Genomic DNA, 1153433 nt, shown 5'->3' on the forward strand with positions numbered 1-1153433 from the left:
ATTGATTTTGAGCATTCTTCTTTATGGTCATTAATTTGCAATTTTGTTTTGAGGACTATTTGTTCATATCTTTTCACAACTGTGGAATTGAGTATCAATCTTAACATATTTTTGTTAGTTCCATATGTATCTTAGATCACAGACCCTTATTAGAGACATCTTGTGCAAAAATTTTTATTCCATGGACAACCTAGTTGATTTTTTTAAAAAACAAAAACATTTCAGTTCCATGAAATGTAAATTAACTATTTGATCTTTATGTGATCATTTCTTTTTGGTTTAAGATTCTTCTCCTAGCTATAAAAGGTACCTGATCTTTCTTTCTTTTTTTTAAATAATTTTTTTAAATGGCATTGTTTTGAATATGCATATCATTTATCCATTTTAAACATTATTTAAACTAATACCAAATAGTTTTGATGATTGGTTACTGACTTATAATTTAAGGTCTGGAAGTGATTTTGACTTTGTTTCTCCTTTTTTTTATTATTTCCCTTAAGATTTTTGATCATTTATGAATGAATTTTGTTAGTATTTTGTTTAGGTTTATAAGATACTCCTTTGCTACCTTGGTATGGCATTGAATCTGTAAATGAATTTAGGTAGAATCATACTTTTTGTTTTATTGGTGCAATCCAGTCAGAGATAACTAATATTCCTCTAATTATTTGTTATTATTTTTAAAGAATATATATAATTGTATTTATGTATCTTGAGTAGGTCTTGGTAGATAATTTCCAAATATTTGAAATATTTCAAAGTTATTTTGAATGAAGTTTTTTTTTTTTTTGGTTTTCGTTATTGCTGTGCAAAATGTTAATTATAGTAAAGTCAAAAAGCATTTATTAAGCTCCTACTATGTGCTAGGCATAGTTCTAAGTGTTGGGAATATTAAAAAAGGCAAAAAAAAATCTCTGCCCTCAAGGAACTCCTAACCTAATGGGGGAAACTACATGTAAACAACTAGGTACAAACAAGATATATACAAGATAAATTTGAGAAAATCTACTTTACTGAAGCTATTGCTTCATTTAGTTCCTTTGTTAATTCTCTGGGGTTTCCTCAGTATATTATGTTTTCTACAAACTGGGATAGTTTTTCTCTCCTCTTTTGTTATCTTTTATGCACTTAATTTCTTTTTCATGCTATTGAATTTTTAGAATTGTATCAATTTCAAAGTGGAGAGGGGGGCAATCTTGCTTTACTCTTGTACTTTGCAAAGCATCTAATTTGCAGATGTCAACTTTTTATATTGTGCTATTTTACTCTTTTCTTTGTATAATTAATTATGCTAATTGTTTTTCTAATGTTAAACCATTCTTGTATAACTAGTATAAATCCACCTTCATCACAGAAAAAAATTATTTGGATATGCTATTGTAGTTACTTTGAAAGGATTTTACTTAAAAATTTTTACATCAATATTCATTAATGATATTAAAATATATTTCTCTTCCTTTTTTAAATTCTCCCTGGTTATATATTAGGGTTATATTTGCTTCACAAAAGGAATTTCATAGAATGTTTTCTTTCTCACATTTTTAGAATATTTTATGTAACAATACTAATAATTATTCTTTAAATGTTTGATAGAATTCACCTGCAAACTCATTGGTAGTTTATTCATAGGCTAATCATTTTCTGTGATTGGGTTGTTAAGATAATTATTTTATGCTCTGTCCATTTGGGTATTTTATATTTTTGTAGGTTATCCATTTCTTTTACTTTATCTGTTTGGCTATACTGTATAGTAGGTTTTAGTAATTATTTTTATTCTGCTATGATTTCACTATTTTTCATTCTGTTAATTTGTTGTTTTTCTTTTTTTACAATTAGGTTGTTGATTTAATCTATTCAAAGAACTACTGATAGTTTTGTTTATCATTTCTATAGTCTTTCCTTTTTCAATGTAATTTCTCCTCTGATTTTCAAGATTTGTTTTTTGGTGCTTATTTTGGGGTTGTTAATTTGTTGATTCTCTGGCTTTGTAAATTGCATGCTCCATTCATTACTTGTATCTTTTTCTATATTAATGACACACATCTTAAGGGATGTATATTATTTCATTGTTATTTTCTTTCATCCAAATATTGATTGTAAGTATTTCTTTGGTTTGTTATTTAGCATGTCATTATTAAGTCTTCATTAAGATTTCTATCTTTCATGTTCCTTTCATCACTAATTTTGTTGCATTGTAACATAGAAATTATATGGCAAATATTTCTGTCTATTTACATTTATTTATATTTTTTTCCCTGTTCTCTAGCACAGAATCTCTTTTTAAAGGTACCTATTGATTCTGCAATTATGCATAGTCTCTAGTGTTTCCATTCAGAAGATGCCATATGTCTCTCATATCTAACTTTTCCAATATTTTGTTCACTTCTATATCATGCTTTTAATTTATCTTTGTTACATTTATCTACTTCTTGGAAAGGAACTTTTAAGTCTCCTAGAACTATTATGTTACTATTTATGTCTTATTGCAATTCAGTTAACTTCTTTATGAATTTGGATAACATGCCATTTGATGCATATATGTTTAGTTTTGAAGTTTCATTGTTTATGGCACCTTTAAACTTAATGTAGTTTCCCTCTTTAGTCTTGGCATCATGAATTTTTATTTTGTCTGATAACAATTGCTACTCATGATTCTGAAAAATCACTTGATGCATAGTAAATTTTGTTCCAGTTTCTGATTTTAAATCCCCATGTAATTAAGATTTTATATTTTTTTAATATACACACATCAGATGATTGGATTTTGTTGTCCTCTTTGTTTTATTAGATTACTTAATCTAGTCACATTTAAGATTATGATTGGGTTGTGTTATCCTCTATTATTTCTATTGTGTTGATTTTTGTCCCCTTCTTCTTTTAAGTTGGTCTCTTGTCCCAGCAATTAGTTTTACTTATTCACCTTTGATGCCAGTCTATTCCCACAGGGTCTCCCCACCTCCTTCAGTTTATCTGCCTAAGTTCCTAGAACTTATTCAAATTGCTAATTTCTCTTCCTTTCTTTTTTTATTTATTTGTTTGCCCTTCTCTTTTGAAACTTCCTTTTTCCTTTCTTGTCGGGTCTGCCAGCCATTCACAATCTTCCTTCTCTTCCTCCTTGACCACTTAGTTGAGGATAACTTTTTTTTTGTTTTTGCAGTGCCCTTGACATTTTCATTTACTTTGTCTTCTTTTTGCTGTTTCTATTATTTTAATTGATTCTGAATTGTTTTGTAGAATTCTTGGGCTGGGCCCCTTATTTATCTCTTCTTCTCTTTGTCCCTCCTGAGGGCAGAGTTTCTGGAGTACCAAATTTGAACTCCCACTTCTATCCTATTTTATGTTATTGTATTTGAAAATCTCATCTCATTCCTTCCTCCATTTTTTCTGCTGTGCGTCACTCTTAGATATATTAAATCATTAGGGGGTACAGTGTCAAATGAAAGCAGTGTTATATTATGGGAGTCACATTGTCTTAAGTCATGAGGCCAAGTTATATCCTCTGTCCTTATCATGATTTCTCACAGTGCTCAAGGTCAGGTTAACCTATCCATGACTCTCTATCTCCCCTACAACCCTGGACGCTTTGTTAGTCTTGGGGCCTCATAAATCCTTTTTCCTGGGGTAGGCTGACATCTAACCCTCTCATGGAGAAAGTTTTATTCTATTGTGCAAATTTGCCTATGATGAAACCGCTAAGTTTGCAAGTCCCTTGCCTCTTATTGCAGATACAAACCTTACTTCCCAGCTCCTTCACAGAAATGGGTTTTAGTAGTCCTCTTTCATTTTCCCTGAAGGGGGGAAGCCTACTCTTTAATGTGCACCCCATCCTACTTCTGAAGTGGGTGAGAGTACAGCTCCCCCTTCCTTTCTACCCAGTCATGTGACTTCCCACAAAATATATTTATTCACTTATAGGGGAGTGTGAGATTGAATCCCTGGAATACAGATTCAGCTCTTCATCCTTTCTTCCCCCCTTCTTCTGGTTCTTTAAGTGCCCTCAAATCTTTAGCCCCTTAGGTCATTTTTACCCTTTGCCCTTTGATGATCCCTCTTTGTTCTTTTGTGTACCTTTAAGTCTAATTTAAAAAAAAATAGCATACAAACCTGAGTCAAGTGATTTCATTAACGTTAACTTGATAATTGCACTTATTTATTTTTTCTTGTGTTTCCTTGTTTGGAGTATTTACAAGTTGACTTCTACTTACTCTTTTTTTTTTTAAAGGAATATCTCAAATACCTCTCTTTTGTTGAAGGTTTAGCTTTGCTTTTTTCATGGATGATTAGGCTTAGCTTTTCCGATGCTGTTATTTTTGGTTTCAGCTTGAGCTCTTTTGCCCTTTGGAACATCCTATTCCATCCTTTTCTCTGATTTCTGTAGAGTAATCCTTGGTAATTGGAATTGGCATTTGTTTATACCTGAAGGTCTTTGTCCTGGCTGCTCACAGAATTTGTTGTTTGTTATTGAAATTGTGAAACATAGCCACAAAAGTAGCCTTTGAGTTTCAAGTGTGTTTTCCCACCTCTGGCAACAATTTGTATATTTGATCAATATTTTGCTTTCTATATTCAAATGTTGATACAATTTCCTTGTATTTTGTTTGTTGCTGCATGATATTCAACTTTTTATTTATTATGTTCTTCCAAGAGTCCTTTGATACTCATGTTATTTTTGAGCACCCTGCTTTCCAGATTAGTCATTTTGGTTTGGATAGAATGTGTTCATTTATTGCTTATGTGCTCCTTTACTACTTTTCTTTTAAAATTTCTTCTTCACTGGAGAGATTCACCATAGTATTTTCTATGTTCTACTTTTCTTCTTTAATTCTGTATTGAGAGCTCAGATTTTTGGCCCAGTTTCCATCCTGATATCTTTCTTAAAAAGTTTTATCCCTTTTTTGAACCATCCTGGAGTTTCTTGTTGTTCTGTGATTTCAAGGTGTCCCTGGGATTCTATCCACCGGAGATTTATGTTTTATTTTCATTCACAATATTGTAAAGGCAGGAAGCATAGTGTAGTGGATAAAGCTAACCTTGGAGCCTGGAAGGCCTTACTTAGTTCATGGCCTGCCTCTGTTATATATTGGCTGTGTGACCCTGGGCAAGCCACTTAACCTCCCCATGTTCTCAGCAATTCTTTTAGACTGTAAATTTCCAGAGAAGGCACTGACCTTCATGGCAGAGGGAGTTTCCTCATCTTTGGGATCCCTATATCAATAAAACCACAAGCTTGGTCCTTATCCAAATATTATATCACGTGTTCAATGTGTTATGGCTTTTCTTTTTTCTCTTATTTTCCTTCTGTCTTTGAGTCTCTCTGTTGGTTTATCTGCTTTGGAGCTAGTTTTAGACTTCACTGAATTTTCTGCCTTTCAACTTTTCTTTTGCATTCTCAGGGAGCAGGACATTGACTTCCCACCCCTATCTTACACTTTCCCTCTATGTCACAGCTCTCCTGGGACTGGCCATCTTTAGACTCCTAATGATAAAATAACTTCATAGAGAGAGAACTCAGTGAAGAAGTGTTTCTAGTCCTTTTTCTCTTTGGCATAGAAATCCCTTTCCTTCTAGCTGGTTCCATGTTGTTGTTTTTCACTACTCTCCCCTACTCTACCCGTTCATTTTGTTCTCCTTTTTCTTCATGCAATTAGACATAACCATCATCTTCTATCCCTTGTGGGGTGATACAAGGTTCAAATTTAGTCATTGCCTCAATGGACTGTGCAGGGGCACTGTACTACTAGACCCTAAAGCACAAGCCTATGAGGTTGCTTGTGTTGGCTATCTTGGCAAGTTGAGTTTGTGGATGGTAACAATGATTAGAAGCTCAAAATATTTAAACTGTATATTATTTCATGAGGCTTTTACTTTGGACAGTGTTTCTGTCTTCTACTGTGAATTCAGTTTTACTTCCTCTATACCTATCACATTTTCCTCTTTTGATATTTTTAGGTTGCCAAGATTGGTAGAAAACAACTAATCTAGTACTTCGTTGCTCACATTTGGTATAATAATTTCAGATAGTTTCCTTTATTTCCTCTTAATTTGTTGCAAATTGATCCTTTTTTATTTTTGGAAATTTGATTTTCTTCTTCCCCTTCTCCCCACTCTTTAACATACCAAATTAATCAGTCGTGTGCTTATTTTATCGGTCTTGTTAAAGTAGTACATGTAACTTGTCATTTTTGTAGTTTTTTGTTTCCAATTTTGTTTTTCTGTTTTTTGATTCTCAGTATTTTCATTTTTGAGTTCATTTCCTTCTTCTGACTTTCTTTGTTCTATGTTCCATTCCAGAAATGACTTTTAATGTTCTTTGTTATTCTTCAATTCTGATATTCTGTATTATAATTTTTTTTTGACCAGACGTTCTCTGTTCTATGCTCTAAGATACCTAATGCTCTGTCATTGTTTTCCATGTTGTAAGATAACTTCTGATTCTGAATTCTAGGTTCGATGTCTTAAGGCTTTGTTTTCTAGCTCTTATATTCTATGTTCTTTAACCCTTCCTTGCTCTGAAATTTTCTGTTCTGGGGTTTCTCCTAGCTCCGCCATTTTCTATTCCATGTTTTGCAGTCCCTTTCAGCTTTGCTGTTTTATACCCTTCATTTTAAGGTCTCTCCCAGGTATCTAACATTCCCTCTTCTATTCTCCACAGGCTCTTGCAACTGTAAGGTCCCTTCCACTATTTACATTATATGTTCTGAATTTATTTTCATGTCTGCCATCTTAACTTCTAAGATGCCTTCTCCCTGTGACATGCTTCCTTTTAAGGTGACCTTCCTTTTATGTTCTTATATGATTTATTCTTATGTTTTAAAATCTAGTTTAGCTCAGAGTTTTCTGTGCTACATGAACTTTTACTGCTCTGAAATCTTTTCAAACCTCACATTGTATGGGTTGAAGTTCTTTCCAGGATTTCCACTGTATGCTTTGTGGTCACTTGTAGCTCTGGTGTCCTCTGGTCTATATTCTTAGGTTGTTTCCACATCTGACATCCTCAGGGGTGGGGGGAACCTGTGGTCCTCGGCTATGGCCTTTTGACTGAGTCCAGGTTTGACAGAGCAAATCTTTATAGTAAAGGGATTTGTTCTGTGAAATTTGGGTTCAGTTAAAAGGCCATCTGAGGACCTAGAAGGCCACCTATGGCCTTGAGGCTGCAGATCACCCCCCCCCCCCACCCTGTGCCCCAGTCTATCTGTGTTCTAATAGCTCTTCCAGCTATGACATTCAATGTTGAAAGTTCTTGGGTGGCTCCTAGCTCTGACATTGCCTGTTCTTCAAGCCTTGACATTATCTGCCCTATGTTTTAAAGTCCCTTCTAGTCTTGATATAGTTTTCTATATTCTGTAGTAACATCTATTTCTGAACTTTATGTTGTATTTTAAGATCACTTCCCAGCAATGGTGTTCTATATTTTCTGTTATACAGTCCTTCTTTGTTCTGAAATTGTTTTCTAAGATCTCTTTGGGTTCTAACATCTTAGGGAGCATGTTCTTTTTTCTAAGTTCCCTCCTAACTCAGGCACCTATTCTAAGAGTCCTTTTGGTTGTGAAGCACTATATTCTAAGGTCTTTGACATTTTAAGTTCTATGTTCTAAGGTTCCTTCAAGCTCTGAAGTTCTTTTTAATTGTTAATTTAAAGTTTCTCCAACTCTGCCATTCTCTGTTCTCTATTAAGATCTTTTCTAGTTCTGATGAGTCTATGTTTTATAGTCTTTTGAAGCTGAGGTATTGTGTCTTCTATGTTCTAAGGGTCCTTCTAGCTCTGAGATCTTTTTTGGTTCTGACATTTTTTGACCTACTTTCCAGGTACCTTCCAGCTTTGACATTTTACTGCCCAAATCCTAAGATGCCTCCCAGCACTGAGATCTCCTCCAGTTCTGTCATTCTATGTTCTGAAGTCAATTCCAGGTCAGTCATTCTTTGTTCTATGATCTAATATCCCTCACAGCTTTGATATTCTCTCTTCTGCATTCTAAACTCCCTGTCAGGCCTGTCATCTTTTATTCTACATTCTAAGCAAATTTCCAGCTCTGATTCTCTATAATCTGAGATCCTTTCTATCTATGGCATTCTACGTTCTAAGGTCCCTTCCATTTCTAACATCCTATGTCCTTCTTCATTTCATGTCCTAAGTTCCCACCCTGCACTTTACTCTTTATTTATTCTGCTTGATGTCCTTTTCTAGCTCTGATATTTTCTGTTCTAAGGTCCTTCCCAGCTCTGACATTCCCAGATGTAAAATTCTGACACTTTATGTTCCATGATTTTTTTTTTGAGGTAATCAAGGTTAAGTGACTTGCCCAGAGCCACACAGCTAGTAAGTGTCTGAGTCTGAATTTGAACTGGGGTCATCTTGACTCCAGGGTTGGTGTTTTATCCACTGTATCACCTACCTACCCCTTATCCCATTGTTCTTCACAGCTTTAACATTCACTATCCTTTTTCCCACTGTCCAGTTCGGGTCTGATATTCTTTTTATGGTTCCTTCCTATATTCTGAGGACCTTCCCAGCATTGATGGTCATCTCTGTTCTAATTAGGTCCTTCCCAGCATTAATGGTCTTTGTTTTAGGGTCACTCTCTACTCTGATATTCTGTTTCTTGTACCCTGTCCAGGCTGACATTTTCTGTGCCATGTTTAAAGCACTCTTCCAGCTCTGACATTCTCTATTTTAAGATCTCTTGAAGTGCCGGGATACCTCTTAGCTTTGACATTTTATGTTCTGAGGCCCCTTCCAGCTCTGACTTTGTACACACAAGTCCCTCTTGCATCTGCTGTTCTGAGTTCTAAAATCTCTCCCGTATCTGATCTTACATGTTCTATGTTCCGTCCTCAATTCTAAGGGCCCTTCTGGTCAGATAATAGAACGCTTGGAGGTCAGATAATCCATGGTCAGTGATTCCACCAAGAATTTCCCAAATATCCCTCTCCTCCGTTTTGTACTACAGAAGCTTATGTTTGCTTGACTACTGCCTTGAAAATGAGTTTTCTTGTGCAGTACATGCTAGATAAGTTCCTTGAAGGCAACAATTGTGCCTTAACTTCTCTGATAGCCCCCAATGACATTATTTGCAGACCACAGTGGGTCCCTAGTGCCTGTTGATGATGGAGTTCATTACTGCCAGGGAAAACATGGCGGTGAGAACAGCAGGCCTGCTTTGGTAGACACATTTCCTTGGGGTTAGGTTACAAGTCCTCATCTCATGGTAATTAAAGAGACAGCTGAATGCCCTTCTCAAATTGCCTGTGGCTGACTTCAGTCCTAAAAGAAGACAAGTCATTCAAAATGGTTTGCATTGAATGATTATTGTTTCTCAAATGGTTGCCTATGTTAACCAGTGTTAGTTTTAGTGTTAGATATTAAGACCTTTCAACAATCTGAAATAGATAATAGCTGAATAATATTTTATAATGATAGAATAACATTTAATAGAAACAAAATAGATCAAATACATTTTTAAGAGAGTGTAATTGAAGGAGCAAGTTTTCACTCTTGATGGCTCCTCTGGACACTGGACCCCGCTTCCTGTCTTTCCCCCTTTGACAGTTGGCTGCTTTAGCTCACAAAATGCCAAGGTTTATATGTGGTATTCACAAGGGATTTCTTTTAATTTTACCTGATTTTTCCGGAAAATACTTGAAGTCTTTGTTTTGGCTCAAAAATCAAAACTCATAGAGAATACTAAGTGCTTTGGACCAGTGTCACTCTCTTTCACTCTGCACCCCCTCCTTTCCCCCTCTTCTACCCAGAACTCTTTAAGCACCAGGTTACCTGTCACTCAGTGTCTTTTCTTTCTGTAGGTCTTGAATCTCCTTGTGCTGACCAAATGGTGTTTTAACACATCTTTAAAAGGTGCTTTAAACACTTTTTTCTTTCTTTAAAAAGAGGATAGCATGCTACATACTTTCCAGTGTCCCAGATTCCTATTTCTTGATTTAAAATACCTCTTCCCCTAAATCCTCAGCCACCCTATTCCATGAATCTTGTGTCTGCTCTCCCTTTATCCAAATAGCAACCTTTTCCATTGCTCTGGCATCTGCTAGCCATGCCAGTAGCTTTGGGGAAACTCCATACCTGTCTATTTTTAAGGAAATGTGCTTGAAGACAAAATGGTATTGGATCTCATCCTGGATTTTGGATGGTGTCCCGATTTTCCGAAAAGGGCAAAGGGTGGGTATGCAGCCTGGCCAGACTGGGCCCCTTCCCCCAGAGGGGGGAGGAGGAGGGGAATGTAGACGAGAGTGACTGATGAGTCTATAAGTGTAGCCCCCTGACACCAAAGGAATTCTAGCAACTCAACTCAATGTCCTTTTCTAGCCTAGGCATGATTGGTGTATTCAAAGGTCCCTGGGGTCTGCTTATCTTAGGGTGGTGCATTTTTAAAAGGCTCCAGTTCACTTTGCCCTCCTGTGTGTGAAATAATGTTAGCCTTTGACCATTCAGAATTAGCTTGTAGTCCTGGGCAGGGCTGGTTTCCTGGGGTGCAGTTAAGTAACTGTAGCTTCCCACCCCAGGACCAGAACAAGATTGTGACCTATGGTGGTGGTGAGGTGAGGTACCATGACGCCTTGTGTCATTTCTGCACGGGGCTGTTCTGCTAGAGTTGTAAATGCAAATAAACACTGTAGTTAAACTGGAGAAGTTTGTGGTTCAGCTTCTATTACTTGAGATCCCAAATTGGATTGGTATAAACGGAATCTATAAACCAGGGGTTAATAAGTATGACTTCAATTCCTAACAAAATCTTAGAATGATCTAAAGGGATGACTAGTCAACATTTAAAAAGGGAAGCGGTGATTATAGAGAGCTAGTATGGCATTATCAAAAACATGTGATGCCAGATTAACTTCATTTCTTTTTTTTTCAGGGTTATTAGACTGGTAGATCAGGGAAATGTGGAAGATTGTCCAATAATTTGTAAAGGTGTGATGAAAAGTGGGTTAGATAATTGTACAGTCTGAAGAGTTCAGAACTGGTTGAATGACTGGGTTCAAAGAGTGGCTATTAATGGGGTTGACATCTTCCTGGAAGGAGGTCTCTAGTAAAGTGCCCTAGGAATCTTTTCCCAAATGATAGTATGATCCTATGTATGACCTCAGGCAAATCATTCAACCTCTTTAGAATTTAACATCTTATTTTCTTATTTTGTCAATAGGAATAAATGGCATATAAACTACCTTTCTTCCTTCCCCCCCCCCCCCACTTCCCCCACCTAACTTCCAGCATTGGAATCGACATTGCCTAATCTCAGTTTTCAGGTTGGGTATGGAATCTTCCCACGACTGTTTCAATTTCTGATGCCTCCAAAGCCATATTGTATTGCTCACTTATCTCATAAGTCATTTTCATAAATCCTCCTTTTACCAAGAAAAAATGTGTGGTTGATTGACATGGGAACCAATTATCCAGATTGTAACTTGACCAATTACTTCCCCAGATTTTCCAGAACTGGAAGTAATTTTGTTTGTCATCTCTTTAAGGATTGTATCTTACAAAATCTCAGATGACAGTCAGATGTCCATTTGTCTTATGGAAATGAATCCACAGAGATACTGTTTATGGTGTTTCCTGAAAATTATGGAGAAGCCTTGTGTGTGTATGTGCACACACACATGTGCATACTTAATGCTGTGTTCAGATACCCGCTACTAGTGAAAAGATACGTTGTGGCCAGCCAGTTCCAATGGATACCCACATTTAATCATCATAAATCAAGGAAACAGAGAGACCTGCAATAGGTTTTCAGAAAAGGCATGCACACTACAGAACTAATAGTTTAAAAATATCACTGAACATCCTCTGTGGAGTAATCAGATTTAGAATCATGTGGAAGCAAAATAATGAAATCACAACTTGTCACTTCAAACATATGCAGCTCACTTCATGCAAATATTATTTTAGTTACACATTGCATTAACGAACATACCCAGTATAAACACAAAGTCTGTAACATGTAGAAAACAGAGTAGAGTTTGTCAATTTCTGTTTGGAAATACATACAGTTAGAATGGAGGCCAAAGTCACCGTTCTCAATAGAACGACTATATCTATGAAACACGTACATGTGGGAACTTAACTGAAGGAGTAAGCTTTTACCCCCACACTGACAACTAAGCTTCCACACACTACATTTGTGAATAAAGTGTTGACTGAATGACTATAGTTAATGGATACCTAGAACAAACCAATAGCTTACATTTGATCAAGAGAAGAGAATTAAGGAAACAACCAAAATCCATTGGCTGGTAGGTGGCTACACAAGCTTATCTCATCATTATGAGCACAATTAAAAGCACCAGACCAATCTGGAATTCTGTCGTACTGCTCATTGTTAGTACATCATTAATGTTCACTCATTCTGGTGCGCAGTTGTAATTGCCATCTGCAAAATGCCCACGTTGAGCTGGAATCAGGATAGACCCCCATGGGCAACTGTGAGTGGGGAGGGTAAAATATGATGAACTTCAAGAAGTAGTAATGCTCAATAGCCATTCAGACAGGGCCATTCCATCTATTGCAAAACCTGCAATTACTGAGAATTTGTAGAGTCTTGTATTTGGTGCTCTACATATACCCTGGTCTCTCTGTTTGAGGATTCCAGTCTCCCAAGTGGGCTGCTAGAAGGATCAAGAATTGGTATCCTCTGACAGAAGCCTTCTAAACCTCACCAGAATAGTCTGTTTCATTAGCTACATTCCTGACGATTTTCCTGGCAATTGCTGCCTTATGACTAAGAAACTTGAATCATCTGGTTCTTCATCTGTGAATAGTGCTGTGAATATTTCTTCTTTTTTGTTGGTGACATTCTCAGTCAAATGTGCATTTAAATGGAAACTCCATTGATGCTGAAAGAAATAGGAAGAAAATCCTATCAGTGTACAAATGTGACAACAGGTCAAAAGATCTTAATTAAAAAAAAAATCCAAATGTGAATTTGTTAGCAAATAAAAAAAAAATGTGTTCAAAACATTTTTAAAAAGGTCTTTCAAAAGTTGTAAAACAAGTAAGTTCCACAGGTTGTTGAAAATCAATCCAGGAGAGTAGACAGCAATCTCTCCCTTTGTTTAGCTGACTCCCAGCTTTTTCTAAAGATGTACTTGCTTAATAAAATGAAATGCTGTTGTCATGAGTTCTTGATCAATATTTGTAGTAGTTGTGAATAGTATTGATGTTCTCCCCAGTCTTCATGCAGTTTCCACCATCACTACCCTAGGTTCCTGCTCCCCAATTAGTTAGTTATTCCCCTAAAGACTTGTAACTGTAATGCAATGGGGGTACTCTGCCCTTTCCCTAAGGCAAATTCCTCATTCCTTCACACTGTATGAGTTGTTTCCTCCTTCAACTTAAGTTTAGAATTTCCAAACTGTAATCAAGTCTCTAGTTTTCTGTATTTGAAATTCTGAAATATGAGTCAGCTAGATCATCTGTGTGACATCATAAAATCTACTCTAAGATAATAGGAATTTCTTTTTAAGAAAACAAAATCAGAACTGGCTAGCTGAATTCAGTACCATGTAAAAGAAGGTTCTCCATGTGTTCACTTTTTTTCTCCAATAGTCCAGAACTGTAAACAAAAATATTTAAATACCAAAAAAGAAAAACTGTGCCATTTTGTCCATCACTTTTAAGCACTCTTTTTGTAGAATCTTAAACATTTAGTACAAAACCCAGGCCTTTGGGGATGCTGACTGAAGATTTCAGATCGTCTCTACCAAATATCGCTGGTGAAGCTAAGCTCCTTGGATGACAAAGGCAGCAGAGGGCTGTTCCTATGAAAATCAGGAGCATTCTTTGCGGCATTATTTAGAGGTAGTTGTCCGTTAAGCAGTGTCAAGGGTATGTTGCAGTATGTGTGGTGGTGGGACCCTAGAGAAGCCATCGGCAAAGATGACGTTGGCATCTCATAATTATAACTTCTGCAACAGTGTCTCATTGGCATTGAATCTGTTTGGTGGAAATCGCTCAGATCGGCCTGAGAGGCTACCAAAGCAGCGGAGGTGCTGGTGACGGCAATCGAGGGTGCGGCCTGCAGCTCTCCAAAAAGACCTTGTTCTGCCGAGTCCAGGACTTGGCGGCGGGACAGTGTCACCTTTTTCTTGATGGGCATCTCATACACCAAGTGCTTCCAAAACTTCGAATTCAGTTTGCTGCTCTGGGTGCCTTTCCACTTGACCAGTGACAGAAGCTTGATGTTTCTCTTCAGCAGTTCCACTTCACGGCAGTTCACTTTCTCTTTTAACTCAGTGCACTCAATCCAGATAACTTTGATTTCTCCACTGACTAGCATGCTATGGAGCCTGGTCTCCAGCTCAAAAATACTCCATCCTCTCCTGAGAACATAGTCTGGAGTGAGCACGATAATAAGTCTTCTGCTTTGTTCAACACATCTTGTGAGATCTTCAATATAGGCTACAAATCACAGAAAGAAAGAGAGAGAGAGGGTAAAATAGAAAGCTCTATAGTCTTAAAACACCAGGACTGCATGGTGGTTTAGCAAAGATTTTGTCATTTACTAAACTATATGGGTTTTCTGGCATATGGTACATTCAGAAAACCCATTGCCTTCATTAAAAAAAAAAAAAGGCCATTTCTCCCAGTTCCATTTTTCACTCAGCATCAATATCAAAGAGTGTTCTATAGACGAATATAAACTAACTTCTTTGGAGCTTGGGTATATTTCAATGATCTGTATTTATTTTAGCATTTACTCCAAAGCAGGGCCAACACTTTGCAAGGGAACAACCAACCAGTTGATTGATGCACAGAGACAGAGAGAACATAAACCAACACAGAGGTATGGGATTCATGAATTTGATCTGGGTATTTTTTTTCCTGGGTTCCACTCATAAACATGTCAGTTTCCAGATATGATCTATTTGCCACACAGTGGTATAGCAGAGGTATTGTGCATTGCGCTGTCTCTGCAATTGGTGCCTAGACTACCTTCTACTGTTCCCAACTTGACTTCTCTCCATTTGTCTCCTTGATAAGGAGGCAGGACTGGGATACTTGTAAAATCTGCTGATTGGATTTTTTTGGATTTGGGAGAAGAGGGAAGCAGTCTAGTTTGACTAGGAAATGTTGTATGACTTTGGAGCTTAGGTGAAATACATCCTAGCTAACAAGTTCTTCTTCCAATGGAGCAAGCACAGGGCAGCCCCCAAAGGAAACTCACACATGTTAACAAATTAAAACGTGGACACAGGTGCTTCATAGAGAACATGTCTTTACTCAGTGGAGCATAGGGCCATGTCTAATGCATGCTGACCTTGAGCAGAAGGCAGCAGTATTCATAGTCATGTCAACATTTGGTACTGCAGATCTGGGAACCAGTGGCCCCCTGCAGCAGGTACACCATGTAGGCTCACAGCCTTGGGGGAAGCAGGATCCTAAAAAAATAATCCAGTATCTCACAAAGATGTACTTTTTATGGAAAATCTCCCTTTCCCAGGTCTTTGCTTCATCACTTGGTAGCAAGGAAATGGATTTGTAAAGGGGAACAAAGCAATCCTTTTATATACCCTACATACAAAAAGGTGTTAAATATTGAATAGGGGCTCCTTCAGCAATGTGGTTTTAATGGTATCAAATTCATGGTTCCCCTCCCATGCATTGGTTACAACAACTATATACATTAAACACAAGATTACAGATGAAGAGCTGGAAGGGACCTTACAGGCCATTTATTCTAATTTAGTCATTTTACAGTTGAGGAAACTGAGGCCCAGAGAGAAGTGACTGGCCCATGGCCATAGATGGGATCATAGCTCTAGAGCTGAAAGGGACCTCTGAGGACATCTAATCATAGAATTATAGATTTAGAGATGAAAGTGACCTTTCAGGTAATCTAGTCCAATTCACTCATTTTACAGTTAAAGAAACTGAGAATTGGAGAAGTCAAGTGGCTTGGTCTAGGTTATACAGGTCGTGAGTACCAGAGCCAGGATCGGAGCCTGGGAATTCTGACTCCAAATCCAGAGCTCTTTCCGTAGCATCACAAAAGAAGGGGCTGAGGGGGAGACCATTTGGGATTTTTAAGTGCTTTATAGCAAGTGATAACATAGAGACAAAAAAAATATCAGCATTTCAATTGGTACAAAGGGACTCCATTGGGAGGAGAAACAGAGAAGTTATCACTTCGGCTTGGATCCCAATGGAAAGAAAAGTAACAAGACTAAATACAGTGCAAACATATTGTCTCAATGTATCAACAACCTGATTTTTCATTTTCTTCATTTCTTTCTGCTCTCCAAAAGAAAGAAGTTATATGGGAAGTGTCATCATTAGAAGGTAGAGCTGTAAGATACAGTACAATAGTCCATCATGCATCTTTGCTGCTTTTCTTTTCTTCTCTTCTCAAAACAAGTGAACCAACAAATTTTTAGAAAATCTCAGAATCCTGGTATGAGGTCAAGTGTATCTGATTTCAGGTAAATTTGTTTGCAGTAATCCAGATTAACTTTCAAACTGTGCAATTACTTATTTTATATCATCTTTTTGTGCTTCACCCAATAATCAAGAAGTGACTTTAATAGTGACCCATTCCATACATTTAAAACAGAATTTGGGGGGTGGAGCCAAGATGGCAGAGTAGAAAGACACACGTATGCTAGCTCTGAACCAACAGCCCATAAAATATCTGTAAAAAAGAACTCCCAACAAATTCTGGAGCAGCAGAAGCCACAGAACAATGGACCAGACGAGATTTCTGTTCCAGAGAGCCTGAAAACCTCTCGCAAAAGGTTCTTCGCGCTGAGGACCCAGAGCAGAGCCCAGCCCTGCCTTGGCAGAGCGACGCCAAGAGGAGCAGATCGAGTGGGCTTCAGGGATGGGATCTCCAGAAGCTGCGCTGGTCCCTCCACCCACAGGTGACAAGGGTCGGTGAGAGGGTCTCTTTGGCAGGTCGAGAGGGGAGTGGGGTGCCCCCATAACTCAGGCCCCCTCGGGAGGCAGCAGTGGAGGCGGGAGCAGACAGGGGCTCCCCAAGCAGGCAGGAGCTCGGATCCATTGTTGAAGGTCTCCACATAAACCCCCTGAGGGAACTAAGCCTGTGAGGCAGGCAGCCCTGCCCCCACCTGAGCACCTGAACTTAATCTCACACTGAATAGCAGCCCCACCCCCACCTAAGCCCTGAGGCTGGGAAGCAGCATTTGAAGCTCAGACCCCAAGCACTGGCTGGGCAGATCTGGAGTTGTGGTGGGTGTGAAGAGAATATTCAGAAGTCAAGTCACTGGCTGGGAAAATGCGCAGAAAAGGGAAAAAAAAATAAGACTACAGAAGGTTACTTTCTTGGTGAACAGGTATTTCCTCTCTTCCTTTCTGATGAGGAAGAACAATGCTTACCATCTGGGAAAGACACAGAAGTCAAGGCTTCTGTATCCCAGCCCACTCAATGGGCTCAGGCCATGGAAGAGCTCAAAAAGGATTTTGAAAATCAAGTTAGAGAGGTGGAGGAAAAACTGGGAAGAGAAATGTGCCAGGCCTAGAGGCCTGAGGGTTACCTGAGTCTTCTTACCTTACCTCTCGCAGGTCTTCGGCTGGCCAAACCGGATAGTCGTATGAGAGAAGAGACCTTCCAGAGTCAAACAAGGGTTAAGCTTTATTCAGGGTTCTGGTTACAAGTGCAGGGGAATTCTTCCTTAGGAGGGAGCAAGGAATCTCCCAAGGAGGCAAAGATCTTATATTAAGAGATTGGAAGCAGAAGTGTAAGTGGGGAGAGAGAGGGAGGGAAGAGCGAAGAGAGGGAAAGGGAGGAGAGGCCTTCTGTCTGTCAGGGCCCCTCCCGAGCTAAGAGCGCTTTCAGGCTTTCCTGATCCTAATTAAGCTCTCCAGCCGCATAGTTTGCACCTGAATACCGTGCCTGTTAGATAACAATAGGTGTGCCCAGATCCGGGACAATCTCGAGGGCAGGGAGAGCTCTCTCCCATCACGTTTCTCACAGGAAGAGGTGGAAATACACGAGATAGCTCGGTTCACCTCGATTCCCAGCCGTTTCCTGGGGGGCCTCGTGAGAACTCTAAGATTTAGAAGTTCCCACCTTTACCCGCCCGAGACTGTCCACATGGAATTGAGCTTCCATCCCCAGCAGAAATGAGAGACATGCAGTCAAAGCATGAACAGCAGGTCAGCTCCCTGCTAAAGGAGACCCAAAAAATGCTGAAGAAAATAACACCTTGAAAAATAGGCTAACTCAATTGGCAAAAGAGGTTCAAAAAGCCAATGAGGAGAAGAATGCTTTCAAAAGCAGAATTAGCCAAATGGAAAAGGAGGTTCAAAAGCTCACTGAAGAAAATAGTTCTTTCAAAATTAGAATGGAACAGATGGAGGCTAATGACTTTATGAGAAACCAAGAAATCACAAAACAAAACCAAAAGAATGAAAAAATGGAAGATAATGTGAAATATCTCACTGGAAAAACAACTGACCTGGAAAATAGATCCAGGAGAGACAATTTAAAAATTATGGGCCTACCTGAAAGCCATGATCAAAAAACGAGCCTAGACATCATCTTTCATGACATTATCAAGGAAAACTGCCCTAATATTCTAGAACCAGAGGGCAAAATAAGTATTCAAGGAATCCACAGATCACCGCCTGAAAGAGATCCAAAAAGAGAAACTCCTAGGAACATTGTGGCCAAATTCCAGAGTTCCCAGGTCAAGGAGAAAATATTGCAAGCAGCTAGAAAGAAACAATTCAAGTATTGTGGAAATACAATCAGGATAACGCAAGATCTAGCAGCTTCTACATTAAGGGATCGAAGGGCGTGGAATAGGATATTCCAGAAGTCAAAGGAACTAGGACTAAAACCAAGAATCGCCTACCCAGCAAAACTGAGTATAATACTTCAGGGGAAAAATTGGTCTTTCAATGAAATAGAGGTCTTTCAAGCATTCTTGATGAAAAGACCAGAGCTGAAAAGAAAATTTGACTTTCAAACACAAGAACGAAGAGAAGCATGAAAAGGTGAACAGCAAAGAGAAGTCATAAGGGACTTACTAAAGTTGAACTGTTTACATTTCTACATGGAAAGACAATATTTGTAACTCTTGAAACTATTCAGTATCTGGGTACTGGGTGGGATTACACACACACACATGCACACGCACACACACATAGAGACAGAGTGCACAGAGTGAATTGAAGAGGATGGGATCATATCTTAAAAAAATGAAATCAAGCAGTGAGAGAGAAATATATTGGGAAGAGAAAGAGAGAAATGGAATGGGGCAAATTATCTCTCATAAAAGAGGCAAGTAAAAGACTTTTTTAGTTTAGGGAAAAAGAGGGGAGGTGAGAGAAAAACATGAAGTTTACTCTCATCACATTCCACTAAAGGAAGGAATAAAATGCACACTCATTTTGGTATGAAAACCTATCTTACAATACAGGAAAGTGGGGGATAAGGGGATAAGCAGGGTGGGGGGGATGATGGAAGGGAGGGCATGGGGAGGAGGGAGCAATTTGAGGTCAACACTCATGGGGAGGGTCAGGATCAAAAGAGAGAATAGAAGTAATGGGGGACAGGATAGGATGGAGGGAAGTATAGTTAGTCTTACACAACACGACTATTATGGAAGTCATTTGCAAAACTACACAGATTTGGCCTATATTGAATTGCTTGCCTTCCAAAGGGAAGGGGTGGGGAGGAAGGGATGAAGAGAAGTTGGAACTCGAAGTTTTAGGAACAACTGTCGAGTACTGTTCTTGCCACTAGGAAATAAGAAATACAGGTAAAGGGGTATAGAAAATTATTTGGCCCTACAGGACAAAAGAGAAGATGGAGACAAGGGCAGAGAGGGATGATAGAAGAGAGAGCACATTGGTGATAGGGGCAATTAGAATGCTCGGTGTTTTGGGGTGGGGGGAGAGGACAAAAGGGGAGAAAATTTGGAACCCAAAATTTTGTGAAAATGAATGTTAAAAGTTAAATAAATAAATAAATGAAGATTAAAAAAAAACAAAAAACCAGAATTTGATTTAGTTAGAAACATTCACTTTATTTGATCTTTTTAAGCATGTGTAAAGTGAAATACATCTACCCTTCCCATGCAGTGGGATATAGTTTAAAATAGCTTTTTAAATATCCTTCAACATGATAGCTAAAGTCTTGCTAGTTCATGTTGGAAAAATTATATATGTGTGCGTGTGTGTGTGTGTGTGTGTGGTATATGAACATTTGTGTATGTATATGTACATATGGATGTATGCATATGTGTATGCATATATATGTGTGTGTACATATATGTATACACACATCCATACATCCATATCTAGTCCTTTTTTATTTAAAAAATACAACCCAGGCATCCATAGTTGTGAATAAATAGCATTATATACAGAAGAGCAACTTAATGAATGAACTATGAACTCACCAGATATGGTTCTGGCATCCCCTTAGTGAAGGAGGGAAAGGGCCAATTTTGCTTTCTTAAGTGAGATTCTCCCTCTGCTTGGACCTTCATGATCCAACCATTGGATAACGGGAAGATGGCAACATTTAGGACTCTTGGGTAGTGGAAGCTCTTGGGTGAGGCTTAGTTTATTTGGGCTGACTTCTGTCTTTCCTAGAGCTTGGCTGAGGCCATGTGCTCAATTGATTTTAACTGACAGTTGTTCCTCCCATGTCCCAAGATTAACAAACAGACTGGTCTATAAGCAGAAATCCAATGATCTAGTTAATTACGTGTATTCTTGCTGCTGATCTCTTGAAGGTTCTCTGTACTTCCCTTTGGCTCTCTGGCCTCCAACAATCCCTTTGCATATACCTTTGGTTAACTGGATTACAGATGTTCAATGGCCTTTGTGCCAAGTGAGCTTTGTTCTTTCAGGACCCATATGAGGACCTTAATTCTGATTTTTTGTGGGGCCTCATAGGGACGCTGAGATCATTTGCATTTCTGTGGGATGCAGCAGTGAGGAGCTTACTGTTTTTCCACTTCTCCTGAGAGCATGAAACCTGTTCTGGAATGCCTGTCATAGGTATTTTTGATAGGCACCAACCTTCATTCGTCTCCATCCTTACCTACCTTTTTTTCATCTTCCCCTCCTATCCAACTGTTTCCAGGTTTGTACCTTCCTCTCTCTTCTTCTCCAGCTTGATCTAGTTTTTCTCCTTCTCTTCTCTCATCTCTAGCTTGACCTGCCTTCTTCTCCTCCTCCTCTCCTTGGTTGTGGAATACTTGGAAGTAGACTGAAATAGTACAGACTGGTTTTGATTTCAGGTTTTGCTGTTGGCTACCTATGTGACTTTGGATGGGACATGTAATCTCTTCAACCCTAAGTTTCCTTATCTGTAAAAGAAGGGGACCAGGCTAGGTTATCTCTAAGCTGTTCCTTTTGATTCTAGATCCTAAGGAGGAGCCCAATGTCTTCCTCTCTCCTTCTACCTCAAGCTCTAGAAATTCAGACATCTTATTCTGGTCAAACACTGATAGCTTCACTGAACATTGGATGGCAGGGCTGGTTGTTGCTACGATACCTTTTCCTCTGGCTCCCTTGGTGCTTTCAAATTCCATCTTATTTTGTTAGCAAGTAGAAATATTTCTCTTTATCCTTGCGTAAGGGATCTCCTCTTCTGTCTTTTCAGCCATTCAAAATGTGTGTCTTCTGATCTTAATTTGACATTGTATATGCATTTTCCATTCTCAGAGTTTCCTGAACAATTTCCACTTATGAAATATGAGTTTCTGGGCAGAACTGAATCTTGCCCATCCATCTACTGCTGTGGTGAAGCTACCACATGAGTAGGATGGTGGATATAATAGGTCTTATTTCCCATTTCTTCACTCAATACGTTAAACATTTTTGGCCTTACACACCCCTCTTGCCTCCTGTTTTTTAGGTTCCCCAAAAAGTTTGCATTGTATCCCGAGGACGACTTCCTTGAACAGTGCCCAATCTGTCATGCTCAGAGAGACAATGCCATGTACACAAACGATCTTCGCATGCTTCACTTCAGCAGGAACTCTGGATTGTCTGACATGAATCAATAGAAAGACAATTAGGTGGTCTCTGCCAACTATGTAAATGTAATTTCAATAGATGTGGTTGCTAAACTCTTTCCAAGACACTCTTTTTATTATTTCACTGGCCTCATTCACCTGAGGTACATCTATTGGACTGTGTCTTTGGTTTATTTTTGTTGTTGCTAATTTCACTGTTATAGGAAACTCCCTGTGAGGAAACTCCTATCAATGCAGTTCTGAATCTTATAGGTTTAGATGATTGCCTGAGCGGGTATTGAGAGGTTAAGTGAATTGCCCAGGAATACGGAAACTGTATGCTATGCAGTATGTGGCAGCTATGTAGCTCAATGGATAGAGCCCTAGGCCTGGCGTCAGGAAGACCTGAGTTTAATCTAATCTGGCTCAGATGCTTAGCAGTTATATGAACCAGGGCAAGTCACTTAACTCCATTTGCCTCAGTTTCTTCATCTGTAAAATCAACCAGAGAAGGAAATGACAAACCACTCCAGTATTTTTGCCAAGAAACCCCCAACTGGGGTCACAAAGTCACAAAAAATTAAAACAAATGAACAATAACATGCTTTAGAGACTTGAATTCCGGTCTTTCTGACTCTGAGATTAGCTTTCTATCCACTATGCCCTGCTGTCTTTCACATTATTTTCTCACATGTTAAATCTCACATTTCCATGAGGGGACTTGGCTCATAAGCATTCCCTCCCCAATTTTTTGTGGATGGAAAAACTGAGAGAGAGGGCTGTAAAGGGTTAGCTCAAACTAACATTTTGGCTTAAGCCAGAAGTAGCCATATTTAAGCAGTCACGGTGATAGTGGGCTCACTTTCAATCTGTCTGCTTCCTTTCCCTTGAAGGCCAGCAGGAGTTCTGGGCCAAGTTTGATGGCCTCCTTATACTCCTGCTTACTTATACTCTTTTAGTTCCATGTGGTCAATTAGTGACCAGACCAATAGCCTCAGTGGTCCTGATTGCCCAAAGTCACCCTCCCTAGCAACTCATTTTCACATCTGGGTTCTGTTGAGTTCCTATTAGTTCCCCCCATATCAATTTATTCCACACAGATCTATAAGACCCCAAGAAAACAATGGGCTCTGTGTATAACACTTCACACCATAAATCCCAGCAGCTGTGGGGCTGAGAAAATCCCCACTTCTTATCTTAAGTTTGAATAGCTGGCTGTCTTTTGGTTGCCTGTCACATCTGCCTTTTAGATGCCTGTTGCCAGTAAACTTGGTGCTGCTACACAGCCAGTGACAGATGCTTCTAGCCTGGGGAGAGACAGACCAAACTTGTGGGAACTCTAACTGGCTTCAGAAAAAGACAATTAGAAAAGCGAGGTCAGTGAGTGGGAACTTGGGTTGGAAGGTAAAGATTTTCTCTCCCCAATCCCTCAGTAGAATGTAAGATCTTTGAGGTCAGGGGCTGTCATGATTTTTTTTTGTAACTGTAGAGCTTAACACAGTACTTTCCACATAATAAATTCTGTGTAGCTGTCTCTCTGAGTTTGTTTCTCTCATCTCTCTACTCTCTCTCTCTTTCTATTTCTCTCTTTCACTGGATCTGTCTCATACTTTCTATATCTCTCTGTCTGTCTCATTCATTGCTGTCTAGTACATGTTCCCAAAAGGCCATGAGATCGATTCTTACTAAGAGCACCTCGAATGGATTCCCTTTAATGTGGATTTACCACATAGAGCACCATGATTTCCCCAGTACCCAGGAAGTATGATGTCCATGGTGAGGGAAAATTAACCTCAATCATTGCAACCACCTCTCTAGGCATGACTCTTAGGTCTGTGTTCTCTGGAATTTTGTATTTGAAGATAATATTGGGCCTTACTTAATGATGAACAGTCTGTAAACAGGCCCTAAAATTTCCTAACCTTTTTTCTACTCCGTGTTTTGGCCAGCTTGGGCCAGTTTGGGGTCACAATGTCACTGGAAGAAAGGTGGCACAGAAGTCCTCAAGTGAAACTAGAGCCTTAGTTGATATGGTGATGTAAATCTTACCCCATCCATGTGTGACCATCCTGGCTGACTCTTGTTCTTGTTCTCTCATAAATGTATAACAGTGAGTCCACCTAACATGCTGGGGGGGCCTTTCTTGATTTCTTCTGGCATCAAAAGAATACCAATGGAATACACAGATTGTTCATTGGTTAATTCCCTTATCACTACATAGCTAGTAATTTTTGACAATACATTTCTTGATGACATCTTTTATTCTAGCTCTTCTTTGTAGGTCCTTTCTGATATGTTGTAGCCTGCTCACACCCACCATGTACCTCTTCATTACTTGGTACATGGCAGGAGTTTAATAAATGTTTCATTGAATTGAATCACCAGTGAAGTAATGCTGAGATCTGACAATTTTGGACTTTGTGGTCTAGGGAAATTGCTCAGGCAGATCTTATAAGTTCATCTCCAGCATCTTGTGGTAGAAAAAGTGAGTACTTTCACAGTGTGACCCATGGCCCAAGAACCTTTGGCTCTGGGCTCACACAGATCAGATTCAATCTTTAGGGTTACTGTGAAAAACCATAATCTTGGGCTTCTTATGCTCCCACTCAGAATTCACTCTGGGAAGTCTCCCCAAAGAGCTGATGTATATAGGTCTCTACATATATGAATAACAAGGACCCCAGCTGCCAAATAAATACTGAAGATAGTAAATGGTATCTGGTATAGGACAGCCTTCAGTACATCCCATGTAAAATGCACAAAATACAAAGGACTCTCTGTGAAACTCATAAATGTCAAAAACACATAAAGAAACTCTCAAAAATCGGTAAACAACACAATTCTCTCCCATTTTTTCCCATAGTATCCTAAAGTCCTCTAGACTCAGTGGCACACCATAGTCTCTTCAGAAGGGAAATGAATACGGGTTGCCAATACAACAATACCCTAACCTTCAGGCAAATTCCTCTGTGCCTGGGTGCTACACAACCCTTCCCAGACTTAGGAGTGTCATTCTGTGGTTTGGACTTAATTAGAAACAGAAAGACACTTTGGAGCTACCAGACTGGCAACTGTCTTCCCATAGAACCTTTACTTTCTGAATAACTCATTGTAATAGTATGGAGAAAAGGCAAGGCCTTCCTGATGTTCATGGCATGACTTTAGTTCCCTATTTCTCCTCTAATTTCAGGCCATATCAGCAATTCTCTTGTTAGAAGAGGCATATACTCAAGAACCCTTTCTCTCAAGTCTTGAACTTAAGGTTACTCCTACAGCAACCTCCCAGGCTTGTTATTACCCTCAAGTTTCCCATTTCTGGCCAGAAGGTTAGATTCTAGGATTATATTGCCTAGGAATTTCCTCCTCTTTATACTAGGAGGCAAGAGATCAGGAATGACATTGTTCATGCCATTCTCCCCACTTAAACCATGTGGGTTATCCATGATGGGAAAAGGTGAGGATCAGCTCAGGGTCCTTGATGAAGAATTGTTTTAGTTCATGGAAAGAGGTTGTTCCTCCTAGAAGTGTCTGCTCAGTCTCCCCCTCCCCCATCCAGGTTGAGCCAATTTACCTTAGCAACCCTAGTCAATGAAGATCTTGGCAACCTAGGAAATACAAAGAGGCCAAGTATTCTAGGTGCTCATGAAAAAATGGGACCTAGTAGAGAGAAAATAATATCATACTAATTATTTATGGGTTATTGAGATTTTTACATTCATTTTTGGGTGAGTCTTTGACATTTTGTTGATTTTATGTGGTATAAAAGGCTATCCTGCTCTGAATGCCATTTATTACATTAAATGCTTGTATGGGGGCTGGAAACCCTGTTACTCACATCTATGGGAACCTTGATCTAAGTTGTACATAGTTGCATTCAGAGTTTAACCAGAGTAAATTCTGGATGGGTTATACTGAGTCAGAGAAATGAACTTTTAGGGTAGCACCTAAGATTGAATCTAGCCTGTAGGAGCACAGAGCTAGGGGCCTAGGCCATGGGTTACCTGTGATACATATAGAGTGAGTGAGGAAGGAGGATCGAAGAAATGGATATTTCCATTACTTGTGGAAAAAGTACTATATTTCTAATTTTGGAAATTGAGCCTAATTTCATCTAACATTTCTGAGAGTCCTTGAGTTTGCAAAAATTGGCCTAAAGAGTGGCTCATTCATTCAAGAACTTTTAAAGATGATGCGTTGGTCAGATCTGTGCTCTGATGATGCTGAATTGGAATGCCATGAGAATAGGCTAATAAAAATTGTGGGGTAGAAGGAACTAAAGAGATGGGAAAGACAAAAACATGAAATAGGAAGAAGTTCATGGAGTAGTAGTGGTCCATTTAATTCCCACTATGTTTTTGTTATAGATTTGACAATATGATGTGAAATCCATTCATTTCTGTTTTTAAATGAATATAAGAATAAAGATCTAAGTATTTTCAATGAGATGTGAAGGGCACGGTTTCCAACAATATCATATAGGAATGTGTGCCTAAATTATATATCATCATAGCAGCATGGTGTAGTGGAAAGCACACTGGTATTAGAGTCTGAAGACCTGGGTTTGAGTCCTGCTGTTGCCACCACTTAATATTTGTTTGACTTTGGGCAAGTAAGTAGCTTCACCTCTCTGGGTCTCAGTTTCTTCATATGTAAAATGAGGGGGTGGGACTAAATGGTCTTCAAGGTCCCTTCTAGCTCTAAATCTAGGAGCCTATGGGTTACCTTGGCCAAGTTACTTCACCTCCTTGGGCCTCAGTTCCCCGTCTGCAAATGAGAGAGTTAAATTTAATGGATTCTGCTTTCCCTTCTAGCTCAAGAGCTGTGATCCCTTGAACTGTTAAACTTGTCCCCAATAGCTGCAAGTGTAAACCACAGAAGCTGACTTCATCACTCATATACATGAATTCCAAAATGTTTTATTCTGTCATTCATGTGGAAATCAAATATATTATTCATCGTTTTCATCAACTTCCTGAATGTGTTAAAAATGTTAAGGAAAAAACCATTAATCACAACATGGTGACTGCTCAAGTGAGTCTGAAAAATAATCCAAGGACCTTTGAAGAAACTCTGCCAGTAAAATTGGAATCTGGGTCAGATGAGTTGCCTCCTTCCAGAAGGCAAAATAAAGAGGAAACACCCTTTCATGGCTGGATCTGAAACCTGTGTCCTCACTCCTAACAGGGTGGTTTCTGGGACCTTACTAACGCCAGGTAGCCAAATTTCTGACAAGAGAATGAAAAGTAACTACATTCAATGTGCCACCTCTCCCAGTGACAATGAATGTCTCTCTGGCATCCCTTAGTGTTTTGGAAATCTCAGAATATTCTGCAGCTCCTTTATGCTGATTGTTATTAAAGAAGAAATGAAGATTTGTATGGAATCTACCATATGCCTCACATTTGCCCTTGGATATCATTAAAGCTGTCTATAGAACGCATGGAAACAACTGGCCTATTTAGTCAAACCAGACAATTATTAGATGGCTCGGGCAAAATCCACAACAATGTAAAGGACTACCCAGTTTGATTGTTGATATGGCTGACTGACAACCCGTCAATTTGGTCAAGAGTCTCTCTGTGGGAGAATGGGGGGAAAGTACATAAATACACAAGCTTCAAGGAATGATGTCTTTTTTTAAAGTTGCTTTATTGATGCTCTTTTCTTTTTTTCTGTGACTTATTTTCCAGTGACTACTGCCATGCCTGACAGAACCCAAAGTATGGGTAGGCAAAACAAATTGGCACATTCCATAATATATGGCTCATTGCACACCAACTGTCCAATATCTTTCTGACAAGAAGCATGCTTTACCCTAAGTCCTCTGAAGTCATCATCGGTTATTTCATTGAGCAGAGTTCTGAAGTTTTTAAAAGTTGTTTTCCTTTACATTTATTGGGGTCATCCAGTAAATTCTAATCCTGGTTCTGTTTACTTTGCTCTGTATCAGGGGACACAAGTCTTCACAAGTTTCTCTGAATTCTTCATACTGATTATATATTTTTTTGGTACAGCAAAATTCCATTGTATTCCTATACCATACTTTGTTCAGTCATTCACCCCTTTCTTTCCCAGCTCTTTGCTGCTTGGTACAAAAATACTATTATAAATATATGTGTATACATACACACATATATACACACAGGTATAAGCTTTGTCTGACTCACTTGAGAGTATGTGCTTAGTACTAGTATCAGTGGCTTAGAGTATGGGGATAATTTAGTAATTTGTTAATTTCAAATCATTTTCCATAATGGTTAGACCAATCCACAACCCCTCCAATATTTACCATTTTTGTCTTTTGTCAGTTGGTCAGTCTGGGTTTGAGGTAAAATTTCAGAGTAGTTTTAACTTGTACTTTTCTTATTAGTGAGTTGGAACATTCTTTCATATGGTTCTTGACAGCTTGCATTTATTTTTTTCTCTTTGAAAACTGCCTTTGGTCACTTATCTATTGAGCAATCTTGCATATTTGTATAAATTTTCTACGTATTGTGAACTGACAGTCCAGACCTTTTCCAGATGCTTTATGCCAAGATATCTCTCCTCTTCCAAATAACCATTTGATGTCTAACTCTAGTAGCATTCATTGATTTTGCTCCTGCAAAAGCTTGTTAGTTTTATATAGTCACAACTGTTTTATTTTTCATCTTTAGTTGTTCTCCCCTAGCAAAATTGTGTAAGACAGTTCCTGTTATTCTCCTCTAATTTATATATTTTTTAAATGAAGTGACCTTATGTTTGGAGGGCAGTTAGGTGCTAGGTGGTACAGTACAAAGTACTGAGCTTGGGATCAGGAAGACTCATCTTTCTGAGTTCAAATCCAGTCTTGGACACTTACTAGCTGTGTGACCCTGGGCAGGTCACTTAACCCTATTTGTATTGGTTTCCTCATCTGTAAAATGAGCTGGAGAAGGAAATGGAAAACCACCCCAGTATCTTTGCCAATAAAACCCCAAATGGGGTCATGAAGAGTCGGACACAACTGAAATGAGTCAAAAACAACAAAGTAATCCATTTGGAGCTTATTGTGTGGTATCTGTGCAAGGTGTGTGTCTAAATTTAATCTCTCCCACCTCATTTTGCAGTTTTCCCTGGAGTTTCTGGCAAATGCAGAGTCCTTAGTCCAATAGTTGGTATCCTTAAGTTTACTGAATGCTAGATAACTCTGTTGGATTGCTTCTGGGTCTTGCTTATCTAATCTGCTCCACTGATCAACTGTTTTATTGTTTAACTAGTGCCAAATAGTTTTTGGTGATCACTGTTTTATAGTATATTTTGAGACATAGCAATACTAGGTCCTTTCTAGGACTTTTATTATTCCAGATGAATTTTTTGTTACTTGGTCTAGTTCTATAAATTAACTCCTCAGCAGCTTGATTGGTATGCAACTAAATCTGCAAGTGAATTTAGGTAGTATTATTTTTATATTGGTGTGGCCCAACCATGAACAATGAATATCCTTCAAATTATTTGTCTTCCTTTATTTCTAAAGAGCATTTTGTAGTTGTAGTTTTGAATAGGTCTTGGTAAGCTGACTGCTATATTTTTTATGAGCTTTGGAATTATTTTTAATGGAATTTAAAAATGAACTCTTGCTGGGTTTTATGAGTTAACAAACAGACTGAAGATTTTTGTGGGTTTATTTGTATCCTGTTGCTTTATTGAAGTTAATAGTTTCATTTTTCTTCATTGAATCAGGCTTTCCTAAGCAAACCATCATCTCATCTGCAAATGGATAATTTTATTTCCTCTTTGCCTACATGCATTCCCTCATTTCCTCCCTCCCTCCCTCCTTTCCTTCCTCCCTTCCTTCCTTCCTTCCTTCCTTCCTTCCTGCCTTCCTTCCTTCCTTCCTTTTTCTGCTATTATTTAGCATTTCCATGACAATCAAATGATACCAGTTACACTGGGCATCTTTGCTCTCTGTCCATGTTTTATTGGAAAGATGATGAGTATTTCTCCAGCACAGATATTTAGATGAAAGTGTTCAGAGTCATATATTTTTCTCCAAGGACTGCTTTGACTGTGTCCCAAAAGGTTTGATTGGTATGTTATCACATTATTATCATTTCTTTGATTCAATTTGTTTTCTTTTTCTATGATTTGTTCTTTGACTTAAACTCATTCTTTAGGATTCTATTATTTCATCTCTATATCTACTCCTGTCTTTAAATTTTCTCTGTAGATTACAATTTTAATTGCATTCAGGCTTGTAAAATATGGGTTTCATATCACTACTTTATGGAATTAATGGGTTTTTTTAATGCACATGACTAGTTTTTGTAAAGGTGCCATGCCAAGCTGAAAAATATTTATACTTCTTATAATTCCTTCTTAGAAATCATAAGATTTCTATCATACCTAATTTTTCTAAAAAATTTGTTATGCCTTTAACTTTTTAGAAAACTTTGTTAGATTTATCTAGTTCTAAAAAGCAGCACGTGAAATTCATGAATTTTTGCTCTATAGTTTATTTCTATTAGTTTTTCCTTTAAGTTCTTAGATGATGTACTCTTTGGTGCATGTGTATTTATTATTGATATCATTCGATTATTTATTATGCATTTATTTATAATGTACATTCCTTCCTTATCTCTTAACTCTTTTGTTTTTTTATTGTTTATTTTTTAACTGTTGCCTTATCTGAGATCACGATTGCCACTTTCATCTACCCTTACTTTTTAGATTCAGCTTGAGACTTAAAATATTCTAGTTCAACCTCTCACTTGACTCTGTGTTAATCTTTGTGTTTCTTAGAAATATTTTGTTTGTTGGATTTTGCTTTCTGATCTATCCTCTCACCTTCCTCCAATTTGTGGTCAAATTTATCCCATTCTTATTAATTTTTGATTACTGATTTACTTTTTTTCCCTCCACCATTACATTTCCATTTTGCCTCCAACCTCCCTTCTTTTTAATGAAAAAGTTGAGAAACAAAAGGAAATAAAATCAGAACTAGTAATTTGTTATTGGGTCTCTCTGATCTCAACCTTCTTTCCCTACCTCTCTTCATCCAGACCAGATATGCCCTTTCTCTCTCTTTTTTCAATTCCCTGTTCATAACTTCCATAGCTGAAATTTGCTTTGAATGTTACTGTTCTGTTCCCATCTCTACCCTCTTTTTTGAACCTCCTTTTCCTTCTCGCTACTTAATGTATTTTTATACTATATTTTTTCTTACCAAATATTTACCTTGCCCGAGATGCTTACTCCCTCCACCTGTCTTCATGTTTGTATAATCTCCTGTCATACCACAGTTAGAAGAAACTTATTAGCTTTTCCTTCTTCTTCATCATTCCTTTCATAGAAAAGAAATATTTTCTTTTCCCTGTTAAAAAAAAAGTTAAATGCTCCCAGAACCTAAATGTGACTTTCTTTGTTTTCTCTTTGACTTTTGAAGATAGTTTTCTCCCCTTTTTTAGATGTAAGCACTTGGTCAATTCTTTGTCCTTTCAGGATATTCAAGCTTGATTTTTTTTTAGTTCCTCTCATCTCCTCCATTTGTACTTAAAGATTCTATCCTATCAGTAGGAATGCTTGGAAGTCATCAATTCTATTAAAGGTCTACCTTTTCCTCTTCTAGAATTATGTTCAGTGTTTGAGGATTTTGTCCTTTATTGTATGTCTTTTTTGTATATCATATTAAAACTTTTCTTTCTCATATTTAATATATAATATTGAGTGATTCTGACTATGGCTTCTTGGAATGTGATCTCTTTGTTTCTGGCTCCTTTGGTTTTTTTTCCTTTGACCTGGTAACTCTGGAGTTTGGCATTCACATTTCTGAGTGTGTTAAATTTGAGGTTTCTTTCTTGTGGATTTCGTTTATTTTTACTTTGCCTTCTGGGTCCAGTAGTCCCGAGTAATGTTACTATTTCTTGAAATAAGACAGCTAGGTTATTTTGCTTTGTAATGATTTTCAGGGACCCCAGTGAAGCTTCATTGGTTTTTATTAGTAGATATTTTATTGGTAAATATGTCACATGATCTGCCTTTTTGGTCTTTTGACTTTGTTCTAATATTGCTTGTTATATCACTGGATTTCTGAGTTCTGTTTGCTCCACTCTATTTTCAAGGTGCTCATAATGTGGATAGGGTTTTTCAGTTTCTGTTCTTAACTATATTCTGTTCCTAGTTTCTCCATAGGAGTTCTAATTTCATTGTTTATAGTTTCCTTCATTTATTTTGGTAGGGCTTTCATTTACCCTTGAAGTCTTTGTGTAAATCCATTCTTTCCTGAGATTTTACTTATAATTACTGTGACGTTATTTTCTTCTGGAATCTTATTTCAAGGTTATCTAAAGCAATCTTTTCTTCATGGTATTTAGGAGTTTGCATTCTGCCTTGTGTTTCTGGTGATGTGTCTCCTTGATGCTTCTTTCAAACTTTTCTTGGTTCTGTGGTAACTGGACTTATCGCGGATACTGTCAACACTGTCAACACACTCACTGCACTCTCAGGCCTTAGCCTGGAGTTGGGCAGGCAGCAAGGCTGGTTGATGGAAACTTCTTGGCACTGCCTTATCCTGCAGTCTTGGACAGTATGGAGGAGATGGGATCAAGGTCCCCTGAAAGGGGACTCTGAGGCAGGGATCCTGGTGTCTGTTTCTTGTTTCCTGTCACAGTTCTGAACTGGGCTATAGAGGGAATGCTTGAGCCCTTTAGGCACTAGATAAGTACTAGAAAATATATAATATGACTTTTGGGTTTTTTTGTGGGAATTACAAAAAAATCATAAATTTTGAGCTTAGAGGCAGTTAGGTAGCACAGTGAGTAGAGCAGTGGCCCTGGAGTAAGGAGGACCTGAGTTCAAATCTGACCTCAGACACTTGACACTTACTAGCTGTGTGACCTTGGGCAAGTCACTTAACCCCAATTGCCTTGCCTTCCCCCCTCTATAAAAAAAATTTTAAAAATGGAGCTTAAAGGGACCTGATCTATTGGATCTATTCCAACCCTCTCATTTTACAGAGGGGGAAACTGAGGTACAGGGAGGTAAAGAGACTTTCCCAGTGTCAAAGACAAGATTTTAGATCTAGAGCTGAAAGGGACCTCAGAGGCCACCATATCCAGTGCTATCATATTGTTGAGGAGAAAACTGAGGCTCAGGGAGGTAAAGGGACTAAGGATCAGAACCCAGATCTTCTGACTCCAGAGCCAGTGCTCTTTCCACTGTGCCACATTGCTTCAGTGAACATCTATTAAAACGAATAAGAGTGAAATGTGAACTGGGGAGTTTATTCTCAATATATAGTATAGTTTCAAACACATGTTCTAGTCCATAGGACCCCATGCTTCTTGAAGGCAATATCTGGCTCAACACCTTTCACCAATCTACTTTGTAAAGAGTCTACCCAACTCACTCCTCTCCCCAAAAGCTTTGCTTGCCATGCTCCATGTCTAAATCCAGAAATCCTGAATAAATTCTTTGAGAATGGAGATTCTGAAGCTATCCATTTGAAATGATCAATGGCAGTTGGAGGTATGTACATAAACATAAGGGTAAAGATGATGCCTCCTATGACTTGAAAGAAATAGATCAGAAGAGTCTTTAATATATTGGAAAAGGTTTCCCTCATTAGGATGATAAGCTGATCTCCATTTTGGAAAACCAGCATTCTTTTCCCAGAACAGAAGAGCAAATTAATAAACAGCCTGGTGAAGTGTCAGCTAGCATTTGCAAACCACATTCCCTATATGAATCCAAGAACCACTTAGCATCTGGGGAAGGTTAAGACATGGGAGTTGAGGAGGAAAGAGGGTCTTATAAAACCTCTGCTGAAAAGTAACTGTCTAAATGACAAATAGAGGAAGGCCTCAAAGAATCTATTGCCTTTGCCAGTAAAAAAGCATCTTCTAGGATCATAGATCTAGTGTTGGGACATTTAGCAGTTCTTTAGTTCAATCCCCTCATGTTGCAGAGGAAGAGGCATAGAGAGAAGGTAAGCTGTTGGTCAAGAGCGAGAGAAGTAAAGATTTAGAGCTGAAAGGGACTTTAGAGACCGTCTAGAACTGTCCATTCATTTTCTTCACATGAGGAAACTGAGGCAGAGAGAGATTAAGTGACTTATCTAACATCACACGTCAGATCAGCTAAAACTTGGAAGGAACTCAGAGGCTATTGAGTTCAACCCTCTTAATTTACAGAGGAGGAAAATGAGTTCCAGGGAGGGGAAAGGATTTGTCCAAGGTCACAAACATAAGATCATAAATTTAGAGGTAAAAATGATATCAGAGGTTATCAAATCTACCATCCTCATTTTTCAGATGAGCGTCTTCCTCATGGTCAGAGAACTAGTAAATGTCAGTGGAAGGATATGAACCCAGATCTTCTGGACTGTAAGTCCATTAGTCTATCTACAACACAACCATGTCTGTCTGGGGTTCTGAAGGTTTCAGCCTGATGCAACCTCTCTAGCTAGTTCTCCTGGATGTTTAAAAAATGAAAGAAGGACATTTGCCTTCTGTGAACAGTTTTACCAAAGAAGGAATTTGTAATTAATCAGCTCTATTATACAACACATAACGATCTCTTCAGAGAAATGAAATGGTTAGAGTTTAAAATTCAAAAGTACTTACTTCCACTGGGAATCAGGTCTCTATCTGGGATGAAGAGTTTATAGCCATAATGTTTTTCCAGGACATCTGGTAGTATTTCGAGAGCAAATTGTTCCTCCTCGTTGTTATCGCAATCTAAAGCATCAGGATCGACTTTTGTATAAGAGAGATAGGCGTCATACTCCTTGTTGTCTTAAAAAGAAGAAATAATAAGAGACTTAGAAATAGTCACAGCTAAATGTTTGTGAAAGGACCAAAAAAAAAGACATAACCAGCCAGAGATCAGAATCAGCAGGATTCTCTGTGGTTGTTATACATAATGGGAGTAAGCAAAGGACATGCCACACATCTAAAGAAGAGCCCAGTCCATTTCAAAGCATCTCATTTAAGGACATAAAAGGAATGCCCTGAAATGGGCCTCTGTGAACAGGAGAGAAAGAAAAAGGTCAAAGTCAAGGATCCACATCCAGTCGGGGCTTGTAGCTTTATCATCTTCCAGAGCGCAGAACGAACCCTATCTTATAAGAAAAGTGTTAAATCTTGATCCAGAGCTATGTGGACTGAATAGTATCAGCTGATAGCTCAGTGGCAAATCACAGTCAGGTAACATAACATGAGGGAGAGAGCACTAGAACCAGAGACTGAAATAATCAGTTTCAAATCCCATCTCTGAAACTTACCGTATGATGCTCAGTAAGTTACTTCTTCTCCTTGGTCTTCGATTTCTTCATTTGTAAAAATAAGGGGATTAAACTTGAGGACCTCCAAGATCATTTGTGGATCTAGATCAGAAGTGGCAAACCACCGGATTTGGTCAAAGGACTGCACTTGACCTAGCAGTGGACTCAAGGCTGCAGGGTTCCTCACCCGTGATCTAGATCTGTGAGCATATGGATGACCTTGGACAAGTTGTTTTCCCCCAATAAAATGACAAGGTTGGGCTAGATGGCCTCAAGGGTCCCTTCTGGCTCCAGATCTAGGACCCTATGACCTCCCTGGGCCTCAGTTTCCTCCTCGGAAAGTGAGACAGTTAGCTGAGATGGCTTCAAAGGTCTCTTCCTGCTCTACCTCTGAGATCCCATGCTTCCAATGGGTTGTATGTCCACAGTGCTTTCCCCCTTACTATTCATCTTCTCATAAGCAGTGATTTAGACCAGAGCTTCCAAAAGAAGGCTTTGTTTTAAAATGTACCCCCTGGCAGTATTGCCACTTGGAGTTTTTCCTCTTCACATGTAGTCAGGGAATTATTGTGTTTTGCATCATGCATTTTCTCCCCTTTGTGGTAGAGGCTAGGAGCCAACATGATCAAAGAGAAAATGGACTAGTATTCTTTTTGTGAAATGAAACATTTAACAAAGCCACAGCTAATCATGGCATGGTTCCCCATAGGATTTACAAGGGCCACACTGGAAAACTGTGAGCAATATTCACAAATTTAATTTCTCTATAGAAAATGAAGGGGAAAAATCAAGCAATTAATGCAGTGATGGCAGAATGATATGAAATGATGATACTTATTAAGCTTGAGTTCTCTATAAGTAAAAAAAATGGGTAATATCCCTGGACCTGTTTCCAAAATAAGGCATTTTAATTTTTTTATTAAAAAGAGAGAAACACATAATGAAAATATTGCTGAAACTCAACCCAAAGATAACTGGGAGAATGAAGTTCTTCTTCCCATATTTGGATGATGAGGTTGATTTCATTCCTCCTACTGAAAGGAGAACATAGGAATTATGGCCATATGAACATCTATTGAAAACTTGTAGGTTGTCCCTCCCAGATACCCCAGGGAATCCCCTAGTCATGTGGAGATAGTGGAGGTAGGATGATAGTATTCTAGCTCCCTTACTGTGCTGCTAGCCTACATCTCCATGTCTGCCTTGCAAAGGGGACATGAGTGAATGAAGATCTGGATCGTCATGCCAGGATGATTCCCAAAATTGAACAGTAGCCAGTATTTTCAATGTGTCTTCTGGCTGGGAAAGACTACTATATACCTTGTTGGAATTACCTGATTCCCTGAAGAATGCACATATTGGGGATCCTTTGGTTATGCAAGAGAAGGGCATCCTGCTTAAAGGGGCCTTCTGAGGTTCCTGGTCAGAATCCACGTGAGATCAGACTGGATGTTCCAATACTTGATACAGCCCCAAGTCAATGAGAGAGTGTGATATCGGCCTCTTTCTCTCTCTCTGGCTAAAGTGGCACACACCTCCCAGGGAAAAATAGTTCCCTGCCCTGAAGTCAGATTTTCCCTTGGTAGCCATGCTGGTTGGTGCTCTTGCCTGATACTCTCTGATCTGTCATCCTCTCTCCCCTTCCTTGGGCTGTCCAATCCCTCTGGCCCTGCCTCATTCTCTGGCTCCTCTGTGTACTTAGTGTACTAGGCCTACTCTTCCTCTGCACTATCTCTCACATATATATTCCCTTCTCTCTGCATGCAGCTACCACTGTAGTTCAGACCCTCATCACTTCTTGCTTGGACAACTGCAATCACCTCCTAACTGGTCTCCTGGTATCTAGGTCTCTTCCCTCTACTGTTCATTTTCCACACAGTTTACAAAGTCATTTTTCTTAAAGTGCAGGTCTGACCATGTTACTCCCTTGCTCAGTCAACTTCGATGGCTTTCTAGGATCTAATAGAAACTCCTCTGTTTAGCATGGAAAGTCATTTGTAACTTGGCTTCAACTTCTTTTTCAGAATCATAGATTTAGAACTGAAAAGGAGCCAAGAAGTCTTCTCATCTTTAATGTTCTCATTTTACAGATGAGGAAACTGTGGCTCAAAGATTATGACTCATCTTCCTGAGTTCAAATCTGGCCTCAGACATTGACTAGTCTGGAAGAGATGAGGAGGGAGTATTTTGGGGATGGAGGGACAGCCACTGGAAGAGTATGGAGATGGGAGCAAGACTGTCATGTGTAAAGACCAATCAGGCTGGATCATAGAGTATACAGAAAGGGACAATGTAAAATAAGGAAGCAGCTAGTGGCTGAAAACTGGCTTTGAAGTCAGAGCTACTTGTTCAGTCGTATCCAAGTGAGCCCATTTGGGTTTTTTTCAGCAAAGATCCTGGAGTGGTTTGCCATTTCCTTCCCCAGCTCATTTTACAGATCAGGAAACTGAAGAAAACAGGGTGAAGTGACTTGCATGGGGTCAAACAGGTAGCAAGTGTCTGAGGCCAGATTTGAACTTAGGTCTTCTTGACTCAAGGCCCAGTGTTTTATCATTCACTGTGCTGCCAGGGCTTTTCTACAGGCCATTCACTTCTCTTAGTCTCAGTTATCTCCTTTGTAAAATGAAGGGACTGGACTACTGGCCTCTAAGGTCCCTTTGAGATCTAGACCCATGAGCCTGTGGAGTAAAAATACCAACTCATGCCAGAGCAGGGCATTCTGGGATTCTTGTTCACTTGAGCCTTGGAGCACCTAAATGGGGTGGAAGATGCTCTCTACCCTTCCTTCTGGATATGGGTCCCGGTTTAGAGGCTATATAAAGCTTATATTTTAGTCACATCTTTTGGAGTTGAACAAAAGGTGACTGGATCATAGAGGAAAGCAGCCAGGTCAGCTGACCTACCCTAGAGGATGCCAGCTCCTAACCTATCAGTGGTACAGATGCCAGAGATAAAAAGGACACTTCCAGCCCATGGCAGCAGCCAAGAACAAGGCTTCAATAGCTGCAGCTGTTGCTCTCAAAGAGAATTAGGATGGATATAGCAAATAAGGTTAACAGCAAGGTCGAGAAAATTGTTTTAAAATCAAATGGTAATTTAAAGCAGCAGTATTGCCAGGCTAAGTTAATGAGCCTTTGTGCAAGAGGGCTCTGGACAGAACTCTTTCAAAGTGCTCCTCCTTCCCAATCATCTTTTTTTTCCCCATTGAGTGTTCAACTCCCCTACAAGGCATCCAAGTTCATAACCTTGGAGACATCCTTGACTCTTCCCCCATCATCAATGGCAAAGCTGTCACTGAGTCTACCTCACCAACACCTCTTGCATCCATACCCTTGTTTCCCCTTCACACAGTCACTGCCTTAGTTCAGGCCCTCATCCCCTTTCAGCTGAACTATTGGAAGAGCCTCCTAATTAACCTCCCTGGCCTCAATCTTTCTCTTCTCCAATGTATCTTCCACACAGCTTCCAGACGGCCATTCCAAAAGAGCAGATTCGACTATGTCATTCTCCAAATCAAAAAACTTACCTCTAGAATAAAATTCAAACCTGGCCCAACTGATATTGTCCTCCACGATCTGGATGCAACCTATGTTTTCCAGCTTTTTTTTCCTCCTTTAGGTCTGGACATATGATTTCACTGGAATAGGGACCTTCCAGTGAGGAAATTCCCTCTACCAAAGCTAGGTCAGCCTCTGCTCTGCAACTTAGAATCTTAGAAATCTGACTTTGTATAGCATGAAATAAAGGCTGGAGTGTTGAACTTGGAATCAAGAACATCTGGGCTCCAATCCTGACTCAGATACTTACTAGTTGTGTGACCCTGGGCAAGTGACTGGACCTCAGAGGGAGGGGGAGGGACTGGAAAGGCAAACTGGAGCCATATTGTAGAGGGCTTTAACTATGGGGCTGAATTTAAATTTTATCCTAGAGGCAACAGAGACTCAACAAAGGTTTTTGATCTGGGGAGTGGTGTGGCCAGATCTTTGGCAGCTGTTTGGAAAATCTATCAGACAGGGCCACTCTAGTTTTCAGGTTGACAGTCGAGTCAAATAACCTATATTGTTCCTCCTTGTTCTGGCTAAACTCCTTGAGAAGGCTTTCTACAATCTGTGCCTTCACTTCACCTTAATTCTTTTAATTCTCTTCAGTCTGATTTTCAACCTCTTCTTTCCACAGAGACTGCCTTTCCAAAGTTACCAGTGATCTCTTAGTCACTAAAACCAACGAACTTTTCATGATCCTCCTCTTCCTTGACCTCTCTGCAGCCTTTGATGCTGTTAGTTATCATCTTCTTGCTAGGTTTTTGCGACATTATTCTCTCCCAATACTCCTCCTATATCTATTGATTTCTTCTCAGTCTCCTTTGCTGGATCTTCATCTAGATTCTGCTTGATAACAGTGAGCATACCCCAAGACTCTGTCCTGAGACCTCTTCTCTTGTCCCTTAATACTCCTTTACCTGGATTTTATCAGCTCCCAGAGATTCAATGATTCCCAGAGCTATTTATTGAACAGTAGCCTCCCTCCTGAGTTCTGTTTTCCCATCTCAAACTAGGCATCCTATAGAGATCTTAAATTCAACATGTCCCAAAATGAACTCATTGTGTTCTCTCTACACCAACCCTCTCCTCTTCCCAGCTTCTCTATTGTTGTCAAGGGTACCACCACCCTCTCAGTTACCCACGCTGCAACTTAGGGGCCATCCATGATGGATTTTTCTCACCACCTTTGTCCAGCCAGTTGTCAAGTCCTGTTGTTTCTACATAACATCTCTTATAAATGCCCCCTTTCTTTTCTCTGATACTACCAACATTCTGGTGCAAGGATTCATCATCTCATGCCTGGACTATTTCAGATTTGTCCTCCACTCAGATGTCAAGCTGATCTTAACACAGATCTGACCATGTTACTCCTGTAGTCAAACTCTAGTAGTTCCCTATTACACCCCCCCCCCCATCAAATACAAAGTCATCTAGCTTTTAAAACCCTTCATCACCTGTCCCCTTCCTACCTTACCCATTTTCTTCCACCTCTCATGTTCTATGTGGTCCAGGGACAATGACCTCCTTGAGTTTTTTTAGCACATAACACTCCATCTCCTGACTTTGTGTCTTTCCTCTGCTCACCCCCATGCCTAGAATTCTCTCCCTTCTGGCTTCCATGAAGCCTCAGTTCAAATCCCACCTTCTACAGGAAGCCTTTCCCAGTCCTTCTTAATTCTAATGACTTCATCTGCTGGATGTTTCTAATTGATCCTTGTTTGTGTAAAGTTTGGAACTTGTTTCTTTGCATGCTGTCTCTCCCATTAGGCTGTTAGCTCTTTGAGAGCAAGGGCTGTCTTTTGTCTTTCTTTGTGTTTAGTACAGGGCATGGCACATAGTAGGCACTTAGCAAATGCTTGTTGACTGACTGGCTGTGAATGATGAGAAGAGAATCCCCAAACTAGCACTCTTTTGCTACTCTTTGTCCTCAGGGGTGGGGCCACTAAGGCTGAAGGGAGGGAGAGACAGAGACCTTTGCTATAGACTGCCTTAAGTCACCTGGGGCCTGTCCAACAACTATTTTCAGGTTGGTGCTAGTCTCCTAGACTAGCTACTCCCTATTGTCCACCAATCAGAGGACAGAGAATAATTGGGTCTCTGGGCCTCCATCCAATGAAATCGAGGTTTGGTGTCTCGCTCTGCTTATGGTACAGTTGTAACAGGATCCTTAAGCAGGGAGGGAAGGAGGGAAGAGTGGCCACCCCCTCCCCCATACAAATGGACAGGTGCTAACAAGTCGGTCCAATGGCCTCTTTTGGCAGCTGTGACACTGGGGCTCTGCCCAAGCCTTGTACCCCACTCTCCCAGATTCCTGGTTTCCCTTGAGCATTTGTCCTCGATCACCTTCATCTTAACGATAAAAAGGAATGTTAGATCACTGTTAGATCATAAGCACTTTTCACTACATTATCCTCCATGGTCCTTACAGGCTCCCTGTCAGTGAAGCACTATGGGTATTATAATCATACTGTCTCACAAATGAGGAAACTGGGAGCCAGAGTGAACTTGCCAAGGATTCCCAATCAGGTAGCGTCCTAAGTGGGATTCAAACCCAGATATTTCATGTCCGTTCAGTGTTCATTCAGCTTTGCTTGCTCCTCATCGTTTCCCCAGGTCAGAATCAATCAAGAAACATTGATTAAGTGGCTACATTTATTAATGAGGTGATATTTGAAAAGCTCTTTACAAGCCTTAAAGAGCCATATAATTGTAAGCTATTATTAGTGTTGTTACCATGGTTAAGTATCAGACACTGTACTAAGTTTCAGAGTGGGAAACTGGACATCTCATTACCCAGTCTCATTGCATCAGCACTTACCTTAATTTATTGGTCCATGAACTGCCTCTCAACATTTAACAACCTGTATAGTGTGTTGGCACTTGGACCCAGATTGGGAGGTGGCAGTCCCCTCTCCTTGGTCACGGTGACACTCCACTCCCTAGCTGGTCTTATTCTCTTACATCACTGTATAATCCAGGGCAGAATATTTTATTAGACTCATAGAATTATAGCCTTCATAGCTCTGAAGTTGGAAGAACCCTGAAAGGCTGTGCCACCCAATTCTTCTATGTTATAGATGAGGAAACTCAGGGCCTGGGAAGGTGAATGACTTGTCTAAGGTAGTTTGTAAGAGGCAGAATACAACGAAAGGGCTGTCCCTGGAGTAAGGGGACCTGGAATCAAATCTGGCCTCTAATGTTTAATACTTGGATAATTTTAGGCAAATCACTTGACTTCCCTAGACTTCAGTTGGCTCATCTGTAAAATGGGAGGGTTGGACAAGATGACTTCTGACAGCCCTTTGAGTTCTAGAGTTATGATCCTTCCTGTCACTCTGGGACTTGCTTGTAAGAGGGGCCATTGCAAAGCAGTGTTGAACAGGGCAGCTTTCTATTCAGAAAGAGGCTATGGAGAAGCGTTTGTTTGCCATGTCAGGCTGACTACTGGTAAGCAGTGAGTTCTTTCTATACTGTATTGATAACCTGATCCAAAACAGGCAGAAAGAGGCTTCCAAGTGGAACATTCTATCTTTGAGACTAGTGGCTTCTTTGTAATGAAGTTCAACTTCTTATAGGGTCCTAAACCTAGACCTTTGAGGGACCTCAGAGGTCTAGCTAGTCTGTCCTTTTATTTTACAAAGGGGAAAACTGAGACCCAGGAAAGTCAAGTGACTTGTCAAAGGTGGCACAAAGAATGCTAGACCTGGAGCTGGAAGGGGCCTCAGAGGCCAGAGGGGGAAACTGATGACCTGACAATTCAAGTGACTTGTCCAAAGGATCCTCTATCTACATCTGGAAAGGACCTTAGCATCCTGTGAGGCCAATCTCTTTGTTTTCTCATTTGTGATGAGAAAACAGAGGTCTCAAAGGTGAAAAGATTTGCCCAAAGTCACACATAGATCTTTTCTCCAATACACCCCAACCTTACCCTTTACATATGAGGAAACAAAGGTCTAAGCAGGTAAAATGACTTGAGATCACAGTCTAACCTCATTTTAAAGATGAGGAAATTGAGACTCAGGGAAATGAATCAATTTAACCAAGGTTACATGGGTAGTGCCAGAGGCAAGATTTGAACTCAGGTCCCCTGGCTCTTTCAACTATGCCACAAAACTTTATTTCATCAGATGAGTAGAGAAGCTGTTCTCAGTCCAGGGTTTTAAATGGCAGCAGCTAAAAATACATGATGCACTTGACTGTGCTTCCATACTTGGGATGTATATCTTAGTAGAAAGTATTACCTTAGTCTGACTAGTAAATGCCTGCTTTCCAAATGGGTCAGGTTGTGGAATTATTGATGCAATCAAGTCACACGCCTTTCTTTCTCCATGAAAGAAACCTCAGAAATTCAGGGTTGCCCCCAGCGCTCTGTCCTTCATGCACCAGGGCTCCTTGGAGGTCATATCATTAAAGATTCAACCTTTTCTTGACTGGAAACGGAGGGGGTTGGACTGGATGACCTTTAATTTCCCAATATCCTTTGCAGCTCAAAATCTCTAATCCTACTACCCACCTCCACACCCCCTACCTTGAGAAACTCAAGTGATCACTAAACATCACATTATTTTTTCTGGTTGAATTTTCTTTATATTGAAAACCAATATTCTGGATTTGTCTCTGCCTACTAAAGATTTCCATCAGCACTGGCTATTTGCTGCTCTTATAAAAGGCTTGAGGAGTAGGCACTAGAGAACAGGGACTTTCTTGTTGATGGAGTGACCTAGTCTGAATGTTAGTGTGCTTCAAGAATTCTAAGCCAAGGAGTGTCTTGGAAAGAACATTGGCTGGGCATGGTAGCACACATCTGCAATCCCTGCTTCCAGGGGGACAGAGACTTGTGGATCACTTGATCTCTGGGGTATAGCTGGAATAGGGTGAATGCAGACCAGGTGTCTATTCTAAATCTGACACTCATATGATAAGCCCCTGGGAACGGGGGCCATTAGACTGCTGAAGGAGGAGAAAACTGGTCCAGGTCAGAAAGAGAACAGGTCAGCAAAACTCCCATCTCAGTCGGCAGTGGGATGGGCCAGTGAATGGCCCTTGTAATTTTAGCCTGGAGGAGATAGGGAAACACTGTCTCAAAAAATAAAAAAAGAACACTGGCCTGGAATTTTGGGGAGACAATCTAGTTTTGGCTCTGCTGTGTGACCTTGGGCAAGTCTTCCTTCCTCTCTGGACCTGAGCTTTCTCATCTGTCAAAAAAAAAAAAAAAAGACTTTGGGGCTCAGCGATTTTTCAGGTCCTTTCTAGCTTTGACAGTCTAAGAATCTAATTGCAGAACCCTGTTTCAAAGACACTAAATAGTTTGTGGGAAAGGAATTAAGCAGAAGGGGCTGTGTGTCAGGAATTTTCATTCGTATTGATTTGGTCCAAGGCAATTTGCTCAGTGGAAAATAAGGCAGTCATTCTCGAATGTCAGAGGAGCAGAGCTCAGCTGAATGTCTTATTGAAGTCTGCAGTAGAGGCTTTTCTTGGGTCATTTCTGGGAAATGCATGAAAATTAGAGACCACATCCTGGATGCCTGTGCTCTGGGCTTCCTTGGAAAAGAGTGTGGTCCTTTTTGTATCCCCAGTACCTATCACAGTGCCGGGCACGTATTAAACGATTAAGAAATGCTTAGAGTCTTAAGAACCTAGATTTCAAGCTAGAAGGGACCTTCAAATCTAGTCCAATCTCCTTATTTTTGGGGGTAGGAAACTGAGGCCCATGGAGGAGAAGGGACTTGCTCAAGGTCATACCTAGGCTCCTAGCTCTAGAGTCTGGAAGGAACCTCAGAGGCCCTCTAGTCCAATCCCTTCATTTTACAGAGAAAGAAATTGAGGCATAACATGGTTAAATGACTTACCTAAGGTTACACATGTAATCATAAACGTAGAGCTGGAAGGGCCCTCAGAGGCCATCAATCTAATTCCATAATTTGACAGAGAAAGAAACTGAGGCCCAGCCAGGTGAAGTGGCTTGCCCGAAGTCACACAGGCAATAAGTGTAAGAGTCTGGATTTGAACTCAGGTCTCATGACTGCAAGTTGAGTGCTCTTTTCGTTACACCATGTTGACTGATCAATTGCATTTTCCTCGGAGAACTGATAGACGGGCCCTGATAGACTTTAGAATGAGCTACTGCAAACACATACTAAAATGTGTTTTTGATGCAACTGATCCTTGCATATGCTTATTGGAAGATGGGGGAAATGGAATCCATTCCAATTTGCTTCTCACAAAGGACATCCTTCCTTGGCCTCCTGATCAACTGGGGCCTTTGGAATGGAATTCAACACTTTGGTGGTCACTTACCATCTGCATCTTCATTGCTTCCAAAGTTCTGTCGGTAGAAAAGCAGCAACTCGATGTTGTAGCATTTATAGATGACAGTAAGCAGCACAAGAAGGAGGAGGATTGCTCCCAGGCCTCCCGCCAGCTCGATCTTGTAGATTAAATCTGGGACACAGAGAACAGAGAGGAAAGGGGAATGAATTCCAGGGCACTTGGGATGGCCCCAGAGTCCTGCCTGGTGTTGCCTTGCAAAGAACATTGGTCCTTGGGCCAATTTGATGGTGGCCAAATCCACCACAGATGTCAACTCTCTGCCTCATTCCCTCTACTTAGCTGCATCATTCCTTAGTAGTACACACTAAAACTAGCTGGGCTTGGGGGATATTTGGGGACATCAAAATCATGGACCATGCCTACTTTTTTCCTCTTTTACCCAAATTATGCATTCTTATCAATCAGTGTTGAGAAGACACAGTGATTTCATTTTTCATCACATTGAAAATTCTACCACTTCAGCTAACTGACTACATTCAAAGGTATGATGTACTGGCTAGCTAGGACACTGAACTTGGAGTTAGGAAGCCATGGGGGTTCAAAACCCACCTTAGACACATACAAGCTAGGTGACGTTGGGCAAGTCCTTTTCCCTCCTTGGGTCTCAGTTTCCTCTTCTGTAATGATGGGGTTAAGGGGACTAGGTAGTGCAACAGTGTTGTGATAGAGTGCCAGGTCTGGAGTCAGGAAGACTTATCTTTCCAAGTTCAAAACTGGCCTCAAACACTTCCTAGCGGTGTGACCTTGGACAAGTCACTTAACCCTGCTTGCCTCAGTTTCCTCATCTGTAAAATGGATGTAAAATGGGCTAGAGAAGAAAAGGACAAACCATTCCAATATTTCGGCCAAGACAACTCCAAATGGGGTCATGACAAGTCAGTTACAACTGAAAAACAACTTCACTACAGCAACAACAAAAGAGCAGATGATTCGAATGTGCCCATTTCTCTTGAAGTGTGATGAGAAGGGGCTTGGAGTATCTCTGGTTGACTATTTCAATTTGCCTAGCACCCCTGAGTCTTATCCTATCACAATTGAGCTCTGCCAAGCCCTCTCTATAGCTGTATATCTTATTTAGAAGTTCTGATCTGATAATGCTCAAGATACCACATGGTGATATGCATTCAGTTTCACGCATTGTACTCCCAGAGTGTCTACTTAAGATTCTTTGAATCTCACCCACTTCATTTATCCTTTGACTAAACATGCAGCAGGTTGTCAGCATTTTTTTTTACCAATTTCCACAAGCAGGGAAATAATTTGACTTCAACTAACAAAATCAATCAATGAACACATCTTGTGCACCTACTAAGTGTCAGATTCTTTATAGGGCCCTGGGCAATAGAGACAAAAGTGAGACAGTCTAGGCCTCCCGAGCATATTGAAAAGTAAAACTGGGCCAAGGCAATGATTTCTTTTTGCTTTAACAGTCACTTGGTAGATATGTAAATGTGATACTAAAAATAAATACCTTTTTTACGCAATAGAATGCTCGCGTGTTTTCGTCCATTTCTGTTTTCCACATGGCAGGTGTAATTAGCTAGATCTGCCTCAACCACGGCATCGAAGGTCAGGGTTAATTCCACTTCCTTTTCTCCAAGATGTTCTTTGAGAAGTCTAAAACAAAGATGGAATTCTTGGCTGCATCCATTGGTTAAGGTTCCAAGCCTAGCCTCTAAAGGATACAAACTGTTACCGGCACAGATAGCACATATGCATTCTTGGGGACCACCTACAGACCCCGTTTGGAATGGGTGTTGGGGCTTCAGCAGGGAAATATGGTAAAGTGCTCTTGATCTGAAACTCAGATTGGAAAGAAAGGATGTGAGAGATTCATATAGCAACAGGGTTGGTGCCAAATGAAGTGGGAAGGAGATGAGTCTGGACTCAACATTTTGAGTCAAGATTCTTTGGTAAAGTGAAAAAGGTGTTGGATTTAGAATCAAAACACCTGGATTTAAATCCTAGCTCTGTGACTTTAACCTCCCTGGGCATCAGTTTCCCCTTCTGTAAAATGAGTGCATTGGACTAGATGGCCTCTGAGGTTCCTCTCAGCTCTAGACCTGGGGTCCTATGTGGGACCTTGAGCAAGTCACTTCATTTCTCCCCCGGTCTCCGTTTCCTCCTCCACACAATGAGGGGGTTGAACTAGATGGCCTCTGAGGTCCTTTCCATGTTTAAATCTCTGATCCTATGATACTGCCATGGTACTTAGGAAGTGTTTGGAAAAGAATCCCAGAGGAGGTTAGACAGGGCCAATCATATGGGGGTGGGGGTACAAGACCCTTTCCTCTAAGAATCATCCCAACTAAATTTTCTTTAGTGCCTCAATTTTCTTCTATTTGACTCATTTCCTCAAGTTAATTTGTCTGGGCTCCAGGAATCTTTTGTTATAAAGCAAATGCCACCAGGAGACACATGAATCTGTTGTCAATTTAGCCACTTAACATGAATGAGCTTAGTAGCTTTTGAAAGGCAGAGAAAGCAGGGGGCCTAGCAAATCGGCCTATATTTAAATCCTGCCTCTGAAGTTTCCTACTCTTTGGGACCTTAGGCAAATCTTTTTGCTTCCCAGGGACTCAGTTTCCCCCTCTGTAAAATAAGCAGGTTGGACTAGGTGGGCCCCAGAGGTCCCTTTCAGCTCCTGATCTAGGATCCTTTGTGTAACCCTGAGCAAGTCAATTGACCTCTCTTGACCTCAGTTTCCCCCTCTTCCAGCTCTAGAGCTATGGAAGGGGAGGAAAGCAGGGCCATGGCAATACTGCCTGGAGAGGGCAAAGTGGTGGAGTTGGGAAGTCAAAAGACAACATGAGGTCACTGGACACCAAGGGGAAGACCTCTGGTGGGGTAAAGAGGCAGGCAAGGTATGAGAAACGGAACCTTTCCTGTTTGACACTTTTGTTTATGGTTAGTGGCACCTGTGGCTTTGGAAGGTTTATGTAATGAATTCAAATCTTCCAGTGATCAAGCTTTTATATTTGAACTGAACATGTGAGGTACCAAAGATACTTCCCATATTTATGTTACACACCTAGAGATGACTTCTGAGGATACTTCCAACACTCAGTGTCAGTTAGCATGAGGCCAGCCTAGTCAGAGGCAGAATGATATTGTAAGGTCTAGGTTTAAATCCTGCCTTTACCACTTACTGACTTTGTGATCCAGGACAAAGTGGGGGCAGGCAGGGGAAGGGGGAGTGGGGGAACTCCCTCACCATGAACACAGGCATCATAATACTTGGCAACTAAGACTGTAAGTTGCAGATCAAGTGTTGAAGGATTTCAGTGGAGGGGCTTTCCTTACCTGGGAGTTCCCTACATCAATGAAATCATAGGATTGATCCAATCCCTCCCTAAAAAAAACCCAAAACAAAACAACAACAACTTGTAGCACACCAATCTCATAAGGGGCTGTAGAAATAGGAATTATTGTTATTAGTGTAAACAACTCCAGGCTAAGAAACACCTAAGTTCTAGTCTTGGTTAACCCATTTAAAAGGTATGTAACCTTGGGCAAATCATTTGCCACATCTGTGCCTCTATAAAATGAGGAAAATAATAGCTCCTGTAGTGACCTGAGGGTTCCTGATGGAGTTAACTAGTTATTTCTTGATTATCTGTAGACAGATAATCCACCATTTGGTTTTCATAAACCAGTCTCGCTTTCCAGGGTATTGGTGCTTAGGCCTGCCCTATTTTCTTTCCCCCTACGGGTACAACCCTTGGCAATCCCAACACTCAGTTACCTTCTAGCCTTAGGGAAGCCTACAGAGGGCAAATCCTTTAAAGCTAGTTCTTTGTGCTGGACTGTCCCCAGTTTGGGGAAGGCAAGATGGAGGAAATGGATGGCTCCCCAACTCTGTCCTGACTCAGTTCTTGATTTTGTTGGTTATGAACTGCCAGGTTGTGGGATATGCCCATCTGAACCAAGGACCCATGCTGCAGTTTGGAGACGCCACTACCTTCTAAAGCAGAGGTTCTTATCCTGAGGTCCTGCCGTTAAAACAATATTTGATGACTATTTAAAAGTATTTTTGGGTAATTGTATGTGTTTTCTTTTTATGCATTTAAAAACATGATCCTGACAAGAGGGTCCATAGGCTTCACTAGATTGTCAAAGGGGTCCAGGACCCAGAAAATGTTAATGGGGGATTTTAAAGGCAAGTGGAAAAGATCTGAAGATCATTCATCTCTGTTCACTTCTAATATCATGGAAAATGGCAAGCTCCTGGTCTTTCTTTTCTCACCTCCTGCCTTCATGGAGTTCTCTGCTCATTCCCTCTGCTCTCCGATCAGCTCTGGAGAGATTGTCCCCATCCCCCGCTTCTATCTGAGGAACAACTCGAACTTTCTCCTGACCAAAGCTCTCCTCCGTAGCCTGCTGGCTGTTTCCTCCCCCTTTTCCCATTGCTTCTCTGTGGCCTCCTGCCTGGGCGGCTCCATCCACCTCCTGGGTATCCCTCTCAGGAATAGCAGTGTTTATTCACAGAAACTCCTCAGACCCCACAAACCCAGTTTGACTGGACGCTTCCCTCCCAGGGTGGCCTCTGCCTTCGCCAGGCACAGAGACACAAGGCTGCGGCCTGTCCCCCATACACAGGACTTCATTCTTCGTGTCTCAGGCTGTTTCCAAAATAGATCTTCAGAGGCTGCAGAGAGAATCTGGGGAGAGGATTTGAAAAATTGCCCTCGGCCCATCTATTAATATAGACGATGTGTATTAATAATCAGCTATGGAAAATTTGGAGGGAGGGAACCACTTACTCCTCTGGGAGTAAATAGTAAGGTGCCCTTTCTGGTTGTAAATCATTCTTCAGAAGAGGCAGACGACTGCCTAGCAAGTAAATATCAGCCAATCACAATATTTATATTTATACGTATGTATATATATGTATATATATATATGCATATATATTTAGAGAGAGACAGACAGACACCCCCTATTGTGTGGCCAGGCGCTATGGGGGATATATATAAAAGGAGAAGAAAGACGTGGGCAGTCGCCAGTCCCGAGAGATTTATAGCCTGGCTGGGGAACCAGATTGAACCTATATGGAAAATTTTGAGAGTAATATAGATAGTATAGAACCAAATGTTAGACAGGGTGGTACTGGAATGGGTGCAACATGAGTTCAGTGAAGGAAAGCGTGGAGGGAAGGGGCACTGTAGAAGGTAGGAACCAGATCTTGGACAAATATGGGTTGATGTAGATAGGCAAAGAGGGGTGGGAAGTGTGTTAGGCGGAGGGAGATTAGTATGGGTAAAGTCTCAGAGACAGGAATCAGGGAACCAGCTTGATAAACACGCAAGATTAGTATTGGGAAGTAGCAGGATAACACTTATAATGTCAGTTACTGGTGATTTCACTCCACAGACTAATGTCTGCAGTCAATAAGTTGGGCATACAACTGAACGTTGTCTAATTGAGATAAATTAAAATCATTAAATTAGATTAAAAAGTAGTACTCAGTATGGGATAATTATATTCATGGATGATAGGATATCTATATCTATCTAGATATGTATAAAAATATACACAATAAATATTATATATAATTACACACACACATATATATACATATACACATACGTATGTATCTATATAATCTCTAGACTTCTTCTCTCTTTAATAGAGGAACTCCAGAATGAGGAAAGTTCCTTTGCCAATGCAGGGTGGCATTTTTTCTGTAAGTTATACACTTGGAGCTGCCCAGAGCACTGAGAGATTAACCAGTTTGCCCAAGGTCACCCAGTCAGTAGATCTCAGAGGCTGGACTAGAATCCAGGTCTTATTGATGTAGAAATGGCCTTTTTATTCACTCTCCTTTCATACAAGGTCATTCTATACTATTCAATTTTACTTGATTTCCTGAAAATCTACTCTGTGCTTAGTATGGTGTTCATCAAACCAATTCTCTGTTCCAGCCTGTTTTCCCATCCCTCTGAATGAGCACTTTATTTTATTTAATGGTAGTCATGGAAGTAGATAGTGGAAAAGAAAATGTTTCATGAAGCGGACAACTCCCATCTGCTTTCAGGGCCCGCTGTAGGCACCTGGTTAACTGCCTCCTTGTGAGCTTGCAAAGGTGCTCTGGGATTGCTAGGAGGCCTAGTTTACAGAGCTGAGCAATTCCAATGGGGATAATTGGCAGCCCCAGCTTCTCTAATGCCTAAGCAATGTCCAGTAAGCAACATCCACCATTATCATCATCATCAAAAAGTCTTTGCTCCTGACCCTGTTTCTGAGTGCCAAGCATCGCACCAATAGTTCCCCAGATGGGCTCCCAGAGATTTAGAACCCGAGGCAGAGAGTGCTGAGGAGGACTATGTGAATGAGGAGCATTTTGTGCATGAGGGAATGCAAATACTAGAGGCAATGGGAACTTCCAAGGAATGGAATATCATGTTTCACTAAATAGAAAGCCTTTTCTGTTTCCTCCAATTGTTGAAACTTCTTCTAGCATTTGAGCCCCTGTTTCTGCCTCAGTTACTAGTCTAGTGAACAGAACTGAATTTGTGAAGCCTGAGCGTGGTGAAAAAAAAACCTGGGATTGAAATCAGGAGACCCAAGGTTGAGGCCTGGCTCTGCCACTGATTTGTTGAAGATGTTGGGTGAATCACTTCCTTTCACTGGGGCTCCATTTTCTTCTCTGCGCAATGTGGGGTTTGGGCCAGAGGGCTCTAACATTGTTTCAAGCAGTGATCAATGCCCCCGCCTGTGGGTACATAAGGAATGAGAGATTGGACTGAATGTGGATGGAACCCAAGATATCCCTTGGAAGTTTGCTTTTATTGTTGATTTTGTGGTGTTTCCCTCATTCTCCTAAAAGTGGCAGGAAGCAAAAGAAAGCAGCAGAGCATGGTGGGAAGGACAGTGAACTGGGAGATAGAAGCTCTGGAGATGAATCCCAGATCTGTTATCAAACCAACTGAGAGATAAGACCATTCTCCCTTTCTGGTTACTGGATAGAACATTGGACTTATCATCAGGAAGGCCTGAGTTCAAGGACTGGCTTGTCTCCTCCTAGCTGTGTGACCTAGGCTAAGTTATTTTTCCCTACCTGGATCTCCATTTCCCCCTCTGTAAAATGAGAGGGTTGGGTTAGATGACCTCTGTGGCTTCTTCCCTCTCTAGTTTTAGAATTCTACAATTTGGTAAATGTGTTCTGGAAAGAGAGATATGGTGAATTAGAGATTAAGTATGAGGCTGAGCACTGCTGACTATGGGGAGGGGGAGTTTGAGGCCTAAAGCCCACTCAGATGAAGCCATCAGCCTGGCCAGCTGGGAGAGAAAGAGAGCAGGAATGGAAAGTGTGGGTGACAAGACTGTGACAGTGACAACCACTTAGATGTGTTTGATGTGTCCTTGTCCTTTAGTACCTTACCACCTAAAAATGGGTAATGGCGGGAACGACCCTAGAAAGGAGTAAGAAGGGAAGGAAACAAGGCACTACACTAAGGGTTTTGTAAATATGGTCTCATTTGAACCTCACAACAGCTTTGGAAGGTAGGTACTATTATGGTTCCCATTTTATAGCTGAGGAAACTGAGGCAGACAGAGATTAAGTGACTTGTCCAGAGTCAAACAGCTACGCAAGAAGTGTCTGAGGCTAGATTTGAATTCGGGTCCTCCTGACTTCAGGCTCAGTATTCCATCTACTACACCACCTATCAGCCTCTGCCCTAGAGAGAACAGTCAGTGAATACATTTAGTGAAGTCCTATGAAATCCAAACACTTTGCAGTTTATCCTTAGAGCTTTGGCAAAACCTGCCAGTTCTGGTTCTCGATAGTGATTGGCTCCAAGACCAATCAGTGGGAAGGGGAATATACCCATTTTCCCAGATTGCCTTTGAGCCAAATTTTCACAGAGCTGAGTGGGCTATCCAGGACTTGAACCACATCCATTCAACTTGAAGATGTTTTATCCTCTTGACAGGGCCTTTGATTCTGGGGGTAGTACTCTCTATACTCTCCTCTATAGGCACAAACATCCTCTTGCGATGCTTCTGTCTCCCCTCCCCATACGTTGATTGAACAGATACGAAGCATTCTGGGTCTCTCTGACGGGCGGACCATTTCTATGGAGTGATCAAGTGATCATGGAATGATAGGAGTGACTTGGGCTACTGTAGATTTGAGTCACATATTTTTATGTAGTGGGTCAATAAAATAGGTAGATACACTGGCCAGAGGTGGGCTGTTCAGTTCAGTCCACTACAAGAGTAGGTTACCTCACCTCAACGGGGTTGGTAATCCTTATTTTTTCTTCCTTGATTGAATCCCTATTATACTGACTACAATAGGTATTCTCCCTCTCCTCCCTTATTCCATGCCTCAAAACTTTTTATATCATCACCTAATCTTGCCTTACCTGTCTCAGTGTCTGAGAATGATGTGACCTTTCTCTTTTCCTAGGTTGTGCCTTTGCTTGGTCCAATTCCCCCAACTCCCCCTTTGATCATTTCTGCTCACCCTTTAATCGTTAATCTTCAGTCTCACCTTTTTTCCTCCTCTGCTGCCTGCAAACTAACCCAAGTCTCCCCATTCCTTAAACAACATCGATGTGGCCTTTCTTTGCCCTTTGGCTATTGTGTTTGACTTATTGCATTACTCTCCTGCTTAAAAGTGCCTCACCTAGGACAAAATATAAACTCTTCAGTCTGGTTTTGAAATCATCAGTGTTTCCTTCTTGCCTAAAGGATAAAATACCAACTTCCCAGCTCGGCATTTAAAGTCTTTCATCATTTGGCTCCTGTTTACGTTTTCAGCTTCATTTCCCATTACTCCCTTTCACACATTTGGATCCACCCAAACTGGCCTACTCACTGTTCCTGGACTTGGCATTCTCCCTTTCTTGTACCTTGGCACAGGCACACATGTCTCAAATGTGCTTCCTCCTCAGTCTCTGAATTTTGAAATTCTAATTTTCCGTCAAAGCTAAACTCAGGTGTTACCTCCTACTGAAAACTCAGATCCCCTCAGTTGTTAGCGGTCTCTCCAGCCACAACTTAACCCATATTTACTTTCTATCTGTGTATGAATTGCATTCCCTCAGCAGATTGTAAGCTTGTTCAGGGCAGGGTCTGTTTCATTTTGGTCTTTGGATTCTCAGGAGCTAATACAGAACCTAGCACTTAATAAGTGTTGGTGGATTGTTTAATGCTATTACCCTTCTCTCCCCTCCCTCACACCCCCAAGAATGTTAGCTCCTTGAGGGCATGAAGTGTTTTTTGTCTTGGCATCCCAAGCGCCCACCATAGTGAACTGGATGTAACAGGTATTCAGCAAATACTGGCCAGTTGATTGGATGATCATTGTTGTTTGGTCATTTCAGTCGTGTCTGATTCTTTGTGACCCCATCTGGGGTTTTCTTGGCAAAGATCCTGGAGTGGTTTGCCATTTCCTTCTCTAGCTCATTTTACAGATGAGAAAACTGAGGCAGACAGAGATTAAAGTGACTTTCCCAGGCTCATATGCCTAGAAAGTGTCTGAGGCCAGATTTGAACTAAGAAAGATGAGTCTTCCTGACCCAGAACACTATCTGTTATGTCACTTAGCTGCCCAGATGATCATTAGTAGTGCTTAGTTCCCAAGAGACTTAATAATTATGATAGCCAGCATGTATATAACACTCACTATGGGCCAGGTTCTGTGTTAAGCACATTACAAATATTATCTCATTGGATCCTTACAACAGCCCAGGGAGGTAGGTGCTATTATTATCATTCTCATTTTACAGATGAGGAATCCTTTTGGAACAGGAGACACTGCCTAGAGAAGGCAGGAAAAGACAGACTAGGGAGGAGAGTACAGTGGAAGATCTTGGGCATTCAGGAAAGAGAGAGGATACATGAAAGAATGGGTGGGAACATGTCAAAAACAAAATTGGCAATTTCCTTTCCATCCTGACTTTTGTGGTTTCTTCAGACTGCAAGATGCAGTATAGTCCAGCAAAAAGAGCCCTGGTTCTAGATTCGGAGGATGTGGGTTTAAGTCTTGCCTTAGTCTTTTACTTCCTGTGTGACCCTGGATATGTCACAGCATCTCGAGGCTGCATCTGTAAAGTGAGGGGGTTAGACTAGATGGGCCTTCCCACCTCTCACTCCATGGACCCTTTCAGACATTTTTTTTGGAGAGGGGAGGGGGTGTTTACATGTAGCAGGTGACTCAGAATCTTCCTTTTAACTTAACTTTTCTTCTCATAGAATAAACTAGGTATGCCTGGATCATAGGACCATAGAAAGGATATTACTGGAAAGGGATGAAATAAATGTTCCCCATATTGATGGAAAATTGTCCTATTCCCAGTCTCTTGTGAGCCTAATATGAATCAAATTATTGGCATTTTAAGAGACTTTCCATAAAAACTTAAAGATACATTGAATAGGGCTTTCAGGTTAAGCGGCATAAAGGATTTGGTATATTACAGGCTGGCATCAGGAAGCCAGCCTGCCCTATTGATGGAGTGATTTGTGAAGGAGATTTTGAATAAAAAATGTCTCTTCTTGGCCAAAGTAGGTGCAGTGAAATTCACCAGGCTCCTTTGACAATCAGGTGTAATTCACAAGCCTGTAGACAGGCTTAAGGAACAGTATTGCTTCATATTCTTTCATAAGACTGACTTACTTTCTAGGACAATTTTATTAACACTACACAGCACTCAAACAGGCTTGGTTCCTGCCCGCCACCCCCCCACCCCAAGTTCTCCAGCCACTGGTTAGATGAGTGAAAAGGAAGCTGTGGCCAAGGAGTAGCACTGGGCTTCTCATCTTGGAGTGGCCCAGATTGGGACTGAGCTTCCATCAGAGGTACTCCCTGGCTTTGAGATGCGCCCTCCTTGGCTCCACCAAACTGCTCCTGTTAAGCTCTGGCACATATACAGTAGGAGAGAGTGCCCTCTTTGCTTGCCAGTATGCCCACTGAGTCCTCGCCAAATAGCAGTTTAACTTCCTGGCCTCAACAGACGGATGCTAATGGGCTCAGTGAAGCCAGCATGCTCACTAGATGGACCTATTCACAGCCTCTAAAGTAAGAGGCTGAACTGACAATCCTCAAAGCCCTAAATGGGAACTAGGAGAAACAATGGTCTTGGACACCAACTTTACTTGCTACCCATTTGTGGCACGTGGAAAGAATGGTGAATTTGGGACCTGAATTCGAATCATGATTCTGTCTCTTGTTACTTAGATGATCTGGGACAAGTGATTTCACCTCTCCTGGCCTCAATTTCCCCTTCTATAAAATGAGAGGGTTGGGCTAGGTAGCCCCTGAGGTCCCTTCCACCTGTAAATCTAGGATCCTATGTGTGACGTGGGGCAAGTCACTTCCCCTCCCTGGAGTTGTAGTTTTCTCTTCGGTAAAATGAGGGAGTTGGATTAGATGGCCCCTGAGGGCCTTTCCAGGTCAACATCCATGAAGCTATGTGTGACCTGGGACAAGTCATTTAATCTCCCTAGGCCTCAGTTTCCCCCTCTGTAAAATGAGGGGGTTTGACTACAAGAGACATTGCTAAAGTCTCTTCAAGTTGAATCTTTCCATTGACAGCAGCCAGGGTAAATAATGGGCAGGTTCTGATGCAATTACAAAGGCCAGTAGCCCGGTCACATAATCCCTTGTTTTCCACTTGGAGTTGTGTAGAAGGGATAGGTCCCTTTCTGCTTGAAATTATAAGATACTAGCCCAGAGCTTGTGAGCTTTGGCAACACAATGTGTGTTCAGGACATAACAGAGGGCAGCGTGGCCAGTGAGAGGCATATTGACATCATAGGGAAGCTACCAAAACTTGGCAGAGTTCTCATGCCATTTGCTGGGTGAGCTACAAGGTAATACCTGAATAGGGAGGGTGTGAGGAATCTCTACAGACCGTTATGTTATCCACTCAAACCTCCTTTCCCTAGGCAAACTGCCCTCAGTCTTTTTTTCTGGGGCAATAATATACAGAGTTAAAAATTGTGACATCTTATATTGCTTGAGAAAATAGAAGTCTCCTAGGTTTAGCTTGAGAGGAAGTATAGTATTGGGGCAAGTTTGCTTGCCATGAAGTAAAGGAGTCCAGAGTTTTAATTTTGCCTTAGATACATACTAGATGTATGGCCTAGGGCAAGTCAGTTAACCATTTTGGGCCTCAGTTTCCTCATATGTAGAATGAGGGGACTGTAGTCAGAGGTCTCTAAGATCCTTTGGAGCTCTAAATCTTTGGTCTTCTGAAATCCTACCACTGAAGGGAGGGATCCCATACACTTTCAGTTCTCGAGAACTATGGGGAGAGTATTTCTAGAAGCTTATGGACACTGGGTTGCCATGCCACCCTACTCTCTCAGTTTTCCAAAGGCCTGGGTCCTTGTCCATCTGTAATCCTAACAGTGCTAGTTTGTTCGGTCTTCCTATTTAAAAGAATTAACCAAGATGGAACTATTGACTGGTCCTGGTCAATGTCTCACATCCCAGAATGTCAAGTAGTCCCATGTGCCTTTTCTATTGTTTCGGTAATGTCCTATATGTCCAAGAACATTCATTGAATAAGAGCCATCAGCTGGAGTGAAGGTCTGTTAATGTGTAATTGGCTTAATGAAGACCATAGACAGAGTGATACTAGATTGAGCTACCTCTTAAAATGACAAAACAATAAGCTTATTCCTATTAGGCTCAGGAGAGGCTGTGATTAGAAGGGGGGAACTGATAGAGATGAGATTAGGTGATGAAAAGTCATTAGCATATTTGGTCATCTGAGTTCAAGAGTTTGAATTAAAAGACATAACAGCAAAATGAATAAATTGTTCCAGGTACTATGCCCAATTACAATGGGATATGGAGGGTGCTCTTTCTCATGGATGAAGATGGTGGTAGGGCCAAAATTTTGTGCTGCTTTTCCAATAGTGGAGCTGGGGTCACATTCTTTCCTCCATTTCCCCTCATGACACCTCATGTCTCCATCTGTTAGGTTGTTGGCCAGAGTCTGCACTGTAAGTGATTGGCCATTGACCAGAGAAATCACTCTATAACCTTTCCTGGTTTATACTGTGAAATTTAGAATGTCCTTTCAAGAATGGTCAAGATAAAAGGAAAGCTACATGAATAAAAGCTGATGAATGTGGTCACGGCTCCCTTATGGTTTGATGGGCGATTTCTTCTCTTTTCTCTATACATCATTTTCTCAGCCTTCAATCTCCTTGATATCTCTACAGTATTTAATAATCCTTAACCTTTCTCTGTCATTGATTTCTATTTTTTTCTCCTTTTGACCTAGAACTGTGGGCCTAGGCCTGGGCTCTCTTCTTGGTCTTGCTTGGGTGTGAAATTCAACAATAGTTAAAAATCAGACACCTCTTCCTCCCCAAATAGTTTTCCATTGTAACTTTCCTAGAGTCTTGTCATTCTACCAGTGACCTAGGCTCAAGACTTTGGAATTATCCCTGACTTATCCCTCTCCTTCACCCTTTGTAGCCAATTAATGACCACATCCTTTCAACTCTCTTGATCACTCCTATTGGGGTGAATGTGGTGGATATAGCACAGGGCCTGGGGCTGGGAAGACCCAAGTTCAAATCCAGTCTCAGATACTTACTAGCTGTCTGACCCAGGGCCAGTCTCTTCATCTTTGTGTGCCTTAGTTTCCCCGACTGTAAAAATGGTAGAATAATAATACTTTCCCTCCCAGGGCTGTTGTGAGGATCAAAGGAGACAAGATTTGTAACACACTTAGCACAGTGCCTGGCACATTATAGGCCCTTAATTAATGCTTGTTTCCCCTTTCCTCTTACCACCACTTTATTTTAGGCCTACCTAGATCAGTCCATTCATGGATTATTGCAATATTTCAGTCTTCAATCTGGTCTCTCTGCCTTCAGTCTTACCCTCTTCTAGGCCATTCTCTATTAGACCACAAGGTGACTCATCCTAAGACCTTGACTTTTGTCAACTCACTCTTCTGCTCAAAAACCTTCCACCACTCTTATGCTTATTGAATAAAACTCTACCCACTTGCTCTTGGCATTTAAGACCTTTCACAGTCTGACCTCTACCAGACTTTTTTTTCTCATGCCAACCATGCATCTCCCTACTTCCCCCCACCAGGAATGCCCTTCTCTCTCCCTTTTGCCTATTTAAATTCTATACATTTCTCAAACCTCTTGGTCATATTCTATCTCCTTCAATCTTTGATGATATCTTCCTCATTGAGTTACAACTACCATTACTAGTAGTAGTACCAATAATAGTAGTAGTAGTAGTAGTTGCAGTGGTGGTAGTAGTAGTAGTAAAACACATTCATATAGTATTTTAAGACCTGCAAAGTGCTTCACAAGTATTATCTCATTTGATTTCACAATAACCCTGGGAGGTAGGTGCTATTATTATTCCTGTTTTACAGATGAGGAAATTGAAGTTGAGAGAGGTTTAATGACTTGCCAGGGGTCATATAACCAGTAAGTCTCTGAGGCAGGCCTGGACTTCTTGGAGTTTTCCTGATTCCAAGTCCAGCGCTCTCACTAATGTGCCGCTAAACTGCTTTGACAAGTTGTTGATTTGTATGGGTGGTGGGAATTTCTACACATGGAGTTTTTCATGCTGATGAGACCTGTCCCCCTCGCCTTCCCAAATTATAACATAGAACTTGAGCTCTTTGCCTTCTCACCAGCCTAAATGGTACCAGGCCCAAAGGAATGAAATTTGTTGTGTTAAGAAATGCAAAATTAAGGATGACTTGATGAGTGTGTCCTTATGTAAGGGGAGGAAATAATACAGGTATGAAAGGAGAGTCTGGGTTGAGTTAGTAATGAAGGAAATAACTTCTCTGTGGACAAGTATTTTAAGTGGAACTTTGAAGGAGTCAAATATGTCAGCACTCTGCCTCATGGCATACATATTGGAAGGGGAGTTTAGGGCTTATGGGAAAGAAGGGTTCCGGTTTTGATAGATAAACAGGTTTATTTCTTTGGCATTATGACCTCTCAGGTAGGGGAACCATGAGAATTCCTTTTAAACCCAGTACAGCACTATTAAAGGACTCATAAGCTCCTTTATGACCTAGTATAGTACTACTGAAGGCCCAATAGGCTCCTGTGGGGAAGAGCACTGATGAGGATAAGTACCTTAATGTTATTACAACTGTTCCCCATCACCATCTTGAGGTCAAAGGACTCTCTACCAGACCAAGGGCCCAGTCTTTACCATGTCATTTAACACTGTGTACAGTCAAGTGGAAACTAAGTGGGCTTGGAAAAATAGTGATTCCTGCAGTGTGGTCCAGTGGAAAAAGTATTGGCTTTGGAGTCAGAGGACCCGAGTTTGAATTCTGTTTCTGGCATTTATTACCTGTGTAATAGGAGTTCCAAGTGTTCAAGAAGTAATTTGGACAAGTCACTTTTCTCTGAAATACAAGTGACCTTGTGCTAGTCTCTTTACTCTCTGGGCCTCAGTTTTGTCAACTGTAAGATGAGAGGGTTGGTCTAGGGCAGTGCTTCTTAAACTATTGGTTGTGAACCCCATATGGGGTTGTAAAAAATTTGGCAGAAGTAAAAGGTTTCTGAATGTGCAATCATCAAAAATGAATTCAAACGTGTAATGAATCCAAGGAGTTTCTGAGGGCCCTTGCTGGTGTTGCATCATGCAACTTCACTGCAGCCTTGGTTCTGAACACAAAGCCTGTGTGGTTTTTTGCACTGTGCATTCCCTCAGGCCATGCAATGCCAGTGAAGGCTGCCTACAATTGAAAATGGATCAGGAGTGGAAAAAGTTCAAGAAGCCCTGCTCTAGATGACGTCTGAGGTCCTACATGTGACCCTGTGATAATCTCTTTATTCTCTGGGACTCAGTTTCCTTAGCTGTAAAATATAGGCAATAGACTAGATAAGCTTGAAGGTCTGTTCTAAGTCAAAGATCTTATTAAGTTCCTGGGTATGGATAAGAGGGATTGTCTTTAAGAGGTGTGGGGAGAAAAGGAGAATTCTTGAAAATTCCACATTTAAAACCATCACTGGGTACTGGGGCAGGGAAGAAATACTTCCTATCAAGGGCTGCACTTATCAGCAGTTTTTTGGCAGAACATCAGACCTCTCCTAGCCTGTAGTACATATACTGGGAGCTTCCTTTGAGAAGTGACAGGGCACTGCCCCCCCTACCACCATGGAGAAACTTGGGCATTAAAGACTTGCCCTATGGCTGGAGGAGTAGCAATAGCAGAAACCCTTGGCAAGAGTCCAGCAATTTGGGCACCAAGGGATGCCAAGGACCTGCTGGGGCTGGCCCATCCTGGGGCTGGGCATCGATAACCATAGTACATGAGCCAACTCTTGGAGGCCATTGTCCTACGTGGAAGGGGTCCAGCTCACCAGGATCTGTCCCGCATTGTGTCAGTTTGTCCAGAGGACTTCATTCCCTTAATAACCCACATGGCACAGACACACAATTCCAGTCCAGTACCTGATTTCACCTTCTCTAATGTGGCCTGCTAGCTCTTCAATAAACTTCTCTCCTTTCATCCAGTAGATCATTGGTCCCGATTCACCACTGAATCCAAAGAAGGCTTTGCACGGGATGTTGAGAGGCTTACCTATGGGTGAGAGAGGGAGGGAGGAAACGAGAGAGGAAGGGAGAAATGGCTTTTGAGTATCGTTGACAGATAGACAGGAAAAGGCTGTTCCAATGAAAAGTCAAAATTGGATGTGACCCCATCTTCATTTGCTAAATGATGATTAGGCCTCTGGAAAAACCATTACAAATCTCAGTTATTTCTTACTCAATTCTTACAAGACCATAATTTCCTCTTTCTCTTTTGTCTGCAGCAGGGGTGGGGAACCTGCAGCCACAAGGCCACATGTGACCCTCTAGGTCCTCACATTCAGCCCTTTGACTGAATCCAAACTTCACCAAACAAATCCCCTTTATAAAAGGATTTGTTCTGTCAAACTTGGACTCAGTCCAAAGGCTGTACTCAATGACCCAGGAGGCCACATATAGCCCTGAGGTCAAAGTTTCCCCACCCCTGGCCTACAGGAAGGCACACCACGAGCTAGCTCCCCTCAGTCTCCCCTCCTCAGGATAGAGGAGAACCCTCTTCTTTAGTTCCTCTTGGATTGTGTCCTCTGCTTCTAGAGCACCTCCCATGTCCTGTGTGCCCAGCTCCATGCCATGCTGAGCACATAGGAAGTGCCGTGCCCAACACTCTTTTCAACAGATCTTTCCTCAATCTGGCTGTTATTCCTTCTACCTTGTTTTCAGTTGTTTATTGCTGACATTAAGGAATGGTTAATTACTAATGGTAGTTTTCCTTGACGTGGTACAAATGACAATTACTAATGGATCAACAAATATTTGTTAAGCACCTACTATGTGTCAGGAATACAAACATAAGTGAAGGATGGCCTGCCCTCAAGGAGCTCATATTCTACTGGGGATGGGGAATATACATAAGCATCTATCTAGGAGAGATGCCTCATTTCTATGGTAGGGTTGGCAGCCACCGCTGAAGAGGCAGCAGTGCAGTGGAAAGAACAGCAAAGCAGGAGGTGAAAGGCCTGTCTCTTGGCTTTGCCACCAACAGACTTTTGGACCCTGGCCTATCTTGGAACCTCAGTTTCCTCCTAAGCAAAAAAGGGTAATAATGATAGCAACCAGCATTTAGACAGCACTTTGAGCAAAGCACGTAACATGATCTGTTCCTCACAACAACTCTGTAAGGTGAGTATCACAGTTGTTGGACTCATTTTACAGATGAAGAAACTGAGGCAAAGAGATGAAGGAACTTGGCAGGATCAGAGAGCTAGTAAAAACAGCTAGCATGTCCATAGCATGCTAAGGCTTGTAAAGTACTTTTCACACAATTTCTCATTCGATCCCCACAACAACCCTGAAAGGGAGGTACTATTATTCCCATTTTATTAATGAGAAAACTCTATAGATGGAGGGTAACCTAAGAGGGGAAGATCTCCTCTGAGCCTCTGCTACTGGAACCTTTCCCTCTGATGTTATCCTCCATCTATTCTGTATGTATTACATGTATAATACAATGTATTAAAAAACTGATTTTATAATATTATAAAAATATTATGAATTGTACTAACATGTAAACTCTTTGAGAGAGGGCTCAACTCTCTTTAGTCCTAGTATCCTTCACAGGGCCAGGCACATGGTAAGCATACAATATATGCATTTGATTTATTGAGGTAGCATGGCATCATACTGGCCTTGGAGTCAGGAATTGACTTGGAGGCAGCTAGATGGCAAAGGAGAAAGAGTGTGGAACCTGGAGGCAGGCAAAACGGAGTTCAAATTTAACCTCAAATATTGTGTGACCCTGGGCAAGTCACCTAACCTCTCTGTGACATGTGAATATCCTTGTATTCAAGTGAATTTTTGTCCCCAAAGCAGAATAGGGATTCTACTCAAATTTCTTCTAAACCCATGGAACATCTTGTTTGTGACTCAGTCTCTTTTCTCTGGGCTGTGAGGATGTGTGTGTGTGTGCATACATATATATATATATATATATATATACACATAAATCTGTATACACACACACACATTATATATATATATCCATATACATGGTTGTATGTAATGTGTGTATATATGTGTATTAGTGTATGTGTGTATATATACATAAATATACATTCAACCAAGTATGATCTTATCCTCGAGTTTAAATAAATCCCATCTCTCACCAAACTGAATGATTGTTTTACCTCCCACAGATCAGATGTAAACTGTGTTTTGGGGAGGGTACTGGGTATGTGACCTCATTGGTGTTGGAAACCTTAAGAGAGGAAGTCCAGGTTGCTACCTGCTCTGGAACTTATAGTCTTAAAGAATTTCCTATATAAACCACTCTTAAATAATCATTCTCTCCACGGAAGAAGGAGCTGGTCCTCAATTTCTGGGATGGCTAACCCAACCAGGTATTCTCTCTCCTTTCCTGTCCTTATGCTTCTGGGGTTAGCTGACTCTCTAGGAGGGGAGACACCAGGAGAGAGAGAGAGAGAGGGCAGTGCTACTTGTCTTACAAAATGGAGGACAATCTTCTCAGGGTTGAATTACATTTCCATTTTACCCCATACTTCCTTGCCTGCTACTTTATCCCCCTGTTCTTCCTGGACCAGAGACCATGCTCTGAAGGATATGACCCTTGGAGCTTTAGGATTCCCCCCGGGGCCTACACTTCTCTTGAAGGGTGAGTGTTTCCCATGGCCTGCTCTAGCTGGCCCCAGCCATGCCTTACTTTACACCTTTCCCACCTTCTTGCCTTCCTCTCTGTTGCTAGGCACGTGCCCTTCCCTCTCTGCCTCCTTTTTCTCAGTTCTGGGACCAGAGTCAAAAAAATATAGCCACTGCTACTAGAAAGGGTAGATTGATCTTCCCCCCATGACTCTGCTTACCACTTCTGTGTTTTCCCCAAACTGAAACATCCCTTCTTGGCTACCACTCTCATATATAGCTTTATCTCCCCTCCTTAGAATACAAACTCCATGAAGACAAAGTTTTTCCACCTTTTCTGTTTCATTTCCCCCTTCTCCCCAGCATAGTCTTGGCATCCAGTAAGTACCTGATAAATGTGTTCATCCATTCATTAATTCGCTACCACTTTCAACGAATCAAATTTAAAGGCTTAAACAAAAGCTAAGGTTTATGCAAAACAGGAGAGGGTAAGGCAGTTGTAGAATCAACTTTTCAGAGGTTTAAACATTCTTTCAAAGAACTGACCATGCTATTAAGGTTTCCTGCCACCAACTGTTGACAGATGTCTTAGGTGCATGGTCCAGACCAGCGAGTTTAAATGAGAGGTCAGAACAGTGAACAGCACTGGCTCTGGGGTCAGAGGATCTGGATTCAAATGTGTTTCTTATATTTACTACCTGTGTGTGACTTTGGCAAGTCCCATCCCTTCCCTAGGCCTCAGTTTCCCCCCTGTAAAATGAGGGGCTTGGATTAGAGGGCCTCAGAAAGCCCTTCCAACTCTGGATCTGAGTCTATAAATGTCAGATCTAGAAGAGAGCTTGTAATCCAGCTCTCTTTTTACAGAGAAGGAAACCAAGACTCAGAGAGGGGAAGGAACTTGCCCAAGTTCACATAGGTCATCAGGAGGCCACCATTTGAACCCACAGTCTTAGACTTCAGAGCCAGTGCTTTTTTCAGTGCACCATAGGGTCTCTCAAGGGTAGTTTTCCTTGAGATGGGGCTAAGCATACATTCCTGTCTTTAAAAAAAAAGTAGGATAAAAGAAGTGATTGAAAGAATAGAATGGGGTTTCATCACAAGGTACTTGCTCTGGCTCTGTCTTTGTCTTTCCTTATACTTGTATCTAGTAGCCTCATGTGGCTGGTGCAGGATAGGAAACAACCCTGTTCTTTGAGCTTCCAATGGGGAGGAGAAAATCCTGATTGAAGAGATCTTGAAATAGGGTTATACCAAAATCAAGTGACTTCCCAAGGTTAAGCAAGCTACAGTGTATTAAAAAAAAGACTAAAAAAATCCACATCTTCTAATATTTGGTCATGTTCAATGCACTGGAAATATCACCTCTGAATTTCTACACATCAGGGAGACAAAAGAAGCCCTGTCACCAAAGATTGGTTTTTGTACAGCGTTCTCTCTTTTCTAAATAAAAGCTCTCTCCAAAAATTTTCTGAAATAAATGACATGACCTACAGAGGTAAATAATGAATTGGAGTTAAGAGCAAGCTACTAAGAAGCCAGATAAGGAAGAAAAAAATGGCCTGTAATAAGAATGGAAGAAAAATGAAAGTTGAGGAGATGAAGAAATATTGGCCAGTATCCCAGGGTTCAGGAACTTCCCCTAAATGGCATTTTCAAAGATTAGGCACAAGAGGAAGAAGAGTTCTTGAAGCTGGGTGAATTGTGAAGGAAGTCGATCGGGACCAGATTCTTGAGAGAACTTTAGGGTAGGATGTTTACTTGGAGATGGTTAAAAATGAAGTAGAGAGAACGCTCCCTCCCTTCCTCCAAAGAAAACACTTTCCCCTGCTTCTCCCCTTGCAGATGCAGATGGATGCAGAACTAGGGAAATTCTTGAAAAGATGCTGACAGTTATGCCTCTTTCTTTGCCCATGCAAGGCCTTAGGAAAGTCTCAAAATAAAGCAATGGGAGGTTTCCTATTAGGGGTGAGGTTTTTCTAACAAGAGATGTAACTCTAATTTTTCAAAAGGAAGAGGTAGAAAGAATGCTGTCTGAATAGCTACTAAGAGTACAGCTATAATGAAGACCAGCTGTCTGAGACACCCAGAAATTCACAGGAGACAAAAATCATGAAAGGCAACAGTAATTAAACCCCTGACCTTAGATGTCTATAAACAAATGCACAAGTTATGGCTCACGAGCAAGATGAACTAGAGACTGTAATGAGATGAGGCACACTTGACCTCTTAGGTATGGCTGACACTTTGTGGGATGAAACCTATGGCTTGAATAAGACTTGAGAGAATATAGCTTATTCAAAAGAAAGATAAAAGGGTGAAGGGGAGAAGGTAGCATTATATATTTAGGAGATCTATTCATTTGAAAAAAGCTGAGAATCAGAGGTGAATAAGAAGCATAGTAGAGGACACTGGGATCAATGGAAAAGGAAGAATGAATAATTTTATCACTGGAGGATGGTATTAAATTCAAATAGAAATGGGGCCAAGAACCTTATATGTAAGGATCCCTGCAGGCTGCATATTAATACAAAAAAATCACCTATTAACATTATCTGTGTTCTACTGTATTTTTATTTGTTTCACTATATATTTCCCAATTACATTTTAATCTGGTTTCTGCCACACTGGGAAGATTTGTTGCTACTTGTGGGGGCTGTGAATTTGACACTACCTGGGCTAGATTATTATCTATTAAATACTATTAATTAATATTATATTAAGTACTGTGAAGTAGATTCCAAATGTTTGGTAAGACCCAAGATGTATTGATACATTCAATGATCTAGATTCCATTTTGGCAGATGTTTTTAGTAGAATGATCTATTCCATGCTGTTTAACATTTTTAGCAATCACTTGGGAAAAGGTGATGGTGGTGTGCTCATCAAATTTGTAGATGACGAAAATTAGTTTGTATACTTAGTAAGAGTCATGGTTCAAAACTATCTTGACAATCTCAAAATTTACAAAGGACATAAGAAACCACTAGCATGGTGATGGCCTCAACTCTGTGTAATAGGACCGGCTGAAGGAACTAGGGATGTTTAGTCTGGAGAAGATTGGGGGTGGGGTGGGGTGTGATGTGATTACTCTCTTCCAGTGTTTGAAGGGCTATCACATGGAAGAGTCATTAGATGTGGTCTGTTGGATGCAGAGTCTGGACTGGGAGGAATGCATAGAAGTTACAAAGGTAAATTTTGGCTTGATTTCAGAGAAAAGTTCCTCACAATTAGGGCAAGTCAAAAATGGAATGGACCTCCTTCCTTGAGTATTTGAGCAAAGGCTGGATAATCACTTTTTGGATAGGTTGTAAGGAAAAGTCTTGATTTCAGTTTTGGGTTGGACTCCATGCCCACTGAGGTCTTCTCCAATCCTGGAGTCTGTGCTTCTGTGAAAGCAGGGTAATGAGATATCTTCTTTAGAAATCAAATCAAATCAAACCAAAGATAACCAATAGCTTTGGCAAATAAGCGAGAGGCAAAATATCTTCACAAAAATGATTAGCATTTTTCTCCAGTACTAACCCAAACCAAGAAGTAAAGACAGTAAGAGAAATTCCATTCACAATAACAGCAAAATGCATAAAATATTTGGGAGCTGACCCATCCATTCACAGGAAAAAGACCTATTTAAATACAAGCACAAAATACACAAATAAAAGGAAACAAATGATTAGAGGAATAGCAATTACTCCCAGTTAGATGGTGTCAATATAATAAATATGGCAATATTACTGAATTGTTATAAATTTAGTGTTACACCAATCAAATTATTGCAGGATACTTTATAGAATGAGGCAAAGTAACAATAAATCATTTGGAAGAACACAAAATTTAGGATCTCAAAGGAAATGATGGGAAAAATATGAATGAAAGGGGGAAAGCATTATCAAAATACAAACTATATTTTAAAACAGAAGCTATCAAAATTATTTGATTAAAACTTATGAAAGTGGATGTTGAAAACTAAATAATAAATCTATTAAAAAAAACTGTTTGATTAAAAACCAAAAAGTAGATCAGAGGACACAAGAAAGAAACAGAAGGAGTCTAAAACAACAACCCAGTGTCTGATAAACCCAAGAACATACATGGAAAAAACAATTGGGCAGCAATTAAGTTTAGATTGGTAACATACACCAAATATCACAAAAGGCTTCAAATGGATTCACTACCTGAAAATAAAAGTTCACAACATTAGAAAAAATTAAAGGCAAATGAGACTGGTTGGTTTTTTACAACCATGTTGAAGAGGAAAGATTCTTAACTAAACAAGGCTTTAGAGGAGATCATTAAAGATAAATCAGACTGTCTTGATTACATCAAATTTAAAAGCCTCTGCATGAATAAATTCAATGAAGGTAGAATTAGAAAAGAAATTGTAGAGTGGGAAGACATTTGCATAGAATATTACCAATGGAAAGTTGGGTAATTGAAGTATACGGGGAATTGAAAGAGAGAGCCATTCCCCAATAGCTAATTTGGTTAAAGGATAGGAACAGTCTTCATATTCTCTCCCAACTCTTTCCCCATCAATTAAAATGGATTGTGGGAACTTCTCCATTGGCCCCTGTCTGCTTTTCTTCACACTTGCAGTCTAATTTGTGGTCCTACTTGTCTCTGTCCAGTTCAGCCTAACCAAGGGAGTGTAAAAAGATCCCTGTGGGAAATGACAATGTCTTGGAATGTTAACATATCACGCCACTAAGTCAAATCACCTGCAGCAAATGAAAATGTTTGGCAGTCAAAGTAACTAAATCCTGAGCGAGCACACACATCCTCTCCTCCCCCCCACCCCATGTAGATTGATTCACAAATCAAATGCACATGATTTTTTATATTGCTATGGGATTGCTATGGGATTGCAAAAAACAGAGCCCTTGCATAAATGCTTTAAGATCGAACAGTGACTTCATTTAAAAAATTCCCTGACTGATTTAGAAATCTAGGTCTGCAGGGTGGCCGACAAATATAATCACTTCGGTCGAGTATGATTGCAAATCAAATCCAGAACTCAGGTTTTCCTTTTAGGTTATGCATTTGGTTTCGAAACCATTTGGGGTTTCTGAAGCAATTAAGGAATCTACAGCTGGGCTAAATTGATTATCACATAGGAGGATGCTCAGAACATGAGCTGTCCATTAATTCCTTTCTTTGAGTAGGGATCAACCCTGAAAGCCTTCAATAACAACCAGAAGGTCCCCTCCCCATTTTTCCACCAATCACAAGGGATTGTGGGAAACTCTCAGGTGATAAGATCACACCTGTTGGCACAAAGAATAGTAATAATTGATGTTTGTCTAGCACTTTATTACATTTGCAAGGCTCCTTACATACATTATCTCATTTAAGCCTCCCAGGGCAACAAACTGGTGAGGTCAGCACTAACTCCGTTTGCTATTTTACAGATGAGAAAACCTAGGCTCAGCAAGGTCACACCATTAGAGATGGAAATGGGACTCAGGTTTTCCTTACCTGAGGTGTAGCACTCTACCCACTAAATGACACTAACTCTAGTAAATTCTGCTGTCTAACTTAGGAGGAAAAGCCCCATAATGGAACCATACTGCAGTACTGCTCTGATAGCAGCTCCTCAGGTGTTCCCTGCAGTGGTCCTGCCCTATCAATTTTTGCCCATCATGCACCAGTCTTGATCATGACCTCCCATAAGTTTTCCACCTGGGATGGGGGCACCAAGAAGCTGGAACACTTCCTGGAAGAAGAACAGGAGTCAAAGTTGTTATTAAAGATTGTATGATAGAAAGAGAAGATGGGATAGTCATGTGAATGAGGCTGTGGGGGAGGCCAGGAGGAGGTAGGTGGACAGCCCAGGTCCCTAGTGCTCTCATTAATTCAACCACAGAAATGCTTAAAGTGGATGTGAATACTGAACGAGGTATTATATGGCAACACTGTGGAAAATACCTGTGGCATTTTAAAATGTGCTAGCTAACTTCAACAAAGGTGCTATTCACTTCTGAAAAATCATGCATTCATTTATTCATTGATTTGTTTATTTTTAATGTTTTATTGATACTTCTGAATTTTTTTTAAACATCATCCCTTCCCAATACTCCCTCCCCACCCTACAACCCACCTTTGTAACAAAGAAGTACATTTAAGGAAAACAATGTGGCACAGTGACCACATCTGACAATGTATGCCTTATTCCTCACCCATAGACCCCAAGCTCATTGCCAGGAGAAAGGACACCTATCACTGGCCTCTGGAGTTGACTGGTTATTGCTTTGAGATGAATTGTGATGTCTTTTAGTCTTCTTTTTCTTGAGACTGTGTCTGTGCTTTCTTGAGTCTCTTTACTTTTTTCTATAACAGTTCCAAGACATCTAACCCAGCTTCTGTGAATTCCTCAAAATCATTGTTTCTTACAGAACAATCCCATCACATTTATACTACATAATTTATCCAGCTACTCCCCAATCAATGGGTATTCATTTTCTTTTCATTTTTTTTCAGCATTTTTTTCAGCATAAAAATGTGTACATGTATATACAATACATACCATATATATTGTAAATATATATACACACTATATACTATATACAATATATAACATTGTATATATTATAATATATCACAAATATTTGCATATACAGGACCTATCTGACACTGTTGTTGGGTCACTATTGGACTAAAAGAGATGAACAGGTGAATGAATTAGCAGAGTTCCAAAGTTTTCTCTGGACCAATGCATGCTAGAAAGGCAGAGTGTTGGAGTAGAAGGATGAACTGACTATAGAATCAGGACACTTGGATTTAAATCTCAACTTGGATACTCAGCTAGTTGTACAGCCATTGAGTGGAGTCACTTTTCCCTTCTGAACCTTGGTGTCCTTTTCTATAAAACGGGGATTCTAATTCACATATTTACTGCACAGGTAGCCATGATAAGGTACTTCATTATGTAGCCAGGACACCAATACATTTGGAGTCAGGGGCCCTAGGTTAGAACCTCAGCTGTGTTACTTAGGCTCACCTAAGACATTTTGCCTCTCTGGGTCTCACTTTCTTCATCTGAAAAATGAGAGATTTGTATGAGATGGTCTCTCTGAGGGTCCCTTCCAGTCCTATATCTGACCTTGAGGAAGTAGTTTTCTCAAGAGGCTTCAGTTTCCTCTTGTGAAAAACAAAGGGATTGGATTTCTAAAAGCTCTTCTAGTGGTGGTTCTATGATCCCTAAAAATTGGGGACTAAGAAAAAAAGAATATGATTTATTACTATTAATGCTACCCTTTTTGTTGTCTAGACTAATGAAATATCTCTTATGGCTGGCATTTCAGGCTCAGTAGGAAGAGAGAGTAGCATGGCAGGCAGGGGTGGGTGTAGTTTTGGGTTTGCAGTATCCTTCGATTCATACCATATTGGTAGCCATTGATTTTGCCTATATGTAAGGAAAATTCTGGCTTGTACCATGCTGACAATCTTGGCAGGCCAAGGAAAAGATTTGTATGATAAGATCAAGGCCACTAAAACACCCAGTTGAGAGCTGATTCTCAAAGTCACCTCAGCTAGCCAGTGAAACACTCAACTACTGGAGAATTCCCTTAACCATTAGTTTGGCATCTGGCCCTGCTCATATTTTATGCACATACCAGCTCTCTGGCATACCTATATCCATGCCCATCTGTTTAGGTGGCTGCCCGCCCACTCACAAGGTGGTACGCCAGTTTCAACTGAGGAAAGGTACCCAAATGCTAGCTAGGGATAAGCTGAGGAAGTCAGTTTGCAGTGGGGAGAAAATAAGATGCTTGAAGGATCAGAGGCTTAATGGAATCCTGGAAAGGATCTCAGAGGCTATCTTGTCCAGCTGCTCATTTTACAGAGGAGGAAACTGAGGCCCAAGAAGCAGAACTGGCTTGCCCAAGGTCACACATAGGATCATAGTTTAAGAGGGGGAAGGAACTTCAGAGACTGCCTCTTCCAACTCTTTTCATTTTATGGAAGAGGAAACTGAGGCCTGGAGAAGTACAATGGGTTGCCTAAGGGACCTCATAAGTCATCTAGCGAAACCCCCTCTTTTAATAGAGGAGGAAATGAAGGATCATGGAAGTTCAGTGACTTGCTGAAGGACATATAGGAAATTCTTCAGGCCTGCAACGACAAAACAATTATATTCTCAACTAGGAAAAGCACATGTGTTACTGTTCCCTTCCCTGAACCTTTTCCTACATGTTATACTTCCTCTCTACCATCAGCACCCCAATTTCTACTGCTTTGTACTAGTTGCTGCAAATAGTTTTAAAGGATGATTAGGCGAGGGAATGGACTTAAAAACCGTGCTGTACAAAGATTAATTGAAAGAGCTGGGAATATTTAGCTTGGAAAAGGGAGGGCAGGCACGTACCTGTTTTCAAGGATTCTCATATGGATGGAGCATTGGATTTGTTCTTAGTTACTGAGTAAATGTTTCAGAGAGGAAGATTTGGGCTTGGCATAAGGGAGGTCTCTTAATAGATAAGTCATTTAAAAACCTGTTTTCCTGAGTTTCCTCAGCTGTAAAGTGAGGATAAAAATTATACCTATCTCCCCAGGTTGTTGTGAGGATCAAATGAGATAATACTATAAAGCACATAGCACAGTGCTTCACACATAGTAAATGCAACATAAATGCTATTATTATTATTATTGATAACAATGAACAATTGGAGCTGTCCAGCAATGAATTGGGACTATCTTAGGAGATAGTGAGTTTCCCATCCTTGAAGATGTTCAAGTAGAGAGGCTGAAGGTCTAGAATGTTACAGAGGAGATTCACACCTCAGGTAGAGCTTAAACTGTGTGAATTGCCCAAGGTTTCTTCCAGCCATGAGATTTGATAAACATATATGGGTCACTCATTTTCCTGTCTATGTTGTAAATTCCTTGAGGGCAAGGACTATGGTTAGCATAAGTAGACATACAGTAGACACTCAATAAAAAGCCTGTTGATGAGAGCCATTGGAATTAGAGAGTCAACTCTTTTACTAACTGTAACCCTGGGCAAGTCATTTCCTATAAGGAAGACATCTTGTCAGCTTGAAGGTGCAATAGATGTATTTCTCTTATTATTAGCCTTCTCGGCTTAAGGATGGAGAGAGATTCCATACAAATTAAAAACTTATAGTAATAATTTACATGTTTATGACTCCAAGTTTTGTATAACATTTGACTTACCACCACCCTGTGGGGTAGATAGCACAAATATTATCTCCATTTTACAGAAGAAGAAACTGAGGTTTAGAAAAGAGACCTGATCTTATGATCTCTTAGCTAGTGTTAGAGCCTGGTTCCTGAACCCAGGCCTACTGATTCCAGAGACATTGCTGTTTCCTCTCTACCATACTGCCTCTCTTTCTCCTCTATTATATCTCTCCCCTCACCCCGCCATGTACATTTGTCTCTTGACAAGATTATTGTGTTTTTATCATCGCTTGGTGTCTACGTATCCAAAGCAACCACAGCTGCACTGACCTCCTTTTGGCCATCTATTGTCAATTGCACTTCCTCTTAATTCCTCATTCCTAATATTTCCTTCAACCTTTCCTTTCCTATCATCAGAGGAAGGCTCCTTGCCCTCCCAAGCTCTGTGGATAACTTCCTTCCTTCATTTCTATTGTTACCTTGAAAATATTTATTTATATCCTGACACTGGGTCCCCACTGGACTAAAAGACCCTTTATGAGTTATTTCTTTCTGTCTTGTAGCCTTTCCTCAGGACACTCTTATTTCCTTGCTTTGTCCTTTCTAGTCCAGAGCTTTTCCAGTCCTGCCACATTCTTCCCCGATGGTGAGGACTAACTCTCCTTGCAGCATCCCAGATGCCATCTCTTTAGGGTCAGAATGACCAAGTCACGATCACCTGGCTTGGTGGTTGTAACCAATTTCTCCATGAAAACAAGGACAATGGATAGAGAAGTCGATGCACAGCCATTTTTTTCTTTTGTCCAGACCAGCAATTCTATTGGTGGGATGAATTCCCACCATGGAGAATCCTTTCTACCGATGCAGATTAGGATCTGCATGGCAATTTATATAGTCTGGAAGATTTTCCTGGGATCAAGAAGTAAAATGATTTGCCCAGAGTCATAGAGGTAGCAAATCTCAGGATGGCACTCTATCTGTTATGCCATGCTACCTCTCATTCCTAGTTGGAGTTAAATCTCATCTGATGTCTTGAAGCTGCCATCTATTCCTTATGAACCCTTTCATCTACGCATCATGGGGCAGGAAGTGAAAAGTCTACCTACCTTGCCCTTGTGAAAACAGGACCAGATAGGCCAAGGGGAGGGAAACAAGTTCTCTGGGCCTCCCCAACCACTGACCAGCTGTGAGGTGCCTCTAGATTGTCTAATATCACCTACCACCTGATTGATAAATGGTGGCCAAATTCAATTGAACTGAATTGGACAAAATGGTTTCCAGTATTTTAGTAGCAACTAGTTACATCCAAAAATGTAGCAGTTAATGAATTTTTATTTGCTAAAGCCCACAGGCCGATTCTGAACTGTATAAATTTATAATGGCCATAAAATTATCTCTTTCTGTGTCTCTCTCTGACTTCGCCCCATGCCTGGAATACCCTCCCTCCTCACCTTCCACTTCTTAGAACCCTTATTTCCTTCAAAGTTTAATTCAAAAGCCATCTTCTCCATAAAGCCTTTCTTGACCCTCTCAGCTGCTGGTGCCTCCCTGATGACTTTTATACTAATTTTGAACATACTTATAAGTGATTATGTCTCCCATTATAAAATATTTGCTCCTTTTAAGGCAGTGGCTGTTTTATTTTTGTCTTCAAGGAATCCTATGTATCTCTAGAGCCTAGCAATGTTTTGTATACAGTAGGAGCCCAATATATGAATGTTAAGATGTATGAGTTTAGATGTATGTTTGTATTTGTATATGTATAAATTTATCTACATGCAGATATATACATAAATATACACTATATATATATACACATGCGTGTATATGTATATATGTATGTGTCCATATATACACACACATGTCATAAAGACCTGAGTTCACATCTTATCTCTGACCCATGCTGGCTGCATGACCCTGGATAAGCAATTTAACATCTTAGTGCTCGAGGATCTCCCTAAGACTCTAGGTTGAAGAGACAGTGCTGAGGTACACTGATAGCAGGGGGGGTGTATTTGTAGAGGAGCTCCCTATATGAATGAAATAATAGGTCTAGTTGCTATCCCTATATATGCATATTCAGATTGTCCGGATAATCACAATAGTATAATCGCTATTCATTTGGATATGATGATTTCTTTACCTCCATGAATATATAACTCTCCAACCGAGAGAAGTAGCCTATAGGCAGGAGAAAATGGAGCATCTTTTCTTAATGTCATCTTCTTAAGCAGTGTGGTACAGTGGAAGGTGTTCTGGTTTTTGATTCAGAGGGTATGGGTTTGAATTCTGACTTGTACCGTTACTATGGATGGGGCCCATGCAGAGCAGTGTAGTGTAGTTGATAGAGCATGGGTCTTGGTGTCAGGAAGACTTGGGTTTCAATTTTGCCTCTGATACTTACTTGCCGAGTGACCCTGGGCAAGTCACTTCACCTCTCTGGGTTTCAATTTGCTCATCTGTGAAATGAGGGGATTGGACCACATGATTTGTAAGGTTGTTCCTTCCAGTTCCAGATGTAGAATCCTTCTCCACTTGGACACTCTGGTAACAGGATCTAGAGGCTTCAATAGTCATAAGAGTCATAGGATCCTATGGCCCCTTTCACCTCTCATTTACAGAGAAGAAAGCTTAAGCCCAGAGATGGAAAGTGATTTCCTGAAGGTCACACAGGTAGCAAGCATCAGAAGTGCAATGTGGCCCAAGGCCCTTTGACTTCAGGGTCATTGCTCTTCTCCTCCCCCCTGCCCCAGCTTGTCTGATTGGGTCAATAGGTCTGTCTGTCAGGTTTTCTTTTATGACCTAGGTCATAGGGATGAGGAACCTGTAGCCTCAAGGTCACATGTGGCCCTCTAGATCCTCAAATGTGGCCCTTTGACTGAATCCAAACTTCACATAAAAAAATCCCCTTAATAAAAGGATTTATTCTGTCAAACATGGACTCAGTCAAAAAGCTGCACCCAAGGACCTAGAAGGCCACAAGTGGCCTTGAGGTCACAGGTTCCCAACCACCCCACCCACTCCCTGCCCTTGGCATAGGACAAAGGCAGCACTCTTCCCCACCCTGACTTTTCTCAGGGGATCCAATTCAACCAACCACTTCATTTTAGAGACAATCAGAAGATATTCTTAGTCCTTTCCATGAGAAGTCAATGGGCATAGCCACACCTTCCATATGCAGATGCTCTCAAAGATCCAAAGACTCCGCACCAGGTAGCTTATCATATTGATCAGGGAATTCCCAAGACCAACCTCAAGACAGGCTGCTATGCCACTAAAGCAAAAGAAATATGGTCCTGCCCTCAATAGGGAGAGCAAGCAAAAAAGGGCTTTTATCAGCCTGGTCATTTGTTATGTGATAACAGAGTAAAATCTCATTAATTTGGGCTCTATTGATACGGGGATAGAGTTTGCTAAGCAAATAAGCAGAATAAACAAAATTGCCAAGAAGACATTTCAGTGTCTGTGATGTGTTTAAGAAAACAAAGTATTCCAAAGTACTTTAGGAACAACCATTTACAGAAAATAAAATGCTAATTACCAATCATTCTTATCCTTTTGTTGAGGTGCATATGTGAAAATAGTCCTATTTGCCAATTTGCAAGTACCTAAGTATGGAACAATTACAATGAAGTTTATACATTCCTAAACACCTTTATTGAGCTAACAAACAATTAAATTATTTTTAAACTTTCATTAAGTTAAGAAGCAAGGAATAAAGCTGCTTATTAACTTAATTGTGTTTGAACTCTCTTTTGCAATTCAACAGAAGTGTTTTTTAATTAACTTAATTATTTATTAGCCATGAAATCAAAGTTTTCGCTTTGTTTGGGCAGGTTCAGTCAGATAATTTGAAAACTGGCCATTCTGTACCTCAAAGGGCAATGATCAGATAGTGAAAGGGTTTGTTTCCACTTCTAGACCACAAGTTGAATGACATGATAGCCTCTCCATGCATTAGCACAGAGTAGATGCTCGATAAATATTTGTTGCTTGACTGAATGAAATCATAATGACTTCTAGACAAAACTTCATTATACCTTCTGTTCTTGAAAGCTCCAGAATAGAATCCCTCCATTTAAGAGAAAAGTGACCTTTTTATATTTGGCTTGTTTAATCATTTGGAATTTCGTAAATTGTGTGGTAGAAGATGTTTGTCTAAACTGATTTTTTGACAAAATGATTTCTAGTTTTCCAGCACTTCTTATTAAACAGAGAGTCCTTCCACAGGCACTTTATGATTTAAGGTGGATTGAGTTGAAGAATTTCCGATTCTTGCAAACCTAGTCTACTATTAGATTTTTCTATTTTTTAATCAGTACTAAATGGTTTTGATGACCATTGTTTTATGATATATTTTGAGGTTTCCTTTATTCCTCCTTTTAACATTATTTCCTTTGAGTTTCTTGGCCTTTTGTTTCTCCAAATGAATTAGTATTATTTTTTTTTAGCTTTGGTAGTTTGGTGTAGCACTAAATCAGTAATTTGAGTAGTATTATCATTTCTATTAAATTGTCACTATCCAGTCATAAGCAATAAATATTCTAATCATGTTGCGGTTTGTACTCCTGGAATACCCATCCAACGTGGTCGGAATGAATAATTTTGGCCATATTGCTGCAGTTTGTTTTTTTTTTGCTAGTGTTTTATTTGAAATGTTTACATCATATCTTATTTACGACAGTGGCCTAGAGTTGGTCATGTGACCATTAAGATGGATTCGCATGTTCACAATCTCTCAACCCTCTTCAAAATAGGAGTTATATAGAGCAGATGAAGCAATTTAAGCTGTCTCAACAGTTTAGGACACCAAGAACGCTAACAAGGTAACAATTCAATGAACTAACAGCAAAGAAAGCTAATCCTGAATATCTGATATGCTCACTCAGCACCACCCACCCTGCTCCAGCAGCAGGGGTGCATGAGCAGACTCATAGGCTTGTGACAGAACTCAATTTTATCCCTCCCCCTCCTGCCAGTGCTAAGGAAAACCAAAAAGCAGAAGCTTGTTCAGGCCAGGACAGAAGTGTGGCAACACTTTGGTGTTGCAATAGAGCTCAGCCAGAGAACCAAGGAACAGGGGGAATAGGGGAAGGACATATGTGACTATGTGGCACTCCACTAAGCCTGAGGGTAAGAACTCAGCATCCAGCGTGGGCCAGTTCTGTAGCCCCCAGAAGTCACTTGGGGCAGACTGGTGAAAGTTGAATTGCTCAGCATGGGAGGAAGCTGAGACAACTTTGAGGTGCTGCTTCCAGGAAACCCCCATAGAAAAGGAAGGAGTAGAAAGTGAGCCATAGGAGAATAAGGAGAAAAAAGACTGAAATGATCAAAGATTTCAGGGTGAAGAAAACGCAGTTAAAAAATTGGGCACAAGCAGATAAACCAACAGAGATTCTATAAATGTGTGTGTGTTCGTCCTTTGTTGCCAAAGAAGACCATGTCATCAGAAGAATAATGACATGACTTGCACTTGATTTTGTTTTGAGTGAGGGAGGGCTTTGCAAGTCACCAGCCTCACTTCTCCTCCAGAACCATCTGAATCCAGTGACCAGATATGCATCAGGATGACTGGAGATGACCCAGGATGAGGCAATTGGGGTTAAGTGACTTGCCCAAGGTCACACAGGTAGTGAGTGTAAAGTGTCTGAGGTGAGATTTGAACTCAGTTCCTCCTGACTTCTGCACTGGTGCTCTATCCACTGCACCACCTAGCTAGCCCAGATTATATAAATAACAAAAGGGAATATGATGTCCTGATCAGCTAAAAGAGTCCAGACATCTATGCTAAGACAAAAGAAAATTAATCAGCATCTGATGAGGCAGGGGACCTCAAGTGAATTCTCGAGAGAATGGAATCACAGCAGGATGTTCCTAAATGGTTTAAAAGAAGAATTTAAGAATTGCCCAAGAGAAATAATGGGCAGAGGAGAAAAATTTGAATGCATAGTGGCAAGTCTCAGCAAAGAAACAGGAGTGAATAACTTATTGGGAATGCAAATGTACAGCAGTAAAGGACAATCTGGAAGAAGAAAAGTAATCCTATTCTGCAGACTTCAAGACACATAATCACTATGTATCTTGTAATATGCAGCATGAGTTAAAAAAAAAGTGGGAGGCAATTTGGGCAAGTGACTTACCCAAGGTCACACAACTAGTAAGTGTCAAGTGACTGAGGCCAGATAAGAACTGAGGTCCTTCTGACTCCACTGTGCCACCAACCTGCCCCATGAATTTTTTCCCCTGGAGATATGTGGATTCTTTTGATTGGCAATGTGTTTTCTGTGTTCAGAAGTTCTGGGAAGTTTTCTTGTATGATTTCTTGCACTAATGGTGTTCAGGTTTTTTGACTTGTGTTCTTCTGGGAGATCTATACTCCTTAAATCATCTCTGTGCATCCTGTCTTCAAAATCACATTTTGTTTATATGGAGATCATATTTTCTTCCAATGTCATTGTTTGATTTTTTTTTTCCAGATCGTCCTTCAGTTCCAAGAAACAGACCTGAAACATCACACAATAAGCTTCCCAACACCTAGCCTACAGATGATTCATTCATTCATTCATTCATTTATTTATTTTGGTGAGAATAAATTACAGAATGGAAGGGTGCATAAAAGGGTAGGGGTGAGGGAGAAAGAAAATAGAGGAGAATGTGTGATGTACCTTAATTAAGTCAAAGGACAGGAAAATCATTTCTGTAGTCTCTTAATAAGGGAACCTACAGAAGAATGAGTGAGAAGGCAAAAGAAGGGACTGAAAGAAGGGTAAAGAAAGGGGCAGATCTTGTTTCATTCACCACTGATGAATGGGGAAAGAGAGATATTCTATAGGTATAATCTGCAGGCATTTAGTATTTAGAGAGACCACTTATCCTTCAGGAGAAAGGGAAGCAGAACTTCAGGGGCAAATGGCATCCAAAAGAGTGGGAGAACATGGACATTTGGAGATTTCATGACAAATGGGAAAAAAATGACTGGAGAGGGCAAAGGTTAATAATACAATCAGGAACATAGGAAAATTCCTGCCATGGGACAACATCCTATCACCTGTAGAACTGGTATTTTTAAGAGTGAGGTACTATAGACAAAGGTGACCAGGGAGTAAGATGTACAAGGCAATAACATAGAAACTGTTAAGAAGAGGAAACTTAAAATAGGTATCTTACCTTTAATTCCAAGAGGAATAAATACAGAGAATAAGAAGGTCTGAATAAATATAAAGGTCTACGAGAGAAAGGAAGGGAAGACATATGATAAAGAGACAGAGGAAAAGAAATCTTTTTAGAAAAAGGTATAGAAAATGAAATTTAAAAACTTAGCCAATAAATTTGCAGGAGAAGAAGGTGGATTTTATTTGACTACTGAGAAGAAAAAAAAGAGGGAATGGATACAACAATAAGTAATAAATCTATAAAATGATATAAAATAATAAATCTAACAAAATAGATACAGGGAAGAAACAAAAAGGAAAGAATAAGCAAAACTCCAAAACTAGGAAAGATGATGACAAAAGGAAGAGGGGATTATGGGGCTTGAGGGTGAAAGAAAGAGAGCCAATGGACTAAGGTTGTTTTAAAGTGGATTAAGCTAAAATAACTGAAGAGACAACGTACCACATTTGCAATGGAATAAGTGGTGCAGTAGATAAAGTGCCGGGACTGGAGTCAGGAGGATGAGTCTTCTGGAGTTCAAATCTGGCATGACACTAGCTCTGTGACCCTGAGCAAGTCACTTTACCCTGTTTGCTTCAGTTCCCTCATCTGTAAAATGAGCTGGAGAAGGAATTGGCAAAGTACTCCACTATCTTTCTAATGGTATCAAGAAGAGTTGGACACAATTGAAAAATGGTTGAATAACAAAATGGAAAAAATCCTAATTAGAAAAGAAAAACATTAAAGATAACTGGAGGAAAGTATAAGCCTATCATAACTTTAAATATGAATGCAATTCCACAAAATGAAGAGGAAGAGTCTGGATGAGGAAACAAAATCCTACAATCTGTTGCTTACCTAAAAATCAAACACATAAACAAAATGAAAACAAAGAGATTGGAAAAATTTTTACTATGCATCAGGTGAATTGCCAAAATCTGGAGTTTCAATAATGCTACCAGACAAAGATGCTGGTCTTTATTCTCTTTCTCTGCTTTATTACTTTCTGGGTTAGGTATCTGTTTCATAAAATGATTTTGGAAAGTGAGTGTGTGAGTGTGTGTGTGTGTGTGTGTGTGTGTGTGTAATCATTCATTTTTGTTAAGCTTAGTCATTTTTGATAAGTTCTTAGTCTTGCTAACATAAAACTCCATATAGTAGGTTCTGAAAATTCTTTTATTTTTTTTTTCTCTGTTATAGATTCATGTTGATCATAGAGGCAAGTAGGTTGAAAAAAGTAGACATAATTCTGGGTTTGAAATAAAGATGGTCTGAATTTAAATGCTGTCTCAGACACTAGCTGGGTGAGCCTGGAGAAGAAATAACTTCTCACTGCCTCAGTTTACTCATCTATAAATGAGGGAGCTGGACTTAACAGTCTTTAAGGTCTCTTCCAGCTCTAATTTTGTGATTTTTGCTTTATTTTTGATAATTTGTTCTTCTTTGCTCTGATTAGCTAAAGGTTAATCAATTTTGTTGGTCTTCAAATTGCTTCTCTTTTATATGTTATTTTCATTTTATCTAATTCTCAGATTTTCAAGACTTCTTTTTTAGCTTTTATTGATTTTCTGGTATTTTTTTTAGTGCATGTTCAGTTCCTTAATTCTCTCTTTTCAATTTTGTTAATGTATGTTTTTAAAGATAATTTTTCCTCTGAGGACTGCTTTAGCAGCATCCCTTAACTTGTGCTAAGTTGTATCTTTTTTATTATTTTCTTTTACACAGTTGGGAACTCAATGTTCTTTGACTCATTCATTATTCAGTGCTCTTTTAGGTCAGTACCTTTTGTTTGTGTCCCCTGAAATTATTTCATAATTCTGATGTTGTGTTTATTTACTACGTCTCTGTACCTTAATAGATGGTCAAATTTTTTTTGTAACAGTACTAAAACATGCTGAGAGATATGTATATTTTTAATGTTCCCATTCAGATGACAATATGTCTTTCAAATATCACTTCCCCATCAGTTTGTTTCAATTCTATATTCTCATTTTTAATTTTCTTTTTGTTTGATTTATCCAGTTCTGAGAGAGGAACATTAGTGTATCATACAATCAATGTGGTTCTATGTCTTTTTCTAATTCATTTAACTTCTATAAATTACACTGCTATGACATTTGATACATATGCTTAATAATTGATTCATCATTTATGGTACCTTTAAGCATAATACAGTTTTTCCATGTTTATTTTTCTTGACTTTGTGAATCTTTTTGGAATCACTTGATGGAAAGTAAATTTCGTTCCAGCTTCTCATTTTCACTCTGCATGGGGCTTTATTTTTAGATGTTTTTCTTTATACGTGGCAAATTATTGGAATTTGTTTTCTTATTCGTTCTGTTACTCTCATTTTAGTGGGCTGGTTAACACATTCACATTCAACGTTATGATTGTTAGGATTGTGTTTTTCTCCATTTATTCCTTTTATATTGATTTTCATCTTTTCCTTAGCATTTTGTCCCTGAAGTGAGTTTTCCTTACCTTAATTTGGTGCTAGTCTATTCCCAAAGGCTTTTCCCCCAGTCTCACTTATTTTCCCTATTCCAAATTCCATTAATTTACTTAAATTATTAGTTCTTTTTAGTTATTTTATATTCATTTGGTGGTTTCCTTCCTTCTTTTATACAGTTCCTCCACTGACAATGTCTTCATTTAAGTAACGTTTTTTTACAGTACCCTTTTCCAAGCAGTTTGAATCTCGATTGTCTCCCTCCTTATTTCTTTCCCCTTCTAGTCTATTCTGAATTGTATTCTCTCATTCATGGGTTATGCTTTTCCATGTTCTCTTTTTATTTGTTCCATCTTCCTCGTGAGAGGGAGAACTTCTGGAATACTTTATATGTGTTCCATTTTTATGTTAGTGCATTTGTAAATCGTCCCATGTTCTCTTCCCTTGGTGTTTTTCTCTTATTTCATTTCCTTTTGTCTTGGGTGGAGTCTTCTGCCATGCCTCACTCCCAGCAATGTGAATTCATGAAGAAATCTATTTTTATTCTGGCTTATGACACCTGGTCTTATTCCCAGTCTTTACCATTATCACTATTTATTCCTAAGACCCCTGTGTCCTGTCTCCCGCTCTATCTTTAAACTGAGATCTGACCATGCCACTCCCCTAGTCAATAAACTCCAGTGGCTTTCTCTGGCCTTTAGGAGAAAATATAAATGCCTCAGTGTTACTTTTAAAGTCCTTCATGACTTAGCCCCAACCTATCTTTCCAGCCTCACTCTATGGTATTCCCTTTCCCACACTGTACTGTCTAGTGAGATTGTTCTATTTCTTACCTCTCATGGAGTTTCTCCTTTCCTTCAAGACTCACCTCTTTGTATGGGAAGACTTTTCTGACCTCCTGTCCATTATTTTGTATTTATTTTGCATATGTTTACGTATGGCCATGTTGGTTTCCCTGATACATGTAAGCCTCTTGAGAGTAGGGCCTATCTCACTGTTGTCTTTGTATTTCTAGCACCCACCACAGTGTCCAGCCCATAGATAGTACTTAATGCTTGTTGATTGACTGGAGAACTGGCAAAGCAATCCTAAAGCCTGGATCCGGGAGTCTGCAAGGGCATTTCCTGGCCACCAAGAGGGGTACTGGCCTGGAGTTAAGGCTGTCAAAAATAGCTTCTGTTAGCTCTCATTTGGCAAGCCTTGAACCCAGCCTTTCCCTGGTAAAGTAGGGAGGAGGAAAAAAAGGAAAGGGAAGAGTGTGCCAGAATACCAGGATCAATAGTAAAATCAATCAGTTGATAAGTCTTTCTTATGTGCCAGCCATGGTATTAGGTGTGGGTTTACAACCACAGAAAACAAGTAGTTCCTGCCCTTGGGATTTACATTCTATTAGGGGTGGTGACATGTACAGATATGAGTACATGCAAACTATATTCAAAGGAAATGTGAGGTAATTTTGGAAGGGAGGAGCTAGAAGGGGAAGAGGTTAGAAAGTTTCATGGAGAAAGATATTTTTACCTTGAGTTTTAAAGGAAACTAGAGAATCTGAGAGATACAGCTAAGAAGCGAATAATTTAACCTATGTAAGCCTTGGGTTTCTCATCTGTAAAATGGACTAGATGGTATCTTAGGAGCCTTCCAGTTCTAGATTTATGATTCTGGGAGTGATCACGGACAAGTCACTTTGTCCCTCTCTGTGCCTCAGCTTCCTCTTCTGTAAAATGAAGGGGTTGGATTACATGACCTCTGAGGTCCCTTCTAGGTTGATTCTATGAGCCAGTGCAAAAGCTCTGAGATGAGTCACCTGAAGAGGCCTAAGAGGCAGAAACCAATTGTTCCACAGTCTTTTGCACCTAGCAGACAGGGAATGAATGACTCTCAGGTCCTTATTAGGGCATTGGTGCTAGGCAGTTCAGTCTCTCTCACCTGCTGTTAGCATTCATGGTTGCCTGAGGAGCCCAGATATCAAGGGAGGCACAAGCATGTTAGCTCAGCCCCCTTGGAATGATGCCCATCCATTTGTTTGGGCAGGCCGGCTACCAGGGCCAGCAAACTTCTGAAGCCATCATTATCTGTAGCCCCACACTGCAGCTGCCTCCAATCTCTGAATACTATGCCGGGATGGCAAGCATGGCATGCATCCCCCACTAGAGGTCACTCTTGTAATCTTAGAACATAATGTCTGGAGTGGCCCACCAGTGTGGAATAGAAGCAGTTGCTTTACTCCTGTGAAACCCAGAAGTGTGCTCCTCCAATGGTCAGATTAATTAGATGGGCAATCAGAGCTGACTACTGGAGAGGGCTGAAAGGAAAATAAGGAAGGAGAGACTTGAGGCAATTCCCCCAAGAATTAGGCAAAATTCATCTTCCTCATCGTCATCGAGATTAGAGATGAAAGGGGTCACTTGTGGGGTTATCTTCAGCCCTAGGTCTGGGTTGATCTGGTCTGTAAGAAGAAGAGCTGCTATTTATAGAGGACTTCACATCCAGGATCAATCAACAAGCACTTACTAAGCACATACTGTGAGTAAGACCCTGTGCTAAGTGTAAGAAATTGGAACTCAGATAAGGAAAGTGACTTGTAGGATTATAGCTTCGAGAGCTGGAAGGATCAACAGATCAAAAGAACTGAAAGAACCTCAGAGGTCCTTTGGTCCAACCCTCATTTGACAAAGGAGGAAACTGAGGCCCAAGGAAGGGACTTGTCCAAGGTCTCACAATTAGTAAGTGGCAGAGCTGGGATTTGAATTGAAGTCCTTTGACACAGAATCCACTACTCTTTCCACTATTTCCACTGCTAGCTGGTCGTGCAGAATCAGTCCTGTGTCTAGTATCAGGAAGACCTGAGTTCAAATCCTGCCTTAGACACTATCTCTGTGATTCTGGGGGAGTCACTTTAACCTCTCCCTGCTTCGGTTTCCTCATCTGTGAAATGCAAATAATAATAACACCTACCTCCCATGGTTGCTGTGAGGGATCAAATGAGATGCTATTTGTAAGGATCTTAGCACAGAATGCTTATTCCTTTCTCCTCCCCTTCCAGGTGTCCAGGATAACAGGGTTAGGAATTGTCAGAAGGAGGACTGGAGTGGAGTTATCGCCTGACTCCAAATCGACATTGTTCCCACTCAGATAAAAACATAGCTTAGGAGGCTTCACATCATGACTGCTTTGCTCTAAGTCATTCTCTGGCCTCATAACCAGTTCCTTGTGACCCAAGCGCTGACTCTCTCTGCCTCGGTCCCTTGTCTAGAAGGTTATTTCCTCTGCAAGTTCAACCTTGCCCCCTCCCACTGCCCTCCCAAGGGTCTGTTTGCTCCTTCTGAAGTGTGGTCCCCCAGCTACCTGCTGCAGACAATTAGTATTGCCAAAGCTGGGAGACGTGCATGTCTGCCTTTCCCATATTCGGCCAGTGATTCAAAACTTCACGGCAATGATCAGTTTGACACGGGTCTCACTTAGCAGACTCATATAACTCCAACGTTCTCCAGCAGCTGAGGGCTTTCGAAGCAGGGTTTTAGGGATCCAGAGTTGCAACAGACTGAAGAAATAGGATTCTCTTTCCCAGCATGTGAAGAGCTTGGTAGCTCTCACCTGCGGAAATTCATTTATTGAACAGATGTCAGTATCTAAGTGAGTGGGTTTAGTATCATCCTGAGAAGTGCCTCTGGGGCACGTAGGCAGAGTAGGTGGCTGGCTGTGTGGTCGGATTTGAGGAATGCCAGGAAGGCTTCTGAGGCCCCCAAGTTTCTCCCCCATTTGTCTGCCAGAGCAACTGAAAGTCTGTCATTAGACTTTTGTGACACGCAAGCTAGGCTAGTTTTTCCTTGAAAAGCAATGCCCACCAACCTCAGTGCTTGCTTGGTCTAGGGGATTAAGACTTGAACCACTAACCTCACTTCCTGGTTGCTTAAGGCATAAAAAGTATTCAGCTCACAAGGAGTGGGGTATATGGGAGGGTCCTCTTCCAGTTTGACTCATGCTGCTGACCAGTGCAGGGGAGCTGTGGTGAACTTCATCAGTGCCGTAGCTTTGTTGGATATTGTTTCCACACTATTATTACCTAATCCTTTTTGTTCAATGTTAGATGATCTGCTAGTATATCATTTCATTGTTCTCTTCAGTAGTGTCTGACTCTCTGTTACCTCAGTTGAGGTTTTCTTGGCAAAGATACTGGAGTGGCTTGCCATTTCCTTCCCCAGCTTATTTTACAGACAAGGAAACTGAGGCCAACAGTGACATGACTTGTCCAGGGGTCACATAGCTAATAAGTGTTTGAGACCAGATATGAACTTAGGGAGATGATTTCTCCTGACTTCAGACCCAGCACTCTATCCACTATGCCACCCAGCTGCCCCATTTCATTACTGAATCACTGGACTGGTTTGCATCTGGTCTGACCTAAAACAACTTCGAATTTCTAGGAGTGCTGCTGTGGGTAGAGGGATAAACAGAATGTAGGAGAGCAGACAGGCTGAAGAGTATTCACCACCACCACAAGTGTTAGGTTGGGTTTTGTTGGAGAGACTGGGAACCTTATTAACATTGGGAACTCTCTGGGGAGAAATTCCTTCTACTAATGTACATGGGCCACTTTTCTGCTGTGTGTGGGTTTAGAGAGTTGCCTTGGGGAGCAGTGGGAAGTTAGTTAAGCCATCAGTCAACAAGTAGGTATTAAGGGACTACTCTTTACTAGGCACTATGCTAAGCTCTGCAAATGCAAAGACTTGTCTTGGGCCACACAGCCAGTATGTGGTGAGGGTGGAAATGAATGTGGGTCTTTTTGATTCCAAGGCCATTTCTCTGTGTACTAAGAGAAAAATGCTGAAAGAAAGAGAGACAGACAGACAGACACACACAGGGAAAGGACCACTAGGAAGAAAAGAGAGACAGACAGAGAGATAGAGAGAGACAGAGAGAGGGGAGAGAGGAGAGAGGGGACAGGGGACAGGGGAGAGGGGAGAGGGGAGAGAGAAGAGAGACTACCTCTCTAATAAATTCAAACTCTCCGATGATTAAATTATTCCTAATTCATCTAGACACCACCCAACCTTGAGGGAATCTACTGTGCAGACTATTGGATTCTAGCCCACATGAACTGAAATATTTACTGGATAATTGTAAGGGAGGGTACAAAGCCATAGGCCTTTTGAATACCATGGAAGAAGCTGGACTGTTTATTCCTGGTATATGATAGAAGACTTGTGAAGAGGGCAGCAAGGGAGAATTCCTTCCAAGGTCAAACAGTTGAATTCAATTTATATATGAGTTGGCCAGTGGAGCTGAAGCACAGATTAAAGCTGGGTCATTAGGACCAAAGAATGGATTAAATCTGGCTCCATAGAGACAAGAGGAGCAGCAATTTTGCACAGGGGTGGGGAGTGGCTAAGCACTGTAGTGGAAAATAGCAAACCAGAAGTTAGAATAAGACAGAAGAATCCAAAAGGACAGGGTTGGAACATCTGGGTTGGGTAGCCAGGCCAGGGATGGCAAACAATGGAGTCTCTAATGCAGACTGGGTTCTCATACAGAAGCTGACGTGAAGACAGTGGCCAAGACAAGGATGAAATAGGATAAGACCTAGAAGTGGAACCAAGCAGATCAAGGACCAGTCAGGAAGCCAGTAAGAGAGAGGATTTTTAGTCAAATTAGCCAAGAAACAGTCTATGAAGGATGAGGGGAAGAAAGGAGGAAAGGAGAACAATTAGGAGGCTTTTATAACAAACCTAGTGAGAAGTGATGAAGGTTTGCCCTAAGATAAGGGTTGTAGGAACAAAGCTCGATGAATGAGTGAGATACCATGCAAATTTGTAAAATGATGGGACAGAACTTGAACCCAGACCTTTTAGATATGAGGACAGGCTCTCTATGAAACCAAGCTGCTATCAGGCTTATTATCATGGTAGCGTAGTTGTCAGCAAAGTGACAGTTGTAGGCAGGGCCATGGGAGTTAGTTTCTCCCATTTGCACCCTTTTCCTTTCTACCCCTAATGTTTATTTCTGGGTTGGGTTGGCACATGTCCTCGCCAGCACCCCTGTATCATTGATAAATGGAGTAAGAACCCTTTTCATAATATGGTCCCACCCTACCTGTCCACACCCCAGGAATCAGTCCATCAATAAGCATGCATCCAGCACCCACTGTAGTAGGCAAATGGAAGTAATAAGGAGCCATAGAGGTTTATTGAGGGTGAGGGTGAGGGTGAGGGTGAGGGTGTGTGTGTGTGTGTGTGTGTGTGTGTGTGTGTGAGAGAGAGAGAGAGAGAGAGAGAGAGAGAGAGAGAGAGAGAGAGAGAGAGAGAGACAGACAGACAGACAGACAGACAGACAGACAGACAGACAGACAGATAGACATAGTTAGACTTGTAATTTTGGAAGATGACTTTGGCAACAGAGTGAATGGTGGACTGGAATGAGGAGAGACCTGAACTAAGATAGACCACCTGGCAGGCTATTACAGTAGTTCAGACAAGAAGTGATGACATGGCAGCTCTGTAAGTAGAGAGATATTATAAAGATAGAAATGATAAGACTTGGGAACTGGTTGGTTGTGTGGGTCAAATGTGAATGAGGAGGCAATGATCGTACTGAGGCTGCAAGCCCAGATTACTAGGAGGATAGTATTACTCAAAAGTAATAGGGGAGATGAGAGGAAGGAAGTTATTTTGGACACACTTTGTTTGAGATGTCTACAAGGCACACAGTTGGAGATGTGAGACCAGAACTCAGGACTGGATATACAGATCTGGGAATCATCAGCATAGAAATGGTCACTGGGAGCTGATGAGATCATAAAGGGAGATATAGTATAGAGGAAGAAAAGAAAAGGGCATAGGCTAGACCCTTGATGGACACCCATAGTTAGTGGATATGACCTTGATGAAGATCTGGTAAAGAAGACTGAGGAAGCATGGTCAGGCAGGTAGGAGGAGAACAGGGAGAGAAAAGAGTTTCATGAAAAAATTAGAAAGGAGAGAGTATTCAGGGGAAGAGCAGTGTCAAAGGCTGCAGAGAAGTGAAGATGGATGAGAACTGAGAAGAGGCCATTGGTAACTTCAGAGAGAACACTTGAGTTGAATGTTGAGGTGGGTGTCCATTGTGAGGAAAAGGGTTGAGTATAGATGGCTTTCTCAAGGAGTTTTAGAAACAAAGGAGAGAAAAGATATAGTATGATAGCTAGTGGGGATGACTGCATCAAGTGAGGGTTTTTGAAGGATGGGGCCCTAAGAGATGGGTGGTTTTATAGACAGCGGGGAAGCAGTTATTACATAGACACTTAAGATTAGTGAGGAAGGGCTAGATAAGACAAGAACAGAATATACATGTGGAGGGGTTTGCATTAGCAAGAGGAGGGCCACCTCTTTCTGTGAGATGAGAATAGGGAAAGATCCGAATGATGTGAGATGAGGAGAGGAGTGTTAATGTCTTCGATCATTCTGTGTTCATCAGCTCCTTCCCCACTGTCTACACATATGCCCAGGTCTCCCTTGATGTGACCCGCCCCCCATCATCTTCTATCTCTTCTCCCATTCATAATCAAACCCTTAGAAAGGGTTACCTTACTTATCGACTTTTATTGGCTTCCTATTGCCTATAGCATAAAATGAAAAATTCCAGTCTGTTATTGAAAGCCTTCCACAAAAAGGCTCCCACCTGTCTTTATTTCATATTATTCTTCCTCAATCACTCTCTATTCCAGTCAAACTAAACTGATCTAACAGCTATTCAACTTTCACCGCCTTGATGAGATTTGAGGATTTCTCCGTCTTTACTTCTACCCCTTAGTTCTTAGCTTCTTCCAGATTATAAGCTCACATACTACCTCTGATGTAAGGTTTTTCCTTGTCCTTCTGGCTGTCTTGGTATGTTCTCCATTTTAAAATTACTCTTATAAGCTTTGCATCTACTTGTTCATGTATAGTATAATATAAGCTCCTTGAAGGCAGGAATTCTTTGATTTTTTTTTCAGTGTTTCTTCCATTGCCAGCATAAGATCTTGAACACAGATGGACCTTAATACATACTTACTGAATTGGGCTGCTTTGAATTGAATTTATTCCCTTGAAGTAGGCTAGATTTTGAAGCTGGGCTACACGATACTACATTAAAAACAAGTTGCCGTGATGGTTTGTCAGGCATCAGACCAAAGTCGGCAGTGTAAGCTCTTAATGTGAAATCAAAGTTTGAATATTTAGGAGAAATCTTTTGATACCTTTAGGAACAACATTACTTCCCATATTTCTCTTTGCAATTGTTAAGGTACTATGTCAAGAGATATATACATAGTTGCTAAGGAAACCAACTTCATGATATAATAGCTCTTAAGACATGAAAGTAACCTCTCTCAACTTTGGGTGTTTGTTGTTTCCCTGGGCTCACCAATGATTAACCAACCAGAGAGAATGACAATTCTCATTATAGAAAGAAGCAGCAGCCCTAGGAAGAAATTCTTTTTTTTTTTTCAATCCTTCACAGAGCTTGACCTTGAATGTCTATTTTTTAAAAATTTAGGTTCAGGTTGGTATTATTTGCTCCTAGTATGGTCATTAACAGGGGGCTGTGGAGGGGGCTCTAGGAGATGTCCGTTGAGTGACCTTGTTACATAAGCCCCCTCTTGGAATTAAATTTGATCTTATTAAGTGCTCTAGGAACCTTGCCAAAATGGCCCTCATCTTGAAACTATGCAGCTAGCCCCAACAATGACCACAGCTGTATCCAGGTGGTCAGGCTTGGCTTGGGGACAAGTAATGGAAATTTAGTAAAAAAAAAAAAAAAAAAGAATTCCCTCAAACGCTGTAGGAAGCCGTAAATAGTTTACCAGACTTGAGATCCCCACTTTGTGATGGCCATTGCATTGGGTTTCTGGTCACATGCATCTCTATGGGACTGAGAGAGAGAGAGGGAGTAAGACACACACACACACACACACACACACACACACACACAGAGAAAGAGACTCAGGAAGCTTCTGTGGGGACACTACTAACTCCTTCTTGCCATGAACACCCTTACTTTAATTGTGCACTCCTGGAATAAAAGTTAGCATTAGAAAGCAAAAGACTTGTGTTTCATTATTTCAATATTCCAAAAAAGACCCCAGCAAAATTGGTGGTAGCATTAGTAAACTGAAATGGTGACAAGCAGGGTTTTAGAAAAGGCAGAAGCCAGAGGAGAAGGAACCCTGAATAACAGGATGGTCAGACATGATCCCCTACTGCTTGGAGACTCAAGAGTGCTGCGGACTCATACAGGGCACATCTTTGAGATGTCTGATGTCTTGGTTCACTTGGTCAAAAAGATGTGAATGCTGTACTATGAATTAAAACATATACCCAAGAAATGAAATTGGGGTTGCTGAATATTCCCCTGTCTCTTTATGGGACTTTAGCCTGTTTTTATTGTTTTGTAGAGCTTAAGAGACAATGAAACTGTAAACTCTGCAATGAGTTTATAAGGAAAAAAAGTCAGCTCCATGGCCACTCCAGTCTGTTGAAGATAGAATTGAACTGTTTCTGTGTCAGTGATCACTTGAACAACCTCAATTTAGTGTTGAGAGTCTCCTAAGATCAAACTAGAATGCTAAGAAATTCAGAACGTAACATAACCTCTCTCTAAAAAAAGTTTTAAGACTTTGGATGGATCCCCAAATTTAGCTATTAGCATATTTATTATACTTTATGCAATATTATTATTATGGTATATCTATGTGAGGGTGGTATAGATGAATGATTAAGGGGAAAAGTGTCCATTTTTCTTGCAAATTATAACGGGAATGAGATTGCGATTTGATATGGTTGTTATACTGAACTGCATGGTGAAGTTTCTCTGGATGCCTTCACTACGGATTGTTTAATTGGAAATTGAAATTTTAAAAACTGGCTATTTTTGTTCCAAGAATGCATTTTATTGTGTTCCTCTTTCATCTGCCAACACCAGGAAGACCTATTATCATCAGGTTGGGGAATTGTGGAATACAGGAGTTCCTCCAAACCTCATCGTGATTTTGTTTATTTCCTTTGTAATAGACATGCTCATATCTTGACTGTATGTCCTTTTGAAAGAGCTGAGCCCCTAAGAAAGGGAAAGGTGTTTTTTTATTACTCTTTTCTCTCAGAACAGAACAATAGGATGTGTGATTATCAGAACCTTTTTAAGGAAAGCCCTTCACGTGAGTGATTATCCAACTGAACTCATTCTCTTTGTGCTGAAAAATGATTTTTATATTCTGTAAATTTTCACCCCTGGTTTTTAAAAGATAGATGTGTAATCGTAAATTCTTGAATACAATCTGCGGAGACACTATCAGCAAATTTCAAACACCCCAAATTTGAAACTTTTGGATGTTGTAGGAAATAAGCACGTGTCCATGTATTTTTTTCCTGAACAGTTCAGGTACTTAGATTCATTTACTATATTTTCATGTGTGATCTAGAAAATCATTTTGATGCTATTTGGGGGTGGTGGTGGTACATAAGCTATAGTTTTGATATTGGAAAGTGGTTTGAAAAAAAAAAACAGTTTGGGTCAGCATTGTCCTAATGTAGATTTTTTTAAAACTTGTGTTTTCAATTAATGAGCCCTTATTTTCTCTTGTCACCTTAACCTCTTTGGAAAAAAAAGAAAAACCAAACCATTGTTACAAATATGCAAAGTCAAGTAAAACAAATTCTTATTATACATGTTGACTCTATTACCTCTATATCAGGAGGACGGGCAGCATCTTTCACCATCTCCTAGTGTGTAAATGTAAAAATGAAAGCAAGAGACAATTTAAATATCTGAAAATGTAATTCCTATAACTATTAATGGTTTAGCCAGGTCTCAGGGTCTTAGAGAAGCTGGATGAATTGCTACCATACTTGGGTTATAGATTTATTGCTATAAAGGACCTTGGGGACCTTTGTATCGAACCCCCTCATTTTACATATAACCTGATCAGCCTGTACCCACTATTAGCATTTGTAGCCTATAGGAGTAGAGGTCATTGACAACCCCATCAGGACAGTCACTAGGCTAAGTTATGCTGTTACAGGTTACAAAACCTGTAGAAATGGTTACATACCTAAGCAGAATAACAGAAATTGCCTATGTGAAGTGTAACGTATATAAATGTATATGTTTATTTTTTTCACTTCTCACTTTACTTTTATTATTTTAAAAGTTTATTTATTTATTTTTAGTTTTCAACATTCACTTCTATAAGTTTTACATTTTCTCCCTCTCTTTCCCCTCCCTAAGACAGAATGCAATTTGATACAGGTTATACATATATTTCTATTAAACATATTTTCACATTAGTCATGTTGTATAGAAGAATTAGAATGAAAAGGAGGAACCATGAGAAAGAAAAACATAACAAAACAAAAAAGGAAAATAATCTGCTTCACTCCACATTCAGACTCCATAGTTTTTTCTATGGCTGTGGATGGCATTTTCCATCATGAGTTCTTTGGAATTGTTTTAGGTCCTTGCATTGCTGAGAAGGGCTAAGTCTATCAAAGTCAGTCATCGAACACCATGGCTGTTACTGTGTACAGTGTTCTCCTTGCTCTGCTCAGTTCACTCAGCATCAGTTCATATAAGTCTTCCCAGGTTTTTCCGAAACTATGGTGCTCGTCATTTCTTGTAGCACAATAGTATTCCATTACATTCATATACCACAACTTGTTCAGCCATTCTCCAATTGATGGACATCCCCTCAATTTCCACTTTGTGGCTACCACCAAAAGAGCTGCTATAAATACTTTTGTACACGTGGATCCTTTTCCCATTTTTATGATCTCTTTGGAATATAGTCCTAGAAGTGATATTGCTGTGTCAACAGGCATTGTATATGTTTATTGTTGCAAATAATACTGCATGTCTGAGTATATTTATTTTGCTCTTACGAGCATTTGACTATGTTTTTATGTTATAGTAAAGTCTTCTGTTAATTGTGTTGCTAATGATCATAATTAGGCTATATTTTTCCATACCTATTACCGTAGCTAGCTTGTTTGTTGTTTATACCTGACTTGTGTACTATGAAGATGCATGTTGCCTCCGCGGTACTCTGTATGGTGTCATGACTATCACACGTAATGTTTATGTGCATTAGTTTTATTTTGGTTCCATCAGTACCATAGATAGGTTGGTTACCTGGCATTGCAGGAGAAATGCCCTTATGTCAAAACGTGGAAATTTGTATTTATGATGTATGGATATAGGTTTAAAGACAGTCCCAGATGATTTTGCAATGAACTGAAAAAAGTTGACCCAGGGGAATTGTGTAACCTGACTCTTGACCAAACTGGGTAGGGGTGGGGCAGCCTTGTTCTACAGGTTGCCTGTTGAATATGACTCTGGATTGGTGGGGAGAACGAAGATGAGAACCTGTGTGATTATATGAGGGGCAGGATTGGTGTAAGAGCTTTGGAGAAGAGACATTATTGCCTGCTTTAAGAGTGCATGCATGGTTCTAGACTCTCTTGGGGACCAGTTTGAGACATGTGGAGAGGGAGACAGACTTTGGAAGGCAGACATATAGGAGAAGTAGGTTTCTCAAACTTTCTCTGATTTCTAGCTTGTCTCCTAGGACTTCAGGGAATTTCCCCTGGGGTAGGGAGAGATCAAGGCTTCTCTGTTAGTTGAGCTCATATCTCATCTCACTCCCATATAAAGAGCTCATTCACTACTCTTGTGTATTTTCTGGTGTGTTCTAAGCTATATAACTTTTATGATTTCTTTCGGCTGTTTACTTGGATAAATGGGCTTACTCATTACTCACTATTTGTGAAGGTCTTTTGTATAACTAGCATTTGGTGGGAAGAGGCCAAGCCAGTGGGTATAAGATTGGAGAAGTCTCCCCTGTAAGGGAAAGTGACCAGGGAAGCGAGTGTCTTTTGAACTTAACTGTGCCCCAGATGAGAAATATATAGAGAGGCAGAGAAATAAAATGGTAGTTCTCCTCTCTCTGAAAATAGAACAACCAGCTTGATGCTTCCTTCTCCCCTCAAGTCAAGAATCACAGGCACCTTTGGAGAAAGGGAAGGTAAGCAAGATTCTAGAATTAAGCCACCCATATATAGGCTTAGACATGTGGACATGCACACATCTTATATGGGGAGCACATACCTTACATACAGATGAGAAAACAGGCACAGAGCACTTAATTGACTTTTATAAGAGTCACCCAGCTAATAAGTATCTAAAGATTTGAAACCCACCTTTCAAAGCTCAAAGTCCAGATGAAGCCCAACATGGGGAGGACACCTCAGATGGGATGGAAATCTTGAACCTGGTGCAAAGTGTGGTAATTACAATGCATATATTTGACTACAATATTGCTGGAAATGTTTTTCCAATAATATAAGTTTTAGGCAGAAGTCTAGAGGATATAGGTATCAATTTGTCAAGCCTGAAAGGGGGCAAATAACACAGAGAAGAACCATAACCACACCTATTACAATGGCATGTCCTCTGTTTGTGATGATGTCAACCACATTGGGCCTTAACTCCCACCAGCTCTTTAACACACTTCTTGGCTTTGTTAAAAACAACTTTTTATAACCACAAATGGTTGCTTGGAGTTTTGTCAGGCTCAGAAAACAAATGTTTCCTTATTTTAAGCCTAAATCTGCCCCTTTGAAACATCTATCCATTGTTCCAAGTAAAGTCTTCTGGAGCCAAGTAGAACAGATCTAGTCCCCTTCTCCCACACAACAGCTCTTAAAACACTTGAAGGCACCTAGTACATTTCCCCCAATTCTTTGCTGACTGTTAGACATCCCTTATCCCTTAAATTGGCACTCCTTTGGTGTGATCTCTTAATTATCTGACCGCCCTCTGGTTTATTACCAATGCCTTTCCTAAAATGTATTGACAGTGGACCTCTCTAACCCTGGACAAGAAGGCATTCAATGCAACCTATGACCACTTGGACTTTCTTGTCTGCCATATTATCATCATTATAATTTTGAGGTCATTCCGTCGTTTCAGTCAGGTTAGACTCTGTGTGATCCCATTTGGGGCTTTCTTGGCAAAGATACTGAAGTGGTTTGCCATTTCCTTCTCCAGTTTATTTTACAGATGAGGAAACTGAGGCAAACAGGGTGAAGTGACTTGTCCAGGATCACACAGCTAGGAAGTGTCTGAAGTTGGATTTGAACTCAGGAAGATGAGTCTTCTTGATTCCAGGTCCTTCCCTCTCTGCACTATGGCGCCACCTAGCTGCCACCCTCATAATAGATATTATTTACATAGTGCCTTCTATGTGCCTGCCAGGCACTGTGCTATGTGCTTTGCAAATATTATCACATGTGATCCTCACAACAACCCTGCAAGGTAGGGGCTATTATAATACCTATTTACAGTTGAGGAAACTGAGGCAGAGGTTAAATGATTTGCCCAAGATCACACAGATTGGACAGGTCTGGGATCAAATTTGAACCCAGCATTCTAAGCACAGCACCATCTAGGTGCCTCTGCCACACTCTTGTCTACTGAGCTTGTAGTCTAATCAAACTCCTAGATCAGTGGTGGGGGAACCTGCAGCCTTGAGGTCACATGTGGCCTTCTAGGTCTTCAGGTGCAGCCTTTTGACTGAGTTCAAGTTTTACAGAATACAACCTTTTATTAAGGAGACTTGTTTGGTGAAGTTCAGATTCAAAGTGCCACACTTGAGGACCGAAGGGGGCCACATGTGGCCTCGAGGGCACAGGTTTCCCATCTCTATCCTAGATCATTTTTACACAAACTGTTTTCAAAGGGGAGGGAGAAGGAAGAAGGGAGCAAACATTTATTAGGTGCCAACTTTGTCCTAAATGCTTTATGTGCCAAATTTAGCTAAATGTGTTAAATGCTTTAAAATATTATATCATTTGATCCTCACAAAACTCTGGTAGATAGATGCTATTTTTATCCCCATTTTACAGTGAAGTAAAATGAGGCAGACAGAGGTTAAGTGACTTGCCTAGGGTCACACAGCTGGTAAGTGTCCGAGGCTGGATTTGAACTCAGGTACTCCTGACTCCTAGCCCAGTTCTCTATCCACTGTGCCACCTAGCTGCCCCTATTATCAAGCCATATTGTACTCAGGGAGATGATTTTCTTTTGAACCCACATGTAGGATTTTATACTTATCTTTATTAACTTTCATCATATTGATTTAGCTCATCATTCAGCCTAAGATCTTTCTATAGTCTGTCATCCAATATGTTAAATGTTTCATCTGCAAATAGGATAAGTAGGCAGAGAGCCTTTGGCCAAGTTACTGATAAAAATGTTAATCTAAAACGTTTGGCTCTGGGTCAAAGGAAGATCTATGGCCCACTCAAGTAAAGATATTTCTCCAAGTTGAAATGTAACCACTAATGATTCGTCTTTGGCTGTGGTCAAATCCAAGCAGCCAGGTTCAAATCCAACTAACTGTACTCTGGGCTAACACATATCTCTCATTGTTGTCGGCACGAATTACACGAGAGACTGTCAATTACCTGATATAAATCTTAACCTTTCATGTGTGTTCTGGACCCCCTCAGGCAGCCTGCTGAAGCCCATGGACCCCCTTCTCAGAATAAGATTTTTAAATACATAAAACACATGAGATTACAAAGGAAACGAATTATATCGAAATATTTTAAAAATATTTTTGTTTTCCCCCTACTTAATAACATTTTATTTTTTTCCAATTACATATATAGTTTTGAGCCTTCACTTTTATAAGATTTTGAATTCCAAATTTTGTTCTCCCTCCCTCTGCTCCCCCTTCCTTAAGACAACATGTAATCTGATATAGTCTGCACATGTACAATCATATTAAACACGAAATATTTTAAAAACACAAGTCTGCAGACCCCAGGTTAAGAACCTCTAAATGTAAGTAAATTATATAACTATATAAGCTAACAGTCTGGTAACCCTTTAAAGAAAAGACCAGGTTAATTTGGCATCTTTTTGTTCTTGATGAAGCAGTGCTGGCTTTTTGTAACTAGTGCATCCTTTTCTTTTTGAAAATTTAAATGTTTTATTAAAAGCTTATCGCTGCATATGAGCAAACACAACTAAAGTTGCTTTGTAACTGTTTAAATTAACTAATTTTAATGCATAAAGCATCACGACACTTAAGTTACTCCCTCTAATTCCCATCAGAAATTTTTTTTTGTCCATTCATTCTCTTTTTTCTTTCTCTCATATGATCGTAGTTAATGTGTGCTTTATTCTTTCTATTCTGCCTTGTTGGTCTTAGATTATTTTCTAAAGGTTTCTTTCGATTTCTTTGTATTCCTCATACTTTTCATTGTAACGTTGTAGTACATTCATGTCCCATGATTGATTTAACCATTTCCACATTGTGAAACATTTAGATTATTTCCAGGTTTTGAGTGTGAAACTAAAATGCTACCATAAAGATAGTTTTACAAATAATGCTTTAAAATAAATCAGAGTTTTGAAAACATTTCGACAATGACAGAAGGTACATTCGCTTTGGAGGATTTATGGAAAGAAGTGGACAAAGGTTGCCCACGATGAGAGGGCCTGAATAGGTTTTAATTTATTCTGGATAGCTAGGTGGCAAAAAGGATAACATTCCTAGAGTCAGGAAGACTCATCTTCCTGAGTTTAAATCCAACCTCAGATACTTCCTAGCTGTGTGACTCTGGGCAAGTCACTTAACCCTGCTTGCCTCAGTTTCCTCATTTGTAAAATGAGCTGGAGAAGGAAATGGCAAACCACTCCAGTATCTTTGCCAAGAAAACCTCAAATGGGGTTGCGAAGAGTCAGACATGACCGAATAACAACAGGGAACTCGGGGGTAATGGAATTTCTTCTTTCAATGTTGGTGGTCACCTTCTTTATCACTTAAGTGTCTTAAGAGAATTGTCTACACCAGTGGTGTCAAACTCACATAGAAACAAGGACCATTAAAGTGCACACAGTGAGACTTTGACTTTGTGTATTGACTTTGAAAACCACATATTAATATTATATGTTCTACTGTATTTTTATTTACTTTGTTAAATATTTGCCAGTTTCATTTTAATCTGGTTTGTGTTGTGGGTCAATGCAGTGGCTACCTGTTTGACACCTCTGGTCTACAGCAGGTCTCCTTAAACTTTTTCTACTTGTGTCGCCATGTCTGACCCGCAGTTTAAGAAGTGCTGGTCTAGGGCATCAAGAGATTGAATGACTTGACCTGGGGGCACATGTTCCATAAATGTCAGAGGAAGTACTTGACCCCAGGTCTTCTTGGCTCCTAGGCCAGATCTCTTCCCACTATGCAACACTACCCCTAAGCTCTTACAAGAGTTTACAAAACAAAACTCAGGAACCTATATATCAATTTTAGATAGCATTATATATCCATTATCTCACATGAGCTTTGCAACTGCATTTTGAAGTCTCTAGGGCAGGGATGATTATTGCTCCCATTTACCAGATGAGAAAACTGACCATCATAGATGGAAAATGACTTGTTCCAGGTCCCCTAGGGAGTAAACATCCAAGCCAAGGTTTCAATCCTAATATTGGTTCTAGATATAGATTATCTGGATTACAGGGGACTTGAATGTATTAAGGATAGTCAATCCCACTTTCCCACTCTGCCATTACTTATCCTGAGTATTACCTCTCCCCTCTTCCCTCCCCCAGATTGCACTATTTCCTCTATCCTAAATGCAAGTCCATGGATTCTGGGAGTCACAGTGTGTCACACTGCCACCCGTAGTGACAATCCATTATGCTTGCCAACTTGAGACATCAATACTCAATGAATGTGTCAGATTGAAAATGACCTTGGCTTCCTTTGACAGAGGTACTTAACCAGTGGTTCAACTACTCAAAACCTGTTAGTTATGGACTCTAGTTTGTTCCAAGGTCCTTGCTTTGCACTCAGCTGATAAAACTCAGGTTAGTCACACAATAAATGTAATTTTAACCACATGAGGGTCAATCTAGCTAGCTTTCAGTAAAATAGAAAAAGGGAGAATGTGATGGACCTGGAATTCAGATGCTATTATCCCTGGGAAATAAGACTGTAGTGCCACAATGCTCTGCCACCATCCCTACTGACGAATGGGGAAGTTCTTGGGACCTAGTCAAGAAGACTGGGGAAGGAGCTAGGACCCTGGGCATTCTGCCTGCTGCCGGTACGAAAATGGGAAAGGGGGAAAAAAGAATGAAGGAAAAACAGTAGTGATTGGGAGAAGGATAGAGGAAGCTTGCACAAGTAACAAGATGTGCTTTAAATCCAAGAATCAAATTGGGTAATGGACTAGCGATGGAATCGTCTGCCTTTGTCACAGGCTCTCAGCTAAAGCCTTTAATGGGCTGAAGCTGAGGGCTCTCCTCTGTGTCGATGAAGGTCAGTCAGCAGTAATGAGGCTGTCAGGAAATAAGAGGTTTCTGGGTAAAAGAACTATATCCTGATTAAGGAGCGGAAACAGAGGAATAGAGCATTTTAACATACATGCCAAGGGATTGCTCACATGAGCTGTGTGTGTCTGTGAGAAAGAGACAGAGGAGGGAAAGAGAGAGAGGGAGATGGGGGGGGAAGAGGGGGTGGAAGAGGGGAGAGAGGGGAAAGAGGGGAGAGGGAGAGGCAGAGGGAGAGGGAGAGGGAGAGGGAGAAGGAGAGAGGGAGGGAGAGAGGGAGGGAGAGAGGGAGGGAGAGAGGGAGGGAGAGAGGAAGGGAGAGAGATAGAGAGAGGGAGGAAGGGAGAGAGATAGAGAGAGGGAGGGAGGGAGGAGGGGAGGGGGAGAGGGAAGGCACCTTTTGAAAGAACTCTTTACATGAACTTAAGTTTTAAATTTTTTGGGGGGGAAGATGCTTAAAGTCCCTTCTAATGACTTTAAATCATATTAGCTAATATCTTTCTGAGGTTGTTCCTAAGCACTTATGAAGCTGGGGAAGAGGTTATTGTTTTATGAGCTTAGGTCAGGGGTGAGGAACATGCAGCCTTGAGGTCACATGTGGCCCTCTAGGTCCTCAAGTGTGGTTACAGTTTTGTTTTGTTTTTTTTTTGTAGAGAAGGGCACTGTGGGGCAATGGAAAGAGCACAGTCTCTGAACTGGGTTCAAATCCTCTTACTATCTATGTGACCTTTGACAAGTCATTTCATCTCTTTGAGACTCAGTTTCCTTCTGTGTAAAATGAGATTGATTTAGATGTCCTCTGAGATTCCTTCTAGCCCTGGAGGATCCATTTTTCTCAGTCTTCTTGACAATAAGTAACTCTGAAGAATGTAGACTCAGTTGTGCACTGTCCATTCCCTGGGTCACATGGGACCCATTTTATCTGCCGTTCTCACCTGCCAAGAAGTTCTAATCCATGTCAGCATCCGATTTCTCACAGCTAATATTGGCATGCAAACAGTCTAGTATAATAGCCACATCTCACCCACTGGTATCTCACAAACAGAAAACTGAGGTTGAATGAGAAGTTCCTTTAGTGTCCTTTAGTGTCTCACTTCATATAGTTTATTGGGCTATCTTTCTTATGATTATTTTTGTTGTACAGATGAGCTAGTAACAATAACATGTTTTTATATTCTTTACAGAGTTGAAAAAAGTGGTCAATCATCAAAACCACTTGGTACTGGGTAAGAAACAGAGGGATAGATCAGTGGAAAATGTTAGGTACTCAAGACAGTAGTCAATGAATATAGCAATCTACTGTTTGATAAACCCAAGGACCCCAGCTTCTGGGATAAGAGCTCACTGTCTGACAAAAAAAAAATTGCTGGGAAAACTGGATAACAGTGTGGTGGAAACTGGGCATAGACCAAGGTCTGACACAGTACACAAATTCTTGTGTCAAAATGAGTACATGATCTAGGTATAAAGATCCACACTATAAACAAATTAGGGGAGCAAGGAATAATGTATTTGTCAGATTTATGGAGAAGAGAGAAATTTTTGACCAAACAAGAGATATAGAACATTATGAAGTGTTAAATGGATGATTTTGATTACATTAAATTGAAATGTTTTTGCACAAACAAACCCAATGCAACCAAGATTAGGAGAGAAGCAGAAAACTGGGAAGGAATTTTGGCAACTAGTGTGTGTGATAAAGGCCTCATTCCTAAAATATAGAGAGAACTGAGTCAAATTTACAAGAATTCCCCAATTGATAAATAGTCAAAAGATAGGAACAGACAGTTTTCAGAGGAAGAAATTAAAGCTATCTATAGTCATATAAAAAATGCTCTAAATCACTGTTGATTAGAGAACTGCAAATCAAAACAACTCTGAGGTACCCACATCATACGTATCAGATTGGCTAACATGACAAAACAGGAAGATGATAAATGTTGGAGAAAATGTGGGAGAATTGGAACACTAATTCATTTTTGGTGGAGCTGTGAGCTGATTCAATCATTCTGGAGAGCAATTTGGAACTATCCCCAAAGGGTTACAAAAATGTGCCTACCCTTTGATCCAGAAATACCGCTTCTAGGACTATATCCCCCAAGAGATCATAAAAATGGGAAAGGGTCCCACATGTACAAAAAATATTTATAGCAGTTCTCTTTGTGGTGGCCAAAAACTGGAAATCAAGGGGATGTCCATCAATTAGGGAATGGCTGAACAAGTTGTGGTATATGAATGTAATGGACTACTATTGTGCTATAAGAAATGACGAACAGGAAGACTTTAGGGAGTCCTGGAAGGACCTCTGTGAACTGATGCTGAGTGAAAGGAGCAGAACCAGGAGAACTTTGTACACAGCAACAACCACAGTGTGCAAGGATTTTTTCTGGTAGACTTAGTCCTTCATAGCAACACAACAACCTAAAAAATTCCCAATGGAGTCTTGAGGCAAAACACCTTCCACATCCAGAGAAAGAACTATGGAACTGGATCACAGAATAAAGCAGACCATTTTCTTTTGTGTTATGTTTTGTTTTATGGTTTCTCCCATTCATTTTAATTCTTCTATACAACATGAGTAAGGTGAAAATGTATTTAATAGGAATGTATATGGAGAACCTATATAAGATTGCACACCATCTTGGGGAGGGAGTGGGGAGGAAAGGGAAAAAAATCTAAGATATATGGAAGTGATTGTAGAAAACTTAGAACAAATAAAATAATTTTTAAAAAGTGCTTGTCTCACTACAGCACTGTTAAGTCTATTATTATCTCTACATTTTACAGATACTCAGAAGTCAAGTGATTTGCCCATGATGACACATCCATGGATATAAATCTCCTGGGTTCAAGTCCAGTGCTTTATACATTAAGATAGGGGTGTGTGTGTGTGTGTGTGTGTGTGTGTGTGTGTGCGCGCGTGCGCGTGTGTGCGTGTGTGTGTGTATGTGTGTGTATTTACTTATGGGGAAAACTCAATTTCATCAATGCTGGGAATTCATGGACAAGGAAATTTCCCTTACCAATGCATGTTATCATTTTATAGTCTTAGAGAGCTGCCCAGAGTCACACACTCATAATATGACCACGACAGAATCTGAACCCAATTCTTCTTGATTTCAGAGTCGGCCCTGTATCCACTATGGCACCATACTTCTCTTTAATTTTATTTTTTTGTTAGAAATATCTTTCTTGGATCATTGCTGAGGTCATAGAGAGGGGGTAGCTGGTATATACAAACCGTGTTAGGCTTTGAGGAGAGAAAGACAAACGAAAACCGGTTCTTGACCTAAAGGAGTTTCCATTTTCCCAGGTGTGGATGAATACAAGCCATAAACAAATAGGAAATTATCAGATAATTTTGAGGAGGTAAAGAGTACTAATCAGTACAGGGGTGGGAAAAGCTCCTGGCAGGATCTAGGAGATGAGCTGAGCCTCAAAGAAACTTCACTTTTTCCTAAGAGGCAGTGATGATAAAAAATTATACAACAATCACAGGGAACAGCATTTTCAAAAACATGGAGGTGGGAGATCGAATGCTGAGTTGAAGAAAATAGCAAGCAGATCATTGAGGATGAAATGGAGAATGTGTGAGGGCAAGTAATGTAAAATAAGCTTGGAAAAATAGACTAGAGTCAAAGGTTTTAAATTTCAAGCTCAAGAAATTGTACGTAATTGGAGAGGCCATAGGGAGCTACTAAAAGCTCTTGAGCAAAGGGATGATGAGGATAGAGTACTGGGCTTAGAGTTCAAATCCACCTCAGACAGTTACTAGGTGTATGACACTGGGCAAGTCACTTAACCGATGTCTGCCTTAGTTTTCTCAATTGTAAAATGGGGATAATAACGGGACTGACTTCCCAGGGTGGTTGTGAGGATCACATAAGATAATATTTATCAAGGGTGTGGCACATAGTAGGAACTATCAATGCTTATTCACCCCACTTTAGGAATATCATTGGCAATTGTTTTGAGGATGGATTGAGGAGGGGAATTCATCTCTGCAGTCCAACTTCCCTGGTTTCCTTTAAACTTCAGCTTAAATCCCATCTCCTATAAGAAGCCCTTTTAAATTCCTATTAATGCTAGTTCCTTTCCTCTGTATATTATGTCCAATTTACCTTGTGTGTGTGTGTGTGTACACACACACACACACACACACACACACACACACACACACACACACCTTCTTGGCACATAGTTGTTTGCATGTTGTCTCCCTCAGCAGACAATTTTTTAATCCCCCAGGACTTAGCACACAGTGTCTGGCACATAGTAGGTACTTAATAAATGCATATTAACTAATTGGGAGGCTATTTCAGTAACCAAGTGAGAGGTGATGAGGGTCTTGATTGCAATGAGGGGGTAGAATGTAGATGGGAGGTGTTGTAGAAGTTTGGCAACTAACTGGTAACTGAGGTCAATGAGAGAGAGGAGTCAAAGATGGTTCCAAAATTGCAAACCTGGTTGACCAAAAGAAAAGCAGTACAATTCCCCAAGAGATGTGTAAGTAGAACTGATGAGTTTTGGCAACTAATTGGATGGGGCAGTGTGAGAGGGGAAAGAATTAAGCTAATCTCTAAAAATGCCATCTATATCATCGATACCAAAGATTGTGAGATTCCCAGTATTTAATGAAACCATTGCAAGTGCTAGGAGGAGGTCTGATAATGATGAGGATGACAAACTATTTTAAAACTATGCTCTTATCACTGAGCTACATGGAATTCATTCTGAGACATGGTGACAATACTCAGAAAGTTCATGTTCTAAGGAGAGAAGACAAATCAAAAGGATTCAACTAGAGGCGGGAGCAAGACAATTCTTTAGTATGGAGACAGAAAGGCTTAGAGGGGGCATGATGGTCATAAAATCATGAAAGTGACAGACACGATACTCATGCCAACCAAATCCCAGTGAGGTATAAACAGGGACTAAAGGTCCAACTTAACACAACAGGTGGTAAACACTGGAAACTCGCCACCCAAGAGGTGGCAGAGGAAACCTTAGAGAATCAGCAAAAACATCAAGGGAGATGATTAATAGCTTCAGTAAAGTAGTAGGACACAAAATAAATCCATGAAGATCATTAGCTTTTCTATGTAATAGTAACAAACAATCAGGCATAAAAGATAAGATGAATTTCCACTCCAAATAACAACCAAATGCAAAAAATGTCTAGGTTAAAACTACCAGGACATAGCGAGGATTTATGAAAAAATACATATGCAAAAGCGCTTAAAGAAAAAATTAAAATAAAGTACAGTTCAGACCATATCACTCTTTTCCTCAAGAAGCTTCAGTTGCTCCCTGTTTCCCATAGGATTAAAAAACCAAATCATACCCAACACTCCTCTATTGGGCATATTTCACATTATTCTCCCTCATATTTTTTTTCTAGCCAGACTGGCCTGTTTACTGGTCCTACCTTCCATACAGCTACCATGTCTACAGGCTATTCTTACATCCCTGGAATGTTTGCCCCCATACCTACTTTTGTGAATTCCTAGGTCCTTTGGAAGCTCATCTCAAATCCAATCTCTTTCCAAAGACCTTGCTGATGCCTTGTGTTTAGTGAATTACCTGCCTCCCCCCAGTCTCAACTATGACACTGTTTATTTGGTATATATATCTCATTGATTATTATTACTGCTGTTCAGTCATGTCCAACTCTTTGTGACCCCATTTGGGTTTTTCTTGGCAAAGATTCTGGAGTGGTTTGCTATTTCTTTCTCCAGATCATTTTATAGAAGAGGAAACTGAGGCAAACAGAGGTCAAGTGACTTGTCCAGGGTCACAAAGCTAGTAAGTATCTGAGGACAGATTTGAACTCAGGAAGATGACTGCTGTGCATTGTTTCTCTCCAGTAGAACATTCTTTCCTTTAGGGCAGGGACTATTTTTTTTTTTTGATCTTTGTATCACCAGAGCCTAGTAGGTAGTATGGCATATCAGAGGAGCTTAATGAATGTTTACTGAATTGTTAAATAGAATTAATGTGTTCCCTGTGTAGCCACATCAGTTTCTTCAGACATCTCACTTTCCTTCTGCCTGGAATTTGTTCTTTTTGCATCTTCAGAATTTGATCCCTGAGAGCTTAGCATACCTTCTGGCCAACTTTCTCCACAGATTTTTAGGCCACAGGATTCTAAATATCCTTTCTGTGAACCTTTTGAAATGTTTTCTCAAATTTTAAGGTGTATGTCACAGCAGGCCCAGCTTTCTACTCTTCCTTTACTACAATTAAGATGACATAAATTCTCAGTATTCTTGTCATTTCCTCTTCTTGATGAAAATCACTTCCAGAATTGGAATGAAGCAACTATCTGGGTAGATTGGAAATCCTACTATATTTGGAATGAAAGGGCCTAGATTTAAATTCTCATTGTTCTGCTTCCTAGCTGTGTGACCCTGGGTATGTCATTTCCCCTTCCTGGGCCTCAGTTTCTTCCTCTGTAAAAGGAGGAAGTTGAAGTAGAAGACTTGTATGCTCTCTTCCAGCTCTAGAGTTATGATCATAATCAGATTAATTAGTAAAGCAAATATCAGCAGGCATTTAAACACCTTCTCTGTGCCAGGTACCATGCTGGGGAATACATGAAAGGCAAAAAAAAAAATCCCTAGTCTCAAGGAACAATTTAACGAGGGAGACAACTTGAAAATAATTATGTACAGAGATGACGCATACAGGACAAATTGGAGATAATCTCAGAAGGAAGGCATTCACATTAAAGGGAACCATGAAAGATTTCTTGAAGGAATCCAGGAGGCAGACGTGAGAAGGGAGAATATTTCAGGCATGGGGGACAGTGAAAATGCTCACTAGCTGGATATGGAGCTTCTTTGGCAGGAAACAGCAAGGAGATCAATATCACTAGGTCATAGGGTACATGGAAAAAAATAAGATGTAGCAAGACTGAAAAAGTAAAAAGGAACCAGGTTCTAAAGGACTTTAAAAGGGAAAGGATTTAATATTTGATCCTGAATGTAATATGGAGCCACTGGAGTTTGCATAATTGGGAGTTGGGTTGATGTAGTCAGACCTGTACTTTAGGAAGAACAATTTGATAGCTGAGTGGAGGATTGACTGGAGAGAGGAAAGACTTGAGGCAAGAAAACCTACCAGAAGATACATGCAATAATCCAGGTATGAAGTAATGGAGGCCTCAACCAGAGAAGGAGAGATATAGATAGATAGATAGATAGATAGATAGATAGATACGTATATATAGAGAGTATATATATCTCTCTATATCTATATATGTATATGTATGTATACATATGTTTGTATATGTATGTATAAGTATGTGTGGGTATATAAATATATATACATGTATATAGAGACACACATATATGCACTTACATATGTACATATATATATGTGTATGCATGTGTATATGTATGGGTATGTAAGCATATATATATGCGTATATGCTTATTCCTGCATATATGCACGTATACATATACACATATATGCATAAGTGTATATGTATGTATGTATATACACATACATACACACACATATGGTGTTATGCAGGTAGAAATGACAGGACATAACAGACTGGATATAGAGGAAATGAGTCAAGAATGGTACCTAGGTTGGGAGTCTGGGTAATTGGGAGGATGATGGTACTCTAGAAAATAATATGGAAGTTAGGAAAAGGAAAGGGGTTTGGGTCAGGGAAGATAATGAGCTCAGTTTTGGATATGCTGAGTTTAAGATACCCAAGAAGCAGTGGGAGATGGAAACTTGAGGTTAGGAGAGAGGCTGGTTCTGGATAAGTAGGTCTGGGAATCAGGACAGAGATAATAACTGAATCCATGAGAGCTGATCACATCACAAAGTGAAGTAGTACACAAGGTAAGAGACAAGGCCCAGGACAGAGCCTTGGGGTCACCCATAGTTAGTAGGGATTGAATGTCTGGCTGAATGTCCACCAAGGAGAATTGGCTAAACAGGCAGGCAGAGAATAAGGAAAGAGTAATGAATCTCATGGAAATTGAGAGAGAAGAGAGTGTTTGCCAGTGTCAAAGATTGCAGAGAATGAGAAGGATGAGGATTGGAAAAAGGGTCATTAGATTTGAAAAATAAGAACTCACTGATAAGTTTGAAGAGAACAGTTTTAGTTGAATGGCAAGGTCAGAAGCCAGACTATGGAGAGTTAATAAGAGTGAGAAGAAAGGAAGCGGAGGAACTTAGCTACCAAAGGGAAAAGAGATATGGGATAGCTAGCAGGGATGAATTGGTCAAAGTGAGGGTTTTGGGAGGATAGAGGAGATATTGGCATGTTTGTAGAGAGTAGGGAAGGAGCCAGTAGTTCAGGAGAGAGATTGAAGATAAGTGAGAGCACACAGTGGGGATGATAGAGGGGTCAATATGCTGGGGAAGATGGGATGTAATGGGATCACTTGTGCACATAGAGGGATTTGCTTGCTTGGCAAGAAGAGCTGTGTCTTCCTGTGAGAAAGAGTTAAAGGAAGAAATAGTGGTACAAGGTATGAGAATGATGAGAGATAAGAATGAGAGAAGAGGAAGCTCTCAGTGCATGACCTCAATTTACTCAGTAAAATATGAGGGGGAGATTCTCAGTTAAAGGGTTGATAGGGAGCCATTGGAGGTTTGAGGAGGGATGAAGAACCTCTGTGGTGAGTGGCATAGCAACTTAATTAGGGAGACGTAGAAGGATTTTCTTGCAATAATGAAGACCCTCTTGAGGTTTTATGACATAAATTTGTAGTGGACCCAGTCAGCATAGTTTTATCACTTTCTCTAGCTTCATTCAGCAGCACATGTGTCAGATCAATGACAGGGGATGATGGGAAAGATCCAAGGCTGAGGCTTGATGGGGCAAACCTATGATCATGAGGCAAGGGACTGGAGAGAAGAGCATAGTGTAGAACTGAATTGGCTTGCTGAGGGATGGAGAAGGGAAGGAGAGTATAGCCAGTGCAGAGGTGATGTGTTGGGAAAGAAGTCAGGGGTCAGAGGTCATGATGAGAATGAAGCACATGTTTGGGGTCATAGGAGAGAGGTGGAATGACAAGTTGTGTTCAGATAATGGGACTTCTGTGTTTGTGAACACTGAAAGTGGTGCATTTGTGGGTGACGGTAATATCAAGTTTCTGGACCCTAATTCAAATAAGAGATTTGAACCCTAAGGGAAAACCAGGTGGAGGAGCAGATATCTTATAAGAATTAAAAAGAATTTTCTGACTATAACTCAAATAAGATGTTGGATGCAATTGGTTAGAATCTGGAAACACAAAAACTGAACTTGTTTTCTGAGACTATGAGTTAAAAAGTTTGCCAGACATATAAGCAAAGAGAAATTTATAGTCAATGTCTGTATGGAAGCAAGGAGTAGTGTTGGAAGTAGGGAGGTATTCCATCTAGGACCTCACTTTGGGAGTACGAATTATCCCAGCCACACACATTACCTACATATATTGTACCTCCCATTGGTGAGGTGACAACCTGTGGGAATTTGTTCCTGTGCACATAACAGGAACCTTTCTCATCACTTAATTCCTACTGTTTACATATATTTTAAACTATTGCATCTTCTGATGGACTGGTAAAACCAGCCCATTGGTGTAGATGTGTGAGCTATGGTTTTAAGTGGATACTTACCACTAATGTATTTTGGGGTAGGTTGCAGGGGATCCTAGATTGAGGAGGGAACTGGGTGCTGCATTTGTCTTAACTACTTCCTTCTCAAGTCCTTCTCTTCCTTTTCCTTTCTTTCCTTTTAGACTTTCTTTTGCTTATATTCCTATTTTATCTTCTCCTGCTAATATCTTTCTCATTGAAGTCTTCAGCTCAGACCCTTCTCTTTTACTCTTTCCTTCAACTTTTCAAGCTCTCCCAAATATTCCTTCCTTAAATTCAGTCTCTGGCCTTTGCAGTTCCAGAATCTTGCAATAGTAATCAAGCTAGAAGGGACTGGTTTAGGGATGGGGAACTCAAGGCCACGAGTCCACAAGGCTACTCTAAGTCCTCTGGTGTGAACTTTGAACTGATTCCAAGTTTGATAGAACAAATCCTTTTATTAAGAGGATTTGTTTTGTGAAGTTTGGGTTCAGTCAAAGGGCCACACTTGAGTACCTAGAGGGTCACATGTGACCTTCAAGGTCACAGATTCCCTACCCCTGGACTAGTCCAATGTCTTTATTTTATAGATGAGCAAAATGAGGCTCAGATTGATTAAGTGAGTTGACCAAGATCACATAGGTAGGAAGCAATCTCTAAGTCTCCTTCACAATTCCTTCTCTTTCTTCAGTACAGGTTCTTCTTATGATCTGTCTCCCACACAACATCCTCTAATAGAAGCTGAAAGAAGAGTTCTGTAGACCTTTTTAATAGATTAGGATGCACATGATCACCATGAATCTCCTCAAAAGGAGCCTGAGGCTCTCTCAACCACATCACCAGCCAATTTTTGTTCACCATGAGCAAATTTCACTACTCTTGTTTGTTTCCCCTTTGATCTTTGCCCAGGATGCTTTAGGGCCAAATTTTCATCTCTTTTTCTAGTCTTCAGTGTCTCCTCTTGGTATCATGTTTTGACTGCTTTGACTATGACTAGGATTATCTTTAGATCTGTCTCTCCCATGACCGCCACATCTCTTGGGATCTAGTAAACGTGACCCTTTGCTTTCAGTACCAACCCCAGGGGACTCATATTTAGGGCTAAAAGTCAATCCTATTCAACCGATGCTCCTTTCCCCAATGCCCATCTCATCAACAACTGCTGGCCATTTAAATGCCTAATCTTTCACTGCCCTCAAGCTAGGTGCTGAAAGTTTCCTCTTTACAATGGCATTCTCAATATTAGACAAATGCTGCTATCTTAATTGCACTGCATTTTGCAGGTGATGTACATTATCATGGACCTGTATTTTTATGGCATATTAGATGGATATAGTAGACTGTCCCTAGTGCACAATGATGGCTTAATGATAGTACATAAACAAAGATAAAAGAGGGAGGAGTAAGGTGAAACAACCTAATGCAAAACATGGTACGTTATAACAAAAACAGTTTGGTGGAGTCAAGAGAGGTATTAATTAAAATTAAATGAATAAATTAATTAAAATTAAAAAGCAAAAATTACGAGTTGTTTTTAGAACACAGATTTTGACAACTCTGAAGGGCCTCAGAGAACAGCCATTCCAACTCCTTTGCTTAACACATAACTGAGGTCCAGAGAGGGGAGTGATTTACTCAAAGCAGCAGAGCTAGTAAGTGGTAAAATTAATATTTCAACTTGGGACCCTTGTTCATAGTTTCCCATGTCTTCTATGACACCATCCTGATTTTTCACTGAGCCATGACCAAACTGGCAACTAAGAAAAACTTGCCCTAACACCAATTGGGGAAATGCCACATGAAAAGAAGAAATGAACTTCCTAAAATTGGCCTGTTTCTATTTAGCTACCCACTTTGGTTAGACTATTAAGCACTCAGTCTTCCCATTCCTATTCAGTAACAGAATACCAACTCAATCATTAGCGTAATTGCTTTCTCAGCTATATTTCTACTAGGCATAGCTCCTGGATGATGCAGGCCAAAGACCAGAAAAAATGTCCTCTGAGTCAATGTAAAAGAATTGGGTTAGATCAGGGGATACTTGAATAAAAAGCTGCTCTTTGGGGAAAAAAACCTATCAGACACTGAGCAAGAAAATCAAGATCCTGAAATTGGAGCCTTTCATTTTGCAGTATCATAGAAACCAATCGCTATTCAATTTATTCCAACTATTTTAATTATCTCTACTTGAAGAGCTAGTTTTAAGACTCAGTTTCATTTTAAAAGCTTTCCCCATTGATTAACATTATGCTTATTCCATGCCACTAGACTAACTACCAAAAGATGAGATCCCTTGAAATCGAGAGAAATGAACCTGAATTCAGAGCTAGCCTAGCTTTGTAGAGGACTGTGAGGTATAGCCTATGGATATCCCCATTTTTTTAATTAAAGGGGCCACCTCTTGAATCACTTTTTAAAAAAGAAACTAATGTTTATTTTCCATCAGCATTTTTTCCAACATTATTAGAGCATCTGGTTTAAAACTTAAGACTACTCTGTGGTAGTTAGTTCCTACCCACTCAGTGGCCTGAGTAGTAGGAGCCACAGACCAGTCCTCAGCTGGCTGAGCACTCCACTCTTTAGTAGGGAACTGCTGAAAGGGCACAGAATGGGCAACTTTACTCCCTCAGACCAATCAGCCACCTCTGGTTGAGTAGCAGTGAATTCTGGGGCAGGTGCAGTCCATTCCTCTTTTGCCTTCTCAGCTGAGACCTGCTCTTCTTTTTCAATCTCCTCTGGATCCCTGTAGAAGTAAAGATCAGCTCTATAACCTCCCATAGATGTTCCTGGGAGATGGTACCACACATACGTAGGACTTCATGGGCCAGCATGTACCACATCAGACCCACTGAGCGAGCTCTCTTATTGTTACATGGAGTGGCAATGTCCACATAGCGCAGTGGGGAGTCTGTGTTGCACAGTGCAATGGTTGGGAGGTTAACATAAGATGCTTCAGTCAGAGGCTGATGATCTGCCTAAGGATCAGTGACCACCAAGAGACAGGGCTCCCTCAAGCTGCCTGGATCTGGTTAGTGAAGGTACCCAGCGTGAAACATCCAGCAATAGGTGTGGCATCAGTGGCAGCAGTCAATTTCTGAACAGTCTGCTGGCCAGTGTTCCTGGATGAGATGACATTAACCTCAGCTGGGTTTTCAATGGCCACAATGACACGAACTGCCAGAAGATTTAACCAAGTTCTGTTGAAGTTAATGATGTAGATGTCATCACTCTTTCTTTTGTAGATATACTGTTCCATCTGGAAGTCCAAATTGGTGCCACCCAAATGGATTCCTGCAGCAAGGAATTTGAGGACATCCTCCTCCTTCATGTGCAAGACATATAGGGCTCAGGACATTGTGAAAGTTTTCCTTTAAAGTTACCATGGAAACTGAGAACAATGCCATATGGAACCTGCTTGGGGCAATGTGGCCAGGGCCTTTGACTTACTTCTTAAAGAGGCCTATCCACTGAGTGGGAATTGCCTCACACAAATTGAGAACCTGAAAAGACCTTAGTCTCAAAGGGCCAGGGTCTCCCATTGCATCCTGGGCCATCTCTAGTCGTCCTGATGAATATTTGGCCACTGAACTCAGATGGCTCTGGAGGAGAAAATGAGGCTGGTGCCCTTACACAGCCTTCTCTCCATCAAATCTAAGTCAATTGCAAATCATGTCATCATCTTTCTGATGTTATGACCCTCCTCGTGAACTAAGGACAAACCACCACAATCCCCAAAGCACCAAAACAATAAAAGAATTGTCCATGTCTTGAATGCCTTCTCAACTTGGCTCATCAGAACTCTTATCTTTCTATATGGATCAATCAATCAACCAGGGTCTGTGCCTTCCTTTCTTTTCTTCCATCTTCTCTCAAAGACCAACCCTTAAACCCTATTTCACTCTGGAGCTCACAAATTGGATCAGCAATCCTGAGGGTCTTCCCCTCTGAGCTTGATGTTTTTTTAATTAAAGGGGCCATCCCTTGACTTACTTCTTAAAGAGGCCTATTCACTGAACTGGTGCTACCTCACACTCAAAAGTGAGAACCTGAACAGGCTTTACTTAGTCTAAAAAGAACAGGGTCTCACATTGCATCCTCGGCCATCTCCAGTCACCTTGATGAATATCAGGCCACTGAACACAGATGGCTCTAGATGAAAAAGTGAGGCTGGTGACCTTGCACAGCCTTGCCTCACTCAAATCAAAGTCAACTGCAATTCATGTCATTTCCCTGATGTCATGGTCCTCTTTGAAAACAAAGGATGAATACAACCTGTGGTCTGTGCTAAGGGCTAGAGATGTAACACCTAAGATTAAAAAAAATTATCTATTCTCAAGGAGTTTACATTCTACCATCAGAGATAACATGTACCCATAAAAGTACATTAAGAATAAATACATGATGATTGTAGAGGGTGGGCAATAAGGGGATCAGGTGGTACTTAAGCTGAGTCTTGAAGGAATGTAGGGATTCTATGTGGTAGAGGTAAGAAGGGCATTCATTCCATGGATGGGGAAGAGCCAGTACAAAGCTGGTGATGGGGAAAATGGAGTGCCATATGTGAGGAATACAAAGTCCAGTTTGTCTGGAACACAGAAAGTAGAAAGGGGAATCACATGTAACCAGGCTGGAAAGATAGGATGGGTTGAGGTTGTGAAGGACTTTACAAGTCAAACCAAGAAGTTCATATTCTATCTTAGAGGCAATAGGGAGCCACTGGAGTTTACTGAGTAAGAAATGACACAGTCTGATATGGAGTAATGAAAAATCAAGTTATCAGCTGTATGAGTAAGGGACTGGAGTGGGGAGAGACTTGAGGCATGGAGGCCAATTAGGAATCAATTACATTAATGTAGGTGAGAACCTGAATGAAAGTGGTGACTATATGAGTAAAGAGAAAATGTTGTGGAGACAGAAATGACAAAATTTGGTTGGATATGTGGGGTGGTGAAAGGGAAAGAGTTGAGGATGATACTGAAGTTGTAAACTTGGGAAATTGGAAGAATCGTGTTGCTTTTGAAAGAACTACAGAAATCTGGAAGAGAACAAGGGTTTAGTGGGGAAAGATAGTGAGTTCTATTTTGGAACACTGATCTGTAGATATTCGTAGGACATCTAGTTGAAAATGTCCAACAGCAGTTGGTAAAACGTAAAGGAAGCTCAGGGAATCTACTTAGGCTGAATATAGAGATCTGGGAGTCAAGATAATAGAAGTGACTAAATTCATGGGGGCTGATAAGGTGACACAGGATAGAGCTTTGGGGAGCACCCACAATAAGGAGGCATTATATAAATGATGATCTAGGAAGGGATGATCTAGAGGGAGAACAAGGAGAGAACAGGGTCATAGGAACCCAGAGAAATTAGAGTACCCAGGAAAAGAGGGTTATCAAGAGAGTCAAATAAAGAAAAATCAAGAAGAATGAAGACAGATTAAAGATCAGACTTTGCAACTGAGTAACTTTAGAGAGAGGGGTTTCAATCCAGCGGTAAGTTTAGAATCCAGATTGCAAAGGGTTAATGAATGAGCAAGAGGAGAAGGGATAAAGAAAGCCAGTGTAGATAGCTTTTTCAGAGACTGTGAAAGAGAGAAGTGATAGAGGGTGATAATTTGGTGAGTTGATAGGGTTTAGTCAATGTTCTTTAAAGATGGGGGAGATGTGCATATCTGAAAGCAGCAGAGAAGGATTCAGTAGATAGTGAAGTTGAAGACTAGAGTGGGAGGGTGAATGATTTGAAGGGATGAGTTCAAAGGCACATGGAGAGGGGTTGGTCTTGGGAAGGAGGAAAGAGTGGAGGAGGATATTTAGGGATTTTGAGATGAAGAGAAGAGGGAGCTTATTTTCTCAATTCTCTCATTGAAGTAACAAGTCTTCACCTAGGAGGGTTGGGAAGGAAGATGTGGGGGGCTTAAGGAGAGAAGGTAAGATTTAGATTAGTGTCTTGGAGTATTGAGAAAAAGAGATCAAATTAGAGAAGAATAAATGGATTGTCTGTCTCCAGTGAGGGCTCTGTTGAGGCTGAATAGCATGAATTTGTAATGAACCTAGTCTACACAGTTGTGTGTCCCCTCCATCTATGTTAAAGCTGTTGTTGTGTTCATCTTTCATTTTTGAAGAGGACCATGACATCAGAGAAATGATGACATGACTTGCACTTGACTTTGTTTAGAGTGAGGGAGGACTGTGCAAATCACCATCCTCACTTTCTCCTCCAGAGCCATCTGGATCCAGTGACCAGATATTCATCAGCTTATGTTAAAGCAGTCTGTGACTAGGAGTAGAAGAAGCTAATACCAGGAGCAATCAAGGGCTGAGATATGGTAGATGAGATGCTACCTATTCCATGTGATCTCCCATGATTATACCCTTATTCCTCATTCTTTCTCTGCCAAGTTAAAAATGTTATATTCCCCTCCCTACAATATTCCTAGATTGTTTTCTTTGACTCTTTTTTGTCCTCATCAGTACTTACTTTGAACCATACTTATATTTGTACACATCAAAGGCTCCAGTAGAATGTAAAATTCCAGAGAGCAGGGAATTCTGTTGATTTTTAAAAATATTCCTAAAGGTTAGAAGATTCCCTCTGCTCATTGTAGGCACTTAATAAATGTTTGCTGACTTGAAAGGAACCAGAATGACAGTCACAAGAGATACATTAAAAAAAAAAAAAAGATTGATGAGGTTTGTATTCTTCATCACCTGGAGTGAGTACCATGGACAGCTACCGAACCACATTACCCTTTCTCCTCCTCAAACACAGTAACCTTCATAGATGTGAAGATAATAAAGATTTCCTCCTGGATTTGATTCATTTAACTGAATAAATGAGTATGAAGCACCAACTATGTGTCATTGTGCTGTGTTCATTACTGGGGGTGCAAAAATAAAAAAAAAAAAGAAACACTGAACATTCTCTGCCCTCGAGAAGTTCAACGTCTGTGGGGTCAGGGGGATAGAGAATGTACAGGAGTTCAAACAGAATGAATATTTGAGGAGGGAGATGTCATTCCTGGCTAGTGGGGATCCGGGATGGTATCACAAAAGGCATGAGCTTGGCCTTGAAGGAAGGGACAGAAGCACCCACAGAGACTCCAGCTCAGTATCATCCAGAAGACTTCTTATGATGGACTGACTGAAGTCGGACCATATGAGAGAAGAAGTTCTGAGTTCAGATTTTTCTTTGAATTTCCCAGGGCAGGTACTTCCAATGGGCAGAGTAATTCAGATAAGCTTTTCCTCCACTTCCATTGAACATGAGCAGGGCTTGACTCGAAGTGGTTTTTATCATCATATATCTCTGCCCTGATTTAAACAATAGATATTCCAGACCCAGAGAGGGAAAGGGACTTGTCCAAGGTCACATGAAAGATCCCAGATCTAGACCTGGAAGAGACCTCAGGGCCATCTAATTTCATACCCTGATTTTACATACTAGGAAATTGAGGCTTACAGAGATGGAGTGATTTACCCAAGTCATACTTTAGGTGTCAAAGCTAAGATTCCATCCTGGGTCTTTTAACCCTAAACCCAACAGCCAAGATGCCTGACTCCAAGGCATTTGGCAAACTTGACCAATGACCCAGCACCTTTCCAAGCTGATGGTTAGTACCAAGGGGACCTCTTCATTTCCAAATTCTGAGTAATGTTCTTGGACCTATTTTCCCTGGCTTTGGTCTGGATCCATTTTTGTGTTATTACGCACCCACCTTCCCCTGCAATGTGTGCACACACACAATCTTACGTCTAGATTCTGGTCCTGACAATTTCTCTCTATGCTTACTCTTTTCCTTTGGTGTCTACTAGAGACTCTAAACTGTGCCTACTCCACATTTATACTTCCCACCTGTCCAGGGCTCATGATGCTCAAGGATGCCACTGTGGGGATTAACTCCAGACTCAGGGCTCTCAGTCTCTCTGACAGCTGCATAGGCAGAGTTCACCTACCTCTAAAGCCACCTTGCTTCACGTTCACTGTTGTACTTCTGCAACTTCAAGCTCAATGTTCCAATCTAGGACTCTTCAAAGCGGCCACAGATCTAGGAGTTGACCCTGGATTCAGCCATTCACATACACTTCCATATTAATCTTTCAGGACACCTAAGAAATGAATACATTCTGTCCACCCCAAATGCACGCACTTATTATTTCAGAGTGGGAAACGTCCACTCACCATTCAAACCAGCCTTGCATCACCTTCTCTGTCTCTCTCTTTTTTCTCCCCTCCTTTCTCTCAGACCACAATCCTTCTTCTGTTCTTCTGTACTACTTGACTCGATCTTATCACTTCCCATAGATTTAATTACTGCCTATTAGCTGATGATTCTCAAATCTACCTGTGCTCCCCCAACCTCTCTGCTTACCTCCAATCTTGCATTTCCAGCTGCCTTTCAGATATCCCAAACTAGATTTCCAGTGGACATCAACATGTTCGAAACAGAACACATTATCTTTTCCCCTAAACTCTCATCACCTCCAGACTTCCTATTACGGTCGTGGGTCACACCATCCTCCTAGTTCCCCAGGCATACAACTGAGGCATCATCCTTGACTCTTCACTCCCTTTTCCCCCATATCCAATCTGTTTCCAAGGGTTGTAGGTTTCACCTTTACAACATCTCTTAAAGATTCCTCTTTTTCCTCTGACACTGCCATCATTGTAGTACAGGCCCTCATCATCTGAAATCTGGACTACTTCTGGGGGGAGGGGAGGCCCTATCTGCCTCAAGGAAGCTAGATGACACTACAGTGGATAAAGCACCAGCTGGAACCAATAAGACTCATCTTAAGTTCAAACCTGTCCTCAGACACTTAGGAGCTGTGTGATCCTGAGCAAATCACTTCACCCTGTTTGCCTCAGTTTCCTCATCTGTAAAATGAGCTGGAGAAGGAAATGACAAAACATTCTAGTATCTTGGCCAAGAAATCCCTCACTCTCTGAGGTCACAGAGAGTCAGTCATGGCTAAACAGCTACAGAACTGCCTGGTTCAAGCCTCTCCTCACTCCAATCATCCATTAAAGTGATTCTCCTAAAATGCAGATCTGAGCCTGTCATCTCCCTACTTAATAAACCCTAGGGACTCTTTATTGCCTCCAAATACAAAACCCTCCCTTAGATGTTCAAAGCCCTTCCTAAACTAGCCCCCTCCTACCTTTTCAGTCTTCTTACACCTTACTCCCTAACATATTCTTCAATTCACTGATCCTGGCCTCTTTACTGTTCCATGAACAAGACTCTCCATGTCTTGGCTCTGGGCATTTTCTCTGGCTGTCCCCTGTGCCTAGAATGCTATCCCTCCTCCATCTGACTACTGATCTCCCTGGTTTCCTTTAAGTCCCAGCTACAATCCTATCTTTACAGGAAGCCTTCCCCAACCCCTCTTCATTCCAGTGCCTTCCCTCTGTTCATTGCTTCTGATTTAATCCATATAATGCTTGTCTGTATAGACTTGTTTAATGTCTCCTCTATTAGATAGGGAGCTCTTTCAGGGAAGGGTCTTGTCTTTTTGCCTAGAACATTGTGGTTCAGTCATGTCTGACTCTTTTTGACCCTGTGGACCATACTGGGTTTTCTTGGCAAATGTACTTCCTTCTCTAGTGGATTAAAGGAAACAGAGAGGGACTTGCCCAGGGTCACACAGCTAGTAAGTGTCTGAGGCCAGATTTGAACTCAGTCTTCCTGACTCTATCCACTGAGCCACCTAGCTGTTTCTGCCTGGAACATAGTAGATGCTTACTAAACGTGTACTAATTGATTCAGATGTTCTCACTACAATACAGTGGCTGGCATTTTATACTGCTTTCCAGTTTGCAAAGCATGCTTTACATTTTGTCTCATTTGATCAACCCTGGGAGGCAGGCAATTTTGTTATCCCCATTTCATAGATAAGGAAATAGAGGCACAGAGAGATTAATCTCCAGTAAATTAAGGGACTTGCCCATGACCACACCACAAGGATGCATCTGAAGTAGGATTTGAACTCAGGTATTGAACGCTCATTTCATTTCTCTACCTGTCAATACCTAAGCTTCCAACCTTAAAATCTTTTCATTGTAATGCTGCTCACCACCTAAGGATGCTTTATCCTCACCTTCTTCCAGAACAAATCTTTGTATCAAGGGAAATAGCCTGACACATTTTGCTAGTCAACATCAGGAGCAGCTGGAAAGCTCCTTCAGCTCAGCCCACATCTGCCAATTCTTCACCTCTAAGACTCTGGTCCATTCAGCCCCATGACTGGCAAGTCTGGCTAACTCAGCTTGACTTCGACCAAAAGCTTGGCTTATCACCTGGCCCTTTCAGTCAGGGCCACGTATCTCTGACCCCTGACCTTTGCTTATTTATACAGGGCCCCACCCTCATGCACAGCCAGAGCTGAAATAACCCAGATGAATCATATCCTCCTGAGTGGCTATATACTGCCTGTCAGGTCCTGACCCTAGCTCTACATAGTGGAACAGGGACCCCTGGAGAGACCGAAGAGGGCAGGTGCAGGTGTTTAACATTTCAACAGAGGCTAAAGCTTTAAGCTAAAGGGATGGATATCTGCTGATAGAATTTCAGGTATTAGTCAATTCATGGAGAGGAATTCGGGGAGGGGCTAGGGAGTGGAGGAGGCATCAGGGTGGTCCCAGTACCCCTGAAAACACATGTAGGTGGTCGCCTTTTCTACCTATCCACAAGGCTGGCCCTTGTCAGCCAAGCTATTAAATTGAGGGGGTAAAAAGAGAGCCCAAAACAAATAAAGAACAAAGTTTGAAGCCATCATGCCTGACCCTCCCTCCCATTTACAATTCAAACAAACAAGGTAGGAAATTGCTCCTGAGTTTATATTAGCTAAAGATCAATAAAGCAGAAAAAACAATTAGTAGGCAATTAGCCAAACTCAAATAATATGCTAACTGGAGGTCATATTTCAGCTTATCATATGTCCTGAAAACAAATTACAGAGCAAAGAGCAATTATCATAGTCAATCTTAAATAAGGAACTATGCAAAGAAGTATTTGCTCACTGAATGAAACTCAGAAAATTCAGCATAAAGAGTCAGGAGACAGAGTTTTTCCTAAGGCACAGGTCTGATCATTTTCACCCTCCACTCCCCCCTCAACAAGTACCTATGGCTCCCTATGCTAAGGGCCCCCAGGTGGTCCAGTGGATAGAGCTCAGGACCTGCAGGCCAGAAGGTCTGAGTTCAAATTTAGCCTTGGACACTTATTAGCTATCACAGCCATTCTCTGAGTTTCCTCATCATGAGAATAATAACACCTACTTCCCAGGGTTATTATGAGGATAAAATGAGAGAATATTTTTCAAGTGTTTTGTAAATCTTAAAGCACCATATAAATGCTAGCTGTAAGAAAAAAAATATTAAATCGTCTGGCATCAAATCTTATATTCTCATCTTCACTATGCATTCCATGGGCCAGCCTGACTTCACATAGGATAGCCAATTTCCCACCTCCCTGTCTTTGCACTGGGTTACCCCCATACCTGGAATGTTCTCCCCACCTCAAGAAATCCTCCAGTTAATAACAACAGCATTTATATGAAACTCGAAGATCTGCAAAGTGCTTTACAAATATTTGATCCTCAGAGCAACCTTGGGAGGTAGGGAATATTATTATCCATATTTTATAGATGAGTAAACTGAGGCAGAGAGAGGTTAAGTGACTTGACCAGGTTCAAACAGCTAAGTAATTGTCTCATGGGTGATTTGAACTCAGGTCTTCCTGACTCACAGCTCCATATATCTGCCTCATTTAAGATATAGCTCAGGTACCACCTTCTGCAGGAATGAAGCCATCTAATCCAACCATTCATTTTTTCAGAGAAGGAAATTGATGCCCAGGAGCAGGAAGTAACTTACTTACAGTCAAATATATAATAGATTATGAGAACAAGGGAATTTCACAAGTCGTCTAGTCTAACCCCCTCATTCTACACATGAGGAAACTGAGTCATATAGTTGCAGTGACTTGCCTATAGTCACACATAAGTTCATAGGATCCTAGATTTAGAGTTAGCAGGGGACCTCAGACATCATCTAGTCTAACCCTCTTATTTTACCAGTTATGAAACTGAGCCCACAGTCCAGTGTCACCCTTGTAGAAAGTGGGAGAGCTAGGATTCAAACTCCTCTGCTCCCCACTCCTGTGACACAATGGGTCTTGGAAGCCACAAAGACTTGTGTTCCAGTCTCACCTCCCATACAGACTGGCTGTGTGACCCTCGGCAAATCTCTAAGACTAAATTGCAGACTAAGTGACCCCCTGTGTTGGTAAAGGGAGTTTCCTCACCCAGAGGTTCATTATATCCAAGAATCCTGAGGTCCAGTGCCCAGCTCTAACCCTAATCCTCTCCATTAGTGTCAATAATCTCTACCTTAACTTCCAGCATTTCAGAGAGCAGCTGGATTCAATTGCTTTGCCTTTCAGGTACACACTTGCACCCTGGATCCTGTTGCAAGCTGGTGATAACTACAGCACACACACAGAAAGCTGTTTCAAATGTCTCTTGATATGCTGTTACATCCTGAAGCAAGGAGGAAAAAAAACCTTCCCAGCTGTCAATTTGGGTTGCTTGGGCTCCATGGAGTCAGAGCTCACTGAAAGGCATTGTTCTACTTCTCAGGGGGAAAGGAAAGGAGTCTGGTGAGAAAACTCATGGGGGGCAGGGATTGGGGGGGGAGGGGGCAGACAATGCCTATGGAGTTTTCCACTTCCTCTGGAATGCTGCCAGGCCCTGCTGCTGTTTCCTTGTTGTGACATGGCCACTGGGAAGATTGCTGCTACCGACTCAAGGAAAGCAGGAAAGAGACCAAGAATAACCCCATCATTCTGTCTCTTCAGGAACACAGATGCCAAGGAGCCCTGGCAGGGATGCCTTTCAGGAAGGTATTGGCTGCCCCCTTGGTGGCCATTCCAAGGCCCCGAGTGTCTTACCTGACTACATGCCTGGCCAGAAAGGAAATGGGACCTTCACTCCATAGGTGCTGAGATACCACATTCAGCAGCCAAGCCTGTTGGAAAAGTCTGGCTTTTAGAGTTAGGAATTGATAGAATCTGATTTCTCCTTCTCTGTTGACTAATCTCTTTGCCCAATGAAAGTAAACAAGCTCTCATTTCACTTTTAAAAAGGTGGCACTGAGATGTCAAATATGCCCCCTTCTCAGAAAAGGCCAAAAGTTCACAAAGAAGCAGTAGACAAAATCAGCACCTTGGAAAACCCAGTGACTGAATTCAAACTTTACAGAGTAAATTCTCTTAATATAAAAGATTTGTTCTGTAAAACTTGAGCACAGTCAAAAGGCCACACTGAGGACCTAGAAGGACACATGTGGCCTTGAGGTCGAAGGTTCCCCATCCCTGTCCTGGACTATAAATTGCAGATCAGGTCCTTATCTGCACTGGTAGAACGAGCTTTCTCAGCAGGAATTCCCTATACCAATGGAATCACAAGTTTGCACTCTCCCACACCAAATCATTAAGTTCAAAACATCAACTGTACAAGTAAAGGATGGGGAGGAGAGGAAGGCATGGCTAAATAATTTGTTGGAAAAGATCTGGAGATGTTAGCGGACTGAAAGGTCAGTATAGGTCAACTTATATTATCATCAAGCAAAGGCTGGATGACCACCTGGCTGTGCTGCATTGGAGATTCTTGTTTAGTATCTTGTTCCACACCATTCCTGGTCACTCTTACATTGGCTATACTTTCTCCCATACCTAACCCTGATTGTTGGGAGTGAGGGACTCATAACATTCCTTACTTTCCATGAACACTTCCAGGCTCTTTCTCTACCACTATCACTCTGCAATCTCTCCTTTGAGGTTCATGCTATCCATTTTTTTTTTACTCATCCATTCAGATCCTAATGGCTGTTACCTATAGACCCTCCCAGGACAGTCTTTCTTCCTCAATGATTTCAATGCCAGGCTCATAGATTTTCCTACTCATCTCTTACCCTCATACCTGAGGACTTGAACATACATACTACTGATGGTCCCTCAGGTACCCTAATTTTCTAGTTCCTCAGTCTTCTAAGTTTCCATGACCTATACTGACTCCAGCTCTGCTACACAGAGATAGACATACCCTTGACCTTGCCATCACTCAAAATGCTCCAATTTCATGTTTATGAACTTCAATATCTCTTTACTTGGTCATAATCTTGTCATTCCATCTTTTTCCTATTCCTTCTTACTTTACCAGGTCATTATCCTTCCACCAACTACACTCTGTTTCCTTCTCTATCTAAAGCCCTTGGTGAACCATCTCTGTATATTAATTATCCTCTACTCTTAAAACCTTTGCTTCCTTATCCTATAACCAATAGTGATTTACCAAACCTTAAGTATGGATTTCTCCTGCCATCCACTTCCTCTACTCCCACTCACAAAGTAATCTATGCAACTGGAGTAATTCATGAAACTACTGATTGGGTCCATACAAATGTATGTTATTTAATCCTGGGCTGACTGTAGCAAGGTAATATTTCTACTTCTCCCTCACGAATTCTTTATTTCATTCATCACAACAGCTGTTCTAGACCTTTTCTTCTCTCCTCAAACCTCTCATACTACAACTTCCCTTACCCTCTCATTTAAGAATGTAGCAGCAAGCACCCTGGCACACCCAGGATGACTTGCTGGCACAAGTTCTTGGATCTGTTTTTCTTAAAGGAAAGCAACTTTTAAGGGGTCAACAATCTTCTTTAATTACATTCACTAGTTCATGGAAAAAGTCAGCACCCTAAATGTCATGGAAAATATAAGCAGAGAAAATACAAGCAGAGAAATTGAAACAAAAACCCACAGACAGGGCTCTGACTACCTGAATCAAAGCAATATTGCTATACACTTACATACACCACTGGATCAAGATAACCTTTACATCTGAGCAGTCGGGAGTCTCAACATGTGATCACTCAGAGTCTCAACCAGGGAATCAGATGGTCCTTCTCATAAACTAACCTCCAGAGTAAAATACCATGACTCGGTGCCTAATTAGAAATTCGCAAAAGGTGTGAAAGCCTTCCTACAAGAAAGCCTCCTCTATGCAAGCTTCCCTTAATGGGCTCCACATGAGGCCTATTAATGGGTGGGGAAGATCATATATCCCATTCACATTACAGAGGACCTTGCCCCATATTTCACACACACACACACACACACACACACACACACACACACACACACACACACGCACACACACACACACAAAATAGAGGCCAATCCTTAACTGCTTCATCTCCCTTCATATCCCTTCTTCACTTTCATCTCTGAAGTTACCCTTGTCCTTGCTAAGGCCAACTCCTCTACATTCATATAGGATCCAATACCATTTCATCTTCTCTGGAAGACTCCCCTCACTACCATCTCCACTCTCACTAATCTTTAATCTCCACCTACTGGCTCCTTCCCTGTTGCCTACAAACATTCATATCTCCTCGCTCCTTTAAAAAAAAAAAACCCTCACTTTGCCCAAAGAGTTATAAAACTGTGTATACCATTTGACCCAGTAATACCACTGTTTGATCTGTTTCCCAAGGTGATCAGGAAAAAAAAGAAAAGAACCTATATGTTCTACAATATTTATAGCAGTTCTCTTTGCTGTGCCAAAGAACTGGAAATTGAGGGGATACTCATTAATTGAGGAATGACTAAACAAGTTGTGGTATATGATTGTGATGTAATACTACTGTGCTATGAGAAATGATGAGCTGGTTGATTTTAGAAAAACATGGAAAGACTTACATGAAATAATGAAGAGTGAAATCAGAAGAACCAGGAGAATGTTAAATACAGTAACAGCAATATTATTCAAAGAACAGCTATGAATGACTAAGTTATTTAGTATTGTGACCCCCTGTCTGTGGGTTTTTGTTTCAATTTCTCTGCTTGTATTTTCTCTATTTTCTCTGCTTATATTTTCTGTGACATTTAGGGTGCTGACTTTTTCCATGAACTAGTATTTGAGTATTGTAAATACTCAAATCAACTACAAAGGACCTATGAAGGAAGACTATTCACTTACAGAGAAAGAACTGACCAATGGAAGTACATATAGTATGGCTTTACATATATGTATGTATGTACATATACACACACACACATATCTGCATCAAATGGTAGCCTTCTTTAGTGCAGTGTGTGGAGAGAGGGAGAAAAAAATCAAAATAGAAAGTGCACAACAGAGAACAAAAGAAAATTCAGAAGGAAGCAGAGAAAAATAGGGTAGATTTGAAAAGAATGGGTAGTATTTATTACATAGTTTTCCAAAAAAAGGGAAACTGTGAGATAGAGATTCATGGTTTCATACTGAACCCTCTTTTTGTTTTGCTTTGTGTACATGAAATTTTTTTTGGTATTTTGTATTTAAGTTCAAAATTAATAATTAAAAAAAAAACCCTCCTTGATCTACCATCCCTGTTAAGCTTTTGTCCTATAATCCCTCCCTTCCTTTCCCAGCTAAAATTCCAGGAAAAGTTTTTAATATTCAGCATCTCTACTTCTTTTTTTCACTCCTCTCCTAAACAGTCTGCATTCAACTAAAACTTCTCTCTCCAAAGTTCACAGTGATCTCCTAATGGCCAAATCTAATGGCCTTTTCTCAATCCTTATCCTTCTTGACCTCTCTGTAGTCTCAGACACTGTTGATCTCTGTCTTCTCCAGAATAGTCTCTCCTCACTTGGTTTATATGTTACCTCTCTCCTTATTCTCCTCCTGTCTATGATCCCTAAGGGGGCAGCTAGGTGGTGCAGTGGATAGAGCACCAGTGCAGGAGTCAGGAGGACCTGAGTTCAAATCTCACCTCAGACACTCAACACACACTAGCTATGTGACCTTGGGCAAGTCACTTAATCCCAATGGCCTCATCCTGGGTCCTCTCCAGTCACCCTAGTGAATATCTGGTCTCTGGATTCAGATGGCTCTGGAGGAGAAGTGAAGCTGGTGACCTGCACAGCCCTCCCTCACTCAAAAAACAAAAGTCAAGTGTAAGTCATGTCATTATTTCTCTGATGGCATGGTCTACTTTGGCAACAAAGGATGAACACACACACACACACACACACACACACACACACACACACACACACATGATCCCTAAGAATGGGTATGCCTGAAGGATCTATCCTGGGCTCCCTTTTCTCTCTCTAGGCCATGTTATCTCAATTAGTGATCTCATCAGCTCCCACTGGTTCAATTATCAAGTCTGTGTAGATGATTCATATACACAAACATATATTTCAAGCTCTAATCTTTATCCTGACTCCAGATCCGCATCATCTGCCTAGTAGGCACTGAACCCAAACTTCACAAAACAAATCCCTTAATGAAAGGATGTGTTTTGTAAAACTTGGACTCAGTCAAAAGGTCACACCCAAGGAGCTAAAAGGCCACATGAGGCTGCAGGTTCCCCATCCCTGATTGGACATTTTGAACTGGATATCCTATAGGCATCTCAAGCTCAATACATCCAAAACAACCCTACTTTGTTATATTCCAACTTCCCCAACTCCTCCATCTGTTTTCCTTATTACTATTAAGGGTATCACTGTCCTTCTACTCAGCCAGGTTCGCAACCTTGATATCATTTTCAATTCTTTACTCTCATTCCCCTTACATATCTAATCCAATGCCAGATGTTGCTATTTATACCTTTACAGCACTGCTCATGGATGTTGGTTTCTCTGTACTCACATAGCCACCACCTTGGTTCAGGCCCTCATCTCCCCTCCCCAACTGATTGCCATAGCTCTCTAATTGGTTCCCCTGCCTCAGGTCTCTGACTTCCAATCCATCCTTCATGCAACTTCCAAAGTAAATTTCCCTAAAACATGGATCTGACCATGTCATCCTGCCCTCAAGAAACACCATTGCATTTAGGATCCAAAACCCATCCTACCTTTCCAGTCTTCTTACACTTGAATCCCCTCTATGATCACCATATCAGCAGACTTGCTCTTCCTCAAACATTATCATTCCATTTCCAATCTCTATTTCTTGTACTCAATTATTCCCATGACTGGAATGGTGAGTCTGCTCGCATCTACCTCTGAATATCCCTGGATTCCTTATATACTCGGGGTTGGCTTTTTCTTGTTAATGGATCCCTTTGGCAGGCTGATCAAGTGATTAAAAAAGACATAGTTGAAAGAAATGCTATATTTCAGTTAGAAGTTAATGAAAATAAAGGAGTACTTTTTTCCTTCCAAGTTCATGAACCTCCTGAAATCTATACGTGGAACACTTGGGGATGTCTGGGCCCCAGATTCTAGACTTAGCTCAAACACCGCCTTCTGCAGGAAGCCTTTCCTTATTCCTCCAGCTGTTAAATTTCTTTTATCTGATGGGGGGGGGGGGGGGCGGGGAACCTGTGGCCTTGAGACCAGATTTGGCCCTCTAGGTCCTCAGGTGTGGCCCTTTGACTAAGTCCAAGTTTTATAGAACAAATCCCCCTTACCTGAGGACCTAGAGAGCCACATGTGGCCTCAAGGCTGTAGGTTCCACACCCCTAGTTTAGTCTTAGAGGCATCATGGCACAGTGGAAAGAGCACTGACTTTAGAGACAGGGCACAGGGGTTCAAATCCCATCTCTGATACTTCACATCTCTATGACCTTGGGTCACTTACATAATCTCCCTGGGACTCAGTTTCCTCCTTGTGCAAAATGAAGAGGTTGGAGTGGAAGGCCTCTGGGGGTCCTGCTAGCTCTAGATCTAGAATCCCAAGTGTGACCTTGGGCAAGTGACCTCTTTGGATCTCAGCTTCCTCAAATATAAAATGAAGACGTTAGAGTGGATGCCTTCTGGGGGCCTTTCCACAGCTGTAGGTGCATAAGAATAAGAAACTCATGGCTTGTGGAAGAGAGATTAGACTTATTCTGTTGAATCTCTGAAGGCAGAACTGAAAAAACTATGGGTGAGAGTTGCAGGTGAACAAGTTTTGGCTTAATACGAGGATGAGTTTACTAATCATTTCAGCTGCCCAAGAACAAAATGGGCTGCTTCATGAGAGAAGCAAATTCTTTATCACAGGAAACAATGAAATAGAGGCCGGGTGTTGTTGGGAATTACATGGAGCTATGCTACATCTAAGGCCCCTCTGAGCTTGAAACGAACCAGGGCACACCATTTCCCATATTCCAACCCAAAAGGACTTAAGTTCATCCTGGTTCTTGCAGTTTGAGCTGTATCCTAACATCTGCTTTGTGTTTGCCTGTGTACTTCCAATACACGGTGGGCTGCTGAGTTCAACTGGTATCTATGGAGATCCCAGGCAGCCCCAGGTGCTCTTAGGATTGTTATTTTTAAAAATGCAGTAACAAAAAAAATTGCAGCCAATGAAAATACATACGATTGACTTTGCTTGTTTATGATGCCGGCAGATTCCTTGGAGGATGTTTAACAATTTCTGAGTGCCAAAGCTATCGTTAAACTCAGTATATCTGGGACATAATTAATAAGCATAGAAGAACTGAAATGAATCAAGTGGAAGATTTTAATGATGAACCTTTCTCAATCGACATGATTTGGGGGACATTTTTACTTCCTTGATGACATGATGGCAGAGTAAATTCCAATGAAATGAGCCATCTTTACCTTCCAATCTAAGCACATGGTGAACATTGACAATCATTTGTTTTTGGTTGAGCACCGAGGCAACTGGATGTAGTGAACTGAGCAGAGGGCCTGCTTAATGTCTGTCATCAGTTCCAGAGAACAGGCAGGTGTGATGGTGAACGTGCATTTGTTTCTTTCAAGAGACACATACCATTAACCTTCACTCCATGCTTAGCAGTGCACTTTATTTTAAGATAGGCATCTATGCCACAGGCACGATCAGGCTGAATTTGTGAGAATCAAAGGGCAGAGAGACTTGGTGGGCCAGGATTTGAAAATTTCACATGGCATCCTCTTCTTTTTCAAATGGGAGAGACCTCCCTTTTTTGCCTCATTCCTTCCTAGGAAAGACAGAACTCACCACTGATCTTTAAGGGATGATTTTAGCTATCTCCAGAACTCCATGAAGGCTTCCCTCCAAATGTTCATGACCAATTTGGTATTATTGGAGAAACCTTTGGAGTACTTGGCAGATATTGTGGGCATCAACACGTGTGCTGAGCCTTGAATCACTCTCCAATGTATGTCTGAGGACCCATCCCTTGAGAATGGGAAGGGTCTATACAAGGGAAGCAGAGGCCTGTAGGTAATGTAGCACTGAGGACTGCTGCTTCTACATCAGGATCCTAGATATAGAATTGGAAGGACCCTTAGGGGCCATCTAATCTAATCCCCTCATCTTACAGAAAAGGAAACTGAGGCCCAGGGAAGGGAGAGAAAGCATGACCAAAGGCACACTAAGGGATAGTAGAGAATATCTAGTACAATCCCTTTTCATAGTTGAGGAAACTGGGGCCTAAGTGATGGAGTGACTTACCCAGATTTCACACATAGTGTCACATGTGGAATTTGAACCCACCTCCTTTGATTTAAGATCCAACACCCCTCCTGGCTTTGGTTGATGGTCTACACCAGGGGTTCTAATTTCTCTGTGTGTGCTGCGGACCCCTTTGGAAGTCCATTGAAATTGATAGATCCCTTCTTGGAATAAAGTTTTTAAATACATATTCAAATAAATAGGAAACCAATTATTTTGACATATAGCTATCAAAATAATAAAAAAATGTCACCAAGTTCATGGGCCCCTGGTCTATATAAATTCTAATCATAGAGTGGCAGATTTTCTCTCCCTTCCTCCCTCCCCAATCACCTCCACTAAATTTGGCCCAGATGTTGGTATTCGTAGTTACAGCTCAAGCTCAACTTCCCCAGACCCCCTGAAAAGTCTTCCTTTCCCTTAAAGTAGATGATTTTGTTAATGGCGATTAGCTAAATAGAGCATGTAATTTAAGCGCCTTAATGGATTTATTACGCATTACTCCCCTTCATGCTCTCTATGGTTCAGCCAAATTGGCCTTCTTGCTATTACACACACACACACACACACACACACACACACACGCACACACACCACACACACACACACCCATCATATCATCTCCCATCTCTATGTCTTTGTACAGGCTCTCCCTCCTCACCTCTGCCTTTTTGAATCCTTTCAAAGGTCAGCTAAAATGTCAGTCCTGCATGAGATTTGTCCTAATCTCCCCCAGCTACTATTCCCTCTCCCCTCAAATGACCTATAGTGTATGGATTCATAGGGAGGAACTGTTTCATCTTTGACTTTGTATCCCCAATACATAGCAGGTACTTAATGAATCTTGTTCATTGATATGTCTCCCCATAGAGAACATTGTCTCCTCTTATGAAACAAAAGCTATTGGAGGGGGCCTGTTTCCTATTGGTCTACTCAACACTTGGCACATAATGGGTGCTTAATAAGTGTGTGTTCATTGATCATAGAAACCACTGAAAGGAAACACTCACACAGGAATGTCAAAACAGAGACACATACAAAGAGCCTTTATATTTATAAGGCACTATACATGAATATCACTTTTGATAATGCTTTAAGGCCAGTGCTCAAAGTTTCTCCATATTTCACTAAACTTACGTTCATATGACAGGTGTTTAAATTAGTCCAATTCAACATCTCAAGAAATAGAAATAGAGCCTACCCTACTAAAAACTAGTTATATAATGTATAACTGTAACATAGTTATATATTTTAATGGCTTACAGGCCATCAACAGTACACACATAAAAGATGCAAAGGTATATGTGCCAGTTGGCTCTACTGGCCACCTAATTTATCAGCTGTCTCTTCTGATCTCTCCAAGGCAAAGCAAGGCACTATCTAAAAATGGAAGGGGTTGGCCTGGAAAAGTTGTAAGTTCCCTTTCATTGCAAGTCTTCAAACACAGGCTGGATGACCATTTACTGGATTTGTTGTATTGGAACTCTTTTTCGGCTGTGGGAAGGACCATCTGGTGGCTAAGGTCACTTCCAACTCTCAAGTTCTGTGACAATCAAGACTTCCATGCTGGGATCTGGGATCTGACTAACATGGAGATTCCCTCCATTGGTACATATCACAACTTATCCAAGCTTCGTTATCCTGACCCACTCCTGTCTCCATGGTGTATTAGCAGAAAGTCAAGCTATTCCCCTTAACCAGCAATTTCAAACTCAAATAGAAATGGAGACCATCAATCCATATACAAGTTTAGTTTTTAATATGTAATATTTTATTGACTTTTCATTTATTTTGTTCAGTATTTTCCAATTACATTTTAATCTGGGTTAGAGGCACTCCTGAAGAAATACTGCAGGCCCATATAAAAATCTGTCTGATCATTTTTGTTTTGAATGGCATCTTTAAAAAAAAGAGTCATGATCCAATATTAATATTGTAATGGGTTGGGGAGAGAGCTAGGAATAGAGAATAGAGAGCCATCCTCAAAACCAGGAAGACCTGGGTTCGAGTCCTCTCTCTGATACTGAACAGCTATGTGACTCTGGGCAAGTAAATTAACCTCTCGATGCTCTAGAGAACTTTGTAAGAATAGAAGTTGCAGAGAAAGGACTGACCTGCATTGGTAATAGAAGTTTCCTTCCTAGGAATGAATGAAATTATAGGTCCTATCCTTATCCCTATTTCTGTAGGGTAGTATGATTTTCAAGGTGCTTAAATGTATATTTAATGTATGTTAATGTGTGTTAAAAATGTATAGTTTAGGTCAGAGTGTCAAACATGCACCTACAACCAGATTAAAATGTAACTGGGAAATTTCAAAAAAAATAACTAAAAATACAATAATACATAGATAATATTCCATTTTAAAACTAAGCCTATATGTGATCTATAGGGATTTTTTATGTTCAGGATGGTGGCCATGTTTCTGTTGAGTTGGATACCACTACTTTAGGTTGCTTCTAATCCTGTCCTGATAATGCATTAAAAGGCTTTGCATTCTGGGATCCAGGGAAAAGTCAGCTCAGATACTATCTATATGACTTTTAGAAAATCACTTTCTCTCTTTGAACCTCAATTTCCTCTTCTATACAATGAGGAGTTGGCCTAGATGGCCCTTCTAGCTTTAGATCTAGTATCTTATGTGTGACCATAAGCAAGTCATGTCCCCTCCCTGGGCCTCAGTTTTCTCCTCTGTAAAATGAGGGAGTTTGGATAAGATGGTGTCTGAGATTACTTTCAGTTCTAAACTCATGCTTCTTATATTCCCATATTCAACAATATAGTCATCCCTTCCCCATTGAGACTTACCCCCATCACAGTTTTGATATATCATGGATCAGGATAAGAAGTGAAATAGGAATTTGAGAGGAGTTTTGTGGAAACCTCAGATGACATGTGAAGGTCCGCAGATGACAGAGTCTAGGACCAAATAGTTAACCCAAATTTTACAATAAGAGACTGTTAACACCCCATAAAAGAAAAAGAAAAAATCCAGACTTCTTCTCTGGCACAAAGGGAGGGTCAAAAAATTTTAGGTAGATTTTCCAAATTGGGGGGCACCACACCCCTAATCCTCACTACGTGGAAGAGATAACTGCCCTAAATATTTTGTTCTCATTCTCTCATTCTCTCTCTCTCCCTCTTACAAACACACACACACACACACACACACACACACACACACACACACACACACATGATAGTATTGGCAAATAAAACTTTCAAGTATTATTTCATGTGGGAACCCAAAGACCTGACAGTGAGTTTGAGATAGTGGTCAAATCTGGTTAATTAGTCAGCCTGTCATCTTGTCAGAAGCATTATATACAGTCGTAGGTAATAGCTCATTAGCAAGAAACAGCTATTGTTAATTATGACAAGGTCATGAAAGTATTATCATCTCAAGTTTGTGAGGGTATTCAAAATAATAAGGGAAATGTTTCGAGTAGAAGAAAAATTCAAAACAAAATCTAATTCTGAAGAGTTCAGAGTTGGAAGCTCAGTGGTTGACCAAGCTTTACATGATGTTCTAGGGTCAGCTGGAGAAAATGATAGTATTTGGAATAAGCAACTAGATAGTGAAATGGATAATATTGTACTTTTGTCTGAAAGACTTGAATTGTAAACTTGCCTCAGATACTAACTAGCTGTATGACCCTGGAAAAGTCACTTAACCTCTCTTAGTCTCAGTTTTCTTGCCTACAAAATGGGGATAATAGCACCCAACTTACAGAGTTGTGATGAGAACAATATGAGATAAAGTACTTTGCAAAGTGTAAAGCTCTATATAGAAATACTAGCTATTAGAAGTTTGGATTGCTACCCTTAGAAAGTCGTTGAGCATGAGCACTGTGATAGGGTAGCCAAAACAGTCAGTGCAAACTATAATGAGCCATAGCATCTAGGAATAGGGAGGTGACAGTCCCACTGTTCTATTCCCTGATCAACAAGTCCTGGAATACTGTGTCCAATTTCCTATGCTATATTCTAGGAAGCACCTTGCTAAACTGGATGGTGACCAGAGAAGAGCAGCCAAGATAGTCAATGAGGCCTTGAGTCCCTGCCATATGACGACTAGTTGAAAGAACTGAAGAAGATTAGGGTGGGGGGAGACATGACAATGGTCTTCAAGTATTAGAAGGGCTGTCCAGTGTGAAAGAAGTAGTTCTGCTTGGCCCCCAAAGGCAATGGGTAGAAGAAGCCAAGAGATAGATTTAGGCTTGATATCAGAACAACTTATTGAGAATTGGTTCTATCCAAACATAGAATGGCAACTTTAAGTGATAATGGGTTCCTGCCCATTGGTGGTCTTCAGGCAAACGTTGGCTGACCACTTGTTGGCCCTGTTGCTATGGGGATGCTTTTTTGGGTATGGGATAGAGAAGACTGCTAGTGAGGCCCCCTCCAGCTCAAAAATTCTGTGATAACCAAGCCTTCCAAACGCGAATGATTCGGATACCATATTGATGTAATTCTCTGCAAAGGGAATTATCCATGCCTCGTCATCCTGCAACACTTTTGTCCTCCTTTGGTGTTGACAGAAATATATTCTATTCCACATAACTGCCAGCATTCATTCACTGAGGTGGTCTCTGTAAGTACAGCAAGAACCCATCTTAGAATTAATGGGTTGCTAAGAAGGAACTGGTTGCCTAAAAGGGGGAAGTATGGAAAAAGAGTAAGGCTGAAGAAAGAGGGATGGAGGAATAAAAAAGAAAAGCATTCCTTGGTTCTTTGTGTTCTCCCTCTCCCTCTCCCTCTCTCTCTCTCCTTTGTCTCATCCCTCCCTCTTCTCTTCTGTCTGTCTCTGTCTTTCTCTCTATGATCTTGGACAATCATTTCCCCTCTCTGAGCCTCAGTTTCCTCTTCTGTAAAATGAAGAGACTGGATTAGAGGGCCAAGATGCCTTCCAGCTCTAGAACTAGACCTAATCCTACGTGATTTAATTTCTCTGTGCCTCAGTTTCCTCCTCTTTGAAATGAGTGGGTTGCAATAGATGGCCTCCAAAGTCCCTTCTATAGTTAAGATCCATAAGCCCATGATCATATCTAACCCTCTCTATTGTTCAACTCTGATCCCAACTTTATGCTTTAAAGATGAAATGATAAATCTGGATGGGGCTTTTTATGGAAGGAGGGGCCTGCCAGAGTGGATGGTAGATCTGGGAATGGGGTGAAAATGAATTGGTCCCTATGGAAGCTTCTTTTTACTAAATGACTGGCTCCTGGCTCTTCCAATCTGGCTGTCACCAGCTGTGCCCGACAGACTGTAACAAAGGCCCACTGGTGGCATTTCTAGAAGCTCACAGAGTTCCCCCAGGATCGTCTCTTGCTTTGTTTCATTAGCTCGACAAGCTTGTGCTTGCCTCCAATGACAGCAGATATTAACAAAGCCCCAATGCACTTCCTGCATCTTCCCCACCGCTTGGCTTCACACCCGATTTGGCAATTGCGTCTTCATTCTGGCACAACTCACAGGAGCGCTCTGCATGAAGCGCCGGTTGCCATCTGTCAGAGGGAGATGGAACAAACGCCATTGCTGGGATGGCATCGGTTGGAATTAGCCCTGTCACTAACAGGCTGACAGGTGAGTCTGCAAGAGGAGAATCACAACCCTGCTTGGATCTGAAGGCAATGCTGTCATTGGCCTTACTTAGGAGCAAGGGCACTAGAGCAGGTGCAGGGCTGTCTACTCATTGGAAATCCTGGGAATTACTGGGTGACTCAATCAACCAGCCAACATCTATTGACTTAGTACCCACTATCTGCTGTGAGAGTTACAAAACAACTAGAAGGCATGATGGTTGCTTCCAGGAAAGTCAGCCATGCTACATTTGACACTGCTGACCAGCCCTTCCTTGAAATTCTCATTTGTATTATTTTGATTCTTACTCTTACCTCTCTGACCAATTCTCTGTCATCTTTGTGACTTCTTTATCCTCTTGTCTCTCCTCCCCTATCCCACTGCATGCTTCAGCCATCTACTGGCACTCCAAAGGGCTCAATATTTGGCCTTCACAAAAATAAGACTTTCAGAGTTTGGCCATCTAATCCAGCTCTCTCATTTTACAAGGGACAACTCTGAGACCAAGGGAGGTGAAGTCTGTGCCTCAGTTTTCTTATCTGTAAAATTGAGGGTCTTGGATTAGGTCTTTGAGGACTCTGCCGACTCTATATCTGTATTCTTATGTGTGACCCTGGGCAAGTCACATCACTGAGCTTCATTTCCTCATCTGTAAAATGAGGGGATTAGATTACATGACTTCTAAGGTCATTTTCAGCCATACATCTAGGAACTTAAGAAATCTCGATGAGATGGGTATAGCCAATCCCTTTGTAGACTATCAGAAAATGTTTGGTTGAAAGAACTGAGAATGTTGATCCTGGAAAAGAAAAGATACAGGGGGGGTCTGATAGCCATCTTCAGGTATCTGAAGGGCTGTTATGGGGAGGACAGAACTAGGGAAAATGAATACATGTTATATAGATACAGATTTAGGATTAAAGAATGGGACAACATCTTAACAATGGGAGCTGTCCAGGAGTGGAAATGGCTGCTTCAGCAGGGTAAGATGTCTCTCATTGGTGGTCTTCTAGCAAAGACTGGATGACCACTTGCTGGTATGTTATAAGGGTTGTTTTTTCTTCAGATATGGGTGCAACTAGGATCACATAGCTAGACTGGACCTTAGATGGTATCTACTCTACCATTCTCTTGGTGTGGATAAGGAAATTGAGGCCCAGGGATGGAAAGCTACTTGTCCAAGGTCATGATAAATCTTAGCACTAGTGCTGGAGGAGATCTCAGAAGCCATCTAATCCAACTCCTCTGATTTTACAGATGAGGAAACTAAGGCAAAGAGAAGGGAAGGGACTTACTCAAACTCATACAATTGGTAAAAGAAAGAATAGGAATTTAAACTTAGGTCCTGTGAATTCAAGTTCAGTGCTCGTTCCTTTGTTTCCCCAGACAAGATGGCCTTTGAGTCTTCTAGTTTTGAGAGTTCTTTATTCAGTGACTGTCCTCAGCAAACCTAGGTGCCTTCTTCAAAATGGTGTATACCTTAAGATTCCAGACTCTGATATTCTCCTAAGGAAATCCTCATTAAGCTCATTCACAGGTTACAGAAGAAGGAAATCACATACATAATGACCTTTAGAAATAAACATAAATGATTTCTGTTATTTTGAAGCATCTGTCCACCTCAGCTCCACTGACATGGATAAATGAGAGGGTTAGCTATGGGTAAATTAGAGGTTATGCTGTTTATAAAAATTCCTTGTCTAAGTCATAAAGCTCTACAGAGTTAGTGGGATCAGGCCTAACATATTCCAGCCAGAATGTTCCATTTCAAAGGTATTTTATTTCTGCTTCTTTGATGGCATCCCATGTAACCCAGCTCTTTCTTTTCCCTTTTCCTTGGGCATCCTTCCCTAGAGGTACTTCAAGGTCTTGGCTTGACAATTTCCTCTCAACTTCTGTCCTGCTGCTGTTACACGAAACTACTGTCAATTCTCTTTGCCTCTGGCTCTCCCCAGGCTTTAGCCCTTAACTTATAACATTCAGCCACATTTTCCCCCCTCTTGTTGTCAAAGGTGCTGCTCTGACCAGAAGCATCCAGAGTTGACCCTAGGTGATCACTCTGGACCCTGACTGTTCTGCTGGTGCTTGGGCAGTAACTCATAGGTGGGGGGAGGGCTTAACCAGTGAGAGAAAAAAATAAACCTGAGGCTCCCAGTCACCAAGGCAAAAAAACCCCACGACTTCCTCTTCCTTTTTGTAGCTTCTTTCCCCTCTACAGTTGCTATTGATGTTCATTTCAAATGAAATTCACTCCAATACAAATGGTAGGGAGCAGGCCGAGAGAATGAGCTCCCTTCCAACCATCACCTTCCATTGTTCATCTTGGGGATGGCTCTGGGCCCTGAGAGTCCTAGTCTCAGAGTGCACATTTACAAGAGGAAAGGGGAAAGATCTTTGGGAGCAAACATGGCCATGAAACATCCCAAAGAATTGATTCTTCTTGGGATTTTTCCTCTCAGACCCTTACAGCCCTTTTCCACTTTAATTGGCAAGTTTTTGTTGACCTCCACTTGTCCTCTCTGGAGCTTTTGACACTGCATCATTCCCACTATCCCCTCCTATTGACCTCCTGTTACCCATGTGATCTTGGGACAATGAATTTACCCCTTGGTCCTCAGTTTCCCTTTTTCTACAATAAGGAGTTTGCACTAGATGGCCTCTGAAGTCCTTTCCAACTCTCAAGCTATGATCCCGTGGGTATCCTTGGACAATGCACTTCCCCTCCTTGGGCCTCAGTTTTCTCCTCTGTAAAATGGGACAAGTGTTTGAACTAAGCGGCCTCTGAGGGCCTAACCAACCCCATATCTAAGATCCTATGATCTTATGATCCTTCTTCTCACCAAGACTAACCCCAGTAACTTGTATCCTTTATCTCTACCTCATCTCTGATATTAGATTATTCCCATAACCATATCTTCTCTCACCTTGTATCCACTGGCTCCTTCCCTGCTGCTACAGACAAGCTCAGATCTTCACAATCCTTCACTAGACCTTGCCATCCCCTACAGATAGAATCCTGCATCTCTCCTCCTTCTCACAGTCATACTCAGTGAAAAAGCTGCCTCCACTTTCCCACTTCTCCCTCACTTCTCAAACCCCGAAGGCTCTGCTTCCAACACTGCCGCCCAACTGAAACTGCTGTCTGGAGGGGTCACTGGTTTTTTCAGCAGTAAATCCAATGGCTATTTCCCAGACTTTGTCCTACTGGTTTTCTATGCTGCTTTAGATCCTGTCAACCTCCTTTCCATTGCTTTTAAAAATCTAAATTGTTCATCGTACGCAGTAATAGCAACATTATGCTATGATCAGTTATGATCAACTATCGCTTCTCAGCAATACAATGATCCAAGACAATTCCAAAAGACTCATGAGGGAAAATGCTATCCGTATCCAGAGAAAGAATGATGGAGTCTGAATGCAGACCAAAGCAGACTATTTTCTTTTTTTCTTCATGGTTTTTCCCCTTTTGTTCTGTTTCTTCTTTCACAACATTGCTAATGAGGAAATATGTTTAACATCACTGCACATGTATAACCTATATCAGAATGCTTGCCATCGTGGGGAGGGGAGAGAGAGGGCAAAAAATCTGGAACTCAAAATCTTATAAAAATGAATGTTGAAAACTATCTTTACATGTAGTCGGAAAACATAAAATTCTATTTTAAAAAATCTAAGTTATTAAAATTATGTATACTGAAGCCTCATTCTACAGTGTCCTTAAGATCCAGGCTATGGGGTTGTCTCACCAGTGAGATCCACTTAGGACTGTGGCAGTGTCCTGGGATTCAGTTATTCAAGTGTCATAATACTCACCTCTGGGGAATTATGGGAAAGGGTCATTATACTATGTTTGAGAACCACTATGCTTTCTTCGTGGTCTTGTGGATGGACTTTCCATTGAAAAAAACATCCCTCTGCTTTGTGTCACTCTCTGTTTTAGCATCTGGGATTGTCAGTGCTATATTGAGAATAATACTGATATTTTTCAACCCACTGTCTTATCATACTAATGACTTGAGTGGTGCCTTCAGGGAAAAAATATGCAAACCCTGAGGTAATTTTTCAGCCCCCTAAAATGAGCTCATATAAAGAAGTATGTGATTTACATAGCTACCACTGCTAAAATAATAATAAAAAAAGTCACCCAGTCTCTCATCAATAAGAGTGCTGGGGACTGGACGATTTTACTTTGACTGCCCTGAGAGAAAGCCTGTCACACGGGTCTGCCTCCACCGAGACATCTGAGAAGCAGGATTCATTAAGGCAAGGATGTACCCAGAAATGTAGGAGAGACACCAGCTGGTCCTTCAGCCAGGAAGGGAGCTGGCAGGGTACAGAAGAAAGACAATTCATTAATGCAACCGGAGAAACATTTGTAGTGTGTCATTTTGACATCTCCAGGAAGAGGCAGACTAAAACACATCAGAGTGTCTAGAGGACAGCTGCAGGGCTGGGAGATGGTGAGAGCATGGGGACCAGCAAGGGGTTAGGCAGCTCTCAATGCCTGAGTCAGACAGAAGGCTGGAGCCCCTTACCCATCCTGTGGTCTTCCTGCTCATAATAGGGCATAATCTACTGTTCAGGGAAGAACACCCAGCCTGATCTCACAGAAACACAGAATATGAGAGTTAGAAGGGGTTTCCATGGCCATTCCAACCTATACACAAAAGAAATGGTCTTCTTCTAGTTCGTGGGTGGGAAACCCATGGCCTCGAGGCCACGTGTGGCCCTCTAGGTCTTCAAGTGTGGCCATATGACAGAATCTGAAAGAGCCACAGATGGTCTCAGGGCTGCAGGTCCCCCACCCATGGTCTAGTCTCTCATATCTTGTACTATATGCATGAGCACTCTACAGAGCTATGTATTGTTTATTCATAATTTCTCAGGATCTTAGATCTTGAGCCGGAAGAGATCTTGGGGGCCATCTAGTCCAACCCTCTCATTTTACAGGGGAAGAAACTGAGGCCCCGACCACATGGGTTGTAAATGGCAAGGCTGGGATTCCAACTCGAGATCATATGAACTGGTGCAACCAAGATAAGGGCCAGGTCAGAAGATATTAACCTTTGCTGTGTATCCTCAATCTCTTTGAAGCCTAATGGACTCCTCAGAATCACGTTTGTAAATATATAAAATAAAACATATAGGATGACAAAGGAAATCAATTATATTGAAATACAATCATCCAAATATATTTTTTAAAAGTTCATGGGTCCCCTGAAATCTCTAGTTTGTGCATCTCATGTTAAGGACCCCTGGACTGATAGGGGGCATTAGCGGCTGATAGTCTCTGTATTTGTACTTTGGGAGCAAAGACAGTGAAATGCATGAAAATTCATTCCCTCTAGCCAATTTGAACTCCTTCATAGCAGAGATTGTCTTTTGCCTTTCTTTGCATCCCCAGGGCTTAACACAATGCCTGGCACACAGTAAGCTCTTAATAAATGCTTGCTTGATTGATTTTTGGTCAAGTCCAATAGGCATCAATATTTAAAGTCTGTCGATCTTCACTGGCATACTAAAATTGTGGTATAGGGTACAGACGTTAGAACTGGACAGAACCCTCAGATTCATAATGTTGGCCCTGGAAGAGAGCTTAGACGTTATCTGGTTCAACTTTCCTTATTTTACAGCAGAGGAGTTGAAACAATGACTTGCCTGAGGTCCCACCGTAAATGGTAGAGCTCAGACTAGAACTTTGGGTTTCTAACACCCACATCTGTATTCTCTGGACTCAACCACTCCACTTCTTACTCTCCCCTGTGCTCCCAGTCATCTCAGTCTCCCTGAAGTTCTTAAAAATGTCTCCCAAAAATGCTAGTTAAAAACCAACCAAATCAAGCCCTGAATGGAAGAAGCCATCTGTCTCATGAAAACAAAATAAAGGTAGTGGGGTGATTCTAGCCCCAGAAAGCTAAGGGCCTGATAAGCATCTTCGAAGTATCATATAAGGCCCCTCTTTCATGTGGTGTCTGACTTCATATAAAATTCTCTACCCTGGCTGTTCTTTTTAAGATTTTTGCTTTTCCCCTCATTTTGACAGCTTAATTGTTTGATCCTACTTGAATGATAGTAATGTGTCCTGGGGCACATTTTGTAAAATCCAATAAATAAGTGAGCAAAAGAATGAAAGGAAGAAAAAGTAAGGCCATTAGGCCAGCTCTCTGAATTCCTTCCTTTTTAGGACTTTCTATTGCTTTGAAAAAAATCATTCTACAGCCCCTTGGATAAATGCCACAGGCAGCAAGTCTTTAGCAAAAACTCCCGGGTAGGGGGTGGGAATTGCATAGAATTTTGAAAGCATCCAAACTGGTAGTTTAACAAAGACTGCATAACTTCCTGGGGCCAGGAAAATCTTAGTGAGATTATTGGATAAGTGAGGCTCTGCCTAAACAAAGGCTGACAAGGGAGAAGGCCACAGTGCATCATATAATTGATGATGTCATTTTCCAGTGTAGTGGAATTGATGACTTCAATGTCTATGAGTTCTTGAATGGAAAGAGAAGACAGATGACCAATTTATCATTGAGAAGGTATTTCTACATAGCTGGAGAGCTGTCACCCATGTTCCCCTCCATCATTCTTTCCAAGTTTTCTCATTGGCAGCTGGATCCATTTCTAATCACAAGTCCTAATTGCTTTTGATTTGATATGAAAATCCTGCTTGAGCATTGTATGTGTATATGTGTGTGTGTACGTTGTATGTTTTATACACATATACATATACACAGATAAACACATATATACCATATATGTAAGTGAGAGAGAAAGAGGGAGAGAAAGAGAGGGAAAGAGAGACACAGAGAGAGAAGATATATGTGTTGTGGGCTCAGACCTATGTTAGGGCACAGATGGTTCCTGGAGTCGCTCATGTTCTCTTTTCAAAACTCCTGCTTTCTGTAATTCTAAGGAGTCATGTGCCAAGGCCTCTTGTCCCTTTCCCTTCCACTAACTTCGAAATTAATCAATCATCAAGCACTTAATAACACCTACTCTGGGTGATGCTTGGGATACAAAACCAAAAAAAAGTTTCTGTCCTTAATGAGTTTATAGTTTGGAGGAAGGGGAGACATATGCATGTGCATACATATAATATGTACAAATATATACATATATGTATATATACACATATACATACATACAGTATGTATAAATATATACATGTGTATATATATGTATATGAGTTTTCATATCTATATCTATAGTCTATCTCTCTATCTATCTATCTCTCTATCTATCTATCTATCTATCTAGGTTGCAAGCCCTGGAGGAAGGGTGCCCTCTACAGTAATAAGGAAGTTAGGAAGGGAGGAGTGTTTGAGGTGATGGCGGGGAGGGGGGGAGGGGAGATGGGGGAGAAGACAATGAGTTCACTTTTGAATATAAGATATTCAATTGAATATAAGAAATACACAGGTATTTTAATCATGGATGTCTTGCTGCTTTGAACTTCGAATCTGTTCACAGCTGTGATACATTCTGAATCAGATAGAACCCTGGTAGGTGCTGAGCCAATCAGGCACTGAGTCACATGGGCTGTGACGCTTTCTGGCTCTGAGCCTAGTAGTTGAAAATTATATATACTTCGAGGTTAGCATTTTTTGTTGGGGCTCACTCATGGGATACATGTCTTTATTATTTTCAGATGAGACTCTGGGTAGCTGTTGTTAAGAGGACCCTGGTTTTGGGAACTCAGATGTTGGTGCTCCCTGGTCTGGTGATACAACTTTGTTTAGACAGTTGGAGCCTTGTCTATCAGATTCTTTCTTGGATATTCTCTCCTCTCTACTTATATATATTTATCTTCCTGCATTGTTTAATTAAAATAAGATTTAATTAAAATAAAACAATTATTTTGCTATGTCTGAGAGGTTGGAGCTAGATAAGCATATCCGGAAATCATCAGTTTAGAGATGATAACTGAAATTATGGAAGCTGATGATATTGAACATGTGAAATAGGATAGAGAAATGAGAGAAGAGTGCTCAGCACAGAGCCTGGTGGGAGACCCACAGTTAGCTGGAATGATCTAAATGAATGTGCAGAAAAGAGATTAAGGAGTGCTCAGGTAGGTAGGCAGAAGACCAGGAGAGAGCAGCATCATGAGAGAGAAAAGAGTGTCAAGGAGAAGAGAGTGATCAATAGTGGCAAAGGCTGGAGAAAGGTCAAGAAGTATGAGGACTGAGCAAAAACCATTGGATCTGAAAACTAAGGGATCACTGATAACGCTGGAGAGAGCAATTGCAGTTGAATGATGAGGTCAGAAGCTGGAAAGAGTTAAGAATAGAGTGAGAAGAAAAGGAAGTGGAGGCACTAATTGTAGATGGTCTTCTTAAGCTTAGCCACAAAAAAGGAGAATAGATAGTAGGAATGGATGGTACAAGTGAGGGTGTTTTGAGGATGAGGTAGACATGAGCTACGTTTGAAGGCAGTAGGGAAGCAACCAGTAGACAGGGCAATTGAAAATTAGTGAAAGAGTATAGATATAGGAGGGAATGGAATGGCTTGTGCAAGCAGAGGGATTTGCCTAGGCAAGAAGAAAGGGCATCTCTTTGTATGAAAGAGAGATAAAGGAGAAATAGTGCAGAAAGCATCCAAGAGATGTGACATGAGGAAGAAGAGAGAAAAGGGAGCTCTCAACAAATGACCCCATTTTTTTTTCAGGGAAATATGAGGCAAAATTCTCAACTGAGAGGGTGAAGGGAAGGGAACTCTGGGGGATTTGAGGAGGAATGAAAAGGTTTGGAAAAGCTGCTGTGGTGAGTGGCATAGTAAATTGATTATGGAGGTGTAAAAGGATTGCCTTGCCACAGTGAGGGTCTAGTTGGGATTGGGTAACATCAATTTGTAGTGGATTCAGTCAGCATGGTTTCATGATTTTCTCTAGCCTCACTCAGCAGCACTTGAGTAGGAGTGAAGGCAGCAGATGGTGAGAGTAATCCAAGACTGAGGCTTTGCAGAGCAAGAATGGTGATAGGATAAGGAGCAAGAGACTCAAGAGAAGAAGACAGTGAAGAATTGAACTCTTTTACCAACAGAAGGAAGGGAGGAGAGTGTAGCCAGTGCATGAAGTGATAGTGTGGGAAATAACTAAGGGGTGGAAGGATTGGAGCTCATGGTGAGGACAAACAGCAGGATTTGGGGTTGTAAGGTCATGGGAGAAGGAGAATAATATAAGGTTATGATCAGATAAGAAAATTTCAAAGTTCATGAACCTGGCAATGGTGCATTTGTGGGTGATGATAAGATCAAGGGTATGACCATCTTTGTGTGCAGCTGTGTTGTGATGGAAATGAGTAAGTTGAGGAATTGGGAGTTTAGAGTGAGGGAGTATCAGTACGTATAGTGAAATCCCTTAGTATGAGGGCAGGATTTGGGAAGTAGAGGAAAACGGTGAGGTAGGTACTGAACTCATTAAGGAAAAAAAGAGTGTCCTGGGGCTCTGGGGTCTGTAGAAAATAGTCATCAGAATCTTAACTGAGGGGTAAATATGGATTGAGTGAACTGCAAAGGAGGAGAGATTAATGGAGATAGATGGAAAGCCTGGAAGTGGCAATGGGGAGTAAGGAGCACTTCAACCTCCGTCCATCTCTTCAACCAGTGAGTGAGGATGTGATATAAGTGAATTATATTATTATTACATGTAGAGTCAGCCAGGCAAATTGGATGGGGAGCTAGCCTTAGAGTCAAGGAGATCTCAGTTCAAATTCTTCCTCTGTGTGACCCTGGACAATTTACTTAACCTTTCAGAGCCTCCAGTAAACTTTCTAAGTTATATAACAGGTACCCATCCCATTTAATGGCAGGAATTCCTTATGGGAAGCTTCCTACAACTAGACCCTCTCCTACATATTTACATGTCTCCCCTTATTGGAATGTAAACTTCTTGAGGGCAGGGATGGTTTCCTTTTACTTTTGCAACCCCAGAATCTGGTACAGTGCCTGGCAAATAGTAGGAACTTAATACATGCTTGTTAAATAAATGATGGACAGCTCCACAGTCCTATGATTCACTGTGCCCTTTTCCTATTGTTTTTGAATTTGTAGCCCTAGGGCTTAGCACAGTGCCTGGTCCATAGAGTACACTTGATCATTAGCAAATGTTCTTTCATTCTAGAAGTCATCTTCTTATACTATTTGAAAACAACATAATCTGGGGCCAACCTTAAGCCTTACTTCATATTACTTCCCTTTAAGCCATTCTGGATGACAAGGGGGCTCTCAAGCTATAAAGACCAATTTCTTCTTCTATGCATTTTCACAATGACCCTGCTGCCTGGAATGCCCTCATTCCACATCTGTGTCTCTCAGAATCCTCATCTTCCTTTTAGGCTGGGTCTCTTGATTGCCTTGCTACAATACAAAGAGTGCAGAACTTGGAGTCAGATGACCTGAGTTCAAATTCTATCCCTGCCACTAACCTATTTCTCTTGTTGTTCATTCGTCTCTGCTGGACTCCTCCATGGCCCCATTTGGGATTTTCTTGGGAAAAATACTGGAATGGTTTGCCATTTCCTTCTGCAGTTCATTTTACAGAGGAGAAAACTGAGGCAAACAGGAGGAAGCGATTTGCACAGGTTCACATAGCTAATAAGTGTCTGGGGCTGCATTTGAACTCTGGAAGATGAATCTTCCTGACTCCAGGCCCAGCACTCTATCCACTGCAGCGCCACCTAGCTGTCCCTAACTACCTGTGTAACCTCAAGCAAATCACTTCATCTCTCTGAGCCTCAATTTCCACCTCTGTCAAGTGAAAGGGTTACACTAGATGACATCTGAGATCCCCTTAGTTCTAGACCTAGTATCATATGAATACTTTTCAAATTATCTTATATTTAAGATATTTAATAATCTGTGTATCTGGCATCAACTTGATTAAAATATCAAGGGCAGAGATGGTTTCATTTCTGTCCTTGGTAGCCTCAGGGCCTACACAGTGCCTGGCACATAGCAGGTGCTTAATATCTCCTTATTGTTTGATTAAGCATTCCCAGGGTTTTTAGCCCAGTATTTTTAGCTCACTGATCATCAAGAGATTTTTTTCTCCTGCCCAACAGGAATGCTTCCTGCTTAGTTCAAGCCTTTTTTTTCTTATGGCTTACTTCCCTGCCCCAGTGAGGCAGTCTTAACAGTCTATTCCTTCTATATATGCCATTGCACTGGAAAGTGAAACCAGGTTATCAGTCCCCAAGGGTGTATGGAGAACCTATTGGGTGCCAGTTCTTGCACTAGACACTGTGGATGCAAAGACAAATCAGTTTAGTCCTTGCCCACCAAGAGCTTGCATCCAACCTCCTCCTCAGCTCACTGCTTCCCAACAAGGCAAACACACTCTTCACTGTGTAATGAAGATAACCATGGGGTGTCAAGGTGCCCTGGGTCTGCTTCAAGACCTAGGTTAATTTCTCTAAGCCCAGATTCTAATAAGCAGGCTTGAGGGTGGATGGGATAGTTCCCATGGAAGAGGGGAGAGAGAAGATGGCCTCTGGCATGTGCATGTGTGTGTGTGTGTGTGTGTGTGTGTGTGTGTGTGCACATGCACATGTGCATACACTCTTACACCCTCAATTAATTTTCCCCTCTGCTACTACATCATGGTGTTGAGATGGCCCTCGGTTCTGACAGGCTATACCCTCTGATAGCAGGCTCTGATAGATGATATCAAGCTAGAAAATGCCATGAGTATGGGGCATTGAGTCCTAATGGACTCAAGGTCTAGCCAAGCTAGGTTTGGAAAAGCAGGTTTGCCAAAGGGCTGGAGATGGGGGAATACAAAACAGCAATTTTTCTGTTATAGCCATAGATCAAAAACCAAACTGTGACCTGGATCTCATCTACTTCAATAAAAAGTAGCTCCTTAAAATATTAAGATTATGCAGCTATAGATAATAACAACTCACTTTTATTTAGCACTTTAAGATTTACAATATGACTTACATACATTCATACATATAATAACTGGCATTTATATAGGTATATTTATATAATTTAATATAATTTATAAAAGAATATGTTTTATATTAATATATTTATATTAACATGCATCATATAATTTATAAAATATTGATAGATAGATAGATAGATAGATAGATAGATAGATAGATATACACACACACCTTTCATAAGATTTGCAAGGCACTTTACAAATATTTGATCCTCATAACAAACATGGGAGGTACGTGCTATTTTCCCTATTTTAACTCAGGCCTTTCTGAGTCCAAGTCCAGCATTCTAACCACTATACCACCTAGCTGCCCATAATTATACATGTAACTATATATATAAATATATATATGCTTATATATATTTATAACTATATATATACACATGTACATACAAGTATGTGTATATGTATTGTATATATTTTATACTGACATCCTTTACAAAGTCCTACTCGGACAATATCATACTAGAATGATTAATCTGTCATCTTTATGATCTTAAGATTTTGAAGATTATATCTAACTAGCGTCCATTAAGCATCAGCTATGTGCCAGGCCCTGTGATAGAAAAAGTGCCTGCCCTCAAAAAGCTGACATTCTATTGGGGAGATCAAACATGTACATAGATAGGTAAATATCTAATAATTTGATACATGATAATATGTAATAATTTTTCTTCGTGTATTAGGGAAGTAATTTAATGATTGTCATACCACAGAGTATTTGAAGTTATACTCCTGTTTTTAAAAAAAAAAACAGATGTTAAATGGTGCCAATTATACTACAATGATGAACATGAATTCATCAAATAGATTACATAAAAGCTCTGTTCTGACTTGGTTAGCTTACAGCTCTACCCATGGTACTTCAATGGCCCCTATTGAATCATGTAGAGCAATGGCATCTGGGGAATGAGGTGAAGCTTCCTAGAGTCTTAAATGAAGTGAGAGACACTAAGAGGTGTAGATGAAGAGGGACTGCATTCTGGCAATGGGGGACTGACATCCTGTACAAAGACATGGAACCAGGAGATGGAATACAGAGTTTGGGGAGTGACAAGTAGGCCACTTTGTGGAAGGGGGTTATAGAGTACTGGAAGAGGCATGGTGGTAGTCTAGAGCCTAATCGTGAAGGTTTTCAGATGCCAAGATGAGGTTTATATTTTTCTCATTTTTTTGATTGAATCAATAGGGAGACACTAGAGGGTTCTCTTGATCAGGGAGATGGCATGGTCAGATAGTGTTTTAAAAGAGAGTGAGTGGATTGGAAAGTGGAGAGCTTGGAAACTGGGATTGCAATTAGAAGTCTGTTTCCATAGCTCAGGCAAGAGCTGATGAGGACCTGAAATAACATGGTGGTTATGTGAGTGTAGAGAAAAGGTTGATGGGAGATACGTTGTCAAAGTAGAATTGGCAAGACTTTACAACTTAATGATTATGGGAGGGGAGGCAGAGGGAAAATTTGAGGAAGCAAACCAATGTAACAAGAAGGATAGTCATGCCCTCCATTGAAATAGGGAAATTTAGAAGAGGGGTAGGATTATGGGGAGCAATAATGGCTTTTGTTTTGGACAAATTAAGTTTGGGATTCAGTTAGAGATGAGGGTGGTGATTCAGGACTAGAGCGAGGAAGAGACAAAAAGCACAGCACGTGTAGACTTGGCAATTACCTGTGTAGAGGTGGCCACTGAACCTGTAGGAGATGATGGGATCACCAAAAGAGTGGTTGTGGAAAGAGAGGAAACAGAAGTCCAGGACCAAGCCTTGGGGGATGTCTATGGTTGGGAGCCAGTACGTGGACAATGACCCAGCAAAGGCAATTGAAAAGAACAATGTCATGCTGGCTAGATATCTGGGGAGGGTCTATATAGAAACAAATATGAATCACACAAGAGGAGAGGGTGTGAATAGGTTTTGAATTGTACCCATGCAAGGGATGTCTTCTTCAATGAAACTGTATCCATTGAAGTACTGATATATATCTATCTCTATATCTATATCTATATCTATATATCTTATATACCTAATATAAGCAGCTAAGTGGCACAGTGGATAGAACAGTCACTTAACCCTGTTTGCCTCAGTTTCCTCATCTGTAAAATGAGCTGGAGAAGGAAATGGCAAACTATTCCAGTATCTTTGCTAAAGCTGGAGAAGGAAATGGCAAACTATTCCAGTATCTTTGCTAAGAAAATGTCATGGGGCCATGAAGAGTCAGACATAACTGAAAATGGCCGAATAACACACACACACACACACACACACACACCCCTCTATATACACATGTAGATAATGTGTATATAAATATGTGAATATATTCACATATAAATATGTGAATACACGTGTGTATAGTGTTGAGGTATCAATGCATGATGGCTGAACCAGTGGAAGTCAGGAATGAGGAGATTGGGATACATAACACTAGTCCTCCTTCCTCCTCTTCCTCCCCTCCTTCTTCTTAGACATGTTTGTGTTTGATATTCTTCTATGACCCCTAAAGGCAACAATTCCCCCCTTCCCCCCTTGGTACTTCCATTCTCTCAAGATGCTTATTCTATGTGCCATTCCATATGGAGTCTAGCTTTAACTGCCTATAGCTAAGGTGTTAGCTGATAAGGCTTAATACCTTCCAGGGGTGTTTACATTTTAATGGAGAACATCTGAAAACTTGCAAAGCCTTTAAGACCTAAAGGAATTACACTGTGATGATGGGGGGTAGGGCTACAGGTTTGCTGTTTCAGGGCAAGGGTTACTAGGCTGCAATCCCATCCTCCTTGCCTCTTCCTACCTCTAATGGCGTCATGTAGGGCCACATGCCAGGCAAGGCCAGCTTTATGTCATAGCATCTTAATAGGTAGGGCAGAGAATGAAGAAGTTGGGAAAATGCCACATCTTCTCTACACAGGGTAAACCAGCCCTGTTTCTCCTATCTCCATGGCAGATTCATTTTGGACCGTGGATGTATGATCTACTCAAGGCTGGCGTCCTCTTTGCTTTCTTGTCCAGGGGGAGGGTGGGATGGAAGAAGCTGCTTCTCATGGCCTTCTTAGGGAAGGCCTGAAGAGCACTGGCTTTGACTCTGGGGCTTCAAATCCTGCCTGTGACTCTGGATCAGTCACTTCATCCCCTGGACTCAGTTTCTCCTTTGTAAAATGGAGAATTTGGACTAGCTCAGGAGTTACTACCTAGGGTCTATAGAACCCCAAAGGGTCTGCGGATAGATTTCAGGGGGGTTGTAAATTTGTTTTTTAAGAACATATTTTGTTAACTGTATTTCAATATAATGGTTTCTATTGTGGTCATATTTATTTTATTCATTAAAAACATTATTCTGAGAAGGGGTCCATAGGTTTCAAAAAACTGCCATAGAGGCCTGGGATGCCTATTGAACTATTCCATATGACCTTTTGTTAGACCTTGTCCTAATGAGTTTGTCCAAAATAATAACAGTAATAGTAGTAGCTAATGTTTGCGGAGAATGTAAGGCTTGCAAAGCACTTGGCATATATAGTAGCTCCTTTGACTGTCAGAGCAACTCTAGGAGATATGATTATTTCCATTTTATAGATGGAATTTTACAGAGGAAACTGAGGGCCAGAGCAGTTATGTGAATTGTCACACAGTTGGCACATGTCTAGAATAGAATTTGAACCCCATTTCTTTTGATTCTAAGGCCGGCTCTCTATCTGATATTCCACCTAAGAAAAGTATCGCTGCACTCACCAAGGCACCCTCAAAACAACATTCGCTAATTTTTTTCGTGTGACTGTGAATTTGTAATGAGTTTTAGTTTTCTTATTTTCTCAATGGGAAGGAGAGGCAAAAGGGAGGGGGAGAGTTCAGAACTAAAAATAAAATACAACTGAAGTTTTAAAAAACCTATGCATAGGACCATAGATTTGTTGTGGTGGTTTGTCTTTCATTCTCAAAGAGGACCATGACATCAGGAAGGTGATGCCATGACTTGCATGTGAATTGGATGTAAGTGACGCAGGGCTGTGCAAAATCACCAGACTCACTCTCTCCTCTGGAGCCATCTCAGTCCAGTGGCCAGATATTGATCAGGATGACTAGAGATGGCCCCCAGACCATAGATTTAGGTTTGGAAAGGACTTTAGAGGTCATCAAGTCCAAACCCCTCTTTTTGGAGATGAGGAAATAGGCGTTCATCAAGGTTAAGGGACTTGACTTGGCTCATAAAGCTAGCAAGTATCCGAGGAAGGATTCAAACCCAGGTCTTTCCAACTCCATGTTCAACACCCTACACCACACTACCTCTTAGCATCTTCTGCATCTTTTGGTCAACTGGGCAAATGAGTTGGAAGATGAATCTGCTGAATGTTATCCTCCTCCTCCTCCTCCCTCCCTCCCTCCTTCCTCAGGCCCCACTTAATCAACATTCCAAATTTACTGCACATTCGGAATGGTTTGTTCTATAACTTCCTTGGTAAATGGCTCAAGTGGAACTCCATTAGTATACTTATTTGCATTATAATACCTAACATTTATATAGTAGTACCATGTGCTTTCATTCACACACACAAACATATATATGTATGTATATATGTATGTATGTATGTACACATGGATGTATGAATATAGATAGTGGTACTGTGTCAAGTGCTTTTTAAAAATATTATCTCATTTGATCCTCATAACAACCCTGGGAGGTAGGTGCTATTATTATTCTTATTTTCCAGGAAAAGATTCTGAGGTGGAAAAAGATTAAGTGACTTGCCCAAGGTCTCATTGCTAATAAGAGTCTAAGGCCAAGTTCGAACTCAGGGCTTTCCAACTTCAGGGTGAACACTATTCACTGCAGTGCCACCTAGCTACAGAAAACGTGGGTCTGAGCTCCTCACTGGAAGCATCATTATTCCATTCAGGAACAGGTAGAAAACCTTAGTGAGTTGGTTCAGCCATACAAAAGTATTCTCTCACAACAATGTTTTGGGTTTTTAATTTTATTTTGCAAGGAAGGAAGGGGTAGCTTTTCAGAGTCCATAGAAGTCATCTAATAGGCACAATTTTTTTTTTCATGGATTTCTATAGGTTGTTAATTGTTTGGGGGCAGGGGAGGAATGATGTGCTAGAGTATATGGAGAAGGAGACTACAAGGAGACTCAAAGATGGACAGTGGTAAGCATAAAGAGGACAGGCTCTAGAGTCAGATCACCTGGTTCAAATTTCACCTCTGAGGCTTATCTCTCTCTCTCTCACACACACACACACACACACACACACACACACACACACACACACACGACCTTGGACAAGTCTCTCAGTTACCTACTCTAAAAAAAGTTGTTGGATTCCATGACCTCTGAAGTTCCTTCCATTTCTCAGTCTGGATATTTTGTGACCTTGGACAAGTCCCTTGCCTTTCCTGGGCCTCAAGTCCCTTCCAGCTCTTGCTCTATGGTCCCCACAACATGGCTGTTGTCTTAGAAAAGAAAAAGTCACAAGATAAGATAAAAGCACAGTGGAAAAATGGTTACACTTAGAGGCAAGAAGGCCAGAGCTTGAATCCTGTTCCAGATACTTACTCTGTTACTTTGGACATGTCACTTAATCTCTCTCAACTCTTCATAAAATGGAAAAAAAAAACAATCAATAATAGCCCCCCCCCCCCCCCGGCTGTTGTGCAGGTCAAATGAAATAAGTTTTGTAAAGTGCTTTGCCTATCTTAAAGTGCTATATAAATGTTGTTCTTGTTATTTTAATTAAGCTGAGAGCTACAAAACAAGATGGGGGGGGGGGGGTTCAATTTGAGCTACTGGGCTCCAAAGGTCCAGTTCTCATTATGCATTAGGCCATATTGAATACATTAGGCCTCCAATCTCAAGGGACCTCTGGCTTTCCAAACCCCCCTTTTGACTTATTGTTGTTCTTTTTCCTTCCCTTAAGTAACTGGCTCAAAGCCAGGATGACAGGAGCATAGAAGTGAGCCAAAAGAGACAAGAGAGCTCCAACCCCCTCATTTTATAGACGCAGAAACTGAGGTCCACAGCGGGGAAGTGAAGGTCACACATAGGGTCACAGGATCATAGCTCTCGGATTGGAAAAGAACTTAAAAGTCATCTAGTCAACCTCCCCTTCCTCTCGTTTCACACATAAGCAAACCGAGGCTCAGAGAAGCTAAATGACTTGTCCAATGTCTCGTGGGCATGGGCAGGGGCAAGATATGAGCCTGGGTCCTCAGACTTCCAATTCAGTGCTCTTTCCACTATATCACTCTGTTTTCCTTACCCATGCTAATTTATTGTCCATTATTTTTCCACACATAAATACTTGGCTTTGGTGAGAAACTTCATGCACTAGTCTTTGGCATCCTAGGCACAGAGAAGACTTTGAGAATCAGTCCAACATAGCAGCTATGCAGGGTAATTGATAACACAGAAGTTATTGTCTTGAGCCCTCTACTAGTACCCACCCTAAGTCCTGTTTCCATTTTCTTTCTCTGCCTCCCTTCTCAGCTCTCTCTCTCTCTCTCTCTCTCTCTCTCTCTCTCTCTCTCTCTCTCTCTCTCTCTCTCTCTCTCTCTCTCACACACACACACACACACACACACACACACAGTTCAGTTCTTCTGATGGCCCCCAGGGCTAATGAAGTCCCTAGTCTTATCTATCCTTTGGCAAGGAGCAGACTTAAACCATTCAGGCCTGAGGAAAATCCAAGTTAACTTATAAACATCTAAACTAAATTCCTTGTGCTACTTAGACATTTTCATGCTCTCCCTCAGTGTAGGTAGGGAACAGCTGCTCACCAACCTCTTTGGAAGAACTCTTCTAAGTCTCCAAGATCACTGTTATTTACCCTCTAGCCTTCCCTCCTACTGGCTAAACTGAATAATTCCAATTTCTTTAAACTTTCTGCATAGGATGTTTTATCCTCATGGTAGTTTCTTTCTGAATCCTAAGCCCTCCACATTCCTCTTTGGTGATAAAGCCCAGAACCAGATGCAATGGCCTAGAGAGAAAAAGGGCAGAGTTGAATATAATGAGGCAAGAGAGGATAAGTTCATCCTGGTTCCTTCATTTTCAAGTTATTTTCCTGCATCCTAGGATGACACCACCTTTTTCACAGAATCTTGAAGATGGAAGGGTCCTCAGCGACCAGCTAGTCTAACGCATACCTGACCGAGAATTCCCTTTACAACATCTATAAGGTTGGGCTTTTCTTTTTTTAAAGCAATACTAAAGAAAAGAGAAGGGACAAAGAAGGAATAAGGATGTGACCAGCTGGTTAAGGAGAAGGTGCATGAGAATGAGATTTGGATTGTCAGAACGAAGCTTAAAATATAAGAAGGACAGGCTCTTGACCAGGGAAAGAGTGTTGTTAAAGGATGATAAAAATATATTTGCCTGGAGTCCTGTGAATCTAATCAAAAGGTCTTTCAACTGAAAAGGAAGGAGAAAACTGCCTAAGCAGATCTACCAAGTGAAACACTAGAGAGAGTGACTTCAAGATTGGAAGAAGAAAGGAATAGAGATGCCCAGAAATTCAGAGGAGACAAAAATGCAAGGAAGTCAGCAATGAAAGCCATGGACTCTGGTGTCTACATATAAGCACCCAAGGTCTAGGTAACAAGTAAGTCAGATAAGAGGTATTGATGCAAGGAGGCAAATTTGAACTTGAGGATATCGCTGAGACTTGGTGAGATAGAACCCTTGAGGAGAATCTGGCTTCAAAAGGATCAGTGCAGGAGCAGTTTATATTAAGATGTAAGGCCATTTCAGAACCAAAGAAAGGAAGCGTGGTGGGGAACACTCTGATGAAGACCAATGGAGGCACAGAGAAACGATGTTGTCATGAGAGTCCACCACACGGACAGAAAGGGGCACGTGAAACAGATGGGGAGCTCCATACTAGAAGGCCAACTCATTATCAGCTTATTATCTACTGTGTTCTTGGGATCTTTTGGTATCTTTGTATAGAGCCAGGCATTCTTCATTTTGTATTTCTCCTGCTTTGTTTCATTCCTTGACTGTTTTGTTCTGTACTTGTTCATATGGAATTCTAATCGCTATTTTCTGTGCAAAACAGAAATGGGTGTTAAGTGATCTGTTGCTAGACCATGTCTTGATACTGACACCTGGGTTGTTGACAGATTAAAAATAACAATAGCTAGAATTCATACAGCTCTTTAAGGTTGGCAAAGCGCTTTACAAATATCTCATTTTATTCTTGCAACCATACTGGGAGAGAGGCGCTGATATTATTTCCATTCTTAACCTGGGCTCTGTGAACTTGGTGAGTTGTTTTTTAAGTATATAAAAGAAAGACAGTTTTCTAAACATTTTGAGATACCTCAACACAGTGTATTTTAGAGACCAAGGAGTAATTCATGTTAAATTCTTTTTTAGTATTTTGAGAGCAGTAGAAATGGTTTTCTTTGTAATCCTATGTATTTTATTATATGCATTTAAAAATATCATTTTGAGATAGGGTCCATAGGCTTTTAAGGACCTCTGAAAGAAATGGATGAAGCTCCAGTAGTGGTGGTCAGTTCTGCTGTTAGCAAATCAAATTCAAGATCATGTGAGCCTCCTCAGCGTCCCTCACCCTTTTGATAGGACACAGACTTCCAGTTGTTTCCCAAGGAGTGGGGATGGGGCTTTCTCTCAATCTCTCCAAACACTTTCTCCACCTTTCTCTTGGACTTAGAGGCAGGGGGTAGCCCATATCCATAGGAAAAGCTAAGCTGATTTACCCACGGATGCATTAAGCCCTGACCTTGACCAACTTCTATAACTGGCCAGGGTCCTGGGGAAAGTCAACAGTCTCAATAACATGATAAAGAGAAGTTAAGTTCTGAGTAAACAAGAGAAGAATTTCTGAGAAGATCAAATACAGATCAAAGTTTGCTTGAGGCTAGGATTTGAAAACTGTCCCCCAACAGCCAGCGGGAATAGAAGCAATGGAGGCCAACCTCCCAGGGAGCAGAGTGAATGAGGGCAGAGACTTCCTAAATCCATTTTCAGTGATGATGTGTTATTCTTCTTAGTAGCTGATTAGGCAGGAGCAGGTGTCACTAATACACAAATCTTATTACACATGGAAAATGGACTGGGGCACAGAAAAGGACCATGATGAGAGCATCTCTGAAAGGTCCTGCTAAACACTTCCTGCTTCATTTGCAGGGAAAATGAGATTTTTCCAGCCCGCAGTGCGCCGAGAAAGGTTGGATTTGAGGCTCTTTTTGCTTTGGAATTTAAATCAAAATTCAGTTCAATTTCTTTCCTTCAAAGGAATTAAAAACAAAACTGATTTTCTTCTGTCTTCCTAGCCCAACAGGCCCCATTTCATTGAGGCTAAGAGCAGCTAGGGTGCCAAAGATAAGAGAGAAAGGGACATAAAGCTATTGAAGAGGGAAGTGGTTAGGCCTGGGACAAATGCTGAATCAAAGATGGTCTGGAGGAGGGGAGCATTCAACCTTCAGCCTTTGCTGTTCATGATATACATATACCTTCACATACTCCAAGGAAGATGATTTGTTTGATGCTGGGGGAGACAGACAGCTGGGGTATTTGGAATCAATGGGTCTTATTTCTTTCACATTTTCAGGTTTCCAAAGCACTTTTCCCACAAATCAGTAAACTAGGTCATGCAAGAATTACCATCTCATTCACCTAAGGGGAGGATGGGGGGTAGCTTGGGCTCTAGAAATCAGTTTCCAAGTCAGGAAGACTTGGGTTTGAATCTCAACCTCTGACACATACTGGTTACGAGTGACCCAAGGAAAACCCTTTCATTTCTCAGTGTTCCAGACTAATAATGATGATGATAGCAATAACTAGGATTAATTAAGAGACTACTATGTGCCAGGCATTATAGCAAGCACTTTACAAATATCTCATATCCTTGCAATAACCAAGAGGTAGGTGACATTATCATGCCCATTTTATAGTCAAGAAAACTGAGGCAAACAGAGGTTATGACTTGTTCAAGGTCATATGGCTAGTAAGTTATCTGAGATTGGATTTGAACCCAAGTCTTCCCAACTGTAGGCCCAGCACTCTATTGATTGCCCTACCTAGCTGTTTCTGAGCCTCTAACTTGCAGGGTAGTCACTGACCTGCCTTGGCAAAGGGTGTTTCCTCAACAGAGTAACCGACACATGTCCTAACCAACATAAAATCAATGGAGAGACTTGGAGTGATATGGGTTGCATGCCACTAATCAAGGCTAGTACCAAGGCATTTTGAAACCAAGCCTGATGACCCCAGGTCCAAAGCTCTTTCCATTCATTCATATTAAAATGGGGATGGTTTCCAGAGAATAGATTATGTGCCTACTTACCGGCATAAGTGTTGTCCCCCTCCCTTCTCTCCCAGTAGAATGTAAGCTATTTGTTTGGTCTTTGTATTCCTGGCACCTGGCAGAGTGTCCCAAGCAAACCTCTGTTGAATGGAATTCTTATGCCCTCTCTTTTCTCCCTGCCTCTCATTTCCCCTTCCTCTTCCTCCAACTCATTGCTAGAGAAATATACCTCGAATTAGCTACAATCCAAAAGCTAAATGCTAAAAATTAAATGCCCCTGGCCAAAGCAGGAATAGCACCCAGGAGTTCAGAAGTGGTACCTGCTGTGGAAAACAAAGAGAGCCAGGGGGGCTCTAAGGCAGTGAGGGAGCATTGCCTAATGAGCCTTCTCTAATGCGATTAAAGGAGATGCCATTTGGAAGGGACAGGAATCGAGCCATTTGTTGCCTGAATCAAGTGGCTTTCAAAAAACAAAGAGGCAATTTCAGGGTAGTGGAATGAACGAATGAAAAAGAATAGATTAAGTACTTACTACGTGCCAGGCAAGGTGGCAGAGTAGATAGAAAGCTGGAAGACCAAGGTTCAAGTCTTATCTCTGACCATGGGCAAGTCACATGGGTAAGTCTCAGTGCCTTAGGTAGCTCTCTAAGAGTATAACTATAAATTATAGAGAAGTTGTGGACCTGCACTGGTGAAGGAAACTCTTCTTCAGGCACTCCTTACATCACCGAAATTATAGGTCTAGCGTCTCCCCTCTATGTTCCAGGCGCCCTGCTAAACGCTGAGAAAAGTGAGACAGTCCCTTCTCTCAAAGACCTCTCATGTTAATGAGAGGGAGACAACACTTACAGGAGGCAGCAGCCACAGGGCAGATGGAAAGGCCCAATGGTCCTTCCGGTGCAGAAGCAAAGTTAATAGTAATGCATTTTCTTTAATGTCATTTCCATTAATAAAACCAGACTTGCTACTGATATTGAACCATCTGACAATGCCAAGGACTTGGCGTCAAGAATTTTCTTCTCGAGGGGACAGGGCTAGAGGACAATCATGAGGCAGAGCTAGGGGACTCAAAATCATTGACATATAAGGCAGGGTAAAAGGAACTAGGGATGTTTAACTATATGACTAATTTCACTATCTCTGTTGCTGTTTCATCAGTCATCAGGCAACCTGAGCTCAAAGCATTTCTGTCTATTTTCCTGGTTTTTTCATCCCATTCTACTTCAGTGTTTTTTGGTTCTCACCCTCTGTTGCCAGGTCCATGTGCTCAGAACTCTGTTCCAACTTCCACATGCATGTAACACACACAGAGAAGGAACATGGCTGTGTCATCAGGAGATCTGAGTTTAAGATCTAACTGTCACAGAATGCCTATGTTACCTTATGCGAATCACCTCTATACTTCAGTTTTTTGCATCTGTCTGTCAAATGGGGGACATTCGAACCTGGTCTCCCTCACTACCAGGGCTTTTGGAAGGACCAAGTGAAATAAAACGTGAGAAAGCCCTCTTTACTCTGAGACACATGCATTCAGTTTTTTTTTTATCCTCACGAGAGACAAGTGATTTGTCCTAAAATAGGGGAGGGAGATAGGCCTGGGATCATGACACTTGTTTTCAGTAGCTGATAGAATGTAGTAAGATGTGGTAGGAAGGCCCAGTGGAAGGAACAATGGCTCTGGAGTAAAAAGATCTGGGTTCAAATCCCACTTCTGTGGGTCATCTATAAGACCTGAGGCAAATCATTTACTTACATAAGCTTTCATTTCCTTCTCTATAACATCAAAAAGTTGGACTAGATGGCCTTTGAGATCCCTTCCAGTTCTCTCTGGAGCTAGACTCCTGTCTGTGTCCTCGGGCATGTCACTTTTCCTCCATGAGCCTCAATTTCCTCTTCTGTAAAGTGTTGCTGTTATTGAGTCATTTCAGTTGTGTCCAACTCTTTGTGATCCCATTTGGGGTCCTCTTGGCAGATATACTGGAGTGGTTTACCATTGCCTTCTCTAGCCCATTTTACAAATGAGGAAACTGAGGTCAACAGGGCTAAGTGACTTGTCCAGGGTCACATAGCTAGTAAGCATCTGAGGCCACATTTGAACTCAGGTAGAGGAATCTTCCTGACTCCAGGCCTGACACTCTATCCGCAGCAGTGCCACCTAGCAGTACCTCTGTTATGCTGTACAAGCCAATCTCTTGGTGCCCCAGACAACTCCTTGAAGATTGTAACTTGTGGATAAATCATATCAGTACATTGGTAGAGGGGGTTTTCTCATTTGAGGTTTCTCCCACTGATGAAATCACAGGTCCAGACAAAACACAAAACTATAACAAATAGTAAATAAAGGAAGAAACCTTTTTTGGCAAAGGATGATGACCAAGCCAGAGAATACAGTCTTTCAAATTTAAAGAAAATTCTAGACTGTTACTTGGTGTCACACAGATAGAGAGAGAAGAGAAGGTGGCAGTGGAAGAGATCATCCCTGTGCCACTGAGGAAAAGACCCTTAGAAGAAAAGATGCAGCTAGATGCCATCCTGACTTGCTCTGGGTTCTAATTCAAATGCTGGCAAAATCTCAGAGTTGGAAGGGGATTTAGAAGTCATCCAGTTCAGTCAATACCATCCAGTCTACTATGTATATAGTAAGCACCTACCATGGTCAAAACAGCTGTGGTAAAGTGACTAGAGACTTACCTGGAGTTGCACAGACAGTATTGCCAGGGGCACAGCTTGAACCCAGTTCTTCCTCAGCTCTCTGTCCACTATACCATCTTGCCTCTGACTTTTCAGACTGATTTTTACATTACTCCCATTCATAGACTATATTTTAGCTAACATGGCCTTTTTGCTGTTCCCTATAAATGACATTTCATGCTTCAGCATGTCTCTCCATCCTTACCTCTGCTCCCTTCAAGTTGCTGTTTCCTTCAAGAAGCCTTTCCCTTCTCCATGTGGTTTCCTTCCATTTTCTATCATGTATGTGCATAGTTATTTGAATGGAGGTATCCAGATGGCACAATAGATATAGCACTAGATCTGGAGTCATGAAGACTCGAGTTCAAATTCAGCCTCAGACACTAGCTGTGTGATTCTGGGCAAGTCATAGAGCCTCTGTCTGCCTCATTTTCCTCATTTGTAAAATGGGGATAGTAATAGCAACTACCTTCCAGGATGGTTGCAAGGATAAAAATCTGTAAAGTGCTTTGTAAACCATAAGGTGCTATGCAAATACTAGATGATATTATTATTGTTACTAGCACTACAACTATTACTCTTATATTATTATTACTATTGCTATGTTCTTCTCTTAGAATGTGAGCTCCTTGAGGTTAGGGAATGTCTTTGTCTTTTTTTTTTTGTATCCCCAGCACTTAGCATAATGCCTAGTCCATAGTAAATGCTTAATAAATATTGACTGAGTGATGCCCCTTCTGTGAATGATTATCCTTCTCTTCCTTACCAAATTGTATCTGTTGCATCTTCCCAGTAGAGTGTAAGCTACTTGGGGGCAGAGACAGACTGATTCATTTCTTTCTTTCTATCAAGAATGCTTAGCATAGTACCCTGAACACAGTAAGCACTTAAAACATGCTAGTTGATTGGTTGTATCTATCCTTACCCCATAGAATGTTGTCACCCTTCTAGAAAATATAAGTTTCTGAAGGTCAGAAATAGTGTCATTCTTGTTTTTGCATCCCTATCATCTAGCACAAAGCCCAAGACACAGGAGGACCCTAATAAATATTCAGTTACTAAATTAAATTAAAATGAACTCATCTTATTGATGGGCAACATTTTTGAGCACAGACTTTTTTTAATTGCACCTTAAATGAAAGAAAGCTGAGTAATTAAGAAGAAGAAAAATTTTTGATTCTGTCCTTGCTGCATTGGGAAGATTTTTACTGGCAACTCAGCCCTGATGTACACATTACAGTGGTGAGATGTTCAATTATTTAACGTTTACAAATGCTCTATTCATGTGTGAGGGAAACATTGAAAATAAAGTAGTCATCCCAAGCTGGAAGACCAGGGAGTCTAGTCACCAGTGGGTAATCACCATTGGAAGGTACATGGATTCTACATCTTTCTTTCCATACTATTTATTCCTGTGGGTTCTGTACTAAAATGACTCCAGGCATCAAAGGGTCTGGCTCCTATTGCTAAATCTATAATGGATATTTTCTCCCTTCTTTATAGTTGATCTTTACTGGATGGGAGCCTAAAGCTGCTGGACCCTTTTGAATCCCTTCTATGTCTTTTGAGACAGGTAGGTGGTGCTGTAGTGGATAAGCATAGAGCCTAGAGTCAGGAAGATCTGAGTTCAAATGTGATCTCAGAGGCTTCCTGGCTGTGTGATTTTGGGCAAGTCAGTTAATCTCTGCCTGGCTTAGTTCCCTCAACTGAAAAATGAGGATAATGACAGTATCTACTTAGCAAGGTTGTTGAGAGGATCAAATGAGATATTTGTATAGCACTTAGCATAGTGCCTGGTGCTTAATCAATGCTTACTCCCTCACCCTTTTTTTTGCTATTGATAACCTTTGCTTGGCCTAGGCAAAGACTTAAGATATAGGTTGGGTTTTGTTCTCTTCTTAGTTGCTAATAACCAGCTAATTGTCTTGTCCCAAAGTCACATCTCAAGGCTCACTCTCTTTGCCCTAACCATAGCATCTGATACTGTTGTTCGCCTGTTTCCTGGAATCTCTTTCTTCCTTTGGCCTCTGGGACATCATACTCATAGTTCTCTTCCTGTTAGAAGATTCTTGTGATCGTTAATTGAAGTTGGAAAGGACATTAGAGGGCATTTAGTCCAACCCCTTCATTTTACATATGAACAAAGTGGGAGACACACTGGACTTGGACACAAAAGACTTGGGTTTGAATTCCAACTCTGCTACTTATTACTCGTGTGACCTTGGGGAAGTCATTTTACCCCTTTTGATCTGTTTTCTGGCCTGTAAAATAAGGGGGTTGGATTAGATGATGTATGAAGTTCCTTCTAGCTCTAAAATCTCTGATACTATGATCTATGAGCACTAGAGAAATGAAGTGATTTGTCCATGGACACATAAGTAAGTTTCAGAGGCAGGGTTTAGGCATAGGTCCTCTGACTCCAAACTCAATGTCCTTATTACTGTACTTAGTAAACAGAGCAGTAAATCCAGGGCCAGGCACACCCTGCACTCTGACAATTGTTTAAGCAAGGTTACTGTGGGAGCATTGGAAATTCGTATTACTAGTCTAGAGTTGGGCAGCTAGGTGGCGCTGCAGTGGATAGAGTTCCAGGCCTAAAGATGGGAAGACTCATCTCCCTGAGTTCAAATCCAGCCTCAGACATTTGCTATCTTTGTGACCTTGGGCAAGACACTTAAGCCTGTCTGCCTCAGTTCTTTCATCTGTAAAATAACCTTGAGGAAGAAATGGCAAACCACTCCACTATCTTTGCCAAGAAAATCCCAAATGAGGTCATGAAGAGTTGGACATGAATGAAAAATGACAGAACAGCAAAGTCTGGGGTTGCTTAAGGAAGATTTTGGTTGAATATGAGAAAATCTTAATAATAGAAGTGGTCCCAAGTGCTATGGGACTTTAAGCTTTAAGAGGTAGTGAGTTCTTGATCATGGCAGGTCATAAAACAGAGGCTGAATGATGACTTGTCAGGGATATCATGGAGACAATGCAAGTTCTAAATGGGTTGGACTAATTCTGAGACATTGGTGTTCTCTGATTCTATGTTTATGTCTCAGTTATCTTTGTATATCCATCAGTGTCTAATAAAGTGGAAGCACATGTATCTTGAAAACTCACTGAATAACTAAAGGGCACAAACATTTGTTAAGAGCCTACTATGTTCCAGGTATTGTGCTAAGAGCTTTACAAATAATATCTCATCTAATCCTTGCAAGAACCTTAAAAAGTAGGTGCTGTTATTATCCCCACTGAGGCAGAAAAAAGGTTAAATGACTTGCCCAGGATCACGTAGCTAGCAAGTACAAGAGACAATATTTGAATTCAGGTCTTCCTCTCAGTCTAACTATGCTGATTCAGTTCTATAAGTAGCTAGATCCAGACTCCCACCACTATGTTGTCTCAGGAGAATATTGATCCAGTCAAACCAATTCCCATTTCTTTTTGCTTCCAAAATGGTGCCTGTTCTTTGGCATCCTCCTACCGATTTCTAGATTTGGAGTATCTTTGGTCTTTTACTCTAGCAAGGATTCCACCCTGATTGGCAGCTAAGGAAATGCTTTCCCACCAAGGCAATGGGCACTTGAGTTCCTTCACACAGGTACATTCCATATAAAGTCACAATTCAATATTCCAAGGAAGGTACCTCCAGCAGACCTTATCTGTATATAATTGGTGTCATCCAGCTATTTTTCACACTTATTATTTGTTTTCTTCAGTGGTATTTTAACTGCAGAAGAACATGAAGGACTGTGAAATTTAAGAACAAATACTGTAGTCCCACTAACCTTGATGAAATCTTTGCAGATCTTTTCCATTTTCACACAATTTGTTGTCCCCTTTCCAGTTTCATTCTTAAATATACTCCTCCAGAGTTCTATTCTGATGTCTTACTTCAACATAGAAGTTAAAGTGGATTCTATAAAGGTCTATGTCAGCAGGGCATCAGTTCTGGAAGGTCCTATCATACCTGGAGAACATATCATACCTGGTAACAGACTGCTTTCTGGGGATCAGCCTAGCTAAAAACAGAGGCCTTCATTACCAAAAAACTGACTCATTATTGATTAATTCTTTGGCCATGGAAACAAGAATATAAAATGATCTTATGCCCCTTCTGCTTTTGCAGTGCCAATAGTAGAGTAGAGTAAGAGGGATCACAGGATCATAGAAGCATTAGTTCAGAGTTAGAAGGGACATCAGAAGCCATCTAAGTTCAAGTCCTGATTTTACAGAAGAGGAAACTGAGGACTAGAGAAATTGGTTGACTTGCTCAGTCACACAAATAGAAGCAGTGGAAGCAGATGCTCAGAATGTCAGTCTTGAGATCATCTGTAGACATTAGCTTAGATATTAGAGTTCTCAATGTGAGATACGCATCCAAAGGCCAATGAGTAGACACAGTAACAGGGGAACTGAATTGTATCAAGTCTTGACCTTCTCGATATAAACAAAACCAAAAGTCAGAAGGACAATGCAGCAAAATGGAATATGACTCAGGCTCTCCTTGGAGAGACAAAAAAGGAGTCGGTGGAATTGGTTTTACTGTGTGTCCAAAGGCAACAAGAAATGTCATTTCATGAGATATTTGTCCATTTCATATTGCATTACTCTTGGCAAATATTTGCCAAAAAGACTACCATGTAAAGAATTGTATCTTATGAGTAAGTAAGTCAACATAAATTTCAACATAAGAGACTAAAATGGCAGAGAAATTCTATGAAGAATTAAATCAATGTATATTTTGATGGTTAGTGACTTTGATACAAAAAAAAATATGTTGAGAAAATAGTTCAGGAGTAAGCAATGAGAAAAGTCAAAAAAAGCATGCACAGAAGGCTCACGCCCATACAATATGAATATTTTCCTTGAGAAAAGAATAGGTACATTCTGAACATGATGAGCACCGAATGACATTTTCCCAAATGAAACTAATGATATTGAAACCGACAGGAAATTACACATTATTGATGCAGTAGTTATTCCTAAATCAGTTGTTAATAATAGTGATGATGGTGATGATGATAACTTTTATATAATGCTGCAAGGTTTGCAAAGCACTTCCTAAATATTATCTTGTTTTATCCTTACAGCAACTCTGGTAGGTAGGTGATGCTTATCACTTCCATTTGAGGAAGTTGAGGAAACTGAGATAGAGGTTAAGAGACTTGTCCAGGGTTGTATACCCATTAAGTGACTGAGGGAAGATTTGAACTCAGGTTTTTTTAACTCTAGATCCAGTACTCTATCCCCTGAGCCACCTAGTTGCAGTGACTTGTTTGTGAACAAAAATTTTTTTAAAAAATAAAGAAAGAGTAAAAATGAGAAAATGAAATGATCTACATTAAAACAACTCTAGCCTGACTTATTTGAACATGTTATTGATGCAAAAAGCACCAACAAAATCAGGGTGGTATAACGGATAGAGCTTGCTTTAAAGTCAGAAAGAACTACGGTCAAGTCCTTGCCTCTGACATATACTGGCTGTTTGATGCTGGGAATGGTACTTGATCTCTCGAGGCCCCAGGAATCTCCCGAAGACAAGTTTCAGAGTTTGTTTTGATCTGCGTTAGTAAAGAAAGTTTTCTTACCTCAAATAAATCATAGATTTGGTCCAAATTAATTAAAAAGAAAAGAAAATGGATAAAGGAAAGGATACCAATACAGATTATGACAATTTCACATACTAGTTTAACCAATGTAAATCAGTTATTGTAACAAGGTAACAATTCCCATACAAACCTAAAATCTTCTCAGTCAGCAAATTGTTGGCCCACTTGCCAAGAGGAGAGAGAGGACAACCTAGGGCAAGGCTGGTTCAGAACATAATCATCTTTGTAAAATCTTATTAAGAAGGAAAGTAGAAGATGTTGAACAGAATTGCCTCACAGAACAGCAGGAAGCCATGGGGAGAGGGGAAGGAGAGGAAAATGAATTTGCCTAAAACTTGGTAAGATACCTAACTAAGTAAAGTCATTCCACATAACAAGTTATAATAGTATGCCATGCCTGGCAACAGCAAATGGAGTCACATTTCTGCCCACACCCTTGAAAAAATAAGTAGGCGTCCTCAACTCACAGGCAGACAGGGAAGGGTATGTGGCAGTGCAGGGCACCATAATCAGCTCTAGAACAGTGCTTCTTAAACTTTTTCCACTCACGACCCCTTCAGCACTTCTTAAACCACTGGTCATGAAGACATGGTTTAAGAAGCACTGCTCTAAAACACGGTTCTTTTTGGATTCCCTGGAGCCTCATGGATAGACTTTAGGAGGCCTGTGAACTTGAATGGGAAAAAATCATGTCTTTATCTTCACTAACTTCTTACCGAAATTCAGTCTTTCCTTTATTTAAAAACCCTGTTCTGAGAAGGGGTCCTTCCATAGGCTTTGCCAGACAGACAGCCAAAGGAATCTATTACACACACACACACACACACACACACACACACACACACACACACACACGGATAAGAACCCCTCCTCTCCATCTGAAGAAATATCACATCCACTGTTGTGTCATGGAAAAGAAGACAGACATATGACCTTGGGTCTAGTCCTAGCTCTGTCAGTTACTAATTAGCAAGATTCTCTGGGTCTCAGTTTCCCAATCTGTACAATAGGGATAATATTCCTGCCCATTTCACAAAGTGGGTGGGAGGGTCTACTCAGATCATGTATGAATTGTAATGGGCTAGATATGGCAGGTGTCCTTGTTTTTGAATTATAGGATAGTAGCTTGATACTTTAAAGGAGTTGGGGAAGCTAAACTTTTGAGAGTGTTATCTCTCCCTTATCCCGTACCCTGGGGCCAGGTTCTACTCTGCTTATCCAACAGATCTATATTCCATTTGGGAAAAGTCTCTCTAGGCCCCCACAGGAACACTTTTCTCATTATTGGGGTTGGATGTGTTGGAGCTTTTCATTTTGCAGACCCTGCGTGGGAGCTTGTGATGAGGCGAGAGGGGACATTCTGATGACTGCGGGGTAAAGAGCAGAGCTGGATGGATAGGCCTGTAAATAATAGCAAAGCTAGTGAAACGGCCAGGATGAGGCAGAAAGATTTATTTCAGTTTATCTGAACACTCCAGGGAGATAGACAATGGCATATAAGCCCGAGCATTCAATTTCATCCCTCTTTATGGAGTCGGGGAATGTTTAAAGAAATTTATGGAGCTGTTTGAAAGTCAGCATTTTTAATAAGTGGCAATCCAGGTGACAATTGGGGAAACTCGAGAGACATGAGTGAATTTCTTCCACTGGCTGAGACTGTTGTGAAGGACAAAGGCAGGGTGGGGGGAAAGTGCAGCTAAGTTTATATCCCTCTTCCTGGATACTTCAGTGGGGTCAACTTCTAGATTCCTGGATTGTCTTCAGATAGGAGGCTGAATGCTTCAGCATTTAATCTGGGTGGCTACCATCCTTGATAAGTCACAAGCACAGGGACCATGCTGATACCCAGAGCATCCCAGCAAAGTTGGACAACCCCCAAAGCATTTGGGTCCAGGAATGGGTCGAGTACTTTCCTAAGAGGAAAAAACCTCCTTAAGGACTTGGGGTGATCATGTAGAGAAAAGATGGCTGAGGGGGCATGCTCAAGAAACACCAATGGCTTTCCACTATCTCTATAATCAAATGCTAAATCGTCTTTTTGACATCTTTAACGTGGCTTCTACCTACCTTTCTAGCTCTATAGTTTATTGACCTTCCCATACCCCTTTTATTCTGCCAAATTGGCTCTTTTCCAGTTCCTCAAAAATGCCACCTTATTTCCCCTCTCCATGTCTTTGATAGATTCTCCCTCAACTCCCAGAAGGTACCACTTCACCTCCACACTATGGTCCCTGCTTTCCTTCCAAGCTCAGCTCAGATAATATCTCTTATATGAATATTTTTCTGACCCATCTCCTCCAGCTGCTAGTGCCTATATCTCCCTCCAGTAAATTATCTTGTTTTTATTCTGTCTGAATTTTATATATCTGAATGCCTATTCATGCTGTCTCCACTTAGAGAAAATAAGCCTCAAGAAGGCAGGGATTATTTCCTTATGCACCCCTAGTACCTGACACATGCATAAAAATGCTTAGAGATTGATCAGTTAATATAAGGACTGACTTCCAGATTTCAAGAGGTAAGGCTGGCTAATTCCATTATGAAATTTTTTTGGTTCAGGGATTTGTGTTTGCCACGATTTTAGGGAAATTGTAATTCTCAGTCTAAACACTGGAGCCATATCTGGGCTAGCAATATAACTGGTTGAGTGGTGTAACAAGTTGATTTACTAAAGGTTTGTTGTTCAGTCATTTCAGTCATTTCTGACTTTTTGTGAGCCCATCCGGGGTTTTCTTAACAAAGATACTGGAGAGGTTTGACATTTCCTTCTCCAACCCATTTTAAAGATGAGAATACTGAGGCAGACAAGGTGAAGTGACTTGCTCAGGGTCACACAGCTAGTAAGTCTGAGGCCAGATTTGACCTCAGGAAGATGAATCTTCCTGACTCCAGGCCTGGCACTCTATCCAATGCAGTGTCACCTAGCTGCCCCCTACTAAGGGTTTACTATAGTTAAAAGAAGGAACTGACTAAATCTCCATTTTCATAGTAGACCAGATGAGAAGAAATAAGTTTACATTATAGTAAAAAAGATTTAGGGAGAGGCTTACTGAGACTAAGCCTAATGCTTATTTCTTGTATGATTTAAGGTCATTCCCTTTCCCTCCCTGGGCTTCAGTTTCCTCCTATGCAAAATAAGGGTGTAGGACTAGAGAACCTCTGAGGTCTCTCCTAACTTTAGAGCTAGGATCCTATGGGTGACCTTAGGCAAGTCCTTTCCCCTCCCTGGGACTGAGTTTCTCACTATGTAAATAGCAGGGTTTGGACTAGAGGGTCTCTGTGGTCCCTTCCAGTTCTAGATACAGGAGCCTAAGTGTGGCCCTGGGCAAGTCCCTTCCTCTCTCTGGGCCTCAGTTTCCCCCTCTGTAAAATGAGGGGGGCTGTATGAGGTGGCCTCTGAGATTCTTACTAGCTCTTGATCTATATTCCTATGACACTATGACAGTGAGTGTAAATCACAGATAAGTCAAAGCAGGGGCAACATAGCATGGTGGCAAGAGAAACAGCCGTGAAGTCAGGAAGCCCTGAGTTCAAGTTTCACCTCTGACACATACTGGTAATGTGACCCTGGGCAAGTCATTTCACCTTTTATAGCTCTAGGCAGTTCTCTAAGAAAATAACATAAGCTGCAGAGCAAGAGCCAGTCTACATTAGTGGAGGAAATCTTGTCATTGGCATTTCCCTCTACCAGTGAAATTACAGATCTTGACCCTAATCCTACCTCTTGCAAAAAAAAAAAAAAAAGTTGCAAAAGGAGAAATCTAGGTCAAAACTCCACGTCTGGAGTTAACTTGTGAGTAGGTTTTGCTTTTTTCTGTCTTCATTCAGAAAGTCTCAGCATTTTCGGATGCAGCGCCTCTTATTGGCAATGGATAAAAAGCCTCTTTGAATTCAAAAGACACCATGGAGAATACTCATCAGTTCATTTGGATTTCCTCTGCAGGCTATAATTAAAGAAGCATTTCAGAATTAAACAAATGGAGTTCGAAGTGTGCTTAAAACTCACGATTTAAGATCCTTTCTTTACATACTTTCTAGCAAGCAAAAGAAAAATTTATGCAGAAATCTGTCTCCTGGCCTGCTCTTTGTCTCTCTATACTGGCTGCAGGAGCTATAACTCATCCATAAAAGACAACTGAAATATGCTCTGCTTCGAATTGTTTTAATATTGCGCACAAGGGACCAGAGGAGAGAATTAACGGCCATATGCTGTCTCATTCAAAGTATCAGATGGATAATAATAAAACAGAAAACATATAAAATCATTTAGATCCATTTTAAGACCATATGCTCAATTTCACCAACAATAATCAACTATAATATATGTTGAAGTCTGAAAGGAGGGAGAATTTACTTCCATTCATTAGAGGGGGAAGTCCGGGGCAATCGTCTGAAACTCTCTGGGCTCTTTCTATCAGTGACTGAGCTAGAGTTTATATAAATGCATGGATGGAGTTGGATAGAGATCAAGGAACACGGGCATGTGGGAGGGGCCTCCCTTTTCCTCTGCAGATTAACCAGAGAGTGGAGGACTAGCAGCTAGAAGGCCACATGCAGTTCCCCTGCCTAAACAACAGGGGCAACAGAGAGCCAACAACAAGCAAGAAAGGTCCTGTGGGAGGCTGCTCCCCAAATGCATGACCCACCACCAGGCTAAAGGTCTATGCTGGGGAAGAGGAACAGTCATGTGGTACAGGGTGGACTTGCAGATCAAGTCTATATTGATGGTGCTGGTATCTCCCTTTTTACAATCTCAGCTACCAGCCCCTGGACACTTCTGGCTACTTGGCCAAATCTTTGATGCACTGCCCTGGGTTGTGAACCAGACTCCCCACCTTCTTTCTCTCTTATATCTCCCCACAGTCCTTAGGACAAGACAGGGCTTAGGAAATAATCTTTGACTGGCACTGTGACTTTACTGGGAAATTTTGCTGGTGAGGCTGTTCCATGTTTGGATAGCAGATGAGATGGGGCAGCTAGGTGTTGCAGTGGATAGAGCACCAGAGCAGGAGTCAGGAGGACCTGAGTTCAAATCTCACCTCAGGCACTTGACATTCACTAGCTGTATGACCTTGGGCAAGTCACTTAACCCCAATTGCCTCATCCTGGGTCATTTCTAGTCATCCTGATGAATATCTGGTCACTGGATTCAGATGGCTCTGGAGGAGAAGTGAGGCAGGTGACCTGCACACAGCCCTCCCTCACAACAAAAGTCAAGTGCAAGTCATGTCATTATTTCCCTGATGGTATGGTCTTCTTCGGCAATGAAGGACGAACACACACACACGCAAATGAGAGCTGACGATAGGATTGGGGAGATTCACTGGACTTACCACAAAAGGCATTTTTTTCTTTACTGATGCCTAAAAGGATTATAGGCTCAGGTAGTAGGACCCTCAGAGACTATGTAGTTGAGTCCCCCCTATTTCACAGAAGAAGAAACCAAGGCTCAGAAAATGCAAGTGACTTGTCCAAAGTCACATACTAATAAATTTCTAAAACAGGATTTGAACCCAGGTCTCCCTGATTCCATAGTGGGAATCCACTATGCAAAGCTGCCTTTCAGAAAGAAGTTTCATCTTATGATGAAAAATACTATCCACCACCAAAGAAAGAAGTGATGGAGTCTAAATGCAGATTAAAGTATACTTTTTTATTCTTTATTTTTTGGGGGGCTGGGGAGTCTTTTTTTTGTAACGTGGATAATATAGAAATATGTTTGCATGACTGCACATGTATAATCTATATCAAATTGCTTGCCTTCTCAAGGAGGAGTGGGGGGGGGAGAAAATTTGGAACTCAACATTTTAAAAGCTGAATGTTAACAATTGTTTTTACATGTAATTGAGAAAAAACAAATTAAAAAAAGAAAAAAGAAAGAAAAAAGTTTCACTATGCTCTCAAGTGACCATGGTGACATAAGCAGATTCACTATTATATGAATTTCCTTAAAAAAAATAAAAGGTCAAGGGGATGTGGGAGATGGTTGAACTAAGCATCCCATACTGAGAAACCACAAACATTTCTTTACACTTTCCTATGTTCATTCAGTGTCATATGATTTTGGATTAGTTGACTATATATGTCATTTAAATATAGAGGGTCAGAATAAGCTAGGAAATTTCCCAAATTCTGGGTCAGAGCAGGGTTAGAAGTTTTCAATCAATCAATTAATCAATCAATAAACATTGATTAAGCACCTACTATTTGCCAGACACTGTGCTAAGTAGTGAAGATACAAAAGGAAGCAAAAGACAATTCCTGCCCTCAAGAGGCTTACAATCTAACTGATGAAACAACATCAAAAACAAATATATACAAAATTTAGAGTCATATTTCATATAACCTCTAGATCATTGTTTAACTTGGGTCACTAAGAATGTTGCCTTTTTGACCAGCTGTCTAACGTTGAGCAGTATGATGGAAAAAAGGCAGGTCATAGTGTATTGGAAAGGAACCTATGAACCAACAGGTAGGGAACATCTCTCTTGCTGGTCATTTAATCACAGAAACAAAGAATCTCAGAAGCTGAGAGTTATGAGAAACTTCAGAGGTATCATATGGTCCAACCTATGCTTTCAAGTAATCCCTACTATACCATACTTGATGAATGGCTGTCTAGACTCCACTTGAAGACCAGCAAAGGGAAACCCACCATAGCTTGAGACAATCCAATCTATTTTTGGACTCCTGTCATTGTCAGGAAGTCTTTCCTGACATCATTAGATTGACTTCTTTGGACTTTCCACACATTCTTCTTGGTCGTGCCCTCTGGTGTAAAAGAGAGCAAATGGGAACCCTTTTCATCAAGAGAGACCTTCAAATCCTTGAAGACAGCATCATACCCATTCTATCTTCTTCTTGCTAGACTAAACATACTCTGTGCTATCTCTCTGTAATTACGGTTTTCCTCTCCAGATATTTGCCACTCATTCCAGGAATTCAAAGGCAAGCTCCCTAGTCTATAGTCTAAAAGTTCTAATCTTTTTTTTTTTTTTTAAATTAGAGCATTTGTCCTTCTCCACTCTTGTGGAACCTCTCCTATTTTTCATGGTCCTTTTCAGTGACATTGTGCTTTTCTGTAGCCTTAAAGAGAGAGAGAATACTATATAAGCCAAATGTGAACTGCACTGCTAATATGCCTGAAGTGTCACCTGGGATATTCTGTCCCAGTGCACACCCAACCTTAATAGGGATTGTTTTATTCCATTGGGTGAAATCTTTATAGGAGCCTGAGCTAATCTTTCCAATACTGAGACAGATTATACATGTGTAGTCATGCCAAACATATTTCCATATTAGCCATGTTGCAAAAGAAAACACAGACCACAAAATCCCCTAGAAAAATAAAGAATTTTTTAAAAAGTGTGCTTCAATCTGCATTCAGATTCCATCAGTGGATTTGAGATTTGGGAATGATTTTCTTCAGACAGCACACAATGTGATCCAATCTGGTACTTCCTAAGAATAAATCCCTAATTGAATATGCTTTCTCCAACAAAGGAAATCCAAGGAAGACTCGTATTCATATGACATAAAAATTTGTAAAACAAAGCAAAGCAAAAACAAAAAAAATACAAAAAATACAAATACAGAACACCAAGAAAAGGAATAAAAAAAGAGCTTTGAGGGATGGAGAATAAAGCCATTGGTCACTGGGAAAATCAAAGAGGAGGTATGGTAGTCTTGGTTAATGAGATTTTCCTAGAATAATAAATTTTGACATTTTTTTGTCTAGATCTATAACTTTTTTGTGTTAGGGAAGCCTCTCCACCAATTCAGGATGTCAATTTCTCTGCAATTTCTAGTCTTTGATGGTGTCTTGTGCTATTGAGAGATTAAGTGACTTGAACTTATACCTGAAGTATAACAGGGCTGGTGAAAGGCATATATCCTTAATTTTAGAGAAGGGAAGAGATTAGAGTTTGCAAACTGTAGGCCAAGGAGCTTGACTTTGACTCCTGGGAAAAGTCTAGAATGGATCCTTAAAGAGATGGGTGAGTACCATCTAAAAAAGGAAGTATATATTGCAGAGTCCACACGGTTTCATCAAGAACTCATTTTGAATCAAGAACTCTGAAATCCCAATACGCAATTAAAATGTACTCTCGCTCTACCTCTTCCTATCTATTACTTCTCCTAAAAATGTTCATCCTTACTATCATCTTCAGTTGCTCCAGCTTCTCAGTTCTTTCCCAGGCAGTCACTCCTGATCTGGCTAGACTCCTCATTTCCCAATCTTGATGTCTTAATGAACTATTTCAACTCTACACTGAGATCTATTCTTGAATTTCTAATTCCCTTGTCTTATCACCACTCATGTATTACCAAGCCACCAAACCAGGATTATTCCCATCTTCTATCTCCTTCACTCCAACTCACATGCTGCTAAAGGGACCTAGATGAAGTCAGAAAACCTTGCTGTCTGGATCCGCTACAAATATACAATGTCTAATTTCATGGATGCCTTACTGCAGCAAGGTTATCCTACTTTTCAATAATGAATTCTCTATCCAACTTCTCACAATGGCTTCTCCTTCTCTTCCCTTCTTAAAGTTCCCTGTCCTCTTAGCTAAAAACTATCCTTATACTTCACCAAAAAAATTAAGACCAGTGGCCAAGAGCTCTTCTCCACTCCTCTTGCTCTCATGATACCTTAACATTATCTACCATTATTTCTTCCTTTACTCTAGTCTCAGATCAAGAACTGACCCTTCAAGACAAAGACAAACCCTCCTCCTACACTTTAGATCCCATCCCTTTCTGTCTGTTCCAGCTGATGTTTCCCATCATCTTTCCCTCTCTAATATTTAACCTCTTCCTATCTACTAGTTCTTTCCTCAGTGCTTACAAACACGTCCACTCAATCCCTGCCCTTAATTGCCTTCTGGATATCTCCAACTAGATAACCCATCAGCATCTCAAACTCAACATGTCCGAAACTGAAGTCAGTCCCTACCCCCAATCTATTCCTCTTTTGAACTTCCTCATTACTGTTGAGGATGTAACCCCCTTTGTAGTCACCTAGGCTCTAAAGCTGAGGGCCACTCCTGACTGACTCCTCACTCTCCCTCACCCTACTTATCAGTTGTCATTTCTACGAACCGATCCTCATCCATCAGACCATATCTGGAGTATTTTATTCCATCTGAGTGCTACAGTTTAGAAAGTACATTGATCAGCTGAAGGATGTTTAGAAAGGCACCCAAGACGGTAAAAGGCTTTGAGACATTATAATGAAAAGCAAAACAAAGGAGTTTTCTTCAAGTATCTAAAGGCCTGAATTGTGGAAGAGAGTTAAATGTGTTGTTTCTGGCTTCAAAGGACATAATCAGGATCAGGGGGGTAGCTGCAGAGAGGCTTATTTAAGTTTAATGGCAGGGAAATCTTTCTAGTGATCAGAACTGTATGAAACTAGAATAACCTGTCTTGGAGGTGATGGTTCCTCCCTGCCCCTGCCTAGGAGACAGAGGATGGACAAACACCTATCAAGGATAGTAGATGGAAGTGTCCTTTTTGAGTATGGGATAGCCTAGGAGATCACTGAAATCTCTTCTAATAATAAATTCCAAGGTTCTCTAAGTGATTTTCCCAGGATCCCACATCTAGTAAGAGTCATAGCAAAGACTTTTGGGTCTTTCTGATCCTTAATTTAGTCACCTATTCTCTATGCCCCCTCTATAAATGAGTTCCAGAAGCTCCTTTTCCATATCAGTCGATCAATTAACATTGACTCAGTGCCTACTACGTGCAACTCACTAGGGATGCAGAAGCACAGAATGAAACGATCCTGGGAGACTCCATTTGGATCAGAAAAAAATTAAAGATGAATTGTCATGAAAGTAGAGAGTCACTAAATTTTAAAGTCTGGATTTGTTCACAAGAGAAAGCACTCATCAGTCATATCCTGACTGGGAAGCAGGCGCTGAAACAGGTGGCCTATTACTAGATCCATTAAACAAGAGATTTATGCATTACGTATCCATCTTGAGGCAATTAGGCTGATCTTTTTTTTTCCTTTTTTTACAGCTTCATTGAAAACTTCTGGCAATAAAGTAATTATGAAGTAACTATTTAAGCCTTTACCTATGATAGCAAAGACAACACGGTCTCTTTAATTAGAAGCAAAGTAGTATCTTGCAATGCCTCCAGGAGGAGGGTGGTACTCTACACCTTTTACTCTTAGAATGGTTGGTTTCCAAGCCACAGTCACATACGGGCCAGATTGTCCTGTGTGGTTTAGACATTATCCATCGACTGCAAAATCATTGCTTGCTGTTTTTATGTGGGTCCCAAGTCCTCCCCTTCCCCATTTCCTCACCTGGGATTAGACCTCATTTGAAATGTAGGAGGCAGAGGTAGGAGGAAAGAAAACCTCACTGCACTAACAGAATGCAAAGACAGATGAGAGATAGGTGGTGAATATCCTCCATCAGTAAGTAGTGGTGAGATGGGCTGGACAAGGGAAACTCAGACCCAGCAGCCTGTGGGGTCAGGCAAAGGCAGAGGGTAAAATTTCAGGTTCAAAACCAGGGCAGGAGTTGGTTGAATGAAAGTCCAAAGTGGGCCAAAACCCAGGAGATGAATCTATGGGGAAAATTATGGGCAAGGGGCAGGTGCACGTAGCCAAAGGGGCAAAATAAATTTAGGTTCCAAGATGTGTCTATCAAAGGCTGATGCTGCAGGTGACTACAGGTGGGTAGTGGCACCTAACATGGTTTTAGCAGCAGCTATCAGGAAACTGGTCATCAGGAAAAAGGCAATCCTGAATTTCAAGAAATCTAGGTCCAGGGGGACTCACTGATAGGCACAAAGTAAGAACTCTGGTATTGGAGAATTGGGTAAGAAAAAATCAGAGTGATGCCAGTAACTGAAGAGATTGGGAGTTACTGCTACAGGGCTCCTTTTAGGGCTAGGATCAGTCCCAGGGATGACAGGGTCCAAGATTTAGAGCTGGAAGAGACCAGCTAGTTCAACCTGTCATTTTAAAGAGGAAGAAAGTGAGGCCCAGGGATGTGATGTAAACTCTCCCAGATCATATAGGAAGTGTCAGAGGTGGGATTTACTTGGGGCTAAAGCTAGAGCTTCATGTATAGGGTGAAACAGAGGGGTGGGGTGGCAGGGAGCCAAGTAGATAAATTATCCCATTTGACACACAGTTCAAACAATCCAATCATTGCATAGGAAAGACATCTGAACGACTGGCTAATATGTTCTACTTTTCATTCAGGTGTCTTGAAGTCATATAGACATCCATTAAACACAATAAGTTAAATATATGCATATTAACTAAGGGCCTCAAGACTTTGGGCTCACATAAACCAGCTCTGATCCTAGAGAACCTGATTCCAAGAGGATTAGTTTCTCTTTTTAACTCATTCTTCCCACCTAAACTTGCTCCAGGGGAATCTATGATACTCATGGTATAAGGCATGTCTAGGTTTCCCCAAATGAAGATGAGAAGACCTCCAGCTCCTGTATAAGCACTCAAGGTACAAATGTATATATGGTACAAGATGGCCTCTATTTCATCCCAGATCAAATGCAAAGGATCCCCAGGAGCCCATAACCAGAGTCAATGAAACTTATAAAGCACTCAAGTAGTTCATCAGCTACCCTCAGCAGGGAAATAAACTTGGAGATGGTATCAGAACAACTCTGACATTACAGTGAGTACTTCTTTTGCAGTCATACATAGCCTCCCCAAAACTTATAGTATTACCCTATGATTAAGATTCTTTTCCAAAAGGGAAACATTCTTTGGATGTTGTTGAATAAGCAATCATCTTTCCATAGACCTGCTCTGTCCAAGTTATTCACTGATTTTGTTCTGCAAATAGGAAGTTCTCTTTTTTCCAAGACCCATGCTACATCTCTCTCTAGAAGGTCTGTGGCCTAAATACTTGAGCTTTTGAACCTCTGACTTTGATGTTCCCCACAATGTAACTTCATAAAAGCTGCAACTCCCTCCTCCTGGGCCAAGTGAGCATGTACATGTCTACCTCTGCCATGTGCTTCTACAGGAAATCTTTGGTGTCTCTCCATTACTACTAGCTCTTGATCTGGGGGAAGTCTATTATTCAGTCTCTAGGGCTCAGAAAAGGAAACAAAAATATAGGAGGTGGTCGTGAACATGAAGTCCATGAATTCTCTCTCAGACAACCTGGGCAATCACATGCTGCTTGCCATGGACTTCTGCCAGGTACCAGGCATCCTTGGGTAAAGAAGTTGCTCATGGACATCTCCTATTCTGGTCATCTCCCATAATGCAGTTGTACACTGCTGTGTGCTGGGCTGTCTTCTCAAAATCCAAGAACAAAGGACTTGGAAAAGGAAGGATGAACTGGTCTCATGGCTCATTTATATATACTATGGGAAAGGGTTATCATCCTCTCATCAGAATCCACTCTCTTACTGACCAATCATCTTCAATTCTTTTTGTCTTGTCAGCAAGTTGGCATGCTCAATCCATATCCTGTTGGCCTCAGGCTATTCTCCCTCCTTACTCAAGTAATTTAGTGCTATGCTCATTTTTTTCCTTTCTACCTTAGGCCCTGCTTTTATACTGATGATTTATATATGTATGTATCTATGTATGTTTGTGTGTATGTATGTATAACATATTACATATGTATATTACATATGTATGCATATATAATAAATACGATAGATAACCAGGTTACATATGTATATATGAATACCATATATAAACATGCTATATTATATCATATGTAATATAAAAAGTTATATGGATATAACATATATGGATATAACTTGTCTATACAAGTTCTATATTATCTCTTCAAATACTCATTTCCTGATGTGTCCACTTAACTCCTACCATCTATAGCATGATTCCATTTCAGCCACAAGAGAGGAGGGTCATAACCTAATCTCATCATCATGAGTAATCCAGTGCTGCAATATACTATTCTGACTACAATCTCCCATCTTCCCATCTCTCCCTGTACCTCAACCTTCCTAAATCTATTTTCTATCCTTGGTGAAATCTCTAGTGGCAGCTAGACCACTGGATCTGAGGAAGACCTGAGCTCAATCTTGCCTCAGATACTTACTGGGGGGAATCAATTTCATTTCTGTCTACCTTAGTTTTCTCAGCCATAAAATGGGGATGATAACAGCACCTCTACCTCCCAGGATTGTTTTCTGAGGAACAAATAAGATAAGATATGGAAGATGCTTAGCACTACACCTGGTATATATTGGGAACTATATAAATGCTGTCCCCCTTCCCTTCTCTTTAGGTTCTCTACCCTTCCCTGTTTTGGGGGGTCATTAACCCCTCTTCTGGCCTCACTTTCCTCCCTTTGAACTCACAGTCCTTTTAGTTAACCAGTTACTTTCCATTGCCTCAAACCCTTGAATCCCAGATCCTCATCCCTTTTCTGAGTCTCACCCCTGGCTGACTCCTACCATCTACCTTTTCGGATTCTGCTTATATGCTCCTCAGCAACACTGCAGTTAAGCCACACAACAGTGCTGACTGGGTCCACTATAAATTTATATTTTCCTTTCTCACCTGGGCCCTCACTGCTGCATGCCAATCCTATTACACTTGGCTGATCGACTCTCTATTGCTTGTCCGCAGGGGTTGTTCCAAAGTTTTTATTTCCTTCTCAAGTCACCTGAATCACCATCTATTTCTTCCCTCTCAGCAGAGGACCTTACCTCATACTTTATTGAGAAAATAGAGGTCATCTGTCACAAAGCTTCCTCCATTTGCCAATTTTACACTTCAGATTGCTTAAGCATCAGCCCCCATCTTCACCGCTTTTCCTCTAGTCTCAGCAGCTGTTTTTTTTTTTTCCATCAAACCCAACCCCTCTACTTTGATCCCACACTCTCCAGTCTTCCCAAGCATCTTTTACTTTTAATCTTCCCTTCTTTCTCCCTAATTTTCATTCTCTTCTTATCCAACAACACTTCCCTGCTGCCTTCATGCAGGCCTAGATCTCCTATTTACTTAAAAGTCTCTGCTTGACCTTCCCATCCCTTCAAGCTGTCATCCTATATTTTTCTTCTCATAGTCAAATTCCTAGGAAAATAATCTGTACTCATTGTCTCCACCTTCTCACCTCCTACTCACTTCTCTTTCAATCTGGCTTATGTCTCCACCACTCAATTGCAATTACTCTCTCCAAGGTCACTGCACGATCTCTTTATTGGAAAGTCCAATGGTTTTTCCCAGCTATCACCTTTTTTGACCTCTCTGCAGCACTTGACACTGTGAGTAGCCCCTTCCTTCTGCATGCTCACATCCCCGAATTTTCATGACTATGCTCTGTTATCGTTTTCTTCCCACCTATTGGACAAAATCATTCTCAAGCTCCCTTTTAGAATCCTCCATGTCCTGCTACCTATGCATGGATATATTACAGGGCTATCTCTGGAGTCCTCCCAGACCCTTCTCTCACTGTGATCTCATCTTTCAAGGACTCATTTTCATGATTCACAAATCTACACATTCATCCTTCATCTCCCTCCTGCACTTACATCTTTGAATGCCCATTGGACAGCTCCATCTGGATGTCCTGTTGGCATCTCCAACTCATGCTGTTTTCCTTGGCTGGATCACCATCAGTATTCTAGCCCATAAATGAGCACACTCAAGGATTCTGTCCTGGGCCCTCTTCTCTTGCTACACTCTCTTGATGATCTCAAAAACTTCCATGGATTCATTTGTTATTGCTATACTGATGACTCTCAGTCTACAAATACAACCCTCGTCTCTCCTAAGCTCCACTCCTCCATCACTCAGACATTTCCACCTCCATGTCCCATATACATCTTAAATTCAACATACTCAAAAGATAATTCATTGATTTCCCCCCTTAACACATCCCTCCTAGCTTTCTTGCTTGGCACCATCATCATCATCCTTCCAGTCTCTCACATTTGCAACCTCAAGGTCATCCTTTCCCTTCATCCCCATATCCAATCACTTGCCATGTCTTATCAATTCTACCTCCCCAACAACTCTCAATCTTTCCACGTACAAAGCCACCACATTGGTTCAAGCCCTCATTAGCTTTCACCTCAACTACTGTAATACCTTCATAATTGCTCTTCCTGCTCCCATTTTTCTCCCTCTCTAGCCCATCTCCCACAGAGCTTGCCAAACAGATAGCACTAAAACACGGATCCATGTTGTCCTCCTTCCTCAAGAAGCTTCAGTGGCTCTCTATTGACTTTAAGATAAAATACAAACTCCTTTGGTATATAAAGCTCTTCTTAATCTGTCTCCAGCCTATCTTTCTGGGCTTATCATTAAGCCCATGTACTCTACATTCCAGCCAAAGTGGCTTCCTTGTTGATCTCCACACATAATGCTCCATCTCCTCATGCCTGCCTTTGCATAGTGGTCCCCCATGCCTAGAATGCTCTTCCTCCTCACTTCTGCCTCTCAGAACCCCAAACTCGTTGCAAGAACCAGCTCGAATGCCATCTCCTACAAGGCCTTCACTGAGGCTCCACTTTTTACTACTCTTCTCCTACCTCCCAATTCAGTTTGTATTTGCTTATCTATGTCTATTTTGTATCCTTCCAGTAGAATGCAAACTCCTTGAGGCAATGAATGAATGAATGAGAACAAAAGCTCTTATTAAGTATTTACCATAAGCCAAGCATGGTTTAAAGCACTGGTGATACTAATAGACAGGCAAGACAATCCCTGCTCTCAAGGAGCTCATTGTGAGAGGAGATGATCTATATAGAAGAGTTCAGCAAGGCAGACAGGGGTGGGTGGGGAGGTTCTCAGGATGCAGCAAAGCAGATGATAATGGATGGAAGGGTTTGTCAAAAAACTGATTTTGTTTTTTCTTTGTGTTCATAGTACCTAGCATGGGGCCTTTCATACAAGAGGTGCCTAAACAATGCTTGTGGAATTTTATGGACTTGAATTGAGATGGTTGGCCTAGAAACAATGAGTAGTGCCTACAGATGCTTTCCCATTTCCCTTCTCTCTCAATGGCCTTTTCCATCTTCCTCTTCAGCTTTTCTTTAGAGGAAGTGGGGTGGGGAGAGAGAAAGAGAGAGGAAGAGTGAGATAGAGAGACAGAGAGACAGAGAGAGATATTTTGCTGGGTTTAGGACAGCTACCAGTCCATGTCCACCATCTTTTCAGGAATGCTTATGATTCTGTTGTAAAGAATGTTCTCGCCTTCAAGATATTTTTCTTTTTTTTATTATTTTATTTTTTTTTAATGTTCTACAATCACTACCATAAAACTTAGATTTTTACCCCCCACACACCTACCCCTCACAACCCCCCTCCCTCCCCAAGATGGCATACAATTCTATATAGGATTTACATATACTTTCCTATTGAATACGTTATCACTATAGTCATGCTATGTAGACAAACTAAAATAAATGGAACAAATCATATAACAAATCAAAACATAATACACACACATACACACACACAAACATGATCTGCTACATTCTGTGAATGAATTCCATAGTTCTTTCTCTGAGTGTGCAAGGCATTTTGCCTTAGAAAACCACTGGGAATGTTTTTTTTTAAGTTCTTGCATTATTACGAAGTTCCAAGTCTACCAGAAAAAACTCTCACACACTGTGGTCGTTGCTGTGCACAAAGTTCTCCTGGTTCTGCTCCTTTCACTCAGCATCAGGTCATATAAGTCCTTCCAGGCCTCCCTGAAGTCTTCTTGATCATTATTTCTTATGGCGCAATAGTACTCCATTACATTCATATACCACAACTTATTCAGCCATTCCCCAACTGATGGGCATCCCCTTGATTTCCAGTTTTTGGCCACCACAAAGAGTGCTGCTATAAATATTTTTGTACATGTGGGACCCTTTCCCATTTTTATGATCTCTTGGGGATACAGTCCTAGGAGCCATATTGCTGGATCAAAGGGTATGCACATTTTTGTAGCCCTTTGGGCATAGTTCCAAATTGCTCTCCAGAATGGCTGGATGAGCTTACAACTCCACCAACAATGAATTGGTGTTCCAACTCTCCCACATCCTCTCCAACATTTATCATTTTCCTGTTCTGTCATGTTTGCCAATCTTATAGGTGTGATGTGGTACCTCAGAGTTGTTTTGATTTGCATCTCTCTAATCAAAAGTGATTTAGAGCATTTTTTCATATGATTATAGATATCTTTAATTTCTTCCTCTGAAAATTGCCTGTTCATATCCTTTGACCATTTATCAATTGGGGAATGACTTGTATAGTTGTACATTTGAGTCAGTTCTCTATATATTCTAGAAATGAGGCCTTTATCCCCGAGATTAGCTGTAAAAATTCTTTCCCAATTTACTACATCCCTCCAAATTTTGGTTGCATTGGCTTCAAGATATTTTTCATGAATCTGTATATTTGGACTGAACTAGAAATCTCCTTGAAAGTCCACAGGCTTGCTAGTCTTTATTATGTCTGTCTCTCACCCTAAATGGTTTATTTATTTAATGGTGTTCAGGTAGTTAACCTATTGACCAATACTGAAAAGTTCTCCTTAAAGAGCATTGGTGGAAATGGTGGGAATTAAGTTAGATGGTTACCATTAATAGTTGGGTCCACTATACTACAATGCTAGCTAACCTTTAAGATATCCATACACTGAATCATTAGTGCTGCAGGTGGGTAGACTAAGTTATGTAGCTGTCATCAATGTGTTTTGTTTTTGTTTTCACTCTACAGGGCCATTCAGTGGTGAGGTCTCAACACACTCCTGAAGCATCCTGATGGTTTTTATGTAAGGCAGAGCAAACATTTAGAGAACCAATGGAATTTATTACTTCTCTTCCAGGTTCCCCAGCATCACATGGATATATTCATAGAGTGGATATCTATAGCTGGGACAGATGGGTGCAGGACCAAGTCAGGCTAATCCACATTGCTTTAATTTTCCAAATTTTTTTCCTAATTCAAGGGTGGGGAACCTGCAACCTCAAGGGCACGTTCTAGGTTCTCAAGTGTGGCCCTTTGAATGAATCCAAACTTCATAGCCCTTTAAGGGCTGCACTTGAGGACTTGGAGGGTCATATGTGGTCTTGAATCTGCTGGTTTTCTATATCAAATTGTTTGCCTTCTCAGTGGGGGTGGGGTGGGGAGAATGGTAGGGAGGGAGAGAATTTGGAGCTCAAAATTTTAGAAAAAATGAACGTTAAAATTTTTTTCATGTAATTGGGGGGAAAATACTAAATCATTGGAAAAAATTTAAAAATTAAAAAAATCCCTAGGTTTTTGCAATGAGTAAATGTCTCCAACTATCACTCTCCCCCTTTCCTCCCTCTCTTCTTTCTCTCTCCTTTTTTCAATCCCTCTTTTCCCTTCTCTGGGCCAGATTTTCCTCATCTATAAAACCAAGAGATGAAAATAGGTGATACATAAAATCCCTTCTGGTTCTGGAATTCTGTGACTTAAAGCCCTTCTTTGGAAAAAGGTAGCAATCATAACTTTTAGTGTGAGTTTAAAGTGTGACCAAAAAGAAAACAAGAACCCAAACATCCCAATACAATTTAGAAAACTTTCAGATAATTTTCTTATGTTTGGAATGACTCCAAGGGTCTCCAGTGAGACCCCTGATCTCATTTCCATACATCAAATCTGAAAGATGATTAGTCTATAATAAAGAGTAACATGGCTTGAAAAACAGATTCAAAAAGTATATTAAAATGCAGCTGGGAAAGCAATATCCAAAAATCACTGAAAATTGTGTGTTTGAAAATGCAAATGATGACACCAACTCATTGCCAAATGAAGTGGAAGCAGCATGGGCACAGAGAAGGACTCTTCTGGTGCCAGATATAGATGGGGACATGTGAGGGGCTGACCCATTCCAGACTCTTGATTCTTGCAGCTCCAATAGATCCTTGGTCAAGGGTATCTGGGCAGTGCTCACCAGTGGAAAGCAACCCTTAGGAATCATAGATACACAGGAAGCCATTCATGTGATAGGGCTTCGGCCACATTGCAGGCTATGACCTTCTCTGGGTTGTCTCTGCTGGCCTGCCAGTCACAGGATCATAACTCTAGAGCTGGGGAGAAAGATCTCAGGGGTTATTCAGTATGACCCTGTTATTATACAGAAGAGGAGACAAATGTCCAGAGAAGTGAAATAATTTGGCTAAGTGATCGCAGCTAGTGTGAGATCACAGAGGTAAAATCTGAACATAGGGCCACTGACTAAAAAAAAAACCACACACAACAGAAAACCAATGTTCTCTCGACCATACCATGATTTGTAATTGAAATGCTATAGGTATATTCCATTGGGAAGCCTTGATGGGAACAGCTATAGCACACAGGAAATTGTTTACTAACTCTAGGGGAAAAAATACACACTCCTCAACTTTACATTGAAGGTATTTCGGAGTCTGGCTCTTACCTCCCTCAAATTGGACTACTATGACTTCCTTGAACTCAAGGACACAGTGTACAATAGTAGAAAGATCACTGACTCTGGAGTCTAAAGGACTACCTGATGCTTACTGCTTCTGTGAATCTGCATCTCAGTTTCCCCATCCACAACAAGAGGGGGCTGAATGCAATGGTCTTTGAGATCCCTTCCAGTCCTAGCTCTAGGATCCTATGTGGGACCTAGGAAAAGTCCCACATAGACCTCAGTTTCCTTCTCTGGAAAATGAGGGGGATGGACTAGATGGTCCATGAGGTCTCCTCCAGCCCTAAATCTAGGAACATATGTGTGATCTTGGACAAGTCCCTTCCCTTCCCGAGGCATCAGATTTCTTCTCTATAAAATGAGGATTGTTTAGAAGGCCTCTGAGGGTCCTTCTAGTTCTAGATTTAAGGCCCTGTGTGTATGACCTTGGGTAAATCATTTCCTTTCCTTGGGCCTCAGTTTCCTCCTTTGTAAAGAAAGGGGATGGACTAGAGGGTCTCTGAGGCCCCTTCCTGAACTGTGATCCTATGATCCTCATAGAGGGAGTGGAGGACTTAGAGCCAGGAAGATGTGAATTCACCACTTCAGAAACTTGGTAGCTATGTCACTTAAGCTCTCTTAGTTTTAGTTTCGTCTTTTGTAAAATGAGGGAAATTAACTTAATGGTCTCTGAAGTCCCTTCTGGCTCTAGATCGAGGATTCTATGTATGACCTTGGGCAAATCACTTTTCCTCCCTGGGCCTCAGTTTCCTCATCTATAAAAAAGAGTTAAAGTCTCTCCAATTCTAGATCTAGAGATTCTTTAGTGGCTGTATCTCATTGACGACTCATACTGAGTTCGCTATCTGTTTGCAGCTACAGATCTTTTTTTAGAAAAACTGATATCTAGCAATTCCTCACTTACGTTGTCTTTGGGAAACCAATGATGAAAATTCCGGTGTAGAACCTTGTATTTGTACATACATAATTCAGCCAATCACATTCAGCCCATCATCCTAACTTGTCAAACTTTGGGGCTCCTGACTCTGTCACCCAGTGTTTTTACTCTCCCTTCCAGCTTCATGTCACCATACATTTGACAGGTCTGCTATCTATGACTTCATTCAAGTTACTGACAAACATTTGTGCAAGAGTCTTACACCATCTGCTAACCCTGGAGCACTTTGCCTAGATTGTTCCTTTATCATATTATCTCTATATATTATTTCCTCTCTCATGGAATGTGTGAGGTAACATGCTGGGCACTGGGATGTAAAACATAGCAATGGAACGGTACCTAGGGAGTTTGGCCCTGAAGAGAAAATGAGAAAATATATCTCCCTCCCTTCCCTGTCTTAGCACAGAGTGAGGCACATAGTTTGGGTTTAAGAAATGCTCTAACTGTCCATCCTCTTTGCAGATGTGGGAAACATCGGAAGATGGACAACACTGTCAGATACACACATACATACATACCCTAATCAAATGCAAGTTTATTTTTTCAGGGTGTGTATGTGTGTGTGTGTATGTATGTTTACGTATACATACACACATATATATCCTAATGAAATGCAAGTTTATTATTTCAGGATGTGTGTATACACACATGCACACATACACGTATATGTATATATACAGGTAAAGTATGTATATAGATATATACACATGTGTACATATACATATATACATATATGTGTGTGTTCATATACACAGATATGAATACATACACATATAGGGGTTACAATATATATAGGGAAGAAATAATTTGAAAAAGTAATTTGAAAAAGGAACAAACACTAACTGAGCAGATGAGGGAGGGTATGGAGATGGCAGAAATGACAAGGGCATGGGGAATGGTTTGTGCAACAGTGTAGAGGTAGGAGATGACATATTAAGTTTGGGAAGAGTTAGTCTGACTTGCTTGGGCCTGTGTGAAGGAGCCATGTGTGAGATGAGAATGAAAAGGTAGGTTGGAGCCGAACTGCTGAGGGCAGAGGACTTGTATTTTATCATAGAGCCAACAAAGTTTTTGAGCAGGGGAGTGCCTAGGTTGGATCTAAACTGTTGTAAAATTTATTTTGGCAGTGGTATGGTATATGGATTGGGGAGGGGAAGAGATTGGTGGCAAGGAGCTACTGTAATAATCCCAATGAGGGTGTGAACTAGGACCTTAGGTAAGTGAAATGGAGAGAAAGGAAAAGAGATAAGAAATATTGTAGATGTAGAATCGAGCAACTTGGTAACTGATTGATAGTGGGGGTGGGGCAGCTGAAGACAGAAGAATCAAGGATGACACCATGGTTGGGAACGTTAGTGAGTGGGAGGACAATGGCACTTTCAACAGAAATAGCGAAGTTTGGAGGGTTTAAAGAGGTTGATGATGAGTTCTCTTTTGGTTGTGGTGATCTTGAGATACTTATGTGACATCTCAGTGGAAATCAAAGATCTAGGGCTGCAAGGGGCGTCCCAAGGCCATCTAGCTCAACCCTCTCATTTTTTAAAATTAAAAAGCATTTATTTTCTCTCCCTTCCACTCTCCAAACCTAGAGAAAAATAAAGGAAAGAAAACAAAATCCTAGTAACAAGTTTGCATAATGAAACAAAACAATTTGCCTCTAGATTAGCAGAAGGCAGGTATGATAAGGGAGGGATTTTGATGATGGGTAGGTTAAGTAATAGGAGGGCAAGGTAATGGGTAGAAGTAAAGTAGAGGAGTCAGGAAGGATATAGGAAATAAGAGATATGCACAAACAGAGTACAGATAAGGAATAGAATTTATTAGGAAAAAAAGCAGGGGTAGTGATCATGGTCTCAGACAAAGTCAAAGCTAAAATAGATTTAATCAAAAAAGAAAAATAGGGAAATTTCACTATATGTCAGCCATATTAATCAATATTGTTTTAGTTTACTTAAATAACTAGACAGCATAAGGTTGGAATATTGTTGTAGTGTAGGAAACGCTGAGTTGGTGGACTTACAAAAATATGGAAAGACTTGGACTTATGAAGGAAGATGTTATCCACCCTCAGAGAAACAGAAAACAAAGAAGCATAGTATGGTCTTATATCGACGCATATGAATGTGTGTGTATGTGTGTGTGTGAGTGTGTGTATGTATACATACATATGTATGACTATAAATATCTAAGTATATGTAAATGTATGTATACATGTGTATAGGTATGTATTTATATATTTGTGTGTATATGTATATATGTATGTGCATATGTGCATACACACATACATATGTAAATATCTGCACTTAAATGTAGCTTTCTTGGATGAGGGGTGGGGGAAGGAGGGAAAAAAAGAACAAAGTAAAAAGTGTACAGCAGAGAATAAAGAAAATTTACAAGGAAGCAAAGACGGACAGTTCTAAACACAATGTGTAATATTTGTTACATAAGCTTTCTTGAAATGGAAATTTATTGCTCTATATTTTGAATCCTCTCTTACATTCCACTGTGCACATGGCAATGTTTTTTTTCTTTTCTTATTTTGTATTTAAGTTTGAGTACTTAAGCTTATAGTGCTTATTTTTCTTTTCTTACTGTGTATTTAAGTTTTAAAAAAATGATAAAAGAAAAAACCAAAACCATTTGCCACATTGATTTGTCCAAAAATATGTGCTTCATTTTTCATCTTGAATCTATCACACCCCTGTTGGAGGGTGAGTACAATGCTTCCTCATCATTCCTCAGGAATCATGGTAATTACAATGATGAGACTTCTTAGGTGTTTCAAAGTCAATTGTCTTTACGATGTCATTATTTTATAAATTGTTCTGCTACCTTCACTCTGCATCAGTTTATACAAGTCTTCCCAAGATTATATGAAACTGACCTTTTTGTAAGGACACTTACAAGTGTCTTAAGGCACTTAATGATATTCATTCATATACCATACTTGTTTCAGCCATTCCCCAGTTGATGGGTACTCCAATAGTTTCTAGTTCTTTGCCACTACAGAAAGAGCTGCTCTAAATATTTGGGGGAAAACGGGTCTTCTTCTTTTCAATTCTTTGCGGTCAACCCCCTCCTTTACTTAAATGACTTGGTTATGGTCACATAGCTAGTAAGTATTAGAGGCAGAATTTGAAACCAGTTGGCAGTTAGAAATGTGAGACTGGAGAAAGAGATTAGAGCTGGATATGTATATTTGGGAAGCATGGAGATAAGGGGTATTCTGTTGTGAAGGATACAGAGCTGACCTTGAAATAGGAAAATAAGGGCTCAAGTCACCCACCTTCACCCCCCCAGTGTACCTTGAACAAGTCACTTAACATCTCTGTGACTTAAGAAACTCTCTAAGATAGCGCCAACCTACATACATATGGGGAGTCTCCTCACTTCAGAGTTCCCTACACCAATAAAAGCATAGGCCCAGTCTCTATCTCTATCCTACATAGAGGTACTGAGACCTGGGAAAGACCTTAGCTTAAAAAGGTCAAGGTCTATCACCGTATCTGGGGTCATCACAGTTGGCTTGACCTATGTCATGCCACTGGATTCAGATGGCTCAGGAGAAAAGAATGAAGCCGTTGATTTTGCATGGCCATGCCTCCCTTAAATCCAATTCATTTGTCAGTCAAGACATCACCTTCATGATGTCATTGGTCCTTTTTGAGAAGAAAGAGTAAACAACATAGAGGTAATACTCTTAAGTTCAGATTGGAGCCCCAGGTGCCTACTAATCAATCACCTCTGCTTTATCAGAACTAACCAGCCATTGTGGAATAAATGGAACAGGTTTTCTCCTTCTTCCATGAGACAGCCCTTCAAATATCTGTAGACAGCTATCATGTCCCCTCAGGCAAAACATCCTCAGCTCCTTCAACCATTTTCTCTGCTGAAGTTTCCAGGGTCCTTCTAGCTTGGTTGCCTGCAGTATAGGGGCCCCCGAGTCTTTGCTTACTGAGGGACTTATCAAACCTGAGCATCCATGGGGACCTGAAGGTCCTCCTCTCTCCCTTCTCCTGCCTCATCTCAGACAGTTGAGTGTGCACAGCTCCCCCTGCTAAAATACAATGATTCCATTCACAGCTGGCAATGGACCAGAGATCCCAAATCCAGAGGCTAGCCAAACAATTTCCAAAGCAGGTGTTTTCACTACCCCCCCAACCCCCACCTTCCAAGCAACCAGGTGTTTGGCATCATGGACACCTGACATCTGGGTGATTGACTGACTTTTCCTTCCAATGTTCCAATGTCGTCAAGGCCTGGGCAAAGCCTCCTCTGTGCTCCTGGGCTGCTGTCAAAGGCAACACCAAATAATTTCTTGTGACTTTTCAAAACAGGAAAGCAAGTTGAGAATGATGAATTAAATGGAAAATCTCAGCCCTCTGCACTGGGACTTGCAAACTGCCTTGCCAGATCACTGCTGTGCAAGGTTATTTGCTGTCTAGGTAAACAGCATGCACTCAGTGAGCCCAAACCATAGCTGGGGAGAACCATCTTTGCCAGCTGTCCCGAGAACTCAAATGACATAGACTGGAGACTTTCCTTAGGATTTATTCATCGGTACTACCCTCTCATGTCTTGTGGGCTTTGAACTTCTCTCAGAAACTAATTCCCATACCTTGCAAACCTTTCAATTCCACTGACAGGTCACTCAATTTTCACTGGCACAAAGAGCAGCTGCTAGGGTCACCTCCAGTGAAGTAGATCTTAAAGATAAAACCCTGTGGCTTCTGAGCCTAGTGTGGTCTTTTTATATTTACATCAAGCAAAGAAAGTAAATGCATGCTAAGGCTGGGTCATGAAGCCAAATTAATATAGCCTTAGGTCTCTATGGCTCCCTTCCTCTAGGGGACAGTGGAAAGAATACTGGCTTTTAAATTAAGAAGATTTGGGTTCAAACTTAACCCCCAATATTTATTAACCATGTGACCATGACCAACTCACTGCAACTACCCATAAGGTGCCTCAGTTTCTTCCTCTGTAAAATGAGGAGGTTGGACTATGGGCTCTGAGGACCCTTTCAGCACAAGATCTAGGATTCTCTTATCCTATGAATATGAAGGAAAGATCAGAATCCAATTGCTTTAATCCTTCAGGGTCTGGCACAGTGGAAAGAGGGATATATTTGAAGTCAAATGACCTAGGTTAAAAACCAACTCTCTGACTCACCATATGTGTGACCTTGGGGCAAGTCACCTCAACTCTCTGGGCTCCATGTACCTCACGTGAGGGCATTGGAATTGATGACCTTTAAGGTTCTTGCTAGTTCTAAATCAACCATCCCGTCATTCTTGGAACTGAGATAAGCAATCAATGAGAGAGAATTCATGACAGAGTCATTAGCAAGATAGCCCATCCATGTAGGTAGACAATCAAGTCATAGACCAGGGATAAGAAACCTGCGGCCTTGAAGACACCTCTAGGTCCTTGGGTGCGGTCCTTTGATTGAATCCAGACTTCACAGAACAAATTCCCTTAATAAACTGATTAGTTCTGTAAAACTTGGACACTCAAGGAACTAGAGGGTCACATGCGGCCTTGAGGCCGCACGTTCCCCACCCCTGTTCTAGATCATAATTGTCTTCCATTTCCCTCTCTGAATTGTATCCCCCCCTCCCATTAGAACATAAACTCCTTGAGCACAGGGAGTCTCTCACTTTTGTTTTTGTATCCTGGGCACCAGGACGGTGACTGGCAACCAGACAGTTGCAATTTTTAACAACTCATTTAATCAAAGTGGCATGTCAAAAATAACCGCAAGGTATTGATTATGTTATAATGATATTATTATTTATGATATAATAATATAATATTGTCAAATAACCATAAGGCGTTGGACCACTCCCTACTTAATCCCATGATAATAGCACTTTTATATAATATTCATTTCTATGTAATTAAATATAATTAAATGTAATTATATAATTAAATGTAAATTTATATGATTATGTTATAATGGCATTATTATTATTAATGATATAATAATATAATAGCACTTTTATATAGGACTTTAATGCTTGCAAAATGCTATATACACTCATATATATGCATACATATATGTGTGTATCTCTATCATTTGATTTGATTGTCCTTCCAACAACTCTGTGACTTAGGTTTTGTTAATATCTTCATTTTGCAGGTGAGAGAAATAGAGGTGAAGTGACTTGCCCAGGATCACATAGCTATTAAGGGTCTGAGGCTGGATTTGAACTCATGTCTTTTTGACTCCGAATACATCACATTCTCCACAGTGCCACCTAGGAAAAGAATTTGAAATGCTTCGGGTCCCTTGATCATCACATCTCTCCCAGCTACAGAAGTCTGCACAATGCCTAAGTATGTTTACAAAGCCTACTTCACCAAGGAGTTGAAAGGAGTGTGGAGCACAAGAAGAATGCAGAGTTGATGATACTGGAGAGGAATGGAAATCCCAGCATGCCCTTGCAACTAGTCCCAATGCAGGTCACCTAGATATTTAGGTTTCAACTGGAATATTAGGGAAGAAACTGACCTGGTGGGAGAACAATGCCTTGGGTATCCTTTGGGAAACTAGTTAAATCCAATGAGATTTTACCAGAAGGAAATTAAATTGTTCAAGGGTAGTTGGATTAGAGAGGCAGCTTGGTACAGCAGAAAGAGTTATGGATCTGGAGTCAGAGGATCTGGGTTCAAATCCTACCTTAGATTCTTGACCTTGGGTAAGGCATTTCAGTTGTGGGGCCTCAGTTTCCTCCTCTGTAAAATAAAGAGGGTTGAACTACATGACCTCTGAGGTCCCTTGTAGCTCTAGTGCTATATGAATCTATGAATTTTCCAAAATACAAGGGTGCCCGTGTGATACCCAAACAAACAACAGACCTGGTCAAGTCCTTTTGTTTTTTCATTAGTCAATTGGGCGAAAAAAAATGTGTAGCAAATCATATGCAGTCATGACTAGCGGCCAAGCTTCTTCCCTCCCAGTTTGGTATTTTGGCCTTCGTACTATGGAGCTGATAAGACTCTTACTGCCAAAAGAACAGGTAGAAGAGTGGAAAATGCAGTCATCTGGCTATGTTGTCTCTATATGGATATCACATAGACTAATGAACCTGGCATTATGGGAATTTCCCCAGCCTTCTTTGTGGTTATTATCTGATTAGAGTAACATTTGAAAGGCTGCACAGTATTGTGGAAAGAATAACGGAACAGGAGTCAGAGGATGACAAGATCATAGGTTTGGGCCTGTAAGATTAGAGATCATCTAGCCCAACTCCTTCTTTGTTATGATGAAGAAACTGAGATCCAGAGAAAGAAAAAGACAGTTCCAGGGTCACAAAGGTAGCAAATGGAAATGCTGGAATTTGAACTGGGGTCTCCCAATTCCAAGCTAGTACTGTACCATGCCTTGGTATGAATCCTGACTCTTGTCTTTGATGACTTTGGTGACCTTGGGCAAGTCACTTTCTCTAGCTTTTAGTTTCCCCAACTGCAACTTATACTAAGATGAGGGCAGTTGGATGAGATAATGTCTATGGTCCCTTCCAATTCTTTGGGACCTGTTTTGATAGACTTATCACTGGGCTTGGAAAGGATCATACATATGGCTTTGATAGAAATTACAGTACCCCCCCCTTTGTTCCCATGACACCAGTCTCAATTCAAGGAAGAGCTTCTTATTTCCAGGGAAATTCCATATATCTGATGCTCTGCTGCATGCCTTGGGGCGCTACTCAGGCCTGGAAAGAACCCTTCAGTCCTGGAACCCATCAATATATTCCCAAGCAGTTTTCATTGACCTGGGCCCAATTGGAAATCAGCGAGTGGAGGTGAAAGGCCCATGTCCAATTACAATATCTATCTTGAGAGCTGTTCACTTGGAACCAATTTAATAAGCCATGAAAACAGAGGCTGCCTGGGACAATTTTCCTCCCAGAAACACCATATGGCAACATTGGAATAAGGGAGAAAAGACACACAGAATTTGGACTTAGAGGAGCTTAGAAAAATTCGCATTCCCATAAAGTATTCGAAACTGGGCTTCCAGGAAATTGTTGGTAGCAATGTTAGCAAGTTCTATAACAGTCATAACAAGAAAGAAGTCCTTCTATGTGTTGCTGTTTCTGAGTTTAAAGCATCCTATAGAAGATCAAAAGACTATTTACATATACAGCCAAAGGAGTGTTTTGTTTTTGATATTTTACACTGAGTCTCCTTATCTGTCAGATAGTAAACACTTATTAAGAGCCTCCAGTGTATCAGACCAGGTGCTAAGTGCTAGGCTTATAAAGGAAGGCAAAAGCCAGGCCTTGCCCTCAAGGAGCTTAGAGTCTAAAGAAAGAAGGCTCAACAGGGATCTGGGGAGGGAAGGAAGTCACCCAACCCAGCGACATGAGGAAGTAGAGTAGGAAATGAGAAGATGATTGCCCAAGGCCCTCTTTAAATAGAGGATATGGGAGCAGTTCTCCAATGTCAACCTTGTACCTTTTCCAATGGGATGGAAGGCCTCTGGGATAAGGGAGCTGAGGAAGTGTGTTTCCTCAATTGAGATTATCTAAGTGCTCGGTGAACTGCAAATTAAAAGCATTATAGAAATATTATTCATGATGATTACTCAGAGGGAGACAGTATGGCTTAGTGGATGGAGAGCTGACCTCTGAACTAAGAAGACAGGTTCAAGTGTCACCTATGACACATACTGGTTGCATGACCCTGGGCAACTCACATCACCTCTCAATGTTCTACGTAACCCTCCAAAACTCTCAGATGCAGAGAATGGACTGATCTGCCTTGGAAGAGGAAATTTTCCTACCAGAAAGTTCCTTATACCAGGGAAACTATAGACATAGTGCCCCTCCCTAGTGTTCTGATACAACATAAACTCTTTGAGGGAAGAGACAGTTTCATTTTTTTTCCCCTTATTCTTCATTTTTGATCTCGATTCCCAGAATCTAGTACAGTGTCTGAAATTTTTTTTGGAGGGTATGGGGTGGAACAAGAGGGACCTGGTCTGTGATTGGTGCAGGAAACAGCCAGTAAAAAATCTCTTGTAAACACTTTCTCTGGTCTACATTTGTAGAGGAAAGGTTTAATATTGCACCAAGTGCTGAAGATATGAAGACAAAATGAAACTGTCCCTGACCTCAAGGGGCTTATACTCTATCCAAAGAAGCAATGTATATATACATTCAGGTAGTCAGAAGGGCAGCCAGCCAAGACAGTGATCCCCACCACCATCTTTGGACATGAGGGTCATTATATTAACAGTGCAGAGCAGAATCAGTAAAGAAAATATCTATGATACAGTAGAAAGTTCATAATAATGGCTGGCATTAATATAATGCTTTAAACTTCTCAATTCCCTTTCTCATCCATTATCTCATGACACAGTCACTTAAGAGCTAAGAGTGGGCAGCAAGGAAGGTCATTACTCAAATCCTAGAATTTCGAACTGGATGTGACTTTAGAACTCATTTAATTCAACCCCTTCATTTTGACAGATGGGGAAACTAAAACCTAGAGAGAAAGGAAGGGGGAGAGGGGAAGAGCAGGGGAATAAACATTTATTAAACTCCTACTATACACCAGGCACTGTGTTAAACACTTTACAGATATCTCATATGTATGATCCCCATAACAACTCTGGGAGGCAGATGCTATTTGACAGATGAGGAAAGTTAAGCAAATAAAGGTTAAGTGACTTGCTTAGGGTCACACAGCCAGTAAGTGTCTATACCACAGAGCTGCTTCAAAAAGGGATTTGCTGAAGGTGATCCAGGGAGTAAATAGTTGATTCAGGATTGAACTACAGATCCTCTGATTCCAAAAAAAGTCAATGCTCTCTCTACTACTCTAACATTCATAATTTACAGAAAAGGAAACTGGTTTTCAAGATGGTGTGACATACTCAGTTATTGTTGCCATTCAGTTTGTTTTTAATCAGTCTGACTCTCTGTGACCCCATTTGGGGTTTTCTTGGCAAAGATGCTGGAGTGGTTTGCTATTTCCTCCTCCAGTTCATTTTACAGATGAGGAAACTGAGGCAAACTGGGGGAAATGAATTGTTCAGGGATACACAGCTCAAATACGTATCTGAGATCAAATTTGAATTCAGGTCTTTTTGACATCGGGCTCAGCACTCTATCCATTGCAGTGCCACCTGGCTGCCCCATACTCATAGCTACTTAGACAGTGAGAGCTGATATAATCAACGTCTTCTGACTCCTTACCCAGTTTCAAAGTATTGAATTTTCTAGAACTGAGAATAGATGAGACTTGGAATTATCACAAGAGCTAATAATAATGATTAACTTTTTTTTTTTTTTTTGAGACTAGGTCTCCCCATCTTGACCAGGCTGGAAGGGCAGTGACTTGTGGGTCTGCTCCCACTACAGATGAGCATGGAAGTTTTAGTTCTCCTCTGTTTCTGATCTGGTCTGCTTCCCCTGTGCTTGAGCAGCCTGGTGGCCCCCTACTTCTAGGGGTTCACTTTATAGGTGTCAGACTTAGTATGGACATCTGGTCTACTTTAGCCTTCCTGTGGCTCAAAACTCTCCAGCTCAAGTGATCTACTAGCCTTTGCCTCCCCCATTAGCAGGAACTACTGGCATACATCATGATGTCCAACAAAAATTGACATTTCTATAATATTTAAAATTTGCCAAATGCATTCTAAATAGCATATCTTTTGAGCTTTATGACAACCCTGTCCAATTTTTGCCCCACATTTCCTAAATGAACAAACCAAGGCTCAGAAAATTTAAGTTACTTGCCCTTGGCCATGTATCTAATAAATACTGGACATAGATTTTTGAACCCAAATCTTCCTGACTCCAGCACAGTACCTGGCAAGCAATAGATATTTAATAAATAAATGTTTGTTGACTGATTCTCTCCCTTATGCCAAGCTGCTTCTCTATGTTTTATGGTTCTGTTCTGACCCCCTCTATCACTAGCACAGTGTCTGGCACACAGTACATGCTTCATAAATACTCAGTGACTGATTTCATAAAACCTCAGGACCAGGAACTTAGAGCGTTCCTCAGAAACCAGGTGCCAAGATTAGCAGAACTAAGGTATTTTTGAAATATCAGACAAATGGAATGCTAACCCTGAGCCACTGAGGGATGGAATGTGTTTCTTTAGTTTCCAAAGGCCAGGCTAATAATATTAGAATGAACTTGACTTTTCCCTTTTAATCAAAATTAATACAGGGGTCTGTATTTCAGTCTTGCCTCAATCTTGCTGCTTCTGAGTTGTAAGATTTACTTTAGTAGAAAAAGGCAACATGGTATAGAACACAGGAGTTCCTAACCTGGAAACCCACAGAACCCAAGGGAGCTGTGGGTAGATTTCAGGAGGTTCATAAACTTGAAAGGGGGAAAAATGACATCTTTATTTTCATTAAATTTCTAACTGAAATTGAGCATTTCCTTCATTTCCTTCCATTATGTAGAAAACTTTATCCTGAGAAGAGGTCTATACATTTTGTCAGACTGCCAAAGAGCTCTTTGGTACCAAAAAAAAGTTTTTAACTCCTGGAATGCTGGATAGAGAACCAGTCTCAGGAAGAGCTGGGTTCAAGTCTTGTCTCTGACAAGCCTGAACTTGGGGTAAGTCTCTTAAATCTAAAGTTCTACAGTTATCCCTTCCACATCATGAGGGTTTTTTATATCATAGGTTAGGATAAGAAATTAAATAGAAATTTTGGGGGAGTTTGGCAGAACCTGCAGACGACATGTGAAGGCAAGCACGTGACCTATGACCAAATACTGAACCCAAATTTTACCATAAGATATGGCTAGCATCCCATAAAAGAAAAAAACTTCAGATTTCATTTCTGGTATGAGAGGAGGGCCAAAAAACACTGACACAAATTTTTCAGATCAAAGAGGCTCCATGCCCCTGCAAATTTTCCAGATCACAGAAAGCACCACTCTCCCTTCCCCTCCCCCCATGCAGAAGGGATAATTGTATTATAGCACAGGTGTTGATACGTATTGAGAGGAGAGATTTCTCTGCACCAGTGAAATCATTACCACCTCAACAATAACCAAAAAAAAAAAACCCAACTGTTGAAAGCAGCTGAGGAAAGGATAGAGTTTTACCAATGTGCAACTTTTGATAAGTTTCCCATAGCCATTAATTGCTTGATGGTCAGACGAGACGTGGTTCTCATTTGATTATGACAACTTATGAAAACTTCCTTCTGCAACAAATAGAAATGGCAATATGCATCAGTGGAGGGGACCTCATCTCATAAACGAAATCGCTAAGTTTGGAAGGATTGGAGTATAAGCTATTATGTCGTTATCTTATTTCCTGTACATCACCCTGAACCACTCTCGTCCCTTTAAAAAAAAGTGTTGTAAAATCAAGTACATGGTCATTCGGTTTGTCAAGAGAATCTTTGGACAACTGAGACTCTCGGTCTCACAGAACCAGGGATTGTAATTATTGGTCTGTAACATGCTGATTGTTACATAAACTCATATGGCTTGTTGAACAAGAGTCCAGGGCTCAATAATTATGCTGTCCCTTTTCACCATCCACATCACTGTCACTGAAATCCCATTCGAATGGGATGGGGAGAGAGACGGACGAAAACAGCAGTGACTCATCCAGACTTTATTCGTTGCTTTGATAAATAGTCTCATGAACGTGTTCTTTCGACCTTCTTGGGATTGTATATTTTGATGTGTTGGCCATCCCACCTCTTCTCCACAGTTCAGTGAGGCTGTAAACAAGAGGAGACGTGTGATGGCCTTCCCCGAAAATTATACATTGTTGAAAAGGTCAGAATTGTACAGCTGAATGTTACTATTTGTAATTTACAGAATATATGGGACATTCAAATTCTCATAACTCATTCTCTTGACAGATGGAGAAGAGCATAACATGGCAGAACATGAGTCTATTGAATGAACAGGCAGGGGAAACAAAACAATCTCAGGATGTTTCCTATGTGGTACCCAGCCTGTTCATTTATCAGGAGACCAGAGACACATGAGGTTCCCTGCAAATGACATGTGATCCATTTAAATACTGACCTGTAAATATGGTAGCCAGGATAAACAAGGTCAAGAATGAGCACCACTATTCTGCCCACCCCGCAGAGATCAAACAATCTTCATTTGTTCTAAATGTTTATTTGGACAAGGCATTCTGTGTAACTCATATGCTACAGGACCATTTGCAGAGATTCTTCTTGTCAACATAAAACATGGAATGGGAATGGAAAAATGAAATGGATAGGTAGGAAATGTGGTACAGTGGATAGTATATCAGACAGAGTCGAGAAGAACTGCATTTGAATTCTACCGCTGCTACTTACTGATGCTGGAACAAGATACCTGATCTCTCTGAACCTTTGTTTCCTCATTTGTAAAATAAGAGGGTTGGCTTCAATGATCTCCAGAGCCCTTTCCAATTCTAGATCTATGATCCTATGATTTTATTCTCATGACTTCAATCTAATCGGATTCAATTCAACCAGTATTCACCAGGTAAGTAGCATGTGCAAAGCCTCAAGGAATATTTATAATACAAGGTAGTGAGGATGCAAAGCTAAATGGACAAAGGCCTCTTCCTGAAAGGGCTATGGTCAGAGTATAACATGGAAATGTATATTGTAGGAGGGGAGAGAGTATAGACACCTAAGGAGATCAGAAAAGGTAGCCAAGAGAAGATAGCACTTGAGCCTTGACTTGAAGGGGGTTGGAGATTCAAAGAGGTAGAGGTGAAGAGGGAAAGAATTCCAGGTGCAGACATGGGGGACCATTTGTGCAAAGGTACAAAGGTGGGAGATTCTCATTCAATACTGAGGAGTATGTATTTTAGCCTAGAGGAGGGAGTGACTAATGACTCAAGAACAGGGGAGTGATATGATTAGAGATGCTTTCAGAAGATTATTTTGATAGCTATGTAGAGGAAGGATTGGAGTGGGGAGAGAATGGGTGTGGTGAGACTGATTTGGAGACCGCTGGGATAATCCAAGTGAAAGGTGGTGAAGGCCTGAACTAGGGTGGTAGCCATGGGAAGATGTGAGAGATGTTGTGGAGGTAAAATAATCAAGACTTGGAACTTGGCTATGGGATGAGGGATGAAGACTCAAAAAAGATAGATTCATAACTTGGATGATAGAAGATATGATGGGTCCTTTGCAGAAATAAGAAAGCATGGAATTATGGTGAGTTTCAAACATATCGAGTTTGAAATGCCTATGAGACAGTCAGCTGGAGATGTCCAACAGATCCACCCAATCCTCGGGTGATTTAGGATACAAGTTCAGTAGAGAAACTAGGGTTGAATACGTAGATTTGGGCATCATCTGTAGATAAATAACAACGGAAACCATAGGAACTGCTGAGATCACCAACAAAGAGGTAGAAAGGAAAAAAGTCCCAGGACAGAGGCTTGGGTAACATCCACATGAACGTGATATGGATGAAGATCCCACAAAGGAGAATGAGGAGCATTCAGACAGGTAGGAAGAGAGCTGGAGAGAACAAAGTCAGAATTCTAAGGGATCAGAGAGTATTCAGAAGGAGAAGGAGAACAGTGGTGTCAGAACTTGCTCTAAAATAACACTTCACTCACTTTTGAATGGAAGAGGGATATCATCAGACCTGTGACTTAGCACTATCACTTGGGCAGCAATGTGGTACATAGATTAGGGAGGGGACAAACTGGATGTAGGTGGGGAAATTTAGGGATTGACTGTGATAGCCTGGGTGGGAAGTGACAAGTGTCTGAACTAGAGTGACTATGGCATGAAGAGAGAAGGGGATGGATGAAAGATGTTGAGTTATGGTCAATAGGATATGGCTATTAATTAGCTATGAAGTGTTTCTAAGAAAGGAGTCATGGATGACTCCAACATTGTAAGCCTAGGTGACTGTAAGAATAGCAGTGAAGTCCTTTGCACCTTATTATATCGCTAATTATTCCTTGCTAAATCCCAACCTTGGATTACCCCCACCATGGTGTTGCCCTCACTCCTACTTTTGGCAAGGACCCCAGCCATGCTTCACCTCACTCATGCATGGAATCTCTCTGGACTCCTCTTCTTTGCCTGCCACTTTGTCCCAATGATGGTAACATCCCCAATCTCTGTCCAATCATGTCGTTTCTACCTTCACAACATTTCTAGGATATGTTTCTTTCTCCTCGTTAACATAGCCACCTTCCTGGATCACTGCAATAGCCTCCCCCTTGGTCTCCTCACCTCAACTCTCTTTCCACTCCAGTCCCTTCCCTACTCAGCTGCCAAAGTTATTTTCCTAAAGCACTAACAGGACTACGTGTCACCCTCCATCCCCCATTCTCAACAAAGTCCAGTGACTTCCTGGGTCTTCCATCCAGTCCCCTGGATGGCTTTAATGTCAATGGTCTTCAAAACCAGTCACCCCTACCATTGCTCCTTGAGGAAAGAGGTTCTTTTCCATTTGGTTTTTGTATCTTCAATTCCTATCAAAGTACTTGGCATATTCACACGTATGTATACATATACACATATATATGTACACACACATACACACATACATGTGCATAAATGTATATATGTATACATATACATACACACATTTATGTAAAGTGCCTGGCAAGTTGAGAGGTTAAATGATGTGCCTAGGGCAGAGGTGGGAAATCTGTGGCCTTCAGGCCACATATGGTCTTCTAGATCCTTGAGTATGACCTTTTGACTGAGTCCAAGTTTTACAGAAAGAATCTTGTTATTCAAGGGATTTGTTCTGTGAAGTCTGGATTCAGTCAAAGGGCCACACTCATGGGCCTAGAGGGTCACATATTGGCCTGGAGACTGCAGGTTTCCCACCCATGGCTAGGGTCATCCTAGGTTCTTCTTAATAACTGTAAAGAACTTAGGAACTATAAGTTCCAGTAGCAATGACCTTCTTGTTCTTTCTTGAATAATCAACTCCTCCTGACTCTGACTTTTCTCTGGCTGTCTCATAAATGTGCAATGCTCTCCCTCCTCATCTGGGCCTCCTGGCTTCTCTCAAAACTCAGCTCAGACCCCAACTTCAGCAGCAGAACTACCAGCAGCAGAGGTTGCTCCTGGTCCCCAGTGCTGTTTCTGCTTCCCCTCTGAGATTACCTCCCATTTACTCTGTACATAATCTTCTATGTACATAGCTGTTTGCCCAATTATGTGCGCTCCTTGTGTTTTTGCTTTTCTTTGTGTTTCTGGTACATAGCACACACAATGTGTGTGCCTGACTCACAAGACGTGCTGAATAAATGTTTGTGATTGGATGAATGATTGACTAGAATCCTCGACGGGGAAGTAGGAGGGGAAAGTTCAGGGGAAGAGAAATTCAGTGTTGGACATGTTGAATTTGATATGTCTGTGGGACAGTAGAAATGTTTAGATTCTAGCAGACACTTGGAGATATGGGACTGGAGCTCAGGAGAGCAATGAATGTTGGATCTGTCAATTCAGAGTGACCTTCATAGAGGTGATCGTTGAATGCTTGGGAGCTGAAGCGATCGCCAAAAGGGGAATAGAGAGAGAGAGGAGGGGAAGGCCCAGGATAGAGCTGCAGGGGACAACCAAATAAGGAAAGCAGGATGTTGAAACGATGATCCCACAAAGGAAACCAAGAAAGATTAATTCAAGAGATGGTAAATAAACCACAAGAGAGAATCCAGAGGAAGAGGATCATTCAGAACAGGGAGTGGTCAGTAGTGTCAAATTGTGGCAGAGAGCTGGATGGAGGGAGAGGTACTGGATGGAGGGGGGGTACTAGATGGAGGGAGGGGTAAAAGAAGGAACATTTTGTTAAGCACCTACTATGTACTTTGGCTCCTCAAGGAGGAGGAGGAGGAGGTGTGAAAAAGGATATGGATTTAATAACAAATAGATAACATTTCTGGGTTTGCATACCTTATCTCATTACAACAAGCCTGGAAGATAGGTCCTAGGATTATCCCCCAAATAATACAAAAGCCAAAAGAAAGAAGGTGGTGGATTGGATTGAACAAAAGCTTTTCACTCTAAGTGGGGATAATGGCTAATGCTGTCACCTTTCAGTCTGCCGTACAAAGCTTTAGGAAAGATTAGTTAATGGCACCTAAAATTCTCTGTGCTCTTTGTAGAAATTCACTGTAGAAACAGAAGGTCTAATTATTTAAATGGGTTCCCTCTTGGGAATAGTCAATGGTGAAAAGGTTGCAGAAAGATGGGCACACTAATTTGCTGCTGGTGGGGCTGTGAATTAGTCTAACTATTCTGGAAAGCAATTTTGACTTACAAAATGTCCCATGCCTTTAGACTGAGAAATCCCGCTACAAGCCCTATATGCCAAGAAGGTTAGTGGTAAAAAGAAAGAATATATATTCACCAATATGTTTATAGCATCACCTATTGCAAGAGCAAAGAACTAGAAACAAAATAGATAGATGAACTATGAGTTTGAGGATAGCTAAAAATGGTGTGGGTACCTGAATGCGATAGAATATTTAATTTTTGCTCTAAGAAATGTGGATTATGAAGAATGCAGAGAATCACAGGAAGACTTGTACGGACTGATGCTGAATGCAGTAAGCACAACCAGGAAGACAACATACACAATGGCTACAATGATGTAGATGAAAAAACAGAACAAAACAATCAAAACTGAATGCTGCAATATCATAATGGCCATCCTTAGTTCCAGAGAAGAGACATCAAAAGGCACCTTCCTTACACTGTTCTTTGCAGAAGTGGGTGATGGCGTATGGGATGCTGAATGTGAGGTCAGCCTTTTTTTGATGTGCTGGTTAGATCTGTGGAACTGATTTTTCTACCATTTTATTCTTTGTTTTAAAGGATAGCTCTCTGGGAAGGAAGTGTAAAATGTACAAGATGTCAAAGACAAAAGATATTAATAAAAATATGTTTTAAAAAATAGTCCCACCTTTCCCCGAATCTCCCATATTGAATTAACACTTTTCTCTTGCCTCTTCCCATAACCCAATTAAGGTTTCTGGAATGAGAAGTTCAGAACTTGGCATCCACATTAATTCCTTTTCCCTTGGTGCTTGGCACTACTTCCCATGGTCTCATTCCCTTTGTCCCCTCCTTGAATCATCCTAGCAATTGAACTCCAAGACACATCCCAGTTAAAACTGTCTCATACAGTTAAAATCTTACCCAAAGGCATGACAATGAAAGGAAATTCAAATCATAGGAAAAGATTGCTTCTAGACACACTGTCAGTTCCAAAAACCCATCTAAATCCCTGCCACAGCACCATGAAGAGACCAGAGTCTGGCCTCTACTTGCATAACGCGCATCTAAAAAAAGTATACCAAGTTTTCTATGTACGTGAGACCTCTCCTTAGAAGGCAGAGATACTGAAATTGAGAAACAAATAAAATTTTGAAAAGGTGTTTTTGGTCTTGATAATCTAATTAATATACACTGAGATATTTGTAAAGAGTACCACCAAATGGGATTAGACAAAACTCTAAGGTAGTAAGTTTCCACGTTATCCATCTTTTGGTTCTACCCTCTCCACCCCAAGGTATTCAATGCCTTCATGCTGCCCCTTGGCTGTCCAGGTCTGTCCAAGCCTATAGGACCTTGTACTCTGGACTATGTTACTTGGCACCCCCTCAATGAAAAGCATACAGTCCTCTGCCCCATTTTCCCAGGAGTCTGTTCCTTACTAACCTAACAAAGTCGTCTTGTATTAAGAGATCACCAGACATGCTTTGGCTATGATATGGGAATGGGAGTGGGGGCTTACTCTTTAGGCCTCAGTTTCTTCTGTACCATGAAGGATTAGATTAGTTGATATTAATAAGTATAATTTGTTTAGTACTTTAAAGGTTGCAAAGCTTTTTGTATTCTTTAACTGCTCTGAGCCTTGACAGACAAGTTATCCCCATTATACAAATGAAATGACTGAAACTCGGAGAAGATATTTTACTGCAGATAGAGTTCTGGACTTGGAGTCAGGAAGACCTCATTGGGATCCTGTTTCAGACACTTATTAACTTGGTGAAGATTCTTACTATCTCTGAGCTCAGTTTCCTCCTCTGTAAAATGAAGGGGTTGGATTCAACCTCTTAAGTCCTTTCTAGATCTACATCTTGAAATCTGTGATTTTTTTTTTTATTTTTTTTTTATTTAGCTTTTAACATTCATTTTCACAAAATTTTGGGTTACAAATTTTCTCCCCTTTTCTCCCCTCCCCCCCCAAATGCCAAGCATTCTAATTGCCCCTATGACCAATCTGCTCTCTCTTCTATCATCCCTCTCTGCCCTTGTCTCTGTCTTCTCTTTTGTCCTGTAGGGCCAGATAGCTTTCTATACCCCTTTACCTGTATTTCTTATTTCCTAGTGGTAAGAACATTACAGTTGATCCTAACACTTTGAGTTCCAACTTCTTTAGCTCCCTCCCTCTCCACCCCTTCCCTTTGGAAGGCAAGCAATTCAATATAGGCCAAATCTGTGTAGTTTTGCAAATGACTTCCATAATAGTTGTGTTGTATAGGACTAACTATATTTCCCTCCATCCTATCCTGTCCCCCATTACTTCTATTCTCTTTTGATCCTATCCCTCCCCATGAGTGTTGACCTCAAATTGCACTCTCCTCCCCATGCCCTCCCTTCTATCATCCCCCCCCCACTCTGCTTATCCCCTTATCCTCCACTTTCCTGTATTGTAAGATAGGTTTTCATACCAAAATGAGTAGGCATTTTATTCTTTCCTTTAGTGGAATGTGATGAGAGTAGACTTCATGTTTTTCTCTCACCTCCCCTCTTTATCCCTCCACTAATGAGTCTTTTGCTTGCCTCTTTTATGAGAGATAATTTGCCCCATTCAATTCTCCCTTTCTCCTCCCAATATCTTTCTCTCTCACTGCTTGATTTCATTTTTTTTTTTTAAGATATGATCCCATCCTCTTCAATTCACTCTGTGCACTCTGTCTCTATGTGTGTGTGCGTGTGTGCATGTGTGTGTGTGTACTCCCACCCAGTACCCAGATACTGAAATGTTTCAAGAGTTACAAATATTGTCTTTCCATGTAGGAATGTAAACAGTTCAACTTTAGTAAGTCCCTTATGACTTCTCTTTGCTGTTCACCTTTTCATGGTTCTCTTCATTCTTGTGTTTGGAAGTCGAATTTTCTTTTCAGCTCTGGTCTTTTCATCAAGAATGCTTGAAAATCCTCTATTTCATTGAAAGACCAATTTTTCCCCTGAAGTATTATACTCAGTTTTGCTGGGTAGGTGATTCTTGGTTTTAGTCCTAGTTCCTTTGACTTCTGGAATATCCTATTCCATGCCCTTCGATCCCTTAATGTAGAAGCTGCTAGATCTTGTGTTATCCTGATTGTATTTCCACAATACTTGAATTGTTTCTTTCTAGCTGCTTGCAATATTTTCTCTTTCACCTGGGAGTTCTGGAATTTGGCCACAATGTTCCTAGGAGTTTCTCTTTTTGGATCTCTTTCATGTGGTGTTCTGTGGATTCCTTGAATATTTATTTTGCCCTCTGGTTCTAGAATCTCAGGGCAGTTTTCATTGATAATTTCATGAAAGATGATGTCTAGGCTCTTCTTTTGATCATGGCTTTCAGGTAGTCCCATAATTTTTAAATTGTCTCTCCTGGATCTATTTTCAAGGTCAGTTGTTTTTCCAATGAGATATTTCACATTATCTTCCATTTTTCCATTCCTCTGGCTTTGTTCTGTGATTTCTTGCTTTCTCATAGAGTCCTTAGCCTCCATCTGTGCCATTCTAATTTTGAAAGAACTATTTTCTTCAGTGAGCTTTTGAATCTCCTTTTCCATTTGGCTAATTCTGCTTTTGAAAGCATTCTTCTCCTCATTGGCTTTTTGAACCTCTTTTGCCAATTGAGTTAGGCTAGTTTTCAAGGTGTTATTTTCTTCAACATTTTTTTGGGTCTCCTTTAGCAGGGAGCTGATTTGCTGTTCATGCTTTGACTTCATGTCTCTCATTTCTCTTCCCAGCTTTTCCTCCACCTCTCTAACTTGATTTTCAAAATTCTTTTTGAGCTCTTCCATGGCCTGAGCCCATTGAGTGGGCTGGGACACAGAAGCCTTGATTTCTGTGTCTTTGCCTGATGGTAAGCATTGTTCTTCCTCATCAGAAAGGAAGGGAGGAAATGCCTGTTCCCCAAGAAAGTAACCTTCTATAGTCTTATTTCTTTTCCCTTTTCTGGGCATTTTCCCAGCCAGTGACTTGACCTCTGAATATTTTCCTCACACCCACCTCACCTCCTGATCCTCCCAGCCAGTGTTTGGGGTCTGAGATTCAAATGCTGCTTCCAGCCTCAGGGCTTTGGGCGGGGGCAGGGCTGCTATTCAGTGTGAGATTAAATTCAGATGCTCAGGTGAGGGCAGGGCTGCCTCTCAGGCTCAGTTCCCTCAGGGAGTTTATGCACAGACCTTCAACAATGGATCCAGGCTCCTGCCTGCTTGGAGAGCCCTGGTCTGCCGCTGCCCTTCAGCTTCTGTCTCCCGAGGGGGCCCGAGCCATGGGGGCACCCCACTCCCCCCTCGACCCGCCAAAGGGACTCTCTCACCGACCCCCATCACCTGTGGGTGGAGGTACTTGTGCGGCCGCTGGAGATCCCGTCCCTGAAGCCCGCTCGGATCTGTTCCTCTCGGTGCCGCGGCCACGGCAGGGCTGTACTCAGCTCCCAGTCCCGGCGCCCGGTCCGCAGCACGAAGGACCTTTTACGAGAGGTTTGCAGGTCTCTCCGGAACAGAAATCTCCCTCGCTCCAATGTTCTGTGGCCTCTGGGTGCAGAATTCGCAGTGAGTTACTTCTTTGTAGTTGTTCTATGGGTTGTGGGTTCGGAGCTATGTGTATGTGCGTCTTTCCCGAAATCTGTGATTTGACATGTGACCTTAGACTTGACTTCCCTGGTCCTCAATTACCTTCTCTATAAAATGAGAAGGTTGGACAACATGACCTCTGAAGTCTCTTTAAGCTTAAAATCTAAGATCCCATGATCCTTTCTTATGACCTTAGAAGTCACTGCTCTGGGTCTCAGTTTCTTTGTCTATAAAATGAGGACATTGCACTAAATTGCTTCAGAGATCCTTTCTAGTTCTAAATCTGGGATTCTCTGAATTCCACAGTTCTCTACTTATTTACATGCATATAGTATAAAACACACTCACATCGAAAATATCCAGGTATTGAAGATGGAATTTTGGTACAGTGGTTGGGAAATAGGGCTGAGACCCATGATTTCACGGACATAGGGAATTCCCTCTCCCAAATGCAGACTGGCACCTTTCCTAACTTTAAGAGAGTGACTAGATACACTACACTGGGTCACACAGCCAGTATGAGTCAGAGGCAGGCCTCAATTATACCGATGTTTCCCTTAGTTTCTCATTTACTTCCACAGCACCAAAAGTCAATCTCAGTTTTTCTTTTTCACCTCTTTTCTAAAGATAAGTATTAAAAAAGGATCCATCTTCTTCTTGGAAAAGTGAGCAAGGGTCTAGAATTGTTAAGAACCACCAACAGGCTCCTGAGACAGAAACCCAATGTGAGCATGTCATTGTGCCCCAACAGTCCAGGCAATTAGCTACCCCTCATCAGTGGGAACATCCTAACTCCAGAGGGAATGGTCCAACTTCCCCTTTTCTCTTTTCTGATCTTGGGGCATATGGAGACTTCTGACGATTTGAGTTCACATCTTTCAAGAACACCTCGCCTGACCCTCTGCCAGTCTTCAGAAACAGCTGCAACCACAAATAGCTTGCTGTTTGAAATGGAATTGGTGCTGATGGTACTCAGGGTCAGAAAGAGAAAAAAATACAGAGCCTTTAATTCATGTGATTTTTCCCCTATAGAGTTCCTCGTTTGCTACCCTTTAACCTTTGCTGCTTGGGCACATTGCCTCATCTCTGACCACCCACCTGCTGTCTCAAAAGAGGTTGAAAGCAGAAAAGGAAGTAGGCACCTGCATACTTAAAGTCTGCCTTGTATTGATCTCCAATTACTCCATCCTGACTTGGTGCTGTGGGGTCATTTTAGTTGCTTTGGACTCTTGGCCTTGATCACTTGCCCTGAAACTCCAGGGCAAGACTTTGGGCAAGTCTCTTCAATCCCCTGGGTCTCAGTGTCCTCCTTTGTAAAAGGAGTGGGTTGGAATAGGTAGCTGCTGAGGTCTTTTTTCACTCTAAATCTAGAATCCCGTACGGTCCATGTGTGACCTGCTGGCTGCCTGTCCTGTATTCTGATGACTCTTGGCATGCAAAAGCTTTTTCCAGTCTGCTTTCTTTTTCCTGATCAATAACTCTATCCTGCCCCAGGCATCCACACCCTGGTACTTATGGCTCCAACTCTATATCCTTGATAGACTAGCATAGTTTTAAACTTTAAACGGACAAGCCTGGTTTGGGGATTAATAATGTAATGGCGAAACACAATCAATAACACACAGTAGCACTTCAGTAAAAATGATGATTTCCCAATCGGCAACACCCAAAGTCCTAGTGCACTTGTATGCTTGTTAATGAATTACAGCATAGTACAGAAAGCATGTGGTTTCTATATTCTTTGTGGCAAGGAGTGGATTGTAACTGGGACAACTGGAATGTTGCCTAAATGGGAGTTTTTCTGCCTTGGGGGGTTGAAATTGTGGAGCGAGTGTAACAGTTGTGCTCTATGATACCAGAGTCCATTGCTTTGATTTTTACTAAGCTTACATCTAATCTAATTTAACTTCTTGCTCAACTGTGATCTTGAGGCCTGATTCCTAATTAGACTGAAAAACAATGAGTAGGAGCACCAAACAAAAGAGTCTGATTCTTAACAGAGGACAGGGTGTTGGATGATTGGCCATCACCTTCTCAATGGACCTGATCATTGACAGGACTGTCCTTTCATGCTCCAAAAATCTTTAAGACCCCAGTCCTTGGAAACCACAAAGATCTGGCCAAAATACGGAAAATGCCATTAAGACTTGGGCATGAATACTACAACGAAATGTTGGGAGATTGGCTCAGATTATCCAAAGCTGCAAATAATTAGCATGTTGGACAATTCAGGGAACATGTTATTTGGCGTCATCCATTAAGTTTTCAGTTTTTATCCAGAATAAACAGAAGGAAGGCCTGTTAGAAGTAGGCCACTGACTCAGTGTTTCTGCATAGGAGAGGGAAGATTGTTGTGGGCTGTCTCCAATTCTATCTGCCAAAATAGCCAGGTGCTAGACATTTGGATACTGTTGTGGTTTCTTCCTTTCTTCTTTTGAGAAACATCACAGTATTTATTCAAATTTATACTAGAGGTGTTCTGAGGGACACGTTTAAGCCATATGTGAAGAGCTGGAGGATTCAAAGGATCCTCTCTACACCTACCCCTACTGACTGACACACACACACACACACACACACAGAGTGACAACCAATGAAATTAGGGACTTATAAACTGCCTGCTCTTTTGCTTTCAAGTGTTTATTCTACCCTAACATGCACTCCAATCTGTCACACTATCAAGAGGTATGTCGTATTTGTGGTCAGTTTACCATCTTGAAACAAAGAGTGGACAGAGAAACCTGTCAAATCAACACAATCTCTATAATGTATAAAAACACAATAAATTTGGTGTCTAGGAACAAGTTGCAGTGAGACATGAATACATTAAGTCACCAAGTGAGGGCTCAAATTCTGAGAGCTACCGGTATAAGGGTTCTTATTATAAGATAGTGGATTAATAAGGATAGATTTCATTGCCTGGATAATTCCCTAATTTCCAGTTCGGTTTGTATAATTGTTGCCTCTCAGTCCTGAACAATGCACCAGCTTTAATATTTCACAAAATCCTCTGGCTAAATCTTTTACTCTGGTCCCATTGGATTGTCAATATCATTTTCAGTAGAAATTGATATGCTGGGGAATCAATTTCAGAAGATTAACATTCCATATACATATATGGGATGTCTGAGTAAGGAGCGCATAATACAGACCAATGTCATGAAATATAAATTCAAAAATCTTGTAGAAATAAAGTAAATACTGAATGAGACTGGGAGAGAGAGAAAAAAACCAACTATTGTCCAGTATCGACTTCATCTAGGAATGAAATGTCTGTGCTAATCTGGTTAGTGAGGACTCCTACCTCTCCTGGTCTGATTCTCTTTGATGTTTTTTAGAGCTTTGGACTTGTTTTCTGTCTTTTGGGTACAGATGGAGAAAACACGTGAAGTCTAGACTTATTGTTTCTGAACAACATTGACTGACTCATTTCAGATCATTAAGAATTTCCAAAGAAGAAAAAAATCCCTTCTCCATGAGAAAGAACAGAACACATACTATCAAGTTCAACTTTATTCAAACTAAGATTGCAAATGTCTGTCACTTCTGTCCACATTTTCCCATGGCTTCTGACCTTCAGGGAGAATGCTGGGCTTCATTGAATGTGCACTGGCGGGGGGGGGGGGGGTTCATGTCATAATAAATTGTGGGAGAAGGAAGTGACTGCCTCTCTGAACAAAATGTATATTGTGATGGTCCTTCGATGTTTTGATATTATTAAAGGTGTAATAAAAAGTAAAAATAAGTAAGATGCAACATGGCAGAGTGGGTAGAAGATCATCAATGGAGTCAGATGTGGATTCAAGTCCTGTCGCTGAAGCATTGACTGTGAAACTCTGGAAAAGTCACTTAACCTCTAAATGCCCTAGCTCAAAGCTACAGGGCAGGTATAGATCTACAATGATGACAGGAATTTCGTGCACTAGGCTCTCTTTATATTACTGAAATCATAGGTCCAATTCAAACAAGGAAAAAAAAAACATGGTACATACATTGTCCTTTGAGATCTGCAGAGCACTTTGCATGCAATATCTCATTAGTTCTTCACAGCGATCTGTAAGGTAGGTGCTATTATTATCCCTGCTTTACAGATGAGGAAACTGAGGCACAGAGAGGTTAAGTGTGCCGCTCAGGGTCACACAGCTAGGCATGGTTGTGTCTGAAGAAGGATTCAAACTCTTGGCTTTCTGATCTCAGAAGTCAGTACACTATTCCATCAATTCTTAAGTATTAGTTTATGGAAAATATAGGAGAAAGTTAGCTTTAACTTAGTAGAAGATTATTTTTTCAAACTGAGAGCTAAATCTCCATGAGAAATAAAACAAATTGAAAATTACAGGGCTGGACTAAATTTATGTTTGGTTGATATTTCTTCCTATTTCTTATCATTACTGCAGGTACTTTTAATGTACCTTAGTTTTGTACGTTTGCTTTGTCAGGCAATTGTTTCCCAATTATTTGGTTAAGAATGTGTTTGTGCTCTTGAAATGGATGTCTTTTTGGTGAAGATGAATCTTTTTTCAGCATTCTAATGTGAACACTATTTAGCTACACTCAAGCTGTCATAGCTGTGTCAGCAGAAATGTATGTAAATTCCTAGAATCTCGAGGATGACTAATGGATTATACTATAGGAGAGAGAAAGTCAAGATGTTTCTTTTCCTCTAGAGACATAATAAAGTATCTGTACTGATGCCAATTCCATGCAGCAGACATGGAGTATTTCCATTGAAATCTAATATTCACCAAATTTCTCTTATAAATGCATGGAGTAAGGAAACCACCCTTAGCCCCAACAAAATGAAAATAAATAACTTAGACAATGTTTTCTTTTTTTCGAAATAATCTTCAGGTTGAGACTCAAACGCTCCCAAGAATTTCTCACCTTGTGTGAAAAAATGATTGTATATTCTTTTTTTGAGCTTTCATATCTTCACCTTTTTGCCATTCCTTTGCACCTCTCTCCAAGAGTGCTGGGAAAAGGGCAGAAGGAATTTTTCCTAATTGCTCTCTGCCCCAGGAGCAGGTCATAGTGCCTTTTGTCAGAAGAATTTGGTGGAGGTAGATGTGCGCTAGTATACAACCTAAGAGGAGAGAGCCTGAGAGGGGACTTTGCCAGCCCAAGAGATAGTGGAAGCTGAAGTATTAATAGATTTTTTTTTTTCACGGAAGCAGAAGTGCATATGTGCAGGCCTACTCAGCTATGGAATTCACGGACACTGTTCATTGATCTGAACCTCCTATGTACAGGCAGGGGAATTTCTATCACTTGGCTGGGTTATCTCAGAATAGCTTTTTAGGAAGAAAATAGAGATTTTTCCGGGCAGCACCAGCCTTGGAGCTGCTTCATGGATGACCCTAGGCAAGGCTGTAGAGAGAGAAATGGATGTCCTGGGCAGTGTGCTTGGAAAGAAGAGGATTACTCTTGTGACCTCTGTGGTTGGAGGAGTAAAAAAGGAACCCATGATGTGGGGAAGCAAGGGACCTTGATCTTGCTACCCGCTCCGATTACAGTGATTTGTATAGTGCAGGTCTGCAGGGCAGGGGTATTACTTCTTCAAAAGCTCCAAAAATATGGTTGTCTTCTGGAAGGAGTTTATGGGCTATTTGAGTGCTTTATATATTCTCTGTGTCTGCTTATGAGCTCCTGTGAGTCCTTTGGGGGCTTTATATGTTTTGGTATCTGTTTATGAACTCCTATGAGTCCTCTGTATCTTTTGTACTTTCTATGAGGTTAAATGAAAGCTTGTCCCATACTCAGGAAAAAAAAACAAATGACTTTGTACATCTTTTGCTTCTCAAAAAAAGGGTAGTTTAGCATATATTGAGAAAGTTGGGGGGCCGAGCCAAGATGGCGGAGTAGAAAGATGCACATATGCTACCTCCTAACCCACTGCCCATAAAATACCTGTAAAAAAAAAAAGAACCACCGGCAAATTCTGGAGCAGCAGAAGCCACAGAATGGAACGGATGACATTTCTGCACCAGAGAGCCTGAAAACCTCTCGCAAAAGGTCCCTTGCATCCCAGACCCGGAGCAGAGCCCAACCCTGCCTCAGCGGCACAGCACCAAAAGGAGCAGATCCAAGCAGGCTTCAGGGATGGAATCTCCAGCAGCTGCACTGGTCCCTCCCCACCCACAGATGACAAGGGTCGGTGAGAGGGTCTCTTTGGTGGGTCGAGAGGGGAGTGGGGTGCCCCCATAACTCAGGCCCCCTCGGGAGGCAGCAGCGGAGGCGGGAGCAGACCAGGGCTCCCCAAGCAGGCAGGACCCCGGATCCACTGTTGAAGGTCTCTGCATAAACCACTTGAGGGAATGGAGCCAGAGAGGTGGCCCTGCCCTGACCTGAGCACCTGAACTTAATCTCACACTGAACAGCAGCCTTGCCCCTGCCCAAAGCCCTGAGGCTGGGAAGCAGCATTTGAATCTCAGACCCCAAGTGCTGGCTGGGCAGATCTGGAGGCGAGGTCGGGGGGTGGAGAGGACACTCAGAAGTTAAGTCACTGGCTGGGAAAATGCCCAGAAAAGGGAAAAAAAACAAGACTATAGAAGGTTACTTTCTTGGTGAACAGGCATTTCCTCCCTTCCTTTCTGATGAGGAAGAACAATGCTTACCATCAGGGAAAAACGCAGAAGTCAAGGCTTCTGTATCCCAGCCCATCCAATAGGCTCAGGCCATGGAAAAGCTCAAAAAGGATTTTGAAAATCAAGTTAGAGAGGTGAAGGAAAAACTGGGAAGAGAATTGAGTGATATGCAAGCAAAGCATGAAAAACAAGTAAATACCCTGCTAAAGGAGACCCAAAAAAATGCTGAACAAAATAACACCTTGAAAAATAGGCTAATTCAATTGGCAAAAGAGGTTCAAAAAGCCAATGAGGAGAAGAATGCTTTCAAAAGCAGAACTAGCCAAATGGAAAAGGAGATTCAAAAGCTCACTGAAGAAAATAGTTCTTTCAAAATTAGAATGGAACAGATGGAGGCTAATGACTTTATGAGAAACCAAGAAATCACAAAACAAAACCAAAAGAATGAAAAAATGGAAGATAACGTGAAATATCTCATTGGAAAAACAACTGACCTGGAGAATAGATCCAGGAGAGACAATTTAAAAATTATGGGCCTACCTGAAAGCCAGGATCAAAAAAAGAGCTAGACATCATCTTTCATGAAATTATCAAGGAAAACTGCCCTGAGATTCTAGAACCAGAGGGCAAAATAAGTATTCAAGGAATCCACAGATCACTGCCTGAAAGAGATCCAAAAAGAGAAACTCCTAGGAACATTGTGGCCAAATTCCAGAGTTCCCAGGTCAAGGAGAAAATATTGCAAGCAGCTAGAAAGAAACAATTCAAGTATTGTGCAAATACAATCAGGATAACACAAGATCTAGCAGCTTCCACATTAAGGGATCGAAGGGTGTGGAATAGGATATTCCAGAAGTCAAAGGAACTAGGACTAAAACCAAGAATCACCTACCCAGCAAAACTGCGTATAATACTTCAGGGGAAAAATTGGTTTTTCAATGAAATAGTGGACTTTCAAGCATTCTTGATGAAAAGACCAGAGCTGAAAAGAAAATTTGACTTTCAAACACAAGAATGAAGAGAAGCATGAAAAAGTAAATAGCAAAGAGAAGTCATAAGGGACTTTACTAAAGTTGAACTGTTTACATTCCTACATGGAAAGATAATATTTGAAACTCTTGAAACTATTCAGTATCTGGGTACTGGGTGGGATTACACACACACACACATGCACATGCACACGCACACGCACACACACATAGAGACAGAGTGCACAGAGTGAATTGAAGAGGATGGGATCATATCTTCAAAAAATGAAATCAAGCAGTGAGAGAGAAATATATTGGGAGGAGAAAAGGAGAAATGGAATGGGGCAAACTATCTCTCATAAAAGAGGCAAGCAAAAGACTTATTAGTGGAGGGATAAAGAGGGGAGGTGAGAGAAAAACATGAAGTTTACTCTCATCACATTCCACTAAAGGAAGGAATAAAATGCACACTCATTTTGGTATGAAAACCTATCTTACAATACAGGAAAGTGGGGGATAAGGGGATAAGCAGGGTGGGGGGGGATGATGGAAGGGAGAGCATGGGGAGGAGGGACCAATTTGAGGTCAACACTCATGGGGAGGGACAGGATCAAAAGAGAGAACAGAAGTAATGGGGGACAGGATAGGATGGAGGGAAATATAATTAGTTCTTACACAACACTACTATTATGGAAGTCATTTGCAAAACTACACAGATTTGGCCAATATTGAATTGCTTGCCTTCCAAAGGGAAGGGGTGGGGAGGGAGGGAGGGCAGATTGGCAGACAGGGGCAATTAGAACGCTCGGTGTTTTGGGGTGGGGGGAGGGGACAAAAGGGGAGAAAATTTGGAACCCAAAATTTTGTGAAAATGAATGTTAAAAGTTAAATAAATAAAAAATAAGTAAATAAATAAACAAATAAATAAAAATAAAAATAAAAAAGAAAAGAAAGTTGCTGGGGTCAGAGAAAACTAAGTGGTGGGTGACTGATCTCCAGGAAGAGGGTAGACAGGTAAGCCTGTCAAACCTGGACAGTCTACCAGCGCCATACCAAGAAACTGCATCACTTCTATTTGAATTGTCTTAGGAGGATTCTGAAGATCACTGGGCGGCACAAGGTACTGGACACTGAGGCCCTTTCTTGAACTAAACTGCCAAACATTCAAACTCTACTTCAAAGAGCTCAACTCCTACGGGCTGGCCATGGTGTTCAAATGCAAAACGTACGTTTGCCAAAAAGGCTGTTTTATGAAGAACTCACACAGGGCAAATGTTAAGAAAAAGCGATACAAGGACACTCTTAAGGTCTCTCTTAAGAACTCTGGAATTGATTGTGTGATATGGGAGACACTGGTACAGGACCACTCAGCCCTCATCAGAGAAGGTGCTGTGCTCTATGAGAAAACCAGAATTGAGACAGCTCAAAGGAAATGTGAAGTATACAGATTTAGAGAATCCACCCCAAATGTTCATTTGGACTATTTGTGCCTGACCTGTGGCAAAGCATTCCAATCTGGTATTGGTCTGATCAGCCACAGTCAGATGCACTGTACCTTGACTCTAACATAGTAATGTCATGTTGGTCCTCTTTGAGAATGAAGGACAACCACATACAGATTTTGATACCCTAAACTGGTTGAAGGGTTTGGTGATCTGAGTGTATTGGGTGAAAGGCATTTATATGTTAATTTTTTAAAGTTCTAGTTTAGATACAAAGCTATTTGGTACAGTGAAAAGAGCTACAGTTCTGAAACAAGCATTCTCTGATGCTTAGAACTTGTGTGACAAGGGATTTGGATAAGATGGTCTCAGAGGTCCCTTCTGGCTCTAAGTCTATTACGCTATGATGTTTCTGAGGATAGAGATGTTTGATACATTCTAGAATGGAAGGAAAAAGTCAGTTTCCAGAAGGGCTTAGCATCTTCCTAGATATTCTGTTATGTTTTCTGTCATGGACAGAAATATTCGTTATCAAGTCACTATTTCTGAACTCTCTTCCACATTTGAGGCTTTCAAAAGAACAGCTGTTTGGAGCACAGAATCCCCACTGCCACTGTTCTCCAAGCTCTCTAAAGTCACTTTACTACCCAGTTGTAAATGTAAGTTATGAGATAATCTTTGGCTGGGGCCATGTGATGCCAGAGCAACCATTGGAAAAGCAAGTCAGTCAAATCTGTTTTGTCTGCTTTATGACAAAGAGTCAGTTTGACTGATTATTTTGAGCTGAATGGATCAGTTCTTTGGGCATCATGGTTGAGTGGCCTTCGCATGAGGGGAAAAAAATAACATGTCTTCATTTTTCTCTTAACGAAGTAGCTGCTGAATTGAGTCTGAAGTCATGGGTTGAAAAGTCTGGTGAAGTATTTTATGTGCATTTGAAGTATATCATAATTTTAACAATTGTCCTTCTTCCCCTGGCATCTTGGTACTTACTCCTATTCTAGAATCCAAAGTCATCCTCAACACAAATTTCCCAAATACACCCCAACATTTTGAGCCCTCAGAGCAATGCCAGCTTAAATTATCGAAAGTATCAAAATTACTTTGGTTCCAGCCAAGCCAAAATGCATTCCAAGCCAGAATACAATATGCTACCTTCCATTTCAGATAAATGAACTCACTCATAGGAATAATGCAATTTTCTCTCTAAGATATTATGGATAGAAATAAATCGCCCCCACTCCAAACCCAAGTAAAATTGAGAGCAGTAAATAATGAGTCAAAAATTCCCAAAGTGAGTGCAATATTGGGGTCGATTTGGCTTCTACTGGCTAAAGAATCAGTGTATCTTTTTAGTGTCATGGGAACAAATAAATTGCAGACCCTCAAACAACCCTAATATTCTTTCAGCATTTTGTACAATCTTGGCATATTTCTGTTGTTTAGAGAAGGAGAAATTCTGATTATTGAGACAAAACTCCTGGGCCTCATTGAAATCTCACAGAGAATAAAAGAAAGCTTCAGATTAAAGGCTGCAATTTGGTAGAGGACTCTTAGGTCTCCAAGTTTCAAGTCCATGGCTCTAAAAATACAAGGATTGGCTGGGGGGGGACTAAAAAAAGGAGGTTTGACATCTTGCATCCTGATTTGAGTTTGTTTAAAAAAAAAAAGAAAAGAGAAAGAAAGAAAAAAGGAGTGCCCATAAATCAAGTTGTTACTTCTTCTAACACCAGATGATTTATAAATATTCAGGATCTCAACTTAGAAACAAGTTTAAAATAGCCCTGGATTATGCCATTGGAAATAACATGACCAAATTATTATAAAGGGTGCTCTTATTCAGCCTTGGAGATTTGGCCACTGTTGAAAGGAGCAGACTGCTTCCAGGAACCAGTACTCTACCAAGAAGACATTTTGGCTAAAGCACACGAAAGGCTCTTGGTTCCCATTCATGAAGGCAAGATGTCCATTTACCCATCAATCACAGATGAAAAACTCTGTGGACATGTATGCTGACTACTCAGTGTAACCGATTAGGATAACCATTCTTTCATACAATACAAACTGATTTCCTTAAACTGTTACTGCAATGAACTCCACACTTAGAGTGGACGCAAATTGATTTGCATGTAATAATGGCGGCAATAAACCTATCTTGGTTCACGCAATTTTCCCCATCTGTTAACTGAGTGGAAGTTTCCTATCTATTATTCCCAGAGGGGGACTTACCCAGCTGGACATCAATAACACTTGGCTGATTCTCCTTGGGAAACAAAGGCTTGGGAGGTTTGTCTGTGAGTAACGCTGGAAGAGAAAATGAGAGAAAGTAATGGAAAAATGGAGATAAATTACACAAGAAAAAAAGATTCTATCTAGTATGATATTTAATGTTTGCAGACTTGATGGTGTGTAAACATTTATTATACAGTATTCTTCCTTAGGCTGCTACTCCATACATATAATATCAATTTCCCAGCACATTTGGAGCCCTATTGATTCACTGTAAATAGGCCATTTTGACAGCTAAATTTTCTAACAAGATTAAATAAATGGACTCCTTTTGAGTGGTTTTGGTAAGCTTGCAGGGATGAATAAAAAAACATTTAAATATAATATAATAAGCCAAATACCATATCCACTGCTTTGCAACTATAAATATTCCCAGTAAAATAGAATCTGAAATATGTCATTTCAGGGAGGTCCTTCTGAACCTTCTAGACCAGGGGTGAGGAACCTGAAGCCTCGAGGCCACATGTGTCCCTCTAGGTCCTCAAGTGTGGCCCTTTGAATCCAAATGTGACCCCTGTTCTAGACCTGCTGTCCCAAGGCCAATATCTACCTTTCAGTAAACAGTTCACTGGCCATTCAATCCAAAGTCATTTGAATAGGTAGGTCATATGTTTCTGGCAAGGCAAGTACTATGTTAGACCTTGTGTTGAGTTTTATGTTAGGACTTGAGACTTAATTAAAACATGGACCAGACCTGCAAATAGATTCTCACAGAACTGAGGTCAGAAGTTTAAGCCATATACAACAATTTGGGGACTATACAAGACCCAACATTGGCAGCAAGGTCTTTATCCTCATCCTAGTCATCTCTTCTGGGCCAGGCTTAATTCAGAACAGCCAGTTAGTTCAGGTTCTACACTGGAGTGAAATGAGAGATTCATAGACCATAAACCGTTTTATAAAAGGAAGTTCATTTAAGAGCAGCCCTGAAAGGGTATTCAGTAAATAAAGAATGTTGGTTCAGTTGGGCCCAGCTTCCCTAGCTCTGCATTTGCTGTGATGGCCTGTCTGGCCAGAGAGGCATATTAATTTACATAATAGTAAAGCATTCATCAAGGCTGAGGAATACTCAACTCCTCATGTGCTGGGTTTTTATGCCTTAGGTCACTGGGAACATACATCAGTGGATTGAACCTTACTCTTTTGAACCAATTAAATCTCAAGGATGGTTCCATTGACTTTTGAAAGAAAAATTAGCCTATGTCACCAGGACCTTCTAGTTGCCTTTCTAGTTATAGGTATTACTGCTACCATAATGCTCCCAATGTCCTCAGAGAAAAGGCCATGAAAACCATCAGGGACATTCAGAATCACAAAATCATTTGGAAGGGTCTGTAGAGGCCCTCTAATCTAACCCTTACTTGAACAAGAGAAGCCTCTTGTCAAACCCAACAAGATGCCATTTGGACTTTGTCTGAAGTTTTCCCAAGACAGTAGCACTAATTGTTGGAAGTCTTTCAATTTCAACATCAATTTGCTTCTCTGAAATTCCAATCCATTGTTCCCAATTCTACTTTCTGGAGAAGAGCAGGGATACTTTTTGGACTGAATCAATTTGCATTGAGGTCTGATCTCTCTTTCACATGATAACTCTTCAAATAGATGAAGACAGCAATCATGTTCTACCTAAGTCTTCAGTTTTCCACTCATTTAACCACTAATGCCTTGGAAGGGAGCCACATTAAAAAGCAATGTCAGGGACTCATTTGGAAGCCTTCTAAAGGAAAAGATACAGGGTTGAAGTAAATCAGGGAGGTTCAATGATCATCTGGTCCCCGTATCAAAAAACAGCACACTCAAGACCTATTGCAGATTTTAGTGACTGCCCAATTCCCATGCACAGAAGCTTAATATTCCTTAGAGCTACGTAGAGTTTCCTCAGCAGCTTTCTTCAAGTAATTCATGTTTTCTCCCCACAAAATATTGAGGAAATCAAGTGGTTCACTGAGAACTGAGATAAGTACTCTTCAACAGAAGGTGGGAAGGTAGTAGTTACTAGGATACAGGTGTGATAGTATTTTCTACTTGATTCAATTCCCAGTCTCGCCCACTATGGCTAAGTGGCCATACCAAGGGCTCTATATACTATATTTGTGGGAGCTTATCCAAGATACATACACACGCACACACATACACTCTCTCTCTGTCTCTCTCTCCATATCTCTATATTTATCTATATACACACATATAAGCATACAAGATACACCCTATATATATGTGTGTGTGTGTGTACATATATATTTAATAAAACAATTAACAATCATATTGTCAATATAAATGGGATATATGCGCCCATAAAATGGAGGATAATGGAAAAATTTGTTAGAAAATGGAGGTCAGTACATATTGTGTATAAGAAACATCTAACACAGCTGAAGCATAAAGATCAACACAGTTAAAAGGAGCAATTGGAGCAGAGTTTATTGTGTCACAGGTGAAATAAAGAAAAACAGTGTTAGCTATATGTTCTCAGCTAATACATCAATAAAGGTTGATACTGTTAAAAGAAAAAAATGCATGTTAACTCTATGTATATGTGTGTGTGTATACACACACATATATATGGTGTATGTATCTTGGATAATATATATGTGTATCTATACACACACATATATAATGTGTGTATATACATATAGTATACACACACACATATATATAACATGCGTATATACATATAGTATATATACACACATGCATATATAGTATATATACACACATATATGTGTATATATATGTATATATATACATATACACACATACAGAGTGAGAGTGAGTATATATGCATTGGCTGCTTTGCCATTGTAGAGGATCCATCAAAGATTTTTTTGTTTTTTGTTTTATTCCCCTTGGATGTGAATGAACAACATTTTACAATGTAACTTTTCCAGGCCAGATAAATTCATTTTCAAATGGCTATTTTGCTGTTGTGTAAAGCTCCATTAAAGTTGTCATTATTTACTGGAGTAACATTATTGACTGGAGTGAGTCAGTTAAAGTAACTTGCAAATTATTGGCTTAAATTGCCACCATAGTTATTTATCTATTGTAAAATTAGTACACATACCAGTACTGAATTCTTACAAAGAATTACTGATTGCAGAAGGGAGTTTCCATTGACTGTGATTATAAAAATACTGCAAAGATTTGACATAATTCAGTGGTGTGCTAAGTAGTGCAGTGGATAGAGCAAAGAGCCTGGAGTCAGGAAACCCTGAGTTCAAATCTGGTCTCAGATACTTCCTAGTTCTGTGATCCTGGGCAAGTAACTTTGTTTGTCTCAGCTTCCTCATCAGTAAAATGAACTGGAGAAGGAAATGACAAACCACTCCAGCGTCTTTGCCAAGAAAACCCCAAATGGGGTCATGGAGAGTTGGACATAACTTAAATGACTGAACAACAAGTGCAATCTAAAGTGTACTGAGGTAAAGACAGATTATGATAGTGGCATTATGTAAGCTGGCTGAAACAATGGTCTCATTGTTTCTCCAGCATCCCTAAGGAGATATCTTGTGTTGTTTGCAAACTAGTTATTAAACCCTGTACTGCTGACTGAGAGCTACAGAGAAAGTTGAAAGTCTTCCTGGTGAGAGAAGGAACAACTATGTACCATATGAAGAGCCTGCTGGCAGAAGCAATGCCACCTTCAGTAATTCATGATTAGAAGAAATCCCATCCTTGATAGAGTCTTGGCAGTCACACCTTTCTCAATAGTCAGTGAGTCTTGGGTAGCAGTTACTCACAAAAGGCAGTATATCAGTCCAATGACATTACAACAAGGTATTCAGTATGGGAAACTGCAGTCCTTGTAGCAGGGAGCCTTGTAGGATTAGAAAGCCTCTGATATCTGGCTGGAAAGTGCCACAGACATACTATGGGGAGCTAGAAAACTGTTACAGGTGAGTATCTGAGAACCCTGGGTACCTTCTCTTGATATCCTACGTACATTAAAGCCAGACTACTCTGAGGTTTGAGTAACTGAATGTCTGCAGATGCCTGTAGGCATGCTTGTTTGGTGATCCTGGAAGTGAAGGCCTCATACTTTGTACCAAGGCCAGAACTTTTTCTACAGATAAATCATGACTGGAGTACAGTATCTGAAGAACACTATGATAACATTAAGTTGACTCAAATGCCCAGAGGGGCCATTGATAGATGGCAGTATACTTACTATGAAGTAATGGATATGTGGGCAATGGGAAGAGCCTCCAAGTTATTCTGAACCGATATAGTTGATTCAGGAGGTAAAATAAGAGCATATGGATGGTGCAAGGGCAGCTAGGTGGTGCAGTGGATAGAGCACCAGTGCAGGAGTCAGGAGGACCTGAGTTCAAATCTCACCTCAGACACTTGACACTCACTAGCTGTGTGACCTTGGGCAAGTCACTTAACCCCAATTGCCTCATCCTGGATCATCTCTAGTAATCCTGATGAATATCTGGTCACTGGATTCAGATGACTCTGGAGGAAAAGTGAGGCGGGTGACCTGCACACAGCCCTCCCTCACAACAAAAGTCAAGTGCAAGTCATGTCATCATTGTTCTGGTGGCATGGTCTTCTTCGGCAATGGACAAACACACGCACATGGAAGGTGCGAGTTTGCTTAGGCAACAAAAAGTGGCATCTCTGACCTCCCTCTAGGCAATACCCATCTGTGTGCTCTCCAGAAGCCCAAGGTTTGCGGACACAGTCAAAAACAGGTCTGTTGTTTATTTTCTACTGTTCAGATTGTTTTTCCTTCAAGGGACAGAGAGGTTGAAGTCATAGGGTGAGACAATTTACCTTGGGAAGATAAACAAGAGGCATAGTTGTATGTAATATGGCTATGGGCAAGATAGGTGCATGAATGCCAAGGGGAAACTCACTCCAAGTGTGCAGCTGTTAAATCTTGCTGTTTCTACATACAAAATGTCTCTTACATTTGACTTTTTCCCTTCATTAAGACAGTGGAAGATTGTGTTACACATCACCTCTCACCTGGATATATTGCAATAGGCTTCTAAGTGGTTTTCCTGCCTCAAGTCTCTCCCCACTCCATATCTCTCCCAACTCAACTCCAAAAATAATTTTCCTAAAGTGCTGTCCTCCAACTCAATTAACTCCAAAATAATGACTTCCCCCATTACTTCTAAGTTGAGATATAAAATCCTCTGTTTAAGCATTTGATTCTTTTTATAATCTGGCCATTTCCTATCTTGTCTCTCCAGCTTCCTTCAAGACTCAGCTTAAATGCTGCCTTCTGTTTGAAGTCTTTCCCAGTACCCCCAGATGCTAGTGGCTTTCCCTCTACAGCTACCTTTTATCTACTCAGTATGTGTCTTGTTGATTACAGTTATACACATATTTTCTTCCTTTGTTAGAATGTAAGATCCTTGAGGCCAGGGATTGTTTTACTTTTTCTTTGTATCCCAAGCCCTTAGCAAAGTCTCTGGAACATAGTAAGTGCTTAATAAATGTTGTAATATGATTTGTTGATGGAAGGATGGCTATCGGAGGCTTTCAAATTTGTCAGTAGATGACTCACTACCCCATATACAAATGGGATTTCTTTGGCTTTGTGGGCTGTCATGGATACAAATGATATTGCTAGAAAGTATTGCCAACAATTACCAAGTCTTGGGAAGGAAATAAAAGACAGGGTACAGGCTGTGTTTTCCTCACTGTTGCTCACTGAAGACAAGGGATAGGAAAGGGAAAAATTATTTTGGAAGTGATGAAATGGAAATAGGGTCTGAAAATGGGATTTGGATTTTTGGGCTCTATTTTACAGCGTAAGAATGATAGATTCCTGGCAATGGATGAAATGCATCTAGCAAAAGCTGGTAAGAATATATCTGCTTGCTGTCCTACAAATCTAAGCAAAAGGGCTTTAAAATAAAAAGGATAGAGGAGGAGAAAACTGCCAATGTACATCTATCAAGCTAGATACCATAGAAAGCAGTTATGTTAAAGGACGAACAGCAGTTGAGACACCCAGAAGTTCACAGCAGACAAAATCTAAGGAAGAAACCACTAAGAAAACCTATCTTATCACCTCGAATATAGGGGGCAACACCATCCAATCTCTCAGGTTTGAAACCTAGGCATTATCCTTGACTCATCACAGTCTCTCATCCCCTATATCCAATCTATTCCCAAGGCCTGCCCATTTCACCTTCAGACCATCTCTCAAATGTCCTCCCCAGCCTTCCTCCTCCTCATCTCTTCTCTGATATTGCCACTACTCTGATGGAGGCCTTCATCACCTCATGCCTCTACTATTCCAACAGCCTGTTGGTGAGTCTGCCCGACTCCAGTCTCTCCAACTCCAATTCATTCTCCATTCAACCACCAAAGTAATTTTCCTAAAGCAGGAAGTTTTGATCATGTTAACACACTTCAACCACTCCACTTTTCAAATTAATAAACTCCACTGGGTCCCTATGGTCTCCAGCATCAAATATAAAATCCTTTGGCATTCAAAGCCCTTTGTAAGATGGCCAGCTCCTACAAATGCTCAAATATTAGACAATACACAGAAAGGAATAAAATTCCTAATGTAAGGAGTCAAATTTGAACTCACAGATTTCATTGAAACTTTGTGGAATGAGAATAATGACTGAAACATGTCTCTTGATGGATTTAAAAGGAGGAATATGATAGCATAGTATAGTAACAAGCATATTATTATGAGAAAATCCAGGAACCAGAGGTGGGAAACATGACTGAGAACATTTACTGAAGATAAATGGATAAAAGTGCAAATGTGATTTTGCCATTGGAGAATGGGAAAGGAATGGGAAATATCTGAGGGAGCATTGCAATCTTGGCACAAATGTGTGATATGGCAATGATGGGAGAATCCAATTATTCAGACTTCTGTTTTTCAATACATTGCAACCGGTGGCTATCCGTAGGGGAGTCAGCTGGACTCCCTGGGGGACAGGAACAACGTACGGAAGAGCTAGCCAAGTAGGCTCTAAGGCAGGCTCCAGAGAGTACATCTAGCAGTGGTAGATGGATTAATGGAGGCAGATGATAGTTCATATGAAGAAGATTTGGATGATGATTCAGATGAAGAGGATTTTATGGCGATATCTTTTCGGGAGTCAGGGAAGGCAGATCTGGCTGACCCAAAGGGAGACCTCTGCCCAGAACAGGGTGAGGAAAATGAATTCAAAAGCCATTTATTTTTCTATTTAAAATTCTAACAATGGTGGGCCTGAGGGAATGGACGTCATCTAACTAGTATGACAGGGCTTGAGACAGATAACCAGCTCTGGCTTTTCAACAAGTTTGTCATTCTGTGCATCTGAAGATACTGAGAGTGTTGAACAAAGAGAAGGTCACTACAAGGGCGAGGAGAATATCACTATAGTGAACTGGGTGAATAATGATGCTCCAGGAATAATCAGATAGGACATTATATATAAAGTCAGATGATGCTCACTGATGGGATCCATGTGGTATATACTTTGGTGTGCAACCTTGGATTCTGTTTTATGCTCTTGCATTGACCTCTGTGTTTGGCCTGCTATATACAGCTCTGCAACATAAGGAATGCTATATAGTCTGCAGATCTGCTGTATGTTGATATAATTACCTAAGCCTATTCTGTATGACAAGTATTCAATATTTATAATGTAAGCTTATGGATGTACTTGGATACCCCTTGTGATTTAGGGATTAAGAGTTCAGGCAGGAAGTCTCATGACACTTGGGATAGGAGAAGCCTAGGGGTCACTCCAGTGGATCATCCCTAGATTTGGAGTGAGTCTGCCTAAAAAGCTTTTTAGAAGGGATCTACGGATCTCCTTCCCATTATGACAGGTAAATAGATTTGGGAGCCAAAACAAGCATTCAAGCAGGATAGGAAGGAGTGTTTAACATCTGAATGAATGCTTCTTCTTACCTAGTTATTCTATTTCACTAAATGCTTTTACCTTGAATTCATGGTCATAGGTTTTATCTGACAAAAGAAACACTCGTGGGGGCGCTATCACTCTACCATTCTTCCTTTCGCCCCTGTCTCTCATGATGTAGTGGTCTTACCCCTTACCAAAGCTAACCCCTCTACTTGTTCAAGTGATCCCCATTCATTCTCCTTCATTAGAGTGTCCCCTCTGTCATCCCCACTCTTTCACTTATTTTCAAACTCTCCCAGTAGACTCTCTCTGAGAGTAAACTCTCATTTCCTACTACCTACAAATATGCCCATGTCTTCCTCATCCTGAAAAAGAAAACAACCGTCACTTTATCCTTCCATTCCTGCTATTGTCTTATATCTCTTGTGCCTTAGTAGCTAAACTCCTCCAAAAGATCACCTACAATAAGTGCCTGAGGCTTGAAACCTAGATGATATCCTTAACTCATCACTATCTCTCAGGGCCCACATCCAAGGTCTGCTAATTGCCCCTTTGTAATGTCTCTCAAATACCCCTTTGTAACATCTCTCAAATACACCCACTTCTCTGACATTGCCACAACTCTGGTGAAGGTCCTCATCATCTTGTACCTGGATTATTGGAATAGTCAGTTGGTGGGTCTGCCTGCTTCAATTCCCTCCCCATTGCAATCCATCCTTTTTTTTCAGTCACTAAAGTGATTTTCCTTAAGTGCAGGTCCAACCACTTCAGCTCTCAGCTCAATAAGCTTCAGTGACTCCCTATTGCCTCCAGGAAAAAATGCAAAATTCTCTATTTGGCATTCAAAACCTTTCATAACCTAGGCTCCCTCTTACCTTTCAGGTCTTCTTAGACTTAACTCCCTAACACATGATCTTTTAGGCAGTGACACTGGCTTGCTGGCTTTTCAACAGATACTCCATATCTAAGCTTCAGGTGTTTTCTTCAGCTATCCCTCATGCCTGGAATGCATGACCTCCTTCACTCCACCTACTGACCTCTCTGGCTTCAAGTCCCAACTAAAATCTCATCTTTTACTGGAAGCTTTTCCCAACTCCTCTTAATTTTAGTGCTTCCCCACTGTGAATTATTTCCTATTCATCCCATATATAGCTTGCTTCATATAGATTTGTTAGCATGTTGTCTCCTACACTAGATTTCAGTCTCCTTGAGGGCAAGGTCTGTCTTTTGTCTTTTTTTCTATTCTGAGTGCTAGGCCCCATGGCTGGCACATAGGAGACAATAAATCTTTACTAATTGATTAATGAACTATGTATCTGAATAGATTTTTACTCTATCAGTACCATGAACCTGGGTATATCTGACAAGGGGGACCACATTGTGAGGCCTTGCCCACTACAAGCAAACATGCATCAAGGTCTGGGAGTTTTAAAGAAGCATATAACATTGTTGTGAAGATGAAAAAATAAGTGGGGCAGTTTAGCTGGCCAGCAGCCCAAACCAGAGACAAATAGACTGAGTAACCAGAACTTGGAAATTAGCTGAGACACAACCAGCAGGCAAACCAATTAATTTCCTCAGTGATCACATTTGAGGTCTCTGTGTGCTATTAGTAGAAGCCAAGGGAGGATTGTCAATAAAACCCCACTGAACAACTAATTAGAGACTTATGGCTTCATTAGGAGACCTTTCCTGGAACTACTGAATGACTAAAGCAGGTCTCACCCTGCCTTTGGAGTAATTCACATTTGATGGAAAGAATGGGAACACAGGATGGGTGGTAGTGTTAGATTCTCGATTCATGTTCCTCCCATCTTCTTCTATAGATGTGCTAATGTTTAATTATCCTCATAGATGGTGGATCCAGCCAGCATATTATGATACCAGTCATTACAGTGCCAACAAGTTCATTATTACTGGCGCCTACAGGTGCTAATGCTGCATCCTCTATGTTGGGTGTTAACTCTCTCAGAGTGAAATTTACAAATTATCTCTTTGCTAATACAGGCAGAGCCTACGTCTGAAAGCACTACAGGTTTAACTATTTTGAGTGAAAGGGTGTGTTAGTTTGCTCACACAACTGGTCAGAGGAGTAAGAAGAAATCAATCAAACTTCTTGCTTGATTGAAGAATAAATTGGATTAAATGGATCAGCCATCCCACATTAGGAAGGATGGTCTGGATTTTGTGTTGGTTCAGACAATGCCTCACCCCCAAACCTGCAAATGCGTCTCGGACACACTGTCACTCACTGTCTTCCTTTCCCCTTCTTTCTCCCTTTCTTTCTCCTCCTACAATTGGCTTTTCTTTCTTCTCTTCCTCTTTTTTTCTTATCAGAAGGAATATTTCCTTCTGTATTTCTACATTTCAGGACTATTTCACATCTAATCCCACCCAGCACTTAGTGTTTGTTCTCCCCTCTCTGACCACAACCACATTCTACTTGTCTTTCCCAGACTGGATGGTAACTCCACAGTGGGACATGATTCTTTCACACAGAGAAAAAGGGCTAGATTTGGAATTAGCAGGCTAAAATATTGCTTCTTCTACCTGCGACCTTGGGCTTCCTTTAACTTCTCAGAGTCTCAGTTTCCTCTTCTATAAAATGAGGGGGTTGGGCTAGATGGCCTCTGAGATCTCTTCCAGGTCTAGACCTAGGATCCTTTGTGTGACCTTTGGCAAATCCCTTCCCCTCCCTGGGCCTCAGTGTCCTCCTCTGTAAAATGAGGGAGTTTGGATGAGATGACCTCTGGGGTTCCTTCTATCTCTTGGAAAAGGTCGTACTGAAGGCAGCTCCGACAAGCTTGCAAAAGCCAATTGTTAATTTTCAGTGTGAACGCTTATCCCTCAGAAATCACCAAACACTACAAATAATGGCTTCATTTGTTGTTTAATTGACTGTCTAAACTTAAGAAAGTGATGAAGGAAATGTGAATAATGACGATTAAACTTAAAAGTGTGTCATGCCTATATTTTCCCCTTGAGAGTCAATTGTTAAACATTTACCAACATACTAGCTCCTAGGACAGCTGATTCAACCTTACGATAGCTCCAGCTATTAGAAAGGTTTTCTTGACGTAAGGCAAAATCTTCTTAAAGTCTTTTCTACTCATTTCTCCAAATTCTAACCTCAGGTGACAATCATAATAAACTGCATCCCTCTTTCATGGGAGTCCTTTGCATATTTGAAGAAAGCTATGTCTCCATTATCTTCTTATTCAATTTGTTAAAGACTCCAGATAAGGCAGGCTAATAAACATATTTAATAAAGACTCATAGAAGTCAAGCTGGAAGGGACCTCAGAGGTCATATAGTTCAACCTCCTAATTGTACAAAAGAGGAAACTAAGGCCCAGGGAGGGGAAGTACATCTCAATGGATGCCAAATCAAGATTCAAAAAAGAGATCTTGACAGTCTAGAACTTGGGACGGGAGTAGATTTGATATCACTGACAGAAGGAACTCTTAGGTAAAGAAACTGTCTTAGAAGAGTTGCCTAGGCAGGGATTCTTAAACCTTTCCCACTTAAGACCCCTTCAGCACTTCTTAAACTGTGGGTTATGGGGTCACGACCCACAGTGTAAGAAGTGTTGACCGAGAGACTGAGATCCAGGGGCAGAGGTGTAATTAAAATGGAATTTAATAGGAACTAACTTGAAGTATTATACTTTACTTCAAGAAATAAATTGCACACATGTAAGATAAGAGAGAAATGATTAGACAGTTCATACTCAAAAATACAGAAGGCATTAGAAACCTCAATAGGCACCACTAGGGATATAGCAGCTACAAAAACTAACACAATGCTGGGCTGCAGAAAGAGAGGTGTAGTATCTAGGAATGGTGAGGGGATAGTTCTCCTGCACTATGCCCTGGTCATGTCACACTGGGAGTATTATACCAGTTCTGGGTAGTACATCTGGAAGGACATTGGCAACCTAGCAGGTGACCAAGATCCCAAGTAGAATTCCATATGACGATCAGTGAAAGAAACCAGGGATGTTTTTCTGAGAGAAGGTTCACAAGGGATATTATGACAGAAGGCTTCAAGTATTCTGTTTTGTTTGGAGAAAAGGTGACCTTAGAATGTGATGGCTGTCATGTAGGAGAGAGATGAGCCTGCTGCTGTTTGACCCAAGAGGAAAGAATTAGGAGTAGTGAATTGGAATTGAAGGGAGGCAGTATTAAGCTACCTGCAAGAAAAACAGGTCTTAACTAAGCTATCCGACAGTGAAAAAGACTGTCGCAAACAGACTTCTCCCTACTAGACACAGTCAAACACTCTGGATATTAGTTCTGTAGTGAAGGGGGTTTTTCTCCAGAAACTGTTTAGATTGGATTGTCTCTGGAGTTCCTTTCAATTCTGGGATTTTGTGATTCTGTCTTCAGCACCCTCAACCTGATCATCATCCTATGGCACTCTCTCCACCTCACTAGAAACCCATTTCCAGTAAAATCTCTGCTGTTACTTACCCACCCATCAGAGAACGAATGTGCCTCTACTTTCTTTCCTCTCACTCGCTTCTTAATCCTTTATAATCCAGTTTCTAACTTGATCATTCCAATGGAATTCTCTCTCCAAAGTTACTAATGATCTCTTAGTTACCAAATCCAATGGCCTTTTCTCTAGCCTCCTTCTCTTGGACCTCTCTGAAGTCTTTAATAATGCTGATCACCCTCTCTTCCTTGCTACTCTCTTCTTCTCTAGGTTTTAGAGACAACCCTCTCTTTCTCGGTTCTCTTTCTATCTGACAATTCCTTCTCTGTCTTGTTTGCAAAATTCTCTTCCAGGTCATGTTCTCTAACCAAAGGTGTTCCTCAGGGTAGTATTCTGGACCCTTTTCTCTTTTCCCTCTGTATGACTTCACATGCGGATCTTATCACCTCCCATTGATTTAATGACTATCTTTATGCTGAAGATTCTTATATCTACCTCTCCTGCCCCAACCTCTCTGTTGACCTCCAATCTTGCATCTCCAAATGTCTTTCAATATCCCTACATAGATATCTAGTAGACATCTTAAACTCAATATGTCCAAAACAGAACTCATTATCTTTCTCCCTCAACTCTCCTCCTTACCTCCCACCTTTCCTGTTACTGACAAGAGCAACACCATCTTGCCAGTCCTTCAGACTCTTGACCTAGGAGTTATCCTAGATTCCTCACCATCTCTCATTCCCCATATCCAATCTGGTATCAAAGCCTATTGATTTCACCTTTATAACATCTCTCACATACCTCCCCTTGTCTCCTCTGACATTGCTATGACTCTGGTATAGGTTCTTGTCACCCTCCACCTAGATTATTTCAATAGGCTTCTTGTGGGTCCACTTGCCTTCTGTCTCTCCCCACTCCAATCCATCCTCCATCCAGACACCAAAGTGATCTTCCTAAAGCATGGGCCAAATTATGTCAGTCTCCTTCTTAATAAGCTCCAAAGACTCCCTACAGCTTCGAGCATCCATTACAAAATCCTCTGTTTGGCACTCAACAAACTTTATAATCTGTACTCATCCTAAACTTTCTGGTCTTCTTATACCTTACTTTCTGACACATACTCTTCAATCCAGTAACCCTGGAGGCTGTCCCATAAAGAAGACACTCCATCTTCGGGCTTTGGTCATTTTCTATGGCTGTCCCCCATGTCTGGGACACTCTTCCTCCTCAACTCTGCCCAGTGACTTCCCTGGATTCCTTTAAGACCCAAATAAAATCTTATGTTTTACAGGAAGCCTTTCCCAACTCCTCTTAATTCTAGTGCCTTCCCTCCATTACTTAGTGTCATATATATATAATATATATATTATATATATATATAATATGTATCTTGCTTTGTATACATATTTTTGCATATTGTCTCTCCCACATTAGATTGTAAGCTCCTGGAGGGCAGAGATTGGGTTTTTTGCTTCTTTTTGTATGTTCAGTACTATGTACCTGGCACGTAGTAGGTGTTTAATGTTGATCTATTGATTGCTTCTTAGTCATTACTACTCAACCTACTGACAAAAAATCCCTATGGGAGAAAAAAAAACCTTTGTGTTCCCTGGTAAAAGAATTCTAGGGATCAAGAGGAAAATGTCATTTTGGTTCTACCCATTTTTTCTTCTTAGCCTAACTTCTCTGCTTTTGGCCAAATGGCTATAGAGTACTTAGCAAATTAAAACATGGCATATTTGCCAGTTGCCATTATTATGCATAAAGATGTCTCTGCTGATCTCTGTCTATAATGGCCGTCCCATTTGCAAACAACTCTCTCCAAAGGGTTTTCTACATCCCATAACAGTGGCTTAGGGTAACAGCAGCTCAGATCAAGTATTTTAATAATAATGATGATGATATCAACATGTGGTAAGTTTCATCCTGTTTTCATCTGAATATTATATTTTTGATGTTTTATTTGTTAAAATATACCTTATTCCTATTTTACTTATCTCACCAGTTATGTCTCTCCTCTATCCCAGATGATGTCCTGGAGTTCACTTTTTCAGCTCTGAGACTCTCTTGCTTTCCTCTCCTTCCTCCTCCAATCACCCCACATGATATGGCCCACTATATCTAGGCCACATCTAGGCTGGTGTCACTTATTCTTCACTTTATACTACGGCCATCTTGCTGTTGTTCCTATAACTTCTGTTTCCTCCCAACATAGTCAGAAACAAATGAATCCTGCCATTGTTACTGCAAAGAGTGCATCAACCTATTCCTCTGTGGTTCCATTGTGGCTCCTGGTAACTCACCATAACAAAATATTCCTCACTGGCCACCACTATATATATTTCCTTCCCTTATTAGAATATAAGTTAAATGAGGGCAAGGACTGTCTTCACTTTTGTATTTCCATCGCCAGTATTTGGTAGAGAATAAGCGTTTAATAAAGGTTCATCCATTCATCCATCCATCCAAAAGGCCATTTAAAAGAGCTAGTTACCTTTATGTAATACTGTACCACACCCAGACATTGAAAGATTTATGGTAATAAACTAATGAAACTTCTAATGAGCTGGGGTCCAAGCAAGCCAATAATAGCAATCTCAGTGCCTGGTAGATTCCATGACTAAGTCAACTTCCTGGGCACCAATCATGACCAGTTCACATGCCAAGGTCCAGGATGTGTTCTTCCCCAGGGGGCACAAGGCTGTGGGTCTGCTTTGTCCCTTTTTATGCCTTAAGGGTAGTGAGTGGCCAGGCTTCTCTGAAGTTGTTTTTGAGGTGCTTTTCCCCCCAGAACCCATTTTTTTCACTAGCATTTGAGTTTTGAGTAACCACAGAAACTTTTGAAAGGCAAAAATGATTTTCCCTTGGTGCTGTTTGACACAGGGCCCAGCTCCAGAGACAAGAATGTTTATTCAGCACAAATATGCCCAGACATAAAGTGACTTCTTCAGATGTGGAAAGAAAATAAATTTGGGGGAAGAGAAACCTTAAATACAAGTGAGTATAAGACTTTTTTCCTCCTTTTCCTTCATGTTTTTTTTTTTTACCTGTAGCATTTTCCTCTCCAACAGGGAAGCTGAGCTCTCTCTGTTACACTAGCACTGGGGTTAGCATATTGTTGATGCCAAAAAATATTAGATATTCTTTGTTTAACTGGACCTGTGATTTCATCAGTGCAAGGAACTTCCTCTCCTAATATAGATCTGAGGTTTCTGTGTGACTTCTAATCTAAGAGAGCTGTCGAGGGCATTCAGAAGTTAAGTGACTTGTTCAAGATCACACAGCCAGGGTGTGTCAGAAACAGGACGTGAACCCAGATCTTTCTAGTTCCATAGCTGACCCTTTATGCCCTATGCCATGTTTCCTCTCGACCCTACTATGAGCAAAGCAAAACTTCATTTTGTGGCCACATCTTCTTTAGGGTTCCACACAGAAGTGAAACCATGGTTCACTACTGAGAAATTGTCTTTGTATTTAATCAGTCCTCATTTTTGGTGAAGGAAGTCAGTTGGAAAACTAAAATGATGACTGTGTATCTCTTCAAAGGGAAGGAAATAAGCACTAATATAGTGCCTACTAAGTGTCTTCTACTGTGTTAAGCACTTCACAAATATCTCCTTTTATCCTCACAACAACCCTGTGAAATAGGTGCTGTTATTATCCCCATATTACAGTTAGGGAAACTGAGACAAACAGATGTTGTGATTTGTCCAGGGTGGATTTGAACTCAAGTCCTCCTAACTCCAGACCCAGAACTCTTATCTTCTGTACCATCTAACTGCTTTAATAAAAGTATCTTTTACTGAAGATTCATGGAAACTCATGAATGACAAGAGTTTCAGAGGCTGGGAAAGTATCAAAAGATTGCATTTTGGATATTCAGTTAGACAAGGGGATGGGTGTGGCATGTTGGGAAGTGCTTGTTATTTACTGAAAACCAGGGGTCCTGTAGACATCACAAGCTCAACATGCCTCAGAAGGAAGCTGTTTATCTTTCTCCTCAAATTGTCCCACTTCAGAATCTCCTTATTACTGCCTTTGGTATATCTCTCCCACCTGTCACTTGGGTTTACAACTTTACAGTCATCCTTGACTCCTCATTCACTCTGATTATTTATACACACACATACACATATGAGTGTGTATGTGTGTATACATGTGTGTGTATGCATATACATATTATATATAGATGTGTATATATTTATGTGGGAATGTATGTATATATATGTATATATATATATAGATGAGAGTGTATACGTGTGTATACACACCTATACATGTACATGCATATCAACATATAGATACATAAATTATATATAAATATATACAAATACATATATATGCACATACTATATACACAGAGAGAGAGAGAGAGAGAGAGAGAGAGAGAGAGAGCACCAAACAGTGTTGTTTCTACCCCCTACAACATCCCTCACTTATGACTCCCAGTCTCCCCTCACAAGGCGACCACCGAAGCTCAGGCACCATAGCCTGCCCCTTGGACTTCTAGCTGCCTCCTGATTGGTATTCTTGCCTCAAATTTCCCTCCTTTCCAGTTCATCCTCCACACTGCTACCAAAATGGCATTCTGGGGCACAGGGTTGGTCACAACATGGTGGATGAGAAAGTCAGGCTCTAAAAGGATCTTCAAGGTCTATAGCACTGGACTGTATCTAACAAAATGAAATGCAATCAAGATTAACATAAAGTTTACCCTTGAGTACAAAAACTAGCTCCACACATCCAAGATGGGGTAAGTATGGTTAGTGAGTTCTAAAAGAGATAGGGTGGTTTAGTGGACTACAAGCTTAATACAAGATAGCAGCTGATATAGTAGCCAACAAAGCTAAGGTAATCTTGGATTGTGGAAAGGGATGAAACCAAAGTACAGTAAGACTGATATATCCCTATTCTTTGAAAATTCTCAAGGGTAAAATGTTCCAGAAGAGATTTCTTTTGTGTTGGGGATGGAATAGATCAGAGCTTTCAACCCATGGCCCACAAGACTGCTGAGTACTGCCCTAACCAAATTCAAATGTATTTGGGAAATATTTAATGAAATAATTAAAAATACAATAAGACACAGATAATGTTAATGCATGGTTTTCTAAGTCAATATGCACCCATAGAGATTCTTATATACAGTTTAGGGGCCCTCGGTTTGATTTGAGTTTGATACCACAGTATTGGGTGACCATTGAAGTCTCTTTCCAACTCTTAAAATTTCCAATTCAGTAAGTTGCTGTTCCCCATATGGAATAATTCATCTCTGTGGAATGCACCGTCTCCTCAATCCTGCCTCTCAGAATTCTTAATTTACTTCAATGTCCAGCTCAAACTCTATATTCTTCAGGATTCTTTTTTTTTTATTCTTTGGATAGTAGCTTCCCACCCTCACCCAGCTGCAAATTGTCTTGTATTTATTTATAAATGTATGCATGTGTATATGTGTATATGTGTGTGTGTGTGTGTGTGTGTGTGTGTGTGTAATTATATACAGGAGAATGTGGGACAGCTAGGTGGAACAGTGGATAGAGTCAGGAAGGTCAGGAAGACCTAAATTCAAATCTGGCCTCAGACACTTATGTGCTAAGTGAACCTGGGCAAGTCACTTAGCCCTGTTTACTTCAGTTTCCTCATCTGTAAAATGAGCTGGAGAAGGAAATGGCAAAGTCACTCCATTATCTTTGACAAGAAAACCCCAAGTGGGGTCAGGAAGAGTCAGACATGATTGAAATGACTTAACAATAAAACAACTTCCTCATGTAACTTTAGGCAAGCCACCTCTATATGGGTTTCCTCTTCTATAAAAGGAGAGTGGTGGGTTAGATGTGTTCCAAAATTCCTTCCTGTCAGCCACAGCAGGACATAAGCTCCTAGTCAGGAGGAACTCTTTCATTTCTGTCTTCTCATCCTCATTACCTGACACAGTACTTGGCACATACAGTAGGTGCTTAATAAATGCCTAACGACTGATGGAAGATATTTGGAACCCCAGTTGCAAGGGTTGAGTAAGGACCCTGCTTTCATCTATGATTACATCTACAAACAAAGTAAGCTTTACATTTCTGACTGTACAGATGAAGCTTGGAGTTGAAACGCACAGACATCTTTGGTTGGCACTACCCCATGCCAAGGTGAATAAGTCAAATGTGGGCATTCTATGGAATAACAACAGAAATAAATATGTGTTAAGAATTCAACTTTTAAAAAAATGAATCTGTTCGAAGCAATGTTCCTGCAATATTAATATCCATCTTTGCACATTTTGGCAAAAGGTTATCAACTGATCATTAAATGGTCAGAAATATGTAAATCATATACGTGGAGATGCTTCTGTTCGCAGTCTAATAGTTTGTTTACTTATGACTAGCATCGTGCTCGGTTTCTTAGTCCATGAAAAACTGAAGAGTAGACTGAAAGCACAGTATTACATTTCCGGGCTTAGCCAGTAGAGCTTTGATGTGCTAATAGCCCTGAATGAAGCCATGTGTTAAATAAATAAGCAAACCATCAGGTTAAGATCACAAATGTCAAAACAGTTACACTCAACTAATTCACTGAACTGCTGATGGACATTAGCCAGTTGGTGGGCATTAGCCACAGCACATGCAGAGCTTTCAATGCAATGACTTTGTCAGGAAATTGGAACCCTGTGAAGTATGGGGAATGGAAGGAAAAAGATTAGCCCCAGTGTTGGAAAGTCCCCTCTATGTCTCTCACTGCTGTGGGAGCAGCTGGGAAGGGGTGTGACTGATTACAATTCCACAAGGATATTTGGAGATGTTGGGAAGTAGATGATTGAGATGAGCCTTAGTATAAAGGGTATTAGAGCATGGGAGGAGAATTAGGGGTTGTGGTAAGCTACACACTACTTAGCGTGAGAAAATCCAGTAAATTCTGGGAGGGAGCAGGAGGTTGGGGAGGCATGGTGTATATATGTCTGTGTGTATCAGGGCGGGGTGAGGGGAGAGTAGGGAAATTAATACATGCTTGACTTGATTAGGGGTTTAGAGTTTGCTTGCTCTAGTGTCCTTCTATTGCAGTAGGAACAAGCAATGATGATGTCCCGGGAGGTCAGATCTGATCCAGTTACAATTTATTTGAGCTCCCTTCCAATTCCCATCCAGAAAGAGAATGCTTAGTGGAGATATCCCTTTCTCCCTTATAACACTTGGCATGTTTATCGAGAAAATCCAGACACAAATCTCAAAGTTTAAGAGGCAGGAGCTCTCTTCCATTCTGGCTTTGGCCATAACAAGTGTCCAAAGCAAATGGCTAATGGGCCCTGCCTTCTGAGACAAATGGTTTTGTCAAAAGGAATTCCAGTGGGTTTGTTATTTCTGGGAGAAAATGCTAAATTTCAGTTAGAGGTTAGTAAAAAAAAAAAGACAAAGTTTTTTTTTTTTCAGAGATACTCTGAAATCTGTCCCTGGTCTATGGATTCCAGGGTAAGAATCCCTGTGTTCGAGAGTGGCTTAGAGGCCCTGAGAGACTACGTGATTTGTCCAAGGTAACACATCCAGCATGTGTCAGAGGCATGACTGGAATCCCGGTCTTCCTGCTTTCCAGGTCAGTTCTCTAATCTACTATGCTAAGTCACTTCTAATAATAGAAACTAATAATTAATAATAGAAATTAATATAGGACTGGAAGATTTGTGTCACACTTTACATAAAGAATCTTATCTGACCCTCATAACAACCCTGTGGAATACTCTACAGGCATTAGCATCCTAATTTTGCAGGTGAAGAAAAGAAAATAGAGGCAGAAATTGAATTCATGTCTTCCTAAAACCCAATGATTATTAGTAGGTCTTCCTTGACTTCAGGTGGAGTGCTCTACCCAAGATTCCATGGGGCTTCTCTTCCCAAATTGCTTATGAAAACTACCAAACCATTCATGAAAATTCTCAGGGCATGGCCAGGAGAACACCTCTATTTTCCTGGGGTCAGTAATTAGTCATCACTGAAAGATTCTGAGTCACATACTTGACAGATGCACCTACCTGGGAATTGATAGCTTTCGCCCAGTGTCTTCAGGCTGGCCTAACAATTGCATTGACCTCTTCCCATGTTCTTCTTTTCTGCCTTTCTAAATAAAAACCATGTGGTGTAGGGGGAAGGTCGCTGACTCTGGAGTCATGCACCACTTACGACCTATGTACCTTTGGACAAGCAACTAACCTTTCCAGGTCCCATTTGCCAATCTGTAAAATGAGAAGATCATTTTCTAGTGACAATGACAAGTTTTCTGAACAGGAAAGGGAAGGAGTGGAGGGTCCACTTGCATGAGGGTGAGATAGCCAACAGTAAAGTCTAATGAAGGCACAGGAAGAGCCTTGTCTTTTAATGAGCACTTAGTTAAATGCTTTTTCATTCATTAAAATATAAAAATAAAATATACTATAATAATTTAATAATATTATTAATAATAATATAATATAAATATAAAATGTATACTATAAATATAAAATATAAAATCAAATGAAGGGTAGGGACTCTGAGGTCTCTTCCAGTTTTAAATCTAAATTCCTATGGGATGAGATACTCTAAATGAATAAGAACTGGATTGAAATAATTTTTCTGATGTTGGCTGCCTATGTTACCTTGTCAAGTCCCTTCCCAACCCTGGGCCTTAGTTTCCTCCTCTGTAAAATGAGGGATTTGGACTAGATACTCTCGGAGGTCCCTTTCAGCTCTTGGTGTAGGGTACTATAATTGTATGTTTGACAAGTCACTAAACCTTCCTAGGTGTCAGTTCCCTCTCCGGTAATAGGAGGATGTTGGACCCAATGGTGCCTGAGATTCCTTTCAGTTCTAGAGCTAGGCTTCTGTTATTGTGAAATCGCATGGCATACTGACCTCCCTCAGTTCTCTTGTTCAAAGTCTGATAATCCACAGAATTCAAACCTTTCCAGGCTTTTTCTGTACAACTACCATGTGTGAGGTGACTCTGGGGCAAGGCCATTGACTAACTTTTCCTTTCGATAAGTCTTGTGTTCCTCCAATTCAGTCTGAATAATTTTCCTAGAAGACTCTTGGGAAGTGGGAGTCACTCAGGTACAATGTGTATGTTGGTACTTGATTCTGTTCCACCTCCTGCTCATTTGGGGTAACCAAAAGCAATCTCTCTTGCTGCATTTCTTACAAGGATGACTCTACCATTCCTTGGATTGTGGAAAGGCATCTAAGACCAGATTCTCTGAGTCTATACTTGAAGTAAAACATTCAGGGCTTCTTTGAAGATTTCTTCCACTACTGACCTCCATCATCCCATAAGCCTCTACAAAGGAATCATGGATTTGTGAGGTATCTAGGTGCTGAGTACTGATCGCTATATTTGGTCAGTACCTTGAACAGTTTGGAGTTGGTCCCAATTACTGTAGATGCTCCAGAAATGTGCTAAGTCTGGACACACCGGGGCCAAAGTGTCTACTTTTTGTTGACATGTACAACATTCCTAGGGAATTCTAAGTTCACAATGATATGATCCCAATAAGCATATTCCATTCTTGACTCCACAGACACAGAATCCTCATATATGCTTGTCTGCCACTTGGGATCCAAAGTCCAGCCCAGCACGACAGTTGACATCTTTAATCCATATTGTCATGTAATGCTCCCACTGCATCTTGAGCTGCTGCCAAAAGACTTTCTCCCTAAAATGATGCTTCTCAGCTCAGTCTCCGTCATTCCTTCTATCACTCATGAAGGCTGAAAACTTTCTTAACCTATTCTGTGGCCAACAGGAGGGGTTTACAAGATGCTTCTCATACAATCCTTTTCACAATTTTTGTTTGATGAATGTTCCGATATACCATGGTTTCATACAGTTTATGTAACACAGAAATGGTTTTCCCTTAATTTCTGTTTTCCATTACCTGTACCTTATATCCTCTCTCACCAGGCATCCTTAGAGTTGCACAAAGCTCTCACAATGCCATTATCATAGTTATTATATAGTATTACCCCACTCCCTTCCCAACAAAAGCCCTATTTGTGTGTTGCTTCCCATGAAGGAGAGAAAAGAGCCAATCTTTCAATAGCCACATAGTTGGAGTGACTACTAAAATATGTAATGTACAATGATGGGTCAACAATGTCACTTCAACAATAACACCAGAAAAAAATCAATAGCACTTTGACAGACAATATTTAGAACAAATCAAACAATCTAGTTGGAAAGATTTTCAGTGGAAAACTTTGCTTTTAAATCACAGCCTAGTAATTGACATAGGAATAAAAAAACTTTAATAAAGCCTTGCATGACATGATATTTAGATATTTTTATATATGTATGTGTATATCTAGATGTACAGCTGTACATATAAATATATTCAGTCATTTCAGTTGTGTCCAAGTCTTCACGATCCCATTTGGGGTTTTCTTAACAAAGACACTAACGCGGTTTGTCATTTCCTTCTCCAGTTCATTTTACAGATGAGGAAACTGAGGCAAACAGGGTGAAGTAACTTGCCCAAGTTCACTCAACTAGAAAGTGTCTGAAGCTGAAGTTGAACTTAGGAAAATGAGTCTTTCTGACTTCAGGCCCAGCACTCGATCCACTGCAGCACTACCTAGCTGCTCCATTGCATCCTGAGCCATCTCCAGTCATCCTGATGAATATCTGGTCACAGGATCCAGATGGCTCAGGAGGAGAAAGTGAGGTTGATGACCTTTCACAGCCCTTCCTCACTCAAAACAAAGTCAAGTGCAAGTCATGTCATCATTTCTCTGATGTCATGGTCCTCTTTGAAAATGAAGGATGAACACAACCTAGTTGCCCCTATATGAATATATGAGTATATACGTGCATGTATATTCACATGTATATATGTAAATCCATCTCCCAGGATGAGCTCCCACAATGTATTGCCTTCTTCATACTCCCAAATTCCTGGAACCTGTTTGAGTATACCATCTAACAAAAACCACTGTTTATAAGCCTCCATTTACCTATTTAATCTCTTTAATCTCCACCCAGAATGAAACACATGGCAAAGAATGGGAAAAGGTATTTACTTAAAATAGCACATAAGATATTCTGTTATAACTATCTATTTCCACCATAAAAGAAAGTTTTAAAACACAATTCATAATAGTACCTTAACAATTAATTAAAAAAACAATGACTTATAGCACCCCAAAAAAATACTCTGTTACAATAAAATAGGAACTTTCTATGACTAGAGACTGTGAGTCCGTTGCTGAAATCTGCAGCCTCACCACTTCATATGATGAATGCAACAAGGGTCAGACCTAGAGGGTTTCCACTTAACTCTTATGTTTTCTCAGAAAATAGGATGGGGTTGGAGATGAAGGTAGTCCCTAAGTAACTCATAGCAGGTGCCTTGTGGGAACTCTTGGAAGTGCTGGGCTTCTCAGCACACACTATAGATGACCAAAGATGCCCCAGCTGCTCCTCACAGAAGTTCCCTGGAGTTGTTCCACATATCTGGTGGCTTCCTATGGCTCTCATCCACAGGCTGCTCCCAGGTGCCCATGTATCTGTCATCACAACCCTGGAGTCTGCCTGCCTTTCCTTTCTACCACTGCTTGGCTGAATACCTTGAACCATCTTGCTATGTGGTTTAGGACATTTTTCACTAGACTCTGTTTATGTGACCACTGAACATGGAAGGGCATCACCAAACTTCAGGACTGTTGAGCAGGCTTACAAGGAATACAGGTAGTTTCCAAGGCAGACAGAACACTTTCTTTTCACACATCCATGACATAAAGCCTAGCCCTAATCAACTGTGAGTAATTCAAAGAGGCCCTTTACGCAAGTATAAAGCATTATTATTCTAACAGTATTAACCTAAGACAGACTTCAAAAAGCACCTTAATCTGCCCCCTGCCTCACAAGAACTATTCCAAGTAGATCTTACTGTGAGGGTAGGAGGAATGACCCCCTGGTCATTGGCTGCTCAGTGTTTTTCAAGGCTATAATGCCCAGAAATTCCACCATTAGAGGGTAGCTAGGGCAAGGGAAGTAAACTAGGTTTGCCTAAAGCAGAATTCTTTATCAGGATAGATTCCATGGGATTTGTAAACTTGGGTGGGGAAAAAAAATACATCTTTATTTTCACTAACCCTTGAACTGAAGTTTAGCTTTTTCTCCAATTATTTAAAAATACTATTCTAGGAATGGGTCCACAGGCTTTACCAGGCAGACTGTCAGAGGGGCTCATGACATCAGAAAGGTTAGGAGACCCTGAAGACAAAAATCAGTGAGGACAAGCAGTTAATAATTTGTTTCAAGCAAAAAATTTGGACACAGGTAGCTAGGTCAAGGGCAGGATAAGTCTTCCAAGAGGTCTAGATGGGACAGTGGAAAGAATATGGCTCCAGAAGCAAAGAAGGTAGATTCAAATGGTACCTCTGTAAACTACTATATTTGTGACCTTGGACAAGTCTCTTCTTCAATTTGGGCCTTCTTTTCTCCTCTGTAAAATTAAAGGTTTGGACTAGTGCTCCTCCTGCTCTAGATCTATGCTCCTATGCACCTTGGACAAGTCCTTTCCTCTCCCTGGGCCTCAGTTTCCCCCTGTGTAAAATGAAGGAATTGGACCAGATGGCCTCTCAGAGCCCTCCCAAGTTTGAGAGCTAAGATCCCATATATGACCCTGGACAAGGCCCTTCCCTTCCCTGAGCCTCAGTTTCCCCATCTGTAAAATGAAGGGATTGGGTTTGATGGCCTCTGAAGGACATTCCACCTCTAGAGCTATAATGCTCAGTGAAACCTTGGGCAAGTCCTTGCCCTCCTTGGGCCTCAGTTTTCCCAACTGTAAAATGAGGGTATTGAATTAGTTAGCCTCGATGGTTCCTTCCAGCTCTAGACCTAGGATACTCTATGTGACATTGAGCCAGTTCCTTCCCCTCCCTGGGCCTCAGTTTCTTCCTCTGCAAAATGAGGAGATGGGGCTAGATATGGGCCTCTGAGGCCCCTTTCAGCTCTCAATCTAGGATCTTATGCCAGGATGCAGGAACATACTGCAAGGTTACTGGAGCTCAGGGGAAGAATCTTTAGGAATCAGGTAAGGCAAAGATCCTGCACTAAAGAAAAATCCAGAAAGCAGCCTCTAAAGGGGACCAAGAATCCTTGTGGCCTTGTGAACCCACGTCCCCTCAGACAGACACCCAAGAGGTTGATCCCGTATCCAACTTAGAGACAACTGGAACAGCTGACTGTAGCTTAAAGGCAGGACAAGGGGTAGGCAACAAATACACTATTCTTACTCCTATGTAGCTATATATGTATATGTGTGTGTGTATTTGTACACATACATATATACATGTATGTATATGTGTGTATATATTACACACACATATACAACACATACACACGCACATATATATGTAAAATCTCAGTTGAGCTTCACAGTAATCCTGTATCTCTGCTTTAAAAAATGAATTACTTTACCACACATCAAATATTAACTGGACCAAGGGTAAAACATTATGTCTTTGAGAAAAGAGAAGATATTTGAAGGTCCACTGTCCTTCAAGAAGAATTTGCAGAATGCATTGGAGAATGGTTTTGTCATTCAGTCTTCCTAATTTTTTTCTTCTGTTTTATCTTATAAGAAAGGAAAGAAAGAGTGACGGATGAAACAGGAGCTGATCATCCATCTCGAAGGGACAGTCAGAGCTTTTGCATGCAAAGGAGACTTATCATTCCTGTCAACCTTATGCTGGAGCCCCAAAGACTAAGGTCCTCAACCAATTAATATTCCATCCCCAATCAGACTACTCATGCACACTGTTCTCCCACCCAGGAATCTAATCCCAGGGCCAAGATTTATTAGCTATAGCAGAGAAAAGCTTTTAAAAGCCTACGGTCTCCACCCAACTCAGGCCAATCTATTATTCATTTATGTTAAAAGCATGCATTTTCAGAAAATATTTGGAGGGACTTGTTCTTGACAATGAAAAGCAACTGAATAAAAGTTTTAAATTATTGAAGAGGGGGCACTCTGAATTGGCATTATCACCCAGAGGGTCTAGAATTACAAAAATCCAAGGTTCTCCCAGGATGGCACTATGGGCTGGAGAAGTAGGGAATCTGATTCCTAAGCTCCCTCAAGTTGGGCAGAATATTGGAGAGATTTAGCCTAGATTAAAAATCATCCCCAGTCTGAAATTTGGGGAGTCTGATTTCTAATTCAGGAGAGAAATGATTTTTTGATAGGGCTGCCGAATCATGGGGGGTGGGGGTGGGGGGGGGGAGATATCTGATTCCTAATTAAGGAGAAAAAAATTATCCCTTGATAGTGTGGCTGAAATTGGAAAGTCTGCTACCTGATTAAGGATAAAAATGTTATATACTGACAGTTGGGCTGAAACTTGATCTGTTTCATGATTCCTGATTAAAAAATGATCCTCTAATGGTTGGACTAAAATTAGGGGAGTCCGATTCCCTATTTGAATATCATTGTGATGAGCTGAACTATGGGGAGTCTGATTCTTAATCGAGGATAAAAACTAACCCTTGATAGTAGGGCTGAAACTTGAGGCGCCTGATACATGATTCAAAAACCAGCCCCTGCCAGTTGGACTGAAACTTGGGGAATCTAATTCCTGATTCAGGAGATAAAGATTATCTCCTGAGAGTTGGGCTAAAACTTGGGGAGTCTGATTCATGATTAATGCTCTGATCATCGGGTTGGAGCAACAACTGTGGCTTTTGGTGATACCATCTCTATCTTTTGTAAATTCTGGGAGTATGGCCATTCAGATGGTTCAAGAAGATATATGGATGACATCAAGAGTGTCAGAGATAAGATGAGGCACTGAGAATTATCAGGGGATTTTTTTTTTTTGGTCTTCATAAAGAAAGAAAAGGAAGGGTAAAGACAGGACTATTGACAGTTAATAAGTAGCCAAAAGCTGCTTTAAAATGGTTGGGAAATAAAATTAGTTGTTCAAAAGCTCATTGTCCTTGAACAAAAGGAGAAAGCCTCCTTGCTCTAAGCAGGCAGGTCAATTTTCTCATTCTGAAATGTTTCTAGTCTTCCCCTGCTGGGACCAAACTCTACCAGGTGGGAGAGATGTGAATTCCTCTTCCCTTAAACTTGCAAATCTATCTCTGGGAGGTCTCCTCTGTTCTGATCTGGGTCTATTCTATTCCCTTTCTGGCTATACCAACTCAAGCAGAAATTTGGAATGAGGTAGGTGACCGGGACGAGGGATTGATTAGGTATCTTGAGCACCAAAGGTGGAATCCTTTCTATAGTAACTCGTTTGGGAAGATTTTATTTCTTTTAGATGTCTTTCAAGATTTCCACTTGAAATGAAGGACCACCTAGAGAGAAGGGGTGGGGTGGGAATTTTCAACAATAGTTTACAGTTAATAATCTATCTTAAAAATAGCAGCCAGATCTCCTGCTCCATAATTAATCACTTTCATAACTGGATAATTATCATAAATTGAGCATTTTTCCACTCATTCAAATGTATTCGTTAAAAAAGTTCATTTTGCTTCCTGGGGAAAAAATTGTCTTTTCACAATCTAGTTTGATGAGGAACACCCCACCCCCACCAAAGCAAACCTCAGATGTTTCATAAGATCAAAACCTAAAGAAAGAAAATGCTATACTGTTTTTTGGACTGGGATGGGAATCAGCACTTCTGAAACGGAGGGTGAAGCGCGACATAATAAAAGAAAGAACATAAGTATGCATAAGGAGTTCTGAGTTTTAGCCTTGGTACTGTCATTAACTAGCTGTGTGACCTGAGCCAAGTCATTTCCCACCTCGGATGCTCAGTTTCCCTGTCTGAAAAATGAAAGGAAGGGACAAAATCAAAGTTTCCTAACGTGAGGTCCACAGAAAGGGTCCATGAATAGCTTTTGGTGGTCTGTGAATTCGTATGAGAAATAAATGTATTTTTATTTTCACTAATCTTTGGTTTCCTTTGTAATCCTATGTATTTCATTTTCTGCATTGAAAAACATGATTCTAAGAAAGGGTCCTTAGGTTTCACCAGATTGCCAAAGGGTCTAGGACACAAAAAAGCTTAAGACCCTCAGGACTAGATGAATCTAAGATTTCTATGAATCAGGCATTTTAGAATTCTCTATGAATACGCTCACCAAGACAGCAATAATACGGTGGGGGAAGGACATTGGTTTTGAAGTGAGAAGATCTGGGTTCGAATTCTCACTCTGCTACTTACCCTGTAAGTGGTAAATGGCCAGTAACAAGTCATTTAACCTACATGGGTCCTGTTTTCCTTATCTGTAAAATGATATGGCTAGAATAGTTGGCCAGAAGGCTTCCTTTCAGCTCTAAATTTATTGGATTATTAGATAACTCCTATTTTAAGGCACCTAGGAAAGCCATATTGTAGCACTAATCATTAAGGCTAAGCCTTTCAGGATTCTCGATGACTGATAGGTTAATCTTAGTGCCTGTGCTTCCATATCCAGTCCTGTAACTGTACTTTACAACTCTGTCCTGGGCCCTTTTCTTCTCCCCATTTATACTCTCTTGTTTGGTTCCCATCAGCTCCCATCCAGATATACACACACATGTCTATATACATATATGTATACATGTATATATATGTGTAAATATATATGTATACATATATACGTATACTATATACATATATACATTTTATATATATATATATATATATATATATCGACAGAGAGAGAGAGAGAGAGAGAGAGAGAGAGAGAGAGAGAGAGAGAGAGAGAGAGAGCGCGAGCACGCTCTCTCCTGAGCTTCAGGCACTTGTTTCCAACTCCCTTTTGGACACCTCTACATCAGTGTTTGAAGGCATCTCAAACTCAAGATGTCCAAAACAGAATTCATTACCTTCCTCCTCTCCACCCTTCCCCCACAACCTTCTTGCCTCTCGAAAACTTTGCTATTTCTGTCAAAGACATCACTATCCTTCCAATGTGCAACCTTGGAGCTATCTGCTTCAATCTATCTAATATGGCATTGATCCCCATAGCCAATTGGTTGCCAAGTATAATTGTTTCTAATTTCCCCACATCTATTAAATATGTCGCCTTCTGTCCACTCACATGGCTACAACCCTAGATTAGGCCCTCATTACCTTTCTGCTGGATCCTGTAATGCCTCTTAACTAGCCTCCCTGTCTCCAGCCTTTCCCCATTCCAATATATGTTCCATTCAGATGCCAAAGTAATATTTCTAAAACACAGGTCTGATCTCTTCTGCTTCAGGAGCTAGGATAAGAAAGAAATCCCTAGATTTTACTTTCAAAGCTCTTCACAATCAGGTTCTAGACTACTTAAGCAGCTTATTGCAATTTACTCCCCAATAGCCAAACTGATCTATTTGCTCTTTTCCATATATGACATACTCATTTCTAGCCTCTGTGCCTCTGCACAAGCTGTCCCTAAAATGGGATCCCTCCTCAACTTCCACCTTTTAGAATTGCTAGTGCCCTTCGAGGCTCAGCTTAAATGCGGCCTCCCTCTAGAAGCCTTTCCTGATTCCCCAGTTATTTTCCCATGAAATAACTCAGTACTTGCTTAGTATATATACTATGTTACTTCTCTGTGAACATGTCTCCCAAATAGAAAGTAAGTTTTATAAAGGAAGAAAGCATTCCTTTTTTGTATTTGTATCCATGTTGCCTAGCACAGGGACCAATACAAAGCAGGTGCTTAATAAATACATTTTTTTAAATAGACTGATCTCCCAATTTTCACTGGCTGACCTCTCATGCCTGGAATGCTCTCCCTCCTTATCTCAGCCTCCTGTCTCCCATGGCTTTCTTCAAGTCCTAGTTAAAATCCTATCTTTTATAGGAAGCCTTCCCACCTCCCATAATGCTAGTGCCTTCCCTGTGTTGATTATCTCCAACTTATTCTGTCTATACCTTGCTTGCACATAGCTGTTTACATGTTGTCTCCCCCACCCCATCTGAATATAAATTCCTTGTGGACAGGGACTGTTTTTTCTTGTTGCTTTTGATTTTTTTTTTGTGTGTTCCCAGCACTTAGCACAGTGCCTGACATACAGAAGATGCTTAAGCAATGTTTGTCAACTGATGGACTGAATTTATGTTATCAAATTTGCAAATGACACAAAGCTATCAGGAATAGTTGATACCCAGAGTAAAATTAGGATCCAGAAAGATTTTTGGTAGGCTAGAGCATTGGGTATGGTTGGTTGTCTTTTATCTTTTGATTCATGTACAAACAGAATTTAAGTGAGGCAGAGGTGAATGAAGTCATCAGCCTCAGTTTCTCCTCCAAGAGTCATCACAATCCAGTGGAAGAACAGAATCAAGACAACTGGTGATGACTGAAGTGTGGTGGATGACCTTGGTGTCTTCAATGTCTGATCAGGCTCTAAACACCCCACAGCACCTGCTTTAGCTGCCTTCATTGGCCATTAGAACAAATTGTTCCCATCCGCTCATTCCACTAAGTGAAGTCCTTCACCTGCTTGGGGTACACATCTCACCAATGAGTTTGAGACCCCTTGGTTACCCTCAAACTGGCTTAGCTGTCTGTGAAATGTTTTCTTGGGGTATGGACACCGCACGTAATATAGTTTCTTGGAGCCACAGATGAGAGTTAGGTGGAACAGTGGAATATCATAGATGGAACGTGGCCCTGAAAAGGCTTAGTAGCCTTCACCCCAAAGATGCTAGTCTTCCCTGAACATACCGTATGCCCTGGGGTGAATATAATATGAAATGTAGTAGCCATTAATATAAAGTTTTATACTTGTGTTAAAAAATTGACAAAATCTGAAAATAAATCTGGGGCTTTTAAAATATGTAAACTTGAGGTGTGTTAAAGTGTGATTATGACATCAAATGCAATGATATTCATAAAGTACTTAAAACTTTTATGGTCTGATCATATTGTTCCCCTACTCAATAAACTTCAGTGGTTCCTTCTTACCTCCAGGATCAAATAAAAAGGAAGAAAGGAAGGAAGGAAGGAACGGAGGGAAAGAAGGGAGGAAGGAATGAAGGAAAGAAGGGAGGAAGGAAGGGAGAAAGGAAGGGAAGAAGGAAGGAAAGAAGGGAAGAAATAAACATATTTTAAGTGCCTACTATGTGCCAGATACTGTGCTAGGCACTTTACAAATATTATCTAATTTGATGCCATAATCATACTATTGGCTAATATCGAGTAAGGTGAGTCCATGTGGCACCTTTGGGAAGAAGGCTAAACATTGTCTGCCCTTGCTCCCTAGTAAACTAGTATCAGGAATCAGAAGATTCACTTTTTTCTTTCCTCGTGAGGCAAGTCTATTGGCAATCCAGCATTTCTATATTACAGAGTTCTCCCCAAAGAGCCCAGTTGTGATGTCATCTCCCTAGTTTTCTTGCTGCTTGAAGAGGCTGTACATTGAAAAGATGAAGACAGAGACACTGGGCCAGCCCTGTGGAAGAGGCCCAGTCACCTACTACAGCCCAGGATGACGCACTGATTGATGGAACAGCAAGGGAGGTCCATGGTGTCATAGATAGAATACTGGGCATGGACCAGGAAGATCACCAATCTTTACTCCCCACAGCTACTAATGTGATCTTCCTATGCATTTTGCATGATTGCACATGTATAACCAATATCAAATTGCTTACCATCTCATGGAGGGAGAGAGGGAGAGCGTTTGGAACTCAAAATTTAAAAAAAATGAATGCTAAAAAATGTTACATGAAACTGAGGAAAAATGAAATATTATATACATATGTACACACACATACAAACACATACATACATATACACATGTGTACATGTGTATGAATATACATATACACACATACATGTGTGCATATATACATACACGCATATATATCTATTTATATTTATATGAAAACCAAAATGACCTCCCTAAAGCAAAAGTCTGACCATATTGTTCCTCTACTCAATAAAGTCTAATGGTTCTTTATTATCTCCAGGATCAAATCTAAAATTCTTCCTTTCATCTTTAGAATCCCACACAACATGGCCCCTTTCTACATTTCCACCTTATCCCCTACCACATAAGCTACAATCTAATGATACTGGCTTTTCTGATGTTCCTCATACACAGCACTCCATATCGCCCAGCTCAATGCTTTTTCACTGGCTGTTCTCTATGCCTATGGGCAGCTAGGTGGTGCAGTAGGTAGAGCACCAGTGCAGGAGTCAGGAGGACCTGAGTTCAAATCTCACCTCAGACACTTGACACTCATTAACTGTGTGACCTTGGCCAAGTCACTTAACCCCAATTGCCTCATCCTGGGTCATCTCCAGTCATCCTGATGAATATCTGGTTACTGGATTCAGATGGCTCTGGAGGAGAAGTGAGGCTGGTGACCTGCACAGCCCTCTCTCACTCAAAAAAAAAAAGTCAAGTGCAAGTCATCATTATTTCTCTGATAGCATGGTCTTCTTCGGCAACGATGGACGAACACACACACATCTCTAAGCCCAAAATATGCTTCCTCCTCATCTCCACTTTCTAACTTCCTCCGCTCTATGTTTTCTTCAAGATTCAACTCAAATCTCATGTTTTGCAAGATGCCTTTTCTAATCTTTCCCACTGCTGGTACCTTCCCCAAGATTACTTCCCATTAACCCTGTCTATATCATGGCATATATATATATATATGTATATATGTATATATGCATATGTGTATATACACATATATGTATATGTATACATATATACACATATACAGATATATCTATATCTATCTATCTATCTATCTATATCTATATATAGATATATATATACACTTATGGTTTCAACCATAATGACCTTCCTAAAGCAAAGGTCTGATCATATCGTTTCTCTACTCAGTAAAGTCAAATGGTTCCATATTACTTCTAGGATATATCCTACATCTCTCTCATGGTAAGAGCTTAATAAATGCTTGTAGATAATGATGGAAAATTCTATCCACATCCAGAGAAAGAACTGCTGGAGCTTGAATGCAGATTGAAGTATGCTATTTTCACTTTGTTTGGGTTTTTTTTTTTTTGGTGCTTTTTTTCCCTTTTGTTCTGATTCTTCTTTCACAACATGACTAATGTAGAAATATATTTTACATGATTGCATATGTATAACCTGTATCAGATTGCTTGCTGTCCTAGGGAGGGAAAAAATTTCAGAACGCAAAATCTTCTAAAAGCTGAATGCTGAAAACTATCTTTACACGTAATGAGAAAAAAATAAAATACTATTTACTTAAAAAAATAAATGCTCATGGACTGAACTGGGTTCAACTCAGGTGCTTTCTATCTACGTGACCTTGGACAGTCACTTTACCTCTCTGTGCCTCAGCTTCCTCATCTGAAAAATAAAGGGATCAGACTAGATAGCTTCTGAGGTCCCTTCTAAATCTAGATCCAAAGCAATCCACTTATGGATTCTTCTACTTATGGGTCTGTGGAGCGACTGAGAAGGTGAGAGAGAACACTGAATTAGTCTCCTAACTGCCTCGCCCTCAGCCTTTGATATGATGAATTGCCAGCTGCAAAGTGAATTCACAGGCTTGTCTCTAAGTACGGTTCTTCTTACCTTAACTTTTTTCCAGAGATTTTTTTTTTAAAACCAATTGTTCCTTAAAAGTCCTAAGCTGATAACAGTGAAGAGCAAGAAGATATTTTCCCTCTTCTCCACAATGGCAAAATGTAATTAAAACCCTCAGCTACTGCAGCAGGCTTATGTAATAAATAAGGTCAAATAAAATGTCGTTTCCATATAAATTCGAAACATTCCTCATTTTAACTAAACTGACATGAGAAATGCAAATCTCTGCCTTCAGCAAGTTTTCCCCTTGGAAAAACAATTCATCACCTTCAGATTACTTTGCAATTTCCCGAAATGGTCGCTGGTGGCATTTTGAAAAATTAGGATGGGATCCGGCAAGTGGCATGGAATAAAGACAATATTGTATGACCCCAAGTGAGAGATCCATCTCTGTTCTGAAGGCTTCTGGGTGTCCAACAACAGGAAGCAAACCCAAGACCCGGCCCCTTTAATCACTCCCTCTCCCTTACTGCAACTAGGCACAGTAAAGAATGAAATCATTGGTTACCAAACAGTGATGGAAAGAATTCATACTTTATATATTACGTATTTGAGGGTGGGGAGCTGGGAAAACCAAGATCACAGTGGCAAGGGGATGCTTCCCACTTTCATTTTTCTTTACGAAGTGACAGAGCAAAAAAAGGGTCTAACAAGCTACCCTGGGCTCCTTGCCCAGAGAGCTTCACATTGTAATACATGCACAAACGTACATAGCTAAATCTTGCTGTTCCTTTCTGTATGTTACATGGAATTTTCACATACTTCTGCTCAGTTCTCCTCAGGTATTTTTTTTTGGTTCTATTAAACTATATTCTTCCAGTATTTTTTTCTTTGTTTCTTGAAACATTTGTTGTTGTTGTTAAAAATAGGATGCATTGATGCCTTTTGTTTTTATAGTGCTGACATTTTTGTATATACCACCTCCATACCAGAATTGAACCCTTTTTTGTCAATACAAATAAAGCCAAAACAACTGATTCAATGACTACCTCTAACAATGCACATAACATTCTTCCACTGTAGTCTTCTATCTGTAGAGCTCTGGGAAACCCCACTTGCAGGGGTCTGACTTGAGAACAATTTCATGGGAACCCAAACATAATTTACAGAATAGGAGGACATACGTTTTTATTTTCTGTGCACCAGGACTTGAATTTATCCCACTATTGTTATTCAATTTATTCATACTGTTAGATTCATGGCAGGCTAAATTGCTTTCCACCGGGGAATTGGAAGTACTTCCAAATGCCAAAATATCCCAGGAGTCCTGTTACCCCCAGAAAGCATTTGGTTGCAGCAGGCTCAATGACTGGTGGAAGTTGGGGGTTGGCCCTCAGCCCTGCAGGGTCATTAGCAGATAGCCCCTGGATTGTTCACGTGTAAGATACATAGAAGAGGTTCTCTACATAATGATCATACATTCCTGAAGTATGGAAATATATTAGATGTTTCATGAAAAGCTGGGTGAGGTAGAAAGAATAAGAGATCTGAAGTTCTAGGATGGAGATTCAAATTTTTGCTCAGCTACTCACTTCCTGTATGACCTTGAGTGAGCCCCAGTTTACGCATCTGTCCAATAGGGACAAGCTGGACAACCATTGTTACATTTCAACTCTAAATCTGTCACTCATCAGCTATCCTGAACTCACAAAGGCACTATACAAATGAATAGAGAAAAGTCCTATTTCTCAAGGGATTCATTTAGCAGCATACTATTTTCTTGTTACCTCTGAAGTTACCTTTATTTGCCCTGGCCATGTTTTTTTTTTTTTCTATGTATATGCCTCTCTACGTACATCTTCTATTTGAGTTATCCCAAATGTTGCTGGGTATAGTTGGGTAATATAGTAGGCCCCAGATTTACAAGGGAGATATTTTGTTGCTACTTTTCTTGCTAAGCCATTCTATTAAATGCCTTTGTTTTGAGCTAATTGTGTCTTGTGGTTGACTACTGAAACATGAGTACATAAGTGGGGGCTTGTCAGATACAGTTTTAGGAATGCAAACTTATAGCGTATGTTGAGCCTGAGGTTTTCTGAGGCACCCATCCTGTAAGGTGAGGGTGCCCTGAGGTGCTATACTACATATTCTTTAGAATTTAATAGGAAAGGATTTTTTAATTTCACCTACTTTTGAATCTCTCCCTTAAAATATTCTTCTGATGTCTCTTAGTGTAGGTGAGAGATTGGGTTATTGAAGGTTAAGCTAGAAAAGTACAAGTTTTAGCAGGTTCTACAAAGTATTTCCATAAGGAAAGATAATAAAATAGCAAAAACAACAATAATAAGATGGTAAGACATTTACATGGTATTTTAAGATTGCCAAATACTCTATCTACGTACATCACTCATGATGTTCCCTTTATACCTAGGGATTATATTATCCTTGTTTTACTGATGAAGATCTGGAGGCTCTGAGGTTAGACTAGGGAATAAATAGGGGATCAGGAAAAGATTGAAACTAACAAATACAAGTGTGTCAAGAACAGCAGCATGCAAATCTAGGAGCTCTTGTTTGTTCCTGAACCTTTTCCCCCACTTTCAGCATACAAAATTGCTTGGTAGAGGGCTGATCCTTTGATTGCTTGGAGATACACATGGCTACAGAGGGGTCTTAAAGGTTCTATAAATTATTGCTGGGATCCCAGGGAATTGTTCTCGAGAAGACCTCCACAACTAGATTTCTCAAAGCTCTAGTGTGTCAGGCCTTCCAGGTGTTAGACAACACAGGGAGTATTATCCAGACTAGCCCATTGTTACTGATTGATTCCTTGAGGGCACATGACTACAGCTTTTCTCTGAGAAAGCAAGGTAGAAACAAGTTAATTCCTGCCATGTTGAATGAAGATTTTCCCTTAAGAGGAAAATCTGCAGAACCTGAGATGGAGGAGGCCAGGAAACATGATGATGTCCATGGGCACTGAGATTTCTATACAGTGCCAGGCTACCCACAATTTCTTAGTGGGGGTTGGGGGGGTGGGTGGAATCAGAGTGAGGGATGAGAAGCCCTCGCTCCCAGACAGTTGCACTGTTTGCCAGACTTGACCCCCTGGGAATCTGTCCAGATGTGCAGTGTTTCAATGTTCACCAGTTTATGAGATTAATCCCTACCGTAAAGAGTTTTCCATTTGGGTCTGGTCATGCTGGGGATGGGGGAAAGAGAAAGAAGTAAATACAGAGGAATTTGAGCAACAGCTGCCTGTGCTGAAAGCAAGCACAGCTTGCCTCTATTTCCATGAAAATGTGTGCTCTTAAAACTGATGTATGCCACGACAGGGACAGCCTCATGCCTGGGTGGAACCAAGCTCGCCTGGGAAGTATATTTATGAGGTAACCAGGAGCCTAAAAACAGCAGGTAGGATGGGATAGGGGAATGAACACCTGCTTGGGAACAGGAAGATCTGGGCTAGATGCCCTTGGCCAAGTCATTTTATCTTGTCAAGCCTCAGTTTCTGTCTTTGAAGATGTCCAAGGTGCTTCAAACTTTCAATCAATCAACAAGAATTTATTAAATATCTACCATGTACCAGACACTGTGTTGGGGGGTAGGGATAGAAAGACAAAAAGGAAGCAGCCTCTGAGCTCAAGGAGCTTATATTCTAGTGGGGGGTGACAATATGGACCCAGAGAGGTATATACAAAATATAGCAGGGATCGCAGTAGTGTACTGACTAGAGCACCGAGCCTAGAGTTAGGAACACCTGAGTTCAAACATGGCCTCAGATACTTACTAGTTGTGTGACCCTAGGTAAGTCACTTAACCTCTGTCTGTCTCAGTTTCCTCAACTGTAGAGTGGGGAATATAACAGCACCAATCTCCCAGAACTGTTGTGAGGATCAAATGTGATAATATTTGTAAAGCACTTAGCACAGTTCCTAGCACACCATTGTACTAGATAAATATGTGTTCCTTTCCCTTTCGCATAGAAGAAGAAAAATAAGGTAACTTTTTTGAGGGGGAGAGGGACTAGCAGCTGATGGGGGTAGGGATCAGGAAAGGCCTCAGATAGGAAGCAGAATGTTAGCTGAGCGATTAAGTAAGCTATTAGGGATTCTAAGAGGCAGAGGTGAGGAGAGAATGCACTCTAGGTATGGGGCACAGCCTATGCAAAGGAACTGAGGTGGGAGATATAATGTCTTTTAGGCAGAACAGCAAGAAGCCCATTTAGGAGAATAATGGGCAATCCAATTAGAAACGTAGGTTGGGACCAAGGTTTTACTGGCTACATCCACAGTTAGCGTTATCCTCATGACCCTACTTGAGTTTTGGGGATTTTCTTGGCAAAGACACTGGAGTGGTTTGCCATTTCATTCTCCAGCACATTTTACAGATGTGGAAACTGAGGCAAACAGTGTTAAGCCAGCTGGAGGGTCATACAGCTAGTAAGTGTTGGAAGACTGTATTTGAACTCAGGTCTTCCTGACTCCAGGCCTGGCTCTCTATCCACTGCAGCACCTAGTTACCCCTAGGGGATGTATTTTCCTACGGGTTATACCCAGAGTTAGGAAGGATGACTCATTTTTGATATTCTTTGATTCTATGCTGGACTTGGAGTCAGGAATACTCAGGTTTGAATTTCTCTCTGATGCTTACTAGCTGGGTAATCATAGACCAATCACTATAATCTCTCCTTGCCTCAGTTTCCTCATCTATAAAACAGAGATTACAATACTTGTACTTATCTCACAGGGGTTGCTTTAAGATTCAAATGAAATACTTGTATGTATGTATATGTACACACATATAAACCACTTTTCAATTTTTAAGGAAATATATAAATATCAGTTATTACTATATGATGATGATGATGATGATGACGACGATGATGATGATGACGTCTCCCCACTAACCTATGGTTCCATCATTAAATATTCATTCTTTGTAGTTAAGGCATTGTTTCCTATTAAAAATCCAACTCTTCTTCCCTTGCAACAACATATTAAGCCAGCCTCAGCCATGAGCACCTTAGTGTGAATTGGTTTCTAACTTTGTTCTCCTTCCAAGACATTGCCAACGTCAGGCCCCTATGATAAAAGGAGCTGGTCTGGCAAGACAGGATGGGCAAAGGGGACGGGAGAGAAAGAGGTTACAGAGAGAGAAACTGGGACTTCAGGAAGGACATATGTTGATGTGGTAGCCAGCCCAGAACAGTGTTAACTGCATGACAGGCCACCAGGGAATTCTTCAAAACTCAAGGAGAGCACCAATACCTCCAAACAAACCTAAATTCTTGCAAGGACTATAACGTGCCATCCTATCAAGTTTTACATACGAACAGAGTTCATAAAAACAAAATACAGACATTTCCATTGGGATCACTTTTTAGTAATTTGTTTTTCTTCTGGCATGGAGATCCCTGTCTTAGACACTGAGCTAAAAGTCTTCAACAGTGAGAACCTTTTTTTTGAAATAACCCAAATATTCCAGTCACACTTCTGTAGGCATTACTTCAAGTTCTCACGCAAAGAACTGCTAAATATATTCAAGTGGATTTCCTGTTATTGTATCAGCTCCTTTGCTCTCTTGGAGAAGAGCTGTGTTATTGGACTTTTTGCCTCACTTCCAAGACAGAAGGAGCATCACATTACATTGATGCTGAAAACTGGAAAGAAAAACCAAGATGGATGAGTGACAATGTAGGGGAAAAGGATGCTGACCTTTAGAGAGGAACCAAATCGTTCTTTGTCAAAATGACATCTTAAAAACAAGCACTCAAAATCCCAATGAATGGATAGATAGACTTTGCGGGCAGACTAAGTACATGGACAGAAAAAATAGAGATGGATTTCTTTTCATATTGAAACAAATATTTTTAAACCATTGGTTTACCTACACAATGAAGTAGTAACTGTCTGAGTGTATCACATACCGAAAGAGGGGCTTTAAGTATTTCTTTTGAAGCTCTGTGTATATATGTTTTGTCTAACATCTACAGCAGAGAACAATTAGTCAATTCAATCCAAACACTGTGCTTCTGTTTGAATTTAATTCTCAAGTGCCTAGGGATAGTGACCTGTACATAGTCGGGGCTCAATATTGTTTGCTGGATTGAAATTCCAAAGGACGACTCTGTCAATTTGCTGTCTGTTTTCTATCTTGACTGAAGATTTTTCTTTACTTAAAAAACATCGAGTAGAGATGTTAGGGACATATAGGAGAGGAGAGGGGAGGGAAGGGAGACAGAGAGAGACAAAGAAAGGAGGGAGAGGGGGGAAAGAGAAAGAGAGGGAGAGACAGAGAGAAAAGAAAAAGGGAAAGGAGAAAAGATAGAAGACTGAGAGGGGGAGCTCTCACAAACACAATGGGAAGGGATATGATATGGCACCAACAGGCTCCTCTTTGCCAGGGCAAACTATTGGACCCGCTCACCCTGCTCCATGAGTAGTTAAATGAGAGCAGTGAGCAGAGCTTGTTGGTGATAGGACGGCTGGGAAATTGCACCAGTCGTAGAAACTTTATGGATCATAGCATCACAGATTTAGAGATAGAAGGGATCTTAGAGGGCACTGAGTGTAAGAAGACACTGAGACCATAAGAGGTGACAATGTGACTTGCCTGGGTCATGTAGGTAATAAGTGACCAAGCTAGGATTCAAATCTGAGTTTGAATCTAACACTCTATTCACTGAACCTGGACCATGCCCTGTGCCTCAGATAGGAGCGAGAGGTCCTGGGTCCCCATTCCCAAGTCTTCTTCTAAAGACTCCTGCTACTGGATCTGTGAACTGAGCAACAATTCATCACTTAACTGGGTGACCTTGGGAAAGTCACTGAAGCTTTTGTGGACGTCAGGTTCTCGTGTTCTCTCTCCCTCTCCCCCTCTCCCCCTCCCCCCCCCTCTCTTTCTCTCTCTTTCCCTATCTCCCTCTCTCCTCTCTCTCCTTCCTCTTTCTCCATCTCATGCACTCATGTGTAAAATATTCTCTTCATAGGTACCATATATATATGCAACACTTATGTATGTACATGTTATTACGCACAAATATATATGAACATGCATTTATGTGTATGTATAAATAAAATAAGATGCTTGGAATAGATGTACTCTAAAGATTCCTTTCAGATATAAAATCTATGATCTATGAAGTATAGGTTAAGTATGGTCTTAGAAAATAACCTCTACTGTCATTGCTTCTCCTTTCCCTCTTAGCATTCCTTGACTCCTTGCAGCCTTACTCCTGGCCCCAACAACTGACTGAAACTGCCCTTTCCCAAGTCACCAATGATCTCTTCATAGTCAAATCAGATGGCCTTTGCTCAATACTCATTCTTCTTGGCCTCCCTGAAGCACTTGGCACTGTTGACCAATCTTTCCACCTCAATACTCTCCCTTGGGCTTTCTGCTACTCTACTTTCTCAGGGTTATTTTCCTATATGTCTGACAACACCTTTTCAATTCTTTGCATATATTTGTTTGAATGGTGCCTCCCCCATTAAATTAGAAATTCCGAGAAGGCAGGGACTGCTTTTTGCCTTGTTTTATATCCTCAGTGCTTAGCATTGAGCCTGACATACAGTAGGCATTTAATAAATGTTTACTGAATTGGATTATCCCCCATATCTGAACTGTAAGTGTGCCCTAAGGTTCTGTCCTGAGCCACCTTCATCTGCCTTTTTGTGATCTCATCAGCTCTCATGGGTTTAACTATCATCTCTCTGCATTTGATGACTAGATCTATATACCTGGCCCTAGTTGCCCCACCCTGAGCTCCATTCCCACATCACCTATTAGACAATTTTGAACTAATATTCAGAAGCTGTCTCAAAGTCGGCTCATCACGTCAGAGATGGAAGGGACCTCAGAGGTTGTCCAGTGTGACATCTTCATTTCACTGATGAGTCAACTGAAATCCAAAGAGATTAAATGACTTGCCCAAGGTAGGTTCAGTGGCACAGATGATTCAAACTCAGATTTTATGATTCCCGGACAGCTAGGTGGCGCTGTGGGGGATAGAGTGCTGGGTCTGGAGTTACAAAGACTCATCTTCTTGAATTCAGATTCCACCTCAGACTCTTATTAGCTGTGTGACTCTGGGCAAGTCACTTCACCAAGTTTGCTTTAGTTTTCTCACCTATAAAACAAGCTGGAGAAGGAAATGGCAAACCACTCCAGGATCCTGGCCAAGAAAATCCCAAATGGGGTCAGGAAGAGTCAGACATGACTGAGATAACTGAACAACAACAAAAAATGATTCTTTTTACTGCTTCATGCTGCTTATTCGACTCAACACATCTAACACAAACTCATTATCTTTCTCCTCAAACTCATCCAATCTTCCTAAGTTTCTTATTTTATCTCCTCACCTTCACTTACACTCCAATATCCAATCAGTGCCGATCCTTGTTATTTTTACCTCTGTCCCCTTCTTTCCACAGACAGCCACTGCTCTAGTTCAGGACCTTACCACTTATTGCCTAAACCATTGTAATAATTTTATCATTGGTTTCCCTGTATCAAGCCTCTCTCCACTTTAATTTCAGCCTTTCCTCAGCTAAGGGATTTTACCAAAAAGCACAGATGTACTCATCCTTTGCTCAATAAACTCTAGTGGCTCCCTATTACCACTAGGATCAAGATAAATGCCTCTGAGTTGGGGTTTAAAGACCTGCACAAACTGGTAGCAGCCTTATTACACATACTTTCTTTCCATGGACTCTACAGCCCAGCCAAACTGGCTTTCTTGGTGCTCCTCATACCTCACTTTTAATCTCCAGTCTCCATACCTAGAATATATTCTCTCTTCATACCCTCTGGGAATTCTTTTCTTTGGTCAAAACTCAGCTCAAGTACTTCTATGGAAACTTTCTTGGTAACGTCCCTCATGAATTACCTAGACTTATTCCTATATATTCTTATATATGTCTATACTGTCTCCTGCTGTAGAACGTTAAGCTTCTCAAAGTCAGGAGCTATATCCTCTTTGTTTGACCAGGACCAAACACCTACATAGGTATTTGATAGGGGACAGCTAGACAGTATATTTGATGGACAGCCAGGCGTGTAAACCAAGAAGACTAGAGTTCAAATGTGACTTCATAACTTACCAGTTGTGTAACCCTGGGCAAGTCAGTTAACCCTGTTTGCCTCAGTTTCTTCATCTGTACCATGAGCTAGAAAAGGAAAGGGCAAACCACTCTGGTATCTTTGCTAAGAAAATCCCAAAATGGGGTCACAAAGCATCGAACATGACCGAAAAAACGACTGAACAACAACAATGAAGTATTTAATAAATGTTAGCTGATTACTAGATTAGCCCTGCCAGGGTCACAGAAGGGTTGGGTGGAGAGGGGAAAGGACAAAAAGCTACATGGAACAGATTCTGTTATGAATTGTTTATTGCTTTTATTGATTCTATGCCAAGAATATTCAAATGGAAATATATTAAGTAGCTGTGACTGGGCAGCAGTTGCATTTCTGTGTCCCTCCCTTTTCCACCATAGTCTTACTAAAGTTCCACAATGTTCTATAGACCTCCCCTCTTTTCCCAGGAGCCTCAGGGCTGGGCTGGCTCACAGTATGGTCCCTCCTGCAACATTCCAAGGGCTTAACTCCAAAAGTCCATGCCTAAAACTACAGCTGCCATGAGGGATACAGGAGCCACCCTTGACTGGGATGACCCTGAGCTGGGAGGGAGGGAAAGCTGAGGTAAAGATAGGAACACCAAAAAGCAATGGGTTGATCTTTAGTATTTTTCTGTCAAAGAAAATTCCTTTCAGTGGATTCTTTTGATTTTTCTTATTTTGTCATTTTTACGTGTGCCCCATTTCGGGATATCTTATTAATTAGATTAATAGATCTAGACCTCAGAGACCACCTCCTCCAAACCCTTTAATTTACGTATGATGAAACTTAGGCCAAGGAGTAGTATGAGGGTTAGAGCACTGGGCCTGGGCTCTGGAAGACCTGAGGTAAAATCCATTTTCAGACAGACACTTTTACTAGCTGTGTGATCCTGAGCAAGTCACTTAGCCTCTGTTTACCCCAGTTTCCTCAACTATAAAATGTGGATAAGAGCACCTACCATCCAGGGTTGTTGTGAAGATCACTTGAGATAATATCTATAAAGGGCTAGCACAGTGGATACTCAATAGGCACTTAAATGTCTATTTCCTTTTTTCCATTCCATGGAGTTGGGATGACTTGCCTGAGGTCACATGTAGGATCCCCTGTCTAGAGCTGGACTCCAAAGACCAAGGCCCTCCATTTACAGAGGGGGAAGGTAAGTCCCAAGGAAGACAAATTATTTACATAAGTGTTGGAGACAGGATTAGAACCCAGATCATTTGGCTCTAAAGTCTGAGACTCTTTCCCATTATACCAAGCTCTTTTTTCTCCTCCCCAATGGTGCCCAGGTATCGACCTACTCCCTGCACTGCACTGCTTTACCAATGCTTCTGTCCCCAGTGAATGGGCATCATGGATCATTTTGCTACCCTGGTCAAGCCATATCAAGTCTCTATTTTATGGGTTGAAAAAAATACCTTCAATATGCCAATAAAAATGCCCACAGTAGAACTGAGGGTATTAAGCACTAAAACCCCAGACCAAAGTCATCCAGATGCCCATTCTTCATTCTAGCAGGGGAAGGGCAATGGGGACATATTTGGCCTCTGTAGGGCATAGAGTTGAATCTGGGCAATTCCTCAATTGAAAGTTGGGGACCTTTGGCACCTTCAGATTTCCATTCATATCCAGAAAGATCTATCTTAAAGACATTTAATGATCCTCCTTTAAAATCTCCCTGATTGAAATGCAAACAGAAAAACAGCTTGAGCTCTCCATGGAGCCATCAAGACAGAGTCCAGTAAACAGAGAAAAGAGGCCCCAGACACGGCAACCAAGCCAGCTCTATGTAGCTCTTTTACTGCTGTTGTTTCCCGGGAGAGACAAGGGCTTGACTAAAATTTTGCCACTTAGAAATTATTCATTGTTGAAAAGTCTTCTGACTCATGCCTTCAGCACTATGTTTCTCTTACTACAGCTGGCAATCCCATTAGCTTTGGGGCTCTGTTATTATTTAGTCATTTCGTGTCTGAATCTTCATGACCCCATTTGGAGTTTTCTTGGCAAAGATGTTGGAGTGGTATGCCATTTCCTTCTTCAGCTCATTTTGCAGATGAGGAAACTGAGGCAAGCAGAGTGAAATGACTTGCCCAGGGTCACACAGCTAGGAAGTGTCTCAGGTTGGATTTGAACTCAGGTCTTCCTGACTCCAGGTCCAGAGCTCTATCCACTGCAGCGCCACCCAGCTGCTCTTAGCTTTCGAGGCAGCTAGGTAATAATTGATCATAATTATTATTATAGCAGCTGATTTGGATGCTGTACTTTAATTTTTGCAAAGTATATTATGCGTGATTAAAAGAGGGCCTGAACAGTCTGGTGGAAGAGTTCTGGATTTAGAGGCAGAGGACCTGGGCTTGAATTCTAGAGTGACTGATTGTTGTCAGTTTGGGCTTGGGCAATCTACTTTCTTATTCTGAGCCTCAATATTCTCATCTAGAAAAACATAGATCCATGTGATAACTTCTGAGTTCCCTTCCAGCTCTAGATCTAGGACCCTATGTATGACCTTGGGTAAATCACTTCCTCTCTCCAGATCTGTTTTCCCTTTTGTAAAATGAAGAGAGTGAAACTAGATGACCTCTGAGGTCCCTTCCAGTGCTAGATCCAGGGTCCTACACTTTCATTTGCTCCTCACAGGCACCATAAAATAGGGCTTACAGGTCTAATCATCCCCAGATTATAGATTAATAAGACTGAGACCTGAAGAGGTTAAATTATACTATTTCTCCATCATATTCTATTCTTCTGCTTTTCCCATGTAGTAAAAGTGACTGTGAGTTCCTGAAGAACATGAAAGTAGAATGTGAGCTTGGACAGGTCTTAACATAAAGAAAAGCTTTGAGTCTAGTTCCAGGAAAAACACTGAGTCTACTGTCCAAGGACCAAGCTAGCTAAGTACACAGTGGCTCACCTCCAGTACATGGATCTAGTAAGGTGATGACTTCTTAGGTAATGGAAACCCATAAAATGAAGGAAAAAAGAAAAAAAAAAACAAGATAGATGTCAGTCCTGCTTTCCCTGTCCATTTCCCTCTTCTGCTTTCAAAGTGTCAGGGTGATAGAAATGGGGCAGAGGGTACTAGGACTGAAATTTAGTAATATGGGACTCAACTTAAAATTGGCTACATACAGTCAGATCATCAACTAGATACAGCAATGGTCAAAAATCACTGTCAAATTAGAAGAAAGGTTAAAGATTAAAAAATACCATGAAACTTCCACAAATTAAACCTGACCAAATAAGTCTCTAAAGTCACAAAATAGGAAATAGAAAAAGGCAAAGATATTGATCTTGACTCTCACCATTTCCTGCAGAAGTTGAACTGATAGCAATGAACTACTGTAGTGAGGAGGCTGAAATACTTCAGAACACTCCTTAGCCACAAAACACTTGATCTCCAGGACAAATAGAGAGAAATGGTATAATGGGCAGGCTGACAAATGTTTAACATTCAGCTCTCTGAAAAATGAACCCATGATACGCTTTTAAGTTAAGCATTGCTAACATTTTCATCTAGAAATCAACAAAACGATAAATCAAGTCTTGATTTGTAGCTTTGCTGATTTCTGAGATGTAAATGTTCACCCTGAAAATTTAACAATCAGCTCAAGAGCTGATGCAGTGGTCTCCAGCACACTCTTGAATGGTAGCCAAGGACAACCATTGTCTTAGAATACAAACTATTTGTAAAATATTCTAGATGAGGAAGAAGGAAGATTATGAACACCATCACCTGATAATAATCATACCTAGCATTTATAACACTTTAAGGTTTACAAAGTGTTATATTGCTTGATCCTCCAGCAACCCAGTGAAATAGATACTATTCTTATCTTCATTTTTAAAGAGAAGGAAGCTGAGATAGACATATTAAATGGCTTGCTCAGGGCTATACAGTTAATGTCTTGTGGGAGGGTTTGAACTCAGGTCTTCCTGGATCTAAGACTAGCAGTTTAGCCACTGCACCACCTAACTGCCTCATAAAACAGCATCTTATCAATTTAATCAATAAATCTTACTACTTACTTACTTACTAAGTACCTACTTGGGCCAGGCAATGTGCTTAGTGCTAGGGATGCAAAAAGAGACAAAAACCCATCCCTGACCACAATAAGCTTACAGTTTAATGAGGGAGATAACATGCAAACAAGTAAATACAAAGCAACTATATGCAGGATGAAGAGAAAATAATTAACACAGGGAAGGCACTAGATGGGGTAGGGAAGGCTTCCAGGAAAGGATGGGATTTTTAAAGGAAGCCAGGGACATCAGTAGGTGGAGTTAAGGAGGGAAAACATTTCAGGCCCGGGGAAGAGCCAGAGAAAATGTCTGGAGCTCAAAGACAGACAGGCAACCAAGTAGCTCAGTGGACGCTTCCTGGACCTGGACTTAGGAAGATGTAAGTTCAAATTCAGCCTCAGACACTCAATAGCTGTATAACCCTGGGCAAGCCATTTAACCTCTGCTTGCTCTAATCCGCTGGAGAAGAAAATAGCAAACCACTCTAGTAACTTTGCTGAGAAAATCCCAAAGACAGTATGGTCCATGGGGTCATAAAGAATTGGCTACAACTGAAAGACTAAACAACAGAGAGAGGTGAACTATTTGGTTTCTGAAAAAGCCTGTGTCACTGGATGGAAGAGTCCATGATGGGGGGAGGAGTAAGGTATACAAATAAAGGAAAGGTAGGTGAGGGTTGTATTTGATCCTGGAAGCAGCAGGGGGCCACTGGACTTTATTGGGGAGTGGGGAGAGGTGGTGTGACAAGATCAGACCTGCTCTTTAGGAAAATCACCTTATGTTGCTAGGTGGAGTAATGGCTAGAATGTTAGACCTTGAGTCAAGAAGATCTTAGTTCAAATATAGCCTCAGATACTTACTAGGGCAAGGTACTTCACCTTTGTCTACTTTGGTTTCCTTGAATATAAAATGGGGAAACTAGTAATAACAACTCATAGAGTTGTGAGGATCAAATGACGTAACATTTGTAAAGTGCTCAGCACAGTACCTGGCACATAGTAGGTGCTTAGGAAATGCTTACTAACCATTCCTTATAAAAAACAACAAAGACTAGTAAAAATGAAGAAATGCTACAGAAAGCTTGGGAAGAGACTCAAATGAACCACATCAATCCAAAAGGATAAACTAGCAAGAGGAAAAGAGACAGACCTCAAAATGAGAATATGTTGATATATTTTCATCCTCAATAATGGGAAGCCGCCATATTTCAACCCTAACACTTCAGGACCTGACATGTTAACTAAAAAAGTAGAAACAGAACTTGGAAAGATGAAATTGGGAAAAGAGGCAGGACTTGAACTAGTACATATCAAGGAAATCTGTACTGGATCAGCACAGTCTTGAAAGCACTACAGGATAACTTTATAAGATATTTGTGTTGTTGTGTCCTTTGTTCATGAAAAGGATCAATGACATGAAGAGGGTGATGACTTCCAAGTGAATTGGCTTAAAGTGAAGCAGGGTTGTGCAGTCACTAGCCTCCCTCTCTCCTCCAGGGTCAACTGAGTCCAATGGTAAGACATAGGTCAGGACAACTAGATATGGCCTGAGATGCAGTGGGTGGGTGACCTTGGTCTTTTTAAGCTAAGGTCTCTCTCAGGTCTCAGCTATATTGAGGTGGAGAATGTCCCAAAAGAATGTTTGATATCTTTCCAAAAAAATGGAAAAAGTGTCATAGACAATATTACTTTCTTCCAAAAAGTAACCAAGAAAATATAAGTAACTATGAACCCAAATGCCTACTTTCTCTTGTGTTATAATCTTTACAAAGGTGAACTGTCTAACAAGGGTATCCTGAATGAAAATATGAGAAGAGAAGATGACTTTTCCCAATGATTCTCTTTATCAGACTATATCCTTATAGTCAGTTATGTGATTGACTAAAAAGTACAGAGAATAGAAGCGCCTGCTCTCTATTGTGAACTACAAAAATCACCAAGAACAAAGGTACACTTGAAAGACTCCCCACCACAGAGTATCTTGTGCATATTAAGAGTCTAAAGCTTTCTTGATAAACCCAACCACAGAGATAAATAACTCTGCTCATGGATCCTTTAATTATTAATATTCAGTCAGGCATAAAATATAGAGATGTGTGGTCATCAAAGTTGTCTGTCACTGTCACAAGAATGTCTTTCACCAGAACTAAGTGAAAGAGGAATGAGCTGACAGTGGGGAGATCATATCCTGGGTCTGCCTGCCTCAAGTCTTTTCCTATTCTAATCTATCCTCCATTAAGCCACTGAAGTGATTTTTCCTAAAGCGCAGGTCTGATAGTGCTAATCCACCCTCTACTCAATAAATTCCACTGGCTCCCTATGGCCTCCCTATTGTTCTGTTTGGCATTCAAAGCCCTTCATAAGATAGCCCTCTTCTACCTTTCCAGTCTTCTTATACCTTAGGGGCAGTTAGGTGGGGCAGTGGATAGAGCACCAGTGCAGGAGTCAGGAGGACCTGAGTTCAAATCTCACCTCAGACACTTGACACTCACTAGCTGTGTGACCTTGGGCAAGTCACTTCACCCCAATTGCCTCATCCTGGGTCATCTCCAGTCATCCTGATGAATATCTGGTCACTGGATTCAGATGGGTCTGGAGGAGAAGTGAGGCTGGTGACCTGCACAGCCCTCCCTCACTCAAAACAAAGTCAAGTGCAAGTCATGTCATTATTTCTCTGATGGCATGGTCTTCTTCAGCAAAGGACAAACACACACACATCTAACTCTCCCTGTCACTGTGACACTGGCCCCTGGTTCCTCCATGAACAAGACATCTCTCCACTCCAGGCATTTTCTCTGGCTGTTCCCCATGCCTGGAATGCCCTTCCCCTTTTGCTCTACCTACTAATTTCCCAGGCCTCCTTCAAGTCCCATCTAAAATCCTTTATTTTACTGAAAGCCGTCACCAACTCCTCTTAATTCTAGTACCTTCTTTCTATTAATTATTTTCTCTTTATTTTGTATATAATTTTGTATATAAGCTGTAAAAGGAAACACCCCAACATACACGGGAGGGCCTGCTGTACAGGGTCTTTGATCTGCTTCTCTAAAAGGAAAGGTAACTTTTGAGGGATCAACAATCACTTTAATCAAGCATATATATATATTATTCACTTAGCCTAGGGAACTTCAGAGAAAATATAGAGACATAAAGATCAACAGACAGGACTTCCAGCTGCCTGACCATAAGCAATGCATACATCATAAACAACAGATCCAATTGTCTGACCACTACATACATACGTAGTTACCGGAGAGACAAGCACCAACATATGAGTTTTCAAAGGAGGGGAGGGCTCCTTAGCAGCTCCCCAGAGTGTCATCTCTACAAACAAACATTTCCAAAGAGCAAGCCCCAAAGTAAAACCTCACCTCACACTTTTCAGAGTCAGAGGGCATCACGACCCCTGAGAACCAATGCTTCTTTAGAAAATTAACAAAGGGTACTTGAGGCCTATTAATGGGCAGGGAAGATCTAATTAACAATACCTTGTGTGTGTGTGTGTGTGTGTGTGTGTGTATGTACACACGCACATATATATGTTTGCATGTTATCTCCCCAGTTAGATTCTAAACTTGTTGAGGGAAGAGACTGTCTTTTGACTCTTCTTTGCATAGTGCCTGGTAGAGAGTAGGCTCTTAATAAATGTTTATGGATTGACTGATAGACCATTGGCATATTTTTGTGGATTGTGCTGATTGTACCAAGCCTCAGATCATTACAGGGATTCTTGAATTCATGGCAGCTCAGAAAAGAATGACCTACCAATCCATGAGGGAAAAGTCAAATGGATGAGAAATGCCTACTGTTGAGGCAACGCAATGGTATACAACTGGAAGGCTGTTCTACTGAGGTAGCACATCAGAACTTGAACCTGAGGAAAGGATGAGTTGGTTCCAGAGTTGAATAGTAAGAAATAAATCAATCAACCAGCACATATTATGTGCCAGGGACAGTGCTAAGCTCCGGGAAAAAATATGTACATTTGACAATCTTTGCCTTCAAAGACTCAGACTGCATTTCGGAAATAGCATAGTGTTTTTGATGATTCCAAGTTGCTCCCCAGTTTAAAGACTCACTTTTTTCAATATATTTACTTAGCGATGTTATACAATTGAGAAATCAAAGTTGAATTTGACCTTTAGGGAACTAGTGAAGCTTAAGGTAGGGTCAGATAGCTGATTACATATTGTCATTGATGACCTCTAGGGCAAAAAATTTGACCAGGGATGCCACTGAGGAAATGTATAATCGGTCAAGAAGGTGGGTTGGTGATGTGGTAAGAGAGAGGAATAGCTGACCAACAACCTGATTGCTCCTCTAATATTAGGAAAAAATGTTTTTACAAAAGGATTCAGATGAAAACTTGGTAGACCCTATGTGGACAATATGGAAGGATATGGATAAGAACTGAATGGGAATGCCATTCCCACATCCAGGAGATCACAGAGATTGAATTGGGGCAACTCTCCTTCCTTGTACTCAGCTTGTAGTTCATGAAAATCTTTAAAGAGACAGAGGGAGGGAAAGGGGAAAAGGGAGGGAGACGGAGAGAGGGAAGGGGGAGGGAAGGGGGGGAGAATGGATTACTGATGATAGACTAGAAGACAAGTCAAAAGGAAGTAACAAGTGAAGTTAGAGGAGGAGAGACTAGAGGTGAATATAAAGTCTAGGAGGGAGGTAGGACTAGAGAGACAGTTAGAGACACAGAGACAGAGGGACAGAAAAAGTGACAAGAGGGAGAGATTAGATAGAGACAAAGGGATAGAGAGACACAAAGAGAGAACACTTCAGGAGATGTCCAAATACTGAAAGTTTCCCATCACTACTATATCATACTTTGGTACCCATTTCCCACATTCATCGGTTTCCTCTTTCTGTCCACGAAGTCAGAGTCTTGCTAATTCTCTAGCTAGTTTGACAATATCTACTGGCTGGTTTGATTAGTAAGCTGGACAAGATGACCTTCCAGGTCCCTTCCAACCCTAAGGATCTACAAATGCTAACACCATTTATTCCAGTCCTTTTTAGAAGCAATAATTTTTTGAAAAGTATAATAACCTTAGCCTCCAAATAGGAGGAAGTCTCAGTATGCTTCTAAAAATGGCCCAAATTGTAGGGGTTTCTTTTGTGTCTGCACTTTTTTTTTCCAATCCTTTATTTTAACATACACATGAAATTGAGCTCATAGCCAAATGATGCAAACCTTGTTCACTGGTGTTATTTATCATAATAGGCAAGAGATTGTGCCAAGGAGAGATAGAACTCCTTTTTAAGTATCTTCTATAGCAAAAGATACAATTGAAAATATAAGCCTTAGGATGCACAATGAAAAAGTCTTATGGAAGGGTATTTTTTTAGGCCACATACTATATTGGGATTTATAATTATATACTTGGGGGGGAGGGGTTTGAATAGGCCAATGTAGAGATGATGTCTCTAAGTACATGATTACCAGGGATGGGGAAGGGGGGAACGGAAGGATCTACTCATCTGATATTCCAAGTGGCTGATGGGTAAATCCCTGAATAGCTTTGAACCTTTCATTGACCACGTACATGAGAAGGGATCACTAAAATTAATTTGATGACTCTCATATCAATATACAATATACAGAGACTGGTTTTTTCTCTCTTTTATGGAAATCATGCTTACACACCTACCTTAACATGTTGCAGATGTTATTATGAATAGGCTAATCTGGGAAACAAGGATGTTTATGTAATCAAAGAACAGATGTTACTGGAGTGGGCTGGTGTGGAGAGAAGTATGGAAAGGAATATATGCCCACAACCGAAGGGAGACTGAGGGTAGAATGAAAGATCACTTAGTACACTTTGCCTTCTTTTAAAAAATTATCTCAGATGGGGAGAAAATTTGGAACTCAAAAATCTTGTGGAAGTGAATATTGGAAACAAAAAATAAATTAATAGGAATAATTTTTAAAATGTATTTCTACCTTTAGGACTTTGAGTGATAGGCTGGGTGCAGAGGAATGAAAACGGGAATGGGAGTTAAGAGCCCAGATCTAGAGGTGAAGGGACTTTAGAAGCCATCCGGTCTGACCCTTTCATTTTACAGAGGAGGAAACTGAGGCCCAGGGAGGGGAAGGAACCTGTCCAGGGTCACACATAGGCTCCTAGATCTATAGCTGGAAGGAACCTCTGGAGTCATTTCACAGATGGGGAAACTGAGGACCAGAGAAGGGAAGGTCACACATAAGACTACAGATCTAGAACTGAAAAGAACTCAAGGCCATTCAGGACAAGTCCCTCATTTTACAGAGGAGGGAGTGACTTTACAGAGATGAAATGACTTTCCCATAGTGATACAGCTAGCAGAAGTCAGGGTAGGATTTAAATTCAGGCCTTTTTGAATCAACTACCCCACAATACCTCTCAATCCTGGGAGACCAGGATTAAGGTTGGAATTCTAGCTCCTCCCAGCTGGATGGCTATAGGGGCAAGTTACTTCTCGCTAAGCCTCATTTTCCATTTCTGTCTGATTAGTGTTAATAGCCTTGTAGAGCCTCCCTCCCAAGGGATCTGTGAACACAGTGCTGATTGTATTGAACCACAGAAATGGGAACTGACTCCTATTATTCTCTCCTACCATGACTTGGGGGAAGATGAAATGGCAGTTCTTCTTTCATTCATTACAGAAGCTTTCAGCTGAAGAGAATTAGGAGTGAGAAAATACAAAGCTTTAAGACCCTCCATGACAAGATCAGAATCCTAGAACCTCCGTGGAACTCTGGCAGGAAGAGAACTCAGAGTCTAAAGTATGGTGGAAATGGTGCTGGATTGGGGGTCTGGGGACCTGCTTTCAAATCCTGGCCCCATCACTTACTATTTTGTGACTGTGGGCAAGTCCTTTCCTCTTCAGTTTCTTCTGCTGTGAAATGAGGGGGTTGAACTAGATAGACTTTGAGGCCCCTTCCAGCTCAAGATGTAGGGTCCTAAGATATAGTCCCAATAATGTTTGAACAACAAGAATATTTATATAGCACCTACTAAGAGCTTCACAAATCCTATCTCATTTGATCCTCACAACAACCCTGGGAGCTAAGTGCTATTATTGTCAACATTTACAGCTGAGGAAACTGAGGTAAACAGAGGTTAAAGTGACTTATCACACTGCTAGTAAATTTCTTAGGTCAAATTTGAACTCAGGTCTTCCTGACTCCAGGCCAAGCATCCTATCTACTGCAGTGTCACCTATCATCCACAAGAATCTCCTTTATAACATCCATGTCAAGTAATCAAACAGGCTTTGTTTGGAGTCTTCTAGGGAGGGGGAGCCCACCACCTGCCAAAGCAGCACATTCAGGCTTGTATATTGGGGGATTGGGTCCACCTCCTGTTTCATTTGGATAGCTCTAATTTCCTGGATCTTGTCTTCCTTGCTTCCTTATAATTCCCCCTATAGTGCCAGGCCTGAGTTACAAAAAGGTTGAAATGAGAACATTCACATTTTAGAACACCCCTGGCCTCTCCCTTATTGTTTGATTCAGATCTATGGGAACTCCCTCTGCCAATGCAAATCAACATCTGGGCTATAGTTTAGAATCTTAGAGAGTTGCCTGACTCATTGAGATGTATCATAGGCAATATTCGAACCCAGGTTTTCCTGACTCTGAGGACAACTATGCAGCATTTAGCACAGTGCCTGGTGTATAGTTGGTGCTTAACACAAGCTTATTAACTGATCGATTGATTTAGCTGCCTTGCTATCCTTTATTATCTAATAGTCTCGTTGTCTGCTTCAAGTGGGCCATAGGAAATAGGACCAAAAATGCAGACCCTTGGAATATAAAAGATAGAAGAAAATGGTTAATAGGGTGCTGTTATCCAAATTACATGGGGAAAATGTAAGAGAGCACATATATGTGTTTCATGAGTTCAGGCTACCTGACTCAGGTGAATTACACCTGCATGTACTAAATGAACTAGCTATTATTTTTGCTTCTCCTTCATTCTGCGAAGAGATCCATGACATCAGGAAGTGATGCCATGACTTACAAATGAATTGGATTTAGGTGAGGGAGGGCTGTGAACTGGTGGGGTTGATTGTGAATCTATTTTCAATGACTGTTAAAAGTTCCCTGAGGATAGGAGAGGTATCACAAATCTGGTAAATGGCAAGTGTCTGGATTTTTCAAATATGGAAGGGAATGGAAATTGCAAGTCCCAATCCAGTGAGCTTAATGTTAACTCTTAGTAAAATTGCTAATTCTATTATTAAAGAGACATTATGGGCAGCGGGGTGTTCATCCAACAATGGTGAGATACTGCCTCTGAGACTTTTACAGACTACAGCTCCCTATTGGGATTGTGATAATGCCATTGAGAGTCTCAGAGGGAAGTGAACTTCCCAAGATCATGGGGTCACTAGATGTCAGGGCAAGGACTAAGCCCCAGGTCCTCTCACACTTTCTAATGTGCTGTGCTTGCTTGCTAAGTATAAAAAAGGTAGACAGTACTGTCATATTCCTTGGTAATGTCAAAAATGAAGGGGATATGTCAACACAGCCAAACAAAAAACTCACTCAAAGGATGACTAAGTCTAACTGCAAATTAAAATGGAATAAATGTGTACATAGATATATGCTATCAGGAAGCTTCCTGCTCAAGAGAGCCTACATGAGCTTGGTACTGCTCAAGGTTAAGTTAACAAGCCAGCCTAAATGGGGAAGACCAGGTAGTTACTCATTTTAAAAGATTGTTGCTGTTCTTCAGTTGTTTTCATTTGTGTCTCATTCTTTGTGACCCTGTTTGGGGTTTCACTGGCAAAGGTCCTGGAGTGGTCTGCCACTTCCTTCTCCAGCTAATTTGACAGATAAGGAAACTGAAGCAAACAGAGTGAATTGACTTACCCAGGGGGGTCACTTTAGCTAGTAAGTGTCTGAGGCCAGATTTGAACCCAGGAAGATGATTCTTTTTGACTCCAGGCCTGGCACTCTAATCACTGACACCTACTTGTCTTTTCAAAGGTATCCATTAGCATCAGTGGAGTGACTGTGTGGCTCAGCTGCCCACATTGTGTACTTTCTGGTCTCAAGGATGCATATATAGCTCCTCAAGTTCATCACAAGAATGTCTCTCATCCTGGACTCTCCTACACTATCCTAGAAGCCATACAACACCAAGGGGACAGCTCAGTCCCTAAATCAGACCCATCAGGAACCTAAAGAGTTACTACATTTAGAGAGGGATCAGAAATCTCTTTTATGGATTGCTCTCTGTATAGTGGAGGGGGATGGGTGATATATGGAAATGAAGGCAACATTAAAACAAAATATAGCAATTTTCAACAAATGCCTTTTAATGTGACTTCCCATCCCCCTGACCAACATTAACACAAATAGTCTAAGGTCTCATCTAGCTCGACCATCCATGTTTCCATGGTTATTTTTCCATTTGGGAGAAATTACATCGAAACATTTTCTCAGGATATAGCCCTTTCTTTCTTATGAGAGGTCAGAAAGAACAGACATTTCTGGCCTGGAGCAAAATGAACTCCAGGTTGCATCCTATCATAATTTTGGCCGTTCCAAAAAGCAAGACTTCTCCATTCAATTTCCGCCTGCTCCCTCCATCCCTCCACCCAGCCTTCAGCAGCACCGAAAAAGCACTGGAGTCACAGGGGCAGAATTTTCTGTTCAGGATGTGGGCAAAGTAGAGGGTCCAGAGCGGCTCTTTTTGAGACTTGACAGCGTATTTAAGACACAGCCGTTATTCTTGAAGAAAATGTTTCAAAAGATAGTTTTGACCATAGGCACGTCTGACACAAGGTGATAAATTGAGACCTGGAAGTACCATCCATTAGAAGCCCTGAAGTCTAATTCCTTCATTTAAAAGATGAAGAAACTGAAGTAAAGAGAGGAAATTGACTAAGAGCTTGTTATTTTCTCCTAACATCAATAACAGCAGCAAGAATGATGATGATGGATGGATGATGAACGTATATATAGTGTTTTGAGGTCTACAAAGTACTTCTTAGGCATTACTGGATGTGAGGAAAGTAAAAGGGAAACCATATGTTGGAACATACCTATTTTGATCTTAAGAAAATTCCCTTCTGATTAGGTTATTCTATTACAGAGCATCACAATAACATTTGCATAATGATCATTAACAAGTGTCTGCCGTTTCAGGGTGTTCTGTCATTCTAGTCAATGGCAAAGTAAGGCCCAAAAAGATCTGGATTCTTTGCCACAGAGATGAGTGGTAAAAGATTGGACAAATCTTTCCAGGTCATTCAACTCTTATACATATGTTTTAGATCTCAAAATGAATCTTATGCTAACACCTCTAGATAGGGAACCCTATCATGATCTAGAGGGAAATACAATGAGTTCAGAATCAGAGAACCTGGATCCTGAGTCTGATAGTTACTAACTGATGGTGAGCAAGTCCCATCACCTTCCTGGGGCTCAGTTTCTCCCCTCTGTAAAACATGGGAGTTGGGCTAGGTGGCCTCAGAGGTCTCTTCCATTTCTCAAGGTAGGATCCTATGTGCGATTTTGGAAAAATTGCTTCCCCTCCTTGGGCCTGAATTTCCTCCTTTGTAAATGAGGTGGTTAAACTAGATGGCTTCCAAAGGCCCTCCTACTTTTAGATCTAGGATCCTATGAACCCCTAGGGTCATTAACCAGGACCATGTTGGAATTTCTTTGAGGAACTATCATTCTACTTAAGTCTGAACAGAGTTTATGTAAGACAGTAAAAGAGAACCTGCCTCTCTTATGAAGGGACTTGGCTCAATTAATGGTTGACAAATAGCACACTTATTAGCAAAGCACAGGGTCTTTGTTAAGCGAACATATGTTAAGAGGTGATGTGTTGTAATACACAGAGCCTTTGGCATGGAGACAGGAATCAATCAATCACCAAGCATTTAATAAGTGCTTACCATGTGCCAGGTTAGACGGAAAGGAAGAAAAAACAAACAAACCAAAGAGTCCTCGCTCTTAAGGCAATCAGATTCTAATGGGAGAGGAAGCATGTATAAATCAGTCCACAGAAGATACGAACACATTATAGAGAATGCAACCTCAGAGGGATGGTGTTAGCAGTTGAGGGGACTGGGAAAAAGACATCCTGGAAGAGGTGGCACTTGAGCTGAGTCTTCAAGGAAGTCAGGGTATCTAAGAGTAAAGAGGATGGGAGGGGAAAGCATTGCAGCCATGGAAGACAACCAGTGCAAAAGTGAAGAGGTGAGAGATAGGATACTGTGTTTAAAGAACAGCATATATTCCAGTATGGCTGAACTGTAGATTGTTTGGAGGGGGAAAATATGCTAAAGGTCTGGAAAGATAGGAAGGGGCTAAGTTACAGAGAGCTTTAAATGTAAAAAAAAAAAGGTTTATATTGGATTTTAAAAGTAACAGAGATCCATTTGAGTGTATTAAGTGGGGGTTGATATCAATATATTTGTGCTTAAGAAAAATCACTTTGGAATCTATGGGTTGAAATAGGGAAAGACTTGAGGCAGGGAGACCAATTAAGCAGCTATTGAAATAGTCCAAGAGACATTTGACTAGGAATTGCACTAAGGTGGTATGAGTGGAGAGGACAGGATGCTTGCAGAATATGGTAGAAATAAAGAAATGACAAAATTTGCCAGTGACTGAATATTTGAGGTAAGCAAGAGAGAGAGAGAGAAGTCAAGGATACTGCCAAGGTAGCGAACTTGGGTGTCTGGATAGTGGTATATTCAATAGTAATGGGGAAAGTTGGAAGAGTTTGAGGATATGACCTCAGTTAAAATTCTCCCTTGGGTACGTACTAGTTGTACAACTCTAGAAAAGTCAGTTTTTACATCTGTGAAATGGGCATAATACTTTCTATATCACTTACCTTACAGTATTTTTGTAAGCATATATGTAAAACTTTTTGCAAATCTTAAAATGCTATATTAATACCAATTGTTATTATTTTCACAAAAGATAAAATAGAAACCTAATCAATTCATTTTTTAAAATCCCTTCTCTATCCCAACTCCTAATATATCCACAGCAATCTTATCTAGTCTTCTGATGAGAATAATTCATGCTAGTTTAGACTTATTAAGGTAATGACCCCACTGGGATGAAACACTATGGAATTTCAGAGCAAAACTGACTAATTATTGAGACTAAAATTAGCATCGGTCATTTTGCTCAGGTAGCATTAGGGGCAGCTACTGTCTTTTGCTCCTGCAAAATTGGAAATTCCCAAGCTCTTTCAAACCAGAGCAATGTATCCTTAAGCTCCTATATTCCTGAAAGATGAATGGTATTACTCAAAACGACATCTTTCTGTCATTGAGTCGCTTGGGCTAAAGACAGAATGAATCCATTTGTATAAATTGTGGCTTCACAATTGAAGGATTATAAAAATACATTGTGCTATACTTAAGTCTAAAACTATTAATATAGTTAAAATATGCCATCTTTTCCCAAGACAAACTAGCGAGTACTTAAAATGTTCTCATCAATCACAACTAATTCGCCAAATACACAATTTAAGCTGTAAGAGAAGAAAAAAAGACCGCAGACTGGCTCATATGTCACAACGTCAAACATCTCTATTTTTCAGTGGTTGATGCTACTAAAGACTTGTCCAAAGGGATAACCCTTGCAATGCTGTCATCCTGGGGGATGTTTTCCAGGTTGGTATATGAATTCATTTCGAAAGTAAAACATCTATGCCTTTTTCTTCTCAAATTAGTCTCTGTATGTTGAGGTTTAAGGTGACTCACTCAAAGTGGTATGAACTCTCATTCTGAAGTCACCAACAGTGGTCAACAGGGAACTATCCTTGAGAACTTTTATATCCTACAGTCTCCAAATGGGGTTTTAAACAAATATTTGTTATTGCTCTTTTTTCTTACATCACACTCATTTCCCCTTAACTATTCCCTCCTTTATCCTTTTCCTTATAACCAAGCCTTTGTAAGCAAAGCCAACCAGTACAGACCACACTGGACAATGTCCTCATTCCTCTCTAGTGAGAAGAGAAATGTGGGTTCGTTATCAGTTCTCCAGGACAAATATGGTTCATTGTAATTCATCAGAGTTTGAGGAGTTGGCCTAGATGGACCCAGAGGGTCCCTTCCAGCATGAGCTCTGTGGTGTCTTATGATCTCTTTTTAGTGCTGTTATCCTTTAGATTATTTTAGGTGTTATCAACATTGTTTGCCTGGCTCTCTTTCTTCACTGCCATTACACACAAGTCTTCTGTGAATTTTTTTAAAGGCACAGGGCTCAATACTTAACTACTGCAATAGATTTGTGATCTCATTGATTTGGAAGCTACCATCGATGATTCCAATTACAGTTCATCTACATCTGCTCATTGTAGATGAGTCTTCCCCAAGTCTCCCCTAGAAATTCAACACAGGGGCTTACTATATAATTATCAAACAAGATTAAGTACTTGCTATGTACCAAGAACTGTCCTAGGCACTGAGGATAAAAATAAAAAAAATGAAATGACCCCAACTTTTAATGAGCTAACTTCTAACAAATAATACTCCATTATATTCACACAGCATTATTTTTTCAGTCATTTTTTCAATAAATGGGCACCCGTTTTGTTTCTAGTTCTTTGCTACCACACAAAGTTCTGTTAAGAATGCATTGTGATATATAAGACCATTTCCACAACCCCCTCCTGTCATTGATCCTTTAAGGCACATACCTAATAGTGGGACAATGGGTATGAACAAAGTAGTAACTTTTCTCAAATAATTCCCACTTATTTTCTGGAATCCTTATTTCCCAAAACAGAATATCAGTATGCCTATCTCCCTATAACGTCTGCAACGTAGACTATTTTAAAAAAATAATCTTTATCAACTTGCTGGGTATGAGGTAAAGCTCTAAATAATTTAAATTTGCATTTATCTTATTATTTGGAGCAATCTTTCATGTGTGTATTGATAATTTGTATTTTTCTTCTGAAATCATTTACTTGTATCCTTTCAAAGTTATCTACTGGGGAATGACTTTTAGTTTAACATATTTATGTCAGTTCCTTATTTATATATCTCTTGCATATTAGACTTTAATTCCTATTAGTGTCAGACAGCTATTTGTCTAAAATTCTATTTGTCAGAGCCCTGAAGGACTTTGGGCTTTTGGCTACAGTGTGAAAGCTGTTGCATAGATCCATGCTCAGAAGCTACTCCATCGTGTGCTGCCCTCAGTGCATATCCCTTCTCCTCCCTGGCCTCAGTATCCTACTCTGTAAAATGAGGGACTGGACTATATGACCTCTCTCGTCTCTTCCAGTTCAAGAGTTATCCTTCTTCAAAGCAAATTCCTTTCTCTCATCTCTCAGCATGACTTCTCGAAGCTGCTAACAACCACTTAGGCCTCAAAAACTTACCAAATTCTTGAATGGGAAGAGGATACTCATGAGAGTGGGCACCTAGGGGAAGCCTGGGTATACCACCAATAGGAACAAGAAGAAAAGGGAGGGCTGGGGAGCAGAATGTAGAGGCAGGGCATGGCAAACACAAACTAGCTCTCATTGCCTATGCCAAGAGTCAGCCAGAGCCCTCTGGCCGATCTTGCCAACTTTGGAATGGTAGGCTTGACCCATAAGTACATCACTCAATCTCCTTTGGGCACTTGACAAACACCAAATGCATGGATTCATGTCTATTGCTTGCCAAGTGGGCTTTCACAGTCACTGGAGGTGTTCAGTGCCACTGAGAATATAGGTAGTCCACCTGGGTCTAAGAATGAGAGGAAACACACTTTGATTACCTTAAAAAAAGACTCTACAGAGATAAAGAACCTCATTGTCAATCACTGTTACTGGGCCTAGCAATAGGCATGGATGTCAATTTCTATAACCTAGCATTGCTTCTAAAACGGGAAGCTGTGAACGATGTGCAGGGTAATAAAAAGGATAATAAAAATCTATCTTCTCCTCCAGCCAGGGAGCCTTTTATTAAAGACAAGAATAGCCCTGCAAATTCAAATTCAAGTTGATCTAATGATTCATGCTCCGGCATGGCCTATGACATTATAACCAGTATAGCCATCTGTCACCAAGACACGAAAAAACAATCACTGCCCCTACTGGCAAATAATTGTTTGAATGGAGAAAATGCCTTGATGAGAAATAACTTTGAATAGAAAACAACAAATAGGGTCTGTTGTATAGGATGGATCTTCTTGGCCTAGGCAGCCACAGTCCTCAGTCCTTGCTAATGGTCTCTGATCCTGACTTCTATCATGGACAAAATCAACATTTTATTCTTCTAGAAGAATTTTTTGGTGATTTTTTTTTTAGCATTCCTGTAGGGTCCCATTAGGGGGATAAGCCCAAGGGGAAACAAATAGCTTCAACGTGATGAAAGGCTGACTCCTGGGAGGACCATTTACTAGTTGCAAGATATTCAGCAAGTTACTTAACTTTGGTGGGCTTCTTGGTGTCCTCCTATGCAAAATGGGAAGGGGGAAAGGGCTGCTAAGATGGTCAGTCTTTTCTAGCATTTGACTGAATGATCTTTTTACAATTCATTTGCCCAGCCACATTCCAAAAAACTCTCTCCCTATCTAGGTATGAGAGTTCCCTCAACTGGGAAGGCCTGCTTTTCCGCCAAATACTTTTGCCATTTGCCTCACTGGGTATAAGACTTTGATCAAGGCTAAAATGCAAACCCTTCCAGGACGGGTATTAGTTTGGGCCTATTAGTCATTTATATTTCAGTGGGAATGAGTGTATAATCCTTTCTGGAAAGCAGATTTTAAAAGCAGGAAGAGTAGATAGAATGTAAGGACACTGATATGAGGAGGTGTGTGTTCATCCATCGTTGCCGAAAAAGACCATGCTATCACAGAAATAATGACGACTTGCACTTGACTTTTTTTTTTGAGTGAGGGAGGGCTGTGCAGGTCATAAGCCTCACTTGTCTTCCACAGCCATCTGAATCCAGTAACCAGATATTCATCAGGATGATTGGAGATGACCCAGGATGAGGCAATTGGGGTTAAGTGACTTGCCCAAGGTCACATAGCCAGTGAGTATCAAATGTCTGAGGTGAAATTTGAACTCAGATCCTCCTGACTGGTGCTCTATCCACTGCACCACCTAGCTGTCCCTATGGGAAGGTGGATTCTTAGTAAAGGAAAGGGTAAGAAAAGGAAGGCTATGGGTGGAAAGACATGTTATATCCATTACTCAACTCTCAACTATTCTTGATTGTTTGTTCTCCTAGATTTTCCAGAACAAATAGTTTTGTTGCTGGTTCTTTTGAAAAGGACTGTTGTATTCCCCACCCCTGCATGGACCAATCTGGCCATTGAAAACTTGGGTTTACAGCTCTGGGGATGAAGCCCTGGCTCCCTTCCTTCTTATTGTCCTTCCCAGTACCCTCACCCACATCTTTCTGAATATACCTTTATGTATTCTCTTGACTCTCACAAATCTCCATCTCATTATACTTAAGACAAGTCGTGAAAGTACCTACTTTGGGCAGAGAGAGAATTCTGGCAGATGCCTGTTATGTTCCTCTACCATCTAAAGGAAGTGGGATCAAAGGGTCTCTGTCTTTCATGGTGGGCAAAAATAGGTATGTAGTAGTGGCTGCTTTGAAAAGGTGTCAGGAAGATGGTGATGAATGGGAAAGGGATGGATGTTGATTGAAGAGATCATAGAATCCTAGATTTAGAATTGGGATGGTTCTTAGAGTCTAAATGCCTCATTTTACAGATGAGAAATCAGGGTCCAGTGAAGTAAAGTCATCCAGGTAGTAAATAACAGAGCTAAAGCTGAATCTAGGTCCCCTTAGACCCAATCTAATACTTCAATGGTCTGCAAGCTTGGGGTGTCACTGCTATTGTACTCCCCTCTGTGAGACCCGTGCCTTGCCTTACTGGGGTGGCGTCTTTTGAGAGCTGAGTGAAAGTGATGGGGTTCCCAGACTAGGAAGGGAGTACAAGATACAGGAAGAGGGCAAAAGCTTTGCTGCCCTGCCATATCAACATCAAGGGAACTTTGACCTTTCCCATGACAAGCAGAGGAGTGAGGCAGCAACCTTGTTTAGGCATGCATTTGATCCCCTGGCCTGACTAGGACCTCAGACATATCTTTCAGACCCTGGGCATGTTATGCCTCCCACAGGATAGCAGAGTTCTTATACACAGGGAAATTCTTGTGGTGATAAGCAAAGGGCCATACTTGTGACCCAGCTTTCTCAGACTGACCTTGGAACTAGACCAGGCTGGACCCACAACCTTCCCTCCCAGGGAGTTCGGAGAGTTGCTGGCTGGCTTGGACCACAGGTGTTGGGAAAGCTTTATAATATTATGTTACTCTGATCTCATAATACTTTCTATTTTAAGTAAACTGTCTTTGCATTTTGCTCGTGAGACAGTCAAAGTGATATGTCAGGGTAACAGGGATGGGGGATGGAGAACAATTCCTCATAGGAAAGAGGCTGGAGCCAGCTTCCAAAAAGGCATGTTGATGTGTGAAAAAATGTCCTGCTTCTCAATATGGAGCATACCCAGACATTCTATAACTGGTTTCAGTATGTTAAACTCTGTGGTGAAGGGGGGTCTTCGTAATTGGCTGTGAAGCCAGAATTTGGACCTACTTAAAAGATGCTAACCAGAAAAAGTACACCGCTTGGTTCTGGCTTCTTCCAGCTGCTGTAGCTTCCCGGGTGGAAGAGGGGCCTTCAGTCCTCTCTCATTCAAAGTGCACATGAAGATGTGCAGGCACGACCCATTTTCTTGCTTTTATGTGAACATGAGAAGAAGTCTATAACCTTGTGAGCTTGGAAAGGTTAGGAGACCAACGCACAAGAGTGCATGTTGGGATTTGCTGAAAGTCAAATGGTGGGAAGCAAATCTTGAACAATCTGCCCAGTATAGATTTGCTGGAGCAGACATACAGACTCATCCAGGCATCAGCCACACCACATCTGGAAGTGAACTTGCTGGGGTGAATGCTATATAAAAACTGTGTTAGAACTGAACCCATTCTCCCCAGGGAATGAGGTAGTATAAAGGAAAGGTGTTGGGGGAGGAGTACTCTTGTAACTTCTGTTCTTGCTGTATCTTTACAGCACATACCCCTTTGTAAAAGTTAACAGATTATTAATTAAACGAACTGAAACCCTGATCACTGGTAGTTAACAGTGGGAACAATACACTGGAATGGGGGCTCAACCTGCAAGTATCAGAGAAAGCTATTTTTCAACCCTTCAGGTATGTTCTAGGACCCTGAGAGGGAAATATAGGCAGCCTCACACTGGGAGAGTGGGTCAAGAAATTTTCCACATTAGCAAAGGTTGATTTCAAAAGAGGATTTTGTTGTTCAGTCTTTTTTGAGTCATGTTCAACTCTTCATGCCCCATTTGGGGTTTTCTTGGCAAAGATACAAGAGTGGTCTGCCATTTCCTTCTCCAGCTCATTTTTACTAATGAGAAAACTGAGGCTGACAGGGTGAAGTGACTTGCCCAGGGTTTACAGTTAGAAAGTGTCTGGAGGTTAAATGAATGAGGAAGAAAACCAAGCCAAAGAGATTAGCTAGAGCAGTATTGTCAAACTCAGATAGAAACAGATCACTGATGATTACATACTTACTTAGAAAAACACAAATTAATATTATCTATATCTTATGCTATTTTATTTATTATGTTAAAGATTTCCCAACTATATTTTAATCAACTTCTGGCTTTTGCAAGTTTCCTCTTCCCCTAGTTTAACACCTCTGCTCTAGAACAAGGGTTCTTAATCTGGTTATCCACAGGTCTGTGGATAGATTGAAGGTTGTCCATAAACATGGATAGGGAAAAAATTTCATCTTTAGATTCCTTTTTTAAACTCCTCATTTACTGGGGCAGCTAGGTGGTGCTGCAGTGAATACAGTGCTGAGTCTGCAGTCAGGAAGACTCATCCTCATGAGTTCAAATCTGGCCTTACACACTAATTGTGTGACCCTGGGCAAGTCACTTCACTCTGTTTGCTTCAGTTTCCTCATCTGTAATATGAACTAGAGAAGGAAATGGCAAACCAAGCCAGGATCTTTGCCAAGAAAACTCCAAATGGGGTCAGGAAGAGTTGGACATGATTGTTGTGTTAGTCATTCTTTTTCAAAGGAGACCATGACATCAGAGAAATGATGACATGACTTGCACTTGACTCTGATTTGAGTGAAGGAGGGCTATGCAAGGTCACCAGCCTCACTTTCTCCTCCTGAGCCACCTGGATCCAGTGACCAGAAATTCATCAGGATGACTGGAGATGACCCAGGATGCAATGGGAGACCTTGGCCTTTTTAGGCTAAGGCCTTGTCAGGTACTCACTTAGAAGGAGCTAACACCCATTCAATGAATAGGCCTCTTTATGAAGTGATCAGGGAATGGACCCTTTTATGAGCAAAAGAAAAAAAAATAACGAAATTAAACTGGAAGGGAAAGGGAAACAGTTACTATTGATAATCACTCTAAACCAGGAGGGTCCAGAAAACAGTCATTAAGTGGAGCTTGGGCAGGGACCTATTGTTGAGTTGGCCATGATACAAATGATCGAATCAACTTCTCATCTGTCCAAATGGTCTGTAGTATATGTTCATTTAAGTTCTTCTGCTTTTTTCATCATTTTCTCTATTCAACCCAACAAATATTTATTTAAGTTACTACTATGTTTTGAGATACTGAGGTACAATGCCCTTCCCCCAGGGTTCAAACATTTATTCACAGCAGTGTACACAGTATTAGTCTACCACCTCTTTTATCTATTCTGTGGTTTTTGAAGAAGGTATACCCTTCCAGAACCATATTCCAGTCATTAGTCAAATTCTGCCCAAATGGCAGTGATACCTGTGAATTATAATATATACCTCCTTGTGTTAGGACCTCTGGTTCCTCTTGCTTGTTACCCACAAGTTGTGCATTTACATTTACTTGTCTGAGGCCATGGGCTTTGTTGGAGATCCTATTCTTGGATACTCCTTCCCATGAATCCTCCCTTCTACTATTTTTCTTCCTACATCTTACCTACTATTCTCATCTATTTGGACTCTTTTGTTTCCTTTCCTTTGCAGAGGCAGAAGACTTGGGTTGGACCTCTAGTTTTGCATCTTGTACTTTACTGCTCTGAGCCTCAGTTCATTCATTTGAAAAATGATGGGACTTGACAAGATCAACTATTCTCATACTTTTTGGTCTCAGGACCTCTTGACTCTCTTAAAAATAATTGAGGACAAAGAGCTTCTTGTTTGGGGTTGTAGATATTGATATTTACTGTATTAGAAATGAAAACATGTTAGGATTATTACAAAAATAGTTTGGGTCTTCCAGAATCCCTGGGTACTCCCAGTGGTCCCCAGATCACACCTTGAGAGCTGCATTAGATTATCTCTAAGGTTATGCTTAGATTATTCCTAAAATTATTCTCTTAGATTATCTCTAAGATACTTTCCCATTCTAATAGTCTATTAATAAAACTGAAGCCAAGAGAGAGGAATCAACTTAACTAAGGCCATACAGCTAGTAAATATGAGTGCCTGTCTTAAACCCCAATCCTCACTGTAAAGGGGATGGGAATTCTACATATGCCTTTTATATGGTAAATTAATGGTTAGCGTGAGTCCATCATATTTGTCTCTGGTATAAATTTACTCTGGGACCATATGCCATTGAAGATGGCCTACTGGGTTCCCTGGGAGTTCAGGGACAGGATGCTTGGCCTGGTTTCTTCCTTTTTTATTTGCTTCAAGTTCCAGGTGGAAGCCCTTTTCGGTTAGCGATGCTTCTGCTAATGAAGCAGTAGTCCCCACCTGGGAGACACTTAAACAGTAGCCACATTAGGTATTCAGATGACATTGCAAATGCTTTTACAATCACTTTGCTGAGAAGGCCTCCCTCGGGAAACAGGGATTTTCCACATTTTGCAAAATTTGCTGAGCTGGCAATGTCAGTTAGTACGTGATTTGGAACATCATTCATTTCATGAGGCTCACTGTGTATTGATTACCATACTTAGGAAACCAGTGTTCGGATTGTAGAGCCAAATAATCCTGAAACAGGAAATATTATTAATTCAAATATATCTTTATATTGAAGAATATGCTACAAATTCAACAACATTTGGCCTTAATATAGAATATCTCCTGATCTCCTCGCAGTTCACAAACTGCCGATCAAAATCAGTTTCTTTCCCCACAAAATACTCCATTGGTGGTCAATAGGAACTTCCATTTTGCATTAACCTAACCCTTTAAATCCTTCCTTAAGGGCACTTAAGGACCTAGGCTACAGGTTTCCCACCCATGGACTGTCAACCATTACCTCTAAGCATATGACTTCCAACTCTTTCCCTACACCCTAATTTCTTCCCTGATCTCCATATCATTTCCTGGACACATCCAACTGGAGGTCTTGCCTAAATCTCAAACTCTACATGTCTCTCTCCAACTCTCCTGTCAATCACCTTGCCACCTTGATGCCCAGACCTGAGACTATATCATGGAGGTCTTAACTCCTTCAGCTTCAGAACTACCACTTTGATGGGTCACTACTCTATCTGTTCCATTATATCCAGGTGACCCCACCCCTGCCATGACTGACTTTATTCACAGACCCTCTTTTTTGATAGCTGCCTTGTCATCAGCCTTTTTCAATTCTGAAACTAGATGTGACCACAACTCGATGATGTGGGGAAATACATTCAGCCATTTTTGATCAGAGACCTAACTAATTTCAGCTCTGTTCCAAGGCATCAGAATGGTTAGTCCAAAGCCTGACTAATGTTGTGATATTAGTGCTACAGCTACCATTTCCATTTAAGGAAACCGAGACTCAGAGAACCTATTGGAATCATGCTACCACTATGTGTCTAAGACAGGATTTGAAGCCAGGTCATCTACCCAACTCCAAATCCACAAATCTAGTCACTTATATCACCCTGAATCAGTATTTCATCCAGCAGATAGCCTTGAGGAACAAGAGGAATCCTGGGTTTTCTGGTGCACAAGCAAATCCAGACTACCAACTACATGTAAATCTCACTTCTTCATACCTCTTCTCACTGTCCTGACATGTCCCACAGACCTTTCCTGAGTCAAGGGAAAGGAAAGAGAAAATCATGCTTATTTAGATGAATCTAGTATAAGAGTAACCTTATTTGTATAAGACTGGGTAATGTGGTACACATTTATTGCATTTTGTGAACTCAGTTTCAAAGATAGGAGATTCCTTAAAACATAAATGTCAGAGCTAGGAGAGACTTTAGAGCACAGAAGGTCAGAACTGGAAGGGACTTTTTAACATAAAAAGTTAGGACTTGGAGGAAACTTAGAACAGAGAAAGAAAGGTGAGAGAGGGACCTGATCATGTTAGTGTTAGAACATGTAATTCTAGGAATCTGATGTATCTTGGGACACAGAATATTATCACCCCCCCCCCATCCAAAAAGAGTCATAGAGCATTGAAGGGCCTACTCCATGTCACTCACTGTGCTAAGAACTTTACAAATATTTTCTTAATCTTCACAACCACCCTGGGAAGTAGATGCTGTTATTACCCATTTACAGAAGAGGAAACTGAGACAGACAGCAGTTAAGTGAGTTGTCCAGGGTCACACAGCTAGGACCTCATTGAAGACGGATCTGCCAGGTCCTCCTGACTCTAGGTTCAGTACTCTGTGCCATATGGTGCCACCTAGCAGCAGCACTAACGAAAGGCAAAGGCAGTCTCTCTGCCCTTAAGGATACAAATATTGTTTCTTCATAGTGGGCTGCATGTCAGCTCCTCATTAGACTGTGAAATTCTGTGTGTGTGTGTGTGTGTGTGTGTGTGATAAACTGGAAGGAATGTGCTAGCATTACGGGGGCAGGATAAGCCTCTAGCAGAAAGTGAGTTTCAAGCTGATACTTAAAGGAAGTCAGTAGGCAGAGATGAAGGTAGGAAGAATTCTAGGAATGGGGGACAGCCAATGAAAACTCAAGGAGTTAGGAGATGGAAGGTCTTGTGTGAGGAAGAACCAGGAAGCCAAGGTCAATGGATGGAAGAGTACATGGAGGGCAGTAAAGTGTAAGAAGACTGGAAGGGTAGAAAGATTAGGAAGGTATGAAAGACTTTAAAAGCCAAACAGGATTTCATATTTGAGCTTGGAGGTAATAGGGAGCCATTGGAATTTACTGAGGGAGGTGGGGTAAGTTTGTGATATAGTAAGACAAAACTTTTAGGAAGATCACTTTGACAGCTGAGTGAAGGATAAACTAGAGTGGGGAGAGATTTAAGGCAGGGAAACCCACCAGAAGGCTATTGCAATAGAACAAGGGCCTAAGCTAAAATAGTGACAGTGTCAGAGATAGAAAGGCTCTATTGAGAAGGTGGAATCAATAGGACCTGGCAAGAACATGGCGATGGGAAGAGGGACAGAGAGGGAGGATGACACCTAGATTTCAAGTGTTGGGGTCAAGGAGGATGCTAGTGCTCTCAACAGTAACAGGAAAATTTGGAAGAGAAGAGGGATTTGGGGGGAAAATAAGCTCGTTTTTGGATATGTTGTGTTTAAGATGCCTAGGGGATGTCTATTTTGAGATCTCCAACAGGCAGTTAGATATGATAGATTAGAGGTAAGGCTGGATAAATAGATCTGGGAATCATGAGCAGAGAGATGATCATTGAATCCGTGGGAGCTGATGAGACCACCAAGTAAAATAATATAAAGGGAGGAGAGAGGACAAAGCTTTGGGAAATCCCCATGCTTAGCAGTTTTGACCTGGATGAAAATTCAGCAAAGGAGTCTGAGAAGGAGAGGACAGACAGGTAGGAGCACAAGGAGAGGGCACTGTCTCCCAATCTAAAGAGGAGTGTTATCAAGAATGGTATTGTCAATGAAACCAAGACAGCTGGCGGCTCTGTAAATAGAGCACTGGACCTGGAATCAGGAAGATCTCAGTTTAAATCTGGCCTCAAACACTTCCTAGCTATGTGACTCTGAGCAAATCACTTCTCCCTGTTAGCCTCAGCTTCCTTATCTGTAAAATGGCAAACCAAATCTTTGCCAAGATTTTCTTTGCCAAGAAAACCCCAAATGGGGTCACAAAGAGTTGGATACGATGGGACATCAACAATGATGACTTTATCAACCTCCCTGTTATTTGTTTTAGCAACCTTGGAGTCACCCCTTTATTTCCCATTCCCTTCCCCCAACTTTTAGAATCTTCAGATCCTTTTCAGAGCTCAGTTCAATTGGCATCTGGGTGAAGACTTCCTGAACTCTCTGGTTGCTAGTACCCTCCCAAGATTATCTTGTGTTTACATCACGGACCATTCTGTCTTTGTCTTTGCAACCAAAGTACCCAACATAGTACCTGGCACACAGTACCCACTTAATAAATACTGAGGATTGCTTCTGTGCATGGTGCAGACTAAACAGACATCAAGATTCCTTCCAACCCACAAACTCTGTTAAAGGCCTATTGATAGACTGAGCTTATAGGTCATAGGACAGGTGACTTAACCTATCATCTGTGAAGTTGTTTCCTCAAATATTTTGATAAATGCATTACAAATAGTTTGTTTCCTTTGTACTATATTTTATACACTTAAAAACATTCTGAGAATGGGTCCATAGTCTTGAGCAGAATGTCAAAGGGGTTCATGGCACCAAAAAAAAACCATAAGGAATACCTGTCATAAATTTTTGTTGTGGTTGTTCAGTCATTTCAGTCACATCTGACCCTTCCTGACTCCATTTGGGGTTTTCTTGGCAAGGATATTGAATGGGGTTTGCCATTTCCTTCTCCAGTTCATTTTAAAAATGAGGAAACTGAGGCAAACAGGGTTAAATGACTCGCCCCGGGTCACATTGCTACTAAGTATCGAAGCCAGATTTGAACTCAGGTCCTCTTGACTCCAAGTCCATTGCTCCATCCACTGTGCCACCTAGCCACTCCACTGAACAGAAACTCCTTGAGGAGAGGGATGATTTTGAATCTCCTGTACCTAACAGTGCTTAGCAAGTAATAATAAGAGTAATAGCAATACTAATCAGCATTTATATAGCGCTTTAAGGCTTTAAAAGTTGTTTGCAAACATCTCATTTGATCCTCCCAACTCTGGGAGGTTGATGCCATTATTATCTCCATTTTGCAAATTAGGAAACTGAGGGAGAGAGAAGTTAAGCACCTTGATCAGGTTCACAAAGCTGGTAAGTGTATGGGGTCACTGCTGAACTCAGATCTTCCTAACTCCAGTCCTGGTGTTGTATGGCCCAGTGGTCACCTAACTGTCATAATGAATTTCACTGAATGAACTTCAATCAAGCCAAACTTCTCATCTTGAAGATGAGGGAACTCTGGCCTAGAAAGGGAAGGGATTTGTCTCTGCCCACTCAATAAACTAGTGATCAAGCCAGGATGACAAAGCAGGATTCAGGAGAGACTCCATTGGTGGCCTCTCCTCCCCTCCTCCAACTGCACCCATAGGCTGGAATGCTGCTTTCCCTAATGATGCTTGCAAAAAGTTATTATCTAGGGTTTGCAGATACCCTTGCTAGAAAGAAATGTGTGTTGGCATGGTACTGGGCATCCTGGGATTTCATAGAACCCTTGGCACTATTAGAAAAATCAAAAGAGGTTGTTTACGACACCTCAAGATTCACAGTTGATTTTCTTGTTTTTCTTAGCCAAGGACAGAATTATAAAGACAGCTCAGTCTGCTACTCCCCAGTACACACACATACACACACACACACACACACACACACACACACATGCATACGTGCATGCAAGCTCACACATACCTCTCCTGTCTTCCTTTGTTCCATATATACAAGAGGCCACATTTGACTATTTCGAACACCCTTCTTCAAAATCAATATTCCTCTGGGTTGAGAGGGGGGAATTCTGTGGATTTTTTTTTTCTGAATTAGGACATCCACTATGGCATTAGGGGCAGATAATAGAGTGACAGATGCACAGGCAAAAGTGCTATATTTGTTTCAGGCCCAAAATACAAAGCACATCTCATAATAGAATGGTACATATATTTTCACCTGCTTATTTACTCCATCTCCAGGGTCCCAAAGTTATCTGCAGTCAGTATATCTTTTGTTATTGTCCTTCAGTTGTTTTAGTTATGTCTGACTCTTCATGACCCCATTTGGGGTTTTCTTGGCAAAGACACTGGAGTGGTTTGCCATTGCTTTCTCTGCTCATTTCATAGATGAGGAAACTGAGGCAAAAGGGATGACATGACTTGCTTAGGGTCACACAGCTTTGTCTGAGGCCAGATTTGAACCCAGGAAGATTAGTCTTTCTAAACCTGGTGTTCTGTCCACTGCAGTGCCACCTAGCAGCCCCCCCAGTATATCTACCTCAGAGATAACTGAACTAATGGGCAATATTAAATTAACAAAGGAAATCAAATGGGAGTCTAACAGGTTAAATCTTAATTTATTTTCATCGTTGTTGTCATCATCATCTTCTTCACCATAGCTAGCATTTAAGAGCATTTTAAGGTTTACAAAGCACTGTATATGTTATCTCATTAGATCCTCACAATTTTACAAAGAAGGAAACTGAGGTAAACAGTGGTTATGTGCTGATTTCCTTTTTTTTTTTTTTTTTGGTTCAACTCTAACTTGCTAGCATTAATATGAAATTTTATTATTGATAGGGTTTTCAGGATGGCTCTGAAGTCACTCCATTTGTGAAAAGAAGAAATGATAGCCATTAAGTGTTTTCTCTGGATGGCAGTATGACCCAGAACACCCTAATCCCCTTCAAACTAAGAAAAAGAGGTTGGGGGCTGGGAAGGATGATCCAAGTTTTGCAGAGTAGCAAATCCGAGGATTGTAGGGTCTTAGAATTGGGATGGGTTTTAGAGGGCATTTAGTTCAAATTCCTAGGACTCCATTCCACAGCAGCCTTGACAGATGGGCTTTGCTTGTGATTTCACTGTTACAGAGAACCCCCAAGTAGCAAAACTCCTTTTAGCAATGCTGATTGGCACCCACTCTGCAACTTATTTTTTCAGATTACATTTTATTTTATTTTCAGATCTGCTTTCTCTCCCTTTTCCCTCTCCCTCCTCACTGGCGAGAAAACAAGAAAAATAAAATCCCTATTACAAACATGCATAGTCAAGCAAATCAAATCCTCCTACTGGCCATGTTCCCACCCCCACTCCCCAATATTTCTCATTCTGTATTTTTTCAGGATAGGCTAGGCGATGGGTATGCACTGAAACTTAGAGCCTTACAGAGCTGGCTAGGGGCAGTGAGAGATCAAGCAACATGCCCAGGGTCACACAGCTAGGAATTGACTGAGGCAGGATTCAAACAGGTATTCCTGACTCTGAGGTAAACTCTCTACTACATCATTCTGGTTCTCCTAGGTCTGTCTTCATTAACAACCAAGAACATTTCTACTCCTTCTGTCAAAGTCATAATCTACTGCTCTCACTGTGATATTATTATTAATATATTATAATAATAAATTAAATAGTAGGCATAATAGTATAATAATGAATAATTAACATTTCTATAAAATGTTAAGATTTGTAAACACTTTACATTTCCAAACCATACTCCCTCCCCTTTCTCATTCCCTGTTACGTACTGTCTTTTCCCAGAAGAATGTCAACTCCTTGAAGGCAGGGTTTGTTTATCTGCCTTCCATTTGTATCACCAGGTCTGAGGACAGAGCTTGGCACATAGTAAATCCCTAATAAATTCATTTTCTCACATATACAGACTGTCCCATTTGATCATCACAACAACCCTAAATCTATAGTAATAGGCACTGTTTGGTTATTCTTCTTCTATAGGGGAGGAAACTGAGGCTAAGAGAATTAAGCAATCTGTCCACACAGCGAAATAAGTGTCAGGAGGTAAAATTCAAAATCAGAGTCCAGCACTCCATCCACTTGGCCCTATATCTGCCTCAGTTATTAAACAGAATCAACACACTGGGTATTTGGAGATGGTGACAGACAATCACAAAATGAGCCGCTGAGGACACTTGAGGGTGTTCAGACCTGGGAAGAAAAGACAGCATTCCTGTTCTCATACAGGTTGTCCAAAAAATCTTAATGTTGCTTTATCAGATTAAAATTATACTAGGGCTGTCCATTTAGCGGACTGACAGAAACTGATTTTTCATACTATTTTTTTCTGCTTTTCCTTGTTTCTAATCAGGGATCCTGATATGGGTGTAGATATAATTTCCCCCTTATTTCTTTTCATGATCTTTGCATGGCATTTGCTAGTATTCTGCTATACCACCACCTTCTCCCACACCCAGCCACACCCAAATATCTGGGAGGGCGACCATAGGAGGTTTAGGAGATGACTGAGGATGGATGACTCCATATTTTGTCTATTTCATCTTTATTTTATTCTGTGGACAACATATATGATCATAGCACTAAGTATCTCTGAATCCAGTGAAAGGAGTGAAGTCTAAATTGTTAAATCAAAAAGGGAAGGTCAGGAGGATCATGAACTGAGTACAGAAAATAGATTTCATATTTTAATATTTTGAATAATATTCTATTTACTTCTTTAGATTGATTTCAGACTTGGCCATTGGGGGTTAATCGTCATTACCCCACACCTGGACTACCTGTCATAGCTTGCTGGTTCTTCTCCCTGCCTCAAGTCTCTCCTTACTCTGGTCTTAAAACACAGGTCTGATTATGTCACTCTCCTATTCAATAAACTCTAGGAACTCCCTATTGCCTCCAGGATCAAACAAATTCTGTTTGGCATGCATAGCCATTCATAACCTGCCCTCTCTCTTTCCAGTTTTCTTCTATCTCATTCCTTTCTCTGCACTCTAAGATCCAGTGAAACCAGCCTCTAGGCTATTTCTCGAACAAGACATTCCATCTCCTGACACCCAGTGTTTTCACTGGATGTCCCCCATACCTGGGACTCTTTCCTTCCTCATCTCTGCCTCCTACCTTCCCTGATTTCCTTCAAGCCTTAGCTAAAGCCTCACCTTCTATAAGAAGCTTTTCCCAGTCCTCAATCTTAGTGCCTTCCTGCTGAGATTGCTCCCATTCTATCTTGTCTATATCTTGTTTCTACAAAGTTATTTGTGAGTTGCTTCTACCATTAGATTTCTACCATTTGCACACTGAGTGCCATCTAATGGTCAGTCACAATGCTGCAGCCTCTAAGGAATTCTATGTTGTATATGCCCTAACCTAGATAAATTGACAGGGTCAAGGGGGTAGCTAGTGATTCAAGGAGAGAATCAATTGTGGACAACTTTAAGACTACACTAAACAATACAACTAGTATTTTAAGGTCTGCGAAGAACTTTACATGTTATGTTATTTGATCCTCAAAACAACCTCTGAGGTAGGTGCTATTATTAAACTCATTTAACAAGTAAGGAAACTGAGGCACAGAGAAGTTAAAATGACTTGCCAATGGTCACACAGCTAGGGAGTGCCTGAGGCTACATTCAAACTTAGCTCTTCCTTTCTTCCTTCCTTCCTTCCCTTTCTCCATTTCTTCCTTCCTTTACTTCCTTCCCTTTTCCTCTTTCTTCTTTCCTTCCTTCCTTCCTTCCTTCCTTCCTTCCTTTTTTCCTTCCTTTCCTTCCTTCCTTTCTTCTCTCCCTCCCTCCCTTCACACTGTTCATATTAGCTAGCCTCTGGAATTGCCCAGAAGGCCATAATGATTTAGGGCATGCTCCCTTGGGGTATCATACACTTTTACCTATTCAAAGTAGATAACGTGTGAGTGATCAATAATTCCCCAGTGAGTCCAAGATAAGTCAATCTCTCCCTCATCCCCTTCCCTTTTCCAGCCTCTTCAGCAAACACTGGACAGCTGCAAATGCAAACACTAGCTGAGAATCAGCAAATAAGGAAACACTTCACTAGACTATTGCAGGGCACTCCCCCTCTTTGGTTGCCCAGTGTTGGCAAAGACCCTCCATTAGCTAGCGCTGTGCTAGCTTCAGCAGAGCTCCCACAATGATCAGCTAATATTAGCTAAGGCAAGGTCAAGACCCTGTCAGAATCAATAGAGAACAGGGTTTGGCAGGGAAGGGAAACACTCTTGCTTCAGAAGATCTCAGGATTTAGAGTCATTTAGAGGGCATTCAGTCTAACCTCTTCATTTTTACAAAGAAGGAAACTCAAACCCAGAAAAGGGAAGGATTTGTATGATCCAAGGTCATACAAGTAGCAGCAGAGACAGAACTCAAATCCTGTGATTCTCGATCCAGTGATTTCCATTAATTTAAAGTAGTCGTAGTAGTAGTAGTGGTAGTGGTAGTAGTAGTAGTAGCAGTAGTAGTAGTAGTAGTAGTAGTAGTGGTAGTCGTAGTAGTAGTCGTAGTAGTAGTCGTAGTAGTCGTAGTAGTAGTGGTAGTCGTAGTAGTAGTCGTAGTAGTAGTCGTAGTAGTAGTAGTCGTAGTCGTAGTAGTAGTAGTAATTTTAGTTGTGTCTGACTCTTCATAACCCCTTTTATGGTTTTCTTGGCAGAGATACTGGAGTGGTTTGGCATTTCCTTTTCCAGATCATTTAACAGATGAGGAAACTGAGGCCAACAGGATGAAGTGACTTGCTCAGGGTTCCACAGTTATTCAGTGACTGAGGCCAGATTTGAACCAGGGAAGAGGAGTCTTCCTGACTGCAAGCCCAGCACTCTATTCACTGCATCGCCACCTAGTGGTAATAGCTACCATTTATATAGTGCTTTAAAACTTGCAAAGCACAAATATTATCTCTATTATTCCTATTTTACAGATGAGGAAACTGAGGCAGACAGAGGTTAAGTGACTTGCCCTGGGTCACATTTGAACTCAGGTCTTCCTGACTCCAGGATCATAGCTCTACCTACCAAGTCACCCACATCGTCCCAGTTAGCTAGCTATCTAGTAAACAATGTCACGTCCTTTGCAGCCAAAGAACTTTCAAGAGGATTGGCTGCTCTGAGAAGGAAGCACCTGATGGGTAACAGGCCTGCTCAGTCCCAAGCAGCATAACACTTCCAAGTCATTGCCGGGTAACTAGCACTTTATTCCCCAGAAAGCCCCAGGAGAGCAGAAAGCTACTTCATTTATAGAGAGGGAGCAGCCAAACTGAGTTTCCAGGGCAGAAGAGAGAGGGCCATTTATGTTTCCCTTCCCTGAAGAAGGACTAAAAACTCTTTAGGCTGACTCTGTGACACCCATTGGGGACTGGGGGTGGGTATCAAAAGCCATCCCCCCAGAGGCCTCTTTTTAGCTCCTGGGACCCTAAGCTCACCCTCAGCTGTTCTGGGGACAGATCCCCTAAACTCCCTGTTTGGTGGAAAGAGAGTCAAGAGGACCCTCTGACTCTTTCCCTTTACCATTGATTTGGAGCACTAGATTCAGAATTAGAGGCCTTGGGTTCAAATTGTACCTCAGTGGCTTACAACCTTTGTGACTCTGAGTGAACGTTTACTGAATTGAATGCACAATTTTGCCCAAAGCTGGCCTGACTTTGTATACTGCCTTTCAAGTTTGTTTCACAAGTCACAATCATGATCTGCATACTTAGCCCTGTGTCAAAGGCCATGTGCTACAGTGTCATAAGTCTTGGACTGGGGGCCAATTGGGCTACATTGGAGACAAGGCTTTTCAGTGTTTATCTATGTGACCTTGGACAAGGTACTTTTTCTCACTTGGTTTCCTCTTCTATGATTTTACAGAGGGGATTGGACTAGACTAATCTCTAAGGGCCCTGACAGTTATTCTAAGTCTTGTTGAAAGATAAGAAATCAAAACATCTCCTTTCTTGCAAGATATTGAACACCAACATCATCAGTCAGTCTTAACCAGTCAGCAGGACTCTAGTTCCACATTGCCAGCTCTCTGATGGACATCTCACTTGCATATCCCACTGGTATCTCAAGCATAATGGTCCTGCAACAACTCATTATTTTCCAACATCAATCCTCCTCAGACTCCCCTAACTGTGGGTGTCCCCCAAGCAGGGATATGCTGGCAAATGTTTAACAGCTCACCCTCTGAAAAGTGACACAATTTTAAGCTTAATCTGCATTATTGCAAATATCTTCATTACTTTCCAAAGTCTAGACCAAGGGTGGGGAACCTGGGGCCACCAGGTCATCTGAAGCCCTCCAGGTCCTCAAGTGAAGCTCTTTGACTGAATCCAAACTTCACAGAGCAAATCTCCTTAAAAAATCCCCTTAACAAATCCCCTTGTACTTTCTAGAGATGTACACATTGACAATGAGGTTGACGCGTGCATAACTGCAGGTCTCCAGAGCCGTTGTGCTGACCTCATTGTTGTATGTCTGAGAAACATGGACAGTCTACCAGTGCCATGCCAGGAAATTGAATCACTTACATTTGAACTGTATTAGGAAGATTCTGAGGATCACCTGGCAGGATAAGGTACCAGACACTGAAGTCCTTGCTTGAGTTGAACTGCCAAGCATTCAAACTATGCTTCAGAGAATGCAACTCCAATGGGCTGGCCACATTTTTTGAATGCAAAATGTACACTTGCCAAAAAGACTATTTTATGGAGAACTCCCATGGTGCAAGCGATCACATGGTGGTCAGAAGAAATGATATAAGGATACTCTCAAGGTCTCTCTCAAGAACTTTGGATTTGATTGTGTGATATGGGATACACTGGAATGGGACTGCTCAGCAAGGCATGCCCACATTGGAAAGGGTGCTGTGTTCTATGAGAAAGCAGAATTGAGACAGCAAAAAATAAACATAGGATGAGCAAATTTGGAATATCCACCCCAAATGTTCACGCAGACTATCTGTGCCCAACCTATGGTAGAGCAGTTCGAGTTCATATTGGTGTGATCAGCCACACTCAGACACACTGAAACTTGAGTTTATCACAGTGAGGTCATTTTGATCCTCTTTGAGAACAAAGGAACACAACCAACCAATAGTGAGAGAGAAGATAATAAGACTTAGAACTGTCTTGGGGAGCAGGGGTATGCTGGACCAGCTTGTAGGCTTTCCCAAGCTAACTGTTAAATTATCAGTGTGAACATTTGTTCTTTTAGCAAATGCTACCAATCAGGGCTTGATTGATTGTTCGGTTGATCGTCAAGACCAGGGGTGGGGAACCTGAGCCCAGGCTTTAATTATCATCCCTCTGCATATATATGTAAATCTCCCAGAATTGCATATCCAGACCTAACCTCTGTCCTGAGCTCCTGATCCATGTCACCAGCGACCTATTGGTCATTTTCAACTGCATGTCCTATAAACATCTCAAACGTAAAGTATCCATGTCAGAGATCATTAGATTTCACCCCAAACCGTTCCCCTTCCCTCCTATTTCTATTGAGGGCACCACTTTCCAGATCTCCCAAAGTTCACAATGCTTGAATCATTCTTTACTCTTCCTTCTCCCTTCCTCCCCATTCCCCACCATATTTAATCAACTGTCAAGTCTTGGCCATTCAACTTCACACAACATCCCACTCATCCATTGCCTTGTTATGGTCACCAACCTTGTGTCAGGCCCTCATCCCTCCTTGCTTAGAATATCATAACAGACTCCTAACTGGTTTCTTGGTTTGTAATTCCTCTCCATTAGCAACCTAATCCTTCATACAGCTACAATCAGAAAAGCTACCCTGGCTGAGTGTCTCAGAGCAACAAGCAAAAGTTGAGAAAGGAGTACTACCCAATCCCAGATCAAAACATTACAAGATGAGGAAACTGTAGGAGATTAGGAAGGAGCATGTTGGGAAGAGCAGAGAGAGGTTGCACTTGATCTTATTTGCCCAAGTTGAAGTAGTTATGGGTGAGTGCCCACCATGGGTCAGTGCTGTTGTGTCTGTGTGGTCATGAGCAGGGACCCATCACACCTCTACTCAATCTCAGAACGTAGAACTTGTGCAGAAACTGTGAAACCTTGACAGGGAAGGTCCATAGTAGGCCCACGTTTGGATGGGGTGATCGGGACAGAAGATCTCTAGAGAAGATGTGCTAGAGAAACTAACTCAAGAGAGCCAACTGTTAGATTTTCAGGTTATTTTTAAGTTACATTTTCAGAGTTTAAATTTAAATTCAGGTAAAATTTTCAGAGTCCATGATGTTTTGTTTATTGTCTGGACTTAAGAAAGTGATGGAGAAGATGGTAATAATGCAGACTAAACTTAAAAATATGTTGTGAATATATTTTTTTCTCCACAGAGAGCCAGTTATTAAACATTTACTAGTATACTCTGGTGAAAGAGGGTTATGTCCCCACCTTTGATCAATTCAGGCAGGCTTTGGAAAGGAGATGGTATTTTAGGAACTTTTGAAAATGAAGGGAGAAGCAGCTAGGTGGCACAGTGGATAGAGCACTAGACCTGGAGTCAGGAAGACCTGATTTTAAATCTGACCTTGGATACTTACTAGCTGGGTGACCCTGGGCAACTCGCTTAACCCTGATTGCCTCCAAAAAAATGAAGGGAGAGGGAATGATTGGGGGCTAGGTGGGGAAGGGTGTTTCAAGTATAATGGAGATTGAAGAAGGCACCAGGCAGGCAGAAGTGGGACAAGGGCACCATGTGACTGAAACTAACCTAGCAAGAAGTGGGCTACAATGGAGGGCCTGCATTAAATAACTTGGATCATAGCTCTTTAATGAACAATACTGCTTTGTTAGACAATTTTATTTACTGAATATTTACCAAACAATTCAAAGGATCACAGATCTTATACTGGCAGGAACCTGTCCATGTATCTGTCCCTTTTGAATTACAGAAGATGAAGCTGAGGCCCAGAGTAAATGGCTTCCCCAAGGTCCCACAAAGGATCACTTAGCTACAGTTGAAAGCAGCCTGAGAGGGTATGTAGTTCATCTCTGTCCTACTTCAATACATCTTCTGAATGGCTCCCAAAGAGATTTTCCTAACACAGAGATCAGACCGTGTCACTCCTCCTCCCTATCACCACTCCCACTCAATGAACTCACCTGGCAATTAATGATGTCCACACTCTTTGGCACCTTTTTCTCTTCTAGCCTTCTTAATCACTACTCCCTCCACACAGTCTATTGTTCTGCTATGATGGTGCACTTGGTGTTGCTCACACAGGACACTGCACCACCCATCTCTATGCTTTCTACAATCCCTCACACCTGTGCCTCAAATTCTTTGCCTCCTCATTTCCAACTCCATCGAGACTCAACTTGAACCTTTCCCAGCCCTCCCCCCACTCCCAGTCACCAGTGCTTCTGCTTTAAGGTTACCTTGTACCTACAGATGCATTTCCCCATCTGGAAGCTTCTTACGCCAAAAAACTCAAAGGTCCAGTCCCTATGTCCCTATGTACATGTTTTCTTCCCCTTTAGAATACAAACTCCCTGAGAACAAGAATTGTTTTCTTTTTGGTTTGGAGTCCCTAGCACCTTGGACGGTATTTGGCATATGATAGGCATTCAATAATTGCTAGATGATGGATTGATTGATTGCAATTATACATTATTAAACTTTGTTTTAGTACAACTTTAATTCTTATTAAAACAATGCATAACATTGGCTCAGAGAACTCTCTCTGGAGAATTAATCCAGCTGTCAAGCAACCTCACAATGAGGCCTTAATCTCTCCTCTAAGTTGCCAAGAAATCCTGGCATGGGAAAAAGAAACTTTGCAAACATCAGCAAGAAATTATTTTCGTGCAGCCCCTTCACAATATCCCCATTTAAAAGCAGACTGTGACTTCCTACAAAGTAAGAGTCTCTTTTCTTTTTTTCTATTAAAATTCTAGTGGGATGTTTTCACTTTATCCTAAAAAACAACCTCAAAAAGGGAACAGAAATCAGGATGTTTGCCTTGGGATCATATTTAGAAAAGATCAGATTTAAGTTCAACGACTTAAAAAACAATTTTTATTGGTATTTGTTATTTTTGCATCATTCCCATTTCCCTCCCTAGAGAACCATTCTGTGTCAGAAAGTGAAAAAGAGGGGGGGAATGCCGCTTAACAAAACTAGCCAACACATCAACTGTGGCTCTCTGACTTTTTCCTGGAAGAAAAGAGAGTTCTCTAATTGGAAATTAATGATAAAGAAACCGCTAAGCAGGACTGATAGCAACTCTGCAAATCTGTACAGCAATCCTACAAAGGATGTTTAGAAGAATGGATTATTTCCTTCTGGTGATGGGAAAACAGATGTCTTTTCATGGATGTCCATCCATCTCCAGGCAATTTCTCTCTAGTAGGGATTGATTTGTGAGGCTGGGCAAGCTCATGGTTAGGTACATTCATTCATCTAAACATTCTACGTTACACTGACTCTCCCAACAGCAGGTGCAGAATGGTGTTGGTTTGTTTGGGGCTCTCGTAATCTCTGGACAATTTTTTTCCCACATGGTACATTTCTCCTTCTAGTCGCAAAGCCTAGATTTCTTGGTTCTGGGTTCAAATTTAATGTATGATGCTTACTATGTGAACTACGGCAAGCCATTTTCCCTCCATGGGCCTTGATCTCCCTTTCTGAAAAATGAGGAGGTTAGACTAGATGATGCCTAAGGTCCCTTCCTGCTCTAAGTCTATGATCCTGGGATCCTATGTGTGACCTTAGGCAAGTCACTTTCACTTCCTAGGCCTCAGTTTACTTCTCTGTAAAATGAAAGCATGGGACTACTTGGTCACTGAGTCCCCTTCTATTGCTAGATCTATGAACCAATGAAACTAAAGAATTATGTAAAGGAGAGTGTCTGAGGTCTTTCTATCTCACTGCCAACTCCCTGTTGGCATATGGTGATTTTCAGCATTTGCAACGGCTATAGCTTTCCATTATTTTGCACTGAAAACAATTTCCACCTGTTTTAAGACTCCTGAGAGCAAAAGAACTCCAACTTCCAAGCCTCACCCAAAATATCACCCATCATGATGACACGTACATGAACTAGCAACTCTTTCAAAATATGCCATGTGTGAGGATAAAAATATAAACACAAAGGCTCAGAATATGGGTCAAACTCCCCCAAAGCCTGCTTGTCGGGGAGCTGTGAGCATTTGTCATGGCTTCTCAAGCTATAGATCTGGGGCTGCATACTTTCTGCCTGATTACATAAGGGGTCTATTATATCGGTGTCTGTTACTGCAAACAACATTTGGGCAAAGTCATATTGAGTGCATATTTCTTATATGTTTTTGCTTTAGTTACAGGGGAAATATCTTTCTTGTTTGCTCCCTAGCTAAGGAGCTACTTCAAATTCCTATATTGATGCTACCTCATGGTTTGGAGGTGACCTTGGGTTCTTGAAGGGTAAGCCAGCAGAGCTCAAAATCAGGCACATTTCACCTCAGTGACAAGACCTCAAATAGACCTCTGGCCACAGACTGTGGCTGCTATCCACAGCCTAATCAAGCTACAGAAGGAGAGAATGTAAAACCTGTTTGCTGGTCATTTGGTGCTGAATACTTTGGTTATGGTTTCTCACAGAACAAAGAACATTACAAAATGGTCCTAAGTTTTGTGTGGTTCCCTTGGCTATGGCAGTGAGGATGGCAAAGAGACAGAAAAGGAGGTAGGGAAGGAGAAGTGGAAGGCAATATGCCTAGTATTTGCCAAGTGCTAAGTTAAGTGCTTTGCAAATATTATCACAATAATTCTGTGAGGTAGGTGCTATCATCTCCATTTTGCAATTAAGGAAACTGAGGCAAAAAGTTGAAGTGATTTGCTCAAGATCATACAGCTAAGAAATATCTGAGGTCACATTTTTACTCAAATTTTCCTGTCTCTAGGTTGATTGCTCTATCTACTGCAGTGCCACCTAGCTGCTAAGAATCACACCATTTGTGGATTATCTAAAAATACTTTTTTTTCTAAATTGTTAAATTTCTAATTTTTTCTTTGTTCAACAACAAGTGGAGATACTGCTGGAGAGACTAACAATAGGGCTATAGAGCTAGAATTTGAAGGGTCCTAAGAGCCCTGTGGTCCACCCACCTCTTGGTTCCAGAGAAATATGTGAAGGTACATAGAGTTCAGTTGACTTGTCCCTGGTCATGCCTAGCAACATATAGCTGGAATTGAAAGGGATCTCAGAGACCAGATAGTTCAAATCTGTCATTTCAAAGAAGAGAAAATTGAAGTGATGTGATTTTCCCATGCATGATATTCTATATAAATGAAACCAGGAGCTATCATATCATGGGAGACTTAGAATAGGAAGAGATCGCATTGTTCATTTAACACAATTCCTTCATTTTATTAAAAAAAATATAGATAGATAGATAGATAGATAGATAGATAGATAGATAGCTTTTGCTTTTTTTTTCATATTGGTTTCTTTAACAAACACCATGGCTGCTGCCCCCACCCTTACCCCCACATTCAGAGAGCCATACCTTGTTACAAAGAATAAACAAAGAAAGTAGAATTAGAAGAACGATATATCCAATGACTACAGTAATGTAAACAAAAAGAAGGTGGATCATTGAGCCATTACAAGGGAGGACTTTTTAAGTATATGTGTTGGTAGGACTGGAAGGAGTATATAATTTTTTTAAAGAAAGTATCAAGAGAGTCAGACTAAAGAGCCTCTGAGGTTGGTTCCAGATCTAGAGCTAGGATCCTGTGAAGGAGCCTATGATCCTATCAATAGTTAGTGACTCATAGGCTTACTTTCTCATCTCTATGAAATGTCTACTAGAAGAATAATAGAGAGAAAACCACACATGACCAACAAGATGACAGCTTAGACATTTTTCTCTAGTCATCACTAACTCTTAAAAAAACTCTCAAAAGAGGAATTCTGTGCTAGAGGTAGAACAATTACAGCTGAATCCACAGGACAAGAAAGCAAAAAGCCTAAAAATCTATCAGTCTTATGAGAAAAATTCACACAAGCATCAGGATCATCCTTAGACAAAAATATGAGAAAGGAATAGGCAAGCTTTCATAAAGGATATTCTGCAACTGACTGGTATCAAGGATACAATCAATGACCAGGAATTATTAAATTTCCATCTTTGTGCTAGTTACTCTAACATGTACTTAGGGATACAAAAACAAAAAAAAAGTCTCTGTCCTCAAGGAACTTTCAGTCTATCAGGGGAAACAATGAAGTAAATATAATTGAAATATATACTATTTTTTTTGTCTTCTGGAAGGCAATAGTAGCTGGGGGAATCAGGAAAAGCCTCATGTAGAAGAGAGCATTTTAGCTGAGCTTTGAAGGGAGCTAGAGATTCCAACTCAACAAGCATTTATTAAATGATTATCATATGTCAGGCCCTATGCCAAATGCTAGAGATACAAGAAAAAGGTAAAATTTACCCTTGCTTTCAAGAAGCTCACTATCTAATGAGGGAGACAACGTGCAAACAACTATGTACAAACAATATATATAAAAATAAATTGGAGGTAATCTCAGAGGGGAGGTACTAAGATGAAGGAGAAATGGGAAATGCTTCTTGCAGAAGGTAGGATTTTAGCTGGGATTTAGTGGACGTCAGAGAAGACAGGTGGTGGAAATGAAGAGGGAGAAAATTCCAGGCATGGGAGACAGCTATTCAAAATCTCATTCCCACAATAGAGACAGTTCATTCCATGTTCCTCTGTTCTAAAATTCACTTTGTTTTACATGTGTGACTCAAACACCTAGCATTTTCTGGAGTACATAGTATAAGATCAGAATCCAAATTCCTTTTCCATCAAACTACCAGATAACTTTCTCAAATATATTTGTGAAATAATGAACCTTTTTTCCCAGTTTTTATTTTCTATAACTTCATCTAATATTAACCTTTGGTAAATACTGAGGTCTGTTGCATCCATCCTATTTCACTATTTCTCTATTTTCCCCCAGTACCAGAGTTTTTTATGATAACCATTTTGTAAAAAATTTGACCAAAGGACTCAAGGCAAAATGCCATCCACATCCAAAGAAAGAACTATGGAACTGGATGGCAGAATGAAGCAGAATATTTTCTCTTGTGTTATGTTTTGTTTTGGTTTGTTTTGTCTTGTGATTTCTCCCATTCATTTTAATTTTTCTTTTTTTTTTTATTTTGTAATGTTTAACAATCACTGCCATACAATTGTGATTTTATCCCCCCCACCTACCCCCCACTCCCCCCCTCCCTCCCCACGACTGCATACAATTCTGTATAGATTCTACATATACTTTCCTATTGAGTATATTTTCACTATAGTCATGCTATGTAGTCAGACTAAGATAAATGAAAGAAATCGTATAACAAATCAGAACATGATACACAAACACATACACATACACAAACATGATCTGCTACAATATGTGAGTGACTTCCATATTTCTCTCTCTGAGTGTGGCAGGCATTTTGCCTTAGATCCTCCATTGGGATTTTTTTTTTTTGGTAAGAAGTTCTTGTGTTATTACAAAAATCTAAGTCTACCAGAAAAAACTCTCACACACTGTGGTTGTTGCTGTGCATAAAGTTCTCCTGGTTCTGCTCCTTTCACTCAGCATCAGGTCATATAAGTCCTTCCAGGCCTCTCTGAAGTCTTCTTGTTCATCATTTCTTATGGCACAATAGTACTCCATTACATTCATATACCATAATTTATTCAGCCATTCCCCAATTGATGGACATCCCCTTGACTTCCAGTTTTGGGCAACTACATAGAGTGCTGCTATAAATATTTTTGTACATGTGGGACCCTTTCCCATTTTTATGATCTCTTGGGGATATAGTCCTAGTAGCGATATTGCTGGGTCAAAGGGTATGCACATTTTTGTAGCCCTTTGGGCATAGTTCCAAATTGCTCTCCAGAATGGTTGGATGCGCTCGCAGCTCCACCAACAATGAATTAGTGTTCCAACTTTCCCACATCCTCTCCAGCATTTATCATTTTCTTGTTCTGTCATGTTTGCCAATCTTATAGGTGTGATGTGGTACCTCAGAGTTGTTTTGATTTGCATCTCTCTAACCAATAGTGATTTAGAGCATTTTTTCATATGATTATAGATAGCTTTAATTTCTTCCTCTGAAAATTGCCTGTTCATATCCTTTGACCATTTATCAATTGGGGAATGACTTGTATGATTATACATTTGGATCAGTTCTCTATATATTCTAGAAATGAGGCCTTTATCCCCAAGCTTAGCTGTAAAAATTCTTTCCCAATTTACTACATCCCTCCGGATTTTGGTTGCATTGGGTTTGGTTGTGCAAAAACTTCTCAGTTTAATGTAATCAAAGTTATCCATTTTGCATTTCATAATGCATTCTATCTCTCCTTTAGTAAAGAATTCTTCCTTTCTCCATAGATCTGATAAATACACTATTCCTTGCTTCTCCAGTTTATTCATGGTATCAATCTTTATACCTAAATCATGTACCCATTTGGACTTTATTCTTGTGTCCGGTGTCAGGTATGGGTCTATGCCTAATTTCCGCCACACTGTTATCCAGTTTTCCCAGCAATTTTTGTCAAACAATGAGTTCTTATCCCAGAAGCTGGGGTCCTTCGGTTTATCAAACAGAAGGTTGCTATATTCCTTGCCTACTGCATCTTGAGTGCCAAGTCTATTCCACTTGTCTACCTCTCTGTTTCTTAGCCAATACCAAGTGGTTTTGATAATTGCTGCTTTATAGTACAGTTTGAGGTCTGGTAGCGCTAGGCCACCTTCCCAAGCATTTCTTTTCATTAGTCCCTTTGATATTCTGGACATTTTAATTTTTCTACGCAACATGACTAATGTAAAAATGTGGTTAATAAGAATGTACGTGTAGAACCCATATAAGATTGCATGCTGTCTCAAGGAGGGAGGGGGTAGGGAGGGGGAGAAAATCTAAGACCTTTGGAAGTGGATTGTAGAAAACTGAAAACAAATTAATTTTAAAAAAACTTTGAGTCCTGGGAGTGTAAGATCCTCCTCAATTTTTCTACTTAATTTGCCTCTTGCTATTCTTGACCATTTGTTTTTCTACATAAATTCGATGGCTTTGTCTAGTTTGGTAAAGAAATTCTTTGGTACTTTGATGTTTCATTAACTTGGGAAGCACTACCATTTTTACTATGTTGTTTCAACCCATCCATGCACAGTGAATGTCCCTGTAAGGGTTTAGTTCCTTCTTTATCTTAGTCACTTTGTGTTTTTTCTATTATAGATTTTATGCATTCCTAACCAGTTTAATTCCCCCAAATGTAATGTGTTTCTTGAGCATAAAAAAAGTATTTGATTTGGTAGAACAAAATGTCACCTCACACGGTCTCCTGCAAAAAGGTTTTTCTACAAATACTCTGTTTTGTTGTTGCTTTTTTAAAAAATGATTTTATAATTTAATTGAGGGAGACAGGTACACAGTGGATAGAGTGCTGGGCCTACAGTCAGGAAGACGCATCTTCCGGAGTTCAAATCTGATCTCAGACACTTATTAGCTGCATGACCCTTGACAAAACACTTCACTCTGTTTGCCTCAGTTTCCTTGTCTGTAAAATGAGCTGGAGAAGCAAATGACAAACCACTCCAATATCTTTGCCAAGAGAACCCTAAATGGGGTTATGAGGAGTCAGACACGACTGAAAATGACTGAACAACAATGACTTAATTGATTCAGGGAATTGCAGTAAGGGAAATCTCTCTGCCAATGAAGATCCGGATCTGTTCTGCACCTTATAGTCTTAGAGAATTGGCAGAGGCAGAGAGTTTATGTGAATTGCCCAGGTTCACAGAGTTAGGATGTGTCAGCTGCTTGACTTGACTCAAGTTTTCCTGACTCTGAGGACAGCTATGACATATTATCTCTCACAGATGTTGCCGTGAATGTGTTAAAATTGTAAGATTCCTTGATAGATGTTCGGGATCCTCTAATTTTTGTTAAGTGAGGCACAAAACAGGGAAACATATGCTCACCACAGGTGTTTGTCACAGTCATGGAAAATGTCCAGTGCAAACAGAATTCAAATGGAAAAGGAATTCGCTATAGACGGCAAGGTCCTACCGATTCCCCTGTTAATTAATGGTCTTATGATGACTATATCAAGCCTCAGAACATAAAAGAACAAGTGAGATCTAGAATATTCAAGAACAATCCATAACAATTCATAAACACTCAAAAGAATTCAGACTAACTACCCACAGGGAAAAAAATCAAGTAGATGAAGAATATTTATTGTTGTAACTATTTATATGTTATCTATCTATCTATCTTTAGTTTTCAACATTCACTTTTATAAGATTTTGATTTCTAAAATATCCCCCTCTCCTCTCCAATATGGCATGCAATCTGATATAGGCTATACATGTGTACATTAATATTAAACATATTTCCACAATATCATGTTGTGAAAGAAGAATCAGAACAAAATGGGAAATCCACAAGAATGAATAAACAAAACAATACAAATAAAAGAAAAAATAGTATGTTTCACTCTGCATTCAGACTCCATATTTCTGTCTCTGGATGTGAATAGCATTTTCCATCATGAGTGTTTTGGAAATGTCTTAGATCATTGTATTGCTGAGAAGAGCTAAGGGTTTCAAAGATGATCATCACACCAAGTTGCTGTGACTGTGTACAATGTTCTCTAGATTCTGCCCACTTCCCTTAGCATCAGTTCATATAAATGTTTCCAGGTTTTTTCTGAAATCTGCCTGCTCCTTATTTCTTATGGAACAAAAGAATTCCATTACATTCATATACTATAACTTGTTCAGCCATTCCCTCAACTAATGGGCATTCCCTCAATTTCCAACTTTTTTCCCCACCACAAAAAGGGCTGCTATAAATATTTTTGTAAATGTAGGCCCTTTTCCCATTTTTATGATCTCTTTGGGATACAGACTAAGTATTGTTATTGCTAGATCAAAGGGTATGCACAGTTTTATAGCCCTTTGGGCATACTATTATATATGGTCAGACCATATCAACTGCTTCAACACTGACTTAGTCTGTCAATCCACGCTTTTTGGACTGACACCTTAGATGGACAACATACTGGTTGTCCCAGAAATGAATAGGAGAAAGAGGGAATGGTGGATTTCTCTTGGGAAATGAAGTGACACCAATGGTTTCAAGCTTTCTCCTGAAACAACATCTTGTCTTTTAGGCACAATTATGCTTCTAGTAATGCAAGCTGGCTGCGAATTATGAAATATCACAATCTCTGAGGAATCAGAATCATGGGTCACTCAAATGGCACTAGAGAGGTAAAAGTAGCTATATGGCATTTCCTATGTGCCAGGCACTGTGCTTAACAGTTTATAATTAACTCACTTGATCCTCATGATAACCCTGGGAGATGTCTGATATATACATACATACACACATACATACATACATATATATATGTATGTATGTATGTGTGTGCGTAATGAAGGCAGCACATTAACCAGAAATTATGCACAGAAGTGAAATAAATAAAATTTTGGACTGAAAAAGAAGGTAGTGAAATTTTATTATATTCATTTTATATAACAATAACAGCTAATATTTATATAGCACTTCAAGGCTTGGAAGGTGTTTTACATATATTATTTCCCTTTATATAATTTTTTGTATATGTTAATATATTTATATACAATTATTCCTTCCACATCACGATTTTCCTCATCAAAGTCAGCATAAGAAATTAAGTGGGGATTTTTTTTGGAGTTTTGCAGAAGCCATAGATGACATGGAAAGGCCAGCAAATGACAGAAAAATCTTAGGAACTCAGAAATGTATAAAATATGTATGTAGTATCATATAATATCAAGCAAAATTTTATAAGAGACTGATTAAAAGAAACAGAGAGAAAAAAATCAGACTTCTCTGGGATGAAGGAAAGGCCAAAAGATTTTACATGGATTTTCCAGATCATGGTAACACCATGATCCTAAACTCCATCATGTGGAAAGGATAGCCATATCATTTACCCCCACAGGATAGAAATTTCTTAAGGTCAGGGACTGTTTCTTGTCTATGTATCTCAAGTTAATAACAGAGTCTGGAATAAGAGATCCTAGTTTCAAATCCCATCTCTTACTCTTATATTTACTACCTATGTCACCCTGAGCAAGTCATTTCCCTTCCCTGGGCCTCAGTTTCCTTCTCTGTAAAATGAGAGGCTTAGACTTGGGATGAGGGTAAGGAGTCTTAGGTTAAGGAACTTATATGTGACCTTGGGCAAGTTCCTTTTCTTCCATGGGCCTCGGTTTTCTCCTCTATGAAATGAGAGGGATGGACCCCAAAATCCCCTCTAGCTCTACATCTATAGGCCTATGAAATACTCCTCCCCCAACAGACGTTCTTTTACATGAATTCAGCTATTGCTGGAGCCCCTGAGCGTGGACGTAGAAATGACTCCAACAAAAAAAGTGAGTTCCGTAATTCACAAAATTTATTTTGATCCTTTCTACAGTTTCTATCTAATCCCATATGCATCTATCTTGGAGATGGTATTCAAGATTTTAACATCAGTAGAAGTGTTCCTCCATTTTTTGATAATGGATAGGTGGGTCTTTTATTCTTCTTTATTGAAAAAAAATCTAATATTTCAAAATGCCATTTCCTTGGTGGAGAGGAGCCTAAAGATGGCATTGTTGAATATCTTTAATAAACTGTGCATTTGTACATGATTTCAGAAGACATTTTGGAAAAACAATGTGACATTAGCCCCTAAATGCTTCACAAAATTCTCCATCTAAACAAGTGTTTCACTCTTTCCATGCCGTTACGAGGCTACTTGGAAAGATGCTAGGATCATGGGATTGCAGATTTCAAGACTGATAAGGTCAAAGAGGTAACAACAAATCCCTCAAGAGGGAAAGTGACTTATCCCAAGTTCCACAGCTAGGAAAAGTATGAGGAATGATTTGAATCCAAGTTTTTTCTGACTCCAAGTAAGTGACCAAGTCACTTCTTGATAGTCAAACTCCAAGTCCCTGAATCTTAACATGTGACATTTGAGGGTTAAGTAAAAAGGACCCAAATACAACCCTGGATGAGGCTAGTAGTCACTCTGATCTCCCTCAACCCAACCAATGTTCAGACAAAGTCTCTTTGCTAACAAGAAAATTATGTTCAAGATTTGTCAAGTTTTGAGTAGCACAGGTAATAAGAGAAAGATAAATACAATAAGCTAGAAATATGAACAGCTTGAGTCTCTGTTATGAGTTCATAAATGCCTTAAATTAGGAAGACTTACAGTGGGATTTAGAGCTAGTGGGACAGATTTGCATCTCAAGCTGATCCTTTAAAACCAGTTAGGAGAAAAATTTACGGTCTCATTTCTCTGAAGGAAACAAAGGCATATTGTTACCTACTGTAATCTGTTAGCATAAAGTATTTGGGATGCACAGTAATGTGTGCATACCGAGCTGGAGGCATATGTTCAGAACTGGATTCTGTACAAGATTTTAATCAAAGTCCAAACAGTCCAGGACTCAGGTTACCATCTGTCCTCCAGCAACAGGGACAATGAAGTAATGCAAAATGGAGGAGTTTCTTTTTTCTCCATCCTGCTCATATCATAAAAACCAAGCCCTTCGCTATGATAAAAACATTAAAAAATAGGAACAGAAATTGACCTAAAATAAATGTATTCAGGGAACATCCAGAGTAAACACATTCTTCACAAGTACAATTTTAATTTATATTCACTTAGAAAAAATTCCCCTGATTTAGCGGAAAACGTGGCCTTTGGTCAGCATCAGGATGTCAGTCGACAGAAGTGCTGGCACAAAAACATTCAGGTTCAGAAATGTAGGTATCAAAATGGGGGGAGGAAAGGCATGAAAATAATTTAATGGATAATTCAATGGCCATCAAGTATGGCACTACTAGAGAAGAGGAGCAAATAATCTGGCTGGTTTTATGCAGATCCTCAAGAGTGGGGAGGCAATAAGTCAACTGACAAGCACTTGGTAAGTGCCCTTAACAGGCAAGGTAGTTTCCTCAGAAACTACTACTCTAGGTTTTAGGTACTCTGTAGACCAGTCATCTACAGAAATGACAATTCACAAGCCCCTAACAAAGGGTTTATCTTTAATTATCACTCAGAGGACATGACTAATCCAAACACGAAAATGATTAAATCAAAAATAAAATTATATTGAAAAAATAAAATCTACTCCACACACATTAGGCTAGTTTTTTCCCTTAAAAGACAATGAAACTGTCCTCCAGATTTAATTGGTCCAGGGGACAAAGACTTAAAATGTTGACATAGTTTTCTGCTTGCTTAAGTAGTCCATTGGGAGTCAGGAACTCCTCAGATTTGATGCACACTTTTGACTAGGGGTGCCGTCATAGTAAATTTGGAGGAAAGAGGAATTGTGCCCACATGAACCAATATTGTTCTCTTGATGAACATCCTTTTTATGCTAGTATTACATGAACCTCATTTTGTTAAATGCTGTCTCATTTACCAGTATCTTATTTTGCTCTACTCTCAAGCTGAACCACTAGACCAGCCTATGACAGATTACTAATAAAACATTTGCATTAATAACACCATGGTTCACTCTCTCACACATACCATCAAAGGGAATGGGGAACATGGACTACTCAAATAAATGTAAGTAACATGCCTAGTCAAAAGACTTTTTAGAGTGCTCCCACCCAGTCCAGCCAAATACCTGTAAAAATGGCTCTAAACAAATTCTGGAGTTGTAGAACCCACAGAATGATGGAGTGAAGCAAATCTCCAGTCCAAGACAGCCTGGAAGGTTGCTGGTAATGGAGTGCAGTCCAATGTGGGCCCAGCGTGCACAGAGGGGACCTGAGTGGTGGTATCCAGACTTCATGACCCCAAAATGCTGAGGACAAATTGGAAAGTCAGTGGAAAAAGTCTGTGGGACCAGTGCAGGAGAGTGGAGTGGTCTGGCCCCAGTCGCTGGGCTGCAGAGGGCCGGAGGGGGTGGGGTGGAGGAAGCCACAGCAGCAGTTGGGGCAGCTGCAGCCACAGTTTCTGGAGCTCGAGGCCCACAGATTGTGGGAGGATTGAGCAATTGACAGTACACATCCCACCCCCACTGGAAGCAGAGAATTACCTTGACAAAGAGCTCAAAAGTCAAGTAAATGGCTGTGGAAATGAGCAAAAACCAGAAAAAGAATCTGACTATAGAATCTTACGTTGGTGACAAGGAAGACCAAAACATGCAAACAGATGACAACAAAGTCAAAGCTCCTCCATCCAAAGCCTCCAAGAAAAAATATGAATTGGTCTCAGGCCGTGGAAGTACTCAAAAGGAAGTTTGAAAATCAAATAAGAGTAGTAGAGCAAAAATTGGAAACAGAAATGAGAGGGATACAAGAAAATCATGAGAAATGAGTCAATTTCTTGCTAAAGGAGATCCAAAAAAACGCTGAAGAAAATAACACTTTAAAAAATAGACTAACAAATGACAAGAGGTCCAAAAACCCAATGAGGAAAAGAATGCCCTAAAAAGCAGAATTGGTCAGATGGAAAAGGAGGTGCAAAAGCTCACTGAAGAAAATAATTTCTTAAAGATTAGAATGGAGCAGATGGAAGCTAATGACTTTGTGAAAAATCAAGAAATTTAAAAAAAACCCAAAGGAATGAAAAAATAGCACACAATGTGAAATATCTCATTGGAAAAACAACTGACCTGGAAAACAGATCCAGGAGAGACAATTTAAAATTATGAGCCTACTTGAAAGTCATGATCAACAAAACAGCCTAGACACCATCTTTCATGAAATTATCAAGGAAAACTGCCCGGATATTCTAGAACCAGAGGGCAAAATAAATATTGAAAGAATCCACTGATCACCCCCTGAAAGTTTCCATAAGGAAAACTCCTAGGAATATTGTAGCCAAATTCCGGAGTTCCCAGGTCAAGGAGAAAATATTGCAAGCAGCCACAAAAAAAAAAACCAAAACAATTTCAGTATCATGGAAATACAATCAGGATAACACAAGATTTGGCATCTTCTATATTAAGGGATTGAAGGGCTTGGAATATGATATTCCAGAAGTCAAAGGAGCTAGATTAAAACCAAGAATCACCTACCCAGCAAAACTAAGTATAGTATTTCAGGGGGAAAATGGTCATTCAATGAAATAGGGGACTTTTAAGCATTTTTGATGAAAAGACAAGAGCTAAATAGAAAATTTGACTTTCAAACACAAGAATCAAGAGAAGCATGAAAAGGTAAACAGGAAAGAGAAATCATAAGAGACTTGCTAAAATTAACTGTTTACATTCCTACATGGAAAGATAATATTTGTAACTCTTGGGTTTTTCTCAGTATTTAGGTAGTTGGAAGGATTATATATACATACATACATACATACATACATACATACATATATATATATATATATATATATATATATATATATATATATATATATATATATATATATATATATATATATATATATATATATATATATATATATATAAAAAGAGGGCACAGGGTGAGTTGAATAGGAGGGGATGATATCTAAAAAGATAAAATTAAGGGGTGAGAGAAGAACATATTGGGAGGAGAAAGGGAGAAAAAGAATGGGGCAAATTCTCTCTCATAAAAGAGACAAGAAAAAGTTTTTTCAATGGAGGGGAAAAGGAGGGAGGTGAGAGGGAAAAAGTGAAGCTTCCTTCAGATGTGATGAGATCACATTTGGTTTATGGAGGGAATAACATGCACACTCAATTTGGTATGAAAATCTATCTTATACCACAGGAAATTAGGGGAGAAGGGTATAAGTGAGGTGTGGAGGGATAATAGAAGGGAAGGCAAATGAGAGGAGGGGGTAATTAGAAGTAAACACTTTTGGGGAGGGACAAGGTCTAAAGAGAGAATAGAATAAATGGGGGGGGGGGGCAGGATAGGATGGAGGAAAATACAGTTAGTCTTTCAAAACATGACTTTTATGGAAGTCTTTTGTATAACTACACATGTATAACCTATGTTGAATTGCTTGCCTTCTCAGTGAGGGTGGGTGGGGAGGGAGGAAGTGAGAGAAGTTGGAACTCAAAGTTTTAAAAATGAACACTAAAAATTGTGTTTACATGCAACTGGGAAATAAGATATACAGACAATGAGGTATAGAAATCTATCTTGCCCTACAAGAAAATAGAGGAGATGGGGATAAGAAAAAGGAGAGGTGTGATAGAAGGGAGGGCAGATTGGGGGAAGGGGTAATCAGAATGCATGGTGTCCTGGGGTGGGGGAGGAGAGAGATGGGGAGAAAATTTGGAACTCAAAATCTTGTGGAAATGAATGTTGAAAACTAAATATAAATAAATTAATAAAAAAAGCAAACAAAATACTCTTGGTCAAAAGCATATATATGAATGGTCTACTCACGACTGACATTGACAGGGCTATTGATGTATTCTAGTGATGCTGGCACACTGTGGCCATGTTGGGCTCGCTCCCTGTAGGCCTCTCCAAATGTTTTGGATGCAGCTTCTCTGGATGTGTAGTCTGTCAGCTACAGTCAGCCTACAGTCCTTTATTGTTAATGTGGCTATGAGTGAGGCTTTCCTCTGCCTCCACCTTCTGGATTCAGTCAAAAGTTCCCAAAGTCTTTGGTTGTAGGGATATTTCTCAAATGTCTTTTCAGTTAAAAAACTAGAGGGTTTGAAAAAACACTACACTCTAGCTCTTTTAGAAAAGCAGTCATCCTAGCCTCAGCCAACAAAAAGTCTTCCCTAAAAACAAAACAAAAAACCCCCAAAACTCTGACCAAAAATAATCACTAAAACCTTTTCAATGGATCATCACATGGTGTGATCTCAAAGCTCCTCACATCCTAGTCACCATCCTCTGGATGCCATCTTGTATGTCAATATTCCCTCCTACAATGTGGCATCCAGAGATGAACACGTTGTCTGACCACAGCATAGAACAGGACTACCCAAGAGTGGGAAGCCTACAGCCTTGAGGCCAGATGTAGCCTTCTAGATCCTTAAGTATGGCCTTTTGATTAAGTCCAAATTTAAATGAAATTTAAACACTGCACTTAAGGATCTAGAAGGCCACATGTGATCTCAAGACTGGAGGTTCCCCAATTCTGGATCCCTTCCCTACACCGCGTATCTCTCAATATATCCTATTTTTTTTATTAATTATTTGTTTTCAGTTTTCTACAATCACTTCCATATATCTTAGATTTTCCCCTCTCCCTCCCTCCCCTCCCTCCTCGAAATGGCATGCAGTCTCATATAGTTTCTACATATACATTCTTATTAAATACATTTTCATCTTAGTCATGTTGCATAGAAGAATTAAAATGAATGGGAGAAATCATGAAAACAAAATAAAACATAACACATGAGAAAATGGTCTGCTTCATTCTGTGATCCACTTCCATAGTTCTTTTTCTGGATATGGAAGGCATTTTGCCTGAAGAATCCATTAGGAATTTTTTAGGTCCTTACATTGCTCTGAAGGGCTAAGTCTATCAGAAAAAATTTCCTTCCACACTGTGGCTGTTGCTGTATACAAAGTTCTCCTGGTTCTGCTCCTTTCACTCAGCATCAGTTCATATAGGCCCTTCCAGGTCTCTCTGAAGTCTTCCTGTTCATCATTTCTTACATATAGCACAATAGTATTTATTACATTCATATGCCACAACTTGTTCAGCCATTCCCCAATTGATGGGCATACTCTCAATTTCCAGTTCCTGGTCACCACAAAGAGAGCTGCTATAAATATTTTTGTACATGTGAGATCTTTCCCATTTTTATGATCTCTTTGGGATATAGTCCTAGAAGTGTTATTGCTGGGTCAAAGGATATGCACATTTTTGTAGCCCTTTGGGCATAGTTCCAAATTGCTCTCTAGAATGGTTGGATCAGCTCACAGCTCCATCAACAATGAACTAGTGTTCCACCTCTCCCACATCTTCTCCAACATTTGTCATCTTCCTGTTTTGTCATGTTAGCCAATTTCATAGGTGTAATGTGGTACCTCAGAGATGTTTTGATTTGTACCTCTAATCAATAGTGATTTAGAGCATATTTTCATATGACTACAGATAGCTTTAATTTCTATATCTTAAATCTGAATGAGGATTTTTCATTGCCATATTATGTCATTCACTCATATGAAGCATGTGGCCCACTAAAGCCCTAAGATCCTTTTCAGATTACCTGCAGTATTGTCATGTATACAATATAGATCCCGACCCTGAACTCATGAAGTTGATTTTTTGAACCCAAGTATAAGACTTTGCATTCATTCCTATTCATCTAGTGGATATAATGCATTCTGGAAACATTTAACTCTTGTATAAATGTTGGTCATCATTCTTATCATTAATAAGACTATTGTACTTCATTAGATTCAGCCCCCTGCTCTCACCTGTCAATAGCTTCTTGGACAATGACTCTGGCATCCACTGAATTAGTTGTCCCTCCCAGGTTTGTGTTGCTTGCAAACTTGATAGGGTAGCCATTATCCTATTCAGTGAAAAGAATTACTTAGCAATAGAGATGATGAGAAAGCAGAAACTGAAGGCAGGGAGCTGAATTAGGAAAGGATCATTAAAGTCCAGGTAAAGGACTAAGAATACCTGAATTAAAGGAACTGCCATGTGAGTGGAGAGAAAGGAGTAGAAATAGAATTGATCTGTAATGTGTGTGTGTGCATGTGTGTATGTATATAACACAAGCTAAAGGGTGAAAGTGCAAACCGAATTGTAAGTGGGGATGCTGAGTAGGTTGAATCATCATGAATGGAAAGAGTAAGGAAACAAGTCAGTCCCCATACTTCCAATGGAATAATACTGTCCAATAGGTCACTTTGAGGTTTCAACAACTATCTTTCCCATGGCTAAACTAACAAATGCCTCACTGGTAGCCTCGAGGAATGGGAACGTGGCTAATTGTTGGGAGCAGCGATGGATTATGGGTAAATCAAGCAAAGCAGCCCAGAGGATGAAACCTCTGCAAACTTTCCTTCTAGCTACTAGGCTAGAGACAAGAGCAGTGGCATGGAGGCCTCCTGGGGAAGAAGAGAGAGAAGCCAATGGGCTCTCTCAACTTCCATTCTTATGTTTGCTTATGAAGGGGAGTTTCAAAGACTCTCCAAGCTGTCTCATTTCATTTGCTTCCAGCCTATATTATGTGGTTCATAATGAGCATCTGTCCTACAGAAACATCCTCGTTTCTCGATTTAGACTGGAACCTATTTTCTAAATATAGGGTCAGTGAGGATGCTCTCAGGGAGACAGAAGATGACAATCTGTTTATTCTGTAATGCAGATAGTCAACAAGCCTCAACTGAGAGCAGACCCGGCACTGGGGCAGGTACTATGCTGTGCAGAATGTGGGAGGTGCTAACTCTAATCTTGAGGAGTTTGCAGTCTTCTATAGACAGGTGATGGGACTTCCTGGGTCAAATGAGGACTATGTCATGGGATCTTATGTGACATCTTCTCCATGTTCCAATCCACTGTAGTCTTACAGTTATTCTTGCTAAGTATTTGAAAAGATACTGAAGGGGTCAAGATCAACATCTAATAGGGATGTTCTCATGGTAACCTTGTCACATCTAGTCTTGGACCCTTCCCCAAATGAGGCAAGGAACTTCCTATCTCTTTATTCTTTTGAAAATTCCAAATAACTTGCTTTCTGTTCATTTCTTTAAAAAATAACCAAAGCCTAAAACAGAGCCCTAAGTAAATATTCTCAAATTGAGAGAAAATTCAGTTCGGTAGAGGGATGAGTCTAAGGTACAGCTACTATTTTAAGTAGTTGAGGTAGCCTGGAGATAGAGATTACGTGAATTGAGTTGAGTGTGAACCTGGGAGACCAAGATGTTCAACAAGGGAAGGGCTTAGAATGGATAATATGATTGTTTATTTACCTATTAGTAAAGAAGACCCCAGAGGTCATAGAAACATAGGATAATAGATCTAGAAGTGGAAGGGAATTTAAACACCATCTAATTAAGTCCCCACCTTTTACAGAGAAGGACACTGAGGCCCAAGGAGTAGAAGGGACTCATTCAAAGTCACCCAGAGGATTCTTTACCTGTAAATGGATGGACATAAGAGGCCAAGATATGAGAAATATTTGAAAGAAAGGCAAGTTTAAAGGAACATAAGAAGATAGGAAGAATGTGAAAAGAAAAGTATGTTTAAAATAGAGGAGAATTGTACAGGGCACAGTGGAAAGGCAAACTGGTAAAAACTGAGGAGGTCTGGGGCTATTTGGTAGGGGGAAGAATAGTGGGATCTTTGTTACTACAGCCTCTATTGACACCCTTTTTAAAGAAACTTAGGATTTAGAAGAGAAAGGAACCTCAAAGGTCATCAACCTTATCAACTTATGAAAGAAGAAACTGAGGTACAAAGCGGTAGGTTATCTTGCCTAAGTTCACAGATAGTCTCATAGATATAGAGGATCTTAGAGTTCACAGAGTCCAACCCCCTTATTTTATAGGTGAGGAAACTAGGGTGCAGGTAAGTTAAATGACTAATCCATGGTCATACAGATTATAAATGCTTGGGGAAGAATTTTAATTCTAGCCTTCCTGAGTAATTCCAATTCTCTAGTCCTTATATCAAGCTGATCCCATGTTGAATGTAGATATCTCAGGGGGAATGAGGAATGCCCATCTTGGTAAGGATGTCATGTTAGCCTAGGAGAGGGTTCTGATAGTCATGGGACCCTGGGGTGTTGCACTCCTACGGTTGGCCAAGGGAGTGGGCTGGTTGGGTGGTTGTTTCCATCTACCATGTTTGACAAACTAAAAGAACTTCTGCTATTTGTATATAACCAAAAGAAGGGTCCCAATGGTTATACATTTTGTGATGCCATTATTAGGTAAGTTGCAACTTGTGGGATCCCCATATTGACCAAGCAACTGCTCTTGACTGAGTAACTCCTAATAGTCAGGAACAGAAAAAAATCTTTAACTGCATAACCCCAGGGAAGGAAAGTAGGGTGGTCAAGCCTGACTAGCAGCTAAATGACAAGGTCATTGGAAAATATCTTCATCTCTCATCTCTGTCCCCAACATCTCAGTCTTTCATCGCCCCTTTCCAGACTTTTAGGAGCTCAGCAGTCTGATGAGAAGCAGCAATGTACAATGAAAAACATCCCTAGCATGGAGTCAGAGAACAGGGGTTTGATTTCCAGGTACAGAGGTGCACAGAATGAGCAGTGTGCTCTGTGGCAAGCAGTACCATTGAGCTTTCCCTGAGGAAGGGTCCATGGACACTCATCTCAGATCTATGGTCCCGGCTCTGCCATCACTGTGCTTGAACAAATCATTCCCCTTGAACCTCAGTTCAAGCAAATGAACCTCAGTTTCTTTATGTGTCCAGTGAGATTGATTTGAAGATTTCCAAGGGTCCTTCCAGTGTACATTATGTGTTCCTATGTATGTGTGCCCAGCACTGTCCTAGGCACTTTGCTAAATTCACAAGAAGTCTAAAATATGGTTCCGCTGGAGTTCCCAGTTGCTTTTAGAAGAAAAAAAGGTATGTAAACTATGAAACAAGCATTCAACACCAAACTATGGGGGGAGGAACAGGGGAGAGAACTGAGGGAATCAGATCAAAATGTGGTGCCTGATCTGAACCTTGGGAGAGTGCCAGAAGCACAAATGGAGGCCAGTTTATCTCGCCTATAGTGCTTCAGTTTCCTCATTTCTATAATGTTCCTCCAGAGTCATCTGGGTCCAGTGGCCAGATATAGATCAGGATGATGGGAGATGGCCCCAGATACAATGGAGAGCTTGATCTTTTTAAGCTAAGGTCAGTCCCAGGTCTCAGTTTGACTGAGGTGATGCCCATCAAGGCTAAGTAAGAAATGAGGCAAAAAATAATTTCTTCTACCTGGTTAAAAAAAATCAACTTGGAGGAGAAGATCCTCTGGGTTTCTGGCCCAAAACAGAAACAACTGCTATTTACATTCATCCTTAGCTATCAGGGCCCAAACAATGACCAGGTAGGTCTTGAGCTGGGACATATTGTTGGCCAAGTAATGAGAGCTAGAGTGATTTGGGTTTAAGGCATGGTCCTTAAGAAAGAAATCTAGCCCATATAGAACCAGATTATATGGAAGAAGATTGGTAAGGTAGGAAGAAAGCAGGTTATGGAGGGCTTTCAAAACCAAACAAACAGAGTTTTATATATTTGATCCTGGAGGTATTAGGGAGCCAATGCAGTTTACTGAATTGGGGTAGGGGGTACACGGTCAGGCCTATGCTTTAGGAAGATTGCTTTGATGGCTAATGTAGGAGTATGGCCAGCAGATCTAAAGTCAGGTGGTTTAGAGTTTATAACAATAAAGTAAAATGATAACCTGCAAAAGCCACGAGAGCTTATGAAGAGTCTGAAAACAAGGCAAATGAAATGAGATGACTCCAGAGATTCCCCCTTCCCTAAGTCACCCCAAACACGTCCTAACAATCATCATTCCCTTCCAAGGAAGACAGCGAAAGAAGACGTGCACATTTTCATACAAGAATTGGAGCACATCTCTGCCTCCCACATCACTGCTGCTGATTTATGGGTTCCTTTCAATAACGGAGATAAATGTATTATTAGGACTAGTGAGAATAAGGCTCATAACTCACAAAAATGCCATTTGTGCCTTTAAAAATATGTCATTGTCACCATTCCTCATCAGCTCCTGGGATCTGCATGTGGCTTGCCGTACAATGTCTTCAGCATGAAAAATATTTGATATACGTCTGGGCGACAATTCTGTAATTCAGATGTTGGAGAAACATCAGGCAACAATGTGGTCTGGAGAAGTAGCAATTTTTCATGGCCCTGGGTTCAGAATTGAGGCCGCTCTTTCCAAAAGAAAAAAAAAGAGGGTTGTCTAGCCTAAAGGTTATTTTCAACAACTTTGACTCGTTCCGCATTTCTCAAGCTGGTTTGATGAAGAGGCATCACCACAAAGCTGATAGCTAATCTTCAACAACTTGTTCTTCTGATAGATTAAGCATTCAATGTAAACCTTTAGTAGTACCTGGTCAGTTTTCATTTTCCCAATACCCAGATGTGGTAGAGTGGCCTTGTCCTGGAGTGCTGCACATTTTTAATAGCTGGACTAGGAATTAGGGTGCAGGCTACCAAGACGTTATTAATGTCATAGTTTGGGACATTCTTTTGATCTTTCAGAAATCTTATGAATAATTGAGGTCAAATAACATTGGCAATAATAAATGAATAAAATGCACTATGATATTTCAGATCTTTCATTAATTTTTGGACATGTTTTCCATCACTTTCTGATTTTCAAAAATCTGTTTGTATCTGTGGGGATTTCCAGCAGCTACCGAGAGATGACATTGGAATGCAGATTTACGAAAGCAAGCTTCTCATTGTGAGGGTCCCACAAGTGAGACCTTCCCTTGTAAACAATCTAAATTCACAAGATGTTTGATTTTGCCCCCACAAAACTGCAGAGAATGAGAACTTGCTGTATTACTCGGGAAAGCTGGATGTTATGGCCCTCAATCCTGGCCTCTCTTTTAACCACACCATCCACTTGCTATAAGCATGTGAAAGACAATCACATGGTTTTGCCAGTATACCCACTTAGTAAATATTAGTCAAAATGAACTGAATTAGAAAAAAATAAAAGGGATTATGTTATAATTGTAAATGTGTAGGTGAAGCAGCAATTTATTTGCTGGCAGGAATTCAGGACAAAATGTTGCTAGCTCCATACTGCCTGTCCCTTCAGTTTTGCTAACTGAAAATCTAGGAGTGGTGACGTGCATGAGTCACAATTAGCCCTATGGAGGTAGAAGCGAACTGAAAAGCTTTTTAATCTCCAAATCAAATAAGGAAGAGATCAGCCTACTAGATGTAGGATCCTAGATCTAGAATTGGAAGGGATGGCCTAAGTCGTCACGTCCAAATCACTCATTTTCCAGATGAAAAAACCGAGCCCCAGAAAATGGAAGTGATTTACACAAAGTTACACAAAGAAATAGATCTGAAGTTGGAAAGGACCTCACCTCAGGTATAGTCTAGTTTGACATTTTACAGATATGGAAACTGAGCATCAAGGAAGTGAAATAATTTTCCCAGTGTCATACAGGTGGAGTTGGAATCTGCATTCTCTGATTTCCAGAGTTTGTGTTCTTCCCACTTTACCTCATGCTTTTCAAAAGGCTTATTTAATCTAAGCCTGAAGACTTCCATTGGTTGGGCTCACTAGCTGTAGCTTTGGGGTTTAATTTTTTTTGAAGTCATAAATAATTCTGAGGTCATGTGCTAACACAGCTGATCACCAATCCATTATAGAAATGTGTGTGTATATGAAGGTGGGTGTGGGGGGAAGGGAGCAACAAAAATCTCAGCAATTCCTAGAAAGGTCCACTGAAGGAAGCAGAAACTAGTGCAGAGCAGAAAACAACATAAAAAAGAGCCCAGGATTATAGTTCATGAGCACAATTCAACAGAACGTGATTCAATAACCTCATTCGACTGACTAGATGCCATTAGCAACTCCAGGTGGGGAGAGGATGAGACCACTGGTAGTAGCACTGGAAGCAGAGAAAGGGTTCAAGCCTGGGTGTGATCCAAGACTGAGATGTCCCGAGCAACATACATGTTTCATTTTCTTATATGCACCAGTTATATGTTGTACACATGTGTGCCAATCTCCATGTATGTTCCCGAGCCACTAACTAGTTAATGATGTTAACTACACACGTGTTCCCTCTTCCAACATGTAGCGTGGTAACTTGTGGGGAAAGTGTACTTTCATGTGTATGAGGGAATTTTACTTATCACTGATTTTGCTATGTGTCACATTAAACATCTAGTTCAGATTAGTGTGTCCTCTGGTTGTTATGGTTAAAAAATACCAGTGGGGATCTGTGCACCATGGTTTTGAGTGGATGCCAACCCACTGGAACCTGGGATCACTATCAGAAGGAGGATGTATATAATGGAAAGAAGGAAATAAGCATTGATCCAAAGCCTACTATATACCAGGCTCTGAGGTAAGTACTTTACAAATATTATCTCATTTGATCTTCACAACAACCCTGTGAGGCTGGTGCCATTAAATTCCTCATTTTATAATTGAGGAAATGGAGGGAGACAGTGGTTAAGGGACTTGTCTGGAATCACACAGCTATATATGAACTCAAGTCTCTCTGCTTCCATGTCCAGCCTCTGAGGGGTAACTGAACTACATGGAGGTGTACTCAACTTGAAGAAAAGGAAAAAAATAAACTTACCATAGGATTAAGGGAAGGGGGATTGTTTCCAATTCATGTGACAAAGTTAGTGCCTCCTCTGTGGTATTTAAGTGTTTTCTAACAGACTTTGAGCTACTTGATAAAAGACTGGGGAGTTGCACTCGAACAGCTAAATATAAGCTTCATGAATATAGAGTCCAAGTATTCTGTATCTTTCCTGGTCTATACATACAGCTGGTTATTTAGCATGCAGTGTTTGTTTAACTGAATTATTAAATGGAGAAAGAGAGAAAGTGAAAGCTCCATTTTGGGATTGTTGTCAATCAGAAATGAAGTTCCAATCACTCTGAACATGAAGGCTTCAAGAGGCAAACATGTGATTAGGGAATAATGAGGCACAGTGGCTGGAAGTGCCCAATCAGAAGAGCTGAGCTGCTACTTACTTGCTGAGTGGCCTGGAGTGAGTTCCTTCTTCTCTCTAGCTATCAGACTCTTTCTCTTAAAAATGGACATGATCCAACATCCACTCAACACCATAGTTCATTAAACTTCGTCAAAGTCTACCCGACCAATCTGATGCCAGGCTCATGGTCTGCAAGGTGCCTCAGGTTCTAGACATTATGATTTGCATCCATTGGACAGTAAGAAATGGACTGCAGGAAGTGAGGTGCCCCTCAAGCTGGCAAAAGGAGATGTAGCACTCTATAGGAATTATAACTTGTCTTTCCTTTTATGGGGTGCTGGCTTGCTCATGCACAAGACTGGCTATTTTCCTGAAATTTTTTCATACTCTCCTTCTTGAGATCTGTGGCCAAATGGTGTGATACCCACTGGACAAGGAAAAAAAAACAAATTGAAAAAAGCAAGGGTATGAAGGATGGCCCTACCATAATTGGAAGGGTGAAGCTTGAGAGGACAGGGTAGGGGAGAGAGAAAGAATACTGACTGGCTTCACCTTCTTATTTTTCTGAAAGGCTGACTGGAAAAAAGCCAGAGAGATGTTTGACAAACACAAACAATAACAACTACTACCACCACCACCACCACCACCACTACTACTACTACTACGATTACTACTACTACTACTACTACTACTACCATTTATATAGTGCCTTAAAATTTTCAAGACACTTTTCAGATGGTATCACATTTGAGCATCACAACATCTCTATAAGGAAGGCACTGGTATCATTATTATTCTTTCAGTTTTCTCAAGTAGGAAACAGATTTAGAGAAGTTAAATATCTTGACCACAGTCATATATAAGTTCCAGAGACAACATTAAATTCGAATCTGATCCTAAGTCCACATTGTGTGATGATACTTTTCCACTGGAAGGAATGGGCCTGTGTGTGGAAGCACATGTCTGTAATCCTGGCTGTTGGGAGGCTGAGGCTAGCAAACTTGTGAGCTCAGGAGTTCAGAGTTGTAGGCTTTGCTGACTGGGTGTCTGCACTAATTTCAGCACCAATATGGTAACTCCCTAAGTGTGGAGAGCCATCACATTGCTGCTATGGGAAGGACAAACCAGTCCAGTTCAGAAACGAAGCATGTCAAAGCTCCATGCTAATCATCAGTGGCAGTGGGAATAGGGCAGTGCTTAAGTGACCCCTGAAAGAAATAGGTTGTCCTTGAATAAAGGGGAAAAAAAGCATTACTGTGATAGAAAGCGTCCCAAGATAAGAAGATTTCTTATGGGTTGTTCCAAGACAACCACTTAAGTAAGTAGTACAATATGAATGATAGATGATGAGGATGATGATGATGAAGAAGAAGAAGGAGAAGAAGAATCAATATTAGAAAGTAAGAAATGGTCAAAGAAGTAGGAGGAAAAGGACCCATTTGTGCAGAAATATTTATAGCAGATCTCTTTGGGGTATAGACCTAGTAGTGGTATATTGCTGGGTCAAAGAGTATGCACAGTTTAATAGCTTTTTGGGAATAGTTCCAAATTGCTTTCCAGAATGACTAGACCAGTTCACAGCTCTACTAACAGTGCATTAACATACCTGTTTTCCCACAACCCCTCCAACATCTGTCATTTTCCTTTCATCAACTTAGCCAAACTGATAGGTATGAAGGGATACTTCAGAGTGATTTTATTTTGGATTTCTCTAGTTTTTTTTACCATTCCTTTTCATTCTTCTTACACCTCATTTCCCTCAACATACTCTTCAGACCAGTAACACTGGCCTCTTTGCTGTTCCACGCACACAGCACTCCATCTCCTGACTCCAAGCAATTTCACTGGTTGTCCTTCATATCTCCTCATCTTCACCTCCAAGTTTCCCTGGCTTCCTTCAAAGTTTAAGCTACACTCCTATCTTCTGCACAGAAGCCTTCCCCAGTCCCCAATTTTAGTATCTTCCCTCTGATATTACAATTTATACTGTCTATATCTTGTTTGTACACAGTGGTTTGAATCTTGTCTTTTTTATCAGACTCTAAGTTACTTGTGTTTTTTGACTTTCTTTGCATCCTCAGAACTCACCACTTAATAAAGGTTGATAGTTCGTACTTAATAAAGGTTAGATGATTGGTTGATTAATTTGAAATAGTAAAATAATCACATAATGAGAAATGCAAAAGATTTTTAAATGTCGGTTTTTACAGTTGTAAGAGGGGAGATCACCAGGGGATTTCTGGATTTTTGAGAATGGAATGCTGTCCATGGAACAGATGCTCTTTGCATGAGAGACATACCTTGATGAGATGACATGAAAACCATCGATAATTCCTATGACTGTGGGTTCCTATTGAGGATGACTGTCTGCCAAATGTCAGGGGAAATGAACTATTATCTGGGAAACTTGCATCTCACTAATCTATAAGGGTGAGAGGACACCTTTTAGCCCTTTCATTTTGGGGTCCCTTTCTTTTGGACCCCATGCAGTACTCTCTTTCCCTTGGAATTCCAACAAAAGGGAAGGAACTTCTTCTTTTACTGGATTGGAATCAGGCATGGAATATCTGGACATTCTCTGTATAATCCATCAGCGAAGGGCTATCTGAACATGCCCCAAGGACTGGGCCTTCCTTGGCCAATGCCCCATCATATGTGTTAGTAGATAATCTTCAACATGTCTTGCCCTTTTTGTCAATATTAAGGAATGTAACTGTCTTGAGAGCAGGGACCATTTTTCAATTTGTCTTTTTCTTCCCAGGACCAATGATATATCTGACACATAGTAGGTACTTGACAATAATCAGTCATAATAATAATGAGGATTATGATGATAGAGAATATTTATGTAGTGTTTTGATGTTTGCAAAGATCTTTACAAATATTATAGCATTTGATGCTTATAACATTCCTATGAGTTAAGTGCTATATTATTCCCATGTTACAGGTGAGGAAACTGAGGCTGGTAGGGATTAAATGATTTGCCCAGATTCACATAGCTATTTGAACTCATGTCTTCCTGATTTCAAGTCTCGTAATTATCTACTATACCACTTGGCTAATAGTGATCATTACAGCTATCATATACATTAGTATTCTACAGTTTGTGAAGTATTTACATCTGTTCCCTCACAGGATCCTCCCTCAAACCCTGTGAGTTAGGGGCTATTATTATCCCTATCTTATAGATGAGGAAAGAGAGTCAGAGAGAGATTTGAGACAGAATTTGAATTAAGGCTTTCCTGATTCAGTGTCAAACACATATCGACTGTAGCATCTAGCTGCAATAAATGCTTGCTACTGTTAATAAGCATCCTCTCACCCACCCACCAAAAGCAAATTTTGAAGGAGTCTAATGGAGTGGAGAGAAAGTTAGCAATTTTGAAAATTTCCCAATTTATTGTAAATTACCTTAAGAGTCAAGGATGATGAGCAAAGTTGTATTGTTGTATAACTCATAATAGTAACCATGCCATGCTGAGCAAAGGAGGAGCCAGCATACTATTCAACTCAAACTGTCCATGAAATGACTTGGGCCTTGTCACTACTGATTGGAATCTAAGTGGGGGCAGGGGTGGGGGAAGAGTTAATAAGTGAATCATTGTTAGAAGGTTGAAAGAAAGAGCATGTACTCATTGAAACATGGATTCACCATCTCATTTACCTTTGGATTTCACCTCAAGGTCAAAGTATATAGTACAATGGGAGACGGATGCCTTTCTATGAGTACGTCAGAGGCATCAGTTGACCTGTAAGTGTTTAGAAAAAGCATAGGTATTAATTGAGGGTTTGATATTTTCAGGACAAAATTATTTCCACTTAGCAGAGCATTTGTGTAGCACACTCCAAATGGAGATACTGTTTCTCCACTGGGGAAGAAAAATTTCCAAAGCTTTGTTTATATGACAAAATTGGTAATGGGGGAAAGGGTGGGCTTGATAATTATGCTTTGAAGAATAACTTTGTTTTATTTTCAATTACACATTTCCCAGACAGTCCAAGCACAATACAAACCAATCCCCTTTATTTCATAGGTATTAACCTAAATTCTGTCACTGTTGAAGAGGTCTTAAAATTTTAAAGTGCTCTCAATTGCCAGGTCCTTTATTCCTTAGCTCTCAAAGGTATCTTTCTTTAATGATATGTCGTAATAAGACAAGTGCACTTTGTAATCAAAAGTTTCAGTTCCAGGGTGGTGAGAAATTTGTTCCTGTTAGTGTCATTGCACATGGAAAATGAAACAGAGATGGCCAACCATCATACAGACTCATAATGTAGAGCTGGCAGGAAGTAGAGGTCACTGAGTCCAGAATCTTTATTACATAGATCACAGATGAAGAAACTGAGGCCCAGAGGAATTATGTGACTTGCCCATGGTCATATAGAGCATCATAGATTTAGAGGTGATTGTAGAAGTCATCATGTCTAACTCCTTCATTTTACAAATAGGGAAACTGAGGCCCAGAGAAAGGTGATCTGAATTGCTAATAACTGATTGAGGCAGGATTCAAACCATGGGCTTCCTGACTCCAAATTCAGCACTTTATCCTCTATATCAGATTGCTATAACTCTTGCCCTAAAACTCCTCTGAATGCTACCTCTGTCAACACCTACCTCTCTCATGGCCATCAAGGCTTGATACCCGGGAGTCATGTTTGACTCATAGTATTGTTCCATCCCCTATATCCAATGAGTTTCCAAACCCCACTTATTTCTTTTTTGAAATGTTCCACCTATCCTTCCCTTCCTCACTATTCCCACTGTCACCACCCAAGACCAGAACCTTATCAGTTCATTCCTCAATTATTGAACATCTACTAGATATAACATATAATTGACATGCTGTTTACTTATATTCGAGGAGCAAGATGGTGCAATGAATGGAGGGCAGAGCCTGGAGTCAAGAAGACTCAATTTCCTGAATTCAAATCCAGCCTCAGACACTTACTAGCTGTGTTACCCTCGGTAAGTTACTTAGCCCTGTTTGCCTTAGTTTCCTCATCTATAAAATGAGCTGGAGAAGGAAATGGCAAACCACTCCAGTGCCTCTACCAAGAAAACCCCAAATGGGATCACCAAGAGTCAGACATGACTGAAATGACTGAACATCAGCACCTAGTTATATTCTCTCTTGGAAGACAACATATGTATGTGTGTGTGTGTATGTGTGTGTGTGTGTATATTTTCCTTGGGGGCAGGAAATTTCATTAAAAAATCACAATATAGAATAGCATCAATACACATGAACATTTTCAAATATAAAGAAGTTTTAAAATGGGTACTGTATATGAATGCTGTACATTATGTTGAAATATATACTGTATACATACAATATTGCATATGAACATATGCATTGCATATGAAATCAGGAATCTATCACATTCAGGTTGGTTCTGATAAATATTTGTGTATTAAAGTTAACATGAATTAAATTTAACATGGTAGTATCAACATTGCCCTGTTTATCAGCATCTTTCTGAGCCTCCTTCTGCCTGTCCTCTTCTGTGTATTTTAAAACACATTTCATTAAAACTCATTCCTTTCATTTCTTCTTTTCTTAATCTCACTACAACTATCCTTCCCCAATCTCCTCCACAACTTTTCCCTGCTCTCTCTCTCTTCCCAAATAAAGTCCTCCCCTGCTTCGAAAAGTATGATCAAGTATATCTATTTTGTGTCGTTAACAATCCTGCTTGAAAATGTATATCTCATTTTATACACTAAGTTCATCACCTTCCCACCAAGATGTGGGAGGTATGAGGTGCCATCATTAGTCTGATATTTATGATTGGCTATGACATTGAATAAAGTTCCTAAGACTTTCAAGGTTGTTGTCCTTTACAGCAGAGGTATCAAACACACAGCCCGTAGTCCACATGCAACCAACAGCACTACCATATTAAAATGCAACTGAGAAATATTTAACCAAATAAATAATATTTAAACAAATAAAATATAATAAGAGGCAATAATCATATGTGGTCTTCTAAATCAATATATCATGACTTTACATTTTTCTCAATGTATAAATTGATCACTTTACACCAATTCATATGTCTTCCAAGGTTTCTCTGAATGTGTCTTTCATCATTTCTTATGACTTAATAGTACTGTATTACATTCATATACCATAATTTGTTTAAGCATTGACTAATTGATGGGAACACACTTTCCAATTCTTTCATACATCAAAATGTATTGTCCCATGAGTTTTTTCTGCCTTCTTTGATGCCCTTAAGATATCATCTGATTAGAACATGGGTTCTTCACCTGGGACCCTTGGAGCAAGAGGCATCTCTGGGTCCCAGTACATATAGCTCCTTGACTTAAGGGAATAGTGCCAAAGTGACTTCCTGACTGGCTGAACCCATTCTCAGTTCCACCAAGAGTGAATCTGTGTGCCTCTCCTTTCACAGTCCCCTCAATAATTGCCATTTTCCTTTGTCAGCTTTGCGTGATGGATAGATCTGATGGATGTGAGGTAGAATCATGTTTGTTTTTATATCTCTAGCATCTACCACAGGGTTTGGAACATAATAGGTGTTTAATAAATGATTGTTGATTGATTGACTTTGAAAAGCTTTTTAGTTGGTCTTCTTCAACACTATCTCCCTTAACTCTTATAATGCTGAAGAACCTGGATCCTTAGTAAGGTCTATGGGAACACAGCATCCTTGATAGAGAGCTAGCCTTAGAGGCAGGAAGATCTGGGTTGAACTTACTTCTGTCAAATACTGACTGTGAGATTCTGGGTAAGTCACTTAACCTCTCACTTCCCTAGACAACCCTCTAAGACTACAAGTTTCAGAGTAGGTGGTTATTGTTGTTCAGTCATGTCTGACTCTTTGGGACCCCGTGGACCATACTGTCCAGGGAGTTTTCTTGTCAAAGATACTGGAGTGGTTTGCCGTTTCCTTCTCCAGTGGATTAAGACAAACCCAGGTTAAATAATTTGTCCACAGGAACACAGCTAGTAAAGGTCTGAGGCTGGATTTGAAGTCAAGTTTTTCTGACTTCAGGCCCAGTGCTTTATCCATAGAGCTACCTGGGGGCCACTTCAAAGCAAGTGCTGATTTACAATGGTAGAGAGTGACTCCTTTTTGGTAGTTCCCTGTAGAAGGCTAAACCGAAATAAAATAAAGTAAGGGGGGGTGGGAAATAAACTTGTTTTTTCGCTTGTTTGTTTTGCATATAATTGTGCTTTTGGCTGATACATACACACATGTACACAGGATGGATTATAACTTGACAGCCTTCTGGGGGTACTACTGATTTCCAGAAAGCACTCCATTGCCACTCCCAAGTTTAGACAACTCCAAAAACATGGATTCCCGAATACTCTGGAACATTCAAAGAATTTTCATATAAAACGATCATTTTACAAAGAAGAAAGGAGAACTACACTGGGAAGTGCAAGTGATATAAAAACAACAAAAAATATCAATTAAATTACTTTAATAACAGTGGTATTTAGAAGTGAACATAGTACTTCCATTCTCACTGACTTTGAGCTGGAAGGAACCTCAGACATCTTCTACTTTAAGCCTTTAATTTTATAGATAAAGAAACTGAAGCCAGAAAGGTTAAATGATTTGCCCAGAGTTTACAAAGGTAGTTAAATAAATAGCAACTTCAACCTAGGTCATAACAATTCCAAACTCAGAGCACTTTTTCAAAGTACAACACTCCTCCGTCATGCTTTGCTTCATTCCCTATACCCCCTCCTCTATTATCTCTATAGCCAAGAGCCTTGGCACCCAATGCATTCCCATGCTCCTCTATCTCCACCTCTCCCAGTTCTGGAAGCATAATCAGATCAATATCACTATTGCTTCTGGAAGGAGTGTTGATCTAATCACCTATTGGCCCCAATCACAACATTTCTTCAACTTTCCAAAGTGCCCTTCCTCTCTCCCACTAGAACATAAAATCCCTGAGGGCAGGGGCTATCTTTCATCTTGTCTTTTCCCAGAATCTGGCACAGTGATTGGTACATAGTATGTGTACTTAATAAATGTCTTTTCATACATTTGTGCTCTAATCAGGACCAAGGATAGTAAATTATCTCTTCCTTTGTTCTGTTTCCTAGCTTCTCCTAATGCAGTTTAAGACAGTATTGACTTTTCCACGCCATACTGTTGACTCCTATTGAACTTGCAACACCACAAAACTCCCAGATCTTTTTCACACAAACCTCATTCTGTATGTGTGCAATTGATTGCTTTAACCCAAAGGGATATTTTCCATTGATCTCTGTTAAATGCCTCTATTAGACACGGCCCATCATTCTGGCCTGCTGCAATCTTTTTGGATTCTGTCTGCCCATCTACCATATTTTTACTATCCTTCCATCTTCATATCAGCTTAACATTTGAAAACATGCAATCTATATTTTGTCTAAGTCTTTGGGGGAAAATGGTAACCAGCATAGGATGCCTAGGGTTCTACTCCATTAGAGATCTACCAAGCACAGATGCCTAGGGTACTACTCTGTTAAAGACCTACTGAGGAGATATCACTGGACTACTGTTTTGTAAGAAATCTACTTCCAAGTTGTTTGGAGAAGCTTATAGAGTTAGCTGATTTGTGATTTCTACACCTCATCCAGTACGTGCTACTTAAGGTTTTTGTAACAAGTGACATTTGTCCTTTGTGTATTGTAAACAAGGTAGCACTGTTCGTAGAAGAGTTGGGAAGATCTGTGTTCAGGTCCTAGGTCTGACTCTTACTGGCTATGTGACTCAAGCAGCACTTTGACATTATAAATCACGGAGAAGTTTTGTTGATTTGAATTTGTAGATGATGCTTCCTCATCTACAGTTCCCTAATGAAATCAAAAGTCCAGACCAAAAGTAAATTTTAATAAAATAACACAACACAGCTCTCTCTTATACACATGTGTGTATACTTTTGTATACACATGTGTGTATACTTTTGTATACACATATCTAGATAGAAAGATAGGTATAGATAGGAATGCAAATTTATTACCCTCCTCCATTCTACCTCAGACTTTTCTGCATTATTGGGTGGCATAGTAAATAAAACTCTAGGCCTTGAGACAAGAAGACCTAAGTTCAAACCCTGCATCAACTATTCACTGTGTGACCCTGAGCAAGTCACTTAAACACAATCTGTCTCAGTTTCCTCGACATAAAATGGGAATAATTATAGCACTTAATTTACAAGGTTTTTTGTGAAGATCAAATGAAATAATATTTGTAAAAATTGTTTAGTACAGTTCCTGGCATGTGATAGAGATTTCATAAGGACATCCTCTGTTCCTTCCTTATCAACTGTGTGTACATTTGCTGTATTAATAAATGACACCGTTACCATAAAATCCAAACTATGCTAATCTGTAAAACTCAAAGTCAGGGGGAATAAAGTTGCAATTTGTTGGATCAATAGCACCTATTCCTTCTACCCACTTTTCTGCTGAGAAAAGAGATCTTTAACTATTTACAAGTAGGTGCCACGCAGCATGCTAGCACCAAGATAAGAAAAATGCTGTTATAGTAAATTTAAGGTAGAAATGCTTGGATTTACTTTATTTGTTAGGCAATGACTCCTTTTGTATGCTTATGCAACAGTATGGCTCTTCTGCTATTTTTCTTCACATTCTTAAGCTGCCAAGAGAGCCCCTCTATCTCTAAAAAACGCTCAACCTTATGGATAATGACCATATGGGCATGGGTTTGTTCATGGCCCTTTATTCCTGGGAAATTATAACTAAAAGGGTCCCAAAGAACCATACCAAAGGCCTTGAACCATATCTTCCAATAAGGACCAAGTGGGTGGCATAGAGGAGAAAGCACTGGGTCCGAAGTTAAGAAAACTCATCTTCCTGAGTTAAAATTCAGCCTTAGACACTTACCAGCTGTGTGATCCGGGGTAAGCCATTTCACTTTGTTTCCCTCAGTTTACCCATCTGTAAAATAAGCTAGAGAAGGAAATAGCAAAGCATTCTAGGATCTCTGCCAAGAAAACCCCAAATAGGGTCATGAAGTGTCAATCAACTGCTGTTCCAAACCTAGGCATCTCTTCTTAAAGCCAATTGTTGTCCCAGAATCCTTGAGAAGCAACAAAACTGAATAAACAACAGCAACACACATCAGAGATTTTTTAAAACTATTAAAGGGAAAGCTGTATACTTATTTTTGTGCTACTACCTTTCATGAACTCATCTGGGACAGTCAAATTTTCATAGAGCACATGATTAGCATAAAACTTGATCTATTGGCCCATACAGAGACATATTCTCTCCTTTAAAAGCACCTAGAAGAAAACTACAATACTTGCATTCTTAGTTCTGAAGTCTTCGTCCAAGACATCTGTAGGATATTTAGGTTTGTGAATGCATTGTCTTTTCATTTCTCTGGAGACTTATCACACGACAAGCAATTTAGAGAGCAATTACTACTAAATGGCGAAGAATGGACAAGAAAGACTAATGATCTCCCCAGGTTCCAAAAACAGATCACACAATGGCCACATAGACATTTGGATCTGGAATGTACCTTAGAGATCATCTAGGACAATACCATTATTTTATAGATGAGTAAATTGAGGCCCAGACAGGTTAAATGACTTACCAAAGATCACACACAGTAAATAAGTGGCAATTTCAGGATTGGAACTCAGTTCCTCTGACTCCAAATTCATCGGTCTTTCTACTCTGCTTCAAGCTGACACCAAGCTACTACTGCTTTTTTTTCAGGTCATTCAAACCATTCTGAATTCACCTAACAATACCACCTAGTAAACCTTTCTCAACCTTCCTCATAATGTCATGGAATAAGGTTAATCTGGCATTATCTGTTCCCAATGAAGTCATACTGGTTCTTTCCTTTATAAATGTTCATTTATTATTATTTTTAAAATACATTTTTAAAAACATTTTAATACATTCTAGAACTGTTTCCAGGGATTTCAGCCAAGTTCAGTAAGCTACAGACTCTAACCTGTCCTCCCCTCCTTTTATTTAATTGGGAGAAAAAAACTGTCCTCCATTCGAATGGCACATTTTTCATTCTCTGGAATTTTTCAAAGATCATTAATGACAAGGGATGGGAAATTTTCAAAAAAAAATGTACTTATTGTTGCCAAATGAGAACTGGGAATGATCCTAATAAGTAACAAAAGAGAAGCAGTAACAACAAAACAACAAAAAAGATCAATCTTGCTGCACAAAGAACTCTCTGATGGTTTCAGATTCAAGAAGAACAGGAAAAAAGTGAGAAACGAGATAATATAACCAAGTATCAAATTGGGGAATTAAGACAAGAGTTGGGAAAGTGCTGAATTCCAGAAGGAGCTGAAGCTTATGAAAAAACATCAAGGACACTAAAAACAGCTTTATTAGCTATGTTCACGTCCAGAAGAGCAAACAATCTATAGGTCTCCTGCTTAGAGGAGATGGGGCAATTTGAACAGAAAACAGCAAGTCCAAAATAACTTTCATCTAGTTAAAATAGAATTCTGTTTCAGGCTCTTAAAGACACATAGGACTAGATGAATCTTGGAAATGTCTTCCAACCCTAAAATACTGTGGCATATGGGTGTAGCTGCATTATTGTAGCTATTAGACTAAATACCACTTTTCCATGGCTCCCTATTTCTTAATATATCAAGTCTGATCTCCTAGCAATCCTATGTACCTTTATTCCTTGACATGGCAAAAGTCTTCTGCTCTAGTCCAAAGCTGCTCATATCCTGCCCACGCTACCTTTCCAGTCTTCTTATACCTTATTTTCCCTCCACATACAATTGATCTAGTGACACCATCCTCCTTCCTGTTCCAGGAATAAAACTCTCCATCTCTTGGCACTGGGCATTCTCTCGGGCTGTTTTCCATATCTGGGAAGCTCTCCCTCCTCATTTCCACTTCCTGGTTTTCCTGTTGTTGTTGTTCAGTCATTTTGAAGACCTGTCTGACTCTTTGTGACCCCATTTAGGGTTTTCTTGGCAAAGATACTGGAGTGGTCTGCCATTTCCTTCTCCAGCTCATTTTACAGATAAGAAAAGTGAGACAAACAGGGTTAAGTGACGTGCTCAGGATCACAGAGCTAGTAAGTGTCTGAGGCAAGATTTGAACTCAGGTCTTCCTGATTCCAGGCCCAGTGCTCTATCCACTGTGCAGCCTAGCCAACCCTGATTTTCCTGGCTTCCATCAAGATCCACCTAAAGTCTCATCTTCTACAGGAAACCTTTCCTTATCTCTCTTATTTCTAGTGCCTTCCACCTGTTGATTATTTCCAATTTACCTTATATAGAGTTTGCTGGTACATACATTTACATACTGTCCTCCCCATTAGATTGTAAGTTCCCCAAAAGTAGAGCTTGTTTTTTATCTTTCTTTGTATTTCCAGTGCTTGACATAGTGCCTGGAACATAGTAGGCCCTTAATAAATACCTACTGACCTGATGCCTGACTATTCATCTTGGCATTCTAACTTTCCTACCCATAGGCCTCCAGGTTTTCACTTGTGTGGCCCCACTCCTCACCTAGAATGCCTTCCCTCCACCTCTCAGCCTATCCAGTCACTACTCTTTCAAGTTGCAACTCAAGTCCCACCTCTTCCAAGAGCCATTTCCTGACCACTCCAGCACTTGCTGATTGATATCTCCCATGCATTCAGCTATTCAACAATAGAATTCTCATTCTCTGGCTGTTGCATATGCTAAATTGTTTGTCTTATGGGCAGAGAATATAGGAAGCATGCAAAAATAAAAAAGACTAGTTGGTTAAGTTCCATTTACTACTCTAGGGCTTTACTGAGAAAACATTCCTCTTATCCAAGTTTAACTGTTACTTTGGAAAGTATTGGGATCCAAACCCACTAAATTCAACTGCCTCTAATACTTTCCTGCCTACTGAGACTAGCAACCCTAGCCCTAACAGAAGTGATAGGGAGAGGAAAGAAATAGCTTTTGCCCTTCTGCTGCCTACTGCACTCAAGAGGTTCACCTACTGATGAGAATTTTCCTACCTTCTTTACATGTATACTCAAAACTGCATGGATGCTGTTTTAACAACAGATATTTCTTCTGTTTTCTGGTTGACTAACTTGCCTGCATGCTGGCTACTTCCTGAGGTTGCCAAAGGACATGGTACCATATGCTCTCTTAGCTGAGGACACAAGGAGCAATAGTCAGAGTCAATGATGTTCAGAAAATGGCAGCAGTAGTTCTTAACATGAGCTAGGCCAAGATGGGTTGTGGGATGGAAGCTTTGACTAAGGGAAATAGAAGAATGGAAGGATTCTGGATGAGCTTTAGTAAGGCTAGTACTCTTAAAGTTCTGAGAGTCAAGAGATCTGAGTTTTAGTCCTACACCTCTATTAGTCACTAGTTATAAGTTCTCGGACAAGCCACATCACTTCCTCAGTTCCTGCAACGACAAACCAAATGGTTGGACTCAACAATCCAGTAAGCTCTGGACTACTGTCCTAATACTTCTAGTTAATTGAACAAATAGTTCTAGCTCTGGTATTCATCGTTACCCTGAGTATTGTCAGCCTGGCCCATAGGATCATGACATATTTGGACCAGCATTCTCTTCTTTGTGGGGCAGAGCTTTCTGTAGTCTAGTGGTCTTTTCTATTAAGTTCAAAGGCCAAAACTAATGATAATCATAATTATAATGGCTATGAAATCTGGCACATATATATTATATACAGTGGTTCTTATTCTTCAAAATACTTTCAGAGATATGACCTTGATAACAACCCTAAGAGGTAGGCTGGGCAAGGGTCATTATCATTCTCATATAACAAGTAAATTTTCAAAATAATTAAGTGGCTTAGTCAAGGTAACTTGCCAAGCCAAGACTTAAACTTGAGTCTCTTATCTCCAGCAGAGTATCCACTGTTCCAGGCTAAGACTACAAAGCAAGTGGCCCTAATAGTCACGTCAAGTAGAAGGTCCAAGGAATGGAACACATTGAGAATACATTTGCCATTTGGTCTGTTGGTGGCAGAGACTGGATGACATGACATGATGTGTTCTTGCTGCTTTGCTTGGTTTGTTCCTTTGGTCTGGACCTGTCATTCCATTGCTATGGAAAGTTCCCAGGGTAGACACTCTTTGCCCATTTAGATCAGCAGCTCATTTTTAACTTAAAGTTTTAGACTTGGCTGGGGGCCCCAAGGAGTCTTGCAATCTGTCTAAGGTCATGAGTATGTCACAGACAGGACTTGAACCCAGGTCTCACCTATGCCCAAATCAGGCCTTGTTTTGCTATGTTAAACTACCACTTGTACTTTACACTTTATCAAACGCTATATATGATGCTGGTTGGCAGACACATTAGACACACTAAGAAATGGCTGGCTGAAATTTATCTTTGGAAAGCAAAGGAAAGTACCTTTCACTAAGGGTTTTGCAGTACAGACGCAACATCTGTTACAAAAAACACAGTTTTTCTCCCCCATTCCCTGTTTTCATCTTAACTACTCCGTGAAAGCTGCTGTTTCATGCTGCCATCACATTCCATTTTCTGCAGCAAGGAACACCCTGGATGGTAGCTGTTTCCCAAATGGATTTTATCACCTCTTATCACAACATTATTTTGTTCAAATGACTATATTGGCAAAAGTAGAGGGTGTGTGTGTGGGGGAACAGATAAACTCAATACTTGCCAAAATGTGAGATTCTAATTTCTATCTCCCCAATTTCTTAAAAGTGCCCACACAGGGTATTAGGAAACATGAGACAGAGTAACTGAAAGAAAAAGAATGCCTTGTGTGCTGTCATGATGTTCTGAAAACAAGGATGAGCTATTTAGACCAAGACATGAAAATAGTATGACCTGTCTTCTCCATATAACATTTACCCTGTCACTTTCTAGGCCTAGCTTTTAAAAATGAAGCATGTTGATTCTGTTTAAACTAGCATCTTACACCATATACCACAATGAACTCCAATGTGAGAGATTTTCTATCTCTAAAAGGTAATATTATATACATTAGTATAGATTTATAATATATATGTGTATATCCATACATATGTGCATATATACACATAGAGAGAGAAGAAGCAAGGAAGGAAGGGAGGGAGGGAGGGAGAGAGGGAGAGACAGAGGGAGAGAGAAAGAGAGAAAGAAAAAGAAAGAAAGAAGGAAAGAAAGAAAGAAAGAAAGGAAGGAAGGAAGGAAGGAAGGAAGGAAGGAAGGAAGGAAGGAAGGAAGGAAGGAAGGAAGGAAGGAAGGAAGGAAAGAAGGAAGGAAGGAAGGAAGGAAGGAAGGAAGGAAGGAAGGAAGGAAGGAAGAAAGGAAGAAAGAAAGGAAAAATCTACAAAAGGTACCTTTCACAACTACAGATATGGAAATATACTTAAATAAATAAGGGAAAGATATGATGAGGGAATGACATTCATCACATACAGGCTAGGCTAGTTTTTCCTTAGAAAATACTGGAGTCCTCAAAAGCAAATGACTCAGGGGACCAAGGCTCAGATTATATAATAGCCAGGCCCACAAAGAGGCAGGTCTGGCCCTTCTTTAGACCTGACAAATCAGTGTAGCCAACAAAGAGGTAAGGATGCTAAGTTGGTGTGAAACAATGATGTATCCTCTCTACATATTCTTTGAATACTCATTTAGTTGTTTTCAGGTGTGTCAAATTCTTTGTGACTCCATTTGTTGTTGTTGGGGTTTTTTTTGGCAAAGATACTGGAGTCGTTTGCCAATTCTTCCTCCAGCTCATTTTAGAGATGAGGAAACTGAGACAAACAAGGTTAAGTGACTTGTCCAGGTTCACACAGTATATGTGTGAGGTCAGATTTGAGCTCTTAGCCTTCCTGACTCCAGGCTCAGTGCTGTATCCATTGCAGTGTCACCTAGCTGACCCTCTTTTGAGCACCTCATTTCATTCCAATTCAGAACCTGAAGAACTGAGGGTCATTTGATATTTTCCTTTGGTTTCATTTTTGTTTGTGTAAATTTTGTTTAAATTTTATATAACAGAAACAATCATTTTTTTCTTTTGTGATCACCTGTGTTATAGGTCAAGCCCAATTCAGACCAGTATGGTTCTTCTCTCTAGGGTCTGTGTTCTAAACCAGGATTTGGTCTGCTTGTTTGATCAGAGGGCAAAATATCACCTAGGCTCTGCTCAAAGACCTTCCATGAAGAGAAACTCCCTTCCTACTGAAATAGCTCTTTCCAGTTTTGAACAGTTATAATTGTTAGGAAGGTTTTCCTGACATCGTACCAAAATATGCCCTTTTGCAACTGTCTCTTTCCCCTCCCTACCCTACCCTCCCTCCTCCATGTTGGATGGCTAGGTAGTGCAGTGGATAGAGCACCAGTTCAAGACTCAGGAGGACCTGTGTTCAAATCTCACCTCAGACTCTTGACACTCACTAACTGTGCGACCTTGGGCAAGTCACTTAACCCCAACTGCCTCATCCTGGGTCATCTCCAGTCATTCTGATGAATATCTGGTCACTGAATTCAGATGGCTCTGGAGGCAGAATGAGGCTGGTGATCTGCACAGCCCTCCCTCACTCAAAACAAAGTCAAGTGCAAGTCACTTGATGGCATGGTCTTCTTTGGCAACGAAGGATGAACACACACACATGTTGGATGGCAGAAATGAACACCAAACTCTAGATAAGGACTGACCAAGACAAAGGACAGGACTATAATTTCCTTATTCTTGAAAACTATATCTCTCTGAATGCTGCTTAAGATACAATATCCCTTTGGGCTGTCACTCCATACAGATTGATGATGCATATTGGATTTGCAGTCTAGTAAATTCCCATCTTTTTCAGACTAAGTCCTTTTTCACCATGCCTCCTGTATCCTCTTTTTTTTTAACATAAGAATAAGACTTTACATTCCAGCTTCAAGAGAAAAGACATAAGGTTCAAGACTCTCTTCAGTTCTTTACTCTGGAAGTTGATTCCACCCTGGACTACTTAGCACACTGAAAGTACTCTAAGCACTGTTTCTCTCTCTCTCTCTCTCTCACTCTCTCTCTCTCTCTCTCTCTCTCTCTCTCTCTCTCTCTCTCTCTCTCTCACACACACACACACACACACACACACACACACACACACACACACACCTGTATGCATACATGCTATTAACTGAACACACACGTATGAAACTCCCTGAGTACTTGATAATGTGACTTGATTGATGCCTGAAGCATCCAAGGGAGTAGATAGTGAGCATTCTAAAGTCTCAGTCAATGTTACTAGAAGTGTGCTACCAAAAATAGATGATTAAAAGGTAATGTATGGAGGAAATGAAAGAGAAGACCAGGAACAAAAGGTAGCTGATGGGAACCACAAGAGTATGTCACTTCTAAGAAGAGTTGTGTGACAACAAATTTGGGTGGATGCCAGGGTGCTAACTCAACTTTACTCTAAAACCTGACTCAGAGTCAAAATCGTGATACTCCCTAAATCATGATACTCTAGATACAGAGGAGATACTTAATAAAATTTCATGGAATTAATATTCATTTTCCCCTACTATTATCATTCTTGATTTGAGAACCAGTGGCTCCAACCAACTGGTCAAGCCAGTTTGTCTGGCAGGTCCATGCTTTAGCCCATGTTAATGACTCAACAGAACTGATAATCAAGCTTGTCTGTTCTGCCCATTGTGTGGCAATCAACAAAATAAGTGACTGAACCAATCAAGAGTGACAAGACAGCTTTAGCTTGTGAAGATATGAAATAGAGCTCCCTATAATTTGATGTTCTGAAACGTGACATTTTGACAATATCTGTTTCATCAACAACTCATATTTCCCTTCACTGTACATAGTTCTTTTGAGTTGTATAAATATGACTCAGAAGTGTTACAGTGATAAAAAAGAATAAATTTTGAAGAATAGGTCTAACAGAATGGCTCCTCTAGAGTTCCAATTCTCAAAAGCTAACACAGTCTCTGAGTTTGTCTTCTACCATGAAGAACAACAAAATCTTTGGTAATTCGAGAGATGCTGAATAGTCAACTCAGAAGCACCAGGCAGAGGAAGCTGCCTGTATTCAGATGATCATAGAGAGAGCAGCAGAAAAAAGGATTTTCTTCAGTGAAGATTTAAAAATAGGTTAATATAAAATCTTCAGGGTCAGGGACAAATTTAGTATTTCTTAAAGGAGAGACAGGTGTAAATACTGGCCTGGAGGAAGAACAAATGTCTTAAAGGAAACATGGCAGCCATCGCTAAAGAGAGTCCTTGGCCTAATCTGAAAACTGGTTGATGGTCTGAGAATGAAGTACACCTAAGAAAGGGTGCAGATAATATCTCCTTACTACCTATGCTGATTAACTTGTTGACTCCAGTCAGAGCTGAGCTTAATTTTCCTCACCCATCCACCTAGCAACCTGTTTGTCATGAGCCTGGATGATGCAAGGGTGCAAGACACTATAACATATACCATGCTGGATTGAGAGTCAAGGAAAACCTGAGTTTCAATCTTGTCCCTTACCCTCACTTGCTGTGGGCCTATGGGCAAATTCCTTAATTTCTCTGAAAATTGTTCTCATCAGTTGTAAAGTAGGGATCTTTAGTAAAGAGTCAGACAAAACTGAAATGACTGAACAATAACAACAAGAAATAATTATTTTAACAAGATGAGATAATCAAAAATGGAGGGGCTGGTATCATGTAGTAGTGAATTTCCCTTAACTGGAGACATTCCAGCAAAAATTGTATACCCCTTTTTGGGATATATATAGAGGGGATTCCTGCCTAGGGTAGATGTTGAACTACAGAGACCACTCAATTTGGAATTAGAGGATCTTGGTTCAAATGCAAATAGAGACACTTACTAGCTGTGTGACCTTAGGCAAATCACTCCACCCTCTGGGTCTTAGCTTACTCCACTATAAAACGAAGAGTTGGAACAGATGATGGTGAAGGTCCCTTCTATCTTTCAATTGGTGATCCCTTGAATTGAGAAGACTCTTTTCAATGGCAAGATTCTTTGGTTCTGATGTTGTGCTTTGCTTTACCCAACTGAGCTAGGTGGTTTTAAACATAAATTGTACTGTATACTCAACATCTTGAAAGCAAGACAAATAGTTGGCCTACCTTCCCCAAACAAGCTGGACAATTCCCAGAATGGCAGGCAATTAGGCAGAATTTCCAACAGAGGCAGACTACTTCTGCCTAACTTTTAACCATCAGGAAAATGCAAAAAGCCCAGGTTGCTTGATGGACTGCTGGGCACATATGTCCCTGATCACCCTCTGGGGCTCTCTGACCCTGAGAAAGGAAATACATTTCGCTGGCAGTTGTGAATGGCTCATCAGTCATCCTTTCATGAAACGTTCTGGCACTCAGTGACAGGGTCAGAGTAGACTTTAGGAACTTCCCTTCAGTAAATGAAGCTAATTTAAAGAGAGGTGAGTAAGCTAATTTGCACTGAATTACCAAGGTCCTTGAAAGATGGTCAAAGAATCAGAGGTAATCATGGACTAAAACAGTATCTGCACAGGTGATGAGATGGCTTGACTAGGGTAATTCAGACCAAAAGCCTTGTTGTAATAAAATTTCTAATAATCAGAGTAAGACTTCATTAGCAACAGAATTTTTGTATACATCCTATTTTTTAATGGAAAGTGATACATGGCAACCAACTCTAGGAGGCAGCATGGCATGATGAGTATAGCAACTGGCTCTGGTGTCCGAAGACCTAGGATCAGATTCTACCTCTCATGTCTACTAATTTTAAGACATTGCACAAGTCACTTCTCCTAGCTGAGCCTCAAGTTCCCCCTTTCAAAGAGGAGATTGACCTTGAAGACTTTTTGAGGTTCCTTTCCCTTCTATGATCACTTGTGTGACCTTGGGTAAATCACTGTCCTCCTTAACCCTGTTTCCTTCTCTGTTAAACAAAGAAGTTGAACTCAATGACTCTTGAGATCTCTTCCAGATCTTAATCTACGATCCTAGACTAAGTCTGAGCCTTTGATCCAGTTTTGTGCTTAATATCAAAGTCTCCACCTTTACTAATGCTCTGAATGGACCCTGAATCCCTGAAGCGTTTGTCAATCAGGAAAGAACATCTCAGCATTGTTCATTAGTCTGTTTACTAAGGCAGGGAAGTTAAGAGATCCATTTCATTCTCAGGAACTAAAACAAGAGGGTGGTAATCACTCAGTTTAACAGAAAATTAGTTATAATTTCTTATTACTCAAACATTCTGAGAAGAATATTTACCACTTATATAGTGCTTTGCATAATCAAATTTGGACTATATGAAGAAAAAAATCTCAATGCTTCTTTATCACCTTTTTTCTCAACATCATAAAGCATGTATTAAGTATGAATGTGTATGGTGGAAGACAAGGGGTTCTACAGGGCAAATGAAACACACCAAGCACACCCTTTACTTACCACCTGGCAGATACACAAAGATAAAAATAACTGAATGACCACAGATCAAGTCTTATCACTAACCACACAAATCTTATATAAAAGAAAACAAATATGCATAGACTAAAGAGCAAAGACAGTTGAGGGAAATGTTGGCATTGCCAAATTTAGTTAAGGAATGTCCTGGAGTCTACTCAAATCAGCTTGAGAGAGTTGACTGTTAAATTTTCAGTTTGAGCATTTACATTAAAATCAGCAAATGCTACACAACAGAGTTTAATTTATTATTTAGGTGACTATCTAGAGTCCAGGGATGGGAAGCCTGCAGCCTCGAGGCCACATGTAGCCCTCTAGGTCCTCAAGTGTGGCCCTTTGACTGAATCCAAACTTCATAGAACAAATCCCCTTAATAAAAGGATTCGTTCTGTGAAATTTGAACTCAGTCAGAAGGCTGCACTCGAAGACCTAGATGGCCATATGTGACCTTGAAGTCACAGGTTCTCCACCCCTGGTCTAGACTTAAGAAAGTAATGAAGAGGATGATAACAATGTAGATTAAACTCAAAAATGTGCTGTGGGTACATTTTTTTTTCAGAGAGCCAGTTGTTAAACATTTACCAGCACATTCTTGTATGAAAGTTTTACTTGCTATTTCTGAATGATTTAGAGAAACTTCACTGAGAAGGCTGGGCTTTGGTAGGAGGAAACAGGAAAGGGGAAAGGAAGAGAGGGAGGAAGCTTGATAATCTCAGAAAGGAGGAAGAGTCCAAGGATAAACATGTTGATTTTAGTTGAACAAAGTCAAATTTATTTGGCTGAAACAAGAAGGCCAACAGTAACAGAGGCCAAGAGACAAGAAAGGAGGCAAAATGTGTTGGGCCACCCAATGAAGGATGCTGCGAAAACAGAAATTAAGCTCATTGTTTCTTGCAAATATTTAACTGATCTTTTTGGAGCTACTCAAAAAGGATTTGAACACTGAGATTCGGAGACAGGGCAGAAGTTCTGGCCAGCAGAAAGCCCCCTCTTCAGGAGATTCAGCCTTACTTAAAGGAAAATCATTCAGAGTGCTTCTTTTGTTGGATCTTGACTTTGAAAGGAGGTGAGGAGAGAGGGGGATAGTAGCATAAACCAAGCAAGAAATAGCCAAGATAGAGAAGCAAAGGAGATAAAATTGTGAGATGAAAGGCAGCTGGAGAACAGCAGTGGCTAAAACCAGGGCAGAAACCAAGCTGGAGTCTAGATGATGAACTCTGCCATTGAGGGTGAGGCTGTGAACCATCAGGCATCACTATTCCACAGTGAGAGAAGCAGGCATTATAGAGTCAGGACCTGAATCCCCAGCCGAGTCATCTACTAGAGCATTATAGATGCAGGGGCATGACTATGGTGACATTACCTTGCACTGACTTTCTCCCAGGATTTTCTGAGGCAGCAGAGACCCTGGTACCTGCTCCCTGCCCCAGTCATCCCCTTGATTTACACGTTCTCTGATGCAAAAGTGGATAGAGGGGAACCCAGCAGCACTGCCCTTGGCTCTCTTCCCCCAGATGGAGGCAGCAGCAGACCATGGCCACTTCTAAAATGCTATTTCTGTAAACCATATTGTTTGAAGTACTTTCTCAGGATGTGTATATCTATTATAAAAATCTGGATGGCCATCAAATCTGTGAAAGTCCTGCTTACTCGAATGCTGGCAGTGAGACTGGGAATCGAGGATGAACAAAACCCCAGGGGGGGAAGCAGATTGAATGGACTCCTAATCAAAGCAAGATCCACAAGAGACACTTCAATGCAGCCTCCCACATTTGTCGGAAGAGCATTTTTTCCCCATTTTCTAAGGAGCAGAGAAAGAAATTCAGCTTTCTCTCTATGCCCATTCATGGATAGCAAGCTCTAAGTGGTCCAAGGGCACTATAAAGGACAGTAAATAAGTAAGGCAGTCCAGGTTTACAGAAGAAGAGATCTGTCATCAACACTGAACGAGCACACTTGGAAAAAGCTAATGACACAACTATCTATGAGCACATTCACCCTGGTAAGGTGGCTATCTCTAAGCTAAAAATGCAGAATGATTAAAAAGGATTCTTGAGTGTGAAGTCTGATTTTAACATGCTGGAAGGGAAATATAAGGAGAAACCATAGAAGAAAAGCAAGAATAAATAGCTGTGCAAGTATAATTAAACAGCTATTTTAAAAAATGTATTGGGATTTATCTCTATCGAGCACTTCTTAAACTGTGGGCCATGACACCATATGAGGTTGCAAAAAAATTGGCAACAGTAAAAGGTGTCTGAATGCACAATGACCAAAAATTAATTAAAAATCAAACATGTAAAGAGTCTGAGGTGTTTTTGGCAGCACTTTCCTGTGTTGCATCGAACTTCACTGCAGTCTTGGTTCTGAACATAAAGCATGTGCACTTTGCACCATGTATGCCCTCAGGCCACACAATGCCAATGAATGCTGCAGAGATGTGAAAAGAGGTCACCAGTGGAAAAAGTTTAAGAAGCCCTGCATACAGTCCAAGTCAAAAACATGAGCCTGAGTGACAAAGAGAATGATGATACTCTCAAGAGTAATAGGAAAATTCAAAAGGAAGGTAAGAGAATGAGTTCTGTTGTGGACATGTGGGATTTGAGATGCCTGTGAGATGTCCACTTCAAGATGTCCAACAGGTAGCTGAAGATGCATGAATGGAACTCAGGAGAGAGGTTAGATCTGGAGGTTTAGATATTAGAATCATCTGTATAATGATGCTAATTTAACCCATGCTTGCCTGTGATATCTTTTATGAGAATCTATGCTTCTTCCTCTTTATTAATCAATATATAGTTGTGGCATAGATCTTTTCATATAACAATCACAGATATGATTGCTGAGTACTCTTAGTACTCTGGGAAAGATCAAGGAGAAGCTGAAGTGCTGGAGAAAAAGCAATATTGTCTGGATTTTCCAATAAGGTAAAAGAGTAGATCTTACAAATGCTAGGCCAGTGAACTTGACTGCAAGACCTGACAACATTTTAGAATATGTCCATATAAAGATGCTTGGGAACATCTGGAAGAGGAAGAAATAATTACAAAGAGCCACTAGACTGGATTCATAATTCAGGAAAATACTATAAATATAGTTTAGATAGATTTCGGCAAGCATGTGAACAGTGTCTTTTGCTAATCTTGTACACAAAATGGATTATAGATGGATAGATAAATGGAAGAATAGATAGTGTATTTACATAGAATCAGAAATAATTGAAAAGTTAAACTAAGAAATTACTCACTAATAGTTCATAGGGGCATAGATTTAGAGCCAGAAGGAACATTAAAAGTGATCTGGACCAATCCCCTCATTTCTGACAGGTTGGGAAACTTGCCCGGGGTCACCAAGCTAGTATTTGAGATACCATTTGAACCTAGATTTCTTGACGCTAAGGCCAACAGGGTGATCACTATGTCAGGCAGCCTATCACTCTGGAAAGAAGTATTTGCTAGAGTTCCCCAAGGATCTGTGCTTGTTCCTGTGCTGTTTAATATTTTTATCAATGACTTGGATAGAGGCATAGATGGTATGCTCGAGAGCTAACACACTAGATGACAGACTCTGAATCAAAATAGATAAATGAGATAATTTATGTAAAGTACTTTACAAACCTTAAAATGCTATATAAATGTCGACTATTATTATAATTATTATCTCAATGGGCTAGAAAATTGGATGCAATTTAATAAGGATAAATGGAAAGTTTTACATTTAGGTTAAAAATCAAATTCACAAGTATAATATGGGAGACGCAGGGTTAGACAGCAATTTGTCTGAACAAGACATTTTAATGATTTTTTAAAATGTATTGCAAGCAAACTCAACAGGAGTCAGTGGTGGGATGTGGCAATCCCCAAGGTAAAGGCAATCTCGGGCAGCATTAAGGGAGATACAAAGTCAAGGCTTAGGGAAGCGATGGTCCCCTTGGATAATGCCCTGGTCAGACCTCACTGAGTACTGTGATCAATGTTGTGTGCACCCTCTTAGGAAAGGTATTGGTAGACAAGAAAAAAAAAAACTCAAAGGAGGTGATCTGGATGGCAAAAGGCCTTAAGATCACCCTATGCGAGAACTAGATAATGTAATTGTAGATGTTTAGTTTGGAGACAGATGAGCAGTGTTCAAGTATTTGACAGGTTGCCATATGAGAAAGGGATTAACCTTGTTCTGCTTAGGCTCAGAGGGCAGAATAAGAAATAATAGGGCCAAAGTTACAAAGAGGCACATTTAGGTGAGAGAAATGATTATTAGTAACCAATGATTTAGGGAAATCCAGAGTCTGCCCCCCCCTTTGTCTATTATCCTCATTTTAAAACCTCAATCTCTGAAGATTGAGCTAACTTTCTCCTCTTTCCAGTCTCCCCCATCCCCATGCAAAAAAAAAAAAACTTAGAAGGAATCTCTAGTCTAAGGTTAATTCTATTCAATCAAGTTTGGGTGGAGATAGATTCTTTGGTCTAGACTGTCCAAGGCAAGGGGGTAGTCTGGGGGTAAGGGTAATCTCTGTCCAGGAGTATGGGGGGAGCACCTCCAGTCATCCTGATCTATATCTGGCCACTGGACTGGCTCCAGAAGAGAGAGGTTGGTGACTTTGAACAGTCCTCCCTCACTTAAATCCAATTCACTTGCAAGTCATGGCATCACCTCCTTGATGTCAATGAAGGGCAAACAACAGCTATCTGCCAGACCTAGAGGCCTGTGGGCTACCCGAGTCTTCTTACCTCACCTCCCGAGGTCTTAGGTTGGCCAAACCGGATGCTCGTATGAGAGAAAGGACGTTCCAGAGTCGAACAAGGGTTGAGCTTTATTTCAGGGTCTAGTTACAAGTGCAGGGGATTCTTCTTTAGGAGGGATAGAAGAATCTCCCAAGGAGGCAAAGATCTTACAATAAGAGATTGGAAGTAGAAGTGTAAGTGGGGAGAGAGGGGGAGGGGAGAGAAGGAGAAGAGGAAAAGCGGAGCCTTGTGTCCTCTTTGGCTCCTCACGTGCTAAGAGAGCTTTCAGGCTTCCCTGATCCTACTTAACTCTCCAGTCACATAGTTTGCATCTAAATACCGTGCTGTTAGATAACAATAGTGTGCCCAGATCCGGGACAATCTCGAGGGCGGGGAGATCTCTCTCCCATCACGTTTCTCACGGGAAGAGGCGGAAATACACGAGATAGCTCGGTTCACCTCGATTCCCAGCCGTTTCCTGGGGGGGTCTCGTGAGAGCTCTAAGATTTAGAAGTTCCCACCTTTACCCGCCCGAGACTGTCCACACGGAATTGAGCTTCCAACCCCAACAGCTATCCAAGAGTGACATGATGTCACTCTCATCCCCTCATTGGAATGAGCTCAGTTCTCTTTGTAAAGTCCATCTCTCATTAATTGTTAACCAATTTATTGCCATCCTCTGGAACACCTCTTGTCAAAGAGCATATAAACCTCAAGAAGTAGCTATGCTTCCCCTTTGATCATAGAGAGGATGAGCCAACATTCACTGGCTGTAATTGATAAAACTGATTATAATTTATCCAAAAAACTTTGTCTCTCAAAATTATCTTATTCATCACATGCAACCAAAGAATGAGAACCATCCCAACGTAAATGTGCCCAAAGTTCTACTTGGGGAGTAATCAGTTCGTTTTCCCTGATGTTCTTCAAGCAGAGCCTCAACAGAATCACAGAATCTGAGACTTGGTAGGGACCTCCAACCATACACCAAATTCCAACTATAATATATCCAATAAGGGCTCATCTAGAGTCTCCTTGAAGACTTTCCTGGAAAGGAAGTCCTCTACGTCCCAAGGTCACCCATTCCACTTTTAGAGATCTTTAACTTGGAAGGTTCTTCTTCCTTGACATCTAGCCTAAATGAGTCTCTTTGCAACTTCTATCTACTGCTCACTGGGGTCAAATGGAGTAAATCTAATCCATCTTCCATATGACAGACCATCAAAAACTTGAGCAAAGCCATCATATATTCTTTGAACTGTCCTTTCTCCAGGATAAATATGGGCAGTTCCTCCAACTTGGCCTCATCAGTCAAGAATACAAAATCCTTTATCATTTTTGTCACCCTCCTCTGGACACTTATTTAGATTATCCATGGTTTCTTATATCACGATGTCCAACAATGAACCCAACCCTTCATATGAGTTCTGACAAAAGTATGGTGGTATTATCACTTCCTTGTTTGTGGAAGCTGTGCTCCTCCTAATCTAGCCTATGATTACATTAACCTTTTGTTTTTGGATGACACACCATGCTACTGACATATATTGAGATAGGGGGTCCACTTAAACCCCCAGATCTTTTCACCTCTATTGATTTTCTTCTTATGGGAATCAATCTACTCCTCTTACCTGTCAATATACCTTCAACATTATTTTTTGGAAATAGTATTTGATTTTTTCCAATTATATGCAAATATACTTCTCAACATTCATTTTTTATAAAATTTGAGTTTCAAATTTTTTCTCCCTCCCTTCCTTCCCTCCTCCCCAAGATGACAAACAATCTGATGTAGGTAATACATGTGTAATCACGTAAACACATTTCCACATTAGTCAAAACATTCACTTTTTTACATAAAATTGAGTTCCAAATTTTCTTTTTCCCTTTCTTCCCTCTTTCCTAAGATGGTAAGCAATTTGATGCAGGAGAAATATATGTGCAATCATGTAAAACATATCAATATCCCTTCAAAGATCCTGTAGCCTCTGTGTTAGTTTCCAGCTTTATCTCTTCTGCAAATTTGATGACCACAATATTTGCGTCTTTATGTAAGTCAGTAAAAAAAAACACTAAACACTACAGTACTAAGCATAGATCCCTAGGGCATGCTTCTGAAGTAGCCCTGCTTGGTGGTAGTGAACCATAAACAAGTATTCTCTCTGATGCTGGTTACCCACTCAGTTCTGATTTTACCATCATCTAATCCATAGCTCTTTATCTTCTCCATAGGTATGATATGAAATGCTTTACTAAAAGCTTTGCTAAAATCTAGATGAACTTTACACACAAAATTCCCCTTATCTACAAGTTTAGTGATCCTGTCCAAAAAGCAAATTAGTTTAGTGAAATATAACCTGCTTTTGAAGAAGCCAAGCTGGTTCTTGGTAATCACCACTTTTCTTTCTAGAGAGTTGCTAAATCTCTTTAAAAGAAATGTGAAGAATTTCCTAGGAATCAAAGCTAAACTCACTGGCATATAGTTTGCAGACTCTGTTCTCTCCTCCCCACTCCATACTTTAAAAAAAATCAGAACATCTGTTCTCCAATTTTATTGCATCTCTCCCATTTTTCATGATCTTTCAAATTTCTTGAGGATTTTAAGAGGTGAGCCTTGGTCAAATTTAGCTTAGACTGATGGCTTCTAAGTAATTTTCTACCTCTGAGGGTCAATGTTGGAGAGATAGAAAGCAGCAGAGATGGAACTCAAACCCTGGTCTCCTGACTTTAGGTCTAGTGTCTTTTCCAGAGCCTCATATTATATAACTCTTTCTGCTGAAAATTAGGCACATATGTGTGACTGCTACAGAATGAACCTGGGGTCATTTTCTCTCACTCTTCCATTTCTCCTTATATCAGAGCTCCCAGGGATGAACACCCACTGAGTCCAGTGATCAAATGCCAATACTAAGTGAAATTCCCGCTCAAGGAAGGATTAAAATGTTCTTAAAGAGATCAGAGCATCATTTGGGGGGTAACTGCTTCCAGATTCAAAGTCTTTATCCTGGAGGACTCCATTTGTATCACCCATTCTTTCCCTAGTGTGGTGCTTCCGGAAGACCATTCAAAGACACTCATTTTCTTTTGGTTCAGCACTCTGAATCCTCTCTCCGGAGCCTTTCAGCCAGAAGAGCCTTTGATATTATTATTCATAGTATGGTGAAGAGACAGAAAAATGAATTGCCTGAATGGGGGGAATTAGGAGCAGGAAGCCTGCCTAGTGGAACAAATTGTTGAAATCAATGTTTGATGGGAGGCAAAGCTCCTATCCATCCCACCCTCAAACCCAAGCCAAGGTCCTCAAAGAGAAAATCACAGAATCAGAGGAAATGGACATTTTTATATCCTGAATAAATGTTAAGTAGTACGGGGCCAAGTTCCCACTCAATTTCCGCCCCCTTCCCCAAAAACCTTTCCACAGATCAATACCAAAAAGTGAGCACATGGCTTCATGGAACTGTTTTCCCCTAAATTTTCTACTGCTACAGCCAACTCTGCAAAATTCAAGAAATCAAATAAAAATACAGGCAATGACATAGGATAGGACAGGGATTTTCAGCTTGCTCACATTATGGAACCAAAGACACTTTCAAGAGATTCTACAGCGAATTCATGGGCAGGGGCTATGCCCATCCATGTAGCAATGCCTATTCAGAGGCAGTGGAATTGTTATCAGGCAAAGACTGCTGGGTTCTAGGTCAGACAACCTGGTTTCAAATTGCAGTTTTGTCACTTACTATCTGTGAGAATATTTCTGAACCTCAGTTTCCTCCTTTGTAGATCTTATGTTCTGGGGGTTTCTACAATTGCCAGACCCGATAGTCTACCTGATATAACTCTCCTGATTTCAATGATTATTTCTAGGTCAATTCTCCAACCTATTCATCAAACTCTAATCTCCCTGCTAAACTCCAGGATGCCCACTAGACATCTCAAATGAGATGTTCTGCAGATAGCTTAAATTTAACATGCCCCAAACTGACCTAGTGATCTTTTCTCCTGAACCTCACCCTCAAAAAAAATAAGTTCCCCTTTACTGTCAAGAGTACCATTATGCTCTCAGCCTCCCAGATTTGCAGCCTAATCTACTGCCAAGTCTTATCAACTTTTACCTCTTAACATATCTCACATAAGTCCCCTTCTCTCTTCTCTGACAGTGCCACCATCCTGGGGTAGGTCCTCAACACCTCTTGCCTTGATTGTTGTAACAGTCTACTGGGAGAGCTGCCTGCCTCAAGTTTCTCCCTACTTCAATCCATCTTCCATTTAGCCACTAAAGTGATTTTCCTAAAGTGCAGATCTGACCATATCACAGACACATCCTTTCCAATAAATACCAGTGGCTCCCTAGCATCCCCAAGATCAAATATGAAATCCTCTGTTTGGCTTTCTAAACCCTTTATAACCTGGACCCCTCCTCCCTTTCCATCCTTCTTATACTTTCCTCTCCTCCTTGCCCATTCCCCACTCCATACTCTGCAATCTAGTGACACACATCTCATTTTCCTTGGCTGTGCCTTATGCCTGGATACTCTCTTTCATCATTTCTGCCTCCTGAATACTCTGATTTCCTTTAGGAGTCAGCTAAAATCCCACCTTCTACAAGAAGCCTTTCCTAATTTCCCTTAATTCTAGAGCCTTCCCTCTTTTGATTATTTCCAATTTATGCTGGATATAGCTTTGTTTGCACAAAGTGGTTTTTATACTATCTATCCCATTAGACTGTGAGCTCCTTGAGGGCAGAAACTGTTTATTGCCTCTTTTTATGGCCCCAGAGCTTAGCACAATGCCAGACACATAGTAGCTCTCAAGAGAATGTGCATCACATAACCCTTGGTCCATTGCTGCCCTTCACTTTCTGTTCATCTAGAGTTGACAGGGACCTCCAGGACTTTCTAACCTCATTTTTACAGATGGGGAAACCAAGGCCCAAGGAATCTAAAAACTTGCCCAAGGCCATATATAAGATCATAGATCTTAAGAAGGAGATCACCTCAGAGGCCATGTAGCCTAACCTGTTCATTTTTACAGAGAAATAAATGGAAGACAAGAGAGGTTAAGACATTTGTCTAGGGTCACACAGGTAGTGACAATAATGGAATTTGAACTCGGGGGTCATGACACCAACTTTAGCAGGAAAGATCAGTAAGTACTCTGTCAGGACACATCTTTGCCTTGCCTCCATGTTTCCCTTCTTTCTCTTTCATCGTCAATCAGCAAGTTCTTCCTCCTTCATCTCTCCCTTTGTAGTTCATTGAGCTTCTCTAAGAGCTTGGAAGAATTTAGGGGGACTACAACAGAGGGCAGCTATTGCTGTGGAAAAGATTGAGGCATATGGGCTATTAGAATGTACATGAATAAAATCTGTACAGCAACAGGAAAATTCTTTCTCCTCTTGGGTCCTTAGTTTACCTCTGTTCAATGACAGATTTGCTCTGTCCATCTAGGGAGACTGTATGTTACTATGAACTTAGAATCCTGGGGCCTGAGTTCTAATTCTGGCTCTGCCATTTACTACATCTGTGACTAAGGTAATTTGCAAATCACTTTATTCCTCTGTGTATCAGTTTCCCCTTCTGTAAAATGAGGAGGTTGGACTACATGGCCTCTGAGGTGCCTTCCAGTTCTAGGTCTAGAATCCTATGTGTGACACCTTGAGTAAGTCCCTTTCCCTCCATGGGTCTCAATTTCCTCCTCTATGAAATGAGAAAATTGGACTTGATCTAGGCCATTGAGGTCCTTTCTAGCTGCACCTCTATGATCCTATGATCTCTAAGGTTCTTCCTTTCAGTTCTGACATTTCATGACTTCATGAGTCCAGGATTCTAATCCTATGACACTCAACCAATCTGCCATTTTTGAAGAATACTCTACACATTGCCATGGGCAATAAGAAAAAAATACTAGACTATGCACCTGCCTATACTGAACCATTTTCTGAAATTTCATGGTTTAAATGAATTAGGGTGCTAACGGGGAAAGGGAGGGAGAGTAGAGACTGGGCTGAAATGGTAATGATTATAGATTATAGAATTTAAAAAGGAATGGAGTTTTCTTGTTGTCTTTTCAGGTATAACTGCTGCTGAATGAAAAGGTAATATACTCACGTTGCCAACAGCAGTGACTTTGATTTAAATACACAATCACCGAAAATCTTGTTCTCCTTAAGCTAGTCAAAGAAGTCTCCTACAATCTTTGTCACATAATTCACTTGCTTATTAACCTTTACTTTGTAGATAGTGCAATAATGAACTGACACAACTCCTGTCAAAAGCAGCACATATTTCAAATGAGGAGGGTCTAAATGTGGTTTATTCCAAAAACAACCTTTTCTTCAAAGGTGCTTATAGGCTAAATAAAAAAAAAAACATTGAGTACTATAAGAGGAACAGAGAGATAAAAACTTAAAAAAAACATTAATGATTATCTGGCATTATTTATGAGTGTTTACATTTCTGTGGTGCCATTCTTCAGCCAATCAGTGTGTCTGATTCTTTGTGACCCTCTGGACCAACTGTCCATGGAGTTTTCTGTGCAAAGATACTGTAGTAGTTTGTCATTTCCTTCTTCAGTGGATCCATCCGTCAGATAATCAGGGGTGAAGTGACTTGCCCAGAGATACACAGCTAGAAGGTGTCTGAGGCTGGATTTGAACTCCGGTCTTCCTAACTCCAGGCCCAAAGCTCTATTCATTGAGCCATGAGCTATTTACATTATATGCCAGTAGAAAGAATATGTGTGATGGGAGACAGTATGGTGTGACCTAGGTTCAAGTTCCAACTCTGCAATATAATGGCCATATGATTCTGGTTAAAACTAAACAACAATAACAGTATGCTAAAGAAGAGCTGTCACCAAGAATGATTTACTCTGCAGAATGGAGTAGAATCCTACAGGGGGTAAATGCACCTTCCATGAAATATAACATTTTTAAGCACTCCTGATTTTTATAAAAAAGGTCAGAATTGAGTGGAGAATTTGATGTGCAAATGCTAGAATCAAGAATAATACCAAAATACTTATAAGTAACTAAAAAAGGCTAAATGATATTCAAGTAACTATATTCTAGAGAGGAAGAGACATGAATTCCTTCAAAATCCTAGTGACTTCAGGGGCCACATAGGGAGTTAAATTAGAAAAACATCTGGTCCAAGTTTACTTTTGTTCTGTTCATGATGGTGAGTGGAATAGGTTTAGTGAAGACTTCTCAGATTGTAATTCTTCTCCCAGGGGTGAGGTAAGACCTAGAGGCTCAAGGTTACAATATTTTTAGAATAGAATAGTTCCATATAAGGATATAAAATTGTGTAGTGCATTAGGGTCTCAATGATTGGATAAAACTTACATAATTCCTCGATGTCTTCATTTCAAAAGGAATTGGTTAGATTTTGTGTCTAGAATGTAAGATCATATTCTCAGTTAATGAGGATAATGGTCAGTGGGGGAGGAGGGACTTGCGTTAGGGTCTATATAAATCACTGCCTTTTCTTTGTCTTTGTCTTTCCTACTCCAGGTGAACTGGTATAGGATTGTCCCGCTTCTCGAGAATCGAATAAATAAACTTTCTGTCATCACTTTGAAATGCCTCTGAGTAATTGATTTAAGTAGGGATCTGAGCCATCCCACACAATGGTTTTAAAGAGAGGAAAGAAAAAGGAAGCAGAAAGGACTATGCAAACCAAAAATGAGGAAGAGGGAGGAACTTAACTGAGTTGCATGAAGAAAGTGTCTGAGAATACGTGAACATAGATCCAGGGGTAGGGGAAAGGGTATCTAAGAACTTAACTTTTATCTCACCTGAACAAAGGAGAGGTGAGAACACATACAGATGCATAACCATAGATGGGGGGAGGGGCAGATATTCATAAAACTCTACAAGGACAGATGTAGGAAGGGAAAGGGGGAGGGTTACAGGTGGTAGAATAGATGGAAGGAGAGAATAGCTATTAAGCAAAACAAATATTAACCTAGAATGCTTGGTCATAAATGGGGGGAGGAGAGACAGAGAGACAGAGAGAGAAAGAGAAAGAGAGAGAGAGAGAGAGAGAGAGAGAGAGAGAGAGAGAGAGAGAGAGAGAGAGAGAAATGGGGTCTGCACTTGAAGAGAAGAAGGGCAGAGGGATGGAACAGGGAACTACAGAAGACTATCATTTATCAAATGTCATCACTTTCTTCATCCTTTATTTGTAAAGATGATGGCAGGAGGAAAAGGGGGAAAAGCCTAATAACTGATGGTGGCAGAAAATACAAGAGTAACCATCATTACATGATTGGGATGATCTCATCTCCAAAATGGAGAAGGTTAACAGGATGAACTATCATTGAGATTTTAACTACATGCTGTTTAAGAGAAACATGAACATCTACGGATTTAAAAAAAAAAAAAGGGTAGGAACAGAATTTATTAGTATGCGAACCTACAGCTTTCAAAATTGATGTTCACTTTTTTTCAGTGGTGTGCTCACCACTGGGCTTCACAGCCACAGTTTCTGATGGAAGGTGAGGGCTGCCAGTAAGAGCCATGAGAAATGAGCTGATCTTAACTAAAGGAGCACTTAAGTGATTGAAATCATACAAAGTAAAGCAGGATCTGCTTTCCAAATTGTTGGGGTTGGGGGAGACAAGGCTTTCACAAGACAAACCGATAATGCTGAAATGTTCTGGTCTCAAATGGAGAAATGCCATGTCTTTCTCCAGACTTCCCCCTAAAATCAGAAAAAAGAACCAGACAAACTATTTAGATGAAAATCAGCTCTTATCCTATTGTGTATCCCATCTCTTTGTGAGTTTAGTATAGGCTTTATTTTATAAACAACCCCCCTGCACCAATGTCATGTTTCAGGAAGGACTTTTCACTTTTACAACTCATCTCTATCCGCAGCTGGAAATAAGAGATCAGAACGGGAAATAAGTCAGAAATCACAGGATGGTCAGGAGGTCATTAATCAGCAGCCCACAACACAGGGAGAGGATTTATTTTTAGAGATACTAGGAAATGAAAAAGTCACTTGTGAAAGGAAGCGGGGTTGTTGATTGCAAATGGAGAATTACTACTAACAATTCAATTACAGTCTGTATGCAGATAATGTCTCCAAAATCAATATATCCAGCCCTAATCTCTTTCTTGAGCCCCAGGCCTACATCATCTCCACCTTGAGGTTCTATCAGCATCTCAAGCTCAGTGTGGCAAAAATATAACTCATTATATTCTCTCTTAAATTAACATTGGTAACTTTGGGGCCCAACTCCCTTGTTTTACAGATAAAGAAATAGAGGCTAGTCAAGAGAAGAGAAATGGCTTGGCAAGATAACACAAATAAATAGCAGAACTAGAACTCAGGCTTTCGGACTTCTTGGTTTTGTGAGGATAAGTGCTTTGAAAAGTTCTTGGAAAAACTTGAAGCATTATGTAAATATCAGCTCTTTTGAAATAGTCAAGTGAATCTGGAGCTCTCATCAAAGAAGATGTTCCTTCTAACTATGCAGGTGACAACTCATCCAGGCCTATTCTTTCTTGTCAATGTCTTTTTCTTAAATTCTTTTCAGAGTGTCCAGAACCAGGACTGGGGAACCTGCAGTCTCGAGGCCACATGAGGCCCTCTAGGTCCTCAAGTGCCACCCTTTGACTGGTTCAGTCAGGTCACAGGTACCCTACCCCTGGTCCAGACAAAGTTATTAAGACCTTCCTTGATTTTACCTGACTTTGAGAGGAGAATGCCAGGGTAGTGCAAAGACTACTTACTGGTTCTTTCATTGTTGCCTACACACGCGCACGCGCGCGCGCACACACACACACACACACACACACACACACACACACACACACACACTTTTCCCAATCTTTAAAAACAAAGGACTGATGACTAGACCTCACTAGAAGGAAGCATCCATGCTAGCTCTCATTCTTTCTCTACCTTCATCTGTTCAGACCAATTTCTTGAAAAGGCCAACTATAAACTTGGAAACTACTTCCTTTCCTTTCCTTTCACTTCTTAATCTTAGCAATCTGGCTTCCAACCTCATCACTCAACTGAAAGTGACCTTCCTGAACTTACAAATAACATTTTTATAGCTTTATCAGCTCATTTTATTTTTTAATTAATTTTTTTAGCGAACCCAAATCAATGTTCTTGCCCTTCCTACCCCTCTGATTATTTAAGAAAAAGAAAAATACAACTCTTGAAACAAATATGCAAAGTCAAGCAATACAAATTCCTGAATTGAGCATGTGCCAAAATATATATTTCTCATTCTGCAGCCAAAGACCATCACTTCTCTGTCAGGAGGCAGGTAGCATTTTTTGTCATCAGTCCTCTGGAGTCATAGTTTGTCCTTCTGCTTGTCTTTTAAACCTTTCAATGTGGTTGATCTTTACAGTATTATTGTTATTATATATATTTTTTCTCCTGGTCTGCTAACTTCACTGCATCAGTTCATACAAGTCTTCTCAGATTGTACTGAAACCATTCCTTTTACCTGTTCTTATAGCACAATAGTATTCCACTACATTAACATCCTGCAATTTGTTTGGCCATTCATTAATTGATTAGCATTTTTTCTCCCTATCACCAGTTTTCAGATTTTTTGCTATTACAAAAAGATCTTCTATAGATATTTTTATACATATAGTTCATTTTCCCTTTCTTTGATTTCCTTTGGGTACAGGCCTAGTAGCAGTAAATGATATTTTAATTTCAAAATATGATGGACTCTTCTCAATTCTCTGGAATCAATGATGCTGTTGATTATCTTCTCTCTCGGATGTTCTCAACTCAGTTTTCTCTTAGTTGTCAAGTCTTAACATCCCCTTTCAGCCTCCTTTGCTAGATCCTTGCTATGTCCACTATCTGTGAGTACACCTAGGGTCATCTCATCTTTAGTCTATGTTCTTATATTTGGTAACCTCATAAGAATGCATGGGTTCAATGATCATCTCTACACAGATGACTCCAAGTTCTTTATATCCAGTCCTAGTCTTTCTCCTGATCTTCCATCCCACATCAAGAACTGCCTATTAGATTATTTGAACTGGATATCCTAATGGCATGTCAAACTAAATATAGTCAACACAGAACTCATTATCTTTCCTTCCCCTACAGCAACACTCCCTTCTTCTTCAGAACTTACTTATTACCATCAAGGTCACCATCATCCCAAGTTTGTAATGTCAGTATCATACTAAACTCCCAACTCTCACCACATGTGTATAGCCAATCTGCTGCTATATCTCATCATTTACATTTCCACAACATGTCTCCCATATGGCCTCTTCTCTCCACTCAGTCACCACTCTATGGCCCTTATCACCTGTTGCCTAGAGTATTACAAAGGCCTCCTATTTATCTACCCTGCCTCAAGTCTCTCCCCACTCAAACCTATCCTCTACTCAACAGCCAAAGTGATTTTTCTAATGCATAGTTGCACCCGTGTTACTCCTTTACTCAATAACATCTAGTGATTCCCTATGACCTACAGGAATGAATAAAAACTGCTCCATCAGGCATTTTAAGTTCTTCACAACCTGCCCTTCCGACATTTCCCATCTTCTTATACATTAGTACTCTCCTCTACAGACTCTACAATACTTCCATATTGGGTTGTTGTTTCTCACATTCAATGCTCCATTTGCCATCTCTACAACTTTACACTAGTTTTTCTCATACCCAGAATGCTCTCTTTTCTCCCCTTCACTTCTTGGCTAAAGTTCTACTATATGAGGTTTTCCCTACTCACCCCCACAAAATTGGTAGCGCATACTTCCCAATTACCTTGTATTCATTTTGTTTTATATATACACCTATATGTATATAATTATATATACATGTATATATATATGTGTGTGTGTGTGTGTATATATATATATATATATATATGTATATATATACATATATATATATACATATACACACACACACATGCTGTCCTCCCTCCTCATGTGAACTTAACAAGCTCCTAAAAGGCAAGGGTTGTTTCATTTTTGTCTTTATTGCTTTAGTGCCTAGCATAGAGCATGGCACACAGTAGATACTTAATATATACTAACTGGTTCCTTAATCACTCACTCTTGCTGCATGATTAACCGACCTTCCTTTTCATCCATATATCTCCCTAATGGCATCTGTTATGCCAGTTTTTCTTCCAGGTTCCTTATTTGTTATACGTTGCAGTCTACATGCATCCACCATCTTCCTTTCTATTGTCCACTGGGTGATATTAAAATATTCAACCATTTCAATCTATGATCTTATCATTTTGAGGGTTCCCTGCAAGACAAAGATCACAAGCAATCCATGCTTATCCCTCCTATGTGACCATTATCTATGTGCCCCACGAGGTTTGTTATAAGAGGGCTGCTTAACATTCTAGGAGCCTTGCTTACTTTCTGTTGACACGAGGAAAATAGTGTAGCCTATGCCCAATCCATGTGTCATACTTAGGCTTTACGGCATGCTTAACTGTAGTAGGAACAACACTTTACCAGAGTCCCTACCATATATGCTGGGATAGATTTGCCTTAGATCAGGGAAGCTATTCCTGGGCCTTGAGTGGTCCAGGAGACCAGGGCTTGAGCTAGTAATGTGGTTTCCTGGTCATGAGAACATAAAAAGACGGACTTCTTTTTCCTTAAATATTAGATGGTTTTGAGTATCTAATTTCATTCTAATCCCAAAACTGAACCGCTGGTTCAGCCTAAACCTGATCTAAAATATCAACCCATCTTCTTATTCACTTTCACACTTCTTTAATGACATAATTTCTTCCATCCTTCTCTGTAGCTTCTCATTTATGATATGTTGGAACCTGCTTATACCTTCTCCACTGTCATTTGGGTGATGTTAATTTTCAATTCTTCAGTGACCATAATCAATATTCCATAATCCACAGGCACACAACAGAATATTAGTATTAAGACTTTTCATTTTCATAAATTATATTTAAGCATACACATGTATACACATATATGCATATATCATATATATGATAAATCATCTGGCTTCATGTCCTGAGGCCTCATTACTTTTTTGTTCACAGTCACACCACTGACAAGTTTTGACTGATATTCTCTAACTATTCAGAGAACCAGAGTTCACCCATAGTTGGAATTCTGAGTCTCTGAGGAGGCTCAGGCCTCTTGTCTAGGGGTGTATGCATTGTGAGCACATCCCACTGATGGCAAGCAGGTGAAATGCTGACACTTTTGGGAGCTTCTGCTGGCAATCACCAACTAGTAAAGGGCACCAATTAGATTTGATTTCATTGACACATGGGCTCCTATAAAAGTAGAAGAGGAAATAAAAATCCAACAGCAAGAAATTAAGCATAGGAGACTCCATTTTTCTATTCTATCTCTCTCACAAATAATTCCACGATGTTTTTATCATATAAGATTTGCTGTGCTTGGCACATAGTAGGTGCTAAATAAATGTTTGTTTACTAATTGACTCTGAATTTAGGCAACGCTTTGGTTGGTTTGATATATCTATCATTCAGTCATCGAGAGACAAAATCTCATTACAATAGGAAAGAAGGTTTTGAGGGCAGATGTTTAGAAAAGGGCTTCTTAAACTTTTTTCACTTGTGACCCCTTCAGTGATTTATAAACTGTGGGTCACAACCCCACCCACAGTTTACAAAGCGCTGGTTTAGAGCACAGGTTCTTTACCTGAGATCTGTGAACTTGTGTTTTTTTCTATATTTTTATAACCATTCCAATATAATTAGTTTCCTTTGTAATACTATGCATTTTGTCTAAAATATTATTCTGAGAAAGAGACCACAGCTTCACCAGACTAAGACTTCCTTTTCTAGAGTTCAGTTTTATAGTACATATATTACTGTATCAACGGTATATGGTTCCCTTGAGTTCAATGAAATAATAATTACCCCCATTGAAATCTCCATTTGACAAAGTGCTTTCTTCCCCACAGTCTTAGTAGGTAGGTATGTAAGGAAGCACTAATATTTCTATGTAACAGATAAATAAATTGCATCTTAGAAAGGGCAAAAGATTTGATCATGGTTACACAACTAGTACCAAAGCTGAAACTGGAACTCAGATTCCTTTATTTCAAGTTCAGATTCACAGAACTATAGCACAATGGATATTTCATCCTCAGCAAAAATGTGAAAGCTAACTTTACAGTAAGAACTGGAAGATTTGTATACTCTGGGGTTTCTTCATTAGCCTAGATCATCACATTCATTGTGACAGGAGGTCTAATTTTGCAGGTGACTTCGCTGAACTTCTGGGATGTACTAGACTTAGTGACATCCCTTTTACTCCTCTACCCCTCCATGACATCAGATAGAAACAGTAAATCAACTTGGATGTCTCTCAGAGTGAAACCCAGAGTTAGCATAACAAAAAACATCAAAATGACTTAAAGAACAAAGGCCTTTTCGCAGGACATAGGAAGATTTTGATACTCTACCAAGTCCTTATTAAATGCTATAATAGGGTTCCTGTGGGAGGTGTTGGTGGAGTGGCCAGCAGCAATGGCTGACCAGGTGGAGATGGAGCCTTGGCAGTTAGGGCTTGGGGTTTTGGGGGGAGCTTAGTTGTCCTATGAGGATAGCTAGCCTCTACCTATTTCTTGTGGCTATCACTCTGCTCTTTTGTAAGCAGTCACCATGATGAGCCAAGCAGAGAGCCAGCAGAGAGGAATACTGTGGCAAGTGGAAGGAGGACTACAGGCACTGGTCAAGTGGTGTTTGCAGATGGTGACATCTACCTGGGTCATTTTGAGAAGCAATTCTTCGATGATTTGGGGGGTACCAACTTTTTTATATGGCTCAAGATATGAGGAGGAGTTTGCCTAAGGAAAATTCAATGGCACTGGAGTTTTCATTCCCACAACAGTGACCTTTGAGGAAGAATTCAAGAGCAGCAGAGTGGATAGACTTTAGCCTGCTGCTGAATTTTCTTTCCTGATGGTTCTCATGAAGTATCTCAAAATGAAGATCTCCTTGAGAATAACAAGTTCCTACATGATCAAAGTGGGCACAGAGGACATCTGAATCAGCCTAGAACCTTCCAACTTGACAAGGGATACTATGGCTCTGCTGGGAAGAGTTATTGGGCAGATTGGTCACCTCTGTTTATTCACAGCAGATAGAAGAATGAACCATTCCTGAGATTCTTTGAATTATGAACACCAAACAGTTGCCTGTTGACACATCTCTTTGCCTGCCAGTTGAGAGTTAGATTGTGGAGTGGTACCATTTACACCCTTTCAACTCTGACTTGCCAACCAGGGTGCAACTGATTTCAGCTTTGCTTTGGCCCTGCCCTGTCTTTTTCCACTCCCTGGAACTCCCTACCCTAAATCTCAGTACTCTTCCCAGCCTTGCTGCCTTCTGCTCCATCCTGGGTTGAGGGTCACCTGGAGTGTACTTGGTGTCCCACCTCCATTTGGGGGAAGTGATCTAACAGCCACCTCTCAGGAGAAGCTCACACCTTGGGCTTCCTGGGGGAGGGAAGATGATAAACTATCTAGGAGGATAGGGAGAGAAAGCATGCAGCAGGCATATAAAAGTCTATGTTGGAGACTTTTTTTGTGCTCCCTTTTTTCTTTCATTATTGTTTGGGTTCCTCGTCTTTGGGTGTTATGATGGTTCTAGTGGGAACTTAATAGTGTAACTATGTTAAATTGTATCTCCTCTTTATATACCTTCAATGCTGTTCTGATATGGGTGATAGAAAAAGTGATGCAAAACAATAATTTTAAAACTTACACGTAGAGCAGAGGACAGGGACCTCCAGGTCCAGTAACAGTGTGTGAAGGCTAAAACTGACTTGGTCTTCCTTAAGACTAGAAAGAACTGGCTAGATGGGAATCCTTCTTGTGGATCACCAGACCATGCCACCACCAACTCCCAGCAATTTGGACAAAGGTGGATCAGTCAGGAGCTACTTTGTGAACTGCATCCAGTCTATCAAAACTTTCAGCACCAGTGCTGGTCCATTAGGTCTAGAGATAAAAACTCTACCTATCAGCATCACACAGAGCTCATTCAGAGACTTTGGCTGCCTCAGACCTGAGTACACCATACTCTCCATTATTCTCACATCAAACATTTCCCCTACAGCAGATTTTGCTGGAAATAGTAGCTGTGTGTCTATCATTTCTGGATTATACTGTTGAAATAAAAGTGTTTAGAAGGAAATAAAAATTCCATTGTAGTAGCTAAAGTGTTCAGAACCCAACATTAACATAATGTCCAATCAAGAAAGACTAGTGGTAAAGAACTTAAAGGAAGCTGGTCCTATTGAAGGGATGGAAAAAGAGCAGATATGAGTATAAATCCGATATTTACATGTAAGTAAATGCCAATTAAATCTCTGGGGCCAAGTAGACAAGGATTCAATTATATCAAACACTTAGTAACTATGATATGACTGGGAAGTACCTTAACTTCTCAGAGGCTTGAAGACCGGGCCTTTATCACTAACTCCTCTTCTTGTGTCTTTGATCCCATCTGCTCCAGTTGCCTCCAGGAGCTTGCCTCTTTGATAATTCCTACTCTCTCTCTTTCATTTTCAATTTCTCCTTGTCTTCCTTTCAGACTGCCTACAAACATACCTATGTCTTGTCCATTCCTAAAAAATTAAACAAAACAAAAACCCTTCATTTGATTCTGTTATTACAAGCTCTTGTCTCATATTTCTTCACCCTTACCCAGTCACCTGGAAAGAGTGTAAAATCATTCCCTCAACTCCCATTCACTTAACCTTCCCTTGTAATGTGGCTCCTTATTCCAACACTGAACAGAAATTACTCTGTCCAAAGTTCCAGTGATCTCAAGTACACCATCCAATGACCATTTCTTAATTTTTAGACTACTTGAATTCCTTTCCACATGTGACCCATTTTCCTAGATATTTTTTCCTTCCCTGGCTTTCATAACACTATTTTCTTTGTTCTCCCTTCTATCCATCTGACTGTCCCTCACTTCCCTTTGTTGGATCATCATCCTTCTCCTGACTATTAACTGTAGTCACCTCATCCACAAGATCTTGACCTAGATCCATCTTCTCTCATCTCTTTACACTTCCTAGCTTTGTGATGTCTTCAGCCCCCATGAGTTCAATCATCAGTTCTTCACTGATAATTCCTAAACCAATATATTCAATCCTCATCTTGCAACTGAATTCAAATTGTATGCTGTTAACGACTGACTGGGACTGACTGCCTTGGTGTTACATTGATATCTTAAGTTCCAAATGTCCTAATAGAATATGTTAACCACCCCTCCTCACTCCCTGCTAAATCTCTCTATCTTCTCCCTTCTCCTATTTCTGTTTAGGGCATCATCATCTATCTAATTACCTAGGCATGCAAACTTGTTGTCATCCCTGACTCTTCCTTGTTCTTCACCTCTTATTCCAATATTGATCCTATCTCCATAACATCTCTTACATCTGTCCCCTTCTCTCCACTCACAAGAGCCACAATGCTCATCCATGGCCAACTATTGCAACGGTTTCCCAAATGGTTGAAATGTTTCCATTCTTTTCCCTCTCCATTTCATCCAGTAGAGGGTGACACAATTATTACATTATCACATAATTTGAAAATTGAAAGAGTCTCCTGTGGCCTTCTTGGTCAATCTAAGTCTGAGAAAGTATCATCTTCACAACCCAGTGAACAAGTGGTCATCCAGTCTTCCTATGAAAACCTCCAATGAGGGGGGTACCTACTACCTCCCAGGGCAGCTCATTCAACCTTGGGATAGCTCAAATTCTTTTCTTTTCTTTTCTTTTTCCCTGACACAACCCTACATTTTCCACCTTACAACTTCTATTTATTTTTTTCAGGTCCTACTCTATTATACATGAGACCCCTTTGAATACCTGAGGGTGGCTATCACATGTCCTTTGAATCCTTTCTTTTCATAGAATTTCTCTCAGGATATATCTTGGCAATGTCTATTGCTAGCCTTCTTGGATTTTTTTAATTCACAGAATTCCCACAGATCTAGAGCTGAGAAGGAATATAATCTAAACTCCTCATTTTACAGAGGAACAAACTAAGGCCAGAAAGGTTAAGTGACTTTCTGAAAGTAATGCAGAGGATCATAGATCCAGACCTGGAAGAAACTTCAAAAGCCATTGATTTCACATCTTCCCTCCTCCCCATTTAACAAATGGAGGAAACTGAGGCTAAGAGAGGCTAATGATTTACCTAAGGTCAGAGACAAGATCCCCACCTGTGTGCCCTTGATATATGCTCCCACAGATATTGTGCATATTTAAGGGAGTGTGTGTTTCAGGTATATAAGAGGAGCGATGTGTCATTACTTTTCTTACTATGATATTTAATTAAATACCTTTGCTTTGAATTGGTTTTTTTGGAGGGCTAACTAGGGGAAAAAACCACATCAGTGGGGGCTTATGACCAATTGGCTTGAAGAGATGCAGAGTACAGTGAATCTGCGGAAGCTATTCTGTGAGCTCCAAGTATGAAAATGGGATGCCAACAGGGTGCTACCTTTATGTACTTATCTCTATCTCTATCTATGGTATCACCCCATGTTACAGATGAGGACACAGAGGCTATAAAAGTAACTTGTGATTTTCATCCATCTAGATATACAAACACAAAAATGCCTTTATTGAACATTGTAAAGGAATGTGCTATTTCATATCAGCACCAAACCTACTTTAAAAACTGGTAACCAAGAGTACAGAGAAACATTTCTAAAATAAATCACTTCCATCTTTGAGAAGAGTGTAGTATGTAGTGATAGATTTGGAGTTGGGAGAACTGTCTTCAGATATGCACTAGCTGCATCAATGTGCCAAGATACTGAAGTTCGCAAGTCTTAGTTTCCCCAACTGCAAAGTAGGGTTACAGATTGTAGGACTATTTACCACACACAGGTGTTGTGGAAAAGTGCTTTGTAAACTTTAAAGTGAATACATTTTCAAATATATTATTATTGCCTTCCTAAATTGAAAATAATATGACTTTTTCTTAGTGATTCATGATGATTTTAATATGAATTAATATAATATGACCTTTTAATATAAATGAATGCAATATGACCTTTGCTTGATGATTCCAAGTCATCATGATCAATCCAACAATTATATTTTGCTGTCCACTGGAGTGATGGAATTGCTGCTTGCCCTTGCACTAAATGGCCCCAGAGAGCTTTAGTTACTGAGCTTCTGTCTCTTCAGCTCTCATTTCTTTCTCTAAGTGTGTCAGTCTATGTTTTGCCTTGGATTTTCTGCTTTGGATCTGCTTTAGACTGGGCAAGCAAACAACCAAGCCCATCAGAATTGGATACATGTTGGAAGTCGGTTTTGACTCACGTCCTGTCAGGTTCTCTTTAATAAAATGCTTGTACTCTATAGCAGGGCTTTGGTACATCTATTTGGGCTACTCAGGGGCTTTTGTGATTCTCAGCTGTGTTCTAAATAGATGAAGCAAGCATGATCCAGATATACTATGACCAGAGTCATGACCATACATATACACAACACACATTCATACTCACTCACAGATCTTCAACTATACAAATAGAAAGGCTTATTTCAGAATCACTCTTTCCTCTCCACATTGAATTCTGGCAAGAATAGATTCACTTTGGGATATGGCATTTTGGTGTGTTAATATTTTCCCTCATCAGGACTCAGTAAGTCACTCACTATTTTCTAGTTTGAAAGAAATTGGGCAAATGGAATAACCTAATTGGTAACTCTGCACCATGCAGCTAAAATCAAAGGGTTAGGAACTGAACTCATACAATCATTACATTGCATTCAGCTCCATCCTTCTATGAAGTAGAGAAAGAAAACAGTAAATGTTGGGGAAAAGCCATGATCTTTCCCCTTTGAGTACTGACAAAGTGAATAATAATTGGGAATGGGGGAGGGATCAAGAAAAATGGTGAGCCATGTCCTACTCCAGAGTCCCTGAAAGGTGTCCCATTTTTTTCCTGGTGATCGTGGATTTTGTTCAAGGAACTCTGTGTGCTGAATGAATGACCCAATTGCCCTGTGTGGAACCCTGTGGTACATTCTATCGTCCTAAGTGGTTGCTCATCAGTTAAGAGAATCTTTATAAGATTGTGAAGGATGTGCATTCAGGATGGAATGACAGGTACTGGATGCACATTTATGTAGTAAAAACACAGAACAAAACAAAAACATTAAAAGTAGACACAGGGGAAGGGGGTACATACAGAGTTGATTCAACATATAGACAAAGCTAGCACGATTTTAGTCAATTCTTAGCTATTTACTAGCAGCTTATTAACATGAACAAATTCTTAAATTTGGTTTACCAGTGGCAGCTACCCAGAGTGGATAGAGCACTAGGTCTGTAGTCCAAAAGGCATGAGTTGAAATCTAAACCAAAACTCCAACTATCCGTATGACCTTGGTCAAGTCTCAATCTCTATTTGTCTCAACGTCCTCAACTGTAAAATGGAGATAATAATGGCACTTATCTTCTAGGGTTGTTTTAAAGAACAAATGAGATAATATTTGTAAAGCACTTAACAGAGTGGTTGGAACACTGTAGGTACTATATAAATGGTAGTTATTATTATTATTAATTTTTAATAATCATTTCTAAAGGAGGAGTTGAACCTGCAGTTAAAATGGCAATGTGAAAGGTTGTAGAGAAACTTGGCTCTCCCACATAGATCTGAAAATGGTTCCAGAAAAACCAATGAAAAAGAAAGTTGAGTAAGTTTCTCCCTTTACTCTAAGACCATGTGAAAATGTGGCCAGAAGCAAGTGGAGGTCAATAGAGGGTCTGCACCAGTGAAATCAGTTCAAGTTCAGATAAATGGAGAACCTGGTAAGGGTAGAGAGAGGGGTAACACCAGAGAATCCAGCTAGGAATTTCATAAGCAGGTGGGTATCCCCTGGAAGACAGGAGAGGAAATGGGCAAGGAATCACTTGTCAGGGTCAGTCGCCACCTTGAAACTAGCTGTGGCTCTGAATATGGGGCTCACAAAATCCTACAAACACCAGTCATCTGGGACCTGATTCTGATATTATCAGAAGAAAAGAAGGTGACAGAAGCAGTCCGAGGAGTTCATGGGGGGAGGGGGAAAAGGAGAGGAAGGAAGGAGAGAAAAGAAGGAGGAAGGAAAGGAAGGAGGAGAGGGAGAAAGAGAGAAAGGTCAAGCTGTGCAGGCCTCAGAGCACTGAGAATCAAAGCAGGATGGTCACCATGGTCAGAGAAGCTGTGCAGGTCTTATGCCCAAGACCACCATGATCATCAATATCCCAGCGGTGACTATGAGGGACACAGGAGGAGATGGTGCTAGTTCTCAATGGATGTCTATTCAAGGAAAAGAACACAATAACCAAAGACAGAAAACACAGTGGATCATCAGGAAACTGATACAAAAGGTAGGCATTAAGACAGAGGGTGGGGTATAATATGAGCTACCCTAGCTAGAATGGCAGTGGCATTTAAACTACAGAGGGGTGGGAGCAATAAGGCCAACCCAATCCACTTAAGCATGCCAGAAGGGACCTGAAAAGCACAAAATCAAAATCTAAGAAAGTAAGGGAATAAACATGATTGAATAGAAGAAAACAATACAATGAAAAAATGAGGAAATACTATGATTTAGAGAAGTTTGAGAAGTAAATCAAGAAGAGAACAATTCACCTTAGTTTTGTCAGCTATAAAATGAGGATAATAGCACCCACCTCTGAAGATTGTCATGAAAATAAAATAAAAGAACATATATGAAGTGCTTCAGAAACATTAAAGTGCTACGTAAATGTTATTAATAATAATGATGATGATGATGCATTAAGAAAGGTATAATGTCTAGAAAGATAGGTCAGATCACATCTGGAATAGTGTGTTTATTTTGGGGCAACACAGTTTGGTAAGGACATTGATGAGCTTGTGTGTCCAGAGGAGAGTGAATGGAATGGTGAGAGGTTATCAGTTGAAGGAACTGGGGACATGGAGCTTAGAGATGGGGGCAGGAGAGCTGATTTCCAGGGCTGCCATCTAGATGAAGGGTCTGACTTACTCTATTTGGTTGCCAAACCAAGAAGCAATGGATGCAAGTTGCAGTGAGGCAGATTTTATCTCAATGTAATCTATAAAATGGCAATAATAATCATAACTACCTCCCAGAGTTGTTGGGAGGATAAAATGAGATACTGAAAAAGTGCTTTACAAATATTATAGCACTATATAACTACTACTTGTCATCATCATCCTCATCGTCATCCATCACCATTCATGGTACCACCTAGTTGCTTCTATACGATATTACTATTGTTAAGGTGTGCAAAGCAAATACTGCATTATGTACAAGTGAGATTTTCTAGCTAGTAAGGTCTTGGTATGTAAGGGAAGAATAAGGGCTACCGGGATAAAGTTGAGCTGGAAATCAATTGAGGACAAACTTGTTGTGGAAAATGGCCTCTTCCTGTCCAGTAATTTGTTATATCATCATGATTAATCACTAGTGGTGTATAAAGGCAGTTAAATAGATTCCTTTGGCTATCAAAAAGGAGAACAATTCATCATTTCAAGTTCATAAATCATTTCTTAGTACAGGGAATACTTTATGTAACTAGAAATCTCTCAGTGACATAGCAAACCATGGGAGTGTAGCAGGTGGAGAGTTCCTATGTATATACTGTAAAGGAATTAAGAACTGGCAAATGTAGGAGTCAACAGGTAAGCTCCAGAGAAACTGGCTCTGATGGAAAAGAAGGACACTGACTCCTCATGTATATTAACATTGGTTGTTAATGACTGACTGCTACCACAGAAATACCTATGAGGGTCTGGTATATGTTCTTTGCTTCATACCATGATTGTGTTATAATAATTATCTCAATACAATAATTATATAATTATCTCAATTTTCTGAATGAAATCCTAATATGAAATTAATTAGGGGAACTTAATAGTTTCAAGAAATTTTGCCATGCATTCTTTTGTACAGTGAGATATTCTGCAAGCATGTTAACTTATTTCTAATAAATTTACATGTCTGCTTGCTTATAGTAGAGCATACCTAGGAGTACCCAAAGATGCAATCTAGCATAAGTTCCCAGGAAAAGGGAAAAGTGGGTAAAGGAAATGAAGAGTTTTCAAAAGAAGAAATATAAACTATCAATAACCATATGAAAAATGCTCCAAATCACTAATAATAAAAGATACAAATTAAAACACTTCTGATGCTTGCACTCTTATCCATCAAAATGACAAAAGGATACATATAAAGTTCCCTTTAGCACAGAAAATTCCGCTCACTAATGCAGACTGTAATCTATATAGGAAAGACCTAGGGGGCTATATGAGGCCCATAAAGATTAGCTGGCTTTCCCAGCGTCACACGGGTACTAGAAGTCAGAGGAAAAATTTGAGCTGAGGTCTGCCCAGCTAGGGCCACAGGGGGCTTGTGGCATTAGCCCAGGGAAGGTACAGCCTGACCTTAAGGGGTATATGATCAAAGTCAAAGCATGGGAAGATTGGCTGTATCCCACCCTTGCTATGATAGCCAATCATGGGACTTGTCTACAGCACATATATCCATGTCTCCCCCCACATACTTCTCCAGTCTGCTGTATCCCTCTGCTGGGCAAATTCCCCCTTCTACTTCTGAATTAGGCATATGCCCCTTAGGGCAGTAATAACCTAAACTAACTACTACTCATAATAGCTGTGCGGGGACCATTTGGAAGATTCCCCTCCAAGCCCTGACCCCTAGATCACCTTGGGGTTGTAGGAAGTGCTCCCCAGCACTCTTCACTTGGGAACATTGACCAAATAGTAGGGATTGTTTCCCTTTTTCCTTTTAAGAGTTATGGAGTGATTTACACAGGGTGAATAATCATGCAGCATGGTTTGTGATTTGGATTATAGATATCATTATACTAACTTTTCTCCCCAAACAACCTATCTTCAAATTTCCCTACTATTGTGGAGAGTATTATCATACTCATCCAAGTTCTCACAATCTTAGTGTCATTTTCAACTCCTCATTTTCCCTCATCCAATATCCATATATCCAAACAGGTGCCAAGTCTTGTCAATTCTACTTCTGTATCTTTTGAATATTCCCCCTTCTTTCTACTCACAGAGCCATCACCCCTAGTTCAGGCTCTTATCACTTCTTACCTGGACTATTGTCACAAAATACTGATTGGTCTCCCTGCCTCAGGACTCTGCCCACTTCAATTTGTCCTCCACACAGCTGCCAAAGTGATTTTCCTAAAGCTCAAGTAATGTTACATGTCACTCCCCTATTTGACGAGTTCCAATGGCTCCCAATTGCCTCTAGGATCAAATAATATTTCATCTTTATCCTATCCAACTAAAATCTTATTTTTTGTAACTTTTGTATTAAACGCACAAGCACAGCAATGCATATTATATATGATTTATAAATAAGTAAATATATGCATGTGGGTAATGCATAATCATATATATCACTATATATCCAGAATTACTTATGAGGGTAAGTGATCAAAAAAGTTTTGAGACCCCTGTATTAGGCTATGCTGCTTCTGTGCAAAGACTATGAAAGATTAAAATAGCCAGAGCTGGAGAGACTGTGGGAAGATAGACACAGGAATATCCTGTTAGGAGAAATGTAAATTGGTTCAATTGTTCTGGAAAAGATTTTGGAATTATGTGGGCAAAGTAACTAAGCTGTTCATATTTTAATACTCAAATAATCCTGCCACTAGGCATATATTTCCAAAGAAGTCAAAGACAGAAAGACCCAGATGTATCATGATATTTAGAGTAGCAATTTTTGTAACAGACCAAAACTGAAAATAAAGCAGGTGCCCACTAACTGGAGAATGGCTGACTTTCCTCTGTAATAGGAATATGATGGATTATTATAAAGCAATACAAATGATGATTATTCAATTTGGAAAAATAGGTAGACTTCTATGAACTGATGCAGAGTCAAGAAAGCAGAACCAAGAGAATGAGTTACAAAATGACTATTTTATCAATGTAAGTGAAACCAAGCCTAAAAGATATGAGAATGCAAATTATGTAGTAGAAGAAAAATTATGTACCTTGTGTTTCAGGCACAAATCTGCCAGAGATGATTAATTAATTAGTCAATTAATTAATTCTAACCATATCTGCTTAGAGAGAAAATCTAAAGGGACAGAAATTCATCCTGCCTTTGAAAATCTCTCTCCACAAGCCATTTCTTTTCATTCTTTATGGTATTCCCTAATAAAAAACAATGTTCCACAGTGAGAAAATATACTCATGAAATTTGGGTAAAAGTTCTGCTAACAGTACCTCATAGAACAGTAGTCACCTAACTTTAGGAGAATCATTTTCTTAAAACTATTCAATTCCTCTTTACTCCCTGTTGGGATTTTCCTTTCCACCTGGTCAAAGATGAACTCAAAAAATACTTCTCTTAATTGAATAAATCAGAGGCATTATTCCTTCTGATCAACTCCACAGAGAAGTCCTTCTTGGACTAATCAGGCCTTTCCCTTAGAAATTGGTCAAGACTTTAATAAGAATGATGGGGGGAAAAAAGACTTTAGACCAGGACACTGTCTCTTTGCAATTAGCTTTTCTTCAAGAGAAAACTGATTAAGTCATTGATTTAAATGATACTAAGAATTTTAGATCAAAACACTGAAAAATCATATCTTAATATTTCTAAAATATGTTATGGGGATAGGGTTTCTAGATTCTTCCTACTCTCTCTCATTTACATTCCCTTCCATTTTTCACCAGCACAAAACAATCTCACACAAAATCTATCTTGTTAATTTTAAGACCTCATTTTGCATCTGCCCTTTCCGTTCTTTAGGCCATATTTAATCAGTATTACGGCATGTTATTCTACTTGGTTCAGTGGTTCATACACACACACACACACACACACACACACACACACACACACACACACACACACGGACTTCTCTGCATTTTTCTTTAATAAATTAGATTCTTGGAGGAAAAAGATGAACAAAACTACTCTAGATGCCATTAAGGTATACCAAGTACCATAGGTTGGGCACATAGGGTGGGGAGAGAGAAAAACTGAAAGTTAAATATACTTGAGTCTCCAGGCCTTGCCCTTCAGACTTGTAAATAGTAGCCAGAAGATTATACACATCAGCAAAGCTGCCTCAGAGCTAGGTGGTCCATTTTATTGGCAAATGGAACTTAAAAGTAATATTATTTTGAGGGTCACTTGGGAGGAGATGGTCTGATCCCCTTTGCCATAGTTATTACAAAATAGATATTCTGAATTTCTACATTGATCCTTTTAATATAAGCTCTAACCTGGAAAGAGTGTGTTCTACTCTTTGTTCATCCTAAACCTTCATAACATGTACTGTGACTCCATCCTCATCTCTAATTCTTGTGCACACTGCAATAGGACCTTTGTAAAGGTCAGAAAGCCCACTAATCCCTTGTTCCGTACCAAGTATCTGGTATTTTTCCAGGAGCACTTATGAATCAACCTGACTCTCTCCAGGGATTGATTCTCCCATACAACAAAGATTACTTCTTAACCCCACAAGCATCCTTCCCAAGGTCTGTGTGTCTGTGCCCTGATACCCACAACAGGCTCAAAGACAGAGAATATGCATTGTGAATAGTCATACTTTCAACCTGAGAGCATCCAAACATCATAACTCCATGGTCATAGGTTTGAAGGGATCCATAATTCATGGACTAAACTGTCAGGCCAATAATGAATGAAACATCGTGTATAAACAACAGCTGGTTATTTAAGAAATTTTGGACCTCAGATTATACTATTGAATGATCTCACTAATGAATGAGGAGTAGAACATTCTTATCTGGTTGCCTAGGGCAGAAACGATGTTAAGCTTTCTCAAACCCACCTGGAGCTAATTTATAATCAGACTCTTGTCATTAGTACAGTGCCTTTTCTAATTGAACCAACCAGTAGTCTCCTTTTAGACCTTTATTCTAGACTAAGACAGCAATGTTGTCTCTATCAAAATTGAATCCAATTAAATTTTTCTTACATCTAGCTCGTGAGGGCATTCATGCTTCTTAGGTCTCATCAATCAGATAACTGTCTTCTTGGAGTAGGGTACTTCACCTAGAGTTTGTCAACTTGAAGAAACAACTACATTTCAATATAATTTAAATTTATACATTTAAACATTCAACTACATTATTCTAAGAAGGGATCTACAGGCTTCACCAGACTGCCAAAGGGAGTCCATGACACTAAAGAGAACCTCTGACTTAGGGTAGAGAAAGCAATGGGAAGCACCAGGTTGTTAAAGCCCATCTACCCCTACATTTACAATCAACTACCTTCTTCTTTTGCAGTTTAAGATTCTGAGATAAGATGACAATTTGGTCCTGGCCCATTAAGATCATGAGTGCCAGGAGTATGGTTATATCTATTCCTTTACAAAATGTAATGATATCAGTAAACAGAAGAGTATGGTCATAAATAATAACAACTCACATATAATTGTAATGTCAATGCAATACCCGTAGCACCCACTATGAACATGCATGCATATTTCCAGGGTAAATTTGCAAAATATAATAAACTCTCTTCCTCAAAGGGAAAACCAAAATATTTATTTGGGATATCATTGGAATAACAGGAGGTAATATTTAACAGGGTATTTATCACTAATCTAGGGAGCACTGACATCTATCAGGTCTCCCCACAAAAACAAGTTCCCCTAGACAAATTTCTCTCCCTCTACCCACTCATAGTTTGCTTCTCCCTCTCTACTCTGCCTGATCTCACTCTCTGTTCATTATATTTCTCTATCCTCCTTGGGCAAGCTTCTTCCAGTCTGAACTCCATGAAACCCAGGCTCCATGCAATCACAGACTCTACATGTTAGGCCTATGAATGGGCGGTGAAGATCTTCCTATTATATTAACATTACAATAATTGAAGATATTTGCATGTATAATTATCACATCCATTCATAAAGAATATATGTAAGCTCTGGGCATGGTGACATGTTTATAATCCTTGGTACTAGGGAAGGTTGAGAATGATGAATCACTTGAGCTCAGGAGTTCCTAGCTACAGGAGGGCTAAAGCTGATCAGATGTATGCACTAAGTCAAGCTTCCTATATAGTGAACCCCTGGGTAGACGGGCCACCAGGCTGTCTAAGGAGGAGCAAACCAGCCCCGGTTAGTGATGGAGCAGGTCGAGGTCTGCATCCTGATCAGTAGTGGTATCAGACCCATAGTAGCTATTATACTTCCAGTCTGGGTGAAATGGGGAGACCCAGTCTCCAAAAAGAAAATGTAACCACTGAGGTAGGGAGTACAAGATAAAAAAGTGCAAGGACAACTAGATGTCAGCTCCAAAGCGTAGGCAACAATATGCCTACACTCTCAATTCCTTTTGCAAAGACATTCCTCAGGCCTAGCCATAAAGGAAAGCTGTACCAACCTTCTATCCTGGAAATGTTAGACAGTACCGTAAGGTGTGATCCTTTTCCTTGGGGGGGGCGGGGGGGGGGGGGCGGTGCGGCAGAAATTTTTTTCTTTTGGAGAGGAGAGAAGGTCCTAGCAAAAGCATCTTATGTTTTCTTCAGGCTTGTTACATATGTAAGGCATCTCAAGTTTATACCAAGAGTTTCTCCACATGTAGTTCATAGCTCAATAGGTACTGCAACATCTCTCTAACAGGTCATTAGGTGGCACAGTGTTGGACAAGGAATCTAGAAGGTCTGAGTTCAAATTTGGCCTCAGATGCTTACTCACTGGGTGACAATTTTCCCATCTGTAAGAGGATTCTTCTGAGGATAAAGTGAGATACTATTTATAAATCACTTCACAAATCTTAAAGTGCTATCTAAATGCTAGCTTTTTCTGTTACACTGTCAGTGTGTAATAGCATTTCTGTTATGGTTGTTACCAGTAGCAGTAGTATCATCATTATTTTCATCTTTCTTTTCTCAGAGAGTTCCAACAAATTTTCTAAATCTTATGTTGCCAATTTATTTTTTTTTTGACAACCTGGATTTTCTTTTCTTTTCCTTTTCTATCTAATTTCTTTTCAGTGATTTTGCTTCTAATTTATTAGGCAATTATATTCTGCCAAATCATCCAGAGAAAAGCACAGAGGCCCTGCAAAGCAAACTTGCCACAAAAAATGTTACCTTCTGTTTCAAAAGTCTACTTTTTTGATATAACTTTTTTCAAAGCTATTTTCTGAGTTTCCAAAAAAAGAAAAAATTGTATCAATTCATCAATCAATCCATCAGTCAAAAAGAAGTCATTACTTGCTAGGTACTGTGTGAATTTCTGTAGATACAAAGAAAAATCAAAATTAGTCCTTGCCTGCAGTGAGCTTACATTCTAATGGAGAGATATTCTATAAATCAAAACATATCAGATAAATACAGAGTAGCTGGAAGGTAACCAGTTGGGTGAGATTTTTCTCTGATCTTGCAGGGGTTCGGACCCCTTCACGTAGTGTTTCAGTTTCTCTTTCTCTCTCTCTCTCTCCATCTATACATACATACATACATACATACATACATACATACATACATACATACATATATCTATATAATATCTATATCTCACATTAGCTTCCTCCTTTAGAGAGAAGGTAAAAAAGTAAAAATGGACTATTCCCTTCCTTCTTTTTCCTCTCTCCTTTCCCTTCCCTTTCCTTTTCTCTTCATTTCCTTCCCACCTTTCAGTCCCTCTCTCTCCCTCTCCCTTTAGCCTTCCCATCCATTTTCCTTTATTATTTATTTTTCCTTTCCTTTATTTTAAAATTTCTGCTTTCTGGAATTACTTGGAAGAAACCTTTTAAACTGACCTCACAACTATAAAACAGGAAACCGACATTTTTGGTTGTGTAGAAAAATCATTCATTCATTCACACAACAAAAACCTATTGCGTGCACTCCTAATGTAAAGCATGCTTCTTTTGAAAAACTTTAGCCTTATATATCAATTCTTTTTGTCTAAGAATTGATAAGTTTTCTTGCTTAGAATGGTTATGGATGTATTACAGAATGCTTGAGTACTTCTTTTGGGCACATAGGTTTCTCTGTATTGCGATGCCCCATTTTCCACTCTAGAGATCCCTCTGAAATTCTAGTCAGATATTTCTGTTAATTTCCAATTCAGGCTCTTCTAATTCCCACCTGTGTGACCTTGGACATGTCTCTTCCCCTCTCTGGGCCTCAGTTTGCTGCTCTCTAAAGTGAGAAGTTTGGACTTGCTGGTCTCTGAGGATCCATTGGCTCTGGATTTAGGGGCCTATGAGTGACATTGGACAAGTCATTTCTGGGTCTCAGTTTTCTCCTTTGTAAAATTAGTGGGGGTTGGACTATATCAAGAATTAACATTTTTTATGTCACATACCTCTTGGACATTGTGGTGAAAGCTATGGCTCCCTTATCAGAATGTTTTTAAAAGCATAAAATAAAATACGGTTACCAAGGAAACAAATTATACAGAACTACAGTCATCAACTAATGGGGAAAAAAAACACCAAACCAGTTCATGGACCCCTGGTTAAGAATCTCTGGTCTAAATAATCTTACACCTCTAGAGACTTTCATATCTCTAAAAACAGATTAAATCATATATACTAAACAACCCATCCAAGAGTATGGGGAGCTACAGATACAAACAGGAACAGAAAAAGGCAGAAATACATTGGTGTGCCTGACAGGTCTGGCATTTTTCTTACATGGTCAGATTCTATAAGCTTTAATGAAGACTCAGTAAGACTAGGCAGCTTACTCAACACACACACACACACACACACACACACACATCACTTTGTAAGGGATTTTGTAAAGGCCCTCACACACAAACACAAACACACACACACACACACACACACACACACCTTTTTTTTAGGGGGCCACTAAGTTTTCTGGATCAGGGTGGCTAAGATTCATGGTAGTTCCCATTAGGGAGTGGATCCAAGTCTAAAGACACCTCTTAATTGTGGAAGAAAAATTCTGTACTCTTTATTTTAGGCACAAATCTGCCAGAACCAAATTTATTAATGAACCAATTATCTACTTAGAGATAAACTCCAAAGAGACAGAAATAGATGCTGCCTAAAAAAATCTCTCTCTGCAAGTCATTTCAATTCACTATTTATAGGCTTCCCCAACAAAGGCACAATTCACAAAGTGATAAAACACAGTCACAAAGTTCAGGTAACAGTTCTGATTCATCAAATAGAACAATAGTCATTTCACTTTTGTATAATCATGTTTTTTCTAAAATCATTCAACCCTTCTTTAAGGATTCTCTTTTTCACTTACTCAGTGGTGATCTCAAGAGATTCCTCTATTAACTGATGAAATCCACTTTCTTTCTTGCTGGAGAAAGCTGGTGGGGGATACATATAGATTGTTATATATATTGTGAGGAGCACTTAAGCACTTGGATTAGCCTCACTGTTGGTCTCCCTGGAGAACTTTGGAATCAATTGCATGACATGGGAGAACCTGGCAAAGGACCTCCACATCAAAGAAGGCACTTTGAAAACTGTGCTCCATGAGCAAAGCAAAATTGTAGTAGCTCAAAAGAAATGTGAGATGTGCACATTTAGAGAAATCTCCATTCTAAATATTCATGTGAACTATTTGTGCCTGACCTGTGCTAGAACCTTCTAAATTCAGATTGGTCTGATCAGCCTCAGTTGGATGCAACATAGTGATTTCATTTTGGACATCAACCAACCAACCAACCAACCAAAATGGTGGTGGGTGGGTGTGGGGAGGGGTTGCAAAGTGACTGTGTTGTAAAAAAAAAATCAATAAATCATTTTTTAAAAAGATATGAGAAAAGACAAAAGAAAGAGGTAGATGAGTTTGCTTCACAGAATGACAAATCAATGCATTGTGTATTTTATGGGCAAGACATCAAAATATTGCTGTAAATGTTTAGACAAAATGCTTCTAAGAGAGACACTTAAGGTTTAGCTTGTCCTTGTTGCAACTTACTGCAAATTAAATTTTAATCGTAGAAAGTTCTTTCTCTGCTCGACTAAAACCAAACGTGGTCATATTGACATTATTCTTAATTTTGTTCCATTAAAGCTCCATCAAGATGTAATTTGGTTTTCATGGGGCCAACTGTCCAACATAAAAGTTTGAAAGAGAGAAGCAGAGTTTGTGAACTCAGGCAAAATATATGAATTGAGCGCCTACTCTGAGTCAGACATAAGGGACTAAACAGGGATGGGGAACCTGCAGTCTCAAGGCCACATGTGGCCCTCTGGGTCCTCAAGTGCAGCCGCTTGACTGAATCTGAACTTGACAGAACAAATCCCCCCAATAAAAGGATTTGCTCTGTAAAACCTGGACTCAGTCAAAAGGCTACATCCAAGGACCTAGAGGGCCACATGTAGCCTTGAGGTCTCAGGTTCCCCACCCCTGAAAGCCAAGAAAAGTAATGGGCACGGATGGTTCTTCCTTGAAGAACCCTACCAGTCTACTCAAGGAGATACAACTGATAACAAAAAAATCTCCTAAAGTTGTGGTACAAATGAAAGCTGATACATCTAAGTGATAATACTCTCCCCCTCCTTTTTTGTTTTAAGGGATGGGTCACTGGGTGGGATATTGGACAGAGACTCAAAAACAATGGGGATATTTTTAAAAAGGTACCAACATAAATAAGATTTAAAAAAAAAACAATTGTAGTATCTCTATAAAATTAGCAAAGATGGTATAGTTTGATTGGGGAAGAGGAGCTGTGAGAAAAAGATGTATGTTAACAAATCACTGCTGGTGAAGGTGGAAATTGATTTCAACTTTCTGGAAAGCAATATGGAATATATGATAAAAGTTTAGAAGTTCTTTAACCCAGTGATTTTATTAGGTTTATATCCCAAAGAAGAAACTTACAGAAAGGAAAGACTTATTTGTACAAGAGTACGCCTGGTAGTACTAGTTTTTCCAAAAACTTTTATTAATGCCTTTTATTTTTAAGCAAGTCATTTATATCCCCTTACCACTGGACTTTCTTATAAGAAAAAAAAAGCTCAATAAAACCAAACAGTGAAATCACTAAGTAGGATGTCCTATGTCACTTCCCAGAACTGTAGTCAGACTTATGAACTGATACAGAGTAAAATAATCATAAACAGAAAAACAATAAAAGATCACTACAAGAAAGCTAAACTCTGAGTAATTAAATAACAATAATGATCCTGGAGAACAGAAAATGAAATATATGACTCTTTTTGACAAAGGTCAGGGACTACAAAGGCAAAATTTATATACACTGTCTATTGAGGTCACTATATCAGGTATGTTTGATTAACATTTTTTTCTTTTTTTTTGATGGAGGGCACAATTTCAAGGGGAGGGAAAAAAGTGGTATTTCAAAAATGTTTGTGATACGTATGGTCCGCTTTACTCTAGGAATGATGCACTATCTGAAGAGATGAGATAGACAGTTGTAGGAGGAGGTACAAATCATCAGTGTGTTTGCATTCCAAGACCATTGAGGGTTATAAGTCCTCAGGAAAAGTCATCCCTCACTCTCCTATTCTTGAAGGAGGGAAAGAACTGAAATGATAAGCCAAGAAGTGCGTGTATATGTAGAGGTGTGGCCACAGAGTCCAGAATATGCTGTCACCAAAACAAACCAGAGAGATTGCAGCTGTGCTAGTGTGTATGGAGGCAAAGGGGTCGCTACAGGCCCCTGCCACTGCCTTTGTGCCTAAGAGTCTTCAACTGCAGGAGTAACAGAAGGGAAGACTTGGAGGTCCTCCATGGCATGACCAGGAGAAAGAATGGAAGACTGGTTAGGGCAATGGGGGAGGGGAGTGTTTAATGGCCACTGCTGACACTAGAACTACCACTACCCTAAATGATGGTGAGATGCTGAACGATGGAGGATCACTCAGGTCACTGGGAAAAGACTGTAGTTGTCTCTGTTTGCCAACAACAGCCATGATGACACTCATCTTTTCCCCTATCCTTTCGAGTAAGTGAGTATATCACTTGTAAATTTAACTGTATTTCTCTGACGCTTATATTGTTTACTGCAGCATTCATCTATCCTCAAAAAGCTAGTATTAAAATTAAACTGTGGTTAATACAATGCATTAGTCTATATCAGGGTGGAGAACCTATGGCTTCAAGACCACATGTGGCCTGCTAGGTCCTCAGATGCAGCCCTTTGACTGAATTCAAACTTCACAGAACAAATAAGTTTGGATTTAGTCAAAGGGCTGCATCTGAGGACCTAGGGGGCAACATGTAGCCTCGAGGCCACAGGTTCCCCACCCTTGTTCTTTCATTTGTTTCAAAGCAGTTGAGGGCAGCTATAACCAGTTATACAGAAAAATAAAGGGCCACTCTCTAATGACTGCAATTTTCTCCTAGCTTAGACTGGAGAAAAAGAAGAGATTTTATCCATCTATATTAGTATAGCTTCCGCCAAAGAGGGAAAAGATTAAATGGATTCCTGGACTCCCCTAGGCCAGAAAAAATGACTTAAAGGAGTTAAAAAAAGAGTTCTAAAATGGAGCTGTCAAACACATGGTCCATGGCTAGTATGGCCTGAACTAGATTAAAATGCAATTGGGAAATATTTAGCAAAATAAATAAAAAAAACAAGAGAATATAGACAATGTTAACATGCAGTTTTCTAAGTCAATATGCAACCCCCAGGGATCCTATGTGCGATTTTGTGGCCTCTATTTCTATTTCTGTTTGATAATACTGTTCTATGGGATGGAGGCTTGGTATATAAAAGTCAGAGAAAAGACCTTTGGAGGTGGTGACTGCTAATAAATCTCCTTTCCCCACACTATGGCAAAGAGCCCCATCCTCCAGTGCTTTTTAAACTGTGGATCATGATGGTGTGACTCCCAGTTTAAGAAGTGCCAAGAGGTCTTGAGTGGAAAAAGTTTAAGAAGCCTTATAGCCCACTGAAGAGCAGAGTAAGAGCAATGACAAAGTAGAAGGTCAGGCTTGATGGACAAGCCTGATGAAAGGGAAAGCCAGAAAACAGCGGCTCTATTTGCAAAAGGGTGGGGGGCACATAGAAGGAGCAGAAAGGGCTCTGCTTCGGCAACTTCAGTGTTCCTAATCCAATCACTGTTATAGAAAAAAAGTTTTGTATTTACATATAAATATATGTATGACTTTATCAATTTTTGTATTATACATATTACTTATACGTATGGGTCTATTTCTATAAAATGCATGTTTATAAATATATTATAACATTTATAATTTTATATAATAATAAGTTTTTATATTTTTATATTTTATATTATATATATTATATTTTATAATACTTATAAAACTTACCAAATGTACAGAGCATTCTCATAAAAATTTTATACAGAGAAAGAAAGGCTTGAGAGAGAAGACAGGAATATCAGGAGTTTCTGGCATCTTCCCAGTTGCTCTTTCTTTGGTACAAATAATATTCTTGATCTTTTCCAATCTCTGGGAATCTCCTGCTTTTTGAGACAATCAAACCATGAGTGTTTTAAAAACTGAGTTATCTCTGGTATGGATTTTACCAGTATTCACTTGGTCTGGTCCCCTCGTTGTTCTTGATGACAACTTCTGCAGTGCCATTGTAACTTCCTCACTGTGGACTGAGTTACTGGGGCAAAATCATCACGGTTTTATCATCGCTGATAAGAATAGATCACTAGGGAAATCTCAGATTTTCTCCATCTTACTTCTATCTGTTGTCTTGCCACCAATCTCATCCCTTAGCAATGATGTCATACTTATATGAAATGATGCAAAGCGAAGTAAGCAGAACCAGGAGAATAGTTTACACTGTGAGTTATATTGTAAAGACAATTAATATTAAAGATGATAGACTTAGGAACTCTGATCAACACAATGACAACACAATTCTAAAGAATTCATGATGAAGCATAATACGCTGGTCCTGTTAGACTCTGAGGGCAGAATGGAGCATATATATATATATATATATGTATATGTGTATATATGTATATATACACACACATACATACATATACATATATGTACATATATGTATATACACATATATAGATAAATATATATTTTCTCATTCTTTTTTCTTGCTTCATATTTTTCTTAGAATTTGGCTAATGTGGAAATTTGTTTTGTAAGACTTCATATTTGTAATGAATTTTATATTTCTTGTTTTCTCAACGGGTTGGGGAGGAATGGAGAGAGGATCTAAAATTGAAAATGAAATAAAATTGAATATAAAAAAGAAATGATACCGCAGTTGACAGCATCACCAAAAGAGTCAGCACCTAAATTTATTTCTTACTGTTATTAGCATTCTAACCATTTCAGTCAGCATGAAAAACAAAATAATATGATGATCTTTCTTTGAGTTGGGGATGGAAATGTAAGACTGGACAATGTGTTGAGAGTCTCTTCCATTATGGTAAAAGGAAAAACAGGACCATGGAAAGTATATAGCTGTTCTAAGTATATTATGCGATTGGTTTCAAGGCCAAGAAATTATCTGTTTTAAGTGGTAGGAGAAAGAACAAGTAAGAGCTCATGCATGTGTGCAAAGCAGCTCAGGGCAAGTATCTCCTGGAAGGTAGATGAACTCACTGAGACTTGGCCAAATGGGTGGCACTGTAGGAGTCCTTGCTAAGCCCTTCAGATGGTCAAGGATTTGACGATTCTTTCAGTTGCTGGAAAAGAACCATATGCTCACCTTGGCATGCAACCAGATACTGGAACTAATTCAGACCTGGCTCCTGAGTAGTTGATGGCACATCAATGAAAGTAAACTCTTCCTGACTTTGTAAGAACACTGTAAGTGGTATTTCTGTGAATGGGAAATTTAGTTTTGGTTCCTGTCCTGGGAGGGTATTGGGTCATGGTAATATTTGTCTAGGAAAGGAGGAAGTATTCAATTTAGCTCTGAATATCTGCAGTCTTTGGATTTAAGCAAGGAGCAGAGGTAGAAGTAACAGGAATAACTGGAAAATTTGTGGTACAGACACAGAGGGAGGAGAGGTACTAGATGAGCAGAGAAATACATCGAGGTTCTGTATCATCAATCTACTCTTTATCTATTCAATTTTCTTTCCCACTAATCCCCAACAGGTTTTTCTTCCTTTTAATCTTGCATGACTGAGTAAGGCCAGTGCTCTGTTAAGGTAGTAGAGATAGTCTTGTTTAGCTTATGGTTTGAGGGGCTCTGAGGTAGGCTCCCTAGAGGCCTCACTAAAGTGACTGAAATCTCCCATTAATCATTCCTTTCAGGTTAAAGCTCTGAGGCAGCTGTTAAAATGCCCGTAAGGGTTACAGATTTAGTCATTTTCAGCCATTATTAATTTAGCTCAATTTAGTATGTAATGATGATAATAACAACCACGTAATAGGTTCTTTGAATAGATGCTTAACAGGTTAAAAACTGACAGAAAAACTTCTCAGATAAACATCACTTCACAGAACAATAATATAGACTGGCAATACATGAATGCCTCTGAATTTGTTAAATGTAAGAGAAACTAGTTTAATAGAGCCTATGAAATGGCTAAGATCAAGGACCAGAATCAAACGATCCTCTATTGTAGACCAAGCCTAAAGTAGATTCAAGGTTTTTAAAATAAGAGTCATACATAAATGTTGAATACTGCATATAACATCAGACTTTTAAAAACATTCTACAAAGTCAAATCAGCTCTGGAACTGACATCTACCTCATCAGTACCCTCTGCCTGTGGGGACCCTTTGATCGGAAGGTGGAGAGTTCCCCCCAAAACCTCCATTTAAGGAGAGTGCCCAGGTCAGCCACCTCATTTCCCACCTGGTAGCAGTCCTCTAGACTCCTCCATCATACCTCCTATGTGAGATGTCCTCCTTCCCCCATCCCCTTTTAAGCTTCCTTTTCTGTGTTGTCTTTCACATTAGTGCATAAACTCCTAAAGGGCAGGATCTGTATTTCTTTTTCATTTGTATTCCCAGTGCTTAGCACAACATCGATGCACAGTTGACACTTAATAAAGTTTACAGACTGACCGATGTATTGGTTAGTTTTCCACCCACGATAATTAACATCAAAGCTAATTTAAGTTTCCCTATGGGTGCTGACTCCCAAATGCTGATAAAATTTACATCCATAATACACTTTCCTGGGATCAGTCACCACAACAGAGATGGAAACAAGGGTTCTACCACCCATGTCCACATAAGGAAATGTACTCCTTATTTCAGTGGTTTTCCCTCTAAAAGAAACCAAGGTATTCCCTGTGATAGCCTTTAAAGTCCACTGGTAAAAGAGTAAGCTGGCTGCCATTATCTGATATCCCCTTATATGTTCCTACATCCCCATCCCTCATGCTAACCAAACCAAGCCTTGAAGGAGACCTCAGTTCTCACCCTAGGGCAATTCATTCTAATAGTTCTCAAATCTAGACACAAAGTCTTGAGTAGCTCTAAACAACCCGTTTGGGAAAGGAAGCAGCCGTATGGGATGGGGGAATGAGCAGATGGAGGTAGGAGGAGAAACTAGATAGAAGCTTTCAGGAATATACTAAATTTGGGCAGGGCAGAAAGATTCCCTACTAGCCTGGTCCCAGATTTATCGATACCATTTTAGGAAGACCCCAGAGGCTGACCATTACTCATACGCTTAGGCACTCCACATTTTAAAGCTCCTTATGGAAGACAGTATCATCAAACTATTCACCTAGTATTGTGACAGGCACCATACCTTCTCCCATCGTCCCCAGAGCATCTGTTGGTATAGACAGTCCTATTTTCCCAATCAGCTACTGAGGTTGCACCAGTCTCCAGACCAGGCTGATATGGATGTCATTCAAATGGGGCTTCATCCAAAAAACACAACCAAACTGCACACAAACCACACTGGTCATATGGAATAGCGCCCAGGGAAGGAAGTATAAATCCAATGTGCACCAGATCTATTTTAAAAAATGTTAGATCCTTCTTTGTTGTCCCTCCATAATGGAATATGTTGTAGAGGAAATTCATCTTTATGAGTCCAAGTATGAATAAATCCCCATTTTATCCACTTGATAAAGGAGAAAGAGCAGCAGACACCTGGAGCCTCCACTGTTCAGGACTTTGCAAGCTCGGCTGACTTTGTGAGAGGAAACCATCTGTAAACTCTCCCAGCTAATGGGATTCTACAAATGATAAATACTCTAAATCTCCCCTCTCCCATCAGACCAAACCCTCATTACCTATTGTTCCAGGGATTCTTTGGCTTGCTGTTTTAAATTTCTCCCCAAACCATCCAAATTTCTTAATGTTAAAGGCCTCACTACCCTCCAGCTCTCCCATATTAGAGGTTACAGATTTTGAAGTGGTACTTTGGGGAGACAGGGAAAGAATAAGCCTGGGACTCTGCAGCCAGCTACTCTGATTCCCCTCCTGACTACCCTCATTGATGTTTTTTCTTCCTTCAAAAAATCTTAATTTCTTCAGGCTCAAGGCATTTTTCAGAAAAACCTCTAGGTCCGAGAACATGATTTCCACCTATAGGCTATTAGTCCCAGGCCTGATTAACATTGAATTCTAGGTTGATTACCTGAGTAATCAAGGAAGAGTGAGGCTGCATCTTTAAAGATCAAAAGCTCATTTACCTTCTCCTCTGATCGCTTAATAATCAAGGATAATTTATTCTTATTCTCCTTTTACTGGCAACACAACTTTTCCCCTGTAGTTATTAATAAAAACAGAGTGAGATTTCTGCTGTTCTCAAACATAAATCCTGCTACTCATATAGCACCATTAGGAACCTATCTTTATTCCAAAAAGGTTGAAATATATATGTGTGTGTGTGTATACATACATATATACACATATATGTATATGTGTATACAGCTATATATACACATACAGATATACATACATAAATGTATATTTATTTCTTTTTTAAAATAATTTTTACTCTGAACTTATAGAACATGAAAACATTGAGCAGTCACACACATTTGTCTGTGCATATGTATATATGTATGTATATACATATGTATATATACACATATGAAATCAGAACAGAGAAGATTGTACATGAAACCATGACTCTCTATTCTATTTCACTTGCTTTTAACAATGTTTATAATATATAATTTCAGTTAAAATATATACTTAAAATTCTAAGTATATGTTGAAATGAAATAATATACTATGCATTTAATATATGAATTTCAAAACTGCCCTGCTTATTTAGGCTTTCTTCTGAAATTCCTTTGGTTCTGCTTATTTTTTAATGTGTTAAAATGGCCCTCTATTTTGGCATCACTATTGTTACTGCCAACAACAATTTAAAAACAGAAAAAGAATAAAAAATAGTCAAGCATAGTCAAACAAAATAATCCACAACCTAGAAATGTAGAAAAATACATGTCTCATTGTTCACCTTGAGTCTACCACTTCTCTCTCAGAAGGTGAGTAACATGCTTCATCATCCATCTTCGGGAGATGTGTCGGTCATTGCTCGAGTAAAGTTTCAGCCTTTCCTAGTTGCATTGTTTACAGTCTTGTGATTGTATAACCTTTTTTTCTGGTTCGAGGGACTCAGAAGCTGAAGTTAGAGTGAGGAAGCTTGATGTAAATGTGGCTGGAGAAGACAGAGCTGCATTTGGGGCAGGTTGGATAGAAAGACCTACCAGAAATCAGGAAAGAGGAAAGAAATGGAATTTTACAATAAGACTTTTGTACTTGGACCTAGGAAAGAATGACCAAGTCCCCAGTCTTTTATGAGTTCATGGTGTTTGCAGAGGAGGGAGGAAGAAGAAAGTCAATCCAGGGAAGAGAATGAGGCCTTCTCCTCAGTTCTATAAAATTTCCTCTCTACCAATCAGAAAACCCATACTTACACCATGTTAATTGAGAACATCAGGGAAAGGACAGATGCTACCACAACTATTTCCCTAAGTGCTTCCCAAAAAACTTCTTTAGGACATCTTCAAGTTTGTATCACTCCCCCACCCTGTGGATTTCCCTATAGATCTACCACTTGAGATCAACTTGCACTAATATTCATATTTCTCTCCACTGTGAGTTGATCAATTCATTAATATCCCTCTAACAGTATTATATCCATAAGCTATGCCCTATTCTCTGTATTTGGTCCCAAGAGACACTTCATTATTATGATTAAGGTGACTTTTGACCTGGACTTTCTACTCTTGCCACCATCATTCTTCTGGTACCCTTCCAGGCCTTGAAAGATTTGTTTCTTCTTTAATCTGCTTCTAGATACAGGAATGACAGAAGGAACATCTAGCCTTGCTCTCTTCCTCATCAAAGTTCTGCTCCCTTCAAGCAGTTGAGGTTTCTCTCTCTGATAATTTAGAGGATCCTTTCCTAGCAGATGTGTATCCATTGGGAATCAGAGGTCATTCCTGCCTACTTGAGGCCAAGGCAACAGACCATTCCAATAATTCTCCACCTTTTGTTCATAAGTCTCATAAAATTCTCTTACATGCACCCTGAGGCTGACCTAGCTCTCTCCTTTTTGTGTCAAGAGTCTATCAGATTCTGCCCATCTATACTACAACATTCTCTCAACACTGCCAGGGAAGGCAAAAGCAAAGCAGCATCAGCAACATACTGTAGCAATCTACTACAGCATGCTTACCCATTTGACTACATGGGTCAAGTGCAGGACGTTGTCATTATCTGAGGATAATTGTAATCAAGAACATGAATCCATTTATAATAGGGACCAACAATCCAAAGTAAGTACCAGGACACAAAGAGTTTGATTAGGACTTTATATTGAAAAATCAAACTAAACAATTATGAAAGTAAGTTTATTTTATATTTGACACAATCTTGCTTGTATTTGCAACTACTCTAGTGCTTAGACTGAACAAATAATGAATCAAGCTAAGTGTCGCTTGTTTTTGACATAATATTGCCCAAAATATTTGGATGATAGCACAGCACAATATCCTTCCTTTTGTGACCAACTTTCAGTCTAATCAGGAAATCGCAGCTTAAAAAAAAGGCTTTATCCATTTTCCCATGGGGCCCTCTTAATCCTTTAATATGGAAATCATTCTTTTTTTGATAACCTATTGATCATCAGGTAGACTCCTGGGTAAAGATGGGTAGTGACAGATTATAGCAGGAAGTGAGAAGAAATGTTTGGGGGATGGACAACTAATTACATAATTAGCTTCATCCACTAGTGAATATTTTCATGTTACCACAACTTTTGCTTTTCTATGCAACCTCATAGGGAAGCAGGTAGACAGTGAAAAGAGCACTGGGTCTGGAGTCAAGAAGATGTGAGTTCAAATCTACCCTCAGACAATTACTGGCTGTATGATCTTTGCTAAGTCACTTAACGTCTCTCTGCTTAAGTTTCTTCGACTGTAAAATGGGGATGAGGATAACACTTAGAGGTTGCTGTAAGTATCAAATAAGATTTGTAAAAGCACTCAGCACAGTGTCTGGCACACAGTAGGTGCTATATAAAAGCTTATTCCCTCCTCCACCCTTATGGCAGTGAGTAGATGACAGACCTCAGAGTCAGGAAGATGTGAGTTCCAGTTCCATTTCTGGGATATATTGAAGTTACTTACCTTCTTAGGTGACTAAGTACTCAGAGAATTTCCTCAGTGGGATTTCTCTACACTACTGAAAATTCATAGGTCTGAACCAAAACAAAACACAATCTTGTTATTTCAGCAACTCCCTGTACTTTTTTACACTAGAAGAAGGTGATTTTCGAGGTTTCAGGTAACTAGACATTTCCTGGCCATGCATTCTGATCTTTTCCCTCTGTCTACTAAAACTTGGACTCTACCCCTTGGGATGTGAGGCTCTGACTAGTGGGCTTTCACCTTACTTTAACCTGGTCCCTGGCCCACTATCTACTCCCAGGCTATCCCTAAGCCATCTCCCTGTGCAAGTATCCTCTGACCTCTCACCCCACTTTTCACATCCAGCTTCTTCTTAGGTGGTATCTTCCCCCTTTAGAATGTAAGGTCCTTCTCACCAATGCTTGCATCTAAGACAATTCCGAAAGACCCATGATGGAAAAAGCATTCCACAACCAGAGAAAGAACTATGGAGTATGAATGTAGATCAAAGCATACTATTTTTTTTCCTTTTTTTATTATTAATTTGTTTTCAGTTTTCTACAATCACTTCTGTAAGTCTTAGATTTTTTCCCCCTCCCTCCCTGAGATGGCATGCAATCTTATATGGGTTCTACACATACATTCTTATTAAACACATTAGTCATGTTGCATAGAAGAAATAAAATGAATGGGAGAAATCATGAGAAAAACCTAAACAAAACATAACGCAAGAGAAAATATTCTGCTTCACTCTGCATACTATTTGCTCTAATTTTTTTTGCTTGTTTATTCTTTCTTGTCATTTCTCCCACTGGTTCTAATTCTTTACAACAAGACTAAGGAGAAAATATATTTAATATGAATGCATATGTACACCCAATATCAGACTGCATGCCATAGTGAGAAGGGGAAGGGAGGGAGAGGAAGAAAATTTAGAAGTCAAAATTTTAGGGAAGTGAATACTAAAAATAAATAAACAATTTTTAAAAAAAGAATGTTGGCCTGCTGAGGGCATGGAAATTCTTCTTTCCCTGCTGTTGTGTCCATAGTTGTTGTTCTGTCCTTGGTGATTAGCAGAGGGTCTAGCATATAAATATTTGATAAATGCATTTGCATTCATTCATTCATTCATTCATTCATTCATTCATTCATTCATTCATAAATGACCCTTGGCAGAAACAAATACAAATGAAATTAAAACCACGTACAGAAGCTATATATTAGAAATACTTTCACAGAGACACAGAAGCCAAATGAAAAGAGTGATGACATTAGGAAGGTGAAAAGAACCTTAAGAGAAAGGAGAGAACAAAGAAACCAAATCACCTCTTCCTGAACTTATACAGCTTTCTATCTCCAAAAGCCTTTGCTAAGGCTCAGTGATTAACACAACAAACCCACCCAGACATCAAGGCAACAAACAGCCAAGGGCTTCCTCTTCCATACCAAAGAGGCTTTTCTTATAGTACACTTCAGTTTTTACAAGTATTTCTGATCCTGTATGTTCACGTGTTGGCCACTCATTTGTTTCATGCCACTGAGGTTGGAGTCAAGTACCAAGGGGCTGTTCTCACCTCTAATTTCCTAAAGATTAATTATAGAATGGGAGGGGGATAGAAAGCAAGAAAAATAATAAGTATTTGTATCATAAAAAGAATTTTTTTAAATATTCATCCATCTCACTTAGATTGTCAAATTTATGGGCATACGGTTGGGCAAAGTAATTTTTTATGGGGGAGGAGCCAAGACGGCGGAGTAGAAAGATACACATATGCTAGCTCCTAACCCACAGCCCATAAAATACCTGTAAAGAAGAACTCCCAACAAATTCTGAGGCAGCAGAAGCCTCAGAACAACTGAGTGGAGGAGATTTCTGTTCCAGAGAGACCCGAAAAACCAACACCAAAGGTCCGTCGCGCACTGGACTGCAGCAGAGTCCAGCCCTGCTTTGGCCGCGTGGCACTGAGAAGAGCAGATCCCAGCAGGCTTCATGGACAGAATCTCCAGCATCAGCACAGGTCCCTCCACCCACAGGTGCCAAAGGTCAGTGAGAGGGTCTTTTCAGCTCCCCAAGAGGGGAGCAGGGTGCTCCCATAACTCAGGCCCCCTCTGGAGGCAGCAGTGGAGGCAGCCCCTGACAGGGGCTCCCAAAGCAGCCAGGAGCCCTGATCCACTGTTGAAGGTCTCCACATAAACCCCCTGAGGGAACTAAGCCTGTGAGGCAGGTGGCCCTGCCCCCACCTGAGCACCTGAACTTAATCTCACACTGAATAGCAGCCCCACCCCCTCCCAAAGCCCTGAGGCTGGGAAGCAGCATTTGAATCTCAGACCCAAAGCACTAGCTGGGCAGATGTGGAGGTGAGGTGGGTGTGGAGAGGAACCTCAGAAGTCAAATAACTGGCTGGGAAAATGCCCAGAAAAGGGGAAAAAAATAAGACCATGGAAGGTTACTATCTTGGTGAACAGATAATTCCTCCCTTCCTTTCTGATGAGGAAGAACAATACTTACCATCAGGGAAAGACATAGAAATCAAGGCTTCTGTATCCCAAACAGCCAAAATAAATATTCAACGGGCTCAGGCCATGGAAAAGCTCAAAAAGGATTTTGAAAATCAAGTTAGAGAGGTGGAGGAAAAACTGGGAAGAGAAATGAGAGAGATGCAAGAAAAGTATGAAAAGCAGATCAACATCATGCTAAAGGAGACCCAAACAAATGCTGAAGAGAATAACGCCTTGAAAAATAGGCTAACTCAATTGGCAAAAGAGGTTCAAAAAGCCAATGAGGAGAAGAATGCTTTCAAAAGAAGAATTAGCCAAATGGAAAAGGAGGTCCAAAAGCTCACTGAAGAAAATAGTTCTTTCAAAATTAGAATGGAACAGATGGAGGCTAATGACTTTATGAGAAACCAAGAAATCACAAAGCAAAACCAAAAGAATGAAAAAATGGAAGACAATGTGAAATATCTCATTGGAAAAACAACTGACCTGGAAAATAGATCCAGGAGAGACAATTTAAAAATTAGGGGACTACCTGAAAGCCATGATCAAAAAAAGAGCCTAGACATCATTTTTCAAGAAATTATCAAGGAAAATGCCCTGATATTCTAGAACCAGAGGGCAAAATAAGCATTCAAGGAATCCACCAATCACTGCCTGAAGGAGATCCAAAAAGAAAAACTCCTAGGAACATTGTGGCCAAATTCCAGAGTTCCCTGGTCAAGGAGAAAATATTGCAAGCAGCTAGAAAGAAACAATTCAAGTATTGTGGAAATACAATCAGGATAACACAAGATCTAGCAGCTTATACATTAAGGGATTGAAGGGCATGGAAGTCAAAGGAACTAGGACTAAAACCAAGTATCACTTACCCAGCAAAACTGAATATAATACTTCAGGGGAAAAATGGTCTTTCAATGAAATAGAGGACTTTCAAGTATTCTTGATGAAAAGACCAGAGCTGAAAAGAAAATTTGACTATCAAACACAAGAATGAAGAGAAGCATGAAAAGGTAAATAGCGAAGAGAAGTCATAAGGGACTTACTAAAGTTGAACTGTTTACATTCCTACATGGAAAGACAATATTTATAACTCTTGAAACTTTTCAGTATCTAGGTAGTTGGTGGGATTTCTCACACACTCACACACACACACACAGCACAGAGTGAATTGAATTGGATGTTATCATATCTTAAAAAAATGAAATTAAGCAGTGATAGAGAAATATATTGGGAGGAGAAAGGGAGAAATGGAATGGGGCAAATTATCTCTCATAAAAGAGGCAAGCAAAAGACTTTTTAGAGGGGAGGTGAGAGAAAAACATAAAGTTTACTCTCATCACATTCCACTAAAGGAAGGAATAAAATGCACACTCATTTTGGTATGAAAACCTATCTTACAATACAGGAAAATGGGGGAGAAGGGGATAAGCAAGGTGGGGGAGGATGATGGAAGGGAGGGCAATGGGAGGAGGGAGCAATTTGAAGGTAACACTCTTGGGGAGGGACAGGATCAAAAGAGAGAACAGAAGAAATGGGGGGCAGGATAGGATGGAGGGAAATATAGTTAGTCTTATAAAACATGACTATTATGGAAGTCATTTGCAAAACTACACAGATATGGCCTATATTGAATTGCTTGCATTCCCAAATGGAATGGGTGGGGAGGGAGGGATGAAGAGAAGTTGGAACTCAAAGTTTTAGGAACAACTGTCAAGTACTGTTCTTGCTACTAGGAAATAAGAAATACAGGTAATGGAGTACAGAAAGTTATCTGGCCCTACAAGACAAAAGAGAAGATGGAGCCAAGGGAAGGGAGGGATGAAGGGGCAATTAGAATGCTCAGTGTTTTGGGGTGGGGGGAGGGGATGAATGGGGAGAAAATTTGGAACCCAAAATTTTGTGAAAATGAATGTTAAAAGTTAAATAAATAAATATAGATAAAAAAGTAATTTCTTATTATTGTTTTATTTCCTCCGTGTTGGAGGTAAGTTCACCCTTTTCATTTTTTTGATATTGGTAACTTGAATAGTAATGGAAGGGAAAGGAGAGGATCATTTACTTAACCTCTTCCTGGCCAAGGTCAAATTTTCTCCAAGTTACCAATATTTGAAAAATATATAAATTGCACAGATTAATAGAAGAGGAAGTTGAATACTTAAATAACCCCATCTCAGAAAAAGAAATTGAACAAGCCATCAATGAACTCCCTAGGAAAACATCTCCAAGGTCAGATGGATTTATAACTGAATTCTATCAAAACGTTTAAAGAGCAATTAATTCCAATAACATAGACTATTTGGGAAAACTGGGGAAGAAGGAGTCCTACCAAATTCTTTTTATGATACAAATATGGTTCTGATACCTAAACCATGAAGAACCAAAACAGAGAAAGAAAATAACAGACCAATTTCTCTAATGAATATAGATTCAAAAATTTTAAATGAGATACTAGCAAAAAGAATACAACTTATCACAAGAATAATACATTATGATCAGGTAGGATTTATATCAGGTATGCAGGGCTGGTTCAATATGAGGAAAACTATCAGCATTACTGATCATATCAAAAACAAAAACTAACAGAAACCATATGATTATCTCAACAGATGCAGAGAAAGCTTTCCACAAAATACAACACCCAATCCTATTGAAAACACTGGAGAGCATAGGAATAAATGGAGTCTTCTATAAAATAATAAAAAGCAATATTTAACTAAAACCATTAACAAGCATTATATGTAATGGGGATAAGTTAGATGTATTTCCAATAATATCAGAGGTGAAACAAGGATGTTCATTATCACCACTGTTATTCAATATGGTGCAAGGAATTTTCACTTTAGCAATAAGAAAAAAAAGTAAATGAAGAAATTAGAATAGGCAAAGAAAAAACTAAGTTATCACTCTGTGCAGATGATATGGTGATATACTTAGGAGAATCCCAGAGAATCAAGTGAAAAATTACTTGAAATAATAAACAGCTTTGGCAAAGTTACAGGTTACAAAATAAACCCACATAAATCACCTGCATTTCTACATGTTACTAACAAAGCCCAACAGCAAAAGAGAGAAAGAAGTTCCACTTAAAGCTAAGGTACACACAATAAAATATCGGAAGTCTACCTGCCAAAACAAACCCAGGGACCATAAGAACACAATTACAAAATATTTTTCTTTTTTTTAAAATATTTTTATTATTCTTTTTGTTTTCAGTGTTCTACAATCACTTCCATATAACTTAGACTTTTTCCCCTCCGTTACCCTCTTTCCCTTCACCTCCCTCTCATTTCCTGAGATGGCAAACAATTTTATATAGGTTCTACACATACATTCCTATTAAATACATTTTCACCTTAATCATGTTGCATAGAAGAATTAAAATGAATGGGAGAAATCATAAAACAAACTAAAACGTAATACAAAAGAAAATGATCTGCTACATTCTGTGATCAAATTCCATAGTTCTTTCTGTGGATGTGGAAGGTATTTTGCGTTGAGACCACTGGGAATTTTGTAAGTCATTGCAATGAAGTTCTAAGTCTACCAGAAAAAATCCTTATAAACTCTGGTTGTTGCTGTGTACAAAGTTCTCCTGGTTCTGCTCCTTTCACTCAGCATTAGTTCACACAAGTCTTTTCAGGCCTCTCTGAAGTCTTCCTGTTCATCATTTCTTATAGCACAAGCATATTCCATTACATTCATATACCACAATTTGTTCAACCATTCCCCAATTGATGGGCATCCCCTTGATTTCCAGTTTTTGGCCACCATAAAGAGAGCTGCTATAAATATTTTTCTGCATATGGGACCCATTCCCATTTTTATGATCTCTTGGGGATACAGTCCAAGAAGCAATATTGCTGGGACAAATGGTATGCACATTTTTGTAGCCCTTCAGACATAGTTCCAAATTGCTCTCCAGAATGGTTGGGTCAGCTCACAACTCCACCAACAGTGTATCAGTATTCCAACTCTCCCGCATCCTCTCCAACATTCATCATCTTCCTGTTCTGTCATATTTGCCAATCTGATAGGTGTGATGTGGTACCTGAGAGTTGTTTTGATTTGCCTCTCTCTAATCAATAGTGATTTAGAGCATATTTTCATATGACTATAGATAACTTTAATTTCTTCCTCTGAAAACTGCCTCTACATATCCTTTCACCATTTATCAATTGGAGAATGACTTGTATTCTTGTACATTTGACACAGTTCTCTATATATTTTAGAAATGAGGCCCTTATCACAGACACTAGTTTCAAAAATTCTTTCCCAGTTTTCTGCTTCCCTCCTAATCTTGGTTGCATTGGGTTTGGTTGTGCAAAACCTTTTCAATGTAATATAATCAAAACTATCCATTTAGCACTTCATAATGTTGTCTATCTCCTATTTAGTCAAAAATCCTTCCCCTTTCCATAAATCTGATAAATACACTATTCCGTGTTGCATTAATTTGTTTATAGTATCAATCTTTATACCTAGATCATGTACCCATTTGGACTTTATTCTTGTGTATGGTGTCAGGCATCGGTCTATGCCTAGTTTCCTCCAGACTGTTATCTAGTTTTCCCAGCAAATTTTGTCAGACACTGAGTTCTTATCCCAGAAGTTAGGGTCCTTGGGTTTATCAAACAGTAGATTGCCATATTCATTGACTATTGTGTTTTGAGTATCTAAACTATTCCCCTGGTCTACGCTTCTGCTTCTTAGCCAGTACCAACTGGTTTTGATAGTTGCTGTTTTATAATACAATTTAAGATCTAGTAGAGCTAGGCCACTTTCCCTAGCATTTCTTTTCATTAGTTCCCTTGATATTCTGGACCTTTTGTTCTTCCAGATGAATTTTGATATTATTTTTTCTAGCTCTAGAAAATAATTATCTGATAGTTTGATTGGTATTGGCATGGAATAAGTAAATTTAGGTAGAACTCTCATTTTTATTATATTGACTCACCCCACCCATGAGCAACTGATGTTTTTCCACTTACCTAGATCTGATTTTATTTGTGCAAAGTGTTTTGTAATTGTGTTCATATAGTCCCTGGGTTTGTTTTGGCAGGTAGACTCCCAGATATTTTACAGTGTCTACCATAGCTTTAAACGGGATTTCTCTTTCTATCTCTTACTATTGGGCTTCATTTGTAATATATAGAAATGCAGAAGATTTGTGTGGGTTTATTTTGTAACATGCAATTTTGTCAAAGTTGTTTATTATTTCAAGTAGTTTTTTACTTGATTCTCTGAGATTCTCTAAGTGTATCACCATATCATCTGCAAAAAGTGATAACTTAGTTTCTTCTTTGCCTATTGTAATTCCTTCAATTTCTTCTTCTTCTCTTATTGCTACAGCTAACATTTCTAATACCATATTGAATAACAGTGTTGAAAATGGAAATCCTTGTTTCACCCTGATCTTATTGGAAATGCATCTAGCCTATCTCCACTGCATATAATGAGTGCTGAATGTTTTAGGTAGATACTATTTATCATTTCATGGAAAGTTCCATTTATTTCTATGTTCTCCAATGTTTTCAATAGGAATGGGTGTTGTATTTTGTCAAAATTTTTCTGCATCTGTTGAGATAATCATGTGGTTTCTGTTAGTTTTGTTGTTGATATAATCAATAATGTTAATAGTTTTCCTAATACTGAACCAGCCCTGCATTCCTGATATAAATCCTACCTGATCATAATGTATTATTCTCATGACAAGTTGCTGTATTCTTTTAGCTAAAATCTTATTTAAAATTTTTGCATCTATATTCATTAGAGAAATTGGTCTGTAATTTTCTTTCTCTCTTTTAGTTCTTCCTGTTTAAGGTATGAAAACCATATTTGTGTCATAAAAAGAATTTGAGAGGACTCCTTCTTCCCTAAATAGTCTCTATAGTACTGGAATTAACTGTTCTTTAAATGTTTGATAGAATTCACTTGTGAATCCATCTGACCTTGGAGATTTTTTCCTAGGAATTCATTGATAACTTATTCAATTTCTTTTTCTGAGATGGGGTTATTTAAGTATTCAACTTCCTCTTCTGTTAGTCTGGGCAATATATATCTTTTAAAGTAATCATCCATATCATTTAGATTGTCAAATTTATGAGCAGACAGTTGGGCAAAGTAATTTCTTATCATTGTTTTAATTTCCTCCTCATTGGAGGTGAGTTCATCCTTTCCATTTCTGATATTGGCAATTTGGTTTTCTTCATTCTTTTTTTAAATCAAATTGACCAAAGGTTTTTCAATTTTATTGATTTTTTCCTAAAACCAACTATTACTTTTATTTCTTAGTTCAATCGTTTTCTTAATTTCAATTTTACTAATCTCTCCTTTGGTTTTCAGTATTTCCAATTTGGAATTTACTTGGGGATTTTCAATTTGTTCTTTTTCTAGATTTTTCAGCTGTATGCCCAATTCATTGATCTCCTCTTTCTCTATTTTATTCATCTAGGCATTCAAGGATATAAAACTTCCCCTAAGAACTGCTTATTCAGTATCACATAAAATTTGGTAGGTTCTCTCGTTATTGTCATTCTCTTGAATGAAGTTGTTAATTGTTTATTTAGGATTAGATTGTTTAGTTTCCAATCAGTTTTTGGTTTGTATTTCCATGACCTTTGATTACTTATAAGTTTTATTGCATTATGATCTGAGAAGGATACACTGACATATCAAGTTCAGAGGAGGGAGGTTGAGGTCCCCCACTAGTATAGTTTTGCTGTCTATTTTTTCCTGTAACTCTCTTAGCTTCTCCTCTAAGAATTTGGATGCTACACCACTTGGAGCATATATGTTTAGTAATGAAAATGCTTTGTTGTCTATGATGCCCTTTAGCAGGATACAGTTTCCTTCATTATCTCTTTTGATAAGATCTATTGCTGCTTTTGCTTTGTCTGATTAGGACTGCTACCCCTACTTTTTTTACATCAGCTGAAGCACCAAATATTCTGTTCCAACCTTTTACCTTTACCCTGTGTGTATGCCCCCATTTCAAATGTGTTTCTTGCAAACAACATATTGTTGGATTATGGAAATGGAATTTGGAATTTAGAATTGGAAATGGGAATTGGAATATGGAATCTAGAATTGGAACTTGGAATTGGAATTTGGAAAAGGAATTTGGAATTTGGAGTTGTAATTTGAAAACGGAATTGGAATTTGGTATTGCAACTAGGAATAAGATTGTTAGACTTGGAATTTAAAATTTAGAATTGGAATTTGGAATTGGAATTTAGAATTGGAACTTGAAATTGGAATTTACAATTGAAATTTGAATTTGTAATTTGTAATGGTATTTTGGAATTTGATTTTGGAACTGGAATAAGGAATGTGGTAACTGAAACTAGAATTTGAAATTGAAATATGGAATTAGAGTTATGAATTGGAATTAGGAATGAGGTTGTTGAAATTGGATTGTGGAATTTGGAATTGGAATTTGGACTTCAGAATTGGAACCTGGAACTGGAATTTGGAACTGGAATACAGAATTGGAATCTGTAATCTAGAAGTGGAATGTGGAAGTGGAATTTTGAATTGGAATTGGAATTTGGAGTTGTAATTTGAAAACTGAATTGGAATTTGGTATTGCAATTAGCATTGAGGTCGTTAGAACTGGAATTTGAGTTTGCAATTGAGAATTGGAACTTGGAATTCAAATTTGGAATTTCGAATTAGAATTTGTAATGATATTTTGGAATTCTATTTTGGAATTGGAATTAGGAATGTGGTAATTGGAACTAGAATTTGAAACTTGGAAATGGAATTTGAATATGGAATTAGAATTTTGAATTGGAATTAACATTAAGGTTGTTGAAACTGGACATTGGAATTTGGAATTTAGAATTGGAACTTGGAATTGGAATTTGAGCATTCTTGATGAAAACACCAGAGCTGAATAGAAAATTTGACTTTCAAACACATGAATCAAGAGAAGCATGGAAAAATAAACAGGAAAGAGAAATCATAAAGGACTTTCTAAAGTTTAACTGTTTACAATCCTACATGGAAAGATAATATTTATAGCTCTTGAGACTTTTCTCAGTATTTGGATAGTTGGAAGGATTACACACACACACACACACACACACACACACACACACACACACATCTCCACCATTAAGTATTTCCCTTTTTGTCAATTTGTAGGGTGTGAGGTAAAACTTCAGGAATGTTTTGTGCATTTCTCCTATAATGAGTGATTTGGAATATTTTTCATGCAGTTGCAAATTTTTTACAGTTCTTTTGAAAATTGTCCAAATAGTCTGTCCATTTATTGGGAAATATATTAGTCATACATACATAAACACACATACACATATATGTAATCAAAGTTATCTATTTAGCTTATGTAAATGACTATCTTATTTACTGATATATCTCCTACCCATAGCTATGAAAAGTATATAATCCATTTCTTTTCAATTTTTATAGTATTATTTTTAATATTAAGGTTATAAATCTGTTTAGAATGAATTGTGGAACGGAGTGTGAGGTGTTGGTCTCAATCCAATTTACGACAGATTACTTTCCAGTTTTTATCATATAAGGAGTTTATCCCTAGGTAATCTATGTTTTCTACTTTCTCAAACACTGGTTTATTGAGATGTGTTATTTCTAAATCTCTCTTTTTCCACTGACCTACCTCTATTTTTAATGAATACCAAATGGTTTTGATGACTGTTGCTTGAGTATAAGGTCTGGTATAAGTGGTATTCCTCCTTCATCTCTACTTCTTTTCATCATTTTCCTTGTATTCTAGATCTTTTGTTTTTCCAAATGATTTTTATTATCATTTTATCAAGTTCTATAAAGTATCCCCCTTGGTAATTTGATTGATGTAGCATTAAAAGTGTAAATTAATTTTGGTAGTATCGTCATTTTTTATTATGTTGTAATGGTCAAAATACAAGCACTTTCCATTCTTTGAGCTATTTAAATTGTGCTTTTTTTCAAGGAGCACTTTGAAACTTTACATGTTTTTGTGTGCTTTGGTAGGCTGATCCCTAGATATTTTGTGTATTTTGTAGTTATTTAGGATAGAATTTTCCTTTCTATTATTGTGTCTTCAGTTTTGTTATTATCATACAGGAATGCTGTTGATTTTTGAGGATTTATTTTATATCCTGTAGCTTTGTTGAAATTATTAATAGTTTCAATAAGAATCTTTGCTGATTTCCTAGGATTTGGAAGTTTCCAAATAAACCTTCATATCATTAGCAATTAGGAATAGTTTTTAATCTTCTTATTTCTATACCTTTAATTTATTTCTCTTGTCTTATTGCTACTGATAAGATTTCCAGAAATACATCAAATAACGGGGGGGACAGGGACTAGGCATCCTTACTTCACTCCTGCATTAATTGAAAAAAGTGTTTTAGTGTACTGACATGGCATGCAGTGTTTAATTTTGGTTTTAAATAGATGCTTTTTATGAACTTTAAAAAGTTTTCCCTAGTTTGTAGGGTTTTTAAGATAAAAGTGTTGTATTTTCACAAAGGTTTTTTTTTTTTTTTGCATCTATTGAAATGATCATGTAATTTTGAATGTTTTGGTTTTTAATATGATTAATTATGGTGAATGTTTTCCTAATGTTGAGCCATCCTTGCAATACCACTTAGTCATAATGAATGATTTCTTAGATAAATCTGTAATCTAATGTGATATTGTTTAAAATTTTTGAGTCAGCCAATAATATTGGCCTATAGTTTTCTTTTATGTAGTTTATCCTTCCCTTGTTGAGGTATTAGAGCTTTATTCATCTCATAAAATTATTTTGGTCAGGTGCTTTTTTTCTCAGTTTTTGAGAAAAATTAGTGAAGTATGGGTACTAACTATTTCCTCAAAGTTTTATAGAATTCTCCTATGAATCTATCAGCATCAGGAGTTTTTTTTTTTCCTTTTGGTACCTCTTCTTACAACTTGATCTACACTTTCTTTTCTAAGATTGGGTCATGGGGTATTTTATATTTGTGAAGGTATTCCTCAATTTCTTTGGTGTTCTTTGTTTTGTTAGCATGTAACATTGCATAATATGTTCTGATTAATTTTATTTCTTCAGGATTTTCTTTGATTTCAGCTTGATCTTTTGACATTCTATTGATTTGATTTCCTGCTCACTTCTTTTAAATCAGATTAAATAAGATTTTATCAATTTTATTATTTTCAATGAATGAACTTTTATTTTTATATATCATTCATATGAGTTTTTTGGTTTAAATACATTTATGTCTCTTCTAATTTTTAATACCTCCTCTTTTGAGTTTATTTTAGGTTTATTTACTGACTTCATAATTTTTTAAAATACATATTCAGTTTATTAATTTTCTCTTTCTATTTTAATGTATGTTTTTGAGGATAGGATCATTCTTCTGATGTTTGTTTTATGTACACCCCAGAAATTTTGGTATATTGTTTCATCATTTTTATTTTCTTCTATATAGTTATTAATTGTTTCTATGCTTTCATCTTTAATTCATTCATTATTTAGGGTTTCATTGTTAAGCCTATGTTTGACTCTGTATGTTTTGTTTGTGATCTGTGTACCAATGACTATTTTTTTTTGTTGAGTCAAAATGTGTAAAGGATTCATTTTTGTACTTCTGCCTTTTTACATTTGTTTGTAATATCTCTGCGGCCTTGTACATGGTCAGTTTTCGTAAAAAATTCCATATAGTGCTGAGAAATATACATATTCTTTTGCTATTCCATTTAGAAGATGCTATGTCATCTTACAAAACTCAAAATTCCTAGTTTTTTTTTTTCAAAAATGTGTTCAGTTCCACATTTTCCTTTTTGTTTATCTTTCTGTTAAACTTATCAAAAAATAAGACACGGATACTGAAGTCTCCTGTCACTGTTGTGTCACTATATATTTCTTATTGTGACTCAGATGTTTCCTTTATGAGTTTAGATGCTAAAATATTTGGACTGTTTATTAATGACATTAGTTTAGTGTTTATGGTTTTTTTCAGCACCCATATGAGCATTGGTCAATAGAACTCCCTTCTACCACTAAAGCAAGGTCACCTTCTTCTCCAGCCTCCTGGACCCTTTCAATTCTCTCATTTTTTTCATCTACTTCCCTTCTTCATTTCTAATATTACAAGGGTCACTTTTCCCAGTCACTGATATGACTCCAGCACACTCACCCCTTTCATTTATCCTCTCATGTTGTAAAATAGTCCCACAAAAAAAATGCTGATTCACCTATAGACAGGATTTGCCAGGTTCTGTTCATAATTCCTTGAGGCCTCCTCTTTACTTCTACCTCTACCAGATGTTCACCTTCACCCACATCCTTGTATACATTTAGAAAAAAATTTCTTACTGGTCTCTGCAGTCACTCTATTGCTGTTCCTGACCTTGCCTGATATATTGATTTGCTTTTCCAACATTTGTTTTTCTGAGGGATGTCATGGTGATAAGAAAAAAAATGACTACTCCTCCATCTTGTTGTTCATGTATCATGGAAGTTACCCCTGCCTCCCCACCAACATTTGTGTCCATTATCTTCCTCCATTAGAATGACAGTAGGAACTATCTTTTCTCCTTGTATTTGTATCTCCAGTGCTCAGCACAGTCCCAGGTACAAAGTAAGAATTTAACCAATGTGCTATCTATTTATTTCTCTATTTGTGCATAATACGGAAGGAAGGGCAACAGAAGATAAACATAAAAGCAGAGCATGATCAGATTTAAGAAGAGGGTGAAGAGTGTTCAATGAACTGAGGCCAAAGAGAAAAATGGAAGAACTTTTTTTCTTCTTCTATTGAATAAAAAAGATAAAAAAGAATTAGCCTGCTGCTCAGGCTAATAATACAAAATAGGATAATAATACTAAAAAAACAGACAGAAGGCAGACCTACTCAATACTCATTATGTTTCTATTTTCTCCATCAAGAATATAATATTTAGACTGGAAAGGATAGAACAAAAATGGCGCATCAGAAATGGGTACCCAAGATAATGGAATTGAGAGTAAGCTCACACCAAATTGTGTCATCAAGTCATCAGACTCAGATTAGCTTCATCCAGGAGACTAGAAAGAAGAGATATATGTAATAACTGAGTCACTGTCAGTGATCTCTCAAAGACTGTGGAGAATGGGATCAGAGCCGCAGAACTAGAGAAAGGTGAATGAATATTAGCCTGATTTCCTCCAAATGGCAAGAAAATGCTATTTGCGAAATATAGGCAGGTGAATATGACTTCAATTTCTGGTCGAACTCTTGACTGCATCGTTGGAGTGCTAATCAGTAGTACTGAAGATCCAGAAGCAGCAGCATGACATTATAATTATATCAACATTTTCAGAGCATTTTCAAGTTTGAAAAGAACTTATATATGACCTCATTTATACAATAACCCTGGGAGACTGGTTCTTTCCCATTATTATGCTCATTTTCCAAATAAGGAAAGTTAGCCTAAGAGAGGGCAACTGACTTGCAGGGTTTTATAAGGAAAGGCTATAATGCAAGAATATAATAAAGATCAATTTGTGGATTTTTTGAAGAAAAATCCTTTTAAGAGGTTAAAGTAGCAAGCTCTGAGTAGTGTCCACTCTAGTTCTATAGCTGGGTGGCGTTGTGGGTAAGAGCTCTGGACCTGGAGTAAAGGAGCTCTGAGTTCAAATCCCACCTAGGTCCAAGATACTTTCTAGCAATGTGACCCTGGGCTAGTCACTTAATTTTTTCAGCTTCAATTTTCTCATCTATAAAATGGGGATAATAATAGAACCTACCTCCCAGGGTTGCTGTGAGGAACAAATGAAATAACATTTGAAACACACTCAGCACAGTGCCTGGCACATTGTAGGTACTTACTGAGTATTCTCTCAAAGCCAGGAAGACCAGGGTTCAAGTCCTGATTCAAATACGTACTGACTGTGCTACCCTGAAAAAATGACTTAACCTCTTGGTGCTCTAGACAATTCCATAAAGCTATAAAATACAAATAATGGGTCCGTTCCAAAAGACTCGTGATGGAAAATGTCATCCACATCCAGAGAAAGAACTATGGAGTCTGAATGCAGATCAAAGCACGCTATTTTCTTTGAGTGTATATGTGTGTTTTCTTTTTTGTGTTTTTTCTTTTTGTTCCAATTCTTCTTTCACAACATGATTAAAGAGCAAATATGCTTAATATGATTGTACATTTTTAGCCTATATCACATTGCATGCCATCTTGGGGAGGTGAGGGGAAAAAATTGAAACTCAAAATCTTATAGAGGTGAATATTGAAAACTATGTTTACATGCAATTGGAAGATATAAAACACTAAGTGGAAAAATAAATAAATGTGTATATATGTGTGTGTATATATACATACACACACATATATATATACACATATATACATACATATATGTGTATGTATGTGCAATGAACCTAGTAGTCACAGCTTTTCATTGTCTGGTACCCATTAACATTTATGTAGAGGCAAAACCAAAGTAGAATGAACGTGGTTAACTATTATTTTCTAACCTCAAAATCCCAGTAATTCCAAATAAGTCAAGTGAGATAGGTAAGTAGCGAATGTGATGTAGTTGAAAGGTATATGATGTTTATTATCTTGATAAATATAGGATATTTATAATGTGTATAGCATATGAAATAAAATCATCTCAAAGATAAAATAATCCCAACAGATAATAGACCCACTTGCACTTGTACCTGTAGATGGAGTAATCTCTCAATGACTGCCAGGGAGTTACCTCAGCTGAGAATCCACTTTATCAGTGAAACCATATGTTCAGTCCCTATTCCCCTCTTCTCCAAAAATTTCAAAGTCACCTTGTCACCCAAAATATAAACCCAAAGATTTTGGCATATAAGGCCTTCAATCATTTGGTTTAAATCTATTCTTCAAACCTTATTTCTATTTTAACAGTCAGAAATGCTAAAGACATTTTATATTATATGCACGTAGCTTCTCTTTACATAATGGAACATTTTCCAAACCTCCTTTTGGATACTTGATCTCACTGGCATGAGTACTACTGTCACCAATGCAGACTACAATTCATCCACTTTTCAACCAGAGTGATTCTTCTTCATCAATCCTCCATAAAGGAAAAAAAAAACCTCCATCAACTCAAAGAACTAGAGGTTTTATTAATAGTGTCTATCCCACCATACAGAAGAATAAAGTCCAAATGGATACATGATCTAGGTATAAGGACTGATACTATAAACAAATTAGGGGAGCAAGGAATAGTGTATTTGTCAGACTTATGGAGAACGGAGAAATTTTCGACCAAACAAGAGATAGAGAACATTATGAAGAACAAAATGGATAATTTTGATTACATTAAATTGAAAAGTTTTTGCACAAACAAACCCCATGCAGCCAAGATTAGGAGGGAAGCAGAAAACTAGGAAAGAATTTTTGCTATCTAGTGTCTGTGATAAAGGCCTCATTTCTAAAATATATAGAGAACTGAGTCAAATGTACAAGAATACAAGTCATTCCCCAAGTGATAAATGGTCAAAGGATATGAACAGACAGTTTTCAGAGGAAGAAATTAAAGCTATCTATAGTCACATGAAAAAATGCTCTAATTCCCTATTAATTAGAGAGATGCAAATCAAAACAACTCTGAGGTACCACATCACACCTATCAGATTGGCTAACATGACAGAACAGGAAGATGATAAATGTTGGAGAAGATGTGGGAAAGTTGCAACACTAATTCATTGTTGGTGGAGCTGTGAGCTGATCCAGCCATTCTGGTAAGCAATTTTCAACTATGCCCAAAGGGCTACAAAAATGTGCATACCCAGCAATATTGCTTCTAGAACTGTATCCTAAAGAGATTATAAAATGGGAAAGGGTCCCACATGTACAAAAAATATTTATAGCAGCTCTCTTTGTGGTATCCAAGAACTGGAAATCAAGGGGATGCCCATCAATTGGGGAGCAGCTGAACAAGTTGTGGTATATGAATGTAAAGAATACTACTGTGCTATAAGAAACAGGAAGACTTCAGAGAGGCCTGGAAGGACTTACATGAAGTGGTGCTGATTGAAAGGAGCAGAACCAGGAGAATTGTGTACACAGAAACAACCACAGTGTGTGAAGAATTTTTCTAGTAGACTTAGTCCTTCACAGCAATGCAAGGACCTAAAAAGTACCTAATGAACCGTTGAGGCAAAACACCTTACACATCCAGAGAAAGAACTATGGAGTTGGATTGCACAGCGAAGGAGACCATTTTCTTTTGTATTATGTTTTGTTTTATTTCATGGCTTCTCCCATTCATTCTAATTCTTCTATGCAACATGACTAAGGTGCAAATACATTTAATAAGAATGTATGTGTAGAACCTATATAAGACTGCATACTGTCTTTGGGAGGGAATTGGGAGGAAGAGGGGAAGGAAGGAGAGAGGGGGAAAAGTCTAAGATATATGGAAATAATTGTAGAAAACTGAAAACTAATAAAACAATTTTTAAAAAGAGTGTCTATCTCATTATTATCATTATGGAAAGCTACATGCAAAAAGCTGAGCACGCACGGTACCATCCAACTTAGGCTACCAATTTACAGAAACGTACTTTCAGAGCTTCAACTCTTTGTTTCCTAGTCATCACTGTAAAATAAAAGAAAGCTAAACCATTTAAAAATAAAGTGTAAGCAGCTAGATTCCAAATAGAGCAAATAATAAATTCTATGAGGGATCATATGTTCTTAAATTCATGTTCATTGAAGCTATAACTACATAAAATATGGCAAATGGTTACAACCCAATGGAGATCTACATAACACAATCGTCATGGGATTCATTATTCATGTTAATCAATACTGACTTTTGAGTTCTTTAAACAAACACAGGGTAACAGAATACTCTATTTTATATGCCAAATAAGTTCTGAATCACTGAGGGCAGAATACATACTATGAACGGCATTTCCAGGAGTTTAGATGGCTTTCCAGTGAATCTTTCTACCTTCTCACTTGGTTCCCCTTGTCATCACTGTATACACATGCAAGATGGATGGCTCCTATTCAGTGTTAGTCTCTGGCCATGAAACGTGATTTTCCCTGTGTAAAGCTAACAGGTTCATGAGGGGAATCAAATCCATGCCACTGACTTCATTATCAACACCCTCTAATCAACCAAGTTAACCAGCTCAGACAAGCAGAAAACATCGCTCAATGGCAGGACAGGTGAATTAAAATCACACACCGAACCTACTCTCAACTATGTAAGAAATAAGTTGAACTAACATTGCTTTCCTAGTATCTAAATGGGAAACTAATGAGATAAATCAGTTGTCAGGGTACCTCCAGTTAGGGAACAGTGTAATCAATGCTTTCCATTGAATTGATTTAGGTTCAACTCAGTATTCAGGTCAAAGAATACATTACCAACTGAAGGAAATGGTTCTCAAAAGGAAATGCATATGATGAAATTTGGGCTACTGTGGCCCAAGCAAAAGAATACTATGGAACAATCCATGGGCACCCAATGACAATGGGTAATCATCTATATTCAATTGCTCTAGCATGAATGAGAGATCTGATTCCCGTTGAGAAAAATAGATTTTTATCAAACAGCAGATCTTTTTCATCCCAGTAAGGAATTCCCTTAATAAGTATTCTGAATTGGGTTTTTAAAACTTGTATATTGGTAAGGGTTATCTAGGGCAGCCAAGTGGTGCTGCAGTAGATAGAGTGCTGGGCTTAGAGAGAGGAAGACGCATCTTTGTGAGTTCGAATCAGCTTAGAAACAGAACGATATGGCGAAATGTCTATTCCTATTGCTAATCACAGAAAGTGGATAATATCAGAACTAGATGGTAATTATGAAACTGCTAAAATCCTTACCTGGACATTGAGCATAAACCACCTAACACAACCAGTTCTGAAATGTACTGGTATAACAGAGTAAGAGCCAAGCCCTTATGGACTCTGCCTGATGTAATGTCCATGTAGATTTGAGAACATGTGCAGGCAGTCAACGACTATTTCCTCTGCTTACTATGTGAAGAAAGGACCTCTTGGATTGGCTTCTGAGCGAGAATTGAGAATGCATATAAAAGTTTCCCAGTGGGGGCAATTTAAATCTCTTTCATGCCTGGCTGCATTTGTTTGACTAAGGAAGCAGGGAATGCCATAAGCCTCCCAGGGAGAAAAGATAAAGAGTGGAAGTGGACTCTTTTCCCTATCTAAGTTGATATGAAGCCCTAAGGACAATGGTCAAGGACAAAGACGTTGCTTAACATGTCTGTCTTTCCTCCCTATGTGCAATAATGGTGGAAGTAGAGCAGACTAGGCTGGGACCATGTGAACCTCAAAAAGGAGAGTCAACAGGGGACAGGAGTTAGAGTTGAGGGCAGACTTTGTGGCCAGTCAAGCCTGGTTTACCTGCATAGACCTGAAGGGCAATCGAGACCTATGTCAGCAGTGAATTGACCTTACTACCAAGATGCTAGGTCCTACAAGCAAAGAAGGGCCTCTGTCCATTAGCTATGCTAAATATGAAAGTGAACTTCATGGGACCAATGCTTTAATTTTGAGCCTACTCTCCCTTGGGATTGAGTGAGTATAAGGTATAGGTGAAAACATTCATACTTATATTTTAACTGTATCTTCTCAGTACATCTATGTTTGTGAAAACTAATCGATGTCAATTGGCTAAAAAATTTGAGGACATCAACTGAATCTGTGATTGATGTTGGGGAGAACCCACCTGAATGGTGACTTGAGTTGGCAGCATTACAGAGATACCACAATTCAAGAGTCATGCCCCCCAGAAGCCTGAGGAAAGGATGTAGTCAGACTCACTCCAGGGACCCAACTCATCATTGTGAATGTGAGCTGGAAAAATGACCCCCAGAGCATATGAATGCTACACTGGTGAATCTGAAGAATAGTTGTGGTTCAGATTTGACACACAATACACATACATCTATGCATAAGTTCTGTACCTTTACAGTGAAGAATTAGTTCACATTTCTTTGGGAGCAAAATGGAGAGGCATTTACTCAGGGCCAACCTCCCGCACTTATAGGGGCTCATTTTATGGATGGGCTGCACACAGCCACCACTGTCTAGCATTTAGCTCTACCTCAATTTGAGTGCCTGACCTATTGGGGAACTTCCCTGCATTTTACCACAGCTCTTTAGATCATTGGGAAGGACCAGGGATATGGTTGAGTAACTTGAATTGCCAAAAATAAAGGTAGAGAACCATTAATAGCAGATGTTTTTGTCTTCTATATGAATTGCTCACATTCTATACTTTGTCTTTCCTTGGGGCAACGTAGTAATTGTGAGTTTCTTACCGACTTGATTCACAGCTGAAATTCCTACTCCACAGCAAAGTTGATCCTTCCCTCCCAGAACAAATGTTCCTGAAAATCTCTTTGGCTATAATTTGGCAGAAGACTATTCCTACCTGTGACTTTAAGTTCTGTCGTGCGCCGGATCAGTTTTCCTTCGTACTTGAGTTCGCAAGTGTAATTTCCTCCATCTTCCTCTTGAACCTCCTGGATGAGAAGAGCATTACCTTTCTGTATAATTACGCTCCTCCACATTTTGGGTTTGCATTCCTGCAGGGAAAACAGTTGCCAGTAAGAAGAGATTCAGGTCGCCAAGTCCAACATCAGCCATTTGACAGTTTTCTTTGTTTTTTGGTTATTTTGGGGGGGGGGGGCGTTCAAAATACGCATCAAAGACAACTAGACAGTATAATAAACCAGCGGGTATTGTACATGAGTTGGATAATTTCCATGTCAAAGATAAAATACGTTCTGAAGACCTTACCCCAAGAGCAAGAGTCTTTTGGAAGGCAGGCTGCATAAACAAACAGTAAGGGGAAGGCCAGGAAAGAGAGGTATTGCATAATGAGCAGCTGAATATTCATGACCAGAACGTCCCAGTACTTTTGGTCTGGCAACGTTGCTTCCTACGAGACTGCAAAGGGTGTTCACTTAGCCATGGAGTTGATGTTGGGGGAGGCACAGTCATCATTAAACATTCAGATAGACGTTGAAATTGGCAAAGTACTCTGCAATCATTGATTCATGGTCCATCCCAACACCTCTGCAAGGGAGGCCATTGCCAAAAGTCCTATTTCAAAAAGGCCCTAAAATCACTCTCAGAGACTCTCATAGATTTCTTTTCTCGAGAGTCAGCTGGGTAAAGAAAGGACACAGTGATATCATGAAAGCAAAAAGACACTGGAGGGCAGTAACATGAGTGGAAGGGGACCAAGCTTTTGGTGTCATATCTTTCAGTGGCCAGTAGCTCTGGGAAGCTGAGGGAATCTTGTTACCAGGCTATGGTAACACTCAATTTTTTGAGTGTATAGGGAGCCATTATGGTAGATTTAAAGTGAGGGATCAGTCTGCTAGGCCTGGATGTTTGGCTCAGTGACCTGAGTTCTTAAAACTTTGCCCATCCTCCCTCTGGAGGCTACCCATAATGCATCTACAGTTGTATACTATTCACATGGCTTCTGGACCATTACTAACCAAGTACCATTGAGGCACCCTCCATCATAGTCAAGGAATGTCAAATGAAAGCAGACAGAGAAAAGGAATCCCTAAGACAAAGTAACTAGTTGTTGCAGCATAAGGAAAAGGCCTTGGAGATAAGTTCTTGAACAGGGGTAGTGTTCACTTTCTCCCTGCCCTCTCATGCCATGTACCTTACTGCCCATCTACCTTGCCAAGCAATGAAATAGTACCAAAAGTTGCATGGTATAGCGGCTAGAGAGTCGGCCTTGAAGCTAGAAAACGTTGGGCTCAAGTCCCATCTATGAAACATATTGGCTATGTAACCCTGAACAATTCTCTGAGATCAGAAGTTGAAGAGAAGGTGCTGACTTGCACTGGTAGAAGGAATTTTCTCCCCTGGGTGTCCTTTCTACAGTTGAAAACACAGGTCTAGGTCCCAGTGGTATCTCTTCCAAGGTCTAAGCTCTGAGTGTGTAGATGCTGATGTGACCTACGAGACTGAGGAACCATACTGATGTCTTCTCTCACTGCAGGACAATTTGTGCTTTTACATCAGAGAGGGTTTTGACAACGAAAATGGTACTTCAGTTTATGAGTATAATATTTAAGAGTGATGCTACCTTTATGTCCAGGCCAACAACCAGCCTATAATGTTGGAGAGTAAATAAAAGTAATACCACCTAGTAACTCTAGATGTAACCCCTTCCCTGCCCAAGGTGGTGGTGGCAGGGCTGGAAGTTACGTTTAGGAAAACAGAGAAGAGTTTGTCTGAAATTATAGTAGGCACCATGTGTCTTGGGGGACTTGTCATCTTTAGAAGACTTGCAGTGAGCTAAACCTTGTATATGGTCGCTGAGGAGGGAGGAGAGGGAGCGAGAGACAGATAGACAGTCACAAAGACACAGACACACACACATATACCCCATCTGGCTGGCAAAGTCACTATATAATAACAATCCACAAATATGCTCACTCCTGGCTCCTGACCCTGATCAGCTCAGATTTCCAAAGAAACAATCTGATGGTCATTAAACCAAAATATAGTCCCCTTGGGCATTTAGGGGCAGGGAGGAAAATGAAAACCAAGCTTCTGTGCTTTAAAACGGGCCAGGGGTTTGGAGGTGGAGCAAATTCAAACAAACTGGGAATCTCTCCTTCTGTTCTCTTTCATCTCCCTTGGTCTCTTTGGTCTGTCCCATCAAGTCACTTAACACTGCCCAGGAAACCCACATCAGGATTATTTTTTTTTTGCTCTAGGTTCCATGTTTCAGGGAGGATGTGGACATGTTCTGGAGAGTGTCCACAGCAGGGTGAACAGGAAAATGAGAGATTTTGAACAAGGAATGTTTAGACCAGAAGAAATTCTGGAGACACCCACGTATGTGTGTGTGTGTGGGGGGGGGGGGAGACAGGAAATTGAGGAATCTGATCACTGTTATCAGATATCTGAAGAGTTGTTCTGCTAAAAAAAAAAAGGGGGGGGAGGAGGGGAATCTTGTACTGGGCAAACAAAATCAGCAGCAAAGCTAGTAGTATTGGTTGGGAGTTAGAGAGAGGCAGAGCTATCCAACAAGGGAATTGCTTGCCTCTTGCAATAGCCAATTCCTTGTCATTAGAATTCTTTGGGAATAGACGGGCTTACTATTTATTGGTGGGGTTGCAGAAAGTTGGATTCAATTACATCTAAGTTTTTTTCCTGCTTTTTGAAAATTCTATCATTATGAGTATGAATAGTGACTGATCTGTTATTTTACTAACATAGAGAATTTCAGATGAGAAAACTTCACATAACAATGCAGGCAGGCAGCAGCTAGGTAGTAGAGTGGAAAGAGCATGGGACCTGGAGGCAGGAGGACTGGAGTTCAAATCTGGCCTCAGACACTTACTAGCTGTGTGACCCAAATCATTTAACCCTTATTGCCTCTGCCAAAACAATGCAGCCAGGCCCCTTTTCTGAAATCAAGAGATTTCCCTGGAGCACCAAAAGGTTTAACAAGCTGATGAGTGTCACACAATCAGTATGCACCAGAGGCAGGACCTGAGTTCAAGTCTTTCTGGCATCAAGGCTGGTTCTCTGTCCTCTATTTCAGGTTGTTCCTCATGATTATTATTATACTATAAGCCTCTATTATCTTAATTAATTCCTTCCAATAACTTCATGAACTAAGAAGAGATTATATTATTGTCCCAATTTTATCAATGAGGAAACTAAGGCATAGTTTTCAGTCAAATGACTAAGATAACGCAGTTATTTAGTGGCAGAACCAAGGAGCCCCATGATCTGCCTTCTAGTCCAGAGATCTCCCTGAGAGACAGCCTCTCCCCAAGGTGCAAGTTGCCATGTATAAGCTTTCTTTTTTGGCCAGAACCAGCCCAGGAATGAATACTGCCTACCTGGCAGCTCTGTTCATCTGCCTCCATTCCACACCCTACTATGTAATGAATCCACTTGGTTAGAATTTGTGCTTTGATCCAGGTGTCCCTCCAGGATTTTAGTCTGTCTCATTGTTCACAGTTATACCTATTACCATGTCCCTCCATGGATGGCCATGACATCCTCTTCTTTTCCTACTCTTCATGAAACCAGTTTAGTACCTTGATGATAGCGGACAGGCCATGCCTCACTGCTAGAGATGCTTTCCATATTCTAGAACAGCTGTGACTCATGGAGGTTGGAACCAGACTGAATATTGGTCCAGTCCATTGTTAAGTTGCTAATTATTTGTGTCTCTGGAGATCACTGCTCATACCTACTAGATGCTATAGATCTGGACTGGCCATAAGTAGAGGGCTCATTGTTCACATATGATTAGGGACTTTGGATTAAAGCATTGACAGTTTTTGCTAAAATAAGACATTATCAACCATCGATACTTTAGGTAGAATTAATTTTTCTGTTTAGTCCTGGAGAGATTATGGGCCTCATAATGTTTGGACTTAGGACACAAGAATATTTTTATTTAGGTGGAGGAGGGTGAAAGAGAGGAAGAGAGTATCAGAAAGGTGGTAGACTATAGACAAGGGGTGATACATATGCTAATATGGCCAATATGTCAATCTATTTCCTCAATTACATTTCTTTGTCTGAGTGTAGTGGGGGTGATGGTATGGTATGATGCTGATTTTGTGTCACTCCCCTACTCAATCAACTCCAGTGGCTCCCTATTGCCTCTTGGATCAAATATAAATGCCCTATTTAGCTTTGAATATACTTCACAAGCTGGTCTCAACCAACCTCTACATTCTGCTTTTCTAAGTTACTTATACATGGCATCTTGGTCTCTGCGCCACCTCACTTCTATTGCAGAGTCCCCCTCTTTTTTCAAGACTAGCTCAAGGGTCACCTGCTAAATGAAGTCTCTCCCAATTAACCCCATAGCTAGTGCTATCCCTCCCAATCAATACTGTGTTTATTCTGCCTATATTCGTGCATGTACCTGTTGTCTACCTTAGAATAGAAACTCCTCGGGAGTGGGGATTATTTCAGCCTTTGTTTTTGTTTTCGCTGGGGGCAAGTATACACTAAGTGCTTAATAAATGATTGTTGAATGATTTCAAAACCTTAAAAGGCTTTACAATATTTTTTTAACCATGGTGATAATTCATCATAGGATAATAAGAAATCACAAGTAAGGCAGATAGGAAGAAAAATAAATGAAAACAGCATCATATAAGGAAAAGTATGAAAGATTATCCAGGAGGAGGGGTGTCAAACCCACAGAGAGGTCAAGTAGGATGATCACTTAGAAATGGCCATTGGATTTCAAAGTTAAGAAAAGACTGATAACCTTCAGGAGAGCATCTTGAACCGAGCGGTAGAGCTAGAAGCCAGATTGGATTGCAAAGGCTTCCAGAGATGAATAGGAGGTGAGAAAATGGGAGCCATTTCTAGTAAATTTAATGACTATTCTGTTTGGATTAGGAGATCCCTAGTTAAACTTCTTCCTATGTAAAGCTTTTGCAATTGTTCAATTCCCTGATAATTTTATCATACACATCAACTATTGTAAATTATTTTTCAAGGAAGATCTAAGGTTGACATAAGGAAAATCTTCCTACCAATCAGAGTCTACAAAAGCAGAATTGGCTACCTTAGGTGGGCAGCCAATTATGTCTCATTGGAGCTCTTCAAGTAAAGGATGGATGGCCATTTGTCAAGTGTGTTGTGGAGGGGCCAAAACTAAATGTCGAGTGAGATTCCCCTCTAGTTCTGAAACTCTATGAATTCTCAATCTAATACACGCGACTTGGTGGACACCACATCTCTGGTTCCTTGGGGAGGCCTGGCATATTCTTGATTAAACACTGCCCCCTCTGTCCCTGACAAATCTGGGAACCATCTCCACCAGCTTGAGATAAGTAGGGGAAGTACGTCTTCTCTTACTGACCCCTCCCCATTGAAACAAAGAGAAGGTATCAGGTGTTAAACATGACATTACCATGGAAAATGGCTAGCTGAGGACACCTTATGATAGACTGTAGGCAATGCTCTTTTTCAGTCCTTCCAGACAGACCACCCATTCTCAATCTAAAGCATGCTAATTCCTTCAGATCCAGGAATATTAATTAGCAAAGTTCAAATGGAGTCTCTTTGTTTTAGAATTAATAATGCCAAGTCCTTTAAACTTTCCTCACAAGACCAGAAATTTGCTTTGGTGAACTGATCTTTTTTGTTGAACAATATGTTTTTCTTTCTGAAAATGAGCATGAGAGGTTAGTATTAGAAGAGATGTTTGAATCTGTAATAATTTCAAAAGTAGAAATGCTACAAACTTACAAAAAACATTTGGAAGGTTATTAAATATTTCTTGTTAAAATTTAATTTGACCATCAACTTGTACCAAACAGTTATCCCTCCCACATCACAGCATTAGAGACATAGTGCCCCCATGATCTGGAAAATCTATGTAAATTTTTTGGCTCTCCTTTTGTACCACAGAAAAGTCTAATTATTTTTTGCATTCTCACAAACTTAAGTGTTTTACTTATTTAACTTTTAAAAAGAAATTGTATATACTTACTGTATTAAAACATAAAATATGTTGATATTATACAATATTATAGATATATTTTATGCTTTTCTGGGTTTCTAAACATTTCCTGTGTCACCTGCTGGCCTTTATGTGTCGTCTGTGGCATCAGCAAAAGTCTCCAAAAGTTCCCATTTCATTTCTTACACCAACTCACAATATTTTAAAACTACAATGGGAAAGCCACGATATGGAAGGGATAACTGTATATTACTCTAGTAAGTTTTTGAGCCTTTTAAAAACTCTCAACTGTTGTTCAGTGATTGAATGGATTGTATCTGTAATCCTACCCTTGAGATAAACTAAAAAACAAGGTTTTGATGTGTACATGACAGTTTTGACATGATCATACAAGAAAAAGTCTAACAGAGGTAGATCTAGCCCCTGAGGTGGGCCAAAGAGACCCCCCTCTACTGACCCACCAGTCTGAGAAATTTTCGTCCAGAAACAGTCACACATGCAATGAATAATGACAAGGTATCCTATTATCTTTATAAAATTAAAAGAAAAAAATTCAATACTTATAAAACTAAATAAGTACAAAATAAATTTAAATAATTAAACTGTCAAATGATGGGATTTTTTAGATCTCACCACTAGCATTTATACTTCTTAAGTGATTAGGGCTCAAAATTGCCCAAAGACTTTAGGGACATCCTGTATAACTTTCTTCCCTGTGCCTCCCTCATTTTAGTTGTGTAGAAAAACATAGAATTCTGTTGATCGTCACTTTCTGCCTCTTTTCCCCAGGGTTGAGAAGTAAATCAGAGACTGGGCCTGGCTCTTTTCATGTTCTTTTTCTCTCTGTCCTTCTGTCTCTGCTAGGAACCTGGAAGACTCAGGCTCAGGCATGCTCCAATGAGCTGAGGAAAAGTACTCATCTACTAGTAATTGGGCATTTAATAGGCTTAGGATTATTAAGGATTCCAAATTCTCATATGTTTTATGTACTGGTAAACCCCAGAAAATAGATCTCTCTGTAGAGGAAAATTCCTTGTGACCTGAAGAGTTCAGCTTAGCAGTCCCATCATAACCCAGGATATTAGGATGCCCTGATATGTCCAGCTGTTTTGGGGGTACAGCAGATCCAATGGTGGGTGGAAGTTGTGATGTCTCCTTTTTAATCAGCTCCTTAGTAAGCCCTCAGACTGAAGCTTAACTGTATCCATGGAAAAAACACTCTCAAGTAACAGGCCCCATGCTTGAGACTGATTGAAATGTAAATACCATCCACATTTATGATGCACCTACTATGTACAGAACCATGTGTTGGGCATTGAAGAGGATACAGATATATAAAAAAGTAGCTAATGATAATAGCTAATATTTCCATAGCACATTAAAGTTTGCAAAGTATTGCACATAGGATTTAATTTGATCTTTCTGACCATCCTGAGAGGTAAAGCATCTAGGTGGCTCAATGGATAGAACATTGGGCCTAGAGTCAGGAAGACCTGAGTTCAAATCTAGCCTCAAACACTTACTAGCTGTATGATTCTGGGCAAGACACAATCTCTGTTTGTCTTCATTCAATGGAGAAGGAAATGGCATACTTGGCAGTATCTTTGCCAAGAAAACCTCGTGGGCAATACTGACAGCTTATGGTTCTTGGTGTTGGACACTGAACAACAACAACAAAAATAATATTATCACCCCCGTTTTACAGAAGGGTAAACTGAGAGAATAAAGTGAATGGTTAAGAATGAGGCATAATCAGAGATGTAAAAGTCTAGTACAGAGATTAAGGCAAATACATAAGTAAAGAAAAAGCAAATAGGATAGTAATGCAAGGCTTTAAAGGTTAAGTAATGAAGATGACAAATGACCTCATTTAACCCCATTTTATCAGGTGGGGGCTTTTATTATCCCTTAGATATGAAGAAAGAAATGAGTAGCTAAAGGTTAGGGAAACTACTAAGTGACTGAATGAGTTCTGGAGCTGAGGCCCACTAACTCCACTGTTCTGCCCACACCAAAGCTAGGCAGCTCATTTTCCTGCCAAGAAAATGAAACCCAAGGTTAGAAACTTTCAAGTGACTTAAAAGAGGGTCCCAAATGAGGTTCAGTTTCTATTTTAGGGTAACAACCACAGTTAGCAACTGTATAATATTTAGTTAGCAACTTTTCCTGGTGACCACCCTAGGAAGTAAATAGGGTAGGAACTGATGTACCCATTTTTCAGATGAGGAGACAGGCTCAGAGAGATGAAGAGACTTATCTAAGCTCCTAGAGACAGTAAGTGACACACAGGTGGAATTCGAACCCAGACTGAGCAATTTGGCTTCATGGCTATTGCTTTTTCGATGTGCTCTATCTACTACAATGTCTCTCAAAATTGCTGACTCCAGCTTCGTAAGTCTAATAGTGGCCATGCTTTGCTATGAGAGCATTGCCACTTTGTGTGGCCTGTGGTGCTGTAAGGTCCCACCACACCACGTTTTCCTTTTTAAAAAAGTCAAGATGAGGAGAAGCAAAAAAAAGGAACGTTTTCTGTGCAAATATCAAATTTACCTGGAATATTAGCTTTCACTTATATGACTTTTCCCCCTCTATTGAGTTTTATGACTCTAGCCATATCCACTATGACTCCTTTTTCCAAATGGAATGGTGTACTACTGGATAGAGCAGACTGTGAGCCACCCAATACAGAAATTAATTGGTAAAAAAGCACATTGAGACAAGGGAGAAAGTAGTACACTCATTGGCAACATATGGTAGGGTGACAGGAATTTCTGAACTGTACCTTGGATACCAGATGACTTCTTTACCAGAGTCATATGGCCCTGACACTTTGCTAACAGCTCCCTGGCCAACAGGAAAGCAGACGGATCAGCCTGAGTTTGCATTTACTCTTGCATTTCCTCTGAAGCCTTCCTCACTTCTTGTGCCTAATGCACAATTATTTCACTTGTCATCATGGAATGCTTTCCTCTTCTAATATCACTACCATCAACCTGGGCAGACCGCCACTCTCTGGAGCATAAAAGAAGATAGGACAGAGAGAAAGTCAGGCGTCCCTAGACCATGCCTTACTAGGAACCTGCTGTGTGACCTTGGACAGGTCCCTTCACTTCAGCGTCCCACAATTTTCTACCCATAGAAAATGCCTCAAGGAGTTGGATGAGATGGTCTCAAATGTCCTTCTTGACTTCTAGTATTCTATACTTCCACTTTCATCTTTCACCTCTTGCTAGGGACCTGGCTTGCAGCTTTTTCTGTGAATAGGTAATAGAAAAGAGTCAAGTAGGGGCCATTCCTCATAATTGTTCTTATCATTTTTCATGCCAATTCATTTGAACACCTTTGAGACACAAGAAGTTAGTTATTCAAGAATAGGATCAATTTTCCATGAAGGAATCTATTCTGGTGCAGAGAGGGGAGGTGGTAAGGTCACTGCCATGGGAACTCAAAAGGACTGAAACCCAGCTCTGCTACTAACTCTCTTGACCTTGAACAAGTCACCAAACTTCTCTAAATTTTAGGCAAAATAACCAAGAGATTTCTAGACCTAACTCCCACAATCCTGTGCATACACACAATGGTTATTTAGGCTGGCAAATCTTCCCACCTAAAGAATTCCCACCCTATGTAATTAAGTTCAGCCTTTTGGGCATTTACTGTGCTGATGAACCATGACTCTAGAGTAACTCCAGGGAAAAGCCTTCAGTATCTGCCAGAAGCCATGTAGGAAAGAGAAACACAGTACCACACCCATGGGAAGCTCATTACATTTTGAGATAGTCTTAATTGTTAGGAAGTTTTCTTTTCCATCAGCACATTAAATCCATTGCTCATAGGTCTGCTTTCTGGAGCCAAAGAGAATAAGTAGCCAATCACTTTTCCACATGATAGCCCTTCACATACCTGACCTTCCTAAAGCCTAGCTCTGACCATGTCACACTATTCCCATCCCCACACTGTCTCCTCCCCTCAATAAACTCCAGTAGTTCCTTATCACTTCCAGGATCATATATAAAATCCTCTGGCTTGTAAAGCCCTCCCCAACCTGGTCCCTTCCTACCTTTCCAGTCTTCTTATACTTAACTCTCACATACTCTATGTTCTAGTGACACTGGTCTCTCTATTGTTCTTTGAACATGACCATGTCCTGATTCCCTTCCAAGCATTTTCACTTACTGTCCCTAATTCCTGGAACTCCTTCCCTCCTCATCTCCATCTTCTGGATTTCCTGACTTTCCTCAAGTCTCAGCTAAAGTTTCACTGTCTACAAGAAGCTTTTCCCAATAATCCTTAATCTTAGCACCTTCTCTCTCAGATTATCCCCACTTTATCCAGTATATATCTAGTTTGTAAATAGTTGTTTTCATGTTGCCTGTTCCACTAGACTGTGAGCTCCCTGAGGACAAGAACTGTCTTTTGCCCTTCTTTATATCTCCAGAGCTTGGCACAGTGCCTGACATTTAAGAAATGCTTGTGGACTGATTGACTGGTTCTTTGCAATCACTGCTTCCCATTCTAAATATTCCCTAATCAGACCTTTAATCATACATTTTAGAATTTTCCTAGAAATTGAAACCAAGTTCACTAGCTTTCAGTTTGAAGCCTCCATGTTCCTCCATTTTTTAAAATGAAAATTGGGATATTTGCCCTCCGCTACTCCTGTGATATCTCTCATTTTCTATTATTTTCAAAGACAGAGGCAGCTATCCAGCACAATGGGTAGAGTGCTGGACTTGGACAACAAGGCCTGAGTTTGAATCCTGTCACAGACACTTTCTAGCTGTTCGACCCTGGACAAAAAACTTAACTTTTCTCAGCATCAGTTTCTTAACAATAAAACACCTCCCCTTCCCCCTTACTGCTGTGACATCACATCCTAATTCCTTTGAATAATGTATTCCGTTCCAAAGTCAAAACTCCGGGTCCCGTCACATCAAGCCTCCATGACACCTGTTGGGTCAATTTTGTGCTCTTATGTGAGTATCTCTTGTTACTCATATTTGCCTGTTACTCATTCTTTATGCATCACTGTATGAGCATCTATGACTTTAGATTTTATTACTGGTTTCATTCTTGAATCTTGTCTCTTATGAACTTCTGGGTGTCTCAACTTTTCAATGTAGCTATCCTCTCTGATATCTAGGTTGGGGGATACACATAAGTGGTTTTCTTCTTTTCCCTTCCTTTTCAAATCAAAGCCTTTTTGATTAGATTTACAAGATACATGGCAAATACAATCTCCGAGGAGGTATAATCCATTCGTGGCCAACAGCCTATTATTCCTATATTTTAAGCAGAGGACCAGAAATCCAAATCCTTTTTTCAGATACCATCGACTTAACCAGATTTTTCATTTATGAAATCTTATTCTTTCTTTTGAATCCTTTACCTTGGATTGACAGCAGAGATGAAAATACTACCTTTGCCCAGAGGGTCTCTGGTTCCTTGCTCTAGTCTTCCTAATCCTTAGCAAGGCTTGGAGTAGTCCTTCTGCTAGCATCGTTTGTGTCTGTGTGAATAATCAGCAGTCAGCAGCAGTAAGCAGCAGTCAGCAGGCTTAACTAGGCTAGGACGGCTTCCTATCCTATCATTGACACCTGCACTCACAACAGTAGATCTCATTCACAGCAACCTTTAAGCAGCCACCGAGAAAACTAGAGGAACTCAACATGTCCTTGTCTATGGTCTTGCACAGATGGTTCAGACTGCTGCCCTTCCCCACCTACATTAGTGATGATGGGCAGGCTCCAGGGCACCTGTGATATAAGACACAATGAAACCATAGTCCTTGCCTGGTGTGGAACCTGAAACAACAGGGGATGGGTGATAACCTCAGGTGACTTGAATAGTCCTACAACAGTGCCTTGGATAGGAAACTGGGCCAGCAAGGAGTAAGGATGTTCATTCCTAATGTCAATCAACCATTTAATCAAGAGGCATTTATCAAGCACCAGCTGCTATCATTTGCCCTTTGTTCTCAAAGAGGACCATGATGTCAAGAAGCTGGTGTCATAGCTCACAAGTGAATTAGATTTAAGTGAGGAAGGGCTGTGCAAGGTGACCAGCCTCACTTTCTCCTCCAGAGCCATCTGGGTCCAGTAGCCAGATGTAGATCAAGATGACTGGAGAAGGCCCCCATGGGCCAAATGAAGGAGTAAAGTACAATAGAAAGAGGACCAGATATGGAGTCAGGGGTCTTGGGTTTGACTAAGTCAGTTTACTAATTTAAGAAGACTGACTGAAGTTAATTATTATGTGACTTTCACCAAGTCATTTAACATTTAAAGACCAACAAGTTTCCTTGGCCCCTTCCAGCTGTAATTCTATGAATCTATTGTGGTCACAGGTAGATTTTATCATCTTCCTGGGCCTCAATTTCCTCCCTTGTAAAAACAAAGAGGTTTGACTAGATAGTAGCTGATGTCACTTACAAGTCAATTACCCCATCCCATAATCCCAGGTGTCCTCTAAGGCAAAGATAGCAAACTCAAATACAAATGGGGGCCACAAATCCATAAATAAGGATCCCTGTGCATCACAAAGTGACTTACTTTGAAAATATAATGTTATCCTTATTTTATTGTATTTTTATTTATTTTGCTAAATATTTCCCAATTATGGTTTAATTTGGTTCTGGTCCACTGGGGAGTGTGGCAGGCCTTATGTGTTTGACACCTCTGCCCTAAGACCGCATCCTGGACCCTCTTCTCTTTTCTTTTGATGATTTCATCAGCTCCCCTGGGATCAATTATTTTTATACAGACAACTCACAAATCTATACAGCCAGACCCATTTTCTCTCCCGAATTCCAGACCTGACTGTCCCTTAGGCATTTCAAAAATTCACCTTGTCCAAAACCACTCAGTAGTTTCCCCTCTAAATGACCCCTCTTCCAGACTTTCCTTTTTCTGTTGGGGGGACCAACATTGTCCCCGATGGACATGGCTCTCCTCATAATTAATCCGTTACAAATTCCCGTGAATTCTACCTCCCTAACATCTCTCTCCTTTCTTCCTCTCATGTAACCAGCACCCTAGTTCAGACCCTAATAGCCTGTTAATTGGATTACTGTAATTGTTTCCTAACTGGACTCCTTGCTTCTAGTTTCTAATCTCTTTAACTCATCAGCTACACAACTGTGAAAATAATCTTCCTAAGGCACAGGTCTGACCATGTCAAGCCCTTGCTCAAAAGCCCCTAGTGACTTTCATTTTCCTCTAGAACAAAAGAACTCCTCAGGCTGATTGTGAAGGTTCTCCAAAATCTGCTTCTGATATTTCTTAAAAATTTTATTTCATACTACTGAGTTTTGTGAACTCTGCTGTTAGTCATTTCAGGCATGTCCAACTCTTCATGACCCCATTTAAGGTTTTCTTGCCAAAGATACAGGAGTGGTTTGCTATTTCCTTCTCCGGCTCATTTTATAGATGAGGAAACTGAGCCACACAGGGTTCAGTGACTTGCCCAGGGTCACACAGCTAGTAAGTGTCTGAGGTTGGATTTGAACTCAGGTCATCCTGAAACCAGGCAAGGGAGCTCTATCCACTACAATCTAGTGGCCCCTTGTGAACTGTATTCTAGCCAAAAGATCACTGGCTGTCCTTTGGACTCAAAATTCCATCTCCCTCCTCCATGCATTTGCATAGGCTGTTTCCCCTGCCTGGAAAGCAGGGAGTACCTCCTCACCTCTCTGTGGCTTAGAATTCTTAGCTTCTTTCAAGGATAAGTTCAGGGGCCACCTTCTACACAATGCCTTTCCTGATTCCCCCTTAGCTGGTAGCATTTCAGACAGGACTATTGGATTAAATCACAATGGATGGTAGTTTCTCTCTATGTTCTCTGTCTTGAGGAACTTCCAAGATGTCTATTTTCCTTCTTTCAAATTCAAAAAATTATTCACAGGGGTGTCCTATGTCTTGCCTCTGAACAAACCTCCAGGAATCCATCCATCCATCAATGATTCCAACTGCCCCTAGGATGCCTCGTATCCGACAGGAGTTTGACCATGCCAACTTTGGAAATTGGAAGTCTGAAGCCCAAAGGAAGTTAGAGTCTCCAGGGCCCTGTGAAAAATCCACTTGGATTAAGATGTCTTTGACTTTGCCATCACTCATAGCCCCTGCAAATGGAACTCCAAAGTCTCTTCAAAACGGGTGCCTAGGTTAGGTCTTCCTAGTTACCCACTTGAGCTATCCCATCAATAAGGGAGTATGAGTAGGCCTCCATTCTCTAGATTCATGGTTCTCTCCCTCCAGGCTTTTGGGTAGTGGTTCTCCCAGAGCAGTCTACAAAAAACTCCTAAGTGGGCCTCAGCAGTGTGAACACCGGCACCATACCTGGATCCACACAGGTTTTTGGTTCTTGTGTCTTGTCCAAAGCAGTGTTTTTCTGCCCATTCATTCTGCCAGGTTTGGGAATTGTCTACTGTTGGATAGTTAGAGGGATAGAGTATTGGACTTGGAGTCAGGAGGACCTTGAGTACAAATCCTATCTCAGACACTTACCTGACACTGAGCAAGTCACTTAATCTCCCTTAGCCTCAGTCTCCTCTTTGTAAAATGGGGATACAACGTTTTACTAAGCTCATAGGATTGTTGTAAGGATCAAAAAATACACACACACACACACATACACACATGCACACACACACACGTTATATATATATATATATATTATATATGTAATATATAGGGCAGTTAGGTGGTATAGTGGATAAAGCACTGGGCTTGGAATCAAAAAAGACATCTTCCTAAGCTCAAATCCAGCCTCTAATTCTGGGAAAGTCACTTAACTCCGTTTGCCTCAGTTCTGTATCCGTAAAATAAGCAAAAGACTCTAAAAGGGCAAAACATTCCATTATCTTTGCCAAGAAAAGGCCAAATGGGGTCATGGAGAGTTATGCACTACTGAAAAGACTAAAACACACAAACAGAATATATAGGGCAACTAGGAGATATACTGGATAGAGCGCCAGGTCTGGAGTCAGGAAGACCTGAGTTCAAATCCAGCTTCAGTCCCTTACTTGCTGTGTGACCCTGGTTAAGTCACTTAACCTCTATTTGCATCAAATTCCTCATCTGTGAAATGGGAATAATCAAATGAGATAAGAAATGTAAAGCACTTAGCACAGCCCTTGGCACATAGTAAGCACTATATAAATGTGATTGTTCTGTTGTTTCAGTCACGTCTGACTCTGATGTGGAGTTTTCTTGGCAAAGATACTGAAGTGGTTTACTATTTCCTTTCTCCAATAGAGATGTTAACTATTAGCTATTATTAGCTATTAACTACAAAGTGTTTTGCAAACCATATACAGTGGTTTTTATTATGATTACCATTATCATTATTTAGTAGGTAGGAAAGGGGGTCTTTGGTACCCACCAATGGGATGGGCAGTCAACATTGATTTCTAGGAGCATGCAAAAATTTTAAAATAACATTAGCAAAAACAACAACAAACCTTCCCCTTCCCTTCTGAGCCTCCCCTCCCCTCCCCCCAAAAGCTCTGGCCCCACTGGATTACCTTGTACCATACAACATCTGGTTCCTGCTCTGCAGTTTTATAATCGTCCATGTCTGGGCAGACAATCTCCTTTCTTTTTGTGACTTCTGATTTTTCCGAATAGCGGATTTGGCTATTGTAGCACAGTCCAGATTCATTCTCTGCCACTGTCAAGGACATGGACACCTTCATGCAATAGGTCGAGTTTCTGGAAGAAGAAAGAAATGACAGAATGGCTTTACTGGATGCTTACACCTTCATTTCTTTGATTTCTAATTTGAAAGTATTGACTTTCCCATTTAAGATTTCATCTACGGGGGACTTCTCGCAAGGTGGTTAAACAGGAGATGGTAAGTAAAGCCCAGTCTCCCCACTTCCCCCAACTATGATCAAACAATGAGTAATACACCAAAGAAAGTCATCAAAACAGCTATAATAGAAAGAAGGGCAAGGAATCAACTCCCTATAAGTAAATTCTTACCAAAAACACAAGAGGTCAAATTATGGATCTATTTTACCCTGCGGCCCACAGTTAACTGCACCAGGCCCAGGGAAGCAAGGCTACCAGACTCCACGCCTCTGTCGTGCTTTGCCAACACTGTATAGCGGCTCAGGTATTTACATACTTCCAATCTGAATAGAAAAGATCAGGAGACCTTAGATGGTCCCCCTTGGGAGAGAAAAAGGTAGCAGAGAAGTGACCTAGAGTCGGGAAGATCTGAGTTCAAATCCAGCCTCAAACACTTACTAGGTGTGTGACCCTGAGTAAATCACTTAACTTCTGTCTGCCTCAGCTTCCTCACCTGTAAAATGGGGATATCATCCACCTCCCAGGGTTGTTATGAGGATCAAATGAGATAATATTTGTAAAGTGCTTAGCACAGGGCATGGTACATAGTACATAACTACATAAATGTTAGCTATCACCATCAGCTATTATTGGATGGGAGAGGACTTGATCCAACACCCTATTGGAAAGAGCCTGAGGGACAGATCAGGTCTAAGACCAGTCTTCTCCATTATCTCAGAATGGTAAGAAATATGCCAATGAAAACAAAGTGATAGTAATGAACACTAAATAGCTGATAGAAAATCATTCTCCTGTTGATATTTCAATGACAGTATATGCAGTACACTGGTTGGGAAGTTATAGGGTGAAGGACAGTTAAGATGATCTGCATTTCAGAAGGAAAGTTCTAAACTGAAAAAGTAAGAAATGTATCTGAGAAATAATAAGAAAATTTATTTTTAAGTGAGTAAATCATCAAGGCAAGGATGAAATATAATGAACAAGAAACATGAAATGAAAGAAGTCAATTAAAAAAAACTTAATGAAACAGAAATTACTATAGCCACCAAGAGACTTCTTGCAAGCATACATAAATAATTAATACATAAGTAATAATCAGACAAAAATTGCAAAAAGGTTCAGAACCTCTAGAATGGTGCAAAAGAGCAATAAAATCACTGAAAACTAAGGAAGTTAGGGAAGAAGCAATCAAAGAAAAAAATTAAAAAGACAAGAATAGAAGTAGAGAATTTAAAACAATGGGAGAGTGAAAAAAGTGAACAGTAGATCTAGAACTTGAAAACAGAATAGTAGGAAAAAATTGCCCAAAGTTTGTTGTTGTTTTTTTTAAATGGAAGAACACTAGCAAAACTGGCCTTGAAGGCACAATACACGTACGTCATCTTAGAATAAGTTTTTCAAAAAAACAACATGAAGAACTAAAAAAAAAAAACATCAAATACTAGGAAATAGTATAAGAAAATTACATAGAAGTATTAGAAATATAGAGCAAAATACAAATTGATAGAAAACCCAAGACAGATACATGACCAGGAAGATGACAGCGGAAGACAACAATGTATGTTCACCTCCATTCTTTTCTCAAACTTTATAGACTTGAATAATATACCACTCAGCTTTCTTCCACTCCATTTGAAGGAGCCTGTTTTAATCTATCCCTAATTAGAGAGAAGACTAAATTCTAAGGGATGGAAAACTGATGATCTCTGATCCTAGTAGGGATGAAAGGGGTTCTATAGGATGGTCATTAGCTTAAATTAACTATCAAATTGGTGTCTGCCCTAGGAAAAGGACAAAGAGGAACTATGTCATTTAAGCATCAATGGGACTAAACTGGCCAGAAAGGGTCAAGTTTAAGTCAGTCAGGCAAGAGACCACATTCTTGTATGGTTGGGCCACAAATAGAGAGTACTGTGCTTATTTCTGGGTGCAAAATTGCAAGAAGGACATCCAGAAGCTGGAGATTGTCCAGAGGAGGCCACCAAGATGGTGACAGACTCTAAGTTCATACTATATGAGGAGTGCTAGAAAGAAATGAAAATTTTTAACCTGGAAAAGAAAAGAATTGGGGGTGGGGAGAGGAGGGCATTGGAGATGATCGTTGCAGAAGAGGCAAGTATCTTGTTCCGTTTGACCCCAGAGAACAGAGCTAGCAAAAAAAGGGTAAAAGTTGAAAAAAGGCAAATTTAGATTTAATTTAAAAGCTCCTAACAATGGGAGCCTAATAAAGTGGAATAAGCTGCGCCAAGAGGCAGAAGTTGTTCTTCACTGGGGGGTCTTTAGGCAGAGGCTGGATGACCACTTATTGACTATGAGGCCTTCTTACCTTAGAACATCTCTCCAGCCCCATACCTCCCTTCTCCCATTAGGGAATTCCTCCAGGAAGCTCCATTTTGATGAAAGAACCCATGCTTTGTTTCTGACTCTTAACTTTGCTACCATGTCCCCTTCTATCCCTGTTTATCAGCTCCAGTTGCCCCATTAGAATTGAAAATTTGGGGGCAAAAACTGGCTTTTTGCTTCCATTTATATTTCGAGTACGTAGCAGAGTACCTGACATAAAATGCTCCTTTTTCTGACAAGAGGAAATTCTTCTTTGGGTACAGGCTGCACTAGATGACTCTTTAATCTCCAAAAATCTATTATTCTAAGGTAAAATCCAACTGCCCTGTACCTTGACCCTGCTATGTCTGGTATTTGGGGTTCAATTCAGGGAACCACAGTTCTGGGAAGGATGGGGAACAGACTGGTTGAAGCAACTGGGGATATTTATTATCCTGTGCCTGCACATAGTAGGGACTTGATAAAAGTTAATGAACTGAATGACTGAAAAGGCAAGTCGTGGTGGGTGGGGTGGGTATGTATTAGTATGTTCAAATACCTGAAGCACTGTCCTGAGACAGAGGGATTAGGCTAATTCTATGTGATTGTAAAGAAGAGAATGAGCAGAATTGGATGGAAATTACAGAGGACAGATTTTAGGTTCATATAGAAGTAAACACCTATCTGAACTTAGAATGGGGTGCTTTGGAAGATACAATAATTATGGAATACAGCTATATAGAGCTACATACAGTTTGCAAAGTACTTTATATTATCTAATTTGATCCCCACAATTACCTGGTGAGGTGCTATAGATATTATTATTCCCTTTTTACAAACGAGGAAACTGAGGCAGAGAATGATTAAGTGATTTGCCCAAGCTCACACATCTAGTAAGTTTTTAAAGTGGAATTTGAAACCAGGTCTGCCTGGCACTTTATCCATTATACCTTCCCAAAATGCCCATTTGGTCACGTTAGCCTCACTACCCACCAAATTCTAGAGGTTTCCTATTTCCCCTTGGATCAGTTGAGGTCTAATTCACAATCTGCTCCTACTCGGTACTCTATCCTCATCTTTTTGACCCCTGGTCCATTTCCCGTGCCTCTCTGGTTTTGTCAAGTCACAAAGGAGTCGGAGGTCCACCTAGCTGGTGGTCATGCCCACCTTAGGACTGAGCCATGAGGCCTGTGCTGTCGAGTCCAAGGCCGAAGCAGCCTGATAGTCTGGAGCTGAGGCTGATTTTTATGAGGTGTATAATCCTGCCCTGGCCCAGCTCCCACTAACAATCTTGCATTATTTAGATTTTATTTTAAAAAGTGCCCCAGGCCAGTTCTATTTAAAATGTTTCCTGTAACTGGGACCTAAAAATGTTACTTTTCTTTCATTAGATACAATTAGAGCTGTGTAAGGTTGAAGAGCTAGATGGTCTACTGAGCAAGATCAGGGCTTGTTCCTGCTTATTTCTTAGCACAGCTGGATGAGAACAAAATACCTCCTTGAGAACACAAGTATAATGCCATACATTTATTCAGTGAACTTAGACTTTCTCAATGCTTTCACATCCAGTCAATTCTGAGGTCAGTAGAGAGGGAGGGGGATAATCCTGATAGAGAAACTGAGGACCAGGCAGGAGGGATAATTTTTACAAGCTCAGAGAGTGAGCTATAGCAAAGCCAGGAATTTTATTTATCTTTTGAAAGAGAAAAATGTGAATAAGGCAAATCATGGATCGATCAGTGGTTCTGGATTTGGTAGAGACAGAGCTGTCAGCAGATTTCTGGACAATTTAAATACACCGTCACCGCCACCACCACCACTCAAATATCATGCCTGCATCATATGCCAGCTACATGAACCTGATGTCATTAGCATTATGTCTAACATTATATCCAGCTTTTGATCTGTTTCCTAAACTCTCGAACTTAATTGCTCCTTCTGCACAGTTGGACAACAACAATATTGCGTCAATTTCTAATATCTCAACAACAATTTTGCTTCAAAATATGGATCTTCAGTGAAGCACTTTCCATCTTATTTTTCCCCCTTGAGTCTGAGATTTCCATATATGAGGAAGTAATCATTTGAGTATATACATACATATGAGTCAAATCTGCCACTGCTTTTATCTACTGTGTTCCTTTTTGAAAAAAGTATGGCCTTCTAGGGTTACATACTGACTATGAGCTCTACCGCAACTAATCTCTGTGGTACCTAGGAGTTCCAATGGCCCTCATGTTGACATCTGACCTTTCCATCCAGAATTCACTTAGGTGAAATCTACAAACAGCTAAAAACTCAGTTTCCTCATATGTGGGACAAAGGACCTCATGCAAGCACTCCAGTTGTATGTATATACGTGTGTGCGTGTGTGTGTATGTGTGTGTGTATACAAGCCTTTCTTAAACTCCATAAAAACTACAGAAAATGCCAAGGACTCACAGTAGCACATAAATCATCAATTGAATTCTCTTCCTTTCTAGTAGGCCCATTTACCATAGGGTCATAAAGATTTACAGATCCAGACTGCCACCTAGCAGTTTGGATTGCCTTAAGAAAGGAAATATATTTGGGACAACTAGACAGGTCACCCTTCCCACTCCCACCCCAAGTCCTATCAGACTCACACTATCTTTTTAATACACAATAATATGGACAAGGTACAGATCATTTGTTTCCTCATATCACGGCATTAGTCCTCAGGGGTAAGTGCCTTTCCCTACAAGGTAGACACATTCGATTTATCTATGCCATGTGTGTATGTGTGTGTGTGGTCTTCTTTCCCAATAGAATAGAAGTTCCTTGATGGCAAGGACTGTTTTGCTTTGGTCTTTATATCCCCTGGAACTTAACCCAGTGCAAGAAAAAAATTGAAATAGAAAGAATTGAATAAATGTTTGTTGACTGACTGCTGATGTTCCCCCTTGCAGGAGGAGACATGTACATGATCTTCTCTCCTGAAGGGGCCCAGGAAATTCTCCTTTTCTTGATGGAAGGCTGGATCCTCAAACTTTTGACCTTGGAGTTACCTATGTGGCAGCTCCAATGGTTAACATTGTCTAGGAGCTTTCCCTTTCCTCTATCAAGAATAAATGGTGTTGAAGAAGGAGGGAGGTACTGCAGGATGAGAAAAGGGCTGGGAAGGAGAGTTAATGTATTGCATGACAGTGTCAACATTCCAGAAGCAGCTAGGCTACACAGTGAACAAAGCTCTGGACCTAGAGTTGGGAAGACCTGAGTTCAAATCCAGCCTCAGACACATACTAGCTCTGTGACATCAAACCCTTATGTAACCCCTCTCCTAAAGCCCATTCATATGGGATTTTCTTCTTATTGATGGCAATGGAGGCCTTGCTTTGCATGAGGGGTCAGGCAGAGTTGGCAAGAGGTGAGAGCTTCAGTTCTCAGGCAGTCCCTAAATCCAAGCAATAGTTTTCTTTGAGTGTCCAGTCACTTTAGGCACTCGTGGCTCCCAGGTTTGAGAGAGAAAATGGAGAGGCCAATTTCACTTCACTTACTGTGTCACTGTGAGCAAGTCACATAACCTGTCTGCTTCCGTTTCCTCATGTGTAAAATGGAGCTATATTAGCACCTACGTCCTACAGTTGCTGTAAGGATCAAATGAGATAACACTTGTAAAAGAACTGAGCACAGTATTGGGCACATAGTAGGCACTTATATAGGTACCTATATAAATATTAATTATAACAATACTATTATTAATATCAATAATAACAACTATGTGATGCATTAAGATATATAAAAGAGAGAGGCAATAAACATTTATACGGTGCTAACTAAGGGCCAGGAACTGTGCTAAGGATTTTACAAATGTTATTTCATTTAATCCTCACAACACTTACTGGTGTTATTATGATGATAAAAAAAGATCTTGGAAGTCTCCAGACTTAGGCTGAATCTATTGAGATGAAATTCAGTGAATTAAATGTGAAGTCAACACGGGGTAAAAAAAAATGAGCTTCTCAAATACAAGATGAAAATGATGATTAACCATGTGATGCTCTAGCCCCAAAAGCTGGTGCAACCTTGGGTTACACTAAGAAACGAATAGATCCCCAGACAAAAAGGAAGTGATAGCTTTGCTGTTATCTGTGCTGGTCAGAGCATGTCTGAAAGACCATATTCATTTTGGGACAGCACATTCAAGCAAGGATATTAACAAACTGAAAAGCATCCAGAGGGAAATAATCAGGATGGGATAGGAGGCTCATTTGAAGGAATTCATGACGTTTAGCCTCAGAAATTCTGGGGAGATGGTAGCTTCATTTGTACATTTGAAGGACTGTCATGTGAAAGCATGAGGAGATTTATTCTGAGTGAACCCAGAGAGCAGAACCAGTGGCATAAGATAGAAGGTACAAAGTTCAGACAACTATGATTTGAGACTACCAAAAAGTGGAAGAGACTGCCTTGTGAGGTCATGGGTTACCACACATTGCAGGTCTTCAAGAACAGGCTGAAAGACCCTCTTGTTAGATAGGTTTAGGTATGGATTCCTTTTAAGGTAAGATGTGATCTAGATAGCTTAGAAATGGACCACTCCAATGCCCATATTTAAAAAGGCAACAAGATGTAAAACTCAAACCAAATTACAAATATTACTTTTCTTTGATGAATAATAACTCTAGTGTAAAAACGTAGGTAAACTTAGGGGGGGAAAAGGGGATCTGATGACCCAGGCTCTCACCACTTCCCCTTTCCTCTTTATCATTGTGAACCCAGAAAATCCCATATGATTCAGAGCTGGGAAAACAGATATGAAATTCCATCTGCAGAAGAAAATTATATTTCTGGGAATAATCTCCCCATCTCCTGAAATTTGTGAAAACTGTCAGTAAAGTTCTGTTAAGCTTCAATGCAATTTTGCCCATACAAGCAAAATGTGTTTTAATTGCCACTAATGTCCTTTAATCAACACATAACCTGTTAGGTAAACAAATAATTAGCTTGCTTATTTGACTTTCAATAAAAGATAATTTGTGAGCAATTCTTCCCAACTACAGATGGAAAAATTCTTCCTTCAGTTAAGAAAAGGAGAATCTCCAATTGGGAAGAACCCTCTTACCATGTGGCTTGCGATGTAGTCATTGTAACAAACCAGACTAAGTTGCACAACCTGAAAATGAAGTAACCCATGAAGAAAAATCAAGCGTTTTTTTTTAAACATGAATCAGCTTAAATCAGAACTGAATTCATATTTTTGAAAATTAAGTGGGACACAACCAAGCAATCAACTTCATTCTTCCAAGCATGACTCAGCTGGGAAGTTAAAAGATGGAGACAGAGAAAGGCCTCAAGAGCTGGGTTGATCCTATTTTAAAGATTTATGGGAGGATATAGACATGAATACGATAGGAGATTACATATGGACAAGAATACTACAAGATCAGAAGGTACAGGGGTGGGGTTGACACTGCAGCAGTGAAAGAAGGATGCACCTTGATGAGATCATCCATTGAAATAGCATTCGCATCATTATCACAGACCATAGGATGTCTGAGACCTTCCTGATAAGTCCACAATAATTTCTATATCAGAAAAGTAACCACATTTCAGCTTGTAGAGTTCAAAATTGCAGGGGAGATGCCAAAAAGATGGCTAAGTGGATAGGCGTATATAAGCCCAGAGATACACGTAACACCTCAAAACAGTGTCAAAGGTGCCAAACAAAATAAATGAGCAACAACAAAAAGAATGTAAGGGGGAAATGTTTAAAGAAAAAAGCTTGCATAAAAAACAAACAAAAAAACCCTCTAAGAAGCAAGTAAGTAATACATGGTCTCCAAATCAATTAAGTACTACTTAGGAGTTATAGATCTGTAAGAGAACTCAAAAGCTCTACAATTCAAGCTCCTCATTTTACAGTTGAGGTAATTAAGGCTCAAGGAAGTTATGCCACTTGTCCAAGGTCGCAGTGGTAGTTAATACCAAAGATTACATTTAAACTCAAGTCCTCTGACATCTATGCTGTACAAGCAAGTAAAGAGAAATCTCATGAAAAAAACAAAACAAAACAAGAATGTGCTAATAACTTATACATCTAAGAGAATACAGACAGATTTAGATATCTCACAAGAGAAGACACACACACACACACACATATATATATATATATATATACATGTGTGTATATATATATATATGTCAATCACAAGAACTTGTGGAATACATTAGAAATATAAAGAAAAATCTGGTATATATAAGATTGAAAATAAGATTGACGAAGGAAAGATTCAAGAATATAATTATCAAATCATATATGCAAAGCTGGAAGGAATCTTTAAAGGTCATCTGGTCTAGTCCCTGTATTTTACAGATTAGGAAACTGAGGTCAATGGAAGTGAAATGTTTTGCCTAAGGTCACATAGGTAATAAGCATCAGTAGTGGTCTTAAAACCCAGGTCCTGTGACTTGAGAGCTATTTCCATTATATCGAACACTCTCTGTCCTTAAGGAATGACAACATAGGGGGGAAAAGATAGTGAGAAATCTCAGTTAAACAGTAAACTTCTCTGAGGAGTGAGGTGGATCAGCCCAAATAAAAAATAAAAACACAAACTACATAGTAATAGAAAAACAAACAAAAAAAGTTGGAAGATTTCAAATTTCCATATAGCAAACCCACAAGGGTATAGGAAGGAGTTCAGTAAGCTGCTTTGAGAACTATTGCTCTCCTAGAAAGGACAAATAAATGAAGACTATGAATGTCGTATTTTAAGAAATACAAAAACTGTTCAGAAATACTGAAAATAAACTACAGGATACAAATGAATAGAATCATCAGAATGCCTACATTGAAAAACTTTAACTAGCTCATAAATGTGGTCACCAAATTCTTGCACTTCAGGATTAAAGAGACAATGTCACAGGCAACCTAAACTACGTGAGATTTTTCAACGGGAAGATATTAAAGAATAGAATGTGATACAAAACAGCAAAAAATGAAAGGACCCTTATTAAATTACTTCTTCTCCAGAATTAAGCATATTGCATTAGGAGAAAGGATAGCTCTTTAATAGAAGTGAAATATACATTATTTTCTACAGAGAAATCCATAGTAGAGAATAGCAGAGGGAGACAGCAGAGAAAGAAATCTATAGTTAGAGATTTTGATATGCTTCTAAAGAGCTTGGGGGTAAGGGAACCAGTAAGGAGAAGAAGAAAAGAAACATTACAACAGAATTTAGAGGGGTGAACAAACTTAATGATCTTAGCTGTGAATATGAATGGAGTGAACTCATAAAATGAGGGAAGGTATAAAAATTTACTAGAAAACAAAACTCAAGAATTTATTATTTACAAGAAACACAAAGATTCATTTAGAGTTAAATCAGGGATCTTAGAACTAGAACGGAACTTCAGGAGTTCATCTAATTTAACCTCCTCATTTTACAGATGAGGAAAACTGAGGTCCCGAGAGGTGATAAATGAGCCTAAGGTTTCCAATATAACATTTTAAAAACAGACATGACTAATAGGGAAATATGTTTTGCAAGACTGCATATATAACCTATCTTATCAATGAGGGGGAGGGGATTAAGGGAGGGAATTTAGAACTCAAAATTTAAAAAAACCTAAATGTTAAAAATGTTTTTAAATATAATTGGGAGGAAATATTAAATACATATGTTAAAAAGAAAAATTTTAAAAGAAAATTATATATGACAGCTATTTGGCTGTTTATGGATAATAAACTTATGGAGAATACTTATTTTTTGGTCTCATCTGGCACTTTTACAAAAATTGGTAACATGCCAGAACATATATAACTTATAAATAAATTCAGAAAGACCAACATTAAACACATTACATCTAACCATAACACAATAAAATGCTAATCAATAAGAAATATCATTAAAACACTCAGATTTAAATGAAAGCTAAATAATGTGATTCTAAAGAATAGTTGATTAAAGAAAAAGGTATAGAAACAAATAATAGTATCAAAGAAAATTATAAGAATATGACAATACAGCAACCTTTGTGGCACGCATGGGAGTAGCCCTTAGAGAAAAATTTATATGCTTAAACATTTATGCCAAGTAAAAAGAAAAATGAAATCTATGAATTAATCATATAATTATAAAACAAGTCAGTATAGTGACTGGTTAAGTTAGTTTTCATCTCACCAATATTTTTGCTTTCAAATTCAGTCTTGCTTTTTTAAAAGATTTCTTCTTTTGGGATTGTTAACTTGTCAAATTTTACTTACCAAATTATTAATTTGACAAATTAATAATTCCAAAATAAGACAGAAAGTAGAAACCTTAGAAGCTAGCTAATTTTAAAAATACTGTTGAGGCGATGGACAAAGCCAAGTGCTGGGCTTTTAGTCTATTTTTTTAGTGATAAATTACCAAAGTGCCAGATAATTTGATTAGAGAGATAAGAAAACCAAATCAATGATTTAAAAAAAAATTAAGAAATCACCAATTCACAAGGGAGGGTAAAAATAAATGTTATTTTAAAAAAAAAAACTATATGTCAAATTATCTGCCAACAAAAGTGAAAGCTTAAAAGAAATGGATGAATAACTATAAAAAGATAAAACATTCAGATTATTGAAGTAGAAATAGAGGATCTAAACAATCAGCAAGGTGGTTCAGTAGATAGAGTGCTCAGCCTGGAGTCAGGAAGACACATCTTCCCAAGTTCAAATCCAGCCTCAGGCACCTACAAGCTGTATGATCCTGTACAAGTCACTTAACCTTATTTGCCTCAGTTTCCTAATTTGTAAAATGAGCTAGAGAAGAAAAGGGCAAACCACTTTAGTATTTTTGCCAAGAAAGCTTCAAATGGGCTCACAGAGTCAGATGTGACTGAACAACAACGAAACAACCAGAAAAAATGAGAAATTGAGCAAATCTTAAATAACCTTTCAAATTGAAAAAAATCCAGATAGGTTTACCAATGAATTTTATCAACTATATACAGAACAATTAACCTCTCTGCTAAATGCTGGATGTAGAGTCTGTAAGACTTAAGTTCAAATCCTTCCTCAGGCACCTATAGGTTTTGCGACCCTGGTCTAACTGCTCAGCTGCAGTTTCCCCATCTGTAAAGTGGGGATAACAGCACTCATCTCACATATAAAACAGAGAAAGGAAATTATTGAGTATCATTACTAATGAATATTAACAAAATTAAAATAAAATACTAGCAAAGAAGCTAGATTTGACATAATTATATTTAAATTTTTTACTTGTTATACCAGCTTTATACCAGGTATGCAAATTGGGAAGATTATAAACAGAATAAATCATGCGAACAACAAACATAATAAAAACATGCTCCTATCAAATGAGCGAGAAAAAGCCATCAATCAAATATTACATTCATTTATGTGAACACCAAGAAAATATAATAATATAAATACTCTTCCGTAACATGATAAAAAATATCCATTAAAACCAAGAGCCTGCATTATTTGTATCATAAATACTAGAAGTTTCACATTAAGATCAGGAGGATGGACAAGGGTTCTCATTGCCTCTACTAGAAGAAGACAAAGTACTAAAAATTCTAGCTAGCACAGTTTTACCAGAGTAGAAATTGAAAGAATAAGCACAGGCAAATGCTACTAAATGCTACAAATCCTCCTAAAGAAGGGAAAATTACCTCTTTGTGCAGAGGACATGATTTTTTATTTACAGAATCATATAAATTGAATGAAAATATTAATTGCAACGATAACTTCAGTAAAGAATCTATAAACAAAGGAAACCCATAAATATCATGAACTTTTTCATATATTGCTAATAAAAGCCAGGAAGACGACATAGAGAAATTCCATTTAAAATAACCACAAAATGTATAAAATATTTGAGAGCTATTCTACTGAGATACACTCAGGAATTAACTATAACTAGAAAACCCTCCTTACAAATATAAAGGAAGACAAATAACTGGAGAGATATTTATTGGTTTCGATTTATTGAAACCAATGCCATACAAATTATAAGAGCAAAATTAATTTATAGATTTAGCATACAGGGACTACTTTATAAAACTAGGTATAAGAAAAACAAAATTCAACTGGAAGCACAAAAGGCAATGAATTTCAAAGGAAATTGTGGGGAAAATGAGTAAGTAACCAACAGAAATTAAAGATGCCTAGAATGACTGGATCTCAAATTATATCAGCATAGCAATGATCATGCAAACTATTTGCTATTGGATAAAACAACAGAACAGTCAGCCAGTTGAAAAGAAGATACAAGCAAAAAGTATAAAAAAATAAACATAGTAAGTTTGACAAACCCAAGAATATGAACAAATGGAGGAAGGAAACTGATTAGATACAGACAGACAGGCAGATGGACATCTCTTCTGTTTGTACATTACAGGCATGTCCATATACATCCCTCTCCAAACCTACCCAGTGAGCTTGGTAACAAATATTAAAAGAGAAAAAGGAAAATACTTTGGCAAAGTTAATCAAAGCATCAACTACATCTAATAGTATATACAGTGTTCCATACATACAGGTAAAGAAGAAATAGTGATGGTCCATTTTCTCAACTTTTTTCCAGGAACAAGTCTGGTCTTTAAAATTACCCAGCATTCAGAGGTTTGTTGTTCTTTCTATTTGCAGTTATTTTACATATCATTTACCTGGTTTGCTCACATCACTCTCTGTCTTTTATACACTTCTCTGAATTTTTCACATCCATAATTTCTGAGGGGGCCCTAAAATTACCTGTCATTCATGTACCACAATTCATATAGGTATTTGTCAAGTAATGGGTCTAACCGTAGTAACTCAAAAGAAATGGGAGATGCACAAATTTAGAGACATCTTCTTTTCAAGTGTTCATGTTGACTGTTTATGCCTGATCTGTGGTAGTCTTCCAAGTTCATAATTGGTTTGATCAGAAATAGTCGGACACACTGTTCCTTGACCTGGACTTTGTGATATCATTTTGGTGCTCTTTGATTATGAAGGACAAAAACATTGGTACAGCAAAAGTGCTGCCATAGATATGAGATCTTCTGTTCTACCTTTGATCTCCTTAGAGTACATGTCAAACACTCCAGATCTCTGACTCTGTATAAGAACATTTTAGTCAAGATACAAAGAGGATTTATACAAATATCTAAGAAAAAAGTCATTTACCAATAGGGGAGTGGTCAAATGATAGTTATTTTTGCTTTTAAAATTTTTATTCTGAACCTAAACATGACAAAAATATTTCCACATACAAAGCAGAATGCAAAAAGAGGATTGTATATAAAATAATGACTCTCCACTTCATATTGCTTAACTTTAAAAAAAAAGTCTACTAAACTCTATACCTTACTTTCAAAAATCTCCTGCTTATGTATGTCTTCTTGTTACCTTACGTGCGTTAAAAAAATTCAGCAATCTAAATTTGGAGAGCATTAATATTACTGTCCATCTTCTTTGACACCAACACCCCCTCACTCATTGATTGACAGAAATGGGGAAAAACATGTTAAGCAGAATGATTCCACACAATGGCCATATCTAATGTAGGCCTCTGCATCTTATATATCCTGTACTCCTCTGTCAAGAAAAGGGTAACATGATTCATCATATGCATCACAGGGCCTTTAGAGACATGGTTAATCACTGCTTTGATCAGAGTTTTTAAGACTTTCAAAGGTATTTTTTCTTTACAGCACTATTTTCCATGTATAAATTGTTTTCTTGGTTCATATCATATTCATATTACTGAGGATTCTCTGAAATTATCTTTAATCATTTCTTAAGCCAGAACAACATTCCACTACATTCACAGAGCACAATTTCTTCAGTCGTTCCCTAATTGTCGAAGAAGCCATCTAAGGCACTCTCACAGATTCCATTTTTTTTTCTTTTCTTTATTTACTCCCTTTTAGTCTCCCTGTTGAGATGAAGAAGGTCGCTTTTACTGTGTTAATTTATTTCCTGGCATTATTCTTCCTCTTAACCCAATATTCTCTCAAAAACTCGTAGCTGAGTTTGATTAATTTGTGTGTGTGTGTGTGTGTGTGTGTGTGTGTGTGTGAGAGAGAGAGAGAGAGAGAGAGAGAGAGAGAGAGAGAGAGAGAGAGAGAGAGAGACACAGAGAGACAGACAGACAGACAGACAGACAGACAGAGACAGAGACAGAGAGAATTATATACAGAGAGGGAGAAAGGGAAAGAGGGAGAAAGGGAAAAACAGAGAAAGAAAAATGAGAATATATCCCTTTAAACAAACTCAGGTAAGAGTCAGGTTCCACTAATGCCCCCTTTATTCTCCCCATCTTCAATGTATATTCTTGATTTTTTCCAATTATGAAAAATAGCAAGTTCCACCCTTTCCTTCCTCCTTTGTATAAAGAATATAATACCATATTCCTCCTTTTACTCTCCCCTTCTCTTTCTCAAACCTTCAGAACAGAATTAATCGACCCCCAGAACTTCTGCTTTCTTATTTAACTTCCTCAATACACTTTAAAGACATTAAGCTTGTGAAGGGACATATTTCTTCTCCCTCTATTAAAATGTTAGCATGATAGCATACAGCTCTGTCCAATTGTTCAAATCAAAATTTCCTCTAGGTTCGTGTTTATATTTCAAAGTTCCTATTCATCTCTGTCCTTTTCATCAGGAATGTTTGAAAACCCTTTATTCCATTGAGAATTTTTTCCCTACAGGAATAAATTTAGTTTTGAAGGACAAATTATTGTTGGTTGTAAGCCTATATCTTTTGCCTTTCAGAATATTATAATTTAAGGTCTCCTTTTATTTTAAGTAGAAACTGCCAGTTCTATTGTGATCCTGACTGTAGTTCCTTCATACTTGAATTACTTCTTTCTGCATGCTTTTGGATTTTGTTTTATTCTTTTTGGTTTTTGCCTATGACATTCTTGGGACATTCCTTTTGGAATTCCTTTCAGGAGGTGACTGGTGCATTCTTTCTCTCTTTACTTTCCCTCTGGTTCATAAAGAATAGGACAGTTTTCATTTATGATTCTTTGACATTTGGAGTTGGGCTTCTTTTCTTCTTAATTGTGGTTTATAGGGAGTCCTGTGAGTCTTAAATCATCTCTCTTTGACCTGTTTTACAAGTCAATTGCTATTGATGGCAGACATCTTACATTTTCTTTATTTTTTTCCTTTAGTCTTGACTTTGTTATTCAATTTCTTACTGTCTCATGGAGTTATGATTTCTGTTTAGACACTCAGTTCTAAGGGAGGCCATTTCTTGGGTAAGTTTGACTATTTTCGTTTCTAAGCTATTCGGTTTTTATCTAGTTCTCTCCTCAAGAGCATTGATTTCATTTTTAATCCCTTGCATCATTTCTTTTATGTATTTATATAGTCCTTCTGGAAAATTCATAGACTTAAATCTCTGCTTTCAATTGTTATGGAGTTAGAACTGCAATAATATTTATACTGGCCAAAGTTTGCTTTGATTTACTCATATCTCCAGCTATAGTTCCTAAATTGGGGCTTTGAGTCAAAGGTAGGCTCTGACCCGACTTATACTTTTGGATGAGGTGGTTAGCCTTGCTTGGTCTTATTGAGTCCTCTAGAATCCTGTGGTAACCTCCACCTCCTAGGATTATTATCGCCTTTCCCACCCTGATCTTTGAGGTTCAGAGTACTGGATCTTCAGAGATCTCTTTGGAGTCTCAGGACAGTGTTAGAACCAGGGGGCTTGCTCCAGTCTGAGCATTGTGGTATCACACTGAGAGGCACCAGTTTGACCATGGTAATTACCCAGGTTCCCAAGATTCTCTTGTTGGGATTTATGAACACTCTAGGACTTTGTCAGGGGAGCCGTGTTGTTTTTACCACATCTGAACACGGAGAATTGACTAGCATATGTGTCCCATCTCTGGTCACACTGGCTATAACTTTAAGAGGCCCCATTTCCTATTGCCCTAAGACTTCTGGATAACTTTTCATGCTCTTCTGGGGTAGAAGATGCTGGTTACTATAGATTCTCATTGGATTATTTCAATTATAATTTAGGATAGTTAGGAGAGCTGAGGAGCCTATGTCTTGGTCAGGTATTCATCTTAACAGGAATTCTCAATAGTTTTTAAAGGAGGAAATGCAAACTATCCACAGTCATATGGAAAACACTTTACTTAGAAATGGACAACTCTGAGGTTTTAACTCATATCCAGAAAATTGGAATTGATGACAAAAGACAGAAATGTTGGGGGTGGGGAAGCTAAATCATTCCTGTTGAAGCTTTGAATTGGCCCAATCATTTTGGAAAACAAGGTGAGAAAAGTACTCACCTTATAGTGAGTACTACAGTTACTAAACGATTCATACCCTCTGACCCAATGATTTCTTCATTAAGCATATTTTTGGAGTAAAGAAAAACAGAACTAAGGGAGCAATGGACGTGATGTAAACAAAAATCACACTATCTAATGTAGCTATATCAGAATTTATATTAAATGCATTGTCTCCTCTTGAATCCAGAGGACCTAGGATGAAAAGTCCTTCCCTTTTCTTGATAAAGGGGTGGTGGACCATGGGTGTGAAACGTTACACACACTGTCTGATGTAGTTTCTAGAACAGTTTGTTTTGATGACATGTTCTTTCTTTGTGACAAAGGAAGTGTTAGGAGCTGGGGAATAAGGAATGGGAAATAACCACGATATAAAAAATTCAAATTATAGAAAAAAAATTAAAACATATAGAACAAAAATTAAAATAAAATAAAACAACATGAACAATTACAACCACTACAGAAATGAAGACCACTCAAACAGCAACACAACTCATATCAAAGCTACAAAGCAACATCAGTCATAACTGATCGATCACGTGCCTAACAAAACATTAACAAGCAGCAAATGACTGCAGTATTAAGCTGTGTTATGATGCATCACAGTCTTTTATTTCCTTAACTATTTTCAAGATCTCTGCATTTCTACTGATTCAGTTGAGAATATATTAGCATTTTAGATGTGTTGAAATAATATGTTATCAAAAATTAGAACAAAATTAATTCCTCTGAAAAGCTACAAAAGGACCATTATCCATGAGGGTTTCTCCCTCTCCTGAAATACTGGTTAGTCTAATTTTTCCCCAAAGGGTGACAAAGCTGTCCCCTCGCCATGACTTGATTGGCCCAAGGGTCTAAGGTTCAAGCTGTGTCTTCCTTGAAGCAACTTCCTGTTAGCCACTGACCACACTGACATGGCATCCTGGTCACTTAATGGCATAGAAAGGGCCAACCTACATAGAACTGAGGCAATTCAAACATGACGGATGTCCCAAGACCATCTAAGTCACCACACTTTGCTCTGCTGATCTTATGATGGCAGCTAGGTAGTACAGTGGCTAGAATGCTGGACCTGGAGTCAGGAAAGTCTGAGTTCAAATCTTGCCTCAGACACTCACTACCTGGGTGACTCTGGGCAAGACACTTAAATTCTTTGAGCCTCAGTTTTCTCACCTATAAAATGGGACTGATATCACAGGGTTCTTGTAAGGATCAAAGGAGACAATATCTCACATCATTACAGTATCAAATTTGAATAGGGTACCAGTCTGAGTCAGGACCACCCTTAACAAAAGCCTATATATGGCCTCTCTTCTTACTGAAGACTTTAGAGCAGGGAAATGCATTAAGCATCAGGAAAATCACTTTAGCAGTTGAGTGGAGGATGAATTGGAGAGGAGAGAGACTGGAAGTAGAGAGAACAATTAGAAGGCTAAGACCATAGGGCAGGCTATAGAGGTGATGAGAGTCTGAACTATGGCTGTGGTTCTGTGAAAGGAAAAAGGGGCATATAGGAGAGAGGCTTCCAAAAAAGCAAAAAATAAAACTAGGCAATGGATCAAGGAGGAAGAGTGCGTTAACCAGTGGATGACTGAGGAAGGCTCACAGGAAACGCATGAGCAGAGTGTTTTCTTTGAAGGAAGCTATGAGTTTCAAGAGGCAGTTATGAGGAAAAATGGCCAGGGCAGGCATAGAGCACAGTGATGGGGAGAGGGGAAACATTCCTTGCAAAGACACTGAAGCAGTGTGGTACAAGGGAAATTTACAATTTACTGGATTTACAATCAGAGAGCCTGGGTTCGAATTCTGACTCTGTGCCTAACTACCTATGTGCCTTTAGGTAAATCACAGCACCTCTCTGGGTCTCTTTGCCCTACAGCAAATTAAGGGGTTAGGACTAGATGAAAGGTGCCTTTATATTCCTATAATCTATTAATATTGGGGTCAAGCCTTTTGGAAGAATCCAAGGTGTCACCACCTTTTTCCTTCTCTTGAGCTGCCCTCACTCTATCTCTGAGTCCTCTATCCAATGGCTTTCTCATTTCTCTAATAATAAATCTTTATTTCTCATCAATTTCACTATAACTCTCTCAGAACTTGGATTGGACTGGCACCAAGGATGTTTGGGCAGCTCGCCCTCTGGCCTACAGGGTAGTGAGCTCTTGCAAGGGGGTAAGTGAAGAGGAAAAAAAGGAGGAGGAGGGAGACAGAACCTGCAGCTCCTTCTTTCTACCTTACAGCATCACCAATCTTTCCAAAGCCACCCTTGGCACCTCCTTCTTGGCATCACAGGAACCCACTCAGCATTCTGGGCAGAAATTGCAGATAACTTACTTCTTATGCAAAATTTGCCCTTGACAAGACCTTTCCACTGAGGGAAATGAATAAAGAACACAAGTTGAGAGGGAAAGAGAATTTTAAAAGAGAGACGGGGCAGTGGACCTTTAGGCCTCTGAGACTTGGCCACCTTCTTGGGCTGTGTTTGAATGACTAAACTATTCCTTTTTCTCTCTGACATAAACCCCTTAGGGAAGAAATGTTGTCTTTTTCAATGTCTTTCACAGAACTGAATATAGTGCCCATGTAATAAATAATGAATACCCTGATTTTTAAGGAGGGAGGGCAAAGGAGAGAAACAACGTGCTTTCTCTCCTTCCTTTGGCTTAAAATCAGGAAAACCTTTTTCAGTGAACCCACAGGCTCAGTAGGAACCTTGAATGGTAGCCTTGGGAAAGGGGTAGAGTGATGTGCCCAAAGAGGAGAGGCAACACTACTGCTGTATTTATCTCATAGACAGGAACATGAGATTTACTTCATAGATCATAGGAATTCTTAACATGGATTTCTACGAACTTGTTTTAAAAAAATACTTTGACAACTGGATCTGAATATAGTTGATTTCCTTTGTAACCCTATGTATTTTATGTAATACATCTAAAAACATTATTCTGAGAAAGGGACCATAGGCTTCATTAGACTGTCAAAGGGGTTCATGACAAAAAAAGATTAAGAATTCCTGGCCAGCTAAGTGGCACCCTAGTGGATAGAGTACTGGCCCTGGAGTCAGGAGGAACTGAGTTCAAATATGACCTCAGATACTTACTAGTTGAGTGACTCTGGACAAGACACTTAAACCTGATTACCTAAACAAAAGAATTACTGGTCTAGATGATCTCTAAGCCCCAAACTAGGCCAGCTAGGTGGTACTGTGAATAGAGTACTATACTTGGAATCCAGGAGATCTGAGTAGGAATCCTACCTCAGATACTTCATAGCAATGTGATCCTAGGTAAGACATTTAACCTCCTTCAGGCTCAATTTCAAAACCTGTTAAGTGGAGATAGTAATAGTATCTACTTCACAGGTTTGCTGTAAAGATCAAATGAGAAGATATTTGTAAAGTCCTTGGCAAACCTTAAAGAACTATATATGCTATCATCATCATAATCTTCATCATTCAGTTTTCATTTCTGACATAAGTTTTACCTAGTCATGTTATTACTATTAGGCAACACTGTCTCCAGAATCTATAGAGTTGTGACTCACGTAGCAGCACTGTCTCTCAAGAATCAAACTTGTCAGGTACCCAAAAGATAACGGAGAGAAAAGTGGTGGGAGTAAAGTATCTGTAACATGCTTCCAGTGATGAGTTTCATGTAAGAAGCAGTAGCAAAGCTATCACCCAGGAAATGTGCCATTGGGAAAAGAAATAGGCCAGCCCAAATATTCCACTAGTGCTCTAGGGACGTTGGGAGACCAGGAAGAAGGGAGGTCTTCAGCACATTGGACATAGTCTTCATAAAATATTTAAGGAAGAACCAAGATAAGAGTCACATGGGAGAAATCCCGGGATGGCCTTTGATATTGCCTGTGGAAGGAATTACAGTACCAATGAGCTCAAGAGTGGTTAAAGCATCTACTTAAGTAACAAGAGTGATGATAACAATGCCAATGCCAATTTCATATAGCACTTTACAGTTTGTATCCCTATGAGAAAGAGAGCGGATAGGTGATCATTCTCATTTTAGACCTGAACAAATCTGAGGCTCAGAGAGGTCAAATGATTTATCAAGGTTATACAGCAATAAGTAGTGCAGGCAGGAACTGAAGCCAATTCTTTGGTCTCCAATTCCAGTGCCCTTTCTATTATAGCGGGCACTCTGATGCCAGATAGTTTTTCTTCAATACAAGCAGGAAACACTGTTCTTCTAAGGATAAATACTTAAGGGGATTTGGGGAGCACACACACACATATCTCCATGGTTTCATTGACTCTGCTCATTTTCAAGTTGTTTCTTTTCAAAAGTCCAAAAGAAATAAATTTTAAAAATGAATTCACACGCAAAAAGGGAAAAAAAAATCCTCACCTTCCTTGGACACATGTTCTTAATGGCTCAGTCTGGTACTAAGCAGCTGTTCCCTGGGCATGGAAAGTAGTGTCTTAATACTTCTCTCCAGCATTTGGGCCAGATGTGAGGCTAAGGAAATTGACTGGATCTCTCCAAGACTGTTGGTGATGGTCCCTCCATAGCCCTCAGCATTTTGAAACACTCCACTGACCCTTGACCTCAGCCCTTCATAGCCCTTCAGTGTTCTGCCCAGACTGAGCTACTCTCCGAGGAGAAATTCCCATCTGCTGAGCTCTAAAATAACTTCAAATGCAAATGGCCTCATTGTGAGCAAAGAGTCCTGGCCTTGGAGATGCTGGTCTAGAACTGAGTACTTGCCTTGCCAGGACTTCAGGCATATCAATGCAAATTCTAACACAATATTGAGAAAACCAAAGAAAGCACACACGGCTTGAAGAAGTTCGATTCAGAAGGATCCCTTTCATGAGCCAAGAAAAACCTGTAGAAAGGGTGGGGATTTTTTTTTTAACTTCTCAAGATGGCTAAAATGTGTATTACTGTCCATTCGTACGTTTGTCCTTTGGTTGAAAGAGATGCTCTGAACTTGTTATCTAAACAGGAACAACAAAATCAAACACTGTTTAAAATCCTTGGAAATCAACGTGAAAAGTCATCAGTAGGTACTGGAAGAGTGTCCTGAGCAAAAAGATCCAAAGGCCTGAGAGTTGAAGTGCTTTGTAACTTAGCAGAAAGGGTGAAAGATTTGAAGGGAGAAGACATTGCTTCCTGACTTTACTATTTACTACCTGTAAAATCTTGTGCGAGTCACTTAACATTTCTGGGTCTCAGTTTCCCAATATATAAAATGAGGGGTTGAGACTAGTTGGTTTCTGAGATCCCTTTGAGCTCTAGATCTATAAAATTGTGTGAACTTGGGCAAGTCACTTAACTTTTCTGGGTCTCAGTTTCCTTCTTTATAAAAATGAAAGGGTTGGACTAGATGATCTCTGATGGTCCCTTCAACTCTAGAGCTGTAATCTCAGTATCTTATGATTGTGGCAAATAACCATTTTATTTCAAGCAAACTAGCAATGAGAGTAATGAACTCCCAGCTACCTGGAACAACTCTAGCTTTCCCGTGAATGTTTCCTTAAGGATGACGAGTTGGACATGGCTGTGACACCTTGTCCTTCTTCCTCTTCACTGGACATTTTACAGCCACAGTACTATTCCACATATTCCCTCTCTGGTTTCTTTGTGCTCTGGGTCTTAAGGTTGAACATGCATTTTGGGGGGGGGGGGGTGCAGTTAGGTGGTGCTACAGTGGACAGAGCACTGGCCCTGGAGTCAAGAAGACCTGAATTCAAATCCTACCTCAGACACTTAACACTTACTAGCCGTGTGACCCTGTGCCAGTCACTTAACTCTGATTGCCTCACAAAACAAAACAAAGAACACAAAACAGTTGCCCTTGCATTTTCCCCACTTGTCCCATTTAGCATAGTCAGTTCCTATTAGTATTGTTCATTCTGTTTTGCTTAGTTATGGTTTGATTGCAGGTATAGAAACCCGCTTGTTCTCTTCCATTTAGTGATTTCAACTTCCCCTTGTTCTGCTGGATTTCCAGTTGACCAAGTCATCAATCTACTGAATTCTAGCAGGACCTCAATGGGTGGTTCTGTGACCGCTATTATGTTGACACCAAACTTTACCATTATCAGTGTTCTGATATGAAATCACTTCTAAGTTAATGGACTGCAAGCAGGAAGGGATCTCTGAGGAGGAAACTAAAACTAGAAAACGTTAAGCAACTTGGTCAAAGTGGTACAGGTAGCAATTCTAACGTTCAGGATTGGAACACAGGTTTGTTTGTTTGTTTTAAACTCTAACGATTTTATGGTACCACTGGTGGCTATCCTTCATTCTCAAAAAGGACAAAACAGGGCATCACTATGTTAGAGTCAAGATACAATGTGTCCGACTGTGGCTGATCAGACCAATATGAGCTTGGAATGTTCTACCACAGGTTGGCATAAATAGTCCATGTGAACATTTGGGGTGGATTGGGTACCATAATGTATCTGTAGAGTGAATACAGGAGCCTCTCATAGTAAAATGAATTCTTAAGAAATTTAACCAAATGTCTAGGCATTTGATCATATTGACACTGGCACTACGTTCATGATAACTAGACTGCCATTGTTCTCAAACGGTAGATTCAGATTAGGGTTAGTCCTGTCTCCCTAACTACTTTGTAAACTCCTTGATGGTGGCAGCTATGTAGTAGAGTTCTTTTATATCCCTTAGAGTACTTAATTCAGTGCTGAAAATTGGATCATAGGATTTAGAGCTAGAAGGAATTATTATCCATGTATACTTGATATTAAATGAGTTAATCATCATCGGATTAAAGTATCTGTTTTTCTGGTGACTGTCCGGTACATATAATAGTCACTTTACACCACCTGTGTAACAGAAGGCCCATCCCATCATAATGAACTATGACAGTGGGTGCCTTTAATTGGACCACTGCTCTCCTTCTGAGTCAATTAAAAGTTCCAGGATTGAGTCATTGCTCTGTATAGGGGCAACATGTGATCCAGGAGTCTCAAATGCCTTCAGAGTATTCCCTCTAGTAACTAGCATGATATGGAAACCCTCCCTCCTCCCCTAGCTCATTCAGTGATGAACTCAGGGTACCTTGTTATGAAATGGCATTAACACCACCAAAATCACAAAGCATGGCTCTCTTCTGGGCATCACATCAGCTTTGCTATTTCTGCCCTCTAAAGGACATTTCTCCTGGTCTTGTATTTGGTGAGCTGCTCTCTGCTAGCCTCTTTTGGGCTCTCTGCCCCAAAAGGTGGAAATCAGTCAGTCTCTCCTTTGCAAGGGAGGGGATGGGCCTAAGGCTCTTTTAGTGTATAACAGAATGGGGGATTAGACTGAACCAAGCAGCCAACAAAGGCTATTCTTTTAATGGCCTTTTTCCTAGTTCTGATTTGTGTTCTGACTTGGAGTTGGAAAATTCCTTTTAATTACAACTAAATCCCTGGATATCAATCTGTATCCCTAATAATCATTTGGAGGACTCTAACCAACTAAAACCCCACTGGAGCTATGTGAAGGCTAAGGGATCCCTCCACCTCCCCTAATGCACCCAGATTTCGCATCCAAATAAATCCTAAGGCAAGCAGAAAAGTGCTAGGAAACACTGGTGGGACTCTTGGCATCCTCCATTCTTCCACATTTCTGCCTTTATGATAAATGTCTACTAGCAACAGAATATCCAAATTGTGCACTACGTTTTGTCCAACAGGAACCTTTCCTGTCTCTCTATGAAGAAAGATTAAGCCTAATGTGAAAATCATGAAAATGGGCCCCAGGGCTACAGATGGGAAAAATACAGCATGAATCAGGCTAATGGTAACTGACATTTTGAACATATATTACACAGTTGGAAAGTACTTCTGCACATGTGTATGTATAATTTTTTTTCACATTTCACCATTCTGAAAGCCCTGGGATATGGGTACTGTTATTATCACCATTTTACAGTTCAGGAAACTGAGGCAGACAAAGGTTAAGTGACTTGCCCAGGATCACACGGTTAGTAAATGTCTAAGGATAACCTGATTACAGGTCTAAGTTCTACCAAGCTGCCTACACATGTATGAATAATTAAAGCATGTCATCCAAGATGAAAAGTCATCTCTTTTTTCCCTATTATGCTTCTGGATAAAATTTTGTTAATGTTCAGATGTGACTGGGGACATTTTAAACCACAGATATCTTCTCTCTCTGAAGATATGGATTAAACCACATGAGGTCAAGTAAAGCCGTACATTAAGCTTCCAAGAGCTTACCAAAGAATGGAAGGAACTGCTGCTTTGCTGGGGCAATTTGCAATGGTTATTCAGCATGGTCAATCTGTTCATTCTCCTAAAGAAAGTGATCTTGCTGAGTAACCACAGAATCCAAGCATCTACTTCTCCCTCTGCCCCTGCCCCCATTTAATTATTCAAGTCAAAATTTGACAGTTGTTACTATGGCTAGCCTCTCTCAGCCTCATGGCTCTATTTCTATCATCCCACTATAACAAGCTTATCCTCCCTTTTCAATGAAATGAACAGTGTTACTACTGCCTTTGCTATTTTCATTCTCCTTAAAATTTGTAAATGATAAAAAGCCAGAGTGTATCTGATCTGGGAAAGTGAAAAAGAACTATCTATTCAAGTTTAGAAATATGATATTTTCCGCATAAGTGCCACATAGTAATGAAATGAAACACTCCTGCCCAGGATTGAAAAGAGGGCAAAGGATAACTGACAACATTGCATTTTAACCTGGGCAGGGGAGGGGGAAAATGGTGTTCAGGTCAGAAAAGACTAGCAATCATTTTCTAGCACTGTAAAATTTCTGTAGAAAGATCAATAAATCTTTCTAACACGCCTACTATGTACTAGGCACTGCGCTGGACACTAGGTACACAAAACCAAAACTGAAACAAGTCCTGATCTCAAGAAGCTGACATTCCACTAGGGAAATGATATTATTCCATCAACAGGTGTTTGTTAATAAGTACTTGTTTTGTGGCAGAAACTGCTAAATGCTGAATATGCAAAGAACATCCCGTACTCTCAAAGCCTTTTCATTCTAATGGACATATGTAACATAAACACACATACATAGACATAATATGTATTTGCACTATTTATTACATATATACGTAGGGTGATATATATATAAATAATGAATTACACAATGAATATAACAAATATGATATATATGTAACATATACATATGTAAATATAATGAATATGAGGTCATAAGGTGATATAAACCATGCCTTAAGTAATTACTATGCACTAGGTACAGTGGTGAGCATCAGGAATACAAATACAAGTAAAAGGAAAGACAATCTCTACCCTCAAGGGGTTTATGTTCTAAAAGTAACAGACAAGAGATAAAAGTGAGATAAGAGAGGAGAAGAAAGCATCTAGCTAAGGGGCAAGGTAGAAAAGTTCAGAGAGTATCAGGAACAAAGCTGGGAGCAAAGTGAGGTGAGCTGTGCTGTCTCGGTACTTCCTCAAGTAGACATTTTGGGTCAAAAGTCATTGGGGAAGCAAAGGGTGGGACACAGGGTTCAAGGTGTCTCCAGGGTGAGAAGGCAGTGAGGGAGAAGAGGAAGAATTGGGAGTGTCAGGAGCAGAGTAGGAAGAGAAAGGAGCTATAATCAACCCTTCCTCAAATGGAGGTTCTAGTCAGGAATTCACTAAGTGGAGAAGAGAGTCAACACAGGGGTAGAGAGGCCCGAGAAGCCATGACAATCAGGAAAGGCCCCATGGAGGAAGGGGAACTTGAGCTTAGCCTTAAAGAACACCAGGGAATCTAAGAGTCAGAGGTGAAGAGGGGGTGCGTTCCAAGTTCAGGGGCTAGAAGTGGGAGATGGAGTGCTAAAGCAACTCTGTGAGCTTGGAAGGATAAAGATAATCACCTCCCACTTGACAAATAGAAAGTTTGAGTCTCAAAAAGAGTAGGGACTTACCCCGAATCATACAAGATAGGAAACCTGGATACCCAATACTGACTTTCTGATTCCTGAGTCCACTGACTTCCACAGAAAAATAACAAAACATTGCTTCTCTTGGCACAGTGGATGAAGAGCTGGCCTCAGGAGATAGAAAGGCCTGAGTTCAAGGCTTGCCTTTGACATATGCTAGCTGTGTGACTCTGGGCAAGGCACCTAAGCCCCTCTGAGACACTAAATTGTAGAATATTTGCAAATCTGTGCAGTGAGAGGAAGTGTTCTCATCATCGAGAAAACTTTCCAAGTGAGAAAACTTTCCAAACCAAAGAAATCACATGTATAATGATACAAACAAAGAAAAGATAATGTAGGTACCTATAGGTCTTGGAGCAGAATCTTGACAGACTCCAAGGACAGTTAAATCTATAAGATCTACACTCAAGTAGAATAGAAATAAGCTATCTACTCTCTCCTGTCAGCTACTTCCAGGGCAACTAACTCATCACTTAACTTTTCAAAGATCAATAGAAAAGTGAAATTAAATCATACCAAGCACAGAATGTTCTGGCCTTGAAAACTTCCTAGTAACAATGAGGAAAGCATTAAGCACATTTCCAAGTATGGGAAGCAGATGAGGCTGATAACTTTCTTTCGTGACGGGAGAGAAAACTCACTTGTCATACAAATGGCACAGCAAAGTGGTGGGCCCTTGGAGAAACCTGGGCCTTGGGCCACAGGCAGAATGAGGTAGGCTGGGTCCAAGAGCAGAAAAGGATGATGGCCCTTATAATACCGCCAACATATCAGCACATTGATACAGGCACATTGTCACAAATGCAGAGGTTACTTAGAACTTGACCTCAAAAGGAAAAGAAACAAAAAAAAAATAAACTATGCAAGAGCATTTTTGAGATGTTTGGGCTCTTAGAATCTTGATTTCACATCTATAAGGAACCAGAAAAGATAACTAAACTCATTTGTATTTGGGCAGGGAGGGGTGTATAATTCATTCTGTTTACATGAATGATTTAGGGATAGATAGGTTCCTAAAATGGACTTCAAACTTTAAAGCAAGGTAAATGTAATATAATGCAAAGCAATGTCATCTTTACTACTTGTTTACCAAGTAATGCGTGGACCTCAGCCTCTTTAGGCCAGCCCCCGAAATGGACTCAAAATGGATGAGCACACCAGAAAAATTTTTGCTGATGGCTCCCCCAGGGACACTGGCCCTGGTGCAGGTATAAAGGGGAATTATTTCATATGGGTCAAAAATTGGGGTGAGGTGAGAGCAGGATGAGGAACAGAGAGAAGAGACTGGAAGGAGGCATGGCAAGGCAACGTGTGGCATTGGAGTACATTGGGACAGTTGACCTGCAGTGGAGGCTCTCTTTTCTTGTCGTCTGTGGCATCCCTTACTCTGTCCCAGGGCTCTCCTTCCCCCTTCTCCCACCTGCAGGTATAGAGGCTAGGTAGATATGAGGCAAAGCAACATGTCTCCGTTTTCCCTTGGTGATCACCCTTCAGCAGCACCTTCAGCTCCAATGATTGAAAGCTCCCAAATCTCTGCTTAAGGAGGCTTACACTTATCTGGACTTCTTTGGAGGACTGCACTATAGCCCTGTGCTGAGCACCTTCTCCTCCCACACTCTCAGCTTCCTTTTGGGTATTATCTTCCCCCATCAGACAGTAAGCTACCTGAGAGCAGGACTGTCTTTTGTATTTAGATCCCCAGCACTTTGCTCAGGGCTTGGTCTGATATATCATAGTGGCTTGATAAATGTTTAGCGACTGACTAGCTGACAGATAGACAAAGTAGGACCAACCTCTCAGAAGTCAAAGGCACTGGGGAGAAATTCTCACCTAGCTTGTAGCCCTAAGGCCAAGTAAGAGCTAACAGTTTAAATGAATAATTCTAATTCTTTTCTGAGCATGCACAGTGCTGCTACCTATAAAAGAACTAATACCTACAGATGGAATGTAATATGTATAATCATTTTCTCCAATGCCAAACAACTTCATTGATTTATCTATTATAATCCACAGTGCAGTGAGTCCTGGCTTCTTCCAAGCTGTTTCTAGGTTCATAAGTTGCTAGCTCTAGAGAGACTGTCTAGAACAGCTCCCCTTATTTCACAGAACAGGAAACTGAGGCAGTCTCCAAAACCAAGTCTCTTTCCATTTTATCACTCTCTCCATCTCCTACCCCTAGGCATGAATCCCCTTTGCAAGTGGATATCCATGGAATGCTTAGGTACCTCCTAAGAAACACCACTCAATTCACCTCACTCCAAGGCAGCCCATTCCACTGATGGATAGATAGCCCATGTTCATTAGGAATTTCCTTCTTAAATGAAGGTAGAAATAGTTGCCCTTCAATATCTTTCCATTGCTCCCAATCCTGCCTTCTGGGGCCATGGAGAACAAGACAGTCCTTAGTCCCATTTTCTATCAACACGATCAGAATAAAAAAGCCGTCAATGTTAAGGGCTGTGCCTTCATCTTTCCCAGGAATCTTTAACGTTTCTGCTTGCAGGGCAGCAGCAGCAGCATCTACTATGATGCCCTTTTATTGAAGGTACCATGAGACAGAGACAGATCTTTTCAGGCTCTCAGTGAGGAGAATGAAAGCACTTCCTCTGCTCTGTGCATGAATCACCTCAGGAGTTCACACCCTGTCACTTGGGCCATCTCCACATGACATGAATCCATGAATTTTTAAGGCCAGATCTGAGATTTCATCAAGGTAGGGGAATTACAATATGGAAACTTTCTCCACTAAAGCCACTTATCTATAATTTATGGTCTGAATGAGTTGCCTTCAGTAGAGGTTTCAAGTCACCTGACTTCAAAATTCCAGTTGTGGAGGGACCCAGATTAAAATGTCATTGGGAAACGTCCAACAAAACAAATAAAAACACAGCACAACACAGCTAATGTTCATTTGTCACTACTAAAGATTCCCAGGGATCTGTTTCTATTTGATTTTGACACTGTTAATCTAGAGCACTAAGGGGTTAAGTGACTTGTTCAGGGTCACATGGCTCATGGGGGTCAGAGGTGAGATTAGAGCTGCATTGTTCCTAACTCCAAGGCTCCATTCACTCCATCAAGGAAGATAGCTCTCTACATCACTGAAGCCACAATTCTGAACAAAAGAACACAGAGAACTTTTTCTTGAGACAAGCAGGACTAAGTGACCTGCCTGGTGTGGCACAGCTACGAAGTATCTGAGACTGGATTTGAACTCAGGTCTTCCTGACTCCAGGGCTGGTTGCTCTAACCCAGAGGATTTTCTAAAAACAATAGACTTACTGAGTGCATTTCGAAGGATTTGATTTACAAAAAATTCACTTAGGATGCAAGTTTTATGCAACACATTCTGTGTCTAAAGGGAAGGACACCAGCTTTAAAAACAAAACAAAACTCTAGGACTCTGGGCTGTAAGGACAAGATCTGATTTGGGGGAATTTCCAGAGAAAGAGACAACTCTTTAAGAGGCCATCTTGTTCAACCCTTTCATTTTTACAAAGAGAAAAATAGATGTCCATTGTTGGAACATGACACTCACCTTAAGACGCAAGTGTAGAACCCACTGTCTTGGGCCTCTACTGAATGAAACCAGATGGAGTCTTCTTCCTTGCTCATTCGGACCTCAGAGAAGATGATGGGTTCTTCTAGGTCCCCTTTGTTCTTGTACCAGATGAGTCTGAGGCCCATGCTCTGGGCCGTGCTGTAGTTGGTGCGAATGTAACTGTAGAACAGGGCACATTTTACTCGGACTGGCTCTCCTACCAGGGCCATGTATGTCTTGAGGTCCACTGACCAGTCGATGCAGCCATCCACTGAAAGGAAAAGCAGAGTAAAAGAGATGTGAGAGGCAGGGAGGGCAAAGGAAATAGCCTCCTTGGTGATATAAGGAAGGAAAACACACATGGCTCAGCCCTATCACGCTCACACAGCTTCTACTTTGGAGTAGTGCCATTGTTAGAAAAGTTATCTAAGAATTAGAAATCAGGGGTCAGGTTCTAGCTCTGACCCTGATTTTGCTGTGACACGCTGGATAAGTTACTTACCCTCTCTGATCCTAGATGAGACAAAACATGGTAGAGTGGAGAGAAGATGGATTTGGAGTCAGAAGTCCTGAGCTCAAATCCTACTCCTACCACTATGTGATTCTACATAGTCTTGGGTAAGTCTCTTACAGAATCACAGAGTCTAAGGGACTAGATAGTGCAATGGATAGTTAACGTCATTCCTATGCCCTAGGCAACTTTAGAGTAATAGGTACCTAGACATGTATCCTAAGCCTAAACCTGGAAGGGACCTCATAGTCCATGTGGTCCAAAATCCCTCATTTGAAAGAGGGGGAAACTGAGGAGAAGGGAAGTTATTTGTCCCAAATTACAAGGTAATAAGCATCAATGGAGGGATTTGAATCCAGGTCTTTTATCTTTCAGAGTCAGTGCCTTTTTCTTAATTTGTTTCAATATTTATTTCATTGTTTTTACTTTTTCAACTATAGATATCATATTGATAAGTAAGGATAAAGCTTAATGAAATAACAGGGAGGAAGAGGCCTGGTTGCTTTTTTTTTAAATTGCTCCAGCTGTGAAACCAATAGCAGCAATGCCAAAAAATGTCCCAAAATATTTGAGGAATTCTCTTGTCCAAGCAATCTGCATGGCCATCTGCCTTTCTCTCATTTCATTTTGTATCATTAATTGCCTTTCCATCTGAAGTCATAAGCATTCATGAGCATAAATTCCTGCTGCTGTTTCATGTTTTCATTCATATGTTTTGACAAAAGGAATCCCATTTTGATGGAGGACCCGAGGCTCCCAGACAGTGCTGTCTTCATTCCGGGAAGGTGGCTAGGGTGCTGATGGGAATATGGACAAGTTTGGGGGTGGAGGCAGTCTTGAGTCAGATGGGCCCCACCTGGGTACCAATGCCTTTTTCAAACATATCATCAAACCTTACAGCTCAATTAATTCAATTCCCTAATTAACCAGTTGGGAATACTGAGGCCCAGTGAGAGAAAGGGACTTGAATAAGGAAAAAGACAGACAGACTCTGGTCTCAACATATCCCTTACTGCTATTACCTCAAATTCTCACTAAATGTTTTCCTTACTGTTCTTATTGTTGGCTTTTGGAACATCTATTATTTGGCATTTCACCAAACATTACTCTTTCCCCTTCCACTGGAAGAAATAATTGGGAAGGGATTTATACATGGCACCTTTGAGACAAAATTATTTGATATCTTTATGAATAAAGCTCAAATATCACAATCCAAAATATGGTATTAAAAAAAAAAAAAAGAAATCTTGGTTTCAATACCTTTTGTTCTTACATCTATCTCATTCCCAAATGTATTCCGTCTGCTTCCCTTATACAATGAGCCATCCCTCATCACAAAGGTTAAACAATGGGGGAAGGGATGAAAAAGAGATCCAGGAAAGGTAACCAACACATCTCATTGGGTCTAGGAAATGCTTGTTCAAAATGCGATTGTTTGGCGTTCGGAATAATCCGAATATCTGTCACTGAATCCTATCAGCCACATACAACGATAACTTAAGAAGACATTTCAGTGTCTACAATTAGCTTTATGATCCAGACTCTATAAACGCATTTTCTTTTAAAGCTTGCCTGAGTAGCCCAATTCCCATGTGGAGTCAGTTTCTTTGTTCCTTTTTCTTAAATTCTATTCAACTGGCTCCTCTGTTCTCTCATCTAAGGTAGCAGAGAGGGGCTTCTCAGCTACAGAGTAGCAAACGGGCAGCTATATAACAGCAACGCAGAGAAAAATGAGGAAAAAAACAGAATTTCTAAACAGCAGCTGCTTTGATTTTTTTCTTCTCCCAGGAATCAAAAAGCAAGGTTATTGCACACAGCATCTCAAGAAATTTGGTGGCATCTGTACTACTGTAACATGGCTGCTGCAGAGTAGGAAGAAATGATGATAGTAGATCTTATAAATGGGGAGTGGGCCTTGAAAGATGTTCGATGGTCTCCTTTACCAAAGATATCATCTCTAACCGACCAGCCAGCTGCCCCAGGGCAGAAAATTAATCGTGATAAACTCATTGTTGTCTATTATGGAGGATTTTGGTCTTCAACATAATCTGTTAATTACCCCAGATGGAAATTATTGGTATTGCAGAGACTGTAGGAAGACAGGCATACTTATACATGCTTGGTGGAGCTGTGAATGGATCTACGTTTTTATTGAGTTGTTTCAGTCCTGCCTGACTCTCCATGACTCCATTTGGCATTTTCTTGGCAAAGATACTAGAGTGGTTTGCCATTTCCTTCTTCAGCTCATTTTACAGATAAGGAAACTGAGACAAACAAGGTGAATTGATCTTCACCAGATCACAGCTATTAACTGTCTGAGGTAGCATTTGAACTCAGGTCCTCCTGGCTCCAGGGCTGGCACTCTTATCTACTGCACCACCTAGCTACCAGTTAGTCTAACTACCCTGAAAAACAATGCAGAATTATGAAAAAATAAATAACTAAATCTTTCATACCATTTTATCCAGAGATCCCACTGCTAGCATAAATACCAAGAAAGTCAGGAAAATGATCATAACAGACTTTTAGTGGCAGTAAAGATTGGGAAATGAAGGAGGGCGTCTGCCAAGGAAGGAATGGCTGAACATTGTAGTGCATGGATGAAATGAAATACTACTACACTATAGTAGACAGTCACTCTTCAAATCAGGAAGGTCTGGGTTCAAATGTTGCTTCTGATAATTGCTGACTATATGACTTTGGACAAGTCAACATTTCCCTGCCCCAGGCAGATGTTAAAAGAAAACAAATTGAACCACTTGACCTACCAACAGTTACCAATCAAGGTGTACCACAGATGATGATTGGCATTGGTAGGGTATGTTGCCCTTACTAGGAGCTCCGTCTGCTAATAAAATCATGGGTATTGAGAAAAAAGAGAAAGAAAACATGAATATAAAGAATTCAGAGTTATGTCAGCTTGGGCTGATACAGAGTGATGTAAGCAAATTTTTAGAAAATGACTATGTGGGGAGGGAAGTACTACTTCCAAGAGATATAACTATAGAAAATGGGGGGAGATGATATGCTAATGTATCAAAAGAAGTACAAAGACAAGTCTGTGGAAAAGAGTTCTTTGAGATGCAATTAGAGGGAGGAGCAACTTTCCAGTGTTAGAGAAGGAGGAGGAGAAAAGGGGAAAAGAAAGGAAGCAGGGTAAAATGAGGAGGAGGAAAAAGAAGGGGAAGAGGGGGAAGAAGGGAAAGAAGAGGATAAGAAGGAGGAGGAGGAAGAAGGGGAGGAAGGGAAGCCAGTAGAGGGAGCCCCAAGAAGAAGCAGCAGAAGTATTCCAGGAGACAATTAGCCCTAGCAGTTGGGGGTTGAGCTCTGGGACAGGGCAGACCAAGGGAGTCTAACTTAGCACTCCACACAGCAAAGATGCCACATCCAAGAAGGAGTGGCATAAGGATACCAGAAGAAGAGGAAGGATGCCCAGCAAGAGTGAAGGTATAAGCTGCGTTCATCATACATGTTCCTTTTGTTTATGCTTTGTTACTATTGTACTCTAAGTTTGTACCCACTTTTCCCATCAATGCTGAATTTGTGGGAATGTTCTTACCATGCCATCTTAGTAAATGCCTTAGGAATTCAGTTTGACTGGAACATGGAAAGTATGAAGAAAAGTAATATGCAGCAAACCTGGGCTGTGAAGTGTTTTAAGTGCTAAATAAGGAATTTATATTTTATTCTACAGGCAATAGGGAGTCATGGAAGGTTCCTGAGCAGAGGATTCCAATGGTCAGATCTATGCTTTAGAAAAATCACTTTGACAGCTTCAAGAACTGCCATGAAGAGGAGAGACACTTGAGGCAGGGAGTCCTATGGTGGGGAGAGGGGTATTGAAATAGTTTGGGTAAGAGACGATGAGGATCTGAACTAGGTAGTGTGAGTGGAGAGAAGGGGATGGATGCAAGAGCTATCACAAATGTAAAATCAATAGTCTTGGCAACTAAGTAGGTATGAGGAAATAACTTTTCTTTCTTTTGAAGTTATCCTTCCTCTATTGAGCTGGCTGTTCTTGTGAATAGCAGTGGAGGTCTTTGTAAGGATGACTGTCTGCATTCTGATTCATTTCCTTAGGTTGCTTGAAAGGTCAGGGAGTTATTCCGCTGTTAGTCTGTCTGGTTAGCAAAACCTGTCACTATCTACTGTAAACAATCAGACTGAAGAACAGGAAGTTACTGCTTCAAAACCAGCCTTTCTATTTTAATCATTTTCATTCCAATTCTCAAAACAACTGTGTCCTTAGGATACATGATCTGTGGATGCAAGAAAGAATGAGTTCTGAAGGTTACAGGAAAAAAAAAAATGCCTCTTTTTTTTTTTTGTTGTGTATTCTGTCATGAGGAGATTCCAAGGAATTTTTTAAAAAGCATAGACTCCTGGAAAGTCCCCAAGGGTAAAAGACAGGAAGCTGCCACTAAATGTGGAACATGAGGAAAACCACTTAATATCGCTCCTCATTCCCCAGCTTTCTCATCCATGAAATGGGGACAATATCAGAGGCACAGTGGGAAGTCAGACACAGTGAAACAATGTTCATGGAGCTGGAAATCAGTTCAACCATCTTAGAAAACAATTTGGAATTATGTAAGAAAAGTCAGCAAATCATTCCTATCTTGTGACCTGGAAATATGACTATTGAGCACACAGGTCAAGGACATGCCCATCAGCATCTCGCTCCTGAGAGCCCCCTTCCACATCCCTGTTGATGCTTTCCAGCTCCCCTGAATGTGCTGTCTTCCCCCATGGGAATGGAAGCTCTTTGAAGGCAGGAACTGTCTTGTTCACTTGTATTTGTACCTTCGATAATTAGTACAGAATCTGGTCCATAGTGCTTAATAAGTTATTTATTTTGGGAATGACTTAGCTATTCTCAGCAATACGATGATCCAAGACAACTCTGAAGGACATGTGATGAAAAATGCTATCCATCCCCAGAGAAAGAACTGATGGTGTCTGAATACAGATTGAAGAATATTTTTTAACTTTATTTTTCTTGGGTTTTTTTTCTTTTTGGTCTATGTTTTCTTTTACAATATGACTAAAATGGAAATATGTTTTGTATCATATAACCTATATTAAATTGCTTGCTTTCTGAGGGGGGTGGTGGAAAGGGAAGGAAGGAGAGAATCTGGAACTCAAATTTTTAAAAAAGAATGGTTAAAAATTGTTTTGACATGTAATTGGAGAAAAATAAAATGCTAAATAAATATTTTAAAAAATAAATAAATGATTCATCTCTCTCAAAGACACAGGAAAAGGTATCATGTCTTATGAAGACAAAATGTTAATAATACTTTTAGTTTTTAATAAGAGCTACCAAGAAGTATTTGGATGAGGTGGGGCAGACCCCCCACACTACATATCTAGGGATTTACAAAAAGAATAAATACTAGTCAGGGATGGGGAACCTGTGACCACATGGCCACATGTGGCCCTGTAGGTCCTCAAGTGCCACCCTTTGACTGACTCCAAACTTCACAGAACAAATCTCCTTAGTAAAACAATTTGTTCTGTCAAACTTGGACTCAGTCAAAAGGCTACACCCAAGGATCTAGCACCCAAGGACCTAGAAGGCCACATGTGGCCTCAAGGTCACAGGTTCCCCACCCCTGTACTAGCTAGATCATTTCATTAGGACAGAGATTCTTAAGTAATATTAAAAACCATCAGGATTCAGACTTAATCCAATCATCGATGCTGGTTCTAGGGGACTGATGATCAATATAAGTCCTCCCTCTCTGGAGAAGTGATATGGAATATAAAGAATATTGTCAGGCCTGGTCCTATGTTTGGTTGAGCACTGGGAAGCCAAGTTGCTCAATTCCTTTTCTTTTTGAAGAAGGATACAGCGAGCATATTGGGAGTGGACTGGGAATTGGAAAGTGATTTAATGCAAAAACCCTCAATTTCACCAAAAATCCCTGCTATCTGCCAAGTGGTTATCCATTTTTCCCTTGAAATGAGGGGGAAGTCACTCTCTCCTGAAGTGGTCCAGTTCACGTTAAGGTCACTTTAACACGGAGGGAGCTTACCCAAGAATTAGAGATCAGATTCTGGTGCAAACCCGAATCTACCATTCATTTTCTGCTGTAATTTGCAGAGATTTCACTGGAGTAAGGAACTCTGGAAAAAGAAACTGCTCTGCTCTTTCAAGGCAGACCAGCAAATGACTGACAGCAGCAGGTACTGGTCCTGGCACTAATGCTGGTGCTGCTGATGCCAAAGCTGATGTCAATAGTGATAGCCAGCATTTATATAGTAGCTTAAGGTTTACAAAGTGCTTTACAAATATGATTTCATTTGATCCTCACAACCCTACAAGTGTGCTATTGTTATCCCCATTTTACAGATGAGGAAACTGAGGCCAGGACAGATTACTGATTTTCCTGGGGTCACGCAGCTAGCAAACGTTCTGAAGCCAATCAAGTCTTCCTGACTCCAGGCCTGGAACTCTATATATCTCCACCTAGCTGCCCTGAAGCGAAGTGTACATACAAGTTTGTTTGAGCAAATGGAGTGTATTAACAATCGGGGGAACTGGAAAGATTTCTTATAGAAGCCTAGGGGTAAGGAGGGAACATAGTGGGAGATGTCCAAGATTTCCAGAGCAAAGGCGGGGACTAAGAGATGGAATGTTGAGCTTGAGAAACAATCAATAAATATTTATTAAGCACCTACTATGTACTAGGCACTGGGGATACAAAAAGAAGCAAAAGATTCTCTGCCCTCAAGGAACTCACAATCAAATTGGGGTGAGGTGGGAAAGGAAATACATATTTACAATCAGCCATACACAGGATAAATGGGAAATAACTGAGAGGGGAGGCACTAGAATGAAGAGATTTTGGGGAAAGCTGAACATGGGATCTTAGTTGGGGCTTAAAGAAAGCGAGCAAGGCATTAGGCTAAGAAGAAGAAGGAGAAAATTCCAGGCATGGGGGATAGCCAGAGAAAACACCCAGAGCTCAGAGATGGAATTTCTTGTTTTTGGAATAGCCGGGAGGCCAATGTCACTGGATAGAACAGTATGTGTTGAGAAGTAGGCTATAAGAAGACTGGAAAGGTAGAAAGGGCTCTGAACACCAAACAGAGGGTTTTATATTTTATCTTGGAAGCCACAAGGAGCCACTAGAGTTTAATGAGGTGGGGGGGGAGGGATGTGTGTGACAGATGTGCATTTTAGGAAAATCATGTTAGTGACTGATTGGAGGATTGGTTGAAGTAGAGAGAGACTTGAGGCAGGCTATCACAATGGAACACAATATGTTAATATATCACATTTGTGATATCAAAATGTAACAAATGAGGTACTAAGGGTCTGCACTAGAGCTGTGGCAGTGTCAGTGGAGAGAAGGGGGCATATGTGAGAGTTACTTCCCAGGTGATATGGACACACTTTGACAAGAGATTGGATGGAGCTGAGGGTGGGAGTGGAGAAATAGTTACAAGTCAAATATGAAGGACTGAGAGGATGTTATGGGCCTGGACAGGAATAGGGAAGTTAGGAGAGTGGGGGAGAATTTAGGGGGAAAGATTATGAGTTCAGTTTTAGACATGCTGAGTTTGAGATGTCTACTGGATTTCCAGTTTGAGATGTCTGAGAGGGAGTTGGAGATCAGAGATTGGAGGTTGGCAGAGAGATTAAGGCAGGACTTGTAGACTTGTGAATCATTATCATAGAGACGGTAATTGAATATATCAGAGCTGATGAGAACACCACAGAAAGAAGTCTAGAGGGAAAGGAGAAAAGGGTCTAAGAGAGAATCCCATGAGACACCTAGGGCTAGAGTATGTGATCTAAAGGAGGATTCAACAAGGAAAAAAAGAGAAGGAGCAGTCAGATAGGTAGGAGGAGAACCAGGAGAGAGGGATATCCCAAAAACCTAGTGAGAAGAGATTATCAAGGGGGACAGGGTGATCAACAGAATCAAAGGCAACAGAAATGTAGAGAATGAGAACAAAGGATAACAAGTAGGAACATAGGCCAATTTGGTTGGATCACAGAACAGGGGAAGGGAAGTTATATACAGCATATGTGGAAAGGAAGACTGGAGCCAAACTGTGAGAGGCTCTCAGTGCTAAGCTGGGGAATTCGAATTTCATCCTGGAAACGATAGGGAGCCCTGAGGCTGAACTTATCTGACAGGAAGTGGAAGGGAAAGGAAACAAGAATTTGTTAAGCACCTACTATGTGCCAGACACTTTCCCTACTGTGTGTGAAGCATTTTACAAATAAGATCTCATTTGAATGTCATAGCAACTCTGAGATAGAAATGTGAGCATTATCCCCATTTTACAGGGGAGGAAACTGAGGCAGACAGAGTTTAAGGGATTTGCCCAGGGTCACAAGGCAGAGGCAGGTTTTAAACTTAGGTCTTCCTGACTGTAGAACCAACACTCTACTGTGCCTTTTTGCTGTTCTCGTTGCCACTATATACTGAATGCATGGAATAAAGTTTTATGTTTCCTTTTCTTAATTTTTAAAGTGTGGTAGTTAGATGCGTGTTCTGTTTCCTTTTCCTTGTGTATGGTCCCTCCAGTGATGTTTTCCATCAACTGAAGTCTCATGCCCTGACCCACAAATGCGACTAACAAAAGAATGGTGCCTGAGATGTCAGCTCTCAACTTCTGTGAACTGGAGTGTGTGTGTGTGTGTGTGTGTGTGTGTGTGTGTATGTGTGTGTGTGCATGTGCATGTGTGTGTATGTGGGGCTTTCATGTCTTTACCCCTTGCCCGTGTCTCCAATGAGCCAGTTTAGCCCAATTCAAGTTTTTCCCATCATTTCCCCCAATGATTCAGCTAAATAATAGACTGACAACAATCTTCCATTCCGTAAATGTCAAAGAATGATGGGCAGTAGCTTTGCGCAGGAGGTAACTAGCGTGAACAAAACCCTGATACTGGGAAGGATGTGCTGCTGTGACATTTTGGGGGTGTGGCCATTTATTAAGTGCCTACTGTGTGATGAGCAGTTGGGATACAAAGGAAGGAAAAAAGACAGTCTCTACTTTGAGTCTAATGGAGCAAACAACATGGAAACAATCATGTACAAACAAACAAAATTCAGGATTGACTGGCCACATTCACAGAAGACAGCAATAGAGGGCAAGAGAAGTATTGAGAGAGGAACAGGCTTCTTGTAGAAGGTAAGACCTTAGTTGGGACTTTGAGGGAGCCAGGGAAGCCAGGAGTCAGCGATGAGGAGGGAGAGCATTCCAGGCATGGAAGACATGAAAATCCCCAGAGTTGGGAGATGAAGTGTCTTGTGTGAGGAACAGAAAGGAGGCCAGTGTGATTAGATCACAGAGTACATGGGGAATGAGTAAGGTGTGAGAAGACTGGAAGGGCAGGGAGGAGAGACAGAAAGTTCTTCTGTTCCCCAGCCAAGCCCTACACTTCCCATTACTGGAGGGTGAACCATTCATCTTCCCTGAGACTGGGCCATAGCCACCAGGAATATTCCCTTTGGTACAGAGGCAGTCTGGGCTACTCAACTTGATCTTATATTTAATGTAGTAGAGAACTGGGAGCAGAGCAGACAAGAGAGCACTGCTTAGGAGTTAAGCTGCTGTTCTGTATTACGTGTGTAAATGTGTCTCATCTAATCCAATAAAAAGCTGGGAAAAGGAAACCATGACCTTTCCAATGGCCTTCAAGCTCTCTCTATAAGATTTTCTTTCTTGAGGAACCAAGTTAGGGAAGAGTACAATAAAAATTTGGCAGCTAAGAGGCGTAGCAGACAGAACACTTAAGACTCATCTTCCTGAGTTCAAATCTGGCCTTAGACACTTACGAGCTGTGCGACCCTACGCAAGTCATTTCACTTGGCCTCAGTTTCCTCATCTGTAAAATTAGCCAGAGAAGCATATAGCAAACAATTCCAGTATCTGCCAAGAAAATTCCAAATGAGGTCACAGAGTCAGACACAACTGAAAATGACTGAAGAACAACAATGAAAATTATGCTCAGTTCACTGTCACACTGTGGAGAGGGTACAGTTGTTCCCTATTTCCTACCACAGGATCAAAAAACTAGCAATGGAAGTGACCATAAGGTCATCTAGCCCTCATTTTACAGATGATGAACTGAGGACCAGAGAGATTAAGTGAGTTTTCCAAGGTCACACAGATAGCAAGTAATGGAGCCAGTATTTGAATTTGGTCTGACTTCAAATCTAGCCCTCTTTTCTTTCTACAATGGTATATCTACCATTGTTTCACCCAAACTCATCCTTCCTCCACAGAAGAGATCAGAGGCCAAAGCAGAGCAGAAAAGGAATTGTCATTACAACACACTGGACAAGGAGTCATGAAGTTTCTGTATGATGGTCTCAAATGATGACTATACTTATCTGGCTGGCATTCGAGGCCCTCTCCAATTTAGCGGTACTCTACCAATCAATATTATTTTCCATCTTCTTCTAGTTCAGTACTGGCAGACTCAAATAGAAACAGATCCCTGTGGCTGCATATTGATTTAGAAAACCACAAATTAATATTATCTAGGGTGTATTGTATTTTAATCTATTTTGTTAAATATTTCCCAATTACATTTTAATCTGGTTCCAGAAGCACTCTTTAAGGAGTACTTCTGCTGTTTCTGAACCTTCCATTCTGGGCAGACTCCAGCCCTGTGAGACTTTGCTCACACTGTTCCCTACACCTGCAAAGTGCCCATCCTACCACTTTACCAATTCACATTAATTAGATCTCCTCCATTAATGGGCAACTTCATTTATTCATTCCATGAGCATTCATTAAGCACCTACTATGAGCCAGGGATTGGAGATACAAAGAGAAAACCAGAACTTGTCCCTGCCTTCAAGGATCTAATATTCTGCCAGAGGAGACTGTACACATAAAAGTAAACCCTAAATATACCCAAACTAAGTGTAAAATAATATGGCGGAGGTAAAGAGGTGCTAACAACTGGGGGGGGGGTGTTGTAAGGAAAGGCCTTGTGTAAGAAATGGTACTGAAGATGACCTTTGAAGGAAGTCAGAGATTCTAAGACCTAGAGGTAAGGGGGAAAAGTATTCTATTCTAAGAGTATTCTAGTCATCAACGTCAGTCTGTGCAGAGGTATAGAGGTGGGAGATAAAATGTTACATATAGGGAACAGTAAGGTCAGGTAACTTTTCTGTTGCTTTATTATCTCCCCTTAGCACCTAGGAGACAAGACCCACATTCTTCAGGCTACTGAGAGTATAGGTATATAGGATCACATCATGCAAACAAAATTAGCAGAATCCTGTATCATTTAACTTATGTCAGTTGGGGGCTAATTCCTTGGTTTTTCTAGTCTTATTTTAAACCTTTCCAAAATATGTGAAAATCTATTTTCCTTTTTTATAAGTAGAAACTGGTGACCATGATGAGAGAATCTTTCTTTAATAGCTGAGCCTTCAGGGTCATCATTGTGAATACCAGCAGCAGTCTGGTATGAGGGAGACAATGCAGGGTAGGGGAATGAGCAGCAGTCTGGAGACAAGGACTTGTTTTTAGCAATGGCTCCGTTACTCACTAAATATAATCTGGGGCAAGTCCTTCCCCTCTCAATTTCTCCATCTGTTCAATGACGCAGTTGGATTAGATGATCTCTAACATTCCCCTGAGCTCTGAAATTTTGGAATACCAGGTTCATGATCCATGACTAGACATAGAGAAGGTGTAGAAGGTTGGGCTGAATGTGTTTAGCCAGATGCTGGTTAACCACAGATATTATAGAGGTTGAATCCAACATATAGGGGACCAAGATGAACCAACTGACTTTTAAATCTCTTTCGATGTTTCAAAATTCTATTTACAGTCCCGAGACATTCTCCCTTAAGTTGTGTGGTTTTTTAGTGGCAGAGGAGGGAAAAAAGGTCTCAGTTAATTAAAGGTTCTCATTAGTTGGGTTCTGATTGAATGAACTAGTATCCCAGAATGTGTACATACAACTCTTAGTTCTGCTTTCAGAGTCTAGACTCTAGATGTAGGAGACTTTGCATAAAGTCACTACTTTTTTCGCCATGTCTTCTTTTCTTGCAATGAAATGATGGGAAAAGTAGGCTTGATAGAACCTAGGCATGGGATGCGGAACTTGAGGCCTCCAGGCCACATGTGGGCCTTCTAGGTCCTCAAGTGTGGCCCTTTGTCTGACTCTAAACTTCCCAGAACAAAATCAGGGTTAGAGTTAGAGCATGTGTTTGGATTCAGTCAAAGGGCCACAGTTCAGGACCTAGAAGGCCACATGTGGGTAGCCTCGAGGCCATAAGTTCCCCACTCCTGATAAGGTGAGTACAGAGATACATGAGAAAGCACTGGGGGATGAGGGTGGGGAGAGGATGGGAAAAGGTAGAAGGGAGGCAGGATAACCACAGATAGGGAAAAAATAGCTAGCTGTAATTCAGGCAAAAGCATGACTTTACACACTTAGATAAATGGGCCTTGAGTGGAAAACTCAAGGCTGTTGCAATATACAGGCATTTCACCCAAATCGTTCAATATATACACGGTCAACCTTACGTCAAATTAAGCTCAGTGTGGCCAAAAATATATAGACTTGAAGGTAAGTGGCAATCAGGGTGAACTCATGTCTTTCAGATATCTTATTTATCTAGCCATATGCAAGGTTAGCAAACCAGGCAGCCAACCAAAGGTCTCCTGTGTCAGAGAACATAGAAGCAGAGAGCCTGAGTTCAGACTGTCACTTAGCATGCCTGGGATGGCAGGTACAGGTATTCATTTTCTTTTTTTTCAACTTTGAAAAGTCTATTTTTGCCAGTGTCCTTATTAGCCTGTGTGAAGACATTCCATGACAGGGCTGCGATGGGAAGCACATGTGTTCATTCTTGTCCTCTGTGGCAATGTGCCAATTCTTTGAGATAGAGTAAAATCATTAAATGTGTTGACATACAATAACATGAAAACTATTTCACTTGAAAACAACTTTTCACATGGGGTATATCCCCTTTTAGATTCAGTGACTTATTCTTTTTAAGACTTGGCATTCAGTTACTGAGATTTTGACGTATACTCTCTATTTCTTTATCATGAAACATTCTTAAGCGTATCATCAATGAACAACTCATTTATCCAAATCTAGTCTTGATGATAGTTCAAAGGTTTTCAATGTGATCTAAATCAGGTGAGTTCCCAGGTCACTGGAGTATATTATTCTCCATATCTGGGATAATTTTCTCAAACCGTGCACTGTGTGATGCAAAGACATGTTGTGGTCTTCCATCTCTATTTGGGAATTTCTATAAATGTGGAACAATTCTGTTTCTCAACAAAGCAATACATTTATCAGAATTCATTATTTCCTCAATAGGAAAAAGACTACAAAGTCCACTGGAAGTAATGAAAAACAGAAACAGAAAACAATTCCTGCAAGATTTTTTTTTTGGGGGGGGGGGGAGAGGTGGATATATTAAAGTCTGATGCAGATGCCCAGATCCTAGAGGCTCACATAGACTTGTTCTGACAACAGCTTTGGGGCAGCCTTGAATGGAAAAGTGAGTTTCATCAGTAAAAATGGCCTTTTCCTCATCTTTAGCACCCCTAGTACCAGGTCTGGCATGTAGTAGGCACTTAACAAATACTTTTTGATTGACTGTTATCTTGTCTGTGAAATGTGTTTTATCTTCTTTAATAGAGGTGACAATGTTTCCCCAGGTCTTGCTGTTCTTTCAAATTCAAAAAGTCTACATAGTATGGTAGTGGAATCAGTAGGATCCCCTCCAGCTTCCAAGTCTCATTGAAGGTCTTTGTTTTCCGAAGATTAATGATGTTTTTGCAGCAATGGCTTTGGAGTTGCTGATGGTATTTTTCATTTTAAACTACCTTTTCCTTTGCATTTTGGTACAACTGTTCCTATTTCATTGTGAAAGTGAATGATCCTTAAAATACCTGACATCACCAAGAGCAACACAGGTGCTGCAGTATCTCTGACAGTTAGTGAAGCGTGCTCTTTAAGAGATACAACTTATGCATTTTTGGGAGGAGTAACATCCATTCTTAAAAACCAGAATTAAAAAAAAAAAAACACCACACACCATAAAAAAGAACTGTGAAATATGTGAATGACAAAAAAATATCCAGAACTCATTTGACAGAGAACTAATTAAAGGTGGAGAGACTACCTTTTTCTGCTTTCATCTTGTCAAGGTCAGATGTTCTAAATCAGCCTAGTGTCAGTAAAAGTACATATGCGATCTAATTGGTGTCCCAAAATGAAACCAAGTCAAAAGTATTGCTTGTCCTTAGTGATTCACACACCGCCATATTTGAAAGTTCCTTTCTTATAGGATGTAGGCAACACTATATGCTTTCCACGTATTTGGTAGGAGTAGGGCCTGTCACTAATTTTAGCCATGGCCAAGACCATTGGACAGGTAGACTACACTATCCATTCACGTCCCAGCTACCTCCTCACCACGTCTCACCGAACTGTGCATACCACTACTAAGGTCCGTATGCCAGAGAGATCATAAAAAGGGAAAAGGACCTATAAATACAAAAATACTTATATTAACTCTTTTGTGGTGTTCAGGAACTGGAAACTGAGGGAATGCCCATTGATTGGGGAATGGTTGAACAAGTTGTAGTACATGAATGTAATGGAATACTATTGTTCCATAAGAAATGATGAGCAGGCAGATTTCAGGAAAACCTGGAATTACATGAACTGATGCTGAGTGAAGTAAGCAGAACCAGGAAAGTGTTGTATACAGTAATAGTAACATTGCAAAATGATTAACTAATGATAGACTAAGCTCTTCTCAGCAATAGAATGATCTAAGACAATTCCAAAAGACTCATGATGTAAAATGCTATCCACATCCAAAGAAAGAACTCTGTAGTCGGAATGCAGATTGAAGCATACTATTTTCACTGGGCGGGGGGCGGGAGGGAGAAGAGATTATATCTTTTTTTCCTTTTGTTCTGTTTCTTCTTTTACAATATGACTAATGTGGAAATATTTTACAAGATTACACATGTGTAACCTATATCGTATTGCATGCCATCTTGGGGAGAGGAGAAAGGAGGGAGGGAGAAAAAATTTTGAAACTCAAAATCTTATAAAAAATGAATGTTGAAAACTATCTTTATATGTAATAGAAAAAATTAAAATACTATTTACAAAAAAGAAGAAAAGCAAAGCAGGCACTTTTGGCATCCTTAGAGGCAAGCAAAGAACATGGGGGGTGGGGTACAGCTAGAGTGAGTCTTTAAGAAACATGTCCTGATAAATCAAACCGATAAGCTGAAAAGAAAAAACAAACTTCTTTCCTGCAAGCGATGGCAATAAATCTTAGTAACATGACTGAGAAAATACTCACAGGCAGACTCAAAGCATGGCTACCCAGAAATTAGGATTTGAAAAAGGGAGGGTGATTTCATTTGACAAAGTTGGTATTGGGCATGGTGCTTATGGATCTGACCTGGCAGTAAGAAAATTTCTTTCCTATCTCTTTTACCCATGAAAATGGGCACAAGTTTTGCACTTACCATGGTAGGTACCTGTTCTACTGAGACTGTCAATTAAATAGCACCAAATAACTGCATACTATGTTCCAAGTACCATGCTAAGCACTGACTCATCCAGGGTAACTCAGTCAGCATGTATCAGAGTCAGATTTGAATCTTAGTTTCCCTGACTCTGAAAAAGGACCTCTATCCACTATGCCTTGCTCACACTTGAGTAAATTCATTTTCATGACAGTCCCATCTTTTCCAAAAAGAGATATGGATTCCCTAATAGCTTTCAAAGCCATTTGATTCCAAAAAATAAAACTGTAACTTCAGGGTTCTAGGTTCAGATGGAAGCAGTGGGAAAGTGTTTCAAATCAAGCCCAGTTTTCCATCAGTCTTGGAAGAATGCTGTCGGAGTATTTGCATTGCGTGGAGAGAAAATACAGTTGCCCTTCCCCTATCCCTTTCTGGGGCAATGGCATTCTAGCCCAAAGCTTTGGTTGCCGTAGGCTGTCTATGGATCTGGTCTGGCATTGTGTTTTCCTAATTACATATATATACGTATATATATGTATATATATACGTATATATATGTATACATATATATATACACACACATATATATATATATATATATATATATATATATATATATATATATATACACACGGCATATATAGGCATCAAATCAAATGGAAGAGTGGACCCTTCCTGCCTATGTCTTTCTCCTTGGAAGCATGATTAACAGTGCCCTCCTCTCATATTAAGAAGCAGTGTGGTATAGTGGATAGGGTACTTGGTCAAGTCCTCCTGACTCCATATAGGGAAGTCAGGTAGTGCTTCAGTGGACAGAGTGTTGGCTGGGTCTCCTGTCAGGAAGGTCTGAATTCAAATCTAATCTCTGACTCAGATACTTACTAGTTGTGTGACCTTGGGTAAGTCACTTTACCCGATTTGCCTCAGTTTCCTCATTTGCAAAATGAGCTGGAGAAGGAAATAGCAAACCACTTTAGAATCTCTGCCAAGAAAACCCCAAATGAGGTCACAAAGGGTTGGACCCAACTGCACAACAATAACATCCTGACTCCTAGTTCAGCACTCTATCCACAGTGATACCTACATACCCAGTAAAAGTTATACATACATACATGCATGTATACATACATACATAAATACATGTATATAACGAAAGGGTTGGACTTCACGGTCTAAGGTCCCTTCCACCTCTAAATCTATGATCCTCTGATTCTATATATGTCTATATTTGAAAATCTAGGTCAGCAAGGTTAAGATTATGAGAAGCAGAAAGGTCTTTGCTGAGCTTTCAGTCACTAGAATGCAGGGATTCTAATATTAATCTGGAATCTGTGAATTCTCATATAACATTAGTGAACTGATACTGGTTCCACCTCTGGGGCAGTGCACTCTCTCTAATTAGGATGTAAGGATTCAATCCAGAATGGGCTCAATTCTGATGGAAGCTGGTTTCCAAAGGAGAAGGGGAGGGGGAGAGTTGGTCTCTTTTTTTCTCATCCTCTTTGGCTCGTTAAATTTCCCCACCCTGGTGCCCTGGGGATGGTTTACATAAAGTTAGGTTGTGGCTTACATTTAGGTCTTATAAGTAAACTGTGGAAAAAAGTACTTAATACATAATAAGAATCAGGTATTTATTTCTTACACACAAAATAAATGCTAATGGACCTAAAAGACTCAAGTACTGATAGATAGTAACTTAACTTCTTAACTACTGTTAGACTCTCTTGAAGATGATACTTAATCCTCCTCAGAACAGTTTTCAGGACTTTTAGCTCTGTCCAGTCCAAATTGCTCTTGATACAAATCTTCTGATAAAACAGGCCAAGAACGCAGAGGCTCCCTCATCTTATTACCGGGAAGCTCTAAGCCATTGTTACCTAGGACTCACAAAATCATATCACTTCTACCCTGGGAACTTCCTCTCAAGAGAGACTCTCATTTGCCAACGATCAAGAAAGAATACAAAGGAGGCTGCCCAAACCTGGGTTCAGTTTTGCCTAGGCACGACATGTGTTTGAGGTACCATGTGCTCAGTTACCTGGTGGCCACAGGGGGGATATGGTAAGCTGTTCAAAACAGTCCTGACACAATTTGGAGCTGGAAAGGAAGAGAACCATGGGACTGAGAGTGGGCAGAAAGGGAGACACATAATTCCTTTTAAGAGACCTACTGAGTCATAAAACTCTTCATTTTCGCTGGCCAAAGAGGAGATTTTTCATTATTGCAAAATACCACTCCTTCAGTGTAGTCACACAGGGACAACGGCCAACTCCCCCATGGTAGGATGGGATGAGGAAAGGCAACTCCTAGAATATGGGATGGCCCTAATAACACTCAAAACTGTCACTTCGTTTTCCTAAAAGTGTCACAAGGAGTATCTCACCAAGACCAAGAGGACTTTCAACATCCCTCACCTCAACACACACACACACACACACACACACACACACACACCCCTCCATTTGTGAAGGCTTCAACTTTTGGAATGGAAATTGTTTTTCACCCAATGATTGCTAACGAACAGCTGGAGATTCCAGAGAAGTTGAGAGAGCTGCCAGCATGGCACATGGGGGCAAGGCCCCAAGAAAAGCCTTGCTGTCTTCTCCTAAAATGGAAACATTCCCACATGGAATGAGAAGTAGAGAATTCGGGGAATTGACTCGAGCCTGAAATATCCAGAGAGTAGAGGCCAAAGTGTGTGAGTGTGTGAGAGTGTGTGTGTGTGTGTGTGAGAGAGAGAGAGAGAGAGAGAGAGAGAGAGAGAGAGAGAGAGAGAGAGAGAGAGAGAGAGAGAGAGAAAGAGAGAGAGAGAGAGAGAGAGAGAGAGAGAGGGAAGGAGGGAGGGAGGGTGGGTTCTGCCTGAATTGTCTGGACAGTTGCTTTTCTTCTTTATTTCCCAGACTCCCGGAGTCTCAGAGCTATAAGGAATCTCAGAGGACAAGCTGTCCAACCCAGATAAGGATGACAATCTACCCTACAGCATTCCAGACAAGCAGGCATCTGCCTCCCAGTTTACAAGGCATTAACAGCCTTCCAACACTATGTGTGTCTGTATGTGTATATATAGTTTGTAAGTTCTTTCTCCCATCTAGCCTAAATTTATCTTACTGCAACTTCTACCCCTTTGTCTTGATTCTGCCCTCTTGGGTCAAATAAGACAAATCTATTTTTCTCCCTCTTCCATGACCGTCTTTAGAATACTGGAAGAAACTATCATGCCTTTCCTCAATCTATTCATCTCTGGACTAAACAAAATCAATTCCCTCAAAGGATCATTGCAAGGGTCCATCACCCTTCACATGTAAAAGACAAGTGGTCAGTCCAAATAGGTTTCTTAGTCTATTTAGAGAGCAAGGTAGGGAGGGAAGTGGGGGGGGGGGGAGGGAAGGATGAGTTGAGAATACTTTTTTTAAAGAAAGGCTCAGTTGTTTACTTGGGAAATGATTGCTTCGGGTTCCAATTTCCTGCTCTGGAAGCAGCCCCGTTAGCCTGGCTCCCATCATTTTGTGCTGATATCTGAAAGGACTCTGTCTCCTCAAGGATCAAGCTTTGTGTAGGAACTCCTAAGAGACAGAACTAGAAGCAACCTTAGAAATAAGTTGGCCTAACCACCTTGGGGGCATCTAGGTGTTGTAGTAGATAGAGCAGTAGGTCTGGAGTCAGGGAGACCTAAGTTCAAATCCAGCCTCAGAAACTTACTGGTTGTGTGATCCTGGATAAGTCATTTAACCCTGTTTGCCTCAGTTTCCTGATCTGTCAAATGAGCTGGGGAAGGAAATGGCAAACCATTCCAGTATCTTTGCCAAGAAAAACCCAAATGAAGATGATAACGTACTGGACACAATTGAAAAATGACTAAACAACCAACACTTTATCATACAGATGAGGAAACAGGCTCACTGAGGGAAAGAGTACTTGTCCAAGGTCATACTTTGAACATAACTCCCTTGACTCCAGATGTAGTATCTTCAAAATTCTGATCCCAACTTCTGTATTTAGGTTTCCCGCATGCATCAGCCTTATTCAGCTTGATCTCTTCCCTTGGAAGAGTATGCTGAACCAGTTATCGACCTTTCGTTAGACAATAAACATATAGAGAACACAGGCTAGGATCAAAGTATTCTGATTACCCAAAAAACAACAACCACCAGCGGGAAAAAAATTCACAATAACCAAAACACAAGCCTAACTCTGAAGGAATTTACATTTGATTTATGTTTCTGGTCCTAGGTAGTTTCTTATCATGGCCACTAGGTGGCAATGCAGTGTGTAGACTGCCCGGCCAAAAGTCAGGAAGACCTGAGTTCAAATTTCACCTTAGACACTTATTGTCTATGTGACACTGGGCAAGTCACTTTACCTCTGTTTGTCTCAGTTTCCTCATCTGTAAAATAAGTTAGAGAAGGAAATGGCAAACCACTCTGGTATCTGCCACTAAATGGTGTCATAAAGAGTCAGGAACAACTGAAGAACAACAACAGCAACAACAAAATCATCATTATCATCACTGAAAGCCAAAACTGTCTGGTCTCCTAGCTTGAGGCATGTGTTATATTACTAACAAAGTAAACAGAAACTCTGAATAGTGGAGATTGATTCATTAAGTTGTCTCTATATCTAGAAGAGATCGTTTGTGCAACAGCCTTAATTTAACCATACTCTAGAACAGGGGTGGGGAACCTGTAGCCCAGAGGCCCTCTAGGTCCTCAAGTGTGGCCCTTCGAATCGAAACTCCACAGAACAAGTCCCCTTAATAAAAGAATTTGTTCTGTAAAACTGGAACCAGAAGGTCGTAGCCAAGGACCTAGAGGACCACATGTGAACCTTGAGGTCACAGGTTCCCCAGGCCTAAGTCTAGAGCCTACACATGGAAGATCTAGGTTCAACCAGAGCTAACTGCAAGCTAATCAGCCTTTCTCTTCCATTATGGTTCAGTGGAAAGAGTAAGGGATTACAGGCAAAAGTCATGGGTTCAAATCCAGATCTGCCACTTACTACTTTTGTGACATTGGGCAGGTCACTTCCCTTGCGTGGGCCTCAGTTTCCTCCTCTGTAAAATAGTGAGGTTAGATTAGATGGTTTCTGCTCTAGGTTTAGGATTCTAAACCTTGGACAAGTCACCTCTCCCTGGGCCTCAGTTTCTTCTTCTGTAAAAAGAGGGGTTTGGACTCAATGCCCTAGATCCCTTCCAGCTCTGGCTGCAGGATCCTCCAAAGGTTCAGGGAATAGCAGCTAAAGCCATCAATACTAATGAGCAGCAATATGGTTGCAGGGAGGCTCCTGTCAGCTCCAGGCTAGTGAGGGCCCAGATCAGGCAAGGTTTTTCCCTGGACGCCAAGAGCTCACCAGATGCATTTTTTACTGCTGCCAATGGAAACACTTCCTTCTTGTCACAGCCAATAGGAGAATCATCAGTGCTCATGAGGTCCAGCTGCTGTGTTCAGAGCTCATGCAACACAGCCAGTGTTCTCTCCTCAAGATGGCAGCAGCCCCTCGGGTCGCTCGACTCCCCCCCTCATTTGACAGTGGGGAGAGGGCTGACACCTGAGAAGAGCTAGGGCTTTCCAAGGCTGCTGAGCAAGTGTTCCTCTTCTGGCACTGTGCTCTCCCCATTCTGCCACAAAAATGCTGCAGACCTCATCAGCTCGGAGGGCAATTCACCACATTGTTTTTCTAGAGTTCCATCGCAGTACAAAGCCACCTGACAGGCCTCGGTGGGCAGAGATGGTGCTGAACAGCTAGACATCTATCCCGGAGCAAAGGAAATGAGCTTGGGCTTGAAGATTCCATTTGGGAAGCTACTCCCAGAGAAATGCACTGCTTTTCAATCAGGAAACTAAGGGCTTTGGAAAGGAAACTTGTTTTGGTTGTTGTTGTTTCATTTAGTTTTTAATTTTTTTTTTGTAGGGCCCAAGAGAAAGCCATTTTATGCCGCGCTTGACTTTATGGCCAATGTCACTGATGAGACCATCCCAGGGACCTTGGGACATGTCTAGTCTAATCCTCTCACTTTTCACAGAAGGAAACATAGTCCCAAAAAGAATAGACTTCCTCAAGGTCACACGTACATTAAGCTGGAAGGGACTTTAGAGGTCATCTAGTTTAATCCCTTCATTTTACAGATGAGGAAACTGAGACTCAGGTTATATGACTTATCCAAGGTTATAAATCAAGTGTCAGAAGTGAGGTTAGAACCCAGGTTCTATGACTTTAAAGCCAGTGGTCTTTCTACTTTAATAGACAATCTTCCCTCCAGTGACAGGGAACTGTCATTATCTCCCAAGCCAGTTCACTGCACTTCAAGAAAGCTCTAATTGTTAAGAGATTTTTCCTTTCATGAAGCCTAAGTGCCTCTCTCTTCAACTTTCAGCTTTTTGCTTACAGTTTTTCCATCTGATTTTCTTTCCAGTCTTCTGCTTTCTGAATAACTGAAGCCAAGCTTCATGTCCTCAGTGGTCAAGAAATAGTCTTTGAAGGTTTGGGGGGAGAAAGAATTCGCCCTCACTCCCTCTCTGTCTCTGTCTCTTTGTCTTTCTCACATATTGAAAAACATTTTTTTTTTTTTTACTGTTAGCAGAAGTCATCATAGGGTTAATAAAGTAGCAAGAGTTTTATTATCATGGAAAACCGGTTTATCATTCCATTATTTTATTTCCAAGGAGTTTTTTTTTATATTTTAATTTATATCTTATATTGAAATATAAAAATAAGCCATTAAAACTACTCTGTTTTTATTTTTAGAATGTACCAGGAACTTGTGAATTTGTAAAAGAAAAATTGGACTGAGAAAAATGCAAAAAATTATAATTGTAAATTGAATGAAAGGAAATGCAGAATCAAAGTGAATAAGAGAAAAGCCCACAGGCATCAAAGCAAATAAAAGATCTTGACAAAATCGCATATTTTCCTCAAATAACAAAATAGACAATTGTCCCCCAATGAGACAAAGGGAAGGGGAGGTGCTGTGGGGAAGGAGGAAATTGGAATCGCTACACTAGAATAGAATAGACCTGCATAAAAAGTCATAACGTATTTGACCCAATTTGTCACCAAATAGTGACTGGCTTACACATGACAAATCTGGAGATTCATGAATTTGATGAGCAAAAGTGTCGTTTACAGTTTCTACATAAGTTTCAAGAACTGAACAGCTTTCTAAAATGGTACAAATATTTCCTTCTGGTCTTCTGAATCATTTACCATCTTGTATTGTCAAAACTTACAGTAGTTCTTGGGTAAATATGCAAGTCTGCAGGGAACAAGCCAGAACCCAGAGGAAAACAATACTGAAGTCACCTCTCTGGTCTTTTCATATTTGAGGTCCTTCTTAGTGTTAAAATTTCTGTGAAAAAACGGGAGATGGTCTGGGTAATTCTGGATAAAATCAAAGATAAACCATTAGAATGATTTTTACGTTGCCAGTGAAGTCAGAGCGGTAATAGCTGTCTTCAAGTATTTGAAGGGTTTGAAGAAGAGGGATGAAATATGTCCTGCTTGGCTCCAGAAGGTGGGGCTTAGAGCAATGGGGGAGGGGGACACCATAGAGAGGCTTACAACTTCCTGGAAGGAAAAACTTCCAAAGACTTAGTTTTCCAGATGTGAAACATACGAGTTAGGTTCTCCCTCACTGGACAAGCTCTCTTTAAGCAGAGACTGGATGACCACTCGTCAGGGATGCTGGAGAGGACATTTTTGTTCGGGTATGGGAAGTACTACATGGTCTTTGGGGTTCCTCCCAAATCTAAGAGTCTGTGACTTGAATTTTCATCAGTACCCAAAGCACTGCTACTGCAATAAAGTCACATTGGAAAGAACTGAACCATGACTTTGTTCAAAACCAAAACTAAAACCTGGGGAATTGCTTCCAAAAACTGTTAAACGCTATGGAGAAAGAAATAATTTTAAAAGAAATGAGTAATATTGGAAATGGAAATTGCATTTCTGATTCATTTTGCCAGTCAATTAGGAAACCTTTACAAACCACCTACTATGTGCCAGTCACTGTGTTAAACACTGAAGATATCAGTTCGATTCTGACCTTTGCCATCTACTACTGTTGTCACTTCTGGCAGGTTCCTTATGCTCACTGGGTCTCAGTTTACTCATCCTTTAAGTGGGAGGATTGGTATAAAGTCTATGCCAGGTTTTAATCTATCATCCTTGTTATGCCCAAAGACTAGAAAGGGGAAGGGAACAAGCATTTTTTAGGTACCTACTATGTGACAGGCTCTGTGCTCAGTGCTTTACAAATATCATCTCATTTGATCAGAGGAGGGAATAAGACAAATTCAGAGGGAAAACAATGTTTTGAGAAGCAGTTTGATAGAACAGATAGAGAGCTGATACTGGACTTTAAAAGACCTGGGTTCAACTCCTGCCTCTGATGTATACTGGCTGTGTGACTGACAAATCGCTTACTTTCTCAGGGATGCAAGCAACTCTGGAAGACCCTGCACGGCAAGGTAACTGATTGCATTGATAGGGGAAGGTTGCTAGGCAATGTGGCACAGTGGAGATGGCATTCTTCCTGTGATACTAACTCACTGAGAGAACTTGAGCAACTCCTTTTAACCTCTATGGGCCTCAGTTTCCCCATCTGGAAAATGAAGGCAATGGATTCAATCAGGAGCTCTGGACCTCTTTTACTGTCATGGATCTTTTGGACAGTTTGGAGAAGCCTATAAACCCCTTCTCAGCATCATGTTTTTTAAATGCATAAAATAAAATACACAGATTATAAAAGAAAATGCTGAATAAATATAAAATAAAATATTGAATAAAATACCGTAAATATGCCGTACTTATATATACTATAAAATACTATAATATGTATATATAAATATAATATATGAATAATATAAAATGCTATAAATACGATAAAAATAAAAAATACTGAAATGGTTAGCTATCTATCCATCCATCTTTTCTCTCTACTGCACATCCATCTATGTAGTCTATCTATCTCTCTCTCTCTCTCTCTCTCTATCTCTCTCTATCTATCTATATCTATATCTATATCTATCTATCTATCTATCTATATATATATATATATATACTCACATTTCCTCTTCTGAAATATGAAGAGGTTGGACTAAATGGCCTCAGCCATTCCTTTCAGCTTTAGAGTCATGATTGCATGAACCAATAACTGAGACCTAGCGACAGAAAGTGACTTGCCCAAAGTCACCCACAGGATCATAGATGCAACAACAAAATATATGTATGCATACGTGAACATATATACATATATGTGGGAGGAGGGAGGGAGAAAGGATGAGAACACAGAAGTGAATATCTGAATTTAAGGCAATAAACCATTTTAGGATTGGGTACACAAGAAGTCTTCCATCAAGGTTAGGGCAAGACCAACAAGCCCATGTTGTGGAATCCATAGCATTTACTTGCACAAAGAGGGCCTCAGCTGTGTGGTCCAGTAAAGTAAGTAGTCAGTTAGTCAATAAACATTTATTAAGCACCTATTATATGCCAGGTATTCTGCTAAGTGCTGGCTGCAGCCTAGAAAGCAACTTATATTGGATGAGAGGCCTTATGTGAACATAAGTCAAACTGTCAACAGCTTGATTCCTGGGCACCATGGTGACCCCTGCCACGTGACTATTTGCCCATCAGTCACTTAGTGCTCCCAGCTTACCTCTCATCCCCAAGTCCTCTCTTCTCTAGGTTAAACATTCCAAATTCCTTCAACCAATCATTGCATGACCTGGTTTCAAGTCCCCCTAACCTTTCTTACTGCATTCCTCTGGACCCATTTCTGTATCCAGCCCCACCTAAAATGTGGCAATAAAAACCAAGCACAAGATTAACATGAGATGTGCCCAAAGCAGAGAACTGTGAGACTTGCACCTCCCTTTTTCTGCATTCAAGGCTTCTATTACTGCAGTATGCAATTTTATTAACATTTTGGGAAGCCACAGCAAAATGCTGACTCATATTTAGCCCATTAAAGCTGCCAGGTCTTTTGCACTTGATTTATTGTTTAGCCACACTTAATATGTCCTGTACCTGAGCAGCTGATTTCTTGAATCCAAGGATAAGCCTTTCACATTTAGTCTTCTTTAATTAAGAAAGGCAGCTAGGTGGCCCTGCAGTGGATAGAGCTTTAGGTCCAAAGTCAGGAAGACTCATCTTCCTGAGTTCAAATCTGACCTCAGACACTTATTAGCTGTGTGACTCTGGGCAAGTCACTTCACCCTGTTTGCCTCAGTTTCCCCATCTGTAAAATGAGTTGGAGAAGGAAATGGCAAACCACTCCAGTATCTCTGCCAAGGAAACTCCATTTGAGATCACAAAGGGTCAGACAGGACTGAAAAACGACTGAACAACAAAAATTAAGAGAATCATTTTGGTATGTGAGAGGCAGCATGCTATAGTGAAGGAGCAATACATTAAGAGTGAAAAAAGCTAGGTTCAAGTTCTACCCCATGGGTTTAATAGCCACGTGACAGGACTGCTATGTCTCTCAGTTTCCGTACCTGTAAAATGAGGATGACACTTTTAATACCTGCTTCTTAGTGATGCAGTAAAGTTGAGACTTTGAAAATTGAAGCCCTGATGCAAATGGGGAACTTGCTTACAAATTACTGTGCTCCTAAATTGGGGACCATTTATAATGCAAATTATATTTTCCAATTTCTAACAATGAGATTTTTCTTATTTAAAATAAGCCAAGTGGCCTCGGGAAAGCAGATGCATTTTAACATGCACCATCATAATTTATGAGCCATTACTGCAGCCCATGTACATAGTATCCATGTAATTTGTCTTTCTGCTTGCTGCCAAATAAATAATTTTGCATCTTGAACCTGCCCATAATAATTTGGCCATGGAATCATCACCCTGAGCAAAGCACACTATGCAAGTGGTGCACCCATTTGTCTGCCTAGTTATCTGGAATTCAATTGTAAAATCTTCTAAATGAGAAAAAAAAAGCCGATGCCTCTGCTGGCATACTTTTCCCCAGTAGGTCAGACACTCCTGCAGTGAATGGATTTAATAGTGAACAATCAGAAGGAATGGTGTCTTCCAAAGAAGAGCTAGAAGTCACAAAATCACAGCACTGCTGAACTCTAAAGACCTTCAGGGATCACTTAATTCCACCTTTGTTAGAAGCAGGAAAACCCAAAAATACATTTATCACGCCTCAACTTGAAGACCTGTAGGTTAGGGGCGACTCTGCTTCCTCACAGTCCATTCCACTTTTAAATAGCCCCTAAATGAACCTACACTCACATGGCAACTGATCATTTTGAGGTCTGGTTCATTCTAGGGTCCATCTCCCCAAAGGGGAGATTCAATTGAAAGGAATTGGCCATTTTGGAATCAAATAGAAAGGTTACCCAAATGGTCTTGTGAGCTCACATTCAGTCATCTCAAAAAATATCTTATTTATAATTCATCATGCTTGCTAATTTTCAGCAGAAGAAAATCATTTTTGATTTTATTTTTGAAGAGAGGGGAAGAAAGAAGGGAAAGGACTTGTCCAAGGACACACAAGTAAAAGAGTCAGCATTCCAACCCAGGTTCTCTGACTCCATACACAGCACCTTTCCCATCACAACAACATTGTCTACCTCAGTTTCCTCATCTATAAATTGAGGGTGAATAAGTAGTTTCAAAAGTCCTTTCTGACTCTAAGTTGTCCAGGCATAAATAAATTATTTTCATAGGATCAGTGGGGAAAATTCAAGAATATCTAGTCCAACCATCTCATATTTCCAATGAGGAAGCTGAGACCCGGAAATGATAAGTGACTTCTCTAGATTCAAACAGGCAGCAAGTAGCAGAACTAGGATTTTAGTCCAGATCTTCTGACTTGAAATCAAAGGCTTTTTGCAACCCACCACTCTAACAGGGCTTGGCATGTGATTGGATGGGGGGAAACATCAGATAAAGGGAAGAATCAAAGATGAACCCAAGGTTTCTAGTTTGGGTCACAGAGTAGATGAAAGCATCTGTCATTAACAGAAATAGGGAAATCACAAAAAGGACCTACTTATAGGAGAAAGATGATCCAGTCTGTTGAATAATTTGAAACTATGTCCAATGAGTATAAAACTGTGTAAATATCCTTTGACCCAGTAATATTACTACTAGGTCTGTGTTTCAAAGACTTAAAAAGGGGAAAAGAACCTATTATAAAAAATATTTATAGCAGCTCTTTTTATAGTGGAAAAGAATTGGAAATCGAGGGGATGTCCACTGATTAGGGAATGGGTGAACAAGTTGTGGTGTGTGAAAGTAATGGAATACTATTGTGAGATAAGAAATGACAAGTAGGTAGATTTCAGAAAAGCCTGGAAAGACTTACATGAACTGATGCAAAGTGAAGTGAGCAGAAACTAAAGAACATTGTACGCAGTAACAGCAATACTGTAATGATGATCAACTGAGAATGACTTAGGTATTCTCAGCAATACAATAATCTAAAACAATTCCAAAGGACCCGTGCTGATAAAAAATGCTATTCACATCCAGAAAAAGATCTGATGGAATCAGAATGCAGATTGAAGTATACTATTTTTTCACTTTATTTTTTTTTTCTCTTTGAGTCTGTGTCTTCTTTTACAGCATGACTAATATAGTAATTTGCTTTGCATGACTGAACATGTGTAACTCTCATCAAGATGCTTACCATCTCAGGGTATGGGGAGGGAAAGAAAAAATTTGAAACTCAAAATTTTGTTTAAATGTTAAAAATTGTCTTTACATGTAACCGGGGAAAGTGAAATATTATCTAAATTTATTAAATGACCCTGTTTGGGAGTTATTCAAATTGAATTCATAGTTGGACTCATGGTAAGATTAGATAAAGTAATCAAGAGAAAGTCAAGAGTGGAGAGAGGAGAGATGAGAGCCCAAGACTGGGAAATAGGACTTTTCATGGGTTCATAGATTTAGAATTGGAAGGGACTTTAGAGGCCTTCAAATCCTATCTCCCCATTTTACAAAGAAGTAAACTGAGGTACATACAGATTAAGGGGTTTGTCCAAGGTCATCCACAGGATCCTAGCTCTGAAGCTAGAAGAAACCTCAGAAGCCATCTAATTCAAATCCTCCATTTTACAGAGGAGGAAACTGAGGACAAGGGAAGGGAAATAACTTACCTGAGGTCATACAGAGAACCGTATGTCTAGAACTACCAGGCACCTCAGGGACTATGAAATCCAACTCCCTCATTTTAAGGATGAGGAAATTAAGGTCCAGGTACTTTGCCTCATGGTGATATTTTGGTTGGAAGGCACATTTTTTTGGTTGTCATAATAGCATTGTTTTCCCTTTCAGATAAACTGCTTTTGCACATTACTACTGTGCTCCATCAGGTTCCTGAAACTCCTTGTCAACACTTGTGTTACCACAGGGACCCTACCAAGGGCAATGAGGGAAAACATCATGGGATGTTTCTCATTTTGCTAGATGAACCATCTGAAATCTTCAGTAAGGCTGGCTTAGAATTTTAAGGCAACTGCAAAAATCAACCAGGTCTCTTAGATGGGAGTGGGAGGGATGGGGGGAGGATTACATAAGGCCCAATCAAAATGGGACAAACCTTTGACATCAGTCTTCACTGCCTTCTAGATTCTGTGTTCTTTTCCCAACTTGGGGGTGGCCTTCCCTTCGTACCAGTGCCCTCAGCCTTTCTCCCTGTGAATGTGGAAAGAGTTGAAACTCATAGAGTGAGTTCTCAGAAGGCAGACTAAACTTCTCCAAAATACCTGTGGGCCCTCTCCTATTCTCCAGGAGCCTATGAAACATCACTAACAATCAGGGCAGTGAGCTCTTTTAATTCCCATGGATGTCACTGCTATGGAAAGGATCAAATGTACGTGGAATCCTGGCTCAAGTATTTATTTGAGTGACTTACGTAGGTATGTCACTTCCCTGTATCTCAGTTGCCTTCTCTATAAAATGAGGATTCTATTACTTGTACTGCATGCTCATAGGTTTGGGGTGAGGATCAAACAAAATAATGTTTTTAAGGGATTATGGAGCTGTATGGAACTAGATAAATATCATTGGTAAGGTCTACTCAATAAATGACCAAATGAGAGAAAGAATGAATAAATTAATGAAAGCAGAAGGAGCAAATCAACAAAAGCACACGTTGAAAGAGGGAAGATAGTAATGCAAATACAAAGGAGTTTCTGAAATAATTTTAAATTGGGTAAATAAAATAATAAAGCAACTGGGAGCTACTTAGGTGATACTCAGGCACCAGGAACTTTGCAAGAATGACTCTGAAATGCATTTGGTTAGAGCCCATCTAGACAAATCCGCAAATGGCCCAATTTCTACAGAACCTCGAAAAAGTAGGCTGCTCTAAATGAATTGCTAAGCACAAAAAGTCACCTCATTTAATTTGATTAAGAATTTAGTAAACAACAAAAGAAGTAATTGTTACTATGAAGTTGTTCCTTAAAATAATGCTCTATCTAATAATAAAAATGTTCCCTGTTACTTTTATGGACCATAAGCACATTCATTGAACTGTGAATAGGACAGTAGTCAATCAACTGGAAATTCTGTCTTTTCCAAGATGATTTGGATGCATTTGCAGTCAGCAGCACATACCTGAAAAATCCTCCTTTTCAGGGGCCAACTTTGAAGACAATCCCAAGGCCCAGTCCCTAAAAGGTGGTATACTCTAACCTTGGACTTCTGTCACCAACCTTATTTTCCATCCTCATAATCTTACCTGTCTGCCAGTCAGGAAAGTCCCAGGCATAGTAGCTTTGGCTCCAGTTAGATACTCTCTGCTTTCTGGGTCATATGTTCAGAACATTTCAACAACTAAGTGTCACAAATTGGCCCTAGGCCTCCCAATTTACTGGTAGATCAAGAGTCCCATGGGAAGAGAAGATGGGGATAAGTTCATATGATCATTGAGCCAGAGGTAGAAGAAACCTCAGATGCCATCTTGTGCAACCCACTCCCTCCTTTGACAGAGAGGAAAGCCGAGGCCCAGGCTGGGGAAGAGACTTGCCCAAGGGCATGTGCAGGATCACAGATCATGAGCTGGAAGGAACTTAGGAGGCTCTCTAGCCCTCTTTGTACAGGAGGAAACTGAGGCCTAGGGAGGGAAAACGGCATGTCCAATATCCCACAGGGAATAACCATCAGAAATAGCATAATCTCCAACAGCTCTGCTGTACCAAGCAGGAAACAAATGATGGTCATCAAAAACTCAACCTGAACATCTGCAACCCTGGAACAGGGTCTCTGTTAGTGATTCAAATGTAAAGTTGCTGGTTCTTGCACTAAATTAAATAATACTAATAACAGAATCTAATCAAATAAAGCCACGAGAACAGTAAGGCAGGGCTTTATTGTCTGTTTCTGACATCAGTTATGACCCATTTTCAGACCTGTAGAGACAGACAAGCTTCAAACAGGTTAGGTGAAAGAAGGGACTTAGCAGGCTAAAGGGAGAAAAATAGGAATGTCTAATGGACTATGAAACATCCATAACAAATCTGTGAAAAAGAGAGAGCCAATAGAGAACCCTTACAGATAACGTTCTAAAACGAAGAGTTCTTTATGGGAGAATAAAAGGCAGAGTACCTAGAAAGTCCTCTTCAAAGACAGAAAGACCCATCCTGTACCAGATGAGTGACCCTGGGCATATCATTTAACCTCTCGGTGCCCTAGGGACCAACTTAGAATCTTCTCTAAGACTTCAGCTGCACAATAGGTATGTATCTGCATCAGTTCAGAGAGTTTCCCAGGCCAACAAGGTCCAGATAAAAAAAGGAGCTGGGCACAGAGAAATTGTGCTTAGCTATACAACAGAAATTCCATCTCAAAGCTTGGTAATTTTTTAAAAAGATATTTAAAATTTAGATTTAAAATACCATGAAAATACCATGAAAACAATTTTGCCCAGAGGAGTGTCTTAAGGGTACAAGTGAGGCCAAGGTGAGCACTGGCCAGCAATGGAAGGGAGGTAGATGTTCTGTGAAAGACCTCTTAGGGTGATCAAATAGGAACCAGTCACAAAGATCAAGCTGAAAGCTACTAACTACTGAGGCACCAAGGATAAAGAAAAAATTTCTAGAAAAGAAATTGTGGTTCAAATAGACAGCTTGGGAATGAGAAGGAAAGAGGTCCCATTAGCCATTTTATTGCAGAGTCCCCTCCGAATATACCAGTAGTCTGAGTCCACGTACCAAGACCACAGCCCTCTGTAGTATAGAGACCAAGACGAAGGAGGTTAAAATCAGACCCTTCAAATTCTTCAGTAATTAGCTCAATTCTTTCATGAGAGGATTGAAGAGGAGGTGGAGTAGAGTTTCGGGAAAACAAAAACAAAAATAAAACCCAAAAAACAAGGAGCTAAATTCTTCCTCCAGAGAGCTAACGCAGAGATAAAAGATGCCATTTCTTTTCTATGTGCTGTGCTGGTAAAAGAAAGACTGCAGAGTCCATCTTCAGTTTGACAAGTTAATAAATGCAATTAGGGTCATTTACATATTCACGGAATTACTATGATTTTGTGGCAAATATTTAGAGTTTGGTGGCTTTGAAAAAAATCTCTCCTCCTAAGCGTTTTTGTCAGATCTGACATAATCCGAAACCACACAGCGTCAAACTGTGAATTGCTGAAATTCTCAAAGGCTGCCAACAAATCTCACTCTAAGCTCTTTTTAAGACCCATTTGATACCAGATAATTGAAAATAGCCATTGGCTGTGATGTATTAATTTTATGCAAGGAAAAGAATTTGGTAGCAGGGATCTCAGAGCATACAATCGCAGATGGAGAGGTAGAAGGGACCTTAGAAGACAATGGAGCCCAATTCCCTCATTTTTACCACTGAGGCCAAGAAAGGTGATATGACTTAGCCAGGGTCACACAGCTAATATGTGTGTGAGGAGGGATTTAAAGCCAGGTTTTCCTGCTTCTAACACTGCTTTGTATGTTATAGTAAGTAGCTTTTCCTCTAGCCAGTCACTTGGATGAAAATTGTATGTCATGATTTGTCTCAATGACAGCTTGCCTTGAGCTGAGCCATGTTCTGTTTTGTCATTTGGAAGGCATATTAAAACCTAGTACTCCATGCAAAGGCACCCCCACAAGATGAGATCTCGGGTCACCTGCCCCTTCAACAGAGCCTTAGCAACTACTAAATGTGAGACAGAGCCAGAATGATCTATAAAGACCCAAAATGGGAGTAATGGGGGGGAGGTGTTCATTCATTTTTTAAAGCTCTAATTACACTTGGTAGCACCATTTCCATTTGTTTGTGGTCCCTTAAATGAATTGTAAATAGAAATCATGTTTGGGAACAACACGCTTCAAGTTTTCTAAACTTACATTCATCCAACACTTTCCAATATTTCATGTGCCAAAATCAAGGGACTTTCAATGGAATGGCATGGCCCCTGGTGCTAAAAATCAAAACAAACAACACAGTTCCGACAAAACCCCAGAAATCCAAGAGAAATGGAAGGAGACTGAAATGAGGAAAAGTGAAAGCTTTCCCTTCAAGAAAACATCTTGGAGAGGAAAATAAAAATGGCCAAGAATAGCTGGAGGCAGATTCCCAATTCATGTGTACCAATAAATGGGGGTAGAAATTGGGGATGGCAGAAGAGGATATTGCATTCTGGCCAGGTATCTGCTCTGGAAACTTAAGGACGAGGGGTGATATGTCACAGTCCCTGCTGAGTAATTGCTAACTCCCTCTTCCAAAAGATTAAGACCACCAAAGCCTGTCATTCTACTGTATGTCACCTGGGCTTTCAAGATACCTGACAACTATGCTGTCTCTTACTAGGTGGATAAACTTGGATACGTTAGTTCCCCTCCCTGTGTCTCAGTTTCCTCCTCTATAAAATAAAAGGGCAAAATTAGATGGTCTCTGAGGTCCATTCCAGGTCTAGAGCTCAGATCCTATGTGTGACCTTGGGCAACTCTCGTCTCTCCCTGTGCCTCAGTTTCCTCCTCTGTAAAACAAGGAGGTAGGATGAGATGGTCTCTGAGGTCACTTCCAGTTCTAGATCTGTGTTCCTACCTATAAGACTGAAGTACTTTGCATTTCTCCACTATTGTGTAAATGAGAATTCTCGTTAAGGTATTTGTCTTTGAGAGAACGGCAGCAGGGAGGAAATTGGAAACAAATTTCCAAGTTTATGATGACCAATCAATTCATTTGGAAAGCCTTAGTGCCACGCCATTTCATGTGACCTTGGGGAGTGGACCACCAAACAATGAGAACTTCCGCTTGTTCCCAGCTGAGAGCAAATGACAGTCCTGAAATCAGTCAGACAGAGGAAAAGAATTTACATTGCAGACCACAAGAAGGTAGAGAGATGGAGACAGGGCTGAGGATGGTAGTCATCCTGTCATTCTTCAATTGAAGCAAAAGAATGTCAATGTATTTAATTCAATTTCATGTATCGATCATTGTGGCCAAGTTTATGGATAACTCAATCTCTGGGGTCAAGAAATAAAGTCAAGAGAAAACCAAATAGAAAAATATTGACAAGGACCTATTTTCCTGAAAAGAAACCAAACCAAATACAATAACCAAAAGATCATTTTTTAAATGTCTTCTAGCCTGTAAAAAGACTCAGGATTTATTTCAAGGAAGTCTGTTTTCTGTTGTTGCAAACCTGGAAGGCTTTGAACAATTACCTGCCACCACCTTTTACTACTGTGTAACATGAGGGAGCTGGTCTTGATGGCAACACAGGTCCTTCATGGCTCTCTAGCCTAGGATTGAGCAATGGCATCCCTTCAGAGGTGGTACCCAGCAGGGAACATCCCACTGTGGGTCTGTGATGACAGCCCCTAAGGGTCTATGCTACAATCAAATAGCTCCCATTAAAGATTATAGCACTGAGCCAGGGCAAATGTAAGGCCAAACAGACCAAATCATCTGGAGAGAGGCCCGGGGAATAGATGAGGTATTGATTATTGTCATGGAAGGTCTTTGTTTTCCTAGCCTCTGCTCTTGGATAAGATTAAGTTCACAATGGAGGGCAGAGGAAGAGGGTACCATGGCTAAAATGTAAAGATACTTTAAGGACACATGAAGAAGAATATATTAATTTGAAATAAAAATGAAAGAACATGAGAAATTGGATTTTTTTCAATACACAGAGCCATAGACTCACTGAATCCCACTTGGAAGGAATTTCACTGGTTACCTAGTCCCAGAACCTTTCTGATGCAGGAATTTTCTCTGTGATATCCCTAAGAGGTCATCTATCCACTACTTGGATACTGCCAATGATAAGGAACTCCCTTCTTTACAAAGGAAGTTCATTCTATTGTTGATGACCTCTAGTTGTTCTTCTACATATTAATCAGAAAATTATCTCCCTTTGAATCTCCAACCATATTTGAACACATTCTCTTCCTTCTTTCCTGCCACACACAATGAGACTGTACTCAGCATCCACTCCTCTCAGAATAATTGGCAGAATTCATATTTCTAAGTCACCAGCTAAGTTCTATAGAGTCAATATATAGAATGTTGGATGGGCTAGCTTTCATATGAAAAAATGATACAATTTCAGAAAGCTGTCTACTTTGATTCATTTCTCCAGTAGCAGAAATGAATTGCATAAGTTATCCACGTTATTTTCCTTTGGCAAGGCAGGCACTGCTAGATAGCAGGCTTGGGTCTTGGTGTGAAGACCCCCAGGCAGCCCCTTCTATATATCAAGGTACAAGTCTCTTGGAGGGCAATTGAGCACTTTCTGTTTAAAGGATTATAGACTTAGTGTTAGAAGGGATTTGAATGGTCATCTGGTCTAACCCTGGCATTTCAGAGAGAGGTTAAGGGATCTGTCCAAGGTTATACCAATGATAAGGTACTTGTCTGATGTCATTCAAATGCTAAGAGACAGACCTGTGAATTAAATTCAGGTAGTCGGACTCCAAACCCAGTTTACCCCACTGCATCATTCTGTCTGAGGGTGGAACATTCCTTTCAACCCTTTTCTTAGCCTGTTTTGATTAGCATTCATCTAACTCTGTAAACACTACATATCCCTGATTGTTCTTTAGATTTAAAATAGCTTTTTCTGATCATTTTCTCCATCCAAATTTGACTTTATTCTTATCCTCTCCCTCCCTCCTCCACTCTCTCCATCTTTCTCTCCCTCCTCCTCCTCTCTCCAGAAGTCTTTTCAAAATTCCCCTCATGTTGGGTATCAGACTAGAGCAAGCCATCTTAACAAAACTCACATTCTTTGTACCACAGCACACTCACAGCCTTCCCATAGTGACACGTGACCTTCTAATGACCACCAGGTTTCCAAATACAACCAAGTTTCACCTTGTGTGGTGGAACTGAAGGATACTCATGTATCATTTAAATAGATGCCCTCCTGGGACTAAACATTAAAGAGCCTCTCACAATGTAACCCAGATCCAAACAGATGGACAGACCCTGGCTTTACAGTTACAACATTCGGTGGGATTTCCTTTCGCCAATTGGAACGTCTCAAAGGAAAAGAGCCTTTACACCGGACACATCTGTGCTCAGAGGCCCCCTGCCTTTAAAATGACTTTTCTGAGTGTTATTGGAAACAACAACATTAAGATAATGGCAAGCATGACAGTGAGACAGTCACAGGGGAGAGAAAATAAATGAAATCAATTAGTATCATAAATACAGGCTCCCAGTTCCTATGTCTTTCATGTCAAACAACAAAATAAATCCAAGAGTTTAGGCTCTGGCACTAAGCAATGCACGCTCTCAAAAGTTTGAGGGGAGGGGAGAGAAGAGTGAGAAATAACTGAAAAATAAATTAATTCCAACAAAAATTATTAAACACTTACTGTACACCAAGTGCTTTGGATACAAAAAGAAAAGCAAAGACAGCACCTGACCTCAAGCAACTTACATTCCAACAAGGAGACAACAGAAGGGGAGAAATCAATACTGCTTTCTTTGATGGTGAGAATTTTTTTCAAAGACTAGTAGCAAGCAGTTCATACACAAAAGTAAAATGCCCTACAGTCTAACAAAACACTCACACAAGAGCACAAATAACTAATTCGGAAAGTAAAAGAGTAGTATAAAGAGGCCCATTTGATAGAAAAGTGTTCCTAGTCTTGGCTTAAGAAAAGAAAAAAAGAAAAGATGGCCCATCAATAGCAGCCACAAAGAAGACATAGTTTAGAGGTCAGCTGTCACTCTGTTTGACTCAGTCCCTAAGCAGATCCCTGAGCAGATGGAAAAGGGCAGTTTGACATGATGCTCTGACTTAATTGTAGCATTGCCAGGCTAGCATATGGACTTTGTACGTACTGTACAGGAGAATCTCTAGTCAGTGAATTTATTTGCACATAAATCCTGTGATGGGCTTCATTTGGTTTTACTTTACCTTCAATATTTATATTTCACTTTAATGGAATCATTTTTAGTTACGGATTAACAAGTCAGGTTGTTCTGCCAATTACAGCCCATGCTCTGGAAGCCCATGTAGGAAAGACATCGAATAGGGATGTATGTCTTGGTCATGGTTCCTTAATTTAGAATCATGCTACAGAACTCTGCCCTTTCCAGCTGGCTTTTTAAACCAAGTACAGAAGGTTTATAAAGGCTAGTGTTGGAAAGGGTAGCCAAAGTCCCAGTGGATCTTCTGCTTCCTGGAACACCAGGAAGGGAGAACGCACAGTGGAATGAACCCCCCCCCCCCCCCCCAATAGGCAACTGGTTTGGCTAAGAAATGCATGAACTTACACTCCAACCCAGGGAAGGCACTGGCCTAATTCATTTCTAAAGGAGGCAGAAAGTCCTGGGATTTTACTGCAAATTTGTCACATGCAACTCCACATGAATGCAGCACGCATCACTGGAAAATAATTTAAAACTCCCGCAGACACCTGGGAGTAGAATCTGCATGCTAAATTGGGGTGACAGTGTAGAGAAAGCAGGAGGTGAAATACTGCCTGGAGAAATCAGCCTTTGACTTGGTCAATGCTAGAATTTAGACCCACAAGCCAACAATATATCAGTTGCACTGATTTAACTGGATTCCCCAAAGAGCTATGCAAGGCTAGTGAGAAGTGGGTAGGCTCATTGTATGCTCATGCATCTGCTTTTGCTCCCAAGTAATCTTAATCCCCTAATCTTTGCTCAAAGGCAGACTGAATTTGAAGTCCAATACATACTAAGGGCAAAAGAGAAAAGGAATATGCTCTTGTTCAAGAATGTTTAAAGATGATTTCATTTATCTGAAAGCATTAGGAGCCTTCCAATGAAAAGGTAATTCTTCTTCTAATTGCGCACAGACCTCAATTTTCTTTAAGACCCGGATCCCTTACTCTGAGCTATAGCTTCACTGGGGGCTGAGTGTAAAACCAGTCTTCCAAGCTGTGTGATCAGGAATTCTTAACCAACATGGGCTCATTTTGTCATCTTTAAGAGGGGGTAAGATATACTTGCTCTAGTTTCCTTATATGGCAATTGTGAGGAAAGAGCTCTGGAGACCTTAAAACAACTTTTAAAACTGTGAATTTATTATAATGACCAAGCTTGGCCCCAAATAAGAGGTAAGAGGTCCTCCATCCTGTTTCTTTGCAGAGATGAGTATGCGTATGGAATACCGCGTAGAATGTTACGTTTTCAAACTGCTGAGTCTGTTTTGTCTTTTCCCCATCCCATTCCCTTTTTCATTCTGTATTAGAGAAAAGGCTCTCTGGGAGGAGGAGAAAAAAGGAAACAATGGGAAATAGATGTGATGTTTTAAAAAAGCTATTGATATAATTTTAAAATACATACTTTACTCATGTGAGTCATTGCTGTTTTCTTTTGATTCCTGTTGGGGGTTGGTTAGAAGCAGTAAAGGCCTTCAATGTTTCCTTCCTACAAATAGCTCAGTATCTCTTCATTCATTTATTCAGCAAACAGAAAGATCCCAACTGAAAGATTCAAAATGATGACAAAGGAAGCCATTGGGTCAGATTACTCAAGAAAAAAAGGCAAATCTTCAGAAAATGAAGGCTTTTTTTCTTTTGAATTGTCTGGGCAATTTCTCTGCAGGTGTCAGTGAACTGAGGTTTTCCCTGAAGAACATTTGTCAGCAACAGTAAATCAGCCAAGAAGTATCCTGGCCCAGGCAGGGGTCCTTTGGTCAGCGCATCTGAGATTAAAAAAGGCAACATTTTTATACAAGCTGTGGTTTCTTTCATTCTAACAAAAAGGTATACTTCTCAGATGGAGAGATGGCCTTAGCAAAATGGAATGACCAATTTTCAATAGCCCAGGCTGGTCTGCAAGTCAAGGGATCCATGTTCTGTTCCCAATTCTCTCACTATTTCTATTGTATGACCTTGGGGCAAGTCTCTTTTTCCCACCTGGGGTTTCAGTCAGAGCTATAGTATCGATATTTAGTGGCTCTATAATGCTACAAAAATGAACTTTCTTAAAAAATGCAAACACTTCAATTCAGTCAACTCCTAAGTCTCTGCATGGTCATCACCCTAAACTGTGGGTGGGCTATATAACATATATATATATATATTTTTAATATTTAGCTAGTGAAGCAACTTTTTCACCCATTTCTCCTCCTTTCTCCCCATAGACATAACCTCAGGGATTCCTATGAGGCGTAGCATAAAAATCAGTCTGCTGTTGGGCAAAGAAATCATCCTCTCCACAGAACTACCCATCATCCATTTACTCATCTACTATCCATTTCTCCAACTGTGTATCCATCCTCCATCTACTCACCTATTCACAGTCTACCCACTCAAGCATTCTTCCAGTCATCCATCAACCTACTCATCCATCCATCTACTTTCTCATTTATCCATATATACAATAATAATAACTAGCAATCCATAACACAGTGCATGCTATCTTGGGAAGGAAGTGGAGAAGGAAGGAGGAAAATTTTTGGAAGTAAATGCTAAAAACTAAAAATAAATAAATTAATAAAGTGAAAAAATAATAACTACCTTTTAAATAGACCTTTAAAGTTTGCAAAACACTTTAAAAATCTATGTCATTTTACATTTTCGACAACAAGTATGACAGGTAGAGGCTATTAATATCTTCATTTTACAGATTAAGCAACTGAAAGGTTAAGTAACTTGCCCATTGTCACAAAGCTAGTAAATCTGGGGGACCAGATTTGAACTCAGGTCACCCTGATTCCAGGTCTAGTACATTATCCACTGTCTCACCTATATACGCCATTTACAAATCACACATATTTGGCACTTTCTACATGCTCAGAGTCGGGAAGAGAGGAAACGATAAAGGTCACATGAGCAAAGACTCAAGGAGTCTAGTTGGCCAAAACCAAAACCAATTGAAGTTCCTTCCAGCCAGTTCTAAAAGTCTATCATTAGTGTTGGCCTGAATTGAACACAATAAAAGTCTGCTGGGACCTACGCAAACTTGAATTCAAAATAATAACCTCCTAAGTTTATGATGAAGCAGGATTACACAATAATTTTTTTGAAAACAATCTGGCACTTTTAGTGGACGGCAAAATTCAAGATGAGTCACTAATATGACATGGTGGCCAAAAAGAGCAATGACATATTGGGCTGTCTTCAGAAAAGACAGGACTTTCAGAAATAAGGAGATAATGGTCCTGTTGTCTGCCCTTGCTAGACCACATAGGCATTTCTGTACTCAGTTCTGGACATCACAGGCTAGAAAGGACATGGATAAATTGGAGAGCATCCAGAGATGGATGGTGAGGGGATAGATGTCAGCAGGATGGCAAAGGACCTGGAGTCTTTGATCTATGAGGAGCTATTTAACCTACAGAACAGAAGACTCATGAGGACATGACAGCAGTCTTCAAGGACTTGAAGAATTATCTATTTGGCCCTTGAGGGCAAAACCAGGAGCAGAGAAAGGAAGTAGCAAAGAGGCCAACTAAGGCTTGAAATCTCGAGAAACTTTCTGGAATTTAGAAGGGTCCCACAGTGGGATAGGAGCATTGGGTAATGGTAGAATCCTCCATCTTGAAGGTCTTCCAGCAAAGCCTAGATGATTGCCTGCCATGTAAACTATCAAGGTATTTCTTTTAGGTACTTGTCCAGGGTCACACAGCCAGTTGGTGTCTGAGACCAGATTTGAACTCAGGAAGATGAGTCTTACTGATTCCAAGCCTGGTACTCTATCCACTGAGCTATCCAGCTGCCTGGCTTTATATTCTCAGCCAAGTGGATAATCCCTTGGCAAAATAGTTCAGTACCTAGCCATGCCTGCCTACCCTTTACTACCCTTGTCCATGTACTTCTATACATACTCTACTCAATATGCTGAGAACTACTTTGAACACTTGTCACATGACATGACCAATGGAGCCAATCAGCAAACTTCCTCCTCTTGGTACACGGTCAGGCCATTTGCTTTATTCCATCCTACAGGTTGTTGTGTGTGTTTGTCCTTCATTCTCGAAGAGGACCATGACACCAAGATGATGACTTGCAGTTGACTTTGATTTGAGTGAGGGAGGGCTGTGCAAGGTCACCAACCTCACCATCTTCTCCTAAGCCATCTGGGTCCAGTGGCCTGATATTCATCAGGATGACTGGAGATGGCCCAGGATGCAATGGGACACTGGCCTTTTTGGGCTAAGGTCTTATCACATTCTCACTTTGAGTGAGATATACCCATCCTACACCTTTCTGTTAACATCCTTTACATTTCTCTTCTCAGGGCTGTTAGTCTTGTAATGGTAATCATAAGAGGGCAGCCCCAGACACTAGGAGGTTAAGTGACTTGCCCAGGGTCACACAGTCAGTATAAGTGAGAGATTAAGATTAAGATTTTAACCCGGGTCCTCCTGACTCTGAGGAGTCCTCTCTACACTAAACTGCCAACAGTGAGTAGACACAAATCCTAAGGTCAATTAAAAATTCAAGCAATGTCTCCCCTTTACACATAAAGTTATATCCCTTCTGTCATACTGTATGCTTTCCGAGTATTTTGTACATGATTCTGCATTCAAAACTCACAATATTGTAAAAGAGTTGTAAGACAGTTGTGAAAATTTTTGTCCTCCCCATTTCAAAGAGGAGGAAATTTAGGCTCAAAGAAGAGACTTGCTGGAATCTCACAGCTCATAATTACTATCATCAAGGCTCAAACCCAGAATCCAAGAATCAGGGGTTCTTAACCTGGAGTACCTTAAATTTGTGGTTTTTTTTATATTTTGATAGTTATATTTCAATAGAATTGGTTTTCTTTATATGGATATATTTCTTTATTGTATATTTCTTTATATGTGTATTTTATTTTATGTATTTAAAAACATGATTTTGAGAAGGAGGTTATAAGCTTCACTAGGGTGGCAAAATATCCCATGACATAACATTGCCTAGTATGAAGTTAGAGCCGCTCCCTCCACCCCCGCCCCGACTCCATGCAGCCTCCTATAGGGATGGTACCAGGGGAAAAAGAGCACAATGGCTGGCCTGAGTATACTCAAGGAGCATCCACAGTTCCCAAGGTGACAAAAGTAGGAGGAGGAAGTAAGGAAGTGGTCTTGGGGAGTGTCCTGGTGCAACGAACACACATGCAAGAAGTGATATGCTGGCATAGCACCTCCATTCATGTCCCAGCTGCACAATATGGACTTTGAGTCAGAGCAGGTCCCAAGGTCCCAGAAGAAGCAGTAACTTGAGCACAAAATGGACACACTAAATCAATTTTAAGGAATATCATCTCTTCTGGGGGTAGAGAAGTATAGCCACAGACTAAGCAGTAGCATTGACCCTTGGAACCCGGCGGGAGAGCTCCATGGCAGGGGATTCCACAAAGGAAGACAAGGGTTTCTACTACCAGGAGTGTAAGCCCAATTTCCTCTGGACTCCATCTGCTTATGGGGCAGTGTGTCTCAGTTTCATCTGGTAGGGGATACGGAATCAGATCAACTGTTCTTACTACATGGATCATCTTGGTAAATTACCTCTTGTAAAAAATATTTTAACTGGCTAATTAATAATCGATGGGCACCATGAATTAGGGAATGTCTATACAAACTGTGGTATATGCCTGTAAAGGAGTATTACTGTTCTATAAGAAATGATGTGTGTGATTAATAGAGAAGAGTATGGAAAGATCTATATGAAATGATGCAGTGAAGTTGGCAAAACCAAGAAACCAATAATAAAAGGATTATAGTAATGTAACAGGGAAAAGCATCTATATACAAAAGAAATCTGAAGGGGAATATTGCAAAATTATTAATAACAAGCATGGCTCAAAAGAAGAGATATGAGAGGAGGTTCCCCACCCATCCCTTCACAGAGGTAGCAAGTCCACATGGGTTGCACATGTTTTTGGATTTTTTCAGTGCAGTGATCACTTTTCTTTATTTTTTCCTCTTCTTTTTTTTTCTTTAAATACAAGAGGTATTTAAAAGATACTATTTGTTATATGGGATATAATGAATATTCCTCTTCTCTCTGGAAGAAGAAGGTGAGGAATATTAGGGAAAACTATGGAGATTAAAAAAAGACATTAATAAAAACATTAAAAATCAGTGGGCACACTGGGTGGGGGCTTATGAGCCATAGAAGTAGAAAACAACCCTAGCCACTCAGGGTTATCCTGAGAATTTTGATGGGAAGGAAGTGCAGACCTCAATGTGAGTGGGAGTTCAAGATGTTGCCCCAGAGGAGGGGTTACAAGGAGATTGTAGATTTCAAGCAGGAAGGGACTTTAGAGCTTATTTTACATAAGAAAATATGAAGCCCAGAGAGGTAGAGTGACTTGACTGAGATCACACAGGGAGTAGGTAGCATAGCCAGATCTGAACCCAGGGTCTCTGACCCCAAATCCTGCTCTCTTTCTGCTCTACTATGAAACAGCTATTTTCATTTCCATAGCACTCTGATGTTTTCAAAGCACTACACAAACATTACTTCATTTGTGTCACACAATATAGCTCAAGTGGATGGGTGATAATTATACCTCTTCTACAGATGAGAAAACTGAGGCTTGGAGAAGTACAGTGACTTAGCCATTGTCATGTAACCCATATTAGCCTTAGAGATGGGACTTTAAGTCAGTTCTTCCTGACTCCAAATCCAAGACCCTATCCATTATGCCATGCTGCCACTTTCACATTGGTAAACTGCCATTTCATTTCAGATAAAACATAGTCAATTCCTTCCTTCCCTTCCTCTTTCTTTCCTTCCCTCCTTCCTTCACTCCTTCATCCTTCCTTCTCTCCCTCCTTCATTCCTTCCTCCTTCCCTCTCTCCCTCCCTCCACTACACAGTACTTAGAAGAGCACCCAAAGTATAATGATCCAGGAACCAGACTCAGGGACAGTAAGACTTGGATTTAAGTATCTCCTCCAACACACACTAACAGCATAACTCTGGAAAAAGACCCTCAGTGGTCCAGATGACTAACTGCACTGGTGGAGGGACTTTGCTCAGTGAGGATTCACTATCCTCAGCCTCTGCCTCTACTCAGGGCTTCTGTCCAGCACCTCCTGATTCTCTTCCTGAAGAAAGTATTCATGATATAAAGGCAAGCAGTTACTAGGAAGTGTACAAGTCTTTGGCCTCTTCTGCATCTTTTCCTGAGCCATATTTGCCATCATCTTTCCTCCACCTTCCCCCTATATACTCATATTTGCAGTGAAGTCATAGAGTATCCAGGTATGCGTGTATACTTATGTCTGTGTATTTTTAATTTAAAAGGTCTTACTGAGTTCTTTGTAGAATTTCCCCACCTCCACGTAAACTATGACAGACATGGGGGCATAAACTACAATTATCCCCATCTTATTTTTATATAATTATTATTTTTGCTTATGTTCATCATGAACAGCAAGATGACCAAGTTTCCAGTGAGATTCTTCTTTTCATTACCTTTGGACTCACAATCAAATGAATTCCACTAACCCTTTTATGTGCCTCTTTGAGAAGACTGCCTTCTATTGAGAAATGCAACTTCCTTACAGTCTCTGGTTTCATTTAAAATAAGTGTGTCAGTATATGATTTGCTTCACTTGAGAAGGATCACACGTCTTGGGTACCAGCAGTCTCTGTTAATCAATGGTTTAAAAAATGGTGGGATTCTTCACATCCCCTGGCCCCATTTACCACCAAGACCTGAAGAAGAAAAATCATGGGGGCCACGAGAGCCGTCTTCAAATATCTGAAGGGCGGTCTCATGGGAGAAGGATTAGCTATGTTCTGCTTGGCCTCAGTAAGAAGAACAGGACACAAAGGTTAGAAATCAGTGAGAGGCAGATTCAAGCTCAAAATAAGGAAAAACTCCTATACAATGGGAACCGTTCAAGTGGGCAATAGGCTATCTGGTAGAGCAGTGAGTTCTCCATCCCTGGAGATCTTTAAGTAGAGTGACCACCTCCCAGGGAAGCTGACTTTCATCAAATATCCATTGCTTTGTTCCCCAGTCCTTTCACGTGTGTGCATATTCATAAAGTGACTAGCATACAGTAAGTGCTCAATAAATGCCTTTTTCCTTCATTTGCTCATGGAGGACAGGTTGTTTCTTGCAAGCCCAGTAGAAAATTCTCAATGTGCGCACTTCACAGAGGCTTTACCCCAGGGAAAGGGGGGGGGCGGAGTTTGCTTGGCAAATGTATGCTGGGACAAGCTCCTATAGGTTCCTGAGAGTCAATTGTTAACTTTTCAGTGTGAGCATTTATACCTCGGAAATCCATAAAAACCACAAATTAGGGTTTGATTTATTGTTTTGTAAATTGTTACAATTTACAATTGTTTTGTAAATTGTCAGAACTTAACAAAGTGATGGAGAATAAGTTAATAATGCAAATTAAACCTAAAAATATTATGTGTCCATGGTTTTGCTTTTCTTTTGCCAGATAAATCAGTGAGTTCAAAAATAGTCAGTCCACAGGGGTGGGCTAGGTGGCATTGCAGAGGATAGAGTGCTAGGTTTGAAGTCAGGAAGACTCTTCTTCCAGAGTTCAAATCTGGCCACAGACACTTAGTAACTGGGTGACCCTAGTCAAGTCACTTTACCCACTTTGCTTCATTTTCTCACCTGTCAAATGATCCAGAGAAGGAAATGACCAACCACTCCAGGAGGTATGCCAAGGAAACCCCAAATTGGACCATGAAGGGTCATATATGAGTGAATGATAACAAAAGAGTAACATAACCTTTGCCTTTTTCCATTCTACTTGTATGATGACTTGCCAAGTAGCTAAGGCAGAGAAGGGCAAAAAATGTTTAGGCACTTGTGGTTGCAAATAAAGGTCTGGTAGTGAGACCATAGTGTGCTGACATTTTCATTACCAGATCTTTCTTTCCACAATGGCAGAAAGGAAATTTCTCCTTCTCTCCTCCTACCAAAGGTTTCCTAATATCATCAACCTAACTAAGGCCTACTCCCTAGTCAGCACTCCATGCTCACATCTCTCAATCTAACAGGCATTTAAGAAATATGCAAGACATTCCCAACTCTGATTTCCTCACAGTGATTCACCTCTTCCCCTGTATACCCCACTCTCTCAGGGCCCTGATCTCAGCTATCCAACAACTTATTTGATAAATATATCCATGTTCATGCCTAAAATGAAAAGAATGCCAAGCTTGCCAAAAGAAAACCTAGATTCAAGTTCCCACAGTAACACTTTCAGGCTATGTAACTTTGAGTAAGTTACCTTTCAACTATCTTATTTTCCCTTTCTGTAGAATGATTTCTTCATACCAACCCTGTAAGGAAGAAATCAATCAACACACATTTATTAGGCATCTACTATGCGCCAGCCACTGTGCTGGGCACACTTAACTTTGAGCCAGCCACTGTGCTAAGCACACCTATTATGTGTCAGCCACTATGCTAGGCATACCTACTATGTGCCAGCCATTGTGCTAGGTACTACCAATTCCAAGACAAAAGCACCACAGTTATTACAACCAAGCAGCTTACAATCTACCAGGAAAAAACAACATCAATCAGGATTTATTATTAAATGCCTACTATGTGCCAAGTGCTGTTAGATGCTGGGGATACAAATGAAAATAGCCACTTTCAATGAATTCATATGGGGTGGGGGAAGGGATCAGTATAAATCAGTAAGCATTTATTGAGCACCTATTTTGAGTCAGGCGCTGTAATATATGATAAGGATACAAAGACAAAAGACAGTCACAGGGTCATAGAGCTGGAAGGGATCTTAGAGGTCAATTGAGTCTAACCCTTCAAGGAAATCACATTCTATGGGCTAACAACATGTAACATATAAGAATATATAAAACAAAATCAAGAGAATGGGGGAGTATTAATGGGGTGGGGGGTAAGAAAAAGGGACCTGTATATGAAATGGCTTTGTAAACACTAAGGCCTATGAAAATGTGTGCTATTTTTAAAGCCTTAAGGAGTCACTTTACCCTCCATCTGAGCTCCAGGAGGGCAGGAGTACTATTTGTCCCTCTGCCCTCCCTCTGGAAGCTCAACATTGTTTCTCTATACTGCTGCTTTACAGAGAGCCAGCATGAAGCTATCCATCTCTCCCTTTCCCCTCCCTCTACTCTATCGGGAGACCCTAACTCTCTCTGGAGCACCTGAGATCTGGCTCAGGATTCTGGAGGCACATGGCTTGCCCACTGTGATCTCTGGTCACTCAAGGAAGTCCTTCCTTCCACAGTCTCCCTCACCCTTGCCCAGCCCCAAAAATCAGTCTGTGGCAGGCATCTCTGGGATATATCTGGACATAATATGAAGTCTAAGCAGGTTAGATGGCATCCTGAATTCATCAGTCAAGGTGAGGGAATGTGTCTTCCTTGGGACCAATGAGATGAGAGGGCACAGGTCTACAACTGCAGAGATGACATGGGAAGATTCATAAGAGACCCCAAGGCTATTTTTTTCCTCCACAAATGGCAAATTGGAGGAAAAGAGCCCTTCAGAAAGTTCTCAGAAAACAGACACTACATGGGCCAAAGAAGTGACTATGGTATGGGGAAAACTCCAAAGGAGAGTTATAATTGATTTTTGAGGGAGAAAACAATAGGCTCCCTCATCTGCTTGCATATTGATTCAGGTGAGATGGAGCTATTGAAAGGAGAGAGGTAGAAGGAAGGAATGCTCAGGAGGGACTGATTCAAAGAGCCGGCCTCAACCATCAGGCTTCCCCTAGGCAATCCTGAATTTGCCATCTGTCCTGCTGTGGTCACTACTGATCATCCCCTAAGCAGTATAATATAGTAGCCTAGTGTCCAGCGGGGAGGAGAGATGCAAATCCCAATACAGCAAGAAAGTTAGGGGAAGATCTGAATGGAGAGGCAGGGGTCAAGAGGCAAAGCTAGTGCCAAGGCTGTGATCCTAGAACAGTCTGACAATGGAGGGGACCACCAGGGCATGGGTATTACAAGAAGTGAATTGTCACTAGGAAGGTAGCCTAGCAGCCAGTGAGTAAAGTTGCACAGTGCCAGGATGGGATAAGGGGTGGGAGGTAGAGGAATCCAAGATGCCAGCAGACAATCAGGAAAAATGAGATTGGCTGGCTGGCAGAACTGGAGGAGACAGAGAATAAGAATCAGCTACAATAAAATTAAGCTATCTTTCTAGCTGAGATAGTTCACTGGCCTGGATTCAGACTTCCCGCTTTCCTTTCCTCTCCTAGAAGGGAGCTGAACCCTGTGTGAGGGGTAAGGGAAGTCAGGAAGTACAGTTAGCCAAGGCATGCATGGCTAACAGAGGTCATTGCCCAAATTTCGGGAATACAAACCAGGTCAAACCTTAAATGGGCCCTACCCTCTGCATGGCCCTGTCTCTAAAAATGAGAGCAGTAAAAAAAAATGCACCTACTTGGAGCAAACCCAAAATACAAAGATTAGAACTTGCAAAAAAAAAGTTCAATATTGTGCCACTATTGGAACCAAAAAAGGTTTTGTGGCTCTCCAAAGGATTATTAGTTGGGACCCTCAAAACACGGAGCAGTTCTAGGGCAATTTTACTAGATGACTCTTTTTACATGAATTGGCTCTTCCATGGTATGTATATTAAAGAAGGTCACCCATAGATAGGAGTATATAGCTAAAGGTAGCCTTTCATATAGAAGAAAACTGAGGAAGCAAAGGACTTGTCCAAGGTCACAGAGATTAGAACAGAGATTCTAACTCTATTACTTGACAAAGCACCTTGTGCTTTGGGGTTAATAGATGTTTGCGTTCTCTGCCTTCTTCCTCTTAAATAACCAAAATCTCTCTTTTAAGCATATTTCTAAGGACTTCCACAGGTCCACAGTTCTCAAAAAAAAACTTTTGAAAAGACTGTCATGTGTTCCCCCTTCCCCTCCTTCTCCTCTGTATATGTGGCAGCTAGGTGGCACTGCAGTGGATAGAGCACTGGCCTGAAGTCAAGATTTTGGCCTCAGATACTAGCTACGTGGCAAACCAACGTAGGATCTTTACCAAGAAAACCCCAAATAGTGCCACAGAAAGTCAAGTGTGACTGAAATAACTCAACAACAATATGTGGGAGGAAGATGGGGGGAGTAGACTCATGATTACATTCTGTCACAGAAATTCCTTCTACCAATGCAGATCAGACAGCTGCTTTGCCATTTGCCTGGTGACAGAGAGGTTAAGTATTTTGTCCAAGGTCACAAAGTCAGTATGATGCAGAAGCCAGACTAGAATCCAGGCTTGCCTGACTCCAAGATCTCCTCTCTATGAACTCTACTAAAATGTTTTCTCATACTTCACCCATGTAGTCTGACTCATCCTGAGTTCTCTTAACCTTTCCTCCTAGGCCCTTAACCATTTCACTCATTCTTCAAAGAGTCTCCAGTTTTCTATCTTCTTCCCACCTTTATACTTATTTGCATTTGAGGAAAATATAGAAAGCCAGCTTGTGGGGAAAAGGACAACACTGGCAATAATTCCAAAACAATCCTTCATTTCTCTCCTGGTTTGGTTGACCATCCAAAGACCAACCTAAGCACTCACTCTGGGAGATGAAAAGCCAACATGACAGTTGAAGGAGCCCAATGAGCAAACAACTGGCACTTTTACAGAAAGCTGGAGATTTGCCAAGTGCTTTACATGTATGGTTTGGTCCTGACAACAGCCCTATTTATAATTTTTATCTGTATGTTACAGATGAAGAAACTGAGGCTCTGGGCAAGTTTAAGAAACTTGAAAAGGGTCATGCAGCTTATGACAAAGGCAGAATTGAAATCAGAGGCTTCTCAATTGCAAATGCAGTACATTTTCCATTCTGTCATATTATGTCTCCAATCTTTTCAATAGGCAGCAGAAGTATGTTTGTTCGAGGTCCTGATCCTAAAACCATAGGTTAGTATATCTGCTTTATTGACCATGAATTTGCATCTCACCTCATGGCCCTTGTGAAGGATCCTTATACTGACCTTGCTTTTCTAACTTCTTGAGAACTGCCTAGGGTTCAGTTTATCCTCTCAGCACCTTCTAATGGACTCATCTACTTGATCCCATTTTTACTTAGAGTCTGTGTGAGCTTTGGTGACTAAGCAGTACCCTGAAAGCATTGTTTAATGCTTCTCTTTATTTCACTGGCATTTTACCATTAATTAATGCTAATAATGATACATTAACAGAGTGGCCCTGGTGGGAGGAATGCCCATTCAAGGCACTGCCTACACTTGGCAACATCTGTCTGCTCCTCCTTCCCAGGTCTCTCTGTCTGGAAGATGGACACTGGCAAATTCCAGAGATAAGGTGGAAAGCCATTTTCCAGGGATATTTGTTTCATCATATCAAAGATACATTGCTAGAAAAGACCTCAGAGGCCAAACTAGTCCAACTCATTTATTTTACATAAAAAGAAACTGAGGCCCAGAAAAGAGAAGCAGCTAAGCCAAGGTCAGACATAAGAGTTAAAAGGGACCTCAGAGGCCATCTGGTCTGACTCTCTCATTTTACGGAAGAGGTAACTGAGGCACTGGCAAGTTAAGGGACTTGTCCAAGGTCGCAAAGGTAGTAAACATCAGAGGCCAGATTTGAAGTCTGAATTCAGAACCAGTGCTTTCCCTTATGGCTCCCTGAACACCAGAGGTCATTAACATTTATTTGGGTACTTGGACTGAAGAACAGATAAACAAATTAAGATTGATAAACACAATGGAAATTATGATGTCAAAAGAACTGAGAAATATGGAGAATTTAGAGAAGATTTATATGAACTGATGCACACTGATGTAAAGAAGAACCTGGGAAAGGATCTATACAACAACTATAACCATGCAAAGAGCAAGACCAAGGGCACAAAGGTGAATGTTATGTGATCATAATGATAAATGGCATCCAGAAGGTTCATGCATTGACACATTTTTTTCCATATTGGTCATTGTTGAAAGATTCTTACAGAACTCTGATGTTCTGTAAATATATGCATATCAGAACTGATCTGTGTTTAAAATGCCAGTGAAATAAAAAGAAGAATTAAGCAAGGTTCTAAGAGGCATTGACAAAATGCACCACCTTCCCTTCCTTGCAAAAGTGGTGAACTAGGTGTGTGAAACACTGCATAGACTATCAGTCTCTGCGGGTGTCTTCATCAGTTTGTCCAACTATTTTCTATCTTTACTTTCTATTTTTAGTTACAAGGATTAGGGGAGTGGAAAGTAATATATTTGGAAATGAAGATAATCTTAAAACAAAATATGGCATTTTTTTAAAATCATAGATACAAAACTAATCCAGCAAGTTATATGCTTAGATGTGCACAGAGAATGAAGTCAGCAAGACAACATAAGGAGGCATGCAATTGTAAAAATAGACAAATTCCACCTCTGAGTACATACCAATATCAGACACTGATCCTGGCACCTCCAGACTACTGACTCTATTTAAGGTCCACTTTGACACTGACAACTTCTCACATGATGTGATGTGCCCTAACATGATGTTCTGCCAGTCATTCATTCCAGTAACATCCAAAGAACACAGAACAAAGTCTAATTGAAAAACAGACAACTTCCCAAATCAAAGCCGACTCTGACCCAAATCAGGAGGGGAATAAACAGTAATTCATTCTGGCACCTTAATTAATTATCACATAGATTGCTTATTGATTTTCTTGTATTCACTCTGATGCTTTATGAAGCAACCTATTTCATACAAAGTGCTGATTGAATGGGAAAGACGGGTGGATTCAAATGTATCTCAATATTTGGGAAGGCAATCTTAGAGGTTTTCTTATGGGTGACTGTGTACCACACTGAAGCCCTAGAATGCCTGAAATCAAGGTGCCCAAGACAATGTCTGTATCAGGTAGTCCCAAAATATGACCAGGGGACTTGTGTCAGACACATTCAGGGAAATCGCCTCTAAGTCCCTGGCAAGAATCTAGGGTGAGGGTTTTTGCATTGGAAAAGATTTGTGGCTAGGATCAGGAAGGGCTTAGATCCTAGAAGGGTGCCAATCAGGAAGGGTGGGCAAGGAAATATAAGATTCCTTGTGAATGGAGCAAAGGAAGAAATATAAACTAAGCTGATCTAGGAAAGGAAGGACCAAAGTAAAGAGACAGAGAAAGAATGAGGAAAGAGGAAAGAAGGAAAGGAGGACTGGACAGTGGAGGAGGGAACATGTCAGGGAGAGAGATTTGGGAGGGAAATGTGAGGAAGGGATGGAAATCAAAATCCATGAATGCCTGGCTGAAATCAGGATATTGATGACCCAGATGGTCATCCAGGGCTAGTCTTCATCATTCATACGAGAATGCCTCCATTTTGACTTTGCAGAAGTAAAAGCATTATATTTCAGAACCATTTTGTGAGAGGGTAAGGGGAGGAGGCACTGGGCAGAAGCATTTCCAAAGCCTTTGCTACCCACACTCAGCAGGATATAAAAAGATTCTAAGAGGATAGCCACAAATGCAGGATTTTCTAAGAGTTCATCTCATTTGAGACCTAAATGTAGGGTGCTTGAATGGATTCTGTTTAAACAAGGAGAGAAAGTTAGAATGCCACCTATCACTCATACAAATGGGTTTAAGGTGTGGTAAATACTACAGGGGGAGGAAAAAGGAAGGAAAAAAATCACTAAGAACTCAGAGAATCATAAGATAGGGTAGTCTAATTCAGGTGAAAGTAACATGAGAAGCCAGCTGAACTGAAGTGAAATGTTTCTGAATCTGATCTTGAATCACTCAAAGGCTAAGGTTTGACTTGACAGATACATGTATCTGAACCCTCACCTCCTCCTTTTGTGTTGATTGGTTTTCCCTATCAGGGTCTGATCTGCTGTGGATAAAGCTGAGAGAGTCCAAGATATTCTTGTCTCTCAGAGGAAAAGGAGGAAGATTCCAAGGCCCTGAAAGTGCCTGGGGCAAGCCCATGAGATGATTCTGGCACCTACAGATAGAAAGTCTCCTCCCTCTGAGCTGCTATGGGGTCTTGAAGTCACAGAGACTCAACAGAAGCAGGGACTGGAAGGGTATCTGATTACTATGCCAGGTACCCAAAAGGACCATTATAGGGTTCAGAGAGTAGCTTGAAAAGGTCAAATATGTAGATGTCTGTAATGATAATTATGAGAGTTAAAGATCTTCCCCATCCATTAGAGGAGATTTGTTTTGTAAGAAGGCCCATACCTTTTGTTAATTTCTAACGAGGCACTGGTTCTCAAGGGTTATGATGCCCTCTGGCTCTGAAAAGTGTATATATATATACTCTGAGGTGAGGGTTTGTTTGGCCAGATGACACTCTGGGCAGCCACTAAGAATGTTCCCCTCCACTCCCCACCACCATTGGCTTTGAAAACCCAAATGTTGGTACTTTCTGGTATTTATGTAATGGTCAGACAGTTGGATCTGTGTATTGATCTGTGATGTATGTATTGCTTATGGTCAGGCAGTTGGAAGCCCTGTCTGTTGATCTTTATTTCTTCTGTATTTTTCCTGAAGTTCAGGGTGCTGACTTTTTCCCCTGAACTAAGTGAATGATATATGTACTTGATTAAAGGAGATTGTTGACCCCTCAAAAATTGCTTTCCTTTTAGAAGATCTAAGAATCTGTACAGTGTGCAGTCCTGTGTATGCAGGGATCCTTGCTGTTACAGTGTCAGAGACAGACTTTGAAGCCCTTTTTACTATAACACCCCCCTCTTTCTTCATGGTGAGCTAGATTTCCCAATGTACTCCATGATCACTTTTGAGGCAATAGACTAATAAATCCTCCTCCAAAGTATAGAAACCAATGACTCTATGGTTAAAGGAAGGGAATGTCTTTCTAGAGCAGGATTTCTTAATGTCTGTGAACTATATATATATACATATACATATACATATATATGCATGTATATGTATATACATACATGTATTTCTAACTAGATTTTGACATGATTGGTTGCACTCATAATCCTATGTATTCTATGCTAAGAAAGGATCCATGGGCTTCACCAGATGGTCAAAGAATGTGGCACAGTGGATAAAAACTGGGACTGTAAGGAAGATCTGAATTCAAATCCAGCCTCTGATACAAAAATAACTGTGTGACCCTGGGCAAGTCACTTGACCTCTGTTTTCCTCAGTTCAAAAATAGAGACAATAACAACACCTACCTTGAAAGATTATTTAGGATCAAAGAAAATAATATTTGTCAAACACTTAGCTTACTGCCTGACACATAATAGCTGCTATTACAAATGTTTTATTCCCCTCCTGTACCTTGAAAGGTAGTGGTCTAAGACACAAAAAAGCTGGGATACTCTAATCTAGAAGATACTAGACCTTCACAAACTCAGAGGATCATTGACTATAATACCGTTAAAGTCCTCAGAGACTTCCTGGGACAATCTCACCTCAATTTACAGAATGGGAAGCTAGGAGAAGGGAAGGGTCTCATCTCCTGCTTCCCAGGCTAGGGTTCTTCACACTATGCCAGAGCCCCAGGCACAGAGATTGGAATGGAAAAGGAAAAGAGATGCATACAAGTGAGGCTCCTCATCTCAAGTCCAACACAATACGAGACAGGTATGTCCAAGTACTTGAGGAAGAGGGGGCACAAAATGTGGCCAGTCTTTAAAGGGAGACAACTGAAAAGAAAGATGGAGCATCCATGGGACCAGCTACCTCCATGATTCCCCTGACCTTAGTTCAAATCCTTATGAAACTATAACAGTATTTCTATTATGGAACTGGATCAACTTTTTCTTTTTAGTTATGAGGTTGGAGCCAAGGGCTCAAAGAAACATTGGAAAGTAGGCTTTCAAACGACTCAGTATTAACAATGCAACTTAGGTGGAAACGTTGTTTTATAGAATTTTGGGCCACAGAAATTGAATGGCACCGCTCAGGGGAGCCAGTGGGGACCCATAAAAAGGCTCCTCCAGAGTCACTGAAACTAAAGTAAAGCTGAGATGATAAAGTCTTTAGACCCCTCCCCCCAAAATTAGAAAGTTTTAGAAAAAAATCAGAAAGGAGGTATGGGTATTGCTTCTCAGATTGTGGAAGGATTACATTATATAGGATTTAGACAAGGGTACCTGCACCTGAACCTCATGTATGTCATTGAGCAATTTGCCCAGGGGACAGCATGAAAGCAAGATAGACTATGAGAGATATGAATAAGTGTAACCCTGAACACTTGAAGTAGATCCCGAGCCAAGTCCTGGAGGTGGGACCAAAACAAGAACACTTTGGGTGGACCCCTCTAGTCCTGGAGAAATCAGAAATATCTTGTATGGGCAGCTATGTTGCGCAGTGAATGGAGCACTGGCCCTGGAGTCAGCAGGACCTGAGTTCAAATCCGGCCTCAGATACTTGACACTTACTAGCTGCATGAACTTGGGCAAGTCACTTCACCACAATTACCTTGCTTTCCCCCCTCCAAAACAAAAAGGAAAAGAAAAAAAGAAATACCTTGTAGCCATCTCTGGTATTCCTACAGAGTTACTGGGGTCAAGTAACCCTCAGGGGAATCCCATAAGATTGGATTTAAACAGTATAATGAGTAGAATAAATCATTTTTTTTTCCCCACAAAGGGGCTGAGATGGACTTGGAGTCAGAAGACCCTAGGGCCATTTATAATCAGTATCTTGAGTAGTCAAGTATCCAAGAGGAAACCACCACCTCTTTGAGACTCACCTTCACCATGCAAAATGAAGGTAGCAATAATTGCTACCTTCCAGGTGAGCTGTCAGGACACAAGGTGCATGGAACTCCCAAATCCTCCCCTTAAGACTCATATTAAGTGAGAGTAGCTCTACATCATCTGGGATGGGGAATACATTAAGATGGTAAAGAATCTCAAAGTTAGAAGGGACATCAGAAGTCACCTATTTGAACCAAAACCCATATAAGTATTTAATCAATAGCATAACACAATGTCTGATCATTGAGCTTGTTCTTAAAGACCTTCAACAAAGGAGACTCTAATCATTCCCAAGGCTGACCATTCTACTTGTAGATGGCTTTGTTAGGAAGTTCTCTCTTATACTGAGCCTAAATTTGACTCCTTACAACTACCTGTCAGGTGTTATTGTCATTTACAATGTTAGAGTTACTGGTTATATGTTGTTCTCTTTCTGTGTATAGCTTTACTTGCACAATCGCAAATTGCTCTCTAGATGAATTCACAGCTCCACCAACAATGTACTAAGTGTGTTTGTTTTCCCACAGATGCTCCAACACTGATTATTTCCAACTTTTATTATCCTTGCCAATTGGTGAGGTATGAGGTAAAGTGTAAAAGTTGCTTTTATTATCATATTAGTAGTGATTTCAGATAATATTTCACAGTTATTCATTGTAATTTTTTTGAAAATGTCTTTTCATATCCTCGATTAGTCATCTTTCAGGTAATAGGTCTTACATGTTTATTTCCATGAGACTCTCTGAGAGAAAATTAATGTAAATTTTTCCTCACTTAATAGTGTCTCTTCTTAGTGTGCCTACATTAATTTTGATCATCAGAACACTTAATTGTACGTAAGTGAAACTGACTACTTTATCTTTTATAATCATCGCTATCCTTCAGTTATCCTCTATTTTAATTAAATGATGCAGCTTTTTATGTTATGGTACGTATCCATTTTTGACATAAAAATTAGGTGCATTTATAATAGCACTGAAAAGAATGCCCCATGGGCTACACCCCAGGCAACTGCCAAATTCAATTCCTCATAATCCCTTCTCTCATATTCCATAAGTCACATCCCCTCTCTAGGCTGATGGCTCATCAGTGGTCAAAATCAGAAGCCAGATGAGCTCTAATCTAAGGGCTCCTTCACCTCAAAATCTTATGGTTCTATAACCCTTGTCTCTATTTCTTTCTTGCTTCCCTAGGCCTGCACCCATGGCCTCTACAAACATTAGGTACATAATAAAGGCTTGTCACTTAATAAAAAAAAAATACGTAAGCAGAGCAAAAAGAAAAAATTATGACCCAGTAAAAAGGAGCCTTAGCTTTCTCTCCAGAAAGCTTGGTGAAGGGAAACAGACCTGGCTCAGGTACAGCACTTCCCTCCTCCATCCCCTTTCCCAAGAAGAGGGAAGAAACACCGAGGGCAAACGATAGCTTAAAAGAACAAAAAAGCATGTCCACCTGACATAAATTCCCTGGTGGCATAGTGGTATCTTCAAGTCAAACAGCAAAGTGCGAAGGAATTCTGGGTATAGTGGGGAAAATAATGAGTTCTGCTGTGCTCATGTTGAGTTAGGGATGCCTATTGGCATCCAGTTGGAGACGTCCAACAGGCAGTTGAAAATGCAGAACTGGAGCTCAAGAGAGAGTAGTAGGCTGTACATGTATATTTGTGAGTCATCTCCATAAAGATGATAGATGAACTTATGGGAGAAAAAAAAATACACACACACACACACACACATATATATATATACAAAGGAAGAGGAGAGGGGAGGGGAGGGGAGGGGAAGGGAGTATACTCAGGACAAAATTCCAGGGTACGTTTCATGCATGGGAGAGAGACGTCTATAATGGTTCTGCAAAGAACACCAATTTGGAGTGGTCAGATGGGTAGGGGAACCACAAGGGGGCACTGTTGTGAAAACACATGGAATACTGAGAGTAAACTGGATGGTCAATGGTGTCAGATACTGCAGAAAGGTCAAGAATGATGAAAATTACAAATAAGGCTATTGTTGGTGACCTTGCCAAGAGAAATTTCAGTAGAGTAGTATGGTCAGAAGCCAGACTGTATTGAGATGTGGATAAGCCGTGAGGAAATAAGAGTCAAGGAGGCTGGAAGGAATTTTACAGAGCTGTGGCAGGAGGGAGAGGACACACAAAGGATGATTCCATCAGGGGTGGTAAGGTAAAGTGCAGCATTTTTATGGATGGGAGAGATCTGGACATCTTTGTAAGCAATAGGAAAGGAGAGAAATGAAACTCAGAGAGCGGAGGACAAATGCAAGAGAAATCCCACGGAGTGAATGCAAGGAAATGGGATCAAGGGCAGGAAAAGACGGCTTGGCCTTGGAAAGAAGGGGCACCTCCTCCCCAGAAACTGGAGCAAAGAATGAACAATAAACACCACTCCAACTATTTCAGAATGTTTTGTAGTTGCCATTTCTTTGTCCAGAGCTTGTCTTGGTGGGTTGACTCTCAGGTAATTTATGCACCTGGTATTTCTTTTGAATAGAATGTTTTTCTCCTTTCTCCCTAGTTTTTTGTTAGTTCCATATAGAAATGCTGAGGATTTGGATGCATTTGTTTTGCATCCTACTACTTTACTGACTGGATTACTCACATCCATTAGTTTCTTCAATGATTCACCAGGGCTGCCTAAGTAAACTATTTTGTCATCTACAAATGGGGATAATTTTATTTCATCTTTTCTGATGTTTATTTAAGGGAGGCTAAAAGACTTCTCAAGCTTTCTTGGCCACATATACATAATAAAGGCAGTAAGAAGATAAAGACTTGTTCTCTCTGTACTTTACTCCTTGCCCACTCAATCTGCATAGGAAAGCAGAAGGTGTTTTAGAACTGAGGAATCAGGGGTCTCTGGAACCCAAGGGCCCTGGCAGTTTGGGAGTTGGGGGTGAGGGTTGGCAGTTTTACAACAGAGGCCTATTAGGTATAGCCTAAACACCAAAGACAAATAGAGATGAATAGAGAATGTTCATCCTAAGCTAAGGGGAGGCACCACATAGAAAGACCAAAATCCTTGGTAACCAGGAAGATATCAGTGGCCCTGAGAGGCCACCACTGTTAACCATAGTGCCTGGCTCAGAATAGCTCTAAAAAATGTTTGTTGACTTGACTGTTAATGTTGGCCACATATGTCCTTCCATGCATAGATGCTGATCATACATATTCTCCATGCTTGTACTTCTCCATGGATGTTCCTTACATCTGTTCACTCTTCCTTGCTAATTATTTGGGCACGCATGTGAGAATATTCTCCAGGTTTATGGGGAAAATGTTTTACTATATTATTTTATTAAATGCCTTTGCTTTGAACTATGCTCTCTAGCTAACTAGTAAAAGGAAATGCATCACTGTGGGCTTGTGATCTATGATTTTGAGTGATTTATAAAATATCTAAAATCTGACATCTAAAACTGAGACCTGAGAAAGACCTTAGCTTAAAAAGGCCAAGGTCACGCACTGCATCCCTGGCCATTATCAGTGCTCCTGACCTATATCTTGCCATTGGAAGTCAATGACTCTGGACAAGAGAGTGAGGCTGATGACTTTGCCCATTTCTGCCTCACTTAAATCCAAGTCACTTGCAAGACAAGACATCACCCTCCTGATATCATTGATCCTCTTACAGAAGGAAGGATGAGGAACAATAAACAACAAAACATGGGCTAGCTCTCTTAAGTTGGGAGAGGTACTCCCTAGACATCACATTAATTGGGGTTTATTCAGAATTCCCATCTTGAATATGATTTCCCTAATATTTGGCAGGACTTCTAGAGAAAAATTATTAGTTCTGTCTCTTGATTTCTGGCTGGGTTTTCTGATCTATTTCTTTATGTGCCAGGTCAGTCATTTCAAGGCAAACACAACCAGGCAAAAGCTAAGTATTGATGGCTGCCATAATAGTACCAATATCCTTAGGAGAATAGAGCTAACATGAGTGGGATGGACACTGAATCTTTAGCTCACTGGTACATGGAAGGGGGCCCAAAACAGCAGACGGGAAAGACACCTAGTTAAAGAAGATCCTCATGTCCAATGAGATAAGGATATTAGGAATATGGTGAGAGCCTATAGTTTTTCCAGGAGATAAGAAATAGAAATTAAAAATACCAAGAAACAGACAACATCCTATCCCTTTTGTCAGTCACTGAGTATTTACTAAGTACTTGCTATGTGTGCCAGGAACTTGGTTATCTTATCTGAACAAATACTTGCTTTTAATTCCTGGGGTGATAAAGTCATCATAAAGTACTTGGGAACTGATTTTTAGACCTCCTACTGAGGATGAGGAAGGAATCCATAGAGTCAAAACTGTTGAAATGATGGGTTGTTGGTATTAACCCTGGAGAAAAAGGTATCTGTGGGGTCAGGAACAACTAAACATATTGACAGGCTTCCACATTTCCCAGGAAATAGGACTTCACTCATCTGAGTTAATAAACTTTTCAGGGAAGGACCTATGTTCCCTTAGGGAAAAATGTTTGAAAATTAGACTATTAGCAACGCTGCCAACCAAGTGACATAGGCAGGGATGGAGCGGGGTCGGTAGAATAGCATAGAAAGCATTAGAAGGTCAAGGTGAGCATCCTGAACACACATAACAAGAATACTTGTAAATGCAAGAAAACAACTTGAGGATGGGGGGGGGGCAGAGCCCCCAGTGGCCTCAGTTTCCCAGTACCACTCACTGCAAAGGTGAGAATCCTTCAGCCTAGGGCAAGCAGGTAGACAATTTTCAATACAAATTTGAAAGCAAAAGTAACAGTAATAGCCAAGGAAGCCAGCAAGGTCAATGTAGTCTTAGAGATATGGAGAAATCTGGTATACCACAAATATTTGCAATTGCACCTGCTTAAATGGAAACTATGAATCCAAGAAGAGAAGCCAAAAGGCATCTAAAATTGTCTTTGGAATGCACCATCCAACACAGACACACACACACACACACACAGACACACACACGCACGCACGCACGCACACACCTGACAGCCAGATAGGAGTTCAGACCCTGCTTGTAGAAAGTCAAATAAAGCATTTTTTAAATCACTTCTGAATTGTCTCCACTACTTCTTAGGAAAGGAAGTGTTAAGACATCACTTGCTGGTGGCCTAGGTATCTGAGGTCTGGGAGTTCACCCTATTCTGTACTTAGCAACAATTTTACCTACTTAATTTCCTTACTGTGTGTACCTCTCAGTGGTGATCTAGCTTTAAAAAAGAGGGAAAGAGGAGAGATGAAGGATGGTAATAAACACAGCTTCCCACCCCCAACCCTCCAGCAGATTTACCTTATTCTTTTCTTACTTAGGCTAATATTAAAATTGGTTTGCATTCTTTAAGTACACACCAGCTGGGAAACAGATGGAGGAGGCCAGAAGAACACTAGGTGACAGGGGAAGCCAGCCTGAGATTAAAATTTGGCTCTAGATAATCCACAAAGTAGTTAATAGGGAGGGGAGAGTGGGAGAGATGGGTAATTGAGAGCTGTGTTTATGTCTCTGAATGGGTCACATAAAAGCAGACCCTCACTTGCGTTGGGGTTTTGTTTGTTTGTTCCAGAGAAAGCATACACGTTTGAAAAAAAGATATTATTTTCATAGCAATGGGTCTGGTATGGGTTGAGCTAGATAATGGAACTCTTTTTTTTTTTTTTTTTAATAACAATGACCATTCAATCTTGCTTTGTTACTGCTCATTTCTGCAAACATTCTCTGACACTTCCTAATGGAAGCAGACATGGTAGCATTACGAACCCCGGAGGGCACTAATTGAATTTGGTTGTGACACAATTGGATTTTAAAACTTGTTATAATAAGAAGGAAACATCTTTCTCTGATTCTGCCTCTAAATTCAGTGTTAGTCCCATCAGGAAGGAAAAATCCCAGTGACAGGCTCATGCAAGGGGTCTTGAGTCTGTCTTTGGGCAGACAATGACTTCTCAGCCCTCAGATTCATCCTTTCCTGGCCCTCCCTGACATACTGATAATGAGCATCACTCTCATTTCCATCTGCCCTTTTTCATTACAGCATCATTTCCCATTATTTGAGGCACACAATAATACCGGGTTATTGCCCCATTTTACAGATGAAAGAAACGAGTCAGAAAGGCACAAGTAATCCCACAGCCAGGAAAGAGTGAAGCTCAGACTGAAAAAAAGGCTAGTTGATAATCATCTGTATACTCCTTCTATATCAGGGATTCTTCTCCTTTGTGTGCGGAGCATGAACCTCTCTGGCAATCTGATGAAAACTGGAAATGCCTTCTCAGAACAGTGAGTGCTGCTTTGTTTCTGCTTTTTATTCATAATGAAATGAACCACTAAATTGCAGTTAGTGGTTAATGAAAAATAAAAATTTTTTCTATCAAAGCCCACAGACCACCCTTAAGTCAAGGGGTCTACAGATTCTGGTTAAGAGCCTTTGTCCTACATGAAAGACTGTGGGTCCCTTCCTATCAGATCAGTTAACCAGAAAAGACTGAGCCACCATAAGGCAAAACTGTGTTGCTGGGTTTGGGGAAGGCATGTTCGTTCTTCCCTTTTTTTTCCTGATTGACTATGAAACATTTCTGGGAGAAAGATCATAGGATCTTAAATAAAGAGTTGGAACGGACCTCAAAAACCAGGTAGTCCAATCCCCCTCATTTTACAGAGTGGGAAACTGAAGCCCAGGGAGGAGATGGGACTTGCCTAAGGTCACACATAGGATCCAAGAGCTAGAGTTGGAAGAGACCTCGGAGAGCATCTAGACCAACTCCCACATTTGTCAGAGGAGGAAACTGAGGGTCAAGAAGGGAAACTGTCATGCCTAAGGTAATCCAGGTAGTAACTGGCAGAGCCAAGAGGTAAACACAAGGCCTTTGCCTCCATACTTAACATTCTTACTAAAGGTCCTAAATCTCCTAAGACTCAGCTGTCAGAAGCTCAATCCAGCCTTAGTAGTGACCCATGGGAAATTATTATGCAATACAAATTCATAAATTTAAAAATCATTTATTAAGTACTTACTGCATGTAAGGCACTTTGTTGAGTACTGAGCTTTCAAAGGAAGGAAAATAATGCCTTCAAGGAGCTTATATTTTACTTTCCTGTGTCCTTTCTACAGAACAGTGCATGATTACTAGTGTTGCCCTGGTCCTGAGACAATCAATAAAATGACTATTTGCCCTCAGAAAGGACTGCCTTAAAAGGGAGAAGTCAAGAAGCTGTAATCCCCTCAGGTTGTTTCCTCTATCTTGGAAAGCCTTCCTCAATGTTTCCCTTGACAGAGGTCTAAGAGATGAAGCAAGTAAGTAGGCTGGGAAAAATTCATCCCAATGAGAACAAAAGCTTGAAGGTAGTTGATCAGAAAAGATGATTAGGAAAAGATTGTAGCCAATTGAGTTCCTTTCCGAAGGGAACAAAGTAACCTCCCAGGAGCCCAGGACCTCTTCTCCTTCCCACCCCACCCCCAACACTCTTCAAACCATTCTCTCCAGGATAGAGTAACCCTCAACCCCCTCACCTCTACTGCTCCATAACTGGCTTCCCTTCTTCTCCTAATTTCCCCTCCTGGGAGATGAGAGAGAACAGCAATCTACTGGTAGAATAAATCTACTGCAAAGACAACATTGCTGATTACTAAAGGTTCCTAGAAACCTTTTCTGCCAACCTCGACCCTTCTGAAAAGATGTCGACAATCTTCTGGAACCAAAAATAAAAAAAAGTCAAGGCTGTAGCAGTAGGAGCAACTAACCACCAAAGAATTCTAGTGCATGTTGAGCACTTTATCATGGCCCATTAACTCCTTAAACACATGCGACAGCACCCCAAAGTCTCAAGGGTGTAGCAAAAGGGGTGGAAGAGGAGGGAGGGAAGGAAAACAGCAGCTCTCTAGCTCTGTTCTGATTCGGTGTTAGCCAAACCCCATTTCTGGGAAAATCCATCAAGAGCAGGATGTGACTTGCCATCCCATAATGCAAGCTGTCTGATTCATCTTCACTGGGTTAGAAAGATAGATGAGTTGGCTGTCCAGAGAAAATCCCAGCCCTCACCTCCCAGCATCACCGTGATGCTACCTCAAAGCCTTGAATACCACATTCCCTCATGCTCCTCTATTCTCTGATTGGGGGGTGGGAGGGCAGAGTCTTAAACTCCTCCTTCTTTTGTAGAGGGCAAAAAAAATGGACTTCCAGCTCAGTCCACTCACTATGTATAACTCTGCCTAGTTTCAACTCTATGGGACAAGATACCCTCTAGTGTGCCCCACCTCCTCCACCTTTTCTAGATTCCTTTTGTGTGCTGCTTTCCTCTGTTAGACTTTAAGCTCCTTGAGGGCAAGGGTTCTCTTTTTTTCTTATTTGTAGCCCCAGAGCTTAGCCCAGTGCCTGGCACATAGTAGGTGATTAATAAGTGTTTAGTTAATTGAACTGAGCTATGGTCTTTGACAGAAGCCAGAGCTCTGAATTTCCTGAGGAAAAAATTCTTGTTGAGCTAGCATCTTTCTCAGACTTAGACCTGACATTCTGAAGGACATATGATCCACTGATCTCCATAAGCAAAATTTTAAAGGGGCCAAAGATTTGACACAGTGGAACATACACTATTTACCTTATATATTCTTAGAAGTATATGCACATGATTAATATAAGTCCTTTGAAGGCAGGGACTACTTCACTTTTGTCTTAGTATTCTTAATGGCTGGTACATAGGATCACAGACATAAAATTGTGGAGGACCCTAGAAATCATCTAATTTCCATCTTTCTCCTTTTACAGAAGAAAGTGAAACCTAGAGGAAGGGAAGTGACTTGAACAAGGTCACACAGGTAGTAAACAACGGGGGCAGGATTAGAACTCAGGTCCTTTGAGTCTTGATCCAATGCTCTTTACAGTGCACCACACTAATGCCATTTAACAAGCCTTATTCATCAACTGATGTTCTGGAATTGGGAGAGAGAAAATATAGTTTCAAAACTCAGAACCTTCATTTATTTTTGACTTGAAGTAAGTCATAGATGGAAAGTGATGGAAGATTATGTAAACTAATCCAATCATTGTATACATGATGAAATGGAAATCCAGGATAGTTATGGTTAGTCTCAGATCACATCGTCGACCATATGGGTAGGACTGACCAGAAAGGGGATTGGACTTGAGGGTAGAGTGCCAATCTATACTATGGCTTCTTAAACTTTTTCCACTCTTGATCCCTTTAGTCCTTCTTAAACTGTGGGTTGCAACCCCATATGGGTTCCTATACTATGCTGCTTTTCTACCCCATGTTACTCTGATATGAATCTGTTCCATGGAGAGTAATGATAAATCTTTCTAATTACATGGCCTTGGGCATGAGCATGCATGTTGTTTAACCTTGTGAGCCTCAGTTTCTTTTTCCTCAAAATGGAACCAATAATGCCTTCAATACATAGTTTACAAGGATGTCAGAGCTGTACTAGGTTGACAGGACAACCTGTCCAAGTTGATCAGCTTGATTAACTCAGAAGCACATAAGAACTTGTTTGGGACTCTGCATCTTCCTAAGGAGGCTGCAATCATGCCCATTTCTAAGTCAATCCATCCATACCTGACTGAGGATTAGGGATTAAGGCTCAGTGATTGAAGACTATTTGATGACCACAAACTGGGCTTTAAAAAGGAATAGAACTCTATGAAATGTTAGTGGGCTGCTGGGAGCTCATTATAATTTTTTTATATCCCGTTTCTGAGATAAATTTTGTATTTGATATCATTGTTATCTTGAGTGCTTGCACGGGAACTCAGTATCCCATTACCTACATCAAAATCTAATGTGCCCGTTTCCAAGGTACTCTTGTTCTCCTAAGAACATACTAAGATAACACAACTCCCTAATCCCAGACATGAATGGGGAGTCTCAAGAGGAAACACAAGGGAAAAATCTGGAGCAGAGAGCTATTGATTCTTGGTCCACAGGGCCCTGGAAGGATGTAAGTTGAGCAGCACCAGTATAGAGCACAATACCTATAAACAGCAATAATATGACTAGTGAAAGTAAAAACAAACGGCCATGCCAAATTTTAAATTTACCTTTCATCCTATACTCTAAATACTGTTTCATTTCTAACTCTCTTCTAACCAACAAGACATAAAATGTTTATTTTTAAATTACAAAATGTTTTGGGAATGTATGAATTCATCACAGCCACAGGGGACTGGTATAGTGACCTCAGAGAATCAAAAGACCTGAGTTTAAGCCTGGCCCCTGGAATGGACTGACGGTTTGTCACAAGACAAATCACTTAACTTCTCAACGTCCTAGGCAACTCCCCAGGACTCTAAGTACCATAGGAGGAGCCAACCTTCACTGGTAGAGGGAGTTTACTCATGTTGGAGTTCTTAATTACCAATGAAATAAAAATCTGGTTCCTATCACTGCTTTGTTCTCATACATATCTGGAAGCTCTGCAGATCAAACAATGCCATCTAAAAATAAATAACTCTCCCATGGAAAAGTATATGACAGGGGTGGGGAATCTGCAGCCTGAAGATCATATGTGATCCTCTAGGTCCTCAAGTGTGGCCCTTTCACTGAATCTAAATTTCACAGAACAAATTCTCTTAATAAAAGGATTTGTTCTATAAAACTTGGACTCAGTCACATGTGACCTCGAGGTCACAGGCTTGCCACCCCTGGTATATTGGCACTTGACTCAGGGTATAGAGATCTAAAGCTTATTGGAAGTCATGTTCCTCATTCAGGACATACAATGGAGGGAGCTATTTGGCATGTGCCTGCCAAGCACATCCAAAAGTATTCACAATGTGGGACAAAAGAAGGGAAGCAGCTGTAGATGTGCAGCTCAGATGGGTGAAATGGAGGAGGAAAACCAGTGCAGTAAGAACCAATGGAAAGTTAGGTTGCACTTCTAAGACTTATGAGTCAATGCAAGAACCCTAGGATTTAGACCTGGAGAAGACATTCGAGATCATCTGGTCTACTTAATTCACTTTACAGATAAGGAAATTGAGTCTCAGGAAAGAGAAGTGCTTTTCCTAAATTGTACAGGTAGACAGGCTTACCACTCTCCAAAGAACAGATTCTTTAAAGCAACAGCACTGCAATTTAACTGCCAATATTTGACTCCAAAGTGGGAGATTTAAGTATAGAAGAGAAATTTTCCTTATTACCACTACTACCATCATCATCACCATCATCATCATTATCACCGACTTTATTATTAGTAATACATTTATACATGAACTTATCCTCATCCCAAGTCATGCATTTCTAGTCCAAGTTCTAGGAATACCAAGGGGTCTTCATTTTGGTGCACTCAAACAGGGGTCCCAATTGAAGTCAGTGGTTCTCAAATGCTGTGCTTTACAAATATTATCTCATTTAATCCTCAACAACTCTTGAAGGCAAATTCTATTATTATCCCCACTTACACTTGAGGAAACTGAGGCAGATAGAGGTAAAGTGATTTGCCCAGGGAAGGTCACAGAGTTAGAAAGGCCATATTTGAACTCAAGTGCTCTTGACTCCAAGCAAAGCATTCTATCCCAGGGCTTCTTAAACTTTTTCCACTTCAACATTGTTAGTTGGCATTGGGGGGGGGGTATGATGGCATGGGCAGCACAAACTGTACATGTCATGTGTTCAGAACCAAGATTAATGTGAAGTTGTGCGATGCAACACAGGTGCTGCCAGAAACACCTCGTATTCTTTACACATTTGATTTTGAATTAATTCTTGGTCGCTAGGCATTCAGAAACCTTTTACTGCTGCAAAATTTTTCATGACCCCATATGGGGTCATAAACCACAGTTTAAGTAGCACTGCTCTATTCAACATACCACCTACATGTCTCTCGCTAAAAGATACACACACACACACACACACATATATATATATAAATATATATATATATAAAATAATAACCATACATAGCATAAAATACTTGGCAGTCTATGTACCAAGATATATACAGGAATTATATGAACATAATTTAAAAATTACTCTTTATACAAATAAAAACAAATCTAAAATAATTGGAGAAATAACTGTTCATGGACAGGCTAAGCCAATATAATAAAAATGACAATAAAACCAAAATTAATTTACTTATTCATCTTCTTACCAATTAAACTACCAAAGGATTACTTTATAGAGGAAAAAAAATAACAAAATTCATCTGGAGGGATTTTCTTGGCAGAGATACTAGACTAGTTTGCCATTTCCTTTACCAGCTTATTTTATAGATGAAGAAACTGAGGCGTACAGGGTGACGTGACTTGTCTAGGGTCACACAAATATTATGTGTCTGAGCCGGATTTGAACTCATGAAGATGAATCTTTCTGACTCAAGACCCTGCACTTGATATACAGCAACACCTAGCAGCCCATAATAATTTGGTACTAGAGAAGAAATAGAGAGATTGATCACTGGAACATTTTAGGTACACAATTCAAAGAAGCAAATGAGCTAATAGCCTAAAGTCTGATAAATATAAGGATCCCAGCTAATAGGGAAAGAATTCACCATTCAGAAAAAACCATTGGAAAGAAATCAAAACAAAACAGAGGCACTCTGGCAGGCATCTCAATCTTTAGTTTCAAGTGTTTTTGGTTTCCCCATGTTATCATGTTAAAAGTAACAGCAGAGAGATCAAAGCTAAAAAATCATGAAAAGTCAAAAAGTAGCCAGTGAAGAGCTTGAGATTCCAGGGATGATAGAGTCTGTTCCTCAGTACTCATCCACGATTATTATTATTTACTGCAAAATTACCATTAGAGACCATGGCACCCCTCAATTCCCATAACCTGCTTAACACTTGAGAAACCAAGCTCTTCTATAATAAGGAGAGCTTTGAGCATCTCGATGTTTGGCTAGTCAACAAGCTTTCATGAAACATGTCCCTGGCATGCTGAATTTGCATTTACTTCTGAAGTGGACAACTGTTCATAATTATCCGACAATGATTTACAAACATCTTTGCCTGCCATTGTCAGTATTCTACTTGGAGAGCTAACGGCCTCGATTCTGCTCTTGCATTTGGAAACTTTAAGGTAATTAGCCAGAAAACTGCCTGAGTGATTACCCTCATTAAAATATTTGGCTTTCATCATGGAAAGTGACATGGCAGCTCCTTCACTGGGTGATGAGTTACGCTCATATTGAAGAGGAAATCATTTACTTAGCACATCAAGTATTTCTGTCTGTTTATACATCTTCTCTACTTTATCAATGTCATCCTCTAAATTGAGTTAATTTGAAGTTATATTTTTTTCTGAAGCAAAGGAAAAATCTGTAAAATGGCCATACTTTTGAATGAAAAGCTCCCTCTAAAGTAACGGCTTCTAGACTCTATAATCACATACCAGCTTCTTAAAAATCACATCTCATCCACTTTTCATGGACAAGCTACACGATTTTGTTAATTTGCATTCTATTCAAATGAAATCAAGAATTTATAAATTTATAATACTGATTTCTAAGATTAGTATTAGTAATATTATGATTAATAAATTAATGCTACTAATGTTGATATTAAATAAAATAGCATAATATATAGGATTATCGATAAAATAGAAAATTTTAATATATAAAATATATTCATGATATTATTAATGCGATAGGTGAAGCTTTTTGGCTGCAAGTTTTTCAAAACTTAGCTTTAATGACAATATCGTTATTGCTCCTATCAGATTTTTTTCAAACATTAATCAAGATCAGTATTTTGTCTTTATAACAGAGCAGGAAATCTTTTTTTTCAAATAATGAGATGCTGGGAAGGCAAGCAAAACGTATTTTTTTTCTTTTAAAAATTAGGAACTGGTGACTTACCTGTAGCCAAAATAAAAAGGTTTTCAGGGTCAAACATTTGTTTGAATATACTATGTCAAAACAAATGTTTATTAATCATTCTTGTTCAGGTAGAATAATACTAAATATATTATATTTGAGGGAGATGAGTTCTTAACCTTTAATATGCAGAAATATCTGCTTTAAAAATTAAGTGAGAATTGCTCCTTGATACTAATTAAGTGGTTAATAAATAAACCCTTATTTTTATTTAATTTTAAAGGCAGGTTTTTTTGTAAATTGGGAATTATATAATAATATTTTAAAATTAATTATTCATATTTCTAATTTTTAAAAATTTCTCTTTCTGGAAAGAGTATGAAGTTGAGAACTTGAATTGATTTATTTACAGTAGATACCTTTTCAAAAATATCTACCAAATACGTAAGTTTTCAGAAACTATACTTCACCTTTAAAAAAGAAAAAGAAGACTTTTTTTTTAAAAGATCAAACACCCAGTGAGAAGGTCAATGTTTTGCAATTATACATAAGTGTCCTATGTTCTGACACTATGTCATACAATTTTGACATGACTCTTTCTTTTCAATGGACTGCTTTAAAAAAAAAGCTAAATTGATTATACTTGTAACAATCTGAAAATCCATACAAAGATCCTCATTCATCTCAATACAAATGATTGTGAAGCAAGCAATGAGTCAAAGTCGCAGACAGAGCTACATTTTAAAATATTACTTGTACTTCTGCATTTTGTCCTGATGCTAACTGAGCTCTGTCAGTGCAAGTCCAATACAATTCTCCCACATTATGCCATTTTCGTTGAAAATTCCATCTGCTACAGTTAAATTCTATCTTGATGCAATGATGACCTTGAAAGGTTCGCAAGGATACAAACCTGCCCTAACATCAGTTTCAACACTGTTTCATATTATTTAATTAATTAAATGAGCATCTTTAACTACATCTTTTGCTTCATCGACCTTTTTACTTTTTTGATTAATCAATCACAAAGGTCTTCAAACATATGGGCAATTGTCTTTCCTGTCCTATCCAAAAGGAACCACTTAACATCTGCAGCTCTGCTTGGCTTCAACTCCACAGACCAAGATGCCCCTCCCAGTGTAAATTTGTTGTTGTTCTGTTGTATTGGACTCTTTGTGATCTCATTTTGAGGGGTGATTTTTTGGCAAAGGTACTGAAGTGGTTTACTCTTTTATTCTGAGGCTCCTTTTACAAAAGAGGAAACTGAGGCAAACAGGGTGAAGTGACTCACCCAGGGTCACCTAGCTAGGGAGTTTCTGAGGTTATATTTCAACTCAGGTCATCCTAACTCCTGACCCGGTGCTCTATCCACTGTGCCACCCACCTGTCTTGCCCAGGATAAATTAATTACTTCTAATCTCATCGCCATGCCACCAACTCAGCTTTAGATACTCAGACATTTTTTTCTATTTCCCTTCAGCCTCCTCTCTCTCCTCTGATTGGAGGGCTGAAAGGTGGAGCACTTAACTTCTCCCAAAGCTTCCCTTTATAGAGGACTAAATAAACTTTAAGTTCACTCCATTTTCTTTCTGCGGCTCTGCTTGGTTTCAACTCCAGGGAACAAGGTGCCCCAAAGCTGGGCACTCTCTCTCTCAGCTCCTTTTCAGGCTTTTTTCCCCCTATGTTGTGTTTCCAAATTAAATTGCAAGTTCCTTGAGGACAGGGACTGTCTTTCTCTTTCTTATCTGTATCCTCAGTGCTTACTTAGCACAGTATCTGCCACATAATAGGAACTTAATAAATGTTTATTGAATTAAATTAAAGCAATTGAAATGGTTTTGCATGTGATTTTTCAGTGTCATTTGACCATATAAATAATCACAGGCAACACTACTAAAGTTTCTGCTACCGAATGAGACTTTTTAAATTCATCAATTTTGTAAGCACCCTAATGATGCAAATGCTACTTTATATACAGAAAATATTTCAATAGTTTCTTTATTATATTATTGAATTCTTATTATTTTCTCTGGAAAAATGGTTTCATCTTGCCAACATTTCTTGTCTGTATACTTTTTTAAACATTATATTAATTTATTAGGTTTCCTACTGTTTTCAACTAAAATGTTCAACAGTGGTCTTTCCGGTCTGTAGACATGAGTATTTGGAAATTGAAAATGATAATTAGAACACATTGTATTTTCTAGATTCCAATTTTTTTTTATATTCTGTTTTTACTTCTGATATTTAAAATGCCTCTATTGCCTTTGCATGTATGTATGACTTCCAGTGACTCCAATGGCCTTCTCTTCAAGCCAATTATGAATTGGTATATTACTATTATTATCCAGTTATGGATGAAGGTATATTATTTTACTTTGAAAACTAGAAACAATAAAAAATCAAGACAATTCAATTTAGAAATAATTGTTGCAACTTTCAAATGACTATCTGTAAACTGTCTTGAGTTATTTCAGTTTCTAAAAAGTTGTAATTTGAGAAAAGCCAGATAATTATCCTGTACTTGACAAAATGAGTGATGTGGGAGGGAGGAGTGGGGAGAATAGATACTCAGGTACTTTAACTTCCCAACAAAGACTAATTGACTTTGAGTATAAACACTTCTTGTTAAAATACAAGCACATACCTCATCTGTATCATGGGCCTTAAGTGATTGATGATGGGTGCACATCAAATCTGCAGCAAGATTTCAAAAATTTGACCTCTTTTGAACATATGCTGTATGAGAGAATCATTGTGTTACATTCACTCTCAGTTGGATTGAATCCTCTACTTGCCTCATTTTTGTTTACTTTGATCAGAACTGTGTTTTTGTCGAAAAATTCTATTGTAGGAGTTGTATTAAAAACATTGAGTGTCCCCTTTTCCCTCCCCCCCCCAAAAAAAAAGAATTTCATGTTCGACCACTACAAGTTGGTGAACATGTTCTAGAGTTTTAAACTTATTCATTCAACAAATATTTATTTAGCATCTGGAAAGTTCTATGTTCAAGGCACTGAGAAAGACAGCTCCATCATCTTCTGTGATTTTGTGGAGTTTGCTCCCACTGACACATGAAGCAAGTTTTCAAGCAGGTTTTTGGTGTGATAACTTCACCTTGGCTAGAGCATCCTTGGGCATGTGATCAAAGTAGTATTTGAAATCAGGTTTTAGTCAAAAAGCAACCCCACACTTGCTTCCTGGTTGTGCTCACCTCAGTGGCAGGTTACATCAAAGGACCTGATTATGGGTTTGCAAGAGAGAAGGGTGCTTACTGTTAACAAAACTGGGAGTGGGAGAGCAAAAGTGGGAGACCACTGCTATGTAACACCTGAATTGGCTGTGGCAGTTATATTGATTCAGGGAACCAAGCAACTACACCAAATGATTGGCCATACTCAATTTATCCACTGGTCAGTCAGTCAAAAAATTATTAAGTGCCTACTGTGTGAAACATGCATACTTGACAGCTGGTCTACTTTTATTCCCTACTGCAAAGAAAACTGAAGCGTGTGTGTGTTTGTGTGTGTGTGTACGTGTGTGTGTTGTTTGAGTGTATTTTAATTAGACCTGTGCTTTTACTGTTATAGGGAGCTATAATGAGGAACTCTGCCAACCAACGCAGACAAGTAGATAGAGCAGTATCTGTATCAACAAATCTTTCATTAATTTACTTACCAGCTAGTCCAAAGATGCCCAGTAAAACGTGATTAATCAGAAAGATTAGGAAATGCAGTGTTATGGGTAATCTAATTTTCTGACTGACATTAAAGAATTCTTTTTCAACTCTTATGGAAAACCTTTCTTGAATGTCTTCTAATTTCTTGGCTTGGTAAGTAAAGTATGCTGGCAATTAGGGAGATGAATGGTAGGGTGTGAAGGGGAGGTAGCTGTGGGAGGAGCAGCTAGATGGCACACTAAATTGAGCACAGGGCTTGAAAGCAGGAAGACCTGAGTTCAAATTTGGCCTTAGACATGTACCAGATGTGTGACCCTGGGTAAGTCACTTTACCCTATTTGCCTCAGTTTCCTCATCTATAAAATGATCTGGAGAAGAAAGTGACAAACCACTCCAGTATCTTAGCCAAGAAAACCCCAAATTGAGTTGGACATGACAGAAACGACTGAACAACAACAAGGGATTTGAGATCTAACCTCCAGAATCCTCACTCTAACCATCAGTGAGCACTGCCCAAGGCCAGAGATGAAGATGGAGGAAGTGTAGGAGATTGGACCAAATGCAGACTGATCTCAGGATATTCCCAGGAAATTTTTGAACTAAATTCCTGAGGGTCTATTTTGCCCCTTGACCTTTTCTGCAATTCACGTTGGATTTAGGAAGAATTCTGGTTATTTGACAATTCTGGTTAACTGTTTTCTGTTAAGCCATGAACCATATGTGTGACCTTGGCTGGGTTTCTTTCCCTTCCTGAGTTTCAGTTTTCCCCTTTATAAGATGAGGCAGTTGGACTAGGGGATCAAGGAACTCCTTTCCATCACTGACAGTTTATTTCCTAAGGCCGTTGCCACCTCTAACGCTCTATATGTAGTCTATATCCTAATATCTCATGTTCTATGTTCCACATTCTAAAGTCCCTTTCACCTCCAACATTCTTTATTCTCAATTTCTCCCAGTTCTGCTATTCATTTCAACTCTAATTTATTAAGTGCCTACTATGTGCCAAGCAGTGTCCTAGGCCTTGGGGCTACAAAGGAAGAAGGGAATAAGCATTTATATAGTGTTAACTGCCCAGCACTGTGCTGAGTTTTTCACAAAAATGATCCCATCTATTGCTCATTTCAATTTTGCGAGTTAGGTACCATTATTATCTTCATTTTACAGCTGAAGAAAGTCAACTGTTTGAGGATAAAAAGACAAGAATGTGATAGTTCTTGCATTGTAGGAACTTACCTTTTACTTGGGAGTAAGGAGGAGGGATGAAAATGTAAACAGATGAATGCAAGATATTTACAAAATAAATACAAAGAAACTTCAGGAGGAAATTCTAATAACTAGGGTAATTGGGAATCAGGGTATACTTTGTTCTGTGTTCTAGGGATCATTTCAGCTCTGATGTTCTATATTCTAAAGCCCTTTCCACCTCTGGAATCCTGTTTTCTAAGGTTCTTCTAGCCCCATCGACCACTGTTCTAAGATCACTCTCATTCCTGACAGTTTGTTCTAAAGGTCCTTCAAGCCAGGGCATTATGCATTCAAAGAGCCCTCTCAGCTATGACATTCTCTGTTCTAAGGTCTACCACAGTTTGAACAGCCTTTCTACAATACCTGTGCTGTAAAAGGTAAAATGCATTACGCGATCTGTAGTATAGTATATGCGGTCTCAAGGCCACATGTGGCCTTCTACGTCCTTGGGTGTTGACTTTTGACTGAGTTCAAGTTTTACAGAACAAATCCTTTTATTAAGGGGATTTGTTCTGTGAAGTCTGGGTTCAATCAAAGAGCTGCACTCAAGGACCTAGAGGGTCACATGTGGCATTCAAGATCGCAGTTTCCCACCCCTGATCTATATTGTTTACTTAGAGTCCAATAATGGTGTCCTGGAAAAAAAACACACCTAGAAGTCTCCTTCTGCCTCATAACCATATTTTTTTGTTGTCATGCAGCTCTGTCCGACTCTCCATGACCCCAGTTGGGGCCTTCTTGGCAAAGATACTGCCATTTCCTTCTCTAACTCTTTTTACAGATGAGAAATAAACAAGGTTAAGTGACTTGCACAGGGTGAGACAGCTAGGAAGTGTTTGAAGGTGGATTTGAACTCATGAAGATGTGTATTCCTGACTCTAAGCCCAGTGCTCTATTCACTGAGCCACCTGGTTTCCTTCATAACCATAGCTCCTTTCCAAGAGTATCCAGTCTCTTCTTTCCCATGGTTGGTGTTTTCTATTTCTGATGCAAATTCATTTGAATTGTTCCCAAAGGCCTAGAAGACCCTCCATAAGTGGTTTTTCACCAAAAAGTCATTACAGTTAAGTAGGATTTCAGTACCCAGACCCAGGATGATTTCTTTCTTTCATATGATATCAATATTTGGAACAAATGCTCCTCAGCCTAAATGCAAGTTCCCTTCCAAGTTCCACCAGGACGGTGGTCATGGGCCAGGAGAAATATATCAGTTGGTTCTGGGTTTTGCTCCCCATCTCCTGAAGATGAAAATCAAGCATTAAATGTTTTCTAATATAGTTTCTTGAGCATAAAGAATCCAGATTCCAACTCCAATACAATGGGGCATTTTTTGCTTGTTTTGATTCGGTTTGTGCAAAAGAAATTTAGAACTATCATGTTTAGAGCTGGAAAAGCCTCTCGAAATCATTGAGTTCAGGCCACTCGTGTTATAAATGAGGAAAATGAGGCTGAGAGAAGAGAAGGAACTTACACAAAGACCCACAGCTAGTAAGAGGCAGAACCAGAACTCAAAACTAGGTCTTCAGCATTGCCTTGGATAGAGTTGCAGGCCCTGGAGTCAGGACACTCTGAGTTCAAATTTAGTCTCAGACACTTACTAGCTGTGTGACCCTGAGTAAGTCACTTACCCTCTATCTACCTCAGTTTCCTCATCTGTGAAATGGGTATAATAATAACAATGATCACCCATAAGTTGCGAGGAAGAGGAGATAACTATAAACCATTTGGCATTGTAAGTGTTATACAAATGTTAACTACTGTTGTTATTAATTCTGTTTCAGAAATTCACTGTTTTCCAACAGACCATGCTGTCTCTCACCTTGGAATATGTGGGGGGGGGCAAGAGGAATAGGTCTAGCTGAAGGCAGAGTGCATCATAGTTGCTACTTCAGGGACGATCAAAGCTCTCATAGCATTTTCAAGCAGCCTCATTCACTACTGGGATTTACGGAAACAATAGCTCTCTGTGCACAAGGTATCTGACATTGTAACTACCAGCAATTCTAAATAGTTGGGTTTCGTGGTTGGCCATGTGGAAAATCTACTGTTAGCTGATTTCTCAAGTGCTCAACTTTAGCCCGTGACTTAAGTGGAAAATCAGGAGATGGCAAAAGATTTAAAATGAAAAGCACTTTCGTTTAGTTAATATATACCTACATGGATATCTCTAGATTTTTTTTTCATATTGCTTCATTTTGACCATTCTATAGATAGATATCAGTCACAGAAAAATCAGGCTTCAAATATACCTTCTGTTACTACATCTGAGAATAAGGTATGTTAAACAGATGCATGGTGCTCTAACTTCATTTTACCATATAGGTGTTTTTATTTTTTTTAAGATTGATAGAATTTGGCCTAAAGAAATAAAAAATCTGTGAAAGAATAAGACATAAAAAATGGAGAGCAATTCTGGACACGACAATTTCTGTAGGGACATTCCGATGACATTCTACAAATAAGTACAATGTTTATGCAAATGGCTTCTCCTAACCTTGGGATTTATGAATAACCAACCAATACCCACGCAGAGAAAGAGAGATGGTAAGAAGCTGGCTTTAGAACCAGGAAGACCTGGGTTCAAGCCTTGCCTCTGAGTGTTAAGTTGCCACATGCATTACTAGAAGGAGTTTCCTCTCCCCTTCCGGGACACACATACACACCCACACATTTCTGTCATGTCTACACAGCTACACACAGCTTCCTTACCTCATTCCATTCAAGACCTTAATTACCCAGTTGGCTATCTAGTAGTTAAGATATTAAGTAGGCAGGCACCAAAACTGACTCCTCATTTTGCGTTGTCTCATGGATGGTGGAAGGTGCTTTGCACATAGTAGGTACTTAATAAAGATGTAGATCAAATGGAAAGGAACTTGGAATTACAAATAGAAAGCAGAATTGAAAAGTGCAAAAGGTGCAAATGTTTCAAGTACAAGCATGATGTTTGGTCCAAATATGCAAGACCAAGAAAGTATACTTTCAAGTTAAGTCTTTGAAAGCTCTGATGCATTCATTTACGTGTGATCTTACAAGCATAGTCATCCTCAACTTGGATGGTGTCTCAACGTTAGTATAGCTTCTCATTTCATATGAGTCTTATCAATGTCCTCCCAAAACAGTACCATGGAAGAGCCATCCATTATTCTAGAGGCTGGCCTTTGGGTCCATGAATATGTTTTATATATAAAAGTGAAACACTCACATTATGATCAATAAGTAAACTTTACTTCTGGCCCTCCTCCCTTTCTGGTCACACATGTTTGTGATGATTTCTTGTATGTCATTTCTAACATATAAGTCATCATGAGAGACATTATGGTGCAGCCTGAAGAGAACTGGGACCAGAATCAGGAAGACTCAGAATCCAACCCTACCTCTGACACTTGGTGGTTATGTAACCACAGGCAAGCTCTGAACACTCTTTAAATTTCAGCTTCGTCATCTATAAAATGGGCATGATACGTATAGCACCTAACCCTTATGTAAGGCTATGGCAAAGTTCCAAAGGAACACTGTATGGAAAATATTTTGCAAGCTACAAACCAATTTCAATATCATTATCGTTGGTGGTGTACTACAATCAAACTTTAACAGAGATGCTGACAAAATGGAACAGATCTAGAGGAGGGTAACCAATATGGCAAAAAGATGTGAAACTCTATCATATAAGGAACATTCTGGGAATGCTTAGTCTAAAGAAGAGAAGAATTAGGGGAATGTGCTCAGTTAATTAATGTGTATTAAACATTTACTACATACCATGAGGGACAGTCAAGAAGATCTGGGTTCAAATTCTGCCTTTGATACACACTAGCTGTATGATCCTTGGCAAGTCAGTCTCCTAATCTCTCAGAGCTCTAGACAACTTTCTATGATTAAGTTACAGAGAAAGTGCTAACGTGTATTGGGAGAAAGAGTTCTCTCATCTTAGAGTTCCCTATATCAATGAAATCACAGGTCCAGTCCCTTTTCCCTTACCCTTTACTATGTGCCAGGCAATATGCTAACCACTGAGAATATCAAGAAATATCCTCAAGGACGTTACATACTAATCTGAGAGACCACATGTGAGTAAACAATACAAGTTACTTACAAAGTAGATGGAAGGTAATCTTAGAAAGGCTCTGTTGGATGAGAGGGACTGAGAAAGAGCTCCTCCAAAAGGCGGGATTTTAGCTGAGTCTTGATGGGCTATTGTGGTTCAGAAGAGGGATTATATTTATCCTGCTTTGCCCTACAGAGAAAAACTAAAACAATGGGACGATATTACTAGAATGTGGGTTTCACATCCATTAAAGGAAGGACATTCAAATGTTCAAAGCTTTCCAAAAGTAAACTCAACGGCCTGCTTCATGATGGCTGTCCAATAATGGAATGTGTTGTCTTGTGATGTCAAAAGAAAGAGAAGAAGGCCCCCATTACATTAGGTACATCCACTGTAGGAAGTTCATGGGCAGATATGGACAAGTCATGCAAGATGGGCAGGGATGGATGGGATGTGATCACTACAGAGAAGATCCAAATCAATGAGATCACAGACCCATTGGAGTATAACAATATCTAGAAAATAGTCATGATAATAGCATTTATATGATGCTTTAAGGCTTGTGACCCACTTTACAATCTCATTGGATTCTCACAATCCTGGGAGATAGGCGCTATTATCCACATTTTACAGATGAGGAAACTGAGGTAAATAAAGGTTATATGACTTGCCTAAGTGTCTGAAGCCATATTTGAACTCAAGTCCTCCTGACTCCCTGTCCAGCACTCTATCCATTGTGTTGACGAGTTTGCCTTGGAAACAAGGGTAGATAACAAATCCAAAAATAAAAATGACAGTCTTATAAGAATACAGAACATCAGATGCAAGAAATCTCAGAATATTTGGGAGGAAAGCTAAAGGGTACAAAAGAGGATTTTTGACTTGATGGGGTTTTGAGTTGCCTTGAGGAAAAGAAAAAAAATAAAGAATGGATAGCACTGTTACTTGGGGTAAATGGAATGTTAATAACAGTTAAAGGAGAGAAGGCAGAGATGCTTAAGTCATCTTTTGCTTTTCTCTCTGCCAAGAAAATAATTCTTTTGTACTAGAAAGCAGAGAATCCAAATGGTTAAGAGACAGTTTATTCCCAGCAGAAATGAGGCAAGGGTAAGAAAGCACTTAGCTGAGATTGATGAATTGAAATCATCTGACCCACATGCTGTAGGCTCTCAGATAGAGAAAAAGCTGATGTTTATGTAGCCTGGCTTCCTTCAAGTCCTAGCTAAAATCTCTAATAAATCTTTCCTGATTCTCCTTAATGCTAGGATCTCCCCTTGGCTCATTATCTCAAATTTATCCTGTGCATAACTTGTTTGTACACAGTTGTTTGGATGCTATCTCCCCCATTAGACGGTGAGCTCCTTGAGAGTGGGGACTATTTTTGCCTTTCTTTGTATCCTCAGCACTTAGCACAATGCCTGCTGGCACACAGTAAATGCTTAATAAAATGCTTATTGACTGACTGAGCCATGACCAAAGATTGCAAAGAGCAGGAAAAGTATGGAAGAACTGGAAGAGGATGAATTTTCCAAATTTGAAAAGTGGGAAGTAAATAGCAGACATTTACTAAAGGCCTGTGAACTTGACTTTAATTTTGGATTTCAACTGCAAATTCCCAATGGTGATTAAAGCGATGGCTAGTGAAAATCTAAACCAGAGGTTCTTGATTGTTCTTGTGTCCCGGATGCCTTGGACAGTCTGAAGAAGCCTATAGCCATCTTCTCAGAATCATGATTTTCAAAGAATCAGATAAAATGGATGACAAAGGAAACTAGTAATATTAAAATACAGTTATTTATTTTTAAAGTTCCTAGACCTCCGATTAAGAACTCCTGACCAGAAAAAGTCTCTGTGACCACAGAGCCAGCATGTTTTCAGGAAGAATAGATCCTTCCAAATGAACCTCATTTCCTTTTTTGACAGGGTTATTAAACTGGTAGCTTGATGGAATGCTGGAGTTTACCTCGATTTTTAGGGAAGTCATTGATCATTTACCTCATATCATCTCTTGGAGAAACAATGGAGAAATGTGTCCAAGAGGCTAGTTGGATGAGTTTGGAATCAGTTGAATAGTTGGACTCAACTGTCATAAAATCAAGTTAGAAGGACTCTTCCAGTAGAATGCCCAGAAGCATGGCCTTGACCTTGGGTTATTTAACATTTTTAAAACTTAATGATGTCAATAACAGCATAGATGGTGTGCATATCAAATATGTCAATGTCACAAAGCTGAGAAGGACAGCGAATCCACTATATGACAAAGTCAGAATTCCAAATACTTTTGACAAGTTAGAACACTGGGTAGAATTAAAGAAAATGGAATTGGATAGGTAGAATTTGAAAGTCTTACACTGAATCTCAAGAAATCTACATTACAACCACAAGATGGGGGACATGATTAGGTAGCAGTTTATTTACAAAAGACCTGAGGGTTTCAGTGGACCACAAGCTTAGTATATCACTACTGTGATGTGGAAGCCTTACCCCCCTCCCAAAACAAAATGAAAACTAATGTGATCTTGAGTTTTATTAGTAGAGTCTTAGTTTCCAGGAATAAGAATATGATAGTCCTACATTTATTTTCTCCCTCCAGTTCCAGAACACATCTGGGACATTGAGTTGAGTTGTGGGCACCAAACTTTAGGAAATATACTGGTAAGTTCGGAGATATCTAGAGGAAGGTCTTAAGGATGGGCCATATGAGAATCTGTTGAAGATATCAGAGATGCTTAGCTTGAAGAAGAGAAGACACCAGCAGAAATCATAGCTTTGTTAAAGTATCTGAAAAGTTGGAGTATGGAAGGGTTAGATTTGTTCTGCTTGGCCTCGGAGGACAGAAACAGGAGAAAGGGGCAAGTTACAGAGGGGCAAATTTAGGCATTACAAGGCCCTAACTCTTAGAGCCATCCAAAAGTGGAATGGGATGCCGCAGGAAGGAGTACCTTCATTAGAGGTATTCGAGCAGAGACTGGATGACCACTTTCAGTTTCTTGTACAAGCGTTGGTTGAACTAGATCATTTGCCAAGTCCCTTCCAACTCTGAAAATCTGTTGTTCGGTGATTATATAACCTAGTGAGAGAAATTATGATATGGGTAATACCTGGAGAGTTCAAGTCCCACCCCTGACATCTTGGGCTTAGGCTCTGAAGGCTATAAGTTCCAGATGTATTAATGATCAATATTAGTGGAAAGAGGGTTTTAAAAAAGCAAGAGCTAGACCAAATGTGTGTGTGTGTGTGTGTGTGTGTGTGTGTGTGTGTGAGAGAGAGAGAGAGAGAGAGAGAGAGAGAGAGAGAGAGAGAGAGAGAGAGAGAGAGAGAGAGAGAATCATAGATTTGGAAATGGAAGGGACCTTAGAAGCCAATTAGCTCAATCCCGTAAATAAACTGAGAGAATGGAAGAAGTACCCAGACATCTGTGTCATCACCAAAGCAGACTGAGCAGTCAAAAGACACGGCCCACCATGCAGGTCCAAACATCTGAAGAGCTGGGGAACACAGAGACAGTGGGGACCAGGGCTAGTTGAAGACAGGTACTCTCTGTTGGTACTTCCCACCCCAAGGATGGATATGCCCTTATAGATAGTCATGGTAAGTTATTGCAGATGCTCCCTAAGCCCTAAACAATTAGAATGGGAACTGAGATTAAACTTAAGAAAGCAGCAGGAGGATGAAGGGGAAGGTCCCCCAGAATGATAGAAGATGTTTGTAGTTGATTATGGGAGTGGCTGGATCTCTTAGACTGATCCTTGGGCAGCAGACACAATCCATCTCCAGATCTGTTGGAACTAGAGCTGGAAAGGACTTCAGAAACCTTCAGAGAAGGAGATTGAGGTCCTGGGAGGGGAAATGACTTACTCAAGATCACTCATATCTCTAGAACTGAATAAGACCTCAGAGGCCCCCTGGTGCAACCCCCCTTACTTTATAGGGAAGGAAACTGAGGCCCAGGCAGAGGAAGTGATAAGCCATAAGAGAATTATCAGAGACAAGATCTGAACCCTGATCTTCTGCTACCTCCTAACACTCCTTCACCGTCAAAGCCTTCAAGGATCCAGAGTCACCTACACCCTTATAATGAGACATAGGAGAACAATCAATGTAGTGAAATATAAGCTTACTAATATTAATGCCTCACTGTGGGGAGGATAGGGAAAAGGGGGATCTGCACACGAACTAGATGCCCTCTGACAAGTCACTTGGCCCCTTGAAGACTTAAGTTTCTTTTTCTGTAACACAAAGAAGTTGAACTAGATTTGTCAGGGCTTTTCCAATTCTGCCAGCGTGGGACTTTACAAGACCCTAGGGGTAGCAGCAGTACTCTGCTGTAAAATGGACTGACCACATGTGGAATCCCAAGGAACACTCTTCTCAATGAGCTTCAGAAGATTAGCCCAACATCAAATAGGACAGAAGAGGGAAAGAGAAGATTGAGAACTACCCAAATGGAAAATTTAAAACTGAACACTGAGAAATTTGATTCAGGAAGCACACTTGGCCTCAGCCTCATGGGCCTTTATCCCTATCCAGCAGAATCCCTACAAAGCTATAGGATGATATTTGCAGATTCCTGTTCCTGAGCATCAGCAGTGAAGTCTTTACAGCTGGTGATTGTTTTGTGACTTCCCAGTGAAGGGACCTTGAGAGGCACAAAGACCCAGATGTAGCTTTTAAATAACCATGCATGTGGTCCAGCTGTGTCTAAGTCCCCAAATTGGTTGCTTCTCCCAACACAGAAGCCACAAGGCTGACTCTTTATAAACCAACAAGGGGTTTATCTGATGCTGGTGATTCTGATGAATCAAAAGAGCCCATGGTTTTGGAGTCTTAATACTTGGATTCAAATTCCATGTTGGCCATTTGCTACCTGAATGACTTTGGGGCAAGTTACTTCACTCACCTCCCTGGACCTGTTTTTCATATATATGAAATGAAGAAATTGAATTAGATGGCTTCCAATCCCCTGTCTATCTCTAGATATATATCTTCAGATGATTCTAAGAGCATCTATTTCCCAGCATTACAGTGGGGAACTCAACAAAGAAACTGATTTGGAAACTCGTACCCTATGAAACTTCTCTTCTCAGATGATCGCCAGGATGTGTATATGTGTATGCATGCTTCCCGCTGGGTCATCACCTGCAGCCCTGGTCCTCTAGAACAGATCTCACCTTCAGTGTCTCTGGGAGGACTCACTAGTCTATATTGGGATGTGGGCAGTGGGGGGGGGGGGGGGGGGCAGGAAGGCTGATCTAAGATGGTTGATTACCAAGGGGGAAGACTGAGAGTGTGGTTTTGATTCTCTACCCCCTTCCCAAATTTCCCATCTCAAAAATATATGAGAGGGGACAGCCAGGTGGCACTACAGTGGATAGAGCTCTAACCTTGGAGTCAGGAGGACCTGAATTTAAGTCCAGTCTCAGACACTTTCTAGTTATATGACCCAGGGCAAGTCACTTAACCTCTATTGCTTCAAAAACAAAAAGTGTAAGAGAGCTGGAACAGTAGGCAAAAGAGTAAGTAAGCTCGGGGATGTCACAGCTTGGTTTAAGGAAGAAAAGATCTATAAGCAAGAGGCTTCTGAGGAGTGCTTTCAAGAGGCTCCAAAAGTCAAGTAATCATTGCTGCATTAATTAAAAAAAAGAGTGACATTGCCAGGCAGTCATAGTGAAGCACTCCCCCAGGCTTTGAAAAAGAAAAGAAATCCATAGTTTCCCTGAAATTAATACTACATTCGTTATCTGGAAGGCAGAGAGTACTTAATTTTTAAGAGCCGTGTGTGAGCATTGACATTTGAGCCATATAGACTTAACTTTATTTACTGTGGCAACAGCATAGTAATGTTGATTTATTTAAACATTTCAGTGAAGTGGCAGCTCCATTTAATTAAATAGCAGCCTAATTGGGTTATGTTTGATTTAAAAGTTTCAAAACAAAACTATAAGATTTGTTAAAGGCTGGATTTAGCAAAGTTATAATCATTAAAAATTTACATTATGTGCTGAGGCTATACTGAGTTTCATGGCGAATTTCCAAGCAGTAGACCTTTTAAAAGACTAATTGTCTGTGACTGTGTAATTCCCTGAGCACTGAGCCTTGCATGTCATTGACTTGCAAATACCAAGTTAGAAAGCTGCCCAGAGCATCAAGGAAAAGGGGGGGAAATCCTCAAAATGTTGAGGAAGGAAAAGACAAAAAGGAGAAGGTTGCGCAGGGATGAGGATATCACAGGAAAGGCTGTCAGCAGTTTTGGGAAGGGAGGCTGCACCATCATTTTCTAGCAAGCTCAGAAATATCATAATCTCCAAGTCAAAACTTCAGTTTACCCAAAAGACAAAAGAAAGCCCGGAGGCAAGAGGCTGTGGCATATTACTAACAACAGTTTGCACCCAAGAAGTGATATGAAAGATATCATCAAAGAGATGTATGATGGGAAAAGGAGATAGGCTGGTCATATAACCAGAGTGAGGGATAATAAATGCAGGGCCAGAATGCTACACTGGAGCTTGTGGCATGTCAAGGGGTCTAGAGCAGTCCTTCTTAAACTGGGGTCATGACACCAGTTTAAGAAGCCCTCAAGGGTCTCAAGTGGAAAACATTTAAGAAACTCTGCCAGAGGAAGGCCTCTACTACATTGGGGGGATCCCTCGTGGAAGATCTATAGGTGGGCATAACCAAGAATCACACAAAACTGGCAGTCATGGATGAGTGGTGAAAGGCAACTTTTGGAGGAATGCCCACATTGAGATCAATGATCCATTGACTTATAAGTCATGGATACCAACCCCAAATTGAACATATTATAGTCGCACAATACACAACTAGAGAGGCACAATAAAGTAAGGCAGAGAGTGCTGGGGGGTGGGGCTGGGGGGCAGAGAACAGGAGGAGCCAAAGCACTTAGATGAGAGTCCAGAGACCTTCACTGGACTAGCTCCCTCACCCAATCATTTCCTCTTTCTAGGATTCTATTTCCTTAGCTGTACTATGAGGGCAGTGGACTAGATGGTCTCTAAAGAGTCTTGTAACTCTGAATTCTCCCAGAGTGTAATAATGGGATTTAGCTGCCAGAATAACTTGTCTAATGATTAAGTCTGATTATGTCACTCCCCTATTTAAGAGCCTACAGTAGCTCCCCATTGCCTCTAGGATAAAATACCAATGACTCAGCCTGACATTTAAAGGCCTCCATAATCAGCCTCTAATCTACCTTTCCAGATTCACCTCACTTGACTCCCACCGACCCCCTCCAAGAATTATTATGTTAATTCGAGGCTCAGCTCCTAGCCTGCCTCCAATACAAAGTCTTCTTGCCTACAGTTGTTAGTTGCATGATCTTTCTGCTTTGTCTATGTCAACAACAACCACCACAACCAATAGTGTAGCCAATGATCTAAATAATGGACTTCTAGGAAACACCAGATTCCAGATATTTCCAAATTACCTCGCTGGGGGGGGGGGGGAGATGGGGGGGTGGCAAAATGCATTCTAGGTATAATGAATGGGGTAAGCAAAGGTATTGAGGTGGGAAACTCAGATGAGTTCCCAAACTAATAAATTACAGTGAAGTATTGGAAAAGAAGTGTAAGGTAAGGCTAGAAGAGGTTAGAATAAAGATAGAAGGCAGAAAGCCTGAATACCAAACTTATAAGAGATTAGTTGAAAGCTGATAGGGGTTTGAACTAAGGTGCAATTAGAAGTAGTGGTGGCAGTAGTAATAGTAGTAGAAGAAGTAGTAGTATAGTAGTAATAGTACTAGAAGTATTAGTAGTAGTAATAGTAACAGAAGTAGTAGTAGTAATAGCAACAGAAGTAGCAGTAGTTATAATTGTAATAGTAGTAGTAATAGTAATAAATAGTAGGAGGAGGAGGAGGAATGGTTAGTAGCAGCAGTAGCAGTAGTAATAGTAAATAGTAGTAGAAATAGTAGTAACAGTAGTAGTAGAGGAAGAAGAAGTAGCACTAGGAGTACCAGTAGTAGTAGGTGCTAGACAGAATGATATGGATGTGAAAGAATGCTGAAGTGGAAATGAAAGAATTTCATGCCTGAATGAATGTGGGGCACAATTGGAAAAGGAGTCAAGGATGACTAAGGTTGGGTTGGGACATAAGCAGGAAAAGCAAAGTTAGGGAGAGAGGAAGATTTAGGGGAAAGATGACTAATTCATTTTGGACATCTTGAGCCTAAGGCACTGGTAAAGATGGTCAGAAAGCAGTCAGAAATGTAGGTAGTGAGTTCAGGGAAGATGGAGGCCAGAGACTAGGTATCATCCAAATATAGGTAGAAGGTTGAAGCCATCGGAAAGGATGCCATGGAAATGGACAAGAGTCTATGGAGATAAGATAAAATGGGACAGGACTGGTACAGCAGAAGTAAGAGGGGAGAAGAGACAAGAAGGTCAAAGAAAGAAATTCTAGAAGAAGCACTCAGAGAGGTAGAAGGAAAGTACAATGTCACAGAACCCAAGGGAGGAGAGGGGATCCAGGAAAAAGAGGCACTCAATGACGCCAAATGTTACAGAGAGGCAAAGAGGGCTGAGGACCAAAAATGGCCACTCTAGGTCATTGGTGCACTTAGAGAGAGCATTTTCATCCATGAAGATGACTGAAATTGCCACTTTAAACAAGCAAAAACTCCTGTTAGATTAGAAAACAAGCTGACGTAAAGGCATTCACACTTAATTATGTTTAAAATCTCTCTCAAGAGCAGAGGCACAAGACAACAGTAGAAGTTGAAAGGAAAATTGTACTATGCAAGTTCACATCATGAATTATAACTGAGAAGGAAATAGTTCATCAAAATCAATTTCCTTTCATATTTAAAAGAGAGGAAAACAAAGGTACCAAACACATTGGAAGAGAGCTGGAGAAAGGAGAGATTGAGTCTATACTTTCAATCTTTCCACATCCTCAATCTATCCTTCACACAGCTGACACAAAAATATTTTTAAGGCATAAGTTTGATCTTGTCATTCCCATGCTCAGAAGCCTTCAGTGGCTCCCTACTGCTCCTAATTGGGAGCAATTACACTCTCTAATAGGGCTCTTTCAGTTCTCTCCCCTCACTAATCTAACTTCTTCAAGAAACTGCCAAAGTGATTTCCCTAAAGTACGGATTGAACCATGTCACTCCTCTGCTCAATAAACTCCAATGGCTCCATATTGTCTCTAAGACTGACAATAAATTCCAGAGTTTAGTTTTTAAAGTCCTTTACAACCTGGCCCCAAACTACCTTTCCAACTTTTCTACACACTATTCCCTTCATACACCTTATAGTCATGTCAAAATTGCCTTTGCTGCTATTTTTCACAAATGAACTCTATCCCCAATTTCCACACTTCTGCACTTAACTGTCCCCAATGCACAGAATGTAAATCCTCCCTACCTCTGCCTATTAGAATCTGTTTCCTTCAAAGAACTGCTTGAATGACACATCCTATGTGAATCTTTTTCTTAATGGCCACCTCCCCACAGCCATTCATCCCCAACAATTTACTTGGATATGTTTTGCATATATCTATTTCATGTTGGTTTTTGCAGCCCCAGTGCCTTGCAGATAGTAGACACTTAATAAAAGCTTCTTGATGGATGGATGAATGCATGCCCTTCTAAGCCAGGTTGCCCTCTTCTGGACATTCTAGTTTAATAGTGCCCTGCCTAAAAGGTAAGCCTCTGAAATGAACGCAATATGCCAGCTATGGACTGACCTAACCAGAGTATAAGGAGGCTATCACCTCCCAAGTCCCTGACAGCATCCCTTCCTTAAAGGAATTTAATGATGCACTAAAGTTCTTTGTCTTGTCATGATGTTGACTCATAGATCCCACAGGTAACCAAAGTCCCCAGATGTTTCACATACAAATTGCTGTCTAATTGGGTCTCACTCATCTTGTTTTTTGACACCGATAGACATGATGAGGTATGCTATCTGTCTTCAAGGATGTAAAGGGCTGCTATGGAAAGGAAGACTGTCTTCTGTTGGCCCCAGAGGGCAGAACCAGGAGTACTGGGTAGAAGAGATCAAGAGGTCAACTTAGGCTGGAGGTCAGGAAAAACTTCCCAAGAACTTGAGCTGTCCCATAGTGGAAATGGCTACCTCGCAAGGCTAGATAACCCCTTGTCTGAGATGTTATAGTGGTTATGGTTCTCTTTTTGGTTATGGTTTGGGCTAGATGACTGCTGAAGTTCCAATTCTCAGATTCTATGATTCTCTAACTCTAACATTTATCCCTATTAAATGTCATCTTCCTGAATTCATCCCAATGTTCTAGTCTCGGCATCCAGTGCATTAGTTAGCCCTTCCCATTTAGCATCATCTGCAAAATCAATATAAATGCCATCTATGCTTTTGTCCAAGTCATATTTATAAAAATGTTAGATACTCAAACACTAATACTTGGAAAACTTTGCTGGAGCCTTCCTTCCCAAGAGCCACCGAGACATTAATGATGGCTCTTTCAGTGCAAGCATTCAACCAATTTGGAGAGAATCCAACTTTATTACACTCTAGACTGCATTTTTCCATCTTTTCCAAAAAAAGATATATCTTATCGCAGAGGAGGTACTTTTTGCCTGCCTGATAAATAATCAAATGCTTGCTAAGATCTAGCATTCTCCTGATCTCCAATGTCCTAACCCTGTTAAAAAACAAGGAATAAACTTAGCCTGGTGTGATTTTCTCTTATTGAAACTTTTTTGATGTTTGGTGATCAATCCCATCTTACTTTTCTAAATATTTACACACAGTTCCTTTAATAATATTATCCACAGCCCATGGACCCTCAAAGCCTCTGGACTCACAGAGACCACGTTTGATCTGGGCAATTGATTTTATTTTCTTTTTTTTGCCTTATTCTGTCCCAACCTATAATTTATAAAGGAAATGTCCAAAAAGAGTTTAGGCATAGCTCATATTTCAGTTGCCTCCAATCTGAGTAAAAGGAGTCCCCATCTACTAGAGAATTACTCAATATAGCAATATGGGTAATAACATGGGAGTCAGCCTTTGTTTTCTCTCACAGAAAATAAAGAATAAGCTAATGATTGACAGGAGCCTATAACAGCTAGAGGCACTCGTTAGAGTTCAGTCCTAAGACCATCCTCCCTGGCAAAGAAAACAGAAGACGTGAACATCTCTTCCCTTTCCCTGTTCTTCAGTTATCACTCTTGCAGCTCCTGTGGTATAATGATAACCACAAACCCAGCTCTTCTCTTGTCCTTAGCTTTGACTTATTCTGAATATTAGCATGCTTGACTGCTCTTACAAGACCTTGCCATATTTTTATACTCATCTTTGGAGCTACCATCTCTTTACATGTCTTTTAAAACCCTAACTCGTTGGATGAGCTCCCTGTGCACCTACATCGCTCTTTTTAGAAATCTCTATGCTTTCTTACTCATCAGAATGGCATCTTTGTGTGATTTTGGAATTTCATTCTAGAGAGCTTCTCATCCTTTCTGGGCTGACTTGCTCCTCTGGAATTTTTGTCTTTCAGAACCTAACTTTTCTTTCTCTGAACCCTTTGAAATCTGCTCTCCTCACATCTAGGTAACATTGGATTAGTGCCACCTTTCCGTTTCTTGATTTAAATTATATGATGAAATGGTCATTTCTCCAATATTTCCACCCCAGCAACAACCAGTTTCTCCACTTTCTGGATAATTAAGGACTTTTCAACTGAACAGCTTGTTCAATGGAGAGTAGTGGGGAAGACCTCAGACTCTCAGTACACTAATCACATTCAGAAAATGAAGTTGCTGGAGAGTTACCACAAAGTTTTTCCCATGCTAATCTTGGTATCCTGAGGCATTAAAAGAGTTACTGCCATGGTTCTGCACCGAATGGCAGATGAATGGATCCTATCAGTGGTCACAGTTCCTAGCCATTTGTTCCATCTGAGTTAGCCTTCCATGGGCAGAAATGGCTTCCATAACTCCCACAAGACTATCCCATCTGTTGAGTGTCTCATTCTGATATTTATATTTGCCTCTAATTGAGTATTTGTAAGGTTAACCTCATTATTCTTAGATACATCCCCTTGTGCCTTGTACTAGGCTAAGTAGTTATTTTTCTTGCTAATGTTTACACAGTTTTGGATATTTGCAAATCATTAGGCTTCCCCCAAGCCAAGTTATATAGACTTAATTCTTTAGTCTTTCCTTCTAAATCAACTCCTTCCAGCACTTAACTATCTTGGGAAGCTTCTATTGCAGCACAATGCAATTTGATCCATGGCTATGCAAACACAACTCAGAGATCTAGATTTCACCTTGGTGTTCCTATCAAGCAGCTTCCTCATTCTGCCCCTTCCTTTTCCATCTTGTTTACAAAGTGAGCTACTAATCAGGAGTGTAATTCCTGTCTGAAACCTCCTTGAGGAGAGGAAAACAGGAGACCAGAGGAAGGGGGAAGGGAGAGGGGAGGCAGAGGGAGAGAAGGAGAAGGAGGAGAAGGAGAAGGAGAGGGAGAAGGAGAGGGAGAGGGAGAAGGAGAGGGAGAAGGAGAGGGAGAAGGAGAGGGAGAGGGAGAAGGAGAGGGAAAGGGAAAGGGAGAGGGAAAGGGGAGGGGAGAGGAGACAGAGAGAGAGGGATATGGAGGGAGAGAGGGAAAGAAAAGGAGGGAGGGAAGGAGAGACAGAGACAGAGACAGATAGACAGACAAAGACAGGGAGAGGGAGAGACAGAGAAAGACAGAAAGAGACATGGAATAGGTGGAGGACCAAAGCAAGGACAATAAGTCCATGGAATTTGTATTTTTGTATGAAAGGATGGAAACTTTTTCATGGGTATATCAGCATGGAATTCTTGCCAATATCTGATCATCAATCTGAGTGTCTGTCTTGAGAGATTCTTAACTCTTCATCTTTAAGAAAAATGTGGAAAGGGTATGTTTCTCAGTGGTCTTAAAGTAAGATTATTTTTCTTTTTTGAGTATTTTTTAAGTCCTTTTTTTTGCATCACTGTTACTTCCTATTGAATCTTGCCTCCGTCACATGCATACCCATAGAACACTTCCTTGTAACACGTCTAGTCAAACAAAGCAAAGGAACACATTGGTTATGTCAGAAAATGTGCATCTCATTCTGCACCTCTAGTCCATCACCTCTCGGTCAAGAGGCAGGAGGTATAATTCACCATCAGACAACACGTAAATAGCTAGGTACATGCAAAATATATGCAAACTAGATGAGAGGCAATCTCGAAGGGGAGGTGTTGCAGTTGGGGAGACCAACTGTAGGAGGTGGAGTTTTAGCTGAGCCTTGAAAGAATCTTCAAAGAGAAATAGAGAATTCCCGGTAAGGGGAATAATCATAGCAGTTAGGTGACACAGTAGACAGACCACTGGGCCTGAAGTGAGGAAGACTCATCTTCATGAGTTCAAATCTGGGCCTGTTGTTTGTGGTTCATCCTTTGTTCTTGAGGAGGAACGATGATATCAAGAGGGTGATGTCTTGACTTACGAGCAAACTGGATTTAAATGTGGCAGGGCTGTGCAAAGTCACCAGCTTCACTTTCTCCTCCCTATTCTGGCCTGAGATACTTAATAGCTATGTCACCCTGAGTGAATCATGTAACCCTGTTTGCCTCAGTTTTCTCATCTGCAATATAAGCTAGAAAAGAAAATGGCAAACCATTCCAATATCTTTGCCAAGAAAAGTTCATGGAGAGTTGGACACCAGTGAAAATGACTGAAGCCGGAGTTAAAGAGGCCTGTGTGAGAAACAACAAGTGAGCCAGGGTGGCTGGACTGCAGACTGCATATGTAGAAAGGAATAAATGTAAAAGGACAGCAAATTGTGAAGAACTTTGTATGTTGAGAAGAGGACTTTGTGCAAGGTGCCCCCAAAGGCTAAGGCTTTGCAGAAAAGCTTAAAACTTCACCAAGACTTTGAAGACACTCAATATTTGATCCTGGAGGCAATATGGAGTGAATGAAATTCACTAAGCATGGACTGCACTTTAGGACAATGCCTTTGGCAGCTGAGTGCAGAATAGGTAATGGATGTAATAAGGAATGGGTAAAGACTTGAAGCAGGGAACCCAATGGGGAGGTTAGGGGACTGGTGCCTGTGAAAGGTGATCAGGGTTTGAACTAGGGTTATGGTTGTGCAAGTGGGGAGAAGGGGGCACAGAGGAGAGATGTTGTGGAGACAGAAACAGTGCAAGGCAGAGAGAAATCACTCTCAATACTGTTTTATCCCTGAGTCCATTTGCAAAATCTCCAAAATATTTTGACAGGAACTTTTTCCATTTTTGCCTTTGTATGTCCAGAGGCCAGCAAAATGCCTAGCATGATAAGGATCGAATAAATGTTTAGTGGACTGAATGAAGAGGAAAAGTCCAGTATTAAGAGGATAACACTCAAACACAGGAAATTGCCCTCTCCGTGAAGTCCAAAGTAGGTATACGTACACGCTTATGCGTTTAATTATGCATAACACACAGAACTCCATGGGATCTTATGGTTGGTTGATAGGCGATCAATGAATGTTTGTTAAAATACGTGTTTATGTGTTTAAAATGTATAACTCCATGGGATCTTGTGGGTAATAGGCGCTCAATAAAGGTTTGTTAAAATAACTACTTGCCACTGACTACTGAAACAGGTGGCCCACTCAAAGCTGATGTCAGTAAACTGAGAAGACATTTCTCTACCTCATTTTAGGAATAACTTTCAGGTAACTTGAGAGAACAAAATAGAAGAGGGAGCATTCAGTACTCCCTTGAATATATTTCCCTTTCCAATCTTTTCTTTTCTTTTTTCATTGAAGGGACAAAGTAGAATCAGAGGATCTAGACCTCAAGGGGTTGCAGAAGCCATCTAGCTCAACTACCTATTTACAAGTGGGAAAAACTAAGACCCATAGAGGGGAAGTGAGTTGTCTAAGGTCACACACTTTCATTTTTACAAATGGTGACCGTAGGATCTCACAACTAGCCTCAGAGGTGAACTAGGTCAATGCTTTCATTTTACACTGAAGTGCAGGGGGGATAGTAACTTGGTCAATCTCACAATGAGATCAGAGATTTAGAGCTGGAAAGGACCTCAGAGATCACTTAGTTCAGTCCATAAGGCTTAGGAAGAGAAAGTATCTTGTCCAAATTCTCACAGGAAGCAAATGGGCTGAAGTAAATTTATTTTCTTCTCATTCAAAAAAAAAACCATTCCATTGTATCCCTTTTACTTCGACCAGCATTTCCCCCAGTATTGAATAGGCAGACAGACTCCACCTGAATCTCCAGGGTTCAACACCATAGTACACCTTGATTTCTTGGTATGAACCTCCCACAACACCCTCTTTCTGCCACCAACGCTATTTCTTCCATCCTTCCTTTCAATCCCAACCACTAGCTTTGACATTCAAGTAATGAGCATCAGATTGCCAGGTTCTTGTTCAGCCCTCTGAGGTCATACAGGTTTCTTTTTTTAATACTTTGTTCTTCTTGCACTTGTCCTATTCCACCAATCTTCAGGAAGACACTCAAACAATGACAATTAAGAAAGCGATGTCACATTAATGTCTAGTGCAGAATGGCTCCATCAACTCTTTTCCTGTGTTTGCCAGAAACATGCCAAATAATGAGAGTAATACCTACGTTTCCCCATTAGCTATGACAGGTCTATACAGTCAACACAAAGCACAGAAATACTTAAAAATATCTCATCCAGTAAACATCTGTGAGTCTCCTGGGTGGTGTGTGCGTGTATATAATAATTATCATTATTATATATTATAAATATGATCAGCTGCAATAGTACCCATGGAGCCATCAGTCAATTCTTGTGACTACTCCCTTAGACACATTTAAAATTCATGCTATGACAGTATTACAGATCACCATATTAATGAGATTTGTAGGAACTGTGAACATGTGTGTTCTTGACACACAGGTGGACTCTAGTGTCAGCCCAGATGCTAGATAGATCAGTAAATTTCCTACATCTGGAAAGGAAAAAAAACAGGTACTAAATTTCTAGCACTACACTCTTATTTGAGTAAGGGATCTCCCAGCATATATACTCCTAATAATTTTTTAAGGAAGAAATGCTACCTAGCAGATGTACTTGCATGTTCCCATATGCAGAGCACTCAATCAATAAATTATATTTTTTAAAAATCACAGTGATAAAATTTCCTCAATTTCCTGAATTCTTCTGTATGCATTTCTATTCTAACATGAGCCTGAGAGCAGTGATTGTCTTGCTTTTCTGTTTGTGACCCCAGTGCTTAGCACTGTGTTTGGCACAGAAAGCTATTAACAAATGCTTCACTCATTCATTCATTCATTCATTCATTCCTAGAGTCTTCAGTAATCCCATCTACCAGAGGACTTTCCCCCCTTTCCCATTGCTACATTATTGCAAAAGGCCACCTGATTGAGATATCATAGTGAGTATTCTCATATGGTATGGGAGTTTAGACAAGATGACCTCTGACATCCCTTTCAATTCTAAGATTCTATGGCATAAGCCTGGAATGAGGAACTGATCTAGTTTTACCCAATGACCTTGACAGGTAATCTTTTGTATATATCCTCTATGTACTATATGTACTATAGTGTCTTCTCTATGAAGCTATAAGTTCCTTAAGGTCAGGAAGTGATTCACTTTTGGCCTTGTGTCTTCAGTGCCCAGCTAATATAGATCAATCATCATATATTTCTTAATCACTTATCATGTGGAAGGCACTATGCAAGGAGTAAGCTCTAAAGAAAGGCTTACAGATTCATCACTAACTCTAAAATGTCAGTGTCTTTTAAGGCAATCAAATCAGGCTAGCATCAGCACACCAGCACAAACGCCATCTGTTCACCCACACCTCACCTACCTGCTCTGGTGCGGTATGACCTACATTCTCAATATAAAGATCATACTACTCCAAATACACTTCCCTTTAAGCTTGAGTCAAGAGGCAAGGATATTCTCTTGAACCTACTCACTCCTTCCCTTCCCCCTTTATCACAAAAAGAGATTTATGAAACTAAAATTTCTCGAGAAGCTTTGGATTTCCAAAAGGAAATCCAACACATACTTCCAATGTAGAAAACATAAATTAGGATGTGATTATTCTTATTGAAATGTTTTTCACTTTACAATTTTGGTTCCAGTGCTATCACTGTGTAAACCAGGGCACCTCAATTTCCCTCTCCCACACTCAGTTTTGTCATCAGTACAATGAAACTATAGGAATTAAAATGAGACATAGGAATTACCTATAGTAGTGTGTTTTACAAACAGAAGATATTCAAAAAATAATTAAAAATCCATTTAGGGAGTGAATTTAAAGTCCTATAAATCCAGTGTCTTTCAGGAATGCATTTATTGCACAAATGAAAACACATCTTACAGACTGAGTATTGCACTAAAAGTCAGGAAACCCAATTTCAAGTCATGTGGGTTTTGCCATAGTCTAGGTAACCTTAAGCAAGGTGCTTCATAGTCCTTAAGTTTTCCCATTAGTACAAGAAGGATGATAAGTATTCTTCCTAACTTTCCAGAAATGGCAGAGAAATTAGGGAATGTTCCCTGTGCCTGTTTAGGCACAGGAGGCAAGAAGGAATGTGTAGTTACCAAGTAATATAGGAAGAGGAAATAAAACATTATGTAAAAGCGGCAATAGAAAACATTAAAGATACCTAACCAAGAACATCACATATTTGCAACAGAAGCTATATTTGTGATGACTGTGTGTACACTGTATGTGATCTTTACTGCACTAATGTAGTCACACTTTGGAGAGTAAACAGTTTAAATTGGCTCATTGCTACCATTGCCTTCCTTGGGCATAAAGAAGAACAACAAGTCACTGTGTTAGTTGTCAAGCTAGGGAGTGCAACACCTGGATTGCCCTGGAAGTGAAACTCTCTTTGAGTCACCAGTTCAGTAGCCATCTCACATCCTCTAATCCTCACCGGCCCTCGGAAGGGGCTCAGCCTAGACATGCCTAGACTATATTCGCCTATGATCAAGCCTACAGTCTGGCAGCACGCATGATTCAAGCTCTTCTTGCCTTTGGCTTACCTATCCAGGTGCTGTCTGGGTCCAGAATTACCTAGGGGATGAAATGGAATAATATTCAAAATATCAACAATAGGAAATTTACACTCCGTATATATTTCAGAAGTCTCCAACCTGAGCGTCTTCCTACTTTTGTTTTCTCTGAGGTAGCAGGAGGAATTTCATCAACTACCTGGGCCCGTAGCTTTTTGAAGGGTCAGAAAGTAAATTTTGGGAAGAAAAGAGGCAAAAGAAGAAAAGATAGTACTGGAAGGAAATGGTTCTACTGGAGATTTTCTATAATAAGTTTGCGATGGCAAGGCTGTACCTCCAAGCCAAAAGATAGCTCATGAAAACAGAGGCAGGACAGGCTAGGGGCAGGGATGGTACAGAGCACTGACAGCAAGGTTAGCTAGAGAAGGACTCATCATTTAACTCTTGATTGCAAGTGGCTGCCCTTGAGGCAGATACAGAGATCAACCTAAAGCACCTTGTCCTGCCTCACATCTCCAAGGGACTGGATTTTGACCCTTCAGGAGACTGAGTAGAAAATGCAGATGGGAAACATGTTCCCAGTCCAGCAGCTGAGTCTAAGCACTGAATGCATTCTGCCTGGGAACTCTTAGTTTTGGGGTGTGCCTACAGATTTGTAAGGAGCAACCTGGGTCTGGGAAGAGACAAGCATGGTTTATGTGCTAATTACTTTATGTATTCCAATTTATTCTTTTTCACAGCATGGTAATGAGTAGAGTACCACATATACTTAAACCATGCTTGTGTGGTCAAACTTCATCATGCCTAGTTGACAAGATTGTGACTCACTGGAGGGCAGCATGAAGCAAAGACAGCAAAATTTCCAAAGGGGATGGGGGTAAGGATTGAGCCAAGAGATCAACTGAATAAAGCTAGAGACCACATCCTTAGATTGATAGGAGTGGTGCCATCCACTGAAGAAAAGGAGGTAAATGGCAGTTTGCCAGCTCCCCAATAAAAAGAGAGAGCATGGAATTGCCATGCAGCATCCTCTGGTATGGGATAGAACACAAAACCACCAGGGGGAGTGAAGGACTGCATTGTCCTGGGACCTCAGCATTGAAAAGGGTCAAGTACCAGGTCCTGCATTAGAACCATACAAGCAGCACCCCCTTGTGGCTAAACCTTCTATTGCGAATAAAGAACTAGTGATAAAAATTATCAGTAAAGACTTAACAGGAGAACGATGGGAGAATATTGAAAGAATGGGTTTGGATGCATTTTCCAAATATCGACTATAGGATTCTCTCATTTTCATCATAATTTTTGGAACAAAACATAAAGGCTACTAGGCTCGTGCCCCCCAAAAAATCAAATAAAGAGGAAAAGGATCTAAAACAAATGCAATTTTTTTTTTAACAGCTCTTTTCAGGGTAGCGAAAAAGTGGAGGAAATGAGGAAATTGAGGCTCTGGAAGGAGAAGGACTTACCCAAGGTCACACGATTAAGGGTTAGTAGAAATAATTATACTCAATTTTACCACCTAACTGTTATAAGATTATTTTTTTTACAGTTATGTGGTAGATGTGTGGATGTGTACGTAGGGGGTTGTTTTTCACCAATTCAGAAAAACCCATTTTATAATCTCACATATTAAATGCCAGATAAAGCACTTTATGGAAAACCTCTTTGGACTCCTTTGAATCAAGCACCTTAGAGAACTCATGGCAGTATTAAAACCATTTGCTTGACAACAAACAAAAGAGAGACACCCAGGAAAAGCAGGTACAAGTGCCTCCCTTCCAGAACTGTGGAGAGGATTAAATGAGATGACGCAGGCAGAGTCCTTTGTAAAGCTTAAAGTGCTCTGTAAATGTTGGTTATTATTCTTATTATTATGGAGTCTGAGAAAGGCAGGGAGTTATTATGGGCTTGTCGAATGCTGAATATAGGGCGTTCCTGAAGTCTTAGTGTAAATAGAAAGGTATGGACCTTACCCAACAACACACCCTGAGTAAGCCTGAACTTAACCTTTCCCTTTAAGACAGCAAGATTTCCAGAGTGTAAGAATGAAACCAAAATATACCCTGCATCCTTGGCCATCTACACTCCTTTTATTTGAAGACATTCACCTAGTAAGGATCCTGAGAGATAAAAGCTTCCCTTCTACTTGCCTGATGCTAGGAGACAAGTGAACATGAATGAGCACTGTGGCAATTCTCTCCATTCCTTTCAGAGGTGGGGGCCCATGGGGCTTGATCATCACATATGTAGTCAAATGCAATTGGCATGATGGCTTCAGAGGATGGCTCTCACAGGGTAGGAGGGTGATATATTTGGAAATGAAGGTGGTAAAAGAACAAAAGATATTTTTTTTAAAGTAAAAACAACAAAAGAAGAGAAGCAGAGCCAGGAAAGGAAAGAGAGAGCTTATGAGTCGCTAAATAAGAGTTTTGCGACAATAAATATCTCGTGACATTCTCACTCTGGTCCCTCTTCAATGTCCTTGTTTTATTTCCGTATGAAGTAACAATCTAATAAGCCCTGTGTTATGACATGAATGGCTCTTGCATGTGTCAAGAAATCAAATAAAGTTTACTACCCCTACAGCCAGAAAGAGGCAACGAGAGTCATTTAGTAATATTGCTGAACGAACAACAACAAAGTCCAAGCTGGAGCAATTTCCAGCATTAATCCTGTGGGCTTTTAAGAGCAATTTGGAGTTTGGCCCAGGCCACAAACATGCTACAATCCAATATGAAGCTTTGGTGGGCTTACTGATGGGGGTGGGGAATCATAGGATCATAGATTTAGAACTGGAAGGGATCTTAGGGGTAATCTCGTCCAAGCCTCGTCCCTGGTTGCCCACCCTTGCCATTTTATAGATGAGGAAACTGATGCCAAGAGAGATTAAGTGACCTGACTGAGCTCACACAGAGACTGGGACCCTAGAAATCATCTAGTTCAGCCCACTCAATTTTACACATGAGGACATGAAGGCCCAGGGAGGAGGAGTGGCTTGCCCAGTATCCCATACAGGATCTTAAATCCAGATTTGGAAAGGAATTTATAAAGTCCTCCAGTCCAAGCCCCTCATTTTACATTTGGGGACATGAAGGCACAGGGAGGAGGAGTGGCTTGCCCAGTATCCCATACAGGATCTTAAATCCAGATTTGGAAAGGAATTTATAAAGTCCTCCAGTCCAAGCCCCTCATTTTACATTTGGGGACATGGAGGCTCAGGGAAGAGGAGTGACTTGCCCAATATCCCATATGGGATCTTAGAACTGGAGTTGGAAGGCAATTTATGCAGTCGTCTCATCCAACCCCCTCATTTTACAGATGGGGACTCAGAGGCCCAGGGAGGGGAAGTTACTTGTCCAATGTCACACAGGTATTAAGTGTCAGAGCTGGGATATGATCCCAGCTCTCTTACCTCTTGATCCAAAAGTCTTTCCACTGTGCCATGGAGAAACTTAGTATCTGAACTGGCAAAATGAACCTCATGTCAATACTGTTTTAGAAAAGAAGTGCTCTTGGCAGTATGTTTGCTCAATAATAAAGATGTAAGTTTTCAAATTAAATCAAATTTGGATAGAAAGGAGAACTAAGCATCCTCCCTCATTCTGTATCTACGTTCACAACCCTTCTGTGAAAAATGAAATGAATGAAATCAGTGATTTCTGGCATTCTAATGATTCCAGGACTTCAGGAGAGATGGTGAAGCCCGTTTCTCCTCCTCTCACCTCAAGTCAGAGAGCGCAGCAATAATCCAAATAGCAGTGAGAAAAGATAGCATGTAGTGAGCATGTTATGGTTTGCATGTCTGTTTACTGCTCAAAACTGGGCTCCCTGGCAGAGTGCCAGACCAGACGTGAGGAAGCTGAAAGATGAAACCCAGCCTCAGACATTTACTACCCATGGGACCCCAGGCAAATCACTAACCATTTCTCTTCCTCAATTTCTTCAACTGTAAAATGGGAATATTTGTAGCATCAAATGAAATATTTGTAAGGTGCTATGATAGCTCTAAAGTATAAATGCTTGCTGTTGTTGAAGTTGGCATCTGCTGGCACAGCAGTCAGGAAGACCTGAGTTCAAATGTGACCAGAAAACACTAACTAGCTGTGTGACCCCCCCAGATAAGTCACTCAACTCTGTCTGCCTCGGTTTCCTCATCTGTAAATGGGGATTATAGCACTTACCCTGCAGGACTGTTGTGAGGATCAAATGAGATAATAATTATAAAGTGTTTGGCATAGCGCTTGACACATAGTAAGTGCTATGAAAATGTTAACTACTATTGCTATAACTACTACTACCATACTACCAGAAGCAGCTAGGTGGCACAGGGGATAGAGTGCTGGGCCTGAAGTCAGGAAAATCTGAGTTCAAATCTTGTTTCAGATACTTCCTAGCTGGATCACCCTGGACAAGTCACTTAATCTTGTTTACCTCAGTTCCCTCATCTGTAAAATGAACTGGAAAAGGAAATGGCAAACCACTCTACCATCTTTGCCAAGAAAATCCCAAATGGAGTCACAGAGTCAGAAACAACTGAAAAAAATTGAAGAATAATCATACTGACATTGTTGTTACTGTAACATCCCTATGAGTTAAGTCCTATAGTTATCACTGTACCTATTTTGCAGATGAGAAGGTTAAGGCTGAAAGAAGTTATGAAGACGTTGACTTGACAGAGTTGGTAAAAAAAAACAATCTCAGATTAATTTGTTATCCAAGATCCTTCCCACAATCCACTGTAGAAAACATTGCCAGTTCATTTTAAAATATCCCCAGAGAAACAAATGATCAAAAACAGAGAAAAAGAGGAAGACATCTGGAGGCAGAGATGTATTTCTGTCCCTCAAACAACTGATTTTAAACAACTGCTTCTAAAGGAAGCAACAAAAAATGTGTGAAAAACAACATACCATTTCCACCCACAAATCAGAAGTTAGAAACTTAAGCTCCCAGAAAGATAACAGCTAATGAGATTGCCTTGCCAAATGGATAACTTCGGAAACGCTATCAACATAATTATAAAGACTGACACATATAGTCTTCATCCTCAGCAGTTGTTCTGTTATAGAGAAATTACACAAAGTTGTACACACTTGCCACGCTAATATCCTATCTTTCCACCTCTTGTTTGTAGGATCCAAGTAGACTAAATTCAATGTAAGCAGGCAAGAAGGATTTCGGGTTTTCTGTTGGCTAAGATACAGCACAAAAGCTTTGAATTTTTACAAGTATATGTAAAAAAAAAAAAAAGGCAGGAATACAGCCTAGGCGAATAGAAAAAAAATGACCCATTCTCCCTGAATTAGCTTTTGTTTGGTTTCAATTCATTTGCATGCTAAACCAGAGAGGACTCGGAAAATTTCTAACCCCCAGTAAGAGAGTTACCTGGGACAGAGGACCTCCGTTATCTCTCTCAGATACTGGTATTTAAAAAATAAATCTTAATCTTAGTCTGTGAGCATACTGCATATGAAATGCCTGGCACCTCAAATCATTCCCAAATTTCCCCACTTAAAAAATTCATTGTATATTACCATACCCTCTACCTAGCAGAATTCCTCAAAAAAAAATCACCGTGTTCACTTACTTTCCTCTCACTCACTTCTCAACCTTTTGTAAACTGGATTCTGACATCATTATTCAACATTGTTGAGGATCTCTTAAATTCCATATCTTTGGAATCTGTGCAATTCTTATTCTCCTCAAACTATACGCTGCATTTGTCACTGATGTCCACCCTTTCTTCCTACATTCTCTCTACTCTAAGTTTTCATTATATTTCTCTCATCTGGTTCATCAACTACCTGTATTACCAGTCCTTATGGGTCTCTTCTGTTTACTCAAAATTCACATCATGCCCTCTACCGGTAAGTGTCGCCCAGGGTTCTGTCTTTGGTTTTCTTTTCTTCTCCCTCTAGACTATCTCTAGGTAGCCTCAGGCACTACCATATATCCAATGCCTCAGGTAAGCAATATTCTCATTATCCAGGACCTACCGTCATCCAACGTATCTAATCAATGGCCAAATCTTGGTGTTACTATGTTCATAACATCCCTTGAATCTGACACCCTTCTCTGTAGTCACACAGCTAAAATTCTAGTTCAGGCCCTCAGAACCTCATACCTAGATGACTGCAACAGCTTCCTAATTAGTCTCCCTTTCTGGTGACTATACACCATGCTTCTTCCCACTGTTCCCGAGAACTCTTTCTTCTATTGATTAATTCCTCCTAGAATTTCCGTTTTGAGGAAGAACTCCTATCAGCCATCCTTGATTTTCCAGACTTCACCACCCACTATGACTCAGTGCAGTGACCTCCCTTCCCTATGAAGTTGTCTCTCACCATTAGAAACTTAAGCTTCTTGACACCTGGGGCCATCTCCAGTTGTCCTGATAGATATCTGGTCACTGGCCCCAGATGGCTCCGGAGGAGAGAGTGAGGGTAGTGACTTTGTAGAGTCCTTCCTCACTTAAATCCAATTCACTTACAAGTCATGGCATCATCTTCCTGATGCCACAGTCCTTTTCTATAACAAAGAACAAACAATAACCATAACCTATAAGCTCCTTGAAGGCAAGTATTGTCCATAGTAAGTATTTAGCAAAGTTTTGTTGACAACTGCCTCAGGTCTCTCACTACTCCAGGCTATCCTAAGGACAATTTTCCTTAATCACAGATATGATTCCTCTATTCAGCCAACTCTAGTGGGTTCCTATTTCCTAGAGGATGAACTATAATGTCTTTTCTTAGCTTTTAAAGCCCTACATAACTGTGACCCTCTCCTATCTTTCCAGATTCACTGGGCATTACACCCGCTCTCATGCTGCAATCCTGCCAAACTGTTCTTACTTTTTCTCACTGATGACACTCCACCTCCCATCTCTGAGCCTTTGTACAAGCTGCCACCACCTCACCCTTTTCATGTCTGGAATGTGCTTCTTTAAATTCCTTACTCAGGATTACACAGCTAGTACGTATGAGGCAGGATTTGAACTCAGTTCTCCCTGACTCCATGTCATCCTTCCTGACTCCATCCTTCATGCTATGCCACCAATCTGCATCTGAAGTACCTTCCAGCTCTGTCTTTGATCCTGTATGTGACCTTAGGCAAGATATTTCACCTCCCTGGGTCTCAGTTTCTTCTTTTTTTTTTTTTGCAAAATGAGGGGACGGTACTAGATGGCCTTCCAGCTCTAGATGAAACTGTGACTTCTTTCCTCCGCTACTGGTTGCCACTGATATCCACTGGAATCTTTGGGTGACTATATACAACTGAATGTTGGGGAGGAGGGTGCTATCATGGTAATTTATTCCAAGCTCTAACTCTGCCCAGAGGGCTAGCCCCACCATTTAGGATCAGTTTTGCCCTAGGCACTTCCGAATCTGGCCTCCCTAAAATTGGCAAGCAACCTAGCATTTTGGCCTGAGCACATCTCTGGAGATTTCTGGAATTTTCACTTCCGTTCTTTGCTTGAAAATAACTCAAGAGTAGCTCCACAAATCAAGTGTAGAGATGGGAATCTGCCCTGTCAGAAAGGCAGCAGGGCAGGACAGCATCTTATTTCACACTGTGGCTTTGTCTCATAAAATTGCTGACACTGCCCTAACAGTGCCATGAAAAATGACAGCAAATAACTTCAATTGGAGAATCTCAGTCAATTGAAGTTAGCATAAACCCCACCTCCCTCCCACCCCCATCAATAATTTTCTATATTAGATCAGGAACTGCTGAATTGGAAGCTAACAGACCCTTGTCTGACTTTTAAAAATCACCAAAGTCCTCCACTGATAACACCAGCATGGCATCATGGGGATGGGCCCTTGAAAGCTACGTTGACAGAGCTCAACCTCAGGTGCCAGGCCTATATGATGACATGTTGTGCCCACTTTTAAAGGAGCAGGTTTGCTACAGATAGAGAGGCCCATCACAAAGTGTCTGGTCACTAAGTGGGGAATTTTTTGATTACAATAACCCATGATACAAAGTAAAATGCCATATGGCCCTATATCCTACGTGGTCTGCTCTGCTCCTTCAGCAGCAGTAGCAGAGTGTGGGATGTGGGGTAGAGGGCACTAGGAATCAGACAGTTTTTCTAAACCATCTATCACTCAATCAAGAGTATAACCAGGTACAGTGTTAGGTATTGGGGATACAAAGTCATTAAATAAAATAATTCCTATTGTAAACATTTACTTAAACATTAGGAGTATAAATGTGAAATCTTTATCCAACGACCAATTCATTGCTATAATCCTGGAAGAACTAATTTATATCAATCATGTTCAAGCTCTAAATAGAACCAGAAGACAAAAAGCCGTTAGAATTAATTGGAAGGATGGCTCACAGGTTGTTATGGGAGAAGAAGAATATGGGCTTGGCAGGGTTGGTCTTATTTTGTGGTGGAAATGAATGAACCCAGATGACTTTTATGAACTGATGCTGACTGAGGTGAGGAGAACAAGGAGAAAAATTTATACAATAACACACAATATTGTAAAGATAAACAACTTAAAAAGACTTAAGAACTCTTATCAATGTAATGAGCAACCATGATTCTAAAGGACCAATGATGAAGCATGTTGCTCACCTACTGACAGAGAGATGATAGACACAGGGGGCAGGTGGGGACATATATTTTTGGATGTAGCCAAGGTAGGAATTTGTTTTGCTTGGTTATGAATATTGTTACAAAGGTTTGGTTTTTCTTTTATTCTACCAATGGGAGGTGGGTAGGAGGGAGATTTTACAATTAAAATTATATTTAAGATTAAAAATACAATACAGTACAAAAGGAGAGGGAGGGAGAGGGAGAGGGAGAAGAAGGAGAAGGAGAAGGAGAGGGAGAGGGAGAGGGAGAGGGAGAGGGAGAATGAACAAGAACTTTCTACCTGCTAAACACTGTCCTAAGTTCGGGTGATACAAAGACAAAGGTGAGATACCTTTTACCCTCTAAGAAATCACATTCTCATTTGAGAAGACAACACAAGGGAGAGTGATAGCCTGAGAAAGAAGTGTCTGGGGAACTCCAGGGATGTGGAGTTGGTGCACATGGCAGTCATTAAGAACAGGAAGGGAATGTGGACGAAAGGGCATACACTGGTGGGGTGGATGACAAGATCATCAGGGAAGATGGCTGGATAGGAGGTGAAGTATGGTCTGATCTGGTGGTCTGGGACTGGCTAGGACATAGTGAGCTACTTGAGTTTGCTCAAGGTGTAAAGCAGGTTCACAACTCAAAACACTGGGGTAATTTTATAGCACTAAAATCCCTAAATATTGCTTCAGGTAAGGAGATTTGGATCCAAAGGCAACAAGAGACATTATTTCATATCTTAGGTTATCGCATATCTTAGGACTCATAATAAGCAATTTCAAAGAACCACCATGAAAATAATTACAGATAGGGAGAAATATCTGTTGTAAAGGATGATGAAGGAAAGAAATTATATAAAAAACTTGACTCTCCAAATTAAATCAATATATACCTTCATATAAGTTCACTTCAATACAAAGGTGAACATAAGGATGCATTTTGAAAAATATTGTTTAAGAATAAAAAAGAAGGTGAAAACATGGAGACCATACAAAATATTAGGCCTATATATCATTAATAACTTATTTAAGAAATAAGTCAGGAAATATTGGACATGAAAGTACTGAACGGCATAGAAAAAAAATTAATTCACTATATCCCAATTCCAGGTAAGCTACCCAGGTAGAGTCAAACCATTGCCTTGGTAAAGCAAAAAACAAACTAAAAACAAAAAGAGAAAGAATAAAATGAGAAGGTATGGCATATAACTATGTCAACTCCAATCTGACATATTAAAAAAATTATTAATGTTACAAATAAAAAATGGATAAATTAACAGATATTAATATAGACTGTAACAACTTCCTCAGGAAATTTAAATGATATAAATCAATAATCCATGAAGAAAAGAAATTAAAAACCAACCTAGTCAACAAACATCTGATCTAACTACTAAGAAAATAGATATGGCAATCCAGGACACTATTGGTTTATAACAGTCTTACAGAGAAGGATGATAGAAGATTATGAGTAGGGTTGTCTTATAAAACAGTAAAACAGCAGTAGTGGGGAAAACAGGTTAAGAATTTAATAAGAGATCTAATTAATCCAGATTATCTTGAGCATATTTACTTTTTAAAAAATAGGACAAAAAACAGATGAAAATAGGGGAAATACACAACAAAATTAAATTTCTATGATAAACTATTTTCTTCACCAATAGCAATGGAACCATCACATTTGGACTCTAAAATCACAGTATCCTATGTGCTGCAAGAGAAAGGTATAACAACATTAAAGGGGAAAAATGACAGAAACAGCCAGATTGGAGTATGTCATTCAGAGAGGAGACCTTTGTTGAATGCTAGACAATTTTGATGCCATTAAGAAATTAATTATTAAGATGCCTGAATAAGAAGATTCCGAATAAATGGAAAAGTCAGGGACATCACAGCTGTGAAAGAGATGAATGTAAGAATATCAATAACTATTGACGCATGTATCTATTCTCTCATCTCTACAAAAATCCCTATGAGAAGGAAATATGTATTTTAGGGTATCCTTGAAAAAATAAGAAAGGACTTGTAAAATTTTCACAGATGATGTTCAATGGCAAACTACATCTACAGTCATACTGTCGATTGGAAGTTGCAAAAAATGCAGTCCCCCCCCCACTGTTTCTTATTTACTGTTTTTAATAAGCTTTTGAATCAATTATACAAAATGCAACATTAAAGGCTCTATAGTACTTTCCTTCTGTTACTTCAAATTTATCCTATATCTGTCTAATATGCACATATTTATTTATATGCCATCACCCCCATTAGATTGTGAGTTCCTTGAAAGCAGGGACCATTTTTCTTGGCTCTCTCTGTATCCGTGATGCTTAGCATTTGTCTGGAACATAGTAGGGACTTAGTAAATGTTAACTAATTAGATTTTGCCAAGATTATACAAGGTTCCTTGACAGATGATAGAAAAAATTTTGACAGTTCTGAGATTATTAATATCAATCAGGGCATATAGTGAGATGTACAGCCGTGGTGGTCAAAGGTATTTAACAGTGGGTTGGAAGACAGCCAGTTAAATATGCCAATTGGAAGAGGGCGTTCCCAGAGATGGTGACATTCTTCTAATTATTCCTATCTAGAAATGACATTGTGCTAATTCAATGAATACCCTAAGAATACCCCTATAAAACCCTTAACACTTCTAAATGAAATCCATAATCACTCAAAAAAATTCAGCCTAGCTGTCTGCACACACACACACACACACACACACACACACACACACACACACAGTGAGTGAAGGATGACTACTGCCATCCTTATATGCTATACAGTTGAATGAACCATCCATAGGGCTGTTCAATCAGCAAATATCTCTTGGACCAAAATCAACATGAAAATAAACACCAAACTGAATAGGAGGAAGAGTATGCAGTGGATTAAACTTGTGGGAAATAAGCTGCATTTCCAGTAACACCAAGATTCTCACTGAAACAAGATCCCAACTTTTTAACATCCATATTCATCTAGTGATGCTACATGACTAAGCATCATGAAACAGCAAAATCTTTAATGTATCAAAATTAAAGATCACCCGAAAGGAAATGGAGGAATGCATAGTAGGCAATATGGGAAAAGGATTTGGACCTAATCTCGTGAACAGTATGTAATCTTCCTCCACTGAAGTAGACTTGTATCGCATCTGGCAATTTATCTGTAATTTATTGTCTTAGTCGTTTTAGGGCAATGAGAGGCTATGTGGCTTGTCAAGGATCATACCATGAGTATACACCAGAGGCTGCACTTGAACCCAAGTTTTCTTGTTCAAATATTTAGAGTATAAGCGCTTTACAAGTAGGAATTGCTTCATGATTTATATTTGGATCAGCAGTGCCCTACCACCTAGCAGGTGCTAAATAAATGACCATTGACTGATGTATTCCTGACCTCAAACCCAGCCATCCGTCCATTCCTTCTAAGAATGCACTGTATTGTCAATGCATAGCAAAAAGGAGGGAGGGGCAGCTAGCATACTTTAGTGTAACATAATGACCAGAGACCTGAAGGAGGGACCACAATTCCTTTGCTATCCTCGCTGCAAAGGATTTATTGAAGGGTATGGACAAATCACGTTGGATGAGAATGTATGGTTGGGTTGGGACCTCCTCTAGCAAAGGGAATACCTGCATCAATGAAATATTTCACGGACCCATCGAAGGAATGGAATATAAGAAGACATTTCTGTTTCTCCAAAGCCAATAGCTACTGCAACCAAAGATCACATTCCATGAAAAATAAACAGTTGGAGTCCACAGTTATAATGAGGGAGTCTTTAAGGACCAAAGGAAGGAAGGAGGGTGGTGCCAATGCTTACTTTAGGCTCACTTAATTCGTTTTCTTGGGATTTTTGCCATGATTTTGTAGCTCATCTTGGGGAATCCCCCAAAGTATTTTTAGCAAGTGATAAGAAATCCCTTTGTTATTCTTAAACTTAAATGTCTGATGTCTGATGTTTCAGGGAGAGAGGGCATCTTACTACCTACGGGTTTCAAGGGCTGGTTATTTCTCTCTTAACAGATGGTCTTTTGTTCATGGTTCGATTCCACTGACTTTCTAATTGCGAATATATGTGTTACTACTAATTATGTGTTAGCAGTAACCTCCCTCACTCCAGTGAGAAGAGGCTGAAGGCTGTTTTTATCACGTTAGCATTTCAACGTTTATAGCTTTCCCACTTGGCATAGAGCTTCCTTCACACAATGGTTGAAACTTCAATTCTTTCGATTTTCCTCACAATTTTTTTCTTCCTTTTTTAAAAAAGAAAATGAAAAGAAAAGTTTCTCCCAACAAAAAAGATAGCCTTGGGCCTGGGAAGATTTGGGTTCAAGCCGCACTGGCTGGGTGACCTTATGTAAGTCACTTTATTATCTAGAACTCTATGCAGTTAAGACTTGAAGTTATAAAGAAAGTGCTGACTTTCATTAAGTAGAGGGAGTTTGCTATCCAGAGAGTCCCCTGTGTCGGTGAAATCACAGCACCAGTTGAGGTTACTCATCTCTGTCCCATCAACTGAACATAAAGCTTCACAACTTAAGCACTTTAGTTCAATTATGTAATTGGTGTGTGTGTGTGTACACATTACACATGTACATGCATATATGTATATGCATATATAATAATATAATTAATAATATATAATGCATATACAATAATATATAACATGTCCATACATATCACTATGTACACACACACATACACCATCTTTCAATACAGAGATATTAGATGCTGCTGAATATGAAACTCACATCCTCTGGTGTACTGTATTCACATCTAGGCATTATGTTTTAGGTAAGATATTAACAAACTAGAGAGCATTTAAATGAGTACTGCCAGTCTGGTCAAGGGCCTTGAGTTTACGACCTATGAGGATGGGTAGAAGGAACAAGAGCTACTTAACTTGGAGAAGAGAAGCCTTGTGAGAACAAGATTGTCGTCTTCCATATTTGAAGGACCATTTAACATATATATGAAGGAATAAACTCATTTGCCTTCTACCTAGTCCTAAAGAGCAGAGCTAGGAGACATGGGGAAAAGCTTAAGAAGGCCACTGATAAACTGGAGAGTACACAGAAAAGGATAATAAGGATGGTACAAAGCCCTGAGTGCAGGTCACACATGGATCATTGGAAGAAACAGGGGATTGGTTAGTATGAAGAAGGGAAGGCTCAGGGCAGATATAATAACTTGCTTCAGGGCTACCATGATGAGGAGTAATTACACTTGTTCTGTTTGGACCCACAGAGCAGAATTAGGAGAGATAACTAAAAGTTACAAAGAAAAATTACAAGTAATTGGAGCTGTCCATAATTGGAATGGGCTGCCTGGGGAGCTGGGGATTCCTTGTGTCCATAGATTGGACTAGATGGTTAATGAGGTCCCTTCAAACTCTCAAAATCGCTAATTCTGTGTAGTTATAAAGACAAAGATTTGGGCTCAATGTCAGCAAAGCACTTCCTACCAATAAGAGTTACCCCAGATGTGATGGAGGCAAAGGATTCTCCCTCGTTTCATATAATGGTCAGATGACCACTTGTTAGACATGTGGAGATGGCATTAGGGTTTAGGTATAAGTTGGTGTAAGTTTCTGACTGAGATTCTATAAGCTCAAGGGCAAATACTTTCTTGGTTTGGATGTTGGCAACCCCAATACTAACTACACAGTAGGTACTTTATACATGTTTCTAAAACTGAATATAGCAGTCCCTCTATGGTTCTTTCCCTTCATTGGTCCCTTGTTCTACCTCCTTCTTAACTGTATCCCACCCAACCACCTGCTCTCAACACTGTCTGGTCTTCCTAGCATCTTTGACTTCCCTATTCTGAACTATTTTTCTCCTCATACCTGCTAGCTATTTCCGCCATGAGCTGCTTTTCTTTCCTCAAAAACCAGCCCTTCTCTAGCCCAACCATTCACTTCCTTGCTCCACCTAGGCCTATTCAACTGCTTGTGAGGTTCCATGCCAACAATGCCCCCAGCTTCCTGAGCTCAGCCCGTCCTTAGCATCTCAAGAGCTGTAGTCACTCCCTCCTGAGGAAAAATCTTGGAAGGATTTATTTTTCTTTGAGTGAGAAAGATTGTTCCAAACCTCCCCCCTCTTCCTTTCTAAGATGTCTGACAGAAAAATTACTGGTCTAACATTTTATTTTGGCTACAGCTCCCAAAACAATAGGCAATACAAAAAGACAGTTAACAATTGTATAACTTCAAGAAGTGCTTTTCAGGCACCAGGCTCCCCAAACTTCCTAGGCAGCCTTTGCCTCCCACATCCCTGAGAGATCTTCGTTCATAAGAGGGAGAATCCAAACAACAGCAGGGTTCCATTCACAATTGCATGTGTGCCCCTATATGTGAAAAGCTGCACTTACAAAATTATTATGTTGAGGTGAGAGACTTATTTGAACTAAAAGACAAGATGATATGCTGGCCTAAAGCAGGGGATGATCTAAAAAAATCACAAGAATCGCAAGATGACAGATGGGGAAGTACCTCAGAAATCATCCATTTGTGCGTGGGAATGTTAAGGCCCAGGAAAGTGAAGTAACTTAACCAAAGTAACAATATAATGCTAGATCTAGGGCTAGAAGGGACACTGAGAATGTCCATTCTAACACATACTCTCTCTGTCTCTCTGTCTCTCTGTCTGTCTCTCTCTCTCTCTCTCTCTCTCTCTCTCTCTCTCTCTCTCTCTCTCTCTCTCTCTCTCTCTCTGTCTCTCTCTCTCTCTCTCTCTGTTTCTCTCTCTCTTTCTCTCAGAGTAGGAAACTGTAATGGTAGTTTAAGGTTAATGGTAGGTGGGGGAAGAGTTAAAGATATTCCCTGCCCATTAATAGACCTCAATACCTTTTGTTAATTTCTATTGCAGCACTGGGTCAGAGGGTCCTGCCCTCCAGCTCTGAAAAGTGTATAAATACTGTGAGATAAGGTTTTACTTTGGGGCTTACTCATTCGAAGTGTTTATTTGGCCAGATGAGACTCTGGTTAGCCATGAAGGAGCCCCCCAGCTTTGAAAACCCAGAAGTTGGTGCTTCTCTCTCAGGTAACTATGGTCAGACAGTTGGATCTGTCTATTGATCTGTGACGTATGTATTGCTTATGGTCAGACAGTTGGAAACCATGTCTGTTGGTTTTTATTTCTCTGTATTTTCTCTAAAGTTTAGAGTGCTGACTTTTACCCCTAAGTGAATGGTATATGTGCTTGATTAAAGTAGATTGTTGATCCCTCAAAAGTTGCTTTCCCTTTAGAAAAGCAGATCTAGGAACCTGCATAGCAGGCCCTCCTGTGTATGCGAGGGTCCTTGATATTATAGAAACTGAGGCACAACCAGGGTAAGTGAATTATCTAAGGTCACACAATTATCATGGTTCCCCAAGAGACACCAGGAAAATGGGACTCCACTTACCTCAACTTGATTTAACCTCTTTTCATGAAATTTTCCTTAACCATGCCAAGATCCATTGATTTGATCTATTGTTGAACTCATTGGAGGTTTACTTTTCAGGTATTTTCATCTGGAATCTACGTCTGGATTAGAAGCCCCTTGAGCTAGTACACTTCATTTGTCAACCCCCAGGGCTACTCTCAGAGTTCACCAAATATCTCACCATATGAGTGGCTATTATCGAGTGAGACAATTGTCAAGACTTTACCAGGTGCATTAAGCAAAGGCTACCTGCATAAAGAGTCAGAACTGGGCCTCTCAAATGCCCTGGACTTCAATGCAACCTCAAAATCACTGAGCTGGATTTTATCCCACTGATCACCAAAAAGAAGCCCTCCTCACACTCTACTTTTACAAGCTGATTTGTGCTTCCAGGATGAACAGGTAGGGATGGCAGAAGAGCTGTCTTCTTGACTTTGATGTCCAGCTTCATACACTATTATTTCTACACTTTATGAATAATTGGACAGCATCTACTGGCCCCAAGGCATCAACTGTCCTACTAACATTCATAGGTTGAACTCCAAAAGCCATCAGTATGACAAAATGTAAGATGCCTTCCAACATATACCACCATGTGGAGTTCTTTTAAAGGAGATAGTCTGACTGGTATCTCTAACTTTGGATTCAATTAAGGACTCATGCTTTTTTAGAACTGCTCTGTTAGGAACCTAATTGGGGAAGGGAGTGGGACACAGAGGAATTTTAGGACCTGAAGAACCCTTTTGGTCTTCAGGACTTGAAGTTAGGAAGATCTGAGTTCAAACCCTGCCTTAGATACTTATTATCTGGGTGACTCGAGCAGATCATTTATTTTCTCTCAGTTTGTTTCCTCATCTGTAAAATGGGGATAACAACAGCACCCCAGGGACTGCTGTGACAATAAAACCAGAGAAATTGTGTAAAGTACTTTGTAAGCCTTAAAGAGCTATATGCTAACTATATCATCATTATTATTTTAATTGTCACCTATACTGCTGGAGAATTAGGTTTGGTTTGGGGCACACTATTAAAGGAGTGAAATCAACAAAAGAGGAATAGGATCAAAGGACGTCATCAAGTAATGAGATGATAGGAAGAGAAGAAGAGGTTGGTTACGTGACAAGGATTGGTTATGTGGCTAGAGAAAAGTATCATGGCGGACAATCTTAATGGTCCACTGGTATGTCTACAATGTCACAAGAAACAAAAAAGACTTGCAGTCTGTTGGGGAGACCGCTGCACAGATTTTTTGAGGGAAACAAAAGTTGTACAGGGTGGGCAAGCATGGATGAGTTATGAACTATCTCATATGTCAGAAAACACTAATGACATCAGAGATTCATTTGAGTATCAATAGGAGGCTATATCAATAGGAAGTGACAGAATTCTGAGGAAACTTGAGACCTTGTCGTCTGAGGACTAATTGAAGGAACTGGGGATATTTTCCTGGGGGAAAATAGCCATTTAGGGATACCATAATGGTTATCTTCAACTAAGAAGTTAAACTTATTCTGCTCAGTATCATAAAGGAAGAACCAGGACAAATTGGTGCAAGTGGCAGAAAAGATATTTGGTTTAGGGAAGGGTTTCATAACCATTAGAGCTATTTCTAAATTCTATTTTGGACAGCCTTCTAAATTAGAATGGGAGGGGATCCCAAAAAAACAGGGAACCATCTACTGAGGGTGAATATAAAAGTCACTGACTTTTTGATATAAAAAGGGTCTTAGAAAACATTCAGTAGCTATGAGCAGAGATTCAGAGCTGGGTCATCTAGTCTATTTGACTTATTTTGTGGAGAAGGCAACTAAGGTCCAGAGAGAAGAAAGAACCTGCCCAAAGTCATCGAGACAGAACCAGTCCAAGGTCATGCAGATAATAAGGAGCAGTGTTGGGATTTTCACCCAGATTCTCTTTCTCCAGATCAAATATTTGTCCTACCACACCTGATTAATCCATACCATAAGGGAGTGAATTCTAACGTGGAGTAAGGAGTTGGGATGTATGTCCTCTAAGCTCTCTTCCAGCTTGAACACCATGGTTTTCAAATTGAGCTCACAGCTAAATTGTGAAACACATAAAATATACTTTTGATTCCTTCTTTTCCATACCCACATAAGGTTTTTTCATGCTATCTCCTTGCATTCCAGATCCCCACTCCAGACAGTGGTCTGTGCCCCCTTAGAGTCTCTCATTTCTGCTATGGGGGAGAGCTTATTGTTAACTTTTCAGTGTGAGCATTTACACCTTGGAAATCAGCAAACCCTACAAATCAGGTCTTGATTTAACAGCCTAGACTTATGAAAGAGATGAATTCAATGATTATAATAGAGATGAAACTGAAAAGTGCATCACAGCAGCTGTTGTTAAAAAAATTGCTGATTGATAAGTTTCCTACTGTCTTCAAGATACCCATCAGCACTAATGGATTAATATGTGATTGGAGATTTCAAAACCACTGGAAGCCTAGTAGGAAATTGGGGGATCTCCACAAGAGGATTCGACTCAAGCCAATGAAGGTGGTTGTCCAGTCGATCTATATGTAAACACCAGTCTTCCTTTGGTGTTCCCACCAAAGTTGGAGTTGGTGGCATTGTTTCTACCTTTTAAGTAGGCACATCCACAGGAAATCTGCATCAAGCTAGGAATGGCCAGGTCATAATATCATAGAATGCAACATGTTAGAACTGAAAGATACCTTGGAAGATGGGCTATGATGTACAAATATGTTTTACTGCAGATCACTCTCCCTCTGTTCTTGGGGGTAGGAAGATTAAGATGAGAGTGATGAAACAAATCTTTACCAGCAGACCAAAGACCTAGTCCATTGTATTCCAGCTGAGAGCCTGCAAAGGTCTCTTGGATCTGGGAGGATGAAACAAAGATGAATTAGCACCAAAGTCTTTTGCTAAGCACTCCCACTGGAAGAAAGTGTGCTTTGGAACATGTTGACACAAGAAGGACAGAAATAGGGAATGGACCTGTGGAATATATCACAGTTATCCCTTCCATATCATGACTTTCCCCCATTGCAGTTCCGATATATTGCAGATTGGCACCAGAAATTAACTGGAAATTTGGGGGGAGTTTTGTGGAAGCCATAGATGACCTATGAAAGTCAGCAGGTGACACAGAAAAAAGTTTAGAAACTCAAAAATGCTTAAAATATATGTATAGTGTTGTATAATATTAATGATTGACTTTTAGTACCATAAATATACCCAGATTTTACAATGAGGTATTGTAAACACTCATAAAAGAAAAACAAAAAAATTCAGATTTCTTCTCAGATATAAAGGGCCAAAAATTTTTACCCGAACTTTCCAGATTTCAGGGGTACCATGTGCCCCAACCTTCAAGATGTGGAAAAGATAACTGTATTTCATGTTCATCAGTTTTGAACAAAGTAGTTTCCCTCCTCCCCGAAAACCCTAGGTAGCACAAGAAATCCAGCACTGAGTTCAAAGTTAGCTTCAGATACTTAGCAGCCCTGTGACTCTGGGGAAGTCAGTTGACCTTTCTCTGTAAAACAGGGATGACAACAGTCTCTATCTCATAGGGTTCTTAGGAGGATCCAATGAGATAACATTTATAAAGAGCTTAGCATAGTGCCTGGCATATAGTAGGTGTTTAATAAATGTCCGTTCCCTTCCTTTCCCTTCCTTTGCCTCCCATTCAAAGGGTAAGGACATTGAACTGAATTGCAAATAGGATGCCAAAAAGCTCATATATTTCTAGACGAAAATTCACTACATATAAAATAGAGGTATAGAGCAAGGCCATCTAAGAAAAAGAAAGGTAACACGTCTGACCTTCAGAAGAGAATTGTAAGGACTTAGATGGATGAAAATAGGTTTCAGGGTAGCCTCAAACAGTGTCATTCCTAAAAGCTTGATGCCCTCCAGTGTTATACTACACTCAAAGGAGGAAATTTCTTCTGTTTATGAGTCTCCCATCTGGCTCCTTTTCCAGAACTTAGTTACCACTTGAATGCCCTCACGGGTCAAATATCTTGAAGTCTGCTGGTTATTCATTCGAACATTGATGCTGTTTCTCTTGATTCCCTCCCATTCACATCCCTCCCCCAGCTCAGTCCCTGGATTATGAGGCTTTTCATTTAAGGAATCTCACATCTGGAGGATGACAGCAGCAAGTCATTGCTTAGAATTAGATTCACCTAGGTCCCTCTGAAACATTTTAGAGGCAGTCCAACTTGGCAGCCATGAAAAGAGCTGAGTTAGAAGAATCTCCCCTTAGCCAAAGGCACTGCAGTCCCTACAGAGGATGAGCTGAGCACTTTCAGTCTCCCCCCTGCTTTAGTGAAGGGCTTTGTCACTGAGAAGGTCACCCTTCCTAACGTATGCACACTCTTTCTCAGTGAAAGAGTCTCTACCATGATCCACAAGAAGACATCTTCTCTTCTCTACTTATATGAAGGGAGGCAAAGTGAAGTAAGAAAAATCAGGAAAACAATGCATGTGGGTGACAGCGAGGTCAGTGAAAAGAACAAAAGAAGAAACTGAATGTTACTGTGCAATTATAATGAGCAGGCTTGGCCTCCAGAGAAAAGAAGAGAAAATGAAACTTTATACCTTCTTTGCATAGGCTATTAAAGGGCTACTGAAACATCACAAGGATGGTCAGACTCAGTTGTCATGTCGGTAAGTTTTTCTAGACTATTTTTTCCTCACCTTTTTATTTTTTGTTCCAAGGGACATTTTATTACATGTTTCATATTTAATGGCTCACTGTGTTGGGAAATGGGGGTGGGGAAGGATATATCTGAAAAAGAAAGTGGTATTAAAAAGATAATAAAAATTTTAAAATAAAAAAAAAAGAATCCTGTCTCCCTCCCTAGTGGTATATAGGGACACTGGTGTTTCATGTGGAGTTCTTCAATATGTTCTAGGGAAGTAGAGGTGGGAGAGGAGCATGATGGTGGCGGAGAGGGAACAGGGAGTCTGGATTTGGGTTTATGGGTAATATGCATTTACGTATATTGCATGTGTATATGTGTGCATATGTGGGTATGGGGGGGGGGGCAGGTGATTCAGTGGATAGAATTCCAGGACTGAAGTCAGGAAAGTCCATATTCCTGTGACCTTGGGCAAGTCATTCACCCTGTTTGCCTCAGTTTCCTCATCTGTAAAATGAGCTGGAGAAGGAAATGGCGAATCACTCCAGTATCTTTGCCAAGAAAGAATTGGACATTACTGGAATGACTGAACATATATACACACACAAATACGTGTGTGTGTGTGTGTGTGTGTGTATGTGTGTAAATGAGAGGGGGGGCCCTTAAGGATATGGACTTCAGTAAAGTCACCAATGTGCTGTGATGGAGTAAAAAGTTCTGAAACTTCCACATGTGCATACTCTCCATGTGTCTGCAGGCAAAGAAGGAAATGTTGAGAGTCCTATTTTAAGTTAGCTGCTCCCTTGATCAGGAGCCACTTTCAGGGTGGCCTTTTGGTAGAATCTCAGCCCCTAAAATACAAGGACTGTTTCCTTCTTGTCTTTATGATTCTAGCAACTGCACTTTGCACATGATTTGAAAATGGCACATTTGCCTGAATTGAACTGAATCAAGTGAGTCCTCTCCACTCTCTGGGCTTGTTTCCTCAACTGTGAAATGAATAAGGTGGCACTGCCGGAAAAGTTGATCTCAAAACCCTTCTGTCTCAAGTTCATCGTCATTGACCTTGGTGGGTTCTCCGGACGGACATTTATGAAACCAAATCTATAAAAATGGGTCCCTAAGCTCAGTCTCTACATCTGAAGGATCAGAAACAAGGCTGAAACTCAGTCAGTCTATTTTGGGTGATAATTAAATATTTCAAACTTCTATCAAGATTATTGTCACCTATTTGATGGCTCATTGATTTTAGAGACCATATCAGTTTTCTCTCTCATTTTCCCTGGGACACTTAGAGTAATATGTAGTCATAAAAATTACGCAATGTGCAGCAAGGTAATTTCATAACAGATGTGCACTGGATGGATGTTTGTGAAAGCTGGAATGAAGGAGTGAGAATCTCAATCAAGCATAAACTGACAGTCTTTCCACTCAGTGCTGATATAAAAGCACACACATCTCTCTTCAGATACATATAGACAGCAAGTAGCTAGAAGTCATACTGCAGAGAGAACTGAATTGGTAGTCAGGAAGACCTGAGTTCAAATCCTGCCTTAGACTTTGTGAATCTGGCTGGTCACTGTGCAACCCTGGGTATCTCACTTATTCTCCCTTACCTCAGTTTCCTCATCTAGAAAGAGGGAAAACAATACCTATATACCAGATTTATTAAAAGGGTCAAATGAAATAATGTAAGTATTTTGCAAACCATAAAACATTATAGAAATGTTAGCTATTAAGTGTTTCCTTTGTACAAGTACACTTTTACACATTTTTACAACTGTGTATCACTTTCTTTACCAACATCTGGATCAAAGGAGCCCATAATACCAACAAATCTTCTGAGCTAGTATAGCAAAGAGCTTTCTAGAGATGGAGTCAAGAAGACCCAGATTCAAATCCTACCTCAGACCCATACCAGTTGTTTGACCCTGGGCAGGTCATGTAATTTGTCTCAGTTTCCTCATCTGCAAAATAGGAATAGTAATAAGAAATATCTACCTTACTGGGTTGTTATGAAGAACAAACGAGAACTTATGAGAAGCACTTTGGAAACTTCTATAAATGCTGGCAGCCATTAACTCTGCTATTAAGGAAGGGAAGGGAAGAAGCATTTATTCAGCACCTACTATGTGCTAGCAGGGGTGGGGAACCTGGCACCTCAAGGGAACATGTGGCCCTCTAGGTCCTCAAGTGTGGCCCTTTGACCAAATCCAAACTGCACAGAACAAATCCCCTTAATAAAAGAATCTGTTCAGTAAAATTTGGACTTAATCAAAAGATCATATGAAAGGACCTAGAAGGCCCCATGTGGCCTTGAGGCCACAGGTTCCCTACTCCTACAACTAGGCACTGTGCTAAGCACTTTTTTCTCTTTTTAACAAATATTATCTCGTGATCCTCACAACTTTGTGAGCTAGAGGCTATTACCATTCCCATTTTACAACCAAGAGAACTGAGGCAGAAGTGAAATGACTGATCTAATTTGCTCACTTATAAAAAACATAGCACTCCAACATCACGCAATAAGTGTCAGAGGCCACATTTGAGCTCCAGGCCTTGAGCTTTTATCCACTAGACCAGCTAGAAATGTTTTTCTTGTTAAGCCTCAGCACCTGATTCCTGCTACCATGTGCTGGCTATATTCTCCAGCCCCATGAAAGGCTGCTTCCCTGTAACTTACCCAGGGTTTCCTCTCCTTCCTTCTCAGATGCAAGGGTACATTTCTCAACACATGAGGCTGAACTTCCAGATGACAATAGAAGCTATTTAGGCAGAGTTCATGTTCACCAATCACTCACAGGCCCAACACTGTGAAGGGGGCCGGCTGGTCTTTTCATTCCGGGCCTTTGTTGAGCTTATCTTTATTTTACACTCCAACTTGGTCTGTGATATTTTCCTGTTTCCGCCTAAACCTGAGACTTGACGCTGCACAGACACAGAAGGCCTCTTTAATGCCTATTATTTTTATTGGGAGATGACAGGCAGCACCCTTGGGCCCATTGGCACTTTGCATTCTCATTCTGTAGTCAGTCTCTCTTGCCGCCTCTCATTCAATTTCACACTGCTGCTGCCACAATCTTCCCAAATTCGTTCTGCAGCAACTTCTCACTTCTCTTTCCCTTCCGTGGCTTTCCCGATGGTCTCAATTACCAGTCTAACTCTACTCCAATTTCAATTCACCTCAAGAATCCTCCCCTCACATATTTAATCTTTTCATATGCAAACTGGAGCCTACAGATCACTACCATTTTCTCTCTCTTGAAATCACCTCTAATGTGTCATAAGAAAGCTCTTTGCCATGTCCTTGTCACATGGCTGGGTCGATCTACCTATTAGCCTTGTGTTAAGAGGCAGAGGCTTCTAACTCAGCTTTGCAAGATGACCGATTTATCCCTGGCGTTCATTCCTTCAAACATGAACACTCCTGAAACACCCTCGTTTTGGTTCACATTTATTGGAAGTGATATTTAACTGCTCCAAATGAGCTTTATCTCCTCCAACTCTAAAGGTTTCTCCTAGAAGTTTCAGGAATCAAGAGAGACAGACACCTTTAAGCCAGTGGAGTCAAACTTTATTGACTTTATGGAGTCGCGTGAAAAACAAAATTCCAGTTGTTTCAGGTTAGATGCCTATGTTTCTTACACTAATAAGAGTTATGCTAATCTCTAGTATTCCAAAAAGAGTTGAAAGAACCAAAAGTGGGCTAGAATGTGCTTATAGCTTGCTCTCTGCTTCTCACACATGGTGCTCTATCTCCCATCCTCAGGCCTCTGCATTGGCTACAGCCCAATCCTGGAACACATTTGCTTCTCTCTTCAAACACAAGCTTCTAGGGAAACCTGGCTTACCCCCTCAGCTTCTAGTACCCTCCCCTCACTAACTACCTTGTGTTTATTCTTTTAATATTATTTTTTCTGCATATGCTTGAATGAAAAAAATTAAGCACTATGTACTAAGCCTTGAGGATGAAAATGCAAAAGTAAGGACAATCTCTGACATCAAGCAGCTTATGTTTTAATAGAGGCAACGTTGAAAGGGGAGCATGAGACCAGGTAAGTGGATGAGGTTTAAAAAGTTACAGGGATGGTTGAATAGGAATAAACATACCCACCCCATACAGGAATGACTGCTGAGTAGATCTGATCGTGGTTCAAGGTTCCAGATTTGGGGGAGGGGGTGTGGTGAGGAGAAAAGTGAATACAAGAGGCAACATGACTATTAAGACTGCAGAGGAAATGGCCAGAAGGGAAGGAATGAAGGCAAGCATGACTGAAGAGAGCTTTCCTGAAATAATGGTCTGGGAGAGGCAATCATCCTCCAATCAGGACAGTGGGAGCTTAAAATGGCAATTTCTCTAGGGCAGCAGAGTAACTGGTAAGATTACTGAGTAGACAGCCAGGGGGCAAAGTGGGACCTTGATGTCTCCTCTGTCAGAATGGCAAATCCTTCATTCTTTATTCTGGAATCCCCAGTGACTAGTACAATGTACTACCATGAATTAAGTGCTTAATAAATGTGTGTGAAATAAACAGTTGTATTGGACACAAGACCCTTACCCAAAGGTTTATAAAATAAGGAGGTATCTCGAAGTACGAACAGAAAGTGTTCTATTCAATTCTCCCGAGAAAGGGGTATCACATCCACCATGGGGGATTAGTAGAAAGAGGCAACTCACAAAGAACAAAGCACCGTTATATACCCTAAGGTAAAGAATCCTGCCTTCCACTATCCCACATCTCCATTGGCTATGGAGGCAGGCTTACAATCTAGGCACGAAAAGCTAGACATAGAACCAGGAAGTCAAGTGCAACCAATTCAAACATTCCTCCCTATTTTGCAACTAACTTCTGATGTGGCATAGCTATAGCTAAGATAACGGAGAGAAGGGGAAGGGGAGCTTTACGCCTTATTTGGCAAGCTGAATGTATATGTGGCAGTAAGGCTCCGTAGGTTAGGCAATGTCCAGTGAGTCCTCACTGCCCACAGTTTCACCATTCCCTTATATGGTAGGGTCTTCATGCTGAAACAGCATTAAAAAAAGAAAAAGGGAGGGGCTGTATGGGGGGGGGGCACTTACTGCCCCCAGACTCCAGATTCCTAGAGACTAAATATCTGAATCTTAAAGAATCAATTTCCAAATTCATTTTTGTTCTATATTTCTATCATGAGAAGTCTTCACTAAAACTTCATTTCACTCACAGTTGATCATAAACACCTATCTATACACACACTCAGAACTACCCAGGCCACTAACATTACACAATAATGCCATTAATATATTAACTCATTAACCAACTCCTCTGCCTGCCCGCCCCCCCCCCCCCCCCCCCCCCCCCCCCCCCCCCCCCGCACTGTCAGGGAGATGATCACTTAAGAGGTCATTTAGACTAGGGGTGTGGCAAGCTATGGTCCAACCTCAAGCTTTTGTACCACCAGTATGAAACTGGCCCCTGATTTAGATAATAAAAGGTGGAAATCAATGCTCCCAAGGCATTCACACTGACATCGTTTGTCAGTAGAACCAGTCAATGATGTTAAGTGGACTCTGCTGATCTAGACTCCCTACCTACTCTTCTCAGGGACCTGGGTTCTTCCTGGATCGCTTCCTAGGCCTGTTTGTAGGAGAATGGATTAATTTTAGTAGAGAGTTGTTTGACTGCTTTCACATGGCTACAAACATATCAGCTTAAAGAAATGCATGCAGGTTCACCTGTTAAATAGCTTAGCAAAAAGGCTGTCCTGGATAAAGGCACAGACAGCATTCTTATCGAATTTGCAGATGACACAAAGCTAACCAGCATACTGGATGACAGTTGGGGGCAAGAAAGATACTGACAAGCTAGAGAATTGGGCTGAATCTAATAAGGTAACCCAATTCAGCTGTAAGCTACTTGGATTGGGGGCTGGGAGTCTTTTCTTCCCCTGTCTTTGTATTCCCAAGGTTTAACAGGACCTTGTCAACAAGTGCTTGTTGCCTAACTATTGAATGAAGGTGGGATTCAGCAGGGATAGAGGGAAAGTATTATAATAGGGTTCAAGAAATCAACTTCATCAGTACAGGATTGGGGGGGGGTATGTCTAGACATCAGTTCATCTGAAAAAAAAAAATAGATGTCATTTCAGTGGGCACATATATACCCAGTCATTGTTTTAAGGTGTGTGACCCTGGGAAAGTCACTTAAGTACTCTGCGCCTCAGTTTCCTCTACTGTAAAATGGGGATAAGAATAGCACCTACCTCAGAGTTATTATGAGGACATAATTAAGTTATAAAGCACTTTATAAAGGCTATTTATTATTAGTAGTAGTAGTAGCAGCAGTAGTAATAGTAGTAATAATAGTAGTAGAAGTAGTATCTCATAGAATCCACTTAGCAAAATCAGCTGGGTAAAATATCAAGTTTTGATCTTTAAAAAAAAAAAAAAGAGTAGAGAAGTGTTTCTTTTTCTTCAAACTTTCAGGTAGTGGAAGTTAAATCAATTATTATCTTCACAGCCTTTAAAGATTAGCCATGTCCTGACACTTGGGTGTGTTATGTTTAGAAGTGATTCCATGGTGTGTACCTATGTTTAGTATTTATGATACAACAGGAAATGCAAAGTTAGTGGCTACTCTTTGGACCAGTCTTGTGAACTGCTTCCAAAGATCCCAATCAATCCATTGGTCAATGTCATCCATCCCTCTTCTGAGGTTTGCCTGTGCTGCTCCTTCAGGATGGGTTCCCCTCCTTTACCATCCCTTCATCTTATCAATCCATTCTTCAAGGTCCAACTGAAATCCCACTTCAATCCATGAAGTGCTAAGTCCCTAAGTGTTCTTGGCCACATTGTTCTCTCCTGTCTCTTGATTACAAGTTAGCTTGATATGCACTTGATATGACACCATGAGTCAAAGAAACACTGCAACCTTGGGTCACGTTAAGAGGGTTTTAAAAAATAATGAAATGATAGTCACTCCTTATCCTGCTCTAGTCAAACAACATTTGGACTACTACATTCATTCTGGGTACCCTACTGGGGAAAGACATCAATAGGCTGGAAAATCTACTGAGGACAGCACCCAAGATGGTGAAGGGTAGTGGTGTCAAACTCAGAAAGAAACAGGGGCCACTAAAGCATACATCATGATCTCTGCCAATGTGCATTGGCTTAGAAAACCACATAGTAAAATAATCTGTGAAATACTGTATTTTTATTTCTCTTGTTAAATATTTCTCAATTACATTTTAATCTAGTTCAGGTCACACTCAGGAGCCATGTGTTTGACCACTGATAAAGGGTCTTCAAGCAGAGGCTGGATGATTGTCTGTTATTATTATTAGTGGGGATTTTTTTTCCGATGTGGCTTTCATTTAGGTAGCTGCTGAGGTTCCTTCCAACTTGCAAATTGCCTAATTCTGTGAAATGATACTGCAGTTTTGCATTGAACTCCCATAATGTGATAGCCTTTTACATAGAAGTCAGAATAGAGAAATGAATCATACTAGAATGAGAGACCTGCTGAACAAGTTTGGAATAAAGTATGCTTTAAGAGAATGGGAGCATCTAGGATTTGGTAGAGGGCTAGCCTTGGAGCAAGGACTACACAGGTTTAATTTGTACCTCTGACACATACTGGCTTGAATGACCATGGGCAGTTCACCCAACTTTTCTGTGCCCCAGGAAACCCTCTAAGGCTGCAAATTACAGACCAGATCCTGATATCCATCTGTGGTGAGGATTTCTATAATGAGAGTCTCCCACACAGATAAGATCACAAGTCTCCTTAAAAAAAAAAAAAACAAAAAAACACTAGTTCCTGTAAGACTTTCTGGAAAAGAAGTCTCAGATAATATGCATATGTAAAATTCTTTGCAAACCTTAAAGGGCCATATAAATGTCAACTATTAATATCAGTAGAACAATTTGCCCTCCAGTTTCTCATATATTATGGCCACAAGAAATGAGTAGATACCGCTTGAATGTCTAGTTGATTAGAAATAATGAATTTGGAAGATATCCAACTCCAAAATGATAATGGAAATTAATAGGTGTGATCCACTTTACAAAAACTCCCTTTGCATCCATCTCTAGGGGACAATCTTTCTTCCCTAAAGGGAGACATGTCAGTCAACTGTTTAGAGCTCCCTTATCTTAAGATTATGTGTAGATCTATTCATTCACTCAGAAGATCTTTGAAGCCTATTTTAGGAAGTTGGGGAATTATTTTTAAACCCGGCCTTCTCAGGAAAGAAATTACACTGCATGTATTCTTTAGACACCAAATATCAGAAGATCTCAGAATTGAAAAGGACCTCAGAGGTCATACTGCCCAGGCCTTTCTACCTGATAAATAATGGCATTACATTCATGTAAAAGTCCCCCACCCCTCTGCCAAACATTCCCGAGTTGAGGGACACTATCTTTGGTTCACATTCTTTGCTTCCATATAGAGTGCTGCTATATTTTGGTGTATATGGGACCTTTGTTTCTGTCTTTGACTTCTATGAGGCATAAGGCCAATAGTGGGTTCACTAGGTCAAAGGGTATGGCTGGATTAGTCATTTTTCTTGCATAATTCCATATTGATACCCAGAACTTTTGGTCTACTTTCCAGCATCACCAACAGTGCATCAATGTGCCTATCTTCCCATAGCAACCCCTCTACCTCATCCCTGACTGTTCCATCCTTTGTAATCTTTCCCAATTTGCATAATAGTAGTTGAAACCTCAGAGAGGTTTTCATTTACAAGTTCTCTTACTGTTAGTTATTTGAAGCAAGTTTTCAAAAAGTCATTTGAGATTTACAAATCTTTTGAATACTGTTAAAAACTTTGAAAACCTTTAACAATATACCTAGTAGTGAATGGATGTTGGTACTAAAGAGTCGCATCAATACACCAGATAACTTGTGCATATATGAGACTTTTGTTAGTGATTGCTGAAGCGAATATATTTCTCACAGTTTTCTCTTCTTATTTCTTCTACATTTATTTTTTTTAATTAATTAATTAATTTGACATTCATTTTAACACAATTTTGGGTTCCAAATTTTCTCCCCTTTTATCCCCTCCCCCCCCAAACACCAAGTATTCTAATTGCCCCTATGACCAATCTGCCCTCTCTGCCCTTGTCTCCATCTTCACTTTTGTCCTGTAGGGCCAGATAACTTTCTATACCCCTTAACCTGTATTTCTTATTTCCTAGTGGTAAGAACATTACAGTTGTTCCTAACACTTTGAGTTCCAACTTCTTTAGCTCCCTCCCTCCCCACGCCTTCCCTTTGGAAGGCAAGCAATTCAATATAGGCCAAATCTGTGTAGTTTTGCAAATGACTTCCATAATAGTTGTGTTGTATAAGACTAACTATATTTCCCTTCATCATATCCTGTCCCCCATTACTTCTATTCTCTTTTGATCCTGGCCCTCCCCATGAGTGTCAACCTCAAATTGCTCCCTCCTCCCCATGCCCTCCCTTCCATCATCCCCCCCACCCTGCTTATCCCCTTATCCCCCACTTTCCTGTACTGTAAGATAGGTTTTCATACCAAAATGAGTGTGCATTTTATTCCTTCCTTTAGTGGAATGTGATAAGAGTAAACTTCATGTTTTTCTCTCACCTCCCCTCTTCGTCCCTCTATTAATAAGTCTTTTGCTTGCCTCTTTTATGAGAGATAATTTGCCCCATTCCATTTCTCCCTTTCTCCTCCCATATATTTCTCTCTCACTGCTTGATTTCATTTTTTTAAGATATGGCCCCATCCTCTTCAATTCACTCTGTGCACTCTGTCTCTATGTGTGTGTGTGTGTGTGTGTGTGTGTGTGTGTGCATGTGTGTGTGTGTGTAATCCCACCCAGTACCCAGATACTGAAAAGTTTCAAGAGTTACAAATATTGTCTTTCCATGTAGGAATGTAAACAGTTCAACTTTAGTAAGTCCCTTATGACTTCTCTTTGCTGTTCACCTTTTCATGCTTCTCTTCATTCTTGTGTTTGAAAGTCAAATTTTCTTTTCAGCTCTGGTCTTTTCATCAAGAATGCTTGAAAGTCCTCTATTTCATTGAAAGACCAATTTTTCCCCTGAAGTACTATACTCAGTTTTGCTGGGTAGGTGATTCTTGGTTTTAGTCCTAGTTCCTTTGACTTCTGGAATATCCTATTCCATGCCCTTTGATCCCTTAATGTAGAAGCTGCTAGATCTTGTGTTATCCTGATTGTATTTCCACAATACTTGAATTGTTTCTTTCTAGCTGCTTGCAATATTTTGACCTGGGAACTTGACCTGGGAACTCTGGAATTTGGCCACAATGTTCCTAGGAGTTTCTCTTTTTAGATCTCTTTCAAGCGGTGTTCTGTGGATTCCTTGAATATTTATTTTGCCTTCTGGTTCTAGAATCTCAGGGCAGTTTTCCTTGATAATTTCATGAAAGATGATGTCTAGGCTCTTTTTCTCATCATGGCTTTCAGGTAGTCCCCTAATTTTTAAATTGTCTCTCCTGGATCCATTTTCCAGGTCAGTTGTTTTTCCAATGAGATATTTCACATTATCTTCCATTTTTTCATTCTTTTGGTTTTGTTTTGTGATTTCTTGGTTTCTCATAAAGTCATTAGCCTCCATCTGTTCCATTCTAATTTTGAAAGAACTACTTTCTTCAGTGAGCTTTTGAATCTCCTTTTCCATTTGGCTAATTCTGCTTTTGAAAGCATTCTTCTCCTCATTGGCTTTTTGAACCTCTTTTGCCAATTGAGTTAGCCTATTTTTCAAGGTGTTATTTTCTTCAGCATTTTTTTGGGTCTCCTTTAGCAGGGTGCTGACCTGCTGTTCATGCTTTGACTGCATGTCTCTCATTTCTCTTCCCAGCTTCTCCTCCACCTCTCTAACTTGATTTTCAAAATTCTTTTTGAGCTCTTCCATGGCCTGAGCCCATTGAGTGTGCTGGGATACAGAGGCCTTGACTTCTGTCTTTGCCTGATGGTAAGCATTGTTCTTCCTCTTCAGAAAGGAAGGGAGGAAATGCCTGTTCACCAAGAAAGTAACCTTCTATAGTCTTATTTCTTTTCCCTTTTCTGCGCATTTTCCCAGCCAGTGACTTGACCTCTAAATATTCTCCTCACACCCACCTCGCCTCCTGATCCTCCCAGCCAGCGCTTTGGGTCTGAGATTCAAATGCTGCTTCCCAGCCTCAGGGCTTTGGGTGGGGGCAGGGCTGCTATTCAGTGTAAGATTAAGTTCAGGTGCTCAGGTGGGGGCAGGGCCGCCTCTGGGGCTCAGTTCCCTCAGGGGGTTTATGCAGAGACCTTCAACAATGGATCCAGGCTCCTGCCTGCTTGGGGAGCCCTGGTCTGCCGCTGCCTCAGCTGCTGCCTCCCGAGCGGGCCTGAGTTATGGGGGCACCCCACTCCCCTCTCCACCTGCCAAAGAGACCCTCTCACCACCCCCCCCCCACCCCCCCGTCACCTGTGGGTGGAGGGACCCGTGCAGATGCTGGAGATCCCATCCCTGAAGCCTGCTCAGATCTGTTCCTCTCGGTGCCGCGGGCCACGGCAGGGCTGGGCTGGGCTTCACGTCCGCAGCTCGACGGACCTTTTGCGAGAGGTTTGCAGGTCCCTCTGGAACAGAAATCTCCTTTGCTCCACTGTTCTGTGGCCTCTACTGCTCCAGAATTCGCCGTGAGTTCCCTTTTACAGATATTCTATGGGTTGTGGGTTTGGAGCTATGTCTACATTTATTTTTTCCATGCAATAGCCTTTTAATTGTACGTAACTGAATTTATCAGTTTCGTCTACTATGGCTTTCTTTCTATAGTTCTAAGTTGCAGAGTAGATGCCATCAGTCTTTGATAAAGAAAGTCCTGAAGGTCCCTAAAGTGATGAAATCACAAGTCTCTTCCTTCCAGCAATAATAAGAAGAAGAATTCTGAATCTACATGACCCCAATTTGGGGTTTTCTTGGCAAAGATACTAGAGGGTTTCCCATTTCCTTCTGCAGCTCATTTGACAGATGAGGAAACTGAGGTAAACAGGATGAAGTGACTTGCCTAGGGACATACAGTGAGGAAGTGTCTGAAGCCAGATTTGAACTGGTGAAGATGAGTCTTCCTGACTCTAGACTCAGCACTCTATCCACTGTGCCACATAGTGGCCCAATGATAATAATAATATTCATTCTTCCATTACTTAGAAAGTCTCTCTTTAGCTATACCTATGGAGAAATATGTCATCTTGCTCTTTTCCAATTATTTTATGATACAAAGCATTAGATTCTGATCCTGTATAAATTTTGAGCTTATAGTGTATAATATTTCATCTTACCTCTCCAAGATTGACAAGAATTCAATCAATCAACATTTAATCAATCAACAATTAAGCATTTACTATGTGGCAGGCACTAAGCTAGGGACTGGGGTTACCAGAATGAAACAATTCCTACTCACAAATTTAAATTCTAATGGGGGAGACAAGTAGAAATATAAGTATATAAAGAAAACTACAAATAAATACTATACAAAGTAGTTCATTATAAGATACTTTAGATCTAGGAAAAGTGATACTAGGAAAGAAGGGGATAGAGAAAGGCCTCATGTACAAGGTGTTACCTAAGCTGCTTCTTCAAGGAAGAAAGCAATTCAGTAAAGATAGGGAGTGAGTACATTTCAGGCATAGGGGAATGTGATTTGTGAGGAACAGAGAGAAGGTCAGTTTGTCTAGACTGCAGAATACAGGAAGGAGAATAATATCCAAGGCAGATGAAAGATGTGTTGGGGTCAACATGTGAAGGGATTTAAGAAAAGAATTTATATTTTATCTTAGAGGCAGTAGGGAGCCACTAGAGTTCATTGAGTAGGAAAGTAGCATAATTAAATCTGTCCTTAAGGAAACTCTCTTTGGTGTGTGTGTTTGTCCTTCCTTGCTGAAGAAGACCATGCCATCAGAGAAATAATGACATGACTTGCACTTGACTTTGTTTTGAGTGAGGGAGGGCTGTGCAGGTCACCAGCCTCACTTCTCCTCCAGAGCCATCTGAATCCAGAGACCAGATATTCATCAGGATGACTGGAGATGACCCAGGAGGAGGCAATTGGGGTTAAGTGACTTGTCCAAGGTCATACAGCTAGTGAGTATCAAGTGTCTGAGGTGAGATTTGAACTCAGATCTTCCTGATTCCTGAACTACTGCTCTATCCACTGCATCACCTAGCTGCCCCCTTTGGTAGCACTATGTAGGATAGACTGAATTAAGGACACCTGAGGCAGAAAGGACAACAGGGAGGCCTATTATTTCATGCTATTCCATTTCAATATTCAAAATTCCAGACAAAATGCACAATTGTTTCCCAACTTGAACAAACCATATTTTTTTCCCATGCATTTGCACAAGCCACCTACCACCCCCTCTACCTGAGGCATTCCCACTTCTTAAAATCCTGATCCCTTTTCAAGGCTTAACTCAAGTCCCACACATTCTACATTTCAACATGAGATAAGGTGCCTCAGGGATTGAAAGAAATCACTAGAGCTTCCCAAAGGTCCAACAGGCAAAACTTGTTGAGAATCTGGCTTGCCATTCATGATGACCTTAGTTTCCAGTACTTTCTCTTTCCACAAATTACCACGTGTTTCCTTATCTATGTATCATTCTATTGCCCAGGAGAATGCAACATTTAAAAGTCAAAGAGTATTTCATTGCTGTCTGTATATCTCCAGTACCCAATTTGGGATGCAATTGTAGTGAGGTATAACATGCTACTGAAACTTGATCTTTTTCTTCTAAAGAAATTTTGGGTCTAGACAGGAACCATCACAAGGCATAAAAATTCCCCTATTTCATTCATAAAACTGATAAATATGCATAGAGTGTGAGTAGGCCCATTCTCTACATATGCACATCTATGCATAAAACCAATAAGCCGGGGCTGCTAGGTGGTGCTGCAGTTGATAGAGTGCCAGGTCGGGAGTCAGAAAGATTCATCTTCCTGAGTTCAAATCTGGCCTCAGGCACTTCCTAGCTGTGTGGCTCTGGGCAAGTCACTTAACCCTGCTTGCCTTAGTTTCCTCATCTGCAAAACGAGCTGATGAAGGAAATGGCAAACCATTCCTGTATCTTTGCCAAGAAAACCCCAAAATGGGGTCATGAAGAATTAGACACCACTAAAAGGGTCCATACTCTAAGCACATATGCACATCCATGCATAAAGCCAATAAAGGGCACCATTTCCACCAAGCTGAAAATATCTCCTTCTCCTTCCCTCCCCTCTTTAGCTCTTCCCAAGCCCCTCTCTCTCCACCCCACTCCCTCTTGCATCCTCACTCCCTTTGACACATCAGCTACACTCTTCAATGCCATCTGGAGCCAGCTGGTGATGGCTGTCAATTCAGAAAACACTCATCAGAAGTGAAAGGTGGCAGGTATATGCTGAGTCAGTAAGATGGCAATGACAGAAATTGGTTAAAGCACATGTCCCTGTAAAAAATGCTTCCATACTACAGCAAATGGCTAATACTCAAGGTGAAACAATAAAAGCCAGAAGTGAGAGAACAAGTTAATTCTTCATACTGGGAGACTGGCCTCATAGCTTCTTGGCTTTTGGAGTAGGTATCTGTGCTGTATCTTTGACTGACAAAATTAAAGTAAGTTATTTAGAAGGGAAAGTCCTGAAATGCTATTTTGAAGAATCTGAATTTATTGGACTTAATTCTACAGAGCAGGCAACAATGACACGTCCACATGAACGAAGGAGTATTAACTAATTAACAAGCATTTTTATGCACCTAATATGTGTTAGGTGTTGGGATTACCAGACAAATAATGAAGCAAAGACAAAAACTACATATAGAAGTATACATAGAACAAATGCAAACATATGCAAAGTAGCTAAATACAAAGTACTCTGGGAAGGAGGACAATAATGGTTGGAGGGAATCAGGAAAGATTTCATGCAGAAAATGCTGCCTGAGCTGTGTCTGGAATGAAGTCCCTTAGGTGGAGATGAGGAGGGAGTGTATTCCAGGCATGAGGGGACAACAGGAACAAAGGCAGAGAGATAGAAGATGGAGAATTCTGAGAGAAGAATGGTTTGGCTTGATCACAGAGTAGAGGAGGGCAAGGAAAGATCAATGAGACTGAAAAGAGGTTGTGCAAAGGTCAGCTTGTGTACAATTGAAAATACTCAACAGTAGAGTTTATATTTTATCCTAGTGCCAACTGTGAGCCATCCAGACCTGGCTGAGGAGGAGAGTCACATGGTAAGATCTGCACTCAAGGAGAATCACTTTGACAGCAGTGTTTGGGATGGCCTGGAGTGTCTGGAGACTTGAGGCACCAAGAGAACAATTAGGAGGCTGCCATAATAAGGTAGCTGAGAGGTGATGAGAGCCTCAAGAAAGGTGGTAACTGTGAGTGGAGAGAAGGAGTCAGGTGAAAGAGAGGTTGTGGAGGGAAAAATGGCAACATATGACATGCTGGGTGAGGAAGAGTGAGGGTTCAAGGAAAATGCTGAGGTTACAAAGCTGGGAGACTTGAAGGCTGGTGGTTGTTGGGCAGAGATAGGAAAGGTTAGAAAAGGGGTAGGTTTGATAGGGAAAGATAATGAGCTTGGCTTTGGACATGTTGAGTTTGAGATGTCCAATAGGCAATTGGTATTATAAGACTGAAGCTTAGGGGAGAGACTGATGTATCAATCTGGGAGTGATCTGCATAGAGATGATAAAAGAGCTAATGAGGTTACCAAGTGAGGGAGTACAGTGGGAGAAAAGAGAATCTAGGACAGAATCTTCAGGTATACCCACAGTGTGGGGTATTATATGGATGATGAATCAGCAAAGGGAGCAGAGGGATGGTCAGACAGGTAAGAAGAGAACTAGGAAAGAAAAATGTCAGGAAAATCCAGAGACAAAAGAGCATCCAGAAAGAGAAAGAGGTCAACAGTATCAAATGCAGCATATAGGTCTGGAAGAATTAGGACTGAGAAAAGACTATCAGATTTGGCAGTGGTAAGTTTGGAGAGAATAGTTCCAATTGGGTGATGAGGTAGAAAGTCAAAACTGTAAAGGATTGAGGAATGAGAAGACAGAAAGTAGAGAAAGCGAATGCAGAAAACTTTTTCAAGAAAGAGAAGTGAGATAGAGGATGAGAGCTTGAGGGAATGGTATGAGCTAATGATTTGTTTTAAAGATTAGGGGAAATATGGGCATGTTTGATTCCCAAAGGACTCATGAGGCAAAATGCCATCACCGTCCAGAGAAAGAACCATGGAACCAGAATGCAGAATGAAGCAGGCTATGTGTTATGTTTTGGTTTGGTTTGGTTTTTCTCATGGTTTATCCCATTAATTTTAATTCTTCTATGCAACATGTCTAATGTGAAAATGTGTTTTATAAGAATATAGGTATAGAGCTCACGTAAGATTGCATGCTGCCTTGGGGAGGGAGGGAGAAGGGAGAGGGAGACAATTTAAGACTTATGGAAGTGATTGTTAAAAACTGAAAACAAATCATTTAATTAAAAAAAGGAAAGAAATACAGGCATATTTTGAAGGTGATAGGCAAAGAACTTCTTGATTAGGAGCTATTGAAGATGACGCTGAGGTGACTGTGGGGTCAATTTGCCAGAGAATTTACAGGATCAAGTGTGCCTTTCAGAAGACCTAGCTTCCTTCAAATCTCAGATTATGAACCATCTCCTAGAGGAAGCTTTTGTTTATTCTCATAGTTTTTATTTTTCCCTATCTCCTCAAATTATCTTGTCCTTCTATAGCTAGTTAAATGTTATATTCCACAGTAGAATATAAGTTCCTCTAAGTCTGGTATCTTTAGCTTTTAAAAAAAATTCTGTTGCCTGACACAATTAGTTGTACATAGTAGGCTATGTTATACTCAATTGAATTGGTAGGGCAACCCTTGGGCACGAAATTGAGAGCAGTAAAGGTACAACCGTGGAAACGCCCAGCAAGTCAACCTGAACAAAGAATTTCTAAAGAAGTTCCTTTAGAATCTGGCTCAGGGCTGGACACAGAGAAAATGTTCAATGATGCTGAAGGCACAGAAGGAGAAGACCATGGTACAGATTCACAAGCTGTGGATGTAATTGCTACTTTTAAATGGCTTTGGTTCTATTACTACCCTAGATTGTCCAAGTCTGTATTGTATTAGACTCGTCATCTTCCTCCGACATTCTGAAATGAGGCAGGGACAAATTCTTAAAGAAAATAAATGTCCTAGCTAATGTACCATGAGCCTTTCCAGATGCATATACCATTTTGAACCAGATTAGCATGAAGCCTAAGATATTTTTTAGGCCCTTTAGATGGAGTAGTGACTCCTGTTGCCACTGAGGATACCGTTTCCTGCAATGAAAAAGATACTGCTAAGTCATCTCCTAGCACTGTGAAATACACTTGCCCAAAGGCCAGGAGACACTATAGGTTTCTTGTTTTTGGTCACGAAGGCTCATTTTCCAAATGGAAGCCATTTACTCTGCCAGAATATGAGGGGCTATAAATCAAGAGCAGAAACACATGGTCATCAGGCCAAAAGAATGAATGAACGTTGGTCAGCACTGGCTATGAGATCATTATTCACAGAAAGGCTCTTTGCCAAACAAAAGGATCATGGTAGAAACATGGAGCCTACAAGACAAGTACTGTCTGTGTACATTATGCTCCATGGTTTTAAATATCCCTTGTTGCTACTTCCAATTCCCTAGAGCACCCAGAAGGACAAATGTTAAAGCTGTGTGCTTGGGGACTAGAAGAAAATGAGAGCTATTTCAAAGAAAATCAGACAAATGGCCCCCCAAAAAGCCTTCAACTGAAGCCACAAAGAAAACTGAGTCCATTCAAATAGTCAAGAAACAGATCAAGTCTAAAACAACAAGAAATACTTTGGCCCACTTGCTGCTCTCTATCCAGTCCAACTGGACCACGTAGAAATGGCCTTCCTTTACACAGACTCAAAATTTTGGGGGGACCGACTTTCATGGCAATGTTGGGTACAGCGCTTAGAAGTTACCTAAGCCAAGGATGTCAAACCCAAGGTCTTCTATAGGCATACAACCATGCGCAGCCACATCAGATTAAAATGTAATCAGGAAATATTTAACAAAACAAATAAAAATACAACAAAAGATGGCTAACATTACATTTTGAAATTTAATCAATATGCAGCCTGCAGGAATCTTTATGTATGGATGTATGGATGGTCTCCTTTCTCTTTGACTTTCATACCAGGGACCTAAACAACCAGTCACTGCCCCTTCCCCCAATCTATCAAAGTAGCCATTTGGTGAACATATCTATATCCATATCTACCTCTATCATGTATATCCAGATAGATAACAACCAGTTGGTCAAACCAATTAAGAAAAGATAGAACAAGGTGGACTGGATTAGTTAAAGAAAGCTTCTTGGTGGAAATGGGATTTAAAGTGAGTCTTTAAGGATGAAAGGAGATATGGATAGGAAAGAAGTAAAGAAAGGAAAACTCAACTTGGGTGAATACCAAAAGTAAAGGCAAAATAGGAAGATGGATGATACTGGCCAATGGATTCACTAGAATTTGCATTTCTACTTTTAGAGCTCATTGAAGTGATTTGTTAATCATTTTCCTCAGAGAAAGACAATAAAAAGATTCTATAGAAAACCAAAACTCTAGTTCATATTGCTTGTCCTTTAAAGTTTATAATAAATTCCACACTCTCAAAACTGTCCTGTTTATCTGTACTTCTTTTCAACTTCCTTCTGTCTTCAGTGATTTTTTAAAAAAATATTTTAGTGGGCCTCCTTTTTTCCCATTACCCCTCCCAACTCCCTTTCTCTTTGTTAACCCCTTTAATCATAATGAATCCACACAGTAGCCATGTCCAAAAATGTGTCACTTTCTGTACTTCTGAGATCCTCACTTCCCTGCCAGGAGGTGAGTAACATGCTTTACCATAGGTCCTCTGGAGTTATGCTCAGTGCCTGCCTTCTCCTAAACTAGGGGTGAGGAACTTGTGGCCTTGAGGGCACAAGTGGCCTTCTTGGTCCTCGGATGCAGCCTTTTGACTGAGTCCAAATTTTACAGAACAAATCTTTTTGTTAAAGGGATTTGATCTGTGAAATTTGGATTCAATCAAAGGGAGGACCTGGAGAGCCACAGGTTCCCCACCCCTATCCTAATCTAAACAGTCAGTTACTTCCCTCAATCTGTCTGACTAATCATTTAGTGACATATCTATACCAAGATAGATAAAAAAGAGATGACCAAACTAATTTAGAATAACAAGGTGGACTGGAACATTTAAGGAAAACTTCTGCATTGGTCAGCGCTATTAAATCTTTCAAAGTAGTTTTTGTTTATAATGTTGTTTTCCATGTATACAGTACTGGTTCTACTTACTAAACCCTGCATCAGTTCACACTATCCAGGATTCTCTGAAATCATCTGTCATGTGTTATGACATAATATCCCATTACATTCACATACCACAACACATTCAACCATTCTCCAATGATGAATGCCCTTTCCTCCACCCAGAAGATTCTAATTTTGTTTTTCTTCGCCCATTCTTTTTAGTCCCTCCTTCAGGATCAGAACATTTGTTTTTCTACTGGTTATTCCCCACAGTCCCTTCTGGAATCTATGCCTTATTCAGATGGAGGGGCTTGCGAAGTTCAATGAAATTGTGAGGTACACCATGCAGCTAGGTGGCGAAGCAGTAGAGTGCTTGGCCTGGTGCCAGGAAGACTCATCTTCCTGAGTTCAAATGTGACCTCAGACATTTTCTAGCTGTATGACCCTGCTTATCTCAGTTTACTCATCTGTAAAATGAGCTAGAAAAGGAAATAGCAAACCACTCCAGGATGTCTGCCAAGAAAATGCCAAATAGGATCATGAAGAATCCAGTATGACTGAAAATTATTGAACAAAAACAACATGCTGTGCAGGGTTACCCAAGACAGACAGGTCTTCTATAGGCATACAACCATGCGCAGCCACACTAGATTAAAATGTAATCAGGAAATATTTAACAAAACAAATAAAAATACAATAAAATATGGCTAACATTACATTTTGAAATTTAATCAATATGCAGCCTGCAGGAATGGAGAGTTATGACAAAAGGTGATCTAATGGAAAAGGAAAGGGTGAACAACTCTATTATCTTTGCCAAGAAAACACCATGGCTAGTATTTGCTTGGACAGATTTGAGAGATAGGGGAGGATAGAAGGGCCTGGTGCACTATACTCCATAGGGTCACAAAGAGTTGGAGATGACTGAACAACAATTCCCTGTGGTATGTTATCTCCTGTTTCCTATCCACACATTTTCTACCTGAGTTTGATGGATTTCTACAATAAACCACAATTCAACCCTCATTTGTTCATTTCTATAAGAGTGGGGTTCATCTGATGGTCAGATGAACTCATGCTCCATACCCCTTTCTCTTTGTAAACTCTTCTCACATATCCCAAATATGAGTAATATCACATTTTTTCTACCCCCTTTTTCCTTTCTTCTACCCTAGACAATCCGTTTTTACTCTCCTCTTTTTCCCTTTTTTGCACACTCAGAACCAATCTACCTATAGTAGGGTATCCACTTTTTTTCTTATTTAACTCCCTCAATACCCTTTTAAGATATTTCTGTTCTGAAGGGATTCTTTAAAGATGGGAGACTGGGTTTGTTTGCTTGTGTTGGCTTTGCTGGTGGCCCCCTTACCTAATGCCCACAGGCTGCTGGCTGATTTACCGTGCAGTTCTGGAGTAGCAAAAATTACTTACTGTAGTTTCTCATTGAATTTCTTAGTCACGAGTCAGCCAATAAACATTTATTAAACAACTACTATGTGCCAGGCACTATGCTAAGAGTTAGGGATACAAAGCAAGGTAAAAGATAGTTCCTGCCCTGGAAGAGTTCAGTCTAATGGGAGACAACATGTAACTATGGATGTGAATATAACATGTATATATGTAAGTATGGGTATAAACAAATTACAAACAGGATAAATTAGAGATAGGCAACTGACAGAGAGGAGGCATAGAATTAAATGGGGGGTGGGAAAAGGCTGTCTGTAGAAGGTGGGATTTTAATATTATTCAACCTCTTCTGTGAACTCCAGGTTTTTGTGGGACTAAGTGAGGGGGAATTGGGTTGGTTTGCCTCAACTCATGCAGCCATATTGTTTGGGAGTCCCTGGAGGAACTCTCCTAGAAACAGTTCACTGGACTGGTCCCAAGAGCAGCTGCAAACTTTGCCTTTCCCTTTGTAAATCTCAACTGTCAAATGCAGAAATGTAGGTACACATCGTGTACGGCACTCCAGAGTTCCAGGACATGGTTAATCATTTAAGGCTCTGAAGACCGTCATTAAAATGCTCTGCTTCCACTGACTGATAGTTTTAAGACAAAAACACACAACTCTGTGTCTTTTGAAATCAAGGTTCAAAGAACTGTTACTTTGACCTGTCTGACTTTGGTGGTTTAACTACATGAGACTGTGACGTGTGTGTGTGTGTGTGTGTGTGTGTGTGTGTGTGTAGCATTATTAAATATTAGTATTGCTTCTCTCTCTCTCTCTCGTTCTCTCTCACTCTCAATCTCGCTCTCACTCTTTCCAATCATTTCAATTTTAACAGGAAGAAAGGAAAGTTAGAAGAACATGGATGGATTTTTAAAATGAATCTTGTTTTGCATTTTAAAGAAGGCAGCCAAGTAATCACTCAGTAAGCACTTAAGCACCTACTAGGTTCTAAGGGTTGTTGCTGTTTGCCCTTCATTTTTGAAGAGGACCTATGATAAGTTGTCAACTCCACTCTGTCTTCCAGAGTCACCGAAGTCCGGTGGCAAAACAAAAGTCAGGACAACCGGTGATGGCCTGGAATGCAGTGGATAACCTTGGGTCTTCAACATCTGACCAAGCTCTAAGCGCTCCACAGTACCTGCTTCAGTTGCCTTCACTGCCATTGGAACAAATTGTTCTCATCTGCCCATTCCACTGGGGAAAGTTTTCACATGTTTGGGGGAGACACTCTTCCCCACAACTCACCTATAGGTCTGAGACCCATCAGATTCCTTCAAACTAGTGTAGCCCATCTGTTGAGATGGTTTTACCCACGTGTGGCCACTTTGCATACTACAGTTTCTTGGAGCCACAGGTGAGATCTGAGTGCCAGATAAACACCAAAGGTGGATGAGCAGCCCTCACATCAGAGGGGCGAGTCCTCACTGAACATCCCCTAAAACACTTAGTTCCAGGTACTAGTGATATGAAGGAGAAAATGAAGGAGGTCGTCCTATTGAAAGGCCAGCAATCCATTGGGGAAACAACATGTATAAACATAAAGATTTACATGTCTATAAGTAAAATAAAATGTAGTTTATGTTTTGTCTTTGTAGGGGAGTATCAGAAAGAGTCTCACATAGAAAGTGAAGTTTGAACTGAGCTTTTGAAGGACACTAGGGTTTCGGAGAGGGAGAAATAGGAGGTAGGGCACTCTAGAATGAGGGGCAGCTTATGCAAAGGCACTGTGGTGGGAGATGGAGTGAGGGACAATAAGGGTATTAGGGGAAGGGAGGGGGGAGAACAAGCATCAGTTCTGTGCCAGGCACTGTACTTAGCATTGAGCAGATATGTCAGAACAAGAAATGGCCTTAAAAATCACAGAATGTCGCAGATGAAAGGGCCCTCAGAATATAAATGAACTACAATTTAAGAAAAGCTTTACAGATGTCAAAGTGTCTTACAAATACAATCTCATTTTATCCTAACAACCCAGTGCCGGAAGGGCTATGGTCCTCCTCATTTTATAAATGAGGAAACTCAGGCAAAGAGAGGTTCAAGTGACTTGCCCAAGGTCACACAGCTTGGTTTAACTTGAATTTGGGTTTTCCTGATGCCAAACTCAGCACTCTAATCACTGTGCCCCATAGCTTCTATATGCTAAAGCAAGCAACAGGGCATAATATAAAACTCACCTGGAGAGGTTAGCTGGAGCCAGGTTGTGACAGGTTTTAAAGGCCCTTGGAATTAAGTGATTTTCCCCCAGCGTCACACAACAAGTAATGTCTGAGTTGAGATTTAAACCCAGTTTTTCTGAGTTCCCCAGTCCAATGCCCTATTCATGCTGTTTCGTGTCTTTTATTTCTGTTTTTCAGTTTAGCATTCCTTGTGCACTAAGACTTTTGGGACACTCCATATATTACACATATCATATGCTTCTCCACTGCCCTCTGTTCATATTCAATTCTTTGGAGACTTCTGTGTTCCGTGTCTCACAGCCATATGTATGTGCTGGAGGGCACGCAAAACATGCTTATCAAAAAACCCACTTTGTTGGACAATCTGTCACTGGGCAATCTGTTTGTTTAAGTTGTTATTCAAAAGCAGATCTCTTTGCAGATTGGCAGGAGGTATCTCTAAGTATGCAGAGAAAACTTTTTCCTTGGGATTTAAAAAAAATTTCATTTTGAAAATGGACTTTTATTACATTAAAAAGGAATGAGTTCAAATACTTCATTTCTTTACTGTTTTTTATGTGAGATCTATTACTTGCTTTTTTTCTTTTCATTTGATAGCTTGTTCCAGAAGCAGGGATTTTGATATAGGACAATCAATAGAAAGGTGGCCTCAGAGCCAGGAAAATATGAGTTCAAATTCTACCTGGATATGTGACTCTGGGCAAGTCTCTTAACCTCTCAGTGCTACGGGCAACTCTCCAAGATAGATCTAGGTTACAGAGAACGTGCCAGCCTGAATCAGCATCCTCATTGGCGGGTTCCATATGTCAGAGAAATGACAGGTCTAGTTCCTATTCTTCTATTTTTAACCCAATCAAAATGTTTTTGTTGTTTAATTCTTTTTTAATTCATGAATTAGATTCATCTCTGCACCTAGGCTGCTCCCACTCACCAATGTGATGATGGGATAGCCCATATGCAAATGGGCCAGTTTTTGTATGTGGACTACAAAATATTTACTCCCAGAACAGTGTGAGAGGTCAGTAACCAATAGTCGTGCTCCTCAAGTGCTAACTTGGGCATGTTCTGTGATTGCATCTCCTGGGTAGCAAATGAGTGTTTTGACATTATATGGAGCGGGCCCACAACTGTGGGCAATAGCATCATAATGTAGGATTAAATTTACCCCTTGGCATCAAAATAATGGCTCTGGCTCTACTGAGGGAAGGTTTCTAAAGAAATGAACATCAGTAGGTTGGGTCCCCATCCATTTTCTATTATCTTTCACACCACACTGAGCTCGATGAACAGAGGTAGGAAGCACTTTTGACCATACAATGTAATAAGATTTGCCCTGAAGTCCTTTTTATGTGAACGGATGAAACTACAAAAATATGTCATCCCATAGTAATCTCTTTTGAGAATGCACCAGTGGCCAGGATACCATGAATTCTTGTTTTCAAAATAAACTTCTCATGATCATTGGCTCCTGTTGGCAAACATAGAAATGATGATGACTCATGTCCCAGAAACAACAGGATCCTTAATACACCAAAGCATTTTGGAGGGACAGGACCGTGACAGTGATAGACAAGTTTCAGCCTCATTAATATCTGAAACGCTGCAAGAGACACAAGAGGTTTCAGAAGATGCTAACAGCAGTATATTGTTCACTTGCCTCATTTGATGTATATATAACAAAGAAAATCAAAACAATCTTGTATTTCCCCCCAGGGAGATAGGATGAAGAGGGGAAAAATCTGATGCTTAGAATGAATAATTTGAGAATCACAGAACCATAAGGCAATAGAATTTTAGAATTGGAAAGGACCTTAGCAGTCATTTAGGCTATCCCACAGTTCTCCCGCCTCCCCCAAAAATCCACACTATAACACATCTGATAGAGTGTCTGCTCTGGAAGTGTGTACTTAGCCTTTGCTGGAAGTCCTCCAAGGCCAGGGAGCTCATTACCTCTCAAGGGAGCCCAAACTACTTCTTTAGGACGGCTGTAATTGTTACAGAGTTATTTTTAATTTTGTTTCCCGATAGCAATCTTAAATTCATCTCCTAGTTTGGCTCTCTAACTGAACAGAGAAAGTCTGTTCCCTCTTCCACATGATAGTCTTTTAATTGCCTGAAGGTAGCTATCATGCCTAGCCCCTGTATCTCCCTGAAGTTATCTTCTCTCCACACTAACTATTCCCAAGTCACTTCACCTGTGTGGCTCAGTTTACCCATCTGTAAAATGGGGATGAAAACCCTCCCAGGGTTGATGTGAGGATCATGAGATAATAAATGTAAAGTGCTTAGCGCAGAGCCTGAAACAAAATAAGCCCTTAATAAATGCTTATTTCCTTCCTTGTTTCTTTTATCTTCATAGTTGGCTCCTCTGGACATTCTTCAGCTTATCAACATTCTAACTCAACCATGGTGCCAAGACCTGAACACGATATTCCAAACTGAATTTGACCATAGCACAAATGCAGTATTAAAGAATACAAAAAGAGGGTAAAGCTAGGTGGCGCTGCAGTAGATAAGAGCACTTGAGCGTGGAATCAGGAAGACCTGACTTCAAATCTACCCTCAGACACTTACTAGCTGTATGATCTTGTAAGGCAACCCTGCTTGCCTTCGTTTCCTCATCTGTAAAAATGAACTGGAGAAGGAAATGACAAAGCATTCCAATATCTTTGCCAAGAAAACCCCAAATGGGGTTAAGCAGAATCAGATACAACAAAGAGTAATAAATATTCTATTTGAAAAAAATGAAAACCAAAAGTTAGCCCCAGAATATAGCACAGTAAACAAGGCAGGCTCTCTGCTCAGTGCAGAAAATGCACTAAGCACCTTGCTGTTCTCAGTCAAAAGCCATGGAGGGATGCCAAGTTCTCAACAGCCTAGAAGTACCAAAGATCAAGTCATTTTGGTTTCTGTTAACCAATTTTTATTTTCCCGGTAAGTTCAACCATAGGAATGATTTGTTTTTTCAAAAACCCAATTAGTTTGCTGCAAGTTCTCTCAGTATCTGAACCAATTGTTATTTTGTTAGGAACAAACCCAAGCAAATAGGTTTCTTGTGGACTCCAGTGGAAAATTCTCAAGAGACAGCTTTGTTTCCTTGGACATTATTTCAAGAAAGTAGATCCAGATCCAAAAGGCTACCATGATATAAGCCCACGGTACACTTTGAATAATGATCCAAACCAAGAAATTAGCTAGACAAAACCCCCTGTACTTACATCTTGGGATTCTAGTTGAAAAAGACAAAAGGATGTGAACGTCACCAATCAGGACAGGGTCCCAACAGATCTTGATTTCTCAACCTCTAGAATCAAGTTCTGGCCCTCAGATTAACTCAGAAGACACTGGCATCCTCCTGTGCATAATTTAGTTATAGTATTTAAGTTACAGTGAATAACAACACATTGTCTTAGCTTTGCCCTGCCCCCGACCCAACTACCTAAACCACAATTTAGCTACAAAACATATTGATCAATCAACAAATATTTAATTAAGTGTTTATTATGTGCATGTGTCCTATATAACTCAAAAAACTAAAAAGTATTTAATATATACTTTATCAATTTCAGCACATGGGCAAAGAGTTCTAGGGTTCTGTCCTTCATGGTTGCATCTCTCTCCTACTTTCCATCCTTCTCTTCTTCCCCTCCATTCCTCTTTCCCATCTCTCTCTTTCTCTTCTTTCATCCCCTCCTTCTGTCTTCCCACTCTCTTTTACCCCTCCTTCCCCAAACTTTACTGCCAGCAGATCTTCAAAAAAATTGACAGCTACTTAGAAGGGTCTTGAGGCAAGGGTAGAGAGATGGGGAGCCTTTCCCATAGAAAGACCCTCTGTAGAAGTATGAATACTTAAGAAATTGCAGCAGTTATTTAAGATCAAAAGGAAGGAATGGGGAATTGGAAAGTTCATGAGATAAATAGAGCAAATCCCTCTTCTGCCTAAATTCGGACCCCAAACTTGTAAACAGTATCCAAACATTCCAGGGTCCCCCCAGAAGAGAGATTAATGTGCTGCCAACTTAGCAGGCTTCCAGGGCCAGGGAGTTTTAGTAGGTGGAAGGGGACAGACATTGTGATGCAGGGGCGGTTTCTAATTCAGCCTGGCTGGTGAGGTCATTAACCTGTATGTGTCCAGGCTATTTTCCATAAGACCACAATCGCTCTTTTCTAGCCAGGCTCAGCACTCTGCCATGTTTCCTGCTGAGTGGTACTGCCCTGGGTTGCATGGCATGAACACGGAGTCTAGGAAAAGCAGTCTCCTGCTAGGCAAATAATGCAGCCATGTGAGATGACGATAAAACCATATAATGAAATCTAAGGTTGGAGCACCTGGCCATAAAAGGGAAGAACTAGGGAGGGAATGTAACAAAGTGGGAGGTCCACTAATCTTAGAGTCATTGGAACCTTGGTTCTAAAGTGGATGCTATTACTTACTATCCATAAGACCCTGGTCTAGTCCCACCTCCTTTCTAGGTCTAAGTTTACTTGTCAGTAAAATAAGGGGATCACACCGCATAAGAACTCTTATGTTCTGGATGCCTTCTGCCAGTGAGGTGGAGAGGCACATAGAACACTAGACATAGCATCATGAAGATTTAAGTTGGAATATGACCTCAAGCACTTGCTACTTGTGAGATTCTGGTTAAATCACTTAACACTTTAGCTTGTTTCCTCAGCTGTAAAGTGGTGATGATAACAGCACCTATCTCCCAGGGTTTGAACGGCAGGGGGGTGTGGTGTAGGGGGAGTGGGATCATCAAGACATACTCATAAGTGTATATTCCCTTCCCCCATCCCTCCCTGGCAGTCTGGTGAAGCCCAGTGACTCCTCAGAATTATGATTTCGAATACTGAAAAAAATCTTAAATTTCAGTTAAAAGTTAATGAAAACAGCTCCACCATTGATCCGCAGCCCTTCTGGAGTTCTGGGGACCCCAGGTTAGGAACCTCTAGATTAGGTGGTCTCTCTGATCCTTTTCCAGCTCTCAATCCTCTGTTATTCCCCTCTCCCTTCCCTCTCTCCTTCTCTTCCTTTTCATTCTTCTTTTTCTCTCTCTCCTTGCACCCATCCTCCTCCTCTTCCTTCTTTCTCCCCTTCCCTCCCTCCTTTCCTACTCCTTCTCTTCCTTCCTCTCCCTCTCTCTCTGCCTCCCTCTCTCTGTCTCTCTCTCTCCCTCCTTCCTTCCCTCTCTTTTCCTCTCTTACTACACTCATGTATACAAAGTTTTGATCATTAACATCTTTCAATGAGTCACTGCTTAATAAAATTGCCTGTACATCTTTTTCTTACTGTTTTCAATGTAACTAATCTGATGCCACAATGCACCAGAGATAATAGAGAAAAACAAGCTTTAACTGAGCTCAATTAGCTCCATGTTTCACTCTCTAAACCAGGGCTGGGAAACCTGTAGCCTTGAGGCCCTATGTAGTTTTCTAGGTCCTCGGATGTGGAGCCACTGAGTAGGCAGTCCTGATAGGAAAACGACATGGTCATATTTCTGTTTAAGGAGTATTCCATAGGATAGACCAGGAGTGAGGAACCTGTGGCCTCAAGGCCACATGCATCTTTCTAGGTCTTCAGCTGCGACCTTTTGATTCAGTCCAAGTTTTATAGAACGAATCTTTTAATTAAGGAAATCTGTTCTGTGAAGTTTGATTCAGTCAAAGGGCCACACTTAGGGACATAAGAGGGCCACAGGTGGCCTCAAGGACACAGCTTCCCCCTCCCTGCTCTAAATCCATCCAAAAGTGTCCCTGGGCCTCTCTCTGGACCTCTACCCAACATTTAGAACCTATGGAGGAAGATGAGCTCCCAGCGTCCTGGACCCTCTTCCAGGCGTCTGTGGTATTAGAAGAGATTCCAAGCACCCTCCAGGGAAGAGAGAACAGTAGTGGATCTGGATGTCACTAGCAATAAAAAGAGATACAAAAAGGACACCTGGCATTGGAATAGACCCTTGACTTTGCAAAGCTCTTAAGCACCTGTCATAATGATGGACAATTCAGAGAAACAAGGGAAGACATAATAACTGACACAGAGTTGATACGTTGAACCAAGGAAACAATATACACAATAAATGCAACAATGAAAACTAGATCAATCACTAAAAGGAAACTGAACTCTGGGTAATGGAAAAACAAATGAAGGTCTTGAGAAGCAAAATATGCCTCCTCCCTCACAGAAGAGAGGAGGGTGGTGCTGGTAGGGCAGAATATGACATACATCATCAGGTGAAGTTGTTGGATTGGGTGTTTTGGCTCAGTTGTTTTGTTTTCTTTGACAGAAGAAAAGGTTCAATCTGGGGACGGAGTAGAAAATAATTATGATGCAAAAAAAATCCCATCAATAAAATGCATTATATTTTTAAAAAACAAAATAAAAAAGAGCAAGAGCTGGCTTGGGAGGGTCTGTGTGGCATAGTGGAAAGAAATTTGACTTGGGGTCAAATTTTTATTATACTATTTACTACCAATGTGACATTAGGCAAGAAATTGAAGGGAGCAAGGGCAAGGCCAAGCACTGAATTTCCACCCTGATGGATTTCCAAGTTCCTTTACAAGTCTCTCAGGAAGGTGCATTCTAGAAAGAGAAGTGAGGGGGCAGATACAGAGAATTTAGTTCTGGAAAGCCACAGAAAAGTCTAAGGCAGTGGCAGTTAGATAATCAAATGAGAAGAATTCTCAGAGTCTAGAAAAGTAGAGCACTGAGATTCCATGGGTACCTGTTTCATAAGTTCATAAGATCATAAGATCATAGCTCCCCAGCTAGAAGGGAGCTAAGAAACCATCTAGTCCCATCCCTATATTTTACAGAAGAGGAAACTGAGGCTCACAAATATGAAGTAACTTATTCAATGGCACACGAAGATTTCCGGGTCTAAAACGGGCAGGGTACTTAAAGGCCATCTAATAAAACCTCCTCATTTTCCAGAGTAGGTAACTGAGGCACGGGGAAGAGAAGGACCTTCTCTAAGGTCACTCATAGGATCACATATCTAGAACCAAAAGAGTCCTCTGAGGTCATTGAGGCCAACCTCTTCATTTTACAGAGGAGGAAACTGAGGCCCAGAGGTTGTGAGTTGGACAAAGTCACAAGGTAGTCAAGACACTGTTAAGATTCCAAGTTCAGCCTTCTTAGGAAGGAAGTCCAAGTCTATAGTCTGAGACTACAATTAGCCCTTCCCCATCTTGACTTTCCCCATTGAGGTTTCCGTATGTCATGGGTTGGCATAAGAAATCAAATGGAGATTTGGGGGGAGTTTTGCAGAAGCTGCAGATGACACGTGAAGGCCAGCAGATGACAGAAAAACTGTAGAAACTCAGAAACGCATAAAAATGTATAGTATTCTACAACATCAACCCAAATTTTAGAAGGTACTGTAAACAACCCATAAAAGAAAAAGGAAAATTCAGAATTCTCTGGTACAAAGGAAGGGCCAAAAAGTTTTATGTAGACTTTCTAGAATGAGGTGGGGGTGATCCCATGCCCCTATTCCCTGCGACATGTAAGGGATAACTACTCTGCGACTTTCCTTTTGAGGTCTGTGGCTTATTTGATAGGTTCGAGCAAAATAAAATCTAACGGAAGCAGGTATGAACCTTCTTACCCCCAGTCTCTCTCTGTCTCTTTCTGTCTGTCTTTATGTCTGTCTCTGTATGTGTCTCTGTCTCTCTCTGTCTGTGTGAGTGTGTGTCTGTCTATGTCTCTGTGTCTCTGTGCGTGTCTCTCTGTTGCTCTCTATCTCATTCTCTGTCTTTGTTTCTATCTCTGTATGTGCCTCTCTCCCTCTCTCTGTCTTTGTCTCTATCTGTGTGTCTCTCTGTCTTTGCCTATGTCTCTGTCTCTCTCTTCTCTGTCTCTTTCTCTCTGTCTCTGTATTGTGTGTGTCTCTTTCACTCTGTCTTTGTTTCTGTCTCTGTGTCTCTCTGTGTCTTTGTCTATGTCTCTGTCTCTCCCCTCCCCAAGCCTGTAAGAGAGCGCACCTGCCTGCAGTTCCTGTTCCCCTGGTGCTGACAGCAAAGGCTGATCATTCTGCTAAGCTCTTGGTTGGTTATTTATTGTTGAGACAACTCCTAGCTAACTATGAATAATTGAGCATTGCAGTGGTTTTCTCAGGAGTCAACTTCCCTTAAATACAACAAAGTCTTCCAAAACAGGTGCCTGCCAAGGGGTCACTTAGCACAGTTTACCTATGAGTTACTGGTGCTTGCTTTATCTAAAGTCTCCTGCCAGGCTCAACAGGCCCAGGGGACATGGGGCTCAGGCCACAAAGAAAGCTCCATTTTCCAGGCTGTTCTGGGTCCTTGGGCCCTCGGGCCTTCATGCTCTCCTCATTCTCATCCTGCTCTGATTTTGGATCATGTCTGACCCCAAATTTCCTCACCATCATTGCAATGACCTTCTGAGTCATCTTTTCTGCTTCCTATCTGTCCTCTTTTCAGTCTATCTCACCGGTGAGGAATCTGTGGCCTCAAGGACACGTATTGTTCTCTAGGCCCACAAGCGCAGCCCTTTGACTGAATCTAAACTTCACCAAAATAATCCCCTTAATGAGAGGATCAGTTCTGTAAAACTGGACTCAGTCAAAAGGCTACACCTGAGGACCTAGAAGGACATATGTGGCCCTTGAGGTTCCCCACTCCTGCTCTATCCTAAGGGATAGTCCTTGAACAGAAATATGACCACATCATTTTCCTATCAGGACTTCCTACTCAGTGGTTCCCTAATACCCCTTGGATCAAATAGCAAATTCTCTCCTTAGTTTTGTAAGCCTTCCACAATCTGGCCTCAACCTATCTTCTAATTCTCCCTGAATACTACTCTCCTTTCCACATTCTACAATGAAGTCACAAACTTCACTTATTACTCACAGGTCACTAAATCTCCCATCTCTGTGCCTCTGCACTGGCCATGCCCCATGCCTGGAATGCACTCTCTTCATCCAAGTGGGGAACTTCTAATGAAGACAGCCCAGCATCTAGGCACTAGCCTCTGGACTCCTTCCAGGATCTTCCCAGGGAACTCTGTGGGCCCTGAGTCAACTCCATCTCCAATCTTCACTCGAGGCCTTTGGAGACCATCCTCATCAGCAGGCTAGTGTCTTGGATACCTCCCAAGGTTCTGTCCTAGCTAATCTTCTCTTTTCCCTCTCTTACATGTCTCATTTGATGATCTCATCACCTCCAATGGTTTAAATTATCATCTCTATACGGATGATTCCCAAATTTAAAAACAAGAACAAATTTTTCGGTCTTGCTATCTCTCCTGGGCCATGTTCCCCTATCACCAACTTCCTTTTGGACATCCCAAACTGGATGTCCCAAAGGAAATTTAAAACTCAATATGTCCAAAACAAAACTCTTGGCTCAAAAATCCTCCCTGCTTCTCTCCATTCCTGTCAAGGGTATCATTATCCGCTCAGACCCCAGGTTAACAGCTTCTGTGCCATACCTGATTCCTTATTCACATACCCCACAGATCCAATCTGCTGCCAATCATTGCTGCCAAAACTGGCACCAGGCCTCATCTACATCCTTTTCTTTTTACTCACATAATCACTTCCCTGGTACAAGTCCACTTTGCCATTTGACTGGACTGTTGCAAAAGATTTCTTTTTTTTTTTTTAATGGGTTTTTATTGATGTACTTTTTTTTATATCATCATAATTTCCTCCAGTATTCCTCTGTCTCCCAGAAAGCACAGCTTTATTATATTATTATTATATTATCATAAAGTTATCATTTTATTATACATTATGTTATATATAATATTTTATATTTATTGTATTATATATCATTATATTATCATAACTAATAATGTTATAAAAGAAAAAATAACAGAAAAAAATCAGCCTCATTAATCACGACATCAAAAAAGACTGAAAATATGTAGAACATGCAACAACACTTGGAGATCTCCTACCTCTAAAAAAGGATAGGACAGGAGTGCCTTCCCATATCTCTCTATTCAAGTCATGCAGGTCCTTGGTAATTTGACAACATTCCCTTTTGATTTTGTGTGTGCTGGTTGTTCTGTCCATTTACTTCCTTGTACCACAAATATCCAGATGGAACAGTAGATAATCTGAGCACTGAGCCCAGAGTCAGGCAGACCCAAGTTCAAATTCAACTTCATACACTTACAAGCTATAAGACCCTGAGCAAGTCATTTAACCTCCATCTGCCTCAGTTTCCTCAATTTCCTCATCTGCAAATGGAGATGATAATAGCACCTCCCTCACTGAGCTATTGCTAGGAACAAATGAAATAACATTTGTAAAATTCTTAGCATGGTGCCTGGCACATGGACAGCATATCATAAAAGTCTGTTTCCTTCCTGCTTGCCTGCCTGCTTTTCAGGTCCTTGCTTTTAAAATAATAATGAATCCAAAATAGTTCTAAACTTAAGGAAGACAAGATGAGCTCAGGAAAACTCAAATATTTATCCACAATCACGGGCTCAAGTCTGCACATTGAGGGCTTTCTACCCATTAATTAGCTAAGCCCTAGTGTGGTACAGTCGCTGATCAAGGAAATAAAGGAGGAATGGGCAGAGGCCCAAAGAAACCAGACTCTATAGAGTGGTCTCAATCCACAGTTGGTTTCCTAGGGTAGGTTTTCTTCTGCAATAAACAAGCACTACCAAGTTTCCTTGTCCCCTGGGCATTTGTTAGAAGGGAATAAACATTCAGGTAGTAAGGAAAGAAAGAAAGCACCAAGCCCCAGGTTTCCAATTAAATTCCATGGCTAGCCTTTTCCATTCTCATTTAATCAACAGCCCTGGCACTGGTCCTTCTCCAGTTTTGCCTCCAATGAATTTCATATTAGCAGGAAAATAAAGGGAGAGCAGTGAGTGTCAAATATTATTCAAATGGACTTGGAGGGATTCTCCAAGTCTATCTGCTTCCTTCTTATGAAGACGCCTGTGCATCACTTCCCAGATAGAGGAGGCTCAGTTTTCCAAGGACACACTGTTGACAGATGTCCCATGCAAATCCCTAATTGAGACTAGAAGGTTTTATAATTTTAATAAATTTCTGCTTACTAGGGTGGAGGGAGAGAGAAAACATGATAAACAATATGACCCTTCATATATGTGACTATAATTCTAACCAAGCAGTATTTAAGCCAGCAATAACATACTTGTTGAATGGTGTTATTCACAATTCAGAACCATTTTACTATTCATAAGCCTGAAGCAAGAACAATCAGATTATAAGAATAATTTCCGAACAAGTGTTTTGGGGAGATATGAAATCGATATGGATATGGCCCATTCCCAAAGATCACTGTTTAACCCAACTATGTATTAAGGTTTTCAGCATTACATACTTAAAACTTTTTCAAGCTAATAAAAAGAAAATCAATTTAATGTACATCAATACTGATCACAAATTACCCTTAAGCCACCCCACCTCCTTTGGGGTTGATCAAGCAAATGGTAGGTAGGAGCTCAGATGAAACAAGTTCACAGCCAATTATTCCACTTCACCATGGATTCCTATTCTCATTTCTGTCTTTCATGATTGCTGACTACTAAAATATGACCCACAAGTACCAAAGAAGGTACCAAAATCACTGCCACAGGCAAAAAAGCAAGTTGAGTCAGGGGTCTACTCACTCTGCTGCCTAGGCCAGGCTATCAACCCCAGATAGAAATCCAATTAGTTTGAGCAGGATAGGGGGAAAGGACTGGCACTGAGGAAGAGATTCGTAACAAGTATGTTGGTTGTAGCCATATGTTCCTCAAGAATGTGCTTAATTTCCTTAGTGACAATTCTTTCTTCATTAATCCACATTCCACATACACAATTACAGGTTTATAGATTTAGAACTGGAAGAGTTCTTAGAGACCACTGAGTCTCAAACCCACCCCCACCTTATTTTATAGACGAAGAAACTGAGGCATAAAGAGGTTAAGTGACTTGCCCAGTGTCATACACCACTCTGACTTCATGTACGTATCTATGTTTCACTTCATCTCTCCCAAGTGGAAGGGGATACTTAAAGAAGATGCTGTAGAGAGGCCATTGGCCTGGTTAATCTTTTAGGTCCTTTCCAACTGGAACTGCCAACAGCTAATATCTGAACAACTTTGTATTTTATAACAGAGATCAATCACCTCTGTGCCTTGAACATAGTAAGCAACTAATAACTATTCCCTGAATTGAGTGTTAGTCAAATCTTTTCTCTTGGGGAAAAAGGCTTTATGGATGCTTTGTTTCCCTTCATTTTCAAATGATCCCATGACTACCCACCATAGTGGCTCAAAAGAAGAAAAAAAAAGGTGGATGATTTTCATAGGAATAACTAACTTTTTTGCCATGTGGCATAGCTCCAACCTGGCAGAGAAACAACCCAGCCCTTTACTTTGGCCTCAACAGTGCAGTTCAAAGCTTCCCCCAAATCTCCCTAGCAGGGTGCATTATGAGTTGCTTATTACAATATCACAATACATGTCTTTATAAGGTAAGCAATGGCCAAGTATGGGTTGGATGCTCAGCAAGACATTCTCAGGAGACAGAAACCAGTTGGATCTTATAGAAGAGGAAATGTTTGATCGAATAGTACAGTGGACTCTCTACTTCTGCCCACACCAGAAGAAAAAAGAACAAAGATGTGGGTGGGAAAGAGGGGACCTATCAGCTATTTGTAACAAGCCCTAGTTAACTGGCTCCATGTGTATTTGCAAATAACCAGCCAGTCCCAGGCGCTGGCAACAAACTCATTGCTCAAACTTCACAAAAAGAACATAGAAAGCTTCGCTCTAGGTAGAAACTAACCAGTGCACTCATATTGAGTAGGAAGGCAGGGAAAATGCTCCAAGCAAACAAAACCACTGCATCTTAGACTCCATGGGGGCATCATAACTATGAAAGGGATAGAAGAGATGACAGTTGGAGCAAACAAATTCATAGCTGATTTCAAATGTCCTAGGCCAAAAGTAAGCATCTTTGAATAAGGCAAGTAGCATCAAATAATCACCTATTTATTCATTTATTCACTGAACACGTATGTAACTTTATGCATGCACAATTCAATTGCAGGTGATGTAGAGGGATGATCTTTGCCTTTGAGGATTTTATATGCTAGGAAGAGAAACAGGACATTTATTCATGAAAAGATAAATACTTGTCTCAATGCCTTTGCTTATAGATCCCTTCCACTTGGGATACTTTCCTCTGTTTTTCCATATTTTTTAAATTTAATTTGAAGTTTTTCCATTAATTAAAATCTACTTTGTCTCCTTACCCCACACGTCCAAGAAAAATAGAGAAAAATGAAACCATTGTAACAAATATTCACAGTCAAACAATGAAACTACTGTTCAGGCCATGTTAAAAAATGTGTCTCACTCTACGCTTAGAGTCCATCACCCCTCTGGAAGTTTTGCCTGCTTTTCCAAATCTTAGACATCCTTCAAGTCCCAGGACATGGCCAAAGTCAAAGGACAGGTTACTGTTGAGGAGTTGGTACATGAATAGAACTTTGAATGATAGGTAGGATTTGGAAAGATAGATAAGAGATGGGAAGTCATTCCAAGTAGAGGGAATGCTTAAATGAAAGTGTGGGGGCATTTTTTGAAACAAAAATTCATTGATGTCTTTTGCTTTTACATAACCTAGATTTCCCCCTATATCTCTCTCAGTCCCTCCTCCCAGAAAGTCATCCCACTTGACAATTTTTTAAAGAAAAAAACAATAAGAGGAAAGGGAGGGGGGATGCAGCAGAGCCAATCAATGCATTTCTAAAAATCTGACATAATATTCAATGTTTCAAATGCGTCAAGCTCCAACCTTTACAAATGAGTGGGAAAGACGAGGTGTCATCTCATCTTCCACCTTTGATAATTTCACAATATTATTTTGTTTGCTCGCTTTAAACAGTATTTTCCAACAATCACATATCAAGAAAATTTTTAACATTCATTCTGATAAGACTTTGAATTCCAAATTTTTCTCCCTCCCTCGCCTCCCCTCTTCTGGAAATGGTAGGCAGTTTTTGACAAAGTTTGTACATATGCTATCATGTAAAACAGATTTCCATATTCATCATAGTTGTAGAAGAAGAAACAGATGAAAAAGAAAAAACTACAAGAAAAAATAAAGGTAAGGGGAAAAAATACTTTGATCAGCATTCTGAGTCCATCAGTTATTTCTCTGGATATGGAAAGAATTTTCTTTCATGAGTCCTTTGTACTTGTCTTGGATCATTGTGTTGCTGAGGAAAGCTGAGTCATTCATATTTGGTCATCACATGATGTTGCTGATACTGTGTACAGTCTTTTCCTGGTTCTGCTCACTTCACTTTATATCTGTTTGCACAAGTCTTTCCAATGTTTTCTGAAATCTGCCTGTTTATCATTTCTTATAGCACAAGAGCATTCCATTACATTCATATACCATAGCTTATTCAGCCATTCTCCAACTGATGGGCATCTCTTCAATTTCCAATATTTTGCCACCATGAATAGGGCGGTTACAAATATTTTTATACATGTGGGTCCTCTTTCCTCTTTTATTCTCTTTGGAATACAGACCTAGTAGTGGTATTGCTGGATCAAAGAGTATGGACAGTTTGATTGTCTTTGGACATAGTTCCAAATTACTTTCCAGAATGGTTACTGGGTCAATTTTCCCACATTCTCTCCAACAATTTTCATTTTTCTTTTTTTGCCATATTAGCCAATCTGATTGGTGTGAGGTGGCATTTCAGAATCATTTTAATTTGCATTTCTCTAATCAAGTGATTTAGACCCCTTCATATGCCTATGGATAGCTTTGATTTCTTAATGTGAAAACTGCTTATCAATTGGGGAATAGCTTGTAGTCACATAAATATTTGACATTGTCACATAAGTTCTCCATATATTTGAGAAATGAGACCTTTATCAGAGACACTTGCTGTAAAGATTGTTTCCAAGCTTTCTGTTTTTTCTAATTGTGGTTGCATTGGTTTTGCTTATACAAAAGCTTTTCAATTTAATATGATCAAAATTATCTATTCTACATTTCAGAATGTTCTCTATCTCTTGTTTGATCATGAATTCCTCCTGTCCCATAGATCTGACAGGAAGACTATTACTTACTCTTCTAATTTAATTGCTTCATTGTCTATGGTACCTTTTAACAAGATATATTTTCCTTCCTTATCTCTTTTGATTAGATCTATTTTTGCTTTTACTTTGCCGAAGATCAGGATTACTACCCCAGCTTTTTTTTTTTTTTTTACTTCAGCTGAAGCATAATAGATTCTACTCCAACCCCTTAGCTTTACTTGGTGTATGTCTCTCTACTTCACATTTGTTTCTTATAAGCAACATATTATAGGATTCTGATTTTCAATCCACTATCTGCTTCCATTTTATTGAGAAGTTCATCCCATAAACATTCAAAGTTATGATTACTACATTACTACATACTTCTTCTCTCCATCCTATTCCTCCTCCTCTTTGTCCTCTCCTTTCACCCTTTCCCAACCTCACTAGTGTTTTGCTTCTGTCTACTCCTCCAGATATCTGCCCTCTCCTCTTTCAGGCCCCCTCCTTTGCTTCTCCTGCTCTCCTATTTCCCTATCAGGTAAGATAAATTCAACTGATTATGTATATTATTCCTTCCTTGGGCCAACAATGATGAGAGTAAGATTCAAGTGATGCCAATGCCCATCCCCCACCATCGTCCTCTCCACTGTAATAAGTCTTTCTCAACACTTCATATGAGATAATCTATTCCATTCTACCTCTCCTTACAAAAGAGTACATAAGAGAGCACTGTGTTAGGCAAGCCCATCAACATTTAATAAAGATTTACAACTAATGTGGAATCTAGATGACCTAAATATACGGGCATTCAACATGGCAACTTTGATACCACCCAAATACTTGGGTTCACCAACGCTAGTGTATCAGATAGTATGGTTCACTCACAAGGACACACAATGTGGAACATTCTAATGAAGGGAAGACCACTATTAAAATGGCAAATCCAGTCATAATGAATAGTTCTCAACATCCTGGTTCAAGATGCTCAGCATAAGGGAACATACAAACACTCACAAAGAACAAGCTTTTTATGCACAGAAGTAGCAAACCTTTAGAGACTGGGATTGCTTATGAATGATCAGGAAGGCTATCTATTATGTTTTAGAAGAAAATTTGATTAGAGGAAATCGTGATGTCATTTTACGTGAGAAATCATGAACCAAGAAAACTATCTGAAGAGCTAAGAACTATTTTACTGTAAAGGGCTGCTAGTTGGGAAACAGGCTAATTTCTTGAAATTAGAATTTTTAAAAAATTACTGAAGGCAGGGTGCTCAGAAAAGGATGGATGATTTATTTTTTACCCCCAAAAAACTCATTTCTCCCATATATGTTGTTAGCAAGTCATTTTCAGTCATCTCTGACTCTTCATGACCCCATTTGAGTGTTTCTTGGCAAAGATACTGGAGTAGTTTGAAATTTCCTTCTCCACCTCATTTTACACATGAGAAAACTAAGACAAACAGAGTGAAGTGACTTGCCCAGGATCATACAGCAAGCGTCTGAGGCTAGATTTGAACTTAGGAAGAGGAGTCGTCCTGAATTTAGGTCCAGTGCTCTATGCACTGCAGCGCCACCTAGCTATCCTCTTTCCATGTAGTCTATGATCAAATATAAATCCCTCTGTTTAGCTTTAAAAGTCCTACACATCTTGGCCCCAATCTTTCTTTACAATCCCCCCACCCAAACACTACTCCCCCTCCCACACTCTGTTACTTGGTCAAACTGGCCTTCTCTATATCCCTTATCTCCATCTCCCATTTCTGTGCCTTTGTATCAGCAGTCCCAAATACCTGGAAAATACTCCTTTCACCTAATAGAATACCTCTCATCCTTCAAGTTCAACTTGAGCACTAACCTGTGCATAAAGCCATTTCTGAACCAACTCCCCACAAACACTGGTGCTTTCCCTTCCTAAGTACCTTGTATTTCTTTACTTCTTCAGGATATAATTAGATATGGACTTCTTGTCTCACCAGCTGAGGCAGTTGGAAGATAGCAGAGAAAGCACTGAGCCTATAGCCAGGAAGAGCTGAGCTCAAATCTGGCTGGAGACACTCACTAACTGTGTGAAACTAAGCATATCATTCCACCTTAATTTGCCTCAGTTTCTTCTATTGTAAAATGGGGACAATAACAACACTTACCTCTAAGGGTTATTGTGAGAATCAAATCAGTTAATATTTATAAAAGCTCTTAGCACAGTACCAGGCACATAGTAGGTACTACCCAAATGCTTAGTTCCATCAACTAACTCCTTGAGAATACAGAATGTTTCATCCCTACTTATAACTGAGGAAATCAAAGGAGTGGCTCTTGAAATCAACTTTAAATAGCTGGAGATGTCAAGACATAAAAGTTAAAAATGACAACAGTCTAGATAAGGGGTACAGTCTATTCAAAGCTAAGAAGTCAGAAAATGGAATGTTTTATAGGAGGGAATGGCAAGGAGGCCTATTTGACCAGAATACACTTAGGCTGGAGCTAAACTGTGAAGGTCTTTAAAGTCCAAAGAGGCAATAGTGAGCTACAGAAGTTTCTTGAGTGGGAGACAGAACTATATTTTAGGAATAGCAAACTGATGGCTTTTCAGAATGATAAGTTGGATATTTTTCTTTTCTTCAATGCAACAAATATGTATAAGGAATTTACCTCAGCTATGCTCTCAGGTTCATAAGTTATTTCTCCCTTGCCGCAAAAGAAGATCCTGAAGGACAGGGTTCCTCAATCAATCAAAAAGTTTTAACAAACTCCTCGTGTGCACTAAGAACTGGAGGTCCCCAGGCCTTTCCACCAAGGAGATTCCATTTTTGTGTGAGGTGGGGGAATATTCACTCATAGATAATATAGACATAAAATGAGGTCAAAGTTGTTTGAGAAAGGAGAGTGCTAGCTATCAAGATCATGGTTCATGATGATCAGATCATGCTCCATTATGCTCAAAGCATAGGGTAACAGCTAATACTTCAGCAGAATTTTGAAAGAAATCAGGGATTTCAAGAGAGGCTAGGAAGGAGTAAATTCCAGGCATGGGGGACAGAGTTTCAACTTGAACAGTCCACAATGAGAGGAGTTCAGTCACACTACAGTGGAAATAAAAACACAAAGACAAAAAATAACACTAAGAGGTCACAAAGGAGCTGCCAAAGACATTGCACTATAAGATATCCACCCTAAAAATGTTGGGGGAATATTTTACATTCAGTAGGCTTTGAAGTCATTCCCATTGAAGGAAGGATGAATTCTAATAAAGAAACTCATATAGAGAGAAGGAGAATTATTCTGGAATTACAAAAGTGCCCAAATGGAGATGGAAGACTACTACACAACCTTGCACCGTTCTAGGTTATGAAAGGTAAAAACGTTTATCCAAGAGCTGAAGATAAATACACTTTGGTAGAAAGGAAGTTTATTTTATTTTATCCCAATTTAAAACTTATTATCTATAATCAAGACCAGACTTGGGAAGGTCAACTCTTAAAGGTACACTTAACACCTAATTTGATAAAAGCAGGGCTTCATGATGAAGAATTAAAGAATATGTTAAAATCTCATGAACTCAATGCCAAATTATGTCAAATTAATGACCACAGCGAAAGGAAGATGTATTATATATTAAATAATGTTTAAAGATGTGACAAGCTGTAAGGTTTATTGTGGAAGTCAATCAATGTAATTATGCTACTTTGTCCCAAGGAATTCCCATACTATAATACATATTAGACATGCAATCTGTAGCTATGGAACACAGCCAAACATACTTAGTTTCAAAGAAAGATTGAACCTGACCTCAGTAACAACTCTGAACAAAATCAACAAAATAGCCAAGGACAAAAAGTGAGCAGAATGGAGATAAGGTCTAGCATTTCCCATTTAATCTAATCTAGAAATTACAGCCTAGAATTGGAGATGGCTTAGCACTTCTAAAAGTCTATCAGCAAACAGAATCCTTGGCCAAATGTTGACCCATTAAGGGCCTAATTTACCTTATGAAACTTCTTTAAAATTGCCTTCAAAAATTTAAAATGTCCTCTTCTAGATATAACTTAGGACAAAAGATTGAATTCATTGTGGTAGTCATATACAAACTTTTTCTATCATGCCTATTAGTGAAAACATTTTGTTCACAGAGCCAGTGCCTATATGCCTATATAGATATGTACATAAATATAGAAACGCATATATGTATATGTACATATATAGGAGCTGAATATACAAAATGCATGTACATGTATGCATATCTTCCTAGATATACATACACACATGCATACTTACCATACTGGAACTCTCCTCCTGAGTCAAAGTAACATTTCTAAAAGCTAAGGCTTTGAAGAAGTCAAAAAGCAGAAGCTTCTGGAATCCTAGGCTTAAAGATGTTACTTATACTTAACGAGCACATCAGCACCCCATATGAAAAGTACACTAATATTCAGGCTAAGACAAAGTACTGTAACACTCCAGCTGAAGAAAGCTCAGTATCACCAGCCAAACCAGTGGCTCTAGTTGGTGAAAGACTACAATGGCCCATTGAAGAACAAGCTCATGGAGTTCAATGGATCAAAGCATCTAGTAGAGATGCCCTGAGAAGAATTTAGCAACCAAGTTTGGCCCCTAGGGAAGCTGTCAACTAACAGCAGAGTGCCCTGGAAAGGCAGCAACTGCCCACTGGCCAAATTATAGGCTTGACTCAATCCAAAAGCAGATTGGTCCATCCAGTCAAGACATCATAATCTATACAAGAAAGGTCACATAAGCAACTCTTTCAGCAGAGGCTCTGTGCCCTGTGAGGACCAACCCTAGTTCTGGAGTTGTGAATTGCCTTGGCTATACGTGTGCTTCCCATATGCTAAGTCTTCACCCACAGGCTCTGTGTGAATCGGTGGGAGAATGTGACACAAAGTTTTTCTTGTCCTTTTTTGGAAGGCATGGAGGTGGAAGGGAGGGAGGGCAATATTTTATACCCGTTGTTTTTTAATTCGTCAGGCATCTGAGCAAATGTCTTTACTGAAAAGTATATCGACTAACAGATTGGGAAGGGGAAGACCAGTGGGGGCTCAAGGATTATAATATTGAAAAGATAGCTGCCTACCAACCACTAGAACCCTAATTAGTAGCAGCTGCCCCTTTCTGGGAACTCAGTCAGCCAATGTCAGTATACACTGGGGAAGTACGAGTGGGGGGCAGTGTTATACATATAGGTAGTACTACCATGATAACACTTGTTGTACATTCTAAAATATAGACAAAATTGAGTTTTAGAAAGGATAACATAAAGTCAAAAAATCTTTAAAATAATTAATTTCTAAATCAATAATTAAAGAACACTTTTCTGTAGGGAGGAAAGGGAGTGTACAAAGGAGTGTAAGTTGCCACTGAGGGTGGGGGAGCCTAAAGAGAAAATAAAGGTATAGATTGGGATGAGGTTAGGGCCAGTCAGGGAATGACTGTTACCTAGCCTCCTGACTATCCATTGTGTCATCAGAATAGGGGAAGAGAGAACAGGGATGCCAAGGCCAGGCTAGGTGGGGACAGACTGGCTGCATTTCCTCCTGGGGAGAAGGGCCTGTGGCTGATTTTCCCAGTGTGTATTATATTGAGGAGGGGGGAAGAGAGTAATAGAGGAAAAAGGCAGGTGCAAAAGCTGCTCTCCTCACTTCTAATGTTTACATGAACTTCATTCTGTAGACCCAGAGGATTGGGAGCTGTCCCCAAAGGTAGTGCTGGAAAAAAATGAGTTTCTTAGGAACAAAATGCCAGAAGAAGAATCAGTAAAAAGCTCTAGGTACTACTCTTCATTTCATGCAGAAAGAAGCTCCATATCATAGAAGTTATAAAACTCTTATCCAAGTTTCTACAAACACCCACGAAATAAACTGTTTCTAGGCAACACCTATTTTCCTTTCAAATAATAATTAGGTGCTGGCTTAGCTCAAACCAGTATCTTTTCCTCCATTGTGGATCTAGTGCCTAAGTTCTTAGGTTCAAATTATACACAGGCTGCCCCAAAGGGCAAATGAGACTGAATTCAGGGACTTCTGAGCTAACCTATCCTTTTAAAAATAATAATAATGTCAGTTGTTTTCATTTCATGTTCATTTAGAAATATATACTCCCACTCCCACCATGGCAAAAGCCATTCCTTTTAACATTCCTTCTACTGAGGTTCCAGGAAAGTAGCAAGAACCAAAATAAAGGCACAAAACTTATTAGCATTTCTAAGGAGACCTAGCAAAAGAAGCAGGAAGAAATTTCAAAAAGAGAAATCTATATGAAACTACAAAATGCAGAAAATATCTCTACCAAGATACCACACACTTGAGACTTAGAAATAATTATAGAACATGCTTTAAAGAAAGTATTAGGTAATTGGTGCGATATTAATTGCTTCTAGTAGGGCCACACTAATATAATAATAATACTGATAACCATCTAAATTAACTTAGAGATTTAGTGTTACACCAATTAAGTTACTATGCAGTTACTTTAAAGAGGTAGGAAAAATAATGAAAACAATTTATTTGAAAGAACAAAAGGTCTAGAATCTTCAGGGAAATAATGTTAATATAGATGTCATATACATGAATGAAAAGGAAATAGCATATCCAGACCTTAAATTTTATTATAAAGTAATAATCATCCAAACTCTTTTGAGCTGGTTAAAAAATGGAAAAGCAAATTAGTGAAATAGACTAGATAAGCAAGAATTAGAAGAAAAAAATTAACTCACTAATTCAACATTTGAGAGACCCAAGAACAAGTCACTCAAGGACTTACTATTCAACAAGAATTCCTAGAACTGGAAAGTAATTCAGGAAAAAGTAGGGTTAGATCAACATCTTCTACCATGTACCAAAATAAGTTACAAGAAGATATTCTATTTCAACAAGTCAAACTGAGAAGCATTTATTGAACACTTACTATATGCAAGGCAGTGTGCTAAGCTCCCAGGAATACAAAGAAAGTGTTATGTAAAAATGGGCACACTTGTATACTGTCAGTAGAATTATGAATTGCTCCATCAGTTCTTGAAAATAATTTGGAATTAGGCAAAAAATGTGACTAAAATGTTCACACACTTTAACCCTGATACTCCCACTGCTAGGCATATGACCCAAGAACAGGGGTGGAGAACCTGCAGCTTTGAGGCTACAAGTGGCCCTCTAGGTCTTCAAGTGCAGCCCTTTGACTGAATCTAAACTTCACAAAACAAATCCTTTAAGAAAAGGATTGGTTCTGCAAAACTTGGACTCAGTCTAAAGACTGTACCCAAGGATCTAGAAGGCCACACATGGCCTCAAGGCCACAGGTTCCCCACCACTGCAGGAGATCAAAGGTAGAAAGAAAAGTCCGATAAAGACATAAAGATTTACAACAACACCTTTTGTGGTAGCTAACAGGCTGGTGATTTCATTGTTATGGGGAACTCCCAAATGAGGAAATTCCCTACCATTGTAGGTTAGCAACTTCTTTCCAACTTATATTCCTAGAGAGATGCTTAGACCGCTGAGAGGAAAAGTGAATTATCTAGACACACACAGCTAGTATGTGTCAGAGTTGGGACTTGAACCCAGGTTTTCCTAACAATGAGACCAATTCTATATCTATTCTGTCACACTTTGCTATCGTTAAAAAAGAAAAAACAACTGGAAACAAAGCAAATGAATATTGATTAATGAACAGTTAAGTACTCTGTAGCATATGTATGTAATGGAATTATTATGACATCATAAGAAACGATAAATCTGAAGGGTTCAACAGAATGGCAGGGGAAGATACAAAGTAATTCAGAGCGAACTAATCACAACCACGAAAACAATATGCACAATCATTAGAACAATGGTAAAGGAAAGAATAAAATTAAACTGAACACAGAATAATTATAACGAGCAATCTTGATTTCAGAGAAGAGCAAAAACACCTTCATATCATATATAAGGAAACTGAGGCCCAAAGAGGAGGACTAACTTTTTCAACGTCATATAAGAGAATAAGCCTTAATATCCATGGCAGAGCCCAGCCCAGCCTTGGCCGCGTGATGGGGCTTGTGAACAGCCGTTGGGGGTGGGATCTCCAGTCGTGAAATCCCCAGTCCCAGTAGCAGTGGTTCCCAGATCCCTCAACCCACAGACACCAAAGGTCAGTAACAGGGTATTTTCAGCTGGCCAGGAAGGGAGAAGGGCCTTCCCATGGCTCTGGCAGCAGGCAGCAGTCATAGAGGCTGCACAGCAGCCCGTACTGATGCTCCATTGTTGGAGCATAAAAACCCCTGGGGGCACTGAAGAGCTGAGTCTTACCTCAGCCCTGTGTAGATGCCCTGAGGCAGCTGGTCTTTGTCTCTCACTGAATGTAGGCCCTGCCCATTCAGCTTATCTGAAAATCAGCCCCCAGTGCTGACTTGGTGGAACTGGAGGCCAGGTGGCTGTGGAGAGGTAACTGCTAAGATTCTGGGCACAAAATTCCCTCTCTGTGTCCAGACAAGTACACGCTTGATTGTGCCACCTTGGAGGAACTGAGATCTCACAGATTCCCAGAGTATATCCTACTCTTGACAAAGGACCCAAAAGTCAAGTAATTGGTTGGGGAAAATGCCAAAAAAAGGGGAAAAAAATAAGACTATAAAAGGTTACTTTCCTGGTGAACAGATATCTTCTCCCATTCTTTCAGATGAGGAAGAACAATGCTTGCCATCAGGGAAAGACTTAAAAGGCAAGGCTTCTATATCCCAAACATCCAAAATAAATATTCAATGGGCTCAGGCCATGGAAGAGCTCAAAAAGGATTTTGAAAATCAAGTTAGAAAGATGGAGGAAAAATTGGGAAGAGAAATGAGAGAGATGCAAGAAAAGCATGAAAAGCAGGTCAACACCTTGCTAAAAGAGACCCAAAAAATGCTGAAGAAAGTAACACCTTTAAAAATAGACTAACTCAAGTGGCAAAAGAGGTTCAAAAAGCCAATGAGGAGAAGAATGCTTTCAAAAGCAGAATTAGCCAAATGGAAAAGGAGATTCAAAAGCTCACTGAAGAAAATAGATCTTTCAAAATTAGAATGGAACAGATGGAGGCTGATGACTTTATGAGAAACCAAGAAATCACAAAACAAAACCAAAAGAATGAAAAAATGGAAGATAATGTGAAATATCTCATTGGAAAAACAACTGACCTGGAAAATGGATGCAAGAGAGACAATTTAAAAATTAGGGGACTACCTGAAAGCCATGATCAAAAAAAGAGCCTAGACATCATCTTTCATGAAATTATCAAGGAAAAGTGCCCTGATATTCTAGAACCAGGGGGTAAAATAAATATTAAAAGAATCCACCAATCACCTCCTGAAAGAGATCCAAAAAGAGAAACTCCTAGGAACATTGTGGCCAAATTCCAGAGTTCCCTGGTCAAGGAGAAAATATTGCAAGCAGCTAGAAAGAAACAATTCAAGTATTATGGAAATACAATCAGGATAACACAAGATCTAGCAGCCTCTACATTAAGGGATCAAAGGGCATGGAATATGATATTCCAGAAGTCAAAGGAACTAGGACTAAAACCAAGAATCACCTACCCAGCAAAACTGAGTATAATACTTCAGGGGAAAAAATGATCTTTCAGTGAAATCGAGGACTTTCAAGCATTCTTGATGAAAAGACCAGAACTGAAAAGAAAATTTGACTTTCAAACACAAGAATGAAGAGAAGCATGAAAGGGTAAACAGTAAAGAGAAGTCATAAGGGACTTACTAAAGTTGAACTGTTTACATTCCTACATGGAAAGACAATATTTGCAACTCTTGAAACTTTTCAGTATCTGGGGAGTTGGTGGGATTACACACACACACACACACACACACACACACACACACACACAGAGTGAGAGAGAGAGAGAGAGCATAAGGTGAATTGAATAGGATGGGATCATACCTTAAAATAATGAAATTAAACAGTGAGAGAGAAATATATTGGAAGGAAAAAGGGAGGAATGGAATGAGGCAAATTATCTCTCATAAAAGGCAAGTAAAAGACTTTTCAGTGGAGGGAAAAAGAGGGGAAGTGAGAGAAAAACATGAAGCTTACTCTCATCACATTTAAGTAAAGGAAGGAATAAAATGCACACTCATTTTGGTATGAAAACCTATCTTACAATACAGGACAGTGGGGGAGAAGGGGATAAGCAGGGTGGGGGGGAGGATGGAAGGGAGGGCAGTGGGAGGAGGGAGCAATTTTGGGGAGGAATAGGATCAAAAGAGAGAATAGAAGAAATGGAGGGCAGGATAGGATGAAGGGTAATATAGTTAGTCTTACACAACACGACTATTATGGAAGTCATTTGCAAAACCACACAGACATGGCCTATATTGAATTGCTTGCCTTCCCAAAGGGAAAGGGTGGGAAGGGAGGGATGAAGAGAAGCTGGAACTCAAAGTTTTAGGAACAACTGTTGAGTATTGTTCTTGCAACTAGGAAATAAGAAATACAGGTAATGGGGTATAGAAATTTATCTTGCCCTTCAGGACAAAAGAGAAGATGGGGATAAGGGAAGGGAGGGATGTTAGAAGGGAGGACAGATTGGTGATAGGGGTAATTAGAATGCTTGGCGTTTGGGGTGGGGGGAGGGGACAAATAGGGAGAAAATTTGGAACCCAAAATTTTGTGGAAATGAATGTTGAAAACTTAAATAAATAAATTTAAATTTAAAAAAATATCCATGACAGACCAAGGGTGTTAGCATGCTATACCGAAGCTGCAGGAGAGGCTGAGCAAAATTGTAACAGAAGGTGAAAATAAGGCATTGTCAATAAATTCAAGTTGGAAAGGCAAAGTTTAGCCAGATGTTGTGGCGATCCCTGCTACTAGGGAAGGCTGAGACTGGTGAATTGTCTGAGTTTGGGAATTATTAGCTAGCACTGGGCTAAAGCTAATGGGGTGCCCACACTATGTCTGGTGTCAATATGGGAAGCCCTAGGGAGCTTGAGGCTACCATGGTGACTAAGGAGGGAGGAATGGTCTACGTCAGAAATGCAGAAAGACAAAGCCGCTAGGCTACATTGTTGTACTTAAGCCTCAGCAAGATAGAGAGACTCAATCTCAAAGAAGAAGAAAAAAGTTTAAGGGAGGCAGTCAAAATCAGATATCACCATTCAGTAACACCCAATGGTGCCAACTGGTTACTTGTTTGGGAGTGGGAAATGTGTAGAAGTGGTCAATAAAGATACAGGGAAGAGGCCAATGATGCATCATTAGCACTCTTTACCCTGTTCTAAGCAGGGGATTTTCTTTTACCATAAGAATAGGATTTTATATTTATCCAGAAGAAACCTCCTCTTGTTGGGTGTGGCCCCAGGTTTTCATATTTGGCCTTATTGTAGAAACAGCCTGTTCTTAGTATGTCAATGCCCAAAGGGTTGGCATGTTACTTTCATTTTTATTTTTTTGTTTCCTTTTTACTATTGCTATTTGCTGTTCAGGCCTTGTCCAACACTTTGTGACCCTATTTGAAGTTTTCTTGCAAACATATTGGAATAGTTTGCCATTTCCTTCTCCAGCTCATTTTACAGATGAGGAAAATGAGGCAAACAGGGTTAAGTGACTTGCCCAGGGTCACAAAGCTAGTAAATGTCTGCAACCGGATTTTAACTCAGTTCTTCCCGACTCCAGGCCCGACTCCTTGCTCTATCCATTGCAGCCCTACATAGGAACTACATAGGGCTGCCTTCCTTTACTTCTAAGTACTTACTACTGTAACTGTCAGGCCAGGAGATGGGGGTCCACAAAAACCCCCAACATGAGCAGCATTGAGAAGAGAAGTGGCATAGGTGCCACTTCAATTCAATATAGAACTCAACAATATAAACTAAGCAGCAATAGTGATCATAGGAGGGAGACAAGAGTGCCAGACCTGGACCGACTACTGGAAGGAGCTCCCAAAGACAATAACTTCCTGGATCATTGGGAAGGAGAGATGGTCAAGCAAAGCACAGCAAAAAGGAACTCCATCTTTATCAGAGATAAAGGTACCCAATTTCCAGTGAAGATAAAAGTAGTTTTGCACTTATAAAAACAAATGATCAAATGAACGTGTACATGGGTGTATGGACCCATACACACATTTATCCCCACTCTGTAACTTAGATTTTTCTATTTAAACTTCATGTCAAATTTAAATAAGAACAGTGACCAGTAAGTCATACCCAAGGATCCCTGCAGGCCATGTAATGAATTAGAAAACTACATATAAAGATAACCTACATTCTATTATAGGGGCATCTAGCAGCAGTGGATAGAGTGCTGTCTGGAGTCAGGAAGACCAGAGTTCAAATCTGGCCTCAAACACTTACTAGTTGTTGTGACCCTAGGCAAGTCACTTCACCCTGTTTGCCTCGGTTTCCTTATCCTAATAAGCTGAAGAAGGAAAAGGTAAACCACTCTAGTATCTTTGCCAAGAACACCCCAAATGGTGTCACAAAGAATCAGACACAACTGAAGAACAACTGAACAACATGTTCTATTGCATTTTTAATTAGTTTGTTAAATATTTTCTGATTATAGTTTGATATGGTTGGACACCACCCAGGAGTGTTGTAGACCACAAGCACATGGGTGGCATATATGACACCTCTGTTCTAGAATATTGTGGGATGAAATCACTTGCCCAGGCTCACACAGCCAGCAAGTGACAGAGGTGGGCCCAAGGCACTAGGACCCTAACAATAAAACTCCCTTCAAACCCAACCTTGCCCCTGGAAAAACCGTTCAAAGTCACTTCACACATAGAGCTCTGCAGCAAAGACTTTGCCCACAAAGGTCTATACCTTAGTGGCCAGGAACAAAGGTTAAATTCCACTATTCATAAACTAGCCTGCGTGGGAGGGGACAGAAAGAGCAATTCAAACAATTCCCCTTGGGACTTTTTTACTCCTTTTGCAGTCAATTAAAGATGGACAGCTTTCTTCCCCAAGTGGGTTCCACTGCCCCTTTCTAGAAGTTAATCTCAATGCTTCGTTAGTCCTGAAAAATTCATGGGAGTTTTAAATCCTTGAACACGCTGCCATCCATGCAGAATTGCAATAATAATATTTTCTTAATGCTAATCTGCTTGTGTTCCTGCAAGTTTATAAATAAAATGATGGGTTTTTTTCATAGATTAAATACCACTGGTTCTCTTTACATAGCTTTATGCACAGTCTAAGTTTGAATGAAGTAAAATGAACAGCTCCGCAATCCAAAGTCACAGCAGAGAACTAAAAAGATGAACCCCAATCCCATTTTACATGTCCACAATGTTGGGTTTAGACTTTCCCTTTTTATCTGCTACTGTTCAGAATGTTCACTTAATAAACTTTCAATTTTTCTCTCCCAAATAATGGCTCCCTGCCTAAAAGATTTATTTCTTTAGTTAAATTAACTGAACAAAAATAAGCAACACTGGGGGATTTAAGGAACCCATTCTCTCTTAAGTGGAAAATAAATTGAACACAAGTTAAACTGAATAGCTAAGTTTTCTTTTTCTTTCTTTCCTTTCATTTCTTTTTTTAAAGTTTAAATTCAAAGGCAATCTGGAAACAGACTTGAACTTCATTGGGCTCCACTTCCCACTTTGGGGTCACTCAAATTGTGGCCGAGAAGAGGACTTTGTTTGCAATTTCAGATTGCAAATAAGAGACAGGACGCAGCACATGCCCATCTTGACCACTGTCTCTCCTCAGACCCTGATGAAGACAGGCCAGGAGCCAAGAGCCTTGGAAATAGTGACAATAACTAATGATATTAAAGAAAAGACATCAGCATCTTTTTTGCTGCTACATCCTAAGGACCATGGGATTTTTCCATCTGACACAATGGAAATTCCATATGCATGGTCTCCCACATCAGAGTGGAAACTCCTTGAGAGCAGGGACTGTCTGTCTTTTCTATTTGTATCCCCAGTATTTAACACTGTCTTTCATATAGCAAGAAGTTCATAAATGCTTTATTCATTCACCATTCATTTGTTTACCATGCTAAATAGGTGTAGATCTGCTTACTGAAAAGTCTACACAGCGATAGAAACATTAGTCAAGGATTCCAAAGAATACAGAGACAAGATTGAGTGGTTATGGTAGATGAAGTAAATCCAATCTTGGAGGAAAATGTATGAGACCACAGGGTACAATGAAAAAAGTGCTAGACTTGGAATCACAAGACAGGAGTTCAAATTCTAGATTTTGCTACTTCCTATACCTTGGGTCACCTTGGGCAACTTAGCTTCTAGTGCTTCAGCCTCCTTGTGTATAAAGTGAGGAGGCTGGACCAAGGTCCTTTCCAGTTCTAGATCTATGACCCTAGATATGACTCTGGGCAAATCACTTCCCTTCACTAGGTTTCAATTTCCTCACCTGTAAAGTGAGAGGGTTGAAGTACTCCCATCTCTAGATCTATAATCCCACAATAAGATTCATTCCTTTAACCCTGTCATCAATCATCTGATGAATATGATCACCAATGCAGTTGCTCTCTTGTCTCATAGTCTCTTTTCCTCTAAACATCAGTACTTCTTAAACTGTGGGTCACGACCCCAGGTGGAGTCACGAAAAATTTGACAACAGTAAAAGGTTTCTGAACATACCACAACCAAAAATTAATTAAAAATCAAATGCAAAATGAATCTAAACTGTTTCTGGCAGCTCTTGACTGGGTTACATAGTGCAACTTCACTTAAGCCTTGATTCTGAACACAAAGCATGTGCACTTTGCACTGCATATGGCACCAGGCCACACAACTCCGACTAAAGCTGACAAAATGCTAAAAGGAGTCACTAGTAGAAAAAGTTTAAGAAGTCCTGGTCTAAGAAATAGTCTTCCCTCCACATCCTTTAGTCCCTCCTCAGATTCTTGTGCCACCTTCTCCAGTTCCAATTGTTCCTTCTCTCATGGGCCCCAAAATGATGATTCAGGAGAGTTGGCATTCTAAGTCTATAGGGGCCAACACCAGTTGGGGAATCCCTCACACAGTCCACTCTATCCAGGCTAACTGCAGCCATGCCTTGTTCTACTCTCCCATTGTTTTCTCAACCCTGATGCTATGTGTAGCCTTCACCTACTCTTTCTAGCTCCAGAATCATAATTAAATCAATACTGCAATTACATTATAAAAGATGTGTCATTCTAGGAAAAGAAATAAAATCTTTTATAAAGTATATACTATATGCCAGGAAGTATGCTAATGCACTTTTCACAAATATTATCTCACTTGATCCTCACAACAAACCTTCAAGGTAGATGCAACTGTTATCTCAATTTTGCAGATTAAGAAACTGAGGCAAAAAGGTACCATGTTCAGGGTCATATAGTTAGTAAGTGTTTGAAAACCAATTTGAACTCAGGTCTTCCAATGTACCATCTAGCTACCTCCACTATTTGGGTGTATTCACAGGTGCCATGAATTCCCACACCAAAGCAACCTTCTTTAGACATCACTTGCCTATGTATATTTTCTTTGTCATTAGGATGCACCCTTCTGGAAGGCAGGGACAACCTCAGTTTTGGAGTTATATTCCCAGCACTTAACACATTGCACATAGTAAGCAATTAAATCATTTTCCTTATATTCACTCATCTCTTGCTCATCCACTACCACTTCCAGACTACCCCCATCTGACACCATTACACTCAAATTCTTCTCCCTTGAGGTCAATTCACTCCATCTATCTCTATATATCTCAGCCTGGCCTGTAAAGCCCTCTACACAGTGTGACTCCTACATGCTTTTCTCCTTTCATGTCCACCCCCTTCACACACTCTCTAGTCTAGTCAAGCCAGAGTGAATTCTGTGCCATTATACTCAGGACCTATTTCATGTCAGAACTTCAAAGTTTACCTAATCCCTAAAAATCTCCAACAATTTAGAGTTCTAAAGACGTTGATTGCTCTAGCTTTTTTTCTTTTCATGGACTTCAAGTCCTTGATCTTTTTTTTTTATTAGCTAGATAAATTCTTCCCTCATTTCCCTCATTGGCTGATGAGGACATCCGAGGGGAATGACTTTCAAAGATGTTGGCTTTAAAGCGACTAATTTGAAAATCCAAGGATTTGTTTGAAGTGTAGACAGGGGATAATTCAGCAGCTTGATAAATGTTATTTCCATGCTCCCAGCATTTTGTCTGTTCCTCAATTCCACATTCCCAGAGAATATTGAGGTAATTTGTAGGTTATGGAAAGAGAAATCAAATGAGCTAAAAACCAATATCATATACATGGATATTCCAGATATAGGTTATCAGAGACTTTAAAATCCATGTATTCTGGGAAATGCTGGACTTAGTTCTTCTTGTGGTTCAGTCTCAGTAATGGAATGAAATAAGATTCTTATGGATCATATAACTTTTACGAACAGAAATTTACTTAACAACTGCATGGGAAGGTTGTTCAAAGACACAAGATAGGTTCAATTAGATTCAGCTTCCTTCCTCCAAATGAAGTGGATAAAAAGCTGGCCCTGGAGCCAGTAAAACAGGAGTTCAAATCTAGCCTCAGACCTTTACTAGCTCTGTGACCCTGGGCAAGTCACTTAACTTCCGTCTGAAAAATAAGGATAATAGTAGCATTTACCTTAAAGAGAAGCTGTGAGAATATTCATAAAGCACTTGGCATATTGCCTGACAATTGATAATTCCTTAATAATTAAGTGTTTCCTTCCCTTCCCCCCATTAGAGATGTATCCTGTCACAGATGCTGACTCATATATCAGCAGGGAAACCAGTAAGAATAAGGAAAGCTGATGATTCCAACAATGGAATTTTCATCCCTTGGGCAATGAGGAAGCTGTATCTATGATTCAAGACTTAGTTATATGAACCAATAAACTTCCAAACACAGTTTCATTGCCTTTTGAGCAGAAAACCATCACAAGGAACAGAGACTTTCCAACCTTAATAGACATTGCTCCTACTACACTGTTAGTCAATTATGAAACTTTTACTAGGAGAACTGGCAGAGTTAGGTTTTGTGCAAAAGAAATAACATGGCACCTGTTCTCTACAAAGTGAGACTCTATGTGGGGGATTTGAATGTGTGCAGACAAAAATATCAAAGTTTGAAAACATTTATAAGGCAACAGATTAGCAAATAAGATGACACAGACTAAATCAATCAATAGCTGAGAGGCTGCCAAGAAAAGGAGATGACATTTTTTGGGATCGATGAGAGTATACTGCCTAGATATCTGCTCTGAATCAGAGTTCAAAGAATCATTGAGAGAGAGCTGGAAGGGACCACAATAGTCATCCACTCATTGGACAGATGAGGAAATTGAGGCAGAGAGGAATTTCAGTTATATTTAGAAGGTTACACAGACAGTAAAGCAGTAAAGCAGCAAGGATCTGAACACAGATCCCAGGAATCTGAGTATTTTTTTTAATCTATTTATTTTCAGTTTTCAACATTTACTACCACAAAATTTTGAATTTCAATTGTTTTCCCATCTCTCCCCTCCCCCACTCCAAGACAGCATGTGTTTTGATTATCCTTTTCTCAACTCTGCTCTCCCTTGAACCCCCAACATATCCCCTTCCCTTCTATTTTCCTGTAGGGCAAGATAGACTTCGATATTCCATTGCCTACATATATTACAGTTACATGTAAAAACAATTTTTAACATTCATTTTGAGTCTCACATCTTTCCCTTCCCCCCACCCTCATTGAGAAGGCAAGAAATTCCATATAGCTTATACATGTGTAATCATGCAAAACACTTCCATAACAATCATGTTGTGAGAGACTAACTACATTTCCCTCTACCCTGCCTTACCCTCCATTTATTCTATTCCCTCCGTTGAACAGTCCTTCTACCAAAATGTTTGCTTCTGATCACCCCTTTCCCCAATCTGCCATCCTTTCTATTATCCCCCCTCTCTTATCCCATTCCCCCCCACATTTTCCTGTAGGGTGAGATAAACTTCCATACTCAATTGAGTATGTATGTTACTCCCTCTTGAAGGCAAACTCAATGAGAGGAAGGTTCACTTATTCCCTCTCACCTTTCCCTTCTTCCCCTCAATTGTAAAAGCTCTTTCTTGGCTCTTTTATGTGAGATGATTTATTACATTCTACCTCTCCCTTTCTCTTTCTCTTATTACATTCCTCTCACCATTTAATTTTGTTTTTTAGATATCATCCCTTCATATTCAGCTCACCCTGTGCATGTATATATGTAAATATATGTGTATATATATGTGTGTGTATGTATATATGTATGTATATGTGTGTATTCACCTATCCTAATACTGAGAAAGGTCTCATGAGTTACAAATATCATTTTCTCATGCAGGAATGTAAACAATTTAACTTTAATAAGTCCCTTATGGTTTCTCTTTCCTGTTTATCATTTCATGCTTCTCTAGATTCCTGCATTTGAAACTCAAATTTTCTATTCATCTCTGGTCTTTTCAACAAGAATGCTTGGAAGTCTTCTACTCCATTGAAGTTCCATTCTTTCTCCTGAAGTATTATACTCAGTTTTGCTAGGTAGGTGATTCCTGGTTTTAATCCTATCTCCTTTGACCTCTGGAATATCATATTCCAAGACCTCCAGTCCCTTAATGTAGAAGCTGCTAAATCTCGTGCTACCCTGATTGTATTTCCACAATACTTGAATTGTTTCTTTCTGAATGCTTGTAATATTTTCTCCCTGACCTGAGAACTCTGGAATTTGGCTACAATGTTCCTAGGAGTTTTCCTTTTGGGATGTCTTTCAGAAGGTGATTGGTGGATTGTTTCCATTTCTATTTTAACCTTCGGTTTCAGAATAAGTCAGTATTCCTTGATAATTTCTTGAAAGATGATGTCTAGGCTCTTTCTCTGATCATGGCTTTCAGGTAATCCAATAATTTTTAAATTATCTTTCCTGGACCCATTTTCCAGGTGAGTTATTTTTCCAGTGAGATACTTCATATTGTCTTCTACTTTTCATTTCTTTGGTTACGATTTCTCATAAAGCCATTAATTTTCATTTGCTCCACTTTAATTTTGAAGGAATTATTTTCTTTAATGAGCTTTTCAGACCTCTTTTTCCATTTGGTCCATTCATCTTTTTAAGACATTCTTCTCATTGGCTCTTTGGATCTCTTTCGTCATTTGAATTAGTCTAATTTTAAAGGTGTCATTTTCTTCAGCATTTTTTTGAGTTTCCTTTAGCAAACTGTTGACTCATTTTTCATGATTTTCTTCCATCACTCTCATTTCTCTTTCCAATTTTTCCTTCACTTCTCCTACTTGACCTTAAAAACCTTTTTTGAGCTCTTCCATGGCCTGAGAACAACTCACATTTTTCTTGGAGGCTTTGGATGCAGGAGCTTTGGCTTTATTGTCTTCTTCTGATTGTATGTTTTCATCTTCCTTGTCACCAATGACATAAGAAAATATCAATTTGCTGAGAAAGTAAGTATTTATAGTTGGTTTCTTCCCCCCCCCCCATTTGTTCATTTTCCCATCCAGTTACTTGACTTTTGAGTTCTTTGTTAAGTGGAGGGCTCCAGAAGCAGCCTCTGCTCCAGCAATGACTGGGACCAGGTCAGATCATGCTCTCATCTCAGCCAAGTGAGAGACCCTTCCCACTGACCTTTGAAGCTGTCTTTGGCATTTGTGGATTTAAAAGTCTGGAAACTGCAGCTACCACCAGCAATTCAGACCCTAATGCCTGCTCCAGCTCTATCCACACTGGCACGGCCCACACAGAACTGTGCTCCACTCCCAACCTGGTGTGATAGACCCTTCCTGTTGACCTTCCAGATTGGCTTTCATTGGATATTTGCTTCAGTCTGTCATCTTGTGACTTCTGCTGCTCTAGAATTTGTTTAGTCATTTTTACAGGTTTTTTGAGGGATTTGGGGGTAGAGTTCTAGCAGATCCCTGCTTCTAGTTCAACTCTGAGCATTCTTTCTGTTGTACCACATTGATCAGTAGAGAGGGAAGGGTAGACCAATCTGTTGAAACTGCCAATAATTGTATGTGGAAGCTAAGCTAAGAATTTAGGGTCAGGATCTTGAAACTTCGGTCTAAAGATCATGGACCCCACTTTCTACAATATAACTGGAGCTACACTACTAAGGACAGGTGATTCACTTTCCATGGGAGATATTTTATACTGCATTCCAATTTGGGAAGCATTTAGAAAACAGAATAAAAGCCATTGTCAAGTGACCAAATAAAGTCTTCCTTAATGACCAAGAAATTGCACACCAGGTATAGACCAAGTTTAGAGTGAACCAAAGGAATATGGGTTTCAATTATCCCGGACAAGCTTAGAAAACCAGTAAAAACAGAGGAAAAATAAAAGCCTTCTTCAGTTTGATCCTAACTCCATCCTTGGCTTGTATAAGACCCTCTGACAGCATGTGCATGAAAGCTGAAATGAAAGAGTCCAACCTTTGGCAAAATCTTCCACAAGAGCTCAGAAGGAAGAGCCAAATTTCCACTTGGCCCAATCAACACAAGCTCCCTGAAGTAATAGAGAAAATTGAGAAGTTGGATGAAAGCGGGCAAGGATTAGCCATTTCTTGGTGACACCTCATTGCTTCCTTTTCATAATGTGTTAGTTTGTGATGCTTGGTATTATCCTTTATGATGAATTATTGCTTTCCCCTTTAATTCACATACACTGCCCAGAAGCTCCCAGGCTTCCTGGAATCATTATTAATTTGATATATCTGAGCAATGATTTTTCAGACACTGTAACCTCTACTAACAAGATTGACCTAGGCAAAGGTATGGAAGCACACTAAATTTTAATCAAATCACAGAATGAGAAATCCCAACAGAATTCCAAATCAGTAGAGTCTTCAGTGTATGAGTTAAACATTGGGACATACAGAAAAATCCCTGGGACACATCCCTCCCAGTGTATCAGAGGTTTTATGCAGCAAAAATCTAATCCTAAAACCCTATTAGGCCTTAAGCTAAGGCTGTAGGTGGTAGGTATTGTAACCATGTGGGAAAAAGTACTGGATTGGAAGGCAATGGAATTAATATCCAGCACAGGCACCACCTGGGGAATCTAAGCCTTTCTATACTGGTTTTTCCTCCCAAATATAAGCAGACCTTGCAGAGATAATGAGAAAAATGAAATTAGGTATAATACACTGCAATTAGAATAATGCTGTCTTAATGATCCAGGTCATGTTACTGCTTGCAAAATTTGTTGGATTTTTTTTCTTGAAATGATGAAACATCACTCCAATGTGCCTCGGAGTTTCAAGAAGGGGTTATTTTTTGGGGGGGAAATAATCTGTGAATTAGATTGGCCAGTATATTTGGAGGGGGTTATTCAAATGTTCTGAAATTTTTTCTCACATCATTTACTATACTATGACATTTAATAGCATGGCATTCAATTTTTTTTTGTCATATTTTTGTTTCTTCCCCAGGGACATCTATATCCTTAAGTTATCTCTGCCTAAATGGTCTTCAAGGTCAGCCACTTTGGTTTGTTCAGAATTCATTAATGCTGTTACCTTTCGCTTCTCCTCTGCCAAATATTATTCTGCTTCTCAATTTTGGATTCCAAATTTGTCATTTTCTATTTCAGAGGCACCAATTTTTGTAGTGCATACATCCTGTCTTCTAAACTCTATACTCTATTGTTTCTTTGTAATGTTCCATTAAAAGCTCTGATTTTATATTATTTTGTTCTTATTATTTTATTTTAGTAGTTTTTTCAGTTTTGAACCATTCTAGAGATTCCTTTTGGTTCTCCATGATATCTGAAAATTTCTGGCTCATTTTTCTTCTTGGTATAATGATTGCTCATAGTGTTCTGGCCTCTCTGAGTTTTTACTGATTTCCTGTTGTCCTTATGAAGCTCTCTGCTGATACGGAAATCAAGAAGGAGATTTTATACTCAGGCCTTCTTCACTGGGCTTTTGGGTTTTCCACTTTGCTCTTATCACTAATCACTTCATTTTTGGAGTCCTCCCCATTCCACTGTTGGACAGATACATCCCAGAGCTGGCCATCCTCATCCTCCTCACATCTGTGGGTGTTAGGGATACCCTGACCCAAATCGCCACCTGAAGGCAACTGTACAAGAAGAATGATGGCCCCAGATGAGTTTCTAGTCCCCTTTTCTTCATATATAGAAGCTACCTCTTCTAGACATCTCTGAGCCACTGTTGCCTTTCCTGTAGGTTCTGACTCTTCCCTTTCAGTTGTCCTGTCTCTCCTTCATATGGCTGGGCAGAATGAATAGCTGCTGTCTCTTCTGGGGTATGGAGCATTTCAGGACGAGAAAGTGCTTTGGAAGAACTCATCAGGGATCCTCATAGCTGGACCACAAGATAAAAACCTGTAAGGACACTATTGTTCTCCTTTCACAAGGTGTGTAGACTGAATTGGGGAGGGCAGAGATGCTCAGTGGGAGCTCTAAGAATTTAAGTTCGGTTGTCATTAGTCTAGAAAGCAGTAGTCATGAAATTGAATTGGTGTTGGCTAAAAACTAGAGAGATCAATGGAATAGATTCAATATACAACATACAGAAGCAAATGAACACAGTTGCCTAGTGTTTTATAAACCCAAAGACTGCTTACTAGATGAGGACAAAACTTCCGGAAAAACTGAACAGCACTGTGGCAGAAATTATGTTTAGAGTAATACCTCATGCTATGTACCAAGATAAACTACAAATGCATATACAAATTAAATATAAAAGATAACAACTTAAATAAATTAGGGGAGGAAGAGAGAAATTATTTTTCCAATCTATGGATAGGGGTAATTTATGACCAAATAAGGGACAGAGAGGATCATAGAAGATAGAGAATTTTGATTACATAAAATTTAAAAGGTTTTGCATAAACAAAAACAATGTACAACCAATTAGAAGAGAAACGGTTAACATGGGGGAGGAAGGGAATTGACAAGTTTCCCTGAGAAAGGTCTCATTTCTAAGATACATGAAGAACTGATTCAAATTTATAAGACTAAGAGCCATTCCCAAATTACAAAATGTTCAAAGGATATAAAGGAAGTTTCCAAAGCAAGAAACATCACATATGAGCAAGCATATTAAAACTGCTCCAAATTACTAACAATTAGATAAACACACATGAAAGCAACTCAGAGGTTCCACTTTATACTCATCAGATTGACAAAGGAAGAAAATAACAAATGGTGAAGAGGTTTCAAGCAAGCAATCATATTAATAAGGAACTCTAAGTAGAGCTATGAATTGGTCCAGCCATTTCAGAAGTCAACTAGAAATTATGGCCCAAAAGTTGGTATCTGTGCATGTTTTTTTGACACTGCAATATCACTACCAGGAATGTACCTTAAATTGATCAAAGAAAGAGAAAATGACCGATGTGTACTGAAAACATTTATAGTCACTCTTGCGTAATATCAAAGAATTGCAAACTAAGGGGAGGCTCATTGACTGGACAATAACTGAACAAATATAGCATAGGAATATAATGGAATTCTATCTTTCCCTAATAAATAATAAAAGGGACAGCTTCAGATGAACTTGGGAAGACTTTTATGAATTAATGCAGAGCAAACAGAACCAAGAGAACAACTTATACAATATTGTGAAGATTATGAAAGATTTAAGACTCTAATCAGTGCAATGAGCAACCATGATGAATTCAAGAGGCCTGTTGGTGATACATGCTACCCACCTCCTGACCAATATACAGAATGATACATAATCTTGGACATGACCAATGAAGTAATTTGGTTTGCTTGACTATCCATATTTATGACAAGGGTTTTGTTTTTGATTTTCCAATGGGGGGAGATGGTTAGGGGGAAAATGTTTGCTAATTTTTAAAAAATCAAAAATTTTTAAAAGAATTTAATTTCTCTGATGTCTTTGCAAGGTATTTTTACCTTGAGACATTTGTATCCTTTTCTTGTGGATTCATCTTTAATTATTCTATATCTACTGAATTACTCCCTTTTCTGACATTTGTGGTTTGCAAAAGTTTGCAAAATAACTATCCTGCCATCTTCCCAATCACATGATCTGACACTCATAAATAAAAGCATAGTATAAGCAGGAACACCATATATATATACACACACACACACACACACACACACACACACACACGTATGTATGTATGTATATACTGAGAGAGAATAATTTTAACTTGCAATTAAAATGAAGATTCTGCTTTTTGAAGCTGATTTCAGTTATCATAAAAGAATTTTTGCCTTAATAAACCTCACCTCCTCCAATTACTATTTGTGTGACATCAGATAAATTGCTTCATCAATCTGGGTCTCAGTTTATTCATCTGCAAAATGAGGGGTTTAGACCAGATATCAGTTAGGTGGTATAGTGGAGAGAACTGTGCATAGGAAGACTCGAGTTCAAATGCTGCCTCAGACACTTGCTACTACATGTGTGACCCTTGGCAGGTCATTTAACTTTTTTCTATCTCAGTTTCTTCATCAGGAAAATGATAATATTATCATCTGTCTCCTAGAGTTGTTGTGGGAATAGAATGAAATATTTGTAAAGCACTTTGCAAAACTTAAAGGTGCATAAAATATAATTATTGTCATTAATATCATTATTAAATGACTTCTGTAATTGGCTGACTGCTGGTTCAGAATCAGAACAAAATGAAACATTCATAGGCCATTCAGCAATTAAGAAAATAAGGCTGGGGGCGGAAGCAAGATGGCGGAGTAGAAAGACGCACATACACATAGCTCCGAACCCACAACCCACAGAATGGCTAGAGGGGACCAACTCATGGTGAATTCTGGACCCAGAGGCCACAGAATATTGGAGCGAGGGAGATTTCTGTTCCAGAGACACCTGCAAACCTCTCGCGGGGGGTCCTTTGCACAGCAGACTGGGCGCCGGAACTGGGAGCAGAGAGCAGCCTTGCAGCGGCCGCGACACCGTGAGGAAAAGATCCGAGCGGGCTACGGGGACGGGATCTCCAGCACCCACGCGGGTCCCTCCACCCACAGAGGGACCTGCAAAACTCTCGCAAAAGGTCCGTCATGCTGCAGACGCGGAGGCCAGCCTAGACCTGCGGCGGCCGCAGCTCCGAGAGGTACAGATCCGAGCGGGCTTCGGGGACGGGATCTCCAGTGGCCGCACAAGCCCCTCCACCCACAGGTGACGGGGGTCGGTGAGAGAGTCTCTTTGGCGGGTCGAGAGGGGAGTGGGGTGCCCCCATGGCTCGGGCCCCCCTGGGAGATGGAAGCTGAGAGGCGGCTGCAGACAGGGGCTCCCCAAACGGGTGGGAGCCTGGATCCATTGTGGAAGGTCTGTACATAAACCCCCTGAGGGAACTGAGCCTGAGAGGCGGCCTTGCCCCAACCTGACCACCTGAACTTAATTCTCACACTGAATAGCAGCCCTGCCCCTGCCAAAAGCCCTAAGGCTGGAAGCAGCATTTGAATCTCAGTCCCCAAACACCGGCTGGGAGGACCAGGAGGCGAGGTGGGTGTGAGGAGAATATTCAGAGGTCAAGTCACTGGCTGGGGAGAATGCCCAGAAAAGGGAAAAGAAATAAAACTATTGAAGGCTACTTTCTTGGAGAACAGACATTTCCTCCCTTCCTTTCTGATGAGGAAGAACAATGCTTACCATCAGGCAAAGACACAGAAATCAAGGATTCTGTGTCCCAGCCCACCCAATGGGCTCAGGCCATGGAAGAGCTCAAAAAGAATTTTGAAAATCAAGTTAGAGAGGTGGAGGAAAAACTGGGAAGAGAAATGAGAGGGATGAAAGAGAAGCATGAAAAGCAGATCAGCTCCCTGCTAAAGGAGACCCAAAAAAATGTTGAAGAAATTAACACCTTGAAAACTAGCCTAACTCAATTGGCAAAAGAGGTTCAAAAAGCCAATGAGGAGAAGAATGCTTTCAAAAGCAGAATTAGCCAAATGGAAAAGGAGATTCAAAAGCTCGCTGAAGAAAATAGTTCTTTCAAAACTAGAATGGCACAGATGGACGCTAAGGACTTTGTGAGAAAGACAGATATCACAGAACATAGCGAGAAGATTGGAAAAATGGAAGATAATGTGAAATATCTTATTGGAAAAACAACTGACCTGGAAAACAGATTCAGGAGAGACAATGTAAAAATTCTGGGACTACCTGAAAACCATGATCAAAAGAAGAGCCTAGACATAATCTTCCATGAAATTATCAAGGAAAACTGCCCTGAGATTCTAGAACCAGAGGGCAAAATAAATATTCAAGGAATCCACAGAACACCGCATGAAAGAGATCCAAAAAGAGAAACTCCTAGGAACATTGTGGCCAAATTCCAGAGTTCCCAGGTCAAGGAGAAAATATTGCAAGCAGCTAGAAAGAAACAATTCAAGTATTGTGGAAATACAATCAGGATAACACAAGATCTAGCACCCTCTACATTAAGGGATCGAAGGGAATGGAATAGGATATTCGAGAAGTCAAAGGAACTAGGACTAAAACCAAGAATCACCTACCCAGCAAAACTGAGTATAATACTTCAGGAGAAAAAATGGTATTTCAATGAAATAGAGGATTTTCAAATTTTCTTGATGAAAAGACCAGAGCTGAAAAGAAAATTTGACTTTCAAACACAAGAATGAAGAGAACCATGAAAAGGTGAACAGCAAAGAGAAGTCATAAGGGACTTACTAAAGTTGAACTGTTTACATTCCTACATGGAAAGACAATATTTGTGACTGCTGAAACATTTCAGTATCTGGGTACTGGGTGGGAGTACACACACACACATGCACACACGCACACATACATAGAGACAGACTGCACAGAGTGAATTGAAGAGGATGGGATCATATCCTTAAAAAAATGAAATCAAGCAGTGAGAGAGAAATATTGGGAGGAGAAAGGGAGAAATTGAATGGGGCAAATTATCTCTCATAAAAGGGGCAAGCAAAAGACTTATTAGTGGAGGGATAAAGAGGGGAGGCGAGAGAAAAATATGAGGTCTACTCTCATCACATTCCACTAAAGGAAAGAATAAAATGCACACTCATTTTGATAGGAAAACCTATCTCACAATACAGGAGAGTGGGGGACAAGGGCACAAGCAGGATGGGGGGGAGGATAGAGGGGAGGGCATGGGGAGGAGAATGCAATCCGAGGTCGACACTCATGGGGAGGGAAAGGATCATAAGAGAATAGAAGTAATGGGGGACAGGATAGGATGGAGGGAAATATAGTTAGTCCTATACAACACAACTAGTATGGAAATCATTTGCAAAACTACACAGATTTGGCCTATATTGAATTGCTTGTCTTCCAAAGGGAAGGGGTGGAGAGGGAGGGAGCTAAAGAAGTTGGAACTCAAAGTGTTAGGATCAACTGTAATGTTCTTACCACTAGGAAATAAGAAATACAGGTTAAGGGGTAAAGAAAGCTATCTGGCCCTACAGGACAAAAGTGAAGATGGAGACAAGGGCAGAGAGGGAGGATAGAAGAGAGAGCAGATTGGTCACAGGGGCAATTAGAATGCTTGGGCTTGGGGTGGGGGGAGGGGATAAAAGGGGAGAAAATTTGTAACCCAAAATTTTGTGAAAATAAATGTTAAAAGTTAAATAAAAAAAAAGAAAATAAGGCTTACGTGGCTATAGTACACACACAAATGCACACACTCAACAAGGCAATAGCGTTTAGTTTTTTTAGCTCAGGCAGACTTCACCTCCTCGTTTCCATAGAGAAATCAAAAATAGTATCTGCAGCAGTCTTGACCTTTCAGTTACAGGTTGAGGTTTGGACATCAGGAGTTCAGGGGAACAGGAAAGGGATTAATTATCCTTAGTTATTCAATGCACATTTATACTCTCTCTGAAAAAACCTGACAGGTGGTAAGTGTCACCCCTACCAAGGTTCCTACAAGAGCTCTGAGACTAATGATAAGATGAAGATGCCAGCAAAGAGACATGAGAGAGACAAAGAACATGAGATGGTCATGTGACCAAAGAGCTAACTGGTGCCCCACACAAGTGTTCCACTAGTACCCTGGGGGTGTAAAAAAATGGGAGGAAGCCCCTTAGCCCACTAGACAACCTGCTGTTTGGAACTTATGGAAAGATATGAATAAGAGTTGTACACAATGAGAGGCCATGAATGAATCACTGGAAGGAATACTCACTCTATGGAATTGCAAATAATTTTGAGTACTCAGTGTTTTGAGGAAGGCTTTGATCACAGGATATGAGGTGGAGAGTTGGAAGGGACTTCCGAGGCCATCTATTCCAGTCCCTCTCATTTTACAGAGGAGGAAACTGAGACCCATGGAAGGGAAGAGATTTGTCCAAAGTTACACTTATAGGATTCTATAGCTGAGAGGAACCTCAGAGGCCAACTGGTACAACTCCCTTGTTTTACAGAAGAGGAAACTAGGGCACAGACAAGTAATGTGAGTTGTTCAGGGCTCCTATATCTATAGCTGAAAAGGACTTCAGAGATCATCTACTTCAATATCTTCATTTTACAGAAGAAATTGAGGCCAGGGAAGAGAAGGGATTAATTTAACAACACATTAGTAATAAGTGAACCTCACTGAGCTTGGCTTCCTCATCTGTAAAAAGGGGATAATAATACCTATCCCATAGAGGTACTGGCAAGCAAAAAGAGATCATGGATATAAAGCACTTTGCACACATTAAAATACCATCTAAATGGCAGGTATTGTTCAAACTAGTATTACTCTTTGGACTGGACTACATAATGGCCCTAGAAATCATATCATCAGAAAACTCTTCATCCATCAAGAGCACATCAGTCTTGATGCTCACACATCATCAGGACCCCCAATACCCTTTGTCCTTCTGATTCAGAGACTGAAAGGCTGAGCAAAAACCACCTCCCAAAGTCTCCGCATAATGAGGACTCACAGGCCAGTCATCTCTTCATTTCCTATGGCTGTACTCGTTTGGACCGGAATCCATCATGCCCCCATGCCAAGGACCTTCCCTTCCCCTGGCCCTTTCAGCTTCCTTTTGTGCATTGTCTTGCTCTGTTTGATTGTAAACTCCTTGAGGGCATGGACTATCTTTCTTTTATGATATATATATATATATATATGTATATATATATACACACACACATATAATATATATATATATATATGCATATACATATATATTCTTTCCTACTTTATCCCTAGTATTTAGCACAGTGCCTGGCACACAGTAGGCACTTAATAAATGTCCATCACCAACTACCTGTATTACTCTGAGCAACTAAAGTCCCCCAGGACTCCGTTGTCTCAGACAATCTACAATTCTGCCCACTGTACCCTTGACATTTCCTCTGATCTCTGTGCTGCCTCTAAAAGTATGTTTTGTAGTATTGCCCAGAGTAAAATATTTCTGATTGTATACAGTGGGTGTATTCATATACTCAGACAATCTGCTTGAGGATAAACTCTTGAGATAAATATGGAACATGTATCACTTGGTACCAAATTCTGCTCTCAGAAGCCAAATCTATTTTTAAATTTCCCACAACATTTCTCTCCTAATCCATAACCCAAGATTTTCATATTGGAAATGGTAGACTCTATTTGGCAACTGACGTAAGGACGTCACTTTCATCAACAAAGATGGTTTTTAGAGGAATCAAAATTCAGAAAAAAAGCTTCCTCCTACCTACCCACTCACTCCCACCCCAAACCTAGGACCATGGAACATAGTCACTGGTTGTAGGACTAAGGCAAGGGGTTGGGGGCAGAGTTTATAAGAATAATTTTGAAGGTTCATGAGAGGGATTCATCAAGCATTTCTTAAATGGCTACTATGTATAAGGCAGTGTGGCCAAATTGTTAGAGAAGAGGCCTTGAAATCAGAAAAACTTAGCTTCAAATCCTGCCTTGACATATATTGCCTGAGTGACCCTGGACAAGTCACCTAATCTAGCTCTAAGTCAGAGGAATCAAACTCAAAGAACAACAGGGGTCACTAAACTATATAAATGGATCCCTGTGACCACATACCGACTTAGAAAACCACATATTAACATTATTTACATTCTACTGCATTTTTGCTTCTTTTATTAACCATTTCCCAATTTCATTAGTTTATTGAGGAGCATTCTAAGGCCATGGGTTTGGCCACCCTGCTTTAGGCAATTCTTTAAGACTTTAAGTATCAGAACAGCTGCTCACATGTATTGGCAGAAGGTGTTTTCTTACTAAGAATTCCCTATGTAAATCACATGGTTAGTTTGGTCCTAGGGGGAATAATCAGAGGATCATAGATTTGTGGTTGTAAGGTTGTTTTATAGATGAGGAAATGAGAAACTAAGAGGTTAAATGATTTACCCAAGGTCACCCAAGTGACTAGTGTCTGAGGCCTGATTTGAATACAAATCTTTCTGACTCTTTAAGAAGGGCATTCTCTCCATTATACTATGCCAACTGCACTAGCTTGGTATTCTAACTATGGTAGCTAGGTGGTGCTGCAGTGGATAGAGCACCAAGACTGGAGTCAAGAAGACCTGAACTCAAATCCACTTCGGTGTACAACCATGAACAAGTCACTTAAGCCTCTTTGCCAGTTTCCTCCTCTGTCAAATGAACTGAAGAAGCAAATGGCAAACCACTCCAGTATCTTTGCCAAGAAAATCCCAGATGGGGTCACGATGCATCCCACATGACTAAAACAACCAAATAACTGTGCTACACATAGCATAGTGGATAGAGTGTAGGGCCTGGAGTAAGGAACACCTGAATTAAAATTTGGTCTCAGACACTAACTGTGTGACCCTGGGTAAGTCACTTAACCTCTGTTTGCCTCGGTATCCTTATCTATAAAATAGGGAAAATAATAGCATCTACCTCCAAGAATTGCTATGAGGAGCAAATGAGATAATAGTTATAGAAAGAGTATATGTGCCTGGCACATGTAATTGCTACAACAATGCTAACTATCAGCTATTAGGAAATCGTTCCTACCCACAAGGAGATTACATTCTACTAGAGTCAATGATACATATAGAGAGAAGAAATCTGTGGGGTAGATGGAGCTCACAAGGACACTAATATTTGGGGGGATCAGGCAAGGCCTTTACAGAAGCTTAAAGGGAGCGGGAGATACAAGAAGATAGAAGTGAGGAGGGAAGGCATTCCAGGCATGGGGCAGGGGGAGGCAGAGGACAAGGTGCGGTTGTGGAAAGGTAAGGAGATGGGAGATGAAGATCAGTTTGGCTAGAACCTCAAGTACGTGAGAAGAAGAGGGAGTTCAAAGATTTGTTTCTCTCCTGCATGCCTACATCTGCTGCTTACAATGTCATCCACTAAGGGAATGCACTTCATCAATCTCCCTCTAGGAAACGACCATCTCCAATAAGACCAGGTTGCCTGGCACAGGGAGAGGGAGCAAAACAAAACAAGGATCACTTACCGTTTGCTCTAAGGGCCTGGAGTGATATGCCATGAGAACACTGGTAATGGAGAAACTATGCTTAAATCCTAATGAATAATTCTGAAGAACAGGAAAACACAGTCACCTTCACCTCCAATTGTGGGCTTACAGATCACTTGAGTTCAGTCTGGAAAATTCAAAGCTTATGACCAATCCAGAACACCCTAGGATCCTAGATCTAGAATTAGGAGGGACCTCAGGGGCCATATTGTCTAATTCCCTCATTTTTCAGAGAAGGAAACTGAGACCTAAAGAAAGGGAAGAGACTGGCCCAAGGTCACATATAGGCTTCTAGATCTAGAACTGAGAGGGACCTCAGAGGTCTGGATCTAGTCCCACTGCTTCATTTTACAGAGGTGGAAATCGAGGTCCAATGAAGGAAAGCAACTTGCCCAAGGCCACAAAGAGAATCATAGATCTAGTGTTAAAAAGGATTCCAAAGGTCAAATAAGGCCAATCTCTTCCATTTACAGGAGAGGAAACTGAGGTCCAGAGAGTGGAAGTGGCTTGCCCAAAGTTGACTACCAAGAAACATTTAAAGCTTTATAAGGCTCTTGTCTCCCATGGCCACGGAATCACAGGTGATGAGCACTGGGAGGGACTTCAGTGATCACTTTAAAGTCAATGGATTTCCTGACGAACATAAAATCATGTCTTTTGAATGACATAGTAATATCATGAGATTCTTTCCACATGCAGATAGAAGGATGCTTACATCTTCCTTCTCCATAAAGGTTCCAAAGACTGTTGCTGCTCCATAACAATCTTTAGGGTACTGGAAATTCTCCAAAAATGCATGGATGGAAGTCTATACCCAAAATTAAAGGGCATTAGAAGACCTTGAAGGCCTTTCCTTAGATCAGCCAACCAGTAAGTAGCAGAGCAGAATTCAATCCCAAGTCCTCTCTCTCTCTCTCTCTAAATCAAGCAATTTTGCCATAACATGAACTCCTGAGCCAAAAGACCCAAGAAAAAATATATTTTGGAACTGTAGCTTCTCCAACCGACTTGGCTCGTATTTCCAGCCTTCACCAAACCTAGGCTCAAATTTGCACAGAGACATTTAGGCAGCACCCACTACAAGATAGGCACATTACAAACATTAGTTCATTCGATTCAAACAACCTTGGAAGGGAGATGCTATTTTTATTCCTATTTTGCAGATGAGGAAACTGAGGCAGACAGAGGTTAAATGACTTGCCCAGGTTCACACAACCAATAAGTGTCCATGGACAAATTTGAACTCAGGTCTTCCTGATTGAAGGTCTAGTGCTCTATCCACTATGCCACTACATAAGCCTCTGGCATAGTAGAAAGAAGATGGTTTATGAATTAAATTAGATTACAAATCTAAAGGAGTTTGCAAAACTTACAACACTATATAAATGTTATCAACAATCTCCGCAAATATGATTTTGATGTGTGAACCATCTCTAATGAAGCCTTGGCTGATAAGAAAATTGGGAAGTCCTATCATCAACAAGGATTCTTTTTCTTTGACTCTGTTTCCCTAGTACTTAGAACAGCCTAATAAATGCTTGTTGATCTTACGTGACTTCATAACAATAATAGTAGCATTAATACATTTGATTAAAGTTTCTAAAGCACTTTGAATTTGCTATCTCATTTGATCCTCACAACAATTCTGCCAAGTATTATTATCTCCATTTTATAGATAAGGAAAGTGAGTTAGAGGGGGATTAAATAACTTGCTCATGGTCACTCAATCAGTGAGCACCTCAATCAGGTATTTCTGACTCCAAGTCCAATGCTCGACCCACCATGTCAATTAGCTACTGCCAATGAATGGGGGAGCATTGGACTAGTTTTATGTGGGGGTCATGGTAAGTATGTTTAAAGGTAGAACACAAAGATAAGTGGGCATTTTATAATAAGCTATTAATAATTTCCCAACTCTAGAAGAAAATTTCACCATCTCTTTGTCCACTACCTCTCTTGAATAGACGTCCTTCAATAAATCTGTAATACCTTACTGGCAGCTTTCTCCTCTCTTGACTACTAACTACACCAAGAGGACTCACCACACCAACAATGCTACCAAAATCAAAACATCTCCAAGTACCCCAGAATTCCAGAAGCCAACCTTCTAGTTGCCCAGGACTGGACCTCAGTTACAAAATGGCAGATTCATTTAACCAGTTTCCAGACCAGAACATTCAGGCTTCTGTTTCTAAGTACAGCTGTATATTCCCAGCTGTTTTCCAGGTTCATCTTCAGAGGAAGTCTAATAGGGATCAGCCCTAGAAAAATATTTTACCTCTCAGCCGATAGTAGATAGAAACTGATCTGCTCACGGAGAGGAGATTGGGGAAGGCGAGGAAATAATGGTGCCACTGAACTGACGTGTATTAATGAGACAACGCAGTTTATTGTTTATTGAAACTGACTACATTTTATGTAAATGTTTCTCCCGCAATAGGCTGTCCAAATTCAGTACTAAATTAGAGCACTTAAAACAACTTACTCCCCCCCCCCCAAACAATTCATAATTCAGTAGCAAATCCATAATGGAATAAAAGGCTCTGCACACTGTGTTAAATTACATCAGCCTTTATATTAAAGAAAAACTATAGATTCAATAGAACAATAAACTTACTGAGCAGTATTTAATCTATCACTGGATGGTAAATGGTTGCTCATCAACTCTGCCTTTATTATAAGGACTTTCTAGAAAAGTCAGTTTTTCAGCTCATCTAGATGGTAAGTATATCATTTGGATTTTTTTCATTTCAGATTTCTTTCAACTTCATTTTGCTTAATTGTTGACTTCCTATTTTTTAAATTACTTAGGTGATTTTTTTAAAAAATATTTTCAAGAACTTTTTAATGCATCCCATCTCAAAACTGAACCCTTCTTTATGATAAAAAGTCAAAGGAGAAATAATACAAGAAAAGACTGCTTCTGATGATATACAGTATGTTCTGTCTTACTTGCACCCCCACCTCTCTGTTGATAGGAGAGAGATATATTTCCTTGTCTATAATCTATCTCTTATTTTTTTTTCCAATCGTAGAGATACTTTTAGCAACCTTTTCATCGACATATTTGTAGTCATTGGGGATGATGTTCTTCTAATGCTACTTTAGGAAACTCTGAAACAGTACATACAAATTTCTCATGCTTCTCTGGATTCCTCATACTTTTCATTTCTTGGTGCATAGCAAAATTTCATTGCATTCTTTAGTAAAGAATGTTCAGTCATTCCGTAACTGATGGGTGTGCGCTGTTTGCCCCTGGTTCTTGGCCACTACAAGAAGAGTTGCTATGAATGCTTTCCTACGTGTTGCAACTTTTGTTTTGTCTTTAATGTCCTTGGGTTCATGCCTCACCAGGGTTGAATCACTTTTCTTATCTAATTCATATTTTTGCCAGATCAGGTACATCAGTTCACAGATTGACTCCCACTACATCAGTGTTACTGGGAGTCACCAAAATTCACCAAACCTCCCGGGATGGGATCAATATCTATCAGAGTCCCACCCTCTCACACTGTACCCCCAAAGGGGGTTAGGTTTGACTTTCCCTAAAAGGTGACAAAACTAGGACTGGATTGGCCCCAGAGCAAGGTTGAAGTAGTGCCTCCCTGGAACAACTTCCTGGTGGCCTCCCGTCTATAATCATTTTGTTTCTTAGTCATTTAAGGACATTTTAAAGGACCCATCTTTAAAAATCATTTTTGTCAGTTTAGAGAGTATAATGTGAAACCTCATAGTTGCTAAAACTGACGTTTTCATACTAGTAGTAAATTGGACCATGTTTTGATATGGTAACTAATATTTCTCAAATATTCTTTTGAAAACTCTGTAAATATCCTTTGACCAGCTATTTAATAAGGGATGATTCTTCACCTTATGCCTCACTGTCAGTTCCCTATATAATGTAGTCATCCACCATTTACCAGTAATATTTAATGTGAAAAAAAGCTTTTTAATATTATTTAATCAAAATTGTTTCCTTTACTTTTATGATCACCTCTGTCCCTTCCTTGGTTAAGAATTTGTTCTCAGAAAACTTTAACTATTGTAATACACATGGTCACTAAAACTATACTATACAAATAAAAGGCCAAGGTCTCCCATTGCAATCTGGGTCATCTCCAGTCATTCTGATGAATATCTGGTCACTGGATCCAGATGGCTCAGGAGGAGAAAGCGAGGCTGGTGACCTTGCACAGCCCTCCCTTACTCAAAACAAAGTCAAGAGCAAGTCATGTCATCATTTCCTTGACGTCATGGTCCTCTTCAAGAACGAATGACGAACACAACAACATATTTTACAGCATATGGGAGGGACAATGGAACTTAGCTGTTATCTGGGACTTCTGATAATATACTTCAGGGGAGACTCAAGCACCAGCTTATATTTTCACTATCATAGAGTTTTTAAGTTAAAAAATTGTACACAAAAATTCACACATTCGTATCTTTAAAAGAGTTTGTCCCCAGTCATTACAGTGAAGGATGAATCCTATTCTTCTCTGTTCAATAATGCAAAGATGTGTGTTGAGAAGGCATAGATATGAAGTTTATTGAGGTGTATGGTATAAGATACTGGTCTGAAACTAATATATGGATAATTGCTTTCTAGTTTTCCAAGCAAGTCTTATCATATAGTAAAACCATCCTCCCCCCTACACCCTGCAGAAATTTAGATGCTTAAGTTTACCAAGTAGTGAATCATTCTCTTCCAATTCTTGCATGTTTAATCCATTTCATGGAATACTTTCTACTTTTTAACTAATACCACATACAATTAAGGATTAACACTTTATAAGACAGGTTGAAGTTTAAGAATATTATTATTCCTGGGGGGGAGCCAAGATGGTGGAGTAGAAAGACATACATATGCTAGCTCCAAACCCACAGCCCATAAAATACCTGTAAAGAAGAACTCCCAACAAATTCTGGAGCAGCAGAAGCCACAGAACAATGGAGCAGACCAGATTTCTGTTCCAGAAAGCCATGAAAAACCAACCCGAAAGGTCTGTCAAGCACCAGACCTGGAGCAGAACCCAGCCCTGCCTTGGCTGCATGGCACCCAAAGGAGAAGATCCGAACAGGTTTCAGGGACAGAATCTCCAGTGTCAGCACAGGTCCCTCCACCCACAGGTGCCAAAGGTCAGTGAGAGAGTCTTTTTGGCTGGCAAGAGGGGAGTGGGGTGTCCCCCATAACTCAGGCCCACACGGGAGGCAGCAGCAGAGGCAGCCCCAGACAAGGGCTCCCAAAGCAGGCAGAAGCTTGGATCCATTGTTGAAGGTCTCTGCATAAACCCCCTGAGGGAACTGAGCCTCTTGAGGTGGCCCTACCCCACCTGAGCACCTGAACTTAATCTCACACTGAATGGCAGCCAAGCCCCTGCCAAAAGTCCTGAGGCTGGGAAGCAGCATTTGAATCTCAGACCCCAAGTGCTGGCTGGGTGGATCTGGAGGCGTGGGGGGTGTGGAGAGGACACTCAGAAGTTACTGGCTGGGAAAATGCCCAGAAAAGGGGGGAAAAAAGTAAGAAGGTTACTTTCTTGGTGAACAGATATCTCCTCCCTTCCTTTCTGATGAGGAAGAACAATGCTTACCATCAGGGAAAGACGTAGAAATCAAGGCTTATGTATCCCAAACATCCAAAAGAAATATTCCATGGGCTCAGGCCATGGAAGAGCTCAAAAAGGATTTTGAAAATCAAGTTAGAGAGGTGGAGGAAAAACTGGGAAGAGAAATGAAAGAGATGCAAGAAAAGCATGAAAAGCAGGTCAACACCTTGCTAAAGGAGACCCCAAAAAATGCTGAAGAAAATAACACCTTGAAAAATAGGCTAACTCAAGTGGCAAAAGAGGTTCAAAAAGGGAATGAGGAGAAGAATGCTATCAAAAGCAGAATTAGCCAAATGGAAAACGAGGTTCAAAAGCTCACTGAAGAAAATAGTTCTTTCAAAATTAAAATGGAACAGATGGAGCCTAATGACTTTATGAGAAACCAAGAAATCACAAAACAAAACCAAAGGAATGAAAAAATGGAAGACAATGTGAAATATCTCATTGGAAAAACAACTGACCTGGAAAATAGATCCAGGAGAGACAATTTAAAAATTAGGGGACTACCTGAAAGCCATGATCAAAAAAAGAGCCTAGACATCATCTTTCATGAAATTATCAAGGAAAACTGCCCTGAGATTCTAGAACCAGAGGGGAAAATAAGCATTCAAGGAATCCACTGATCACCACCTGAAAGAGATCCAAAAAGAGAAACTCCTAGGAACATTGTGGCCAAATTCCAGAGTTCCCTGGTCAAGGAGAAAATATTGCAAGCAGCTAGAAAGAAACAATTCAAATATTGTGGAAATACAATCAGGACAACAAAAGATCTAGCAGCTTCTACATTAAGGGATTGAAGGGCATGGAATATCATATTCCAGAAGTCAAAGGAACTAGAACTAAAACCAAGAATCACCTACCCAGCAAAACTGAGTATAATACTTCAGGGGAAAAAATGGTCTTTCAGTGAAATCAAGGACTTTCAAGCATTCTTGATGAAAAGACCAGAGCTGAAAAGAAAATTTGACTTTCAAACACAAGAATCAAGAGAAGCATGAAAAGGTGAACAGTAAAGAGAAGTCATAAGGGACTTACTAAAGTTGAACTGTTTACATTCCTACATGGAAAGACAATATTTGCAACTCTTGAAACTTTTCAATATCTGGGTAGTTGGTGGGATTACAGACACACACACACACACACACACACACACACAGAGCACATAGTGAATTGAATAGGATGGGATCATATTTTTAAAAAATTAAATTAAGCAGTGAGAGAGAAATATATTGGTAGGAGAAAGGGAGAAATGGAATGGGGCAAATTATCTCTCATAAAAGAGGCAAGCAAAAGACTTTTTAGTGGAGGGAAAAAGAGGAGAGGTGAGAGAAAAACATGAAGTTTACTCTCATCACATTCCACTAAAGGAAGGAATAAAATGCACACTCATTTTGGTATGAAAACCTACCTTACAATACAGGAAATGGGGGAGAAGGGGATAAGCAGGGTGGGGGGGATGATGGAAGGGAGGGCAATGGGAGTAGGGAGCAATCTGAAGTCAGCACTCTTGGGGAGGGACAGGATCAAAAGAGAGAATAGAAGAAATGGGGGGGCAGGATAGGATGGAGGGAAATATAGTTAGTCTTACACAACACGACTATTATGAAAGTCATTTGCAAAACTACTCAGACATGGCCTATATTGAATTGCTTGCCTTCCCAAAGGTAATGGGCGGGGAGGGAGGGATGAAGAGAAGTTGGAACTCAAAGTTTTAGGAACAACTCTCGAGTACTGTTCTTGCCACTAGGAAGTAAGAAATACAGGTAATGGGGTATAGAAAGTTATCTGGTCCTACAGGACAAAAGAGAAGATGGGGACAAGGGAAGGGAGGGATGATAGAAGAGAGGGCAGATTGGTGATAAGGGCAATCAGAATGCTCAGTGGTTTGGGGTGGAGGAGGGGACAAATGGGGAGAAAATTTGGAACCCAAAATTTTGTGAAAATGAATGTTAAAATTTAAATAAATAAATTTTAAAAAGGAACTTAAAAAAAGAATATTATTATTCCTTAATTCCTAATTTTTAAAAAAATTGCTTCTATGGTGAATCTACACTTTTCACTCTGCCGCATAAATTTCATTCTCATGTTTCCTAATTCTATAACATAACCTCGAGACCATGATGTGTTTATTAAATCTATACATTAAAACAATATCATCATTTTTAATTATATTAGCATGATCTAGCTATGAGTTAGTGGCTACTTCACTAATTATGTAAATTCTCTTTTATTTCTATAAAGATGAAAAGGAATAAACATTTATTGAGTGATAAGCACTTTACAAATATTATTTCACCTGATCCTACCAACCCTGGAAGGTAAGTGCTATTATTTTTCCCATTTTACAGTTGAAGGAACTCAAGTAGACAGAGGTTAAATGACTTACCCATGGTCACAGAGCTATTAAGTTTCTGAGGTCAGATCTGAACTGAGGTGTTCCTGACTACAGGCCCAGCACTCTATTCCCTGAGCCACCTAGCTGCAACAGGAGAGTTACCATCGCTGTAATTATGTCAAATGATAAAAGAGAGAAGGAACATCCTCACTTTACCCCTCTTTGAACCTATGATGTGTTGATTTTTAAATATTTCTTAGGATCTCTCATTCACAATCAACTATGAGGTAGGCTTTCATTCACTAGAATGTACTATTAGTGTTCAGTCACTCAGTTAAAGTCTAACTCTTCCTGACCCTATATGGCATTTTCTTGGCAAATATATTCAAGGAGTTTGCCATTTCCTCCTCCAGTGGATTAAGGTAGTTGAAGGTTAAGTGACCTGCCCAGAGTCACACACCTGGTAAGTGTCTAGGGCTAGATTTGAACTCAGGTCTTCCTGACTTCAGGCCCAGCAGTCTACCCATTAAGCCAACCAGCTGACTCAAAGAGCACTACATTAAGGGTTAAAAGAAAGAAGCTCAAGCTTGGGAACTGCAGAATCTCAGATTTCAAGCATTCCTGGGAGACCTGTTAATCTAACATAGGTCTGCCACTTAAAAACCACGTCAACTTAGACATGTTTCTCCCCTTCTCTGATTGTTCTTTGATCTACAAAATGGGGATAATATATCCTCTAAAGATCACAGTGTTGTTGTGAATTTTGAGAGGATGTTACAAGGACCATTTGAGATAATGCAAGTGAAATCACTTTGGTAAGGTGTTAGTTACTCAATTTTTTTTTAAAAAAACATCAACTTACCTCTCATATTAGAGGACTGAGGATTATTAGTGTTGCTTCTTTTTGTGGATAAAACAAGGGATTTGTACATTAACTTAAATAACATTGGTAACCTTTATGAAACGGATATGTGGCCAAGGAAAGCTGATAATATCCTAAGGTTCTGGGCCATTTGTTTCAAAGTTGCCCTTTGGGAAATATTTTACAAGGCAGATATTAGCTGCTGAACTTTTTAAGTTACACTAGTTAAGAATATAAAAGCATACAATAAAAATACCTAGAAATCGGAATGCTCTTTCAGAGCCTGACAGGGTTTAAAAAAATACCAACTATATTTTAGTGTTAAAAGAAGGATTTAAGGTAGATAAACACCTACAAACATCTACCCTCCAGAAAATATCTTTTCTCACTCCCAATAATTGCCCACCAAATCTGTGTCAGAGTTCAAAGACCAAAAAATTGTCTCATTTGATGGAATTTGAAGGTTAACAGCAGTAATTTGTGAAAAGCATCACCTCAGAACTGTTTCCCATTCTGGCCTGATCTAGTGTTTCACAAAATACTTTGCCAGCAAAGATGCATTTCTCAATTCTCCCAAACTTTAAACTATTAAACCAAAGTACAGAAGTAGGAAGAAAGACCAAGTTCAAATTTATTTGTTTCTGTTGCTTCCCTTCCAGTCAACAAGTAACCGTTTTATCTCTGTCTTGTCCACATTCAAAGACAAAGAGGGGCAGAGATCAAAGCAAATCCTGACTTGAACAAAGTCTTGTGCCAGAATCCCATGTCCTAAGCAAAGAAAGGACTATAGGGACTCTATTTGCTTTGAAGTTGTTATCCATCTCAAATGAAACTAGAGCATGGGGAAACAGGTTTGAGTGGAGCTATGAATGAAGAATCATCTAACAGGGAGGGTGATCAAACATCAAGATAAGCTAGTGAGAAGAGATAAGAGAATCACTTGCCTGGCAAACTTAAAATAGAGACCAACAACCATGGTTTCAGGATGCTACCCACATCCTGACAGAGGAGGCCTCTGAGGCCCCTTTCAACATGGAATACTTGTTCCTATGACCTAATAAAGTCCATGATTTTAGGGCAATGGCATTATGGGTGCTATTTGGGGCATTAAATGGCATGAGGTGGGAGAGTCTGTTGAAGCACAAAAGTTATAAGAAGCATGAACTATGGATAACCAGGGTGTTTCTGTATGTGTGGAGGCACCATAACACAATGGAGGCAAAATAAAACAAAAATAGGCCTCAGATTTTACAGGGAATACAGGGAAGCTTTCAAGGCAGAAGAAGGTGATAGAGTTGGACCATTATTCAAAAATGGTCAGAATTCCAGTCACTGTAAAGGAAATGGCAGGGCACCCTAGGCAAAGGAATCCTGGGAGTAAAGGCAACAAGATGGGATAGAATACAGTAGAGGGGGCAGGAATGGGGTCAACAGTGAGTAGAGAAACAACACTAGAGAACAGGGTTATTACAGAGTGTGGTGGGAGGTGCGAAAGTACAAATATAAGTCGTTTTGTGGGGCACAGATTCATGAGCAGAGATGGAAATACTAGGCGTGGTACACTGTGGAAGAGTAAAATGAATGGGAAAGCATTTCTCTGTCTGACCCACCTACCCCCAATTCTTCTCCCTTAACAACACTAAGGGAGTTTCCTTGTTTCTTACTCACGTCAGGGGAGATAATCCTTTCAAAGAGACATAACAAGCAGACCTAAATGAATAATGAGATTCAAAGATTATTTTTAAAAAAATTTCTGCCTGGGAATATGGCAGTACAGTGTATAAATCTTTTGACAGAGAGGCCCAGGAAAATATATTCAGGAGCAATAAACCTTAACTTAAATAAATAGCATTAAATCTTATAACAAAATTACAGAGAAGTAATTCAAGCACTCTCAAGGGCCTTACATCATTCAAGGAAAACATCTTCCAATTATCATCAAAAGCTATCTCCAGTTTTCACAGTTCATCCCTAATAGGCTGCTTGAGAATGTCAAATGTATGGCTCAGGTATTTATATCTAATCTTCTGTAACCAGACCCTCCGGGTAACGGCAAGCAATTGGAAGAGCAAGATGGATACTTAAAGTTATTTCATTCCAAGTGCTAGGCATTTATGGCATTTATCCCAGCGCTCCCAAGGGAGGGGAAAACAACAATAAAATATTTGTAATAAACAATTACCTTTTTCATTATTAATCTTTGGTCATTAAAAATCATCCTACTGGCAGTAAGTCTCAAACAACAGCTGGGAGGGATGCAATAGGATTCTCTGGTGATGGGGCTTTGGTAGAATAGTTTTACTTCCTTATCTAGTATGCTGAAGAAAATGGTAGCATTGGCTGACTCATCTGTCTTCAGTGGGTCAATAAGCATTGATTAAGCGTCTACTATGTTCCAGAAACTGAAGTCATCACTAGTGGGGTGCAAATACAAAGACTGAAACATTCTTACTTGCAAGATGAGGCAGCTAGGTGGCGCTGCAATGGAGAAAGTGTCAGGCCTGGAACAGGAAGACTTATCTTCCTCAGTTCAAATCTGGCTTCAGACACTTACTAACTGTGTGACCCTAGGCAAGTCACTTTATTCTGTTTGCCTCAGTTTCTTCATCTGTAAAATGAACATGAGAAGGAAATGGCCAACCACATCCAGTATCTTGGCCAAGAAAACCCCAAATGGACTCAGAAAGAGGCACTGAAAATGACTGAACAACAACTTGTGAGAAGTTTATATTCTAATGGCAGAAATAACAAGTATTACATCAATACAAACAGAATAAGCATAAAGTGAAAATATAAATAAATAATAAAAAACAGTTATGTACACAGCAGTTTGGGAGGGACAACAATTACAGCCGGGGGACCAGGAAAGCTTCCATGCAGAGTATGGGGTCAGACATGCACCTTAAAGGAATAACGGGACTCTTACGAGATAGAGATGAAGACGTTTATTTAGGCCTTAATAGAAAACACAACGAATATTGCTTTCAATACCACCTCATTTATCCAGTTCCCGCCTCTTTAGACCCCTGCACAATCTAGGTTACAAGATAAGATAGGATGGTTTCTTCCAAGGGAACATCTCTCTCCATCCTTTGTCATGGCGCACTGTACAAAAAAGAAGAAAGAAAGAATGCCTCCCATTCATTCAGCTCTCCCAGAGCATACCAAAAATTACCAGGACTAATGCTCAATTTGCATACAATATTCTCTGCCTACAAGACAATCTTTCAATATTTATTTTGCCCTCTGGTTCTAGAATCTCAGGGCAGTTTTCCTTGATAATTTCATGAAAGATGATGTCTAGGCTCTTTTTTTGATCATGGCTTTCAGGTAGTCCCCTAATTTTTAAATTGTCTCTCCTGGATCTATTTTCCAGGTCAGTTGTTTTTCCAATGAGATATTTCACATTATCTTCCATTTTTCCATTCTTCTGGCTTTGTTCTGTGATTTCTTGCTTTTTCGTAAAGTCCTTAGCCTCCATCTGTGCCATTCTAATTTTGAAAGAACTATTTTCTTCAGTGAGCTTTTGGACCTCCTTTTCCATTTGGCTAATTCTGTTTTTGAAAGCATTCTTCTCCTCATTGGATTTTTGGCCCTCTTTTTCCAATTGAGTTAGGCTAGTTTTAAAGGTGTTATTTTCTTCAGCAATTTTTGGGTCTCCTTTAGCAAGATGATGACTAGCTTTCCATGATTTTCTTGTATCACTCTCATTTCTCCTCCCAATTTTTCTTGCACCTCTCTTACTTGATTTTAAAAAGCTTTTTTGAGTTCCTCCATGGCTTGAGACCATTGCACATTTATTTTGGAGGTTTTGGATGTATAAACCTTGACTTCTATATCTTCCACTGATAGTATGCCTTTCTCTTCCTTTTCTGAAAGGATGGAGGAAAATACCTGTTCACCAAGAAAGCAACCTACTATAGTCTTATTTTTTTCCCTTTTTTTGGGCATTTTCCCAGCCAGTTACTTGAATTTTGAATCCTTTGTGAAGTGGAGGGTCTAGGGACCTGAAAGTTCTCAGTCACTCCAAGGTGGCACAATCAAGGTAGAGGAGTTTACTCCTCTCCTGTCCTGTTTTCTGGTCTGGGAGAAACCACAAACCCTCCTCTGCCCAGAATCTGTGAGTAGGATCCCCTCTCCAGAGTCTCCACCAGCTCCACCATACCGGCGCTCTTCCTCACCCCAGGACCGTCACTCAGGGCTGAAGCCCAGATCAGCTGAATGATTCCCCCAGGGTGTTAAGGTCTAGGACTCCAAAAATGGAGGCAATGCCTCAGTGACTTCTACCACCCTGGGGACGGGGACTGGGGCTAGGGCCCGATCCTGCTCCCTTCTCACCCAGTTGAAAGAGCTTTCTCACTGACCTTTGAAGCTGTTTTGGTGTTTATGGGGTGGGAAATCTCAGAAATGCAGCTGCTACTCTGGATTCTGCCTCCTCCATGCCTGCCCCTGATGCTCTGCACAGCCAAGGCTGAGCTGCACTCCACCCTGAGTCCAGGGTGATAGGCCTTTCCTGTTGGCCTTTCAGACTGTCTTGGGGTAGAAATCTCTTTGACTCTGTCATTTTGTGGCTTCTGCTGCTCTAGAATTTGTTTAGAGTCATTTTTCACAGGTATTTTATGGGCTTTGGGGGTAGGGCTAGAAGAGGTCTGTCCTTCTCTTCTGCCATCTTGGCTCCACCCCCCAGAATCAGAATATTAAGTCAAGTCCTATGACTTCGAGCTCAGCAGGAAAAGATATGGTTCTTTCCATTATATCATGTTACTTCCCCTGGGCCCTCTGACTCAAAATCCAGTGCACTATACATTACACAAGGTTTCTTTCTAAATACTTTGCATTAGCTTATATACTGTTTTATACTACTGGATGTCTTGGATTTGTGTAACATAACAAAATTAATAATAACTCGCATTTACATAGGTAAAGGTATACAGTGTCATTCATTAGAGTTCTATGATGTAGGAGCTGTTAATTGTACCCATTTTGCAAATGAGAAAACTTTGGTTGTGAGGCTTGTAAAATTTACCCAGAATCACACAATCTGTATGCTAGCTATTATGTGTCTTAGTGGGACTAGAACCCTGGCTTTCTAGGCTCCTACTCTGCCATTCTATTCATTACCCCAGGGTTTTATTAATGCTTTGTGATGAGGAAAATAAAAACAACCACACCTTGGTCAGTGATGAGGAGGGGAAAAAGCTCTCCTTCTGAGGGGGACAAAACCCTTACTCCAAGATAGTGAAGCAAACAGTCTTAATATCTGAGAGAAATAATACATTCTTAACATGAGTTCAAGTGATAAAAATTGGACGCTCCAGCTTTATTGATTTTCAATTTGCAAACTCCATAGACCTTGTGCACACAACTAACCATACCACGTGCTTTGGAGAACAATCCTGAGAATGACTATGATATATGTGTGCAAATACACACACATATACATCAACACAATTAGTCAGAGAAATAGACTTAAAAGAAACAAGATGCATGAGTTGACTAACTATGATTCCCTCCTTAGTAGTTAGAGCAATAGAAAACAAAGAACACTGCCCTCTGGTGTAAGGAGACTGTCTCACCACAGCTACCTCCTAAATGTACATCCTTAGGCAAGTCATTTCCTGTTTCTGAGCCCCAGTTTTCACATCAATAAAATGGGGGAAATAAAATGTGCACTCCCCATCCAAGAAGGCTGCTGTGATGATCCAACCATATACATACATATATACATACACATATGTATGTGTATATATGTATGTATATGTGTGTATGTATATATATATAATATATATACATATACACACACACACATATATGAAGTACTCTTATGGCTGTGAAGCAATATGAAAATGTGGGCTACTCTTCTCATTCCAGCCTGTCTCTTGTACTTAGGCTGATTATCCTTCAGAGGTGTGAGCAGCCATAACACTCACAGGGTCCAGGCAAGTGTACCAGAAATATAATATTTGCTGGAAACTCAATGACAAAAAAAAAATGTCTCTGTCTGCCATGAATTTGTGAATTACCATTCGGAAAAACAAATTCTAGTTCAGGCTCTAGCTCCCTTTTGCTTACTTTCCTTTGAAAATAACTAAATGTTTTATTAAAAACTTAACATTGAACATCAATATAACCAACTAAACTTGTTTATTAACTTATTTATATTTAGATGAATTCAAAAGCATCAAGTGTCATCATAATTTTTCAGTCACTCTCTCTAAATTCTCATTGGGATTTTTGTTTATCCATTCATTCTAATTCACTGTTCCTCTTACACAGTCTCTAATTTCTGGTTCTGCTTTTTCCTCTCTTTTTTTTTTTGCACTGCATTATTTCATAAATATCTTTCTAGATTTCTTTCCATTCCTCACACTTATTGGTCTTAATTGCATCCATTACCATAATTTACCACAATTTATTCAACCATTTCCCATTTGTTGGATATTTAGAGTATTTCTAGGATTTTTTAAGTTTTCAACTTCATTTAATACCACTGTGAGAATCTCTGACCAGATAGCTCTTCATGTGTCTTTTCAATAACACTTTGTGTGGATATATCCAACAATGAGGTGTTTGGGTTAAAGAATATGTTTGTTTTTGTAACTTTTACTGTTACATTTACTGCCCAGTCACTCTCCAAAGAGATTCCACAAGCTTTCAATTCCACCAACAATGAATGAATGTACTTGTTTCATCACAAACTCATTAGCAGTAAATTTCTTAGTTTTTAGTCATTTCTGTCACTTTATTAGAATGTGAAGTGGTACTTCAGAGTTGATTTAATCTGTATCTCTTAATTATTAAAGTGGAACATTTTCAAATAATTATGAACAATTTATGTTTCCTTGCTATATTGAAAACTTCAAAATTATAGCATATAAATGTGATAGAATACTACTATGCCATTAGAAGTTTTAAAAGGAATATGTTCAGAAGAACCTCAGAAGACTTGTATGAACTGATGCATAATGACATGAACAGAACTAGGAGAACAATTTATACAATAATAATAACATTACAAAGATAAATTTGAGTTACTTAAAAACTCTAATCAACATAATGACCAATCATGAATCCAGAGGACCAGTGATGGTGTATGCTACATCTATCATGACAGAGAGAGGAAGGATTCAAGACGAAAAATGAGACAAATGTGACTACAGGAATTCAATTTTCTTGACCTTTATTATTTGTTACAAGGGTTTTTTTTCTTTTTTTCTTCTTTTAAATGAGAAAAGAGAGAAAATAAATTGTTAATTGAAAAGTAAATGAAAAAAATAAAAATGGAACATGGATTAAAGGTAGGAAAAGAGAATAAAATTATCTATATGTATACTTTGAACATTCATCCCTCTGTTTACTTTCCCTGTGCTCTCTGCTCTGCTGTCACCATAGTGATACCAAGGCAATCATGGCTAATAAGATTCACAAAAAATGAAAGCAAAAAATGGAGAGAAATTGTGATGCAAGACTCCAGTTTCTCCCTTGCTCTGTAGACCAAGATGTGATGTTTCAGTGTGTTCTTTTTTTCAACTTTGTTGTGCATTTTCTTAAACAATTATGAAATAATTGGACACATACATTTAACCCTTTTCTATTTCTAGCTATGTGAACCAAGATATGCCTAAAACTTTGAGATCAAGGAGGGGATAGTAAAGGAATTTATTTTTACAAAGTACACTGGCAAACTAATTCAGGGCAAAACTTCATTACCAAAATAAAAGGTAAATGAAAGACTATCAATAACTTCCTGGTCCACATACTTATTTTCCAAGCCATACAAGAATTTTTAAAAAGAATAATCTGCATATGCACTTAGGACATACTGAATAAGGTATTAGATGGGAACAGACAGGTTATTGAAAGCAATATTCCAGAGTCGACCATATCTGTACCACTACACAGCTGATTGAAAGGTGTAGAGAATATAAAACTGCGTGCACTTATCATTTTTAATTATAAAAAAAATTTGATTTCAGTAGAGGAAAATGACATCTTAAATTTTCTCCTCTGCCAAGGTACCTTTCATGCCTATGTCAAAGTTTTACATGATTCTTTGAAAGATATATCAAGAAAGAGATTTTTTTACCCTGATCATTAATCTCAGGCAAGGAATTAAAACAGGGAGCCACAGGCTTGTTAAAGGTCACATCAGAGAGATCTAGTTCTTAGCCTTGATTCTTTGCCTTTGACTGGCTCACTCCCATGCTTGAAATGAACATCCTCCTCAACTCTGCCTCTTAGAATTCCTATCTTCCTTCAGTACTCAGCTGAAACATTACCTGATTTCTCCCCCATCTGTTAATTCCTCATCTCTTCCATATTTAGTTTTATAACTTTTACTGCACTGTTGTTCTGCAAAGGTGCAATTCTCCGTACAATGAATGAATATACCTGATCCATCATAACCTCACCAGCAGTGAGTTTCATCCCCTTTGATGGGATGAGATTTGAGTCATATGTACTTATATGTGCATGTGTTGTTCCTCATGATAGCATGTTAGTCCTTCAAGGGCAGATATTGTCTGGTTGGAACTCATCAGAAAAGATCCTGGTGTTTGGAAAGATAGAAGGCAAAGGGAGAAGGGGATAGCATAGGATGAGATACATAGATGGAGTCATGGAAACAACAAGCATGAACCTGGACAGATTTCAAAAGATAGCAGAGTATACAAGGGCCTGGCACACTTCAGTCCATTGGGTCACAGAGTCTGACACAAGCGAATGACTGACCAACAATATTGTTTAGTTCCTTTTCCTCTTTGCGTCCCTGGTGCCTACGTTAGTACCTGGCACAGAGCAAGCCTTGAGTAAGTGCTCATTAAATGATTGGGTTTGCAAGAAAGTGGTTTTCATGTAACTTTTCCAAAAATCAACCATTTCAAAAAGGAAATTGCCTAAAACTGCCTAGATCAGAGTAACTAGTAGCAATGTATTTAAATGTGTTATTTTCTTCCTTCACCATTCTCCCCACTTTTGACGTCCTTCATTAGGGTCCTGATTTTTGTGTTTGATTTACTTTTTCTAAGGTATTAACTTTCTGGGTCTCTCTTTGAAGATGAATCCAAGAGAACACCTACTAAAAGAATATTTGCGAGCACTCCTTAGCATCAGCCCAGCATTCCTGGATGGAGAGAGAGAAATTCCCCAGGCAAATCAAGAGGTATTGTGTTAACAGTTCTTTAAATGGGATGAAGACTTGAACACCAAGGGACAGAGGTGGAGATTCAGGAAAGCAGCCAGTTCTCAGCAGACAAGCTTTTTTTGTATACACAGACTGCCCACATTCTTTTCAAATCCTATAACAAATGGCCAACCTAGTACCTACACGTACTTGTATTACTGAGTCAAGCATGCAAAGCCATATCAGATGGCTGGGGAGTTGAGCCCCATCTATGGAAATTATTTCTCTTTGTTCCATGTATAACAGCATTAATTCAATAAAATTTTAAAAAATGGAACTGTGCTTACATAGCAGGTAAATTATTAAAAAGCATATAAATCATTACTTCCTAATGTGACTGCAACAAGATTCAATGCAATTTACAGATAAATATGAGAAATGACTATTGCATTTTACTGAATTAAAACTGGCAAAATGTCTATGAAGAGAAATGAAGAGCCTATATTAATTTGCAAACTAAAAGAAAGATAACAGTGGATAGAGATAAATCTCATTTTTTTCAGTCTTTTTTTTTTTTTTTACAATTTTCTCTGGGTTGGGATAAAAAATGACTATGAAACTAAAATTTCTGTTCTTGGTTCTTAAAGAGTGTGAAAAGTAGAGATGTTCTTGAATTTTTTGGTCAAACTTCCCTAATTAAGAATAATGTTGAGAAAGCAAAGCTGACTGTGATGTCTAGATTTCAGACAATTTGGAAAGAAATTATTTTTTCTTATTTTCAAAGATAATGTTTGAAAAGCAAATTTACCTAGGACAAGCTAATAAATGAAATGAGGTCAACTAATGAAGACAAGGCTCAAAATAGAACTACCTTAGAAAATAATACATAACACACTCAAAGATATTTTAGCATACAAGAATGAATTCCTTGTAATGGAATGTCATTTGGCCATAAAAAATAAGGAATATGAAGAATTCAAAGATACATGGGCAGACTCATCTGAACAGATACAGAGTGAAATAAGCAGAACCAGAATACACAATGATTACAATAACAAAAAGGAAAAGGACAACAAAAGAAGTCAAATGCTAAGTAAGTATAAACATAAATCATGGTCCCTGAGATGAAAAAAAAATGAACTACCCTTCTTTCCCTGGAGAGATGGGAAAAGGCATTCAAAATCAAGCACAACTGTAGCATCAACTTGTTTTGTTGAAATGCCAAAAGTTTTTCTTTCTTACAAGGAAATAATGAATATATGTGGGGAGGGGAAAGGGGGCAGGTATATCTAAGAATGACAGTTATTTAAAAACAAAAGATCTCAATAAATAACTTTCTTAAAAAATGAACTGCTAGATTTACAAACTGAAAGTATATGGGAGGAATTTTCGTCTCAGGCCTTTAGCTTGAAAATGCAACAGATATCTAACAGCGTTCTCTTTATTCAGACTTGTTGTTAGTTAATTTTTTCCAGTTATGTCTGATTCTCCCTGATCCCATTTGATATTTTCTTGGCAAAGAAACTGGAGTGGCTTATCATTTCCTTTTCCAGTTTATTTTTTAGATGAGGATACTGAGGCAAATAGGGTAAAGGGACTAGCTCAGAGTCACACAGCAACTAAGTGTCTGAGGCCACATTTGGACTCATGAAGATGAGTCTTCCTGACTTCAGGTCCAGAGCTCTACCCACTGCGCCACTTAGCTGCACTTTTACAGACTATGATAAGACAAACTCCATTAAGGCAGAATTGGGTCTTCATTATCCCTCTGTGCCTTGCAGCACCTAACACAGAACCCTGCACATGACTACAGAAAATATTTATAGACAATGGAAAAATGGCAAGATATTAAAAATTTGCACAGAAATTAGTCATTTCAAATTAGTCCAGATTATATGTGCCTATCTGAATTACCATCTATTTGAATATATAGAGTCCTAATGAAAATTTTCTATGTAAAACAAGATGGATCAATCAATTGATCAATAGATAGGTAGACAGAGATAGATTGAAACTCTAAGGTCCCTTTGAGTTATAAATCTACAACATGGTTCCATGAACTCTGAAATGTGCCTTGGTAAAGAATTCCAAAACAGACAATGAATCTGAGGAAGGAGATGCCGAAGGAAATAATAATACCAGTGGGAGAGGTTAGACACAGTAATAGTCCCATTTGGCTAGGACTGCAACTAGGAAATGAACCCTACTATGCTATTAATGGTGAGTGAAAAGTTCATTCTCTCCAGTGGCTGTAAATTCTGAAATCAATCACATTAGTGTGGAGGTCATTTTCCTAAGGGCCCAGAAGCTAGTTAAGTTTTGTGGTAAAGGGATAAGAAACAGTGGTGGGCATTGACTTAGTCCCACAGAAGCACTCTGTCTAATTCTGTCCCCTAGGGACACTACAGATCCCTAGAGAGTATTCCCAGAAAACTCCAGTTAGTGATCTGCCATATTAGAATTCGATCAACCTTTTGAACAGAGGAGCTATATGCCCATTTCTAAACTCCTTGGTTCTTCCTCCATTAGAGTGTAGGAACTCTGATTAGAGAAACCTAAATACTTCCTAATTGACAAAGTAGTTGACTGGCATATCTGAAAGTGACTCCAAGGGGACATGAAAACAAAGAAAAGAATCTTTCAGAGAAAGACTCCATATATTTATAATGTTAAAATGAGAGACCACGTGGCTGGACCTCCAGGTCCAACAGAATTCTGAGACAGCTCTTGCATTTTTCACTTCTGCATGTTTCACTTATGTATAACTTCTTACAGATAAATATGAGAAATGACCATTGTATTTTACTGAATTAAATTCATGCAAATAGGGCATGTCCATGGTACTGAAATGTCATTACTTGAAGGCTACTCTCCAAAGGTAGAGAGCCTCCCCCTCCTCAAACGCTAGGGATACAAAAGGAGGACAAAAATCAGACTGTGTTCTCAGTGCAGTTCCCTATGGCCACCTGGACATCTAGTCCTACCCCTCTGGAAGCAGCCACCCTAGAAAATACACCAGGAATCCTATTCCTTGAAGATTATCTTAACCACAACCAAGCTACTTGACACAGCTGAAGAATTTCCTTCAAAGCAGTGACTATGGATATGGGAAGTGTGACTGAGATCTATCTGAACTCACTTTCCTTAGGAGCTCTTTTTTAAATAACATCAGGGAGCAGGTCCTTCACATCCCAGTTTGAACGTGTGTGTCTCTGTATCTGTGTGCATGTCTGTATGTGTGTTGCTCCTAACCTGAGACTTAGAAATCAGTTCAAAGGAGACTAGTTTTTATCTACTGTGTTCCCCCAGAAGATTGGGGCAGCTAGGTGAAAGGGTGGATCTTCCTGGGCTCAGTAAGTTTTGAGTTCAAACTCTACCTCAAACACTTATTTAGTTCCATGACCCAGGGCAATTTACTTAACCTCTCTCAGGTTTTTCATCAGTAAAACAAGAATAGGAGCACCCATCCCAAAGTGTTGTTGCGAGGAACAAATAAGTTAACGTACGTAAAGCTCTTCGCAAACATTACAGTGCTATATAAATGCTTACTATTATTAAGAATAAGATTCCCCTGTGGGAAGTCTACCGGTCTGTATCTGCTTGGGACTAGAGAGATTTGATAACTAGATCTGAGCAGTTGAAAACACCAGTTTGGAATCCAAGGATGAGACTCTATCGTAGGCTAAAAAGGCATGACAAAACTAATAGAAAAATAGAAACACCACGAGTTTAAGTCAGAAGATGAGTTATTCTAGCTCCGCTACTTACTACCTATATGACTTTAGGTAAGTCAATTCCCTTATGTTGGCCTCAGTTTCCTCACCTGTAAAAATGAGTGAATTATAATACATAATCTCTAGGTTTCTTCAAGTTCTGAACACTATAAAACTAGCTGGCACTGAGGCTGGAGCATGAGTCCCATGGTTCTGATGCCTCATCCTTTGCCACCAGAGGAAAGGGAAAATCTCGTTGGGAAATTGCACAAGTCAATAGTTTAATCCATATTTCTTTCTTTCTTTCTTTTAGTTCAAGAGTCATCTTCAATATGAGGCTTTTCTTGATCCCCACTAATGATAATGGGCCCCCACTCATGACAGGCAGCCCCCACCCCCAGATATTTTGTATGTTCTGTGTATGCTTATTTATATACACGTTGTTTCCAGAGCTAGAATCTGTCACTTGAAGTTGAGGCTTGTTTCATTTTTCTTTCTTTTACTTCTCCAACATTTAACACTGTGCCTGATACATAGAAGTCTAGAGCCTTCCCAGCTACAATTATTACCCATCTACTCTGTATCTTCTACATATCCATTTATATACACATCTCCCCCATAAAAATGGAAGCTGTCTGAGGGCTGGAGCTGTTTTGGCCCCACATCTTTCTTGGGTAGGTGGGGGTGGGAGGAGGATTGCCAGCATTTCTTGGCATACTCTAAGAACTTAATAAATGCTTGTGGCTAGATAAGAGTTTAATAAATGCTTGCTGAGAGTCTAGTTGATGATTCTGACTCTGAAAACAGCATTGTGACATCTTGACTTAGGGAATGAAATCAATACACAACTTTAATGAAATATATTCTGTTTCAGTCAAGGAATTATCCAATGGACCATTGTGCCAACATGGCACAATTTACCCCAGACACATATGGCACCAAGTACCTGGGAGAAGTTGGTTGCAGGCAAAAACCTACTGCTGTATGTCCTATCACAAAGAGAATATAAAATTCACTCAACAAAGAAAGCCCCCAAGAATTCAATTCAGAACCAACATCCTGGACTTGGAAATGGAAATGCTGCCTGTCAAATGAGCTGTCAATTGATGCAAATGTGCTCTGTGACTTTTCATGAATATGGAAAGAGAATGGAAATGGAGCAGGGTCTATGGAGGTATATGGCATGTGTGAGGTTCTGCTCACGCCTTTGATTTCACTGGTAATTCTGCCCAGCCTCTTTTCTAATCAATACAGTGTTTGAACTTCACAGTCAAAAGCAGAGAGAAGGTCAGATCAGAGAATGCTCACTATTCAAGAGTCAGATGTAAACCCAACTTCAGATGTCACCTAGAAATATGGAGCATGAGTATTTGCTATTTCATATTGCTATGTGCATAATATCTAGTCAGAAGCTGCAAAAATCTCAACATGCAACAAAACCAGGACTTATGTATTTACACAGATGACAGATATATGATTCCATATAGCTTCATTAAGAACTGCTACCCAGAGTCATCACTTTACAGATAAGAAACTCAAGAATCAGAAAATTTGTGATATGTCTCCAGGCACACAGGTATGAGATCAGAGAGACCAATTTTGGAGCCAGATCCTCTGACCTACTGTTCTTTACAACTCACCACTCAGTTAAGTAGCACAGGGCTTAGAATCCCAGGCCTGGAGGCAGGAGGACCAGAGTTCAAATTCAGCCTCAGATAGTTATTAACTGGGTGATCCTGGGAAAGTCACTTAATCTCACTCTGTTTCAAATTCTTCAGTTGTGAAAAATGGGAACATGGTTATCCCTTCCACATCATGCCTTTCCCCTTTGTGGTTTCAATATATCACAGGTTAGCATAAGAAATTAAATGGGGATTTGGAGGGAATTTTGCAGAAACCACCGATGGCAAGTGAAGACCAGCAAACAACACAGAGCCTATGACCAAATAGCCCAAATTTTAAAAGGTAGTGTTAAACACTCCATAAAAGAAAAAGAAAAGGATATAAGCCTTCTTCTCTGGTACAAAGAGAAGGCCAAGAAAAAATGTACACAGATTTTTCAAACAGTGGGGGGTGCCATGGTGTGCAAGAGATAACTGTACTAACACCACCTACCTGAGAGGGCTGTTGCAAGGATTAAATGATGCCATATTTGTAGAGCACAATAAATATTTGTTTGTTTCCTTCCTTTCTTCCCTTTACCAACTAACTGTCACCATGGGCAAGACTTTTCCCTTCTCTGGGTCTTAGCTTTTTCCTGGTACATTAAACTAGAAGAGTCCTAAGAATGTTTGCAGCTCTGATAATCTACAAATTGGGAAGTATATAAGCTCCAGGGCTAGCATTCTGTACTGTTTCCTGTCCTAATGCAGCAGAGTAAGAACACAGCATCAAAGTTTTCCATCAGTTCTCTAAGTTTGTTAACAAACACATAGGCATGACCTGGGATATAATTGTCAGAGCAGGGCCAAGAGTAACATAAGATGGATGTATTGTAAGAAAAAACCAGCAAATGAACTGAGCAGTCAATGCCCTTTTTTTGAAAGCGACATGTTAAATTTATTATACACTTAAAAAAAAAAGCAAGGTCTATAAAATAAGAGGTTTGTGTTTTCATATGAAACCCTCTTCAATCTTACATTTATGCAAAAGCTCATTTTTTTGGAGTTTTGTTATTTTCAGGAAAAAATATGAAACAAATAAAAGGAGAGGATTGGCCTGAATGACCTGTAAGGCCCTTAAGTCTATGGTTCCATGGTCTTTGATAACTGTCATCCCATCCTTTTCCTAGATATACTCCCAAGCTACTCATCAGCTCTCTTGGATTCTTGAGCATGCTTGCCCCTAGAAGCCCATGCATTTTTACATTCCCCTTCCTTCAAGCAGGGTAAAGTTGCGTGGGAGAAGACCAGCACCAGTACTGGACTGGGTAGCTTTACTTACTCACTGAAATTCTTCCCACCCAAATTTCATTCCTTGTCAGGTCCCAAATGCTCAATTACTCTCAGGTCTTGTGCCTGCAAGGCACATCCATCCATATGGGTATGACTGACAGTACCCTACCACTCAGTGAGCTTATTTACCTTCCTCTCCAGTAAATGATATTGTTTGTCAATACTCTGAGCATCCTTCATCTCCTTTGCCCCTGGGTATAACTCAAGACAAATGTCGAGGATGCTCAGGCAGCTCAATTGATTAAAGTTGGTGATGGTTTTTCCTCCCAGGATTGACGTCTGCAAAGCAGATCAGAATTAGAGCTTATTCCCGAGTGAGTTCTAAATTCTACTGGATAGCTAGATTACACCCTCTGCCCCTTCCACGCATGCCCAGGTATGTACACAAATGCAAGCACTCACAAACACACACACACACGTGTGCTCACATGTTATTTCATACTTTGTTTATTCCTTTTGATCTCAAAGCTTTCCCAAAATGAGTTGCCCCAAACACTAAAGGGAGGTAAAAAATGAAAACGAAAACAAATAGTAGGGATTAGGTTTCTCCCACTTAAACATTCAAATAAATTTTTCAGTTGTTAAAAGCTGTGCAGATTTTTCTTTTCATGGTCAGCATCTCCTACTGGCCTCTGTGGCTACACAAGCAGCAGTATTTGACTCAAGTTGAAAGTTGACTATTAATCAGCCAAGCATATTTGGGAAAAAAAAGTTTCAATAAGTAACACCCAACCTAAGCAAAGTCTTCTGGTTCCTAAAAGCAGCACAGTAAGGGGAAAGGCCCTAAATTCTTGAAAAATAAATCTTCTCGATGCAGTTCTGCATAGAAAAAGAAAAACTTGTTTTTACTTTCTAGAACTGTCCGAGTATAAATTCACAGGGCCAAATGATCATAGACATTAAATCATATAGTATGACTGGTGGAACCTACCAGGGTTTTGATCTATATCACTTTAAAATTCATGGACTACGATGATTCTCAGAAAGTGGTAATGTAGACCAACCATGGTTTACTAGTGGTACTTTCAGAGTGAAGGGATTGGCATGCCACATGCCTCCTAGTGGTTTATGATGACCCATAAGTGCTGGTGCAAAACTTATGAATGGCTGAGCAGGCTCTGACTCCAGCATCTTCACATTTGCTCCCTGGATAGATACTGGCTCCCCATTCCCACTGGGCAGAGAGAAGAAAGTAATAGCAACGAGTTTTTCCTCCCCAGTACTCTAATTCTATAAATGTAGCCATCAATTACAAAGTATTTGTTGAGTGCTTGTTTTATATACAGCAACATGATAGACACTTATTGAGGCTACAAGCAAAGCACAAGACATGGTCCATACCTTCAAAGAGCTTCCATTCCCAGTGAAGTAACACCTTAACAGTATGCAGCAATTAAAGTGCAAAACAGTTAGATTGCACAATTAATTCCAAATGCTTTACAGGTATTAACATGCAGTGGGGTGGGGAGGCGGGGGTTGATGTGCTGAAGAATACTAAACTTGCAGCCATACAGACTGAGTCTGACTCTAGGCACTGTCACTAAGCATCTGTGGGACTTTGGGCAAGTCATTCAATGTTTACCACTTTCATTTTCCTCCTCTGTAAAAGGGGGTTGGACTAAATCAGTGGTATCAAACTCAAACAAACTGATCCCTACTCACAGAATATTGACTTAGAAAGCCACAAATTGACATTATATATGCTGTATTGTATTTTTATTTATTTGGTTAAACACTTTCCAACTACATTTGGTGCACTAGGGAGTTTTGTAGAGCTTGATACCTCTTGATTGGATGACCTCTAAGGTTCTTTCCAGCTCTAGAGAATTCAGAGAAGGCAGGGATCATTGCAAGCTAGAGTGGATAGGGCAAGGTACCTTGGGAGGACTTAGTATCCATAGCAAAAGGGAGAGTAGGAAGTGGTTTGTCCTATAGAAGTAGCCCCAGATTGAAGAAACTGGATAACCACTTAATTGTCAAAAAGGCCTACAGAGCTCTCAATACATGCTGCTTCTCAGCTACAACACTGAGAGACTTCATTAATGACAGGCAGATTAGTTTCATCCTGAACACTGGGCTTTGTTCGTAAATAACTGGAGGTACAAATGAACAAATCTCTAGAGCACAACTCTCCCAAATTCTTGGGGCATTTACTTAAAACCATTGGCTAATCACTACTCCAGAAAGTCAGAGCCTCCTCATGTCTCTTTTCCACAGTGAGCAAGAAGAAGGTACAATGGCTAACTTTAATGAAAAGGTCAATTTCAGAATTGAAAATGACACAATTTGAGTTCGGAGGGCCCAAGATGGAAGACAGGGCACTCAAACGATAAAATTCCTTGCCAAGTGCCTCTCAAGCCATTTTATCACTTGATTTGGTTATTATCTGGCAAGTGTGTAGATTTATATCCAAGTACCTTCTAGACTTGAATATAAAAATTCTTTCTGCCAATTTTGCCAATTTCTACCTACCAGTCATTATTTTTCCTGTAAGTTTCTAGATGGAGTTTGAAATTAACAAGCTTCTTTGCTTTGATTCACTTTCAACTACCTGGGCAACATCAATAACTGATGCAGGAAGTGGTTCCATGACCTAATTGGTGGTACTACATCTAAAGGGAAATGACTGAACAATGTTATTGGAGATGGCCAAGCTGGCATCCATGGCAAGGTTAGACAGTCAGATTTCCTGTGCTGCCCATGACCTTGAGTATGACAGGTTTCAGAGATGGTTAAAAAAATAAAGTATGACTGCATAATATGGAACTAATAAGGAAACAGTAGATGTCACATAGCTGAACACTACTTGTTTTACGGAAGAGAAAGTAACCAGTTCTCCTGACTTTAAAACCGTTGCTCTAAGAAACCTCTGCTGCTTCCCCATGCTGTTGGTAGCTAGCCCTAATCTTTAACATCAATACTGATGATGACAATAAGGCTCTTTCCATGCCTGTCCCTTTGGACCTGACAGGGGCAGCAGAATTCTAGGATGAATGGATCAAGGGCAATTCTTAAATTTTTCCCAGTTAGAGAAGAAAAGAACCCATGCACAAGTAAGTAACTACAAAATAATTTTAAGTGTGAGAGAGGGCTAAAACCTGGGGGGGGGGGGGAGGGAGAGGGGATCAACATAGGCTTTGTATGGCAGATGGAATTTGAATGGATCCTTGAAAAGGAAGGCAACCAGGATGGTGAAGGGCCTTAGGTTCATACCATATGAACATCAGGTGAAGGGATGTTCAACCCAGAGAAGACTTCAGTGAAGGGTAGGGGCACAAGAGCTGCCTTCAAACACTTGAAAGGCTATCACATGGAAGAGGAGTTAGTCTTACCCTTCTGCCCACAGAAGGAAGAGCTTAGGAAAATGGGTGGAAGTTCCAAAAAAGCAAATTGAGAAGAGATGGAAAGATAGACTTCCTAATTAGAGTTGTCCTAAAGTAAAGTGGGTTGCCTCGGAAAGTAGTAGGTTCTTCCTTATTGGAGGTGTTCATGAAAGAGGCTAGATGCCCACCTTTCTAAGACATTGTTTAGAGACAGCCATTAGGGTCTCTTCTAACTGGAAAATTGTGGGATTTTGCATAATACCAGCCATTTGGCAAGGCTAGTTGAAATGGACATGAAAAATTTTCTAGCCCTATCCCTTCATTCTGCTGAGAATAAAACTGAGGCTGAGGAAAGGGAAATTACAGTGTCTAGTTCAACAAAATTATATTCCTAATTCTCTGTCCTGTAGCTGAACTATAAAGAGATGATGAAAAATGTATTGTGCTGACAAATGGAGAAACCCAGAAATCTTTCTTGTCATCTTAAGTTATCCATAAAGTCAAATTTTATTCATTCAGACCCCACTAATTCATAATTGGTAATAATTCAGAGAGGAAGCCAGAGCATAGTGGATAGAAAGCTGGCCTCAGACTTCTGACAGAGATGAGGCAGTCTGCCCAGATCCCACATACCTATACCAGCAAAACCCTATAGTATGAACCAGGCCAATTAATGATCAAGAAATCCAATGAGAAACTACAGAGAATCTGCACAAGACATCAGTCAAAAGCCCAGGGACAATAGAAAATGCAGCTACCAACAAAACCAAAGCAAGCCCAGCATAATCTTCCAGCACAATTTGAGATGGCCAGGAACATACATACTATACATACATACATACATACATATACACATGTATATATATGTGTGTGTGTATGTACATATGCATATGTATGTAAGTGTATGTATATATGCATGCACACATGCATGTATGTGTATGTGTATGTATGTATACAGCCATCAAAGTTCCACATCCAGAGAAAGCAAGTGTGAAGGGCTTCCCTTGCTCCTTCACCCCTCAAAAACAGGGAAAGAACTTTAGAAGTGTTTGCGAGAAACAACCTCCAGTGACCACTGTGGTACCATAATATTCAGATCAGTACAAGCCAGGTCCAAGGGTTAAGAGATCCCTAACACTCTGCCCTGAAATGTCAGAGAAGATCCTGAAGATCCAATACTCCAAACCTCAAAGATCCAGGGAGTACCTGATGTCCACAGGACTAAGTCAATCCAGGAACCAAGACGAATTGGGGTGAGACCAATCAGAGTGATCATCCCACCCCTGCCTGGGTTTGGCTCAAAGCCTCACTTCAGGGATTAAAGTTGGAGAGATGAATAAACCAAAGAAAACACCAACCAGTATCCGAAATTATTGTAACTCTAGATATCCACAAAAAGAAAGTAACTTTCTAATAATGGCAAGCAGAAATTCACAGGAAAAATGGATTTTACATAAATACTACATACGTATTTAGAAGAAATGAGGAATTACTGAAAATGAACCAAAAGCTCTATCTAGATGAAAGAATTGGAAGGGAATAAGTAACTTAGAAGGGAAAGGAATAAACTTTCGGCAAGGTAAGGAATCTCTGAAAAACTTAATGAGCCAAATAGAAATCAATGACTCCCTGAGACAACAAGAAATATTAGAACAAAATCAAAAGATTGAAAAAGAAAGTAAAAGAAAACATAAGATATCTGCTATCAAAAACAACTGACCTGGAAAAGAAGTCAGGGAGAGACCATTTAAGAATTATTGTACTACTTGAAAACCATCATCCAAAAACCTCATAGGCAATATAACTTAAGAGATCATAGATGAAAACTGCCTGGTTCTATTAGAACCAGAGGGCAAAGAGAAAATAGGAAGAATCATCTCCTGAAAGGATCTCCAGAATGAAAAGTCCCAGGAATATCCTGTCCAAAATCTAGAAATTTATACTCCTCACCCCCACCCCCCAATACTCCAAGTATCTAGAACAAAGCAGATCAAATACCAACTAATTTTAGTCTGGTTAAAATAAAATAGGGTCAAAATAAGGCCTGGATCTGTGATTTCATTGGCAAAGGGAACTCTTACACGGAAAAACTCTCTCTAATAAAGTAGGTCAACCCTTGTCCAGGATCACAAAGCCAGTATGAGTTAGAGGCAGGACTGGACTCCAGGACTTTCTAACTTCTAGGCCAGTTCCCCATGCACTATGCTACACTATTTTTCCTGGTCAAAATAGTAAGAATAATTCAGACAATCACCAAGTATTGATAAAGTGCTTTCCTAGGTATCAGGCTAAATTCTGCCTTCAAGGAGAATACATTCTATTTGGGGAAATAACATGCAAATAATTAGGCACACAAAAGATATATACACGGAGTATTTGGATCGTAATCTCAAAGGTGAAGGCACAGTTGAGAGGACAAGGAAAAACTTCCTATGGTGGAGTTTGAATCGAGTCTTCAAGAAACCAGGGGAGCTAAGATATAGAAGCAGTGTAGATGACACTGCAAAGGAATATTCAAACTCCTGAAAAGAATGTGTTTAAATTTTCTTAGAATTACACATTTTCATATAATTGTCATACAGAAAGGTATAAGTGGATAGAATAAGACCAGTATTCAGATTCTAACTCTAACACTAGTTATATAGTTAGCCAACTCAACTTATTTGTAAAAGCAGAAATAAAAATAGCAATATTGAATTTCTCACAGAATGGTTGTGAGACTCATGTATGCATATACAACTCATGCATATGAAAGGGACTATGCAGTCTCTGAAGCACAACAAAAATGTCAGTTATTATTTTTTTGAATGAGACCTCTGATTTGTTCAGTATAGAGAGTTTCTGTGAGGAAGCTCCCTTTAGCAATGAAAGTTGGCACCTTCTCTGCGATTTCTATCTCAAAGCATTGTCTCCAGGGCACTAAAAGATTAAATGAGTTATCAAGGTTCACATGCACTTAAATCCAAGTACTCCTGGCTCAGAGGTAGGCTCTCTAACCACTATAAGACCATTACATCTGGTGATGGTTGTGGTTCTTGATGTTTGCTATAATTCTAATTGGCAGTTAGGTGGTGCTGCAGTGGATAGAGTGCAGAGAATGGAGTCAGGAAGACTCTTCTTCCTGAGTTCAAATCCCACCTCAGACACTTACTAACTGTATGACCTTGGGCAAGTCATTTCAACCTGTTTGCCTCAGTTTCCTCATCTGTAAAATGATCTGGAGAAGGAAATGGCCAGCCACTCTGGTATCTTTGCCAAGAAAACCCCACATGGGCTCACAAAGACTCAGGCACTACTGAAAAACAATAATAAATAATCTTAATTAAATCATTCTTCTCTATTTATTGAAAGTAGGTCTTCAAGTGACCTCTACAATGTGATACCATTACATAATGCTTCATATTCTTGAAAGTCACACAATTATGTTTATTTTTTCTTTTAAAATGGCTTGTGTGTACCTTTTCTGTATACATCCTCATCATTTATGGAAATACTCTGCTCCCCCAACACAGGAAAGATTGAAACAAAAGTCATCTAGCAAGACAAAACAACTAATATTGCAGCCTAGTCTGACAAGGCATACAACATTCCACCCTAGTAGACCTCCATCTCTCTGTCCTGAACTGGCAGATGTTTCATTATCTGTTCTCTGGGAACACTATTGGTTTTTCATTTGCTCAGAGTAAAACTATATGGAGCACTTCTCTGAGTTGACTCCACCAACTACAAGTATCACTATCAAGATTAGACTTCAGAGAGGTGCTATCTCAGATTCTAGGGGTAATTCTGTGGATTGCCTAAAATTGTAGTTCATGGGTCACCACCAATGTACTTTCCCCTTAGCAATCAGCCAGTATTAGCTATTTAGAAAAGGAATGTACTCAAATGGCTTCACAAAAACAGCAATTATAAAGCATTTACCCTCAAACCTGGAGAGCACTTTCCCACAAATACAGAATCCATGGCAGTGGAGAGGGAGTGAGCATGAACATAAAGTAAATAGAAGTGGGGCACGTTACTAGGGAGCACATATGGCCAAGGCAACTCACAACTTTGAAACAGTAAGTACTTGATGTCTTTTTACTGTCTGAAAAGTCCTCATGAAATTAGAAGCAGGGTTAGTGATGACTGAGTTATTTGCTGCTAGGATGGGCTGACTCTTCACAGGGCATAACATTTCAGCTAGAAGAGCTGATCCACTGCTGGGTTGGGTCAAACAGGTCTCTCAGTTGCTAAGTCAGCACCTCACAGGACTGACTTACAACTGGATTGAGCCAGGTAGATCTGCTATTGCATAGCTGAGGCCAAATGGGGCCAGAAGGGTCATTCACTTGATGGACTTTTTACAGAGAATGATTGCTGCAAAGGATAGCTGTAGTCTTCACCTCTAGTTCATCTGGGTCTTGCAGTGAAATATGCCAGTGGTCTTTCTATCAAGGGCAACAAACCTTGACTAGGATTGGCAGAAGCCTCTCTTTTTCAATTCCACTAGAGTCTTGGTTCTGAGGTCTCTCACCTCCAAGCAGGAGACAAGAGAGGCCTACCTTCTCTTGCTGTAAAACTGTTACTGGCTCAGATGTGGATTGCCTTGGACCAAACCTTTACTCATGCTGATCAGCCAGGTAGATTCAATTCCCAGATTCCTGTTAGGGCAAAGATTCTTAATCGAGGGTCCATAAACTTTAAATATTTTAATAACTGTATTTCATTTTCTTGACTTTCTTCTTTGTAATCCCATGTATTGCATTTTGTTCATTTAAAAACATTATTCTAAGAAGTAGTTCATAGGCATCACCAGTCTACCAAAGGGATTCAGATGAATTTTTTAAATAGTGAAGAACCCCTGATACAGAGGAAGGTTCTTTTTTTTTATTGCCCTTTATGCATGTGGTTAAGCTATTATAAGCTAAGATTCTGTCTAAAATGTGGAAGGCACCCTCTGAATCTAGGAACCTTTATCTTTCATTGTCTCTATTTTAACATATTACAGCCTTCAACCTTGCAGGAGCCTGAATGAGCCATACCCTTACATAGATTTCTGTTTTTAATATTTCTTTCAACTTCTGATTTTTCACTAATTAAGGCTAACTTTTCCAAAAATCTGAATTAGTGTGGTTGGATTTCAAAGACAATAATCTGAAAGAGCTGTCTGTTTACTTTGCCATATAGCTTTTCCATTTTTTTCTTTGTTGGAGATCAGAATATGGTACCCAATACTTCAGGTGAAATGCCTCAAGGGGGATAGCCATCTACTGCCCAAGAAGATCACAGGTGGCCCTTAGAGTTACATGAAGTTGCTTTCATACTCACAATACTGTTTTTTTGATTATTCACGTCCAACTCTTCATGACCCCATTTGGGATTTTCTTGGCACATGTACTGGAGTGGTTTACCATTATCTTTTCCAGCTCACTTTACAGATGAGGAAACAGAGGCCAAGAAGGTGAAGTGACTTGCCCATGGTCACACAGCTAGCAAGTATCTAAGGCTGGACTTGAACTGAGGTCCCCCTGGCTCAGGGCAGGCACTCTATCCACTGTGCCACCTAGCTGCCCCATATTCACAATGGATAAATACCAAATACCAAAATGAAAAGCTTACCCTAGTACTAGAGAATTAAGTAAAGAAACTTGACTATGACCACTGGAGAAAAAAGAAAGATACCCCCAGAAAAGCTGTGTAGGAGAGATAGCAACTTACATTGTACAACCAGCCCTACCAAACAATATGCTGAAGCTTCCTTTAAAATTAAGAGGGGAGAAATTTGCAGGGGAAATGTTTCTGTGACTATTTTTCCCAACCACCATTCTCTGCCTGCTCTTGATTTCAGGGATCAGGAAACCAAGTCATTTTACTGAATCATATAAGCAACTCTGCAGATGGAACCTCCAATGAAAATCTGGATTCCAAGTTTTTTCTGACATAATTAAACAGAGTGGGTAATAAGCACTTTTTTTTATTCACTTCTCCTCTAACATGTAGACTATAATCCAGCAAGCCTTTCTAAGCTGAAATCCCTAATTATCAACTGAATTCACCCCAGAATAGGAAGTAAATTTAAGGAGAGAACAAAATGAATATTAGACTTGTACTTTGCATCTGTATCCTTCTCAAAAGTAAAGCTTTCTATATGAAAGTGGAAGCAGGGGAGGAGGACATTTAATGGGGAGGCCATAGAAATTTTCAGCTCCCTCTGAATTATATCTTCAAAGTGTGACTTCATTTATCTGTTGGCTCTTTCCCTTGTCCACCTCTACACCTCCAATGTCACCAAGTCCCATCGAGCATACCTCCAAAATCTCTGTTTTCCATTGCCGAGATGATGACCCTCATCCAGGCTACCACTGCATTTTTCCTTAAACAACTTGCACTAGTCTTCTGATTTCTTCCCTTTTAATCCCTCTCTTCCCAAACCCATTCTGGATATGCCATCCAATTCATTCTTTTGAATACTACTGGTTGAGCAGAACCAGGAGAACATTGTATACAGTAACAGTAATATTGTAAGGATGATCAACTGTAAAAGACTTAGCTACTCCTCTGATCAATACAATGATCCAAGACAATTTCAAAGGACTCACAATGAAAAATGCTATCCACCTCCAGAGAGAGAACTGATAAACCCAGAGTGTAGGTTGAAGCACACTTTTTTCCCACTTTATTTTTTATGCCCTTTTTTGCAGCTTGGTTAATATGGAAATATGTTGTGCATGATGTCACATACACACTTGATATCTTGGGGCTTATCTTCTCAATGGGTGGGGAAAAAGCTATAGGAGGGGAAGGAATGTGGAACTCGAATTTGTAAATGAACATTAAAAATAAATAGGGCGTACACACACACACACACAGACACACACACACACATACACACTTAAATACTACTGTCATCCTGAGAGGTAGTATAATATAGCAAGTAGAGATTTGAAAGATCTGGGTTCAAGTCTCACGTCTGACACACACTGGCTTTACGATCATAGGGAAAGCCACTTGATTTCTCATTTCTCTAGCCAATTCTCTAAGACTTTTAAGTTACAGAGAAGGAACTGCCCTGATTTAGTAGATGGAGTTTCCTCATCTGTGAGTCTCCTATAGCAGGGGTAGGCAATCTGTGGCCTTGAAGACACATGTGGCCTTCTAGGTCCTTTTGACTGAAGCCTAGTTTTACAGAACCAACCCTCTTATTAAAGGTATTTGTTCTAAGAAGTGTGGATTCAATCAAAAGCCCACACTTGAGGACCTAGAGGGTCACACATAGCCTTGACACTGCAGCTTTTCTACCCCTGCCCTCTATCAGTGAAACCATAGGTCCAGGCTCTCTCTCACTCCCTTTTCTCATTTGATACTCCTACTCTAAAAACATCTAGACTGCCTATTGACTAAAAGATAAAATCCAAAGCCTTAGTCTGGCATTTGAGACCTTCCACCAACTGGATTAAACCTATTCTTCAAACCGTTTATCAATTTTAGTCATGAGAAATGTGAAATATCATAAAAATAATAGCTAGCATCTATATAGAACTTTAAGGCTGGCAAAGGGCTTTACATATGTTCACTAAATTAATCCTCATGACATCCCTGCAAGTTAAGGGCTATTATAATCCTCATTTTATAGATGAGTAAACTGAGGAACAGAGAGGTTAAGTAACTTACCCAAGGTTACAGAGCAAGCCAGTATCTGAAGCAGGATTTGAACTTGGGTATTCCTGTCTTTAAGGTAGGCATTCTACCTACTACATCGTCAAGCAAAATTGCCTTCAAATAATCTCTCTGAATGGAGTCACAAAGAGTCGGCCAGAACTGAACAACAATAATCTCTCTGTATCTAATGCAGAATTGGCCATACTTCAGTGTTTCAACAGATGCATGATCTCACTGGTATGTGTACTCACTCCTTTCACCAAGGTACTTTGTAATCCATCCACTTTTTATCCTGAGCAATTTTTATTCATGCTCTTCCGTATACCCTCCCATTGAGGATCTACCCAATGCATTGAAGACTTTACTAAGAGTCTTTTAATATTTCTTGAAGGTTAAAGCAATACCTGGCTTACCCAGAATTTTGATTCCTTGGAGCCTATGGTGCTGCATGGTTCACAATGTTAGTATTAAAAAGATGGGGTCCATAGTCATTGAGCAGCTTCAGATCGTTGACAGCATCATCCAGTTTTCGATATGTAATGCTGTCTGCTCTCCTCCTACTCAATTTTGAGATCAACTCATTTCCTATCTGCCGATATGACAAATATACATAGATGCACTACCTCAATGGGCTGTCTGCTCAAAAGGATGTCATATTCTGGCTGTCACGTACTTGGTTTTTCCTGTGTGGGTTTTTAGTTTGCTCTTTTGAGTAGACACAGATCTCAGCCAGCATGAACTATGGGGCTGCTAGGTGGCTCTGCAGCGGATAAAGTGTCAGGCCTGGAGTGAGAAGACTCATCTTCCAGAGATCAAATGTGGCTCCAGACGCTTACTAGCTGTGAGACCCTGGACAAGTCACTTAACCCTGTTTGTCTCAGTTTCCTCATCTGTAAAATGAGCTGGAGAAGGAAAAGGCAAGCCACTCTGTTGGGGGTGTAAGCTCAGTTCCATGTGGACAGTCTCGGGCAGGTAAAAGTGAGGACTTCTAAACCTTAGAGTTCTCATGAAGCCCCCCAGGGAACAGCTGGGAATTGAGGTGTGAGACCCGGGCTATCTCGTGCATTTCCGCCTCTTCCCCGTGGGAAACTTTCTGGGGAGAGCATCCCACCCTAGAGATTAATCCATGGTCTGAGCACACCTATTGTTGTCTAAGGGCTGAGAACAGGCACGGTATTCAGGTGTAAACTATGCATCGGGAGAGCTTAAGTAGGGTCAGGAAAGCCTGAAGGCGCTCTTAGCACTGAGGGGCCCTTAGAGGACAGAAGGCCCCTCTTCCGTCTCCCCTCTTCCCTCTCTCCTCTTCCCTCTCCCCTTTCCTCTCTTCCCTCTCCCCTCTCCCACTCCCATTTCCATTCTCTTACTGTAAGACCTTTGCCTCCTTGGGAAGAGGATTCTTCTCTCCTGAGGAAGAATTCACCCTGCACATGTAACCAAGACCCTGAATAAAGCCTAACCCTTGTTCAACTCTGGAAAGTCTCTTCTCTCATACGTTTATCCGGTTTGGCCAGCCAAAGACCTGCGACAGGTAAGGAAAGACTCGGGTAGCCCTTAGGCCTCTAGGCCTGACACCACTCCAGTATCTCTGCCAAGAAAACCCCAAATGAGGTCACAAAGAGTTGGACTGAAATGACTACATCAGCATGGCCTATACTTAGTTTAATACCAAACCTCTTCCAGGCTATAGAAGACTACTTGCTTTCCCCTGAAGATATGCATCATAAAACCATTCCAGTGTCTTTGCTTGTACTGTTAGTGCTGTCTTTATGCCCATCAAAATACAAATAATGTTCAGAGCTTGGAGGAATCTCAGAAATCTAGTCCAGTGGTATCAAACTCAAATAGAAACAAAGGCCATTAAGATGTACATAAGAATCCCCAGACTGCAGTGACTTTTAAAAATCCACATGTTTATATATTTCTTTTTTATTAATAAATCAACACATTAAAATCAGATAGAAATTACATTTGTATCTGATTTGGGCCACACTTAGGACTGGCATGGGCCACACGTTTGACACCTCTGATCTACTTCACCTTGCTCTCTTATGTGAAGAAACTGAGGACAAGAGAGAGGAAGGAAACGTTACAGGTCACATAACTAATCAAGAACAGAGCCAAGACCAGAACCCAGATCTTCTGATTTCCTCAATAAGGTTCTATGCACTCCATAGTGTTATTGGGACAGCTAGGTGGTGCAGTGGACAGAGCACCAGTGCAGGGGTCAGAAGGTCCTGAGTTCAAATCTCACCTCAGACACTTGACACTCACTAGCCATGTGACCTTGGGCAAGTCACTTAACCCTAATTGCCTCATCCTGGGTCATCTCCAGTCATCCTCATGAATATCTGGTCACTGGATTCAGATGGCTCTGGAGAAGAATTGAGGCTGGTGACCTGCACAGCCCTCCCTCACTCAAAACAAAGTCGAGTACAAGTCATATCATCATTTCTCTGATAGAATGGTCTTCAGCAACGAAGGATGAGCACACACATACACACATCTATGCACTCTACCACCATCCTTCCAGGCCAAGAATGCCAGTCATATTTGTGTTTAAGTCCTAAATATATAGCAAAGCAAAAAAAAAAAAAAACGATTTGGGGACAGTCCATTTCTTTGGATTAACTCTCCTAGTGCTCTCCTTTACTAGAGCACTTAATTGAGAATTGGCTTTATGTGTGTTTACTAAGCAATCTTCCTTAGCCAGGCCATGCGTGCACATTCCCAAAACTCTTTATATCCAGCCTCTCCCTGGGGTAGCTAGGAAAATGGCCATATGGCCACTGGCTCCCTGTCTTAAAGAAGCAATGGTTGGAAAGGACTTGGGGCTTTGGTGCTATGCCTGATCGATGCAGCTGAGAGCTGGGATTTCTTTAGCTGTCCTCCCTTGCACAGTAGCAGTAATAATCTCACCTAAAGAAACAGGAAGAAAAAGCAGTCATGCTAGGAGTAGTGAGAGAAGTTTCTACGATAAGGTTTTTGCTGTTGTTTTTTGCCTCAATTCGATAAAGGCAGGGAAGACATCCAAACGAGGATGGGGAGGTGAGCAAAGAGACTGGAAAAGCACTGTGCCTTACAAACATTCCCTTTCACTTTCCTTCTCTCAAGGTCTGCATCCAACTGACACCCCTGGGGTTTTTTAATGATGGCCTATGGCTCCCTCCAGATGAACTGGCCACCACCTCAATTAGCTGCTTCAGGTTTGGATTATTCTCCCTGACTCTGGAGAGAACAGCAGCATGCCAAGGGGAGCCATGAAGTGACATAGAAGTTTGGGAGAAAATTTATTCGAAATAGAAAAGGCTATTACCTGCATTTATTTACAGCAGTCGCCTTGAATGAATGACACTAAAGATACACAGGATGACTTGTTCACAAAAGCCTTGCAATGAGGGTGCTGTAATAACAAACTGAGAAGGGACTCTGGGGTCCGGGAGCAGGCAAAGCATTCTTACTGTTCCTCTCTAGGCCAACCATATCACAGAAGCATGTCAACTTCAAAATAAATTGGTATTTGCTACTGAACTTACATGGGAAAGGAAAAAATATAATGTTCACAGGACCTCTGAATGTCAAGATTAGTACAAAAAGGATGAAAAAGAGGTTTGAAAATGTGAATAGGCAAGATGAGGTTGGAAGAGATGAGTGACATTCAAATAGTCTGGTCCAGGGGCAGGGAACCTGTGGCCTTGAGGCCCTGGGTATGGCCTTCAGACAGAGTCTAAGTTTTACAGAACCTATCTTTTTATTAAGGGGATTTGTTCTGTGAAGTCAAAGGCCTGTGCTTGAAGACCTAGAAGGCCACAAGTTCCCCACCCCTGGTCTGCTCAATCATCTTCTGTCTGTGTATTGTCCCAGGAGTATTTTCTGAAGGAATGGGGGCTTCTTTCTAGACCAATTACTGATAACTCCTACCTGCATCACAGGGTGCATGCAGGGGGTTGGGAGGCAGACAGATGGCTTTATAAAAGCAGCATCTTCAGAGCACAGAGGTGACTCAGAACTGGCAACTGGTGGGAAATAGGTATAGGAAGCACGCAATCAGCAACAGGTGCTTTTATTCTCATTTGTCTTGCTGGGGGTGGGGGTGGGGGGTTGATGGGGTAGGTTGCTAAGGACTACAACCTTAACTACAACCCTAACCTAACCCTTCTGATTTCAGGACAAAGTGAAATCAAGAGAACTATCCCATCTGACAGGCAGAGATCATACTAGTTTTGACTTCCTGATGGAAGACATCACCAACTGTGTATTTATATGTGGATGTTCAATTCAAAGTGGTCCTCCAGGCTTGAATTCTCTATGTTTCAGTTTATCATGAAGGTTGAAGAATTCAGAAGCAACATGGGGAAATGAGGCAAGAAAGAAGCCAAGAAATTAAAATCTCTGAAACACTGGGAGAAAATCGAAAGCTAGGCTAAGGGGCTATATAGAGTAGGAGAAAGGGATGCAGAAGAAAAAGGGAATGAGAAGAATTGCTAAGTCACCGGAGCCATTCAACAAATATTAAAGTCTTCCATGAGAGGTTCCAAAAGGAGTGTACTTTGCACCGTGGAAATATAAAGGAAATCATATGGGCCCAATGAGCAGGAGACACACTGGAGTGACTGGGCCATTTGTTGTGAGGAGTAGCAGAGATGCCTCTATAAAGTGCTGACATGACCAATCAGAAAAGAAGCTGTCTTCCAAAGACATATACTTTAAATGCAATGGGGAACATTGTGAGATTCAAAGTCATTAACCACTACCGAGTCAAGTGATAGATGTGAGAATGAGGAAGAATGATAGAAGGGACTGGGAGGAGATTTACAAGGACTATTAAGTCCTAGGCAGACAATGGGGCAGGGGGAATTTTCATCACAATCATGAGGATCACAGGTCTGGTGCTAGAAGGGACCCCAGAGGCCATCTAGCCCAATCCCAGACCCTTTTTACAGAGAAGGAAACTGAGGCCCAGAAAGATTAAGTAACTTGCCCAAAGTCACACCTGGGATCCTAGTTCTAGAGCTTGAAAGAGCCTCAAAGGCCCTCTAGTCTAACACCCTCAGTGTACAGAGGAGGAAGCTGAGGCCCAGAGAGGGGAAGAGCCTTACCCAAGGTTTCACGGATAAGTGTTAGAGGCAGGATTTGAATTAAGCTTGTCTGATTCCAGAAACAGTGTGCCTTATAATTTAAAGTTGGGAACTTGGAAGAGAAAGGAGGACATGTAAAGGTGGGATGCGAACAACCATCTGTAGAGATCATTTGGATGGTGGGATAAGATACCATGGGAAAAAGACACATCTCCCAAAGACTATGAAGAACATATTTGACCAAAGACTTGCAATACATAACAAGGGGACAATAAACCATCATGGGACGAAAACATAAAGGAAAGAGAGATGTTTAACAGAGAGAAGAAAAAAGCTGGCGGAGGGGAGAGGGAGGGAGGAAGGGAAGGAGAGGAGACTATAATCATTGCCTTCTTAGATTTATTCTCTGAGGCTCCAAGAAGCCAAAGACCAGTCGGCAACTAGGCGGCACAGCAAACAGAGCGCTGGACCTGGAATCAGGAAGACCTGAGTACAAATCCAACTTCAAGTACTCACTAGCTTCGTGACTCTGAGCAAGTCACTTGACCTCTATTTGTCTGTTTCCTCAACTATCCAATAAGATACTAATAGTACCTACCTCCCCTGGTGGTTGTGAGGATCAAATGAGAAAAGATTTGCAAAGTGCTTACCATATTGCATTGGCAAACAACAGGTACTTAATAAAAGCTTTCCCACCCATCAGTGAAAGTTACAGGGCAGCAGATTTCATCTTGGCATACGTAAGAGCAGAAAATTAAAGGAATCAAAGGGTAGACCTGCTTGAAAATGGAATGAGCTACCCTGTGAGATAATGAGCTTCTCATTCCTGACAGGCTCCAAGCAGAGGCTGAATGTTAGTTTGCCAGGGGTCATTAGCATTCCTCTTCAAGTCTGAGTTGGGCTAAGTGGGTTCTTAGGTCTCTCCCAACTCGGACAGTCTCCGATGTCACTGGAGAATACAGTTGCTCCTCTCTGTATGGAAGGCACCAGAAGAAATAATGACTTATCTGTAGGCATTTTAATGTAATGGACACACAGTGTCTGCAGCTGTGCAGTGGTTGATTTGTGTAAAAATTAATTAGCAGGGTAATTCACAGGCAACCATAATCCTTTCACCTTGCAGAGATTAATTGAAAGTACTCAGTTTCTGAGGTGAGCTTGGTCTCATGCAAATTCCAAATGACGCAGAAACTGCACTTAACATTTCTTGAAGGACCAAATCACTAACAATTATGTCAGTGGGGATGATGTCACAAAGACAGGTGCTCCAATGGAGGCATTGGAATCCTTTCGGCTAGCAAATACTGCAGCCACTAGGAAAGGAAATGAAAAAAAAAATTGTTTCTTTATTTTCCCCATGATTCTTGGCAGCAGGCAAAGAGTCATGCTCCCATAGGATGTCCACAAAGGATGAAGTCTCCAGAGATAGTCCCAACACCCTTTCAAAAAAGGCACAGTGCAAATTCAGAAAACTAAGAGTCACAAGAAAGTTCAAGATTCGCTCCATAACATGCCATTCGAGCTTGGTAAAGTGTGGACCATAGAGTGCTAGCTTTGGATTCAGAAGACCTAGGTTTAAAATTCGTTTCTAACAGTTACTGGGCAGCTTGTTGGCGCAGGGGACAGAGCACTGGCCTTGAAGTCAGGAAGACATGAGTTCAAATGAAGACTCAGATACTTTCTAGATGTGTGACCTTGGGCAAGTCACTTAACTTCTGTTTGCCACTAGAGAAAGAAATGGCAAATCACTTGAGTATCTTTGCCAGGAAAACCCCATGGACAGAGGTCCTTAGGATCACGAAGAGTCAGGCATGACTGAAACCAGTGAACACCATCAACGGTTACTACTTGGGCAAGTTACTTAATTTCTGTTTCCTACTGGAAAAAAGTGGCAAACTACTCTAGGATCTTTGTCCAGAAACCCCCCTGGACAGAGGTCCTTGGGGTCATAAAGATTCAGACATGACTGAAGCCAGTGAACACCACCAACAGTTACTACAGCTCTGTGACTTTGGGAAAGTCACTTTATTTTCCTGGATCTCAGTTTTCTCATTTGTAGCATGAAGAGACTTGACAAAAAATAGCTACTGAGGTCCCAAATGAGCTCGACATCTATGATGCTATTAGTGACCTAAGACAAATCACTTTCCCTCCTGGAGCCTCAATTTCTTCATTTGTAAGATGACTGTTGGACCCACTGGCTTCTGGGATCCCTTCTAGTTCTAGAGCCAGGATCGTGAAAAATCTCACATTTCCATAGAGCATTAGGATTTCCAAAGTGCCTTTCTCAAAACAACCCAGTGAGGTATCTAGGGAAAATCTATCTTCCCCTGTCTAAATGAGGAAGTTGAGGCCAAGAGAAATGATGTGAGATCCCAGGGTTGAGCAACCAGGAAGTATTAAGTATTTCCTCTACATGAGTTATTCCTTCAGATTCATTCTCAAGTGAGGTTGAATATTATATTCTCCCAGCATTCTTCCTGAGAAGTGCCCCAGCTTCATTGGCTAGCATTAGTGACAGTCCTTGGTCCTGACAGCTCAACTTAATTAATCTACCTAATTTATTGATCAACCAGACAGCAAAAGAACATTCCCCATTAAATGGGTTTTTTATCATCGGGTGTTATGGAGCTAAATGTCTTTTTAAAATCTGAAATTTAGTTAGCGGATGACACACTGTCTGTCTGAGAAAGTACTGGCAAAGAGGAAAAGGCAAAGATTAAAAATGGCTCAGTGGTTTTAAGTAATGACCAGGAGGTCAGACTATAAAATGGGACTCTATTCTGGCTAGCTACTTGACTAAAACTGCAACACGAAGCAATAGTAACTCCCCATAGTTTTAGGCTGAAGACTGAGAGCATGTTCATTAAACTGTGTGATCTATGTATTATCCAGAGCAAGCAGACAAAGGCTATGATTTTCCCAGGCTTATTTTGTTGACTACAGAGATGTGGACTACCTATCCAGGGTTGAGTTACCCTTCGCATCCAAATCCCACACTGCCATCAAAGTGTTCTACAGATAATCCTGGCTCAAATGAACTCTCCCCTTCTGAAATTTTTCTATTACCTAATTCGGACTGTAATTTAGAGCTTGATAATTTGAGGGTGGAAATGACTGGTTCATTTAATAACACCCAACTTAAAGTAGGTGATAAAATGCCAAGACAATCCTATTGGCCTTTGACAATGGAGAAAAGCCCTTTGAATTACAATAACTTTGAGTGAGGTCAAAAAGACTTGACCTCACCCAGGGCTACATATGTGTGTGTGTGTGTGTGTGTGTGTATACATATAAATGTATGTGTGTACACATGCATTCCTTCAAGAGGTGCGAGCAAATATAATTTTTCCATCACATTCCTGAAGAAGAACCCTCTGGAGGTATGAAGGACTAGACTTCAACCTCTGTCAGATCTCTTTCTTCCCCTCCATTGTCTGGAGGAGGGTATTCTAAGTATTAAAGGCTCTAGAGCGAGGGTGACAACTTTCTGAGGTTGCTCCTAACTATTTGTGAAGCTGGGAAAGAGGTTGTTGTTTTATGAGTCTAGGTCAGGGGTGGGGAACCTAAGGCCACATGTGGCCCTCTAGGTCCTCCAGTGCGGCCCTTAGACTGAATCCAAACTTCACAGAACAAATTCCTTTAATAAAGAACTTGTTCTGTAAAATTTGGATTCAGTCAAAAGGTCACACTCCAGGAACCTAGAGAGCCACTTGGGCTTGAGGCTGAAGGTTCCCTATCCCTGGTCTGGAGGATACTAGATTTCTTACTAGTGACCTGGAAACATTCCCAAATGAGCTGAAGGCAGAGTCTACATCTGAAGGCAGGAAAAGATGGACTCAGATTCACCACACTTAAAGGGAACTTTTTGACATCCCATGAATAGAAGAAAATGATTTCCAACAACCAGTAGCTGAGAGTTTACCTATTGCTCCACCTGTGCTCTAAGCCTGAGCTCACTTTCCTTCGGACTCTATTTGTACTTTTGGGCAAGTGTGTCACAAACTTTGGGATGGGGAGAGGGGGGATACTTAACTAACTGTTCTTACGGTACCACTTTTGTAAATAAACAGACCTTTCTAAATGATACTTGAGGCTGATTGACCAAACTATTTCCAACTGATAATCCCAACAGGAAGCACAGTGATGGAGTCTCGAGCTGATAGCATTAGAGAATCATTGAAGGTCCCTCTGAAGTACCCCTAGAATCCTGAAAAGGAGATGTAAGTAATCTATCATGAGAACAGTAGTTGGAATGAGGATACTCAGAGCTTCTGGGCTACAATTATATCAGTCTACCAGAGTATTTATTAAGGGCCTACTCGGTGGCCAGTGTAGTGTTAGCAACTGTGGATAAAAAGGCAGCAATGCCATTCCCTCGAAGGGCTAATTTTCTATCAAATGAAATAAGAATGTAAATAAATATGTACTGAATAAATCAAAGATGTTTCGGGGAAGCACTAGTGGTTGGGGGAGAACTTGGAAAGGCTTCACATGGAAAGCTCTGCTTAAGCTGAGCTTTGTGGGGAGGGATTCTAAGGAGCAGGAGAGAAATGCATTCTGATCATGGAGAACATCCAGTGCACATATGGAGATGGGATTATGTGATTTCATAGGCCTCAAGATCGATCTGAAAGAGATCTCAGAGACTATGCATTCCAATCCCTTTAGCAAGGCAGTATAGTGAATACAGCACTGGTCCTGGAGCCATGAAGACACATCTTCCCGAGTTCAAATCTGACCTCAGACACTTACTACCTGTATGACCCTGGGCAAGTCACTTAACCTCTGTTTGCCTCAGTTTCCAATAACTACCTCCCTGGATTGTTGTGAGGATCAAATAAAAGAATAATTGGAAAGCACTTAGCACACACAGTACCTGGAACACAGTAAATATTATATAAATGTTAGCCATTATTATTGTTGTTGTTGAACGTGTGAGTTATATGAGGTTTTGCATCACTCCACAGCTGTGTCCTTCAATATACATAAAGTACTCTCTCATTGATAAGCACTGGGAAAGGAACAGAGAGAGCTATAAATCAACCAACAAGTAATAAAGCAGCACCTTCAATATGTATGTTCTATACCATGCTAGGCTGCATGCAGACAAAAACAGAAAAGACCCTCTCTCCCCTCAAGGAGCTTACGCTCCATTGGGGGAGATGACACTGACTTGCACAGATATATGTGTGCGCGCGTGTGTGTACACTCAGGACTCAAATATTCAAATTGATCTAACAAATCAGAGACTTGGAAGTTCCTTCCAATGACATCAAGTGCCGGCCCATCTGGTCCATCTCTCATTCACATCTTCCCAATATTACACCACGGAGGATTCACCCAACATACTAGGGAAATGGAATTGGCTGTCAACATTGCTAAGATACTATTGGAGCACTCTGGTTGCCTTCCCATCAGCCCCTGCCTTTACCATGCTGATCCCAGCCCATCTTTTTTCTTCCTGTGATAAAATCCCTCGATGGTTGACTCCTAGTCGTCTTCAGGGCTCTTCATTTCCACCAAGCAGCAATCTAAACACACCCAATATATACCTCTCCTTTGCCTTCTGTGTGATATTCATCATCATTTATTCTGAGGCAGTGGCCTTTCATATCTTGCCACCATGCACGAATATCTGTAAAAAGTTACCAATAAAAAAATGGGTCTCTGCTTTCACGGGAAGCTTGGGATTTACAAAAAGCTTTGCAATTTCCTGAAAGTAATTCAACCTACGAGTTTCCTCTGTTTCAACTCTGGGCCCCCACTACTGTCCATCTGTCCCAGATAAACATACTAGCAGAGAAGCTCCCTAGGTTAGCCCTAGCCATTCCTATACATGGTGAAATCTGATCAACATATATTCTTCATGAACTCAGTCTTTGCTGTCTGGATAGAGAGGCCAAGCTCCTTTAGGGAATTACAGATCTCTTCCAGGCTTCTCTGCAGCATCCTGGGGCTTGATGATACATCATCACCTGCCAACAGGAGTATCTGGAGGACCTCACTATCTACAGGAACCAGCAGAAACCTCACAATGTATCTGCTCCATCACAAACTCAGACCAACCCATGACCAGACTATGTCCACCTCTTGCTCCTGCTTGGATACTTCCACTCCCTCCCTCCCTTTTCCAGCTCCCTTTTATGGATTTTCTAACCCTAAAATATAAGTTCTTCAAGAGCAGGGACTGTCTTTAATTTTGGCGCATATTTGTGTTCTCCAAACTTAGCACAGTCCCTCATACATAGTAAGCACTTAAATAAATGCTTTCTCTTCTGGCAAATATACATCTCCATGTTGCTGGGAGTTTTTTTGTTTGTTTGTTTTTGTTTTTTGCTTTTCTCACCAGATGTTTATTATCAGAGGGTCATTGAACAGTGTTATTTCTGTCTGTACAATTTACAAAGAACCTTGACTAATCTTGATAGGGAAATAGGAGAAACCTTGTAAAACAGCCCACAGGTCAGTGCATTTTGCTCCATTGAATCCTTTTTGTTTGTTTTTCTTGGAGTAATTAGACAATAAGCATGTTGGGATTTCATTTGTTCTATCATCAATAAGATAACAAATATGCGATCTGTTGTTGAATGTCATTGACAAAAGTTGGCTTCTTCCCCACCAGCATCCTCAGTTCCTATATAGATGACTTTCAAAATGATTTCATACAGACAGGGAGAGCAGGTGCAGATGTCAGTGGTTAGTGATTTTGTTTTTATCTAATCAAACAGTAAATAAATACAAGAAAAATCAGGAAAAAAGTTTTAGAGGCTAGAAAACGATGAAAAGCTTCATGTGGAAGTTAATTCTGGAGCTCAGTCTTGAAGGAAGTGAGGATTTCAAAGAGATGGAGGTGGGAAATCAGCATTGCTGTCCGACAAAATCGTGAATGCAAAAGCAAAAAAGATGGGTCGTGGAGTGTCACGTCGGAGAAGCAGCAGGAAGAGAAGTGTGGCTTGGACAAAGAGAATTCTGACAGAGGGTCTCTCCTTACATTCTAGTACAAGAACTAATTCCAACCAGATTGGGAGCTCCTCGAGAACAGAAGTCTTTTGCTTCTTTAATATTGCCCATGGTGCCTAGCATGGTGCTAAGCATATATAGTGAATACTTAATGAAAAATGAATGAAATCGAAGTATAATAAGCACCCTGATGAGAAATTAAGATTTTGAAAAAGTAGATGACAAGTTCCAAGCTGAAATGCCAGGGGCTGGTAATAATTATGCACTGGAAGTCATTAACCCTTTAGCAGGTATCCAACCTCTGCAGTGGAAAGGAAGAACATTTCAGAACTATGCTACCTATGGTGTGCAGCCTCATTAGAAATAAGCTTGAAGCCATTTGAAAGAACCCACAATGGGAGAAGTGCAGAATAAGGTAGGTCAATGAAGCCATTATCTGTATAAATTTAGTAGTGTATTACTGTTTCAGAGTCTCAGCAATGTGGAAAGAGATTAATCGCCAGTTCTATTTGAAATCACATTTTTATTTATTTCCAGCCAACTGTCCAGCTGAAGAATGCCTCTCCCTATTCAAAGGCTAAATGAAAGGTCATTGATTCTTTTGACAATATAATTTTCAGATGTTATTGGGAAAACTTGTCTCATGCACATATGTCTCTAAATGTAATAGCCCTCCACTTGGGATATCTCAGCGCAAGCAGATTCGTATTGATCACTTTTTCCCAGCAACGTCCAGGCTACTTGCACATAGAAATATGCTGGAACTTCTCAAAGGAGACAGAATCTATTGGTGGAAATGAGCAGGAGGCAGGTATTCTGAGCTTTTGTGAATAAGATTTGGTTAATCTAAGCCATTGCTTTCCACGGAATTTAAGATTTCCTCTATTGAGATTTGAGAAAACAGATGGCAGGTTTTCCACAATCAGCTAACATCCTGGGGGGCTGGGGACTCAGAGAGACATAAGACATGGCACCTACCTTCAGGGCACTGGTGCCACCGTGACAAATGGCATGGCATAAAGACAGACATATCTGGTGTAATACCAAAGGACACTTTCATAAGCAATAGCAGTAACTTCATACAAAGGCCTGTGTAGCAGCCCTCTATATACAGCCAATTTCAGCACATGTTTCATCCCATCCAACCATCCACCAGGCCACTAGATCCTAGCCAGCTGGGGCAACTAAACTGTGGCTATACATATCCTCCCAATCCACATTCCAACTCTTGCTCATGAAACAATAGTCAAATCTATGCTGCTATGGCTATTGAAAAAGGTATGATAATCGATTTCCCTCTGGCTCCACTCACCATGACTTTGCCTGCCTAGACTAAAGCTCCCTTCTTCAGAAACTACTCCCCTATGTGTGTTGTGACCCTCTAGTAGAATGCAAGATTCTTGAGGGCAAGTCTCTGTGTCTCCAGAGCTTAGCACAGAGATCTGCACTACAATTAGCTCTTACTCAATAGCTATTAAAGGATAGAGGCTAAATCTTTTCCCATAGGGACATGAGAGATATCCATTAAAAACAGAGGGTGGACTATGGGTACAGGATAACTACACAGCTACAGAGTTTGGCCCAGTAGCATGGTATTGGTATCACAAGCAAGGTCCCTTTGAAGGAAAATGATCGCCTTTACTGATCTGATATTCACACACTCCTGGCTTCTACATTCCTTCAGGACATGGTCTTCATCCAAGACTGATACCAGTACTCACCCCCTCCATTAGCATCCTCCTCATGTTAGCCATGCAGACTCAACAACTGCTCCAGGTCACAACTCCTGGCACTCAAGGTCCAGTTGTGTAGACACACCTACTCTACCAAGGGGCAGTATGACGACATACAATACTGAACTTGGAACCTGGAAGATCTAGCTTACTAACTATGTGGCCATATTAAGTTAGTCAACCTTTCTGAGCCTCAATTTTTTCATTTGTAAAATGGGGCTAACAATATGTATAGGATTCACCTCACTGGGTTGCTGGAAGCCTCCAATGAGATAAAATGTTTGCAAACTTTAATACACAATGTAAATGTCAAATATTATTATTACTACTATCAACAGAACATCTTGACCATTCATTGGCCACCTGCAAGGTGGTAATTAGTGCCTCTGGCAGCTCTGAATCCAGAACAATTGAAACATTATCAATCCTTATTTGTAGGTGGACTTACCATGTTCCCTCGAAGATTCTAACCACTGGCCAAAAGAGCATCCAACCAACCAACAACCGAGTGTGTGCTGTGTAAATGAGCCTAGCAGTTAAGAGTTATGGGAACCCAAAGGTAGGAAGTATTATGGTCAACGGACATTATAAATGATGGATTTAATTTCAATAGTAGCATTTTGACAGTATCATTGAGGCAAAAGTGTTCCAAAAATCATCCAGCATCTTTTTCAGCTTGGGTAATCCTACAGTGGCCATAAACACTTTTCAAATGGTCTACTGCAAGTCAGCCTGGGACATAGAAATGTCCAACATGATTGGCACTAGACTTGGAAGAACTAAGCTCAAAGCCTGCCTGAGACATAAGCTGTGTAACCCTGGGTCAATCCCTTAACCTCCATGAACTTCAGTTTTCTTTCCCTAAAGTCGCAATAATACTAGTACCTACTTCTTGGAGCTGTTGTGAGGATCAAAAGAGGAAATATATGGAAAGTGCTTTACAAACATCAAAGCAACCATTAACATTACTGCTTCTGACAAGAATAATTTACTTATGACACCATAGTACACACTGGACAAAGTGCAATGCCTCTGGACTCCAAAGATCTAGGTTCAAATCCTGCCTCTGACACTTGCCTCTATGACCCCGGGCAATTGTCTACCCCCTTCTAGGCCTCTAGGCCATCTGTAAAATGGAGGGGGGCAGCTTGTGGACAAGATGGCCTCAAACTATCTTTCTAGCTCTAGGTCCACAATACCATATGTGCCTCTGCTTCCTTATCTACAAAAAAAACAAAAAAACAAACAAACAAACAAAAAACAGGAGGTTACACTAGATGGTCACTCAAGCTCCTTCCAGGATCATATCTATTACCCTATAATTTTTTTAATCAGTCCTCATTTCATCTATAACTCATTCAAGGGTAATACCAGTCTGCCCTTTGGTGTAGATGAGTTGGCTTTTGGAGAACAGTGAAATAATAGGGTAGGAGATTGGCACAGGGGGGTGGGGTGGGGGTTGTTAGTAGAGTAAAAAAAACTTGAGCAAAAAAGCCAGAATCTTGCTGGCTGGCTATTACAGAAAAACTGGCAGAGGTGATGGGATTCAAGTTTAAAAAGGGGGGCGCTACTTTCCACAGTTGGTCCCCTTTTAGGATAACTCCCCAAGTACTAACTCAGTAGCAAAAACACACCCCTTTTCTATACCCTATCTGAGTAAAAGGCCAATGCACAAAGCTTTCTCAATCACTCTATAAAGCACTTTTCTGACAAGTACAAGGAGGATGTCCTCTACCTGGGGACCAAAGAGGCACCTGTCCAAAGGCCTGCAGGGTAGCCAACACATTCAGCACATTACCAAGCTATGAGGAGAAAGGAGTAGCAGTCGCTTGACATCCTTAGAAACTCTGTAAAGTAATGTGGAATCCTGGGACTATGCCCAGTCTGCTCTTTGGAAGTCATCCAACTTTGCCTAGATTCTCTTGACATTTTTTTTTTAAAGTAAAAAGATATTACCATTTATACTGAAACTTCACTTTCTGGGCAGAAAAAATTAAACGCCAGATATTGTCAATATACATGTAATATTGCAGAAATGACTTCCTTTTCAAATACTCTTCAGTGAATCAAGGCTTTTAAAATTTCTTATTCTTATTATGGTTAACGATGTCCTTTCTCCCTCCTTCCCAAAGCTTCAAAATCGAGGTCCCAAATTCACCCAGTTCCAATGAGGAAATAAACAAAAAGTTCTCCAAATTAACCATCTCGTTCTGTAGCATTCATGGTGGGTAAAGCAGCAGACACAGGGGATTCGAGGATGGTTACGAAGGCAACGTTTGCCCTAGCCCAAGATCAAACGTCACTTTGGTCTGGTATGTGGGTCTTAAACATTCAATACTTCACAACAGGCACCACAACTTTAAATCATTCAAGACCTTTCAAGGTCATGCAGAAAACAATTTCGAAGATCAAGCTATTCCGTTTGCCTAATTTCTGTCATCCATTTTTCATGGGATCTTCTGCAGCTTTCCTTCCCTTGCTGTGAATGTGAATACTGACTTCAAGACATATGAACAAGAGCTGTGTACCAGATCTTGGAACGCAATGGACTTTGAGGTCATAAATACTTCATTATCATTTAGGATGCAAATATAATTGAAATTTTCTTCTCAATTCCATCCCTTCTTCCTCCAGCCTAAAGGGAGTATATATGTGGAAACAGAGGTACCAATTGGTCTGTTTTTACTTCTTCAACAGATATCTGCTATCATTATTCTGTGGCTTTTATTCCTCTGATATAGAAGGGTGTTGCTCTCCTCTTCTAGGAGGGGGAAAGTATATGTTTTATAGACTTGTGGCTAAAAGTAGAGATCAGCTACCTAGAGTTACAGACTCAAAACTGTACCTTACCCACCTCCTTCCAGAAAGTAAGCTCCGTGAAAGTAAGGATGATTTCACTTTTGTATTACCAGTACCTAGCACAATACCCAACAAATGTCATTCAGTCTTTTGTTTTGTTTTCAGTTGTGTCTAACTCTTTGTGACCCCATTTGGGGTTTTCTTGGCAAAGATACTGGAGTAGTTTGCCATTTCCTTCTCCAGTTCATTTTACACATGAGGAAACTGAAGCAAACAGTGTAGAGTGACTTGCCCAGGGTCACTCAGCTGAGTTCAGATTTGAACTCAGGAAGATGACACTGTGATTTCCTTCTAGATCTCTAGTAAATTCATGTCGGTTGATTGATGCTACTTGCCTTATTTTAGGATTGTGGAAACTGAGTCTCATGGAAGATAAAGTGATTTGCTAACAAGTGTCTGAGGCCAAATTTGAACTCAGATCTTCCTGCCATCTAGCTACCTATCTGAAAAATAGGAAGTACTTAATAAAAACTTGATGATTAAGTACATAGCACAGTGCCTGGCAAAAAGTAGGGACTGAATCATGCCTTCTTGCAAGCTTGATTAGAAGAAATCTTAGGAATCCATCTATTAAAAAGCCTCCAATTTTATAGAAGGAGTTAACTGAGATCCAGAGGTGAAACAGAACTTAACTAAATTCACTCAGAACAATGATTAAACTCTAAGTCTGTTTCCACTACTCCAGAGGACTTTTGGTTATACCACAGCGTATCATTTGTCTATGAAAGCTAGAGCTAGGGCTAGGGCTAAGCAGTGCCCATGAGGACTTCTGGCAACTCCTAAAAGGGAGACAATAGGGAGAAAAAGAGAAAGAAGAATGGACAAAGCAGAAGACGAGTATCTACTCTTGTCCCCAAACAGATGTTTTTAATTTGAGATCCATTTCAGGGGGGGGTTTCATGAAATTGAATGGGAAAAACATTCCATCTTTAATAGAATTGGTTTCCTTCATAATCTTATGGCTTTTATTTTACACACTGAAAAATATGTTTCAGAGAAGAGGTCCATAGGATTCACTAGATTGCCAAAGAGGTCCATCCAGGTCACATAAAAGGCTAAGAGCTCCTATCATAGAACATATTTTTTTTGTTTAAGATCACTCTAAAATACCTTGCTACGGACAACTGGATGTTGAAAAGGGCATCCTGTCCCTTTTCAGATGTCATGTGACCTGGTCTTACATCACTATGTACCTCGCTTTTCAATTTCATCCACTCATGAGAACAGAAGGTGAGATTCTCTACCTAAGCAAAAAGACCCAAATGTAATTATTCAAAGAAACATGGATTCCACCAGAAGAACAGACTAACTTAAAATAGTAAGGATCCTCAACAATATTATAATTTAACAAATACCGGCTCGTATTTTTTGGTCACCAAAATTCCAAGTACAAGGAAGAATTGCCTCTACTTGCCTACTACATTTAACCTCCCACCTCCAGGATTCTATACTTGCAAAGAGTTTAATATTATGACTGAGGATCTTTAAACTACAGAAGATTAGACTTGAAAACCCAGCATCTACCGGAAGTGCCGTGGCAAAGGAATCAAAGTTATCTTTGGCCCCAGAAGACTATACCGGGAGTGATGATGAGAAGGTGGTGATTAGAAGGAAGTTTTTTTCTTTATTATATGGAAAAAAAAACCTTCCTAGATGTCTAAAAATCGAATTTAGGTCAAGTGATAGAATCAAAGCATCATATATCTAGAGTTGGAAGGGACCTTACAGGTCAACTAATAGAAACCCATCATTTTTCAGAGGAGGAAACTTAGGCCAAGAGGGAGGAAAGTAACTTGTTGAAGGTCATGCAGGTCCTCTGACTCGAAATCTTATAAAATGCTGCCTCTGATAAGCAGGATATACAACTGGCTTCTTAATATCACTTCGAGTAGCTAGAAATATACTACACAAACTAAAAACAACAATAGGAAAGTGATGAAAAAGGAAGCAACCACCCATCAGGAAATTCCTATAGGAAAGAAAAACAACCAGTCAAACAGCTGAGGACATGAGAATGCAAAGAAAAGATGCTAATACAGTGAAGAATCCTGTAAAAACAGCAAAAAGAATGGGACAGCCAACCCCAAGGGGACTTCAAAGGCTTTATTTTTGAAAACTGAAGGGCAAGATAGAGAACTCAAAGATTTTAAAGAATTATGACAGAAGCTGGGAAACTAACAAAATAGCAGACATTAAAATAACAAATGGAGGGAACAGAAAATGAATCTGTGGTTGCTGCTGCCATTCAATTGTGTCCCACTCTTCATGATCAAAGTTGGGGTTTTCTTGACCAAGTCACTGAAGTGGTTTCTCCAGTTCATTTTACAGGTGAGGAAACTGAGACAGATAGACAGGGGTAAATGACTTGCTCAGAGTTACACAGCTAGTAAGTATCTGAGGCTGGATTTGAACTCAGGAAGAGGAAGTCTTCTTGGTTCCAGTTCCCTGTACTGTATCCACTGTACTGCCAGCCCAGAAATCAATGCTAAAACAAAAAACAGTAAAGTCAGTAAACAGCACCCTTAGAACACCCTATGAGATACCTACAATCCACAATGATGGAACTTGAAACATGACTTGGGGGGGGAAATTTAAGAATGGAGAACCTTTAGCAGAGGCAAATAAGAGCTGGGCAGCTCTAGCACAACTCACCAAGTTTCTAGGGGATGATCCTGACATATTTGCAAAAAGCAATTTGGAAGAGAGAAAGACAGAAGTTGGGTAGACCACTTGGGCAAATACTGTGGTGACCCCTTAATAAGGTGATCAGGGCTAGGAATAAGATAATGGCAGTGCAGAAGGCAAACCTTAGACATATTTTATTTTCATTTTAAAATATATTTTGTTTCATTAAATGTTTCTCAATAATGTTTTTTAAAATTTTCAGGATTCATTTTTTAAAATATTGAGTTCCAAAATTTCTCCCTCCTTCCCACACCTCAAGAAGGTAAGAAATATATTGTTTATACATGTGAAGTCATACAAGATATGTTTCCATATTAGCTACGTGGCAAAATATACGCACAAAAAAAGATCCAAGAAAAATAAAATGAACCAAATATGCTTCAATCTATACTCAAGGGTCCATCAGTTCTCCTTCTGGAGGTGCCTAAGTCATCCTTTGCAATTGCTTAGACTCATTTCAAAGGAAGAATTAATAATGTGACTTAAGATGGAAGAGCTAGCCCTCAAGAATTCTGACTTGGGTTGATGTCAGACTGTAAACAGGTATATAGAGGAGTGCCACAGTGCTCTGTCATCAGCCAGGCTCTGTTCAATTTTTTTTCTTAATCATAGAGAAAGGCACTGTTGGATGAAGTTGTGAGGGACAGATTATATGTCTGATGACAGAAACGACTAAAATTTCTTTTAACAGGTTAGAACAATGGACTAAAGCCTAATGGGATAGAATTAAATAGGGAAAATATGAATCTATGAATGTGGGTTCAAAAAATTCATCTGTACAAATATGGGACAAGGGAGACATGGTAGCACTTTCTCTCTTGATTATCTCTCACTGATCCTACGTTGAACTTGCTTGTCTACAATTGTTTGCATGTTGTTTTCCTCATTAGAGCATTAGCTCCTTGAGGGTAAGGATTATCTTTTGTCTTTCTTGGTATATGCAATGCTTATATTCCACCATAGTGTCTGGCATATAGTAGGCACTTAATAAATACTTTTGACCAACTAATATAATTAGAAATGAATTCAAAGGTTTTCACTGAAAAGTTTAATATCAATCAACAGCTTTGGGAGATGGTCAAAGAAATTAATTTTGTCTTAGACTATATCAAGAGAAGTGTAGTATCCAAAATGTACTCCCCACTCCACCATCCTCAGCTCTAGTCAGACCACAGCTGAAGTTCTGTGTCCAATTCTGGTCATCACAAGATACCGACAAGCTGGGGCGTATGCAGATTTGTTGAAGGGCCAAGGATGTACAGTTGGGAGAAGAAAAGACTTGTGGGGGATTAGAGGGGAACACATAATGGCTGTCTTCAAATAACTGAAAAATTATCATGGAGAAGACAGATTAGTTTCTTCTGCTTTGTCCCAGAGAGCAGAACTAGGACCAATGGGAAGAAATTAAAGAAAAGCTAAATTTTGGCTCAGTATAAGGACTGGTTTTATGACAAGTAATGTTAAAAAAAAACCATGCAGTGAGTTGTCCAGTTGCAGCAAGTTCTCTATCATTAGAGGTATTTAAGGGGAAGATGGATTTCTAGATAGTTGCAGGCTAATGTTAAAGGTCCATCTAATGCAATGGACTTCCAACTCCCTTTTAGGCAGAGAAGACTTAAGGGGACACATGATAGCTGCCTTCAAATAGTGAAGAGCTGTCATGTGGAAGAGAGACTAGACTTGTTTGGCATGGCCCAAGAGACAAGAACTTGGATCACTGGGTGAAATATTCAGAAAGACAGATTTAGGCTTGATGTCAGGAAAAAATTCCTCATAATCAGAGCTATCCAAAAGTAGGTTGGACCACGTCATGAGGTAATGGGCCACCTTTCATTGGAAGTCCTCAAACAGAGGGAGAACGATCGCTTTTAGGTTATGTCATGGAGGGAGCATATATCCATCATATAAGAGATCACAAATAAAACACTATGTAGTTTTCCAGGTCATATGTTCAGCAAGATGACAGATGAGTCATATTCTCTAAGTCTCTCCAATTCTCTAACTGTCCAAAAAGAAAAAAATAAGTTATGTGCCAGATGTACAGCAAACACAGCAGAATCTACAAGACAAATTAGAGTGAACACTGACAATGTAAAATGCTTATGAATTAACCAGAATGAACTCTTCTTAAAGTACTCTTTCAATACCCCTTCCCTCCAAAGCTTTTATGCTCTCAGAGCAAAAATGGAAGCTTACTCATAGGCTTGCATCTAGGGATTATCAAGAATGACCCCACTTCCAACCTCTAAGCTACAAAGGCTCTGCCAGAGTACCCTGTACCTTCTCCCTACTTTGCTGTAAATTATAAACACACAAGTCAAGCCACACAAGGAGGAAGAGGAGGGAGAATGAAAATATGCTGCCTTCTTGCTAGAAGCTGACCTAGAGGAGCTTGAGATGGTCAAGATTAGGAAGCTATACCCATTCTCCTCCTGCCCTGAAAAAGACAAGAGACTAATTCATCCTAGCAACAAGGAAGAAAGGTAAAAGAATTGGAGTATGGGGCTAGCATTACGAGCTATGCCAGCCTGTTCCCCATAGTAAACTCAGAGCAAGTTCCCAGGCCAATGAACCCTAGATTGTACAACCTATTGTCCAATGAGAAGGCTGAGGACGTTCAGTCCCAGGAGTGTACCCACCAGCAAAAGGGGAAAATCCAAAAAGTGAGAGAAGGGTAAATACAAAAATTTGAAGTTGAGACACCAAAGATTTCAAGAAAAAAATCCCCCAAAGCCCAGAGCACAAGTAGATAAATCAACAAAGAGGATCCTAAAATGAGAAGAAAGGATTCTCAAAGAATATCCAGATTTTTCTTAATATTAAAATTTACATTTAACAATTTCAACAATAATAAATTTTACATAGGGCCAAGAAAAAAAGACTTTCAAATATAAAAGACATCCAAACAGCACAAGATTTTTCCACAATCACAATATATCATAGAAAGGACTGTAACAAAATATTCCAAATAGCAAAGAAACTCAAGTTGCAATCCAAAATGACAAAAAAAATGCATATACAATAGACTCAGGGTAAGAGAAGACATAAGGAACACAGAAGCATGAAAAACACTCTACTACCAAGTATATGGGAAAACATTGAAGGGAGAGTGATTCCTATAAGTTTTCAGATCAAAAAGGACCTCAGAAGAACAGTAGAGGTGGCAGAAGGGTGGGATTGAACCTAGGGAACAGAAAGGGGATGTTTGCTATAGTGAAAGTGATACGGAGGGCCTAGCTGATGAACATGTGAATAAGGGAAGATTGTCTGTGATGAGAATAGGGACATCATGATGGATTTAACATGGGGGGTGTTCATGCATTAGTGAGCCACCTTCTCTGAAGAGATACCAGGAGATAGCAATACCATGGCCCAGGAGAAATAACAGGTGAGTTTACAGGGGCAGTAGACACCCAAAATGGTGGGAGAGCCATGGACACAGAAGCAAGATGGCATTCCCTTTGAGAAGGAAAAATAGAATGCATCATTTGGGAAGCAAGGAACATCCCCCATCATGTGGTGCTGTCTCCAACCAACATAAATTCCCTCAACAAACAGATACCTTTAAGAATGACTTTTTTTTAAGTGAGGATAACAACGGACCATCTATCAAGTCAATAACACAGAAATCATTTTGAAAAGGGAGCTCAAATGTGGTATTTAAGAAGCTTTAACCACACAAGGAGCCCAAAGATGTTCAAAGGAATAGATAGGCATATAAGACATGAATCAGATAATAAAATTTCAAGACGGACTATAGGAGAAGAGAATTATTGAAGAGAAGCTTCTTTAAAATGCAATTAAAAGAAAATTAATAATTATGAAAATTAGATGGGATGGCAAGAAGGGAGAGGGGAAGAAATAGAAAATGAAATAAACCACAAAAAAAAAAGAAATCAATAATTTAAGTAACTCCCCCAACTAGGAAAAAGGTAGGCAAATGGGAATAGGGTAGAGGACTAGAGTTCGTCAGAGAAAAGCTGCATTCAAGTAATAATAAGCAAACTGGGATTAAAGTCCTGACTTAAAAGAGGAATGAGACAAAACAATTCTAAAAATAAAGCATTGGGGCAATCTGAAAATGCTATCTCCATTTCAGCTGTGACTGCTATGAGCACCATCGTCATCATCCACATGAACGGAAAAGGCAAATGTTGTGAATAATCCCAAATGGCAGATTATATAGGAATGGTTTATTCCATGTGATTTTTTTATTTATTTCTCAATAGAGGGATGTCTCATCACAGGAGTTCACTTCACTTCCAACTATGTAATAAAAACACCCGGGAAGACTAGTCTCAGGAGAAACTGGGAAGCTGTCCAATTTTCTAACCCTGCCCTTCTACAGCAAGCTTCAGGCTATGAAAATACAGAGCTCTCCTTAGTGGTTTATACCTTCTCTACCCTTCACTACAATAGGAACAACAGTGGACTGTCTGGGCTTCAAAGGCTGCAAGCAAAGCTAGAATGGAGAGAGATATCAACAAAGCAAGTAATTCAGCCCAATTGTGTAGGTGCTGTTGAGAAGCTTGAAAGCTATATCTACTTCCATTAAGTTAGACTGGGCACAACTCATTTTTTTCTTGCTTTCAAAGGAAAACATGATGTTGTAATAAGAAACTTGAACACTTTCCCTTTTTTGCTTTGGTACTGGCTTTGATTAGAAACCATTTGTCCATTTTCTAGCCCTAGCCAAGGAGAGTGTCCTGAAAGCCAATGGAAGAAGAGAGGGTCTCTGGGAAAATAGGGTGATCAATAGTGTCAGAGGCTTCAGAGGTAAACTTCTTGACCAATAAGACTAAGAAAAAGAAATTGGGTTTAACAATGGAGAGATATGAGCACCCCCAAGCTAAGTCAGGGTTTTCTTTTTTGTTGTTGTTGTTACAAATGGAGGAGACCTGAGAATGTTTCTGTCCAGAAGGGAAGGAGCCAGCAGAGGAAAGATTAAAGATAAAAGAGTTCCCCCTTGCCCCCACTATCTCAACTCACATCTACCAAATGCCTTCCTGTCACTATTTCCTCTTTCACCTCCTCCCCTTGCCAGGGCAAGCCCTTCTACATGCACAAGTAATCCCATTCCATTCTGGCTTCTCCTCCATCATTCTCATCATTTCAGTAATCTCCAATCTCCCCCTGTCTACTAGCTGCTTCCAAATATGTTCATGTCTCCTCCATTCTTAAAATATCTTTGAATAATGCATCTATCCTCATCCTTTCCTCCATTTTGTGGCTAAACTCCTGGACAAAACCATTTCCAACTGATGCCTCCACTTCATTTCATTTCACTCCCTGCCTAACTCTCTGCAGTCTGGACTCCAAACTCATCATTCAACTGAAACTGTTCTATCCAAAGTTACAATGGTAGATTAGTTGATTGGCCTTTTTTCGGTCATAATTCTTAACCACTCCTGTAACTTCTGATACTGTTGATCACTCTCTTTTCCTGAATACTCTCTCTTCCTTAGATTTTTGTGACCCATCTCTCAATTTGTCCTCCTGCAGTGGACTGGAGTCAGGAAGACTCATCTTCCTGAGTTTAAATATGGCATCAGACACTTACTAGCTGTGTAAGTCATTCAATTCCGATTGCCTCGCCAAAACAAAACAAAACAAAAAAAAATGAATGTCAATTCATTCTCCTGCTCCTTGTCAGACAGATTACTACTTTGCTGGATCTTCGTCTAGGTCTCATCCCTGTGTCCCACAGATTTCTACCCTGGGCCTTTTCTTTTTTCTCTCTATACTACCACATCCGGGCATCTACACTACCTCATATGGTCATCTCATCAGCTCCTCTGGATTCATTATCAGCTCTATGCATATAGATGATTTCCAGCTTTCTATATCTAGTCTAGTTCTACTGCATCTCCTCTTATCAGCTCATACAACTGCCTTTACTTTGAACTTCTTAGTTCTTGTTTCTGCCTTTTGGATATCTCAAACTAAAATATTCAAAACAGAACTCATCATCCTTCCCTCAAAACTTTCCCCTCTCCCTACTTTCCCTATTACTGTCAAAGGCACTTCTAATCTCCCAGTCACCTAGGTTCACAACCTTGGTCTCATACTTGACTACTCACTCAAACTCACCTCACAGAGCCAATCTGTGGTCAAAGCTAATCGCTTCCATCTTCACAACATCTCTTGTTTATGTCTCCTTTCCTACTCACAGAGCCACCTCCCTAGTACAGGCCCTAATCACCACTCTTCTGGATTACAGCAACAGTCTTCTCATTGATCTCCTTGTCTCAAGCCTCTTTCTACTTCAGTCCACTCTTGGCTCAGCTGTCCAAATGAATTTCCTGAAGCACAGGGCAAACCATGTAACCCCCTGCTCAGTAAACTCCAGTGGTTCCCTATTACCTATAAGTTCAAAAAAATCCCTCCATTTAGCATTTCACTAACCTATCCTGTTATTAACTTTCCTATACTGTAATCTCCTCCCTACACTACGACCCACATTTGCTGCACTTTATTTACTGTTTTGCAAAGAGTATACACCATCTCTTGCCTCCGTGCCTTTGCACTAGCTGTCTTGCATCCCTTACATGTTCTCTTGCCTCACCTGTGCCTCTTGGTTTCCATCACTTCCCTGAGAACTCAGGTCAAACTCTGCCTTCTTTGTAAGGCTGTTCTGATCCCAGAGCTTCTAGTGATTTCCCCTCTCAGATTATCTGCCATCCATACTATGTACACAAAGCATAATTGTGTGTGTGTGTGTATATGTATGCATGTAAATGTATGCATGTCTATGTATGCATACATATGTGTAAAGAGATATGTGTTTATGTATACATATGTATTGTGCATTTATATGCATGCATGTATATATATATATGTGTGTGTGTAGATATAAGCATTTGTGTACATATTTCTGTGTAGATATATGTGTATGTGTGTGTATATGTGTGTGTATGTGTCTACAGACATATCCATAAAGCCTTCACAAAGACACTGGGGAAACAGGGGAGTGAGTGAGAGTGTGTATGTATATGTGCAGATATATGCATGTTTATGTGCACATCTGTATATGTGTGTTTTATGTGCATGTGTGTATATATACACATGTGAAGGTACATGTTTCTGTGTAGATAAATGTATGTTTATGTGTGTGTGTACAGACATATTCATAAAGGCTTCACAAAGACATTGGAGGGAACTAGGGAGCGAGTGTATGAGTGAGTGTGTATGTTCATGTATGTATATGTATATGTGTGTATATATATGGAGAGAGAGAGAGAGAGAGAAAGAAAGAGAGAGAGCTAGATATATATGTATGTATATAGATACAGTTATAGGACAATAGGAGTTGAAGTTCATGAACCAGGATGTTCATGAGTTCAAATCCAGCCTCAGACACTTACTAGCTGTGTGACACTGGGCAAGTCACTTCACCCTGTTTGCCTCAGTTTCCTCATCTGTAAAATGAGTTGGGGAAAGAAAAGGCAAGCCACTCCAGTATCTTTGCCAATAAAACCCCAAATGGGCTAACAAAGAGTAGGGCATGATTGAAATGACTGAACAACACAACAACACCATGTCCATTTGAGGAAAATCACTTTGCTTCGGCAGAGAACAGATTGGCAGGGGGAAAAACCCTGAGGCAGAAAGAGACCAATTAGGAGGATGTTGCCATAGTCTAAAGAGGAAGTCTACAGTGCGAAGGCAAAGGCTAGGGAGAGGAACTAGGCTGTGATCCAGGTACCAAACTCCCTTGAGAAAGGAGGGGAGACTGGCTAACTTCATGGAGTATGAAAAGGAATATTATGAAATAAGACTGGAAATATAGGCAGGAGCCAAGTATTTAAGGGATTTAAATGTCAGGGTGATTTTTTTTTTTAATTCTAGAACATAAATTAGGAAACCATTAAAGATTTTTTAGAGCAAGAGTGAAAAATTCAGATCTGTGCCCTAGGCATATCAATCTAGCCACTGGCTCCTGGATCAGGAACCTTGACTTCAAATCCTAACTTTGCTAATCACTAACTGTGTGACCTTGGGTAAGTCACCTCTCTGGGTCACTAAAGTGAGAGTAAAGACAGGAAGAATTTCATAGCCACTTCAAGCTCTATATCTCTGATCTGTGATTCCAGATTCCTCTCCCTGTTTAGCGAAGGTAGATGAGTTCCATCAGCTCATCCAACTGGCTTCAGCTTTGAATTTCTTATTCCTTGTTTCTGGGTTTGGGGATTCCAAGTGAGAACTACTTCACTGGAACTATCTCTCTCAATGGGTTCACTCAGTTTTATAAAGCGGGAAATATCGCATCAACAGAGTTAATATGTGCTGATACTGGCCAATAGCTAAAGGGGTTGGCTTATCATCATCCATGGACTGCAGAAAGTCATCAGAAGCAAGGGTTGTGTCAGCAAATGCCAGAATCTCCTCAGCAGCCATCTAGGTTGACCTCTGCTTATCCTGTGATTAAAGTGACCTTGGATTCCTGGCTGTTCCTCACATAGGACACTGGGTGATATCTACAAAATGGGATGATTGGCCTTGATATCTCTAGGGTCCTTTCCAGCACCAAAACCTGTGATATTCCCATCCTGCCCTTTACCTACTTACTCAAGAATAATGTTAAATATTTAAACTTAAATTTACTCTCCATTTGCTTCTGGAAAAAAGATATATAAAAAGACCTGCTTACATGCCGTGTCTTAGGCATTCTCTCTTCCCTGGCTGTTTTAGGAAGAATATCAGCTTTGTGCTCAACAAACCACATGCTTTTGATAGGTGCTCCATCAGCACGAAGTTGGGAATCTAACATTCATATGCTACTTCACATATATTATCTCATTTGATAACAACTGACATTGAAGAAATACTTTGCCTATTTAACATCTAGTTACATTTGAGCCTCCCAACAACTGCATGAGGTGGGTACTACATACCATTAACCTCCTTTCACAGACAAGTAAACTGAGACTCAGAGAGGTTAAATGACTTGAAGATAGTATATGTCCTAACTCCAATCATTTTCACCAACTTTCCTCCATGCCTAGAATTCTCTCCCCCCTTATCTCTTCCTCCTGGTTTCCTTCAAATCTTGGCTAAAAATGCCAGTTTCTACAGGACGTGTTTCCCAAATCCTCTTAATTTGAGTTCCTTCCCTCCATTAATTACTTTTCTGTTTTGGATTTAGCTTGTATATAACTTCTTTTGCACAGTTGTTTTGCATGTTCTCTCCCCCATTAGGCTGGGAGCTCTATGAGGATGGGTACTGTTTTTTGCCTTTCTTTGTATCTCCAGCACTTAGCACAGTGCCTGATATTTAGTACGTATTTGAAAAGTATTTGATTTACTGACTGATCCATACTTGAACAAGAATCCTCTACATCAGGGCTTCTTAAACTTTTTTCAATCTAGATCCCTTCAGTGCTTCTTAAACCATATGGGGGTGGCAACCCACAGTTGAAGAAGCTCTGCACATACTTGAGCTCTGACTGAAGACTTCCACCCAGGAAAAATCTACTACCTCCTAAAATAATCCATTCCACTTGTACACAGCTCTCATTGTTAGGAAGTTTTCTCTTTGTTTTGTTAAATTTTACATGCATCAACTTGAAATATGCATTTCCTGCTACTTCCACTAGTTCCTACTTAGGACTAGGCAGAATAAATCTGTTCCATCTCTGATGAAAAAGACATGATGGAGTGGTGGTGAAGTAGAATGCAAGAAGAGATGCCTCTGATGGGGCCAGGGAGGGAGGTAAGCTTCTGAGTTGATAATTCAAGGAGGTAGCTCTGGAGAGAGATGCCTAGGGTGGCCAATCGGTTTCAGTACTGATCAGGCAGATGTGACAGGGGTAAGGGGCAGTGTGATCAGAAGCAATTAAAAGGAACAAAGTTCTTACAGCCTTAGATGCCTTCTGAAAGCCCCAGAGGCCCCTCCACTCTGCTCCTTAAATGGGGCATCTCTCAGGCAGTCCTTGACCCTCAGCCAGCATTGGACTTTGGGCCAAGGAAGGGAGAATGTCTGGATTGAGTAATAAGAGCTGAAATCGATGGGAAATATGGAAGAAAAATAAAATAAAAAACAAAAACAAAGCAGAGGCATCCAATTATAGTCAGTGTTGGTGGTCAGGACTAGGTCCAACCTCATAAGCGAAGTCAGCATGTATAGCAGAGGGTTGGGTGTCAGGAAATGTGACTGGAGTTTCTGTGTAATAACAAGCAGAGTTGTGGTGGGGTTCTGTTGAATGGAGGAGAGAATGCAAGAAAGAAATTACATTCTATTGCTGGATAGAAGTTGGAGTTGAATAAATCTGTTTCTTAAAAAAACCAAACCACCACCACCACGAACAACAACAAAAGGCATGTTCCACTAAATAGAAAAATCAATATCCCAAGCTTGTAATCACTGTCCCACATTCTGCTTATCAGTTCTGAATTTTCTGTTGCTCTGTAAGACCATTTACAAGGTGTTATATTGTTTTCAGAAGAGACATGTTGCAGTTGGTGGTCAGGAGACATGAAGACTGAAAACCTCAAATAATTGGGAAGCTCGGGACCTTGTTAAAATGGCATGGTACTGATTTTTTCCGCTTCGGAGTATGAAATTTCTGTCACTTCTATGCTAATGTTGACTGGGAAAATTTGGAGGAATTTAAATAATTGTCTGCTCAAAGAAGTAAGACAATTAATGAAACAGGAATTTCCCCTGAGCAGAAACAAAGGTTGAAAACATGAGAACGTAAGAAATGCTGCAATGGACAAAACCAATGGGGGAACCAGCTGTCAGAGTCGGGACATTGATGGTATCGGGAAAGGGAGAGGGAAAAAATAAATAGAAGCTGAAGGGAGCCAAGGAGTGGGCCAAAGTCAGTGGTAAAGACTAGATCTGCTTGGGTCTCTGACCAAGTAAATATTAGGCCAGTACTATAAGGCAGCTTACTAGGTGGTATAGTAGAGAGCTGTACTTGATGTCAGGAAGACCAAGGTTCAAAACCTGTCTTAGACACCTACTAGCTGTGTCAGCCTGAATGAGTCACTGAACCTCAGTTTCCTCTTCTGTAAAAGGGAGATATGAGGAGTATCAACATCACTGGGTCATTATGCTCTGGGAACCTTAAAGTAATAGAGAATGCAATGAGGAAGCATCCAGTCCAAGGTCAAAGCTAGATAATAAATCAGGGGCAAAGGGCATGGTAAGCACAGAAGGAACAATTAGGGGGAAAACAATAAAATGAGAGAAGAACCAAGACAAGGGATACACAGCAGGCCAGAATGATGGGGAACAAGCTGGACAAATGCTCAGGAAGCAGATGATCTAGAAAACCTGGAGGGAATGAAAATGGAGGAAGGAGAGCAGATATGAGACCCAAATCACAAGGAGACAACAATACTGAGGCAATTTCCCATTCATCCTTGCCAGGATGTTTTTGTATGCTCCATACAAAAGAAGGAATCAATCCCTGGACTCATCAGTCAGTAATTCAAGCAGCTCACTATGGCTGACAGACCTTGACAGCAACCAAGTGTTGTATTTCTGCCAGGACCATGGAGGAATACTGGCTGTTCTCCATTCACTACCCCTGGAGGAAGCTTGTCTTGCTGTTCAGTGGCTCCAATGGCTAGGCTTCCTCCTCTTGCACTAAAATTCACCTTCCAGCAATCAAGGAATCTTGGAATTGGAAGGCTGAGCCACCCATCCCCTTTGCAACATTTTCTACAGGTGAAAATGTAATCTTTGAGGAACCCAGGTGACTCAATGGATAGAGTGCTGGGCCTGGAGTAATAAAGATAATCCAGATAGTTACTAGCTGTGTGATCCTGGGCAAGTATTTAAAAAAATATCTCTGCCTCTGTTTCTTCATCTGTAAAAGGGGGAACATAACAGTACTTACCTCCCAAGGGAGATAAGGACCATATGAGATATTTTAAGGCATGTAGCACAGTGTCAGGCACATACTGGGCACAATTCTTCTCTTCCTTCCTCTAATTGAACAGTTTCATTAACAGGAAACTCAACCTCTCTCCAGGTAGCTCATCTCAGTACTAGGTAAAGCAGCTGGTGACACAGAAGGATAATGCTAGGTCTGAATTCAAACCTGGCCTGAGATTCTCACTAGCTGTGTGGCCCTGGGCAAATCACTTGACCTCTGTTTGCCTAAGTTTCCTCAGCTGTAAAATGGAGAAAATAATGGCACCTATTTCTTGGAGCTGTCATAAGGATCAAATGATATTTGTATGACAGGCTGAGCACAAGGCCTGACGCATACTAGGTGCTCCATGAATGCCTATTCCCTTCCCCCTTCCTCTAGGCAGCTTCAATAGTTAGGTTGTATTCTATTGAAATAAAAGATTCCTCCCAGGAATTTCTAGGTGTTGGTTCTTATCCTTCCCTCTGAAGCCAAATATAATGTCTGCTCCCTTTTCTGTATGATAATCTTTGTAGTATTTGAAGAAAATTGTGTTGACGTGCTCCTGACAGAGAGGTGAAGGGCTCAGAGTGCAGATCCCAACATTTTTTTTCGTCATGGCCAATGGGGAAATTTGTTTGCTTGATTACTCATTTTTCTAGGAGAGGTTTTGCTTTTCTTGCTTTCTTGGGCCTTGGGGGGTGGGGGGTGGACAGAGGAGGAGGAAAATCTTCCCAGAAGTTAGATTTTCATGAAAATAAAATAAAATCTAATTTAGGAAACCACATCTAATGTTCTAAGTTCTTTCTCCAAAGATGCCTCACAGGTCAGGGCCTTCAGTCCCCTCTCCAGCCTGGCTGCTCTCTGGAAATATTTTAGGTGCCTGATTATCCATTCCCAAAAGTGGCCCCCAGAACGGAATCTACAATGGAATGCTCACTGGCTTTGGTTCAGAAACTTGGCTTCTCTTAAAGCAGACTGAGATCCCATTAGATTTTTTGACCACCATTTCACCCCAATGATTCATGTGGAGCTGGCAACCTACTTACAACTTCCTTTCCCCAATCTTTCTCACTTGGACTTTTGTCTGATCAAATCTCCCTTGTTCTGTATGCACTTAATTGACTTTTTGGCCCTTGAGTCTAGGATTTTGCATGGAATTGCATTGTTCTTTATCATTCCATATACTCCATAAATTCAGAATCATATAGTCCCAGGATTGGATAAGACCTTGGAGGCTATCTAGTATAACATGTATAATAATAAAAGCACTTATATAACACTCTACATATATTATCTCATCTGACCCTCACAACAACTCTGCAAAGTATTACTATCCTCATTTTACAAACAAGGAAACCGAGGAAGAGAGGTCAAGCAACTTGCTCAGGATCATACACCTAGTATCTGAGGCAGGATTTAAATTTGAGCCCTCTTGAGTGCAATATTCTATCCACTGTGCCACCTATCTATCTCTTCTGGACTAGGACCCGCTCTACTATGTGAGCTTATTGAACTTTCACTCAAAAGACATTTAAGTAAAGCAGTCTCTGGGGAAGGTCATCCCACCACGTGCAAAGATGACCCATTCCATTTTGCTCTGACTATTGGGATTTTTTTCTTTATACTGTGCTGAAATTGTATTCTCCCCCCAGCTTCTACTCATTACTCCTAGATCTGCCCCTTGGCATTAAGCAGAACTAGTCCAATCTGTCTTTTCATAGGGTAGCCCTTCAAATTTTTTCTTCTGCAAGCTAAATAGTGACCACTCCATTGCCTAATTCCTCGCTGGCCTTGTCTTTGGTTTGGTCGACATCCTGGTCATCATCCCTGGGATGTCCTGCAGCTCATCACTGTCCTTCCTATAATTTAGCACCCATGGACTGTAAGGGCTGTTACAGATGTGGTCAGATGAGGAAAGGACAAAAGGTCCTCGCCATGACTTGCTCTAGAAGGTGGCAAACAAGCCCCACCTCTCCCAGAAAATGCTAAAACATGAATGGTTCTCTCTAAAGGAGCCAGTCAGAAAAGGAAAACTGATCAAATATTTAGACTTCTATCGGTCATATAAATACCACTTGGGGAAGGAATTAAAAGCATACACAGTGACAGGTAATTTGACAGCACTTCTGAACAATTACCAAGCACCAATTTACACTCCAAGATGAATCAGGAAAATGGATTTCAGGATGTGAGGTGGAGGAGAAGGGGAGGGTGATCAGTCCACAACAAAAGAGCCTTGTTTAGAAAGGGATAATCACAGAACACATTCAGCTCATTGTATTGAGCACACAGGCGATGATTTCACACAAACTATAAAAATCATGAAGTACTTAGCACTCAGTGCCATTACACAGAACCATGGTTTGCCACGAACAATGTGAATGAATAAGTGACAGACCAGTCTCTCTTTAAGTCCCTGAAACTATAGGGATGGGACTTGTTGAGGAATGGGAGAAGGGGGAGTCTGACATATTCAATGAACCTTTTTTGAGGAGTGAAATCTCCCCATTCCTAGGAACTATGTCTCTTTCCATTCTGGCTTTTAAAAAAATCTAGTTCTGCCTACTATATCCTGATCGATCAAAATATATTCTACATTTTTAAAAATTTTCCATCACCTTAATTTCCAAATATATCTCCCTCGATAAAGGATGGTTCACTAAAACTAACAAACATGTCAGTTAGGATACAAGCTCCCTGAGGATAGGGATTCTTCTAATTCCTTATCTTTGTATTCTCAATATGCCCAACACAATGTCTAGCACAGAATCCACTCTTAATAAATGCTTGTTAATTAATTAAACAAGTCTGGCCATAGGAAATGCCTCCCCCCCCCCCACACACACACACAGTTCCCCATCTCTATAAAGGCAGAAGAGAGGTAATTTTCTTCACCTCTGCTCTGGAGACAAGTCCAACACGTATTTATTGCGAATCTGCTGTGTATTAGGTCCTGTGCTAGGGGACATAATGGTGAAACTGAAGCCGTCCTCCTCAGGAGGTTTACATTCGATCAGGGAAATCAATCAGTGACAATATACCACTGCCATCTGCAACACCCACCTCCAATGGAAAAAAAAATGGTCTTTCCAAGGAGATTTTTCCACAATGTAGGCAAAATCTTTTGTCATCTCTGAAACACATTTTCCACATGGCTTTCTTTAGAACACAGCAATCTGGATTTAGAATAGCAATCATAGATTTAGAACTGGAAGAATCCTTATAAGGACTCACGATGCTGCCATCCAGCCAAGGCCCTCCATTTTGCAAATATCTTGCAAACTACTCTATTGTCCCACAAATCGCCCTCACACTACAAGCATATGTAAGCTTCCTTCATTCCACAGGCCAGCACAGATCTTGGGTTACCTTGGCAAACAAACCGTCCACCCGCCATTCACACACACACACACACACACACACACACACACGGGTTTCAAAGTGAAAGCTGACTTCATACGATGTAAAGATGAAACATTAGCCCTGAGACCCACCAACATTATCATTATTATAAAGCAATATTTCTCTGTGAGCCAGAACTGGGTATGGTGGGTCAGCAGGGGCTCACCATCACAGCAGCACACAGGGCTAACAACAGAAGTCTAGCTTGCTGTGCATACAAATTACACACCTTCCTTCCTACAGAACAATGCTGCCACTGAGTCACCATCACCAGAGCATGTGCTGGGAGTTGTTTACCCAGTAGCAGAATAAGTTCCTTTCATCTACCTTGTCTCTCCTACTTGCTCCCCATGGCCACCCATGGCATGCTTTTTCTAAGATGCCCACCAGAATCAAGAATGCAGTATGTGGTCGCAAAACAGAGTGAAGCTAACTAGTTCACTTGGGGATTAGCTCAGCGCCATGTTCTAAAATATGCCAATCACCACAAACAATTCTGATGGTACCTGGGTAAATTTAATATGCATTTTAAAGAATCTGTATTAAGAGCTACTCAGGGTTCCATCCAGACTTCTTTTTGTTTTCTGGATAATGGAATGCTTGTGCTTACTGAAGACTGTTAAGTTGATTTTTTTTTAAATGACAAGAGGTTGAGTAAGAAAAGACGGTCTAAAGTAAATGAAATGAGAAAGAAGAAAGTGGTCCACACGAAGTCTTCAAAAGAACAATCTGTTCCTCACCAGAGTTCAAAGCTGAGCTGTGAAAACTAAGCCAGACTGTGCTCTCTCCAAACCTTCCGGCACTATATGACTGGCATGAAGACCCAGGGGCACATCCCTTGACTCTCGACCACCACTAGGAACTGAAAAAGACCCTTGAGTGCCCCAGGGAGAAATTAATCATCAGTACAAAGCTCTAGACTCCAGGACCAGGAGACCCAGGTATAGGGAAAAGAAGGGAGAAGAGAGAGGAGAGTAGAAGAGAGGGGAGGGTAGAAGAGGTGAGGAGGAGGGTAGACAGAGAGAAGAGGAAGAAGAGGGGAGGAGGAGGGGAAGCAGGTCAGGGATGCTCTGTGGCCTGAGGTACATGAGGATCCAAGTACATCAGGGAAAGTAGCTGCATTGGCTCTAACTACTGGGCCAGGGAGTGCAGAAAGGAGTTGGGGAACACTGGGCTAGCCTCCACTGACTATAGCAGCAAAATGGGGCATATTACACTGGAGTACTGAGAGGGCAAGTGGTAAAACATTTAGAGCACCAGACTTGGAATCCAGGTGACATGGGTTTCAAATCCTACTTCAGACACTCCCTAACTATATAAACCTGATCTAATCATTCAAATTCCCAGAGCCTCATTATTTTTTGTGTCTATAAAATGATGATAATAAGAGTACCTGCCTTCTGGATCATTGTAAGTTTCAAATGAGATATATGTGAAATGCTTTTCAAATGTGAAACTTATGGAAAAAATGAGCTATTATTATCATTCTTCAAATAAAGAGGCAGATTGGCAGTTTAAAGATTATTAATGGACAGAGGGCTGGTCTGGAAGCCAGAAAGGCCTGAGTTCAAATCCTCTCTGCCAGACATTAGCTGTAAAACCCTGGACAAGTTCCTTCACCTGCAGGTACTCAAGATAAACCCTCTAAGATAAGGGTTATTATCTGGTTTTATGTCTTGGGTCTGACAAAGCCTACAGAAGAACCCTTCCTCAGAATAAGGTTTTAGATGCATAAAATCAAATACATACAATGACAAAGGAAATCACATATACTGAAATATAGTTATGAAAATATTTTTAAAAAACAAACAGGTTTACAAATGCCAGGTTAAGTCCAAGGAAGATGTAAAGCTGCATTAATAGATACAGATCTACTCTGGGAATTCTGGACACATACCAATGACATCACAAGTGCTATCTTACCCCAACTCCTTCTCTTAAAAAAATCAGCATTCAGGTCTGGTTTTGGTTTAGATGCGTTAATTAGAGTATTGCAACTATCTCTTGAAACACTCTTGGTTGGGGCGTTTGTCTGAGATTCTACTCGTGTCTATTTGGGGATGCCCTTAAATGGTTTCAAATAATGGTCAAGGGTAACACAGTCACAGAGGTCTGTCACCATGTGTGCTGTGTGAGTGCCTTGCAGACTTGATGACTATTTACCACCAAGTCATGCTCTGGGATGACAGATCCTTTTCTCATTCCACAAGTCAATGGCCTCTCCATCCTTCCTTCCGCTCCCCACTCCAATGAATGAGACTCACAGAACCCAGAGAGGAGAACTTGCCTATAGGTACAGGTGAAGAATTAGAATGGACTGGGCAAGGACTTGTTACACATTTCTTTATAAAGGCAAAAATCTGCCTTATTCCTACTTAAAGTTCCCCCAGGTGCCTGGGACGAAAAATGCTGTTCTGAGTAGGCCACACCCGGTCTCTCAGGCTGGGTTCTCACAGACGTCCTTTGTCCAGTCTGAGGGGGACCCTGGATTGGGCCATCCCATGCACCCCAAGCACATCAGAGGAAATCTTTGCAAATTATCCTCTATGGTCCTCTTCCTGGGGCTCATTAACTGGCCAGAGAAAAGGCCCTTCTTATTATTAGGACACTGTGATTAAAGCATAGTGCTCTGGTTTCTGCAACACACTACATTTATTCTCTGGGGTTTCAGATCTTTATTGCTGGACCTCTTCTCACTCAGGATTACAGAGAAGAGGCCTCTGTGGCCTCTTCTGAAAAGGTCTCCCACCCACCCTCCCTTCTCCAAGCTAAAGCCCAGACACTGCTCCTATCTAATTGCTGCTTGCTGGGTCGCCCTACGTGATCTAGATGAAAATATATTCTCTCTGGAGGATCATTAAGCTTAGAGCAGGAAAGAACCTTAGAAATCCAGATTACTGTCAAGTCTCAACCAATGATCTCATCTATCCTACCAAGTCTGGGCCCTTGTACCCTCAAACATCTCTACCTAACATATGCCTGGGAAGAGGAAGTGCTGAAACACAGGATGGAGATTGGGGTACACCAAAGAAAGGGCCCCAAGGTTATTAGCAGTTACTTAAGAGCTCCTGGTCTACATGTGGGTGATAGTACTATCCCCCAACATTAATGACAAGATCCTAGTCTAGAAATGGAAGGGACCTCAGAGGTAAGACATTTCATCCCTCTCATTTTACAGAGGAGGAAATTGAGGCACAGGGAGAAGAAGGGACTTGGTCAAGGTCATACACAAGATCTGAGCTCTAGAGATGGAAGGGACCTCAGAGGTAAAACATTTCATCCCTCTCATTTTACAGAGGAGGAAATTGAGGCACAGGGAGAAGAAGGGACTTCGTCAAGGTCATACACAAGATCTGAGCTCTAGAGATGGAAGGGACCTCCAACACCCTCTAGTCCAACACTCTTATTTTATAGAGGAGGAAACTGAGGCCCAGTGAGGGGAAATCACTTGTCCAAGGAAACATATACTTTAGGAGCATAGATCTAGAGATGGGAGGGACCTCAGAGACCTCATTTTACAAAGGAGGAAATGAGGTTCAGGGAGGGGAAGAGATCTGCCCAATGGCACCCATAGAATCCAGATGTAGAGTCAGAAAGGAAAGGCACCAAACTCGAGGTCTGTGAAACTCCAAGTGCCGGCCAAGTCAGATTAAAATGTAATTGGGAAATGTTTAACAAAATAAGGAAAAATATAATACGACAGAAGTAATTGAATTTGTGGTTTTCTAAGTCAGTGTGCAGTAGACAGGGATCAGCTTCTATTTGAGCTTGACACCACTGAAAGACTATCTTTCTCATTTCGACAGAGGAAGACAATGAAGCCAAGTATGTTGTATGTTCACCCTTCATTGCCAAAGAAGACCATGCCATCAGAGAGATGAGGACATGACTTGCACTTGACTTTGTTTTGAGTGAGGGAGGGCTGTGCAGGTCACCAGCCTCACTTCTCCTCCAGAGCCATCTGAATCCAGTGACCAGATATTGATCAGGATGACTAGAGATGACCCAGGATGAGGCAATGGGAGTTAAGTGACTTGCCCAAGGTCACACAGCTAGTGAGTGTCAAGTGCCTGAGGTGAGATCTGAACTCAGGTCCTCCTGACTCCTGCATTGGTGCTCTATCCACTACACCACCTAGCTGCTCTAAGTAGCCAAGTAGTATAAGAGACAAGATTTGAACTCAAGTATCCTGACTGCAGTCATCTTTCCAATGCTCTGGTTGCATTCATAGTAAGATTACAGACTTGTGGGATTTGGGAGGGACCTCTGAGGTCACAGAGAGTCCATTCCATCCTGAAGGAGAAATCCTCTCTCCCACATTTCTGGTGGGATCACAAGGCCTCTTCTTACACAACAGCCATATCGGAGAACTAACTGTACTTCCTGAAACAGCTTATTCCATTATTAGCTCTCATCACATTGAATCACAACCTGTCTCCCTGTAACTCCCACCGATAATCCGAGTTCTATCCTCTGGAGCTATACAAAATAATTCTGGTGCCAAATTAGAGTTATGCTTCCCATTTCTTTTTATTCTATAAAGTTCTCACTCAGATATACTGATTGTAGAAACTATTTTCCTCTTAGTGTTGCTTGATCATAATGAGGGCAAATTAACACATTACATCCCTCAATCTATATCTCTATGTACCCATTCACTCACCACACAGCCTATTTTTCTCCCCTCCCTACCCCCACCTCCAAAGCCCAGTTCATTGTTTACTCCAGAGCTGTTCTAGGCTGTTCTATGATAAGGAAATTTGCCCAGTGCTGGAAAGGAATGGGGGACTGCAGGCTTGCTGGCGTGAAGGTTCCAGGCAGGCATTTTCATTTTCCTCATGGCCCCTCTCCAGACAAAGCCCAAGGATCTTCTGAATCAAGAAGAGACAAACAGGAAATAGTGAAACAGAAAAACAAGGCTGGATTTGACCCATGATGCTCTTTCCTCTCGCACCTTTTCTGTATCACACAGTTCTGGACTTAAGCCATCCGGGGGCAAGTTCACTAATACCCTGTCACCAATTTACTGAGATCCATAACTCCATCCTGCCACACCCCCACAGCCCAGGAGCCCATTTCCAGAAACCTCCCAAATGGCCCTTCACAGCTGTGTAATTACATTTTTTAAAGTCAGCAGTTAATCCAGCCAAAAGATTAAATCGCCTGCGGGAGTGGATCACTAGCTGGATTTAAGCTCTCTGTTTGCAAAAGACAAACAATTTTAGCTATCTGAAGTACTCAGAAGGAAGGGTCCCCTAATACAATCAACATCCATGAGTTATGTTCCTGGGGAGCTTGTTTAACAATTTCTATCCATGTCTCCTTGCCTCACTCTGGGGCTCTCCCATAGGATCTTAGGCTCCTGGCTCTAGGGCTGGAGAGGCCCTCTGAATAAAATCTAGTTCAATTTCCTCATTTGACAGAGGAGGAAAATGAGGCTCAGGGAGGGGAAATGATTAGCTCAAGGTAATCTAGTAAATGTCAGAGTCAGGATTTGAACTGTGGTCCTTTGATTCCAAAGCCCAAACTGTCTCCACTGTTTCTCATGTTTGCTATGATTAGAAAGCACTCCCAAAGCTACTAGTAGCAACAGTCAAACCCCCCAAAGAACTGGCTCATTTTAGGGAGACTGGACAGAGAGAATCACCTGAGAATGTCATTTCAATAATAAACTTCCTGTCAGGCAAAGGGAAGTCATCAGTTCCTTCTCTCCATCCATCTCCATCTCAAAATTCTAGATTGTGACTAGCACTTTGAAGCTTACAAGCTTCTGAGGCCCAATTTAGAGAGTGAAATGAAAGAGCTATGAAGATGTAAGCACACAGCTCCCCCTCAGACTTCTGGGAAAAGCTTGGTAGCGAAAGACTTAATAACAACCAATGTACAAGCCACTGAACTGAGGATAAGAGAATGATGCAGAAATAAGGTCCAGGCATGAGGGAGCCAATCAGAATACCTGAGAGTGGAGAAGCTGCCCTGGGGATCTGAATGGAACTGACCAAGCCACACTTGGTTCTGGCTGCCAATCAGTCAGGCTTCTCTTGCAACAGACAGATTCACCTCTCCCTGAATCATCCAAAGGTTTGATAGTTCCTGAACTCCTACCTTGTGAGTTCCTAACCAACATGGTGCCTCAGACATCCATAGTAGGTGCTTCAAGCCACCACACTGACTCAATTTGAAGCTACTCAAATGACTTGGATGAATGAAGAAGCATTTATTAAGTGCTAAATATAATAGACATGAGACAAGTTTGCACTTGAGGTGAGGACAAAAATAAGACCTGACTTGTCTCTACTGACAAATTTTATGGTTTGGCTTGCACTCCAACAAGGTTTTGTGAGTGTTACCTGCCCTTTGTGCCTACATCAAAAATATGTCATTTCTGCCCCAGTCTATGAGGAAGAAGGCTATTAAGAGGGCATGGAACATTTAGCTGAATAATGGATATCATTTAATGATACCAACCACAGTCCTCTTAATAACAGCCAGAATTTGCTGAGCATCCGATTCAGCAATATTGTCACCCAGTCTAACTAGTGATCAGAGCCTGAATCCCTGAAGACAATGATTTTTATCAAAGCAACCCTCAATTTCACTTCCTGCCAATAATTTCTTCCCATTTCTGAGGCTATTTGCTGGTCCCCATGAAGGGAGGGAGCAGTTAGATAATGAAATTAGCATAAATCAAAACCATATTTCCCTGTGGCAAGGCCCCAAGTACTGCTGGGAGAGCTTCGAGGCATGCTGCTATTTGGATACTCCTTAACAGTTGTCCTACAGGGCTGGGGGAGGGGGAGGTTGAATGGAGGAATGGGTAAGTTTTGCCAAAGACTCTAAGATCCTTCCTACCCCATGTCACCATATTCTTTAGGTTCTCCACTTTGACTACAGTTTTGTCTTTGTCTCCTCTCAGACTGGTGAGGGTCATGGACCTTTGGGGCCTTTCCATCTACCCTACAGATAAACCTTCCCATACATACTATCTCTCTCTATCATAGTATGAGTTCCTTCGGAGCAGGGACTGTTCTGCTTTTCTGATTGTATTCTCCTGCTCCCATATGAGTGCTGAGCACAGTGTTTTGCACATAGTTAGCATTTAATTTATTTTTCATTCCTTCATCCATTTATTTCACATTCACAAGAGGATGATGAAGGATAAGGCCAGCCTAGAAAAAAAAAGAACTGAATTGGGGGTTGCTCTCAGGGTTCCCCTTTGACATTCCTGTGAGTCCCTCTTTCTCAGTCCTACACAGTCTTTCCCATATAGGTACCACCCTCTGATTTAGACTCCCCCTCAAAGGGAACAGCTGAGTCCAGAAAGTTACTCCAATCCCGGATGCGCCTTTAGTAAAGTAGTAACTGGTGATCATCTTTAACCTTCAAGAAACATTTATTGAGTTAATATCCTTCTGGCAGTCTGATTTTTTGAACTTAGGGACTCTTAGATGTGGGATCATGAGCCACCCTCACAAGGGTGAAACTGTCCCCTCAGGCTGAGAGAGCCTACATGTCTCCTTCTGCTATATATTTCTTAAGAAATCTCTCAATTGCTCTGGCTACTACCATCTCTTAAGCTGAGAAAGTCCACTCTCAGGATCTCTTCACTCAGGTCATATGCAACTCCCATAGGACCCTGTGCAAAGGCTGTCATTTCAAGTTGCTAGGGGCAGGATATTGTAATTTCTTAGGTTTCCCCCTACCCCCAGCCGGCCCAAAGTAGGTCAGCTGTGCTAGGCACTTGGCTGTCTTCTAAAGAGGCAAAAGTAAAAAGCAAGTCCAAAAGAGGCTGAGATGATCTGTCAAAATCACATTTATAGACACAAAGAAGGGTGGGTCCTATTGACTTCCAGTCAGCCAATCATCTTGGAGACAGCCCTAGTCATGGGGAATCAATCAGAAACATTCTCTTTCTCTCAGGGCAGATGGTTTATAGAAGGAGAAGCCTCAAAATAGCAATCATTAATGTTTGGTATAAGATTCTATTCAGTGAACAATTATTAAGTACCTACTACATGCCACATACTGTACAAGGACGGACAAAAACACAAAAATAAAAACAGTCCCCACCCTCAAGGAGCTTGTTAGGGGGATGCTTTTGTGCTTGTTCAGTCATGTCCAACTTTTCCTGACCCAGTGGACCATACCATCCATGAGGCTCTCTTGGCAAAGATACTGGGCAGTGGTTTAACATTTCCTTCTCCAGCAGATTAAGGCAAATAGAGGTTAAGTGACTTGCCCAGGGTCACACAGCTAATGAACTAAGGTCTTCTGACTCCAGGCCCAGTATTCTATCCACTGAGCCATCTAGGAACCGCTCCTGCTGGGAGGCTACATAGACACAAATTAGTATTCAGTTTTGCTTTGTCTGTGGTTTATTTGAGGGTGGGGTGAAGGTTCCAGACTATGATCTCTTTGGTTCAGGGAAAGTTCGGAATGGAAACTCCCTCTGCCAATGCAGATTTCAACTCTGTCACTAAGAGTTTCAGAAATTTCCCTGTGACCTTGAGAGATTCAGCTACTTGCTCAAAAACACACAGCCAATATAGGGCAGAGGTGAAACTTAACCCCAGGGCTACCTGACGCCAAAACCTTTCCTTTATTCTCAATTGCACGTTGTTCTTCAAATACAAATTAATCTCAAGAGAAAGTGCTGAAAACTGAGCAGAGTTGGGGGTGGGGGGGGAGGTAAGAGAAAGAGAAATCAGGAAAGGCACAGAGAAATGGATTGGGGTGGCTGATAGGATCAGTTGGTGGACGACAGCTAACAGGTCACTTTGCCTGGAGGAAGGCAGGGGGATTGGCTATGGGGAAGGTGGGGGTGGGGGATGACTTAACTTTTAACAAAGAGGACCTCAGCTCTTAAGTATTCTTTTCCTGTCTGCTTCAGGAAGGGAAAGTGAGCATTAGCTCTTCTCACTGGAGGAAATCTTTAATACTTTCAGTGCTTCCATCTGTCGTATTCCTTCATCGAAATATTGCTCATACATAGATACATATTTATAAGAAAGCAAAATTTTGATATCAAGGGCAACATAAATCCACTCACATATTCAAATGCAGCCACTTTTTTGTGCTGTTCTTGAAGTAAAAGTATATCTAGTTCTATTTCAATCTTCTGCAAAAGTCTCCACCTCCAAGATACTCACTGACAAATCTTTAGCCTGAGGCAAGCCCCTGACCCAGACTTTTCCCTGGGCTATTGCTGTGATGGGGCAGGAAATCAACAGCACCAAGGGACCAGCTGAATCAGAGGAGCTGTCCAACAGGCATGTAATTAAGGAATCCATTGGGGTAGAGGGACGAAAAGGGAAAGGAGCAGAGGAAAGAAACAATTCCCAGGATTCAAAAATCTTTACGCAAAAGTAGAGAGCTTGCCATTCAGATAGATTCCCAAGGTGATTTCTCCCTTCTCTGAACTTCCATACAGTTGAGATACCACTCAATCAAATGCTTGATTGCATATAGTCTTATATTCTTTTCTGATGGTTTAAGGTGAATGAGTCTAGGATCTCCAGCAAAACTGGAAGCTCCTTTGAGGGCAGCAAAGTCCAGTGGAATAAGAAATGACTTTAGAGTCAGAGGACCTGAGTTCAAATCCCAACTCTGAAACTGCCTTGTGCAATCCATCTAACCTTATGAGGTCAATAATCCCACTCTGTTTCTTCTGGAAAAAATGAGGGGGTAAGATCAGATGGCCTTTGAAAGTCCTTGCTGCTCTAGAGCTATATTCATATGATCCCCAATTCTGGGTATGCATTACTGAGCAGTAAAGGTGCTCAATAAATACTTGGTGACTTGATTTCCCTACCTCATCAAATGCAGCAATTATCCTTGCCCTAGACCTCTCCAACCAATAACCCCTGCTTTGCATGTTGACCTCCATGGAAGTTCTCCTCTATTGGGGTACTATATAGAAATGAATCAATTAAGGAATGAATGACAAAGTAATTATAAAGCACATACTATGGACCAATCACTTCATGGCCATGGGTTCTCCAAATCAATGGCAGTGAAATGGCTAATTTTGTCAGGCCCTACCAACGTAGAAACACTAATTCACATTTGCCCTACACACACTCTCTCCTTTATCCTTGATCACAAACACTAAGGGACTTGCTTCCAATCAGCCAACTCCCACCAAATACCAGCATCCTGAAAAGAGCTCGATGCTTTTTAACATCACCAGATGAAGTATGGGAGAGACAAGCATTCACTAGTACACAGCTGTCCTTGACATTTATTTTGAGCATCCCTTGAATCTAAGACATGCTCAGAGACACAGATTACTTCTCAATGTTAGGGCCTACAAGCAAGAATTTAAGAAATTCTATTCAATTTACCAATTATTCATGAAGAAATGCCTATTCTGTATATGAGCATGGCATTTCAAAATGACAGTGAGAGGAAGCTTGACTTAATGGAGAGACTTAATGTCCTCAGAGTCAAGAAGTACTGAATTCAAGTCCCACCTTGGATACATCATGGTTGTCTGACTCTCAGTAAGTCCCTTTTTCTCTCGGTGTTCTAGAAAAGTCTGAGATTCTTAGTTGCAGAAAAGGGGCTGACCCACATCTGTTAAGGGAGTTTTCTTCATCCATAGGGATTCTTTATAGAAAGGAAATCACAGGTCTGGTTCCTGTTTCTATGTGCATCATACTATACCAGGCAAAGGGAACGTGCAAAAACAATAGAAGGAGAAAACAGAGCAGTACAGTTTAAACAAACTTTGGCGAGCTGTGTTCATCCTTCTTTGCCGAAGAAGACCATGCCATCAAAGAAATAGTGACATGACTTGCACTTGACATTGTTTTGAGTGAAGGAGGACTGTGCAGGTCACCAGCTTCACTTCTCCTCCAGAGCCATCTGAATCCAGTGACCAGATAATCATCAGGATGACTAGAGATGGCCCAGGATGAGGCAACTGGGATTAAGTGACTTGCCCAAGGTCACACAGCTAGTGAATGTCAAGTCTGTGAGGTGAGATTTGAACTCAGGTCCTCCTGACTCCTGCTCTGGTTGTCTATCCTAAGGAAAGTCATCTTGACAGCATTCAAGGAGGGAAACAGAATGAGGCCTGCAAACAAAAGAAAAAATTGCAAAAATTGTTACAATAATCTGTTTTATCTACCAACGAGAGTGGAGCTACCTCATTTGGACCTTAACACAATGGTTCCTGATGTGCTCACAGATGTACTAAAGAGAACAAAGATTGAGGAAATCAACCAGTCTTAATTAAACATATATAGAGGAAATCCATTCTGGAGGTGATAGAACTATGAAGGCATTTTTAAAATTTATTATTCTATTTAGTTACAAGTTATCTAAAGGAGAAAATACCAAAGGACTGGCAAAAATCTCAGACCTTATTGATTCCCCCCCAAAACTGACCAATAAGCCCTGACCTATATGCCACCCCTTGAATCTATATGAAATTTTGTAATGCTAATGATATTAAAGATCTTCCCCACTCATTGATGGGCCTATCCATTACAGGAAACTTGATTAGGGGATGTCCATACCTTTTGTTAATTTTCTAATGAGGCACTGGCTCTCAAGGGTTGTGATGCCCTCTGCCTCTGAAAAATGTACAAGTACACTGAGGTGAGATTTTACTTTGGTTCTTTGTTTTTGGAAGGAGGTTTGTATGCCAGATGAGACTCTGGGAAGCCTCTAAGCAGCCACCCCCCACCCTCCCGCATTGAAAACCCAGATGTTAGTGCTTCTTTCTCTGGTAACTATGTTTATATGGTCAGACAATTATCAGTCTTGATCTATGATGTATGTATTGTTTATGTCAAGCAGCTGGAAGCACTGTCTGTTGATTTTTGTTTCTCTGTATTTTCTCTGAAGTTCAGGGTGCTGACTTTTTTCTCTAAACTAAGTGAATGATACATGTGCTTGATTAAAGTGATTATTGACCCTTCAAAAGTTGTCTTTCCTTTCAGAAAAGCAGATCTAAGAACCTGCTGTATATAGCAGGCTCTCCTTTGTATGTCAGAGTCCTTGCTGTTACAAATCTTCATAAGGTTCATCTATACATACATTAAGGATATTCTCAAAGAGGGCATCAGTATGACCTAAGTAGGCTTTCACAAATGATATTCAGTAGTGAACCAGTCATATCTTCACCATCTCCCATTGAAATGAAATATGTATAGAATGTAAGATCCCATTGTACTTTTATTTCTTGATTTGGAAAAAAAGTGCAGCACAGTAAAATAAGATGCCACATGATTGGCTCTTCTCCATCATAGGTATCTCCCATTCATACTTAAGCTCAAAAAGCTTGAAAATGCATTAAGAATTTTAGCATACCCAGTATATTGAGATCATTTGAGATCCCTTAGAAGACACGAGCAAAATGACCTTGTTCAATGACCCTCTGATAATAAATATCAAGCGAGGCATGAAACAGGCTGGCCAAAAGTATTCAGCACTGGGATGGAGCAGATCCAAAGCAAAGTCCAGGTGGAGGAAGGAGTCCCTGTGGATGGTGAGGTCCTCCAGATGCTCATGTTGGCAGGTGACATTGTCCTGATTGCATCAGGCCCCAAGATATTACAGAGTCTCCTGGAAAGCATCTGTCATCACTCAAAGGAGTTGGGACTGTCTAAGCAGACAGGAAAGACCAAGTCTATTGCCAGGATTTCAAAAGGCATCTGAACAGAACTTGCTCAATATTATGGATATCCAGAACAGAAAGTACAGGTGAACTATGAGTCAGGGCAAGAGTTAAAAAGAAGGAAGACAGTAAGCAGTATTGTATTATGGTGACTACAAAGCAGTTTTACTGACCCTATGCTTTTCATATTTCCAATTCAGGCATTTTACTAGCATTGCTGTATAGGACCAATACTTAGAACACCACTGTCCCTGAAGAACTAAAGCTGAGTAGCATAGAGAGGGCATGGCAGGTATGATTGGGCTGCAACATAAAACCAATGAAGGAATCTAAAGAACAGGAGTAAAGGATGTCAGCAAGGAATTACATGACAAAAGAAAAGGTGGGTGGGTGAAGTAGTGAAAATGAGATGCCACCTCGACGGCCAGAGAACTCATTCCACTGATACCCTCGTGTTGTCAAGAGCAAAGATGTCCTGCTGCACAATGGATACATCCCCTGGAGAGAAGACAGAGGGGCGTCCCACAGAACAAGCAGCCATGGAAGAGCTAGGTGATCTACAAGGTTGGAAAGAACATCAATGAGACCAAGGATCCATTGGAGTATTAAGTAACCTCTCTCTAAAAGTGCTTACAATCTACTTGCAACTGATCTTGGAATACTTCTACCACAAACAACACAGTTGAATTTTCAAAGCATGGCTTCTAGACAGTGACTGGTTTCTCCTGAAGTTTCAACAGCTGCTTCTAGGCTTATAATAGTGAAGGCCTGACCATCCATTTGGTGGGAAATCCCAGAATTCAAGCACAGTACTTAGAGTAACCAGTATCTAGAGACCATTCTTTTCAAATTCCACCTTCATAAAAGCAGAATCAACCTGACAAACAGAAGTAATGCTATGTACATGGTCACCTTCACAAGTCTGTTGTGAGAAAAGCAATGGACAAACCTTAAAGGACCCATGATGATGAGAATGCTAAAAGTGGCTCACATTGCCATAATATTTTAAAGCCGTCTGCAAAGTGCTTTTTAAATGATGATGAAGATGATGATAAAATCCTAATAATTAGCATTTATATACATTTGCAAAGTACTCTACAAACATTATATCATTTGATCTTCCCAAAAGCCCTGGGAGTAAGGAGCTGTCGATATTCTCATTTGACACATGTGGAAACTGAGGCAGAAAGAGATTGGGGTTTTTTAGTGACTTGCCCAGGGTCACACAGCTATTGTGTCTGAGACAGTCTAGCTTTACATACATCATCTCACTTGAGCCTCACAAAAACTCTATGAGGAAGGTTTGATTATTATAACATTTTACATGTAAGGGAATTGAAACTTAGAAAGGTTAAATGACCTGGCCAAGGCAAATGGAAGTTTTTCCAGGTTGCTATCAGCATTAATACCAGAGTTTCTACTGTGCGCAGGTACTGGAACAACTAAGAGATTTAAAACACAGTCCTTTCCCTTAAGGGGCTTCTTGTGGTGACTGGGAGGAGGGGAGACAAAGAGACATGGAATTGGTGACTGTTTTTCCTCTCCCATTCCAAGTCAAGCAATCAAATATCAATCTACCAATAAAGAAGCATATCCATCCACAGCTGGGACTGTCATGAGAATGGTCTTAAGGTCCATCAACAGCTTGCTTAGAGCTACAGGTTATTGCCCAGTTGTGAGTTAATTCTGCACCTGGTTATAGTGCACTAGCATCTCCCCAATATTGGCCTTCCACATGAGCTCCTCAGTTGCCCAACAGTACTTCACAGATTCCAAATATTGATAAGTCTTGACTTGAAGAAACCAGGAGTCAAGTTTAATTGCAATTACAATATACAATCTTCCTTTCCTTGGGTACTCAGCAAAGCAGGGTCACTTAGAGTGAATAAGAGGGTGCCATGACTTATAAGAATTTTTTTCAGTATGCCTGTGGGGTAGGGGAAGAAGGGGTGGTCCTAGGTAGCAATCGAATTTTAAAAACTAGAGCATTTTACAATTTGAAAGTCTCACAATGCCATAAGGGAAGACTGGAGCTAGATTAGAATTCAGGCCTCCTGATTCTTAGGCTTGCCCTATGCCCACAATATCACACTAATGTCTCATTAGATAAGAGTCTTTGTAAGAAGAAAGGAAAAGAAAGCACTGAATCTTCAAGTAAGATATTTGAAGGCCAGGGGAGGAGCCAAGATGGCAGAGTAGAAAGATATACATACGCTAGCTCAGAAACCACAGCCCATAAAATACCTGTAAAGAAGAATTCTCAACAAATTCTGGAGCAGCAGAAGCCACAGAACAATGGAGCAGACCAGATTTCTGTACCAGAGAGCCCTGAAGAACCAACATGAAGGGTCTATCACACACTGGACACAGAGCGGAACCCAGCACTGCCTTGGCCACGATGACACTGAGGGGAGCAGATCCAAGCAGGCTTCAGGGATGGAGTCTCCAGCAGCCCCCAGGTCCCTCCACCCACAGGTGGCAAAGGTCAGTGAGAGAGTCTTTTTGGCTGGTGAGAGGGGAGTGGGGTGTCCCCTATAACTCAGGCCCCCTCCGGAGGCAGCAGCAGAGGCAGCCCCAGACAAGGGCTCCCAAAGCAGGCAGGAGCTTGGATCCATTGTTGAAGGTCTCTGCATAAACCCCCTGAGGGAACTGAGCCCCATGAGGCAGCCCTGCCCCCACCTGAGCACCTGAACTTAATCTCACACTGAATGGCAGCCCCACCCCCACCCAAAGCCCTGAGGCTCAGAAGCAGCATTTGAATCTCAGATCCCAAGTGCTGGCTGGGTGGATCTGGAGGCATGGTGGGTGTGGAGAGGACACTCAGAAGTCAAGTAACTGGCTGGGAAAATGCCCAAAAAAGGGAAAAAAAATAAGACCATAGAAGGTTACTTTCTTGGTGAACAGATAATTCCTCCCTTCCTTTCTGATGAGGAAGAACAATGCTTACCATCAGGGAAAGACACAGAAGTCAAGGCTTCTGTACCCCACGCATCCAAAATAAATATATCATGGGCTCAGGCCATGGAAGAGCTCAAAAAGGATTTTGAAAATCAAGCTAAAGAGGTGGAGGAAAAACTGGGAAGAGAAATGAGAGAGATGGAAGAGAAATGAGAGAGATGCAAGAAAAGCATGAAAAGCAGGTCAACACCTTGCTAAAGGAGACCCCAAAAAATGCTGAAGAAAATAACACCTTGAAAAATAGGCTAACTCAAGTGGCAAAAGAGGTTCAAAAAGCCAATGAGGAGAAGAATGCTTTCAAAAGCAGAATTAGCCAAATGGAAAAGGAGGTTCAAAAGCTCACTGAAGAAAATAGTTCTTTCAAAATTAGAATGGAACAGATGGAGCCTAATGACTTTATGAGAAACCAAGAAATCACAAAACAAAACCAAAAGAAGGAAAAAATAGAAGATAATGTGAAATATCTCATTGGAAAAACAACTGACCTGGAAAATAGATTCAGGAGAGACAATTTAAAAATTATGGGACTACCTGAAAGCCATGATCAAAAAAGAGCCTAGACATCATCTTTCAGGAAATTATCAAGGAAAACTGCCCTGAGATTCTAGAACCAGGGGGTAAAATAAATATTGAAAGAATCCACTGATCACCTCCTGAAAGAGATCCAAAAAGAGAAACTCCTAGGAACATTGTGGTCAAATTCCAGAGTTCCCAGGTCAAGGAGAAAATATTGCAAGCAGCTAGAAAGAAACAATTCAAGTATTGTGGAAATACAATCAGGATAACACAAGATCTAGCAGCTTCTACATTAAGGGATTGAAGGGCATGGAATAGGATATTCCAGAAGTCAAAGGAACTAGAACTAAAACCAAGAATCACCTACCCAGCAAAAATGAGTATAATACTTCAGGGGAAAAAATGGTCTTTCAGTGAAATAGAGGACTTTCAAGCATTCTTGATGAAAAGACCAGAACTGAAAAGAAAATTTGACTTTCAAACACAAGAATCAAGAGAAGCATGAAAAGGTAAACAGCAAAGAGAAGTCATAAGGGACTTACTAAAGTTGAACTGTTTACATTCCTACATGGAAAGACAATATTTGTAACTCTTGAAACTTTTCAGTATCTGGGTAGTGGGTGGGATTACACACACACACACACACACACACACACACACACACACAGCACAGAGTGAATTGAATAGGATGGGATCATATCTTAAAAAAATTAAATTAAGCAGTGAGAGAGAAATATATTGGGAGGAGAAAGGGAGAAATGGAATGGGGCAAATTATCTCTCATAAAAGAGGCAAGCAAAAGACTTTTTAGTGGAGGGAAAAAGAGGGGAGGTGAGAGAAAAACATGAAGTTTACTCTCATCACATTCCACTAAAGGAAGGAATAAAATGCACACTCATTTTGGTATGAAAACCTATCTTATAATACAGGAAAGTGGGGGATAAGGGGATAAGCAGGGTGGGGGGATGATAGAAGATAGGGCAATGGGAGGAGGGAGCAATTTGAAGTCAACACTCTTGGGGAGGGACAGGATCAAAAGAGAGAATAGAATAAATGGGGGCAGGATAGGATGGAGGGAAATATAGTTAGTCTTACACAACACAACTATTATGGAAGTTATTTGCAAAACTACACAGATATGGCCTATATTGAATTGCTTGCCTTCCAAAGGGAAGGGGTGGGGAGGGAGGGGTGAAGAGAAGTTGGAACTCAAAGTTTTAGGAACAGCTATTCAGTTCTGTTCTTGCTACTAGGAAATAAGAAATACAGGTAAAGGGGTATAGAAAGCTATCTGGCCCTACAGGACAAAAGAGAAGATGGGGACAAGGGAAGGGAAGGATGATAGAAGAGAGGGTAGATTGGTGATAAGGGCAATTAGAATGCTCAGTGTTTTGGGGTGGGGGAGGGGACAAATGGGGAGAAAATTTGGAACCCAAAATTTTGTGAAAACGAATGTTAAAAGTTAAATAAATAAATTTGAAAGCAAAAGAAAAAAGAAAAAAAAAGAAAATACAAATGGCTGCTTGCTAGGGGAGAATTATTGAATGATTTAGTAGCAGTGACGTTTCAGTAAAGCAGCCCTTCAGCTAAGCAGAATCTTCTTGTAACCCTTGCTTCTCTGGGCATGATCACTTCTAGCCTGAAGATGCCCTTGAGGAGCATTTTGATTATTTGTGCCCAATTAGCCTAACATGGAGCCCACTATGCCCCCTACCATGTGGGTGAAGGTAACCTCCTTTGATTTGTTGTCTGCATCTTTAAAACTGACAACACTGAGCCCATTGTCTTTTTCAGGTGTTGTGACTCCTATCTGCTATATCCAGCATGGATACCATTGATTAAACCAATGAAATGGAAAAAAAAGATATTTGAAGGCCACCAAAATCCCCTACGTTTGATAAAGGGAACTTCCAAGACCAAAAAAAAACCAAAAATAAAGGTTGCGAACTTTTTCCACATGCACAGATGACAGGGGCATCTGTTAAGTGGAAAGCAATGAAGACATGGGTTCTATTCCTGGCTGTGTCACTTTCTAGCTCCGTGACAATGGATAAATTACTTTGGGTTACGTTTCTGAGCCTCAGTTTCCCCATCTGTAAAATTTGGACAGTGGTACCTGCTTTGCCTTTCTCCTACTATGTTGGGGGATGCTGTGAGGATCACATGGGAGCACATCTGGAAAGTGCTTTTTAAATGATGATAATGACGATGCTGATGATGATAAAACCATAATAAATAGCATTTATATAGGTTTGCAAAGCACTCTACAAATATTATATCCTTTGATCTTCACAAGAATCCTGGGAGGAAAATGTTATTATGATCCCCATTGGACAGATGAGGAAACTGAAGCAGGCAGAAGTTTAGTGATTTGCTCAGGGGCACACAGTTCTCCAAAAAGTGAAGTTCTCTTCTGGATCTGAGTCTCACCAACATAAAGGAATGAGTTGCTGAGGTGGAAATAATAGGAATCTTCGGGAGAAGTAACCATCCCCATCTAGAGTATGTGATGGAGAAGAGGAAAGACGAAATGGAGACGAAGCAAAAAATTTAAAAAATCAATAAAACTTGATTTTTTTCCCCGAAAAGCAGTACAACTCTCGCTAGTACTACCTGGTACCCTTTCCCCTCCTCACTGGCCCTCTCTTCTCCCTTCACTAACCATCTTTCCCTGGGAGCTATGCTGCCTGGCATCCCTTTCTCATGGTCCCCAACACTTTCTTCAGCACTGTAGTGGTCACTGGAATCCAACAGTTGCCCTTTTCCTACAGCATATAACAAACAGCCCCGCCCCAGCTTGATGGGAAGGGTGACTTCTCCTGTTTACTGGGAGCAAAATTCCAGTAAAGACATTGGCAATTCGCTCTGCATTATCTAATCTCTCTCAAAGGGGGAGCAAAGAGACACCAAAATGAAACATTACCATTAATACTGAGCTGTGTGACTCTGACCGAGGCAGTCTGAGCTAAATGGTCCTGCAGACAACAGCTGGGTCCTTTCCAAGACTCATCTCCCAGCAGACCCCACCCTCAGGCCACCCACTCACTGGCCCTGAAAGTTAATAAACCTTAGGGCAAGTCTGATCCCAACCTAGGTTTTATTTAAAGGTAAGGCTTTGGGGGAGGGAGGTATTTATTATTGATAAGGGAGTCCACTGCCTGCCTGCACACCCACAGCCCCATAAACAATTCCCAAGAGTGCCATTTCCCGGTGCCCAGCACATCTGTCCTCCAGACAGCAGTGACAAATGGAGCGGTCTGCAGGGAGCCCGGCCTGGCGACATGAGGTACCTCTCCAGCTAGGGCTCATTACAAAGTAGGGGCCATTGCACGAGGCTGAAACTGCAGCTGATTTTTCATTCATTTATAGCTCATGCCAGTCACTTGTTTAACCTCAGCCCTTAAGGGGGCAGCTTTGCAAACATCAGCACCCTTGGCCACATAAATTAGAAGCTATTCGAGACAGTCCAGTCCACGGCCAAAGTCTTTTGATTTGATTTTTTTTCAGGGTCAGGGTTTTGAGAGGGCATTTTTTAAAAATAAAAAATGTAGCTAGGAAAGGTGTCTGCCTGACTTGAGATTTACATGTCGTTCTGGTAATTCAGGTTACTGAAGTCATATTTCAGGATTAATATATCGGTCCATGTTGTAAATCAGATGGGTGTTACCTCCTTCTCTTTATTAAACAGCCATTTGGGAGCTCAGCAAATAAGATTTAATTCAGTGATGACTACTTTCAGAATTTTAGTTTAGGGACCAAGAAGTAGTAACATCAATTGGCATTTCCCTTCCCTGTTACTCCCAGCAGCAACATCTCTGCTCAGCATTTCTTTGGGTCCTTGTTCTTGGCCCTTCCCTTCCCTCCCCAACCCACAATGCAAGACCCTAGATCAGCCAGACCATCCAAACACATCCAAAGTTCCTGAGGGGCAGGGACCATTTTATTTCTGTCTGTGTATCCCCAGCACCTAGCTCAGGGCCTCGGACAGAATGGCCACTCAATAAATGCTTGTTGATTGATTGATCCCTGATCTAAGAATCACTGTCTCCAGCCTAGACAGGCCATACATATTTCATCTGGCAACAAATTCAGACTAGTTCAGGGCTCAAAATGACTTTGAGCAAATCAGCAGACCTATCCAAGACTTTGGGTTTCTTCCCTGGTAGGCACAATCTCAAATAAAATCAAAGATGACAGTTGCTTTGAAAACCAGAAAAGCCTATAGAAATGCAAGTTGGGATTATCATGGAACTGTGTTCTTTTGTGTTCTCTCCTCCCAGTGTGGACATTTTCTCCTCTCAGTCTCTCTGCCTTGCAGGCAGCTTGGCTGAAACTCATGGTCACTGACTCTAGGAACCTACTTTTTAAAAATATCAATTCACTGCTTATTAATCCTATCCCAAAATCACCTAGTCCAAGATGCCTTTTGCCAACCCTAGCCTATTATGAGCCTTCCTTTATCTCTTTGTCACTTCTCTGCACGTACTGTTCCTCTGTAAGTTTTCGGTGGATCTCTCTGCTTTCTTCACGTGAACAGGAGGCCCTCAATACCTGGGTCTCTTTCAACAGAATCAAGCAAAGGGCCAAGTACCTTGTTCTTGCTGAAACAATGGGGCTGACTCATTGATTTGCTTACTAGTAGGTCTAGAAAGTACTCCAGGATATACTCTTCTAAGTCATTTGCCACCTTCCCCCATAAGTAAATAAAAGAAAGTCAATAACTGGTGGGCCAGTATTACAATCTGGTGGGGAAAAGAACCTTGAGTCTAGATTCAGATCCTCCATCTGATACTTGCTACTCACATGACCTTGGGCAGTTCACTATGTCTGCATAGGCCTCAAATGTGCAAAATGAGGGGATTAGACTAGCCAGCCCCTGAGGTCTCTTCCAACTCTAGAGCTATGCTCCTATGTTGCTGTAGGAAAAGAAACAGAAGCATTGGCCTCCGGTCCAGAGGCTCTCAAAAACTTTGATATGGAGCAAGGAATGAAGTCAGAGTCTCTGCCTCACAAACCAAGGCTAGCCTTGCAAGTATCAGAGAACCACAGACTTAGAGCTGGAAGGCACCTAGTCCTCTTATTAGAGGAGGAAAGTAAGGCCAGATGAGAAACGACTTACCCAAGGTCATACTTAGGAACACAGAGCTATAAATATAAATGACTTCAAAGGCTAGCTAGTACAAAGGTTCTGAATCCTTTTGTGCCTCTGTTCCTTTGGCAATCTCATAAAACCTAGAGAATCCTCAGAGTTTTTTTTAAAAATTCATAATTGAATGAAATGTTAAATTTCAGTTGGAGGCTGATTTTTTTCTCATCTGCATTCAAAATCCCCTTGAAATCTATCCATGGACAATTTGGGAGTCTAGTCTACCTCCTTCATTTTACAGAGAGGGAAACTGAGGCCCAGGGAGGGGGAAATAACTTGACCAGGGTCTCACAGATGATTCTAGAACTAAATTTGGAAGGCACTTCAGAGGTTACTAAGTCAAATTCCATTTTACAGAACAGGAAACTGAGGCCCAGGGAGATTAAAAAGACAAAGTTTACACAGGTAGTAAGTATCAGAAATGAAATCTTTAGACAATGGACACAGTGCCCTGTGGGGGAAAACCACAACAACAGCAGGATAGATGATAAGAGGCCTATGACCCAGATGTTAACTCCACTGCTGTCTGAGTGATTGCTTAAATCCTACCACAAAGCCAACCTCTCCCACTCACTTTATGTGGATAAATAAGTCTTAGCATTCCCAAAAGAGAGCAGGGTCATGTCTTCTACTTCTTTTGTACCTTCCACAGAACAATTTTACCTATTGTCCTGTTAGGCACACAGCTGCAATGAGATGTAGTGGAAAGAGTATTGACCAGAGAATTAGAACCCAGACCCAGTGCTAATTCATCACCACTTTCTAGTTGTATGATCTTGGACAAGTCCTTTCCCCTCTCTGTGACTCAGTTTCCTCATCTGAAAAGTGGAGATAGTGATACTCATACGGCCTACCTCAAAGGATGATGATTACGTTACCTACCTCTCAGTATGCCTGCAAGGATCAAATGAGACAAGGGACATAAAACCCTTTAGCCCTAAAGAACTCTAGAAACATCTACCATGATTATTATTTAGATACTTTTCAATATATAACTAATAGAAAATGCCACAGAATAGAAGATGGGAAAATTCCTGGCAGCAGTAATGATTATAATTCTGCCCCCAAAACACAGCTTCTTCATTTCCCTGACTCTCTCCCTCAGGTCAGGCTTTGGTGAAAACTATGATGAATAGAAATCTCAGTCTTCTTATCCAGTTCTTTTCTTCTCTCTTTGCCTACCTCAAACCTCCAGATTTCCTAATCCCTTTGTGTGGTGTAGATTTTTCCTTAATTGCTCTCAGATCTTTCATTCACAGTAAAGTATAAGAAATTGATAATAGTAAAATGTTACTTTCCAGAGGCCTGTACCTTTTAACAGAGATCAAAGCCTTCATCTTCATGACCCTGAACAAATCACCTAATAAAATTTATCAAAACAACAATCGTGATAACTAACAATTTCCAAAGTTTTCTTACTCAAAATCTTTTTGAGGTACCTAGAAAGACAACTACAGTTCCCATTTTACAGATGATAAAATGAGGCTAAGAAGCGAGGTGCCCAGTGTCATACAGCTGAAATTCAAACCCAATATAGACATTTCTTCTGACAATACTTTGACTTCAATTTCCCTATATATAAAATAAAGGGATTGGACTAGATTACCTCTAAGGGAGAAGAGGTTGTAATAGTCTACAATTCTAAGATCCTCAGCTGTTGGGGCAGACTATGATGATAAAATCTGGGGCATCAACCATTAGGAGGAATAGGACTGAAGATAAGGTAAGAGAGAATGAGGATCTCTCCCAGTCCCTGACATCATACCTTAAAGGGAGCTGTCCACTGGCTTATGGATAAAGCTGACTCTCTCTGTGATTTCTCCCTTTCTGACCTCCCAGTTTCTTTCTTCGTCCTCTTACTATCCATCTTCCTTTCAGCCTGTGCTGTACACCTCAGTTTCACCCTTCCTGGGCCTTTCAGACATGAAAATTATGATGCACATAGTACCCTAGAAGAGAGTCTTATTCTAGGATAAAGACAACTCTTGTGCACTGCCCTGAAATATCTTAGTTTTAGAAGCTGTAAAGTGACTTGCTCAAAGTTACCCAGGGACCTCAGGGGCCATACCATCTAATCACTCTCATTTTACAGAGGGAGAAACTGAGGCCCAAGGAAGTGAAGTACTTACCCCAGGCTACATAAGTAACAATTAGCAGAGCTAAGTTTTGAACTCAGTCTCCCTTACTTCCAGTATAGTGCTCCTTCCCCCATGTCAAATTCCTTCCTGCAGGGAGAAATACTCCAAACACCAAATAAGTAAAGACCCAACAAGCTTGGAATAACATTGCCTTTGGAGCCTGAAAAATCTATGTTCAAATCTTGGTTCTGTTATTTATTATTCATGTGACCCTCAGCAAGTAATTTTACCTTTCAAGCTCTCAGGTTCCTTGTGTGTAAGATAAAGATGTTGGACTCACTCATCCCTAAGGTCTCTCCCAATCCTTAATCCTATGATCCTATGATATGGTTGACTTTACAGTAGAGTTGCCTTGGTTTCTTTGTGCATTTATGATGGGGGAGGAGAGTTGACCAGTAAGGGCCTCCTGAGGGAACACCAGAGCTAAAAGAGAAGCTGGGAAAAGAGTCAGTCAAAGCTTTTATAGCCAAGAGCACAGACAGCAGCAGGAACTAAACATCCACCAAATTCAGCCCCTCATCACCTCTCAGCTGGACTACTAAAACACCCTCTTAATTGATCGCCCCACTACCTACTTCTCCAACTCATCTTCTCCACAACTATAAAATAATGTTGCTAAAACATAGCTCTGACTCCATGATTCAACTCTTCAAAAATCTCACTGGATTCCCATTTCATTTATTATGTGACATAAACTCCTCGGCTTGGCATTTAAAGTCCTCTAAAAATTTACTTTACCCATCCAGACTCATTTCATACTCCTCTCCTTCTCACAGTCTGATTCCCAGACTATCTGGGCAACTTTCTTGCCATTCTCTGAATTCATCATGTAATCTCCCACTATTGTGCCTTTGCACAAGTTGTCCTCCATCTTTGAAATCCAGTCTCTCTGTACCTCAACCCTTGGGAATCCCCAACTTCCTTCTAGGCTCAGTTCAAGACCCAGCAGCTACAGAAAGCCTCCAGTTGGCTTTCTCTTCTCAAATTAGCTTGGATTCACTTATCAATGTACAAGTTGCATTAGAATATAAGCTCACTGAGGACAGAGGCTACTTTCCCTTTGTACCTCTATATCCCCAGTACTTAGCACCATACACTTGCATATAACATGTTTAGGAATGCATTGAAATAATCAAAGGAGAGAGATTAAAAGAAGCAGGTCAAGCTGGACAGGGCATACAAATCAGTCAAACTGGAGTGGAGAAGTAGAGGTCAGAATCATGGTGAAGTTGAGGAAATTAGAATACTACTAAGATACATTACTGAATGAGTCAGGGCCAAGCCACAGACTTCCTTGGACCCAGTGCTGGAATACTGAAGCCATCCCTAACCCATCAATGTAAAGGGACTGCAATGTCAAAAGCCAGAATCTAGAAGATCACACAATACTGCCATTATAAGCAACAGGTTGACAGAATTGTCTTCCATTCCCACACCCCTTGAGGCATGTGCATATACACACACACAGAAACACACACATATCACCATCAATAGCAAAGAAGACAAGTTGTGAATTCAACTACCATAGGGATAAGGGAATTGGTCATGTCCAGGTACTACACCAAAGGGGAGGTTGGATAGGGGTGGTAATTAAGCACAAGCTATTTGGAAGGAAGGACAGCTCCTAGAATTTTCCAAATGAGTTGCCATCATTCTGTGGCACCAGGGTGAGCAAAGTGAGGGTGAGAGAATGGGCCAGTAGTTCTTCTTTTCTTGGTCCTTTTCTTCCCCTCTGCCCTTTATGTTTTGCAAGGGCATCTCTCTACCAGGGAAGAAAATACACTAGGAGTGTCCTCTACACATCAGGGCTCATTAACCTTTTTCCACTTGTGACCTCTTTCAGTCATTTTGGGCAGAATTCCTTGGTGTTGAGTGGCCTGACAGCATGCACAGCACAAAGTGTGCATGCTTTGCATTCAGAACCAAAGCCGCAGTGAAGTTGCCACTGCAACTCAGCCAACTGCTGCCAGAAACACCTTGGATTCATTATGTATTTGGTTTTGAATTCATTTTTGTTCACTGCATGTTCAGAAACCTTTTACTGCTGCCAAATTTTTTGTGACCCCCTATGGGGTCGCAACCCACAATTCAAGAAGCATTGCTCTACATTACTGCTTCCAGGGGACTAGAAAAAGGGACCTTTTTTTCCCCTCTCTTGCTAAGGTCTCAAGTCTAAGCAACATTGAGATCTGGGGAAGACAGCACCAGAGGAAGCAATCAATGAGAAAGTGATTGCTCACAAACTCAGCCAAACGAAATAACCTTTGCCCCTAAGGTAAGAGGTTCTTAACCTGTGAATTTGTTTATTAAAAAAATACTTGGAAAACTATTTCAATATGATGTTTCTTTTGTAATCCTGCTTATTTTGTTTTAAGCACTTAAAAACTTTATCCTTAGAAGACCTCCAGAGGCAGAACCAGACTGCCCAAGGGATATAGGACACACAAAAAAGGTTAAGAAGCCTTGCTCCATTCCCATGTAAGCACCTTGAAGGAAACGACTGTATCCTTTTTTGTACTTATGACCCTATCACAATGCTGGGTACATAGCAAGTACTTAATAAATGCTTATTTTGTTCATTCAATACATATGGTAGACTGGTAACCCAATTGCAACGTGATAAAGAAATACTGTTATATTCAGACACTGTCAAGTATCTGAAGCAGGAACTAAGCAAGTTGTGTAGGAACTAGGGGGCTAATTAGAAAGGAACAGAATACGAACCCATAAATCTATGAAAATAAAAAAAATGGAGTTGATGTGTCTTAAATCACAGCACACATACAAGGATAGGCTAAAGGATCACCTGTCAAGGAAGCTAGGGAGGAGAAGGGCACGGGAACATGCTTCATTCAGGGGTGGGCTGAATTTGATAACCTCTGTCCATGGTCCTGTCCTGTCCAGCTCTAAAAGTCTACCATTCTGGTCTTGATTCCCCATGCTCAGGACACCACACACACACACACACACACACACACACACACACACACACACACACACACACACGCACACCGTCCAGCATTTACAGGGTTAACTTTTTAACTCTCTTCCAAACTGGCTGGATCTAGTTGGAATATTTCTAATGCAATTGTCCATCCTTGCTAAGCAAGGTTCCCATTAAGGACAAGGGATAAAATTTGCTGGTTGTAGCATGTTTCCTTCAGAGCAGATTAAGAGCTATTCAATAGAAGTGTAATAGAATCTGTAAATCTGGGATGACTTGGGAGCAGTGTATCTGACATTGAAGTTACAGGGCTGTCATGGTAGAGAGAAACTGTACATGGAACAGCAGAAAGCTAGGTAGAGATAATGCATCTCTTGACAGCATAGAGACAATAAAAACTGAGTTAGACCAAAATAAAACCACCAAACATGCCCCATCAAGGCAACCACATTTGGGGCACAAGTTAAAAATTCAATAGGAATTACTGCCAATTAAACAGTTAGCTTTGACATTTAGGCAGGCTGGTGATGAGAGAAAATTATTTCTAATATAGGTCTACAAATGAAGCAGTGTGTGAGCAGCATACCGCCAGGGCCACTTTCTAATTGCAGTGAAAGAATCAACTTTGGTGCATAGAAATGAAATCAGAAGTCACTAAACTGGACATATCCTTTGACCCAGCAATATCAGTGCTAGGCCTATACACCAAAAGTATTAAAGAAAGAGGAAAAGAACCCATATGTACAAAAATATTTGTGACAGATCTTACTGTGGTAACAAAAAATTGGAAATTAAGGGGATACCCATCAATTGGGGGATGCCTAAATAAGGTATATATGAATGTAAAGAAATACTATTGTATCATAAGAAATGACATAAGGGATGGTTCTGAAGAAACCTGGGAAGATTTGCATAAACTGATACAGAGTAATGTGAGCAGAACCAAAGAGAAATTTATATATTATCCACAACACTGTTTAAAAAAAAACCAAGGAAGACTTAAGAATTGTACTCAATGCAATTACCAAGCATGATCCCTAAAAATGAAGCACACTGCCCACTTTCAGATGGAAAGACAACAGACATAAAAGGAAGAATAAAACATACATTTTGGACATGTCTAACATGAGAATTGATTTTACTTGACTATGTATATTTATTACAAGGGTTTTCTTTTTCAGTGAGGGGGAAGAGAGGGATGTAGGAACTGGGTGATCAAAAAATAATAAAGAGTACTATTGAATTATTTTTAAATACACAAAAGATGAAACAGAAGAAAAGCCAAAAAGGATACAGACAAGAAGTACAGCCTTGAAAGTTACATGCTGAATTTATATGGCAACTATATTACATAATGGAAATATGTAATAAATGCATTTAAGTAGAAAAACAAGATGTCATGATAGATATTTGTAATTTCATATACAATCCTCTTTCTTTTCTACTGTCTAAAATTCCCATTTTTATCTGGTGTTACAATGAGAATGAGAAAGAAAAGAATTAAATTATGGACAGTATGAAATAAAGAAATGAAATAGAATTATCTGGTCTGTAACTTTGCTGATGAACCCAGCAAAATTCCCCTTCCTAGTTTCTCTGGCTCCCACCATCAGCCACTGGCCTTCCCATTTGGGAGTTGCTGGGGGTTGTAGTCACTGGAGAAAACTACTGAGAAAGGATGCTCGACAATAGGGGAAAGGGGTGCCATCTCCCAAACTTGAAAGTCTCATAGCAAGCTGAGTTCTCCCAGCATCAGATAAGGAAGGCTGATCAAGATAGTGATACTAAGTGGCACCCTTTCCATGGTGTCTTTCACTCTCTGGGTAGCTTTGCCTGGGCTCCTTGTAAGATCCTTTGAATTATGGAGAAGCAGTTACAGCATCTCCAACTTTGTCACAACTGTCATTCTCACCCTACTGACTTCCAGGCACTATGGCAGCTACTTGTGGGATTGATGCAAACAAAGTCTGTTCCTCGAGAAGAACAGAATTCACATCTTTATCTCAGCAACATCACAACAAGTCATTCCTTATTTTTGGAGGGGAAAAGGCAAGGCCATTGAGGTTAAATGACTTGCCCAAGGTCATACAGCTACTAAGTGTGTCAAGTGTCTGAGGCCGGATTTGAACTCAGGTCCTCCTGACTCCAGGGCTGGTGCTCTACTCATTATGCCACCTAGCTGCCCCAAAGTCATTCCTTCTTGCCTCCTTTCAACAGCCAGTGTTCTGGAGCAGAGTCTCATTATCTCCTAAGTCATCTCCCTACCTTGAGTCTAAGAGACAGTCTGGGGGTGGGGGGTGCCCTCACTTCTACCACTGGCTATATGGCCAGGAGTAAGCCATCTAAATTCTCTGAGCCTGAGTTCATTCACTTGAAAATAGAGATGCTTAGATCGTAAGGATGGGGTGAGAAATCAGAGAAAGTGTTACTGTAAGAGTTTTACTAGGTTAAAGTGCCATATAAATGTCAGTATTATTAGTCTTACCCCCAACATACACACATACACACACTACAAACCATTCTTGATATGCCACCAGATTAATATTCTCAGTGCAAGACTCAGATCATATCACTCCCTTCAATGGTTCACACCGACTATAGGACAAAATCTAAACTCCTTAACTTGGCATTCAAAGCTCTGTGCAATTTAGTTTCAGTGTATCTTTCCAGCCTTACCTCACAGTACTCTTTCCCACAAGCACTATATCCCAGCCAAACTGGAATGTTTGAAAGTACTTCGATTGCTTGCCAACATTGGATTCAGAAGTAAGGAGAGACCCGGGTCTGAATCCTACTAGCTATAGAACTCCAGACAACCCATCTAGTTTCTCTAAGTTTGAGTTGTGATATCTGCCAAATGAGGGTAAGAATATACAGTTTCTACCTCCCATGGTGATCATCAGGATCAAATGAAATAATAGCTACTTAGTATTTCTACAGACTTGACCATTTACAATGTAAAATCTTATTTTAGGCTCACAACAACCCTGAGAGTTAGGTGGTATTATTATCCCCATTTGCAGATAAGGAAATTGAGGCAGATAGCAGTTAAGTGACTCGCTCAGAGTCAAATAGCTAGTTAGTGTCTGAGGTGGGATTCGAACTCAAGTCTTCTTGCTTCCAAGTCCAGGGCTTTCTCTATTGCATCACTTACAACTTAATGTAGGAAAGTACCTTGTAAAATTTGAAAACACTACAGAAAGGTCAGTGAGACTCGATTTAACTATTAAGGCTCCATCTCCACCAGCAGATACCCTGTCCAGCCTTCAAGGGACAGGTGAATCTCCACCTCCTTCAACAACTTTTCCCAGAGCTCTCCCAGATGGAAGTAAACTCCATGTCTCTCTCTCCTCTAATCCTATAGCTCTTGAACTTCTTTTCCTAATCATACTCTCCTTTGTATGCAAGAGACATCCACCTCATCTCCCCTTATCAACTGTTTTATTGAACTTGAAAGTGACCTAAGAGACTAGCAGTCCAACTCTCCCATTTCATAGAAGAGCAAACTGAGACCCAAAGAGCTGAACTTCCTCATCTAAGATCACACAGAGGATCTTAGATTTCGGGCTGGACAGAACTTGATTGGTTATCTAAACCACAGGTGTCCAACTTGGGGCCTGTCTGGTGAACCCAGGAGTTTGGGGAGCTACATTTACTCTGGGGTGAAGAGTATGACACCTCTGATATAGTCTTCTCACCTGATTTTACATATGAAGAAACTGAGGCCAGGGAGGTAAAGGGACTTGCACAAGGGTTGGCAGATGATAAAGATGAGAGGGAGAATCTGAACCCTGGCCATTGGACTCCCAGAGTCATGGCTTATCCCATTCTAATCCTCTAATTTTACAAGGAATATAACTGAGACCCAATGAGTTTAAGTGTCTTGTCCAAGGTCACCCATAGGATCATAGTTCTAAGTCTGGAAGGAACCTTAGAGACCATCAAGTTCAATATGTTTATTTTATTGAAGAGGAAATTGAGGCCCAGAGAGGACAGTCCCTTGCCCAAACATTCACAGGTAACAGATGTCTGAAGTAGAATTTGAACTCAGAACTAATTCTCTCTCTTTTTTTTCATCTCCCTCAGTGCCTCCCACATATCGATCTTGTTTAATTGTTTGTGGGTAAAGGGAGGGAGGGAAGGGAAAGAGGGAAGGAGAGAGGGAGGGAAAGTGTAAGGAAAGGAATGAAGGAGGGAGGGAAGGGAGTGAAGGAAGAATGGAAGGAAGTAGGAAAGTAGGAAAGAAGGGAAGGAAGGAGGGAGAAGTGGAAGGAGGGAGGGGAGGAAAGAAAGAAGGAGTAATGAAGGAAATGTAGGAAAGAGGGAAGGGATTGAGTGAGGGAGGAAATGCAATGGGGGGAGGAAGGAAGGGGAGGAAGCAAGGAAAGAGGGAGAGAAGAAACCACAGCTGCACTATAAACCCTCAAACCTTTCTCCCTGAAGGCTGTCTTGACCAGGCCTGGCCTCTCCCACTTATAAAACCAATGCAATTATGAAGGCCAGAAGCAAGTCCCAAACAAAGTGGTGTCACTCCCATCAGGGGCCAAGTTCCCCCAGTCCACTAGGTATACAGGCAATGAAAACGTTGAGCTTATGGATATTTACTGAGAAAAGAATTTTGAGAGAGAAAGAGATTAACCTGCTACTGCAGGCTGTCAATATTACAAGGAAGGAACAAGTGCAAAATGACTGTAGGAAGAACAAAGACTTGGCTGCTGCATACATACTGACAGAAGCAACATCTCCAGACTGAGCTTGCTCTCTTGGCAGCTCGTAAAGCTCCCTGGGAATCCTCACCAAGATCTGATTCAACACTGAAAGGTTCCCTTTTCTCCCTTGACACCACAAAGGCCCATTGCTACTACCTTCAGCCTGTCTCCTGACTTATCTAAGGCTTTCCCTTCCCCTCCAGTTGCAAACCACCATGTATTAAAGTTGAGAGAGAGAGAGAGAGAGAGAGAGAGAGAGAGAGAGTGTGTGTGTGTGTGTGTGTGTGTGTAAAATTTGTTTCCCAAGACAGAATATCACCTCACCGAGGGTAGGGACGATGTTTTACTTTTTGGATTTGTACCTCCAGTGCTCCAGCATAGTGCTTGGTACAAAGTAAATGATCAAAAATCAAAGGTTAAATACTAACAACTATAATAGTTAGCATTTATATATAACTTCAAGGTTTGCAAAATACTTGAGACAGGGTATCCCAAAAGTCAGTACAATTTTAAGCTATTAAGAGCTTAAGCTCCTGTTGGGCTATTAAGACTTTGAGGACACCCTGTATAGTATTAAAGTCAATCTTCGCAACAGCCTTATAGAGTGTTTTATTCCCATTTTACAGATGAAGAAACTGAGGCTTCAAGATTAAGTGATTTGCCCAAGGTCATACAGCCAGTAAGTACTTAATGCTTGTTGACTGGTAGACTACGTCATTGAAAGAAATGGCCAGATGAAAAAGATCACAGATCCATTTGTACCCTGAGGACTGGGTTTGGATGATCCAAATCCATTTGAAGGCATATGCAAATGAACTAGTTTTTCATCTCTAGATTAATCAAATCTCTCTGGCTAACACAGAAACATTCAAGACAAGGAAAAAAGAAAGAAAGAAATTCACTCCCTTTGGGAATTTCCTAATTAGGTAGCATCTTCCAGAAACGGCAGTTCACTTCTATACTTTTTCAAACAGAATCAAGAAGAGGACATTCTGGGAAAGCAAGTTTCAGCAGGACAGAAGGAAAGACTTGCCCAATAACTATGCTGTCCAGCAGGGGCTTCCTCTGGAGGAAGTGCGTGCACACACGCGTGCACGCACACACACACACATGCATGCATGCTTCTTACTAGAAGACTTCAAGCAAGGGCCTGATGGACCTTGGTTAAGATTTTGCAGATGGAATTCATCCACTGCATCCCATTCCTTTAAGACTGGGATGCTAATGATTCTGTTAAACGGTGTGACTGTCCTAAGACAAGAAGCTGAGCACTGTACTCTTAGAAAGAGGACATCCAACAGCCCAGGTCACTCTGCCCTGACCAAAAAAGCTTCCTTAGATGATTCACATCAGATCAATGCAGAGAAATTGAAATGCTTGGATGACAAAACATGAGTGCAGGCCTGCTTGATAGAGAGGAGGAAAAAAGAGGTGGCATCATGTGAATAATCCTGTTTTCAAAAAGGCCAAGCTCTTGTAAGAATGCAGAACGTGCGGCAGATGGAGAGGGCGATAGTGGGGTGTGATTCAGGTTAGCCTAGAGTGGATGCGTTAGTTTCTGCTGACTGTCACAGCCAGATGGTCCACCATAGAAATAGCTGGGGAGGAGACAGGGTCTAGGCTCCTAGATCAAGAGCTAGAAGAAACCTCTGAGGTCCTTGAGCCTAATGTCTTCATTTTACAGAGGAAGAAACTGAGGCCCAGGAAAGGAAGGGACTTGCCTAAGGTCCCACCTAGGACCCTAGATCTATAGATGGAATGGACCTCTAGTCAGACTCTTTTTACAGAGGAAACTGAGAACCAGGAAAAGAAGGGACTTGACCAAAGTTACATAGATAACATCAAAGGTAGAAACAGAACACTGGTCCTCAGACACCAGAGCTGGTGCTCTTTCTGCCCTACCATGCTGGATGAAACTTTCTTAATGAAATTAAATTAAAAGACAATCTGTAAATTTAATGTAGAAATGCTGCCCAAAAGATCATAATAAAATGTGACAGGCCACAATGCCTGAATAATATGACAGACCCCCCCCCCCCAAAAAAAAACCCCAGCACATCACAAATATGATGGCTCAATGGCTTTTGGGGTTTATAAGAGCCTTGACAGCCCTTTCCTTACAGGGCCCTCCCTGTCTCTGGCACAGAGAGATATTAGATTGGCAGACTGAGAGCTCAAGCCCCACCACCACCAAGGCATTAGCAGCCTACAGTGGTAGTGACTTGTCAAGCTAGAGGAGCCCATAATTGGCCATAGTCTAAGCAGCTGGATGAACAAATAAAGGGTCTAAGTGTGCCCAGGAAAGAACACACAGCAACCTACTTCCAACAAGAAGGTGGGGGAGGGTTTCAACAACCACTGTACCATAACGTATTCCAGAAGCTAGAGACAAATTGTTTTCCCTGGGATTTGTTCATTGGGTGTATGTTCTTTTTAATCCGCTTACAGATCACTGTTTGACTTCATTTTCCCAGCCTGCTAACGGCTTTTCAGATCTATTTCACACACACCCCAACTCAAGGGGGAAGGATATTATGTATGTTTCCCCACTTTCATTTTGAAAAGCAAATTCATTTCTCCCTAGCTGCATTTATTTAGTCCTTCTATCCACTGAAGAAGATGGATGAGTGACTTTGACAGCAGGCCAAGGGACCCCTCAGCTGTCATCTCACTAAGTGCCCCTGAATTTCCTCCCCTGCCTTTCCATTTGGGTTTTTATTCTCCCAATTCTTTTTTGATTGTTTCCTGTTTCTCTCCTCCCAGCTAGTGTTGATCAGCCCTCCTGCCCGCGCTCGCTCGCTCGCTCTCTCTCTCTCTCTCTCTCTCTCTCTCTCTCTCTCTCTCTCTCTCTCTCTCTCTCTCTCTCTCTCCCTCTCCTTCCCTCCCTTCCTCCCTCCATCCCACTTACAAAATCCAAGCTTCATTCATTTCCTGTCAGGCTTCCTTTAGAAATCAAATAGCACCTTGATGCCATTTTCAGTTGAATTCTCCCACACCCATCACACCCTTTTTTGTTTGTTCTTTCTTTTATCTCCTCCACAACCACTGTTATGGCCCTATACATGGGATCCCCTCAAGAGCAGCCACACCAGTCAGAAATGAGAGCAGCCTTCCATTGGTAACGCAGTCTAAGGATCCATTTGAGTCCCACTTTAGACTGCTTTTTATTTAGTCTGCTCTCCCATTCACAATTTCAAAATGGTCAACCCTTCCTTGTGAGATCCAATGGAAGACAGGCATCTAAAGGTAACTAGGAGTCCAGAAATGTGAGTTCCCTCCATTCCTGTCCAAAGTCTATCACCATGACCTTGAGGCTATCAAAGCCCTGCCGCAGGGCATGAGAAGTTAAGCCAAGCTGGACCACAACTACCATAGGAACTGGTCCAGAGGGCAGCCATGGAAAGGGCTCAGTATAGCTGACAGGACATGTGGGAGAAGCTAGTATGGTTGGTGAGGAACCCAGAGGATAGCAGAGATATGAGGCAATCTACCTTTATCTATCTTTTATCCTTTTTTCCAAGAAGAAAACTAGGGAAACCCAGAGCATGAAAGCTCAATTCAACTAAAACTTTTAAGCACTATATTCTAGGTGCTGGGTCTATTGAGACCCAGGGGTGGGGAACCTGTGTCCTTGAGGCCACATGTGGCCTAGGGCCAGCAGGTTCCCTACCCCTACACAAAACAATAGTATCTGTCCTTAAGGTGTCCATTCTATGGGGGTGAATGGGGAACAACACACACATAGACAAGAAAATACAAAGTAATGTCATAAGTGAGAGAGTACAAAGATTGGGGAATGAGGGAAGCTTTCATGGAGGAAGGAGAATATATTTTTTAATTATTTTATTTGTTTTCAGTTTTCTACAGTCACTTCCACATATCTTAGATTTGTTCCCCTCCCTCTCCCTCCTTTCCCCTGCCCTTCCTACTCCCTCCCCTAGATGGCGTGCAATCTTATATAGGTTCTACACATACATTCTTATTAAATACATTTTCACCTTAGTCATGTTACATAGAAGAATTAAAATGAATGGGATAAACCATATAACAAAACAAAACATAACACAAGAGAAAATGGTCTGCTTCATTCTGAGATCCAATTCCATAGTTCTTTCTCTGGATGTGGAAGGCGTTTTGCCTCAAGAGTCCATTGGGAATTTTTTAGGTCCTTGCATTGCTGTGAAGGACTAAGTGTACCAGAAAAATTCCTCACACACTGTGGTCGTTGCTGTGTTCCTGGTTCTGCTCCTTTCACTCAGCGTCAGTTCATATAAGTCCTGAGGAAGGAGAATCTTAACAGAGCCTTAAAGAACCCTAGCATCCTAAATCTAAAGCAGTAAGGACATCTATTACAGCCTTCTCATTTCATAAGGAGGAAACATGTTCCCAGGGAGTTGAAATGACTTGGCCAAGGTCACAAATTAGATTAGAGATCTAGAGTTGGAAGGGACCTTATAGGTCACTGAATTCAATCCCCTTATTTCACAATGGAGTGATTTCCAGGAGGAGAAGGAACTTAGTCAAGATCACATAGTAAGCAAGTATGTGAGGTAAAATTTGAACTCAGGTCTTCTTGATTCTAAGTCTACTCCAAGTCTTCTACATCATGCTGCTTTCTCCTCCATTGGTAATATGCAGTAAAGCTGACAGTCTAATCTGGGTCTTCTAATTTGAGATCCAACAAATCCAAGTGAGCTAGGCTGCAAGGGCAGGGGAGGAAGGAGATTTAGCCAAGCGCAGTAGGAACAGGTACCAAGGCAACAAATCCAAGAGGGCAGATGAGCTTAGGCACTAGCCAAAATCTGAGCCAATGAGAATATGGAGGTGAATAGAGACTAGTGAGCCTAGAAGGAAAGATCAGAATGGAACCTGACAGCTGACATCAACCAGGGTTCATAAATATGATGAAGGAAGAGGAGAGATGAAAGAATGGATCATTATGATGATGATCGATTGAGTAAAGGGGCCCAGCAGGAAATGAGTTCCTTGTGAAGAAATCACCTAGGGAGCCAGTCCCACTTATGTAGATATCTTAAAAAGTTCACAGCTCTGTAAGTCTGGATGTATGACCTTGGACAAGTCATTTAACTCTTCTCTGGGCTTCAGTTTCCTTATCTGTAAAATTAGGGAGTCACACTTGAATGTCCCCTTCTAGGTCTAGGAGCCCATGGTTTATTTATATACCTGGTACAGGAAAGGAAGAAAGGGAAAGAAAAAACACGGAAAAACAGGAGAGGAAACAGCATTTACATGTGGCACTTGGGAGAGGGAGGGAGAGTTAAGGGGTAGGGAAGCACCAATGACCTCTGGCGGCACCTACTAGTTATCATGTCACGTTCACTTTCACTTTCCGAATGACACCACCCTTCCTAAATCATTGTAGTTCGACCTTCTTTCTATAAGAGGATCCAGCTCACTAATTAAGGACCCAGTGGCTCAGGCAGTGCTGAGCTCTGATCAGAAGGCATCCTCCTCTTGCTTCTGAAGTGGAGAAATGATTGAGAAAAGTAATGACAACTCTCTCACTCAGTAAATGAAAATTACTTTTATGTGCTTAGTAAACCTAGAGCACTTTATAATGGCAAAAGTATGAGGAGGATTCTCTGGAGGAGAATTTGCTGGCACCAGAGACTTAGCAAACCTTGTTGGATTGGGATCCAGTTAAGTTCATTCATTTCCTCCTGATTTTTACCTGTCTTCTTTGAAATCCCTTTTGTGGCAATTCTTTTCTAAATCAACCATGTTCTCAAAATAGTTGGAGTGGGGAAGAGAGGAGTTAAGATTTTCAAGACTTGTCCAACCAATATGTTTCAGAGGTAAGACTCGAACTCAGGTCTTCCTGACTTTAAAGCCAGCTCTCTATCATGGCAATTTTCCAACCTGAGCTGCAGGGCAGGTCCCACTTATCTGCAATTGGGAAAAGAGTTTCCTTACCAGGAGATCCTACATCAAGCAAAATCACACATGCAGTCCAAATAATAAAATCCTTCTCAGCATCCCCTCTGCTATTTTTGCGCTCTCCTTGTTTGAAACGTTTTCCATTCCCAAAGCCCAGATCCCCCACGCAGCTTAACCAGCACCAAGCATTTGATCACTCAAGGTTCCCTATGTCATTAGATTTCCCATCCCCCTGGAGTCACTCTGGTGGTAGGTGGCTCTTACTGAAGTCAGGGAGAAGCTGGAGGAGGAGGCTTAGTATTAAGCACTTGGAGAGCGCCTCCATGATTAGGGAACACTTTGCAAATATAATTAGTTAATCTTCATAATCAGGCACTAACCTTTCAGACTAATTTAGATCTTGAACACTCAGGAAGAACTTTTCTTCCTGCAGGGTACCTAGCTGACTGTTGATGTTCAGGACACAAGAAAGAACATTGCCTCAGAAGGCAGGGAAGGTTAGGGAGACCAGCAGGGAGATGAGCAGAGATGGGCAGTGATGGAGGATGGGTAGGCATGAGCCATTCCAAGAGAGCCTGCCAATGACTCACCTCACTACTTGTACTCGTCAGAATGAGGATTAAGGCTGCCCAGTTCTCTTGTTTTCCACCCTTTGTCTGATGATATAAATCAAATCAAATAAACATGATGGTGGCAATAAATTACTTTCTGGGCACCTGGGAAAAGTATGGTACAGTGGAAAGAGCAATGGATTAGGAGACGGAGGAAGCACGACTAAATTTTAAAAATTTGAGAGATATAGGTTCAGGGTAATTTAATTATTTTATTAATAAGGCTGGTATGTTTATTAATAAAAGAAGTCATTGACCCTCAAATACCAAAGACTCCTCATGGTGATGGGCAGTCAGTTTATAGGCCTTGGAAGGACAGCTGTTCCTGAGGGTGGCAATCAATTCTGATTGGGTAACAATTAATGAGAAAATGGATATTTCAAAGAGAGGTGAGCTATATTACAATGAGGGACTTGAGGCACAACTTGGATCACCCAAGTCTTGGTCAAAGAGACATCAATTTCCATATCACCTGTTGGACAAAAGGGAGAATCCCACATTTTTCCAGACCTGTCCCAGTCAACACAATGCGCAAGAATCCACAGTGTTTGCCCAAGATCTCCCACACTGGTTGATTTCAGGATGAGGAAATAGAAAATAGGGAAAACCTTAGTCCTAATTCAATAATTAGTTTTTAATACAAGAGAGAAATAATCATTTCTCTCACCACTCGTATGTCTGGTTCTCAGTTATAAATATGAAAAAGTTGAACTAGATGGACTCGAAGGTTTTTTCCAGCTCTAAATCTATGACTATAAAAGAAGACTAGTACTAGAGTCCAAGGACCTGGGTTCAAAACCTACATCTCATGATTACCACATGTGTGACCTTGAGCATGTCCCCTGGCCCTCCACAGACCTCAATTTCCTCACCTGTAAAATGAGGGAGTTAAACTACAAAGTTTCAGGTGTCTCTTCCAGATCTACATTGATAATTCCATGAGTGACTTGGGTTCTCCTCACTGGGTCTCAGTTTCCTCCTCTGTAAATGTAAGAGACTAGAGGACCTCTGAGGTCCCTTCCACCTCTAGCTCTAGATAAAGGATTCTATGTAGGATCTAGAGCAAGTCATTTCACCACCCTGAGCTTCAATTTCCTCCTCTGTAAAATGAAAGGGCTAGATGAAAAGACCTCCAAGGTCCTGTCCAGCCCATCTTGATTGTACATTGATTGAGGACTCCAAGTGCTCTATGTATGCCCACATCAACACGGCCCTTCTCCATAAGGAATCTGTTAGATGGTGATACTATAACTATACCTTCCAAGAAAATCATTTAGGTTCAATTGATAAATGGTCAAAGAATGAATAGGCAGTTTTCAGAGGAAGAAATTAAAGATACCCATAGTCATATGAAAAAATGCTCTAAACCACTATTGATTAGAGAGATGCAAATCAAAACAACTCTGAGGTACCACATCACACCTATCAGATTGGCTAACATGACAAACAGGAAGATGATAAATGTTGGAGAAGATGTGGGAGAGTTGGAACACTAATTCATTGTTGGTGGAGCTGTGAGCTGATCCAAACATTCTGGAGACCAATTTGGAACTATTCCCAAAGGGCTACAAAAATGTGCATACCCTTTGACTCAGCAATATCGCTTCTAGGACTGTATCCCCAAGAGATCATAAAAATGGGAAAGGGTCCCACATGTACAAAAATATTTATAGTAGCACTCTTTGTGGTGGCCAAAAACTGGAAATCAAGGGGATGCCCATCCATTGGGGAATGGCTCAATAAATTATGGTATATGAATGTAATGGAATACTATTATGCTATATGAAATGATGAACAGGAAGACTTCAGACAGGCCTAGAAAGACATATATGATCTGATGCTGAGTGAAAGGAGTAGAACCAGGAGAACTTTGTGCACAGCAACGACCACAGTGTGTGAAAGTTTTTTCTGATAGAGTTGGAACTTCATTGCAATGCAAGGACTTAAAAAATTCCCAATGGTCTTTTAAGGTAAAATGCCTTCCACATCCAGAGAAAGAACTATGGAATTCAATTGCAGAATGTAGCAGATCATTTTCTTTTGTGTTACGTTTTAGTTTGTTATATGATTTCTCCCATTCATTTTAATTATAACATACAACATGCTGTTGTGCATACATACACACAATATGGTGAAAATGTATTTAATAGGAATGTCTGTGTAGAACCTATATAAAATTGTATGCCATCTCAGGGAGGGGGAGGTGAGGGAGGGGAAAAAATTTAAGTTATATAGTAGTGATTGCAGAATACTGAAAATAAATTTAAAAAGAAAGAAGAAAATTTTTAAAAAAGAAAATCATTTGGGGGAAGAGATTATATATAGGTAGGAGTGAAGACCCAAGTTACTGCTCTGTCCCAGCCACTCACACACGTTTTTCAACTGGCCTCAAACATGAGTGGTAACTCTAGTGTCAAGGGGCCTCTGGTTAGCCCCTGACCTCTTATGTTCCTCCAAAACTGATATACAACATCACGGTCAACAGATTCATAGAGGCATCAAGAGAGTAGGATCATTAAAAGCTCTGCTTAAGCAACTCTACCAAAGATTAGAAGGTGGGATTTAAATGAGATATTGTGATGTTTAAAAAGTTTGAGAGACAATTTCTGGGTAATTAGTCATTTTATTAATAAAAGAGATCAGGAGGACTCTTGAATGCCAAAGAACCTCATAGCAGTGGGCTTACAGCTTATAAGCCTTTGGAAAAATGGGTGCTTATGCAAGGACCTAAAACAATCCCAAAGAACTCATGATGGAAAATGCCATCCATATCCAGAGAAAGAACTATGGAGTCTGAATGCAGAGGGAAGCAGACTATTTTCTTTTTTGTTCTGTTTTTTCTTTCTCACAGTCTCTCCCATTCGTTATAATTCTTCTGTGCAACATGACTTAAGTGAAAATGTGTTTAATAGGAATGTATGTGTACAATCATCGCAGATTACATGATGTCTTGGGGACGGAGGGGGAGAAAATTTAAAATTTATGGAAGTGGATGCTGAAAACTAAAAATAAATAAATTAATATAAAAAAAAGAATAGTAGGTGTTCCAGAGGGTAACAATCAACTCTGATTATTAACAATTAATTAGAGAATGAATATTGCAATAAGAAGTGGGCTCACTCCAATGAGGGTCTGAGAGAATGACATCGTGCCACTCTTAGATAAAGAGACTATCTCTATACCCAGACCACCCTCTGCCTTGAGACATCTAGACAAAGGATCTACCTTCACCCAAACTTGCTTGAATGGAAGGCAATGGGTAGGAGTTCACCTGAGATAAGATAGTCTAGGTATGGTAATGTTCTTCAAAGGCTGGACTTCTGGTTATCAACAATCATTTCTCTCAATATTTATAATGTCCCAGATAATAATTGGAAGAGTTGATGTCTATAACACACCATGGTTTACAAAACATTTCATATCCACTATGAAACAAATACAAAGCACGTCATTTTCCCTATTTCACAGATGAAAATAATGAGGCTTGAACCAATCAACAAACATTTATTAAAAGCCTCCTGTGTGTCATGCACCACACTGGATGCTGGGCATAGAAAGACAAAGCCATTCTTGGCCCAAGAAACTTGTTGAGGCTAGAAGCTAAGCAGTACAACCAAGGTCATACAGATGGGACCGATCCTAAGCAATTAGTCCATGCACAATGAGAGCTGAATCAAGGCAGGATAAGATTTGACAATTGGAGTTTCCTATGTGTTACTGCAACCCCCCCCTTCTCTTTTCTGCCTCAAAGAAGCTTCCGGTATTCACTGTAATACAGGGAACTTGACATCCTGCAATTGGTCCCCATGGATCAAGAAGATTGGATGGGATTTGGGGGCATTAAAAATAAATTATAGGCATTTGTAATGAGTCAGACTAAAAAGCTTCCCTCCCAGCACCCTATCACATGTTCTACACCCTACACAGCAGTTTCACCTTGCTCTTCCCTAGTTAGGATTCTACTGGCATAGATTTTCTCCAAAAGGTTGCAGAATTTCCTTCTCTGGATATGTTTTCAAGAGCAATCTAGGCTTAGGTTTACTTTAATCTAGGATCCTAGGATCCTAGGATTTAGAGCTGGAAGGGACCTTAGAAGCCATCTAACCCAACCTCATTTTACAGAGGAGGAAACTGAGGCACAGAAAGGTTAAGTGACTTACTCAGTCACCAATCTAGTATGTGTCTAAGGTGGGATTTGAACCCAGACCTTCTTGACTCTTGGTCCAGTGCCCTACCTACAATAGCGTATTACCTGTGAATCTGGTAGCAACCAGGTAGCATAGTGGAGAGTGCTGGGTCTAGAGTCAGGAAGACCTGAGTTCAAATCTGGCCTTAGATATGGTTAAGTCATTTAATCTGTCTGCTTGATCTGACTTTCCTAATCTGTAAAATGGAAATGATAATAACAGCACGTACCTTTGCAGAACTGTTGTGAAACAAAAATGAGAACATATTTGCAAAATGTTTAGCTCTATATAAATGCTAGCTAACAATAATACAGTTATCCCTTCCACATGGTGACTTGCTCCATCACAGTTTCAATTTATCATGGGTTGGCATAAGAAATTAAGTGGGAATTTGGGGGAATTTTGCAGAAGCTATGGATGACAGAAAAAGTCTAGAAACTCAGAAATGCATAAAATATGTGAATAGCATTGCATGAGACCAACTCAAATTTTACAATAAGGGGCTGTAAACACTCCATAAAAGAAAAAGAAAAAAATAATACTATTCTGGTAGGAAGGCAGAGTCACCATGCCCATAACCACTGTGATGTGGAAGGGATATGTAATAACGATGGCAATAATAATAAGAGATAATTTGACATTGTGAGGTATGAATCAATGATAACAGACACTTCTTGCCATGGGAGATGCAAAAACCATTGACAATGTCTTAGAAGAGTTTGCAATTTAATGGGGGAAGATAGAGGCAATGAACACATGAAAACCCAGCCAATTGCATTCAGCCTTGTGGTTCTCATTTCTAGATAGGACACATTTAGGTCTACAAAGCACAGTCTCATATCCAGCTCTCCATGGTGTAAGAATTCTTCTGTCCATCTAATAGATGAAAAAAAAAATCAGGGTTCATAAAGGAGAATGGGACTCACCCAGGGCTGCAAAGCTACTGACAGCACCCAGATTCACACCCAGGTCTCCCAACGTCAAATCCATCGCTCTTTACACTCAAGCATATGGTGTCTCCAAATAGCACATAAATGACTGGGATGTTTATACTGAGGATATGGACGAGGTTAAGTCGATGACAGATGCTGGGCCTCAAGCCTCCACTTGGAAGCAGATCATGTTCCAGATTGCGTCAAACCTCTGCTCTGGTGCTTTCAAGGACCAGAAAATTCTCCCAGTGGTACATTGGCAGCAACCTGCCAAAGCCCAAAAGGTATAAATGTTGAGGACAGAGGTTAACCTAGCCCAGTGTTAAAAAAAAAGACTGAAAATGGGCCTATCTTGAACCTAAACAATTGCCTGAAATCAGCAATGCTGTTTGAAAATTCTAACATCCACAAAATCAGGCATCTTGTCTGAAGATGAGGTGACATTTGATGTAAGAGAAATTGAAAATCACCTAGAAGAGATGACAATTACCTTTCCATCTGTTGTTAAATGAAGAGAAACAAAAGCCAAGACAAATGTTCCAAACAAGGCCTGCTGAAACCTAAATGATCAATAACAAGGCTGTATCCATATTTACCTAATTATCACTTAGCTGCAAAATTGATCATATTTTAGACTTGGAAGGGACTTTATCGACCATCTCATCCAGTGGTTGGCAAACTACAGACTAAGGGCCAAATCTGCCCCGCTGTTTACTTTTTATATGGCCCATAAGCTAAGAATAGTCCAATGTACAACCAGAATGGGGAGGGTCTCAAATTTATGCCATGTCAAGATCAGTTGAACGAACTAGAGATGTTTCTCTTCTCTTTCAAGAGAAGGAGAGAGAGACAGAGAGAGGGAAAAAAAAGAAAGAGAGAGGGAGAAGGAGAAGTGTTTGTCTCTCTCTTCCCATCTATCTATATCTATATCTCTCTAGCTCTGTGTGTGTGTCTGTCTGTCTGTCTGTCTCTGTCTCTTTGTATTCAAGGCCAGTTATGTGGACCAGGGACTAGACTTGATTTGTTAAGCCCCAGACAGAAGTAGGAGGGATGGAGGAAGATTACAAAGGAGTCAATTGTGGTTGGATGTCAGGAAGAACTTGGTAACAATTAGAGCTGCCTCAGAATGGCATACATTGCCTGGGGAGGGAGTGGATTCCCTGCTCTCTGAAGGTGTTGAAGCAGGGTCTAGATGAAGACTGTGTCTGGTACACTGTAGAGGGAATTACTTTTCAAACAAACTACTATCTAGCCATGCCTCCCTCATCTTGAGCTTGGTAAGTTGTGCATTTGAGCATAAGTATAAGACATTACATTTATCCCTAGTAAATTTCATATGAAATCATTCATCCCTAAGTTTCACTGAAGTCCAAGAGCTTTTTGCATCCCAATTTGGTCATTCAGTCATTCAATAAGGATTTATTAAGCACTTACTGGGCTTCACTAAAGCAGGGATACACAGAAGGGAAAACAACAGTCTCTAGCCTCAAGGAGATCACAGTTTAATGGGGAAGGCAACATTCAATAAACAGGTATGTATCAGATATACACAGTACCAAGGAGAGATAATCTTAGACAGATAATCTCAGAAGGCACTTAGGCCATTTGACTTCACAATTCATTAACTGATAACCTTAAAAAGAGCATCTTCGACTGAATGATGTAGTCAGAAGCCAAAAGATAGAGAGTTAAAAAGAGAGTGAAAGGAAAGAAGATACAAGTACCTATTATCGATGGCCTTCTCAAGAGTTTAGCGACAAAAGGGAGAAGAGCTATGGAACAATGGACTGGTGGGGATGGAATGATCAAGTGAGGGTTTTTCTTGAGGATACATGTTTGTAGGCAGCAGGGAAACAGCCAGTAGACAAGGAGAGGTTGAAGATAAGCGAGAGAGTGGGGGATCAATCTGCTGGAAAAGACAAAAAGGAATGAGATCACATTTGTGTACAAGGGTTTGCCTTAGCAAGGAGATGGGTTGAAGGAGAGGATGGTGGAGAAAGGCATCTGGGTAATGTGAGAAGTGGAGAGGAAAAGAGCAAGCTCTCAGCAAATAGTTTCAGTTGTTCTCAGCCAAATATGAGAAATGTTCTCAGCAGAGAGGGTGGGGAAAAAGGAAGGGGAAGCAATGAGAAGTTTTAGGAAGGATGAAAAGGTTTGGAAGAGCCACTGCGATGAGTGCATGTAAAAGGATTTCCTTGGTGCGGTGAGGGCCCAGCTGAGGTTATAGAACACATTGGCTGTAGATCCCATCACGCATCATTTCAGTCAGCAGCACATGAGAAGGAGCAAAGGCAGATGGCAGGAGTGATCCAAGGCTGAGGTTTCACAGAGCAAGATTGGTGATGTGACAGTGGGGGCAAGGACCTCTGGAGAATGAGACAGTGTAGAATTGAACTGGTTTACTAAGGAGTCAAGATAAAGAAGGGTAGCTAGGTGGCATAGAGCATTAGCCCTGGAGTCAGGAGGATTGGAGTTCAAATCAGAGGTCAGACACTTAGGCTGTGTGACCCTGGGAAAGTCACTTAACCTGATCTGCCTCAGTTTCCTCAACTAGAAAATGAGCTAGAGAAGGAAATGGCAAACCATTCCAGAATGTCTGCCAATAAAACCCCAAATAGGGTGACAGAGAGTCAGATATAACTGAAAAATGACTTACCAACAACAAAATAAAGATTGGAGAACAGTGTAGCCAGTACAAGGGTGATGGCCTGGGAAAGAACTGAGGGATAGAGGGGTTGAAGGTCATGATGAGGACAGAGAAGAGGGTTTGGGGTTGCAGGCAGAGGGAAGTGGAACTACAACAGATTGTGATCTAATAAAGGAATTTTATGAACATGGAAGTGGTAAATTTGTGGGTGATGACAATAGCTAGGGTATGACTATTTCTGTGTGTAACTGAGGTGGAGTGAAGGAGTAGGTCACACAAAACGATTAAGTTGAGGAATTGGGAGGTCAGGGTATTCGAGGGAACATCAACATGTATACTTGGGTAAAGTCCTCTAGTGTCGGGGATTGGGAATGTTGAACTCATCGAGGGAAGAAGGGGACTGTCATGGAGGTCACTAGACAAAGCACCAGTGAAAATGCCAAGTCAGAAGACAGAAAAACAATGAGGAGGCCAGTGTCACGGGACCTCACCATATGTGATTGTGGGTTAATTTGTAATAAGATTGGAAAGGGGGGTTGAAGGGGAGCAGGTTACAGAGGCCTTTAAATGCCAAAGAAAGGGTTTTAGATTTCATTCTGGATGGGGTAGTTTACTGAATGCGGGAGGTGGGGTGACATGATCAAGATCTAAGCTAAGAAAATTACTTAGGCAATTTAGCGGAAGATGTACTAGGATGGGGAGAGACTTGTGGCGGAGACAACGGATGAGCATACTACAACAATCCAAGCATGAGATCATGCTCTACCAAGTCTGTCTCAGACTGGAATGCCTCAACAATCTGATAGTCACCAGAGCTACTGGGTTCATCTTTCTAGAGAACACCACAGATGTGGCCAATCATGAATTCACCAATGCCAAGCTCCTCTTACAATTCAATCAGATGAAGGTTTGGGATATTTTTTCCCTCCCAAATTTCTTAAGCAGGCCTATACATATCTTTGCACTTGCTAACATATTAATAACCCATTACCTCTATCATCTGCCCTTTACTTTGAATGACTATTACATTAACTGAGCTGAGAAAGAGACTCCAATCTACCCCCTCTGATACATGTGCTTTTATCCAATTAGTTGATAATATTTTTTTAAATCACCAGGTTAAGTACAGATTCCCAGGGAACTCCACTGAGGACATTAACAAGCTGACATGGAATCACTAATGACTATTTTCTGAGTATTAGATGTATTGTTTTGGTCTATTAAAATCATTGAACACATAGCTTTTTTTGATGACCTTTTTAGAGTAGACACTCCAAAACAGAATTGCTGGGTCAAAAGGTATGATGGTTTTTAACTTTTGCTGTTTACTACCAGATTCCTTTCCAAAAACATTCAAATATGCACTTCTATCAGAAAAGAATATTCACAAGATCCCATCATCACAGCCTTACAGTTCAGAGGGAATTTTAGAGTCCAACTCCCTCGTTTTGAAGATGAGGAAACTGAGGCAAAAAGATGCTAAGTGATTGCCCAGGGATACACAGCTAGTAAGAGTCAGAGGCAGTATGTGAAGTCAAGTCTTTCTGATTCCAAGTCCAACACTCTATATCCACCATACCACACAACTGTCTCACCTTGTCTTCCTCCACAATTTTACCAGAATTAAGTTCTGCTATTTTTAAATATTTTTGCCAATTAGATGGTTGTGAGGTGATACTTCCGAGTTGCTTTAATTTGTATCTCCTTCGGTATTAGTGAAGGTGAACATTTTTCAAATGATTATTAATAATGTCTCTCTTTTGAAAATTACCTATTCTTATCATTTGACCATTTATCCACTGGGGACCAGGATTTACCCTTTCTTTGTTTTTCACAGTTCCTTATATATTTCACATGTCAATTTTTTTCTGTCATATTTGCTGCACTAATTTTCTAGAAGCTGTTATAGCTTGCTCTTTTAATTATATTGGTTTTGTTATGCAGATTTTTTTTTTAATTTTCAGGTACAGCAATCAAGTACATTTATTTTTCCTTAATAATTCATTCTATTTGATTAATTGAAAAACATTCATCTCCTCTCCACTACTGAGATAAATACTTTATTCCATTTTCTTTCATCTTTCTTATCATTTACTTTTCACATGTAAGTCTCTTACATAGTTGCAATTCACTATATATGATATCAGATGTGAGTTTAAATCCCTTTCCTAACAAATTACCAATGAATTTGCCAAAGAACATTTGTTATGTAATAAGTGCTAGGCCAGAAAATATAAACTACTTGGGGAAGATGACTTTATTTGACAAAAACTGCTAGGGGAAAAACTGGAAAGCTATTTGGAACAAATTAAGTGGAAACCAACATATTGTACCTTACACCACAATAAATGGATCATAGGATCACAACCCCAACTTCCAAATGGATGTGTGACCTGAATATAAAATGGTTACATCATAAGAAATCATGAAAACAATGAAATCTGATGTTTTGCTTAGCCAAACAAGACACATACGAGATCATAAGAGATTAAAATGATTTTAATTTCATGAAATTGAACCCTCACCCTCCCCTCCCCAGAAAAAAAAAAACTAGTGCTGCCAGTGACAATTATAAAGGATAATTGTCAGTTGGGGAAAAAATATTCACATCAAATATTATTGATAAGGGTCTAATATTCAAGCTATATAGAAAAATAACCCAAATGTACAAGGTCTTCCAAAGTCTTTTAAACTTAAAACCGTGGTAAGATTTTCGGAAGACCCCTGGATAAGAAAATTCCCCCAGTGAATTAGTAATGGTTAAGAGATATGAACAGCCCATTTTCAAAAGACTTGTATGCTATTCAAAACTATAGGAAAGACTGCTTCATAACACTTAAAACAAGGGGGGAAAATGAAGTGGCATCTCACATTCAGTAAAATTGGCAAAGATTACAAAAGATGAAAATAGTCCAAGTTGGAATGGCTGTAGAAAAACAAACATACGAATACTATGAATTGTAGTTATGAACTGGTCCAATTATTCTGGAAAGCAACTGCAGTGATGCGAAAGATGTGACTAAACTTCCACACTCTTCGACCCAAATATCTCACTGCTAGGCATGTCTCCCAAGTATGCTAAGGACAGAAAAGAGGTCCCTTATACACCAAACTATTCACAGCAGCCCTTTTTTCAGCAGCAAAGAGCTGGAAATATTGTCGATATTCATCAATTAGGAAATGGCTAGGGACACTGTGGTCCATGAATATAATGAGATAAGTACTGTTCCATTTGTTACTGTTCAGTTGTTTCAGTTGTTATCTGACTCTTGGTGACTTCATTTGGGGTTATCTTGGCAAAGATACTGGAGAAGTTTGTCATTTCATTCTCTAGCTCGTTCTATAGATGAGTTAACTGAGGTAAACAGGGTTAAGTGACTCGCCCACGATCACACAGCTGGTTTCTGAAGTCATATTTGAACTCAGGTCTCCCCGACTCCAGATCCAGTACTCTATCCACTGTGCCACCTAGCAAACCTCCTGAATACCAGAATACCTGAGTTCAAATCCATCCTGGACTGCCTGTTTAGCTGTGTGACTCTGGGCAAGTCAATTAACCTTTGTTTGCTTCAATTTCCTCATGTGCAAAGTGAGGATGATAATAGCACCTACCTCCCATGGTTGTTGGGAGAATCAAAGGAGATAATGATTGTAAAGCACTTAGCACAGTACTTGGAACATAGTAAGTACCATATAAATGTTAGCTATTAGCTATTATTAGCTCTAAGTGGAAATAAATGGGATGCAAACAATACACATGAAGAAAAATAGGACACAAATTTAAAATATGATAAATATCTTCTCCAATTTGTATTTCCTATAGGTTTAGAAAGCAATAATCTTTTGCATATATTTGGTTGTGTCTTTTATACACACAAATGCATATGTATGTGTGTGTGCATACATACATATATATCCTACTGATATATTTTTCAATTTTACCCCCAGTATCAGACCGTTTTGAACATGGCTGTTTTGTAATAAGTTTCATATGTGGGGGTATGCAAGACTCCATTTATCAGCTTTTCAGCATGCTCCTTTGATAGTTTTGCCTGATTGATTTTCTTTTCTCTAATTTAATTTTATTACACAGTATGTGTCTTGGAAATACAATGATTCAAAAATACATATGGCGTCCAATTTAAATCCTATGTCCTTAACACATTCTTTAAATAAGTACTCCCCATCCTCACTCATTCCCAACAATAGTAACAGCCATGGCCACCCTAGTCCATTAATGCAGCGTGCTGAAATACTTTTTTAAGGAGCAAGACGATGCTGGATATTTGTACCGTTCTTGTTAGGCAGTGTGGTTCAGTGCATGAGTTTTAATTCACAGCAGCATTATTGTGTAAAAACAAATGTTATCTTAAACATTACTATTATGGTTATATTATATATATAACATTATTACATTAATAATGTTATTATATATTATTTATAATGTTATTATATAACATTAACATCACCTTCTGTGGTTTTTTTTACTTATTCCTCACCCAGTCTTCTCCTACCCCTACTTGTTGAGCAAATTTAAAGAAAAAAAGCAAGCTTTCATTACATTGCTGCATAGTTGAGCAAAACAAATTCCTACATGAGCCACGTCGAAAAACGTATGTCTCTTTTCACACTGTGAATTCATCACTTCTCTGTCAGAAGGATGAGTGTCATGTTTCCTCTTCAGTCTTTTGGACACATGCTTTCTCATGGTATTGATCAGAGTTCTCAAATCACTCAGAGTTGTTTTTCTCAACAACGATGTTATGATCGTACAAATTGTTCTCCCAGGTCAGCTCACTTTGCGCCACATCAGCTCATAGAGTTCTTCCCACTTTCCTTTCAAACACTCCACTCCATCATTTCTTACAGCACGATCATATCCCACTGCATTCATAAACAATAATTGATTTAGCCATTTCCCTATAGGAGGAAACTCCCTTCGTTCCCAGTTCTTCTTTTCCACATAATGCACTGCTATAAAACTTGTTTGATTTTCCCTATCAATTTCATTATGATTTTGGCTAGTTCTAGAGAGAAGTCTCTTGCTTTCACTTTTGACTGTGCTATTCCATTAAATAAATAATTATATTGGGGGAGCATTGTCATTTTTGCTATAACAATCAGATCCGTTCAATTTAATTTCACAAGAATCTATCAATTATGAGCCAGGCACTAAAGCTACAAAGAATGAAATGAAATGAGCCTGGCCCTCAAGAAGCTTATATTCATCTGGGTGAACCAACATGTACAGATAGGTATATAGAATATAAATAGAATGTAATCAGAAGAACCACCTATAACAACTGGGAGGAAGGCATGATCTGGGATAGGGATCTTTTTTTTTTTTTTTTTTTTTTTTTTTTTTGCACAAAGTAGCCTTGAGCTGAGCTTTGAAGGAAGCCAAGAATTACAGTACACAGGGGTAAAGAGGAAGGAATCCCAGAAATGAGGAAAAGTCTGTAAGCAAAAGAATGGAGCCAGGACTCAGAAAAGTGTGTAGGGGAGACAAGTAGACCAGTTTGGCTGGAATGTAGAATAAATGATGGGGAAAGTGAAATAAGTCTGAAAAGATAGGTTGGAGCCAGACTAAAAAGAACTTTAAATGGAAAGAGAGCAGGGTATCCTAGAGGCAAGGGGGAGCAACTGGATTCTTATGCAGAGAAGTAACACAGATTCATTCCTGAACAGTAAAGAGGTTTCTACAAATATTTAGGTTACATAAGGGAGAGAGCACTAGAGTACTGGACTTAGAATTAGGAAGAACTAGGCTCAAATCCTACCTAAGATATTAACTGGGTAACCCTGGCCTCTTTCTCTTATTTGTAAAATGTGCCTCAATTTCCTTAGCTGTAAAATGAAGGGTTAGGACTTGAACATTTCTCAGGTGCCTTCAAACTCCGCATCTATGATTCTAGATTGTCTTTGATTTTGGTCATGATGCTTTTATGGTTGCTCTTCTACAGGTCCTATGTAGTGCTAGGTAGGTTCAGTTCTCTAAAATGTGGTTGCTTTTGTGACTATAAAAGGGTTTTCAATGACATTCCTTTCACCTTTATTGACACCTAACCATTTCCCAATCTGTGTTAGAGTTATTCGCATGCATATCTCCTCTCCTATTAGACTTTAAATTCATGGAAGGCAGGAAGTGGGTCTGATTTTATAGTATTTTCTAGTCTTATAAAAAGTAGGAACTTAATCCATATTTGTAGAACAGCTCCCAGATGAGGATTGTGGTTGGGGTGAGGAAAAATGGAGGAATCCCTGACGCTCAATCCATCTTCAGATCCTAGAACAGTTCTTCCCTTTTAGGCCTTGGGAAGGGAATAAGATATATTAAAATTCTAAAAAAAATATACAATGTGGAAGAGGAGGAGAAAGAAGAAACATGAAAAGAGATAGAAAGCTATAGGGTTTACACAGCAGGAGAAAAATTAAAGTTCCTTTATTTCTCCCTCCTCATTCAATTCAAATCAATTCAAGACACACATACTAAGCCCCTACTCTTCCGGGCCGCTTTTCTCAGCAGTAGAAATACAAAATACAAAATGAAAAATAATACCTTCTCACCATGAACTTATGTTTTACGGGGAGGGGGGATGTAAGACAGGTATAGGTAGGGGCAGCTAGATGCTGCAATGGATAGAGCAACCAGCCTAGAGAAAGGAAGATTTATCTTCCTGAGTTTAAATCTGGTCAGACACTTACTAGCTGTGTGACCCTGGGCAAGTCACTTTACCCCATTTGCCTCAGTTTCCTCATCTGTAAGGTGAGCTGGAGAAGGAAAATAGAAAAACCACTCTGGTATCTTTGCCAAGAAAACCTGAAATGGGGTCACAAACAGTCAGACATGACTGAACAACAACAATACAGGTATATAGATAAGTTAATTCAGCCTAGTCAAAAGAGGGATAAGACACTAATATCCAGAGATTGGCAAAGGTTTTCTGCAGGAGGTAGCACTTGGGCTGCCTTTTGAAGGGAGCTAGAGATTCTAAGAAGTAAAGGGAAGGATACAGTGTGGAGAACAAGGGACAGACCACACAAAGGCAGAGGACTGAGAGATTGAATATAATCTATAAGTAGATGAGTTTGGCTAAAGTGCAGAAAAATGTGAGAGGGAACAATGTGAAATCAGTAAGATAAGTATCTCATGTTTTCAGGTTTTCTTTTGGAGACTGGACCTCTCTACTTTGCCCAGGTTGCCAGTACAGGAGTCATTTATGGACTTGATCCCACTACTGATCAGGCTAGGAATTTCTCCCTGTTCCCCTTCTGACCTAGGTGAGCTTGCCCATCCTTAGGCTGCCTGGTACTCCTCCTTCTCACTCCCAGGGACTCACCATATTGGTGTCGGTGTTAGCATAGACATTCCATCAAGTTAGCCCACTGCAGCTCAGAACTCTGGACCTCAAGTGATCCACCACTCTCAGCCTACTCAGGAGCAGGGAACACAGGCATGCAGCACCATACCCAGCATTCAATTTTATTCTCATGGAGTAAATAGAAAGACATTTTTTAGACAGTGATACAATCAGATGGCATCAGAACTAGTTGGATGGCTGAATGCAAAAAAAAAAGCTATTGATGGCTTAATGTTAACATGGTGGGACTCCAGTGGAATCCAGAGATCTATATTTGGCTGTTATTTATTTTTTAAGGATTCTAATCCATAACTGGGGTAAAGACAGAGATGTTATGCTTACCAAATTGGCAAATGACATAAAGAGGAGAGGAATGGCAAAGTCAATGAAAGATAGAGTCAGGATCTGCTTTACTCCAAGATTCAAAAGAATTTTTGCAAGTCAGTCCTTTGGGCTAAGTTTAGTAAGAAAAAATTCACAAGGGATCAATCTAAAGTCTTATACTTGGGCACAAAGAAAGTATGGTTAGATGACAGCTGTTCTGAAAAAGATCAGGGAGTTTTAGTGGACTACAAGCTCAACATGAGTCAGCAGTATGATGTGGCAGCCAAAAAAGCAAATGTCATCTTGAGCGCCATTAGGAGGGGCCTGGCTTCCCATAGATCCACTATGTTGCTACTGTTGTTTGTCTGTTTCTGAAGGGAACCAATAACATCAGGGGGCGATGTCTTGATTTGGGCATGAATCAGATTTAAGAGACGCAGAGTTGCACAAAGTTGTCAACTATGCTCTTTCATCCAGTCATCGAAGTTCAGTGGCAAGGCAAAAGTCAAGATGGCTGGGAATGCAATGGATGACCTTAGCATCTTCAGTGTCTTATCATGCTGATATGGAGGTGCTCAATTCTGGGTACCACAGTTTAAGGAGGACATAGAAATATGGGAAGGAATCTGAAGGAGGACAACCCAGATGGTGAAGGGCCTTCAGTCCATGCCATAGGAAGAGCTATTAAAAGACCTGGTGATATTTTGTCCAAAGAAGGGAAGCCTGGGGAATAAGAAATGGGGAGAAGGTGCTAGAACATAAGAGCTGTCTTCAAACATTTGAAGGAATGTCATATGGAGGAGGTATTATTACACTTGTTCCTTCTGATACCAAAAGGTCAAACAAGATCAATACACAGAAGTTACAAAGAACTTTTAGTCTTGATATGAGGATAAAAACCTTCCTATCCAAGCTGTTTACAAGTGAGATGAGGTGTCTCAAGAGGAACCATATTCCCCTTCACTGGAGAATTCCAAGCAGGGTCTGGATAACCACTTATTAGGTATGCTATAGTGGGGAGACCTTCATGTACAATTTGCCCTAGATGGCTGCAGAGGTTTGTGCTAACTCTCAAACACCATGATTCTGAGAAGTCAGAAAAAGGACAGCGTGGTCAGAAAGTGAAGAATTTTATGTCATGCTGCTAAGTTTCGGTGTCCATTAGATCCAAGATTTAAAGCCAGAAGGGTCCTTGGGGGTCATTGAGTTCGATGATCCCATTCATATGTTTATAATCTAAAGCACAGAGAGGTTAAGTGATTTACCCAAAGCTAATAAGGGTCTGAAGCAGGATTTCACCTAGTCCACTATCCATTATTCAAAGTTGCTTCTAGAGCAGTCAGTCAACAAGCAAGTACCTACTGTGCATGAAGAGATGTGTTCGGAGATAGAAAGAAAGGCAAAAATGGTCCTTGCTTATAATCTAATGAGGAGACCACATGAAAACAAGTCTCTAAAACTTTTGCGAGTGTGTATGTGTGTGTATGTGTGTATGTGTATGTGTGTGTGTGTGTTCTAGATCCCTTTGGTTGGTAAAGCTTACAGACCCCATTCTCACAATCATGTTGTTAAAAGTCTGAAATAAAATATATACAATTATGAAAGAAACAGCATATTGAAATTCAATTTTCAAAATATTAAAAAAACAATTTTATGGACCACAGGTTAAGAACTGCTTTAATGGCCATGGGCAGCCACTGCAGATTTCTAAGCAGAGGAATGACACGCTTGGTTTATGCTTTAGCAATATCATTTTTTTGTGGCTAAGTGGAAAACAGATTGGTGAGGGGAGACACTGGAGGCAAGGAGGTCAAAGAAGAGACTACTGCAATGATCCAAACAAGAGGTGAAAAGGACCTGTACCAAAACAGCTGTTGCCTATGTGGTAAAGAGAACAGGGCATACAAGAGAGAAGTTGTGGAGGAAGAAACAGAAAGATTAATTAAGAGTTTGGCTATTGGCACAGGAAAGGGGTTGGTGAGGAAGAACAAAGGAAAGATGCTGGTGTCCTCAATGTCAAAAAGCAGTTTTGAAGGAGTGGTGGAATTAGGGAGAAAGATGAATTTCCCATCTTCACTTCTACCCTCCCAATACACCATTGGTACCCCAGTGCATTAGAGCTTTCTCTACACTCCCACACCATCTTACACACCGGTGGTGCAGTGGATAGAGCACCAGTGCAGGAGTCAGGAGGACCTGAGTTCAAATCTCACCTCAGACACTTGACACTCACTAGCCGTGTGACCTTGGGCAAGTTACTTAACCCCAATTGCCTCATCCTGGGTCACCTCCAGTCATCCTGATGATTATCTGGTCACTGGATTCAGATGACTCTGGAGGAGAAGTGAGGCTGGTGACCTACACAGTCCTCCCTCACTCAAAACAAAGTCAAGTGCAAGTCATGTCATTATTTCTCTGATGGCACGGTCTTCTTCGGGAATGAAGGACGAACACATACACCATCCCCCTTTAAGTGGTTTAATTTTTCAAGGCAGCTGTCGCATAATAAAATGCTAAACTTGAAAGTCTCAAAGACCTGGGTTCAAATTCCACCTCAGCAATTAACTCTGTGACCCGAGGTTTTAATTTCTCATCTATAAAATGAGAGGGTTAGAAAAGATAATCTCTAACGTCTCTTCTACCTCTAGACCTATGAGCCTTCCTGTAATCTTGGACAAGTTTCTTCCCCTCTCTGGATCTCAGTTTCCTGCTCTATAAACCAAGAGGAATGAACTAGATGGTTTCTCAAGTCTTTTCTAGCTGTAGCTCAGTGAAGTATTAACTGTTCTATACATACATCTTGAATACATTCCCCTCTTCCAATGGGTAGACTGTAAGATGCACTTCTCTCTTTGGGGTGCTGTGGGAGATGGATGGTTTCTGGTAAATTTCAGATGAGAAGACATCTTCATTCTTCCTTGGAGCTGGCAGAGAATGGAAAAGGGAGGCTAACTAGTAAGGAAACACAGCTCCCCCTGGTGGCTGTGGAGAACTGTCAAAGTGACTAGGACTGGGAATTTAAAAAGACAAAACCAAAACTCTCTCACACCTCACACAATCACAAGAAGAAGAAAAATACCATGTTGAGGATTTTATGAAAGAAAAATATCTTAAGTATTTGACATGCTAATTGAGTTATCGGGACTCAAAGGCTGATGCAGATGAAATCAATTCTCACATCCATACTTTGAAGCTACAGCCTCTAAGATGACAGTGACATGGGGGGCCACCCCCTGCAGGGCAGCATCAGCCCAAAGTCTCTGGCTTGAAAGCTCTATGCTAAAAGAAGAGATGTGTGGGAGTGAGGCTACACTGATTACAACTTGAGTTGAACAGGGAGAATTAGGAAATGGACCAGTTCCAAGGCACTTAGTAGGAATTTGTCAAAAGAAGAAAACCAAAGGCGTCATCACTGAGACCAGTGTACTAATAGGTTGCCTGACCTGATAGAGAGAGAGAGAGAGAGAGAGAGAGAGAGAGAGAGAGAGAGAGAGAGAGAGAGAGAAACAATATTATATAGAAGATTGCCCTTCTATAGGCCTTCTATTCATGCCATAAGACAGATTTTCTATGCCTCAGTTTCCTCATTTGTAAAATGGTAGGGGGTGGATACGGGAGGGGTGACTTACTCACTTAGGTACTTTCTATTTCTAAATCTATGAATTTGTGAAAATTACATGAGCTTTGTTTTCTTTAGGGTAGAAAGTGTCTTGGTTGGTAATCAGAAGACAATGGCCTTAAGGGAAATTACAACCTCCCTGGCCTCCTTCACCAACACTATGTCTATGATTGTATCGCTAATAACAGTGCTTTTCCTTGATAATCTCATGCGTTCCCCTACTTGCAACTCTCACCTCTAATGTGGTTGATCCTCTATCTCTAACCTTGACTGATAGCTCTGTATTATATAGAATTTCCAAGTGCCTGCTGAACATCTCCACTGAATATCATAAAAGCCTTAATGTGTCTATGATCAAAGTCATTATCCACCCTATTCCATCCCCAATCAGCTCCTCCTTCATTTAAATGGTATAAGCATCCTCCCACTGGCCCAGGATGCAAGCTTCAGTCATCTTTCATTCATCCTTCTCCTCCACAACCCATAAGCTGTTGAGTCTTACTGATTCAGTCTCTGGAATGACTTTCACATCTATCCACTTCCTTTCTTTCCCACTACTACTATCCTGGTCCAACCAATCCATCAAGCACCATACATCTATTGAGTATGTTCCATGTGCCATACATTGTGCTAAGCAGTGGGGTTGGGGGTGGGGGGAAGCAAAACTAGTTTCTGCCCTTAGACATTCAATTTCAAGGTAAGTTACAGTACTTAGGTTTGGCAACAATCCTTCAGAGAGGCTTTAAAAAGCTTTGGCATCTGTGGAAGATAATGAAAAGCAGGGATTTTGAATTATACCCTTACATGAGGATGCCGACTTCCAGCTGTTAATCTCACATCTGGAAAGCATAAGTATAAGTACAACCAATCTTTAAGGAGGCTATTACAATGTGAAAAGTGCCCGTTGAATAAGGAGAAAAGTCTAAGGTCCTGTACTCTTGCATGTAGTTGTGAATGTATTTATAGATGACAAATGACTGCCTGGGTCAATATTGTGAAACCCCCAACATTATTCTCTCCCTCCAGACTCTTGATCCAGTCTCTGATGAAAAAAAAAAACAGACCTTCTCTAAGCTAAAGGCAATCCCTTGATCCTGTCCCCTCCCTCCTCTACCCAAGGTTTGCCATCAGCTACTTTTCTCTTCAGTATTCAAAGTCTCTTTATTCATGGATTCCCTCCATTCTTTTTGGAAATATAAGGCTGGATTGGAGAAGGGCAGTGTTCTCTCTCATTCCTTTTTGTTAAGAGGCCAAAAGAATGGAAGTGAGGCTGAAAGGTGGGTAGGCTGGGGAAGGGGGGAGACAGGACTAATCAATAAGCATTGATTAAACGCCTAGGCATTGATTAAACGCCAGGCATTTTGCTGGGCTCTGGGGATATAAAACCAATCCTGCAACAGATCTAGGAGTCAAAGAGCTCACATTGTTGGTGAAAGGGAATACATGTTCATAGATGAATAAATACAGGATATGTTCAAAATAAATAAAACAGGATTAGGGATCTTGACATCTACTCTGGGGGCAGGCTTCTTCACCTTGAGTCCAAGAACTTTTAAAAAAAAAAACTATTTTGATAACTATATTTCAATATAATTGATTTCCTTTATAATATGATATATTTTATTTTACATATTTACAAATATTCTCCTGAACCAGGAGAACATTGTACACAGTAACAGCCACGTTGTGCCATTACTAACTTTGATACACTAAGCTTTTTTTTAGCAATGCAAGAATCTAAGACAACTCCAAAAGACTCATGATAGGAAGATGCTGTCCACATCCAGAGAAAGAACTATAGAGTTTGAATGCATGTATTTGTTTCTTCTCTCTTGTGGTTTCTCCCACTAGTTCTAATTCTTCTTTACAACATGACTAATGTGAAAATAGTTTTAACATGAACGTACATGTAGAGCCTATATCAAATTACATGCTGTTTTGGGGTAGAGGGAGGGGAGAGATGAGGAGAAAATTTGGAAATCAAAATCTTACAGAAGTGAGTGTTGGAAACTAAAGATAAATTAACTTTAAAATATATTTGGGGGGGGCGGAGCCAAGATGGCGGAGTAGAAAGACACACACACACACACACACACACACACACACACACACACACACACAGAGGCTCTCCCCACACAGCCCAAAAAATACCTGTAGAGAGGGACTCTCAACAAATTTTGGGGCAGCAAAAGTGGAGAACAACAGAGTGGAGGAGATTTCCAGCCCAGGGTGACCTGAAAGGCCCACGGGAAATGTCAGTTGCACAGGACCCGGAGCAGAGCCCAGCCCAGCCTGGGCCACGGGCTATGGCATGTCTCTGGGAGGAGGACACATGGGAGGTGGAATCTCCAGTTGCATTGCCAGCGAATCCCCGGTCCCAGCAGCAGCAGTCTGAAGATTCCCTCAACCCACAGGTGCCAAAGGTCAGTGATGGGGCTTTTTCAGCTGGCCAGGAAGGGAGAAGGGCCTTCCTATAGCTCCTGCGGCAGGCAGTGGCCACAGAGGACACACAGCAGCCTGTACAGCCCCCGCATCCACTGTTGGAGTGTAAAAACCCCTGGGGGCACTGAGGAGCTGAATATTACCTCATCCCTGTGTAGAGGCCCTGAGGGAGTTGATCTTTGTCTCGCACTGAATGGCAGCCCTGCCCCCACAGCTTAACTGAAAATCAGCCCCCAGTGCTGACTTGGCAGAACTGGAGACCAGGTGACTGTGGAGAGGTAACTGCTAAGATTCTGGGCACAAAAATCTTTCTCTACTACCAGACCAGTGTACAGGCTTGGTTGTGTCACCTTGGAGGAACTGAGATCTCACGGATTCCCAGAGTATATCCTACGCTTGACAAAAGACCCAAAAGTCAAGTAACTCTTTGGGAAAATGCCCAAAAAAGGGGAAAAAAATAAGACTATAGAAGGTTACTTTCTTGGTGAACAGATATCTTCTCCCATCCTTTCAGATGAGGAAGAACAATGCTTACCATCACAGAAAGACATAAAAGTCAAGGCTTCTGTATCCCAAACATCCAAAATAAACATTCAGTGGTCTCAGGCCATGGAAGAGCTCAAAAAGGATTTTGAAAATCAAGTAAGAGAGGTGGAGGAAAAACTGGGAAGAGAAACGAGAGAGATGCAAGAAAAGCATGAAAAGCAGGTCAACACCTTGCTAAAGGAGACCCAAAAAATGATGAAGAAAATAACACCTTTAAAAACAGAGTAACTCAATTGGCAAAAGAGGTTCAAAAAGCCAATGAGGAGAAGAATGCTTTCAAAAGCAGAATTAGCCAAATGGAAAAGGAAGTTCAAAAGCTCACTGAAGAAAATAGTTCTTTCAAAATTAAAATGGAACAGATGGAGACTAATGACTTTATGAGAAACCAAGAAATCACAAAACAAAACCAAAAGAATGAAAAAATGGAAGATAATGTGAAATATCTCATTGGAAAAACAACTGACCTGGAAAATAGATCCAGGAGAGATAATTTAAAAATTATGGGACTACCTGAAAGCCATGATCAAAAAAAAAAAAGAGCCAAGACATCATCTTTCATGAAATTATCAAGGAAAACTTAAAATATATTCTCTGAGAAGGGATTCATCAGCTTCCTCAGACTGCCAAAGTATTCCAAGACACACAAAAAAGGTTAAGAACCGTTGAACTAGGGGAATCAGCAATGAGTTGAACAATTCACTCATCTGGGCATCCTAGGAGCACTACAAAGATCTGTTACTATAACAGGGATCTTGCCAGCCAAGCCCACATGGAAATCCACATGGACACCTAGGGAGCATGCTTACAGAAGAGTTGAAAAGCAGAAAGGAGGACCCTCCTCTCCACCACAGAGCTCATACAAGTGAATCTGGGATTGCTTTCCATTGGCTTACTGCCTAATGATGAAAGTCTTTCCATTGAATGCTGAGTCAGAACTCAATGTGTATATTTGGCACCTACATTCCTTACTGCTGGAATCAAGGTATAAGGATCACTCTAGTATCCCAATACATTATCTAATCTCAAATGGCCTCTCATTAAGGCAAGGTAAGTCTTCTACTTCCCTCTAATTGATTCCCTGTCCCACAGCCCACAAAAACCATTCCACACCTCTCCCCTCAAGCCTCCCAAGGCACCCTACCACTAGCCCTCTTGGCTAAGGACCTTACTTCATATTTTACTAAAAAAGTCCAGACATTTTGCCTCAAGCTCCTTCTTCCTCCTGCTTATTCACACAACATCTTCATATCACACTCCACTATTCTCTTCACTCCAATGTCACGTAAAGAGGTGGCTTTTTGCCTTTTCAATTCATGCCCTCCCATCGTCTTCAGCAGATTGACCCCACTATCATCCCTAGTCTCTCTTTAATCTTCAGTCTTTCCCTATCTACTGACTTCTTCACAACTTCCAACATACATGCTTCATGGCTCCTCCGTTCAAACAACAACACTCACTGCATGCCACCATTCCCACTTGTCATCTTACAGCTCTACTCTCTCAGTCAAATTCCTTGATTCATCTACACTCACTGTCCTCCATGCTTCAATCTCCCTGCACTTTCAACTGAAAATAATCTCTCCAAATTTATCAGCCTCCTAATTGTCTGAGGATCTTTCCTCAATCATCCTCCTTGATCTCCCTGAAGCCTTTAACACTATTGACTATATTCCCTTCCTAAATAATCAACCCTTCCTGGGTTTTCATAACACTTACCCTTCCAAGTTCTTCTCCTACCTATCTGACTACTTTATCTCATCTGCAGAACCATTAACCTTGCCCCTTATATCTTAAATGAACGTATCCCTCCATGCCTACCTTCTCTTGTCTTTCTAACTTAGTGACCTCATCAGTTCTCGCTGATTCATGACTTTAATAATAATAAAAACAATAATAATAATAATAATAATTTATATTGTTTTTAAGGTTTGCAAAGTACTCCAGATACAGGGTATTTCAAAAGTCTTGTTATAGTTTTAAGGTCTAATAGATTAAAACATGACCATATGTGTATATGTACACACATACAATGCATATACGTATATGTATAGATAATATGTGTATATGAATTCTCATTTGAACTTCGTAACAATTCTATGATATAGGTACTATAAGTAATTTTTTCCCATTTCACAAATAAGGAAACTGAGACTCAGAAGAGACTTCTCATAATCATAGACCCAGTAAATGTGAAAAAGCAGTCTTCCTAATGAGGTTATGCTAACTTATCTATAAAGATGATTATCAAATCCACATATTCATTCACCATCTTTCTCTTGAGCTCCAGTTCCATATCACCAACTACCTATTGGCCAGCTACATCTGGATATCCATCCCAAAGGAATCTCAAACCCAACATATTCAAAGCTGAACTCATTCTCTTCCCCTCTAAACTAGTTCTTCCTCTTCATTTTCCTATTTCTTTTAAGAACACCTTCATTCTTTCAGTCACCAAAATTCAACCACAGTCACTCTTCCCTCTCACCTATGACTCCCTATATCTGACTAGTTGTCACATATGACGAATTCTGACTCCCTAATCTCTCTCCCATCTATCCCCTTCTCTCCACTCACATAACACCCATTCTGGTTCCTCCCAGGAGCTTCCATTCTAATGAAGCCAGTACTTTACTGGGTATGAAACAGCTCCAGGCAAAAGCCTTACTATTTTCTCTCAGGGTTCTGACATAAAAGCTTGCCGTGGAGAACTTTCCCAGTCACATTGAAAGAAGCCTAACCACTCATTTCCCTGCTTCCACCTTCTTCAGAAGTTGATCTATCTATGCTTGCTACTGAATACACTTGATATGTGCACTTTATCTTTTCCTCAGTGACAACACAGAGCCCTAAATTCAGTTTTAACCCTAAATTTACTTCTAACCCCCACAGACAGCTCTCTCTCATGTTCCTTCCTTAGGAGAAAAATAAATACAAGCCAATAATCATAGCATAAATGATCACTGAAACAGATTCACAAGAGATGGGAAAAATATTTTCAAGAAACTTGAAACAATCCAAATATAAAATAATAGTAGAGTGGCCCCAATGGGAGGGGGAGAGGAGGGGTAAAGAGGTTGGAAGGGCCTATCAGACAGAAATCTTAGCAAGAGAAGCATAAACTTTTGTCATTTAAAACAAGTGCCTTACTTTTCAGTTTTTAGGAGGCCTAATATTTTCATTTTACTACTTTTGCCACAAGAAGTTGTTTGCTTGGCCCCAAAGGGCATAAATAGGTCCTATGAAGAGGGAAGGCAGTCCTGGTATTTAGAGGGGCAGGATCAGCAGAATTTCCTAATAATGAAAGCTGTCCAAAAGGAGAATGAGATGCCTCAGGAAGCAGTGGCCACACATACTGCCCCATTCTCTGGACTCATTTAATTTTTATGGGCTTAATTTTCTCATCTACAAAATGAGGCAGTTAGATAAGATCACTTCCAGCTCTAGATCTGTGAGCCCATGATATGTGTGACTATTTTCAAAAATGTAAAATACTTGAATTAATAAAGCAGGAAATTGAGGGTCTAAACCACTCAACCCCAGAAAGTAAAAAAGAGAGCAAATATTAATGGATTTTCAAAGGAGATGGTACAGGTGGAGAGAAAATAGCACACCCAACCTTAAGCCTGATAAATTAGCTAGTGAATACCATACCAAACAATTAAAAAACAAATAGGATTAGAATGTTGCAGATTTAGAGCTGGAAAAACTTGAGAAGTTACATAGTGCAATCCTCTTTTTTAAAATGAGTAAGTACAGACAGAAAGAAGTTAAAAGAGAGTGCCCAAAGCCACAAAGGAATTAAGTAGGCCAGGCAGAATTTGAATGCTGACCACTGCCTCCAAAGCCAATACACTTTCCATGGTAAATTCCTCACTACATTAAATATTCACAAACACAGAAAAAGAAATAACCTTACCAAATTTCCTTTGTAAGACAAATGTGGTCCTGATACTCAAACCAGAAAGAGATAAAGGAGAGACAGAAAATTATAGGTCACTATCACTAATAAATATTGATGCAAAGTTATTCAAAAAAATTATCAAAAAGGCTAAAAGTATAAAAAAGATATGTATAAAAATATACTCACTATGATTCATCTGGATTTATAACCATTATTATTCAAGGATAGATTGAATATCAGAAGAAGTATAAACATCATTAATTAAAAATTAATAAAAATACTAATCATGTGATATAAGCAGACATAGAAAAGACCTTTGATAAAATACAACATTCATTTTTAAAAAATAAAAATATTTTAAAATATATTCAAATATATCTTAAATACATTTTGTTCACATATAATATATTGATATAACTTTAATAACATCTATAATTAATCATAAATATATTTAAGTATATTAAATATATATTTTAAAATATCATAAACGTGCTTTAAACATGCTAAATACATAGGAACTTTTCTTAATATGGCCAAAAGCATTTATCCCAAATCAAGAATTAGCATCATTTGTAATTCAGAAATACTGGAAACTTTCCCAATATTATCAAGGGTAAACCAAGGATATCCATCATCTCTGCTCTTATTTGACATGGGGGTAGAAATTTTAACTAGCATGGAATCTCATTGCACTCTTAGAGAGGTGCGTTGGACTCAGAAAATTTTAGGAATTTGCACTATGGTCAACACAGCAAGTTTCATGAACCCAGGTGTCTTCCTGACTCCATGTCCATCGCTATATAAATTACACACACTGACTCTGCAGAATTAATAAGACAAGAAAAAACGTAAAGCAATTGGAATAGATAAGGAAGATGAAAAACTAATACCTATTTGCAGACAATATGATGGTTTAAAGAATCCCAGAGAATCAATGAAAAGTTTAATCAAAACAATTAACAGCCTCCGTACAGTAGCAGCAGAAGACAAAATAAATCTGCAAAAATCATCAGTCTTTTGGTACATTACAAACAAAACCCTGGAGGAAGAGAAATTCCAATTAAGATAAGATGAATTAAATATCTTGGAATTAATCAACCCAGAAAAAGAGGATTGCTTTAAAAACTACAACAAAACAATTTTATAGACATCAAAGAATATCTAGACAATTAGTGAGATATTCAATGTTCATGGCTAGGAAGCACCAGTAGAATCAAAGTGATAAATCCAAATTACTGTACAGAACTGATGTTCCACCAATCAAAAGGCAAGCCTAGCTAAATACAGAGAGGCTGATCACTTGTAGACTGGGTACTCGATAAATCTTTGGCCCTGGCAATCCATACAACAACGACAAAAAGAAAAAACCAGAAAACTTCATTTGGAGGAATAAAAGTCAAGAAAAGAAAAAGAACAAAAGTCCAGAAAAGTCAAGAGATATAATGAAAAAAACAGGAATGAATGGAATTTGACACTATTCAACATCAATCTATACCACAAAGCAGTAATCAAAATTAGCTAATACTGGATTTTTTAAAAGTAGAGAAGTAGAATAGAGTAGATAAGCATGCTCTAGAAACAAATGCACAGAACGACCTGGTGTTTGAGGGGAGTATTCACTTGAGTCAGCTTGATCTGGAGAGCTGGTTGTTAAACTGTCAGTGTGAGCATTTTGTTTTTGTTGATGTTCAGTCTTTTCTTCCAGTCATGACTGACTCTTCCTGATCTCATGTGTGGTTTTCTTGGCAGAGATACTGGAATGGTTTGCCCTTTCCTTCTCCAGCTCATTTTACAGTTGAGGAAACTGAAGTAAATAGGGTTAAGTGACTTGCCCAGGGTCACACAGCTATTCAGTACCATAGGCCATAGGTCAGGAAAGGAATCTTCCCAACACCAGGCCCAGTGCGCAAGCCATTGCAGTACCACCTAGCTGCCCAATGTGGGCATTTATACCTCGGAAATTGGCAAAGCATACAAATTAGGACTTCATTTATTCTTTTGTTAACTGACTAGATTTAAGAAAGTGATGGAGAAAATGTGAGTAATGCAGATTAAAGTGAAAAGTATGTTGTGGGTACATTTATTTTTTTCTGGAGAGTCAGTTGTTAAATACTTATCAGCACATTACCAGTCATAAATCCAACAAAATAACTGACTGAGAAAGGGACATCTTAAGCAACAAGAATTAAAGCCTGAAAGGAATTAGGAAAAAACATGAGGTTTAGATCAGCATTCCTCCACCATTTTTTGTGGTCCAGATTTGCAATTTTATCACTGTAGGGAATTCCTGATATAGGAATCCTTTCCCCACATAGAAACAGATATGCCTTGCTGACTAGCACTTACAGACCTAGAAAGTTGCCTGAAGCACAAAGGGGTTAAAGGATTTGCCCAGGATCACAAAGCAAGTAGTTGTCAGGGGAAGAACTAAACCCGAACCTTCCAGACCATCTGTCCACTAAACATCCATACCTCTCTTCTTATACCTTATAGTACTATAAATTACAAATGGGTAAATATTTTCAATTAATAAGTAACACTATAAAAAGAGAAAGGAAAGCTTTATTATTCACAATTAGGCATGAGAAATAACCATCACCAGAAAAAGGATAGAAGAGATTTTAAAAGATGAAATAGACAACCACATACTCATAGGATCCCAGATCTAGAACTTGAAGAGATCTCATAGGCCACCTAGTTCAGCACCTTCATTTTACAGAGGAGGAAACTAAAGCCTTGAGAGAAAAACTGACTTGTTCAGAATCACAGTCTGTCAGCAAACATTTACTAAACTCCTGGCACTGTGCTAAGCACTGGAGATACAAAGAAAAGCAAAAAGAAACAGACAAACAAAAAACAAACCATGTTCTCTGCTCTTAGTAGGTTCACAATTTAATGGAGGAGATAACATGCAGACAACAATGTACAAACAAGCTATGGACAGGATAAATTGGAGATAATCAATAGAGGGAAGGCAGTAGGACTAAGAGGGATGGGGAAAGGTTTCCTGCAGAAGGTGGGACTTTGGGTGGCACCTAAAGAAAGCCAAGGAAAGTAGAAGGTGGAGAAGAGGAGGGAGAGCATTACAGACAAGAGGGCCAGCCCAGCGTTGGGAGATGGAGGTCTTGGATGAGAAACATCAAGTTTCACTGGATCAAAGAGTAGAGAGTGTGTGGTAAGGGAAAGGTGTAAGAAGATTGAAAAAGGTTGGGTGGAGCTTTGAATGCCAAACAAAAGATTCTGTACTTGATTCTGAAGAAGACAGGAAGTCACTGGAGTTTGCTGAGTCAGAGGTGACAATGTCAGCCTTGTATTTTAGAAAGAGCACTTTGACAGCTGAGTGAAAGACAAGCTGGAGTGGGGAGAGGATCCTAAAGCAAAAAGGGCCCTCAGAGGCCATCAGGTTTAACATTTTCATTTTACAGAGGAAGAAACTGAGACCCAGAGAGGTAAAGTCATTTGCTCAAGGTCACAGAGGTAGAAGTTTCTGAGGCATAATTGGAATCCAGGTCATCTGGCTGCAAAGACGGTATTCTTCCTATCCTATGCTGCCTCCCAGCCATGACTATAAATGTTGAAGGTCTGACCAGGAATAGCATGATTATATCTTTCTACAGAGGCTCTGGAGGCCCCACTGAGATAAACTTCCTTAATGCAATGTGAATGAATAGCTGGACAACTTTATGACATCATATAATGGGAACTTTCTTCTTCCTTTAAAGAGATTTCCTTATGGAAGGTCTGGACTTGATGTTCAGGAAAATCTGACCAAGTCAAAGTACATCAGAGGGCACAACCTAAGTCCAGGACAGAACTAGAACTGAGCTGAGTTGAGCATAAGTACAGAAAGATTAGGGTCAATTTTAGGGGAGAATGAAGTCTGCGTATTTGGGCAGCCCCCTAGGGATCACCTCAACACCAGAGATAGCAGTTGTGATCATACTCTCCACATATAAAATTAAATAGCTCCGGCAAATATAAAAATAAAAGCAGTGCAGCTAGAATTAGAAGAAAAGAAAGGGACTGGGGAAAATTTGTGCATTCAATAACCACAACAAAAGACTAACTTCCAAAATGTATAAGGGAATTGATGTAAATATATCATATTAATAACCATTCCCTAATAGCTAAGTGGGCAAAAGATATGAGCAATTTTCAAAAGAAGAAATATGAATTATCAATAGTCACCTTAAAAATGTTCAAATTCACCAATAAATGGAAACAAGGAATTCTTTTTAAATATTAATGACTCATTCCCATCAAGCTACCAAAGGTGCTAAAAGATAAGAAGAGTCATAGTTGAAGGACTGTAGGAAGCCAGATATACTCTATCTTCTATCTCCATGTCTTTCAATGGTTGTCCCCCATTACTGGAATGTACACCCTCCTCATCTCTGCCTCACAGAATTCCTTTATTTCTCCTAGCACCATCTTATATAATAAAGCCTGTCTTCACTATCAATTCCCTCACACTCAACTGCTAGTGCCTGCCTTCTCTCTGTCCCCAACTATGTTGCATTTATTCTTTGTATATATTTTTCTGTTAAGCATTTATACAAAATGTATGCATATACGTGTTATCCCAATAGAGAGATCCCAATAGAAGCTCCTGTAAATTCATCATTTCTGGTAGCACAATAATATTCCATTGCATCAAAAACACAATTTGTTAACCCATTCCCCAATATATGGGCATTCCCTTAGTTTCCAAGAAAAAAAAGCTCCTATAAATATTTGCTGTCTATATGATTCCTTTTCCTTTCTATGAATGCTTGGAAGTCTGAAGCTAGTTAGTAGACTTTTATTAAATTAGAACACTACTAGACTCAGACCCCAAAGCAGCCTATCCCCAGACTGGCCATGCCTAAATATGCATGCATGACTCCTTTTGGATTTTCAGTCAATCATCTCTCTAGACTCATGGTTTCTCATTACATTAAGCAGAGGTCTAAAGTCTTTCAAAGTTCTTTTTTTCTCCCTCTAAATTGCTGTCATTATGTATACTACTCTGGATCTGCTCTCTTCTTCTCTATCAGTTCATTGTTGCTTTTTTAATATATTTATTTTCAGTTTTCAACATTCACTTCCATAAAATTTTGAATTTCAAATTTTCTCCCTATCTCTCCCCTACCTTCACCTCAGGACAGCACGTATTCTGATTGCCCTTTCCTCCAATCTGCCCTTTCTTCTATCACTCCACTCTTATTCCCTTCCTTTCTATTTTCCTGTATATCTTATTTCCTAGTTGCATGTAAAAACAACCTCTAACATTCATTTTAAAGCTTTGAGTTCCAAATTGTTGTTGTTCAGTCATGTCTGTCTCTTCTTGACTCCATTTTGGGTTTTCTTGACAAAGGTATTGAAGTGGTTTGCCATTTCTTTCTCTAGTTCATTTTACAGATAAGAAAACTGAGGCAAACACGGTGAAGTGACTTGCTCAGAGTCATACGGCTAGACATTATCTAAGGCTGTATTTGAACACAGGTCTTCCTGAGTCCAAGTCTAGTGCTCAATCCACTGCCCTATCTGGCTGCCTCATCAGTTCATGGAGGTCTTTCCAACTTGTTTTGAAAGTGCCCGTTTCATAATTTCTGATGGCACAATAATTAGTGTATTTGTTTTCTTCCATCCCCTCCAACATTTTCCATTTTCCTCTTTAAGTCATCTTTGCCAATCTAATAAGTGCAAGGTGGAACCTTAGAGGTTTTTTTATTCTCATTAGTGATCTGGAGCATTTTTTCCATAAGGTTATTGATAGCTTGGATATCTTCCTTTGGAAATTGTCTATTCATATCCTTTTTACCATTTATTTGGGGAATGGTTCTTACATCTTACGAAAGGACAACAAATACAAAAATATCCACAGTCATGTTGTCTGTAGAAAAAAAAAGCCTGGAAATAAAAATGCGTCTGACAGTTGAACAAACTGCAAAATATGAAGGCAATGGAAAGTTATTGGCCAATAAGGAATCATGAATTGAAAGTTTTTTTTTAGAAACACAGGAGACTTGCATGAGGTTGCCTTTTTTATGGCCAACCCAGCTAAGAATCTTTTTTATGCTTTAAATTCAATAAATTTTATTCACATAAATAATACTGTTTTTAAATGTAAAAGCTGTTCTTGAGGGCTATACAAAAATGGGACTTTGCTGACTGACCCCTGCTCTTCCAGGGTTCTTAAACATTTTCCACTCATGACCCCTCAGTGTTGCTTAAACTGTGGGATGCGATCCAATAGTTTAAGATGACCAAGCTGCCTGAGTGGGTGCCCTGTGAAAATAGGCACAATCTATTATTCTATCCCTCTAGCCTTTCAGTTCTTACCCTAAAAACATATACACACATCCATTCTGCCCTGTGTTCCTACACACACACACACACACACACACACACACACACACACACACACACACACACACGGATACACATACCCTAAGTTCACACACTTTTTACTAACATCTATGGCAGTAAATTAGAGACTTAGAATTTGAGAGAATGAAGGGAGTCTGCTCTCATTTGGTCCAATCATCTCATTACACACATGGAGAAAATGAGGTCCGGAGAGGGGAAGGAGACTTGCTCATATTTACACAACTAGTTAGTGACAGTGTTGGGATTGGAACCCAGGACTTTTAATTTCTACAACAACCTATGGCCTGGTGTTTCTCCTGCTGCAACTGTAAATGTCAATGGCTTTGCCTTTCCAGTGCCTCTGTGACACGGGTATGTCCAAGATGCTCTCCATTTGACCTCAGGTCAAACATGGGTTTTCTCTTCCCCTGCCAAAGATGGACAGATGTATGGTTTAGCACATTATCATAGTTGGTTGTTGGGGGGGGGGGGGGCAAATGAGGTAGGATAGGAAGGGGTAAAGAGTCATCTTCTTAATTTGAAGGAAAATGAGGATGATAAAAAAAATTGTTAAATTGTCAAAAAGAAAACTAAGGAAGTAGCTGAACTTTAAAGCCCAAGATGATGTGCTTTCCTACGTGTGAAATATGTGGCTGAGAATAAGTTATTAACATTTACAAGCATTTTGCTCCAGTAGCAGACACTCAGCTCACTGAGTGGGAGCTGCTGGAGGGGAGATAGAGAAGTCTTACAGAAAAGAAAATATGTCACAGGCAAGGAATGTGTGAGAGGGAAAAAGGCTCTGTTAAAGCAACTCATCCCTCATCCCTAGTCCCCAAAAAGGCTGATCTACTTTGGGATCAGTCCTAAGAGTGTCTTCTGGATCTGACAAGAGTCAGGAACATCAGCCTTGGATGGATCCATTAAATACCCCCCCGCCAAATCCTAAGGCTCCTTAATGTTCACTCACGCCTTGCTCTGTCTAGGCTCTACTCGATGGGCCTATATGGATACAGGCCTCAGGGGTATTTGTCCCAGGGAGCCCATAGGTCCACAGAACCCATGAAGCCACTATTCCAAACCTCAGGCACAGAAGTGACTTCCCTCTGAGGCCATCTTATCCAACTCCTATCAGCACAGGAATCTCTTCATCCATTTCTGCTTACTGAAAGCTTACTCACCCTTCAAGGCCTTTCTTACTTTCTCATACAAGAAGTCTTCTCTAATCCCTCATTTGAAATCAAAGCACAAAACTCATGCCTCCCAGTTTGCTATGGTTTTCTTTCAAAGGGTAGGGTCTTCTGTAGTCATCCTGACCTATGCCTTTCCACTGGACTCCAAATGACTCTAGAGGAAAGAGTGAGGCTGATGACTTTGTACAGCCCTGTCTCACTGAAATTCAAATCACTTGCAAGGCAAGACATCACCCTCCTGATGTCATTGGTCCTCTTTGAGAATGAAGGATGGACAGCAACAGTCTTTCAAGGAAAAATAGATTTGAGGGGAATAGGACCTTTTCAGTCATCTCGTCCAACCCTTTCATTTCACAGAGGAGAAAACTGAAGCTCAAGGAAGGAAGGTGTCACGTCCAAGACCATATAGAGGATCCTAGATCTAAAGCTGGGAAAGACTTCAGAAGCTGTTCTAACTTAGGCCACTTGTTTGACAGAAGGGGGAAAGGGAGGCCCTTTGAGAGGAAATGACTTGCCTAAGGTCACACAGGTAATTAAGTAATAGAGCCAGGATTTCAACTCAGGTTTCCCAACTCCATATATACAGCATTCTGTCCACTGCACCATTCTTCCTCCACTGGAATACCCACAGGTAGTTCTGCATTCGGAGCCATGCTCTTCGATGCTTAAGTACGACAGGCATGTTCTACCAGCCATTAGCTAAAAAGGATTCATGGTAAGAAACTCTGCAAAACTTCTTTGAAAGCAATCCTCCCTGTGCATGTTTCCAGCACTCAGTCTGCGGGAGGGAATTTGCAATTCATATTCGAGGCTCTTAGCAAGTGGCATCTTATTCAAAGACCATATAACTGTAGTTCAACTATTTCCACACAACATTAGAACTGGCTACCATCATAAATATCTGATTACAATGCCCATTGACCTACCAATTTCATGGTAATGGGGACACTCATCTGAAAAAGCTCCCCTTCATGAGGTCTCTAGCCCTCTTGGTTCATTAATGAACATCCCTGGCTTGGCAGGGAAACTGTCCATCCCCCAGCCCTCCTCCGATTTTATAAGTGGCCTCTCTGCAATCGGTTCATCATTTAATCAATGCTCATTTGAAAGTACTGTAAACTTCCCCTAAAATGGGCCTAAATGCTCACAAGATTTTTCATTACCAATTTTTACAATTCTCTTATAATATGTCAAGAGAAATGATGTTGATCCTATAGGAACTATCTAAAATTATGCCTTGATCCAGATGCTCCAAATGCAATTGAGGAGGAGGGTAGAGGTATTAACAATAAATATGATTAATCACTTATTAATTGCCTGGCTCCTTTTAAGCACTGAGGGGACTGCAAAGATTTGTTAGGGGAGGAAATTTGAAAGATGGCAGGTACTCTGTGTAGGGGGACCAAAATACTGTTCTATACTCAGCTACAGATCTGGAGGATCAGCCATGGAGATGGGTCATTTATCAAACTGCCATCCCGTCCCACTTTTCAGAAGCTCAATTTATTCCTAAAAGTGTCAAAAACAACCCCCCCCCCTTCTCATAAAAGGAATTGTAACTTTCCCCAGTTGAAAGGGGCATTAGAGGCCATCTAGTTCAATCCATACTGGGAAATCCAATTCAGTGAGGATTTGCTAAATGTCCATCATGTATCAGTCACCATATGAAGCACTGTGGCTCCAGAAACAATAAGGGAATGAACCCTGCCCTTAAGGAGCTTAAATTCTTCTGGGGAGAAAATAACTTGATCTGACTAATGTGAAAATGTGTTTAATAAGAATGTATGTGTAGCACCCAAATAAGATTGCATGTCATCTTGGAGTGGGTGTGGGAAGGGAGAGGGAGAAAATCTAAGACTTATGGAAGTGATTGTTGAAAACTGAAAACAAATAAATTAATTTTTAAAAAAAGTAACACAAAAGGAAATGGGGACAAGAATACCTGTCCCATCTAACATAAGATGAAAGAGACATATGTATGTGAAAACTCATTCAAGTCAACAAACATTTAATAAGCAGCCACAATATACAAGACTCTGTGCTTGGTCCCGTATATGCAAAGATTAAAATGAAGCACTCACTAAAAAAAAAAAAAAACATAATCACAGAGAAATAAATATCAAATAAATAAAAAATCAAAGTCAAATAATGCGATGGAGGAGGGTCTAACAATTAAGGGGATAAGGAAAGGTCATGCTAGGTATTCTAAGGGGCAAAGGCAAGGAGGGAAAGTAATCCAGGCATGAGGGACGACAGCCTGTTCCTAAGCACAGAGGTGAGAGGTGGAAGGGTTGAGTTTGCAGTATGGCAAATAGACCAATTTGCCTGGAACCAAGTGTGTGACAGGGAAACAGTAGGAAATCAGTCTAGAAGAACTGGTGGAAGCCAGCATCTAAAGGGTTTTAAAAGTCAAACAAAGGAGTATTTAAGCTTATAGATGATAAGGAAGCCAATGAAACTTCTTGAATAGGTGTGTCAAAGGGCTGGAAGTCATGGGGATCAAAGAGAGCAGAAATTTGAGGCTGGGAGACCAATGAGGAAGCTAATTCAATAGGACAGGTGAGGGGTGATAGGGATCTGAGTTAGTGGCCATCTGAATGGAGAAAAGAGTAAAAATGGAGAAATGTCAAGAAGTTAGATTACACAGGACTTGCCAAATGACTGATTGGCTAGAGGGCTGAAGGAGAAAGAAGAGTCAACAACAACTGAACTTATAAACTGGACTGACTGGATATAAATAGGAAAATGAGAAGAGATGGAATTGTGGGAGAAGAGAATAAGTTCTGTTTTAATATGAGTTTGTGATGTGTATAGGACATCCGGATGAGATGTCAAGAAGGCATTTGGTGATGTGACACCAGAGTTCAAGAAAGAGATAAGATCAGAGAGAAAGACATCTAGATTTGGGAGTCAGAGTAAAAGATGTCTATATTTGGGACGTCATAGCAAAGAGAAAAAGGCAGCCCACTGTACATTCAGCCTTTACTCAGAGATCCCTAAGGAGAAGGGGTCTCTTCTTAAAGCAGCAGTCAGTCTCTTTCACTTTTGGATAGCTTTAATTGTTAATGCGTTTTGGTCATTTATTTTTACTTTCTCCCCTGATATTAGTGCTAAATTTGCCTCTCTGAAACTTTCACAAATTACTCTTGGTTCTCAATTCTGAGTTCAAATAAAGCAAGTCAAATCTTTACTACATATGGAGGCCCTTCAAATTCCTGAAGACAGCATTTCCTCTGAAGATGAATTAATTAATGAAAATTAATTCAGACTAAATATTCTCAGTACCTTCAAATGATCCTCAAATGGCAGAGGGTCTAACAAGGACCCAGTTCAACAGGTTTATTACCTCCATATTCCTGGAAGCCAAGGTTCTCTTAATGCAGCCTGTGATGATCTTGAGTTTTCTGGCTCAAGATCAACAGATCTCTGTTGGCATATATTAAGCTTGCCTTTCACTAAAACTCCCAGATCTCTTTAAGACAAACAGCTATTTAAAAGAATCAAAACTAAATCTACTTTAAATGGCTCTTCTTTGATCAGAAACTTGTCCATCACATACTTGTTAAATCAGTCAGTCGATAAGCCCCTATTAACCCTAAATTCCAGGCACCAAACACTGACGAGAGATACAAGAAAAAACAAAAACGTTGCCCCTGCCCCCAAAGAGCTCACATTCTTGTCATGGACATAGCATGTACATAATTAAGTACATATAAGATATGGACATAGTAGATAGGAAGTAATCTCAAGAAGAGACAATAAGAATGAGGGAAATTGGGAAAGGCCTCGTGGAAGGCTGAAATAGAGTCTTTTAGGAAGCAAAGTAAACCAAGAGTCTCTGTTAATGCTACACGCTCCCCACTCCCCACTCCCAAAAAAAGGCTGACCTACTTTGGGATCAGTCCTAAGAGTGTCTTCTGGGTCTTCCAAGAGTCAACAAGTTCAGCCTTGGATGGATCCACTGGATACCGTTAGCCTCAGGCCCTAAGGCTCCTTAATATCCACTCGTGCCTTACTTTGTTTGAGTTCTACTCAATGGGACCACATGGATACAAGCATCAGGGTTGTCTGTCCCAAGCAACTCATAATCTCACAGAATCCATGAAGCCACCACCCCCAAACAACTTAACAACAACAGGAGAGAAAGTAGAGACACTGGGTAAGTTGTTGTTCAGTCATCTTCAGTCATAACCAACTCTTCGTGACCCCATTAGGGGCTTTCTTGGCCCTTCTCCAGCTCATTTTTACATATGAGGAAACTGAAGCAAACAGTATTAGTGACATGCTCATGGTCACACAGCTAATATGTACTGGAAGCCACTGTGTCCTACCAAGGCACTGTGTAAAGCTAGCCATTTTTTTTGCCCCTAGGGATCCTGTCCCTGCATTCAGAGCATTAACTATCGCACCAGGCCTTGTATCATCTGCAAATTCAATGACCTAACCATCCGTACTATCATCTGAGTCACCAATAAAAATATTCAACATCACAGGACAAAGCACAGATCCTTGAGATAACTCCACTGGAGATCTTCTTCCAAGTTGACATAGAACCATTAAGAGCAACTAGGACAACTACTCCTAAACCTACCTAATGAATTCATTTTTTGACACAAATGTCCCTACCTTCTCTGAAAGAAAGGCAGGAAATCACCCCCAAATGGCTATGTCTGCAAACACCATGACATTCAGTTAGAAGAGCAGGTAGAAAAACCTCATGGAAGATTACAATCTCTCACCACTGTAAGAGTTACATTCTTACCCTTATTTACACAAAGCTATTTTAAACAGGCAGAGTACTGACATATTAAAACCATTTCTAGTGACTTCCCTCAAACCAGGGAATACAGCTGTAGGCATATACTCCTGCTCAGACTTTAGGTCAAAGAGAGCAGAGGTTGCAGGAGACATTAGCTTCCCAACTGCTGTTCGTTAATTTATGAAGAATGAGTTCATTTGCCAACAAAGTCGAATCAATTCCTCAGGCACAGTAATTCCTCAATATGTCAGGCATCCCGAAGCCTTCAAGTAAAGTGACTAAAGGAAAAGGTCAGAAAGGAGTCCATGGTTCCCACTGAGCCAAAATTTCAGGATCTCTCAAGCCTAACTTGGTTGGTTTGAGAGAGACAATAACCACAGAAGTACAAAGCACATGAGACCAGGTCAGGAGGATGTGAGTTCAAATCCAGCCCATGATAACTGCTAGCTGTATGATCATGGATAAGTTATCATTTCCACAAGGATCAATATAATCATCTATAAAATGGAAAGGCAGCATATCCTACTGCAGGGGTGGGGAACCTGTGACCTAGAAGTCACATGTGGCCTTCTAGGTCTTTGGGTGTGGCCTTTTGAAACTCAGTCCATGTTTTGTAGAACAAACCTTTTTATAAAGGAGATTTTTTTTCTGTGAAGTTTGGATTCAGACACAGGATCTAGAGGGCCCATGTGGCCTCCAGGCTGCAGATTCCCCTTCCCTTGCCTAGCAGATAGAGAGCTGATCTCTAAGTCAAGAAGAATGGGGCTCCAATTCTGCAGCTGACACATACAACCAGGTCCAGATAAGTGCGGAAAAATGAATCAATGGAGTAAAGGGGTAACATATTCAAATGCAAAGTTATAATTATGTAAAATATGGCAATTGGTTCCAGCTCAATAGAAATATGTGGTATGAATTCGAATAATGGGATACCTTCGTGGTATTCGTTACTCACACTAATAATGACCTAGCTGTACTGTGACCCTGGACAAATTACTTAACCTCTTGGTTCTCTAAGCAAATTCTGATTATAAACTACAATATAGCTGTTAATTTCCACTGGTATGGTGAGTTTCCTCATCAGAAATTTCTCAAAACAATAATCATAGCTATGATTTCACTCTCTTTCCTCCCCCCCAAAAAAAACCCAACCCTGACAACTAATTCCCTGAATTCTTTTGATGATCAAATGAAATAATGAACAACAAGTGCTTTGCTAACTTTAAAATACTTTATAAATATCCACTATTATTAATGGTTTATTTGGGAATAGGCGACAGTAATAGTTAAGATGTATGGCAGCTTTAATGTTTACATGCCATCTCAGATCCACTGGAGCACCCGCTTATCTGGGTGCTTTTAGGCAACTCACTTCCCCTCTCTGGCCCTGCTTCCCCATCTGTAAAATGAGGGGAGGGGCAGAAATTACCTCTAAGGTAGCTTCTAGCCCAGGCATTGGATGCATTTTTTTAAATGAAGAAAGAGAGAAAAGAAAACAGGAATACTGAAAAACAAAACCTTTGCTATGGAAACAGCCAGTTGTCATGAGATTAGCAGCAGTACCAGAATCTCCATGCAAAGTTCAAGTGATTAATTAGTGACTACATCTGTCTAAAGTTTCTTCAGCAGCTTGGAACATCTGAGCTACTAAATCTAAAATACGTAAACTTATTTCTTCGGTGGGTGTAAGCACAAGTATTTCTTTCCTCTCTTTGCTCCAACCCAGCCTTCCTTCCAATCCCTCTCATTGACTTCCCGAGAATAGTTCTCAGGAATGGGCTCCATCCTACTGGAACATCTGCTTGGTGTTCCTCCCCTTGCCAACAACACTGCAAAAGCTTTGGCAATCTCTAGAAAGCTCCTCGGAGTTGAGCCCAGGGGAGTTTTCTGCAGTTCCACAAATCGAAATTCAATCCAAATGTGGAAGCATTCAACCTGGCTTGTCTTTCACAGGACCCAGAGTGGCAATTCACTGATGACTTCTGGGAACTGGTGAGCTAAGCCAAGCCTATCGCCTGACCCATTCAAAGCTTGAAAAGAGTTCTACCCTTTGGCCTCATCACAAAGGAAGGTTGAGTGGGAGCCATTAATAACATCCTTCCTAATTAGTGTCATTGAGAGGTAGTTATTAAAAGCCCCAGAGTACCAAACAGCACAAGGCCTTAACCATCTCGAAGTCATTCATCATCTAGGAAAAATAAACAGGGCACCTGCTGGAATCCATAGGCATTCAGTTTGGAATGCAACTGCCACTGGTGCACTGGGTTCTGGAGGCCTCTCTGGCAAGGACAACAAAAACACCATTAGTGTTTCAGGAGCAGCAATGCCTCTGAAAAGAACTCAACTATTTGATCAAAGGGGAGGACAGAGTGCAGGGAAGGGATGAAAAAAATGCACTGTAACACCTAGGTCAAGATGAAGAAATTCAGAAACATCATGTCTATATATCATTGAATTGACAAACATATAATCCTGGGATCCTAGACCTGGAACCAGAAGGGAACCTCCAAATCGAGGTCAATCCCTTCATTTTTACAGAGGAGGAAACTGAGGCCCAGGATGAGAAGGGACTTGTCCAAGGTCACACACATTAGGAGCCTAAATCTAGACCTGGGAGGGACCTCAGAGGCCCTCTAATTCAACCCTCTCATTTCACAAAAGAGGAAACTAACACAGTTAAATGACTCGGCCAAGGTCACACATTCAGGATCACAGATCTAAAGATGGCAAGGGACCTAAGAGGTTAAGTCAACTCCTTCATTTTATAGATGATAAAAATGAGGCCCAGAGAAGTTAGCAGATTTGGCCAGGGCTACACAGTTAGTAAGTACCTGAGGTGAAATTAGGACTCAGGTCTTCCATAGTTTATGTCGAGCCCTCTATCCACTATACCAGTGGTGTCAAACGTACATATGTGGTGCACAATGTGACCCGGTATGGCCTGAACCAGCTTAAAATATGACTGGGAAATACTTAACAAAGTAAATAAAAATACAATAAAACATGTATTACATTCTAAAACTAAGTCAATACACAATCCCCATAGGGATCCTTACGTATGGATTAGTTTGAGTTTGACCCCACTGCTCCACATCATGTTGTCTCTGTGTCTATCTGCAACTCAGGAATAACAGTCTTAGAGACTGGAGGACTGAGATGTTCAGTGATTCACCCACAATCCCAACGCTACCATGTGTCAAAAGGCGGGCTTGAACCCAGGTATTTCCAAATCTGGCACTCCATTCATTATGTCATATGGCCTGGTTACCATCCTCAAGAAAATACACAGGAAAATGCCAGAGTCCCTCCCAAGGGACTGTCCAAATGGACAGGGAGGGGGATACTGTGGCTTCGAGGTCACATGTGGCCTTCTAGGTCCTCAGGTATAGCCTTTGGACTGAGTCCAAGTTTTACAGAATAAATCCTTTTAATAAAGGGATTTGTTCTGTGAAGTTTGGATTCAGTCCAAAGGCCACCCTTGAGGACCTAGAGGCCACAGGTTTCCCACCCCTGGGCCATGTGATCATCTTTTTTTAAGAGTTCTGTAAAGAATATACCAAACCAGTGCTGGAATTGGGTTAGTTTGAGACTGGGAGATTTTACAGCCCTGGTTATAATCAAGTGAGAAGATGCCCAGTGGTTCTTAGAAGAGCTTAGATGACTCATGTAGTTTTGGACTAGCTCCTGAAGCAGCCTGGCACCTCAAGATGCTGTTAAGGGCACTGTTAAATGGCTATGAAAACAACAGGCAGGTTCATGGGAAGAGTCTAGCAAGTCATTCTTATTCATGGACTTATATAGTTCTGTGCCATGGATTAATGTTAACTAGTTATCTGTACCACGAGGTTAACTTTTTTCTTTAGTAGCTGGGGACCCAGAGGAACAAAGTATTAAATAATAACAATAGACATTTCTAAAGTGCTTTAAGGTTCACAAAAGCACTTTCCACACATTAGTCCATTTGAATCTCCCAAATTGTCCTGTGAAATATATAGTATAAATGTTATTACACATATTTTACACATGAGGAAACTGAGGTTCATAGAGGGGAATGACTGGTCCAGGGTCACAGAGCCTTTAAGCATCAGAACCAAGATCTGAACCCAAGTTTCTGCTCCACTTCCCCCGCCCCCAGCAGCCTTTTCCCCCAGCAGATGGCCTCTACATTGCAACCCTCCTTTCTGATCTGTGAGTCCATCACTCAGTACACCATTTCATGAGGCCATATTGACTTCACTCATGGCTCCACTCTCCACTCTTCCCCATCTTCTAACAACAGCAGCCTTTCTCCCACATGGGTATCTCCCCACTTTCCAGCTCCCCTCTAGGTGCTGTCCCTCATTAAACTCTTGTCTTTCGTGGGCCTGTCTTTCTTGCTTTTATTTTTATTTCTAATGCGTACTACAGTATCTGGCACACAGTAGCCACTCCAGAAATGTTCTGTTTTTCCCATTGATTGATGTACCTTCTGACAGCCCAGCATTCTTTCTACTATACTCTTTAGAACTATTCAAATTCATCCAGGTCCTCTGGGAAGGTAATTGATTCAAAGGAAAATAGGCACAGGGATGAAGTGCTCAGGATTCCCATTTCAAGCCCATGGAGGAAAGGGAAAGGAATAAGCATTTATTAAGCACCTACTATGTGTTTTTCCAATTATTATCCCATTTGACCCCACAACACCCCCATGTGGTAGGTGCTATTAATATACTCCTTGTACAAATGATAAAAACTGAGGCAGACGGAGGTGAAATGACTTGCCTAAGGTCACACAATTACTACATCCCTGAGGCTTGATTCAGACTCAGGTCTTCCTGATTGCAGGTCCTATGCTCTATGGTCAGTTGCCTTCATGAGAGAATTCTTGATGATAATCCAATTTTTCCTCGAGCTTCCCAATAAAAAGAAGCCATCAGCTTTCCATTAAGATCATATAAATAGAATTAAATCCAGTGCCATCTCCCATTTCCACCATCTTCTCCCAGCATCCCATAGCTTCAGATACTTAACAGAATCACGGATTCAGGAAATTAGAAGGGACCTCAGCAGCCTCTCTACAACTTCTATACATTACTCCTGGTTTTTTAAGTTGAATCTCTCTTCAAGCCTTCAAATATTTGCAGACAGCTACCATGCTCCAGTCCTCTCCCCACTGCCCAATTTTCTTTTCTTCAAACTAAACATCCCCACTTCCCTCAAGTGATCTCATCTGATGGGTCCTCCACCATCCTGATTAACCTCCTCTGGAAACTAGCTCCAAACCAACAAACAAACAACATTCGACTATTTAGTCCCTTCTCACCAAGTCAGTGGCTCAGAACTTGAGAACTGTCTGATTTACAAAGGTAACACTGAGACAGGAGTGGCATGTTATGGCCCCATTAAAAACCAGCAATGAGGAAACAAGATTTTGTCTCATCGTGACAAATCGTAAATTATTAAGGCTAGGCTGGGTTTATAGACTCAGTCTTTAGACTTGCCCTATTAAATGAAACCCAGATAGGGAAGGGGGTATCACAAAATGATGATGATGATGATGGCTAACACTTATACTAAATATGAAGGTTTGCAAACTATTTTACATGTTTCACTTGATCCTTATCACAACCTTATGAGGTCTACTATTATCTCCATAATACAGAGAAGAAGACTGAGAGTTAAAGATGTGAGGTGACTTGCCCAAGGTCACATGGTTAGTATCTAAGGTTGGATTTGAATTCAGATCTTTCTGCCTCCAAGTCTCATGCTCTATCCACTGTGTTCCCGAAAAGAAATGGGAAAACACTGGCAAATAAGGTATCCTTCACTCTAGCATCTCTTGCTATATGTGGCTTTTATCCTCCTGTGCCAAAGATGGTTGGGAATCTACATAATAACCTCAAATTCTCAAAAAATTGGAACCAAAGAGATCAAAATGTCATCACATGTTTTTTGGTGGGGTCAAAATGTGGACATTATACCCAAATGAGGACCAAATGCCGGCATGACACCCAAAGAGGGTAACTGGAATAATATGAACCATTCATTCACTTACTCAGGAAACATTTTTTGAGTATTTACTATGTACAAGGCTCTATATTCAGTTCTGGGGTAATTACAGGCCAAAGTTGGACATCATTCTTGAATTCAAGGAGCTCACAGAAATAAGAAATGGAACAGGGAAGGGGCAAATGTAGGCTACATAAAAACAACATATTATTTTTTTAATTTATTTTAAAAAATAAATAAATGCCCACTGTGATACAAAATAGACTGTAAGTACCTAAAAGTCATGAGAATGAAGGATCATGGTACTTTATGAGACAGCTCACATCCTCTTGACAAACTAAAGGAAGTCTTCATAGCAAATGAGTGGTGCCTTCAAAGATGAGTCAGGTTTAAGTACATTACTGCATATGTGGAAAACCGTATACATATATGATTTATCTACTTTCATTTTCCTCAAGAGATCAGAGAATTAGAGCTGGCAGGGCCCTCACAGGCCCTCTAGTACAACTACTTCATTTTATTTAGGGAGAAACTGAGATCCAGGAGCGTTGAGGGACGGGAGGTTCTTATCCAAGGACGCACAGCTAGCAAACGTCAGAGTTAGGATTTGAACTAAGGTCCTCTAACTGCAGATTCAGCAAATTATCCACCACTTCACACCATGAAAACTGGACAGTCTACTATTTACTTTCCAGGGTTCAAGTTCAACATTTATCCAATCAACTAATTCAGCAAGTATTTGTGAAGCAGCTAAGTCAGCCTAGCATGGGGCTGGGTGCTTTGGGGAGGAGAGAAGGAATCCAATGCAAAGTATATGGGCCCATTTCTCATACTCATGTTTGCTTCCATGGAGCTCTCTATTAGGACCCAAGAAACCACTAGAGAACAAGACTGCCGATGTTGATCTTCACAGGGAGAGATCTGAGAGGCAGAGAGACACAGGTGTGTTTCCTAACATCTACTGAGAAAGGGAAAGATGCTGGCTCTTGGAGCACATGGCTTTCATGGGCATTTCAAACAGCTTGATTACAACTGGACAAGGCAATTGAGCACAAATCATTTATCGAAAATCTCCTCTCCTCCATCTTGCTAGAATGCCGCTACAGAATCCAGTTGTATTGTTTTGTGTTCCCTGAGAAAAGACCATTGTCCAGGCTGAAAACGTCCAGATTACCACTGAACTACCCAAGCTAGTAGTCTACCAACCACAGACAGCTGTGTGCCTTTTGTTAAAAGCTTTATTCTTGTCATTAATATTTGTACCTGATTAAACTCCAATACAGGTGCACATGGTTTAGTAATCACACTTTTATATTTTGCATGCAGATTAGCACCACTGGAATTTGCATAAATTAGTTATGCACTGCTGGAAAAATGAATGCTCAAGCAACTTTTATTTTTATCTAATCAAATCACTGCTTAATGAAAACTGACTGACTGCCTTCAGAAATACACTGAACTGTCCTCTGGGGAGAAGGGGCATTTCCAATTCAGAGATGGGGGTACAGTGGGTGGCATGTAAACCCTTTTTTACTCCATTCAAATAAAGTGCTGGAGAAAGTTAGTCCAATGAAACCAATCTGATCTAGGCTTTAAAGACAGAGGGGACAGAAAATAAGTCTGTTTTTATTTGGTTAATTCCTTTACAGAAGAGCATGAGTGGAGCAAAATCAAATAGCAGCCAGTCAGAGATACCTTGGGAGAAAAACAGTCATATGTGTGTATATGTATATGGGTATAGATGTATGTATATGCATGTGTATATTTATATACATACACATGTATATAAACGCATAGTATACATGCATATATACATATATGCAATTAGTGTATGAATATTGTGTGGTATACATATGTAATGCATATGTGTGTCTAAGTGTGTGCATGTGCACATATATGTGTGCACACATGTGTGTATATGTATGATGTGTGTGTCTATATACTACATATGTATAAAATCATCACTAAACATTCTTTTTGAGGCATCCAGTCACTTTATCCTTAGCTAGTTGTATTAACCCAGAAGAGAGCCTTGTTAATAACAACTTACATTGCACTTTAGAGTTTGCAAAATGATTTCCTCCCAACATCTCTGTGACCACAGCTGCAGCTGCTGCTGCTGCTGCTGCTGCTGCTGCTGCTGCTGCTGCTGCTGCTACTACTACTACTACTACTATTACTACTATTATTATTACTACTGCCAATTCATAGATGGCTATAGAGGCTAATAGAGGGGAAATGGCTAGTGCACAAACCACATGGCAGATGTGAGACTTAGAAGCTAGCTCTTCTGACTGCTGACGCTCATACCCTCATCTCAAAAATTAGGAGAAGTGTTTGGAGTATATGACCTCTAAAATCCCTTCCAACTCTAGATCTGTGATCCCAAATGTGTGACATTGGCCAAGTCCGTTCCCCTCCCTGGGTCTCTCATCTTCCTCCTGTGTAAAAAGAGGCAGTTAGCTTAGATGTCCTCTGAGGTACCTTCCAGTGCTCAAGTTAGGACTGATGTATCACTAAGCCTCCCTTAGAGATCATTTGGTTAATAACCCTTCTCCATCATTTTGCCTTGATTCTATGTACTGCTATAAGTATGTGTTGAGTCCCCTGCAGAGTCCTTGATGACAGGGTCCCTTTAATAGAAGGCTAAAGATCCAAACCAGCTCTTCATTTTCTACCAGCTGCCTTGCTTGACTTTGACTCCACCACCACCATCTTGCCCTCTTGTCAAGTGTCCCATCACCCCTCTTTTTTTCAGCTTCCTTTTGGGTACTAGTTTCCTCCTTTAGATTGTAAGCTCCTTCAGAGCAGGGATTGCCTCTCTTTTTCTTCGTTGTATCCCCAGCACAACGCACAGAGTCTGGCATACAGTAAGTCCTCAGGCCTCACAGCAATGTGTCCAGGGCTCCTTGCACTATCCCATCCTTTCTTCCAAGCCTGTACTGTCAGCAGTGACACAGACCAAGCAATGCAACCAGACATGGGCACAGGTGCCCACTGCAGCCAAAAGCACACCTATCTACCAAAGCAGAACCAAAAACCATGTACACGGCAGCAGAACCATTCCTTTGGGCTCCAGCCAACAGTGTGAGCAAACACTTCCTTACTAACTACAGTTCTAACTTCCAGCTCCCTGGCTTTTTTCCCTAGGAACTATAATGAGTCTTAAATTATTCCAGATTCTTTCAGATCCCCTGGATCAGGGTGGCCTCATTCCTGCATCTGTCACATATATTTCCCCACACATCCACCCATCTTGAGATCATTGGATCATAGATCTAGAGCTGAGAGAGCTATCTGAGATTCCCTTAGTCAGTCCTCTCATTTAAGTCAGGTAACTGAGGCCTGGTGAAATTTGGTGATTTACCCAAGGTCACATAGGCAGTGTCAAAGGTTAGATTTGAACTCCTGGTCCTCTGGCTCTATAGCAGAAGTTCTTTATCTGAAATACATAAACTTATTGTTTTTAATGTTGTGAAAGCTTTTTCAAATAGAACTGCTTTATCTTATAATTTTGCATGTTTTACCAAAACCATTGTTTTGGAACGGGTCCATAAACATCACCAGAGTTCCCAATGAGTCCAGGACACAAACAGGCTAAGAATCCTTTCTTGAGGGTTCTCTGGCACCACATTGCCTCCCCTCCTGGAGATAGACAAATTACACTCAGCATTAGTCTTTGATTCTTGGCCGAGAATGGTGCTGTCCAAGTCTATCTATCTGGACCCTGTGGAGATCCATTGTTCTGTACATGTTACTAAAGCTGCAATTCAAAGCAGAGCCTTCTCCATCATTGGTCAGTGGTCAGTGATGAAGCTGGGCCTACTGACCCATATCTGAGAAAGAATCCTAGACACCACCACTGTCACCACCATCACCTTCACCTCTACTTCACACATCCAAATTCTCATACTTTACTTCAGAGGAAGAAAGAAGAGTAGGACAGAATAGCTAAAAATCAACATATATACAGGGCTGACTACTATGAAGGAGAATACAATTTCCTTGAACTGATGGAATTTTCTATACTTTTCTCAAAGAGAAAAACAAGAAACAAAGACCCAAAGCCCAAGGAACAATCTACTTCATGGACCACCACTGAGAAAATTTGCTTGTCATGCCTTGTAGGAGACATCCAAGTTTGATGATATGGCCACATCCAACTGGAGAGAGAAGTATTTTTTTTAGAAACAGTATGGAGAAATCTGAAGAGTTCTGGAAATTGATGCAATGAGGGATTGCAAGGAAGCAGGACTCCTCAACATTCCCTTCAAAAATGGCAAGAGAAATGACAAAAAGAAGCAATACACCCAGAAATCCTCAAAAGATTTTTTTAAAAACCCTCAAAGAAATGAACAAGCAAAAGTTCTGACAGAATGGAAAAGTATTATGGATTAAAAGAAGCCAAGATAAAAAGGGAAGAAGAAAAATATAGTGAAAGGAAACCAACAGCAGTTGTACCAGAAACAAAGCTAGAATTTCCTCAAGACATAATAAAATGGATAATAAACACAAGGATGGAATTAAAGAAAGAAATAAAATTGGAAGAAAATATCATGAAGTGAAATAAAGAAGGAATGGAATGTGACTAAGGAATCTCTGAACAACATGATAACTAAATTTGGCCATTTAGAGAGTTCAATATTTCAATCTCTTCTATCATTTACCCTTGCTGCACAGTATCACCAAAAGAATATTGTTGGTTGGGGGCAGAGCCAAGAAGGTGGAATAGAAAGACCCATATACTCCAGCTTTTCCCCCACAGCCCACAAAATACCTGTAAAAAATGACTCTCAACAAATTCTAGAGTAGCAGAAGCCACAGAAAGACAGAGTGAAAGAGATTTCCAGCCAAAGGTAACCTAGAAGGCTGACAGGAAAGGTCTATCACATGAGACATGGAGCAGAGCCCAGCCCTGGCCATGTGGCACCAGGAGGAACAGGATTGAAACAAGCCTCCAGGGCAGAATCCCCAGAAGCAGCAGAGGATCTCAGATCCTTCAACCCACAAGTGCCAAAGAAAGCTTCAAAGATCAGTGAGAGGGCTTTCCCAACCAGGCAAGAGGGGATCAGGGTTCCCCCCTAGCACTGGTCCCAGGCGGCAGTGGCAGTAGTGGCACTGGTGGTGGCAGCAGCTGCTGCATCCATTTGTGAAGCACTCTGCCTAAAGCCCCTGGGGGAATTGAGCAGTTGATCTGAATCTCAGCCCTGAACAAGGTCCTGGGGTGAGGAGGAGCACTAGGACCCACCTCTTGACAAAGAATTCAGAAGTCAAGTAATTGGCTGGGAAAATGCCCAAGAAAGGGGAAAAAAATAAGGTCACAGCAGGTTACTTTCTTGATGAACAGGTATTTTCTTCCATGCTTTCAGATGAGAAAGAACAATGTATACTGGCAGAGGAAGTCAAGGCTTCTACAACCAGTACCTCCAAAATAAATGTGCAATGGTCTCAGGCCATGGAAGAGCTTGAAAAGCAAGTCAATAGCTTGCTAAAGGAGACCCAAAAAAATGCTGAAGAAAATAACACCTTGAAAAATAGGCTAACTCAATTTGAAAAAGAGGTGCAAAAAGCCAATGAGGAGAAGAAGGTTTTCAAAAGCAGAATTAGCCAAATGGAAAAGGAGGTTCAAAAGCTCACTGAAGAAAATAGTTCTTTCAAAATTAGAATGGAACAGATGGAAGCTAATGACTTTATGAGAAACCAAGAAATTACAAAACAAAACCAAAAGAATGAAAAAACAGAAGATAATGTGAAATATCTCATTGGAAAAACAACTGACCTGGAAAATAGATTCAGGAGAGACAATTTAAAAATTATGGGACTACATGAAAGCCATGATCAAAAAAAGAGCCCAGATAATCTTTCATGAAATTATCAAGGAAAACTGCCCTGATATTCTAGAACCAGAAGGCAAAATAAATATTGAAAGAATCCACTGATCACCACCTGAAAGAGATCCAAAAAGAGAAACTCCTAGGAACATTGTGGCCAAATTCCAGAGTTCCCTGGTCAAGGAGAAAATATTGCAAGCAGCTAGAAAGAAACAATTCAAGTATTGTGGAAATACAATCAGGATAACACAGGATCTAGCACCTTCTACACTAAAGGATCAAAGGGCTTGGAATAGGATATTCCAGAAGTCAAAGGAACTGGGATCAAAACCAAGAATCAACTATCCAGCAAAACTGAGTATAATATTTCAGGGGAAAAATGGCCACTCCGTGATATAGAGGACTTTCAAGCATTCTTGATGAAAAGACCAGAACTAAAGAGAAAATTTAACTTTCAAACACAGGAATCAAGAGAAGTATAAAAAGGTAAACAGGAAAGAGAAATAATAAAAGACTTTCTAAAGTTGAACTGTTTACATTCCTACATGGAAAGATAATATTTGTAACTCTTGAGAGTTTTTTCAGTATTTGGGTAGGTGGAAGGATTATACACATGCGCACACGCACGCACACACACACACACACACACAGACAAGAGAGCATAGGTTGAGTTGAATCAGAAGGGATGATATCTATAGAAAATAAAATTAAGGGGTAAGAGAGGAATATATTGAGAGGAGAAAGGGAGAAATGGAATGGGGCAAATTATCACTCATAAAAGAGGCAAGAAAAAGCATTTTCAATGAAGGAGATGGAGGAGAAAAGTGAAGCTATTCTCTTCACATATGGCTTAAGGAGGGAATAACATGCTCACTCAATTTGGTATGAAAATCTATCTTACACTACAGGGAAGTAGGGGAGAAGGGGACAAGTGGGGTGAGGGGGATGATAGAAGGGAGAGTAAATGGGAGAAGGGAGTAATTGGAAGTAAACACTTTTGGGAAGGGATAAGATCAAAAGAGAGAATAGAATAAATGAGAGACAGGGTAGGATGGAGGGAAATATAGTTAGTCTTACACAACATGACTATTATGGAAGTCTTTTGCAAAACAACACATATATAGCCTGTATTGAATTGCTTGCCTTCTCAGTGGGGATGGGTAGGGACAGAGGAAGGGAGAGAAGTTGGAATTCAAAGTATTAAGAACGAATGTTGAGACTTGTTATTGTATACAACTGGGAAATAAGAAATATAGCTAATGGAGTATAGAAATCTATCTTGCCCTACAAGAAAAGAGACAAGATGGGGATAAGGGAAGGGTGGGGTGTGACAGAAGGGAGGGCACATTGAGGGAAGATGTAATCAGAATGCAAGGTATTATGGGGTAGGGGGAGGAGAGAGATGGGGAGAGAAATTTGAACTCAAAATTTTGTGGAAATGAATGTTGAAACCTAAAAAATAAATAAATAAACATTAATAAAACAAAAAAAACAAAAATAAAAAAAGAATATTGTTGGTAAAATAAATAAACAAGCAAATAAATAAGTTTTTAAAAAGTTGGATCTTTGTTTCTGAATGATGTTTTGGGTCCTTAAAAGAACCATGCAACGTCTAAAAGTAAGCCAGAACACTGCCTTCATCCTGCCCTGCTCTGGGTCCACCTCATCGTCCATTCACAATGTCTTTCCAAGGTACATGTTACTGATGGACTAATTCTATGATCATCCATCCAAGTGCGTAGGACAACAGGAATTTTTCTTTCCAGAGTGGAAAGCTAGGCCAACCCCTGTTAAGTGACTATGGGCCTCCCATTGGAATACACAACATTCTGGGGCTACATGCAATTAATACAAGAGCATCTCATTCCTTGGGAATTCCTCTTCCACTTGCAGTCTGTGTTATATCTCCACCATGACAGTGACAAATACCTTTGGAGAGCATACATCTTCATGTTTTAAGTCTTACTGGATACTGAATAAATTTGTTTCTATTGTGACATCTTTTAAGGAGTCTTCCGTCATTTTGACATATGGGTGGGAGATACTTTGTTGGAAGAGGGCAGTATTGTACTTGACTAAATTAAATGCTTTTGTTTTTTGTTGGTTTTTTTCCCAGACAATTGCAGATACATTGAAAGCTCATATTTTAACATATGCCTTTCAGTCAAATCTGTGACTATAAAGATGTGTTCTGCTGTAGAATATCATTTGTGAAAGTCTGCCAGTTCCTTTCTCATACCTAAATCAAGAATGCTCTTGATTTATATTCACTCAGCATCCATAGAAAATATGAAGAAAACAAGAGACTCGATGAAAAGCAGAATTATTTTGCTAGAGAACAAAGTGCATAAAAAATGGAGGAAGTAGAAAAATAAGCCCAATATTATTTTTGCCAAAAAGAAATATGCCTATAAATGCCAAATGACATTGTATAGTATCATCAGAGTTGATACTTAGATACATCAATGGAAGTGTGATTTCTTCAACGTGGGTGATCTCTCCAATGGTACAGGCTGAAATCTATGCCTTCTCACACTTTGCAACACCCACCCTTCTCCTGTAAGTCCTTAACGAGGAACATAACTATCATGTTTTCCATAAGATCTCCTGACATGCTATGGATACCATAGGAGTAGGAAGAATTGTCCACTGATTTTCCCTTTCTGCAAAAACATCTCTCTAATGATATTTTTATACCACTATGCAATTCTTCAGAAACTGTGCAATTCCATACCTTCCAGTCATTCAAGGAACTAAAACTTACCATGGTTGACTAACACCAGTGACAATATTGGACAAAACTGAATTCAAAGAAAAAAAACATTGTGAAAGAAAACAAGGGAATGAGTTAGCAATGTGAGGCTAGCAATCGATATGACAAAATCTATGTGCCTAATGACATGGCAACTAAATCTGTAAGAGAATGTTTTATAACTGAATTACAAAGAAAACCAAAAATACTGGGAGATCTCAAAAGTGTACAAATGGAGCATGATAAATCAAACAAAAGGAGAAATAAGAAAGAAGTTATATACTTGAACAGAGGACCGAAGAAATAGTACTTGATAATTTTGTGGAAAAAACAATGCCAAAAGTAAGAAACAGGCATTTTTTTTCAAATAAATATGGAATAGTCACAATTCTTGATTATATGCAATGGCACAAAAGTTCAAAATAAATTCAGAAAGGCAAAAAATTGAGAACACCACATTTAGAGATCATAATGCTAACCAATGCAAGATATATTAGCAAAAGATGTACTTTCATAAAGAGATGCATTGAGATCATTTTGAGTAAAGAAAAAAACTATGGAAACAATAACAAATCATATTAAAGATAATGACAATATAAATAAGGCATATCAACATTGATGGAATGCAGCCAAGACAATACTCAGAAGCAAATTTATATCCCTAAGTAGTTATATTAACGGGGGCGGGGGGAATTAAGATTAATGAGTTGAGCTTGCAGTTAAGGAAATTCAAAAATGTACAAATTAATACATCAAAACTGGGCACAAAGCAAGAACTCATCAAAATGAAAAGAGAAATCCAAGGACTAGAGTATAAAAATCCAATTAAGTTAATAAATTAAAAAAGTTATTTTAAAGGACCAGTAAAATTGACAAACCATCAACAAATTTAATCAAAAAGAGGAGAAGGAAAAATCAGGTTACCAAAAATCAAAAATGAGACATGAGAGAACACAATGAATTCAGAAGAAATAAAAGACAAGTATTAGAGATTCTGATACATAGCTATATGCAATTAAAGAAATGGATGAATATCTAAAATCACCACATTATAAAAGAGTAAATAAATAACCTAAATAAATCAATATCAGAATTAGAAATCAAAGATGCCATTAACATTCTGCCACATTACAGGGAGAAAAACAGGCACAGATGGATTAACAGGTGAACTCTAGTGAATGTTTAGGAAACAAATCAGTCAACAATAAACCATTTTGTAAATTAAGAGAGGTGGCATTATACTGCTTCTATGATACATCTAGAGTTCTGACCCCATACTTGGCCAGCATGATCTTTAGGTCAATATCATTTAATGATGTTATCGATACAAAAATATTGAGTGAACAACTGGAAAATAACAGAGGATGTATATTCAAAATTTAGTCATTATGACCAAGCAGAATTTATGCCATACAAGCAAGGAGAGTTCAATATTAGGAAAACGATTGGTATAATAAATCATATAAATAAGATACCCATAAAAATCATGATTATGCCAATATATGGAAAAAATCTTCAATAAAACACAGCATTCATTAATGATAAGAGCACTAAAAAGTAACAGAAATGGAGAGATTTGTCCCTCTACCTCTCATCTCTCATTCTTGCTACATGACCAGCCCATCTTTTCTTTTTGTCACACAATCCCTTGGTGAGGTTCTTAACTCTTGTTCTTCAGAGTTATTCATTGGTTATTTGCTGCAGTCTGCTCTCATCCACCAAGTACCCCTATGTTGCCCTGTGTGTAATGCTCACATTTAATGCTTAAGAGACAGGTGGGCTTCAGGAGTTGCTGCCATACAGACACATCAGCAAAATTTTTTTTGAAAAGATGAACCTTTGCTATTATGGGAAGCTTGGGGTCAGTAAACATGCTTTGCAATTTCCCAAATGCAATCCTGCCCACTCTTCTCCTTATCAATGATGGGCCCAACTCATTATCCATCTGTACTGCCTATCCCAGATAGGAATACTATTGGAAAGCTATAAAAAGTTTCCATTCAGATGTGTGTTGAAATCTGGGAAATACACAATTCTTCATCCATTTGGTCTTTCCTGTGTGCTTGGAGAGGCTAAACTCCTTTCAGTGATCACAGATCTCTTCCAGGAGACTCCCAGATGTTCTGAAGCCTGATACAATCAACACAATTTCATCTGCAAACAGGAGCATCTAAAGGCCTCCAGTGTCCTTGACCTGGATTCTATACTGGATCTCTACATCCCAGGGGTGCACAGTCTGGGCAGGCATACACCTTCCTGTTTTATAGAAGCTGGAACTGAATAGAAGAATCACTCACAGGTACTACTTAGAGATAAACAAAGGAGATGGCAGAGTGGATTTTTTCATATGCCTCAAAGTTATGAGAAATATTATTTCATGGGTCATTTGGTCATCACATGTTACAGAACTAAAGTTAATTGCAAAAAGAATGTCATGAAAATGATTGCTATTTATGCATCCACATTAGTTGCTGAGGACAAAGAGGAAGAGAAATTTTATGAAGAATTTTATAAGACCCTCTAAAGCAAATCAACATATACTCATTGATGACTTTGATATAAGGAAGGGAAAAGGTGAGGATGGGGAGAAGTGTATAAGAAACTTATGTTTTGAAAGAAAAAATGAGAGGGGTCAAATACTTGTAGATTATGCAGAAATCTCACACCACTATATCATGACTAGGAGGAGAAGAAGAATTGGGTACGTATTGGACATTACAAGCAACATCACAAGGAATGAAGCTGACTATATTTTAAGAGCCAGGAAGAGATTATGGATAAGGGAGATATGCTGGGGTCAGCTGTCTCTGAAGTCAACCCACCAAAGCTTAGATCAGAATTTATAACAAACAAAAAGGAAGGATAATGATGAGATAGAAGTATGGTATACAATTAATACTTAACTCAGAATTATTTAAACAATCAATAAAAAATGGGAAATGGACAACAGAAATGATAGCACTACCGACTGTCATTTCATCCATAAATCAAACCAATGCACATTAAGTGTTCCAACAAAGAGCTCAGAAGAGCCCAGAAAGCATTTTAGTCAGAAAATATTTGACTTACTGACCCAACAGAGAGAGATGGCTCCCAAAGGCAATACCAGCTTAGAATATAAACTCATCTATAAGATCTTACAAGGAAGGATGATGGAGGATTATAAGCAGTATTGTTTCACAAAGCAGGAGAGCAGTATAGAATAAAAACCAAGAGAAAGAAAGGTTGGGAAGATATCTAACTAAGCAAAATTTTCCCAAAGGCACTCAAGGATGAAAACTGAGAATCACAGACAGAATTAAAATAGAAAAGATTTGCAAAGAGTTTTTCCAAATGTTTTCCCCATCAAGGATACCAGAACCACAATGCTTAGTATTAGTATTACTATCATAGTCCCTAGGATTCTTACAGAGTAAGTTGAAATGAATCTAAAGCAATACTTCTTAATCTTTTTTGTATCATGGATTGCTTAGGCGATGATGATGATGATGATGATGATGATGATGATGATGATGATGATGATAAGGGGGGGTGGGGGTGGGGGTGGCCACCAGGCACTGTACTAAGGGCTTTACAATTATTATCTCACTTGATCCTCACAACAACCCTGAGAGGTAACCCTTATTACTATTATTGCCATTTTACAGATGAGGAACTGAGGCAAACAGAGGTTAAATGACTTGCCCAGTGTCACATAGCAAGTGTATGAGACTAATCTGAATCTAGGTCTTCCTAACTTCAGGCCCAGCACTCCATTCATCATATCACTTAGCTGCAGGCCAGTCAAGCCTATGGGCCACTTCTCAGAATATTATTTTAAATGCATAAAGTAAAATACATACGATTAGAAAGGAAACCAATTATATTTTTAAATAATTATCATTTTTGTAAGTTTACAGATACAGAGTTAAGCACCTCTGCTCTAAAGAGAAGAAAAAATGGGAAAATCAGTCAAATTGGGATCAAGTATACATAAATGAGACCAGTACTGGAGGCAAACCAGTTGTAAGATGATAGAGGGACCAATTCACAAGATATCTGCAGGAAAGGAAAATAACAAAAGTACTCCTCCCAAAAAAACCCAAACCAGATATTACTGATTCCACACAAAGGTGGCTGAGAAAACATCAACAATTATTGACATGTGCGTGTGTGTGTGTGTGCGTTTGTGTGTCCACATACCTACTCTCCCATCTCTACAAAGTATCTATGGGAATTGTCTATGCACAATTTGTGGGTATCCATGATGAAGGTATTATTAGGGAAAAGCAGATGTTCACAACTAATACTTGACAATGACAGAAAGACATAAAGAATAAATGATACCAAAGTGCTTGCTATTTATTGATCACAAAAAAGTTATTCTACTCAGTAGAACAAAGCAGCACCTTCCTGGATCTTATACAAGAAATCTCCCCATTCATATATCAAAATGATTCAAGATTCCCTGGGAGATATTATCGCAGAAATACCTCTTTCCAACGATCCTCCAGTAATGCACATCGTTAGGCAAAAATAATCTTCATCTGGAGAAAGGTTTTGTTTTGTTTATTTTTTTAATGTAAGACATTCAATTTTAAAATTAATTGAGAAAATAAACATCTTCATCAAGGCTAGGAGATAAGGTTATGATAATAACTTGCATTTCTGTATGTCACCAAGAAAAAAAGAGATGAAACAGAATGACTCAGAAATAACATTTACAAAAGTCACATCCTTGAGCATTTACCTACCAAGACACAGACAAGTCCAGTATAAGAAGAAATTATAAGAAGATCCTAAAATAAATAATTGCAAAATTAAATAACTGGAAAGATATTGATAAATATCTATTAATATTTATATGCGATGTAAGAGTGAGGTAATGGTTCCTTTTAGAGCTGATGGATACTGGATAGCTCACTGGGTTGGCGTCCAGTGCCAAGAAAGGCAAAGCCATAAGTTCATTCTTCATAGGACTGATTTCCCTCTCTCTTTCTCAGTCCCTCAATACTCCCCCTAAGCTCTGTCCACCCTTCTTTCAAAACAGGGTCCTGGAACAAAGAGAGAACAGAATAAAGAAAAGATAGTGGACCAGCACAACACAGCCCACTACTCTGGGTAAAGATCAAAACAAAAGAAAAAAAAGGCACAAAGCTCTTTTCCTGCTTGGGGGTGGGGGGGGGGAGAGGGTTAGTCATAAGATCTTTATATGAAATATTTTTCACATTTTGTGTTTGTATTCCTTTTCTTACTGCTGCTCCTATGCACCATTCCATCTCCCATCTCCAGGCCTTTGCATGGAACATCCTACCTGCCAGAAAGCACTCCCTCCTCATCTCTTCCTTTCAGAATCCCAAATTTTCTTCAAAGTTCAGTTCAAAAGCCACCCTCATCATGGAGCTTTTTCCTTATTCCCAACCCCAGCACACCAGAAAACATGACTTTGCATTTATTGTCTTTGTACTTTGCATCTACTTTTATGTATCTATGCTATTTCCCCCAAGAGAATGTAAGTTCCTTGAGGGCAGGCAGGGGATATTTTATTTTTTGTCTTTGTATCCCCAGTGAAGGCTTATTGATTGATGGGTTGATTTGTCCAGTATACTCAGAACTAAAATTGGAAGTAACAGGATCCTTGGAAGACATGTAATTTCCTAAATGCCAGGTCATGTACCAAACAGCTTAATGAATTCTCTTCGAGCCCAAGACTTTGCCAGAAATCTGGCCAGAAAGCCTTGGAAGTATCTGAAGATACACAGCAGTGCTACTCCTACTTCTAATCCTCCTCCTCCTCCTCCTCCTCCTCCTCCTCCTCTTTTTACTTTTGAAAGTGGTGATTATTATTGTGTAATTCAGCAATGTTTATTCTCCTCATTACTTGGTGGATGTGGCTTTCAATCAGAAGGAGGTTAAGTGCTGAGCTGAAAATTAGGACTCTTTAAAAGGCTCTCAAAACCAATTTTGATTACCTTTGTGTGTGAATGTTAAAACACACACACACACACACGCACATGCACAAGACATGAGAGCAACTCATTTAGAAACCCAAATCACGAGCTGAGGAAATGGTCAAGGAGAGGAGAAAAGCTTGGAGAAAAAAAGTAGAAGAAAAAGGCCTTGGCAACTTTGAAAAGAATATAACAGTCTATTGAAAAACATTCCAAGGAGACACTTGGAGTAAACTCAGTTCCATAAAGGGAGAGCAAACACCCAGATACCCTACACCATTGTTTTTCAAGGACAATTAAAAACTCCAATGAACCACTGCTAACTTGCCAACAGAATTTCTCAATCAAAAACAGGCAGTCAATTGATAAATTAGCATTTATTTGGTGCCCACTGTGTGCTAGGCACTGGAGAATCAAAGCCAAAAATCAAACAATCCTTGCCCCAGAGACATTTATATTCTATCAGAAGAGACAATATTTATATATTTCAGCATCCACAAAACACATGAGACGCACCATGACACAGTGGATAGAGAGCTGGAGGCAGGAATGACCTGGGTTCAAATCCTGCCTCTGATGTTTCCTGGCTGTGTGACTCTGGACAACTCATGACATCTCACTGCTCTCTCTGGGCAGCTAAGGCTAAGTCCCAGAGAAGATGTTGCCTTGCATTGGTATGGGGAATTTCCTTATCAGAGATAGATGGCAATGAATTCCTAGATAGAGGCCCAAGTTTCTATCACTTTACTAAAGAGCTATAAGGCAATGGGGTGAGTGAGGGGTATGAGTAAGCAACTGAGGAGATCAGCTTCAGCTAGGTGGCAGTGCTTGAGCTGTGTCTTGAAGGGTTTCCAAGATGAAGAGGTGAAGTGTGCATTAGAGCTACAGAAGACAGCATGAGCAAAAACAGACATGAAAGATGGTGCATTGGAGGTGGAGAAGATGGAGGCCACAGGGGCATGGGGACAGGGCATAGTGCATTGGAGGCCACAAGGTATGGTGCATGGGAGGTGGGAAGAACGGAGACCACAAGGGCACAGAGACGGGAGAGAGAGAGAGTAGTATCATTGAACCCAGCAAGATTGAGAAAGAGCAGTAGTTTCAAAAACAGTCTCTTAATAACGGCGCATGCATTTCCATAATACCTACAAGTTATGGCTACAAGTGCATCATCTTTGGGAGATCTTCATCTGTACCAAGAAAAGTTTTGATTCTCATCAGCAGGGTTCAATGGCTTATCCTGACAGGGAGAAGCAGGGAGGATTTGACAAGCGTTTATTATTCACCAATGTGTTGGGAATTATGGCTATGGTGGTAATGTACAAAAGTGAGACAGTCCCTGACCTCAAGGAACTTACCTTGGTTAGGGAGTGGAGTAGGGAAGCAACATGCATGCAAAAATAAATATAATGCTGAGGGGGGTGGAAAAATGGTGAATTCTGAAAAAGACTTCTTGTATAAGGTGAGGGAAAGAATGAACATTTATATAGCACCTACTCTGTGCAAGGCACTGTGCCAAGACTTTTGACAAATATTGTCTCATGCAATCCTCACAACATTGGAAAGCAGATGTCATTATTACCCCTGTTATACAGTTGATGAAACTGAGGCAAAAAGAAATTAAATGGCTTGTCAAGGATCACGCAGCTAGTAACAGTCCGAGGCTTAGATTTGAATGCCAGTCTTCTTGACTACAGGTCCAACACTCTATTCATTGCACTATCTAACTTGACCTTAGCCTGAAGGAAATAGGAATTCCAAGGCTGAAGATGAGGAGAGAGTGTATTCTGTGCAGGGGGAGGGCAACCTGAGCAGAAGCATGGAGGTGGGATATGGAAAAAACCAAGGAAACCAGTTTGATTGAAGGGTGGAATTTGTGAGGGAGTTCTATGGAATCAGTCCAGAGAGCTGAATGGGTATCAACCAGTGAAAGATTTTAAACGACCAAAAGAAAAGTTTATACTTGATGCTAAAAGCAAGAGAGAGAGCCAACTTTCTGAGCTGATCCATGCTTTAGAAATAAACACAAATGGAAGCTCTAGGGAGAATAGCTTGTACAGGTGACAGATTGGAAGAAAAGAGACCAATTAGAAGGCCATTCCAGTCATCTAAAGGTGACTCTTCTCTCTGCAGTTGAGTGTATTTGTGGGAGATTACACCTTTGCTTTACAGAGGTAATGGATTGTCATTCTTGTTATTACAAACCTGCCTTGGTAATAGTCAACAGTGCCAAACATTGCAGGGAAGTCCAGGATGAGAATTGAGAAAACATCACTGGGTTCAACAATTATAAGATCATCCAGACCACTGGAGAGTAATTTCAGTTGAGTTGTGGAATAGGAAGCCACATTACAAGAAATTGAAAAACTAGTAGAAGTAGAGAAAGTATAAGTGAATAAGCGTAATGAGAAGGGCTGGGGGCAAAGAAAGAATTAGAATAACTTCATGAACATTTTAGGTAAAGCAACTCACACATACACACACTATACATATATGTATGTATATATATATATGTGTGTGTGTGTGTGTATACACACACACCCATTTATATATACATATAAAGAGAGACCTAGAGAGAACCTATCAGAGTTACAAAGCAATCAGTATACATACTACCTCATTCGATCTTCATGACTACTCTGGAGATACAAAGTACCTTCCATAGTTTTAGGCTTTGAGGACACTGATTACTATCTTTCCTTTACAGAGTGGAAACTGAGGCTCAGAAAGGGGAAGAGATTTGTAAGTTGGAGGGCATCTAGGTCTTCATTTAATATTTTCAAACTGATCATGAACAACATCTCTCATTTTGCCATTTCTTCTGCACTTTTCTGTCCAAAGGTACTTCTCCAAAACACAGAAAACAGTAGCCAAATAACTAAGCATCTCTGCCTTTTGTATCTGTCATCAATTATTATAACATGATCTTTCTGCACCCAGCAGGGCTCTTCTCTCTTCTTTGATCCTCCTCTTCACCCCCAACACGGGAGGAGGAGCCGGAGAGGAGCACTTACTACAATAACAAGGAATCCTTCCCCATGCTAAGAATTTATTTCTGAGTGGTGTGTATTTAGTGATTGTGAGAGTGAAAACTAGATGAAATGAGAGGATTACCTTGCTATCTTTAAGCAATTGACCAAGAGATCATAAGAGCTGGGCAGAATGTCGTGAATCCTAACTGTGTTATTGTTTTATTAAATAAAAGGGATTGCCCTGTTCTGTATTCCAAACTGAACACTTACTAATGAGTGTGAAAGTGCCTTTCATAACAGAATGGTTCTGCTGTCAGGTTGTGGGTGATGAGTTATTCTCTGTATCCATCCTGCTATCATAACAAAAATAAAATGTCCTCTTCCTCATTGGTTTTTTTTATATTTTTGTTTCATTTTTATTGACCGTGGAGTAGTTTATTACCTCCACCACAGAAAATGCTAAGGACTCATGTGCATGCATGAACAAATATCAAATTGTTATTGGACTCCCTTAAGGAGATAAAGGCACTTTAGACCTAACAAATATGCCTCAATCACCTCAGATCTACATGGTCCAGGATATTGTGGGCATGAACTTCAGGCGTCAGCTGCAGGATGCTCCTTTTGGTATTAAGGATAGCCACCCTACTCTGAAAGGTGAGTGCCCAACTCTCAAGTTAAGCAACTCTAGAACTCAGGATTATCCCAAAGGTCAAAGATTGAAACACTTACTTTGATGATCAATAGTCTGAGCTGTGCTCAGAAAAAGAAACAAGATAAGCAGATCCAGGAATTCTGGTCTCAGGACATGTCCACGCACATGTCTCACAACATCATGTGCTTCTGCTATGTCCTCGTTGCAGCTCCTGGTGGGGCGAGAGGTCAGTAAAGAAATCTCATTCCACCCTCCTCCCCCCATTGCTGCGCTCCAAGGAAGTTCAAGGAAAAGAAAGCATAGAACAATAATCCAAGGACCTTCATGTGATTTTGAAAAAGATGACTTACCATCCTTAACATCTACACAAACCAAGTACAACAATAGTAGCCATCTAGTTCCAAGGAAAAATTGTCAAAAGTCTCTTATTATTAGTGAACACAAAAGCTCCAGATAACACGGGGGGAAAACACTAGGAATGAAGACTTGAATTCTAGAACTATATTTTTGCCACTAACTGAATATCCTTGGGCAAGCCTCTTTCACACTGCGAGCCTCAGTTTTCTTCATAAAATAAAGAGGTCAGACTAGCTAATCCTTACAGACGCATCCGTCTTTGGTTTTCTGTGAACTTCTTTCTAGCCATAACTGAGTCACTTCAAACAATGTCAGTGCACAGAGAATTTTTTCTTTTTCATTACAAAAGATCAGTGCATGGATGATCAAGAAGGCTAACTTTATATGGACAAAAGTAGAATTGACCAATATAAACACACATTTACAACACTTGATTCAAGTTCGTAGGAGGTGGGGAAACATCCCTGCAAGTGAGACAGGCATGAAACCTCAATTCCAAGAAAAACAACTTGGAAAATGCATCCATGCTCAGCCTATGAGCATGATGTCCAGGCTTTCAAAGAGAGAGCTGGTCTTCAAGCTCTGGGTTATCCTGGGTATTACTTCACCTCTCAATATTCTAGGCAACTATGACTAGAGTCACTAGAAGCTACAGAGAAGGTGCCAACCTGTATCAGGAGGAATTTCCGCCTGGCAGTTCCATATATCAGGGAAATCACTGATCCAGTCTCTATCACTATTCCTTGCATCATGTGATACCTCTGTTCAAAATATTTCTGTGATACGCTGTGGCCTAAATTTTTGCAGAAGGAATTACCTTCTTCCAGAAGCTCCCCATACCGGTGAATTCTTGAGTCCCATCCCCTCACCCAGGCTCAGCCTCCAAATGTGACTTTCAGAATTACCGATGGGCCAAGAGTTATATATGCACAAAGACATTCAACTGAACACTACGGTTTAATGATTAACAAATGAAAGTAGTTCCTAAGTGTTTATTCTGGGCCAAACACTGTGATGAGTGCTGAGGATACCAACACAAAAAATGAGACAACTCCTACTCTCATACCCAGTAGTTAGCTCTCCATTTCATCAGATGAAGTGGAGTTATTGACTCCCATATGACCCAACCCCTAATGAGCCTCTGAGCAGATTGGGTTAAGGGATGCAAGGTAGAAGGCACTCCTATTCCTAGCAAGGTTCTTACCTCTCTGAGACCTCACTGGGTTCTGAGATGGGAGGTAGCAGGGCAAAGGAGAGGTGAAAGGAAAGAGAGAGGCAAAGAGAGTAGGCTTCCTTCCTCCTTGTGGTAGGACTTCCCATCACCCTTCCATCCTAGATGTATTCTTGAACTACCTAGGGCCAGGGGAGAGGAGAACGGGGAAATCCCAGGGGCACAGGGTGCCCTTAGACTCACTACTGCAGATATCTATTTAGCATAGGCTTTGAGGGGGGAACAGCTTGCTTGGGAAACCTTTTCTGAGATACTATGACAACATCCAACGGTAAAGCAGTGAGGAGCTTTTCCTGTATAAATGATGCTTGCCATATGGTAAAGCATGATTGAATATTCTATTAAAAAAATCGAATTATTACAATTACACTGAATAAGGTCAAGACAAGTGAAGACTATAGGGGAGCTTCCCAGGAACTAATAAAATGGGTTTAGGACGGTCACTTGAAACCGATCAGTTTGAAATAAAAGGCAGAAAAATGTAGATAGAATAAATAGATTGTCTTAATAGCAAAGCTTTTAATCTTTAAAATATAAATTCCAATCCCATTAAGGTCCAGGTTATTACACTGAAAAGCTGGTTATAGGAGATGAGTTGAACACACTTCTAGGCATTTAAACACAGATCAAATATAGCACATTATGATCATGTGGCTTAATGATTTGGAGGGCATAAGCAAGGCAAAAAGCTCCAACGCATATGTCCTACTAACCTAGCTAAACAGATCCATAGGATCCTAGATCTACAGTTGTAAAGAAAATCAGGAACCATGTCATCAAACCTCCTGATTTTAAAAAGGAGGAAACGGGGGCCCAGAGGAGTAAAATGACTTGCCCAAGGTCACACCAGGTCCTCTGACTCCAAGTCAGGGCTTTTGCCATCCCATTGCATCACTTCATGAGAATAAAAAAATGTCCTTTGGAAACTAGAATCCCAGACTGAAGCTTGAAAAGGAAATATACCAGAAACTTGACATTCTTAGCCAAGCAAAGTCACTCTATAGCCCCTCAGCAGGTAGTCCCCAACTACTGTGATTCATTTCTTTGTTGTCTGACCATTACTGGAAGAACTCTCACTTGACAAACATTGGCAAAGCCATATTCTCCTTTTCTGGAGTGCAAGAAACCACTTCATCACAATTTTCCACAGCTCTCAGCCTACAGGGGCAGCATAATACTGACACTCAGCTTTATGTATTTAGCTTTCCTTTTCTTTCTTTCTTTATGTCATATTCTTTCACACACCATTCCTTCCCCACATCAAAGCACAAGGTAGGGGTCTCCTCTGCCCCTTCATATCTGGTTTTCAGGGAGTTCAATAATTCTTAAATTTTCTCGATCTGTTTTCCAAGTTTGCTGTCTTTGACATCAGATAGCTCACATTTTCTTCTACTTGCTTCCTTAATTTTTTTTATTTTGCTCTAATATTTCTTACTGTCTCACGGAGTCAGTAATTACTGTTTGATTTATTCTAGTTTTCAGGAATTTCATTTCTTTTGAAAGATTAACCACTTTCTGAAAATAAAATTTTATTTTCAAAAACAAATAGCATAAAAATATTTACTACTTTTTCTTCTAAGTTGCTTACTCTTCATTCATTTCTTTCATCCAGACCTATTATATCTTTCTTTATCTCTTGCTTCGTTTCTTCTAGGTATTGATGTAGCACTTGTGAACAAACCATTTTTTCTCCTTTTCGTTATTATAGAGTTATATTCCCTTTTTCTTTTGGGGTATTCTCTAGACTTGCAGTGTTTGATACTAATCTGAGTTTTCTCTGATTTACTTATTTCTACATCTTCAGTTCATGAACTGAGACTTCATGCCAGCGCCAAGAAACTCCCCTTCCCCAGCCATTGTGTTTTTCAGTTGGGTAGCTGGTCATGCTTGGTCTCCCTTTGAGTTCCCTGGATCCCTGTATGACTTCTAACTCCTGGAGTCAGGCCCACGTAGATCTTTTAGGTTCAGGTAGCTGGAATTTAGGGACCTCACTCAGATCTCTTCTATCTATCTGGGCTATCTAGTTACAAGCACTGTGGCATCACATGGTCCCTACCTGGCACTCACTATCTCTCCCCAGGGCTTCTGAGGTCCCCACCTTGGGACTTTATGAGCACTCTGAGACTTTATCAGGAAAATCTTTGGTTCTTACCGCCTCTGAGCACAAAGCCTTGTAAGCTACACTGTGCCCCATCTCTCTGAATTGCCTTTTTCCAACTGAATGCCATAGGTATCCAGAGAAGGGAAAATTTGACATAAGCTAGAGAAGTTGAAGGTTTCCTAAAGGAGTTGGTAGTTAGGCTGGGCCTTAAATAATGAGTAGAATTTGTAGAGGCAGACAGCATAAACAAAGTTACAGAAATTCAAATGGGCATAGTATATGGGGTACATATGATAGGAAACATCTGACTGAACCAAAGAGTTCATCTTCATTCAACAAATGTTTTTCTTCTACTTGATGTGTATAACGCACTGTGGTAAGTGGTAAGGGGCATACAAAGGTGTACAAGCCATGATATCTGCCCTCATGGAACTTATAGTCTAGCAGGGAAGGTAAGCTTAACATAAGGAGCAGCAGGTGATAAGAGAACAGAGGTAAGATCATGTCAGTCAGGTTGAGAATTTTTTGACTTGTGCCTAAAGGCAGGCCTGCCCAGAGGACAATCAGGCCTTTGCATATTTGGCTGAGCAAAGACTCAAGTATACTACCTTTTCAGGGGAAGAGGTAGGGAATAACACTCCCCTGGATTCTCAACAATCTAACAGGTTTAAGAGGGGGGTGTTGATAAGCTGGGACTCATCCAGAAGAAAGCAGTGCCGGATGGGGAGGGCTTTGAAATTTCTAGAAGATGAGGATTGCTTAAATAAAGTGGGAGAGGTTAGCCTGCAGAGAAGACCCCAAGGAACCTCCAAGTATAGAAAGGGCTGGCATAGGGAAGAAGTTTTTGATATCAGAGGCCAACCAGAAACAGTGGGTAAAGGTTACCAAGAAGCAGATTTAGGGATGATATCAAGAAAAACTTCCTAAAAATGAGCACTGTCTCAAAATGGAAAGGACTGCCTTGGAAGGGAATAGGTTCTTTCTTCCTCAGAGGTTTTCAAGCAGCACTTGCAACGTTATAGTGGGGATTCCTTCTGGGTATGGGCTGGACTGGGTATACTGGTTGGTTGTTGTCCTCCATGCTCTAAGAGGGCCAAAAGGACATCACTATGTTGGGGTGAAGGTATAGTGTTGTCTGTGGCCAATTAAATGAAAGAAGCTCAGAAGGCTCTACCTACCATGGGTTGGACACAAATGGTACATATGAACATCTGAAGTGGAGAAGGCTTTAAATTTGCACAATTCACGTTTCTTTTGAGCTATTGAGAATGTGCTGTGCTCATAAAGCACAGCACCTTCTTTGATGTAGGCATACCACACTGGGTGGTCCTGGTGCTATGCCAGTACCTCCCATGCCTCACTAAAGTACCTTCCAACATTAACATTTCAGGGTATTCTGTGCCTCTCTCTGAGCTTTTCTGTAGATGTTATCTCACCCCATTCTCAGGACTGCTAATCCTTGAAACCAAACTTAAGTGTCCACCTGTTCTAGAACTTCCAGTAATCCTCCACACCCACATGCTCTTTATCATTCTAACCTCTTCTGGTGTAATTGTTTCAGTCACGCCCAACTCTTCATGACCCCATTTGGGGTTTTCTTGGCAGAGATATCAGAGGAGTTGGTCATTTCCTTCTCCAGCTCATTTTATAAATGAGGAAACTGAGACAAACAGGGTGAAGTGACTTGCCCAAAGTCACTTTGACACAGCTAGTGTCTAAAGCCAAATTTGAACTCAGGTCTTCTGACTTTGCCTTCAAATGCCTTATATCTTTGGAAATGGAACTAATCCTAAGACAGAATAGTATACTACAGAATCAGTCCTCATGCCAACATAATATCTTAATAAGCTTTCGTGATTCTTGGTTATTTAAAACAGAGTTCACCTTCTTCCTTTTCTGTGGATTGATTGGGAGGCTAATCGATGAGGCTGTGAATTGTACTAGACAGGGCCTATATGCATGAATAACTTCACATTTCAGCAGTAGCGAAATCAATAGTCATCGAGACCGCCACAGAGCAAAGGCTCTAAGTTCCAATTTTCAATAGATTTTGCCACATCTCAAATAAATTCCACACAGACATCCTACTTGGTCTGGCCTCCTCTTTTTCTTTTCTGTTGACATAATGCTATTTTGCCAGGCTCTGCCCTCAAGCTCTGGCTCCACATTCCCTGCTCTAGCCAGGGTTAAGCCCTAATCACCTTCCAATCATGGGTCACCTGCTCTCACTCACTTGCAGACCTGAAGGTTCACCTATCTGATGGTTGGCTTCTCCTCTGCAAAAACTCTCAGTGGCTCCCTGGATGAAGCATGAATGCAATGATTTCCTGTCTATACTGTCCTAATTATCCACAATTTTTATGCGCCACTGCACCAAACACTTCCAATTATAGTATGGGCCTGGATTCTTTCTTGCTGGCCTGGTTACTGGCCTAAAGCCTTGCCTGGAATTCAGAATTCTTTTCACCCCTTGGCTCTTCTGTTTCTGACTTTCCACTTTGTCTTCACAAACCATCACTGCCTACCATCCTAGAAGGCCAAAGGAGGCAGTGCGGGTGTTGTAAAGAATGCTGGCTTCGGTGTCTTAGGTTTTGATCCCACCTCTACCATATGCTACCTGTATGACCTTGGGCAAGTCACTTACCCCTCCCTAGGCCTCAGTTTTTCCCTCTGTAAAATGAGGGTAGAGATGAGCAAGATGGACTCTGATGTCTCTCCCAGCTCTAGATCTGTGACCCTATAAACAAAGCCCACATTCTAAAGCTCAAAGTAGCATAAAGTCCAGGCCAAATTGACCTCTTCTATCAGTTACTTCCTAACAAATGGAAGGTCATTTGTAACTATCTGGCCAGAACCAGATTGTGATGTTTAAGTCACTTATTTCTTTTTGTTTAGGAGTTAGACTGGGGAGGGGAAAGGGGCTTAAATTATAGTATTTTTTTAAGATCTCCTTAGATTCATTTGATTTTTTAATGCTCTTAAAAAGTGAAAGATAACTGGCAACTCTGTCCAGTAGTCTGGCATTATGGATCCAATTGGGAAAAGTCAGCTCACTCTGAACCCATGGGACTAAGCAATTAATTGCTGATTAACTACAGTTTAATGGGCACAGAGGAGAAAAGGGGCTCTAGGACCAGGAAGTTATGAGTATGATTAGATTCTGTGAGTTGAAATCAGTGAAATAAATTAGCCACATTTACAAGAGTCTTTGATCTGATGGAGTAAGAAGAGCTCGATTTGAATCTACTTGCTATCCACGTGAACCTGGGTCTGTCTCCTCTTCGATTCAAGATCCCAGTTTCTTCCTCAGTAAAATGACTAAATTATCACTAATGTCTGTTCAACTCTAAACTCTCTGATCTTATTAAAACCATTTATTGAGCCCCTAGACATGCTCCACATTCTTCAAAGGCTACAGACAAAGTATAGGAAATTATTCCAATTCTCTCATGAATTTACAATCTAGTTAGGGAAATAAAACTTAGATATGTGAAGTATGTGAATGGAGAAGAATTGCAGGCTGTGTCGATGCAACCACCCCATCAGCTTTTAATACCAAACTGATAAGTCAGGATTTGATCCAGAGACAACAGGAAACTTCTAAAAGCAGGTGAATGACAAGGTCTGATTCAGGCATTAGGCAAATTATTTTGACACCTGTGTGAGCTCTAGGGGGCTGCCCAAAAGTCCTGACCCAGTACCATTGGAGCTGTTATGCTATGAGGTAGCTAGGTAATGCAACTGAGAACACAGGAATGAGAGTCAGGAAGACCTGAGTTTAAATCCTGCCTCAGACACACACTTACTAGTAGGATAACCCAGGGTAAGTTGTTTCACCTCTGCCTCCCTCAATGTCTTCATCTGTAAAATGGGGATAATAATAGTACTTACTTCCCAGGATTGTACAAGGATCGAATGTGATAACATATGTAAAGTGCTTTGTAAACCTTAGCTATTAATAGCACCGGTAATGTCAGAGGAAGCATAAAAGCCAAATTTTTCCTGATTTCAAATTTGGGACTTTATCCACTGGTGTGATGCCACCTTTATACATATGTGAAATAAGAGTAAATGGAACAGAGGCCATGTGGCATCCTGAAAAAAGTGACATGTCCAGAGAGACACCAATATTTGGATCTTGCTTCTGGCACTTCCTAGTTATGTGACCCAGGAAAATCATTTCATTTCTCTGAGTCTGAGTTTCCTCATCTGTAAAATGGGGATAGTACTGTGGTCTTCACCTTAAAGAATCTAGTGAGATGATGTCCATAAATGCTTTGCAAACCTTCAAGTGCCAATTAGTATTACCCCCCTGAATAAAAGTCCTGGTAGGAGCCCAGAGGAAGATGTAACAGGGAATCATCACAGTGTAATCTGGAAAAGGAACTGAATTTAGAATCAGAGAGCTTGAATTCTAATCTTGACTCTGTTCCCTACCAACTGGATGGCTTTGGGCAAATCATTTTACCTCTCTATGGGCATCAGTTTCCTCATTGCAAAATGAAGGAGTTGGATCAGATGATCTCTTCAGTTCCTTTCTGCTTAAAGGACATGTCAGACTTGGTTGGGAAGATGATGGCACTCCAGCAAGGAAGCAAGAAGGCCAACAGTGTGTTGGAGAGATCCTCCTGGATCCCAAGAAGAGGAGAACAGGGCTGAGTGTTGAGGAGCAGAAGGATAAAAAAGAAGGTGGAGGGGCCCATCATGACGAATTAAGATTTGATGTAATGGCATTAAGTGGATAGCCATGGGAGATTTTCAAACAAGAAAATGACCCAAGGCAAATGGGGTTAAGGAAGATGTTGAAAGTCAGCATAACCTTCTTCAACAGGCAAGATGAGCACACCTACTGACTTCTAATTTGGCAATTAAATACATAGCTACAAGGTAAGAATGGAGCTGGAGTTGGAAGTCCTGACTGGTAATGTATATTTTAGCATAAGAAAACATACAAATGAAAAAGACCCATGAGCCAAGGAAGCTTCCTCAAGATTGGTAATCTGCATTTATTTCTCTGCTATTCAGACAGGGGCCCATGAATCGGACTTGGGGCAAGACACATCACAGGCATTCCGTTAAAAGGAAAGGGGCTGGAAATTGGTGAAATATTTACTTCAAAAGACCTGATGGGGCAGGCCTTCAGACAGGGCCAGTTTGTTATGGGCCTAGTCTGGGCGCTGGCTTGCACCTTCCCCTCCTCTACCTGATTAGAGAATTACTTCACTGAAATTACCTCCAAGTGCCTCTGTTTCAAGCAAAAAGGATGAATTATGGAGCAGAGCCCCACACTGAAGTAGGAGAAATAATAAAAGTTAATTTGCAGGAAATAATTATATGCACATAGATCACACCCTACTGCCCTAGAACCAACAGCCACATAATTCAGCTCCCAAATAAAAGCAACTGAAAAAAACCTCTAAAACATATATTGTATTTTAACGAATATCATTTGTAAAGGCAGAAGGAACACAACAATAAACCACAAGCTATTAGCAGGCCTTGTTTTATTTAACTGGTGGGACCCATGAGGGAGGGGGGAAGGCAAGAGAGGAGGAGACAGGGAGACAGACAGATGGACAGACAGACATGGTGGAGGGAGAGATAGTGATGCAGGGAAGGAGGTAGGGAGGGAAGGAGGAGTGAAGAAGAGAAGAGAGTTGCAGGAAAGGAAGACAAAGCAAGAAAGAGGGAAGAGAGGGCAAGAGGGAGGTGAAAGAAAAAAGAGATGAGAGAGGAAAAGAAGAGAGGAAGAAGAGAAGTGAGGGAAGACAGGGAAGGAGAAAGGGGTGGGAAATAAAAGAGAAGAGAGGGAGGTAAAGGAGGAGAAGGGAGAGAGAAGACACAGAGAGAAGGGAAAAACAGAGAGGGGGAGAGGAACCCAGAGAGAAGGAAAGAAGGAAATGAGGGAAAGAAACGGGGGTGTGAGAAAGAGAAGGAAAGGAAAAATGGAAGGAGAGAAGGAAGGGAAGAACTAAAGAAAGAAGAATCATATTCCGTTAGAGTGTGGGTAATCACAGGAGAGTAGATCAGAGAGAAGGTGACAATGTTATCTTTGAACATCCTGTAGAACTGTGTAAGAGCCTGCCAGAGAGGGCAGCGGGAGGTACAGGGTTAGCCTAGCCAGCAAACAGCACAGAGACCAGCAGAGGGCAGCAATATCCCCTGGGAGCCATAAATGTGGCAGTGGTGTACTGGGCAGAAGGGGGCAGTGGAGCTAGAGAAGATGCAGAAACCTTAGAGTATCCTCTTCCTTATGAGTACAGGGCAGCCTACCCCAATGCAGACAAGACAATCCAAGGGGCAGACATTAATTAGCATACTCAACTGTCAAGGCCAAGGCCATGCTACCCAAAGGAAATGGCCAAGACAAACAAGAAAGACAAAAGAGAAAGCCATGACCAAAAGCAAGTCAAGTCAAAGGTACAATCAAGGGTAGCCCTGACCTCCTGGGTTCTCATCCTGGACAGCAGCAATACAGAGATGACAAACTGTTAAAGTGGAGAACAGACCCTACCATTCAGTTCACCAGGTTGGTGGCATCTTTTTGAACTTGGCCTTGGAGACTTCTATGAAGCATCCGGAATTAACACACCCATCTTGAGCACCAGGAGGAGGAAGGAAAGCAAACAGGGTCAAGCTGTATGGCCAAGCAAGAATCTTGTGGCCAGGTCACTTCTGAAATGAGCTGTCAAGAAATAAGACTGAAAATCTGGAAGAGGCTTTGGGAAAACAGGCACATTGATGCCCATCTGGCAGTGCCCTGAATTGGACCAACTATTCTGAAAATCAATTTGGAATTATGTTTCAAAGATAACTAAACTGTGCCATACTCTTTGACCCAACAACCCAATAGGCCAGTTAGGTCTTTACACCAAAGTGGTCAAAGAGGGAAGAAAAGAACCCATACGTACAAAAAATATATTTTTATTTATATATATTTATATTTTTTATTTACATTTATTTATATATAGCAGCTCTTTTTCTAAGAGTAAGGAACTGTAAATTAAAGGAATAACCATCAAAAGGAGAATGGCTCAACAAAGTATGCCTTTTGAATGTTAATTGTACCATAAGAAACCATAAAATGTTCAGTTTTTGAAAAGCCTAGGAAGATTTATGTGAACTGATACAGAACAAAGTGAGCAGAACCAGAAGAAAAATTTAAACAAAAAAAACTATAAAAACAACCTTGAAATCTGGAAGAACTCTGTTTAACACAATGGCCAGTCATGATTGCAGAGGAATGATGATGAAACATGCCACCTCATCCTTCTGACAGAGAGGTGATGCACTCGAGGTACAGAATGAAATCTACATATACTTTTGGACAATTTCACTACGTCCAACGTGAGAACTTGTATTGCTTGACTATGCATTTTTGTTACAAGATTTTAGTTTTTCTTTCTTCCCCCTTTTGCAGTTGGAAGGGTGGGGGTGGGAGAGAGAACTGATTTTTGTTCATTAAAAAAATCCAATTCAATTTTAAAATATAGGTAAGTTTGGTCAATTCTCCAGCTTCTCTTCATGAGGGTCAAAGGCACTCAGTGGGGTCATAGCTAAAGTGAACTGGATCCTGACCTGCTACCACCCCTATTTCATCAACAGGGCAATGGCATGGGGCTATTTTCCCAAGCAAAGCCCCCTCCCTTTTGTTTCCCTTATGAGAGAGCTAATATAAAAGTACAATTTTAAATATTTTTGTATTAATAACTTAACATTCAATCAACTAACAAACATTCCAATGTTCAATGAACAAATAAAAGGATTCATAAGCAACTGTGAACATCTATTATGCAGAATTTTTTTAAATCATACATTACATCGAACAAGGTAGAAATCAAATTGTCCTGTTTGTGTCCCCTTCTCAACTTTTTTGTTTTCGTCTGTGTTTTTTTTTTAAATGTTCCATCAGCACTCTCTAAAAAAAGTGAAAACAGAACAAATATTAGTGCTCAGCAAATCATTGGAGGAGAGTTTCTCCAAAATGCCAGCAAGGAGAGAATCCATTCTGAATCTGACCTTGTTCCGTAAGAGATGCTTTTCTTGTCCTCTGGCTCCTTCCAGCTAAAGACAAGCAGAGGGTCGGAGGTTTGCACTGAGTCATCGCTGCCACTGAAAATCTGCCCAGGGTGGCACTTGACACTAATCATATGTTCCTTTCCATTAAAGCAGTGGGCGACAATAACAGCTTTTTCTAGCTGGGTGGCTACTGTATCTGTAATTTCCTTCTCTCTCTGCATTAGGGTAATAGTGGGTGGCAAGGCTACCTCTGGTGAGTGTTCTTGCAATTGCCCACATGTGAAAACTTCCCTGTGTACCATTCATGTGCGTCAGGGAACAGAGTCGTGGGGTGGTGGTAGTGACACCAAGAGGCAGGGGCACTATGGGTATGGAATGCTATAAACATGGTCAGTTTCAGTCAACAGACAGGTTAGTTTTGTTGAATTTCTCTCTTCCCTTTCCAGTTCTTTGCTTTAAGGGATGGTTCACTGAGAAGTAGGAAAGGAATATAGATGACAAAAAAGTAAGACATGAATAAAAATTTAGGGGAAAAATCCCTTTTTCTATTTCTCTGCTTCCTGTCTAGACTAAGTCAAATAGTTTCTAGCATAGTGCCTGGCACAGAGTAGATCTTTTTGACTAATTGATTGGAATGTCTAAATGGCTTTGAAGTCCAAGTTGCAATCTGGTGTCCAATCGTTTGAGATTCTTACTAAACAGTAAAAACCTCTCACCCTGCAACCCCTTCCCACTGGTGCCCATTACATGCCAATCTGCAAGATAAAGACAAATGACTTATTTTATAGGCCCTCAATAGAAACCTGTTGAATGGGTGACTGCATGAATCTCCCCCATCATCCAACTGTTTTGCAGCTTTGGCTTAGGGGATGGAAATAAACTCACTCAAAGTAAGGTTCACTCAAACTGCCTACACTCCTTTCACTGAGCTGGCCACACTATTCTAAGCCATCTCTGGTCAAATGAGTTCCAGACACTTCTTCACATGAGGAATTGTTTGTCCCTCTGTGGCAACAACCTGGGCTCAAGAAGACAGTAGGAGGTGTCAAGATTCCCCAGAGCAGATCCATCCATTCCAATCTGGATCAACAAGATCTATGACTATATCTAGGCACAAATATCCATTGTCAAGGATTCTGTTGCTGGGTCAATTTATGGGAGCTCCATTTGGACCAGAACAGGTCTTCCTGATGATCCTAGCTCCGTATAGCAAAAAATAGTAGTATCTCTTGAAACTGTCCAGAGTCAAACCATCCATCCATCCCCACTGCAGAGGAATGAGTGACAACCAGGAGTGATGGTGGGAGAGATTACTCCTCAAATCTTTTCTAGTAAGGTACTTAGAAGCTCATATTCTTGGAAAGTGTAGGTGGCATGTTTGGGAAGTATATTCTAATAGCTTTGGCTCAACACTGGCAGGGGTGAGGAAAGTGGGAAGGGAGGAGAACAAAGGAGATGCCGATTAACTGAAATAAAAAGCACCTTGAGATGTCATTCAGTCCACTCCACAGCCTCCAACAGGCTCATATCCAAACTCTCCCTAATAGTGGTAAATAACCCATTTATTTTTCAACACAGTGCTGGATCTGCATACACAAACATCATCTTTGATCCAACAACCCAGCCCAGCATCCTGTCTCCAACAGTTACATCAAGAGACATATTGGGGGAATTGATGGTAGACATTCTCTATGATTTCAAAAAATTGAAAGACTGATCACAAACCGATGGCTTTACTAATACTCTGTAACGAATCGATTGTTCATGAATTCCTGACTGATAAGACTCATGTGGTCCACTCTATCTCCTACCATCTTCAATTTTTCTCCCAGGCCATCTTCTCTCTAGCAGCTTTGCATTAACATAGGTACCTGACTGCCTTTTGCCCCATCCTTACCCCACCTTTCCAGTTCTATTTAATCAAATCAAACTAGACTATAGTTAAAGGTATACTGACATTGCTACAGGAGAGGGAAGCCATCTCCAGTCATCCTGATCCATCTCTGGTCACTGAACCCAGATGGCTCTGGAGGAAAGTGAGGCTGGTGACTTTGCACAGCCCTCCCTCACTCAAATCAAAGTCAACTGCAAGTCATGGCATCATCTTCCTGGTGTCATGGTCCACTTTGAGAACAAGGGACAAACTACACACAACAGGAGAGGGTTGGTCAATCTACACATGTTCCTGACTCCAATCACTATTTCATGAACTTACCAAAACATAATAGCCTTCTCTGGCCCCTACTTCCTATATGTCTCTCCCTATTAGAATGGAAGATCTTTTGAGGGCTATTTTCTTCTATATTTAAATTGCTAGAGCTTAGAGATCTGGAGATAGTAAGAGTGTAATAAATGGGTTTTTTTTCATACATTTACAAATTCATCTAAAGTCTTCTTGGATCTATTCCTTCCTTCAGACATTAAGAGATACCTATTTCATATATTTTCATAGCCTTTACTTTCAGGAAGTCCATCCTTCTGTTGAACTCCCAAAATAACTGTTGGCAGGCAATTGAAGGGAGAGCCCCAGCTCAGTTGCTCCTCCTAAGGCCAGCATTTAGCCTGAAGTTAAGCCCAAAGCCTCCAAGAGAATTAGTTTGAAAATCCAGAGTCAGGGGCAATGACCAGTCACCAGATTGTAACATTCAGTGATTCTCTTACGGAGTAACAGTGCCTAAGACATTCTGTTCAAAGACAACTCAAGAGAATGCCACTCTCCCTGCCCATGGCCTGGCCTGCCCTCTCATAACTCCATCACTACCTTCTGACTTATATAGTTTGTTTTACTCTCTCAATCTAAGTCTCAGCCATGATGTTTCTATGAGGTTTAGGGGCCTTAGGAGGCCCAGGAAAGGCCAAGAACTATGAGGATTCCAGACAAAGAAAGGTTTACTTTCCCATTTCTTGAGTATACATATGCAGGCTCAAAGGCAGTGTGCCAGCCCGGTGGCTTCATCATTACTCCCCTTCTTAGGCACTGAAATCCCAAAAATCCATCCATCATCAGTCTGTTCCCTTTAACAAGACTTTACCACACAATTTCAAAAGTCTATCAAATGAGGCCTAACATTCACATTGATACTGTGAGGTCACCTAACTTCCCAGTTCCTCTGTCTCCTCAGTAGCCATGACCTACCCCTCCCCTTCATCTTAGCTACAAACACAATCTTCCCATCAGTCACAAGTGTTCCACTTCTACCTTCATGAACTCTGAAATTCTCTTATCTGATCAGACTCTTCTCATTCCAGTTTTCCCTCAGCCTTTTGACTTCTGACCCTGCTCTTTACCCTCACTGTGTCCTCCAATCCCTCTACCCTCAAGTTCTTTTTCAGGCCTGCAGCCTTGCATTGACTGTTTTCTTCTCCCTCCCCAATCTCAAGCCCTTGGTGAACCATTTCCACTCTCCATTCCCCTGCCCCTTCATCCTCTTGTCAATCCCGATTTGTCAAACTCCAACCCTCATTTATCCACATCATCTATCCCCTTCTTTCTATTTGCATGCTGCCGAGCAGAGCTAAAGTCTCAAAACCCATGCTGATTGGGCCCACGACAAATTTACTTAATCTAATCTCAAATGGACTTTCACTACAACAAAGCAATCCTATTCCTGACTGATATACCATCTCACTCTCCTCAGTATAGATCTTCTGCCTCTTTAAACTTCTCATGGAGCTCTTTCCCCCTATTCAGCTAAGGATATCATCCTATACTTCATCATAAAAATTAAGGCCATTCACCAAGAACTCCCTCTTCTACCTTCCACCTCATTTCATATCATTCAAATATCTTCCTCCAAGATCTCCTCTTTTACTCCAGTCTCAAAGAGGTAGCCTTTCCCTTTGCTAACACATACACATCTGAATGCATCCCTGACCCCATCCCTTCTTGGGGCCTCCAGTTCTTCTCCCATTCATTTTAGATCCTCTGCACTGTAACTCTGACCTCATCATTCAACTGAAATTCCTCTCTCCAAAGACATCAATGATCGCTTAATCGCCAAATCCAATAGCCTTTTCTCAATTTTCATCTCTCTCAACCAATCTTTAGCCTTTGACCCTGTTGGTCACCTTCTTGTCCTGGATACTCTCTCCTCCCTAGGTTTTTGTGATACTAGTTTCTGCTGGGTCTCCACCTATCAGACAGCTCCTTCCCAGCCACCTTTGTGGGATCTTCACCCAGAATCCCATAGGGAGTACATACTAGAGAAAAGATTGATCTTGAGAATCAAGCTTTTAATTGCTAAAACTCGATAGTCTCAAAAACAATCTTCAATCAAATGCAGTCTATTTCTGTGATTAACACATAGTCCATGGAATAGTGAACACCTTCTGAATAAACTCACCAGATTTTGAAATTTAATTCTCACCTCAATGGTCAGCCAACCTTGCGCATTCTCTCCAATAGTCTAATCTGAGGTTTTTCCAATGATTCCCAGAAAATGTTTCATATAGAAGACCTAAGATGAGAACTTCCAATTCCTTTCATTTTTACCTTTACCCTAAAGTTTATTTTTTTAATAAACAACTCCTAGGCTCGGATACATGATAGGGAAGCTAAACAATTGCAAAAATCCAAGGCAACACATCTTTGAAAGCCTGCCAATATCCCAAATGGTGGAAGAATGACTGACCCTAATCAAATCCCTATAGATGAGTTTCATCCTAAAAACTTGTCACCAGAGTTCTCCCATGTTGTTGCCTTCCCTTCACTCCCTCCACCAACACTGGGATGCCCAGACTGTATGAGCGATACCAATTAGAAGAGTAATCTCACTACTTATACTACAAGGATGAGTTCAGAGTCAACAACTCTAATCCTGCTGAGATGGAAGACCACCAGGCCTTACCACACAGCCTGCTGCTGCTTTTATTTCAGGCCTTTCCATCTGCCTTGTCTCTATAGCCTGAAGATCCCTGGGTACTGTCATCTGATTTACCGATGCACCTAAGTACCCATGGTCCTTTCCATCTGCCCTGTTCTTGTACCCTTAGGGCTTCAGGCCCTTTCCATCTACTCAGCAGCTGAGCTATATTGTGCTTTGACACAGAGTAAGCATTTAATAAATGTTTTTTTTTAATTTAGTCCTATATCCCATCTTTACTTCTGTGCATACATGTTGTATGTTCCTTGTATGTACATGTTCCTTGTAGATCTGATATTCCTTAAAGACAGGGAATGTTTCATTTTTGTCTTTGTATTCCCAGTGCCAAGTTCTTCCTTGATAAACTCTAAGAATTTAGAACTGCAACCTCTTAGGCTCTCCATGGTTGCATAAATTAAACAACATCCCAAAGAGTCAAGATTGTATTGATCCAAAGTGAAAGCCTGGCTTAGGATAAATGGGACTGAGGATTTATGAACTAGACCTTTACATGCTTGCATTAATAGCAAATACAATATCAACATGGGGTGGGGGAGGGGTTGTATTAGAAAAAGCAATAGACTAAAAGTAGGTGAAGCAGGTTTCTGGTCTTGGCCCTGCCATCTGTGTGACCTTGTCCCTTCTGCTCTCTAAGCCTCACTGTCCATATATGCAAAATAAGGAGGGTAGGCTAAATGCTCTCAAAGGTACCCCAGTTTCTGTTCTTCTACTATTATCCATAATGATACCTATACATGGAAAGAAGTGAAATGCAAATTCAAACTTACTGAATAAGCTGAGGTTATATAGGCAAGGATGCTACAGAGGAGAGAAATCAAGAGACTTCAAAAAAACAGAGCAAGTTACTCACTTGGAGCACTTCATCAACTTTGAGTCTTGACACAATTCAAGAAGTGCTTAAGGGATGGCAAGTGGAAAAAGTTTAAGAAGCCCTGGTCTAGATCAGGATAGAAAGCAATCATCTAGACCTTTTCCTGCTCAATCTCTGGTCCTTCTTACTTTTCCAACGATATTGTCAATGAGTTCTCTCTTTTTTCAGTGGTTGTTTTAGTAGCATGTATTTATAAATAAGTTTTACTTTTTTTAATTAGCAAAAGTCCCTCCTCCTGCTTCCAACCCTTCTCCAGTGAAGAATAAAAGAAAAACAAAACTTTTTTTTACAAACATAAATAGTTAAGCAAAAGAAATTTAGGCATTGACCATGTCTAAGAGAGATACAGAGATGGAGATATGTAAATATATACATATGTATATAAGTATGCATAGACATGTGTATACATCTCATTCTGCACTTTAAGTCCTTCACCTAGCAGGAGGTATATAGCATGCTTTTTCATCAACTCTCTGGAATCATGATTGGACATTTCTTTTTTTTCCCTGTTAATTAATTTATTTTTAGTTTTCAACATTCACTTCCATAATCTTTTGAGTTTTAAACTTTCTCACCTCTCTCCCTTCCCCCCTGCTCAAAATGGCATGCAATCTGATATAGACTCTACATATACATTCTTATTAGTCATGCTGTAAAGAAGAATTAGAACAAACGGGAGAAACTATGAGAAGGAAGAAACAAGACGACAAAAGGAAAGGAGAGCAAATAGTCTGCTTCCACCTCCATTCAGATTCCATAGTTCTTTCTCTGGATGTGAATAGTATTTTCCATCATGCGTCTTTTAGAGTTGTCTCATATCCTTGCATTTCTGAGAACTAAATCTATCAAAGTTACTCATTTCACAAATAATTGGTCATTTCTTGTGTATCTTGATTATGTTAGATAACTTTCCCTAACCTCCAAGAAACTTCAAAGAAATCACCTCTTCAGGAATGCTTGGAAGTCCTCTATTTCATCAAAGATCCATTCCCCACCCCCCATAGAATTATACTCAGTCTTCCTGTGTAAGCTACTCTTGACTGTAAGCCCTAGCCTTTCTCTTCTGGAATACTGTACCTAAACTCTCTAAGCCTTCATAGTGGTGACTGCTAAAATGTATGTATTCTTAATTGTGGCTTGGATTCATGGATTCTTTCTTTTTGGCTACTTATAATATTTTTTCTTTCTGAATGTGGGCTCTAATGTTCCTGATAGTTATTATTTTGGGGTTTCTTTCAAGAGGTGACCAGTGGATTTTTTTTCATTTCCATTTTGCCCTCTGGTTTTGAGAGATCTGAGCAGTTTTCTTTTAGGACTTCTTGAAATATGTTGAGGATCTTTGGTGTTTAAGCTGTTTTTGATCATGACATTCAGATATTCCCAATGATTTTTAAATAATCTCTCCCTGATCCGTTTTCCAGGTTAGTTGCTTTTGCTATGAGATGCCTTACATTTCTTCTATTTTTTTCCAGTCTTTTGACCTCATTTTAATATTTCTGTCTCATGGAGTCATTGGCTTCTATTTAATCTTTTCTAATTTTGAGGGAGTTTATTGCTTGGTCAAGGTTTTGAACCTCCTACGCTAATCTGTTAATTACTTTTTAATTCTTTCATTCATATATCTCATTTCTATTCCTTCTTTTCTCTTTGTATATTCATTTCATTAGTAAAAAAAAAATTAAATTCTTTTTAAAAAAACCCTCCTGCTTCCTGTCTTCCAAGGATTCTAGTTGATTATGTGTCTACGTTACGTTTTTCTGTGAACCTTGGCTTGTAGATGTTTTAGAGTCGTTTTCTTCTAGGTTTGTGCCTTGAGTGTTTATGTCACCATAAAAGCTTTTTGTAGTGGGATTCTTTTATAGTTTGTTCATGCTTCCAGTCTACTTTCTGACTTTGAATTTAATGTTAATGCCAGGCTCTAAGGGTTGTGTTATTCCAGATTCTCAAGGATAGCTCAGGCTCAGGTCTAGCATGTTGTTTCAGTCCCAAATCACCAACTTCTTATGGAACATTTTTAACTGGATGTCTAAGGGAGATCTTAAACTCAATATATCCAAAGCTGAACTCATTATTCACCCCCTCAGTCCTTCCTCCTTCCATATTTTCCAGTTTCTATGAAAGGAACTACTCCCTTTCCATCTCTGAGAACCATAATCTTAGTGTCAACTTCTCTTTGTTCCTCAATACCACATATCCAATCAGCTGCCAAATCCTGCCATTTCTACATCCAACCACATCTCTTGCATCCAACTCCTTCTCTCCACTCACAACTGTAGCATATTAGCACAGGCTCTTATCACCTCTCCCCAACATTACTGAAATAGCCTGCTAATTGGTCTCCTTGCCTCAGATATTTCACCACTCCACTCCACCATACACACTGCTGCCAAAGTAAAGTAATTTTCTTTAAGCACAAATCTGACTATGTTCCTACCCAATTAATTTTACTGACTCCCCACTGGAACTAGGAAAAATATAAATTCCTCAGTTTAGCTTTTAAAGTACTTCCCATTTGGGAACCAAGTTTCCTTTCTAGTCTCATCAGACATCACTCTCCTTCCTGTACTCTGCAATCCAGACAAACTAGCATTCTCTATGTCACACAAGACACTAAAGACCTTCCTTTAGAAAGGCCAAGAACACCCACGGCATCCCAGGCCATCTCCAATCATCTTGACTTTTGTCCTGCCACTGAACTTCAATGACTCTGGAAGAAAGATTGAGGCTGATGATTCTGCATAGCTCTGCCTCCTTTAAGTTCAATTAATGTGCCAGTCAAGACATCACCACCATGATATCATTGGTCCTTTTGAAAATGAAAGACAGAAAATAACATAAGATACTCTCTGTGCCTTTGCACTAGGCAACCCCCATACCGGGAATGCACCCTCACCTAACTTTGGTCTTATAGAGTCTTTTTCTTCCTTTAACATGCTGCTCAAGCATCATCTTGCATACAAAGTCTTTACTGATCCCCTCAATTGCCCTCCCTCCCAAACTAACCTGTAACTAATTAAAATGTGTGTATGCATATAAGTTTGTAGTTTTTATCTTTATCCTCTTGCTATATGTGTGTTATGTGGAATTGTTCACTGCCCCATTAGAATATAAGCTCCTATGAGTAGGGATTTTTTTTCATTTTTTGCACTTGTAACCCCAGTAAGGTCTGGGTGGGTGCTTCATAAGTGTCTGGCGATTGAATGATTGATCTCAAAAGAAAGAGACATAGCACCTCCTCCCCATTCTGCAAGAAAGGGAAAGAATTCACCCTAAGACCAATTCAAAGAATGGGAGAAATGACAGGATTATGACATAAATGACATTGTTCGTGTTTACTTTGCTATCTGAGGAAATGTAGCTAAAAAGAAAAGATGATCTAGAAGCTTCTGCACATGATAATGAGCTGATGGCAAACATAGCAAAAGTGAAGTTCTTGTCAGCCCAAGATATAACATTTTCCCTTTGAAAAAAAATACTCAGTAAAATGTATTTACATGTGTTGGCAGTGCCTGAATTAGTCAAATCAGATTATTATAATAATTTCTCTAAGTATCAACTAAACCTTTGAGAAATATCATTAGCATACTGGAAATCCATCTATTTAAAAGAAGCAGCACTGCAATTAGTTAATACCTATAAATACCCTCATTAATGATAAACAACATTTTTTGTAACAAACCTATATTTAATGTGCAATAAAATTACCATTCCTGCAACATCATAATTGGTTATTAAAAACATGAGATCATGTGAGCAGCAAGATGATAGATAATATCTCTAATAATACCTTGGTAGTTAGCATTCATAAAGCACTTTAAGGTTTTCACAGAACTTTGCAAATATTAATTTTTCCTAACAACTTTGAGAAACAGGTGAAATTGTTATTCTCATTTTACATATGAGGAAGTAGAGGCAGAGAGAATTTAAGTGACTTGTCCAAGGTCACACAGCAAGAGTAGGAGGTTATACTGTGCTCAGTTCTTCCTGATTTGAGGTCCAATGCTATACCCACTGAGCCACCAAACCGTGGATACCCAATTGCTTTGGGTATAACTACCTGGACCCAACAACCTCCAAACAAAGAAAATAATGTACTAAACCTGTAGTAAAGCTTTATCAAAAAGAGAGAGAGAGAGACAAAAACAGAATACATGGTTAAAAACTTTCTGAAATAATATTGAATAGCAGAAAAACTTAAAATACCCACCTGCCTTACCTACCCCCCAACCCAATCCATATGGTCAGCTCAAGCAACCTGACCTCAGGTTGTGATGGGTCCACATCAGTGACTCAACTCTGACCCCCCTCCCCAAATCCTGCATACACAAAGTCCCATAAAAGGTAAAAAAAAAAAAAAAATTAAGTCCGGTAAAGTACACAATAAAATGAGGTTCTAACTATGAGGAAGTAAGAAAATTCAAAAGCATTAAGCATAATAAAAGGGAGGAACTTCAGTGCTCAAAGGAATGGTATCTAGAACCTAATGGCAATCAGTCTTCTCCTAGCAGAATTTATATAGGGCAGGGACCCAACTAAGCCTCCATATAACCCAAATCAAGGAGATAGAGATGGTTACCAGAGGTGGGGCACCCAAGGCCTCAAGATCACATGTGGCCCTCTTGGTCTTCAAGTGCAGCCCTTTAACTGAGTCCAAACTTCACAAAACAAATCCCCTTAATTAAAGAATTTGTTCTGTAAAATTTGAACTCGGTCAAAAGGCTGCACTTGAGGACCTAGAAAACCACATGGGGACTCGAGGCTGCAGGTTCTCCATCCCTGGCCTAGATGTTTTGATAAGAGATGGCAAAATATGGATAGAGAGAATCAACACATCATTTAGAGCAAGACCCCATGCTGGAAAGCTCAGTAGACACAGTGAGTATATTTCATTCTGGGAGGGGTAACAGAGTGGGAAGCTGCTCTGGTAGGGAGAAGGGAAGCAAGAGAGAGAGGGGATAAGGGAGTACACTCCACCCAACTTATATGTAAAGAGGGACTACATAGTGATTTCTTCAGTCTCTCAGAAAGTTTAGGGGAGGGGTGCATTGGGAGAGTAGAATGAGAAATAATAATGGTACATATGGTACAATAATGGAATAATGAGGTACAGAAGGCTGATCTTACCTGAGAAGCAGAAGTAAAGTGGTACAACTGAAGTATAGTCCCATGAAGGGTAATGAGGAAAGAGAGAGAGACCAAAATGGATAGGTTTCATCTTTAGTAAGTGGGCATTGTATTGGAACCACCCTCTCAGAGTAAGGAGGATGCTGAATAGGATTGCATTCTACTCCAGGAAAGGAAATGTGTATACCTCTACAGGTGGACAGCAGCCAGGTGGGTAGAAAGAAGATAGATCCAGAGATAAGATTACCAGTCTTACAAAGAGTGAGAGAATGAATAACCATGGTAAGGGTGGGAAGGAAGAATGGGTCCTCAGGTCTCTGAAGACATAGTGACTCCTATCTTACCATGCTGCTTCCTTATCAAGTGATATTTCTAGGAATACAGCAAAGTAGAAGGCCACATACCACCCGACAATGATGACGATGATGATAATATTGATGATAACAAGAAATCAAAGAAAAGTAATGGGGTGAGAACTGGCAACACAAGCACTGGGAAAAGATAGAGGAGGGAAATCAATCCTGTATTCTAAAACCACCATCACATGAGTGAAATAGAGAAAATGGGCATGAACAGTCGAACAGAATACAAAGCAGTCAACATTTCAAAGGGATGTGCTACACAGGAATTTGGTTCATCATATATTCTTACTTCTGGGCACAGAAATTTATACATTGGGGCATGTTAAGTCATCAGGTACGTTCATGACATTCACATAAGGCAATGACCAATAAAAAGTCCACTCAGCACATGGAGCCACCACTGACTGGCCTTGCTTCCTGCTGGATTGTCTCCCCAAGTGGTGTCGGCAGAGAGGGAAATGGTAACAAATCATCCCCACTGGACCCAATATCTTTGATTATGATCAAAGGTGTCAAGAACCTTTTGGATAGATTAGCCCTAATTCGTTAATTTCTCATATGGTCTCCAAAGCTGGCTTTGTTTCATTTTATCTTGAGAAAGGGGGAAAAATTCAATTTATAAGCAGTTAAATCTGATAAATTCCATAATAGCTGTCCAAATCCCTTCACACTTAATCAAATTATGAAATACCAGCTAGTGCCTCATATACTGGGAGAATAAAAAACTGTAATGGACTCAATTCCCAAAAGAGATAGAGGCAGGGTAGATGGGTGAGGGGAAGGAGAAGTGTGGTTTTGTCATAATATACTTTAAAATGTCCCTTAGTGGGAAATCTGATACCCTGTGACTGGGCGTATCATCCATCAAAGAGTTTCCATAAATGGAAGCCTGAATATTCTAGATAGTTATATGTGTAGGTTTCTGAATCCATAATGTCACATCTGAAATCAGAGGTATGCATTTACATGAGAGTAAGCAAAGAGAAGCATGAGGTCTATTGTTAGCAGTAATGGAGATAGCTCAATTACTCTTGCATTCCAATTTCAGCTAACAATGTAGCCCCTCAGCTTTTGAATAATCTTCTGTCAGGCTGTACATTTCCTACATAGGACAAGGCTTGACTTGTAAAGGAATATGTGAAGGCTCACTAAGTCAAGGTCTCTAATTTGAAATCCTTAATCATTCTACCTGTGTTGACCTGAAACATACCTTTGTGCTAGCTACGGTAGAAAGGTTTTCCTGAACAAATGAGCAGTGTAATCGGAATTGCAGGACGACAGTTTAAAGATTTAAGAGAGCAGACTATCTCTAAGGTCTGTCAAAGCATTCATTTCATTAGAGGCAATCAACTGGCAAGCATTCAGAAGCTCTCGCTGTGCAATCTAGACTGTGCAACCATGTGGGGTTCTAATTATGAAGGCTGCAAACAGTGCCTGCCCTCAAAAAGCTTAAACTCTGTTAGGGTTTGTAGATGAATATATACTAAATACATGCAACAGAATTGGTGGGGGTGGCCCTAGCAGTTCAGGAAAAGTCTCATAGAAGAGGTAGCATTGGGGCTGCAGCCTGCAGGAACTCATACAAAGTAAGAGGCACTGTTGAGAGAGGAATGTCTTCCACACATAGTGAAGTCAACCTAGCCGGGGCTATGGCATAGAGGGCAAGATGGAAAATCTTGTATGAAGAACAAGCAAACTGAATCAAAGGGAGATGGAAGCCAGATTGGGAAGGGCTATGAATGTCAAAGAACATCATTTGTATTTGATTCTAGTGATAAATAGGAAGCCATTAGAGCTTTTTTGAGGAGGAGGGGAATGACACTTCAGAAAGATGACTCTAGCACCTGCATGATGGATGGACTAAAATGAGGAGAAACAAGAGGTAGGGAGCTGAATGAAAAAGTTGGTGCCATAATCCAATCGCCAATCTATTAGGACCTGAGCAAGGGCGATAGAACTAAGGAGAGGCCATTAGATGACAGCTCAAGGAACTCCTCATTTTAACTGACTGTTCAACCAGCAAGCATTCACTAAGCATTAATTATATGCCAAGGGATGGAGATACAGAGAAAAAAAATGTTAAAGCCCCAATCTTCAAGAAACTTACATTCTAGCAAAGTAAATAACAAGCACGCAATAATTTCTATTTATTTCTTTCTTTTAACATTAGTTTTTCTTTAAGTTTGCATTCCAAATTCTCTCACTCCCTCCACCAGTCCCTGTCCCAATCATTAAGAAAGCAAACACAGCAAGCTTTATATGTGGTATACACAATAATGACAGAGAAAATTTATGCTAAGTAATACGAAGTAATTCTGGGAGTCTTTATCAGTGACTGGGGTCATTGATACACATGAGAAAACAGACAGTCAGGGCAAATTAGACTTTGGCCAATGTCACATAGCTAGTTTATGGCATATACTGGCCTAGAGCCCATAGTCCCTCACTCTCAGTGCAATGCTCTTTCTGCTATTATAATGCATTTTCTTTTCATTTAAGCACGTCCTCAAAAAGGCTCTTACTCATCAATCCTTTGCCCAGTCCAAAATACTTTATATGCTTCAAAGTAAAAAGACTGTATTTCTTTGAAAATATACATTTTTCACACTTTTAATCAATTCACACTATTCTAAAGGGATTGTGGCTTTCTCATATGTCATATTTCCTGAACAAAGGTTTTTGAAGGTCTTGCATTCTGGGATGTACTAAAAAATTATGAGAAGAGCAATATGGCTTCTAAAGGGTTTTTTTTAAAGCGACTGCAAAGCTTCAGTATCAGTCCTTCCATACAGAGATCCCAATGGCACCCGAAAATGAATTTTTCCATGGGTTATTCCCAAGCACAGGAAAGGGTATAATCCTAATGATGTGGATTAAATTTACAACAATTTACTTTAATTTTTCTTAAAAGCTTCATGTACTGTTCAACTCACATAGGCCCTGTATCACATCCACAGTCTAGGTTGGTGTTCCAAAGGCAACGCTGAGAATTTTATGAGAGGCTGTAGGATGGCTGCTACCACCACAGACTTGGGGAGAACTTGAGAGTAAACTTTTTATTCTGACTTTCTGTTACCTCTTCTCACCCATTCCTCCCACAGAGTTCAACATCCTGGTACTATTTGCTATTCTGTGTAACTACTGAGGAATCCTACTGATGCCCACCTACTCTCTCTCCTTGGCTCCAAAATTACCTTCATAGAAACATAGTATCTTGGAGGGCACTCAATCCAACCTCTACTGGTACATCAATCTCCTCTACAACATAAGTGACAAATGGTCAGCAGCTTCTGAAAATCACTGGTGATGGGGAACTCAATACTATAGAGGAAATCTGTGTCTCAAATCAAAATTGCCAATTTCTGGATATCCTGGTTTTGAGTTACCAGGCTAATGTGGCAGTCCAAAAATCTAATGCTAATCTAGGCTGCACTAAGATATTTATAGTATACAGAATGGGAGCATGGTGCAAAGAGAAAAAAATAAAGGAGTTTAAATCTAAAAGACTTGGGTTCAAATCCCTAAACTGCCACTTCTTACCATTTTTTAGCTTGGTCAAGTCACTAAGTCAGCCAGTCGATGAGTAAATGCTCATTAAGCACCTATTATGTGTTAAGGGTTGGACATAAAAAAAATGCAAGAGCATTTATTAAGCACCTATACTGTGTTAAGGACTGGACATAAAACAAAAGGTAAGAGCATTTATTAAGCACCTATTATGTGCTAAAGGCTGGACAAAAAAACAAAAGGCAAGAGCATTTATTAAACATCTATTATGTGTTAAGAGCTGGATATAATAACCCTGCTCTCAAGGAGCTCACAATCTAATACGGAAGACAACATGCCAACAATTATGTAAACAAGCTACATAAAGGATAAACTGGACACAATCAACAGAGGGGAGGGCACTAGCATTAAAGGGGAACAAGAAAGACTTCTCAAAAGAGGTGAGATTTTAGCTAGGACTTGAAGACAGCCTCTCTGGGTCTCAGTTTCATTTTTTTGTTTTTTATCTGTAGAATGAGGAGGTTACTTCAAATGACCTTCGGGTTCCTATCCACCTCTAAGACAGTCCCTTTGCATTCTGCCCTGCCCAGACCACACCCAGAATGCTAAATTCAATCCTAGGTACCACAGTTTAAGAAGGCAATGATAAAGTTGAAGGAATCCAAAGGAATGGCCTGGCATTCTTCTCACAAAAGGATCAGTTGAAAAAGTGGAGAAGTCTTAGCAGGGGAAGTAATAGGGGTCTTCTATCTGAAGGTTATCCATGTGGAAGAGAGATGAGACTGTTCCTGTTTGGCCCTTAAGAACTAGGAACAATGAGTAGGACTTAAAGGGAGAACAATTTTGGTTCAATCAAAGGAAGAATTTACTGACCATTAGAGCTGTCCAAAAGAGGAATGGGCTGCCCTGGGGTATCCCAAAGAAGTGTTCAAAATAGAAGCCAAATACTATATATTTATAAGGGATATTACAGAAGGGAATAGAGCTGCTGAGAGCCCGACACCCCCCAGGGCTTTATTAAAAGGTGATTTCAGCAGAGTTTGTGTACCACAAGGGGGCACGCACATAAAATGTGCACAGAGCTGTTATATGCATAGAAGTTCTGTCATTACATAAACTGCAGACTCAGGAAGGTTTTTAAAATAGTGTTGACTCCCCTGAGATTGAGATTTTCTATCTACTTCTTCTTACCCACCTACTCCCAGTGGCCCAGATCCCGGACACAGGAGGGCATAAGAGGAAGAGAAGACATTCAAGGGGGAAGGAGGAAGACATGAAGGAGAAGAAAAAAGTGGGCCACTCTTGGGGGCACATAAGGATACCCTAGATGGCTTCTTCCAAATTCTACACTTGACAATACTCACTCATACCACGTACCTTGACTTCTTAGAAATTTGAAAAGCAAACAAGGTTCACCAGGAAATTCCCTGACTTCTAGATTGGGAAGCATTCCGCTTCAGGTTTGTTCTGAAGTAATGTTAGGTCTTGGGATTTGAGGCTACCCAAGGCTTATCAGAAGGCATAGGTTCAAATCCTACTTCAGGCACTTACTACCATGGTAGCCCTGAGCAGGCCCCTAAAGTTTCTTGGGCCTCAGTTTCCTCATCTGTAAAAAGAGGAGGTTGATGTACACAGCAACAGCAATATTGTGTGATGACCAATTCTGATGGACTTACCTCTTCTCAGCAATGAAATGATCTAAGACAATTCCAAAAGTTTTATGGTAGAAAATGCTATTCCTATCCAGAGAAAGAACTATGGAGTCTGAATGCATATCAAAGTAAACTATTTTCTCTTTTTTTTTGTTGTTAATTTTGTTTGTCTTTCTCATGGTTTTTTTCCCTTTCATTCTGATTCTTCTTTCACAACATGACTAATGTAGAAATATGTTTAACATGATTGTACAAGTATAGCCTATATCAGATTGCACTCCATCTTGGGAAGGGGGAAAAAATTAGAACTCAAAATCTTATAAAAGTGAATGCTGAAAATTAAAAATAAATAAATAAGTTTGTTTTTTTTTTTTTTAAGATGAGATGGAACTAGACAGCTTCCAGCATCCTTTTTAGCTCTGTGTGACCTTAGTCAAGTCCCTTCCCCTCCCTGGGCCTTAGTTTCCTCCTTTGTAAAATGAGAGGACTCAAATAGATTTTCTTTGATGATCCTTCCAACTCTTTATCTAGAACCTATGATCTTTGAGTAGTCCACGCTCATATGGTTAGAGCATTCTTCTACTGAGACTACAGTTATAGCTTGGAATGTCATGTGGGACACAATTTGGCTTTAATCTTCTGAATTAGGGTCACTTATTGAAGTCACATGAATTAGGGATCACTGGTCCTAAAGAACCTTAAAAAAGAAGAAAAGATTTGATTGATTTCTCCACCTACTTCAATGGCTTCACTAAATGGCCAATGCTTCTTCAAATAAATGATTAAATGCTAACCTAGCATCCATAGTAGGAAGAGGAAAAAGAAACTCCTTCACAAGACACATAGCCACAATATAACCACCTAGAGGTGAGAGTGGAATATCATAGGCCTCAAAAAACTGTGTCCACAATAGGGTGATACTCCAGTCATTCCCCAAATTTGGGCAGTGATTTGGCGGCTCCCAAGATGGTTTCCCAGTTTTTGCTTTTTGTACAGGAAAATTCCCATCTCTGATGGATTTTTTAACTATCTCTGATAGTTCTAATGGCTCTTTCTTTTTCAGGAGTTCGAAGGCATCTTCCATTTCTGCTTCCAGATCAACAGGGTTTAAGACTATAAGAACAGAGGATTCCCTGATTTACTCAATATCAGCAAACAAGAGGAAAGTGGAGAGGCTCATCTGTGATATTACATGCTCTGAAGTCAACTGAGACTAGGTAGATACTTTAAGTTACTAGGAAAATAAGAAGAGATCTTCACAGCTGCTTTTAGAGGTAAAATAAAAAAGGGACAATTAACATTTATAAGATTCATGTTAATTATCTTGCAACTGTCAGCAGAGTGGTTTTTTTTTTCACTCAGATGAGGAATCAAAGGCCTTATTCTTATATGTGATTATGTTTTAGAGAAAGCTCTACATGTGAGATGCTAGTTCAAATTGCATGGAGAGGCTTAGCCGGGGATAAATGTCCAATACACAAAGATCCTAACAAAGCCTTACTTATTAATGTAGCTGTGCAAAAATGTATGCATAGAAGAATTCTATAACAAGCAGCAGTGATTCCTTTACATTTCTTAGAATGAGGAAGGATAACACCTGCCATTACAACATTCCAAAAAGCAAAACCATGTAAAATCATTTACGCTTAGTGGACATATACTGACTTTGATCTACCGACCAACCTTCCCACCAGCAGGGCTCAGGCTTCAAGTGGTTTTCCCCAATAGTGAGGATGCATTTGCAGTGATACATGCTCACTCTTTCACCCTATGATGCATGGGACACATTTGTGCTCATCCTCATTTATTTCATAAGATGGTAATCACAGAAATTAAAGCAAACACACATCATGGAAAGTACTGGAACAGTTTGAGTTGTGTTGGCTTTGCCACATGCACAAATGTGTCCCATGAGTCACAGGGTGAAAGGGTGGGCATGTATCACTACATATGCATCCTCACTATTGGCAAAAACCACTCAAAGACTGAGTCCCACAATTGAAGAGCTTGGTCAGTAGTATCGCCAAACAACAAAGATGATATGTATCTACCCAACCTGACTCTTACAAAACTCAAAGATCAGCCAGACCGTAGAATTACCTCTGAGGTCTCTCCCAGGCTGATTCGGCATCTGGTTGCCCTGGCTAGAGCTAGGCAACAATTGAAACAATCTTCTAGATGAAATGAAGATGCTGATGATGGTTAATAATAATTATAGCTCATCATTTGATAATACTTTGTGATTACAAAGCTATCTCCATCCATTATCTCATTTATTCCTCACCAGCATCCAGTGAGATAGGTAGCATACCTATTATTATCTCCACAGTAAGTGGTACATCTGAGACTCAAATTCAATTTTCCTGATTCTAAGAACAATGCTCTTAGATGAGAGGAGAGAATGCAAGTGAGAGGAGGAGCCAGAAGATGAAGGGTTTTTTTTTCCCCTGCTTTACCAGAGCAGTAACTTCATCAATGGATGTTGGACACCTGTCCCACATCAAGAGCACATTCAGAGTTCAAATTCTATCTCAGTCATGATCCTGAGCAAGGGATTTACCATCCCCAAGCTTCTGTTTTTTCTTCTAAAAATAAGAGGGGGACTAGATCAGGGTTTCTTGGGATAGATTTCAGGAGGTCCATTAACTTGGATGAGAAAACCTATAGCTTTCTTTTCACTAAGTTCTAATAGAATTTTTTTTTTCAATCATGAATTTCTTTAAAATTATTCTTGAGGAACCTGTGGATTTCAGATCGCCAGAGGAGTTCACAATGTACAAGAAGGTTAACCCTTGGACTAGAAGCCTTCCAGTTTTAAATCCTAGGATATTTAAAGAATTCTTTAAAACACTGCCACAGTAAAAAATGAAAGATCTACTCCAAGCCGAGTTCCAAAGTAGCAAGAACAAGGAGATGTAAGAAAGGAATGGTTGCTGGCATGTGATAAAGTTGAAGTGACTCCTTGAAGGAGATGCGTTTGGGGAAAAAAATGGTTTTGACTGTGGGGATGGATGGAATTTCAAGAAGAAAAGTAGAAGGAAGTAGGAAATAGATACAGTCGACTCTATAAAATGGGATGATACTATCTGTGATGCCCACCTCCAAGGGTATCTTCAAGGATCAAATGAGAATCAGCATAAAGCATTTTGTAAACCTCAAAGAGCTATGTAAGTAACATCTATAAATACTACTATTATTAGTGAGGGAGGGAAGTACAAGTATGGGCATGGCTAAATACCTGCAGCTCATGAGAATACCTGTACCCTAAAGATCATGGGACCTTAGATTTCAAGCTGGAAGGGATCTTAGAGACTGAGGTTGAACCCACTCATTTTACAGATGAGGAAATTGAGACTCATGGAAGTGAACTGGCTCACCCAACATCACACACAGGATCCTAGTTCTAGAGCTTGAAGGGGCCTATCTAGTCCAACCCGCTCATTTCCCAGAGGAGGAACCTGAAACCAAGAAAGAAGAGACTTGCCCAAAGTCACACATAGGATCTTAGACCTAGAACTAGAAGAGACCTCAGAAGTCAGGTAGTTCAATTCCTTCATTTTACAGAAGTGGAAACTGAGGCCCCAGGTAGGTGAAGGGACTTGCCTTAATATCACAAAAATAACAAGTGGGAAAGTTAGGATTCAAAGTCATGTCCTTTGACTTCAAATCCAGAGCACTTGCCAATGGACCACAATTTTCTAAAACTATTTACCCAAAAATGCCTTGATAAGTTTTCTGTTAAAGGAAAGGACTTTCCAATATTAGATGAATGTTGATGCAATAGCACACCTAACTAACCAGCTATAGTGGTTTCCTGGGAACCATTAGAAGTTACTGTGAAAATATATATTTAAAAAATGCTTAAAATCCATATCACTCATCCAGAGGACCATTACTAGTTGTTTGAATTAGTTGTGTGCATAGCCAGCACTCAGAAACTATCAATGCCTAATTTACCCAGTAGACTCTAATGGGGCCTGTCTAAAATGGACAGTAAATACATATTTAGCCAACTGTAAAAGCATATTAATTGACCCAAAAGGCCTCTGTTTCTCCATAGGACAATGAAAATCTATCAAGGAAATGCGTTGCTAGACACTTCTTAACATAATCAACCTGATGGACCATGGCAGCTTTTCCCAGAGCTATCACTATCTAGTAAATATGAAGCATTTTGAACATGTGAAATCATATCTTGAAAAGCAGTTAATGCATAGGGAGATTAAGAGTGACCCTGTGGACTTCTTGTAAGAGATGGCACACCATGAAAAGTGACAGTTGTGAACCCAGCTCCCTCAAAAACCATTTCCAAGAGAAAAAACAATTGTGTCTTACTATGAAGCAAAAGAACAAAACAAAGAGAGATGAATGAAAAAAAATACATGATAATAATGACGACTAGCATTTCCACAGTGCTTTAATGTCTACAAAATGGTTTTATTATTTGATCTTACAGGAAAGTAATTTTCACAAAATAAATTAAGAGAAACATGACTTGGGTCAGTGCTGAAGGGGAAGGATAGCTATCTGCTGGTGAACATTGGCCCAGCTCCAAGATAGTGTTAAGGGGAAAGGTAGGTGGTTAGTATCACCTGTTGGCACAGCAATTCGTTCTGAGCCAAGGTAAAGTCATTAACCATAATCTCCCAACTCAGAGGCACCTCTGGCATCCAATCTCACTAGGACCATGTTCCTTAGTTGCCATGATTACTCAACTTAGCACTTGCTCTATGTCAAACTATGCAGATGATTAAGGACCCAGAAGCTATTAACAGACAGGCTTGCCAACATCCCTTCTCCAGTACTAAAGATCTCTATATGTCTGATAGCATCTCTCCACTCACACCTTGGACCTTGCACTAAGGGATGTGCATATAAGTAACTCTAACAACCATGGAGTCAAGAGAAATCTATGAAAAATACCGAAGTGGGTCAGAAGACTTTCATGAGCCACCACTATTAGGGAGAATAATGACCAAATACAAGAAACCCTTTAATACAATGAAGAAATATTGTGAAGAGAAACTCAGGACAAAACTATAGAAAAAATATGACAATTCACCAATACTATAAAAAGAACCCAAAGAAACAGAAAAGATTCACCACAACAAACCCACGAATGGTTGGAAAACCCATGAAAAGAAATGAATGGTGAGATAAAGGAAATAATGAGTGAAATTAGAGTACTTCAGGAAAACTTTGTTAGGAAAACAGACAGCTTAAGTATGGACAACTTTAACAAAATAGCAGGTACCCAGAAAAATAGAATGGAGAAAATAGAAATAAAAAATTTTGAAGAAGAATGAAGTAAAAAGACAGAAAATTTAGAATACATAAGTTTCTACTATTAAGAACTCCCACCCTTGAAAACATACGGAGAAATAATCTTTAAATCATTGCATATCCAGAAAAATATAATTAAAAAAACCCTGGACTCCATATGCCAAGAAATTATATAAGAAAACTATCTAAAACTACTGGAACCAAAGGACAAATCAAAAATAATCAAAATGCACAGGTTACTAACTGCAAGAAATTCCAAATTTCACACACTCAGAAATGTATTTGTCAAACTCCAGATCTTCCTAAATCAAAGAAAAAATGTTTCTAACAGCTCATGTACCAAGAGATTGCGGCCAAAACCACTCAGGATTATGCAGCAAATAGGAGGGGGAAGGAGAAAATAAAATAATATCACACAAAATGTAATAGGAAAAGGCACATAAACTCTGTAAAGAGTTTTCAAAAACCATGTTTCACTGGAAGGTGCTCTGTATTTGGAATCAGAGGAGATGACTTTGAATTCTAAATTGTCAGCTTATTATTTGTGTGATGCTAAAAACAAGTCAAGCCAGACTTCAGTTTCCTCCACTGTTAAATAAAGTGCTAGGCTAGATGATTTCTGAAGTCCCTTCCGTATCTAGAATAATCAAAGAAAACCATTTTACAAAGATGAACTTCAGCATACAGGAGGAATCAATTATTTTCAAACATTCTTGTTGAGAGAATCAGAGCTGAGTAAAATCTTCCAAGCCAAACACAAAAGACAATAAAATCCTACAAAAGTAAACAAAGTTGATCAATTTTAAAAGGCTAAATATCAAATATTTACATTTAGATGTACATTTAGATGACTTATTTTGAAACCTACCATCTCTAAGTGGCAATATGTAAATAAATACAACTCAACTTAGGGCCTAAGTGTTTGAATGAAGGGGGAGTGGAAGAGTGATTTAAGAGAGAACAGAGCTGAGCACAGAATAGTCACAAGCAAAACAAATTTCAGCTACAGAGAGATGATTATGAATGGAGGCTGAAAGGATAAAGAAAGAAAAGACATGACCCAGACATCCAAGTCTGGGTTTTAAGAAGAAAGGGATTGAAATCAGATTGTTTCAACTACACATAGCTAACATAAACTTATTTCTCCCTTTCTTTTGCCTGTCTGAGGAGGTGGAGGAGATAAGGGGTGGAGCAGAAATATTATCATGAATTATAATGGAGAGCTTATTGAATTAAGATAAAATCATCAAAAAAATAACAAAAAATCAGAATTCAGAGCAAATCGATATAAATACATTTTTTCAGAAACTAATAGACCTAGTTATATGCCCGCAAAAATAACAACTTATAAAGAATGTAAAGCTGTTTATAAAAATGGAAAATATCCAGGTTAACAGAACAATAGAGATGCTGAAAAATAAAGAGAAAAACCGAACAATCCATAATTGAGCTCCCAAAGGGAAAAATAAAGCTTGGGCCCAGATGAATTTAAAAGAAAATTGAATCAAGCATTTTAAAATAATTAACCCTATATTCCAAAAATTGCTTGTGAAAATACAGATGGACTACACTTTACTAAACTCCTTCTGAGAAATAAATACAGCCCTGATACCCAAACTTAGGAGACAAAGAAAATCATAAACCAACATTACTACTATTGATGAAAAAGTATTGAATTATTACCAAAGAGGCTACAACAAGGCTATTCACTATGATGAGGTGAGAGTCTTGACTCTACTTTCCTACGATAATAGCTGACATTAAGCGTTAGAAAGCACTTTTACGTACCTAATCTCATTTATGCCTCATAATAAGGTGGGGAGGTAAAAACTAGAGCGTCATTACTGCCATATTACAGATGATGCCATTGAGGTTCAGAGATTAAGCAACTTATCCATGGTCACACAATTACTATAAGCATTACAATTTAAACCTACATATTGCCTGATTCCAAATGCAATATTTTTCTCACTAAACTACGCCACCTCTCTAATTTCCAGGAAAGACATATACATGTCTTGTTCAGCTGATGTGTTGGAGTATAGCCACACCTCAGAAGGTACTTTAAAATTTAACAGGGCAACTAAAGAGGGGCAAAAAAGCACAATTCATCATTTTGTCTCACTGTGCTAACACTCACCCATGTACATATAGATATAGATTTTGAAGTGGTAGTGGTCCCTTATGGGAACAGCTGCCATTAGATACAGAATCTGACCATCTGGTTGGAGCACTGACTGCCATGAACAATGGCTGTTTGAGGTATGACGGTAACCATAATTGATACAGTGCAAAGTAGGAGAGAAAGAACAGATATCAGTACCTGAAGTTACTCTCACTTCAATCCAGATGATACCAAGTACATATAGAGAGAAGAAGACCAGGTCTTCAAGACTGTCGCTCAGAAATACTGGCCTGGAGTCAGTATTTAATTGACCACTGCTCCTACATGTAAAGCGTCTTGAGTCACAATGAAAACAGGCACTGTGAGTTTCTGGTATTGTTCCTTATAAGGCCTTCTAGTAAATGGCCTTTTAGCTCCCTATTCTTGAATTCCAATCAAGCTCAGATCAGTTCGATGCTCATAGGAAAAAGCCTAAGGAAACAACTAATAGATCTCTATTGTTTGTTTCCAAAAGCATCTCCCCTCTCTGGCCCTTTTAATGGAGGCCAAGAACCCAAACCTTATTCACCCAGAATTGAGAAGACATCAGTTCAGACAGTGACAGAGCCTAGGATCATCTTCCCTTGATGGTGCAGGTATGTCATTGGGAGCTCTACGAACATACCTTCCTCTGTGTCATCCAAGTGGCCCAGCAACACCGAGTTAGAAAAGCTTTTGAGATAGGAAGCTACCATATATTATTATCTCAATGGCATAATTATAAAATGTCAGAGCTAGAAGGAACCTTAGAGATCATTTTACAGATGTAAAAATTTAGGAAGTCCAGGGAAGCGAAAAAGAAAAAAAGACTTACCTAAGGTCACCACATAAGTTCGTAGTAGAACTAAAACTGAAACCCATATTTCCTTACTCTTTGTTCTATACTGCTTGTTATTGTTCAGTCATTCAGTCACGTCCGACCAACTCTGTGATCCCATGGACCACAGCACATGAGGCACTTCTATCTTCTACTATGTCTTGAAGTCTGTCCAAGCTCATGTTCATTGTTCCCATGACACTCTCTATCCATCTCATCTTCTACCACCCTCTTCTCCTTTAGCCTTCAATCTTTCCCAACATCAGAGTCTTTCCCAATGAGTCCTGTCTTTTCATTATGTGGCCAAAGTAATTAAGCTTCAGCTTCAGTATTATGAATGTGCTGTTGGGGAAGAGTGGGGGAAGGGAAGGTCAAAACCTAAGAGTATACCTGTAGAAACTCTTTGGGTAAAAACAGATACTCTTTTCTCTGAGTTCTCTGTTGCCTAAGATAAGGCATATCTGTTGGTAATCCCCTAACATGGTTAAGACTGGAAGACCTTGTCTAGAGGCCATCTTGGGAAACCCAAACAGCTCCACTTTTCACTGTGGCCTCCTTTCTCATTACCATGAGGACCTTTCACAAAACCTTTGCTTTCCTTTTCCTGATTTAAACTCGCCTTTTCCAAACAATCCTGCCGAAGGGCAAGCAAACTGCTACTGCCCAAAAGGCTCCTGGGGCCACAGCCTAAGTGACCAGGATAGTGTAGGGAAAGCAAGCTTGTGACCGTGCTAGGGCAAGTCTTGGCAGAGCCCAACAAAACCCAAATGCCCTGCTTTGCAAAAGACTTAGTGCAGCTCCATGGGTCACTCAAGATTCAAGAGCTTGCTCCATCTGGCTGCATGACAGAAACAAAGCCTCATGGTGCACACACACACTGCATGGAGGCTAAACAAGGTGTCTTGTCTGTAGTGCTCTGGAAAGAGCTCAGAGGAGAACAGATTTTGTTTATTAATAGCTAAGAAATGAAAGGCAACCCTAGCATAGCAGATGGAAAACTTTCTCAGAGTCAGGAACACCTGGATTCAAGTCCTATCTCTGCCATACGCTGGCTGCATGACCCTGGCTAAGTCACTTCCCTTTTCAATGCCCCAGACAACTACCTAAGAATGTAAACTTCAGAGAAACACTAGGTGGCACTACAGTGGATAGAGTACTGGCCCTGCAGTCTGGAGGGCCTGAGTTCAAATATGACCTCAGACTCTTACAAGTTATGTGACCCTGGGCAAGCCACCTAACCCTGATTATTTCAAAAAAATGAATATAAACTATAAGGCAGGTGCTAATCTGTATTGATAGAGAGTTACCTCATATCCATGAAGTTACAAGTCCCATTAAAAAACAAGCAGGACAGTATGGTGCAGTAGACTCTGAGTAGAGGAGACCTGGGTTCCAGTTCTTCCACAGCCACTAATTGGCTGTGTGTTCGACCCTCACCATATTCTGTCGCCTCTCAGTGCCCCAAACTTTTAGGTTGCACATCTGATCATCCCAGCTACCTTGTGAGGTGGGTCATAAAAATATTATCATCCCCACTTGCTAGAAAAAGAAGTTGAGGTTTATAAAGGTTTAGTGACTTGCCCAAGATCTATGTGACTGAGTTCACATATATCTGAACCAAGAGCTGTCCACAGGTCTCCTGACTCCCGAGTCTGGTGCTCTTGCAGTATACATGCCAAGTTCACTACCTCTCAGACTTAAGGGAGAACGTTCATTGTTATTCTATCTGCTTGGCCGACTTCTGCAGGACTACAACCTTGTACAGCTCCTTGCTTTGTATGTGAGGCCCTGGGCATACAGGAGGTAACTAACTAAAGGAACTGTGACTGCAGGGGTGCTCTGTTCTTCACTGATCCTGGCAAGGGCAGAAGAAGTAGCAATAATAAGGACATTCTTACAAGACATACATGAAGAAAAAGAAAAACTCAGACCAGGCTGCCAAATGTGAATGCTCCAAGATCCAGGTTCTTAACTTTTGTTGTGTCCTAGACCCCTATGACAATCTGATGAAACTTAGGGACCCCTTTTAAAAAATAATGCTTTTAAAATGAATAAAATAAAACATATAGGATTGCCAAGGAAACCAATTATTTTGAAATATGGTTAACAAAATACAGAAAAAAAAATACACACCCCAGCTCTATAGATCTTCTATATAGATGGGGGCATCCAATACTGGGGAAGGTTTCATGAATGTTGCCAAGATTAAGAAAGATTATAAAGTCCCAGTGGAGAGGTGTAAGACTCAGAAGCACAGGGAGACACATTTTGGGACATAAATAATAGAAAGATTTGCTTCACTTGAATATGTATATTTATTGCATGGTTTTGCTTTTCCTTTTTCATTGAGAGGAAGGAAGTGGGAGTAAGAAAAGACACCTATTAATTGATTTTTTTAAAAAAAGGAGTATTTTATAAAGGATGGACAGAATTTCAACAGGAAGAAACAGGGACATTCCAAATGTAAGTCATCATACTAGGAAAAATGGGAAGGAACATGATAATGAGCAGCACATTTTCAGAAACTTGTACTTATTGTTTTTGTTTCATTTATACAATTTATTGATTATATTTAAAAGTCAAAAAGGCACCAGGGGCATGCAGAGCATGCTCAACACTGGCTAACTACATAATTGGAATTGAGTCATAGAATGGCATGCCAGTTGTCCAAGATATCTGCATATGTAACACTACATGCATTCCTATGGTATCGGTCATTTCATGAAGCCAAAATGGTCCACAAAAGTATAAGAAGTGGCCCTTTTCCTAATCTAGGGACATATCATTGGAGCTAGTTTTAAAATAGAGAAATTGAGGCACTGTACACTTAAGAGACCTTTGCAAAGGTCTCAGCTTGAGTCCTACCCAGGATGGGACACTGGCTCCTTAGCTTAAACTTCAGAATTGAAATAAATCATCCACTTTGGGGATAGCATATAAGCAAGATAAGAGAATTCTGTCCCTCAGCCCCTATGACATCCTGAGGTTGTTGCTTTGCCCAACTGAGGTTCAGTTCTCTCATCTATAAAACGGAATCATCTGGTATTTTTTTAAAAAAGTTTATCTCACATTGATACACAGTACATGCTTAACAAATGTTTCATATCATAATGTTTTAATGAGTGCTCCTCTGTCTCTATTAATATTCAGAAAGAAGTAACAAGTATTTCCTATGCCACAAAACAAAGCACAAGGCATACTCTTGCCTTATGAATAATTTTTCAACAGAGTTCACTGTGTCTCTGAAGCATAACAGGGGAGTATGAATTTCCAGGCTGTGAAGCAAACCTTCCTCCACAGACATAGGAGGGCCTGAGTGGTACCAGGTGCCAAGCCAAGTTCTTTATACAGATGCTGACCTATCCCAATTCAAGTGAGTTTTCAGAGACCTTGTTCCAGTTGGGATACTTCTTTGACCCCAAAGTTAAAGCAAAATGTAGTAAGTAATTCTTTTAAATTGTCTGAATGGCCTTCACTTCCCAACTGTCTTATTGAAGAGGAAGTTGTAATAGAGATTAAGTGTCATGAAATTCTATACATTCACCGAGAAATTCTATTTGTTGTTCACTTTGGTCACTGAACAAACACTGCTGACTTCTAAGAAGCGATTCAAAGACCAAGGACCCAGAGGGGTTAGTTATCACTACTGAGGATAGAGGGAGCCTTCAAGTTCACACTGAAAAACAAAATCAAGATTCTAAAAAGATTGAGTCAGTCCAGACCCCTAGGCTGAACCAAAGAAGAGTAAATTCGGTACCATAATTACAGATGACTAACTGAATTCTACCCACCTCCTGACCAAGCTAAATACACAGAACTAGACAGATTTCCAGACATGGTCAAAGTGAGAATTTGTTTTATTACAAGAACGTTGCAGCTATAACTGGAAGAAGTGGGGGAACTGAGAATGAGATTAAAAAATGCTTGCTAATTGAAAAAAAAGCATTTAAAAAGAAAGAAATTTAATAGGGGTAAATGTCAACTCTTCCATAAGGGTTCCAAACATCAGTTTCCTAAATACAATATGGGGAAGGAGGCATGGCCAGACAATCATTTGTCTAGAAAAGATCTGATGGTACCATAGAATCCTAGGACTCCTACTGAGCGGTCAGTCCATTAAAAGTTCACCAGGAATCCTAAGAGAATGATACAGCAGCCAAGCAAGCTAAAGTGATCTTAGGCTTTGTTAAGAAAGGCATCATATTCAGGATGAGAGAGGTCATTGCCCCACTGCATACTGCCCAACTCAGATCACATCTGGGGTATTACATTCAGTTCCCGGGCCCACATTTCAGGAAGGCCACTAAGCTGAAAAACATCCAGAGAACAGGGGTGTGCAGAATGTGAAACAAGAGTGTCAGCACATCCCAAAGAAAATTTCCATTGGCCTTTCCCCTAAAGCAAAGATGGGGAACCTGAGGCCTCGAGGCCACATGTGGCCTTCTAGGTCCTTGGGTACATCCTTTTGACTGAGTCCAAGTTTTACAGAACAAATCCTTTTGTTAACTTTGTTAAATTCTCTGCTAAAGTCCATGGGTCCAGACCTATCCAAAAGTCCAATGCCCAGCACTTTGTGGCAATAGCCTGGCAAATAGTAAACATTTAATAAATGCTTATTGATTGAATGGGTGATATCAGGAGATAGTGAAATCTCTGTTCATTGGAGGTTTCCAAGAAAAGGTTGGATGGCCACTTGGGTATTCTGTAAAGGGAAATTTATTTTCAGGTGTAGGCTAGGCTACATGACCTCAGACAAGACATTCAACTCTGCAATGTTTTGAAATTCCGTAAAAAAGCCAAATCATATAGTCTGTCACTACCAGTTTGATTTGTAGAACAAATACTACGGAGCTTGGCACTTAACATATGGGTTAACCAACACACTGCTAGCAGGCCAGCAAATTATAATTGCACTTAAAATGGCACATAACTAAGAACAAACAGGCACACTAATACATTGCTGGTGGAGTTGTGAATTGGTCCAAACTAATTCTGGGAAAGAACTTGGAATTATACTTTATTTTTTTAAAAGTCCATACCATCAGAGATGCTGCTGGTAGACATATACCCCAAGAAGGTCAAACACAGAAGGAAAGGTCCCATCTATACTAACATATTCATTCAAGTGGGGGATTTTCTGTAACAGCAAAGAAATGGAAACATAGAAAGTACCTATTGATTGCGAAATGGCTGAGCAAATTGTGATACATAAATGTAATGAAATATACTTACACTATAAGAAATGATGAATATGAAGAATTCAATGAAAGAAGAAAAGACATATCAAGTAATGCACAGTAAATTAAGCAGAAACAGGAAAACAATATATAAATGGTTACAAAGTAAACATTATAATAATCATGCTTGGCTCTGTAGACAAGTTGAAAAATTATGCCTTCCCCCCCTTAATTGCAAAGGTGGGGGAGATATGAGCATGGAATATTGTCTATATTGTCATGCACAGTTGGTTGGATTTGCTAAACTGTTGTTTTATTTTTAATCTATTACAAGGAAAGGCTTGCTGAGTAGGGGAGGGAGGAGAGATATATTCATAAATGACAGTGATATAAAAACAAAAGGCATCAATAAAAAATTAAACACACTATTAAAAATAAGAATCAACACGGAAGAAAAAAAGACCAAAAAGAAAGGAGACAAACTTCTGCCCAGCACAAAAATCCAAACCCTGATTATGGCAGAAGGAGGAGTCTCCAAGAATTTCTTCACCTGCCACTTGCCTGTCTTCTTCCCCAAGGGACTTGGGCACACAGCAAATGGCAGGAGATGCGACCTGCCAGGGGAATGGAGAGCAGCACATCTCAGACTCTGGGCTAAGACACAGTCATTACCATCATTTCTTATTTAACAAAGAGCCTTGAGCAAACATACTGACTCACAAAACACGAAATAAAGGTCTCTCTCTCTTGAGGGGCTAGCATTGAAATTTGAAAGAAAAAAAAAATCAGTGAGCCCCCAGGTAATGATTAAGCACTTGATCAGACTGCTTTACTTCATGGAGGCCAGAAGGACTAATTTCAATGAAATTCAAGAATGATGAACCATCCTAGAGGCCTTGGAGCATGAGATAAGTAAAGAGGGAAAATAAGAGGGAAAAAGAGTACAATGTCACAGAAACTCAGGCTAAAGTCTACTCTCTCCCCAAAGTACGGAAGCTCCTTGAGGGAAAGGACTGGTTTATTTTTACCTTCATATCCCTAGCACTTAAGTCACTTTACAAATGCTTCTTGAGTAATATGAGTCCTCCAGGAAAAATCAAGCTGCTGCTTAGAAGGAAGCCAGAGATTCCCAAGTTACCCATAAATCATCACTCAAAGCCCTCAAACTGCTATACCAAGAGGGCTAGGACAGGAATAGAGAGAAAAAAGCTCTGTTCTTGGTGGGAGCTGCTCTAGGACCAGTTCTGTAGGGGACATGGTAATACCACTTCAGAGATCCCTCCTGTTACTACAGGTGAGGTCAATGCTTCTTAACCAAGTGGTGGAAGAACGGAAGGGACCAAGAAAACCACATTGTCAATCTTGTCAAAAGTAGAATCAATTAACCAAACAATAAAGCATTCAGCAACAAGGGCCTTAAGATCACACAGTTTTCTGAAGTGTTCTCAGCCTCATGTATTCCATTACGCACCATAATCTCAGTCACTAGCTAAGGATGGACCCAATTCCAAAGGCAAAGGTCTCTGAATTGGACATAAGCCTGGAGGTCACACTAGGAATCCCAAGGATCATTAGGAAGCCAGTCTTTAGCAAAGACTACGAAGGATTTCAAATAGCTTCTCATGTATTTGAAGGCATTTATAATAAAGGAAGAGAAGAAGAGGAAGAGTCAAGAATGATCCCCTCCCTCTTACCCCCCCATCCTCAAAAAGACAAAATCTTTATTTCATTATACTCAGAATAACTTTCTCCCTCAAGGCAATTATCCTTAAGTGAGTTACCAAATATATATGACACTTAGAAGTCAATTTCCCCTGTATACCTTGTTTTTTTTCATCAAAAGGAAATTCTTACAGATTTTGATCCTAATTTGTTAGCTAAATAGAATTGGGGAAATATGTCAATATTATGAAGCAAATGCATTTTCATAAATACATTTACCAAATTACACTATACATAGCCAGGGAACAGTGAGCTAAGTCACAGAGAGTTGGGATAGCTTTGACTTATTAAAATCGCTCTCTTCACATATATTTTAAATACCTTTGAGCCCATTACCATCTGTGTATCTTCTACTAATGAGCTGCCGCTTTCCCCAAGAAGGTCAGTCACTTAGCATTGATTAGTTAGATGGAGACTGCTTAATTTCCAGGCCATTAATGAGGCGCTCTTTCTCATTAAGTTGAATCTGCCTCTTGTTAGTGTTAGTAATCTATTAATGAGCCTTTAGCGAAGTCCTGGTGATACTCACTTGCAATTCTAGATGAAGTACTCAATGCTGGATTAATTGGCAGTAATGGGGTGCTTATATATTTTTTTTTAAATAATGTGCATCTGACATGGATCGCTATCTTTGAGGGAGAATGGTGTGATGGAAGAATGAGAGAGAGATGTCTCCCAGGTTGGCCTTTATGAATCCCAGGAGAAGTCTTCAGACTCCCTACCCAACTCAAACTTCCTGGGAAGCCTAGTTTCACCTTCACTGACATTAAGACTGGCCTCTTCCTCTCTCTTTCCCAATGTGACCTCAATAGGCCAAATAAATCAAACAGTTTAGCTGATCAGTGCCCAGTGCTATAACCACAGCCAAGGTCATAGATTGACTTTTCAATGAGGCCACATAGTTTCACTTAGTTTCTGTGGCCACTGATGGTGAGCCAAACCTTTCCTGATCATCATGCCAGTGTGTAGCACTGGTCATGAGGGCAATCAGATGAGAGAATCTAGTTAGACTGGAGCCAACCCATTCCTACCAGTAGGAAAACAACTCAAAGGGCATACCCCCTTGGTATTAGGAGCATGATCTTCATGAATAAAAGATGACATAATGTTTCCTTTTGTCTGAATTTGGTTAGATATCTCAGAGCAACAGACTTCCATAACAGAGTCCCTCCTTGCATTCTTTCCTCAGGGCATAGATACCCAATGATAGCCAGTAGCCTCCATCAACAGCTGAACTGGCACCTTACACATACACTCAGTGTTGATCATTTACTTGACAGAGTTTCTAGATTAGGGGCTCTCAACCTGGGAACCACATACCTCAGGGGTCCATAGATAGATTTCAGGGATTCCACGAACTTGAATGAGGGAAAAAAATGTCTTCATTTTCACTGACCATTATTTTTTTATTGAAATCTAGCGATTCCTTTAATTCTGTACAAACATTATCCTGGGAAGGAGTCCATAGGTTTCATCTGAGTACCAAAGGGGTCAAGACACAAAAGAGGTGCAACTCTCTGTTCTAAAAGGGAAAAGGTCTAATGTAACCCTACATTCCCTTTCATCATTTCCAATTAGTTATACTACATTCTCATTCCAATCAGCATAAGGTTCTTTCAGTAAAGCTTATACCAACAATTTGGAATGTTCTTGACCTTCTCTCTATATACTCTCAGTGATCTCACCAATTCAATTGTCTGGATTGCCCACTCTCATGCTGTTTTATTCCATTGTAAAAAGTGATATTAATTGATAACCAAGTTCTTAAGTCTCTCAAAGTTGTCTTTATAAGGTTGTTATTGTAGCAAGTGCTCTGATTCTGCTCGTTTCATTATGCATCACTTCATACAAGTCTTTCCATGTTTCTCTGAAACCATTCCATTGATCATTTCTTACAACACAATAATGATCCCTTACCTTGATATAAGACATATATATATGTTGCCAACATGAGAACTTGAATATGCATACTTGCCAGAAGAGCTATGTCTTCTTTTTTTTCCCCTCCAACTGGGGACAAGGAGATTGGGTGGTATGGAGGTTGGAAAGAGAGAAAATAAATTTATGTTCAATGAAAGAACTCATTTTTTTTAAAGAGTGCAGTTCACTTATCATATCAGTGAGATGTGGTGATGGTGATACTCCTCTTCATCCTCATTCATTAGCTCAACTAATGAGCATATGGTGCTTATGAGGCCTAGGTCATAGATTCTATCCCTAGGTGAGGTCATTAGCATCTCAGTTCTATGGGCCACAGATAACATGCCTAACCTTGGCCAGCTGCCTAAGAAGTGAATCTCTGGTCAAGAGAAAATCTGGGCAAGGACATAGCTAGACCCAAGCACTTCGGTGTTTGAAGAAGCACATATCATGACTGGCATATCAATATGACAATGCTAAGAGGTATGGCAAGTTTTATTGTGTATCTGTGCTATAAGAGGGTCAGTCTATGGATGAGCAGCTCAGGATTATCTATCTTGATTCCAGTCAATTCAACTGAACGAGCATTTTTTAAGCAGAGTTCTAAATGCTGGAGATGTGAAAACCCTTCCACCAATAAGCTTATATTCTAACTAAGGTGGGGAGGGATGGGACAACATGTACACAGAAAAGTAAATAAATGAGGTATATAGAGAGAGTTGATATAAAGTCATTTCAAGAGGATAGGAGAACACTAAGGGAGGGGGAGATGATCAGAAAAGACTTCCTGTAGGAAGTGGCACCCAGATTCTGCCTGCCTTGAAGGAAGCTAGTGATACAATGAGATAGAAGTGAGGAGAATGAGCACTGCAAGCATGGGGGAGAGTCTGTACAAAGATATAGAGAAAGGGAATTGAATGCTACCTTCAAGAACAGCTCATTGTGGATGGATTGTAGAGTGTGTAGGGAGAAGGAATGCGCAATCAGTCTGGAAAAATAGCTTGGAGTCATACAGTGAAAGGCTTTAAATAAGAAGCAGAGGAGTTTGTACAGTATCCTAGAGGAAAGCAGAAGTTCCTGATGCTTCCTGAGCAGCAGGGGAGTAACATGGTCAGACGTGTGTTTAGGAAGAACAATTTGGCAACTGTGGATTAGAAAGGAAAAAAAACACAGAGGCTGGAAGACCAATTTAGGACACCATTTCATAGATTCAGGCAAGAAGTGATCAGGGCCTGCATTGTGAGTGGTAAAATGGTGGTTATGTGACTGGAGAGATTGGGAACAGATGAAAGATATCACAGAGGTAGCTCTGCTAAGATCTGGCAAATGACTGGGGGAAAAGAATTAAGGGAACGCTGAAGCTGTGAATCTAGGGGATGAGAAGGATAGTGGTGCCCAGCAGAGAAATGGAAATTTAGAGGAAGGCTGAGTTTTACATAAATAAAGTATTTAAGGACTTATTACGATAAGTCCTTAAATACTTTATGTGCTATTCAGTTGGGAAACAAACACAAGGAAACAAGACAGTTCCTACTCTCCAGCAGCTCACAGCCAAAACAACACCAATGCTGCCACTGCCACCAACGCCAACTCCAACACACCAACGCCAACACCAACACATCAACACCAACCCTCTAATGCCAGCACCAACACTCTAAAACCCCATCACCAACACACAAATACCAACACATCAACACCAACACCAACACTCCAAAACCCCAACACCAACACACAAACACCAACATCAACACTCCAATGCCAACACCAACACCAATGCCAATACCACATAAAGGACAAATGGAAAATAAGGGTCAGAAGGGGAAAAGGAGGAGGAGAAGAAGTGAGACAGGCTGTAAGTGAAGTGCAATGTGGCTGAGGCCTCTCCAGAAATAAGGGTCCAGACAGGCAATTACACATCAAGAGAGTGGGATCTTAGCTTTCTCCAGGATGGGAAGAAGAGAATTCCTTGTCAGTTATGGTGAACTAATGAGTTCTAGTTTAGACATGTTGAATTTGAGATGGCTACAGAACATCTAGTTGGAGTTTTAGGACTGGAACTCAGGAGAGAGGGACTAGGACTAGATTTACAGACTTGGAAGTCAAGATAAGTTAAGGAGCATTTATTAAGCACTTAGTAGGTGGCTAAGGAGAAACATCACATCTTCCCACCTAGGACCAAGACATGCACAGGTCTGAGAAACATTTTTTTCTTGTTTACAATTTACAATTTTTTGCCTGTTTACTATTATTAATATTTACCGCCTATCTTGGATGTCCCTGGAAAAGAAAGGCAAGGCAGAGGAGCACTGAGGAAATGGACGTGGAAGCAGATGATACCCATTCAAGTCCATGCTCGAGCCCATACTACTTGTAACCTTATACAAGTCACTGCACTTCTTGGGCCCTGTTTCCTCACTTGAAAATGGGGATCATGGTACTGGCCCAGACAATTTCACAGAAATGCTAGGTCAGAAATGCTAGAGAGCAGTCCAGCTGGCCATCAAACAAGAATCACCTCCGCAAAATATGCAACAAGTAGTCTTTCAGTCCTTCTTTTTGAAGATACTGGGAATCTTTTTTTTAATTTATGAACCCGTAAAAGATACTGGAAATCTTAATTCCTTGGCAAATTAACCCAATGCTAAATAGTAAGAGAGAAAGCCCTGGAGTATAAATAAGTCAATTTCATAGTTGACCCTGCCCCTGCTCCACCCCCATGGTCAACCACAATCAGTGACTACCTAAAAGAAAATTAAATATAAACCCGGCCAAGTGGTTATTATTTTTTCCTTTCCTGATTCATCTCTAGAGTAATATATTGCTTGCCTTCCCATTAGCCTATTAGAAACACTAAGCATGCTTAGGAGGGTAAATGATCGATGAGGTTTGAAAGGGTGAGAGACAATAAAAAGATAAACTATATACCCTAGGGGGAACTCAGTTACTTGGATCAATTTAACTTTCAGTACAAAGGCAAACAATCATTTCTAGAAGATCCAGCTCTGATCAGAGGAAATGGGAGGAGATGGGAGGAGGGACATGACAACAGTCCTACCTGGGGCACTAGACTGACTATATATAACAATGATATCGATAATGAGAGTCCTCAAGCTTGTGTTGAGATGGATGACTTACTGTTTACAAAAACATTTTCTCAAAATGGTGCCATGGGGTGTGCAAGCAAAGAAACTTGGGCTTGGAGAAGGGTCCCGCAGTCACTAAATGGCAAGGCCAGGATGTCAAGTCATGTCTTCCAATACCAAGATCAATAATTTTTTTTTTATGCTGTCATACTGGCAGTGGTGGGCTATGGTCCACTGTTAGCTGCTCACAAGAGCCATCTATTAAATTTTCAGTGTGAGACTTTATTCTTCAGAAATTGGCAAACTCTACAAATCAGGGGTTAGCTTATTATTTTGTCTAGATTTAAGAAAGTGATGGAGAAAATATTAATAATGCATACATCATGTACACATAGGACAATTAAGTGTCACAACGAATAGAGCACTGGACCTAGAGTCCTGAGTTCCAATCCCACCTCAGACACATATTAGCTGTATGACCCTGGACAGGTCCCTTCACCCTGTCTGCCTCAGTTTCCCCATCTATAAAATGAGCTAGAAAAGAAAATGGGAGACCACTCAAGTATTCTTTGCCAAGACAACCCCAAATGGAGCCACAGAGTCAGATGCAACTGGTTCAAGTGAATAATATGCATACAATTTTTTGAGAGCTTGTTGTCAAAACATTTATCAGCACACCCCTGCATACTAGCTACCCAGACCATACCGCACATGCTTGCATTTCATGCTTCACATCCTATCCATCCACACAAGTCATCTCACCTTCTGCCTATCATCCTTGCTCTACCCCCAAACCTGAAGAGAAAGATCTGGAAAGATTTCTTGGAATTCCCACTCTCAGCAAGCTTGAGTAACCAGAATTTTTCCACCATTGTACACAACGCAAAATGAGGCTCATAACTGAAAATCTTGAGCTTCTGTAAAATTAACAAGTATCTTTTAAATCTTGAAATTTAAAGACATTCACTATAGCTGAGAGTATATAGACAAAAAGAGCTCAGGAGTGAAGAGATCTGGACTCCAGTTGTAAGTCTGACATTGACTTTCCATGTGGCTTTGGCCAAGTGACATTGTAGACCTGTTTTCTCATCTGGGCAAGGTTAGGATTACACTAGATGACACATCCCCCTAACCAGACTTCTCTCAGTTCTAATCTTCTAAGATTCTAATTCTCAGAACACTGGTAGGTTACATGCAGCACATGAAGTGTGACTATACATTAATGAGGCTGAAACAAACAGAGGAATTTAAGGCTCAAAACAGGTGTTTTTCTTCAAAGTAGTCACAGTGTGAGAGGCTACAGATCATGGGATCCTAGAACTAGAGGTGGAAAGGAACACAGAGATTCAATACCTTCATGTTACAGAGAACGAAACTGAGGCCCAGGAAGGTGAGGTGATTTGCCCAAAGTCACATTTAGAATCATAAAACTAGAGAGAGAAAGGACCACAGGAGCCATTTAGGTTAACCTCCTTATTTTACAAAGAAAGAAACAGAGGCATGGGAAGGTGAGGTGATTTATCCAAAGTCATATCTAGGATCATAAAACTAGAGAGAGAAGGGACCTTAGGGCCATTTTACAGATGAGGAGGCTAAAATAGAGCAAGATGAAGTGATTTCTCTAATCACATAAGTAGTAAGTGTCAGAGGCAACATTCAAACCCAGGTCCTCTGCTCCCAGGGCAGGTAGTTGGAACTGCAATGGGTAGAACACTGGGCTAGGAATCAGGAAGACTCATCTTCCTGAGTTCTAATTTGACCTCACACACTTATTTACTAGTTGTGTGACCCTGGGTAAGTAACTTCACCCTATTTGCCTCAGTTTCCTCATCTGTAAAATGAGCTAGAGAAGGAAAATGCAAACCACTCCAGTAGCTCTATCAAACAAAAAAAAAAAGGCCAATGGGTCATGAAGACTTAGATACAACTGAAAGCAACTGAACAACAACCATCTCTATCTCCAGATCTAGAGCTCTTTCAAGGATACTGTAATGCTTCTCTCATTATCCTCAGAGTTAGTTTATGAACCCCCTCTACCACCACCATGTCCCCATACTCACAAGCCTTTCTTTTTCCTCTACAGTGATACTTTGCTTTTAACTAAGCAGGATTCCCCAGCCAGGCTACAAACTCTAAACTGAAAACTAAAATGAAAGGTCAGAAATTAAACAATTCCATTTGAACCAATATATATTTATGAAGACAAAATGGCCCACTGGTTGTTTCTTGAATTCTATGTTCCATCTTCCATCATTATGCTTTTGCATAGGCTATACCTCATGTACTCTCTGCTCCTCTCTCCTATCCCCAAGCTTCCTTCAAGGCTCAAGCTCCCATCTTCCCCCACCAGAAGCATTTTCTAGTCCACCCCATCCCTCCAATGGTCTGTACTCTGTCCCTTCTCAACTTAGCTTACAATCACTTATCTAAGTACATGTTTTATCCCCTTATTAGAATGTAAACTCATCCAAATCAGGGACTGTTTCATTTTTGCATCCTCAACCCTGAACACAGCATCCTCTTCTCATATGGTTGCTGCTTAATATATGTCTGTTGAACTGAATTCAATTCAATTTCATCAAGAATGTGATACAGATGTCAAGAAAGGGAAAGCAATTTTAGACTGCATTAGGAACAACATGGTGCCTGAGAGTAGAGAAGAAAAGATATTGCTGGGCTTTGCTGGTCAGGGCACATTTGGAGTCATGTGTGTTCAGTTCTACACCCCACATTTTCGATAAGACGTTGATAGGATATAAAGTGCCCAGAGGAGAAGAATCAGAAGGGTGAAGAACCTTGAGACCATATCATATGAAAATAGGTTTAAAGACCTGGGGATGATTAGCCTGAACAAGTGAAGATTGGGGAGGGTGGGGGAGGGGGAGGGTATTTTTTTTGCAAATATCTGAAGAGATGTCATGTAGAAAGAATTAGACCAGTTTGCCTCCGCTGGAAAAAAACAAGAAACAATGAGTAGAAATTGCAAAGTGCAAAATTTAGGATTGATGCAAAGAAAAATTTCTTAATAATTAAAAATAATTAAAGCTATCCACATATTGAATGGGGCTGCCTTGGGAGGTAATCAAATTCCCCTCACTGGTAGTCTTCAATCCAAAATTGGATGATTACTCTTCAGATGTCAAGTAAAGAGGATTCTTGGTCTGGTGCAGGCTGGGCTAGATGATCTCTGAGGTTCCTTCCAGCGCAGAACAGTTGGGATTATGTGAACTGAATTGATTCACCTATAAGATCCTCTACTTGGCACTGGGGACACTAGACCTCTACCCTCAAGAACTTTTATTCGAATTGAGAGTGGGAGAACACATATACAAAACAATATGGGATAGAGAAAAGGAGAGGTCATGGCAAAATGTCAGAAGAAATTTGGAGGAGAAAGAATTCACTTCTACCTTGGGGTGGGGGCTGGGACTTGGAAAGGCTTCATAGAGGAGATGCCATTTTAAAGGGTGGGAGAGTCTGCAATAGAAACAATTCCAGGGCCAGGGCACAGGGTGAGCAAAGGCATGGAGATGAGAAAGGGAAGGAACAAAACATGGCTCACTGGCATACTGTAATCACTTAATAAATGCTTGCTGACTTGAAATGCCTGTTGACAAGGTCAATCTGGCTCAAATGTAGAATCATAGAACTTCAGTTGGAAGGGACCTCAGAATGCCTCTAGTTCAACCAATTTATAAAAAGGAATTCCCTCTACAACCTACTCAACAAGTTTTCATTCACCCTGATGTGAAAAGGAGAATCAACGAATCAATAAGCATTTATTATGCACCCACTGTGTGTCAGGCATTATGCTGAACTCTGGGGAGATAAAGACAGAAATGAAATTGTTCTTGAGTATAAGATGAGATAGGTTGGAACCAGAGAGCAGAAAGTCATGAAGGACAGAGTCAAGGATCTAGATCTGAAACTGAAAAGGACCTTAAGAGTTCATAGAGTCCAATCCCTTCATTTTACAATTGAGGAAAGTGATGTCCAGGGAGGTGAACTGATTTGCCCAAGGTCACAATGGTAATACATAGCAAAGCCAGGATTCAGAGCCTCTGATTCCAACTCTCATGCCCTTTCCATTTCTCCATTCTCCCTCAAGTCAAGAGTTTCTACTTTATTCGGTAAGCACTGAAGGAAAGAGGGCACTGAAGATGTTTGAACATAAGAGTAATATGATCAGCCCAGTTCATTAGGAAGATTACTTAGGTAAGAGTACAGAAGATGCATTGGAAGGTAGTGATGATGGAGGTCTCCTGGGCAAATATGAAAAGCAGAGCTCCTCAAAGTCTTGTTTACTAGGAATATTCTCCAATTTTCTCTTATCACATCTTTACAATGGTCCCTGCTTTCAGGGAATAGTTCAGGAAGAAAAGGCTTAGAGAATAAAAACTCCACACACAGTAGGTGCTTGATTAATTAAAAATAAGATATGCAGTGAACTTCTCATATTTCATTTTTTTTCTAAAGCTGACTCAAACAAATATTTTCTTTCCCATCAGTCCATGTAGTTTATAATGGTTTGTTGCATAGGCAGATTGCTGTATTTTGAATTTCAATTTCATATTTTCAGTGAAGATGATGCAAAATCAATTTGCAATCATGAACTAAACTGATTTGAAATAAATTCACAATATGAATTTTTTAAAACTTGGATTGAATGCTTGACAGTCACTGCCTTCAAACATCTGAAAGGGGATCACATAGAAGAGTGATTAAACTTACTCTGTGTAATTTCTGAAGGGATAACAAGAACCAATGGGTAGAAACAACAGGTGGACAGATTTCAGCTCCATATAGGGAAAAAGCTTTTGGAATTGGTTACATCTAAAATTAAATTAAAAGGACAGCTAGATGGCACAGGGGATAGAGGGATAGAGCACCAAACTTGAAGTCAGGAAGACCTGAGTCCAAATCTGGCCTCAGACACTTACTATGTGACTCTGGGCAAGTCACTTCACTCTGTCTGCCTCACTTTCCTCATCTGTAAAATGAGTTGGAGAAGAAAATGGCAAACCACACTAGTATCTTTGCCAAGAAAACCCCAAATGGGGTCACAAAGAGTTGGGCATGACTGAAACAGATGAACAATTCTCAAAAAAAGTGAGTTCCCTGTCAATAAGTCTTCAAGCAGACACTGAATGACCATCTGTCAGACCTGGGATAAGAGGTTAGCTTAAATGACCTCTAATGGTCATTTCCAACTCACATTATGGGAATCTAAAAAAGTCCCACGATGCCATGGTTCTCTATGGGTCTCTCCTCTAAGAGCCGCCCAAAACATTTAGCTTGACAGAGGTGGCTTTAGGCAACCCTGATTTATTTCATTTTTCATGACAAGTTCTGAGGTGAGCTTTCTGAATGCTTGGGCCTATGTAAATTAACCTGTAACCCATGGGTTTCTAAAAAATCAACATGGTAATTTATGCAAAGTGATGCAAAATAATATAGCCTCTGGTTTGTGGCAGGGAAAATCTGGTAGCCTTCCCAAGTGGACATTCAGAGCCACGTAAATAAGACAGACTGTAAATGTGGTGGGCAAAACAGTGATGCCTGACAAGTGGAGATGATGACTGTGCCAAGGTAATGGGAATGAGGAACCCTGCCCCAAAACACCTGTGGACCAATTGGTCCCCATTGGCAAAGTCTCTGAATGCTAAGGAGATGACAAGCCAAATCACTGTGAGATGGGACAGAGGAACAAAAGACATCCAGGGCTACATAGAGAAGAGGCAAAAGGGCAGCCTACACAGCAATCTATTCTCTCCCCTGGCTCACCTGGAGGAGAGGAGTGGCAGACCGGGTCAGACACCAGCTGGGCAGCAAATCACTTCAAATCCAACATTTGGGTCTTGGCCGAGGAAACAAAATAGGCCTTGTCAGATAGAAACCCTAATCCCCAAACAAGTGTTGTTTTTGACAGCCAATGATCAAAGGCGCTAGGAATGTTCCAAGTCGAACTTGCTGGCTCCCACAGGGCAATTAACTGCACCTTTGGTCACTGCCACTCTTGGAATGTGTACAGTGCACAGGCTTACCTTGAAATACAAAATTATGGGGGCAAAGAGAAACAGTTGGCTGCAGGACTTAAAATAAATATTTCCAGGGGAGTCCTTTCACCATATGGGAGTTTTTCACTTCGTGTTCAATATTTAATCCAGTTTTCCACTCAGTTAAACCTCTTAAATCCTCAATTCAAATTAACAGTGTTTTCACTCAACTATGGCCAGGCCTAATCAAAGACTTTGCTGGGGAAAAGGCAAACAGCACCAGCCAGGAAGTACACAAAGAGTCAAAAGGCAAATGGGGGGACTAGTGAGCTCCTCTCCAGTGACCCAGCAAATTCTGGGGACTTTGGGGGAAAAGCAAACGGGGAGACTGGTGAGCCCCTCTTGAGTGACCCAGCAAATTCTGGGGACTTTGGGGGAAAAGCAAACGGGGAGACTGGTGGGCCCCTCTTGAGTGACCCAGCAAATTCTGGGGACTTTGGGGGGGAAGGCATTGGCTTAGGTAGTAAAGGGTAGCAGTGGCAAGCAGAAAGAAGGTAAAGCACTGAGAAAAAGATCTCAAAGCACTGAGAGACTAGAAGGGAGCTCTTAAAGCATAGAACATGTTTCACTGTAAGCATAAGGTTAAAAAAAATGAAGTTGACTCCTAAAACGTTATGGCTGGAAGTGATCATCAATAAGCATTTATTTAGTCCTTACTATGTACCAGGAGCTGAGGATATAAAGATAAAGTAGGTCCTGCCTTCAAGGAGCATATATTCTAACAAGGGAGGCAATAGTTGCAAACAAGATAGATACAGAGTGATGGAAGATACACCTTTATCATTGGGGATAACATAGGCAAGAGGAGACCAAAAGACTTATCCAAGGTCACACAGAGTGTACCCTCCCAAGTATCTCAGGTTGCTAGGGCCTTCTCCTTCCCCTTTTCTTTTCTGTATACCTGTTTTGTATATACTAGCATGGGCACATGTCATCCCTGCCCTTAGATTGTAAGCCCTCTGCAGGCAGGGCCAGTTTCATTGCTGTTTCAGTATCTTTAGTGTCTACCTACGGCAGTGTCTGGCACAAAGCAGAGATTTTAGAAATGCTTGCTGATTAACTCCAAATCTCACACTCTTTGCATCACATCATTTGACTTATTTTGACCTCAAAATAGCAAAGTACAAATCTATCCACACATTCCCTGGCACTTAAGATATCTGTTAATTATTTAGGATCACAGGATTTAGAGGTGGAAGGAATTTCAGAGGTCAGCTAGTTCAATGCTTTCATTTGAAAGAGAAGGAAACTGAGGCCCAGAAAGAAGGGTGACTTGGCCAACACCATACATACAATGGCAGCAAGTAACAGAAGTGGTTTGGTGTAGTGTGAAGAGGGCTGGATGTGAAGCCACCTGGATGACCTTAGACAAGTCCCTTCTCCTCTATGAGCCTCAGTTTACTTCTCTGTAAAATAAGAGCACTGAACTAGCTGACCCCTGAAATCCCTTCCAGATCTAGGATCCTACAGTTGGTCTTAGGCAAGTCCCTTCCCTTCTATGGAACTCAATTTCCTTTTCTGTAAAATAAGGGCATTGAACCAGCGGGCTTCTGATATCCCTCTCAGATCTAGAATCCTATGGTTGGCCTTGGACAAGTCCCTTCCCTTCTATGGGTCTCAGTTTCCTTCCCTGTAAAATAAGAGGGTTGGACTAATTCAGCACTTCTTAACCCATATGGGGTAGTAACCCCCAGTTCAAGAAGTGCTTAAGGGGTCACAAGTGAAGAAAGTTGAAGAAACCCTGTACTAGATGGCCTATGGAGTGCCTTCCAGCTCTAGAAGCACAGGCCTAGGACCTTGATCTTATGAGGAAGCAGGAACAAGATGGGCACAGACAGGCTCTTGCCTTATGAAGCAGGGAGCCCAGAGGTTGATCCTCTGATCTTAACTGAAAGCAGAGGAACCAATCCATGCTAAGCTCCAGCAAAGCGAATTTAGAAGATGGCTGGGGAAAAAAGAGCTTAAAACCGTGGACAGGGTAGAGTCCATGTTCTAATAACCAATCACAGAATTGTAGAATCGTGGTGTTTGAGAGCTGGAAGGCAGCTCTACAGCCATTCCATCCAACCCATCATGCATTTGGCTCCTTCCAGTTGCAGAACTATTAAGCAGGGCTGTTCTCCACTTGTACCATCTGACATAGTGTGACTGCTTAAAATAAAATAAAAAATGGGGGAAAGGAGAGAATAGCAATGTAGAATTAGTCTTTGCTCCAGCCTGAAATAAACAATTCAAACATGACAGGATGTTAGGGAAAAGAAGAATGTTCTATAGACAGACAGGGGACAGTTCCAGGAGAGGTACCATCAGATGCACTCAGCAACATATGGCATGCATTCATCTCTGTCCCCAATCACCTACAATGGCCCCCATAATGATGAAGAGCTCCTAAGAAACTACACAGACAGCTGGTTAACAGGGAGTTTACCTATGCAAGCCAGAGAAAGGGACCATCAGGGCTGAACTGAGGGCATCACTTGAGGCGTGCTCTAAGTGCGGGCGTAAGCAGGTTAAGATGGACTCCAATGAAAGAATTGGCAGCTCTGGAAATTTGGGCCCTGGGGCAGGGGAATCAGAAAAGGCCTCCTCACTGATCCCTGAAAAATAAGCCAATCTCTAGGCTCTTGTTAATATAAGGGCGATTTGGACAGATCCTTGCTTATGGAGGAAGAAAGAAGGAACGGACATACTCTATTTGCCCTGGCTCTGACTCTAGCTTGCTTTCTCACTGCAGACCAGGTAAGAAATTCACTCTCAACCAACTGAGTCTTAGACTTTCCAAACAGGGTTACCTACCAGAGGATTAGAAGATTTGGCTAAAGGGGGTTACTGTTTATACAGGTGGTACTTATGCAATGTCATTTAAGCAGGAACATTTGGGCCTATAGATCCAAGAATGATGATGCCCACACATGTTCCCAATTAGGTACCATGGATAGACAGATTTTGAATGGAGATTAAAACCCTTCCTGAAAGAAACCACAGCTACCTATAGTTCCTCCAAGACCAGGGTTTCTTAAACTTTTTCTGCTCGCTATCTCTTTTTGCATTTCAGCGGTGTTTGCTGGTGCTATCTGGGCGTGATGGCATGTGCAATGCAAAGTGCACGTGCTGTGTGTTCAGGACCAAGACAGCAGTGAAGTTACACAACGCAACACGAGCAAGCACTGACAGAAACACCTCAAATCCATTACGCACTTGATTTGGAATTAATTTTTGGTCGCTGTGCGTCCAGAAAGTTTTTACTGTTGTCAAATTTTTCACAACCTCATATGGGGTCTAGATCCATAGTTTAAGAAGCACTTTGGACAAGCAGATATCCTCATACTCTTATATTCCAAAGCAGCACAGTAGGAAGAAACACAAATACAAACCTCAAAATTAAATAAATGTTCAATTTGTTCTTACTGCTTTTTTATTTCCTTCTCCACATAACCAATAAATTATCGAAGATAGGTTCTGAGCAGCTTCTGCATTTAAAACATAGAATCACAAATACCTAAAGTTGGAAGAAACCTCGGAGGCCACTGAATCTAACCCTCATTTTAAAGATGAGGAAACTGAAACCCAGAGAGAATAAATTACTTGTCCCGAGTCAAAATATCTGAGGTGGGATTTGAACTTGCATGTTCTTGGCTCTAAGTCCAGTGCCCTCTGACTATACTACAGTGCCTCTCTCTAAGAAATGATAGTCATCAAATGGCAGAGCTGGAAAGGACTTCTGAAAGCATTTAGTCCAACTTCATCCTTGTATAAATGAGGAAACAGAGGCTGGGACAAGGGAAATCACTTGCCCAAGGTCACAAGGTGAGGGGCAGAGTCAAGGTCTCCTGATGCCTAGGTTAATAACCCTCGCACTATGAAATGATACCTCTGCTGCACCATTTAAACAGTTCTCTACTTGAAATCATTCTTTGAGACTCAATCTTTCTAATATATCAAATATTTTAATCAGCTCAATTGTCCATGAATTTTCATGTTTAAAAGAATTCACTGGTTTAAAGAAGCTGGACTTTTAACAGTCTTTCATAGGGAGGTCTTAAATGATTGTTCTATTGAAGATTTTCTTCTTTTTAAAGGCTCTCCCTTCCCCTCCCACAATCTGACTTTGTAATAAAGATGTGAAGTTAATTCAATTCAATAAGTTTTTATTAAGTTCCTACTATGTGCTAGGGAGTACAGAGACAAAAGCAAAACTGTCCTTGCCTTTGAAAAGCTTACTTCCTATCAGCTGAGCAAAACAAACCAACCCACTGATGATATGTGCCTCATGTCACAGTTACCGTTCAATAACTCTAGCTCTCTGTTGAGAAGAGCAAGGTATCTGCTTAGCTATCAGGCCTCTGAAGTCCAATGGTCACTGCATGCCATGGATTTTTCAAGTCCATCCATGGGGGTTCGAACTCCAATACTGACCTGACATCAGAATGACAGTATCCTAACAAAAACTAGGTGGATAGATATGGGGGCATGGGTGAGTGGGAACGGGAACACACACACACACAAACATACATACACACAGTCCTCCCTTCTAGTCATCAGCCTCTAAACTGTCTCCTCTCCTCCATGTACCATGCCCACTCCCATATTTCTCTAATGGACAAGAATCAGGGCTTCTTAAACTTTTTCCACCTGCGACCCACAGTTTAAGAAATGCTGGACTATATTATCTTTGAGGTCCCTTTCAAATCTAAAATCATATCATTTGCTATCTCTCTCATCGCTGGAGGGCCCTCTTCCCCACTCATTCAAGTCCTACCCACCCTTCAAAGCCCACCTAGAGTATCTTTCCCTCTCTAACCCCCAGTCCCAAGAAGACTTTCTTGACTACTCTTACCCATATTGGGCCTCAGTTTCCCCACCTGTAAAGTGAGAAGGTTGGTTGGACTAGATGGTATCTAAGGTCCCTTCCAGCTCTTAATCTAGGATCTTATGTGTGACCCTGGGCAAGTCCCTTCCCCTCTCTGGGACTCAGTTCATCTCAGCTGTAAAATGAGGATGACTTATGAGAGAGGGGAGAGGAGATAAAGATGGGAAAATGAGGCGGAGAGGGAGAGAGAGAAGGGAGAAAATATACTCTCAAGAACATTTGTTTCAGGAAGATTTGAGAGGATTTAAATCACAAAGGGAAAACTCAAGAAGAATATATACTTCTACTGCATGAGCATTCTGCAAAGACCAAAAAAGAAAACATAACAAAAAAAAAAAAAAACCCACAACCCAAATGCAAAGCCCTCCCACACTATTCAGCAGTCCTAGAAATTAACTAGTTTGCATTTTTGCTGTAAGTTAGAATATAACCTGGCCCCAGCTGCAGCCCGGTGCTGGTTCAGCTCTTTTCCCAGGCACACTGGATGGTCTTGCTTGTAGTACACCATGTATTATAGTTCCCTTTGTTTGCTTATCTTCTGGAATCTGGAGGGTTTCCAGAAATAAGTGTGAAAGAAAAAAAACCCATTCTTTTCTAAGTCATAAGATCATAAAATTATAGATGTAAAGCCAGAAGGGACCTCAGACCATCTAGTCCAACATTGTTCTTTTACATAAAAGGAAACTGAGGCATAGGGAAGGAAAATTACTTGTCCAGGGTCATACACTAGCTCCAAAGTTAGACTCAGAGGCCATATGGTTAAATCCCCTTATTTTATGGAGGAGGAAACTGAGGTCTGGGAAGAGGAAAAGACTTGCCCAAGGCCATACATAGAATTACAGATCAAAAACTAGAAGGGTCTTCAGAGACCATACAGTCTAACCACCCACTCACTTTGAAGGTGGGGAAACTGAGTCCAAGGGAGGTGAAAAAACTTGTCCAAGTTCCTAAGGGTGATAAGCAATAAAAGTTGGATCTGAACCCAGGTCCTCTTTCCACAGCATTGTGCAGCTTGACAAAAAAGGCCCAATGGCTCCTTCTTAATTCTTGACTCCTGCACTCACCAGAACTCACTGGCATCAACACCTCTCGGTTTATCAAGATGAAACCTCAAAACATTCTAATAGACTTCACATCTGGCTCCAGGTAACTACAGGCAGTGATTACCAGGGGCAAGATCATAATCGTGTTTATTGACATTGTCATTATTAATCTCTCAGCATCTCACACACTCTTCCTCTCTCCTTCACTCTCACACAGTTCAGGTCATGTCCTTTCACCTCAGGTACCAAAATAGCCTCCAAATGAGGCTCCCCTGACTCAAATCTCTCCCCACTTCAATCTAGCCCCAAGACAGCCACAGAAAGGATTTTTCTAAACCACAGCTCGGACTATATCCCCTCTCTCATCAATAAACTCTAGGTATTACTTTTTGCTTCCAGGCCACCAATTTCTCTCCATTGTCTCCAAATAAAAGGTCGCCTCTTTGGTAACTGACCATCTCCACACCTTGGCTCCTCCCCCATCATGAGTGATATAATCCAACTACCCCAGCCTCTTTACTGACCCTTACATAGAACACTCCGTCTTTGAGTTCCAAGCCTTTCCACTAGCTGTCCATCATGGCCAGAGTGCTCTATTCCCTCATCACTTCATCTTATTCCTTTGGCTTTCTTCAAAGTCAGTTCAAATTTGACTTTCAGGAAGATTTTCCTGATTCCTCCAGTTACTAACATCTTCCCTTTTCAAGTTATCTCCCATCTACTCTGTACACAGAACATCTGGCCTGGAGTCAGGAAGATTCATCTTCATCAATTCAAAGACAGTCTTGAACACAAACTAGTTGTATGACCCTGGGCAAGTCACTTGACTCTGTTTGCCTCAGTTTCCTCATCTATAAAATGAGCCACAGAAGGAAATGGCAAATCATCCCAGTATCTTTGCCAAGAAAACATCAAAGGGGACCAATGAAGAGACAGACAAGACTGAAAAATGACCCAACAACAACTCTGTACATATCTTGTACATACCTAGTTATTGCGTTTTGTCTCCTCCATTAAATTCTGAGCTCCTTGAAGGCAGAAGCTGTTTTAATCTTTCTTTGTATCCTCAGAGCTTAGCATATTGCCTGACATAGAATACACTCAATAAATGCCTTTTGACTGACTGATTATGGAACTTATGACTTATGAGGGAAAGAAACAAGACCACAGTGGTATAGTAGATAGAGAATTGACCTCAGGATTGGAAAGAACAGGGTCAAATCCCAACTCTAACACAAACCTCCTGGACAATTCATTTAACCTCACAGTGCTCTAGGCGACCCTCTAAGGCAAGGGTTCTTCACATTGTTTTATGTCAGGGATTCCAACAGATAGTTTGGTGAAACCTATAGAACCATTCTAAGAATAATGTTTTTAACTAAATAAGGTGTCTAGGATTACAAAATAAACCACCTATACTCAAATACAGTTGTCAAGTTTAAAAAAATTCTTAGGCCCCAACTAGAGAACTCCTATTTATGGCTATAATTTTTGGAGAAGGCATCAATAGAAGGAGTTATTCCTTTTAGCAATCAAAGATCATATCCTGTCCCATTTCCTATCAACTAGAACAACACAGATTTCTACCTGGAGCTCTTCAACTGTCCAAGTCCCAGGAAACTCCCTTTCAACTGGCCAATATGCAAGATTATTTAGTAAAAGTTTCCTATTGGATGTTATTAAATGTTCTTTAAAGGTGAAATCGACTACAACCTCCCACTGGTTACCCAACATCACTGATGCTCCTGTGATACAGAGCAGAAGCACTGGGTTACAATTAGAAGCAGTATGATAGGAGGCAGCCAACCAAAAAAGGAAAGTAAAGAGAGCAAAGTGCTCCTTGAAGCCGATCTACTCTCAGCAACAGCTTCTGGACCAATCGGTTCACATCTCTAAGGTTCAGAGAAGTTGGAATTCTAAGATTTTGCCTGCCTTCACTTCCCAGTCATAGATATCAATAAACATCAATAATAGGACTTGTTAAAAATTGTTTTCCAAGATAACTTTCATTACAGAAGGCTAATCATGCTGTACCGCACCCCCTAGCCATGCAGAAAGGACACAACTAAAAGTCAAAGATATTCACAAACTTTGCAAGTGATGCAGCAAATGGGGCACTGTGAAAGACACCTACCTTTTAACTCATACCAGGAGTCCACTGAGAATTCGCTCTTCTTACCTGCTTCACAACTGCTTCCCTTCACATAAATAATCATTTCTCAAACTGGAAATTGAGGGCATGCTCATCCATTGGGGAATGGTTGAATAAGTCGTGGGGTATGAATGTAATGGAACACTACTGTGCTATAAGAAATGATGAGCAGGCAGTTTTCAGGAAAAAAAACCCAGAAAGACTTGTATGAACTGATGAAAAGTGAAATTAGTTGAACCAGGAGAACCACATTGTACACAGTAACAGCAACATTGCGTGATGATCAGTTATGACAGACTTAGCTCTTCTCAGAAACATGATGCAAGACAATTAGAAAAGACTCATGATAGAAAACGCTATCCACATCCACAGAAGGAACTGATCAACTCTGAACGCAGATCAAAATACACTATTTTCATTTTATTTTCTTTGGTTTTTTTTCCTTTTGGCTCATTTCTTCCTTCAAAACTGTGACTAATATGGAAATGTTTTATATGACTGCACATATATACCTATATTAAATTGCTTACCATTTTAGGAAAGGGGGAGGGGAAGGAGAAAGAAAAATATGGAACACAAAATTTTGTTAAAAAATGAATGGCAAAAATTGTCTTTACATGTAATTGGAAAAACAAAATACTATTTAAACTAATAATAATAATTTCTCCAAACTACAACCTGAGTACATGGCAGGCTACTTTAATGGGAATAAGGGGAGTATGGGAAGGAAGAGAGGAATATGTATTCTATTTGAATCCAACTAGATGGCTTTTTCAATATTCGTTTCATTTTTCCTTTCCAACACTGCCTGAGCCATTAGGACACAGCCAAGTGAGGAAAATGGGATGTGGTCCAGCAGGTTGTATTTGGTGGTAATAATCTCCCCCATTGCTTGATCTCAGTGATACTCAGTCCAAAGCAAGATTAAAAGTGAAAATATTACTCAAAGAAGGCTAGGAGTAACACTTCAAGTTGGAAATAATAAAGAAAAAGTATATGTCGCACAATACAGGCAAGGAAGAGATATAGTATGTAAAATCAAGCATATATGTACATATGAGACCTACTTCCAATTTGTGCTCACTACAGAAGAGACCACAAGAGTTGGGGGGAGAGGAAAGAGAGAGGGAAGAGGAGGAAAGAAGGGAGAAGGGAAAAAAGGAGAGGAGGAGAAGGAGAGATGGAGAGAGAAGTAAAGGAGAGTGATGGGGAGAGGGATAGAGAGAAAGAAAAAGGAGGAAGGAGAGGAGAGAGAAAGGAAGAGGGAGAAGTGGGGAAGAGGGAGAAAAGAAGAGGAGAGGGAGAAAGAGAGGGAAGGGTCAGGGGTAGGGAGAGGAGAGGAACAAGGAGAGAGGGGGGAGAGGAAGAAGAAGAAGAGAGGGATGGAGAAAGGGAAGGAGGAGAGTGAGAGGAGAGAGGGAGGGATATTTGATAGTGGAAAGTAGGGATGATACTTATGTGAAGTCCCTAATTGCCTCCCTTTTGTTAGTGGAAAAGGTTTGTGACTGTGTAAAGGCTGGAAAAGCTGCTCCAGAGGGCTGTGTGCAGTTCCAGTGGATCACACTAGACTGTCAGGATTGGGAGGTCCAGGTGTTTGTGTCTTTCTTTATGAGAAAGTGAGCAAGGTGCTAGTGATCCATTACTCTACCTTTACTGCTTCAGCATCTTTTGGATGGCATCTGTGTTATTAAGCTTAATATATTATCAGTTAAAAAGTAATGACATACTTCAACTAGTTCAGTGCCCAAGCACAAAGCAAGCTCTAAGCCCCCTCAAGCATCTGTCATTTCAAAAAAATATAGACATGAACCCTCTTAGCTAGATTTTGCACTTAATCAGAAAGTCAGGAGTCATATAAATTCCTTTCTGGGAGATAGTGGACTAGGAGCCAGCAGCCATCCCCCTCTGAATCATTTGTTTCCATGGAATAATACATTTCTCAGTGTCTTACTGGAAAGATTACAAACAGAAAATCGATTCTTAGGTTCCCATGTATAGTTTGTAATTATGGCTAAAATGTATAATCAAAATTGAAAGATGACATATACATTCAAGTGTTATCAAACAATGATTAAGTGTTGATTGGAATGTCTATTGACTATGGCTAATCTCTTAGCATGACCCTGGCTATCTGCCAGACTGCCTCATTCCTGAGACAGTCATCTCTCCTAGAGAAATTCTTCTTCGGGCAATTAGCTAATGCTGCCTAACTCAGAGGTTTTATTTAGACTGATACCCATTAAGCATTTGGGGCAAATGTGAGGAATTAAAGTTCATTTGTATTTTTCCAAAGCTTTAATGCCTCATAGGACTATCTTTGTTCATGAATGAATTGTCAACAGGCCAGTGTTTGCTCCCATCTGAATATTAAATTCCAAAACGTACCTTGTCTAGGGGCCTGTATGGGTTTTTAGTAAAAGCTGGGTCATCATAGGAGTTCCCCTAGGCAACTAATTTTACCAAAATCTAAACATGTCCAACCGCCCCTCCAAAGGTGGGCCATACAAAATTTTATTTCTCACAGAATGGGTAGAATGCAAGCACCGTTGGTTAAAGACACTTACAATGAGAGAGACTGGTTCACTCCTGATGCTCAAACATTTTCTAGATCAACAAGGAGCAACTTACCAGAATTTCTCTTTGATACAAACTTCAGATTTGTGCTGACTACTGAGCAGATCACAAGAGCCAAGAGAATTGGTGGCTTCATCTTTCATACCCCAGGGTAGCTGAAAAAAAAAATAAACAAGAATATGAAGTCTGTATCATAGTTTGTTGCCTCACCAAAGCTATAGCTAGGTGTCCACATTTCTCAAAGACGAGCTATAGCTTAATCTTGGGGTTTATAGTTTTATCTTTATGCAAAGGTGGGAAACATGAAGATTCCAAGGAACAGTTTATGAATAACTCATCCCTCTGTACCAAACCTGCACTTAATCTCCTTGCCAGGGAGATAGATATAGCAGCCAAATGAAACACTAGTTTAGAATGTAAATTATTTATAAAATCTTACAAATGTCAAAGATTGTGAATAGTATGACCTCATAAAATAGCTAGCTAGAAGAAATAAACAAGTTAGAAATAAGAATGGTCAAAGACCAAATTAAACCAGGTCATCCTAAAGACATTTAAGGGTGAAACCAAGATGATACCAGAGACCAAAAAAATGGAAAAGATCTGTCAAAGATTTCTAGAACACATTCTTTTCTGCATCAAACAACACTGGAGCCATTACAGTGGTACTCTTAATTTCACAACCCATGATGCACTGCACAAGGAAGTCAAAATGGAAATAAATCACAGCTGGATCAGACCATGTGTACACAAGGTAGGTGTGAGCTGAAGGCAGCATACTTCTAGTAATAGCTAGCACTTTAAGGTTTGCAAATATATGTTACCTCATTTGAGTCTCAGAACAACCCGGGGAGGCAGGTATTACTAACCCCTCCATTTTACAAATGGAGAAATTAAGACTGAAAAAGGACAAATGATTTGGCCAGCATCCCAAGTGTGTAAGGTAGAATTTGAACTCAGGTCTTTCTACCCACTGTATCACCTAATTGCCCTAAGCATAATTTTAACTGCAGTGAGGGATTGGTTCTCAACCTATTTAGGACAAAAAAAGATACTAAAAATTAAGGGTGGGACTTATAGATGGGATTCCAATGGAGGAAGGTGAACAAGAATATAGAAATAATTAATACAAAGAGAGAGTGGTTTTCACTAGTCAAAATTCAGAATCAAAATTAAGGAGTTTTGCTGCTGATAGATATGCATGAAAAAGGTTAGACTATGGGTCAAATGGGTGAAAAATAGTGACTTTAATCTTTTTTGTTTACTTTGTATTTTGGCTCAAATTCATTTGCAAGGCAAGGCAGAGAACATAATGGGAATTTCTTATTCTAAGTCAGACTGTCTGGGACAAAGAACTGTGATCTCAGCCCAGATACAGAGCAAAGAAGACTGAATCTGCAGGGAACATCCTGCTGCTTTCTTCATGTCTTGGAAGTCCTGGTACTACAGAGACAGTTTAATGCTCTTTCACAAGAACTGACCCTGGCCCAAGGACTACTGGTTTTGAGAGTGCCTTTAGACTACTGCTATTGCTATTATACAGGCTTTACAACACACACAGAGTATGCTGTAGGGATGTAAAGTACAAGACAAAGAAAGGAACAGAGAATTAGTAACAACATGCTGGGTGGTGCAATGGGTAGAGTACTGGACCTGGAGTCAGGAAGACTTGGGTTCAAATATGATCTCAGACTCTACCTGTGTGACCCAGGGCGAGTCACTTAACTTCAATTTCCTTATCTCTAAAATGGAGATGGTAACAGCACCTACATTATAGGGTTATTGGGAGACTCAAATGAGATAGCATATCTATGCAAACCTAAAGGTGCTTTGAATGTGTTAGCTACACAATCAAATCCAATGCATCCAAGATTAGGAAGGAAGCAGAAAACTGCGAAAGAATTTTTGCAAATAGTATCTGTGATAAAGATCTCATTTCTAAAATATATAGAGAACTGAGTCAAATGGACAAGAATATAAGTTATTCCCCAATTGATAAATGGTCAAAGGATATGAACAGGCAGTTTTCAGAGGAAGAAATTAGAGATATCTATAGTCATATGAAAAAATGCTCTAAACCACTATTGATTAGAGAGATGCAAATCAAAACAACTCTGAGGTGCCACGTCACACCTATCAGATTGGCTAACATGACAAAACAGGAAGATGATAAATGTTGGAGTAGATGTGGGAGAGTTAGAACACTAATTCATTGTTGGTGGAGCTGTGAGCTGATTCAACCATTCTGGACAGCAATTTGGAACTAGGCCCAAAGGGCTACAAAAATGTGCACACCCTTTGACTCAGCAATACTGCCTCTCGGACTGTATCCCCAAGAGATCATAAAAATGGGAAAGGGTCCCACATGTACAAAAATATTTATAGCAGCTCTCTTTGTGGTGGTCAAAACTGTAAATCAAGGGGATGGCTCATCAATTGGGAAATGGCTGAATAAATTATGGTATATGAATGTAATGGAATACTATTGTGGTATAAGAAATGATGAACAGGAAGACTTCAGAGAGGCCTAGAAAGACTTATATGATCTGATGCTGAGCAAAGAGGCAGAACCAGGAGAACTTTGTACACAGCAACAACCACAGTGTGCAAGGATTTTTTCTGGTAGACTTAGAATTTCATTGCAATGCAAGGACTTAAAAAATTCCCAATGGTTTTTAAGGAAAAATGCCTTCTACATCCAGAGAAAGAACTATGGAATTCAATTGCAGACTGTAGCAGGTCATTTTCTTTTGTATTACGTTTTGGTTTGTTATATGATTTCTCCCATTCATTTTAATTTTTCTATACAACATGACTATGGTGAAAATGTATTTAGTAGGAATGTATGTGTAGAACCTATATAAAATTGTATGCCGTCTTGGGCAGAAAAGGGGGAGGTGGGGGGAGGGAGATGGAGGGAGGGAAAGAAAAGATCTAGGTTGGATGGTAGTGATTGTGGCACACTGAAAATAAAAGAATAAATAAATAAAAGTGCTAGCTAATAGAAGTATGCGACCTGTAGATAAAAGGAGATATATGTTAAACACTTTGCAAACATTAAAGTGTTATGCAAATGCTAGCTACTATTATTATTGTTGTTACTAATACATTAATCAAAGAGTGATAGACCCTAACATTCCTAAAGAAACAACAGTTAACGTTCTGGAGACTATTTGGAACTATGGCCAAAGAACTATAAATCTGTGCATACCCTTTGACCCAGCAAAACCCACTGGACATCGTACCCCAAAAAGACCAAAGGAAATGGAAAAGAACCTATATGTACACAAATATTTAAAACAGCTCTTTCTGTGGTGGACAAAAATTGAAAACTGAGGGGATGCCCACCAATTGGGGGAATGGAGGAACAAGTTGTGGCCTATGATTGTGATGGAATACTATTATGCTTTAAGAAATGATGAACAGGAGAAATTCAGAGAGGCCTGAAAGGACTTATATGAACTGACACTGAGTAAAAGGAGCAGAACCAGGAGAACATTGTACGCAGTAAAAACCACAGTGTGCGAGGAATTTTTCTGGTAGACTTAATCCTTCACAGAAATGCAAGGACCTAAAACACTCCCAAAGGACACTTGAGGCAAAATGCCATCCACATCCAGAGAAAGAACTATGGAATTGGAATGCAGATGGAAGCAGAATATTTTCTCTTGTGTTATGTTTTGATTCGGTTTGTTTTTTTCTCATGGTTTCCCCCATTCATTTTAATTCCTCTATGCGACATGACTAATGTAAAAATGTGATTAATAAGAACATACGTATAGAAACCATTTACGGTTGCATTCTGTCTCAGGGAAGGGGAGAAAATTTAAGACTTATGGAAGTGATTATAGAAAACTGAAAACAAATTAAAAAATAAATAAATGACTTTTAAAAAAAGAAATGATCGTGGAGATTATTTCAGAATAAACCTGGAAAGATTTACATGAATGGATACAGGGTGAAGTGAGCAGAACTAGGAGAAGGTTGTACACAGTAACAGCAATATTGTAAGATTATCAACTGCAAATGACTTAGCTATGATCCAAGACAATTCCAAACAACTCATGATGAAAAAAGCCCTCCGCCTCCAGAGAAAGAACTGATGGAGTCTGAATGTAGATCAAAGTATACTATTGTTCACTTTATTTTTTGTGATTTTTTTGGCTTATGTTTTCTTCCACTACATGATTAATATGGATATATGTTTTGCATTACTGCACACGTATAACCTATATCAAATTGTTTGCTGTCTCAGGGAGTGAGTAGGGGAGGAAGAGAATTTGGAACTCAACATTTTTAAAATAAATGTTAAAAATTTACATATAATTGGGAAAAATAAAGTATTATTCAAAAAAACAATGATTAATGGGACTGTTTGGTAACTAATCAGTAAACCCTCTCACCATGATGATCACCAGGAATTAGCTCTCCAAAATGGCAACTTTAGGAGAAATGAGTAAATGAAGACCAAGTTTGGAACACTCTGGTGAGCACGGAAATACGCTGAGCAGCTCGTGTGTCTTCAGCGGTGAAAGCACTAAGCCCAGTAACTCGAAATGCAGTCATGATATTTAAGGATGGAATATTACCATTCTTTTCAGAGAGGCAGCTCTGTCAGCTGCATGGGGATGCCTTGAAGTGTGGGCTGAAACAGGCAATAGGGCTTATACCAGGTAGTACAGGGATGAGGCAAAGAAACATGAATGATTACTGGAGAGCCTCAGGGGATCTTTTTATGATGCTACATAGACAAAGTACAACACTCCAAGACTATAGGACTGGAAGTTTTTCAGAGCTGGATAGCCAATTTGCTAGTGCTGAAAGTGGGGGTGACATTCATGTAAAGATTCTAACTATCTCTCATGAGAAGGGAGAGAAAGCCTTGACTTTGTGTTAGGTTTGCAGAAGCTGCCACAGAGAGATGTAATCCATGGGACATTGCCTGTGGGCCAATTTAGGCTGGCTCAAGGTCTCAGGATTAGGACTGCAGGCCAGGAGGATGCTGGCAGGCATTACAGCTCATTTTTTATGGAGCTACCTCTTCATAAGCAAAAGAATCAGCCTTGAGCTAGTCAGTCAGCAAGCATTTGTTAAGTACTGAGTACATGTCAGGCACAGTGCTAAGGATACACAGAAAGGCAAAAGACAGACACTGCCCTACAGGAACTTCTAGTCTAATGGGGGAGACAACATGCAAGTAGCGATACATAAACAAGCTATAGACAGGATAAATTGGAGATTATCAACAGAGAGAAGGCACTAGAACTAATGGGGACTGGGAAAGACTTCCTATAGAAAGCAGGATCTTACCTGAGACTTAACAAAAGCTAAAGAAGACAGGGGAGAGACATGAGGAGCTGGTTATTCAGAATTAACACATTGGCTACTGTATCCAAAGGAAAAGCATATGGGGAAGGAGAGAACACTGGAAAAAAGCAAAATGGCCTTGCAGGATTCTAAGACATCTCAATATGGATCACTACGGTCAAACAAGACATTAGCCTGGATCACTCCAATTCCACTGCAAGAATCTGAAAGGAGTTCTGCTAGGAAACAGCCTCGTGGACAAAGTCACCCCTCCTGGAAAGGAAAGTCAAGTCAACAAAGGGAAATGGAATTTGGGACCAGAGACCATAGCAGACTTATGAAAGAAGTGCAGTGGCAAAACACATCTCACAGTGTCAAGCTATGTTGTCTCAAGAAGAACATGAGAACTAAGTAGATTTTAAAAAAGCATCAGGAATGAAGATATAAGAACCTGAGAGCCATTGAACTGGCATTGAGAAATGCTGCTGAGGTAGGGTGGGGCACCCCTGGATCTCAAAAAGCTAAGTTTTACTTCACCCACTCTTCCTTGGTCTTTTCCCCAAACCTCAAGCAGCAGTGACTATGAAGATTTAAGATGAAGCATGCTCTGCTATGTCATTGTATTCCAGTCATTTTGTGAGAGATATTTGCAAAACATACTTCTTCAGCCTTTATTGGGATTAGGTTTCTGTGAACTTTAGGCAATAACTGGTCACATATGGGCAACATTGCTATGAGTTAAAGCTACCTAAGGAAATCATGGGTATTTAAAATAAGAGAGGTATCATGACTCTAGTGTGTCCAGGCACATCAAATGAAACAGCGAGATCAACTCCATCCTGCTCAAAGTGTAAGCAGAGTACTATAGGCAGCAGGTGGGACACAAAACCTGGATGTCCTGACAATTCATGCTTTTTATACAAAGCAGAGTGAAGCCAGTGGTGACAGAAAGCAGGAACAATTCCATCTCAATAGCAGATCCAGAGATGTTTAGAGAGTTTAAAACATCCAGAGATGTTTAATTTTAGAGAGTCTCCTGTGCCTGAGGAATGAATGAATCATTTGAGGAAGAAACTTGGGCAGGACTGCTACACTCTCATTGCATGAGTGGGAAATAGAGTTTGGTCAAGAAGTAAGTCTGTTCAATGCCTCAAATCCTTTTCAAATCTTAAAGATTTTCCTCTTGGATAGGAAAGACTTTAGGCACCATCTGAAAGAGCTATTCACCAATGGGATCACAGATTTCCTTCACACAGAGATGAAGTCATTTCTTCTTCACCTCATATCAGAGGCTGAGATCAGACTCCTTTGTCCCAAACAACTAACTGACTTAGGGTTAGAAATTTCTAAGAGTTTGCTGTGTTTCCATGCAAATGAACTTGGTCCAGAGAAAGGGGGTAAGGTAAGGAAGCTTTAATTCCAGTCTTTAATTTATATAGTGACACAGATACAGCTATGATATAGATATATCTGTCAGCAGCCAACTTCCCCAGCTTGAGTGCTATATTTTGGCAACACTTTGCTATCCCTCTACACTCCAAACTTGTATGACTATCAGCTCTATGAATCTATAAAAGAATAATTTTCACATCTGTGGATGAATAATAGCTCACATTTTCACATCATTCGGAAGTTTGCAAAACATTTTATATACACATCTGAATCTCTCAAAAATACCATAAGATAGATAACATTAGTGTCTCCATTTTACAGAAAAGAAAACTGAGGCTCAGAAAGGTTAAGTGAAAATAAGAGAAGAAAACAAACAAGCCTTCAGAAATCGCATTCTATGACAGACCCCAAACGATATACTTTTACAATGCTGAAACTAGAAGGGACCTCAGAAGTCATCTGGTTCAATTGCTTCACTTTACAGATGAGAAAGGTAAAACTCTCAGGTATTAAGTGACTTGTCCAAGGTCACACTGAACCTGAGTCCTTTAACTCCAAAATCAACATCTTTCACTCACACAATTGACAGAAAGGTGGACAGAATATAACATCCCATTATGCTTTTTACTTGTTGACAATTTGAAAAGAGCATTGGATTCAGGACAGTAAGATGCTCACCTAAAGCCTTTCCTCCAACAATCTGACTCCCATGTATATATTAAAACCATAAAACATTCTTTGATTAGATACAACAGAGATAACTTTGTTACATGATCTAATCATTAGAACCAGACAAGATATACAACAGGAAAATGCATGCTAGCCAAAAGTGGCATTTGATACCATGGAGGATGTCTCAGCCCAGAGTCCAAATAGAAGAATCCCCAATGGATAGTTAGTTCCTTGCAGATATTACTCGTTGTGGATGACATGACTTCATCAAGCCCCAAAACTTGCAAAGCCTTCCAAATGAAATCCATTATCACTCTAAATTATTTAGCCTATCTATCCACTTGGGTAAAACCAATGCCTGTCGACAGCAAATTCCTCCAGCTCAGTATAAATTTTGGCAAGCAAGATACTTTGCCTTGTGGCAAAAGTGCTAAGATATATCTGTGAATGGACAGCCCTATCAGCTGGCTCATCTATGTACGTATCTTGGACTGAAAATGGACAATGAATTATGCCCAAAAGTAAAGAAGAAGAAAGCAAGATAGATTGCACTTGGGAAATTATGAAACACTTCCAAGGACCCCAACCTTATTTTTGAAACAAAAATTCATATTTTTGACATCTATATTTTTCTGATTAAACTACAAATCACAGATTATTTAAGGAATTACACTTGAACATCAACCAAAGGAGAGATATATGGTGGTGGTGAATACACTATCTCATACTACCAACAATGCGCTGACAAAAAAAAGGCATAGAAAATAATATCCAAAAAACACATAAGCTGTAGAGGATTTGGGTCAGACCTTTTCTCCTGTAGAAGGCAAAAAAAGCTAATTTTAATTCTTCTACACAGCATGACTATAGTGAAAATGTATTTAATAGGAATGTATGTGTAGAACCTCTATAAAATTGTATGCCGTCTCAGGGAGGATCAGGGGAGGTAGGGGGGAGGACGGGGGAAAGAATAATCTAAGTTATATGGCAGTGATTGTACAATACTGAAAACAAATAAAATTAATTTTAAAAAAAACTAATGCAATCTTGGACTGCAGAAAGAGAGACACAACTTCTGGGAATAAGTAGATGATAATCTCTCTGTACTCTGCCGTGGTTGGTCATATAGCACCTGGAGTACTACTATGTGAAGTTCTAGATCTCAGTTATAAAGGGATACGAATAAGCTGGAGAAGATCCAGAGGAAGAAAACGATAATGGTTAAGGGTCTCAAGTTCACATCCTATGATGATTAGCCTGAGGAATGAATGAGGAAGGAAACAAGCATTTATTAAGTACCTATCATGTGCTAGGCACCATACTAAGCACTTTACAAATATTCTCTAGTTTGATCCTTGCATCAATTCTGTGAGGTAGGTACGATTATTATCTCAGGAAAACTGAGGTTAAATGACTTACCTAGAGTCACACAGCTTGTCAGTGTCTGAAACTAGATTGAAACTGAAGTCCTCCTCATTCCAGAGCAGATATTCTATCCACTATGCTACCCAGATGCCTCCATTCAGCCATTTCTCAGTTGTATTTGACTCCCTGTGACCCTGTTTGAGGTTTTCTTGGCAACAGTACCAGAGTGGTTTGCCATTTCCCTCTCCAGCTCATTTTACAGATGAGGAAACTGAGGCAAAGAAGGGTTAAGTGACTTGCACAGCTAGTGTCTGAGGCCAGATTTGAATTCAATAAGATAAGTCTTCCTGACACTTCATCCACTACAGCACCACCTAGCTGTCCTCAACTGCCTCTGAGAGAGATGAAGATTCAGAAGATCATGTTAACCATATTCAAGCTCTTGAAAAGCTGGTGTATGGAAGAGAAATCTGATTTTATCTTGTTGACCCTAAAGGGCAAAAGCAGGAGAAATGGGAATAAGTTCCAAAGAGGACAGTTTAGGTTTAAAGGAAGGGAGAACTTGCTCACAATAAGAGTTGTCAAAAAGTGGATTAGGCTGTCTCAGTAGGTTCTGGGCTCCCTCGAGAGGTTCTGGGTTCCCACACATTGGAGGTTGGATAAGTCCTCCTGTGTTGATCTATATAGCCAAAGAAATCTCTTCCAACTTTAAAATTCAATGATTCTTTGATAATATCTCTTCACATAGAATACGTTTTAGGACCGTAATCTTTTCTGAAAAGTGACAAAAACAAGAAAAGTGGATTTTAGAAGACTTTGTAAAGTATCCTCCTTCATATTTGTGACATCATAAATTTTTTTTTTCCCAGAACACAAATTACAGATATGTGAGTGATATGCAGAGGTAAATGAATGTTAAGCATGTACTTTTTGGTAAGAGTTCAAAAACTATTTCCACCCTCTTATCCAAATGACTTTCCATTCTTTATAAAGTTATATATTCAGCATCTGAGTCTGAACCACATAACCACCATTAGAGAATCACAACAATTAGGCCACTTTTCTCTTCTTTTGACTGATTAGAGCTAGGATATGTTAATTACTTGGACCTGGATAAGTATTTCACGATACTTACTTGTTATGCTCATTCATTCCAAAAGCATTTATTGAGCACCTACTGAATATTCTATACTATGTGAGATGCAAACCAAGTGGATCTATCTTGAATTTAATTGAATTTGTCAAACTAAAATTGGTTTCTACTATCGGAGGTCTTCCTATGTAGTCAGAGAAAAAAAGACAGGCATATTAGAGAAGTGAGTCCAATGGCTAAGGGCATCAGATCTAGTGTGACAAACTAATATGATGAACAGATGACTTACATTTCTCTTTACAAGTGAAAAACTGGCAAAACTGTCAATACAAATTATCAAACAGATCAATACAACCCATCTCTCATCCACATCCATCTGAAAGTCCACTGGGCAAAAAAAGTAATGTCTGGAACCAAAACTGGATCTGAAGGATAAGAACTGGGTTCTGACTTCAGACTGTCATTTACTGTGTGACTTTGGGCCTATAACTGTGAGTGTGTTGAACTGCATGGCCTCAAAGGTTCCTTCCAGTCCTAGACCTAAGACCCCAACATAAAGTTCCACAAGTGTTTATATACTCCAAGTATCATAAGCAGAAGCCCGTGGAAATCTTATATTTCCATTTTCTCTAACCATTGCATAAGAAACTTACTGTTTTCAAAGAAAGCATATGGGAATTATGTAGAATGTTTTTATTCACTTGTTTCCAAGTTTTCAGTCCCTTATTGTTACTGAAAAATCTTTGCTCTAACTTGGGCTATCATGATGTAACGACTCTTACTCCTGAATTCCACAATTCCACTTTGGGATTTCATGCTGTTGCTGATTCCCCGGGGTTAGCTTGTTCATCCCCCACAAGACCATGGAAACATTTGAAAGGATGCAGACTGTGACAATGGCTAATGAAGGCATTAGGATTCTTTTTTTCTTAACCTCTCCTGGGAGTCCCAAATCCTGAGAGGAGTTGGGCCATCTTGACAAGAGAATTCAAAAACGTAATTGAACTAAATCTTCTGACAGATAATTGTAATGATGGTGTTATGCTCTGATGATTTGATTTTCAAGTGTAGCCTTGCAAATTACTCTCTCCATTTTACTCTTTTCCGTCATTTTTTATTGGTCTGGGTATATCTGACCATTGTGTCATGCTGGGATGTTTTAAGCACCTCTAACTGCAATCTCTGGGCTCTAGAAACGAAAGCAAGTTTTACTTATGTATTGATTTTGACACAACTAATAGTCCTGATGAAAAAGCCAGCTAGACTACAAGGGAAGAAGAGGTTTGATCATTTCTTTCATCACACCATAGGAGGGCATTATTATTTATCAGCATTTTAATACCTAAAAATTTATTAACAATAATTCTGATGGTCTGTTTATTCCTAACTACAATAAAATCTCAGCTCATCAGAATTTCCCCTCGTACAGTCTTCCCCAAGCCCACCTACTGTCTACTTTACCCAATTTTGAATACAATGCCATCAAAAACATATTGGCCCCAAACTACAGGATGTAAGCTCCCTGAGAGGAGGAGCTATTTTGTTTCAGTTTTGTATCCCTGGCAGGTAGCACTGTGCATGGCACATAGTAGGTGCTTTTTAAAAACTTGTTCAATATCAGGGAACTTGATAAAGAAAACAAAAAGCAATCTCTAGAGAAAGCTCCGTGGTGAGAACATATTCATCAAAGTCTATTAAATTTTCTTCATTAACTGACAGATACACAACAATAATCCCCAAGGCCTTCAATCAATAAATAAATGGGCAGTTATGCTCACTGCATTCCTCTAGTGCCACCTCAGTCATTAGGATCCTTCTTTCTCTCTCCCATTACCACTTCCAGACCCGCCTTTTGCACCATCTGTATGTATATTGCCCTTTCCACAGACCTGTCATCTACCTGATGACCGAGTCATTCTCCTGACCCTCTTTCCTTAAGGAATTCTGTACCTGTCTCATTATCTTCCTCTCAATCCCAGGCTATTCCTTTCTTCTAGGTGATGTCAATATTTACATTAATGCCCGTTAAAATGCTATAGCCACCCCACCCCCTCATCACCCTCCCCAACAGCTATGACTTCCATACCTTTATATCCACACTTTACCTCAGCCTTCCCTAGGATGGTCCCATCATAGACTTCAACCTCACTAGTGACTTTGAATTCTGAAATGCCCCTCCCTAATTCCAATCTCCTCTCCTCCCATCTTTCCCACTGTATCTGCTATCCTTTATCTGTTCTTTTTCCTCAATGCACTACCCAGTCCCCTAAGAGATGCTGAAAGAGAAATGGGACTGCATCCAACTCAAATCTGCTGCTAGTTATTAACTAGACTCCAGGCAACAAAGGGGACAGGACATGCTAGTAATGGTAGCCAATGTTTATCTAACACTTAAGGTTTACAAAGTTCTTTACACATATCTCATTTTAGCCTCACAACAACCCTGGGAAATAGCTGCTATCATTATCCCGTTTTACAGATGACAAAACTGAGGAAAACAACCCTGCGTCACACTATTAATAAGTGTGAGTTCTCTTTTGAACTCGGGTCTTCCTGACCATAGGTCAAACCGTCTATACGCTGCACCACCTAGTGACTCCTAGTAATCAATGCAGCAGTGAGGCTGAGAAACCATTCCGTTGGGTGTGTATGAAGGAAAAAGCACGGACCAGTTATTGAGTAGACAATAGAATACTAGTAGTGACATAGGTTAGAGAAAGGTTGTGGTGGGAGGGAGGACAAAAAAAGGAGGTCCTGAGCTGAAAACAGACACAGAAATTGTATCATTGACTTGGAGAGGCTTTGAACTTGGGAAGAAAGTCAGAAATTGAATTTGCCAAGAGAAATCTGGGAGAAACTGTACACTTAGGACTTGGGGAAAAAACAGTTGAGATTCATTCTTAAAAGGAGAGAGTAAGATGGCCCTTAGAATGAACTGTTCTAAAACAGATAAATGGTCAGAGGCATCTATCAAGGGGAAAAAATCCAAGCTATCATCAACCATATGAAAAATGCTCCAAATCATTAATAGCTAGAGCAATGCAAATTAAAACAGCTCTGAGGCTGCACATCCATGAGACTGGCAAAAATGACAAGGAAAATGGCAACTGTTGGAGGGGCTAAAGAAGAACTAAAACATTAACATACTGCTGGTGGAGCTATGAACTGGTCCAGACAGTCTGAAAAACAGTATATCCCAAGAGTCATTCAGATGCGTATATCTTTTGATCCAGCAATACCACTACTAGGTTTATGCACAAAAATATTTATAGCAAAACTTTTCGTGTTTTTGAAAAGAACTGGAAACAAGGGTTCCCATCAAAAACTGGAATGGCTGAACAAAATAAGGTATATGAATATGACGCAGTATTACTATGCAATAAGAAACAATCAAAGGGCCAGGTTGTGCCATCTCCTGATATGAAATGGCACAAAATAAAGTGAGAAGAAGGAAGATTACTATTTATACAATGACCTCAATGCTATAAAGGGAAAAGCAGTTTGAAAGACTTAAGGATTCTACCAATTATGACTCCAGAAAACTAATTATAAAGTATACTTCCCATCTCTTGGAAGAGAAGTCATGAGAACATCAATTTAAAGCTTCAAAGGACTTCACAGGTCACCAAGTGTAACTTCTTAATTTTACTGAGGCCCATGGAGGTGAAGTCTTGCCCAAGGTCACACAGTTGGCAAATATTATTGACCATCACTGTAGAGAAAGACCTATAGAAGAGAAGGACAGGCCAATGAGCACCCAGTCCTTAGAGTAAGATGCTATGCTTGGAGGCTTCATAAGCCTTCCTCCAGGAATGCAAGGCCTTTTCCCTCCCAATTTCTGTCCCCTATCCTAACCAATATCCTCTGTGTCCTGTAGATTTACTGCACTGTCACCAAAAGCTGCTAAGCCACAATGGATATGCATACAAAAGACAGACAAACTCTCTGATTTCCCTGGAGATGAGAGAGAGGAAAGATCTATTGTTAAGTCTCTGGGTTCAGGATGAGACAACAACTGCAGGGCCCAGCCACCATGTTGGTGGTACTTTTGTGTCTCTGGTTTTCAGACTCTGGCCTCTGTTGTGTTTTTTTCTGATCTACAGTAAAGCAGTCCTAGAGACTTAAAGAACCAGGTTGGAAGGGGAGGTTATGTGGTCCTTTGAACAAATCCAAACTTCAAAGAACAGTCAAAGAGCCTCATTTGAGGCCCTAGAGGGCCACATGTGGCATCAAAGCCACAGGTTCCCCCCCACTCTGACTAGGTTATGAGTTTGTGAGTTTCAAATGATCAGAAGAATCATCACCACCCCCTAAACAACCAGAGCTAGCAGTATCAGTAGCCAAAGGACCTGCTTGACCCAGTTCAGTAGTGAATTGACCAAGTCCTTGTGTGCAGCAAGCAAGGAAGTCCACTGGCTACATCACATCCAGCAGTGAACTCCAGAACCAAAAGAATACTCTTCTCAAGTAGTCTCCACCTGGGTTAGTACCAGAGAGTTTGGGGCATGTGCTAAGGACCAGGCCCTCAGCCACCAGTTCCTCCATTGCACATAGATTCTTCAGACACAACCAATACCACACTAATTTGTTTAGCATGACTGTACTTATTTGTTATAAGAAAGGGCTTTTATTTAGGAAACTGAACTGTGGGGAAAGATGAGGGAGTAGTAATAGTGATGTAAAAATAAAGAAAAACATGAATGAATCATTTAAAAAAACACAAAAGAGAGCAGAAGAAAGCACATAGGGGGAAATAAACAATCAAAGCAATGTTGATATTACCATGATAAAATTAATATTTAAAACCGCTAGTACTGATGTCATAGTGATTTTTCTTAAGCAAAAGACATGACTTTAAAGAAGACATGACACATCACTGCCTTACTCAAAAAACCATAGTGGCTCCCTATTGCCTCTAGTATAAAATAGGAACTCTTTTGTTTGGCTTTTAAAGCCCTTCCCAGCATGGTCCCATCCTATGTCTTCAATCTCACTGGATATTACTACCCTTCCTACAAGCTCTGATACAACTAAATTAGGTTTTTCCCTATGTTGCACATGACACTTTGTCTCCTAGCTTTATTAGCTATCCCCATGACTGTAATGCACTCTGTCCCTCCAGGTGGAATTTATCTTTTCTTTTCAAAATATAGTTCAAGCATTGCCTTTTACATTAACCTTTCCTGATATCCACTCAACACCCCCACCCCAAGCAACCAGAGTTATTAGAATCAGCAACCAATTGACCTGCTTGACCCAGTTCGCCAGTGAATTGACTGAGTCCTTGTGTTGTACAAGCAAGGAAGTGACTCATCCATTGGTCATGTCACACTCAGCAGTGAACTCCTGAACCAGAAGAATATTCTTCTCTACTAGCCTCCACTTAGGTTAGTATCAGAGAATTTGGGGCAGAATTTTTTAAACTTTAGGGCTAATGCCCTCCCCTCCCAAACTACCTTGCATTTAACCATTTTGCATTTATTCTCTTTATATTTACTCTGTATACACATATATTTACGTGTTGTCTCCCCTGTTAAAATGTAAGATTTTTGAGAATAGGGATATATTTCAATCTTTTTACTTCTATCTCCAGCACCTGGCACATAATAGGTATTTAATAAATGGTTGTTGATTTAAAAAAAAGCTGTATGTAATAGAGTCACAGTCACAGTTTCATTTACAATCCTTACTGATCTTCTTTTTATATGGAAATGTTCCTATTTGTTGATGACTTTCCATTTCATGATAATTTTTTTTAAAGTAAGCAATGCCTGTAGTCTGAGGAATCATAAGAGTAAAGCCATAATGAGGGATAAAGCAAAGAGTAGTGGAGATTCGGTGATGCCCCCATCTGCTCAAGGATACTGACATAGTCAATTGCTGACCAGATAACAAGAGAGGCCGATTTCCTTCCACAAACATGTAACGAAGGCAACCTCTCAAAACTTAAATAAAAGAGAGAGATAATTCACACTTCTAATATTTCACACATATACAAATGATAGTGCCAGAAGGAACCTAGAAAGTACCACTAAAGATGAGTAACTTTTTAGTTGCTCAGACTGAAGAGACAGGGACTCAACTAAAAATTTCTTCACTGCTGACCTCTGAAAGCAAGGGATACAGAAGAGAAAAAACTGATTTATTTCTATTGGGAAGTGAAAGCTGGTTAGTAGACACAATTGATGGAGTGTGAAAGTGAGATTTGGATTTCTAGTCAACAGCTTAAAACATCAGGAGTCAAGACTCCTGGACATGGAGTGAATATACCTAACCAAGGCTGGTAAGAATGCATCTGCCTGATGTCTTGCGAATCTAATCCAAAAGCCTTTAAACCAAAAAGGATGAAAGAGGAAAAGAGAAAACTGCCTTGTGTAATTATCAAGAAAGCTAGAAATGAGCACATGAAAACATTCTTAAATGAAAACAACTCTTAGGTTTTGCCTCACCCCATGCAAATTGGCAGATGAAAAAAATTGTGGGAAGAGCTAACGTTGGAAGGACTGTGAAAAGATGAGCTCATTGTTAAGGGAGCGATAAAATTATCTAACCACTCTAGATTTCTATTTGGAATTATACAAAAAAAGTGACTAAACTGTCCCTATTCTTTGACCTAGTGAACTCACAACTGGTCTCGTATTCCAAAGAAGTCAAAGACAGAAACAAAGGTCCAACGTAGACCAAAATATTCATAATAGCATTCTTTGTTGTAGCAAAGAGCTAGAAACAAAAATGGGTGCCCATTGATTAGGATATGGTTAACTTTTTTTTTAATTTTTAAAACTATGGTACAGGAATATGACTATTATTGTGTAATAAGAACTGAAAGTATAAGGAATTCAGAGAAGTAGAAAATTTTTATGAACTTATGCAGAGTAAAATTAGCCAAACTGAAAAAACAATATGTACAATGACTTATAATGATATAAATGAAATGGTCCAAGAAAAGAAACCAGATTCTGACCATAAAAAACCAATGAAGGTCCTAGAGAAAAAATGAGACATTTCTCTCCTTCTTGTGGCAGTGAGGTGGGACGGGGATATAAAGGCAGAATATTGTATATATTTACACACGAAGTTTCCATATCAAATGTTTTTATCCATTTTTGTTCCTTCAGTTCCTTCTTATGGTCTCATGGACTTTTACCGTTGGCCCATACTCAGAACTTTTGACCTGTTCTGCTCACAAGTTGTATCTATGTCCCATCCCTGCTCCCAACCCCCGAGTTTCTTGTCTGGGGACTGGTTCCTGCCCTGAACTTTCCTCTTCATGGATGTCCTAACTCTGGGTATGACTTCTGATATCAGGAGACTCCACTAGGAATGAGACATGTAGTCCTAAGGCAGTTAATTGGCATACCCTCTCCAGAGGATATGTCAACATTGATTTGATTACTCTGCCCAAAGCAAAAGGTAGAGGACAAAAAGGAAGTATGCATAGGGCAGAGCAGACAGTAAGATATCAGGGGGTGAGGAAATGGCTAGATTAATTCCCCTAGGGAACAAAAGGCACAATCCCTTGGAAGTCTATTCCCGACAGGACTCTTCCAAGTGGGGTGAGGAGAAGAAAGAAAGTGGCAGAGCAGACAGCAAATTCTTTTACATGACTGGATAGGAAGCATGGTCTGGGGGCCATTAGATATACTAGGTGAGATGAGTTTGTACTTACTTATCAATAATTTGAGCTCTGCTCCAGGGCCCAGTTCCAAAGCTCACCCAGGGAGGCTGGCATGATCTCTGGAGGTCTGGTTTAGAAGGTACTGTTCTAGGTGGGGAGTGGGGGACCAATAGCTCACATTTTATTCAACACCTTCTCTGCCAACTCCTCTTTGCCTATCCCTTATCCTCCTCCCCTCCCACCCCATCATTCTGGCTTCTATTCCCTTGGTCACAGCTTTATAATCTATATTCACAAGTCACTACCACTCAGAGTCCTGGTACTGATACAAATACTTCTATCCACAAATAAAAGATTAACCAGGCAACTGACCTTACTGCCGGTTTTTGTTGGAAGGAGAGGGGCATGATCTCTAAAGGTCTGGTCCAGAGGGATTGTTTTCCAAGTGGGGAGAGGGATAAGGTTAATAGATGTAACTTCTCTCTAAAACATAAAGCCCTCTTAAATTGACTTCAATGACTAATCTATTGACTCTACATTAGTTACCCACCAAGAGGAGGCTAGTAGGGGCAATCCAGCACGTCTGGAACCATAAAACATGAGAACTTTATCAAAAGATATGCTTCAAGGATTATCTCAACAATTTAGAAAGTATTGTGAAACTGAGAAGATGGGCAGATGCTCATCTTAAAAACTGAAAACACTCCCCCTAAAAAACAGGTGTCTACATCATTCTGGAGGAATTCTTTTCTCATCTCCCCCTAAAGGAAAAATAAAGTCTACGGAAATGGCCATCTTCAACGTCACTGACTGCTTATTTACAGTGTTTTGACAATCTACTCTAAGGGAATATGTGGATTTGGGCTGAATTCACATTCAAACTACGGGCTCCTGCCAGGGAGATGGGCCACTTACTGGAGTACTCTCAAGTAAAGGACTTCTTTTGTTCATCCAGTTCCTTTGCCATGAATTGACAGGAAGGCACTTGTTTGGTAAATTGTTCCAAGGACAAAAGAGTGTATATGCCTTATTTACAGCAAATGGCTAGCACCTGGAACAGGCCCACAAACATGGCACAGAACGCCCAATCCTGTTGCTTCATTCTGTCAACCATTGAGCCGCTTCTGGCCTAACTTCAAGAGCATACATTCCTACTGGCTCACTGCCAGGCAGGCTCCATTCTAGAGGACACCAGGGAGGCTGCAGCAGTTCAAGGTGTGGCGATTGCCCCCTCTACTGGTGGGTAAGGGTCAAGATGGAGAACCTAAAGGTCAGAGGGGTGACATTAAGCTTGTGTCAGATTGACTCTTCTGTGAAGGCAAAGTAGATCATCTTTTACCTCACTTCTTACTTAGCTTTAATCACTGAATGGGTGTTGTCTCAGAGAAAATGAGACCTGGGAAAGACTGTAGCTTAAAAAGGTCAAGGTGTCCCACTGCATCTGGGGCTATCTCTCATCATCCTGATGTGCATCTGGAGACTGGACTCCAATGACCCTGGAGGAGAAAGTGAGGCTGGTGACTTTGCAGAGCCCTGCCTCACTTAAATTTACTCCAAAGATGCAGATTGCAATGCATCCAAGCCTTCCCATCGTGAGGTGATCTTTTTCATGTCCTCCCCTAAATTCACCACAGGGTATCTACCACACATGGGAGGGAGGCCCTCCTGGAGTTATTTTACCATGGCAATGATACCCATGGAGAATAAGAGGTATCCACAAATTGTCCCTGGCTGTCATCATGTGACTAGCCTGTCTTTTTTCTTTATGATTTCTTTAATAACAATGTTTTTAGACTGTTACTCATTCACAATTCTTCGTTTATAATATATTGCATCCTGTTCATACTGATCAGGCACTTCTCCATCACCCTTAAGGGGATCTTCAACTTAAATTTTTGGAGACTGTAGTGTTCCATTATTTGGAGACAAACCACCCCACCAGAAGAATATTGTTATCAAAAAGATGGGCCTTTCTTTCAATGTTAACCTTGGAGCTAATAACAAAATTTTGCCATTTCCCAAAGGGAATCCAAACTGTTCTCATCTCATTCAATTCTAGCCCCAAGTCATCAATTTCCAATGTCTGCACAAAACATATATACACTGATGGATGAGTTCCATAGATTAGATTGTCCATCTCACTGCATATCATAAGACAACAAGTAATCCCACTTTGTTTTCACTTCATGGAAAAATCTTTTGTTCCTGTATATCCTTTCTTTTTGTTTTTCAATTTCCAGCTGAGTTAAGACAAACTACCTTGACTGATTATGGATCACATTTAAGAGGCTCTAATAATGTTTTTAATAGTATGATTACATCCCAACAGAAAATGACTGGTTTAGATATAACTCCCATATTAGTAACCAATCATCTAAAAATAATCAAATTATGTTCTTATTGCAGCAAAGGTGAAAAATCAGTATCAAACGAGAATAAAAATCTCTAACCTGACCTATCTAAATGAGCTATTGATGCTGAAAAATGGGAGAATGGATAAAAGAACAGATATTAGGCTATTACCATTTCCTGAGGAAGTTTAACAGATGTAAGTTAATTGCCACCATAAAAACACCAAAAGAGCTTGGAAATCACCTAGTCAATAGCCACTTGATCTCTTTATCACATGGAGAAATATGACAGCTAAGTCGGATATCCATGTAAAAAATAAATTCATCTGCAAAATCTTATTGAAAAGAATGGTGCAATACTGTGAAAGCACTCACATCCACAATCCTCCTTCTCCTCGTCCTCTTCCTCCTCGCCTCCCCTCTCTCTCACACACACACATACACACACATACACACACACACACACCATCATACACACTAACACACACCATCACATAAAATCTCAGATTTGAAGTGGAATCTAAAGGTTATCTAATCCAACCCATACTAGAAAATGAATCTACAAAACAAATCTGACAAGTGATTACCGAGGCTACATGATTCTACACTTTGCCTGAATACACCACCACCACCACTACCATCCCAGGAAGGAACACAATACCACAATACCACCCATTCTACTTTTGGATAGCTCATTATTAAAAGATGTTTTTTCCCCTTATATCAAATGCATATTTGCCAATCTGATGGTTTTGAGGTGTAACCTCAGAGCTATTTTAACTGGCATTTCTCTAATTGTTGATGACTTGGAGAATTTTTATGTGGTTATTGAGAGTCTGGTTTTCTTCCTTTGAAAACTGATTGTTCATGTCTTTTGGATTCTGAATCTCATAAATGTGAATCATTCCTTATACAACTGGGATATGAGGCCTGTATCAGAGGCACTTACTGCAATTTTTTTCAATTATCTGTTTCTCTTCTAATTTAAACTTCATTTTATTTATTTGTGCAAACCATTTTCAAGTTTGTGTGTTCAAAATTATCCATTTAATTTTGTGATCCTCTCTATTGCTTATCTAGTTTCCATTTTATCTAAAAAATAATTTCTTCTTGCTTCTCTACTTTGTTTATGATATCACCCTTAATGTCTGAGTCATATATCCTTGTGGAGTTCATTGTGGAATATGGTATGAGATGTAAGACTATACTCAGGGGTTTACTACTAAAAACACAAGGCTCTCCAAAAATGTGCACTTTTAAGCTTAATTTACATTGCTTTTTTTCCATCACTTTCTTAAATCTATACAATCAAGAAAACAATGGATCAAATCCTGATTTATAGCATTTGCTGGTTTCCAGGTAAACACTGACACTAATTATGAGCTCTTGTGAACCACTTTTAGCTGGCTCCATAATTCCCCTGGCTATATCCAACTTCTGCCAAACACCATTCCGGTGTTCCCAGAAGCTTTTCTCAAATAGTGGATCCTTACCAGTCTAACTGGAGTCTTTGTGCTTATTGAACACCATGATATTGTGTTCTCCTGATCCTGTAAGTTACGCAACTCATCTCTTTATCAATCTCCCTATTTTTTCAACCAGTACAAAATTGCATTTTTTAAACTACTGCTCTTTAAAATAATAATAATAAATAACTGCTTTGTAGTATAGTTTGAAATTTGATCATGAGAAGACTTTCTTTGTTGCCATCTTTTTTCATTATTACCCTTGGGATTCTTGATCTTTTGTTCCTCTATGTGAATTTTGGGGGTTTTTTTCTACTTCAGTAACCCTTGTTAGTAGAGCACTGAACAAGTAAATTAAGCAGTCTTGTCATTTTTATTATATTGGTTCAGTCTACTCATGAGCAATTAACGTTTCTCCAATTATTTAAGGGCCTTTATTTCTTCCAAGAATATTTCACACTTGGATTCATATAGTTTCTGGATCTATCATGGTAGAAACATTCCCAAATAATTTATATCATCTACAGTTATTCTGAATGGAATTTCTCTTTCTAGCTTTTCCTATTGGTTTTATTGGTAATTCGCAGGAATGCGGATAATTTAATTTATTTTGTAACCTACAACTGTGCTGAATGTATTGTTTCAATTAATTTTTAGTTGGTTCATGTGTTCTAAGTAAATCATATCATCTGCAAAAGGGATATTTTTGTTCCCAGTTTGCCTATGCATATTCCTAATGTTTATCTTTCCTGCCTCATTGCCACTGTGAGCATTTCTAGCCTATATTAAAGAGCAGTGATGATAAAGCATCCTTACTTTATCTTGTTAGAAAAGCCTCTTTTGTCTATACCAGAGAAAGTTGGTTCTTGGAAGATGGTGGAGTAGAAGGACGGACCTGCTCTAGCTTTCCCCCCATAACCCATAAAACACCTGTAAAAAATTCTTCTAAACAAATTCTAGAGCACCAGATGCCACAAAATGACAGAGTGAAATGGATTTGCAGTCCAAGACAGCCTGGAAGGCTGATAGGAAAGGTCAATCACACCAGGCTCAGAGCAGAGTATACCCCAGCCTGGGCCGCACAGCATGGACAGGACTGGAGGAGGCTTCAGGGCATGGAATCACAGGTAGCAGCTGCTGTTCCCAGATTTCTCAACCCACGAATGCCAAAGAGAGTTTCAAAGGTCACTAAGAAAACTCTTTCACCTGGGTGAGAGGGGAGCATGGTCCAAGTCCAGCCCCAACCCAAGGGCACATGCAGCCACTGCAGCAGAGTTCACTTTTGGAACCCTCAGCCTAAAGGCCCTGAGGGAATTGAGCAGCTAACCGAGTCTCAGTCCAAAGTGGTGGTCCTGGGGTAAGGAAGAGCACTGGTATGGTGGAATTGGTGGTGGCTGGGTAGAGGGAACCTTACTCAGTTCCACGGCAGAAAAGAGTGCTTGTGGTTGCTCACAGACAAGAGTGCAGGCCAGAAGAGGAGTAAACTCCTCTCTCCTGATTGTACCACCTTGGAGGAACTGAGAACTTACAGGTCCCTAAAGACATCTCAGAGAACAGCTGCACTAAACCTCTGAAGCCTAGGATAGTATACCCTCCACTTGACAGAGGACTCAAAAGGCAAGTAACTGACTGGGAAAATGCACAAAAAAGGGAAAAAATAAGGTTATAGATGCTCACTTTCTGGGTGAAAAGGCATTTCCTTCCACCCTTTCCAATGAGGAAGAACAAAGCATATCATCAGAGGAAGACATCAAAGTCAAGGCTTCTACATCCAAAACCCCCCAAAAAAGTATACAATGGTTTCAGGCCATGGAAGAACTCAAAAGGGATTTGGAAAACCAAGAGAGGTGGAGGAAAAATTGCAAAGAGAGATGAGAGCAATGCAAGAAAATCATGAAAAGCAAATCAATAACTTGCTAAAGGAGACTCAAAGAAATGCTGAATAAAATAAAACCTTTAAAAACAGAATAACTCAAATAGCAAAAGAAGTCCAAAAAGCCAATGAGGAGAAGAATGCTTTAAAAAGCAGAAGTAGCCAAATGGAAAAGGAGGATCAAAAGCTCACTGAAGAAAATAGTTCTTTAAGAATTAGAATGGAGCAGATGGAAGCTAATGACTTTATGAGAAACCATGAAATTATAAAACAAAACCAATAGAATGAAAAAATAGAAGACAATATGAAATATCTCATTGGAAAAACTGACCTGGAAAATAGATCTAGGAGAGACTATTTAAAAATTATTGGTCTACCTGAAAGCCACAATCAAAAAAAGAACGTAGACATCACCCTCCGAGAAATTGTTAAGGAAAACTACCCTGATATTCTAGAACTAGAGGGTAAGAAAAAAATGGAAAGAATTCATCAATCACTTCCTAAAAGAGATCCCAAAAGGAAAGCTCCTAGGAATATTGTAGCCAAACTCCAGAGTTCCCAGGTCAAGGAGAAAATATCATGAGCAGCCAGAAAGAAACAATTCAAGTATTGTGGAAATACAATCAGGATAACACAAGATTTAGCAGCTTCTAGACTAAGGGATTGAAGGGCTTGGAATGCGATATTCCAGAGGTCAAAGGAGATAGGATTACAACCAAGAATCACCTACCCAACAAAACTGAGTATAATACTTCAGGGGGAAAAATGGAATTTCAATGAAATAGAGGACTTCCAGGCATTCTTGTTGAAAAGGCCAGTGCTGAATAGAAAATTGGACTTTCAAATACAAGAATCAAGAGAAACATGAAAAGGTAAACAAGAGAAGCCTTAAGAAACTCATTAAAGTTCAACTGTTTACATTCCTACATGGAAAGATCTTATGTGTAACTCATAAGACCTTTTTCAGTATTAGGGTAGTTAGAGGGAATATATATATATATATATATATATATATATATATATATATATATATATATATATATATATATATATACACACACACACATATGTACACACACACACACATATATATGTGTGTGTGTGTACATACATGCATGCATACGTATATATATGTAGGTATGTATTGGGTATGTATATATGTATATATTTTATATGTGTAGGTATATATATGTACATGGGAGTATTTGTATGTATACACATACACACACATACATAGAGTGCACAGGGTAAGCTGAATATAAAGGAAGAATACCTTAAAAAAATAAAATTTACTGTTGAATGGAATGTACTAAGAGTAAGAGAAAGGGACAGGTAGAATGTAGCAAATCATATCACAAAAAAGAGGGAAGAAAGAGCTTTTACAATGGAGGGGAAGAGGGGAGAGGTGAAAGGAAATATGTGAGCCTTATTCTCATGGGATTTGGCTTAAGGAGAAATAAGACATACTCAATTGGATATTGAAGTCTATTTTACCCTGCAGGAAGGGAAGAGGGAAGAAGAGAGGAGAGAATGGAATAAATTGAGGGCAGGATAGGACAGAGGGAAATGTGGTTAGTCTTTTACTACATAACTATTATGGAAATGATTTGCATTGTTACACATGTATGACCTACATTGAATTGCTCGTTTTCTCAATGAGGGTGGGTGGGGAGGGAGGAAGGGAGAGAATACGGAACTCAAAGCTTTAATAATGAATGTTGAAAACTGTTTTAGCATGCATCTGGAAATTAAGATATACAGGCAATGGAGTATAGAAATCTATTTTGCCCTACAGGAAAATAGAGGGGAAGGGGGATGGAAGTAGGGTGGGTAATTGAAGGGAGGACAGACTGGAGGAAGAAGTGAATGGGGTGCATGCTGTCCTGGGGTGGGGAGTGGGGAGAGATGGTGAGAAAATTTTGAATTCAAATTCTTGTGGAAGTGAATGTGGAGAACTGAAAAATAAATAAATTATATATTAAAAAAAAGTAAGTTGGCTCTTGGTTCTAGAAATTCACTATATTAAGGAAAACTCCATTTACTCCCATGCTTTCTGATATTTTTAACAGGAATGAGCACTGGATTTTGTCAAAAACCTTTTGAGCATCTATTGATATGTTCACATGGTTTTTAATTATTCATAATATTAGCATTATTTGTACTTAAAAATCTTCCTTATGTTGAGCCAACCCTGAATTCCTAGTATAAATTCAACCTACTCATAGCGTATAAACTTTTTAATATGTTGTCATAGTCCATTTACTAATACCTTATTCTAAATTTTTGCATCAGGTATTTATAAGAGATACAGGTCTGTAATTTTCTGTCGCTTTCTCTTCCCCTGCTTTAGGTAGTAAGATACTATCTGCATAGTAGAAAGAGATTGGAAGAGTGATTTCTTTTGCTATTAGTGCAAACCGCTTGTATAATAGTGGAATTATCAAAACATTCTTTGAATATTTGATGGAATTTCACTAGGAAATCCATCTGGTAACTGAAACTTTTTTCCCCTTTTGGGAATTTATTGATGACTGCTACATTTTTTTTAAATAGTGAGTTATTTAAATAGTGTATTTCTTCTTTCATTAATCTGGGTCTTTTAAATTTCTCTATCCATCCATTTTCTCTAAATGATCCATTTTATTAGCATATAACTGGGCAAAATAGTTTCTGATAATTCCATTTATTTCTTGCATTGCTGTGAATTCTCCTTTTTCATTTTTGATAATGAATAATTTGGTTTTCTTCTCTCTTTCCTGGTTGTCTTCCTTTGAACATTCTCCAGCTTACTCAATGTCTTTCCTGAAATTTGACCCTCAGAATTGAACCTAACTCCATACATATATAATCTGGAATAACCTAATCTTGAGGAAGGCATGCTACCACTCTGTGATTGATGATTCCTTTTGTCAATGTTCACTAACCATCCCTTTACTAATTTTCTGATCATTAAAGAGTGGGACTATGAGCTCCCCAGTCCTGGACAGTGATTGTGTTCAAACAGCCTAAGAATGCATTGGCTTTTTTGGTTACACTATCACTCTTTTGACTTACAGTCTATGAAATCCCACTCCATTTTTTTTCCATATCAACTTCTGTCTAGTCACATGTGCACCTTATTATATTTTGGATAATGAGGTGTTTTTGAACTCAGGTATGAGATTTTACATTTCTCTCTATTAAATTGCACCTTACGCATCTGTAATACAAATTTCAACATGCATCTCCATGGACACCCCACAGAGCTTGTGCAAGAGTACATAAATCTGAGACAAACAATGCAGTTGGACAATGAACTGAGCCCAAAGTTGAAAAGACAGAGGAGAGCAGGAAATTTCAAAACACTTTTACTAACTCCAAACTTACTGTAACAACAAAGGCCCATGTTTTCAATACAAACATTTTGCCAATGTTACTGTATAACTGCAAGACCCAGAATACCACTGCCCCCATAGAACTAAAAGTGAGTGTCACTCCTGGATCAATGGATATGAGTAGGTATGAGTAGGCTGCAATATATAACTGAGGAGGAAATCCAAAAGACCTATGGCTGTCTTCAAGGGATCATATGACAGAAAGTAAAGATGGTCACATGAAAAGAGGAAGGGTGAGTGAAGGGTCAGAGGGTTCCACCAATGCCCTCATGACATAAGGAAAAATCTAGGAAGGTCTCCATCATGTTGGTTAGGTTCCTTGGGAAGATGTGGATGAGTGTCTCGTGGGATAAGTAAGTATGCTTCAAGCTGCATTGTGGGGAGGGAACTCCTAAATCAATGAGGTCGCGGATCCATTTGGGTGTTTGAAAGAAATTCAGCCTAGTATTCCAGTCTGTCAGGTTTTGAATCCTTACTTTGTCAAATAGTATATTAGGTATCCCTCTCAGTTTTGCTATCATCTGAAAATTTGATAAGCATGCTATCTATGCCTCCAAGTCATTGATAAAAATCTTAAACAACACAGGACCAAGCACATTGCCCTGTGGCACTCCACTGGAGTCCTTCTTCCAAGCTGACATTGATTAATAACCACTCTTAGGGTCTAGTGATATAACCAACATCCAGCCACATCTCTCCATCTTGTCTACAAATACAAAATGAGACTTGGCCAAATATTTTTCATTAAAATCTAGGCAAATTATACAGTAACCCCATTCCCCCCCAAAGGAAATTAAGTCAGTCTGGAATAACTTGATCTTAACAAAGCCATCACATGAATGCCAATTCCTTTTTACAAATGTTAATTAACCATCCCTACATTAATTCTGGAGGAGGGTGGGGTCTGAATCTGTGGTTTCCTCCATCCATGCTCAGCAAATCATCTGCAACTTAAAATCTTAGAGAGTTTCTTGGAACACTACAAGGTGAAGCAATTTGACCAAAGTCACATGGCTAGTATGTCAGAAGCAGGATTGGAACCCAAGCCTTCCTAACACTAAGGCTGGCCTTCTTTCTACTATGCTATGTGGCTTCTCTTGTCACCGAGACTTTCTCTGATTGCATTTAGATCATGACTTTTATATCTATCTCTTGTCTCCTGTGAATTTCTAGGCAACTACTGCTACTCTTTTTACATTTTAGCTACTCTGTGCAGAACTTAGATTGCTGGATAGATGTCAGTCATTTTCTCCCTTCCTATATAATCTGAATCCCTTTTGATCATGTTTATAAGACCCTAGGCAAATGTAGTCATCCATCCCTGGCTAATAACCCATCAATGCTGTATTATAACCCATTATATGGAAACTCCAGTCTTGTTCTCATATACCACCTTCTTAGTCAACTGTTTTCTTCTCAAATCTACCATCTCTCTTCGGAAACACTACTTTCAAATCAGCATTAATGACACAAACATTACCTTAGTAATGGGTCCCTTTGGTCTCCCCTAAGTCATCAGTTTCTTGTCCAGGGCTTCACAGAAAGCAGCAATGTTTTCTAGGTTCTTTCTGGAAGTAGTTTGACCTCATGTTAACTCCCAAAAATCAGTAGTGGTCATCAGGATTGACAGACCAATCAATCAGTAAGCATTTATTAAGCACCTACATCTCAGGCATGGTGCTAGGGATACAGAGACCAAACTGAAATAACCCCATCACTCCAGGAATTTACATTCTATCAGAAGATTCAACGAGCACATACAAAAGTGTATACCAAATAAACACAAGACAATTTTACAGGAGGAAACACTAGCATCTTGGGGGAAGATCAAGAAAAATGTCATATTCTTGTTCAGTCATATCCAATTCTTTGTGACCCCATTTGGGGTTTTCTTGGCATAGATACTGGAGTGATTTGCCATTTCCTTTTCCAGCTCATTTGACAGATGGGGAAACTGAGGCAAACAGGGTAAAGTGACTTGCTCCAGGTCACACAGCTAGGAAGCGTCTGAGGCTGGATTCGAACTCAGGAAGCTGAGTCTGCCTGACTTCAGGCCTAGCACTCTATTCCTGTGCAGCACCACCTAGCTGTTCCTAAGACTTCACGTAGAAGGTAGCATTTGAGTTTTAAATGAAGCAAAAGATTCAAGAAGATAGTGATGAGAAGGTACATTCTAGGCATGGAAGACAGTCAAAGTAAAGACAGAGAAACAAAAGAAGAAGTACCCTACATGGGAAGTGATACGCCCTGACAGCAAAAAAGACTAATTTCATTGGACTAGATCGTGTGGAAATAGAAGTAATATACAAAGGCTAAAAAGGTAAGTTAGTGTCAGCTTACAAAGGTACTTAAATGCCAGATGACCCTAGAGGCAAAAGGGTTACAGCTTAATGAAGAGGAGAATTCCATGATCAGACCTATACTTTTGGAAAATCATTATGGCAGCTTTATAGAAGAGGGATGGGGACAGGGGGAGGGTTGGATTGAAGGAGACCAATTACAATGCTATTGTAATATCCAGGGCCTGAACCAGGAGTGGCTGTGAGTAGAAAGAAGAGGATGGATACAGGAGGTGATATGGAAAGGGAAGAAAAGACAAGATCTGACAATTGATTGAACATGGAGGGTGTAAAGGGAATGAGCTGTCAAGGATGACACTAAAGTTGGCAACCTGGGTGACTGGAAGGATGGTGATGCCCTAGATAAAAATGGTGAAGTTCAGATGTGGGCCAACTTGGAAGGTGGGAGAGGGGATAAAGCCTTAGGTGAAGTAATTTACAGAGAAGCTAGAAGATAGGAGGAGAGTGTCTAGAAAAGTGTCTAAGTACTGATCACTGGCTGGGGATGTGGGGGAGAGAAGAAGAGATGGGATGGATCTGTTCATAGTGTTCAACTAAACTCCCCCTCAAATACTTCACCTGCAGCACACTCTCAGAGCCTTAATTTCCTCATCTGAAAATGGGGATAATAATGACTGCCCAGAAATCTCCCTTACAGGGGTATTGTGAAAGATCAAATGAGATAATGGATTTAAAAGCTTTGCAAGTCGTAAAACCAATGTAAATGTCAGTTATTATTATAGGGCTGCTATGAGACTCAAATGAGATAATGTATATAAAGTGCTTTCTAACTGGAAGGGGCTCTAGAAGTGTGAGTTATTCATAGGCTCATAGCTTTGGAACTAGAAGGAACCCTAAAAGACATAGAGCCCTATCCACTTGGGTTTGCAGAAAGAGAAACTGAGACCAAGAGAGAAAGGGACTTGCCCAGGATTATACGCAGACCTAAGGCCAGAAGGGACCTCAGAGGCTATCTTGTCTGCCCTCATTTTACAGTGGAGGAAACTCTCCCAAGGAGGTGGTCACACATAGGCTCAGAGACCTAGAGCTGGAAGGGTCATCTAATCTAACCCCTTCAACTTACAAATGAGGAAACTGAGGCCCACAGAGGTCAAATCATATAGGTAGCAAGCAGCAGGTTTGGGCTTCAAAACCAGATGATCTCAACAGAAAGGGAAGGCTTGGGGAGAAACAGGTTTAGGAAATGAGGAGAGTAAGTTCTGTCCTGGACAGGAGGAACCAGAGACATCCCCTAGACATCCCAAGCAATTGGTGACACATACCTGGAAAGATCAGAAATAGATAAATAGATGTAGGTATCATCTACACTGAGATGATAGGCAAGGTGATAGGAACTGATGAACTCTCCAAGGAAAAATTGTAGAGACACCAGAGAAGATGACACAGGACTGAATCCTGGGAAAAACTCATTCTGCAGGGGCAGACTATGAACAACAATTCAATGAAGAAGACCAAGAAAAAAGGCTGACATATAATCTGACTCTTCTGTCTCATTCTGTGTTCAAGGATAAGTTGGAGAGATGTGGGCCAGGTGGGTGATAGCAGAGTTAAGTGGATTTGAAACTGAATGAACGACTGGACCCAAAGAATCATCATCAACAGACACCATGCTCTTAAGACCCCCATGCCAATGCTGGGCACATAGCAAATGCTGGCTGATTATGCAGAGTGCTGGTATGTTGTGAGTTCTTGATCATTCCTTTCTGAGTGGTCAGGTCAGAGCCCACCTGGCCATGGCTCCTGCTGTGCTTTCCCCCTCCCATTCTAGGTCTCTTTCAGCACAGTGAACATACTAGGAGTCCATTTGTACCAGCAGCACTTTTGATCTCGCTATTCCCCAGGCCCCCAGTGTGATTTTGGGAACCCTCTGGAGGGCTCTGCTTTGGAGCTGCCACTTCAGTGCAGGTGTTCCAAGAAGAAAGTACTCATTAAAACAAGGCCCAGCCTCTGGGCTGTTTCCTATTGTCAGCTTGGGTGTCACAGAAACGCTAGGAAATAAATTACTGTTTTCCACAGAAAGCATGAAGTGACAACACTAATTCTTTTGTCTTTTCCGCCCAGTAGATAATGATTTATGTTCCATTGCCTTTGATGTGATTTTCCACTTTTCTGAGGCTTATAATTTTAATGAGGGTTTCCATCATCTCCCTCCTCTCCTTTGCTCCCCACAAACTCAGCCTGCCCATTACTAAAGGGTTTGCTTGTTTTTCCCCCCCTTTCTGATGATTTCCTCTTACCAAGTTTCCTTCCCAGATGTGATGCTAATGGGCTTATGATCAAGGCCCCTCTATTAGCACACACCTCAGTCTTGTCAGCATCAAAAGAAAGCATTTTGCCAAACCAAACACCCAAACAACAAATCCCAGCTCATCCTGTGTAGCCCACAACTCCGACACTCCCCATGTACTCTCTCCCACTGCCCACCCCCAATCTCTCTCCAGCACTGCTTGGTGTTGTGAATCATACATGTTGGAGGGCATCCAGTAACCGAGGCTTCATTTTTTTGCCTGATTAATTCATTGGGTGTCTTAAAGATATTAACCAAGCTTTACATGGTTTTAGACATACCAATTCCATAGAGGGTTGTTGTGTTGGAGTAAGGGCTTAGGTAATGATGAAGGGGAGGTGAGGAGTGAGGGGTTTTCTTGGTGGCCACATATGAAACGCTCAAATTCTCCAACGGTATTTGGAAATAGTCTCCAGGGATGCAGACAGAAACAATTCCATTCTCCACAACTTTTAACTGCCAGGTCGGGGGGAGGGGGGGGGTACCTAATGCACTAGTGGCCCTGTTCACTTTCTCCCAATATCTCAAAGATGCTAGCCAAGGCAGGTTTAGATCTACTATTTTCAAAGCAAAGCTGCTTATCTTGCTAATGCATCGACACCTGGAATGATCCAATGTTCTCCTCCATATCCATCCCCATCTTCCAAAATGGAATGTATTCACCCCTTCCAGGTACACTTCCCTGGTTAATCTCATCTACTTCTTCATTCCCAGGATCAGCCATCTTGAGTCAGAAGGGCACTCAGAGGTCACCAGGTTGCTTTATTTTACAAATGAGGAAATTCAGGCCCAGGAAAGAGGTGACTTTCTCAAGGACACCACAGGATCACAGATCTGGAACTAGAAACAACTTCAAAAACTAAGATTAACCCCCTCATTTTACAAATGAGGAAACTGAGAGGTGGTAAAGCACACTACTAAGCATCAGAGGCAGCATTTACAATTAGCTGTTGAGCTTCAAGGGGCCTCAGAGACCATTTTAGTACAACTCTTTCACTTTACAGAGAGAAAAATGCAGCCCAGAAAAAGGAAATGCCTTCCTCAAGGTCTCACACAGCATCAGAGAGCTGAAGCTATCAGAGGCCATCTCATCTAACTCCCTCATTTGACAGAGGAGGAAACTGAGGCCCTTTCGGGGAAATGCCATACCCAAGATCACTCACTCTTCAGAGTTATACTTTAAACCTAGGTCCTCTAACTCGTGAGCCAATGGTGTTCTCTTTCGAATGGTCCATGCTGCCTCCCCTTCACTCACTATCCCCTGAGCCTTCTCATATGCTGAGTGGAGCCCATGTTCTACAGCTTTTTAGTGAGGGGCAGAAAAGTATGTTGGACTTGGAGGCAGATTCAAATTCAGCCTTGCATACTTACTAGTTCTACAGAGAGAAAACACAATCAGCCCAAAAGGGAACAGAAGAAAGCGAACAAGTCAGAACGCACTGGGGAAATTGTGGTATATTTTCACATATCCTGAGCTGTAAGCTGACACCAAAGCCCTTAAATTCTCTCAGCAATGCTACATGGGAGGAAATCATGCAATACCCGGACCTCTGAAACAAGGCAGCATGGGGAGCAACGGGGAGACAAATGGTTGAAATCTTTTCATTAAACCATTTTCCAAGTTAGAGAGAGAAAGAAAATATTCTTTCCTATCTAGCTTTCTTTGTGTCTCTGATGTGACTTGTGACTGTTTCATCTCTGCAATATTTTACTTTTTTCCATATTAAACATATTTTCACATTAGTCATGTTGTAAAGAAGAATTAGAACCAGTGGGAAGAGCCATGAGAAAGAAGAAACGAAAACAATAACAACGAAAGAGAGACCAAATGAGTATGCTTTGATCTCCATTCAGACTCCATAGTTGGGGACGGTATTTTCCATCATGAGTCTTTTGGAGTTGTCTTGCATTGCTGAGAAGAACCAAATCTATGAAAGTTAGTCATCACACAGTGAGGCTGTTACTGTGTACAGTGTTCTCCTGGTTCTGCTCACTTCACTCCACATCAGTTCATATAAGTCTTTCCAGGTTTTTCTGAAGTCTGCCTGTTCATTTCTTACAGCACAATAGCATCCCATTACATTCATATACCACAGTTTGTTCAACCATTCCCCATTTAATGGGCTTCCCCTTGATTTCAGTTCCTGGCCACCACAAAAAGATCTATAGTATTTTTTAAATTGCATAGTGATTGGCAGCAATATACGAACAGACTTCCAAACATATCTTGCACCTGACAAGTGACAGAAAAGATGCTGTGGAGTAGCTAGGTGGCACAGTGGCACCAGCCCTGGAGTCAGCAGGAGCTGAGTTCAAATCCGGACTCAGATGTTTGACACTTACTAGCTGTGTGACACTGGGCAAGTCACTTAACTCTGATTTCCTCACCAAAAAAAAAAAAAGACGTTGTGAAGGGTATGGAAAAGGAGGTATGGCAGTGGTATAACTAAATCCGAGAGTACTTGGCCCATGGGTTACACTGATACCACAAAGAATTAAAAGGCCTAGACCAGCAGCTCCCACCCATTTTTGAGTATGAGGATCTCATTTTAGCATCCAAATGTTTTGCAAGCCTACCTGACAAAATGTGCCATGGCAAACAGCTACTCAGAATACAGGAAGACTTTTTAAAGGATTCACGTTTTCTTAATCATAATAGTATCGACACCCATTTGAAAAATAGTCCAAAATGTCTGAGATGTCTTATTGATTCAGTCCACAGAAGGTATGTTTATTTTATTTTTTGGCAAGGCCATTGAAAGAATGCCACTGCCAACTTACTGGAACTAGTTCAGAAATAATTTTTAATGAAAGGAAAATCAAGATTCCCTACCAATTGCTTTCTAACACCTAATCAATTTAATATTTCAGTCTTTCCATATTTTCTGGTGAGAGAAGGGATCTGGTCATGAATAAAGCAGAGGACCCCAGTGTGAGTCCACACTTTGCTATTTTCTCCCTGTATGATCTTGACCAGGCCCCAATTTTCTCACCTATGGAATGGGAGGGGGGGGCCACACAGGGTTAAAACAAGACAGCATCTAAGGTTCCACTCAGCTCTAAATCTGAGATTTCATGAAATACTTGGGCATATATTTTAAAAGACTAAATTGTTTTAATCTATATGTAAATCCAGTTTAAGTGTATTCAGATGCTATTTCTTTTTTTATTAGTATTTTAATGGATAATAGAGATGATATTCACAAATCTATGAGGAGCCAAAGGTAAAAATTACTACTGTGTAAACGGGCCTTTCCTGTTTTTTGTCTTTTTTTGGTCTTGTGATTTCATCTGTATAGGCAACTCCAAGTAAAGAAAATCAGTTGGGGCGGAGCCAAAATGGTGGAGTAGAAAGACGCACATACACATAGCTCGGAACCCACAACCCATAGAATGGCTACAGGGAAGTAACTCACGGTGAATTCTGCACCCAGACGCCACACAATATTGGAGCGAGGGAGATTTCTGTTCCAGAGAGACCTGCAAACCTCTCACAAAAGGTCCTTCGCGCTGCGGACTGGGCGCCGGGACTGGGAGCTGAGTACAGCCCTGCCGCGGCCGCGGCACCAAGAGGAACAGATCCGAGCGGGCTTCAGGGACGGGATCTCCAGCGGCCACACAAGTCCCTCCACCCACAGGTGACGGGGAGCGGTGAGAGGGTCTCTTTGGCAGGTGGAGAGGGGAGTGGGGTGCCCCCATAACTCAGGCCCGCTCGGGAGGCAGAAGCTGAGGCAGCGGCAGACCAGGGCTCCCCAAGCAGGCAGGAGCCTGGATCCATTGTTGAAGGTCTGTGCATAAACTCCCTGAGGGAACTGAGCCTGAGAGGCAGCCCTGCCCCAACCTGAGCACCTGAACTTAATCTCACACTGAATAGCAGCCCTGCCCCTGCCAAAAGCCCTGAGGCTGGAAGCAGCATTTGAATCTCAGACCCCAAACGCTGGCTGGGAGGATCAGGAGGTGAGGTGGGTGTGAGGAAAATATTCAGAGGTCAAGTCACTGGCTGGGAAAATGCCCAGAAAAGGGAAAAGAAATAAGACTATAGAAGGTTACTTTCTTGGTGAACAGGCATTTCCTCCCTTCCTTTCTGATGAGGAAGAACAATGCTTACCATCAGGCAAAGACACAGAAGTCAAGGCTTCTGTGTCCCAGCCCACCCAATGGGCTCAGGCCATGGAACAGCTCAAAAAGAATTTTGAAAATCAAGTTAGAGAGGTGGAGGAAAAGCTGGGAAGAGAAATGAGAGACATGAAGTCAAAGGATGAACAGCAAATCAGCTCCCTGCTAAAGGAGACCCAAAAAAATGTCAAAGAAAATAACACCTTGAAAACTAGCCTAACTCAATTGGCAAAAGAGGTTCAAAAAGCCAATGAGGAGAAGAATGCTTTCAAAAGCAGAATTAGCCAAATGGAAAAGGAGATTCAAAAGCTCACTGAAGAAAATAGTTCTTTCAAAACTAGAATGGCACAGATGGAGGCTAAGGACTTTATGAGAAAGCAAGAAATCACAGAACAAAGCCAGAAGAATGGAAAAATGGAAGATAATGTGAAATATCTCATTGGAAAAACAACTGACCTGGAAAATAGATCCAGGAGAGACAATTTAAAAATTATAGGACTACAAGGAATAGTGTATTTATCAGATCTATGGAGAAGGGAAGAATTCTTTACTAAAGGAGAGATAGAATGCATTATGAAATGCAAAATGGATAACTTTGATTACATTAAACTGAGAAGTTTTTGCACAACCAAACCCAATGCAACCAAAATCCGGAGGGATGTAGTAAATTGGGAAAAAATTTTACAGCTAAGCTCGGGGATAAAGGCCTCATTTCTAGAATATATAGAGAACTGACCCAAATGTATAATCATACAAGTCATTCCCCAATTGATAAATGGTCAAAGGATATGAACAGGCAATTTTCAGAGGAAGAAATTAAAGCTATCTATAATCATATGAAAAAATGCTCTAAATCACTATTGGTTAGAGAGATGCAAATCAAAACAACTCTGAGGTACCACATCACACCTATAAGATTGGCAAACATGACAGAACAAGAAAATGATAAATGCTGGAGAGGATGTGGGAGAGTTGGAACACTAATTCATTGTTGGTGGAACTGTGAGCGCATCCAACCATTCTGGAGAGCAATTTGGAACTATGCCCAAAGGGCTACAAAAATGTGCATACCCTTTGACCCAGCAATATCGCTACTAGGACTATATCCCCAAGAGATCATAAAAATGGGAAAGGGTCCCACATGTACAAAAATATTTATAGCAGCACTCTATGTAGTTGCCAAAAACTGGAAGTCAGGGGGATGTCCATCAATTGGGGAATGGCTGAATAAATTATGGTATATGAATGTAATGGAGTACTATTGTGCCATAAGAAATGATGAACAAGAAGACTTCAGAGAGGCCTGGAAGGACTTATATGACCTGATGCTGAGTGAAAGGAGCAGAACCAGGAGAACTTTATGCACAGCAACAACCACAGTGTGTGAGAGTTTTTTCTGGTAGACTTAGATTTTTGTAATAACACAAGAACTTCTGAAAAAAAAAAAAATCCCAATGGTGGACCTCAAGGCAAAATGCCTTCCACACTCAGAGAGAGAAATATGGAAGTCACTCACATAATGTAGCAGATCATGTTTGTGTATGTGTATCTGTTTGTGTATCATGTTCTGATTTGTTATACGGATTCTTTCATTTATCTTAGTCTGACTACATAGCATGACTATAGTGAAAATATACTCAATAGGAAAGTATATGTAGAATCTATACAGAATTGTATGCAGTCGTGGGGAGGGAGGGAGGTAGTGGGGGGTGGGTGGGGAGGGATAAAATCGCAATTGTATGGCAGTGATTGTTAAACATTAAAAAAATATAAAAAAAAAATTATAGGACTACCTGAAAGCCATGATCAAAAGAAGAGCCTAGACATAATCTTTCATGAAATTATCAAGGAAAACTGCCCTGAGATTCTAGAACCAGAGGGCAAAATAAATATTCAAGGAATCCACAGAACACTGCCTGAAAGAGATCCAAAAAGAAAAACTCCTAGGAACATTGTGGCCAAATTCCAGAGTTCCCAGGTCAAGGAGAAAATATTGCAAGCAGCTAGAAAGAAACAATTCAAGTATTGTGGAAATACAATCAGGATAACACAAGATCTAGCAGCTTCTACATTAAGGGATCGAAGGGCATGGAATAGGATATTCCAGAAGTCAAAGAAACTAGGACTAAAACCAAGAATCACCTACCCAGCAAAACTGAGTATAATACTTCAGGGGAAAAATTGGTATTTCAATGAAATAGAGGATTTTCAAGCATTCTTGATGAAAAGACCAGAGCTGAAAAGAAAATTTGACTTCCAAACACAAGAATGAAGAGAGCCATGAAAAGGTGAACAGCAAGGAGAAGTCATAAGGGACTTACTAAAGTTGAACTGTTTACATTCCTACATGGAAAGACAATATTTGTAACTCTTGAAACATTTCAGTATTTGGGTACTGGGTGGGATTACACACACACACATGCACACACGCACACATACATAGAGACAGAGTGCACAGAGTGAATTGAAGAGGATGGGATCATATCTTAAAAAAAAATGAAATCAAGCAGTGAGAGAGAAAGATATTGGGAGGAGAAAGGGAGAATTGAATGGGGCAAATTATCTCTCATAAAAGAGGCAAGCAAAAGACTCATTAGTGGAGGGATAAAGAGGGGAGGTGAGAGAAAAACATGAAGTCTACTCTCATCACATTCCACTAAAGGAAAGAATAAAATGCACACTCATTTTGGTATGAAAACCTGTCTTACAATACAGGAAAGTGGGGGATAAGGGGATAAGCAGGGTGGGGGGGATGATAGAAGGGAGGGCATGGGGAGGAGAGTGCATTTTGAGGTCGACACTCATGGGGAGGGATAGGATCAAAAGAGAATAGAAGTAATGGGGGACAGGATAGGATAGAGGGAAATATAGTTAGTCCTATACAACACAACTATTATGGAAGTCATTTGCAAAACTACACAGATTTGGCCTATATTGAATTGCTTGCCTTCCAAAGGGAAGGGGTGGAGAGGGAGGGAGCTAAAGAAGTTGGAACTCAAAGTATTAGGATCAACTGTCTAGTAATGTTCTTGCCACTAGGAAATAAGAAATACAGGTGAAGGGGTATAGAAAGCTATCTGGCCCTACAGGACAAAAGAGAAGATGGAGACAAGGGCAGAGAGGGATGATAGAAGAGAGAGCAAATTGGTCATAGGGGCAATTAGAATGCTTGGTGTTTGGGGGAGGGATAAAAGGGGAGAAAATTTGTAATTCAAAATTCTGTGAAAATGAATGTTAAAAGCTAAATTAAAAAAAAAATCAGTCTACTACTACCAAGCTCCAACTACTCTGCGACATTTGGTCTTAAAAACTGCTCGGGGAAGAGGGAAGAGGGGAGAGAAATTAAGGGATTTGAGATAAAAGGACTTTCCCAGAGTCACACAGCCAGTATGTGTGAGAAGAAGGACTTAAACTCAGGTCCTCTCAATTCAGAGAGCTCTATCCACTGTATCACACTGTTTCTCATGTGTTAGACTCAGGCATTCTTCACCATTTTTGTTAGACTAGACCAAAAGTGGAGAACCTGGGGCCTCAAGGCCACATGTGGCCCTCTAGGTCCTCAAGTGTAGCCCTTTGACTGAATCCTAACTTCAAGGAACAAGTCCCCTTAATCAAAGGATTTGTTCTGTAAAGCTTGGACTCTGTCAAAAGGCTGCACACCAAGGACCTAGAAGGCTACATGCAGTCTTGAGGCCGCGGGGTTTCCTACCCCTGAACTAGTTCAATTCCCACATTTTCAAATAAGGAATTGAGGCTCAGAGAGATCTCATTATCATAGTATCACATATTTGAAGCTATAAGGACCTAAGAGGTTAAGTGATGGATTTGGCTAAGGTTACATAATAATAATGAATAAGCATTTCTGTAGAACCCTACTAAGTGCTAGGCACTGTGCTAAGTGTCTTTTTTTTTTTTTTAACAAACATTATCTCATTTGATCCTCACAATAACCCTGGAAGGTGGTTGCTATTATCCCCATTTCACAGTTAAAAAAACTGAGGTGAAGATTAAATGGCTTGCTCAGGGTCACACAGCTAGTAAGTGCCTGAGACCAGATTTGAACTCAAGTCTCCTTGATTCCAGGCCCAGTGCTCTGCGCACTATCACCAGCTGCCTCTGATAACAACAGTAATAGCAGTAAGTCAAGAGAAATGCAAACAACCCAGCAAACTGGCAAAGATGATAAAACGTGAGAAGAGTAAATGGTGGAGGGGCTGGGGAAAGTCAGGTACACTAATGCATGACTGGTGAAGCTACAAATTTCTTCAACCATGCTAGAAAGCAATTTTGAATTATGCTAAAAAAAGGTGACTAAAAGTTCCTGTCCAGTGATACAGAGATCCCTCTCACTGCTACAATGAAAAGAAAGACCACATGTTCGTGGCATGTGTTGATATCAACACTTCTGTAGGAGCCATTTTTGTTGGAATAGATGCTGCTGACTGGGAAAATGACCAAACAAATTCTGGTGTATGAACATAATTGAATATCACCACACTATAAGAGAATTATCAATGTGACTACAGGGAAGCAAGGAAAAACTTTCTATCAACTGATACAAAGTGGTGTTAGGTAGAAGAAAACAACCTACAAAATGACAACAAAGTGAAACAACAAAATTGAGGAACTCTGATCCATCAACAAGATGACCAACTGTGATTCCAGAGGACTCATGATGAAACCTACTGCCCACCTCATGACGGAGAGGTCAGGGACCCAGGGGGCAGGTCTAGGCATATTTTTTGAACATGGCTAACGTGGAAATTTGTTTTGCTCGACTATAGATTTTTGAAAAACAGGTTTTACTTTTCTTGCTTTCTCAGAGGGGTAGAGGGTGTGTATAGAAAAGAATTCACAACTGAAAATTAAATTAAATTAAATTTTAAAAGATAAAAGAACACAAATGGAAAGTGGATGCAATGAAATTATGACCAAGTTTGGTCCCCCCAAAAAAGAGATGAGAAGTACTTCCAAGGCTGGATCTCTATCCACTACTCTTTGCTGCTATTTTATAAGTATATACAGATTAAATAGGGACAAGGGAGGGCACTAGCCATTTTTTGGAGTTGAGTACCTCCGTTGGTTTCTCTGGAGTGGGGGCAACAGGAGTGAAAAACTGACTACAAGGTCGGACTTTTTTGATGTGTTGGTTGCTTGATAGGTTTGTTTTTTTTTCTCAACTCTCTTTTCATTCTTTGTTATATGGGATGGTTCTGGTTTGAGCAGAAAAAAGTGGAGTGACCAACTGGAAAATGCAGAAGATATAAACATTTATTTTAAGAAATAAATAAGCCACTGGAGGACATCTAGGTAACACAATGGATAGAGTGACAGGCCTGGAGTCAGGATGACTCCTCTTCCTGAGTTCAAATCCAGCCTCAGACACTTACTAGCTGTGTGACCCTGGGCAAGTCACTTCACCCTGCTTGCCTCAGTTTTCTCCTCTGTCAAAGGAACTGCAGAAGGAAATGGCCAACCACTCCAGTATCTTTGGCAAGAAAACCCCAAATCGGGTCATATGACATATATATACCTATGTAATATTAAATAAACATCTGCATTTAATATCCTGAGAAACAGGATTTGTCTGATGGCTGTAACCCCTTTTGTAGATACCTAGATCATTCATTTAGAGCCAGAAAGGCCCCAAGCAGCCATCTAGTTGTAAGCCCCTCGTTCTATAGGTCAAGAAACTGAAGACCATGATCACACATGGGGTCACACAAATCTGAAGCTGGAAGAGACCTCAGAGGCCAGCTAACCCAATCCTTTTATTGTAAAATGAATGTAGAAGAGAAGTAAACTGAGGCCCAGGGAGGGGAAGGGATCTGTTCAAGGTCATACATAGTCTCCTAGATCTGAGGGACCTCAGAGGCCAGCTGATCTGACCCTGTCATTTTCAGAGTAGGAAACTGAGGCCCAGGAAGGGGAAGGGGCTTGTCCAAGGTCACTCAAGTAACAAAGTGGCAGGGCCAGTATTTGAACCCATGTCCCCTCATTCTACAGCCAATGTTCTTACCACTGTACCACACCGCCTAAACATCCAAAGAACATTTCAAACATTCTTCCCTTTCTACCTCAAATCTCTCCCCATTCCAATTCATCCACCATATCCTCCTACATATCACTCCCCCTTACTCAATAAACTCCAGCGATTCTCAATTGTCTCTAGGATCCAATACAAACTTTTCTGTTTAGTTTTCAAAATTCTTTACAACCTGATCCCAAACTATCTTTCCAGCCTCGCTGACATTACTCCCCTTCCCATAGTCCATCCCAACTGAACTTCTCTCTAGTCCTCATACAAGACAACTCTAAATCCAAATCGATAGCATCTCCATGCATTTGCATTGGGTACCCCAAGTTCCAAAAAACTGCAAGTGCCTTCCCTTGTTCCTATTTAATCTGTATATACTTATAGAAGAACAGCAAAGAGTAGTGGATTGAGATCCAGCCTGGAAACCAGGACTACCTAGGTTCACATCCCCACCCCTAACAAGCCAATAAGCATTTATTAAGTACCTTCTTTGTGCCCAGCATGGGGCTGCCATGTGGCACTGCAGTGGCTAGAGTGCCAAGTCTGAAGGCAGGAAGACATCTTCTCAAGTTCAAATCTGTCTTCAGATACTTCCTAGCTGTGTGACCCTGGCAGTCACTTCACCCTGTTTGTCTCAATTTTCTCATCAGTAAAATGAGCTGGAGAAGGAAATGCCAAACCACCCAGTATCTCTATCAAGAAAACCACAAAAGGGGACACAAAGAGTCAAACATGACTGAAACAACTGACAATAAACTCTTAGGAAAGGAAGGATAAAGAAGAAAATTTAGATAATGTAAAAACAAAATCTATCAATATACATTTATTTTTTAAATAAAATCCCTGCCTTACTAAGATTATAAATTTTTTAAAAGTGCCAACCTGTATTTATAAAGGAAATGTCTTCATTTTAGCCCTATACTAATGAAATCACAGGTCCAGTCTGGTCCCTATGTATGCTTGTGCAGGTATATGTTGCCTTCTGCAGCAGAATGGAAACTTCTTGAAGGCAGGGACTTTTATCTTCTTATCCTCAGCACCTAACACAGTACTGGGCACATAGTAATTTAATAAATGCTTGTTGATTGATTGATACATGATCCTAGAAATGTTCATAAAAGAAGAAACTTTTTTTTCCATTTTCCCTACCTCCAACCCCCCAGAGATATCTGCTGCCACAATTCTTGGCCAAGGCAACCTTCGAGAATGGAACTGACATTTTTCCCTACTGATGAAAAAAAAGCACAGGGTATGATCAGGAGATTGCTGCTTCTTGTCCTTCATTCTTGAAGAGGATGATGGCATCAGGAAGGTGATGCCATGACTTACAAGTGAATTGGACTTAAGTGAGGGAGGACTGTGCAAAGTCACCAGCCTCACTTTCTCCTCTGGAGCCATCTGCATCCAGTGGCAAGAGGTTTCACCGACCAAAAATGATCAGGAAATAGTGAGATGCCCAATGTACAAAAGGAAGTTGGTACCAAATTCAAAAGGATCTTGGATGGCAAAGCAACAAGTTGGATTGATCCATAGGCAATGGGGAGTTGAAGGTATTTGAGCAAAGAAGGGACATGATCAGATCTGTGCAAAAAGCAGATTAGCTTTGCCAATGAAGGAACCATTGGAGCAGAAGGATGGAGAGCACAGAGGTAAAAAGACCTCTGAGGAGTTTGCTGCAGGAGGAAATAAGGGCTTGTACTCAGGTGGCATCATTGAGAAATAAGGGAGAAAGGAGATGATCCACAGGGAAATTTGGTCATTAATTGGACATATGGGAAGAGGAAGAGAGAAGAGCAACATCAGGGTTTTAAGTATAGGTTACTGGATGAATGGCCATACCACTGACAGGAATTGTGATGTCAGAAGGAAAGACAGGGCTGGAGTGAAAGGTAAGAAGTTTCACTTTAGGCACACTTAATTTGAGATGCCAGTAAGATCACTGATTTAGAACTTTTAAGAACCTTTATGGTTGTCATTCAATCATTTCAGTCCTGTCTGACTCTCTGTGACCCCATTTGGGGTTTTCTTTGCAAAGATACTAGAGTAGTTTGCCATTTCCTTCTCCAGGAAGAGGACTCTTCCTGATTTCAAGCTCAGTGCTCTATCCACTGCAGTACCACCTAGCTGCCCCTTTACAAACCTTAGAGATTACTAAATCCAAACTTCTGATTTTACAGATGAGAAAACAGAAGCTTACATAAGAAAGCCAAGTTCAGTCAGATAATAAGCAAGAGATCCGAGATTCAAAGGCAGGCCCTCTGACCAGTTCCAAAGTTCTTTCCACCACACCATGTCCTGGGAAATCTCAGCAGAGACTTCTTAGAAGCAGTTGGAGAGGCAGGGATGGAGTTTAGAAATAGGAGTCTGGACTAGAGATCTAGATGTGGGAGTCATCAGCAAATATAGAGACACCGAGGCAGTATTATTGCAGATAGAGTGCTAGACTTGATGTCTAGAAGAACTGAGTTTAAATCTGACCTTGGGCATTCCCTGGCAGATCACTTCACCTCTGTCAGCCTCAGTTTTCCCATCTGTAAAATGAAGATAATAATAGCCCCTGCCTACCAGGGCTTGTTGTGAGGATAAGAGAGATGTTTGTAAACTGTTTTGCAAACCTTAAAGATTGGCATAACAACATGTTAGCTATGCACAGAGGTTATAACTGAAGTCATGGGAACAGGTGAGATCACATGGGAAAGAGGGTAGAGTAATGAATGTCTCCAGCTGGGCAGAGAAGTCACATTTTCTCTGGACCATCTCTCCCTAAAAGAGAAATACTATCGTACATGTGCTGCCCGATACAATGGAACATTCCAACATTCTCAAAGAGACAACCACTAACTAACTGGGGTTGCTGGGGAATTACTGGGGTAAATCCCTGGACGGTGACAATGAGGGGCAACTAGTGAGAAAGTATGAGACTTTCCTATCAGAGTGATTTGGGGACAAAATGAGAAAAAGAAGGAAGCAAAGTGTGATCCAGAGGCACTTGGCTGATTTCCTCAGCAGGATGGGGCCAGTGATCACATCCCTTTGTTCTTCCACCAGAAGAGTTGCTCGGGCCTGGAGAAAAGGCTACAGGCCTGCCAGTGAAGGCTCTCAGTATGGGAAAATAGAGGCCTTTTCAAGGATAAACTCGGGCTCATCAAATGCAGAGCTCTTTGAGTCTCTGAGAGGCAGCATGAAATAGTGGAAAGACTAGATTTGGGTGACAGAGGATCTGGGTTCAAATTCTGCCTTTGTCACATATAATATATGTAACTCTGGGCAAAAGACTACTCCCCTACCTGGGCCTCAGTTTCTTCCACTGTAAAATGAGAAAGTTGCTACAAATCACTTATAATTAGAGAAATTCCAGTTGAAACAACACTGAGTTTTCACCTTACACAATACCCACTGAATTGACAATAATGCCAAAAGGGGACATTGACAAAAGGATTGCAAGGGCTGTGGGGAAAAAAGTCACATGAAAGCATTGCTGGGAGAGCTGGGAATAGTCCAGCCAGCTAGAAAAGCAATTTGGAATGGTATCCACTAATGGTACTAAAATGTGTATACCCTTTAGCCCAATTACACCAGTACTGGCCAGCCGTATTCCCCAAAGAGATCAAAGGAAGAAGAAAAGGGTCCACATATTCCAAAGTATTTATGGTAGCTTGCTTCATAGTAACCTCAAACTGGGAACTGGGGTGGGGGTGGGGGTGTCCATTATATGGCTAAATAAGGTATGATATATGAACATGATGGCAAACTATTGTGCTGGAAGAAAGGATGAAAGGCAAAGTTTCAGAGGAAATTGGGAAGATCTCTATGATCTGATGCAGAGAAAAGTGAGCAAAATGAGGTGAACAATTTATAAAATGACAACAATACAGAGAAAAACCAATCTTGAAAGATTTTAGAACTTTGATTAATGCTACAAGAAACCATGAGACCAAAGGACTGAGGATGAATCACAGCATCCAGGGCCTGCAAGAGGGGTGACAGAATTAAAATGCCAAATGAGACACACATGTATATCTGGACATGGCCAATATGCTTTTCTGGGCTACCCATATTTATTTTGCTGTGAAGGCTTTAAAAAATGGGGGAGAGACACTGGAAAATACTAACAAATACGTGTGAAAAAAATTATTAATAAAGAAATAAATGAAGTAGTTGAACTAGGGATCCCGAGATCCCTTCAAGCTACTGAGCTATGATCATCCTAGGTGTGACCTTGGGCAAGTCACTTCCCTTCCCTGGGTATCAGTTTCCTCCTCTGCAAAATGGGGACATTATAATAATAAGGCCTCTGAGGTTCCTTGTAGCTCTAGCCCTAGAGTCAGGAAGACCTGAGTTCAAATGTGGCCCCAGATATTGTGTGACCCTGGGGAAGTGACTTAACCTCTATCTGCCTCAGTTTTCTCAACTGTAAAATGAGGATAACAATAACACCCACCTCCTAGGGTTATCAAGTAAAATAACATATGCAGACAGTACCTGACTCAAAATAAGCACTTAATAAACTTTTTTCCCTTTCTTCCTTCCTTGGGCAAGTCTCTTCCCCTCCCTGGGTCTCAGTTCCCTCCTGTGTAAAATGAGGAGTTGGACTATGTGGCTTCTAAGGGCCCTTCCAGCTCTAAAACCAGGAACAATTAATACAACCATGGCAGGGAACTGAGGCAGACAATTAGAAGAGGCTGATGAAAAGCCTCAGGAGAAGTGCTTGAGAGATTACATATGCCCTGAAAACGAAGGTCACAATATGAGAGAATGTGGCAGGTTAAGGTAACTGGAGCTACAGGAACTGTCCAGGGTCCCTATGTGGGCCTCTTCACTCTCTTACCATATAACTACGTGGAACCCTCTGACTGGTGAGGAAGTTGTTTGTTTTTGTTTTTGTTTTTGTTTTTTTAACTAAGATCTGTGATTTCGTTAGTATTAGAAAGTTCTGATAAGGAAACTCCTTCTGCCAATAAAGCATGGGTGCACCTGTGCCACAACTTTTAGTCAGAGTTCCCTGGGAAATGGGGAAGTTAAATTCTTTCAAGTCACACACAAGACCCTGGCCTGAGACCTGAAAGAGACCTCAGAAGTTGTCTGCTCTGACCCCTTCATTTTATTGATGGGGAAACTGAGATCCAAGGAGAGGAAGAGACTGGCCCAAAGAAACACATATCCTAGACATAGAAAGAACTCAAAGGAACCTCACTGTGTTTGTTTAGGTGTTTTTCAGTCATGTCCAACTCTCTGTGCCCCTATTTGGTGTTTTCTTGGCAGAAATGCTAATAGTTTGCCATTTCTTCCTCCAACTCATTGTGCAGATGAGGATACTGAGGCAAATAGGGTGAAGTGACTTGCCCAGGGTCACCAAGGTAGGAAATGTCTGAGGTGGGATTTGAACTCGGATCTTCTTGATTCTTCATCCGACAGTCTACCCACTGCAGTGGCATCTAGGTGTTAGAAGGGACACCAGAAGCCATCTAATGCAATCCCTTCATTTTACAGGAGAAAATTGAGGACTTGTCAAAGGTCACATAAAAGCCTGTAGCATTTGAATCCAGGTCTTCTAATTTCAAGGCCCACAATAGGAATGTACACATACTAGGATGGGTTCAGTTCAATAAAACTTCCTGTCAGTTTCTTTCCCCTCAGATGACAGGCCAGAGCTTAACCCTCTCTGTACTTTCCCTGAGATATCTGACGCCACCACAGGGCCCTTACAGAGTACTCCTGAGACTAACTTCACCTGTGACACAATTTTTGGCCAATTCTCTCTTGACAGGGGAATGAATGAATGAATGGGCCTTTCTCTGGCTCAGGGCTACATATGGGCTATTCTCTGTGCCCTCGCTCCCTGAGTGGATCTGCCCTACTGTGTGCTAACAAGTCAATTTGAGCAATTCTCCACAGGTCAATATTTGATCAAACAGCAGCTTGGCTTGTTCATATAATGCAAAATGCAAGCTAATGCAATTAGATGAGGAGCAGTGAAAACATTCAAAGGCTAGACAGCTAGTTCTTTCCATCACTAAAATCTCCACTTTCTACAAGTAAATTAGCTCAACTCAGTTCACCTACTAAACACCAACTCTGTGGCCAGTTCAGTTCAGCAAGCATATATCAAGCACCTACTATGTGATAGGCACCGTAACTAGGCACTGGGGATGCAAAGAGGAAACCAAGATACTCTCTGCATTCAATTTAAACTGGGATAGGGGTAATAAACACAAATAAGAGTATACAAAAGATATGTTGTTGAGTCATTTTTTCAGTCTCAGACAACTCTCTGTGACCTCATTTGTGGTTGTCTTAGCAAAGATAATGAAGTGGTTTGCCAGGTCCTTCTCAATCCCATTTTACAGATGAGAAAACAGAGGCAAACAGGGTGAAGTGACTTATCCAGGGTCACATATCTGGTAAGTTTCTGAATCTAGATTTGAACACACAAAGATGAGTCTTCCTGACTCCAGGTTTGTCACTCTATCCACTCCAGTGCCCCCTAGTGGTCCAGCTCACTCCCTTCATTCTGCAACAACAACAAAATAAAAAGTACTTACAGGGACGAGTTAAAAAGTGGGGAAAGCAGGGAGGACTACTTGGAGGAAGTGACAATGGAGCTGGGGCTCCCCAACCTCCATAGCAGAAGCCAAGGAAGAGAGGATGGGGAATGTAATAGCTATGATAAGGTGAACTGAAATTTATATAGGGAGAGGAAGAGAAAGGGAGTTTACAAAAGATGGCCTCAATTTTGTCATCAAAGCATAATTTGAGGTTCTCTAATGAACAGGAGATGGGAGAATGTGTTGAGGTGACTTGAAGAGAGAAAAGATTTGGAAGAGATATGATAGGACTATAATAGAGCCTCAGTCAGGGAAGAGCTAATGGATTGGCATGCAACAGTCAAGACCCAGATGAAATTTCATAACTCTTCCAAATGTTGTGAGGAATATCAAGGAAGCTGACTAGACTCCATCTTCAAGGAGCTCACAGCGTGGGCAGGGAAATCAAACCACCCAATTTTAATGCAATTTCTGAAGCCTGAACTGGTACTAGCTACTCACAGAAGAGGTGTGAGGAGAAAGGGCAGAGCTAATTCGCTTTTATTTATTTGGTCTTCTGTGCTCCCAGGCCATCTAGATGGGAATAAGTCTTTAGAACTGCAGGACCAGATCTTGGGAGAAAGATGCCAATAGGCAACGCACACATACAGGAGCCTTTTGTGTAGTGATGCTAACTGGAAATAGCTTGGGAATATATAAGGGAAAGCATGTGAAGTGAGAAGTGGGGCAGGACCAAGACAGACACTTGTGGAATATGCTTACGTGAGGACATGAAGACGAAAACATCAAAGGAGAGCCAGGAAAAAACAACATCATGTAAAGCAAGGCAAGACAGTGCAAGATAAAGGGAGTGGGTAATAGTGTCAGAGAAGTTGAGAACTGAGACAAGACTCTTGGATTTGACAACTAGAATGTCACTACTGATGTCTGAGAAAAGAGTTTCCATTAAGGAAGTGAGGTGGAAAACCAGGTGCAAGAACTTAAAAAACTAACCATTTTATATGCCACAATGTTCTCTCTTGTTTATTCATAAACTCCTCTATTATCCATGAATCTGAGAGTTAATATGTTCCATGCTCCTCTAATTTACTTATATAGCACCCTTGATGTCTAGGTCATGTATGTATTTTGACCTTATGTTGGTATACAGTATGAGATATTGGTATGTACCTAATTTCTGCCAGACTACTTACCAGTTTTCCCAGAAATCTTTACCAAATAGGAAGTTCTTATCCCAAAACCTTAGATCTTTGCATTATAAAGCATGAGGTTATTATAATCATTCACTACTATGTATTGTATATCTACTTTATTCCACTGATCCACGAGTCTATTCAAGTTTTGATAATTTCCACCTTATAATACAGTTTAAGATCTGGTACTGTTAGATCAGCCTTCCTTTCCATTTTTTTTCATTAATTCCTTTGAGATTCTTGACTTTTTTGCTCTTTTGAATGAATTTTACCATTTTTTCCAGCTCAATAAAATTATTTTTAATAATCATTTATTAAGGACCTACTATATGCCAGCCCCTGTGCTAAGTCCTGGGGATACAAAAAGAGGCAAAAGACAGTCTCACCTCTCAAGAAGCTTCCAGTTCAATGGGGTAGACAACATGCAAACAACAATGTACAAATAAGCTATAGACAGGATATGGTGGAAGTAATCAATAGAGGAAAGGCACTAGAATGAAGGGGGAACCCAATCAAAAATTATTAAGTATGTACTTAAGTATGTACAGGTTTGTCAGTGCTAAGAGTTTACAGAGGCAGAGTGGGGGGAAAGCAAAGAAAACGCAAAAACAGGCCCTGCCATCAAGTTTACATTTTAATGGGGAGACAAAATTACATAAAGTTATATACAAGATGCTGTAAGGCAGAGCTGGAAAGGACCTTAGAGGCCAAATACTCTAAGCCCCTCATTTTACAGAAGGGGAAACTGAGACCCAGGGAGCTGAAGTGACTTGCCCAAGGCCATACCAGGCAATAAGCATCAGTGGTGGGATTTGAACCCAGGTCCTCCAACTCCAGTGGTGCTCTTCTTTCTGATGGACCATGCTGCCTCCCCAATATCTGTATGTGTCTAATATAGAGCCTTCATCCATGATGGTTGGGAAATGGGAAGTGTGAATTAGAGCTGAGAAAGGAGCAAGGGTGGGGGGGGGGCATGTAGAGTGGGAGAGGATGTGGGGGGGGGGTGTCTGAGACCATTCAAACTCAAGCAGTTCCATGTTGTCTCAGACATATCCATTCTTTCCCCATTCACTGCACCTCGGTTTCCCTGTATCCAAACAGAGCTGCAACAGAGAGTTAACTACAAGTCTTGACTCTAAGTGGAAGTTGGGCATCTGGGGCTGTTTTCCCCCACAAACTTTCCCGCCACAAGGGCAGCTCTCCAAAAAAATATCACCTGGTAACAGAGAAGGAGACTGGCATAATGAATAGGGAGGTGGACCCTGGGTCAGGAAGAGTTGGACTCAGTCCTACCTCTTACACATACTGACTGACCCACTCTGGGCACCTCACTGTACCTTGGCATGAACCAAGCCACTCTTTAAGAACGTAAGCCACTTCACAGCTGCTGACCCACACTGCTGGGGAGTGTCCTCACTGGAAGAGGTAGGGAACCCACAGCCTCGAGGTCTCAGGTTCCCCACCCCTGTGGCTTATACCAATGAAATCACAACTCAAGTCCCATTCAACAAACAATTTTTAAAAAAGTAAGAATCACAGGTTTCCAAAACTCCAGGATCTGCGTAAGGGCCCACACCTTCTGGAGAACTCAACTCAGGCTCCAAGGAGGTCTAAATGAGAGGACTGGGGCGGGGACAGACTTGAAGCAGATAGCTGCACTTCAACCTCTGAAGGCTGGCCCTTGTCTTGGTTTCCTCCCTAGCATAAATAAGACATCCTCTCAGATCCTATTAAGTCATCCCTACAAACATATTGCAGATAAGGGGAACCCACTTCATAATTGAAGTGCGGCTACGGTTCTATTTTGATATTATCATAAAGAAATTACTTTTGTTCACAGTGTTATCTGACCTTCATGCAGGAGCTGATTAAAAGGGTTCTTTTGCTACTGACAAAGACAACTGTGAAATGAAATACATGGCAAAGCATCCCTGGTTTACAAAACCTCCGCAAAAACTGGGAGGCAACTGAGAAGACTCATTTCTTCATTCAAAAATCAACCCACTTTGCCTCTTAGACAAAAGCTAGTCCATCATTCATGACAGTGACTTGTCACTTTCAGGGAAAAGCTCTGAAGGAAGGCGTAGTGAGCATCTTCGACACTTTATTTGAAAGCATTATTCGTACAATAATGACTTGTGATTTACTACTCGGCAAGCACCATAGCCAAAACCACCCCATAGAAAATGGAATCCAGAGAGAGAAAAGGGAGAGCCTAGCAGAGTCGGGCAAAGAGACAGAAGCTAAGGGCTGGGGAACCTGCGATCTTGAGGCCACATTTGGCCTTTGGACAGAATCTAAGTTTTAAAGAACAAAGGGGATTTATTCTGCGAAGTCTGGATTCGATGAAAGGGCCGCACTTGAGGAGCTAGAGGGCCACATGTGACCTCAAGGCCACAGATTCCCACTCCTGGTAGCCTAACCCCTACCAGAAACTAACTGGGTGACTCAAGGAAAGTCACTGTACTTTGTTAAGCGTCAGTTTATCATTATTAAAAAAGTTATATGGAACAATAAGCACTGTTTGACCTCATAGGCCTAGGTGTGCACAGAGTATGGGCCAGAAAAACAGTTGTGATCATAACTCTGTGGTGAGTATCAAATGGGGTTATATGCTTAAGTATATTTGAAATACACCCTTAAAACTGGAAAACTTTGGCTCTAGTCCAATCTTCTCATTTTACAGATGACAAAACTGAGGTTCAGATAGGGACAATGATTTGCCCAAGATGATCACAGCCATAGAGTTGGAAGGGCCCATCTAGACCAGTTCCTTCATTTTAGAAAGTTCAGAAAGGAGGCCTAGGGAACTAAGGTGAGATGCCCAAGGTCACATAGAGATAATATCAGAAGTAGAATTTGAATCCAGGGCTCTGACTCGCGTCAATGAGCTTTCTGCTGTACCATGCACTTGAGAGAAAGTGATTGACCTACAGTCCCAATAGGACTTCTTAAAAGCATAGAAACACCAACTTGGTGCAAACAGGATTGGATTTGGAGGCAAAAGACGAGTTCAAATCTGTTGACTGGCTGTGTAACCTTGGGGGAAAAAAATCACTTCACTTTTTGAGCCTCAATGACTTCTTGTGGAAAACATGGAATTTGGACTCCGTGACTGTTAAAGTCACTGCCAGCTCAGGATCTTGAATTTGATTTCTATTTTCCATCAGCAAAGGAAAGGGGAAAAAAAAACAATTACCCCTAGAAACTTCCTAAGATCTACTTCTGTTGCATCTCTAGAAAGACAGTGAGTAAAACAACTCTAGATCAAAGAAATTTCATTTCAAGCTTCTCAAAGTGGTCTGAGATAAAAGATTTCTCTTGAGTTTTAGCAGGTAGAATTTTTAGTATCTCTGCTCATTTTTTATCATCCACTTCAAGGATGGGCCTGATACATCTCTGGACCATGAGAAAATCCAACAGGATGATAGGACATCCTGTAGATACTTACTTGTCAACAGGTTGAAGTGTGACCCCACTGATGTAAAAAGAAGCTAGAGACAGAGAGAAAGTAGGTGGTCTGAAGAGGGCAAAAGAGCAGGAGGCTAAGAAGAGCTTAATGGCTTTTCAAAACAACTACAAAAAGAAAAGCCTTTCTCTAAAGAAAGAAAATGGACTGGTGTGCTCTCAGTGGCTAGGAATAAAGGAGCTGAAGATATTAGGTTTATTCTATGGTAGTCAATCAATAAGCATTGGGATTACTGAGGAAAGAGTCCAAAGGACCCAAGTTTGAATTCTGGCTCTGCCGATTACCACCTGAGCAAGTCACTTCACATCCCCCCAGCCTCAGTTTTATCCTCTGTAAAATGAGAGTCAGGTTCTATGCCCATAGGAGCCATTTTGGCTCAGACTGCACCCCTAACCCCCATTAATGAGCAAATTTTAGCTACATTCTAAAAGGCCAGGAGGTAAGACATGAGAACTGAGGGTCAACCTATTCTAGCAACTTGGAAAAAACTGGTATATATCCTAATTCTTTGTGGAAGATTTGCTATAAGAGATGAACCTGGCTAGGTTGGGGGAGTGGTGGGGTTTAGGGTTTTTTTTAGGAAATGTTAATAAGACACCTCATAAAGGAAATGTGCTTGGGGCAATTCCAGAGCTGTCCAGCCCTAACCATTTGCTCCACTCCCAAAGCCTGGCCTAGCATGGACACAGAGAGGGCTACGGAAGTCTCTACATCAGCCCAAGAAGGAAAGCAAAAGAAATCATGAAGGAAAGGAAGGTGGAAGAAAGGGATTTTTAGGCAAATAGCTTAGCTCCTATGAAGAAAAGGAGAGTGAGAAAAAACATTTTTTACACCCCAAAAAAATCATTCCAGAGAAGAGAAGCTCACATTCCTGAAAATTTCAAAGCCAAGAGAGAAGGAAGCCCTCCCAAGGCCCGGTAGCAAGCTGCTTTTGGTCAAATTAAAGCTCTGCAAATTAATGCTTACATGAGAAATCAGATGCTTGACTCTACAGCATAGAGAAAGTCCCTGTGGGGCTTCAGATAAGAAGATTGCCATCTGACAGCTGCTTATTATTACAGGAAATGAAATCGCACTGTCTGAAATCCCAGTGATTTCAGAAGTATGGAGGAAGGAGAGGAGAGGGCTGAGAAAGAGAGAGAAGCAGAAGGGCACATGAAAAAGAAAAGTTTACTTCCAGCATAAAGCCAGAGGCAAAATCTAAGGTATGAAAAAAGGACCCTTGGCAAAAACCAGGGGGTGGGGAACCTGCAGTGGCCTCAAAACCACATGTGGCTTTCTAGGTCCTTGGGTGCGGTCTTTGGACTGAAGCCAAGTTTGACAGAACAAATCCTTTGATTAAGGGAATTTGTTCTATGAAGTTTGGATTTGGCCAAAGGGCCACACTTGAGGACCACATGTGGCCTCAAGGTCTCAGGTTCCCCACCTCTGGCCCAGATCATCTACCCCCAGAAGAATTCTGGATAGCTTCTAGGTTCTCTGCAGATCCTGTGTAGGGGTAGGGATTGGGGTGGGGAGGGGGGAGGTGGCACATCACAAGGACCACACTTCTCTCCCTTGGTCTACCTTTCACTGTGAGGTTTCTACCCCAGCACTGTACTCTGTACCATCCACCCTTCCCCTCTGCCTCTTCCAGGGGCTTGCCCAGCAGTACTATACCCAATCTTCTCCCAGGGATTTTCTGCACCCAGACAAAGGAATATTCCACACCATCCTCCCCCACACAGGTACCCTGGCAAACATGGCTGTAATCATGCCCCATCCTAGGGGTAACTCTGTTTGATAGCTTGAAAACCTGGCTTTAATACTTCATATTTCCAGGAGAGTGCTGTTTCTTTCAACATTCCACCCTGATAGAAACTGTTTTGGTTTTGAAGCCAGAAAAAAAGAGTGGAGAGGATAGGAGAGAACATTTTTAAAATGGTATCTGATGAAATCAGTTAAAGTTCAGAGCTAAAATCTTAGAGGTCATGCTCCAGGCTACTCCCAGCTGCCTCCAGAACCCAACCATTTTGTCATATCCAAATATCCTCCAAAATCACCATGGTTTTGATGAGATTTAGAGGTGCTGAGGACCCCAAAATACCTACACGCCAGATCCTGCTTGAATGAATTCCACTTAAGCCTTCTTAAAGCCAAAGAAAACAAAGTTTATTAAAGATTCGCCTTACTGGGTTGACTCTTAAGGAGCCTTAGCATTTGTAACGCTTGTATTCACAAGCGGGCCAAATAGAATCCCAGCTAGACAGAGTCTGAGCGCCTTCATGGAGGCAAGATGGAACTTAAATACAGAAATGACTGTAGGAGGGATCTGGGGGTGGTCTGGTAGTCTAGGGTGATGGGAGTAGGGGTTTAGGGAGAGTCTTGAGGAGAAGTCCAAGAAGGGGGAGACTGGTTAAGTGTTGGAAACAGCTGGAGGCAATCAGGAGATATCAGACAATATAGGTCCTGGGCCAGGAGCAGGTGTTGTAAGGTAGTCCCAGGGATGGTCTCCATAGGTCAGACCCAGGGAGGATCCTGATGGGAGTGACTGGTAATAGGATCAAAGGGAGGAATATAAATAGAAGATAGGGAGTATCTGACCTGGGAGAAATGGAAGGGGAATCCAAGGAACCTTCCCCCCCCAAAGGCAGGGGCCCTTCAGACTAATGGGACAAAAGCCCTCCCAATCCAAAGGGAAAAGATCTTGACTTGGACTTATACCCCATCAGTTTGATCATAAGATCATAAATTTAGAGCTAGAAGTTACCTCAGGGCCCCAGAGGAGAAAACTGAGACCCAGGACATAACGTGATTGGTCCAAGGTCACATATAGGCTCATCCACCCAGAGCTAGAAGAAGCCCCAAAGATTTCCCAGAGTTCATGAAACAGCAGCAAGAATTTCTAGACTGGTCCAAAGAGGAATAAAAGGTTAGGAGGAAATCTTAAGATGTTAGATGAGAAAATCAGAGCTCTACAAGTAGAACTGAAAAACACAAAGAACAGAGTAGAAGAAAAGCAAACACATGATGGAAAATCTCTAAAAAAAAAAAATCAGGGAGAAACAAGCATTATGGATTTTGAGAAGCATGAGATCACATATAAACTGATGTTGAACTAAAAAGAACCAGAAAAAATAACACACAATGTAAATACAACAAAAACAAAAATGAATACCTGAGAAGTGAATGATTATAATGAGAATTCAGCCATGGAGAAGAGTTAAGAAAATATACTTCCCTCCCTCCATTGGAGAGGTGAGGGACTATGGGTGTGAAATGTTGTACACATTATCAGAAACAGAAATGTATTTTTCTGAACTTTTTTTCCCTCTTTCTCTTCATATTTTTGCCACAAAGGATAGCTTACTCTGTAGTGGAGGAGAAAAATTATATTAGGAAACATGATAGAAATAAAATTAAGGTTTTTCTAATCTACATCTATTCTGTCCTCAATGTAGATGGCATCTCAGGTTGCCAAAAATACTAAAGACAACATAAAAGTGAGATTGTCAGACCAAGAAAGTTCATGTCAGCCTATGTGATTTAATGGTTTGGGAGGCTACAGAAGGGTTATGTATTTAGCAGTTAATGGTAATTAACTTCTAAAGGAAGTAACGCTATAAAGAGTAAAGCTGATGTAAATAAAGAAAGAATAAAACTGGTGTATATAAAAAGGACTAGGAGGAGAAGCCTGTGATAAGGATCCTTAGATAGGAACTACAAAATTTTCATCCTTACCTGCTAACCCTTGACAATCCATCATGGCAACCCTAACTTCAATGCTTTTTTCTACTTTGACTGTTTTATAAAGTGAGTATATTAAATGTGATTAGGAATAACTAGCCAAGTAACTTGAAGCAAGTCTCAGCCTTTCTGTTTCACCATCTTATCAATGGTCATAGAGTCAGAAAATCTGAAAAGCAGAAGGGACCCAGGAGGGCACTTGGTCCCACCAGTACTTGAATAGTCAGCCCTTTTACAGCACACCCCAAGCCCCAGCATGTAGCCCTCCAGTCTCCACATGAAGACCTCTAGGTCTTTATTGGTAGGAAATTTTTCCTTACCATCTAGTCTCATTTGGCCTCTCTATAACTTCCACCCATTTGTTTTAGCTGTGCCCTCTAGCATCAAACAAGGCAAGTAACCTCTTCTCTCCCCAGAAAGCCCTCCAGATGAGAATAACCTTCACGTCTCAGTCTTACTCAATGAGCAGTGCTGAGGCTCAGCAGAGGTAAGAGATGGGTGGGGGAGTCTTTCAAAGTTTTCAAAAGAAATATACACATTTATCTTAGTCTGACTACATAGCATGACTATAGTGAAAATATACTCAATAGGAAAGTATATGTAGAATCTATACAGAATTGTATGCAGTCGTGGGGAGGGAGGGAGGTAGTGGGGGGTGGGTGGGGAGGGATAAAATCGCAATTGTATGGCAATGATTGTTAAACATTAAAAAAATAAAAAAATTAATAAAAAAAAATAAAAAGAAAAAGAAAAAGAAAAAAAAAAAAAGAAAGAAATATACAAATGCAAATAGGTGTTTTATTCCTAATGAATCTCTAAGCCCAACCAAGACTTTGCAAGCCAAAAAAATGGATTTCTCTGCTTAGATTTTTAGATAAGTCCCCAGACTTTCATTTTTGCCCTGTAGTGCATTTCAGAAACAACGGGATCAAGATGCTCAAATTATAGTTTTTATTAAATAGGCACTAAACCATCTCAAGATGCTGTGCACATTCTGCACTAATGCCAGTTTTTTTTTTTTCAGTGCTGTGTGGGTCCCCTGAATAGCAAATAACGCAAAGACTAATAAAAATGATAGGAGATTTGAAACTGAGCAAAATTAGATTAAATTTCAATCTATAAACTGCAAGATGGATTTTTTTTTGCATACTTTCCTATAAGCCCCTAATCTCTTTCACATGGTCTATAGACCAGCTATTTAGTTTAACAGGTTGGGACACAGGACTAATATTGTGAGCTATTTGGAAATTCAGCTGGCTTTCTTCTTTTAAAAAGATCTACCCTATAAAAATAACCAAGACATAGAACAGAACCTGCCAAAGCTAGGAACTCTGGAATAGGCTTCCTTTTGCCGTTGCAAGCTTGTTGTGTCGCCTGGTTGTTTTTTTTCTTTTTTAATTCACTTTGAAGGAAGCGTTTCAGCCTTGATCCAGCCCAAACAAAAGATGCTGTGGGCATTTTCTCTCTTACACTCTCTCTCTTCTTCCTGGGCACACATACTCTGTTGTTTTATCTAACTCCGAAGGGAGAGAGAGACACACAGAGAGAAACAGAGATACAGAAAGACAAAGAAAGACAGAGATAGGCAGTCAGAGAAAGACAGTCAAAGGAGTCAGAAACAGAGAGTGACAAAGAGACAGAGAGGTCGGAGCGCAGCCCAGATAGCTTCAGTTCGTTAAGGGGGGGGGGGGGGGGAAGGCACCCTTAATTAAAGGAAAACTACAACAGGTTTCTATACTTGAAAAGAAACAAATTTCTCCTAAGCATCCACCCCCAGCAGCAGGAAAGACCCCTGGGGCCCATCAGAAATGGATGTAGTCCTGAAGCTGTTTGCAATTTATATGTGCATACATAAAGCAGGAATTCCTCACTCAATCCCCAAGAGTTGTTTTTTTTAAATTGTCCATGCAAGCATAATACACTTTCTCCAAACTCTGCAGCCAAACAACAAGAAATTTTTCTGCTCCTGCCATCCATTTCTTATTTGATAAAGCCAATCACCACACGGGCCTGGCCATTAAACTAGAAGGACCAGATGTGTCAAATGACACAAACATTTTATAATTTTACATGGAAATAAAAATGCCCAGCCTCTCTCTATTTCCTTTGCCTTTTAAATTTAAAAAAAAAAATGCGTTGAGTCATTCACAGCTTAAATTCCGATCCTTGTAGTATTAAGAGGTACCGACAATGCCGATCAATCATTTCCTGATCCCCAAAAGCTACAGAGCATATGTGGAAAAACTGGACCGCCAGCCTCTTTTAGAATTAATATTCCCTCAAGCCCTGCTCTTTTTCTGTACCAAGTTCCCATCTGTCACCTGGATATGCAATCAAGAAGCCACAGAATGAATACAGCTAGGTCCCCATTAGCAGGGATAATGAATCCCCTGAAGTGGTCACGTTATTCGAATTCACACTGCATTATTTCCATTGGGCTGGAACCAATTATCATATTTTACATAATTATAATTTCGAATGGTGCGAATCTGAATACATGTGACCACAGGATTTATTATTCGCACTAATGGAGGAGCTAGTCATAACCAAGTCAAAAGGGACAGACACCAGAGACCATTTGAAGAGACCACCACTCCCATTTTAGAGAGCAAGAAATAGAGGAAGTCCAATTGTTTTGTCTAGCTAAGAATTCTCCCCATAACCATCGTTGTGAAAGGCATCTCCTTTCATTCTCTCTTTTTTTTAATGATGTGACATTTTTGTCCATCACATCCATTTGGACTATATTGTGAGACACAGTGTAAAAAAATGAGGGACAATGGATAGAATCACTTCATCTCAGGCCCAAGACTCCTCATCTGTAGAATGGAAAGGCTTGGACTCTTAATATCCCTTCTAGATCTGACCCGATGATTAAGCAAACCTTCCCTTCTACTACTATACTACTAATACTGCTTTGCAGTTGTTCCAGCAGTTCTGGGCAAACAGGGAGTCTTTAGCCCTAATAATTTATGATGGAATATTTATCCAAAACTAGGCTTCTTCCAGGTCTTGCTTACCTAGTCTGTTACATTGAGTAACCTTGTCGATTTTTAACCAGTACCAAACAGCTTTTATGATTACACCTTTATAATAGAGTTTGAGATCCAGTAATGCTAGACCCCTTTTCATTCCTGCTTTCTTTATTTCCCTTGAGATGCTTGGCCTTTTGTTTCCTCCTGATGAATTTTGTTATTATTTTGTCCAGTTCTATAAAGTAACCCCTTGGTAGTTTGACTAGTATGTCACTAAACCTATAAATTAATGCAGGCAATATCATTCTTTATTATATTGGCAGGGCCTGACCATTAACAATAGACATCTCTCCAATTCTGTCTATCTTCCTCTGTATCTATAGGGAGTGTTTTGTTGTTGTATTCATCATGGTAAGATTTTTGACTGGGGAGAAAGGAAGAAAACCTAGGCACCAGACCTAGAATTAAGGACTCACTAAGAGAGGGGTCCACATGTGGTAATGCCTTGTCAAAGTCAAGCCCTGTTTCCACCAGTCTTCCTTAATTTGGGATACATTTCCAGGGACACAACTGGCAATAATGTCCAGGATGCATGACCTCAAATCCAAACTGCCTGCCTTTTGGGTCTCTGTCCTACAAAATCCTAGCCAGCTGTCCCCTAATGAGAAAATGACCAAAACACTGGCATTCACATTCCTGTCTATTGCAGTGCCAGTCTTCTACTGAAGCAGAGTAAACCCATACCCACGTTATATAACTTGAGGCACAAAATGCCTCCCTGTACCAAACTCTGCCCAACTGCCACCATGTCTGACATTACTATCTTTAGAGTTACTCCTTGGGTACCAAATCATTGCTTAAATGCACACTTATTGCCTGGAAGGGCTAAAATCAACTCAAGTATAGCCATTATAATCCTTTTATGAAACAACTTGAAATCTCTTGTTCAAAAACTTTACTTAAAAATGATTGCAAAATTTAATTGTGTTGGGAATCCAGTTTTTGTTGTTACTGTTCAGTTGTGCCTGACTCTTCATGACCCCATTTGGGGTTTTCTTGGCAGATACACCAGAGTGGTTTTGCCATTTTCTTTCTCCAGCTCTTTCTACAGATGAAGAAACTGAAGCAAACAGGGTTAAGTGACTTGCCTAGGATCACACAACTAGCACTCATCCAAGGCTGGATTTGAACTCAGAAAGATGAGTCTTCATGCCTCCAGGGCCAGCCAAAACTCTACCTACCACAGCACCAGTTAGTGGCTTCCATGCAATCAACAAGTATTTATTAAGTGTTACTTCATGCCAGGTACTGTGCTAAATACCAGGGATACAAAGGCAAAACTCTCAAGATGTTTACAGTCTCAAAGAGGAGCCAAAATGTACATATAAGGATATACATAATATAAACAAAAATGATTACAAGGTAGTTTGGGGAGGGAGTGCACCAGCAAATGGAAGAATTAGGAAAGAATCCAAAAGGATGCCCTCAAAGAGACTAGGAAGAAAGGCACAAGTGAAGAGTAAGGAGGCTGCCTCTTTCCAGACTGAAGGGACAAGGAGGAAATGGGAAAGGACAGAGGTTTGGAAGTAAGGATGTGGAGCTGAGAGTACTCAACACTGAATGGCCTGACCTTAGTAAAACAGGAAAGCAAGATACTTGAGAGAGCGGGGGTGGGGGGAGAGGAGCTGCTGGGGTTGAGTAGATTTACAATAGTCACTATGGGGAAGGGGATGACTCAACAGGAGATATACCTAAGAGGATTGCCAGGCAACTGTGAAAGACTCACTGAGGTTGGGCAGTGTTAGGCAGTGTCCATTTCTAATGGAGACTTGTATTAAATCTATTGAGGAAATTGTGAGGTTTTGTGCTGGATAAATACAGTGCAAAAGTCAGGGTTGTCGCTGTTTGTGTAAAGGCAAGAGTGTAGAAATTTACCTGCTTCACCTACCTTCATTTGCATGTCAGTGAAAAAGATCTGGAGAAGCAACCACACAACTCCAGTGATGAATAGGGGTATAGGATCACAATCAGGAATATAACAGGAGTCATAAGGAATTTTTTGACTCCTAAATCAGATAATTGTTTGAAATTTCAGACACTGAATCAGCACCAAAGTCATCAAAATAATAGAATTCATGTTTGCCTGACACATTCTGCTGACTTTGGGTAATTCCTACCTTAGCTAAATGTAGTGGCTCATAACCTCAGCTATGTACTCCCCTGTCAGGGAGAGGCTTTTTAGCCAATGCACCTTAGCAGATGGGATCAGAGAGAAGATGGACTTTAAAAAATAAAGACCGGCAGATGGTAGCAGAGAACACCTTAGCAACCATGAGATCAAAAGACAACACAACAGAGAATAGAAAAAGAACTCCCAGCAGAGGCTACACAACATCTGACAAGAGACATAAAGCCCACAAGAGAATTGGAGACATGATGCCTGGAAGAAGAGTAGCATGACTGAATGATCAGAGGATATTTGAAGTTCCACTGAATTGGAGGTGTGAACTGTCCTGATTGCACATGGAACATGACCCTACCTGTGGAAACTCCATGCAGATCCTCTGGTTATATGTGTTCTCTGAACATATTTTCTTCCTTCACTGGTGGTGAGCTGACCTGTTGGAGAGTGCACCCCATGTGGGCATTGTGGAATTGTTTATTTTATATGCTATTTTCTTTCATCAAATGCATTTTGTTTAGAACTCTGGTTGGTTGGCGAAAGTAAATACATCACTGGATCCTCATGAAGGTTTAGGGTTTTCAGTTGGAGCTAACACTTCAATAAATCAAACATAAGGTAGTCTTTTCATTCCTTTCCAAATTCTGGAAATAGAGTCTCTTCGCTTTGTCATCTTTGCTCTCTCCCAGGGAGTTTAAAAAAATAACATGACAAGTAGAAGACTGGACCTTGAGTTCACATCATATAACCAGAATTTGGAATTCATGGGGATAGCTATCTTCAAAAGTACGTGAAGGACAGTCATTTTGAAGAAGGATTAGACACGATCAATTTGACTCCAGGAAGCAAAACAAAGAGTAACGCGTGTAAGGTTCATATGGACAAATTTTCAGTTGACATCAGGAAAATTTTCCAGAAAAAATCAGAGCTGTACAAAAGCAGAATGGGCCACTGAGGGAAGCAGCAGTCTCCTCATTGTTGAAGTCTAAAAGCAATGACCATTCACATTTGATATATTATTGTGGGGATTCCTTTTGAGTATGGGGTGGACTAGATGAAGTCTCTTTCTAGCTCTGAAATTCAGGGATTCTGTGAATTTACAGATTTAGTGCTACGGCAATCAAGCCACCAAGGGATTACTCTAGAAAACCAGACAAAATAACAACAGAATTCATTTGATGCTACAAAGGTCTAGAATCTCAAGGGAAATAATGAAAATTAGTAGGAACAAAACTTCCAGATCTCAGACTATATTGTAAATCCATAATCAGCACAACTACTTGGTTGGTATGGGGATAAAGACTGGATCTGTGATCTCATTTGGAGGGAACTCCAAGGTAAGGAAACTCCTCTACCAATGCAAATCAGCAGCATCTCTGCAACTTAAAGTTGGAGAGAGGTGGCTAGAGTACTGAAAAGTTAGAAGACTTGCCTAGGGTCATACAGCCTGTATGTGTCAGAGGTGGACTGGAACCCAGGTTTTCCTGTCTCTCTACTATTTGGTACTGGTGAAAAATATAGAAAAATAGTTCAATAGAACAGACTAAATAAGAAAGAGTCAGAAAATCAAACTCTTTGCCCCGTGTTCAATAAAGCCAAGAACATAAACTACTTAGGATAGTACTATCTATTAAACAACTAATGGGACAATTGTAAAGCAGTTTGACAGAACAAATTTGACCAGCATCTTAAACCATACTTTACAATAAGCTCCAAATGTATACACTCTCTAAATATAAAAGTCCACATCATAGCTCTAGGCAGCTAGTTGGCGTGATGGATAAATGCACTAAGCTCAGAGTCAGAAAGATCTAGCTCAAATTTGACCTCAGATTTGGTTGGTTGGTTATTGTCTGTCATTCTCGAAGAGGACCAAAATGACATTACCATGATAAAATGAAATTTCAGTGTGTCCGACTATGGCTGACCAAACCAATATGGGCTCGGAATACTCTACCACAGGTTGGGCACAGATAATCCACGTGAATATTTGGGGTGACCTCAGATACTAGCTGCATGACCCTGTACAAGTCATGTACCCTTTGTTTCAATGGCTGCTAAATGAGGATAATAAAATGTCTGCTTTTGTGAGGATAAAAATAGGTAACATTTGTATTCTGATTTTTTTTAAAATTTATTTTGGTTTTATCATGAATTTACCTTGCTCATTTGTTATTTTATGGATTTGATTGTCTGCTCTTAATTTCAGTCAGATTAGCCAAGAATGATTAGTCTTTTAAAGAGCCAGTTTTTAGTTTTATTTATCATTTCTGTGGTGTTTTTCATTTCAAATTTAACTATTTCCTCTCTATTGGGGCAGCTAGATGGTGCAGTGGATAGAGCACCAGTGCAGGAGTCAGGAATTCACCACATTCAGATGGCTCAGGAGGAGAAGTGAGGCTGGTGACCTGCACAGCCCTCCCTCACTCAAAACAAAGTCAAATGTGAGTCATGTCATCATTTTTCTGATGGCATGGTCTTCTTTGGCAATGAAGAACAAACACACACATTTCCTCTCTATTAGCTAAGGATTTATCAGCTTTATTAGTCTTTTAGAGAACCAGTTTTTAGTTTTATTTATCATTTCTGTGGGGCTTTTCATTTCCAATTTACCTATTTCCCCTCTAATTATTAACATCTCCTCTTCTGTGTTAATTTAGGCTTATATATTTTTTAATGTATAATCCATTCATTAATCTTTTCTTTTTCTATTTTGTGACTGTATGATTATATGGACATGATTTGCTCCCTGAAGAGTACTTTAGCTGCATCCCAGAAATTTTGATATGTTGTTTCATCATTATCATTGTCTTTTACAGTTATTGATTGTTTCTATCATTTATTTGTTCTTCAGCCCACTCATTATTTGAAATTTCATTATTAAGTCCCAATTTGGGTCTGCGTCTTTTGCTTGTGGTCTTTGAATCAATTTCTATTACTATTGTATTATAGTCCATAAAGGATATATTGACTATTTATGCCTTTTTCACTTGTTTGCAATATCCCTGTGCCTTCTCTGGACATGGTCAATTTTGTACAAATTCCATGTACAAAGAAGTATGCATATTCTTTTGCTGTCCCATTTAGAAGATGCCATAAATCTTATAACTCTAGTATCTCCAGAAATTTGTTCAGTTCTATACTTTCCCTTTGTCTTTCTGTTAAGACTTATCCAACACTGAGCAGGGGATATTAATGTCTGCTGTCAAAATGGTGTTACAATCCATCTCTTCTTGAAGCTCAGATAATGTTTCCTTTATGAATTTGGATGCTAAGGCATTTGGAGAACATAAATTTATTACTAATAATCTAGTTTCCTCATTCTATCCCTTTTAATTTTTTAAATGTTTCCTTTTGCTTTGTCTAATAGCATGTAGACAACACTTGCTTTTTTGTATTGACTTGACGTATAGTAAATTTCTCTTCCATCCTCTCAGTTTTATTTTGTATGTCTGTTTTTTAAATGTTTCTTCTAATCAACAGATTGTAGGATTTTGCTTTCTTATCCAATCTGTCACTCGTTTTCATTTTATTGGATTATTCCATCTATTCACATTTAAAGATAAAAGAGTTAAGCTTTTATTTTCCTCCATCTGTCTCTAAAATTGAGGTTTTTTCCAAGTTATTATTTTTTCCCTCTTCTGCTGTAAACACAGTACTATGTTCTTTTAGTTACTTTACTTTAATCTTTTTTTAAGATAGCCCTGTTCCCAATGGCTCTCTAACTCTCACCCCTGATCCCCTCTCTCATTTGTTACCTTTTTCCCTTTAGGGTTTTGTTTATTAGTTCCTCTCTCCCGCTTTTATCTGGACATATATTTCTTTCTCCTCTTTTTCATCTCAATCAAGTAGATTTCCCCTTCCTCTCCTCCTCTTCAGCTAGCACTGTCATTTTAATTTCATTTTTGTACCCCTTTCCAAAAAGGATGTCTCTCGCTCTTTTCATTAGCCATCTTCTCTGTTTACTCTAGATGCTAATTTTCTGATTCATGACTCATAATCAGCAGGACTCTCTCTTTTCTCTGTGTTCTTCATACAAAGTTTCCAAGATATCCATTCTAGACTCTGCCCTGTTTCTTTCTGCCACTGTCTTGTAGAGATTATCCCAAGAATACCCCTTTTTTCATTGTGCCCCACCCTCAGAATACTGTCAACCAATATAGGTGTCAAAAAGGAAGGGGACTGAATCACGCTAGGAACCCTTGCCCCTCCACTACCCTCTCTTATTGACCTTTTGTTTCTACATTTGCCTGTAAATCTCCTTGTTGCTCCTATGCTTTTTCACTCCTTCAGGTGCCAGTTACCCCAGAGGTTCCAACTCCCCTTCCCTCCCTCCCTTCCCCCCATCTCATTCAGTAAAAGGTCCTCCTCTCCCTTCCTCCAGAGAAACACTAACGACAATGAATCTACTCTCACCTCCAAAGTATGGCTGCCTTCCTTTCCTTCCCTTTCCCATCTTTGCTCCTTGTCCTAACTTACTCCCCTGTAGGCTCTTATCTTTCTGAGACTGCAGAGGTCCCCTTCCCCCCCATGGCTAGACCTGGATTTGTCCCTAGAACATCACTCACTCCTCTCTATCCTTGTTACCCTCTTCCCCCTTTCATGTTTCCTCCCATGCTATAACATAGTTCCACAAAAGAAGTCTTCATCTGTAGGCAGGATGTCGCCAGCTTCTGTCCAATGCCTCCTCTCTGCCTCTTCGCCGTTACCTGTACCAAAGCTCCCCCTTCATCCCGTCTCCTTAGGTTGCTGTGGCTGTTTACATTTATTCGCTCCTCCTGCATTTCTGTTGTTTGGGGTGTTTGAGAAGCAACTAATCCCTTCAGTTGTGGTTTTCTTTCTAAAAATGTTCCAAACTCAGCATCATAACAACGATAGCAAACATTTCTATGACTTTTACTGTGTATCAGGCACTGTGATAAGCTCTTTACAAGTATTATCTCATTTGGTCTTCAATTCAACAAACATTTATTAAGTGCCTACTGTGTGCCAGGTACGATGTATAGGATACAAAAGGGGGCAAATACAGCCCCTGTCATCAAGGAGCTTGTACTCTTACGAGGGAGACAACATGCAAACAAACATATACAAAGCAAGCTGTACACAGGATAAATAGGAAATAATTAAAAGGAGAAAAGTATTGAAATTCTGAGGGGAGAGGGAAGGCTTCCTATAGGAAATGGAATTTTAGTTGAAACTCAAAGGAAGCCAGGGTGGTCACTCAATCCTAGGAGGTGGTTGCTATTATTACCCCCACTTTACAGATGAGGAAACGGAGGCAAACACAGGTTAAGAGACTTGCCCGGGATCACATAGCTAGAAAGTGTCAGAGGCTAGATTTGAACTCAGGTTTTTCTGACTCTGGGTCTGGCATTCCTTTCCACTGTAACCACCTAGCTCTCTCAATTTATTATTGAATGCCTATCTTTCATCCTGTATGATTAAGCTGATTAGCAGGACAGGTCATCCTGGACTGTATTCAGAGTTCCAATGCTCTTTGAAATATTCTATTCCCCCCTCCTTTTTCTAGTGGAAGCAGGATATCTTACATTATTTGAATACTCTGTCCCTTGTATTTGAAGGTCTTTCTCCTAGTGGCTTGAAGAACTTATTGTTTCTAAATTGAATTGTTAAATTTAACTATTATGTGTCATGGAGTTTACAGTCTTGGGCTTTTGTTTTTTCTGGAGGCAATCTGTGAATTCTTTCAACTGGAATTTTATTTTCTACATTAACAAGTTCTAAGAAGTTCTTTTCTATTATTTCCTTCATGATGGTGTTAAGGGATTGGTCCTATCACATTCTTCTGGGATACCTATCCTGAGATTGTCTCCACACATCCTGTTTCCAAGACCCGTATGTTTTGCTTGCATATTGAGCATATTTTCCCTTAATGATCTTAGGGTTGTGTTTTTTTGTTGTTGTTGTTGCTCTCTTTTAGGCTGTCCTTCACTTCTGTTTTGGAGAGTTTTGAGAAGTCAAGAGGATCAGAGAAAATGTCTAGTATGCCATCTTGTTTCTCAGCAAGATGATATTTGTAAAATGCTTTGCACACCTTAAACCACTATATAAGGGCAAGTTAGAAAAAGATTATGTTTTATATATAATATGTATTATATAACATATTAAATGATAAAAACATTAACATCTAGAAGAGAATGGAATCATCGAGTTTAGAAAGGGCCTCACAGGCTACTGGAGTTTATTCCATCACTTTATAGGTGAGAAAACCAAAGCTCAAACATGGTAAACATCTTGTCAAAGTCACATGAGTTCTAAGTATCAGAAAGGAGATTTAAATCCACATCCTCTGACTTCCAAGCCGGGACTCTTTCTGTCTTTCACAACTATAGCTAGGTAGAGAATTTTTGAAACAAAAAGTGAACATAATAGAGAAAGTAGGTTAAGTTTGACTATGCAAAATGTGAAAGCTTTAGTATAAATACAATCAATGCAGCTAGGATTAGAAGGGCAACAGCTGATTGGGAAAAAAAAACTATGTAAAATATCTCTGATAAGGATCCACTCTCCAAGATATACAGAGAATTAGCACAGATAAAAAACCAAAAGACAGTCCCCAATGAAAACAAATAGGTTTCAAAAAAAAATTACAAAATGCAGCAAAAAAATTAGAAACAAAGTAGATGTCCATTGGTTTGGAGACTGGCTGAACAAATTATAGTGCTTGAATACTAATGAAATATTATTTTGCCATAATAAATGACAAATATGAGAGAAAACTAGTAAGACTCATATAAACTGAATTTTTAAAAAGTGAACAGTACCAAGGAAAAATTTAAAGAGTGACTACAATGTATAAACAAAAAGAATATTAAAGCAAAGCTGAACACTTTGCAGTTATAATAAACAATCTTAAAAAGAACAATCTTAGCCCTGAAGAAAATGAACTTCTCTCCTTTCCTGGAAGGGATGGGAAAGTATGGGTGCAGAAGGTTGCAAATGCAGCCAGGTGTGGGTCAGTTTTGTTATGCTTAACTGTTTTTCATTGTTAAAAAGAAAGTATGCAGCCAGGCACATAATAGGTGCTCAGTAAAAGCAGGTCGATCAAGATGTACGGTAAAGAAAAAAATGAGGAATAGCTATTTAACTTTTAGCTTTTTATTTTATTTTTATTACTTATTTTATTATTTTTAGCTTTTTAACTATTTCAATTTTTATTCTGGTTCAAACTTTATTTGCATGCTTTCAAAGAGGATCTTAAGAGCAAGGTAGATTTCATCACCTCCCCAGCTTCCATACAACTCCTATGGGAAGTTTGGGGCTAGAGTCATACATCAGAGCTAAATAGGAGTTACAAAAAATTTTATAAAGGATTTTCAGACAGATAGCTGTGGGAGACCAATGACTTAGAACAATATTGACAGACAGCTGCGTGGTGAAGTAGACAGAACACTGTGTCTGGAGTTAAGTCAGCCTCTAGATGTATGACCCTGAGCAATTCACTTAACCTGTGTCTGCCTCAGCTTTCTTAACTGTAAAATGGGGATGACAATAATAGCACAAACCACGCAGAATTGTTTTAAGGATCAAAAGAGATATGATTGTAAAGTGCTTAGGTGTTGCTGTTTTTCCTTCATTCTCAAAGAGGACCATGATATCAGGAAGGTGATGCCATGACATGCAAGTGAACTGGATTTAAGTGAGGGTGGACAGTGCAAGGTCACCATCCTCACCTTCTCCTCTGGAGCCATTTGGGTCCAGTAGCCAGAGAGAAATCAACTGAACATGGCCCAGGATGCAGTGGGGGACCTGGGCCTTTTTAAGCTAAGGTTTTTAACTGGTCTCAGTTTGACTGAGGCAATGTCCATTCAGTGATTAAAGCCTAATTAGAAATGAGGCAGAGAATGACCTCTTTACCAGTCAAAAAAAAAAATCAACCCTCAGGGTTTCTAGTCAAAACAGAAACAACCATCTATATTCATTCTGAGGTGCTTAATAAATGCTTGTTAACTTCCTTTCTTCTTATCCAAAAAAAGGGACAATTAAAAGAATAGACTTCATCTTTGCATTGGTGCATTCCATTGGCTTTCTTTTCGCCTTCCTAGTCAGACATGGTTTTACTCAATCTCTGTTTCCACTTGCCAGTGTCAAGGAAAGGCTTTCTAGCTATTGTATTTAAATAGATGGGCATCCAGAAGATGGTCCTGCAGAGCTAAAGCCTAGCAAAGAAATAGTCATAAAGAGCAAGCTGGCAGTCAAAAAACCAACAAAATCACTGAGGGGAGCAAAGTTGTACAGCAATGAGTAGCAAAGTGTGATGACATGGCCAGAGGACAGTCAGGGATTCTCTATCAGAGATGTGTGCTGTCAAAATCATACATATGTCCTCCATGTAGGCCCTCTCATGGGTGTTCCTTGGTCAAGCATGCTCTATGTGCCCTACTACCACTGATATGTGTGCATCACATACATGGCGGTCATCTCTTGTCTTTCATTTACTCTGTTATTTGAACAGATGAAATGAGGTCTAAAAAGTATTTTGAAAAGCTGAAAGTGCTATATAAATGTGAGTCCTTATTGTTGTCCCTTTTATTTTGAATTGTGCCCTCTGGAGCTCTGGGGGATTCTGGGTTTGGGTGTGTACTGACCCATTCAGAGTGTCCTGAACCCCAAATCGCTTTCTGGGGGCCCACATACTAGGTAACAATAAAGTGCTGTATAAATGTCATCTCTCTCCAAATGTTTTTGTGTATAAAAAGGAGAAGGAAAGAAAGGAATGAGGGGAGGGGAGAGGAGTTGGGGAGAGGGAACAGAAGGATGAAGAAAAGGAGGTGGGAGGGCACTGAAATCCAACTTTCACACAATTTTGCCAAGAGCTTGTGAGAGAAAATATTGCCATCACACAACGGGAGCAACATTTTCTTGTTTGTAGGAGACTTTGGCTAGCTAAATCAAAGAAGTGACATCTTCTATAACTGCTGTCCGGCAAAGATCACAGCCATATCACAACCTGAAAATTCTCATCCTTGACCACATATTCCCAGGACTATGAGGCAATAAAATAGGCTAGCCAAGACTCTTGAAAGTATGGAGGACAGAAACCTAATTATCTAACCACTTTGGGCTTCCTTTCCTTCACAAAAACTTATCAATGGAATTCTCCAAATGCTGGGATGCCTCATATATAAAGAAGGCCTTTGCCAGCCATCATACAGCACCATCGTCTCTCTCTGCCTACCTGAAAAGATTCAGTGGGTCTGCCATCAGAGCTGGAGGCTCAGCTATCCTTGTAGGGCCTAAAGTTGACACTAACATCTAAAAAAAAGCAATTCCCTGGCCAGTTTTCAACAGTAAAGTCAAAAGGAAACGGAAGTGTTTTGTCCTAGGATAAAGCAACAATATACATATTTATAGCCTTCTCAAAGCCCAATCCACAGTCCAAGTCATGGAGACAGGGTGGGGCAGTGGCAGCAAAGTAGGAGATTGACAGTCAGGATGAAGTGCAGAAAGGGACTTGGTGTGCTCTTAGACCACTATAGTAGCTGCAGAGGCCTGGCAGATACCTCAAAAGACAGACAAATTGGGCCCTGGAGCTACTATGGACAGGATTTAGAGCCCAGTCAATAAAATGGAACTGCTCCTAAGAATATTTCAGTAGAGAGAGATTGAACTGACCACTAGAAAAGTAAGTCATGACTACCCATTCAATGGGCTCAAGACATGAATGCTTTCATCACGTGGCGGTCATCCTAAAATTGACAAGGGATCATACCAACTACAGTTGAGGACTTTCCACCAACAAGGCTCCAAAAGACCCTCCACGGGCAATATCCACAAGAACTCAACCAACCATATGCCTGAGAATCTTAGGACAAATGGCTGAGTCTGGTGATTTTGTTTACAGAAACAGAGGAGTTTATGATAACAACACTAGACTAGATCACCGCCACTAGAAATCACAGAATTCCTAAAGAGTCCAGATATATTGATGAACACAGGTTATACAAGAAAATGATAAGGCCATAGGAAACAAATCACTGCAGTGGCAAAAGATTTTGTTGTTCAGTCATATTCGACTCTTCATGACTCTGTGAACCTTAGCATACCAATAGGGTTTTCTTGGCAGATACTGGAGCAGTTTGCCATTTTCTTCTCTAGTAGATTAAGGCAAAAAGAGGTTAAGTGACTTGCCCAGGGTCACATAGCTATTGAGTGTCTGAGGCTGGATTTGAACTCAGGTCCTCCTGACTCCAGGCTCAGTGCTCTATCCATTCAGTCCTCTAGTTGTCTCTGTAATATAAATACAAGCCTCAAAATATTCTTAAGAATTCAACAAATAAACTGTATTGGAGACATACTATTATCACAAACTGAACTGTTACTAGCAACAGCTGAGAAAAAACACTGACCTATAAAAATTCAAGAATCACATTTTTAATAGATGCTGCCATACCAAATTCTCATAACCTCCGAACTGTGTGGAATGTAAAGCTTTTAAAATATAGATACCTAATGGAAGAAATCAAAACCACGTGGGAATAGGATGAGTACGTATCATCGCGTCTACTGCTGGATTTTTCCCAAAGATGTTTTCAGTGGGCCTATAAAAGATGAGCTTACAACCCGATACTTAGAGTGAATTGCAAAAAGCAATAATTTTATACACTTACACAATAGTCCATTAAACATAAAAGAAGAAAAAACATATCAGAAGACTGATCTGTCACAGAATTGTTTCTATCTAAACTCCACAGAACTAAATGAGAGTAACCATACAATAATAACAACAACAAATAACAATCATTGCAGCCAGGAATTGCCATGGAGACGCCATCCAACATCTATCAGCCAGTGACATGTTGGAACTGGAACTACTGGTAAGGTATTTCTAAAAGAAAAAAAAATGGAAAGGGGAAAGTAAGGAAGTAGTTTTGGAGTTAGTGTTCTGTCCTCCATCTTGACACCATGGAGGGAAACCGGTATCTAAGGATTTTGCTCCTCAAGACATTATGAGAAGCCATTCAATTTTAGCCACTGAGGTCCACAAGAATGTTTGCTGAGCTGAGAAGAATAATGATTGGTAAGATAACCCAAGTGTCCCTCCAAGACATTACCCTTCCCCCTTGTCTCTGAGTTGGAGTACTTAGCAGAATGCCTGGGCACACAGTACGTGCTTAAAAAATGCAAGCTGACTGCCTGACCCTATCGTTCTGACTAAGAAACTCCTCTTCGGGTTCTCTCTTCCTCCTTTCCAAAAAGGAGAAGAACTCTAAGCAGAATAACCATTTCTACTCTTGTGGTCAGACTCTTGGTACTAACCACTGTCATATAGCTAACAAACTATCACATTTTACTCTTTTGCTCTTTGTCGTATTATATTGTCTATTCCACTTTATATAAAAGAAATTAGTGAGCACTATGACTGCTGTTGCATACTCAGTGCTAGTAGCACAGATAGAGACTGGACAAACTGGTAAGTGTGGAAAAAGAGGAAGATACATCTGGCTTCTAGTGAGAGACATCAGCATAATGATTTCTGTCTTAGAAGATTACAAGCTTTTTCAGTCACTCTGTACTTATATTCATCAGCCAGCTCAAAGTTGATTTACAGGAGGGAGGAGGGAAAAGGGAGGAGAGAGGAGAGTGGAATAACCTGACATAAATAAAAAAGTCCCCTAGACTACAGAAGTTAAGCTCCTCAGGGCAGACAAGCAAGACAGAGACAAAGAAAGAATAAAGGGTTGCCTTTTGGGTATTCTGTGCAAATCCTTTTGGTAGCTTCTTCTGCTGGTGTCATGTCATTGATTCCCAACGCCTACATTCCCCTTCAACAGCTTATTTGTAGTTAAGGATAATATTTAGAGTGAGAGATACCCCTAAGCCTCTTCACTCATCACCATCCTTATACCTCTAAACTTGCTGTTGCTGTACAGTCATTTTCAGTCCATCCAATTCATCATGGCCCCATATGGGGTTTTCTTAGCAGAGATACAGTAGTAGTTTGCCATTTCTTCCTCCAATTTATTTTACAGATGAGGAAACTGAGGCAAACAAGATTAAGTGACTTGTCCAAGGTCACACAGCTAGGAAGTGTCTGAAGCCAGATTTGAACTGGGGAAGATGAGTCTTCTTGCCTCCAGGGCCAGAAATCTATTCCCTACAGCACCACCTAGCTGCCCTACCTCTATACTAGCATCTCTTTATATGTGAAGACATGCAGAGGCTTACCTCACATGGAATTTTAAAATTATACTCACCACTGGAGACCTTAATTCTAATAATGAATGGTAATAACAACAATAACAATCTCATCTTCTCTAGGTTCTCTAAAGGCTATCACAAGAAAAAAGCTGCAGCTACATCTGTCAAGAAGCTTACTGGCATCCTGAAGCCAAAACACAATGAGAAGAGCTAAACCAAAACCTATAGAATATGAGTATTAACGCAGTTTTGCAACTATAAAATAGACCATAATAGATTTAGAAATATCCTAATAAAATTCCATATAATATTAACAAAGCACAGAGCCCATAACCCTAAGGCACCTATAGAAAGATTAACTCTTCCTCTTCAAAAAAGGATTTATGGATGTCTTCAGGGCACAAAATAAACAAGTAAGAAACCTATAGAAATACTTTTGGAATAAACAGCTTTCGCTTCAACAAGCAAAATTACAAGGTGATAAGCACACATCACTGAATTTGTCAAATGTAACTGAGAGTGATTTGCCTCCAGATAAAAGTCAATGAAAAAGCTAAGATCCAAGAGTAGAATCACAAAGCTCAACAAGTATAACATGCACATGAACTCAACTACAATGACAAGTTAACAAGGAAACACTGCATAAATGGCTGAGCCACGTAGGCGTGTTTATGGAAATAGGGGATTATGATGGCAATTCATGACCAGGACCATCAGTACTAGAAACTACAGAAAGGTCTCCCTTAAGGATGCCAGATTTATTTATCAATGCAGATTATGCAAGGAAGTAGGGGAAATCATGAAATACATTACAGCAGGCAGCAAACATTTAGCACCTGCCCAATGCCTAACAAGACACAACCCAGTGGCCAGGATTATACATCAGAAGCTCACTATCTTTCATAAGCAGACAATAAATCCCTGTGCAAACATAAACCTCAAAATATCCTGGAGAATTCAACAAACTGTATTGAAACTAGACCACTATTACCAACAGAACTGTTACCCAGAATCATCCAGATATAACCCCAAGCTATAAAAAGTGTTTTTCAAAGATGTTGCCATACCAAATACTCAACTTCTAAACTAAATGGAATGGAAAGCTTTCAAAACAGAAGAAATAAAAATTATATGGGAACAGGATGAATAAATGAATAAATGAAAAAGCAATTACTAAATGCTTCTACATATCAGGCACTGTACTAAGTACTGAGGATACAAATAAAAAAAGAGAGACCATCCTGATGGGGAAGGTAACACATATAGGGGCCGCTGGGAGGCGCTGCAGTGGCTAAAGCACTGAACCTGGAATCAGGAAGATTCATCTTCCTGAGTTCCAATCTGATCTTACTAGCTGTGTGACCCTGGATGAGTCACTTAACCCTGTTAGCCTCAGTTTCCTCAACTGTAAAATGAGCTGGTGATGGGAAACAGCAAAACCACCTTGGTATCTTTGCCAAGAACATCCCCCAAGTGCTCATGAAGAGTCGGACACAACTAAAAAGTGACTAATAACACATATAGGGAAGGAAGTGATGGCCAGGGAGAGAGAGATGGAAAGCAAAGAAGGTAGGCTGTAAGGTCGATGCTAAGACATCCTGGGTGGACAACTGGATGGGATGTGATGATGAAGTATGATCCAGCACCCAAAGATAGCCAATACATACAGTGGGCTAAGAGGGCATTATGCATCAGCCTGACTGAGCCTACAGCACATGAACTTACAGTCTAGTACTTTTGTTCAACTTCCAAAAGTAGTTTTTTTCACCTATGCTACTCCTCAGAATATTAGATACAATATTAGTACATTGCTCTGTCCTGTGACCTAGGTAGGGCAAGGATCTTTATCTCCATTTTACAGATAATGAAGTTGAGACTTAGAGAGGTGATTTAGCTGATCCAAGGTAACAGCTAATAAGCTGCAAAGACAGGTCTGCGAATCCTAAAGTATACCTGACTACTTAAAATGCACCACTCTTTGTACATGGTACTACTGGTATCCCTCATTAGTGACTCCACACTTTGAATTGGTTTTTGGCGCAATGCCTGGTACATAGTAGGCACTCAACAACAGTCCATTCCTGAACTAAAGTTCTTTCTCTGTTCATGGGAATAGATTTGCTCTAAACCTCTATAGTCCCTGTCTCCATGCTTTTGCAAGACGCCCTATGCCAAATAGTATGCACCAACTCATTTGGCCATAGTTAAAGATCATGGGTTCAGAGAACAGAAGTTAACTGGCCCACAAGGGTATCCAACCAATACCCTTGACCTCATTTGGACCATGAGCTATCCAAAGGTACTAACAGGTCACAGGTGAATTAAAACTAATATGCTCATTGAAAGAGCTGTTCCCTATTGTAAAAACCTAAACTTTTTCTTAAAAAAAAAATGCAAATGGTCATAGCAGAGAAGCTAAAAACAAATATGAACTTATAAAGTAGAACACTTAGGAAAAAGTCAATTATCATCCCAGCAGGTAACCTGGTTTGAAATTCACAGAAACATTTTACCTAACTGGGGCAAACTTTCCTGCTCTAACAATTTACAAAGTAGTACTTGGAGACATTTGCAATATGGCCAGGAGATCTCCCTCTCATTTTACAGAGGAGGAAGTTGAGGCACAACAGGGGGAAGTGACTTGCCCAAGTTCACACAGAACAGATTCTAGATTGAGAGATTTGTGTCATGGACCTTCCCCCCGCCACCTCTTTGGTGATCTAGTGGAGCCTGTGAATGGACTCCTCAGAATCATATTTTTAAGTGCACAAAATAAAATACATAGGATTACAAAGGACACCAATTACATTGAAAAATTACATATCAAAATACGAAAAACAAGTTTACAGGCTTCAGGTTCAGGCCCCTAGAAGGTGCCTCAGAAGCTCTCCAGTCACGGGGTCACAGATCTAGAGTTAGAAGGGATCTTAGAGGCTTCTCAAGCTCAACTCCTTCATTTTACAGAGAAGGAAACTGAGGTCCGGAGAGGGCAAGTGAATTGTCCAAGATCATAAAACTAGTGTGACAGAAAGGATATGAACTGTGGTCCTCTGACTTCAAATCCAGAGTTCCTTCCATTGTACCACAATCCAAACCCCTATTTTACAGAGGAGGAAACTGAGGCCCAGAAAGGGAAGACACTTGCTCCCACAGCTCATTAACGGCAGACTCACAACAAGAACACCAACTTTCCAACTCTTAATCATGTATTCTTTCCACTACCCGGTTAGCTGCTCTTAATACTTGAACAACAGATACCAGTAGGACCCCTACTGGTAGAGCTTCGTCACCATAGACTCAAAGTATCTCATAGATTTATAGCTGGAGGGGACCTTAGAGATAAGATCCAACCTTCTCATTTTAACAAATGAGGAAACTGAAGGCCAAAGAAATTAAATGATCTGCACAGTGTCATATAGCTAAGTTTCTAAGGCAAGATTTGAACCCAAGTCACCCTAAGTCCAACATTATGCCTGGCACCCTCTGCCAGCTGCATCTCAATTCCAGAAACAATTCCCTAGATGCACGCTGAACATTCTTTTTCCTGTTCTTTCGCTAGCCAATAACAAATAAGGTATCCCAAGCTCAGAGGCTAGAGCTAATGAGCAGCTCGAGGGGATCAGAAGCTGGCCCCTACTTGCAATAAATTAGCCACCAGATCCCCCACTGGGATCACAGCTTACATTTGGCTCTGCTTCCTGCCCCTCTCCTTCCTTCCAAAGAAAGCTGGTTCATCCTAACCCGACCCGAACTCCCTCTTCTCCAGGGACTGACTGGAGGTTCGGCAGAATGACAATATTCTCTCCCCTGCAGCTGCTTACTATGTGCCGGAGACTCCCAAACTGCCCAGAAAAGCAAGGAACGAATTGGAGGAGGTTCAATCCCAATTTGGAATTGGTGATGGGGAGAGGGGAGGTATTCATAAATAAGAGGCTGTTTGGAACAGCTTGACCTGCAGAATTGGGACCTCTTCCACATGTCTGTGTACCTCTGCCAAAGAGCCCCGGGGCACTTCCCAGACTCAAAGGGCACAGCAGCATGGAGACCATGACAGGGCTGAACAAGATGTGGCCACAGCCCCTCCCTTTTCCTTGGCACAGGCTACCTCCACTTACCTGGGAGGGGCTTCCTTCTCACCTCAGCCTCCTAGGATCCCTGGCTTCCTTAAGGCCTAGCTCAGGTCCCACTTCCTACAGAAGGCCTAACCTGGTCCTTCATTTTGCCAACCCCCTACCTCCTCCACCTCCAATACGTTTGGTGCTACTTTGCGTAATTTTCTATTTCCTTATCTGTGTAGACATAGTTGCCCCTCTATAGAATGTAAGGTCTTTGAGAGCAGGTCCAACAGGCTTATTTTTGTCTTTGTATCCCCAGAACTTATCAGTTTCTGGTACACAGTAAGAGATTAATAAGTGCTCAAGGAAGTGAGAAAAGTAGCCTGAAATCCAAATCCAGAACAAACCACTGATATTGTCATTTTCCCCTTATAAAATGTAGCCCCATAAAGTCAGGGACTGTTTCCTTTGTCTGTATTTTCCTGGCACCTGACACTATGCATGGTATATGCTGGGCCTTATAAAATGCTTATTGATTGATATGTCTCCCCCAATAGAATAAAAACTCTTTGAGGACAGAAACAGTTTCCTTTTTTGTCTTCCTACCCTAGTACCTAGCACAGGGCCCCACACGTACTAGGCACCTCATAAATGTTTGCCAAGTATGTTCAGCAGAACCCAGTCTTTGGAAACCCAAGGTTTGCATTGTAGTTTCCTTAAAGTACCAGGAAGAAAGTCTCCGTTGACCGTTGTATGCCCCAACCCTCATAAGAGGTAAATTCATAGACAAGAATTGACAAGTTAACCTGATGTGCCTGATCAGTTGCATTCATGGGAGCTATTGGGAGTAGCTGATCTTTTTTTGAAACAGGAAGCACCTGTATTTGCTTTGATACTGGAGAGTTATCAACCAACCCCAAGGCATTCTCCCACCCCCAAGAGCAAGCAGCAATAGAGCCCTCGGGCTTTATCATAAGGCTTTAACACCATATACCCACCACAAAGTATTGTGGCCACACCTGCCTACTCAGATACAACTGGCCGATTCTTGGGCTGAATGAAGCTGTTTCCTCTACTTGGAAATTCTGAAAAAAAAGAGCTAAAGGGGTGGCTCATGATTCCAGCCTTGATCCCAACAATCAAGAGCCCTGGCTTGTCTGAGTAGGTGTCCCAGAAGTACTCCTCCCCAAAATGTCTATATATAGAAAGGGAAGAAGGCCAGGGCCTTCCCTTCCCACATGCTATGGTCCAAGTTGTCTGAGCCTTACAAGACCTGAGAGTTGGGCATTACTGTTTTAGTGAAATTTTATTTTTTTTAAATCAGAACCTTTGATCTTTTCAGTGTGAGGAAACTCCCTCTAACAACTATTCTGTGACTGATAGTCTTAGATAGCTGCTGCGGGTATGGAATAGTTAAGGGACTAGCCCAAGGTGACACAGCCAGGATGGGTCAAAAGCAGGACTTGAACCCAGGTTTTCCTGAGTCCAAGACCACCCCCCATCCCCAGTGCCTGAATGGGGTTTACGCTGAAATGGGACTTTCTCTTAAGTGAATCTGATTTCCAATTCCTAGGCCCCCTACAAGGCATGAGTTTAACTTTGGCCTCTGAGTTACCAAGGCAGCTCATCTTCTCCTCATTAAGGTGTGCTCTTGGCCTGGGCCTCAATCAGTAACACTCAAAACCTGAGGGCTGGTGAGTTAAGACAGCTGTGGGTCAGACAAAGAAGGAAGAGGGAGAGCTGCTTCCCTCCCACCCACCCACTCCCAGCAAAAGAGAGCCAAAGGGCTTGTGGGTGGTCCTAAAGTCTCTCCGTAGCTTTGCCACGGTTTCTATAGACAAAGGTTTCCCCAACCAGAAAGCTGCCATGTTGGCTGAGGAAGGATTGCCAATGCCCAAAGAAGGCAGCAAGGAAAAAAACCTAGCTCTGGAGTCAGAAGACTTAGGTTCTAATCTCACCCCGACACTTATTACTTAGTGACTTCAGGCAATTCATTCCCTCACTCTGCACCTCACTCTCTCTCTGTACGTGATGGGGTGGTGTAGTTCAGCAAGGTCAAATTCAAATGGAAACCTACAATAAGGAGCCCCAGGGGCTGCATGTTGACTTAATTTTAAAATGTAATGTTGTCAATGTTTTATTGGCTTTGTATTTATTTTGTTAAGTATTTCCCCGATTCAGTCTTAAAGTGGTTCAGGCTGCACTTTAGAGTGCTGCATGTTTAACATCTCTAGACTAGATAGCCCCTGAGGTGCTTTTCAGCTCTAATTCTATGATCCTATGTGTGAGCTTCAGTAGTTCATTTCCCCTCCCTGGGTCTCAGTTTCCCCTTCTGTAAAATGGGGGAGTAGAATTAGATCGACTCTGAAGGGGTTCTCTTTCCCACCCCTAGATCCACTTTCCCTCTCCCTAGGCTGCCTCTGGGTTGAAAAAGAGTAAGAGAGGGAAGAGGGTGGAGGCTGACAACAGGGAGAGAGAGAAGGAAATGAGGAGTGTGGAGCCCTGGGCTCACTTTACTCCCACCCGGGACCCCAATCCTTTCCCTTTTCCCTGAAAGGGAGACGAGAAGAGCAACCACCCCGGGGACTTCCCCACCTCTGCCTCTCTTCAGTCCCCAAAGAAAGTGAGCCTCCCTTTGTTTGAGGCAGGTTTCAGCGAAGAGGGAAAGAGCCGATCGGCACCACAAGGGCTGGTAGGTAACCAACGTGAAAGGAAGCTAGAGGAGACAGTGCGACTGGGCAGGGAAAGCTCGCCCCCAACAGCCCCAGGAGAGGCCATGAGTACGTAGCTCCACATGCAGACTGAACTGGCCCTGCTGGAGCGGATCCTTCCAGATGCCCTCCTCAGCTCACTTTGCTGGGGGTGGGGGAGAGAATGACTTCCAAGAAGGAAAACAAGTGCTCAACTCGGGGGACCCACACGCTCTCAATATCTTCCTCGGGCTTTGCCACACACACACACACACACACACACACACACACACACACACACACGAGATCCCTGGATTGTACGTACACGTATGTATACACACACACACACACACACACACACACGATCCCTGGATTGTACCTGGAAGGGGACGGCAAGAATAGGGAGAAACAGCTGGAAAGGGAACAACTGTCCTAATAAATGTGACCTGAGAGTGGATATACTGCAGGACTTGAAACACACTTCCTGGCTATATGACCTTGGGCAAGTCACTTAATCGTTCTCTCCCTCGTTTTCCTCGACTGTCAAATAAGAGGGTTGGGTTAAATGGCATCTGAGCTCCCCCTCAGCTCTAGTTCGATGACCTCCCCTTTCCTGAAGAGTTCCAAATCTTTATGGTAAAGGAATTTAATCTCCAAAAGAGGTAAAATGAGGGGGGGGGGGAACCAGGCACATGATATAGTGAGGGACTGCTCCGTAGCTATCCCCATTTTGGCCAGAAGATGCACGTCAGTTTAGCACGAATATGCGCTTAAGGGACGAGGCCTGGGGAGGGCAAGAGAAGAGCTCGAAAGACCTACACAGGGTTGGAAGGGTCCTCTCTGCCAGAGTACACACCCACCTCCATCCCCAGGATCTGCGCTTCCCCGGGAATCTCCGAATGCCAGAGGGCTGGCGGGCACGCACTACATCCCACATCTCCACGGCACACACTCCAGGAAGCCCTATGCAGTTAGGCTCGGCTTCCACCCCGGATCTAGGGTTTCCCCTTATCTCTTCCCCCTAAGGCACACTGGTGAAGGAAAAACGAAAGAGGAGGAGCACGCACCAAGGATTCCCCTGCAAGGCTCAACTGCCCACTCCCAAGCGCTGGCACCGTGGGAAAAGCACCGACTTAGAGTCGGAGGACCCGAGTGTCAATCCTGTCTCTCCCCCTTACCACCTCTGTGACCTCGGGCAAGTCTTCCTTCTCTGGGCCTCAATTTCTTCAGCTGTAAAAGGGGGGCGGCGTGCTCACTAACCTCAAAGGTCCCTTTCCAGCTCAAAATCTGTGCTCCTAGGATGTCGGGTAACCCGCGTTTCTACAAAACGGAAGTCCCTAGCTCCAGTCCCAGCTCGCAAACTTTCCGCTAGGGTAGAATCCAGCCGGGCAAAGGTTTCCCAGACTGGGGAACCAAAAGAGAAGTGTGGGGAGCCAGAGCGCTCGAAAAGTTCCCGGCCCTGGCCCCGGCCCCCGCCCTGGTCTCAACCTCCAACGCCCCTTCCCTCTCCAAGAGGCCAAGCAGCCCCTCCCGGATGACCGCTGGCTTTACCTGTTTCTGGTCAAACAGCTAGCTCAGCTACAGGGAATTTACACTGCATGCGATCCCATTTCGAGAGTCCCAGGGGTTCGATCAGACGGAGGTTTGCAGAGGCCGAGCCGGAGGGCTAAGGCTCCAGCCCCCCGCCGGCGCCGCTCTCTAGGGGTCTGGTCCCCGGAGCGCGCGCCGCAGTTTCGCACCTTGTCCCTTCTCTCCCGGTGACAGGCAGCGGCAAGGAACGCAAGTGTCCCGTGCTCTAACTCGAGGGGGCAATTCCTTGATATACTGGGGACGTTTAGGAGAACTAAGCATGGGAGCAGATGGGGAGTGAAGGAAGTCCCCAAAATCCTTCAAGAGCCTAGTGCTGAAGCAGCAGGTCCCGCTCCGTCGGGCAGCAACGAACGAGAGCTTGGTGGGCAACCCCCAGACACTCTCTCAGGGGTGCCTGGATCCCGAGCGGCCGATCCCCGTGCCTGCCTTCGGTCAAGTCCTTCCCGCCCGCCGGGGCTCGCTGGGGCGTCCGGGGCCAGGGGCTCCGCGAGCCGCACAGGTGCCCCGGCAGGTGTGCCCAGTCTACTCTTCGGTGCGTGCGTGCGCCAGAGGATGGGCGAGCCCCCGGCTCTCCCGGGCGCCCGCCCCGGCCCGGCTCGTTGCCGGCAGCTCCCCGGGGAGCGCCCTCAGAAAGGACCGTAGGAAGTCCCTGTGTGCAGCGTCCTCCACCTCTCTCTTCGCCCACAGTTTGGCGCCTCCGGGCAGGCGGACTGCGCTGAGGAAGGGGGTGGGGACTGCCCGCCCAAGCCCAGGCGCGTCACGGGGCGGACCGGTGCACCGCCCCCGCCCCCTTTCCGCCCCCTCTGCTGGCCGGCCCGGGAGCTCAGTGAAGAAGAGAGAGAGGAAGGCAGCTACCTGCCAACCCTCGGGCCCCCCAGTCCCAGACTTGGACCAAAACCAAAAACAAACAAAACAAAACAAAAAACAACCAGCCAACCCCAACCCCAACCCCAAACAAAAGTGCTCCTTGCCTCACCTTTCCAGGCGGGAAGCGTGACGTTGCAGCGACGTCTAGTGGCCGGATAAGAGAAGACCCACGAGGCTCGGACCTCTGCGCGGTCAGGAGAACACAGCAGCTGGAAATGACAGAAAGGCACAGTGGGCGCTCAGTTTGGTCTCCCGGGCTCGGGCTGCAGCCTCCGCGTCCTTCTTCCTCGAACCGGGGCTCTCATTCAAGCCCCCACAAGCTCACCCCAGGGGCTCCTAGTCATCCACCATTCCTGGTTAAAGTTCAAGCTCTCCCACGGATGACCCGTCCGGAGGATCGGTACCTCCACGGAACCATCACAGTCAGCGCCCTAATGCAGGGACCTTCCTCTCTGTGTCCTGGGTACGACGAGAAGGAGGCAGAGATACCAGAGTTCAGCAGTGGTCCTCGACTTAGAGTCGGTGCAAATCCATAGTCTTTCTGTCACCTCCTAGCTGTGTGACCTTGGGCCAGGCTCATAAACTCTCTGGGCCTTATTTTCCCATCTGTGAAATAATGGATTTGTACTATCATTTTTTGTACCACAGATGCTTGGGAAGTCTGGGGAAGCCTATGGACCCCTTCCTAAAATTATGTTTGCAAATGCCTAAAATTCAATATACAGGATTAGGAAGGGAAACAATTATATTAAAACAGTTATCAAAATATTTTTAAAAAACAAGATCACAGACCCCTGGTCAAGAACCCCTGAACTATATAGCCTCTGAAGTTTTTTCCAGTTCTAGATATAGGATCCTAAGTGTGACCTTGGGCAACTCACTCCCTTTGGGGGGGGCCTCAGTTTCCTCTTCTGTAAAATGAAAGAGATGAACTGGTAGCTTCTAAGATCCCTTCCAGCTCTTTAATCTATGATCATATGAACACAAAAATATGCTCTCCAAATGAGAGTTCCTTTGGGCACCAAGAGGGTCTGGAATGTAGAGGAGAAGGAACCAAAAAACTTAAAATCACTTTCCCTCTGCCATCCCATCACCCATATTTTCTGCATATTCATTGTTTTCAACATCCCACTACCACTCCCATGTGTATATCTGGCAAAAGAAAGGTCAAATGGGATAGTCCTCCCTCCCCCCTACTTGGATGAGTATGGCAGGGAAAGATCATTTGCTTGAGGACAAGGATCAAAAGAATGAAACCAGGAAGGAATCCTGCAGAGGGGGAAGCTGAGAGGTACATAGTGAAAGGGTAAATCGGAATTTATGCAGCAGCATGAGTAAGGAGTTAAGTTGGGATTTGATTGTCTGACAAGAATCACAGAATCACAGGATCCTAGCAGCCTCCTAGCTAAAATGCCTCCATAGCCAAAGGAATTCACATCATAATATACCCTACAATTGGCCAGGGGCAGCTAGGTGGTAGAGGGGATAGAGTTCTGGACTCATATTTGTGCTTTCAAATCTGACTTCAGATACTTATTAGCTACGTGACCCTGGGCAAGTCACTTAATCTTGTTTGTCTCAGCTTCCCTTCTATAAATAAAATGAGCTGGAGAATAAGATGACAAATTGCTCTAGTATCTTTGCCAATGAAAATCCCAAATGGAGTCACAAAGAGTTGGGCATGGCTGAAAATGACTCAATAACAACAAACAATTGACAAGTCTTTATCTGAAGACCCCTCCAACAAGGGAGAAGCCACTATCTTTTCAGGTGACCCATTCCACTTTGGGAGAGCTCCCATATGATGTTAGGAATCTTCTCCTAATATCAAACCTATCGTTCCCTCTTTGCATTATTCCTTCTATGCATCCCTCATTGCTGCTCAGAGTTCTGTCTTCTGGAGCCCAACAAAACAAGTCTGATCCACATGTCAGCCCTTCAAATACTTAAAACTGTCCCCTCTGAGTCTTCTCCTGGCTAAACATTCTCAGGTCCTTTGATCCTCATAAACGGGGCTTTTCCCACTAACCTGTCTCAGATTTGGCTAATTTTATGCACTTCAAGACTTGGAAAACCATCACCACCATTTCTGTTGTTCTGTACTTCTTTATTCCTTGCAGTAACAAGTGAGGGGTGAGGGTAAAAGTAGCCCCAGGGAGCAAGTGGACTTCTTTTTTATTACCAGATCCACTTTACCTGGCATCTTTGTCACCCCCAAGCCCATTAGTGAGCATCAAGATGACAGCCCCTAACCACTAATTTTCCCAAGTTGGTTGGAACCCGACAAAAGTCACTATCAGTATCAGGGTCCCACTGGGAAAGCAGTTGTTGGCCCCTGCTGTCCGGCCTTCTGTGCCAGACTTCTTGAAGACAGGACACTTTAACATTAGATGAAGAAAAGCTTGGAAGCCAAGAGCCAGATAAGATAGACCTAATTCTCTAGATTGCCCTTCCTAGTGAATGGGGAGGGGAGCAGGGAAGAGGGTCACACAGCCAGTACCGAGACTGAACCAGTCAAAGGAGGACAAGACTTAGATGGAGAAAGGCAGCTCAGTAGGACACTACTATGGAGAAAAGAGACCCTTGGAGCATTTAAACCGAGGGCTGACCGTCACTAGGACCTTTCACTTTACGACCAAATCACCTAATTAAGAAACTACTGTCACCGGCGCAACTCTGTATGTGTATCACTTAGCCTTCTGGGGCCACAACCTCCTTAGAAACATTCATCCTTAATCAAAAGGGGGAACCACAGGAAAGAGTGCATGGATGTTAATATACCTCAAATCATCTTCATAGATGAAAAAATTATTATATCGCCTAGAAAACAGCTACTCAATATAATCTACCGAATGATTGGTATTAAGAGATAATATGAAGGTTTAATGAGGTGCTTAGGAAATGAGATAGGAGCACACCAAAACTAGACTAAAAATCTCATCAAGTGTGGAGGACAAGTAAAAGTTTGCGATGATATCCATTGTGTTCCATGTTTGTATTTCGCCCAGAGCCAAGTGAGAGCTATCTATGTATCACTCCTAAAAGAGAAAGTGGAGGGATTTGAGGAACCAGCACTCTACAGGGCATGCCAAAGAAAGCCAATTGGGAGAGCCCATTGTAAAACTGTCAGAGTGAATATTTATACCTCAAAAATTGGCAGTTGCTATAAATCCGTTTAATTTATTGTTTCAGTGACTGCCTAGATTTAAGAAAATGTTAATAATGCAAATTAAATTGAAAATCAAGTGCAATCCTTCTGCCCTCACCTTAGCAGTTGTTAAAAATTTACCAGCACAGTTCTGCATTGCTTAATAAACATAGCTTGTGCTCAGCAAGAGACTCCTAGAAGGTTTTGGGAATGAAGTCATCACCAGGCTAGAGGCCTGGTGACTAGAGGCTACCAACAACAAGAGCATTTAAATAGTGCTTTAAGGTTTGTGAAATATTTTATAGTCATTATTTCATTTGAACCTCACCATACTGCTGGGAACAGCTTGTGGGAACAGACTAACCTAGAAGTAATAAAGAAATAAGTAAAATGGAAAACAAAAAGACTACAGAGATGATAAAACTAAAAGCTTGTTTTGAAAAGATTTAACAAAATTAATCAACCTAGACAGGACAACTAAGTGGTCCAGTGGCCACAGTGCTGGACCTAGAGTCAGGAAAACCTGAGTTCAAATCTAGCCTTAGATACCCACAGCCTCTGACTGCCTTGGTTTCCTCATCTGGAAAATAGAGATAATAATAGTATCTACCTTGCTGGATTGTTGTGAGGATCAAATGAGATAATATTTGTAAAGTGCTATGTAAACAGTCGCATATATATTTTTTCATACACACCCACATATACCCTGAGTTTTTTTAAAAAAAGATAAAAATAAAATGGCCAAAAAGAAAATAAAAGATGAATAAGAAATCTCGGCAAATAGAGAAATAAAAAGAATTACCAGAACCTGCTATATATAATAATGTTACAAAAAGTGGGAATGTAAAGGGAATGATCAGCTGCAAAATATAGAAAATATAAATTAATAGAACTCAAAATAGAGATATTTAATGCCCCAATGTCAAGAAAAAAATGACACTGAACAAGGTATAAAGGAACTGCCAAAGCCTTAAAAAAACATGGTCCAGATTTGAAAGATCAATTCATTCTTATGTTACCCAGATTATTATCAAAAAGTAAGAGGGGGGAAGGCAAATCTCTAGCAAATGCCTTTTATGAGATAAGAAAAGGTCCTAATATTTAAACCAGAAAAAGAAAGAAAAGTAGAGACCAATATCACTAATAAATGTTGATGAAAAAATAAAATCCCTAGAACTCTAAGTAAAAGTCAAACACATACTGATAACCTAGCCCCCATCTTAAGATAAATGGGAGTTAAAGAAGTAGCCCAAGAAGGAGGTGCTACACAAAGATGGGTCTACATTAAGATAACAACTAACATAACTAATAATATTATACATAAAATCTTCCCAAGCCAATTATATCAATAGATTCAAGAAACAACCTTTGACAGAGTACAACACTCAAGATTTTTTAAAAATCCCTACAATGCATAGTATAGAAGGGCAATTTTAATTTTATACACATATGTGTATATATATGTGTGTATATATATATACATCATGTCATTTGCTTTCTCTCTCTCTACATATGTAAAGCAAATAACATGACAGGAATAGAAAACCTCAGAGAATCGGCAAATAAACATTGAAATAACAACTTCAGTAAAGTAGCAAGATGCAAAATAAACCTACAAAGAATTATTTTCATTTCTATAAAGCAATAACAAAATAATGAAAAAGGAAATTCCATTCAAAATAAATACCAAAATGCATAAATTACCTGGTACTCAGTCTACCAAGACCCAATTACAAAACACTAATTAAGAATGAATTGAGTAATTATTGGAACATTCACTGTTGATGGTTATAATAAAATTATGATACTACCTAAATTAATTTAAAGATTTAGTGGAGGCAGTTAGGTAATGCAATGAAGAGAGCAGCATCCCTGGAGTCAGGAGAGACTGAATTCAAATTCCACTTCAGATACTTGACACTTAACCAGCTGTGTGACCCTGGACAAGTCACTTAACCCTGATTGCCTTGCCAAAAAATAAATAAAGATTTAGTGCCATACCAATCAAACTACCAAGGGATTATTATAAAGACCTAGAATTCACCTGGAAGAAAACATTTCTAATATTTTAAAGAAATTCATGAAAAATAAGAATGAAGGAAGAATATAACTTTCAAACCTCAAAAATGTTATAAAGCTATTTCAGTATTTCAAAAATATTGGTGCCATATAAAAAAGAGAAAAGTAGAACACTGGTCCAGATTACATAAGCATAAATTCAATAACCCAGTGTCTGATATAACCAGGAACATAAGGTATTTCAAGAAGGACTTCCTATTTGATAAGAACTGCTGGAGGAAATGAAGTGCAGTTTGGTGAAAAAATAGATAGACCAGCATCTTATACCATATACTACAAAAGTCCTGCTTGATTTTAATATGTCATTTTAATTGTATACTCCAATTAAATACATTATTAAAAATTGAATGAAAATAGCAGAAAATGAGTCAGAACTATAGCTAGGGAGAGAATTTTTAATCAAATGAGGGGCAAAGGAAGTCATGAAAGAAATAATTTTATTTATTTTTCTTTATTGGAGGCAATCAGGGTTAAGTGACTTGCCCAGGGTCACACAACTAGTAGTATGAAGTATCTGAGGCCAAATTTGAACTCAGATCCTCCTGACCCCAGGGCCAGTGCTCTATCCACTGTACCACCTAGCTGTTTTGAAATAGATCATTTTAAATACCATACATGAAATTGAAAAACTTTTGCACCTGGAATAAGAGAAATTGTTGATGGGGCAAGAAGAATCTTTGTATAAAATATCTCTGATTTGGGTCTGATAGCTAATATATAATGAAAAGGATTTACACAAATATAAAAAACCAAAAACCATTCCCTATAGATAAGTGATCAAAGGATATGAACTAATATTTCTCAAAAGAAAAATTGCAAACTACTGACAACCATATGAAAAAAATCACTCATTACTAACATAGGATATTATCTGGAGCAACTCAGGGCCCCTTCACATGGGCAGGTTGTATGCTCTTATAGATACAAGTCCCTTCAGAGTATAGGGGTATCCCTGAAGACTCAGCTCAGGATGTAGACCCTGCCACCAAGGCTCCCAAGGGGTACTCCCAAGGACAATGCTAGGACATTTATGGGAAATACAGAAGTCTAAAATCCTTTGAACCTTTAAAAGTATTCCTTTGGCCAACCAAGCACTCTTCTCTTCGATTCTTACCTTCAAGGGATTCCTTCTTGGGGATTAACTTGTAAATGTTTCTAAGCTTTCAGAAGCTCAATTCTCCTGACTCCAAACTACCAACTGGTTGTATGCAAGCACTTATCTGAAAAGACTTCCAGTCTGGAATCATTTCACTTCATTTAATGGTTTTAGGGAACTTTTTATTTAGTCATTTAGTTTAACTTTTTTAGAGGACTGAAAATCTTTGATCAGTTACATAGAGATGTTTAGGCCTTGTTCACACCTGTGGTTTTATTGATTTAATCATAATGTGTTCACACATGATAAAGATATCAAGGTAAACATCTATCTTTTACTTTAAGTAGGGTAATTTGTTCGATTTCTTCAGCTGACCTCTACCCTTACACTAAAAATAATACAAATTCAAATCAAAGCGACTCTGAAATTTCGTTTCACATGCAGAAAATTGGCAAAGATGAGAAGAGGTAGAAATGAAAATCTTTGAAGGGATAATGGGAAGACAGGCACACTAAGAAGCTGGTGGTTACTTGGTGAATTGGTCCTACCATTCTGGAAAGTAATTTGGAATTATGCTAAGAAAGTGGCTATCATTTCCATACCTTTTTGATCCAGAGATCCCACTGTTAAGGATAAAAATCAAGGAGGGCAAAGATATAAAGAAAGATTCCATATATAACCAAATATCTGCAGGAAATTTATGAAAGCAAAAATCTGGATATGAAGTGGGTGCCCACTGATCAGGGAGTGGCAAAGCTAACTGGGGCATACAAATGTAAAGGAATATTTTTACTATATAAAAATGATGAATACAAAGAATTTGGAGAAAAATTGGAAGAAGTATATGAACTGATGCAAAGTAAAGTAAACAGAATCAGGGAAACAATATACACAATAAACACAACGAAATTAATGGAAAGAACCAAATAACAAAGTGAGAGGAATAAAAGAATAAGCTCAAAAAGGAAAACTATATAATTTTAATGACCAAGACGATAAGAGGTAGAACATGGGGAGACCTGTTTCATCTGGTCAAAGGGAGTGGAGGCCATGCCAAGCTGACACTAAAACACCACCAGGAGAAAGATAGAAAAGCAGTATTTCTTTTTGTTACAACTGTGGATAGCCACATGCAGGTCACATGTACACATAAAGAGAATGGCATTCTAAGGAAGGGGTTCTTAATCTGGGGCCCAGGAACTTTTTTTTTTCACGTTTTGATTTCATTTTAATTGGTTTCATTTGTAATCCTTTGAATTTCATGTAATATAAAATTATATGAATACATTATACTAAAGTACTTTTATGTTATATTATATGTTAATATGTAATGTACATTATGCATTAATGTAATTCTATATTATGTAAATATGTTACTTATTTAACATAAAATTGCATTATTTAATATTATATATATTCTTATTTTATATATTATTTCTTTATTTGCAATAAGAGGGAAGGAGTTCATAAACTTCACAGAACTGCTAAAGGGGTCTGACTCAAAAAAGGGTAAGGTCCCTTGCTTTAGTGGTATCAAAGCTTAGTCACAGGACCAATTTGGGGAAAGGAAATGGGGCCTGAGAAGGGAATTACTTTGGTCTCTACAAACAATGACCATAACCCCACCATCAGTTCCACCTGGACTCAAAGACCTCTTAGGTTGGTCATAGTGAGACATGAAGATGCAGACTTCACTGCTGTTCTGGACAGCTGAGCACAAATGACCATTGTACACTGGTCATTTTATGACATATTTGAAGAAAGTATCTTTAATCCCTCTGAAAAGATCTTTGTGTTGGCTGAGTGACAAAACCTACCAATACTTGTGATAAAATGCTAGAAAGCTCAGGAAAAGCTGCCCTAAACTAATGTATCAGGATAATACAAATGACTCGTATGAAATGACCAAGAGATATAAAAGAATAGTCTTATTTAGCATACGAGGACATTTTTGTTGTTCACTTGTTTTTCAGTTGTGTTCAACTCTTTGTGACCCCTTTTGAGGTTTTCTTGCCGAAGATACTGGAGTAGTTTCACATTTCCTTCTCCAGATATATATAGATATAGATAGATATATAGATATATAGATATAGATATCAGGATATATATATCTATATATCTATATTTATATCTATATCTATATCTATCTATCTATCTATATCTATATCTATATCTATATATATATGTACATATATATATATATATATATATATATATATATATATCTATATCTATATATACATATATATATATATCAGGATAAGTCTTCCTGCCTCCAGGCCTGGCAGTCTATCCACTGCACCACCACCTACTTGCTGATATAAGGACATGGTTGAGTACAAAGTAAGAATATAATAGTCCTGGTGCTGAATGTGCTCTAGTTCTGATTCTGTTGAGTTCCAAGACTTTCCCTTGTCTTTCTTTTTCTCCAAAGAAATGTCATTTGGATGGCAACAATGCAGCCATCACAGAGTAGAGAATTCATCAGGTCTGCACTGGGTAGTTTCGTAAATGCCACATCACGAATTCAAAACTTTCCATTATGAATGAAACAAAGAAACATCATCAGCATCCAATTGACCACCAGCATCTTTTAATTCTATTTGCCTTATACTCCAATGACTCCCCTTTGAAATTCTATCCCCAGCAAAGCCGAGAAACCCTTGAAATCATATCTGCTGCCCAAAGGGCTACAGAAATGTGCATACCCTTTGACTCAGCCATACCACTTCTAGGGCTTTATCCCAAAGAGATCATAAAGACTCACATGTACAAAAATATTTATAGCACTCTTTTTGTAGTGGTCAAGAACTGGAAATTGAGAGGATGCCCATCAATTGGGGAATGGCTGAACAAGGTGTGACATATGAATGTAATGGAATACTATTGTGCTATAAGAAATGATGAACAGGAGGACTTCAGAAAAACCTGGAAAGACTTATATGAACTGATGCCGAGTGAAGTGAGCAGAACCCGAATTGTACACAGTAACAGCCACAGCGTTCAATGACTAATTTTGATAGACTTAACCCCTCACAGCAATGCAGGGACCTAAAGCAATTCCAAAGCTCTCATGATGGAAAATGCCATCCACATCCAGAGAAAGAACTATGGAGTCTGAATGCAGAGGGAAGCAGACAATTTGCTTTTTTTGTTTTGTTTTGTTTTCTTTCTCATGGCTTCTCCCATTTGTTATAATTCTTCTATGCAACATGACTAATGTGAAAATGTGTTTAATAAGAATGTATGTGTAGAGCCTATATCAGATTGCAGGCCATCTTGGGGAGAGAGGAGGAAGGGAGGGTAAGAAAATTAAAACTTATGGAAGTGAATATTGAAAACTAAAAATAAACTAAGAAAAAAAGAGAAAAAAAAGAAATCCTATCTGCTTCCTAAGATAGGTTTCCAATCCTGTAATGGAGAGAGGTCTGGGCATAACCTACCACATTCCACCTCCTAATTAGGATAGGTGGTTATTCCATGATCCTAATTATCTTTAGTAAGGAAAGACTAGCATTTCTTTTCTATGTGGAGCATTATATATTGGGCTAGTTTCTAGGTTGTAGCATTTTAAGCCAAATCTAATAAGTTGACTACAAAGTATATTACTAAAATTACTTCTGCTGCTGCTTCAGTTAGACCCTGGAGGATATATTTACTCAGGGCTTCAGATAGTCTTGTTCTACAAATCAAGGGATTTACCACCCCTCATTTTTGAACTTGGAGAAGGTACTGCATGACTTCTTCCATAACCACCTTTCCTTCCTAGTGATCCCAAGTCAATAGCTCCACCTTCACGGTATACTCAGAGTCAATTTTACTCCTTACCAAAATCCCTCCCTTTTTAGCTAAATTTAATCTGTATTTGACAGAATTTCCTGTTGGGGGTGTAAGCTCAGTTTTCATGTAGACAGTCTCAGGCAGGTAAAAGTGAGGACTTCTAAACCTCAAAGTTCTCACGAGGTCCCCCAGGGAACAGCTGGGGATTTAGGCGTGAAACACAGGCTATCTTGTGTATTTCCACCTCTTCTCAGTGGGAAACTTGCTGGGGAGAGCATCCCACCCTTGAGATTGGTCCATGGTCTGAGCACACCTGCTGTTAATTAGCTAGGGGCTGAGAGCACGCACGGTATTCATGTGCAAACTATGTGGCGGGAGAGCTTAAGTAGGGACAGGAAAGCCTGAAGGCCCTCTTCTGGCTGCGGGGTCCCCTTTGGGGGTCCCTCCCTGCTCCTCTTCTTGCTGCAGGGTCCTTAGAGGGAAGAGGGTCCCTCCCCTCTTCTGCTCCCATCCTCTTGCTGTATGATCCTTGCCCCTTGGGAGGAGGAGGATTCCTCTCTCCTGAGGAAGAATTTCACCCTGCATATGGATATGTTACTAAGACCCTGAATAAAGCCTAACCCTTGTTTGACTCTGGAAAGTCTCTTCTCTCAATATGTTTATCCAGATGGCCACCGAAGACCTGCGAAAGGTAAGAAGACTTGGGTAGCTCATCGGCCTCTAGCAAGAGGATGGGAGCAAGTTTCCCACTGAGAAGAGGTGGAAATACACAAAATAGCCTGTGTTTCACGCCTCAATCCCCAGCTGTTCCCTGGGGGGCCTAGTGAGAACTCTGAGGTTTAGAGGTCCTCACTTTTACCTGCCTGAGACTGTCCACGTGAAAACTGAGCTTACACCCCCAACAATTTCCCACTGGGGATATCTCAGATAATTCAAGAGCTATCTCCCCTGCTTGAGTTCAATCATGTATCTCCCACTGGATGGCCACTAGAATGGAAAAAAAAATGTGGGTTTTTTTTCATTGGAATCATACCTTTGTATACCTATAGCATCTCCAGCCCTTCAACCTGGGCTCCATTGTTCAAGAATCTTAGGATTAATGTTCCTCCATCAGTTATTCATGATTCCAGACAGAAACTAGGACCAGCCACTTGAACAAAGAGCTCCAATAGGATTCAGTTGTTTGGGATGAGTAGCAGGGTCTTAAAAATAATTTTTAAGCTTCAATACACAAATTAATAGAAATACAAGTAGCAGAGTTTCCCATTCCCCTGCATCCCCACACATCAGGAATATATGCTGCTGATGATAAAAATTATAAAACATTTGCAATTCTCCTTACACAATCTTGGAGATTTTTTTGTGAAATGAGGAAAAAGGATATGGTTGTAACAGCATGAAAACACCTATCAGACCTGGCCCTATTGTAGATATCATAGGACAAAACTCTGTCAATTCTGTTTGATTCCAGGCAAATGTCATAAACAATTATTACAACAACCAAGTCATGTAACTGAACTCCATATATTCAAAAGGCACCATAGCCAGGAACATGATTTAACAGTTGCAAAATGTTCTCATTCAGAGGGGAAATAGAATCAAGGTGATCCTGTTTGTACCTTCATAAGGCCAGTCTCTCAACCTTTTCAGAATTTTACATCCACTTGGCCATCTAAAACATTTGGAGGTGTGAGACGATGCTCCTTGCGGGCAGTTCTTGGCATCTTCCGTTGTACAGTGGATTATTGACTCTGAAGTAGCATAAGCTTTTACTTGGATTCAAAGTCAGATCAAATCAGAGTTACAGTGTCAAGAGGTTCCACCATACTCAGCAAGTTCCACTGCTTATGATTATATAACTTATAAGTGTTTTACAGTTATTTCTCCAATTAATATTAATGCCAACAAGTTCATCGTTGTGGTATAATACTTAACAGTCACTGGAAATATCCATCTTTAGTACTCATCAAGTTTATACAATGTCTTTTCTAAAAACTTTTAGCTGTTTCCTTTGCTTCCTACACATTCTGACACAAATCTCAATCATCACAAGAGTAAAACAATCACATATTGGGGTTTCGTATTGGAAGTGAATCTATAAAAATCAACTCAAAACCAGAAAGGCACTTGTAACACTTGATATTAGTAGTCAGATAATTCATCATCTAAATACCACATGAGCATTTCGTAAGCCTTAACACAACTTAGCAAATTGTCATAGAATTATCTTCCTCACATTTGATAAAGGCAGGAAGGGTCAAGAATGCATAGTCTAACACCAGTACATTGAAATGACCTTGGAATTTTCCAAAAAAATTGCTCATGTAAACAGGATAGTGGACACTCTCACTCTGCTGTACCCAGATCCACCTTGTGCCAATGGAGTGTCAGTCCCAAATGGAATCAGTTTTCATCAAACCCTACTCAAGATAATTGGCAGAATACTGCAAACAAGTTAGATACCAATACCTGTATGCTTTAACCATTATGTGAACCTTCCAGAGGCATACTGGAGAACAAGTGACTGACTCTGAAGTGAATCCAGAGAAATTTTACTTTGGAGATTCCCCAGTACCAAAAAAAAAGGAAAGAGTGGTTCATGTTCATGAGTGGGATGAGGACTGTGCTCAAGAAATTGCTCAAAATATCTAGCTCACCTACTCCTAACTGTTCAGGGAACAATACAGAAAAATTCCCTTTGTCTGTTATGGGTGACCTCAGAAACCATCTTAAGAACCCACTAATTAAATGCGTCATCATGGAATATAACAGTCCATGGTGCATCATCTATAAGTAGTAATGGCAAAGTAGAATGGAAAGGTCAAAGTGGGTGTGGAAGAGGCATGGGGAACCTGCAGCTTGGAGGGCACACATGGCCTTCTAGGTCCTTGGGTGTGGCCTTTGGAATGAGTCCAAGTTTTACAGAACAAATCCTTTTAGTAAGGGGATTTGTTCTTTGAAGTTTTGATTCAGTCAAAGGTACACACTTGAGGGCCTAGAGGAACACATGTGGCCTCAAAGCCACAGGTTCCCCATCCCTGGTGTAGACTATCAGACTTTGAAAAAGAGCAAAAGAAGCAAAATGGACTAGTATATCATGCCAAAAGTTCAAGATGCCTTGGACTGTCAGGTAGCCAGTGGCTAACAGTATGAGACTCATGCAGTGGTTGTTACCAGATTCCTATAGTGGAGGAAGACAGAAAGACTGCTTTCAGATGCCCAGCTTTTTTTTTTTTTTCAAACCAAATCAACAACCATTTATTGAATATAAACTAAGCATGAAGCACTGTGTTAGGCACTGTGGGACATACACAATGGAATTCTTTTTTTTCCCTTTTTTTCTAATTTATTTATTTATTTTTAGTTTTCAACTTCATTTCCACAAGATTTTGAGTTCCAAATTTTCTCCCCATCTCTCCCCTCCCTCCCACCCCAAGACAGCATGCATTCTGATTACCCCTTTCCCCAAACTGTCCTCCCTTCTATCATACCCCTCCCTCTCTTTTCTTGGAGGGCAAGATAAATTTCTATACCCCATTGCCTGTACATCTTATTTCCCACATGCATGTAAAAATAAATTTTAGCATTCATTCTTAGAACTTTGAGTTATAACTTCTCTCTCTTCCTCCCTACCCATTCATTCCCACTGAGAAGGCAAGCAATTCGATATATGTTATATATGTATAGTTATGCAAAACACTTCCATAAAAATCATGTTGTGAAAGACTAGCTATATTTACCTCCATCCTATCCTGCCCCCTATTTATTTTATTCTCTCTTTTGACCCTATCCCTCCTAGAAAGTATTTACCTCTAATTATGCCCTCCTCCCATTTGCCCTCCCTTCTATCATCTCCCCACCCCCTGTTTATCCCCTTTTCCCCTACTCTCCAGTAGTGTAAGATAGATTTTCATAGTAAATTGAGTATGCATGTTATTCCCTCCTTAAGCCAAATGTAATAAGAGTAAGGTTCACTTTTTCCCTTTTACTTCCCCTCTCTTCCTTTCCATTGAAAAAGCTTTTTCTTGCCTCTTTTATGTGAGAGATAATTTGCCCCATTCTATTTTTCCCTTTCTCCTCCTAATATATTCCTCTCTCACACCTTAATTTTATTTTTTTAGATATCATCCCTTCCTATTCAACTCACCCCGTGCCTTCTGTCTTTAGGGATATAATCCCTCTAACTACCCTAGTACTGAGAAAAGTCTCAAGAATTATAAATATTATCTTTCCATGTAGGAATGTAAACAGTTCAACTTTAGTAAGTCCTTTATGAATTCTCTTTCCTGTTTACCTTTTCATGCTTCTCTTGATTCTTGTATTTGAAAATCAAATTTTCTATTCACCTCTGGTCTTTTCGTCAAGAATGTTTGAAAGTCCTCTATTTCATTGAATGACCATTTTCCCCCTGAAGGATTATACTCAGTTTTGCTGGGCAAGTGATTTTTGGTTTTAATCCTAGTTCCTTTGACTTCTGGAATATCCTGTTCCAAGCCCTTTGATCCCTTAATGTAGAAGTTGCTAGATCTTCTGTTATTCTGATTGCATTTCCACAATACTCGAATTGTTTCTTTCTGGCTGCTTGCAATATTTACTCCTTGACCTGGGAGCTCTGAAATTTGTCTACAATATTCCTAGGAGTTTTTTTTTTCAGATCTCTTTCAGGAAGTGATTGGTGGATTCTTTTAATATTTATTTTACCCTCTGGTTCTTCTAGAATATCAGGGAAGTTTTCCTTGACAATTTCTTGAAAGATGATGTCTAGGCTCTTTTTCTGATCATAGCTTTCAGGTAGTCCAATAATTTTTAAATTATCTCTCCTGGATTTAATTTCCAGGTCAGTTGCTTTTCCAGTGAGATATTTCACATTGTCTGCTATTTTTTCATTGCTTTGGTTTTGTTTTATAATTTCTGGATTTTTCATAAAGTCATTAGCTTCCATCTTCTCCATTCTAATATTTAAGGAATTACTTTCTTCAGTGAGCTTTTGGACCTCCTTTTCTATTGGGCTAATTCTGCTTTTTTAGGGCATTCTTCTCTTTATTGGCTTTTTGGATTTCTTTTGTCATTTGAGTTAGTCTATTTTTTACAGTGTTATTTTTCTTCAGCATTTCTTTGGGTCTCCTCTAGCAAGCAGTTGACTCATTTTTCATAATTTTCTTGCTTCACTCTCATTTCTCTTCCCAATTTTTGCTCTGCTTCTCTTACTTGATTTTCCAAATCCTTTTTGAGTTCTTCCATAGCCTGAAACCAATTCATATTTTTCTTGGAGGCTTTGGATGGAGGAGCTTTGACTTTGTTGTCTTCTGTTTGCATGTTTTGGTCTTCCTTGTCACCAAAGTAAGATTCTATAGTCAGATTCTTTTTTTGATTTTTACTCATTTCCCCAACCCTTTGCTTTACTTTTGAGCTCTTTGTCAAGGTGCTCTTTGCTTCCAGTGGGGTGGAGGGGTATACTGGCAGCTGCTCAATTCCCCTACAATATGTGGGCCTAGAGCTCCAGAAACGTTTGCTGTCTCTGCCCCTACCATTGCTGTGGCTGCTCTGGGTTCCTCCACTCCCTTCCCTCTCTGCTGCCCTGGGACTGGGGCTAGACTACTCCACTCTCCCACACTGGTCCCACAAGCTTTTTCCACTGACCTTCCAATTTGTCCTAGGCATTTTGGGGTTCTGAAGTCTGGAAACTGCCACAGGTGCAAGAGATTCAGTCTCCCCAAGGCCTTCTCAGGTCCTGTCTGTGCCCCCATGCTGGACTGTGCCCTGTCCCACTATGTGGTGTGATAGACACTTCCCAGCAATCTTCCAGGCTGTCTTGGGCTAGAGATTTGCTTCACTCCATCATTCTGTGGATTCTGCAGCTCCAGAATTTGTTTAGAGCCATTTTTACAGGTATTTGGTTGGGCTTGGGGGCAGCACTCTAGAAAGGGCATGCTGCTACTCCATTATCTTGGCTCTGCCCCCTCAGATGACCAGCTTTGAGGGCATGCCTCATACTATCTCAAGGGCACCTTCCACTTTGCAAAGATGATGCAGGTATGTGTGTACCTTAATGATGTCACTGTCTTTTGGAAAACCCTGGAAGAATATAAGAATAGACTGAAGAAAGCATTGGACTGAGTAAAGGGAAATGGCCTACCATCTTCAATTGGCAAGTACCAGTTTTGTAGAGCTTCCATAAAGTGTATGGGTCACAGAGATAGATGCACTTAACACGATATAAGCACTACCCAGCAAAGAGAGCAGTACTCCTGACTCAGCCACAAGTCCTCTGAGATCTAAGGACTTTTCTAGGATTTGACTGCTATTAGAATTTATTTAATTTATTAGAAGCTATGCAGTTATGGCTAAGCCACTGAATGACCTAACTCAGGCAGATGTGATTGAAGAGGCAGTCACAGAAGGGGAAGTAAAACAAAGTTGTCTTAAAACTATTAGAGATTGATGGACAGCTAGAGGTGAACGAGCCCTCAGGACTTGATCCATTCCCTCACATGTGCATTAGTACTGGCCTATGGAGACTGGGACAACTCAAACAAGTCTTTTGTCCTGCATAGACATGCTAAACTGGAAGACTTAGGAGTAGGCCTGTACCACAAGAATTATGGTTGTCAGAAACCAATTGCATTTGCAAGCAGAGGCTAGAGTAAAAGTGAGATTTGCTACTCCATGCACACGCTTGAGTTCTTGGCTTTGAAGTGAGCTGTCACTGAAAAGTTCAAAGACTATGTATATGGAACAAAATTGTAAGTGTGAACTGATTGACAAAGATTAACTGATAGATTCTGTCCAATGCCACTTTAGATTTTACTTACCCGAGATGGATAGGTAGTATGGACCAGCTATGAACTGAATATATATTCAGCTAAGGAAGACTAATATATATGCAGATGCCCTCTCTCAAAGGCTACATCACACCAAAGCTGTGGTAATGCCTAAAAAAGGAGAGAGAGCTATGTATGACTCTCAAGGAGCTGAATTACAAGCAGATGGAAGTATAGCTGCGAATTTGGGACTTCCACCAGCAGTGTATATGACCCTTGCTTCATTGAACCAATGTTCTTTGCCTCAGTTGTCTCTGGATGCCTGGCAAAGAAAACAGATGGCTCAGGAAGGTCTAAGAGAAGTGATACAAGCCAAGAAACAAGATACTGATGCAAAAGGGCTCCAGTGCCAGTCTCCTGAAGGCACTTTACTGTCAAGACAATGACAGAAGCAGGAAATGTACAATGGAGTACTGGAGAAAACACTAACTGATCTCATGCATAGTGCCAGGAAGCAGTTGGTGCCCCCTAGAGCACATTGGACTATGGCCATAAAAAAGCTTCATGATGATTTTTGGACATATGGGTCAATAAAGAACCCTAGAAATAGGAAGAACAAATTTTACCCGCCCAAGATGGCCACAGATGTTACCAATAAGTGTGAGACTTGTGTATGTCATGAGCAAAACACTACCAAATCCTGCTGCATATTTGGAGAGTATAAGTACTAGCAAACATTAGGAACTTGTCTACATTCACTTCCAATCTCCAGAAGAAGCAATAACATAAGCCACATATTCCCCCTGACTGACCAATTTACCAGGTATGCACAGGTATGCATACCCAACCAACAAGTAGAAAGCTTCTGTGGTTTCTAAAGCACTGTGGAAAAGTGTTTCTTGGTGTTTAAATTTTCCTGCTGGGATCCATTGGGACCAAAGCAGACTTTGAAAGTTCACTGTTCCCAACTTTGGCTGGAATTATGAAGTCTAGTCTTATCAACGTCAAGTATATTCACAAAGTCAACAGTATACTTCTGAACATGTTAGGCACCCTGAGATCAGAATAAAAATTTCAGTATGTGGCTTTGTTAGTACATGCATGCAACTTCACAAGGAAGAACGCCAATGGCTTTCCACCCTACCTGCTAATGTTTGGATATGAACCACTCCTACTTATTGACCTGTGCTTTAGAGATTAAGGATGGAGAGACTGAGGACACACCATCTGGCTGAGAGAGAAGATTACCACCTAGTTACAACTTCAGCCCAGAAGAACAATGCAAGAAATAAATGACAGTTTGATGCCGACATGCATTTCCAAGACCTTCAACAAGTTGACATCGTTTTGCTAGAAATCTTGGCATTCATAGAACATGAGAAGTAGCAATCAGTGGAAAGCTACTCCATACTTAGCTATAGACAAAGTAGGTAGCTTACCTGTTTACAATGTAGCCTAAAAGTCTGCGACGGGATAGAACAAAGACAATTCACTGCAACCACTTATTACATATAGGTGAGTTAGTTGGGCTCTCTGGTGAATGAAAATGTGAAGATTGATAGAAACTCACCTCAGTGAGTGGAAAGTGGTCTTTGCATGACTGGCTGTCATATATTAGAAACAGATATTTCAAAAGAAAAGAATTCTATGTACTGTTACCTAATAACCAGTTCAAATGATGGGAGTGGACTGAGCCAAAAGACAATCCCTTTTCTGCCTAGGACTTTAGCTGGAGAGATTCCTGGAGTACAGACACATCCCACAGAATGCAGTAACACTGCTGGCATGCCTGGGCCCTCTACACGTTCAAGTTTTAAAAAGGCTAGGCCAGTGCTCTGATTAGGAAGGTAATCAGCCCATAACATCAGCTACTTAAGGTATGGGAACAGACAGGTAAGCCAGTGGACAGACTAACTTTAACCAGTGACCAGACTAATATGATTTCCCAGGGGAAACTGGAAAAATAATTATACCTGTAGCCTGATGATAAAGCTAGTATTGCCCCATGCAATGTCTGGCTTGCATGTAATAGCATATATTATTGTTGTCCAGATTGTTTACTACATGTGTGAGCATGTTTCTGTTTTAATCTTTTCTGGTTTCTGTTTATTTGCTTTTGTGTTAGTATCATACTATATTGTAACTATATTAGAAGGTTATTACACTTCTTAAAATTGCTGCATATTTCAATATTTTGTAGGTCTATTGATAGTTTTCCTTTACTTTTGATTACCAATATGCAAATCTACTTTTCATATTGAGAAGTGCATTACTGCTGTGACGTGTGCATGAATTATGTGCTGCATATAATTTTTAAATTCAATTTTGTTTTATTTTCAGGTTCAAATCCTCTCCCTCTCACCTTACCCCACTCCCATCCTCTTATTGAAAAAGCAAGAAAAACCAAAACCCTTGTTTCAAATATGTATAGTCAAGCAAAAAAAAATTTCCCCATTGGCCATGCCCTCCCAAAAGATGTCTCAATCTGTACTCTGAGTCTTTCACCTCTCTATCAGGGGGTGGGGAGCATGTGTGGCTGGCCATTATGTTGATCACAATGCTTGTCTTTCAAAGTTGGTTTGTCTTAATGTTTAAATAATTCTCCTGATTCTGCTGTACTCACTTTGTATCAATTCATATAAATCATCTCAGGCTTTTCTGAAACCATCCACTTTATCATTTCTCATAGTAAAATAATATCTCATGCCATTCATCTGTCATAATATATTCAGGCATTACTCAACTGGTGGACATCCCCTGAGTTTCCAATTATTTGTCACCAAGAAGGAAAGCTGATATAAATATTTTTGTGCATGTAGGTCCTTTTCCTCTTTCTTTTATTTCTGAGGCATCACTAGTGGTATCACTGAGTCAGAGGGTATGCAGAGATTAATTGCTTTGGGGGCACAGTTCCAAATTGCTTTGCAGAGTGGCTGGACCAATTCAGAGGTCCACCAATAATGTACCTGTTTTTCCACAGCCTCTCCAGCATTTGTCATTTTCCACTTTTGTCAATTTTGGCCATTTGATAAGTGTGAGAAATGTAGTCTGGCATTGGGTCTTTCCATGTTGGGAGGTATGAAGGGATTGGGAATACGGGCAATGACAAGATTTGAGGATAAAAATAAGTATGGTGGTAACTATATGATGGCAGAATAGCAGGTGGTGGAGAGAAAAGAAGGGGATGGAGGGAGGGAGAGAGGGATGGACCGAAAGAGAAAGAGATAGGGAGGGAGAGAGAACAGAGAAACTCCAGATTTCTCTATTTCTTTTTTCCTTTATTATTTTTTAAATTAATTTATTTGTTTTCTGTTTTCTACAATCACTTCCATAAGTCTTAGATTTTCTCCCCTTCCTCCTCCCTCCCTGAGATAGCATGCAATTTTATATGGATTCTACACATACATTCTTACTAAATACATTTTCACATTAGTTATGTTGCCTAGAACAATTCAAATGAATGGGAGAAACCACAAGAAAAACCCAAACAAAACAAAACATAACAGAAGAAAAAATATTCTGCTTCATTCTGAATTCCAATTCCATAGTTCCTTCTATGGATGTGGATGGCATTTTGCCTCGAGTTCTTTGAGAATGTTTTAGGTCCTTGCATTGCTGTAAAGGATTAAGTCTACCAGAAAAATTCCTTCTCACACTGTGGTTGTTACTGTGTACAATGTTCTGGTTCTGCTCCTTTCACTCAGCATCAGTTCAAGTCCTTCCAGGCCTCTCTGAAGTCTTCCTGTTTATCATTTCTTATAGCACAAGAGTATTCCAATATATTCATATACTACAACTTGTTCAGCCATTCCCCAGTTGATGGGCATCCCCTCAATTTCCAGTTCTTGGCCACCACAAAGAGAGCTGCTATAAATATTTTTGTACACGTGAGACCCTTTCCCATTTTTATGATTTCTTTGGGATACAGTCCTAGAGGTGTTATTGTTGGGTCAAAGGGTAAGGTGTACATAATTTCTAATTTTCATAATGACTTAAAAGCTATCTTACTATTGAAATAAAGTAATGACTGGCCACAGTTTCTGTGTGATTTATGTTTGTTCTTAGTTGTGAACAGTGAAGCTACAAGCCAGTGTGGTTAGTTACAGAGAGAAAGAGGCAGAGAACTGAAACTCCATCTGGATATGCTGGGGGTTTGAACTACATGAAAGAGATCCTTATTGATTTTTATATTTTTTAAATTAATAAATCAATAGCCCTTAGAAACTTTCCAGTAGCAGAGACAACTAAGCAATGGGGATTCAGACCCTCCATTTTATTTTCTGCTAGACTGAATCTACAAAATAGTAGCAACCTGATGAAAGGAAAGCTTTCTGGGGATGCACATTATCTCTCCCAACATTTCCTCCCCTCAGATGTTCATTGGAGCAAGGGTAGTGACAAGGGAGTAGGTTGACCTGCTGGGAGAAGAAAGATATGGTTTGAAAGGAGAGGCTACTTCCACATTCCAAAGATCTAGAGAACAGACTGAATAGCTTTCTCTTTCATTTTTATTTTCTACCTTAAACTTCCAAACCCTACCAGATCATGAAACCTTCTGGTTACATTTGAACCTTATTAGCGTACTCCACTATACTCTCTTTTTTGAAACTGGACATTTGCCTGCCTCCACTCCTGCAAAACTGCTCATTCTCCAGAATAATAATAGCTAGCATTTATATAACTTTTAAGGTTTGCAAAGCACTTTACATATAATTATCTCAATTGATCCTCCCACAATCCTATGAGATAAGCGCTATTATGACTGAGGCCCAGGGAGTTAAGTGACTTGTCCAGAGTGACAGTAAGACATAACTCAGGTCTTCACTTTATCCACTAGGGCAGCTAGGTGGCAGAGTGGGTAAAGAGCCTGACCTGGAGTCAGAAAGACTCATCTTCATGAGTTCAAATCTGGCCTCAGACACTTAGTAGTTGTGTGACCCTGGGTAAGCCACTTAATCTTGTTTGCCTACGTTTCCTCATCTGTAAAATGAGTTGGAGAAGGAAATGGCAAGCCATTCTAGTATCTTTGCCAAGAAAATCCCCATGTGGGGTCATGAAGAGTCAAACCCAACTGAAAAACAACTGAACACTCTATCTGCTGAGCCATCTAGCTGCCTTTTTCAGAGAGAGCTGAAAGAAGATCATTGATCGCATCTGTTACTTCGTTCACTGCCATGAGATGTGGTTCATCTGAGCCTGGTGACTTGTACTTCTCAGGGGCAGTTGTCCTACACAATACAATAGGAAAGGAAGAGAGGGATGGCAGGAGGGGATGGATACCTTTGGCACAAACACTGGGTCATCAGCTCCTCTGAGATCAATGACATGGGATCTGATGATCCTCTAGTCCAGTAGTCATGTAGTGGATGTCTCATCATCTCATCGGACAGGCACCTCAATGATGAGTCTGCTGTCCCAGAACTTCTAGGTAGGCAGCTAAAACCAGTAAGGGCAAACCCGAACACACTTTTTAGGGAGAGTAGGGGGTGGTCCTCACTACAAAGATAACATTGTCACTGAGAGCCCACTGGAGTAGAGAGTAGATGATATCTTTAGGAATAAATGTGATATATAACAAAAGGCACAAATAAAAAAGTTTTCAAAATTGTTTTAAAATATATTTCTGAAACTCTGAAAGGCTTTTTAGGAGGTTCTGATCCCAAGTGCACTGCCCAGGCCTTGAGGAAGAGAAGAAATTAATGAGGCCAATTTGCTTTAACTTGGTCAAGAGTAACATATACTTGTTGAATGAGTGGAAAAGAGAGACTTTTGGTTGAACAGGCAAGTAAAGAAATTACCAGAGCCACCTCAGGAGGTCCTTTGTGGAGGGCATGAGACTATGAAATCCCAAGGAAAGGACAAAGTAGTATATTTATCCCATCTACATCATGTTTTCCCCATTGTGGTTTTCATATATGGCAGGTCGGTATAAGAAAGTAAATGAAGATTTGGGGGGAGTTCTGGGGAAGCTGCAGATGACACAGGGCCTATGAACAAATACTTAACCCAGTACTGTAAACACGTCATAAAAGAAAAAGACAAAATTCAGACTTCTCTGGTATGAAGGGAGGGCCAAAAAATCTTACAAGGATTTTCCAGATTACAGGGGTGCCATGCCCCCAATCCCTGAGATGTGGAAGGAATAACTATAAGTGGCCCAGAGGTATTCTAATATTAGGCCTATGTGAAATAATAGCTAACACACAAATGAGTCAAGGATTTTAAGGCACTTTACATATATTATCTCATTTGATCCTCATGACAACCCTCTGGAGGGAGACATTATTGTTCTACTTTAGAAATTAGGAAATGAGAGGGCAAGACAGTAAGTCACTTGCTCAGGGTCATACTGTTAAGCGTAAGAGGCAGTGACCATGGCCAGATGGGCCAAGGCCCCCCACTGAGAATGGGTAAACAAGGCAGCAAAGCAACTGTACGTTGATGGGAAAGGGAAGCTAGCATGGCAGGGAGCAAGAGCAGCTAAGCCAAATTGAAAGAAGAAGCATCTGAGTAATGGATCGGCCTGATACAAACAAGAACTCAGAGCCACTAGAGTGAACAATGAAGCCTGAAGGCTTTCCTTACCACCCCCCCGCCCAGGGCTCCATTCAGGATAGAGGTCCGTGTGGGTGTCTGGGAGTGTGCTGGTCCATCACACAGTGAGGGAGAGGTTTCTTGACATTATAGGAAACTTTGGATTCTTTCCTTTTGCTGCCCCCTGCCCCCCACAAGGATAATTAATCCCTGGGGGAAGGCAGGAACCCAGTGGAAAGTAGTGGGTGTTTCTTGACAGTCTCTGGTTTCTAGTATGAGTCCTTTTGTGTCTTTCCCTGTGTAAATAAGCCATTTCTATGTTTGATACCTTGTGAGCCTATGTGGGTAGTGTCTCCCCCAAAGTTCCCATGCTCCAGCCTCGAGAACACTAGGACACCTGACAACCAGTTAAATATTTACTGTGATTCAGAATAGTTTGATGTTGATGAGTGGAGTATATACTTGTACTTAAGTGTTTGTATTTTTTAGATTTTACTCTAAATTGTGAATCAGCTATTTAAATATGATAATTATCAATTCTAGTAAATATATTTTGCTGTTTTAATAATGGGTTCTATTTTTATAGAAAAAAGCAAGAATGAGTGGAAAACATGCCTCATTAGCAGACTGCCTAGTTGCTTAACCACAGGATTATTCAGCTAATCAATCAATCAGCAAGCTTGTGCTTCTATGTGCTAGGCACGGGAGATACAAACACAAAGAGAGAAACAACTCCTACTCTCAGAAAGCTTACATTCTAACATGGAAGACAAGTGCATATAAAAAATGTACAGCACAAATGTAAAGTGAATGCAAATGCATACAAAGTAGTTAATGAAGTATATGATGATGTGGGAAGGAGGGCCTTAGGAATTATGGGGGATCAGGAAAGGTTCCATGCTTAAGATAGTGCTTGAGCTACAACCTGAAGAAAAAAAAGAGATTCTATGAGATAGAGGTAAAGACAGAGTACATTCAAGGTGACAGCCAGTGCAAAACCACAGAGATAGGAAATGGAGTCTCATGTGTAAAGAACAGAGAGAAGACCAGTTTGGCTGAACACAGAGTGCAGGAGGGAGAGTAACGTCTCATAAGGCTGGAAAGGTGGATTGGGGACAGATTGTGAAGAATTATATAAGCTAAACAGAGGGGTTGATATTTAGTTCTACAGGCAATAGGAAGTCACTGGAGTTTACTGAGTAGGTAAGATCTAAGTTTAAAGAAAATCACTGCTTTTCTCCCAAGATGGCACCAAAGGTGAAGAAGAAAGCCTTTGTGTGTCCTCTCCCCCCTCCACTCTCTCCCCTACCCCCACACCCCTCCCCAAGACAGAAGCCAAGTCCAAGGCCTTGAAGGCCAAGAAGGCATTGTTGAATGGTGTCCATAGAAACAAAAAGAAGATTCTAACATCCCCCACCTTCTGGTGACCCAAGACACTAAAACTTCAGAGACAGCTCAAATACCTTTGGAAAAGTGTCCCTCGGAGAAACAAGCTTCATCACTATGCAATCATTAAGTTTCCTTTGACCACTGGGTCTGCTATGAAGAAGACTGAGGACAACAACACCCTAGTCTTCATTGTGGACATCAAGGTCAACAAGCATCAGATCAAGCAGGCAGTAAAGAAGTTGTATGACATTGATGTGGCCAAGATCAACACACTGATCCAGCCTGAAGGAGAGAAGAAGGCCTATGTCCGACTTGCTCCAGACTATGATGCTTTAGATATTGCCAACAAAATTAGAATCATCTAAACTGTGTCCAACTGTCCCATTGCACCTACAATAAAAAGTTTTCCAGGAAAAAAAAGAAAATTACCTTGAGAGGAGTGTGTAGGATGGAACGAAGTAGGGAGAGACTTAAGGCAGGGAGATCAATCAGGAAACCATTGCTATCATCTAAGCAAGAGGTGATGAGGGCCTGGAATAAGGTAGGAAGCTGTGTGAGTAGAGAGATGCATCAGATACAAGAGATGTTGTGAAGGTTTGGTAACTGATGAGCTATATGGGATTAGTTATATGGGATATTGAGAATGGCTGAGTCAAGGATAATGCTTAGGTTATAAAATTGGGAAGTTAGAAGAATGGTAGTGCCTTCTATAGAAATAGAAAAGTCTGGAAAAGGAGAGAGTTTAGGGGAAAAGATGAATTAGGTTTAAAATATATTGATTTTGGGATATCTCAGGAACATCCAGTATGAAATGTCTAACAGGCAATTGACTATAGAAGACTGAAGCTCGGAGGACAGACTGGACCTGGATTGTACCCACCTCTGCCTGTCCATTCTCAGATGACTCATCTATATTTTCCCAGAAATTCACAATGGGGAGTCTACCCCATGTGTTGTAGGCCTTCCTCATTTTTTCCTGATATGGAGAAGGTAGTAACAGAGCACTCTGGCTGTTCACTGGTTGTTCATTATTCTTGCCATGTGACCATCCCATCTTCTTTTCCTGTTATGTGTTTCCCTGATGTTCCTTCCTGTCCTTCTTGGTTACATGTGGCACCTTACTCACATTCATCATATGGCTCTCCATTGTCTTCTATGTGATGTTCTAGATCTTTAGTTCTTTGGAGATGGCTGTGTTCCAGGTCTTGATGCATGGAAAAAAGAGAAGCATGTATTACAAGTACTTATCATTTGTTGTTTAAAGATAATGAAATGAAGACTCAGAGTGGGTGAAGGTACTTGCCTAAGTATCAGAAGAGGGAGGCAGGTCTTAGCTGACTCGAGGTCCAATACTCTTTCCTCAATGCCAATGTAGCTTTATATCTTATCCAAATCTCCATGTCTTTGTTTCATTCCTCAGAGAAATGTGTAAGTATTTCCTCTGCCTGGGTTTCAGCAAAACCTCTGTCTCCCTCAAAGAAAAGAAATCAATACTTATTTATTTTGATAATCACCCAGAAAAGCCCTGTCAAAAGAAAGTCAGATATCACTAAGCATCAGCACATTTTCCGGAAAGGGTAAAAGTCAGTTTCAACGGCCTTCCAAATTCATTGATTAGAATTTGGACTTCTATCACTAAAGCAAGAAAATCCTTCTCATTATAATGAAAGAAAGACCCAAACAGAAAGCCCAAAGCAACCACCCAGAGCTTAAATAAGCATAAATATTGGAGAAAGAGTCAGCCTAGTCTGAAAAGGAGAAAGAGATCACTGGTGGCAGTTAACTATTGCAGTATCTTTCTGGGGAGACTGTTGTGGTTAAGTGGAAAGAAAGCCAACTGCAGAGTCCCCAAGGCTGACCTCAGATCCCATCTCTACCACTTATTAACTGTGTGGCCATGGGCAAATCACTTCAGCCTCAACTTCCTCATCTGAAAAATGAGGAGATCTACACTTCCACTATCTAGACCACAGGCTTCGAGGTTGTGAAGATCCAATGATAATATCTGTTTGAAATATGGCAAGGCACTGGCGAAACATGGCTAGAACCCAGATCTCTCATCACTTGGTCTGGTGTTCTTTATACTTAATTTCCTTTTTCTCCATCTTTCCAATATAGGTACTCCATCTTAGTCTACAGACTTTGATTCCAGGCTTCCTTGAATGGACCTCCTTAGATGGTAGCCACATCTAAGAAATCCCACACAGAAATCCCACAGATACATCTGTCTTTAGTTGAAAGCATCAAGTACTCACATGAATTCATGGTATACTGGAGAGATCACTGGAACCAGAGAACCTATCAAATCCCCTTTTTGATCCCGTCACACCTGTGTTACCTTGAGTCTGTCACTTTCCCTTCCTGGACCTCAATCTCTGCCTGTATAAATGAGGGGGTTCAACTAGCTGGCCTCTGAGATCCATTCTAGCTATGGATCTGTGTGTGACCTTGGATCATTCACTTCCTTTCCCTAGGTCCCAGATTCTTCTTCAGTAAAATAAGAAGGTTGGATTTAGATGATCCCTCAAGTCCTTTCTTCCTAGCTCTGGATCTAGTTTATTGTGATCTTAGTTCAAGAATTCATGCCAGGATTAACACATTAATACTATGTTTGTACCTTCTAAAGCTTTCAAGTAGAAATAATAAAGAAATATCCAGTAGACCTTTCTCTTCTATATACCAGAATTCAGTCCAAGAGTACTAATACCTGACTAGCAATTTAGAATCTCTGACATCTTAGATTGGTTTTCCCATCTCTCAGCGTGATTATGGCATAAATGTATTCTATTTTAAATTATTTATCATGTCACTTCTTAGAACCATCTCCAGGATTTTTTTAGCTGAATTAAGAGATTAGGAGCATTGAAATAAAATATACCATGGACTTTGAAATATACAGTAAGGTGAAATTATATTTCATGATACCTTTGATTTATACTCTAATTTTAAATGCGCAGATAAAGCAATATCATTAAACATACTTTAACTTTTTATAATAAATCAATTGTACCTTAATTATTATGTTATAAAGTAAGGACACATGCATTATTCAGATACATCCATGGCAAATTGAATTTTTAAAACCATATTCTGGTCTCATCTGAGTCACTAGTAGAAAATAGTACATTTCACAGTCACTGCTAATGTGACACACTTTACTCAGAAGAGGCTGAGGGTGGGGTGGGGTGCGGGATTGAATGAAAAGAGAAATGTCAATGTGCTGTGGAATACAAGGCTGGTGAGAATATACTGCCAGGGAAAATGAGCATTTCAGAATACAGGATGTCTCTTTCCAATGGCCTTGGGGGAGTTTCAGTTCCCTACTCTTGGTGTTATGTGTGTGTGTGTGTGTGTGATCTTTTTGCTTGATCTTGTTCAGGCATCCATGGCACTAGAGCGTCAGGCAGCCTCGCTGCTCCTGTGTAGGCATGTTATTCCCTTTCTCACCTAAGTGGCTCACTGCACCCAAAGCTCTCACTTCGTGCCCAGTTATATGTGAAGAACAAGCAAGGGTATGGGTCAGAGCCAGGTCCATGATTCCAGAAAGCTCCCAATGACTCTGGGTTAAGTCCTATAGGGGTCATCATTTAGTGCATCACTCTGGAGAAGGGATGCAAAGAAGTCCCCTTGGAAAGCTTTGATAGCTTTCTAAAAATAATGACTGTTAAGGAGAAAAGGTCAACATGTGCCTTTTGCCAATGATCTTTTGAGGTAAGGGTGGTAGCTCCCCTTGTGATCTAACCCTAAAGTCTGATTCTGAGGGTCAAAAGCTCAGCCCAATGGGAGGGGAGATGATATTGTGGTGGGATGATGAGGGAGCTATGCTGACACATGCAGACTGGCTTTCCTTCTGAGTCTGCCCTTGCTGTGAATGCACTGGGCACCTTGAAGCCCAGGGCTTTGACCATGTTGCCACTGATAAACCTGACATGGCTCACATTCCTATGGGGTTTTAAGATTGTGCAGTCTTCTCCTAACAACAACCCCTAACGATCAACATCCTTTTTTTACAGTGAGAAACCTGAGGCACAGATAGGTCAAGTAATGTTCTCAGGGATCACATAGCTTGTATTAGAGTCAAGGCTCAACCCTGTTCTGACTCCTAATTGGGGGCAGTCACAACTGGCATCATGCCTTGGGCCTATGAAAAAAGGTTTGAGGCTCTAACCCAGCTCTCAAGTATTGTAGGAAAATGGAAGTCTTCCAGAGAGGCTTCATACATTCATGTAAACACATACATATGGAGGATCATGGATTTAAATTTAGAACCAGAAGGGGTCTTAGAATTCATCAAATCTAACATTCTTATCATATAAATGAGGAAACTGAGACTGAGATAGGTTAAGTGACTTGTTCAGAATCACAAAGCTAGCATATGTCTTAGACAGGATTTGAACCCAGGCCTTCCCAACGTACTTCTCTACCCTCTCTACTACATGATGCTGGCTCTTATTTGAGTAGGTACATATGTGTGTATGTACATACGTATCTGTCAAGGCACAGTACACGTGTACAAAGAAACAGAGCATTGTCAATATCATGTTTTTCACAAAGTAAAAGAAATTAACACAGGAAACAAAGCTTTTAGACTAAAAATAAGATACACTTACAAGAGTGTTTTTACCAAATGGTCCACAAAATGGAAGTACACAAGACCTGAAAAGGCCTTAAAGTTTCCCTTCTCGGAAATTGAGACTCATTCTTCTGCAACTCATAGAATCTCTGAGGATTCTTATTCCAACACCTGAGAGCAAGGCTACATTACCACCTCAGGGTTCTAGGGGAACCCTTGAGAGGTCAAAGGTGATTCTCTAATGTCATTGGCTCAAGCCCCCATTGGTGTGCTTCCTCTCTGTGAGGAAGAATTATGAATTTAGAATAATTTAGTCAACCATCTTTAAGTTGCTTTTGGAAAGGAATATATACTAAGGTAGTATAGTAGGAACAATTGGTATTAAATATACCCCTAAAGTGTTTCACATGTATAAACTGAGTCTTAGGGAAAGTGGACTCAAGATTAGCAAGCACATGGGACAAAGAGGTAATCCAGCTTCTGCCTACTGAAAGTCCTTTTTTTCCCGTTCATGGAATCACTAGTGAAGTTCCCTTTAAACGTGAGGAATCTGAGTCCATCTATGCTGGGCTCCCGATGCAGACACTTCCATCAGCTGATCCACTGACACTGATAGGACACTGATGAGAAGATGGGAAGTCCAAAATCTTCCAGACCTTCTGAAGTGCACAAGATCTTCCTCCAACCAAAGTTGAAGCCAGAGTCCCTACTTCCACCAGATGACTTTTTTCTCAGGGGTTCCAGTTAAAATGCTATGTTTCTTCCAGTTTCTGGAACGAATCCCTTCTCAACTTGACTGATTATTTATAGACAATGTCTGGGACATGATGAAGTTACCTCAATTTACCTATCTGAGCATGATTCTTACGCAACATCATTCCAGTTCAAAGGCTGTTTTTTTTTAGTAGTTAATCTAAGGTCCATGAAGGATTGATGAAGGCATGTGTGTTCTCATCTAGTTAAAGCATCAAGGCTAAAATAGACTGAAGTGGGTTTTTGACCCCACCCTTACATTACCACATTGTCCTACCTCTCTATCAAATACAAGATGGTTATGGCTTTCAGATTTCCTCATTGGCTATCCAGAAAATGAAGTGTAATTCATGTCATCATTTTTCTGATGTCATGGTCCTCCTTGAAAACGAAGGACAGGATACAATCTGTGAGTAAACCAAACTGCCTGAATGGGGACCCAGCTAGCTGGGTAACTCAGTTCATCTTCATATATGTCAGAACCAGGTTCTAGATGTCAGTGAGTCTCAATGGCAACACAGCCATGCTAGTAACCAATTGGCCTTATTTAATAAAAGCCACCTCAGGATAACATCTAACTAGAGACAGGCCCCAGGACTCTTCTGCTCACCCTTGGTTCACCATATGGGATGTAACACTAATGATAATGACAGCAATAATTGTAGTTAACATTTAAAGAGTCTTAGAAGTCTCCAGTTATGTTGATGAACTGGATTTTTGAAAAACTTCTAGCTATGCAGGAGAATTGGATTGTCCACATGAGACAATCCTTTAAGTTAATAAAATTCTACTGCTCTCATTTTTTGACTATATCAGCTCCCAAGGGTTTGATAATTATCTCTATGATGACTTCTCAGACCTATTATCCAATCCTAAATCTCCAAGTACCTGCTGGACATCTCCACCTGGATATCCAATGGGCGTCTCAAATTCAAAAGGTCCAAAACAGAATGTATTATCTTTTCCACCAAGCTCGTCCTTCTTCCTAATATCATTTTTCTAGCATCCAGGTTCACAACCACAGGGTCATCTTTGACTCATCACTCCCCTCCTTCACTAACATCTGATCTATTGCCAAGTCTTGGAGAGTTCATTCCCACAACATACCTCACATCTGCCCCTTTCTCTCAATTGGTACAGCTACCACCTTTGTTCAAGGCACGATCACCTTTCACTTGTAGTAATTACAACAGCCTCCTAATTAATTCTTCAGTCTTGGGTTTCTCCTCTCTCTAATCCATCAGTGGCCAAAATGACTTTTCTGAATGATAGAAATGACGATGATACCCCCTAGCTCAATAAACTCTAATGGCTCCTCTTTGCCTCCAGGATAACCTCTCCCTTTGCCATTTCAAGTCCTTTACAATTTGGCCCGTATCTACCTATTCAAGTTTATTACATATAAATTCCCTTAATACATCACACACTTTGGCCAAACTGACCTTCTCTCTGTTCCTCACAAATGAAATTCCCTAAAGGACCCACCCATACGAAAATGTTTATAGTACCTCTTTTTGTGGTGGCCAAGAATTGGAAATTGAAGGGATGCCCACCAATTAGGGAATGGCTAAACAAGTTGTGGTATACAAATGTAATGGAATACTATTGTGCTAAAAGGAATGATGAGCAGACAGATTTCAGAAAAACCTGAAAAGACTTATATGAACTGATGCTGAGTGAAGTGAACAGAACAAGCAGAACATTGTACACAGTAACAGCAACATTGCACGATGATCAGCTTTGACAGATTTAGCTCTTCTGAGCAATGAAAGGATCTAAGACAATTCTAAAAGATTCATGATGGAAAATGCTATCCACATCCAGAGAAAGAACTATGGAGTCTGAATGCAGATACAGCATACTATTTTTTATCTCATTTTTTTTTTAGATTTTTCTTTCTCACAGGTTTTCCCTTTTGTTCTGATTCTTCTTTTATAACATGAATAATGTGGAGATAAGTTTAATATGATTGTACATGTATAGCCTATATCAGATTTCATGTCATATTGGAGAGGGTGGGAAGGGAGGGAGGGAGGGGGGATAATTTAGAACTTCAAATCATATAAAAGTGAATGTTAAAAGCTAAAAATAAATTAATAAATTAAAAAATGAAATTTCCTTTTTCAGCATCTTGCCTTTGTACATGAATGCCTGCAATACATTCTTTCCTCACTTGCACCTCCTAGAATCCCTAGTTTCCTTTGAAACCCAGATCAAGGGCCAACTCCTACAAAGAGGCTTTTCCTGACCCCCTCCCCCCTCAGCTGCTAGTGCTTCCCACCAATTACCCAAAATGCATTTGGTTTATATTTTGCACAAGAGGCAGTGGGGTATGGGAACTTGGACCAGGAAGACCTCGTTTCAAATCCAGCTTCTGATATATGCAAGTTGTGTGACCCTGGGAAAGTCATTCAGCCTCTTAGTACTTTAAACAACTTTATAAGACTATAAGTTGCAGAGAATATGCTGATCTGCATTCATTGGTAGAGGGAACTTCTCTACCCAGAATTTCTTATACTAATAAAATCATGGGTCTCATCTCTATACTTAGACCTATCCCTAAATTTTGTATATACTTATACATGTGTGTGTGTTATCTCTTCTGATAAAATGTAAGCTCCTTGAAAACAGGAACCATATCATTTTTTGTCTCTATATCTCCAGCATCCAGCATAGCACCTGTCACATAGTAGGTGCTTAATAAATATTTATTGACTGATCATATTTCATGTCCACACTCTCCCCATTGGCACCAGGTGTACTGAAAAGGACTGCCATCCATCTGTTCCACTGTAGGCATAGCCTGAAATACATTTTTGAGAGAAAATGGGAAGATTATTTTGCTTAAAGACATATTCCTCCACAAGTATAAAAGCAATTTTGTGAAAAATAGATCTCATAAGTCTATATTGACTATAATAAGTATTTCTTGTAAAAAATAATAGTGATAGTTTTAGAGAAAGAATTCACAGTCAGGTTCTCTAACTCTAAATCCAGTACTCTGGATTTTAGGATTTAGAGCTTTTGGGATATCAATTAGTCATATTTTTAATATCAAATATTAATTAGTCATATTTTCCCTTTATGAGAGAGGAAACCACAGTCCATGTTGAGAACTCACTGTGTAACTTCCTTTTGCAAAACAAAAATTATAAATTGGGAAATGAATAGTTGTTTAAGAAGATGATATCTGAGAACCAGATTTGGATTTTTGTAGCAAAGTTTAAAACAGAAGAATGACAGGCTCCTGGCCAGGGATGGAGTACACCTGACAAAGGTTAATAAGAATGTATCTTGAAATGTCTGGTATCTTGCAAATCTAATCAAAAGATCTTTAAAATGAAAGGTCTGAGGAAGAAGAAAATTACCTCTTATATGCACCAAACTAAGTTTCATAAAGGATAACTAAATACAGGAAGAAAATTTGTAGTACCTATAAAGTCACAGGAGACTATCTAAGATAGGAGTAAGTAGTAAAAACCATGGCCTCAAGTGCCTATACATAAATGAACAAAATGTAGACAACAAGGAGAATAAACTAGAATTCCTAATGTAAGAGAAGCAAATTTGACCTCATAGGTTACATAGAAAATTGGTGGCAGTTGACTGTGAAATGGCTCTAGAGGGAAATTCTTTATTTAAGGAAAGTTAGACCAGGAGAGATAGAAACTGAATGTTGAAGGCAAAAAGAGAAACAATTCCATTTATGAGGAAAAATGGAATTTGCCTCAAGAGGCTAATGTAGATGGGTGGGGGCTGGAGCCAAGATGGTGGAGTAAAAACAGGGACTTCCCTGAGCTCTCCCACAAAGCAAAATATCTGCTAAAATGACTCTAAACAAATTCTAGAGCTACAGAAGACACAAAATGACAAAGTGAAACAAATCCCCAGCCCAAGACAACCTGGAAAGTTGACAGGAAGTTTCTATCACACCAGGCAGGGAGCAGAACACAATTTAATGTGGGCCACTCCAGTAAGACAGGCAGGAGTAGGCCTCAGGGAACTGAATCATTGGAAGCTGTGGAAGTTTCCACAGTTCTCAACCCACAAACATCGAAAAAGTCAGTGGGGAAACGCTTTAGCACCTGGGTGAAAGAGGAGCACATGGTCTGGCTGGTTCCAACCTCAGGCCAAAGGCAGTGTGGGCAGTGGTGGCAGCAGCAGCAGCAGAAACAGTGGTGGCAGAGGCTGCTTTCGGAGCTCTGGGCCCACAGATGGTGGAGGATCAAGCAGCTGATACAAAATCCCTGAAGCCTGGGACAGTATACCTAACCTCCACCCCCACCCAACCCTCACTAGAAGCAGAGTCCTACCTTGACAAAGAGTTAAAAAGTCAAGTATTTGGGTGGGAAGATGAGTAAATATCATAAAAGATCAAAATATATAACCAGAAGAAGACAAAAAATCAAAGCTTCTATATCAAAAGCCTCCATGAAAAACATGCCTATGGAAGAGCTCAAAGACCATTTTGAAATCAAAGAAGTAGAGGAGAAATTGGGAAGAGAAATTAGGGTGATGCAAGAAAATCATGAAAACCAAGTCAATAGCTTGCTAAAGGAGACCCCAAAAAACACTGAAGAAAATAACATCTTAAAATAGGCTAACCCAAATGGCAAAAGAAGTTCAAAAAGCCAATGAGAAGAATGCCATAAAAAAGCAGAATTGGCCAAATGGAAAAAGAGGTCCAAAAGCTCACTAAAGAAAATAATTCCTTCAAAATTAGAATGAAGCAAATGGAAGCTAATGACTTCAGGAGAAATCAAGAAGCAATAAAACAGAACCAAAAGAATGAAAAAATAGAAGACAATGTGAAATATCTCATTGGAAAAACCACTGACCTGGAAAATAGATCCAGGAGAGATAATTTTAAGATTATTGGACTACCTGAAAGCTATGATCAAAAAAAGAGTCTAGACACTATCTTTCATGAAATTAATTATCTAGGAAAACTGCCCTGATATTCTAGAACCAGAGGGTAAAATAGAAATGAGAAGAATCCACTGATCACCTATACAAAGAAATCCTAAAAGGAAAACTTCTAGGAATATTGTAGCCAAATTCCAGAGTTCTCAGGTCAAGGAGAAAATAATGCAAGCAGTCAGAAATAAACAATTCAAGTATTGTGGAAATACAATCAGGATAACACAGGATTTAGCAGTTTCTACACTAAGGTACTGAAAGGCTTGGAATATGATACTCCAGAGGTCAAAGGAACTAGGATTAAAACCAAGAAGCACCTACCAGCAAAACTGAGTATAATCCATCAGGGAAAAAAAATGGAAATTCAATGAAATATAGGACTTTCAAGTATTCTTCATGAAAAGACCAGAGCTGAATAGAAAATTTGACTTTCAAATAATAGAATCAAGAGAAGCATAAAAAGGTAAACAGGAAAGGGAAATCATAAGAGACTTATTAAAGCAGAACCGTTTACATTCCTATATGGAAAGATGAGATTTGTAACTCATGAGATCTTTCTCAGTATTAGGGTAGTTGGAGGAGATAGATAGATAGATAGATAGATAGATAGATAGATAGATAGATAGATAGATAGATGGATGGATGGATGGATGGATGGATGGATGGATGGATGGATGGATGGATGGATGGATGGATGGATGGATGGATAGATAGATAGATAGATAGATAGATAGATAGATAGATAGATAGATAGATAGATAGATAGATAGATAGACAGACAGACAGACAGACAGACAGACAGACAGACAGACAGACAGACAGACAGACAGATAGATAGATAGATAGATAGATAGATAGATAGATAGATAGATAGATAGATAGATAGATGATAGATAGAGAGACAGCACAAAGTAAGTTGAATATGAAGGGATGATATCTAAAAAATAAAATTAAGGGGTGAGAAGACTATATTGGGAGGAGAAAGGGAGAACTAGAATGGGGTAAATTAACTCACATAAAAGAGGCAAGAAAAAGGTTTCACAATGGAGAAGACGGAGGAGGTAAGAAGGATTGAGTGAACCTTACTCTCATTACATTTGTCTTAAGGAGGGAATAATATACACACTCAATTGAGTATCTTACCCTATAAGGAAGTAGGGCAGAAGGGGATAAGGGGGGAGGATGATACAAGGGAGAGCATATTGGGGGAAGGGGTAGTCAGAAGCAAATGCTTTTGAAATGGGACAAGATCAAAGGAGAAAATAGAATAATTGGGGGAGGGCAGAATAAGATGGAGGGAAATATTAGTCTTTCACAACATGACTATTAGGGAAGTGTTTTGTATAACTACACATATACAACCTATATTGAATTGCTTGCCTTCTCAATGAGGATGGGTGGGGAGGGAAGAAGGGAGAGAATTTGGAACTCAGAGTTTTAAAAACAAATGCTAAAAAATTGTTTTTACATACAACTGGGAAATAAGATATACAGGCAATGGGGTATAGAAATCTATCTTACCCTTCAAGAAAGTAAATGGGAAGGGAATAAGGGGAGGGATCATCAGGGGAAGGGATAATCAAAATGCATGCCATCTCAGCGGGGGGGGGGGAGGGGAGAGATGAGGAGAAAATTCGGAATTCAAAATCTTGTGGAAATGAACATTGAAAACTAAAAATAAATATTTTTTTTAAAAAAAAGAAAAAAGAGGCTGATGTAGATGCACAGGGAACTCTTCAACCAATGTAGATATTATAAAGACATGTACAGAAGATGGAAGCAAGGACAGCAAATAAAGAACAAATACAAAAGATCGTACATTCCCTTTACAAAAAGGTTCTATAAGAATAATGTCAGGAATGCTAAAGTTCATTTCTTCAACATTTTTTTGGTTCTCCTTTAGCAGGGAGCTGATCTGCTTTTCATGCTTCTCTTTCATCCCTCTCATTTCTCTTCCCAGTTTTTCCTCCACCTCTCTAACTTGATTTTCAAAATTCTTTTTGAGTTCTTCCATGGCCTGAGCCCATTGGGTGGGCTGGGACACAGAATCCTTGATTTCTGTGTCTTTGCCTGATGGTAAGCATTTTTCTTCCTCATCAGAAAGGAAGGGAGGAAATGTCTGTTCTCCCAGAAAGTAACCTTCAATAGTTTTATTTCTTTTCCCTTTCTGGGCATTCTCCCCAGCCAGTGACTTGACCTCTGGATATTCTCCTCACACCCACCTCGCCTCCTGGTCCTCCCAGCCAGCATTTGGGGACTGGGATTCAAATGCTGCTTCCCGCCTTAGGGCTTTTGGCAGGGGCAGGGCTGCTATTCAGTGTGAGAATTAAGTTCAGATGGTCAGGTCGGGGCAGGGCCGCCTCTCAGGCTCAGTTCCCTCAGGGGGTTTATGCACAGACCTTCCACAATGGATCCAGGCTCCCGCCCACTTGGGGAGCCCCTGTCTGCAGCCACCTCTCAGCTTCTACCTCCCGGGGGGGCCCGAGCCATGGGGGCACCCCACTCCCCTCTCGACCCGCCAAAGAGACTCTCTCACCGACCCCCATCACCTGTGGGTGGAGGGGCTTGTGCGGCAGCTGGAGATCCCGTCCCTGAAGCCTGCTCAGATCTGTACCTCTCAGAGCCACGGCCGCCGCAGGTCTGGGCTGGGCTCCGCGTCTGCAGCACGACGGACCTTTTGCGAGAGGTTTGCAGGTCCCTCTGTGGGTGGAGGGACCCGCGTGGCCACTGGAGATCCCGTCCCCGTAGCCCGCTCGGATCTTTTCCTCACGGTGTCGTGGCCGCTGAAGGGCTGCCCTCTGCTCCCAGTCCCGGCACCCAGTCCGCAGCGCAAAGGACCCCCCACGAGAGGTTTGCAGGTCTCTCCGGAACAGAAATCTCCCTCGCTCCAATATTCCGTGGCCTCTGAGTGCAGGATTCACCGTGAGTTGGTCCCCTCTAGCCGTTCTGTGGGTTGTGGGTTCGGAGCTATGTGTATGTGCGTCTTTCTACTCTGCCATCTTGGCTCCGCCCCCCAGGAATGCTAAAGTTCAAAATAAGTTGAAGCTGTCAATGAACGCTAAATCCAACACAAAGTTTGGGGTGTTGCTGAGAGGTGAGGGACTTAAGATGCAGAATGACAATTGCTTTTTGGTACATAGATAAATTGAGATGGTGCTTACCTATGTATAAATTGCCATTTTTTTTTCTCTTTTCTTTTTCTTTTGTTCAATTGGGGGTGGAGTAAGAAAGAAAGAAAGCAAATGCTTGTTAATTGAAAAAAATTAAATTTTACTTTTAGAAAAAAAGGGGTGTGTGTGTGTGTGTGTGTGTGTGTGTGTGTGTGTGTGCTCTTTAGAAATGCGAAGGAAAGGAGAGATAAAAGAAGAACTGCCTGGAGGCAACAGGATAATGATAATTGACAACAAAGAAAAGGCAGAGTTATTAAATACTCACTTTGCTATTATTTTTTCAACTGATTAAAAAGACCATTAGACTGGAAATTACGGGAAAAAAATAGGCTATGTAATCAGGGCTATATCATGATGTGTACTCTTTGTTTTTCCTGAAGTTGTCAGGGATGGAACCCCTATTGAAATGAAGAGGAAACTGATACCCAAAGTAAGTTAGGAGATAAGAAAAGTGAGCTTAGCTGCCTTTGATGAATGCAAGTCACATGGTCTGGGTGAATTCCAGTCTCTGTACTGAAAAGATTGGCAGATATGAGTACCAAGCTATAGTCAGGGAAATTTGAAAGAATGAAAGAATGAAACACATATCACAGGAGTGGAAGAGAGAAAAAATCCATTTTTAAAAAGAAGATAATGGGATCTACAAACCCATGAGTAAGACTCTAGTTCCTAGGAAGATTCTAGAACTTCTTGAGAAAGAGCTAGCTAGTGAATATTTGAGGAGAAAAAGGAAACAGTAGTCACAAAGAGCTTACCATAAATTCATCAAGAATAATCCCTCCCAGACTGACCCTTTTTCCTTTTTCACTAAATTGCCAGATCAGGGCTATGTTGCCAACACCATTTACCTAGATTTTAGCAAAGCATTTGATCATCTCTCTTGCTCCACTTGTGGAAAAGATGAAGAGATGCAAGTTAAATGATAATAAAATTCAGTAGACCCAGAACCAGCTGAATGACTGGGCTTAAAGCTTAGTCATTCTTTGTCAACATGGAAAGAGGTCTCCAATGGAGTACCCCAGGGATTTATTTTGACATTGTGCTGTTTAACATTTTAACCAATGACTTGCGTAAAGACACATCGGGATACTTAAGAAATTTATTGCTAACATAAGGCTGGAAGGACTAGCTAATGCACTAGATAACAGAGTCAGGATTCAGAAGGATCCCAACAGTCTAGAACATTAGGTTGGTGAGGGGGGTAGTGGTCCTTTGCTTTTGAAGGGGACCAATGACATCAAGGGGGTGATGACTCGACTTGAGCACGAATGGGATTTAGGTGAGGCAGAATTCCACAAAGTACTCAATCTCACTCTCTCTTCCAGAGTCATCAGAGTCCAGTGGCAAAACAAAAATCAAGATGACAGGTGATGGACTGGGATAACTTGGCATCTCTGATGTCTGACCAAGCTTTAAGTATTCCACTTTATCTGCCCTCATGGCTGTTGGCCACGTGACCCCCCCATTTTGCCAGGGGAAGGGTCTTTACCTGCTTGGGATAGACATCCTAATTCACTGATAGGTTTGAAGCCTGTTGATTGCCCTCAATGTGGTTTAGCCCATCAGCTGAGATGGTTTTACTGGGGTGTGGCTGCTGCAAGTACTACAGCTTACAGGTAAGAGTTGGGTAACAGGTGGACACCAACCTCAGATGAGCAGCCCTGACAAGAGTTCAGCAAGTCCTCACACCAGAGGTGCTAGTTCTCCCAAATGCCTAACACACTCAAGAACATTAGACTAAACTTAATAAGATGAACTTTAACAATCATGAACATCAATTCTTATACTTGGTTTTTTTTTAATTTACTTCACAAGTACGGACTGGAAGACAGGAGTTGTCTAAGAAAGATCTGAACATTTTAGAGAATTGCAAGCTCCATAAGAATCTATAGTATCATATGGAAGTTTAAAAAGTAAGCATGTTCTTGGTCACATTAATTGGAGAACAGTTTCCAGGAACATAGAATTAATAGTCCTGCTGTCCTCTGCATAGGGCAGAAAACATCTGGAGTACTTTGTTAATCTCGGGGTATTAATAATAGCTAAGACTTATATATAGCATTTTGTGAACTGCTTTACAAATATAACCTAATATGATTTTCACAATAAGCCTGAGAGGTAAGTTCTAGTACTATCCCCATTTTACAAATGAAGAACCTAAGACAGCCAGTGGTTTCCCAGGATTACAGAGATAGTAAAGTTGGAGGCAGGATTTGAACTCAGCCCTTCCTGATTCCAGATCCACCATTTTAGCCACTGCCCTACCCAGCTACCTAGAAGACACATGTTAAGAAAGACATTGCTAAATTAGAAAGCATCCAGAGAAAGGCAACTAAAAAGATGAAGGGCCTTGAGCACAAGCTATAAGAGAATTGGTTGAAGGAACTGGGGATGTTCAGCCTGGAGAAGAGAAAATTCAACATGGATATGAGCATGATCTTGAAGTATTTGAAAAGCTGTTTCATTCATAGGGCAGCTAGGTGGCACTGCAGTGGATAGAGCACCAGGACTGGAATCAGGAAGACTCATCTTCCTGAGTTCAAATTTGACCTCAGATACTTACTAGCTGTGTGACCCTGGGCAAGTCACTTTCCCCCATTTGCCTCAGTTTCCTCATCTATAAAATGAGCTGGAGAAGGAAATGCCAAACCACTCTAGATCTTTGCAAAAACAAAACAAAAACAGAAACCAAAACCCAAAACTCAAATGAGGTCATAAAAAGTCAGACAAGACTGAAAAATGAACAACAAATTTGTGGGAGAGGAATAAGACTTGCTATCTTTTGTTCCAAGGGGCACAACCAAGAGCAATGAGCAAAGTGGCCAGTTTAGGCCCCAAAACAGAATGGATTGCCTTGAGTTGCAGGTTCCCACCCACCTCCATTTGATGCTCTTTAAGCAAATGACTACCCATTATATATGTTATAATCTAGATTCGATTTGAGGTATGAATTGGACTAGATGGTTACTAAGGCTACCTTCAAGGCTGAAATTTGGCAATTCTGTTTTTTTCATGACATAAATAATCTCCTCTTTGGCCAATACCAAAAGCTCTTTCCCTGGATATTTGTGACCTTAAGAATGTGTACAGCTCTCTGGAAGGGGCAGGACTAAGCTTCTTTGTGGGCTGAGCTTTAGAATGTTCCTACTGAGCCAGAATGGATTCAACTAAGCCTCTAAACAGCTTCCCTAGGTTAACAAAGCATGATAGGGTATACCAAGAGGTGATATGGAGAGATACGTGGAGGGGCATGAGAACAAACTTTATCTATTTCCCAGGTTGCTTCAGGGTAGGTGTTGCAGTTTGAAGGAAAGCTGGGAGATCCTGCCCAGCCTGTGTTTGTCCCTCTTTGGAGCTGTCATTTCTCTCTTAGGCCCTTATCGCATACTCCTTTGTATATTTGCTATTTGTGTACATACAGCTATTTGTGTTTATCTGATCTCTTTTCCTATTAGATTGTGGGCTCCTGGAGGGTAGGAGCATTTTATTTCTCTATGTATGTACAGCCTTTTCGGCAGTTCCTAATAAACCTTCTTCTGAATTTTGGACCCAGATACTTCACAAAAGCTGGGGGGATAATAAGAATAAAAATAAGATTCTAAATCTATACAGCATTTCACCCCCACAAAATGACTTTCCCATCCATTTTCTCATGTGATCCAAAGGCCAACTCCTAGAAGGTAGGCTGAAAAGGAACTATCATCCCTATTTTACAGATGCAGAAACTTCCCTTCTGACTTATCCAAGATTACATGGCTAGAAAATGGCAGAACAGAACACACACATAGGTCTCCTGAGTCCCAGTCCTGCTAGAGTTTTGTCCACTAACATTACTACCTCTATCCAGACATTTGAATGAAGTATATATATGGAGGGGTGGAGGAAATAGAGATACCATGGACAGTTTCCACTGTCAGTTTCATCAGTTCCTTGAGGCTCAGGTAGAAATGGAGGAAGTCATGGCAGTGATGGAAGGGATAAGCAACAGCTTAGCCTGGTTTGAGTCCAACCCAAAATGGAAAGATGGATTTGGCCTTTCATCTTCCAGAAGACAGTGGTGGTTGGGGTGGGGAGGGACCCCAGCCCAGTCCTGCCTTATTGTACTCATCCTGGGATGCACATGTAGCATTCATAAGAGAACATTTTCCATACACTAAGCCAAACACTGGGTAGCTATAGGAGAAGAAAGGCTTTCAAAATTAGTTTTAATGGGACATAAAGGATGCACAATGCAGTGAAGTGATTTCACTCTGCTATCATATTCCAAGGCTAGGTAATCAAATGCCAAACTGGCTAAAACCCAGAGCAATTCGGTGACCTGGAAGGGAATAGTAAAGGCACAAAAAGTGGAAACCAGGCCAAATCCCTAAGGAAGAGTAGAAAGAAATAACATGAGACATAAAAGCTAGCAGAAAAATACTCCTTGATTACATAAGGCAAAGTAGATGGGCCCAGGAAATCTATAGCTCTCTGATGGGTAAGGGGAGAAGCAACAGGAGAGGTTTAGGAGGAGGCTGGTCATGGAAGGTGGTCAAATATTCTACTTGTTTGGTTCTCCATGTAACTCATTGTCTCTGCATTATTTTTTTCATTTTGATGGAGGTCCTTGGACCCAGAAAACCTCTCAGAAAGGGAGACAAGCCAGAATTTGTGAGTCACTGTACTGGAAATGAGAGTGCCCTGACTCTCTCTAGGAAAGTGGGGAAACTGTGGCAGCTGTCCTGTGCCAAGTGCACTCTGGGACAGAAAACAGGAGGCAAGGGGCATTATCATAATTTAGTCCTTTTTTGCCCTTGCCCTCTTTTCTTTTCTCTCTTGATGCTTTCTCATCACTCTTTTTCTGACCTTGTGGCAGGAACTTCCTCTAAGGTGGCAGCCCTGGAGGCTGAAACCAAAGCCAGAAACACATGATTGGCATGATGACTGGATGCCAGCTGGAGCAGAAAGAACAACCCAAACAGTATGAAGCAGAGCCATGATCAGCATGGCTCAGAAGCAATTGAGGTCTGGCAGATGACATTACATCTGTCTGTGTGCCTACAGGTGAATGAGCTAGAGAGAAATGCGTATGTCCCCTGCTTCTCCATTTTAGTTCATCAGTCTCAGATGCACACACTTTGCACTCATTCCTTTCTATGATTGGCAAGCATGTGTAATCAAGATTCTTTGCCCTTCTTACCCAAAGATCTAGGAGGGCATCAGAAGACTATGTGAGAGTTAAGTGGTGAATATCTATACAGGAGATTTTGGTCTATTTACATCATTAGAGCATGTAAGTGTCTAATTCTATGATGCAATGGGCACTTAAGTGAGAAAGTAGAACCCAGAAGGAGCGGGGGCTCTGAGCTAAGTAGATAACAGATTTCATATTTTAATATTTTGAACAATATTTCATTTTATCACCTATATTTTGGACCCAGCCAGGAAAGGGTTAATCAAAGATGTTTAGGACTTCATTTCAGTAGATTTGCAGGAGAGAATGGGGAAAAGAGTCAACCTAGATTTTTGCAGACTGAATACCCTCTGGCCAACAGTGGAGATACTTCATTATCTTAAGGAAGGCCTATCTTGGGTATGTACCAGAGAAAGTAACTTCTAAGACTATGTAGTTGTCTCAAGCAGAGCACCACTTGGTGGACAATTCAGACATTGCACTTTCTCTATGGATAATTAAACTAGTGACAGGTTATATTTCTGTAGACTTAAGGAAGCATTTGAGCCATACAACCAAAAGGTCCCATGTGGGAGCCAGTGTCACATCTGTTTCACTGTTTGTTTGTTTTTAAATTAAAGTGCTCTACTGTGGAATCAAATGAAAGGATCTGGGGAGGAGGAATGGGGAGGGGAGAGCCAGAGTGAAGCTGAATAGTCGGGGAAATAACTGATAAGGACTTAAGTTATATCTAGATAAATTCAAGGAGTTAGCTAGCTGGTACTGCAGTGGATAAAGCACTGGACCTGAAAGTCTCCTCTTCCTGAGTTCAAATCTGGCCTTAGATACTTACTAGCTGTGAGACCCTGGGCAAGTCACTTCACTCTGTTTAACCACTCTAATATCTTTGCCAAGAAAGCCCCAAAGGGGATTATAAAGAGTTGGACATGACTGAAATGTCTGAACAGCAATAGCAAAAGAAAAATTTAAAGAAGGAATTGTAAGATGTGAAGCCACTGTTGGTGAAACTTTTTTGAGGGAAGACTTCCTGAAATCTTAGAAAAGTGAAATACTCTGTCCCATTTTTCCCCTTAGATTTCTCTACATTTATTCAGTACTTGAAACCTCTCAGGGAAATAATACAGTGCAATGGAAAGAGTGCTGTCATTAGAATCAAAAGCTCTGAGTTCAAATTCTGGCTGTGTGATCTTGCCCAAATCAATTTCCCTCTGGCCCTTAGTTTCCTCACCTGTAAAATGAAGGGGTTGGACTAAATGACTCTGACATCCTAATTGCCAGTGTGAGTTCTAGTTGGGGAACTAGAAACCCAGATGGGGTGCTATGATCCCATGTAGGACCTTGGCCAAGTCATTTCCCCACCCTGGGCCTGAATTTCCTCATCTAGAAAAGGAGGACCTTGGGCTAATGGTCACTAAGGTCCTTTCCAGATGTAAATCTAGGATTCTATGACTTGAGGTTTCAAGTCTCAGTGACTAGGAGATTAGAAAAAGCATGATGAGTTCAGTTTTGAATAATGAGTTTGAGTTTCCAAGAAGACCCCCAAATAGAGGCATCCCACAGGCATTTAGAAATGCATATACCTAGAGACGTACATATTGGTAGGGGAGGGCAGGATGTAAATATTTAGAAGTAAGAGTGATGCACAAACTAAAGATATCACAAAAGATTTTTGTAGATCAGAGGCAATGTGGAGAGCCATTCTTGGAGCCAGTAAGACTTAGGCTCAACCTCTGATCCATATTGCCTGTGTAACAAGTAACTTAATCAAGGCAGGATCATAGATCTAGAGTTGTAAGGGACCTCAGAGATCCATCAAGTCCAACCCCCTCATTTTACCGAGGAGAAAACTGATGAGACCAGGGAGGGGAAGGAAAATACCCAAGATCATACATAGGATTATAGCACCCCCTCTGGGTGAACTCATGCGGGCAGTTTGGGTCATAGAATGAGAGTTAGAGCTGGAAGGGATGTCAAAGGTCATATAATAAGATCTCCCTCATTGCCCCAAGTTACAGATCTCAGTGCCCTCGGCAACTATGTATTGCAAAACAGTTGCGATCTGCATTAGTGGACTATATTTCTCTACCAGAAATTACCCTACTAAAAGAAAAACCCAAAATATGTGTCATATTCACTTATTTTGGTTATTTTGATATCTCTATAAAACAAATTTATTGGGTAACTTTCCAAAGTAAAATTTTGAAAACATCACAATGCAACTCTAAAGACATTGATATGTTTTCCCCACCCTCTTTCATGAATATGCAAGGAGACAGATGACTAAAATTTCATCAGAAACTAGAAGACCAAGAAGAGGTCATTTAGGATGACGACAGTTTGATATTCCTCACTTGGCCCAAGCCAAACTTGGCATCCTAACTGGAAGTGCCACTGAGACCAAGGCCAGAAATGGAAGGGAAAACAAAAGAAGCTGGGCAAATTTCCTCCTCCTCACATTGGGTTCTCAGAGCTCTCTGGCTCAAGGTAACATTTTAATATACAAAAATTGGCTTGGAGTGCAGCAAAGAAGGCCTGGGTGCAGTTCAACTCTGAGCATCTTTTCTAATTAAAAAAGTCAATAACTGGAAATCCAAGAAGGTAACTACAATACAATGGGAATAGTTTCATGAGGAAAAGGGGAGGGCTCTTTGTGCATCAGATAGACTTCTTCCAACCACAGGCCCAGGGTTAGTGGTCCAATGCCGAGTTTGAAGAGCAATGAGTAGATTCCAGTCCTTGAAAGCCATCATCTAGGATGTTTTCTGTCCTTCAGGAAACAAAGGCTCTTGGTTTACAACCCTTAGTGCTGTTTCTTCACCTCAGGGCCCACACTATTCAAACTATGGAGCATAATACAAGATGCTGAGGAGATGCTGGAGAATTACACTCGAAACGCACATACATACCCAATAAAGATAATGTGCTAGCTCCATTCTACCATTCTTAATTTGGAGTATGGGAAAATGCTTCTTCAGACAGATACATTTATTTCGGTCAAGAGAACTGCCTGAGCATCTGACACTCTCACCTCTAAGACCAGGATGAAGATGTCAAGCATTAGTCCTCAGAGATATAGAAACCTTATAGTTGTAAGCATTTAGAAAGAGAAAAAAGGATCACTCTGAGTCAACTTGGCAAGAAACAGGTTGTGCTAGACTAGCCTAATTTCCTTTTTTGATAGGGTACTTAGACTAGCAGAGTAGGTAAATGGTCTAGATCTGGAGACCACACGTGGCCCTCTAGGTCCTCACATGCAACTCTTTGGCTGAATCCAAACTGCACAAAACAAATTTCCTTAATAAAAGGGTTTTTTCTGTCAAACTTGGACTCAGTCAAAAGGCCGCACCCAAGGACCTAGAAGGCCACACGTGGCTTCATTCAGCAAAGCAGTCTTTCATGTTATCCATCAGAGATATGTGGGCTAGAGGGTAGTACAGTTAAGTGAATTGTCAAATTGTCAAGACCAAAGAGTAGTCATTTAAAAACATTTTTAAAGCAACCTTTGAAAAAACTTCCTGAACTTTAACACCAAAAAAAGAATTTCCATATACCTAGCAGAACATAAAAAGAAGATTGTATTCATCTCTCTTGCATATGTATATACATATATATCTGTATATTGTATATACACATGTATGTATTTGCACACATTAGTTTCAAAACTATCCCGCTCACCAGTGTTTCCTTCTGAACTTTCTTCTATCTATTCTGGGAAATTTAAAAAAATGTTTCAATGGCTTTTTTATTTGGGGCATCACTATTCCTAATCTTCACTATTTCTTTCAACCTTGACCTTAACTCAAAAACAGAGAAAAAAATAAAAACCCTGTAACAAATAAGTATAGTGAAGCCAAATGAATGCACATAGTAGTCACATCTAAACACATATGTTTCTTTCTGCACCTTGAGTTTGTTGCTTTTCTGGATGTTTAACAAAAAGAAGAGGTATTTGAAGCATTTCTACAAAGAAAACATACCTGAGCAGACTGTTTTTGAAAATACTTCAGACAACAGAAATGCAAGAAAGGAAAAAATATAGCAACCAAGGAAGACGAATAATAAAATAAATTACCCCAGGGAAAAAAGAGGAAAACAGATGAGAAAGAAAAACATACCTATGGGATTAACAATGACTACAAAATAAAGGGATAGCTAACACATTTCCTGACAGGATAAAGAAGTTCAATAGCCTTGGGTAATAGGCCAAATCAAATATGACTATATTTAATGTGAAGAAATATAAAATTCTACACTTGGGTTAACAAAATCTACTTGGTAAGTATATTATGGGGAAAATATAGCCAGATAACAATCTGTTGTTGTATTCTGTGTGTTGTTGGTCCTTCTTTCTCAAAGAAGACCATGACATCAACCATGACATGAAAGTGAATTGGATTTAAGTGAGAGAAGGCTGTGCAAAGTCACCAGCCTCACTTTCTCCTCTAGAGCCATCTGGGTCCTCTTCTGGACTCTTTGTGCCCATCTATTTAACAATATATAGGAAAGAGATCTGAGGGTTTTAGTGGAGTACAAGCTCAGCCATCTTCACATCAAGCCATCTGCTCTCTGCCCATCCTCCTGTTCTCCTTCATGTCAAAAACCTTGGACTCTGCTCTATAACCCTCACTTCTGAGAGAGAAGCTTTCACCTTACCTTTTTTGGGCCCAGGCATTTATGCGACTTATCTAGATTCTCCTCATCATGCTTGCTGTACCTCCCCTTCCCTCCTTCCCTCCTATTAGGATACAAGCTCCTTGAGGGAAGAAACTGTCTTCCTTGCTTTTATTTATATCTCCAGTACTTAATATGGTGCCTGGCACATGGTTAAGTCCATAAAAAATGACCGATCTGTCTGTCAATCCGTCCATCCTTCCATCCATCTATCCATCCATCCATCCATCCATCCGTCCATCCATCCATCCATCCATCCATCCATCCATCCATCCATCCATCTATCCATCCATCTATCTATCTATCTATCTATCTATCTATCTATCTATCTATCTATCTATCTATCTATCTATCCATCCATCTAACTTTGCAATGAGCCAACCCCAACACAGGGACTCATCTATCATCAATACCATACCCCTCACAGAATATCAAGAGTACTTACTCCAGGAAGGGAGTTATGCATCACAGATGTCTCATTTCTTATGTACTTCAAATTTGTACAATTAAATTAAATTAATTAATTTAATTTGTACATTCTCCCCAAGGACCATATGAATACAAAAGGAGAATATACTTCTGGCATATTTGGGAGACAGGCAGGCAGAAATGTTTGATACCAATTGTTTCTATTATACTATATTAGTAAATAGCATTGCTGAAAGTTAATTAAGGCTACCGGGTGATAATCAGTACACACAACAGTACCAGACATTTCACACCCACTGAGGTTTATCTAAAAGAATTCTGGGAAAGGAGTGTGCTGCCACCTTTGGAGGAGCCAGCCTGCCAATTCAAATGGGAATTTGGAAAGCACCTGTACGGGTTGCTTACATTGCCATGGGCACACCAAACCACTGATGATCCAAATCAATGATATTGCCATTAACAAATTGTATCTTGAATTTATAGTCACAGATTTAGAACTGAAAGGGACCTTGGAGGACATGTAGTCTAGCCTCTTTCCTTATTGAGGAGGAAGCTACTACCCAGAGAGTTGATGGTATTTGCCCCGGGTCACCCTGAGAATCATATATCTAAACTGGGAGGACCTTTGAAGTCACCTCGTCCAATGTCTTATTACAGAGGAGGAAACTGAGGCTCCCACTAGGCAAAGTGACTCATCCACAGTCACATATGTAATGAATGACAAAGTAGGGATTGACCTCAGACCCACTGGTTCTTAATCCAGATCTCTTTCCACTGAAGCTTGTTTTCTAAACAGCAGTTCACCTTCCCAGTATGACTTCTGTCTCAAAGGCAAGGGAGGCCTTGCAAAAGCCCTCTGACTTTGTTTTATCTTATGCCAGCTGAATGCGCAGCTTCCAGATTTTCATACCAGACCCAATGGCTTCTGATTGGTGATTTGGGTTCTTTTCCTACACTGCATCAGAACATGCCAAAAGGAAACCACTCCACCCCTTTCCAGCTCACCCTCTTCCTGCTCTAAACCCCCTCCAGGTGAAAGGAATTAAGGTTCTTTGGGAAATATGGGAAATTTACATGAATGCTATTATCATATCTGGAGCTATTCGGGTCTTCCTATAAAAAAACCTCATGCAAAGACCTGGTGGCCTTCAGACAACATTTTCTATTAACATTCTGAGATTCTTAACTAATTGATTCCCCTTTTATCCATTGACACCCTCCCCCTCAAGGGGGAGAGAGCATGCTTTATTATGGAAATAAATGCAGCTTTCTTTTCTCCTTGACCAAGCTGAAAATGGGAAATATAAGTATGACATGTTGCTTTAAAACCTTTCTTCTCTGGCAAATTCTGAACTCTCTCTGGCTCCCAAATGGCCTTTAGGCTTTCTGGCCTTTGGGGCGCTAAGCACTCTTTAAGATACCCTCTCTATAATTACTGTTATTATCTCCCATTTGGTAAGTGGCAATATTGTCCTGTTGGGGAAAGAGGCCACGCATCTTCCTTCCACCTTCTCACAGTATGCTGCCAATAGTCTTCTGCTCCAGGCGTCCTTGGGGGCTTGTCTTCTGAATCATCAGTGCTGGGAATGCCAACCACAGTGAGGCCAGAATGCAGGGTGAGGAGCTGGGGCCAGGACAGCTATGGTACCACATATGAGGGTAATTACCTGCAGGCTCCATCTACATACTTAGTCATGGATGTGTTGTCTCCCCCTACCAAATGGAAGTTCTCTGAGGGCAGGGTGTCTTACTTCTGTTTGCCTCCCCAGCACTTGCCCTCGTGCCTGACACATAGGAGAGGTCTAATAAATGGTCTTAATGAATTAATTGCTATGAGGCTGGATGAGATGACCTTTCTGCTCAAAAAACATAAGGCAATAATGTCCTGCTGGGTGGAAATGGGCACCCAAAACCAGTGAAGCAGGGTGAATTTTTATAGGGTTCTTATCTGAGTCAAGCAGGACTAGGTATTGGGGGGAGGGAGCAGAGAGCCTGGATCTGAGGACTGATGCTGAATCATGATAGGGGAGATGGAGAAGAACCACCTGGGAAATGGGTGGCTAGCGGATATTCTAATTCCCCACTGGCCAGAAAAGGGGCCTTCATCTGTCATTACAAGCCATACTTTGATAGGGTAACTCAGAGCATTTGAACTTTCCAGAGGGCTCCTTTTTTTAGGGAAGTGGGAGAGGGGAGGTGACTGTAGTCCTTACCCTAATCCCACTCCCTCCTTCTCCTGCTATAGATTGTCTGAGGGTTTTGCCAGAGAGCACATTTGAGTAGCTAGGACTAAGGAAGGGATCTCAAGATTTAAATGGCCTTCCTGCCTCTCGGCCTCTGTTGTTCTATGACAGCAGAAGCAGATGCCAGTGAGACTAGTTGGGCAGAACTGATTTTTAGGAATACGTGGCAAGGTTTCTTGACCATATGAATAAACCTGGCATAAATCGAATTATATGCATAAGGGGAGTTCACATTACTAGTACCCACTACCAAATCAAAATTTTTTGATTGTCTCAAACAGAGGTGTCAAACATGTGGACGTGGTTTTCTAAGTTAACATGGAGACCAAGGGATCCTTATGTTTGTTTTAGTACTCCTGTTTTGATTTGATTTGGAAACACTGTTCTCCCTTTCTTCTTTCAAAAGGGGACCACATAGGTTTGAGAGCCATTTTCTACGTTTCCATGTTTCATAGATTGTCATCATCAAAAAACTTTTTTATTCCAGTTGGTCAGCCTACTGGTGACATGCTTCTGTGTTCTTATTTCAATTGGTCCTTGGAAGAGTAGACTTAGTTTGTTGCCAGGGTCATGATTGAAACCTTTTTTAGCAGGGTAAGGCCTACCAAATACCACAGTATCTTTGTGGTATCTCTGCTGGCATAGCCATTGAGAACCTAGGATCCCTTTTGTGATATTATGAGGTGTCCAAAGTGGAGGGTTGGTCACATGGTGGTGAGAATGAAAGATGACAGGTAGATGGTCAGAGCATTTCACTGATACCTTTATGACAGCAGGAGAAAATAAGCAAGGTTCCCAATATGCTGGGTGGACCCTCTGTGACAAATTTGAAAAAAGATAGGGATAAACTTCTGTTTACATCTTTGGAAGGAACTCCTGAGCTGATGAGATCACAGATCCATTTCAATATTTGAATGTTTGAAAGTATTTATCTGAATTTATCCCCTTCATATTTGTGTTGGATGGAGAGACCCCTACTCAAATTGACTACTCAGAGGCATCTCAAAGTACAAACAGAAAATCCTTTATTTGGTTCTTGCAAGCAGACTGGAGGAGGCGAAGCATTTTACAGAAGCAGATGCAAGGTTATATAGAAGAAAACTACAAAACCCCTCTTACCCTTTTGGTCAAGAGCCTGAGTGAGCAGTCTTTATTTTCAGAAATAAGGAAATAAGAGTCAAAGAAACTGGGGAGAGGGGCGACAGACAGTTTCACAACTTCAAGTTTCCCCATATAATATGATTTTGATAAATTGAAACTCAGGCCATATGTCTGCTTTCATTTAGACTTAGGTCCCTGAGAAGTCTTCCCTGACTTATCACATTCAACATTTATTCTGTATATACCTACATAAGTCCTTGTTGTCTTGACCATTAAAATGTAAGTTCCTTTCCAGTAGAGATTATTTCATTCTATATCACCAGCACTTAGCACAGGGCCTAGAACATATAGGTGTTTAATAAATGCTTCGTGATTGATCAAAGTTCCATGACTGAATCTGGGGCAGGGATGATAAGTGTCATGGAGCTAATCTGCCACCCACTATCTTGAGTTCCCTGAGACAGTTGAAGATGCAAGGACCTCATAGTACAAGAGTAGTATCCCATGCATGAGATCCTGATAAGAAGCCTGTTCCCTGTTGGAGACAGAGCAGAAGGAGACACTTCAACTGAAGCAGCCTTTCTATTGGTTAACCAAAAGCCAATCTATTTCTTTTCTCCCCTCCTTTTTCTGCACTGCTGGTCCCTAAAGCTGTTGTCACTATAGGTCAAATCCCTGCTTGGTAAGCCCTGGTTCAGGGGTGAGGGGTGGGGGAACCTGCAGCCTCATGACCTTCAAGGTCCTCAGGTACAACCTTTTGACTGAGTTCAAGTTTGACAGAGCCAATCCTTTTATTAAGGGGATTTGTTCTATGAAGTTTAGATTCAGTCACAGGGCCACACTTGAGGACCTAGAGGGCCACCTGTGGCCTTGAGGCTGCAGGTTCTCCACCTCTGCCCTAGATGGTCTAACCTAAGAGAAGATAAAATTCACCTATGTGAAAGAGAACAATTCCAGGTTCCACTAAGAAGGAGTGATGGAGAGTGAGATCAGAGCTCAGGGGAGGAGGTGAGGAAGAGCACTATGGGTTGGATATGTTAGGTCACCTGATCCCCACAGCAGGGCCATTAATGGAGGGTCTGGGGCTGGTGTGCTTAGTGGTTGTATTCAGCAAGAATAAAAACACTATTGTCTCAGTTTTCTAGGGAATGGACTCATAGACTTGTGGAAGAGCTGGACAGGATCTGAACACTCTAGAACAATCCCTTCATCAGAGATAAGCGGTAACTGAGGCCTCGAGGATGGGCAATGTGCCCAAGGTCACACAGTGAGGTAGGGACTGAACTAGGGCTGGAATTCTAGTATTCTTGTGGAGGGGATATTGGATGTGGAGTTCAAAGATTTGGGTTTAAATTCCATCTCAGTCACTTACAAGATGTTTTGGGCAAATCACTTCCCAAGTGGGGCCTCAGTTTCCTCATCTGTTAATTTTGAGGGAGCAATACTAGATGACCTTAGAGGCCCCTTCCAGCACTAGTTCCAAAATCCTACAATGCCTTTCAACTACAAAAGTATGATCCTGTGACCCATAAAATGGTCTAGAGAAGGAAATGGCAAACCACTCCAGTATCTTTGCCAAAAAAAAAATGGGGTCACCAAGAGTTGGACACAATTGAAAAATGACTGAACAGCAAAATAGTCTAAAGGTAGCTAGACAGTACTGCAAAGGGCCTAGAGTAAGGAAGACCTGAGTTCAAATTTGGCCTCAGACAATTCCTAGTTGTGTGACCTTGGGCAAGTCATTTCACCCTGTTTGCCTCAGTTTCCTCATCTGTAAAATGAGCTGGAGAAGAAAATGACAAACCACTTCAGGATCTTTGCAAAGAAAACCCCAACTGGGATCACAAAGAGTCAGAAAAACAACTGAATAATAAAAATAGTGTTCTGATCCAAGTGCTTTTTCCAAAACACCACATTGGTTAATGAGAGATCAGACTTCTAATTTTCCCTTGGAAGTCTCTCACAGGAACCAGAAAGTACAATTCAATCCAGTGAACATTTATTAAGCACTTACTATGAGTAGGGTACTCTGTTGTACCCTGGGGCACCAGTATGGTTTCATGGAAAGAGCACTGGCTTTGGAGTTAGAAGAACTGACTTGGAATTCTGGCTCTGCTATTTACTCCATGTGTGACCTTGAGTAAGTCCCTTCCACTCCCTGGGCCTCAGTTTCCTCCTATGTAAAATGAGGTTAGACTAGATAACCTTCCTACTCAAAGTCTAGGATCCTATGTATGACTTTGAGCAAGTCCCTTCCCCTCCCTGTGCCTCAGTTTCCTCTTCTGTAAAATTAGGAGATTGGCCTCTGCAGTCCCTTCCAACTATACATCTATGACTTTATGATTCTTTGATCTGAATTCAAATCTCAACTCAGCTACTTACTTGTTGTATGGCTTTGAGTGAGTCACTTAAATTCTGTCAGTTTCCTTTTCCTCAAAATGGATACCTCCCCTCTTAACCCTCACTCCTCAAAATTTCATTTCTTCCAAATGAAAGTACTTAAATAAATGGGACCCTCTGAGGTCCCTTCCAGTCCTAGATCTATGATCATGACATCAGGATACACAGATGCAAAATGAAAAAGAGCCTGCCCTCAGGAAGCTTATATTCTACTGAAAGGATACAACATGTATACAGGTAAATATAATTTGAGGAAATGAGGGCTCTAAAAAGTGGGAGGTCAGGAAAGGCGCTTGATCTGAGCCTTGAAGGAAGCTAGAGATTATAAATGACAGCCCTTGAGAAGGGAAAGCATTCCAGGAACAGGGAACAGCAGGCTGGAAAATGGGAGTAACCTTGGACCTTCACCAGTGCAAACACTTCATTACTTAACTAAAATGCAAAATGGAATTTCAAAAGTTTCACAAATGCTCCTGAATAATGTGATTTCCCCGCAGTGGATCTGACCATTTAAAAGTCAAACAACGAAGCAGAAAAAACCACTCCTGCGGTAATCCATTGCCAACAATGGGCAGCCAAAAGATAAGTCTTTTTTTCCCTCCTCTCTCCAGAAATGTTTTGTGTTGCCATTAACACATAATATGCCTCCACATTCCAGCATCACAGCAAACAAGTATGTGTCAATGTTTCCAAAATGGAACTAAAGGTTAAAAAATGAAAAGAGCCCTTCTCTTTCCAAAGTGGATATTTTGATATTTTCCCCCAAGCAAATTCCTAGACAGCTTATCCATTTCAGAAACCTTATCTACTAAGCCTGGCAGGTTCAAAGGACTTTTAGCAGAGAAAGCAAAGACCCCCACAGCCCAGATGCTTTGCAGATTAATTGATTCTCCTAATAGCATCCATAATTCCTGTGCTTCCTGGATTTCGAAATATTAACTGCTCTTCTGGGGCTTTGGAGTAGTTGTAGCTAATACAAGCATGGGATTACTGACAAAATCCTATGCACAATCATAATCTCATCAGATGACATTGAGAATGGACAAAGATCTAATCAGAGTGGGAAATATCGACATTAAAAGAGGAGGTTAAAACACAATCATTTTTCCCTCCATTTTCTGGGTAAATTAGGCTGTTAAAAAGACAAGTGGTCTTGTATCTTCTTGTATGATAACCTAGAGGAATGAGGGTTAAGAGGGGATGTAATCACTTCCACTGTTAAATATCAGAAGGACCACCAAATATCTGACAAATATTGGAATCACATGGAAGAGGAATTGACCTTAGCCTGTATGATCCTGCAGAACAGCTTATTTCCCATCTTCCTACCTGCCTTCCTTTCTTTTCCTCACTACATTCATTTGCCCAATCATCCAACATACATTGTGAGCATGGACTGGAAATGACAGAATGAAAATGGCTAAGAGGGGTCAGATGCCCCAAATAAGTAGACACATAGTAAGAAAAGACCTCACAGCCCTTGACAAGCTCAAATCACCAGCCCCAAATGAACTCCATTCCATGGTCATCAATGAGTTAGCAGATAGGACTTCTAGGCCATGACAGCCATCTTTGAAAGATCGTGGAAGATAAAAGAGTATTGTCGAGTAGTGATTGTTGCCCCAATTTCAGAAAGAGAAGAGAGTTGAGTAAGTAAAATATAAACTAGTAGGACTGACTTCAGTTCCTGACAAAATTGCATTACTAAAGGCATGGATGTTGAATTAATTATTATACAATAATATAAATTATTTGTTAGTGGACATTCAGAAAGGGGAACATTGATCACAAATTCAGCCTGGCTTCAGGTTAATTTCAGTCAAAGGACAGGGTCATTGGACTAATACATCAAGGATTATGGGATCCTGGATCTAGAGTCTGAGGGGGCCTCATAAGTCACTTAGTCCAATCTCCTCGTTTACAGAGGAGGGAACTGAGAGTCAGGAAAGTTACGTGACTTGTCCAAGGTCACCTGTAGTCAGATCACAGTATCCTAGATTTAAATTTGCAAGCGTCTTTTCATTTACAAAGGAAGAAACTGAGGCCTACAAGTGGCTTTCTGTCCAATATCAAACATTTTTAAGAAGACAAGATCATAGAGCTGGAAGAGAGCTCAGAGGTCTTCCATTCCAATCCTCCCATTTTCAGATGAAGAAAATAAGGCCCAGTGAGTTGCTCAAGATGATACAAGCAGCAAGTGAAACTTGGTCTCTTAACTGTCACATCTAATGGTCTTTTCTAAATCCCTATCCTTCTTGACCTCTCTATAACCTTTGACACTGTTTATCGCTCTTTTCTCCTACATACTCCATGCTTTCTAGGTTTACATGACATTACTCTTTCCTGGTTCTCCTTCTACCTCTCTGACCACTCCTCAGTGTGCTTTTGTTGGATCTTCATCCAGGTTATTCCTCCTAATCATGGCTGTCTCCAGGGCTCTGTCCTGGGTCACCTTCTCTTTGCACTCTATACTCTCTCCCTTGATGATCTCATCAGTTCTCATGGAATCAATTAACATTTCTATAGAGATGATTTCCAGATCTATATGCCAAGCCCTACTAGGGGTGGGGAACCTGAGGTCTTGAGGCCACATGTGGTCCTCTAGGTCCTCAAGTATGGCCCTTTGACTGGATCCAAGCTTCATAGAATAAATCCCCTTAATAAAAGGATTTGTTCTGTCAAACTTGGATTCAGTCAAAGGCCACACCTGAGGACCTAGAAAATTACAGGCTCCTCACCCCTGGCTCAGATCTTCCCTTCTTCAGGAGGCCTTTTCCCCTCCTCAGCCTCCCCCTCTATTTACTCTGTATATATTTTATAAGTCCTTAGTTATTCATTCTTGTCTTTAGAATATGTGCTGCTTGTGGTCAAAGACTTTTTTTTGCCTTTCTTTCTATCCTTGGTGCTTATCACAGCACCTGGTACACAGTTGGCACTTAATAAATGCTTATTGACTTGGCTGACTGACAGACTGGATCCTGAGTCCAAATCCAGCAGTCTTTCCATTATACTACACTATAGTTAGCTTTTAGCAAAGCATTTGGCAAAATGATGTATGATATTCTTTCTGACAAGGGGGATTGATGTGAGCTCAGCACCACTCCATTTAGGTGGCTGCAGACCTGTTTGAATGGTCAGGCTCTGCGTCATCAGTCACAGTTTGATGTAGATTGGGCAGGAAGTCTCCTTACATACTATGAAAATATTATAAAAATGATCAACTTTGAAAGACTTAAGAACTCTGATCAATACATTGAGCAACCATGATTCCAAAGGCCTAATGCCCCACCTCCTGCCAGAGAGGGGTCAGACTCCAGATGAAGACTGAGACACATTTTTAGATGTGACCAATATGGAAATTTGTTTTGCTTGACTATGCATATTTGTAATAAGGATTTTTTTGTTTCTTTAAATTTAGTTGTGGGGGGAAGAGAAATAAATGCTTACAAATTGGAAAAATGTATTTAATTTTTTTAAAGTAAGAAAGAATGGTGAATTTACAGTCAGAAGACCTGGGTTGAAATACTGAACTTGGAACCAGACGACCTGGGTCAAAATGCTGAATTTACAATCAGAGGACCTGGGTTCGAATGCTGAATTTGGAACCAAAGGACTTGAGTTGAAATGCTGAATTTGCAATCAGAGGACTTGCGTTCAAATGCTGAATTGGAATCAGAGGACCTGGGTTGAAATGCTGAATTTGGAACCAGAGGCCTTGAGTTCAAATGCTAAATTTGGAACTTCAGGACCTAGGGTGAAATGTTGAATTTATCATTGGAGGACCTCAGTTCAAATCTCACCTCTGCTACTTACTACCTTTGTGATTTTAACCCTCTAAGCCTCAGTTTCCTCACCTGTAAATTAAGGAAATTCATCTAATCTCTAATGTCTCCTCCAGATTCAACTCTAGGAACCTATGAAGCCCAGAGATCTGAACTAGGATCTCAATGGGTGGACATTGCAAAGAAACAGATTTAGGTTCAGTGTAAGGAAAAATTTAGTAACTAAAGCAAAGACTTTGCACGCTTGTAATGACCTATCTTGGAATTCAGAAACGTGATGAGAAAATGTACATTACTCTTTTCCTTGGAGAGTAAGGCTACTGTGAGTATGAAATGCTGAGCTGTTGTTAAATAGCATTGTTTTGCCAGTTTTACATTACCATTTTTCTTTCTTACAAGGGAGGGATGATTGGGTAGTGTTTTGGGGGAGTACATTCCCAAAATTAGTAAGATATAAAAACAAAATGCATTTGTAGGAAAAATAACACATGACTATCCCAAAAAGAAATGGGCATCCTCCGAAGGGAATAAGTTTCCCATTTCAATCAAAAGCTGAATGACCAGGCATTGATTGCATGTGTTGTTGGAGGGGTTCCTGCAAAGGTTAAGGGTGACCTAGTCAGCTGATGACCCCCATGGGGTGGTGACTCACAGTTTAAGAAACGCTGACCTAGATGACCTCTGATGTCCCTTCCCCCTTTAAGATGCTGTGATTCAGAACTGCAGTCCACAAGTCATGGCATCACTTTCCTGATCCTGGTCCTTTTCGAGAACGAAAGAAAAACGTTATTGTGTGAGACACATGGGTGCAGGAGGATGGGATTTCTGGCCTCAGAGAGCCTCCAAAGAAGTGGGGGAAGTAAGAAAAACAATTGGCCCATATAAGCAGGTTAAAAAATAGCAAAGATGTAAAAATGTAAATGTAAAATGCTTTGCACAGAGCCTGGCTCAAATACCACATAGTACAAAACAACGAAGCCAACTTAACGGCTGCCATTTCGACAGCCCTCCATAGTTAACCAGCTCTTTGACGGGCATTATTGTCTGCACTGCTTCTAGTACTAGGGCTGCCTGACATTCATTAGCACAGCAGGGAGGCCTAGGGAGTTGGGGGCTCTCTGGCTCACAGGCAACACAGAGTTTTAGCTGTAATGACAAGCTATTGGCCCCCTTTCCTGTTTATGTTCCTTTCCACTCGACATTGGCCTGTTCTTTCTGGCTACTCTAACTTTGGACACAGTTTATTTGCCCAGTTTTCCTGACCTGTTGCTACATGTTGCCAATGAAGCCCTTGGCTGCCCAGTGGACATTGTTACTTCTGATTCCTCACCTGCGCCTGGTCCTACAGAATCACCCTTTGCCTTCACTCTAGGGTCTTTTTTTGCCCAACTGGCTTACCAATGACTTTCCTGTGCTGCCAAGTATATGGGCTCTCTGACAGGCCCTTCTTATTTGTTGTTTATACTGGCCAGAGTTTCCCTCATTCTCTTTTTTTGGGGGATAGGGAAGGCAAGGTAATCGGGGTTAAGAGACTTGCCCAAGGTGACATGGCTGGTAAGTGTCAAGTGTCTGAAGCCAGATTTGAACTCAGGTCCTCCTGACCCCAGGGTTGGTGCTGTATTCACTGCATCTCCTAGCTGAGTCGAGTTCCTCTCATTCCTAACCATGCCCGGAGGCTCACCATCATTCCAGAGGACAGTCCTGGGGTCCATGAACCTCATGGGCTCATCCTATTGTCCTAGCCCATGATATAGGCTGGCAGATAATAGGGACAGTTATGTAAAAGAGGTTAGAAACCTCAGGCAACAGATAATACCCATGCTCCTAGGCTTAAATTTGTCCCTATGCCTTTCTAAGGGCAGTTGGGTTGTGCAGTGGGCTCAGAGGCAGGAAGACCCGAGTTCAAATCTGACCTCAGACACTTACTGTCTATGTGACCTGAGTAAGTCACTTAACCACTGTCTGACTCAGTTTTTTTAACTGTAAAATGGGGATAATAATAACACCTACCTCTCAGAGTTTTGTGCAGATCAAATTAGAAATTTATTTTAAACACCTTTAACGTGCTATGTAAATCTCAGTTATGATAAATCAAGGCTCTGGAAAGGGACCCTCCTTAAAGGAACAGAAATATGGAAATGTTTCATTTTTTTCTTTGGGAGAACTTTTGATGGTGGCTGAGGATTGTTGCTTTTCTAAAAGAGCTATAAAAAGCCTACATATTTTCTACTGAATGTGGCAGAGTCCACTCTTTTCATGAGGAAGAAATATCACCACAGACAAGAATTTCAGCTCAAACCAGAAATGGGCAACAGAGACAAGTTCCCTAACCTTGTACCCAATGGGGCTATACCTGGCAGTGTCCTGGCAGTAGCCAACACAACCACATGCCCAGTAGGGCTATACCTGGCAATGAAACTGTGTGACTGATGGAGACCAGTGGAGAGCAGGCCTGGAAGGAGCAGTGGAATATTAACAGGATACATCAGCAACTCTGCAGTGTTAAAGGCCTTTTCCACACATGCACTCTGGGTAATTCCTACAAGTATGTACCTTCATGTACATGGCTTCTACATGTGTGCTTTTCCCTGTATGTATCCATTCCTCCCTCCTGACAGCATCCTTAGATTTATGTGGGAAATATTTACTGCTAATTATCTTCCTATATTATTTCATAAAATACCTTTGCTTGGAACTATGTCTTCTGCCTGACTAATAAAAGTAAGCACATTGATAGAGGCTCATGAACTAATGTTTTCAGTGGATAGAGATCTACAGGGTAACTTGAACTTGGGGTAGCCTTATTTTGCTGTCTGGGAGAGGGGGATGGTAATCCCAGATTACCTTTATTACATTCAAATATCCATCAGATGAGAAAATTGAGGCTCAGATTAAATAACTTGAAAGGTTAAGGTAAGCATGAGGACTTAACCCTAGATCTTTTGGTACCTTTTCCATTACCTTCTGAAAAGGTGAAGTTAGTCAGGGAAAGCTTCTTAGAGGTGAGTCTTGGGCCAAGTCTTGAACAAAATGGAACCCAATGGACTACCAGATTTGCTGTCCTTAACCTCAATGATATTTAATAGAAAAACATCTTTGACCATCTTTAAAGCAAATATCCTAATCACATGCCCAATTCATGGCTTTGAATACAAATTTGAGGGTGATCCATGCATTCTACAATTTTTTTTAAAAAGGGCTAATTTAGAAGTATTTTGGAAGCATCATAAACTCCAGAAATTTGTCCATGGTATTGGACAAACAGTTAATGTTGTAGGATTGAAGATTCCATTAGCAATTTAGAAAATGTAGCTGATGGAGAAATTAGGGCATAGTATTCAGAAGCCTGAACTGAAGAGGGAGAAGGAAGGGGACGATAGGGAGGGAGAATTCAATAAACTCCATTTTACAGCAAAAGTATGAGGCCCCCCCAAAATGTTATGTTAAAACAGTAAAGATAGCTCTTATCTTTTAGTGGTCCCTGAAAGATGATGAGGTTTTCCTAATTTTCAGAAAATTTTCTGCTGCTCTGAAGTCATTCTCTTTTGGAACACTGAAATTTCAGTACCTTTAATTTTCTATTTGTGAAACTTTGCCCCCAATAAAAGCAACCTGCATATTTAAAAGGTCATTATTGTTACCTTGAAAATACAACTTTTCTCCAGAACCATTATTCTTCTCTAGCAATTCTGCAGAAATAATCAAGCAAGCAATTTTCGACTTGATATTTACCAGAGCTTTCTACCTTAGAGCTTTTTTCTTTTTCTTAGTCAACTAAAGCTACAATTAAGGATGAAAACCAAAAATCATAATCACTTTATGCAACCACTTGTGAAATGCTCTTTCACTGTCTTTTAGCATGTGGCAAAGTAGGGATTTAAAGAGCCATTTAAAAAAACCCATCATTTTACACCCAATGCAGATTATAATTTATCCTTCTTTTCCTGGGTCTCAGATTAAGCAACTTGCCTTGAGTGATTTATATTAAATGTCAGAAGCAGGATTCCAACCCAGATCTTTACTGACTCCAAGTCCAGCATGTTACCATACTGTAACCTTTAAAAACAGTAATAACAAAAAGAAAACAACTAGTTGTATGGATTTTAGACTCTTTGGGTCATATGTAAGAATAGCAAACATTCACCACTCAACACACGGTGATGACGTTTCTGTAATCCCCAAACATCTAGATGTTGTGAGAAATATTCACTCAGATCATCCAGATGTTTCCAAATAGGCAGATGTTCAGAATCATTTCACATAGAATTCTGATGATTTACTACGTATTTGACTTGACTCCCTTCATGTGGCATTGAGCAGATGCTATCTTTCATTACTCTTTATCTTTTCTGTCTCTATCTTCTTGACCCAACTACACTCTAAGTCCCTCAAAGTTCCTTGAGAACATAGGCCAAGTCCTATCTTGTTAGCACTACAAAAAAGTTTTTGAGTTGACTTCCTTAAGACAGCAATCCTATAATGATATTTTACATTTTATATGTAGATTCTAAACCAGAAATAACTGCTTAGATCAATCTTAAGAATACATAAAAGCTACTCATATGTGTTACTCAGAGTTGTTAGAAACACAGAGCCACATTATTCTGAGAAGCTCTCCGTGCTGCTGTATAAAATAAATAAAGAAATGTAACTAATAAATCAGCTTTTAAAGGCAGTTTAAAGCTCCTCCCCCATGATAAGAAAGGAAGGAATGGTTAGAATACACTAAAAAGTAAAGAGTATCAGTGTCCACCTCCAAATAGTAGAGTTTACAAAGCTGGAAATAATTTTTCATGAAAAAAATGCATCTTAATATTTAGTGATTCCCAATCATTTTTTAGGGAAAGGGAGGTATTTGACAGGTAAATTCAGCAAACAAAAGAAAGTTAACAAAGGTAACAAAGCCCATATAGCATGATAGATCTAATTGATAAATCAATTTCTACTGGAGGCAAGGAGGGAACAAAACCCCACCTTGTATGATGGACATTAAGAGATCAAAGAAAAATAATCTTTGGGTAAGTCCACGAAGTAACCTATAGGAAAGAAATTAGGAGGGGAAGGAAGTGAATTAATATTTCTTCAAATTCAGGTGCCAAGAGAAAAGTCTTTCCAACAAAGAAGTGGGCAGAGAGGGGGCCAGGGAGAAGATCCTGAACCACATTCTTATACAGACTGAGCAAGAGAGGAATAAAAAAACGTAACATTGAGAAAAGAATAAAGTGGTCTGAGTCTGGACTAGATTGAGGGGTATGGGTGTGTGTGTGTGTGTGTGTGTGTGTGTGTGTGTGTGTGTGTGTGTGTGTGTGTGGTGTTTTACGGACAAGGAAGTTGAAATCCAGAGAAATAAAGTGATCTGCCCAGTATCACACAAGTAGTAGGTAGCAGAGTCAGGATCTGAACTTAGATCCTCTGGCTCCAAATAAAACACTCATTCCACTACACCACAAGACTGGGTTCAGATTCTTTTTCAAAAAAAAAAAAAAACAAATTATATATATCTAATTCTATCTTAAAAAAACGTTTGAGATCTGAATCTGGGCTATCTAGGGAAAGGAAATGGGGGCTTGGTCTGTGAGAGAGAGAATGAGACTGGGATCAGACTGTTTCAAGCAAAGTAATTTATAGATATCTGGAGATTACTTTTAAAGTGAAATGTTAGGATTTAATTGAAATAAAACAAAGTTCTTTGGATGTTAATGTGCTAAAATTTAAAATTAAAGTAAAATTAATTAAAATAGAACCCAATGATTTGCTGTATCAGCATCATCCCTGACCTATATATGGCACTTTTCCTCTTTTTTATACTTAAATACTAAAACTTAAATACACAATGATTAAAGAAAACGAAACAAATTGTAAACTTAAATACTAAACCTTAAATAGGAAATAAGAAAAGAAAAAAAACATTGCCATGTGCATAGCAGAACGTAAGAGAGGATTCAGATTATACAATAATAAATTTCCATTTCTAGAAAGCCTATATAATAAATACTGTACATTGGGTTCTGAGCTGTCCCTCTTTTCTTTGCTCCTTTTGTAAATTTTCTTTTGTTCTCTGCTGCACTTTAGAGTCTACAAAGTTCTCTACATATTTTATCTCATTTGCATCAAAGAAACACACTAAATTCCATCCAGAGTAAAAGCAAGAGGCTGGAATAAAAATGTATTTAGCTGATTCCAAAAAAACAGGAGCTGCATTGATGATTTCAGGTAAGGCAACAGTAAAAGTGGATACAGTCAAGAGAGATATTGGGAGCATCATATTTTCTTTAAAGTCATAACACGTAATGAAATAATAAAAACATCAAGCATATGTTCAGGAAATTACAAAGCATTTAACTACTTAAGGGAAAAACTAAGTGAAATGTCAAAAGATCTAAATTAGTCAGGCAATAAATACAAGCTACTTTAACATTCTTCTTCCAGAAATGGGCATTTCTAATAGAATGATAAACAAGAAAAAAATGATGGATCTAAACATAATGTTGGGGAAAAAAAGCTCGATTTAATGGATCTAAAATGATTGTTTTGAATGGGAATTTTTAAAAGTGTGAATGCTGGGAAGAGAACTCAATCAGAGGTAGCCTAAAATCAGCTTTTCCCTCACCACACCAAATAATATAAATTAAAAGGCCCCATATACAGTCAATTCAACAATGATAGGAAGAAGAAAAGTAAAATGATCCATTCCCAAATAATTCTTACAGAAAAAAAACAACAAAAAACCCCAACAAACCACTCACTGGCCTGAATTTAAATACTCCTTTTTTTAAATTTTAAGTTTATTTATTTATTTTTAATTTTCAACATTCATTTCCACAAGATGTTGAGTTCCGAATTTTCTCCCCATCTTTCCCCTCCTCCACCCTGAAACACCACACGTTCTGATTACTCCTTCCCCCAGAATTTAAATACTTCTAATGATAAGAATGTCACTTCACTAAGATTAATGATTAGAGCCCCCAGACCTCCTACTCATCAAACCTAATCCCTTTTTTGTACTTCATTCAATCTCCTTAGTTTTTCTGCAGCATTGGACACCATTGACCCCCCTTTCCTTCCAGATACTCCCTTCTCCCTTGACTCACAGACACCACACTCTTCTGGATTTCCTCCTGCCTCTCTAAGCATTTTAACTGTCTTTCCTCTAATTCTCTTCCCAGGGTCTTAAGGTGGGTGGTTCCCCCAAGTTTCTATTTTGTTTTCTTCTATTTATTCTTCCATTATTTCTATAATTAAGGCTATACATTATAAACAACTTCCAAACTGCATTTCTAACACCTCTTTTCTCAGCTCCCAACTTGTACCTCCAAGTGCCTATAGGACAATTCTACTTGTATGACCCTAGCAATGTGATTTGATGAAAAGACCACAGGATTTGCAATAAGAGGATACATATTCAAATTTTCACGCTGCTACTTAACGTGAGCATTGTACACTTCACCTCTATGGGATTCAGTTTCTTCCTCTGTAAAAAGAGGGCTTATATTTAGTTATCACTAAGATCCTCTCTACTTCTAAATCCTATGTTTTAGGATTTAGATCCACCAGCATCTCAAATTCAACATATTCAAAAGCAGTCTTCAGAATACGCTCTTAAACCCTTTGTCTTCTCTATTCTCATCCATTGTACCATCATTCAGTCTTTGTCCATTCTTGAAACTGAAGATCATTGTTCATTCTTTCAGCTCCCTCATCCTACCATTGTTCAATCAGTTGCCAAGATCTGCCAGTCTATTCCACAAAATTCATAGCATCCATCTCCTATCTCAGGGGTGAGGAACCTGTGGCCTTGAGGCCACATGTGACCCTCTAGGTCCTCAAGTGGGGCTCTTTGACCGAATTCAAACTTCACAGAACAAATCCCCTCAATAAAAGGATTTGTTCTGTAAAACTTGGACTCTTGTCACAAGGCCGTACCCAAAGACCTAGAAGGCCACATTGGCCTTGAAGTCCCAGATTCCCTACCCTTATAATTTGGTCTTATTACCACCATCCTAGTCATAAACCTTCATTATTACCTACCAGGACTGTTGTACTACCCTCCTAATAGGTCTTTGCCTACTCAGGCTAGGCTGGTCATTGGTCAATGCCCAAATGATATGAAAGCACTGAGTTTGAGCCAGGAAAGTCTTTCTTTGTTACAGTTTTCTTAACCTTGTTCTCCTGTTTGTTTTACTCTGCTCCAGGTTCGACCACATATCTCCTGGTTCCCCACCATTGGACTTTAGGACACCAAACCTCTTTTATCCTGCACTCTTTGTATCCTAAGATCTTTTCTTTCCTCAGGTCCTTTTCTGGTGTTTGATCCACTGTCTTCCCTGACTCTTTAGTCATTTTTTAAAAATAAAATTGTATTGACATATTTTAGTTTATTCATATCTCCTACACTTCCAAATATATGTGCCCTCCCCTTCCCAAAGAGCTACACTTTATAACAATAAAAATGAGAAAAATTTTCATCAAAACTAACTTGAAGATGTCAGAGAAAAGGCAGAGATTCACCTGAACTCTCCCAAATTCCCTTCCAAACAATTTTAAAATAATACCTCAAAATGAATTCCAGAGTAGCAGAACCTACAAAAGGATGGTGTTAAACAATTTTCAAGCCCAAGGCAACTTATAAGTTTTGCAGGAAAGGTCTATAGTGCCATGGTGAGAGTAGAATGCAGGCCAGTGCAGGCAAGGTCACAGAAAGCCATCAGGGGGTCTTGGGGAAACTGAGTCAGCAATAGCAGCTTCTGGAGCTCTCAGCCCATAGACAAGAAGGGAGTCAGACAACTGGTCAGAAGAAGATTACAGGGGTCCCTTTGCTGGCACCAGGAGCAGGACTACATTGAATTGCCCATACTTGGAGCTGGGTCACAGTCCTGGGGCTCATTCCCAGGGCAAGGAGGAGGATTAGCACACCAGAATTTGCAGCCACCAGGGATTTTGCAGGCCCTCCACACAGTTCCAAGGTGGAAAAGAGTGCTTCTGGTGGCTCACAGACCAGAGCACAGACTAGGAGAGGAATAAACACACCTCTCCTTAGATCACTACCTTGGAAGAACTGAAAACTTGCAGACTCCCAGAACTAGTTCTGAAAATAGCTGCACAAAAAACCTGAAGTTTGGGACAGTGCCCTTTCCACTCCACATACGTAGAAGGCAAAGGTGTGAGTTGACTATGATGTGACAATATCTAAAAAATAAATAAAATTGAAAGGTGAGAAAGAGAACTGCACTGGGAAAGGGGGGAAGGGAGAGGTAGAATGGAAAAAATATTTCAATAAAAAGAGGTGTGAAAGAGTTTTCACAGTGGAGGAGATGATGGGGGAGACGGAGGGCACTTGAATTTTACTCTTGTCAGAATTGGCTTAAAGAGGGAATAACATACACACTCAGTTGGGTATAGAAATCTATCTTACACCACAGGAAACTAGTAGGGGAATGGGATAAGAGAAGGGAGTGGAATGATAGAAGGGTGGAGGTGGTAGTTGGAAGAAAATTACTTTTGAGGATGGAAAAGGTGAAAGGAGTGAGGGAAGGAAGGAGAAAGGGAGGGAGGGAGAGACAGAGACAGAGAAGGATAAATGGGGGAAAGCAGGATGGAAAGAAATAGTAATTATAACTGTAAAAATGTTTATATATTTATATAAACGTTATAAAAATGTGAAAAATGTCTCTGATAAAAGTCTCATTCTCAAATATATAAGGAATTGAGTCAGATCTGTAAGAATACAAATCATTTTCCAGTTGATAAATAGTCAAAGGATATGAATGTGCAATTTTCAGATGAAGAAATCAAAGCTATCTACAGTTATGTGAAAAATGCTGTAGATCACTATTGATTAGAAAAATGCAAATTAAAACAACTCTGAGGTATCACCTCACGTGTATCAGATTGGCTAACATGTCAGAAAAGGAAAATGACATAGGTTGGAAGGGATGTGGGAAAATTAAGACATGCGTTGTTCGTAGAGTTCTGAACTCACTCTGGAGGGCAATTTGTAACTATGCCCAAAGGGTTCTAAAACCCTCTGACCCAGAAATATCACTACTAGGTCAGCATCTCAAAGAGATAAAAAGCAAAAGGAGAAGGATCTATATATACACAAATATTTATAGCAGCTCTTTCTGCTATGGCAAAGAATTGGAAATTGAAGGGATGCCCATCGAGAGGGGAATGGCTGAACAAGCTGTGGTATAGGACTGTGATGAAATACTATTGTGCTATAAGAAATGACAAGCAGGATGTCTCAGAAAAACCTGAGAAGACTTACATGAAATAATGCAAAGTGAAATACGCAGAACCAGGAGAACATTGTACACAGTAACAGTAATATTGGATAACAATGGACTGTGAACAACTTAGCTATTCTGATCAATACAATGATTCAAGACAATTCTGTAGGATTTATGAGGAAAAGGCTATCTACCTCCAAAGATAGAACTGATGCAGTCTAAATGTAGATTGAAGCATACTTTTTACCTTCTTTATTTTTCTTGTTTTTTAATTTCTGTTTTCTTTCATAACATGACTAATATGCATAATGTATATCAAGTTGTTTGCCTTTTAATGAAGAGGGAAGAGGGATGGAGAGTATTTAGAATTCAAAATTATATAAAAAAACAAATGTTAAAAATTGCTATTACATGTAATTGGGGGAAAATAAAATATTATAATTTTTAAAAACTAATCAAGATATCAAAAAGGGTGATGTATGCAGCATTTCAAACCCATAGACTTCTACCACTTCAAAGAAATCTGAGGAAGTATCTTTCCATATTTCTTCTCTGGGACCAAGTTTTATTATTACGATTTCATATAATTCAGTTTTGATTGCTTTTCTGTTTCTCTTTCCAAGCAAACTGAAAAGCATTTATTAAGCATTTGCTATGTGCCAAGCATTGCACTAAGTGATGGAAAGGCAAAAACAGCCCATGCCTTTAAGAAGCTCACACTTTAGCAGAGCCAGAAGAATGTTGTACACAGTAACAGTAACACTGTGCGATGATCATCTATGATTGACTTGGCTCTTCTCAGCAATACAATGATCCAAGACGATTCCAAAAGACACATGATGGAAAATGCCATCCACATCCAGAGAGAGAACTGTGGAGTCTTAATGGAGATCGAAGCATATTATCTTCATTTTGGGGTTTTTTTTTTGTTTTATTATGGCTTTTCCCTTTTGTTCTGTTTCTTCTAACTGACTAATATTTCTGACTAATGTGGGAATATGTTTTACATGATTGTAATATGTATAACCTATTTCAGATTGTTTGCCTTCTTGGGGAGGGGGAAGAGAAGGGAAGGAGGGAGAAAAATTTGGAACTCAGAATCTTATAAAAAATGAATGTTGAAACTATCCTTACATGTAGTTGAAAAAAATACTATTGAGAAAAAGATGCTCACACTCTAAAATGAGACATAACATGTAAGTAACTAGTTCCAAATGAGCTAAAGAGTAGATGCAAGATAATCTCAGTTAGGAAGGCCCTGGCCACTGGGAAAATGGGGAAAGGTCTGCAAAAGGTGAGATTTAAACTTAGTCATGAAGGAAGCCAGGAAAGTTAAGAGGCAAAAAAGCAGGGAAGGAAAGAAATCCATGAATAGGGTACAACCAATGCAAAGGCATGGGGATGGAAGATGAGAGTGTCATGTGCAAGAAACAGCACTTGGTCAGTGGAGCTGGATTGAGAGAGTACATGAATGGAAGGGGGTAAAGGATGGGAAGACAGCAAAGGTGTAAAGGGACCAGGTTACAAAGTGCCTTGAGTGGCAGAAGAGTTTAAATTTGATCCTGGACCTATTAGAGAACCACTGGAACTCACTGAGCAAGGAGATAACCATGAATAGCAGACTTGTGCTTTTGGAAAGTCACTTTGGAAATGGAGTGGAGAATGGATTGGAATGGAGAATGGATTGGAGTGGAAAATTGGAATAGAGAGGCTTGAGGCAGAGAGATCAACCAGGAAGCTATTGTTATAGTCAAGGAAAGAAGTGATAAGTACCTGGACTGGGGTTGTGACTGTGCGAATGAAGAGAAGAAGACACATCCAAGAGATATTGTGCAAATAGGGAAAATACTATTTGGCAATAGATTAGATATGAAGGGTGAGTGAGAATAAAGAGATGGGAATGACATCTAGGTTATGATCATGAGTGACTCGGTGGACAGTAATGTCCTCCACAATAATAGGGAAGTTTGGAAGAAGGGAGGTTTGGGAGTGGGAGGGAACAACAATAAGATTTGTTTTGGACACATTGAATTTTTATCTCATTTATCAATGCATTAACCCACTCTTCATGGTAGCTTTTCCAAACCTTTTCATCTCTCCTCATACTTCCCATGATTCTCCCTTCCTCCATCCTATCAACTGAGAACTTTGCTTCATATTTTACAGAAAAAAAGTTGAGGCTGCTCTCAGAGAGCTCTCTTCTCCTCTCCTCCTTTTCTCAAATCACCAAGATGCCTTCTGTCACAATCTCCTGCTTCACCCATATCTCACATAATGAGGTGGCCTTGGTGGCCTTTTTCCATGCCAAGGCAAGTTTAGAGGGGTTTAATGCCCGTATCTTCCCCCTGTTAATTACCTCTAATTTATCCTGTGTACATTTTACTTGTAAATGTTGTTGTTCAGTCATTTAAGTCACGTCTGACTCTTTGTGACCCCATTTGGGGTTCTCTTGACAAAGATACTGGTATAGTTTGCTATTTCCTTCTCCAGTTCATTTTACAGATAAAGAAACTGAGGTAAACAAGATGAAGTGATTTGCCCAGGGTCACACAACTAGTAAATGTCTGAGGCAGGATTTGAACTCAGGAAGATGAGTCTTCCTGACTCCAGGTCAGGTACTCTATCCACTGTGTTACCTATAATCATTGTCTGTGTATTGTCCCTTCCATTAGACCATGAGCTCCTTTAGAATGAGTATTGTCTTTGTCCTTACTTTGTGTCCTATCTGTAGTACTTAGCGCAGTGTCTTGCACATAGTAAGTGTTTAATAAATGTCTTTTGATTGACTAACTGAGATTCCTATAGGGCATTCAATTTGTGATGTCCAAAAAGTAGTTGGTGAGAAGTTACAGTTGAGTATATAGATCTGGTATTCATCTATATAAAGATAAGCAAGCTAATGAAATCTGATAAGATCACCAAGTAATTCAATATAGATGGATGGATAAGACAAGATAACCCAAGACAGAGCCTTGAAGGAAGCCTATGGTTAGCGGGTATGACCTTGATGAAGATCCAGCAAAGGAGATTAAGAAAGAAACAAATCAGGGAGGTAGTAGAAGAACCAGGAAAGAGAAATACCCTGAAAACCTAGGGAGAAGAGAAAATCATGGAGAAGAGAGTCACTGGCAGTTTCAAGGCTGCAGAGAGGTCAAGAGAGATGAGGTCTGAGAAAAGACCATTGGATTTGGCAACTGAGGCGCCACTGGTAACACTGAAGAGAGAAGTTTTGGTTGAAGGATGAGGCCAGAAGTTATATTGTAGAATTAAGAAGAGAGAAGAAAGAAATCAGAGGCACCCAGTGTAGATGGTCTTCTCAAGGAGTTTAGCTGAGAGAAGAGATATGGAGAGATAGCTAGAGAGAATGGATCATGTAATCCATGGATCATATAAAGGATTATGTGAGAGTTTAAGACTAGGGGAATCAAAGATGCGTTTGTAAGAAGCAAGGAAGAAGCCAGTAGATAGGGAGAGATCAAAGATAAAAAGGTAGGGATGAGAATGGAAGCAACCTTCTGAAGAATATGGGAAGGGATGGGATAAAGTGTACATTTAAAAGGGTTTGCCTTGGTAATCTCTTCATTAGAGACAAATATGAAGGAGGAGATAGTAGAGGAAGGCATTGGAGCAAAGTGAGATGAACAGGAAGATCTGAGCCAATGAGGCAAGATCATCAGTTGAGTGGGTAGGGGTAAGGAGTGTCTGAGGAAGACTTGAGGAGAAACCAGAAGGTTTGGAACAGCCACTGTGGAAAGGAGGATGGTGACTCAATTATGGAGGAGGAGGGAAATAATTCGCTTGCTGAAGCAAGGTCCCTGTTAAGATTATGTAATGTAAAAATTCTTAGAAGGCTTAATTAGCATGGTTTTTGTGCTTTCCTCCAGCTCCATCTAGCCACATTTCAATAAGAGCAAAGGAAGCAGATGGTAGGAGTAATCCAGGATGGGGTTTGGCAAGGCAAGATTGGTGATCAGAGAAGGAGACAAGGGATTTGAGAGCAAAGGATAGTACTGTAGTTGAATCAATTCATCAAGGGAGAAAGACAAGGAAAGAGAAAGAGAATAGTTGGTATATGGTGATGGACTGGAAAAGAACTGAGGGGTGGAAGGATTGGAGGTCACAGTGAGGATGAAGAATGGGATTAGGAGTTATAAAGCAATGGAAAATGGAATGATAAAATATTATGATCAGATAAAGGGATTTTGGAGTTTATGAACATGGAAGTAGAATTCTTATGAATGATGGGAAGATCATTGGTATGACCCATCTCTGTGTATAGCTGGGGAGTTGGGTGACCTGAGAAAGCATCAATATGTATGTGGAAGTGCCCTGGTATAAGGGCAGGAGATAGAAAGGAGAGAAAGACTATGTGCCAGGCACTGAGTTCAATGAGAATGGAAGGAGAATGACCTGGGAGTCAAGAAATAACAGCCACCAGAATATGGATTGGGTGATAAAACCAAATAGCTTGAACCTCAAAGGAGGAGACATTGCCCAGTGATAGCAAGGTTGGGGCAAGTCTGGAATTGGCACTGGGAAGCAAGGATTATTCCAACTCCCCCACCAAGACTAGTGGGTCAGGGAAATGAGTCAAAATGTAACCAGTCCTGGAAATGGTGGCCAGGGAAACTACGTCATCTGAACCAAGACGGGTCTTAGGGAATACCAGAAGATGGAATGAATGAGAATGGAAGTATATATAATTTTCCTGGATCACATGATCCATTCTCTCTACCTATCTCTCCATATCTCTTCTCTCAGCTAAACTCCTCGAGAAAATCATCTACACTTGGTGTCCTTGATTTCTTTCTTCTCTCTTCTTAATTCTACAAGCTAACTTCTGGCCTCGTCCTTCGACCAAAACTTCTGTCTTCAACATTACCAATGACCCCTCAGTTGCCAAATCCAATGGCCTTTCCTTTACATTGCATCAACACATATATTTTCCAGTGCTTCTCAATAGTTAACATATTCATCATTCCTACAGCAGTAATATCCCATTATATTCGTGTGCTACAATGCACTTAGCCAGTCCCAATTTATGGGATTCTACATGGTTTCCAGGTCTTTGTGACTACATAAAGTACGGCTAAGAATATTTTGGTGTATTTGAGGATTTTCCTTCTGTACAATCTTATTCTTTTTTGTTATTTTTATTTGATTTGTTTTCAGTTTTCAACAATCACTTCCATAAGTTTTAAATTTTCTCCCCCTCCCTCCCCCAGATGGCATGCAATCTTATATGGATTCTACACATACATTCTTATTAAACACACTTTCACATTAGTCATGTTGCATAGAAGAATTAAAATGAGTGGAAAAAACCATGAGAAAAAACAAAACAAAACATAACACAAGAGAAAACAGTCTGCTTCATTCTGTGCTCCAAGAATCCTTACTCTTTATAGATATCCTGCCATGATCTTCAGTCCCTGGATGTACTGTTCACCTTTTCCCATACTCTACCCTGACCATTAGCTTCCAGGGCCTTCTGAACCTAGCTGAGCCCTATCCAGCCTTGTCTCAGCTACTCTGGTGCTCACTCTTCTTTCTAGAGCAGACTCACAGCCTTCCACCTTCTAAAATGTTGACAATAAAGACAAGCCCTCAAAGAGTTCTCATCTGGTCAATACTGTATTAAAGGATAAACACAGACCCTGCCTTCAAGGCATATACCAACAAGTCAGTCCTACCAGAATAAATGTGGGGGTCCTAAGTTAAAATCTTAGAAAGGGCCCCTTTTCCTTTCACTAATCACAAAATAAAGTCATCTCCTGGAAATAAGAGCCCTAATCATTCAACCTTACTTAACTGTGCTGCTGATTTGATTTATATTTGCTTCATGATCTGAGAGTTACTGGTGTTATCGACTGGACTACACCATTTGTCAGTGACACAGTGAAATAAATGTAACAACAGGGAGAGTTGGAAGGGTTCATCAACATACCCGCTAACGTGGACACACTAGAGAGAAGAGGGGATGAGCATTTGTTAAATACCTACTCTGTGCTAGGCACTGCGCTAGTACTTCATACAATTATTATCTCATTTGAGGGAGGTGCTACTATTATCCCCATTACTGTAGTGAGGAAACTGAGGCAAAAGGTTAAATGACTTCACTAGGGTCACACAACTAGTAAACGTCTGAATTCAGATCTGAACTCAGGTCTTCCTGATGACAGACTCAGAACTCTAGCCACTGTGTCACCAACTGCTTAGGGTCATAGTGGCCCAGTGCCGACTGTCTTGCAGAGTGGGTCCTTAGGAAGTGTTAGCTTACTTGAACTAAACAGTGGACTGGAGTTGTCCTGAGTTCCTTTCTCATAGGTAAGTTTCTCTGTGACTCCTTGAGGTAGCCCTCAGTTTGGTGATCCATTCAGAGAGTTGTGTGTCCTTTGGATGTCTCTGTATGTGAGTTCCAAGGGTAGATATGCCAAAGTGGCATTTGTCTTACCTGTTTGGGGCTGCAGAGGCAAGGAACATCAAAATCAAGGCGATGCCTATGCTGGAGGAATTAGCCAATGACACAAAGAGTTCCCAAAGGTTCAGCTGTCTTTTGCATATCTGAAACTTCCAGTCAAGGTCTTTGCCTTTTCCCTGAGGATGGGATCACTACAGGAGCTATGACCTCTTACAAATGCTGCCTCCTCTGCCACATACACACACACACACACACACATACACACACACACACACCAAGCATAACTCCATACAATAAAAGTATAACACTCATGCTTACAAAATGAGTATTAATTAGTTTGGTCCTCTGACACTAGCATTATGGAAAGAACCCAGCACTGCCAGGAAGATCAAGGCTCTAGAGATGGGATTCTGGTCATTCTAGATTGCCATAGGTACAGTCATACAGTAGGAAAACATATGCTATATCATATTCATGGGAAAAGCTACTTGCCATATTGGACCATGATGGGAGCCTCTCTTAAGGGGACATTATAGCAGCTGAGGCTCAAAGGAGAAGTTCTGCTACGTTCTGCTATAAGGCATCTATAAAAAATATTCCAGGAAGGAGAGAAAACATCTTTGCTGCATTCTCCCCAAACAGACATTTCTGTAACCTTTTCTTGACAGACAAATAATAAGGATTCCTCAAGGAGCACATTGCTTATATTCCCTGGGCAGAGAAAAATCGTTTTTGTAAACTCCAGCAGAAAACCTGGTAGAGAAATGAATGATATATTTCTTGTTCCAATCTCAGTGCTAGATTTCATTGCAGGAGTCAATCCAAAGGCAGAAAATCAACAAAATACATAAAGAGTAAATTAGAAACAAAAGAAAAAGTCAAAGACTAGGAGGTTAAGGCAATCAATCAGTGAGCATTTATTTGGCACCTACTGTATGCTAGGTACAAAAACAAAGGGTGAAATAGCCGCTGCCCTAAAGGAGGGACACATGTACAAAACTGGGACAAGATAGTTTGTGGACAGCTGGAAGGTCAGAGTGGGTCTCAGGTAGAAGAGGAGGTGGAACCTGAGCTAAGTCTAGAAGGAAACTAAAGATTCTAAGGGGAGAAAAAGAGAACACAGGCGTTCTGCCTTCTAGTCTTGGCTTTCCCATAGTCTTAAGAAAATAACATAAGGAGGTTGCTAAATGGCACTGCAGCGGATAGATAGAGCAATGGACCTGGAGTCAAGAGATGTGAGTTCAAATGCAACCTCAGACACCTACCTGTGTGACCGAAGGCAAGTCACTTAAGCTCATTTGCCTCCAAGAAAAACAGTCGCATAACTTTGTAGACAATCCATTGTTTAGCTTATCTCTGCCTTTCAACTGACACAGTTTCATATTTATATGAACACACATATCATACACACACATAGGCACTATTCATATATCCTGGTGAATGCTCATCACCTATCAACGTCACCGTAAGAGAGACTTCCCACTTTCTCTCTTTAATTCTTACCCTAATTGTTTATTTAAATAGGGCATTTATTTCCCTAAATTTCCATTTACTTCCAGATCCATAGAGGAACTTAGAATATCAGAGGGCTGGGTTTGTTTTGTTTGTTGTTCATTTTAAGGAGCAAGAGCAAGAACAAAAACACTGTTGACACAATAACACAATCTAGTTCAGCAAACATCTATGTACAAGGCACTTTTTTAGGTACTGAGAAAACAGATGGCGAGGAAGAGACAACTAAAATTTAACCTCCCATCTTATGATCACGTTTAAAGCTGGGAATATGGGACCTGAGACAGCATCTCAGTAAAAAAATTTCATTTTATAAGTGAAGAAACAAAGGCCCAAAGAGGTTAAGTGACTTGCCGCACAGCTAAATAGTAAAGGTGGTGTCTGAACCCAGGTCTTCTCATTTCAAGCTTAACACTATTTCCACTATGCCATCCTGACCTTTATGCAAGAGATGTTGCCAAGGTAGAATCAACAACTATTTGACAGCTATGTGGATGTGGGAGTAAGAGAAAAGGAAAAGTTGAAAATGACTCTGAAGTTATGAATGTGAGTGACTGGAAGGATGGTAGTGTCCTCCACAGAAATAGGGAAGTTTGGAAGATGGAGGGTTTGGGGGAAAAGATAATGAGTTCTATTTTGGACATGTTGACTTTGCAACGTCTATGGGACATTCATTGGAGATATCTAATAAGCAGTTGTTGATATGGGACTGGAGCTTAGCAGAGAGATCACAGCTGAATAAATATAGATCTAGGAGTCATCTGCATAGAGATGATAATTGAGCCCATGGGAGCTGAGAAGGGCATTGAGAGGGTGTAGAGAGAAAAAAAGATGAAGGCCCAGGACAGAGCCTTGGGGGACATCCACAGTTGGGAGGGGAGGGGATGGATGATGGTCTAGCAAAGGACACTGAGAAGGAACTGTCAGACAGGTAGGAAAAGAACCAGTAGAAAGCAATATCATGAAAACCTAGAGAGGAGAGAATATCCAGGAGATGAGAGGAGGGATCAACAGTGTCCAAGGCTGCAGAGAGGTCAAGAAGAAGGACTGAGAAAAGGCCATTGGAAATAGAAGATCAAGTAGTATTGGCTCCAAAAGCTAAAGCCCACTGAGCTCACCCAAGAAATGATTCACTTATTTTGAAGTGACAAATTCTATGGAAAAAACTCACAACCTAAGACACCCATTAGCAGAAACAATTAAGAGACCGTCTAATTATGGGAATTCAAATGGCAAGCCCTTCACATCTCTCTAAGTCAATTGCCAACGTCTTTGCGGTTCACTGTGCTGAGGATCTAGGGCATAATTAGGCAAAGGTTGTTCATCACTGAGTGCTTGAAGAGTCACTTGTACTTAAATGCCACAAGTCCCACTCCCCAAAAGCCTCAAAGCAGGTAGAGAGAAGGAGGAAGTCAGGGAATGGGTGGGGGATGACTCCCACCATCCTAATGCATGCCAATATGTTTACCACTATATTGTCTATGAAAATGTCTAAAAAGTCATCTGGGGCATTTGGCTTCCTTTGTTATTTGAATGTTTGTTTACAGAGCCTCAACAACTTAGATGGAGGAGGCTTGGAGCCAAGAAAAACTCAAAGCTGAAGCAGTAGGAGCGGAAGAGCAATTGGAAATGTGAATAAAGCAGCTTGGAAATGCTAGTACAAATAATGAGTGGGAAAAGGAGACTGTGTTGATGTAATAAGAATGGGCACAGATCTGCTTGTCAGATCTCAAGAACAAAATAATGGAGCTGAAAAATGCCCAAAGGTGAACTACTAGAATAATCAATATAAACACTCGGCTCCACAGAACTTCTTATTTCTAGCTCATGTGCTCTTGTGTAAATCATTTCTCTTCCTGGAACACCCTCCTCTTCTCCTATGCCTTCCCTTGCTCCAAGACCCAGCATTGTTACTTAGTCATTTTTCATTTGTGTCTAACTCTTCCTGATTTGGAGTTTTCCTGGCAGATACTGAAGAAGTTTTTCATTCTCCAGCTATTTCCTTCGCCAGCTCATTTGACAGAGAAGGAAACTGAGGCAAGCAGGGTGAATTGAACATTTGAATTAAATTGAATTGAATTGAAAATTCAATTGAAAATTGACTGCACAACAACCTTAGGCAAGTCATTTAATCTTTTGGGGTCCTTTCCTTTTTCCTTTCACCATGATTGCTGACTCTGTGACAATCATGACTCTGCATGATTTGTGTACTGGGGAGCAGGGGTGGGGGACTGCTTTTAGGAAACCTCCTATCCTATATTATCATCCCAGGGTTCCTCATGATGTTCCATTTGGGCAGGACAGGGAGATGTGAACTAGATGATGCTAGAGCCAGAGAGATTCAGAATTGGTTAGATAGTCAAACTCAAAGAACAGACATCAAACTCAGTGGGCTGGGAGAAACTTGGAAGGAGGTCTCCAGTGTACTTTGCCAAGGATCTGTGTCTGGTCCTGAACTGTTTTAATATTTGCTTCAATGTTGTTTTGTTTGTTTTTCTTTGGTTTTTTTGATTGTTTCTCTTGTTATCCTTTGTTCCTGAGGAAGACCATGACATCAAGAAGGTGATGCTATGACATGCAAGTGAACTGGATTTAAGGGAGGCAGGGCTGTGCAAAGTCACCAGCCTCACTTTCTCCTCCAGAGGCCTCTGGGTCCAGTAGCCAGATATAGATCAGGATGACTGGAGATAGCTTCAATGACAGACAAAGGCATGTAGATGACGTTCTCATCAAATGTGAGAATGAGACTAAACTGGGAAGGCTAGCTCATACAATGGCTGACTGAGTCTACAGCCACAATGATCTTGATTGGTGAATTCTTTGGGCTGAATTGAATACCATGAAATGTGATAGGGATAAATGAAGTCTTTCACTTGAATCTTAGATTCAAAAATGCAACCTCACAGTTACAAGACAGGGAAAGCATAGCTAAATAGCAGCTCAACTGGGAAAGATCTTGGGCTTTTAGTGGAATACAAGCTCCATATAAGTCAGTGTGATCTGGGAATTAAAAAGTGAAGACAGTCTCAGGCTACACTGGGAGGAACAGTGCCTGAGAATTTAAAACCCCTGCTGTACTCTGCCATAGTCAGACTACATGTACAGTATTATAGTCAGCCCTGAGTGACTCATTTTGGCGAAGATACAAGCAGAAGAATATTCAGAGGAAGTGAGACAGGATATGAAATTGCATATGAAGACTGGTTGAAGAAGCAGGCAATTCTTAGCCTAGAGAAGACTTGGGATGGACCCAGTGATTATATAGCTAAAGGACTGTCATAGATGAAGGGGTGGCTTCATTCTCATTCTGCTGGCTCCTAGAGGGTGGAACTGGGAGCAGTGGAGTGACATTATAAAGAGATACATTTAGGCTTGAAATGAAGAAGAACTTCCCAACAGATGGAACTATCAAAAAAAATGGAATGGATTGTTTGAGGAGGCTCTTCAAGTGACGGTTTTCAATAACCTCTTGTCCAGGGTGCTAGAATGGGTGTTGCTATCACAGGTGAAATGGCAACATGGTGGGGCAGAGAGTACTGGACTTCAAGTCAGAAAGATTTGAGTTCAAAACTCCCTTCCACTACTTTCTAGCTGTGTGATGCTAGGCAAAGCACTTTCAACTCTGCCTCAATTTTCTCTTCTGATGAGGGTAATGTGACTTTGAGTAGCTAGATGGCGCTGCAGTGTATAGAATACTGGGCATGGAGTTCAAATGTGACCTCAGACATTTACTAGCTGTGTGATCCTGGGCAAGTCACTTCACCCTGTTTGCCTCAGTTTCCTCATTTGAAAACTGAGATGGAGATGATAAACAACTCTAGTATCTTTGCCAAGGAAACCCCCCAGTGAGGTCACAAAGAGTCAGACATGACTGAAATGACTGAACAATATGACCTTTTCTACCTACTTGACAGGGTGGTCAAGGCTCAAATGAGATAATATAACATGTCCCAAAAGTCTTAGTGCGATTTTTAAAGTTTTAATAGCTTGGTATTAATATTTTAAGCTTTATTGGCTTAAAACTGACTAAGACTGTTATCTCACTTGAGCCTCACAACCACCCTACGAGTAGGTGCCAAAGGTCATTTTAAGCTTTAATAGCTTTAAACTGCACTAGGACCTTTGGGACAGCCTCTCTATATAAAGTCCTTTGTGAGCTTTAATGCTCTATACAAATGCCAGTTGTTATAACCTCTGAGGTCCCCTTCTAGCTCTGTGAGTCTATGAATAGATTAATATTTTGATGCATAACAAGTCAAGGAACTCCTTCACTCCTAATCATTTATGAAGTGCCTGCTAGGTTGAAGGTGTAGTGCTAGGCTCTAGGGTTCCAAATACAAAGGATTTTTTTATCCTTACTCACAAGGAGCTCACATCTAAGAAATCTTTTATCCTGTTCTCCCATCCCAGCAGAGTGGATGAGTGGGAAAGGTAGATGCTGCAATTTTTATTTTACTTAATAGGGAAACTGAGATACCAGTGTAAATGACTTCTCGGTTAGGGCAGGGGGCTTTCAGCCAGGTAACTGGAAAAGAGAAGATTGTGGGACCTGGATCATGGCAGTGGGAGGACCTAATGTCTATCAAAGCAATAGTTCAGAAGGAAACTTTTATTTTTTTGGTAATATTCTTCAGTGAATGTATGTATGTGTGTGTGCAAACCTGACTGTACATGTCAGTCTTTCTGTCATCTTCAAAGATGCTGAAGAAACTAGTCAAAGTGATGGGAAATAACAGAAAAGGTGAATAAATAAAATTAATACAACCAGAAAGATCTTCTAGGTGTCTATACCTGTGGTCCCTATAATCAGTAAATTAGCAAATCCTTATTAAGTACCTACTATGTGTCAGTCAATGTGCTAAATGGGACAAATACAAATGGAGCTCATATTTCAGAGGGGGTTTCAATCTAGATACCATTGGGAATGGTGGCCCGGAAGAGGAAGGGAGAAAACTTTTGCTTTTTTTTTTAAATCTTGGCAAGCACAGGGATCATGAGTAAAGCTCACAGGACTCCCACCACCATTGCCTTTCCAGTATGTTCGTCCTTCATTGCCAAAGAAGACCATGCCATCAGAGAAATAATGACATGACTTGCACTTGACTTTGTTTTGAGTGAGGGAGAGCTGTGCAAGTCACCAGCCTCACTTCTGCTCCAGAGCCATCTGAATCCAGTGACTAGATATTCATCAGGATGACTGGAGATGACCCAGGATGAGGCAATAGGAGTTAAGTGACTTGCCCAAGATCACACAGCTAGTGAGTGTCAAGTGTCTGAGGTGAAATTTGAACTCAAGTCCTCCTGACTCCTACACTGGTGCTCTATCCACTGCACCATCTAGCTGCCCCACCTTTCCAGTAGTGACAAGAGGAATAGAGTGGAATGGATGGTGATGGATGATGGCCACAGGTCTTTAACACCTCATCTTAAATTAGTTCATCAGCTTAGCTCCAGTCACCTACCAAGGCCCTGAATGGGTGATGATAGAATGCAGATCTGGAACATTTAGTGAGTTGGTGCTCTGAAGAGAAAAGAGACCTAGACTTAGATTAAGGAGAGCAAGGTCTGAGTCACTGCTCTGTCTCTTAGGAACTGTGTGACTGAACCAGGCACTTTACATTTGGAAGCCTCAGTTTCCTCATCAGTAAAAATGGATATAATAGTAACTCATATTTATATAGATTTACAAAAAACCTTACAAGTATTATCTCATTTAATCCTCACAATAAGCTTGGGAGGTAGGTGCTGTTATTTGCCCCATTTTACAGTTGAGGAAACTGAGACAAACAAAGGTCAAATGACTCACCCAGACTGACACAACTAGTAAGTGTCTGAGGCTGGATTGGAACTCAGGTTTTGTAGACACCAGGCCCAGGGCTCTATCCACTGTGGCCCCATCTAACTGTTTCATATGTATTTCCCATATATATATATATATATTCTTAGAAATGTGGATATTAATGATATTAATGGTGTCATTAATTATTATTGATATTAATTAATTATATTAATGATGTTATTCTAAGTAGCAATAATGAAACAAGGTTCAAAATGTGCATGCAGCCTACCACACAGAGCAAGAAATGTGATGTGTAAACGGTAATGCTATGGGAATGAGAGGCTGTAGGAATTCAGACCCTCTCTAGTCCAATCAACCTTATTTTACAAAGGAGGAAACTGAGGCCCAGGGAGAAGGGACTTAGTCAAGGTCACACCTAAGCTCCTAACTCTAGCATCTGGAAGGGACCTCAGAGGCCCTTTAGCTCAACTCTCTCATTTTACAGAGTTTTGAGGTCACACAGGTAACGAGCATCATCATAGGTGACACTGAGCCCAGAACCCCTGACTCCAGGGTAAATTGTTGCTGCTGCTGTTATCTTATTCATCCTACCTACCTGACAGTTCAGATACAAGTAATCCTAGGACTCATACTTTATATATATGGTCAATGTCTGCAGACTATTGAATGGATGGGGAAAATGCCCACTTTCTATAGTTGAATACAGGTACTGGGATATAAACTCATTTCTGGGACGTCTGCAGCAGAAAGGATGCTGTTGTTGGACTGCTGGAGGGGCTGAGGATACGTCCACAGTCAGAGAAGCATGGAGGCTAATCTATGAGTCGAGAAAGGCAGCATCCTCTATTTCACTCTAAGACTGTTTCTAGGAAGATGAGAAAAGCAGAGAGCATCAAAGCTGCAAATCCAAGGACTCATAACCTGGGGTCCACAGATAGATTCCAAGCCAGCAGGGGTGGGGACCTGTGGCCTCAAGGCCATATGTGACCCTCCAGATCCTCAAGTATGGCCTTTTGTCCAAATCCAAACCACATACATGTGACCCTCTAGGTCCTCAAGTGTGGCCCTTCGACCAAATCCAAACCTCATATGGCCCTCTAGGTTCTCAAGTGCAGCTGTTTGACTGAATCCAAACCACATGTGGCCCTCTAGGTTTTCACGTGTGGTCCTTTGACTAAATTGGATTCAGACCTAGGGTCTTAATTGGATTGAGAACATAGAGAGCCACATGTGACCTCAAGGCCAATGGAATGGGAATAGAGAAAAAACATCTCTTTATTTTCACTCTTCTCCAGCTGAAATTGACATTGCTTTCCATCATTAAAGATCTTATTCTGAGAAGAAATCCATAGGTTTCACCAGATTGCTAAGGGGGTCACAACACAACAAAAGGTTAAGAAATCCTGGCCTGGCTGGTGTTTGTTATCTATTAGGTTTGCCTACTACAGTGTGGTTGTGAAGCTTTCTGTACTAGAAAGGAAGATGAGGAAAGGAAGCTCTGATCTCGGTTTCAAAGCAGTGACAGCAGAAGGTGGGCCATGGTACTCCTTGGTCCACAGCTTTTCCTATGTCTGGCTTTGTAACTTCTGTACTGTGTGTCTCTAGGGAAGTCGTAGGTACCAGTCTAAGTTTCAAGCTATCTGAGGCTTTGGGGCTGAGTGATGATGACTCCTTGACAGCTGCATTCTTAACTGAGCCCTTCTTTATTCCTTAAGGATGGCCTACATCAGAGGTCATAGAACCTTGACAGTTAGAAGTCATGGGAGCCATCCACAAAGTCTAGGGCATCCTAACCTGGGTAAGATGATGGGGGGGGGGGGGGTGGCAGCAATATGTTGTTGCCAGGAGAGGGTCTCCAATGACAATGCCAGGCCTGGGGTAACACCTGTTATGGGGATGCACTCCCGTAGCCACAAGACAAATAATCTAGCTCTGACACTACTGGTCCCTCTGATCATGCCTCATGTTCCTGTCCAGAGAGCATAGATTGATCATTTTCGTTACCTCAGACTAGTAGAGATTTAAACACCTGTTTCAAGCGTTCAATAAATATTAGAAAAACAAACCATTTTTCTTTAAGCCAATGTCTTAATTTACAGGTTCCTGCTCAAAGGGAAATACCCTGTAGCCAATTCTGGACAGAGAGTTTCAGAACAAAGTAGGAATCACAATTAGCTAATGATTAATTCTGTTTTGCTTGCCTACATGAAATATAACTGCTCTAGAAAGTACTAAGTTATTTAATTACCATAGATTTGGATGTGTTATTCAGGCCCTGATACTGAAAATGGTCATATCTACTCTGTAAACACATTTCTTGCAGAAAGTCCCAGGATCTTGATAGCGTGGTAATGAAATAGTAGCCATTAGCACCTTAGTGAATTTGCAAAAGATTGGAGCAGACCTTTATGGAACCAATGGTGGCCGTGCAGGAAGGTAGCTTTGGAAGGCCCTAGGCTAGCATGTCAATGAGACAAACACTGCCACCTCAGACATCCTGTGTCCATGTAGGATATTAAAACAAACAAACACAAACAAACTATCCTCAGTATCAAACCAGAAGCAACAATAAAATTTCTTACTGGAAAATCAGTAGACAGGTATCCCCAAAAAGCAAAAACAAAGTAGGCACTTCCTCAGGCTCTGTCAGTGAAGTCAGTGTTTGGTCAAAGCAAAGGTGGATATTGGTTTCAAAGGACACTTTGGCTCCTACGCATGCGTAGCCCAAAGAATACTGGTTTGTAAGTCAGGAGACCTGGGTTCACATCAATCAATCAACAAATATTTTTTTTTCCTTAATAGTACTTTTGTTTTCAATGACATGTAAAGATAGTTTTCAACACTCATTTTTATAACATTTTGAATTACAAATGTTTCTCCCTCTCTCCCTCTCCCCAAGACAGCAAGCAATCTGATCTAGTCAATGAGCATTTATTAAGCACCTACTATTTACCAGGCTCTGCCACTTAGAGGTAAAGAAAACTCAGAGATTACCGAGTCTAAGCAGTTCTTACAAGGCAGCTAGGTGGCACTACAGTGGATAGAGTGCCAGGCCTGGAGTGAGGAAGAAGACTCATCTTCCTGAGTTCAAATCTGGCCTCAGACTTACAAGCTGTGTGACTCTGGACAAGTCACTTTCCTCAGTTTACCTCAGTTTCCACATTTGTAAAATGAGCTGGAGAAGGAAATGGCAAACCACTGCAGTATCCTTGACAAGAAAACCCCAAAGAGGGTCACCAAGAAACAGATATGACTGAAATGACTGAACAACACAATAGGGACTCAACCTGGGGTCCATGGACTTGGTTTTCTAAAAATATTTTGATCACTTTATTTTAATGTAAATAGATTCCTTTGTAAGCCTACCCATTTAAAAGCATTATCTGAGAAGGGTCCATAGGTTTCACTAGACTACCCACAAGGTTCATCATCACACAAAGAACATTAACATCCCTGGGCTAGTCTCATTTTACAGAGAAAAAATACTGGAACCAGAAGAAAAGAAGTTACTTGGCCAAGACCAAACAGGCAGTAAGGAATAGACACACGATTCGAATCCAGGTGTTATGGATTAAAATTCTATGGGAGAAGGAAGCCCAGAAGGGATCAGGGACGTTTAAGAGTGAAATTCTAAAGACATTAAGAACAACAATTCCAATGAGGAGGGGGAAAAGAGTTGTCCAAAGAGACTGATGTGAATTCACAGGGCCGCACAGCAACCAATGTAAATTTTTAAAGAATTTCCAAAGGATGGACAAAAGAGAAGGTAATAATGTATGAATACAAAAATATAGCACTTTCTGGTAATAAAAGAGTCAGGTGGAAGAGAGCTGAGAATGTGCCAAGGCTGGTGGAGAAAGCCAAGGACAACCAACGAGAGTGTTAGGAGGTGAAACCAAGATGGCAGAGTAGAAAGACTGACCTGTAGAAGCTCTCCCCCCACAGGCCATAAAATATCTGTAAAAAAAATGACTCTAAACAAATTCTGGAGCAGCAGAAGCCACAAAATGATGGAGTGAAACAGATTTCCAGCCCAAGACAGCTTGGAAAGCAGACAGGAAAGATCTATCGCACTGGGCTTGGAGCAGAACGCAGCCCATCCTGGGCCACGTGGCATGGACAGGACTGGAGCAGGCTTCAGGGCGTGGGAATCATGGATAGCAGCTGTGGTTCCGAGATTTCTCAACCAACAAATGCCAAAGACAGCTTCAAAGGTCACTAAGAAAGCTCTTTGACCTGGGTGAGAGGGGAGCACGGTCCAGCCCCTGCCCCAGGGCAGCAGCAGCCACTGTAGCAGCAGCATCCATTTTTAGAGCCCTCAGCCTACAGACCCTGCGGGAATCAAGCAGCTGATCTGGGTCTCAGTCCTGAGTGGCAGTCCTGGGGTGAGGAGGAGCCCTGGCATGATGGAACTGGTAGTGGCTGTGGAGAGGAAACCCTACTCACAGTTCCAGGGCAGAAAAGAGTGCTTGTGGTTGCTCACAGACAAGAGTGCAGGCCAGGAGAGGAGTAAACTCCTCTCCCTTGATTGTGCCACCTTGGAGGAACTGAGAATTCACAGGTCCCTAGAGATATCTCAGAGAACATCTGCACAAAACCTATAAAGCCTAGGGTAGTATACCCTCCACTTGACAAAGGACTCAAAAGTCAAGTAATTGACTGGGAAAATGTTCAAAAAAAGGGAAAATAAGACTATAGAAGGTTACTTTCTTGGTGAAAAGGTATTTTCTTCCATTCTTTCAAATGAGGAAAAACAAAGCATAGCATCAGAGGAAGACATCAAAGTCAAGGCTTCTACATCCAAAACGTCCAAAAAAATGCGATGGTTTCAGGCCATGAAAGAGCTCCAAAAGGATTTTGAAAATCAAGTAAGAGAGGTGGAAGAAAAATTGGGAAGAGAAATGAGAATGGTGTAAAAAAATCATAAAAAGCGAGTCAACAGCGTGATAAAGGAGACTCAAAAAATGCTGAAGAAAATAACACCTTTAAAAATAGACTAACCCAAATGGCAAAAGAATTCCATAAAGCCAATGAGGAGAAGAATTCTTTAAAAAGCAGAATTAGCCAAATGGAAAAGGAGGTTCAAAAGCTCACTGAAAAAAAATAGTTCTTTAAAAATTAGAATGAAGCAGATGGAAGCTAATGACTTTATGAGAAACCAAGAAATTATAAAACAAAAGAATGAAAAATAGAAGACAATGTGAAATATCTTATTGGAAAAACAACTGACCTGGAAAATAGATCGAGGAAAGAGCATTTAATAATTATTGGTCTAAAAAAATTATTGGTCTATCTGAAAACCATGATCAGAACAAAAGCCTAGACATCATCTTCCAAGAAATTATCAAGGAAAACTGTCCTGATATTCTAGAACCAGAGTGTAAAATAGAAATGGAAAGAATTCACCAATCACCTCCTGAAAGAGATCCCCAAAGGAAAACTCCTAGGGATATTGTAACCAAATTCCAGAGTTCCCAGGTCATAGAGAAAATATTACAAGCAGCCAGAAAGAAACAATTCAAATACTGTGGAAATACAATCAGGATAGCACAGCATTTAGCAGCTTCTAGAATATGATATTTCAGAGGCCAAAGGAGATAGGATTAAAACCAAGAATCACCTACCCAGCAAAACTGAGTATAACACTTCAGGGGAAAAAATGGAATTTCAATGAAATAGAGGACTTCCAGGCATTCTTGTTGGAAAGACCGGAGTTGAATAGAAAATTTGACTTTCAAATACAAGAATCAAGAGAAACATGAAAAGGTAAACAGGAAAGAGAAGCCTTAAGGAACTCATTAAAGTTGAAGTGCTTATATTCTTACATGGAAAGATGTTGTATGTAACTCATGAGACCTTTTTCGGTTTAGGGTAGTTAGAGGGAATATATATGTGCGTGTGTGTGTGTGTGTGTGTGTGTGTGTACATACATATGCATATACATGTAGGTGTGTATGGGTATGTATGTGTACATTGTATATATGTATGTATATGTACGTGTATGTATGTGTATATGTGTGTGTGTGTATACACACACACACACATATACACATGGACAGATAGAGGGCATAGGCTGACCTGAATATGAAGGAAGAATATCTAAAAAATAAAATGAAATTTACTCTTAGGTGGAATGTACTAAGAGGAAGAGAAAAGGAGAGGTAGAATGTAGCAAATCATCTCACATAAAAGAAGTAAGAAAGAATTTTTACAATGGAGGGGAAGAGAGGGAAGATAAAAGGAAATAAGTGAAACTTACTCTCATGGGATTCGGTTTAAGGAGGGAATAACACACACTCAATTGGATATGGAAATCTATTTTACCCTGCACAAAGGCAATGGGGAAGGGGATAGGAGAAGGAAGATAATGAAGAGACAGCAAATTGGGGAAAGGGATAATCAGAAGCAAACACTATTGTGGGAGGACAAGTCAAGGGAGAGAATGGAATAAATGGAGGGCAGGATTGGATAGAGGGAAATGTGGTTAGTCTTTTACAACATAAATATTATGGAAGTGCTTTGCATTGTCACACATGTATGACCTATATTGAATTGCTTGTTTTGTCAATGAGGGTGAGTGGGGAAGCAGGAAGGGAGAGAATATGGAACTCAAAGCTTAATAGTGAATGTTAAAAATTGTTTTAGCATGCAACTGGAAATTAAAACATACAGGCAATGGAGTATAGAAATCTATTTTGCCCTACAGGAAAATAGAGGGGAAGAGGGATGGAGGAAGGGTGGGTAATAGAAGGGAAGACAGACTGGAGGAAGGGGTAGATGGGATACATGCTATCCTGGGGTGGAGGTGAGGAGAGATGGGGAGAAAATTTTGAATTCAAATTCTTGTGGAAGTGAACTTTGAGAACTGAAAATAAATAAATTATATAAAATTCAAAATAAATTTTTTTTTTTAAAAAAAGAATCAGAGAATGTTATCGACGCCAGCGAAAAGAAGATCAAAGACAACACAGGGCAACAGTTGCTTTCGAGTGTATAGAGTGATGATGATGAAATGTTATAATATCGAGCAAAATCTAATCAGATGAAATTTATTGTCTTACACTCAGATTCCCCAAAATCACCTTCACCAACAGCAGATGGGGAGCTGTGCCTAGACACAAGTGCATCTGAGAAATATTGGGGTGGGGGGGGGGTACATGGTAAACACAATAGGATTCATCGATGTAATAGGGCAGCCAAAAGAGTTAACGCTACCTTAGAGAGGCACAGTGTCCAAGACTATACTCTGCCCCAGTAAAGCCACATCTAGAGGGCTGTGTTTGGGTCTAGGTACCACATTGTGTAATTGCTGAAAAGCAACAGAGGGCAAGAAGAATGGAAAAGGGACTTGAGATCATGCCATGAGGGTCAGATGAAGGGCCTAGAGATATTTAGCCTAGAAAAGAGAGGGCTTCAGGGATGCTGTGATAGTTGTCCACATATTTGAAGGACTCTTACAGGGAAGAAGGGTTAAGTCTGTTTCTCCTGATCCCAGGAGGCAGAGCTCAGAGCATTGGGAGATGTGCTGCAGACAAGCACATGGAAGCTTGTTGTCATGGACAACTTACTAATAATTAGAATGGTCCCAAAGTGGAGCATGCTTCCTCCAGACGTAGTGAGCTGCTCATCACCATAGGTCCTTACATAAGGGCTGAATGGTCACTTGGCAGAGAGGATTTTTAAAGTACAGAGCACTGGACCTGGAGTTATGAAGACCCAAGTTGAAATCTAACTCCAGACACTTGCTAAGTGACTCAGGGCAAGTCACTTAACCTCTGTTTACCTCAGTTTCCTCACCTGTATCATGGGAACAATAATAGCACCTACCTCTCAGGATTGTGGTGAAGATCAAATGAGACAGTAATTGTAAAGTATTTAGCACAGTTTCTGGCACATAGTAAGTGCTATGTAAATGTTAGTTGTTATCATTAGCTTTTATTACTAGATGACACTGAGGTTGATTCTATCTCTAAGAGACTGGGGTTCTGGGGGAGAGGGCTAGTGCAGATCCCAAACCTGACGCTTATCTGTGGGTATCCACAGAAATGTTATATACACCAAAATATCTCCCACCAGCAAAGGTAGGAGACTAATTAATGCTAACCTCTAAACCTAACAAAATAACTCCTCCCCCGTCTCTCTTTTCTGCTGCCCCTTCTTTGTTCTAATATCTGCAGCAGAAAGTCTAGGGTCACAGAATTAGAACTAGAAAGGACCTCAGACACCATCTAATCCAGCCCTTCCATTTTAAGGATGAGGAAACTGGAGTCCCGAGAGGCTATTAGTTATAATAAGAGTAACTCTCGTTTATAGAACACTTTATGGTTTGCAAAGCATTTAACGTGTATTTGTCTTATTCTATCCTTACAACAACTCTGGGAAGTGGGTGCTATTATGATCCCAATTTTACAGGTGAGGAAACTGAGACTGAGGTGAAATGAATTGCCCGAGGTCACACAGCTAGAATATGTTTGAAGGGGGATAGATCTCAGGTCTCCCTGAATCTAAGTCTGACGCTCTGGCCACTATGTCAGAGGCAAGACTCTAAGATAGGAATTTGAAGGCCAAATAGTTCCTTGGAGATTTGGCTTCCCAGCCAATCGGGACATAATGCTCATCTGTGATACACATCAGGGATTAGTCTATGTGGGCATGCTTCAAATCAAGACTTCCTGTGATCTGTGGAAACTGGAGACATTAGTGGACACCTCTGATTTATTTGTTGTCTGTGTTCAACTATATTCTACTGACAAATTCCCCCTATTCCTCAATTTCAAAATAAAAACCCCATATGTCTAAGAGGTCGCTTATCTTGTTGTTGAAGTAGCTAGGTGGAACTTCAGGGGATAGAGTGCCTGGAGTCAGGAAGACCTGAGTTCAAAATTGGCCTCAGATACTTACTAGCTGTGGGACCCTGGGCAAGTCAACTTGACCTCTTTGCCTCAGTTTCTTCATCTGTAAAATGAGTCAGAGAAGGAAAAGGCAACCTACTACAGTATCTTTGCCAAGAAAACCCCAAATGGCGTCATGAGGAGTCAGACACAACTGAAAAACCACTGAACACACACGCACATATCCTACCAGTTGTCATCCACTTTACTCTACAAGTCTATCAGTCAACTGTTGCCGTGATGCTGCTACATCCTGTAGTTATCATCATTGGTTTGGAAAGCTGTGGAAATGATGAGCACATACATAAAAATAGCCCATCATCTACATGGTACAAGGTGGCAATTGGTGGCACAGAAGACAGAGCACTGAGCCCTAGAGCCAGGAAGACCTGAGTTCAAATCCTACCTCAGACACTTATTAGCTGTGTGACCCTGGGCAAGTCACTTGACCTCTCTCTGCCTCAATTTCCTCATCTGTAAAATGGGGATAAGAAAAGCACCCACCTTGCAGGATTGTTGTGAGAATCAAATAAGATGATATTTGTAAGGCTCTTTGCAGACCTTAAAGCACCATTTAAATGCTAGCTGAGATTGCTGCTGCTGCTGCTGCTGTTGCTACCACCACCACCACCACCACCACCACCACCACCACTACTACTACTACTACTACTACTACTACTACTACTACTACTACTACTACTACTACAGGTTTGAACAGGACTAGAAGTTCCAGCATCAATGTAGACTCCACTTAGACCCCAACATGACTGAATGAGTAGTAGCTATAATATCACTATTTCTTTATCTCTATTTGGTTTTCAAAATTTTTTTTTCTTCTCTCTACCCTTTTGGGGAAGTGGGGGATTGGAGTGGGGAAATGTTCTCGACGACCTTTTTCTTGGTCAGCATCCCTACTCTGAAACACCTCATCATTGATATATTCAATATACATTGAATTCCTACCTTTATAAATAAGGCTAAATGAAGGACCAACCCTTGCGTGAGATTGTATTTCTTTATACTATATACTGAAACTATCAGTACAGCTCCCATCTGGGGAATTTCCTTTCCTAAGTAGAAGAAACATTTATATTAATTATGGTCCATTGCAACAGTATTTGTTTGCATGCTGGATTTATAGTTTTCTTTGAATTACACCTGTTTGTGGGTGGGTTAATAGTTCAAATGTTAAAGGTTCAATAGTTTTTTCCCCTTTTCAGGAAGCTGAGGGGGCCTCTTCTTTCTCCTCCATAAGACAATAGTAGTATCTTTTAAGGTTCTTCTTAGAATAATCATTAGGACCTGTTCTGGACAATCTGCCCATTCTGAGACAACAGCTGCCCCTCAAGGTCACTGAATATGTATCATCTTTAGACAAATTATGAGAAACTTCCCTTTGTTAGCTTTCCCCCACCTCTCAGATAAGTCACCTGCAACTGAGGCCACTGAGGGCTCCGAGGGGTGCTGAGCTATTTGAAGGACCAATCACAATTGTAGTAAAAACTATCCAAAAGCTCAGCCACATGAATCCTGGACAATTCCACCTCCTAAATCTTTCAAGGCTGATCATGAAGTGGGACTTTGCAGCTAAGTGATGTCAGACATTAAACTTTTTTCTATAACGAGGGCAGTTCAGCTTCTAATCATATTCTGCTAAAGATCCACTCTGCTGATTGCCTGCCATTGAACATTCTACCCAAGAAAACCATTACTAAAGAGATCTAATGTTTCCTGCCCTCCACAGACATGGAAGCTAAGAAGACATGGAAGCTCATGATATGCCTGGGGTAAACATTCAAAGCAGTTGTGTTCCACTACCCTCATCCAACCAGTCAGTCAACAAGCACTTATCGTGCACCTACTGTGTGTCTGGCAAAGCACTAAGTGCTGCGGACACAAAGAAAGGCAAAAGATAGTCCTTGTTCTCGAGGGCTTCACATTCTGATCATTTAAGAGGAAAGGCCTACTGCAGGAGGTAGAATTTCAGTCGAATTGTGAAGAAGGCAAGAGGTGGAGATAAGGAGGGAAAGCGTTCTAGGCATAGGGAACAGACAGTACAACTACATGAAGTTGGGAGATAGAGTGTGGTGTGTGAGAAAGCTCAGTATGAATGAGGCTGGTATGGCTAGATCGTAGCATGCTTAAAAGGAATTAGAGTGTAGAAGGACTAAAAAGGTAAGAAAAGACTGGGTGATGAAGAGTTTTAGATAATAGAGGACTTTACATTTGATCCTGGAGGGAATAGGGAGTGAGTGATCTTTATTGAGTAGAAGAATGATATGGTCAGACCTGAATTTTTAAAAGATCACTTTGGCAGCTAAGTGGCAGATGTTTGAAGCAGGAGGATACCAAATAGAAGGCCATTACAATAGTTCAGGGGTACCATGATAAAGGTCTGCATGATGGTGGTAACTGACTGGACAGGAGGGGATATATGAGAAAGATGTTGTGAAGGTAGAAACAACAACATTTTACAAAGACACGACATGTGGAATGAATGAAAGTGAAGAGTGGAAGGTGACGTTGAAGTAGAGAGCCTATATGACTGGGAAGATGGTGGTATCCTCAACAGTTAAAAAATTCAGAGGAGGGAGTCTGTGGAAGAAAAGACAATAAGTTCTATTTTGGACATGTTGAGTTTGAGATTTGTGTAGGACATTCATTTCTAGATGTCCAAAAAGCTGTTGGTAATATGAGATTGGAGATAGGGAGAGAGATTATGGCTGGGTATATAGATCTAGGAATCACCTGCACAAAAATGATCATTGAGCTTAAATGGCAAAAGATATATTTTCAGAGAAACCCTGAGAGAGCCAGGAGAATAATTTATACAATGACATCAACATTGTAAAGACACACAACTTTGAAAGATTTAAAAACTCTGATCAATGCAACAACCAGTTAGTATTTCAGAGGACTGATGCAGTGTGCTATCTACTACCTAACAAGGTATAGGAAAACTAGAAAGGTAAGGAGGGACAAGATGATTAAGAGCTTTGAATAAGAAAGAGAGGACTTTATATTTGATCCTGGAGGTCATAAGGAGCCACTGGAATTTAATGAGTAGAAGGATGACATGGCCAGACCCGCATTTTCAAAAAATATATAATTTATTTATTTTTCAGTTCTCAACATTCACTTCTACAAGAATTTGAATTCAAAATTTTCTCCCCATTTCTCCCCATCCCCACCACAAGATAGCATGTACCCCATCTACCCCTTCCTCCAGTCTGTCCTCCCTTCTATTAACCACACTTCTTCCATCTCCCTTCCCCTCTATTTTCCTGTAGGGTAAAATAGATTTCTATACTCCACTGCCTGTATATCTTAATTTCCAGTTGCATGCTAAAACAATTTTTAACATTTGTTATTAAAGTTTTGAGTTCCATATTTTCTCCCTCCCACCCTCCCCATGCACTCTCATTGAGAAAGCAAACAAATCAATATAGGTCATAACATGTGTAACAATGCAAAGTACTTCCATTATAGTTAGGTTGAACAAAACTAACCACATTTCTCTCTGTCCTATCTCTTCCTCAATTTATTCCACTCTTTCCCTTGACCTGTCCTTTTGATTATTCTTTTCCCCAATTTTCTGTCCTTTCTATTTTCTTCCCTCTCCTATTCCTTTTCCCCTTGCCTTCCTGCAGGGTAAAATAGATTTCCATATCCAATTGAGTGTGTGTTACTCCCTCCTTAAGCCAAATCCCATGAGAGTAAGGCTCAATTATTTCCTTTCATCTCCACCCTCTTCACTTCCATTGTAAAAACTCTTCCCTCTTTTATGTGAGATGATTTGCTACATTCTACCTCTCCCTTTCTCTTATTTTTTAGGTATTCTCCCTTCATATTCAGCTCACTCTGTGCTCTCTGTCTATATGCATATATGTAAATGTGTACATACACACACACACATATATATATATACACAAACATATACATGCACACATACACACATGTACATATATATACCTACACACATATAATACACACATACATACATACCCATACACACCTACATATATATGTATATATATATATATATATATATATATACATATATATATATATATATATATTTCACACATATTCCCTCTAACTACCCTAATAGTGAAAAAAGTCTCATGACTTATAAATAACAACTTTCTATGGAGGAATGTAAACAGTTCAACTTTAATGAGTTCCTTAAGGCTTCTCTTTCTTGTTTACCTTTTCATGTTTCTCTTGATTCTTGTATTTGAAAGTCAAATTTTCTACTCAGCTCTGGTCTTTTCATCAAGAATGCTTGGAAGTCCTCTATTTCATTGAAAATTCATTTTTTTCCCTGAAGTATTATACGCAGTTTTGAGAGGTAGGTGATTCTTAGTTTTAATCTTATCTTCTTTGACCTCTGGAATATCATATTCCAAGCCCTTCAATCCCTTAGTCTAGAAGCTGCTAAATCCTGTGTTATCCTGATTGTATTACCACAGTACTTGAATTGTTTCTTTCTGACTGCTTGTAATATTTTCTCCTTGACCTGGGAACTCTGGAATTTGGCTACAATATTCCTAGGAGTTTTCCTTTTTGGGGTATCTTACAGGAGGTGATTGGTGAATTCTTTCCATCTCTATTTTATAGAAATATCTAGAATCTAGAATATCAGGGCAGTTTTCCTAGTAACTTCTTGGAAGATGATGTCTAGGCTCTTTGATCATGGTTTTCAGGTAGACCTATAATTTTTAAATGATATCTCCTGGATCTATTTTCCAGGTCAGTTGTTTTTCCAATGAGATAGTTCACATCCTCTTCTACTTTTTCATTCTTTTGGTTTTGTTTGATAATTTCTTGGTTTGTCATAAAGTCATTAACTTCCATCTGCTCCATTCTAATTTTTGAGCTTTTGAACCTCCTTTTCCATTTGACCAATTCTCCTTTTTAAAGCATTCTTCTCCTCATTGGCTTTTGGACCTCTTTTGCCATTTGGATTAGTCTATTTTTAAAGGTGTTATTTTCTTCAGTGTTTTTTGGGGTCTCCTTTAGCAAGCTGTTGACTTACTTTTCATGATTTTCTTGCATAGCTCTCATTTCTCTACCCAATTTTTGCTCTGCTTCTCTTACTTGATTTTCAAAATCCTTTTGGAGCTCTTCCATGGCCTGAAACCATTGCATTTTTTTGGACGTTTTGGATGTAGAAGCCTTGACTTTGATGTCTTCCTTTGATGCTATGCTTTGTTCTTCCTCATTTGAAAGGATGGAAGAAAATACCTTTTCACCAAGAAAGTAACTTTCTATAGTCTTATTTTTTCTTTTTTGGGGCATATTCCCAGTCAATTACTTGACTTTTGAGTCCTTTGTCAAATGGAGGGTATACTACCCTAGGTTTCAGAGGTTTTGTGCAGCTGTTCTCTGAGATATCTCTAGGGACCAGTAAGTTCTCAGTTCCTCCAAGGTGGAACAATCAAGGGAGAGGAGTTTACTCCTCTCTTGGCCTGTGCTCTGGTCTATGAGCAACCACAAGCACTCTTTTCTGCCCTGGAACTGTGAGTAGGGTTCCCTCTCCACAGCCACTACCAGTTCCATCATGCCAGGGCTCTTCCTCACTCTAGGACTGCCACTCAGAACTGAGACTCAGACCAGCTGCTCGATTTCCCCAGGGTCTTTAGGCTGAGGGCTCCCAAAGTGGATGCTGCTGTTGCAGTGCTGCTGCCACCACCGTGGGGCCAAGGCTGGGGATGGACCATGCTCCCCTCTTACCCAGGTCAAAGAGCTTTCTTAGTGACCTGTGAAGCTGTATTTGACATTTGTTAGTTGAGAAATCTGGGAACCACAGCTGCTACCCGTGATTCTTGCACCCTGAAGCCTGCTCCAGTCCTGTCCATGCCATGTGGCCCAGGATGGGCTGCGTTCTGCTCTGAGCCCAGTGTGATAGACCTTTCCTGTTGGCCTTCCAGGCTGTCTTAAGCTAGAAATCTGTTTCACTCTGTCATTTTGTGGCTTTTGATGCTCTAGAATTTGCTTAGAGTCATTTTTACAGGTATTTTACAGGTTATGGGGGAAGAACTAGAGTAGATCAGTCTTTCTACTCTGCCATCTTGGCTCCATCCCCAGATCTGCATTTTTAAAAGATTACTTTGGCAGCTAAGTGGAAGATTGGAGCAGGGAGAGATAAGGCAAGGAGACCAATGGAAGGGAAAGAAAAATAAATGCTTGTTAAATGAAAAGATAACTAATAATAGCTAGCATTCATATAGCACTTTAAAGTTTCCAAAACCCTATATGAATTACATCTCATTTGATTCTCACAACAGCTCTGGGAGTTAGGTGCTATTATTATCCACAGTTGACAGAGGAGAAAATTGAGATAGACAAAGGTAAAGGAACTTCTCCACAGTCATACACCTAGAAAAGGTGTGAGGCTGGATTTGAACTCAACTCTCCTTGTCTCTAAATCCAGCACTCTAGCCAAGAAACTAAAATAAAAAGAGATCACTGGCAATTTCGCAGAGAGCAGTTTGGGTTGAATGATGACATAGGCACAAAAGGAATATGAGATGATAGCTAGTGGAGGTGGATGAATCAAGTGAAGATTTTTCTAATGATGGGAGAGACACAAGTGTGTTTGTAAATAGCTGAGAAGTAGTCAATAAATAGAGACAGAAGATTAAAGACTGGGAATGATCTTTGGGACAAATTGGCTATAAAAGGGGGGATAGAATGAGAACAAAGGTTCATGTAGAAGATCCAACTCTTCATCAGAGTTGGGGTTGAAGGAGGAGAGAATGGAAGAGGACACCTGGGCAATATGAGATGAGGAGATGCCAATAGGAATCTCTCAGTGAATTGTCTCAAATTTGGGGGGGTGGAGTATGAGGCAATATCCTGAGTTCAGACATGCCATGAGAGACCTGAGAGGGAAGGAGACATTTGGAATAACCATTGTGTTGAGTGGGGTAGCAAGTCTATTCAGGAGATATAAAAGGATTACCTTGCTGCCCTGAGATTCTAACACTGGAAAAGACCTTGGAGTGAAAACAGAGGCTTAGAGGCAGGTGATTTGGATCTAGGACTGGCAATGGACTTGTTTGGAAGTCTCTGGAAGAGGCCAGAAGTGGTAGTCTAGATCCAGAGCTAACATAGGGCTCCCTGAGAAGGCTCTGGAGTGAAGATAATGGCCAGGAGGCAGGTGACTGAGATCAAGGGCTGAAGGAAGGTTTTGTGCAAGGGCTTTGTAGTGAATAGACCAGAAGTGGTTGGTCTGGATCAAACATCTTGGCCCTTGGCCAGGTATTGTACCCTTCAATAAGTTAGGCATCAAGCTTTTCTTTTACTTTTTAGTGGTGCGTTGGTAAAACTTGCCACATAACTGTCCATTTGGAGAGCAATTGGTATTCAGTGTTGGGAAATGTTTAGGAGGCTGTAGTACGACAACAATCTACAACAGGAGTTCTTAACTTTAGGTCTGTATACACATTTTTTCCTAAATATTGCAATAACTGTATTTAAATATAATTGACTTCCTTTGTAATTCTATATATTCTTTTTTAAAATACGTTTTCACCTTAGTCATGTTGTATAAAAGAATTAAAATGAATGGGAGAAACTGTGAAAAAACAAAACAAAATATAACACAAGAGAAAATACTCAACTTCCTCCTGCAATCCAATTCCATAGTTCTTTCTCTGGATGTGGAAGGCATTTTGCCTCAAGAGTCCATTGGGAATGTTTTAGGTCCTTGCATTGCTGTGAAGGGCTGTCTAACAGAAAATTTACTTGCACACTGTGGTTGTTGCTGCGTAAAAAGTTCTTCTGGTTCTGCTCCTTTCACTCAGAATCAGTTCATAAAAGTCCTTCCAGACCTCTCTGAAGTCTTCCTGTTCATCATTTCTTGTAGCACAATAGTATTTCATTACATTTATATACCACAACTTGTTCAGCCATTCCCTAACCAATGGGCATCCCCTCCATTTCCAGTTGTTGGCCACCACAAAGAGAGCTGCTATAAATATTTTTGTACATGTAGGACCCTTTCCCATTTTTATGATCTCTTTAGGATACAGTCCTAGAAGAGATAATGCTGGGTCAAAGGGTATGCACATTTTTGCAGCCATTTTGGCATACTTCCAAATTGCTCTCCAGAATGGTTGGATCAGCTCACAGCTCCACTAACAATGAATTAGTGTTCCAACTCTCCCATATTTCCAAAATTTATCATCTTCCAGTTGTATCATGTTAGTCAATCTGATAGGAGTGATGTGGTACCTCAGAGCTTTTTTGACTTGCATCTCTCCAATAGTGATTTAGAACATTTTTCATATGACTACAGATAGCTGAAAATTTCTTCCTCGGAAAACTGCCTGTTCATATCCTTTGGCCATTTATAAATTGGGGAATGACTTGTATTCTTGCACATTTGACTCAGTTCTCTATATATTTTAGAAATGAGGCCTTTATCACAGACATTACTTGCAAAAATTCTTTCCCAGTTTTCTGCTTCCCTCCTAATCTTGGTTGCATTTGGGTTTGTCTGTGCAAAACTTTTCAATTTAATGTAATCAAAATTATCCATTTTGTACTTCATAATGTTCTCTGTCTCTTGTTTGATCAAAAACTTCTCAATTCCCCATAAATCTGACAAATACACTATTCCTTGCTCCCCTAATTTGTTTATAGCATCAATCTTTATACCTAGATCATGTAGCCATTTGGACTTTATTCTTATGTACAGTGTCAGGCATTGGTCTATGCCCAATTTCTGTCACACGGTTATCCAGTTTTCCTAGCAGTTTTTGTCAGGCACCGAGTTCTTATCCCAGAAGCTGGGGTCCTGGGGTTTTTCAAACAGTAGATTGCTATATTCATTAACTACTGTGTCATGAGTACCTAATTTATTCCACTGGTCTACCCCTCTATTTCTTAGTCAGTACCAAGTGGTTTTGATGATTACTGCTTTATAATACAATTTGAGATCTGCTATGGCTAGACTACCTTCCCTAGCATTTCTTTTCATTAATTCCCTTGGTATTCTGGACCTTTTGTTCTTCCAGATGAATTTTGATATTATTTTTTCTAGCTCCAGAAAATAATTATCTGGTAGTTTGATTGATATGGCACTGAATGAGTAAATTAATTTAGGCAGAATTGTCATTCTCATTATATTAGCTCGACTTACCCATGAGCAACTGATGTTTTTCCACTTACTTAGATCCGACTTTGTGTGAAAAGTGTTTTGTAATTGTGTTCACATAGTCTCTGGGTTTGTTTTGGCAGGTAGACTCCCAGATATTTTATAGTGTCTACTGCAGCTTTAAATGAGATTTCTCTTTCTATCTCTTGCTATTGTGCTTTCTTAATAATATATAGAAATGTAGATGATTTATCTGGGTTTATTTTGTAACCTGCAACTTTGCCAAAGTTGTTTATTATTTCAAGAATTTTTTTACTTGATTCTCTGGGATTCTCTAAGTATATCATCATATCATCTGCAAAGAGTGATAACTTAGTTTCTTTTTTGCCTTTTTAATTCCTTCAATTTTTCTTTTCTTATGGCTAAAGCTAACATTCTGGTACCATATTGAATAATAATAGTGATAATGGATATCCTTGTTTCACCCCTAATCTTACTGAAAATTCATCTAGCTTATCCTCATTACATATAATGCTTGCTGATGGTTTAAATAGATACTGCTTATTATTTTATGGAAGGCTCCACTTATTCCTATGCTCTCCAGTGTTTTGAATAGGAATGGGTGTTGTATTTTATCAAAAGCTTTTTCTGTATCTATTGAGATAATCATATGGTTTCGGTTAGTTTTGTTGTTGATATGATCAATAATGTGGATAGCCTTCCTAATATTGAACCAGCCCTGCATTCCTGGTATAAATCCTACGTGATCATAATGTATTATTCTCATGATAAGTTGCTGTATTCTTTTTGCTAATATCTCATTTAAAATTTTTGCATCTATATTCATTAGAGAAATTGATCTATAATTTTCTTTCTCTGGTTTGATTCTTCCACGTTTTGGTATCAGAACCATATTTATATCATAAAAAGAATTTAGTAGGACTCCACCAATTTTCCCACATAGTCTATATAGCATTGGAATTAATTGTTTTTCAAACTTTTGATAGAATTCACTTATAAATCAATCTGGCCCTGGAGATTTTTTCCTAGGTAGTTCATTGATGGCTTGTTCAATTTCTTTTTCTGAGATGGTGTCAGATAAGCATTCAACTTTCTCTTCTGTTGATCTGGGCAATTTATATTTTTGTAAATATTCATTCATCTCAGTTAGATTGTCAGATTTATGGGCATACATTTGGGCAAAGTAATTTCTAATTACTGTTTTAATTTTCTCTTCATTGGAGGTGAGTTCACCCTTTACATTTTTTATATTGGTAATTTGATTTTCTTCTTTCTTTTTTTTAATCAAATTGACCAAAGATTTATCAAATTTATTGTTTTTTTCATTAAACCAACTCTTAGTTTTATTTATCAGTTCAATAGTTTTCTTAATTTCAATTTTATTTATCTCTCCTTTGGTTTTCAGCATTTCTAATTTGGTATTTACTTGGAGATTTTCAATTTGTTCTTTTTCTAGCTTTTTCAGCTGCATGCCCAATTCATTGATCTCTTCTTTCTTTGTTTTATTCGTCAGGCATTCAATTATATAAAACTTCTCCTAAGAACTGCTTTTGCAGCATCCCATGAGTTTTGGTAGGTTGGCTCATTATTGTCATTCTCTTGAATGAAGTTGTTGATTGTTTCTATGATTTATTGTTTGACCCACTGATTCTTTAGGATTAGATTATTTTGTTTCTAATTAATTCTTGGTTATCTTTCCATAGCCTTTTGTACATATAATTGTTATTGCATTATGATCTGAGAATGATGCACTATCTCTGCCTTTCTGCACTGCATTGTGGCATTTTTATGTCCTAGCAATACACATTTGTATATGTGCCATGTACCTCTGAGAAAAAAGTATATTCCTTTCTATCCCCATTCAATTTTCTCCAGAGATCTATCATATCTACCTCATTCAGAGTTCTATTCACCTCCTTAACTTCTTTCTTGTTTATTTTGAAGTTAGATTTATAGAGTTCAGAGAGGGGGAAGTTGAGGTCCCCCACTAGTATAGTTTTGCTGTCTATTTCTTCCTGTAACTCCCTTAACTACTCCTCTAAGAATCTGGGTGCTCTACCACTTGGAGGATATATGTTTAGTAATGGTATTGCTTCATTGTCTATGGTGCCTTTTAGCAGGATATAGTTTTCTTCCTTATCTCTTTTGATTAGATCTATTTCTGCTTTTGTTTTAAGATTAGGATCGCTACCCGTGCTTTTTTACATCAGCTGAATCAAAATATATTTTGCTCCAACCTTTTACCTTTCCCTTGTGTGTTTGCCCATTTCATATGTGTTTCTTCTAAACAACATATTGTTGGATTAAGGTTTTTAATCCGTTCTGCTATCTGCCTCTGTTTTATGGGAGAGTTCATCCCATTCACATTCACAGTTATGTTTACTGTCTGTGTCTTTCCCTCCATCCTCTTTCCTCCCACTTATGCTTTTAATTCTCCCTTCTCCCTTCCCCTCCACAATAGAGTTTTAATTTTTGACCACTACCTCCCTCAGTCTTCCCTCCCTTCTTTCTACCCCCCTCACTTTTACTCCCCTTTTTCCTTGCTACTTCTTCCCTCCCTTTTAGCCTCCCCCTCCCTTTTCTTTCCCCTTTCCCCTCCTGATGCCTATAGAGCTAGTTAGATTTCTATACTTAACTGAATTTGTTGTTCCCTCCTTGAACCAAATCAGATGAGAGTAAATCTCAAACTATACTCATCTCCCTCCCCTCTTTCCCTCTACTGTAATATGTTTTTGTGCCTCTTCCTGTGATGTAATTTATCTTTTGCTGATTCCTCCTTTTCACATCTCCCATTACAATCCCTTTGCACCCTTAAATCACATGTTTATCATCTCATCATTTGATTTATACTGACTCCCTTTATCTATGTATATCCCTTCTAAATATCACAATAAACATACAATTCTCAAGATTACCAAGTATTATCTTCCTTTATAAGGATGTAAACAGTTTGCCCATATTGAATAACAAGGTTTTTTTCCCTGTTTACCTTTTTATGCCTCTCTTGGGACTTGTATTTGAAGACTGAATGTTCTATTGAGCTCTGGCCTTTTCATAAGGAAGGTCTGGAAATCCCTTATTTCATTGAATATCCTTCTCCTTGCCTGAAATATTATGTTCAATTTTGCTTGGTAATTTATCCTTAGTTGTAGTTCCAGCTCCTTTGCCTTAAAGAATATCATATCCCAATCCCTCTGATCTTTCAATGTAGAAGCTGCAAGGTCCTGTGTCATCCTGAATGTGGTTTCTCGATATTTGAATTGTTTCTTTCTGGCTGATTGCAGTATTTTCTCCTTCACTAGACAGTTCTGAAATTTGGCAACAATATCCCTTAGTGTTTTCAGTTTGAGGTCTCTTTCAGGAGATAAACGGTGGATTCTTTCGATGACTATTTTGCTCTCTGGATCTAGGATCTCTGGGCAGTTTTCCATGATGATTTCTTGGAAGATATTGTTCAGGCTCTTTTTTTCATCATGACTTTCCAGTAGATCAATAATTTTTAGATTTTCTCTCCTGGATCTATTTTCCAGGTCAGTTGTTTTTCCAATGAGATATTTTACATTTTCTTCTATTTTTTCATTCTCTAGATTCTGTTTGACTAATTCTTGATGTCTCATAGAGTCATTAGCTTCTACTTGACCAATTCTAATTTTTAATAGATTGTTTTCTTCCGTTAACTTTTGCATCTTCTTTTCCATTTGCCCAAATATTCCTTTTAAGGAGTTATTTTCTCCAGTTAATTTTTGCACTTCTTTTTACATTTTTCCAATTTTCCCAGTTAGGTTTTGTGTTTCCTTTTCCATTTGTCCAATTTTCCTTTTCAAATCTTCCATGATTTCTTTTTTCATATTTGCAAAACCATTGGCCAATTTTTCTTCTACTTCTCTAATTTGGCTTTTAAAGTTCTTTTTGAGTTCTTCTAAGAATGCTCTGTGGGCTTGAGACCAGTTCATATTCCTTTCTGAAGTTTCAGATGGGAGTACAGTCTCAATGCTGACCTTTTTGGTATTTGTGTTTTGGTCTTTGTCCCCATAGAAAGATTTTATGGTCTTTTCTAGTTTGCTTCTTGCTCATGATGATCACTCTTTTCCTGGCTTTTAAAGTGGATCTGTTTTGGGGGCACAGTTATGTCCCACAGTTCCTGTGCTTAGAACTTGAGGAGCTGTGTATTTTGGCCTCTGGTTCTTTCAACTGCTAGAAGCTAAAATACTGCAGCTTACCTGGTGGTGAGCTGGCTGGTGTGCAACAGTAGAGGCCAGGTGAAATCTTTTTTGAGTTTCCCTGGAGTTATCCTGGAGCTTACTGTGTTAAGTGTGGGATCGGGGGTGGTGTGGCCACAGGGGGTCTCCTCTCCTGAGCTAGAGCATAATCAAGTTCAATAGCTGGTGAATCCCATCTGTGCTAGTGTCTTCCCAATTCCCCTCACTTTGCTGAGGCATGCCTGGGGTGCTGGTGCTGGCGATTGTGGGCTCCACCTCCCTGGGGCTCAGGATCTCCTCCTGGTTCACTGAGGTAGGACTGTCTGTGATAGCTCCAATCCTACACTGCTCTCCTTCAGCCACAGCAAGAAGGAATCCCCCCCCCACCCCACCCTCACCACCCTTTGTGATTTTCCTAGCCTCACTGGGTAAAAGACTATTTACCCCTTCGGCAGATCCCACTGTTTCAGGATTTTTCCCAGGGAAATATTCTCTGGGTTTTTCAAGGTCAACAAGGGGAATGGGATAGCATTTACTGATCACTCTGCCATCTTGGCTCCCGGAAGTCCAAGCAGGTGATTTATGGACATTTAATCTGCTGGCTGATATTCTCAGGAGCAGTTGCTGCAGTTACCTGGGGTTCTGTGCTTCTCTCCCACTCAGTTCCACTGGACTCCCATCCTGGGCTGATATATTTGCGAATTCATAGTGCTGTTGCTGCTTCTGATCACCTGGTGGTTCCTGCTTGGCTTTGCTATGGCGGGGTCTGTGCTGGGACTGCCTGTGCACTCTGTGCTCCTCCAGTCTCACGCAAGAGATCCTTCTCCCTGACCTTCCAAGTTGTCCTGGGTTGGCAAACTGGCACACTCTGTCTCCTATTGGATTCTGCCACTCTAAAATTTGTTCAGATTCTCTTTAAAGGAACCTGAAGGAGTTTGTCTTAGAGCTTAGGTGAGTACTTGCTCTCATTCTACCATCTTGGCTCCACCCTTCCTATATATATATTATTCTGAGAAGGGGTCCTTAGGTTTCACCAGAATGCCAAAGAGATCCATGATGCAAAAAAAGATTAAGAATCCCTGGCCTAAAGCACAGCTGGCTAGGAACTGAGTTAGGATTTCACCTTTGTTGAGGGAGCCAAGGCCAGTGGGGACAACCAGACAAGCAGATCAAGATCTCTATTAAATCCAGCCATAACATGCCCCTGAGGTATTCTTATCTCCTCAAATGAGAACAGAGGGGAACAGTCTTCATCCTGGGATAAACATGAGATCATGAGAAGAACCTAGTCTGAGAGGCAAACATCCCAACTCCACTATAAATTAGCTCTGTGACCTTAGGCAAGTCACAACTTTTCCCTAATCTTCTAGAATTTGAGGAAGGTATTCAGGGAATTCACCTCATCATTTCCCACTGAGCTACTCTCCTGGGTTTCAAGATCTCCAGAAACTCATCATTCTGTAAGATAAAACCAACTCTGAAACTCATCCTTCTTTAGATCATTTCCTACCTTAGAAGTAGGAATTTATTATGTCTCCATACTGGTGTCCTCCCACCCCTGCCTCCCACTTCTCAATTTCTTTTTACATTTTATCTTCCATCCCTTAGATTATGAACTCCTGGAGGGCAAGGACTCTTAAACCTTTGTTTGTGTCTCCTGAGCTTAGCACAGTGCCTGCCACATAGTAAGCATTTAATAAATGTTTACTGATTATAGACTATTGACTTTCAACCTGTTTTCTTGTCCACTAGATGGAAATAATATCTGCCTACACTTCACAGAGATGCTGAGAATCAAATGAGATAATTAATGGCAAGGTAGAATATAATTTTCCTTTTAAATTATTTTTATTTTGTTAAATATTTCTCAATTACATGTAAAGAAGTTTAACATTTATTTTTTAAAATGTTAAATTCCAAATTCTCTCCCTCCCTTCTAACCTCTCCCCTTTGTAAGAAGGCAATTTGATATCAATTATATATGTGAAGTCATGCAAAACATATTTCCATATTAGTTATGTTACAAAATAGAGAATGCAAACAAAACAAAATAATAAAGATAAAGTGAAAAAACTATGCTTCGCTGTATTCAGAATTCATCATTCTCTCTTTGGAGGTGCATAGCATCTTTCATCATAGTCCTTTGGAATTTTCTTAGATCTGTCTTGATCAGACTACCTAAGTCTTTCACAGTTGATCATTCTTAAAATATTGCTGTTACTGTGTCCAGTATTGTCCTGGTTCTGCTCACTTCACTTTGCATTTTCCCAGGCTTTTCCTGAAATCATCCTGCTTGTCATTTCTTATAGCACAATAATATTCTATCACAATCATATACCACAACTTGTTCAGTCATTCCCCAACTGATGGGCATCCCCTCAATTTCTGATTCTTTGCCACTGCAAAAAAAGAGTTGCTAGAAATATTTTTGCACAGGTACATTCCTTGTTCTTTTCTCTCATCTCTTTGGGATACAGACCTAGTAGTGGTATTGCTGAATCAAAGGGTATGCACAGTTTTATAACCTTTGAGTGTAGTTCCAAATTATTCTCCGGAATGGTTGGACTACTTCATAATGCTACCAGCAGTGAATGAGCATCCCAATTTTTCCACATCCCCTCCAGTATTTCTCATTTTCCTTTTCTGTCATGTTAGCCAATCTGAGAGGTAGGAAGTGCTATCTCAGAGTTGTTTTAATTTGTATTTCTCCAATCAGTAGTGATTTAGACTATTTGTATATAATTATTGATAGCTTTGATTTCTTCTCTGAAGTTCATATGCTTTGACCATCTATCAACTGGAGAATGGCCCTTATTTTCATAAATTTAACTCAGTTCTTTATATATGTGAAAAATGAGGCCTTTATCCCAGAAACTTATTAAAAAATTTATTCCCAGTCTCCTGTTTTTCTTCTAATTTTGGCTGTATTACTTTTGTTTGTGCAAAAGATTTTTAATTTCATGGAATCAAAATTATCTTTTTTACTTTCTGTAATCCTCTCTACCACTTGTTTGGTCATAAACTTTTCCCTTATCCATAGATTTGACAAGTACATTTTCCCACGCTCCCCTAATTTACTTATGTCATTACCATTTACGTGTAAATCAAACAATCATTGTGATCTTACCTTGCTATATAGCGTGAGATAGGTCTAGTTTCTGCCAAACTGCTTTTCAGTTTTCCCAGCAATTTTTGTGGAAATTTTTGACAAAAGCTTGAATCTTTGGGTTTATCAAACACTTGTTAACTATAATCATTTGCTACTGTGCATTACGTACCTAATCTGTTCCACTGATCCACGGCTCTATTTCTTAGCCACTACCAGATTCTTTTGATAATTACTACTTCCTACTATAGTTTGAAAACTGGAACTGCTAATTCACCTTCTTTAACATTTTTTTCATTAATTTTCTTGATATTCTTGATCTTTTTCGTTCTTCCAGATAAATTGTATTACTATTTTTCTAGCTCTATAAACATAATTGTTTGGTAGTTTGAGTGGTATGACACTGAATATGTAAATTCATTTAGGTAGAATTGTCATTTTTATTATATTGACTTGGCCTACTTATGAGCAATTAGCATTTTTCCAAATGTTTAGCTCTGACTTAATTTGGGTGAAAAGTATTTTTTAATTGTACTCATATAACCCCTGAGTTTATCTCAGCAGATAGGTTCCCAAATATTTTATATTGTCTGCAGTTATTTTAAATAGAATTTCTCTGTCTCTTGCTACTGGGTTTTGTTGGTGATAAAATAGAAATTCTGAAGATTTATAAGGCTCTATTTTATATTCTGCAACTTTGCTGAAGTTTATTATTTCAATTAGTTTTAAAAATCATTCTCTAGGATTTTCTAAGTATACCATCATACCATCTGAAAAGAGCGATAACTTTGTTTCCTCATCTCATTGCTTATTTTTATTCCTTCAATTTCTTTTTCTTGTCTTATTGCTAGAGCAAGCATTTCTAATACAATATTTAATAAAATTAGCAACAATGGACATCTTTGTTTCACTCCTGATCTTACTGGTAAGGCATCAAGTATACCCACATTATAAATAATACTTGCTCTTAGTTTTAGATAGATGCTGCTCATCACTTGATTACTATGTTTTCTAGTATTTTTAGTAAGAATGGTATTGTATTTTGTCTAAGGCTTTTTCTGCACTTATTGATGTAATCATGATTTCTTTTGTTATTAATATGGTCAATGATGCTGATAATTTCCATTATCAATTTCATTATCAACCAATGTCCACTGGTTATTTTTCTGTTCTTGCTCTCCCTTGTTTAGGTGTCAAAACCATATTTATGTCATAAAAGGAATGTGGTTGAACTCCTTTACCTATTCTTTTCAAATAATTATATACTTTTGGGACTAATCATTCCTTAAATGTTTGGTAGAATTCACTTGTGAATCCATCTGGTCCTAGGTATTTTTTCTTAGGGAGATCACTGATGGCTTGTTCAATTTTTTTTCCAACTTAGGGCTATTTAAATATTTGATTTCCTCATCCACTAATCTGGGTAATTTATGTTTTTATAAACATTCAGTCAGTTCACTTAGATTGTCAGTTTTGCCGGCATATAATTGGACAAAATCCCCCTCCTAATAACTGTCTTAATTTCACCTTCATTGGTGAATTCACCTTTTTCATTTTTGCTCCAAGCAATTTGGATTCTTCCTTCTTTTTTAATCAAAGTAAACAATGGTTTATCTATTTTATTGTTTTTCCCCAAACCAGCTCCAAGTTTTACTGATTAGTTTAATGATTTTTAGAAATTTTCTCTTTTGTTAATCTTGCCTTTGATTTTCAGGATTTCAATTTTGGGTTTAATTGGGGATTTTTAATTTGTCTCTTTTCTAATTTTTTTAGTTGCATGCCCAATTCATTGATCTTCTCTCTCTCTCTCTCTTTCTCTTTCTCTCTCTCTCTCTCTCTCTCTCTCTCTCTCTCTCTCTCTCTCTCTCTCTCTCTCTCTCTCTCTCTCTCATTGATGCATACATTAAGAGATACAAATTTTTCCCTCAATATTTTTTTGGCTGTGTCCCACAAATTATAGAGCGTGGTCTCATTGCTGTCATTCTCTTTAAAGAAATTATTGCTTGTTTATATGACATTCTTTGACCCACTCATTCTTGAGGATTATTTAGTTTCTGATTAACTTTCAATCTACAGTTCCACAGTTCTTTATTAAGTGTAATTTTTATTGCATTATGGTCTGGAAAGGATGCATTTAATATTTTTGCTTTTCTGCATTTGGTTGTGAGGTTTTTATGCCCTAATACATGGTCAATTTTTGTGAAGGTACCATGTGCAACTGAGAAAAGGTATACTTCTTTCTATTCCCATTGAATTTTCTCCAGACATCTATCAGGTCCAGTTTTCCTAAGATTCTATTCACCTTCTTAAATTCTTTTTTCTTTACTGTGTGGTTAGATTTGTCTATCTCGGAGAGGGAAAAGTTGAGTCTTACTAGTATAGTTTTACTGTTTCTTTTCTGCTATAAGTCATTTAACTTTTAAGAATTTGGATACTATGCCATTTAGTGCATATATGTTTAGCACTGATATTACTTTCATTGTCTATAGCTCCTTTTAAGCAAGATGTAGTTTCCCTATTTATCCCTTTTAATTAGGTCTATTTTTGCTTTTGCTTTGTCTGAGATCAGAATTGCTACCCCTGATGTTTAAACTTCAGCTGAAGCAAAATAGATTCTGTTCCAGACCCTTGTTTTAATTCTGTACGTGTCAATCTGTTTCAAATGTGTTTCTTGTAAACAACATATTGTTAGATTCTGGTTTTTAATGCATACTGCTATCCACTTCTATTTTATGGGTTTGCTCCAGTCACATTCACATTTATGATTACTAACTGTGCATTTCCCTCCATCCTATTTTCTACTGTTTATCCCTCTCTCTCCCTTCTTATCCTGTTCTTCCTCTAAAGTCTGTTTTACTTCTGACCACTGCCTTCTTTTATCTGCCCTCCCTTTTTATCACTCCTCACCTTTATTTTCTCCTCTTCTTCTCTGTTGGGCAAGATAGATTTCTATTACTAACTGAGATATGTATGTGTGTGTGCTTTCCCTCCTTGAATCAATTTAGATGTGAGGTTAAAGCACTGCCCACCTCCTCCCACCATTTCCCCCTACACTCTAAAAGCTTTTCCTTGCACTCCTTTTTTATGATAGATAATTTTCCTCATTCTTCCTCTCCCTTCCCCCTTCCCCTAGGGGATTCCTCGTTCTCACCTATACATTTTTTTTACATCATACCAATAAAATTGACTCACTCCTGCATCCTCTTTCTGTGTAGAATTCTTTTACCTGCCTTAATAACGTTAAAGTTCTTAAAAGACACATGTCATCTTTCGATATAGAAAGGTGAACAATTTAACCTTGAGTCCCTTATGATTTCTCTTTCATATTTACCTTTTAAAGCTTCTCTTGAGTCTTTTATTTGAAAGTATAATTTCTTATTCAGCTCTGGTCTTTTCATCAGTAATGCTTGAAAGGCCTCTATTTCATTAAATATCCATTTTTCTCTTGAAGGATTATATTCAATTTTACTTGGTACTTTTCTTGGTTGTGATCCCAACTCTTTTGTCTACAAGAATATCATATTCCAAGTCCTATATTCCTTTAATGTGGTAGCTGCTAAAGCTTGTGTGATCCTGACTTTGGTTCCATGGTATTTAAATGGTTGCTTTCTGGATTTTTTTTCCTATTTGACCTGGGAGTTCTGGAATTTGGCTATAATATTCCTGGAAGTTTTCATTTTAGAATTTCTTTCAGGTAGTGATTAGTGGATTCTTTCCATTTCTATTTTACCCACTGCTTCAAGGATATCTGGGAAGTTTTCCTTGACAATTTCTTGAAATATGATGTCTAAGTTCTTTCTTTGATCATTTTTGCTGTTTAGTCATTTTAGCTATATCTGACTCTTTATGGCCCCATTTGGGGTTTTCTTGACAAAGATACTGGAGTGGCTTGCCATTTCCTTCCCCAGTCCATTTTTACGGAGGAGGAAACAAGGCAAGCAGGGCTAAGTGACTAGCCCCAGGTCACATAGCTAGCAAGTGTCTGAGGCCAGATTTTAACTGAGGTCGATCTTCCTGACATCAAGCCCAGTGCTCTATCCACCGTGCCATCTTCCTGCCCTTCTTTGATCATGACTTTTACATAATTGAATAATTCTTAAATCATCTCTCCTTGATCTATTTTCCATGTTAGTGATTTTTCCTATAAAACATTTCACATTTTCTTCTGTTTTTTTTTCATTCTTTTGACTTGTTTTATTGTTGTTGGGGTTTTTTTATGTCTCATAAAGTAATTACCTTCTACTTGTCCTATTCGAATTTTCAAGGAATTATTTTCAACAGTGAAATTTTGGACTTCTTTTTCCATTTGGTCAATTCTTTTTATTAGACTTTTATTTTCTTCAATATTTTTACACCTCTTTTACCAAGTTGTTAATTGTCTTCTCATAATTTTCTTCCTTTGCTTTCATTTCTTTGCCTAACTTTTCCTCTACCACCCTTATTTGATTTGGAAAATCAAAGTGGGTTTTTAACTCAGGAATCCTTGTTGGGTTTCAAACCCTTACTGGATTTGAAACCATATTTTTCTTTGAGGTTTTGCTTATAGCTGTTTTGACTTCATTGTTTTCTGAGTTTGTGTCTTAATCCACCCTATCACCATAGTAGTCTTTATGGTTAGGTTCTTTTATTATTGTTTGTTTATTTGTTTTTCCACCCTATTTCTTGATTTAGAACTTTATGCTGGGCTCTGTTCCCAGATCTGAGGGTAGAGGGAACTGTCTCAAGCTTCAGGCTTTTTCCTGCTGGTCTTTTCAGAGTTAGTTGTGGGAGTTTGGAATTTTTCAGCACTTCTAAGGTAGTGCGATCTGGGAACAGGTATGGTCACTGTTCTCCTGGTCTACACTCTGGTCCTTGCCACAGAAGGGCCTCTGATCCCCTCAATTTACAATCAATACTGCTTCACTTGGAACTGAAAGTGATACTGTCCCTCAGGGCTTCCACTCCCTCGTGACTAAAAGTGTTCCTCTCTACGCTTGAACTACCACCCAGAAGTGAGTATAGGCAAGGTAGTCTGTTTTTGACCAGTTGCCAAGTCCCTTTACTATATCTGGCTTGAGAACTTCCAAAGCTGCCGCTCCTACTTTCACCATCACCTACTCCTACAAATGGTGTTTCATCTACATGGGCTCTAGCCTCACCCCTTGTGTCACAGATCTCTCTTTCCAACTTCCTTAGTTGTCTTGGGCTGGAAGAATGTCTCGTTATGACCTTTTGTTGGCTCTGCTACACGAGAATCCTATTTGAGGCATCAATTTAAAGTTGTTTGGCGGGGAATATTGGGAGGGTTCAAATGAGTGCTTCTCTACCATTTTCTGCCATTTTCACAGTGTAACTTTCTTGAGAATCAAAACTATTTCATTTCTTTCTTTGTACCTCTAGGGTCTAGCACCATGCCTAACACATAGCAGTAGCTTTATCAATGTGTGTTGAATTTAATGGAAGTAATATTGCATGCAAAAGCATTTTGAAAAACATAAATAGAACTATAAGGGCTATTATTCTTCTGAGATCAACCATTATTTGGGCTCTCTGAGCCAGAGTTAGGATACTGAACTGTGGGCATGTAGTGACTTGATTAAAAATTGAAAGACTAACAGGCTGCTACCTCTACTGACATTAATGGGTTGCAGATGTTCATCACCATCAAAGGCAGCATGGCCTGCTGATGTTAAGAAGTCTTGTTACCAATGTAAGCAAGGCAAGATGTAGCCATTAACGAATTCATCCCATTATCTAAGTATCATCTCTGACATCTCCATGGCCCATCCATAACTCCCCTGTCTCTAACAGACATCATTTCCCTTGCATATAGTAATGAAGACTCATTACTAATGAATAGAAACCTAGAAGAAGCATGTTATAATGAATAAAGCATAGAACAGAGAGTCAGCAAACCTGTCTCCTGTCTTGGTCTTCCCTCCCATTGTGTATGCCCTCACCACTTTATGTTTCTTCAGTTCCTCAAGCATCTGACTAGAATTTTAACATTGACACCAGCAGGTGTTCTTTGTGCTGTGAGCCCTCTCGTTGGAACACTCTACGTAGAACTTACCAGTGGTTTGCTGCAAGCTCAGTCTGATGCCATTCAAAGGAAATTTACAAAGAAAGCTATGGTTTTCACAGATGACTTGGAAATCAAAAAGGCATTATAATGAAGAAATATAGAGACCTCAGTCTCTATCTTCAGCAGGAGAGCTCATAACAAACAACCTTGCAAGGGAGTCTAGGGCATGTATCATCACCCGAGTTGTCAGTTGAAGAAACAGTCAAGGATGTGCTGGAGCCAGACTAACTGGCACATCTGAGTCAATTGTTAAATTTGCACTGTAAGCACTGACATCTCGACAAATCAAGACTTGACTGATTGCTTTGTTGATTCTCTGTGTTTAAGAAGGGAGTGGAGAAAAAGTTTTAAACATAGATTGAACTTAAAAGTTTCCCTCTTTCTTTGGAAAGCCGGTTGTTAAATATTTACCAGTACACTCCTGACCACATGGTTGGCAACTAGACCAGAAGATTCAAGTGTCACATATGTGAACCCTTTCCTCATCTTCCTTCTCCTCCATCATCTTGTCTCTATTTTGTATATATTTGGCTTACACTTTCAGGTGTACATGCTCTTTCTTCCAAAAGAATATATGCTCCCTGAGGGCAGGAATTGTTTCCCTTTTGTCATTGTATCCCCAGTGCCTGGAGACATGGTAGTCATTAAATCAATGCTTGCTGATTGATGGATTGGCTGACTGAGAGAAAGAAAGTGGCCTGGATTAGTTCCAGTCACATATAAGTCAAGAAGTATTTATTATGCACTCACAATGTGCCCAGCTGTGCTAAGTGCCAGGAATATGAGTATAAGCCTAAAGAAAGATAGTATCCTATCCTAAGTAGCTTTATGGCATGATGGAGAAGTCCAGCCTGGTAGGAAACAAAAGGATGACTGGCTTGGGCACTCTTCTTAAATAGAGGCTCTGGAAGGATATTTCCACCCTCCAATCGGTGGGAGGAACCCTAAGGGCAAAGAGCATTTCTGAGGTGTGAATTCCATGTACACTACACTTATAAAAACTAGAGAAGGAATGTTCAGCTTCATAGAGCTATCTGCCATGAGAGGTAGTGGTTTCCCTCTCCTTGAAGATTTTTAAGCATATGAACCCCTTACCAAATTTATTACATTGGGGTACAGGTTGGGCTAAATGATTGATGTCCTTTCTAATTCATGATTCTGTAACATTATATTTGCATCTGGATGTGAGCCTGGAATGAAAAATGAAGAGCAGTCACCCAGTGGGCAATGCAAAGATCATGTCCAGCATTGGGAATCAGCAGATAAATGCCCAACTTTGGCAAAGGTTTAGCATGCCACAGACGTCTTGGAAGCAGGTTATTGTGGGAAGAGATGCTGGGTGGGTCTCAGATCAAAGAAAACAGACAAAACATACTGTCTAACTTACAGACTGGATAGCTCAGGACCGCCAATTGAAAGTCAAAAGGCTCCATGAGAGTTGTTTGGCCAGAGATGGTGGTGAACGCAGGTAACCAAGGTCTTTGAATCTGGCATCTCATGGCTCAAACCCTGTTGAAACACAAGGGGTCCAAAAGGACAAAAGAAGTAACAAAGAACATGTTAACAGAAGAGCCAGGTAGAAAAGGAAGACTCTTGATGTCTTTTATCAAGGGATAGGAATGACAAACGTTTTGATAATTATTCAATTACCTGTACTAAAGTGTGTTGTAAGGTGGGTTCCTTAACAATATATTCTGACTTATTAACTCTGACAGTCTAACTACCATGTGCTCCCTGATGGTGACATCTGATTGGCTTCATTGATATGTGTTTGATTCCCTCTGAGTGAAAATAAACAAACCTTTGGAATATGCAAAGTGAAATCAGCAAGAAAGACAGTAGAACAGGAAGTCTGAAGAACAATATTCCAATTATTCCTTCAAATTCTGACAGTATAAATGCAAACCTACTTTGGGCAAAAACTTGCAAAAAAATAACAGGCAGATGGTAAGTGAAAATTTATAGTTTCTTAAAATTGCAAAAATATTGTGTTTTGTGTTGACAAGAACCCTATCTTGAAAGCAGCTCAGTTCTCGGGGTTTGGGTTGTCTGCTTGGGCCTCTGTGCCTCATTTTAAATTATACCAAATTGGGTTGAGAGCATATCAGTCCATCAGAAAAGTCTCTGAGCTGAAGTGAGGGAGGAGGGACACCACCTGGCAAGTTCTCGGGATAATTCTCCTACTCCAACCACCATGGCTTCAAGCTGATCAAAGTAAGATCCAGGATCCAACAGGAGTGAGACCTAGGCAGTCACTCATGGGAGTCTGTGAGGGATGGAACAAGGAGACTTGCCAAGTTGGCTTCAACCTCTGGTTCATCCCTGTTCTCATTTCAGGGTCAAGCAGTGAAGGTTGCCATGGGAGGAAAATGAAGAGATCATTTGGTTGGACCAAAGAACTGATGTTTTCAAAACAGGAACCCCAGGACTGGTGGGGGGCAGGGAGAGAGTCAAAAGGACATGTCAGTCAAGTCAAAAAGTACTTCTGAATCATTTATCATGCACCCAGTGTCATACTCAGTGTGTTACAAGCCACAAAATCAGAGGATTTGGAAGCTAGAAGGGACTTCAGAGGACATCTGGTCCACCTCCTTCATCCTACAAATGGTCCAGAGAGGTTAGGGAATGAAAGTGACTTGCCTAAGGTCACAAAGAGCCAGGATTAGAATCCATGTTTTCTGACTCTAAATCCATGGTTCTACTACACCATGTCTCAGGTCCTTGAGAAACTCATAATTTAACTAAGTAAATGACTTTTTTTTACTTTGTGATCTCATCAATGTGGAGAAATCCCAATATGCAAACTCCTTCACTCAGTGTAGATTGACAAGTCATCTATAACTTATAGCCTTAGAGTGTTGCTTAGACCCTGAAAAGTTAAGTGACTTACCCAGGGCCATATAGCTAGTATGCCTCAAGAGACAGGACTAGAACTCAGGTTTTCCTAACTCCAAGGCTGAACAACAATTTACAACACCACCAACAAAACTAGAGAACAAATGCCATAAGAGTTCCGAGAAGGAAAAAGTCAATGTGGCATGAATTGTTTGGGAAAGGTGCAGATGCTCCACATTGGAGAAGGGACCTGGCTTGGGCCTTGAAGGAATAGATGGGATTTGGAGTAGTTGGTAGAGGTAAAAAGGACTGTGGGGATTCTAAGTGAGAGAACAGCATGAGCAAATGCTCAGAGACAGAGATGGTCTGGTTCTCTCCTGCACGCTTTCCTTGGAAGTAACCCAGCAGTGATGACACTTTCTAGTCTATCCTGTTGAGATAGAGCTTAATGATCCTAATGATACATGACACCTGAATCACTGAAAAATAGCTGCCCTACCAGAAAGATTCTTTGATCCGAGATTAATTAGCAATGTGTTACATGGGCTTTAAAAGACACTGTCTTCCTGACCAGCAGGGAAAGCTGAGATGGGAAGCCTAGTGGACCTGCCCACTGTCCCTCTACCATATCAGTGATGGGGTTGGGGGTGGGGAGGGAATTACAGTTGCAATGAAAAGGTCAGAACTTTGGGGATTTAGGTTCTGGACTCCCTGGTCACGAATATCTTATCAGCAGGGGGTCTTCCAGCTTCTCTGAGTTACTATAGATGTCAATACTTCATAAACACCAGCCTGACTTGTTCTTAGCTTTAGTTTTTGTTCATTCTCTCCCAACTTGCCTCCACTTTCTCTGTCCCAGGTGGGGACTGCCATTCCTTTGGTACATGTTGGTCCCACTGCAGGCAGAATCTCACCTTATATTTCTCCAGGGACAAAATGGAGTAAGGGCAGCTGAGATGTCAAGAAATGATATCTCAGAAATTTGTCTAGAATGGTTTTTGAGGTTTGTTTATTCTGCCAATCACAAGGAACTTTCCATGCAAGGAGTTCAATTTTATAGCTTTTTGGTATTTCTAATTTGAAATTTCAGGGTCACTAGGATGGAGAAGACTAGGGAAGAGTATCCACATTCCTAGGTGATCCCTAGATGTAAAGATCAAGGACAAGACAGAAGAACAATTAGCAAGTTCATCCATTCAAGTCTTCTTAGAAAGTTCCTATGTTAAGAGACCATTAACATATGGTAACAGGTTAACATGGTGACTGAGTCTGAGTCCCAGTAGTAAGCTGTAAAAATCAAGCTTACTCATTATCACAGTAGGGGACCTTTCCCACAGTAGGTGCTCCATGAAAGTGGAATGCAAATGAAATTTCTCGTAGATAATAGTAGAGGTCCAGGATTCAAATCTAGACAGCTATTTAACATCTGTGTGACCTTGGGCAAGTCATTTATACCTCTCTGAACCTCAGTTTTTCATCTGTAAACCAAGGGGTGTAGATTAGATGGCCCCTAAATGGTCCCTTGTAACCCTAAAAATCCATGATTCTATGAAAAATAAAAGTCAATAAAAAACAATTAGAAAAGGCACTAGTGAATGAACTGCTCATTTTTCTTCCTTGTTTGGACATAGGACAGGGAAGTTCACATCTTATCTAGGATACTGAGGGTGTAAGGGTAACTCTTACAGAGGTGGCATTTGAGAAGAAGCATTTTTAAGACAAATTACCTTTTGCACTAATAGTCTTTTATTCCCCTCAAATGGCCCCCTTTCTTTTAAAAATAAAAAGTCCTTCATTTATATTTAAGGTATAAAAGACCATTTATTCTTCTCCCACCTGGTAATCAATTTTTAACAATACCATTTTCTCCTCCCCTTGTAATTCTGCATGTCACACAAAGCCCAAAGCTTTCAGCTTACAGAAAGTTAAAATTAAATCCATGACCATCACCCCCATCCTATCCCCACCCACCCACACACACTTACCCCAGATACACTGAAAATATGTAATCAGGGCTCCCCCGTTGTCCTCAGCATGGGACTGAATTGGAAGGCATTAAGAAACAGCCACTTCTGATTCACACTTAGATGCCACCAAGTTTCTGCGTACACATGTAGTCATCAGCCCTGTTCTCTCTTTTCTGTGCCTGGAGGCCTTATCCTCCAGGTTTACCATGGCAGGGCTCCTTTGACAGGAACAGAAGAATAGGATGCAGGGTTTCTCCTCTCTGGGCTCTGGGGACCTGAGGGAGAGGAGGCAGGGTGTTCCACATATTGAATTCAAGGCCCTCCCTGTTAGAACCTCAGTTTCTCTTTAAGATACCAGTCAGGGACCTGGCAACCCTACTGGCAACTGGCCATTGAGCCCTCTGTCCCTGCCATGTCATTGCCCTTCCTCCCTTCACCCAACCAGATTAAAATTTCTGGTCTGATGCATTACTTTCTCTCCTTTTAATCTCCTCCCCTTTTCTCTCCCTTGTGACTATTCCCTCCCCACTTGTACCCTTCACCTTGTTTCCTTGTTGGTTTAACACTCTTTTACTGTGTATTCAACCTTCAAGAAATATCTGCTCCTCCAACAATACCTCCAGATTCATTTATTCTTCTTCTGACACACCCCAATTAGGATGAAATGTGTATTTTTTCCTCCCTCTTTTTCTTAAAAGAAATTAAACTGCTTCATTTGGTAGTAGTTGAGTAGGCAAGTCGTTTCCTGCCCTGGGACTCAGTTTCCTCCTCTGTGAAATGAGGGGGTTGGCCTAGGGTAGGGTATGGCCTAGGAGATACCTACCATCTGTAAACCTATAAGTCCATAGTGTTTCTGCCTTGGGGAGGGATATATGTGGAAATAAATATAATATAAAAACAATAGGCATTAGTAATTTTAATAATAATAATGATATAGACAAACAGACAAAATAAAATAAGCTATAACCAATGCAGAACAAGAACCTTTCAGGTGGAGTTCAACTTCTCAACCAATTTAGTTAAGTCCTCTAAAATATTCCTGAATGATAATTGTCTAGGCAGGGGTGGAGAACCTGTGACCTAAAGGCCACATGTAGCCTTGTAGGTCCTTAGGTGTGACCTTTTGATTGAGTCCAAGTTTGACAGAACAAATCCTTTCATTAAGGGGATTTGTTCTGTTAAGTTTGGATTCAATCAAAGGCCACATTTCAGTACCTAGAAGGCCACATGTGGCTTCCAGGCTGCAGGTTTCCCACCCCTCCAGTCTTTGCTTGAACACCTCCAGTGATGAGGAGCTTACTACCTAACAAGGCAGTCCATTCCAAAGTTGGGCAGTTCTAACTGTTCCGAAGGTCTTCCTTGTATGTAGCCAACATCTTCTTCCATCCACTGCAATGTGACTTCCCCCACACTCTCCTTAAATGGGCCAGCCAGTACTTGGCTGCATATAGGCTCCAACTCTACGTAAAAGGATTAAGAGTGATTTTCCTGTGTCCTGCTGAGAAACAGTCCCATTACTTTAGAGACATCTCATGCACCCCCATGCAGGAAAGGAGCTCCGAGAGCATGTTGCTTTTTTGAAGCCGATACAATTTTCTATTCTGATCCACCACAAATGTTCTCTCCCTAAGGCACAGGAAGGACGCATGGAGCGCATCTCAGATACAGCATATGGTGCTAAAATAGCAAGCTGATAATCTTTAGCAACATTTGACAGTAGTAAGAGATCAATTATTTCCACATAAATATTCAAAAGCTATCCTGGTCCTCTGTTGGGATGAGATTATATTTAACCATAACAATGACTTCCCCATTAATAGCAGTCAAGTTTGCCCATGAAACAGTGTCAATTAAATGCTCAGTTGGCCAAGGTTTGGCCTCTGCTGCTACTGTCACTTCTCCTGGAGTTTCCTACATATAGTGAAGCCTAAACACCAAATAAGTAACTGTCACCTTCCCTTAGTATCTCTTCCATCTTTTCAGAGATGGTGAGATCAAAATTTCGAGGTAGGCACTGCCTAGGTGAAGCTGGTCTCCACTCCCCAAAGCACCAGACGGATTCTGACTTGCTATAATGACTGCTGGATTCCAAAGCAAAATCTCTTGTATTCTCAGGATTCTTAATCTGTCATCAAACACATGTCGATACTGACTACAGGGCCAGGCCTGTGACGAAATCCAAACATCACATATGGAACCCAGCTGCCTGACATAGTTTGGATTTGGCTGTGATTTCACAGGACCATCCAGCTGGAATGTCCTGCAGGGAAGCTGGAGGCCAACACTGGGAGAGCCCAGCACCTAGTACAGTGCGTGCCATATAGTCACCACTTAAATGCACTTGCTTAATTGAGTGGTACATGGATGGATGCCCAACGTGTAGGGATGTACTTGGAGACTAGGAACTGAGATGTCTCATGGAAATGGGCAAACTGAAAAGAAAGACAGGAATAGGATGTAGGAGAAAACAGACAGATATGTGCAAAGGAAGGATAGAGGAAATGGGCAGATACCAATCAGAAGGTATGGTAAGAATCTCTTCCAGGAGGGTGAATGTGCTGAGGAAGTTACCCAGGGGGAGAATTTGGAATAAAGAGGAAAATGGGGAGGGGCTAGTGATAGTGATGGGGAAAACAGGAGACAAGAGAATCAACGTAATTTTAAAAATACACAGACGAGAGCAGAAGGAAGTTGAAAAGGGTTACAATCATATTACATTTATATATACATTCAAAGAACAAAACTCCATGTAACAGAGATTAGTTTTGTATTTTTTTAAAGTTTCCCAAGAAGAACCATATTTTTAATTAATTCATTAATTTGTTTTCAGTTTTCTACAATCACTTCCATATATTTCAGATTTTTCCCCCTCCCTTCCCAAGATGGCATGCAATCTTATATAGGTTCTACACATACATTCTTATTAAATACATTTGCACCTTAGTCATGTTGCACAGAAGAATTAAAATGAATGGGAGAAATCATGAAAACAAAACAAAACATAACACAAGAGAAAATGGTCTCCTTCACTCTGTGATCCAATTCCATAGTTCTTTCTATGGATATGGAAGGCATTTTGCTCAAGAGTCCATTGGGAATATTTTTAGGTACTTGCATTGCTGTGAAGAGCTAAGTTTACCAGAAAAATTCCTCACACACTGTGGTTGTTGCTGTGTACAAAGTTCTCTTGGTTCTGCTCCTTTCACTGAACATCAGTTCATATAGGTCCTTCCAGGACTCTCTGAAGTCTTCCTATTATAGCACAATAGTATTCTATTACATTCATATACCATAATTTATTCAGCCATTCCCCAATGGATGGGCATCCCCTTGATTTCCAGTTTTTGGCCACTACAAAGAGAGCTGCTATAAATATTTTTGTACATGTGGGACCCTTTCCCATTTTTATGATCTCTTTGGGATAAAGTCCTAGAAGTGATATTGCTAGAGAACCATCTTTTAATTAGCCCCACCCTGGGTAGAGGTAGACTGTTCCACTTTTAGAGAGTATTGGCCATTTAAGAAGGTCTAACTCTCTCAAAATAGGATGTTCAGATTCTGTAGCCCAGGAATTTTCCAAAACATAAGACAGAGTGCTCTACCAGTTGCAGCAAAAACATGAACTTCCCCAAGGTACTGGGCTCATCACCGTCATATTTGCATACCATGGTTGGGGCTGGGATGAGGAGGAAGTCACAGGATATTGTCCCAAGGCTTGCTCTAATAAGCACAAGAGGATCCGGAGTTGGTGATAGAAGGTACTATTGATAAAAGGCATTCAAATAAAACAAATGGGCATGGGGAAGACATTACATTCACAGGGGAACACAGAGAAGGCATTCCATAGGCACAGGGACACAGAGAGGGCATTCCATCGATTCAAGGTCATAGAGAAGGCTTTCTATTGACAGAAGGACAAGGAGAAGGCATTCCATTTACACAACCCATAGGAAAGGCATCCCATTGGCAGACAGAAGGCATTTCATTGGCAGAAAGACATAAAGAATGCATTCCATTAACAAAAGGTCATAAAGAAGGCATTCCATTGACACAGGGCCATAGGAACTCCCAAGGCAGTTCATTGGGAGAGAGAAAGCATTCCATTGGCACAGGGACATACAAAAGACATTCCATTGACAGAAAGACATATAATAGGCATTCCATTGACACAAGAAAACAGAGAAGGCATTCCATTGAAATAAGAACAAAAGGAAGGCATTCACTTTACATAGCCCATAGAGATGGCATTCCATTGACAGAAAGACCAAAAGAATGCATTCCATGGACAGAAGGTCATACAATAGGCATTCCACTGGCACCATTGCTGTTGTTGTTGCGTTCATCCTTCATTTTCAAAGAAGGCCATGACATCAGAGAAATGATGACATGACTTACACTTGACTTTGTTTTGAGTGAGGGAGAGCTGTGCAGGGTCACCAGCCTCACTTTCTCCTCCTGAGCCATCTGGATCCAGTGACCAGATATTCATCAGGGTGACTGAAGATAGCCCAGGATGCAATGGGGGACCTTGGCCTTTTCAGGTATTCACTTAGAGGGAGGTAACTCCCATTGAGTGAATAGTCCTCTTTAAGAAGTAGTCAGGCAATGGTCCTTTTAATGAGCAAAAGAAAAAAAAATAACTAAATCATGTTGGGAGGGAAAGAGAAACTGTTACCACTGATAATCATTCTAAGCCAGTCATTAAGTGGAGCTTGGGCATTGAAAATGAAAAGCATTTTCACTAGAGGCCCCTCCATGGACTCTGCATAAAACTGAGGTCTAGAGTATCTAATGAACATTATATGTACAACCACAAGTGTCTAAGGACAAAAAGTGACAAGTCCTTCAGAGGCCTTAGACTCCAAACCCTTTATGTTATTCTAAATGAAACTGAGTCCTAGAAAGCTGGATAGCCCAGTGTAAGATCACTAGTAAGATCAGAGGATTAAAAAGGTCAAGGATTTCAAGAGCTTTTGAATCAGACCCCCTGATGTGGGTGTAGGAGAAACAGAGGCCTAGAGAACTTCAGGAACCTATGTGATCAAGGACCATTTCCTAGACCTAGAGGTAAGAAGGTCTTAAAAGATCATTTAGACTACAAACCCTTCCAAGGTATCTTCCTGAAACTGAGGCCTAGTGAGCCAAATGACCATTGTATGATCAACCAGAAGGGTCCAAGGAATAAACATGACTAGTTATTCAGAGGACTTAGAGTCCCATTTCATGAGCCTCTAAAGGAAACTGAGTCTTAGAAAGCTGGATAGACAAGTGTAAGATCACTCTCAAACTCCTAGGATGAAAAATATCAAGGAATACAATGGCTTTAGAGCCAGACCCCCTGTGTGACTGTGGCAGTGTGGGGGGAGGAATGAGGACAGGGAGCATAGGGACACAGAGAAGGTAATCCATTAACACAGGAACACATAGAAGGTGTTCCATTGAGAGAAAGACCTAAAGAATGCATTCCATTGGCAGAAGATCATATAGAAGGTATTGCACTGGGACAGGGACACATAGAAAGCTTTCCATTGACTCAGGGTCATAGAGAAGACCTTCCATTGACAGGACAAGGAGAAGGCATTCCTTTGACACAGTGACAAAGAGAAGGCCTTCCATTGAAAGAAGGACAAAAAGAGGGCATTCCATTTATACAGCCCATAGTGGAGGCATTCCATTGGCAGAGAGAAGTCATTCCATTGACAAAAAACGTAAAAAATGGATTCCATTGACAGAAGATCATATAGGAGGCATGCCATTGACACACTATATAGAGAAGGTATTCCATTGGCAAAGAGAAGAAATTCCATTGACAATAGGACATAGAGGGAATTCCATTGACAGAATGATCTAAAGAATGCATTCCATTGACAGAAGATCATATAGATGGTATTCAATTGACACAGCATGTAGAGAAGGCATTCCATTGGCAAAGAGAAGGTATTCCATTGACAGAAAGACAGAAAGAATGCATTCCATAGACAGAAGGACATATAGTAGTCATTCCATTGACACAGGGACACATAGAAGGCATTCCATTGCAGAGAAACCTAAAGAATGCATCCATTGACAGAAGAACGTATAGAAGACATTCCATTGACACAGGGACACAGAAAAGACATTTCATTGGCACAGCCCATTGAGAAGACATTCCATCAATTCAGGGACATAGAGAAGGCATTCTATTGGCACAGGAACATACAAAAGGCATTCCATTGATAGAAGGACACAGGGAAGGCATTCCATTTACAGATCATATAGAAGACATTCCATTGACACAGCCCATAGAGAAGGCATTCCACTGACACAAAAACATAAAGAATGCATTCCATTGACAGAAGGACATATAGTAAGCATTCCATTGACACAGAGGCACAGAGAAGGCATTCTATTGACACAGTATCAAAGAGAAGTCATTCCATTGAAATAAGGACAAAAAGAAGGCATTCGCTTTACACAGCCCAAAGAGAAGGCATTCCATTGGCAAAGAGAAGGCATTCCATTGACAAAAAGACATAAAGAATGCATTCCATCGACAGAAGAACATATAGAAGGCATTCCATTGACACGGTGACAAAGAGAAGGCATTCCACTGACACAGGGACACATAGAAGGCATTCCATTGATAGTGGGACATGGAAAAGACATGAAATCGACACAGGGACATAGAGAAGGCATTCCATTGACCTAAGGACATAGAGAAGACATTCCATTGACAAAAGGACATAAGGAATGTATTCCATTGGCACAGGGACATGTAGAAGGCACCCCATCAACACAGGGACATAGAGAAGGCATCTCATTGACATAAAGATATAGAGAAGGCATTTTGTTGACATGGCATAGAGAAGGCATTCCACTGACACAGGGACATATAGAAAGCATTCCACTGACACAGGGACACAGATAAGGCATTCCATTGATAGTGGGACACAGAAAAGGCATGAAGTCAACACAAGGACATAGAAAAGGCATTCCATTGACACAGCCCATAGAGAAGGCATTTCTTTGGCAGAGAGAAGGCATTCCATTGGCAGAATGACGTATAGAAGGCATTCCATCTACGCACTGACTTAGAGAAGACATTCAATTGACACAGTGACACAGAAAAGGCATTCCATTGGCATAGGGACACATAGAAGGCATGCCATTAACACAGGGACATAGAGAAGGCTTTTTATTGGCAGAGCGACACATAGAAGTCATACCATTGACACAGGCACGTGGAGAAGGCATTCCATTGACACTAGGACACAGAAAAAGCATTAAATCGACACAAGGACATAGAGAAGGCATTTCTTTCACCAAAGGAGAAAGAGAAGGAACTCCTTTCACACAGTGATATAGAGAAGGCATTCCATTGACCTAAGGACATAGAGAAGGCATTTCTTTGGCAGAGAGAAGGCATTCCATTGGCAGAAGGACATATAGAAGGCATCCCATTGGCACAGGGACACATAGAAGGCATTCCATTGACACAGGGACACAGAAAGGGCATGAAATAGACACAAGGACATAGATAAGGCATTCCATTGACAGAAGGACATTGAGAAGGTATTCCACTGACACAGGGACATAGAGAATGCATTCCATTGACAGAGAGACATATATCCTATACCCTTTCCAGTCTGTAAAGCAATAGAGTCTCTTTCTCCAAAGTTTGGAGTACTGGATGGTGATAGCTTAGAGATAAGAAGATGAAAGAAAATGAAAAGGGGGGCTAAAAGTCTTTATCAGAGGCCTGTTCTTTTTAAAAATCAACATTTAGTGCTAGGTCTCACATGGTCCTCTTTGCCTCAGACAAGTCTAATCATTCCCGATAGACCTTCTAGTGGATCTACAATCATAAGATCATGTTCTACTATCCTTGCTCCAGCAGAACACCCAGGTCAGGCCATTGTCACCCCTCAATAGACCCTAATCGTCTAGGAAACATGTATGACAAGTCAGCCCTGTTCTGAAGGAGGGAATGAATTCTCTGACCTTGGCCAGGACACATGGGAGCTGTGACTCTGAGATAAGAAAGTATGACCTCCCCACACCTGAAAGAGGAGTATATTTGGGGCCCTAGACAACCACATTGCTACATAGCACAGCCTCAGTGCCTACATAACAAACAACTTTGTCCAAATGAAGCATCCAGAGATTCAAAGACAATGACCAGCAGTGTGAGGGACCCATGCTGCCCACTCTCTGTTGCTATGCAAAGATAGCTTTGGCCACCTTGAACAATTCAACTAGCAATGGCAGCTATCCAGTGGCAGAGAATTCAGAGGGACCTGGGAGATGGGATGGGATGAATATGGCTGGGCATGAAAACCAGGATACACTTGAAGAAAGAGGAATGTAGTAAACAAAAGAAACCCTATGTTGAAAGCATACCTGTGTTGTTTGTACCAGTGTGGAACCCAAACCATGTTTGCTTGCTCCCTCAGACATTTTTAAAGCACGCTCTCTACTCTACATCTACTGCAAATATTATTTCTACCTCTGCTCCCTAGCTTGGCACCTGGATTGCAGTCACCAAATCTGGTATACTCTTCAATGTTTTTACCTCTGAGTGTATGGGAAATTCCTGGTGACACCATTTATTTCCTTTTCCTCCCCATTGTGGAAGGTTTAGCTTGGAACTTGACCATTCTCAGCTCACTGCTCCACACTGGCAAAGGGCAGGTCCAACAGGAATCCCCATGCTTCAACACCAAGAAATCTATGGCCTCTGGGGTAGTGTCTATTCTTTCAGATGCTCAGCAAAGGTGGGACACATGTGGGCAGAGTATGTCTGATAGTACTGGCTTTCGTGCAGTGGACTCCACACCACTCCTCTGGCTGTGAGCTAAAGCACCCCAAGGTGCCCTTGCTAAAGAAAAGACATTCTCAAAGCTGACAGACTTAGGAAAAGACCATTCTTTTCCCCACAAAGTGTTATTAATTGCTCTGACACATGCCTCTGGCATCTGCACCTTTTTGTGTAAATAAATGATTAGTTCCATCAGGATGCTGCCTGGGACAAGTTGATTAGAAGAGAGCCCTACACCTCTCTTCATTAGGAAGAATCTTTTCTTTCTGTCTCCATCCCATCTTTTCTTCATATTCTCACTCCAGCTGCTGTTTTTCCCTTCTTCCTTTTTCTTCCCCCTCATTCCACTCAAAAAGGAAGGCTGTGAAAAAATGAAATAGAAAACTGGCTTCCAAGTAGTTGAAAGAATCATGGAACCATGCAGTCTGGACGGGACCTTGAAGATCATCTATCCCAATCAATCAATCAATCAATCATTCAATCACCAAACATTTCTTAAGTGTTTTGTTCTAGGAAATGAAAATGGAACAGTCCCTACTCTCAAGCTTATGGCAAACCAGTTGCTACCTGAAGCTTGAATCTTTTGCTTTATGGATGTATCTACACATATCAATACGTTTGAGGTGGATATATGGGAACAAACATGGAATTTGGTAATCACCAAGAATCATACAGATTTATATAACACTTTATGGTTGCGAATCACTTTATGTTTATTATCTTAGCTGATCTTCATAGTCCTGTGAGATAAGAAGTTATTATCATTCCCATTTTACAGATGAGGAAACTGAGGCTCACTTGCCCAAGAATTATACAGTTAGTAAGGGGCAGAACTGGGACTTGAACCTAGCTTTTCTAACCCAAACCTCATTGCCATTAATACAGTAAAATAACCACTAGCCACTATTCAATTCCATTCTCAAGAAAAGTGTATTAAGCAATTCAATCCAATGAAGCTTGGAGTAAGCACATACTATATAACCAGCTGCTGCGTTATATCTAGTCTGGGGATATAAGGACACAATGAAACAGTGCCTAATGTCGAGCAGTTTATATTCATTTGGAACATATGTAAGCAAATACAAAGGCTGAAGGTACAGTTCTAATGGAGGCCACTAGGTGGCATCAGACACCTACTAGCCGTGTGACCCTGGGCAAGTCACATAACAGTTTGTCCTGAGTTTCCTCATCTGCAAAATGAGCTGGAGAAGGAAATGGCAAACCACTCCAGTTTCTCTGCCGAGAAAACCCCAAAAGAGGTCATTAACAGTCAGAAACAACTGAAAATGACTCAACAACAACACAGTTCTAATATGAAAGGCAGTTTGTCAATTAAAGTAAGGTTTCCAGAAGGCACAATGGAAGGGTAGAGAAGAGTGGGAGGTGGACAACAGGATAGGGATGATAGGGGAGATATGGATGGGTATGCAGGAGCAGGGAGTGGCAGTCAGGGAAGGGAAAGGAGTTTCAAAGATCTTCCATTCAGAAGCCCCAAGATTCGGAGTATACCTACAATCCAGCCCTTTCCCAACTCTAACTGTGGCAAGATCTGTGTAGAATCCAGCAGGATCTCTGAGTTGAAGCCAAGCAGACATGCTTTGCAAAGTCTTTAAACTTCCCTCAAAATGCAGTTAAAGAAAACAAGGCTTTTTTTTAATGGGAGAACAAAATTGGTGCTCATAGGAGTGAAGAATGGAGTGGTCTGATGCAGAGCGAAGGGCTGAGGCTTCACAGTTTCAGCTCTGCCAGTCTCAGCCTTAAATACCTTTGGCTATTCTGGGCCTGAGTCTCTCAGGAACAGATGCCACCAATCACAAACCGTACTGGGCTGGATCTTTAACAAGTGAAAGAGACAAAACATGGCCCAGTAACTACAGTAAACCAGAGGAATTAAATGACCCCCCCCCTCTCTGATTATATCATATTACATGGGCACTGGCAGAATAACCTTGAATTAGGGGCTGGCATTGTTACACCATCAAGTTCTCAAGGTTCTTGTGTTAAGAGATGAGTTGTCCAATGAGAAAAAGCTACCGCCAAGAGATAGTGGGGTCTGCCTTATTAAAAGTATTTGGCCAGAGGCTGGATGACCCCTTCTCCAGGATATTACAGAGAGAATTCCTGTTTGGGTATGGATTGGAGTATAGGACTTCTAACTCTGAAATTCTGGGATTTGGGGATACTGGAACATGAATGGCCTAACCCATCTTAATCAGAAGATTGTAGGCTCAAGATGCAGAACTAGAAGGGATCTTAGAGGCCATCAAGTCATCTCCTCTCATTTTAAAGATGAGGAAACCTATTTATCATTCATTCAGAAACTGTCTTATGCTCTTTGATGTGGCTTCAGGCTAGGAAGTCTTTTCACCTTGGTTGCTTTATCATCACCTTGAAAGAAAGAAACAATTCCCCCAGAGTACTTAGCAAAGGGTTGTTGTTCATTCTTCCTTTTTTAAGAGGACCAGTGACATCACAGGGTGATGTCATGACTTGCAAATGAATTGGATCTAAGTGAGGCAGAGTTGCACAAAGTCATCAGTCTCCCTCTCTCTTCCAGAATCATCAACTTCCAGTGGCAAGACAAAAGTTAGAACAGCTGGTGATGGCCTGTGATGCTGTGGATGACCTTGGCGTCTTTGATGTCTGGCTGAGTTCTAAGCTCTCCAGAGAGCCTGCTTTAATCATCTTCATGGCTACTGGAATAAATCATTCTCATCTGCCCATTCTGCTGAGTAAAGTCTTCACATGCTTGGGGTAGACATACCAGTAACTCACTGACAGGTTTGAGGCCCATTGGAAACTCTCAGGGGTTAGCCCACCTGCCAAGCAGTTTTACCCAGGGTGAGGCCGCTGTACATGCCATAGCTTCTTGGAGCCACAGGTGACAGTTGAGTGAGAGGAGGACACCAAAGGCAGATGAATAGCCCTGAAAAGGGGTCAGCAAGCCCTCCCACCAGAGGCGCTAGTCTTCCTTCGGCTAACTCTTAGCAGAGCACCATGTTTTGGTTGATGGGTCAATTCACTGCTTAATTGGGTCAAGCATGTTGCTCCTCAGGGCAGACTTCTCCAAACTAAGCTATTACTGCTCCCCACTCCAGTGGCATGTGCTCCCAACTCTGATGTCTTAGGGAACCTCTGATGGCTGTTTGTAAAAGTAGGCACCCTGTCATACACAGGGGGGCCTGCTATCACAGGTTCTTTAGATCTACATTTCTAAAAGGAAAGCAACTTTTGAGGGGTCAACAATCACTTTAATCAAGCACATATATCAATCATTTAGTTCACAGGGGAAAAGTCAGCACCCTGAACTTCAGAGAAAATACAGAGAAATAAAAATCAACAAACAGTGCTTCTGACTATCTGACCATAAGCAACATATATCACAGATCAACAGACAGATGCAACTGCCTGACCATACATACATAGCTATCAGAGAGAGAAGCACCAACATCTGGATTTTCAAAACCAGGGGGCTGCTTAGTGGCTTCCCAGAATCTCATCTAACACACAAAACTTCTTCCAAAAACTAAGCCCAGAAGTAAAACCTCACCTCAGAGTATTTATACATTTTTTAGAGCCAGAGGGCATCACAACTTTTGAGAACCAGTGCCTCATTAACAAAAGGTGTGGGCCTTCCTACAAATCTTCCCGAATCAAACTCTCCTTTATGGGCAGGTCCATTAATGGATGGGGAAGATGTTCCCATTAAGAAGCAAAATTATATTAACCATGAGCAAAAATGCATTATCAATACACTCTTCTGACTTTTTGACACAGCGCACAGTACACAATCAGGAAAGACACAATTGACTAATGATTTGACATATGTAGAAGTAAATCCCATCAGTGAAGCCAATTCCTGATTTCCCACCCATCCACCCAGTTACTACTCTTTCCCTCAAATATTCTTGTATCTGTTTCTGTATTTACATGTACACATAGCATATACTTATATATGTGCATTAGCTCCCCTGATAGAATGGAAGCTCCCTGAGGATAGGGACTATTCCCTGCTTTGTCTTTTGAATCTCTAGGTTTTACCAAATGCTTGCTAGAGAATTGATAGGGTCAGCCCAGAATGGTGTCAAATTAGAACACAATGCTACTGGATCAAGTTGCTGCAGAGGACCTGTGTTCTCTTTCTTACATCCCTGAGACTCAAGGAGAGAAACTCTCTCAGATGCTACTCTGTGGCATGCACCAAGCAGCTGATTCTGGGACAAATCCTCCTGCTAGGGAAATTCTCTTAGGGACTTACCTGACATCCCAGCCTATCTCCCCCTAACTACCTCATCCCCCCATACAAAAACAAATGAGGATTTCTGGAGTTTTTCCCTCCCTCAGAGAACACACTAATAAGGCTTCCCTTCTCTTCAAGGTGATTCCTAAAACCAGGAACTTCAGAAAACAAAACCAGAGCTCCCCATGAGGTCAAAAGCAAAGGAGTTTTCATTCCTCAGGCCTGGCTCAGTTTACCTACCACAAATTTTTCCCCAGTGAAGCTGCTATACCTGCTCAGTATGATTCTGTTAGGGCCAGTGCTAACTGGTAAATAGGTAGATGAGTCCCATTAGCCAATACTACATTTCCTCTGCAACTTTCAAAAGTATACAGAGAGGAAGGAGACAGTTCTGCTTAACCCAAGCCTTTCCATGTCTCTGAAAATGGCTCCTACAGGTGCAATATGGAGCATGTTTACCGTTGACTCAGCAAGGATCTTTATGACATATTTATTGTATTAATGTTAATTGGTATGAATTTATTCTACATATTACTAATAACAATAATTCTCATTAGCTCTCAGGTTAACAAAATGCTTTCCTTACAACCTGGGTGGTAATTAGGGTAAGTGCTGTTATTTCCATTTTAAAATGGAGAAACCAAGAGTTACTTGCCCAGGGTCCCACAACTGTGGGTCTGAGCTGGGATTAGTATCCAAGGCTCCAGAGACCAGCTCCATACTGCCTCTTGTTAACAATTAGCGAGTAGAGGGAGTTGGTATATTGGATTCTAAGCAATGTCCTGGGGAAAGCACTCTATCTCTAGAGTCTGAGAATGTGGGTTTAAATCTCTCCTCTGATGCTTATTTATTCAAATGATCTTGGAACAATCACTTTATTTTCCCCAACCTCAGTTTCCTCCTCTGTAAAAGAGGTGAGTTTGGATGAATTTAGTGGTCTCTGAGGTCCTTTCATCTCTAGATCTAGGATTCTGGGTGTGATGGTGGGCAAGTCATTCCTCTCCCTGAGTCTCAGTTTCCTCCTCTGTCAAATGAGGAGATTGGCCTCAATGGCCCATGAGGTCCCTTCCAACTCTAGATCAGTGAACCCAGATGTCCTAACACCGACATTGGCCTACGTGTGCCAGCAGAGGTGGCAGCTCATGGAGCCTTAACTTCCTGTAAAGGCTCGGCTCAGACACTGCCTCTCACATGAGACCTTTCCTGATCCCTCTACTGATCTGAGCTCTCCTTATTTTGGATGGGTGCTGTATTTACTTCTCATCTGTGTCTTCTCCCTGCTGGAAAATGTAAGTTCCTCAGGGGTGAGGGCTGTTTCATTTCTGCTTTTGTAAGCCTAGTGCTAAACACAATTCCTGGCACATCATAAGCACTTCATACATATTTATTAAAGTTCTCGTCCTCACCTGCAAAATGGGGATAATAATTCATGCATTTCTTCCCTCATAGGCTTGTTGTGGCTAAAATGCATTTTTCCCTCTTTTTGAAGTATCTTGAACACTACACCTGGGATCATAAATGAGATAAGTCCTTATTGCATGGGGGGAGAGGGTCATATTGTGGAGCTAAGGCATTCTGGGAGGCTAGTCCTATACCACTCTCAGAGCAATTCATGATCAGAGAAGGGGACAAGCATCTACAAAGTACCTACTATGTGCCAGATACTTTACTAAGTACTTCTACCTTCACAATAACCCCAAGAGGTAAGTGCTATTATTATCCCTATTTTAGAGGTGAGGAGACTGAGGCAGTTGGAGATTATGTGACATGCTTATGATCACACTGCTAAGGAAGTGACTGAGGTAAGATCTGAACTCAGTTCTGGACATCAGACCCAATGCTCTATCCACTTAGCTGCTGACTGTTAGAAAACCCCTGCTTTAAGGTCAAGGTGCTCAAACTCTTTGAACACCTCAACCCTTCTTTGTTTGGCTATTAAGCAGTAATGCAGCTAAAACCAAGAAAACCAGCAGAGTCTGCTACCCTCTCATCTCTGGGAGGCAGCACTGTCAAGCTGGGGATTATACTTTCTGGTGATGCCAGGAAAGGACCTCTCTGATACACATCTGGGGCCAGGCAGCCTGGATCTGAAGATCTGGCAGAAATCTCAGACTGTGGAAGGCTCAGAATCACCCCAATCAAGGCAAAGAGAAGTGAAATGACTTGCCCAGGGTCACACATCTAGTGTCTGACATCAGGTTTGAACTCGTGTCTTCCTGACTCCAGGCCCAGTTTTTAACCCACTGAGCCACCTACCTTCCTCATCTATCACATAGTAATCATTGAATAAATGTTTGTCTAACTGATTTTGAAGCTCCCTGAACCTCAGTTTCCCAATCTCTAAAATTAGAATATGTACTTAACTCCCTCACAAATTAAGATAAACCAGGAAAGATAAATCTCCCACCTCAGTCTGAATTGGCTCTGCTGCTCCCTCTGGTAGGAAGAGAAGAAAGAGAGTGAAAAGAGTTCAGAAGTCCTGAAACTAGAGCCAAAAAGGACTCTCAGAACCAGTTACATCAACAGCACAATCCTCTGGGTCTATTCTCTCCTCTCTGCAAATTCTCCTGGAGCTAGTTTCCCTTAGCTACAGAACTTGCAACAAGAATGCCATTAGCTTCCAGCGAATCCCCAAATCTCAGAGTTGGAAGCAACCTCAGTAGCCATCTTGCCCAACCTATACCAGAACAGCACTCTTCTTTATCAACAAGTGGTTATATAGCTTCTGCTTTAAGATTTCAGGGAGAATGGACTCGGCACATCTAAGGTTATCCCATTACACTTCAGGGCAGCTCAAATTGTTAGGATTCTCTTTACATCAAGCCTAGATTTGCTTCCTTGTACTTTCCACCCATGGCTCCTAGAACATCCTCCCATTGCATCCTGGATGGATTGCACCAGACCTGGTATTGCAGGACTTCCTTCAATCTTCGGAGATCACTCTGGGCTAGTCAGTGTAACCAGTGGAAATTATATTCATGCCCACTGTTATCTCAGGAGCTCAGATTGGGCAGAACTCATTTTCATCTCCTTGCTCACTGAAATATTCTGCCATGGAGTTCATCCAACTGATGTTGGTGGAACAGCAATGTTAGTCAGAAGACAGGATAGTACTCAAGTTCTCCTTCTATTTCAAGAGGGAAGGGAAAAGGGGCACCTTTCCAAAGAAAGCCCCTCTCTGATGAAGACTAGCTAATTTTGCAATTGACAAAGGGTTGACAAAGACAGAATAGGAAGAAATTTCATGAAATTTTCACTTAGGATAATGATGATCAGGGATTAACATTCTAGCACAAGCCAAAGGTCTTGGTCAAGTTATTTCCTTTCTCTGGGCTTCCTCAGTTTCCCCATCCATAAAATGAGAGAGTTAGATTAGATGATATTAGAGGTTCTTTCCATTTGTTTCATTCAAATTCTCCAATTGTCTCCAAGCTCCCCTCTGGAGATTATTTGCTTTACCCTCATGGGACCAACCTATGAAAATCCAAAGAATAATATATGACTCCCTGGAACTAACTCCAGGAATAAAGTTGACCTGGTTGACCTGGTCAGCCTGTAACCCTCCTTTTGTTCTCGAACACCTTCCTTTCGTTGTTCCATTGACATGGACAGGACTTCCTGAGTTCAGGTCCCTCGGAACTTCACTATAAACCTCCCACTCTCTCTAATTTGGGTTTAGTATTTTTTTCCATCCACAAGTCTTTAAAGGAGCTTTGATATCCATCCCTTCCTCCAATCTATATCTTCTAAACATTTTTAATAAAGCCATATTTAAACATGATTCCCCAGCAGAGTCTTCCCAAGTCCTGAATGCAGCTAGAATTAACACCTAATAAGCCTGAAAGGGTTTTTTTCATTTTTAAAGAAGTCAAATAGATTACAAATGAGATTATCATCCATCTCTAGCTAGAAGGAACCTCAGAGATCATTTGATCCAATTTTACAAGTGGAGAAACTGAGCCCAGAAAAGTTAAGTGACTTGTCAAAGGTCACAATCTATAGCATCATGGATTTAGAGCTGGGAGGTACCTCAAAGGTCACCTAGTTCAACTCCCTCATTTTTTTCAGATGAGAAAATTGAGACCCAGTAAAGAGATGGGACTTCGTCAAGCTCCCACAGGTAATAAACGACAGTCTAGTTTGGAACGTGGGCCCCATGACACCAAGTTCAATGGTCCTAGTTCAGCACACTCTACTATTTTCCATGCTGTTTCTGGGTCTTATAGCTTAAAGATATTTGAAACCTATAGTTGAAAGTTCTTCATTTTCTCTAAATACCTAAAGATTAGCATGAAAATATGGTGTGTGTGCATGTTTTTTTTTTAACTCGATCAACAGTGACACTGATTTATAACAATAGAGATTCCCCCCAGCACTTAATAACAGAGGTTACACCCTAATAGACACATTTCCTGTAGGTTCATGAGACTAAGTCTCTAAACTAGTAGGCTTTAGAATAATATAGGCAATTTTTCTGGGTTACTGGGGAAATTTCTAAGGAATTGGCACCTTTCAAAATAGAAATATTCAACAAACATTTTTATTGGAGGATTTTTTCCCTTAAATTAATTCCTACCTGAGAAACAGACGTATAATTTCACGTCCTTGGCCAGTATCTATTAGAAATGTTCACCATATGTAGCTTAAAGTGTGAGCTGCCTTTTGAGCTGTTTAACTTTAATTATCCTTAAAATCTTCAGGATCATTAAGAGAATTAAGCTGTAGAATACTCTTCCAATGTCAAGACTCCCGTTCCCCCTCCCCCCCCAGTCTTTTTTTTTTTTAGCAAGTTGTTGTATCCTGGCCAGTTCTGTATGGGCTGCCTGTCACCATCTAAGTGTGCTTTATCCTTTCCCTCCAGGCCCCAGGTCCTGTTACAGGTTGATCAGTGACAGAAAAACCTTTACATGCACAGGCTTGTAGCATCTGTCATGAAAGCCCAAGATTAATGAATAGTTGGCTGCCTGGCATATCCAAATGTCCCAAGACGTGGCTACTGTTTTGATCAGGTTTGAGTGGCCTGGAGAAGAACCTCTCTCTGACAGCTACAGGGGAGGAAATAATCACATTGAACGGAGAAGTCCAGATTCACACAACTTGTAATGACAGCTCTCTGCATATTGATTTGGTTTGTTAATAAGCTCAGAAGTTCAAAGCCTTCTTCAGACAAACCAGCTTCCCCCACAGAGCAGCTGTTTCTCATGCCTCCTAAATGGACAGAATTAGGAAAGAGAATTCTTCAAAGCTGTCTCCCACCCCATTTTACCCCTTTTCAAGAGGACCTTGGGTTGAACTTTCTTTTAAATTCCCTTTACCACAAAGAAATGACACCCAAATCGTTTTGAGTGCCACTAAAATGATGTGAGCTGAATCATGCCTTTTTCATAAGACGTTTTTCCAAAGAAATTCTCTGGTAACGGAGACTTGCTTTTTTTTTTCTTTTTTCAAATTTCATTTTTGTCATACATAAGCTCTGGGCTCACTTTCCCAACCCTACTAGCATAGGCAGGTTGAGTCCCCAGAGCTTAGCTACTATTCCACCTAAGGGTTCCTGGGATAACTAAATGATTGTGGGGTTTTCTCTAACGTTGTAGGCTCTAACCTCCTCCCAATGTTTTCCCCCTAATATCAATCAGGTTATCTCTTCAATAACTGGTTGATATCTCCTTAATACTACAAATAAGCAATTAACATCAATTAGCTTTTATAAAGTATATTTACTGAGAAAATACCACAAGAACAGAAGTACAAACACATCCTCCAAAAAAACTGAGGAGGGGGAGGGGGCGAAGGGAGAGCCTCCCTTGTACCACCTCAGTCCCCTCTTACAATTACACTTAGATTTTATTGATGCTGTCTGCTTGTACATCCTATTCATTTCCTAATAGGCCCTCCCCCTTTCTTGCCCAGAAATTCTTCTCTTAGAACAAAGACTTTTTTTTAATGTTCAGCAAAGCAATGCATTGATGGTATCTGAAAACATATACAACATTTCACATCCAGAGTTAACAAAGGGAGGAAGGTGCACTTTCTCATCTCTTCTGAGAAGCCAAATTCGTTCATTATAATCACACAATCTTGTATTTTGTTTCATTGTTCCTTCCATTTACATTTTTGTCATCATTATGTATATTGCTTTGCTGGTTCTCCTAGTTCTGCATTAATTCATGCCAGTCTTTGCAGTTTCTCTGAATTTTTTCATAGACATTTCTTACAGAACAAAATATTCCAATATTCACATACACACCTGCACATTCATGTACTAAAATTTGTTTAGTCATATCCCAATCAATGGTACCTACTTTGTTCTGGTCCTTTGCAACTACTCACTTTCCCCTGTTGAAAGTGGATTTTTAGGATTTTAGGAGAACAGAACCGACTATTTTGTTCTAGATTTGCTCTTATATTTCTTTCTTTTTCTATGTGACACTGAATGTACGTAATGTCTCCTTCAGTATTTTCCTTCCCCTAATCACTTTATGTTGCAAATGAAAACACAAAGGATTTTAAATAGTTCTAGGAACTCACCCACTTCTCTTTATTCTAGTTAATAAAGGACATAGCAGATTAATGAATGTTAATTAACTGATTGATAATATAAGACACTGTTTTCTTTGGTCTGGTGTAAATGGTCATGCTGGGTGCTAGGTCGCTTAGTGGATAGAGTGCTGGCCCTGGAGTCAAGAGGATCTGAGTTCAAATCAGACCTCATACAGTTACTAGCTGGGAGACTGTAGGCAAGTCACATAAAGCTGTTCACCTCAGTTTCCTCATCTGTAAAATGAGCTGGAGAAGGAAATGACCAACCACTCCCCAAAATGGTGTCACAAAGAGTTGACACAACTGAAACACCTCAACAACAACAAATGGCTATGCCAAAAGCCTTATTCTTTTTCTAAAAACAAACCATTTCCTGGTAAGATGTAAATATACGTCTGTTAGTATGTATATGTTTAATGTATTATATATAATATGCTATATATAATATAGTATATATATGCTATATTATATATACAGTATAGTATATATAATATATTATATAGTATACATAGCATATTAAATTATTATACTATATTATATATAGTATATATAGTATTATATAGTGTATTATATCTATATCATATATTTATATAGTGTACAAATATGGTATTTATATTTTATAGTATAATATATAGTTTCATATCTACTTATACATATAGTTTTATATATTGATGTGCACTGTGTATGTGTGTGTATGTGTGATCTGTGGAGTTGTGAGACACATGTCCACTACGTACTGACGGACTGTGTCACACTCTTGAGTAAATAAATAAACACAATGTACCTGTTTATTCATAACTTGTGTAGGTTTATTCACAAAGTGGCTAACAAGGATCCTGAAAATTCTTGTAACACCCTCACCCTTGGCCTTGAAATGATGTTATTAATATTTTGACTTAAAGGTCTTTTCTGTCTTTTGATTTCCTTGGGATATATATGACTAGCAGGGGAATCTCCAGGTGATCCTGTATGGACTTTTAGTAGCTATTTTAGCATAATTGCAAAATGCTTTCCAGAACATTTGGACCAATTCATGACTGCACTAAAATTGACTGTATCAGTACATTTGTCTTTCTATATCTCTGGAATGGTGATTATTTAAGCCCTTGTCTATATTTGCCAATTTACTGGGTTTGAGGTAAAACCCAGGTTTTTTGGAGGTTGTTTTAATTTATGTTCCTTTAATTATTAATGACTTGAGGTAATCTTCTACATAGTTGCTTTTGTTTTTATTATAAATTGTTTTTGTTTGTAATTCTTTTGAGAACTGCTCGTTCTTATCATTTGATCATGTATCCATTGGGGAAAAATTCTTGGTCATATTTTTTTGTTAATTCCTTCCACATTTTATATATTAGACCTTTATCAAAAATATTTGGTGCAAAAATGTTTTTCCCCTCAAGTCAACAATTTCACTTCTTATCCTAAGTATATTAAACTTATTCGTGTAAAGCTTTTCAATTTCATATAATTTTATCTTTTTGTGATCTCCTCTCTACCTTTCTTGGTTAAAAATCCTTCCCCTAGCCATAATTGTGAAAGGTACCTCAAGCCATTTTTCTCCATTTTTCAGAACAACTTTACCATTTATATTTGTCAAATATCCATGGGGAACTTATTGCAGTATATGCATGTAAGATACTAGATTAAACTATTTCTTAGACAAATTGCTTTTCAGTTTTCCCCATTTACTGAATAGAATGCTTCCCCAAGTAGTGTGTTCTTGTTTATTGAACTGAGTTTGATTGTTTCTCATGATTTCATTTTCCCCTGTGCCCCAGCACCTGTAACCCTGTTCTTCATTCTCATTGTGACCATCAATCCTTCACCTTTCAGTCTTTCCCAGACCATTATCTTTCCACTGGCTATCCTTGCTTCCTTTACCTAACTTGATACCTTAGTTCATCTATCTATCTATCCATCTATTTATCACTATCCTCTACATTCAAACCCCTTGGCCCTTTGTTCTTTTTAATGATCATGCCTTGTCAAACTTCAGTCTTGGATTATTCCCATTGTCTGCCTCCCTCACTACTAGTCACATGCTACTGAATGGAGTTGGAGAAAGTCACAAAACTATACTGATTAGGTGTACTACAAATTTATGTAACCTAATCTCAACTGGGCCTTCACTGCTGGAAGGCAATTCTTTTATGTATCCCTAATTGATTGCTATCCTACTCACAATATCAGCTATTCCAAATCTTTTCATTCCTCCTCAAGGCTCCCAGTGTTCCACCTCCTTCCATCCTCTACATTGAGTACCTCATCCCATACTTCACTGAAAAAAACTGAGGTCATTAATTAAGAGGTCCCTTTCCTTCCCTCTTCACCTCACATCACTTACATCTTCCCTCCACTCTTTCCTTCACTTTGGTCTTAGATGAAGTCATAGACCTCCTTCTTGTCAATGAAAATCCCTCTACATTCATCCTTAATTCCATCTCATCTTGCCTCCTGCAACAGATTGTCCCTTCATCATCTCCTCTCTTTTTCTAATCTTTTCTTGCTGTCTATAAATACACCAATGCCTTCTGCATCCTTAAAATACTCTCAATGGATCTTTCCATCTCTGCTAGACATATTTCTGAATGTCTCTTCCCTTTCATAGTTAAACTCTTCAAGAAGGCCATCTACAACTGGTGGCTGTAGTCCTTCTCCTTTTACTCTCTTTCAAACTCTCTACACTCTGGCTTCCGACTGTCATGACTCAACTAAAACAATTCTCTGCAAAGTTACTAATAATTATATGGGTATGCCCCAAGTCTCTGTCTTGGGAATTTTTCTCTTTCACCTCTAATATATAGGATCTCACTTGGTGATACCACCAGGTCCCATGGATTCAACTACCATCTTTATGCAGATGATTCCAAGATCAACTGCCTTTTGGACCTCTCTAATTGGATGTCCCATAGGCAGCTCAAATTCAACATGTCCAAAATAGAATTTATCTCCCATACCCAATTTTCTTCCAAACTTTCCAATAATTGTCAAGAGCACCTTCATACTCCTAGTTATTCAGGTTCAACTTCATCATTATCTTTAATTCCCTCACCCCACATATCCAGTCTATTATCAAATCTTATGTTTCCACCTGCACAACATCTTTCATATATATTCCCTTCCCTCTACTTACATAGCCACAGCTGAGGTCCTTTCTAGAACTAAACCACCAAGCATTCAAATTCTACTGCAGAGAGTGCAACTATGATGGGCTGGGCACGTTGTTCAAATGTAAAATGTACACTGGTATAATGACTATTTTATGGAAAACTCACACAGGACAAGCATTCACATCGTAGTCAGAAGAAGTGATACAAGGATACTCTCAAGGTCTCTCAAGAACTTTGGAATTGACTGTGTGACAAGGAAGACTCTGGCACAGGACCATCCAAGCATGGTGTGCCCTCCTCATCAGAGAAGTTGCTGTGCTCTATGAGCAAAGCAGAATCAAAGTAGCTCAAAAGAGATGCAAGGTGCGCACATTTATAGAATCCACTCCAAATGCTCACATGGATTATTTGAATCTGACCTGTGGTAGAACATTCCAAAATTGTACTGGTCTGATCAGCCACAGTTGGACACACTGAAACTTAACTCTAGCATAGTGATGTCATTTTGGTCCTCTTCGAGAATGAAAGACAACAGCCAACCAATTGCAATAACCTCCTAATTTGTCTCTCTGCCTCAAATCCTTTTACACTCCAATCCATCCTCCACTGAGTTCCCAAAGTAATTTTCTAAAACTGTAGGTCTTAACCATGCCCATCCCCTAATCCTCAAAATCTATTACCTTCATGATCAAACATAAATTCCTTTGTTTGGAATTTAATGTTCTTCACAACCTGGACTGTTACTACTTTTCCAGTCTTCCCACATTTTACTCTATGACCCAGTTGTACAGCTACTTGCTGTTCCTCACATAAGACATATTCCATGCATTTGCTCTGACTATCCTCCATGCCTGGAATACTATCCCTCCAGGGACTGTGTTTTTGCCTTTCTTTGTATCCACAGCACTTAGTACATTGCCTGGCACACTGTAGGCACTAAATAAACAGTGCATTGTATATTTTTCTATTTTTTAATCAACACAATATTTTTGATAACTATTATTTCCTACTTTTTAAAAAATTATTTCTCTTGAGATTCTGAACCTTTTGCTCCTCTAGATGAATGTTATTATTTCATTGAGCTCTATAAACTCTATAAAACTCTTTGGTCATGTGATATAGCACTAAATCTAGAATTTGTTTAGGGTGGTGGCATCATTATTATGTTTGTTTGTGTAGCCTAGGCACAAGCAAGTAACACCCCTCCAATTATTTATCTTTTGTTTCTTTAAAAAGTGATGGTAATTTTATTTATTGGTCTTAAATGTGTCATGGTAGATTGATTCCCAAATATTTGAAGTATTTTTTAGTTACTTTGAATGGGTATTCTCTATTATTTCCTCATTGCTTTTGGTATTGCTTTATTAAAATGCTGATTTTTGTGGACTTATTTTTTTTATATCCTGCTATTTTAGTAAAACTATTCATCATCTCAATTTATTTTCTGATTCTCTAGGGTTTTCAAAGAAACTATCACATCATCTGCAAATGAAGATAAGTTCTTCTCTTCTTTGCCAGTACTTATGTTTTTCTTTTGTTCCTCCAGACTTATTGACAAAATTTCTAAAACCAAGTCAAAAAATAGTGGGGAGAGGAAACATCCTCGTTTGGAGGCATCCTGTACTTACTGGGAAATCACTATATATAATGGCTCTCCAAATAATACTAGTTTGAAATTTAATATACATATACTTTTATTATACTGAAAAGTGGGTCTTCAATGCTTATGATTTTTGCATAAAGGAGTTTTATATTTTGCCAAAATCTTTTCCTGAATGTGACTTAGGGTATTGCATTATTGTTTTAATATGATTATGGCAACTGCTTTACTACGTAGAATCATCTTCATATCCCTAGTGTAAATTCAGCTTGGTCATAGTAAATAATTCATTTGAATATATAGCTGTAGCTTTTATGCTATGATTTTACTTAAAAATTCTAAATCAATTTCCATTAGTGATATTGTTCATTGGGTCTTTCTCTTTGCTTTATCCCTCTGTAGTATAAGCATTAGGATCCTATTGGTCTCAAAAAAGGAATTTGGTAAGGCATTTTCTTTCTCAATTGTTATGAATAATTTATGTAGCAAAGGAATTAGTTGTTCTTTAAGTTTTTTATGGTAATGAGTATACGTATACGTATACGTGTATATATACACACACACACACATACATACACACACACACGCACACACATACAATCTTCTGTACCAGTTTTTCCCTCTACCCTTTACTTCTAATATATACCTTTTAAATCTATGATCCTAGCATTCTGTTATCCTATAGCATGTTCAATACCATGTTCTGAGAATGAGTTGTCTAAGATCTTTATTTCATGGTTTCTTAACCTAAGTAGTTTATGTTTTTTGTAGGTAATATTTTTCCTTTAAATTCTGATATCTCTTGCTGTTTAATTGTATATAATATGTTCCAATAATTTACTTCTTCTTTGTTGTGAATTCACTTTGTTCATTTTTTATTTTACTGATTTGACTTTATTTTTTCATGAGATTGTCTAAAATTTATCAATTTTGCTTAAAGAACCAGTTTCTAATTTTATTTGTCATTTCTATGTTTTTTTGCTTTCATCTTATCTACTTTTCTAATTTCCTTAATATCATCTTTTGTGTTTAATTTGGATTTGTTCAGTTGTGGATCTTCTAGTGCAGGGGTTCCTAACCCTTTTGGTACCATAGACCCCTCTGGAAGTTTGATGAAGTCTGTGGATCCCTTCTGAAGAAAAAAAATACTTTTACACCCACAGAACACACAGAATTACAGAGGAAATTAATTATATTGAAAGACTATTATCAAAACATTTTTAAAATAAGTAATATAATTTTTCCTCTGAGGACTTATTTGGCTGCATTTGCAAAATTTCTGATATGTTGCCTCATCATTAGAGTTTTCATTCATGAAATTGTTCATTGTTTCTATTATTTGCTCTTTAACCCACTCATATTCAGTATACCATTTTTCAGTCTCCATTTAGGCATGTATCTTTCGCTTATGTTCCCTCTGTGAAATGTTATTTTAATGCATTGTGGTTTATAGTCCAAGTATTTAATATTTCTGCCATTATAGATTCATTTATAATTTCTCTGTTCCTGAAAAACATGTCTATTTTTTAAGGTACCCATACATAAGAAATCACAAGTCCTTCAGATCAAATGCCTGTTCAGTTTAACATTTTCCTTTTTATTTTTGTCAGATTTGCCCACCTCTGAGAGAAAGACATTAAAGCCTCCTATCATTGTTAAGTTACTATCTGTGTCTTTTTGCAGCTCAGTAAAGTTTTCCTTTTGAATTTAGATGTTTTACCTTCCATTAAACAAACATTTTCTTTTTATACTGTTTCACTGTCTAAGGTACCTTATATGTATACTCAACTGCTTTCCTATGTAGAACCATCTTCATATCCCTAGTGTAAATTCCACTTGGTCACAGTGAATAATTTATTTGGACACATTGCTGCAGTCTTTCTGCTAGGATTTTATTTAAATTTTTTCATTAGCATAATGGTAATTGTTTATTATCCCTTTCTCTTTGCTTTATCACTCCTTGATTTAAGTATTGGGACTTTTGTCTCAGAAAAAGAATTTGGTGCAGGATTTTCTTTTTCAAATACTGTGAATGATTTCTGCAGTGTAAGAACGAATTGCTCTTTATGTTTTTGATGCTATTTACTTATTTGTATTTGCCCTGTTTATCTCTCTTGACATTGTGAATTTTTATTTTTGCTTTGCTTATGTCTTAGGCCAGGTATACGCTGCCCTCAAATATAAGCTCAGGATCTGGAGAGATTGAGTCAACAAGTAGGATGATAATTTTTAAAAATTAAAAAAAAACCTCTTGCTAAATACACTCAACAATAATCTACAAATACTTATGCAGTATATACATTGACAGGTGCAGATTCCCAGGAATGCATCCAGAACACAATATCAACAGTACACTTGGGAATAAAAAAATCCATTAGATCTGAAGAATTAAATCTACTTCTCAGTGCTGATTTACATAGGATTTATCCAAAAGTGGGATATAAGCATTTACCTGACTTTGTTCTAGGTTCGTGTCCCCCAGCCTGAAATAATATTTCCTTTCTTTCTCTGGCAAGTTTTTCTTCTATATTTTTTAGTTCTAAATATGCCATTCTGTTTTTAGAGACTGTTTTGCAGAGTCTCCTTAGTGTATTCTAAATTGTCTACCTTCCCATTTGCCCTATTTAATTCTTATTTGAGAGGTTTGACATGCAAATATGCAAATGGATCTGTGATTTCATCCATCTGGAAGTTCTTTCCAACAAAACAGATCCCAACTCATCCATTCTTGCCTATCCTCCATGATTGTCATTCACGTCCTCTCAAAAGTTCCATACATAAGTCGTCTGGAAGCCTTCCTCAATTTCTCTTAACTTCATTCAGGTAACCACGAGCACTCTAGCTATCCACCAGTCCTCCCTCACTCTTGCCACATGACCAGTTCATCTTCTCTTTCTGTCATACAATTCTTTGATGATATTCTTTACTCCTCATCTTCTTTGGAGTTATTCCTTGGTTACATGGGTCAGCCCACTCACACCCACCATGAAAATTTCCACTGCCCTCTCTGTGATGCTCATCTTTAATTCTTAAAAGTATTCCATGTCTCAATGTCATACAGCAACAGTAAAATGTTAGTATTGAAAAGATGGGCTGTTGGTGTTAATGTTCCACCCATTCTCCTCCTGTCTTTACCTACTTCATCCTTCTCTCTTGTAGGTTTTTTCTTCCTCCCAGTGGACTTGGATTAAAGTCTACCAACTTTGAAACTGACCTTTCTTTTTACACTCTGATTCCTCATTTCCTTTTACCTTCACTACTTTTAAGTCCATCGTCTCTTGTTTCCTAGTCATACTCTCCTCTAACACTCCACTGAATCTCTCCAGTGCAGATTTCCTTATATAAAATCAATTAGATGCTACATTTTTACATCTTGAGTTGTATAGTCAATTTCAACTTGGGTAACTTAGCTACCAGTTTACCTAAACAATTAAATTCCATGAAACCATTTCAAATTAGCTTCAGTTCTGCTCATTCTTTAGTGGATGAAATCACCTTTTACTAGAACAATACATTCATTACCCTCTAGGAAGGAGAGAGAAATTTGTGCTATTTGCATTTAATCTTAATCCTAGCTGTAAACCTCTAAACAAAATTCACAAAGATGTAGCAGTTATCATACTTTGGAAATTTATGGTAAAGCTATTACATTATCAGTTATAGCTTTAGTTTCTAATTAGTTTATAATGTCATAACTTTCTACAAACCAGGAAAAAGATTTCCTTCTATTTCTTGTCTGTCTTTATTTCTGAAATTTCCAACCTGGCCAGGGTTGTGAAAGCAGAGAGAATGGATCTCCTAGTTTTCCCTCTTTATTTCCCACTGAAAGTCTAATCTAAAATGTCAGTGAGAGTAAATTCCTGCTCAATATTGTAGCTAGGGGAGCTGTTTTGAGACTTTGGTGGTCTTCCCCACCCTTCTCAGCTCCCTTTCTGTGCTGTCTCACGGCGGTTTTTATGGGTGATGAGGTGTTCCCCTTCAAAGTTCTCCAAGCTAAACAAAACCTTATGCTCACTAGAGAACTTCTGAAATGGAAGTCCCATCAAGCCCCCTTACTGCCTGCCTCACTAACCTAGGGCCATTCTAAAAGAATGGGTGTAGAACTAATGCCCATGCTCACCAGGAAATCCAGACCAAGTATCTAGGGAGAGTGGAGGAGAAAGATAGGAAGACAAAGAGAAAAGGAAAAAAGTTCTACCAAAGGATCACTAGCCTAATTTGAACCATTTTTGTTTTTGTTTTTAGCAGCTTCTGACCAGTCTTGATCTTAAGTGATCAAGTCATGGGGATTGCTTATTTTTCAATTAGGGCACCCAAGGTGAATTCTAACCCCAATGAGTCTTTCCCTGGGCTGAGGCCAAACACAGCCCCTTAATTTTCTGGATACCTGGAATCTGGGCCTGGACTGTGCCCAACCTAAACTCAAGGGGACTCAGCAGGTTCTTGCTGTGTTCAGCATGATCTCAGGTTGGTTGCATCTTACCCATGCTCAAAATCACAAAGATTTACTCAGTTTCCACAGTCTCAGTCTTTAGAACTCCTGGCAACTACCATCGAATTCCACTTCTGACACCATATTGTTGCTTGTGAAAACAAATTCCAAAATCTGAAATAGTTTTAGAAAAAATGTATTAGGTCTTTTAGGAGAGAAAGCAAGAAAGAAGAAGGGCTTCCCTACCCCCAGGTTCTGGAAAGTTTACATTATATAGGATTTTGACAAAGATATCATCACACAAGTCACACACAAATCATACGAGGGGAACTCCAACACAAGCTTAGGTAAACAAACAAGTCATGCATGTGGAGACTCAAAACAAGAATTCTTTGGGTAGAGCTAGGAACCAAAAATTTCTTTTAGACATCTTCCAGCATTCCCAGAGAGTTACTGAGGTCAAGCAACATTCTGGGTATAGGCAAGCTCTAATCACATAACACTGGATTTAAACAGTATAAAATATTTCTCAGTAATATGATAAAACATCCTTTTCACATGCTTCATGTTAAAGAAAATACAAAGAGGCATAAGAGGCATCACGAAACCTAGGTTGATGCCCTGGCTCTCTCATTGACTAGCTATGTGACCTTGGTCAACAAAAAAAGTCCATCAGAATCACTCTTCCCTGGAAATAGTGCTTAATTTTGCAATTTTAAAAATGAGAGATTTTATCCTCTCTGAGCTTGAGATTTCCCTCTTAAAATGAAGAGATTGAACTAAGTGATTGTAAGGTCTCATTCCAGCTCTGACACCTTATTATTCCATGATGCTTGCCCTGTTAGACCCTAGAATCTAAAACATGGACACTTGAAACTATAACTAATGGTTTCAGTAATAGCATTAAGTGCCAGGTGAATGGTACAATTAACTCTCTAAGACTGCAACGGAGGGGAAGACAACTATGAGTCTGAAGGGCCGAGAAAAGTCTGGAGGAAGTAGCATCTATAAAGTAGGAGGAAGTAGGATCTATAAAGGTGGAAGATAGGGAAAAGAAGAGAACTGAATTTTGATCTGAGTAAGGTATGGAGACACCTTATTCAGTTCAGGGGAAGTTCAGGAAGCTTTCAAGGGACACTGAACACCCAACTTTGTAATATCATAGGATGCACACAGAGAAGGAGTGAAAGAGAAATGAAAAGCTATGTTGGAGTCCAAACAGAGTGGGCCTTGGATGGCAGGCCAAAGAATCCGGGCTTTATCTTTTAGATCATCAGAGACTATCAAAAGTCTTTGTCTGACAAGATAAAAGCAGTACTTTTGAAGTTACTCCACAGTGTGCCCAAAATGGACTAAAGGGAAGAAATACTAGAACCAAGGAAACTAGCTAGGATACCATTTGCAAAATTTGCAATACCAATGAGAATCCAATTCTGTTAAGCAAACATTTACTCTACTTCCATTGTGCCCAAGGCATTGGTTATAGACATAGGAAACAAAATAAAGCATAGTCCCTGGTCTCCTGGATCTGGTAGAGGGATAGGACACACAAACAAGTGTCCATATAACAAGTATAACGTAAATGCACAAGAGAAATACAGAAATAAAACAGAAGACCCAAGGCCATTTTGAAGAGTTATCCTGTCTATCTGTGTGATATTGGTCAAATCATGTCACCTCTCTGGGCCTCAGTTTCCTTCTCTGTAAAATGATGGGAGTAGATTAGGTGGCCTCCGAGGTCCCTCCTAGCCTAATATCTAAGATCCTGCGAGGTTCAAAATCGGTAGCATCAGTGTTTGGGGCAGCACTGAGAATCTGTAAAGAGTTAGCACTCAGCACAGTGCTGGGCAGATAGTAGATACTTCATAAATGCTTGTTGACTGACTAGCTGACTTTAGTATCTAGCTCACAGGCCTGTTGTGAGAATCAATGATATGAAGGTACAGTTATACCTTCCACATTGTGACTTTGCCCCCTGCGGGTTTCGAGATATATATATATATATATATATATATATATATATATATATATATATATATATATATATCATGAGTTGGTATAAGAAAGTACTGTAAATTTGGGGGGAGTTTTGTGGAAGCTGCAGAAGACATTCAAAGGCTAGTAGATGGCACAGCTTTAACCTACATATAGCCTATGACCAAATAGTTAAGCCAAATTTTATAATAGCATACTGTAAACACCTCATAAAAGAAAAAGAAAAACTTCAGTTCTTCTCTGGTATGAAGGGAGGGCAAAAAAATTTTACTTGGATTTTCCAGATCATAGGGGCACCACCTCCCACCCTCCCCCACCCCATGATGTGGAAGGGATAACTGTACTTTGTAAAGCATTTGGTAAATCGCAAAGCATTTTAAGGGTTACCTGGTATTCCTCTCTATGTTTCCTTTGCCCTTGCTATTCTCTCATTGCCTTCTCTTCTGCTCATTCATCTTATTCTTTTCCCTTTGACCTCATTCCTTGCCAATTCTTCATCTGTCTGCCTATTCCTTTCACCTATCCCAATGGGCATTTCAAACTTTAGCTGTGGTCTAGATTTCTGATTATTAACTGAAATAAAAAGGACTTAAGGAACGTCAATCAATTCATAAGCATGTACTGAGAACCTACTACCTTCTGGGCATCCTGCTCAGTCCTTGCCCTCAGGGAGATGATAGTCCACTCGTTCATTTAATACGAATTTGTTAAGTACCTACTTCACACTAGGCACTGGAAATATAAAGGCAAAAAATAAAACAATCCCTATCCTTAAGCAACTTCCCTTCTACAGATGGACCTTCTCTTCCACATAGTCCAGATGATGAGATCACCTCATACAAAACCAAAACCCACAGACACCTTTGTTTGTTAGATTCATTAACACTAGAATTCTTCCAAAAGAAAGTTGATGATCACTTGCCTAGCACATAGCAAGTGTTTAATAAATACTTATTGACTGATCGGAGGGGGGAGGGTTGTTGTAAATCAGATTTGAGTCTTGTGTCAGGGATGGCAAGGATATACTCTGTTCTCTGTAAATCAAAACTCCGCCATGCCTTAGTGGATGGGGGGAAATGGTTTTATTGAATCGAAATCTCAGTGACTCAGAGAAAACCCTTGAAAAGCATTCAGTTTCAGGTAAAATGACAAAACAAGACCAATGGAAAAAATTCCAGGGAAACTGCTCAATAGAAGAAAGACTTTCCTAAAAACCGAAGTTATCCAAGACTAGTAGGTTTTGAGTTCCCCATCACTAGAGTGCTTCCAAAAGACACTACATGACCTGTTGCCTAGCACACAGCAAGTGCTTAATAAATGCTTGTTGATTTCTGGGGAGTGTTGTAAAGCAGATTTGAGCCTTGGATCAGGTTTGTACTATCTGTCCTTGCTGTGAAGTCTTTTCCAGCTCTGAGATTCAGAATCACTGCTGAGCCCAAGGTACATTGTAGAATCAATGAGCATTTATTAAGCATTTAAAATGTAACTTGTGACCTAGGTTCACTCCCACCCCTGAGGACTCTGGATTTAATTAGACTAGGTCCCATCCTGGGGGCTAGACTTCCAATGGGTCAAGTTTTCTTACTTTGGCTCCTTATTCTTACCTAGATCCTTTGGAATTAGTTCTACAAAGTTCAGATTCAGTCAAAGGGCCACTCTTGAGAACCTAGAGAACTACATGTGGCCTCAAGGCCACAAGTTTCCCTCTCCTGTTCTATGCAAGGTACCCACTGACCAGGGACTCTGGCTCTGGACTCATATGAGCCCATATTCTTTCTTGCGGGTTCCTGAACCCAAAAACATGATTTCTACTGTGTGAAGCACAGAGAACACAACAAAAAAGACAGGCCCCATTTCAAGGAGTAACAAGTCAAGGTTGGACTTTCAATTTGGGCCTTATGAATACTTCATTCTCCACCATCAACATAACAATAACAGCTAACATTTATATAGCACTTTGAGATTTGCAAAATGAGTCATAAACATTAAACTTAACAACCCTGGAAGGTAGATGCTATTATTATCCCCATTTTTACAAGTGAGGAAACTGAGGCAACCAGAGGTGGTGATTTACCTAGGCTCACACAGCTAAACAGTATCTGAGGCCAGATTTGAACTCAGGTCTTCCTGACTCCAGGATCAGCTACTATGCCACCTCCTGGAGAGTAGAGATTATTTCATTCTATATATCTCCCAGGGCCTGGCCTGTGCAGTAAGCAGTAGGTGTTTAATATATGCTCATATATTAATTAATTAATTAATATTGCTCATATATTCACTCACTGGTAAGTCCTCTAGTTTAACTATTAGAAAGTCTTGGGAAGTTTGATCATGCTCTGAAATATATACTGTTTCCCAAACCCTTAAACAACAAAGCCCAAAGCAAACTTTTCATATATGTCTATATCTTTACACATGTGATCTCTGCTGCATCCTACTGCCTGCTCTGGTACAAACTAGCTGTGTCATCTTGAACAAGCTCCTCTGCCTGGGCCTCAGTCTCCTTCTCCATGAAATAAACAGTGTTGGACTAGATAATTGGTGGTTTCTCAGGCATTTTATTCTATTTCAATTCTTGACATCTAGCTGGGTAAACCATGTCACACCTCCATCTGCTCCTCACTTGCTTCTGCAGCTCCACTTTCCACACCTAGAGTGACATTCCAAATGGGAGCCTGGGCCCCGGCCTACAGAATTGTTTTTATTACAATCCATCTCAAGATTTCCGGGAGAGAGACCCAGCTCATGTTCATAGGGAATGATTCTAGTTCAAATCTACTGCTATCAAGGTAAAGGATATCATGGGGATGTATGGCAGACTGTGCCATAGCTACTCAGATCCCTTTGGAGCCAATCTGGGCCCTGCCACAGCACACATGACCTCTGACCAGGAGAAGGCTGGTTCTATCGGGATAGCAGCCACAACTGAATGACTCCTAGATACTGAGGCTGATGAGGTATTAGAAATTCAGAAAGAAACAAGGATTCTATAAGCATACAGAAATCTAGGATGAGCAGAGGATCTGGCTTCATATCCTGCCTCTTACTGCCTGTGCAACCATCTCCCTAGGCCTTAGTGTCCTCATCTGTATAATAAAGGGGTAGGACTGGATGGCATCTGAGGTCCTTTTCAGCTCTAGGTCTATGATCCTATATGTGACCTTGTGTAATTCCTTTCCCCTTCCTGGGCCTCAGTTTCTTCCTTTATAAAATGAAGAAGTTGGACTCCATAGCTCCTGAGGCCCCTTCTATCTCTACAGCTAGGATTCTATATGTGACCTTTTATAAGATCCTTTCCCTCCCTAGATCTCAGTTTCCTTCTTTGTAAAATGAGGAGGGTGGACTAGCTGATCTCTGAGGTATAACTTCATAGCTCAAGAGTTAGTCTATGACTCTATGATCTAAGCACCTCTGAGTTTTGCAGGTATGTCATACATACCTAGGATATGGCCATATATCATCTCCTCTATTAGAATGTAATATGTTTAAAAGCAGGGACCACCTCATTCTTTGTCATCAGCACAGTATCTGGCACATAATAGGTACTTAATAAATCCTGATTGATTGATATGAAATATGTTCCACCTTGCTCCCCCTAGATAGGGAGAGGCGGCTCTTTTTTTTTTTTTTTTTTTTTAAGAATCAAAAATGGAAGGCAGTTTATAAAAGGACTGGAAAAACCCTTACTAATTTCCATAAAAACAGGCAAGTTCATAGATTTTCAGTTGTCTTGAATACCCCTAGCCCATCACAAGCCATATCATTTTCTTGTCTCAGCACCAATGCCCATTATCACATCACTTTTGTGTAGTCAATATCACTCTGTTCCTTGCCATCCATATGAACAACCATGGTGCCCAGTACATGGGTCCCATTGCTATGAAGCATTCTTCTTTCCATTCCTTCCTTCTGCTTGGTTTTACACAAGGTTCCCTTAAGGAAGGAACTTTGATTTTCCCATCAAACAGATGAGGAGACTCAATTGCCCAGTCTCTGGGACCAGCTAGCTCAGTGTTGAAAACATATATAGTCAGAAATCCACTGGAAGAGCTTACCCAGCTAGATGGCAAGAATTTGAACAGAATAAAATATCTGAGGAACTTCACCAATTATCCAGTCCAACACTGTTTATTTCACGGAGAAGGAAACTGAGGCCCAGGCAGAGGAGCAAGGATAGCTTGTCCCGGATCACACAGCCAGTTTGTATGGGAGCAGGCAATAAGATGCAGGTCTTCTGATTCTAAGTCTCAGCCTATTTCCATAATACCACCTGCCTTAGTGGCAGGGGTAGGGAACCTTCGGCCTTGAGGCCACATTTGGCCTTCTAGATCCTTAAGTGTGGCCTTTTGACTGAATCAAATTTAGATTCCCCACCCCTGCTCCAGGTTAATAATTCTCAACTCCCACTATTACAATATCCTGTGGCATTCCTACTATTTTAAGGGGAAGACTCAAAAGTCTTCAAAAAAATTGATTTTCATTTGAAAAAACAGGCCAATAGGTGCTTTAGAGGAGGCAGGGACAACGTGTAATTATAATTCCAGATAAAAGGATAGTACTTCAGAGTGGCAAGGCCAAAAAGGGATGGCCTCTGGCTGAGCTACCCACTATGTCTCCATATGGGAATCTGGCTCGTCTGACTCCAAGGCTACTTTGTACTAAGCTGGTCATTTGCTGGAGGCCCCCCACAAGGACATTGGGCATGTTAATACCTGGGTTTCCTTAAGCTAGCATTCTCTGGTCAGGATCTGCAATAAAGCAGTTAGTAAGACCCTGCCTTTGATGGCTCTCTGCTGCCCCCTATTAATAGATGGGGTGTCAGCTCCTTGAGAACAGAAATTGTTTCATCTGCCGAACTTTGGTGCCTGGCACAATAATATACGCTCACTGATTGATTGATAGTGTTGGTGAACTTCATCAGCTCTAGTCTGTCCTACTTCCCACACTACCAACTAGGCAGGTGGACATAATAAATAAAGAAGTAAATAAGTATCTTCCTCTATCTAGCTCTCCATTTCTTCATTTGAAAAATGAGGAGTTACAAAATTTTAAAAATGAATGCTAAAAAATGCTTTTACATGTAATTGGAAAAAATAAAATAAATAAAATAATAAATAATTAAAAAAAGAAAAATGAGTTAAAACTAAACAGTCTCTAATTGGTGAAAAATAAAATTTTAATAAATAATTAAAAAAGAAAAATGAGTTAAAACTAGATAGTCTCTAATATTTTTTCTAAATTCCGTTGCCATACTGGGGGGAGGGGGCAGGGAGAGGAATCCACAGGGAAACAGATTCCAGATCTATATAAAGAAGAACTTTCTGATAGTTCGCACAATTCAAAAATGGAATGGGTTACTTTGCAGGGTAGTGAGTTACCCATCACTATTAGTGATCAAGGAAGCTAGGTGGCACAGTGGATAGAGCATTGGGCTTGGAGTCAGGAAGACCTGAGTTCAAATGTGGCCTCAGACTGACCTTGGGCAAGTCGCTTTACCCCTCTTTGCCTCAGTTTGCTCATCTATAAATGAGCTAGAAAAGAAAATGGCAAACTTTTCTAGTATCTTTGCCAAGAAAACCCCAAATGGCATTACGAAGAGTCAGACATGACTGAAACAACTGAATGACAATAGCGTCTACCTTACAGGGTCAAGATGAGGATCAAATGAGATAATAATTATGAAGTACAATGTCTGGCACGCAGAGGTGCTATATAGATGCTAGCTATTACTATTAATAGTAATCAACATGAATCATAGATTTAAAGTTAGAAGGGACCTTAAAGGTCACCCAGTATCATGTCAGGCCATGTCTCCTCTCCCTGTCATTTTACATACACTGAAATTGGGGCCCTGAGATGATAAATGACTTGGCCAAGGTCACATAGGTAACAAGTGGCAAAGCTGGAATTCAAACCCAGGAACTCCGAATCCAAATCCCATGCTCTTCCCCCTGTCCCAGGATGCTATAGGAGGAATCTCTGCTTCACAAAGGACTTGGCTAGATGATGCAAGAGCGCTAAGGTTCTGTGAGGCGTATCCTGCTTAGGACACAATCCACTCAAGAAATAATTGAAAAGATCCAAGCTATCTCATTCATGGAGATGCCCAGATTTTATCCCCAATGTAGCTGGATACAACCACCAAATGATCACCCAATATCTACCAAGGAGCATACACACAGCATGCATTCTTGCTTCTTCTTTGGCAGCATTTCTAACGTTCTGGCTCACCCAACATAAAGACTAGCAGCACAGCCTCTGTTCACTCACAAAAAATTTGCCATCTCTCCTGACAGAGAGGTAATAGACCCAGGGTGCAGAATAAGACATGTATTTCCAGACACACAAAATATGGAAATGTGTTTTGCTTGACTATACATATTTGTTACATTTTTTTAGGCAATTGAGGTTAGATGACTTGACAAAGGTAACACAGCTAGTAAGTGTCTGAGGTGGGATTTGAACTCAGGTCCTCCTGAGTCCAGGCCTGCTGCTCTATCCATTAAGGTGCCACCCAGCTGCCCCCTTTTAAGGCTACAGTTTCTTCTTATATACAGTTTTATTTTTTATTTATTATTTTTTGTGGGGAGACAATTGGGATTAAGTGACTTGTCCAGGGTCACACAGATAATAGAGTCTGAGGCTAGATTTAAACTCAGGCCCTCCTAACTCCAGACCTAGTGCTGTACCCACTAGGGCACCACCTAGCTATTCCCTACCCCCCCATTTTTAAGGCTACAATTTCTTCTTATATACACTTTTATTTTTTATTTATTATTTTGGGGAGAGAAGGCAATTGGGGTTAAGTGTGTGTCATGCTAGATTTGAACACAGGTCCTTCTAACTATAGGGCTGATGCTCTATCCACTGCACTAACCATTTGTTACAAAGGTTTTCATTTTTTTCCCCTAATTTTCTTGGGGGGTGGGGAAGAGGGAAGGGAAGGAAGGGATAAGGATAGGGTTTCAAAAAAAAAGAAAAAATGAAAAAGGGTCATTGAAGTATATTTCTAAAAATTATACAGAAGAGACTTGAAGAAAAGGGAAGAAAAAATCACAGACAAATATGACGGCTTTGAAAGTTATGTATAGAATTTATTCCATATTTTAAAAGAGAAGTAAGCTGTATATAATAGAAATCTATTTCCCTTTCCCTCTTCTACTAAATATACATATATGTGTGTATATGTACATATATGTATGTATATACACACATATATATACATACATACATATGTACATGGCAATGTACATTTTAGATGACCTTTGTTAAATTCAGAATAAAAATAAAATGTAAGGATGTAATTTCCTTGAGGGCAAAGATTGCTTCAGTTTTGCTTTTGTACCTCCATGGTCCAGTACAGGACTTGGCAAATACCAGGTGCTTAATAAATACTTCTTAATTGATTCATTGACCCAGTTGATTTATTGCCTATATTAACAATCTCCATCTCCAGTCGTCTTGATTGATATCTGGCCATTGGACCCAGATGGCTCTGGAGGAGAAAATGAGGCCAGTGACCTTGCCCAGCCCTCCCTCACTCATGTCAAAGTCAATTGCAAGTTATGTCATCATCTCTCTGATGTCATGGTCCTCTTTGAGAATGAAGGACAAAAAAATCACAAAGTAGGTGTTGGATTAAATGATCTCTAAGGTCATTCCAGCTCTAGATCCATGATCTATGTCAGACCTTGGGGAGGGGGGTGGACTAGATGACCTCTGCAGTCCCTTCCAATTCTTGATCTATAGTCCTATGAACCTACAAATACAAGTAGTTTCAAGTGTTCTTATTCCTATTTTACAGGGAAAGAAATTGAGGTTCAGAGATGTTATGTCATTGATCTAAGATCACACATCTCATATATACAGGACTGAGGTTTGAAGCCAGTTCTCCTGACTCCAAATTCAGTGTTCATTATACCACAGCACATTGACTTGGTTGGTCCTCTGGCTGCTGAATCCCGGTGAACACCCAGCCCCCTACCACTTCCTCCCTCCACCTCCACCTCCCCCCTCCCCCCACTCCAGAGCTGACTGAAGGTTTCTAGCACCAGACAGCAAATGTACAACAGGAAAGAGGGGGATTGGGAAACACGGGTGGCGTGGCGCCCAGTAAACATTACGACGCCGAATGTGGTGCCTCCTAATTATTACAACAAATACTTGTAAAAACACTTTAACTTAACATAAAGATTTTCTGAGTTGGAAAGAGAGCAGCATGAAGTTAGCACCTGGGCCTTATTAATATGCATGACAACCTGCTTTCGAGACAAACAACAGCATCCCTGTAAACTATTTAATATAAAAGCCATCACACAAAGACATAAGCCATCCAATTCATGCTGATTTTCATTTAAATTTAGCCCATAATTTGGCTATTTAAACAGATCATCTAAAAAAATTAAACATCTTGGTTTATACTAATTTTGCTTCCTTGTTATGGAACTATAAGCAACTTTTAAGTTTAGATTTGGCACCCAACCTAAATTTAAAAGTGGGAGGGGCTGGATGTGCCCATCCCTCTAAAATCTGTATATCTGGAAATAAAGTGGGCAGACCTCAAATGGTTAAAATATTGGCCCAATCCCTTGGGCTCCAAATCATTAAAAATGACCACCTAGAGACAGTTAGTTGGCATAATGGATGGTGGGGCTAGATTTGGAGCCAAGAAGACTTGAGTTCAAATTCTGCCTCAGATACCTCCTAGCTGTATAAATCAAGGCAAATCATTCAGCCCCTCTCAGCTTCAATTTCCTCATCTGCAAAATGGAGATGATAGCATCCACCTTAAAATGTTGTGAGGATCAAATAAAATAATATTTATAAAGTGATTTGCAAACCTTAACCTACTATAGAAATTTGAGAATTGCTGTTAATATGAATAAGAACGGATATGAAAAACTCTGGCTCTGCCTCATTATTTCACACCTGCCCTTTGTCCTCGTCATGTCAAGCTGTCTCTAGTCAGTTATCCCGTTGGTTAGAAGCATCTCAAAAAATCTCCATCAAGCTATATAAGATGTCCCAAAAGTCTAATAGCTTAAAACTGTATCAAGATTTTGAGGAATCCCTGTATTATTCAGACCATTTGTCCCTTAGGTCAAAAAAGTCTTTGATCAGATGAACAAATTTTGAAGCCAAGAGTTGACAAACGTCCTCCAACTATATGAGTGCTAGGACCCCAACGCAAATAGGTCATTTGAGTTTGATCAACCTGAAACCCACTAGGTTACTGGGTTGTGGCAATAAGGTCATTGTTGGAAGATGGATTACTCTATGGACCAGTTCTGCTCTGTTACACAGTCATAGACAGCATTCTTGAGCATAGATAAATATCATGAAAATGATGATCTTGAATCATAACAGGGACAGAGTATATAGATGGGTATAAGTCTGGCCCCACTAAGAAACAACTTCCAAGGATGGGCCATGTTGGTAGCGAGTCCCTTCTAGAAAAAGAAAACCACAGAACAAACTCCTCTGTGGTTTTCGATTTTTGAGTATAGGCAAATTTCTACAACGTTCTCAGTTTAAACTAATGCGTTTAGATCATGGTGTAAAAGGGATTGACTTAGTTTTTTTGAAAGAAAGAAATGTAAGAATGGAAGTAAAATCTGAAAAGTGCAAGTTTCATTTGCTTCCTGGTGAAATTTTCAAGTATTTTATTAAAGGGATGATTAGTAAACATCTAGAAAGGGAAGCAGTGATTTCAGCAAGAACACATCATGTCAGACTCAATTTATTTTCTTGCTTGATGGGATAATTAGCCTAATAGAATGGCAGAGTACATAGAGGGCTGGCTTTGGAATTAGAAATACCTGGTTTCAAGTCTCATATCTTTTACATACTGGCTGTGTAGCACTGAACAAATCACTCAACTTTAGTGACCCAGGAAAATGCAATACCATGGTAGGGAAGGGAGGAAAGGGAATAAACCACCTACTATGTGCCACACATGTGCTAAGCACTTTTCCAAATATTCTCTCATTTGATCTTTACAACAACAACCTTTTGAGGTAGGTGCTGTTATAACATCCATTTTATAATTGAGGAAACTGAGGCAAGCAGAAGTAACTTGCCCAGAGTCCTGCAGGTAGTATGTGTGGTCAGATCTGAACTCAGATCATCCTGACTCCAGGTTCAGCATTCTACCCACTGCACCATCTAGCTGCCCCTTTCATGAGAGAGCCAGGTGAGTGATGGCCATCTTTCACCAAGAGGTACAATGTTTGGGAAATACCCTGCCCTCTCTAGAACTTCTAATCCCTGAATTCTCAAGTGAGAACTGACTAGTGCTGCCCAAGAAGTCTCCCTTCTCTGGTTATAAGGCTACATTTGGCATTACACTGCCTAGAAAAATGGAAACCCTCCTCTTTAAGCAGGAAGTTGGTATTCAGGAGCATGACCTATGCATTGCCCACTTTAGCAGACTGTGCACGCATATGTCTCCTTCTGTCATGTGCTTCTGCAGGTATATCATTGCCCTGACTGCTGCCACATCTTGAGCCAAGAAAACCCATTATTAGGAATCCAGTCGTTGACTTGTGTACATTGGATAAGCACAAGTGATTCCACGTACTTCTGCCCTAAGTCTACCAGAGATAATTCCTAGGGAAAGAGAAAATTGTATGCATACACAGGATTCATTGCATCCCTGGACCAAAATGCCATTTTGCTCTATTCTGCTCTGTCTTTTGATCAGGAAAAGGAAGAAAAAGGACAAGCAAGTCCTTTTTTTATAGGCCTGTGGAAAGGAACTGATTTTTTGAGAGGAGTCCATCTTTGGCAGAGTCCTAACCAATCATACTGGGGGAGGCTCTGGTCCCCAAAAGCTAAACTTCATTCCCTATCCTTACAACAAAGTACCAATGAACATGCTCACACTCTACAGAGGAAGAAGGATGCTCATCAAAATCACCAGTGGGAACTCCTCTGGTCAACCTTCCACCCCATACTCATTAATACTGCATTAGAAAGACATAGCCAGACAAGTGTCTGTATAAAAAAGATCTGAAAGTTTTAGGGTAGCATAAGGTTAATATAAATCAATGGTGTGATGATATTATAGCCAAGAAAGCTAATGGGATATGAGGCTGCATTGAGAGTAATAGCTTCCAGAATGAGGGACTCATTTATCCCTGGTTGGACCAGATCAGAAGTACCATGTCATCTGCTAGCCTTTGGGTATCTTCTGCAGCTTCCATAAAACTCCCAAAACTTCTCATTTCATTTCTTATGCCAACCCATGATAAATCGAAGTCACAAGGAGGAAAATTGCAATGTGGAAGGGATAACTGTTCATATCTCATGAATGCATTCATTCTAATCATTCTAACAGTTAATAATCTAATCATTTTAATAGCTTTAGAGGGAAGAAATTATAGGATTGTATATTATGTTTAATAACTGAAAGAAAACAACGTTCCTTTCAACAGAGAGAGAAAACCAAAATATTTCATTTGATTTTGTGACATTAATAAGTCACAGATATGGTAAGCTTGCCAAAGAAATAGAGCACAAATTTCCTTTGGGTGCCAAAGTGATGTCAACTTTTGACAAGGCATCTTAGAGACCACATTGGTCAACATGGGTATAGAGATAGAGAAAACTTGGGTTAAGGTCTTCTATGCCTCACGATGGTATGGTGGTGACCCTGGGTTCTTAAAGGCTACACAAGGGGAGCACAAGCTTTGACAAGGCTTGAGTAGAAGTAGTAGCTTGACAGGTTTTGAGTAGAAGCCAAGGGATGAACTATACAGCCATTACCCAAAACGTGACCTGGCTAGGTGCAAAGAGGTTCAATGTTATTGACAGATATTTCTCTGGTGCTTTTGGGTTTGTAAAAAGCTTTCCACGCATGATCTAATTTGATCAGTCAGTGATTGGCCACTGGAGATTGAACTCTTCAGGCCACAGCAGCTCACCAAAAAAAGAGAATACAAAAGTATAGAGAGCTTAATAAATATCTCCATCAATGGAGGAAGCAACCATACTGATTAAAGCCTGGATTCTTGAGCTTTTAAGAAGAGGCATACAATTATGCCTTCTATACCATGGGAATTAGAGAAAGAAAATCCACGTTGACCTTCCAAGCATACTAGAGAAGAAGTCTGGCTTTTTTTCTTTTTCTTTTATGGGGTTTTTACAGTACCTTATTGTAAAATTTGAGTTAAGTATTTGGTCATAGGCTCTGTGTCATCTGCCGGTCTTTGAGCATCTTCCATAAAACTCTCAAAAATTCTCATTTCATTTCTTATGCCAACCCGTGATATATCGAAATCACAAAGGGAGAAATTGCAATGTGGAAGGGATAACTGTACTTATCAATCATCAGTGATATACCAAGCACTTGCCATGTGACACATCCTGTGCTAAACATTAAGAATACAAAGAAAAACAAAAACACACAAAAAAGGTCCTTACCTCCAACAGGTTTACATATTAATGTCTCTAACTAGGCACAGATAAGAGACATATAAAGTTCAAGAAAAGTAACATTAGAAAGGAAGACTCAAGGGACATGGGGGATGGGGAAGGGGCATGGGGAATGGAGAAGGCAGAGAATATATTCAAGCTGAGTTTTGAAAGAAGCCAAAGATGTTAAGAGGCAAAAGTGAGGATGAATGAATAGGAATAGGATGCATCCCCTAAAGGGTAAGTCAATTATTTTGAACATATAGCCCATTTTCCCAATGAAACCATATCGTAAAGGGGGATCATTATCTCAGGCCAATCCATCCAAGATTAGTTGTTGGATTCACAATATACATGAAGTATGTGCCTTGGGTACCTGATATATGTGCCATACAACATAAAACAAGGTTAAACAGCAGAGGGCCAAGCACAGAGCCCTGGGGCATTCCATTGGAGACCTCCTTCTACACTGACATGTAATAATAGTTAACAATCACTCTGATTCTTTTCATTCACCTGCTTCCAAATTCATCTAATTGTATTATCACCTAACAGATACTTCATCAAATGCTTTGCTGAATTCATAATAATGACAGCAGCTAGCATTTATATAGCACTTTAAAGTTTGTAAAGTACTTTACACACATCGAATTTGATCCTCACAAAAACCCTGGGAGGTAGAAGCTATTATGCCTATTTTACAGTTGAAGAAGCTGAGGTAGACAGAGGTTAAGTCACACAGGGTCACATAGCTAAGTAGTAAGTGTCTGAGGCTGAATTTGAACTCAGATCTTCCTGCTTCCGGGTGATCATGCCACCAAAATTAACTGCTACATTACAATTTGATGAAGTTATTAAACTGATAGATTAGGACAATGCCATGGAGACGTAGCAGTTGGTTTTGTTTTGTTTTGTTTTATTTTTTAAAAATCATTCATTATAGAATTTTCTCAGGAATTCAAGACCACCTTTAGTTTGTCTAGACTCTGTTCCCTTCCCCTTTGGGAAAATCAGGATACCACTTGCCCTTGCCCAATCTTGCAGCACCCTGGCCATTAGCAATTCCATCCACTAGTACTTTCAGGATCAAAAGATGTAGTTCCTCTAGGCTGGGGGACTTGAATTTCTCAAGTACTTACCTTAGGTATCAACTCCGTCTAAGCCATTTTGGTTGTCTCATTTCCAGTACAAGGGTCCTTTCTTCTTGGCTGAAAAAACAGGAGGTTCTCTCTGTTGTCAGTTTTTTTCAGCCCATCCATCTTGAATCTTCCTCTTTTTCCCACTGTAGGAAGAAAAAAAGTTTTGCATTCGTTAACTTCCTTCAACAAATTCGCCTTGTTCAGGGCTTTACTGTTACTAAGAGTTCTTCTGCTTCTACCTGCCCTTGCTTCTATATTCTATATGTTCTATATTCTGCATATTTTTTCCTTAAATCTAAGTTGGTTAGTGAGTTCCCTAGTCATCCACATCGGTCCTCTTCAGACAAATTTCATTTTTCCTTTTTATTGTAATTATTTCCTTTTGTACCTTGAAAATTTCATTCTTGAGGGTTTCCCATCTGTATTGGCTTGACTTCCCTTTACAGTCTATGAAATGTTAAACATTCTATCCCAGAAACCTTTGAAATCTGCTTTTCCAAGATCATGATTGCCTATGAGACATGCCTGGTTTCCCCTTACTTCTCTCTATAACAAACTGTAGGAGCAAGGAGCTACCTCCTCCCAGTGTTCCTCATCATTTCCACCATAGCAACCACTGCCTTCTTGTGAGAATCAAATCCAGTCAGGAATTTATTCTGAAATTCAATTTCTCTCTTGCCTTGAGCTTCATGAAAATGCCCTCCATCATGCTTTCTCCCATCTGGTTCCTGGATTTGCTCACAGAAGTCAATTTTGTTAACGTACAATGCTGCCCCATCCCACTCCTTTTTACCTACCTTGTTTCTTTTTAATACTTCCAGTGTCTTACGCAAATCATGGGTTTTATCCCACCAAGTCTCAGCAATACCTGAGGCCAATAACTTGAAGTGAAAATGAGGAGAGGTGGTTTTTGCTAAAGAATGATAAAGTTTTACCTCTGGCTATCAGTTTAAGAGAAAGGACGCAGTTCTGCAGGTCAAGTTGCCCCTAGGTGTTCCAAATGTTCGAACAAAGGCTAGCTCCTGATTGGATGGAACAGAAGGAAGATCAATCAGTAAAGTCACATTCACACACATGGCCATAGTTATAAGTGGTTAAATCATTGATGGAGCAGGTGTTAATAAGTCAGAGACAATCTCTATGCCTATGTGTCTATATGCACACTCACACCCACACACACCCCACCAAGCACACACTCACTTGGGGGGAGGGGGACAGGGCGCACTTGCCTTAAACCAGTATGTGATTTCATCAGCGCTCTCAGTACTGTTCTGAAACTCAAAGTCTCAGAGAGTTGTCTGAGATACTAAGAAGTTAAATGACTTGCCCAGGGTCACATAGTCATTAGGTGTCAGAAGCAGGACTTGAAATCAGGTCTTCAAGACTCTATCCACTATGCAATTATTTTTTATTTAATACAAATTCTTTCAAAAACTTCCAAATGATGGGTTTCTATCCATTTTTACTTTCCCTATGTTAATTTATTGCCAAACTTGTTTCTAGGAATAAACCACTATGTAATATATCCACATACATAGAGGCACACATAAACATATGCATAAACATCTTTTTCAGCATTTTCAGAGAAAGTGGTCCGTATAAGCCAGCTTTTCAGACAAATTGAAGATAACTCCTCTAAGCATCAAAACACATTTTATTTAAATTTTTAAAAATCATTTTAGATGAAAATTGTTCCAAAACACGCCACATACTTTCCTTCCTTCTTGAAAAGAAAACTGAAACTAATTTAACTGTTTCTTAATCAAATCTCCCTTCCCACTCCAATTCACTTTTCATTCACCTGCCAAAGTGATTTTCCTAAAGCCTTGCTCTGACTATGGCCATTCTGGTCAATAAACATCTATGGCTCCCTATTACCCCCAGGACTGACTATGGTATTTAAAGTGCTTCAGAAGTTGGCTCCTTCCTAGCCTTCCAGACTTCTTACGCTTACCTCCCCTCCTTGTACTCTAAGATGCAGTTCCACTGGCCTTCTTGCCATTTGGCACACACGACAGTTCCTCTCTATGCTCTTGCACTGTCTCTACTGCTTAGAACACTCTCCCTTCTTGACATCTTTGACTTCTTTAAAGACAGCCCTTCCCAGTCCTCCCAGTCACGTGAACCTTCCCTTTGACCAATTCTAATTTTAAGAGATTATTTTATTCAGTGCAATTTCGTACTTCTTTTGCCAAGCTAATTCTCTTTTCATATTTTTTTGCAGTGTTCTCATTTCTTTTCCCATTTTTTTCTACTGCTATTTGATTTTTTAAAGTTTTTCTCTTTTTAAAATCTCTATTGTTAGTTCTTCTAGAGATTCTTCTTGGGCTTGTGTCGAATCTGCATTTTTTCTTTGAGGCTTTGCTTGTAGCTGTTTTCACATTGTCATCTTCTTCTGACTTTGTGTCTTGAACTTCCTTGCCACCATAGAAATTTTTTATGGTCAGATTCTTTTTGTTGTTATGTTGTTTTTCAGTCTATTTCTGGACTTTGGACTTCATGTTATATATGGGCTTTACTCATCTCTGGAGGTGATGGCCACTGTGAGCTTCTGTAGCTTGATCTTGGGACCTGTAGGTTTTCAGTGCTTTCAAAATAGTATGATCCCAGGAGGGATCTGGTCACTGCTTTCCTGCTCTGCACACTGATTCTTACCTAGGTAAGGCCCCTGCTCCTTCATGACTGTGACCACTCCTCTCTACCCTGGAAAGGCAACCCAACTGAGCAATAGGCTATGCACCTGCCAAATAGTACCCAATTCTGTGCACACTATTAGCACAGGAGTCTCTCATAATCTCTTCTTGACCAGGTATTCAATTACCTTACCACCCTTGTGTGTATGCATGTGTCCATACCCTCTCTCCTGGCCAGTCCCCATCCCAGCATCCTTGGATCTCTCTTTTTATCTATTTAAGCTTCCCTGGAATAGAATAATGATTCACTGATTTTTTTGTTGGTTTTTCCACTCAGAATTCAATTTGGTATTTTCTATGGTTGTTTAATAGAAGAGGTTTTGGCTAAGTTTGGCAGTTGTTATCTTTCACTCTCCTGTCTTGATTCCCATTATTAACATTTTCCCTGTCACATTCTTAAGCTGACACAATCAATAACAACAAATAATCAAGCCCTGCTTTGTAGCTTGCAAAGTGTAAATGGTCATACTGAAAATTTACAATTAGGTTTTCGCCAATCAATTTGAACTGGCTCCAGGAGACTCATGGTTAAACACACATACTTTCAGCTCAGCTAAACCTCTGGATTAAGGGCCCTTTTCCACTCATCAGTCACACAGGGGGAGTTCAGCATCTCTGAAACACTCGCCAGTTACTCAACATCTGTCTCTGAGTTCCCAGGAAGGATACCATTTTGATCAATTCAAAATTAAATCATTCATTCCAAAGACTCCATCTTCAGAGATGGATGTCCATCTGATTTTTAGACAAGACAGAGTATCTATTTGAATGAAGACCCTTCTACCAGGGGCACAGATGAGCCCCAAATGAGTGGAAAAGATAAGGCATTGACTAATGGAATCTAAATGTAAATCTATCTCCATGGGCCAGAACTCTAAGCCAAAGGTACTAGATGAAATTTAAATGGATAAATGTAAAATCCAATATTTAGGTGCAAAAAACAATTCAATGGATATAGAATGGATCACTGCAAGCCACACAGTGACTTAGAAAATCATAAATCAACACTATCTATGTTGTGTTTCCGGGTTGTACTATGCTGTCTTTTTATTTGGTAAACATTTCCCAATTTCATTTTCATCTGATGTTTTCATGGCTGTGGGAGGGCTGTGACTTTGATACTTCTGCAGAAGTTTATAGAATTTATGTGGAAAAACCTCCTGTAGGTTTTAATTGACAATAAATTTAATGACAAAGGGGACAATAGGATGGTCTTGGAGTCAGGATTTCAGCTCTGGTCTGACAATATCTAGAGTATTATCTACAACTCTGGGAACCACACTCTAGAGGGAATATTGAAAATCTGAAGTAGGAGTAGGGCAACCAGGGGACAGAATTTCCTCAGGAGCAAAGGTCTTTGGTAGAAAGGAATGAACATTTGTTTCGTCATCAAAAAGACCCTAGGTTTCAATCCCAGCTCAAGCAATTCATAACTTAGTGATTCTGGGCAGGTCACTTGACCTCAGTCTCATTTTCCTCTTCATTAAATGAGGATAATAATATTTGCATTGCTCACCTAAAATCATCCTGAGGAATGTCTTTGTTGTTCCAAAGCTGGTGTATGAATTTACTCCTGGATTCAAACCCAGAACATTTGCATGAGTCTCCTCACTGGTGGAGAGAATGATAACTCAGAATTATGTGCCTGTGTGAGGGGGCAGGATTGGAATGAGGACTTTGGATAAGGGAGAAATTGGTCCTTTCTACTTTGGGAGAGGAGAGGCCCCACATGGTTCCATATCCTCTTCAGAGAGAAACCTGGTTCGAAAGAGAAAAAGACTTTGGGAAGCAGTGCCTTAATATTTCCCTGGTTTCCAGCTTGCTCCTTTAAAGACTTGGAGGAATTTCATCTTGGGTAAGATTAGGGCCTCTCTCTCTCTGTCTGTCTGTCTCTGTTTCTCTCCCTTTCCCTCTCTCTGTCTCCCCCCCGTACATCTCTCTGTTTCTCTGTTTCTCTCATTCTATCTTATCTCTTTCCCTCCCTCTCTCCTTGCATTTCCCTCCTTACCTCTCTTATTCTATCTCACTCCCTATCTCCTCTATCTCTCTCCCCTCTATTTATATCTCTCTATCTCTCTTTCTGTCTCACTGTCTGTCTCTCTGACTATCTCTATGCTTCTGTTTTTCTGCCTGTTTCTGTTTCTCTGTCTCTGTCTCTGTCTCTGTCTGACTATCTTTGACTTTGTCTCTCTGTGTCTGTGTGTCCCTGTCTGTCTCTCTGTTTCACTTTGTCTCTCTCTGTCCGTGTCTTTCTCTATCCCTCTCTGTCTCTTTTTATCTCTCTATCTCTGCGTTTTCTATGTCTGTATCTTTCTGTTTCTTTCTCTGTATGTTTCTATCTGTCTCTCTCATCTCTGTTTCTTTTTCTTTCTATCTCTCTCTCTCTATTTCTCCGTCTTTCTCTGTCTTTGTTTCTGTTGCTCTGTTTATGTCTTTTACTTTTTGGGTAGTTAAGTGGCACAGTGCAAAGAGAGCTGCACCTAGAGTCAGGCAGGAAGATGTGAGTTCAGATCTAGCCTCAGACATTAGCTGTGTGACCCTAGAAAAGTCACTTAACCTCTGCCTGTTTCCTCAACTGTAAAATGGGAATAATAATAACATCTGCCTTTCAGGGCTGTTGTGAGGATCAGATGAGATAATATTGTAAAAAGTTCTTAACAGAGTACCTGGCTCATAATAGCAGCTTAATAAATATTTGTTTCTGTCCTCTGTCTCTCATGCCTCTTTCTCTCTAGTTCCTCTGTCCATCTTGGTCTCACTTTGTCTTTGTCTTTCTGTCTCTCACTATGCCAAGACCTTCTTTTCTTCTTCCTTCACCCCTCCCTGCCTCCCTCCTTTCTTTCCTTCCTTCCTTCCTTCCTCCCTCTCAGTTAACTCTGGAGGTGGGATTAAAGAGGAAGGAAGGTTAGGCAATAGTGATACCAAAAAGGGGTAGGGGGGCACTGAAATATTTTTAATGCACAGAAGAGAGAAGAAGGAATTTCAGAAGGAAGCACAGACAAACAGGGTGGGTTTGAAAGCAAAATATAGGTTGCTGCGCCTTTTTCATGTGCCTTTTTAAAAAGCAAGTAGTATGAAATGGACATTCACAATTTCATAAAGATTCTTTTTTTCTGTTCTGCTATGTGTATGGAAACAACCTTTTTCGGTATTTAAGTTCAGAATAGAAAATATTTTTTTAAAATGAGAGGATGGAGTAGGATGGGGAGAGATAATCGGTTTAGCTTCAGATATTGAGTTTAAAATGTCTTCGAGACATCCAATTTGAAATGTCTAACAGGTAGTGATGTGAGTCTCAAATTTGGAGTAGAGACTTGGTTTGATAGCTAGTTAGTTATCCAGAGATGAAGATATATTGATATATCTATATAAACATATAGCTATGTCTATACACATATATATTATATATACGCACATCTTTGTGTGATAAACTCATGGGAGTCGATGAGTTTGCTAAGAAAAAAACAAGCAAGTATAAAAGGAGAAGACAGCCTAGACTAGAGCCTTGGGGAACACCTATAGTTAGAGACTGTGAGATGGATGAAGAGCCAGTAAAGGAGACAGGAAGAACAGATCAATAGGAGGAGAACCAGGAAAGAACAGTACCCAGAGAAAAGAGTAACCAGGTAACAATGTGAAATGCAGCAGATAGTGTCAAGAAGGATGAGGAGTAAGAGAAGTTTATCAGGTTTGGCAATTAAGATCTCATCAGCAACTTTGGAGAGATCATTTTCAATCGAGCAATGAATTTGGAAACCAAGTCACAGCAGCTATTATTGACAGTTTTTGCTAAGAGTTTGAAAAAAAAAAAGAGGAGAGATCTAGGGTGGTGGCTTGAAAGGATGGTATGGTCTAAGGAAGGTTTGGTTTTGTTTTTTTACTGATAACAAATTGTAAAGATATTTATTTTAAAACAATTCTTTGATATACATATAATTTTACCATTTGTTAAAGATGAAAGCAAATTTGCATACTAATGAGATGGACGTGCTTGTTTATTTTTACATAAAGAATTAAATCTTGGCAGGATGTTTGATACTGTAGCACGTAGAGCATCTTCAATATTTTTCAGAGTTGATCGATATTTTGATTTTATAATCGTCAATGCTGATAATGCCACAAGAAGGTTTTGTTTTAGTTTTTAAGGATCGGGGAGATTTGGGCTATTTGAAGGCAGTAAGAAGGGGGGAAATTTGATAGGGAAAGATGAAGGATTTAAAGTGGGGGATGATTGAGGATGGAATCTACTGGAGAAGATGGGAAGGGAAGGGATTAAGTACACATGTAGGGAAAGTATAGAAGACCAGACTGAGCATGAATTTCACCCAGGACACTCCTTGGAAGTTTGTGTTTGAATACTTGGCATGTGTTTTCTTTCTTGGGATTTGCAACTTTCCTGTAAAGTGGAGTAATACAAAGCAGACCTGGGGCAGGAGACAGGAGGGGAGGGGAGGATAATTTCTGATTTGGTAGATCCCAGGTAGTAGATATGTCTCTGGGTAAAAGATAAAGAGAAGACTAGATCTTAAAATGGAGAAGAGAGACATGGGCTGCCTTTGAGTTTTCAAAGGGCTGCCTCGTTACAAAAAAAAGAGGGTTTAGATTTATTTCATATAGCACTAGGAGGAGGAACTGGAGGTACAGAGAGGAAAATTTAGCCCTGATGTAGGGGGGAAAGCACCTAACAATCAGAGCTGTGCCCAGAATGGCATGGGCTGCCAAAGGAGGTGCTAGGTTCCTCCTCACTGAAGGTTTTCAAACCAAGGTCCGAGGCCCACTTGTCAGGGATATTGTAAAGGTTATTGGTGAAGCATGGGTTCAAAGAAATGGCCTTGGAGGTCTCTTCCAATTCGGAAATTCGGGCATTCTATAATTCTGTGAATTGCTCGAGTGCCAGATTAGAAACCAACAAGACCACATTTAGAAATGTACCGCCAAACCCATCGCCCAGGCTCGAGCACATAAATAGCAAAGAGGAATGGAAAAGGATTCAGGGAATGAAGTTATTGAAAAGATGCGCAACAAAACATTGGAAAGTAGGTCTGCTTTTATAAATAGAAGAGTAATTCATTAAAAATAGCCACAGTATTCGAAAGGAACATAATGTGAGACAAGAATTCATGCAATAGATATTCTGAACTGGAATCAAACCAGCAGAAACTCACTTAGGGAAAGTCAAGGGTGCTTGCTCATTAACATAAGCACAGACTGGAATCCCCCTTTCACATCACTAAAGAGGACTTTCGATCTGTTTTGTGCTAGGGCTCAATGGCACTTGCAATTGGAATTATTTAAAGTGTAAGAGAGAAGGTTGAGGGATGAGTTTTTAGAGACAATACAGTATAGCAGACTGATTGGCACTGGCTTGGAAGCCCTAACACTAACTGTATGCCCTTTGCTTCCATTGTTCTCGGTGTCTTCATTTCCGAGGTCCCATCCAATTCTAAAATTACAAATTTCTAGCCTAAAATTTATGATTCTATACCAAGACATTTTAATCACATCACATCACTTCCTATTATATTATATCATGAGAGATAGTGTGCCACAGTGGCCCTTAATGAGTTCCCCAATTGACTGGATGAAGTCAGTTGCTTACATTAGTGAAAGGTCACCTGACAACACAGTAAGCACATGTCTTGGTACCTTGCAGGGACCTTGGGTTCCAGACCATCTCATGCCTTTCCATTTCCTTTTCTGAGGAAAAAAAATCAGATACTAGAGTTCCTGCCAACGTGCTTTCTCTGACTTGGGGGTCAGCTCCTAGATAAACTTAAGTTCAAGAATCCCCAAGACATTAAGTTTCTGACTTTGAGGTGATTTCTTCAATAGTGCAATTCTTGAAGAAGAAAGAGGATTGTCACTGATGGCCAGGTACCCTGAAGACTAGAGCTATATTGGGAACAGGGGACATGGATGAGCAGGAGATATGGATATTGTCAAGCCTTTCTGTTACTGGAACAAATTGGTTTTGAGATCCAATGTAAAGGGGGAGTGATTATGCAGTGATGTCCTCCTCCCCAAGGTGTCTGCCTTAGTCCTAAAGATATATGTAGCTTGTTTATTAGTTTGCATTGCTTCATGGTACCTTGAACTAATGCTAACACCTTATGCTGATTTCCTAATCTTATGCTATATATCTCATATGCTATATAGCATATAAATATACACACATACATATACATACATACATACATATTTATACAGCATATGGCTATATGTCTCTATAACTCTATATTACCTATATATAGATATATACTATATATAAATAATATCATACGTGTATATAAATAGATAGGTATCCTTGTAATCATTGCATAAGTCCAAATTGCTTATAACTAATCATTTTAAAACATATTTCTATGGACTTTTTGATAATGTTTTAATTGATATTTTCTATTAGTAGTAACTAATCATTTTGGTATATAATTTTCTCCCTGTGCGTTGTCTTTCCCTAGTTTGGGAATTAGAATCATATTTTCTCATAAAAGGAGTTTGATAAGGTCTCTTATTCCTCTATTTTTATGAAACATTTTTATGTCATAGAAATACTTGCTCTTTAATTATTAGTTAGAATTCACTTATAAATCCATCTGTACTAGGAAATATTTGGAGTTCCTTTATGATTTCCTTGAATTTTTTTCTGAGATCTGATTGTTTTGATTCTGTATAATTTTTTAAAGTACCCATTTAATTAAAAATTTCCTGTCTAATTTTTTTAAAGCACTCATTTAATTAAATTTTCAGTTTACTTGACATATAATTGGGTATAGTAGTTTCTGATTATCTTTCTTTATTTCTTCTCCATTCTCAATTGATAATTTGATTTTCCCCTCTCTCTTAAAAAAAAATCAAATCAGCTAATGGTTTACCAATTTTATTTGTCTTTTCAAAAAGACTTTTTTTGTTTTAATTACTTTTTGGTTTTAGTAATGTCTATTTCTCCTTTGATTTTCAAATTTTCTATTTTGCATGTTTTAGAATTGTGCATTTGTTTATTTTCGAGGGTTTTTATTTGTATGTTAAATTAATTGATCTTTTTTCACGTTTGTTTATATAATTTCTGTACTGGTTATCATAGCAATTCTGTCTGTATGGCAGCTAGTGTGGGTATGCATAACTAGCGGAGCCCATACTTAGATCCCTGGCAGCACCTGCCCCATTTGAATTTCCTTCCTTGAATAGGTGATCTTGTGTTTGGTTGGGATTTTTTTTTAATTTTCATTAATTTTAAACTTAAATACAAAATTAGAAAATAGAAAAGAATATTGCCATGTACATAACAGAACACAAGAGAGGATTCAACATAAAACATTTCCATTTCAAGAAAACCTATATAATAACTACTACACATTGTTTCCCAAGCTACCCAACTTTTCTTTGCTTCCTTGTAGGTTTTCTTTTGGTCTCTGCTGTGTACTTTTTACTTAATTTTTTCCCAGCCCTAAAGAATGATACAATTAAACATGGATAAATATATAAACTCATATATATGTATATACATATGTATATATGTATAAATATCTATAAACATACATACACATATACATTCATAGACATATATGTAAGACTGTAGTATGCATATTGCCCCTTGTGATCACTTTCTCTCTGAAGGTGGATAGCATCTTCCTTCATAGGCTCAAGTTTTTCCATGTTTTTCAAAATCCACCAGCTCAGTATTAGCAGTATTCCAACACAATCCCATTCCATCTGAAAGATTGTCTATAAAAGTTTCCCCCCAGTTTTCTGCATTTCTCCTATTCTTGGCTACATTGGTTTTATTCATACAAGAAAATTTTACTTGAAAATAATTGAAATTATCCATTTTATACTTCAACAACGCTCTCGCCTTATAACATAGTTTAAAGTTTCATACTGTTGTCTCCTTCCTTTACATTTTTTCCCCTGTCTTCTTTGAAATTCCTGACCATTTGTCCTCCAAATAATCTTTGCTGTTTTTCCTAACTCAGATAATTTTTCAATAATTGAATTGGGATGGCATTGAATAAATAGATTAGTTAAGTAAAACTGTCATTTTTCAAAATTGTATCAGCTTTACCTACCCATGAACAATAAATATCATTACAATTATTTAGATCTGACCTCATTTGCATAAAAAGTGTTTTATATCTGATCTTTTGAGTTTGAAAAGTGTGCAGGTACAACAGAAACAACTTCCATTAATAGCACATTTATACAGCGCTTACTACGTGCCAGACACTATGCTGAGTGCTTTACAATTAGCTCATTTGATCCTTATAATAACCCTGGGAGATGAGTGCTATTATTAACCCTATCTTACAGATGAGGAAACTGAGGCAAATAGGGGTTAAGGGACTAGTAAGTATGTGGGGTTAAATTTGAAGTCAGGTCTTCCTAGGTTCAGAACTCTGCATTGTGGCGCCACCTAGGGGCCTAGATATAGAAATCACTTAATAAATGTTCTCTCTAATAATTATTATATCATCATTTTAAGTATAGGGAAAAATTTGTACAAAAACACAGAAATGGGAGATGGAGTTCCTTTTGTGAGGAAAAGCAAGAAGACAGTTCAACTGGACTGGAGAGTATATGAAGGTAAGTAACATGCAATGTGGCTGCAAAGGCTGGTAGGGGGCAGGTGTGAAGGACATTAAATCCAAAGGACATTAAATACAAAGGGCTTTGTATTTGCTCCTAGAGGTAATAGGGAAGCACTGGAGTTTATTGATCAGAGGAGCGACATGGGCAGCCCTGTGTTTGGCAGCTGATTAGAGGATGGATTGCAGTGGGGAGAGACTTGAGGCAGTCAGACCAGTTAAGAGTTTTTCAATAGAGCAGGTAAGAGGTAATGAGGATTGTGATCGTGTGAGTCCAAAGAAAGGGACAGAGGTGAGAGATATTTCAGTTGAAGAAATAAGATTGTCGATTAATTGGTTATGTGAGTATATACACACATATAGATATATGTGCACACATATGTGTATATGTATGTGGACATGTATATGATATGTATGCAAACAAACAGTACTACTGGTCTCCTGCCTGGTTCATGTCCAGCCCTGTAACTGTGCTTATCTCTTGACTTTGTAACAGGCACAACTCTCTACAAGGCCACAGCTGCCAGCCAGCCCTAAGGAGGAAAGAGAGCTAAAAGCTTCAGCTGTCAGAGAGACTGAACCAGTGGCACTGATCTGCCTGCTCACCTCAGAGCTGGGTGCTAAGACCCAGGAAATACACCCAGCTCCTCCTAGTTATCCTCTTGGCATCTCTGCCTGCCTGCCTACCTGCCTACCGTAGCCAGATGAGTTTGTCCAGTGTACAAGTACTGACCCAGACGGCCCAACTGTTCGGTTGTGTAGCAGAATCTCAAAGACAGTGCCCCCACTGTTGTAGTCAATGACTTCTTACCCTCATTTTGTATCACAGGTCCCTTTGGTGGTCTGGGAAAACCTATGGACAAGTCCCTTCTCAGAATCATAGTTTTAAATGATTGAAGGAAGTGTTCAAGTTCAGTCAGAGGTTAAAACAAAAATGGAATTTTCCTCCATCCATTCATTTCTCCCTAGAATCTATCTAGCAGTGGTTCCAGCAGCCCCATGTGTCTCAGAACCAAACTTCCCCTGAAGCATACTTTTCTAAGAGATATCTTAAGGATCTTTCCATCTCCTTATAAGCTGCAGCTTTGGCCCTGGTTGCCCAGAAGGATGATCATAGGATGACACAGCTGGAGTTAGAAGGGACCTCAGAAGTCAGCTGGTCCAACTCCTTCATCTACAGATGAGGAAACTGAGGCCCAGAGAAGGTAAGTGACTTACCCAAAGTCACCCAGGTAGTATGCAGTAGAGGTAAGATTTGAACTCAAGTCATCTGCCTCCAAATCCTTTTGGGGAGTTGGCATCTCTGCCAGGACTCCTAGCGTGGTTCTTTCTAGGCAGAAAATGAGCCCACAATGAATCCAGCCCTGTCCCCAGGTTCTAGATTGTATTACTTCCTTCCAAACCACACTCATTTCAGTGTAATCACCTAACCTGGCTCCCCAGACCATCGCTCCAACACCCAGAGGGTCATTTAGTAAAGTAGATTGATTTTCACATTGATTTGAAGCCTAAATACAGCAAATACCCTCCATCCTGTTGGGTTTTTTTGCCTTTGCACATCTAGACTTAATGGACTCCCTTGCCAGCCTGCCACTTTATCAAATTGATTGAACTGTTTAATGAAACCCATGGAGATGGAACAATTTTGTCTCACGGTCAGTTGCAACCCTTGATGTAAGTAATCTCCAGTGATACCGTATGCATCCAATGTCCAACCTGCCAGTGGTTATCAATATCCATTACACTTCTGGTTGGCTTGAACCATTAATAACCTGTCAGATTAAGCAATTAGGCTGTCTCTCCTTGCCAGAGGAAATTGTTTTCCCCTAACTGATGGTTTGGGCTTTGCAGTTGTGCAGATAACCACTCGGTCAAAATATTTGGTTCATTCCGAGAGAGAGAGAGAGAGAGAGAGAGAGAGAGAAAGAGAGAGAGAGAGAGAGAGCACTCTTTTGATGGATGCAGAACAGGATCTAAAAGTCAAGAGGCCAAGAGAAGCAGGCAAGCAGTCATAGAGGAAAAATTATGTGGGCAATGCCAGCCCCCTTTAGCCAAGTGCCTTAATTTTCTCCTGGGCTTTTCAGAGACAGTCCTCATGTGCCTTGTCACCAAGATGGGACCACGTGTTGTGATGGAGTTCAGCATGTCTGCAGCATTAAAAGTTTAAATTGAGATGTGAACTACCTATAGGTTCCTGATGCTAGAGCTGGTAGGGCCCTCAGAGGCCAGCTGATCTAACCACACCCACCATTTTACATTGAAGAAAACTGAGGACTAAGGAAGGAAAAGACTTGTCTGTACACGGTCCTAGAGCTGGAAGAGGTCTCAGATGCCCTCTAGTCCACACCTCCCATTTTACAGGGGAGGAAACTGAGGCCTAGGGAGGGGAAGTGATTTGTCCAAAATCACGTATAGGATATTAGATCTAGGGCTGGAAGGAGCCTCAGAAGCCAACTAGTCCAACCCTCTTATTTTATTTTTTTTTTAATTTCTTAATTACTACAAACAATAAACCAACAAACATTTCTAGATACCAAGAACAGACAAAGAGTTACATATAACAGCATAGATCCCAATTATACTGTTTGGCTTTTTAAAGTATTTATCAAACTTAACACAGTTGTGCCAATACTACCCTGCTTGTCCTTGGCCCTTCTGGTACTTCTATCTGGTCTCATCTGCATATTTTTAATACTTGACATTCTTTTTTTCCTTTTTTTTATTTTTGGCATTACTATCATTCATCCACCATTTGCCCCCCCCCCAAAAAAAAGTCTTCCCTTCTAATAAATTAGCATAGTGCAGCAAAATGAATTCACACAACAGCCACAACTGAAAAATGAGAAGACTTTTTCAAGTCTTGATTCAACCCATTCATTTTATAGAAGTGGAAACTCAGGCCCTGGAACGAAAAGTGACTTGGGCCAAGTTATATATAGGGTCTTCAATTTAGACTTCAAAGGGATCTTAAAGCCATCTAACACAACCCCCTCATTTTATAGACTGGGAAACTAAGGCCCTGGGACAAAAGGTGACTTGGGCAAGGTTATATATAGGGTCTTCAATCTAGACTTAGAAGGAATCCCAAAGCCATCTAATACAACTCCTTCATTTTATAGATTGGGAAAGGGACTTGCCAAAGACCACACAGGTAGCAAACATCAGAGTTAGATTTTGAACCAAGGGTCCTCACACCCCACAGCCTCTGACTTTTCCCACGACACCACAATACCTCCCATTAGAGTCACTCTTTGGTGTTTGTTGCCTCATACACTTTGCTGAAACAATAAGTCCCAGATTGAGGGCAGGAAGGGTTTAGTCGCAGGGATAGGGAACCAGCAGCCTCGAGGCCTCATGTGGCCTTCTAGGTCCTCAGGTGTGGTCCTTTGACTGAATCCAAGTTTAACAGAACAAATCCTTTTATTAAGGGGTTTTGCTCTGTAAAGTTTGGATTCGGTCAGAGGGCCGCACTTGAGAACCCAGAGGGCCACATGAAGCCTCAAGTCCAAAGGTTCTCCACACCTGACTTAATGCCTCTCTCCAGATCATTTCCTTTTCTTTTAAATTGGGTCCCAGGAAGCTCAGGTGACTTTCTACCACTATGTCTTTCTTCATGATATTCATTCCAGATCACTAGTTTTACGAAGGTGGGCAACACTCTCAGGCCTCTGTTTCCTCATTGGTGGGGGGCGTGGGGTTGTCTTATCCCTGCCCCTGACTTGGTGTTTCCTGAACCTCAGGTGTCATCATTTTATACTCAGTGAAACACTCAAAACCAATTGGACCAGATCTTAGACCACACTGACTGTGTCCTAAGGCCCCTCCAAACTCTGACAAGGTCTATTCCAAGGGCCCTTCCAACCTTGCTACTCTCTGACATTCTGTATCCTCAGGGTCATTCAGTGAGTTGGTCAGCAAGCCATTATTAAGACCTGCCAAGCCTAGAGGCCTGTATTGGGCTACCCGAGTCTTTCTTACCTGTCCCAGGTCTTCGGTTGGCCAAACCGGATAAACGTATGAGAGAAAGGACGTTCCAGAGTCGAACAGGGGTTGAGCTTTATTACAGGGTTTCGGTTACAAGTGCAGGGGGTCTTCCTTAGGAGGAAGAGGGGGAGATTTCCTAAGGAGGCTAGATCTTAAGGGATTGGAAGTAGAAGTACAAGCGGGGAGAGAGGGGGAGGGGAGAGAGGAAAGAAAAGAAGCGGAGCCCTACTTTTCTCTTTGGCTCCACACGCGCTAAGAGAGCTTTTAGGCTTCCTCAATCCTACTTAATCTTCAGCCACACAGTTTGCATCTCAATACCGTGCTGTTAGGTAACTAGGTGTGCTCCAATCCGGGATGACCTCGAGGGCAGGGAGACTCCACCCATCACGTATCTCCAGGGGAGAGGCGGAAATACCCGAGCTAGCCGAGCTAGCTCAGTCTGACCTTCTCGAACCCCCGCTGTTCATGGAGGGCCTCGTAAGACTCTAAGATTTAGAAGTCCCACTTTTACCCGCCCGAGACCGTCCACACGGAATTGAGCTTCCAGTCCCAACAAAGACCTACTATGTGTCATTCACTATTCCATTCTCAAGAAGCTCACTGTTTAATGGGGGAGACAACAGGTGGACAAGGCATTGTGCAAACAAGATATACTCAAGAGAAATTGGAGATAATCCATAGAGTGGATGGACTGATCTCAAAGTCAGGAAGACCTGGATTCAAATTCTGTCTCACACATACTGATTGTGTGTCCCTGGGTAAATCACTTCCTTTCTCGATGTTCTATGCAACTCTCTAAGCTTTTTAGTTACAAAGAAGGTGCTGATCTGAATTGGTAGAGGGAATTTCCTAACCTGGGAGCTCTCTGTCCCAATGAAATCACAGTCTGGGTTCCTCCACACTGACATTTTCTGTGACTTGCTCAACATCACACAGGTAGTAAGCATCTGAATTAGCACTTGAAGCCTCTAAGTTTTCCCACTGTACCACAATGCCTCCGTTACAGTCACTCTTTGGGGTTGGCTAAATTGTGCCTTTTTGCCAAAGCAGGAAAAAGTCCCAGAGTGAAGACAGGAAGGGTTTCAATCCTGCCTAACTCAAGTTCCTCCCACTTCTTACATTCCAGGTTCTAAGATACCTTCCACAACTGAAAGACTCTTTTCTGAAGTGACTCTAAGCTCTGTCCTCAGGTCTGGGAAAAGATATGATAGACATGAAAAGACATGATAGAGCTCATAGAGATCCGATATCAAAGCCAGTAAGACCTGAACTCAAGTCTTGTCTCTGACTCATATTGGCTGTGTGGCCCTGGGTAAGTCATTCACTCAGTGATGGAGCCAAATCTCTCTGACTCTAAGTTACAAATGAGGTGCTTACCTCTATTGACAGAGAGATTATTAATCTGAGAGTTCGCTATGCCAACTAAATCACAGCAACCACTCCATTAGGTCACTCCTATATCTGACAATTTCAGTTCCAGGGACTCTTCCATCTTGGACATTCTGGGTTCTAATAATACAAGTGCCTCTACTTTCTCCTACTCTTTTCTTCACCCCTTACAATTCAGCTTCTGATTTTATCATTCCACTGAAACTACCTTCTATATGAAGTTACTAATGATCTCTTGTGTCACCAAATCCTATGGACTTTTCTCTATCTTCATTCTCCTTAACCTTTCTGAAGTCTTTGACCTGTTCATCATTCTCCTTGGATTTCTCTTCTCTCTAAATTTTCAGGACCAGATACCACTGTCTTGGCTCTCTTTCTCTATCTATCCACTCCTTCCCTATCTTCTTTGCTGGATCATTTTCCAGATCCTATGTGTCCCTCAGAGTTCTCTCCTGGTCCCTCTTCTCTTCTTTCTCCATACTACTTTGTTTGGTTATCTCATCATGTCACATAGATTTAATTATCATCTCTCTGCTGATGATTCTCAAATCCCCCTATCCTGCCCAAGCCCCTCTACTGACCTCCAATCTCACATCCACAACTGCCTTTCAGACATCTCAAACTGGATGTCCAGTAGATTTCTCCAACTTTATATCCAAAACAGAATTCATTATCTTTCCCCCTAACCCCTGCCACCATTCTAGTGCAGGCCCTTATCACCTCATTCTTAGACTATTTTAATACTCTTATGGCTCTGTTTGGCATTCAAAGCCCTTCATAACCTATTTCCTTTCCTATCGTTTTAGCCTTCTTACAACTGACACTGAGCTTCTGGGTATTCCAAGGACATGCCCTTCCATCTTTCTACTCCTGGCATTTTCTCTGGCTATCTCCCATACCAGGAATGCTCTCTCTGTCACTCCAACTACTGACCTTTCTGGCTACCTATAAGTACCAACTAAAATCTCAGCTTTTATTGGACACCTTCTCCAGCCCCTCTTAATTCTAGTGCCTCCTCTCTGTTATTTATTTATCCCATGTATCACTTGCTTGTTTATATTTGTTTACATTCTATTGTGAGACCCTTGAGGGCAGGGATGGTCTTCTGCCCCTTTCTGTATCCCCATTGCTTAGCAAAGTGTCTGACACATGGTAGGTATTTAATAAATTTGACCGATTGAAGCTGCTGGGTTCCTTGACTTCTAAATGTTTATGCTGCATGCCTCATCTGTTCCTCTGATCAACCTGTGTACTTCCAAATGAGTACCAAAGTGTTTTAGTGATTTCAGCTTTGCAGTACAACTGGAGATCAGGTCTAGATGCTCCTCCTTCCTTCCCACTTTTTTCCTACTATTTCCCCTGGAGGACCTTTTTCCTCCCGATGAATTTTGTTATGATTTTGTCTAACACTCCAAAGTAAATCTTTGAGAGCCTGATTGGTATGGGCCTGAAGAAGTAAATTAATTAAGATATGATTATTTCCATTATATTGACTCAATTTATTCATGAGCAATAAATACTCTCCAACATCATTACTATGTAAAGTAACTGGACTCATAAAGTTTCTTTGTGTGCATTAGTAGGTAGAATCCCAAGTGTTTTAGAGACTCCCAAATATTTTGTAGTTATTCTAAAAAGAATTCTCTTTCTATCTCTCCTTTATGAGATTTTTTACAATATATAGAAATGCTGACAACTTATGTGGATTTATTTCATATCCTGGAAGTATGCTCAAGTTACTGTTTCCATTAATTTTTACTTGACTCTCGATGGTCTAAGATTCCAAGTTTTAAGACTGACAATGTATGTTCAAAATTCCTTTTCTATGCCTAATATTTCATAGTAGAAGACTGATCCCAGCTCAGACATCTCTCCTCCCAGATCAACCATTCTGTATTCTAAGGTCCCTCCCAGATTGATCTGAGGACTTTTCCATCTCTTACACTATCTGTTCTCTGGACACTCTTAGTCCTCACAATCTTTGATCTAAAGGTCCTCTCAAATCCAACGTTCTGTATTCGAAAGTATCTCCTAGATCTGACATTCTGTGTTCTAGACACTCAACCTTAATGTTCTGCGTTCTAAAGTCTCATCCCAATCTACCATTCTCTGTTTGAAGATTTTTCTTATATCTAATTTTCTTTTTTCTCAAAAACCTCCAAGCTCTGAAATTCTTTATTCTCAGGCTATGCTGAGTTCTGATAGTCTGTGTCCAAAAGCTCCTTTAATCTCTATAATTCTGGGTTCCCAGGTCCTTCAAACCTCTGCTTTCTGTTCAGAGGACACTCCCAGATCTGACAATCTCTGTTGTTAGGCCCTTCCCATCTCCAGACTTCTCCATTCTCAGGCTCACCCAGTTCTGCCCATCTGCATTTTAAGAACTTTACCAGCTTTGACATTCAGTGCTCTGTTACCTTTGACATTCAATGATCCAAGACTCAACTCTGCTCTACCTTCTTTCTTCTAAGGGATCCACCCCCAAAACTGGGTCTGACATTCTGTATTCTGAAGTCCCTTCTAACTCAAATTCTGGGTTCTCAGCACCGTCCAAGATCTGATATTTCCTCTTCAAAAGACCGTTCCAGGTAGAACATTCTCATTTCCAAAAACCATTCTAACGATGACTTACTGTATTCAAAATACACTCTCAGTTATGACAGTGTGTGCTATAAAAGTACTGTCATCCCTAATATAGTAAGTTCTCAAGTATTTTGGAGATCTGGAATTCTGTGTTCTAATGTCCATCACAGATCTAGCATTCTATGTATCAGCCCCTTTTCAGCTTAGCTGTTTTCCATACCATCACAGGTCTGACATTCTCTGTTCCAAACTCCATCCCACCTCTGATATTCATTCTTATAAAGACTTTCATTGCTCTGATATTTTCTGTCCTTAGTTTCTTCCCATTTCTGACCCTCTGCACTCCAAAAGCCCTCCATGATCTTATATTCTGAGTTCTCGAGTCCCTAGCTCACTGAGTTACAAATTCCATTTCTGTTCTGATATTCTGAGCTCCAAAATCCACTTCTGATCTAATATTCTAAGTTCTAAATTCCATCCCTGATTTGATATCCTGCATACTGAGGTCCCTAGCTGACAGATAAAGAAGGTCTGTCAAATTCCTTTTGGGACACAAATATGGCTTTGATACCTAAACAAAGAAGAACAAGAAGAAAAAAATAAGACCACAGCCCAATTTCCTTAATGGATATCAATGCAAAATATTTAGTTAAAATACTAGCAAGGAGATTACAGCAACATATCACAAAGATCATACACTATGTGTGGGAGGGGGGCGGGGGGGGTTTAACCAGGAATGCAAGTCTCGTTCAATATTAGGAAAATTATCAGCATAATTGATCACACAAATAATAATAATAATAAAATTATATGAAAATCTCAATAGATGCAGATGTGTTTTGACAAAACACATTAAAAACACTCCTATTAAAAATAGGAGAAAGTGTAGGAATCAATGGACCCTCTCTTAAAATGCTAAGAAGTATCCATCTAAAGCACAGAGTAAGTATTATCTGCCACAGGGATAAACTTTAAGCATTTCCACTAAGATCGCAAGTGAAAAAAGGATGTCTATTGTCAACACTATTATTGAATATTATATTACAAATGCTAGCATCAGCAATAAGACAAGAAAAAAATTGAAGGAACAAAAACAGGCAACAAGGAAACAAAGCTATCACTCTCCGCAGATGATATGATGGGATACTTAGGAAACCCTAGAGAATGAACTAAAAAGTACTTGAAAAAATTAACAATTTCAGCAAAGTTGCAGGCTACAAGACAAACCCACATAAATCATCTACATGTCTGTATATTACATGTATATTAATAACAAAGCCCAAGAACAAGAGACAGAAAGAGAAATCCCTACAGTATGTCTACTGTAAAATGTCTACTATAAAATATCTGGGAGTTTACCTGCCAAAACAAACCCAGAAGAACTCACTGTTTGACAAAAATTGCTGGGAAAACTGGCTAACAGTGTGTGGCGGAAACTGGGCATAGACCAATGCCTGACACCATACACAAGAGTACATTCCAAATGGATACACGATCTAGGTATAAAGATTGATACGATAAACAAGAGCAAGGAATAGTGTATTTGTCAGACGTATGCAGAATGGAGACATTTTTGACCAAACAAGAGATAGAGAACATGATGAAGTGCAAAATGGATAATTTTGATCACATTAAATTGAAAAGTTTTTGCACAAACAAACCCAATGCAATCAGGATGAGGAGGGAAGCAGAAAACTGGGAAAGAGTTTTTTCAGCTAGTGCCTGTGATAAAGGCCTCATTTCTAAAATATAGAGAGAACTGAGTCAAATGGACAAGAATACAAGTCATTCCCCGCTTGATAAATGGTCAAAGGATGTGAATAGGCAGTTTTCAGAGGAAGAAATTAAAGCTATCTATAGACATACGAAAAAATACTCTAAATCACTATTGATTAGAGACATGCAAATCAAAACAACTCTGAGGTACCACATCACACCAATCAGACTGGCAAACATGACAAAACAGGAAGATGATAAATGTTGGAGAAGATGTGGGAGACTTAGAACACTAATTCCTTATTGGTGGAGCTGTGAGCTGATCCAACCATTCTGGAGAGCAATTTGGAACTAGGCCCAAAGGGCTACAAAAATGTGCACACCCTTTGACTCAGAAATACTGCCTCTCGGACTGTATCCCCAAGAGATCATAAAAATGGGAAAGGGTCCCACAGGAAGAAAAATATTTATAGCAGCTCTCTTTGTGGTGGCCAAGAACTGGAAATCGAGGGGATACCCATCAATTGGGGAATGGCTGAATAAATTATGCTATATGAATGTCACGGAATACGATTATGCTATAAGAAATGATGAACAGGAAGACTTCAGAGAGGCTTGGAAAGACTATGAACTGATACAGACTGAAAGGAGCAGAATGAGAGAACTTTGTACACAGCAACAACCACATTCTGCCAGGAATTTTTCTGGTAGACTTAGTCCTTCACAACAATGCAAGGAGCTAAAAAGTTCCCAAGGGATTCTTTTTTTTTCATGTTTTTATGTTTTTAATAATATATATTCATAGCATATATAAGTATACGATTTTAATATGTTATATGGCATATTATTATATGGCATATGTGTATACATGAAATAGAAAATTTTTAATTTTTTTTATTAATTAATTTTATTTATTTTCAGTGTTCTACAATAACTACCATATCAATTAAAGTATTATTTCCCCTCCCTGCCCCCTACCTCTCCCCTCCCTCCTGAGATGGCATAGAAATTTGTATAGGTTCTACACATACATTACTATTAAAAACATTTTCACTCTACTTATGCTGTGTTGAAAAATTAAAATGAGTGGGAGAAATCATTAAAATGAGAGGGAGAAATCCCAGTGGACTCTTGAGGCAACAGGCCATCCACATCCAGAGGAAGAACCATGGAGTTGGATCACAGAACGAAGCAAACCATTTTCTTTGGTATTATGTTTTCTTTTGTTTTGTTTTGTGGTTTCTCCCATTCATTTCAATCCTTCTATTCAAAATGATTAAAGTGAAAATGTATTTCATAGGAATATATGTGTAGAACCTATATAAGATTGTACAGTGTCTCAGGGAGAGAGTGGGGAGGGAGTGGGGAAGGAAGAGGAGGGAGGGGAAACAATCTAAGATACATGGAAGTGATTGTAGAAAACTAAAAATAAATAAAATAATTTAATAAAAAATTTTAAAAGGAATAATATTGCTGTTATTGTATAAAGTATTCCCTTGGATCTGCTCACTTCACTCTTCATTATTTCATGGAAGTCTTTCCATGTTTTTCTAAAATCAACCAAATCATTACTGCTTACAGCACAAGAGTATTCCATCACCATCATATACCACAACTTCCTCAGTTTCCTTCCATTCCCACTTCTTTGGCACCACAAAGAGTGCTGCTGTAAACATTTTAGAACATACAAGTTCTTTTCCTTTTTCTCTAATCACCTTGGCAATCAGACCTAATAGTGTGGCTATGGCTCGGTCAAAGGCTACAGACAGGCCTCAAGAAGGCCTCACACCGTAGATCTTACTCCTTCCTGAATATCCCGTACACCAAAAGGCACCATAGACACTGAAGTAATATCAGTACTGAGCATCTGTGCACCAAATGGCATAGCATCCAAATTCTAAAGGGAAAGGTTAAATTAATTATGGGAGGAAATGCACAGAAAAGGCATATTACGGGGGTGGGGGGAACCTCAACTTTCCCATCTCAGAGCTAGATAAATCTAACCATAAAATAAATAATAAATAAATTAAGGAGATAAAAAGAATCTTAGAAATGCTAGATATGAGAGACCTCTGGAAAAAAATGAGTGGAAAAAAAAGTATACCTTTCTTCTCAATTGTTCATGGCACCTTCACAAAAATTAACCATGCATTACAGCATAAAAATATCCTAATCAAGTTCAGAAAAATGGAAATATTGAAGGAACATTTTTTTGACCATAATACAAAAAATCCATTCACTAAAGGGCCATGAAAGCACAGATTAAAAGTTCATTGGAAATTACACAATCTAATCCTAAAGAATGAGTGGGTCAAAGAACAAGTCATGCAAACAATCAATAATTTCAGAAAAGGGAATGACAACAATATCCCAAAATGTGTGGTATGTGAAAAAATCAGTACTTAGAAGAAAATTCTATCTCTAAATGTGCACATCAATAAAAGAGAGAAAGCAGATCAACCAATTGGACATGCAACTAAAAAATGAATAAAATTAAAATCCTCTATTAAACACCAAAATGGAAATCCTAGAAATCAAGGGAAACATTAATAAAACTGAAAATAAAAACAAAATCATTGAACTAATAAATCAAACTAGGAGTTCGTTTTATGGAAGAGGGGAATAGATAAACTAATATTTAACTTGATTTTTTTAAAAGAAGAAACCCAAATTACCAGGATCAAAAATAAAAACTGTGAATACACCATCAAGGAAGACAAAGTTAAGGCAATTAGGGAGTTCTTTTAACCAGTTATATGCCAATAAATCTAACAATCTAAGTGAAATGGATGAATAATAGAAACATATAAATGGCTCAGATTAACAAAAAAGAAAATAGAACACTTGAGTAACCCTATCTCAGAAAAAGAAATTTCACAAGTCATAGATGAACTCCTTAAGAAAACATTCCCAGCACCAGATGGAACTACAAGTGAATTCTACCAGACATTTAAAGAACAATTAACCCCAATATTTTATAAACTAGTTGGGAAAAAAAAAAACAGGTAAAGAAGGAATTCTGTCAAATTCCTTTTGGAACACAAATATGGTTTTGATACCTAAACAAAGAAGAACAAGAAGAAAAAAATAAAACCACAGCCTAATTTCCTTAACGGATATCGATGCAAAATTTTTAATTAAAATACTAGCAAGGAGATTACAGCAATATATCACAAAGATCATGTACTATGACCAGGTGTGTTTGTGTGTGGGGTGGGGGTGGGAGGTTAACCAGGAACGCAAGTCTCATTCAGTATTAGGAAAATTATCAGCATAATTGACCACATGAATCATATTAAGAAATCATATGATTATCTCAATAGATGCAGATGTGTTTTGACAAAACATAACACCCCCTCCTATTAAGTATAGGAGAAAGTGTAGGAATCAGTGGACCCTCTCTGAAAATGATACGTGTGCATGTATGTGTTCATCCTTCCTTGCCGAAGAAGACCATGCCATCAGAGAAATGATGACATGACTTGCACTTGACTTTGTTTTGAGTGAAGGAGGGCTGTGCAGGTCACCAGCCTCACTTCTCCTCCAGAGCCATCTGGATTCAGTGACCAGATATTCATCAGGATGACTGGAGGTGAGCCAGGATGAGGCAGTTGGGGTTAAGTGACTTGCCTAAGGTCACACAGCTAGTGAGTGTCAAGTGTCTCAGGTGAGGTTGGAACTCAGGTCCTCGTGACTCCCTCACTGGTGCTCTACCCACTGCACCACCTAGCTGCCCAAAATGATACGCAGTATCTATCTGAAGCACAGAGGAAGTATTATCTGTGACAGGGATAAACTTTAAGCCTTTCCACTAACATCTGAAGTGAAAAAAGGATGTCTACTGTCAACACTATTATTGAATATTATATTACAAATGCTAGCATTAGCAATA

At 40.2% G+C, this 1153433-nt stretch overlaps 1 protein-coding gene and 1 pseudogene across 1 annotated transcript; both read right to left on the bottom strand.

Moving 5' to 3' along the window:
* Positions 1 to 11679: 11679 nt before the first annotated feature.
* On the bottom strand, positions 11680 to 966022 carry IL1RAPL2 (interleukin 1 receptor accessory protein like 2). The gene is made up of 11 exons (XM_072626056.1): positions 965272 to 966022; positions 883467 to 883567; positions 461566 to 461839; positions 431241 to 431427; positions 415664 to 415817; positions 220769 to 220843; positions 61478 to 61607; positions 46529 to 46674; positions 45025 to 45168; positions 34527 to 34697; positions 11680 to 14410 (listed from the first exon to the last, which is right to left on the bottom strand). The coding sequence occupies exons 2-11, from the start codon at positions 883546 to 883548 to the stop codon at positions 13710 to 13712; spliced, it is 2064 nt and encodes a 687-aa protein (XP_072482157.1). The 5' UTR covers positions 883549 to 883567; positions 965272 to 966022; the 3' UTR covers positions 11680 to 13709.
* Positions 96337 to 114382, bottom strand: LOC140515753 (small ribosomal subunit protein uS2-like; annotated as a pseudogene).
* Positions 966023 to 1153433: the final 187411 nt, after the last annotated feature.

Source organism: Notamacropus eugenii, chromosome X, assembly GCF_028372415.1.
Source record: "Notamacropus eugenii isolate mMacEug1 chromosome X, mMacEug1.pri_v2, whole genome shotgun sequence".
Lineage (NCBI taxonomy): Eukaryota > Metazoa > Chordata > Mammalia > Diprotodontia > Macropodidae > Notamacropus > Notamacropus eugenii.

Excerpts from the sequence above, each read along its gene's own strand:
- IL1RAPL2 (XM_072626056.1), bottom strand. The coding sequence starts at position 883,548 with ATGAAGCCACCAATTCTCTTGGCTCTTGTGATCTGCTCAGTAGTCAGC. Across the intron at positions 461,840-883,466 it reads TGTATCAAAGAGAAATTCTG|TGGATGGCTGCATCGACTGG; the intron begins GTAAGTTGCTCC and ends TTTTCCTTTCAG. Across the intron at positions 61,608-220,768 it reads TGTTATTGATGTCCAGCTGG|GTAAGCCTCTCAACATCCCG; the intron begins GTAAGTCCCCCT and ends TCTCACCCATAG.